Raw genomic sequence first — 1,125,171 nt, 5'->3', positions numbered from 1 at the left:
CGGACAGCCAAATTGGAGCTTGCTGTGTGCCTGGGACTGGTAAGCGGCAGCTTGCGGTGTTTGATTTTGCCGCTGCTCCCAGACTGAGTAAGAAAGGGACTGACCATCCATCTAGTAGTCTTAAAGATTAGGCCCACCGATTATCTGGCTGAACAAGATGTTGTACCAAATAGTGCTAGTAGAAATCAATTTGGAAATAGCATCCCTGAAGTCACAAATGTCACAAGTGATGGAAATGAGGACAGCCAAAATTACCCCATTGTGTAGCAAGAATGTCCAGCACTGAATTTGCCTTCAGGAAGACAAGGGGGCCTAACAGGTTCAATTGAGCACCGTGAAAGATCTTTGTGAACAGTTGGCAGAAATAAAAATAACAGGCATCAGTCAAGAGTCATGGAGCCCTTATGTCTCTCCTATATTGGTGGTTTGAAAGAAGAATGGTTCCATGAAAATGTGCAATGACTACCGCATACTCAACCGGGGAATTATCTTTGATCACTGCACCACATGATACCCTACAATGCCTGTCGAGGGTGAAGTGATTCAGTGTGCTGGACTTGCACCCAAAATACAGCGAGAGTATTTTATCTGTTCGATTCTACGAATTCAACCGAACCTCAAGAACTGCATGTCGATGCCAGCTGTGATGGGCTAGGTGGGGTGTTGTATCAAGAGCATGACAGATATTACAACCCGTTGCCTATGTGAGCAAAAGCCTCACCCCTGCTAAGAAGAACTATCCCAGCCACAAGCTGGAGTTCCTTCATTGCAGCGAAGTTGGATACCATGGAGCACAGATGTTCAGCTGCTCTATCTGGGTTCAGCTTCAGCCTGAAGTACCGCCCAGGGGCCAGAAACAGAGATGCCAATGCCCTGTCAAGAAGACCTTATGACCCTGAAACTCCCTCAGAAGAGTTGACCCAATTAACGCCAGAAGGGTCCAAGCTTTGTATCAAGAAGTGGAACATCATGTCTTTCTAAGAAAGACTTGAGAAGAGACCAAATGGAAGACCCTCTCTGCAGTCTGACTCTGAAAGTTCTGGAAAGTGGATGTCCAGATCTACTGCTAGTAAACTCTCCAAAGGAGCACACCTGGTCCAAAAAAATGGGATAGATTACATGACAGGGTGGTCTACCAAAGGGGCACCTTGGACAATCACAAGCACCAAGAAACAGTGTTGGCTGCTTTGCATGATGACGATGGTCATTTAAGGCCCAGAAAAGCTTTCAAATTAGTGAGAGACCTATTCTACTGCTTTGTATGTGGTCTGAAGTTGAAAGCTACTGTCAATCCTGTGTACGTTGCATACAAAGAAAGACTTTGCCCTTCAGAGCTGCCCCAGTGGGCCACCTCCAAAGCCAAGGGCCTATGAGTTGATGTGCATTGACTTCTTATGCTTAGAACCCCTTATACCCAGCGGCTCCAAGGGGATGAGTGGGGGTGAGTGCCACATCTGTATGCAAATCAGGAGTTGTAACTTGGGTTATTTTATTGTTGACAGCAACCATGAAAACTCATCTGTGAAGAAAGTTGGCCGTGCCCAAATAATACACAGTACAAATTCTGTTTGGATGGGTAAGGCCACAGGTTTATATGTTAGACCAACATTGTATTCAAGTATCAAGTAAACCAACACATTGCATTTAATAATTACACTGTTTAAGTCTCAAGTAGAATGTGAGCACCCAATTATTATAACATCACCTGATTAATCTAAACTCACAGAGGGCTTAAAAGACAGAATCAGTTAGAGAATGGCAAGATAATCACCATCAATAAACCCATGACAAACTCAAAACATAAAGGGCAGGTGGAGACTTTCCTGGTAGCTGGGCAGCTTCAGGGTCCGTGATCTCACCCCTCACACAATCCCAAATACCCCTTTACACACCACTAACCTATCCACACAACCAATGGTAATCTTGTATGTAGCATTATTAATCAAAATCTACTTCTACCAGCGAGCCATACTTTCAGCAGTCGAGGCTCACTTTCCTTTTTGGATCAAAAGGGTTGTCACTCTAATCTGCATATTTGTTTTCGGTAAGGCAACTAGCATTTTGGTAGTAAATAAGCAAAGGGAGCGTCCATGTCTTTTCTAGAAAATATACTATATTGCCAAAAGTGTTGGGACGCCTGCCTTTACACGCACATGAACTTTAATGGCATCCCAGTCTTAGTCCATAGGTTTCAATATTGAGATGGCCCGCCCTTTGCAGCTATAACAGCTTCAACTCTTCTGGAAAGGCTGTCCACAAGGTTTAGGAGTGTGTCTATGGAAATGTTTGACCATTCTTCCAGAAGCGCATTTGTGAGGTCAGGCACTGATGTCGGACGAGAAAGCCTGGCTCGCAGTCTCTGCTCTAATTCATCTCAAAGGTGTTCTATTGGATTGAGGTCAGAACTCCACCTCCACCAGGTTCCTCCACCTCAAACTCACTCATCTATGTCTTTATGGATCTTGCTTTGTGCACTAGTGTGCAGTCATGTTGGAACAGGAAGGGGCCATCCCCAAACTGATCCCAAAAAGTTGGAAGCATGAAATTGTCCAAAATGTCTAGGTATGCTGAAGAGTTCCCTTCACTGGAACTAAGGGGCCAAGCCCAACTCTTCACCATAATCCCCCCTCCACCAAACTTTACAGTTGGCACAATGCAGTCAGGCAAGTACCGTTCTCCTGGCAACCACCAAACCCAGACATTTCCATCGACGTGATTCATCACTCCAGAGAACACATCTCCACTGCTCTAGAGAGTTCAGTGGCAGTGTGCTTTACACCACTGCAACCTCATTGCACTTGGTGATGTAAGGCTTGGATGTAGCTGCTCAGCCATGGAAATCCATTTCATGAAGCTCTCTATGCATTGTTGTTCTGCTAATCTGAAGGACAAAGGAAGTTTGGAGCTCTTTAGCTTTTAACTCTGCAGACAGTTGGCAACTTCTACACGCTGTGCGCTTTAGCATGCGCTGACCCCGCTCTGTCATTTTATGTGGCCTACCACTTTGTGGCTGAGTTGCTGTTGTTCCCAGTTGCTTCCACTTTGTTATAATACCACTAACAATTGGCCGTGGAATATTTAGTAGCAAGGAAATTTCACGGATGAACTTATTACACAGGTGGCAACCTATCACGGGACCACGCTTGAATTCACTGAGCTCCTGAGAGCGACCCATTCTTTCCCAAATGTTTGTAGAAGCAGTCTGCATGTCTAGGGGCTTGATTTTATACACCTGTGGCCATGGAGGTGATTGGAACACCTGAATCCAATGATTTGGAGGGCTGGCCCAATACTTTTGGCAATATAGTGTATTTTCTTGGACTTGGGTGGCACCAGAGCTGATAATTGATTGGGTAAATCTCTTGAAAGCCAGTCCATAAATTGTACCCCTAATGAAGTTTGTATAGGACATACCATGTTGAGCATTTACAAGTGGAAAGTTTAATTAAACATTTACTAAATGGTTTTACGAAATTCATTTTTATTACATTTAGAACTTCCCCACACAGTGTTGGACAGAAGAAGGCTCCAGGGAAGGACCCATTGGCAGGTGAAAGAAGGGCTGATGTGCGACTACTCCAGAAGGTAGTGCAAGAAGAGTGGCTTTCTATACAGAGCGACAGCAAGAGCAGACTGGTGGTATGCAAGGACATGAAGGGAGCTGAGTGTGAACGGTGCACAATATGACCAAATTCTGTGTGTGTATGGTTATATGGACTTGGTGAGTACTCCTGTGTGCATATGTTTGGTGGCAGGCATTGAATGTAATAAGCTGATTTATTTAGATATTTAAAAAAAAAAACATTTGTGCCTGAAAACTACGTTACTAAATCTTTTTGTGTCACTTAAGTAGTATATATTGTTAAAGAAATTCTCCATTTTTAAAATGCATCAGAGGTCAAAACTTCCTTTTTAGTTTTGGATAGAGTGGTAAGAGGTTAGAACCTCTGTCATGTGTGTATTGCTGCCTGTGTGTTTCTCTTATTTTCTATCATTCTCTCTATTTGTATTGCTGACCATGTCACAGGGACCGCAAATATGGGGAACATTTTTAAATTGCCACCAGAACAGGAAGGGAGCGCTAATCTATAAATATTTGCCTTTAAATATGAACTACAGTGGGGCAAACAAGTATTTGTCAGCCACCAATTGTGCAAGTTCTCCCACTTAAAAAGATGAGAGAGGCCTGTAATTGGCATCATAGGTAGACCTCAACTATGAGAGACAAAATGAGAAAAAAAATCCAGACAATCACATTGGCTGATTTGGAAAGAATTTATTTGCAAATTATGGTGGAAAATAAGTATTTGGTCACCTACAAACAAGCAAGATTGCTGGCTCTCACAGACCTGTACCTTCTTCTTTAAAAGGCTCCTCTGTCCTGCACTCATTACCTGTATCAATGGCACCTGTTTGAACTTGTTATCAGTATAAAAGACACCTGTCCACAACCTCAAACAGTCACACTCCAAACTCCACTATGGTGAAGACCAAAGAGCTGTCAAAGGACACCAGAAACAAAATTGTAGACCTGCACCAGGCTGGGAAGACTGAATCTGCAATAGGCAAGCAGCTTGGTGTGAACAAATCAACTGTGGGAGCAATAATTAGAAAATGGAAGACATACAAGACCACTGATAATCTCCCTTGATCTGGGGCTCCTCGGAAGATCTCACCCCGTGGGGTCAAAATGATCACAAGAACGGTGAGCAAAAATCCCAGGACCACACGGGGGGACATAGTGCATGACCTGCAGAGAGCTGGGACCAACGTAATGAAGGCTACCATCAGTAACACACTACGCCGCCAGGGACTCAGATCCTGCAGTGCCAGACGTGTCCCCCTGCTTAAGCCAGTACATGTCCGGGCCCGTCTGAAGTTTGCTAAAGAGCATTTGGATGATCCAGAAGAGGATTGGGAGAATGTCATATGGTCAGATGAAACCAAGATAGAACTGTTTGGTAGAAACACAACTCGTCGTGTTTGGAGGAGAGAGAATGCTGAGTTGCATCCAAAGAACACCATACCTACTGTGAAGCATGGGGGTGGCAACATCATGCTTTGGGGCTGTTTCTCCGCAAAGGGACCAGGACGACTGATCCATGTACAGGACAAAATGAATGGGGCCATGTATTGTGAGATTTTGAGTGCAAACCTCCTTCCATCAGCAAGGGCATTGAAGATGAAACGTGGCTGGGTCTTCCAACATGACAATGATCCCAAACATACCGCCCGGGCAACGAAGGAGTGGCTTCGTAAGAAGCATTTCAAGGTCCTGGAGTGGCCTAGCCAGTCTCCAGATCTCAACCCCATAGGAAACCTTTGGAGGGAGTTGAAAGTCCGTGTTGCCCAGCGACAGCCCCAAAACATCACTGCTCTAGAGGAGATCTGCATGGAGGAATGGGCCAACATACCAGCAACAGTGTGTGCCAACCTTGTGAAGACTTACAGGAAACGTTTGACCTCTGTCATTGCCAACAAAGGATATATAACAAAGTATTGAGATGAACTTTTCATATTGACCAAATACTTATTTTCCACCATAATTTGCAAATAAATTCTTTCCAAATCAGCCAATGTGATTTTCTGGATTTTTTTTTCTCATTTTGTCTCTCATAGTTGAGGTCTACCTATGATGCCAATTACAGGCCTCTCTCATCTTTTTAAGTGGGAGAACTTGCACAATTGGTGGCTGACTAAATACTTTTTTGCCCCACTGTATACAGCTCTCTAAAAATATTGTGGAACTCTTTTGTTGATGCTTTTATTTACTTTTCAGCATACTTTGACAACCTAGACACCTTTATACTTGATTAAAAATAAAATAAACCTGTAAATTAACTTCTTTTCCTGCAGACTCAGCACAGAGTCCATCAGGAACACGACATGTGCTGCAGCAGCAATGCAATCAGCTTAATAACAGATTTCAAGAAACTATTTTTAGAGCCGTCAGAGGAGGAGGAGCTTCGAGGGGTTAATTCCTTCATTTGCATTAGTTGCTTTCTAATTAAATTAGTCTCTGTTCCCAGAAAGTTGCGGATATTCCATAATCCGAGCTTACCATCGATCATTTCAAGGAAATTAACTCTGCTCATACAAAAAATAAAAGCCAACAAGCCGGGCAAAATAAACAGTGGAAGTTCCAATATGTCCGTTGATATATGTTCTTCTTAGTTCACCTCTTTAACGTGTAACAGGTATTTCAAATTGTGTTCCTGATCATGTGATCAGTATACTTAGATAATCATAGCAATCACAAGGGAAATATGTTGCTTGATACAGTAAAAAAACAAACAAAACAAAACAAAACAAAATAAAACCCTGTCTACAGCATTAAATCTTTTCTGCAAAGACAATCAACATGGTAGCTTAACAGTGTAAAAATTCACAAAAAAAACAAAATAATAATTGGTCCCTCATTCGTTATCCCTGTTAGGGTGTACTGTACATCTTATGGAGTATGGACACTGAAACATCTACCCCTCCAGAAGCAGGATGTGTAGCTTAACCTCCCTGGCGGTATGATTATTTCATATTTTTGGTGCTGAAAGCGGTACCATTATTCTGCATGGAAATATGTCGTTTTTTTTATTGTAGGCCTGTAATATTTAGGAATAACTCACTGAAATCTGTCCGAACAAGAGTCTAGTAAACACCCCGGGTATGATAAAATTTGAAACACAAAATCATAAATTATAATTTAATAAATAATCATAAAAAATAATAATATAATAATAATACATTTTAATTCAATAATATAATCAAACCAAAAACACTGAAATTTGAAATATAGCGCCAAATTTGCACATCACTGAGCAAAGTCGCAAAATTGTTTTCAGTGTCTTATGACGAATTTCCCCACAAATCATTATCACTCAATTCTGCAAGTGGTTCTGATTTACTATCGCTGTTCTCTAGCTGATCTAAAACCGCTTTTGACCTAAAGGGACACTTTTTGGACGCCATGGACTTTTCTAAGTTTCCAGGCAGAAAGAACAGTCAAAATGCAGACAGGGGACAGGACAAAGCACTCGGGACAAAATGTATGTGAAATGGTTTGATACAGGAATGTTTTACTATGTAAAATCGTTTTGAAAAAAATGACATTTTTTAAAAATGCTCAAATTTCCCGCTGCCGGCGGCGCCCGTACGTCCCGACGTCACAGGGACCGGAACACAGGAGCCGGATGCCGGCATCAGCCAGAGGAGATGGCCGGGGACGCTGCAGAGGACACATCGCGGGAGCGAAGGACAAGGTAAGCGCTGCAGGACTCCCTATGCAGCGCCGCATGGTAAGCCCGAGTGTAGCTCGGGGTTACCGCTTTTGGTACAGACATTTTACCCCGAGCTACACTCGGGAATACCGTTAGGGAGGTTAAGGCACCCAAACAGGGGCACTGGAAACTTTTCTTTCTAATGCCCAATTATGCAGACGGAGGCCGCGGTTATGAGAAATCTGCATTAACACGGAGCTCCAATTTAGAAGCACAACTTCTTGGTACAATTACCTTCTCGTGCACTGTTCACTTCATGACTATATACTTGCTTAAAGGGTAACCCCACGTTTGTGGGAAAAAAAGTCAAATAAAAAAAACAAATATTATTGCATATACAGTTGCAGCACAAGCCATATTGTAATTTCATGTTATTAAACATTTTCAAGCTGCAGCCACTGTAATTTTCTGTAAATGCAATGCAAAATGCCTACCTGGAGGTGTTCTGTACACAGAATGTGTACAGAACACCCCCCAGAAACATTATTTCCTGCTTGTGTGATTGGTTCACTGATTTCCCAGGAGTCTGCACTAAAATACAAGTCAGATTTCAGGTATATCCTGCAACAAAAATGTATTTTCCGTGAGATGCTCCCAATAGGAAATCACGTCTAAAGGGATGCCACTGTCCTCATTAGAGCCCTGCAGGTGAAGCAGCTGATAGATACAGTGGGGAAAATAGTTATTTGATCCCCTGCAGATTTTATTAGTTTGCCCACTTACAAAGAAATGAAGGGTCTATAATTTTTTTATCATACAGTATATATTTATCATGTATTTTAAATGATAGAGACAGAATTAAACCAAAAATCCAGAAAGAACATATGATACAAATGTTATAAATTGAGTGGAAGTTCAGTAAGTAAAATAAGTATTTGATCCCCTACCAACCAACAATAATTCTGGCTTCCACAGACTGGATATTATTACTAGAGATGAGCGAATCGAACATGACGAAGTGGAATTCGTTCCGAAGATTTGGAAAAATTCTATTCGCGACGAATCCGAAGATTAGCAAACTTCGGATGCACGAATCGAATTTTCCCAAAAATGGCGGCGACATGTGTGGCGACAGGAGAAAATGGACAGAGAAGATGGGGCGGGGATCTCTGGGAAGGCGCGCAGACAAGGCGCGCTGACCCATAATGCATTCATGAGTCATGAATCATGACATGTGATGGCATTAGCCAATCAGCAGCCAGCCAGCACTGTGTAATGGTGGAGCTATAAATCGCGGCGATCTTAGAATTCTCCATTAGCATCCGGTCATTCAAGAGAGACAGACCTGTCTGTATTAAGGGACAGAGTTAGGGCCACAGAGACTTTAGGGCCAAAGAATCGTTACTCGGGGACACAGAATCGTTACTCGGGGACACAGAATCGTTACTCGGGGACACAGAATCGTTACTCGGGGACACAGAATCGTTACTCGGGGACACAGAATCGTTACTCAGGGACACAGAATCGTTACTCAGGGCCACAGCTATCAAAGAATCGAAAATTTAAAGTGACATACACCCTTTTTTTTTTTGGTGGCTGTCGTGCACAGTTGGTGCTGCAGTTTGCCGATTGTGCAAAATAAACTGACTTTCTGCTTCACAACCACTATTGTACATTCAAAGAGTTAAATCCATTCACACGCCGGCTGGCGGTAATATTTTTTGGGTGATTAGTTCATTCCAGTGACACAAACGTACAGTTTCCAGCCAACGGCAAGCTGCAATTGACCGATTGTGTACAATAAACTGACTTTCTGCTTCACAACCACTATTGTACGTTCAAAGAGTTAGATCCATTTACACGCCGGGTGGCGGTAATATTTTTTGGGTGATTAGTGCATTCCAGTGACATAAACGTACAGTTTACAGCCAACGGCAAGCTGCAATTGACCGATTGTGCTAAATAAACTGACTTTCTGCTTCACAACCACTATTGTACGTTCAAAGAGTTAGATCCATTTACACGCCGGGTGGCGGTAATATTTTTTGGGTGATTAGTGCATTCCAGTGACATAAACGTACAGTTTACAGCCAACGGCAAGCTGCAATTGACCGATTGTGCTAAATAAACTGACTTTCTGCTTCACAACCACTATTGTACGTTCAAAGAGTTAAATCCATATACACGCCGGGTGGCGGTAATATTTTTTGGGTGATTAGTGCATTCCAGTGACCTAAACGTACAGTTTCCAGCCAACGGCAAGCTGCAATTGACCGATTGTGCTAAATAAACTGACTTTCTGCTTCACAACCACTATTGTACGTTCAAAGAATTAGACCCATTTACATGCCGGGTGGCGGTAATATTTTTGGGGGGATTAGTGCATTCCAGTGACATAAACGTACAGTTTCCAGCCAACGGCAAGCTGCAATTGACCGATTGTGCTAAATAAACTGACTTTCTGCTTCACAACCACTATTGTACGTTCAAAGAGTTAAATCCGGTTTTATTTTTGGGGTGTTTATTGAATTAAAGAGTATGTCAGACAACACGCAGAGGAGTGGCAGAGGAGGCAATGTTTCAGGAGCGAGCAGACGTGGCAGCAGAGGAAGGGGTCGAGGCAGCACTAGTCGCAGCCAGAGGCCAGTGCTCCCGGTGTCATCCAGCGGTCGTGTCTCCACCGACAACCCTGCCGTCATCGATTGGTTGACTCGGTCGTCTTCCTCTTCCCAGGTCACCTCTGACACCTACAGCCAACGGTCGGTGGGTACGTCAGACACAACCGTTAGTTGGCATGGCCCGGGAGCAAGCCCACTGAAATCACGTGTCCTCGACCTGCCCCTGTCCTTTGGTGTTCCCTCACCAAGCGAAGTATCGCATGCTGTGGGCTCAGCCCCACTGTACAGTGAGGAAGAGCTAACAGAGGGCGGTCAGGAACGGGGGGAGACATCCGCCTCTTCAGCAGCCAGGCGAAGAAGTACTGGCGAGGAGAGTGGCTCGGTAGCCGGTCTAGAGACAGGTCTGTCTCCTGACCCACACGCAGCCGAGGGGGCTAGTAGTGACGCGGAGACCCTAATTGATGATGATGAGGCTGATCGCACTTGGCAGCCTCGTCGTCATCAGGCTATGGCTTCCGCATCATCAGGAGAAGAGGGTGCCAGCTTGCCAGTGAGCAAAACAGTCGGTGGGTTGCCCAGGAGGCAGCAGGGTCGCAGCAATGTCAGTGGAGCCAAACGGCCACGGAGTAGAGCACCAGCTCCACTGCAGCCTACCACCACGGCCAGTAGTGGTGCCGGTGTGCACGGAGGAAGTAGCAGTCAGCCAGTGAGGAGTAGCGGGGGCAAAGTTTCCTACTCGGCGGTGTGGCAATTTTTCATCAAGCCGCCCGAGGAAGTAAACGTAGCCGTATGTCGACTATGTGGCCAGAAAGTCAAGCGTGGCCAGGGGGCCAATGTTGGGACTACAGCGTTGCGTCAGCATATGCAGCGTCGCCATTCGGTGGCCTGGGAAAACCGTGATAAAGATACGGCGGTTCTGCCTGCCCCAGCCCCCGCTCCATCACCCGCTCCGTTACTTGCTCCGTCACCCGACGTCAATCGCCCTCTATCAGCCAGTCAAGGCTCCAACACCTCTGCTGAGGGGAGTTGTCGCTCGTTGGCATCTTCCGCTCGTTCAGATGCTCCTTCTCCTGCTACTCCTCTTCACGGATTCCGTCAGCAGTCTTTCTTGGAATCCGTTTCCAAGAGACAACAGTTTGCGAGCACGCACCCGACGGTGCAGAAGCTGAACGTCCTCCTGTCCAAGTTGCTGGTGCTGCAGTCCCTCCCTTTCCAAGTGGTGGACTCAGCACCTTTCCGAGAAATGATGGCTTGTGCCGAGCCGCGGTGGAGAGTGCCAAGCCGGCATTTCTTCGCCAAAAAGGCAGTGCCAGCCCTGCATTCACATGTAGAAGAGATGGTGGGCCAGTCTTTGAGCATGTCGGTCTCTGCCAAAGTGCACGGCAGCGCCGACGTGTGGAGCTGTAACTACGGTCAGGGACAGTACATGTCATTTACGGCCCACTGGGTGAACGTGGTGCCGGCACAGCCGCACCAGCAACTTGGACAGGTCACGCCGCTTTTGCCTCCACGTTTGCACGTCCTTGGTCCAGCAAAGATGTCCGCCTCTACCACCTCTTCTTCCTTCGTGTCCTCAGCCGCCACCCCCGTGCCAAGTCCCATTACCCGACCAGCATATCACATGTGCAGGGCGCAACGGTGTCACGCTGTGCTGCACCTGGTATGCCTTGGCGAACGTAGTCACACAGGGGAGGAACTTCTGAGTGTAATGAACAGAGAAATCGACAGATAACTGTCTCCGCGCAAACTGAAAATCGGAACCATGTTGACCAACAACGGAAAGAACATGGTGTCTGCTCTGCGTCAAGGAAGGTTGTGCCATGCGCCATGCATGGCTCACGTGTTCAATCTGGTTGTCAAGCGGTTCCTAAAATCCACCATCCCACTGCAAGACATCCTTAAAATGTCACGTAAACTTTGCATGCATTTCAGCCATTCCTACACCGCAAAGCACACCCTCCTTGAGCTGCAGCGGCAGAACGGAATTCCACAGCATCGCCTGATCTGCGACGTTGCAACAAGGTGGAATTCAACCCTACATATTTTAGACCGCCTTTACGAACAGCGAAAGGCCATCACCGATTTCCTGATGTTACAAGCGGATAAAGGTACTCCCCTGTGTAACTTCGATGTCAGCCATTGGCAGCTCATGCGTGACACCTGCCGCTTGCTCAGGCCCTTTGAGGAGGCCACGCTATTCGTGAGTCGGCAGGACTATGGGATGAACGACGTCATTCCTCTGTTGCACGTCCTGGAACAAATGCTGTTAACAATGGCTGGTCAGGGTGCGGTAGACGTGGCGCACAGATCTCAACGCCACATGACCCCTGTGGGGGCAGGACAGGAAGAAGAGGAGGAGGTAGAGGAGGACATTGGTGCTCAGGAATTATTGAGTGAAATGGGTGGTTTTTCCACTCAGCGGACAGGAGTGGAGGAGCAGGAGCATCTGGTAGAGGAGGAGGAGGAGGAGACAGAGGACCCAGACGCACCGTGGCAGTATGCTGTGGAGATGGAGGCAGGGAGTCCCTCGCATTCCTTGGCACAAATGGCCCATAGCATGCTCGGTTGCTTGCATAGCGACAGCCGAATAATAACCATCAGACAGAGGGATGACTTTTGGCTGTCCACCTTGTTGGACCCTCGCTACTGTTCAAAAATGGTGGCCTTTTTCACACCTGCTGAGAGGGAGGCCAAAATAAAGTACTATAAAAACCACCTATGTAGTCAGTTGGTCTCTGCCTTTCTGCGCCAACGTCCATCCTCAGACACTGTGGGCCCTGTGCGCTCGCGTTCTGCTGCCATGGCAGCAGGGGAGGGGTGGGGTGGTAGGAGCAGTGGCAGCTCCACCAGCAGCGGCTGCCTCAGTCTGCAGTCGATGATGAGTAGCTTTCTTCACCAGCGCAGTGAGGAAACTACTAACCAGCCGCAGCAGCAGCAGCATCAGGTGGACCTGGAGCAGGACCTCAAACAACAGGCTTGGGCCTACTTGGACAGCACCCTGCCAACCGAGGTAGACAATCCCCTTGACTACTGGGCAACGAAACTTGACCTTTGGCCCCAACTAGCTGAATTTGCCCTTGAAAGGCTGTCATGCCCGGCCAGTAGCGTGGCATCGGAGCGCGTGTTTAGTGCGGCAGGAGGTATTGTAACTCCGCGGAGGACACGACTGTCCACCCAAAGTGTGGAGAGACTCACGTTTGTGAAAATGAATCAGGCGTGGATTAGTCTGGATTTCAAACCACCAGTTCCTGACACAACTGACCTAATAACCTAGCCGTTCAGGCCGCTCCCTGAACACCTCGGGAATTGCTTTGTATATCTGTCGCCTTAGAGGCCGCTGTCTGAACAGCTCATGAATCGCTTTCTATATGTGTCGCCTTTGAGGCCGCTGGCTGGACAGCTGATGAATTGATTTGTATATATGTACTTATTGTCCGCTGTCCGGACAGCTCATGAATTACTTTTTGTATATAGCCTTCCAAACCACTCTCAGAATAAGTCATGATATTCATGCTGTGTATAGCCTTATAGGCCAATGGTCAATCAAGTCATGATTGTTATAGTGTGTATAGCCTTATAGGCCGCTGTCTTTACAACTTTATAATTCCATGCAGTATATAGCCCTATCGGCCACTTTCTGGCATCCAGTTGCTGTAGCCCCCATCACCACACTGTGCCACGGGCCCCTGTACCGCCTTCTCATACTGCTGCCAGATCCATCCTCTGCCATGTGCGTCTTTGTCGTCTGCTCACGCTGCTGGGTTCCAGTTTTAAACCTAGGCCTGTGTATGGCTTCCGAATACTGCTGCCTCCACCGCCACCCTGCGCCATGTGCCTCTGTCGTCTGCTCACGCTGCTGACGGCTTCCGCTTTTTAACCTAGGCCTGTGTATGGCTTCCGAATATTGCTGCCTCCACCGCCACCCTGCGCCATGTGCCACTTTCAGGTCTCCTTACACTGTTGGTGGGTTCCATTTTGTGATAGGGTGCTGTATGGCCTTCCATTGCTGCTGCCTCCACCGCCACCCTGCGCCATGTGCCTCTGTCGTCTGCTCACACTGCTGACGGCTTCCGCTTTTTAACCTAGGCCTGTGTATGGCTTCCGAATACTGCTGCATCCACCGCCACCCTGCGCCATGTGCCTCTGTCGTCTGCTCACGCTGCTGACGGCTTCCGCTTTTTAACCTAGGCCTGTGTATGGCCTTCAATTGAAGCTGCTTCTGCTCCGCCACTCTGCCATTGGACTCTTGATAGTCGTCTCCCCACGCTGCTGCTGGGGGGACTTTTTAACATAGGCCTCTGTATGGCCTTCAATTTTAGCTGCTTACGCTCCGCCACTCTGCCATGGGCCCCTGTACCGCCTCATGCTGCTGCCAGGCCCGTAATCTGTCATGGGCCCCTGTACCGCCTCCTCATGCTGCTGCCAGGTCCAGAGTGTGTCATGGGTCCCTGTACGGCCTCCCATTGCTGCTGTCTCCATCGCCACACTCTGCCATGTGCCACTTTCAGGTCTCCTCACACTGCTGGTGGGTTCCATTTTGTCATAGGGTGCTGTATGGCCTCCCATTGCTGCTGCCTCCACCGCCACACTGTGGCTCCACACTCTGGTTTTGGCCCCGTGACTGCCCAAATGAGTGAAGTGTGCGGTGATTCTAAGATCGACGGCACTCATCTGCATGTCATACTGACTGTCAGTATTATTTCTCTTCCCCAGCAGACTCCAAGGGCATTTAAATTAAAGGTACAGTGTTCTGCACTAATATAAAGGCTCTCTGAAGCCTAGAAACACCCTTTTTATAAGTTAAATTCGCAGCGAATATATTCGGCATGAAGCGAATTTAATCGGCGAATTCGGTGAATCAGCCGAACCGAATTTTTGAATAATTCGCTCATCTCTAATTATTACTATACAGGATTTATATAGCGCCAACAGTTTGCTCAGCGCTTTACAATATAACGGGAGACAATACAGCAACAATACAGTTCAATACAAGAGGGATAGGAGGGCCTGATCCTGGGAGCTTACAATCTAGGAGATGTGCTCATGTGGTACACAGATTAGTCCTGTAATTTTAAGGTGCTCATAACAACTCATTAGGTGTATAAAAGACGTCTGTCCACAGAATCACTTTCTTCAATTCAAACCTCACCATCATGGGCAACGAGCTGTCAAAGGACACCACGGACAAGATTGTAGACCTGCACAATTCTGGAATGGGCTACAAGACCATCAGCAAGAAGCTTGGAGAGAAGGAGACAACTGTTGGAGCGATTATTTCCCCACATGGCCAGGAATAGCCAGCCATGTAATTAGGAAACCACTCCAATACAGTTTCACTCTGCACATGAAAACAAACAGCTATTTCTTCAGAATAACAAAAGGCAGGAATCTGTAACAAAGTTTGTTAAAATTCTTGCAATGTACATAGATCACTCAGAGGGGAATGTTTTTTTCTCAACAAAAGTGGCCTTACTCTTTAAATGTATTTAGACTTCCTTACATGGTGCAGCATTTCTGAGGGGACTCCGCTGAGCCTGTATCCCACTCCTCCAGCCCAGCTTTAATGTCAACTCACTCCCAGTGACTTACTGTACTTGAGGCATCTCATTAGTATTAAACAGACTTCTGATATTCTGTACTTCTAAGGATCCTCTTTCACACTTTTCCCTGTTACATACAGGCTTGATACATAGGGTCTCAGTGCTTTGATAAAATATCAGGGGTCTAAACATACCTCTGTTGTCTCACCTTTGAGATAAAGGAGATTGAGGACACAGACCTCAATCTCTGCAGCCTCAGTTTCACAGAATAAATGGACAGGAATAGCAATGAACAGAGCTCCCCATTTATTCACAAACTGAAGCATAGCAAACACAGTTTACTATGCTTCAGTTATGAATGAACAGAGTCAGTGATAAGTACATCATTTATTCAGAAAAGGATGGGGGTCGGTAAATTACATATTTAATTGGCCCCTTACCCGCTCTTCATCCTGACACATCCCCCGCAGCAGGCAGCGGGAGAGGGGAGGGGGGAACCCAGCAGTGCTGCAGGGGATGGAGGGGGGGGGGGGGCAGGGGATCACACAGGGGCCCAATCACAGTAGGAGGTGGATAGGAGGGGGTGGCATGTAGAGGAACCAATCCCCTCCATTTTCCTCCTGCAGCCGCTGAAAGGCTGCAGGAGGAAAATGGAGGGGATCAGTTCCTACATAAGCCACTGCTGCCGCCCCTCCTATCCAGGTGTACAGAGAATTGCATGGTCCCCCTGGAGCATTAGGGCAGGTGGCAATTGCAACCCCTGTACATACATCTTTTGGATGCCACTAGACCTTTGAAGGTAAGCTGTGGTATCTGATAGTCATCAGTAGCAGACCCTTTAAGTCTTGTAAGTTGTGAGGTGGGGCCTCCATGCATTAGACTTGTCTTTTCAGCACATTCCACAGATGCTCAATTGGATTATGATCTGGAGAATTTGGAGGCCACGTCAACACCTAAAACTCATTGTTGTGTTACTCAAACCATTCATGAACCATGTTTGCAGTGTGGCCACTGCCACTGGGGAATACCATTTCCATGAAGGGATGTACTTGATCAGACCCAATGTTTAGGTAAGTGGTATGTGCCAAGTAACAACCACATGAATGGCAGGACCCAAGGTTTCCCAGCAGAACATTGCCCAAAGCATCACACTGCCTCCACCAGTTTGCCGTCTTGCATCCCGGTGCCATCTCTGCCTCAGCTAAGTGGGCCATCCACATGATGTAAAAGAAAATGTGATTCATCAGACCAGCCCACCTTCTGCCACTGCTCTGTTTAGTTCTGATCCTCACAGGCCCATTGTATGTGCATTTGGCTATAGACACGGGTCAGCATGTGCACCCTGGCCAGTCTGTGGCTATTCAGCCCCATAAACAAGCTGCAATACCGTTTTTTTCTGCTTTAAACACATCAACTTTATAGACAACATGTTTACTTGCTACCTAATATATGCCACAGACTTTCAGATGCCATTTTAATTACATCACTAACCTGTCAGTGGTCATAAAGGCTGACCAATATATGTATGACATTTGGCCTACCTTTAGAGATTAGCTCACTATTATACATTTGGTGTTCAAATGAATGTTACAGCTTCTGACTGTCAATGGTTGCTAAGGAAGCAGAGGTTAGTTGCTCTCGTTGCATCCGTACCAACCACTGACGTCACCCAGCTTATTCACTTACATTCAAAAACGGGCGAAGAGTGAAGTGGGTTACATCACTGCCTAAATAAGGCCACATGGCCATATTTGGGCAATGATGTCACCACTATCTTGGCTGTTAGTGGTTGCTAAGGAAGTTGTGGCTGCTTGCACCTGCTGCTTCCTTACCAACCACTGAAGTCACTCGGCTCATTTGCTTACATGGCTAGTAATCCCCACTCACAGAAGCGATTAGTCGCCCCTGGCAAGGCACCCCATGTTGAGGGCATGTGGATTGGTATGGTTAAGGAGGGGGAAGGGCGCACACGCTTGTTCTAGCCAGCCAGGCTGCTGGTTTGGTATAGATTTCATGCGGGACTAAACACATTTTTTTTTTCCTTTTCGCGGCCACTGATATCTTAATATCCATATAGAAAAAAACGTAACAAATGTATGGAGCAGAGGAACTAGGTGGCTGCCTCACAGGTCTAGAAAAAACAGGCCTTTTATTGAAAAGCCCACAAATCACCAACACATCTGGTAGAGTGGGCCTTCACATGAAATGGAGGAACCCATATATTTTAGGTCATATACTGACCTAAATGTAAGGTCCTTACTTATAATGATGTGCCTAATCCACCTATTAATTGTGGATCTACTGAATGCCTGTCCCTTCCACAAACTTTCAAGGTGGCAACAGAACCATTGAGGCCATGGCAGCAAGGTAGACTTGCACAGCCTTTACTATATCCAAGCAGTGGATAACTACCTCCTTAGTATGCTTTGGAGCCAAACAAAAAGGAGAGCAATAATATATCCTGGTTAAAATGAAATGCTGAGAACACTTTAGGCATGAAAGTTTTCATGTTCTCAACACAACCTGACCTTTTATAGTCCTCATGGCTAAGGACTTGTCTAGTCCTGACTGAAGGAAGGATAACACCAATCCCACAAAGTTATTTCTAGGATGGAACTTTCCCTTTTTGTATCAAAATATGCTTTCCACATGCAGTTGTAAACCATAAGAGAAGAGGGCTTTCTGGCCTTCAGCAAAGTGGGAATCACAGAGACCACAAGACCCAGTCAAACAGGACTTGGTTTTCAACCACTGAGCTGTCAAAGCCAGCAGCCATGAAGCAGGATGGCCAGAACCTTTGTGAACACTCACAGTGCCATAGCTAGGCCAAAGGGCAGAGCCACAAGCTTACAGATTTCATATAGAAATTGGGTCTCCAGGAGATTTTCCAAAAGAAAGTTTTCATTTTCTGAGAAAAACAAAAGGAACTCTTCTTGATGCCAGACTAAGACAGTTTTGCTTCTTCTTTATAAGGAAGGGTGACTTCAACATCCCTGTTAATCTTAACACTCCTGCTACCTCTAAACTTCTGAGCCTAAACACTTCTTTTGACCTAAAACAATGGACGCATGCTTCTACTTACTCCAATGGTAACTACCTCGACCTTGTATTCTCCTACCTATGCACTCCTTGCAACGTCACCAACTTTCCTCTTCCTCTCTCTGAGCACTCCCTTATTAGCTTCACTCTCTCCTTGGCTTACTCCTCCTTGTCTTCCATCTACCAAACAGTTACCCATAGAAATCTTCGTTATCTTAACCCTTCTCTTCTTTTTTCAGCAACAGATTGTCTCTATGACAAAATCTCAGCCTTGTCCTGCCTCAACCTGGCCACTTCTGTCTAAGAGTTCACAGTCATCCACCTTGGACACATTGGCCCCACTCACTACACACAGAATTAGGCCTCGACCGCTACAGCCCTGACAAACAATACCAGATGTCTCAAAAAATGTAGCCGTGCGCTGGAGCGTTTATGGCATAACACTAGGACCCAGCAAGACTTCGACCAATATAAATCTGCCCTTCAAAAATACAATTCTTGTCTCCACACTGCCAAACAGACCTATTTTATCACACTCATTAACACCCTCTCACAGAATCCCCATCAACTCTTTTCTACCTTTAACTCTCTACTTCGTCCTTCTCTACCTCCACCCACTAACTCACTTACGGCCCAGGAGATCGCTAATCACTTCAAAAATAAGATTGATACAATTTGTGACGAGATCTCCACTGTACAGATATCTCCCTCACCCTACACTCCTTGTCCACCTGCACAATCTATACTTCCCTTGTTTAACCCAGCTCCTATAGTGGAGATTGGTAAACTGTTTTCTAAAGCCCATCTAACCACCTGCCCCCTGGACCCTGTTCCCTCGCAAATATTACGGTCACCCTCTGGCTCTATCCTTCATTCTTTAACTCATATCTTCAATCTCTCGCTTTCTACTGGCATCTTCCCCAACTCTCTAAAACATACTATCCCCATACTTAAAAAAGCCTCACTGGACCCCACCAATCTTAGCAACCTAAGACCCCTCTCCTTACTCCCTTTTGCCTCCAAATTCCTTAAACGTCTAGTCTACAGCCGGCTGAGCTGCCACCTTATTGAAAATAACCTTCTCGATCCCCTTCAGTCTGGATTTCGCCCACAAAACTCCACAGAAACTGCTCTCCTAAAACTCACAAACGACTTACTAATGGCTAAAACGAATGGTCACTATTCCATACTCTTGCTCTTAGACCTCTCCGCTGCCTTTGACACAGTTGACCACCCCCTCCTCCTCAAAAAAAAACTATTTACTGGGACTCTTCAATCCTCCCAAGACCTTATGCTCTCTTGTTCCTGTGTCACCTCCTCCCATGCTCACCTCCAGGACTTCTACCGAACTTCTCCCATCCTATGGAACTCCCTACCCCAATCTGTCCATCTGCCTCCTAATGTATCCACCTTTAGACGATCTCTTAAAACCTCTCTTTAAAGAAGCCTATTCTGCTTCTACGTAGTAAACCACCATTTATTTCCTCCATCAGCTCATCCCCCACAGCTATTACCTTTTGTATCACTTAACCCTTCCTCCTAGATTGTAAGCCCTAAAGAGTAAGGCCGTCTCTTGTACCAAACTGTATTGTAACTGTACTGTCTACCTTCATTTTGTAAAGCGTTGCGCAAACTGTTGGCGCTATATAAATCCTGTATAACAATATTCAAAAAAAGGAAAACAAGGCCATCATCGTGCTTACCGCTAAAATAAACTGTATTTATTAAAACCTCAATAAGTACACTTACATTCCAATGTGCACTAAACACTGGTGCACTGCAGAGTAAATAACATAAAATACAAGGATTGCTAAAACATCATCATCACAGTTTAACATGAAATAATGTCACTACCGATTGTGTTCTGATGTCACTGACCCCAACCTCACGCGTTTCATCATAGTAACTTCTTTGAAGAAATAATGGAACTATGATGAAATGCATCAGAGCGGAGCCAGTGACGTCATCATGCAACGGAAAGTGACGAAATTTAATGTTACACTGTGTGAACCTGATGTTTCAGCTCCTTTAGGGTGCAATCCTCTTATGTGATTTACTCTGCAGTACACATTGGTGCATGTACTTACTGAGATTGTAATAAATAGTTTATTTTAATTTTAATGGTATGCATGATGATGGCCTTGTTCTGTATTTTTTTTTTCCTTTAGGCCTAATGGAGCAGAACACTTGAGAGAGCTTGATACAGCTATGAGTGAATCCCATCCTGTTGCATCTGGAGTAAAACCTGAGCAGGAGAGGAATACCCTATTTAAAAGGGAAAGCGCATATTGACCTATATTGTATGTAGGTCATATTGTGAAGGTGAGCAGTTGGTGGAGGACAGCACATGGTGCATGATTAGTAACACCACAGTGATAAAATGATTATCCCTTGTGATAGAAATTAGTGAAATTAGTCGTCTTTATGGAGAGATATGGTGTCAATAAGACCCCACATCTCTCCTCTGCAATTTAAAGCATTAGGTCAAAAGAAGCATTGATCTAGTTCTTTAAAAAAAATAAAATTAAAAATGGCTGGAAACGTTTCAGCTACCGAAATTTCGGTGCAACTCCTAGTACTAATGGGCCCAAAATGTACCAAGAAAATCTCCCCCACACCATTACATTATCACCAGCCTGAACCTTTGATACAAGACAGGATGGTTCCATGCTTTCATGTTATTTACGCCAAAAATTCTGACCCTACCATCACAATGTTGCAGCTGAAAGACTCGTCAGACCAGGCACCTCTTTTCCAATCATCTATTGTCCACTTTTGGTGGGCCTGTGCAAATTGTAGACTTGGTTTCCTGTTCTTAGTTGACAGGAGTGGCACCCGGTATGGTCTTCTGCTGCTGTAGCCCATCTGCTTCAAGGTTCAATGTGTTGTGTGTTCTGAGATGGTATTCTGCATACCTTGGTTGTAACGACTGGTTGAGTTACTGTTGCCTACCATCTTGAACAAGTCTGCTCATTCTCCTCTGACATCAACAAAGCATTTTAGTCCACACAACTGCTGCTCACTAGATATTTTCTTTTTTGGACAATTCTCTGTGAACCCTAGAGGTTTGTGCATAAAAATCCCAGTAGATCAGCAGTTTTGAAACACTCAGACCAGCCCATCTGGCACCAACAACCATGCTATGTTCAAAGTCACTTAAATCCCCTTTCTTCCCCATTCTGATGCTCGGTTTGAACTTCAGCAAGTCATCCTCACCACGTCTAGATGCCTAAATGCATTGAGTTGCTGCCATGTAATTGGCAGATTAGTCATTTGTTACCAAGCAATTGATCAGGTGTATCTAAAAAAGTGGCCGGTGTGTAGTATATACAGTTGTGTTCAAAATAATAGCAGTCAGACATCACTAACCTGATCATTCACTGTTTTTGGTAGAAATGATATTTCTACATGGCAAATAATTTACTAGCAGGTGTAGTAGAGTAATAGAAACCCAACAGACCCAACAGTCATGACATGCATGCTGCCGATTCTGTGTAATTGAATCACTAATTGAAAGGGGAATGTTCAAAATAATAGCAGTGTGGAGTTCTATTAGTGAGGTCATTCATTCTTTGAAAAACAGGTGGCAATTATTGCCCCTATTTAAGGAAGGAAGGCAGCAAATGTTGTACATGCTGGTTACAGTGCATTTCTCTCTGAAATTCTGAGGAAAATGGGTCGTTCCAGACATTGTTCAGAAGAACAGTGTACCTTGATTAAAAAGTTGATTGGAGAGGGGAAAACATATAAAGAAGTGCAGAAAATGATAGGCTGCTCAGCTAAAATGATCGCAAATGCTTTAAAATGGCAACCAAAACCTGAAAGACGTGGAAGAAAGCGAAAAACTACCATTCGAATGGATAGAATAGCCAAAATGGCAAGGACTCAGCCAACAATCAGCTCCAGGAAGATGAAAGAAGGTGTAAAGTTCCCTGTGAGGACTGTTACAATTAGAAGACGTCTATGTGAAGCCAAGCTTTCTGCAAGAAGCCCCCGCAAAGTCCCACTGTTGAAAAAAAGACGTGCTGAAGAGGTTACAATTTGCCAAAGAGCACATTGACTGGCCTAAAGAGAAATGGCGCAACATTTTGTGGACTGATGAAAGGAAGATTGTTCTTTTTGGGTCTAGTGGCCGGAGACAGTTTGTCAGACGACCCCCAAACACTGAATTCAAGCCACAGTACACTGTGAAGACAGTGAAGCATGGTGGTGCAAGCATCATGATATGGGGATGTTTCTCATACTACGGTGTTGGGACTATTTATCGCATACCAGGGATCATGGATCAGTTTGAATACATCAGAATACTTGAAGAGGTCATGCGCCTTATGCTGAAGAGGAAATGCCCTTGAAATGGGTGTTCCAACAAGACAACGACCCCAAACACACCAGTAAACGTGCAACATCTTGGTTCCAGACCAACAAGATTGACGTTATGGAGTGGCCAGCCCAATCCCCGGATCTTAATCCAATAGAAAACTTGTGGGGTGACATCAAAAATGCAGTTTCTGAGGCAAAACCAAGAAATAGAGAAGAACTGTGGAATGTAGTCCAATCATCCTGGGCTGGAATACCTGATCACAGGGGCCAGAAGTTGGTTGACTCCATGCAACACAGATGTCCAGCAGTTCTCAGAAACAGTGCGACTACAACTAAATATTCATTAAGTGATTCAAAGGAAAGCAAAATCTTCAAACATTTTTCAGTTTATATAGTGAATGTTTGAGTTTGTAAAGAAGAATACAAACACTGCTATTTTTTTTTTGAACAATCTAATATTCACTTTTCTTCAATTTTTTTTTTAGAGGAACAACACAAATTTGATATATTTTTCTTCATGTGTTGATTTGGAATAGAATGTGTAGTGTTCCCAATGCATTTGTGTGTATGGAAATAAAAGCTATTAGAAGGATTTTGAGCTTTATTCACTTTTTTCAACACACTGCTATTATTTTGATAACAAATATATATATATATATATATATATACACATACATACATATACACACACACACACATACACTGAAGAGGGTCTCACCACTATTCATGTAATGCAGCCATATACAGTATACTGGACGAATAAGTATATTGCTTTATGTATAAAGGTTAGGCAATCAATGTATGCCTGGTCCACTTAAAGGGTGTCACCATTGTTGCTTCGTGTTTACTATGCTTCAGTTATGAATGGACATAGTGAGTGATCGGTACCAATTACTTGCTGTTTTTTTTCAGAATAGGAAGGGACATTCACCAGGCCCTTCCCCCACTATCCATCCTGAAACATCCCCCACAGCAGCTAATGGGAGAGAAAAGGGGGTGGCTGGCAGCGCTGGTAAAAAGGGGGGGGGGGGAAAGAGGACAGGGGAGGAGCATGTACAGGAACCAATCCCCTCCATTTTACTCCTACGGCTGCTGAATGCATGTGGGAGGGAGAGAAGCAGAAAAAAAGTGGACGGGATCAGTTCCTGTATATGCTGCCGCAGTGTGTCCAAATGAAAAATGGAATGAGACAGGGAGGCCACAGGCCACACGGGCCCCCTGGAGCATGAGGCAATTGCAAACCTGATGCTATGCCAGTGGTTTTAGTTATGTGTGTGTGTCAGCAATAGATGTGACTTAAATAGCAAATTCCTCCATTTACAGTGGGTGTCCAGACAGGATTAGCCAGAAAGTATGCATGCCACATTCTGGCACATATTGGCTGTTTTTCTCTTCGAAGGTACAGAGGTAAAACTGCAAAACACAATTTACTATTTTAACTTCTTTATTTTTTCCAAAGTTAAAATAAAATAAAAAAGCCCAATTTACAGAAACAGATTTGAAATGTATACAGCTAATTAGCCGTATGACTGCTTTAACACTGTTTTGTGGACTTCAAAACATTTCAAATAATTTGCAAGGAAAACAATACATTTCCAAATTAACCATTTTTGGTTTAACAAATACATTGTATTTATGAATGGAAATACTGATGGCAGAGATTTGCAGATTCTTTATCTGCTAGGTTCAAATGCACATTTTCCTGACACACAACAGATTTATTATTGGGCATACAGACATTTTTGTACGATATTACTATATAGACAGTGTTCTCTGATATATTACCCTTTGGCCGTTTCTTGTTTTTATCGTCAGAAAATATCCCACTGGGTATGCAAACTTCATGTGATCATATTCATGTCAAACCAAGACTCTTCTGTGATGATGAACCCTGTAGGGCCTTTCTGAAGGGTCATACTCACAGTTTGTGCCCATCAGAATAACCAATATCGTATAAAGAAATTTTCCAAGTGGGTTGGATTATATCTGATGCATTTTGTTTCTAGGGCAGCTAAATCTTTAAATATGCTCTACAAAACTGACAGAGGACAAAAGCAAAAAGCTAAGCATACCCTCAACCGAAAATCAACCAAGATGAGGTAGACTGGTCACTGGGGAGCCTTAATTACTGGCAGAGCTATCTCTGGCCACCCCACCAACTAGTTCATCTCAGAATGATTCTAGATAAGTCTCAAACATTGCAAAGCCTTTAAAACACACAGAAGATATTGAGCTGACGAAAGTAATTCACCGATCAGTAAGTATTTGGAAAAGGCTTAAGTCCTATGACTTAATTTTCTCTTGTTCATTTAAAAAAAAAAATCAAGCAATTCCCCTGCTGGTGCTCCCGAAAATGATGCGATTTACCTTGCTGGCTCTTGTATTCAGGCAGTCCCGGCATCCACACCTTCCTAAATACAATGGCGCTGCTGAAGAGTCACTGCATCTGATACAATTATTCATCCAGCTCAGGTAGATTTTTTAATTGACTTTTGTTGAGTCTTATGAAGCTTGCAGGGTCAACAGCTTAAATCTCAGCTGACTCAGCAGGAATTGGAGCAGTCTATGAGGGCATTTCCTTAAAAACCTCTTTGAAAATTCCACAGTCTGCAGACAATTGCCTTATATGGGGCAATTAACTGATGCAAGTTTTGCCCTTTCACTCTACTGTGTATGCTCATCTAAGGGATACAATTTACAAAACCATTAAAAAAAAAAAATAAAACCTTTCAAATGTCTCTAAAGACTTTGCAAATGTCTGGATGCTGATGTGGTCTGTGCGAAGGATATGCAACTTTTTTTTTTTGATGGATGGGATATACAGGATGAAATTCTTGCAATATTCCAGTATCCGGTTATTACACCTTGATGCTTACAGCATACAGACTGTTTTGGAGATGAACACAGATTAAGGCAGCATATTTGGTACATGAAGGCAGGACAGCTGTGCCCACACATGGTACGCCTATTGGCAACAAACTGAACCAACTTCACATTAAGAGAAAATACAAACATTACACCCACAAATCAGTAGCAGCAAAAAGGCATGTCTAATGCACGTCATTTTAAATTAACTATTGTAGGCTTTAAATTAGCCAACAAAAAGTGGGGATAAGCCAAGTCAAGACTAAAAAATTCCAATCAAATGGAAAAGTGGGACATGGTATCAAATGGTAATCACTAAATACACATTTATGAAAAAAATACATTTCAGTACAACAGGGAACAACTCTGTATAGGACCAAACAACCTAGGAAGCCTGTGTCTAGCCCCTCCTCTATAAGATGCCGACAACAGAACTTGCACAGGGTCAACTGCGGGCAAGAAATAATGGCACTATGGGGGCCGCGCAGTTCTTGATTCACACTTGCTCAACAGGCCAAGAGGTATGTCCAAATAAGGGTTCAAATTTCTACATGTATAGACAGCAGTTATTTTAAACACAAAGGATCACAGTTTTTCATTCACAATTTGCTATCTTATAGAGCAATGGTCTCCAAACTGCAGTCCTTTTCTTTATCTGCCCCTTGGGGCAATATTGCACCAACTGACACTATTGATGTGGCACTATTCCTCCCACTGATAGCATCAATGAGGCGCTATTGTTCCATTGAAACTATGATGGGCATGGTTTATGCCCACTGATGCCGGGGCATTTTTTTTTTTTACACCCACTAGTCACCGTTCGGCCCATCTAAAGTCTGAAAGTAAACTGGCCCTTTGCTTAGAAAGTTTGGAGACCCCTGTTATAGAGCCAACTGTGCGTATGCAGTACCTGAAAGATTTACCATTTGTCTTGATTGACTCCTGAAAAACAGCAATGTAGGTCTTATACCTTGAGCCTTATAGATGTTATCAGCAGGGTGAGATCACCTAAGGCACTGATAGAGTCAACAATGCCTTATATGCAATTGATCACTGAAGTGAGATTCAGTGGTTTCCCTACTGTGCTGCTCATGGTTATCCTTGCTGAAGAGGAAGCTGTAACCGAGGACATGCATTGCAAGGATCTCCCTGCTCCTGCTTCATTCATTCTGTGCTTTGTCCACTTCTGCTGCTTCCTGAATATTTTCCCACATATTGTTAGATCACCAGTCATAAGAAAAGCAAACATGGAAGCAAAGCCCTGCAATGGCCAACTCCATATAGGGTCAAGGCATGCTCAATCAGTAATGGGAAAATTATCAGCTGTAGGGAAACCTACAGGCAATACTGGCAAAACGTTTTGTTTTGCAAAGAAAACATTTGGCCCGACTCTTGGCTGCGTCAAATCTACAGTGTCCACTATGGGACATTACTCCGATTTACAACAATGGTACATTCTTCCCTTCTCTAAATTCTTACTCACTAAGCCTCTCCACCCCTCACAGGTCTCATACTTCAATATTGAGCTGGACTAAATAAAAGGAGGTACTTTCTGTTAGAATATGAAAATAGACACTGTAGACCACATATTCAAATGTATACAAAGAAAGACTATTTGGCAAGTAATTTAAAAATTCTGACTGACTACTCTGAATAGTAGTTAAAATGCATCAGGTTGGGAAATAAATGACAGCTTTCACTTTCTAAACTGCCAAAAAAAAAGAAAAGGAATCTGAATGGCTAATACAGGTAATGTTAATTTTGATCTTTCATGTACAATCCAGCTGAACATTTCTAGATTCTAGAATTCAGAAGCAGCAGTTATACATTTTCACAGAAGCAACTGGTCAGACGTCAATGTATAGTGTACAGGGCCAAGAAACAGTATGTGATTATGTATTAACGTATTGCAGCTTAGGATGACAGCTGAAGAAGCATCTTGCAAGGGAAAGGATTAGCAGCTGTGTTGTACTTGCATTATAGATACAATCATGTCTTATCTGAATTAGGTGGAGAATCCTTGAAGGCTATGCATTACTTACAGATTTTTTTTTTCATTCACTGTTATGCAAGATTAACAAAACTGTAAACTACTATTAGTTGCTGCTGGTTAACCAGATAATTATCTGAACTGCCAGTCCTGAATGTGACCGGTCACTTGTAGCACTTATAATTGGGTTGGTTCTGGTCACTCAGACTTGTTAACTCTTACAAACTCCAGTGATTGGAATGGTCTACTAGAGCTCTTACACTTCCACTATGGAGACTCCAGTACATATTTTCATCACTAAGGATCCAGAATGAACGCCAAGCATCTCAAATTGACCCTTGGCCTTACTTCTCCTGCCCCTTAAAGTGGTTGTAAACCTAAAACAGGAAATATGAACAAAGCGTATCCCTCTAAAGTGTGTGCTTGTCTCAATCTAGAGTACTAAATGTAATTTCTACCTGCTGCTTTGTTCCTCTGCTATCAGCATGAATCACTTCTGACAAGTTTTCCTGACACCAAGAGAAAAAACGGTGATAGGGGAGGGACCTCCAGCAGATTGACAGCCACAGCTCTGTTCATGTGCGCTATGTGAATATCCCTCACCCCTTCGCCCCTCTTAGGATGTGTGTGGTTTACATGTTATATACTGAATGGTCTCTGCTCAATAAAAACAAAAAATAAATGCTACTTCTAGTTCTGCTAGTGCCTTTTGGCATTCTCAGATGAGTCTGTGTAAGTGTACACACACATACTTAGGATTCATTGCCGTTTTTGATGTCCATGACTAGTGCTTCTTAAAACACCATCAGTATTTTTTGTGCAAGAATACACACATGCAACATCCAACTTTCCCCAAAATTAGTTCTGGCCAGTCAGCACAAGTTACAATCCAACTACACTCTTTAGTAATGCATTGCAACACATATATAGACTTCTGATTATCTTTAATACATGCATTAATGGAAATTTAAATGCATACTTGGAGCCAAAAGGGGAGATTTACTAAAACTGGAGAGTGCAAAATCTGGTGCAGCTCTGCATAGAAATCAGTTTCCAGGTTTTATTGTCAAAGCTTAATTGAAGAAGCTGAGGTTAGAAGCTGATTGGCTGCCATGTACAGCTGCACCAGATTCTGAGTGCTCCAGTTATAGTAAATCCCCCCAAAATGTCTCTCTGTTTCTCTCTCTCTATAGTCAACCATGTGACTAAACTGCATATAAAATGCAAGTTGCAAAAACAATGAGGGCGTTTCATGTGTTTACAGGCTTCCAAAACACATTCAAAACAGTGTGTGTACCTCTAATATTAAAGTGGAAAAACCTTTTAATAAAAGGTGCAAGTGGGTGAATGTATGAGGTTAAAGAGTAACAGACTTTTCAGAATTTGCAATATACGAATTGGGAGTGGTTTTCTATAAAAAATACGGGGCATTATACATCTTGGGAGTGGTTTTCTATAAAAAAAAAAAAATGTTTACAGTATTGCCAAATTAATTGTAATTTCAAATATTCTAACTGCATTAAAAAGTGAAGCTGTCACTTTTCCCACCTCCCCTGCACCGAATATCTAAAGTGAAACTACACTGCATCTGAGCACCACAAACCAAAAGCTCGATTTAACTCGTTTTTAAAATTCAAAGCAAACTTCCCCATCCATCCATGTCTCTATTTTGCTGAGAAATCAGTTGGGAAAACACGCACCTAGCATTTCTGGCAGTGGCCATTTTGAGCGAGGGCAGATGATTTTATGTAGCAATTACTTCCTGGAATGCATTTGCCCTTAGCTCTGGCATGCAGACAAGGAGCATGCTTAGCTGAGAAAACACATCCTCGACTTCTGGGATGTATGACATCATTTGCCTAGGCTTGTAAACCAGGAAGTAATTAAAGAAATGTAAAAAGGTTTAAAACAATATAATATACTTTATTATTTATTTACTAATACTAGCAGCATAAGGATTGAAAATAATCAATGTTGATTGGTAGAGTGAAGTTCCAATGCATCTCCACGCTACCCTGTTCTTCTGTAGTCTCTAAGAAGAAACTGTGGTGTAGGCTCTGAGTAATCAGGGCTAAGGACCTTCCCCTCATCCCCATGTGACAGTGCTCAGAACTGGCAGTTGTGCACTGCATGGGGCAAGAAAGGGGAGGCCACATGGTCCCTCATACCCAAAGTATTCATAAGGGCATCAGCTGGCCAAAAAGTCAGAAGTATATGTAGCAGAGAGGGTGGGCTATAAAAAGAACCTGTCACTTTGCCCCAAAGGTGCAAAACAACAGATTTACTTTAAGTTTACCAAAACAAAAGCTTTACTATTGCAAAAATTAGCATTTCCAAATGAAAAGAGAAGAAATAAAGATCTAGAAAAAAAACAGCCCTGAGTGTAGATGGGTCTTACAGTTATCGATCACACACTAGACGTTATTGCAATAAAATGAAATCACACAGTTCTCCTGGACACAGTTTAAAAAATAGATAAAAATATTTTTTTTTTTCTCATGATCCCTTTTTCTTGTATTCAGATCCATCCAACAAACCAGAAATTCTCTGTCGCATTTTCTTTTTTCAAAAATTCAATAATTTAAACTAGTCGAGCAGTTCCTCACACACAAGCCTACGCCGGGTGTTCCGTGGCGCAAGTATACAAGTGGTACAATGGCTCGTCAAAAGAACTTTTTAGCTGCTGCTTCTTGCTGACTTCTGAAAGAAAAAAAAAAAACAAAAAAACGTGGGTACTTAGAGGTGAGAAATTCTTCTCTTTCTCCAGACAATGGAGTAAAATTGTAATAGCAGCATTTCCTTATACACTTCAAAGCTTATAAGGGAAGGCAAACAGTGATGTACATAATGTTCATATTCTTTGGTTTACAGAACTGTTTATATCTTCAAATATAACTTAAAGTGACACTAAAACTTCGTTTTTTCAATAATAAATAGGTCTATACTTACCTGATCTGTGCAGCATTTATGCAAAGAGCAGTCCAGATCCTCTTGTTTTTGGGTCCCTGCCAGTGCTCCTGGCTCCCCTCCCTCAAGCAATGCCCCCAGGGAAAGCCGCTCGCCCTTGGGGCACCACTGCGTGCTTGTCCCTGAGCTGCTACTCTATGCATCCATAAGACACAGAGCCACAGCTCGCCGCCCCCCCCCCCTCCTCATTGGCTGTGATTGACAGAAACGAGAGCCCATTGGGGGTTATTTACTAAAACCAGACAGTGCAAAATCGGGTGCAGCTCTGCAAAGAAACTAATCAGCTTCCAGGTTTTATTGCCAAAAGCTTGAAGGATTAGTTCACCTTCTCAGAAAGAATACATTTTTTGCAGGAAAAAAAAAATGAGCATTTACTATTTTTTGTTTCGGGAGCCTGGAAAGCATTGCACCACCGATCAGCAGATTGCTGATGCCACGCAGGACTCCTGCCGACCTGTCAGTATCTGTGTGCTTGTACCTTGTACCACACTGACAGGAAGAATCAATGAACTACCTTAGCAGTCAACATTGCCATGGTAGTTCATTGAGAACTACAAGCAGACAGCCTCAAAGGCTGTAGGGAATTGTACTTTTCCCGTTCACAGAATATTGTGAATGAGTGATGCGGACGGAGCCCTGCATGGCCACATATTTATTTATTTTTTAATTGTGTGCTGGCGGGAGGAGATCCCTTGCTAGTTATCAAAACTAGGGATCGAGGACAGTTCTTTCATAACATGTTACTCCCTTAATATGGTGTAACATGTTACTAAAGGTGGACGTATCCTTTAATTGAAGAAGCTGAAGTTAGAAGCGGATTGGCTACTATGCAGAGCTGTACCAGATTCCGAGTGCTCCGGTGCTTTTAGTAAATCTACCCCATTAAGTCTACCTGGGCCATACATGCGTAATACCAGAAAAAGATTTTGGCACTTCAGAAGAACTTTGGCCTCCCATTAAAAAAAAAATAATAATATGTGCTGTAGCACTCTCAAAAAATACCTGTTGATCCTGCCAGTGACATCTACCTAATTCAGCTTCCTGTGATAGTATGCCAACAATGCCGCACTGCTTCTGAATTCAGAGACGATTTTCCCCTTTCATGAGAGCTGTTGTCTGCTTGCACTACTAGAGTGCAATGAAAAAAGGCTGCAGGGGCAGATTTATTGGCATAGTCATTGCTGATTTACAATCCTGTAGCTCATGAATCAGCAAATGCTCACATCTAGTCCTGTCCACCGCTTTTCTGGATTGGCTGCACTGCCTCGGTTGCCGAAACCCTCCCATTGAGAGCTGCAGTGTCTGGGAGGATTTGGCTCCGTCAAAGAAGGTAAAATATTTTTTTGTTTACTTTATGAGGCTTTTGTATCATAAAGTAACTGGATTAATTTAGACTGTCACACAGAAGCCTTTAGATGCACTTTAAAGAATATGTAAACCCAACATTTCATATTCCTGATCTGTCCCTGCTGTACCATTTACTTGTACGAAAAAGTATCCTGTTCTTTGTATTGCTTTGTGTGAAATCCCTGATGATCCTGCTAGTCCCCCTGCTTTCTTTTTAAAAATTGATCACACTAGGCATGAAAGCACAGCATGGTCAGTTCTCTAGCTGTGGTGTGCTCTCCTCCAACGATCGACTTCTGCTGACATGCCCAACCCTGCACAGCCATTCACTGGGAAGACCAGTCTGCTGCTGTTTCTCCACCCTGAGAACAGGGGGTATGTGATCAGGGAAAAAAAATATGTATATATAAATACCTTCTTTTTTTTTTTATCTATTCACAAATGTTTTAACTTTCATTTCCAATTTAAACTGTATGGGTTGTTTTCTAGGGTGAGGGTTTACATACACCGGCAGTTAGTTCATAGTATTCACAGAGAAAGGAGCCATAAAGCATTTTCTGGAGTACTCCGCTACAACATTATGTGAGAACGTGCACATTATCAACTCGAGAACAGCTGGGGGTGCATGTTTTTTTGTTTTTTTTCCCCCTTTTTTAAGATTTAAGCATTAGACCACAGAGGGTCGCATGCAGCACATATTGATATGCCTGATGTAGAATAATTATTCTCCTAAACCTTACAAAAGTTATCTTCAATTTCTCTCCCAGCCCTCCATTATCTTTAGTCTTTGTTGCATCATTATGGACTTAAAAAAAAAAAAAATAGGAGCCAGATGGGAAGTGTCGATGCAAAAACTTTCAGAGCGCAAAAGAGAACAAACAAATGGCAGAAGTATAAACATTAGACCTAGAAAAGATGCTATATCAGTCAGGGAATGAGACACCTGATCTCAAACACAGCTAAATATGTGCATTGACAGATAACAGAAGTTTTACTCACCTGTACATAAAGTAACCAATTAATAATACACTTTGAACAGCTACAAACACAAAGAAGTGTGTCGTGGAAAGGCAAGAAGGGACGGGAATTTCTGGACACTTCTGTTTTTCATGTGGCTGAAAAAAAAAATAGAATAAAATCAAAATATTAAATGAATTAATGTCAGGGAAACAATAACATAATGAAAATATGTACTTTGTTATAATGCTTGGTTTGTAGATATACAGACTGATAAATGGATGTCTACCTCCCCTATGGTCTCCTCATGGTTAGTACTGCTCTGGGAGCAAAGGTCAGAGGGCACGGTTGAATAAAACTGGTATGAAAGACACCACCGCTGAAGTCTCCCCTTGTAATGACAATTGCCTGGTTACCACTCCGACATTTTGCTTTAATACTACAAGTGAGTGAATGACAACAGTGACCTGGAACAAGCTTGCAGATACCTCTGACTTTTTCTGATGTGTTTACTTGTTTAAGGTCAGGGAAACGATGTACGTTAAAGCAGTAGGTCCATATAGTAGCCAAGCAACCAACATTTGTTGGTTCAGAAGGAGTTCAGCAATGGCAGACCCATTGTCCTTTCCTGATTAGTATACTTATCTCTCTGTCCCCTATATGGGGCACTACTGGCAACAAGTACAAGAATGGTCAAATGAAATTGAAAGTTATCGCATGCAATTCCTTCAGCCTGTCCATTGCTCTTTGCATTTAAATAAGGGTTAGAATAAGATCAAAGAGGTAAATGCATTTAATCAGATGCTGACTGGCCCATGTAGCTTTACTGCTACAGGGCACCCGCTCTGCGCAGAATCACGTATATATACGTGATTCTGCATTTCCGGGTATTAAGCACACGCCCGGTTGTGCTGTGATTCGTCACAGCACATGCCGATCACCCAGTCCCAGTCAGTGATTGACCGACGGTAAGTCTCACAGAACACAGCTCTGTTAGTGCAAACAGCACACAGCTATGTTCAGTGACAGAGGACCTGGTTGGTTTTTCATTCCCGAAAACTAGATTCAAGTGAAAGCCGTACACAGTTCATACACAAACACTTGTTAGGTGCATATTTAGCCCCTTGATCATCCTAGATATTAATACCTTCCTGCCCAGTGTCATTAGTACAGTGACAGTGTATTTCATTAGCACTGATCACTGTAATATTGACACTGGTGATGTCAGTGGCAGTTAGTTCCCACAAAGTGGGAGTTAGTGTCAGAATGGCTGCCGAACTACTGCAGTCCTGTTACAAATTGCTGATCACACCATCACTAGTATAAAAATAAAGTTTGAAGATGCTATAACTTTGACACAAACCGATCAATATACACTTATTGTGTTTTTATTTTAAGAAAGACATGTAGCAGATTACATTTGGCAAAATGTTTTTCATGGGATGTTTTATAGCAGAAAGTAAAAGTAAACTAGTTTCTTTTTTCAGAATTTTTGGTCTTTTTTATCTTACATAATACAAAACCCAGAGGTGATCAAACACCACCAAAAGAAATTTCTATTTGTGTGAAAAAAAATTTTGTTTGGCAACAGCGTTGCATGACTGCGCAATTGTCAGATAAAGTAGCACAGCGCCACATAGCAAAAGATGGTCATGAAGGGACGGGGGGCTAAATATTATATGCAACTTTAACCTGGCCAAAATATTTAGTCAGGCCAGGCAGACCAAAAATGTAAAAATATTAAAAATGTGTGTGTGTGTATATATATATATATATATATATATATATATATATATATATATATATATATATATATATATATATATATATACATATACACACACACACACACATACACACACATACATATACACACACATACATATACACACACATACATATACACACACATACATATATATATTTTTTTAATTTTTTTTTCTTCCCCTGACTAAAATCTTTAAGCTCAGTGGAATGGTCTTTTTATTTTTCTCTGCCCTTTTGCTTTGCCAAGTGATCACGGTCGCAGTCCTTGCTGTACAGTACTGCCATACGGACTATGGAAGACCCGAAATGCAATACTTCCATCCTGTACTAAGCACTTTATCACACAACAGAGGCCATTTGCACAATATATTCCTTTACAGCATTTGTTTACCAAAGTGAGAGCCTGTGTTAATGGAACTTTATTTGCATCAAATGGGGTTTTACATTCCCACACAATTCTTTGTGAATGTAAAACCTGTGTGAAGCAGGTGGAATGCAGCCAGAAGGTGGTCAAACGTACCTTTCAATGAATTCAGAGGCATCTCCTTGTGATGTCAAACTGGTGCTCTTGACACAAGCCGAAAGCCCATCAACAAAAGACAAAGCTTTGTTGGCTGTAAGGGCTCGTTCACACTAGGCTGTTTTGCCAACGCTTGCCAAACGCCCCTATAGCGTTTGGCAAGCGTTGGTCCGGCGTTTGCAGAGCGTTTTTTAACGCTCGGCAAACGCTCCGCAAACGCCGCATGCGCGGTTTAGCGGCGGTTGCTAGGCGTTTGCCGAGCGTTAATAACGCCCCACAAACGCCTATAATGCAGTTTGAGTGGTGTTACCGCTCCGCAAACGCCCCGCAACCGCACCGCAAACGCCGGCCGGGCGTTTGCGGAGCGGCACCATAGACGAGAATAGGAGGCTTCAAAGCCTCCTGACTCGTCCAGAGGCGTCCGTTTTGCCGCGACGCAACGCGACGCGACGTAAACGCTCCCGTTAGAACAGCACCATGTGCTGTAATGTGCAGAATTGGCAGAGGCGTTTGGGAAGCGGTAAAAACGCTTCCCAAACGCCTCTCTGCCGCCTGCACACAAGGCTAGTGTGAACGTAGCCTAAGGCCCATGACATCAGCACCTAGCTATATTATTTGGCTTTAAGGGGTTAACGTGCGCACGTTTAGTCCAAAACTGCCTCTTAGCATTATCGTCTTACCGGGAAACATATCTTAGGTGACATTGTGCACCTGTTTTGAAAACAATTATTTATGGCCACTAAGGTCCCATTCACACTTGTACGACTTTGGATGGGTGCAACTTGGATAGGACTTTGGCTTTTATGAATGATAATTTGCAACTGTTGCACAACTGCTATGCATGTATAACAATCAGGTGCAACTTTCATAAGACGTTTGAGGGTTTACATTACAGTCTATGGCATTCAAGTTGCATGAAATTTGTACCAAAGTAGCGCATGAACTACTCTGAAGTCGCTGCAACTTTAAGTCGTTCATATTTGAACAGCTGCTATTGAAAAACATGGGGTACAAATTGTCAAGTAACTTTAGTATCCAAAGACGTATGACAAGTTGCACAAGTGTGACTGGAGCCTTACTCTTTTTCAATAACCTTCAATACTTAAAATATATTGAGTGGTTATTACAAGAAGCAAACTTCATGTCAGTGTTTTCACCATTTTTAATTATCTAAAAAGTGCTACAGTATTGGAACTTTTTAAAAGGTTTTAGTAGAGTTTTTCACTGCTTTTGCAATATCTGCTGTGAGTGTGATCACCATCAGGGTCATGATAGCAGTGGATTTGCACTGCAGATATACGCTGCAGATCTTAAAGTGATATCTGACTTTTCATCACATTATGGGGATTTAATGTCCACTGCAAGAAGAAGGCAGTGGTGGACACTGTCCAAATCCTGGTGCAATGCAGACCGTGCAATGGTCTCACTTTTTCACACGTCAAAAAGGTGAGGATCAGAGACGACAGGATAAAAACAGCCTGCTGTTGGATTAACCCTGTAGGTATAACAAGCATACTTCATTGCATATACAGACTGATTTTATGGTTGCGGGTTTAGTAACACTTTAACAAGAAGAAAAATCTGCAGATAGTTCAGGGCAGTGATCTAAACATCAACACTTGTCAGATCCTTACCAAATTCTTCTGCACTAGATGTTCGATGTCTCTCTTCACCACATGGAGGTGCTCCTTGAGGTCATTGAAGTGCTGGGTAGTCTCATAACCTCCAGCAGCTGCATTCTGGTTTCCAGACACCAGTCTTAATGTTTCGCCCACAGAATTTCTAAGCATTAAAAGAAACAGCATATATATATATGAAGTGATCAATGACCCTTTTTGGCAAATTCAACAACTATGTCCTAAATAATGTCAATTAAAAAATATCCCTGAAGTGAACACATTATTTCTACAAACCAAACAACACGACATACTGTAGATGCTTGAATAATTAATCATCAGAATTTCTGTAGGTATCTATTGAAGGCTGGGGTGTACCCTGTATACTGAAGGTTGGGGTGTACCCTGTATACTGAAGGCTGGGGTGTACCCGGTATACTGAAGGCTGGGGTGTACCCGGTATACTGAAGGCTGGGGTGTACCCGGTATACTGAAGGCTGGGGTGTACCCGGTATACTGAAGGCTGGGGTGTACCCGGTATACTGAAGGCTGGGGTGTACCCGGTATACTGAAGGTTGGGGTGTACCCGGTATACTGAAGGCTGGGGTGTACCCGGTATACTGAAGGCTGGGGTGTACCCGGTATACTGAAGGCTGGGGTGTACCCGGTATACTGAAGGCTGGGGTGTACCCGGTATAGTGAAGGCTGGGGTGTACCCGGTATAGTGAAGGCTGGGGTGTACCCGGTATAGTGAAGGCTGGGGTGTACCCGGTATAGTGAAGGCTGGGGTGTACCCGGTATAGTGAAGGCTGGGGTGTACCCGGTATAGTGAAGGCTGGGGTGTACCCGGTATAGTGAAGGCTGGGGTGTACCCGGTATAGTGAAGGCTGGGGTGTACCCGGTATAGTGAAGGCTGGGGTGTACCCTGTATGCCAATCTCAGCTTACACATTCAGGTGCGGATGTAGCTCCCACTGGGAATCATATATGAAAATTCTACACCAGTGGTATTTTACACCTGCTAAACCTTCTTTATTCTGCCCTCACCACTCATCCGCTTGCTGGAGACAATGCGGAGAAACAGGATCAACCCTACATATACTTTGGATGTGCAAATCTCTAAGATCATACTGGAACAGCATATTCCACTTGATCTCATCAGTTGTTGGAGCCCAAGTAGCTCCAAATCCTGCTCTCGCACTTCTCCATATAGGAATTGACAAATTCCCTAACGAATCCCGCACCATCATTATCCACATATTAGCAACTGCAAAAACCAACATTAATAAATTATGGAAACCTTCCAAAACTCCTCACTCTGCCCTTATAACAGATCTCAATTTCCAATGCGACATGGAAAGAAGATCAGCCCTCAACAATTCTTCCCATCCTAAATTCAATAATCAATGGTCTCGATGGCTACAAAACCCCAATTGCGCGATGAAATGATAATATATGCATAAATAAACAATACTGTGATCCTATGCCCTAGACTGGTGCCCCTTTTCACCCCCCCCCCCTGTTCCGCACCACCGTATACAACGTTTCACATCTAATTAGTTCACATCAACCAGACAACACCTTTTGAGACACCCGATATTTGTTCATATAGCCCCCAGCCAAATGGTGGGGAATCTTTTTTATATAAAGTATTGATGTACCCAAATGTGAACCATATTGATGCATATTGTTTTGTATTGTATTAAAATCTCTCAATAAAAAATATTTGAAATGAAAAATTCAGGTGCGCAAGCACACCCCCTGCCCACGCAGAATTATACAGAAGATCCAGAGAAACAGGCAGAAAAGTTATAAAACATTCTCAACCTTACCTGTAAAAGGCAAACTTGGTCTCCCAGCGCTTCCCTATTGATCCCATGTGATGACAGGCTTCCCTAACCAATGGAGAGGCTCAAAATGTGGGAGGGGTGTAGCCAAGATTGACTTTTACAGGAAAAGCTGAGGTTTGCTTTTTAACTCCGGCTGCCTTTATTACTGGATATAGTGATTTAACCATTTTGGCATAAAACATAAGGTAACCTACTTTACTTTGACTTGGTTTGTAATAGGTTTACTTGTGCGGAATAAAGTAGTCATGTCATTGCTTGACCTCTCTTTCTGGAAAATGTAAGCCATCTGCTTTAAATGATGATTAAATGGCTTCGGTACTTAACCACTTCCAGACCGGACACTTTTACCCCCTTCCTGACCAGGGCAATTTTCAGCTTTTAGCGCTATCACACTTTGAATGACAATTGCGTGGTCATGCAACACTGTACCCAAATGAATTTACCATTTTTTTTAGATAGATAAAGCTTTATTTTGGTGGTATTTATTCACCACTGGGATTTGTATTTTTTTTGCTATGTAAATGAAATGTCCAAAAATTTTTTAAAAAAAGTGTTTTTTTTATAAAATTTTGCAAATAAATAATATTTCATCATAAATCTTAGCCAAAATTTATTCCGTTATCTTTTTAGTAAAAAAAAAAAAAATCCAAATTAGTTTATAAGCAAAAATTATAATTTTTAACATTTTTTTTTACATTTTTATTTTATTTTTTTATATTATTATTTTTTATTTTTACATACTGTCACCCTAGCAGTACAGTGTCACCATGGTGACACTGTACTACTTGTGAGGGGTGATAAAGATTTTTTTTTTTTTTTTACACTGATTGCTTTTACACCCATATAGGATGTAAAAGCAATCATTTCTCTTTCTCTCTGTGTGCATTCCTGCACTCATTGAGAAATACAGAGTGAGCTGTGATTGGTCACAACTTGTCACATGGTACAAGGCTTTTGTGAATAGCCTTGTACCATGTGACCTCTGTGATCATTCACAGATTTCACACGTAGTAAGCAATGATGTCACAAGTGACATCTTGCTTACTACTTTGCATGTGATCACTGATTGGCCAATCAGTGATCACATGATCGGGACCTCGTACAGAGGTCCCGTCCGACGATCGGTGTTTCACTGTGTCCGGAGGACACAGCGGGCACCGGATCGCGGTGCTGCGCGCTCCCAGGGAGCACGCACAGCAGGGTGCGGGGAGGCAGTTTATAGACGGCCACCCGACCCTGCAGAGCCACCGTCCGGCCGTTTATATACAACGGCCGGTCGGGAAGTGGTTAAAAGGGGTTGTAAAGTCTAATTTTTTATTTTGCTAAAATAAGTTATACTTACCTGCTCTGTGCAAGATATTGCAGGGCAGGGACGAACTTCCTGTTCTGGGGTACCACGCAGTCACTCCACCCTCTTCTCCATGTATCATCATAGGAAGCCACTTCCTATGGGGCACACATGCGGGCTCGCTCCCATACCAGGCTGTGTGCGTTCATATACGCTCACAGTGCAACTCTGCCCCGCCCCCCTCTCAAAGGATTAGGCTGACAGCAGCAGGAACCAATGACTCCCGCTGATCTCAGCCAAACCCGTGAGAGAGGGGAGAGAAGACCTGCAGATGGGCACAGCGCTGGATCGATGTAAGACTCAGGTAAGCATTTAGGGAAGGGGGATGGAGGAAAAGCTACAGTGCATCCAGAAACTATTCAAAAGTGCTTAACGTTTGCCACATTTTGTTATGTTACAACCTTATTCCAAAATGGATCAAATTCATTTTTTTCCTCAACATTCTACAAACAATACTCCATAATGACAACGTGAAAGAAATCTTTGCAATTTATTAAAAATAAAAAACTAAAAAAAACCCATGTACATAAGTATTCCCAGCCTTTGCTCAATACTTTGCTGAAGCCCCTTCAGCACCAATTACAGCCTCAAGTCGTTTTGAGTACGATGCTACAAGCTTGGCACACTTATTTTTAATCAAGTCCAAACAACTGAATTTCCCACAGGTGGACTCCAATCAAGTTGTGGAAACATCTCAAGGATGATCAGCAGGAACAGGATGCACTAGAGCTCAATTTTGAGTGTCATGGCAAATGCTGTGAATACTTATGTACAGTTGTGTTCAAAATAATAGCAGTGTGTTGAAAAAGGTGACTAAAGCTCAAAATCCTTCTAATAGCTTTTATTTCCATACACACAAATATTAGACTGTTCAAAAAAATAGCAGTGTTTGTATTCTCCTTTACAAACTCAAACATTCACTATATAAACTGAAAAATGTTTGAAGATTTTCTGCTGTCCATCTGTGTTGCATGGAGTCAACCAACTTCTGGCACCTGTGAACAGGTATTCCAGCCCAGGATGATTGGACTACATTCCACAGTTCTTCTCCATTTCTTTGTTTTGCCTCAGAAACTGCATTTTTGATGTCACCCCACAAGTTTTCTATTGGATTAAGATCCGGGGATTAGGCTGGCCACTCCATAACGCCAATCTTGTTGGTCTGGAACCAAGATGTTGCACGTTTACTGGTGTGTTTGGGGTCGTTGTCTTGTTGGAACACCCATTTCAAGGGCATTTCCTCTTCAGCATAAGGCAGCATGACCTCTTCAAGTATTCTGATGTATTCAAACTGATCCATGATCCCTGGTATGCGATAAATAGGCCCAACACCGTAGTATGAGAAACATCCCCATATCATGATGCTTGCACCACCATGCTTCACTGTCTTCACAGTGTACTGTGGCTTGAATTCAGTGTTTGGGGGTCATCTGACAAGCTGTCTCTGGCCACTAGACCCAAAAAGAACAATCTTACTTTCATCAGTCCACAAAGTGTTGCGCCATTTCTCTTTAGGCCAGTCAATGTGCTCTTTGGCAAATTGTAACCTCTTCAGCACGTCTTTTTTTCAACAGTGGGACTTTGCGGGGGCTTCTTGCAGATAGCTTGGCTTCACATAGGTGTCTTCTAATTGTAACAGTACTCACAGGTAACTTTAGACCTTCTTTGATCTTCCTGGAGCTGATTGTTGGCTGAGTCCTTGCCATTTTGGCTATTCTTCTATCCATTCCAATGGTAGTTTTTCACTTTCTTCCACGTCTTTCAGGTTTTGGTTGCCATTTTAAAGCATTTGCGATCATTTTAGCTGAGCAGCCTATCATTTTCTGCACTTCTTTATATGTTTTCCCCTCTACAATCAACTTTTAATCAAGGTACGCTGTTGTTCTGAACAATGTCTGGAACAACCCATTTTCCTCAGAATTTCAGAGAGAAATGCACTGTAACCAGCACGTACAACATTTGCTGCCTTCCTTCCTTAAATAAGGGCAATAATTGCCACCGGTTTTTCAAAGAATGAATGAGCTCACTAATAGAACTCCACACTGCTATTATTTTGAACATGCCCCTTTCAATTAGTGATTCAATTACACAGAATCAGCAGCATGCATGTCATGACTGTTGGGTCTGTTGGATTTCTATTACTCTACTACACCTGCTAGTAAATTATTTGCCATGCAGAAATATAATTTCTACCAAAAACAGTGATTGATCAGGTTAGTGATGTCTGACTGCTATTATTTTGAACACAACGATACATGTGGGGTTTTTTTTTCGTTTTTTATTTTTAACAAATTGCAAAGATTTCAAAACGAACTTCTTTCACATTGTCATTATGGGGTATTGTTTGTAGAATGTCGGAGGAAAAAATTTAATTTAATCAATTTTGGAATAAGGCTGTAACATAACAAAGTGTGGCAAAAGTTAAGCGCTGTGAATACTTTCTGGATGCACTGTACTTAAAGTTATATAGTAAAAAAACTCTGACTTTATAACCACTTCAAGTCACTATTCGGGATTATTAGGTGTGCGGACTTAGGGCCCCATTCACCCTACCTGCAGTTACCTGTGTTTTTCCTCATGGACACAAATGCAGGTAACTGTAAGGACACACAAAACAACAGTTTTCTCAGTACTCTGAGTCTCCCTGCATTCCAGTGTGGTGTGATGTGTGCACAATATTACAACGCTCTGCATGGTCCTGTATTTCACCATGCTGCTGTGCGGGGACATGAAGTGCCTGTCTGTACACTTTACATAAAACAAAATGATAAAAAATGGGCGCGGTGTTGTGATATAAAACGCATCAAACTGCCCTCGCCGCATGGCTCTGCAGCCTAAAATACTGCCGTTTTGTCTACAGGACCTTAAAGTGGAACTATGTTGGGGAGGGAGGGCAGGAGCAACTGCCATATTGTGCAAGTATACACAAACGTACAAATGATGTAAGATTTATGTAAAACTGATTAAAGGTTTTGGATAGAGTTGGGAGGTACTAGAATGTTACCAGCTTTTATTGCCGTCTGTGTCAATATTAGGGAGATTCACCCGCTCAATTAGTCCTATTTACCATTGTTATTAAAAGTCAAAGTAAAAGAAAAGCCCAAATTTTAGGTTGTCCTCAAAAAAGTAATATAGAGGAAATCTTCCAATGGAGACACTAGTTCTGGTGACCTGGGGTCCCCAAGGAATTACTTTAATTTGCAGGGGATTTCTGCTCACTTCCTGCTTGGCTATGCGAAACGAAGTAAAGGAAAATATCCGTATTGGGATCCAGATGGCACAAAAAAAAAAAAAAAAAAAATTATAAGCCTCCCTTCCTCTATCCAAAATTAAAGTATTTATTAATTTATTTCCGGTACTTATATAGCACCGTCAATTTACGCAGCTCTTTACATATATATTGTACATTCACATCAGTCCCTAACCCTCAAGGGGCGTACAATCTAAGGTTCCTTACATTCATACATATACTAGGGCCACTTTAGAGAGGATCCAATTAACCTACCAGCATGTGTTTCGAGTGTGGGAGGAAACCCACGCAGGCACAGGGAGAACATGCAAACTCCAGGCAGGTGGTGCTGTGGCTGGGATTCGAACCAACGACCCTAGTATTGTCAGGCAGAAGTGCTAACCATGTAGCCACTGTGCTGACATTGTTTTTTTCAAGTGTATGTTACACCTAAATGTATCAAACAAGGAAAGGATATTTTTTTCTGACAGGACATGTAAAGTATTTTTTAATAAAGAATAGCAACTCTTGTTTTTTTTCAGGCCCAGGACTCAAAGCGATGCAGAGAGAAACAATCAAGAAACTAACATTTTAAAGCAGAAAGTCAGCAGTGCCAGCTAACACTTTTCTCAGTATGGGGTCACTTTAAATAATCACTTTAAGAAAAAAGAAAGAAAGAAAAACCACAAATTTCACCTCCTCTGGTGCTCCACATGACGAGGAGAACTAGTTTTCCTCTGTACAGTAAGAATTGCGCACGATCGAGAAATGCAAAGCTTTCCAAAAGAAATTAATGCAGTTGTGCAAGAAATGAAGAGGCTTAAGGATAAGAAAAGATTTAGAGCTAACGTCCAAGATTACATTCAACATAAGAGAAACTCATTTCCCATATGCGCTCGGCTGGTGCCGCAATATTTCAAGCTCAAGGGTTTTCCCCCCTTCCACTGTTATGCCACAAAAATCAAATTAAAGGCCAGACAGTGTTTAGGTAGCAGGCCGTTTACACAGATCTGTAACGTGATCGGATAAGCACACATAGACATGCTGCTTAATCAATATGCTTGTGTCACTCAGCTGTGCTGTTATGTTACTTTATTTTCGTCGCAAAGGAGATTAAGGTCTGTAACGGGAATATTTATCATCATGGGGATTTTAATCCCTTTTCTACTTCTGGCAAAAAAGACACAAAGGGAAAAAAAACTAACCCCAGTAACGGAATTTAGTTCTTAGAAGCTTATTCTGTGTAATAAAAATGTTGAAGAAATCACAACTGCAGATGCTTCATGTTTTCAACTGCAGAGATGAAAACAAAAAACAGCTACAGCATGTATGTGACATTCTTGTTGTCAGGGGGAAGAGGAGGAAGGTCTCAGCCCAGCTAGACAAAACCTGCATATCCAATGCATAAACCAATACAATCAAAAAGGAGGATAAGAAAAAAGAGAAAGGAAAAAAGGAAAAAAGAAAAAAAAAGGAAAAAAAAAAAAAAAAAAAGGAAAAAAGAAAAAAAAAGGAAAAAAGAAAAAAAAAAAAAAGGAAAAAAGAAAAAGAAAGGAAAAAAGAAAAAAAAAAAAAAAAAAAAAAAAAAGGAAAAAAGGATGGATTTCACCTTACCAATTCATATTTACCTATATTTTTATTTGAATCTCACATTTGTCTAGTGTGCTTCCCCAAAGCAGGCACTCAAGGACCACCAACGGGGTGCATTTTTAAGTGAAATCATTAATGTAATAATCAGTGTTGTTAAAAAATATTTGCCCCTTCCTTATTTTTTTTTTTTTTTTTTTGCATATTTGTCACGCCTAAATGATTCAGTTCAAAATAACTTTAAAATTACAACATAAAGATAAACCGAGCAAATACAAAATGCAGTTTTTAAATAAATTTTCAGTTGTTAAGGGAACAAATCTGTTCAAACCTGCCTTGCCCCATGTGAAAAAGTAATTGCCCTCTAAACCCCTGCTGCTTAAGTGCACTTGAGGGCACGAACTGTTGGCCGGACATTCCCCAAGACTTTCTGGTAGAGCGCAGAATTCATGTTTACATCAATTATGGCAAGTCGTTCAGGTCCTGAAGCTGAAAATCAGCCCCAGACCATCACACTACCACCACGTTTGATTGTTGGTATGATGTTCTTTGTATGAAATGCTGTGTAAGTTTTATGCCAGATGTAACGGGACGCACACCTTCCAAAAAATTCAACTTTTGTCTTATCAGTCCACAGAATATTTGCCCAAAAAGTCTAGGGGATAATCAAGATGTTTTTTGTAAATGTGAGATAAGCCTTTGTGCTCTTTTTGGTCAGCAGTGGCTTTCGCCTTGGAGTTCTCCCATGGACGCCATTTTTGCCCAGTTTTTCTTATTGATGAATCCTGAACACTGACCTTAACTGAGGTAAGTGAGGCCTGCAATTATTTAGATGTTCTGGGTTCTTTTATGACATCCTGAATGATTAGTTGTGCTCTTGGGAGTAATTTTGGTAGACCGGCCACTCCTGGGAAGGTTCACCACTGTTCCAAGTTTTTTCCATTTGTGGATAATGGCTCTCACCATGGTTTCCTAGAGGCCAAAAGCCTTAGAAATGACTCTCTAGCCTTTACCAGACTGATACATGTCCATTACTGTAATTCTCAGCTGTTCTTAAATTTCTTTAGATTGCGGCATGATGTGTTGCTTTTTGAGCTCTTTTAGTGTGCTTCACCTTGTCTTCTATTTAGGTAATTCCTCAATTCAACAGCTCTGGTAGTAATCACGCATGCGTGTAGCAAGTGAAGTTTAACTCTGCTTTCCAAAAAATGTGGTTAATCACAGTTCATTCATGATTTATCGAGTTGGGGCCAGACAGGTTTGGACAGCTTTTTTACCTTAATAAATGAAATCATCATTTAAAAACTGCACTTTGTATTTACTCAGGTTATCTTTGTATAATATTAAAATTTGAAAAATTTAAGTGTGACAAATATGCAAAAAAATACAAAATCAGGAAGGGGGCAAATACTTTCACAGTACTATATTTTTAAAGTGCATCCTTTTTTTTTTGTGTACAGTAGAAGTAGGTTAGACCCTCTCAAGTGTTACTAGTCCGTGTCCCCTCTGGGAAGATATTCACCTCTTTATTTGTAATTAATTGCAAATGAAAGCACTATCACCTTATCTAATATATTAAAAAAAAAAAAAAAAGTTAATAAATTTCAACAAAACCTGAAAACATAAAAAACTTAAAAGTACATATGTGCATTCAAGCATAACAAACATCAAAGCATAGCAAAACCTTATTGAACAGAAAAGTCACAACAGTACATCCACCGATTTCTTCTTTTAGTAAAAAGTCCAGCGCCACCAAATTAATTAAAAAATATTAATAAACAGTCCCTTGCAAAAAAGTATTAATCAATCCAGAAAAAAAGAAGTGCAGAAAAAAGCTCTCCTGTAAGCCATGTCCTCCACCTTCAATAGTACTAAATCATTCACCAAATAGATTGGCTGGTACACCGAGAAACCAGCAAACTCCTGATTAGCCCTGCAAAGATTCCTGCAGAGCATCACAGCGGTTGACCTGCATCATTCCCTCAATGGCTGTAATGATCAATAGACCTCATGGGCTTCATGTTTCCACTGGGCTTGGCCGCAGCACACATACCTAGCCAGCACCTGTCAGACCTCCAGCCACAGGCGGGGCAACAGATTGACTGGATGACTGCCCTGCCTGGGGCTGATTGAGATGACAACACACTACCTCTTGCTGCACTGAAAACCTAAGCAGAGTTGCCAACCATATCCTTGTTCTGTTCTGCTGGACTACAGAACACCTTCCTTATCTCCAGAACATAAAGGGGAGGTGTTCCGTAGTTCAGTACGTGAAAACTCAGACCGGACAGATAACGGTGCCTTAGGATTCCAGGGCACGGGACAGGAAGTTAGGAGCGCAGTATTTTCTGGCAAGATTGACAGGTATTTTTCTGTACTTACAGCATTTTTACCTAGGAAATGTGCATGAGATGGGTTTTTTTTCTCCAGTTTCTTTTTATTTATTACAGGTACTTATATGGCGCCATCAATTTACGCAGCTCTTTACATATATATTGTACATTCACATCAGTCCCTGCCCTCAAGGGGCGCACAATCCAAGGTCCCTTATTTACATTTATACATACATATACCAGGGCCAATTTAGACAGGATCCACCAACCAGCATGTCTTTGGAGGGTGGGAGGAAACCGGAGTACCCAGAGGAAACCTCACATTCATACATATACATACTAGGGACAATTTAGATAGGAGCCACTTAACCTACCAGAATTTCTTTGGAGTGTGGGAGGAAACCCACACAGGCACAGGGAGAACATGCAAACTACAGGCAGGTGGTGCCATGGTTGAGATTTGAACCGACGACCCTAGTACTGCCAGGCGGAAGTGCTAACTATTTAGCCACTGTGCTTCCAGATAAACACTTTAAACACTTTGCAGGGGCTTGGATATCGCTTACTGCAAATCCAGATATTCACATTTTAAGGTGCTTCAGGTTCAGGTTTTCCTGTGTCACTAATGACCCTGGGATAGGGTTAGTTCAGGTACAGGAAGGTGCATGCATTGTATTTAGGCTGTTGCCTTGCATGGTTCTAGGAAACAGAAGGTTCACTGCAAAGTCACTTACTTAAAGAGAAAAAAATTAAGCCCAGTTCTTTAAACACAGTGCATATTGTCCTTCATTAGAAAATAAATGAAATCAATAAACACAAAAGGCTTAGCGGTGATTTGCGTGCCGAAATTGGCAATAGGCTTCATGCCAGGATTAAAATAATAAAACACAAATCCCTAAGAGAAACATATTAGATATTAACCGCTATTATTAAATCTTAAGCAAGGCATCAACACAGACAGAGCACCCAATGAGACGATTTGGGAATAAAAATCCCCAAATCTGCACAAGGAAAATACTTAATTCTCTACAGGAAGATCAGCGCTAAAAAGAAAATTGAATATGAGCAGCAAAAAGGAAGAAAAAGGCTGTTCATTTTTCTAAGAATAACCATAAACAAGAGTTTAATCTGTCCAAGGGATATTAAGAAGAGTTTAAGTAAATATTAAATAAGACCAGGGCTTGAGACTTTTACTGGTAAATCTAATTTTCTCACTTAAAAAAATAAAAAAGAATCAAAGAATATTAAAGCAAAAGCTATTGCAGAAAACAAAACTATGATAATCTTTACAGCACAGATGACCTACATAGATACAGCGCTGCCCAATGGGAATGGACAGGTCTGTTCACAGTACACAAAAATATAATAATATATGCACAGAAAGAGTCCAGCATTTTGCCTTAGGGCCAGTTCATACCACATGCAGTACAGTGCTTTTTTCGGCATCAAGAAAAGCACTGAAAGTAGGTTATATGGGTTCCAATGGCATAGTTCACACCAGTTCAGTGCGTTCCAGTGCTTTTCAGTTCCATAAACAAAATTTTTAAAAAAAAGCACAACATGCTGCTTTTTCCTGCACAGGACTGTACTGAAACACAGTAAAGAGCATCAAAAAAGCACCAGACCCCAGTACAGTGAAAAAAAGAGGAAAAGAAAGAAATATGTATTTTAACTCCTCACATGATCCTCTTTTGGTCACCCGCACATATGGACAAGATGGAGAGAAAGCTGTATCTGGACAAGGAGAGGCTCATGTTAATGCTTCAATCTCTTCAACTGACGTCTGTGCAAAGTCATAAAAGTTGTTCGGATGTCAACGAAGGTCTATGAGAATGTTTGACCATTCTTCCAGAAACGCATTTGTGAGGTCACGCACTGATGTCAAGCAAAAACCGCTCTCCTGGCAACCGCCAAATCCAGACATGTCCATCGGATTGCCAGATAGAGAAGCGCAATTTGTCACTCAAGAGAAAACATCTCCAATGCTCTAAAGTCCAGTGGTGGCGTGCTTTACACCACTGCATCCGGAGCTTTGCATTGCACTTGGTGATGGGCAACACAGTGGCTAAATGGTTAGCACTTCTGCCTGGCAGTACTAGGGTCGTGGGTTCAAAATCCCAACCACGGCACCACCTGCCTGGAGTTTGCATGTTCTCCCTGTGCCTGCATGGGTTTCCTCCGGGTACTCCGGTTTCCTTCCACACTCCAAAGACATGCTGGTAGGTGAATTGGCTCCTGTCTAAAGTGGCCCTAGTATGTGTATGTATGAATGTGAGTTAGGGACCTTAGATTGTACACCCCTTGAGGGTTAGGGACTGATGTGAATGTACAATATATATGTAAAGCGCTGTGTAAATTGATGGCGCTATATAGGTACCTGAAATAAATAAAATGTAAGGGTTGGATGCAGCCGCTCGGCCATGGAAACCCATTCCATGAAGCTTCCTATGCTCTGTTGTTGTGCTAATCTGAAGGCCACATGAATTTTGGAGGTCTTTAGCTATTGAGTCTGCAGACAGTTGGCAACTTCTGCGCACTATGTGCTGACCCCGCTCTGTCATTTTACGTGGCCTACCGCTTCGTGGCTGAGTTGCTGTTGTTCCCAGTTGCTTCCACTTTGTTATAATCCCACTAACAGTTGGCCGTGGAATATTTAGTAGCCAGGAAATGTCACGGATGGACTTATTGCACAGGTGGCAACCTATCACAGGACCACGCTTGGAGTCACTGAGCTCCTGAGAGTGACCCATTCTTTCACAAATGTTTGAAGAAGCAGTCTGCATGCCTAGGGGCTTGATTGTAAACACATGTGGCCATGGAGGTGATTGGAACACCTGAATCCAATGATTTTGAGGGCTGGCCCAATACTCTTGGCAATAAAGTGTATATATATTTAATGTATTTAGGCTAGTATGAACAAAAAAAAATATTTTATTTATATACTGTGTATAAATATATATACTGTAAATCGATAAACTGACATCCTTGTCTCCAAGGGGCCCCTTGCACATGGGTAGATTTTCTTGTGGATTCAGTTCTGATCATCAGGGAATCAACTTACAGATTAGAGAAGAGCGGACATGTGAAAGGGGCCTAGGTTTTACTACTTGTTTAAAGTGGTTATAAAGTCCAAGTTTTCAACCTTAATGCATTCACTGCATTAAGGTAAAAACTCCTCACTATTACCCTACCCCCCCCCCCCCCCCCCCCCCCCAACATTGACCAGAGCCTGTCAGTGATTCAACACCATGCCTGGCTGCAGGTTTTCTCTCTTCACTCCCTGATCTCACAGGACACGAGAGCAGCGAGAGCCATTGACTCCTACAGCTTTCAATCAAATTCTGTGAAGAGGTAGCAGGGGTGTGTCACACCGTGTGTGTCTATGGATGCACCCAGCCCGGCTTGGGAGCATGAGCACACGCAGGAACGTAGGAGCGGATAGCACCAGCAGGGGCCTCCAAAGGAGGCAAGTGACCACTCTGTTGAACAGCATTGCACAGAGCAGGAACGTGTAGCATCTTTTTTGTTGGAAAAAAAAAATTAGGCTTTACAACCACTTTAAGATATCTGCAAGAAAGAATGGCTTTGTGGATTTAAAGGCTATACCCTTTGACTGAATAGACTTATCAGCCCTTTTGTCATTTATGCACATCTGGATACACTTGAGGCTCCTGGATATCCTCATAAAGGACGAGTAAGTAGCATAATGATCTTAAAATATGCGAATTTAAACAAGAGTAAAATTAGGGTGTGGGTGCCAAATATATCCAATTTTGGTGACCATTTCATTGTAATGTCTCTTACCTCATGTCACTGACATGCTTTAATACCTCCCTCTGCCCATTAAGCAGAATATCCAGCTCCTGCTGGGAGGCCTGAGAAAAGAAAATATTAAACATTAAGAGACACTTTATAAATATTGAGTAATGAAACAGGCCAGAATTTATTCAGATAAAAGTGATCCTGACGTGGCCAAAAAAATGCCTAAAGTAACAGTGCTTTAATGCAGCAACCCTACAGTGTCTTGTGTCAGAAATCAGTCCCTGTGTACCCCCTTTGATCCTAGGCTCTGGATGTATGTAATGCTTTTGCTTCTCCCCAATATAAGTTTAAGCAGCACCCTTCCTGGCACTAAGCCTCATTACCTGTTATGCACCTGTTAAATGTCAAAAACTCCGCTGCCCACTAAAATTGGGTTTTGAAATGAAAAATAAAAGAGAAAAGAAAAGGAAGGGGCAAAAAAAATAAAAAAAGCAAGGGTCGGTGAACACCCAAAGGACTAACCATGAGGCATCACAGGGATAAATTCAGAGACTCGCAGGCACCACATGATGCTGCTCTTCAGGACGGTTGTTGCCACTAATTAGGCCAAGTCAGGTTAACATAAATAAAGTAGAACTATGACCAAAACTTTCTTTTTCCATTTTGGATAGAGCAAGGGAGGGTAGTAACCCCTGCAAGATAATTATTTTACCAAATGTGTCCCATTGCGGAAATTTCCCTTCACTTACTGTCCCATAGCCAAACAGGAAGTGACGGGAAATCCCTGCAAATTAAAAGGAATTTCTTGGAGACCCTCAGGTCACCAGAACTAGTGTTCCCATTGGAATATTTCCCCGCTATTACTTTTCTGCGGACAACACAAAATGTGGGATTTTGTTTACTTTCACTTTCAATGATAATAGTAAACAGGACAAATAGAAAGCATGAATTTCCTGGGGGCACAGACAATAAAAACTGAAAGATGTTGTAATCCATCTCAACTCTATCCAAAAAAAAAAATTGCTTTAGCTTTAGTTATACTTTAAGTGAAAAGTCAGATGACTCAATGGCAATATCTTCAGTATCCAAAGGACAGAATTCTAACTGTACCTGTTGTGCCTCCTTTCCTCCTCCTGTCTTTGCCATGGTTTCGCTCACTGCATTCACATATCTCCGCTGTTCATCCAGGATCATGTCCAGCTGCCGGTTCAACTGCTTAATCTCAAGGTGGATACGGTTCTGGCCTTCAAAGACCTGCCTGAGCTCTCGTTCATTGACTGATTCGAACATATCATCCACTAAAGACAGAGTTGACAACAGAGTTGATATTGATCTTAGTAACACCCAAGGAACTGTACTTTTAGGGGGTCTCTAAAACTGATCTCTGGGAACTGGACCAAAATAAACCCATGTATAGGGGCTTCTCCCACACTGCAAAGGTTAAATTATTCCTTTTTGCCCTTTTTATGCCTTGCTCCATTGGCAGCCTGACTATCCCTTTTTCTCTGATGCTCTGAGTTGAGGGCAAGATTTCAACATCAGTCAAAAAATGGAAAACATAAAACAGTGCAGCGCTACAAATTCCTATAACAAATGAACATATAATAAATGCTAATCCAATATATCTCATCCCTTGTAAGAATATAGTACTGTGGTCACTCCCAGTGACATCTAAAATACTAAGTACTTGAGTGTTCTAATAAGTGAAACACAACAACTCTTCATGCAGGTGCTCCAAACTGAATGTGAATCCACAGTGACAGGGGTGCCCCCTCACCTTCCTGCCCAGGCCCCTCAGGACCAATGAGCTAAAAGTGCCTCTTTATGTTCCTCCAAAACCGTGGAATCCTCCTCAACAATATTGGTGGGACTCTCCTCTGGTAGATTTTGTATCCAGTTAATACCTCCTGGTACTAGGACAGGTGCCTCTCCATAAGCATGCCCAGTAAAGCAAAAAGATCCGAAATAGTGTAAAACCGTTTACTTTATTAAAAAGCCACACTACAGTTGTCAGGATATCCTGAGGAAGTCACGTGCACCAATCGTGACGTAACGCGTAGATACGCCAGTGGGAGGGGCCTAAACGGACCGCACAGTGACGTCATATCTGGCGTGGGTGCCATCTTGGTGCACCCTATTAGGATCCACACAGGCAGTACACCTATGGTGTGGTGTAACAAAACGCTGATGAATAGCTGCATAAATGTGAGTAGAAAACTGTAGTGTGGCTTTTTAATAAAGTAAACGGTTTTACACTATGTTGGATCTTTTTGCTTTACTGGGAATGCTTATGGAGAGGCACCTGTCCTAGTACCGGGAGGTATTAACTGGATATAAAATCTACCAGAGGAGGAGAGTCCCACCACTATTGTTGAGGAAGATTCCACGGTTTTGGAGGAACATAAAGAGGCACTTTTAGCTCATTGGTCCTGAGGGGCCAGGGCAGGAAGGTGAGGGGGCACCCCTGTCACTGTGGATTCACACTCAGTTTGGAGCACCTGCATGAAGAGTTGTTGTGTTTCACTTATTAGAACACTCAAGTACTTAGTATTTTAGATGTCACTGGGAGTGACCACAGTATTATATTCTTACAAGGGATGAGATATATTGGATTAGCATATATTATATGTTCACTTATTATAGGAATTTGTAGCGCTGCACTGTTTTACGTTTTCCATTTTTTGACTGTGTTTGGTGCCTGGGTTGTGGCACTTAAGTGCTGGCTGCTTAGCGTTTTAACGGTATAATAGCGCAGGAGGTACTATATATCAAGAATTTAACATCCTCACTTACAATGCAGGACTGTGAGCCCAACATTGTAAATAATGATAGAACAGCTGCAAATGTCTGCCAAAGAGAGCACCAAAGAGAAGAAGCTTTAAGGATCAGTCGTATGAAAGGAGAAGCCTGTGGTGGCAAGGGATATGGTAAGTAAAAATGCTTTAAAATGGTACCCTAATAATAAGAAAAACAAAAGTGTGTTGAACCCATGCAGTGCAAGGGAGAGTATAACAGTAACAATACTAAGATCAACCAATGCATGGTTCTAGACCAAAATGCAAAACAGAATACAACAGCATAAAGCATGTGACTTTACAGTCAATGAAGTAAATGGTTCTCCGGTATAGTAGAGCGCTGATAAATCTGCAGTGTGTGTTAGAATACATACCTGGATGCTCCTTGAGCTCAGGGTGGTCCTTCTGATACTCATCTTTCCTCTTATCAAGTTCTTGCTGGAAGTTGTCAAACTCCTCTTGATATTTGTCCTTTTCTTCTTTAGTGATCTCCCCATCAGCTGGAGGCTAAACAACATCATCTATGTCAGGTTACCATACAAAATGCACGGTCCACATGTCAAGCAGAATTCTGGCCATCCACATACACAGAACAGAAGCTGGTTGCATTAAAAGTCACATTATTACTCTGTGCATTGTTATTTAAGGAGAGCTCAAGGAATGATCTCCAGAAAGAATTGAAGATGGTATGAGTAATGTGTCAAACGAGAAATTCGGAATTAAAAAAAACCCAAAAAACAAAAACTTGCATATTCAACTAGGTGGCTGCAGCATTGGTTCAATGCTGCATCTGTAAACAAACACCCTACACATACACACCTCTAAGACTATGAAATGAGTGATCAAAGACTGCTAATCACTCAGTTCTCGATCTTCAATGAGCAGAGAGCTGTTACTGTTAGTCACCGGCTCTCTGCTCTGCCCCTTCAGCATTCACAGGAGTGCTGAGCTGTGGGGGGGAGTGGCTACCTCAGGCTTGTCAGCTGTGAGCTGAGAGGTAGAGCCAGCTGCCGGTCAAAAATCTGGGTGGGTCCCAACATTAAAGTCGGGATCCCTGCCGACCCCAGACAGGCTGGGTGACGTCAGCTAACAGTGGAGTTTAGCCCCTTGTTGGCTGAATACGGGTCACAGGAGTGTAGAACTAAGTGTACTCCTGTGACCCAAAGGAGAAGTAGGGCCAAAAGAGCTTTGGCCCTACTTCCCCTTTAATTAGACTTTCCTCTGTGCTGTCCTCTCTTTGGAACAGATCTCACAAAACTGTGAAGGAAACACGAGATATCTTTAGCCTACGTCAGGTCCATACAAGAATTTTAGTGGAACTGGTGGTCTAGTATTCAAATGACTGCTAATTCCATTTAAATTATTAATTAAATTTAAATTATAACAAGGACAAGAAACAGTACAGTGAGAAAAAGTACTGCTGTGTTTTTTGGAGAGCTGTATCTTTCAGGAGACAGCATGGAGGTATGTCTAGTGAACACATTACCCATACCTCCTTTCTGAAGAAAATTGCTAAGGGTATGCCCCTTATGACCAGCCCTTAGGCCTGTCCCCAGCATTGAAATACAGTCAGTTTTTACTTCTGCTATGACTAGAGGCAGAGTGGCACATTGGGTTTTTACATATATTTTAGTAAAAATCAAATACTGAAATCTCATATAGACTTCACAATGTTAATGTAGTTTCAAATCATTGTCAAACTTTTAAGAAAATGCTCATCTCCCTGTTGTTCTGCATTATCACCCTGCACATGCTCCCCCAGAGGGCAAGCCAACATAGTACACTGTTGCCATCATCAAAAAACCCTTTCCAACAAATATGACACATTTCTAGTTTTCTGAAAAAAAATAAATACATTCCATACCAACAGTTTTGTTCATAAAAAAAAAAAAGAAACACTCACTGCCTCTTTGCTAGGTTCCGTTAACTGGAAAGTTAGAAAGGACAGGACATCATGATCATCTAAAAAGGAAAAAAAAAGAAAAAAAGTTAGGATGAATAATAAACACAAAACAAAAAGTTGACCTGATTTTTTCAAAGCTACATATTCAACTAGAAATGCTTTTCTCTCCTGTAGGGCATCCAAGAGGACAGAGTGTGTATAAAGATACGTGGCATTCACTTGTAACCATGTCTCCTTATTTCTTGTATGAAATAATGGCTATAGACACTCCCTGCTGCAATATCAGATCTGAATGCTGTATCTGTGCTGTGACTCAATGACATTTTTTTAATTTTCATTGTGCCACCTTACATGATATGTCTACATCAGATATCCCCATCAGAGAGTCTACTTACATAATGGGTATCCCCATCAGAGCAAAAGTCAGAACAGAGGAATCGCCGCTGGCTATCCCAGCTTCAGTCGATCCGGAATACAGCTGCCAGACTCATTCACCTTTCCAACCGCTCCATCTCCGCCACCCCCCTCTGCCATTCCCTCCACTGGCTTCCGATTGAGCAACGGACCAAATTCAAAATCCTAACGCTAACGTACAAAGCTGTCCACCATACTGCCCCGAACTACATCACTGACCTAATATCCAAGTACCGCCCAGCACGCACACTCCGCTCCTCACAAGACCTCCTTCTCTCTAGTTCCCTGGTCTCCTCCTCCCATGCCCACCTCCAGGACTTCTCCAGGGTGTCACCCATCCTCTGGAACTCCCTACCCCAACCCATCAGATTATCACCTACTCTCCTCTCCTTTAGGCGCACCCTGAAAACCCATCTCTTTAGGGAAGCCTACCCCACCCCCTGCTAACTTGCCAACCTCCTCCACTCCTCCTACCACTCCATCCCCCACAGCTATCTCCTCCTGTACCACCATCCCCTCCCTCCTAGATTGTAAGCTCGAAAGAGCAGGGCCCTCAATCCCCTCATGTTTTGCATTGTATTGGTATTGTTCATTCACATGTTCTGTCCCCCTGTGTAATGTACAGCGCTGAGCGAACTAAATACTGTATAATAATAATAATAATAATAATTTAAATTTCTGGCTTACTCAGATGCTGGGGGGTGAGGCATGCTAGCAAAATCATTTGTTTTTAGGACACACTTGGTGTTGGGTGAGGAGGCTCCTTACTGAGTAACATGTTACACCCTGGATACGAGTGTAAATGTTAGAAAAGGTGAACTTAGTCTTTATACGGAAAAATTCTTGTAAAAATAAAATCTAATTTAGGGGAAAAAAAAATTATAAATATATATATATATATATATATATATATATATATATATTTATATATATAGCAGTAATATGGGTGGAGTGCACAAGGATGATCAATCACAGTGCATAACAATCAGGCCCTCCCAAAGGCCATATATAGAAAAAAGAAAATTGGATTGCTGCACAAAAAAAACTTATTGTTGAAAAATCACCATACAAAGGGTGATCTAAAAAAAATGGACAAAGCCATAGATCCTAGTGTTTAACAAACAGTTTCGGGCTATTATGTTAATGCCCTTCTTCAGATCAGAACACATATTGAAATACAAAATGCTAGATAGATCAATATATACATACATCATCATTGGAATCAATTATGTAATTAACCACAAATTGAATGCACATCAGATGAACATCTTCTAATAAAGGTGGTGGCTTAAGAGTGAAAATTCTGTCAGGAAGAAACATCCCCATATTAAAGATGTGGAATGTAGATATAAATACCTATTATAAAAAGCACATATATATATATTAAGGAAAAAGCATTTTGTATTTCAAGATGTGTTCTGATCTGAAGAAGGGCGTTAACATAATAGCCTGAAACTGTTTGTTGAACACTAGGATGTACGGCTTTGTCCATTTTTTTGGATCACCCCATTTTATGGTGATTTGTCAACAATAAAAGTTTTTTATGTGCAGCAATCCAATAAAATCAAGCCCCTAGGCATGCAGACTGCTTCTACAAATATTTGTGAAAGAATGGGTCGCTCTCAGGAACTCCGTGAATACAAGTGTGGTACTGTGATAGGTTGTCACCTGTGCAATAAGTCCATCCGTAATATTTCCTGTTACTAAATATTCCACAGTCAACTGTTCGTGGGATTATAACAAAGTGGAAGCAACTGGGAACAACAGAAACTGGTAGACCACTTAAAATGACAGAGCGGGGTCAGCGCATGCTGAAGTGTACAGTGTGCAGAAGTCGCCAACTGTCTGCAGAGTCAATAGCTAAAGACCTCCAAACTTCATGTGGCCTTCAGATTAGCACAACAACAGTGTGTAGAGAGCTTCATGGAATGGGTTTCCATGGCCGAGCAGCTGCATCCAAGCCTTACATCACCAACTGCAATGCAAAGCGCCGGATGCAGTGGTGTAAAGCACGCCGCCACTGGACTCTAGAGCATTGGAGAAGTGTTCTCTGGTGTGACCAATCACGCTTTTCTGTCTGGCAATCCGATGGACGTGTTTGGGCTTGGCGATTGCCAGTAGGGTGCTTGCTGGACTGCATTGTGCCAAGTGTAAAGTTTGGTGGAGAGGAGATTATGGTGTGGGTTTTATGGTATTAAAACAGGGTATGCCAGGGTACTATGATTGGGCTTGGCCCCTTAGTTCCAGTGAAGAGAAGTCTTAAAGGATAAGTTCACCTTTTAGACAAAAATAATAAATGCACATTTGTTTGCAGGTGAAAAAAATGTACATTATAGGTTGCAGGAGCCTGTAAATCATTGCACCAGTGATCAGATTATTATTATTATACAGTATTTATATAGCGCTAAAAGGTTTGCTCAGCGCTGTACATTATAGTGGGGGACAGAACATGAGACAATACAGTAACAAAACACGAGGGAGTCAAGGGCCCTGCTCTTTCGAGCTTACAATCTAGGAGATCGCTAATGCCATGCAGGTCTCCTGCAGACCTGTCAGAATATCTGCTTGCCATAGAGGATGTACAAGCAAGCAGATATCCTGACAGGAAGCTTCAATGAACTACCACCATTGAAAACTACAAGCTGTCGGACCTTATAAGGCTGTAGGGACTTGCCGTTCATTCATTCACAGAAGTCCGTGAATGAATGATGCGGCCGTGTGGGCGGTGCTGCACACAGCCGCGCTGTTTTCAAATTTGACAGCAAGTATGGGGAGAAGTTTCCCCGTACTATTAGAGGGAGGTTAGGGCGGCGGCTGTGGCAATGGGAACATGGTACATGTTCCACCGTAAAAACGGGTGAAGCGTGACACGTTCCCAAAGGTGAACTTATCCTTTAACCTCTTCACGCCGGCACCTCCCAGCCCATTAAGGGGTTTCAGACGCCGGTAGGCAGGGAGGGGTTTTAGGGTCATGTGACCGCCGTGATTCGCTGTCACATGATCGGAAAAGGTCCCGGTCGCAAGGGGAGATCGGGACCTTTCTGTAAGACATTGACATATGTGCTGGGAGCAGGCAGAGTGTGCGCTCTCAGCACATATGTGTTTTCAAATGGTACGCAAATATATGGCTGCTCGGCGCCAAGGCCCAGCCGAGAGGCCACATATTTGCGTTCAGTCGGTGTCAAGTAAGGCAATAGCATACCAAGACATTTTGGACAATTTCATGCTCCCAACTTTGTGGGAACAGTTTGGGGATGGCCCCTACCTGTTCCAACATGACTGCACAAAGCAAGGTCTATAAAGACATGGATGAGCGAGTTTGGGGTGGAGGAACTTGACTGGCCTCAACCCGATAGAACACCTTTGGGATGAATTAGAGTGGAGACTGCGAGCCAGGCCTTCTGGTCTGTGACCTCACAAATGTGCTTCTGGAAGAATGGTCAAACATTCCCATAGGCACCCTCCTATACCTTGTGGACGGTCTTCCCAGAAGAGTTGAAGCGGTTATAGCTGCAAAGGGCGGGGCCAACTCAATATTGAACCCTACAGACTAAGACTGGGATGCCAGTAAATTTCATGTGCGTGTAAAGGCAGGCATCCCAATACACACACACACACATATATATCTGACCAACCTGCCAGGCCTCCAGTAGCTGCAGATATCCCAAAGAAGCCTTGCTGGGGCATAACCATATTGTCCACTTTTGCACAGAGCTCATAGTCGTCCTTGTCAGGTGTAAAGCCGTTGTTAATCATTACCTACAGGAACAGCGCGACAGGAAAGTGTTCAAGGAAAAGATAAAGCGGGTTTATTTATACCAAAAGCCACGTATACCATGAGCAGGAATACTCACTGTCAAAGTCTTCCTGTAGTAGGTGATCTTTGCTCGAACTGGATAAGGTTTGTTTCGGAAATCTCTCTGACAATAGGACAGTGCTTGCGAAGCTCCATCGCTGCAAATATACACAAAGCACCTATTAGTGCCATTTCTGTTAGGCCAAGTTTTCATATGCAGCCTACCTTGCTGCCCCGCTTAAAAGTGATCCCTGGTGGATTGCTTTTCAGAGATATACGACAGGTGGTAAGGATATGCTATAGCACCTCCTCAGTGCCTGTTTTAACCCAGTAAGGCCTGCACAGTCTTGAATGTGTCAAGCTCAGCGGTGGTACTGCCAGCTGAACATGATAGGGGGTATAAAAGTTGCATCTCCCGTGAAGCAGAGCATCATTTGAATGGGCTGCTGTAGCTGTGAGCAATGCGGGGAAAACAAGCCCCTGACCTTTTTGTTAAAAGCGCATTTAAAAGTACCGAATGGTACCATGCAGTTTTGCGCACATGAAAACGTCATTCTGCCAATGTTGTGGGGGTGCCATTAACTGGTTCCCGCCAGAGGTACACATACATGCAGCCTCTCGGCAGGTGGGCTTTAACAGCAAGAGGTTGTATGTATGCGGCCCTATGTAAGTATTTTTCCTGTTTTGAAAGCACGCTCCCAGCACAGCAACTAGCGGGAAAATCCCCAAATGCATAATTGTGATTGTGAGTTTTCTGATCATGTGACCACTGTGACTGCCAATCACAGCACTCACATAATTGGAATGCCCGCCTCTGCCTCCCAGCATTTAGAACTTCTTAAAGGGATAGGGGGCGGTGGCGGTTAAGAATTAATGGCACCCCCCCACACATGCTAAAGAGCAGTGCTATTTTTCTGGGGGTCGGGAATGAGCGGGATTATGCACACGGTCCCTACACACACACAAGTGAACCTAGGCTTAGTGAACACCAACAACTGGTGGAGGCCAGCCAAGCTATCTGCACCCTGAAGAAACACTTAAAGCAGGTTCCTAGTCAAAAAAAAAAAAAAAAGACAAAAAATAGCCCATTAAAAAACATGATAAAATCAGCCTTTTGCTTACAATGTTCATCTTCAATCCAGAGGCTTCTACTGCTAGATGTCCTCGATCTGAAATCCAGCATCCAACTCACTTCCTCTGAGCCCAGGTTATCCTGGACTGAGCTTTGTGGGATCGGACAGTGAAAAGGAGAAGCAGCACAGTGATGAGCTCTGTCACTGCACTTGCTCCTATCAGCATGTCTTTAGTCAATAATGAACAGATTAACTTCTTGAGCTGCTTCTTTCTTCCACATGCCAGCCCAGCTATACAGTCATGGCCGAAATTGTTGGCACCCTTGATATTTTTCCTGAAAATCAAGTATTTCACACAAAAAAGGTATTGCATTAACACATGTTTTGCTATACACATGTTTATTCCCTTTGTATGTATTGGAACAAATATAAAACAGAGGCAGAAAAGCAAATATGACATAATGTCACACAAAACCCCAAAAATGGGCTGGACAAAAGTATTGGCACCCTTAACTTAATATTTGGTTGCACACCCTTTGGAAAACATAACTGAAATCAGTCGCTTCCTATAACCATCAATAAGCTTCTGACACCTCTCACCCGGAATTTTGGACCACTCTTCCTTTGCAAACAGCTCCAGGTCTCTCTTATTGGAAGGACACCTTTTCCCAACAGCAATTTTAAGATCTCTCCACAGGTGTTCAATGGGATTTAGATCTGGGCTCATTGCTGGCCACTTCAGAACTCTCCAGCGCTTCTTTGCCATCCATTTCTGAGTGCTTTTTGACGTATGTTTGGGGTCATTGTCCTGCTGGAAGACCCAGGATCTTGGACGCAAACCCAGCTTTCTGACACTGGGCCCTACAGTGCGACCCAAAATCCTTTGGTAATCCTCAGATTTCATGATGCCTTGCACACAGTCAAGGCACCCAGTGCCAGAGGCAGCAAAACAACCCCAAAACATCATTGAACCTCCACCATATTTTACCGTAGGTACTGTGTTTTGTTCTTTGTAGGCCTCATTCCGTTTTCGGTAAACAGTAGAATGATGTGCTTTACCGAAAAGCTCTATCTTGGTCTCATCTGTCCACAAGACGTTTTCCCAGAAGGCTTTTGGCTTACTCAAGTACATTTTGGCAAACTGTAGTCTTGCTTTTTTATGTCTCTGTGTCAGCAGTGGGGTCCTCCTGGGTCTCCTGCCATAGCGTTTCATTTCATTTAAATGTCGACGGATAGTTCGCGCTGACACTGATGCTCCCTGAGCCTGCAGGACAGCTTGAATGTCTTTGGAACATGTTTGGGGCTGCTTATCCACCATCCGGACTATTCTGCGTTGCAATCTTTCATCAATTTTCCTCATCCGTCCACGACCAGGGAGATTAGCTACAGTGCCATGGGTTGCAAACTTCTTGATAATGTTGCGCACTGTGGACAAAGGCAAATCTAGTTCTCTGGAGATGGACTTGTAACCTTGAGATTGTTGATATTTTGCCACAATTTTGGTTCTCAGGTCCTCAGACAGTTCTCGTCTCCTCTTTCTGTTGTCCATGCTTAGTGTGGCACAGACAGACACACAATGCAAAGGTTAAGTGAACGTCTCTCCTTTTTATCTGCTTTCAGGTGTGATTTCTATATTGCCCACACCTGTTACTTGCCCCAGGTGAGTTTACAGGAGCATCACATGCTTGTAACATTCTTATTTATCCGCAGTTGTGAAAGGGTGCCAATACTTTTGTCCAGCCCATTTTTGGAGGTTTGTGTGACATTATGTCGAATTTGCTTTCTTTCCTCCCTTTTTTTGTTTTGTCCCAATACACACAAAGGGAATAAACATGTGTATAGCAAAACATGTGTTAATGCAATACGTTTCGTGAGAAATACATGATTTCCTGGAGAAATATCAAGGGTGCCAACAATTTCGGCCATGACTGTATATATTGATACCTGTTGATCCTGCCAGAAATCTAATGCCCTTGCAAATTCCTGTGCACTGAACTGAAATCTAAATGTTGGCAGCCTTCCAAATTCCAAATTCTCTTTTTGTAAACTAAAGAGCACCTCTCATGGAGGTAGAAGTAGGGGGGGGGTGTTTGTAGTCCAAGTCAGGAGACAGCGTAGGATAGGCAGTGTGTTACTGGCAGAAGCAACAGAGAAAAATAAAAGGAAAGCGCTTGAAAAAAGAAAACTATAAGCTGGAATATATTACATTTCTGTTTGTGGCTTTAGATACAGTATGCTTCAATGGACCACAAAACTATCAAAACACATAATTTGTAGTAAAAAAAATAAAGTAAATGTTACTTCCTAGTCTTTGGCAGGTAAAACAGTAATGCGTTCAAGTTGCCCGTTTAGCTGCCGTTCTGTATCCGCTCTTTAGGCCCCATTCACACTGGACCATTAACTCTGTGTCCCGCGCAGGGCTGCCGTTTACCGGCAAGGGGATGCACAGGTGCACCGTGTATTCCCGTGCCGGTGTCTATTGGCATATGCAGCTGAACAGTCGCTGTGTCTCTACATGACATGCAGGTGCGGATCCCCAAATGTGTTGGTAAAGGATGGCCCTGTACGGGGCAAGGAGGTAATTGCCCTTGTGAATGTGGCCTTAAAATTTTCTACACAAGAATCACTTTTCAAGCAAAACAAAAAACCCACACCCAGAAAAACTTACTTCTGATGGTCATAAACAAGCTTTCCATTATTTCCCACAACCAAAATCATCGGATTGTTTTTCTGCAACAAAAAATAAGTACAGTAAATATTTGATATTTCCTTGCATGGCCTATGTGGATAACAGACAAAAGGGTCATGAAAGCAGACTGCATGTATGATTTTCATTGCAATTTTAGATTTTCCCATTTTTTCCCCCCTCATTATTCCAACCCCACCCCCGTATACTCTCCTCCACCTTCCAGCAACGCGGCAGTTACATCCCTCACAGACTACTGTCATCTTCTCCCAACTGCCAGATTTTCAGCCTCTTGATTGGCCTGCAGAGGATGAGGTCATCCCACGCATGCACACAGGAGTCAGCCTTTCCAGCACAACTGAAGTGTGCCAGGTAAGCACACTGAGCTGCACATGTGAACAGGCAGCCATGTTTGTAAAACTGCAGAAGAGACCCAAATTTGAATGGTCCCCAGTTACCATTTCCACTGCGATCGCCTAGGTGACAGGTCGCAGAAGACTACAGGGCCATTCACAAAGCACAGCGCTTCTCGCACATGCGCAGTGGGCACCTGGCTGGGAAGCCGCAAGCTGTCACAGTCGGGTGCCCACATTGAAGATGCCGGTGCCAGGGAGAAAAGACGGCCGGTGAAACCACCAGTGGTGAGGACACCGCTGGACCCCGGGACAGGTAAGTGTCTGTATTTTAAAAGTCAGCAGCTAGTTTTTGTAGCTGCTGACTTTTTTTTTCAGGTGGAACTCCGCTTTAATTGTAATCACATCTGTATTTATAGTTTCAGTATTGTTGCCATGCAATGCTCCACAAATATCTGTCAATGCTTCCAATGAAGTTCATCTCAAGTATGTTTTTGTGATAGGGTAACTTTGCTATGGTACTGCTGCTGAATTCAAAGCAACGTTGTCACGATGTATTGGCTGTGCCCGTGTGATGAGATGTTGCAGCCTGTCAATCAGCACCCGGCCACACCTTTCTGGACTGGCAACACTGCCCATGTTGCTAAAACCCTCCCACTGTGAGCTGCAGCGTCAGAGGGGAGCGTGCGAGACACAAATGGAGGATTTGGGTCAGTTATAGAAGGTAAACCTTTTTTTGTTTACTTTTTCAGTCTTTTGCATCAGAGTAGTAGTTGAATTCGGTAGCTATTTAGATAGACTTTAGATGTACTTTATATGCCATCTTATATCATGCATTAGCTGTGAGGTTTTATAAGGTGTCTATTAGCGATAGCAGAAAAAGGAGCTGCTGCAGGAGGCGATAAATAAAAAATGTATAGGATAAAATATAAACTCATGAAAAATAGTTTAAAAATACACTAATGAGAAAAATATTGAATGATAAAATAATTAACACAGTTAAGCAGCCTAATGAATTAACTATAAAGTCTGAAAGATTTTCCATCTGCTAAAGTAAATAGCTCCAGGCTGAGCTGGCAAGAGTCTATTAAGTAAATACTGACTGCTCTACACAACTGCCAACTTCTGCATATGAATACCAACTGGTTTCAATAAAGTGGAACTAAGACTGTAATATTTCATCTACAATAGTCCAATACTGTCCGCTATCTTCGTAAAGTCCCTAGCCGTCATCTTCTTCCCAGCTTCTTCAGAGTGCTGATCTTTGGCTGCGCTGCTTGGCTGATGCGGGATGACGTGACATGTGCAGTCATGCTGACAAGCGCAGCTAAGTGTACATTTTAACCACTTGCCCTCCAGAAGATTTACCCCCCTTCTTGACCAGGCCTTTTTTTGACATCCTCCTTTTTCACACAAATAGAGCTTTCTTTTGGTGGTATTTGATTGCCTGTGCACTTTATTTTTTGTGCTATAAACAAAAAAAAAAGACCACAAATTTTGAAAAAACAAATATTTTCTCATTTCTGTCATAAAAAAATAAAAAAAATAACTCAAAATTTCATCATAAATTTAGTCCAAAATGTATTCTGCTACATGTTTTTGGTAAAAAAAAAAAAAAAAATCCCAATAAGTGTATATTGCTATTGCTTTTACTGACTGCCTATCACATTTCTTGAGGTGCTAAAGTACCAGGACAGTACAAACACCCCCAAATGACCCCTTTTCGGAAAGTAGACACTCTAAGCTATCTGCTGAGAGGCATATTGAGTTCATGTAAGATTTATTCCCCCTCCCCTCCCCCCAAGTTTTTGGAAAATGACAAACTTTTTTTTTTACATAAAGTTGTCATTTAAATGATACAGTGGGGCAAAAAGTATTTAGTCAGCCACCAATTGTGCAAGTTCTCCCACTTAAAAAGATGAGAGAGGCCTGTAATTGGCATCATAGGTAGACCTCAACTATGAGAGACAAAATGAGAACAAAAATCTAGACAATCACATTGCCTGATTTGGAAAGAATTTATTTGCAAATTATGGTGGAAAAGAAGTATTTGGTCACCTACAAACAAGCAAGATTTCTGGCTCTCACAGACCTGTACCTTCTTCTTTAAGAGGCTCCTCTGTCCTGCACTCATTACCTGTATCAATGGCACCTGTTTGAACTTGTTATCAGTATAAAAGACACCTGTTCACAACCTCAAACAGCTACACTCCAAACTCCACTATGGTGAAGACCAAAGAGCTGTCGAAGGACACCAGAAACAAAATTGTAGACCTGCACCAGGCTGGGAAGACTGAATCTGCAATAGGCAAGCAGCTTGGTGTGAACAAATCTACTGTGGGAGCAATAATTAGAAAATGGAAGACATACAAGACCACTGATAATCTCCTTCAATCTGGGGCTCCACGCAAGATCTCACCCCGTGGGATCAAAATGATCACAAGAACGGTGAGCAAAAATCCCAGGACCACACGGGGGGACCTAGTGAATGACCTGCAGAGAGCTGGGACCAACGTAACAAAGGCTACCATCAGTAACACTCTACGCCGCCAGGGACTCAGATCCTGCAGTGCCAGACGTGTCCCCCTGCTTAAGCCAGTACATGTCCGGGCCTGTCTGAAGTTTTCTAGAGAGCATTTGGATGATCCAGAAGAGGATTGGGAGAATGTCATATGGTCAGATGAAACCAAAATAGAACTGTTTGGTAGAAACACAACTCATCGTGTTTGGAGGAGAGAGACTGCTGAGTTGCATCCAAAGAACACCATACCTACTGTGAAGCATGGGGGTGGCAACATCATGCTTTGGGGCTGTTTCTCCGCAAAGGGACCAGGACAACTGATCCATGTACAGGACAGAATGAATGGGGCCATGTATCGTGAGATTTTGAGTGCAAACCTTCTTCCATCAGCAAGGGCATTGAAGATGAAACGTGGCTGGGTCCTCCAACAAGACAATGATCCCAAACATACCTCCCGGGCAACGAAGGAGTGGCTTCGTAAGAAGCATTTCAAGGTCCTGGAGTGGCCTAGCCAGTCTCCAGATCTCAACCCCATAGAAAACCTTTGGAGGGAGTTGAAAGTCCGTGTTGCCCAGCGACAGCCCCAAAACATCACTGCTCTAGAGGAGGTCTGCATGGAGGAATGGGCCAACATACCAGCAACAGTGTGTGCCAACCTTGTGAAGACTTACAGGAAACGTTTGACCTCTGTCATTGCCAACAAAGGATATATAACAAAGTATTGAGATGAACTTTTGATATTGACCAAATACTTATTTTCCACCATAATTTGCAAATAAATTCTTTCCAAATCAGCCAATGTGATTGTCTGGATTTTTTTTTTCTCATTTTGTCTCTCATAGTTGAGGTCTACCTATGATGCCAATTACAGGCCTCTCTCATCTTTTTAAGAAGGAGAACTTGCACAATTGGTGGCTGACTAAATACTTTTTTGCCCCACTGTATATTGCTCACACAAGCCATGGGTATATATGGAATTACACCCCAAAATACATTCTGCTACTTCTACAGAGTATGTGGATACCACATGTGGGAGACTTTTTGGGAGCCTAGCCACATACAGGAGCCTGAAATCCAATGACCACTTTGAAAGCCTGAAAGTGCGCAACTTCCTCATTTCACTTCCTCACTATCAGTTTCAGAGGCCCTGAAATGCCAGGATAGCACCAAACCCCCCCCCCCCCCCCAAATGACCCCTTTTTGGAAAGTAGACACCCCAAGGAATTTAAAAAGAGGCATGGCGAGTATTTTGCAGATCTCATTTTTTCTCAGAAGGTTTTGAAATATAAAAAAAGAAAATTATTATTATACAGTATTTATTTAGCGCCAACGGTTTGCTCAGAGCTGTACATTATAATGGGAGACAGTACAGTAACAAAACAATACACGAGGGGTTCGATGGCCCTGCTCCTTGGGGCTTATAATCTAGGAGGGAGGGGAGAGTGGTACAGGAGGAAATAGCTGTGGGGGATGGAGTGGTGGGAAGAGAGGAGGAGATCTGCAATTAGGTGAGGGCAGGGTAGGCTTCTCTGAAGACATGGGTTTTCAGGGTGCGCCTAAAGGTGAGGAGGGAAGGTGACAGTCTGATGGATTGGGGTAGTGAGCTCCAGACGATGGGGGAAGCCCTGGAGAAATCCTGGAGACGGGCATGGGAGGAGGAGACCAGGGAACTGGAGAGTAGGAGGTCTTGTAAGGAGCGGAGAGTGCGTTTTGGGTGGTAGATGGATATCAGGTCGGTGATGTAGTCTGGGGCAGTGTTATGAACAGCTTTGTACGTCAATGTTAATATTTAGAATTTTATGCGTTGGGCAATCGGAAGCCAGTGGAGGGATTGGCAGAGGGGGGTGGCGGATACGGAGCGGTTGGTAAGGTGGATGAGTCTGGCCGCAGAATTGAGGATAGACTGAAGCGGGGATAGCCTGTTTTGGGGTAGGCCGGCGAGGAGGGAGTTACAGTAGTCAAGTCGGGAGATAAGGGAGTGAATGAGTTGCTTTGTAGTTTCTGGAGTTACGAACGTGCGTATTTTTGAGATGTTGCGAAGGTGAAGTCTGCATGAATTTGTCAGCGATTGGATCTGGGGCTGGAAAGACAGATTGGGCAGTCAGTGAGGTACTGGGTGGAGGTGGGGGCGGAGAGAGCAGAGAGTTGAAGGTGGAGAAGAGCCGGCGAGGGCTGGAGGAGAGGGTATTGATCAGGGTTACAAAGTAGGCTTGCTTGGCAGCATGGAGGGAGGAAGTGTAGGTGAGGAAGGTGGATTTATATCAGGTGAACGCTTGTTGGGATCTGGTTTTGCGCCACAGTCGCTCTAGTGCGCGACTGCGTCACTTGAGGTTTTTGGTATGGTCATTCTGCCAGGGTTGAAGCGGTCGGGGTCTAATGTTTCGTGTGGTTAGGGGTGCTAAGGAGTCAAGTGCGGCTGACAGCGAGTTGTTATAGACAGTAGTGTCAGGTCAGGGCAGGACAGGGGGAAGGATACGGTCGTAAAGTTGGTCAGCTGCAGAGTGAAAGAGGGTAGGGTCCAGGTTGCGTAGGTTTCGGCTGGTGATGGTTTGACGTTTGGAGGGGTAGGTGTAAGAGGACGAGAAGACAGAGGAGGTGATGAGGTTGTGGTCTGAGAGGGGAAAAGGGGTGTTTGTGAGGTTGTGGGGGGTGCAGAGATTAGAGAAAAGGTCCAGGGTGTTCCCGTCGGAGTGGGTGGAGGACTGTATGCACAGTGTGTGCGAGTGCAAAAGAAGAGGTTAGGTGGAGGAGTTGGGATGTGGCCGGGCTATTGATGTTGGTAGGGATGTTGAAGTCTCCAAGGATGATGGTGGGCAGCTCGGAGGAGAGAAAGAAGGGTAACCAGATGGAGAGGTCGTTGAGGAAGCGGGATACTGGTCCAGGGGGCTGATAGATTACTGCGATGCTCAGGGGGATTGGAGAAAATAGTCGGATGCAGTGGGCCTCAAGGGAGGAGAAGGATAGAGAGGGAGGGTTTGGGAGGACTTGGAAGGTGCTCTGCGGTGACAGGAGCATACCAACCCCACCACCTTTTCGACCGCTGGGTCTGGGTGAGTGGGTCCAGGTGAGACCTCCATGGGACAGTGCTGCAGGGAAGGTAGAGTCGGTGGTTTGGATCCAGGTTTCGGTGTTTGCCAGGAGGTTGAGGGAGCGGGAGACAAAGAGGTCGTGGATGGCAGTAAGTTTGTTGCAAACACGAAAACGGAGGAGTGGTTTTGGGGAGCAGGGGGACCGGTATTAGGTTGATGGGGTTGCGGCAGTTCATGGAAGTAGGCAGGTGCCTTGTGGGTGAGTGAGGTGGAGGAGGACCAGGGCTTGGGGAGATGTCCCCGGCGATTACGAGAAGAAGGGTAAGAAAGGTGGCATGGGAGCGGGATGTACAATAGCGTGATTCTACCATTGGTGGCGTTCGGGTCAGTGGGAGAGTGGAGTAGCAGGAGGAGGTGGTGAGAGACGTAGAGGAGAGATGGAAGCAGTGAGGGCGCGATGTATAGTTGTTTGAGAGGAGCAGGGGGATAGAGAGAAGAGATTTTGGGGATGGAGAAGAGTACGAGGAGGAGGAGTACAGGTGACATTTTAGGGAGGTAAACGAAGTGGTGGACAAGTGAGGTGGAAAGTCTCTCAGGGCGCTTGGTTGTAGATAGTCGGCGTGTAGTGGCGTATCTCGTAGCTGTACCTTTCCGTGACAAAAGTTCTCGTGCTTAGGATCAGGATGGGTAGAGTTCCGTTTGGCCAGTTGTGGTCAAGGGTAGTCAAGCGTCGGATGGGCTGCGGGTCAGGGCAGAGTTGTGCCGGGGTAGGCGATGGTAGGCCTCACCAGGTCGAGAATGTCCGCTGGGCTCAGCAGGTCCGGGCAGGGTTGCGACGTGGAGGCCGATAGTAGGCCTCACCAGGCTGGGGTCATCTGCTGGGTTCGGCGGCATGGAAGTAGGGTTGCAACGTGGAGGGCGATGGTAGGCCTCACCAGGTCGAGAAAAGAAAAATGTTTTTGTTTTCTTTCTTCATTTTCCAAAAACTTGTGGCAACAAATGAGATCTGTAAAATACTTACCATCAGGGGTGGACTGACCATTTGGAAACTCAGGCACTGCCTGAGGGCCCGGGGTCAGTAGGGGGCCCCATGAGATGCCCCTGGTACCTTTTTCATAGGCTTTTTTGAGTTTGGGCAAAGACACAGGGGCTCCATCATCCCCTATTGCCCAGGGTCCCCATGAGTTGTCAGTCCACCCCTGCTTAAAAGGGGTAATTTGGGGGGGTTTGGAGCTATCCTGGCATTTCAGGGCCTCCGAAACTGTGATAGGTAGTCAGGAAGTATAATGAGGAAATAAAGCTCTTTAAAAGACTGAAGGTGCTTATTGGATTTTTGGGGTCCTGTATGCGGTCAGACTGCCAAAAAATCTCCCCATACTCGGGAGAAGTAGCAAAATGTATTTTGGTGAATAATTCCACATATACTTATGGCATGCGTGAGCAATACATCATTTAAGTGACAATTGTGTAAAAAAAATTGTCATTTTCCAAAATTTGTGGTAAAAAAATAAAAATTCTTCTATTGACTCAACATGCCTCTCAGCAAATAGTTTGGGGTGTCTACTTTCCAAAAAGGGGTAGTTTTTGGGGGGTGGGGGCATTTTATGCCCAGCATTAGAAGTTTATGCCACACATTATTCGCTTTTCTAACCACCTGAAGACCAAGGCTTTTCTGACACTTTTTGTTCACATGAAAAAAAAAAAAATCAGTATTGAAATTACTTTGAACCCCCAAACATTACATATTTTTTTAAAAGCAGACACCCTAGTGAATAAAATGGTGGGTGCTGCAATTTTTTATGTCACATAGCACTCGTGCAACGATGTATCAAAAGCAAATTTTTTGCACAATGGGGGGGGGGGGGGTACGGGTGCTGCAGAATTTGTGGGCTGCAAACCAGGACTTGCAAGCACATCCAGAAAGGTACTAGGGGCTCTACGGGCCTGTGTGCGAATTCTTGGTGGCTGCGGGACACTACTTGTGCTTGCCACCGCGCCAGCTTGTACTGCACTTATGGGACTTGCCACGTCACCAAGTGATACTGCAGTGCTGACATGTGAAAGACCAGGATAGACTAGATCGCTGGTGCTCGCCAGTTCACCAAAAGGTAGAGCGGCACTAGTACTGGCACTCTGCAGCATACGAGAGTCATCATGCGCAGTTATCACCTTTTGTATCACCTCCCCCTTCCTTTAGATTGAAAGCTCCATGAGCAGGGCCCTCCTATTCCTTCTGTACTGAAATTTATTGTAATTGGATTGTCTCCCTTATATTGTAAAGCGCTGCGCAAAGTGTTGATGCTATATAAATGCTGTATAATAATAATAATAATCATCATGCATTTTTAAAAGCTCAGCAACCTAGGAACGGGGTTGGGTACGTCTGACCTAAGCAGGGACCTCTTCTCCATCGTCTGAGCTACCTGTCAGGGTGCCCCTGCTGTCTACAGGTTCGTATTCTGAGGCTGATTGTGTCAGTGAGTCTTCCCCTTTGCTCTCATCTGACATGCTCAGAATCCTGTAGGCCTCTTCACTGGTGTACTTTTCCATCAACATTTTGGCCACTAAATGTATAGGTATCTAGTGCAACTCACGGGAAAAAGAGCACCTGGCTGTCAGGGACTGCTTGAACCGCTACAAAAAAAAATTACCAGCTAGTGCTAACAGAGATCAGGCCTGTGTCTACGAACACTGCAGTTTTATGTGCAATGGGGGGGTAAGCATAGGGGCTAAACGCAGGTGCTGGCAGGTACCGGGGCTGATTCCGCTAATGCTGTGTTTTTGGGGACACTATACTAATGTGAATGCTGGTATAGTGCTGATCTTTTCAAAGATATTGATCTGTTCAGACACCATACTAACAATGGAGGCTTATTGTGTATGTGAGCGTGTTCCTGGCAATCAAAGGGTTAAATGTGATTACTGGTATACTGACGGGCAATCTGATGCTATCTGGGAGGGGGGCGAAAACCACGGGAGGGTGAATCACGTATATATACACACACGTGATTTTGCGCACCCGTGCTGCTTTGTTGCAGTATTTCTACTATATGGCGGCGCAGAAGTGGTTACACATGTCCAATAAAAACATTTTTAAAAATCAAATTTCGTCATAAATTTAGGTCAAGATGTATTCTGCAACATGTCTTTGCTTAAAAAAAAAAAAAATCACAATCACGTGTAAATGAATTGGTTTACTTGCAAGTTATAGCGTTAACAAATGGCGGTATAGATACTGGAATGTTTTTTTAATATTTTTTTTGTATTACTAATAAATGGCGGCAATCAACAACGTATAGCGGGACTTCAGAGGGCATTCTGAAACTGGGGGGGACTGACTTGGTGTCACCGACATCCCCAGTAGCACCAATACAGTGATCAGTGCTTAAAAAAAAACAATGGCACTACTAATGGAACTGGACAGGAAGGGGTTAACATGAGGGGCGATCAACAGGGTTAACAGTGTGCAGTTTTACTATGGGGCGGGGGGTGTACTTCACTGTAAGCACACTGCTCTGGATAGCTGAGCCGACAGGGAGGAGGATTGTTCGTACACAAAGCAGCCCACCTCTCCGTTGGTGATCACCGTCCGGGACTCGGTGATTGACAGCAGCGGCCGCGACGAGAGATGCAAAAATATGTGTGTGTGTGTGTGTGTGTGTGTGATTTTGCACACCCATGCCACCCTGTAGCAGTATTTCTGCTATAGGACAGTCGGGAAGCGGTTAAACAACTGGTGCACTCAGAATATGGTGCAGCTGTGCATGGCAGCCAATCAACTTCAGCTTGTTCAATTAAGCTTTGGCAATAAAACCTGGAAGCTGATTGGTTTGTATCCAAGATATGAAGATTTTGCACTCTTCAGTTTTAGTAATTAATCACCTGCATGTCTATTCTGCAACAGACAAACAGTTTATTTGGCTATGTATGAAGTTCCCAGACTAATATAAACCTCCGAGCGTGGTGGATTCATGCAGGTAAACCAGTTTTAAATTACAGGTTTTATAACTTTGAAGTTGCATCACCCTAAACCTCTGATGGCTTACTAGCCTCCTATTCAGCGCAAAATAAACAAGTGTCATATAAACACATCAGCAGTGTGAGCAACACTCAGAGGATTACCAGAATGCTTCCACCACGTAAGGACAAAGATCTAAATTCCAGTTTGTACACTCGGCAGCTTTTAGCTTCTCACTAGCAGGCCTATAAAGAGGAATCTGTTGGAATTAGAGCATAATGCAGTTATGGACTTGGGTTCTAAACAAGCAGGTTACAGGGGTGTCATCCTAGAGGATGATGTAAAGCAGGTAACCAGTGACGTCTGACACTCTCAGGGTCACAATTAGAGCCCCTCAATCTTACAAAGCCAGGTCTGCAATGCTAGGTCTAAATTCCCATCCTTACTGGTTCCTCCTATAGTACCAGCCTCTGTCCTGGACTCAAGCACACTGCGTATTAGGATGGTCTGCATTGACCAGTCTCAGTGTATATCACCACCTGCAGTAATGCATTAGGCATGCATAGGCAGAAAAGAACCAATTCTCTTAGGCAAGAATGAAGCAATCAGAATTAATTCGGACTCACTAAGCAGAATTTCCAGTCTGCAGAATCAGTCTGAACGGGGCAAAACATACAACACACACTGAAGTTCCAGGGATTGGCGAGAGTGTCTCTGCCCATAGCATGATCTCTTGGTTGAAAGAAATTAAGTTTTGTTGTAAAATTGTTCTGCAAGGCAAACACGCTCATCTACAGAAAGTGAAGACTTTTAGATCTAGAGACCAGTTTGCTGCCTGTAATTGTTGACATCTCACAGTTTGCTGGACAATTGCGGGGATCCTACAAATGGGTTGCAAGAGATGAAACCGAGAATCTTGTTCTGACCCAAAAAACATTCTGCTACTGCCTGCAAAGAAGGACTTCTCGTTTCTCCCATCTGCTGATATAAGCCACCGCTGTATCATTGTCTGACAAGTCCAGTAAGTGATGACCTGAGACTTCATCCTAAAAAATAGATCAGAGCTCTCCACACTGCAGTCAACTCCTTCCAATTGGACAACCGCCTGGTCTCTTTCAGGGTCCAATAACCTTCTGTTATTAAGTTTTCTTTACATGGGTGCTCCATCCATGAGCATTTGCGTTCGTGGTTATGGTTTGAGACATGGGGAAGGACCCAAGGAGGCCTACTGCCAAGTGTGAATGGATTCTCCCCCAGAGACTGCGGTGGACACAATGTGGTAGTCTTACCAGAGTCTAGAGAATTGTGGGAGCAGTTCTATGCTTGAAGGTGTCCCTGATGAAACCAAACCCACTGGACTGCAAGGACACATGGGGGTTTATTTACTAAAGCTGGAGAGTGCAAAATCAGACTCCCTTCTGCATAGAAACCAATCAGCTTCCAGGTTTCATTGAAGAAGCTGAGGTTAGAAGCAAATTGGTTTCTATGCAGAAGGGAGTCTGATTTTGGACTCTCCAGCTTTAGTCAAACCCCATGATGTCATGGGCCCCAGTGAAGACATTATCACTCTGGTGCTAGTTGATTCTGAATCATGTCTCCTGGCAGAAAAATCTGCTGAACCAGTGTTCAGGATCCTATTCAAAAAGGAACATGCGCTTAATGGTATTTAAGAAAAGCTTCCTTTCGTGGTCTGCACATTCCCTTGAAATATAATCAGGTAACACCATTATGTAGAGGAAAAACTGGAGACCCGATACATTTGACTGTATAAGGAAAGTCCAACTTTCGCTTTCTGGATGAAAGGTAGAGAAAATAGCTTTCAGCAAATCATCATTTGCTAAGGACAAATTAAATTTAGTGGGTCTCAAAGCATTATTCTTTACCAGTTCCTTACCAGTTAAATCTGGTTGGGAGCCTTCAGGGTCACTGCTGAACTAGAGGTAGCAGAAGAAGGAGGCACTGGTTGACAGTGTATGAGGATTAAGGCCTGCCAGGAGGGATCTGAGACTGAATAGAAGACAATTCTTCCTTGACAGAAGAGCGCAGGTTACTACAAGCAACTGTCATATCATTTAGGACATTTAATCAATGCAGGACTGACAAAGTGGCATAGACGAGGTTCTCCCCAATTTAGATCCGGAGGCAGCACATATCCTCTTAGGAACAGTCCCTTGTCCCCATTTGGAACTTTGGTTCTAAAAGCAACAGAACAGCAAAACGTGGAAATCACAGCTATCCCCCCAATACTGGAAAAAGTCCAGCAAGACCAAGAAACAAACCTCACTGGGTCCTAAACACATAAGGGCCAAATACCAAGGGACCCCAAATTTCCAGACAGGTCCTGCTAGAAGCAGGAGATTGCAGATAGATGTATAAAGCACAAGCGTCAGGAAAGCACCTTCAGGCTCACTAGCTGAACTGCCACTGGAGGCACCTGTCAATGCCAAAGCAGCTGTCTGCCCAGAAGGTCCCATTGAGATCGTAGCACTGAGCTTCCCCTGGTCAACTAGTTGCAGCCTTGTGCAATGTGTTTTCCTCTCTTTAGCAAGTAGAAAAGAGAATTCCCCACACCCCAATCTCCATGGTGGAAGCCATCAACAAGTTGATCCAGAAACAGCCTTCCCCAAGCACACACAGAAGATAGGAGCCAGACTTTCACCTACTCATGGAGAACACGGGTCTCTGAACAGCAGGAAGCAAGCAGAAATCTCTACTCCTTTTACCGCAGATATCGCAGAGGGATTGCGGGTAACACTGGCCAGCACGTGATAGGCAGAATTTCCACAATCAGAGTTCTTACGACACGTCTCCTCTGTACAGAGAACACAAAAATGATAGGGTAGAGGAAATAAATGCCTTTTAATCTTTGACTTTAGGGCAGCCACACGTGGATTGAAATTCTACCCTGTCCAGCAGGGACCAGCTGAATTTCAATCCATGTGCCAGCAGGCTGGTTGTAAACAATTCGTTCTATTGGTCAGCTTGTGTGCAACCAGCCTGCCGGCGGCACTGTATTCTGACTCACATCAGCACACAAGAGCACAGTGGGAGTGATTTCCCCATCCACCTCGAGTAAGTGGATGGGGGAATTGGATCATGTTGATTAATATATGGCCAGCTTAAAGTTTGCTGTCCCCGTATGTGGAAACCTCAGTCTCTCATGTGCTGTCCTAGAAAACGACTAGGGAAAAAAATGTACATAAAAAAACAGCAGAGCTTCTGTCAAACAGCTTAATTTTACATATTCCGAAAAATGTAATTCCAATATAATAAATACAGCCTATGTTCTTTGAATGCAGAAACTGTGTAAGTGGAGGTATGCAGTGTTATTCAAAGCTCTTGATGTCTACTGACTTCGATCTATGAGTCTGTATAAAAGATTTACCTATACAATAGCAGTGTGCGATATTTGAGTGAAAGCAAAGAACAAAATCCAATTTCATGCAACCTTTCTTGTAGGGATAAGAGATATAAATTGGTTTAATACAATTTTCAGCAGTTAAGTAAACAAGCTTTGTCCTTTGTGTAATCTGTAACACAGTATGAATATACCAAAGTGCAACAGCAAAGCAAACAAACCTTTCCATCATTGTCAAAGGAATCAAAGAAAATCCCCACACCATTCCACGTGTCAGCAGCCCCATATACGTTGCCATCCAGGCCTTGTTCCGCTGTGTACCATATAGCCTGTGCACACACACCCAAAAATAAAGAAAGAAAAAAAAAAAACACAATAAGACAACATGCAAATTTTTTGGGCACATGAATGACAACTTGCATTTTCAAATATTGTTGATATAAAAAAAAAATGCATGGTTTTATTACAAAGACTGAGGAAAAAGATTAGAACGTACCAGCCCATCAGCACCTATTCTTCCACGTCCTGTCACTCGGAAAGTCACTTCCACCTCCCAGTTCTCAAAGCTTGGTGCGGTTTTCGACCAGACAGATCCTTTCTGGCTCTTTAGGGATGGGGTAATTCTGATTTGATCAGCGCTGGGAATGGCATCTAGAATGGTAACAGTAGGCTTGGTGACCATTGTAGAGAAATGAAGCTATGGCCAGCCACATACAATGCACTGAACACAGGAAAGTGTTTTTTGGTACCGATTCCGTAAAGGTACACAACTGGAAATTAGAATAAAAAGGAGGTGCTGGCAAAAATAACCAATTAGAATCATTTTAGTATATGTCTCCGTTAACACTTGACTCCGAAGTCGCACAATTTCCAGTGCGACTTTGGAGCGACTTTACACTCTACAGCACTCAAGTCACATCAAAGTAGTGCAGGATCCTTTTAAAAAAATTAAGCGACTTTAAGTCGCATAGATCTGAAGAGTGGCCATTGAAAACAATGGGCTGAGACTTGTAATGTGTCCAAAGTCGCACAAATGTGAACAGAGCCGATTTCCCATAGAATTAAAGTCAATACCTAAGGGGCTGCTTTCGGCAGCATCGCTCTTGTTTTTTTTATATTTAATACAGTGGGGCAAAAAAGTATTTAGTCAGCCACCAATTGTGCAAGTTTTCCCACTTAAAAAGATGAGAGAGGCCTGTAATTGGCATCATAGGTAGACCTCAACTATGAGAGACAAAATGAAAAAAAAAATCCAGACAATCACATTGGCTGATTTGGAAAGAATTTATTTGCAAATTATGGTGGGAAATAAGTATTTGGTCACCTACAAACAAGCAAGATTTCTGGCTCTCACAGACCTGTACCTTCTTCTTTAAGAGGCTCCTCTGTCCTGCACTCATTACCTGTATCAATGGCACCTGTTTGAACTTGTTATCAGTATAAAAGACACCTGTCCACAACCTCAAAGAGTCACACTCCAAACTCCACTATGGTGAAGACCACAGAGCTGTTGAAGGACACCAGAAACAAAATTGTAGACCTGCACCAGGCTGGGAAGACTGAATCTGCAATAGGCAAGCAACTTGGTGTGAACAAATCAACTGTGGGAGCAATAATTAGAAAATGGAAGACATACAAGACCACTGATAATCTCCCTCGATCTGGGGCTCCACGCAAGATCTCACCGCGTGGGGTCAAAATGATCACAAGAACGGTGAGCAAAAATCCCAGGACCACACGGGGGGACCTAGTGAATGACCTGCAGAGAGCTGGGACCAATGTAACAAAGGTTACCATCAGTAACACACTACACCGCCAGGGACTCAGATCCTGTAGTGCCAGACGTGTCCCCCTGCTTAAGCCAGTACATGTCCAGGCCCGTCTGAAGTTTGCTAGAGAGCATTTGGATGATCCAGAAGAGGATTGGGAGAATGTCTTATGGTCAGATGAAACCAAAATAGAATTGTTTGGTAGAAACACAACTAGTCATGTTTGGAGGAGAGAGAATGCTGAGTTGCATCCAAAGAACACCATACCTACTGTGAAGCATGGGGGTGGCATCATCATGCTTTGGGGCTGTTTCTCCGCAAAGGGACCAGGACGACTGATCCATGTACAGGACAGAATGAATGGGGCCATGTATCGTGAGATTTTGAGTGCAAACCTTCTTCCATCAGCAAGGGCATTGAAGATGAAACGTGGCTGGGTCTTCCAACATGACAATGATCCCAAACATACCGCCCAGGCAACAAAGGAGTGGCTTCGTAAGAAGCATTTCAATGTCCTGGAGTGGCCTAGCCAGTCTCCAGATCTCAACCCCATAGAAAACCTTTGGAGGGAGTTGAAAGTCCGTGTTGCCCAGCGACAGCCCCAAAACATCGCTGCTCTAGAGGAGATCTGCATGGAGGAATGGGCCAACATACCAGCAACAGTGTGTGCCAACCTTGTGAAGACTTACAGGAAACGTTTGACCTCTGTCATTGCCAACAAAGGATATATAACAAAGTATTGAGATGAACTTTTCATATTCACCAAATACTTATTTTCCACCATAATTTGCAAATAAATTCTTTCCAAATCAGCCAATGTGATTGTCTGGATTTTTTTTCTCATTTTGTCTCTCATAGTTGAGGTCTACCTATGATGCCAATTACAGGCCTCTCTCATCTTTTTAAGTGGGAAAACTTGCACAATTGGTGGCTGACTAAATACTTTTTTGCCCCACTGTATATTATGCTCTTTTTGCTAGTTTACATGAACCAGCCCCAGTTCCACATCTGACAATTCTGAGAGTTCCAGATTTCTGGCCTCCAGCAGCGTTCTGTGGTTGTCCCTGCTGTCCACTCTATCAACAGTGGACTGAAACAATGAACACAATGAACACAATGATGGACAAAGAAATCTACACTTCGGAAGTGTCGGAATCTGCAGGATCTTCAGTTGGCGGGTTCTTTGTTACAACAGGGCAGGCACAGGGAGAGGTGGGTAGTTACATAAAATTACCAGGGGAGCCTTAGTTTGGCTGTTATATTTTGATCTAAAGCTGTCATATGTTCGGCTCAGGTACACTGCAGCAGCTAAACTCACATTCAGGGGCTGTTCAGCGGTTTTTTTTTTTAGCAGCCCCTGAACTCTCCCTAATGTTTTCCTATGTGTCCATGTACACATCGTTTTACAGTCAGTTGAGTTTACAGTCTTTTTTTGAACGCACCAAACTTGCGTTCAGGAGTAGATTTTACCGACGTTTCAAACACCAATCGCTTGTAAACACGGTTAACCGCGTTTGCATTTATAAGCGTTTTTTACCTGTTCCATGTCCAGATGCTGCCAAGAGCCTTTTTTCATCAGAAATGCATGCAAAGCGTTTTCCATGTATTCAAATGGACCCGGTACACCAGCGCAGTCAGTTCCAGGTTTCGCACGAAGGAAAAAATGGTAGAATGTGCCGCATCATGCTCATGATGGGATCCATAGTGAATACAACCAGAAAAGACAGGTCATCTCAACACATACTGCTCTCTCTGCTTCTGCTCTCCATTTCTCTCAAAATGTTTGAAATAGTCAGTATTTTACTATTTTTCAGTGCATTCTGGGCATTTGGGAAGGTCTCCAGATGTTATCTTTTAAAAAACACTTCTAAAAGCAAAACGCACATAAATGCGGTATGTAAATGCGGCTAAACTGACGTTTTTTAACCTATGTTTTCCAGCAGTCAGCTTCCATCGTTCAGAAGAGTTTTCCAAATGTCACGCGTACATGAGCCCTTAAACACAATAATTCTGCCATTAAAAAAAAAAAATAAAAAAATGTAAATGCCCTAACTTTTTTTTTTTCTTTTAACAGGTAAAAGTGCCCTCGCTTACATTTTCCTGAGCACCCTTGTAGGGCTGAATTAGGGACAGTTCATTAAAAAGAAAAAAAAAAGGGTCAGTTATACTACCAGTCAGGTCTTTCTTAATTCTCTTTTGCCAGCAGGTCCTTTCTGTCAAGCACACACACCATGCATAAACAAACAATGACTTAATGAATCCTTATTAACCTGTTAGCTTTAAATTTGTATACATAATGAAAGCTATCCTGACCGGGAATACCCAATAATAATGTCTTGGTTTACTCTGCAAAGTACACTGGCCTGTGTAATAATGTTGTGCAAAGACAAACAATTGTGTACAAAGTTCAGTAACCCAATATCACTGCTGTCCTGACCCTGAAATTGTATGGTAAAAATGATTGCGCTTCTCTCTTTGTATTATATAAACTCAATAACTATTCTAGTATACTGAACAGTCATAATAAAGGAATGGATTTAAAGTGATGGTGTCTATTTAGAAACAGGCAAGGACTATCTGACATTTTCAGCCACCTGTTATGCAGGCCATAGACAGGGAGAAAACCGGCCGTTTTTTTTTTTTTGAAAAATTAAAAATCGGTCGTTCAATCAGCCGACATTACCACTATTGGTAAAAAAAGGTCGGCTGATTTTTGTCCCGTCTACGGCCGGCAATTATATAGAATATATGCAGAAGAAGAAATAGAATATGAAGAAGAAGAAATACAATATGAAGAAGAAATAGAATACGAATAAAAAAAGAAATGAAATATGAAGAAGAAGAAATAGAATATGCAGAAGAAGAAGAAATAGAATAATAATAATAATAAAAAATAGAATACGAATAAAAAGAAATAGAATATGCAGAAGAAGAAAAAGTTGCAACATTGTATCTATTGTATCTATTTGTATCCATTTCGGATACAGATGTTTCTATTCGGATACAAATAGATACAATGTTGCTATACTTTTAAATGTCAAATATAATATCGGACTGAAATTCTTTTTTCTTCTTCATATTCTATTTCTTCTTTTCTTCATATTCAATTTTTTTCCTTTTCTTCTTTTCCTTCTTCTTTCATGTCACTGCTCATGCGCATTTTTAAATATCGGAAAAAGAACGGCAAATTTGTCCATCACTGCCGCGAAAATCGGCAGAACGACAAATCTGGCCAATTATTTTCCAGCAGGACTGATAATCTAAAAGGTCAAAAATCACGAAAAACGGCCGACCGATTACCGCACTAACAATCCGAAAATAGGCCGATTTTTTTTTTCGGACGATTTTCGGTCGCTTTTCATCTCATCTATGGCCCCCATTACTTTGCTTACACAGCATTCCTGGTCTCGGTTCACACTGCTGCGGCATAGGATCCGACCCCAAGTCGCACAACATGTGAAATTCAAGGTTTCCCTATGAGAGCCGTCTTAATTGCAGCACAGTGGCTAAATGGTTAGCACTTCCACCTGGCAGTACTAGGGTCATCCTCTGGGTACTCCGGTTTCCTCCCACACTCCAAAGACATGCTGGTAGGTTAATTGAATCCTGTCTAAATTGTCCCTAGTATGTGTATGTATGAATGTAAGTTAGGGACCTTAGATTGTACACCCCTTGAGGGTTAGGGACTGATGTGAATGTACAATATATATGTAAAGTGCTGTGTGAACTGATGGTGCTATACAAGTACCTGAAATAAATAAATAATACTAAACTATATAAAATAAAACTAAAGTCACTCCGATTTTAGAAAAGGCTCATGTGCTACTTTGGTCTGACTAGGGTATGATTTTAGCCCCTAGACTCTAATGTCACAACAAAAGTCGGATCAAAGTCAGAAGAAGTTTCAGGGCAAAGTCACACGACTTGGCCTTTGCAGCAGTGTGAACCGAGCCTCATCCATTTTCCATCAATAGTTAATATTTTTATTTGTTTTAACCATTTTACAAGCAGTAGATATGAAAATTGATACCATATGGCATTACAAAAGACTAACAATTTTGTTAAAGTAGAATTCCAGCCGAAACCTAACTAGTCTTAAAGATGCTCCCTCCCCTCCTAACACCTATGCTAACTGACCTGTGTAAAAAGGATGTACTGTATATACTGACCTATGTGCAGCACGCTCTGGTTCGGTCATGTGATCCAGCATCCCTATGTCAGCCAGAAGGTAAAAAAACAAACCCAAGTGCAGAAGTCCCCCCCCCCCACAGCACCTCCTCCTCCCTTATACTCACCTGAGCCGGATCCCTTGATGTGCACGAGAGCAGAGATTCTCCTAGCTGAGATACAGCATCTGAACCCACTGGCTGCATTAAGGCAAGAAATGTCCTAATAGAAGTACTGCCCTCCCCCCTACACCCACCCAAACACTTACTTGAGTCATGTATTGACCCAGCGTTGTGTCCCCTCTATCACAGGCAGCAGCAGCAGCCATCAAACTCAGTGAGTAGGGGGTGGTTTGGGTGAAGTGTCTGGAAATCTGAGCATGGGGCTAAGCTGCACTGTGTGTGGCAATAGACGCACACAGCACAGCTTGGGAACGAGCCCACAGGTGCAACATCATTCCTAACATGTTTATTATTTCACAGAAACCAATACATACAGCTTTACAACTGCGTTAATTCACACTTTGTTTTTGGCATGGAGAGCTCTGCAATAAGTACTCCTGATGCTGAACATCAAGGCATCTTTCATGTTCACAGGTAAGCAATCACATATGAACAATCACTGTAAAACGTCTACGCCTAACATAAAACAAAACATTCTACGCCTGTCATTTTACATAAACGTAGAAACATTGAAAAGTGATGACAGAGAAAAAAAAAAAAAAAAAAAGACCAGTTGGTGCATCGAGTCTGCCCCATTTGTTTTTATATTTTTTTTGTCTGAGTATAACTCTGTTCCGGACATGTTCGATTCTATTTTCCCCTGACCGACTCACTATCTCTGCTGGGAGTCTATTCCAAGCATAAACTACTCTCTCGGCAAAATAATACTTTCTAAGATTTTACTTACCATCATTTCATTTGTCTTCACTTTCTATCTCAAATGCCCATCAAGAATTGAAAAGGAAATCTCTCAAACTGAGGGGAATTCGCCTAGACAGTTGTCCCCAAAACAGGTGTCCCCTTTGGAAAATTCACTCCCCTCTGGTCCGGGGGACAACTCTAAAATGCTGGACTTCCTCTCACTGTCAGTGACAATGGTCTCCAGTGCAAATAGAGGGTCAATCTCCACTATGGGGACACAGACAGCAATAAAAACTTGACCGAGGGCTGCCCATTCACTAGTAAAATTTTGTGTTTTAAGAACGTTCGTTAGATTTTCTCATCATTAGTGGTATTAAATCAGCATTTGTTTTCAACTGCAGTAATGAGAAGACTCAAAGGGGAAGTCTTTTCATTCTAAAATCAAAATGTTAAAAGCAAACAGGAGTCGAAAGTACTTTTCAATGACATTTTGCACAAAAATCTACTAGAGTATGGGCAGATTCACCCATCCCCAAGCCAAAAATCAAAAAAAAAAAAAGTGTACTATAAATACACACACATACATATACACACACAAATACATACAGTGGGGCAAAAGTATTTAGTCAGCCACCAATTGTGCAAGTTCTCCCACTTAAAAAGATGAGAGAGGCCTGTAATTGGCATCATAGGTAGACCTCAACTATGAGAGACAAAATGAGAAAACAAATCCAGACAATCACATTGGCTGATTTGGAAAGAATTTATTTGCAAATTATGGTGGAAAATAAGTATTTGGTCACCTACAAACAAGCAAGATTTCTGGCTCTCACAGACCTGTACCTTCTTCTTTAAGAGGCTCCTCTGTCCTGCACTCATTACCTGTATCAATGGCACCTGTTTGAACTTGTTATCAGTATAAAAGACACCTGTCCACAACCTCAAACAGTCACACTCCAAACTCCACTATGGTGAAGACCAAAGAGCTGTCGAAGGACACCAGAAACAAAATTGTAGACCTGCACCAGGCTGGGAAGACTGAATCTGCAATAGGCAAGCAGCTTGGTGTGAACAAATCAACTGAGGGAGCATAATTAGAAAATGGAAGACATACAAGACCACTGATAATCTCCCTCAATCTGGGGCTCCACGCAAGATCTCACCCCGTGGGGTCAAAATGATCACAAGAACGGTGAGCAAAAATCCCAGGACCACATGGGGGGACCTATTGAATGACCTGCATGGGACCAACGTAACAAAGGCTACCATCAGTAACACACTACTCCGCCAGGGACTCAGATCCTGCAGTACCAGACGTGTCCCCCTGCTTAAGCCAGTACATTGTCGGACCCGTCTGAAGTTTTCTAGAGAGCATTTGGATGATCCAGAAGAGGATTGTGAGAATGTCATATGGTCAGATGAAACCAAAATAGAACTGTTTGGTAGAAACACAACTCGTCGTGTTTGGAGGAGAGAGAATGCTGAGTTGCATCCAAAGAACACCATACCTACTGTGAAGCATGGGGGTGGCAACATCATGCTTTGGGGCTGTTTCTCCGCAAAGGGACCAGGACGACTGATCCATGTACAGGACAGAATGAATGGGGCCATGTATCGTGAGATGTTGAGTGCAAACCTCCTTCCATCAGCAAGGGCATTGAAGATGAAACATGGCTGGGTCTTCCAACATGACAATGATCCCAAACATTCCACCCGGGCAACGAAGGAGTGGCTTCGTAAGAAGCATTTCAAGGTCCTGGAGTGGCCCAGCCAGTCTCCAGATCTCAACCCCATAGAAAACCTTTGGAGGGAGTTGAAAGTCCGTGTTGCCCAGCGACAGCCCCAAAACATCACTGCTCTAGAGGAGATCTGCATGGAGGAATGGGCCAACATACCAGCAACAGTGTGTGCCAACCTTGTGAAGACTTACAGGAAACGTTTGACCTCTGTCATTGCCAACAAAGGATATATAACAAAGTATTGAGATGAACTTTTGATATTGACCAAATACTTATTTTCCACCATAATTTGCAAATAAATTCTTTCTAAATCAGCCAATGTGATTGTCTCTTTTTTCTCATTTTGTCTCTCATAGTTGAGGTCTACCTATGATGCCAATTACAGGCCTCTCTCATCTTTGTAAGTGGGAGAACTTGCACAATTGGTGGCTTACTAAATACTTTTTTGCCCCACTGTATACCTATATTTACATGGGGTAGTTCGCTCTCGTGGAAGATGTGTTTATACAGAGAGTTCACAGCAGACCGATCACTTATTAAAACTTCAAGAAGCAAAGTAGTCTGACATAAGGGGTTCTTCTCCTTTAGTGACAGCACCGTGCTACATGGCCCAACTTTGGTCTAAGGATTGGGGTTCTCCTCACATCCCGATAGGAGCCGACCTGACTCTGGAACTGAGATCTCTATTTCTTGGCTGGGTCCTCGGTCCCCCCCAATGAGACTTTCCATCTCCTACACTGGGAGCTCTGAGTATATAATGATACCGCACACCTGTGTACTCATCCAGGTTGCAAATGTCTAGCAAAACCCCGGACACAGGATTGAATGTTGTGATCTTGAACTGCAGATTCCAGCGAAAGCCAAAGACACAGCTTTCTCAGAAACACTAGTCTGGAACATCATATTTACCTTCAGTCTGGGTTCACATATATGTGGTGCTGTATATCGCATGTCATTCGCACAGGAACCGAACCGCATTCCTGTACAAATCACATGCGATTTGTGTGCGGTGCATACATTTCGTATGGCTCTATTTGCACCGCACCAACATGCAGGACCCTTTTTCGGGTCTGCACTAGAATCAGATCACATTAGGTATTCACACCTATGTGATCCGATTCTTTCGGGGTGTTGAAGAATTCGCACTGTAAACGCTGCAAATTCCGCACCGCATCAGTGTGAACCCAGGCTAAATGTGAATCCTGTGCCACATTTTCCTACATTCTCACAGTGACAGAGCCTTGTCCTGTCACAGTATATACACACATACTTTAACCACTTGCCCTCCAAAGGATTTACCCCCCCACCCCCTCCTGACCAGGCCATTTTTTGCAATACAGCACTGCGCCCGGTTAACTGACAACGCTGCACCCAAATGAAATTTATGTCTTTTTTCCCCCACAATTAGAGCTCTTTTTTGGTGGTATTTGATCACCTGTGTTTTTTTATTTTTTACGCTATAAACAAAAAAAGACTGACAATTTTGAAAAAAAAAACCCTATATTTTTGAATTTTTGCTATTAAAAATGTCCAGTACAAAAAAAAAAAAAAAAATCAAATTTCATCATAAATTTAGCCCAAAATGTATTCTGCTCCATGTCTTTGCTAAAGAAAAACCAATACGTGTAAATTAATTGGTTTACGTGAAAGTTATAGCGTTTACAAATGGCGGTATGTATACTGTAATTTTTTTTTTCACACTAGTAATGGTGGCAATCAGCAACTTATAGCGGGACTGCGGCGGGCATTCTGACACTGGGAGGGAACTGACTTGGTGTCACTGACATCCCCAGTGACACCAATACAGTGATCAGTGTTAATAAAAAGCACTGACACTGTACTAATGGCACTGGGTAGGAAGGGGTTAACATCTGGGGTGATCAAAGGGTTAACTGTGTACTGTTTTACTATTGTGTATGTGTGTGCTTTACACTTTAAGCACACTGCTTTGTATGGCTCTGCTATGCAGAGCCATACAAAGCAGTGTGCAGGAGCGGACAGGGGAGAGATCTGTATTATGCACACAGTCACCCCCCCTTCCCCCGTCAGCAACACTCGGAATCACCAGCTGGGTAGGGCGCGAATGGCGGCATGGGTAGGGCGCGCACACCCCCTACCCGGAACTGCAAAATCATATATATTTTACACATACATACACATATACACACACACACGTGATTTTGCGCACCCGTATCGCCCTGAAGCAGTATTTCTTCTATAGGGCGATGCGGAGTGGTTAAGTACACTTTGGGGTTGATTCACTAACACTGGAGAGTGCAAAATCTGGTGCAGCTCTGCATAGAATCCAATCAGCTTCCATTTTTTTTTTGTCAAAGCTTAATTGAAAAAGATAGAAGCTGATTGCACAGCTGTACCAGACTTTGCACTCTCCAGTTTTAGCAAATCAACCCCTTTAATGCAGGCCATAGATGGGTTGAGCATCGGCTGTTTTTTTGTGAACGATAAACGGGGGAGAAAAAAAAAAAAAAAAAAAAAATTGGTCGTTTGTTTGACATTACCACCAAAGATTAAAAAAATTGTCCGACTAAATCATAAAGTTCACCCCATAACTTCTGTCCCTTGCAGGTCACAGCTCATGCGCAGATTTTTTAGCGTTAAAACGATCGTCCGATTTGGCCATCAATGCTAGGCAAATCAGCCGATTTGGACAAATTTCCCAACATAACCGATAATCTGAAAGCGCAAAATACACGAAAAACGGCCGACGAACTAATCCACTAACGGTACGAAAATCGGCCGATTTTTCTTTCGGCCGAAAAATCGGACGATTAACGACCCATCTATGGCCTGCATACTAGCCTTGTTAGCAAGCGGCAGACAGGTGTTTGGGAAGCGTTTTTACCGTTTCCCAAACGCCTGGGAAAATTCTGCACATTGCAGCACATAGTGCTGTTCAAACGGGAGCGTTAGCGTCACGTTGCGGCAAAACGGACACCTCTGGTCGAGTCAGGAGTTGAAGCCTCCTATTCAAGTCTATGGTGCCGCTCTGCAAACGCCCGGCTGGCGTTTGCGGTGTGGTTTGCACAGCGTTAACACCATTCAAACTTCATTATAGGCGTTTGTGGGGCGTTTATAACGCTTGGCAAACGCCTAGCAACTGCCGCTGAACCGTGCATGCGGTGTTTGCGGATTGTTAAAAACGCTCCACAAACGCCGGACCAACGCTTGTCAAATGCTATAGGGGCGTTTGGCACGAGTTGGAAAACCATTCAAGTGTGAACGAGCCCTAAGTCTGCTCTGCATCACTCTTTCCGCACCATTAAATAAAAAGATGTTTGAACTAAAAGATAAAACTACAAGCTGTGCACAATACACCCTGTAAATACAATCGCTGTGCAAGTTTGGAATTGTTCTCGAAGTCAGAGTCCACCAGCTCACTCAGTACAAATATTAGTATACCAACAATGTCACATGACAAATAGGAACACATCAGCATTAGCAGCGGATCAGATATGAGGGGAAACGAAACTACCACGTGTCAATCAGTGGTGCACAGCCAACACCAAACATTAACAAGAGGGAAAAATAAAGATACAATTTAGAGATAAAATGTTCTTCTGTTAAGACTGGCCATACATTATACAATTTTCTTGAGATTTTTGGTTCAGATTTACCAAAAACCATACAATAGGTCAAAACTAATAACATTTCAATTGTATCCAATCAGGCAGGCCCTGGCACTACACAGTTGAAGGTAAATCTAAAGGAAATTGGGCAGAAAATTGTATAGTGTATGGTCAGCCTTAAAGAGACTTTGTAACTGCATTTATCCCAAGAACGCTATTGCGACAAAACGCAAAGTCACAACATATTCTTTACACTTCTGTAGCAGTTGTTGGCTTAGACTAAGACTTCAGTGATGCTGAATCTGACTTTGAAATCGTACAATTTCACTTGAAGTCACAAGATTTCAAAGTCGAATGTCAGTGTGACTTGGAAGATATCTGTGCGACTTCATGCACAGATGTCTATGAAAGTCATACCTGAACTTCCTATGGGCGCACTCATGGAGGCTCACTCCCAAGCCACGCTGTCTGTGTCTATAGACAAAAACAGTGGGGGTTTAGCTCCGCCCCCTCATCACTGCCTTTGATTGACAGCAGAAGTAGCCAATACCTTCTGCTGCCTCAGCAAAGCCTGTGAGATGGGGAAGTGAGAGGAGAGAGACACTGCAGACAATCACAGTGCAGGTTCGAATGACGGCTCAGGTAAGTATGAGGGGGGATACTAATACATAAACATTTTTTACCCCAATGCATGGAATGCAAAACAAAGGAGTCCCCCCTCTCCAAAAAAAAATTTAATAAAAGTCAGCAGCTACAGTATTTAATATTAGGGCATTTACCTGCCCAGGCATCCAGCGGTGTCCTCATCCCAAGCCGATTCTTCAATCGGCTATCGGGTGCTGGCGCTGCCACCTTGACTTCCTACTGAGCATGCTGCACTTTGTGAAAGTCTTCCGGGACCTATGAGCTGTCTCAGAAGGCTGCAGAGGGAAGGAGGGAGGCTGAACTTCTGGGTCAGTTCACATGGCAAACTGAGCCGGAAGAGGGAGCAAGTAACTGTCAAAATTAGGTACCCACTCTCCCCTCCCCCACAAAAGGTGCCAAATGTGCCAGTGGAGGGGGGGGGGGGGTGGCAGACAAGTGAAGTTTCCCCTTTTGGGTGCAACTCCTTTATAAGATAAAAAATGTTTAGGCTTTATAACCACTTGAAGGAACCAAACCAGGCAATCATCTGCTTACACCATATATAAACCCCAAAAACAAAAATGTAACATATTGCAGCCTATCCGCCATTAGATGAGGCATCTGCATTTGTTCCCTTTTCTCACACTAAGTACAGGCAAAATTATACCTGTTGATCCTGCCAGAAATTGTGTCACTGTAACTCCTATGCACTGAGCTGAATCCTTCAACATTAACAGCTTGCCCAGCTATATTCTCTGAATTATAGTTCACCTTTCCCTATGTAATGGAGATCAGAAGAGGAGGCAATGTTTGTAGCCCCAATCAGAACAGCTTTGAGTGACCCCAATCAGAACAGCTTTGAGTGACCCCAATCAGAACAGCTTTGAGTGACCCCAATCAGAACAGCTTTGAGTGACCCCAATCAGAACAGCTTTGAGTGACCCCAATCAGAACAGCTTTGAGTGACAACACCGTTCCTCCATAGATACAGTACAGAGAGTGTGTGTGTTGTCACCTAGGACAGAAAGTGTGCAGAATCACCAAGTGAAAACAGAAGAATAAAATGCGTAAAAAAGTAAAACTAATGCAGACACCACATCTGACTGAATAGATGCAATAAATTACATTTTTATGTTTGGGGTTTAGATACAATTCAAAGGGTCAGTTCACCTTTTTAGAAAAAAAGAAAGCTGAACACCCACAGAGGTAAGTACAGCAGGGACTGGGAAGGGGTGGTAGGTTTGTGTCTTAGTTAACCTGTTACTTTTTTATTATACAGGATTTATATGGTGACAACAGTTTGAGCAGCACTTTACAAAATGAAGGCAGACAGAGGGCCTGCTCATTAGAGCTTACAATCTTCATTTGTTTTAAAAAGGTGAACTTACACTTTAAGTACATCAAAGCCTAAAACTTTTTTTTTTTTTAACTTTTTGATAGAGTAGAGAAAAGTTAAAGTGTTACTAAACCCCGGACCCCCGCATTCACTGTATCCGGTCTCCCCCGGACCCCCGCATTCACTGTATCCGGTCTCCCAGCCCAGGACCCCCGCATTCACTGTATCCGGTCTCCCCGGGCCCCCGCATTCACTGTATCCGGTCTCCCCGGGCCCCCGCATTCACTCTATCCGGTCTCCCCGGGCCCCCGCATTCACTCTATCCGGTCTCCCCGGGCCCCCGCATTCACTCTATCCGGTCTCCCCGGGCCCCCGCATTCACTCTATCCGGTCTCCCCGGGCCCCCGCATTCACTCTATCTGGTCTCCCACAGTACACACAACATGAAAATGAAATTATTTTAATAAATATAAACTGCTAAATAACTTTTCTCATTAGCAGTTAGAGCAGTCTTGTGATTTCTATCAGTGTCCAGCAGAGCACTGGTTAAAGCTTGTAGGAGGAGTTTTCATTCTGCTCTAGGAGGATGTAGAACCCCTGACCTCTGTCTGGACAGTGCTGATTGGCCCTATGCTGATCACATGTACCCCAAGGAAAAAAAAAAAAACCTCTCTAGCAATACACACCAAACTGAGCATGTCCTCCAAATGATATGTCTACATGATATGTCTTATCTGGAGATAAGGGGGAGAGACTGAAAGAAGGGGAGGATCAGAGAAGTCAGGATAAAACAGCCTTTTTACACAATGTGGAGAATTAACCCCTTAGGTCCCACAGTGAGTATAACAAGCATGCTTTACTGCATATACAGACTGATCTTACTGTTGTGGGTTTAGGAACACTTAAGGTCCTCCTTTATGTCCCATTCTCCTCCTTTCCTGGAGACACATCAGGAACTGCAGAGAAATTCCCTCTATTCCCTCCTACAAAGTTGCTGTTTCTGTTGGGAGATCCCCCCCCCCCCTTACTTCCTATTCTGGTAACTATAACACTTTGGAATTTTCCCATCTTACTCTCTGACTATGTTAGTAGTCGCCAAAAGAAGTAGAGAGCAAAGCACTAAAACCGCGACAGAGGTTCTAACTCTTTCACACACTATTAAAAACAAAAAGTGTATGTATGACATCAGTCACCTAAGGCTCCATTCACACTTGTGTGACTTGGCATGAGATTTTGGACACAATGTTGCAGTCCATTGTTTACAATGGCACACGTTCAGATTGGTGCAACCTAAAGTCGTGGTGACTTTGAAAAGGTGCCTGCACTACTATGGTGCAACCTCTGATGCGACTTAGTCCCAGAGTGTAAAGTCCAATCAAAGTTGCACACAAAGCTGTACTGGAAGTCGTGCGACTTTGGAGTTTAAATGTCAAACACTGCCAGGGCTGTCCTCAGCAATACACCCAGATATTAATAATGACAGTCGGGATGTTTGTAGTTCTGCAGATGCTGGTGGTCAGCAGTCAGAAGGATCCATCTAACAAAGCTCACCATGTCTTCATCACACTTTAGTTGCTGCAAGGTGTGAGAGGATGCCTAGACAGAGAAGATCAGGGATGTGTCCTCGGGGGGTGTGAGAGGATGCCGAGACAGAGAAGATCAGGGATGTGTCCTCGGGGTGTGTGAAAGGATGCCGAGACAGAGAAGATCAGGGATGTGTCCCCCAGGGGGTGAGAGGATGCCGAGACAGAGAAGATCAGGGATGTGTCCCCGGGGGGGTGTGAGAGGATGCCGAGACAGAGATGATCAGGGATGTGTCCCCGGGGGGGTGTGAGAGGATGCCGAGACAGAGAAGATCAGGGATGTGTCCCGGGGGGTGTGAGAGGATGCCGAGACAGAGAAGATCAGGGATGTGTCCCCGGGGGGTGTGAGAGGATGCCGAGACAGAGAAGATCAGGGATGTGTCCCCGGGGGGGTGTGAGAGGATGCCGAGACAGAGAAGATCAGGGATGTGTCCCCGGGGGGGTGTGAGAGGATGCCGAGACAGAGAAGATCAGGGATGTGTCCCGGGGGGTGTGAGAGGATGCCGAGACAGAGAAGATCAGGGATGTGTCCCCGGGGGGTGTGAGAGGATGCCGAGACAGAGAAGATCAGGGATGTGTCCTCGGGGGGTGTGAGAGGATGCCGAGACAGAGAAGATCAGGGATGTGTCCTCGGGGGGTGTGAGAGGATGCCGAGACAGAGAAGATCAGGGATGTGTCCCCCGGGGTATGAGAAGATGCCGAGACAGAGAAGATCAGGGGTGTGAGAGGATGCCGAGACAGAGAAGATCAGGGATGTGTCCCCGGGGGTGTGAGGATGCCGAGACAGAGAAGATCAGGGATGTGTCCCCGGGGGTGTGAGGATGCCGAGACAGAGAAGATCAGGGATGTGTCCCCGGGGGTGTGAGGATGCCGAGACAGAGAAGATCAGGGATGTGTCCCCTGGGGGGTGTGAGGATGCCGAGACAGAGAAGATCAGGGATGTGTCCCCAGGGGGTGTGAGGATGCAGAGACAGGAAGATCAGGGATGTGTCCCCGGGGGGGGGTGAGAGGATGCCGAGACAGATGATCAGGGATGTCCCCCCGGGGGTGTGAGAGGATGCCGAGACAGAGATGATCAGGGATGTCCCCCCGGGGGTGTGAGAGGATGCCGAGACAGAGATGATCAGGGATGTGTCCCCGGGGGTGTGAGAGGATGCCGAGACAGAGATGATCAGGGATGTGTCCCGGGGGGTGTGAGAGGATGCAGAGACAGAGAAGATCAGGGATGTGTCCCCGGGGGGGTGTGAGAGGATGCCGAGACAGAGATGATCAGGGATGTGTCCCCGGGGGTGTGAGAGGATGCCGAGACAGAGATGATCAGGGATGTGTCCCCGGGGGTGTGAGAGGATGCCGAGACAGAGATGATCAGGGATGTGTCCCGGGGGGTGTGAGAGGATGCAGAGACAGAGAAGATCAGGGATGTGTCCCCGGGGGGGTGTGAGAGGATGCAGAGACAGAGAAGATCAGGGATGTGTCCCCGGGGGGGTGTGAGAGGATGCCGAGACAGAGAAGATCAGGGATGTGTCCCCGGGGGTGTGAGGATGCCAAGAGAGAAGATCAGGGCTGTGTCCCCGGGGGGTGTGAGGATGCCGAGACAGAGAAGATCAGGGATGTGTCCCCGGGGTGTGTGAGAGGATGGCGAGACAGAGAAGATCAGGGATGTGTCCCCGGGGGGGTGTGAGATGATGCCGAGACAGAGAAGATCAGGGATGTGAAAGGATGCCGAGACAGGGAAGATCAGGGATGTGTCCCCGGGGGTGTGAGGATGCCAAGAGAGAAGATCAGGGCTGTGTCCCCGGGGGGTGTGAGGATGCCGAGACAGAGAAGATCAGGGATGTGTCCCCGGGGGTATGAGAGGATGCCGAGACAGAGAAGATCAGGGATGTGTCCCCGGGGGGGTGTGAGGATGCCGAGACAGAGAAGATCAGGGATGTGTCCCCGGGGGTATGAGAGGATGCCGAGACAGAGAAGATCAGGGATGTGTCCCCGGGGGTCAAAAGTAACGTCTGCATTTGTCAGCCATACAGGAGATGTCTACGCTCCACACTGACATGCAGAGGAATGTCTGCTTGAAGGCTGAGTGTGGATGGTGAGATCTGCTATCGGCGGAGGAATGTCTGCCCTCAGGAAATACATACTATGTGTCTGCTCATGTGAGGGATGAAGCAGAAATGTCTGTACCCAAGAGAAGTAGATGTGGGAGACGTGCCCTCAGAAGGGGTATATATGGGGTGCCCCCCCCCCCAAGAGGGGTATATATGAGGTGACTCCTCCCCGAGAGGGGTATATATGAGGTGACTCCTCCCCGAGAGGGGTATATATGAGGTGACTCCTCCCCCAGGAGGTAAGTGGTATATACAAACTGTCCCATCCCCCCTGGAGGGGTATATATGAGGTGTGTGTGTCCCCCTCAGGAGGGGTATATAAGGTGTCCTTCCACTGCACGAAGGGGTATATACGGGGTGTTGTGTCCCCCCCCCCTCCGGAGAGGGGTATATACGGGGTGTTCCCTCCCCGGGAGAGGGGTATACACAAGGTGTCCCCCCAGAGAGGGGTATATACAGGTTGTGCCCCCTAGGAGGGATATATTATAGGGTGTCCCCCCTAGGAGGAACATATATGGGGTGTCTTCCCCCCAGGAGGGTTATATATGGGGGTGTTTCCCCCCCCAGAACAGGTGTATCTATGGAATGTACACAGTACCCCCCCCAGCACTTACTTCCAGTGTGGGTCCAGAAGGGGACAGATCCGTCCGCCTGCACCAGGTAGGGCCCCTTAAAGCTGTACTTGTACTCGAACCTGCGGTGAGGCGGCTTGTCCTCCTCGGCCCCAGCACAGCTCAGGCTCCAGCACAGGAGCAGCACCGAGCACAGCCCGGACACAGAACGCTGATGCCGCCGCTCTATGGACATCGCCATCTTGGACAGTGCTGACGTAGAGGGACTGGGGAAACCATGCTCAGCCAACAGGGCGCTCGCTGATTGGTCTGCCAGGGGCCAGTGGGCGGGACGACACGCGTTGCCTTGCCGATGGCTGGTTCATAGCAGGCTGCACTCCTCCGGCCGCAGGGGTCGTTGTAGGCGCTGAGATGTCCCCCCACACCTTACCTTACGGGGGGGTCACATAGAAGGGGTTGAGGGTGTCTTCAGCACACATTGGGGGTCTATAAAGTTCTATTTTACAAAGTTGCATACACTTCTTACCCTATAGGTCAGAAATAATCTGTCACCTGCCAGAATATTTGTTTTTATGTTCAGCCAATTATTTTATATTCGCATTGTATAGAAAACCAAAAGTTTTTTTTCCATTTAACTAGAGTACTAAGAGTAAAGGAGGGTAATACCCCTATCATTTTTTATTTTTTTTACCATCTGTGTCCCCATAGGGGAGATTTCTCTTCACTTCCCTTCGTAGCCAAAACAGGAAGTGAGAGGAAATTCCTGAAAATTCCAGGAATCCTTGTGGGGCAGCATACGAGAACTAGTGTCCCATTGGAAGATTTCCGCTCTATTACATTTCTGATGTCAACCCAAAATGTGGGATTTTTTTTACTTTCAATTATAATGGTGAATAGAGGGAGAATCTCCCTAATGGGAACACAGACAGCAATCAATACCTGATAGGTGTTCTAATCCCTCTCCCCTCTGCCCAAAACTAATAACAAAAAGTTTTGCCTTTAATTCTACTTTAACCCCTTACCGCCTGCCCACAGTACTTTTCTTGTGGACGGGCGGCATGGCCAGGTGTATAAATATACATACGCATTGGCGAACACCGCGGGTTACAGTTCCCGATACTCGATAGTATTGAGCTGCCAGGGGATCATGTGATTGCTATGCCATCACATGATCACAATGTCAACAAAGCTGTTATGAATGAATTTCATTCATAACAGCTGTGAATCCTGTAGAGTGATACTGTGATTAGCCCACAGCTATCACATGGTACCTGGGCCAATTACAACACCTGGTACCATGTGACAGCTGTGGGTCAATCACAACATCACTAGTGTAGTTGCAGCTGTTATGAATGGAATCCATTCATGACAGTTCAAATGATTGCTGTTATATTACGCCATTCAGGGACATTTACAGACCGTTACTTCTTTTCCACTAGTGCAGAGTACTGAAACTGCTACATCACTTGCTGTTAGCAGAGTGGATCCAGTTTCGCTGACAACAGAGGATCCTGGGACCTGTGTTCCTATAGCCAATCCATCCTGTATTCCTGAGTGCTGTATGGACTACAACTACCAGAAAGCTGGGGAACGAGGAGGATGCTGAGAGAGCAGATATATTATGCAGCAAGGGACTAGCTTTCACAGTGGGAGCAGGACTCATTGCTGAGCACAGGGGGGACTGTCGGTCTCCTCTGAGGACAGATTGCTGGCTACAACTGCAGGACTCTGCATACCAGTCCAGTACAGCGGTGATGCTGATTGCCACACCAGAATCGCACCAGAATTTCTGCATTGGGACTGTCACTATCCAGTCTTCAGCCATTCATCTCTGTTTGCTGTGCTGACAGTCTGTCTAACAGCCAAGAGCCTAGGCAAGGAGGTCGTGCTATCCATGGGACTGTTGAGCGGATGGATGCCCAACCTCTTTCTGACAACACTCTAAAGACACTGCATGTAGACACCTTTGCACCTCAGTAACAGGATACCTTTGCTTTGAGAGTACCACAGCCTTTCTGTTATCTTTATTGTATTACCATTACTCACTACTGAATATGGGCCCCACCATTACTAGCAGAAGGCAATGGCTACTATCACATCTGGAACTTTAAACATCTCTGGACTCAAGTTGCTATTTCTAGTTAAAGTGATCTCTTTGCATCTAAGCCTTTGTTATTCAAACGTAGGGCTTTTTTTCAGTAGGAACGTGGGGGACACAGCTCCAGCATCTTCTGCACTGGATGTATGTAATGGCAAGGGTTGCTGGGGTGTGCTGGAGGGTCTGTTGATGCTTGCTGCTAGTGGATCTACTGTATTGTTGCTGGAAGGGGGTTATTTTGAGTGGGGGTTGTGGCAGGAGGTCAGGAAGAACTAGGGGATGTGTTCAGGATGGGATATACACCGTGTTCCAAATTATTATGCAAATTCTATTTAAGTGTCACAAAGATGAAATATTTTGTTTTTCAGTTTAACTCATGGATGGCATTGTGTGTCAGGGCTCTTTTGATCACTGAAAACAATCTCGGACACCTGTGATAATTAGATTGGCCAGTGAGCCGAATTTAAGGAAAAACTACTGAAGGAGGGTGTTCCACATTATTAAGCAGAGCACCATTCTCAAGCAATATGGGGAAGAAAAAGGATCTCTCTGCTGCTGAAAAGAGTGAAATAGTTCAATGCCTTGGACGAGGTATGAAAACATTCGATATTTCACGAAAACGTAAGCGTGATCATCGCACTATTAACCTCTTGCCGACCGCGCATAGCCGAATGACGGCTTCACCGCGGCCGGCCAGTTCTGAGTGGACGTCATATGACGTCCTCCCAGAACGCGCTCTCCTGCGCGCCCCAGGGGGCGCGCACCCGGCGATCTCCGTGATCGCTGTGTCCTACGGACACAGCTGATCACGTGATGTGGTGAAAGGCCGATCCCACCGGCCTTTTACCACGTGATCAGCGGTGTCCAATGACACGCTGATCACAGGGAAATGCAAGTGCCGGTTCTCGGCTGCACTTTCCTCACGCTGTCAGATCGTGAGGAAAGTACTGCCGAGAACCGGCAGTTGTCAGAGCGGGGATCGGCACCGATCATCAGGGCACTGATGATCAGTGCCCTGATGATCGGTGCCCAGCAGTGACACCCGCAAGTTCCGCCCAGCAGTGCGCCCACTAGCCCCGCCCACCCATTCCCAGCAGTGCCCCTACCTGTGCCCAGCAGTGCACCCACCTGTGCCACTCTGCAGTGCCACCTACCTGTGCCCAGAAGTGCCACCTACATGTGCCCAGCAGTGCCACCCACCTGTGCCCACCCACCTGTGCCCACCAGTGCCACCCACCTGTGCCCACCCACCAGTGCCACCCACCAGTGCAGCCCAGCAGTGCTGCCAGTCAGTGCCACCAGTCAGTGCCCAGGGGTTGTGCCAGTCAGTGCCGCCAGTCAGTGCCCAGAAGTGATGCCAGTCAGTGCCGTCTATCAGTACCCATCATCAGTGTCACCTATCAGTGCCGCCTATCAGTGCTGCATATCAGTGCCGCCTATCCGTGACCCCTAATTAGTGCTGTCTATCAGTGCCGCCTATCCGTGCCACCTCATTAGTACTGCCTATCAGTGCCCTTTAGTGCTGCCTATCAGTGCCCATCAGTGCCGCCTATCAGTGCCCATCAGTGCCGCCTCATCAACGCAAATCAGTGAAGGAGAAAAAATACCTGTTTGAAAAATTTTATAAAAGAAACAAATAAACTTTTTTTTTTTTTCAAATTTTTTGCACTTTTTTTAATTTATAGCGCAAAAAGTAAAGCGCCCAGTGGCGATTAAATACCACCAAAAGAAAGCTCTATTTGTGAGAAAAAAATGATCAAAATTTCATATGGGTACAATGTTGCATGACCGCGCAATTGTCAATCAAAGTGCGGCAGCGCTGAAAGCTGAAAATTGGCCTGGTAAGGAAGGGGGTATAAGTGCCTGGTAGGCAAGTGGTTAAGAGATTTGTGGCTGATTCAGAGCACAGACGGGTTTGTGCAGATAAAGGCACATTGAAGAAGATTTCTGCCAGATCCATGCATCGGATCAAGAGAGCAGCTGCTAAAATACCATTACATAGCAGCAAACAGATATTTGAAGCTGCTGGTGCCTCTGGAGTCCCACAGACATCAAGGTGTAGAGTCCTCCAGAGTCTTGCAACTGTGCATAAACCTTCTATTCGGCCACCACTAACCAATGCTCACAAGCAGAAACTGCTGCATTGGGCAGAGAAATACATGAAGACTAATTTTCAAACAGTCCTGTTCACTGATGAGTGCCGTGCAACCCTGGATGGTCCAGATGGATAGAGTAGTGGATGGTTGGTGGACGGCCACCCTGTTCCTACAAGGCTGCGACGTCAGCAAGGCGGTGGAGGAGTCATGTTTTGGGCCGGAATCATGGGAACAGAGCGGGTCGGCCTCTTTAGAGCCCCAGAAGGTGTAAAGATGACCTCTGCAAAGTATATGGAGTTTATGACTGACCACTTTCTTCCCTGGTACAGAAGGAAGAACTATGCTTTCCGTAATAAAATTATCTTCATGCATGACAATGCACCATCTCATGCTGCAAATAATACCTCTGCATCAATGGCTGCTATGGGGATAAAAAGAGAGAAAGTCATGGTGTGGCCTCCATCCTCCCCTGACCTCAATCCTATTGAGAACCTTTGGAGCATCCTCAAGCAAAAGATCTTTGAGGGTGGGAGGCAGTTTACATCCAAACAGCAGCTCTGGGAGGCTATTCTGACATCTTGCAAACAAATTCAAGCAGAAACTGTCCAAAAACTCACAAGTTCAATGGATGCAAGACTTGTGAAGCTGCTATCAAATAAGGGGTCCTATGTTACAATGTAACGTGACCTGTTCAAATGTTTAAAAAGTTAAAATGTTGTTAAAAGTTTGATTGAAATAGCTTTTGATTTCAGTAAATATGCTGCAAACACAACAAATTACAATTTTCAGTTCTTTACAACCTATAAAGTGTTTTGAAACTTCCTGTGCGGAATAATTTGGAACAGTGCATTGGAAGTTTTTTTATGTTTAACAAAAATCCTGTTATCATTAGGAGGTTTGTTCAATAAAATGTGAATTGTACTCTTAATAGTTGATAACATGAGAATTATGCTGACTGTTATTTACATCAATTATTTAGGGAAATGAGAAAAATATCATTTGCATAATAATTTGGAACAGGGTGTTTATTTGTCCCAGGTTCCTGCTCTACACTGACTGTTTCTCCTGTTGTGCTGTGTAGTGAGCCTGTGTGGCTCACTGATGATTTCACTAGCTCAGCTGTAGTGAGTTAAGGCTCTGGGCTCTGTAAAACTCCCAGGCTGCTTAGGGAGAATGCTCCAACCGGGAACCAGTTTGCTGTGCAGGGCAGGGCAGACTGGGGAGCAACCAAACCATCCTGAGATAATCTGTGTGATCCTAGACTGTGTGAACACCCTGTGCCTGAGCAGCGGTAGGCTGTATTCAGACAGCTAGATAGGAAACCTGTGTTTGCAGTTAGACGCCCAGTGTGGCAAGGTTTTATTTTCTGTTTGTATTTTTTGCTGTTTTGACCATATGCACCGTTTGTTCAGCAGACTTTGTAAATAATGCACAACTTTTCACCAAGTACCTGCTTTTGTGCTGATCCTCTTTCACAGTGTTCTGACCCATCCAGGGGGTCAAGCACAACCCGCTACTGGGCTAATCCCTCACAGGGTCTATTGTTGCTTGTAGGGGATCTGTTGTTGCTGGGGAGTCTTATGTTTCTGGGGGGTCATTGTTGCTAGGATGGATCTATTGCTGAGGGAGGGGGTCTATTATTGCTGGCTGCTGGAGGGTTTATAGATTTGATGTTGCTGCCAAAGGTCTGTTGTTTGCTGGGGGGGGTCTATTATTGCTGGCTGCAGGGGATCTATTTTTCTGATTTTCTTGTTACCATTAACCTCCCTGCTGGTATTCCTGAGTGTAGCTCGGGGTTAATTATCAGTGCCAAAAGCGGTAACCCCGAGCTACACTCAGGAATACCCTGCAGCGTTGCTCTGGGATCCCTGGATCACTTACCTTGTCCTGCGCTCCCGCGATGTGTCCCCTGCAACGTCCCCGGCCATCTCATCCAGCCGATACCGGCATCCGGGTTCCAGTCCCTGCGAGCGTCAAGACGTACGGGGGCCGGAACCGGCGGGAAATTTGAACATTTTAAAAACTGACATTCACTAAATACACTAAAATCACATAGTGTAACATTACTGTATCAAACCATTTCACATACATTTTGTCCCGAGTGCTTTGTCCTGCGCCCTGCCTGCATTTTGTCTGTTCTTTTTGCCTGGAAACTGAGAAACGTCCATGGCATCCAAAAAGTGTCCCTTTGTCAAAAACGGTTTTAGACCGGCTAGAGAACAGCGATAGTAAATTAGAATCACTTGCAGAATTGAGTGATAATGATTCGTGGGGAAATGCGTCATCAGACACTGAAAACGATTCTGCGACTGAGTTCAGTGATGTGCGAACTTTGCGCTATATTTCAAATTTCAGTGTTTTTGGTTTCATTACGTTATTGAATTACATTTATTATTATTATATGATTATTTATTATATTATGATTTTGTGTTTCAAGTTTTATCATACCTGGGATGTTTACTAGACTCTTGTTCGGACAGATAGGTTAAAAAAACTTTTCTTCCCCCTCCTGCTGCTGGTGTTGCAGTTACATAGGTACAACTTTCCACTTGTGACTGTATAATCTGTTAACTTTTGCTATTTGGGTATATCCAATTTATCAGTATTTTGCTTTAATGTGTTAACTCATAGTTGGCAACATTTCTAAAACCTTTTTAGAGGCTTTTTTTTTCTCCTGTATGTCCAGAAAGACAGTGTAGGCAGAGCAGTTTGTTAATTAGGGGTGGGGCATTTATTCATGGGTGTGGCCTAACCTGGAAACAAAAAATGGGTGCAGTTTAAATTAAGCTAAATATTGGGTGTGGCTTAAAGGGGGTGTGGTTAAACAGAGTCTGAGATTCTCTTGGGCTCCCCCCATGCAATTTTTCTCTCCACCCCAACATCCCAAAAAACAAATGAACACACAGACTTATCTAAAAAAATGTAATAATGTAAACATAAAGAACTGGTCCACACTCACTGATTGGCTGTTAGAGGTTATAGCACATCATTACCACTCACTGATTGGTTTCTAGAGGTTACTGCAGTTAGTATAGGACTATGGTCAGAGACTGCAGGAGCAGTACAGGAGTTGGTCAGAGACTGCAGGAGCAGTATAGGAGTTGGTCAGAGACTGCAGATGTAGTACAGGAGAGGGCCAGAGACTGCAGATGTAGTAAAGGAGAGGGTCAGAGACTGCAGGTGTACTACAAGACAGGGTCAGAGAATGCAGGCGTAGTACAGGAGATGGTCAGAGACTAAAGGCATTGTACAGAAGATTGTCAGAGAGTGCAGATGTAGTGCAGGAGAGGGCCAGAGAGTGCAGATGTAGTGCAGGAGAGGGCCAGAGAGTGCAGATGTAGTGCAGGAGAGGGCCAGAGAGTGCAGATGTAGTGCAGGAGAGGGCCAGAGACTGCAGATGTAGTGCAGGAGAGGGCCAGAGACTGCAGATGTAGTGCAGGAGAGGGCCAGAGACTGTAGATGTAGTGCAGGAGAGGGCCAGAGACTGCAGGCGTACCGCAGGAGAGGGTCAGAGACTGCAGGCGTACCGCAGGAGAGGGTCAGAGACTGCAGGCGTACCGCAGGAGAGGGTCAGAGACTGCAGGCGTACTACAGGAAAAGGCCAGAGCCTGCAGGAGAAGGCCAGAGCCTGCAGGAGTACTACAGGAGAAGGTCAGAGACTGCAGGCGTACCACAGGAAAGGGACAGAGACTGCAGGCGTATCACAGGAGAGGGTCCAAGTTTAAAAACTGTGCAAAGCTTGTCACCAAAAAAGGAGCAGGAGCTTCTGTTTAGGACAGCCCATTAAAGTGAATGAGCTGCCCTATGCACAAAATGTGGAAATGTGTGTCAATCTTTGTATGGTGACAGGTACTTACACTCAGCAATGCAGTTCACCAATCCATTCTGTTCCCTGCTGAAGAGTCTGCAGTGATCAATTCCCTGGTCCAGTTTGTCCTTCCTGTGTCTCATGATTTGAGGGGAGACAGCTGCAGATAGTACTTCATAATTCTGTAGTTAAAAGAAATAAAAAACTTTCCTGTTGCCACTTGCTATGCAGGAAGGGGGGCCGTGGCACACTGGGGACTATTTTTTCATTTTCAGGTTCGGTGGACTAATCTGCAGTGCAGAGGCTCCTGTAAATTAAACTAATGTCCTGGCTTTTTCTACCTAAATCCGCCGGGGCAATCTGGTGGATTGTTACAAAATTGGCCAGACATTTAGCTTAATATTAAGAAACAGCAGCACTGCAGATTAGTCCACCGGACCCGAAAATGAAAAAAAGTCCCCAAACTGCCACGCCCCCCCCTTCCCGCATAGCAAATGGAAACTGGAAAGTTTTAATAACTTTTCATTGTCCTAGGCTTGTGCAGAATATGAAGAGCGGTAATGCTTCCAGTGTGAAGAACCTGGACGTTTTAGGGCTCAGTGCCCCAGAAAAAAGACTCAGCCAGATCTAACCACTGAAGTGCTACAGGAAATACAGAAGCTTCCTCTCCTAAGAAAGGAGGAAACGTCAGGGGCCCTCAGTAAAGGAGCTGAGGGCCCCGAGAAAAGTCAGCACTCCAAAAGAGTATGAAAAGAGTCATGAGCCTCCTAGAAGCAGGGGCAGACTGACAACTCATTGGGCCCCTGTGTCCTTGCCCAAACTCAAAAAAGCCTATGAAAAAGGTACCAGGGACATCTCATGGGGCCCCCTACTGACCCCGGGCTCTTGGGCATTGCCCGAGTTTCCAAATGGTCAGTCCGCCCCTGCCTAGAAGCTCATCGAAATCTTCTCCGAAGCTTCATCGGAAGCCTCCAGACTCAGAGGTGGAAATGCACAGAGAGTCAATGCATCACCTCAAACTAAAGTCACTGTCAGATCATTCAAGCACCTAGCAGGGAGAATGAAGGGTCAAGCCAACCACATAACGCCAGTTAGTTTACCTTTGCGCAAATTGGAAGCGTTGGAGATCTGGGGTATTGGCTCTGAAAAATTATCTTACAAATTTTTCCAGTTAAAATACCTTTCACTCCCTCAACCGCAGGGAAGACAGAGACATTTGAATGTTAGCAATTGTATGTCCTAGAGAGTCAGGCAAAACAAATGGAAATAATAATAATAAATCCTCCTGCGCTTCAATAGATGATCCCTCAACCAAAGCTGCTCACACCAAATCCTAAACCTAATAGGTGTATATACAAAATAACATAAAATGGTGTAGCGCTAACACATAATAATTATATGCATTGAAAAAAATATGTACATTAATCAAAAATAGCTAAATCTATAGTGATATAATCCTTTCAGGATCCAATGGTGAAAATATACAAAGTGAAACGTGAAATACCAGGAAAATTCCTGTATGAGTGAAAACACAAATGCACACATCCTCAAACCCCCATATCCCCAAATGAGGGATCAAAAGGTACAAAACATGGAGTGTACACTTAAGTGATTCCCCTACCAGGGGTATAATCAACCTACCAAAGTGATATGTGGTAAAATAAAATGAATACACACCACGTTATAAACATCCACAAAAATGAAAGTGCAAAAAAAAGTATATTGCAAAAAACTCAGTAAGTCCTCATTAAATGTCTAATATAAAAAAATAAGTTAAACGTATAAACATGATCCACAGATGAATATCATGCAGATGATGAGGTGAATAAGTGATCACAGCAATAGTGAAAAAATCCTCAAATGGCCAAAAGGCCCCCTCACCTCCTCACTGTGACCACAAGGGTCAGCTCGCTTTTAGGATCATACCACAATTCTTACAGGTAATAATTTGTCACAGGATAATAACCACAAGAGATCCCATCAATGGTGGCACTTACTCCTCTCAGGTCCCCTCCATATACAGGTATCCGCAATACAGCTCACTCTCCCATAAAGGATCATATTAATAACACAGAAAGATCCTCCATAGTGTAATCATGTTTATTACTAAACAAACATTAAAAACGCCAATTGCCCACTCACATATCCTCCATAGAACATCAGCTTTTACACCTCATGCTATGGGTGTACTGCATGGGTATTTTTGGTGTACCAAAATGGTGCCCACGCCGGAACTACGTCACCGCGTACCGGAAGCTTGTCACTGCGTACCGGCGCATTGCGTCACGCTAAACACGTGACTTCCTCAGGGTATATGCCCATGGTGACAAGCTGTTTCTTATATAGGAGGCCTGATGTCAATCTTAATCCAGAGGCGGACCATTTTCCCGAAGCCCGGTGTTCACTAAGCTAATCAGCTGAGCGATGGTGACATATAAAACTACTTCTTATCCCTACAGATCGATCATAAGCAAAAGGATAATTATAAATTACCCATACTGACAACAACTAAAACGGAGGGGATATTATGAAGTTATGTAAAACAAGGGGCTCTTTTTTAAAAATGTCTCAAAAATAAATATAAAGAAACCGGTGGCCATATTACTGTAGCCCACTAACACTAGATTTTATTAAATAACTTTATTAATAATAAAAAATATATATTTTATTAAAAATTCTTTTAAATAAATAACTTAATTCGTAATAAAAAAAAAATATATATATATATATATATATATATATATATATATATATAAAAACTATATACCTATACGCCCTACTCCAAAACCAAATAGGAATCCTTGAGGATATCTCTCTATTATTAATAAAAAGGGGGAATAAACGCCAGGATACAAACTAATCAATCCAATTATAAATCTATTAATATTAGTCTAATTATGATAATAGCCCCATCCATGTGTCTACTGTGGGCTGAAGGATTATCTATATGGGACCCCCTTGAAGTCAAGACAGACCATAATCCCCTAATTTATCTTCTAACAGCCAAACTAGATGCCACTGGACATCTTTGGCTAGCCACCTTATCAGGATTTCAGTTCTGTTTCAAATCTGAAGACCACATAATCTAAATACAAGTTCAGTAAGTTGGACTCATGTGAGGTCTGAAGGAGACCAGGCTTTGTGCCATGGAATTATCAGCAAAAAGGAGTTGTTGGAGCTGAGGCCATTGGAGTTACCCCATCGGGTGTACCCAAGTGTAACTGCGATCTGTCTCAAGTGAGAGGCACCCACAATTGTCAAAGAGAGACTTGATGACAGATCAGAGGGAGGACCCGCTATGCAGTTTAACTTTGAAAGCTTTGACCAAACAAGATCCCAGACTGCTACTAAATGGTTCCGTCATGAACTCCAAATTACTTTACAATGAATGGGACCAGTTGCAGGAACAAGATGATATCATCTAAAGGAGTGGTCCATCAGAAGATTCAGAAGGAAGGTGGCAGTTGTTCCTCCCAGAGAAACACAGACAAGCTGTACTAATGGCTCTTCATCATGAACACGGGCAGTTAGAACTAGATAGGACCTTCAGATTGGTTAGGGATCACTTCTACTGGCCTAGTATGAGAGCAGAAATAGAGAGCTACTGTCACTCATGTTTACAGTGCATTCAAAGGAAAACTATCAACCAAGGCTGCCCCCATGGGTCACCTACAAAGTCACGGGCCTATGGAGTTGGTGTGCATTGACTTTCTGTGTTGGAACCCGATGCCAGTGGAAGAAGCAGTGTTCTAGTGGTAACCAACCACTTTACTCAATATGCTCAAGCTTTCCCCACCAGAGATCAACAAGCAGTCACTGTGGCAAAAGTACTGGTGGAAAAGTTTTTCGTTCACCATGGACTGCCGCAACAAATACATTCCAAGGCAAGGACTTTGATAGCAAACAAGCTTGCATGCTATGCGAGCTGCTGAGCATCCAAAAATCCCAAACTTCCTCATAGCATCCACAGGGAGATCCTCAACCTGAATAGTTCAACCACACCCTGTTTGCCCTCAGAGAAGAAATAGCCTTGGGGAAGTCATATTGCAGCCTTAGTTCATGCCTACAACAGCATGATGAACAATGCCACTGGGTATTTCCCCTACAGATTAAAGTTTGGAAGAGAAGATTCAACTGCCGGTCAACCTAGCTTCAGAAACTCCATGGATCATGCATCCCTGACTTCATACAAGGAGTATGTTGACCGACTACAGAAAAATGTGAAGCAAGCCTATGAGAAGGCGAGATAGACTGCAACCATGTGAGAGCACAGAAATAAAAGGAACTTTGACCTCAAGGTGAAAATACAAGACCTGCAGCTGGGGGATTATGTGCTATTGAGAAACTTGGAGTACCCAGGAAACACAAGCTAGCTGATTGCTGGCGATCCAAACCATATATCATCTGCAAGCAACATCCCAGACTACCAGTTTATCAAATCTGCCCTGAAGAGAAAACAGGCCCACTGAAAATGTGGCATCAAAATCACTTGCTGCCCATTTTAGATGCCATTCGCATACCTCAGACTCCTGACTCTGAATCAGTTGAACCATGCAACCTTAGACCTAGATCATGCCGGCAATATCAAACTAACATTCAAGCAGTGGAAGACTATGAAAGTGATGGAGAAGAGATGGGGCCTGACTGGATGTGGCTGAAGCCTCAGGAAAATAATGACACCTCTCCCTCAGTTGGAGAAACAGGAGGAGAAGCCTCAGAGCCAGGAGTGGCAATCTCCCCTACACCCATGGACACCACCAAAGTTAAAACCGAAATGGCTAGTCCACCCACAAGAAGGGGCGTCGAGATTTAGGCTGACCCTATAAACGGAGGCCTGGTGACAATGCCTGAAATTGAACATGATTCCAAGTTTGAATCCTATTCCATTGTTGCTTACCACAATTTTGAGCTGGAGACATGGGAGGCTGAGTCCTTTCAAGGCATCTGTGATGGAGTCCACAAGCCTGCCACTTTGGAGTTGGAGCCTGGTCCATGTGCCGCTGATTCCTCTCATCAACTCAACACAAATGCCTCTGATTCAAATCATGAGCTCATGCTTGAAGACTCTATGAATTCCAGACTAAGACAGAACATTAACCCACCCAAGAGACTCACTGGGAGAAAACTCAGATGAATTCATACCCACTGCCCAGTTTTCAAGTAAAATGCCAGATCCTTTTACCGTTCATTGGGTAGAAGGTGACATTGACTCACCCTCTGACACTACTTGGTGGGCCCTGACATTTGTAAATTGCTTGTTAATATAAGTTATGGTTGACATTTTGTTTACAGTTGATGTTCAAATCTATTCTTGTCTAAGTGATTAATATTACAGTGGGCTCCACTACCTCTTTGAGGACCAAAGATTTCAAGTGGGGGCAGGATGTAACCAATTACTGGCTATGGTATGTCACTATGCAATGCACGGACATTTACAGATGGGATTATAATTAAGCCTTTCCCCCCTAGTGCCCAATACTGAGACAGCTACATCACTTTCTGTTATCAGAGTGGATCCAGTTCCCCTACAACAGAGGATTTTGGAACCTATAGTCAATACATACTGTATTACTGCTCACTGAACTACACCTACCAAAGAACTGGCGAAACAGGATTCTGGGAGATATATTCTTCTGCAAGGGGCAGGCTTGCAGTCTGGGCATGGGTTTCAGAGCTGGAAGCAGGGAGCCTGCTGTTCTCAAGAGCAAGATTGCTGGCCTGGGCAGAAGTTCGACATAGTTGTGGTGGTAATCGCCACACCAGGATTCCATCAGTCTTTCTCTGCACAGGGACTGTCACTGTACAGCCCCCCAGACAGACATCACTGCTTGCTGCACGGACAGGCTGTCAGACAGTAACTCTATACATCTCTGCAGAAAGTCAAGAGCCTGTTCAAGAACTCTTGTTCCTAGGAGGCCGTACTATCTATAGGATTGATGAGCGGGTGGATGCCCAACCTCTTTCTGTCATCACTCTAGAGACACTGCATGCAGACATCTTTACACCTCAGTCACCAAGAGACCTTTGCTTTAAACAGTACTACAGCCATCTGTTTAACTTCATTGAATTACCAGTATTCATTAATTATTATGGGCCCCACGATTGCTAGCAGAAGCCAGCAAGAAGGTAGCACCATATTTAGAACTTTTAACATCACAGGACACAAGCTGCAATCTCTAGTTGAAGGGACCTTCTCCTTCCTAAGGCAATTGTTACTCAAACCAGGATACATACATATATTTATACACGAGTATACATTTACATAATTCTCTGCATACTCCTGTAGCAACAGTGGTTCAGAGGGAGCTGATAAACCAGCAAGTCTTTTCTTCCCCTTCTTAATAAACAGATTTAAAAAAAATAAATAAATAGTTGAAGCTACTTCTCATAACTGTGTAATCTGCTAAATGTTGCTAATTGACCTGTACTATTGTACCTGTGTTTCTGCTTTTATGCGTTAATTGGGGCTGTGTACCCTAAACCCATTATTCCTTTGGTCTACTCTGTTGAACAAGTCTAATATAGAGGTTTTACTAAAGAATTATGTATCTTGCATTATTATTCTATTGAAAATATGTCTGAACAACCTGTTCAATTGTTAATCAGTCAATCACGTGACAGCAACTCAATGCATTTAGGCATCTAGATGTGGTGAAGACAAATTGCTGAACTTCAAACCCAGCTCCAGAATGGGAAAGAAAGGGGATTTAAGTGACCTTGAATGTGGCTTGGTTGTTGGTGCCAGACAGGGTGGTTTTAGTATTTCAAAAACTGCTGATCTACTGGGATTTTCATGCACAACCACCTCTAGGGTTTACAAAGAATGGTCCGAAAAAGAGAAAATATCCAGTGAGCAGCAGTTGTGTGGATGAAAATGCCTTGTTGATGTCAGAGGTCAGAGGAGAATTGTTAGACTGGGTCGAGATGATAGAAAGACAACAGTAACTCATGTCAATGTGGACCAAAATCTCTGAGGAATGTTTCCAACACCTTGTTGAATCTATGCCACAAATAATTAAGGTGGTTCTGAAGGCAAAAGGGGGTCCAACCTGGAACTAGCAAAGTGTTCCTAGTAAAGTGGTCGGTGAGTGTATTTTTCAATATTCTGCACATACCAGATATGCTGTGGTAAGGGAGGGACCTCATGTTTTTTTCCCTTTGGGTTCCCCCTTAAATTTCATACCAGAATATGGAATTGGGGGGGGGACCCTATGCCTTTTATTTTGTTTGTTTTTGTGTTTTGCACAGGGCCTTTCTTGACACCCATACCAGATCATCATCAAGCAAAAGGGTCTGGTATGTATTTTTCAAAATTCATAGCAGATATGCTTTGGTATGGATTTTGGTTGGGACCTCAGGCTTTCTCTTTCCTGTTTTTTTCCTTTGGGTTCCCCCTTAAAAATTATCACAGAATTTGGGGGGGGGGGTACTCTATGCCTTTGTTTGTGTGTTTTGTTTTTTGCATGCCCCTCCTTGACATGCATACCAGATCCTCATTAAATGAAACGGTCTAATATGTATGTTTCAAAATCCACACCAGATATCCTTTGTAGGGATTTTGGATGGTACCCTACACTTTGTTTTTCCTGTTTTTCTTACTTTGGGTTCCCCCTTTAAAATTCATACCAGAATATGGATGTAGGTAGGACACCATGCCTTTGTTTGGGTTTTTTTTTTGTAATTTCTTTGCATGGGCCCCGCTTGACATGTATTACAGATCCTAATCAAAGGGGTCTGGGATGTATTTTTTAAAATATAGACCAGACATGCTTTGGTGTGGATTTTGGTTGGGATCTCAAGCTTTGTCTTTCCTGTTTTTCCTTTTGGGTTCCCCTTAAAATGTATAGCAGAATTTTATAGGGGGGCGGCCTCTTTGCCCTTTTTTTTTTTTTCCATGGGTCCCCCCCACTCTCTGACATGCCTACCAGATCCTCATTAAGCTAAGGGGTCTGGTATGTATTTTTAAAAATACACTCCAAATATGCTTTGTAAGGATTTTGGGTGGTACCCCACACTTTGTTTTTCCTGTTTTTCTTACTCTGGGTTCCCTCTTAAAATTCATAACAGAATATAGATGTGGGTAGGACACCATGCCTTTGTTTGGGTTTTTTTTGTAATTTATTTGCATGGGCCCCCTTGACATGCATAACAGATCCTCATCAAATAGGTCTGGTATGTATTTTTCAAAATCTAGTCCAGCTATGCTTTGGTGTGGGTTTTGGATGATACCTCGTGCTTTTTTTCTCATTTTTTTTCCCTTTGGGTTCCCCCTCAAAATTGATACCAGAATATGGAATGTGAGGGGGACCCATGCCTTTTTTTCATTTTTGTAACATCCATATGAGATCCTCACTAAGTTAAAGGGTATGTATATATTTTAGGGGGAAACCAACGCCTTTTTTTTTTCCAGTATTCCTAATAAACTTTTGCATACCCTGTCAGTTCTGACTAGCTCTTCATTATCGGCTAAGTCCACTTACAAGAGCAAACAGAGTAGATGAGATTAGGTAATAGTTGGATAATGACCCCAGGAAGGTAGTGACAGACTCTTTACAAGGGGCACACTGGCTCCTACTGGCATAGTCTGCCCTCGTCCTGAAAAGAGACGCCTTCAGGGATCATGAAGTTTGAATTCCCTGCAAACTCAGTGTCATCTTAGCTTGACCAGATTTGGAAGAACACATTAACCTCCTCTTGTGATTTTCAGAAAACCATTCTAATTTAGCAAGTAATTAAGGGTCACATGCGGGATAAAGACCGGGATAATCTTGGATTACGCACAGGAAGCTTTGTTTCCAAGACAACCCTGGCTGAGGGGGTGTTAATGCCGAGGTCAATCAGTTAATGAACTGGGAATGGTCAGTGACTCCAAAACCTGCTGGAAACTGAAGAAATGGAAAGTGGAGGAAATGTTTATTATGGCAGCAACTAATGACTCGAGCACAGGGGGGGAAAAAAAAGTTGGTCAAATAGGACAATCGGTACAACAAAACAAAGTTAAAAGCCGCTGGCTTTGTAAGTGAACAATTAAAGAGTTCATTAGCGATTGTAAATGGGAAGAGGGGGGAATAAAGTTTTTCAATAAAAAAGAGTTTACAATAATAAAACCCAGTCTGTGATCCTGTTTTCTTTCCTCATTAATACAAGCATACAGTTTGGTCAGACATTTGGTAACGTAGACCTTTTAGTAACTTTACAAGTCTGGATGAATACCTTCCTGACATGTAGCAATAGACTGACAACTCATGGGGCCCCCGGGCAATAGGGGGTCATGGGCCCCTGTGTCCTCATCCACACTCAAACCACACCCAAAAAAAGACTATGAAAGGTACTAGGAGCATCTCATGGGGCCCCCTACTGACCCTGGGCCCTCGGGCAGTGCCCAAGTGCCCATATGGTCAGTCCACCCCTGCTGTAACATTGTTATTTTTAAAGACCAATCCAGAGACTTTGCCTATAGTGATGGCCTTAATGTTCAAGTCTAGTGTAAATTCGACTCGAACATTCGCCAAACACACGAACGGTTAGGGCATTCTGTGGGCTGTTCGCCCGTCGCGCCCCACAATGCACTGCGCTCTCACAATGCATTGTGATTGGCCAAAGCAATGCACCTGACTACAATTCAGGTGCAATGCTTTGGCCAATCAAATCACAACTGGGCGGAGCTAGTGGTGACATCATCGTTAGCTCCACCCAATTGTTTACATCTAACCGGAAAATGAAATGTTACCTCGGGTGCGAACAGGTTGGCGAGCTCCAGGGTTTTTATTTTTTGGTGAGTCGGTGTTGTTGCGACAATGTGCTGGATGCCATGATTGAAGATGGATTACAATGATGGAACCATTTTTTTGTCTTTTTGTTTTTTTAAATAAAGGTCTTGTCAAAAACTGTTATGTAATACCCCATACCCATTCACAAGGGGGGGGCAGGATCTGGGGGCCCTCTTGTTAAAGGGGGCTTCCAGATTCTGATAGGTCACCCCCTGAAGACACCCACAACCACAGCCCAGGGCTGAGGGGAAGAAGCCTATTTCCCCATCTGCATGGAGACACCATCCCAATGCCAAGGGCATATGGCCTGGTAACCCGCAGGGAGGGGGTGGTACTCATTTGCCCCTCCCTTTTCCAGGCATCCCAGGCCTGTGCTCGGATCAAGGGTCTATTAGGAATTTAGGGGGGACCCCAAGCTTCCCCCCAATTTATTTTCGGGGTGGGGTTCCCCTTAAAAGTCCTATAAGGCCTAAAGGGCCGGATATGGCTTTTAGGGGGAACCTCACGCACAAAAAAAAATAAATAAACACTGTGGGGTCCCTCCTAACCTTCCAACCAGACCTAAAGGGTCTGTTATGCATTAGGGGGACCCCACACTGTTTTTTTTTGTTTTGTTTTTTTAACAAAAATGTAATTAGAAAAAAAAGTCAGTCCTGCTGCAGCAGGTTCTCTACATTGTACAGTTGTGCAACTTTGCAGGTATTTTAAGGGGACCCCCCCCCCCCCCCCAGGCATGATATTTTAAATACATTTTTCTTTTCTTTTTTTACTTTAAGAAATTAAAAATGACTGCCCCTTTAAAAACAGTACTTTGTTTTGTCCCTCAGGGCAGTACCCAAGTCCCTATACTTATGGCCAATAACTTGCATATAAGCCTTCAAAATGGGCACTTTTGAATTTACAAGTTTGAGTCCCATAGACTTGCATTGAGTTCGAAGTTCACGGTCAAACTTTTGTTAGGTTCGAATGTTTGACCGCAAACCGAACAGGGGTGTTCAACCCATCACCATTTGCCTAGGTTGAGATGATATTATCAGTTTGCTGTAGGCAAAAGGGAGCATTTCCTCTGTCTTCTCACCCTAATTGCCCCCCACACTGTGCTAACCAACCTCCCTGCCCACATCCAATTCACCCAGCTGCCTGGACCCCCCCTGCTGGCCTGGGCCCCGTACAGGAGGACTGGTGGTACCCCCTTATCCACGGCCCTGTATACTGTAGCTTACCAATCCTTAAATGCTGTGGATGAATTAGTCTTCAATTTTAGGCTTTTCCTTCTCTATTTTCACCTGCTGATCTGACCAGTAACACCATGCCTTTGTTTGGGTTTTAAGGTGTCTTCACTCTGGATGGAGGACCAACAGAGACACCCCTGTACAGTAGCATTGTTAATCTGGGGAGAGGGTGGTGTTAGACCACCAACACATTGAAGCCACGCTTTATATAGTTACAGCAACAGTTTTTTTTTCTTTTAGGAAAAAGGTTTTTCATAAATAAATAAAAGCTGAAAATTGCAAGGACCCCTGTCAGTAGCAAACGGTTTGTCTCAATTCCCTAACTGCTACATCTGCAGGACAGCTTGTTCTGTTGAAAAAAAAAAAACTTACTGGAAAGATCACCAGGTGGAAATAAGGAGGAAAAAAAGCCTGGGCTTTGGTGGTTATACCAGGATGATCCCTGTAGCTGCAGGCATCCCAGTATAATTTTCTGAGCCAGAAGTCAGTTTTCTTGTAAAAGCGATCCTAGCGGCTAATTAGCTGCTGGATTGGTTTTACAAGCAGCGAGAGGGGACATCCCCCCCTCCTCCCGCCACCTTCCATGGCTTGCTTTGCTTGGACTCTCTCTCTGACCAGAACAGCTCTGATCAACTCATAGTCTAAGGAAGCGAGAGCGATGAGAATTCCATTGCTTCATTACCGGTTTTGGCATCTTGATATGATCTGAAGCTTCTGAGAGCAGAGGTGAGATCAGGGGTCTAATAGCGCGCAATCAGGGCTGCTGTTAGAAACCATGGTGCCCCATACAGCCGACCTGACAGGGCCCCCTCCCCCCCAAAAAAAAACAGTTTACCACGCTTCAGTTATGAATGAACACAGTGAGAGATCAGCACCAATCACTCATTGTGTTCATTCAGGAAAGGAATGGGCTGGTAAATGTGGCATATCCACTGGACCCTTGTAGCACCGTGGGGGTGGGGGTTTTGGGTGCAGAGGAGGGGCCCTCCCATCACCCTCCCTGCCTACATCAGATTCACCCTGCTGCCTGGGCCCCCCTGGCTGGTCTGGGCCCCATACAGGAGGACTAGTGGTACCCCCTTATCCATGGCCCTGTGCGCAATAGGTTAGGTATCAAACTGGCGGCCCTCCAGCTGTTGCCAAACTACAAGTCCCAAGAGGCATTGCAAGACTGACAGTTACAAGCATGACTCCCAAAGGCAGAGGCATGATGGGACTTGTAGTTTCAGAACAGCTGGAGGGCCGCCAGTTTGACACCCCTGGCAGGCTACTGCTAGACATAACAATCATTTACCCTTGCAGTGCAGTTGGGAAGAAGGGGAAGGGAACTGCAAGGGTGTTTTTTGTTGTGCTTGGGCTTTTACATATACGGTATATGATGTTAGGTTCACTTTAATCTACTTATATACTGTAAAAGGAAACGGATGCAGCTGGAGAAAGCTCACACAAACACAAGGACCACATACAAACTCCATGCAGATAAATTGCTTGGAGATGTAAGTGTAGCCAGTTGCTGGACTACAGAAACACGGAGAAGGAGACATTTCCCTCTTTACAATCAGTTTAATTTCACATTCTACTGAGATATTGATGTTAAAGTGTAGTTCCACCCAAAAGGGGAAGTTCCGCTTTAAGCCTTTGTCCCCCGCTCCCCATTAAGGATTGGCACCTTTAGGGAGCGGGGGGGGGGGAGCGGGTGCCCGAATTTGACAGATACCCGCTCCCACTTCTGCTGCGATCGTCTAGGTGATCGGAAGCGGAAGCTGTCCTCCTCCCCTCCCTCCCTGTAGTCTTCAGTGACATGTGACAGGTCCCAGAAGACTACGGGGCCATTCACAAAGCGCAGCGCTTCTCGCACATGTGCAGTGTGCACCCGGCTGTGAAGCTGCAAGCTGTCACAGCCGGGTATCCATACTGAAGATGCCGGCGCCGGGGAGAGAAGACAGCTGGTGAAACCAGCCGTGGTGAGGACACCGCTGGACTGAGGGACAGGTAAGTGGCTGTATTTTAAAAGTCAGCAGCTACAGTTCTTGTAGCTGCTGACTTTTATTTATTTTTTAGGTGGAACTCCGCTTTAAGCTGAACCATTCTCCTCTGGCCAGCAGGAGGAAAGCTTAAGCCAAGCAAGACCATAGAATTCTATGCAAAGCTCTGAGAATCCTGGGAATTGTAGTGTAGTCTATGCTTTTGATGGTCTCATCCATTTTTACCTAAACAACCTGATCACGAAATGATCAAGAGAGTTCTGGTCACTATTGGTGTAAAAGATCCCTATGAGTTGTGGCGTCTTAGGGCACTCTGGTACATGACCTGGTCTCTTTATCCTGCAGCTGGTTTACTATGTTTGTAAAACTCACAGGTTGGCATTATGTCTGTGAAGGTTCTCATTCATCCAGGTCATGCTATATCTAGTATTAGTTAGTCATATTTAACTGGATTTGTAAGCTCTGGAAGAGTTTAACCCTTTATGACCAGTCCATTTTTTTTGCTATTCAGTGCTGCGCTACTTTAACTGGCAATTGTGCGGTCATGCAACTCTGTACCCAAATGACATTTACAGTGTATCATTTTTTTTACACAAACTGAGCTTTATTTTGGTGGTATTTAATCAACACTGGATTTTCTATTTTTTAATATATAAATGAAAAAAGCACGAACATTTTGAAAAAAACCCCAAGTTTTTTTTACTTCTGCTGCTATAAAACATATTAAAAAAAATCAAATTTCTTCATAAATGTAGGCCAAAGTGTATTCTTTTTCATGTCTTTGGTAAAAATGTTTCTTAAGTGGTTTGCTTGAAAGTTATAGAGTCTACAAGTGATGGTATACTGTATATACTGGAATGGCAGCAATCAGCAACATAGTGGGACTGTGTGACGGGCGTTCAGACACTGACACTTTGTGGGAATTGACTAAATGACACTGACATCTCCATTGACACTAATACAGTGATCAGTGCTAATAATATACATTGTCACTGTACTAATGACACTGGCTGGGAAGGGGTTAACATCTTGGAGTAATCAAGGTGTTAAAGTGTTACTAAACCCAGTAAAATCAGTCTGTATATACAGTACAGCATGCTGGCTATATTCACTGTGGGGCCTAAGGGGTTAATCATCTGCATTGTGTAAAAAAAGGCTGTTTGATCCTGTCTTCTCTAATCCTCCCCTTCTTCCAGTGTCCCCCTCTTATCTCCTGATAAGACCTATCCTGTGGAGTCACTCTGCACATGCTCAGTTTGGTGTGTAATGCCAGAGAGGGTTTTTTTTTTCATTTGGGAGAGTGCATGTGATCAGCACAGGGTCAATCAACACTGTAGAGACAGAGGTCAGGGGTTCTGCATCCTCCTAGAGCAAAATTAAAATTCCTCCTACAAGTTTTAACATGTGCTTTGCTGGACACAAGACTGCTCTAACTACTGATGAAAAAAGGCATTTAACAGTTTATATTTACTAAAATAATTGCATTTCCATGTTCTGTGTCCTGTGGGAGACCAGATATAGTGAATGCAGGGTCCGGGGTTTAGTAACACTTTAGTTGTGTGCCTAACAAGTGTTAATGTGTGAAATATGTGCTGCTTTGCACTACAGATCGATTTGTTTTCATTTCCTTGCTTTACAGGGAAAAGAAACAAAGCGATCATTCCCTTTGTTTGTCAACACAGGGCTTTGGGCTGTGATTGGACACAGCTGATCAGCAGGTTCCGGCCATGAATCCTTGGCCAGGATCTGCTGACAAATTCCCACTGTGTCAAATCACAGGGGAGTAGGCGGGCAGGAGCGTGCACGCATATACAGGTAAGTCGCTGTGCCTGTAGGAGCCACCCTGAAGAAGTATATGTGCTGTGGCAGGTCAGCAAGTAGTTAATGCTGAAGATGTTTCATAGCTTGTCCATGCCACTTCTTTTAAATGAATTAGAAATGAAGAAATGGCTTGGATAAGCTACAAACAGGGGCGGACTGACAACTCGTGGGGCCCCTGGGCAATAGGGGATCATGGGGCCCCTGTGTCCTCGCCCACAATTAAACCACACCCAAAAAAGCCTATTAAAGGAACTAAAGGCATCTCATGGGGCCTCCTAGTGCCTGAGTTCCCAAATGGTCAGTCTGCCCCTGGCTACAAACATCTTCAACATTGCAGAAGTCCAACTGAATGTGACAAACTACTACTAGATATTAAAAAAAAAAATCTGATTCTATGGATTCAGCATTTTTCTAAGTGGTTGATATGAAAGACACACTATTGAGAAGATGCCAACAAGCAAACACCAAAAAAATGAACTGACTCCTGCTACACTGCCGGTGTTATATGAGACCCGCTTTTATAAGGAGGTCATTCTGTAGTATTTGTTCAGATACTGTAAATATTCTTCAGAGAGGCTTTTTTCTTCATAACCTTTCAGAAATACAGTATTTCCTGTGTGCTAAAAAAAAACATTTCATATGTGTTATTTAATCTATTCTCGGCAGCTTTGAACAGTTCTATTGCTGAATGGAAAGATTTAATTTGTGGTAATTATTTGAAAATCAATCCTGGAGCCTCTACTGTACCTGCCAATTTTCAGGGCACCTCAAGGTGTAAGTGTTTGATGGGGACTTTGTAGATAAAAGTTGATATTACCAGCCTACAGAATACAATTACAACCTAACACGGCATCACACGTAGTATGATTTGTGAAAAGGCAACTGTTCTTCTGTATGGACTTTCCAATTTCAGATTTTCTTTAGTGCTTAGTGTACCAAATATAATAAGAAAATTTGCATTCAAAAAAATACTGTGGAGCAAAGTTACCAAACAAACTGAATATACTGATTCTGTATGTTTAGGCATTAAATTGAACAAATGTTTTCCTAACGTCTTTTTTCTTTAAAAGGTTTCAACTGAAAAAAATTGAAGGAAAAACTTGACACAAATTGCTAATTTACTTATTTATTTCAGGTACTTATATAGCGCCGTCAATTTACGCAGTGCTTTACATATATATTGTACATTCACATCAGTCCCTAACCCTCAAGGGGTGTACAATCTAAGGTCAGTATTAAAAAGGAATAGACTATATAATGGTAAAGGGGTTGACAGGCCCCAAGGAGTTTGGACATACTCAGGGGCGGACTGACAATTCATGGGGCCCCCAAGCAATAGGGGATCATAGGGCCCCTGTGTCCTTGCCCAAACTCAAAAAAGCCTATGAAAAAGGTACCAGGAGCATCTCATGGGGCCCCCTACCGACCTCGGGCACTGCCCGAGTTCCCAAATGGTCAGTCCGCCCCTGGACATACTGTATATGTATAGTACATTGGGCCAGTCAATATTATGATTATTATTATTATACAGGATTTATATAGCGCCAACAGTTTGTGCAGCACTTTACAATATAAAGGGGGCAGTACAATTACAATACAGTTCAATACAGAAGGAATAGGAGGTCCCTGCTCTTGGAGCTTACAATCTAAAGGAAGGGGGAGGTGATACAAAAGGTGATAGCTGCGGGGGATGATCTGATGGAGGTGACTAAAGTACAGTTCTTAGGTGGAGGTGGAGGTGGGGGTAGGCTTCACTGAATACGTGAGTTTTCAAAAATTGCCTAAAGGTGGACAGGGTGGGGGCTGACCGGACTTACTGGGGTAGAGAGTTCCAGAGGATGGGAGAGTTTCTGGAAAAATCCTGGAGGCACGCATGGGAGGAGGTGAAAAGAGAGCTAGAGACCAAGATGTCTTGGAAGGAGCAGAGTGGACAATTTGGACGATATCTGCTGGTGAGGTTGGTGATGTAGCTGTTTATAGAGACACTAAGCCATTGCTCTAAGGCACTGGGTGTTCCATCTAAAGACTAGTCTACAAATCTCTACACTTAATACAGTTAAAATAAGATTAAGATATAAAAGTCTCTTTTTTTCCAAACCTGGTGGACTTGTCTAGTGGCCCAACACTTCTGATGGCAGGTGTACCAAATTTGACGCACCCTTTTCCAACAAGCTCTCCCGATAAACCCGGCAGAAGCCTTACTTAATTGCAAACCTGTAGTGATCTCTAAAACCTAATTTGCACTAATGACTCATATCCTCTCAGCTGCAAAACAAGTCATGGTAAAGGCCTGGCCAACGCAATTAAGCACCAAATCCATTGGACTCTGATCATATGTCTTCAACACACTATACTAAAATTCTGAAAAATTTGGGACCCTTGGCCTCCCTCCTGACCACTTTTGACCACCACTTATTGGACCTTCAAAGGCCAATCTCAGATCGCTCACAAACGTTGGCTGCTTACCACCCCCTGGCTGACCCCTCCCCCTTTTCCAATCTCTCAGTCCCCCCCAAACTACAATTTTCTCCCTACCCATTCTCCACCACTCTCCTCCTTCACCAGTTATTTCCTTTTTCTCTTCCTTTCTCTAGATGTATACATTATATGCACATTCCCATAGACTACCCAATCCTGAAGCTCGTGTGATCTGTATGTTTTCAGCATACCAATAACTCAGCTGATTTGTGTGCAGTTTTATACTTTGGTTGTTAACTGCCCTAATTGTTTCAAATATTGTGTAGAACCCTCCTAGATAGGTGCTAGGATTTGTTAGATTTAGTTCTGGCTCACTGTGTTCAGTGAAGTTGTATTTTGTTTTTAGGTAAATTTAGCTTATTCCACTGTAATCAATGTGGCTGCAATTCCTAGGTTAGGCAAATTTAGTTCTAGCTCACTGTAATCAGTGAAGCTGCATGTGATTGGTTGGGTATGTTCTAGGTCTCACAAGCTGCAGGTTTGATTGCTCTCTCCCTGTCTTTTCAGAACCTTTTGATTAAGTCTGGAACATAGGCTGCTTCGAATGGGTATAAATAATCTGAGATCTGGGACAGAATTGCCTTCACCTGCAGGAGAGGATCACAGCCTATTGGGGTGGCTGGTTGACCCCTTAGGCAACCCTGTCATGTGCTTGCTGTTCTTTGAGGCCTGAATGCTGAAAGCTGCTGGAATCTGACTGAGAGGCTGTCATCTGAGGATCTAGTCTGAGGTCACTGATAGAGGTGTCTGAAAGATATTGGCCATAGGCGACCAACATCTGAGGACATTTGTGAGTACAGGCTGGTGAGTGAGCTCCTAGAGACTGTGGTTTGCTTTCACTCATCTTGTGCTAGAGAGTCAGCTGTGTGTGTGCAAAGGGGACATCAGCTGGTATCCAGAAAAGCTGTCTATCTAGTTCTTAGTGAAGGAACGCTACTCAAATTGCTCAAAAAGGAAAATTTAATGTCTTCAGCTACTAACATACAGCCAAGTCCATTATCTACTTGCACAAGGATTTTGCTTATATGCAGCACCCTCCTAGTTTAGCTAGAGGCAGATAGACCCTGATGGATAGAGAGGAGCTGATTAGCAGCTCAGGTGAGATAGTCAGAGGGGTCAAATTCTGGTCAGGACTGAGAGACTCTGTAGTCCATGCCCCCCTGGAATTTCCCCCTGCTCTGAGGCTTTCAGAGGAGAGCCTTGGAGGCAGTAGGTGGATCTGAGGAATTGTTGGCTGCACTTTTGAGGGAGCTCAGGCAAACTCCAACAGGAGGCTTGGCAAGGGGCTGGACTCCCTTAAAATTGTTGGAGCCTGATCAGTATCAGGAGTGTGGTGGTGGGAGAGGAGTGAGAAGCAGGAAGATGTGAGGCTGGAGGAGGGAGGCTGCCAGGAGACCTAGTGAGATGGGTCCTGTCTGCGAGCCTGCAGCTGGAAAGGAGGAAAACTCAGGACTCACTGACCTCTTGAGAAAGGACCACCCTTTATGACAGGAAACAAGCAGCCCAACTGGTAGGCCTGGTAGCAGCAGCCATTCCGCAAGCTGTACAGAAGAGGATCTGAGTGAATACACCTACACCCCCTGGGCAAATAGGGGAAGGAGCACTCTGGTGGGAAACCAGATTAGCCCTCTGCTAGTGCCTGTACACCTTACTTAAGGGAACAGGAGCTAGATCTGCTACTCAGGAAGAAAACCGTCAGATTGCTGGGTGAAGAGGAGTTCATCTAGAGTCTAGGGGGTACAACTGGAGCTGCTGGCTAGCACACCAACAGAGCCTGGGTGTCAGAGAGAAAAAGCTGTGAATAGTTCAGGAAGTTGTCCTGTCCTCAGACTTCAGTTCCCTTGGGCATCTTATACACCCCTTATCCTATCCAAATTTAGTCCCCTCTATAAAGCAACAAAACCAACGCTCAAGGCCTGATTTCTGTCTGTGGATGAAAGTTGTATGGAAAATGCAAACTGCCTGGCTGCACAGGACTATAGGGGGACCCAAAATTCAACAGCAACCCCTAATGGGTTAGTGGTACAGATAAAAATTCATATCCAAAAGTACCAATATCCAAAGTCGTATCCAAAATTTCTGTAAGGTAAATGTTGCAAAAAATAACCCAAAATACACTGACTGGCTACTTTATTAGGTACACCTGTTCAATTGCTTGGTAACACAAATAGCTAATCAGCCAATCACATGGCAGCATCTCAATGCATTTAGGTGTCTAGATATGGTGAAGACAACTTGCTGAAGTTCAAACCGAGCATCAGAATGACAGTATTTCAAAGACTGCTGATGTACTGGCACAACAATCTCTGTCAATATAGACAGAAAATCTCTGAAGAATGTTTCCAACACAGAATTTAGGCAGTTCTGAAGGCAAAAGGGGTCCACGCCTGTACTAGCAAGGTGTTTCTATGAAAGTGGCCGGGAAGTGTATGTACTGAGGAAAAATTTACTAAATATGTTAAAACCTAACTACGTTCCCCTCCTAGCCAACTGAGCATTTAACCCATGCAGTGTGAAGGAGACCCGATATATAAGTAGATTTAACAACAGCCCAGAGCTGGCCTTTAAAGTGATTGTAAAGGCTGAAGATGTTTTTTCTTCGTGCATTCTATGCAGTGTGCAGATCCTCCCCCCTGCAGACCCCACTAATACTTACCTGCGCCTGATTATGATCCAGCGATGTGCAAGAGCCTAGGTTCTCCTGCATCTCTCCCTCCTCATTGGCTGAGGCACATCAGTGTGTGTAAATCACATGCGTGTGTCAAGCACACTCGTGCGGGACTGAGCCACACTGTGTCCCATAGACATACAGAGGCAACTCAGGATGGAGCACGCATGAGTGCCTCCAGAAAAAGCGACTTGCTCTGGTGAGAACTCAGCAGGGGGGAGGAGCCAGAACTGCAGGAGGGGCACACGAGAAGAGGAGGGTCGGGGCTGCTCTGTGTAAAACCATTGCAAAGAGAAGGTAAGTATGACATGTATGTTATCTACAAAAAAATCTGAACCTTTATAACCACTTTAAAGCAAATCTGTGTATTTCCCATGCAGGAAAAAGCACTGAGTTTCCTTTATGATATGGCCTACTCTCTTCAACTGCCAGGAGAGAAAAAAATGCACAGTACTTGTGGATATGGACGAATAGGTGACTCATTGCCAGGGGCGGACTGACCATTTGGAAACTCGGGCAGTGCCTGAGGGCCCGGGGTCAGTAGGGGGCCCCATGAGATGCCCCTGGTACCTTTTTCATAGGCTTTTTTGAATTTGGGCAAGGACACAGGGGCCCCATGATCCCCTATTGCCCGGGGGCCCCATGAGTTGTCAGTCCACCCCTGCTCATTGCCCTTCTTCCCAAGTGACAGCACTGATGATTGGTGATTGGCCTTATGCTGCCTCATAGGAGAATGGAGAGAGTCTTCAGTCCCGTGTAAACCCCATCCAGAGTAAGGTATGGTGTGCACAGTCATGCAAAGCAGTGTGCAGAAGCTGACCGGTAGAGAAGTGTTTTACTAACAGTTCCCCCCCCCCCCCCCCGCCGGAGATCTTTGCCAATCACCGGGCTCCTGTGAGTAATTACCGGCCGGGACCCGCATTGACAGCCGCAGCCATGACGGCGTGGGTAGAGGGTGCATCCCCTACCTGTGGCTGCAAAAATATATACGTGATTTTGCGCACTGCTGTCACCCTGTAGCAGTAAAGCGGTTAAATACTGCGTGCCTGGACCACTATTTAATTGCTACACACATTCAGTTATTTATTTCCATCAGTGAATTGACTTTAATGCCTTTTCATGTGGTATTTAATGAGCATTTTGCAGTAAATACAGCAAAACGGTATAATTGACAGTTTCAGGATCGCATGCAATACTTTGCCAAACTGTATCTGGACACCTAAATACCGCATGTGATCTGCTTCTGTGAATGGGGCCCACTAATGATAAATGTTCTATATGTTACATCATTTTTTTTCCAAACAAAACTGAATTTTCCAGTGAAGGAACGCACTTGTCTCATCATGCCAAAAATATCAATTAAAAGGTTAATGGTGGTTCAAAGAAGTGTTACTGTGAAATTTCATTTCACACATGATCACTTCCTCTCATTTAACATGTAATTGTCAGATCCAATTACATCTGGAGTGTAACTGCGACGCCTATATTAGGGGAAACTCTGCACCCTGGTAATGGACTAAATACTGTGCTATGAATGATAGGGGTGATAATGTGCTTTACATTTGCAGTGGGTGTTCACTTACACCTGGTGTGGGCAATCTGCTGACCTCTTTGGCTTTCTAGCAAATGTTCTCCTAGCAGATTACACCTAGATAAAACGACGCGCGTCAGAAACAATCCTGAAATAAAGGACCAGCAGCTCGATTCATTTATGATATGGAGTTACTGATTGTCCCTTACTTAGGTGCTGCTTGGATTTTACAAATTAAAAAGCACCCCAAGATGGTGAGTTATGCTCTCTATTGTTCACTGAAGTACACTTCTGTAATGCTACCTCAGGAGGATTGGTGTCATGGTTTGTTTCCTTTACCATGATCCAGCACCCTCACCCCCAGCGGTCTATTTAGTTCTTGTGCTGCCCTAGGCAACACTAGAATTGGGCGCCCACTACCCTGGCCCCCACCATTCACCCCCCCCCTGAAAATTGCCACCGTAGGCAAATGCCTTGTTTGCCTTGTGGTAAATATGCCGCTACTCACCCCACTTTTCGCGGCCACAGGCACTTCTGGGTTCTATTTGAAGTGTCTCAGGCACATCACACATCAATGAACTGGTTGCATGCTGTCACCACATAAGTCCACATTTCTCCCCTGAGCTACTGAAGCACTGTGCTTCTGCTTGAAAGCAGTAGTTCCCGCAGTCGGGTTCCTCCGCACCTAGTTTTATAGACTCTGCTGCATTCCTGCTGCACCTGTAGCCTCTGCTGCACCTCAGCTACACCTGCAGTCTCTGCTACATCTCCATTGCACCAGCAACTTCTGCTGTAACTCTGCAACATCCTCCGACTGCTGCATCCCCATGGGACCCACAGCTTCTGCTGCACCTCAGCTACACTTGCAGTCTCTGCTACATCACCATTGCACCCGCAGTTTCTGCTGTACCTGTGCAACATCTCCGCTGCACCCCAGCTGCATCCAGTCCTCGCTGCACTTGCAGCCTCAGTGGTACCTCAACTGCTCCTGCAGCCTTTGCAGCCACAGTAAGAGCCTTCACTGCTTCATCTCTGCGGCATCTACAGACAGGATCTCTGCACCTGCAACCTCTAGATTCCCCCTGTTTCCAGCTGCCCAGTGCCTTGGGCCGTTCTCACCTTCCAGTTGCTCAGCACCTACCCACCTCTACATCTGTGAGTATCTGTTGAGTGACCTGGGGGTAGCCTGCAGCTAAGCTCAAACTCCTGTGAGGAGGTCCCTGGCAGAGCAGGAACTACCTTTTAGACTAAACTCTCAGGGTTAATAGTCATAGGACCAGGGTCTACATCTCGGACTGTGACAATTGGACTCAAAGTACATTGAAAAGAGGCCAGCTCCTTCTAGTAGCTATACCTTCAGGACCAGTGTTTGGGAAGGCAATTTAATAGAGCCCTCCAATTAGCCACCAAATCCCATGCCTATTGCTGAGCAGCTCATTGAGACCGGAACATTGCACCACCATTTTCTGTTCCTCAAGTCTCCCAGTGGTTGCCACCTGACAACTTTTATGACTGTGCTCCCCCAGCCTGTAAGTGTCTCCTTTGCTGGCGAACTGTGAAGTAAAGAGCCCTTTTCACCTAATTCTGTACAAGACTGGCAGGATCGTCTGCGAGGAGAAGAGACAATTGCATGATGAAGATTTGGAGGTGCGACAGCTGAAAGCCACTGCGACACCTAAGGAGAGAGAGACTCTGAACCTTCCTGCTTTAGTGATTCTCAGTGCAATTGGCCCTCACTTCTTACCTGCCCTGGCTGCCACTATAGGGTACTCTGCAGATGCCAGGAGGGGAGGACATTTGGCAGTATCAGTAAGTCAGAAGACCCCACTCTGCACAGCAGGCACCCAAGTAACAATGCAGCCAATCTTCAGTGCATCTCAACTCACATGCAGCATGTAGTACATTGCATTGTCTCATGTCCAACTTTGAATCTAGTACCATGCATTGGCATCCTATTCAAAATGAATGCAATGCCTAAATACAATGTACCACAACAGTCTGTAGAACTGTGAATGGGCCTCAAAATTGGAATACTGAAAAAAGGACAGCACAGTTTCTAAATGCCCCCAAAATAGTGCTGCGCTGCCCCATAGTGACCCAAAAAATAAACTAATAATAAATAAACACCTTCGAGCATCAAACCCGACGTGTAATTGAATAAATCTGTGAAACAAATAAAGTCAATAGTAAATAAAAAACTGGCCGAGCCACCAAATCCAAATGCTATGTGAAACATATCAAATATAAACCTTAATCATGTAGCAATAAACACCTGGCCAACCTATAATAAAGACCCAACTGAGCTGAGGAATAAAAAACAAAAAGAACAGTAAAATATGTGAAACAAATATCAGAAATAAAACATGATCACAATAGCAGTAAACACCTGGCCGAGCTGCTATTGTGATCATGTTTTATTTCTGATATACTGCTGCACCCAGTTTTTTATTTACTATTGACTTTATTTGTTTCACAGATTTATTCAATTACATATTGGGTTTGATGCTCAAGTAGGTGTTTATTATTAGTTTAATTTTTGGCTCACTAGGGGGCAGCGCAGCACTATTCTTGGGGAGTTTTATTGATGTGGGAAAACATTTAGGTGCTCGCAGCAGCGTATCATTTATTTTTGGCAGCGCATGAGTATTATATCCTTACAGTGGTTAAATGGTTAGCACTTCTGCCTGGCAGCACCAGGGTCATCAGTTTGAAACTCAACCACAGCAATACCTGCCTGGAGTTTGCATGTTCTCCCTGTGCCTGCGTGGGTTTCATCCCACACTCCAAAGACATGCTTGTAGGTTAATTGACCCTAGTATGTCAGTTAGATTGTATGCTTCTTGAGGGTTAGGGACTGATGCGAATGTACAATATATAATTTGGCAGTGCTATAAATCAATTAGTTTCCCCGGCAAAAAAGACAATTCTCATCTCTGCACCTCCGTGCCCTGTTGTATTGAAGAGAAACTGCTGAATCATAGACTTTTGTGAGTGCTGGTTTCTTGGTCTTCTGCTGCTCTCTATGGTTTCCACCATCAGTTCTACATTATTTAAGAACACAGTAGTGATATTGGGACAGGCAGATCAAACCACTGGGTGCAGCTGGAGACCAGGAATCCAAAAAACCTCTGGTTGTTAGATCCTGGACAATGGCACTAATTTGGGACGCTTGTCAAGTAGAAATGAACCAGCTGATGCAGTCTCCAATGTAAAACCAGCTTTAATATAATAGAGATTCATAAGATATAGTCTCACTTCTCCACCTCCCACTCCAATGCCTTTCACAACACTAAAGACTTGAAGCTTATGTGAACCCTCACCTTGTAAAATAACTTATTCAGTTCAAAACAGAAAATAAAGGCAAAACATTTATTTATACATATACAACCAATCTAAATAAATTTCCCCCCTTTTTATAAGTGTTCATATACCCTCTGTTCTCAGCTGCATAAGGAGCGCAGAGAGCTGTGGGAGGAGAAACAGCAGGACACTGGTCTCCCCAGTGAATGACTGTGCAGGGGGGGGGCATGTCAGAGCAAACCTTATCATTGGATTAGCTCCCAGCACAGCAAGAAAACCAACCATACTGTGCCTTCATACCTAGTGTGGTCAGTGTTTAATAGGAATGCAGAGAGACTGGCAGGAACACCATAGATTTCACACAAAGGAGGCAATACAAAGAGAACAGAATACTTTTTCATACAAGTATATAGTGCAGCATGGCGATCGGCGGTGTGCTGTGTCCCTCGGACACAGCGGATCACCGATCTTGGAAAGAGCCGAAGATGTCAGCTCGGTCATGTGATCAGCTGTGTCCAATCACAGCTGATCACATGTAAACAGGGAAATGCCGGTTATCGGCATTTCTCTCCTCTCGAGCTGTCACGCTGACAGAGGAGAGGAGAGCCAGTAATCGGCTTTCCGCTGAGGGGACATGTACACTGATCATCAGGGCACTGATGTTCAGTGTGTCCTGATGATCAGTGTAGCCCCAGCAGTGCCACCTGTCAGTGTCCCTCAGTGCTCATCAGTGCCTTGTATCAGTGCCACATCAATGCCACATATCAGTGCCTATCTGAGCTGCCTTTCAGTGTCACCCATCAGTGCCACCTATCAATGCCAATCAGTGCCAACTATCAGTGCTGCCAATCAGTGCCACCTATTAGTGCCAGTCAGTGTTGCCTATCAGTGCCAGTCAGTGCTTCCTATCAGTGCGCATCAGTGGCGCCTAACAGTGCCAGTCAGTGCCGCCTATCAGTGCCGGTCAGTGCCGCCTATCAGTGCCATGTATCAGTGCCATGTATCAGTGCTGCCTTTCAGTGCCCATTAGTGATTCCTGTCAATGCCCATCAGTGCCACCTACCAGTGCCTCTTCATCAGTGCAGCCTATCAGTGCCCATCACTGCAGCCTCATTAGCGCATATCAGTGAAGGAGAAAAATCACTTATTTGCAAAATTTTATAACAAAAACTAAGAAAAATGTCTTTTTTTCAAAATTTTTAGTGGTTTTTGGTTTGTTTAAGAAAAAATAAAAAACCCAGAGGTGATTAAATACCACCAAAATAAAGCACTATCTCTCACAAAAAATGATAAAAATGTCATATGGGTACAGTGCTGCATGACTGCGCAATTGTCATTCAAAGTGCGACAGCGCTGAAAGCTGGAAATTTGCCTGGGCAGGAAGGGGGTATAAGTGCCCTGTAGGCAGGAAGGGGGTATAAGTGCCCTGTAGGCAGGAAGGGGGTATAAGTGCCCTGTAGGCAGGAAGGGGGTATAAGTGCCCTGTAGGCAGGAAGGGGGTATAAGTGCCCTGTAGGCAGGAAGGGGGTATAAGTGCCCTGTAGGCAGGAAGGGGGTATAAGTGCCCTGTAGGCTAGCGGTTAATCATGAAGACAAGTTTGAAGCGTCATAGGTACTATTGATTCCTCAAACTGCCTTGATTTGTGAATTGCGTGATTCTCTACAAATCGAAATAAAGACTTGCCAATCTCTAAATCTCAAATGTGACACAGAAAGATAAGAATGTATTAGCTCATAAAAGCAGATTTTTCTTTTTAATTTTGTTCCTCATTCAGTCCTGGACAGCTGTGAAATGGAGATAAGGAGGGGCCTTAAATTAAGCTAATGCCTGAATGTTTTTAGATTTGAATGACGTAGAGAAGGGTTATAACCCCTTTTTATTGCGGTTTGTGTCCTAGCTGGGAGATTCACCTTCTCAGTTTTTCCTGGTGTCACTGGGACTGAAAATGAGAGAAAATCCCAATTTTGAGTTGTCACCAGTACAGGAATAGAGGTCGAATCTTCAAGTGGAGACGCATTTTGTACTTTGGAATGATTAACTTTACCCACCTTAATACTGGATACTTTCACCTCCTTCCTGCCCAGGCCAATTTTCAGCTCTCAGCAACCTCACACTTTAAATGACAATTACTCAGTCAAGCAAATATCTATACATATGGAAGTTTTATCATTTTTTTCAACACAAATATAGTTTCCTTTTGGTGTTATTAAATCACCACTGAGTTTTTTTTACTTTTTGCTAAATAAATGAAAAAAGAGCAAAAATGTTTTTAAAAAAAGCATTTTTCTTAGTTTCTGTTGTACAATTTTGCAAATAAGTATTTTTTTCTTCATAAATTTTGACCAAAATTTATACCATGGTATTTATATCTACGCTATGGTACTTATCATTAAAAGTTAATCACACCTGATGTACTGACGGCCTATCTAATTATTTGAGGCCCTAACATACCAGGATAGTACAAATATCCCCCAAATGACCCCTTTTTGGAAAGTAGACAGTACAAGGTATTTAGTAAGAGGCATGGAGAGTTTTTGAAATTTTAATTTTTTCCAACAATTCTTTGGAGAATGAAAAAATGTAATTTGTTTTCACAAAAATGTCATATTAACAAGTTATTTCTCAAACACTGCAAGGGCATAGTTGCAATTACACCTCAAAATACATTCTTTTACTCATCCTGAGTATGGCTATACCACGTGTGAGACTTTTTCACAGCTTAGCCACATAGAGAGGAACATCCAAGGAACACCTTCAGGTGTTTTAGAGGCATAAATTACACATCTATCTTCCTGACCACTATGACACATGTTGGTGGGACGCTGGTACACTGTGACAAATGTTGCTGGTCCACTGGGACACTGACAGATGTTGATTGTGCACTAGGACACTTTAACAGAGTTGTTTATGATCCACTTAGACACTATGGCAGATGTTGTTGGTGCACTAGGGCACAGGCAAATGTTGACCGTATCGTATGTACTCTCCAGCGCCTCAGGATATGCACAGCCAAAAGGGAAGCCAAGGGTACCAGGACAGCGACAACCAAAGGAAATGCTTCAGGGGTGCAGCCCTCCTCAGACAGGGAAATCAGCCACTGGATAGAGAGAAAACAGGTGGCGTACACACCTAGTGCATTATCCAAGGTTTATTGTAAGGAGTGAAAGAATAATAAAAACATACTCACAGACGAAGCATGTATCTAAAAAGCATAGAAAAATGACAATGGCCACAACGGCAGGCAAGGTGTTCTCACTGTCAGTGCGGTCAAATGGCTGACGCGTTTAATGGATAATGCACTAGGTGTGTGCGCCACCTGTTTTCTCTCTATTAAATGTTGACGGTACACTACGGACACAAACATATGATGGCAGTCCACTATGGACACTGACAGATGTTGATGGTCCACTACGGACACCAACAAATGTTGACGGTCCACTACAGACAACGACAGATGTCGATGGTCCACTACGGACACCAACAGATGTTGATGTTGCGTTGGAACTCTATTGAACATGTTGTTCTGCATTGGGACACTGACAGATGTTGATGGACACTGGTACACTGTGACAGATGTTGATAGGAAACTGGTATACTGACAGATGTTGATGGGACACTGGTACATTGTGACAAATGTGGAAGTGACACTGTGACAGATGTTGATGTACACTAGGTACACTGGCTGGGTGATAAGCGTGTTAAAGCAATGTAAAATGCTTTAAAATTCACCGATCCATGGCTGGCAACACAGATCAGTTCTCTTTCTCACTTGTGGGCTCTGCATGAGGAGAAATAGAGCCGATCAACTGACAAGAACTTTTGTTCACATTACATGATGGCTTCGATTGGGCACAGCCATCACATGATCAAAAGGGCCAATAACAGAGCCCATCTCCCGATCGGTGATGCACTGGGTCCAAGGGATGGTCCCCATGGCTGCACGCACTCCCAGAGTCTGAGATGACGTACAGGCACATCCACTCAAAATGATGCTTGTCCAACCTAGCCGTTTATGTGCAGTGCCCGGGTGGATATTGGTTAAGGAAGTGAAACCTCCAAAATGGTAAAAGAATAAGGGTTTAAGCCTTCCTTACTCATCCAAAAAAGAAAAGTTTTGGTTTTAGATATACTTAAAGGTTTTTTTTTTTTTACATCTGTATCGCTTAGATATGGGAACCCTACAAGCAGGATGGATTCCTTCTCAACATTGAGAACACACATGAAATGATTGTTGCCATTCATCTTAAATAGCACCTCCACAATACACCTGCATTGCAGTGCACCTGCTCACTACCCAGCTATACTTTTTCATCTACATCTCATTAAAATGAGTGTGCTGCCTTAAAAGAACATGCGTTAACACACAACATAATGCATGGAACACAATGCCACAGAGCAGACAGGTGTAAAGCCAGCTTAATTGCACACAAGTAGTTTCTGTCTTTTAATATGGCGTTATGTGACCAGTTTAGAAGCAATTAGTTCCTTAATTCTTTCCTAATTCCCAGCGTGTTGTCAGCAGATCTGGCATAGTTTCTGAATTCATAGCTTTACCTGTATTATTATCTGCTGTCTTCCATCCCAAAGTTTGCTCTCAGTTGCTGTACTAGTTTCTCCCTTTTTGTTTGTTTTTTATTCAGTTAAGCCAGCACTAATATTCAGGCTCTACGAGTCATTAAATCTATTGTTTACTTAATTTAATCCTCTTCTGATGACTGTCATACATTGTGAAGATTACTTACAGCACACTTATACTCTATCCTGCATGAGCTCTGCCTTCCAGCTCCTGTGGAAACAGTCACTACATTTTAATTCCTTAATTGCAATGTCTAGCCCTGTGTTTCTCAACTTTTTTTCAGTCAAGGCACCCATGAAAATTATGGACTGTCCCGAGGCACCCTTTAAAATTATGGACGGTCCTGAGGCACCCTTTAAAATTATGGACAGTCCTAAGGCACTCCATTCTAAAATGTGAAAAACTGTTCGAATAGTTTAATATAACGCAGCAACATCCACACATGTAGGACACCCAACGTTAGAGGGGATTTATTCTTCCAAAGCAAATACACTTTTGCACACTGGTACTGACTAGTATTCCAATGTTTCTCTTCTCCCTCAGTTTTTCTCCATCACTGAGCTAATGTGACCCCAGTGCTGATGGAGAGGGGCAGGGGAGGGTCAAACTAGGATGCTTTGCACGCAGCTGACATCCTACTTATCAGCTGATGATGTCATTGGTTGTCAGGACAGCTAGAAGGTCGTAATTATGCACAATGAAAACCTGTGGCTTTGTGTAAATAAAACGCAGGCTTGTTCCTCCCGCTGGCTTGTATACAAGTTTTGGGCAATTTTTAGACATTTTGCCAAGGCACCCCTGAATAAACCTCACGGCACCCCAGGGTGCCTGGGCAGCCTGGTTGAGAAAGGCTGGTCCAGCCTAACAGGGAATATTTTTGTCATAGTTTTATCACCTGTAGTACACTGGTGCCCAAAATATTTAGCAAACTTTTTACAAACTCCAAAAAAATTTGTGAACATCTGACTATCACGTTTATATGCACTTGTTGGACATCCCATTCCAAAAGCCATGGCTACTAATTTAGTGTTGTCCTCCCCCCTTTGCAGCTATTACAGCCTCTACTCTTTTGGAAGGGCTTTCCACGAGAGTTTGGAGTGTGTCTTTGGGAATTTGTGTCCAAAAGAACATTGGTGAAGTCAGGTACAGATGTTGAAAGACCTGGCTCACAATCGGCATTCCAGATTATCCCAGAGTTGTTCAGTAGGGTTGAGGTTAGGTTTGTTTGAAGGCCAATTGAGCTCCCCCCATGAAACTCATCAAACCCCATGTCTTTTTTTGGAGCTGGTTTTCTGAACTGGGGGACATTCATGCTGGACCAGAAAAGGGTCTTCCTCAAACTGTTGCCTCAAGGTTGGAAGCTCAAAATGGTCTAAAATGTATTTGTATGCTGAAGTATTAGCAGTACCCTTCACTGGAAACACCTGAATAATTTAAAGTAGTGTCCAATACTAGGTGTGTGTCAAGGTCCTACCTTTTCCCAGAGGTTATGTTACTCAATGTGCTGGCATCCATCTTGGATTTCTGCTGAGCATGGTGGGAATCCTTTATGCCTTCAGGTCTCTGAGGTCCATCCCCCAGAGGGGTGTGGCTGATGACAGATAAGCCTGTGGTCTGCACATGCTCTTTGCACTTGTGTCTTGTGTCTTGGTGTTGCTGTAACGCTGTTCTGACTCTCGTGACTCTCCTGGAATCTGACTCGGCTTGTGACTCGACTATTCTTTGTGTTCTCCTTTGATCTGACCCTCTGTTGCTGAACCCGGCTCGTGACCTGTGATTCTCGTCTGCTGTCCTGTACCGTTTTGTCCCGTTGTTGTCGACCCGGCCTGCCTGACTACTCTATTGTCTTTTCCACCAGCTACACGCCATTGGCAGCAGCCATTACTGCAACTGAGGTGTCTCGGGGGCCGCGACCTGGTTCCTGGCTGCGTCAAGTCCATCCCCACCATCAGGGGCCCTGGTGAAGGGCAGCCTGGGACTTAGACTCCGCACCCTGAGGGACTTCGGTCTGTGGGTGGTGGTTGTCGTCAGCCAGTGCGTTAGATTGTTATTAGGCCTGCCTGTCCGTTCCTCAGCTCCTGCCCTGACAGTGTGATGGCCAGGTGACTGCAAACATTTGCCCATATGATGTACTTCTTTATACTTTCCCCACAAAACACAGCAGATGACACAAAACACATATTTATTAGAGTGGCAAGTTTTAGCACATTTTCCTTTTTCATGCTTCATTTGGATAGGGGAATTATGGTGGATATGCTGCTAAATGCTGCCCTAGACACAGACTGTCTGCATCCAACATGGGTCCCTTTGAATTGTACAGTGTACAAATCTGGCCTTGCTGCTGCTGGCTCTAGCTGTTCCCATATGCTGTGTGCATGCAACTAGATTCCTCACCAGGAAATATTGATAATTCGTATTGGCTGCTCCTTCCTGGTGACAACAGCCGCCTCCATTTCTTGTCCTGCTGTCACAGTGGCAGGAAGTGAGATGTAATCTTCCCAACAAGACAGCCAAAAAAACTTGACAGAGCTATTTACTCATCTGAACATGGGCGGAGTGACAAGTCATGGGGCCCCCGGGCAATAGGGGATCATGGGGCACCTGTGTCCTTGCCCAAACTCAATAAAGCCTATGAAAAAGGTACCAGGGGCATCTCATGGAGCCCCCTACTGACCCTGGGCCCTCGGGCAGTCCCCGAGTTTCCAAATGGTCAGTCCGCCCCTGCTCCTGAAGTGTATCCAAAAAAAAAAAGAATTTGTGGAACTCGGACTTCTCTGGAAATACAGAGATGCATTATCATCCCTCTATGAACAACCCCAAAACCAATTTTTTTTTTTCCATTTTGGATTGAGTAGGCAATTGTTAAACCCCTTAAAGGTATTTATTGCCATCTGTGTCCGATTATTAAGAATTTCCCTCAGGTTCATAAGACTCAACAATGAGTAAGAGGAAATCTCTCCAAAGGAAATGCCCTCTTAGTTGTCACCAGAACATTTCCCCTTTCTTCCTGTTCTGGTGGCAACTCAAAATTTAAATTTTTCTATGACTTTTGGCCACAGTGACAATGGTCGTCAAGACAAACAGAGAAGGTGAACCTCCATAACGGGGACACAGACAGCAGGTCTTGACACTGACTTTAACCCTTCTCCCTCGATCAGAAGCTGAAAAAACATTTAGCTTTAGATCTTTAGAAATTCTCTCCCACGTCATACATACAATAAAACATGTTATGCAATAGCAACAAATTTGTAATAAAAGAAAACAAGAAATAAAAAAACAAAAACAAAGTGCAGTGTAAAAATGATACAATATAACGTCAGAATGATTGGTTAAAACCGTAGAAATCTAGACTTGCAACCAGGGGCGGACTAACCATTTGGAAACTCGGGCACTGCCCGAGGGCCCGGGGTCAGTAGGGGGCCCCTTGAGATGCCCCTGATATCTTTTTCATAGGCTTTTTGGAATTTGGGCAAGGACACAGGGGCCCCATGATCCCCTATTGCCTGGGAGCCCCATGAGTTGTCAGTCCGCCCCTGTTAGATACCCTTATTTATTTATTTATTACAGGTACTTCTATAGCGCCATCACTTTATGCAGCGCTTTACATACATATTACACATTACTAGGGTCATTGTTTCAAATCCCTGCCATGGCACCACCTGCCTGGAGTTTGCATGTTCTCCCTGTGCCTGCTTGGGTTTCCTCCGGGTACTCCAGTTTCTTCGCACACTCCAAAGACATGCCGGTAGGTTAATTGGCTCCTGTCTAAATTGTCCCTAGTATGTGTATGTATGAATGTAGGTTAGGGTCCTTAGATTATACGCCCCTTGAGGGTTAGGGACTGATATGAATGTATAATATATATGTAAAGAGCTGCGTAAATTGACAGCACTATATAAGTACCTGAAATAAATAAATAAATACATACATTCACATAAGTCCCTGCCCTCAAGGAGCTTACAATATAAGGTCCCTAAGGGTCCTATCACACGGGCGTTCTGTTTTTTTCATCAGTTCAGTCATGTTTTTCCAAGAAAAAATGGATCAGTTTACATCCGTTTTTCATCAGTTTACATGAGTTTTTTCATTATTATTATTATTATTATACAGGATTTATATAGCGCCAACAGTTTGCTCAGCACTTTACAATATATCAGCTTACATTCGTTTTTTCATCCGTTTTTCATCCGTTTACATCTGTTTTACATCCGTTTTTCATCCGTTTACACCTGTGTACATCAGTTTTTCAACCATTTACAGGCATTTTTTATCTGTTTACATCTGTTTACATCCATTTTTTGTCCGTTCTGGGTTTTTTAACGGAAGAAAAATAGGCTTTTCTTCCATTCAAAAAAACGGATGTTAACTGATACGGACATTAACGGATGATCATCTGTTTACATCCACTAGTCCATAGAAATACATGGGTGTCCATTTTTCATCTGTAAATGGACAGATGAAAAACAGACACACAGAACGCCTGTCTGAAAAAGGCCTAATTCACATTCATACTAGGGCCAATTTACCTTCCAGCAGCTTTTGGAGTGTGGGAGGAAACCTACACAGGCACAGGGAGAACATGCAACCTCCATGTAGGTAGTGCTGTGGTCGGGATTTGAAACAATGACCCTAGTGCTGCTAGGTGGAAGTGCTAACCACTTAGCCACTGTGCTGCCCTTTAATTAGGATTGGTGGATGTCTTAATTTACACATTCTTTCATATCAATTTATATGTAAATAAAAAAATGCAAAATATATAAAAAATGTTAAGTTATTACTGGTATTTCATATCATTCTCTTCTTACAAGCAATAGATACACCTGTATAGATACCCTTACAGGTGGACTGGTTGCTTGGTAGTTTAGAAGTGTTTGGAGAACACAGATGATATCAGGGTTTTGTATTGGTGTGTTTATTTGATGCTTTTCATATGTGTGGCCAAACATTTTCCTAACACTCCGTTTCAGACATTATTGTGCTAATTTGGACATGTAAATAAAGAATACACCTAATAAGCTGAACAAAAACAGTTTGTTTAATTCCCCAAAGTATTTTTGGCTTATTCCTGGGTGTAATTGTTTTAATTATTTTCCTTGTTAACTCCAAAATACATTGGCCTTATAGTTGTTGGGAACAATAGGTACACATAGTAGATTTGTAGTTGCTTTGTTTACTCTGCACCATAACTAGCTCATTAGAAAGTTACAATAAGCCCTGTAGGAAATAAATGCTTAGTTCTCTCACAATAGGAGCTCAGTGTCATTGGGCTTCTGAATACAGCTGAAAGGAAGGATTAGGAATGTTTTAAATATCAATAGAAAGTACAAATTGCTTGGTGTAAACATTTAGATTAGTCTGATGTTAGGGAAGGAAGTCCTCCTCAGAATTGTCTACATTAAAAGGAAAGTTTATAAACCATTTGTAAGCCAAATAATGAACACTTAAAGGAAATGTAGAGCCGTTTCTGTGTTTTTTCTTTCTTTTTTATTAGGATCATGAAAAAAATTAATACAATGACAATAAAATGATACGAAATAAAATTTGAAATAAAATATATTTAGTCAGGTAATTATGAAATATTGCATAATACTTTTACACAATCTTCCATCCATCCAGCAGATGGAGCTCTAGTCTCCTTTTCACATATTCAGCTATTTTGCCTTTCAGCAGTGCCAAAAGAATCATGTTTCATATAGTTTACATCAGGGGCGGACTGACCATTTAGCCACTTGGGCACTGCCCGAGGGCCCGGGGTCAATAAGGGGCCCCATGAGATGCCCCTGGTACCTTTTAGGCTTTTTTGGGTGTGGTTTGAGTGTGGGTGAGGACACAGGGGCCCCATGATTTCCTATTGCCCGGGGGCCCCATGACTTGTCAGTCCGCCCTTGGTTTACATAACTCTTTTGAGTCATTACAAAAGTGGATCATCCCTTATCAGATGGTTCCGTCTGCATTTCCAAAAAGACAAAGGGATCAGAAAGACAGGGCTGTCAGATAACCAATTGTGAATATTTTTTATTGATAACCTAGACAAAGGGAGCTGCAAACCAAGTTGCTTTTTAGTGATATCTGTTAGATAACCCATTGTGCATATTGAGGCTCTGTACACACTAGTATTATTATACAGGATTTATATAGTGCCAACAGTTTGCTCAGCGCTTTACAATATAAAGAGAGACAATACAGCAATGATACAGTTCAAAACAAGAAGGTTAGGAGGGCCCTGCTCATTGGAGCTTACAATATAGTATTTTTTATAAGCTCAAAAACACTACAAAAACACAGTGAATGAAAAATGCTGATAATAGAAATTTTGTGCCAGCCATCAGTGCCAGCAGTCAGTGCCACCTATCAGTGCTGCTTATCAGTGCCACCTATCAGTGCCCATCATTGTTGCATCATCAGTGCTGCCTCATCAGTGCTTCCTATCAGTGCTACCTATCAGTGCCCATTAGTGCTGCCTATCCGTGCCACCTCATCAGTGCCACCTATCAGTGTAGCCTCATCAATGCACACCAGTGAAGGAGAAAATGTACCTGTTTGCAACATTTTATAATAGAAATAAAGAGCAACTTTTTTTTTTCACTCCTTTCTGTTTATAGCACAAAAAATAAAACACCCAGTGGCGATTTTTGTGTGAAAAAAATAATAAAAATTTCATATGGGTACAGTGTTGCATGACCGCGCAATTGTCATTCAAAATGCAGCAGTACTGAAAGCTAAAAATTGGCCTGGGCAGGAAGGGGGTATAAGTGCCCGGTAGGCAAGTGCTTAATAGCTTTGAGGAGCTTAAAGTGATTCTAAAGGTTCTTTTTTTTCTGTAAAATAACAAACATGTCTATACTTACCTGCTGTGTGCAGTGGTTTTGCACAGAGCAGCCTGGATCCTTCTCTTCTCGGGTCCCCCGCAGGCTTTCATAACCGCTCCCTGCTGTCTGGTGCCCCCACAGCAAGCTGCTTGCAATGGGGGCACCTGCTGCTCCATGTGTCTATTCACACGAGGAGTGGTGGCCTGGCCCCAACCCCTCTCTCTCCTCATTAGCTGACAGGCTGTGATTGACAGCAATGGGATCCAATGACTCCTACTTGCTGTCTCGGCCAATGAGGAGGCAGAGAGTTGGGACAGCCGGGGCTGTCATTCACATCGCAATGAGGATCAAGTAAGTATTGAGGGAGCTGGGGGCACTGCTGCACACGTTTTTTACCTTCAGGCATAGAATGCATGAAGGGAAAAAAACCTTCAGCCTTTACAACCACTTAAAAAAAAATGCCTTACAATGGATAACCCATAGAGTACGAACAATACATATGATCTGTAAAAAAATATTGTGTGAAATTATGTAAGGAAAGAAAAAAAAAATATATATATATTTCTGTTATTGTATCTGGTATTAAAATATTTAAAAAAAACAATATATTGTAAACTGCAAGTAGCAGAAGTACTTGCTTCTGTCATGATATTAGTTTCTTGTAATCTCTGCACAGTAATGCAGGCCATAGATGGGTCGAAAATCGGCCGATTTTTCGGCTGAAAATAAAATCGGCCGATTTTCGGATCGTTAGTGGGCTAATTGTTCGGCCGTTTTTCGGTATTTTGGCAGATTTTTTTTATCGGTAAAGTTGGAAAAAAATTGTCCGATTTTGCCGATCGGCCGATTTTCGCGGCAATGATGGGCAAATCGGCCGATCTTTTTACCGATAAAAAAATCTGCGCATGAGCAGTGACCTGCAAGAGAAAGACAAAAAGAAGAAGAAAAAGAAGAAGAGGATGAAGAAGAAGAGGAAGAAGAAAAGAATGAAGAAGAAGAGGATGAAGAAGAGGATGAAGAAGAAGAGGATGAAGAAGAGGATGAAGAAGAGGAAGAAGAGGAGGAAGAAGAATAGGAAGAAGAAGAGGATGAAGAAGAGGATGAAGAAGAAGAAGAGGATGAAGAAGAGGAAGAAGAAGAGGACGAAGAAGAAGAGGAATTCCAGTCCGGCAAAAAGTGTCCCTGCAGAGCGCTCCGCTATTTCTTTGACAATTCCTTGACATTTATAGCGGTTGCAACATTGTATCTATTTGTTTCCGAATAAAAACATCTGTATCCGAAATGGATACAAATACATTGTTGCAACCGCTATAAATGTCAAGGAACTGTCAAAGAAATAGCGGAGCTCTCTGCAGGGACATTTTTTGCCGGCTGTAGACGGGATGAAAATCGGCCGATTTTTTTTTACCGTTGCTGGTAACGTCGGCCGCTTGAACGACCGATTTTTCGTTTTTTTTAAAGAAAAATCGGCCGATTTGCGACCCATCTATGGCCTGCATAACACTCAGAGTTGGAGAGAAGAGGGGCAGCAAAAGGAGAAATGGGGGTTGATTTACTAAACCGGGAGAGTGCAAATTCTGGTGCAGCTGTGCATGGGAGCTAATCAGCTTTTAACTTCAGCTTGTTCAATTAAGAGTTAACAATAAAACCTGGAAGCTAGTTGGTCTCTATGTAGGGCTGCACCAGATTTTGCATTTTCCAGTTTTAATAAATCAACCCCATTGTGTTGCTTTGCTTAAACTACATGTGCTTACAGGGAACACACTGACAGGAGAAGAGAGATGACCTCATTCATTGCTTTTCTGCTGGATGGTGGCAACTATATTGCTTAACCGCTTCCCGACTGCCTTATATCAGAAATATTGCTACAGGGCGGCACGGGTGCACAAAATCACGTATATATTTATTTATTTATTTATTTATCGAGTTTATATAGCGCCAAAGGGTTTGCTCAGCGCTGTACAATAGAGGGGGGACAATACATGAAACAGAACAGTAACATCAAACAGCACACGAGGGGTTAGAGGGCCCTACTCTTTCGAGCGTACAATCTAGGAGGGAGGGGGTAGAGGCACAGGAGGAAACGGCTGTGGGGGATGGAGTGGTAGGAGGAGGGAAGGGCAGCGGCTGTTAGGTGAGGGTGGGGTAGGCTTCCCTGAAGAGGTGGGTTTTCAGGGAGCGCCTGAAGGTGAGGAGGGAAGGTGACAGTCTGATGGATTGGGGTAGTGAGTTCCAGAGGATGGGGGAGGACCTGGAGAAGTCTTGCAGTCGTGCGTGGGAGGAGGAGACCAGGGAGCAAGATAGAAGGAGGTCCTGTGAAGAGCGAAGGGTACGGGTAGGGTGGTACCTGGGAATCAGGTCGGTGAGGTAGTTAGGGGCAGTGTTGTGAATGGCCTTATAGGTCAGGGTGAGCAATTTAAATTTAATGCGTTGGGCAATGGGGAGCCAGTGGAGGGAGAGGCAGAGGGGGGTGGCAGAGGTGGAGCGGCTGGTGAGGTGGATGAGTCTGGCCGCTGAGTTCAGGATGGTCTGAAGCGGGGAGAGCCTGCACTGGGGTAGGCCGGTGAGGAGGGAGTTGCAGTAGTCCAGGCGTGAGATAATCAGGGAGTGTACTAGTAGTTTAGTGGTGTCTGGGGTAAGGAAGGAGCGTATCTTGGCGATATTGCGGAGGTGGAGTCTGCATGTGTTTGTGAGAGATTTGATATGAGGTTGAAAGGAAAGGTTTGAGTCCAGAATGACGCCAAGGACCTTGGCTTGCCGGGCGGGATTGATGGTGGTGTTGTTGGTAGTGATGGAAAGGATGGGGGGGGTGGTGCGGGCTGGGGGGAAGATGAGAAGCTCGGTTTTGGAGAGGTTGAGTTTGAGGAAATGGAGCGACATCCAGTCAGAGATGTCGTTTAGGAGGTGAGTGATGCGGGCGGAGAATGTGGGGGTGAGGTGAGGGGTGGATAGGTAGATTTGAGTATCATCGGCATAGAGCTGGTAATTGAAGCCGTGGGAGTGTATGAGTTTGCCAAGGGAGGAGGTGTAGATGGAGAAGAGAAGGGGTCCAAGGACAGAGCCCTGGGGGACCCCAACAGAGAGGGGGAGTGAGGAGGAGGTGGCACCATTGTAGGAAACGCTGAAGGAGCGTTGGGATAGATAGGACGAGAACCAGGAGAGAGCGGTGTCTCTGATGCCAAGGGAGAGTAGTTTATTAAGGAGGAGGGGGTGGTCGACTGTGTCAAAGGCCGCGGAGAGGTCTAGGAGGAGGAGGACAGAGTAGTCGCCTTTGGCTTTGGCGGTTAGTAGATCGTTGGTGATTTTGAGGAGGGCAGTTTCGGTGGAGTGTAGGGGACGGAAGCCGGACTGTAGTGGGTCAAGGAGGTTGCTGTCAGTGAGGTGGGCGCTTAGGCGATCGAAGACCAAGCGCTCAAGGAGCTTGGAAGTGAGTGGCAGCAGGGAAATTGGTCTGAGGTTGTTGAGGTCAGTGGGGTCCAGGGAGGGCTTTTTGAGTATGGGGGTGATGTGCGCATGTTTTAGGGGGGAGGGGAAGACGCCAGTAGAGAGGGAGAGATTAAAGATGTGGGTGAGGGAGCGGATGAGGGAAGAGGGGGGTGACCGGAGGAGTTGAGAGGGGATAGGGTCCAGGGGGCAGGTAGTGAGGCGGGCTTCTGAGAAGACTCTGTTGACTTCCTCAGTGGTAGTAGGGCTGAAGGAGTGCAGTGATGGGGGGGTTACGGTAGGCAGGGCCTTGGGTGTGGTGGGGGGCAGTGCCGTTGCGAGGTCAGAGGAGGGGAGAGATGAGGGGGTGATGGAAGGGGGGGGGCTAGATGGGGAGGTAGATTGCAAGTTGACTATGTCCTTGCGGATTGCGTCAATCTTTTTGTGGAGATGAGTGGCAATTTCGTGGGCGGTGAGTGAGGTACTAAGTGGAGGAGGGGGGGGAGAGAGCAGGGAGTTGAAGGTGGAGAAGAGTCGGCGAGGGCAGGTGGAGAGGGTGTTAATCAGGTTAACAAAGTAGGCCTGCTTGGCGGCGTGGAGGGAGGAGGTGTAGGTGAGGAAGGCAGATTTGTAGAGGGAGAATGCATGAGGGGACCTGGTTTTGCGCCATAGTCTCTCCAGCGCACGGCTGCGACGTTTGAGGCATTTAGTGTGGTCGTTCTGCCATGGTTGGAGCGGTCTGGGTTTGATGTTGCGTGTGGTTAGGGGTGCCAGAGAGTCTAGGGTAGCTGATAGTGAGTCATTGTACGTGTTAGTGGCTAGGTCAGGACATGACAGTGGAAGGATGCTGTCGTGTAAGCGGTCGGCAGCCGAGTGGAGGGGGGCCGGGTGCAGGTTGCGGAGGTTGCGGCTGGTGATGGTTTGGCGCACTGGGGGGGGGAAGTTAGGGGAAGGGGAGGTGGAGAACGTGAGGAGGTGGTGGTCGGAGAGAGGGAAGGGGGTGTTAGTGAAGTGGTTAAGGGTACAGAGGTGGGAGAAGACGAGGTCCAGGGTGTTCCCATTGATGTGGGTGGAGGATTGAGTGTATTGTGTGAGTGTGAAGGAGGAGGTTAGGTGGAGGAGTTGGGAAGTAGCTGGGGTGTTGTCATTGATGGGGATGTTGAAGTCCCCGAGGATGATGGTCGGTAGCTCAGAGGAGAGGAAGAAGGGAAGCCAGGCGGCGAAGTCATCCAGGAAGCGGGCTATGGATCCGGGGGGCCTGTAGATCACTGCGATCCTTAGGGGGGTGGGTGAGAAGAGCCGGATGCAGTGAGCCTCGAAGGAGGAGAAGGTTAGGGAGGGGGGGTTAGGGAGGACCTGGAAGGTGCTCAGCGGTGATAGGAGCAGGCCGACACCACCACCTTTGTGACCGCCCAATCTAGGTGAATGGGACCAGATGAGACCTCCCATTATATACGTGATTTTGCATTCCCAGGTAGGGGAAATTTGCAGCTGCGGCTGTCAACCACCGGTGCCCGGTGATTACCAAGGACCTCCGATGGGGAGGAGAACTGTTTTTTTTACTAACAGTTCTCCTCCTTGTCAGCTCAAGCACACCGCTATGCACAGCACAGACATCCAAAGCAGTGTGCTTACAGTGAAGCACACAGACACCGTCCCATAGTAAAACACACCCAGCACACAGTTAACCCTTTGATCGCCCCTCATGTTAACCTCTTCCTGCCTAGTGCCATTAGTACAGTGTCAGTACTTTTTTTTAGCACTGATCAGTAGTGACACCAAGTCAGTTCCCCCCAGTGTCAGAATGTCCGCCGTAGTCCCGCAGTCCTGCTGCTGATCGCTGCCATTACTAGTAAAAATAAAAAAATAAAAAAAAATCCCAGTATATATACTGCCATTTGTAAACTTTCACATATACCAATTAATTTACACGTACTGGGATTTTTTTAAGCAAAGACAAGTAGCAGAATACAGTTTGGCCTAAATTTATGACGAAAATTTGATTTTTTAAATTTTTTTACTGGACATGTTTAATAGCAAAAAGTCAAAAATATAGTTTTTGATTTCTCAATATTTTTGGTCTTTTTTTATAGTGCAAAAAGGCACAGGTGATCAAATACCACCCAAAGAAAGCTAAATTCTTGAGAAAAAAAGGATGTAAATGTCATTTGGATGCAGAGTTGCATGACCGCGCAATTGTCAGTTAAAGTAACGCAGCGCCATATGCAAAAAATGGCCCGGTCAGGAAGGGGGGTAAATCCTCAGGAAGGCAAGTGGTTAAAGCAGATCTCCATCTTCCCACCCCCTCATTGTCAAATGCATATTTTGATTGCAGCTAATTTCTGGATGGTGTGTTGACATCATGGGTTCTCTTCTTGCCTAGTTTCAGTGATAGGTAGTCATTACACCCAATGGCGTGTAAGCATTGTGAGTCTAGGCTGGCGTAATGATGCATCCCTAGGGGGTGTCCCCATGACAGTCATGGCTCACTGGTGGGTATTTGAAGTATGAAAAGATTTGTAGCGTAAAAAAATTTTTTAACACAGGGTGAGGTATTTTTTTTTTTAAGTTACCCTTTAACTGCATTATAGATAAGTCAGGTCAGCAAGCTTGCCATGCTGTATAGCAGAGCTGTGCAAATCTCAGGACTGGATAAACAGAAAGAGATATCCTATTGCAGATTCTAAATATTCAAATGTTAGTATGTTTGTTTGAAGTTCAGATTTTATTATAAAATGTAGTATTATTGCAATGCTAAATGCATTTATGATGGAATTTCAAGCAATCCCCCATCAGAAATACCTAACAGCTCAAGTAAAGTATATATATATATATATATAATATATTTTTTTTTAATAAGTTTAGATTTTTATATATATATATATATTTTTTTTGTAAGTATATATATATATTGTTTAATTAGAGCCTCCTGAATAGTGTTGCCTGTATTCAGATATTCTGAAACAGAGTTAACACATGAAAAGATTAAAAGGAAAAAAAAAAATATACATATATATATATATATATATATATATATATATATATACTTTTAAAAAATATTATTGTTATATATATTGTTATAAGAATGTTGTTACCCACATGGAAGAAAAATATACTTGAAATATATTTAAGAAATATTCTTCCCAGATATATTGCCGTATATTTGAAATACTACAATTTTGCCCAATATATTTAAAAATATATTTCAATATATATATATATTTTTTTTTAATCTTTTCATGTGTTAACTCTGTTTCAGAATATCTGAATACAGGCAACACTATTCAGGAGGCTCTAATTAAACAATGGAGGCCTTTACAATAGCTTCTATAACAGTTTACCATTGAGACTGAAACAGAGAAAGGATATAAATAATGACATGTGTTTCATTAAGAAACAGACAGATGGTACAACATAAGGATGTGTGAGATCGGAGAAAATATAACCTTGTCTCTTTTCAGATAACAGATGTGTATTGGTTTCAATGAAATGTACCTGTGTCAGAAATTACCAAACCAAGGCATAATAAAGTCATTTTGAAATTATGATCCCTACGTTTGGCTGAACATTTCAGCATTTGGTAGAGCCTAAGTGATAAGTTGTTTAACCACTTGCAGACCAGTCCTGTACCTGGTACGTCATCGGTGTTCCAGTAGTTGTACTGGGATGATGCCTGCAGGCATCACCAGGTACCATTTTTTAGACACAGCTGTCGGCTCTCTTGTAATGGCAGTTGGAGTGCCTCAATCGCTATTACAAGCAGCTGGCTGCCTTCCACCATTTGCTTGTGATCTCCTGTCCCACCTGAGCAACCAGCCGGTGCATCGGCAGCTGGTCAAGGAGATGGACAAAGCTAGAATCGACTTTGATGGGCTCTCAGTTACGGTAACCCAAAAGCGATGACCAATCATCACTCACCAGTCATGCGGCGTCATTTTGAAAAAAACTCAAAAGCATTTGAAAGCACCAATATTGGTGTTTTTAATGCTTTTAAGTGCAGAGGAAGGATTTGTGGTCTTATAGACCCCCAGATCCCTCCATAAAGAGTGCCTGTCACGTTGCCTATGGCTGTCACAAGGGATGTTTACATTCCTTTTAACAGCAGTAAAAGTGATAAAAAAAAATTAAAGCAACAGTAAAAAAAAAAAAAAAAAAAGTAATAATAATAAGAATCATAATAATAAAAAAAAATGTTGGTGTTTTTAATGCTTTTAAGTGCAGAGGAGAGATTTGGGGTCTTATAGACCCTCAGATCCTTCCATAAAGAGTGCCTGTCACATTGCCTATGGCTGTCACAAGGGACGTTTACATTCCTTGTAACAGCAGTAAAAGTGATAAAAAAAAAAATAAAAGCAACAGTAAAAAAAAAAGTAATAATAATTTAAAAAAATGAAAGTGCCCCTGCCCCCTCCATTTTTGCGTGCAAAAGAGAATGCATGCGTCAGTCCCGCATGTACGCAAGCAGTAATCCTCCCACATATGTGAGGTAACACTGCGAATGTCAGATCATGGGCAATAATTCTAGCACCATCCCTTTTTTTTGTAAATCTCAAGTGGTAACCTGTAAAGGCTTTTAAAGCATTGCCTATGGATAGTAACATTTACACAGTTTGTTGCAATATGTCGCAGTTTGTCGCAATTGCAAGGGCATGTGCAATTTTAAAGCATGACATATTTGGTATCAATTTACTCGGTTTAACATAAAACATAATCTTTTATATTTAAAAAAAATTGGGTTATGTACGGTGGTTTTTGGCAAAAAAAAAAAAAAGTTTATTTTTCCCAAACAAATTGCTTTTGAAAAACGACTGTGCAAATACTGTGTGTGAAAATTGCAAAACCTACCATTTCTTATCTAGGGCCTCTGCTTTAAAAAAAGATATAATGTTTTGGGGATTTAAGTCATTTTCTAGCAAGAAAAAAGATTGTCACATCTGATTGACAAAAATTGCCAGAAAAAGCCTGGTCCTTAACCACCTCCCGTCTGGCCGTTGTATATAAACAGCCAGACGGTGGCACTGCTGGGTCGGGTGGCCGTCTATAAACGGCCTCCCCGCACCCTGCTTGTGCGCGCTCCCTGGGAGCGCGCAGCACCGCGATCCGGTTCCCGCTGTGTCCTCCGGACACAGTGAAACACCGATCGTTGGACGGGACCTCTGTACGAGGTCCCGATCATGTGATCACTGATTGGCCAATCAGTGATCACATGCAAAGTAGTAAGCAAGATGTCACTTCTGACATCATTGCTTACTATGTGTGAAATCTGTGAATGATCACAGAGGTCACATGGTACAAGGCTATTCACAAAAGCCTTGTACCATGTGACAAGCTGTGACCAATCACAGCTCACTCAGTTCTTCTCAATGAGTGCAAGAATGCAGACAGAGAGAAAGAGAAATGATTGCTTTTACATCCTATATGGGTGTAAAAGCAATCAGTGTAAAAAAAAAAAAAAAAAATCTTCATCACCCCTCACAAGTAGTACAGTGTCACCATGGTGACACTGTACTGCTAGGGTGACAGTATGTAAAAAAAAAAAATAAATAAATAAAACATAATAATATAAAAAGTAAAATAAAAATGTAAAAAAAAATGTTTAAAAATTATAATTTTTGCTTATAAACTAATTTGGATTTTTTTTTTACTAAAAAGATAACGGAATAAATTTCGGCTAAGATTTATGATGAAATATTATTTATTTGCAAAATGTTATAAAAAAAACACTTTTTTTTTAAAATTTTTGGACATTTCATTTACATAGCAAAAAAAAATACAAATCCCAGTGGTGAATAAATACCACCAAAATAAAGCTTTATCTGTCTCAAAAAAATGGTAAAAATTCATTTGGGTACAGTGTTGCATGACCGCGCAATTGTCATTCAAAGTGTGATAGCGCTAAAAGCTGAAAATTGCCCTGGTCAGGAAGGGGGTGAGAGTGTCCGGTCTGGAAGTGGTTAATGGGCGTTGAGCTCTAGGCAGAAAAAGATCCATTCTCTGTCTTTCTGAACCAATATTTTCCTTTGGAAAAGTAGTGGTGACATCAAAAGTGTGCTGCATATAGCCTGTTTAGAGAGAAAAGTTGTGGGAAAAACCCAGCAGGCTCCACCCACCAGCAGGCTCCACCCACTACAAGCTGCCTGCAGAATATTAGAGGAGTGGGCAGGTACAAGACCAGTCACCCTGCACATAGAGAGAGAACAACAGTGGCCGGTCTTTTTTTTACAGGAAATTCCTGGAGAGAAGTACAGTGTGGAGTTATTGTATGCTGGATTTCTGTACTGATCTGGAAAGAATAAGGAAGATTCAAGTAAAGATACGCACAGATTTTGTAGTTAGATAATATTCGTTTAGTACCAGGGGCGGACTGACAACACATGGGGCCCCCGGGCAATAGGGGATCATTGGGGCCCCTGTGTCCTTGCCTAAAGTCAAAAAAACCTATGAAAAAGGTACCAAGGGCATCTCATGGGGCCCCCTACTGACCCCAGGTCCTCGGGTGGTGCCCGAGTTTCCAAATGGTTAGTCCGCCCCTGTTTAGCACTTTGTTCAACTTTAATTGGAATGAACCTCTAAGACGTAAATCTACCTTTAACCAGCATTCTGGCTCAGTTGCTTTTTTTCGACAGAGAAATACAAGTCTTGGCTGCACCCCGCACTGCAAGGGTTAATAGCTTGTTTTCTCTAAAGGAGAGGAGAAAGAGTTTACTTACCTGATCCCCCCCGCACATGGCTCTCCCACTTGCTCCAGCGGCGGACTGTCCTGTGGCACCATTATGTTCAATGTAGGCCTACTGACCCTGCATTGGTCTTGATGACATCAGGATCCTAGACCACTGGAGTGTAGGGGAGATGACACTGTGGGGAACGGCTTTGCTGCCGGAAGGAGCGGATGATCAGGCAACTAAATTTTTTTTTTGTTCCCCTTAAGCAAAGTGAGACAAAGCCCTACTGCAAGGGAGAATTTTTTAGTTGCCCGGAGTTGGGCTTTAAACTGAACATCATGCTTTACATGAATTCAACTGATACAGCAGAAAAAAAACTGAATGGCTCAGGAGTGGCTCACTGTACTAATGATCCGATGCTAGTACAGCGATCTCACCGCAGAGCTATTGTGTTCTGACTGCCCCCCACCCCCGCCACACCAAAACACACCGGTCAGTGCTGGACAGTCATTGGCTGCCAGCACTGATCGGATGCTGTTTTGCAGCATGGCCTTTCAACAGAAGCCATTCAGCCGGCTTCTGTTGGACAGGCGGGTGTACACACAGGCTGAATGTTGGCCGGTTTCTAATGAACCAGCTGATATCAGACTGGATGTCACTCCACTTCCTAAAACTCAATCTATCCAAAACTGAGCTCATAATATTTCCTCCCCCACGTGCCTCTTCCCCTGATTTCTCAGTCAGGATCAATAGCACCACTATCAACCCATCCCTCCATGCCAGGCTGCTAGGGGTAAGCCTGGATTCTGAACTATCCTTTCAGGCCCACATCCAATCCCTGTCCAAATCATGCCGCCTCAACCTCCGCAACATCTCCAGAATACGCCCCTTTCTAACCAATGATACCACAAAGCTCCTAATTCACTCCCTGGTTATCGCTCGCCTCGACTACTGCAACTCCCTCCCCATTGGCTTACCTTTACATAGGCTATCCCGCCTCCAATCCATCATGAATACTGCTGCCAGGCTCATCCACCTTACCAACCGTTCAGTGTCTGCTACCCCTCTCTGCCAATCCCTCCACTGGCTTCCACCCACCCAACGAATAAAATTCAAAATACTAGCAACAACTTATGAAGCCATCCACAAGTCTGCCCCCAGCTACATCACCAACCTGGTCTCAACATATTAACCAAATCGCTCTCTTCAGTTCTCCCAAGGCCTCCTGCTGTCTAGTTCCTGTGTCACCTCCTCCCATGCTTGCCTCCAGAACTTCTCCCGAGCTTCTCCCATCCTATGGAACTCCCTACCCAAATCTGTCCAGCTAACTCCTAATCTATCCACCTTTAGACGATCCCTGAAAACCTCTCTTTAAAGAAGCCTATCCTGCTTCTATCTAGTAAACCGCCATTTATTTCCTCCATCAGCTCAACCCCCCACGGCTATTACCTTTTGTATCACTTGACCCTCCCTCCTAGATTGTAAGCTCTAATGAGCCGGGCCCTCTGTTTCCTCTTGTACCAAATTGTATTGTAATTGTACTGTCTGCCTTCATTCTGTAAGGCGCTGTGCAAACTGTTGGCGCTATATAAATCCTGAATAATAATAATATATGTTAAAATGACTTTTTCATATGTAAAAAAAATCTGAAGAATATATTTAAAATATATATATTTTTGAAAATATACATTTCTTAAATATATTCTTCAGATTTTTTTTCATATAAAAAGTCATTTACACATATATTTTTACATATATTTGTAAATGCATTCCAAAAATGTAGATTTGTATTTTTAAAGACAGTATATTTGAAATGTATTTTTAAAAATATTTTTCAAATATTTTGTAATAAAAACGCATATCAACATGCAATATATATATATATATATATATATATATATATATATATATATATATTTATTTATTCAAAAATATATTTTTAAATATATTGGGCAAAATTGTAGTATTTCAAATATACGGCAATATATTTGGGAAGAATATTTTTAAAATATATTTCACACTCTTATAACAAATATAAAAAAGTAACCAGCTAAAATAGGACATACATGTAATAAAAAAACAGTATATTTTTTAAAAAACATTTATTTCATTAGCAAAAAAAAAACTACAAAAAATAAAGAACAAAAAAAGTTCACTCCTACACATATATGGGGTAAAAAGAGGAACGTAAAAAATGTGGGAAAAGACCACCAGGTAAAAGGATTCTGGATTCTGAAAATTAGGTAATACTGTATGGAACATTTTCTACTGTACTGTCTGGCTTTGCTTTGTCACATTTGATACACATTTGCTCAAGGAAAATAGGCTTTGCAAGGGAATTTTCCCTTAGCTTAGTGAATAATGAGGAGAAGTTCTGTTGACTTCCATCATTCAACTATGGTGTGTGTTTATCATGCAGTGGTAAATGACCGCGGCTCAGTTCTCCGGCATTCTCAGAGGAGACAATTCTCCTCTGAATGGCTGTTCATGAAGCAGTGTGGATCGCTTTTCCTAATGAGGAGAGAAGCTTTGAACGCTAGAAAATGACTGCTGTTCCTGTAATCTCGCGAGATCACAGTAAGAGATCAAACACCGTTTACTAAATAGTGATACACAGGGGCGGACTGACCATTTGGGAACTCGGGCACTGCCCGAGGGCCTGGGGTCAGTAGGGGGCCCTATGAGATGCCCCTGGTACCTTTCATAGGCTTTCTTGGGTGTGGTTTGAGTGTGGGTGAGGACACAGGGGCCCCATGATCCCCTATTGCTCGGGGGCCCCATGCGTTGTCAGTCTGCCCCTGGTGGTACATTACCGCTGCTTCGTTTGCACCTCTGGGTTGGAGAATCTGGAGGGAGAACACAGATCGCCAGTGAACGGCTGACATCGCTCCCTCATACACTGGCAGTCTGTGTGCTGAGATGATCAGTGGAGAACATGTTCATGACACTGGCAGGTCTCAGCTTGGCAAAGGGGGCAGTGCATGCTATAAATTCTGCAGGGTGCCCAAACTTTTGCAGACGCCATTTTTTTGTTTTCTGTTATTTTGAAAGTGTAAATGATGGAAATAAAATCTAACTTTTATTGACATATTATAAGAATGTCTAATCTGTAATTTGATGCCTTTTGGAGATTTTTCCATCTTTCCTTGGCTTCTTTATGCACATTAATACAAATTTTTAGCTGGGGTGCTAAACAGTATATGTAGTATATATATATATATGTATGTATATAGTGTATGCAGTGTAGTGAGGTCTCCTCTGAGAGAGCCGCCAACTAAGCAGCAGTAATTTACCACTTCTTAGTAAGCTGTATGTTTGGCTGATCTCTTACTGTGATCTCGCGAGATTACAGTAACAGCAGCCATTTTCTAGAGTTCAAAGCGTTTGTAGATTGCTTCACTCCTCATTAGGAAAAGCGATCCACACCGCTTCATGAACAGCCATTCAGAGGAGAACGGTCTCTGAGAATGCCGGAGAACTGAGCAGCGGTCATTTACCGCTGCATGATAAAAGGACACCTAGGATGTTTAGAAAACAAAAACCAAAGTACAATTATATTTATATAAAAAAGCGTTAGTAAGTACTATTGAATTCACTTTTAAACTGATAACCAATATCCTAACTGCTATTCTTATCTCCTTGCATCCCTGCATTATTACATACTGTATGTATGATGTAAATTAAATATATATAATATATTAATACTTGTCTTGTCTAAACTTTATTGCTGGCTGTACATTTGTTTCCGCTAAGTTTGTTGGCGATTTTGCAGCTTTTCATCAGCCTTGAAAACTGAAAGTCTATGGCTTGAATACCAGATTAATACTGTTATTTATTTATCTATTTCAGGGACTTATATAGTGCCGTCAATTCACAGCTCTTTACATATATATTGTACATTCACATCAGTCCCTAACCCTCAAGGGACGTACAATCTAAGGTCCCTAACTCACATTCATACATATACATACTAGGGCCAATTTAGACAGGAGCCAATTAATACTACAACCTTTCTTAATAAAGGTTAATCACGGTGGTTTGTCTACTGTGGGACTAATAATAAAATTTTTATAAACATGATAAGACAAATATAAAATTATTCCATATAAATATTTTGTATTCTCATGTTTTTTCCTAAAAAAAACCTTTTGTTTACAGAGCTCAATAGCTAAAGCTGAAATTTGCTGTGAATGAGCAGTTACTCCCCCTACTCCTGACTCCTCCTTCTTGCTTTTATTAGATGGTCCTCTGTACTCATTTTCAATCATAGAGACATGATCTACAATGAAACAGCCTCTGCTCTGTTCTCTCTCATAATGCTAAGTGAATCTTAAGTCGATATTTCCACATTTTTACATCTTTATTTGTCAAAGAAAAAATGTAATACTTTAACAATTTATAAAACAATTGACAAAATCAAAATATTCTGGATATTTGTACTCCTAAGCTGTCAATAATTCCACATTTGTACATCTTTATTTGTCATAGAAAAAATGTAATACTTCAACAATTTATAAAAAATGTATAAAATCAAAATATTCTGGATATTTTTTTTTCTCCTAAGCTAAGTCAATAATTCCATGTTTTTACATTGACATTTGTCAAAGAACCTTCCATTTTGCTTGAGGTGATTGTAGTCGTATTAGTGCACTTGCGACAGAAACAATTGAGTATTGTCCGTGATACTTTTTTTATTTGCACTTACATACAATTTTGAGGACAAGCTTTCTGGGAGTGTCCACTTCTTCAAGGTCCAAGCAGTACTGTACTGTTGATACTGGAGCCTGTGGATACTGGTTCCTACAGTACTGCTTGGACCTTGAAAAAGGGGACACCCCGAAAGCTTGTCCTCAAAATTGTATGTTAATGCAAATAAAAAATGTATCACGGACAATACTCAATTGTCAAAGAAAATTGAACTGAAAATTGAAAAGAACTGAATACTTAACAATTTATAAAAAATGTACAAAATCAAAATATTTTGGATATTTGTACTCCTAAGTTAAGTCAATAATTCCACATTTTTACATCTTTATTTGTCAAAGTAAAAATTGAATACTTTAACAATTTATAAAAAAAAATTACAAAATCTAAATACTCTGGATATTTGTACTCTAAGCTTACAAAATATTGGAGGCACCATATTTAAACTAGAGAGTGCAAAATCTAGTGAAACTCTGCATATAGACTAATCAGCTTCTAGGTTTTATTGGCCAATCCTAGCTGAATAAGCTGAAGTTAGAAGCTGATTGGCTACAGCTACACCAGATTCTGAATGCACCAGTTTTAGTAAATCTAACCCATGTGTCAGCTTGCTTGTTCTGGGAGCCAAACATGTTGACATGTTAAAAAAACTACAAACCAGTTGCCTGAAAAAAATATTTTTGCATCCATTTGACATCTGACTGACTGAGGGTCAGTGCTGACAGGCTTTTGGTCACCTTAGAACTGCCTCTTTCTATAGGAATGTAAAACCAAAAGAAGCAGCAATAATATCTCTGTGATCCTGAAACTGCTGTCAAAAGCACATTGCATTTGTCAATTGGAGCCTGTTGATACTGGTTCCTACATTGTACACTGGTCTCCAAAATCCCTACATCATCTCCTAGTGTTTATTATTATTAATGTAGTGCTTTTTATGCATTATTTAACATTTTTAGGTTTGATGAAATAATTGAATATAATGAATAACAGTCACCTGTTTTTTGCTATTAAGTATTTGGCTGACTAAAGCAAGCATGAAATTCTCTCCCACGTCATACATACAATAAAAAAATGTTATGCAATAGCAACAAATTTGTAATAAAAGAAAACAAGAAATAAAAAAAAAAGCAAAGTGCAGTATAAAAATGATACAATATAATGTCAGAATGATTGGTTAAAACCATAAAAATCTAGACTTGCAAGCAGGGGCGGACTGACCATTTGGAAACTCGGGCATTGCCTGAGGGCCCGGGGTCAGTAGGGGGCCCCATGAGATGCCCCTGGTACCTTTTTCATAGGCTTTTTTGAGTTTGGGCAAGGACACAGGGGCCCCATGATCCCCTATTGCCCGGGGGCCCCATGAGTTGTCAGACCACCCCTGTTTGCAACATAAAGCACAATGATGGCAAAATACTACATAGTAAACTGCTAATAAGTATTAAACAACTAACTACTAATAATAAATAAAATATATTATTTTTTTACATAGTAAACAATGAAAAACAATAAAATAAAGTAATAATAAACTATTAAACATAATAATTTAATGAAATCCGTATTATATTTACATCGTTGTCTATTTTTTTAAATATTCCATTGAATTTCTGTAAATACAATTAAACTGATTTATTTTTTTATTTTGAGCTATAGCAATAATTATCAAATATGTATATATTTTATATTAAATAGAATGGATATAATAGAGAGGTAAGTTGATAGATAGCCAGATAGATAGATAGATAGATTGTAAGCTCCCATGATCAGGCCCTCCTATCCCTCTTGTATTGAACTGTATTGTTGCTGTATTGTCTCCCATTATATTGTAAAGTGCTGAGCAAACTGTTGGCGCTATATAAATCCTGTATAATAATAATAATAATAGATATAAGCCCTCATGCACACGGGACGTTTTGAAAACGCTGGTATTGTTAGCTGTGTAAAGTCACGTGAGCTTTTCAGCTTTTTTTAGCGTTTTTGCATTAGCTTTTAGCAGCATTTTGCTGTGATTGGCAGCATTTCCCACATTTCTCTGTGTTTGTGCTTTTTAGCATTTTTTTTACCCCAAAAAATGTTTTTTTGGTAAATAAAAGTCCAGAGTTCTACTGCGTTTTTCAGCGTTTTTCAGCATTAGAGAGTTTTTACAGCTAAAAATCTCCTCTAGAGACCCACTAGTCCTGGTTTTTTTTTCCAGCCAAAAAGTGTCCCAGCCCAAAAACATTGATTCCAGTCTATGTGTGCCTGGACACATAGGATAACATGCTGGGGGGTTTACTAGCTGTAGAAAAAAAACATCAAAAGCCAAAAACAGCCGCTGTAAAAACGTCCAGTGTGCATGAGGACTAATACAATTGTTTTGTTTATATTTTGATCACTGTATGAACATTTTCAAATTTGCATTTCTTTCTCCAGATTTCATTTTGTTTTTGTTTTGTTTTTTATAAATATAAAATGTGTTTTCTTAATTAACGTCCTAATATGTTCTATTTTCCATCATTATAATGAAATTATTTTCCCATAAATGTTTTGCTCACCATGTAAGATAAAGTTCTGCCATGCACTTTAATATAATTTTCAAACTAGATTTACTAGGGCAGCACATTGGCTAAATGGTTAGCACTTCCGCCTGGCAGTACTAGGGTCATTGGTTCAAATCCCAACCACGGCACCACCTGCCTGGAGTTTGCATGTTCTCCCTGTGCCTGCATGGGTTTCCTCTTACACTCCAAAGACATGCTGGTAGGTTAATTGGATCCTGTCTACAATGGCCCTAGTATGTGTATGTATGAATGTAAGTTAGGGACCATAGATTGTACACCCCTTAAGGGTTAGGGAGGTGAATGTACAATATTTATGTAAAGCGCTGCGTAAACTGACAACGCTATAAAAGTACCTAAAATAAATACTGTACAGAACGCAATCCACATGCACTCCTAATTAATTATCTGATGGGTTTTCTGCAATACTTCTAGGTGGAGCAGGGAATTCTTTTCTACTATGCACCCACACAAGGTGCAGGGAAAGGTAATGAATGTGTAAAAGTTGCCCTGCCATTGTCCATTTTAATTTCTATAACTAAGAAGAGCCTCTTAGCACTGGAGTGGTGTTAAGAGAGTCTGTATTATTGAAGCATGTGACTCACAGAAGTAATCAAGTGAAGTTTGCATGCACTCCAAGAAAATATACGGTGGCAAACTGCAAGGCCAACTATAGAAAATCTATCTCCGTCATCGAAACAGTCGAGGGCAATCAATTCACATGAAGAAAAAAAAAAAAGAGTGGCATTGGGGGTAACCTCCCTTCTCTTTGGCTAAACCCTCATTAACTCCACTCATGCTGTCTCACTCTACTTGCCAGGTCTTAAGTAGCGTTTTTTTCTTAAAAAGGAACCAATTAGCACCTCATCAGCTCCAATTAGAGGAGACAAAAACAGGGTAAAGATAACTCAATGAGAGGGGGCAGCACAACATCATGTAATCACTTAAGACAGTATTCAGCGTCCATTGTGTTTGCTAGGCTGAGTCTATTCACTTTTTTTTCAAGATTGTTTTTCTGGGAAGACGGGCCTCCCAGGAGTCTCATAGACCTCATTCATGGTCTACCTGTTTACAGCACATAGAGCAGAAGAAGCTAAACAATCCTACATTGCAGGCCTTTACCCGAGCTCTCAATAATGGTGTGTTTTCAGTGACTGGGCAGAAGAAGTGGAAGGCTGGCTGTACGCTCATTAAGTGCTTTGCTTGTACTGTCCTCTAATTAAATGGGAGGGCTACAATGTATTTTTTTTTCTCAATGAAAGTTCTTTGGAGCAGTTAATTTGGTGCCTGTACAAAATGCCCCAAAACATTAATTAGAGTGGAAGGAACCCTAATTTCCTCCGCTTCTTTCCTCTCCATTTACTCCCCTTGTTTCGACACAGGCTTGGATGGGTCTTCATAATGAAATTACCTCATTAAGGCCTTTTATACTTGCACAGTTACTCATTCACAACCCAACATTTAGCTTTAATTTAATGCTGTCAAAAGCAAAATGTGCATTCATGTCTCCGAATTAGGAATTTTTTAGGGGAGCGGACAGATTTAAATTATTAAGATGGCAAGTAGTGAGTTATAATTGAGTACAAGAAGCACTTCTGCAAATATTAAATGTGCTCAAAGCTGAGACGGCCTGGCCTACGGACTATTAACCGCTTCCACGGGATTGGATTGAAGATTTTAAAATGATAGTACGGCTTGTACATAAGTATTCAGATTTTACTGCTAAATTCTACATTTTTTTAAATATTATTATTATACAGGATTATTTTTGAATGTCTAAAGTTCTCATACTTATGTAAAAAAATAGATGAAAGGCACATCCCTGATTTTGAGAATTGTTCATAATAGTATTATTATTATTATTCAGGATTTATATAGCGCCAACAGTTTGCTCAGAGCTTTACAATATAAATAGTATTAATAACAACACATAAAACTTTTTTTTATCGTACAACAATAATATCTTTTTTACTTTAATTCCCATGATCTTTCTTACATACAGAATACTAGAATATAATTTTAAGTTTAGTTTTTTTTCGCTTTTAGTTTATGTCTTTTTCATCTGGGATTGCTTATAGGATATAGAATATGACTGAAGTAAATAGCATGCTGTCACTCTTCAATAGGTGTTTTCAATATACTTGTAGTATATGGTGTAGCCTAATATTATTGTCTATATAGTAAACTCAGTCTTAAAAGTGTATACTGTATAACAGCTTTCACTAACGTGCATTTTCACATAGAAATTTTGAGTAAAGGAAAAAATCTAAATTGGAAACAATTTTAGGAGATATTCTTGTATCTTGAGGAAAAAACAGGAAACATATTTAAATTAACAGTTCAGTGAAATAAAAATAAATAGTTTCATTCAAAAGCAATGCTAACTAAATAAAATTATTTTTGTTTATTTATCCTTTTTTTAATTTATTTATTCATAGAACTATATAGACTTTTTTCTGTGTGGCTAACTATGTAACCTTTTAATTAATAGTCATGAATTATGGCCAACGCTCTACTTATTTTCTATATATTTATATATATATATATATGTGTGTGTGTGTGTATATATATATATATATATATATATATATATACACACACAAACATATATATATATATATATATACATACAAATAATATATATAAGCTGGAAGACACAGCCTATATCTCTGCGCTAAAGGTGGTGGTGAAAGTGTAACACAAATTTTAAATGGTAAACAAAGCAGCAATTTTAAATAACTAATAAATCGATATACAGTGACTGGAAAGATTCACATAAACAGCGCTGTTTATGTGAATCTTTCCAGTCACTGTATATATATATGTATATATATATATATATATATATATATATATATATATATGAACATTTATTATTATTATTTTTTTTTTTTTTTTGCTTAGAAAATTAATTTTATGTCCACAATTTACATAAAAGTTTGAATGATACAGAGAAGATTTGCATGCCATATTAAAAAAAACAATAATAATTTTTTATCTAGATTTAAGATTTGTTGCAACTGTAATAAGTGGGTTATTTCCTGAATTAAAATAATTACGATGTTTTTTTTTGTTACTTCTGTGTACAATTCTGTTTCTTTTGGTGAAAAAAAAAACGTCCTAGCTTTACAGACTGGTAAAAAAATATCTCTTCCCATGTATACAACATACATAACTGCATTCCAATTCAACAATATGGTTGACACACTGGGTAGAATGTCTTATGTAAAGGCTAGAAGACCTGGAAGCAACTAACTTGAGCAGATGACCTCTGTTTGTTTTATTCTTTTCCCGTGAGATAAAACCGGTATTTAAGTTGGAGAGGATGATGAATTTGCTTTTGTCAGGGTGATGGAAAGGAGGTCAGGACACATGCTATCCAGGACAAGTAACCAGTGATCTGCAACCTAATGGGGCCAATAGTGTGTTCTTCTACTGCTCACTGAAACTTTGACAGAGAATTTCCTGGAACTTCTCTGCACAAAAAAAAGAGAAGTTGGTAAATGTTTCGGAATTTTTGCAGTTGTCAAATATTTTTTGGATGAAGCATGTTTTTGTATGCTAATAATGTTTTTTAAGTCTATGTCAAGATAGGTTTGAAAACATTTTACTCAAATCTGTTAAAATTTCATAGAGTTACAGAAGAACCGGAAACAATTCATATATTGTACTTTTTTAAAGCCCAACTGCATCCAAAACATTTTATGGCCCATTCATACCAGAAACTGCATGCACCTGCGTGTTTTTTTCCTTGTACCTATGCATGCAGTTGATGCTCATTATACATGCACTTGACACACATTTTACATGCAGTTGAGGCACGGTTTCCATGTAGATGACGCGTGCTTTTCTAACTGCATTTGACCTGTGAGGCCACTTCCTTCTTCTTCTTTCCTTTGGCTTCTATGTGCACTGTGATACATTGCAAAGCATTTGCAGTGCGTTTGAATGTGTTTTTGTGCATTTGCAGTGCGGAAAAATGCAGTATGCTGTACTTTTCTGCACTGTGCTGAACTGCACTGCAATGGTTTCAACTGTGAACATAGGATTGCCTGGATTTTGGACTGTCTTCGCAGCTGAAGTGCAGTTCAAAATACAGCCAACTGCGTTCGGTGAGAAAGGCCCCTTAGTCTTCGCTCTCGTTGACAAGTTTTATCCTCACTTTCTTTTCATTAAAGGAATTGCTGGAAAATCTCTACAATGGGATGCAGACAAAAACATTTACATTTTTAATATAGCGGGGAAAGGGTTAGAATTTGTATCTGACCCTTTGACTACTGTACCCCCTATTCTTGTACGGGCTTCAAAGGTATGGGATGACATAGAGAAAAAGAGCACCTGTGCAAGGATAATATACAAATTTCCAAAGGATCTGGTCCCATTATGGAGAAAATTTCCACAATTGGAAAAGATATATTCATAAAAATCTGACAGAATTGTGAACTTGTACCCACTCTATCCAAAGGTAAAAAGAAGACACATTGGGTTGGAGCTATGCTTAAATATGATTCTGCAATGTCACAAGGTCTTCCAAAGAAATTCAACATGATTTACAACAGAAAGCACTCCTTTGCCTCAGCAGCAAACCTCTGTCATGCAGGCTTTCTCCCATGTTGAAAGCAGATTTTCACCCTTAAATGTAAGGTCCCCTCTCTGCACCCCTCTTCCATTCCACTATGCAAATATTGCTTTTTTTAACTATTTTTAAAGAAAATAACTCTGTTACCCCTCCATGCATGCCACTTGCCTAGATGAATGACGTGCACTTTGCTTCCTTTGCCTCCTGGGATATGCATGTGTAGCACCCTCCTTGGTAAATTAAATTTTTGGCTTCTGCTGTAATCACAGGGGCAGTGATTGTTTGTTTTGGTCTGCTCAGGGTTTCACAGACTGAGTTTGATTACTTCCCTCTGCCTCTAGAAGATGTTTTTAGAAAGGGAGAACTCTAATGTCCAGCCTGAATATTCAGCAGGGCTTGGCCAATCCCTTGGGAGGTGTACCCAAATAGGGGCTAGATTGCTGTTAAATATTCTGGAGCCCTGAGGAGATTGTCTTCTTCCCTGTGAAGGAATGGATCTGTGAGCTTCAGTGGGCTGTTTGTCCCTGGAACACCTCTTAGACTGGATGTGTGACTACAAGTGACTGATCCCATGGAATCACTCTGCTCCGGGATCTATGAGTAGTAGTTCTACTGTTGCTAAAGCTGCTTTATAGCTCCCAGTTATGAACCTAGAGATTGCTCCAGTCTACCTCTACTTGTGCTAAAGCTGCTTCATGGTCCTCAGCCATGAACCTGTAGACTGTCCCAGTCTACCTCTATGTGTGCTAAAGCTGCTTCATGGTCCTCAGCCGTGAACCTGTAGACTGTTCTAGTCTACCTCTACGTGTGCTAAAACTGCTTCATGGTCTCCAGCCATGAACCTGTAGACTGTCCCAGTCTACCTCTACTTGTGCTAAAGCTGCTTCATGTTCCTCAGTCGTGAACCTATAGATTGTTCCAGTCTACCTCTACCTGTGCTAAAGCTGCTTCATGGTCCTCAGCTGTGAACCTGTAGACTTTTCCAGTCTACCTCTATGTGTGCTAAAACTGCTTCATGGTCTCCAGCCATGAACCTGTAGACTGTCCCAGTCTACCTCTACCTGTGCTAAAGCTGCTTCATGGTCCTCAGTTGTGAACCTGTAGATTGTTCCAGTCTACCTCTACCTGTGCTAAAGCTGCTTCATGGTCCTCAGCCGTGAACCTGTAGACTGTTCCAGTCTACCTCTATGTGTGCTAAAACTGCTTCATGGTCTCAAGCTATGAACCTGAAGACTGTCCCAGTCTACCTCTACCTGTGCTAAAGCTGCTTCATGGTCCTAAGCCGTGAACCTGTAGACTGCTCCCGTCTACCTCTGTTTGTGCTTAAGCTGCTTCATAGCTCTCAGCTGTGATCATAAATGGCTGTTACAATCTACCTTAATTTGTACCACTGTTGCTAAGCTGTAAGTTTCCTCTGCTATTGAACTTAACGTTTTTATTTCCTCTGCTGTTACAAATTCTTCAGTAATAAATTACAAAAAGACCAAGCCTTAGTCTGTTCATTTGAGCCAGAGTGATTGATTTGCTGCTGCATGCCTGGCTGCCTCTGCACTATTTGGGAAAGAACAAGCTAAACCTAGTGGCCCCTGTGAAGATTGCACTACGCATGTTGCATAGCCCAGGAGGCATAGTCCTTCATACAGAAAAAGATGAGATGCGGGCCTATCAGCGCTTCACAAGCTGGCAGCCTTCCGATGATGTCACACAAGAAGATGGCAGTGTGGGATTCAGCAGGACAGCACTTGATCCATTGGTTGGGTGAGTATCTTAAATGTGCAGAACACAGCATCAAGTAAGCAGGGATTTTAACTGCTTTCCCGCCGCCCTATAGCAAATATACTGCTACGGGGCAGCAGGGGTGCGCAAAATCATGAATATATATTTCTGGTTAGGGGGCGTGTGCTAGCTTCGCAGCCATTTGCAGCCACAGCTGTCAATCACTGAGTCCCAGCCGGTGATTACCCACCAGTGCCTGGTGATTACCGAGCATCTCCGATGGGGGGGAGGACTGTTTTGTTTACTAACAGTTCTCCTCCCTGTCAGCTCGGGCACACTGCTCTGGGCGGCTGTGTCTAGAGCAGTGTGATTACAGTGAAGCACACAGACACCGCCCCCTAGTAAACCACTCCCTGCACACAGGTAACCCTTTGATCACCCCTCATGTTAACCCCTTCCTGCCCAGTGCCATTAGTACAGTGTCAGCGCTTTTAGTTAGCACTGATCACTGTGTTGGTTTCACTGGGGATGTCAGTGACACCAAGTCAGTTCCCCCCAGTGTCAGAATGCCCTCCGCAGTCCTGCTATAAGTTGCTGATCGCTGCCATTACTAGTAGAGAAAAAAAATTCCAGCATCTATATCGTCATTTGTAAATGCTATAACTTTCATGCAAACCAATTAAATTACACGTATTGAGATTTTTTTTTTGGCAAAAACATGTAGCAGAATACATTGTGGCCTAAAGTTATGACGAAATTTGATTTTTAAAATTTTTTTACTTGACATATTTAATAGCAAAAGTCAAAAATATTGTTTTTTCTCAAAATTGTCAGTCTTTTTTTCTTTTATAGCACAAAAAATAAAAAACGCACAGGCGATCAAATACCACTGAAAGAAAACTCAATTTGTGTGAAAAAAAAGGACGTAAATTTAATTTGGGTGCAGTGTTGCATGACCGCACAATTGTCATCTAAAGTAACGTAGCGCCGTAACCCAAAAAATGGCCTGGTCAGGAAGTGGTGTAAATCCTCAGGAGGACAGTTGGTTAAAAAAAGGGGGGTGGGTGAGGTGAAGATCCGCTTTAAGCCAGATTGTAAGATTTACAGGTTGATGCTGGTGTCGTGTCTCTGCCCCCTCTATTCCTAGCCAGTAATGTGAACTGCCAGGAAGAGAGAGGGGCGAAGACACTAGTGCAGGGGTCTGATAGACAGCTGGAATGGCCCCAAAGTATAATTGCGAATTGTCCTAATACCAACATCTAAACTAATTTTCAAGACAATGGAAGTAAGCCTGCATGACAGAGGTGCTGCTGAGACTAGGGAGATTTTCTTTCACTTCCTATCCTGAGGACATAAAGAGAAATGAGAGGGAATCTCTCTAAAGAAAAAGTCCGTCTTAGAGTTCTCACAGAAACTGGTGTCCCCTTTGGAGGATTTCTCCTCTCCTTACTTTGGTGATAACTAACAATTTTTGGATTTCCCCTCACTTTCTGTCTCATTAACAATGATCACCAGGACATACTGAAGGGTAAATCTCCCTAGCTAGGACTAAGCCAGTAATAAAAACTTGACAATCGGTCTATTAAAAAATGCCAATACAGCATATACAGGGACTGTACCGAAAGTAATGCAAAAGTTGGCATAACTGTTTTGTTATGTTACTTAGGTCATTCAATTTCTACATGTTAGAGTAGCTCTTTCTCTATAGTTACATAGTTACATAGTTAGTCTGGCTGAGAAAAGACAAAAGTCTATCCAGTTCAAACATTAAAAAAAAAACATTATAATCCTACACCCACAGTTGATCCAGAGGAAGGAAAAAAAACAGCAAAACGTGATTCAATTTGCTCCTGCAGGGGAAAAAATTCCTTCCTGATCCTCCGAGAGCCAATTCCCATGGCTTTAAGTATCATCTCTATGCTGATGACACACAAATCTATCTTTCTACTCCTCACCTCACCCCTTCAGTCTCCTCTCGCATTACTAACCTATTAAGCGACATATCGGCATGGATGTCACTCCACTTCCTCAAACTCAATTTTTCCAAAACTGAGCTCTTAGTATTCCCCCCAGCACGTGCCCCCTGACTTCTCCATCAAGACCAGTAATACAACCATCAGTCCCTCCCTTCATGCCAGGGTACTAGGTGTAATCCTAGACTCCCATCTGTCCTTTCAGCTCCAAATCCAATCGCTGTTCAAATCTTGTAGATTTCACCTCCGCAACATCTCCAAGATAAGCTCGTTCTTAACCTCGGAAACCACTAAGCAACTTATTCACTCCCTTGTTATATCTCGCTTTGACTATTGTAACTCCCTCCTCATTGGCCTACCTCATCGCAGGCTATCCCCTCTTCAGTCTATCATGAATGCTGCTGCCAGACTCATCCATCTTACTAACCATTCTGTATCTGCCACCCCTCTCTGCCAATCCCTCCACTGGCTTCCCTTTGCCCAACGGATAAAATTCAAAACATTAATAATAACGTATAAAGCCATTTGTAACTCTGCCCCAAATTACATCACCAATCTTGTCTCCAAATATCACCCAAACCGTACTCTCCGCTCCTCGCACGACCTCCTGCTCTCTAGCTCCCTTGTCTCCTCCTCCCATGCTTGTCTCCAGGACTTCTCCAGATCTTCCCCCATCCTCTGGAACTCTCTACCCCAATTTATCAGACTATAGCCTACTCTGCTCACTTTTAGGCGATCTCTGAAAACCTGTCTCTTCAGGAAAGCCTATCCTGCCCTCAGCTAATAATGGAATCTTCTACTCCTCCTACCAGTCCATCCCCCACAGTTACTACCTTTTGTACCATCAGCCCCTCCCTCCTAGATTGTAAGCTCCAAGGAGCAGGGACCTCCCTCTTGTATTGAACTGTATTGTTGCTGTATTGTCTCCCTTTATATTGTAAAGTGCTGAGCAAACTATTGGCGCTATATATATCCTGTATAATAATAATTCCCTGGATCAACTTTACCTATAAATGTTAGTATCCCGTTATATTCTCTGTATCTGAGAAAAAATCCAGGCCTTTTTTAAAGCAATCCACTGAGCTGGCCAGAACCAACTCTTGATAGTAACTCTTCTTTTTTTTTTTCACTGCAGTTTAATAATGGATTCCAAGCAGAAGCAACCAGCCATTGCTGAGTTCTTCATGAAGGAGGGGTGCAGGCTGTCCAGTACCCACAGAAGGCTACAAAATGTTTACAGAGATGACACCATTGACAAGTGAAATTGCAGAAATGGATGATGACATTTAAAGAAGAGGAAACCAACATGAAAGACAAACTACGCAGTGGGAGACCATCTACTATGACTGCAGCCTGCAGGCCTTTCGTCAAGAACTCAATGACTGCACATTGCTTCTGCTTGGAAACCACTATTTACCTGCAATAAAAAAGAAAAAGAGGATTTACTATAGAGTAAGAGTTATTCTCCCAACAAAAATTTGAACAACCTATGTAAACTGACAAAAAATCTTTGCCAACTTCTTCCATTATTTTCAGTACAGCTCTTGCGTTTACTTTTAATCGTTTTCAATCAATAATAAATACTACATTTCTGATGGTATTCCAGAAAGTGGTATCGACATTCGCTTTTTTGTGTCCATGAAGTTTTGAAAAAATATTCAAAATAATAATTGCTTTTTTGGCCATCACTACAACAACTTTAGTCATCCCACCAATTTATAGTATGAGTGCTGTAGGCCTCACTCAACCTAGTAGTACTAACATGACTTAACCCAGGAAGGTAATTTGTATGTTTTCTTTTTTTGTGAAGATTAGAGATGAGCGAATCGAACCAGGCGAAGTGGAATTCGTTTCGAATATCGGGAAAAATTCGATTCGCATCGAATCCGAATTTTAGCCAACTTCGGGTGCACGAATCGAATTTTTCCCGATCAGCCGGCAAAAGTGTCACTGCAGAGAGCTCCGCTATTTCTGACAGTTCTGACAGTTCATTTACAGCGGTTGAAACATTGTATCTATTTGTTTCCATTTAGGATACAGATGTTTTTATTCGGAAATAAATAGATACAATGTTTCAACCGCTGTAAATGAACTGTCAGAACTGTCAGAGAACTGTCAGAAATAGCGGAGCTCTCTGCAGATACACTTTTTGCTGTACTGGAATACTTCTTCTTTTCATTCTTCTTCTTCTTTTCATTCTTCTTCTTCTTCTTCTTTTCATTCTTCTTTTCATTCTTCTTCTTCTTCTTTTCATTCTTCTTCTTCTTCTTTTCATTCTTCTTTTCATTCTTCTTCTTCTTCTTTTCATTCTTCTTTTCATTCTTCTTCTTCTTCTTTTCATTCTTCTTCTTCTTCTTTTCATTCTTCTTTTCATTCTTCTTCTTCTTCTTTTCATTCTTCTTCTTCTTCTTTTCATTCTTCTTCTTCTTTTCATTCTTCTTCTTTTCATTCTTCTTTTCATTCTTCTTCTTTTCATTCTTCTTCTTTTCATTCTTCTTTTCATTCTTCTTCTTCTTCTTTTCATTCTTCTTCTTCTTCTTTTCATTCTTCTTTTCATTCTTCTTCTTCTTCTTTTCATTCTTCTTCTTCTTCTTTTCATTCTTCTTCTTCTTCTTTTCATTCTTCTTTTCATTCTTCTTCTTTTCATTCTTCTTCTTCTTTTCATTCTTCTTCTTCTTCTTTTCATTCTTCTTTTCATTCTTCTTCTTTTCATTCTTCTTCTTCTTCTTTTCATTCTTCTTTTCATTCTTCTTCTTCTCATTCTTCCTCTTCTTCTTTTCATTCTTCTTCTTCTTCTTTTCATTCTTCTTTTCATTCTTCTTCTTCTTCTTCTTTTCATTCTTCTTTTCATTCTTCTTCTTCTTTTCATTCTTCTTCTTCTTCTTTTCATTCTTCTTTTCATTCTTCTTCTTCTTCTTTTCATTCTTCTTCTTCTTCTTCTTCTTTTCATTCTTCTTCTTCTTTTCATTCTTCTTCTTTTCATTCTTCTTCTTCTTTTCATTCTTCTTTTCATTCTTCTTCTTCTTCTTTTCATTCTTCTTCTTTTCATTCTTCTTCTTCTTCTTTTCATTCTTCTTTTCATTCTTCTTCTTCTTCTTTTCATTCTTCTTTTCATTCTTCTTCTTCTTCTTTTCATTCTTCTTCTTCTTTTCATTCTTCTTTTCATTCTTCTTCTTCTACTTTTCATTCTTCTTTTCATTCTTCTTCTTCTTCTTTTCATTCTTCTTCTTCTTCTTTTCATTCTTCTTTTCATTCTTCTTCTTCTTCTTTTCATTCTTCTTCTTCTTTTCATTCTTCTTTTCATTCTTCTTCTTCTTCTTTTCATTCTTCTTCTTCTTCTTTTCATTCTTCTTCTTCTTTTCATTCTTCTTTTCATTCTTCTTCTTCTTCTTTTCATTCTTCTTCTTCTTCTTTTCATTCTTCTTCTTCTTTTCATTCTTCTTTTCATTCTTCTTCTTCTTCTTTTCATTCTTCTTCTTCTTCTTTTCATTCTTCTTCTTCTTCTTTTCATTCTTCTTTTCATTCTTCTTTTCATTCTTCTTCTTCTTCTTTTCATTCTTCTTCTTCTTCTTCTTTTCATTCTTATTCTTCTTCTTTTCATTCTTCTTCTTCTTCTTTTCATTCTTCTTTTCATTCTTCTTCTTCTTCTTTTCATTCTTCTTCTTCTTCTTTTCATTCTTCTTTTCATTCTTCTTCTTCTTCTTTTCATTCTTCTTTTCATTCTTCTTCTTCTTCTTTTCATTCTTCTTCTTCTTTTCATTCTTCTTCTTCTTCTTTTCATTCTTCTTCTTCTTCTTCTTTTCATTCTTCTTTTCATTCTTCTTCTTTTCTTCTTCTTCTTCTTCTTCTTCTGGCAACTCCACCACGCAGCTCATTTTTGTTCCAGTATTACTGTATTTTGCTCCTTCAAAATCCTGAAACTTTCTTTTGGCAGGTGTACAGACTCAGGTACTCAGTGCAGGAATGGTGGGAATCCCTCACAATGGACACAGCAGGTGTACATACAGACCCAGGAATTCAGCACAGGGATGGTGGGAACCCCTCATAATGGGCACAGCAGGTGTGCATACCCAGAACCTCAGCACAGGGATGGTGGGAACCCCTAGTAATGGGCGCAGCAGGTGTGCAGACCTGGGACCTCAGCACAGGGATGGTAGAAACCCCTCATAATGGGAACAGCAGGTGTACAGACCCAGGAATTTAGCACAGGGATGGTGGGAACTCCTCCTAATGGGCAGAGCAGGTGTACAGACCCAGGAACTCAGCACAGGGATGGTGGGAACTTCTCATAATGGGCGCAGCAGGTGTGCAGACCTGGAACCTCAGCACAGGGATGGTGGGAACCCCTCATAATGGGCACAGCAGGTGTGCATACCCAGAACCTCAGCACAGGGATGGTGGGAACCCCTCATAATGGGCACAGCAGGTGTTAGGGGGTTTAACTCTCCAGCATCCATTAGAGACTGATATAGTAATATAGTTCATTCTTCTTTTCATTCTTCTTTTCATTCTTCTTCTTCTTCTTTTCATTCTTCTTCTTCTTTTCATTCTTCTTTTCATTCTTCTTCTTCTTTTCATTCTTCTTTTCATTCTTCTTCTTTTCATTCTTCTTTTCATTCTTCTCATTCTTCTTTTCATTCTTCTCATTCTTCTTCTTATTCTTCTTTTCATTCTTCTTCTCATTCTTCTTTTCATTCTTCTTCTTCTTTTCATTCTTCTTTTCATTCTTCTTCTCATTCTTCTTTTCATTCTTCTTCTTCTTTTCATTCTTCTTTTCATTCTTCTCATTCTTCTTTTCATTCTTCTTCTTCTTCTTTTCATTCTTCTTCTTTTCATTCTTCTTCTTCTTCTTCTCATTCTTCTTCTTCTTCTTCTTCGTCGTGCCCCGTGACTGCCCAAATGAGTGAAGTGTGCGGTGATTCTAAGATCGACGGCACTCATCTGCATGTCATACTGACTGACAGTATTATTTCTCTTCCCCAGCAGACTCCAAGGGCATTTAAATTAAAGGTACAGTGTTCTGCACTAATATAAAGGCTCTCTGAAGCCTAGAAACCCTTTAAATAAGTTAAATTCGCGGCGAATAAATTCGCATCGAATCGAATTTCTCCCGCAAATTCGGCGAATCAGCCGAATCGAATTTTTGAATAATTCGCTCATCTCTAGTGAAGATCATACAGGTGAGTTCAAAAAGTCATGCTCTCCAGTACCTGCTATATGAGAACTGTTCTGAGTCTATTGGCTGATACACACTCTCAGAGAAGTTCACTCTTTCATCTGCATCTCTTCTTGCTGGTTCATGAATGAATGTAGGTTGTACAGCTGTCATTTTCATAGTAGCTTGCATATACATCAGTGGCTTTGCCCTGGAATAATTTTATTTAAATTGGAATATTTACTCTAGTTAGGGTTTTTGGAATTTGCATATCAAAAGAGATATAATGTAATTTATATATATCCTCATGGGTAAGTATATTATAAACCCTATTTGTATGTGTAGGGTGTGTATATACAGCAAAATACTGTGCAAATAGGCAGGTATGGAAAATTGCTGTAAATCAAGAACGTTTTCAGAAATAGAATTTTTATCAATTAACAAAATGGAATGTAAACGAACAGAAGAGAAATCCAAATCCACCCTTTGCCTTCAAACCAACATCAATTATTCTACGTACACTTGCAGACAGTTTTTGAAGGAACTTGGTAGGTAGGTTGTTCCAAACATCCTGTAGAACTAACCACAGATCTTCTGTGGATGTAGGCTGCCTCAAATTCTTCTGTCTCATCATGTAATCCCTGACAGACTCTATGATGCGCGGAAAAAATATGCACGTGATACTAGTGTTGTGGCGAGAACAGGACACATAGAGATTGGGGCTCTGTGGGGGCCAAGCCATCACTCCCAGGACTCCTTGTTCTTTTTTACACTGATGATAGTTCTTAATGATATCAGCTGCTTGTTTGGGGTCGTTGTCCTGCTACAGAATACATTTAGGGCCAATCACATGCCTCCCTGGTGGTATAGCATGATGGATAAGTATTTCTAAGCATTGAAAACACCATGATCCTGACCAAATCTCCAACTCCATTGGCAGAAATACAGCACCAAACATGCAAGGAACCTTGCCCATGCTTCACTGTTGCCTGCAGACACTCAGCATTGTATAGCTCTCCAGCCCTATGGAGAACAAACTGCCTTTTGCTACAGACAAATAATTCACATTTTGACCCATCAGTCCAGGGCACCTGCTGCCATTTTTCTGCACCCCAATGGAATATATACTGGATTTTATTTTTATACTACTAATAGCAGTGATCAGCATCTCATAATGGGACTATGATAGTGCAGCAGGTAATCTGACAGTAAGGCCTTGTTCACACCATACATGTAGAAAAACTGATGGAAACTGATGTGCATATTTCACTTGCAGAGACATCAGTTTTCATGCACACTCTAATAAGTTTTATACACATTGTAGATTATTGCAAAAAAATATGCACTTGATACTAGTGTTGTGGCGTGAACAGGACACATAGAGAACAATTGATTTTGTTGTGCCCTTGCAAAACGCATGCAGAAAAACTGACATCTCTGCACCATGGTGTAAACAAGCCCAAACTGACACTTGGGAGGAACTGACTAACTGCCACTGACATCACCAGTGACATTAATACAGTGTTCAGTGATAACACTACACACTGTACTGCACTGACGCTGGCTGGGAAAGTGCCCTGAGAGGACATCTAGGGCGATCAAGAGGTTAAATATGTACCTAACAATGGTGTCCGTTTATGAACCAGCGATAAATGATTGCTGCTCAGTTCTCCAGAATTCTCGGAGAACACAGTTCTCCTGTGAATGCCTTTTATGAAGCGGTGTAGATCCGTTCTCCGAACGAAGGGAGAACGATCTACAAACGCTGGAAAACGGCTGCTTTTACTGTAATCTCGCGAGATTACAGTAAAAGATCAGTTTACTAAGCAGAGGTAAATTATCGCTGCTTAGTTTGCGGTTCCTCCGATTCTCCAGCTCTGGACTGGAGAATCTGGAGGGAGAACACAGATCTCCAGTGAAGGGCTGAACATGTTCTCCGCTGATCTCCTGAGTGTCATAAACTGTGAATGACCAGAGAGTAGCTGCAATCCTCTGAATCGCAGCTATTCTCTGTGTCATAAACGGTCACCAATGTGTAATGTGTGCTGCTTTTATTAACAGACCTCTTTGTTTCTTATTCCTGCTTTGCAGGAATAAGAAACAGAGAGATTGTTCCCTCTGTACAGAGCCCTCTGTTGGTTGTCAACACAGAGCTCTGGGCTATGATTAGACACAGCTGATCAGCAGGTCCCAGCCAAAAATCCTTGGCCAGGACTTGCTGACAGACTCCCACTGTGTGCAATAACAGCAGGTGGCAGCGGGCGAGTGTATGCACACTCCCTAAACCCAGAAGCAGGCAGCGACGTACCAGTACGTTGCTTTGTCTGCATGGGCTGCCCATCCACAGTACATTGCAGATAAGTGGTCCTTAACTGGTTAATAAACATATATGCTTTTGCTATGTGTCTGAATCTATTCCACTTTTCAAGCACTGCTAAAACACTTAAAGTGCTTGTACATCGTTACATATTGTTTATTATTTTATTTCTATGTTTTTTGACAACTTACTGATCATGCCAATGTACCATGAACTGTAATATTAATGAATTTTAGCCAGGGTCTCCTGAGATCTGAAAATAATTTCAAGGGTTTCTTCAAGGTAAAGAGTTTGGGAAAGGCAGTACTAAACTGTCACTTGTACTTATGTATAGGTTTATCCTTCTAGAGCACCCCAGGAGCTTCAAAATATGATGTACACAGTTATTCAGACTTTGACTTTATTTTAGGCTAGGTTCACATCTGTGCAGGAGGTGCCGCCGTGGCACAAATAAAGGCAGCCACAACCACCCACACAGAGAAATGTGGGACCCATGGACGGGTGCCATTAATGCTAATAGCACGCCGTTCGTACTGGAAATTGCACCCGTACTGGGAACCTCAGTTCCCATGCGGGCTGCGATTTTAGAAATAGTACAGAGGCTTCTTACCTGCATGTCCCAGGGCAAGGAAGCCCATTCAAGTGGTTGGGTTCTCACGCCTGCTCAAATCATGGCCTGCACCCTTACACAGGTGTGAACCTAGCATAAGAAGTTGTCCCTTCCACCACCTGTGTCTTATGTCCACTTACTAGGACTGCCAATCACTGTGATGTTTCAATGGCAAGACATAGGTGAGAGCAAGACAAGTGCAAACTACCTAGAAGCACTTGAGATTTGCATAACAGAGCTCCCTGGATTTTGTGGTTCCTGAGGCTTAATAAAGCAATGCTAATCCAATGTGGGGCCCCTGCTGTTACATTCTGCTGAGAGGATAGTAACTTGATGTCACAGGTTTTATAACTACATAGGAAAAGTACATATAATTTTCTTACCTGCTGAAGGATTTATAAATGTGTTCAGCCAGTCTTTTTTTTATACTTTTTATTAATTTTAATATTCAAACATACAAACATTATTCCAGTTACAAATACAAATCTTCAAAAAAAAAATGTTCCACTCTATAAATCCAATCTTTTATTTTTGGGGTCTCCTGCACCTGTCAAATTCTAGGGATAAATCCTTTGGCTGCATTTATCAAATAGAATAGCAGCATTTTCTTATATTTTTTCACTGTAAACTCGGTATTATGGAATAAGCAAACCCAATGATCTCTCCGTATGCTATACCCCAGTATCTCCTGTAGTTTTTGGATTATCACTTTCCAAAACTCTTGTATCTTGGGGCAATCCCACCATATATGTGCCATGGTACCCTTAGTCCCACACCCCTTCCAACATAAAGGTGAAATTTCACATCGTTATTTATGTGCTACACTAGGTGTAATATACCACCTTACTAAACATTTATAATTCATTTCAACAATATTCATATCCATTGCAGCATGCATTAACTTAAATATTTTCCCTTTTTGCTGCTCATTCAATTTTGTTACAAGCTCCCTTTCCCATTTCTCTAACAATGGTGGAGAGACAGGTCCAGATATTGTACTAAGAATCTTGTAAATGCGAGAGGTGGAATGTTTTTGTGTTATATCTGAACTAAGCATCCGTTCAAATAGATCCATGTCCTTCCCCACCCTTAATGGCTGCGGGAGCGCTGCAACAAAATTTTTTATTTGATAATACCACCATTCATCCAATTTATAAAATAAATCCTTTTTTTTTTTTAAATCTTGAAAAGAAAACAATTCCCCATTTTTTTTTACATCTTTTAACAGTGCATTACTATCTTTTATCCATTTTCCTGAAATATTAAGGAAACAAATCTGATCCCACCAATGGTATTAATACTAAATTATATTCCCACCCCATTTTCTTGTGGATTATATCCCATACGCTAAATTAATTCCATGTTAAAATACTTGTATTTTCAGCAAACGTGTGAAACTGTTGTGGAAGCCAAATAATCCTATCTAACTGTGACTCACTTAATGTACTTTCGACCCAGCTTTTCCCCCATGAATTATATATCCAATCTGATATTCGTGATATTAACACAGAATAATAATATCTCTTACAATCTGGCACATTTAAACCCCCTTTTGCTTTATCTCTACATAACACCTCATATTTGACTCTCAGTTTTTCATTTACCCATACGTACCTGAGTGTAATTCTTTTTAAGATCTAAACAAATGTCCCTGGTAGATGTATGGTAAGCATATGGAATTTATACAGAATTTTTGATACCATCACCATCTTTACCAAGTTTATTTGTCCGATCCAGGAAAGCGATCCTATTGAAATTTTTCACAGTTCGTCCTTTATCTCATTTATTAGTGGAATGTAGTTTGCCTGGTATAAGTTCTTTAACGATGGGGTTAGTTTTGTCCCCAAATAATTTAGTTCATCCTCCCTTCATGTGAAAGGAAATTCTTTCTGTAAGGCCTGTTTCTCTATCCTCAAAATGTTAATATTTAGTAACTATTTTTGAGGGATTCATTATTAAGTTTGATAGTTCTCCATAATATTTTAGTATTCTCATGAGGTTAGGTAATGTTAATCTAGGGTTTACAATATAAAATAACATCATCTGACCTATAATTTTGAGAAAAAACAATACTATTAAATATGCTATTAAATATGTCAAGTAAAAAAATTTAACATATCATCTGCGTATGCCGCAGCCTTATGCTCTACATCCCCTATCAACATTCCTTTAATAACCATGCTATTTCGTACATTCGCTAACAACAACTCCAGGGATAAAATAAAGAGCTGGGGAAAAAGTGGACACCCCTGCCTTGTTCTATTATACATTCTAAAGAACTGTGACAATAAACCATTAACCTTCACCGATGCCATTGGATGACTGTATAACTTTTTTATCCATTGTCCCATTTTGGGCCCGATTTCTAATGCCTCCAATGTGTCTATCATAAATCCCCAGTCTACCCTGTCAAATGCTTTTTCAGCATCAAATCGACAGAACCAAGACTGGAGACTTCTCTCTCTTACTTTTTTGCAATAGAAGCAAGGTTCTTAATCCATTGTCCCTTCCTTCTCTGCCTGGGATGAATCCCACTTGATCTAAGTGTATCCTTTCTGGCATTAACTCTTTCAACCTAGTTGCTAGAACCTTTGCATATAATTTTGTATCTACATTTAATAATGATATAGGTCTATAACTGGCACATTGGGACTGGTCTTTCCCCTCTTTGAGTATAATTGTAATATATGTATCTTTATTTATACCCATCTGGTCCAGGGCTCCTTCCTGCTTCTGTGCTCTTCAATGCAGTATGAATTTCTTCCTGTGATATAGGTTTTTCTAAGGCCTCTAATCTTTCTCCTTCTAGTCTTGGCAATCCAGCCTCCTTTAGATATTCCTGAATTTTTTTCCCTCTCTCCCTCCACTTCTTTCAAGCTCTTAGGTTTTACTTTATATAATCCACTGTAGTATTTTTGAAATGTATTAGCAATATCAGTGGTCGAATAGACCATTTTTCCTGTCTCACCTTTAATTTTGTCTCTATAGTTCCTTGCGTTTTTTTCTCTTAACCTTCTCATCAAATATTTTCCTGGTCTATTTCCCCACTGATATCTCTCATTTGCTACCTTATTAAAGGTTCTTCTCATTTCCTGTTCCATTAGGTCCTTTAACTCTTCCCTTTTTAGGGTTATCTTCTGTTGTATATCTTTTTCTATTTTCTTTTTATGTATTTGTTCTAAATTATGTAATTCCTCAGTAATAATCTTATTTTCTTTCTCGTTCTTTCTTTTTTTCGGTCCCTATAGAGATCAAGATTCCCCTAATATATGCCTTATGCGCTTCACAAACTGTTGCAATCGATACCCCATCAGTCTCATTAGATACAAAATAGTTCTCTATTTCCCTCCTTACTCTTACTTCTGTCTTTGGTTCCTGTAGGAGCATCTCATTTAATTTCCACATATTTATTTTATTTCTCTCCCCTCCTAATTGTAATCTCATTGTGACAGGTGCATGGTCTGATATTGACAAAGACTCCTAGAGACTATGTTCTATCAATATATAGTCCTTGAGTATATCTCATGTGCAGTAGAAAAGACAGTATAATCTCTTTCTCTTGGATGATTAATTCTCCAAGAATCTATCAGTTGACATTGATATAGCATCATTTTATTGGACTTTAAGTTTCTATCTCTGTGCACATGATGACATATCCATCCATGGTTCCATGCAAAAGTTAAAATCTCCTGCCACAGTCAGTTTACCCTTCCTAAAATCCATACGTTTTCTTAGCATTTCCTCAAGGTATACCATTGGGTTTTATTAGGGCAATAAATATTTGCTAGTGTGCACTCTATTCCCTGAAATTTCCCTCTAAAGAACAAAAACCAACCCTCTGGGTCCACCAATCTATCCTCCCAGCTAAATCTCATATTCTTTGCGAACCCAATTGCTACTCCTTTTGCCCGTTTTATTGGTGAGTCAGCATAGTACCAAGATGGGTAATATTTGGAATATAACTTTATATTTGTATCTTGAGATATATGTGTCTCTTGTAAAAAGACTACTTCTATAGTATGTTGATGTATTTCCCCGAGAATCTTATGCCTTTTCACCGGATTAGTCAATCCTTTCACGTTATAGGTCATGAAATTAACTACATTCATTCCTACTACCATTCCAACTTAGTTGAGTTCACTCCACTCCACTGAAACTGCTCTACTAAAACTCTCTAATGATCTACTAACTGCTAAAACCAATGGCCACTACTCCATACTCTTACTACTTGACCTCTCTGCGGCTTTCGATACGGTTGACCATCCCCTCCTTCTCAAATAACTCCACTCTCTTGGCCTCCAAGACTCTGCTCTCTCCTGGTTCTCCTCCTACCTATCGCAGCGCTCCTTCAGAGTTACCTATAATTCTGCCTCCTCCTCTTCACTCCCTTCCCTCAAGGTTCTGTCCTTGGACCCCTTCTCTTCTCCATCTACACCTCCTCCCTTGGTCACTTGATAAACTCCCATCGCTTTAAGTACCATCTCTATGTTGATGACACACAAATCTATCTTTCTACCCCTCACCTCACCCCTTCAGTCTCCTCTCGCATTACTAACCTACTAAGTGACATATCGGCATGGATGTCACTCCATTTCCTCAAACTCAATCTTTAAAAAACTAAGCTCTTAGTATTCCCCCCAGCCCGTGCCCCCTCCCCTGACTTCTCCATTAAGACCAATAATACAACCATCAGTCCCTCCCCTCATTCCAGCGTAACGTGTTGTATCTAGAGTATTTGACTCCTAGGGCATTTCATTTGGTTACCAACACCCTACAAAATTCTTTCAGAAATATTCTTGAAATGAATAGAAACTGCATAAAAGGAAGTTAGAGAGTGAAATTGTGGTGCCCTCATGGGTGGTTATTGGAAAATTGCCCCGTGCATTGGTGACCAATGTAGGTGGGAGATCAATCCATCATTGCTCACTGCGAAAGAAACCCCTAGCAACCTCATGAGGAGCCCTAGATAGGAAAGCCTGGCCTAGACTCCTGCCCCTGCTTAGAAAAATTGGCCAAACTGATTTAACAAGACTGAACAGATTGTGACATTAAAAAAATCCACTGAATTCAGCCTCCACCTCTAGGCTCTGCTTACCTATTCACATCCCTTCATAAGCCATGACAACATTTTGTATGAAATAAAATGATTCCTTTAAAAAGAATATTTTTGTTTTTATTGGGTCTTTCTTTAAATGTGATCTGACCCCAGCACAAATCCACAATTCGCAGTAAAGTGTTGTATCTAGAGCAGTTGATCCCTAGGGCATTTATTTTGGTTACCAGCGCCCTACGGGATTATTTCAGAAATTCTTGAAATGAATAACAACTGCAGAAAACTAAGGTAGAGAGTAATATTTTGATATCCTCTAACATTAGTGGTAATCATAGAAGTACACCTTACATTAGTGGTTAGTGGAAAATTGCCCCTTGCCTTGGTGGCCAATGAAGGTGGAAGATCAATCCACTATTGTTCACTGCGCAAGGAACCCCAAGCAACCTCAGGAGGAGCCCTGGATAAGGAAGCCTGATCTAGACTCTTGCCCCAGCTTACAAAAATTACCCCAATTGATTTCACAAGACTGAACAGATTGTGACACTAAAGAAAACCACTGAATTTAACCCTGGTTTTCCACCTCTAGACCCTACCTATTCACATGCCCTCATAAGCCGTGTCATATTTTTTGCATGAATAAAATTTTTCCTTTAAAAATTATTTTTTTTGTAATTTTTTTTTCTTCATTGGGTCTTTCTTTAAAACGTGATCTGACCCCGACACAATTCCACATGGCTCTTTATTTACAGACATTGTCCATAAGATAATTAACATAATTACTGGCTTCAATGGGAGATACACATTGAATAGCGCAAATATTTGGATTCAAGTATGTGTGTTAGCAGTGATCAATTAAAGCCCTCATAATGAAGCCCTGTGGGAACCAAATGTGCATAAAGGCAGCGAAGGGGTATTGCTAAATAGAAAAAGGGCTATAGAATTTACTGGAGTGGGCGCTGATGGAGGAGAAGGTATTTTATAGTGTCTGACTGAAAACAGTTAGGGGGGGCTGAATGAGAGAGAAAAAAAAGCAGTGATCTGAGCTAAGACTGAATGGCTGGGTCCTACACACCCGGGGTTTGATTGACAGGAGACAGGCAAAATTACCTTGGAGTGCCACATTGTAGACTTCTTTTAGCCTCGCTTCTGCATGGCTGCTTGTAATGAGAAACAACAAGTGTGCACAGGTTGACATTATCTAAGTTTATTGGTTACTTGTGACCAGAACGCTTCATTAACCCTTTCATGACCAAAGGTCATTGACGTGTGGCTGCCTAGACCAAACTAAGCGCCATCAGTATACGTCAACTTGACAATAACTCTATAACTAGAAAGCACACCTAAATCATTTCTTTTAATCAAGGTGTTCTTGGTGCAATGTTTTATTAAATACACCGTTCAATTGTAATACAATGTAAAAGAAAAAGTTTTATATTCTTTAACATTTTTTAAAATGTTATAGGAAAATAAAACACTGTCCTCTTTAAAAAAAATACACTGAGAATGCACAGTGAAAGAAATATGCTCATAAGATGGCCAGACACTTGCAGGTTTTCAAAAAACTTTTGTACAAAACGTTTCAGTACTTTCAAGGACTTCATGACCTTCATTTGAAATTACTGCAAAATTTTGTTGGCTTTTAACATTTCACTTTGAAATTAATGTAATTTCTCAAACTAAACCACTTTCACTGTTAGAAATTCATTGGTTCAAGAACAATGTTCCTCCTGCTTGACATTAGGGTAAAAAATGAATGTTGATTTGGCCCAATAACAATTAGAAAATCGAACAAATGGTCTTCAAATAAAATATCTTAAACATAATTCTACTAGTGTATGGTCAGCTATAAGGCTTGTTTACTAATAAAATTCTGTCTGGAATTTTTGCTGGCTGATAGCTAAAAAGAGTGAGAAATTTGAGTGGAGAGTGAAAAGGTTTTGCTTTTGACTGCTGGTGATTGCTGGTTCTTGTAGTTGTTTTATTTTCTTCTGTGGGTCTTGCTAAAAGCTTTTACTTTTTTAAATTTCTTTTTCTGTCACTTTTAACCACTTGACCTCCAGAGGATTTACCCCCTTAATGACCAGACCCCTTTTTGCTACTCGGCGCTGCACTAATTCAACTGATAATTGCACGGTCATGCAACACTGCACCCAAACTAAATTTACATCCTTTTTTTCACACAAATAGAGCTTTCTTTCAGTGGTATTTGATCACCTGTGTGCTTTTTATTTTTCACGCTATAAACAAAAAAAGGCCAAATATTTTGAAGAAAAACAATATTTTTTAATTTCAGCTATAAAAAATATATATAGTAAACTCAAAGTTGGTTATAAATTTAGGCCAAAATGTATTCTGCTACATGTTTTTGGTAAAAAAAATCCCAATAAGTGTATATTGATTGCTTTGTGTGGAAGTTATAGCGTCTACAAACTATGGTAGAGATACTGCAATTTACGCCATTTTTTTGCTATACAGCTCTGCGTTAGTTTAACGGACAATTGCGCGGTCATGCAATATGGTACATAAATGAAATTTACATCCTTTTTTTTCCCCACAAATTGAGCTTTCTTTTGGTGGTATTTGATCACCTGTGCGGTCTTTATTTTTTGCGCTATAAAAAAAAGGCTGACAATTTTGAGGAAAAAAAACAATATTTTGGACTTTTTGCTATAAAACATGTCCAGTAAAAAAAAAATTAAAAATCAAATTTAGTTATAAATTTCTGCCAAAATGCAGTTTGCGACATGTCTTTGCTAAAAAAAAACCCAATACGTGTAAATTAATTGGTTTACGTGAAAGTTATAGCGTTTACAAATGGCGGGAAAGATACTGGGATTTTTAGTTTTTTTTTTATACTAATAATGGCGGCGATCAGCGACTTATGGCGGCGATCAGCGACTTATGGCGGGACTGCGGCGGACATTCTGACATTGGGGGGTACTGACTTGGGGTCACTGACATCCCCAGTGACACCAATACAGTGATCAGTGCAAAAAAAAAAACACTGACACTGTACTAATGGCACTGGGGAGGAAGGGGTTAAGTTTATTTTTCAGGGAAGGGTTATCTGTGTGAGGGGGAGTGTTTTACTAGGGGGCGGGGGTGTGTACTGCACGGGACACCACTGATCGGGAGAGAGAAACTCTTCTGTCCCGATCAGCTTGTCCTGGAGCTGTCAGGGAAATGACAGAAAGCACAGCTACTGCAGCTGTGCTCTCTGTCAGCTATTGCCGCCGATTGCCGGGACATAGCCGGTAACGATCGGCTGTGACCCGTGACTGACATCCGCGGCGGTGATCGGCGGGACAGGTAGGGCGGCGGCGCACCTCGCACGCGCCCCCTACCTGTTTACAAAACACACATTTTAAAACGTGGTTTTTGCCTGCCTGTGCCGCCCTGCCGCCGTATTTCTACAGTGGCTGGGTGGCATGTGGTTAAGTAGCATTTTTTTTTCGTCCTTTCCTTGCCTTCCTTCAGTCTGCTAATTAAGGGGGGGGGGGGGTTAATTGGTCACAGGTGATACAGATCCTATATAACTTGCTGTAGAGTTCACTCTGAGCTTGCTCATTCTTGAGCTTGCCTGTATTTTGCTTGCTGGACCTTTGACCAAATGGACATTTGATAAGTGGAGTTAAAAAGACCAGAGTTGAAAACAGGAGATTATAACAGGAGTCTACTAACCTGTAAGCTACAACTGATAATTCTTATTAGTAATATTATTATTGTAACTGGGATATGAGTGCTAGCAGGGTGGAAGGTTTGGTGCAGTGCACAGTGTGCTGCATGTATGTAGCAATGGAGCAACAGCTCCAGGATGGATACCGCTGCAACAGATGTGAGCGGGTTACCCTTCTGGAAACTCGCGATAGAGATTTGGAGGAGCAAGTTGCAACACTGGGCAGAACCAACAACCCTGAAAGGGGTCTTCTGCTGTCTGAGCAGGTAGCTAATGGGATTGATGTGGAGGGGCTAATCAGGATTATCAGGTAGGAAGATGGGTTACTGTAATGAGAGGGAGTGGTAAGGCTCACAGAAAAGGAAGGCCTGGGTTTGTGCACCCAGTCAGATTTGCCAAGTTGTGTAAAGATGGGGGGGTGGCAAGCTCAGGTGTGGCAGCCCTGGATGTCACTGCTATCCCTAACAGCCAGGAAGGCAGCCCATCTGGGAGGGGTGGTGAAGGTAGTGCAGGAAGGCCTAGACTGCTGGTGGTAGTAGGGGATTCTATAATCAGAAGGCCTGATAGAATAATTTGTCGCCAGGATCGCCACAACCGAATGATTTGCTGTCTGCCTGGTGCCAGGGTTCGGCATGTAGTGGACCGGGTTGATGAATTACTGGGAGGGGCTGGGCATGATGACCCAGCTGTCTTGGTCCATGTTGGAATCAATGACAGAATACATGGAAGCTCCTTAAGAATCAATTTAAAGAACTAGGCTGCAAGTTGAAGGGAAGGACCTCCAATGTGATATTCTCTGAAATATTACCTGTGCCATGCACAACAAAGGAAAGACAGGGGGAGATTAGATTAGGTGCATGAACAGAACTATGATTTAATTGGTATTGCTGAATTTTGGCTTCATTCTTCACATGATTGGGCCATTAATATTCCTCGCTATGTTCTCTTTTGGAGAGACAGGGTAAATAGGAAAGGTGGTGGTGTCTGTCTCTATGTGAGAAGTGATCTCAGAGTGTGTGTGAAAGAGGACCTAGTTGATGAAGAGTGTGATGAAGCTGAAGCATTATGGGTGGAACTGCACATGGGGGTGCGTACTACAAAGTTAATCACTGGAGTTTGTTATAGGCCTCCCAGTGTTAATGAAGGGGTTGGTGACTCAGCTAATTGCACAGATCGAAAGGGCTGCAGGGGCTGGGACAGTGAAAATAATGGGAGATTTTAACTATCTGGAAACTGACTGTAGTAATGGTACTGCAGGAACAGTTAAAGGGCAACATTTTTTAAACCTACTACAGGACAATTTTATGGTACAGTTCATAGAGGATCCAATTAGGAATGATGCTCTGCTGGACCTGGTAATCTCAAACCATGCAGAGCTTATTACGAATGTCCATATAAAAAAACATCTGGGTAGCAGTGACCATAACATGATTTCATTTATCGTTAGCTGTAAACAGCAAGCACATATGGGAAAAATAAAAACACTCAATTTTAAAAGATCCAATTTTCCAAGAGTTGCTCTCAAAGACTTAGAGTGGGAGGGAATATTGGCATCAATGAACACAACACAGAAATGGGAGTTCTTCAAAAAGACTGTATGTGAACACACTGCAACAAGTGGGCAACAATTTTAAAAGGCTAAAAATCAAACCTATGTGGCTTATGGCCACAGTTAAAAAAACTATAAATAATATTAAAAGAGCTTTTATTAAGTATAAAAATGAAGTAACGCTATCATCATTTAAACATTACAAAGAATATAACAGAATATGCAAAAAGGAAATAAAGGCTGTACAAATTTAAAACGAATGACAGATTGCAACAGATAGCAGGACCGATGGACAGATGGATGGGCATGAGTGTGGCCTCGTCTAAATTTTGCCTAAGGCCTCACAAAGCCTAGAGCTGCCTCTGTGGTGCAGACCTATCGGTATGGACCTGAAGGAAATAATCAATGACCTACAGGTGTGGTGATATGACCACACTCGTAGTCCGTTGAGATCTATTGGTTGTGGTTGCAGATTGGAACTTGTAGTCTTCATTTTAGATTTCTGCATGAATGGATACATGAATAGATGATGTGGCTGTGCAAGCAGAGCCACACACAGCCCAGCTGTATTAAAAGAATACATGTTCTACGCTAAAGCACAACCAGGTATGCCTAGGGAGTGAAGGGAGGAGTAGAGTTGTACAGCCATCTGAATTAATTCTGCATAAAAAAGACACTCTGCACCATAGGTGTGAGCACAGGTTGTGCTGGATGTGCCTGCGCACACCTAATCACCCCGTGCAGCACAGATTCCCCCTGTTTCCTGGCCCCCTTTCATTATTTCACTATATATATATATACAGGTAAACTCGAAGAATTAGAATATCGTGCAAAAGTTCATTTATTTCAGTAATGCAACTTAAAAGGTGAAACTAATATATGAGATACACTCATTACATGCAAAGCAAGATAGTTCAAGCCGTGATTTGTCATAATTGTGATGATTATGGCTTACAGCTCATGAAAACCCCAAATCCACAATCTCAGAAATGAGAATATTACATGCAATCAATAAAACAAGGATTGTACATAGAACAATATTGGACCTCTGAAAAGTATAAGCATGCATATGTACTCAGTACTTGGTTTGGGCCCCTTTTGCAGCAATTACTGCCTCAATGCGGCGTGGCATGGAAGCTATCAGCCTGTGGCACTGCTGAGGTGTTATGGAAGACCAGGATGCTTCAATAGCGGCCTTCAGTTCTTCTGCATTGTTCGGTCTCATGTCTCTCATCTTTCTCTTGGCAATGCCCCATAGATTCTCTATGGGGTTCAGGTCAGGTGAGTTTGCTGGCCAATCAAGCACAGTAATCCCACGGTCATTGAACCAGGTTTTGGTGCTTTTGGCAGTGTGGGCAGGTGCCAAGTCCTGCTGGAAAATGAAGTCAGCATCCCCATAAAGCTCGTCTGCGGAAGGAAGCATGAAGTGCTCCAAAATCTCCTGGTAGATGGCTGCGTTGACCCTGGACTTAATGAAGCACAGTGGACCAACACCAGCAGATGACATGGCTCCCCAAATCAACACAGATTGTGGAAACCTCACACTGGACTTTAAGCATCTTGCAGTGTGTGCCTCTCCACTCTGGGCCCTTGGTTTCCAAATGAGATGCAAAAGTTGCTCTCATTAGAAAAGAGGACTTTGGACCACTGAGCAACAGACCAGGTCTGTTTTTCTTTAGCCCAGGTAAGACGCTTCTGACTATTGTTTGTTGTTCAGGAGCGGCTTGACAAGAGGAATACGACATTTGAAGCACATGTCCAGGATCCATCTGTGTGTGGTGGCTCTTGATGCGCTGACTCCAGCCTCAGTCCACTCCTTGTGAAAGTCCCCAACACTTTTGAATGGCCTTTTCCTGACAATCCTCTCCGGGCTGCAGTCATCCCTGCTGCTTGTGCACCTTTTTCTTCCACACTTTTCCCTTCCACATAACTTTCTATTAATGTGCTTTGATACAGCACTTTGGGAACATTCAACTTCTTTTGCAATTACCTTTTGAGGCTTTCCCTCCTTATGGAGGGTGTCAATGATGGTTTTCTGCACCACTGTCAGGTCAGCAGTCTTTCCCAGGATTGTGATTCCTATTGAACCAGACTGAGAGGCCATTTAAAAGCTCAGGAACCCTTTGCAGGTGTTATGGCTTAATTAGCTGATTAGAGTGGGACACTTTGAGCCGAGAATATTGCACCTTTTCACAATATTCTCATTTTCTGAGATTGTGGATTTGGTGTTTTCATGAGCTGTTAGCCAGAATCATCACAATTATGACAAATCACGGCTTGAACTATCTTGCTTTGCATGTAATGAGTGTATCTCATATATTAGTTTCACCTTTTAAGTTGCATTACTGAAATAAATGAACTTTTGCACGATATTCTAATTTTTGGAGTTTCACCTGTATGCATGTGTGTGTGTGTGTGTATATATATATATATATATATGTGTATATACAGTGGGGAAAGTAATTATTTGATCCCCTGCAAATTTTGTAAGCTTGCACACTTACAAACAGGGGCGGACTGACCATTTGGAAACTCGGGCACTGCCCGAGGGCCCGGGTCAGTAGGGGGCCCCATGAGATGCCTCTAGTACCTTTTTCATAGGCTTTTTTGAGTTTGGGCAAGGACACAGGGGCCCCATGATCCCCTATTGCCCGGGGGCCCCATGAGTTGTCAGTCCGCCCCTGCTTACAAAGAAATTAAGGGTCTATAATTTTTATCATAGGTGTATTGTAAATGATGGAGACAGAATATCAACCACAAATCCAGAAAAAACACAAATGTTATAAACTGAGTTGCAGTTCAGTGAGTAAAAAAAGTATTTGATCCCCAAACAAAACATGACTTAGTACTTGGTGGAGAAACCCTTGTTGGCAAGCACAGAGGTAAGACGTTTCTTGTAGTTGTTTACCAGGTTTGCACACATCTCAGGAGGGATTTTGGTCCAATCTTCTTTACAGATCTTCTCTGTCACTTGGCAACTTAAAGTTTCAGCTCCCTCCATAAATGTTCCATAGGATTAAGGTCTGTAGACTGGCTAGGCCATTCCATGACCTTATTGTGCTTCTTTTCGAGCCACTCCTTTGTTGCCTTGGCGGTAAGTTTTGAGTCATTGTCATGCTGGAAGACCCATCCATGACTCATCTTCAGTGTTCTGGTTGAGGGAAGAAGGTTCTCATCCAAGATTTTACAATACATGGCCCCGTCCATTGGCCCCTCAATGCAGCAAAGGTAGCCTGTTCCTTTAGCAGAGAAACAGCCCCAAAGCATAATGTTTCCACCTTGACTGTAGGGATGGTAATAGTCAGCATTTTTCTTCCTCCAAACACGGTGAGTCAAGGCAATGCCAAAGAGCTAAATTTTGGTTTCATCTAACCACAGCACTTTCTCATAAAATTATTCTCTGAATCATTTAGATGTTCATTGGCAAACTTCAGATGGGCCTGTATATGTGCCTTCTTGAGGAGGGGGACCTTGCAGGGGCTACAGGGTTTCAATCCATGGCGGCATATTGTTTTGCCAATAGTTTGTTTGATGATTGTGGTCCCAACTGCCTTGAGATCATTCACAAGCTCCCCCCCCTGTGTAGTTCTGGGTTGATCCCTCACTTTTCTCATGATCATCCTTACCCCATGCAAAATCTTGCATGGAGCTCCAGGCCGAAGGCGAGAGATGGTTATTTTCAATTTCTTCCATTTGTAAATAGTCTCTCCGACAGTTTTCTTCTTCTCACCAAGCTTCTTGCTGATGATCTTGTAGCCCATTCCAGCCTTGTGCAGGTCTACAATCTTGTCCCTGACATCTTTTGAGAGCTCATTGGTCTTTGGCCCATGGTGGCGAGGTTTGAATAGAAGAAAGAGTTTCTATGGACAGGCGTCTTTTATATTCATGACGAGTTGTCATTAGAAGCACCTTCCTAAATTGACAGGACTAATCTGTGTACCACATGAGCACATAGCCAGTCTGTGGGAGCCAAATACTTATTTTGCTCACTGAACTGCGACTCAGTTTATAACATTTGTATTGTGTGTTTTTTCTGTATTTTTGGTTGATATTTTGTCTCTATCATTTAAAATACACCTATGGTAAAAACTATAGACCTTTCATTTCTTTGTAAGTGTACAAACTATCGAATTATTATTTTCCCCACTGTGTGTATGTGTAGATATATATATATATATATATATATATATATATACACACACACACACACGTGTGCATGTGTGCGTGTTTGAGCTGTTGTGTGTGCGTGTTTGAGCTTTGTGGTGCACGACATAGGGTGCTACGCACACCTAGGTGTGAGTGTGATCAGGCTTAAAGTTTTTATCTTTTCACAGTCGCACTGTAGCACAGCTTTGGTGGTGGTAGTGAAAGAGTTAATGATGTGGCTCCCATGATCAGTAACCACTCAGAGTGGTCATCAGTCAATTCTTTGGGTCCCTCTACAGCACTGGGCAGCCTACGGTTTTCTGACTCCTGCAGGGTGCTGCAGAAAGAGGAATTTCACCCCTTGATTATGTAAGGTAAAACAAATACAAGAACCTGAACACAATTTTGCATCTTTGATATGCATTGGTAAAACCATATCATAACAGATATCTCCTGTTTTTTAATAATCAAAGCAAAACTGTCTCAAAATAGTAAAAAAAATTTTTTTTTAACTTAGCTGTATATTTTTTGCTGTTACCATAACCTACCAGAGAACAACCCAAAAGAAATTCTCATGCCCCTGAGGATCCCAGCAATACCACATATATGCATGTTTTTTTTACCATAGTGGGACCTAGAAACAATGGCGGGCATTTTGCTTTTTTTCTCCCACCTACAACACACAGATATTGACATTAACTGGCACTGATACTAATCTTAAACGTTTTTTAAATCCTACCTAAAATATACTCACCCTGACCATTGATCCTGATCTTAACTCTGACCCTGACCTTGGCCCTAGCACTAACCTTGACACTGACCTAGTTTAAACCTTGATCTAGCTATTCTTTCTTTCTACAGGCTTAGTGTGCATACAAGGTGTGTCCAGGATAATGATATTTTAAAAATGATTGTGAATGTACACAACACTCCCAGCGATATTTCCATTCTTCATAGCATCATTGGAAGTCTTCAAGTGGGATGGCATTCAGAGCCTGAGTAGTGGTTCTTTAGACATTATCCACACTACCAAAATTATGTCCTTTCAAACCCTTCCTCATCTTTCGGGAATATGAAAAATTCTCAAGGAACTGAGTCGGGGCTGTAGGGTGGATGGGGAAGCACCGTGATGTGTTTTTCAGCTAAAAACTCTCTGGCAGCCAAAGCTTTGTGACTCAGTACGTTGTTGTGCTGAAGGATCCAAGTTGAGTTGAGTTGATCTCAGGAAACACGCAAAAAACTTTGTTTCAAGCAACCAAAAACTTCCAGGTAAAATGATTCTTAGTAGTGATGGGCTGAACATCCCCGTGTTTGGTTCACGGTCAAACATTCGAACTTAATGAATGTTCAACCGCAAACTTTGAACTCAATGCAAGTCTATGGGACTGGAACTTGTAAATTCCAAAGTGCCCATTTTTATATGTAAGTTATTCTCCATAAAGGGGGTATGGGGACTCGGGTACTGCCCTGAGGGACATGAATCAGAGAAATTTTTTTTTCAAAAAGTACAGTTTTTAAAGAAGCAGTTAAAAAACTCATTTTTAATTCATTGCTTAAAGTTAAAAAAAAACTTTAAATATCATGACGGGGGTCCCCTTGTACAATGTATAAAACCAGGACTGACTTTGTTTTTAAATTACATTTTTATTTAAGAAGTAAAAAACAGCGTGAGGTCCCCCACCCTTTAGGTCTGGTACGAAGGTTAGAAGGGACCCCACAGTAAAAATGTTTTTTTTAAAAAGTGCGTGTGGTTCCCCCTAAAAGCCTAAACAGGCCCTTTAGGCCCAGTAGAACTTTTAAGGGGAACCCCAGCCCCCCAAAATGGGTGAAAAAGTGTGCGTTCCCCCCTAAATTCCTACCAGACCCTTGATCCGAGCACATGCCTGACAAGGCAGGAAAGGGGAACGAGCAGCCCTTCCCCCACCCTGCGGCTAACCAGGCCACATGTCCTTGGCATGGGGACAAGGGCCTCTTACACACAATCCGGGCCCGGTGGTTGTGGGGGTCTGTGGACAGGGGAGCTCATTAGCATCAGTGTACCCCTTTAAAAAGGGGGCACTCTGATGCTGTCCCCCCTGTGAATGAGTAAGGGGTACTTGTACCCCTACCCATTCACTAAATGGTTAAATTCAGTAAAAAATAAAGACAGTTGAGAACAGACCTCACTCCATCCACATTCTGTTTAATTTTTGATGAAGAGGGGCATCCTGATCATTGTTCTTCTTCAACACCTTGTCCTTCCTTGAAGGCCTTGTGCCATCGGTATACTTGGCCATATGATAGCGCAGCTTCTCCATAAGATTTCCTCACCATTTCTGATGCACTTCTACCCAATTTCACACAAAATATTACCGCGTTCCACTGTTCCAAACTCATTTGCATTTTTCTTAATATGAGGCACTTGAACAGAGTGCAACAAAAAAGAATGTCTGCACTCTAACAGGACTGTAATGTAACTGATCAGTGTTCTAATGTATACCTGGCATCCCACCCCAAGTGACCTTGGCCAGCTTGTCCCTTCACAGAGCATTCCTCGAGTGTAAGAACTTCATTCTCATTATATCCTGGACATGCAACCACACAGAAGAAGACCCCCTTCAGTGAGGCTGCATATATGTGTACAGTCAGTGGGAAGGGAGTAATTGCATGGGCAGCTTGAGGACCTGGCTGTGCTATCCTGCAGGGATGGATGAATGAACAGAACCTTTTGGCAAATAAAACTCATTCAAATATAATTAGGGTACTACAGTGGCTCAATGGTTGGGACATCTGCCTTTCAGCACTGGAGTCTTGGTTTGAATCTTGGTCAGAACACTGTCTGCATGGAGTTAATATATTATCCCTGTGCCTGTGTGGGTTTCCTCCTGGTACTCCGGTTTCCTCCCACACTCCAAAGACCTACTGGTAGTTTAACTGGCGCCTGTCTAAACTGATCCTATATGTATGAATGTGAGTTAGGGACCTTAGATTGTAAGCTCCTTGAAGGCAAGGACTGATGTAAATGTACAATATGTAACGCACTGCTTAAATTGACTTGTAATATATATATGTGAGCTGTGTCTTTAGCTGCTTGCCTAGAATTCCTCTTTAGGTTAAGTTTAGATGTGCAGAACGTTGTGCGATCACTTTTCAGAGGAGTTTGACAGTCAGTGAGGAGGCCTTGTCCTCTGAAGCATTTGCAATGTGCCCCCATTCACTTAAATAAGTTGCATTTCCCGACACTAGTGTGAGGCCACTTCCCAACTGCAAGTCTAAAAGGGCCCTTAAATTGAAATTTTACCCATAAGAACTTGATTAGAAAAAACTATTCCTTAGCAAGAAACATACAGTCCGTATTAATAATTACGGTATCCACGCATCCAACTCCATTCCCGACATCTTACAGTACAGTACACCACACCAGACATGTGCCATATGCAGTGCATACAAAATGAAAAATTGCTGGCCACAAGTGAAAGATGTTTTTTTTTCTGGGAGAAGAGATTTTGCATGCCAAAAAAACCTCCTAGCATTTTTTTGAGTTTGCCACTTTAGGCTCTGTTCACACCTATGCAGTTTGCTTTTTGTCCTTTTTGCAGTTAGTTTTGCGTTTTTTCTACATGAATTTTTGATGTGTTTACTGCATTTTGTTCAGCTCTTTTTTTTTTTAAAGTGGAATAAAAATGCAAAACTAAAAACGTTGCAAAAACGCACTACCATGCAGTTAAGCAGCTTCTCCATTGAACTCTATTGTAGCAAAAACGCTGCAGTGACCTGACCCTTTCCAAAAACACAGCAGCTCAAAAAAGTTTAGATGTTAACATGTTCCATAAGAAACCATGTTAAATGGACTGTAGTGCGTTTCTGCAAACAGCACTAAAAAACGCATTGGTGTGAATGGAGCCTTAATCCCACTTTAAGGGCAGCTGTTTTCTATATACTATTTTTTCAGTTTGATAAAGATCTTCGTTGTAGGCTGATATGACATGTGCCAAAAGGTTCGGTGCCCATTACATAACAGAAATGTACCCGAGTAAATCAAGTGGCAGAAAACTTCAGTATACCTACATGAGAAACAACCAAGGTACTTTTCAGATGGCAGAAAGCAGGGTTCTTCAACAAGTAGGAAGAAACCCCTGAATACATTTACATTTTAAATTTAAACTTTAGCAGGTGTCTGCATTGGGGGCCAGTTCACACTATAGAAACGCAGTCCAGATGCATTCCAGATGCGTTTCTGCATGAGTGTTTTTTACGCATTCTGGTGTGTTTTTTATGCGTTTAAAGCTCCAGTGCGTTTTGTATGCATTCCAGTTCATTTTTCTTCAAATTAAATGTGCATTCCAGTGCGCTTTTGGTGCATTTTGGTGCTTTCCGGTGCATTTATGATGTGTTTTACCACGTTCCAGTACAGTTCTGTGCAGAAAAAATGCAGCCTGTTCTACTTTTTTTTCTGCATCTGGAACGCACTGGAACTGCAAGCACTGATGTGAACTATGACATTGACAACCATATTATTATTATACAGGATTTATATAGCGGCAACAGTTTGCTCAGCGCTTTACAATATAACGGGAGACAATACAGCAACAATACAGTTCAATACAAGAAGGAAAGGAGGGCCTGATCCTGGGAGCTTACAATCTAGGAGGGAGGGGCTAGTGGTACAAAAGGTAATAACTGTGGCGGATGGACTGGTTGGAAGAGTAGAGGATTCCAGTATTAGCTGAGGGCAGGATAGGCTTCCCTGAAGAGATAGGTTTTCAGAGATCGCCTAAAAGTGAGCAGAGTAGGCGATAGTCTGATAAATTAGGGTAGAGAATTCCAGAGGATGGGGGAAGCTCTGGAGAAGTCCTGGAGACGAGCATTGGAGGAGGAGACAAGGGAGCTAGAGAGCAGGAGGTTGTGCGAGGAGCGGAGAGTATGGTTTGGGTGATATTTAGAGAAAAGATCGGTGATGTAATTTGGGGCAGAGTTATAAATGGCTTTATATGTTATTGTTAATGTTTTGAATTTTATCCGTTGGGCAATGGGAAGCCAGTGGAGGGATTGGCAGAGAGGGGTGGAGGACACTGAGTGGAGGCCAGTGGAGGGAATGGCAGAGAGGGGTGGAGGACACTGAGTGGAGGCCAGTGGAGGGATTATTAAAAAAGACAATATAGAAAATATATGCGAGCGCACTCGTAGAGAAAATATAGCAGCTGTACACCAGGTAACCATAAAACCTCTAAAACAATGTAAATCAAGAAAGTGCAGCGCTAGAAAACACACTATAGATGTTAGGATAATTAAATGGATAAACAGTTCATATGGTGATTTCAAGTGACATCAGGTGCTCTCCTATAGTTGTATTCTTCTGGTGGTAAGGTGCTGTGAGATAAAGTGCAGAAAGAATGCACACTCATCAGAACGCACAGTAAATGAGCGTTTTATATATATATATTTTTTCCTGAGGTCATCTGCTGATCAAGGTGTTCTCTGGGGTCCGATATCCTTCCTTCAAAGGTCCTCGATTAGTGTCAAGGTGGTCCAGTATCTCCCTCAGATAGTAGCCTATGGACTGCTCTGTGGTAATAGGAAAAGCTCCTTCTCCAATGGTCAGGTGGATGGCTGTGGATTGATACTCCCCAAGGGAGTCAAAGCAGAGACATCTTCATAGTGTAGTAGATTGATACTTTATTGAGGCAAAACGAGGGTATATAGTATAAAATATATATGCAAGCAATTTCATGGACTAACCGTCCAGTGTTAAAGATGGCCGCCGGAGCTCCACGATGCTCCGGCGGCGTGACGTCACGGCGTTGCTGGCTCCTCCTACGCGTTTTGTGCGCACGCACGTCGTCTGGGGGGGTTTGGCAAATACCAAATACCTATATACCCTCGTTTTGCCTCAATAAAGTATCAATCTACTACACTATGAAGATGTCTCTGCTTTGACTCCCTTGGGGAGTATCAATCCACAGCCATCCACCTGACCATTGGAGAAGGAGCTTTTCCTATTACCACAGAGCAGTCCATAGGCTACTATCTGAGGGAGATACTGGACCACCTTGACACTAATCGAGGACCTTTGAAGGAAGGATATCGGACCCCAGAGAACACCTTGATCAGCAGATGACCTCAGGAAAAAATATATATATATAAAACGCTCATTTACTGTGCGTTCTGATGAGTGTGCATTCTTTCTGCACTTTATCTCACAGCACCTTACCACCAGAAGAATACAACTATAGGAGAGCACCTGATGTCACTTGAAATCACCATATGAACTGTTTATCCATTTAATTATCCTAACATCTATAGTGTGTTTTCTAGCACTGCACTTTCTTGATTTACAGTGGAGGGATTGGCAGAGAGGGGTGGCAGATACAGAATGGTTAGTAAGGTGGATGAGTCTGGCAGCAGCATTCATGATAGACTGAAGAGGGGATAGCCTGCGATGAGGTAGGCCAATGAGGAGGGAGTTACAATAGTCAAGGCGAGATATAACAAGGGATGTGAATAAGTTGCTTACTGGTTCCAAGGTTAGGAACGGGCATATCTTGGAGATGTTGCGGAGGTGAAGTCTACAAGATTTGGACAGTGATTGGATTTGGGGCTGAAATATAACCTACTTTCTGTGTGTTTTGGATGCAGAAAAACAGCAACTAAAACGCATGTAGAGTGAACTGGTTCTAAGAGTTCATAAAGGCATGTGGCAGCTATCAATTGCCAAAGGGATATACAGGGCTCCACTAGGGGGCAATATAAACATCTTATGTGAAAATGAAAGTCCACTCCCCAAAGAATATTTCAGGGCTCCACTATTATAATAATCTGGAGGTTCTGGTTATCTGGTAATGGACTTCACATATCTACAGTTGCAAGAAAAAGTATGTGAACCCCTTGGGATTACGTGGAGTTTTGCATGAATTGGGCATAAAATGTGCTCTGAACGTCATCTAAGTCACAACAATAGAAGAACACAGTCTGCTGAACATAATACTACACAAACATTAGATGTTGCCATGGTTTAATTGCACATAACATGTAAACATTCACAGTGCAGGGAGGAAAAAGTATGTGAACCTTTGGACTTAATAACTGGTTGACCCTCCTTTGGCAGCAATAACCTCAACCAAACGTTTCCTGTAGTTGCAGATCAGACCTGCACAACGATCTGGAGTCATTTTGGACCACTCCTCTTCACAAAACTGTTTCAGTGTAGCAATATTCTTGGGATGTCTGGTGTGAATCGCTCTCTTAAGGTCATGCCACAGCATTTCAATGGGGTTGGGGTCAGGACTCTGACTGGGCCACTCCAGAAGGCGTATTCTGTGCTGTTGCAGCCATTGTTTTGTTGAATGACTTGTATGCTTTGGGTCATTGTCCTGTTGCATCACCCATCCTCTGCGGAGCTTCAGTTGGCGGACAGATGGTCGTACGTTTTCCTGCAAAATGTCTTGATAAACTCTGGAATTCATTTTCCCATCAATGACAACAATCCGTCCAGGCCCTGAGGCAGCAAAGCAGCCCCAAACCATGATGCTCCCTCCGCCATGTTTCACAGTGGGGATGAGGTTTTGATGTTGGTGTGCTGTGCCTTTTTTTCTCCACACATAGTGTTGTGTGTTCTTCCCAAACAACTCAATCTTGGTTCCATCTGTCCACAGTATATTTTGCCAGTAGTGCTGTGGAACATCCAGGTGCTCTTTTGCAAACTTCAAACGTGCTGCAATCTTCTTTTTGGCCAGCAATGGCTTCCTCCGTGGTGTCCTCCCATGTACTCCATTCTTGTTTAATGTTTTCCTTATTGTAGATGTGTCAACAAAAATGTTAGCATGTGCCAGAGATTTCTGTAGGTCTTTAGCTGACACTCTGGGATTCTTCTTTACCTCATGCAGCATTCTGCGCTGTGCTCTTGCAGTCATTTTTACAGGACGACCATGCCTAGGGAGAGTAGCAACAGTGCTAAACTTTCTCCATTTGTAGACAGTCTGTCTTACCGTGGACACATGAACATCAAGGCTTTTGGAGATACTTTTGTAACCCTTTCCAGCTTCATGCAAGTCAACAATTCTTGATGGTAGGTCTTCTGAGAGCTCTTTTCTGCGAGGCGTGGTTCACATCAGACAGTGCTTCTTGAAACCAGTAAACCCAAAACAGGTGTCAGCAACACATCCAATATCATCACACTGATTGGAGTCAAGGTTGGCTCACTCCTGGCTCCAATTAGCTCTGGGAGAAGTCATTAAGCTAGGGCCTCACATACTTTTTCCTCCCTGCACTGTGAATGTTTACATGTTATGTGCAATTAAACCATGGCAACATCTAATGTTTGTGTAGTATTATGTTCAGCAGACTGTGTTCTTCTATTGTTGTGACTTAGATGACGTTCAGAGCACATTTTATGCCCAATTCATGCAAAACTCCACGTAATCCCAAGGGGTTCACATACTTTTTCTTGCAACTGTATGTCCGAGGTGGTTGGGAGTGAAGCACATGGAACTGCATTTCATTTTCACACAAGATTCTACACCGCCCCCTAGTGGAGCCCTGAAATATGCTTTGGCTAGTGGACTGTCATTTTCACACAGGATTGTTTATATTGGCCCCCTAGTGGAGCCCTGTATATCCCTTTGGGAGTGGACTTTCATTTCTATTATATTATTGTTTGATTTATACTTATTATGCTTTTATTTTTCACTATATTGGTGGTTTAATTTATTGATGCTGATATTATTTGTATCACATTATTGTTTATTTTCATGGTGCGCACTTTTTATTATTATTATTTTTTGCTTTTTCCTGTACCGAAACATAGTTTACAGCATTACCCACTAGCATCAAATGTATAAGTATCTGGTGGTTTATTTACAGCTATCAATGACTATGTAAACTGGGATCTAAGTATGTTTTAACTCTTTTCTGTTGCAGAATGTTGTCTCTCTTTGTTGTTTAGAGAATTTTTTTACATATTTCATTGTACTCAGGCTTGGGTCACACCTATGCTTTTTGTTTTTGATCCATTTTATAATGCTTTTTGCATTGTGCTTTGTGTTTTTACACACACGTTTTTGCTGCATTTTTTTTATTTCAGCTTTTTTTTGTGGTTAGAATGTAAATTTTTTTGTTGCTGGGCAGAAAAAAATGCAAAACGCAGCAAAAATGCACTACATGCATTTCAGCAGCTTTTACATTAAAGTCTATTGTAGCAAAAATGCTGCTTTTTGCTTTGAGGGCCAGTTCATGTGACATGCATAGTTACATACTGTAGTTGCATAGTTAGTCTGGCTGAAAAAAGACTAAAGTCCATCGAGTTCAACATACGTTTCAGTTGCTTTTTTACTGCATCCAAAACGCACAGAAAGTAGGTTATATGGTTGTCAATGTCATAGTTCACATCATTGCTTGCAGTTCCAGTGCGTTCCAGTTGCAAAAAAAAGAGCATGCTGCATTTTTTCTGCACAGAACTGTACTAGAACGTAGTAAAATGCATCAAAAACGCACTGGAATGCACTGGAACGCAGCTAAGTGCACCAAAAATACACTGTAATGCACATGTCCCTAGCCTGGGTTCACACTGATGCAGTACGGAATTCTCAGCGTTTTCTGTGCAAATTCCGCACCACATCACAATCGCACCCTGTTCATGTGAATGTAACAAACACCCCAAAATCGACTTGCAAAACACAGTGTGATGTGCAGAATCGGATCGCATAAGTGTGAATACCCATGCGATCCAATTCTAGTGCAGACCAAAAAAGGGTCCTGTACCTTTCTGATGCAGTGCGATTTGAGCCACAGAATTCGCATGTGATTTGCACAGGAATGCGGTGCGATTCCTGTGCGAATCACATGCGATATGCCACATCGCATAAGTGTGAACCCAGGCTTAAATTAAAGAAAAAGAGAGGGGAAAAAAATCAACTTGAATGCATCAAAAATGCACTGGAACGCGCCAAAAACTTGCATGCAAAAACGCATCCAGAACGCATGTGGACTGTGTTTCTATAGTGTGAACCAGCCCTTAAAAAAGTCCCTGACCCTTTACAAAAATGCAGGAGCTCAAAAAAGCATGGATGTGAACATGTTCCATAGGAAACCATATTAAAGGGACTGTAGTGCGTTTCTGCAAAAAGCCAAAAGCACTTAAAAAAGCATAGACAGGGGCGGACTGACAACTCATGGGGCCCCCGGGCAATAGGGGATCATGGGGCCCCTATGTCCTTGCCCACACTCAAAAAAAGCCTATAAAAGGTACCAGGGGCATTTCATGGGGCCCCTACTGACCCCAGGCCCTCGGGCAGTGCCCAAGTTCTCGAATGGTCAGTCTGCCCCTGTGCATAGATGTGAACCAGGGATGACATATTCATTGCTCTTCTCTTTGATTTATGTGCTTTTCATTTGCAAACTACTTGATTTAAAAAAAGAAAAGGTTTTTTGAAGTATGGTAATTTCATTGTCCAAAAGCTCCATCTGCTGGGAGGATTTGGTATTACAGCATATTCTTCATAGTGCTGTGATTTTGAACATGAAATTCTCAAAGCCAACTGGCGGACCTTATCTCTTAAAGTAGCTCTAATATCCCACTGGAAAAAACTGTGTATCATAAAACAGTTGTCACGTTTCATCTATTAGGTCTTGTTCATGCCATGGTGCAGAAACTTCAGGATTTCTGCATGCATTCTGCAAGGGCACAACTAAACCAGTTGTTCTCTGTGTGCCCTGTTCACACCACAACACTAATATCATGTGCAGATTTTTTTCTGCAATGTGTGTAAAACGCATTGAAGCACGCATGAAAGCTGATGTCTCTGCAAGTGAAATCTGTGTGTCAGTTTCCATTAGTTTTTCTGCACTCTTTCTTTCTTTCTTTCTTTCTTTCTTTCTTTCTTTCTTTCTTTCTTTCTTTCTTCTTCCTCCTTCCTTTCTCTTTCTTCTTTCTTTCTCCCTTTCTCTCTTTCTTTCCATATCTTTATTTCTTTCTCTCTATGTTATCCTTCCTTCCTTCCTCCCCCCCCTCTCTCTCTCTCTCTCTCTCTCTCTTTCTTTCTCCCTTTCTCTCTTTCTCTATCCCTTATTTTTATTTCTTTCTCTCTCTTATCCGTCCTTTCTTTATTTTTCTTTCTTTCTTTCTTTCTTTCTTTCTTTCTTTCTTTCTTTCTTTCTTTCTTTCTTTCTTCCTTCTCTCCACATGATTGGATATTTAGTGAACTTACGTTATTGGTCTGGGTTTAAAAGTTTTCAAAAGTTGGTATTAACACATTTTTTACCAATACAGCTAAGATTTACAGTATGTACAAAATATACAGTATAAAAGTATACATCTTCAGATACTTCTTTCTTTCTTTCTTTCTTTCTTTATTTATTTCTTTCTCTCTTTCCTTCTCTCTCTCTTTCCTTCCCTTTCTCTTTCCTTCCCTCTCTCTTTCCTTCCCTCTCTCTTTCCTTCCCTCTCTCTTTCCTTCCCTCTCTCTTCCCTTCCCTCTCTCTTCCCTTCCTTCTCTCTCTCTTTCCTTCTCTCTCTCTTTCCTTCCTTCTCTCTTTCCTTCCTTCTCTCTTTCCTTCCTTCTCTCTTTCCTTCCTTCTCTCTTTCCTTCCTTCTCTTATTACAGGATGATCTGGCTAATAAGTCTGTTGTTTTTCGAAAGAGCAAGCTGCCCTGGTGATATAACAGTTAGGAGTTGAGACAAACCATTTACCACTGATGGGGTGCTTACAATGATCAGCTTTTACTTATTTATCTAAAACGTTTATCCCACAAGGAACAAAAGCTGTTGCTGTAACTGATTATAAAGTGTAATCTGGAGTTTGGCTTCAGTGTGTTAGTGTAATTAAATCTGCTAGCCAGGGGCAGACTGACCATTTGGAAATTCGGGAAATATCAAAAAATAAAGCATCAAAAACACATCGGAACAGAGGATGGTGTGAACTGTAAGCAAAAACACATCTGGAATGCATCCGGAATGCGTTTTTGTGGTGTGAGCTGGCCCTTAAACCCAAAAACCAAAATGTATTAAATTGCAACTCACCAACTCTGACTGTATTAGTTGTCTTTTTTATGGCTCTTTCTCCCGTATTTTCACCTGGTGATCCAGCCAGTAAGTCTGTTATTCTTATCTTCCTTTAACAGACCAAGCTGTCCAGACATAGTAGAAGTTAGAGAAGTTAGAGAGCTGACACAAACCATTTACTACTGACAGGGGTGCTTACACTGATGACTTTTTTAATGTAAAACCTTTATCCCAAAAGGAAAAAAACATGTTTGCATGACCTGCAATTGTCATTCAATTAATTGTTATTAATTTATAAACAGTTTAAGACAGGAGAAATAAAACATGCCCACGCAGGGGCTATCAATTTCACATAAAAAAGAAAATAAAAAAAACAGTGCTGTAACACCAACAGAGCAAAAGGTGTGCCCATGCAGGGGCTATCAATGGCACAAAACATTAGTATAACATCGACAGTAACTCAAACTAAAGGCAGCTGTCCACTACCACATCAAAAACAAACAGAAAAAGAAAAGGAAAGAGGAGTACAAAAGGAAAAAGATAACAAGACCAAGAGCAGAGGTCCGTGAACGCCAATAGGAAAGGCATATTGCAATCACGGCTCCCATATTTTCAAGAATTTACATTGGGAGTCGTTGCAGATACTCAACATCTGTTCATTGAACATCATAGTGGTCATACGGTCCCGCACTCCCTGAAGAGGGACATGTCGCAAACGTGCGCAACAGAGACTGACACAGACTCCATCTTCCCCTACCCTCCCTCTCACTGAGAGGAGACATGTGGCCAGTGTGTGTACTGCTTATGGGTCACTGGCCAGCCAAAGCATCTCCACTTAGGTGCCCAGCTGTCTGTGAAAGCTGTATCCTTTCTCACCTAGGAAGAGATAAGGCCAGCTTTCCCAAGAGAGCTGGAGTCTCACTGGCCAAAGTACCTGTGTAATTTCACGCCTTGTGAAGGGATAGCAGAGCCTTCCCAGGAGTTGAAAAGGACTCTGAGCTAATACACCTAGCTCAGCGTAGGTGACAGAATTAGATTAGACACTTCTCCAATCAATTTTTCCCCTATGTCTCATATCTTGGAATATGAGAGACTTACATAAAAAACAGACACCTCGTCAGATGGCCAATGAGCAGGCGAACAGTTTGATGGGTCACTCGCTTATCTCGGACCATCAGGGAAGCCGAAACAGAGAACTCGTGAACCATGCAATATATAATTTCATAATTCATATCTAAATAATCCTCAGACTTGTCTGCATAATAATATACCCGCGGGTGGACTGTCGCTTGTGCAGTTGGAAAGTTATGGACAAGAATATGAATTATGAAAGATGTGGGCTCCAGTTTAGGGTTCCGCCTGACGATCCCTCCCTAAACAGGGTATTGGTCTTTTACTTCAGAACCACCCCCTGCTGGGAAACTTTAAAGCAGGCTGTCAAGCCTAAGAGTAGTAAGTTGAAGAAATCTCCCATTTTACATCAATATACCACCTGGGGAGACCTGTGCCTTTCGTTCTGAAACGTGATCTGCTTACATCCAAGGCTTAATGGCAAGTAACTTAACCCTTTAACTTCTCCCTGTTATCTCTTTGCTGTGCTGTTTTCTATGTATATATTTATATATCTTAGTTACATCTTCTCTGTAAATATTTTTATTGCACCTGTTTGACCCTTTTAGTAATAAATCTCTCTTTCTGAAAGTCTTGAACTGTTTCTATAGCTCTTAATTGCAATTTACGAATCCCTGCCTTTAAAGAGACTCTACTGTTTGTTTTAACCCTCTATATAACAGGCCTGTATTATGACCAGGTTATGCAGTCGATTATATCAACCATTATAGTGTTATAGCTGAACGCCGAGTTTCCTCTTTCTCTGATCAAAAAGGAGGTGGTGGCAGTGTGAAGGGTTAATTGCGTAATTAACCTGACCCAGTGACAATCGATTCAGGCTGCTGGCACATCGATCGGCATCCATTAGCTGGAAAATCGTTGTGCAGGGTGCAGCTAGGTGTGGCATTGTTATGTACGTCACATCGCGGTTGTAGATTGGTTAGCCCTTTGGTCACGAGTTTGGAGAGAAGGTCTGGGGTCTGACACCATGATCGTGACAGGACAAACGGGCTCTTCCAGGCCTGAGCAAATGTTCTGGTGGCCGACAAAAACAAATAGGAAGTCAACTTCTGCTGGTGAGCCAAGAGGCCTGGTATGGGACAATGAAGCAAAGTATACCGAGCATCCTGGCGTATGGCCAAACACACGAGACCAAAGACTAAACAGTCTCGGGCATGACCACCAGATATGCAATACATCACCACAATGGCCACAACCCCGAAAGCATCAATCACTGCAGGCAGGGTTCGCCTGGGCCAAACGAGCCGGAACCCAATACCAACGAAACAATACCTTGTATGCCACCTCCTGCGTGGTCATATTAAATGAACATTTAGCTATAAGCGACCAGGCCCTATTCCAGTCCTCCAGATCCATGACTGCCGCCAGGTCACGCTTTGAGCGACATATGAAAGAGAAGTATGCGTGGAGCATCTGTTCAAAGCTGCAAGCTGCATAAAGAAGGGAAATAAGGCCTGTGGCGCCTGGACGCTGTTGGCAAAGCAATTCAAAGGCAGATTTCTGGTACGGGAAAGTGTCCCGCAGTGAGGTCAGCCAATTCTGCAATTGAAGGTAACGAAAAAATTCCGCCGGAGGGACATCCCGTGACTCCCGAAAAGAATTCCAAGTGGGGAAGGACCGAGAGGTCAAAAAGTGTCGCACCTGCGAAAAACCATTGGCCACCCACCAAGAAAACGCCCTTGGTTGATCTAAACCCGGTGGGGAGAGAGGCTTGTTAATACACGCCATTTCTTTGAATTGGCTTTTGTATCAGTGACAAGGGGGAAACACGCCTGTGTAATGATCACTGACACGGCTTGGGCATATGTCGGGTGATGTTGCAGGGGCACAATTAGGAGACGGACAGAACATTGTCACCCTATTGGAGGAAGTTTCCTTCCATGGGCTACTAAAATGTTTTTTTTCTTTGTGCTCCCCATTAGAGAGATTTCCTATTACTTTCTTTGGCATAAAAACCTGACAGAGACCAACTTAAAATAGTTGTACACCTCAGACATGAAATATGAACAAAGCATATCCCTCTATAGTGTGTACTTGGCTCAACTAAGAGCACTAAGACTGGGTGAACACTTGCGTGGTGTGGGAATCACACCACATTCCTGTGCACATCACATGCAATGTCTGTGCATCTGTACATTCTGCATGGCTCAAATTGCATTGCATCTGCACCAAAATGGTGCAGGACCCTTTTTTTCCCATACCTGAATTGCATCGCACGGGTGTTCACACCCAGGGGCGGACTGACCATTTGGAAACTCGGGCACTGCCCGAGGGCCCAGGGTCAGTAGGGGGCTCCATGAGGTTGACAGCCTCAGCTCTGTTCCTGTGTGCTGTGTGGAAGGGGTGTGTCCCTTCCCTCCAATCAGCTCTCAGAGCTCTCTTGACTGAGCTCTGCAGTGTGTAATTTCAGCTCTCCACCCCTTTTTTGTGAGCACTCAAACAAGCTTTATAAATTCATACAGCTGTGTTCTGATGAGCTGTGTGAAGGGGGGGGGGGGTCCTTCCCTCCAATCGGCTCTCAGAGATCTTCTCACTGATGTAACTTCAGCTCTCCTTGCTTTTCAGAGTTGAGAGATGCTGTGGAAATTCTGCACTTTGAATGGATGTAGGGGGACAGTTGGCTATAGATAAACAGGTACAACTTATGTAAGAGGATTTGTTTCATCTCCGTGTATCACCTGAAGGCAGTCACTTGACCGGGTATATGTAGGGGTTTCCAACCACTAAAGGGTTAACACTTCCACCTGGCAGTACTAGGGTTGTTGGTTTGAATCCCAACCATGACACCACCTTTCTGGAGTTTGCATGTTCTCCCTGCGCTTATGTCGGTTTCCTCTAAGTACTCCGGTTTTCTCCTACACTCCAAAGACATGCTGGTAGGTTAATTGCCCCTGTGTAAATTGGCCCTAGTGTGTGTGTGTGTGTATATGAATGTAAATTAGGGACCTTAGATTGTATGCCCCTTGAGGGTTAGGGACTGATGTGAATGTACAATATATATGTAAAGTGCTGCTTAAATTGATGGCGCTATATAAGTACCTGAAATACATAAATAATTCCCACCCAAACCTATTTTAATTAGTTGCCGCCCAGCCTATAGCCAGATGGCGGCCGGGCGAACAGCTCGTCCCTCCGGGTGGACGCCATATGGCATCCTCTCTGCGCATGCCCGCAGGGCCATGCAGCGGCATGATCTGTTACTGGCCGTGTAACTCGGACACGGCCAATGACAGATCTGTGTACCGGCCCCATTGCCAGTACCATGTGACCTGCTGTGACCAATCACAGCAGGTCACATAACAGTTGTATACAATGGATGCCTTCCTTTCATGCCATCCATTGTATACTAGTGTGTCTAGCTGTGAATGGTCACAGCGATCACATGCACAAGCTGGGCCAATCACAGCCCAGCTGTGTCATGTGATTAGCCGTGACCAAATCACAGCTAAGCACAAAAAAGAAAATCCTGAATGAATCGATGTCATTCAGGTAAATGCTTGCTTATAGCAAAGTAATTCTTTGCTATAAGCAAATTGTGTAAAAAAAAAAAAATACTGATCACTTCCCCAAAGTAGTACAAGGTTACTGTGGTAACCTTGTACTACTTTGGTCATAGTGAAATATGAAAACAAAATATTACAAAAAAAATTAAAAAAAAAACAAATAATTAAAAATTAATTGAAAATAAAATTAAACATTTTTTTTTTCGTACTGTCACCGCCAGGCCAGTTATATGATGACGCTGTACTGCACTGGTGACAATATGTAAAACAAAAATTGTGAAAATCATTTTTTTAATTTCTTCATTTTCCGAAAAATTATGACAAAAAAATTACAACTTAAAAAAACTCTCCATGCCTCTTATGAAATACGTTGGACTGTCTACTTTGCAAAAAGGGGTCATTTGGGGGATATCTGTACTGTTCTGACATTCTTGGACCTCAAGAAATTAGATTGGCCGTCAGTACTTCAGGATTGATCAATATTCAGATCTATACCATAGTTTGTGAACTCTATAACTTTCCTACAAACTAAATAATAAATACTGATTTGGGTTATGTTCACCAAAGACATGTAGAAGAATACATCTCGGCCTAAATTTATGAAGAATAATTATTTATTTGCAAACTTTTATAACAGAAACAAAGAAAAACATGGTTTTTGTTTCAATATTTTTGGTCTTTTTTTGTTAATTTAGCAAAAAATAAAAACCCCGGTGGTGATTAAATACCACCAAAAGAAAGCTCTAGTTGTGTGAAGAAAATGGTAAAATTTTAGTTTGGGTACAATGTTGTATGACCGCGCAATTGTCATTCAAAGTGTGAGAGCGCTGAAACCTGAAAAATGGCCTGGGCAGGAAGGGGGTAAAAGTGCCCCGTATGGAAGTGGTTAAAGGGGCAGTGTCACTTAAATAATTTAATTGAAAATAATGTGAATTATGATAAAGGGAGGGTGGGGAGGCAGCTGCATACCCATGTAGTGTGCCCAAAAAGGTTCTTTGTGCCCACTTAAACATTCTCTCTGAAAACAAATGAAAAGTTTTTATTTGAAACAGTTTAACACATCACTGGATTCCACTTTTCTTGGCATAGTAAACAGATTTACCAGAATTGATCAGCTGAGAAGACTTAAAGGGGTTTATTTACTAAAGCTGGAGAGTCCAAAATCAGACTCCCTTCTGCATAGAAACCAATCAGCTTCCAGGTTTCATTGCCAAAGCTTCATTGAACAAGCTGAGGTTAGAAGCTGATTGGTTTCTATGCAGAAGGGAGTCTGATTTTGGACTCTCCAGCTTTAGTAAATAAACCCCAAAGTGTCTGTAAACCCTCACATATACCCAGTGAAGTGACTGACCTCAGGTGATACACAGAGATGAAACAAACCCTCCTACATACGTTCTATCTCTTTATCTATAGCCATCTGTTCCCCTACATCCATTCAAAGTGCAGAATTTACACAGCATCTCTCAGCTCTGAAAGCAGGAAGAGCTTAAATTACATCAGTGAGAAGAGCTCTGAGAGCTGATTGGAGGGAAGCCCCCCCCCCCCCATCAAACAGCTCATCCGAACAGAGCTGAGGCTGTCAATCTGCTGGAGGTCCCTCCCCTGTCACATTTTTTTCTTGGTGTCAGGAAAACCTGTCAGAAGTGACTCATGCAGAGGAATGTGGAATAGACTCCCTCAAGAGTTGGTTCTGGCCAGCTCAGTGGATTGCTTTAAAAAAGTCCTGGGTTCTTTCTTAGATACACAGAATATAACTGGATATAACATTTATAGGTAAAGTTGATCCAGGGAATATCTGATTGCCTCTCGGGGGATCAGGAAGGAATTTTTTTCCCTGCAGGAGCAAATTGGATCATGCTTTGTTGTTTTTTTTTACTGTGGGTGTAGAATTATAACTTTTTTGTTTTTTCAATGGTTGAACTGGATGGACTTTTGTCTAAGCCAGACTAACTATGAAGCAGCAGACAGAAAAGTGCACTGGATAGGGACAAGCACACACTATAGAGGGATATGCTTTGTCCATATTTCATGTCTGAGGTTTACAACCACTTTAGAGTATATATAAGAATATAAAGCATAATATATATACTTTAAAGTATAACGTAAGGAAAACCTTTTTTAAGTTTTGGACAGAGTGAAGTGGGATTAGAACACCTGTCGGGTTTGTGTTGCTGTCTGTGTCTCCATTACGGAGATTCACTCTCTCTATTTGTCCTGTTTACCATGACCAAAGTGAAAGTAAAAGAAAATCCCAAATTTTGGGTTGTCATCTAACTAGAAATGGAGAGGAAATCTTTCAATGGGGACACCAGGAATTCTTCTGACAACCAAGGATTCCCTCACTTTGGAAGGATTCCCTTACATTTCTGTTGACTTTGGGACAGGAAGTGAAGGGAAATCTCCCCAATGGGACACAGTTGGTAAAATAAACTGACAGGGGTTATACGCCTTACTCTATCCAAAATGGAAAAAACAAGTTCTTACTATTTCCGCTTTGTCCATTCCCTTGTTTTATTTTATTTAATAATGTTTATTGCTGAGAAGAAATATGAACTGTGATCCAGATAATTTTTTATAAGGGGCTGTAGGGAGCACAAATGTATGAGCAATGATTTGTAAAGGGAATACAATGGCAGTGATTTCAAACACTCTCATATAATATGTCCCGTCTCCTGAAGCATGTTCCCAGTTTGTAACCATACGTGTAGCAGTCTCTTATCATCTCCTCTAGACAGATTTCTGTAGTATTACATACACTGAATATTATGTGAGGTCCTTTAGTAATTTCAGAGGCCACACTAGAGGCACACTACATGTAGTAAGCTGACCACAGGAGAAGACTTGGCTGGTGGTTAGTTTTCCCCTGGACCAGTGCTAATAAGATGCTGGGCTGATGGTCTTAAAGGAAACTACTTCACTAATCAAACATCGGGACCTGCAGTCAGTGATACATGCTGGGCATTACATATCTACTGTATTATCTATAGTGTCCTCCTAATGAGGCTGCTGGGTAAAATGAGTTTTTGGCTTCACTGTAGAGAGTGGAGCACTGATTGATTGTTTTGTCTGGTTGGGGTTTCCTAAGCTGAGTGTTTGATTTTCTCCACCTGACCTTAGAAAAAACTTCCAGAACATAGGGCGGGGAGATGCAAATGACCAGTATGAATAGTTATCATGCCCCAGCCAATCCCAGGAAGGAGGCATCCAGAAGGTGACTGGGAAGGTGATAAACGTTTGGGAAGCTTTGGTTGTGTCTTTCCTCTTCAGGGAGAGTTCCAGTTTGAAACAGAGGATTACAGTTTGGGTCTCAGCAGGAGCTTGGGGAAGATCACTAAAGGAGTATTTGCTAGAGGGCACTGCACTGAAGTCCTGGGTCTGGAGAAGGACCTGCTTATGTCCCTCACTGAAGATTGACTTGTGGATGCTGGGTGGCAGACATCTCCAAGGACATTGTGAGTAATGTCCTTGCTGTGGACTTTGGGTGTTCTTGTGCTAGAAGTGATCTAAGTGCCAGAGGTTGTTCCATGGATTGGGACTGCTCTGATAGAGTCTTAGATATACTGGCCATTCCCTATTACCTCCAAGAAGAGCTGCAATAAGAAGATTAGTGAGAAGTTTGTCCTCCCATTGTTGCAGGGTATCCTGTGACCCTAAACCCCTCTCTTGGTAAAGCTTTCTTAAGCAATAAATCTTAAAAAGACAACTGCTAGACCGGGGGTCGGCAAGCTGTCATGCGAGATCGAGCGGTCGACCGCGGGGAACCGTCAGGTCAATTGTGACCCCGACTCTGCCTCCCCCCAGCCTCGGCCACTCTCATGTTACTAGCTGAGTGGAGAGCAAGAGGCAGCATAGTGCTGGATGGAGGGAGGGGGCGAGAGCTGCTCAGTGTTTGGTTGCTAGGCGGTCCTGGCAAACCAATCACCAGCCTGGAATTATGAACTCTGGCAGCTCCTGCTTCAAACTTCCACCCAGCACTGTGCTGTATGGCAGGTAGGAAGTGCTACCTGTGTGTGATGTGAAGGGGACCGAGAAGACACTGTAGGAAGGGGGGGGGGGGCAGAGAAGACACTATGGGAGGGGGGACACAAGAGACACCGTAGGAAAGGGGGCAATGGAGACACCGTGGGAGGAGGGGCAGAGGAGACACTCTGTTGGAGGGGGGAACAGAGGAAACTACAGGGGGGGGGGGGGTTCTGATGAGAAAAGGACAGAGGACACTGCTTTGGGGGCTGGGGAGGCTGGGGAGGCAGAGAACACTTTGTAGGGAGCATAGGACACTGCTATGGGCAGGGAACAGGACACTACACAGTGGGGGAGGTGATGTGAATGGTGGCAGAAGACACTGGTTTGAGGGTTTTGAACACTACTCTTTGAGTAGTCCATTTTTTTTAGCCCACAGAAATTTGTCCCTACCATCAAAGGGCTGGTTGGCTGTATTTTTCCCCAAAGGTTTACAGTCCTTCCCTAGCTGACTATCACTGGTCCAAATGTGTCCTATTATTAAAATACCTTTAAGAAGAAGAACACAGCCAGAGCCGCTGGGAAACAGTCGCTAACTACTTGGCTATTTTGTTGCCTGCTCCTATTTGGAACAGGTGTGCAGATTTTCTTAATCAATTCTGACCCTGGAATGTTGTTGCTATGTAATATTCCTTGAGAAACCTTTAAATAATGAATGTTATTTGAATCTTATGAATATAAGAATATTAAATGAGTCAAAGTTGGCATTGACCAATGAGGGGGGACTTCATTATTCATAAATGACAATATGAAAAGTTATATCCACCTTCTAATAAAACACATCTGGTAAGCCCCATCCATCTAATCTCTTTCACACGTGTTGAAAGGTCGAATCATAGAGACGTGAGGGTGTTTAGGTGTGAAATACTATTTTATTCCCAAAAAAAATGAGTGATGTGTGACTTTTCCCTGAAATGCCAGATAAACAATCGCAGCTGATGTATGAAGTTTCTTTCCTCCACTTTGATCTGCTTGGAGGAGAATGCCAAAGAAAAATGTATTTCATACTCCAGGCACAGGTTGCTTTATTCATTACTGTAGATATTTGGAAAATACATATTTTTAATATGAACTAAGCTGCTCTGTATAAAGACCTCAATATTATCTCATACTAAAAAATTCAAACACACAGAATGGGAAAGATGCTGATATTGGTTAGGTTCTAGAACCATGGCTGTACCGTTCTTACCTTAATGCAGCCACCCTGATGGGATACAGTAGTGTAATCCACCAAAGGAGTAAACACTTAGCAAAATAAATATGTACATGGTTTAATAGATAAGATTATTATTATTATACATATTTATATAGTGCCAACAGTTTGCTCAGCGCTTTACAATATAACGGAAGACAATACAGCAACAATACAGTTCAATAGAAGAGGGTTATGAGGGCCCTGATCATTGGAGCTTACAATCTAGGAGGGAGGGATAAGATGAAGCTGTGTTCTCTTCACTCATTCAATCATGCACAAGCAAAAATTAATGTTCTTGAAAATTTCCTCTATACATAATTAGGCATTCAAACTGAACACTACTTCACTGTACTTATTAAAGTTTTATATCAGAGTAAAAAAAAATGATGCAGTACATCTCTGCAATATTCACATTTCCGTTTAAAGACCACACAACAGCCATTCTCGACAAGAGTTCCTCCAGAGGTTTTAGGGCTTCCCTAAGCTGGTTGACCTCCCATTGGATGGTGCCTGCATCATTTTAGGGTCAGGGTCAAATGCATGAACCCAATGATGTTTTTGGATGCATGGCATTCTAATCACTGTTGTATGGGGTGGGCATTCTTCTTAGTAGCCATCAATGTAAGGGGCTTTTTCCCAATTACCAGCAAAAAATTGGAATTAGTAGTAGTTTCCCAAGACTGCGGACTGTCAGCTCTGCCCAAGGTCTTTTTCTAAATCGCTCAAACTGTAATTGGGTATTAGTCTCCTTTAGGGTTTCTCCCATCCCTTTTTTCTGCCAATCTGGGATATATTTTAACTAGAGTTAGAAAATGGATCTACAGTATCTAAAATGTAAAAAGGATGCAGAAGAATTGGGTACCCAACACTAGTACCCTTTGCTGGCACCTCCAGGCTGATTGCTTATGTAGGAAAATGTGGGTCATATAGAATAGATTCTTAATAATAACTACTATGGTTCTCCCACGATAAGGCTTGGTCCAAAGTTGTATACTCAGTGCATAAACATTCTTATTCAACCAGAAATTTAATTAGATGGTATATTTGTACAGCAGTGACTGTGAAATTTCTAAAAAATTCATGGCAGATCACTTTAATTTAATACGCACACGCCAAGGAGATACACAGTGATGTCTGATACAATGAATGTTTGGAGAATGTCCCACCTGCTCAAGTGCACCAATATACATGCAAGTACATTCTAGTAACTGAAATCTTCAAGGTTTATTTAATTAACATTTATGTTGAATTTAAATTTTAGGAAGAAACCCATATGAAGATTTTGCCTGAGTTCAGGGAAGACTGAATTGCTGGCATGTCTTCGTCAGCTGAAAAATTGTTGTTAGAAATGTGCTGAATGGTCATCATGTATTCAGCCAAGGACACTCACACCAGAAGACCAGCTGAAGACCTTGCCAAAAGGACAACAAAAATGATCAAAAAGGAAAACTATATCTAGCATTAACAAAAACTATAAGAGAGAACAGTGTATAGGCTGGGATGGGTTGTGTGGTGCAGAAATCCAAGAAAGATAGCCTTGTGTGAGGAGTCCAGATTCCTTTCCTTTTCATTGTTATGGAGTCTGGTCAGGAAGAGAGTGGGTGGGTTTCCTGGCCACTACAATACACAAGACAAGTCCACTCCAAGTTTTTCATCCTGGAAGAGGCCACAAGTTGCTTGTTACTATTTCTAGCATTAACAAAAACTATAAGAGAGAACAGTGTATAGGCTGGGACAGGTTGTGCGGTGCAAAAATCCAAGAAAGATAGCCTTGTGTGAGGAGTCCAGATTCCTTTCCTTTTCGTTGTTATGGAGTCTGGTCAGGAAGAGAGTGGGTGGGTTTCCTGGTCACTACAATACACAAGACACTTCCACTCCAAGTTTTTCATCCTGGAAGAGGCCACAAGTGGCTTGTTACAGTACAGCTGTATTTTTATACAAAAAAGCTGAATGGGTCCCCCCACCTAATATATGAAAAATCATACCTCAGTCCCTAATGCTTGGCTTTCTCAGTCCTTAATGCTTGGCTCAGTACATTATGATCACTGTGAACCAATCACATCTATCACAGGTGTAAACACTGCCTGTGTTTACAAACATGCAACCCATTCACACCTGGGAAAAGGGAGGAAGTGGAGCGCAGAATATTTGTTAAAACACAGGCAGGAAGGAAGATTGAGGCGGATCAAAGGTGAAGGTGGGATTTTACAGTACCACTGACCACTGATAATTGTGGAATAGTTTTTTTAAAGTGGTGGGAGGGATAAAGTACCACTGAACTCCAATAATTGTGGGATTGTTTTTAAGGTGAGGGCTAAATGGCCATTGACCACCTAAGATTGTTGGATCATTTCTTTTTTAAAGATAAAAAAATGAAAGTGTAGCACCCTCCTAGTTAGGTTGCTAGTAGAATTCGGTTTTGGCCCCTCTGTAGCCAGTGGAGCAGTGTCTGATTGCTTTTAGCGGTTCTGGATCCTGATGGTTGCAGGCTCAACTACTTCCCCATCTCCTAGTAAATTCTGGAAAATAGTGGGTTGGAAGAGGCAGACCCTGGGCTGGATATTATTACAATCTCATACAATCCCTGGTCCAGGAGATGGCCAGCAGTGGACTGAGGTGTGCATAAATAGTCTGGGGCCTGGAAAAGCAGGGTCCTTGTCCTGGAGGAGAAAATCCAGCCTAAATGGCTGCTGCCCTTCTGGGCAATTTAGCTGAAGACTGCAGGAGTTTCATCGAGGTCCAAGCTCAGAAAGAGCTCGAGAACCTGTATCTAAGGCTGTTTGGAGAAAGCCTACTGAGGTTATAGCCTGAAGGCTAATGGTCCAAGGTCTGGCTGGTGCTGGAAGAAAGCACCCATGTACACAGTGAGTAGAGGCCTGAGATGGAGAGATCCTAGTGATCATTGTTGCTTAGCTCTGGAAAAGACTGTTCTAGAGTTTCTGGCTTAGGGCTGCTTCCATAATGGGAGTTCCTTGAGTTGTATGTCCACTATCTCTTATCACAAGCTACCCACCCTGAAGAGTTTAGCTATTGCCAGAGTGCAGGGGTGGACTGACCATTTGGAAACTCGGGCACTCCCTGAGGGCCCGGGGTCAGTAGGGGGCCCCATGAGATGCCCCTGGTACCTTTTCATAGGCTTTTTTGAGTTTGGGAAAGGACACAAGGGCCCAATGATCCCCTATTGCCCGGGGGCCCCATGAGTTGTCAGTCCGCCCCTGCCAGAGTGTGTCCTCGGTTACAGTTTGCACTAAGTTTGGAGCACCCCAACCAAATTTAACCAGCATTAAACTTCAAAATCTCGCTGTCTGGTTATTGTGTTGAGAGACTGGGAAAATGCTGTGCATCCAATAAGGAATAGAACCTGGGGGAATACAGCAAAATTGGGGTCTGAGCTACAAAAGGTGGTTGTAAACTATCCCAAATTTTTGGTCTTTTTTCTGTTTATATAATAAATAGAAAAATAAAATTCAGTGGTTATTAAATAGTAACTAAAAGCCCTCTCTTTTTGGGTACTAACATTGCATGACCGAGTAGTTGTCAGTCAAGCTATCACAACACTGAAAACTAAAAACAAATGTCCTGGCAATGAAAGAGTATATGCAGTCTAGTACTCATTTGGTTACAAAGTTGGGGTGCAAAATTTAAACTACAACTGCTTTATTTCTTATATACAAAAACCTCCATTTCATTCAGCCCTTGGGGTTGCTAATCTTTAATAATCGTTAATAAAATATCAGATTACAAAGCAGGAAAGGGATGTGACCCTAATATCCATGAAGTTAAATTCAGCTTTATTGATCAGATTGGCCAAAATAAGAAATGTCTGTTTGCCACATGCTGGATGATTAGTTCAAAACTGAACTGGAAAAAAACAGTTGAAGAATATAAATCTGAATCTGACTTGTTGCTGAGGCCATTCAGACAGTTCTTAAGCAAGTGGCCATTGTCACAAAATATGTGCGTGTGTAGTTACATTTTGACTTTCTTATTTACTATATATAGGAAATAAAAATTACTCATACTTTTCATACACAAATAAGAAAATACATAATTCCATCCCTGGTTCTGGTTCTAGCTGTTAGATATAGATGAAGATGACAATATTCACCAGGACAAGCAATATAAGCCTGACAGGAGTTCCAACCCTTTCCACTATCCAAAATCAATAACGTTTTAGCTACTGTTTATAAAAGCAAATTGTGTAGCGCACCCCCTAAGGAGTCACTTGTGAATTTAGTTCCTTTCCCCAGTTAGAGCACACACAGCCAAGCACACAGCATTTTCTTCACTCTTCAAACGAACAGTCTAGGGGTGTCTATTTAGGGTTTTATTGGAATGTTAAATTAGGATGGGGCGAAGGGAATATGGGATACCCCGAAACTGGTTAACTGAACACTTGGATGGCTTTTCTCTAGCTTGCTGAGCTGAACAAATGTCCCACAGAATCTCTAATGCAGCAGTGACTATGACTTTTCTCAAAAAATCAAAAGCTACACACAATCACTAACTTTCCAGCACTGGGGTCATCTACTCACATAGCCACAGGATCATCAGTTGCCTCCTTCTGATATCCATCAGGCTCTTCCTAGTTTGGGAGATGTAGACTCACACCATCATAGGACAGCTGGACTTTTCCCCTCAACTTTCTGCTGGCTCTCTCCAGTGAGCTTCTCCAGAACCAAACTGACACCAGGACTAAGCTTGAGAATAGCCCAGCTAAGGTTTTTATCTGGGAACGCAATGTCTTCTTAGGGGCTCCTCCCTCCAGTAATCCTGCCCCATGGGCAAAGCCCCCAGAACAGGGGTGTCTTGCAGCAGGACTGGACTAAGGAACTCCCCCCTGCTGCTTTAGGTCTATGACGATTTATGGGTTCTCCAACCACCTACTGGGCACACCTCCCCAGGGATTGGCTGAAGTCACATAAATATTCAGGACACTTACTCTGTTCTTCCTGCCACTATAATTCTACAGTTCTCTAGAAAACAAGGGGAAGTAATCAGAGCAGCAGCCTGTGAAACACTGAGCAGACCTGAGCAATCAACCCCTGCTCTACTTATTACAGGGGAGACAGCTAAATTGACCTAACTTCCACTACTCTAGCAGGGTGCTACACCTTCATAGACATTTGTCCAACAAATCTACGTGTACATGTTCTGTGCGAATTGAGAAAACACAAATGTTCTTTCGACTACTTTCTGTTCCGCACAAACGTTCTTTCAGGCTAGGTTCACATAGGTATTTCCTGCGTGCTGTGTTTGCTCCAGCACAGGAGATCATTCATTTGAATAGGTTGCTCTACCTGTGGGAAATGCAAGGAGAAGGTCACTGTACCTTTTTTCAAAACCGCAGCCGCACAGGAACCGCTTTTTCATGCACCTGAAAACTCACTGCATTGTTAGATGCATTGGGGTGCCATTAAGAATTAGCGGCACCCCACGTCTCTGCCTGTGGGTGCAGGAACACACGTGATAACAAATATGCTATACTTTCCTGCTGGCTTTGCACAGAACATTCTGGATCCTCCTCTTCTTGGGACCCCCGCAGGTACTCCTGGCTCCTCCTTTCTGTCGGGTGCCTCCACAGCAAGCAGTTTGATATGGGGGCACTCACTGCTCCGATAGTCCATTCACACGGGGAGCCGCGGCTTGGCCCTGCCCTTCTCTCTCCTCATTGGCTGATTGGCTTTGTTTGAAAGCAGCAGGAGCCAATGGCTCCCACGTGCTGTCTCCGCTAATGTGGAGGCAGAGACCCGGGACAGCCAAGGCTGTCATTCCCATCCCTGGATTACGATGAGGCTCAGGAAAGTATTGAGGGGGCTGGGGGAGCTGCTGCACACAGGTTTGTGTTTACCTTCATGCATAGAATGCATGAAGGCAGAAAACCTTCAGCTTTTACAACCACTTGATATCTCTTGTTGCAAAGATGTATGTATTTCCTGTGTTCCTCTGCTCCATGTAGAGGGCATAATATGGTATCTTATTGCCACTCATAATCAAAGAACATTCGTTCAAAAGAGAAAGAAAAGAATATTTGTTTTGCCCAATTTGCATAGAAAGAATTTACAAGCAAAGTTGCTGACTAATTTTTTTTTTTTTAGTAGTAAATAGAGCATATAGTCTTATTTCATGTGAAATCATCACAAAAGCTGGTTCACACCGGTGCGACTTGTCAGTTTCAAAACACATGACAAGTCGCACCATATTGTTGGCAATGGAACTGTTCGAATCTGTACGACTTTTCAGTGCTGCACCAATTTGCAAAAAAAAGGTTCTTGTACTACTTTTTGCGATTTCAGGTGCAACTTGCATAGACATTTGTGCATGAAATCACACAGATATCATCCAAGTCGCACTTGAAATTGCACAAACAAGCGTCTTTGAAACTGTGTGACTTCAAGTGAAGTCGCACTAATTCAAAGTTGGATCCAGTGGGAACTAGTGCTAATTCTGGGTTGACACTGATGCGGTGCAGAATTCGCAATGGTTTCTGTGCGAGTTCCACACACCATCAGAATCGCACCCCATTCACACAAACTGCTGCGGGTGTGTATGTTAGGTTAACAACACCCCGAAATTGGTTCGCAAAACACAGTGCAATGTGCAGAATCGGATCACATAGATGTGAATACTCATTCAATCCGATTCTAGTGCGGACAAAAAAAGGGTCCTGCACCTTTTTGGTGTACAAAATGTATGGCTCAAATCATGCCACACAGAATTTGTATGTGGTTTTCACAGGAATGCAGTGCGGTTTCTGTGCGAATCACATGCGATATGCCACACTGCAGAAGTGTGAACCCAGGCTTAGGCCGGCCATACATGGGTCAAAATGCGAGCGATATTTCGTCCGAAAATCGGACCTAAGAATAATCGGCCGATTTTCGCTCTGTTAGTGGGTCAATGGTACCGGACGATTTTCATGGTTCCTCCCCTTTTCGGTGATTGGCCATGTTGGAAAATTTGGAAAATGACCAATTTTTGACTCAATGATGGTCAAATCGTACAATCGTTTTTTTCTGAAAAGAATATGTGCATGAGCCGTGACCTGGAAAAAACGGAAGTTTCACCTGTTATATGGGGTGAACTTTATGACTTGGTCGGCTGATTTTCGAACTCATTGATGGCACCATTGGATTACTGAGCGAACAACGTTTTCGGACAAAAAAATCGTTCTGAATTTCAACCATGTATGGCCTGCATAAATCTCATTGAATTCCTGATCACTAGTATGGAAATTATGTTCAGCTGTGTCAGGTTGGCTTTGGCTGTACTCATGGTAATAATCTAGAGGTGATGATGAGCAAAGTATTAAAAAACACATCTTTAAATACTCTACAGTGCTGGATGTAAAAAAAGGAGACAATTGATAATAATTTGTGGATCGACTGTGGTATTATTTGTCTGGAGACATTCATCAACTGGCTTCTCTTGGGCTCAGAACCTCAGTACACATGCTTGGCGAAAATTCCAGAAATAATATTAGACCGGGTGCCAAACAGCAGAGCCAAACATTTGCTCTGAAACTGCATGCACCTGCTGCATCTGTATGTAATTCTGCATTCCCGTTATCTCATTGCCCTATACACAGCCAATAGACCTTTCCAAATCCTATCTCAGACATCATACCCTGAGAGGCTCAAAAGATAGGAAAAGCAAGTTTTTTGTGCCTTCTTCACCTTATAAGTACATTTAAAGAGGCCTTGCCAAATCAGAAAAGACCCCCTTATTCAAAGTGGTCAGTAATCGCTTCAGAGAAATCAATCCCACAGGCAACCCTAATAGAGTGCCCCCTTACATCAACTGTCCCCACCAGAGTGTCCCTTTACACCTGGTTCACATCTGTGCGGGTGGTGCCTCTGCAGATCCGCACGAAAATCCGTGCAGCCGCACCACCCGCACAGAGAAATGCGGACCCGCGGGCGAGTGCTATTACTTCTAATGGCACGCCACCTGCACTGGAAAATTCAACCGTACTGGGAACCGAGCTTCCCGTGTGGGCTGCGTTTTCAGAAGAAGAGCAGGGACTTCTTCCCTGTGTGTCACGGGGCATGGGAGTCCATTCACATGAATGGGCTCTAGTGTCCATGCAAAACGTGGCCCGCACGGCAGCATATATGTGAACCAGGGGTAACATATGATCAATTATTCACATCAGTTTTTCCCCTGACATCAAGTGTCCCCGTCAGAGTCCCCCCTTATATAAGGTGTCCCTGTCAGAGCCCCCCCCTTATGTAAGGTGTACCCATCAGAGCCCCCCCCCCCTTATATAAGGTGTCTCCATCAGAGTTCCTTTCTTCCATGGATTGTCCCCATCAGAGTGCCTCCCTTACATGGATTGTCCCCATCAGAGTCCCCTCTTATATAAGGTGCCCCCATCAGAGCCCCCCCTTATATAAGGTGTCCCCATCAGAACCCCCCCTTATGTAAGGTGTCTCCATCAGAGTGCCTCCCTTACATGGATTGTCCCCATCAGAGTGCCTCCTTACAGTAACTGTCTTCATCAGACTGGCTCTTGGATCAGTGGATGCACTCTCAATCCCCCCAAATCACCACTCCTAGCACATCTTCCCAAATGTCCCCTTCTAGAACAATTCTTACCCCCTGCCACCCCCCAAATTACCCCTCCCAACACAAATCCCCTTCCCCCATTCTCTTCATGGTGACTTACCACCTCATATGATACCACTGTGCCCAGGGCAGCCGCCCCTTCTGCCCACTCCTTGTCCTGGCCATGGATACAGTACAGTGAGTGAGTGTTATTATCCTAGGACAGGGTACTGGTTGAACCTTTAGGTACAAATAAAGGTAAACAGAAAAGCAAGCAGACCTTCTCACTGCCCTCCCTCTCTTACAAATGTTTTTTTAAGTGATTTATTTGTGCTGCAGCATGTATGCAAGGTGAGAATCTCTCCTTGTTCCCTACATGTACGTAGATGAGCTGGGGGCTTGGGTCCTGAGAGAGCCCTGTGGTACATCTGCGTATGCACTCATTTCCTCAGCCACCGGCACAGATGTGGGGTTTTCTATGCACGTGGAAGACTGCCACCAGCCAATGGTCTTTGCCAGGACCTGAATGCCAGTGAGAGCCCATGGGCACATCTGCACATGCTTCATAATGGTGGCATCCAGGGGGCGGAGCCCCCTGGACTGAAGTTCCAATTTTTACGATGAAGTTTTGGAATTTTTTTCTGTCTAGCTTTAGTCACACTATTTATCAGTAATGAAGTATGTCTCACATTGTGCAGGCAGCTTGATCCTGGAGAAATCTTTTGTGTAGGGATACCCCATCCTCTTCCTGTCTCTGAATTTCCAGTGCTGTGGGGTTAGTAGCTTTAGGCTCTGAACTGAGCTGCTGTGAAAAATCTGCACTGATGATCAGTCCACTCCTCCATTGAGTTCATTCATTGTGTGTGGCAGTGTCCAATCCAACAGAAGTTCACCGATTTGTGTAAGTAGGAGCAGGTTAACCTCCCTACACAGGTGGTGCTGTTGCATCCACCTTGCAGGTCTCCATACATGTCAGCCGGTGAACTTCTGTTGGATTGGACACTGCCACCTGAATAACCTCTACAGCCATCCTTAGTGAGGGCAGAGCTTACAAAAAGCCCTAGCTCACTGCAGTTGGTGCACATTCTGTGCATGGCTAGGTTAGGGACAGAAACCCGTCTGTCAGGGAGAGTGTTACCAGGGTCGGTGCTAGACTATTTTGCACCCTAGGTAAGTCTTGCTACTTGCACCCCCCCCCCCAAAATAAATAAATAAATAAATTTAAAAACAGTAGAAAATATGAAATCAACAAAACATGAAACTGCTAAATTTCTTTTTAATTTGCAAAAATAAGTGCCATAGCATGCCACCAGCACCAATATTAAAAACAAAATATATATTGACAAAATGTAAATTAACTGGATTAACCAATCAGACAGAGAAAGAAACAAAAAAAAAAAGACAGAGTTACAAAACTCTACAGTGATTGCAGTAAGTGACCAAGTCTGAGAGGAACACTGGAAGGAGCGGCAGCTCAGCTGCTACACTGGCCCCAGACACCTGGCATCTTCTTCTGTCCTTTCTTCCTCCCCCTCTGCTGCTCCTTCCCTCAGCTGAAAGATCATTCATGATGTGGCTGCGTCCCACACGATCAAGCAGCTACTGCTCAGCCTGACCGTTGTCCGCCCCCCTTCTCCTCCTGTCACCTCCATGACCCGCCATCCTCCTAGGCTCAGCTCTCCCCTGATTGCTCCTGCTAGGGTGCAGAGTCCAGACTGCGGCTCTCAGTGAAGACAGGCGGCCTCCCAGCACTACACCACCTCCCTCTCATACACTTTGGGCCCCGAATATCCTACTCACATAGGGTTAACCCTGCAACCAGAGCACACCCCCGCTTATTGATTGGCTCCAGCTGTGTAGAGGAAGGTGGAGCCAGCTGGACATGCCCCATTCGGTCACTAGCCAACTCCCTGTTACAGCTGGAGAATCGTGTGTGCTAGTGTGTGTACCAGAGATGTACGGACCGATCCTCTGATCAGAGACTGCTGACCACCCAGGGTCCTGGGCTAATGTCATCACTTCCCATCCTAGGAGGAACCAACTAAATGTTAATGTGTGTGGACAGGCTGTGGGACAATTGTGCAGAGTAAAGATACCATCATTCCCTGTGTATGAAGAGAGGGGGACTCTGCAGAGAAATAAAAAAATCTTACAAGAGGTCCAGAGAGTGTGCCGCCCTATGCTGCACCTAGGTGCCCCTAGGTGGCAGTGCGCTCTAGGTGGTTTCCTAGTTTGTCTAGTGGAAGCTTCGGCCCTGAGTGTTACTAGCATAGGGAAAGGTGCCAGAGGGGAGGGAAAGCATAGGGACTTTCGTTAGAGATCCTTGGGGAACTCCACAACTTCTGCTTACAGCATCTGCCTTCAATCCGCTCTCTCTGCATCAGGTGCTGCTGGCCTCCACCTCCATCTCTGTCTTTGCCTGCCTCACATACTGCTGTGAGTGTTGCCACTTTGACAATATAACTTTGCATTTTCAAACACTATGTGCGTCGTGCCTTCCCTCTGGGTGCTTACCACCTTGGTCTTCCCCCGTCCCACAGCCTACAATTGCTGTCACTGCCTGTACCACAGTCTATGAATGTGGGAGAGGATCCTGTGACTTTACCCCATTAAGAGATCATGTTACAGGCAGAGATCATGGAAGAGGAAGGGGTGGTTACCCTAAGACATTTTTTCCTGATCTGAGCCCGAAGCTAATAACACCACAATGTCAGAAGTTTAGTGACAGGAAGAGGACAGGCCATACCTGTGCACGTTTGTCAGACTTCTGTGCCCCCCCCTCTTCTGTGTATTTTGGTTACATCTGCAAGTCCCTACTGTGATGGGCGCGGCGTCAGACCCCAGTCCTTCTCATCAAACTCGTGCCCGAAGGACTAGCCAATATAAAACCGCAATGTCACGTGCGTAACAATGCCACACCCAGCTGCACCCTGCACACCGATTTTCCAGCTAATTGGACCACGATCGACGTACCGGCAGCCTGAATGCGATTGTTACTGGGTCAGGTTAATTACGCAAATAACCCTTCACACTGCCACCACCTCCTTTTTATACAGAGAAAGAGGAAACTCAGCAATACACTAGGATGATTGGTTAACCGTCAGTATCCCGCTATCTCTACAGACAGGTTATACAGAGGGTTAAATACTCATAGTAGCGCTCTCCAGTGGCAGGGATTCGTAAGTTACATTCAGGAGCTATAGAAACAGTTCAACACTTTTAGAAAGTAAGATTTATTACCAAAAGGTCAAAAGGGCGCAGTAAAAATATTTACAGAAAGAAGATGTAACCAATATATATATATAGAAATATACAGAGCACAACAGCACAGCAAACAGATAACAGAAAGAAGTTTAGGTAAATAAGTACTTGCCAAATAAATGCCTGGGGTGAAGCAGTTTCAAGTCTGAGCTAAAATGGGATTTCTGGTCTCGCACTCAGTTTCGTTGTTGCAGCAAGATTATCCTTTGCTTTCTGTCCGATAGATGTTATATCGCAGACGGTCCTCACTTCTCTGACTACACACAAAGCATAACAGCTTCTTTTTCTACACAAAATCAACTGGTATCTTCCTATCATGGACAAGCCAATACCTTATTTGGCAAAAGAATTGTTAGGCAGGGCTCAGTATCATACGCTGCTTGCATTCCTGAGGGAGGGGGGATGAGTGGATAACGTCTGCTCTAGTACCAAAATGCCGAATTTTGGGGTAAAATGGAGAACCGCATTTCTCCCTGTGAGCAGGATTGTGACACCTACATCTCTATAGGTGTAGCACTACTCCCGTAGGAGCCTCTGGAGTACATGTCCAGGTCTCCCCACAATCTTTGCCTCGCAGCCAGGCACACAGCACATTTGCTCGTTAACATCAATGACCAGTCTAGGGGTGTTGTTTTTGTTGAGGAACTTGGATTTGGATTAGGGAGATGAGTAGGATACTCCAGAATTTTTGAACTATATACAGTTGAGGACCTTATCTTATCTTCAGGGCAGTAGTAGCAAAGTAGAAAAAAGGCTGAGCAGTGTATTTGGCAGTGAGAGGGTTAAATGGACAAAGCATTTCAGGACACCAGACGGTAACCCCTTTAGCCTAGACCCACAGCTGACTTTCTAGCACCTGAGGGGGGTTAAAAAGCACACACAATCTCTAGGATCCTTAGGATGGCTGTGCTCACAATGCCTGAGAGCAGATAGCAGCCTTCCTCCATGATACCAGACCAGATTTCCAGTAGACATCCCCTCTATCAGCTTTGTAGTACCTGGGTATCAGCATTCAGGCCCTCAGGTTGCCTACCTGAGGCTCAAGGCAGCAGATATCTGGGAGGGCAACATGCCCTCTCCCAAACTGGCACAATCCTGGGCAGGAAAGACCTAGAGCCCAGTGTGCTCTCTCAATAAATGCAGTTACCCAGCATGCCTCAGGGTCCGGCTCCCTGGGATTGGCTAGGGCCGCATAGCTCCACACCTACCATCCTGAAACTTTCCAGGCATTCTGAATGCAGGGGCAGCTATACCAGCCTGCCAGCAGCAGTGCACACAGAGCAGACCATATTAACCCAGAACAGTGAGCTTTCTATGTTTTTACCTATCAAAACAAACTATGACTATTCTAACCAATGTAGCATCTATCTAGGACGGTGGTACATAGGACACAGTAGTGGGACCAGGAGGGTGCAGAAGATTCAGTCAGGTCCATAGCTCCTAAATGGAGACAAAAATTCCAGAACAGGTAGTGGAAAATGTTCTGCTTTTGCAAGATGCTTCTTATTTGTTTCTATTTGGATAATGACAAATAGCAATCTTTTTTTTTCTTTACTGTTCAGATAAATGTTGGCCCCCAGAAATTTACCATTACTACAAAAATTTGAGAAAATTGTTGTAATTTTTCACCCCTGACAGCAGTTCAAGTTTATCCCATTAACATCCATGTCCTTTAGCCCCCTGATCCTACTCCTCAGATATTCAAGTATTATTTGAATTAATGTACGTCACCTTTTAACTGAGCGAGCTATTATATTCTATACTTGTGTTTCCAAGCGTAATATCCTCGGATACAAAAAGGTTTAAGCGACTTAATTTTTTTTCCTCTTTCAGAAATGCATCCCAGCTGTCTCTCCTGCTCACACGATCTGAAACCAATTTTACCTGCGCCACGTTTTCTCTTGCAGGTTCACAAATGTTACATTACAAACACATGCACGTCGAAGGTTGACAAATGCTTTTGTATGTCGTGTCGGGCAGATCGATAGAACATCAGCAGTGAAATGTGTTGTTAATCTGTGTAAAGTGAAAGATAAACATACGGAATGGATTTCTGGTCTTGTTTGGACAAGGATTCAATGAGTTTGGTGTGTTACTAATATGAGAATGGGCTGTCAGAGGATGACAAGATGCTCACCCATTTCCACGGAAAACACACCAAAGCCAAACTATGTCAAGAAAAAAAAAGTTTCCAATAAAGGAGTAAGAACAATTACTGGAAATGGAAAAAATATTTTATTAAGTTTAAAGAATATGATTTCTTTCCCATAAAATAGTCAAGTTGTGCTTACAATCTATTCCTCCCTTAATATATGACTCATAATTATTAACCGAGGAAAAACACTTCTCTGCCTTGCACCACTCAGTGGGTGACTAGATGTTAGCCAGGAGGAGACAAGGAAAGGAAATAACAATGGAAGAACCAGAAGTACTGGAAGTATTGGATAAACGTGGTCCTATGCATTAAAGGATTTTTGTGTTCAGTCACCTTAAAGCCCAACTCCATATTTATTAAGGATAAGGGCTCCCAGGCAACAAACAAAATAAAAATGCACTGGAGACTGCAATTCACACCTTCAATCCAGTGCTTCTTTTCTTCCAGCACTTTTTTTTTTTAATTCTTTTTACAGGTACTTGTATAGCACTGTCAATTTACACAGCCCTTTACATATATATTGTACATTCATGTCAGTCCCTAACCCTCAAGGGGTGTACAATCTAAGGTCCCTAACTCACATTCATACATACACATACTAGGGACAATTTAGAAAGGAGGCAATTAACCTACCAGCTTGTCTTTGGAATGTGGGAGGAAACTGGAGTACCTGGAGGAAATCCATGCAAGCAGAGGGAGAACATGCAAGCTCCAGGCAGGTGGTGCTGTGATTGGGATTCAAACCAATGACCCTAGTACTGCCAAGTGGAAGTGCTAACCACTTAGCCACTGTGCTGCCCAAATTCCTTTTTTTTTTCATTGACCACAGCACAGTGCAAGCCATACATCATCCAAAGAACACACGGTATACAGAAGAATAAGCATACTTCCCAACATCCAGTTTTGATTGTAGAGGTCAATTAGTTAGAGCAGCCTTTTTCAATCAGGGGTGCCTTGGCAAAATGTCTAAAACATGCCCAAAACCTGTATACAAGCCTGTGGGTGGAGAAGCTTGCCTTTTAGTTACACAAAGCCACAGGTTTTCATGGTGCACAACCACAACCTTCTAGCTGCCAGTGTCCTGACAACCAATGACATCAGTTGCTAAGGAGGATGTCAGCTGCCTGCAGTTTCCTTGTTTGCCCCTCCTCTGCCCCTCTCTGTCAGTGTTGAGGTCACATTAGCTCAGTGATGGAGAAAAACTGAGGGAGGAGAGAAACATCGGAATACTAGTCAGTACCAGTGTGCAAAAGTGTATTTACTTAGGATAAATAAATCCCCTCTAACGTTGGGTGTCCTACATGTGTGGATGTTGCTGTGTTATAGAAAACTATTAGAAAAGGTTTTTACATTTTAGAATGGGGTGCCTCAAAACTGTCCATAATTTTAAAGGGTGCCTCGGGACCAGGGGCGGACTGACAACTTATGGGGCCCCCAGGCAATAGGGGATCATGGGCCCCTGTGTCCTCGTCCACACCCAAAAAAGCCTATGAAAGTTACCAGGGGGCATCTCATGGGGCCCCCTACTGACCCGGGCCCTCGGGCAGTGCCCGAGTGCTCGAATGGTCAGTCCGCCCCTGCTCGGGACTGTCCATAATTTTAAAAGGCGCCTTGACTAGAAAAGGTTGAGAAACACCGAGTTAGTGTAAGCAATCTGCGAAGAGAGTCCATCAAGTGATGTAGTTATACTGTTCATAGGTAGTAGCTGCATCCCAGCCCTGTCCTGGTCCTTTTTTTGGATTATGTGAACAAAATGAACCTTAGGGAGGAATACGTAACCAGGCAAAAGGGGAAGAGCAGGAGGGAGACTAAAATGGGAAAACTAAAAAGGAGGGGAGAAGGAGGGCAGGGGTATGAGGGGAGCTCCCTCCTCACTGCGGCTCTCCCAAGATCAGTGACAAGTCAACTTATAGGGTGTCTTTGTACAGCCTGGGAGTCCAAATTTTAGAGAAATGTGGTTAATTGTCGTATATTACTAATACTCTAGCGTGCCAATGCTCTGTGGTAGGTGGATCACTCGGTTTTCATGGAGCTGGTATGCATGCTTTTGCTACATTCAGAAGATGTCTGGAGGTTTTTGTAGCGTTTATAAGATATTTGCATATCATGTGAAAGATAGCTGGAGGGTTAGTCTGTGATTTATGATGGAGGACCCCAGCACTTCTTTTTTAACCACATGATGCTCATCAGTCTTCCATTTTGAATAAGTCCCAGCATCATTCAATCTGGAAGACTAAAGCTGGCAATACACTGGGTGAACCTTGATCAGTGGGTGCCCCTGTTGGCTCGGCTCGGCTCAATAAAAAACAGTCTTTGAATCAAACATTTGTTGAAAGAGTCTGTTGGAGCTGTTTGGGTATTCTGAGCTGCTACCAACAGCTGTAAGCATACAATAGCCCAGCAGGAGGCTTTGTCCATCAACACTTTGTAGCATGGAAGGAGGGATCTGTTAGGTTTCCTTTGTTCAGCCATGCAGCCATCCAGGCAGATTCTGCTGTCTAGTAACTTTCTTTCTCCAGCAGATCTTAGATAGTGGCACAAATTTGCACAGGAAAGTCCTATTTTTGGGTTCATTCAAGTTTTTATCCACTGCTCTATATGCTCCCACTTGGAGACTCTCCAATGAAGAGTTAGGACCGCAGCATACAGAGGAGCCTTGGCAAGACAGTGTGGCTTCCACATATACAGTCATGGCCGAAATTGTTGGCACCCTTGATATTTCTCCAGGAAATCATGTATTTCTCACGAAACGTATTGCATTAACACATGTTTTGCTATACACATGTTTATTCCCTTTGTGTGTATTGGGACAAAACAAAAAAAGGGAGGAAAGAAAGCAAATTCGACATAATGTCACACAAACCTCCAAAAATGGGCTGGACAAAAGTATTGGCACCCTTTCACAACTGCGGATAAATAAGAATGTTACAAGCATGTGATGCTCCTGTAAACTCACCTGGGGCAAGTAACAGGTGTGGGCAATATAGAAATCACACCTGAAAGCAGATAAAAAGGAGAGACGTTCACTTAACCTTTGCATTGTGTGTCTGTCTGTGCCACACTAAGCATGGACAACAGAAAGAGGAGACGAGAACTGTCTGAGGACCTGAGAACCAAAATTGTGGCAAAATATCAACAATCTCAAGGTTACAAGTCCATCTCCAGAGAACTAGATTTGCCTTTGTCCACAGTGCGCAACATTATCAAGAAGTTTGCAACCCATGGCACTGTAGCTAATCTCCCTGGTCGTGGACGGATGAGGAAAATTGATGAAAGATTGCAACGCAGAATAGTCCGGATGGTGGATAAGCAGCCCCAAACATGTTCCAAAGACATTCAAGCTGTCCTGCAGGCTCAGGGAGCATCAGTGTCAGCGCGAACTATCCGTCGACATTTAAATGAAATGAAACGCTATGGCAGGAGACCCAGGAGGACCCCACTGCTGACACAGAGACATAAAAAAGCAAGACTACAGTTTGCCAAAATGTACTTGAGTAAGCCAAAAGCCTTCTGGGAAAACGTCTTGTGGACAGATGAGACCAAGATAGAGCTTTTCGGTAAAGCACATCATTCTACTGTTTACCGAAAACGGAATGAGGCCTACAAAGAACAAAACACAGTACCTACGGTAAAATATGGTGGAGGTTCAATGATGTTTTGGGGTTGTTTTGCTGCCTCTGGCACTGGGTGCCTTGACTGTGTGCAAGGCATCATGAAATCTGAGGATTACCAAAGGATTTTGGGTCGCACTGTAGGGCCCAGTGTCAGAAAGCTGGGTTTGCGTCCAAGATCCTGGGTCTTCCAGCAGGACAATGACCCCAAACATACGTCAAAAAGCACTCAGAAATGGATGGCAAAGAAGCGCTGGAGAGTTCTGAAGTGGCCAGCAATGAGCCCAGATCTAAATCCCATTGAACACCTGTGGAGAGATCTTAAAATTGCTGTTGGGAAAAGGTGTCCTTCCAATAAGAGAGACCTGGAGCTGTTTGCAAAGGAAGAGTGGTCCAAAATTCCGGGTGAGAGGTGTCAGAAGCTTATTGATGGTTATAGGAAGCGACTGATTTCAGTTATGTTTTCCAAAGGGTGTGCAACCAAATATTAAGTTAAGGGTGCCAATACTTTTGTCCAGCCCATTTTTGGGGTTTTGTGTGACATTATGTCATATTTGCTTTTCTGCCTCTGTTTTATATTTGTTCCAATACATACAAAGGGAATAAACATGTGTATAGCAAAACATGTGTTAATGCAATACCTTTTTTGTGTGAAATACTTGATTTTCAGGAAAAATATCAAGGGTGCCAACAATTTCGGCCATGACTGTATTTGCAAATGTCTTCAACTAAACCCTTTGTTTTAATGTAAATAGTGTCATTTTTTTTTTGCAGGCCAGCTGGTAAGTATGCTAAACAAATTGTTTGTGATGTGGAAAGCCTTTACATGTGCAAAGTCTAGTTATAAATTAGGGTGGTTGCCATCTTGTTGTATAGGTCATTCAAGTTTCTGACCTTATGACCTGGATGAAGGGGAGGTGTTTTTTGGCCCTGGAAAAGCATTGGCTGTGTGAATCAATAAATCAAGTTAGATTCTTCTTACATAGTTACATAGTTAGTCTGGCTGAAAAAAGACAAAAGTCCATCCAGTTCAACCAAAAAAAAAAATCCTATACCCAGTGGTGTATTTAGGTTTTGTGCTGCCCTGGGCAACACAAAAAACATCTGCACCCACGCACACCGACCAAAACCCCCCCCTCCCACGGAGAGAGCCTGACATTGACCAAGAACACTCCTGCCCCCCACTCGGAAGAGCCTTCCACTATACCCGGTGAAAGACAGAAAGACACTCATCTTCAAAGCTCCGGACATCCCTGGGAACGAAAGTCAAGCTACACCATCAAGCAGCCCGCAGCCTCTTTTGGATCCCCCCTGGTTCCCATGGCGCACGTGTCCCTTCTTTTATCCCTTCTTCTGAGGGGAGGTACTGCCCCCTTGAAAAATGCCACCCTAGGCAAGTGCCTTGTTTGCCTTTTGGTAAATATGCCCCTGCCTATACCCACTGGTGATCCAGAGGAAGGCAAAAAACCCAGCAAAGCATGATATAATTTGCTTCTGCAGGGGAAAAAAAATCCTTCCTGATCCCCCGAGAGGAAATCGGATATTCCCTGGATCAATTTTACCTATAAATGTTAGTATCCAGTTATATTCCGTGTATTCAAGAAAGAACCCAGGCCTTTTTTAAAGCAATCCACTGAGCTGGCCAGAACCCACTCTTGAGGGAGTCTATTCCACATTTTCACAGCTCTTACTGTGAAGAAATCTTTCCGTATTTGGAGATTCTTCCAGACATAAAGAGTGCCCCCTTGTCCTCTGTGATGACCTCAGTTTGAATAACTCTACACCGAGTTCATTATATGAACCACTGATGTATTTATACATGTTGATCATATCTCCCTTAATCTCCTCTTCTCAAGAGAGAATAAATTCAGTTCCTCTAATCTTTCCTCATAGCTGAGCTCCTTCATGCCTCGTATCAGTTTGGTTGCCCTTCTCTGCACTTTCTCCAGTTCTCCAATGTTCTTTTTGTGAATTGGTGCCCAAAATTGAACTGCATATTCCAGATGAGGTCTTACTAATGATTTGTACCGGGGTAATATGATATCTCTCTCTCTGGAGTCTATACCTCTTTTAATACAAGAGAGGATTTTGCTCGCTTTAGAAACCGCAGCTTGGCATTGCATGCCATTATTAAGCTTGTGATCTACCAGAACCCCCAGATCCTTCTCCACCATTGATTCCCCCCCCTTGTACCCCCCCAGTATGTATGATGCATGCATATTCTTAGCCCCCAAGTGCATAACCTTACATTTATCAACATTAAACCTCATTTGCCACATAGTTGCCCAATTAAACAGAGCATTTAAGTTGGCTTGTAAGATGGAGACATCCTGTAAGGACGTTATTCCACTGCACAGCTTGGTGTCATCTGCAAAGACTGAAATGGGATTTTTAATCCCAGACCCTATATAGTTTATAAATATATTAAAAAGTAAGGGTCCCAACACTGAACCTTGGGGTACACCACTGATGACCCCAGACCATTCATAGTATGAATCATTAACCACTACTCCCTGAATACGATCTTTTCGCCAGTTTTCTATCCATTTACATACAGATTTCTTCAAGCCCATAGACTTTACCTTACACTATAGCCATGTGTGGGGAACTGTGTGAAATGCTTTTGCAAAATCCAAGTATACCACGTCCATAGCCACCCCTCTGTCCAAGTATACCATGTCCACCGCCACCCCTCTGTCCAAGGTTTTGCTCGCCTCCTCATAAAAAGAAATCAGATTTGTTTGACAACTTCTGTCTTTCATGAATCCATGCTGTCTGTTGCGTAAAATATTTTTTCCCAGCAGGAACCCATCTAGTCTATTCATTAAACTCTCCAGTATCTTCCCAACTATAGATCTACTAACAGGTCTTTAATTACTTGGTAAAAAGTTTGATCTTTTTTTAAATATAGGTACCATATTCGCCTTACACCAATCCAGTGGTACTATGGCAGTCATTAAAGTCCCTAAAAATTAGAAACAATGGCTTTGAAATTACAGAGCTCAATTCTTTAAGGACCCGTGGGTGTATGCCATCCGGTCCTGGTGCTTTATTCACCTTTATCCTGTCTAAATATTTCTGGATCAAATCAGTTGTGAGCCAATGTGGATCATCTGGGGCTGTGTCAATACCATGCCCATTATGGACAAGAGCTCCCCTGTGCTCCTTTGTATATAATAAATTTGCCTTCTCTTTGTCCCCAGTTACCCACTCTGGATTATTTTGTAAAGGGCCTACATGCTCGGACTTGAGCTTTTTACTATTAACATATTTGAAGAATTTTTGGGGTTTGTCCTGCTATCTTTTGCAATCTGTCGTTTGTTTTAAATTTTTGCGGTCTTGATTTCCTTTTTACATATCTTCTAACATGAAAACATTCAATTTTTGTTTTATTAATATGGGTGCATTTATTTAATTTTTGCAGAACGTAGACTATATCTTTGAGCTCAGCACTGATTTCACTTGTGGTCTAAATTTGTTCCTTAATTTTCCATACCATCTTACCAATAGTGGGCAATAGAAGACTGTCTGTGAAACCCATTCACGTACAGTATTTCCCTTTTCTGGAATGTGTAGGTTACCATAGACAATTTTAGTATACTCAAATACATTATTTGTCACCATAAATATAATACCCACCATTAAAACACTGAACATAGACACCATTACATCAAGCTGTCCAGACGTAAAGTAGCTATAAATAACCAAAAAGGCCAATAAAATCAGGGGTCACATTGATTGGGTAAAATGTTTTTTTTTTTAGATCATAGCCACAGTATATGTAATTTTTTTTTTTTGAATCATCACAATTAACCATATAAACCTGGCTCTGTACAACCTTGTAAGAACCAGATATATGCCACTACTATATAGTTTGGAAAGCTGACACTTTAGTGAAAATTATTAAAGGTGAAAACAAAAATCATTAAAGGAAGAAACAAAGTGCAAACATGTCTCTGCTAAATTCTTCTTGTCCAGGCATCTCAGTCAGTAATATACTGAAACAGAATTGTATCGGAGTTCCATTCAGGTATTTTGGGTGGATTCTGTACAGGTCCAAGCAAATGATAAAATAGCTAAAAAAAAAAATAGCCTAACAAAATAATTCTAACAAATCCAAAACCACATCACCGCAGACCATAAGCCAGGCACACAAGCCAAAAAAATGATAGTATCTAGGAACAGTCAGACTAGGCTATTTAAGGAGGAGGTCAGCTCCTTCTGATTCACGACAGCCTGGAAGAACACACAATCCATTGTAGGAAGATTATAGGATGGAGGTGAAGGGGGATTGCACTTCTGAAAAGTCCCATATGTATATTGGTTTAATTTTCTGGATCAGAGTTGGACAGAAGCTTTGAGATCAAAATGTTCCAAGGAACCATCAACCTTTGGACTACAGGAATGTGAAAGTGATGCAACACAGTTCTCTGGAAGTTACATGTTTGCCTTGAACTGCCATGCTAAGTTGTGATGCTTGGCGTAAATTGCTATGCTGTCTATTAAACCATCAGGCTAGATAACAAGCTGTGGAATGTTCTTGGTCAGTTAGCACAGGGGTATGGGGGAGAAGCCTCTAAATTGTTAAATCAGATTCAACAATAATGTAGACAAATCCTGAATTCCCAGGTGGGCTTTAGCGGGACTCGTGACGCCAAAAAAGGAATCTTTTTTGGGTGTCGTGCATCCTGTGATTTTGTTTACACAATTGCAGTGCATTTTCTGTGTGGAAAAACGTGCCTTCATCACAGCAAAAATGCCCTGCATTTTCAGGTGCCATTTGAAATGGAAGGCACCTAAACACGCGATCATGTGTTTTCACACTTTCACAGTGCATGTTCAAATTGCGGGCTGAATCGCGGCGATTCCTCTCGCGATTTGAAAATCCCTAGTGTGAATGGAGCCTTATAAAGGTTCAAACGCTTCCCCACTCTATATAAAACAAAATAGACTTTGACTTTAAAGCAGAACTAAACCCACTGATTTACAGTGCCTTGAAAAAGCATTCATACCCCTTGAAATTTTCTACATTTTGTCATGTGACAACCAAAAGCGCAAATGTATTTTATTGGGATTGTAAGTGATACACCAACACAAAGTGGCACACGTATGTTTAGCACTGCTCAAGGTAGAGAGACTCCCAATCTCCAAGCACAACTCCTCCTGTAGGTGCTAGCCCCGCTCGTGTGCTGCATAGATTGCAAAGACAGTGCTAAGTGGCACATAATTGTGAAGTGGAAGGAAAATGATAAATGGTTTTCAAAATTTTTTACAAATAAATATCAGAAAAGTGTGGAGTGCATTTGTATTCAGCCCCCCGGAGTCAATACTTTGTAGATCCACCTTTTGCTGCAATTACAGCTACAAGTCTTTTTGGGGATGTCTCTACCAGCTTTGCACATCTAGAGAGAGACATTTTTGCCCATTCTTCTTTGCAAAATAGCTTCAGCTATATCAGATTGGATGGAGAGTGTCTGTGAACAGCAATTTTCAAGTCTTGCTACAGATTATTGATTGGATTTAGGTCTGGACTGCGACTGGGCCATTCTAACACATGAATATACTTTGATCTAAACCATTGCATTGTAGCTCTGGCTGTATGTTTAGGGTCGTTGTCCTGCTGGAAGGTGAACCTCCATCCAGGCTCGGACTGGGACAAAAAATAGGCCCAGGCATTTTGGACAGAGCAGCCCAAAGCCCAGTCGCAAAAGCGACCTTGGCAGTCCTGCCACTAGTGTCAGTAGCTTTTAATTTTTATTTAATTTTTTACAATTTTTTATTTTATTTTTTTTACATTTTTTTTTATAGGAGAAAAGGAAGGAGGGAAGAAAGGAAGGAAGGAGGGAGAGAGAAAGACAGAGGGGAAGAAGGAAGGAGGGGGGAGAGAAGACATGAGGCTGGCGAGGGTGTCAGCGAGGCAGACACAGGAGGAGAGGGCGGGAGGAGCAAGGGCAGAACCAGCTGTCTCTCTCCTTTTCCATCTGCGGTGGGGGAAGGACTGTCAGTACTGGGGACAGAATATGCTGACAGATCCCCCACATTACTGAAGGTGATTAGGGGGAGGCGGCCGTAGGGGGAGCATACAGGAGCCCACGGCATGCAGGAGATGGATAGGAGGGGCGGCCGGGCAGAACATAGAGGAACCGAGAAATGCATGGTCCCTTATGTGCCACCTGGCCACCTCTCCTATCCTGGCGGCCCCAACCGGGCAAATGCCTAGTGTGCCCTATGGCCAGTCCAGGCCTGCCTCCATCCCAATCTCAAGTCTTTTGCAAACTCTAACAGGTTTTCTTCTAAGATTGCCTTGTATTTGGCTCCGTCCATCTTCCCATCAACTCTGACCAGCTTCCCTGTTCCTGCTGAAGAAAAGTATCCCTGAAACATGATGCTGCCACCACCATGTTTTACAGTGGGGATGGTGTGTTCAGGGTGATGTGCAGTGTTAGTTTTCTGCCACACATAGCGTTTTGCTTTTAGGTCAGAAAGTTAAATTTTGGTCTTATCTGACCAGAGCACATTTGCTGTGTCCCCCACAAGGATTCTTGCAAACTACAAAAAGTGCTTCTTATGGCTTTCTTTCGACAGTGGCTTTCTTCTTGCCACTCTTCCATAAAGGCCAGATTTGTGGAGTGCACGACTAATAGTTGTCCTGTGGACAGATTCTCCCACCTGAGCTGTGGATCTCTGCAGCTCCTCCAGAGTGACCATGGGCCTCTTGGCTGCTTAATGATTAATGCTCTTCTTGCCCGGCCTGTCAGTTTAGGTGGACAGCCATGTCTTGGTAGGATTGCATTTGTGCCATACTCTTTCCATTTTTGGATGATGGATTGAACAGTGCTCCGTGAGATGTTCAAAGCTTGGGATATTTTTTTTATAACCTAACCCTGCTTTAAACTTCTCCATAACTTTATGCCTGACCTGTCTGGTGTGTTCCTTGGCCTTCATGATGCTGTTTGTTCGCTAATGTTCTCTAACAAACCTCTGTGGGCTTCACAGAACAGCTGTATTTATACTGAGATTAAATTACACACAGATGGACTCTATTTACTAATTAGGTGACTTCTGAAGACAATTGGTTCCACTAGATTTTAGTTAGGGGTATCAGAGTAAACGGGGCTGTATACAAATGCACGCCCCACTTTTCAGAGATTTGTAAAAAATTTTGAAAACCATTTATCATTTTCCTTTCACTTCACAATTATGTGCTACTTAGCGCTATCTTTAGCAAAAAGCATGTTTACCTGCCAGTCCCCCACTGTATTTCCACTGTCTGTATTGGTTTTGGTTCAATAAAGTGGATTGTTTGGAGTGCAGCCAATTGGACATTCTTTGTTCTCATCTATGCAGCACACAAGCTGGGCTAGCACCTTCAGGAGGACTTGTGCTTGTAGATTGGGAGTCTCTTTACCCTAAGCAGTTTTAAACATATATGTGCCACTTTGTGTTGGTCTATCACATAAAATCCCAATAAATAACATTTACGTTTTTGGTTGTAATATGACAAGTTGTGGAAACTTTAAAGGGGTATGAATACTTTTTCAAGGCACTGTATCTATTTTCCAAGCCAGTTACATTCAAGAAATGCTTCTAGTGATAACAGTCTGTGTTGTGACTGGGCCATTAATATTCCTGGCTATGTTCTCTTTCTGAGAGACAGGGTAAATAGGAAAAGTTGGTGGTGTCTGTCTCTATGTGAGAAGTGATCTCAGGGCGAGTGTGAAAGAGGACCTAGTTGATGGAGAGAGTGTGATGAGGCTGAAGTATTATGGGTGGAACTGCACATGGGGGTGCGTACTACAAAGATAATCACTGGAGTTTGTTAAAAGCATCCCAATGTTAATGAGGAGGTGGAGACTCAGGTCCTTGCACAGATCAAAAGGGCTGGGACAGTGATAATAATGGGGGGTTTTAACTACCTGGAAATTGACTGGATTAATGGTACTGCAGGAACAGTTAAAGGGCAAACATTTTTAAACCTACTATAGGACAATCTTATTCATAGAGGCCCCAACTAGGAATGATGCTCTGCTGGACCTGGTAATTTCAAACCATGCAGAGCTTATTATGAATGTCCATATAAAAGAACATCTGGGTAGCAGTGACCATAACATGATTTAATTAATCAAGCACATACCGGAGAAATAAAAACACTCAATTTTAAGAGAGCTAATTTTCCAAGGCTTCTTCACAGTGAGAGCTGTAAAAATGTGGAATAGACTCCCTCAAGAGTTGGTTGTGGCCAGCTCAGTGGATTGCTTTAAAAAAGGCCTGGATTCTTTCTTAGATACACAGAATATAACTGGATACTAACATTTATAGGTAATGTTGATCCAGAGAATATCCGATTGCCTCTGGGGATCAGGAAGAGATTTTTTACCCTGCAGGAGCAAATTGGATTCTGCTTTGCTGGGTTGTTTTGCCTTCCTCTGGATCAACTGTGGGTGTAGGATTATAACTTTTTTTTTTAATGGTTGAACTGGATGGACTTTTGTCTTTTTTCAGCCAGACTAACTATGTAACTATGTAAAAAGTTAGTAAAAGGGAAACACTGAGATGAAAAAAAGCCCTTTTGGGTTTAGCAAGTCATTTTTTGCCCATTAATTCTTCATGACTAGGGTTGTGGCAGGAAGTGTGTGTATTTTGCCTACATGCTTTGTGTGAAAGGGTGTCCTTCTTTCCCATCTCAGAAAGTTGGGAGGTGGGACCATACTCCTAATGTTGCCACTATGACTCCATTCATGTCCATGGGGAGTAAGTGGAATGGCCAATGTAGGAGAATTTGGCAATTAGTTGTCAAACATCAAAGAAGATTGAGGGTTGAGGGCTTTTTAGTAAAACTGTAGTTGTCCTTTAAAGAGATACTGTACACTATAGGTACAGTTGCAAGAAAAAGTATGTGAACCCCTTGGGATTACGTGGAGTTTTGCATGAATTGGGCATAAAATGTGCTCTGAACGTCATCTAAGTCACAACAATAGAAGAACACAGGCTGCTGAACATAATACTACACAAACATTAGATGTTGCCATGGTTTAATTGCACATAACATGTAAACATTCACAGTGCAGGGAGGAAAAAGTATGTGAAGCCCTAGCTTAATGACTTCTCCCAGAGCTAATTGGAGCCAGGAGTGAGCCAACCTTGACTCCAATCAGTGTGATGATATTGGATGTGTTGCTGACAGCTGTCCTGCCCTTAAAAAACACACACCTGTTTTGGGTTTACTGGTTTCAAGAAGCACTGTCTGATGTGAACCATGCCTCGCAGAAAAGAGCTCTCAGAAGACCTACAATCAAGAATTGTTGACTTGCATGAAGCTGGAAAGGGTTACAAAAGTATCTCCAAAAGCCTTGATGTTCATGTGTCCACGGTAAGACAGACTGTCTACAAATGGAGAAAGTTTAGCACTGTTGCTACTCTCCCTAGGCGTGGTCATCCTGTAAAAATGACTGCAAGAGCACAGCGCAGAATGCTGCATGAGGTAAAGTAGAATCCCAGAGTGTCAGCTAAAGACCTACAGAAATCTCTGGCACATGCTAACATTTTTGTTGACATATCTACAATAAGGAAAACATTAAACAAGAATGGAATACATGGGAGGACACTACGGAGGAAGCCATTGCTGTCCAAAAAGAATATTGCAGCATGCTTGAAGTTTGCAAAAGAGCACCTGGATGTTCCACAGCACTACTGGCAGAATATACTGTGGACAGATGAAACCAAGATTGAGTTGTTTGGGAAGAACACACAACACTATGTGTGGAGAAAAAAAGGCACAGCACACCAACATCAAAACCTCATCCCCACTGTGAAACATGGCGGAGGGAGCATCATGGTTTGGGGCTGCTTTGCTGCCTCAGGGCCTGGACGGATTGTTGTCATTGATGGGAAAATGAATTCCAGAGTTTATCAAGACATTTTGCAGGAAAACGTACGACCATCTGTCCGCCAACTGAAGCTCCGCAGAGGATGGGTGATGCAACAGGACAATGACCCAAAGCATACAAGTAATTCAACAAAACAATGGCTGCAACAGCACAGAATACGCCTTCTGGAGTGGCCCAGTCAGAGTCCTGACCTCAACCCGATTGAAATGCTGTGGCATGACCTTAAGAGAGCGATTCACACCAGACATCCCAAGAATATTGCTACACTGAAACAGTTTTATGAAGAGGAGTGGTCCAAAATGACTCCAGATCGTTGTGCAGGTCTGATCTGCAACTACAGGAAACGTTTGGTTGAGGTTATTGCTGCCAAAGGAGGGTCAACCAGTTATTAAGTCCAAAGGTTCACATACTTTTTCCTCCCTGCACTGTGAATGTTTATTTGTTATGTGCAATTAAACCATGGCAACATCTAATATTTGTGTAGTATTATGTTCAGCAGACTGTGTTCTTCTATTGTTGTGACTTAGATGACGTTCAGAGCACATTTTATGCCCAATTCATGCAAAACTCCACGTAATCCCAAGGGGTTCACATACTTTTTCTTGCAACTGTAGAATATATTTTACTATAATAATATAAGATTATAGTTTTTTCAAGAAGACATTCATAAAATAGAATCTGATCCTGTGACAGTGTGAGAAAGCCAAAGCAGATTTGGAATGGACTATGTAACAGTCATCAATATTAATATGCTTTTGTCATCTTTCAACCTTCAAGCCCTCAAATGGCTGGTATCATAGCTGATCACATGTTCAGCATCATGGCAAATGCAGATCTAAATAAAGGCTAAGATGCCATCTGTGGCTGTAACAGATAAGAGGTTTTATTACTATCTTAAACTTTTTGAAAAATTACATAAATTCTGCCATATGTCGAAATCACAATTAATGCTATATTTCACATCAAAACTCCTTCTCTCTCCATGGAGATGCACAAGTAGCTCAAAGCAGGGTACAGCTTACAAGGAGGTCAACTGCAGGCCAGAAAAAGGTCAACTGCAGGCCAGAAGGAGGTCAAATGCTTTAAAGTTTTTGAAAATTGACATACATTTTGCCACCATGCCAGCTATATCATTATGCCATTCTGTGACATTTACAGATGAGACTATGGTTATTCCTTTTCCTTCTAGTGCCCATTAATTGGACTGCTACATCAATTCCTGTTAGCAGAGTGGATCCAGTTCTCCTGACAGCAGAGGATTGTGGGACCTGTATTCGTATAGTCAATACATACTATATTGCTGAGAGCTAATTGAACTACAATTACCAAAGAGCTGGGGAACCAGAAGGTTGGTGGGATTGCAGATATATTCTAGAGCAAGAAACTGGCTCGCTCTCTTGGCATGGGATTCAGAGCTGAACACAGGGGGATTGCCGTTCTCCTCCAGAGACAGATTGTTGGCCTACTGTTGCTGGACTCTGCACATCAATGACACAGATCACCACACCGGGGTCACATCAGCTTCTCTGCATTGGGACTGTCACTATCCGGTCTTCACACAGACATCTCTGCACACTGTGCTGATAGGTCATCGAGGGACAACACTGCACATTCCTGCAAACAGCCAAGAGCTTGTGTCAGAAGTCTTACTAGGGGGCTGTGTTATCCATAGGATTGGTGGGCGGGTGAATGCCCAACCTCTTTCTCTCATTACTCTAGAGACACTGAATGCAGACACCTTTACACATCAGTATCAGGGGATCTTTCCTTTGAGCAGTACCACAGCCTATCTGGTTAACTTCATTGAATTACCAGTATCCACTACCGGTTATGAGCCCCACCATTGCTAACAGAAGACAACGGCCACCACCATATTAGGAACTTTAAACATTGCAGGACTCAAGTTGCAATCTCTAGTTAAATGGACCGCTTCTCTTATAAGGGTATTAATATTTAAATTAGGATACTTTTATCTATTTATGTTGGAGTATACCTTTACATAATTATCTGCATCCACCATTGTGGCGCAGGTGGCCTACAGGAAGCTGATCAGTCAACAAGCCTTTTCTTCCCCCTCTTACTGCTGGTGTTGCAATTAAATGGTTGAAGCTTACTACTCATGACTGTATAATTTGTTAAATGTTGCTAATTGATTATTTCTATTTTACCAGTGTTCTATTTTTTTGTGTTAATTGGGGTTGTATATCCTAAACTCATTATTCTTGTGGTCTACTCTTTTAAACAAGTCTATTATAAAGGTTTTACTAAAGAATTGTGTCTCTTGCATTTTTTCTGTACTGTTGAAATATGTTAAACCCAGAGTGTTAGAGGTGTTGGAAGGCTTGCAAGGTCAGGGCAACCACTGGGGACAAGCATTATCAAGCGGCCCCTGTGGGGGTAGTGCTACACACAAGCAACTCAAAACAGGATGATGCAGCTTACAAGGAGGTCAACTGCAGTCCAGAAGAAGGTCAACTGCAGGTTGGAAGGAGTCAACTGAAAGTCAGAAGAGAGTCAACTGCAGGTCATATGCATCTGTAAATGAATCATCTCCAGCCGATCCCGAATGCAAGCTAGATGTGCCTGAAAGAAAACTGCATTTGCCCATCAACACAAGCCCAAAGCCAGCTGACATAGGCATAAATGAAGAAATACTTACAATACACCAGATTTGACTGAATCCTTGTTTTGTTGAAGCAAAAGAATATGTTGTTAAAAAATAAATGAGCTTCACATGGCAATGATTTTTATGTATGTTCCAAAACATGCTGATAATCAAAAAAAGGTGTATGTAACATAGACTGTGAAACAAAGCTGTGGAGATTTTTTCATCACTGAATGTTAAAATTGTGTGTGTGAAGCAGGTGTGTGTTCAGAAAAATAAAAAGGAACATTTTTAAAGTGTACTCCAGGACACAAGCTTTTTTAGTTTTGGATACAGCTGGATACAGAAGAGTTAGAACCCTTGTTGGGGTTTACTGCTCTCAAGGGTTCTGTTGTCACTTCCTGTCATAATATCATTGATTTTTTTTTTATTAGAGTAGCGTAAGGCTAAAACCCAATTCAGCCTCTTTTATTTTGTGTAGTTCTATTTTTATCGTTATTTTTATCTGTGACTTTTCTTTCTATGTTAGGATGTGTTTATCACATTTTACACAATGTCTTTGAAATTTGTGCCGCTCGGTTTTGGAGGATGATGTCTTGTGGTATCAAGGGCTAACTTGTCAGTCCTGCTCCTCCTCTCAAATCTGAGTGGTAATTATTTATTTGAGCTGTTTCTTCTTTGTATCTTTGTTATGACTGAAGCCTACCAGGACTGCAACATGTCAACATTTGTGCATTGTTCCCTTACCTAATGGATTGAAATAAAGAAGATTTTATGTTTTGACATTCCCTGTTGACAACCTGTTTCATGAAGCTTCTTTTGCCTATATCCCTGTTGCAGACTTTTCCTCACTTCCTATCTGGTAAGTCCATTGTCACAAAGACGGAAACTGAGGGGAAATCTCTCCTTCAGAGAGCATCTATAGCATCTATAGATAGCAATCAGACTCAACAGGTTCTATTCCTTCCTTTATCTAAAAAAAACCTTTCTGGCTGGACTTTAATTCCAAGGACTTAAGTATCATTTTTTTTTTATCCAGGGACAGCCATGATTAAATGAAGAATGATCCTAAAAATTAAAAATATGTGGTCACCTTATTTTAAAAATGTTACATTTTTAAAATTACACTATTCCAATTAGAACATGTTTTCAATATATTATACTAACACACCAAACGGTAGTATTATATTTTATAATATTATTTTTGTAATTATCAAATGCATAAAAATGTCACATTTAGGCCCACATCCCATATTCACCTTCATCCTCAGATTTCATTCTGACTGCTCTGCATAAAACTCAGCTTCCATCATTGTTTCACCAGAGCTTTTTGTAATGCTTAGGGATCATTGTGTATTTTCACACAGCATAAAATTCCATACAGGTAGAAAGGATAAATTCAGCAATGAGTTCAAGGAAAATAAAATACACAGATCAGCCTAGATGATATTGAAGCCTTTGTTAAAAAAAGAAAAGTTGTAGGACAATATAAACCAATAAATTACAGATACAAGTAGATGGAATATCATGTTTATGTAAGTTCTATGAGCCAAGTGTGAATGTTTTGAATGAGAATGTAACAAGTTAAATCTCCAGTTAACCTCCTTTAAAAATTGCTTCTTTGTAAGGTGTAAATCAACCTCAAGTTGATGGTCAGTTCTAGGTGGATACCAAAAGTTGAACCAACTGCCAACTTATTGTGTCTCCAAGCCAACCTGGTGGATAAAACCAATGGCTGAGATCCTTCCTTTTCTCTTCCCTCCTTGGCAGCTACCTTGCTTGGTTTATAGAGACCTTGTGGTCAAGTATTCACCTGTTCTTAGCAAGCAGCAAATATTCTAAAACAAAGCCCTAACTAACCTCTATAGCTACAGGCAGTGAAAAACAATTTGTCCTTAACATCTCAGCAGAAACACTGAAGCAGTTCAGCTCCCTCTTCTCCCTCACAGCAGTGGTTCAGCAGTTCAGCTCAATGGACTCCCCCTCTGAGCAGTGACTCAGCAGCTCATCTTCCCCTACATAGCCCTCCCAGCAGGGTCTCAGCAGCTCAGCTTACCCTTCTCCCCCCTTGCAGCAGTGACTTAGCAGCTCAGCTCACCTCCCAGCAGTGACTCAGCAGCCTTCTAGTCTTCTATTCTCCATTGTAAACACATAGTAGGAGCTCTGGGAGCTGAGCTGCTGAGGGAAGAATTTGAGGCAAATTTGAGGACAAATTGCTTTACAGTGCCTGCAGTTACAGAATTGAGTGAGAGCTTGAGTTAAAGTTCATATGCAAATTGCTAGGAATATGTAAATACTTGAATGTCCATAGCCTGGCTACATTTACTAGTCTCTTTAACCTCCTTAGCGGTATTCCCAAGTGTAGCTCGGGGTAAAATTTGAGTACCAAGAGCGGTAACCCCGAGCTACACTCGGGCTTACCATGCGGCGTTGTTCAGGGAGTCCCTGCAGCACTTACCTTGTCCTTCGCTCCCACGTTGTGTTCCCTGCAGCGTCCCCGGCCATCTCCTCCGGCTGATGCCGGCATCCGGCTTCCGTGTTCCGGTCCCTGTGACGTCGGGACGTACAGGCGCCGGAACTGGTGGCAAATTTGAAATTTTTAAAAAATTTCATTTTTTTAAAATGATTATTACATAGTAAAACACTGCTGTTTCAATGCATTTCACATACATTTTGTCCCGAGTGCTTTGTCCTGTGCCCTGCCTGCATTTTGACTGTTCTTTCTGCCTTGAAACTTAGAAAAGTCTATGGCATCCAAAAAGCATCCCTTTACGTCAAAAGCGGTTTTAGATCAGCTAGAGAACAGCGATAGTAAATCAGAACCACTTGCAGAATTGAGTGATAATGATTCGTGGGGGAAATTCATCATCAGACACTGAAAACGATTTTGCGACTTTGCTCAGCGATGTGCGAATTTGCCTCTGTATTTCAAATTTCAGTGTTTTTGGTTTGATTATATTATTGAATTAAATTTATTATTATTATATTATTATTTTTTAGGATTATTTATTAAATTATAATTTATGATTTCGTGTTTCAAGTTTTATAGTACCCGGGATGTTTACTAGACTCTTGTTCAGACAGATTTCAGTTATTCCTAAAAATTACAGCCTACAATAAAAAAGTACATATTTCCATGCAAAAAAATGGTACCGCTTTTAGCACATAAAATCGGAAATAATCAGGCCGCCGAGGAGGTTAAAGGTGATGTGATGCTCTGCCTGCCCTATTCTTTATTTAGGACCCATTTACATTTGTGCGGTTCATTAACATGTGTTGCATTATCGTGTTTCCAATGCACAAAACCGTCTCAATTATTGGACTTGTCTGATAAAATTTGCTGCAGTGCACTATGGCACATTGTAATGCGTGTGCATTGCCTTAGTGTTTTGGAGTGCTATTCAAAATTAATGTCACTGCAATGTTCCAAAGCATGAAACAATTTCTTATAGTAAAGCTGATTAAGAAATTTCACAGCCTCAAGGAGGGAAGCTGAGAATAAAAGAAGACTGGTGACCCAACAGAGTGGTTTCCCCTTAAAAACTGATATATCAGTTCTTGGCAGACCTAACCTTTAAAATAAGCTTCTGTACAAATGAGAAGCAATATAATAATACAAATAATAATAACATTAATAACAAATAAATTCAAAAGTCAAAAATAGATACTCTTTACATTATCAGTGCATGGTTTTATACATTGAGGAACAATATAAAATTATTTTCATCCTGGCGCATGATTGGTTAATGGTGGTTTGTTTTGTCTGTTCGGAGGTTCTTGGATACAGTTCTTTGTTTGTAGTCCTCTCCTGAGCCAAAGTCCATTGTGTCATGATGGTTGGAAAACTCCTGAGGTAAAGGAAATTCTTCTGCAGAGGAATGCGTGCGGCGCCCAAAGACTTTGTCCTGCAGTTCCGCTATATCATTCCGTATGTCAGCCATCATGAGTAACAAGAAGTCAAAGGATCCTGGGGGCCCCTGAAGGTAAAGATCACGCTTGATTATATTTAATATAACAGTTAAATAGTTCAATATTTTAAGGTTATAATAATATTTTCAAATGATATGTCCACCCAAAAATTACATTTCAGTAAAGACGCAGACAGCAAAGTTTTTCAGCATCTGTAGAGGCTTATTTGCCAATGCAATAGAATTGCCACTGAGATATCATTGGTTTTTGGGGGATTGGAACAAGAGCGGGTTTCTTGAATATTTATTTATTTCTTCCTATACAGCCATGGCTTAAGGCGATCTCTAGAACATTGCTTTGAATGCGCTTCTCATTTTCCTAATGGACATTTAAGTACACCTGTAGTAGGATAAAACTTAAAGCGATTCTAAAAGGTTTTTTTTTATAGAAAATAACAAACATATCAATACTTACCTGTTTTGTGCAGTGGTTTTGCACAGAGCAGCCTGGATCCTCCTCTTCTCAGGTCCCCTGCAGGCTCTCCTGGCCACTCCCTTCTGTATGGTGTCCCCACAGCAAGGACCTACAAAAGTCCATTCACACACAGGGCCACAGCTTGGCGACACCCTCTCTCTCTCCTTATTGGCTGACTTGATTGAAAGCAGCGGGAGCTGTCTCAGCCAATGAGGAGGCAGGGACCCAGGACAGCCGAGGTTGTTACACATCGCTGTATCTCGATGGGGCTCAGATAAGTATTAAGGGGGCTGGGGGAACTGCTGCACACAGAAGGTTTTTTACCTTCATGCATAGAAAGCATGAAGGTAAAAAACTGATCACACGCACTCTCCCAATAAAAAAAAAACCTTTCTTGCATTATACACCAAACTGAGCATGTGCATGCCTACGGTTCAGTCTGGAGATAAGTGGTGGTCGCTTGAAAAAGGGGAGGAACAGAGAAGAAAGGATAAAACAGCCTTTTTACACAATGCAGAGGGTTAACCCCTTAGGTTCCACAGTGATACCCCTTAGGTATAACAAGCATGCTTTACTGCATATACAGACTGATTTCGAGCAGGGCCCTCGATCCCCTCATGTTTTGTATTGTATTGGTATTGTTCTGTCACATGTTCTGTCCCCCTTTGTAATGTACAGCGCTGAGCGAACTATTGGCGCTTTATAAATACTGTATAATAATAATAATTGTACTGTTGTGGGTTTAGTAACACTTTAAGTCTACCAAACTTACCATGCCAGGTAGATTGTAATACTTCTAGTTTTTGATCCCTAATTATTGCTGTCACAGTTTATGGCTGCTAATTGGCCAATGACCATTTTTAATGAACGAAATGGTTACTGGCAAATTGAAAAGCATTAGACAAAGTATTAACATGTAAATACATGTGCCCAGCGACCAGCTGCATATAAGTATTTGAATTATCATTTTCAGCCAGCAAGTGGAGCTTTAGGCTAATGTTTGCATATTTTCTAATTTTCTCTTCACCTCCTATTAAAATAAATCGCATTTACAGAGATCAAAAGATCAAGAAGAAATTTACCCACACAATGAATAAATCAGAATAGTGACTATTCCTTCACTGGATGCCCGAGTCTGAGGGCCCAGTAATAGACAGCATGCTTGAAAGCTAAATACTTTCATTGTGCTTTTAAAATAAAAATATGGCCTTTAGATGTGACATTTTACCTTAAAGGTAAAAAAGTATAAGGAATCAGTAACATTGAAAGCAGCCAATATATTTTCTCAGCACTGTGAAGACCATAGACATTCAGTAGATGCATTTTAGATTATTAATAGTGAATAACATCTAAGCTGCTCTGAATGGTATCTGTGTTCAGCTTCTCCTTACATTTTGTTATTCCTGACAGTAATTTGTTAATAGAAAACATACTGCATTTGAACAGGACGTTTATTGGGTGTTTTGGAATAACATCGTAAAACTGGGAGATATATGTGAGAGTGTATTTAAGAGAATGTAGCAGATTGGGCAAATAAAAGCACAAGGTGAAATAAATTGGAAACCAAAAGGTCAGTCATAAACATAAAACCGAGGAATAATGAGATATTTTTCTATCTGTTTTATTTCAGAGAACTTGAACTGAACCTATACTACATTTTGGACTTCTAAGGCCCCGTTCACAGTTGTAAATGGAGCCAATGGTGATTACCCATAGGAGAGTCAGTGGGATCCATGCGCTTAGATGTGGGCAGGAAAGTCTAAAGAAATGTGAGACTGTCAGCACCCGCAGCTATTGGTGGCCGTTCATTTGTAATTGCCCATGCAGCTATTACCTGTGGATGATTGTCCTGGGATGCAGACAGTCTGTGAGTAGCTCCTTGTCAGGCTTCCATTGCTTTCAATGGTCCTTCCTTTCTGCAATTAATTGCTGAGTCTCCCGCAGGCAAATGCCCCATTTGCATGTGTGACAGAGGCCTTAACCTCCCTGGCGGTATTCCCGAGTGTAGCTCGGGGTTAAATATCAGTGCCAAAAGCGGTAACCCCGAGCTACACTCGGGAATACACTGCAGCGTTACTCTGGGATCCCTCTTGCACTTACCTTGTCCTGCGCTCCCGCGATGTGTCCCCTGCAGCGTCCCCGGTCATCTACTCCGGCCGATGCCGGCATCCGTCTTCTGGGTTCCGGTCCCTGCAAGCGTCAGGACATACGTGGGCCAGAAGCAGCGGGAAATTAAAAAATTTTAAAAAGTGACATTCACTAATACACTAAAATCACATAGTATTCCATTACTGTATCAAACCATTTCACATACATTTTGTCCCGAGTGCTTTGTCCGGCGCCCTGCCTGCATTTTTACTGTTCTTTCTGCCTGGAAACTGAGAAACGTTCATGGCGTCCAAAAAGCGTCCCTTTAGGTCAAAAGCGGTTTTAGACCGGCTAGAGAACAGCGATAGTAAATCAGAACCACTTGCAGAATTGAGTGATAATGATTCGTGGGGAAATTCATCATCAGGCGATTTTGTGACTAAGCTCACTGATGTGCGAACTTGGCGCTATTTTTCAAATTTCAGTGTTTTTGGTTTGATTATATTATTGAATTAAATTTATTATTATTATATTATTATTTTTTATGACTATTTATTATATTATAATTTATGATTTCGTGTTTCAAATTTTATCCTACCCGGGATGTTTACTAGACTCTTGTTCGGACAGATTTTAGTGAGTTATTCCTAAAAATTACAACAAAAAAAGACATATTTCCATGGAAAAAAATATACCGCTTTGAGCACAGAAATATGGACATAATCATACTGCTAGGGAGGTTAAAGTCTGGCCTAGGAGAAGACATCACAAATGCCAAATGAAAGGTGAAAGCTTGTGAGCTGCTATGGGAGTATTGAAACCTACTTAAGTGCTAATTGTGAATCGCCTGCACCTAACACATACTCATACTAGTGTGCAAAATCAATAATATACATTAATGTGCCATGCTTCACTTGAAATTAAACATCCAATTGCTATTACATATATTGCATACCACCATAAATAAACAATTAAATGAAATATGAAAAGATGAATAAAAGTGAATAAAAATAAATTAAAAATAATATATTAAACCAGTGTCAATTTCCAATAAGTGTCCACATAATTATCAAGAAAGTCCATAAATAAGATTTCTTCAAACTTGCATAGTTCACTTTAAAATATAATAACCCGTGCTTCTGAAATAAAATATTTTGTGCAAAAAACTTTCATGGACGTGCTCCCCCACCAGTTGTGCTCTCACCTCAAGTATATGACCAAACCATTAAGTAAGGTCATCTAATGCTCGTGTCCCTTTAAATGGGCCAGAGTATGGATAAGATGATATCTTGCTGTTTGGGGTCCTTCTCCACTCAAATAATAATCTTCCCTTCCACGGTAGTTAATATAGAGGAATTAATCAAATTCTGAAATAAAATATTTTGTGCAAAAAAAACTTTCATGGACGTGCTCCCCCACCAGTTGTGCTCTCACCTCAAGTATATGACCAAACTGTTAAGTAAGGTCCAAACCATTAGGTAAGGTCATATCTGAGTGGAGAAGGACCCCAAACAGCAAGATATCATCTTATCCATACTCTGGCCTATTTAAAGGGACACAAGCGTTATATGACCTTACGTAACAGTTGGTCATATACTTGAGGTGAGAGCACAACTGGTGGGGGAGCACGTCCATGAAAGTTTTTTTCACAAAATATTTTATTTCAGAAGCACGGGTTATTATATTTTAAAATGAACTATGCAAATTTGAAGAAATATTATTTATGGACTTTCTTGATAATTATATGGACATTATTATTGAAAATTGATACTTGTTTAATATATTATTTTTTATTTATTTTTATTCACTTTTATTCATCTTTTCATATTTAATTTCATTGTTTATTTATGGTGGTATGCAATATAAGTAAAAGCAATTGGATGTTTAATTTCAAGTGAAGCGTGGCACATTAAGGTATATTACAAATGCCAAATGCTAATGACCTTTATTAGTCAGAAAAGCCTCCCTCTGTTCTATGGGAGTACGCTGACCACTGAGTCATAGGGTAACTAAATGGCAGATCTTAATCAGGAAGTGAAGGATATTTAAGCCCCAGAACAAAAACTGAAACTAAAACTCAGAGGGTCACAGGAACTTTTTGTGGCCAACAAAAATAATAGTAAGTAAATATTGGTGTCTGCTGCTAAGCAGGGCTTTTACTTTTAAAGTGTAAAATATTATTATTATTATACAGTATTTATATAGTGCCAACGGTTTGCTCAGCGCTGTACATTATAATGGGAGACAGTACACGAGACAGTACAGTAACAATAAAATACAATACAATACACAAGGTGTTCGAGGGCCCTGCTCCTTGGAGCTTACAATCTAGTATACAGTATAGGCTTACTTTAAAGTGGAAATAAAGTGTGAAATGATAAAACTGCAAGCAGAGGGAATTTAATAAAGTAAATCTACCCGCCTGTTCTCAGTTTTCTTTATAACGCACACTGAGCTGCGCATGCACATTACATTCCGGCACAGTGCCTATGTTCTGAAAGTGACGCCATCTCATAGTGGCCAGTCAAGATTGCCAAGAACTGGCATCTAGAAGAAGCCAGGGAAAAGATACTGGCACCGGTGTGGGACCTCACGGGCATCTTACTGTTGAGGGCAGAGGTAAATATAATGGACTATAGTTCCAATTTAAGAAAGTTGAAGTACACATTGGCTGCTTTCTCAGAGTGTAGAAGTGTTTTTATTGCTTTCCGTGTCACAGTGTTTTACAGCTGTCAACAGAAAAAAGAACAGAGGAAAAATTTCCTCTTAGTTCCTGTTTCTGGGACAGGAGGTGAGGGGAAATCTCCCACTAGGACAAAGCAAGACAAAAACGGGTTTTAGCCATTCCCTGCTTTATCCAAACTAGATAATATGTTTTGGCTTTCTATGTACTTTACACAACACAAACATCCTGGGCAACTCAAACGGAGTATTACAATTTAAAATAAATAAGCCTCAATGAAATCCACATGTTCAAACTGTCTGTAGATCCAGAGCCTGTGCTGTAAAAACTAAGCATGGTCCTTTCTTCTTCCACTTTTTGAGGCTCAGTATTGGTCAGCATTGTCCACCTGTCACATTAAAAGACCAACAGAGTTATAGAGGAGGTGGGTGGGAGAACCTCATCTTTTATAGGAAAAGTTGACATTTCCATGTAACTTCTGCTGCCTATAACTTTGGATCTACCAATTGGTTTGACTTGGTTTCAATAAAGTTAAGCTCTCTGCTGGTTAATCATTGTATGTATTCAGCCTAAATCACTCAAATTTGGTGCAAGTTTACTTTAATTTTAAATAGAGGGGGAAGGAAGTGTAATAGCCTGTGAGGAAGAATGGGTAAGAGTAGTGTTGAAGTTGACACCCCAGCCCTTCTGGTGCCTCTCTTGGGCTGTCTTAGTCTGTAAAGTCTTGGACTTATTCAACAAGACAAGCAAATTTGTTTACAATAAAATAACCCACAGTGGCCAAACCATGACCTTCTGATTTTCCTGGGCCACACTGGAAGAAGAGGAATTGTCTTGGGGCACACATTAAATACACTAACAATAAGGACAGTTGATAACAGAAAAAGATGGGCAGATCACATGGTAATGATCATGGTAATGGACACTGATATGGATAATGTACCTATCTGAGCATTAAAACTTCATTTTTTTGTAATATTATTAATTATAAAAGTAAAAGATGGCAACATAAAACTAGTGAAATATTTGACACTGTTTTTGAAACTAACGCATCAATATCTGGTCCAATGGATGTAGCAGTGATTGTTAACAAACTCTCAAGGTGCTCATCAGATATTTTGGTTTATGATTTTGCCCTTCGTATGCTTCATCCCTGAAAATAGCTGCTCACAAAAATAGGTGCTGCCGAAAACTAATGACATGAGTTAGGCATTATTGTGAAGAGTGGGATATTTTTCTTTGGGAAGTTTTATCTTATAAAAGTCCAGTAAAGAAGCACTGTCAAACTGTTCATGTGTTTGCTAAATGTAAATGCTTTTTTACAAAAAATTCCACAAAAAACCTACACTTTTAAGTACATTTATGATTTTGTGTTGGGCCACATTCAAAGCTTTCTGGGGCCGTGGGTTGGACAAGTCTGCTTTAGAGCAATGAGAACAATGATTTCTAATTGGTTTCTATAGACTTACACACAAGGCACAAAACTTTCAGTAGAAAAAAAAAAAAGAATATATATACATATATATATATATATATATGTATGTATGTATGTATGTATGTATGTATATGTATATATAATGTATATATACACACACTCACCGACCATTTTATTAGGTACACCTGTTCAATTGCTTCAATTGCTTGGTAACACAAATTGCTAATCAGTCAATCACATGGCAGCAACTCAATGCATTTAGGCATCTAGATGTGGTGAAGACAACTTGCTAAATTTCAAACCAAACATCAGAATGGGGAAGAAAAGGGATTTAAATGTGACTTTAAATATGGCATGGTTGTTGGTGCCAGACAGGCTGGCCTGAGTATTTCGAAATCTGCTGATTTTCATGCACATCCATCTCTAGGGTTTACAGAGAACGGTCCGAAAAATAGAAAATACCCAGTGATCGGTAGTTGTGTGGCCGAAAATACCTTGTTGATGTCAGAGGTCAGAGGAGAATTGGCAGACTAGCTCGAGATGATAGAAAGGCAACAGTGCCATTGCCATGCTGCCATTGCTTACCACTCCTAAAATGAAAGCTTCCTAGCTGTCATATTGACCCAATGGCTTTAGGTACATAATCAATAAATGAAACAGAAAAGCATGTAGATCAGAAGTTCTGATGTCATTTGTTACATAACTGCTTCAGGTCAGTGACTCAAAAAGTACTGAAATGAGAGACAATCAGACAACTAGCATTTTCAGGAGAAGGTCAGCAGTGGTGGTCTATATGTATTTTTCATCTTAAATTAATTCTGGAATCTCACCGGAAGTCCTCTTGGTCCTGGAGCTCCTCTTTCACCCTATAAACAAACAACCAAGATATACATTTAAGCTTCTTGTTACACTCCAAAAATCTACAGTGCAAAGTACAGTGATGACTGAAAGAGCACAGCATCCATCAGATTTCCACCACATCAAAGCTTACTGTACCAGATCATTAAAATCCTATCTTAAGCTTTTGCTGTGCTCTATATACGGTGTTATCCATGTGCTAGGAAATTGGAAATGTGGGAAAAAAAATTAAATTGACTGAAAACCCTCAGCTTCCCTGGGTCTACCATCACCTGCTTACTGGTCAACCAAAAGTAAGTAATGATGGCAATTTGTGCCATTATCATGGCATAGAGGGACTTTAAAATAAGATTCTGCCACAGAGATATCTAAGGGGAAATTTAATATTGTACAGAGGGAAAAAGGACACAGGAATACAATTTACTTCATGGAGGTTCTAATGCAGTTGTAAGGTACTGACTATATTGAGTTAAATCAGTCAGTTCATTTAGAATAAGATGGAATGTACAGCGAATTAATGATTGTGGTGGTGCTAGACAACACTTCCCATAAAGAGCACCATACATTGCCGTATCTTATAGTAAAACATATGTTACCACAAAGCATAGGTTCAAAAGGGGACTTTTTGTAAGTAACACCAAAAAGTAAAGCCATTTTTGATTTTTACCTAAATCTAGGCTGGGTGAGAGAAATCATATAGGCTACATACCTTTAATCCATCTTTTCCAGGTGCTCCCGGTGGACCCTGCATGACACAAAAAGAGAATAAGTAGTATATAACATAAATCCACATTAGCACGAACTACTGTTCTGTCATTATAGATAATTCATACTGATCTTTCACAATGAGGTACAAAGTAAGAATAAACAGGGAATATAATGAGAACATGAATCAAGGAAGCTTGGCAGCAGATGGCTTATTGAAAGGAAAAAGATCAAAGATGACTAGGAGCAGGAAGATGGAAGACTGGGTCATGCCTGGGCTTTGAGCGAGAAAGGACTCCATTAGACCCACCACCTGTATCAATCATCCACTACTATTAAACCAGGACATGGACAGATTGGTTTGACTATATGTGGGGGGTCAATAGATCGCTGTTTTTTATTGTTACCCTATAATTCAGGAAAAATGGAAAAGGGTAATATAGAATTTGAATGAAGATATCTCTTTGTACATTTTTCTGTGAATGTCAGTTCCGTGAAGAAGTTCTAAGTTAAACTATTCCCTAGCACTACATATTACCACAACTGCTCATAATTGGTGACTAGTTCCCTGGTGTCCTTGAGCAGCTCTGTCATCCAGAACTTCTGCTTGCTGCCCTCAACTTTATGGTGAGTCAACAGCAGCACCATAAATTGGCTGGGGGGGAATAATGTTTAGCAAGGGAGTCTTGCTGCATGTTTTCACCATATACAGTAAAGTGATGAGCTCAGAGAGAACATTTAAATATATATTGTATTGGTGAAGGTCTGGTTTGATGAGGAATGGAGTATTAGAGAAAGACGAAACATAACAGAAGTCCTGAATTTGTGATTTGAAAGTAGTAATCAGAAAAAATAGATATCACCAGCATAATACTAACCACGGGACCTCTTCTTCCTTGTTTGATATGTGAAACCTCAGGAGACGGTCCCATTGGACCCATAAATCCTCTAGGGCCGGGAGGACCAGGAGGCCCAGGGGGACCTGGCTGGCCAGAACTTCCTTTAGGACCCGGTAATCCTAGGAAAAAAAGTAAAACAAAAATCATGTTACAGCCAATTTAAATAAAATAAATGCATGCAGCTAAGCTCTAAACCAGCCATTCCCAACCTTTTTATCATGGAGGAACCCTTGAAAAAACCTTTTGGCTTCAGGAAAGCTCTGCAAATAATTATTATATTTACAGCTCACAGTACATTAGTGTGATGGTCAGTGGGAAGAATGCTCCTTACATTTGTGATCATTGAGGGGAATTCCCCCCCTACAGATAGTTAAAAAAGATCATTGGTGTCAGTGGTTACTTATCCAAGAAGAAGAAATTGCTTAATACTCAAGGAACCCCTAGCAACCTCTGGAGGAACACTAGGGTTCCACTTACTTTGTACCTGTAAGAAGGTAAGACTGGTTTGGTGGCACAGTGCTGTTGTGAGATGTTGAATATTAGGAGTCTGCAACATCTAATTTGCTAGAGTCCTACTGACGTGTATAGGACTACAATAAACTTTTAACATGGAGGTGCAACTTTTATTTGCCACAACTGCAGTGCCACAAGGAATTGCGACTCCATCGATGTAAACTAGTGCTGGTCTGAGACTTCAGGCAATACATTAGTGTATGAGGCTAACTCTATTAATTGTGTCAAGAAATAGGATAAAGCTAGCTTAGGGTCAAGCATTAAGGGGGATAAGTGTGAGCATTAGCTTAAAGCAGAGCTTAAATCTGCTATACTTACCATATCTCCAGCCATGCAACAATCGTAAATTTGCTTGACAGCGCTTGTATCTTAGACTGGTCTTCTTCTTTGTTCATCATCCTTGAAATTCTTGATTTGTCAGTCCAAAATGACACAACTCCTATGCATGTGCAAAGGCGTTAATTCATCCTGGCACCATGGCATGCCAAAAAAAGTGCACTGAGTTGTGCATGAGCAGCTTACTGAACATTAGGAAAAAATATTGTTGTCAGGTCAAAGAGAAACTTTTACTGCAGAAGAGACATACAGGGGTTGATTTACTAAATCTGGTGAAGCTCTGCATAGAAACCAATGAGTTTTCAGGTTTTTTGTCAAAGCTTAACTGAACAAGTTAGAAGCTGATTGGCTACCATGCACAGCTGCACCAGTTTTCATACTCTAGTTTTAGTAAATCAACCTTGCAAAATGTCTTCAGCAATAAAAGCCTACCTGCCAGCAATGTTCCATTCAATGGTTCTAAGGGCTCATGTACACTGCAGCTGATAAACTGACGTTTAGGAGCTTTTCTGCGTTTTGTCCAGCAGCCCCTGAACTTTCCCTAATGTTTTCCTATGTGTCCATGTACACATCGTCATTTACAGTCATTTACAGGCAGTTGAGTTTATAGTAGTTTTTTTTAACGCAGCAAAATTGCGTTAAGGAGTAGATTTTACCTGTGTTTCAAACACCAAACACTTGTAAATGTGTGTAAACGCTTGTAAATGAGGTTAACCATGTTAATAAGCATTTGTGTTTAGAAGGGTTTGTTTGACTGGTCCATATCCAGGACACAATTCACTAAGTGGTATCCTACCACACCCGAGTTGGATACCGCATAGAATTAAATAAAAAAAAAAATTTGAATCCACTAAAAAAGGCTACTAAAATACCGCATGAATTTATCAAGTCATGTGGAATTTTAGTAGTGAAAAGCATGCATCATGTTTCAGCTGTCAGTGGGGTTTCCACTGACAGCTGAATGTAAAAGAAAGAATTGCTGGCAATTAAAAAATAATTTTAAAAAACGGCATGGGATCCCTCCTCCCATCCATACCAAGCCCTTTGGGTCTGGTATGGATTTTAAGGGCCCCACGCCAAATAAAAAAAAAAAAATGGCGTGGGGTTCCCCCCCTTAATCCATACCAGACCCTTATCTGAGCATGCAGCCCAGCAGGTTAGGAAAAGGGGGGGGGGGTGAGCGAGTCCCCCCCCCGAACCATACCAGGCCACATGCCCTCAACATGGGGGGGTGCTTTGGGGTAGGGGGAGGGGGACAAGGGCCTCTTCCCCAGAACCCTGGGCTGTGGTTGTGGGGGTCTGCGAGTGGGGGGACATATCGGAATCTGGAAACCCCTTTTGCAAGGGGGCCCCCAGATCCTGCCCCCCCCACGTGATTGAGTATGGGGTACATGGCACCGCTACCCATTCACAAAAAAACACAAAAAAAAGCTGTAGTGTGAAAAAAGACAGGAGTCATTCTTTGACAAGTCCTGTAATAAAAGAATGTCCCCAAAGTAGATCCAACGTCAATCACGATGTCCGCCGCTCCAAAAAAAAAAAAAGGCTACCGACCTTGACCCCTGGCCGTCTGCTCAGAAGCTGGTTTGACAGTTCTTAAATATGTAAGGGGCGGTTCTAAACGCTTCTAAACGCAAACGTGCATAAACGCGGTATGCAAACGCAGCTAAACTGATTTTTTTTAACCTAAGTTTTCCAGCAGTCAGTTTCCATCGTTCAGACGTTTTCCAAACGCCCCGTGTACATGAGCCCTAACCCTTCCACATGCGTTCCAAAACTAAAAAAAAAATGTTGTTTGAACTCACGCTTTAAGCCACGCTTTGTCAGATTGAAACTTTGGACTAAACCTTTCCTTTAGGCTTCATGAACACTGGGCATTTTTAAAGGACAAGTTCACCTTTGGGAACATGTAACATGTTCCACCCGTTTTTAAGCATGGCATCAGCGATCTACTGATCGCTGGTGCAATGCTTTCCAGGCTCCTGTAGACAAAAATAATAAATGCACATTTTTTTACCAGCAAAAAAATGTGCATTTATTATTTTTGTCTACAAGGTGAACTGATGTCTGGTGTTTTTTTTCTGCCTCTAAATGCCTCTTCATGTTTGCCTATTTGTCCATGCATGCACAGATGTTTAGAGGAGATTAGAGGCAGAAAAAATACCCACTGCCAGGACGTCCAGGAGCAGCAGCTTTTTTGTCACAAAAAACGCTTGACATGTGTGTAAGTGGGTAAACGCAACTAATCATATGTTAACGCTAGGAACAGGGGTGGACTGACCATTTGGAAACTCGGGCACCGCCCGAGGGCCCGGGGTCAGTAGGGGGCCCCATGAGATGCCCTGGTACCTTTTTCATAGGCTTTTTTGAGTTTGGGCAAGGACACAGGGGCCCCATGATCCCCTATTGCCCGGGGGCCCCATGAGTTGTTAGTCCGCCCCTGGCTAGGAGTGTTTAGCACTTGAGCATTCATTCATTTCAATGACCAGAATAAAAGATTATTCTGACCAATTAAATGAATTAACGCACAAACACTGGATGCGCCTAAATGCCTTTACAAGCGTTACGCATTTGTATTCTGCCAAAGCTCTGTTGTCAAGAGGAAAGACGTCTAGTAGAGATGGCCAAACATCCAGTGTGCATGAGGCCTCAAGGTCTGTGCAAGGGGGAAGTGTTTCAACTGCTTTGATGCTGAGGGTTAATTTAAGGATTTAAGGTCTTAATTACCTCCTTCCACCTCCCTTCCTCAAGTAGTTTTTTTTTCACCAGACTTTTCTCTTCATGTTATTATGGGACTTCCACAGACAGTAGAGAAAAGATCCTCTGATATATCACGGATCAAGAAAATTCATGGCAAAAAGTGAAATCTGAATTTATGAGCTTGAAATGAATGAAAGTGTTTCCAGACTAGATCTGGAATGTCATATTTCCTTTCAAATTAGATTTCAGCATCAGAGAACGGAAAAAGTTAGTATGTCATAAAATCCAGTAATTGTTGAGGTAGCCATGGTAAACAGTCTGTGCTTTTAAAGTTTTGTTTGTATCTTAGCATTAAAAAAGAATTAATTATAAAATGCCTCCTGCCTGCCTGAGGTCCAGAATGGAAAAATAAGACAAATGCCTAATTATTTGATGTATTTCAGACTGATTAAAGGATCATCAAGCAATTGCGGTCAGATTAACCATATGAAATGCTGACCAATGAATTAATTCAATGGCATTAAGTTGAGTAATGTGTGCTGTTAGAAGCAATGGGGCCCCATACAGCAAACCTGACAGCCTCCCCCCCCTAAAAAAAAAACAGTTTACTATGCTTCTGATCACTCATTGTGTTCATTCAGGAAACGAAGGGGTTGGTAAATGTGACATATTTACTTGACTCTTCCCCCACTCTCCTTCCTGAAGGATCCTATTGTGTGCTTGCAGATGCCAGTGGGAAGGAGAGGAGGAAAGCTGGCAGCACCACGAGGGTGAGAGCACACAGGAGGACCTGGACATTGGGGGTAAATGCATGATGCACAGGGAGGCTGATGGGTGCAGCGGAGAGGCAATTACTGGAACCGATCCCTTGTATGGCTCCTTACAGCAGCTGAGAGCCAACGGGAGGGAAAGGAGAAGAAGCTGGCTTTCAGCTACTGCAGAGAGAGCCATATGGGGGTTGGTTCCAGTAATTAACCTACCCCCCCCAGTGCTGGGCCCCCTGCTGGCCTGGGTCTCATACAGGAGAACTGGTGGTACCTCCTTATCCATGGTCCTGGTCGGCAGGTCTACTTGTAGTTTCCATTAGGAGAATACAGTATGTGTCATTTTGACAGTGCAGGAGAACAAGTTAGGAGATGGGGACAGAGCACTGTCACCCTATAACAGTAAATGTCTGAACAGAGACTTTTGTGGCAGGACCACCAGATATTATTTTAATTAAATCTGTATGTTTAAAAGTATTAAACACTTGATATTCTTCTATCTTGTTAGGAACCTCTTCCGAACCTCCTCCCTCCGCCCCTATACACAAACCAGGGTGATTAACTTTTGCACAGGAAACTGTCAGAAGCAGCATGCGCCACATTAACTGTGCAGAAAGACCTGTTTTAGGTCTAGTTGTGCCACCTGCGCCAGTTTCTATTTCACAGTGAAATAAACCTAGCACAGGGTGTGCACCTAGTGATTACACTACTCGAGCAGAGCCTGCAGGTTTAATCACTGCTTATTGCTGTATTAGAATTGAAATAACTATATATATACTGTATATATATATATACACACACACACACACTATATTACCAAAAGAATTAAGATGCCTGCTTTTACACACATATGAACCTTAATGGCATCCCAGTCTTAGTCCGTAGGGTTCAATATTGAGTTGGCCCCACCCTTTGCAGCTATAACAGTTTCAACTCTTCTGGGAAGGCCGTCCACAAGGTTTAGGAGGGTGTCTATGGGAAGGTTTGACCATTCTTCCAGAAGCGCATTTGTGAGGTCAGGCACTGATATCGGACAAGAAGGCCTTGCTTGCAGTCTCCACTCTAATTCATCCCAAAGGTGTAGCAGGTTGAGGTGCAGGCCAGTCAAGTTCCTCCACCCCAAACTCGCTCATCCATGCCTTTATGGACCATGCTTTGTTGCTTTGTTGGAACAGGAAGGAAATTGTCCAAAAGGTCTTGGCATGCTGACTCCATAAGAGTTCCCTTCACTGGAACTTAGGGTCCAAGCCCAACTCCTGAAAAACAACCCCACACCATAATCTCTCCATCCAACAAACTTTACACTTGGCACAATGCAGTCAGGCAAGTACTGTTCTCCTGGCAATTGTCAAATTCAGACATGTCCATCAGATTGTCAGACAGAGAAGCGTGATTCATCACTTCAGAGAACACGTCTCCACTGCTCTAGAGTCCAGTGGCAGCGTGCTTTAACCACTGCAACCAATGCTTTGCATTGCACTTGGTGATGTAAGGCTTGGATGCAGCTGCTCAGCCATAGAAACCCATTACATGAAGCTCTCTACACACTGTTGTGCTAATCTGAAGGCCACACGAAGTTTGGAGGTCTTTAGCTATTGACTCTGCAGACAGTTGGCGACTTCTGCGCACTGTGCGCTTCAGCATGCGCTGACCCCACTCTGTCACTTTATGTAGCCTACCACTTGGTGCCTGAGTTGCTGTTGTTCCCAGTTGCTTCCACCTTGTTATAATACTAATAGTTGACCGTGGAATATTTAGTAGCAAGGGAATTTCACGGATGGACTTATTGCACAGGTGGCTACCTATCACGGAACCAAAATTGAGTTCACTGAGCTCCTGAGAGCGACCCATTCTTTCACAAATGTTTGTAGACGCAGTCTGCATGCCTAGGTGCTTGATTTTATACATCTGTGGCCATGGAGCTGATAGAAACACCTGAATCCAATGATTTGCAGAGGTGTCCCTATACTTTTGCCAATATTGTGTATATGTATATTTACATAGTGGGGGAAAATATTGTTTGATCACCTGTAGATTCTGTAAGTTTGCCCACTTACAAAGAAATGAAGGGTCTATAATTTTATTATTATTTAGGTGTATTTTAAATGATAGAGACAGAATATCAACCAAAAATCCAGAAAAAAACACAATACAAATGTTATAAATTGAGTTGCAGTTCAGTGATTAAAATAAGTATTTGATCCCCAAGCAAAACAAGACTTAGTACTTGGTGGAGAAACCCTTGTTGGCAAGCACAAAGGTAAGGCGTTTCTTGTAGTTGGTTACCAGGTTTGCACATCTCAGGAGGGATTTTGGTCCACTCTTCTTTACCAATCTCTAAATCCTTAAGGTTTCTTTGCGGTTTCGTGGCAAATCAAAGTTTCAGCTCCCTCCATACATTTTCTATAGGATTAAGGTCTGGAAACTGGATAGGCCACTCCATGACCTTAATGTGCTTCTTCTTGAGCCACTGCTTTGTTGCCTTGGCAGTATGTTTTGGGTTATAAAAATTATAGACCCTTCATTTCTTTGTAAGTGGGCAAACTTACACAATCTGCAGGGGATCAAATAATTATTTTCCCTGCTGTATCAGCTTTTTTTTGAGTGACAGAGTCACTGAGTGGGGAAAGACATTTGGACAATGAAATGACAGTTAGCAGAGCTTAGTCAGTCAGGAATAAGTCAGGTTCTAATGGCAAAGTGAAATCAAAGAGGGGCACAGAAGAAGTTTTTCTGGCTAAAAAAGCATGCATTTGGTGGTGTCTCTTCTTTATTTATAGTTATTGAAAAAATGCCATCATCAGTTTTAAAATACACTGCATTCCCTTTCTCCACATACAGTATATATCCTGAGTTGTTCTGATTGGGAAACGCTTTGACAGGTCCTGGTACAGAGTATGTTGTCCCAGCCTTAGTGTAAGGCTACATGTACACTAGCCTACCCTGACCACGGCAAAACGTGGAAAAAACACATGTAAAAGCGGTACCATATTTACACACCTTTTTACTGCATTTCACATTTTCCCATGACTGGTGTTCAAAACGTTCCCATTCTGAACGCGATTCTTCCACGTTCAGGAGAAGAAGGTTTAACCTCACCTAAACACGGCAGTTCCTAAACTCTACTAAAAGCCAATGTGTTCATGGATACATAGGCTTTTATGGAGTTGAGTTTAGGAGCTTTGGCAAAAAAAACGCCAAAAGATCCTAAACTCAAGAAGAAGTCAAGCAGACAGTGAATTTCTTAAGCCGTGTTTCTGATTGAAAAGTGAAATTAACTGAGCAGCAAAGTGAGAGGCAGGGTATGTCTAGCTAGTAAATGAACTAACTAGCAGCAAGCACGTGGGGGAACAAGGGAACATGCCAAGTATTATTTATTATTTATTTCAGGTACTTATATAGCGCTGTCAATTTACACAGCGCTTTACATATATATTGTACATTCACATCAGTCCCTAACCCTCAAGGGGTGTACAATCTAAAATCCCTAACTCACATTCATATACAAGGATCCAATTAACCTACCAGCATGTCTTTGGAGTGTGGGAGGAAACCGGAGTTCCCGGAGGAAACCCACACAAGCACAGGGAGAACATGCAAACTCCAGGCAGGAGGTGCCGTTGCTGGGGTTCGAACCAACGACCCTAGTACTGCCAGGCGTAAGTGCTAACCATTTAGCCACTGTGCTGCCCTCAAGTACAAATAAATCATCTTTTTCTGTCGATCCAGATAAATATGCAATATTACATATTAATGATTCACATTTACCACTTGCAGCCAGCAGGCGTGTAGCCCTTTGCAACAGTTTCCAGCTCATTCTAAGGTTGATGCTGCAAGTGTTGAAACTATTACCATAGTTGACCTTGCACTGGGATCAGGCGAAGTGGAGGTGAAGGTGTGGGATGGATAGTATGACAGCAGCTATTACCAGTCTGCTTCAAACAAATTCTAGTTGCTTGACAGCATGACAGCCAGGGAAACTGGTATTTTCAGCGAAGGTTTTTGTCCCATAATAGGTCAAGATTTAATAAGACGAAGAAGGTAGACTTATTTGCTATTCCTGCATCCTTTTATCAAATAGTCTATATGGAACCCTTTACATTGAAAAAAAAAAACGAAAGTACAATCACGCTATGACTACATCAAAGACTTACAGATCATCAATATTTATTTCACGTGTTTGTTTCTGATTAGCCTCTACATTTATTTTCATTTCCTGTGCTGTGATTCCCGTGTAGTTATTCACACATGGTTGGAATTTTCACATGTACACTCAGATTGCAGAGATTGTAGTGTGTTCTGGATTGTTACCTGGGGGTCCTTGTGCTCCTGGTAACCCCGGTGGTCCTTGAACATACATGGTGGAAGCCAGTACCTTGTCAGCTGTGATTTGTTTGCTGGATTCAGATACGCTGTTTGGCAACAACGCCAGCTATAATAATAATAAAAATAATAATATTTCAATGGTTCTGTAACTGAAAAAAGTAATAAAAACATTATTTAAAGGGATTTTCTTCACTAAACTAAAGGTGCTTCCACAGGACACGGACTGCAAGGTTCTAACCCTTCCTCACTCTGCCCAAAACTTAAAATAAACGTTGTCTGGAGTTGGGCTTTCAAGTGGAACTAAATCCATAATCTGGGTCAAGTATGCAGATTATGGCATACTCACCTCCCAAGCACCCTCCTACACTGATGTGGCATGCTCAATTTCCTTCATCACTTGGTTCGGCGTCTCTGGCCATCTTGATGACTGGCTGTGGATGATGTCAATCCCACACATGTGCATGGGAGATAATATGTCTCAAAACCCAAAGTATGCTAAGACTGTACACTGCACTGCACATGCAGAATAAAATTACTAGAATATAAGGAGAATGTTTATGGCAGAAGAGAAATTCTGCTATAAAAGCATAACTTCTAGCAATAAAAAAAAAATTAGTTCCACTTTAAGAATTAAACTGTACATCCAGCCCGAACTTATATTTTCTAGTTTTAGATAGAGTAGGGAAGGATTAGACTCCCTATCATTTTTTTACTGCTATCTTGGGCTCCTTCAGAAAGATACACCAGTAGCAGTTTGTTTGAAATTCTGAAAAAAAAAAACATTTATCAGAGCACTTGCTATCACATTTTGTTCAAAACCCCTTGAGGAACTCATGTGGCCTTTGACGAAACGCATTGGGCACAGCCAGGTAACCTCATCACATACTAGTAAGTATTCAGACACATTGCACAGCGATACCGATCTTGATAGCTAGCCTTGGATGATGTCAATCCCACATGTGCATGGGAGATAACACATCTCAAAACCCAAGTCATGCTGAGATTGTACACTAAACTGCACATGCAGAATACCATTTCTAGAACATAAGAACATGGCAGAAGAGAAATTCAAAGTCTCTCTTGCTATAAAAGCTTTTTTTTTGTTTTAGATAGAGTAGGGATGGATTGGACTCCATATCGGGTTTTTACTGCTATCTTAGGCTCCCTTACTTCCTTAGAAAGATTACAACCGACCATACACCAGTAGCATTTTGTTTGATGTTTCTTACAGAAATTCTGAAAAAGTTCATTAGTAGCATTTTGTTTGATATTCTGAAAAAAAAAACATTTATCAGAGCATTTGCCATCACTAAATCAGCAAAATTTGTTCAAAACCCCTTGTGGAAGTCACGTGGCCTTACATGAAACGCGTTGGGCATAGCTAGGTAATGCCATTACACATATTAGGATGTAATCAGACACATTGCACAGCAATATTGATCTTGACGGCTAGCCTTGGATGTTGTCAATCCCACATGTGCATGGGAGATAACATCTCAAAACCCAAGGCATGCTGAGATTGTACACTAAACTGCACACGCAGAATAACATTTCTAGAATATAAGAACATGGCAAAAGAGAAATTCTCTCCTGCTATAAAAGCATAACTTGCAGCATTAAAAAAAAACCAAACCACTTAAATTTCGCATCAAGAATTAAACTGTAGATCCAGCCCAACTTTTTTTTTAGTTTTAGATAGAGTAGGGATGGATTGGACTCTTTTTCAGGTTTTTACTGCTATCTTAGGCTCCCTTACTTCCTTAGAAAGATGACAACTGACCATACACCAGTAGCATTTTATTTTAAGTTTCTTATAGAAATTCAGAAAAAGTTCAATAGTAGCATTTTGTTTGAAATTCTGAAAAAAAAACATTTATCAGAGCATTTGCCATCATTGAATCAACACATTTTGTTCAAAACCCCTTGTGGGAGTCACGTGGCCTTACACAAAAAGCATTGGGCATAGCTAGGTAATGTCATCACACATATTAGGAAGTAATCAGACACATTGCACAGTGATACCGATCTTGATGGCTAGCCTTGGATGATGTCAATCCCACACATGTGCATGGGAGATAACTCATCTCAAAACGCATAGTATGCTGAGATTTTCAAAGTCTCTTCTGCTATAAAAGCATAACTTGCAGCATTAAAAAAAATGTAAGTTCCGCTTCAAGAATTAAACTGTAGGTCCAGCCCAACTTTTGTTTTAGTTTTAGATAGAGTAGGGATGGATTGGACTCTCTATTATTTGTTTACTGCTATCTTGGGCTCCCTCAGAAAGATACACCAGTAGCAGTTTGTTTGAAATTCTGAAAAAAATATTTATCAGAGCATTTGCCATCACTGAATCAGCAAATTTTGTTCAAAACCCCTTGTGGAAGTCACGTGGCCTTACACGAAACGCGTTGGGAATAGCTAGGTAATGTCATCACACATATTAGGAAGTAATATTAGGAAGTTTTTATTGCTGTCTTAGGCTCCCTTACTCCCTTAGAAAGATTAAAACTGGCCATACACCAGTAGCATTTTGTTTGATGTTTCCTACAAAATGAAAAAGTTTGTCAGAGCATTGCCATCAATAAGTCAACAAATTTTGTTCAAAACCCCCTGAGGAAGTCACGTGACCTGTGATGAGACATGTTGGTCAGAGCCTGGTGACGTCATAACGCATACTAGAAAGAAATCGGACATATTTGATGGCGGTTCCAATTACAGGAACTTCTGAAAGGAATTACTACATATAAGCCTTTCTGTTGTGCACAGGATAATGTGAGGGTTATATTATCTTATTTTAATAAATGGAAAGTTTTACATTTTACACTACAGTCATTATCTTCTATTTCTGAGCTGTGCTGCTCCTACTGGAAGAATAAGGAGAAGACATTTGAGGTTTTCCCAGCCTAAGGGGAATAAAGCTGTATTTGACCTGTGTATGTATATTGGTCAATACCTTCAGGTGAGGGCATCGATTACACATAGGTGGTATCAATCATAAATAGTAAATCAATCGTACAATCATAAATGTTTGGACAATTATTATGAACACTGAGAAAATGGACACTATATAATAATCTATACACGTTGTGTTTTTTATGGTTTGTTTATAGCATGTTTGTTAATATTGATGTTTTCTGTGCTGTTGAAGGTAAAATATTGGAAACGGTTGGTATTTATACACAGTTATTCTATAAATCTGATGATGTTGGGTGCCACATCCCATAAAGTACAAGAGGTACATGTACTGTATATACAAGTTGTAAATATTATACACTGGTATTACTAGTACTGTTCTTTCATGTTGTGTAGATGTAGAAGGTATAATATTTCTGTATTCATATCTTAGATCGACCATCATGTTCCACTGATGAAGATTTTTTGAATAACTGAAACATGTTGGGGTTTCATCTACTTACATGTGGTTGTTTCCTGTATATGAGAAGATGGACTCTGTATATATTTACCTTTGTGATTGATCAGCTGCTGAGTTTATATCAGGGGTCTCCAAACTGTGGTCCAGGGGCCAGATGTGGCCACTGTCTTGCCTTTATCGGGTCCTTTGGGCACTATTCCACCAACTGCCACCATCGATGGGGAAGTATTCCTCCCACTGACCATATTGATGGGGCACTATTCTTTCCATTAATACCAACAGTTGGGCACTATTCCTTCTATTCAAACCAATGACAGAGCATTGTTTATGTAAACTGATGGCGTGGCATTTTCTGCTCACACTGATCATAGTCCGCCCCCCCATAAGGTCTGAAGGACAGAAGACTGGTCCTTTGCTTATAAAGTTTGGAGACCCCTGGTTTAGATGATGTTTTTAATTAAATTGTATTAATAAATTTGTACTTTTACAATATTTTGTGTGTAAGTGCCTAAAAAGTCCCTAATCCTAGCCAATTGTATACTATTCATAGACAGTTATATGTCTTATGTTGAATATATCATTGTAAAAACCATTTTGAATATTTGCCAGAATGATTAAAAATTTTTAAATTGTTTTTGTTTGAAGTTTTGTAAAAGTTATGTCACATTTAGAGAGTTTTATGTTAATTTCTTGGTGATAAAATTTAGTTGCATCACAATTACTTTCTATTATTTGCATTCAAAAGGTGTGGGATCACATGATGATGCCAGCATGCTACTTTAAATAAATTACACAAGGTAACGTACCTTTACGACTTACTTTGTCCAGACCTTCTGCCTAAATGGAATTCCAGGATATTAAACAGGTTTTTTCATGTCTAGAACATGCTTGTTACAATATAAATGGCTTTTCTTGATCAAAAAACACATTCACAGTTAGAATTTTGCTTGTTCTAGAAACATTTTTCATTCCATCCCTTCACATTTTCTTGTCACTACAGTTAAAAACAAACACTGATTTTGCCCGACTAACCATTAAAAAATTCAATGAATATTCAGAACACAAAAATTTACCAACAAAATTCTACTGGTGTATGGCCATCTTTAATTTCATCCTTATAACAATGGTTTTATGAGCCAAGAGATAGAGAAAATCTGCAACAGAGACAGTCAAGAAACAATTAAACAGTAAAAACTCAACATGGATTTTAATCTAAAAAAAAAGAATTTGTCTGGACTTACATTTTAATAAAAGTCATATAGGTTTGTAATTAGTATTTATTAACCAGAAATAGTTAACAATTTAAAGCCTTTGGTTCCCAATAATTGGTATTTTATCTTGTAAACTGGTGTTTTATGAAAGATTAAATTTTCTGTTCCCCTCAGTAGACACTTTATAAAATGTCATTATTGCTGCCAAGAAGAAGCTATAATGATTATGGACAAGCAGTGTGACCCCGGTGAAATTGATTCCACTTCAAAATGACATATTTTGGTTGCCAAAATTTTGTGGAAGCAAAAACAGTAAGGGCCCATTTGATGAGTTGATGCTCGTTATGCCATGCCTCAACGTGTGTTATGTTAATCCAACTCATAGGTTTTGAATGGGCTGTCCAATGCACCACAAGACACCAAAAAAGTGCATGTACCATTTGTGGCAGCACATTGTAATACATGTTAGTGCATTATTGCGTTGTATTAAATTGTCCTTTGGCAAAGGGCATTGGCATGCCACTCAGAATCAATGGCACTGCATCCCACCAATGCAAGTATCACGCAGTGCTGCAAGGTAATCATGTGAATGGGATCTTAATACATATAAAGCTTAGATGAAATTTGTTTGTTTTTAAATGTTTTATTTTTTAATTAATTTATGTATTTATTTATATATTTTATGTACTTTTGTAGCGCATTACTTTACTTACAGTATATTGTACATTTACATCATTCCATAACCCTCAAGGAGCATATAATCTAATGTATATTCAGAGGAATATTTAGGTATTTATTACATTTAATCTTTGAATTTTCTTTTTTTTAACTTTTTTTTGCATATCATTTTTACATTTTTATTTTTCTTTATTTGAAAAAAAATGTAAAGTATTAAGGCTAATGAGGGTCAGTCCAAGATAGTTGACAGGAGCTTGAAAGTAACCCTCGGGAGTCATTGAATCCTTCAAAATCACCTAAAAAGCATATTTATTTCACATTTCCAACTGACTTCCATATGTTTTGCTAAGATTTTGCCAAAAAGCTCAGATTAAATCTCAGTAAAAATGCAAATTCTGAATTTCAAAGCGATATATTAAAGCAAACAATAGCTTACCAGAAGCTTTGAAACCTGTTCAATTGAAACATTTTGTTCACTAAAAATATACTAAACACAAAATGAATTATCAGTGAGCTCCCTACTCACCATGCAGCAATAGTCATGTTCAGAGATTTTTGGAACTAGTACAGAGATCTCCAAACTTTCTAAACAAAGGGCCAGTTTACTGTCCTTAAGACTTTTGGGGGGCCGGACATTGGTGTCAATGGAGGAATAGTGACCAGTTGTTGGTGTTAGTGGGAGGAATAGTGCCCTGTTGGTGTTAGTGGGAGGAATGGTGCCCTGGTGTCAGTGTAAGTGGGAAGAATAATGCCCAATTGTAGGTGTCAGTGGGAGGAATGGTGCCCAATTGTAGGTGTCAGTGGGAGGAATGGTGCCCAATTGTAGGTGTCAGTAGGAGGAATAGTGCCACATTGTTGGTGTCAATAGGAGGAATAGTGCCACATTGTTGGTGTCAGTAGGAGGAATGGTGACACATTGTTGGTGTCAGTAGGAGGAATAGTGCCACATTGTTGGTGTCAGTAGGAGGAATGGTGACACATTGTTGGTGTCAGTAGGAGGAATGGTGACACATTGTTGGTGTCAGTAGGAGGAATGCTGCCACATTGTTGGTGTCAGTAGGAGGCATGGTGCCACATTGTTGGTGTCAGTAGGAGGAATGGTGACACATTGTTGGTGTCAGTGGGAGGAATAGTGTGTCAGAGGAACAGTGCCCCAAGCACCAGATAAAGGCAAGCAAAGGGCCGGATCTGGCCCCTGGGCCACAGTTTGGAGACCACTGATTTAGTACATTTATTCTCACACCATTACCAGTAAATGCATTTTCCTCTCATTTCTGAAGAATGATGTTGTGTATGTTATTTAGCAGATTAGAGAATCTGAATTTCCTATGGAAAGCAAACCTATTATCTTAGGGACTCTATGTGAACGTTCTATCCAATATGTCCTGGGTGGATAGAGTGTACTAATATGGTTAAGATATATTGGAATTCTTTGTAGACATTATTTGATGTCCATGTGATGGACGCTCCCCCTTTTTTTGTTTTTGTTTTATGTCGGTCTTTCCTGCTCTGGGAGGCAGGTTGACACTATGACTATCATGTGTAAAACAATTTTTAGAAACAAAACCTGATATAAAAAAAGAGAATCTGGCATTTTTTAAAAAGAAATAACTAGGTGTCTGTGTTTAATTTTGCAATGCATATTTTTTTTTCCACTTAAAGTGTTACCAAACCCACAACAGTACAATCAGTCTGTATATGCAGTAAATCATGCTTGTTATACTCACTGTGGAACCTAAGGGTTTAATCCTCTGAATTGTGTAAATAGGCTGTTTGATCCTGTCTTCTCTGATCATTCCCTTCTTCCACAGTCCCCAATCCATCTGGTGATAGTACAAGGCTTTAGGAGCCACTCTACACATGCTCGGTTTAGTGTGTTGCTTGAGTTTTTTTTTTCTTTGGGAGGGTACATGTGATCAGCTCAGGGCCAATCAGCACTGTCCAGACAGAGGGTCAGGGGTTATGCAGCCTCATAGGACAATCAGGGGAGAACAAAAACTCCTCCTATAAGCTTTAACTAGTGCTCTGCTGGACACTGATAGCAGTCACAAGACTGATATATACCGCTGATGCGAAAAAGTATTTAGCAGTTTATATTTACTAAAATATTTGGATTTTCATTTTCTGTTTACTGTGGGAGATAAAATATATTGAATGCAGGGTCCTGGGTTTAGTAACACTTTAATGGATTAACATTGAGATTGTGTAGCCTGAAACATGTCAACTTACTGTATTGGCAATTTGCTTAACTGGGGTACCTCCAAAGATAAGGAGGAAAAAAAAAGGAAAAAAAGAGACAGAGGCCACAGGAGAGTCCCTTTTGGTGTATTAGTTTAACAGATAATTGGATGAAATAAATTATGAAAAGGTAAATTGCAATAGTGTACTCACTGTGAAGTTGCTGAGCTCCCTAATAGGCGATCAGACAGCTTGGAGCAGGGGCGGACTGACCGTCTGGAAACTCGGGCACTGCCCGAGGGCCCGGGGTCAGTAGGGGGCCCCATGAGATGCCCCTGGTACCTTTTTCATAGGCGTTTTTGAGTTTGGGCAAGGACACAGGGGCCCCATGATCCCCTATTGCCCAGGGGCCCCATGAGTTGTCAGTCCGCCCCTGGCTTGGAGTGAAAGCCTGCAGTGAATATGACTGTCCCTGAGTAGAGTAAGGTGACTCTCGATGCTTAGTGGGGTGATCTGTACAATCCTACGTTCTGTAGTCTCACTCACAAAAGACAGATCACAGCTGTTTAAAACGTTTAATGCGCCATCCTGAGGAAGTGGCCAGTGTAGCGCCACGAAACACGTTGATGGTGGTTTATACTATTCTGTGAGCAATAAATATTGAATTAATGAAGAGCCCATTTCTTAGCTTTTCCCCTACAATCAGGCACCTCTGCTGATCTTTCGGGGCTCATAAACCTCTTATTGTATTAGCAATTTGTACACTCTACAATAAAGCAAGATTTTTAAGAGCAACAACTGTGGTGCAGATCACTTCTCTGGAAAGTTGTCTACAGCTGTGTGACTGCGGATCGGGGACCACGAGCTCTACTAATGCTGTTGTGAATGGGTAGTAGCACTATTTTCTCCTATCTTCATAATAACACTGAGATTGTGCGTGCACAGATTCCTTTTGAGACAATGCATAGTATTTTAATTATCATTATTTTTGTTTAAGTTAAAGTGTTATTAAATCCACAACAGTAAAATCAGTCTGTGTCTGCAGTACAGCATGCTTGTTATACTCACTGCGTTACCTAAGAGGTTAATCCTCTACATTGTGTAAAAATGCTGTTTGATCATGTCTTCTCTGATCCTCCCCTTTTTGCAGTGTCCTCCTCTTATCTCCTGATAAAATATATGGCGTGGAGACACTCTGCACATGCTCAGTTTGGTGTGTATTGCTAAACAGTTTTTTGGGGGGGTTTTTTCTTGGGAGAATACATATGAGCAGCACAGGGCCAATCAGCACTGTCCAGACAGAGGTCAGAGAGTTCTGCATCCTCCTAGAGCAAAATGAAAACTCCTCCTACAAGCTTTAACATGTGCTCTGTTGGATACTGATAGAAGTCACAAAACCGCTATATACTGCTGATGAGAAAAGGTATTTAGCAGTTTATATTTACTAAAATAATTGCATTTCCATGTTCTGTGTACTGTGGGAGGCCAGATATAATGAATGTAGGATCCTGGGTTTAGTGACACCTTAAAAAAAAAAAGTATATATGTATATATACATACAGTTAGGTCCAGTTGGACACAGGCACAATTTTAGTTTTTTTAGCTATTTACCAAAACATATTCAAGCTATAGTTCTATGATGGATATGGGCTGAAAGTGCGCACTCTCAGGTTTAATTTGAGGGTATGTACATCCAGATTGGAGGAAGGGTTTAGGAATTACAGCTCTTAAGAGTAGCCACCCCCCCTTTTTCAAGGGGCTACTCTTAAGAGCTGTAATTCCTAAACCCTTCCTCCAATGTGATGTACATCCCCTCATGTACAGCTTGGTATAGGATTATGCAAGTAGGACAGTATTTTTTTTTTTGTTCCTTTTAATGGTTGAACTAGATGGATGTGTGTCTTTTTTTTCAACTGAACAAAATATGTAAATACAATGTAAAGATATAGATATATATATATATAAAACAAGGCAGACTTGAGTAAATATATATATATATATATATATATATATATATTTTTTTTTTTTTTTTATTTATTTATTTTTCTTTCTTCTTCTTTTGCTTTTTTCTAATTTTAAAGATTTTCCCTTCTTTTGCTGTCCAGCAGAAAGTTAGTGCTGACGTCTTCAAACTGAGGAGAAACAGTTTTTTTCCAGAACGGCCTTCCCTATTGGAAGATTTGCCCTCAACTTCTATTGCTATAACAACTCCAAAAATGTTGGATTTCCCATCACATTCTGTATGAATGATACAGGAGTAAATCTTCCCAGTGGGGGTCACCAAATGCAATATAACATTTTATAGGGGTCCTAACCTATACACACTATATTCAAACTAAAACAGTTTTGGCTTTCTGTTCACTTTAACTTACATTTCCATGTTATATTTTGGATAAAGTTAGCAGTGTTAAAATTTGCTAACATACCTCGAGATATACAGCATCCAATTTTTGCATTGATAAAAGTTGCAAATTAGTCCCGTGTTATATGTCTACAAAAATGATTTGGATAGTATACTCCCTTTCATTAACTACCCCGTTATATCAAAACTACCAAGCCAAGTTGATTCTGCCAAAACATTCTCTTGCACGGATTAAATCAGGGACCCTAATTTAGGGGCTATTTACAGTATGTATGTAACGCCTTTCCCTCCCTTGAACAAATAACAAATAAATCATTTATAAAAAGATCCAAGTTGAAAAAATGTATATTTATGGAATAAAAAATGTTTATAGACTGAGTGAGCAAATGTTTGGTGCAGATTCAACAATTCCTTGATGTGATCCTAAGCATGAAAGAAAGCAATCCCCCAATATGCAATGTTTAAGTGTTTCATATCTTGCCTACATTTGTTTGTTTCAGCGTATCTGAATAATATACATGGAGGGGGTCGTATACCTTCTGCTTGAGCTGTAAGACGGTCTGTTTTATTTGGTGAAATTCTTTGCATGTGTCTGAACAAATTCCCGGTTTCAACACATTGTTGGATTTCTCAAATTCTGCAAAGTAAAGCAATGTTTGTTAGAAGAAAGTAAACTCATTACTTACCATGTGGATGTGAGAACACTGTGCTGACAAGTAACTGTTATTGCATTTGGGTTTCAGAAAATATTTTGCTTTTATACAAGGCTTGATGAAACCATAAAGGGGGATTTACCGTTCGGTTTTGGCAGGATCGTATTTTTGTAGGACGGCAGGAAAACATAAGTCTTAATAAAATACCTGCAGACAGCAGGGCATGAATATAATAAATGTGTAGAGGCACAGTCATAGAGACCTACAAAAAAAGCCCTTGCACCCCCTCGCATTTCCTCATTGGCCAAACAATGCATAGTAAAAATGTAAATTAAAGCTAAAACTTTTTTTCTGTTCTAGATAGAGTAGGGAATAATTGTATTCCTTGTCAGGCTTTTGTTTGCTGTCTGAGTCCCGTCATAAAGATTTCCCTTCACTTCCTGTTTCAGAGACACAACAGGAAGTTAGAGGAAATGACTCTTAAAAAGTGTAACTAAACCCGCAACAGTAGAAGCAGTCTGTATATGCAGTAAAGCATGCTTGTTACATTCACTGTGAAACCTAAGGGGTTAATCCTCCACATTGTGCAAAAAGGCTGTTTGATCCTGTTATCTCTGATCCTCCCCTTCGTCTACTGTCCCCAATTCATCTGCAGATAGTACAGAGCTCTAGGAGTCACTCTGCACATGCTCAGTTTGGTGTATTTTGGTAGAGATGGTTTTTTTTTCTTTGGGAGGGTGCATGTGATCAGCACAGGGCCAATCAGTGCTGTCCAGACAGAGGTTCAGGGGTAATGCAGCCTCATAGGACAGTCAGAGGAGAATGAAAACTCCTCCTACAAGATTAATCAGTGCTCTGCTTGACACTGATAGAAGTCACAGGACAACTATACACTGCTGATGAGAAAAGGTATTTAGCAGTTAATAATTACTAAAATAATTGCATTTCCATGTTGTGTGTACTGTGGGAGACCAGATATAGTGAATGCTGGGTCCGGGGTTTAGTAACACTTTAAAGTGGTAGTAAAGTAATTTTTTCATGTTTTACCTACAGGTAAGCCTTTGATAAGGCTTACCTCTAGGTACTGTAAATATCTTCTAAACATGCACTGTTTAGGAGATATTTACTTCAGCAGCACCGGTGATGTAACTGGCGCATGCGCACTGCACTCTTAATGGATGGAGTGCCGTCCATTAAGAGAGCCACGCAAGGGCCTGAGATTCCCGTGTGCATGAGCGGGAGTGACGTCACCGCGGTTCAGCCAGCCAAATGGCCTTAGCCTGGGAGCCCAGAAGGAAGACCTGGTGAAGATGGAAGCCCCAGGGAGCGGTGACAGTGCTCCACTGAAGGGCTTCGTTTTCAGGTAAGTCTTTCATAATGTGCTAGTATGAGATAGATACTAGAACTTTATGCTGTTAACTTGCAGGGAAAAGATTTTTTGTAGATTTTGTTTTGTGATTTACTACAGCTTTAAGAAAGGTGAAATCCTAGAACAAGTTTACCTGTTCTCACAATATGTTCCTAAGACAACTCCAACATTTTGAATTTACCATCATCTTATGCACCAGAGAAAATGGTCACCTGTACAAATATACAGAGTGAACCTTCCCGGCAGGGACACATACAGCAACAAAACAGCAAAAGTGCAAGCGAGTTTAACACCTTCCCACTCCATTCAAAACTAAAAGAAACAAAGTTTTGGCTTCTCATACACTGTAAAGCTGATATGCATATCATAAATCCCCACCCAGAGTAATATGCAAATCTTTTTTTTTCAGGTTGTATTTCTTTGGAGACCCAATGACATCATCAATAGGTCTGTATACTAGTCAAGGTTGTCCAAGGGACCAGGCAGTGAGCTGTCCAGCATGGGTGGCACAGCGAAAAAAACTACACACTGCAGGGGTCCCAGGTTTAGATCCAGACCCTGGTTGGCACTGTGACAGCCACACATCCTTGCTTGTTACATACATCAGCAGCCAGGTGGACTAGTTAGGGGTAGGTTTGGCTGATGACTTTTTACAAAAAGTCTAAATTCACATACAAGGGCGGACTGACCATTTGGAAAATCAGGCACTGCCCGAGGGCCCGGGGTCAGTAGGGGGCCCCATGAGATGCCCCTGGTACCTTTTTCATAGGCTTTTTTGAGCTTGGGCAAGGACACAAGGGCCCCATGATCCCCTATTGCCCGGGGGCCCCATGAGTTGTCAGTCCGCCCCTGTTCACATACATCTACAACAGTCCAGTTCAGTCTGCTTAGGTTACACATTTTTGGAAAAACAGACATGCATATTGAACTGCCAACGGTGCACGTGATGAACATACTACTTACTTTACATGCTTGGAGAAAGGTTCACTTTAAGCCAAGAAATGTCCATATCACATATTATTTTCCTAACAGCACAACATAGCATTACATCAGGGAATTACATGAAACAGGGATGAGCATTGAAGTTATTCATTTGATAGATGTTGTTATAGTTCTCTCCATTCTTTGTCCTGCACAGTGCAAATGTGTTTGCAATTTAAATTTGTATCAATAATTATTATTGCCTTAATCTACTTTGCCGTATTTTAGGTAATAAATTAAAAAAATATGGAATGCATACAATATCTCTAAAATGGTGTGCAACCTACAGTGCTGCTTTGATCTGTGCTAGAAAACGCAAGCCATTAAATACTTGGGCAGATATTCATCTTAATTTCTAAAACGGTTCCAGGCAAACAATATGAGATTAGCGTTTCTTTTTTTCTGCAAATATGTGAAATTCGAAAAGTTCCAGACCTGAGCTAGTTTCAGATTCTGATAGGTGAACTCCGATCCCTAAATTGTCCAGGGAAACTCTGTATCTTTCATTAAAGTGTAATCCAACTTTTATTTTTCTTTATGTTTTGACAAGTATCCAACCCGCTATATTATAATAAAGGACTAACAAGCCTAACTATATAGTAAATGGTTTATCTCCTGGTAAAAGGCTGAACTCAATTTATTACCAAATTTATTACCAATGTTTTCAATCATTATTTTGTAAGGCTCCTTTCACACAAAGCGGAAACCACTCTGAGCAGCAGGGGACTCATGAGCAGAATCCCTGCTGAATCGGGGCTGAATGGAAAGCATGTCAGTTTTCTTATGCCTGATCAGTATGTGCCCGGCGGACATGTGCTGCTGAGCTCTATGGGTGGCCTGATATAAATGGACTCTGCTGTCAGTTTACATAAATCTTCCTCTGATCTGTCACTTTGAGGCCTGCAAAAACCAGACCTGGATGGCATCAGAGATAGGCAGGTGTAAACAGACACAGGTCTGTTTACATTCGCCTGTCCATTGGGCTGCATGGAGCTTGCGGACCTGGTCCTACTGGACGAAACACGTAGGAAGGAGCCCGTGTACAATGATGCTGTTGGTCTATGTTGCTGTCTCATGGTGAGTAGCATGGAGTTTACGGACTGGGTCCTATTGGAAAAAATACATCAGTTGGAGTATGTGTACACTGATGTTGTTGGTCTATGCTGCTGTTTCATGGTGAGTGGCATGGAGTTTGCGGACCTGGTCCTATTGGATGAAACACGTTGGATGGAGCATGTGTACACTGATGTTGTTGTTCTATGCTGCTGTCTCATGGTGAGTGGTAGCACTGATGTGACTTTACACTTTTCTTATATTTTCTTTTCTTGTTCAATAAATTTTGACGCACTTCTCTTACCCTGTGTGATACATATTGGGGGTTTTGATTGGTGGAGTGGGAGGATTCAAGCCATTCCAATTACAGTATAGGTGGAAGAAAGGTGCTTGTCAGTTGGTATTCCTATGATTCTTCATTAAAGTGGTTCTAAAAGCTCAAGAATTTTTACCTGAATGTATTTTATGCATTCAGGTAAAAAATCCCTTCTGTATGCAGATTACCCCCCCCCCCCCCATTATAGTTACCTGAGCCTGAGCTCGATCCAGCACTGTGCATAGGAGCAATGTCTCTCTTTCTTCTTATAGGCTCAGAGACAGCAGCGTCAGTCACAGCCAGTAAGGAGAGAGAGTGTGTGTGTGGGGGGTTTGAACAAGATACACTTTGTGGGAGACCCAAGAAGAGGAGGATTGGCTCTGCTGTGTGCAAAACCACTGCACAGAGCAGGTAAGGGTAACATGTTTATCATTAGTTTTTTGGTTTTTTTTTTCAATTTTACCTTTAGAATGACTTTAAAGTCAGTTTGCAGGGAAAGATGATCAGCTCTTGGTTGATAATATGGAGCACATTATACCTCTGTATGAAGGTATATCTGGTAAGAGTCATACTTACTAGTGATGGGTTTTCCACTGGATGCGCACCATTTGAAGTTCTTTTTGAAGTACACTTCGGTGATATTTGTCATCTTAACAGATTATATATGAAGACTTTTTATGGACATTATTTTCACTTGTCAATGATTACTTGTGTTTACCTGTGAAAAGTATATCTTATGACACCGCTCCAAGCTATGGATGGAAGGAAAAGGATCACCCCACAGCAAGTGAGAAGAGGGGAGCATGAGTATGAGTGATTCCAGTGTCAGCCAATACAAGTGAAGGGATGGACGCCGCTCAACCGACCCAAGGAGTCCAATGTTGAGGAATGGCATCAGCAGCTGTTCTGGCCATGCCCCATGATGCATTTCGCCCCATCCATCAGGGGCTTGGTCATAGTGTGACCTCTGAGGGCATCAGAAGGCGTGGCCAGAATGGCGGCTGAGGTCATTCCTCAAAATTGGACTCCTGCGGTCAGTTGAGCACTTACTAAGTAAAGTGCTGTAATAATGTATTTACATATTTTTATTTCTTAGACCATATTTAATTATTTTACTAAATATTTAAAAGAGAAATATTTTTTTTTTAAACCATACTTACCTAGGTGGACGCAGCATCAACCCGATGCTGCTTCTTTCCCCCGTTAGCTCTGACATGGCTGATCACTCAGTCCCTGCTGTCTGCTCTGCCACCCTTCACCCCAGCACTCATTGGAGCGGTGGAAGGGGTTGGAGTGGCTGGCTCAGGATCTCAGAGGCTCAGAGAGGCTGAGCCAGGTGCCAGTCCAGGCTCTTGGGTGGAACCCGAACGTATGGACGCGATCTTTCCTCAGCCTGGACCGAACTGCACTCCTGTGATCCACAGAAGTACAACCAAACAAGCTTTCGCTGTACTTCTCCTTTATCTAAAATTACTTGAAAAGCTTTTGATAAAAAAAAGTTTAAAACTAAAGATTCACTAAAACTGAAATCTATGACAATTTCTGCCAACACTGCAAATGAAAAAAAAAAACTTTAGTGATTTGTTACAGGTCTGTGAAAGATCACAGACCTGGAATTGGTGGAAACAATGAAAGCAATAGACCGTTCTGTGCCCGGTTCAAGCTGACCCTGGTGAAGAGGATTTCTCTACTATCGAGTGATCTGTATATTAGGCTACATTCACACATTTTCAAGTAGTTATGAGTGTTTTTGGAGCGTAATTGCATGCTTAGAACTAAAATAATGTATGTAGTCAACAATTCACCTAAGTTCTACTGCTCATCAGAGGAATATGAGTGGGGCGCTGGTGCTCAGGCTGGTTTTTAGATCCAAGATATGTGACAGAATAACCGGCAACTCATATCCTTATTATATTTACTTTATTGGCACACAGTAGAGAATATGTAATCCATAAAACCGACGCGTTTCGGCCACAGCCTTTTTCAAAGCTGTTTTTCAACTAAAAGGTGTGGTGTGCTGCTGAAAAAGGGGCAGAATACTGCTGTTTGATTAGAACACATGCAACAAAATGCTTGAAAAAAGCTCATGTTGCCCTTTTTTAGGTGTTTCCATTGATGTCCATGGGGACAAAATAGCTCAATTCTGCCTGAAGAGTGGCTTATGTATTTTTTTGAGCAAAAGGCAAGTGATGGGATGCTTAGATGTGAACAGGGGGTTTGGAAATATTAGGTTTTTGCTTGTTTAGCGTTTTTGAGCTTCGAGCTAAAAGCGTGAAGGGGGCCTTAGAGTTTACAATGACAACTATATGACATGAAGTCTCCAAAAGGCAGAAATTTCAGCTGCTGTCAAGATCTGAGTCATTGGGGTTGATTTACTAAAGGCAAAAAGGCTTTTCGCTTTGCAAGGGAAGGTGCACTGTGCAATTAAATTTACCCCAGAGCTTAGTGAACGAGATGAAGACCTGTTGACTTCTGTAATTCAATCATGTGCAAGCAATTTTTTTCTTTTTGTTTTCTTTGCATGTGGTTGGGAAACTTCACATTTACTCAGCTCTGAGAAAATTTCCCTTGCAAGCAAACAGCCTATTTGCCTTTAGTAAATCAACCTCACTGGTGGTGAGAAAAGGTGGGTAGAAGCCGAATGACTGAGAGGGGCTCAACCTTGAATTTTCATACATGAGGGAATGATTCTTTATGCAGATGCCAAGTGACAATGCAGGTTCTTCATTAGGGTGATCTTGCCATTAGACCCCAAAAAGCCAGCGGGCAATAAACTGTAATTTTAAGATAAGCCAGACTATTTGTACTGATGGAGATTCATTTAGCAGAAATATTCTAAGTGCATGGTTCTGGCAAAAGCCCTGAAAAAAAAGTGAAGTATGGGAAAGACATTAAGCAACATGCCCGTGTCCATACCTTGATTCCCCTTGGTGCAGGTTTTCCCATCCTCCTCCAGGGAGTAGCCTTCGTGACAGTCGCACCTATAATTTCCTGGGGTATTGATACAGATGTGAGAGCACACCGTCTCATTCTTCAGAGCGCATTCATCAATGTCTAAAAACAGAGAAAAAAAATGGGGATGAAAGCATTATCAGCCAATAACAAAGACATGAGTCACTCTGAGTGCAAAGAGCATGTTTCCTCTCTTCTGTAAGATTCCTATATACAGTATACAGCTGGAGTATAGATATAAGAAGAGCAGGGTTGGACTAATGACTGAGCCAATGAATTCTGGAGAATTGCAGGCTCAGTCCAAATCTAACGTGACGGCAGAAGGAAACTGCGGCTGACCATGATTATGACTATGACATCATTTCTGAAAGGAGTTTCCGCTGTAATTGAAAAATGGACCCGTTTCTTACATATGTTAAAAGGACAATATCATGTTCTATCAATGGCCATTTATTTTAAGGAAAGATTTATTGGCTAATTCAGAAGCTCACTAACCATTGTGGACTGTATGATCTAATCCAACGTGGAGCCAACAAACTTGATATTATGTATGTGTAGACTGAGGTTCTCCTTTTATAATTTAGTAGAAAATAATTGCATTTTTAACTTCTGAGACACAAATTAAACAGTACTACCGCCAAACGCAACCCATTCAAGTGACAGGGGCAGAGCCGCAACCACCCTGCAGGCAGTGACTTTGCATTTTCAGGGTTAAAACAGGTGATAAGAAGGCAACTTCTCACCTCCTCAATGCCTGTCAAACACCTCTGAGATCACTTTTTAGAAGGCCTATGTATGAACGAGTCCTTAGAACAGAGGTGACCAACCCGCAGTCCAGGAGAGGTCAGCATGCAGCCCAGGCATGTCTGGAGAAATGTCGTGTAAGAATAGAAGCCACAGCGGCTGGCAGGGACAAGTCGGCAAAGGCACATATGGTGGGGTGCAGGCAATGCCGTATATGTATAGAGGCCATGGCACTGGGCACAGAGAATCCAGGATCAGACACAGCTGAAGGGATTCCGGTGGTACCGTTTTTGTAAAAGCAATGGCAACAGAGAATACAGGGACTGCACATAGTGCCAGGCAAGTAAATGCCACCTCCCCAGATTTTGGTTGTGCTCCCAAAAGCCACAACCTCACCTCTATCTCCCCACACAGAACATACCAGGGCTGCCAACCATAATTAAATTCAGAGACAGTTTGGGGCGGACTGACCATTTGGAAACTCGGGCACTGCCTGAGGGCCCGGGGTCAGTAGGGGGCCCCATGAGATGCCCCTGTTACCTTTTTCATAGGCTTTTTTGAGTTTGGACAAGGACACCATGGCCCCATGATCCCCTATTGCCCGGGGGCCCCATGAGTTGTCAGTCCGCCCCTGGTAATATCCATGATTTTTACATCTGTCCATGAAGGTGCTGTCAGGGATCCCCTCGATCCCTGCCGCGATGGTCCCGGCGCAGGCGCACTGCTCCGCCCTGTACACGGGCACTAGGTCCGGGCCGGCCGCGGCGTTCGAGTTCGCGCATGCGCAGTAGAAGCCGCGGCCGCCCGCTGGGCACCAATGGCAGCGCAGGGCGGGATATTTAAAGGTCCCTGAGCTGTCATTTCGTTGCCTTCTGGTCTTACCTGCTTCCTGTGATTCTGTACCTGTGCTTTGTAAGTTTATTGACCCGGATTGTTCTTGACCTGCTGATTTCTCCTGCCCAGACCCTTGCTTGCCTGACCTCTCTCCCTGGATGCCCCTCATTAGATCTGACCTCCTGTTGCTGACCTGGCGTGTGACCCGACGATTCTCTGCCTGCTCCCTTGTACCTTACCGTCCTCTACGTTACCAACTCGGCCTGTCTGACTTCGCACTTGCTCAGCCATCCATCCATCCCATCGGGGTCACCCGACCTCCTCACATCTGGCTCTCCCTGGTTGGAGCCCCTGGCAAACACCCCTACCACTGACAGGTGTGCTCAGTAGTGGCGACCTGGTCTCGGGGTACTACAAGTCCATCCCCACCATCAGGGGCCCTGGTGAACAAGTACCCTGGGGCTTAGACTCCGCGCTCTGGGCACGCCTGACCAGTGGAGTGCTAGTGGTGCCGCTCGGCGGTCCCTCACAGTACCAGAAGGCCATGACTGAGCCTCGAGGAGGACCCTCCCCGTTGGACGAGGTTTGCAGGCACCTGGCTACCCTGACGCAAGCAGTAAACACATTACAGGACAGATGTTTGCAGATCGAGAATCGGTTTCAGGCCTGCACCATATCTGCTCCTGTTTCACAGGCCCCGGCTCCTGCACCGCCGGTTGCAGCAGCCCACGGGCCGGCTCCTGGGCCTTCCACATCACTCCCTATGGCGGAACCCCGAGTACCCTTACCCGAGCGCTTCCATGGGGATCGCGCACGCTGTCGGTCATTCCGTGACTCCTGTCTGCTCTACTTTGAACTGCAACCACGGACCTTTTTGACAGAATCGGTGAAAGTGGGGTTTGTTATCTCCCTGTTGCAGGGTGAACCCCAAGACTGGGCCCACCGACTAAGGGGAAATAATGATCCTCATCTGGTTACGGTTGACAACTTCTTTAACGCTATGGCCATCTTATACGATGACCCACAATGGGCGGCCTCGGCCGAGGCCACATTATACGCACTCCGACAAGGTCGGCGGGCAGCTGAGGAATACGCCTCTGACTTTAGGCGCTGGATGGGTGACACTCGTTGGAACGAGTTCGCACTTTTGCACCAGTTCCGTATGGGCCTTTCTGAGGCTCTGAAAGACGAGCTCGCCCGGGTGGAGGTGCCCGAGACATTAGAGGACTTGATTGCACTCACCATTAAAATTGACCGTAGGCTACGGGAGCGCAGATTGGAGAGGTCTGGTCAGGGTCGCGGAAATACCTGGGGGTCTTTCCAAGGATCCAGTCAACATACTAGGCCAAACATCCAGAACCTGCCGCCTGAATATGCTCCCGAACCCATGCAGCTAGGCCTGCTACGGCCTAAACTATCGCCAGAGGAACGCCAGCGCAGACGCTCCCAGAATCTGTGTCTCTACTGCGGTGAAGCGGGTCACATGGTACGTTCCTGCCCGCAGAAACTGAGTAAGTTCACCTCATCTTCTTTATCTATTGGCAATATGAATCCGTCCCAATACTTAGTTGTTCCCCTCTCCTTTCAGCTTTCAGAAAGGACCGTGGAGGTGACGGCCATAGTTGATTCGGGGGCATGCAGCTGTTTTGTGGATATCAATTTTGCTCACCAGCAGGGTATCCCCCTCCGCCCAAAGGAGAAGGGGTTTCACATCTTTTTGGCTGATGGCTCCCGGATAAAGTCAGGGGTGGTTAACCAGGAGACCCCTTCCATTGTGACTTCTATTGCCGGTCAGCACCGGGAACTCCTCAGCCTGGATGCTATTGCATCACCCCTTTTCCCAGTCATTCTGGGGCTCCCATGGTTGCGGGCCCATAACCCCCAAATTGACTGGGAAACTGGGGTTGTCTCGTTCCCTTCCCCATACTGTCGGGAACTGTGTCGAACTTTGGGCCCGTAGGTCCCCCAGGTCCTCCTGTGCTCTGAAGGGGATGCCAGCCTAAAACAAGTGATCCCTGCAGCCTATCATAAGTTTCTTGATGTGTTCAGTGAATGGGGAGCAGATGCTCTACCCCCCCACCGCCCATATGACTGTCCTATTGATCTGTTACCCGGTTCTGAAATTCCTTTCGGGCAAATTTTTCCCCTTTCTGAGCTAGAATTAGGGGCCCTGAAGGATTATATTGAGGACAGCCTCCGGAAGGGATTCATCCGTCCCTCCACTTCCCCAGTAGGTGCAGGGATCTTCTTTGTAGAAAAGAAGGACAAGACTTTGAGGCCATGTATTGACTATCGGGAGCTGAATAGGGTCACAATTAAAAATCGTTACCCATTACCACTGGTACCTGAATTATTCCAGAGCTTAAAAGCTGCAGTAGTATTTACCAAGCTGAACTTAAGGGGAGCCTACAACTTGGTTCGCATAAGGGAGGGGGATGAGTGGAAAACGGCCTTCCGCACCCGTTTCGGCCATTTCGAATACCTGGTCATGCCTTTCGAGTTGTGCAATGCGCCGGCCACCTTCCAGTACTTTGTAAACGACATCTTTAGGGACTTCCTGGACATCTTTGTCATCGTCTACTCAACGACATTTTGATTTTCTCCTCCTCCCTGGGGGAGCACAGGGTACATGTAACAAAGGTGTTGGGGCGGTTGCGGCAGCACGGGTTGTACGCTAAAGCAGAGAAATGCTGCTTTGAACAGGCTAGTGTTATATTTCTGGGTCTGATTATCTCCACCACGGGGGTCGCAATGGACCCTCAGAAGGTCTCTGCGATCCTTGATTGGCCTGAACCCACGGACAGGAAAAGCGTCCAACGTTTTATTGGGTTCGCAAACTTCTACCGGAAGTTCATCAAGAACTTCTCGGGTCTGGTCTCCCTCATCACTCAGTTAACCAAGCTTGGGACGCGATTCAGATGGACGCCAGAGGCACAGGAAGCTTTTGAAGCACTAAAGAAGTTATTTACCTCGGCACCCATTCTGGGTCATCCCGACGCCTCCCTGCCCTACATCTTAGAAGTAGATGCGTCAGAAAACGCGGTTGGCTCCATCCTTTCCCAATGAAAGGGCGCCAAGGAATTACTTCACCCAGTAGCATTTTTCTCACGGAAACTTACCCCTGCGGAGAGGAACTACGACATTGGGGATCGAGAACTACTGGCTATCAAGACCGCATTAGAAGAATGGAGGTACCTGCTGGAAGGTGCCTCCCATCCCATCCTGATATTCACGGACCACAAGAACCTGGAATATCTGAGGACGGCCAAACGTCTGCGCCCACGACAAGCAAGATGGGCATTGTTTTTCTCGAGGTTCCAGTTCCACATCACATACAGGCCCGGTTCAAAAAACACGAAGCCAGACGCGTTGTCGCGCATGTACGAGGACACCAAGGAGATCCCAGTACCCGACACTATTCTTCCTGCAGGAAACTTCTTGGCTCTTCAGACGAACCTTCGCTCCGAGATCCTGAGAGCGTCCACAGCGATGTCTACCTCCGATGGGGCGCCCCTCCGGAAGAAAGAGGGACTCCTATGGAGGGAGGACCGGATTGTGGTGCCGGAGGATGCCCGAACCTTAGTCTTGGGACATTGCCATGACCACCCAATGGCAGGACATTTTGGCCCGGTCAAGACCCTGGAACTTCTCCGACATTCCTTCTGGTGGCCGGACATGGCCAAGGATTGTAAAAGTTACGTGGGCTCCTGTGCCATCTGCCAGCGGAACAAGCCTTCAAGAAATAAGGCGTGGGGCCTGCTACGTCCATTACCCATCCCTGAACGGCCCTGGCAGAAAATCTCTATGGACTTTATAGTCGAGCTTCCACCTTCACTGGACCACACAGCAATTCTCGTGGTCGTGAACCGCTTATCCAAGATGGCCCATTTCATTCCTTTACGGAAGACTCCATCAGCAGCCGAGACGGCGCAAGTTTTTATTCGAGAGGTCATTAGACTGCATGGGGTTCCCGAAGACATCGTCTCGGACCGAGGGGTGCAGTTTACCTCGAGATTTTGGAGGGCATTGTGCAAAGCCCTGGATATCAAGCTATCCCTTTCCTCGGCATTTCACCCTCAGACTAATGGTCAGACCGAAAGGACCAATCAGACCCTAGAGCAATACCTGCGATGCTACACATCATTCTCTCAGGACGACTGGGTGCCACTTCTCCCTTTGGCGGAATTCGCGTACAACAACGCTTGCCATTCAGCAACTGGGCAGTCCCCGTTCTTCTCCAACTATGGGTTTCATCCTGTCTTCCTCCCGGATTTAGTCCCGGAATGCCCAATTCCAGCGACACAGGATGCACTAGCCTTCTTCACTTCAAACAATAAAAAACTACAGGAAGCCATCCGTCAAGCCCAAGAAGACTACAAGAGGGCTTTTAATAGGAAGCGAAGAGGGGATCTGGTGTTGCAGCCCGGAGAGAAGGTTTGGCTGGCTACGTCGAACTTGAAGTTGCTCTGCCCGTCAAAAAAGTTAGGACCTAAATTTATAGGCCCTTTTTGCATCAAACGGATGGTCAATGAAGTGGCCTATGAACTTGTTCTCCCTGAGACACTCAAGATCCACCCTGTCTTCCACGTGTCCCTGTTGAAGCCGGTAGTCCCTGATGCCTTCCCGGAACGGGAATCCAGGCCCCCGGAGGCCGTAACGGTTGAAGAGGAAGAAGAATTCGAGGTGGAGGCAATCCTGAAGTGCCGACGAAGGGGGGGCCAGACCCAATTTCTCATCAAGTGGAAGGGCTATGGCCCTGAGGACAATCCGTGGGAACCAGCCCATAATGTCCATGCACCTAGACTTGTCCGGAGGTTTCTTTGTGATCACCCGTGGTGGAGAGATCGGGTGGGCATCCGGAGGTTGCCCGTAGGGGGGGGGCAATGTCAGGGATCCCCTCGATCCCTGCCGCGATGGTCCCGGCGCAGGCGCACTGCTCCGCCCTGTACACGGGCACTAGGTCCGGGCCGGCCGCGGCGTTCGAGTTCGCGCATGCGCAGTAGAAGCCGCGGCCGCCCGCTGGGCACCAATGGCAGCGCAGGGCGGGATATTTAAAGGTCCCTGAGCTGTCATTTCGTTGCCTTCTGGTCTTACCTGCTTCCTGTGATTCTGTACCTGTGCCTTGTAAGTTTATTGACCCGGATTGTTCTTGACCTGCTGATTTCTCCTGCCCAGACCCTTGCTTGCCTGACCTCTCTCCCTGGATGCCCCTCATTAGATCTGACCTCCTGTTGCTGACCTGGCGTGTGACCCGACGATTCTCTGCCTGCTCCCTTGTACCTTACCGTCCTCTACGTTACCAACTCGGCCTGTCTGACTTCGCACTTGCTCAGCCATCCATCCATCCCATTGGGGTCACCCGACCTCCTCACATCTGGCTCTCCCTGGTTGGAGCCCCTGGCGAACACCCCTACCACTGACAGGTGTGCTCAGTAGTAGCGACCTGGTCTCGGGGTACTACAAGTCCATCCCCACCATCAGGGGCCCTGGTGAACAAGTACCCTGGGGCTTAGACTCCGCGCTCTGGGCACGCCTGACCAGTGGAGTGCTAGTGGTGCCGCTCGGCGGTCCCTCACAGGTGCATTATGGACATGCAATCTGCATGACCGAAATGGATGTAAAAATCTTAGAAACTTTCCCGGAATTTAGGCTAGGTTCACACTACTGTGGGTGGTTGCAGGTGTGAGATTCACAGCTGTTCCTGCACCCATAACCATCCACAGCCAAAACAGGTGCAGGAAATGACGGAAAATCACATGGTGCAAAAAGCACCATGCGATTTCCCAGCTGCTATGGTTAAAAAATGGTGCAGGAACCTTTTTCCTGCATGAAACGCAGGCCCAACAGCTCATTCAAATGAATGGGCTGCCTTGCCCTTGCAAATGCAGCCCAAGACAATTCCTCTTCTTCAAATGTGGCCCAGGAAGGTCAGAAGGTTGGACACCTGGGCTTTAGTGAGAGGCATAGAGGCCACAGGTGAGAACTAAAAACCAGCATAGATAATTTTCAAATTGCTTTAGCATGCTTCCAAGCAATTAAGACCAGCATGCAAGCAGGGCCTACTGTAAAACGGCCAGTTGGCCATGTCTACTCTTAGGCCAATATTTCCCCATCTTCCCCTAAATTGAAGCAAATCTGTGCAAGCCAGAGAATTTTGGAAATGTTATAGACTGTAAATAAAACACTGCATCCCAACCAGTAACAAAACTCAGCTAAATAGATAAAATATCTTTACATAAAGAAAATTGACAGATTTTTTTATTTTGACTTGAAGACTCTTTTAACCCACTGTTCATAAAAATCAGCAGCAAATCATTTTATTGGATTTCCCCTGATACACTTTTGGTTTTAGTCAACCGCCTCTCATCACCAACAATTATTTTTCATTAAATGTCCATTGCTGGCCACCTGAGGACACATTCAAGAGGACTTTAGGGGACCTGAGAAGATTCTTATCTCTTGGATGGCAGGATGAAAATTCCATGATCCTCTTCTTGAGAACCGATGAGGCAATCACAACTTTACTGTATACTTACATGTGCTGCTGATGAAAATGTCTCCTCTGAGATCGCTAAACAGTCCTCGTCTGAACCGAATAATTGGACCATTCATCAGACCAAAAAGCAGTCACTGGACAATACGTGCATGAAGAATGGGGGTAGATGCCGCACTGATTTACTCAGGCTTGGAAATGATTTTTAATCTTATGGATGTATTGGGTTTCAGATTTTTCGTTATAGATGTGATGTTGCTATTTTACGAGAGTTTCAGCGGTGGTGATTGACTCGTGGCTGCTGCCAAATACAGCACATCGTACATCCATTTTTATATAAGACATCAATAACAGCCTCTTAGTGTACACCAGAGAGCACTTTACACCGATAGACTGCAGTACTTAACCCATGTTTTCCCACTGTTTTTTTCTAAATGTCTTCCCATTTATTGGTATTTATTTGGCCTGATTGGTTGCAGAAGTACTTGGGTAAAAGAGGTGACTATGAGAATGATTTCACGGTCCAATCAAAACGAGATGAAAACCAAACTTAAAGTGAATAGGCTGGGTCTCAGGTCTAGGCTTGCACTGCCTTCCTGGAGGTACTTTCCCTGAAAGATAGGAGCAGATCCTAGAAAGAAGCACCAGGGAGGAACTTCAGCTGCTAGAGGTGAATGAGAAGCTGGAATTTGGCTTGGACCTTACAGAGAGTCTAGTATCTCACCTAGCGAGTTTATGTTGCATCTGCACTACAGTCAAGTGTTCAAAAATCAAAGGGTGCTAATCTGGCTCCAAGGTTCTTTTACCTGTGAAGACTGTCAATAGAATTCTGGAGTCTGCTGCTTTCTTTGGATGTCCTGTGACCATATCCCTTTCCCAGGAGTTTATCAGACTGCAATAAGCTATATCTTTTTGGTTAAATGGTGATTGGTGCCCATCTGATCAAAACCCAACTATAAGTCAAGTACTTAACCCTGAGGTGCAATGTCAGCCTGCCTGACCTCTGGGAGTCCCTAGTAGCCTCCAGAGAGTAAGGGGGTGCTACATACTCATTTGTGTGTCTTTGAAAATTAGTTTTCTTTGGAATTGGCACAGACTTCGCAGAGATACAGTGAAGTAAATAAGTATTTGATCCCCTGCTGATTTTGAATGTTTGCCCACTCACAAAGAAATGATCAATCTAAAAATCGAATGATAGGTGTATTGTAACACTGAGAGACAGAATAGCAACAAAAAATTCAAAAGAAATGCATGTCTAACAAATTATGCACTGATTTGCATGTTTATGAGGGAAATAAGTATTTTATCCTCTATCATTCAGCAGGATTTCTGGCTACCAGGTGTCTTTCATACAGGTAACAAGCTGAGATTAGAAGCTATATAGAATAGAACAGAAAGGAATAGAACAGGATAAAATAGAGTAGAACAAAGTAGAATGGAATAGAATAGACTATAAAAGAATGGAAAAGAATAGAATAGAAAATAAAGGAATAGAATAGAAAAGAACAGAATAGAAAAGAAAATTAAAGAACAGAATAAAATAGTATAGAATAGAAAAAAAGGAAAAGAATAGAAAAGAACAGAATAGAAAAGATAATTAAAGAACAGAATAAAATAGTATAGAATAGAAAAAAAAGACTAGAAATGGATATAATAAAACAGAACAGAAGATAAATAAAGGAATAGAATAAAATGGAATAGAATATAAAATAAAGGAATAGAATAGATTAAAACTGAATAGAATATAAAAGAATTGCATATATTAGAATAGAATAGAGTAGCATAGAATAGAATAAAATAGAATGAATATAGCTGTCTTCGAATCGATTTGAAAAATTGTGAATTTTAAATTGATTTGAAAATATACTAAATGAATCTGAATATAGGAAACAAATTTCAAAAATGAATCATTCTAACGTACACTTAATGTATGATGAAACAAAATTATTAACTTAATGAACGAATCTGAAACAAAACACACTTTTCCATCGTTCACATCTCTAAGTGTGAGTCATAATGACTATTATGAGAAAGCTATGTAAGCAGTGTGAGGATGGTGAGAACAGTAAATTAGAAGAGTAAGAGTAATTTGAGACCTGAGTGAGCCGTACAAGAAGATGAGTGATGCTCATGTATGAGGAGATCAAAAAAGAAAGAATTGTGCAAAGTATTTACGAGAAAGCTGTAAGCTGTATCAGGAAGATGAGTGATACATATGTATAAGGAGGACAAATAAGAAGGGTACAAAATATGAGAAAGATCAGTGGGAAGTACCTATGAGCAGGGCCAGTGCTAGTCTATTTTGCGTCTAGGCAAGACCAGCTACTTGCGCCCCCCAAAAAATAAATTTAAAAAAAAATGTTTAAAAAACAGTAGAAACAAGAAAAGCTACAATTTCTGGGGAAATTGTGTGAATTGTTCTTGCCTCCACCAGTAGTCTACAACTCACACTCTAGCTTTTGTCACTCTGCTGCCTGCTCACACACCTGGGTTCCTATGGCAAATCACTCTACAGCAAGGGCAGAGAAGAGCGGTTAAAAACAAACTGCTCCAACTTGCTCACTTCACTGGGCGTTGCCATCTTCAAACGGTTGTAGTTTAAAAATTCTAAAACCTACAATGAAGAGCTTTATATTGTGAGAATCACAAGACCCAGACCTACATTCTGATGCATAGTATGTCTCTGAAATAATAAACATTAAGGCACAGTCGCAGTTTAGAAATTGCCCTTCAAATTTGAGGTGACTAGAGTGGAGTTTCAATGAATGTCAATGGGCGGTGTGAGTTGCAAACAAATGATCATATTGTGAAAACTATTACGACTAGGGCTTAGCCGTGGACATTGTTAGTGGCAGCAGGGATAGCTGAACGTTTTGATATAAGATATGTGTAGGTGGGCTTGAAAATGAGGGAGTGATGGCAGTTTTGAAATCATGTCCTGATTTTTCAGCTCCCACTCCAGTTTTAAACATTACACCATTCATTCCTATGGGACCAATTTCACCACAAAAACGTGGATATTTCGTGAACCATTCGGCGAAACGTTCCACAAAGTAATAGCACACCAATTGGGAACAATCCGCACGTTTCGGTATATTACTGTCTATAGTGTAAAAACTGTGGGAGGAGTTAGGGTGGTAAATTTGGCTATAATAATAAGAATATATATGTGAGATAACAGTAAGTGGTCTGCCATGCAAGAACACAATTATTAAATCAGCAAAACATGAAACTGCTAAATGCCTTTTAATTTGCAAAAATAAATGCTATAAGATGCCACCAGCACCAATATTAAAGACAAAATCAGGGTCACGGACGGACTGTATCTGTGGCTGGCAGTGGCAGGGTGACAGTTGCAGTGAGTAGAGGATGATGGATCCACACTCTGACAGATCCCAGGCTGGAATTCCCCAGGCAATGGGCAGAGATAAAACATTGTGACAGCAGGCAGCCCAGCCACACACACAGAGGACATCCGAACTGAGCGATCCCACACAGTGAAGATCCAGCACAACACACCACCACTTACACAGATCAGCAGGCCCAGCAGGCACTAGAAGAACAGGCTGTGGGATCGTGATGATGTCATCACTCACTGACACATTGCACATGTGATGGATGGCTGGCCGCTGGGTCATACTCTCACAGACACAAGACATCGGACATTACCTTCCTCTGCAGGCGCAGTAAGGGACTGAGTCTGAGAGGAACACTGGAAGGAGCTGCAGGTCAGTTGCTATACTAGCCCCAGATACCTGGCATTTCTGGCATGTCCTTTCTCCCTCCCCTCTGCTGACCTTCCACAGCTGCTTACTTCTGCATCCACATCTCATTTTCACCCCTCTTCAGCTCTGACCTCTGCCTGCAACCGCTCCTCCGCTGCCCCTTTCTTCCCTCCCATAAAAGCTCTTCCATCTTCTACATGTCTCACTTTTGTTGCTGTATTATGCTGAAGCACCCAGCCGACTCTAGTACCTCCCCCTACACTGTACGTAGCTCCATCTCTCTCACTTGCAGGGAGATCACCTATTAGGGGTGTGGGCATCTGTACTTCACCCTGGGCACCTGCACCTTCTTTGCCACCATCTTGCACTCAGTGGGAACTGCTTAGGAGGTCAGATCTGTGGAGGCCATTGGGAGACAAGCTATCGCTTGTAAACACAGAAGCCGGACTTCTGTGTTTACAATTGATAGTGGTGAACAGGGAACAGAGGGCCTGACCCAGAGGTGGTGGAACTGAGTTCCACCACCTCTGGCTCAGGCCCTCTGCTCCCTTCTCACCACTATCAATTGTAAACACAGGAGTCCGGCTTCTGTGTTTACAAGTGATAGCTTGTCTCCCAATGGCCTCCCAATGGCCTGAGTTCCACCAAGTTCCAGCTAAAAAAAAAAGCCCTGGGCGGAGTCGAGAAGTGACTCAGAAGGGGGGAGATCCTGCACCTATTTTTTTTAGAAAAAAAGCCCTGAGGAGGACTATTAATGAGCAATGGGTTTTGAGGGCTTGAGGTTTGAAGGAGGTGTCCCTGCATTACTGTTTGAAGGAAGAGTGAGGAGCAACATATGAGCACTTTACTGTATAAGAAGGAGCTACCTGATACAAAAGTGTTAGAATGCAAGAACAGTTACATTTGTAGATATTAGATATACTGTATCAGTGGTGTATTTAGATTTCGTGCTGCCCTAGGCAACACAAAAATCGCCCCCTCCACAGAGAGAGACCCTGACACCAATCAACACCCCCCTCCCCCATGAAGAGTGCCTGACATTGACCAACAACACCCCAGCCCCCCCAACCCCACCCGAGAAGAGAGCCTTCCACTACCACCACCCCCTATACACTGGCAACCCCCCACCCCGGCGAGAGAAAAGACACTCACCTTCACAGCTCCGGACAGCCCCGGGAACAGGAGTCAGGCTCTGCATACACCATCAAGCAGCCCGCAGCCTCTCTCAGATCCCACCTGGTCCCCATGCTCTGTGTGTCTTTTCTTCCATCCCTTCTTTAGGGGGTGGCGCTGCCCACCTGAAAAATGTCGCTGCCCCCTGAAAGATGCCGCCCTAGGCAAATGCTTTGTTTGCCTTGTGGTAAATACACCTCTGTACTGTATACAGAATAAAATCTTTCTTAAGCATCTTGTTTGTCTACAGCAAATGAGGAACTTTTGGCCTTTTGGTTGTGGTGGATGCAGCCATATTCTATTAGACACCTCACAAGGGTAACTGGCTGTGTTTGTGTCCATTAAGAACTATAATAACAGAATTTTCTTCCTAGCTACCCTAGTCTCTTCTCTGTACATTTCCATTGTTTTCACTGTGCTCTAGCATTATATGATAAACATGGGGTATATTTTATAGATAGAGAAACGCTAAACAGCCTTCCGGTGTCTATAGAGTGATAGCTTCTGGGTCACGATCTTACAACTGATTACCATCAGTCTGTCTTATTCAGTTATCTATCTCCCTCGCAATGACAACTGCAATCTGCCATACATTTTAATCATATCTCTGTTTCCAGTAGTAAACACCTCATTTAAAGCCCAATGTTCACTGCATGTCAACCGATAACCTACATTCTACATGAGTGTTTTTAGATCCCCCGGGAAATGAAAAATTGCATCACATTTTTATTTTTTTCATTTCTTGAGTGTCAGCGATCGTGAGACTAAATAAAGAATGTTTCGGGAATGACTTTTGAAAAACAGTTCCATAGTTTACCATGAGAAAAACAATTTCAGAGTTAACCATCTGGTTCGGGCAGTGTCCAACATCAATGAAAAGCAGAACACGTAAGTGTCCGCAAGATTTATACTGTGACATTAGAAGCAGTTCATAAAATAGACAAAGGCTGAGCGAGTGCCAAGATTTTTTTTTTTTAATATTCAATGAATTTCTACCATAATATATGCCAATGTGTCTGACCGTCATGAGCAAAGATGAACAAGTAATGGAATTGGACAGAAAAATTGCTTTAGAGCTAGAAGGTAAATGCAAAAATTTATATTATCTAAAGAGAAAAAGTTCTAGAGAAGAAGGAAACAGATTATTACATGAAGACCATGTGACTAGTGGAGGGAAATTCAACTCACCTAAGGACTAGATAATGCTAGAAGTTTTCAATATTGGCTTTTGGCTCCAAAAACAGGTGAAAAAACTAAAACTCTCGTAACGTGAACCTGTGGCCAGGCTATTTAAAACAAAAATATTTCCATATTCTAAAAAATGAGTTTTAAAACAAGCCCTCACTGACCTCTGAAACTGCAGGCAATGTGGAGCAATTCATCATCATAAATCACAACAGACATGGCAATCTGATTTCAGTTGCTTTTTGCACATTTTACAGCACCTGCTGCTTGTTTAGAAAAGAAAGCTGTCAAGTCATCTGATGTCATGTTACAGTACTCACAGAATCCCTGCTGGGTGTGCAGGAATTCCTAGGATCTTCAATACTCACACAATTCCTGGTGGGTCTTCCAGGATTTCCAGAAATTCTAGGACCTCTAGTACTCACAGGATCCCTGCCAGGTCTTCTAGGACGTTCAGGGTTCCTAGGACTTCCATTACCTCTAAGACCTCCAGAGATCCCAGAAATGGTGCTGGGCATGTCCTTGACCACACTATTATTTAAAAGGCAAACTTATTTTTACCTTAATGCATTCTTTGCATTAAGGCAAAACAACCCTACAACAGCAGCACCCCCCAACCCCCCCTTTCCTAACACTTACCTTTATCAATCTAGTGCTTCTGTTCTTCTAGCCCCTCACCGTGTTCTCAACAGCTTGGCCAAGCTTTCATGTTGCTGTCAGTCAAATCAAGTAAGGAGTGAGAGGGGAGGTGGGGTTGAGCCGCGTTGTGTGTGTCTATAGATGCACACAGCTCGCCTCAGGATTGCGCCCACACGAGTACCCCCATAGCAAGCGGCTTGCTATGGCATCACTCAGAGAAGAGGAGGGAGCCACGATAGCTGGCAGGGGACCTCAGAAGAGGATCTTTGGGCCACTATAACATGTATAAGGTAAGGCAAGTATAGCATGTTTAAAAAAAAACAGCACATGAGCCTTTTTGTAAACATTTTGTAAACAGTCTCCGCATTGTAGCCCTCCCATTCCAGCCTCCCAACGGTAGTGTGGGGATCCTGAGGGCTGAGATCTGGTGCCAGTTTGAAGTAAAGTAAACCAGTGACCAGTGGCCATTCATCTATTTCAGGGTGCTCTGGTAAATACCAACTATCATTTAATCCCCGATTCCCCGCGTCTCGGGTGAGCCCACTTCATCTGCCGGTAGGCAGGATAAAATGCCAGGAGAAGCAAGGGAAGATGGCCTGTGATTTCAGTGATCATCTGTGAACTGAGATACTGAAATACTCTACAGTGCTCTACTGAATTGCTCCACACAGCCTGTAGCTACAGAGGTCAGTGAGGACTTGTTTTAAATCTTAGTTACTGCTCTTTAAAAATATGCATGGATTTGCTTAAAAGCAAACATGCACTTTGGCAATGCAGGGCAAAGTGAAAGATGTGCTCTAATGCTGCAATCCCCAGCAGCATGTACATACCTCTCCTTCACTCCCCCACCAGAGGCAAAGAAAATACCCAGTACTTCTGTCTCCATGTGAGAGCACCGGTACTTGACCCAGCTCTGCTACATGGGGACAGGAAACATTCACAGCTCTGTATACACTAGAGAGACTTGAAGCTTACACAAAGCAGTCTTTCTTTTATTCAGATGAACAAAGTGGTGGAGTGAAGGAAAGATGAGTATGTGTTGCAATGGAGGGCAGCAATTTTACATGTCCCTAATATTAAACACATTGTAACAATAGACTTACTCTTCCTATTTGTTGTTGAAGTCACAAGTAAATCTAAAAACATACACGGCAAAACATCCATCCACGAACCTGAGAATGGGACATTTGTGCCTTCATCCAATATGCACTGGTAGAGCTCCACACCCTAAATACTGATGAAAAACCTCCCATGACCAGTGCCTCAATCAGCCATAATATACTGGGGAAGGTCAGAGTAAGAAGACTGGCATCATTCAGTCTATCCCAACTAAGCAGTTCAGTTTTGGGCATCAATTTACAAAAAAGAACATTGGAGAACTGGAGAAAGTACAGAGAAGAGCAACCAAACTGATAAGAGGCATGGAGGAGATCAGCTATGAGGAAAGATTAGAGGAACTGAATTTATTCTCTCTTGAGAAGAGGAGATTAACCCCTTGGCGCCGGCGCCTCTGGCCCTTTAAGGGTTTCAGAAGCCGGGAAGCGGGGCGGGGTTTTAGGGTCATGTGACCTCCGTAATTCGCCGTCACGGCGGTCACATGATCGGGAAAGGTCCCGATCGAAAGAGGAGATTGGGACCTTTCCATGAGTACCAGACATGTGTGCTGGGAGCGCTCAGGGCGCACGCTCTCAGCACATATGTTTTTTTTTTATTGCACACAAATGTGCGGCCACTCAGCATCTAGGCCCAGACGCCGGGAGGCCGCACATTTGTGTACGGCCGGCGTGAAGAGGTTAAGGGGGGATATGATCTCCATGTATAATACATAAGGGGGGATATGATCTCCATGTATAATACATAAGGGGGGATATGATCTCCATGTATAATACATAAGGGGGGATATGATCACCATGTATAATACATAAGGGGGATATGATCTCCATGTATAATACATAAGGGGGGATATGATCTCCATGTATAATACATAAGGGGGAATATGATCTCCATGTATAATACATAAGGGGGGATATGATCTCCATGTATAATACATAAGGGGGGATATGATCTCCATGTATAATACATAAGGGGGATATGATCTCCATGTATAATACATAAGGGGGGATATGATCACCATGTATAATACATAAGGGGGATATGATCTCCATGTATAATACATAAGGGGGGATATGATCTCCATGTATAATACATAAGGGGGGATATGATCTGCATGTATAATACATAAGGGGGGATATGATCACCATGTATAATACATAAGGGGGGATATGATCTCCATGTATAATACATAAGGGGGATATGATCTCCATGTATAATACATAAGGGGGATATGATCTCCATGTATAATACATAAGGGGGGATATGATCACCATGTATAATACATAAGGGGGGATTTGATCTCCATGTATAAATACATAAGGAGGATACGATCACCATGTATAATACATAAGGGGGATAGGATCTCCATGTATAATACATAAGGGGGGATTTGATCTCCATGTATAAATACATAAGGAGGATACGATCACCATGTATAATACATAAGGGGGATAGGATCTCCATGTATAATACATAAGGGGGGATATGATCTCCATGTATAATACATAAGGGGGATATGATCTCCATGTATAATACATAAGGGGGGATATGATCTCCATGTATAATACATAAGGGGGGATATGATCTCCATGTATAATACATAAGGGGGATATGATCTGCATGTATAATACATAAGGGGGGATATGATCTCCATGTATAATACATAAGGGGGGATATGATCAACATATATAATACATAAGGGGGGGTATGATCACCATGTATAATACATAAGGGGGGATTTGATCTCCATGTATAATACATAAGGGGGGATATGATCAACATATATAATACATAAGGGGGGATATGATCTCCATGTATAATACATAAGGGGAGGATATGATCAACATATATAATACATAAGGGGGGGTATGATCACCATGTATAATACATAAGGGGGGATATGATCTCCATGTATAATACATAAGGGGGGATTTGATCTCCATGTATAATACATAAGGGGGGATATGATCAACATATATAATACATAAGGGGGGATATGATCTCCATGTATAATACATAAGGGGGGATATGATCTCCATGTATAATACATAAGGGGGATATGATCTCCATGTATAATACATAAGGGGGGATATGATCTCCATGTATAATACATAAGGGGGGATATGATCTCCATGTATAAATACATCAGTGGTTCATATAGTGAACTCGGTGTAGTTATTCACACTGAGGTCATCACAGAGGACAAGGGGGCACTCTTTACATCTGGAGGAAAAGAAATGTAATCTCCAAACACGGAAAGGCTTCTTCACAGTAAGAGCTGTGAAAATGTGGAATAAACTCCCTCAAGAGTTGGTTCTGGCCAGCTCGGTGGATTGCTTTAAAAAAAGCCTGGATTCTTTCTTGGATACACAGAATATAACTGGATACTAACATTTATAGGTAAAGCTGATCCAGAGAATATCCGATTGCCTCTCGGGGGGAATCTGGAAGGAATTTTTGTCTCTGCAGGAGCAAATTGGATGAGGCTTTCCTGATTTTTTTTGGCTTCCTCTGGAAGAACTGTGGGTGTAAGATTAGAACTTTTTTTTTTTTTTAATGCTTGAACTGGATGGACTTTTGTCTTTTTTCAGCCAGACTAACTATGTAACTATGTAAACAGTGCTCTACAGTGACACTTTGTTTAAAAAGCACAACATTTGTGTTGCACTGACCCTTTAAACCAATACGCACTCACAGTATAAAATGTGTACATATCAAAACACACGCAGTGCCAATACATATAAACACCAGTGAAAAATAACAAATTAAAATCCACAGCCAGTGTATATTCAGTGTAAAAACGTTCTATGAAAATACTTCCAAGTTTGTGCCAACTTCAGTGTTCGACCACCAACACATATTCAAGCTCCTTATCAAAAGCATATAATCCCTATAGGCTGAGGTCATGAGCACAAATAAATACCAAGAAGCATCAATGGGCAACAGGCAAACCACCGATATAGCAATCCGTACGGAGTCACAGTATACCTCAGCAAGGGTCATGAGGGGAAAAAAAAACAAACCACATATCATAATCCAGTACAAGTATATGCAGCAGCCCCTGATGACGTCATCTGTGACGAAACATGTCGGTCGGAGCTTAGCTTGCTGACATCATCACACCCACAGGTCAGAGCAGTGTAGACTTTTATAACTCTATATTTTGTGAGTACCCTCTCAATTTTATTAAACCATAATACTTTATGCTATGGGGTTTGTATCTTTCCTCATGATCTTTGCTTATACCTGCCACTGAGCTGAATTGTGGCTCTTGCTGGATTGCTACAGAGGCGGTCTGCTTAGTGATGTCTTATAGTATCCATATGCTCATGACCTCAGACTATAGGGGTCATGTGCTTCTAGTAAGACAATTGTATGTGTGTTGGTGGTAGAACACTGAAGTTGGCACATTTGGAAGTGTTTATTATAGAACGTTTTACACTGAATATACACTGGACATGGACTTCAATTTATATTATTTTTCCATTGGTGTTTGTATTGGCACTGTGTTGTGATATGTGCACATTTTATACTTTAATTGTGCTTTGATTTAAAGAGAAAGCACAATACATATTTTGCACTTTTATTGAGAAAAAAAAACTCGTCTGGGTGATCAATGTATATTGTAGGGATTTTGACCACTTGCCCTAGAGAAGATTTACCCCCCTTCCTGACCAGGCCATTTTTGCGCAATACGCCACTGCGTTACTTTAACTGATAATTGCGTGGTCATGCAACGCTGTACATAAATTTAATTTATGTCCTTTTTTTCCCCAGAAATAGAGCTTTATTTCAGTGGTATTTGATCACCTGTGCGGTTTTTATTTTTTGCGCTATAAGCAAAAAAAGACCAAGAATTGTGAGAAAAGAAAACAATATTTTTACTTTTTGCTATAAAACATATCCAGTAAAGCATCAAATTTCATCATAAATTTAGGCCAAAATGTATTCTGCTCCATGTCTTTGCAAAACAAAATCCCAATACGTGTAAATTAATTAGTTTATGTGAAAGTTATAGCATTTACAAATGGCGGTATATATACTGGAATTTTATATATATAGTTGTGTTCAAAATAATAGCAGTCAGACATCACTAACCTGATCAATCATTGTTTTTGGTAGAAATGATATTTCTACATGGCAAATAATTTACTAGCAGGTGTAGTAGAGTAATAGAAATCCAACAGACCCAACAGTCATGACATGCATGCTGCTGATTCTGTGTAATTGAATCACTCATTGAAAGGGGCATGTTCAAAATAATAGCAGTGTGGAGTTCTATTAGTGAGGTCATTCATTCTTTGAAAAACAGGTGGCAATTATTGCCCTTATTTAAGGAAGGAAGGCAGCAAATGTTGTACATGCTGGTTACAGTGCATTTCTCTCTGAAATTCTGAGGAAAATGGGTCGTTCCAGACATTGTTCAGAAGAACAGTGTACCTTGATTAAAAAGTTGATTAGAGAGGGGAAAACATATAAAGAAGTGCAGAAAATGATAGGCTGCTCAGCTAAAATGATCGCAAATGCTTTAAAATGACAACCAAAACCTGAAAGATGTAGAAGAAAACGAAAAACTACCATTCGAACGGATAGACGAATAGCCAAAATGGCAAGGACTCAGCCAACAATCAGCTCCAGGAAGATGAAAGAAGGTGTAAAGTTCCCTGTGAGGACTGTTACAATTAGAAGACGCCTATGTGACGCCAAGCTATCTGCAAGAAGCCCCCGCAAAGTCCCACTGTTGAAAAAAAGACATGTGCTGAAGAGGTTACAATTTGCCAAAGAGCACATTGACTGGCCTAAAGAGAAATGGCGCAACATTTTGTGGACTGATGAAAGGAAGATTGTTCTTTTTGGGTCTAGTGGCCGGAGACAGTTTGTCAGACGACCCCCAAACACTGAATTCAAGCCACAGTACACTGTGAAGACAGTGAAGCATGGTGGTGCAAGCATCATAATATGGGGATGTTTCTCATACTACGGTGTTGGGCCTATTTATCGCATACCAGGGATCATGGATCAGTTTGAATACATCAGAATACTTGAAGAGGTCATGCTGCCTTATGCTGAAGAGGAAATGCCCTTGAAATGGGTGTTCCAACAAGGCAACGACCCCCAACACACCAGTAAACGTGCAACATCTTGGTTCCAGACCAACAAGATTGACGTTATGGAGTGGCCAGCCCAATCCCCGGATCTTAATCCAATAGAAAACTTGTGGGGTGACATAAAAAATGTAGTTTCTGAGGCAAAACCAAGAAATAGAGAAGAACTGTGGAATGTAGTCCAATCATCCTGGGCTGGAATACCTGATCACAGGGGCCAGAAGTTGGGTGACTCCATGCAACACAGATGTACAGCAGTTCTCAGAAACAGTGCTTATACAACCAAATATTCATTAAGTGATTCAAAGGAAAGCAAAATCTTCAAACATTTTTCAGTTTATATAGTGAATGTTTGAGTTTGTAAAGAAGAATACAAACACTGCTATTTTTTTGAACAGTCTAATATTCACTTTTCTTCAATTTTTTTAGAGGAACAACACAAATTTGAACTATTTTTCTTCATGTTTTGATTTGGAATAGAATGTGTAGTGTTCCCAATGCATTTGTTTGGATGGAAATAAAAGCTATTAAAAGGATGTTAAACTTTATTCACTTTTTTCAACACACTGCTATTATTTTGAACACAACTGTATATACTAGTGATGGCAGTGATCAGCAACTTATAGCGGACTGCAGCAGGCATTCTGACACTGGGGGGGGGGGGGGCGACTGACTAACTGCCACTGACATCCCAATGACACCAATACAGTGATCGGTACTAATAAAAAGCACTGACACTGTACTAATGACACTGCGAAGGAAGGGGTTAACATCTGAGCAAGTCAAAGGATTAACTGTGTGCTGTGTGTGTTTCACTTGGGAAACATACTGCTGTGTATTTCTCTGCTGTGAGAAATACACAGCAGCATGTTACTGCTGGCAGGAGAGAGATGTGTTGTTTACACACAGGTCTCACCCCTGTCAGTGATAATCAGCAATCGCCAGATGCCAGCAGGGAATCTCCAACTGGGACCCGGTGATCGACATCTGTAGCCAGTAATGGCCATGCAGGTAGGGCGGCGAGCGCATGCCCCCACCTGGAAATGCGAAATCACGTATATATACGTGATTTTGCGCAGCCCTGCCGCTCTGTAGCAGTAGTCCTGGTGGTAGGGAAGAGGTTAACAAACTTTGTTTCAGATTCCTACCTTTTGTTATTTTGAAGAAACAGCTGTTTGTCTGTCCATGCAGGGCATTCTGGGAATATATCCCTGAAAACAGATCGTTACACATTGAGTATTTTGGGGCCCCAAGTGCCAGATGGGCCCTTGTGCATTGCTCAGTTTTCACAAATGTTATGCACGACCGGGCATTCTGGGAATACATCCCTGAAAACAGATCTGTCCCACATCAAGTATGTTGGGGCCCCAAGTGCCAGATGGGCCCTTGTGTATTTGCTCAGCTTGCAAAAATGTTATGTATGACCGGGCAATCTGGGAATACATCCCTTGAAACAGATCTGACCCACATCAAGTATGTTGGGGCCCCAAGAGCAAGATGGGCCCTTGTGCATTTGCAGTTTGCACAAATGGTATGGGCGCCCAGACATTCTGGTAAGAGATCATTGAGAACAGATCTGAGACTGTCCCTTCCTCTAGCTGTCAGACAAAGGCACAGTCCCTGCTGTGATCTACTCTCACTCTCTGCTGCTTACTCCCCAAACTGGCAGCTAGCACAGCTATTACTCAGTGGTGTCATTTCATACATTTCAAATTTCCTCAGATATAAGCAATACTCAGACAGCACCTTATCTATAATTCAACACTTACAGAGCTTTTATGATCAGTTAAAAGATTTCTTTTGCAAAAATAAACACTTTTTCCTTCATGCTAAGCTGCACCGCTGGCACAGATCAGCATGGCAATGACTGCAGGCGTCAGCTACAATTTGTCCTCTAGGTGGCAGCGTATGTTTGCAAAAGTTCCCTTCAAACAGATCAAATTCAGGAGCGCGGCGTGCAAACATCATTTTCAAATAATAGGATCAAGAAGTTTAAAAGTGACTTCAGCGAATCAGAAATCAAGTTACTAGTGTCAGATGCCACGTTTTTAGTAGTGGTGCACCGAAATGAAAATTCTGGTGCAGAAACCGAAAACTAAAATTCAAAATCCACTTGGCCGAAAACCGAAACTGAAACCGAAATGTGCAGTTTTTAAAAATGAATATATATATTTTGGAAAAAATACACTGATTAAAAAAACAAAAAAATATATATATACCCCCCATTTTTTTGTAAAATATGAAAGAGGATGTTACGGCGAGTAAACAGATAACCCAATGTCACGCTTTAAAATTGCGCACACTCGTGGAATAGCGTGAAACTGTGGTACTTAAAAATCTCCATGGGTGATGCTTTAAAAATTTCTACAGGTTAGCAGTGTAACGTTACAGAGGAGGTCTAGTGTGAGAATTATTGCTCTTGCTCTGACATTCGTGGTGATGCGTCATGTGTGTGGTTTGAACACCATTTACATATGTGGGCGTGGCCTACGTATGCGTTCACCACTAGGCCAGGCTAATCCACCTGGGAAAAGTGTACATAATCCAGAGGTGAAGCTGCAACAGTCTTGTCTCTGGAACAACAGGGAGTTGGGGGGGGGGGTGAATGCATAAAAACTCATGGGCAAGTCAGAGCCCTCTGGGTGAGTACTAATGACCCTAGGAAGTACATCAGGGCATGTACCCAGCTGGGTAGAGCTATGGAGTGGGAAACAGAAAGAGACTAGTATAGCATAGAAGGCACCTTGGTAATCTCATCTGACATGGCAGGATGCTTCACCTTGTGAATCTCGGTTTGGACACCACAGATCTAGCATACAGGGAAATGGATTCCAACACTGTGATGCTCTCAAGAAGAGGAGATAATAAGGGAAGATGGTTTATCAGTGTGGCTTTCACACTGCTACGGACTTTCCACCTAATGTGACTGAAGAAGTATGCCAAAGTCACCAGTTAGTATGTCTATGTGATGTGATGTGTCACTGCCATCTTTAGAGTAGAATTCTGGGCCAAAAAAAATTTGTACCATACAGTGGGGATGCTCGTTTGTGTCTAGGGGTGATAAGAGCAAAGAAATACTTACCTAATCCACTGATCCTCTGAGTGCAAGACCGGCCCCAGCCGTTTCTGCCTCCTGCACATCAGCAGTCTTGTGAATGGACTGTTTCTGACATCATCACGCCTATAGACCGGCTCCGGATGTGAGGACGGCAGGAACAGTCCACAGCTGGATGTGGAGGAGTGCTGTTTTTGGGAGGTTCGAAGGATAAGGTAAGTATAGCCTTTAGGGGGCCCTCTGGGCAATATGAGCAGTTAACCCATGCAATGTGGGCACAGCCCCACTGCATGGGACAAAAAAAAAATTACATGGAGTTCTGCTTTAAAGAACAACAGTAAAGTGCAGAAATTATAACTTTTCTGTGGACATTCCTTTCTTATAAATATAAAGGCCAATGGCTGTGGATCTCATGGGAAGGTCTATGGCAAGCAGGTGGGCACAATATCAGGAAGGCTAACAAATACCAGTAGTGGGTTGTAATCCTATCCAAGAAGAAGCAGGGAGGGAGTTTGGGTGATTTGGCACCAGCTGTTGGCCAGTCAGAAGCCAAATTACAAGGTCATTGATGTAGGACAAGAAGACCTGGCTCTCATTCCAATTCTTCCCAAAGGTGTTCAGTAGAGTGGAGGTCAGGGCTCTGTGCAGACCAGTACTGGGACAGATTAGTTTAACACCCAGGGCAAGGATGTGGAACTGTGCCTCCCTCCTCCATTGCTAATGCATGTCATAGAATAAGTGTACTGCCCTGCACCCATTCTCTGCCGCCTTGCTTCAATTGCCCATGGTTGGCATGGAGTTTGCACTGACACCTTGCTCTGGTTGCACATAATTGGCATGGAGTTTGCACTGCACATGTGTGGCCAAGCACTAGCTTTCTAGCAGGGATAAGGTAGTTGAGCTTGCATGGTGTGTCAACTGTGAGTGGATGGGGTGGAGAGGGGGCATGTTGGAGTACAGGGTGACAGCAGTAGCTGTCAAGGCAGACATGAGCAGTCACGAACTACTGGTTGCTGGCCACTGATCTGGAGCATGCATGTGGTGAAAGGGTGCCCAGTGGTGCAGGCCACTCAAGTTCCTTCACAGTAAACTCATCAGACCATGTCTATATGGAGTTGGCTTTACATACAGGAGTACAGTCGTGCTGGACCAGAAAAGGGCCTTTACTAAACTTGTACCGCAAAGGTTGTAATGCTGCAGCAATCACAGTATCCATCAAAACACCTAAGCTCAATAATTTGGAAGGGTGTCCACAAACGTTTGCCCATATAGTGTGATGGTCAGATGTCCAGAAACATTTTCACTTCTCAGAAATGTAGAAGCTGTTTTTAATGACTTCTTTGTAAAGGTAAACATTCTAGAACTGCCATCCTCACTTCACTATCTAGTCAGTAATAGATCTGTAAAAAGCATGTAGATCAGTTGTGCTACAGTGATCCTGTGCTGGAGCATGCTCATAGGAGAAGAGAGGAGTGACGGACAGATAAACTCTTCATTTTGCTGCTTCTCCTTTCACTGTCCCATCACTGGTTGGGGGAGGGTCATGACCTGCGAGTGTTACTGAACTGCAGTAGAGAAAAAACAGGTCTCCTGCCCTGCCAGACAGAGCTGTTTTGTGTAGGAGAACAATGTAAACTTCAGAAATGAATGGACAGAAATACAAATACTTTGGCAGGTAATATAGGTACCTCATATGTAATTTCATAAATGTATTTAGCTGTCTTCCTGGATTTCAGCTTTAAAGGTACCTGTTTGCTTCTCTAATAAGATCCATCCAGAGCTCCCTACAATAGAAGAACTGCTCAGTGCCAAAGTTCCTCCCTCTGTCCACTAAATCACTACAGGACACTACTAAAGAATCTCTGCAACAGACCTAAAAATGAACTTAACTTTTTCTCATGTAGGACTACTCAACAGGTTCACTTTAAAACCAGCATCACCAGCTACCTATACTAGCCTTCTATTTGCTTCCCTGGTGCTTCCTTCGCCTCCTGGAGAGAAGAAAGAAAGGAAACTCTGAGTGAGTTTCTAGTAGAACATACACTATATTGCCAAAAGTATTGGGCCAGCCCTCCAAATCATTGGATTCAGGTGTTCCAATCCCCTCCATGACCACAGGTGTATAAAATCAAGCACCTAGGCATGCAGACTGCTTCTACAAACATTTGTGAAAGAATGGGTCGCTCTCAGGAGCTCATTGACTCCAAGCGTGGTCTCGTGATAGGTTGTCACCTGTGCAATAAGTCCATCCGTGACATTTCCTGGCTACTAAATATTCCACGCTCAACTGTTAGTGGGATTATAACAAAGTGGAAGCAACTGGGAACAACAGCAATTCGGCAACCAAGTGGTAGGCCACGTAAAATGACAGAGCGGGGTCAGCGCATGCTGAAGCGCACAGTGCGCAGAAGTCACCAACTGTTTGCAGAGTCAATAGCTAAAGACCTCCAGACTTCGTGTGGCCTTCAGATTAGCACAACAACAGTGTGTAGAGAGCTTCATGGAATGGGTTTCTATGGCCGAGCAGCTGCATCCAATCCTTACATCACTAAGTGCAATACAAAGCGTTGGATGCCGTGGTGTAAAGCATGATGCCAGTGAACTCTAGAGCATTGGAGATGTGTTCTCTGTAGTGACAAATCACACTTCTCTGTCTGGTAATCCAATGGATGTGGCTGGGTTTGGAGGAATGCCAGGAGAACGGTACTTGCTTGACTGCATTGTGCCAAGTGTAATGTTTGGTGGAGGAGGGATTATGGTGTGGGGTTGTTTTTCAGGGGTTGGGCTTGGCTGTTTCAGCTGCAAAGGGCGGGCCAACACAATATTGAACCCTACGGACTGAGACTGGAATTCCATTAAAGTTCATTTGCGTGTAACGTAAGGCATTCCAATACTTTTGGCAATAAAGTGTAGTTTGAGCTTTCACAATGCTGAAGGGAAGATAAGTGTATGCAAAAACAGGGCTGTGCTGCATGGGCAGTGCAACAAGTTCATTTTAAAGAGAGGATATTATAAAGAAAAGAAAGAGACAGAAAAATGATCACAGAGTACAGAGGTCAGAAGTGTGTAATGCACAGAGTGTAGTGGTCAGGATTGCGTATTGCACACAGTGTAAGAGTCAGGAGTATGTAACACACAGAGTGCAGGGGTCAGGAGTGTGTAATGCACAGAGTGCAGGGGTCAGGAGTGCATAATGCATAGGGCGCAGAGGTCAGGAGTGTGTAATGCACAGAGTGCAGGGGTCAGGAGTGTGTAACGTACAGCGTACAGGGGTCAGGAACGCATAATGCACAGAGTTCAGAGGTCAGGAGTGTGTAATACACAGATTGCAGGGGTCAGGAATGTGTAATGCACAGAGTTCAGGATTGTGTATTGCACACAGTGTAAGAGTCAGGAGTATGTAACACACAGAGTGCAGGGGTTAGGAGTGCATAATGCACAGGGTTCAGAGGTCAGGAATGCATAATGCACAGGGTGCAGAGGTCAGGAGTGTGTAATACAATGTAACACAGAGTGCAGGGCTCAGGGTTACATAGTGCACACAGGGCAGGAGTCAGGAGTGTGTAACACACAGAGTGCAGGGTTCAGGAGCATGTAATGCACAGGCCAGTGTATAACCAAAAATTAGCCCCTCCTCCCACTACAATCCCCCCCCCCCCCAATGCCACAGATTTTACCTAACCCTCTAAATTTTTCTTCAGTGCAAATCTGTCCTCGCAGCCCTATATCCTCCCCACCCAGCCCCCCTCTCGACTCACCTTCCCTAGTCCAGGAGTATACAATGCACAGAGTGCAGGGGTCAGGATTGCATATTGCACACAGTGTAAGAGTCCCCCCCTGAACTACCTACCCCCTTCTCCAGACCAATCACCTCAGAACACACACACACAAAAACTGTCCCATCCATGCAGCAGCAATTTACAGTAAGAAAGAAAGCCAGGCAACAAATCTTCCCAAGTAAAAGGACCAACAACATTTGTGTGCTTTGTTAACCCTCCCCTATTATTCCTATTGCTGAATGACAGGTGCTCTCTAAATGCATAATATGTTATGATGTTTCTTCATTGTGGCATGACTATTCTTTTGGTTATACTTCTATTTCCAGCCTCTGATACACATGTTTCCTATTGTCCTAAGCTGTAAGAACCAGAATGCTCCCCTGTTGTGCAGGTTGCATAGTATGGCTGCATTCCTATCATACATCTTATATGCTCAGCTATTATGTTGCCTATTACTAACACTTCATTTGCGAAATATGTCTGGGCTATTTAATAAATTACTTTTCTGAACCAAAAGAGAATTATGTCTACACATCCCAAATCTGGACAAACAAGCGTGAATTGGCAAAGCTTGTTTTCATGTGTAAAGCCGGCCACACATGGTAAAATCTCATTGTACAAAGACAGTACAACCTCCCCTTAGTTTAGCAAGAAATATGCAGTGTGAAGGCCAACCTACTTTATGTTACCCGAACTGCAAGACCCTCACACTACATAGCTGTTGGCTAATCTATCACAATCTATGACGAGGCTTTGAGGTCATTATATTAACACAATAATATCTGACTAGGAGGACTCAAAATTAAAAACTGCCATGTGCAAATTTAAGTTAAAGTATCAGTCCACCCAAAGGTGATATTTAAGTTACAGTCAATGCCAAAAAATATTGGCACCCCTGATTTCTGTCAGATAATGCCCCACTTCACCCAGAAAATTGTTGCAATTACAAATGTTTAGGCATCTTCGTGTTTATTTCTTTTGTTTGTATTGGTATGACACAAAAAAGTGGAGAAACAAAAAGCCAATTCTGACACATTCCACGCAAAACCCCAAAAATGGACTGAGCAAAATTATTGGCAACTTCTCAAAATTGTAAGAAGCAATTGCATTCCAAGTTTGTGATGCTCCTGTAATTTGTAAATAAGCTCACATTACCAAGTGCCGGCAATATAGAAATCACACCGGCAACCAGTTAACATGGTGAAAAATTAACTCAACCTTTCTGTTGTGTGTCTCTGTGTGCCACATGGAGCATGGAGAAGAGAAAGAGCAGCAAAGAATTGTCTGAAGATGTAAGAACAAAAATTGTGGAAAAGCATGGACAATCTCAAGGTCACAAGTCCATCTCCAGAGATCTTAATGTTCCTGTGTCTACTGTGCGCAACATTTTCAAGAAGTTTACAGCTCATGGCACTGTAGCGAATCTCCCTAGATGTGGACGAAAGAGAAAAAGTTGATCAAAGATTGGAACAAAGGATTGTTCGAATGGTGGATAAAGAACCCTGATCAACTTTCAGACAAATTCAAGATGATTTTCAGGCACAAGGTACAACTGTGTCAGCTCTCACTATACGTGGTCCTCTGAATGAAAAGGATCACTATGGTAGGAGGACTACACTGCTGACATAGAAACATAAAAAGTCAGATTGGAGTTTGCCAAAACTTACATGATGAAGCCAAAATCCTTTTGGGAAAATGTGCTTTGGACAGACGAAACAGAAGAACATCATTCTACTGTTTTCAGAAAAAAAATGAGGCCTTTAAAGAAACGTATACATTCCCTTCAGTCAAACATGGTGGAGGTTCATTGATGTTTTGGGGTTGTTTTGCTGCTTCAGGCACTGGATGTCCATCTCTTGGTTGAGTGTGCGCATGGCATTATGAAATCTGAAGACTACTGGGGTGCAATGTAGGGCTCAGTGTCAGAAAGTTGAGTCTCCATAAGAGGTAGTGGGTCTTACAGCAGGACAATGACCCGAAGCACACTTCAAAAAGCACCCAAAAATGGTTTCAGACAAAGCTGGAGAGTACTGAACTAGCCAACAATGAGTGAAGGACCTCAATCCCATAGAGCACCTGTGGAGAGATCTAAAAACAGCAGTTGGGAAAAAGAGCCCTTTCAATCTAAGAGATCTGGACCAGCTGGCGAAAAAAGAGTGGTACAAAATTCCATTAGAGAGGTGTAAGAAATTCATTGATGGTTACAGGAAGCAATTGATTTCAGTTTTTTTCTCCAAAGGGTGTGCTACCAAATATTAAAATGGGGGTGCCAATAATTTTGCCCAGTTCATTTTTTGAGTTTTGCGTGGAATGTGTCAGATTTCGCTTTTTGTTTCTCCACTTTTTTGTGTCATACCAATACAAACAAAAGAAATAAACATGAGAATGCCTAAACATTTATAATTGCAACACTTTTCTGGGCGAAGTGGTGCATTATCTGATAGAAGGGGGTGCCAACATTTTTGGCCATTACTGTATATGACTGGTAGCCTGGGTCAGCCCCAAGCAATGACTGGGGCTGGGTAGGTAAGGGGTAAGTAAACAAAAAAACAACAGGGACGTCTGGCACTAAAACCTACTCTAGACCAGCTAGCACATGATTTTCAGTGATGACATATGTCCATGCCAAGTCCCACACTAATGTCCGTACCAGATGTAGTCCACTGAATAAAAATGGCACATTTAATTGGAAAATATTAGACCCTAGTAGATCCATCATCAAAGGAAAAGTTTTGCCACTATGATATGTTAACCAATTAAAATCCACTTTATTCTGAATAAATAATAACAGATTTGTGTCCTCATTGATGCAATAAAGGCTTACATTCTTCCCAATGTCACTGTGATATGTGGTAAAGCCACTCTGTTACAATCATAGGTAGACTGCCCCCTCTAAGGTGGCCACTCCTGTAGGGAGACATCTGCCAAGGAAGCATCTCAGACTGATGGCTCCAAGGAATGGAGGTATTCCATAGCAGGACTGATCCTGCTATCTGATCCTGCTATGGTATCTCTCCATTCCTTGGAGCCATCGGTCTGAGACGCTTCCTTGGTGGACTTGGTAGGTGTCCCCCTACAGGAGTGGCCACCTTGGAGGGGACAATCTACCTATATTAAGGTGAAATCGGGCAGACTGTAAGCTTATTATTGCATATATAAGGACACAATTCTTTGTCGCTTTTTATTCAGAATAAAGCAGATTTTCATTGGTTTGCATATCCAATATGTTCCTTTATTCATTCAGCCATTGGGCTGTACCCTATGGCTATGTACAACTGACCATCACATCTACAACTATATGGATCATAGACACACTTCAAAATCTTGCAGAAAGCCTTCCCTGAAGAGTGGAGGCTTTTATAGCCCCAGGAAGCAGAAGGAGGCAGCTCCATATTAATACCACAGTCTACTCATAGAATAGCAGTAAAACGAAAGGAAAGGTGGTGGAAAACTGACTTCAGTATTCCATCTGCAGGCTCCAACTAGTAAATATGACTTATTCTTATAAGTATTTGAAAAAGACATGTTTAATTATTAGTCTTGCATAAAATAAAGACAATATCTCCAACAGCACCATACTTCTCCTTTGAGTCTAGACTAGTTAGACCAGAAAACAATTGCCATGTGTCACTTACCTAGGCAATATGGCTTCTCTCTGTTCCTGTGTCTCTCACGGTCATACTGGTAACCAGGATAACAAGTGCAAAGAACTCGACCAAAATTATCTGTACACTGCTGTTCACATGGTGCTTCCGAGCACACGTCATAGTCTATAAAGAGACAAATTTTTAAGGAATTAATTTTGCTAATTTCTAGCAACTATCCACTACTATTAGCGATGATTCAAAATGGCTGTCATGCAAGGCAAAACAACAGGCTCTCTTTATTACCCCCTCCGTAGCAGAACATATTCACATTTTCTGCTTCATTATTGGGAAAGATGCCCTGTGTGTTCCTCAAGCTGCCCATTGACCCTCCGATGTGACAATGCTGATCATTGGCCCAGTGCTGTCACATGGAGTTAGTCACAACTGTCTCTATACCTAGAAGTACTGGGTTCTTTGCTCTAAAAATAAAGCAGAGGGGTAGCAAAGGAAGGGTCAGTATGTGTTGCTTTGAAGAGTGGATTAACCCTTTCATTGCCAGAGACATTTTTGTGTTTTTTGCACACAAGTTTAAATACAAAATTAGGCTTGAAGATTACATAAAACCCCATACATTATATATTTTCTGAAAACAGAGACACTAGAGAAAAAAATAAACATCATTTTTTATTTCACATGATATTAGAGTGATGGTTTAAGAATTGAAAAGCGTCAATAAAATCAGAAAGTTAATTTTAGGGCACACTAATTCAGTAACTTACCCATGTTTTTGGTAAAACATAAAATAAGAGGTTGCAATAAATAGATACCCAACATGTCAAACCTTAAAATTGCGTGCGCCCGTGAAAGGATGACAAACTTTGGTAACCTTTCCATAGGCGACATTTTAAAACATTGTTGCGCTGTGCCAAGGCAAATAAATAAATGAATAAATAAAGTGATAAAAAAAAAGTCCAAATGAAAACAATAAATAGTAAATTCCACACAGATGCTGTGTGAATCCTACTAATAGAGACAAAGTCCTCATAAACATTCAAAAGTGTATCTGTAAGAACATTATAATATCCATCAAATCAATAGTGAGATCCAACAATGTGTACCAGTGAGTCCACCACTTCAAGCACACATGACCTCTAACCAAATCGTTAGACCCCAAATTGATCCAACAAAGCGTGAGCACAGGAACATAAATGCACCTCAGATGGAAACTCTGCTGCCCCTATTGCTTTGCAATTTAGCTCGGCAAGAAAGAAATAAGCATCTGATGGTGTAGTACCATTAGTATGTTTGATCAAATATTGGTCAAAGAACTACTTACAAACATCTCCAGATAAAAGCGTAACACAAGGAAAAATACCTCTGGTGCCGGCTCCAGCCTAGCATAGGTGAGGTCAGCACAAGCTCCACCTAACCCCGATGTACGCTTCGTCCAAACAGACGTTGATAAGGGATTATCAAAATATCCATTTTAAATTATTATAGTGAATATTTATTTAACGCAATCATTGTAGTAATATTGATGTGACTGTTTAAAAGCATTTAAATCAACTTTGTCACTAGACAAAAAACTTGAAAACCCAGTAAAACAAATAATTAGGACTCATCGATTCTGCTGCCCATGCTACCAATTTTTGTTTTCTTGAAGAGCTTACTGAAGTATCTTCCATTAGTTTGACTGTTGGATGCTTGGCCCCCTCTATCCTTCAGTCTGGAAGTTGCTACATTTCTACAAGACACAGTAGTGATGTATAGGGATGAGGTCTGGCTTGCTACTACCATGGGTTCACAGTAAATCTGCAGGATTCGTGAAGTTCACATTTCACAGACTTCTGACGGCAAAGCTGGCTGCTTCGCCTTCAGAAATAAGGAACAACCTATAATTAAGTAACAAAGCTTGTGTGCCTGGTCAGTTGAGTCACAAAAGCCAATAATTTGAGGGAATGGATAACCCCAGCCCCATTCTATAAAATGTATATTGTCAGTGTGTGCTAAAGATGTAAGGGAGAGCTGACAATTCTGTTTAGAGAGATACACTGTTACTTTTTAATTTATTATTTATTAATTTTTTTTGCCATTGGTCCATGTCCCTGTAATGCTTACCCCAAGCGTTGGTGGTCAGGCACTATAGCTGGCTCTTCGCCTATTGCAGCCCCCTTTCCCATAAGGCAAGCAGGAATATCAGTAAGGATTCCAGTGGCATTCCAGTCAAAACCTAACCAAGCCTAAATCTACTCCCACCCTCATTATAAGACGATTCTATCTACTCTGTAAAAGGAAAGATGCCTATACTTGCCTATTCTGAGGGCGCTCAGGTCTGGTCACATGACCGGCTTCCAGCGCTGGTTTTAGTGTAGGGTAGGGACAGCCAATAAAGGATGCCCTATAGTAAGCCAATTGGGTGACATCATCGCCCAGGCTTTACAGCCATTGTCAATGGCGCTCCTCTATACTCAAGCTGTAGCCAGAAGCTGGTCATGTAAACGGACCTGAGAGGCTGCAGAATAGGTAAGTATAGACATCTTTTCTTTTACAGGTTAGATAGATCAGGCTTAGAATGAGGGTGGGAGTAGATTTAGCCTTAGTCAGGGTATGACCGGAATTCCACTTTAACTCTTCAAGAGAGTGCAGATCGGTGATGCGGATATCAGGACATGTGAATCTTAATTCTTTTATTATCATAAGTCCCTTTTTTTTTTTTATATCAGCAATAGAGTCATCTTAAAAAATCTTCACTAGCATACTTTCTCATGGAAAAAATAAGTCTCTTTATTCAAAAAATTAAAGCGTACTCACCAGGAATGTATTAAGCTGATTTAACCTGAAGGTTCACTTAGACTTAAATGATTTCATTTTTACTAACTCACTCTATTTATAGTTTATGTTTACTTTTTTAAAGCTTACTTACCCTACTTGTGAAGAGCAATTTTACATGGAGGCCAATTTGTACGTTGAATTCAATAATCCTTCAACACCCCACCCAAGACATTATTTCAAATTTTGTAAAAACCACAAAAAGACTAAATCACAAAATGACGGCAAAAATCTAAATTGGCATTCATTTAATTAAAGCTTCCCATCTGGCATTTAATTACCTTACCCAACAACAAACTTTCCATTTCAGACCTAATATGTGTTTTGACATACCCGTACACAGAAAATGCACATATGTTTCTTTTTGTGGCTTGCAGGTTTTTCTTTTATTTTCCATACAAGCCACCTACTGGGACCTAGCATCGATTGCCCTTTTCATGTGAACTAAACAAAACTCAGGGCTGGGTTATAAAAAGTCGGTTTTTACTCCCTGGAAAAATATTTTTGGAATTAAAAAAAGGAATTTTTGGATAATCAAATAAGTTTTTAATTTATTTTCTCAGCTTTGCAAAGACAAGTAACCTAGTCTGGGGCAAATGCGTGTAGCAGGGCCCAGTCCGCAAGTGTATGGTGAGACAGCTGTCAACACGGAGAGAAAAGGGAAAGACAGAAAATCTGATGCTCAGCAAGATGGTTTTCATGCCAAGTGCACTGCTTTTAACAGTTATGTTTCATATGATCTACCGCTTGACACTTGAGGGAGTTCAATGTAAGCTGGCAATGAAGTTTAATATGTTAGTTATGACTCAACCAGGGTCTAGATGCCAAAGAAAGTTTTAACGCCTTAAACACGCCGCTACAACTGCAGAGGCTCGGGAGAGAGTTCAGTGCATGAAGAGCTTTGGTTCAGGATCAGCAGAACTGAGCCTGCCAGCTGGACATTAAGCTTGAGGGCACTAGAGGGGTTAATCAGAAAAATATGAAGCTGAGAGTGATGTAGGTTGGATAAAGTGTATCTAAACCCAAGAGCAAAAATGTTATATATTACAGCTTTCCAGCCATTAGATATGATGCCTTCATTAGTGTTCTCTTTATAGGCTTTTTTCCTTTTTTTTCACCTGTTGATCCTGCCAGTAACACATTTCCTGTCCTAGGGTGACAATGTGCCGTATCTATAGAGGAGCAGAGTTTCAACCAGAAAGCGTGTTAGAAACACAGACTCATCCACCTTACTAACCGTTCCATATCTGCCACCCCTCTCTGCCAATCCCTCTACTGGCTTCCCATTGCCCAACGGATAAAATTCAAATTATTAACAATAACATATAAAGCCATTTATAACTCTGCCCCAAATTACATCACCGATCTTGTCTCCAAATGTCACCCAAACCATACTCTGCGCTCCTCCCACGACCTCCTGCTCTCTAGCTCCCTTGTCTCCTCCTCCCTTGCTCATCTCCAGAACTTCTCCAGAGCTTCCCCATCCTCTGGAACTCTCTACCCCAATTTATCAGACTATCGCCTACTCTGCTCACTTTTAGGCGATCTCTAAAAACCTATCTCTTCAGGGAAACCTATCCTGCCCTCAGCTAATAATGGAATCTTTTCTATCTCCTACAAGTCCATCCCCCACAATTATTACCTTTTGTACCACTAGCCCCTCCCTCTTAGATTGTAAGCTCCAAGGATCAGGGCCCTCCTAACCCTCTTGCATTGAACTGTATTGTTGCTGTATTGTCTCCCATTATATTGTAAAGAGCTGAGCAAACTGTTGGCGCTATATAAATCCTGTGTAATAACAATACTAGTAATCATAATAATATCAATAACGCAAATGCTCTGTAGCATCTAGAGGTGAACTATAGGCATGGCTGATGTGGACTAATTGGGATAACAATGCAGAGGACATAGAACAATGGATTTCAGACAGGATCAACCATTTTATTTTAATTGGACAGACATAATAACATGTCTTCAATGGTATATTTAAAGTGGTTATAAATGCAAGACATTTTTACCTTAAGGCTTTCCTGCATTAAGGTAAAAAATGTCTCAGTATGTGTATGGCCCCCTCACCTTGTTCTATACTTACCTTATATCAATCTATCTCAACAAAAAAGTGCAGCACAACCAATGAGTGATTAAATATAACATCTATGAGTGAATGTCCGTAAGTCCAATCCATCAAAGGTTATAAGTATCCAAAGCTCCAATCATTGGGAAGTGTTCAATATCATCAATAATAAACACCTATGTGTCAGTGGCCTCCACCAAAACAAAAGATTGGCTGCTCACCTCCAAAGCATGACCACTGAACTAACAGTAGGTCATAAGCACTTCCCCTTTAAGGGCGAAGGTTCTAATCCACAAGTCTCTCTTCTCTGATTTTAAAAAACTCAAATGTGTGGAGACATCCATGCAAAAATATAGAGACAGTCAATAGTGCTCTCTGTATGATGAATTTTAATACCTCTAATGAAAAAAAAAAAAAAAGCACTCTTCTGTGCTGGGATAAGAGAATTTTATTAACATTACCACTCAATAAGAAGGAAAGATGACCGTGAAAAGATGTCACTTGCGTGGCTCCGTCTGTACATAGGTTTCCAGGCAGCAGCAGGAGCCCAGTGCTGATGGAGGGAGGCAGGGGAGGGCAAACAAGGATGCTGTGCAAGTGCCCAATGTCCTCTTTATCAACTGATTGTCATCAGTTGTTAGGACACCGGCAGCTGGACCACACAGAGCCCAAGGTTGTAATGCTGCACAATAATAAGGGATCCTCCTGCGCTCATGGGAATAATTGACAAAATACAGCTGCTGTCACTTAGCTGATACCAATAAGTGCAAAATAAAATTAAAAATTAGTGAAGCGCTTGTATCACATGAATACAATCATGTATCTCCATATAGTGTAATTATAAATCAAAGTGACCACTATATATAATAAATGTGTGTTGACTCCCTCTAGTGAAAAGAAAAAATAGTGTCAACCAAAATAGCTAAATAACACACATTAAGAAACTAAATATATAGTGCATAAATCAAATATAATGAACAGAATATATATATACGTGAAAACAGAATATTGGCCACATACAATGGTGTCTAAATTATACATAAATGATATATGCCATAGGTGAACAAAACAATATCAAAGGTGAAAAAAATTCCATGCATGTGACTGTGCTTTAAGCTGGAACACACACGTGATCTCCACTTCTAAGTGCAAGTACTCTCCTTCAAATGGCAGCAATGCCTGCTCACCTCCCTTCCTCGACCCACACAGGGCCTCAAAGCAGTTACCACCTCAGTGGTGTATTCCTCTGGCAGACTCCTTATTCCTCCTCCTCTCTTATGCAACTCATAAAAAGACAAGAAAGCCTTCCATAGTGTAGTAAATTTAATAGGCAAAGTTAAAAATTACAAAGTATTCCACTCACATGCTCCTTTCCATAAAAAAGCGTTTTTCCCAGCCTGTGGGTAGATATGCATGCACCTGGGGGAATCCAATATGGCCACTGTGTCCGGACATACGTCACCAGGAAGTGACGTATGTCCGGACACAGTGGCCATATTGGATTCCCCCAGGTGCATGCATATCTACCCACAGGCTGGGAAAAACGCTTTTTTATGGAAAGGAGCATGTGAGTGGAATACTTTGTAATTTTTAACTTTGCCTATTAAATTTACTACACTATGGAAGGCTTTCTTGTCTTTTTATGAGTTGCATAAGAGAGCTGGAGGAATAAGGAGTCTGCCAGAGGAATACACCACTGAGGTGGTAACTGCTTTGAGGCCCTGTGTGGGTCGAGGAAGGGAGGTGAGCAGGCATTGCTGCCATTTGAAGGAGAGTACTTGCACTTAGAAGTGGAGATCACGTGTGTGTTCCAGCTTAAAGCACAGTCACATGCATGGAATTTTTTTCACCTTTGATATTGTTTTGTTCACCTATGGCATATATCATTTATGTATAATTTAGACACCATTGTATGTGGCCAATATTCTGTTTTCACGTATATATATATTCTGTTCATTATATTTGATTTATGCACTATATATTTAGTTTCTTAATGTGTGTTATTTAGCTATTTTGGTTGACACTATTTTTTCTTTTCACTAGAGGGAGTCAACACACATTTATTATATATAGTGGTCACTTTGATTTATAATTACACTATATGGAGATACATGATTGTATTCATGTGATACAAGCGCTTCACTAATTATTAATGCTGCACAATAAAAACCTATGTCTTTGTGTAACAAACAGGTTGGCTTCCTGAAAATGTTTGAGCAATCCGGGGCAATTCTTTTAGGCATTTTCGCCAGGGTTCCCCTGAAGAACCCAGAAGGCAGTCTAGGGTGCCATGGCACTCTGGTTGAAAAAGGCTAGTATAGAGTATCAGTCATAAATACATTTAATGGTAAAGTATTCTAAAACTAAGCAATAGCATGTAGAGATATATATTACACAAACTTAGGACATCAAGCACAGGAAATCCGAAAAGATAATATAAAAATATATAAAATTAGAAACAAATGGTAAAAATTAAAATAAAATATATAGAATCTAATTTTGAATGGTATCCATGTATGTTATTGTTTATTTTTAGAATACTTTGCAAATATATAAATATTTATGCTTGACATCTTATACCACTTATATAACAGTCAATACTGTATACTGATCCAAGTTTATGTGTTATTTGTATACAGCCCTGATGAAGTTGAACCTTTGAACCCCTGAAATGTGCTGGATTTTTACTATACAAGAGACTGAATAAAAATAAAATCTAGATTTTATAAGTTTTGCTTTTAGCACTCTCTTTCTTGTATACCCAGTACCAGGGACGGACTGACAACTCATGGGGCCCCCGGGCAATAGGGGATCATGGGGCCCCTGTGTCCTTGCCCAAACTCAAAAAAGCCTATAAAAAAGGTACCGGGGCATCTTATGGGGCCCCCTATTGACCCCGGGCCCTCGGGCAGCGCCCACGTTTCCAAATGGTCACCCCTGCCCAGTACCTACTTGAGCAAAGAGCTGACCTTCAGTCATAACTCCTGAGAGCACTGCCTATGGAGAATCATTCCCTCTACACTGTTTAAGACCAGACTGAGAACACTGCTTTAAGAGATCTGGCAACCCTTATTTTAATTCTACTTCCACCAATAAAAGCCTAACAGGTTCTAATCCTTCTTCAATCTATTAAAAAATTAAATACTTAGATACACATTAATATTTCAATAGCTGCAAAAATGATTCCACTTCTTTTCAATTACCCTAATCATAGTGACAGCAGCCACATCCTCCAAAAGGGGCTGTACATTGTATACAGAATACCCCCCAAATCACATTTCCTTTTCCTGCATTTGAAGCTTTATTTTTAGTTAGATACTTTTAAAAGAGTCACTTTTAAAGAGTTGTCTTGGCTGCTTATTTTGGACTTGTGAGGTGATGATAATAAGGGCAGACTGTTCCAGGTAGTAGTCAGTTTGAGATAAGGCATGAGAATGGTTGCATTAGTTTCTGAACCAAAAAAAGGTAAGAATCTTCATTAAATTTTGCTGAAACCTAGCAACACACATACTTTATGTATAGAGATTTTTTTAAAACAAAATTGGAGTTTCACTTCACCAATAAGCTTTTGGATAGAAGCAGGTTTGAGTCACCCACTAGCTTCCTATAACTCCCTGCCTCTATGCCCCAATATTCCATCTTCATCAGCATTTCTCAACCTTTTTGACCCCAGAGAAAGCCTTGAAATAAGTTTCAGGACTCAGCGAACCTCTGCTAAAACTGGTGTTCGATGGGAAAAATGCCCCTTACCCCATTAGCCAGTGCAAAGACTGCTCCCTGTACAGTTGTGGTTAGAATGCCAAGCTTACATACAACTATAGTCAAGAAAAGCAAGATAAGTGAGCGCTTGAATGAATATAATGATAAACAGCAGCTGTACACCAAAAAAGGCACCGTATCAAACCTTCAGAGACATAAATGTATAGAAAAAGGGGGGAGGTGCAGCGCTATACAACCTAGCAGATAGTAATAAATTCAAAATCAAACACAGATAATGAACAGTGATAATAAACAGTGACTGTGTGTTAATAAAGCCACTGAATGGTGGCTATGAAGTGAGGGAAGTGAAACAGTCCAATGGAGGAGTGCTCTTAAGATCCAGGATGATCCTCAGACATCCAATATTTGGAACCGCCAGGTGATAAAAAATATAAAGATTGCGCACTCACCAGATACGTAATCTTAATGCGCATTTGTGTATGATATCACTGGACCTCCTGTGTCATCAACCTGGTCTGGTCAGATCTGGTCAGCATATCCTTCACTGCCTGGTACCCGGATAGATGCAGCTATTCTGTGGATCTGGCTGGTTCCCACCAGAACTCAAATAAACAGAGAGGGCCACATAGTGTGATATCCTTGAGGTATCTTTATTACATATAGGCACAGGATAGCAGAAAAATCCAATATACAAGAAATGTACTGACCCAGATGCAAATCAAAGATGGCCGCCGGGGCCCCTCGTGGCGCCGGCGGCGTGGCGTCCAACCTGCTGTAGCTTTTCAGACGCGTTTTGAGCGAAGGCTCGTACTCATAGGGGTGCAGCTTACAGTGGTGGACGCTGATGATACTACTTAAATACGAACAATGGCGCATGCGCGATACGTCATGCGCCATCTTTCCTGTGCTGGATGTCCGCGTGACGGGCGCCATTTTATTGTAGCCCAACCCGATAGCGCATGCGCAAACGCCCTGTCATCGGGTACACGGAGACAAACGGCAGAAACAAATGCTATGAGCACCAGGGATGATTCAATCCATAATTTAGCAATGTAAATCACCTGTGTACAATCAAACAAGGGTAATGTTACTATGGGCAAAAACAGATATGGATCTTAATTAACAGATCCAGAATAATGTTATATAGCCCATATTTGTCATGATATCAATAGTGTAAATATATAAATGCTTTATATGAATATATGATAATACATTCACATAAAAAATAAAATTAGGTATTAAAATATAATTATAAAAAGTAATATATAGGTAAATATAGGCAAATATGTAGAGTCTGCCAAACGTAAATATACATACATATATACATATAGGTACAATTCATGAGTACCCATATGCATGAAAAATATATCTAAATACTGTAAAACCAGTGATAAAATTCAAATAAATTCACAATAACAATATATCAATAATATATATAATCAGTACAAGTATAAAATATTACATACACCTATAGACCTATGGATCATTAGTGTATGCAAAATATTAAAATAATAAAGTATTTCATATTAGAATCACCTACATAGCACAAAAATCGTCATAATAACGAGAGGATGAAACCATATAATGTTAAATAAAATACACACTAAGATCAATAACAAAGAAAATACATATATTTATATAGATATCTGGATAATCCTAGTTAGCTGTTATCAATAAAACTATTGATATCCAGTTCTATATTAAGTCCCTTGGGGCGCATACAGTCCATCTGGAATATCCATTTTGTTTCCATTTGCGAGACTGCTCTTGTACTATGTCAATTCCTGCAAACTGCAATGAAGATGGGTCCCTATTATGATGGGTCCTATAGTGTAATGATAACGAATGGTCTTTGAAGCCCTTCTTAATATTGCTAACATGTTCACGAAGTCTGTCCCTAAGCCTTCTGATGGTGCGACCAATGTACTGTTTTTTGCACGGACATTGCAAAAGATACACAACATTTTTACTATAACATGATATAAAGTTACTGATTTCAAATGTCCTGCCAGTACTGGTAGATATAAAATTATCGACCCTCTTTTTCCTTTTACCATTACAGGTGCATACAGTCATGGCCGAAATTGTTGGCACCCTTGATATTTCTCCAGGAAATCATGTATTTCTCACGAAACGTATTGCATTAACACATGTTTTGCTATACACATGTTTATTCCCTTTGTGTGTATTGGGACAAAACAAAAAAAGGGAGGAAAGAAAGCAAATTCGACATAATGTCACACAAACCTCCAAAAATGGGCTGGACAAAAGTATTGGCACCCTTTCACAACTGCGGATAAATAAGAATGTTACAAGCATGTGATGCTCCTGTAAACTCACCTGGGGCAAGTAACAGGTGTGGGCAATATAGAAATCACACCTGAAAGCAGATAAAAAGGAGAGACGTTCACTTAACCTTTGCATTGTGTGTCTGTCTGTGCCACACTAAGCATGGACAACAGAAAGAGGAGACGAGAACTGTCTGAGGACCTGAGAACCAAAATTGTGGCAAAATATCAACAATCTCAAGGTTACAAGTCCATCTCCAGAGAACTAGATTTGCCTTTGTCCACAGTGCGCAACATTATCAAGAAGTTTGCAACCCATGGCACTGTAGCTAATCTCCCTGGTCGTGGACGGATGAGGAAAATTGATGAAAGATTGCAACGCAGAATAGTCCGGATGGTGGATAAGCAGCCCCAAACATGTTCCAAAGACATTCAAGCTGTCCTGCAGGCTCAGGGAGCATCAGTGTCAGCGCGAACTATCCGTCGACATTTAAATGAAATGAAACGCTATGGCAGGAGACCCAGGAGGACCCCACTGCTGACACAGAGACATAAAAAAGCAAGACTACAGTTTGCCAAAATGTACTTGAGTAAGCCAAAAGCCTTCTGGGAAAACGTCTTGTGGACAGATGAGACCAAGATAGAGCTTTTCGGTAAAGCACATCATTCTACTGTTTACCGAAAACGGAATGAGGCCTACAAAGAACAAAACACAGTACCTACGGTAAAATATGGTGGAGGTTCAATGATGTTTTGGGGTTGTTTTGCTGCCTCTGGCACTGGGTGCCTTAACTGTGTGCAAGGCATCATGAAATCTGAGGATTACCAAAGGATTTTGGGTCGCACTGTAGGGCCCAGTGTCAGAAAGCTGGGTTTGCGTCCAAGATCCTGGGTCTTCCAGCAGGACAATGACCCCAAACATACGTCAAAAAGCACTCAGAAATGGATGGCAAAGAAGCGCTGGAGAGTTCTGAAGTGGCCAGCAATGAGCCCAGATCTAAATCCCATTGAACACCTGTGGAGAGATCTTAAAATTGCTGTTGGGAAAAGGTGTCCTTCCAATAAGAGAGACCTGGAGCTGTTTGCAAAGGAAGAGTGGTCCAAAATTCCGGGTGAGAGGTGTCAGAAGCTTATTGATGGTTATAGGAAGCGACTGATTTCAGTTATGTTTTCCAAAGGGTGTGCAACCAAATATTAAGTTAAGGGTGCCAATACTTTTGTCCAGCCCATTTTTGGGGTTTTGTGTGACATTATGTCATATTTGCTTTTCTGCCTCTGTTTTATATTTGTTCCAATACATACAAAGGGAATAAACATGTGTATAGCAAAACATGTGTTAATGCAATACCTTTTTTGTGTGAAATACTTGATTTTCAGGAAAAATATCAAGGGTGCCAACAATTTCGGCCATGACTGTATAATACACCTGTTGCATGGGAAAAAAACGGTAGTATTATTTAAAAAGGAAGTATTCCTAGGAGGGTCGATAATATTTGGGGCTATTAGATTTCTCAGAGATTGTGCTCTTCTGTAGGTAATCTCAGGTCTATCAGGGAGGATTTTGGTTAACACTGGATCCGCCTTCAGAATTTTCCAATTCTGATTAATGATTCTAGAAATAGTCTTGTATTGTCTAGAAAAAGTAGTAACAAAGGGACAGATTTTTTGTGACTTTTGTGAGGTATTGTTAGCAAGCAAAGATTCTTTATCCATATTTCCTATCTCGTGCATAGTACGGGTAAGACATATCTCATCGTATCCTTTTTCCAAGAATCTATTTTTTAATATAGATGCTTGTGACAAAAAGGTATCAACAGAGGTACAGTTTCTTCTCAGCCTTAAGAATTGCCCTTTCGGTATGTTTGAAAGCCATAGCGGGTGATGACAACTGCTAGTGGGAATATAACCATTACGATCTGTTCCTTTAAAAAAGGAAGAGGTTATTATGGTACCTTCTTGGTTTATTAATGTCAAATCCAAGAAATTCACACTAGTCTTGCTATAGTCAAAAGTTAATTTAATATTTAAGGTGTTGTTATTAAGGGTACCGAAAAAGTTAACTAATGTTTGTTCATCCCCTTTCCAAATAAGCAGTATATCATCAATATATCGCCTATAGAAGTACAATTCTGGCCAATCTCTGGCATATATAATGTCCTCCTCCCATCTAGCCATGAACAAGTTTGCCAGGCTCAGAGCGAATTTCGCTCCCATAGCCACGCCCCTAGTTTGTAGGTAGAAATTGCTGTCATACCAAAAATAGTTTCTAGTCATAGCGAAATCCAAAAGAGTAAGGATGAACTTTTTATGTAAAAAAGACAAAGTGGATTGATTAAGATAAAAATCTACCGCTTGCATACCCTCTGAGTGATCAATACTTGTGTACAAAGAAGCCACGTCAGCTGTAACTAAAAATGTATCATCATCAACACGGAGACCTTGAATATCTTGTAACACTTGTTTAGTGTCTCTTAGATAAGATGGCGTTTTCCGTACTAGCGGTTGTAGGAAATAATCTATGTATTGTCCCACTCGAGAACATAGGGATCCAATACCGCTTATGATGGGTCTACCGGGAGGGTTCTCTAAATTTTTATGTATTTTTGGGAGAATGTACATGACTGGTACTCTAGGAGCTGATGGGCATAAAAACTCCTTCTCTTTCTTGTTTATGACATTATCCGAATAGCCTTTAGCAATAATGTTTTTGAGAGATTTTTTATATGTAATTAAAGGATTCTTTGGTAGACGGCAATATGTATCTACATCCCCAAGAATATTATATACTTCCTTATTATAGCTATCTTTATTCATTAATACAACTCCTCCTCCTTTGTCCGCAGGCCTTATAACTAGGTCTTTCTGGTCAAGGAGGGAGTTAATGGCTTTGGAAGTCTCATGATGATCTTTATGATTCTTTACCTTCACAGCAGCTAAATCTTTAAGTACCGTTTCTTTAAAGGCGTTGATATAGCTATGAGTTTGTGGGGGAGGATTAAATAGAGATGCATTCCTTAAATTGGAATGAGTAGTTATGCCAGTTGTATTTCTGACGATAGGATTCGAATGAAAATATTTTTTCAAAGATATTGATCTTACAAATCTATGTATGTCAATATATGTATGGAATTTATCCAATTTATTATTTGGTGCAAATTTTAATCCTCTATCTAGTAGGTCCAACTCTTGGGAAGTTAGTACTTTCCCACTAAGGTTAAAAATCCCCTTGCCTTTTAGAGTTTCCTCTTTTTTGGGTTTGTTGACCCTTTTGCCTCCCCTTTTTCCCCTGCTCGAACGTTTCTTTTGCGTGAGCTTCCCTGGTCTAAAAAATGAACCGGGGTGGGATTCCAATTTTCATTTTGATATGTAGGATGGTTAGTTGTTGGGGGATAGTAAGTATCGTTTCTATATGGTGGGGCGTATGGTGGCTGCCTGGATGGCTGCTGAGGTGTTCTAGGTATAGGTGTCATGGACTCGTCATGTCTATAGGGAGCTCCATAATTCCTTCTCGGGGAGTTATAATTGCCATATCCTCTATTATAGTTATTGTTAGGGGGTCTATTATCATGTTGTTGGAATGGTTTTTTAAATTGATTATCCCTATAACCTTGATTGGGATACCAATTATAATTTCTTGAACCTATATTGTCATCTGACATAGATCTCAATGGTTCAAAACGATTAGACGTGGGTATATTACTATTGTAAGTAACCCTGGTTTCCCTGGATGGCTGAGATTGATGATGATATATATGGCGAGAATGGTTGGGGACCTTCCCACCTTTGTTATTTTTCTTTGGTTTAGATGTATATGAGTTAGTCTCCATGGGTGTAGGAGACACATTAGTAGGTTCATCTAAGTCCGTTTGCCATTTAAAGACTTTATTTTCGGCATAATCCCTATGATCACATATGTATTTCTTAAATTTTTTTGCCTTTTGTTCTTTTTCAGTGTGTTCTAAAAACTGTTTAAGTTTCTCAGATTCTAATTGATAATCATTCCTATCTTTAAATGGAGTGAGTTTCTCTCGTACTTTATTAATTTCCGTGTCTAGATAAATGAGTTTCTTCTTTTTCCGTGTAATTAAAAACTTGAGTAGGTCTAACCCAGCCAAATTAAAATACTGTGACCATTCTACTATACTATTAGTATTTCCTGTTTCTGGGGGGACATTCCATCTTAGGGACCGAGGGACCATTTGTTCCTTAATGTACTTATCCAAGAAGGAGACATCCCACAATGTTCTAACTTCAGATGAGGTTAGATTATGGAGCTGTGTAAATAGTCCCTTAATGTCATCAGATTCTTGTTCTATAGTGAAAACGTCATCAGATATTTTTGGTCTCATAGACCTCATCTCAAATATGTCAGCCATTATTAAACTGGCAAAACAAGCAGCTCAACTAAAAATAGGTGGTGGTAAATAATCAAGAAAAGCAAGATAAGTGAGTGTTTGAATGAATATAATGATAAACAGCAGCTGTACACCAAAAAAGGCACCGTATCAAACCTTCAGAGACATAAATGTATAGAAAAAGGGGGGAGGTGCAGCGCTATACAACCTAGCAGATAGTAATAAATTCAAAATCAAACACAGATAATGAACAGTGATAATAAACAGTGACTGTGTGTTAATAAGGCCACTGAATGGTGGCTATGAAGTGAGGGAAGTGAAACAGTCCAATGGAGGAGTGCTCTTAAGATCCAGGATGATCCTCAGACGTCCAATATTTGGAACCGCCAGGTGAGAAAAAATATAAAGATTGTGCACTCATCAGATACGCAATCTTAATGCGCATTTGTGTATGATATCACTGGACCTCCTGTGTCATCAACCTGGTCTGGTCAGATCTGGTCAGCATATCCTTCACTGCCTGGTACCCGGATAGATGCAGCTATTCTGTGGATCTGGCTGGTTCCCACCAGAACTCAAATAAACAGAGAGGGCCACATAGTGTGATATCCTTGAGGTATCTTTATTATATATAGGCACAGGATAGCAGAAAAATCCAATATACAAGAAATGTACTGACCCAGACCCATACAACTATACTTGTCATATATGTCATGAAACTAGCTCTTCCTAGTGGTGTTGGACTGGCAAATATGTAGGTACCATAAAAAGGGAAGTCAGTTAGCACAGCTCAAGAAACCCCTGGCAACCTCTTGAGGAACCCTTAGGGTTCCACGGAACCCTGGTTTAGAATGGCTAATCTACAAACTTTCTCCTTAGTCATAGTGTGGAGGTCTCAGCATGGCACTTATTTTTTCAAATCACAGAAAATGTTTGACTTTATAAGGCCTATGACGAGGAGTCAAGCCAGCAATCTTCACCCTGAACTGAACTGAACTGTTTAGTTTGCGGAGTTATAGCCTTTAAACGGAGTCATCAAAAAAATACGAAAAAAACATGGTATTTCCATAAGTGTTTACCTTCTGGAATGCATTGTCCAAGGACAAATTTATATCCTTTGCAGCATCTCTTTCTGAAAGAAAAAATAAATACATAAGTATAATAGAAAAGTACTTATAACATTGACATAACATGATATGATGCATAACAGAGCAAATTATTTACATTATTCACGGTTCAACAAAACAAGCCACAGAAAAGCATACACTGCAGTAAACAAGAAAAAAAAAATCTCTGAAAACATTTGTATTTCATTAAAAGTAATAAAGTTGAATGATTATTAAGAATGCTTTTGCAATGCAAAACCTCAAATCTATGTACACAATACACCCAGGAAATTTTGATTTAGATTCCTCACATTGATTTAGATTCCATCACATGAAGTCAGCCACACTGTTAGATTTCTTTTGTTCAACCTACATCTAACAGATTCCTCCATCCATGGTACGAATGGATAAATCCACCTGCTGGTCTATTGTAGTCTGACAGCTGCCATCTGAATGAATGCAGCCGCTGACTAACCAGAAATTTTCCAACAGGCTTCTTCAACAAAAGTTGTTTGCAATTAGAGATAAATATGATAAATATTAAGGGCTGCATGGATAGACAATGCTGAGATGGACAGCTATAAATAGATCACAGAATTTTAAATTCACAGAGCTTAAAGCGTATCTATAATAAAAATCTAAAATCTTATATTTCTTTCCATATTATGTTTTAATTATTTCTAGCCTACACCTATTACTCTGTCGGCACATGGATCATCTGCTAGTGGCACTGTGCTTCCAAGAGTGGAAGGTTGTAGTTTCAGTTTCCACCATTGGGTGTCTCCCAGCAGCCAGCAGATCCCAGTAATCAGTCTCCACCTAATGATGGCTGCTGGGAAGGTATTTAATCCCTCCTCTATTATTACCTTTCACTTCAATGTTTTGCCTGATAGCCTGATTTTGATCTTGCCTCTGACCTGCTTCATGTACCCTGTTGCTTCTTATTCCTGATCCCAGTCCTGGTTCCCCCGTCCCATCTGTTCCCTGCATCTCCAGTTTACCCTGTTGATCTGTGTTCCCCTTTGTTGTACTGTTTATATAGTAGTTAGTTTGCTAGTTAGGCTTTCTGTCACTGAGGTTGCTGGTTAGGTCTTCTTTGCAAAATAGTTCAAGCTCTTTCAGATTGGATGGAGAGAATCTGTTCCAAGTCTTGCCACAGATTCTCAAATGGATTTAGATCTGGACTTTGACTGGGCCATTCTAACACATGAATATGCTTTGATTTAAACCATTCCATTGTAGCTCTGGCTGGATGTTTCGGGGCGTTGTCCTGCTGGAAGGTGAACCTCCGCCCCAGTCTTAAGTCTTTTGCAGACTCTAACAGGTTTTCAATTGTCTTTTTTCAAAGGGATCAGTGGGAAGATTGCCAGCCGAACAATAGAATGGACAGAGGAATCTCCTAGATTTCTCTTGTTCTATCCACGAGTATAGGAAAGATGGAAAAAAAATTGTAAGTGTGATATTTTATGAAGTAGATAAAATTCACAATTTGCAGAATCTATAAGCAAACTTTATAAAAGTAAACAACAAATAATAATTTTTTTTAAAAAGTGGCATCTGTTTTAAAAAAGCCTAAGAAAAAATGCTACTTCCCGGTATAGGGCACATGTGACATTCAGCACAGATTCCCAAAATACAGTGCCCAGTGATTAGCCAATCTTCAGGATAAAATGCTATAATCGGGGGGCAACTCAGGTTCAGACCTATGCAGATTATAAATAGCTGCATAGGATTTTCTTGGTCTGTAGGATAATGGTACAAGGCAATGATAATGAGTAGTAAAGGTAGGTGCAAAACTAGAGGATGTCTTGCATACCAGTTGCACCAGGCTCATTTCAGCTACAGACACTCAAACACAGCCACTGTTTAAAGCTGAATTCTAGGCAAGTAGCTAAAATGAAATATTTAATACATATATGAGATGTATTTTACCTGTAAAAAGACTTGTATCTAGTCCTGAGTCCATCTGGTCCTAAGATTTACACAGCCCTGACAGACAGTACGGCCAGCTTGCTGACTTTTCTCTACTACAGGTAAGCAGAAAATGCTCAACTGTTTGATTAACTCTAGTAAAGCCATCAAGCTGTGATTGGACAATCAAGGAGCAGCAATAGACTGAAGACATCATCTCCCTGCTCTCTCCTCTTATTATCATGTACAGTATGTTGTCAGCACACATATACTTCAACACACCTGGCTGCTAGAGTTACTTCACCCTCTCCCAGGTTGATTTTTACTGTACAGGGCAAAAGCCTTTAAACAAGTTAAATGTAAGTATATTGATGGCTTGCATTTACAAATAAATTGCATTTTTAATAGATGCATAACTGCATTTTTGGTGTGCACTTTAATAGTTATGTTAAGCCAGATTCAGCCAATCGGTGGCTCTTCCTAACCACAAATCTCACCACCCATTGATAGAAACCACATATCTTGCTTCTGCAGCTCCATTTGGAAAAGATAGGTCAGTATAGCAAAGCTCAGCTATTTGAATAAAACCAGCCTTTCACAAACCTTTTTTTAGCATAGAAGGACTCTTGAAATAACTTTTTTGTTGGGAACCCTTGCTATCAATTACTATAGCTATATCTTATGGTACTTTCGTCTAAATAGTAAGTTGCAATATATGAATAAGGAATATAGCACATGGAGCGCATTAAACACTCAGCCTGCTTTATAGAACACATATTTTCAGTAATAATAATGAATAATAGTAATAATAATTGTAATAATAATAACAATACCAACAAAAAAATTAATGCAAGCAATGAAATCTGCAGTGTTCTCTCACATTGGAGGTCAGTGGAAAAATGTCCACTTTCTATAATGGTCAATGAAAAAGTTCCTTTTTACATTGGTGGTAAGTAAAAAGTCCCTTTACATTAGTGGTCATTGTATTGTCACCTTACGTTGGTGGTCACTTAGATTCTCCCTTACATATGACTTCAGTGGAAAAGGGTGCTCCTAGATTGGTTGCCAGTAAGAGAAGGATCCCCTTATGTTGGTGGTCACTGGAGGAGTGAATGAGAAAAGGGCTCCAATACATTGGTGATCCATGGGAAGAATTCACCTCACAGTGGTGGTCAATGGGAAGAATGTTCCTTAGAGTAGTGGTCAATAGGAAGAATTCTCCTTACTGTGGTGGTCAATGGGAAGAACACTCCTTACCTTGGTGGGCATTGAGCAAAATGCCCCTTACAGTGGTGTTCAATAGGAAGAATAATCCTTACAGTAGTGGCAATAGAACAAATTCTTCCTACTGTGGTGGCCAAGAACACACCTTACCTTGGTGGGCAATGGGAAAAATGCCCCTTACAGTGGTGTTCAATAGGAAGAGTGATCCTTACAGTGGTGGTCCATGGGAAGAATGCCCTTTACAGTGGTAGTTGATTAGAAGAATGTCCCTTACAGCGGTGGTCAATGGGAAGAATGCCCCTCCAGTGGTGGTCAACAGGAAGAATAATCCTTACAGTAGTGGTCAATAGGACACATTCCCCTTACTGTGGTGGTCAAGAACACTCCTTACCTTGGTGGGCAATGGGAAAAATGCCCTTTACAGTGGTGTTCAATAGGAAGAGTGATCCTTACAGTGGTGGTCCATGGGAAGAATGCCCCTTACAGTGGTAGTCGATTAGAAAAATGTCCCTTAAAGCGGTGGTCAGTGGGAAGAATGTTCCTTACAGTGGTGGTCAATTGGAAGAATGCCCCTCCAGTGGTGGTCAACAGGAAGAATAATCCTTACAGTAGTGGTCAATAGGACACATTCTCCTTACTGTGGTGGTCAAGAACACTCCTTACCTTGGTGGGCAATGGGAAAAATGCCCTTTACAGTGGTGTTCAATAGGAAGAGTGATCCTTACAGTGGTGGTCCATGGGAAGAATGCCCCTTACAGTGGTAGTCAATTAGAAAAATGTCCCTTACAGCGGTGGTCAATGGGAAGAATGTTCCTTACAGAGGTGGTCAATTGGAAGAATGCCCCTCCAGTGGTGGTGAATAGGAAGAATGATACTAACAGTAGTGGTCAATAGGAAGAATGGTTCTTACAGTAATGATCAATAGGAAGAATGCTTTTCCATTACAAATTGCCAAAAAAGACCAATTGATGTCAGCGATGTCGGTGATATATAGCCAGACGATGTTCATTACTCAAGAGAACTGCTAGCAACCTTTGGAGGAACCCTAGTTAAGAAAGCCTGGATTAGACTATAAACTGAGAATAGGAACGGGAAAAATACATTAGGCTTTAGGTCTGTTTTGCAATGAGATAGCATAGTATGCTTCACAAATTTAGGTTTCCTAACCCCAATAACAGGAAAAAACTCATTATCAAGAGAATAATTCCTATGTACCCTGAACACAACCCCCTGAATTCATAACACTGATAACATTTTTGTGAAAGTTGTTTGAAAATTGTGTCGAGTAAGATATTTTATATAAACCAATTCAGCCTTATTAAAAAATGTGAAAAAGTCCAGCTGTTACCAAGACTTCATATCGGTGAGGAGCTACAGCTGACGGTGAGACTTCTGGCTAGGCAAAACACGGACCGTACAGGAATGCAGAGCTGGGGCTGAGAGGTATTAGGATGTTCCATCCAATTCTTTTATCATCGGGTTAAATGAAACACTTGTGCTACAGACAAAATGTTTCATGCTTAATGTGACAAAGGCACATTAAAGAAGAACAGCTTTGAGTTCTTTTTACAACCCTGGGAGCATTTATTCCAAGGGATCAAAAATTCCTGCTTTAACAACAGCAGCAAATCTTTCACACATTTATTTTCAAAGGTCAGCAAAATAGAGATCATAGATACTTAGATCAATCTTTTGGAATGCTTATTGGGGCTATAGACTTACCACACCTATCTTCACGTAGAGCCAAATCATAAAATATGAAGAATAAAAACCTAATCAGCTTCATGTATCAAAGTTTCAAGGCTCCATGGCATACAAATGTTGCAGTCAAGGTTTTGCTTGAGTTGTGAAAAGTCTGGGGCACCAATGGGTACCTTAAAGAGGGGGATCAGGCAGCTTGCATAGCATGCCATGCTTAATGGTGGGTGTGGCCAAATTGTAGGAAAGGCTTTAAAGGAGCATGTTTAAATAAAACCCGAGCTTACAGGGCACAAATGCCTCAGCCCTTGTACCCACAAAATATGTTTTCATTACTGGCCACAAGTAAGAGTCTTACAGACATGTATAAACACCAGCACAATCAATTTTGAAAATGAAACGCTTCCATTACAGATGCTTTTCTGAACACAAAATATAGGCAGATATAGCACTTTGCCTGAGCCTACCTTAAAAAAAAAATTTTTCATTCAAATAACTGGTGACTATTTAACTAGCAACTAATTAGGCTATGAACACTTCGGTCAAGAGTATGTCATGTAAAATATAGCATATAGTGTGGAAGGGATATGAGTATTAACACTGAGTGTAAGGTTTGGGAGTATGAAATGTACAACATAGCTTATATAGTGCAGGGGTCAGGAGTAGGTTATGCACAATGTGCAGGGGTCAGGAGTGTGTAACACACAGAGTACAGAGGTCAGGAATATATATCACACAGAGTACAGGGGTCAGGAATATATATCACACAGAGTACAGGGGTCAGGAGTGTGTAACACACAGAGTACAAGGGTCAGGAATATATATCACACAGAGTACAGGGGTCAGGAATATATATCACACAGAGTACAGGGGTCAGGAGTGTGTAACACACAGAGTACAAGGGTCAGGAATATATATCACACAGAGTACAGGGGTCAGGAATATATAACACACAGTGCAGGAGTCATGAGTGGTCAATGCATAAAGTACAGGAGGCAGGGGTGCAGGACACTCAGATTGCAGATATTAGGCATGTGTATAGCACGAGGTTCAGGGGTTAAGAGTACATAATGTGCAGAGTACAGGGATCAGCAATGTAAAATGCTCAGGGGGCAGAGATGAGTGATTCACAGTGCAGGGGCCAGCAATGTAAAATGCTCAGGGGGCAGGGATGAGTGATTCACAGTGCAGGGGCCAGAGGTAGGCAACAAGTAGTGTAGGGGTCAGGAGTGTATAATGCCAGAGTGCAGGTGTCAAGCATGTGTAATACACAGAGTTTACAGAAAGCAGGGGCCATATGTATGTAATGCACAGTGTCCAGGGGTCAGAAGTAGATAATGCACAGAGGGCAGAGGTCAGGAGTCTTTAATGCAGTGGCCACCCAGAATGAGGATAGTTATAATGATATCTGACTTTTTGCTGCATGTACAGTATGTTCTGGGTCTGTAACCTAGAAGAAATAAAAACTGTGATGGCCAGAGAACTGGAATTTTCAGAAAGAGGTCCGCAATGACAGCTGCTTTTGTCTTTATTGCTTTTGTGGCATTGGCCATGCCAGAAGGTTAGCCTGTGAAAATGGTCAGCTGCTTTTGCTAACATGTACATGTTTATGCGCACAATTTTTAAATGCAAATACATTATCTCTGAAGGTAAAAACTGCTAGTGAAAGGCTACAGTCCAAGTAAAAAATGATGCGTCTGCCAAGGTTGAAACAGGGAGGAACAGACAGCCAAAGCCAAATAACAATCACAGAGAAGGTCAGCGATAGCACAGGGGTCAGGACAGGCCTCACAAATGGAACATTAAGACACAATCCAAGTCAGTCGCTTGAATAAATAAAGAATTAGTGCCACTGATCTGAATAAGAATGGCTCTGACTTGTATAAATTAACTTTTTAAAAGTTTTGGATAGAGTGGAGAAGCATTACAATTCCTGTAAGGTTTTTTTCTCTATCTGACTCCATTGGGGAGAAGTCCCTTCATGGTCTCTCCCTATGATACCAAGGCAAGGGGTGGAATTGTCATTGGGACAGGAAGGGACAGACAGAAATAAAACATTGCCGGATGTCCTAATGCTTCCGTACTCAGCTAAAAAAAAAATAAACCTGAGCGGGACTCTAACCCTTAACCTAACAAAAGTTAAAAGGAACAGGCACAGAGACTTCCAATAACAGGTTGGTTGTCTGTGTGTTGCTGACCAAAATACATTTTTGGTTTGTATGTGCACATGCTGGGGTAGCTGGATGTCTGAGGGGTAGCAAAAGTTACCTGCTTTTTTATTTTTATTTTGGCATGAGTGATGGTCAGACATATGAATGTGTCCAAAGACAATGTTGTCTTTTTATCAGTGGTGAAGGATTGTCTTTTTACCTAATTCATAGTGATGTGATTTGCAGCTTTATTAAAATAAAGCTTTTGTAATTTATGTAATTTATGTATTATGTTTGAATGAATTTGGTTGGGTTCAGGCCATGTGGGCTCTATTAAATGTACATCCTCAGTCTCTTTTCTGATGTTTTTTGTTTTTTTTATGGGCTGTAACCCTTCCCTGCTCTATCCAAAAGAAAAACATAAAAAGTTGGGCTTTAATCATAGAGACATCAGAATAAAAAGAGCCTTTGGGGTAAAAGGAGTTAAACTACGAATGGATATAGGCAGACATTTCGTCATTGAGCATCACTTATACATGCAGTTAAGTGTGTCAAATATGATGATAACGTTAATGGAAACCTAATGTTCCATCAAGACAATATAAAGGGAAGTATCCGATGGTGATCTACCGTCTCTAAAGCCAAGGCTCATTGAGAGATCTGATTTCTATTACTTCTGAACTCAGGAAGTCTTATAGAGGAACATGAACCACCCACAAATCACTTCCTACATAAATGTCTGCTGTACAGGTGACATGCACATGGAGAGCCCAAGCTTAAGAGGCACATGTTGTGCCAGGACACGTAGTGTAGATTTCAATGCAGGAGCTCTATGTGTACATAAAAGGACCTCTTCATTCACCCATGGACTGAAGCACTTCAAGTCTCAGGGAATTTATGCAGACACTTTTAACGGACCTGTTTATGGATTTTGCACTTTTAGATTTGTTCCTTGTAGGGTTGATGCCAAAAGTCTTCACATTATGAAGTCTCTTCACTTCTAGCCCTCATTCTGTAACCCTGTGTTATACTGGATGCAATATGGATGCATCTGGTAGCTGGCAGCATAAGGTGTCAGTCATATCTTTTTTGGCAGTGATCTACATCTCCATCACTACTTGCTGCCTTCCTGTCATCTATGAAGGTGACAACTTTCTATTAACATACCTATATACACACCCTTTCACCCCCTTGCAGCAATTTTCAGGTCCGCAGGGAAGTTACTTAGAGCCCAGATGTTGCATTTTGGCAGGGGCAGGGGGTATGCAGCTTCACACTGAGGAGATACGGATAACTGTGGAGTGGTTCACCATCGTCTACACAACTCTTATTTTGTTCCAGATTTTGGAACAGGTTTATTTTGAAATTTATACAAATGAATGGACTGGCACTCTTTAGATATTGTAATCCATACTGTAGTGGTACAACTATAAAAGCAATACGGTAATGCAACATGTTTTGTACGCATGGCTTTAATCCAAAACACGTAGCATTACTGTGGTTCTTTTACAGTTGCTCCAATAAAGTACACACTTTGCAGTATCTTCACAGTTGTGCCAGTCTACTCATTTGTGATTACAAAATGGCTTAGGACCACAATCTGAACAAATACAATTTGGTGAAAAGTACAAAGCCTAGGTAAGCTGTTTCCTCGTTTACTTTGAAGTATCTCTGCCAATATTTTTTTCTAAGTTTGTAAAATTAAGGATTCCCAGCAAAGCAAAGGGTCACTCTTTTTTCTTTTTTACATTCTTTATTTACCTTTTTTCAAGAGGTATAGACAAGGCTGCAAGAAGGTCACTACAGTAAATCTAGCAGCAGTCATACTGTAAGTTACTCTTTATTCCTTCCCGGCTTCTAAGTTGCTAATACCTGCTGTTTTAAGGAACTCTGCTGACTCAAAAACCTTCAGCATCCAACACTTCCAAGTGTATTGGATGCTTGGTTCCCCTCTCCATTGTGTGATTCCTTTCTCTGGCCCATTGTCACTTTAGGACACAGTATTCATGCAGGGCCTAGGGAAAGGAACCATGGTGCTCAGAAGAGTACAAGGCATCTGACACTCCCATAAGTGCTGGTTGCTGATGCTGTATACCAGCCTTTCTCAACCTTTTAATCTTCAAAGAAACCCCACAATAATTATTAATAAATAATAAAGTCTCGAGGAACAATACAAACAATAGTTATTCTCGGAAAACCATTGCTGATATACTGGTACCAATTTATTGGAGGTCAGTTGAAAAATACACTCTACGTTGATGGTCAGCAGGAAGCATGCAACCCTACAGTGATGGTAAGACTGACAGACTTAAAGACAGGTTAAAAGATAATTGTAGTCATGCTGCTGCTTTGGCCAAATAGCATTGTGCCCGAAACTATGCAGGCACCATAAAATGGGAGGTCAATCAATAACAGCTCAAGGAACTCCTAGCAATCTATGGAGGAACCCAAGCTGGGAATGGCTTTTGTATCCTAACCAGGGCTTTTTTTCTCAGAGAATAGGTGCAGGTACTCCTCCTTCCCACCTCCACGTACCATCCTGTGGTTTCACCACCTTCCCACATCCCAGTACAGCACTCCAATACAAAACCAGTTTTCATTTTGTGGTGCTAAGTAATTTGTATGGAATTTGTTAATGATAACAAGAAAAGCAGAAAAATAGATTCCCTGGAGTCAGCAACAATAGACCTCCCAGCAACAAGAGATCCTGCCTTCAACAATAGAACAAACAAGAGGGATTACTTTGACCCAGTTGGCCAGCTTAAGCATGTATTGCAATATGTGTGAACCAAATATCCCTATTTATTGCATAGTCTGCTTGAAAGGGTATATACCAGTGTGCAGAGGGTCCTTCAGAATTTCTAGTGTTAATATGTGGTTACACCCCTTTAGCACCTGATGGATAAATGCATGCACTAGCTGTTGGGATTTGAGCACAGGGATCTCTTGTTTGTTGTATTGTTGGGTCAGTAGCCAGACCTGAACCTTGTAGCTCTCCCCATTGTGTCTTTTCCCCTATGCTAGCATTGTGTCCACAGTAGCATTTGCGTAGGCAGGGCAGAGTAGGATTGGCCATAGAGGGATTACTTTGACGCAGTTGGCCAGCTTAAGCATGTATTGCAATATGTGTGAACCAAATATCCCTATTTATTGCATAGTTTGCTTGAAAGGGTATATACCAGTGTGCAGAGGGTCCTCCAGAATTTCTAGTCTTCAACAATAGACCCCTCACCAGCAACAATAAACCTGCCCAGCAACAGTAGAGCCCCTCGCACACTCCACCGCCCCTTGCCATTACATACATCCAGTGCTGGAGGTGCCGGAACTGCGTTCCCCCCGTGATTCCACTGAAATAAAAGCCATGATCATAAATATATGCACTCCGTAACCACTTCCTCACAGCAGGAGTCCACCTTAACTCACCACCTCCGGTGTTGGAACTCATCCTCGTACATGATGTCACTGTACTTCCCCCCATCACATGATGGTGTTTGGAGCTGGTGGCTGGCTGTTCAGGCCTAAGGACTGTCACATAAGGGAGGTCACATGCTCCCCTATACCTGGAACTACCACTTTATTACAGCAATAGTGTGAGAGTTCCAATGGCGCAATGAAGATGCATGAACGGGTGCGTATAAATTGCTACGGTTGCGGACTGTCAGGAGGCATTATCATTTTGCAGAGTAAACACTGATGTATTTATAGGTTACCTGAGCACATTCCCAGATCACATTCAGGCATGCACTTGATTGCTAACAACTACATAATAACATACAAAAAAAAGGTATATTTGTACAAATAAATTAAGGTACAAATGTGACAAACATTTGCACAGCCGCAACAAGAAATGTTTTTCTAATATGATCCTACTCAGGGGCGGACTGACCATTTGGAAACTCGGGCACTGCCCGAGGGCCCGGGGTCAGTAGGGGGCCCCATGAAATGCCCCTGGTACCTTTTTCATAGGCTTTTTTGAGTTTGGGCAAGGACACAGGGGCCCCATGATCCCCTATTGCCCGGGGGCCCCATGAGTTGTCAGTCCGCCCCTGATCCTACTGAAGAAGTCTCCGCCTTGAACGGGGGGATGGGGGGTGGAGCTTTAGGCATGACATCATCCCGTGGTCATCTTAGTGCAGAGATGTATGCCGTCGATTGTGTCTGACACCTGTATATGGGTTAGCACTGGTGGCAGTGCTCGACTGTGTAAGTGCAATATGTTATTTCATAATATTAAAATATTTTAAACGGAGAGCATTAGACCATTCGTAGAGTACATTTTTTTTGTAAATAGACCAGTTTGTGTAGTCTATACTATTTATTAAACATGCGAGCTGGTGTGCATTTTAAACATATCTTTCCTATATAAGTCCCAAAAGTGCAAAACACAGAAAATCATTAGGTTTTAGTTTATATTTTGATATAAACTCGCTACCCATTTCAATAGTCCTCCTGTCTAGTGCGTTCTAACTTAAAGTGTTACTAAACCCACATCAGTAAAATCAGTCTGTATATGCAGTAAAGCATGCTTGTTATACTCACTGTGGAACCTAAGGGGTTAATCCTCTACCTTGTGTAAAAAGGCTGTTTTAGCCTGACTTCTCTGATCCTCCCCTTCTTCCAGTGTCCCCCTCTTATCTCTTGATAAGACATATGGTGTGGAGACACGCTGCACATGCTCAGTTTTGGTGTGTATTGCTGGAGAGTTTTTTTCCTTGGGATAGTACATGTGATCAGCACAGGGACAATCAGCACTGTCCAGATAGAGCTCAGGGGTTCTGCATCCTCCTAGAGCAGAAAGAAAACTCCTCCTACAAGCTGTAACTAATGCTCTGCTGAACACTGACAGAAATCACAAGACTGCTCTAACTGCTGATGAGAAAAGGTATTTAGCAGTTTATATTTACTAAAATAATTGCATTTCCATGTTCTGTGTACTGTGGGAGACCAGATATAGTGAATGCAGGGTCCTGGGCTTAGTAACACTTTAATGTGGTTGTTAGCACTTACATATACCCAGTAAAGTAACTGGCCTCAGGTTATACACTGAGATGAAGCAAATCTTCCTACATAAGGTGTACCTGTTTATCTGCAGCTTCTCTACATTAGTTTAAAATGAATTTACACAGCTTGTCTGAGCTGTCAGAAAACAGGGGGTGGAGAGCTGAAATTATACACTGCAGAGCTCAGTGAGGGGAGTTCTGAGCACTGTTAGGAAGGAAGGAAGGAAGGGACACCCCCCCCCCCCCAATCACACAGGAACAGAGCTGAGGCTGTCAATCACAGACTGTACTCTGCCCTGTCACCTTTTTTCTGGTGTCAGGAAAACTTGCCAGAATTGATTCATGCTGATAGCAAAGGAACAGAGGGATATTCTTTGTTCATATTTCATGTCTGAGGTTTACAACCACTTTAAAGTTTTACAGAGTGCAAAAAAAAATGCTTTTAAATGGGCAGAGTAGCCGTGTCCCCTTAAATCACAGACCCAGCTTTGACCTTTGTTATTGGTGTGCCCTTTGCGTGTCTTGGCATTTCATGGCAAAAAAGATCAGAGACCTTGTACACATCCAGTAAACACACAAGACTGGCTTAGAACAAAACATGCAGATTGGGTTTTGCCGCTGTGATTTCAGAAACCATTTCTGGAAGCATGGAGACCTTCAAAGACTTTTCAACGAAAAATAAATACACAAAAAATCAGAACATTCTTTCCAACGATCAGAATCTTGCCTTGATTCAAACCTCATGCTGGGACTCCAGGTATTCTATTTTTGTTCACGGGGGTCAGAATTATAAAACTACGAGCAGGAATTCATCAGCTTAATGGAGAGTAATGGAATCCAGCGCGATTACTGGGAGATTTATCAATGGGGAATCACAATGTGCATCCAATTTAGGTTTGCCATAAAAAAACATTTATGAAACAGCAAAAATTTATCAATTATCCTTCTGTGGAGGAGATGAAAGTAAGGGCAGGTAAGTTTAACTTAACAGAATTGGGGAAAAGCGGTTTTGGTGAAAATCCAATTCTGGCTGTAAAAAGCAATATCCTTAAAGGGATGGTAAACATAAATTATTTTACATAAAAAAGACTTTCATAGCATCCATTTCAAATGATATAAAAACTTCTAGAGATTATCAGAAGCTATAGTTGGTTATTATAGCATGCTGAAGACATTTGGACTCCTAATGTAGAAGAAAGCTCTAACTAAAATTATTCTATAAAATGTTCCCTCCTCCCTCCTATCCTGTCTAACCTGTATTAAAAAAGATTTGTGTATTTACCTATTTTCCATCTGTTCCATAATCCTGCATCATTATGTAAGGAAGTTCTTGAAAAAGGCTAAGAACTCCAGGAGCTGTAATGTCACCCATAGGCTCTGACGGCCCAGCTGTTGTCAGTGCTCCCTCTTCTCCCCTGCAGCAGCCAGTTGCTGACACAGGAGATCCAGAACTGCAATATCACGTAATCAGACTGTAGCAGATTAAAAATAGGAAGGTGTACACATTTCTTTTTAACCACTTCCAGACCGGACACTTTTACCCCCTTCCTGACCAGGGCAATTTTCAGCTTTCAGCGCTATCACACTTTGAATGACAATTGCGCGGTCATGCAACACTGTACCCAAATGAATTTTTTATCATTTTTTTGAGACAGATAAAGCTTTATTTTGGTGGTATTTATTCACTGCTGGGATTTTTATTTTTTTTGCTATGTCAATTAAAATGTCCAAAAAGTTTGAAAAAAAGTGTTTTTTTTATAAAATTTTGCAAATAAATAATATTTCATCATAAATCTTTGCCAAAATGTATTCCGTTATCTTTTTAGTAAAAAAAAAATCCAAATTAGTTGATAACCAAAAATTATAATTTTTAAACATTTTTTTTACATATTTATTTTAATTTTTTATATTACTATTTTTTATTTTTTTATTTGTTTTTACATACTGTCACCCTAGCAGTACAGTGTCACCATGGTGACACTGTACTACTTGTGGGGGGTGATGAAGATTTTTTTTTTTTCTTACACTGATTGCTTTTACACCCATATAGGATGTAAAAGCAATCATTTCTCTTTCTCTCTGTCTGCATTCTTGCAGTCATTAAGAAGTGCTGAGTGAGCTGTGATTGGTCACAGCTTGTCACATGGTACAAGGCTGTTGTGAATAGCCTTGTACCATGTGACCTCTGTGATCATTCACAGATTTCACACGTAGTAAGCAATGATGTCACAAGTGACATCTTGCTTACTACTTTGCATGTGATCACTGATTGGCCAATCAGTGATCACATGATCGGGACCTCGTACAGAGGTCCCGTCCGACGATCGGTGTTTCACTGTGTCCGGAGGACACAGCGGGCACCGGATCGCAGGGTGCGGGGAGGCCGTTTATAAAAGGCCACCCGACCCTGCACTGCCACCGTCCGGCCGTTTATATACAATGGCCGGTCGGGAAGTGGTTAAACAGGTTTGACAGGATAGGTAGGAGGAGGGGTGGAGAAAACATTTTTATGAATAGTTATAGTTAGGCTTTTCCTCTATTTTAAAGTGTAGCTAAAGCCAAAACTTTTTGAGTTGATTGAGCAATCATCTTCTGTTGACCAGAGACGGCTACACACTAATTGAAATTTTGATCAGTGTATGGCCAGCTTAAAGGGAAAAAAATAGCAATATATATATTTGTGGTCAAAAGTGTACATACTCTGGCAGAATTTGTGACATTTTGGCATTGATATTAAAAATATCATGCTAAAAAATGAATCCATCTATTATCAAACAGTTGTTTTGCTCCTTTTTAATGATAACATAATGATAACAGAAATCACCCAAATGGCCCTGATCCAAAGTTTCCATCCCCTGGAATGTTTGGCCTTGGTACAGAAATACAAGGTGACACACACGGGTTAAAATGACAATTAGAGGTTAATGTCCCACATCTGTGGCTTTTTAAATTGCAATTAATGTCAGTGTATAAATAGTCAATGAGTTTGTTAGCTCTTACGTGGATGCACTGACTAGGCTAGATACTGAGCCATGGGGATCAGAAAAGAACTGTCAAAAGTCCTGCGTAACAAGGTAATGGAACTTTATAAAGATGGAAAAGGACATGCAAACTTTTGAGCACAACTGTATCAATATTGTATACAATTGCGACTCAAGTCATATTGTAATTGAAAATGATCTTTCTTTTTCAGTCTGCAGTGCTGTGATTTTCTGTGAAATGCAATGCAATATGGTAACCTGGAAGCATTCTGCACATAGATGGTGTACAGAACGACTCCTGAAAATGTAATTTCTTGCTTGTGAGATTGGATTACTGATTTTCCCAGAAGTACAAGTCAGATTTTTGGCATCCCCTCCAACAAAAATGTAATTTTTGGTGAGATATTCCCAAATGGAAATCACGTCTAAGGCTGCTTTCACACTGATCCACTTTTCTTCCGCTTTTGAGTTTAAAAAAGCGGAAGAAAAACGTGTGAGCAGTATTCCTGTGGATCTCTTCACACTGATCCATTGTGGGTCCGGAGTGTTTTTCAAAGTCCTGCTTGGAGCATTTTTGGTGCAGGTTTGGTGCGGTAAAAAAAAAAAAAACACCAAAAACGCACCTCCCCACTGAAATCAATGGAAGACATGGCAAAAATGCATTACAAATGCGCATGCAATGCATTTGGGCTATGCTGACCCAAATTAAATATTTATTTTACTAATACATGTGGCTGCTGTCAACGCTATATGAACTATGTGTAGCAGATACATCTAGTATATGGTGCTATGTTTCGGCAGCAGCACAGGGACTTCTTGTTGGCTGCCAGAACAAAATTGAGCTGGGCTGAGCACTGTTCAGCCATTCACGGGAAGCTTTGTATTTTATGAATACAAGGATTCCTCTGATTGGCTTAGGTTGGGAGTCAGGCGGATGATGCCATGCTCTCCACCTCAGCTAATCACAGGAAGCTTTCAATTCATTCATAAAATACAAAGCTCCCTGTGATAAGTGCTGAGCGGTGCTCCAGGTAAGCCTGTCGTTCCAATCCTCCACACGCCTTGTACACCTGGGTGCTAGCTCAGCTTGTTATAGCTGTATACAATGAGATATACAAAAGTCTTGTCAGCTGCACCCCGAAAAAACATCTGTCTTAACTGAGATTTATAAAAGCACTTCAATAAAGCAAAAGGACACAGAAGACACAGGGAACAATTCAACGCGTTTCATCCTGCCTCAGAGCTTACTCATGACTGCACAGCAAAACGCGTCAACTTTTTCCCTGTCCCCATGATGTCTCATTGCTGTATTGGAGTGCTTTTACAAGTTTCAGTAACAACGGATATTATATCGGAGTGCAGCTGTTCAGACACTTGTATATGTCACAGATTCCCGTGAATAGCTGATCAGGACTCTGTTCCAGCAGCAGGTGGGAAGCACTTTTTTGCTGCCTATGCCACCATTAGGGAGATTCAGCATCTCTATTTGTTCTGTTTACCATCTTCATCACAAAGTACAAAAAAATCCCAAATTTTGTGTTGTCCCAACAACAGTAGTAGCAGACACAGGGGCGGACTGACAACTCATGGGGCCCCTGAGCAATAGGAGATCATGGGGCCCCTGTGCCCTTGCCCAAACTCAAAAAAGGTACCAGGGGCATCTCATGGGGCCCCCTACTGACCCCGGGCCCTCGGGCAGTGCCTGAGTTTCCAAATGGTCAGTCCGCCCCTGAGCAGACATCTTCCAATGGGGACACTAGTTCTGGTGACAACCGGTGATTCCCTCACTTTGGCGGGATTTCTTCTCACTTCCAGTTATGGCTATGTGATAGGAAGTGAAAAGAAATCTCCCCAACAAGATATAGATGTCAAAAAAAAAAAAAAACCTGACAGGGGTTATAACCCTCCCTTACTCTATCCAAAATGAAAAAAAAAGTTTTGCCTTTGGTTCTGCTTTAAGCATTCGTGGAGGATTTAAAATATGCATCATGTCCAGATTAACCACTTGCCAAGCACAATGACGGCTACACTGCGGCTGGCCAGTTTTGGGAAGGCGTCATATGATGTCCTCCCAGAATGCGCCCTCCCGCGTGCCCCCAGGGAGGGGGACCCGGCGATCTCCATGATCGCTGTGTCCTACGGACACAGCTGATCACGTGATGTGGTAAAAGGCCAATTACAACGGCCTTTTACCACATGATCAGCCGTGTCCAATAACACAGCAGATCACCAGTAAATGCAGTTGCCGGTTATGGGCTGCACTTTCCTCAGTGTCACAGCATGAGGAAAGTACTGCCGATAACCGGCAATTGTCAGAGGAGGGATCAGCACCGATCATCAGGGCACTGATCATCAGTGCCCTGATGATTGGTGCCCAGCATTGCCACCCACCATTGCCGCCCATCTGTGCCCAGCAGTGCCGCCCAAAAGTTCCCAGCAGTGCCACCCACCAGTGCCCATCAGTGCCACTCACCTGTACCCAGCAGTGCCACCCACCTGTGCCCAGCAGTGCCACCCACCTGTGCCCAGCAGTGCCACCCATCAGTCAGTGCCCAGCAGTGCGCCAGTCAGTGCCACCCATCAGTGCTGCCTATCAGTGCCACCTATCAATTCCCATCATTGTTGCAGATCAGTGCCAGCTCATCAGTGCCGCCTATCAGTACCAGCTCATCAGTGCCGCCTATCAGTACCAGCTCATCAGTGCCACCTATCAGTGCCCATCAGTGCTGCCTAACAGTGCAGCCTCATCAACGCACATCACTGAAGGAGAAAAATTACCTGTTTGCAAAATTTTATAATAGAAACAAAGGAAATAAGATGTTTTTTCAACATTTTTGCTCTTGTTTTGTTTATATCGCAAAAAATAAAACACCCAACAGCAAGTACATACCACCAAAAGAAAGCTCTATTTGTGTGAAAAAAAGACACAAATTTCATATGGGTAAAGTGCTGCATGACCGTGCAATTGTCACTCAAAGTGCAACACCGCTGAAAGCTGAAAATTGGCCTGGGCAGGAAGGGGGTATAAGTGCCCGGTAGGCAAGTGGGTAATGAAAAGATCTTTTTGTATGAGAGTTTCATAAAATGCCAATTAATTGTTAGCTGCTCACAAAATGATCGAGTTTGTAAAGAACTTGGAAAATACAAACTGTTAAAGGTACTTTAGGAAAAGTTTGGAAAACAAATCTGCAATACAACTATTGTTTCAGGTTTGGCTAACCACCAGCCGCACTCCTCATTTCTGTTGTTTTGTGTTGTTTTTCTATAAAGTATATTATTACACTCACACATGCCTAAAACAGGTCTGCAATGGGTGTGAAGTATGCATTAGAAAGTGGCAGGAATCTGCTTCGGGTCCCAAGAAATATGATGTCATGAATACTTCTGGAGCTTCAAAAGCTTCTGACGCCAAATGCTTATTCATCCAGCATGTTTCTGTGCACAAACCATAACACGGTCCCGCTACAGTGACAGCCATGAGCTGTCTGACGTCAGAACTCTAGCAGAAGGCTCTGCAACGCAACCTGCACTTGGTGTTACAATTAACAAAAGAAACTAATTAGATCCATGCAGGTCCAATGGGAGCTTTTACCACATCATAGTTTGCCAAATACCCCCTGGTGTGATTCTTACAATTTTAAGTAGTTTTAAACTTGTTCAAATATTTAGCCGCAGTATATTTTTTCAAACATGCATTTTCTTTCACCATGTAAGGGATTGTAAACGGAAAAAAATAACAAATGCCACACGTACCTGCTCTGTGTAATGGTTTTGCACAGAACAGCTCCAATCCTCCTCTTCTCAGGTCCCCCGCCGGCACTCCTGCCCCCTCCCCTGCTGAGTGCCCCCAAAGCAAGCCGCTTGCTATGGGGGCACTTATCCAAGCTTGCTCCTGAGACTTGCTCATAGTGACAGATAGTTTGGCTCGGCCCTGTCCCCTCCTCTCCGGCTGTGATTGACAGGACCAGTGGCTCCTGCTGCTACTTCTAAGCCTCTGAGGAGAGATAGAAAAGCAGCAATGCTGCTCTCATGCACAGTGCTGGATTGACATTGGGTTTAGGTAAGTATAAGGAAGGGGGGGGTGTCAGCAGGGCTACACATAGAAGGTTTTTTGCATAGAATGCATTAAAGTGTTTCTAAGCCCAGAACCCTGCATTCACTATATCTGGTCTCCCCGCACCCCGCATTCACTATATCTGGTCTCCCCGGACCCCGCATTCACTATATCTGGTCTCCCAGGACCCTGCATTCACTATATCTGGCCCCCCTGGACCCCGCATTCACTATATCTGGTCTCCCCGGACCCCGCATTCACTATATCTGGTCTCCCCGGACCCCGCATTCACTATATCTGGTCTCCCCAGACCCCGTATTCACTATATCTGGTCTCCCAGGACCCCGCATTCACTATATCTGGTCTCCCCGGACCCTGCATTCACTATATCTGGTCTCCCTGGACTCCGCATTCACTATATCTGGTCTCCCCAGACCCTGCATTCACTATGTCTGGTCTCCCCGGACCCTGCATTCACTATATCTGGTCTCACACAGTACACACGACATGAAAATTAAATTATTTTAGTGAATATAAACTGATAAATGCCTTTTCTCCTCAGCAGTTACAGCAGTCTTGTGACTTCTATCAGTGTCCAGCACAGCACTGGTTACAGCTTGTAGGAGGAGTTTTCTTTCTAGTCTAGGAGGATGCAAAACCCTTGACCTGTCTGGACAGTGCTGATTGGCCCTGTGCTGATCACATGCACTCTCCCAAGAAAAAAAAAACCTCTCTAGCAATACACACTAAACTGAGCATGTGCATGTGGCTACGGGTTCTGTCTTATCAGGTGGACATTTGAACAAGAGGAGGGGCAGAGAAAACAGGATCTAACAGCCTTCTTACAGAATGCAGAGGGTTAACCCCTTAGGTTCCAGGAATTCAGCTATAAAGTGTTACTAAACCCAAGACCCTGCATATATATCTAATCTCCCACAGTACACACAGCATGGGAATGCAGTTATTTTAGTAAATATAAACTGCTAAATACCTTTTCTTATCAGCAGTTAGAGCAGTCTTGTGACTTCTATCAGTGTCCAGCTGGGCACTGGTTAAATCTTGTAGCAAGATCTTTCATTCTGCTCTGACTGTCCTCTAAAGGCACAAGCACCCTCTCAAAGAAAAAAAAAAACGCTCTATCAATACACACTAAACTAAGCATGTGAAGAGTCACTCCTAGAGCTCTGTACCATTGGGGACTGCAGACGAAGGTGAGGATCAGAGAAGACAGCATCAAACAGCCTTTTTCACAATGCAGAGGATTAACCCCTTAGGCTCCACAGTGAGTATAACAAGCATGCTTTACTGCATATACAGACTGATTTTACTGTTGTGGGTTTAGTAACACTTTAAGGTAAAAAAATAGTCTGCCTGTAGAACCACTTTAAGAATCAACCATTGACTTTACCTAGGCTAAGATAATGCCATCAGTCTGCTGCAGGCAGTAGGAAGCGTTTCCTCTGTCTCCTCTCCCCCAGTGACCATATTGTATCATTGTAGCTTTGTGGCACATCACAACTTCATGGCTGAGTTGCTGTTGTTCCCAGTTGCTTCCACTTTGTTATAATCCCACTAACAGTTGGCCGTGGAATATTTAGTAGCCAGGAAATGTCACGGATGGACTTATTGCACAGGTGACAACCTATCACGGGACCACGCTTGGAGTCACTGAGCTCCTGAGAGCGACCCATTCTTTCACAAATGTTTGTAGAAGCCGTCTGCATGCCTAGGTGATGATTGTATACACCTGTGGCCATGGAGGTGATTGGAACACCTGAATCACATGATTTGGAGGGCTGGCCCAATACTTCTGGCAATATAACGTATGTTAAATGTGTCATTGCATTATGTGGTCATTCATTCTTAATGGCATTTACATGAATTTTATTTCACACAAACACTATATAATATCTATTTTATGTCAAAATATAAAATATGATGTTACATCGAGTAAATAGATACCTAACATCTCACATTTTAAAATTTCGTAAGTCCATGGAATGTCACCAAACTACGGTTCCTAAAAATCTCCATAGGCAACAATTTAAAAGCCTTTGTAGATTACAAGTTTAGAGGAGGTCTGGTGCTAAAATTACTGCTCTTGTTTTGATGTTTGCGACGATACCTTACAAGTATGATGAGATCACCATTTACATATGCGTGCAGGACTTGTGTATGCGTTCGTGTATGAGCGTCAGCACAGGGGAGGGGTGCTTTAATTTGTTTTTAATTATAATTTTAGAGCCAAAACTGGTAGTGATGAACTCCTCATTGCTTCCAGTTTCTGGGGTCACAGAGAGGGAGAAAGAACTTCAGTTCCTCTCTCTCTGTGTAGTGGCACCATTGCTCTGCGATTGGACGGGACAACCCGGGAAATGCGGCGTCAGTGGGAAAGGGGACAGCATTGCTCAAGCCGCAGAAATGATCGATTGGCTGTGCAGGTTTCATCCTGATATACCCAACTTCAACCCAAGACCTTCATATGAAGTCATACAGGCAGGAAGTGCTTAAATCATATGGAACTCTTGATTTTAAAAGTCCTGCATGCGGCATATTTGATTTGCGCACCAAAAACGCATCTCCTGCTGACTTCTATAGTAAAAACACCACAAATACATAAAAAATGCATCAAAAACACACCCACAGTGCATTTTTGGTGCATTGTTTGATTCACATGTCCAAGTTATATAGATGCAGAGTCAGGAGTCCAAAAAACGCATACGATTTCTTTTTTCAATGGAGCAGTGTGAAAGCAGCCTAACACGTGTGGAGGTGCAGAGCACTGCCAAAAAATGGTGCTTTCAAAGAAAGAATGGATCACATTGCACCAACATGGTCACTGTGCTTTGCGACAATGCATGTTGCATACCTCCCAACTTTTGAACTTCAGAATGAGGGACACTTGAGGGAGAAAGTGACCTGTGGCAGGCGTAGCGTGTCGTGGCAAAAATGGGTGTAGCAAAATGCTTAATAGTGGAAGGAGTCTAAGGGGCTTGGTTAAATAAAACCCAGGCTTCCTTGTACCTATAAAATGTGCTTTGATTGCTGTGCCACAAGCAAGAGTCTCACGGACACAAACCCCAGCACAATCATTTAAAAAAAAAAGAGAAAAAAAGCTTCCATTACAAATAGTTTTGCAAAAACTGTGGAAGAGTGCTTTACACAAAGTGTGGAAGGATTCAGGAATGCATCACGTACAGAGCGCAGGGTTCAGGAGTGTGTTTCATGCAGAGTGCAGGGTTCAGCAGTGCGTTTTATACAGAGTGCAGGATTCAGGAATGCATCACATACAGAGTGCAGGGTTCAGGAGTGTGTTTCATACAGAGTTCAGGGTTCAGCAGTGCGTTTCATACAGAGTGCAGGATTCAGGAATGCATCACATACAGAGTGCAGGATTCAGGAATGCATCATGTACAGAGTGCAGGATTCAGGAATGTGTTTCATACAGAGTTCAGGGTTCAGCAGTGCGTTTCATACAAAGTGCAGGATTCAGGAATGCATCACGTACAGAGTGCAGGGTTCAGAAGTGTGTTTCATACAGAGTTCAGGGTTCAGCAGTGCGTTTCATACAGAGTGCAGGATTCAGGAATGTGTTTCATACAGAGTTCAGGGTTTAGCAGTGCGTTTCATACAAAGTGCAGGATTCAGGAATGCATCACGTACAGAGTGCAGGGTTCAGGAGTGTGTTTCATACAGATTTCAGGGTTCAGCAGTGCGTTTCATACAGAGTGCAGGATTCAGGAGTGTGTTTCATACAGAGTTCAGGGTTCAGCAGTGCGTTTCATACAGAGTGCAGGATTCAGGAATGTGTTTCATACAGAGTTCAGGGTTCAGCAGTGCGTTTCATACAGAGTGCAGGATTCAGGAATGTGTTTCATACAGAGTTCAGGGTTCAGGAATGCATCACGTACAGAGTGCAGGATTCAGGAATGTGTTTCATACAGAGTTCAGGGTTCAGCAGTGCGTTTCATACAAAGTGCAGGATTCAGGAATGCATCACGTACAGAGTGCAGGGTTCAGGAGTGTGTTTCATACAGAGTTCAGGGTTCAGCAGTGCGTTTCATGCAGAGTGCAGAATTCAGGAATGTGTTTCATACAGAGTTCAGGGTTCAGCAGTGCGTTTCATACAGAGTGCAGGATTCAGGAATGTGTCACGTACAGAGTGCAAGTGTAGCACTACCCCCTTAGGGGTTGCTGATGAATTTGGGTCCCCCCTATAGTCCTGCACAGCCAGTCATTTAGAATTTTTCCACACAAGCTCTCATGCATAGACAGAAAACTCTACAGCAATACAAACCAAACTGAGCATGTGCAGCTTGCCCCCAAGGCTCTGTTCTATCAGGAAATGGATTGGGGAAAGTAGAAGAAGGGGAGGATCAGAGAAGACAGGATCAAGCAGCATTTTTACACAATGCAGAGGAAAAACCCCTTAGGTTCCACAGTGAGTATACCAAGCATGCTTCACTGCATATACAGACTGATTTTACTGTTGTGGGTTTAGTAACACTTTAATGCATCTCATGTGTGTGAATGGACACAAAAAATGAAAGTAAATATTTTTAACTGACAATCATTCTTCCAACTGCCTAGCCTGTATGGGCTGGCATAGTGTTCAAGGCTTACAGTACCCTTGCTGCCGTCTCCTGGAACAGACCAGATATTATGGGAGGAAGGCGGTGGTGGGGTCTGTGTCAAGCTGGCCTATGATAAATAATGGAAGTCTGGCAGACACTACTCCAAGCACCCAACCCAATGGCCCTGCAAGGTTCACCGAAGAGTGTATATACTGCGGTACAAACTGGGCAGCTGAAACAATGGCTGCTGCACGTACTGGTTTATATCAAGAATCTGGTTTATATCAGGAACCTGGCAGCACACAATGCCTACTGGCAATGTGCTATTTTTATATTTTTAGTACTTATTCATATTGCACTGCAAGTTTAGAAAAAAAAATGGCATGATTGAATATGTTTTAAATTGAATGCAGTTAGTGCAAAGGAAAGTTTTAGATAAAGTGATGAAGGATTAGCCCTCCTTTAAGTTTTTATTGCTTCCTGGGGGATTCCCCCCTTCAAGTTGTCCTGCTAATCACTGTCACTGAGACAGAAAGTCAGGGGAAATTCAACATTTTTGAGTTGCTACAAGACCAGGAGAATCCCCCATCCAGTGGGAACAAATGTTCTGGTGATGATTGTTTAAGACTGAAATTCCCTTCATTTAAAGTGCTACTAAACCTAGGACCCTGCATTCACTACAGTTGCAAGAAAAAGTATGTGAACCCCTTGGGATTACGTGGAGTTTTGCATGAATTGGACATAAAATGTGCTCTGAACGTCATCTAAGTCACAACAATAGAAGAACACAGTCTGCTGAACATAATACTACACAAACATTAGATGTTGCCATGGTTTAATTGCACATAACATGTAAACATTCACAGTGCAGGGAGGAAAAAGTATGTGAGGCCCTAGCTTAATGACTTCTCCCAGAGCTAATTGGAGCCAGGAGTGAGCCAACCTTGACTCCAATCAGTGTGATGATATTGGATGTGTTGCTGACAGCTGTCCTTCCCTTACAAAACACACACCTATTTTGGGTTTACTGGTTTCAAGAAGCACTGTCTGATGTGAACCATGCCTCGCAGAAAAGAGCTCTCAGAAGACCTACGATCAAGAACCAGTTATTAAGTCCAAAGGTTCACATACTTTTTCCTCCCTTCACTGTGAATGTTTACATGTTATGTGCAATTAAACCATGGCAACATCTAATGTTTGTGTAGTATTATGTTCAGCAGACTGTGTTCTTCTATTGTTGTGACTTAGATGACATTCAGAGCACATTTTATGCCCAATTCATGCAAAACTCCACGTAATCCCAAGGGGTTCACATACTTTTTCTTGCAACTGTAGTGAAGTACTGTATACATGTCATATCACTATAATGGAGTACAGGGGAGGGGGGATATACATTACTGTATACATGTCATATCACTATAATGGAGTACTAGGGAGGGGGATATACATTACTGTATACACGTCATATCACTATAATGGAGTACAGGGGAGGGGGGATATACATTACTGTATACACGTCATATCACTATAATGGAGTACAGGGGAGGGGGGATATACATTACTGTGTACACGTCCTATCACTATAATGGAGTACAGGGGAGGGGGGATATACATTACTGTATACACGTCATATCACTATAATGGAGTACAGGGGAGGGGGATATACATTACTGTATACACGTCATATCACTATAATGACGTACAGGGGAGGGGGATATGCATTACTGTATACATGTCATTTCACTATAATGGAGTACAGGGGAGGGGGGATATACATTACTGTATACATGTCATATTACAATAATGGAGTACAGGGGAGGGGGGATATACATTACTGTATACATGTCATATCACTATAATGGAGTACAGGGGAGGGGGATATACATTACTGTATACATGTCATATCACTATAATGGAGTACAGGGGAGGGGGGATATACATTACTGTATACATGTCATATCACTATAATGGAGTACAGGGGAGGGGGATATACATTACTGTATACATGTCATATCACTATAATGGAGTACAGGGGAGCGGGGATATACATTACTGTATACACGTCATATCACTATAATGGAGTACAGGGGAGGGGGATATACATTACTGTATACATGTCATATCACTATAATGGAGTACAGGGGAGGGGGGATATACATTGCTGTATACATGTCATATCACTATAATGGAGTACAGGGGAGGGGGGCTATACATTACCGTATACATGTCATATCACTATAATGGAGTACAGGGGGCTGGGATATACATTACCGTATACATGTCATATTACTATAATGGAGTACAGGGGAGGGGGATATACATTACTGTATACATGTCATATTACTATAATGAGGTACAGGGGAGGGGGGATATACATTACTGTATACGTGTCATATCACTATAATGGAGTACAGGGGAAGGGGATATACATTACTGTATACACGTCATATCACTATAATGGAGTACAGGGGAGGGGGATATACATTACTGTATACATGTCATATCACTATAATGGAGTACAGGGGAGGGGGGATATACATTACTGTATACACGTCATATCACTATAATGGAGTACAGGGGAGGGGGATATACATTACTGTATACATGTCATATCACTATAATGGAGTACAGGGGAGGGGGATATACATACTGTATACATGTCATATCACTATAATGGAGTACAGGGGAGGGGGATATACATACTGTATACATGTCATATCACTATAATGGAGTACAGGGGAGGGGGGATATACATTACTGTATACACGTCATATCACTATAATGGAGTACAGGGGAGGGGGATATACATTACTGTATACATGTCATATCACTATAATGGAGTACAGGGGAGGGGGGATATACATTACTGTATACATGTCATATCACTATAATGGAGTACAGGGGAGCTGGGATATACATTACTGTATACATGTCATATCACTGTAATGGAGTACAGGGGAGGGGGGATATACTTTTCTCCTTTTTATAACACTGATCTTCCCAGTGAATGGTTGTGCAGAGGTGCTGTCAGGAAAGTTTGATCATTGGAAGAGAGCAGGCAGAGTTCTCAGCACAGCTAGAGAACTGACCACGCTCTGTTCTCCTGCATAGTGTGGTCAGTTGTTATATAGTGTTTTGTTACTGTATTGTCTCATGTTCTGTCCCCCACTATATTGTACAGCGCTGAGCAAACTTTTTGGCGCTATATAAACACTGTATAATAATAATAATAATAATAATAGGAAAGCAGAAGGACTGGCAAGAACACCAGGGATTTTACACAAACAGCAACACAAAGAGAACAGGATACTTTTTCATATAAGAACATGGTACAGCAGGCACATATCAGGAATATGAAATGTTGGTCTCCTTAGTTTTTATTCTGTTTCGTTTACAGGGTACCTTTGTTCTACTTTTTTCTGTAGTGACAGGGTTGCTTTAAGGGTCTAGGCGAAATGATCTAACCTACATGTATCATATTCAATTGCAGAAAGATAAAAATTTCACTTTGCATTTGATTAAATTTACCCGGATTCTCCTCGATCAAACCTCCCGTTAGTAGCAAAATATTTGGCTTACAATAAATAGTCCATTTGAATTACGTTTCCTGAACATATAGCTGTACCTATATATTACCCAGTGACATGTATTTGGAAGCATAGATCCATTAGTAACATCTGTTTAGAATTAAACCTCAATAAAGAGAAAACGAACCACCTTCAGGCAGGTGATAGGTCTTTGAAGAAGAAGAAAATAAAAACAGCTTTTCCTGTTTCACAATAATCAACCTCAGAATGAAACATAGAGGCGATATGATGGCCACGGGATAACTTCATCAAAACCGATGCCTAAATACGGATCGAAATGCAGAAGGACACAAACATCATGACTTGACATTGACTCGGGCAAAAGTGCAAAAGTACATGGAACCATAAAAATGATTAGTAGAAGGCTTTCATCTGTCCAGTGCTAATAAAAAGTAGCCATCAGTTATGTACAACAAAGGTTGCCATGTTATGGACTTAAAGTGATTTAGCCACCAAAAAAAAAATGATAAATGATGTGACTCCTGCAAGAAAGATAATTAATACTTACCTCCCCGTTTTTCTGATGGCCACTGCATTGCTGTGTTGCTATGGCTATTTTAACGATTTTTATAGTATAAATATACACTCACTGGCCACTTTATTAGGTACACCTGTTCACATAACAGCAACTCAATGCTCTTAGGCATCTAGACATGGCGAAGACGACTTGCTGAAGTTCAAACCGAGCATCAGAATGGGGAAGACAGGGGATTTGAGTGACTTTGAACGTGGCATGGTTGTTGGTGCCAGACAAAGTATTTCAAAAACTGCTGATCTACTGGGAATGTCATGCACAACCATCTCAGGGTTTACAGAGAATAGTCTAAAAAAGAGAAAAGAGAACTCGTTGGACTGGTTCATGGGCACCTGTTACAGAAAATTATGTTGGCAAGAAGTACGGGGAGGGGACAAAAGACTTGAACACAGCCATTTGCTGAACAAAGGAAGTACTAGTAGTTCTGGAGGACTTTGAGAAACAAGGAGCAGTCTGGAAGAAGACTCCATCACCCAGAAAAACCAAGTTAGGTAGCTATTTAGTATAATCACACACATTGTCCATGCTCTTTTTCTAGGAATGATAGATAACATGTGCATATGTATACTGTATGAATAGTTTGCAATACTCTGTATGTCATGTATTGTTTTCCTAAAATTGTACTTATATTATGTGACTACAGCATTTGTGTTTAGTAATATTAATACACTACAGAGGTTGTTATGCTTCCTTGCTTTTACTGCAAAAAATGCCTCGTTCACACCATACGTGCAGAAGAACCGATGGAAACTGAAGCACAGATTTCACTTGCAGAGACATCAGTTTACATCAGTTTTCATGTGCGCTTCAATGAGTTTTATACATTTTGCAAATTCCTGTGCAGAAAAAATCTACAAGCGATACTAGTGTTGTGGTGTGAACAGGACACCTAAAGGACAACTGATTTCATTGTGCCCTTTCAGAACACGTGCAGAAAAACTGATGTCTCTGCACCATGGTGTGAACAAGCCCTCAGATTTAGACTCTTCAGAAACTGACAATTCTGGAAGTGTGGTATTCTTGGTCCCTCACGGCACTCACTGGTCTGATCCTTAAGCCCTTACCAGGGGCGGACTGACAACTCATGGGGCCCCTGGGCAATAGGGGATCATGGGGCCCCTGTGTCCTTGCCCAAACTCAAAAAAGCCTATGAAAAAGGTACCAGGGGCATCTCATGGGGCCCCCTACTGTCCCCGGGCCCTTGGGCAGTGCCTGAGTTTCCAAATGGTCAGTCCGCCCCTAGCCCTTACACACTACAGGGCACAGTTGTGATGTAAAGTCCAGCAGAAGGAACCAAGTCATGCAGCAGAGGACCAGGCATCCCACAATGACTTTTCTAACAAAATATACTATGCAGTCAAAGGGCTCCAGAATTCTTAAAAACATTGTGTAGATTTAAATGTTGGAGTTTATTTAAGTGCTGTCTCTGTGGACTCATCAAGGTTTACCCACAGCCTGGTGGAAAACCTACCAATGGGAGGGATCTGCATTGTCCTACTTGTGATCTTCAACACCTCTTTTGCTGGGTGTGCTCCTACCATCACTGGAATAAGCACTCTTTCAAGTTTCTTGGGTCTTGAAAGAGGGAGTTTGCTTCTTCCAGAGATGCTGGGAGCACACCTAATGTACGGAGTATCCCAAATCACAGGCAGACAGCACGATCTCTCCCTTTAGTATATTTTCAGCCTATCTGTGGACAAACTATGATGAGCCGACAGGTATCAATGCACATATTCTCCAGCACAACATCATCCAATATCATTTGAAAGACTTATTGAGGAATGATCACAAAGGACAAGGTGCAACGTTTTGGAGCCATGTAGGACACCTTCATCAGGCAGGTGATAAGTGCATACAATGGTAAAGAAATATTTAAAGTACTATCCACCAATCAAATCCAAAAGGAAAAGGCGACACCCCCAAACCCTTTGATGTCCTATGACACCTTTTTTGAGTTCTTTGCAGATAAATGTAAGCAATGCATAAATAAAGCTGAACTTAAGGTAAACAGCTAAATATACATATGAAATACATACATAAGAGTTCTTTTACATCTCAAAGTATTTATATTACTGTCCATCCAGTTTTATGATTCCTAGCTCTGCCATAATATAGCACCACTTCCTCTGACAGTGGTTTCCTCTCTACATCCCTTGCCTGCTGATAGGACAGTGAAGGAGCAGCAGGAGAAGGATGAGGACCATAGATTATGGTAAGTGTTACTGGAACTAAGATCACAAGAAGATCACAGGACCATAGATTATGGTAAGTGTTACTGGAACTAAGATCACAAGAAGATCATACGACCATAGATTATGGTGTTACTGGAACTAAGATCACAAGAAGATCACATGACCATAGATTACGCTGTTACTGGAACTAAGATCACAAGAAGATCACACGACCATAGATTATGGTAAGTGTTACTGGAACTAAGATCACAAGAAGATCACAGGACCATAGATTATGGTAAGTGTTACTGGAACTAAGATCACAAGAAGATCACACGACCATAGATTATGGTGTTACTGGAACTAAGATCACAAGAAGATCACATGACCATAGATTACCCTGTTACTGGAACTAAGATCACAAGAAGATCACACGACCATAGATTATGGTAAGTGTTACTGGAACTAAGATCACAAGAAGATCACAGGACCATAGATTATGGTAAGTGTTACTGGAACTAAGATCACAAGAAGATCACAGGACCATAGATTATGGTAAGTGTTACTGGAACTAAGATCACAAGAAGATCACACTACCATAGATTACGGTGTTACTGGAACTAAGATCACAAGAAGATCACAGGACCATAGATTATCGTGTTACTGAAACTAAGATCACAAGAAGATCACACGACCATAGATTACGGTGCTACTGGAACTAAGTTCACAAGAAGATCACATGACCATAGATTATGGTGTTACTGGAACTCAGATCACAAGAAGATCACAGGACCATAGATTATGATAAGTGTTACTGGAACTAAGGTCACAAGAAGATCACAGGACCATAGATTACGGTGTTACTGGAACTAAAATCACAAGAATATCACAGGACCATAGATTACGGTGTTACTGGAACTAAGATCACAAGAAGATCACAGGACCATAGATTATGGTAAGTGTTACTGGAACTAAGATCACAAGAAGATCACATGACCATAGATTACGCTGTTACTGGAACTAAGATCACAAGAAGATCACACGACCATAGATTATGGTAAGTGTTACTGGAACTAAGATCACAAGAAGATCATACGACCATAGATTACGGTGTTACTGGAACTAAAATCACAAGAAGATCACACGACCATAGATTACGGTGTTACTGGAACTAAAATCACAAGAAGATCACACGACCATAGATTACGGTGTTACTGGAACTAAGATCACAAGAAGATCACAGGACCATAGATTATGGTAAGTGTTCATGTCTTTTGAACAGCGAGCTGCAAATTGCATGTAAGTGGGGGAAGGCAGGAGTTGATATTGATTCTTTTTATGGAAGGCTTTAAATACCTACAGAACCTGCACAGTTTAGCTATAGCAGTAATTAACTGCATAATTGCTAAAGATTAACTACTCAAACCATTGCTGGCAGCATGACCTCAATTTCAGTAGACTAGGCACAAAGTTTCATTAGTCTTTTACTTCTTACTTACTGAAAGCATACATACTCAGAAAATTGCAAGCTGTCCCAACAATTCAAAGCAGCAGTTTATATTTTTTTTTGGCCATGTATATGCACATACTGGAACTAGTTTTTGAAACTCGCATTTTTACTCCCCATGTTACGAAACATCACGCAAAACTGACATAACTCATTTCTTCGATACTGAGAAAGTCTTAACACAGCGGGTGGGATCTTTCGCACGTAGAAATTCTGAGTGACTGTAAAATTTAAAAAAAGCCACCAGTCTTGATGGCTTCTGTCCCAGTTTCTTAAGCTAAAATTGAGTCTGACTTGCCAGTAAATTTTATTGCATTTTTTTTGCCATATGAGTGGTTCCTTGAAGACAAGAAAAAAAAGTTGTGGAGATTAAACTGATTAAAATCTTTTGAGTTCTTTGCAGATAAATGTAAGCAATGCATAAATAAAGCTGAACTTAAGGTAAACAGCTAAATATACATATGAAATACATACATAAGAGTTCTTTTACATCTCAAAGTATTTATATTACTGTCCATCCAGTTTTATGATTCCTAGCTCTGCCATAATATAGCACCACTTCCTCTGACAGTGGTTTCCTCTCTACATCCCTTGCCTGCTGATAGGACAGTGAAGGAGCAGCAGGAGAAGGATGAGGGCATCTCTCTGCGTACTATGACCTCTCCTACTTTTAGCATGTTCCTTGTCAGCACATTTGCATGTACACCTGAATGACTCACAATATGGACTGGAATTTGTGCCAACTCAAAATGTTCCTCGGGTCAAAGGGTTCTGTCCTGGGTAGTGCTGTTCAAGGTGTGCAGGAACATCTGCAAAAGATCTGTATTTCAGACCTCAGAACAAGGGATTGTGCAGCCTTAGAGGCATCCAGTTTAAATCAACTGCTGTCAGTGGCTGCTGCTTTTATTTGGCCTTTAATTTGCTAAACTTTTATGGACTTTTTTCTGCACTGAAGCTTGTATTGAAGCTACAAAAAGAACAGACAGGAGGGCGCAAACGTCTAGTGCATTACCAACGATTTATTGTTCACAAAACATAGATGCCAAATGGATACTCACAGAAGTGGAAGGTAAAATCGCATAAAAATCACTAGATGCCCAGCTGGACTGGCAAGCTGATGTGTTTCGGAGACGTACCTCCTTTCTCAGAGCTATGCTAACCAATAGCTCTTCCATAGCTACAGACGGAGGGGCCTACGTGCTGACGGTACGCCGGCGAGTCTGCATTTGGATCGCGGCCATCTTTGTAAGTCCAGCCTCTCCTGTTTGTTTTTCTTTTCCACATGGATGTATTTTAAGTCTGTTTTAATTGGTATTTATTAATAAAAAATACTGCACTATATACTTCATCTTGGGCTCCGTGTGGTGAGCAATCTTTCCAGCAGGACATGTTTCTGAAAGTGATTCTGCCCAGATTTTAGGAGTGACCAGGGGATCTCTATGCCGACTGAAGTGTCTTAATAGGCTCTGGATTTGGTTCTTATATTCAGCGGAGATGTTTAGCTTCTGTGGCTTCTTTTTAACAGCTGGACTTTATTTAGAAACTGTTATTTTAGTTGCACCAGCACTTTATTCACTTATATTGGTGTATGAATTTGATTCAGATTTTTACTCATGTTTATGTTCTATATTTAATTATTTGAAATATTCATTGTTAATTTTTCTATCGCTATATGAATTAACTCACAGATTTAAGCGCTGCACTATTTTTTGGGTTATATCATTTTGTGGTGGTCACTGGCAGAATACCAGATGTTTTTTAATTTTTTTTGGGAGGAACCAAATAACCAGACTATACAACTCTATTGCAATGTTCCTTACAAAAGTCAGTAGACCACTATTGATCCATGGATGTGTGTACAATCTCCTTATGCTCTGCTGAATGATCTGTTGCCAATGGTGGCAGTGGACAGCTGGTAGCTGCAGTGTTTGATGGAATAGGCTTCCTTAGCCCCTGCTGGGATTATGCTATGCTATTATTTCTGAATATGGAAATATATATAACTGTAAAGGGGAATACCCTTCTGACTTCCAGGATCACTCAACTGTTGTAGCCAGGTTGAAGCTCTAATCATGATTTGAGCTCTTAGCTAGCGATAGTGGGAAATTCAAAATTGCCACTGAGAGCTTGATTTACTAAATTATGAACTAAAGTGTGATTAATCTGTTTTCTTAAGTATGCAGAAATTCACTTTACCATTTATTAAATTAGGTTCCGAATATAGAACACAGTATGATACAGGTGCATTATTTCAAGCACTTGGACTGGATTGGACCATGGCACATGATAGAAAAAGACAAAATAAATACAAAATAAACAGTAGAGACTTAAACAAAGTATGTAAATCAAAAAAATTCTTAAGAAAATGTATTATAAAATAAAAAAGAATCACATCCACCCTTAAGAGATTATATTTGTAAGTGAATGTAGGCATAGATGATGATCTGTGATGATAAAACAAACCACTTTATAGAACTTTGGGAACCATGGGACTTGAGAACAACTAACTGTTATAGCATCTTTGCATTTCAGTTGGACCCAGAACTCAATCCCACTTTAGAAACCCACAATCCTTTCTATAGAGAAAGTCCTCCTATTTATGAAGTCACACACATATAATGATCTGGGCTGTGTTTACTATAATGGCATTAAGGGACAAGTGTAGCTGGCCAGCTAAGACCGGTCCTAGGTTGTTAATATGGTTCACATATGTGTATACTGAACCTGCCAATAACCTCAGTACAGTGTATATGTGTACATGTTAAAGCCAAAAGTAGAATCATTGCTGTGATTTATGTCTTTGATTGTTATATAACATTTATATATTCATTGTGTTAGCAGAAGCAGAAAAGGAAAATATACCTTTAAGAGTCAGCACATAGGTAAGCCAATCACAGCCAGCCTCACACTGCACAGAGCCTTAACCAATCCCAGCCAGTTTCACATTTGTGCCTGTGTAAAACCCCCTGCTAGATCTTTCTAGAGCCACTTGCTCACCAGACAGAAGAGAAAACAGACAGAGTTCCAGTCAGAGATAAGTTCTTTGGAAGCAGAGAAGGCCAAATAGTTTCATCGAAATAAGCCATTGTAAGGTAAACTGAAACAAGTCATTGTAGAGTAATCGTAAACGAAATATACAGAACGAAATGAAATAAGCCACTGTAATACGAAACGAAATACGTAAAGAATCACAATATGCAACCGTGATCCATAATCCATAATACGTCTACCATCTTATATTATCTGACAAGATTGAACTGTTGAATCTCCTTGTTTCTTGGTGATTTTCATTCTCCACGTGTTTGTACATGAACTGTCCGCTGCACAAGCAGCAGTGTTGTATGAGGAAGATTGAAGTTATTAAAGAAGTTAACTAAAAAGTATTCGGTGTGCTCTTTAACCATTAGCTGCCCGGCTTATAGCCGTTTGGTGGTGGCAAAAATGTTTCACCTTTCCGGGTGCACGCCATTTGGCGTGCTCCCGCACATGCGCAGTTTGTGCGGTTGCAGAGCCGCGCAGCGGCACGATCTGTCACCGGCCGTGTACCTCGGACACGGCCGATGACAGATCTGAGTACCGGCTCCCGTTGCCGGTACCATGTGACCTGCTGTGACCAATCACAGCAGGTCACATGACAGTTGTATACAATGGATGGCTTCATTCATGCCATCCATTGTATACTAGTGCCTAGCTGTGAATGGTCGCAGCAGGTCACATGCACATGTCATGTGATTAGCTGTGGCCAAATCACAGCTAAGCACAAAAAAAAAAAAAAAAAACCTGAATGAATCGATTTCATTCTGGTAAATGCTTGCTTATAGCAAAGTAATTCTTTGCTATAAGCAAATTGTGTAAAAAAAAAAACAAAATACTGCTCACTTCCCCAAAGTAGTACAATGTTACTATGGTAACATTGTACTACTTTGGTCATAGTAAAATATGAAAAAAAATCTTAAAAAAAATAAAAAAAATGTAATAAAAAATTAAAAATAATTAAAAAAAACATATATATATATTTTTTTTTTCATACTGTCACCAGTCAGTGTCCCTGTTCACCGCCATGCCAGTTATATGATGACGCTGTAATGCTGTACTGCACTGGTGACAGTATGTAAAAAAAAAATAGTGAAAATTTTTTTAATTTTCCAAAAAATTATGACAAAAAAAATACAACTTTAAAAAACGCGCCATGCCTCTTATGAAATACGCGGACTGTCTACTTTGCAAAAAGGGGTCATTTGGGGGATATCTGTACTGTTCTGACATTCTTGGACCTCAAGAAATTAGATTGGCCGGCAGTACTTCAGGATTGATCAATTTTCAGATCTATACCATAGTTTGTGAACTCTATAACTTTCCTATAAACTAAAAAATACATCCTAATTTGGGTTATTTTCACCAAAGACATGTAGCAGAATACATCTTGGCCTAAATTTATGAAGAACACTTATTTATTTACAAAAACTTTTATAACAGAAACAAGAAAAACACGTTTTTTTTCAAAATTTTTGGCATTTTGTTGTTAATTTAGCAAAAAAATAAAAACCCTAGCGGTGATTAAATACCAATAAAAGAAAGCTCTAGTTGTGTGAAGAAAATGATACAATTTTAGTTTGGGTACAATGTTGTATGACCGCGCAATTGTCATTCAAAGTGTGAGAGCGCTGAAACCTGAAAACTGGCCTGGGCAGGAAGGTGTAAAATTGCCCGGTATTGAAATGGTTAAACCTACTGCATCCATAGAATGGCATTAGAGGAATTACAGAATAAAAGCAGTCTATCTAATCAAACAAAAGAAACAGCAATTGCATAATTTTTCTAATGCCACAGCACACAAGGCACTACATAGTGCTGCGCCTGCCACAACAAGTGGGTTGAATGAGGGAAGTACAAGTAGACATGGTGTATATGTGGCCCTAGTAAAGGGCCCATTCACAGAAGGTATTTCTACTTCTCTCAAGCACCTTGAAAACAATAGGTCTAACATTTTGCACTGAGATGAATGGTCATGCTCATGCTAAGGTTGGGAAGGGGTGTGGTGCTGTGGTTTGACAAGATGAACACTTTCGGAGCACTGCAAGACCTCGGTCTTGAAGGGTCTTCAACAGTTGTCTGCAATTCTGCAACTTGACTGTTTTTATTCACATTACTATCTCAGCTCGTTCGTTGGCCCCTCTATAACTCTTCCTTCTCTAACTTTTTCAACCAGGATGGCTTCAGGTTTCTCCAGGGGTGCCTTGGCAAAATGCCTAAAAATTGCCCAAAAATTGTATACAAGCCAGCGGGTGGATGAAGCCAAGCTTTTAGGTACACAAAGATACAGATTTTCATTGTGCACCATTATGGCCATCTATCCACAGGTGTTTTAACAACCAATGTTATCATTTGATAAGGAGAATTTTGGGTGCCTGCACATCATCCTTGTTTACCCCTCCCCTGCTCCTCTCCCTCAGCACTGGGGTCACATTAACTGAGTGAGGGAGAGAAACTGAGGGAGAAGAAAAACACTGGAATACTAGTCATTACCAGTGTGCACAGGTGTATTTGCTTTGAAAGAATAAATCACCCCTAATATTAAATGTCCTAGCATGTGTGTGGATTTTGCTGCATTAGGTAAAACTGTTTGTTTCTTTTTTTACATTTTAGAATGGGGTGCTTCAAAAGCAGAAACTTAAAGGGTGCCTATGACAGACCCAACCTAAAAAAAAAAAAAAAAAAGGAATTCCTCTATCTTCATAGATTTCTTGAGGGAGATTGTTGGATAAATATTTCCATCCCAATATTACACCTTTCCTTCATCTCCAAAAGGGAAGCCGTATTGTATTTATTCATGGAATTAATCCAAGCCTCGCTCTCAGTGTTCATTACATTGTTGGCCATCATTAGAGAATGATCTGCTCTCTCCATGGGCCATAATCAGTGGGTAAAAGGATAGCCCCTAGTCCCCTCCAAAAGCCCCTGTCCTGGTTGGTTCCATCACAGTGCCTTGACTGAAAAAAGTTTGAGAAACACTGATCTACTCAACTGCTTCCATATTGGCTATGGCTTGTTTCACAAACTACAATTTCTGCCTGCTGTCCTGGAACCTCATTGCTTGAAAGTTGCTGATCTGTCCCCCGGCTCTTTCTCTGCTGCCGATATGTTTCCTCTACACTTGCCTGGAACTAACTCTGGCTTGTTTCCTGACTTCATCTCAATTGGTGATCTGCATCATCCAGATATTCTGATCTGCTTGACGGAATCTTTTTTAAGTTTCAGTGATACCAACATCACATTATAGATGCTTGTGCCACTGCTACATTCCTATACTCCTTGTCCTTCAACCTAAGGGGGTTTGCAGTGGAGCAGTAAAAGAGACCACCCTGGTCATCTTGGGCACCACACCCAGGTATGTGACAGGCACATGTAGAAAAATGAAAAGATGATAAACTTCAGAAGACCACTTCTTTTCACTATGTCATAATTATTCAGGTCTAAATCAGAAAAAAGGTCTTGTCATATGATAGGAACGTGACTCTTCTTGTTCTCCAGGGCCATTCTGAAACAGCACCCAAGTCTGCTTCTTGTGTTCCCAAGGGTGCTGCTATCACACAATCCATACATTGCACACATCTCGCACATTTTATAGTCAGCAGTAACAATTTTTCGAGGCAGTGTCGCACATGATGTCATTACATGGATCTTATCACTTTCCTCTAAAAATGATTTTGTTCTGTTTCATTATTCCCTAATTTCAGGCGCTGGCCAAAGGTTACTTCTCAACATGCTAACGAAAGTATATAAACCTGAGAGTGTTTCGTGAGAGTTTTCAGCACAGGTATATCACCTAATTTCTCACTGGTGGTGTGAGAACGCTGCCTTCCCCTCACCGAAGAGACAATGTACAATACATATAACATATACATATTTTTTGGCTGGAAACCTCAAAGCACGACTTAATAACCTATCCATGGCTTAGAAAGTTGTCAGAGACCTTTATTAAATGATGCCAAAGAAATCCCAGATAAGTCAGGGGTAAAAGACACTAGATCGAGTTACACATTGAATTTGCTCAGAATTGACTTTACGACTAACACAGGACTCTGTCTAAATGTTTTCCAGTGCTATGCTCAAAGAAAAGTCAGGTTATTTGGAGTTACTTTTTTCATGACTATCAGCTCATTTTAACCTATAATTCTGCTTGAATTAACCAATAGTTCATTACCATGCTGTACAGTGTTGTCAATCTAACTTGTTTCAGGCACTAGGAGCTAGAGGAGGTTATAAGATTACAGGTGAAGAAGGGCACTGGGAGGGCACCAGCATTGTTATTCTGCTCATTCATTCATAGTCCATTAAAAAGAGGATGACTCAATGGGATTGATTCACTAAAGGCAAATAGACTGTACACTTTGCAAGTGCAGTTGCACGCATTTCTCCCAGAGCTTATGAAACGTGGTGAAGCTTCACTTTGTAAAGTGAACCACTTTGTGGTTTTTCATTTATATTTTAGCTATGAAGTTGCTTTAAAGTACAGCATTGTGAAGCACTACTAAGCGGGAAGCAGGAGTTTGGAAATAGAGTTGCTGTACCTATTTAAAGCAGGGTTCTTTTTTTTTGTAAAGTAGAACTAAAGGCAAAACTTTTTTTTCACTTTGGATAGAACAAAGGAAGGTTAAAACCAGGGCATTTTTCATCGGGAACACAGAGGAAAGCAGTTCTGGCACCACCAGCATTGAATGGGGTGCTGGAGGGTCTACTGATGCTAGCTACTGAGGCATCTATTGTAACTGGGGGATAATTTGCTGCTGGAGAGGTCTATTGTTGCTGGTGGGGGATATATTTTTGCTGGGGGATTTTATGCTTCTAAGGGATCAATAGTTGCTGGGAGGGATCTACTGTTGAAGGAGTGGTCTATTGTAGCTTGCTGCTGAAGGTTCAATTGATGCTGGCTGCTGGGAGATCTACCCTATTGTTACAGAGGGGATATATTGTTGTTGGGGGGTATTTTGAGGGGGAAATTGCTGTGGGAGGATCTATTATTGAGGGGTGGGATTTATTGTCAGACTGGATCTATTGGTGCTGGGGATCTATGGTTACTGGTGGTGGGGGGCTACTGTTGCTGGTGGATCTATTATTGTCAAGAATCTATTGTTGCTGGTGGAAATATATTGTTGCTGGGAGTCTATTGTTGCTGGAGGGGTCTATTGTTGTTTGGGGGGGGGTCTATTGTTGCTGGGGGGGTCTATTACTGCCGGCTGCAAAGGTTCTTGCTTGAAGGTGGGTAGGGAATGGAGACAAGTGGTTACTCGGAAGGGGGGAGAACCTGCACCTCTGAGGAAAAAATCCCTGGTTATAACTCCTGTCAGATTTTTTTTTCACCAAGCCATCTGTGTCCCATTGCGGAGATTTCCCTTCAATTCCTGTCCCATAGCCAAAACAGGAAATTCCTGAAAATTAAAACAATTCATTGGGGACTCCCAGGTCACCAGAACTAGTGTCCCATTGGAAGATTTCCCCTCCATTACTTTTTCGGGTACAATCAAAAATGTTGGGATTTTCTTTTACTTTCAATTTCAATGATAACGGTAAACAGGACAAAAAGTGAGGGTGAATCTCTTTAACGGGGGCACAGACAGCAATAAAAACTTACAGGTGTTCTAATCCCTTTCCACTCTATCCAAAACCCAAAAAAGTTTTGCCTTTAGTCATACTTTAATGAAACATTCTCTATTGCAAGTTATAAATAATGCATGCATGCTGCACAGGCACAATGAAGGACCTGAGACTGTCTATGACCCCTTGGCTTCATGTCTGCTGGCTGAACAGACCAGAAGTCATAGGCTTTGCACACCACCATTTTAGTATATCATTAAGCTTCCTATAACAGTCAGGGGTCAGGCTCAGAGACCGGTAGTTATAGCCGTAGAGAAAACAGCAGGATAAGCACACCTCAGCAGATGACGTGGGCTCACCCAAAGAGTGGGATCTAAGCACTAACTGGTATTCACCAGATCTCCTCATGCTGGAGACAGGGTGCATGTTAGTACCAGGTCACGGAGCTCAGGATCACTCCACCAGATGGGATCCAGTACCATATATAGCAGGTAGGGAACAAGTAGAAGAGTAATCAGTAGACAAGCCAAAGGTCCATAACAAGTGGTTGCAGGTTGGAATCAAGCAAAAGCATAGTCGAGGAACAAGCCAAAGGTCGGTAGCAAGTGAAGATATGGACGGCAATCGGAGTGATAATAGGGAGATATTGGCTGGAGAGAGCACAATGATCGGGAAAACAGGCAGTGCAAAGACATAGTTTAAATAGGAAGTTCATTGGAAGAGCAAAGTGCTCCAGGTCCTTATACTTCCTATATTTGCATACGACACCAAGGCCAGCACTGCACAAAACAGTGTGGCCCCCACAAGTCCTGCCCTGTGTACTCCCATTTAATTCATTAACACCTGCATTTTTTTAAGGCCCCAAGTGGCTGAGTTAGGTTTCTTTCAGATGGACGCTTACACCAGTAGTCCGTGAATGGGCCGTGTCTTTATGCGATTGGAGCCACCAGCTTCTGCATGTGGACAACCCATTCATGTCTATGGGAACACAGTGGCTGCATGGTCAATACTGCTCCTCCCAATTTGGCAGCCATGCAGATGCAGGTGAGAGACCCAGAAAACACACTAGTCATTCAGGGCTGCTCACCCCCAGGGCTGTCAGATTAGGACAAGCGGCTGCATTCCTATAGGCATGAATGAGCTACCTGCTTGAAGCACCCGGTGGCTCCAGCCGCTTAAAGACATGGCCCATTCATGGACTATGGGTGTAAGCACTCATGTGAATGAGGCCAAAGGAACAAGATAGAGAGGGATAATTACACACCTGGTTCCTGGCAAAGAATTAAAGTCAATCCTACAGAGAACTTCATGGGAGGGAACAATTACATCACTTTCCCCAGAAAATGCAATTTGCAATTTCAGAGTGTTTGCAATAAAAAAAAAAGATACTTTAGTTCTGCTTTAAGAACTTTTTAAAACATCCCCACACATCTATAAAATATGCATTAGGCTGATTCTTTTCACAGGTATATATAAAATACATAAAAAGGTCTATGTTAACATAAAGAACTGGTAAACCATCATATCTTCATAACGTAAAAATGCCCTGATAGGTAGGAAGTGGTAAAAACAAAGAAAAAGATCTCCACTTCTTTTTATACCTTTTTCCATAGACACAACTACACATGTGGTTCTATTTGTGGTTTCTGTTTTGATGGCAGTAACTAAGATATGGGTCCAAAAAACACCAATTGCACTTATTATTGTGTTTAAATCACTGTATATTTTTTATCATCAGATAGATGCTTCATGAAGCCCCTCAATGAACTACTAAAATGCATTTCTTTTGCCAGCTTTGATATCCTTTCCTCTGGAAAAGGATATCCAAACACATCGGATGATTGGTTATAGCTTCCCTTTGCTATTTTGGCTTTCCTCATCTATTAAATGAGAGACCAAGCCTTTGTTTCTGATTAAAAAGAAGTTAAAATACTTTCATCCTCTTTTGCTGGCAGAAGAATTGGGCAGTAAAAAGAAAATCGTGTTTTGTACAACAACGGAAAGATGACTTTTATATCTTTTCTTTAGGAAAAGGAAAAGGAGAAATTGCAAATCCTGCCTACATTCTCAGATACAGTAACTCACATAAAACTAAATGATACCTTTCTTGGAATCTTCAGCTAAGTGCACATGGACATTTTTTTTAAACTTAGCTTGTAAATTCTACTCTACAGATTATAATTTTTAGGATTTAATTGTGTTGATCGGCTTTATTGAAGACATTTATTTCTAATGTAAAACACTGGTGGAGCATTAAAATCTAACTCTGGGCAAGATTTTCTCTTCTTTTTATTTGAGCCCTTAGTGTGTTTAAAAACAAAAAATACAGTTCCAGTTGCAATAATCACCACTTTTCTGGTTATTTCCCCCACTGTACCTCTCCTCCGGAGGGCAAGGTGTCACAGACCCAGCAAAAGCAGGAATTACTACAGGGTTTGTCTCTAAGGAAGGAGGGAGGAAAGGGCTTGAACAAAGAATTATGTATTTGGAGCATTTTGCAAACTTCAACATCTCTGTGCCTGGAGGTGATTAGAGATGCCTAAGAGAAGGGCTGCTGTTAGGAACCACAGGGCACCATACAGCCAATCTGACAGCCCCCCCCCCCAAAAAAAAGCCCCACAGTTTAATATACTTCCGTTAGAAATGAATGCCGTGAGTGATCAGTACTGATCACACATTGTGTTCATTCAGGAAAGGTAGGACATTGATGTAGAGTATGGTGTTAATGGCCAGCCATCATCCCTATACTGTATATACATTAAAATTAAGGTTAAAAGACCACAAGCGTCCAAAAACTGTGACTACAGAGAACATTTAAGACCTTCCTACTTACCTGGCTCTTTTCTTATGCACCCAGATTTCTAATTTAATCCTTACAGAATAGTGTCAGATATTGCATGGTGGCCCTAGTGGCGAAAAAATTGGGGAATGAAACCTCCTTCCCTGCCCTACCAATACCTATCCATTGCACCTCCTTCCCTGCCTTCATGTCACCTGGTATCAATGGTGCCTCCTTCCCTGCATATGTTGTCTCTTCTATGCTCTCCTGACAATTCTCCAATGCTGCCCTCCTAATGACTCTTCCATGGTGCCCCTCTTCCCTGCTGTTCTGACACCCCTTCCATGGTGTCTCCATCCCTGCAATATGGTATCCTTTTCTATGGTTCCATGGGAAGAAGGAATAAGATATACTTATATCAAAAATGCTTTGTTGTTGTATGACAGTCAAAGTAATGTTGTAACAAGAATAGCCTCAGTAAACCAGCTCACAAAATTCACTAGTTTAAACCCAGCCTCGATCTATGTCAACCAACATGAACAATTTACTCTGTGGTGAAGCTTCTTCATAAAAAGAATGAACCTATATGCCTAGTTTCCTATATGCCTAGTTTTCCATAGAAGGGTGGGATAAGGGATGAACTGCTTAGAGAACCAGCGAGTCAAGAAGTCAATTTACAGGTATTTATGCACCTGGAAGTCACAGGAATTTGCAAATAGCTGTGGCCAGCAGCCAGGCACAGAAATACACTGAATTCTGTTGGCGTATGGCCCTCTGTGCCTGTGTGATTGAACCCCAATACAATACAAATATGATTTACTGTATATATGAGAAAAGAGGAAGAGCATGGGTAAATTTTCACCTCATTTAACAATCACTGTGGCTACCCACAGCCTATCCATAACTGCAGCTGCTTCTTTTTTGTGCTACTGCTTGAAGTTTGAGTATGAATTATTCCACAAGGCCAACAGCTACATAGGTCACTGAGGGCTTTTTTTCAAAGACACACTGTCAAAGTATAGGGTATCATGTGACCACACCCACTTGCCATGCTGGGATCTAAGGGGCTAATTACCAGGCCCAAACATTGTCACTTTGGAAGGGCAAGTAAGGTCATCCACTTGGGTAAGTTCTGACACCATCCGACATCAGAACTTACTAATTCTGGACAAATTGACAGTATCATCATTTATTGCTTGTTGAAAACATGTAAATATTTGAATGAAAATAGTCTGGCCACAGATTCGCAAGTCGTGGAGAGCTCAGTCAGGTTTTGAAGATCTCTGGCAGCTTGTTTTATTGAGCTGAAGGTTTGAAGGTTGAACTGAAGGGTGTAAGCAATTTTGCTGCTGGGTCCTTGGTTTTTGGTGCCAGGATCATGGCACAGGGCTAACTTCATTTTTTGTACAGAGGATCCCCATTCTGGAGAAATGAGTTTGTAAATAAAAATTTAAAGTGCATTTGCCCCCAAGCAATGTACAATATGATTGCAGGTAAGGTTGGTGTGGGGGCAGTTTTTTGGTAGGGCATCTGTGTCAATGTCATGAGATCTGCACTAAAATCTAGCAGCACTGACTTTTCGTTTTGGTTTTGCTTCTACTCTTAATGGATTATGTTCTTCTTTTCATGGTAGATTCACTATAATGGGAAAAGTAAATGGAAAATATTTTTAAACAAATCAAAGGCAGCAGATGGATGCAATCAGTTGTCCAGGTAAATCAGTTCTGGATTCTTTCTCCGGCTGCCCATCTGGCAAGGACCATGAAGTAGCGGAAGGCTAATCTGTACCAATGTAACAAAGGCACGCGGCTGGTAGGCGGTAGTTGTGTTTGTTCGTGATGTCTCTTGACATATCTGCCAATTCTAGTACAAAACCCCAGTGAAAGTACGTATGAAAACATATGTTATTTGTACAACATTTCTCTCTTACCAAATTTCCAACATGTATTTAACACGTACAGCTTCATTTATGCTGCAAGAGATCATAAACATACTAGGTTCTAATGCCAGCACATCTGCTGCACAGAGATTCTCTCATTTATCTGTATGGCTCTCTATATGGTGCAAAGAGATGGACAGGATGAGGTTCATTTGCTGTAACTACAAGTCCCAGAATATCTAATAAGATCACACTCGATGAGTTGCAGCAGTTAGTGCTAAACTGCAAATATTGACAACAAAATATATTGTGGGATCGGAAAGAGATATTTCTTTTGTACCAGTGTAGGACCCTGTCACAGGATGAAAGTGGGTAGAGATGGTCAGGAAATGGACACAGGGTTTGCACATGTCCGGAGTGCAGAACTGCGGAACGTAGATTTTGAGTGGAGAAAACCGCTGTTGTAGGTTTCCACGGATTTTGATATTTCTGGATGGGGCTCCGTAGTTTGGAGATTTCAAAGTGGCTTGGGAGGGAAGAAATCTCCAACCCAGTGTCCTGTGTGGGAAACCTTGTGTTGGACTTTTGTTTTTTTCCTTTTAATAAACGTGGGCTACCAAGCCCTGAAATAGAGTTTCTGACTAGCGTGAACTCACTTGGAAAGCATCTACCACTAGAGCTAAATGAGCACCACGTCATACTTTTTATTTAGTGCATAGCACATACTTCCGTCACACCACAGTCATTTCGATATCATTATTTTGTACAATCTTTTTTAAAAAACCCTGCTAGGTTTTTATTACAGGCTAACAAATGTACAAAAAAGCCCCAAAAAATAAACATATATACAGTTGTGTTCAAAATAATAGCAGTCAGACATCACTAACCTGATCAATCACTGTTTTTGGTAGAAATGATATTTCTACATGGCAAATAATTTACTGGCAGGTGTAGTAGAGTAATAGAAATCCAACAGACCCAACAGTCATGACATGCATGCTGCTGATTCTGTGTAATTGAATCACTCATTGAAAGGGGCATGTTCAAAATAATAGCAGTGTGGAGTTCTATTAGTGAGGTCATTCATTCTTTGAAAAACAGGTGGCAATTATTGCCCTTATTTAAGAAAGGAAGGCAGCAAATGTTGTACATGCTGGTTACAGTGCATTTCTCTCTGAAATTCTGAGGAAAATGTGTCGTTCCAGACATTGTTCAGAAGAACAGCGTACCTTGATTAAAAAGTTGATTGGAGAGGGGAAAACATATAATGAAGTGCAGAAAATGATAGGCTGCTCAGCTAAAATGATCGCAAATGCTTTAAAATGGCAACCAAAACCTGAAAGACGTGGAAGAAAGCGAAAAACTACCATTGGAATGGATAGAAGAATAGCCAAAATGGCAAGGACTCAGCCAACAATCAGCTGCGGGAAGATCAAAGAAGGTCTAAAGTTCCCTGTGAGTACTGTTACAATTAGAAGACGCCTATGTGAAGCCAAGCTATCTGCAAGAAGCCCCCGCAAAGTCCCTCTGTTGAAAAAAAGACATGTGCTGAAGAGGTTACAATTTGCCAAAGAGCACATTGACTGGCCTAAAGAGAAATGACGCACCATTTTGTAGACTGATGAAAGTAAGATTGTTCTTTTTGGGTCTAGTGGCCAGAGACAGTTTGTCAGACGACCCCCAAACACTGAATTCAAGCCACAGTACACTGTGAAGACAGTGAAGCATGGTGGTGCAAGCATCATGATATGGGGATGTTTCTCATACTACGGTGTTGGGCCTATTTATCGCATACCAGGGATCATGGATCAGTTTGAATACATCAGAATACTTGAAGAGGTCATGCTGCCTTATGCTGAAGAGGAAATGCCCTTGAAATGGGTGTTCCAACAAGACAACGACCCCAAACACACCAGTAAACGTGTAACATCTTGGTTCCAGACCAACAAGATTTACGTTATGGAGTGGCCAGTCCAATCCCCAGATCTTAATCCAATAGAAAACTTGTGGGGTGACATCAAAAATGCAGTTTCTGAGGCAAAACCAAGAAATAGAGAAGAACTGTGGAATGTAGTCCAATCATCCTGGGCTGGAATACCTGATCACAGGTGCCAGAAGTTGGTTGACTCCATGCAACACAGATGTACAGCAGTTCTCAGAAACAGTGCTTATACAACCAAATATTCATTAAGTGATTCAAAGGAAAGCAAAATCTTCAAACATTTTTCAGTTTATATAGTGAATGTTTGAGTTTGTAAAGAAGAATACTGCTATTTTTTTGAACAGTCTAATATTCACTTTTCTTCAATTTTTTTAGAGGAACAACACAAATTTGATATATTTTCCTTCATGTGTTGATTTGGAATAGAATGTGTAGTGTTCCCAATGCATTTGTATGTATGGAAATAAAAGCTATCAGAAGAATTTTGAGCTTTATTCACTTTTTTCAACACACTGCTATTATTTTGAACACAACTGTATATACAGATTCCTCACACATCAACACAGTCATTGTTGATGGGGGAATCCCTCCTACGGAGCCGCTGTGTTCTCCTGGTGGGGGTGTTCCTGCCAGTAGAACACAGTGATTACTGCTAGCAACTAATAGCCACTGACAACAATCACATGTAAACCGGCTGGCTGTACCCATGTTGTTCGACTGATCAACTTGGGTACATTCGGCGTGCCTATACTTGGTTCGAATCTCAGCTGGTCCCTACTGAAGCGTTCGGTCAGCTTTAGTCATAATTTCCCATAAATTTTAGTCCTGATGACAATGGCCACTAGGACAAAAAGAGAAGGGGGGATCTTCCTTAAAATGACGCAACAATATAAATCCTATAGAGCGTCTCTTCCTTTCCAACTCCATCCAAAAAATAAAAAACATTAAAGCTTATTATTTCAATAAACAAATTTTTAAATAAACTTTATTTAGAATGTTCAGTGCTAAAATATATATTTCCTTTTATTAGGTAAGTATGAACTGCTGTTTATGAAAATGCCGTATTTAACGTTTTATGCATTCCTGCAAAGTCTAAGCTCCATGGATTCTCTCTTCTTCAGGCAGCTGCTACTCCTACAATAGACCCAAAAGCGTGGACTAGTGGATTCTGCCAGAAAGCATAAAGGTAGTGCTGGAGATCTTTTCAAAATCACTTTTAGTTTGTTTTAAAATAAAGATTTGAGATGAATAAGTAGTGTAAAAACCGTGTAGCTGCAAAAATTAATTTGCTAGACGCAAAAATAGAATTTTCAGGCACACGGAGAGACAGTTCCATAATTCATACATAAATACTGCAAATCCCTTGTTTAACAAGTCCCAGTCGGTATTACAGTACATTAGATGGGCACATTATTCTGAATGCACCTGTGTAGATAAATCGCCTGCACACCATTATATATATTTACTGCTCCTGTGTATCTCTTGTGAGATATTGCACGTAAATGCTTTTTGAAAATGTTGGACAGTTCTACAATGTGTTCAAGGATGGAGTACAAGGCCAAATCTTCTTAGATCCCTTTTTGACCTTTATCCAAGCAGCTGGATGGCTGGTTATCAGTTTTTCCATTAGTCTCTTCAGAATGACCTGGCATTGTTCAATTACTTCAATTTAATCGTTCATCATATACAGGTGAAACTCAAAAAATTAGAATATCGTGCAAAAGTTCATTTATTTCAGTAATGCAATTTAAAAGGTAAAACTAATATATGAGATAGACTCATTACATGCAAAACAAGATAGTTCAAGCCGTGATTTGTCATAATTGTGATGATTATGGCTTACAGCTCATGAAAACCCCAAATCCACAATCTCAGAAAATGAGAATTTTGTGAAAAGGTGCAATATTCTCGGCTCAAAGTGTCCCACTCTAATCAGCTAATTAAGCCATAACACCTGCAAAGGGTTCCTGAGCCTTTAAATGGTCTCTCAGTCTGGTTCAGTAGGAATCACAATCATGGGAAAGACTTCTGACCTGACAGTTGTGCAGAAAACCATCATTGACACCCTCCATAAGGAGGGAAAGCCTCAAAAGGCAATTGCAAAAGAAGTTGGATGTTCCCAAAGTGCTGTATCAAAGCACATTAATAGAAAGTTATGTGGAAGGGAAAAGTGTGGAAGAAAAAGGTGCACAAGCAGCAGGGATGACCGCAGCCTGGAGAGGATTGTCGGGTAAAGGCCATTCAAAAGTGTTGGGGACTTTCACAAGGAGTGGACAGAGGCTGGAGTCAGTGCATCAAGAGCCATAACACACAGACGGATCCTGGACATGGGCTTCAAATGTCGTATTCCTCTTGTCAAGCTGCTCCTGAACAACAAACAACATCAGAAGAGTCTTACCTGGGCTAAAGAAAAACAGACCTGGTCTGTTGCTCAGTGGTCCAAAGTCCTCTTTTCTGATGAGAGCAACTTTTGCATCTCATTTGGAAACCCAGAACCCAGAGTAAGGAGGAAGAATGGAGAGGCACACACTGCAAGATGCTTGAAGTCCAGTGTGAAGTTTCCACAGTCTGTGTTGATTTGAGGAGCCATGTCATCTGCTGGTGTTGGTCCACTGTGCTTCACTAAGTCCAGGGTCAACGCAGCCGTCTACCAGGAGATTTTGGAGCACTTCATGCTTCCTTCTGCAGATGAGCTTTATGGGGATGCTGACTTCATTTTCCAGCAGGACTTGGCACCTGCCCACACTGCCAAAAGCACCAAAACCTGGTTCAATGACCATGGGATTACTGTGCTTGATTGGCCAGCAAACTCACCTGACCTGAACCCCATAGAGAATCTATGCGGCATTGCCAAGAGAAAGATGAGAGACATGAGACCGAACAATGCAGAAGAGCTGAAGGCCGCTATTGAAGCATCCTGGTCTTCCATAACACCTCAGCAGTGCCACAGGCTGATAGCTTCCATGCCACGCCACATTGAGGCAGTAATTGCTGCAAAAGGGGCCCAAACCAAGTACTGAGTACATATGCATGCTTATACTTTTCAGAGGTCCAATATTGTTCTATGTACAATCCTTGTTTAATTGATTGCATGTAATATTCTAATTTTCTGAGATTGTGGATTTGGGGTTTTCATGAGCTGTAAGCCATAATAATCAGAATGATGACAAATCACGGCTTGAACTATCTTGCTTTGCATGTAATGAGTCTCATATATTAGTTTCACCTTTTAAATTGCATTACTGAAATAAATGAACTTTTGCACGATATTCTAATTTTTCGAGCTTCACCTGTAGGCTATACTCCTACAGAAAAAAAGATACAGCACAATAATATAGGCAGTTTATTATATCCTTGAGATTTTTTTGTTCTGGAAAACATTTTTTTGCAAGCACTTTCAAAGCAATCTTAGGCTAGGTTCACACCTATGCAGTTTGCGTTTGATCTGTTTCTACAGTGCTTTTTGTAGTGCGTTTTGGCACGTGGTTTTGATGCATTTTGCGTTTTTGTTCTTGTTGCTAGGCAGATTAAAATGCAAAATGCAGTAAAAAACGCATCAAAAACGCTTTACATGCTTTTCTACAGCATCTCCATTGAAGTCTATAGAACCAAAAATGCAACTTTTTGCATTTAAAAAAGTACCTGACCCTTTCCAAAAAAACGCACCGGGGTGAAAATGTGGAGATGTGACAGTGTCCCATAGGAAAACATGTTAAATATACTGTAGTGCGTTTCTGCAAAACGCTGTGGAAAACGCTTATGTGTGAACCTAGACTTAAAGAGGAACTTCACAAATCAATAAATAAAAGTCAGCAGCTGCAAATACTGTAGCTGCTGACATTTAATAAACTTGCAGTCACCAGTAAAGGGATCCAGCTCTGTCCTTACCCCGGCCAGTTTTTTGCTGGTTTTCATGTCCCTGGCGCCGCCATCTTGGATGTGGGAAGCCCTATTAAAGAAACCACCCTCTTAGGGTGAAGTTCCACTTTAAAATGTATTTCCACTTTTGAAGCCAAATTGGGATAAGACTTACTTTATGCAATTATCTGTAATTATCTCAATTACCTTTATGTCACTTACTTTATTTAATTAGCTGGTATATGTTAGCGGTGCTGACTTTATCTACAGTCAGATCCATAAATATTGGGACATGGACACAATTCTAACATTTTTGGCTCTATACACCCCCACAATGGATTTTAAATTAAACGAACAAGATGTGCTTTAACTGCAGACTGTCAGCTTTAATTTTAGGGTATTTACATCCAAATCAGGTGAACGGTGTAGGAATTACAACAGTTTGCATATGTGCCTCCCACTTGTTAAGGGACCAAAAGTAATGGGACAATTGGCTTCTCAGCTGTTCCATGGCCAGGTGTGTGTTATTCCCTCATTATCCCAATTACAATGAGCAGGTAAAAGGTCCAGAGTTCATTTCAAGTGTGCTATTTGCATTTGGAATCGGTTGCTGTCAACTCTCAAGATGAGATCCAAAGAGCTGTCACTATCAGTGAAGCAAGCCATCATTAGGCTGAAAAAAACAAAACAAACCCATCAGAGAGATAGCAAAAACATTAGGCGTGGCCAAAACAACTGTTTGGAACATTCTTAAAAAGAAGGAACGCACCGGTGAGCTCAGCAACACCAAAAGACCCGGAAGACCAGGGAAAACAACTGTGGTGGATGACCAAAGAATTCTTTCCCTGGTGAAGAAAACACCCTTCACAACAGTTGGCCAGATCAAGAACACTCTCCAGGAGGTAGGTGTATGTGTGTCAAAGTCAACAATCAAGAGAAGACTTCACCAGAGTGAATACAGAGGGTTCACCACAAGATGTAAACCATTGGTGAGCCTCAAAAACAGGAAGGCCAGATTAGAGTTGGCCAAACGACATCTAAAAAAGCCTTCACAGTTCTGGAACAACATCCTATGGACAGATGAGACCAAGATCAACTTGTACCAGAGTGATGGGAAGAGAAGAGTATGGAGAAGGAAAGGAACTGCTCATGATCCTAAGCATACCACCTCATCAGTGAAGCATGGTGGTGGTAGTGTCATGGCGTGGGCATGTATGGCTGCCAATGGAACTGGTTCTCTTGTATTTATTGATGATGTGACTGCTGACAAAAGCAGCAGGATGAATTCTGAAGTGTTTCGGGCAATATTATCTGCTCATATTCAGCCAAATGCTTCAGAACTCATTGGACGCTTCACAGTGCAGATGGACAATGACCCAAAGCATACTGCAAAAGCAACCAAAGAGTTTTTTAAGGGAAAGAAGTGGAATGTTCTGCAATGGCCAAGTCAATCACCTGATCTGAATCCGATTGAGCATGCATTTCACTTGCTGAAGACAAAACTGAAGGGAAAATGCCCCAAGAACAAGCAGGAACTGAAGACAGTTGCAGTAGAGGCCTGGCAGAGCATCACCAGGGATGAAACCCAGCGTCTGGTGATGTCTATGCGTTCCAGACTTCAGGCTGTAATTGACTGCAAAGGATTTGCAACCAAGTATTAAAAAGTGAAAGTTTGATTTATGATTATTATTCTGTCCCATTACTTTTGGTCCCTTAACAAGTGGGAGGCACATATGCAAACTGTTGTAATTCCTACACCGTTCACCTGATTTGGATGTAAATACCCTCAAATTAAAGCTGACAGTCTGCAGTTAAAGCATATCTTGTTCGTTTCATTTCAAATCCATTGTGGTGGTGTATAGAGCCAAGAATGTTAGAATTGTGTCGATGTCCCAATATTTATGGACCTGACTGTATATACTGTACATGCATGTATTTTTGTTGGTTTACATTAACTGTGCAGCGAATACCTATGCTGTACTATGGTTGATGTGATGTGAATACTTGTACCTATTGTATAATTGTTTATATATATATGTTTATTTTCTTATATATATATGTATATATACTGTATATATACCTTATACAAGTTTATTACTAAAGAGTTTTTTTTATTATTATATGTGTGCTTACTCCATACCAGCCTTTCCGAACCAGGGTGCCCAGACACCCTGAGGTGCCTTGGCAAAATGTCTAAAAATTGCCCAAAACTGTTAAACAAGCCAGCGGGTGGAACAAGCCAGCCTTATAGTTACACAAAGCCACAGGTTTTCATTGTGCACCATTATGACCTTCTAGCCGCTGGGTATCCCGACAACCAATGACATCATCAGTTGATAAGATGGATGTCAGTTGCCTGCACAGCATCCTCGTTTGACCCTCTCCTACCCCTCTCAATGCTGGGGGTCACATTACCGTAGTGATGGATAAAAACTGAGGGAGAAGAGAAACATTGGAATACTAGTCAGTACCAGTGTGCGAGACTGTATTTGTTTTGGAAGAATAAATCACCTCTAATGTTGGGTGTCCTACATGTGTGGATGTTGCTGCGTTATATAAAATGATTAGAATAGTTTGTCACATTTTAGAATGGGGTGCCTCAAGACTGTCCATAGTTTTAAAGGGTGCCTCGGGACTGTCCATAATTTTAACGGGTGCCTCAGGACTGTCCATAATTTTAAAGGGTGCCTCAGGACTGTCCATAATTTTAAAGGGTGCCTTGGGACAGTCCATAATTTTAAAGGGTGCCTTGACTGAAAAAAGGCTGAGAAACACTGCTCTATACAGTACATTTAAAAGTATAGCACCCACATTATACTTGTTACATTTGCCCATTCACATAGCATAACTTGCAGCTTAACTAGATACTCTATTCCAGACCCTCCAGCAAGGAAGAATCCTAGGTAGCTCTCTTTATTTATGAGGGGGGGCTGTGTTTTCCACAATTAACCCTGCCTGTACTGCACGTGCAGATTTTCATTATCAATTGTAACTGGATCTGAACACCGTCTGTCCTAAAAAAGGGTTAAAGGTGTAGAGGCAGGGATTCAAAAGTGTGCTTTAAGACAGAAAAACATAAGAACAGTAAAAAAGAGGCTTTTAAATTTAGAGTATTTTATAATGTAATGTTGCAAGTACGAAAACTACAAAACGAACATAAATGAAAAAAAAAAACTTAAATAGGATAAAATATAGCTAAAAGGAAAAAGGAAGCAAGGAATTAAAGATGAACTCTTTTTTTATCAGCAGTTACAAATACTGTAGCTGATGACTTTTAAAGATCAGGTACTTACCAGTGAATGGGGTTCAGCACTGTCTACTAGCAGCCAGTTTTTCATACCACTGCAGGGCTTAGGAACCACAGCTGGCTTTACACTGCACATGTGTGAGTCTGCCTGGTGTGCCATTGTGTATGGTCCTGCAGCCTCCTGGGACATGTGACATTTCCCAGGAGTCTGCTGGAGGGGAAGAGGAGGGGCAAGGGATGTTATCCTCATATAGGCGAAGGTGAGGATTGCCGAAGTAGGAGTGGGTACCAAATAAATTGGTTGGAGTTTGCATGTTCTCCCTGTGCTTGTCTGGTTTCCTCCCACACTTCAAAGTCATGCTGGTAGGTTTTTGGCTCCTGTCTAAATTGTCTCCAGTATGTGAGATGGAGACCTTAGACTGTAAGCTGTCAATGTACAAAAGGGAAAGAGAAAATTGTCTGCATTATATAAATACCTATAATAACTCAACAAAGCCATGTCAAAGTCTTACTGGCATGGATACAAAAAGACTAACAAAAGGGTTTGAAATACCATTCCTGGAGAAATGCTGCCCCAGGCTCCCTCCAGTAGTGACCACACATGTGAGGGCCTAGTCAATTGGTCATGATATACAGTAGATTTTGAACAGTATGATCTGAGTTGAGACTGGCTCCCCTTCAGTAGAGTTCATGTAACCAAGTGCAAAGACTTTTACAAACATAGTTAGGACTGAAGGCAAACCAGAGCAGCATTTTCTCCAGGAAAGGTGGCATTTCAGCCCTTCTATTTTTCTTTAACCATCCATTACCTGCAAGACTGTTAACATATACAGTATAATATACTATTTTTTTTATTATGTGTCTGTTTTTAGATCTTTATTCTCTTTTTCTTTAAGAGGGAATGAACTGCTTACTGGCTTATTATTATTATTATTATTATACAGTATTTATAAAGCGCCAATAGTTCACTCAGCGCTGTACATTACAAAGGGGGACAGAACATGTGACAGAACAATACCAATACAATGCAAAACATGAGGGGATCGAGGGCCCTGCTCTTTCGAGCTTACAATCTAGGAGGGAGGGGATGGTGGCACAGGAGGAGATAGCTGTGGGGGATGGAGTGGTAGGAAGAGTGGAGGAGGCTGGCAAGTTAGCAGGGGGTTGGGTAGGCTTCCCTGAAGAGATGGGCTTTCAGTGTGCGCCTAAAGGAGAGGAGAGTAGGTGATAATTTGATGGGTTGGGGCAGGGAGTTCCAGAGGATGGGTGACACCCTGGAGACGTCCTGGAGGCGGGCATGGGAGGAGGAGACCAGGGAACTAGAGAGAAGGAGGTCTTGTGAGGAGCGGAGTGTGCGTGTTGGGCGGTACTTGGATATTAGGTCAGTGATGTAGTTCGGGGCAGTATATGTTTATGAAAAGTGACTTGCGGTGGAATGCTTTTCAGAGGTTGGTATAGCAACTGGTGTTCGTGCTACTAATGCCTCCTGAATGCCTGGTGTTTTATTTTTACTTTAATTTTAAATTGCTGAGTATCAATTTTACATTGCGGTATCACACCGCCAATGGAAGTCGTGTATTCGGCTCGAAATTAGGGTGCAATCTCATTAAATCCAATGAATGAGTTTGACATGTGGTGCCACCTGTCAAACTTTGCACCCTGAGTTAAAAATGCCGTGGCATGTGTACAGCCCTGTACAGCTGAATTATTACAATTCAGGTAGGTGGCTGGAAAGGGGGTTGAAAAACTGTGGCTCAGCCATTTGCTTTACTGCTCCCCTGGCTGCCCATCTGAAAGAGCCCTGAGCTGTGTTTGCTTAGCCAATTATGTGCAAAAGAATAAAAAAAAAAACAGGGATTTGCAATGGGCTGTCCCACTAAAACCTTACAGTCCCTTTCAAACAACTACACATTTCCTATAATTTTAAGTTTAATTATGGATTCATTGATCATTTGGTTGTTGTATGTTGTATGGTTGTTACTGAAAACTATTTTGCAACTTTTACACTTCACACCCCCCCCTCCCCGCCAGCCGTTATCCTAGTGGCTTTTTGATTGCATTGCATTGTTCATCAAACGTTAATGACACCATGGTCATAAACAAATACACCTAGCAAGTCATGAATCAATATACTGTATGCTCAGAAAATTGAGTGATTTGGAGATATGGGGGGAGTTTAATGTACATGGAAACTGATACAATTCTCTATCTGTAAACTATTCGGCGTTTCACATAACCGCACCCCAAACGGCCCAAAGTCCCTATTAAATATATCATGAGAAGTCAGTAAGCGCCTATCTCAGCATTGAATTGGCACAGTCTCTGCAGAGTGTTCTCACTTTTGGAATGCCGAGAGCTGGGCAAATACCTTGATATATGGAGACCGCGAGATACGAAGCCAATCCCGGATCTTGATTCAATTTATCTCGAGCTGTATCATTTTTCCAAGATTTGTTGAACTGTTGCATAGGGAGAGATCATTAAAATACCCGAAGCGCAGATGTTCATTCATTTGTGTTTTTTTTTTTTTTATTTCACTCCGTCCAGGTTAAAAGCAGTTTATTTCAACACGTATCAAAGGTTTTATTTTTATCTATCCCTTACAATACTCCTACAGTATAAGTGTTTTAGATGGGTTCTGCTCGGTCTCAGCACGGTGCCATCCTAATAAAATAGCTGTGATTCCGATACAACGCAGACATTTAGGTTCACAAAGGAGAGCTTCAGTTTATGTGTCGGAATGTTGTGCATGGATAATATTCCTTTCTATGTGAAATGTGATGGGGTTATCAAAAAAAAAAGATGAAAAGGGTGGAAGTTTGCTATTAAAAATTGCGCTCTATGGCTCTTATATGAGAGGAAAAGAAAAAATGTGAATGGAGAGGTAAGTTACAGCAACAGGCCAGGGCTAAAATATCATTATTTTATACAAATGATGTTGAGGTAGACCTAAAAGAAGAACATGTATTCCATTTATATTATAGGACCAGTTTAGGTGTTTCCAAAGACATTTTAGACCAGAGTTCCGTGGAATCCTAAGGTTTCTCCAGAGGTTGCTCGGGGTTCCTTGAGCAATAAGTAATCTCTGGTCTCTTAGATAAGTAACTACTGACAGCATTGATCCTTTTAGCTGTCTGTAAGGGGGAATGTTCCCAATGGTCACAAATGTAAGAAATGTCCTTCCTAGTGACCATACCACTAACATACCATACAGTAATTATTATCAGGGGTTCCCTGAGAATGGAAAGTCATGTCAAGGGATCCTACATGTTAAAAAAGATTAAGAACAGCTTTTTTAGACAATGGTGTACCTCCAAAGTTGTTAAAATAGGTGGCAAAGACATGGTTTGATGAGTTGGGTATGGAATAACTGAAATGGTCTGACCACTGGAGGTGAAGCATATGTTCAGCACCTGACGCCATTTGCAAATTGTGGACCAGGAACTGGTTCAGGAAACCATAAAGGCTGCTTTCTACATCTAAGTCAGGAGTCTCCAAACTTTCTAAACAAAGGGCCAGCTTACTGTCCCGCAGACCTTAAAGGGACCAGACTGTGGCCAATGAGAGAAGAAAATGCTCCATCGTTGGTTTAACGGAAGGAATATTGCCCCAATGATGGTATTAGTGAGAGGAAATGTGGCCCATTTTTTGTATCATTTGGAAAAGTGCCCCATCATTGACATTAGTAGGAGGAAATGTGCCCCATCACTAGTGTTTGTGGGAGGAAAAGTGTCCCACTTATTGTATCAGTGGGATGAATAGTGCCCCACCATTGGCATTAGTGGGAGGAAATGTGCCCTATCATTGGTATTAGTAGAGGAATAGTGCCCCACCAATGGCATCAGTAAGAGGAATTGTGCCCCATCATTGGTGTCAGTGGGAGGAATAGTGCCGTAAGGGTCAGATAAGGAACCTAAAGGACCACATCTGGCTCCTGGACCACAGTTTGGAGACCATTGCTCTAGGTAAACAGTGTTTCAATGTGGACAATAGCTGAAAGGGTCAGAGAATGTTCTCACATAGGGGACCTTTGATGAGTTTCTCCATCACTTCTCAGAATTACAAAGTAACAGATACAAAAGATAATAATGTAAACCTGGCAATAGTTCTAGCCCTACCAAACTTTATCCCAAACTCCACACGTTATCAAAAACAAGAGAATTTTGAAAAAAAGAGTTGAAATTTAACCTTTCTCCTACCAGCCATACGCATATGGCAGCACAGTTGTGAGCTTTAATACCAGGCTGCCACCTATATGCTTACAGCTGGTGTCCCTGTTATATTGTGGGTTCGTACTCAACTGGTGCCCCCAGTACTGTGACTGTGCTGTTACCAACAGCTTCCAGTCACTATTTACAAGCTGGAGTTGGTGGCATAGGCTCCTGATCATGGGATCACTGTAGGAGCCAATCAGTGATCCCATGACTGGGAAGCCCATCTAACACCCAATGGTGTTAAGATTTTTTCCGCTGGCTGGAAATGGGTTAATAATTAGTTTTGTATCATGCATAATGATACATATTTTTTTGGTGATCTCAGACCTTGATCTTACAAATTTAGCGTTAACACCAGCTGGGTGATTAGGCTCTCAACACTTATTCAATGATTTAAAAGACGTTCAGCGGAACATGTTTAATTATGGAGAAAATTCTCCAAGATCCGACCATGAATGTGATACACTTGGCTGAATATCCTTTGCGGTAACAATAAAGTATAACATTTTATGTAGCACATGAATGTAATTAGAGGTGTTTATAAATGTGTGTGGCAAAATGTTCTAGGTAAAATACATTTAATGACTTTATAGACAATAAATGTTTAATTACCTATATTACATTAATACTGGTGATAATATGTGTCAGATGCTGCCAAATTAAAATGTTGAATAAAAAAAATCTAAATACAGAAACAGAATGAATTGGTACAAAAAAACTAAATTAAATAATATTAAAATAAAATATTTAAAAAAAATAATTTTAGGTTTTTTTGTTGTGGGAGAAAGAGAACTACAGTCAAATGTTTAACCCTTTCGCTGACAGAGTCATAATTGTTTTTCATAATTTTGGTTCATAACATTTTTTTCATTACTTTTTTCATTTTTAATTTTTCATTAAATGCCTTCTTTTGGTTTTAGGACTACTTAAAACACCCAAAACATAACATATTTTCGGAACACAGATGGTCTACTAAACTAAATTATGGTAACTGCCAGAATCATAATATTTTTTTCAGAATTTGTTTATTACTTTTTTTTTTATTACTTTTTTCATTTTTATTTTTCATTTATTGCCCACTTCTGGCTTTAAAGGTACCTAAAACACCCAAAACATGATATATTTTCTGAATACAAAATCTATTAAATAAAATGATGGTAACTGCAATTTTTTTATGCCTCACAATGTTAGCACAACTGTTTATCTATATCTATCTATCTATCTATCTATCTATCTATCTATCTATCTATCTATCTATCTATATCTATATATAAATCTATATTTTCAACAAAAAATACATTGAAATACATTTTAGTTTACTCAAACACAACATAATCCCCCTTTTTTTTGTAAAATATAAAAGATGAGATAATGTCGAGTAAAGAGATAGCAAAGGTGCACAGCATGTTCACAAAGATGTTATCAGCCACTAGCCCACTAGCCATTAGTCGGGTGAAAAATTGTAAGCATGCTGGTACTGCCTCCACTGTAATACGTATGGCAGTGTCAGAAAAAGGGTACTGATTATACAACAGGAAAAATATTAATAGATTGTATATACAGTTAGGTCCATATATATTTGGACACAGGAACAATTTTCATACTTTTGGCTCTGTATGCCACCAGAATAAATTAAAAGGAAACAATCCAAATGAATCTGAAGTGCAGACTTTCAGCTTTAATTCAAAGGGTTGAACATAAATATCCAGTACAAATATTACGAACTGCAACCATTTTTATACACAGTCCCTCCATTTTAAGGGCCTCAAATGTAATTGGACAAATTAATATAATCATAAATAAAATGTTTATTTTTAATATTTTGCTGAGAATCCTTTACTGGCAATGACTGCCTGAATATCCTACATATTGGCCTACATTTATGATGAAACTGTATTTTTAATTTTTTTTTACTGGACATGTTTAATAGCAAAAAGTAAAAAATATTGTTATTTTCTCAAAATTGTCGGTCTTTTTTTTTATAGCACAAAAATAAAAAACACAGGTGATCAAATACCACCGAAAGAAAGTTCTATTTGTGGAAAAAAAAGGACATAAATTTCATTTGGGTGCAGCGTTGCAAAATTTTCAGCTAAAGTGAGGCAGCGCCATAAAGATAAAAAAATGGCCTGGTCAGGAAGGGGGGGTAAATCCTCTGGAGGGCAAGTGGTTAATGGTATACTGGTACACAGGGAGATGGAATTTAGTAAAAAAAAAAAGGTCAACAGTCTTTAACCCCTTTACGCCAGCCGCACACAAATGTGCGGCCTCCCGGTGTCCGGGCCTAGACGCCAAGCGGTCGCACATTTGCGTTCAGGTAAGAAAAAACATATGTGCTGAGAGCGCACGCCCTGCGCGTTCCCAGCACACATGTCCGGTACTCACGGAAAGGTCCCGGTCTGCTCTTTCGATTGGGACCTTTCCCGATCATGTGACCGCCGCGACGACGCATCACGACGGTCACATGATCCCTAAACCGCGCCCCACCCACCCCGCCTCCCGGCATCTGAAACTCTTAAAGGGCCAGGAGGCGCCGGCGGGAAGGGGTTAGAAAGAGGTAGCGATACTGAATATGATTTCATGAAGACGCATGCACAGTAAATGAAAACAATTTTGTTTTTACTGCACAAACCATTCCATTCCATTTTTTTTCTATCATCCTAATAGTGGGAGATAAATGATTTCCCATGGGGATATTTCTTATTTCTAGCTAGAGCAGCAAAACAAGTGGAATTTTACAGATGTCATAAAAAAGTAAGATAGGAGACATAAAATAAATACAACACACAATAAATGCGAGGATACATAAAAGGCATTTTTAGGACACAATAATTATGAATTACTTGGGATTAACCACAAGAGATGATAAAATAAACAATATAAAAGACAAGGTTTATGTATCACCTCCTTTCTTTTATGATACTGTCCGAAGGGGGAGGAAGCGCCAGTCACAGTTACAAATTTAAATGAAACAATGCCAAAACTGCCCTTAATCTACAGCCAAGGTGCTGACTTATAGAGAGATACAGTGTGAGGAAATGAGGAGGTATGCCAATTCTAAAACTGAAATGAGCCAAGAAGTGCTGTAACGAATCTGGGGACCCTATCACATGTGAGATTCATAGGCAAGTCCTTACCAATTAACATTCTTAGATGGGAAACCATGACAGCTTTGTTAAACAATTAAGGGCACTTTAAGGCAGCAGCAAAAGCAAGGGCCCCAGGTCTCCAGCCAAGTGTCCTGGGGTTTGGGACCTTCTACATACGGTAAGAGGGAATTATAGCTAGAAAGGGAGACACTGGGTTAGATTTACTAAAATTAGAGCACTCATAATAATGGTAGCCAATCAGTTTCTAACTTCAAGCAGAACTCCAGTCAGATTTTTTCTGCATGGATTGGCTGCTTTTTTTTTTCTAGGGGTGGGGAAAAAGCTTATACTCACCTGACCCACCAATCCTATGAAAAACTGTGCTCCCCCTTGGTCCAGCGGTAGACTGTTCCTGTCTGTGGAGCACGTATGGAGTGACATCAGGAACAGCCCATTTATTTACAAGACCGCTGGACCGTGGGGGGCGGGCAGGAGCCAAAAGGACCTGTCCTGTGTGCAGAGGATCGGTGGGTCAGGTGAGTATATCTTCAGTGTCCTCTCCCCTAAAACAAAACAAGCATTTGTCCCATACAATTCACGTACAGCCCCACTTCACGGGCCAAATTTTTTTTCCTCTGGATTTCTGCTTTTGGCTTTTTCAATTAAGCTTTGACAATAAAACCTGAAAGCTGATTGGTTTCTAGGCAGAGCTTAACCAGATTTTGCACTCTCCAATTTTAGTAAAAAAAAACCCATTGCCATTCTGTGCAACAGACACACAGGCCTTCAATTTTTTGCTGTTCAACCTCAAGAAATGGGCAGGGTGTATCGTAGACATTTTTTGTCCTGCGGTTTAGGCCAAACCAAAGGCAGATAGACTGACTCTCTACATAGGAGTGAGAATAAAGCATTATAGGAGAGGAAAAGACTCTGATAGAAGGCAAAAAGGGGGGAGGAAAGAGCATTAAAGAATGTGTAAGCCCAACATTTCGTATTCCTGATATGTGCCTGCTTGTACACCCCTTAAGGGTTAGGGACTGATGTGAATGTTCAATATATATATGTGTAAAGTGCTGCGTAAATTGATGGCGCTGTATAAGTACCTAAAATAAATAAATGTCACAAGTTAGCCTGTAGTTTCTTGTTTGTGTTCTTACCTCCTTGCTGCAGTGCTGTTCCTGATCCCTTTCACATGTGTGTTTGTCTGTGCTCACCTATGGGCGTCGTCTGCTGTTCTCTGGGTTTTATTTCCTTCCCTTCCATCACTTCCTGGCCCGCCTCCTTGTTTGTCTGCCTATATAAGACATGCTCAGTCTAGGCCACTTTGCCTGAGCAACTTCCTAGTTGTCTGAGCTCCTGTGTGTTGCTATCTCCTGTATCGACTACTTGTGTACCGACCCCGGCTTTGTTCTCTGACTGTGCTTGTTTTCCACCAGTCCTGACCTCGGCTAGTCTATCGGATTTCTGTTTGTCTCCTCCCATTCTACTCTGCTCCCGCGAGCGGTCTTCTCATCCTCAGCTGGGCGTACCCGGGGACCGTGACCTAGTCCCAGCTTGCTGCAAGTCCATCCCCACCATCAGGGGCTCTGGTGAAGAAGCAGGCTGGGCCTTGGACTCCACGTCCTGGGGAACCCCAAGCTGACTATCTACAAGAGCTCACTACCACAAGTGCTGACAGAGCATGAATGTGTTCTAGGACTTTAGCTACACCCCTGCCTGCAGTCATGCATTTACTGTGGACTGATTTATATCACCTTAGTTGGGGTGCCCAAGCATGCATTGAGTCTTTTAAAATGTTAGCTGCATCCCTCCAGTCATGCAAACCAGATGGATACAGTGCTCAAGTTTTTTTCTGGTATTCCTGTGTATTAGAATTTGAAATTATCAGTTCATCCCAAATTGATACTTCAGAATTTGTTGCAGAACTAAACTACCTAACCGTTTCCCTTACCTCTTGGAAACACCTGGGTTTTCACACCTGCCATGACCATTATAAGGGGTTCCAACTCTCCCAGCTGAAATTTTATATTATGGAGGATGCAACGGGGAACTGGAACACACAAACATGAGCTAGGATTCATCCTGGCGTACAAGAACAGTTATGGCAGTGAGATCTCACTGTCCGAGTATCCAAGGCATATAGGAAGTTGGGGGCTGATTCAGCCCATCAGGCTTCTTCAGTAAGGAAGATATTAAAGGGTGGACCGACCCTTTAATTTAATTTTCAACTGCAAAATATTATTACAATATTACAATTATGGCCTATTTAAATGTTGGCAATGTCCATATATATTTTGAGCTGTGACTTCCATTTTAGTATCCAAGCCAGATATGAAGCTGTGGGGTTGATTCAGCCCACTAGATGCCTCCAGTAAGATATTAAAGGGTGGACTGACCCTTTAAGCAAGTTTTCAATTGAAAAATATTAAGATTATGGCCTGTTTAAATGTTGACAATGGCCATGAATATTCTGAGCCGTCATTTATATTCTAGTAAACTGTCTGTAAAATGTATAGATTTTGGGTTTGCAACATAAGCACCTTCCTTGCAATGGATAACCTGCTGAAGCCATTTACTTTCACCAGCCACTTTATTAGGTGCACCTTGCTAGTACCGGGTTGGACCCCCTTTTGCCTTCAGAATTGCCTTAACCTCTTCATGTCGGGACACTTTTACCCCCCTTCCTGTCCAGGCCAATTTTCAGCTTTCAGTGCTGTCACACTTTGAATGACATTTGCACGGTCATGCAACACTGTACCCATATCAATTTTTTTAGCATTTTTTTGAGACAGATAAAACTTTATTTTGGTGGTATTTATTCACCACTGGGATTTTTTTTTTTTTTGCTATATAAATGAAAAAGTTTTTTTCTTCTAAAATTTTGCAAATAAATAATCTTTCTTCATAAATCTTGGCCAAAATGTATTCAGTTATCTTTTTAGTAAAAAAAATAACCCAAATTAGTTTATAACCACAAATTATAGTTACATTATTATTTTACATTTTAATTTTATTTTTTTATATTATTATTTATGGTTTTTTTTAACATACTGTCACCCTAGCACAGTATGTCACTATGGTGACACTGTACTACTTGTGTAAGCCGTGTACCGGGATACAGGATACAGGATTCAGGATACAGTGAAGTCACGAACGAGGAAAGCAACCCTAACACCACAACAGAATTTTACTTAGATGCGGCAAATAAACACAACCACAAATGCTGGGAACATAAAATAAATGTACATACACCCAGCCCAAAGGCTGAGACCCTTGTGCTGCACAGCACGACGCCTTCTGATGGATGAAGGTAGAAGGTGTAGTAATTTACCTACTGGCGGGCACAACTAAGCTGCCACACCTTACCTGTTATTACCCTAAAACAGCAGGAATCAGTGTATGGGTGTACGGTATGGGCTAGCCTGCGGTGCAGCACAACAGCTTACAATCTTACACAAATCTACAGTATTCCCCCTCTCATAACTGGCCCTGTAACACGTGCCTGAGTATTCCTTCTGAGCAAAACACCAGTCTGGCTTGCGTTTGTGGGATGTTATCAGCTCTCCAATGTGAAATGTCACTTTAAGTTGTGGAGTCCTTCCAATAATCAGTACCAACACTTGTGGCCTGACACAAACAGAGACCCTAACTAACTAACTATAGGCCTGGTCTCAGTCTATAGGCGCCAACACTGAAATGAGGTGCGTGCACGATCTTACTGACCTGGGTCTGCTTTGCATCCGCTGGTGACTCTGAACAGAACAAACGTCTCTCCAACAGGCCAGCGATATTGCAGTGTATGCTGCGTTGTTCCTCTGCTCTCATCAGCTTCCTGGCAGCAATCTCATCAGCTTCACCCAGCTGCTGCTCTGGTGACGGAGGGATGCTCCCACACCTGGATGTCATCAGATTCTCAGCTCAAACGGCCCCCCTCATTCACCATTCTCCAGAACATGGCTCCTGTCTCCTCTTCCTGTTTCCTCAACTCTGTGTGAAAACCCCACCTCTTCATGAATATACAAATATCTATGCAGTCTGAGCCCGTGTTAGAAAAACGTTAATTTATTCCACACAATAAAGGCTGTAAAAGCAATAATTTCTCCTTCTCTCTGGCTGCAATACTGTGTGAGCTGTGATTGGTCACAGCTTGTCACATGATACAAGGCTGTTGTGACTAGTCTTGTACCATGTGACTTCTGTGGTCATTCACAGATTTCACAGGTAGTAAGCAATGATGTCAGAAGTGACATCTTGCTTACTACTCTGCATGTGATCACTGATTGGCCAATCAGTGATCACATGATCGAGACCTCACACAGAGGTCCCGTACAGCGATCGGTGTTCAGCTGTGTCTGGAGGACACAGCGGGCACACGATCGCAGTGCCGCACACTCCCAGGGAGCACACTCCGAGGGAGCGCGCACAGTCTAAACGGCAACCCACCCCTGCACTGCCATTGTCTGCGGCCGGATGGAAAGTGGTTGATTCTTTGTGGCATAGATTCAACAAGGTGTTGGAAACACCTCAGAGATTTTGGTCCATATTGACTTTTGCCTTTTTGACTATTTTCTGTTGCCTTTCTATAATATCAAACCAGTCTGCCAATTCTCCTCTGACATCAACAAGGCATTTTCGTTCACACAACTGCCGCTCGCTGGATATTTTCTCTCTTTCGGAGCATTCTCTGTAAACCCTAGAGATGGTTGTGCGTGAAAATCACAGCAGATCAGCTGTTTCTGAAATACTCATACCAGCTCATCTGGCACCAACAACCACGCCACATTCAAAGTCACTTAAATCCCCTTTCTTCCTCATTCTGATGCTCGGTTTGAACTTCAGCAAGTCGTCTTCACCACGTCTAGATTCCTAAATGCCTTGAGTTGCTGCCATGTGATTGGCTGATTAGCAATTTGTGTTACCAAGCAATTGAACAAGTGTACCTAATAAAGTGGCCGGTGTATTTCTTTGTGCATATTTTATTCCAGACATAAAGCATTAGAAATGAGAACATGCAACCAATATCACTTGTAAATTCTACATTGCTCACTCCAGATCAGGGGCAGACTGACCATTCGAGCACTCGGGCCCTGCCCGAGGGCCTGGGGTCAGTAGGGGGGCCCATAAAATGCCCCTGGTACCTTATAGGCTTTTTTGGGTGCGCTTTCAGTGTGGGCAAGGACACAGGGGCCCCATGATCCCCTATTGCCCGGGGCCCCATGAGTTGTCAGTCTGCCCCTGCTCCAGATATTATGTCCATTTTCTGAAGAATATAACTGATCCACTAATCATAAAAAGAGAAAGGTCTGGGCTTCCTTTCAGCTACGGATTTCCAACTACCACCTACAGGGGCCCTACTATGGTCATCATTGTCCAACAGCCTTCCTATGGACATCATCTCTGTATTTCATGGACGCAATCCCGCTGTTTATTTTGGTTTGAGAGCTGCGTGTCAATACAAAATTCCTCTGTATCCGTACAGCAAATAGAAATATGATAGAATTGTCATATAGTGCAGATTCCTTAGCTGGTTTGAATTTCCTATGAACAAAAAAAAACTCAGATGAGGCATAAACTTGTACACTTCATTTCTGTTCTGTAAACCAAGAAGAGGCCAAAGCAGTGAAGTGAGGAATGCGGTTTTATTAGTTGGCTGATAGAGTGTTGCGGGGTCATATTGCTGGCAAGTGGGTGAGATCTGCTGAAGGTCAGTTTGGGTTTCATGTACCACTCCAAACAGCGTTCCAGATGTTCCTTCAAAAAAGGCACCCGAGATTAGGGTATGGATCTCCAGCAGCCACACAACAATAGGCAAGGGAGGCTTGAATGGATGTGTTTATTTAGACAGCTAAGCCCAGAATCCTTTGCAGCTTTGGCGTGTTTGACATATGATATTCCAACATATTGAAACTGGCTGAGAAATTTCATCTTTCAGAAGAAGTCAACGTTGGGAGATTATGGCTTTTTTTCTTTTACATCATACCCTATGAATAAATTATAAGTCAAGCAAAGTTGTAGAAAATGTTCTAACACCTCGTGTCCATTCTGTAGGCTGCAAAAAGGCGATCGTGTTGAAAACTTAAAGTATGACGAGTGAGACTTTATAAATTACCTAATAAAATACATAAACAATATTTCTGTCAAAAATATCCCAACAAGATATGTTTACTGGTTGTATGTCTGTGCTATTATAGTTGCTTGATTTTTTCAGGAAAACATATTAGGTGTTGACAGAACTATTGAGCGGTATGTTCATGTAAAGACTTTTAATGCACGCCATATTTAAAGGAAAGAGCCACAAAAAATATTACATATTTTTTATTGTAATGGTTGCTGCCTATCTAAAATATTTTCTTTTTCTGGGCAGTTTTATCTTTGTCTACCATCAATCTTAGCTGCCTAGACTAAATAGTGTGACTACACTTAGCAAACTATCATACGTCCTTTATATGGTATGTTCCCCACCTCCTCACACATGCCACATTATAAGCAATAGCTTTGCCAGTGTTCTTAACCCCTTGCCTACAGGGCACTTATACCCCCTTCCTGCCCAGGCCAATTTTCAGCCGTCAGCGCTCTCACATTTTGAATGGCAATTGCACGGTCATGCAACACTGTACCCATATGAAATTTTACATTTTTTTGTGTGACAGATAGAGCTTTCAATTGGTGGTATTTAATCACCTCTGTGTTTTTTACTTTTTGCTAAACAAACCAAAAAAACCTGAAAATTTTGAAAAAAAGGTTTTTCTTAATTTCTGTTATAAAATTTTGTAAATAAGTGATTTTTCTCCTTCGCTGATGTGCGTTAATGAGGCTGCAGTGATGGGCACTGATAGGCTGCACTGATGGGTACTGATAGGTGGCACTGATGGGCACTGATGAGGAGGCACCTGTAGGTGGCACTGATGGGCATTGACAGGTATCACTGATGGGCACTGAAAGGCAGCACTCATAAATGGCACTGATAGGCGGCACTGACTGGCACTGATAGGCGGCATTGATAGGCAGTACTGATGGGCACTGATAGGCGGCATTGATGCGCACTGATAGTTGGCACTGATAGGCAGCACTCATATATGGCACTGATAGGCGGCACTGACTGGCACTGATAGGCGGCACTGACTGGCACTGATAGGCAGCACTGACTGGCACTGATAGGTGGCACTGACTGGCATTGATAGGTGGCACTGATTGGTGGCACTGAAAGGCAGCTCAGATGGGCACTGATATGTGGCATTGATATGCACTGGTAGGCACTGATATATGGCACTGATGGGCACTGGCAGGTGGCATTGATGAGCACTGACAGCTGGCATTGATGGGCACTGACAGGTGGCACTGATGGGGCTACACTGATCATCAGGGCACTGATCATCAGTGTACATGTCCCCTCTGAGGAATGCCGATTACTGGCTCTCCTCTCCTCTCCTCTGTCAGCGTGACAGCCCATTAGGAGAGAAATACCGATAACCAGCATTTCCTTATTTACATGCGATCAGCTGTGATTGGACACAGCTGATCACATGACAGAGCCGACGTCTTTGGCTCTTTCCATTGATCGGTGGTCTGCTGTGTCTGAGGGACACGGTGCACCACCAATAGCCATGTACACGCGGTTAGAGTGTGAGGACATCATATGACGTCCTCCCAGAATGAGAGAACTGCCTTGCGCCCATCATTTCCTTATATGGCACGCGGGAGGCTGTTAAACATGAGGCCTTGAAGTTTTAAATCTAAATACAAATCCAAAGATGAGCACTTTCTTACAGTTTATTTTATTTTGAAAGCAACCACAGCTTGAGTAGAAAAGCCCGTCCCCTGCCAGCGTGCTGCAGAAAAGGACCCTTGCTCTATTTGGAAGCAGTGTTCTCTTTACGGATGTCCAACAAGCTGCCTGCTCTATTGCAAAGTCCTGGTGGGCAGAGTGGAACGCGTTAGAGAGCGCGGTTTGTGGAGAAGCATAGGCTGAGGCCGCTCCTTATCTCTGTCTTACACGGGCTGACCTGGAGAGCAGGGTCCAATCACATGTCTGTTTACATGTCTGTCACTTCTTGGATGAGTAGATTAATACGCCGCCACCTCGTCTCCTCAGGATCAAGGATCAAGGGAAGTCTCCTCTTCAGCTCAGAGCGGTGCTCCAAGCTCTTCACTTAAGCTGCCTGCTGAGTCAGAGTTACAGCTCTCCAGATGGGAGAATAAACTTTGCTGAATACAGATTTTTAGGTGTGACTCAGTAGGTGGCATGTTGGACCTCTGCAGAGAGACCACTGCTTCTGCACAGAGAGCAAAAGTTTTTTCTATGTAGCACGCTGGAATAGGACAGACTATTATTCAGGTTGTGACTGCTTTCAAAGGAAAATGAAATGCACACCTTTTGTTTTGATGCACCCAAAATGTATTTAGCTCATCAAAACTAATAGTCCAGTTGGGTTTTAACATACACCTGTCAAAACCGAACTGCCATTGCTGTCTTCTTTCTGAAAATGCTTATTGCCTGACTGTCTACAGACATGGAACAAGCATGCAGTAAATCTAAATTCCTTGAAGAGTTGGTATTTGCAGTCGCTATACTTTTTCTCGAGTCAGTGGTTACTTTTGTAACAAGCTGTTGGTGTTGAAAGTTATTAGACTGATAGAGAAAAAAATGCTGTTAGTGTTGCACTGAAATGTTGAAGACATTTGGATGATTGAAATAAGATCTCAAGTTTGATCATGTAGCGCTACCTCCTTAGGAGTTGCTGAAGTTTTGGGTCCCCCTATAGTTCTGCACAGCCAGGCAACATGCATTTTCCATTCAGACATGCATCCAGGAGACAGTAGCCAGTCCCTGAGCTTGTTTTTTGGTTTTTATTAGGGGAATTAGAACTTGGATGGGGTAAGGGGTGTATGGGATTCCCATGGGGATAGTAACTAAGGACAACTCCGTGGAAATACGTACAAGTCTCTTTTAGCGGCAAAAGAACAAATCCTTCTTGGAGAGCTAGCCAACAGCTCCTGTAGTACCACCCCAGACTCTCCTAATCCGGTTGCCTGAAGGAATCCCTGGGTAGGGGATCCAGTGCCTGCCACTGTAAATGTAAGACAGCCCTGGGTAGGCAGCTAAGGCAGCCCTGGGTAGGCAGCTAATCCAGCTTTCCACTACAATGCTCCTTTCCGTTACTGGCCCAGGGGGTGCAGGCCTATTCACTCAGTCCTCCTTTTGTGAGTGAATGGATTGGTGGCTGCTACCAGGTCTTCTAAATGGGCTGCTCCTTCCCTGCTACACAGGTGGTCCTCTCTCTGGGTGCCAATGAGGTGCTGAGCTTTCCTCCTATCCAGCGTCTCTGCCTAGAGGTGAGCCCCTTCCCATTTGGGACCCCTCCCAGGATCCTGCTCTCCAGCCTCATTTCTCCATCTTCCACCCAAACTGTCTCCTCTCCTCTCTCCTCCTCTTCCTCCTCTCCTCCTTCAGCTTGCCCAGTCATTCTTAAGGGTTGTCCTGGCCCCTGGCTCCTGACCAAAATTTGACCTCTCTGACTATTACACCCAGGCTGCTATTTAGCCCTTCTAACTGAAAATTAGAACTCTAGCTCCTCCTAGCTACCTAGAAGGGTGCTACAATCGCATGAAAAATTGATGTATATATGGCAAACATTGGGCAATTCCAGAGAACAGCATCCCTTTTGGTTAGAAAAAGTTATTGAGGTCCCCCATGCCTCAAACTCCTTCTACATAAATATGTCGCAGCTGTCAATTGGAACACGGTCTACAAATGGGTTCCACTGACTGACAATTGACTGACAATAGTTCACTGGCATATTAATGTGAAATTGAACTTAAAAAGAAGGCCATAGACTGCCGGGAGCACACACACCTGAAATTGGGACCTTTTTAATGATCACTGCATAGACAAACAACTCAAATTCTCTGACATCTCCTGTCCTATGCCTGCTCACTTCAGCCATCATTGAGCAGTAATAATGTACAGTAACCTTTAGGAACCAATCAATGAGTGGTAAGGATGTGCAGTACCCTTTAGCACCGAATCATTGAGCAGTAATAATGTACAGTAACTTATAGCAGCCAATCATTGAGCAATAATAATGAGCAGTAGCCTCTAGCTACCTATCAGTGAATGGTAAGGATGTGCAGTAACCTCTAGCAACCAATCAGTGAGTGTGGACCAGATCTTTATGTTTACATTATTAAAGTTTTTTTAGATAAGTCTATGTGTGTTTGCTTTTTGGGATGCTGAGGTGGAGAGTGTAATTGCTTGGGAATGGGGGCGAGAGAAAATCTTTGACCCTGGTCTAATAAATATGAACCAGTTGCCAACTGTGCTATAGCCGAATGATGGCTACAGATGGTCGGCTAGTTCTGACAGGGCATCTATTGACCACCTCCCATAACCTTGCTCCGCTTTTTGCCCCCAAGCTCTGTGAACGCTATTTCCTTCAAACACAGAGTGAGGTACAGTGTTGCATGACTGCGCAATTATCATTCAAAGTGCAACAGCACTGAAAGCTAAAAATTGTCATGGGCAAGACAATGCCCGGTAGGCATGTCATTTAGATGGCCCTGACTATGACCAGTGAAAGAGATGACATCGCATCGCTGGAGGGGATAGCTTGGCAGGGGAGTCTGCCATAATGTGCTAATGCATACCTGTGAACTTTTTGCGATAGGAACGAAGGACACTTATTAGAAAAAGTAGGTAGGCAAAGGACACACCCCCTGCCACACCCCCTTAAAGGAGAATTATACAAAAAAATTGATTTGTTAAAACTACAAGTGCTTTTTTTCACCACTGCTTTTTTTTTATACTGGCTTTTGAAATGTGCCAATGCTGCAGATAAATGTCTGTCACTGAGATTGACCAACACAGTTGAGACTGCTATGGTCTTTTTCATGAAAACGTGCAATAAAAATAATTGAAACAGAAATTTGCCAATCAGGGCCAGATCAAGCCTGTCAGTTGTGGGGGGTGCAGTATAAAATGTTGGGAGGGGGGCAGAGGATGGGAGGTCAACAGGGCAGAGGACAGGGGTCACTGCTGGTAAGGGAGAGGACAGGGGTCACTGCTGGAGGGCAGAGGACAGGGGTCACTGCTGGTAAGGGAGAGGACAGGGGTCACTGCTGGAGGGCAGAGGACAGGAGTCACTTCTGGAGGGCAAAGGACAGGGGTCACTGCTGGAGGGCAGAGGACAGGGGTCATTGCTGGAAGGCAGAGGACAGGGGTCACTTCTGGAGGGCAAAGGACAGGGTCACAGCTCCTTCTCCCATCCCTGTACTGCATACAGCCTGGGCACAGGCAGCAGAGCTCCTCCCCTTCCTACAATGTATAACTGGGATCAGTATAGTGTCAGCCAAGGACAGTATAGTTTCAGGCTAGGGCAGTATAGTGTCATACTAAGGCAGTAAAGTATCTGATTAGGGTGGTATAGTGCATAACTGAGGGTAATATATTATTATTAGTATACAGGCTTTATATAGCACCAACAGTTTGTGCAGCTCTTTATTATATAAAGGGAGATAGTACAATTACAATACATTTCAGTACTGAAGGAATAGGGGGGGCCCTGCGTGTGGAGCTTACAATCTAAAGGAAGGGGTAAGTGGTATAAAAGGTGATAGCTGTAGGTGAATCTGATGTAATCTGATGGAGGTGACTCAAGTACAATTCTTAGGTGGAGGTGGGGTAGGCTTTCCTGAATAAGTGAGTTTTCAAAGATCGCCTAAAGGCAGGCAGGGTGGGGGCTAACCAGACATACTGGGGTAGGGAGTTCCAGAGTATGGGAGAGGCTCTGGAGGAGTATAGTGTCAGATTAGGGCAGTTGATCACAGGTTAGGGCAGCATAGTGGCAGGTTAGGGCAGCATAGTGGCAGATTAGGGCAGTAAAGTGGCAGGTTAGAGTAGTATAGTGGCAGGTTAAGGTAGTATAGTGGCATGTTAGAGTAGGCTTGGGAAGAGGGCACAACTAAACTCTGGGGGGCATAGCCCACCCCAGCACCCCCCTAGATCCGGCCATGTTACCAATGCAGACATTTAGAAATTGGTTGAAAGGTTTAGCACTGTGAAATACTTTTTGACAGATAAATAGAACATTTCATATGCAACTTTATAGATCAGAGCAAAATGAGGGACACATGAGGAGGAAAGAGGGACAGAGGCAGGGGCGGACTGACCATTTGGAAACTCGGGCAATGCCCGAGGGCCCAGGGTCAGTAGGGGGCCCCATGAGATGCCCCTGGTACCTTTTCATAGGCTTTTTTGAGTTTGGGCAAGGACACAGGGGCCCCATGATCCCCTATTGCCCGGGGGCCCCATGAGTTGTCAGTCCGCCCCTGGACAGAGGTACTTTTTTCCAAATCAAAGACAGTCCCTCGAAATCAGGGATGGTTGGGAGCTATGCTAATGGTGCATACTAACAAATTATGGCTAACAGCTCCTGGGGGCCTATTATTTTTTAAAATTGTAGAGTTTATTTCTGCTTTAACAGTCTTCTCAGAAATCAAAACAAAATTGAGTTAGGTTAAAAGCTACACAACTCCGACATTATAATATATAAAGGTTTGATCACAGCAGGTTAATGATTGGGTTTGTATTATGTAAAAGTCAAAGATATTTTGCAAATAGATTTCTACCACATCTAAGAGCTGCACAGCAAGAACTTAAAAGCATCACTTAACTATACAGATGAAGCTGGCCAACAAGCAGAAGGAGATTTGCAGATAATTAGAATTAGATTTCAACATTGTCTTGGACCGCGGCCAGAAACCCCACAGAATACTCATACCGATCTCAATGCATCAGTGTGAGAGGTCAGCCCACGGCGTGTCTTCCTGATGGGAGCACAGCGAGCCTATTCATCATCTGATACAAGACACGTGCTGTGCCCCCATATACCTATTTACTAGAGCTTTATTTATGGACTGCCTGCTTCCACTATATTATTAATGACATTATGCAAAACTCAAACGTTTAGTGAAGGCCTACATTTTTATCTGTGTTTCTTATTTAACCTCCCTAGCAGTCTGATTATGTCCATATTTCTGTGCTCAAAGCTGTACATTTTTTTTGCATGGAAATATGTATTTTTTTTATTGTAGGCCTGTAATTCTTAGGAATAACTCACTGAAATCTGTCCGAACAAGAGTCTAGTAAACATCCCGGGGATGTTAAAATTTGAAACACGAAATCATAAATTATAATTTAATAAATAATCATAAAAAATAATAATATAATAATAATAAATGTAATTCAATAATATAATCGAACCAAAAACACTGAAATTTGAAATATAGCGCCAAGTTCGCACATCACTGAGCAAAGTCACAGAATCTTTTTCAGTGTCTGATGACGAATTTCCCCACGAATTATCACTCAATTCTGCAAGTGGTTCTGATTTACTATCGCTGTTCTCTAGCTGGTCTAAAACCGCTTTTGACCTAAAGGGACGCTTTTTGGACGCCATGGACATTTCTCAGTTTCCAGGCAGAAAGAACAGTAAAAATGCAGGCAGGGCACAGGACAAAGCACTCGGGACAAAATGTATGTGAAATGGTTTGATACAGTAATGTTTTACTATGTGATTTTAGTGTATTTAGTGAATGTCACTTTTTGACATTTTAAATTTCCCGCCAGTTCCGTCCCCCGTACGTCCCGACGTCGCAGGGAACGGAACCCGGAAGACAGATGCCGGCATCGGCCGGAGGAGATGGCCAGGGACACTGCAGGGGGGGCATCACGGGAGCACAGGACAAGGTAAGTGAAGAAGAGATCCTGGAGCAACGCAGCAGGGTATTCCCGAGTGTAGCTCGGGGTGAACGCTTGTGGTGCTGAAACTTTACCCCGAGCTACACTCGGGAATACCTCCAGGGGGGTTAATACACTTTTTGGGGAACATGTCTAATCTTTTTACAGTTTTGACCCCTGGGACAGAGCTTTGCCATGGTATGATGTAGAGAGGATTTGGTCGGCATTACTGACAGGGAAAGGAGCAACTGCTGTTTCTGTGTTTTTTTTTTTTTTGCAGCCTCTAAACCCCCCTACACGTTATCCTGTGTTCATTCACACATAGGATTTTTGCAGCATTTTGTGGCAGGAAAATTTAGTGCCAGAAAAAACCCCCAAAGCCAGGGCATCCCGCAGCAGCAGTGTTTTGGCTGAAAAAATGCTCTGCGCCTCGTAACACGTGTTAACACTAGAAGCGCCTGAGTGTTAATTTATTTTAATGACCAGAACAAAATATTTATGCTGACCAATTAAATTAACGCCCAAACCCTTGGCGTGGGTAAAGGCGGAACAGAGTTTTACAAGCGTCGAGCATTTTTTTGGGGGACAAAACACTGCTAAAGGGGAGTTAAGAATTGTCAGTGTGCATGAGGCCTAAACAATAGGAAAACACAAAGGAAGAGAATTTGGACTGTTAGGAACACTGGGAGGAATTGTGGTTGGTGTAGTTCTTTACAGTCTGAGCCGGCTTGGTAGACTGGGCTGAAAAACTACCAATCCCATATTCATTGGAGCTCTGAGCAGAGGAATAAGTGGTATGTTGTTGTTCCTGGGCTGAGGAGACCAAGAGCCTGTAGGCAGTTCAGAGGAACTGAATGTGCGTCAGGCTGCCAGTAAACTGCTCAACCCTGCACCTTAGAAAGAGATGAGCAGTTAAAGACATCCTGGAACACTGGAGAGGGCCATAGATGTTATCAGAGTCCCTGCCTGATCAAGGAAAGGGACACCTCTGGCCAGACCCCACTGCACCTTGACAAAAGTGAACAGTGTTGTCTACAAGTATCACAGAGGTAGTGCCTTATCAGTGCTTAAAGGGACACTATCCTGAGTGCTCTGAAATAAGAGTTGGGCCCCAACTAGATGACCAGCAGAAGGGCGAGGGTATATTACAGACTGCTGAACTGTTATGTTGGCATAACAATTCTTAGTTAGGGTTGCCCCAGTATAGGGTTTAGGAGGGGTTGCTCTCCACCAATAGTTTGTTTTTGCAGTATGTTTCCTGCTATTGTTCACCCATCTTGCTATCGTTTGCTGTGTCATTTTTGTTGTTCATATCACTTTTGACACCAATATACGACATATACATCTGCAATAAATATTCCCCAACCAGCCAGGTGTATCAGAGTGTGTGGTGCTATTTGCAGAGCCATGGGAGCAAGAAAAGGGAAAACAAGAAATAGTGGCTCCTTCGGGAGCACGTGCTAAACAGGGATCTCACACATGGAGGTTGAAGGGCTCTGGGATGCATGTTTCATATGAAGGAAATTGGATATTCAGAGTATAGGGTGGGATGGAGTCTCTAGCCCTGGGTACACATTGTGCCGGTAACAGGGGTGGACTGACCATTTGGCAATGCCCGAGGGCCCGGGGTCAGTAGGGGGCCCCATGAGATGCCCCTGGTACATTTTTCATAGGCTTTTTTGAGTTTGGGCAAGGACACAGGGGCCCCATGATCCCCTATTGCCCGGGGGCCCCATGAGTTGTCAGTCCGCTCCTGGCCGGTAACCAGCAAACTGATTATCCAGGTGTGCATATAGTTTTTGTATGGAAACTGACTGGAACTCAGGGCTCTGCCCAGGAGTCAAGAGTACTCTACCTAGGAGTCAGGAAAGGAGCCAAGGCAGCTGAGTGCTGCCAGAGATGATGCTTATGTGAACAGAGGTATGTTTGAATACTGTCTGGAGGAGGAACAGACAGAGGCCTGAAGCCTGGGACAAGGGAAGAGGTGCTGCAAGAACAGCAAGGAGGCTGGTGAAGTATTTGTTTTGCTTATGGAACTTTATTAATGGACACTAAATGTAACATTGTCACGTAGTGTAATGGGGAGATTTTACTTCACTTCCTGCTCTAAAGATGCAACAGGGGGAAATTTCCATCCTAGACAGTTGTCCATGAAGCAAGTTTCTCCATTGAAAGATTTCCCCTCTATTAATTTTCTAGTAGCATCTCCAAACTTTTTGATTGCCCATCACTTCCCACAGATTTGAAAAAATTAACTGATCTGGATGTAACCAGCCAGACACACCAAAGACACTGAGCGGGAGGGAAGGAGGGACATGTGTCGGACTGTGTCAGACCGATGGCTCCTCTCACACAGAGCGCTACAGCCCTTTTCTGAAGCCTGCCACCTGTGCTTTGAGTTTTGGGCTGGTGTTGGGGAGAAGTTTAGCTATTAAAAATGGTAACGTTTGTACACTATTGAATGCATTTGTCTGATTTTTTTTGTAAGCTTCAAGAACATTTACAGAAGTCTACTGACATTTCTGTTATGCTTTGTCAGAATCTGAATCAACTGCTGGTGGCACTGTGGTTCCCTGAACAGAGGGTTGTAATTCTAGTGTCCACTAGTGGGTGTCTCCCAGCAGCCAGCAAATCCCAGTAATCAGTTTTCACCAGATGCTGGCTGCTGGGAGGGTATTTAGGTCCTCACCTATAAGTCCCGCTCGCTTCAGTATTTTGCTGCTACCAGATCCTGTTGCCATTTATACTGATCTTGCTCCTGCCCTGTACCCTTTCTCCTGCTATCCGTTGTTCCTTTTCCCAGCTGCTCTCTGCACCTCCACTTTTTCCTGCCTTTATGCATTCCCCATTTTGTATATATTGTACAGTTGTGTTCAAAATAATAGCAGTGTGTTGAAAAAAGTGAATAAAGCTCAAACTCCTTCTAATAGCTTTTATTTCCATACACACAAATGCATTGGAAACACTACACATTCTATTCCAAATCAAAACATGAAGAAAAATATATCAAATTTGTGTTGTTCCTCTAAAAAAATTGAAGAAAAGTGAATATTAGACTGTTCAAAAAAATAGCAGTGTTTGTATTCTTCTTTACAAACTCAAACATTCACTATATAAACTGCAAAATGTTTGAAGATTTTGCTTTCCTTTGAATCACTTAATGAATATTTCGTTGTATAAGCAGTTTCTGAGAACTGCCGTACATCTGTGTTGCATGGAGTCAACCAACTCCTGGCCCCTGTGAACAGGTATTCCAGCCCAGGATGATTGGACTACATTCCACAGTTCTTCTCTATTTCTTGGTTTTGCCTCAGAAACTGCATTTTTGATGTCACCCCACAAGTTTTCTATTGGATTAAGATCCGGGGATTGGGCTGGCCACTCCATAACGTAAATCTTGTTGGTCTGGAACCAAGATGTTGCACGTTTACTGGTGTGTTTGGGGTCGTTGTCTTGTTGGAACACCCATTTCAAGGGCATTTCCTCTTCAGCATAAGGCAGCATGACCTCTTCAAGTATTCTGATGTATACAAACTGATCCATGATCCCTAGTATGCGATAAATAGGCCCAACACCGTAGTATGAGAAACATCCCCATATCATGATGCTTGCACCACCATGCTTCACTGTCTTCACAGTGTCATGGGGCTTGAATTCAGTGTTTGGGGGTCGTCTGACAAACTGTCTCCGGCCACTAGACCCAAAAAGAACAATCTTACTTTCATCAGTCGACAAAATTTCTCTTTAGGCCAGTGAATGTGCTCTTTGGCAAATTGTAACCTCTTCAGCACGTCTTTTTTCAATTGTGGGACTTTGCGGGGGCTTCTTGCAGACAGCTTGGCTTCACATAGGCGTCTTCTAATTGTAACATTACTCACAGGTAACTTTACACCTTCTATGATCTTCCTGGAGCTGATTGTTGGCTGAGTCCGCGCCATTTTGGCAATTCTTCTATCCATTTGAATGGTAGTTTTTCGCTTTCCTCCACGTCTTTCAGGTTTTGGTTGCCATTTTAAAGTATTTGTGATCATTTTAGCTGAGCAGCCTATCATTTTCTGCACTTCTTTATATGTTTTCCCCTCTCCAATCAACTTTTTAATCAAGGTACGCTGTTCTTCTGAACAATGTCTGGAACGACCCATTTTCCTCAGAATTTCAGAGAGAAATGCACTGTAACCAGCATGTACAACATTTGCTGCCTTCCTCCCTTAAATAAGGGCAATAATTGCCACCTGTTTTTCAAAGAATGAATGACCTCACTAATAGAACTCCACACTGCTATTATTTTGAACATGCCCCTTTCAATTAGTGATTCAATTACACAGAATCAGCAGCATGCATGTCATGACCGTTGGGTCTGTTGGATTTCTATTACTCTACTACACCTGCTAGTAAATATAATTTCTACCAAAAACAGTGATTGATCAGGTTAGTGATGTCTGACTGCTATTATTTTGAACACAACTGTATATACACTGCTCAAAAAAAATTAAAGGAACACTTTTTAATCACAGTATAGCATCAAGTCAATTAAACTCCTGGGATATTGATCTGGTCAGTTAAGTAGCAGAGGGGGTTGTTAATCAGTTTCAGCTGCTTTGGTGTTAATGAAATTAACAACAGGTGCACTAGATGGGCAACAATGAGACAACCCCAAAACAGGAATGGTTTTACAGGTGGAGGCCACTAACATTTGTTTCCCTACTCATCATTTCTGGCTGTTTTTCATGAGTTTTGCATTTGGCTAGGGTCAGTGTCACTACTAGTAGCATGAGGCCATACCTGGACCCTACAGAGGTTGCACAGGCAGCCCAACTCCTCCAGGATGGAACATCAATATGTGCCATTGCCAGAAGATTTGCTGTGTCTCCCAGCACAGTCTCAAGAGCATGGAAGAGATTCCAGGAGACAGGCAGTTACTCTAGGAGAGCTGGACAGGGCCGAAGAAGGTCCTTAACTCATCAGAAGGACCGGTATCTGCTCCTTTGTGCAAGGAGGAACAGGATGAGCACTGCCAGAATCCTACAAAATGACCTCCAGCAGGGCACTGGTGTGTATGTCTCTGACCAACCAGAAACAGGCTTCGTGAGGGTGGCCTGAGGGCTCAACGTCCTCTAGTGGGCCCTGTGCTCGCTGCCCGGCACCATAAAGCTTGATTGGCATTTGCCATTGAACACCAGAACTGGCAGGTCTGCCACTGGCACCCTGTGCTTTTCACAAATGAGAGCAGGTTCACCCTGACCACATGTGACAGACATGAAAGGGTCTGGAGAAGTCATGGAGAACGTTATGCTGCCTGTAATATCGTCCAGCATGAACGTTTTGGTGCTGGATCAGTGATGGTCTGGGGAGGCTTATCCATGGAGGGACGCACAGACCTCTACAGGATAGACAATGGCACCCTGACTGCCATTAGGTATCGGGATGAAATCCTTGGACCCATTGTCAGACACTAAGCTGGTGCAGTGGGTCCAGGGTTCCTCCTGGTGCCCGACAATGCCCGGCCTCATGTGGCGAGAGTATGCAGGCAGTTCCTGCAGGATGAAGGAATTGATACTATTTAAATGCCCCCACGCTTGCCTGACCTAAATCCAATAGGAGACCTCTGGGATATCGTTTTGGTCCATCTGACTCCACCAGGTTGCACCTCAGACTATCCAGGAGCTCAGTGATACCCTGGTCCAGATCTGGGAGGAAACAGCCCAGGTCACCATTAGTTGTCAACGTTGTCAGGCATGCATACAAGCACATAGGGGTCATACAAACTACTGAGCACCATTTGATTTTTGAAGTGTCTTTGAATTCAGTCCCCTATAGGTTGATAATTTTCATTTCCATCAAACGATGGAGAATCCTTAGGTTCCTAACACATTACCCAGTCCATAGCAGTATAGATATCCAGCAGGAGATTTTTCCCCATTGTGATCTGATGTGTTTTTAAAGTGTTCCCTTAATTTTTTGGAGCAGTGCAGTTAGCTGTTAGCCTTTTTGCTTGTTATGTTTATTAGTCAAGTATTCTATCACTGGGTTTTAGGTTCACTGTAAATAAATCCTGAGTGTAGCTACGCAGATGCCTGACATTTTCAATAGCTCTGTTCTCCTGTGGAAACCAGGGACAGCTGTATTGGAGCCATACAATGGCTCTGACATGTATTGTAAGAGACCTAATTCATGTGTCCATATCTGCAACACCCCTTTGTATTAAAGTCTAGCTTAAAAGTCCAGACGCTCTGATGCATAGGGCTAAATGAGTGGATGGCTTAGATCCAGAGTTGCCGCATGCCTTGTCATCTTTAATACTCACTATTTACAGATCTTGCATTACACTGATATAGCTTTCATATCAAAAAGATATTTTTTTTCGCATTGAATTGTCTGTTCCATGTTTACTGCCATAAACTGAACAGAGAAGACAAATTTTGATCATATGCAGCAGATGTTTGCTGTAGTTATAATACTCTACGCAGCATGGGGTACTGGCTGGCAGGACTGTAGAGGGTGTATATGTGTCACCTAGGTCTCTCACATACATGGTGAGGGGCTGAAGCAGAGAAAACAAACTTTTTGTTTGCTCAGAATCTTGATAAGTTGTGTTTTGGGTCCTGAAACCCAGAGGTTTTGCAGAGCTTTTGGGGTGAATAGGCTTTCATTCGCGTGTCCACATCTTACACTGTACCAGTTTCAGTTCTCCACAGACCTTTATATACAGTATGTGAGCTCTCTGTTGCACTCTCTGCTGCAAGAACCTGATGTTGGGTGAAAACACATTGACAGAACACTATAACAGGCACACACCTGCTTATACTGTTCCTGGGTGTCCCTGTCTTGTGCATGATTACCTTCTACCAATACCAGCTGATCCTGTCATGCAGCAAGTATTGTTACTTTGTTAATTAGTGCTATGTGGATGGGAACATCCTCCTTTCTTCATGGATATTTCGGCATAGTTACATTGGTCCAGTATGCGTGTGCCATACCTAACTGGTCCCCATGGAAGCTGAAAATCACTGCTACTTCTCTGATCACCACTAGCTTCTGGATCCCATGCTGAGCGTGAACACTTCACATTTGCTCAATGAATGCAGAGTATTCCATGATTGGGTGAGTTGGAAACTGTGCTGTCACCATCCTGCCTCTTCAGTAAGAGAATGCTTTGCATTCATTGAGAAAAAGAAGACTGTTCTCTGAGTGGTGCTTGTGCCAAGTGAGCAAGCAACCTCCTCCTTGACGATGGACCCAGAAGCTATTGGAAATCACTGGAGTAGTGATGCCTTCAGGTATATCCAGCTTCCACTGCATACTTATATTGGTCCAAGCTGGACCACTGTAACTATACAAAAAACAAAGGCAGCACAGTGGCTAAATGGTTAGCATTTCTGCCTTGCAGTACTAGGGGCATCAGTTTGAATCTCAGCCACGGCACCACCTGCCTGGAGTTTGCATGTTCTCCCCGTACCTGCGTGGGTTTCCTCCCACACGCCCAAGACATGCTGATAGGTTAATTGGCTCCTGTCTAAAAATTGGTATGTGTATGTATGAATGTGTGTTAGGGGCCTTAGATTGTACACTCCTTGAGGGTCAGGGACTGATGTGAAAGTACAGTATATATGTAAAGCGCTGCGTAAATTGACAACACTATAAAAGTACCTGTAATAAATAAAAGTTTCCATGCCTGGAAGTCATCTTTTAAAAACACAATACTTTTAATGGTTTGTTGGTGAACGCAGAGTGGCATGCTTTTGTGCCTTTTATATCTCTCTGGAGCTCAGCATTAACCCAATCACTCATTATGCCTCTCCAGTAAGGCTCTCTCATTAAGATCATTTAGTCTAGCCATTGATAAATATTTGCAGTAAGCGCATGTTACTAACGTATAAATACCTGTCAATCTCCCAACATTACACATTCCTAAAAATATATTACATGGCAACACATTTCAGTCGCCCGTTTCCTGATTTACCTTCTAAAAATAAGCCTGTGTATGTGAAATACGTTGTTTGATCGCTAAATGCTTCCAGGAGAGACCATTAAAGGGATACAAAATTTTAGGTTACAATCCCATTCATATAAAACACACTATGGCAGTCAATAAGTAGCACAAGTATTTTATATTATCTTGTAATATCTTTATATCACCATGTATACTGTGTGTGTGTGTGTATATATATATATATATATATATATATATATATATATACTTTTTTTTTTTTTTAAAGAAAAAAAAATATATATAATGAATTGGCTACCAGCTGTACATGGTAGCCAATCAGTTTCTAACTTCTGCTTGTTTAAGCTTTGACAATGAAACCTTGAAGCTGGTTGGTTTCTATGCAGAGCTGCAACAGATTTTGCACCATGTAGTTTTAGTAAATAACCCCCAATGCATTGAGTAAATAAAGCTATAAGACATTAGTATATAAAAATTTATTTCCTAAGTGTAATTAACTGTTTTCACTTTGTGCTCCTGCCAGTAACATACTTTCTCTCCTAAAGATAGTATATAAAATAAAATCATGTTCTTTTTCATGCTTCCTCCCCCCCTCTATTTTACTTGGTGATTCTGCCAGTAATACAATGCTCCTTATACCTATGGAGAAGCAGTGTCACCTAGGGTAGGACTATAATATTCTCCCCCTCTCATCATCCCTATAAAACAGGGAGGAAATATTCTGTAGTCCAAGGGAATACCTAGGAGCAATATTTACTGATAAAAGTGCAGCAGCGGCAGAGAGCACTACATGTAATCAGCTTGCTGAATGTCTGGCGGGATCAACAGGTAACTTTTACACTTACTGGACAGACCTAACAAAATGCTTTCAATGGTAGATTATAAAGGGTACTTGTACAAAGGAAATGGTCAACAACTGGGTCATCTGTTACGGGGTCACATCAAAATTTTCACAAATGTATGTATGTATTTTTGCTGCATAGCAGATGTTCATACTTTTGCTTAATTGCACATTTCCATTTCTATCGAGGGATCCCTTTAACCTATTACATAGTAATATTCCTCTTAGGGCTCATGTACACTGCAGCTGATAAACTGACGTTCAGGAGCTGTTCAGCGTTTTTTTTCAGCAGCCCCTGAACTCTCCCTAATGTTTTCCTATGTGTCCATGTACACATTGTCGTTTACAGGCAGTTGAGTTTACAGTCCTTTATTGAATGCACCAAACTTGCGTTCAGGAGTAGATTTTACTGGCGTTTCAAATGCCAAATGCTTGTAACCGCATCTATAAGCATTTGTGTTTAGAAGTGTTTTTTAACTGTTCCATATCCAGATGCTGTCCAGAGCATTTTTTCATCATCAGAAATGTATGCAAAGCGTTTTCCGTGGACCCGGTACACCAGCGCAGTCAGTTCCAGGTTTCGCGTGAAGGAAAAAATGACCATACCGCATTATGCTCATGATGGGATCCATAGTGAATACAACCAGAAAAGACAGGTCATCTCAACACATACTGCTCTCTCTGCTTCTGCTCTCTTTATTCCTCTCAAAATGTCTGAAATAGTTAATTTTTTACTATTTTTCAATGCATTCTGGGCATTTGGGCATAAACGTTAAGTAACAATGTGGGACACTATAGGGAATGTCCACCTTTTAGCACAGGTTGACGCTGATGAATTAAATAGAGCAACAGCACACAATCACTGGGATCTCACACACAGGTCTCTACTCACAAATGTCCTTGGATATTTGGAGATGCCTCCTTCCAATATGTGCCAGTCATCTCCTGTGAGGTCTCCACTACAGATTCTCAGACAAGTTCCTTAGTCAACTCCAGCCAAATTCAGTAGAATAGACACCACGGTCCTAATGCAGCTGGGACTTTGATGAGCAAGTGAAGAAAGCGCAGCTGGACTGCCCAGAAGGTCAGAAGCTCTTCAGGCTGGGTAGGGTTATTCGCAGGGGCGGACTGACCATTCAAGCTCTCAGGCACTGCACGAGGGCTAGGGTCAGTAGGGGGCCCCATGAAATGCCCCTGGTACCTTTTATATGCTTTTTTCGGTGTGCTTTGAGTGTGGGCAAGGACACAGGAGCCCCATGATCCCCTATTCCCCGGGGGCCCCATGAGTTGTCAGTCCACCCCTGGTTGTTCGTCCAAATCCCAACCATGGCACTACCTGCCTGGAGTTTGCATGTTCTCCCTGAGCCTGTGTGTATTTCCTCCAGATACTCTGGTTTCTTCCCACATTCCAAAGACATACTGGTAGGTTAATCCTGTATACATTGGCCCTAGTATGTGTATGCATGAATGTGAGTTAGGGACCTGCAAGCTCCATGAGTGTAAGAGATTGATGTGAATATACAATATATATGTGTAAAGTGCTGCGTAAATTGACGGCGCTATATGAGTACCTGTAATAAATAAAAATTAAAAAAAACTTCTGCTCTAGGCTCCTCGGGCTATTTATGCACTCCCCTCCCCCCCAACCACCTACTGGGCACCTTCCCCCATGGATTGGTTGGGACCACATAAATATTCAGGCTGTAGAGTTGACTCTCCCAGTCCACTATTTTCCAGAACAATCTAAAAGACGATGGAAGCAATCAAACCTACAACCAGTGAAACGCAGAGCAGACCAAAGCAATCACAAACCGATCCACTGAATACGGGGAGCTAAATAACTAAATTTTGGTCCCAATAAGTGACAATAAAGTGCAAGGTGCTAAAATTCTTGATTGTGAACTCCGTGTGCAATAACAGGTGCTCCCCTGTGCTCAGACTAGTGCCCCACATGGGCTGACACTCACCATCATCCTGTGACCACCTATCTCTGGGATGGTCATTTGCGCTTTTGGGACTATCCCAGTATGCAGTGTTGCTAATGGTAACTGCTTGTTCCTCCAAAAGTACTGTATCAATACCAACTCTCTCAGTATACAACATCAATACAATAGTATTGATTGTGTTTCTCCCTATACAGCAGAAGGATTGTTGTTCTCACCGACCAGATAACCAAGGAGGGTCAGATGGTACCCCTGTGAGCTATTTCTAAATGACTACTAAACACTTCTGATCAGGGGCGGACTGACAACTCATGGGGCCCCCGGGCAATAGGGGATCATGGGGCCCCTGTGTCCTTGCCCCAACTCAAAAAAGCCTATGAAAAAGGTACCAGTGGCATCTCATGGGGCCCACTACTGACCCAGGGCCCTCAATAGGGGATCATGGGACACCTGTGTCCTTGCCCAAACTCAAAAAAGCCTATGAAAAAGGTACCAGGGGCATCTCATGAGGCCCCCTACTGACCCCAGGCCCTCGGGCAGTGCCCGTGTTTCCAAATGGTCAGTCCGCTCCTGCTTCTGATATCCTTTTCCAAACTGGACAACAAGGACCAAGAGAACCAAAGGGTAATACTGGCTTGCCTGGCTTCAAAGGTATAAAGGAGAGGAGAGAGTTGGTATTGATACAGTACTTTTGGCTGAACAACCAGTTACCATTAGCAACACTGCATACTGGGATAGTCCCATAAGCGCAAACGACCATCCTAGAGATTGGTGGTCACGGGATGACGGCGAGTGTCAGCCCATGTGGGGCACCAGTCTGAGCACAGTGGAGCACCTGTTATTGCACACGGAGTTCACAATCAAGAATTTTAGCACCTTGCACTTTATTGTCATGTACTGGGACTGAATAATACTAATAATTATATCAGTATCAATATTGTTTTTCATATATTATCAGAGTGTTTCATATATTGCACTTTTCATGCGCGGTCCATATGATGTTCACTTATGATGTTGTGTTTATTAGTTCACAATTAGGACTGCTGCAAATGGTTACTTGTTACTATTTATTATACCCATAAGCGCAGTAGCACTTTTTTATTTTTCAAATAACTAAATTTACCTAACCTAGCACCTATCTAGGAGGGTGCTACAGCTGCAAGGCACTCAAGAGTAAAATCACTTTATCCCATGTATTTATTAACTGTAATTTGTAGAACTGATGGCTTCTGTCCAAATATACATCATAGGTCCAATGGCATGTTATAAACTATTCCATTCCATTGCTGTATATACTGTATGCATATTTATGCTTCCCAATGCCATATACTGCTTACATATTCCACACAAATGGGAATGCAATGTCTGTATCGTACAGAATGATTAAATCGAACTCAGCGGGAAGATGGATGGCTGTGTGGAAATGATATATACATTATTTACAGTGGGACAATCAGAGGCTGTGACGGGAATCCAGATGTAGTTTGCAGGGCTCCGGGGAGCAAGGAAAGCTGAATCCGATTAGGAAAGTTAATAAACTAAATTGAGAAGCCAAATATGTCTTGAGATCTTTATATTTTTTATATGGTCCCTCAGGAATCCCCAACAACCACAGCACAAACACCAGTTGCATATAAAGTTCAGGATGCTCAATCACTGGTACTTGGTGCCTTTGGCAAGGTTTTTTCACTATAGGGATCGGTGTTCTCGAATAATAACGTCGACACCCAGAGCAGGAATCGTTCAAACCATTTGCACCTAATATGTAATTTCAGTCAAGAAAAAATATATATTCAGTTTCACGAAACAAAATGAGCATGAACTACTGCTGTCAAAATGCACCTACCCGACATCTGCGTAAATCCAATGTATCAACTGCAAAACTGCAGCAACTGGAAGATACATAAAATAAAGGAATGGAATGGGCCTGGTACCAATCAGCAGTTACATAGAATTGGCTATGAAACTTTGTATAAGCTGTTCTAAAACATGTGAAATATCTTCTTTTCTCTTTTTATTGAAGGAACAAAAACTGTTCAAATCCCAACTATTGTGAAGGACAACAAAGGTCCAGCTATATAAAACCCTATGATATCACTTGTCACAAACAGATTTGAATGTAGGACCGTATCACTAGTAGATAAGGAAAGATTTGACGATCTTTGGAGGTATATTTGAAAATAGAGTGGCAGATCCAGATATAATTATAAGCTTTATGAAAGACATAAAGATGCTAGACCAGCCATTCTCAGCCAAGATTCCATGGAACCCTAGAGTTCCTCCAGAGGTTGCTAGGGGTTCCTTGATGTGTGGCTAATTGACCTCCAATTGTTTTGGTACATTTATAGCTCAGGGTCAACACCACTTGGTAGAGCCAGATTCAATTATTTTTTGGCTGCCTGTTAGGGTGGTATTCTGGTCACCACTGTAACGGGGGGCATTCTTTCCACTGGCCACTAATATAAGAAGCATTATTTCCACCTCTCCCCACACATATACACCCAATGATGAAAATGAATGGTTTTAGCAAGGGTTCAGTGACCTTAAATAATTACAAGCGTTCCTTTAGGGAAAAAGGGTTGAGAAAGGCTGTACTAGACTGTCAGCTGTAATATTTGCTTTTCAACTGGAATGGTCCAGTTAAAATAATGAATGGCTGAATATTGTATGCCAAAGATTTTCCAAGGATCAATATGGTAAAGGGCCTATTGGCCAACCCAGTGTTTAGGGGATGGATACAATCAATATGACATGAGATGATGAGCTGTAGCAAAGGACTGAGAAGAGAAGAGAACGCTTCAACAGGAAGTCATGACTATTAGTGAGCTGATAAACATATAATGATGATGAAGAAAAAAAATATAGTGCATACACAAAAAAATGCATTATTTCACCAATCCATCCATAAATCATATATTTATTTCAGGTACTTATATAGCGCTGTCAATTAATGCAGTGCTTTACACATATATATTGTACTTTCACATCAGTCCCTAATCCTTAAGGGGCGTACAATCTAAGGTCTCTAACTCACATTCATACATACAAATACTAGGGCCAATTTAGACAGGATCCAATTAACCTACCAGCATGTCTTTGGAGTGTGCAAGGAAACCGGAGTACCTGGAGGAAACCCACGCAAATACAGGGAGAACATGCAAACTCCAGGCAGGTGGTACTGTGGCTGGGATTCGAACCGACGACCCTAGTACTGCCAGGTGGAAGTGCTACCCATTTAACCACTGTGCTATAGTAAAAGCCAAAGAACAAAAAACATAAGAACATAACACTAAGTCATGACATCCAGTCAGTTGAAGGTCAACAAATGGTCCACTAATACTTCTAATGTTTTTAAATGCATGAATACTTAATGTCAATTTAAATTTGCTAGTTTTTCACCCTGCATTATAGACATCTCTTCCAAAAACAAATGTCAACAAAATAAAGGCCTTCTTGAAAACTGATCTCTACAGAGGTAATTTCTGTTGACTTTAACAATAAGGGGATCAATGTTATGGCCACCAATCATTATTATAAAGTCCTTTTTGTGGCCATGAGATTCCTTTAACACTTACTTAGTTACTCCACGAACCTACATGATGAAGTTGTTAGCCCTGTGTTCCACTTCTTGCCGCCAGCCAAGAGGACCAACATACTGTATCTCTTTCTGAGTCATTGCTAAGACCTTCTTTGGATGAGTGGACCAACTAATGGCATACTAATCAATTGCTGCCAGGTAGGAAGGTACAGGCATTATTTATTCTTGTAGGTGGCATTGTGCCAATGCTACAGGGGAAAGGGAGCCTGTTAGGGGAAATTGTCTTCTCTGGGTAGGTAGGTATCTAATTTGAAGCCAAATTCCCACAAGAGTTCAGGCAGACATCTTAACAAGAGAGCATATAAATAGGGGATCCCACATCATTCAGGCACGCTTTTAGTGTATGGTAGTTAGGGTTAGGAACCCACTAGACAGGGCCAGTGCTTAGTGCAGGGAAAGGTTCCTCTCAAGTAGGGACAGGGTAAGGGACACTGGGGTTGATTTACTAAAACTTGAGAGTGCAAAATCTGGTGCAGCTCTGCATAGAAACCAATCAGCTTCCAATTTTGTCAAAGGTTAATTTAATAAGCTGAAATTAGTAACTGATTGGCTACTATGCACAGCTGCACCAGATTTTGCACTCTCAAGTTTTACTACATCAACCCCACTGTCTGGAGCCAAAGAACCTTCCAGGATCCTTTTCAGTGGGCCAGCCCAGCACGGTACAAAATATTGCCACCCCTTCAGCAGATGCCACCTTCATGTAACACTGCTGCAACGTATACTACAGCTCAGTATATTGAAACTGTCTTGTTCATCAGTGTGCCATAACATTCTTCCATTGCAATTGTTGAACTTCTGAACCGTTACTATAAAACCACTACCAGGTTAAGACCCTGTACATGTGGTCCCTACCGAGCGGGTAACTTGTTCGAGACCCCATCCACAACCATGCAAGACCCATACCTACATCAAAACAGATATATCATCAGGTGTAACTCTTAAAGACATTACATACCTTGCTAACCACACCTTGTGATTTTCTCCTGTATAAGGAATGCATTGATTATGTAGTTTCATGGTGTTGTTTGCTGCCCTGTATGCACAGTCTATAGAAGATTAAATCTTCAGAAGTTTTGTTTGGGATTAAACATGAAGCATGACAGTGCACAGGGTAAGGCAAGATCTCTGCCTGTAGTCTAAAAACTAATATTTCTTGTGAAGAAATGATATATCCCACAATCCTTTGGCGTCTCAGTCTAGCATTGGTGAAGGTGAGAGCCAAACAGTAACTATATCTGAGAAAGACGCAAACAGGTAGAGCAATTATCAGAGAGCTGTACATATAGAGAGTATATTGTACATTCACATCATTCCCTGGTATGAAGACTAGCAGTATTAAAAAATACATGCTCCTCTGAAGGCAACTATTATGCTAAGCCAATTTAGGACAATAAATCCGTAATAAACTGTTCAGATCTCAGGCTTTGCAGATGCAGAGCCAAACAAGGAGAAGCTGGCATTTCACGCTTGCTTTTATGTGACTAGTTTATTATGGCAGGATGGGGTGGCCAGATTCACTGGAGTATATTTGCTGACATGCCCTCACAGTTAAGGATCTATTTCCACAAATCTCCTCCAGAGACACAAAGAACATTATTATAAGTTCTAACACTCTCTTGGAAGTGTTTGTTTTTGGAGCTTGTGATAACTCTCTGCTATGTTTCTGTTTGCAGGGTCACTGATGACTGATATCAACTTCCTGGAACAACACTAAAAGGGGTTTTTATTTCCAAATTTGATCGAAATTAATACATAACATTCACAGCTTTGCACCCACCATGAAGTCACGCATTCTAGGTCGTTCAAGATGCTCAATACAACTTTCTTAAACACGAACTCCAGCAGATATAAAAGACACAGATTAATGGTCTGTATTTAGTAAAACTTTATTCAATTCATTTTTTTTATATTTCTAGCATGTTAAATACCTGAATCTATAGATTCAGCTAATTGCAGTCCCTGTACAGCAGAGCTCAGAATGGAAGAGGGGGAAGTAGCAGTGTATGCATGCGGCATTTGTTTTGTAGTCCGCACACTGTGTGCATTGAGAATCATACACCCGCTCCTGTACACCTGTCAAATGTTCACATGCTACTGTGTCTGCATCCATGGCTGCGTGCACAGTGCTGGGGATAGATGCTGACCTCAATACAAACACCTCATGCACGCAGCACAGGTGCCAGTCTGAATGAGGCCTACATTTCTTGCAATCAACAGAAACAACCTTTGGTACAAGCTGTCCTTTAAGGAATGGCTGCATCCCCCACACCCGTGTACAGCCTACTTTTAGGTTGAATCACCATAAATACCTCCAAGGTGCTTCAAATCAAAAGGTGTGCAAAGTCATTACTTAAAAAAAGTAACCACAGCCTGAATACTGTCACAGAGCATGTCACAGAGAAAGATCTATACCCTCTGTGGGGAAGCAGTGGTCTCTCTGCAGAGGTCCAACATGCTGCCTACTGAGTCCAACCTACAGATCAGCAAAGCTTATTCTCCCTGCTAACTGGAGAACTCTCAGCAGGTTGGTTGTTGGACCTCTGTAGAAAGAAGACTGCTTCCAAACAGAGAGCAAGGGTCCTGCTCCACAGAATGCTGGCAGGAGGCACACTTTTATATTAAAGCTGTGGCTGCTTATCAAATAAAACAAATGGCAAGACTTTGAACACCTTTTTTGTGCACCTGTAAAGTATTTGGGTTAAAACTTTCACAGCTTATTGCATAAGAACATAAGGGAGGCTAGTACTTTTAGAGCAGCCTTTCTTAACTTTTTACCCCAGAGGAACTATTGAAATAATTTTCAGGTCTTGGAGAACCCTTGCTAAATCCAGTTCATCAGAGGTCAGTGGGAAAGTATGCTGCCTTACACTGTAGTCAGAATGTTCCTACAGATAGCCAAAAAGAATCATTGGTGTCATGCTGCTGACATTACCAAGTGCCGTTGGCCCTTGAACTAGGCAGGCACCATCAAATTGGTTGGTCAATCAGTCACAGCTCAAGGAACCTGTATCAACCTCTGGAGGAATCCTAGGTTAAGAATGTCTTTTTTAGAGAGACCACTGCTTACAAACACAAAGCAAGGTCCTTTTCTGCAGCATGCTGACCGGGGATAGGCTTTTCTACTTAGGCTGTAGACTAGGGCTTGAAATTCCCACTCACCTGCTTGCCAATGGCGAGTGTAAATTATGGTGGGGGCGGTGTGTCCCCCAGGGCCGTCTTGCTGAGCAGGCTCGGAGTTCAGGCCGGATCTGTCATTGGCACTGGGAGCCGTCAGACTGCTCAATAGCTGGGTGCAGTGAAAGCAAAGGAAGGAGTGTGTGCTGTGCTCTCTGCCTCCCCCTAGAGTGCACCCAGCTCTGTGAGTACCCAGCTCTGTGAGTGAACAACGAAGTACTGCAACTTTTTATGGGGAAAGGGTGTGTGTGTGTGTGTGTGTGTGTGTGTACATGTGTGTGTGTCTGTGTATGCATGTACAATTGTACATGCGTCTGTGTGTATGTACATGTGTGTATCTGTACATATGTCTGCGTGTATGTACATGTGTCTGTATGTATGTACATGTGTCTGTGTGTATGTACATGTGTCTGTGCGTGTGTATTTCTGTTTATGTACATGTATCTGTGTGTATGCGTGTCTGTACGTGCTTGTGTGTATACATGTGTCTGTATGTACATGTGTCTCTGTGCGTGTGTGTACAGTTGCAAGAACAAGTATGTGAACCCCTTGGGATTACGTGGCGTTTTGCATGAATTGGGCATAAAATGTGCTCTGAACATTACCTAAGTCACAACAATAAAAGAACACAGTCTGCTGAACATAATACTACACAAACATTAGATGTTGCCATGGTTTAATTGCACATAACATGTAAACATTCACAGTGCAGGGAGGAAAAAGTATGTGAACCTTTGGACTTAATAACTGGTTGACCCTCCTTTGGCAGCAATAACCTCAACCAAACGTTTCCTGTAGTTGCAGATCAGACCTGCACAATGATCTGGAGTAATTTTGGACCACTCCTCTTCACAAAACTGTTTCAGTGTAGCAATATTCTTGGGATGTCTGGTGTGAATCGCTCTCTTAAGGTCATGCCACAGCATTTCAATCGGGTTGAGGTCAGGGCTCTGACTGGGCCACTCCAGAAGGCGTATTCTGTGCTGTTGCAGCCATTGTTTTGTTGAATTACTTGTATGCTTTGGGTCATTGTCCTGTTGCATCACCCATCCTGTACGGAGCTTCAGTTGGTGGACAGATGGTCATACGTTTTCCTGCAAAATGTCTTGATAAACTCTGGAATTCATTTTCCCATCAATGACAACAATCCGTCCAGGCCCTGAGGCAGCAAAGCAGCCCCAAACCATGATGCTCCCTCCGCCATGTTTTACAGTGGGGATGAGGTTTTGATGTTGGTGTGCTGTGCCTTTTTTTCTCCACACATAGTGTTGTGTGTTCTTCCCAAACAACTCAATCTTGGTTTCATCTGTCCACAGTATATTTTGCCAGTAGTGCTGTGGAACATCCAGGTGCTCTTTTGCAAACTTCAAACGTGCTGCAATATTCTTTTTGGACAGCAATGGCTTCCTCCGTGGTGTCCTCCCATGTACTCCATTCTTGTTTAATGTTTTCCTTATTGTAGATGTGTCAACAAAAATGTTAGCATGTGCCAGAGATTTCTGTAGGTCTTTAGCTGACACTCTGGGATTCTTCTTTACCTCATGCAGCATTCTGCGCTGAGCTCTTGCAGTCATTTTTACAGGACGACCGCGCCTAGGGAGAGTAGCAACAGTGCTAAACTTTCTCCATTTGTAGACAGTCTGTCTTACCGTGGACACATGAACATCAAGGCTTTTGGAGATACTTTTGTAACCCTTTCCAGCTTCATGCAAGTCAACAATTCTTGATCGTAGGTCTTCTGAGAGCTCTTTTCTGCGAGGCATGGTTCACATCAGACAGTGCTTCTTGAAACCAGTAAACCCAAAACAGGTGTGTGTTTTTTAAGGGCAGGACAGCTGTCAGCAACACATCCAATATCATCACACTGATTGGAGTCAAGGTTGGCTCACTCCTGGCTCCAATTAGCTCTGGGATAAGTCATTAAGCTAGGGCCTCACATACTTTTTCCTCCCTGCATTGTGAATGTTTACATGTTATGTGCAATTAAACCATGGCAACATCTAATGTTTGTGTAGTATTATGTTCAGCAGACTGTGTTCTTCTATTGTTGTGACTTAGATGACGTTCAGAGCACATTTAATGCCCAATTCATGCAAAACTCCACGTAATCCCAAGGGGTTCACATACGTTTTCTTGCAACTGTACATGTTTCTGTGTGTGTGTGTGTGTGTGTGTGTGTGTGTGTGTATGTGTGTGTGTGTATGTACATGTCTGTGTGTGTGTACAGGTGTCTCTGTTTGTGTGTGTTTGTTGGTGGCGTGTAACTCTAAGGCCTGGCTAGTAGCTCAGGACTTGAAATTTTAAGCACTGTAGACTATGCACACCTATTGGTTTTGATACACATGGAATGGATTTGCACAAGCAAAAAAAGACCCAGCATGGATAATAACTTAATAAATTTGTATTAAGTGGAACACATTTATAATATTTGAGATATACGGAATTGTATGGACAAAGTTCTATGGTCATAGCTTTAGCAGAATAAAAGTTGCCTCTGGGGTCACATATTTGGAGCAGGTCTTGGACATACAGCTTACTACACTCCAGTAGGGTAAGGTAAACATTTTAATACCATAACTGCGGCATGACTGGTATTTGGAGAATGGCAATCTTTTCTCTTTCTTTTCAGAATCCAATTTAGCTTCTCCTGCATGACGATCCTAAATATTTCCCTGATTTCAACTGACTGTTGCAGGATTGTTATTATTTACAATGAAGGAAAACTTAGCCATGGGGTCAAAGAAAAGTGGTGCATATAGATAATAACAGACCCACCATTTACTGTAACTGAAACCATTTCCTTCTAAACCTATAGCATATTTTTTAGTATACTGACATTCCCCAGTCTATTAGTCTGGAATGACACTTTTTGCCTGATGCTTTTTCTATTTACATCTACAGTATGTGTTGTGAGAACATCTGCGTTATTGTAATGCATGGTATATGAGCTTACACATTGTGGTACCATTCATTTTCAATAGCACCCCAGTACACCAAGGCAATGTACATGTGTTGCAACAAGCTGCAATGCATTACAGTGTGTTGGTGAAAATGTTTTGTGACATGCCTGATGTTTAGATGTGATAGGTAGAAATCCTCCACTCAAGGCCACCCATTTCCCGCTATCTCCAGACACTCAGGTAATGGACGCAAAAGGAGTCATCCATGCTCCAAGCCACTCCAACAAAAAGAACCAGACAGCCGCACACTGATGACGTATCCAAACGTTAAGGCTTTGTTCCAGCAGAGACCTTGGCCATAATCCCCGCCTAAATACCATCCACACTGATACGTTTTACAACTCAGGGCTTAGTTGTAAAGATATCTTCCAGAGCTCTGGTGCTGGTTGCAAAGAAAGCTGTCCGTGTTTCAAGAATTTTGGCACAATCAGGATTCTTCAAAGAGCTTGTTGCCTGGCCAAACTGAGCAATTGGGAGAGAAGGGCCTTAGTAAGAGACGTGATCAAGAAACCGATGGTCACTCTGACTGAGCTCCAGAGATCCTGTGTGGGATTAGGACAAAGTTCCAGAAGGACAACCATCACTGAAGTCCTCCACTAATCTGGGCTTTGTAGCAGAGTGGTTAGACAGAAGCCTCTCCTCAGTTCAAAACATATGAAGACCCGCTTGGAGTTAACAAAAAAGCACCTAGGGCACCTGTGGGGAACAAGATTCTCTGGTTTGAGGAAACCAAGATTGAACAGTTTGACCTCATTTCTAAACATTATCTCTGGAGGCAACCAGGCATTGCTCATCACCTACCCAATATAATCCCAACAGTGAAGCATGGTGGTGGCAACATCATGCTGTAGGGGTATTTTTCAGCAGCAGGGACTGGAAGACTAGTCAGGGTTGAGGGAAAGCTGAATGGAGCAACGTACAGAGATATCCTCAATAAAAACCTGTTCCACAGTGCTCAGGACTCAGAACTGGGCCAAAGGTTCACCTTCCAACATGACAATGATCCTAATCACACATCCAAGACAACACTGGAGGAGCTTAGGGACAACTCTGTGAATGTCCTAGAGTGCCACAGCCAGAGCCCTATCTTGAACCTTATTGAACATCTCTGGACAAACCTGAAAATGGCTGTTCACAGACGGTCTGCATCCAATCTGTCTGAGCTTGAGAAGATTTGCAAAGAAGAATGGCAGAAAATTCCCCAATCCAGGTATGCAAAGCTTGTCGCATTTTTGAAAGTGAAAATTCTGTTTTCATTTTGTCATTATGGGGTACTGAGTAATGAGATAAAGAATGAATTAATGAGAATAAAATGAATTTATTACCTGTAGTTCAGGCTGCAACATAACAAAATTGAAAAAAGTAAAGAAGTTTGAATACTTTATAAATGCATTGTACAGTGTGTGTGCTGTTTTCTGGAATTTACTGTGGAGCAACGTAAAGAGCCATAAATATTATGGTAGAGCAGCATCTGTAATTACGAACCTCAGGCTAAAATCTCTTCTGCACAAAGCCGTTTGCTCATTGTATCATTTTCCTGTAAATCATCAGTAAAATATGTGGACCCATGCTGCTAATGTGCAGATATTTCTAGACCACTTCAGCTTTTCAAATAATTTATTGAATTATTGCTCTCATGTAAGCCATTGTTAACTACTTAAAAAGTCTATGTAGCCAGAAAAAGGTAAGCTGGCTAGCCCCAACTGCCATGTGCATGCAACTGGCTGTAGCAGCATCATACTGGGGTGGTTTTGATGACTGTTGGGGTCACTGGATGGTACGGGAAAGGGAGAGGACAGAAACTATATATACTGTATATATATTTATAAATATATATATATATAGACAGGACTTTCTTCTCATAGAATATGTGCAGATACTCCTCACTTTCAAGTCACCCCTTGTCTCTATCCACTCCCAACACCGTCTCTTTTAATATATACAGAACCAAGTATGATTTTGTGGTGCTAACGAACAACAATAAATCCCCCACAATAATATCCAACCCAACAACAAGAGACCCGACCAGCAACAATAGATCTCCCATCAGCCAGCATCAATAGAACCTCCAGTAGCTAGCAAGAGTAGACCCCTTCCTTTACAGTAGATCCCTCTCAGCAACAGTTGACCCCCCAGCAACATAAGACACCCCCAAAATCACAATAGACCTCCCCAACAATAATAGACAGCAGCTAGCAAGGGTAGACCCCTTCCTTTACAGTAGGTCCCTCTCAGCAACAGTTGACCCCCCAGCAACATAAGACACCCCCAAAATCACAATAGACCTCCCCAACAATAATAAACAGAATAAACAGCAGCTAGCAAGGGTAGACCCCTTCCTTTACAGTAGATCCCCCCAGTAACTATAGATCTCCCAGAAGCCAGCATCAGTTGACTCTGAAAAAACTATGTTTCCCCTGAAAAAAGTTCCTGTATATAGACATTGTGTCAGGAAGGCAGGCACCATTTTTATTCTGACGCAGTCTGCTGATGATGAGGACCTCCTACATTATTTCCTTCTGGAGAAAATACACGATTCACTTTCCTTCATATCTTGGTACCTCTTATTTGAAATCTGCCTATTTTGTCTTTATCCGCTTGCTGACCTGCCACAGTACATATTCTGCGGTGGGGGGGCAGCTACAGGCACAATGACGTACTGATACACCGCTGCCTGTTTTCGGGTTGCAGGGACTGGAGTGTGCCCCGTCCGCCTACTGCTGCTGTGATTGTACACAGTGGGAGTCTGTCAGCAGGTCCTGGCCAATGATTCATGCTGATTGACTGTGTGCAATCAGAGCCCAGAGCCCTGTGTTGACAATCAACACAGGGCTCTGTACAGAGGGAACAATCTCTCTTCTACTTTACAGGGTTGAGAAACAAAAGCGATCTATTAGTAAAAAGCAGCACAGAGTACACACATTGACACTTGTTAGGCACACATTTAATCTCTTAATCGATCATTAGTGCAGTGACAGTGTATAGTATTATCACTGATCACTGTATTAGTGTCACTGGATTTGCCAGTGGCAGTTAATCAGTTCCCCCAGCGTCATTAAGTGTCATATTTCCCGACGCACTTTCACAGTGCCAATAGAATTTGTCAATCGCCGATATTATTAACAAATAAATACAATTTTCAATATACAGTATATCTCATAGTAGTTTGTAGATGCTATAAATTTTACGCAAACCAATCAATAAACACTTTTTGGGATTTTTTATTTTTTTACCAAAGACGTGTAGCAGTATACAGTCAGGTCCATAAATATTGGGACATCGACACAATTCTAACATTTTTGGCTCTATACACCACCACAATGGATTTGAAATAAAACAAACAAGATGTGCTTTAACTGCAGACTGTCAGCTTTAATTTGAGGGTATTTACATCCAAATCAGGTGAACGGTGTAGGAATTACAACAGTTTGCATATGTGCCTCCCACTTGTTAAGGGACCAAAAGTAATGGGACAGAATAATAATCATAAATCAAACTTTCACTTTTTAATACTTGGTTGCAAATCCTTTGCAGTCAATTTCAGCCTGAAGTCTGGAATGCATAGACATCACCAGACGTTGGGTTTCATCCCTGGTGATGCTCTGCCAGGCCTCTACTGCAACTGTCTTCAGTTCCTGCTTGTTCTTGGGGCATTTTCCCTTCAGTTTTGTCTTCAACAAGTGAAATGCATGCTCAATCGGATTCAGGTCAGGTGATTGACTTGGCCATTGCATAACATGCCACTTCTTTCCCTTAAAAAACTCTTTGGTTGCTTTTGCAGTATGCTTTGGGTCATTGTCCATCTGCACTGTGAAGCGGCGTCCAATGAGTTGTGAAGCATTTGGCTGAATATGAGCAGATAATATTGCCCGAAACACTTCAGAATTCATCCTGCTGCCTTTGTCAGCAGTCACATCATCAATAAATACAAGAGAACCAGTTCAACTGGCAGCCATACATGCCCACGCCATGACACTACCACCACCATGCTTCACTGATGAGGTGGTATGCTTAGGATCATGAGCAGTTCCTTTCCTTCTCCATACTCTTCTCTTCCCATCTCTCTGGTACAAGTTGATCTTGGTCTCATCTGTCCATAGGATGTTGTTCCAGAACTGTGAAGGCTTTTTAGATGTCGTTTGGCAAACTCTAATCTGGCCTTCCTGTTTTTGAGGCTCACCAATGGTTTACATCTTGTGGTGAACCCTCTGTATTCACTCTGGTGAAGTCTTCTCTTGATTGTTGACTTTGACACACATACACCTACCTCCTGGAGATTGTTCTTGATCTGGCCAACTGTTGTGAAGGGTGTTTTCTTCACCAGGTAAAGAATTCTTTGGTCATCCACCACAGTTGTTTTCCGTGGTCTTCCGGGTCTTTTGGTGTTGCTGAGCTCACCGCTGCGTTCCTTCTTTTTAAGAATGTTCCAAACAGTTGTTTTGGCCACGCCTAATGTTTTTGCTATCTCTCTGATGGGTTTGTTTTGTTTTTTTTCAGCCTAATGATGGCTTGCTTCACTGATAGTGACAGCTCTTTGGATCTCATCTTGAGAGTTGACAGTAACAGATTCCAAATGCAAATAGCACACTTGAAATGAACTCTGGACCTTTTATCTGCTCATTGTAATTGGGATAATGAGGGAATAACACACACCTGGCCATGGAACAGCTGAGAAGCCAATTGTCCCATTACTTTTGGTCCCTTAACAAGTGGGAGGCACATATACAAACTGTTGTAATTCCTACACCGTTCACCTGATTTGGATGTAAATACCCTCAAATTAAAGCTGACAGTCTGCAGTTAAAGTACATCTTGTTCATTTAATTTCAAATCCATTGTGGTGGTGTATAGAGCCAAAAATGTTAGAATTGTGTCAATGTCCCAATATTTATGGACCTGACTGTACATGTTGGCCAAAATTTAAAAGAAATTTGATTTTTTAAAATTTTTTATTGGACATGTTTTATAGAAGAAAGTAAAAAATACTGTTTGTTTCAAAATTTTAATTTTTTTTGTTGTTTATATTGCAAAAAATAAAAAAAAGCCAGTGGTGATCAAATACCACCAAAAGAAAGCTCTATTTGTGTGAAACAACTGATATAAATTTCCTAAACTATGTGTTGTGCCTCCTTTTTTGCTTGTATTTTTTAGGTGTTTTGTTAAAGTAAAATCTTATCGTATCTTGTAATAAAATGCTTTTGTATTTTAATGTGAAGTTGAGTTGCCTTTAAAGTCCCATTAATTTTATTGGGTAAAAATATTTTTCTAAATTGCCCTGGGATGTTTGGCAACATTTATGTGATCCCTTTGGTGGCCTTTCAAATTAAATTAAATTTTTTACAGTGTTGCATGACTGCGCAATTACCAGTTAAAATAGCACAGTGCTAAATAGGAAAAAACGACCTGGTCATGAAGGCGGTAAAACCTTCTATACTCAAGTGGTTAAACCTTGAAGGTCTGTTACTTATTCCAAAAGTCTGTGACCAATTGTTTAAGGGTGTATTAAAAAGGAAGTGGGGGTGATTTTGTGGGTGTGGTTGACAGTGGGTGTGGTCAGTTTGGTGTCCTTGAATTTCATTTTGAAAATTTTGTAACCAAATGTCAAAGGAAAAATTTTTTCCCCCGTTTTTGGGCAAGCTGGGAAAAGATAAGGACTCATGTCCAGCTTTTACAGTTATCAGGGGCTTACCTCCTTTCCTGCTGACAACAGTTTCACCAGGCATCAGGAAGGCATTCTTACATGAGGAAGCAAAGTCCTGCCTCTACCAAGATGGCCGCCTTCACATAGAGAGACAGTGCAAAACAAGGCATGGTAAGTCAGTAATGGGGAAAAGATCAGCAGCAGGAAGACCCTGGGTAATTTTTATGGCTAATCCTTTATTCACAATTCCACTTTAATAGGGAAAAAAAACAAGATATCTCTGAGGATTACATTCGTTTTAAAATCTGACCGTAAAAATTTTGTACTGTGAACTTAGATTTACCAAAAAATGTAATATCAGAATCTATCTATTAGATTGAAACCGCTGCTTGCCATAGCCAATCCTAGTATGGATGTTTACATGTGAACGCCTCAGTCAATGCCACTCCTCGAGCCATGCCCCCTGACATTTTCTGCCCCACTCGCTCACAATTTTTATAGATTTTTTTAAGTTTTAAGTTTTTTTAAGTTTGCTATATTAATGGGAACAAATATAAAGTAGCTTTTATCCCAATTTGGCAGCAAAAGTGAAAATACACTTTAATCCAGAATTATTGTGACACTTTTTTTTGTCCATGATTATCCATCAGTTTGTGTCTATTCATCGCAGTCTCAATCTGTCAATATAGGTCTGTCCATCACAGTGAAAGTTAGCACTGGGTGCTTTATCCCATTATTATAATTAATAATACGACTAATAGAACTTGGTTAAGAGATTATAAAAAAAAAACAAAAAAAAAAACCTCTTAATAACAAATATTTAGGTAACAAATGCTTTGGGGCTTTAAAAGTTGAAAGAGGATCTTTTACCCTAAATATGGGGCCTTGGCTTTGCAAAATGAAAATGTGTGTGTGCAGACTGAAGATCTGTTTTATAAAGGCACAATAACAAGCTGGATCTTACAACAGATGCTACAAAATGAAAAACCAGGATGCCTGGCATACTTCGGTACAGCTCTTCCTACGTCACAGCATTCCAAAACATGAGCCGAGGCTGAGACACAAAAATGCGACATCCGGAAAACGGAGAGGGCCCTGATCCTAATGCTTGAGCAATAGTGAAATCACCCGTGAAGAATAATCATGGCAGAATGTATATTAAACTTCAGACCAGAAACAGAAACATTTGGAACAAATTGCATGACTTTAGAGGACTGTGGAATTTTGGACGAAAGTCAATGACTTAAAGCAGAACTCAATCTTCTCTTTCCATCAACCCCACCACCCACCTCTAAAGCCCCCCCCCCCACACACTTATCAATGCCAACATTTTTAAAATTACCTATAATATACCTGTAATCCTTTAGTGTTCTGTTCGATCCAGTGACATCACAGGTTCTTCTCCTCTGGTAATGGCAGGTGGGTCTTTCTCTTGGATTGAGCAACTAACAAAATGATCTGGTAAATGGACTTTGTCAATATCAATAGGAGGCTATCAATAGGAGGATAGAGCTGGCCTTCCTATACAGGGCCTGGGTCCCATCAGTACCGCAGCAGGTCCTGGGACAGAGAGAGGACTGTTTAAACACGTTTGGGCAAATGCAAAGTGATACCAAGGACTGTGGCTCCCAGAGATTAAATCAAAGTTCTCCAGGCTTCACCAATTCAGCAGTAGGGTCAGGGACATAGAGAGGACTATTTGCTCATTTTCAGAAGCAGGTGGAGAATCCTTTGTGCTGCGGCTCCCAGCAATGAAATTAAGGTTTCAGTCTCTTCCATATCAATCCACCGGGGAAATCCAGAACTTTTTATTTATTTATTAATAATTTAATGAACTAATAATTAATTTTATTCTTGGGAGCCATGGCACTGAAGATTACCTTGCTTGATCCTGAAAATAAGCAAATAGTTCCTCCTCTATCCCTGGCCCTTGCTGATGAACTTTTGTTTAGTTGTTGGAAGAAGTGGCTTGCGATTATTTTTCGAATGCAATAATGTATTTAAGGCTGTCAGACTGTCAGGTGGGAGGTGGGGGGGTGGCAAAGGACGAGCCCTGTCAGACAGATTGTATGGAGACCACACTAATGGTGGCCCTGTTCTCACTACAAGGTCCAAACTAAGCTAAAGCCACGCTTTAGAAGAAGGTGCTATACATTTACCTTTCCGGAGGCTTGTGTCTTCAAACTCCCCCACTTGGATGATCCCCAGCTGCTGCAGTTACCTGAGACGTCTGGATGTGCAACTGTACATGGTGGCCAATCAGCTTCTAACTTCAGCTTGTTCAGTTAAGCTCTGACAAATGTAACACTATCTCCTTAAGGGTTGCTTAGTCAATTTTGGGTTCTCTGTCAATCTGAACCTTTTGTTGAAATCCCAACCTCTGCTGACACCACTGTGCTCTGGCGACTAGAATAAATCACGACCGTAAAATGGACTCACACACAAGTTAAGATAAGCCAATATGAAGTTTATATTGTAATTAAAGGTAACTTGGTCAAAAAGAACAAAATTACATTGATATATGGTGACCAAAATTAACAACATTCACCATAAAGCAACAATACCTGTTAGTAGGCCTGCTTTCAGAAATAATCCACTGCCTCCAATCTGAGGGGACTGTTGAATCCCCAGTGAGCAAAAAACAACTATCAAGAAACAGATAAGTTCCCTGTGGGTCCTCAGAACTAGATAACAAGGATTAGATGTGAAGGGGAGAGAATTCTCATTTGCAATTGAGCACTGTCCCTTTAATAGCACTACAATGTCTTCTGCACACTCGTTGGGGCCCAGCTGGTATGAAGTTGAGTTGAGGTGAGGGATATAGTTCCTTGGCATGGTAACAAAGATAGTGAAGAAATAAAGGAGATTTAATACCTTTCCTCTTGGTGGTAGCATATTAAGGTGGGGTCCCCTTTAAAGCACTCAACATGGAACAGATTTGAAGTAATGAATGGCAGCAATTGGCTTGAATGTCTATAAGCAAAGACAGCTCCCTTTGTACTTCAAAAGCAAAAGTTAACAGTAATGAGAATCCTGCTTTGTTGAAGAAGGGTAAGTTATTGTTTCAGTTGGCCCTGTGGTATCCTGGCCTGCAACTGTATGTCCTGCAGTCAGCTTGTGCAATAAACTGCAATGTAGTTGTATCTCAACAATGGTGGCAGTGAGAACTAGGCCGCAAACTGAGTCAACTATAGGTAATGTTCTTAACTATGTATAGGTAGATAGCTGAGGTGACAAACTGTCAGTATTCACTTGTTTATTGTTTGCATGGGTCTCTCTCACCCGATTAAGTAGTCTGGCAGATTGTAGCAGTCGAAATTTTAAAAACAATAGAATAGAGTAAAACAGAACAGAACAGAATAGAATAGAAAATAATACAATAGAAAATAAAATAGAATGGAAAGGAATAAAATAGAATAGAAAAAAATACAATATTTTTTAATAGAATCGAATTGAATTTAATAAAATAAAAAGAAGATAGCTCTCTTCCAAAATTCGAAAAAAAATAGAATAAAATAGAAAAGAATAGAATAGAAAATAATAGAGCAGAACAGAATATAAAACAATAGAATAAAATAGAATAGAAAATAAAGGAATAGAGTAGAAAAGAAAATAATAAAATAGAACAAAACAGAAAAGAATAGAAAAGAAAATAATAGAATAGAAAATAAAAGAATAGATAAAGTAGAATAGAAAGTAAAGAAATGGAATAAAAAAGAATAGAATATAAAAAAAAATTGATTAGAATAAAATACAAAGAATGTAGCCGTCTTCCAAAATTAGAATTTCAAAACAGAATAGAAAATAAAAGATTTGAATAGAAAATAGAATAGAAAAAATGGAATAGAAAAGAATGGAATAGAAAAGAATGGAATAGAAAAAGAATAGACTAGACTAGAACAGACTAGGCCAGAATGAATATAACCATCTTCCAAAATTTTAATTTCAAATAGAATAAAACCAGCTATTCTTCACAGTGAATAGAAAATAGAATAGAAAAATGAACAGAATAGAAAAAATGGAATAGAAAAGAATGGAATAGAAAAAGAATAGACTAGACTAGAACAGACTAGTCCAGAATGAATATAACCATCTTCCAAAATTTTAATTTCAAATAGAATAAAACCAGCTATTCTTCACAGTGAATTCGAATCAATTTGATATATTCGAAAACGAATAAACAAAACTAATTTTGTTACGAACACAACAAAATGAAATTAGTAACGTAACAAATCGATCCACAACAAAACAAATGTTTTCATTCTGCACATGTCTACTGTGTTTTCTTTACAAAACAGCCAGTCTTCATTTGGATGGACACAGTGACCCACAGATATTATTTCTACATTCTCTTATCTCCCTTATAGGTATTTAGTATCATTAGAGAGCACTTTGCCCCCTTATAATTGGATTAATCAGGAGTTATTCTAACAAAGGCTTATAGTATAATATGCTTCACATACATAGAAACTGAAAAAAACTTCTCTACATGATCTCTCAAATCATCTCCAACCATCCAGCCAAATTATCATATTTTCAGTGCTATTAGCTTAATGAGTATAATGTGTTTTACATCAGAATATATCGGCATCGCTGACATTCCTCAACCTGCAATTTCAAACAGATGTCTGCGTTCCCGGGACTCTCTGCCTGCTTTCATGTGGTTTTTATTTAAATGAATAATCATTTTGGTACCACAGACATAAATCGTTTACACTTATCTCAATAGCACCACTTAATCACTGGATGGGATACAGGCAAAGGCCAATGAAGCTCAGATATACGATGTCCAGTTAACGGTTTAGTATTTGAAGTTTTTTCCACCTTTGGATACATGTCATTGATAAACGCATACTAAACAGATTATCGTTTTCACCAACATAAATTTTGTTTTTTTATTCGTGTATTTTTATCTGATTTTCCCACTTTGCCCTCCAATGTCTACCAAAAAAGTTTATTATCAGTAGCTCTTCTGTTTTCTGTTATGTCTGTAAGCCGTATGACCACACTTCTATCTTTTCACTTCTCTAGTAATGCATGGATAGTCACAAAGACCCACCATTAATAAGCAGATCTTTAAGTGAAAGGATGAGCCAATCTAATAGACTGGCAAGTGTTACAACATGCTAAGACTAAAGCTGGACAATTTCTTTCAAGATCACATTTTTGCCAATTCCTGCAGAATCGGTCAAAATTCTGGCCTTGCAAGCACCATCTGACCAACCAAAAATTGGAAAAGCCAGCTGAGTCAGGTGAAAAAGTAACAGCGAATTCTATCAGATACAATAGCTGGCAGTTGAGATTCTTGGGCGAATGGGGAATCAACTGATTTTGAGAGAAATGTAATCCATGTATGGCTACATTAATGCTCATATAGCATGAACCTATTATGTGTGGTGGGTATGTCCACTACACGTGTGGTGTGGTGGTATGGTAGGGGTATATCCAGCTTAAATCTTTTTTTTATATATAAATTGTGGAAGGTTTTGAACCCCTGTGGAATTTTTATGGTGATCCGGGGCATCATTAGAGAACCCTACCCTTATTTACTGTCCTGATGACAACAGAGCCCAGGAGTACAGTAAAATCCAACAAAGGTTCTAATTCTTGGAAAAGAGCCACATGGAAAAAATGCTGCTCGCCCTCAATAGACACTGTGCTGGCTGGCTTGGGAGATACACCACATTAGGAGCAAACATACGATTTGTTTGGTCTGTATAAAACCTTCAAGGGGCATATGAATTACTTGAGAACTCTGTATCAAAACCAAGGGACCTTTGAATGTTTTCTCTCTGGGTATGAGATCTTCTTCCCAGGACTTCTATGTTGTTTATACCTTCAAGGAATTGTGCCCCTTTGTGACCTATATTTACAAGATGCAAGTCCACGTAAGAAATCCATCTAACTCCCTATGAATAATACAGGTATGTAGTCTCTTCTCCCCCTCCCCTGGCACATGTATCCACATGGCCTCCTGAAAGTGGCCTGCTCTGCTGGTTTTGTGGTTGGAACACTTGAGAAAAACTCCTGGATTTTTTATCTGCTCTGGTTTATGTCCACTATCCCCATGTTGTAAAATACCCCTAATCCCCCTGATGAACATTGTGATCTTTGCAATTAAAACGCATTGTTCTTTTTCTGGTAGGATCATCGACTAGAAATGTATTTGTATAATGCAGTCAATGCTTGCCTTCTTTAGGGTTATCTTCTTTTTCATTACATTGGAGACATAAATGTACCAGAGCTCATATTTTAAGCATTGTGTTGGTTTTAATTTTTGAAACAAATAAACCAATAACCAATTTTTGAATATTTACTGCATTTCTTAGCTGCCTAAAAGCCCTTGGGGGAATTTCACTTTTTTGAAGGTTCTAATTAATTTCCACTTCATCCAAAGGTAAAACAAAAACATTGCTCACATGCTACATCTCTTTGACCAACTCTATACCAAAGGCAGGCTATGATGTTCCCTATATCCAATTCATTCCTCAAATTCAAAATGATTGTACTGCTTGAGTGTATTCCATAATGTGTGTCCTCAACATGCAGTAATTATAATTCGCCACATAAAGTCACACTTGTATTTTTGGAAAGACACAGTGGAGAATCTTGGTGTACTTAATTTATTTTTTTTCATAGATATTCTAGGCATATTCCACAACATTGCAGGAGACAACACTTCCAACAATCATTGGGATTTGCAGAGAGGAACAGCCGGATGCAAAAAAGATCTCAATGAAGCTTAAAGGTATTACTGTGATAAAGTGAGTACTTCATAAATGGTAAATGTTCAAGTAGGAGATCTGTGTTCTCCAGTGAAAGCAGCAGAATAAAGACATTTCAGTAGAGAAATCTTACGTATGCTGTATGCATTAAAAACCTCAACTGACATAAACATTTTTCAGTCACATCTGATCACTGTTGGAGAAGCAATAACACAGCAGGGACTATGCTTTACATGTGGTGGCACTGCTCCCTCCATCATTTTTTAACTAACATTTTTACTATTTATAAATATATATTAAATGTAGATATAAGATATATAATAGAATTAAGTATATATTTAATATCAAGTACCTTCTTTGGTATCTTCTATGTCAACCAAAATGGTCCCCTTTCCATGATTCTGGGGTCTATTTTTAAAACCACAAAAGGCCTTCTCAGAGTCTTCATTCAAGTGGAGGCATGGACTGAAATCCTTCACCATGAGAAATCCACACAACCCCAACTATATCAGATTAGCTTCAAGAATATACAAATGGAAAAACTCACAGCATCTCTTTAGGACAGGTACATGACTACATGGAGTGTCTGGTCACCACCCTCAGTTACCCCTTCCATCAGAAATCCTTCTCCCCCCCATCTTCCCTCCCAGAATACATTCTCTTCCACCCCCCAAATCCTTCCTCCCAGCACAATCCCCAATTCCAGTGCAAATCCTCCCCCACTTCTGTCAAAATCCTCTCCCTCAAATCCCCCCTTCCTGCACAACCTCCCCTCCATCCTGGAACAAATCCTTTCTGCTCCCCAAATCCTCTCCAGCACAAATTCTCTTAATCCCCAATTACCCCATCCCAGCACAACACCCCTCCATCTTGGCATAATTCCCCCCTCCCCCAAATAACCCCCACCAGCACAAGTCTTTTACATAGATCTATTATAATACCTCCCACCCAAACCCCTTCCCTATAAACACAAATCCTACTCCCCCCCAAACACAAATCCTCTTCCTCCCTCTAGTTCAAGACATATCTCCAAACAGTACCAGTTTTATTTGGGCTATCCCAAGATTTTAACAAAATCCTGGTGCCCTGGGAATTTGTTCTGAAGATAAGTGTCAGAACAAGTTTGGGCACTTGGCTTCAATAACTTGCTTGACAAGAGCATGCCAGAGTGGGCACCCTGGGTACTTACCCTACAGCTCTTACAGGGTCCCAGGGGTCCTGGATGCTGCATTTGCCCCGTATGTGTCAGATTTAGGGCAGGGGGGGTAAGAAGATATGTGCTGTGGGGTACTTTGGAAAGGAAGCTGACTTGTGCTAGAAGGTGATATGGGGGATTTCAAATATGACATACAAGCCAAAGCATCCCCCAGCACATATTCTCTTCTTACCCCACTATCATTCCTCCAGTTGTATATCCCTATTACCTGCCCCCCCCCCTTCCAGGTTACTGTGTCCCCCTCCTAGGTTATTCTTTCCCCCTCCTCACTTACTGTATCTCCTTCTTTGGCTATTCTGTCCCCCTCCTTTATATACATCTTCTTGCAGTTCAATGTCCCTCCTCCCTGGCTCTTCCTCCTCCTGTGCCAAATAGGCCGAGGAGGAAGCGGAGGCTTCAGTAAGTTCTTCAGTAAGGTGCGCAGGTGGGGGGAGCTTTCGCCACGTGTGGGACCCTGGGCACCCCACAAGAAATGCCGGGCAGGTGTCCCAGGTGCCCTTGCTGTGTTAGGCAAGTAGCAGGAGCTCAGAGTCAGAACTTGTCCAACAGGTGTATGCTGGGGGGATGGGGGTGGGGATCCAGGGCCTCCTACTGTGGTGGAATGCCAGGGCCTGGTCGCAAGTGTGACCTTTGCGACCCTGGTAGTTCTACCATTGTAAAAAGGTAAGGCATATTAATCATGAGTAAGGTTTGCTAGTGATGGAGAAGAGCCTTAACTTCCACTTTAGTGGTATATCTACAGCCAATTTTGTTCCATTTTTGGATAGAATAGGAGAGTGTTTAAATCACTGCAATTTTTTGCCTATTTGTCTCCCATTTGGGAGATTTTCCTTCACTTCTTGTACTGTAAACTGAACATGAAGTAAAAGGATATCTTTCCACTGATGCCTTCTTAGACAGTTGTGACAGGAACAAGTGTCCCTATTGGAAGATTTCCCCTCTTTTCTTATTCTGGAGGCTCAACATTCTGGATTTACCTCACTTTCATTTCTAGTGACTTTGGTTATCAGGACAACAGGATAAAATTATTCTTAGTAATGGGAACATAGATAGCAAAAAAGCCTGACAGGGGCTCTATCCCCTCAGAGCTCTATCCAAATGAAAAAAAAAATGCCTTTAGTTATTCTTTAAACTCTGGTTATTGAGAGTGTGATACACAGATTCACGTTTTGGGGATGAATCATGAAAATAACCATGCGCTCCAAAAATCTATAGCAACTGCCATAATGTACCAGATTGTATCTCTAGTTATTAATTACAGCTGCTCTTATCTTCATCTCTAATTTTTCTTATGTAATTGTAGGTCATACATGGGAAACTCAATCCTTCCAGAAAGGGATATTTCAATTAATGCATGCTAATGCTTAATGCCCGGCTTTGATTAATTGTAACAACGAATGTTGTATGATCTCCAACCACAGGGTCAAGTCTCTTGGATTCCACAGTAAGATCAAGTAGATGACTAATAAAAGCTGGTCTGTAACACAAGGAAAGTCAATGAATTTAAAGGGGCTTAAGATATACAAATTTTATTTTGTTAATGTAGTCTTTTAAAAATCATTAAAACAATTTTCTGTTTAAATAATTACCTTCTTTTCAGAAAGTGGCAATTATAACTGTATTTACAGGGGAGATAAGAGCATAGATGAGATCAGCAATTATAAATGTTCCTTGTGGTGGTTGTATTAGTTTTCTCTTTCTTTAGTGCTAAGAACATTTACAGCAAGTATAGAAAATACCTGATGACCTGGTCACAATGACAAGTGCTTGTCATTTTCTGTAAGGTTAACAAAAAGCATGACGAACTTTATCTTTATTTTGTAAATTATTAATCCCATCTGCATTAATGCATTGTAGATGAACAAAGGCAGATATGTTCGAAGTTCAGCCTTGCTGCCTCCATAGATATAGTCAAAGAGTAAAGCTGTATGGCTTCCCCCTGCCCTACGCCCTATGACATTCAGTCCGATTTTGCTCCATGGTCTACAAGTGTGGGACTCGGTACACTACTACAGTGGCCTAATGTCACCTTTCAAACCTTTGCTCCCAATTGTTAACAACCCTCTTTTCCCACCAGGTTTAGATCAACCAAAGGCATTTCCTTGGTGGGTGACCAATGGTTTTTTGCAGGTGCACCATTTTTTTACTTCTTTGTCCTTCCCCACCTGGAATTTTCTTTGGGAGTCACAGGATGTCCCTCCGGCAGAATTTTTTTGTTACCTTCAATTGCGGCATTGGCTGACTTCACTACGGGGCACCTTCACTTTCCCGTATCGGAAATCTGTCTTTGAACAGCTTTGCCAACAACGTCCGGGGCCTTATTTCCCTTCTTTATGCAGCTTTGAATAGACGGTCAACGCATACTTCTCTCTCATATGTCGCTCAATGGGAGTGCAACTTGGGGGCAGTCATGGATCTGGGGGACTGAAATAGGGGCTGGTTGTTTATAGCTAAATGTTCCTTTAACATGACCACGCTAGAGGCAGCATACAGAGTATTGTTTCGCTTGTATTTGGTTCCGGCTCGTTTTGGTCCAGGCAAACTCTGCCTGCAGTGATTCATGCTTTTGGGGTTGTGGCCATCGTGGTGATGTATTGCATATCTGGTGGTCATGCCCGAGACTGATTGGTTTTTGGTCTCGTGTGTTTGGCCTCCTTTTTACCTTGTTCCATATCCCTATACGCTGGGATGCTCGGTACGCTTTGCTTCATTGTCCCATACCGGGCCTCTTGGCTCACCAGCAGAAGTTGGTTTCCTATTTGTTTTTGTTGACCACTAGAACAATTGCTCAGGCATGGAAGTACCCGTTTGTCTCTCTCCAGGGGATGCGGGACCGTATGACCACTATGATGCTTAATGAACAGATGTCGAGTATTTGTAACATCTCCCAATGGGAATTTTTTGAAAATATGGGAGCCATGGTAGCAATATGCCCTTCCCATGCTCCCCCGGCTAGTCTGGAGTTGTGTTGTTGCTCGGTATTGGTGTTCCCAAACCCCTGCTCATGGCCTTGTCATCTTTTTCCTTTTGTACTCCTCCTTCCTTTTCTATTTTTGTTTGTTTTTGGTGTGGCAGTGGATAGCTGCCTTTGGCTTGAGTTACTGTCGATGTTATACTAATGTTTTTGTCATTTATGTGCCATTGATAGCCCTTGCGTGGGCGCACCTTTTGCTCTGTTGGTGTTAGAGCACTGTTTTCTTTATTTTTTATGTGGAATTGATGGCCTCTGTGAGGACGTGCCTTGTTCCTGTTTTTTTTAATGTTTATAAACTAATAAAAATCATTGAAATATAAAGAGTAAAGCTGGTCATAGACAGTGAGATTTTCTTTCCTGCAACCAGGAAACAAAGTATCTCGATTTCCCCATCAACACAGTCAGTGTTCTCTTCATGGAGTGGGGATTACTGCTACCTGCTATAATAGCCGCTACAATAATTGCATGGTTGTACCTAAGTTGGAAGATCGATCAACTTGGGTACATTCAGCCTGCCCATTCATGGTTCAAATCTCGGCTGGTCCCTGTTGAACCGGCCAATATGAGACCAATCAATGGCCAGCTTAAGACTGGTCATAGACAGCTAAAATTTTGGTTGGATAGAGAATGCATTGATTCCACCAAATAAGCCAACAGCCTGGATGGAGGAAAAAAAAACCTTATACAAGCAGCAGCAGCATCTGAATGGATGCAGTCAATGTTTGACAGGACCACCCATCTATGGCTAACTTAGACATATTTAGGGAAAGGAAGAGTGTTTTTTTACAGGATAACTAGGTATAATAAGGGAACAAAGCCAGAAAAAAGAAAAACAATACAACTACCAAATCTACGGATTGGTAAAATACAATATATACAGTTTTTAATTTTGGATTTAGATACGTGTTAAGAACTTTGTGTTCTGAAAAGTGTTTGTCAGGCATGTCTCTAACCTCTTTGTCGCTACTACACCCTCTTGACCCTTTTTTATGCAAACAGATGACCTGTCCCCACTTGCCTCTCAGTACATGCATGATCAGCTCTGTTGCAGCTCTGCAACAAAAATAAAGAACTCTTGTACCTTCTTAACTAGCTTACTCCTGATTGGTCACCATTCCTTTAGCCTAGGTTCACACTACTGCAGACCATGTTTGCTTGGGCATGACAGCCCGAAAAAAAAGATGCTTGCACCTTTTTAAAAATGCTGCCACAGGGAAACCGCATGGTCTTTTTGACCATGCGGTTTCCCTGGGGTTCCCACACCTGCAAACTCGCTGCTGCGTGGGGTGCTATTCAGAAGTGTTGCACAATTTGGTTGCGGGTGCAGGAACAGGTGTGATTTCTGTACATGAAACCAGACTGCAGTCAAGTTTGAACCTAGCCTAAAAGATAGCACCCACTCTCAGTAGTTGCCCAATAGAGAGTTTGGTTCTTGACCACTGGGTCCGTTGCCTGTAAGTTATCTGTATTTCTCTGTTTGCTGACTTTCCTAGCTATGACCTTGCTGCCCTGGCCAGGTCCTCTGCTCTCTTTCCACCCAGACATAACTGGGGATAATTTAATAAAGGCAATTAGGAGTGGATTTTGTAACAGACTTTTGATACTAACACATAATTACACTATGAACCTATAAAAGATTAGGACTGGTGATAACGGTCTCAATGTAAGTTATGACCTTGATATACCTCCACATCTTTTATAACATCTTCTACATTAGATATATCATTTTGACATCTATAATAGTCATTGTGATGTATATCACTGTACTGTATACTAGTCTAATCATAAGAAATACTAAATAAATACTAGATGGTCAAGGTAACAGCATGCTACAGCTAATGGAAATGGATGCTTTTGTATTTACTTTGCATTTTATGGCAATGCATAACAATTGAGTATTACCTGGCTCTTACTCAGGATTTTTGTCTTTATATGTGCTACAAAATCGCTTATTTGTGTACTTTCAATAAAAATGAACTGATAAGAAAAAAATAAAGACAATTACACTGTGTGCTTTGCAAGTGCAAATGCATTCTGCCAGGGCCTTTGCTCCAGAGCCTAATAAATGAGGGGAAGCTCTACTGACTTTCATCATCCAATCATTTGCAAGCAAAAATGCTGTTTTTTATTTTTATTTTCTTTGAATTTGACTGGGTATTTTGTGTAAAGTGAGCTACTAAGCTTTGGAGCAAATGCCCTTGCAGAGTGCAACAGCATGTGCAAAGTGCACAATCTATTTGCCTTTAGTAAATCAACCTCAATATCTTTCATGCTTAACCCCTTCATGCTGGCTCCTCCTGGCCCTTTAAGGGGTTTCTCATGCCAGGAGGCAGAGCGGGGTTTAGGGTCATGCGACTGCCGTGATTGGCTGTCACGGCAGTCACATGATCGGAAAGGTCCAGAACGCCGAGAGAATGGGACCTTTCCGTGGGACGCCGACACATGTGCTGGGAGCGCGCATGTTGCACACTCTCAGCACATTTGTTTACAAATATGCAGCCACTCAGTGTCAAGGCCCAGCCTCCCGAGAGGCCTCATATTTGTGTACGGTCGGCGGGAAGAGGTTAAAACTCTAGTTAAAAAAAATACCAACCCCCTCCCAATCCATCCACCTAATCTGTGTTTTTATTCAAGCCTCTAAAAACCAGGAAAATTCACCGGAATCAGTTGTCACATAATCTCCTGAACTAGCAGTGGCAACCGGTGATCATGAGTTCCTCTCTGTGCTCTTCACTGGTCAACTGACAAGGCTTGAATTTTCCCCTCATTGTGACGTCCCAGTTGAAGGCTTTAAGACTCTGTGAGGGCTCTAATGAGGACCTAGTGATGGACTGTTCCAATAGGCATTGAGTAGCATCCACATCATCGGAAAGTGACATGGATTCTGCAGATCTAACCCTTCCACTCTGCAGACCAGAGGAAAGTAGATGTAGGATGTGAATGGAGTTTTTAGGAAACACTTTGCAAACTTTTGCAAACTTTTTTTTTAAAATAAAAAATATCGATTTGGTACAGGAGCAGAGGAAGTGAAAAGGGAGCCTCTTGTTCTGCTTCAAGATAAGCTTTAAATTCTTGTGGCACCCATGTAGAGGCACTTCTGGTTTCTCTGGACCCTAGCCTGTGTACAGGTGAACACTACCAGGGAGATTGGGACATAACACCTGTAATGAAGCCAGATCTTCTGACATAGTGTTGACATTCTGTTATGTAGGCATAAAAAACAGAATAATATGCCACAGGAGAGTTTGCAATATGATGGTTTGGTCACATTTTTGGTGGTTAGGTAACAGTTGTATTTTATAAAATTGTATTTGCAGACTTTCTAAATTTCTTAATAAATTGGTGTTGAGGTATTCGCATCTTGTAGTCTTTTTCCCATATTTTTTATTATATAAAGAACACAAACCTATATTCTTTAACAGAAAGAAAAAAAATACTAGGCATTTTCATAAGTAAAAAGTATAACTATAGTTAATTTAAAAAAATAGCAACAAAGGTTTACAACTGGTTCTGCCACGACGTGTGTACACATATAGCTGGGGCTCCATTCATCCTCATATACCCTGCTCAACTATACACAAATCTAAGCTCAGGGGTGGCCTTGGCCTCCCAGCTTTTACCAAGTATTACCAAGCAGCACATCTCGCGCATCTGAGAAAGTACCATGCGACTCAAGAAATCCCTCAATGGGTTATTCTTGAATTGATTGATTGCGACCCCTTCTCAGTTGCTAATCTTCTATGGCTTCGGCCACCGTATCGCCGACCACTTCGTAACCCTACAACGTCTCATTATATTTCTCTCTGGGACAGACTAAAATCCCACTATTCTCTTCAGTCGCTGCATAATCCCCTACTTTCCTATCTTTGGAACCTGACCTTCCCCCTGGCCTGGTCCTCCCCGAGATCCTTCAAACACTGGTCCACGACTAACCTGCTCCGTACCCGCCACTTTCTGTCCAATAGATGCTTCAAATCCTTCCCTTCCCTCCGCGAGTTGCACTCTATACCGGCGTCAGAAATCTTTAGATACCTTCAGTTGCAGAATCTCTATGCTCCGCATACCGTCCAATCCTGCTCAGTTTGCTCGATGTCCCTCTTTGAACAATCTTGTGATAGAGACCCACATAGATGGGGCCTTATCTCTGATATCTACAACCTTTTCTCTACTCCTGAGTCTTCGGCAAGCCCTACTTATGTCGCTAGCTGGGAGACAGAGCTGGGTCACCAGTTGGACCCTGCAGATTGGGACCGTATCTGGTCTGCTACCAAGTTCTGTTCACACAACGTAGTAGCTTTAGAGACCAACTATAAAGTTTTGACTCGGTGGTACTTGGTCCCGGCTAGGATTGCTAAATATACCCCCAACTATTCTTCTGAATGTTTTCAGGGTTGTGTGATGGTAGGAACTTATTTTCATGTCTGGTGGACCTGCCCGGTAGCACAAGCCTTTTGGGATGAAGTTTTTAATATGTTATCCCTTCACTTTACAAAGTCAATACCGCCGGACCCAAATGTAGCCCTCTTAAATCTGCACCCTCCCTCCATCTCCAAATCCCAATTTAAACTTCTCCTGCAAGTCACCACTGCAGCTAAACAGATTGTGGCCAAATCGTGGAAGTCTCCATCTCTGTGTATTCTGCCAGTTAGGAACAAGGTTACACAAGCTATGATTCATGCCAAAGTGGAAGCCACCATCCTAGATTCTGTTTCTAAGTTTCTGTCGATCTGGACCCCATGGGTGGAACATTTCCTCCCACCGAACTTTGATGATTTGTTGCTCCTTCCTTGACATCCCCTAATCACACATTGTGGCAATCCTATATGCCAAGTTATACACTGATATGGTCCCTTCTGGAAGTCACACATTCTTTCTTTCTATCCTCAATTCCTTCTTTCAGTCTCTTCCATTTTTCCCCTCTTCTCTACTCACTTCTGTCTCTCCCTCTGTGCATTACGTGGAACCTTCATATGGTTTCTGGGAGCAGTGGTCCCGGTCTGTTGCATACTCAGAGTCTACCCTCCTTTTACCATTGTATCCCCTCATGTTTTTCCATGGTTCCTTGTAACATGTTTTTATCTGATACTCCCCCTTTCCCGTAGGACATTTTTTTCTGTATTCATATATGCCTGTATATATACATGGATTGTCCTAAGATTGTTTTTTTCTTTTGTCTCTGAAAACGTATAAAATGTTTGAACAAGAAAAATGTAACTGGTATTTTCTGAGTGCTTAAAAATACTTGGTGATCCTGCCAGGGTCTGTAATTAAGGGTGACAATGTAGATTCCTCTGTAGTGAAATCAATGAAGTGATGTCACCATGCTGATATTTGTTTTTTCATTCGCTGAGAATCTTCTTCTTCAAAGCCAGTCAGAACCAGTCGGGCCTATCTCTTCCCTAAGGTATTGTAACTGACAGCACAGCTTGGTTCGAATGAAACTAAGTGTGTTCCTTCTGAAAGAAGTAACACAGGGTGCCCTCTTAAATCCCTTCTGCCAAACCTGTCAGCCAGAGGAACTTTGTGGCCCCTGTAAGAAATTAGTTTTTTTTTTATTACAATTAATGGAAATTAGGTATTTTAGCACCCTTTATAGCTTATTTTTTAAGTTTTCAATACAGTAGAGCAGAGTTAGAATTTATGGCAAGTTTTAGAACTCCTTGTGTTCTGTTTGGGAGGATTATCCCAAAATCCTGATTGTCGGGATCTCTCTAATGATGACATATATGCAATATAAGTAGTGGAAGTCACACATCTTTATAGTGTCATGGACAAGAAATGATGGTAAATCTCCCCAATTGGCAGAAATAAAAACAAGGGGTTCTAATACTTTCCCAGATTATCCAAATGTAAAAGAAAAAGTTTCAGCTGGATTTCCGGAGAGACACAAAAAATCTTTGGGTGATTCAGCTTATTATCTTCCAGATATCTGAGTTGACTATCCTGGACCACAATCATTGTTCAAGGGGCATTTTACTCCTTTCCGCACATACCTTCCTTGGACAACAAAGTGGTTGAATATTCATTGTCCATTCAAAGGTATAATCCTGCTCTAATGTTCTACCTCCAAAATCTGTTTCTCATCGAAGAACAATCATGACAGATATTGTAAATGTCAGTTTGGCCTACTCTGCTGCCTTTCCATTACTGTATACTGGCTCTGCTCGCAAGTAAAACAAATAATGAAGCACAATGTAGTGAAAGATTTACAAGAGATAACTGGCACAGACATGTTTTAGTAGTGGCTCTGTTTTCACAGACAACATGGAGTACAAATGAAGACATCCTCTCTCGATCTGTGATCCATTGAGCTGAAGAGACAGAGCTTCAATTAAATGGGATCAGATTCCACTACCCATCCTCATAAGACAGACTTCTGTCTGTAATAATGCAGTAAAGAAGATCAGACGACATAAGAAACGCCACTTTCATTAGAATGTAAACGGAGTAAGGAACTCCACCCCAGACAGACCTCCGGCACACACAATGTTATCAAGGACAACTGCAGTTCCATTGTATGTTGTTTTAATTTTTTTTCTGTGTGTTTTGTGCAAATTCTACAAGTTTTCATTCATTTTTTAAGAATTCCAGAAAGTCAGAATGAAATACAGCTTATAAAAGAGTACAAACTTAGTAAAAAAAGAAATTTACTGTAGAAATATAAACTCCCATTATGCTTGAGTTGATTGAGAACTACTTGGACCTTGAGAAGTGGACACACCCCAAAATCTGGTCCTGAAGATTTGGATGCTAGTGCATATAAAAAAAATAATCATGGACAGTACTGAATTGTTCCAAATTCTAATTAAAATTATGGGACTTAATTGTAAGCACATCTACACTTAGAATTTTCTCTTAAGCTGCCCATAGAAGAAGCAATTTTTTTTCTGGCAACCTCCTCCAGCCTTTTGTTCCCCCAGGGAGGGGGAGCTGTCCCTGCTGGGAGAACACAGTTTGTCAGGGCTCTGTCTACAGCAGAGGTACTCGGAGACCTGGCATTCCTTCCAGTACCTTGCATGGGCACAGAAATGCACACTGGCGAAAATCTATGTGCATTGGCACACGGACGAGAGCCAGAACTGGTGCATAGTTATGCACACATTAGCCCAGTTTGGCGCCAGATGGCCTTTATAAGGAAGCCCATCACTCCCTCAAATTGCTGGTTGATCTCTGGCTCCCTAGTACCTTTGTCTGTGTTCGCTTGCTACTGTGATCTGCTGTTACTGATTTGGCTTGTTCCTGGACCTGTTTTCTCTGCTTTACTCCTGATCTGACCCCAGCTCTGCTAATGGATATTCTCACCTGCTCTCCTGATCTGACCACGGCTTGGCTAATGGATATTCTCACCTGCTCTCCTGATCTGACCCCGGCTTGGTTAACGGATATTCTCACCTGCTCTCCTGATTTGACCCCAGCTTTGCTAACGGATATTCTCACCTGCTCTCCTGATCTGACCCCGGCTTGGCTAACAGATATTCTCACCTGCTCTCCTGATCTGACCCCAGCTTGGCTAACAGATATTCTCACCTGCTCTCCTGATCTGACCCCGGCTTGGCTAACGGATATTCTCACTTGCTCTCCTGTGTATGACCCTGGCTATCGTATTGACTACATCTGCTCCAATCTCCACCCAGCATCTGACCTTGGCTTTGAACAGACTACTCTGTGGTCCTCTGCTATTCTGAAGGCCTGCATACCTCTCACGGGCGCCACCTGTCTGCAGACACCATTCTAGTGCATCAGCTGTGCTCCTGGCTGTACCTCTGACAAGCACTCTTACAGGTGACCGTGCTACTTTGGGCCTGACTCCTTCTGTCCCACATCCAGGGGAGTCTGGAACGTAGCCTCAAGGGAAGCCATTGGCCTCTACCAGGTATGTGATACAGTTATTACTGCTAGAGGTTATAACAGCCACTAGCAATAATCACATGTAAAATCTGGCAGGTTTGTTGTACCCAAGATGATCAATTGATCAACTTGGGTACATTCAGCCTGCTCATACAATCTCGGCCAGGTCCTGGAGAACTGTTTGAGATGTGAACCATCTGTGGCCAGCTTTAGTCCCCTTGCAAAGTCCCACAAATACCCGTTGTCCACCAGTGAAGTCCAACTAATGCAGCTTCCCATGATGGAGTGGCAACAATTCTTCACTGCTCTTGAGTTCAAAGCAGCGTTGTCATTCTCATTTACGTTCTGTCTGTTTGTACTACAGTGGAATCAGAAGATGTTGTAGGTGGAGAAATTATCAGCATTATCACTGCTGATTCACATAACTGTATCTTATGAATCATCATCTGACCACACCTAGTCCCACCCACTGCTTTCTGGATTGACAGCACTCCCACTGTGAGCTGCAATGTCTAGGAAGAGGACCGTGTGATGAAAGATGATTTGGCTTAGTTGGGGGTAAAGGAAAGCGGAGTGGAGCTGTCAGTCAAGTATCTGATGTGCATCGCTTCTCGGCCTTTTGGCTAAGATCAAGTGTAGTATCTGTTCTTATCAGTGTCCAGTGGGGGTGCTCCCAACCATTCTAGTTTACGGGGATGGTTGTTGTATAGTACCCTCACTGGTATGATGGGGGTCCGGAAGGCTAGTACCGGAGGGACAGAAACCAGGGAGCGCCATGATTCGTTCTGGGGCCTTGGGAGTAATTCCTCTGGGGAGACCGGAAAGACCCAGTACCTCCTGATCTGAACATGCTACCTTGGTCTGGCCTGGGGCTGGGGACGCAAAAAGTCCGCAAACTCAGTGCCCCCTGGGGAAGACGCTCTCAGGGGTGTCACTAGTAACACTTGGGTGTGGGACCCCACGGTGTGAAGATGACACATGGCCACTGTTTTTCACTTCTTTTTGCACAGCGCCCTATGGACCAGGTCTTTTGGCTAAGTCCAGGGCAATTTTTGCTACGGGCCTCAGGGCCTGGTCTGTGCACATTTCGGCACGGTACCATTTTTATTATTTTCTTACTTTTCTTATTTATTTATTTATTATCACTCCCACGTTTGTCACTTTTTCTTTGCCTTATGCGTGTGTTTTCACGGATGGAGGGTGTGGGTCCTCGGGCCTAACCTGAAGTCTAGGGGGAGGATGTGTGGCCATACGGTTCCTTCCTCCCCTGATCCCTAGGGGGTTTTCTCTTCGGGAGAACCCCCTTGCCTAGTACTGGATGTCCGGCTTCGGCTGGGCATAAGGAACGGTGGTCCACCAGGCCTTTTGGCCAGGAGGACCAAATGGGAACCTTGTCCCTGTCAGGAGCTTCGTGCCCCGGGGGATCAGGCGAACGGTCCAACCCTTTCGGGGGTAGGACAAACACACCCCTAAGTGCACGTTTTTCGTGTGGTGTTTTGCACTTGCACTTTTTTGCGGACACTTACGGGTTTTTCGATATAGTTGCACGTTTGCGGACTTAAAAAAAAAAAAAAAAATCTGATGTGCCCACCAACACCTTGGGGCAGAACAGATCCTTGACTGACAGCTCCAGTCCACTTAGCAATCTGAGGTAGGGCCTTGAAAAGCTGAGGGATGTCACAGGACATGTGACTGACTCTGGTTTAGCCTTGTCCCAAAACCAGATCATAGCGAGATTAATGTAGGTGGCAATGGTGCAAAGGTTCTAGAGCCTGCAGATTATTTCCACCACCAACATAGCTGACCAGTAGGTTGCCCAAGAGACTTCTTCCTAAGAAGGAAAGAGGGTGGTGCTAGCTGCCTGTTACTAGCATAGCAGATCACAGACACTGGTAGCATTGCCAGGTATTTTCTCTTTCTGCTAACAATTTTAAAAGGCATTTATTATGACAGCTAAATTCTTCAAAAGAATTGAATTTATTAATATTTTTGGATTTACAAACACTTCTTAAACCCCAGCCAAAAATGTTATATACAGCAGCTTAACAGTCCTACGATGTGATGCCTGTATAAGTTTTCTTTTTTTGGGCTTTTCCCCCCTTTATTTTCATCTGGTAATTTTTCCATTAACATACTTTCTGTCCCTGGTTGTCCACACTCATCCATCCACTGTATCTATGGAGGGAGCCATGGTTGTTATACAGGCTGGACTTATTGTGAAACATGTCTGCTTGTGATCATTTCCAACACATGCTAGATTGATAGTAGTTTACAAAATAAAGATTAGGATGTTCGCACTTTCTTTCCAGCTCACAGAAAATGACCAGAAGACTGAATTTCTGGCAGAAATGTTCTTAGCCTGAAAAAATTAAAACAAATGCAGCAACCATATCTAAGAACTGGTAAATTGCAATAAATTCAAATTTTGTTTTTGGTTTAGATATGCAGCTATATAGTAAATCGAGCAATGAGGAAAGAACAGGTTGAGAAAGCAGAGCAAAGAGAAGGTACAGAGCACTGACTTTTGGAAATACACTCTAACTGCCCTCATATGGACTTTGTGAGGCTCTCAGATTCGTACTTTACATGCAGTGGATAACACAGAAGTCATTTTTTTGGTAAACAGAATGGAACAGAACCTTCTCCTATTAGCACAGCTGCAGTGCATGCTGATACGGAAAGGGTTTGAGGGGTAGGCAAGTATAAGTTGCTAATGGGGCCACCATTAAAGTGAACCCATTGCTTTGACCAGTATAGGCAAAGCAGAAATACGCTAACCCTAAAGCCTGGTATACACGATGAGAATATCGGACGAATGATCGTCCATTTTATTTGCATGCTAGTTTCATATAGAAAATAAAGAGGTTACTAAAGTTACAATTAATCTCGTATGGCAGAATACAACTTTGGAAGTGATGTAATGTGCTGTATTGTATTGTAATGTATTCTTTTGTTTCTGAGTATGCGTGGTCTTGCTTTTCCAATGTTCTTTTTGGATGAATACTGTACTGATTAAATGAAAATCATGCGTTCTGGTATTGCACAAAAAAAAAATTCGTATTTGTCACTTTGAATAATTTAGCATGAAAGCTGTGCACTACGATCAAATTATCGTACGATCACTTTGAAAGTGGTGTTGTTCGGCCGATTTTCTGATCGTGTGTACTAGGCATTATGCTAAATTTGTGTGTCCTATGGATCAATAAATACACACTATATTCATCTATCCTCGGGTGTGCGGCTGACCCTTCTTCCTAAATTTGATCCCTACCATTAACACAAGAGAAAAGAGGGGATAAAAATATTCACACCAAAATAAAAAATGTCCCAAACATCAGCACAAAAATGTTACAATCTATGCTACTGATTCGCCTTGTGCCATATGTGGGTGGCCCAACGCCTACTACCTTTTCTTCTTTTTTTTTGTAATCCCTTCCATTAAGTAAGAGAAAAAACAAAACAGTAAAACAGGCACTATGTATCTGTAAAATGCTCGGAATTCTCCTCTTTACGGAGGAATGCTGTATGACTAAGAAACTTGGAAACTCGGTGCCGAGCTTTAGACCTCAGATCATCCCTTTCTCAGACTCTTTCTACAACTCAATCCCTTGCTGCTCTCCAAGTCTACTGATGGATCTTGTCATCTTTCCCAAAAAACCTATAACCTGCCAAACTGCACGAATGCAGATGGAAGTACGCTACTCATATAAGTCAAGATATAATGGATAATTTTAGGATTAGTATTTTTTTCTATTTTCCCATCTATGCAGTTTAACATAAAGAGTAATTATCCCATACAAAGCACCAGCAGATGTTACTGGATTAACGTGTCTAAATTTAATGACTTTGTGATCCGAGCCATCTTTCACCAGAGCTTGAAAATTACCTAATACAATGTGATGAGCCCAGCATGTATGTTTTCCCATCACATGTAACACCTACTCAAAAATCCAGTCCCCTGTTGTGCTTATGTCAAAAGGAACTTAAAAAAAACAAAAAAAGGAATTGAATAGTAATTGCATGTCTGTAATATCTTTTATGTTTCCACACAAGAGTGCTTTGTTCAATCAATGTTCCCAAAGCTATATGTAGATAGAGGTCATCTATACATGAGGTCAAAGCCATGGATAAAGGGGTACCACCAGTCCTCCTGTATGGGGCCCAAGCCAGTAGGGAGGCCCAGGCAGCTGGGTGAAGCGAATGTGGGCAGGCAGGGTGATCAGCATGGCGGGAAGGCAATTACTGGAACCAATCCCCTCTATCGTTCTCTCTCTGCAGCAGCTGAAAGCTGGCTTCTTCTCCTCTCCCTGCTGGGCGTTGGATTTCAGCTGCCGCAGAGAGCCATACAGGGGATTGGTCCCAGTAATTGCCCCCTTGCCACACCCATCACCCTCCCTGTGCACCATATGTCCCCCTGCTGCCCCCCGTCACTCAATGTGCCCCCACATCCAAAGGGCTGCCGACTTCCCCCCTCTCCTGTCCACCAGTAGCTTCAAGCACATAATTGGATCCTTCAGGATGGAGAGTGGGGGAAGGATCCGGGTAAATATGTCACATTTACCAGGCCATTCCTTTCCTGAATGAACACAGTGAGTGATCTGTACAGATCACTCACTGTGTTCATTCATAACTGAAGCATAGTAACCTGTGTTTTCTGGAGGGCCCTATCAGGTTGGTAGTATAGGGCCCTGTGGTTTCTAACAGCAGCCATGAGGTTATGCCCTCGAGGTTGAGACTTCTGTGACAATGAGTAACAAGGGCAGGGGGTAAACTACTGTGACATTACAGTCACAAAGCCTTACATAATCATCCCTTTCATTGTGTACCGCTCAATAATTGCTGATGGGGTGGGGGGGGATTGTAGAACTATTATGATTGTTGTGAAAGTTCACGCTAGAATTACTCTATGTATTTCACACAGTCACATAACACATATACCTTGATAAATGCATAGCATCATGTTTATTTCTGTCTGTGCTTCAGTTGTCCAGCAATCAGCACTGGAAACTGCCAGCAATTTACCAAAGACACCATGCAACTCATGGTGTCACTCACCCACCCCCAGACCAACTAATGCTATCTACATCTTGTGATTGCAAAGAATGACTGAGGCATGCTTCCTTGGTGCCCTGATGCTGTCAAAGATGTAGAACAAGCGGCGCCGTGAGCTGCATGGTACCACTGGCAAATGGCAGGTAGTTTCCAACACTAATTGCTGGACAACCAGAGCATAAATGGTGCTATGCATTTGTCAAGGTACATGTGAGTGGAAGTTCACCATAGACTTGCTTTATGAGCATCGAACTTATATTTAATGTTCATAGAGTAATTCCAGGGTCAGGGGCGGACTGACAACTCATGGGGCCCCCGGGCAATAGGGGATCATGGGGCCCCTGTGTCCTTGCCCAAACTCAAAAAAGGCTATGAAAAAGGTACCAGGGGCATCTCATGGGGCCCCCTACTGACCCCGGGCCCTCGGGCAGTGCCTGAGTTTCCAAATGGTCAGTCCGCCCCTGTCCAGGGTGGATTTCCACCATTTGCCAACCACCTCATAGCAGATATACTGCTCAAGGGCAGCCTCGCTGTACAGAATCATGTATATAAAGGTGATTCTGCACTTTCTGGTACGCCACTGGCGCACCGCTTCTGCTGTGATTGGTCACAGCAGAAGTCAATCAGCGGGTGCCGGCCACAAAGTGCCAATTAGTCTCAGTTAGTGTCCAATTATCTGCCACAATATCATAGTCCCATTATAAGTCGCTGATCGCCGCCATTACTAGTATAAAAAAAAAAAAAGATTCCAACATATATACTATAGTTTGTAAAGGCTATAACTTTTGCCCAAACCAATCAATATATGATTATTGGGATTTTTTTTTACCAAAAATATGCAGCAGAATAAATATTGGCCTAAATTTATGAAGCAATTTTATTTATTTATTGGATATGTCTTATAGCAGAAAGTAAAGAATATTGGTTTTTTTTCCCCAAACTTTTCAGTCTTTTTTTATAGCGTTTTAAAGCACAAAAAAATAACCATAAAACAGATAATCAAATACTACCAAAAGAAAGCTCTATTTGTGGGGGAAAAAGGACATACATTTATGTACAGCGTTGCATGACTGCGCAATTTTCAGTTAAAATAACGCAACGATTTATCGCACAAAATGGCCTGGTCAGGAAGGGGGGTAAATCTTCTGGAGGGCAAGCGGTTAATGTGATCAGAGCTAGTCTTAACACTACCATTGCTATGATTTTGTACTGCTCAGTCAACATCTACTTCAGACTAGATGGAGCACCAACTGTACCGTGGTCCAGCTGTTGCTAAAGTCTACAAAGAGTCAAACACAACACACCACACAATAACAGACAGTTGAAAAAGCTTGTACCAAAGGTTGAATGGCGCTATCCTGTGTGATCCTAACAGCTATCAGCACTCAAAAGGAAAACAAAAATTTACATCAGTCACATTAAAGTGGTTGTAAACCTCAGACCTGAAATATGAACAAAGCATATCCCTCTATAGTGTGTCTCAGTTAAGAGCACCAAGTGTCATTTTAGTCTGCTGCTTCATTCCTCTGCTGTCAGTCTGAATCACTTCTGACAAGTTTTCCTGACACCAAGAGAAAAATGGTGACAGGGGAGGGACCTCCAGCAGATTGACAGCCTCAGCTCTGATCCTGTGAGCTGTGTGGAGAGGGGTGTGTCCCTTCCTTCCAATCAGCTCTTACAGCTCCCCTCACTAGGCTCTGCAGAGTGTGATTTCAGCTCTCTGTTCTTTTTTTCTGACAGCTCAAACAAGCTTTGTAAAATCTGGACTTTAAACGGATGCAAGGAAGAGAAGACTGCTGATAGACGGGTACAATATATGTAGGAGGATTTGTTTATTCTCTGTGTATCACCTGAGGCTGCTCACTTCACTAGGTATATGCATGGGTTTACAGCCACTTTAAGCACAGTGACTATACAGTATGTTATAGAAGCATTTATTTTCTTTCATATATAGTTTAAGTGTATGCATTCTTTAGTTTAGATAGAATATGGACAAGTTAAAATCCTTATCAGGCTATTTTTCATCTTCGCTGCCTGTGCCTGCTGGGGAGATTTTCCTTCACTTCCTGTCTTGGAAATGCAGCAGGAAATTAGTAGAAATCTCTCCAAAAAGAACAGAATTCCAGTCGTAGTCGTTATTGGAACAATTGCCCCAAATGGAGAATTTTCTCTGTTGAAAACTCTAAAATGTTAGATTTCTCATCACTTTCTATCTCAATAACAATGGTCCCAGGACAAATAGTAGGGTGAGTCTCTCCTGCAGGAACACAGAGATTCAATAAAAATCAAACAAAAATGTAAAAAGCAAAATTGCATTCATATACACTTTACCCTCTGTTCACATCAAGCCCGACTTTGAAATCATGCGACTTACAGTGAAGTCGCACGATTTCAAAGTTGGGGGACAGCCGATTTCAGGTGCGATTTGCAAGACATCTGATACAGATGTCTATGCAAATCGCACCAAAAGCAGTGCATGTACTACTTTTGAAATCGGTGTGGCTCCAACCAAGTCGCAACCGCACCGATATGACCGCTCCAATTGCAGACAATAGGGTGCGACTTGGCATGCAAGTTGCAAGTCACAGGGCATGCAAATCACATGCCAAGTTGCATCCAGTCTGAACCAGGAACACAGTCAATTTTTAATTCCAGTTGAAATGCTGGTGACTTTTTTGGCTGTAAGTCACCAGTCACACCGCTGCGATTTAAAATTGTGCGGTTTGTGTGCAATTTCAGAGTGATTTCAGCTGCTATTTCTGAAGACTTTGTTGCTACATGTGAAGATTTTGAACGATTTCTATGTATGTGAAGTCGCAACAAAACTGTAGAAAAAGTAATGCAAGAACTATTTTAAAAATCACGCTGAAGCAAATTGCACGTTAAGATACTGATATTCAGATTCATCAGATGCAATTTCAAGTGCGATTTTAATTCGCAAATCGTACCGATATGACCGGGCACTTATTTAGACACAGCAGCTATATAACATTGCTGGCTGCGGGTTCAAGAGACCGCTGGCGTGCCGCTTCTGCTGTAATTGGTCACAGTACAAGCCTATCAGCAGGTGTCGGACACAAATGGGACGTGCAATCCTGAATAAAAATTATAATAATAATAATAATGTATATAAACCACACAAGAGCACAGCTACAATATATGATGGGATCCTTTATAACTATTACAGGTGACACTACATCCTTGGAAGCAACCGATTTATTCATAATATTTATTTATTTATTGAAGGGTTTTTTTTTAATTATTTATTTATATATGTATGTATTTATTTATTATGATTTATTTATATGGCACACTAGATACATGTGGGCAGAATAATCGTTAGATCATTTAAATACACAAAATGAATGCTGTATCCTGTAGTCTGGAAGGCAGAGTAGTTATAGGGGGTTATTTACTAAATCACAAAATTGGGTGCAATTCTGCATAGAAACCTATCAGCTTTATTAACTTCAAGGATCCATAAAGCACATGCAGGGGTCTGAGCATATAAAAACAGGAAAAGGAAATAGAACCCATCTGTACAGGGTATATCAAATGCTATACATGTAATAACTGATAGTAGTAGTGACATCTACAGGCTGGGGGTATAAACACCACAAGTCCTAGCAAATACGCACATGTCCCTGCTTCCTGCCAAACCTGGATTGGGGCTGTTCTGTAAGGTATGAGCCGTCCTACTCATTGTTCTCCCTGGTGAGAGTCCATTCAAGACACAAGTGTTCCCAAAAAGGCTGCTGTAGCTCAACCTGGAGGATTTCTGAAGACTATAATCAGCATTTATCTCTTCTCAAAATGCACACTAGAGAGAGCAATGTCCTTTCAGGCAGACATAAAGGCTAAATTCACTTTTTTTGTTTTTAAATTCCAACTCCTCTATGTACCAGAATACCATTAATGTACCTCTATTGCAGAAAAATAAAAGCTTTCTTTGATTTTTAGAACAAGGACTTACCTTAGCCTCTGCTGTGTTCCATAGACTTCCTGGTATGTAGATTTGGGACGGGAAAACCAGTAAGGCACAGGAAGCAGTTCAGCAGCTCACCTTATTAGCATGCGCGCCCTGCACCTATCAACTACAGTATGTTTGCATCATTTTTTTTTGGGAGGGCATTTTGGAGCTTTTCTGCTCATCGCGCATATAGCAGCCATTTCACTTGAATGGACTGCCATACACATGACAAACGCCCCAAAGAAGCTCCAGAACTCTTTTTGGAGTGAAACCTGGTACATTGTTTTACCTTACTGTTGGGTGATACCCATGCTCGACGTGCTATTAATATTTAATGGTGCAAGCGCTGTATGCATTTGCAGCCTATTTCTGAAATGCCACAAGTGTAATAAAAGTGCCACACCCTTAATACTTTAAAGCAGCAATTCCACCTCAAAGAAACCAAATAAATTTCTTAGTGCTATAACTTAAATAAAGGAATGCTCTAAAACCACAAACTATTCCTAATTTAGTGTAGAAACATTAGTGCAAAAGATATATATATATCTATTCTCAATTAATATCAAAAAATATCAAAATTATGTGCAAAACTATTTTTTAGCGCATAAGTAATTTAAATAATTAAATTTGTGAATATAAAAAAAAGTCCAATTCTGAATTTCTTCAAATGTCCAAACAAATCCTTTTCAAATTCAGGTGCTCTCAAAGAAATTGTGCCAAAATCCACCACCAAAAGTAAAGTTGGGTAACTCACCAGAGCTCCATGCTGATCAATCTCTAGATCAGCAAAAAACGCTTTTTGCTCTGGGAGCAGATGCAATAAATCAACTTCTCAGGTGTGATGATCAATAGCTACACAATCATCCATAAGGTAGGTATCCACCACTCAATATAATGGTTCCAGGAGCATTATATCACTCTCTCTTTTTATATCTCTCCACCGAGGTCATGTTTGGGAATGAAAGAGAAAATCATGGTGCAGCCAGTTTTTTTTATAAAAGTATCCAACAATTTAATAAAGATTTACACTCACAAAAAGGGTGTCTTCACCGACACCAATATAACAGCATAAAACAGCAAATGGTATAACAGTCTCCTGTTCCCCGTACACTCACTACAGTGCTCGTGACTCAATTTTCTCCACAAACGTCAGCATCCAGCAAGCCCTACTAGTTTCGTCATGAATGACGTCTTCAAGGGGCATTTAATTATTTAAATTACTTATGCACTAAAAAATAGTTTTGCACATAATTTTGATATTTTTTTATATTAATTGAGAATAGATATATATATCTTTTGCACTAATGTTTCTACACTAAATTAGGAATAGTTTCCTTTATTTAAGTTATTTCTGAAATGCACAGCAAAACATTCATTTTGTGTTCAGAAATGTCGCTTTCAGAACCCATTCACACCTAGTGTAGTGGGACCATACATTTTTTGGCTCGTTTTTCCCATAACAGGCATAGCACAACTGTAACAGAACCGGACCCCCGACTACACTTGGGTATTTCCATTAAACTCCCGCTTCCCTGTCCAAACACCGACCATGGACACCACCGCTGACTATACAACACTAGATGAGACCAGTCTTGGAAGGAAACCAGGAAATAGACTACTTTATTTTAACACAGATACAAGATATATACATTCAAGGGAACATTTCCCCCCTCCCTGCATAATGACACAGGGCGGGGCAAACCACATCTAGCAACAAGAGACACATCAGCAGACACCCCCACCAAGCCAATACACAAACACATACATCCCATAATAGTTTGCTTTCAAGACACACAATAGAACAATGGGATGCAACCACATGGCATTAAACAATGAACAACCCCCACCCAATATTAAGACATTTCACCCTGTACCCCTAACAGGCACAGGGTGACTTACACATAATAGGGATATGGGGAGCTGAGACAGGGGTCTCCCCACCCCTCCAAAGTGAGCTGTGTTCCATGGGCCCCCCCACCCAAAGTGACTCCCATAACAGCAACCCTTTGATTTCAATGGGCTGCCCTACATCCAGCAAAGTAGCTCATAGGACATTTCGGCGTGTTGCGCTTCGCACCTTTTTTACTGTGCGTATTGCTGCGTTTGTTTTTTCACACAGCAAAATAATTCTGCATTTGGGGTGCCATTAACAAATAATAGCACTGAAAGGGAGACTAGTTCATAGGTGCCCAGACATTCCATCTGTTGTTGGAGCTATCTTCTCTCTTCTGAATCCAGCCATTGGGGAGATCACGTGACTGGGACTGCCCTGAGAATAGATAAGTATAAGCATCTTCCTTCTACAGGGTACTTAGAATGGGAGTTAGAAGGGGGTGGAAGACATGTCAAGCTTAATTAGACTTAAATTCCACTTTAAGGGTGCTGTCCAGTGTCCCACTGCTGCCAAGCACCTCCGGTTTACAGCAACCCAAGTGTGGAAGGGTAGCACTAATAGAATGTGCCCTACAATCTTGGAATCAAGTTCCAATGGAACTAACGAGGGCAAATGAGAGCTTTGCTGAGATGGGATAAGATCTTACTGCAGGGCTCCTGTAAATTGGGGGGCAGTCAGCAGCATATCAAACTCTGCTTCATTTAATCCAACACTGGGAAATTCATTTTCAGTAAAACAGCTTTTTTATTTTTAGCATTTTCCTCTCAATAAACATATCACACATTTAAATAGACAGAACATGTATTTAATTATCTGAGAACATGCAGATATTTTTATAGCTCTGAGGGTCCTCATGGAAGAAGAATGACAATGACTCGGCAAGCACATAGCTATGATAAATATAGCAACATGTCTGGTTTTAATAAGTTGTCAAGTCACGTTCGTTACTATTGGCTAATCGACATTCTTGGCAGCAGAATTACCAGGAAATGTTAACTTGTTTACTAAACTCATGGAATGGCTATTACAGAATACATGATTGTATTTCATGTTAAAGGGACAGTGACCTTGCTCATTTTCTCTCTTACACAGAATTGTTTCTGCTAAACAGAATTTTATTTTATTACCCTGTACAGTGTACAAGCTTGTCTCTTCTAGATCAAGATATATTTATTACAAATGTTTCAAATGGTAAAACCAAGTACCATACCAAAGCGAGGGACATGCATGGTTCTTTACTGCGATAAACAGGTTATATCTTCACATAATTAATTTCTGTAACTCAGCTCTGAACCCTAGGATCAGCACTCTAAAAGGGTACACCAGCAGTTGCTCTTAGAAGACATTCATTATCCTGGTGGTTGCACGTGTAATGTTTGCAAAGGCTGATCCCTGTTAACATTTTCTGTTATGGAGGGCAGAACACGTCTCCTGTCTCCATTGAAGGCCCAAGTGACAGGGTGACAATGCAATAGAACAATTGGGAAACAGTGACACCCCTTTACAGGAAGTGTATGAACAAGGACCTCCATGCCAGGATCCATGCCAGGATCACTAGGTATTATTTAATGAAAGATGTCGATTTAAAGTAGAATTCCAGGATATCATTAATTAATCTTAAAACTGCACCCAGCCCCATTCTAAGAAATATGTATATAGTTACCTATTTTTTGCCCACTTTGGTCTGGTCATATGATCTCCTCTGTGTCAGACCAGCGCTGACTACAGGGGAGAGGAGACAGCCCTTCGACAATGACTGGCAATGGCTGGGAGCGGTGACCTCCCCATAGGCTTAATATGGTCCACCTATTGTCGGCACTCCCTCTTCTCCCCTGAAGCCTAGCTGACAGATGAGAGCCGATCACATGACCGGACCGGAACAGCCTGAAAGTAAGTAAGTATATGCATCTTGGTTACAGGTTAGTTAGCATAGGTAGCACTACAAAACAACAAAAAGAGGGCACACCACCTTAATAAACTCTTTAATAACGAATAAAAGTAAATATTATACTCCCAAACAATTTTAGCCAACAAGCATATCAGATCGAGATGTGACAAACACCAGATCTACCATGCTTGGCTTGTACCACAGGACAACACTTCACCATCCCATATGGCTTAGGGGCAACCTATGTTCTTCAGAAAGGCCTGCATACTGTACTTTCGCATCAGTCCCTGACTCTCAAAGGGAAACAACCTCAAGTTCCTTTCACAAACACTAGGGCCAATTAAGATAGGAGCCAAGCAACTTACCAGCATGTCTTCGGAGTGTGGGAGAAAACCAGAGTACCCAGAGGAAAACCACAGGGAGAACATGCAAACACCATGCAGACTGTGATCTAGCCAGAATTCAAACCTGGAACCCATGTGCCGCAAGCCACAAGTGCTAAGTACTAAGCCACTGTGCTGCCTAGGTCTACACATACATCAATGGTTTATATCATGAGGATTCATCAAGTAGGAGCCGGAAGGACTGATTGGATCTTATTAAGCAGAAGACAAAGGTAAGCATTTTTTTCCAGTTTCTGGAAAACATGTAAAATAACTTAACTGCTGTGACTGGTACAGGGAATTCATCATCATTTTGCCATAATGAAGTCAGGTGAAATGTTTCCCGCTCTAAGGTTAATTTCCAGATGCTATATTTTGGAGAATTTTGTTTGCTTTACATTGGATCAATCGACTCAGAATTAAGAATTGTGAAACATGATGGATTTGTATTTTTTGTTCAATTACATTTTATTAAAAGAAGCTGCAACTGTGGAAACAAGAATACAGACTTTATGAAAGGCCAACTAATTCACCCAAGATCACTTTCACAAGAAAAAAATTCATATAATGTATCACACACACTATTTTGCAATTTAAATTGTATCTAAAGCCAATTGCTTTAACGTTTGGATGAACAGTTTACAGCTTTTGTCAGGTTTGTATTCCTGTTTGTGTCCCTGCACATGCAAAAATGCACAAGAGTACAGTAATGGACCAACCTCTGAAGAGGTAGGACCTCTCCCCCTGAAACCCCCAGGGCTTTTGAAAGGGGCAAGGTACTCTGATCTGCCTAAGCTGAAGCCAGGGGGACCCTGCCCCTTTGGGACCTGCTGAAGTGACATGGTGAGGGTTTTCCTGAAGAGAGACTCCCAAAGAGAACAGAAAAAAGACCCAAAGGCCACAGATTCTTTCCCTGACATTAGGAAAGGCCTTGAAAAACCTTCACCCTCTAGTGAGTAAAAACAAATAAACCACATGTTCACATACAGTATGACATACTGAGTTACATGATCCCAGCATGGTTAATCAAGACGGCTGAAGTTAACAAACTTGGAGGACATGCTGGCGAAGATGTTGGCTCCAGCAAGGGAGCTCAAGGAAGTTGCATTGTTGGAGGGGAGATAAGTATAGAGCCGTTTAACCATTCTCTTTCCTATCCAAAAATTTCCACAAGGGACCTTGTAAAAAATGCATGTTGCATTAATTTGGCCTTTATCTCCTGTATGACTTCTAAATTTTGTATATTGATATGAAACACTGTAAAAGTGTGACAATTTCAATAAAAGAGATCTGGCCAATCAAAAATCCACAAAGCAAGTTCCAAATGCCGATTCATCCATGGGGCAATGACTAATCTACACATGCTCTTATTAATTGATCAGTCTCCATAGAGACACAAGAGTGCAGTTTACTAGATGTTCAAGCCGTAAAAGCCAGTAAAGACCTCAGCACTGACATTTTTTGTCAAAACAATGGAGTAAGAAGAATTTGTTAAGGGCTTAGAGTTTGGGTCTCTGGGGAGCGGTGAAAAGGCTGGCTTGCTGCAAGGACTCTGCTCCAATCGCATGTTGGGAAGGAAAAACCATTATGCAGCAAATGATATCAGTGCCAAACACACTAAAAGAGGCATGAAGACACAAGAACAGAATTAATGATCTAAAAGCTACAAGCCCCGCTTAGCAGCCTGTATTATATTTACAAGGAAAAGAAGGCTTCATGAATTGTAACAGATCAGTCTGCACTTTAGGGACTCCATGATGTTGATGAGAGCCTTGTGCTCATTCTTTAAAGCACATCTCCCCTATTTGTTTTATACATACCTTAAAGGGGTAATAAACCCAAACACAAAACTGTAATATACTGCAGCTTACCAGTGTTTACATATGAAGACTGCCTTCATTTTCTTTTTTAAAGGCTTTTGATCCCTCTAATTCCACCCTATGATCTGGCCAGTAACACATTTTCTCTCTTAAGCTGGCCATAGATGAAGCGATTTTCTTTTCTGCACCCACTGACTGTGTTGATGGGGGAATCTCTCCAATGGAGCCATTGTGTTCTCCTGGCGGGGGGAGACATCCCTTATGAGAGAACACAGTGATTACTGCAAGTGGCTATAATATCCGCTAGCAATAAACACATGTAAAATCCAACAGGCTGGCTGTACCCAAGTTGATCATTCTATCAACTCTGGTACATTCAGCCTACCCATACATGATTTGAATCTTGGCCACTTCCTGTTGAACCAGGCCCAGATTTTATGGCCGACTTTAGGGTGTCTCCACACTGGATGGAGGAGCAACGGAGACACCTTTGGACAACAGCATTTTCAATGGAGAGAACAGTATTAGATGCACTGAGCTGGCAATGAAGATAACCAAAGACCGGCACACAGAAGAAGATGTTAGGGCCAGCAAAGGATGGGGACCATTGGAAGAAAGATGAGTTTCACATCCTTTAGTTCCACTTTAATTGGACCTGACTAACAAATTAAAGCCAAACTCCTGCTAACACTGTTCTTACAGTGACATTTTTCTTCTGTTTGAGATAAAGATGGATTGTCAAAACTCTCTAATTGCCACTTTTCCTCGAGCTTGGTTTATTAAAAGATCAACCAATGGAAATAAAGAAAAAAAAGCCTAAGAAAGATAACTAATGCATCCACCACACCTAAAAACAGAAAAGATGCAATATAATACAATTTTGTTTTTGGGTTTAATACCGCTTTAAATTCAGCAATCTTTTGGATGGTCAGTTAACAGCCCAGGGTCCTCCTCCAATATGGCATCAGCAGTGGGCAGTCTTTAATATTGCAGATATACATCTCAAATCTGGGCCATGAGCGACCATTCAAGCACCACTTAGCTTGACAAAATTGAAGTTAAAAATCAACAGAGTCAGATGGAAAATTATTGGATGAACAATGCTTGCAGCAGTGAGTGTTTGATAATGCCATAGTATTCAGGCAGTCGTGGGTGCAGTTGCCCCCTGAATACAATAATAGCTCTCCATCTACACTGTTAGCATGGATTAGGGAATATTCTGATTTTCTCTCGCTCAGCCTGTGCACTGGCAGTATTGGAAGTATTGTTTTTTTTAACTCAGGTCGACATGTTGATGCACCCCTAGGTGCTTAAATGATGTCAGCCATCATTCAGCCCAAAGAAGCATGGGTGGCAGGGGGTGGAATGAACTTTCTTTGGGGATAGCATCAGAGAGAAGGTCAGGACTGTAGAAAGAGTTAACTCTAATGTTGGCTCCACCAGCTGTATAAAAGTTCCTTAACGCCTACTGATCTGCACAGGTTTGGAATAAAGTGAACATGCAAGAAACAGTCATGTACCATTTTTCAATGAAAAGCCAAAATTAAAATTTCAGAGTGAAATTAAATCCAAAATTTAGGAATACTGTTTCAGAAGCTGTAATATTTCAGAAGTTGAACTCCATGCAAGCAGCAAAATACACATCTAAAATACATATACAGTATCTGAAAAGTCTTAAATTATAAAGATTAGCAATTTTGTTCAGCCAATCTTGTGATCAAAACAGCTCTGACAGACAGCACAGATGGGTCTTGGACCTCCGCTAAAGTAGTAGTAAAAACTAGTCCAGGACAAACACCTGGCCTCCTGATTGAGCAATGAAGCAACCCACCAGTAAGTCATCAGTCTGTTAATTCTGTTCTCTTAACTTCTGTAAGCATTTTTCCTGTGTCAGACTGACAACACTGCATCAGTGTGGGTAGCCAAAATTTTGCTTTGCAGGGGACTACAGCTAATTAAAAATATTTTTCTTTACTTTTTTTATGAATAAACTGCATGTACTCGCACTTTATTTATTCACACCTGGACGCCTGATTGCCTGCTCCTGCTCTGTAGATTTGTGCTAAGCAGGAATCAGAGGGATTAGGCTGTCTTGTATTTGTATAGTCCGGTCTGATAAAAGTGGACAACTAACACTAGATTGATATGCGCCCATTGCTTCTTTTTTGAAATTGCAACGTAATGAATTATCACAAGAAATTGGAAATCCTTGTTAAATTCCCCAGGGGACCCAGTGCACAAAGCAAGCTGTCCAACTGTGAAGGAGTTGTTAAAGCAGAACTCTACGTAAAATCTTTATTTTCCCATGCATTGGGGCTGTATCCAGTCCAGAGGCTCAGGGTAAAGCTATTCTTACCCCATCCTCTGATTCTCTGGTAAACAGTGCCTCCCTATGTCCAGCAGTGGACTGTTCATGCTGTCCTCACATCCGGAGCCAGTTTATGGGCATGGCGACGTCAGAATCAGCCCATTCCCAAAACCACTAGCATTAAGTATATCTCTGGATAAAAATGTGGATTAAGTATACCCCTGGATAAAAATGAGCATTTAACCCCCACTGCATGGGAAAATAACATTTTTGTTCAGAGTTCTTCTTTGAACTAATGTGGTTTACAGTATGCTACACACAACCCCACCCGACCCCGTTGGTGTCTGGCCAGGTTGCCCACAAAAAGAGGAATAGTTAAAGTGGTTCTAAAAGCTAAGGGTTTTTTACCTTAATGCATTTTCTGCATCATCGTAAAAAAAAAACTTCCATGTTCAGCCCAAATACTTACCTGAGCCCGATCTTGATGCATCGCTGTGCCCGATAGCAGCAGCTCTCTGCTCTCTCTCTCCTCACAGGCTCAAAGACAGCAGAGGGAGGCATTGGCTCCTGCTGCTGTCAACCAAATCCTGTGAGGAGGGAGCAGGGCCGAGATGTGCCGTGTGTGTCATTAGACTCACACAGCCCAGCTCGTGATTAAGCCCGCACTAGTGCCCGCATAGCAAGGCACTTGAAAGGGAAGAGGAGCCAAGAGTGCTGATGGGAACCACAGAAAGGGAGGTTTGGACCCACTCTATGCATAACCACAGAGCAAGTAAATATACAATGTTTATTATTTTAATGAAATAAAATACAGCTTTACAATCTCTTTAGTTATGACTGAAAGTGCACACACAGGAAGGAACATGATGGACAGCAAACACAAATTCCATAGAAACCTTATCTCCTCTGAACTCTGCCAGGAACATCTGCAGCCTTCAACTTTGTGCCTCCTTTGCCACCATTTTTGTACTGTAAATATTTACTTGTGCTGAAAGTACAACCTGTGCCTAATTGAGAGGTATTCGGGGGGAGAGAGACTATAGTAGTAGCTGTCAGTTTGTGTTGTTGTGAATAACAGCATGCTGCAGAGGAGCACTGTCATTCACAAACACATAAACCAACAACATATGTCAGCTAATACTGTATTCGCTCTCCTTTGAATAGCTGTTGGCTGGGCTCAGTCTTTCCTTTCAGTACAGTAAAATATTTTTAGTACAAAGAAGGTGACGGGGGGAGAGCAGAGAAGGTACATAGCTGGAATAACTGAACGGCTGCAGAATAAAGAGAAGGTGGCTTTAGTACTGGCTGCAACTTTCTCATAGAAACACCCATAAATTGGGCTGCAGTCTGCAGTAGAGCTACAGCCAGAAAATATGGAAAAGAAATGTAATTCTAGTTTAAAACCACCTGTTCACTGGGTCCCCTGAGAGATTCAATAAAGATGTTGAAATTCTGGTGCTACCTCTCTTTTAACCTCCTCGGCGGTATGATTATTTCAGATTTTTGGTGCTGAAAGCGGTACCATTTTTTTGCATGGAAATATGTCGTTTTTTTATTGTAGGGCTGTAATTTAGGAATAACTCACTGAAATCTGTATGAACAAGAGTCTAGTAAACATTCCGGATATGATAAAACTTGAAACACGAAATCATAAATTATAATTTAATAAATAATCATAAAAAATAATAACATAATAATAATACATTTAATTCAATAATATAATCAAACCAAAAACACTGAAATTTGAAATATAGCTCCAAGTTCGCACATCACTGAGCAAAGTCGCAAAATCGTATTCAGTGTCTGATGACGAATTTCCCCACGAATCATTATCACTCAATTCTGCAAGTGGTTCTGATTTACTATCGCTGTTCTCTAGCTGGTCTAAACCCGCTTTTGACCTAAAGGGACGCTTTTTGGACGCCATGGACGTTTCTCAGTTTCCAGGCAGAAAGAACAGTCAAAATGCAGGCAGGGCGCAGGACAAAGCACTCGGGACAAAATGTATGTGAAATGCTTTGAAACAGCAATGTTTTACTATGTAATAATCGTTTTTAAAAAAATGTCATTTTTTAACATTTTTAAATTTGCCGCCGGTTCTGGCGCCCGTACGTCCCGACGTCATAGGGACTGAAACACGGAAGCCGGATGCCGGCATCGGCTGGAGGAGATGGCCGGGGACGCTGCAGGGGACACATCGTGGGAGCGAAGGTCAAGGTAAGTGCTGCAAGGAATCCCTGTGCAATGCTGCATGGTATTCCCCAGTGTAGCTCGGGGTTACCACTTTTGGTACTGAAACTCTACCCCGAGCTACACTGGGGAATACCGCTAGGAAGGTTAAGAGTTGAAATGAGCTTGAAAGTGATGCTGGTTGTAGTCCTTATTTGGATAAGGCTTAGAGCAGTTCCATTTTGTCTTCCTTTAAGAATGTCTGCCTGCTACAGTCACATAATTAAACAGAAAACCTGCACTTGGGAATTTAAAAGTCACATAAAAAGAGCAGCCAACACAATAAATAAGCAGAAATTGACAAACTAAAAACACTCAGTGTAGTGCTTAACCCCCCTGGAGGTATTCCCGAGTGTAGCTCGGGATAAAGTTTCAGTACCACAAGCAGTAACCCCGAGCTACACTCCGGCTTACCATGCGGCGCTGCTCTGCGATCCCTCGATCACTTACCTTGTCCTCGCTCCCGCGATGTCCCTCCTGCAGTGTCCCCGGCAATGTAATCCAGCGGATGCCGGCATCTGTCTTCTGGGTTCCGTCCCCTGCGAGCGTCGAGACGTACGGGGGACGGAACGGCAGGAAATTTTAAAATGACAAAAAGTGACATTCACTAAAATCACTAAAATCACATAGTAAAACATTACTGTATCAAACCATTTCACATACATTGTGTCCCGAGTGCTTTGCCCTGCCTGCATATTTACTGTTCTTTCTGCCTGGAAACTGAGAAATGTCCATGGCGTCCAAAAAGCGTCCCTTTAGGTCAAAAGCGGTTTTAGACCGGCTAGAGAACAGCGATAGTAAATCAGAACCACTTGCAGAATTGAGTGATAATGATTTGTGGGGGAAATTCATCATCAGACACTGAAAACGATTTTGCGACTTTGCTCAGCGATGTGCGAACTTGGCGCTATATTTCAAATTTCAGTGTTTTTGGTTTGATTATATTATCGAATTAATTTATTATTATTATAATATAATTTTTATGATTATTTATTAAATTATAATTTATGATTTTGTGTTTCAAGTTTTACCCTACCCGGGATGTTTACTAGACTCTTGTTCGGACAGATTTCAGTGAGTTATTCCTAAAAATTACAAGCCTACAATAAAAAAATACATATTTCCATGCAAAAAAATGTACCGCTTTGAGCGCAGAAATATGGACATAATCAGACCGCTAGGGAGGTTAAGCAAATAGTTAACAACGATGAATAATACTATCCAATCCCCAGCAAAGTGGAATAATTAGGTGCCACTAATATACATTAAATAAAAGTCTGTATAAACATCCATATGGTCTAGTAGTAATGGTGCTTAGTGAGACAGACACCAAAAGTAGAGAAAGAGTCCATCACCTTTCACCCAATCACTTAGCCTTGTACCGTAAAATTTGACCAACCAAAGGATTAGTCAAATAACGCAGATATCAAGCTCAGCAGATGCATCAAAGACTCCCAAATAAATCTCCCAAGAGATCCGGATGGTGTACAGACTTTCCTCTAAGCAATGAGGTACAAGGATATCTCTATCCACTCCTCAGGCTCTGCCCTGTGATCTCAGCTTGCCACCCAGCAGGCCTCCCTGTTCAGCACTCGTGTGATTGGATGAAAGGTGATGGACACCTCCGTGCCATAGTTATAAAGAGGGAACAGCAGAATCTTAAGTTAGGTCAAGACATTTATATAGCTGACTATTGAGATATATATATATATATATATATATATATATATATATATATATTTGAAATGTTTATGTTAATTTTACCTGGAAAAAAAATTCTAAAGACTTCTGAGGCTGATTTACTATAAAGAACACTGAAGTGAAGAACTTTTTAGCATCCCCATAAGTCTCCTTAGAGTCATCTGCTCAGTCTGCCTTTAGTGTAATCTACCACTGCATATTATATACTGGTCTGGTTTTACACCTTTTGCCCCCATAGGCCAACTGTCTGGTGCGGTCCCCTTACTAGATTATTACACTCACTAGCCATGGTATCGCACTAACAAATGCAGGCATTTTAACCGCACAAGAAGGCCAGCTAAAAGAGATGGTTCACCCCCTCTGCACCAATGCACCTACTCTATCCAAAACAGAGAAGCCTGTGTTGGTAGAATCGCTCTTTAAGGTCTGCATTTCATTATATGTTTTTTTAGTTCCGCCCTCTGTTCTTTTTTTTTCTTCTTTTTTCCGTGTGTGTATGCACATTTTTGTTTTGCTGGATTTGCAGATTCCGGGCAAATAATCCAAAGAGTGAGAACACTGAACCTTTCTCATCTCAAATAATAAATCTCCAGAAACAAAATCTCTATCAGATTATTCTACAAAGCAAAAAAATTGTTAAGGATAATACCAGTTCAACTTCCAAATATTTCTGAATCTACGCCTGTATACTTGATATCTATAACACTCAGACAAGGAGATAAGACATAGGATTCTCTCAGGTGCCATCATTGTGTCAGCTTTATCTGGAACTACAGAACATTTTTATTATTATTATTATACAGGATTTATATAGCGCCAACAGTTTGCTCAGGGCTTTCCATGATAGTGGGAAACAATACAGCAACAATACAGTTCAATACAAGAGGGTTAGGAGGGCCCTGCTCCTTGGAGCTTACAATCTAAGAGGGAGGGGCTAGTGGTAGAAAAGGTAATAACTGTGGGGGATGAACTGGTAGGAGGAATAGAAAATTCCATTATTAGCTGAGGGCAGGATAGGCTTCCCTGACAAGATAGGTTTTCAGAGATTGCCTAGAAGTAAGCGGAGTAGGTAATATTCTGATAAATTGGGGTAGAGAGTTCCAGAGGATGGGGAAAGCTCTGGAGAAGTCCTGGAGATGAGCATGGGAGGAGGAGACGAGGGAGCTAGAGAGCAGGAGGTCGTGCGAGGAGCAGAGAGTACGGTTTGGGTGATATTTGGAGACAAGATCGGTGATGTATTTTGGGGCAGAGTTATAAATAGCTTTATATGTTATTGTTAATGTTTTGAATTTTATCTGTTGGGCAATGGGAAGCCAGTGGATGGATTGGCATAGAGGGGTGGCAGATACAGAACGGTTAGTGAGGTGGATGAGTCTGACAGCAGCATTCATGATAGACTGAAGAGGGGATAGCCTGCGATGAGGTAGGCCAATGAGGAGGGAGTTACAATAGTCAAGGCGAGATATAACAAGGGAGTGAATAAGTTGCTTAGTGGTTTCAGAGGTTAAGAACGAGCTTATCTTGGAGATGTTGGGGAGGTGAAGTCTACATTATTTGGAAAGCGATTGGATTTGGGGGTGAAAGGACAGATTGGAGTCTAGGATTACACCTAGCACCCTGGCATGAGGGGAGGGACTGATGGTTGTATTATTGATCTTGATGGAGAAGTCAGGGGAGGGGGCATGGGCTGGAGGGAATACTAACAGCTCAGTTTTGGAAAGATTGAGTTTGAGGAAGTGGAGTGACATCCATGCCGATATGTCGCTTAGAACATAAAAATGAGTTTAAACTACAGTGTCTCGTTGCATTTTACATGACAGTTCTATTTTTCTGTTGCTTACCCAGTAACGTATCCATTATAAAAAACACATTTAAAGTATCTTTCATGGAGTAAAACCTGCACTAAGCTACTTCCAGTGCTTGTTGCATGGCCAGTAAGCTACACCTTTGTCTTTTGGGATCTCTCCTGTTGGGGAAGATCCATCAATCCAGGTTCTAAACTGACCCTTCAACACAAATGCTATACCCAAATGCCTAGACTTTTAGTGAGGATTGGAGGATGGAGCCTTAATGCCCGTGGGGAGTGGAAGGGTTTTGGGAGTAACAATATTAAATACTAAAGAACCTGCTGGAGGTTTCAGAACTAAAGAGAAATGGATTGTTGGAGAGGTGAGAGTAGTTCTTCTATTGTGGGAATTTCTATATGGATTTTTTTTATTATGGTGGCTGACATGGTCACTTCATGTACTCAAGCCCTTCTCTTATAATTTATTGACCCCGTAAGAATCTCATTATAGCTTTATGTTAACATTTAACTATAGGCGTACTTCAAATACTCCTGGTATATGTGCCTACAGCCATCTTCACACTGGTTTCCTGTTATCCTGAAAATTAGGACTTCGACTTGAAGAGGGAAGGGCAGTATACTGAGTCAATAAGACACAACTGTATAGCACAAGGCATTCAGGCTAAAGACCAGTATTGATGGACTTTTGGTCCTTTCTGAACTGCTTCTCTCCCAATACAAGTCTATCTCAATGCAAACGCAGCTGAAGCAGGGCAACTGCACATGCATTGAATTTTGAATGATCTCAGAAGCATCCCAGACTGATGTAAAAAATGTTACTTTTGCCCATTGAAGCGCATTGACATAGACCCTAGTATGGTGATGCTCCTTTACTGTCCAATCAGTTTGCTAGGAGTGGGTCACAGACCAGGTTGTATTGCTTAACCACTTCAAGTCCGGACACTTTCACCCCCTTCCTGCCCAGGCCAATTTTCAGCTTTCAGCACTATCACACGTTGAATGACAATTGCGCGGTCATGCAACACTGTACCTATATGAATTTTTTAACATTTTTTTGAGACAGATAAAACTTTATTTTGGTGGTATTTATTCACCACTAGGATTTTTATTTTTTTTCTATATAAACGAAAAAGTTCAAACATTTTGAAAGAAAAGTGTTTTTCTTATAAAATTTTGCAAATAAATAATCTTTCTTCATAAATCTTGGCCAAAATGTATTCAGCTATCTTTTTAGTAAAAACAAAACCCAAATTAGTGTATATCCAAAAATTATAATTTTTCAAAAAACTTTTTTACTTTTTTTTAAATATTATTTTTATTTTTTTTTACCATACGGTCACCCTAGCAGTACAGTGTCACCATAGTAACACTGTACTACTTGTGGGGGGTGATGAAGATTTTTTTTTTTTTTTACATTGCTTGCTTTTACACCCATAAAGGCTGTAAAAGCAATCATTTCTCCTTCTCTCTGGCTGAATTCTTGCAGCCATTGAGAAATACTGTGAGAGCTGTGATTGGTCACAGCTTGTCACATGGTACAAGGCTGTTGTGAATGGCCAATCAGTGATCACATGATCGGGACCTCACACAGAGGTACCGTACAGAGATCGGTGTTCCGCTGTGTTCTTAGGACACAGCGAGAACCGGATCGCGGTGCCGCACGCTCCTAGGGAGCGCGCACAGGAAATGGATGTGGGAGGACGTTTATAAACGACCACCCGATCCTGCACTGCTCCCTTCCGGCCGTTTATGTACATGGGCCAGACGGGAAGTGGTTAAAGCAGAACTAAACTGCTTCAATCAACATTATTTTTAATCCTTATGTTGCTAGCCTTAGTAAATAGATAGGAAGGTATATTATATTTGCTTGTTTTAAACTTTCTTTTTACATTTCTTTAGTTGTTTCATGGATTGCAGTCTAGACCAAAATTATGTCATACACCCCAGAAATGTTTATGGGCATTTTATTTTCATCTGTAGGAGGGGAGGAGGGGCTTTCCTAACTAAGCAACTCCTTCTGCCTGCATGCCTGAGCTAAGGGCAGATGGATGCCACAAAGTAAATACTACATGAATCATCTGCCCTTACTCAAGGTGGCTACGGCTAGAAATGCTAGGGGAGTGACTTTCATTGTGATTTCTCAGCTAAATAAAGCATAGAGACATGAATGGATAGGTGGGTTTGCTTTGAATAATAAAGAGGAGCTCCCGTCTCCAACCAAAAAATTAAAAGTCAGCCGCTACAAATACTGTAGATGCTGAATTTTAATGACACTTTAATGACACTTAACTGTCCAGGAACTCCTCACCTGAGCCAATTCTTCAATCTGCTTCAGGTGCAGGCCCTGGCATCTTCACAGCCGGTTTCCTACTGCGCATGGGCAAGCCACACTGCGCTTTGTGAATGGTGTGATGTGTCCCAGAAGGCTCTGGGGGTGAGGAGGGGCTGAACTTCACTGCAGCAATCTGACCCGAAGTGGGAGCAGGAACCTGTCAAAACCAGGTACCCGCACCCCCTTCCGCCCCCAAAAAAGTGTCAAATGTGGCAACGGAGGGGCGGGAGATGCAAACAAACAGAACTTCCTCTTTTGGGTGAAATTATGCTTTAACCCCTTCCCGCCGGTGCCTCCCAGCCCTTTAAGAGTTTCAGACGCCGGGAGGCGGGGCATGGTTTAGGGATCATGTGATCATGCGTCGTCACGGCGGTCACATGATCGGGAAAGGTCCCGATCGAAAGAGCAGATGGGGACCTTTCCGTGAGTACCGGACATGTGAGCTGGGAGCGTGCAGGGCTCGCGCTCTCAGCACATATGTTTTTTCTTACCTGAACGCAAATGTGCTGCCGCTCGGCTTCCAGGCCCAGATGCCAGGAGGCCGCATATTTGTGTGCAGCTGGCGGGAAGGGGTTAAGCAAGAATTAAATAGTGTTTTCATTTTGTGGTGCTCAGATACAGTTTTGTTTGCCTTTAATTTCACTGGATAAAAATACACCAGATTGGCGGTACTGCTTAGAAGAGTGTTTGAATCACCATACTGGCTGTTTACCAGGGTGCCCAGCACTCAATATATTGACATCATTGCCAGCAAAAAAAACTGAAGATGACTCTGCCTATCAGACATATAGAAAAATTTAGTGACAAAAACCCCCATAAAATACTACTTTTTCTTAACTTTTCCTATAACCGAGACTTCCTATCTATTTTAATAAGAAAGCTGTTCACTTTTAAACCATCTTTAATCTTTTGTAGCATTTGAATCTAGCCTGTTGCACATCAAGCCTTATTTTATGAATAGGAAAACCAGATTACTCTTTAGATCCTTCATCAAGATGGCACACATTCAACTTAAAGTTGTAAAAGAACAAATTACACTGTTCAACAGGTAAAAAGTTTTGGGCATAAAATTAGCTAATCTTACATAATTTTGGGGTGCTGAAAACGAAAATGACCCTAAAAAATGTTGATTGGCTCTAGTTTCCATGATATATTCACCCATCTAATGACGTAAGCCATTCAAAATTATGATGCAACTTCAGCTGCATATTGCGCAATTGATACTGGTGACCAATAGAAAATTGCATGTATACTGAGATGATGCAATATTAGCCTTTAATTGCATCACTTCACTGCATAAAAGCTGCAGTATCTGTAGCTGATTGTAGTTCGACAGCGTCTTTACAGTTCGTTTTATGCTTATATAGGCTACTCAGTAATGCCTCGAACTTGTGTGAATAAAGCAGATAATTTCTGCTATATCTGCGGTGAAATAACTTTTATCTCACAAAAAAGGAGGATAACAGGAATGATTAAGAAAGCCTACAACTTGTATTTTGGCTTCAAGATAGGAGACCAGGACAAGAGCTGGGCACCACATATATGCTGCAATTCTTGTGGGACGGCACTGGAGCAATGGTTGAATGGAAAAAAGGCATCTATGCCTTTCGCTGTGCCAATGATTTGGAGAGAGCCAACAGATCATGTTAGTAATTGTTACTTTTGTATGGTGCCTCCAACAAAAGGGCTAAATAAGAAGAAAAAGTTATCTGTGCACTATCCAAATATTCCATCGGCAATACGTCCAGTTCCTCATGGAGAGGGGCTACCAATTCCTAAAGCACCAGAATCCTTCGTGGTTGAGTCAAGTGAGGAAGAACCTGAAGTGTGTAGTCATCAACCGTCAACCTCACATGACCCAGACTTTCTTCCATCCACACCCACTGAACCACACCTCATTACACAAGTAGAATTGAGCGATCTTATCAGAGACCTGGATCTTACGAAGAACAAGGCAGAGCTTTTGGGGTCAAGACTACAACAGTGGAATCTCCTAGCAAGTGATGTTCGTACGTCTTTCTACCGTCATCGTCAGAAAGATCTGATCCCATTCTTCGTCCAGGAAGGTGATATTGCTGTATGTAACAATGTTCATGGTTTAATCTCAGCCATCGGCGTATGCTATGATCCCGATGAGTGGAGGCTGTTCATTGATGCTTCAAAGGAGAGTCTTAAAGCTGTTTTGCTCCATAATGGCAATCAGCTGCCGTCAGTTCCAGTTGCTTACGCAGTTTCAATGAAAGAAACGTATGAAAACTTGAAAGAGCTTTTAAGGTGCATCAACTATGATGAACATCAATGGTCGATTTGTGGTGACCTGAAGGTGATTGCTATCCTACTTGGACTTCAAGGTGGATATACTAAGTACTGCTGCTTCCTCTGTGAGTGGGACAGTCGTGCGAGAGAAATGCACTATGCCAAAAGAGACTGGCCATTAGGCCAGTCATTGCAGCCTGGAGAAAAAAATGTTAACTATCCAGCACTTGTAGACAGCAATAAGATCTTATTACCTCCATTACACATCAAGTTGGGATTAATGAAAAACTTTGTTAAGGCAATGGACCAGAATAAAGCAGGTTTCAAGTACCTGATTAGCAAATTTCCAGCACTTAGTGCTGCAAAAATAAATGAAGGAGTCTTTGTTGGGCCACAGATTCGTAAACTTATTCATGATGATGAGTTTCTTTCTCTGTTGCGTGGAAAGGAAAAGGCTGCCTGGACAGTATTTGTATCAGTGACATCAAATTTTCTTGGAAACAATAAAACACCAGACTACAAGAAAGTGGTAGAAAAACTCATCCAGACTTACAGAAATCTGGGTTGCAACATGTCTCTAAAAATTCATTTTCTACATTCGCATCTGGATTTTTTCCCACCAAACTGTGGAGCAGTGAGTGATGAACACGGAGAGCGCTTCCATCAAGACATTGCAGCTATGGAAAGAAGATATCAAGGTAAATGGAGCCCATCAATGCTTGCTGACTATTGCTGGACAGTTGTAAGAGAAAGCCCTTTCCTCGAATACAAGAGAAAAGCCAAGAGAAGCAAAACCGACACAAACTGAAGACAAAACTAGTGAGAATCCTAAGTATTAAAATGATTCAACTTAGCTTATGGCTATAATTTTTCTTGGTAATCCTATGCAATATATTATGCCATTTAGGCTTTGTTATGTAGTCAATATCACTTGCTTTATATTTGTGGAAAGACATCTATCTATATAATTATTGTGCATTATGTAGTCATTACGCCTATAGTAGAAAACTTTCCGTTTACAGAAAAACTAGAGCCAATTGACAAATTTCATTGTTATATTTGAACTCAGAATGTGAAATTCATTAAGAAATGGATCCTTTTGTTTCCAAAACTGGCAAAAAATAAAAATGTGTTGAACAGTGTTACCCAATGCGTAAGATAGAGAAAAAAGGGCCTAAAATTAGCATAAATAGCACACATATAGGAAAGACATAAAAAAAACAAAGGAAAAAAACACTACAGTCCAATTGGAGCTCTTACTGCCTGCTAGGGTCTTAAATAGTCAAGGGAGTGATACAATGTTACTATTTAAAATAAAGTTAACAAACGTTTCCTAGCAACATTAATTCGCAATCGCACTAAAGATGCTTACTCCTTTCCACCCACACAACAAAATATTTGGCTATGACAATCCTCCTCTTGTAGTTTGTGAACCTGCCAGGTTTCTCAGTGAAGTTACGGCACAATATTGGCTTCATCTATAACAGGTATACGATACTTGTCTTATTGGTTCGCGCCTTGAAGAGACTAACACTGTCATCCGTTCCAACTACAAATGTAAAGTAACAATTTTTAATAGCATTACAAATAGGCAGTGAAACATTAAACAGCTGCTTTTAGAAATAAATAGTAGGAACGGGATCCGGGGTCTTTAGCATTGTACATGACCCCTAAGGGGGAAATTAACCACTTGAGCTCCAGAGGATTTACCCCCCTTAATGACCAGGCCTCTTTTTGCTACTCGGCGCTGCACTAATTCAACTGATAATTGCGCGGTCATGCAATGCTGCACCCAAACAAAATTTACGTCCTTTTTTTCACACAAATAGAGCTTTCTTTCGGTGGTATTTGATCATCTGTGCGCTTTTTTTTTTCACGCTATAAACAAAACAATTTTAAAGAAAAACAATATTTTTTACTTTCAGCTATAAAAAATATATAGTAAACTCAAAGTTGGTTATAAATTTAGGCCAAAAAGTATTCTGCTACATGTTTTTGGTAAAAAAAATCCTAATGAGTGTATATTGATTGCTTTGTGTGGAAGTTATAGCGTCTACAAACTATGGTATAAATACTGCGACTTACGCCATTTTTCTGCTATACAGCGCTGCACTAGTTTAACGGACAATGGCGCGGTCATGCAATACGGTACATTTTACATCCTTTTTTCCCCACAAATTGAGCTTTCTTTTGGTGGTATTTGATCGCCTGTGCGGTTTTTATTTTTTGCGCTATAAAAAAAAGTCTGACAATTTTGAGGAAAAAAAAACAATATTTTGGACTTTTTGCTATAAAACATGTCCAGTAAAAAAAAATGCAAAAATCAAAGTTAGTCATAAATTTCTGCCAAAATGCATTCTGCGACATGTCTTTGCTAAAAAAACAAAACAATACGTGTAAATTAATTGGTTTACGTGAAAGTTATAGCGTTTACAAATGGCGGGAAAGATACTGGGATTTTTAGGGTTTTTTTTATACTAATAATGGCGGCGATCAGCGACTTATGGCGGCAATCAGTGACTTATGGCAGTGACCAGCAACTTATGGCGGGACTGCGGGACTGCGGCGGACATTCTGACATTGGGGGGTACTGACTTGGGGTCACTGACATCCCCAAAAACACTAATACAGTGATCAGTGCAAAAAGAAAAACACTGACACTGTACTAATGGCACTGGGGAGGAAGGGGTTAACTTTATTTTGCAGGGAAGGGTTATCTGAGTGAGGGGAGTGTTTTACTAGGGGGCGGGGGTGTGTGCTGGATGGGACAAGGCTGATCGAGAGAGAGAAACTCTTCTGTCTTGATCAGCTTGTCCTAGAGCTGACAAGGAAGTGACAGACAGCACAGCTACTGCAGCTGTGCTCTCTGTCACTGTTTACCGCCGATCGTCGGGAAACAGCCGCTAAGGACCAGCTGTGACCCGGCTACTGACATTTGCGGCGGTGATCGGCGGGACAGATAGGGCGGCGGCGCGCGCTCCCTATTTGTTTACAAAACACACGTTTTAAAATGTGGTTTTGCCTGCCAGTGCCGCCCTGCCGCCGTATTTCTACAGTGGCTGGGCGGCAAGTGGTTAAACGCTGAACTGTAAGGTCCCCTAAATGTACTCGGGAGTCATTCCTCAGGGTAAAAACGCTGCATTATAGCTGTTAAAAAGCACCCATTGAGAAATGTTAAGAAAATATAATTTTTTTTTTTTTTTTTTTCCAAGAAATTTTATTGAGATATGAAAGGCATAACAAGTCATAAACAAATACGGAACGCAGTCCGCGCAAGTCTTTAAGCATGTTCTCCCGTAACGCAGACGGGTTCAGGACATAGAAGTAAATCGTAGCTCAACCTGAAATACAGTCCTAAGGGGAAGGCACCGTATATACCCATAGCAATGATGTTAGCAGTAAGTAATTTATAGAAATACGGGGTACAATAGTCCTAGTGTAGGGAGATCTAAAGAAACAGGACAGCGAGGTATATAGCAATAGTCGTGTCAACTCAAGGCATATATGTCTTAGGATTCCGTACTTGAACATTATAGATTAGATTGGAGGAGTATTGTTACACCTGTGTGTCTGTAAGTACTCTGTACCTTATGAAAAATATAGTTAGTTAGAATATGGTAAAGAGGTGAAAAAGAGAGAAAGAAGAGATGGGAATGAAATGAGCAAGGGAATGGAGGAAGAGTATGAGAAAAAATATCATAGTGGGGCGAGGAGGGACGTAGGGGACGAATACAGATGAAGAGAGAGAGAGAGAGAGGTAGAGAGAGAGAGAGAGAGAGAAAGAAAAAAAAAAAAAAAAAAAAAAAAAAGGGGGGGGGGGGGAAGAGGGGGGGGGGGAGGTGAATGGGGGAAGGATGAGGTATGTAACTAAATAGGCATAACCAAACCAGTCATATCAGGTAGCAGCTTCCAGGCTGAGACAGATTCAATCATTACTTAGAAATACAATTTCGTTAAAGTCCCGTAATGGAACTATTCCTGAAGTGAACGTTCTAGGGGTTTCCGTGTCACCAAATCTCCTCTCGCTCATTCCTTCATTAGACAATGATAAGTATCGGTAGTTTGGAAATGATTCCAACACGCCCAAGTCTTCCTAAATCTCTCGGGGTGTTCTTTTGCCACTGAAATCAGCTCCTCCATCTCTGCGATCCTGATGATCCTAAGAATCCACTCTCGCACGGTGGGAACGTATTCCGATCGCCAATGGACCGGAATACACTGTCTTGCCGCATTTATCATGTGTAAAGCAAGCGACCTACGATAAGTCCGCACAGAAAGTGAGGAATGATGAAGTAGACATTGTGCTGGGGTAAAGTCTAGGGTGTATGTAGTTACTTGAGTGATTATATCCAAAACTTTTCTCCAGAAGGGTTGCAGCCGCGGGCAGTCCCACCAGATATGTAGAAGAGTACCTGTTGCCCGGGAACATCTCCAGCATAGATCTGAGGCGTTAGGATCAAATTTACTAACCCAAGACGGAACTCTGTACCATCTGGAAAATAATTTATAATTGCCTTCTTGTGTAGAGACACAAATGGAGCCTTTATGCATATGGTCGTAAATGTGGTCCCAGTCCTCTGGTGAGATTTGAAGTTGTAGGTCACGTTGCCAGGCTGAACAGGTCTTCCGCGAATGAGATGTAAATATAATTAACTTCCACCTAGCTTTAGCCTGCCATGCTTAGGCATGGGGAAGGTCATGATCCTTCCCACATGGAAGAAAAATATATTTGAAATATATTTTAAAAATACTTCTCCCAAATATATTGACATATATTTGAAATACTACAATTGTGGCCATATTCAATATATTTCAATAAATATATTATATATATATACTGTATGTTGAAATGCATTTTTATTACAAAATATATGAAAAATATTTTTAAAAATACATATACAAAATATACTGTATGTCTTTAAAAATACAAATCTACAGTTTGAGCTATTGAACTCTGTAAACAAGCTTTTTCAGCAGAAATTAAAGGTGACCTGCAGGCAAACAGCAAAGTCTATTGTTGAAGTACACATCTGCCAAAGGGTTTGTATTTCTGTCCATGTTGGCAAAGTTGGTGACTTCACTTTTCTCTACTGCAGTTGGTGCAATAGAGTCTGCCTGTGACTGGAGAGTGAAGGAGCAACAGCAAACTCAATGCTTTCTCCTTACATACTACAGGAGATGGTCAGAGATTACAGACATACTGCAAGAAATGGCCAGAGACTGCAGAAATGTATGAGATGGTCAGAGACTGGAGATGGTTAGTGACTATGGTGCATCACCAAACATGCTATAGGAATTGATGGAGATTATGAACAGTTATTAGGAGACAGCCATTGACTGACATGAAAATCAATGATTTACATGAGTACTTAAAGTGTTTCTCAAGGTTTTTTTTCTTTAAAATAGCAAACATGGCCTACTCTCCTGCTCTGTGTAATGCTTTTGCACAAAGCAGCTCTGATCCTCATCTTCTCAGGTCCCCTGCCAGCACTTGTGGCTCCTCCCCCTTGCTGAGTGGGGGCAATCGTGTGTGCTTGCTCCCGAGCCAGCTCAGTGTGCCTATGGGACAAACAGAACATGGCTCAGTCCTGCCCCCGCTCCCTCCTCACTGGTCGTAACTGAGAGCAGCACAAAAAAATGGCTCAGCCAATGTGGATAGAAAGCCCCGGGAGAGCTGAGTCTCCTGTGCACAGTGCTGGATGCAGAATGGGCTCAGGTAAGTATTGGGGGGGCTGCAGGGGGGTTGACACACTGAAGGTTTTTTTGTCTTCATGCATATCACTCATGAAGGTAAAAAACCTCCACCCTCTACAACCACTTTAAGCATTACGTGGGACACATTTTGTATTTCTCTCAACAAGATCTAATATAAAAATATAAAATGAGAATATGGATGGATAGCAATAGAAAAATATAATGAAAAAAAATACTGGAATCCAATCTAAAGAATATTTTTCCCTCACTGAGGGCCACAAAATAAGTGCCGAGGGCCACATGCGATCCCACTAGAGAGGGACCAGAGCCATATGTAGTCATCTGTCCCACCTCCTACTGATTGATCTCAGGCAATTTCATTTGTAACATTGGCCACCTAGGTTATGCCTATTAACGCCCCATAATAGATTCCTAGACGAAGGTAGATTGTCTGTCTGAGGGTGGGTGGCCTACTCCAAAACACATCTATATATTGAATGGTCAAACATATACCCTGTGTGAGGGGCACAAGACAGAGTGGTGGACATGAGTTGGGCCTGTCTGATAAAATTCCAGGATTTTAGTGTTTTGTACAACATCACTATGTTTATATAGAAATATCAAGTTGTTGAGATGTTTATATAATGTTGTTATTGTAAATTAAGCAGTATTGTTCCATTAACGGAACCATGCTTTGACAGATGACTTCAGTGGCGGATTGTAAACGGTTCTTCTTGCCAGTGTTCCTTAATGGCAGTTTTCTGGACTATGTCTAGCCCAGGGAAATGTATACAAACGATTTTACATGTTCATTTTCCTTTTTATTTTTATCGTGTTTGTATTGAGTGCTAATGGCGGCAAATGAAATTTATTTATTGTTTTTTTTTTAATTCACTTTTGTATGGGGTTTTCAATGTGATTTCCATTTCTATATGTTTCTTTATCTTTATATGTTGTAGAAACAGCTGTAACAATAATTATAAATGAAATGAGTAATGTGTATGACCTATTTTACCTGAAGTTGGAGGTCAGGGACAAAGGCTGATATTGCTGCCTGTCAGACCCCTAAATAGAGGATTTTCCATGTTCACTTTTTATTTTTATCGTGTTTGTGTTGAGTGCTAATGGCGGCAAATGAAATTTATTTGTTTTTTTTTTATTCACTTTTGTATGGGGTTTTCAATGTGATTTCCATTTCTATACATTTCTTTATATGTTGTAGAAACAGCTGTAACAATAATTATAAATGAAATGAGTAATGTGTATGACCAATTTTACCCGAAGTTGGAGGTCAGGGACAAAGGCTGATATTGCTGCCTGTCAGACCCCTAAATAGAGGATTATCCATGTTCACTTTTTATTTTGATCGTGTGTTGTGCTGTGATTGTGTTGAATGTGTCAATACCATAAAATAACATTTTAAATTAATTGTCAGTTGTTTGATATTTGTGTGGGGTTTTCAATAAGATCACACATTTTAAAAAAGCTCTTTTTAAATTATCAACTATAAAAAGTCAACATATGTGGAAGGGACTGGACAAATTACCGTAATAAATACTTACGAATGAATTGAGCAATAAGTATGATCAATATTTCCCAAAGTAGGAAGTCAGGTACAAAGGCCAATATTGCCGCCTGCCAAACTGCTAAGAAAGGGATTTTCCATGTTCACTTTCCTTTCTATTTTTGATTGGGTGTGTGTGTGATTGTGTTGAATGAGAAAAATCTGTGAATCTAAATTTGTAAGTTATTGTTGGTTGATTCATTTTTGCACGGGGTTTTTAATGTGACCTCACATTTCTATACGTTCTTTTTCATTGATCAAGGATAAAAAAATCAAGACGTGTGGAAGGGATTGTACAAATACATAATTACAAGCGAAATGAGTAATGTGTATGAGTAATATTTCCTAAAAATGGAGAGTAATGTGTATGAGTAATATTTCCTAAAAATGGAGGTTAGGGACAAAGGTTGATACGGCCACTGGTCGAATGCATATTGGAGTCCTGGTATTGACCCATCTGAGGCTTTGGATGGGAAAGGGCTATTGGCTAGCACAGAGGTAAAGGGATCCTGCCCTGCTGGGTATCTATGCTGCATAAACACGTGTGGACAGGGTCTCTCATGCGCTGGTGTAACCAGAGGGGAGGGACAGAATATCCTTCCCTTCCACCCCTATGCCCTCTACCTGCCCCCCCCCCCCATTTTCTTTTACCTACCCTTAAATGCTCTGGGCTCCCTGACACGGGTCAATTTTCTCTTACCCTAATGGGGTCTCTGTTTGGAACAGTCTTGTTCCATTTCACAGTTTCTGTCTCTCTATATCTGTCTCAGTACCTAAGCAACACAACCCTTACGCTGTGAACACACCTTATTGCTTACTTGTATCCTAGGAATGCCTAATGTTGACATATATTTAGTTTTTTAGTAGTTGTATAGTACCCCTGCTGGTATGATGGGGGTCCTGATGGCTAGTACCGGCTGGAACAGAAATCGAGGCGCCCACAGGCTGTTGGGGCCCGAGAGTAATTCCCCCGGGAAGACCGGAGGGGCCCAGTTCCTCCTGATTCGAACGGATCTACCTTGTCTGGCCAGGAGCTGGGAAGGCAGAAAGTCCGCAAACCAGTGCCCCCTGAGTGGTCGCCTCAGGGGTGCTCTTAGTAACACCTGGGTGTGGGACCCCACAGTGTGAAAAGGCACATGGCCACTGCGTTTACCACTTTTCCTGCACAGCGCCCTCAGGACCAGGCCTTCTGGCTAAGTTTGGGGCAATTTTTGCTACAGGCCTCAGGTCCTGGTCTGTGCACAATTTGGCACGACCACTTTTTTATTTTTATTTATTTATTTATTTATTTAGTTTACTTTACTCTCCCACGTTTTGTCACTTTCACTCTTATGTGTGTGTTTTATTTCCTCACAGGATGGAGGGTGTGGGTCCTCGGGCCTGCCCTGAAGTCTAGAGGGAGGATGTGTGGCCTTTTGGTTCCTTCCTCCCCTGTCTCTAGGGGGTTTTCTCTTCGGGAGAACCCCCTGGCCAAGTACTGAGTGGCTGGCTTTGGCTGGCCACAAGGAACGGTGGTCCGCCATGCCTTTTGGATAGGTGGACCAAATGGGAACTTTGTCTCTGTCAGGAGCTTTGTGCCCGGGGGATCATGGTAGAGGTCCATCCCCTTCGGAGGAAGAACAAAGCACACCCCTAAGTGCACTTTTTCATGTGGTGTTTTGCACTTGCACTTTTTTTGTGAACACTTACGGGTTTTTTCGTTTTTCGCACGTTTGCGGACTTAAAAAAAAAAATATATATTTTTTTACCCCTTATGTATTATTTTTTGTACTTGTGCATTTTCCTGTTTTTGTGCCATTTTGTGAAAACTAATAAAGACGTACTGTAAAAAAACAAAAACAAAAAACAATTTGGCCACGGCCAAACGCCTAAAACATCTTTACATAAAATGGTATGTAGGTGGTGGGGCATTCCCTGGCATGCAGCAATTAAAGACACCATGGTTTATAAAAACATAATGCAACACTATTCCAGAATATTATGTATGCCCTGGGACAGATAATGTGAATTATGTCGTTAGGGAACTTAGGCACTTTTATGTCTCCTACAGTCCCCTCCAGGTGTTCTGGGATATCCGCACACCATACATACGCATTAAGCAGTTTGTATCTTAACCTCCTTAGCGGTATTCCCGAGTGTAGCTCGGGGTAACATTTCAGTACCAAAAGCGGTAACCCCGAGCTACACTCGGGAATACCATGCGGCACTGCTCCGGCATGTGTTCTTCACTTACCTTACCCTGCGCTCCCACGATGTGTCCCCTGCAGCGTCCCCGGCCATCTCCTCCGGCCGATGCCAGCATCCGGCTTCTGTGTCCTGTCCCTGTGACGTCGGGACGTACGGGCGCCGCCGCCGCCGGCGGCGGGAAATTTAAAAATTTTAAAAAATGTCATTTTTTTTTTTTTTCATTTTACACAGTAAAACATTGCTGTTTCAACCTAATACACATACATATTGTCCCTAGTGCTTTGTCCTGCGCCCTGCCTGCATTTTGTCTGTTCTTTCTGCCTGGAAACTGAGAAATGTCCATGGCGTCCAAAAAGTGTCCCTTTAGGTCAAAAGCGGTTTAGATCAGCTAGAGAACAGCGATAGTAAATTAGAACCACTTACAGAATTGAGTGATAATGATTCGTGGGGAAATTCGTCATCAGAAACTGAAAACGATTTTGCGACTGAGCTCAGCAATGTGCGAACTTGGCGCTCTATTTCACATTTCAGTGTTTTTGGTTTGATTATATTATTGAATTAAATTTTTTATTATTTTTATATTATTTTTATGATTATTTATTAAATTATAATTTATGATTTTGTGTTTCAAATTTTATCATACCCGGGATGTTTACTAGACTCTTGTTCGGACAGATTTCAGTGAGTTTTTCCTAAAAATTACAGCCTACAATAAAAAAAATACATATTTCCATGCAAAAAAATGGTACCGCTTTCAGCACCAAAAATCTGAAATAATCATACCGCCAGGGAGGTTAAGCCCCCTACACACGATGAGAATATCAGCCATTTTTTTTTACATGCTAGTCTCATATTGAAAGTGAAGAGGTTACTAAAGTTAGGACAATTCTTATATGACAGAAAGAAAATGAGGAAGTGATGTAATTGTATTTTATTCTTGGCCGAAAAATGTACTAATTAAATGAAAATCATATGATCTGGTATCGTACAAGCTAAATTTTTGTGCTTGTCCCTTCGAATAATTTCAGAGGAAAGCTGTGTACTAACGATCAGATTACCGTACGATCGCTTCAATGGCAGTATTTTTGTACGATTTTCTGATCATGTGTACTGGGCTTTATACTGTATGTATTAACAGTCTGAGGAAGCAGACAGGATCTGGGAACCATGTTAACCATTGTGCAATAAAAACAACAATGCAATTTGCAAGATAAAAATTTGTTGACTAAATCTTATTAACCCCTTTTACAAGGCTCATTGAGGTATATGATAAATGTATGTGAACATTAGACTATAGACTATAATTGTGGTACAACCAGTGAAATTATTAATCCATTTAATTTATGTTGTATGGTAACTTTTGTACAATTTTATGATATTGCCAAAAATAAAAAAAAATTTACCCCCTGCGCTCAGTGTCAAATTAAAAAAACTGCAGCAGCCCAAAATATTGGAATATACAATATCTACAAAATAAAAAAAAAATGGATGTGCTGTCTCTTTAAATAAAATGCTAAGTGCAAATCAATAGTTCATCATAAACCCAAACTTACAAATAAATAAAACTTCAAAATGTGATAACATCTTATAATCAATCCGGTATTTACTGCAACAATGTGCAAAAATTCATACATCATATGTGCAAAAAATTAATTAATTAATTACTAAAGTGCAATGTGCCTTAAAAAGCCAATGTGCAATGTGCTCAACTTAATAAATGCAAATCAATGTGAATAAATACATAAAAAGTCCCAAATTGAAAAATATTCAAATTGGTGTGATGACAGAACTCAGCCACAGAGTTTCTATGAAGTGTCCTGCTACCGTTTTGTGCACTCCTTACTGGAACACTTGGACCTCTAAATCATAGGAGGACTCTCTAGCATGGTTGTATTAAAAGCATCAGCAGCTATGGATCACTCTCTCCAATCCCTCCAAGCCCACTCTGGATCACCCAAAAGATCACAGCACCAGCAATACTCAGAGAGAACAAATAAAAGATTCCATGGCCCAGTATCATCAATATTACAAAAAGTATAATACAAAAATTATAGTGCAAATATAGTTACATAAGGAGACTATGACAAGCGTATTATAAAAACATGGCGCCGCCAACCAACTGCAGGTGTGTGCGATGACATTACAGATAGGCTCTGCCCGATGTGCTTTGTGCAAATACGTCTTTATTTTATGATATTGTATGTAAATACAAATCTTATTTTAATAATATAATTTTCACGGTTAATAGTGTGACACCTTGAAAGTCCCAAATGGTGTAGATGATACAATAATCTTTATTACTGGGATGTGGTGTCCAAAAAGGAATAGATAAAGGAACACTTTATTCTAAAATATTACAATAAAACCAATTTCTCAATATTAAAAAGATAATTTTTTTCCCCCGAAAATTCACAAAGCATAAATGTCCATTTTATTGTTAATAAAATGGACATTTATTGTTAATAAAGATCTAGGATTAATATTGAATATGTTGATGTTGTATCCATCAAACATGTTTCTTGGAGCAAGTCCACCTCTTCAAGGATGCATACGCAGTTAATGCAAATAATCCTGTCACATGAACAATTCCATGGATACATACTGTGAACCATCACAAGGAAATCATAAAATCATAAACATTTAGATGTGTCCCTGTGCTTCTGATGCAACCTCCCACCGGGAAAGGTAATGAATCAGGAAGAGGGTCTGTCACACAGCTAAAACCCAATATGTGGGATTGATAGCACCACCACTGCACAGCCTTGGGAGGAAGAGTTACCTTATGTAGTGCCCCTCTAGTTATCCAGCTAGCTAGGATTTTTTTATGCAGAGACTGAATAGCAGCCTGGGATGAGTCAGCCAGTTTACTCCAGGTCAGGGCTGAGGGCTCTGCAGGTCAGTTCCCTGATACCTCCCCCTGCTCTAGAAGCTTGATGAGTTACTAGAAGGCAGTGGGTGGCAGTGAGGAGGGAATGATCTGCATGTCTGAAGGATCAATCCCCAAGCAGGAGGCTTGGCATGGGGTCAGGACAGCCCTCAGATATGATTGAGCCTGATCAGCAGGAGGTGGTCAGTGTATAGGAGATTTACTAAAACTGGTTGACTCAGAATCTTGGGCACCTGTGCATGGTAGCCAATCAGCTTCTAACCTTAGCATGTTCAGTTAAGCTCCAGCAATAAAACCTGGAAGCTGATTGGTTTTTATTCAGAAGTGGACAAGATTCTGAGTTAACCAGGTTTAGTAAATAAACCCCTGTGTGTCAGGTGGATGATGGAGTAGGAGGCTGGAGTGTGGAGCCAGGGATGGGGCCTACCTATGGGCGGGTTCTGGAAGAGGGGATCTGCACTGTCTGTACCACCGTCTATTAGGAGGGACAGCCTGAGCAGCAGGGAAGGAGCCAACCCAGCAGAAGGCCTGAAGGCAGCCGCCAATCCATAAAGCTATCAGAAAGGACAGTGTCAGTAACCTTACAACCCCTGGGCCAGATAAGGGGAGAGGGCAGTCAGGTGGAGAACCCAACTAGCTCCTTAGCTGGGACTGTTTAATCTTTGGCAGCTTCTGGATCCCCTTGCCCTTAGTACTGCTGGGTGAAGAGAAGGATTCATCTGGGGTCTAAGGAGGTACACTGGAGAGCTGATGCGCTCTCAAAGAAGAGACAGATTTTTGCTTCTGGTCCATAGACTTGTACATAGTTGAGAAGGAGTTTGTCCTCACAGTTCACAGTTCCTTGGGCAATCCATGCATCCCTCAACCCCATCCAAGTTCAATACTCCTTTATAAAATCACAAAAACAAGCCTAAGGACTGGATGCTGTCTCAGGGTGCAAGTATGGAGGAAGAAGAAGCATGATGCCTGGCTGTGCAGGATTGTAGGGGGGGGCAAAAAGTTAGACTCTTAAGGGGGTAGTGCTACACTTATATAAGAGTTCCTCTTTATTTTAGAAGTCTCATCAAAGTCCCTCTTACATTGGCATCCTACCTTGTATCAGAGTCCCCCATTACATCATGGTCCCCATCAGAGTCCCCTCTTACAGCAGAAGGCCAGGTAAAATCTTGTAGTGGGCTAGATTTGGCCCCTGGGCCGTAGTTTGGATACCTTGCTCTAGTGTTACGAATAAAACAGTGAAATGGGAAATGAAACATTTATCCATTTTAAGTGTTTGTGTGCGAAATATTTTCAGCACGTATGGGATGTTTATTCAGCTGTGTACACACGGATTTACATTAACACTGTAACATGGCATATGTTAACTGTAGTCACAGCATTAAATTTGCTTTTATTTTTCTATAGCTTCCAGAGCCTGACTTAACACCTGGCTGCTCACATGGCCTAATGAAGACTTGGGATTTTGGGGTCAGTTAAGTGAATTATGATACACTGAGAAATGTCATACTGAGCTGGGTAGGGAACCTTTCCAGCCTGCCGTTGTTGATTTCTCATTGTAGAAAGGCTCATCGCCTGTCATGCCGATCCTCTGATTTTAAAGCTTTGAGTCATTAAAGCAGACCTCCACACTCTTTTACAAGTTGAGATAATACTAATATGTTCCATAACGAGCTTATTAAGTTAAATACATTTTTTTTATTTTGTAAAGGCATTGCTTTTTGTCTTTCCCTCATATCTGCATTTCTTGTCTAGAATGAGATATTACAAAGCCTGTAGACTCCGGGGATATGAATGTCATACAGTATGTCCCAATAGTTTTCAAGCAACTCTGAGAGTGCAGAGTGCACATGTGCCGCCAACCCTGCGTATGTGCACCCATCGTTTTAGCCAGGATCCGCATTGATTATATGTTGCCATAGCAGAAGGATTGGCTCCACATGTGCACACAGCGCTCTACCTGGAAAATCACATTTAGACATTTCCATAGCATTGGTGTACAAAGCTCATACCTCCCAACTGTCCTTCTTTTGGAACCAAATCAGTCTGTCCCTCTTTCCTTTTCAGTCGGCCCTCATTTTGGACAGAGGTGTGGGTCTGTATAATAAATGCAATACTTAAAGAATATGGGGTTTCAAAACAAAAACAAAACAAAAATGTATTACGTTGTAGCCCACCAATTATTAGAAGTTAGAACTGTGCTATATTTCTTTTTTTAGTTTCACCTGTTGATCCAGTCAGGAAGTCTGTGATTTTCCAACTTACTTTAGCCGACGAAGCTGTCCAGACAATGTAGTAGTTAGAGGGTTGAGTAAACCGTTTACAACTGACAGGGGTGCTTACAATGCTCAGCTTTTATTTCTATTTTATAAAACCTTTATCGCAAAAGGACAAAAAAATATTGCTGTAACTGCTTATAAAGTGTAAGGCCTCTTTCACACGGACGTCATCCTTTGGATTCAGGTTACATCAGTTTGCACATCCATCTTCAGTTCAGTTCAGTTTACATCAGTTTGCACTTAAGTTCAATTTAAATTAGTTCAATTCACTTCAGTTTACATCAGACTACATCTGTTCCGTTCCGTGTCAATGGATCTGGACGTTGGCTTTTCAATTTTAAAAAAATGGACCTGAACTGATATAGATGCAGGCAGATGTAAACTGATGATCATCAGTTTACATCTGCCCACCCATAGACATAGGCCCCTTTCACACGGGGTGGTCCCATCACCGGATCTGCTTGTTCAAAGGGGGATCTCTCCACTGATCCCCGCTGAGCAAGCAGATGACAGGTCCGTGTCCATTCCGCTGTTGCAGAGTGGACACAGACACAGCTGTCCTCTATGGGCGGTCGAATGGAAACGGACCGCCTGTCCATTTCCATCCAGGGAACGGATTACCATCCGTCTCTTTTTGGAGGATCGGATTGGATGATGGTGGGTGTAAACGGACACATGTACGTTTACACCTGCTGCTTTATAGAGGAGAATAGAGGTTCCGATCGGGTCCACCTGAAAAATGGCCAGGTGGACTCGATCAGAATATCTGTGTGAAAGGAGCCTTACGATGTGGTTCAGTCTGAAAAACTGACAGACGTATATAGACTGAACGTCCATGTGAAAGGGGCCTTAGCTGGATTTCAGCTTCATTTTTGTCAAGTCCATCTAAATATGCTAGTCTAACTATACCCTCACCCTAGAATGACAATGTTGCTGTCTAAAGGTGTTTGCTTTACTGCTTCATTCAGAATGCAGACCCCTTAAGATAGGAGGCTTGTTACTGGCTGAATCACCAGGTTAAACAAAAGGAAAGAAAAAGCCTAAACAAGAAAACTAATGCAGCCACCACATCTAAGGATTGGTAAGCTGAAATATATAAAATGTTTCTGTTTTGGGGTTTAATACCACTTTAAAGTAGTTGCAAAGGCTCATGGTTTCTGTCTGCAGCTTCCCTCCAACACCGCTAATACTCAGCTGTGCCAAATCTTGGTCCAGCGATGAGCAGGAGAACCCCGGGTCTGTTCCTTCTCATTGGCTCCCGCTGCTGTCAATCACAGTGAGGAGGAGCAGGGGTTGAGGCTAAGCCGCACTTTGCTGTGTCTTATGGATGCAGAGGGGAGCTCGGGAGCGAGCATGCACCAGTGCCCCATAGCAAGCACTGCTCATAGGGGAGGAGCCAGAAGCACCGGTGGGGGACCCGAGGAGAGGAGAATCGAGACTGGTTAATGATTCATACTCTGAATGGTCTAGGGTTGTCAGTGGTGTACCCCAAGGTTCGGTGTTGGGACCCTTACTTTTTAATATATTTATAAACAATATAGGGTCTGGGATTATAAATCCCATTTCAGTCTTTGCAGATGACACCAAGCTGTGCAGTGGAATAACGTCCTTACCGGATGTCTCCAATTTACAAGCTGACCTCAATGCACTGTTTAATTGGGCAACTATGTGGCAAATGAGGTTTAATGTTGATAAATGAAAGGTTCTGCACTTGGGGGCTAAGAATATGCATGCATCATACATACTAGGGGGGTACAAGGGGGGGAATCAATGGTGGAGAAGGATCTGGGGGTTCGGGTAGATCACAAGCTTAATAATGGCATGCAATGCCAAGCTGCAGTTTTGTAAAGCGAGCAAAATCCTCTCTTGTATTAAAAGAGGTATAGACTCCAGAGAGAGAGATATCATATTACCCCGGTACAAATCATTAGTAAGACCTCATCTGGAATATGCAGTTCAGTTTTGGGCACAAATTCACAAAAAGCATATTGGGGAACTGGAGAAAGTGCAGAGAAGGGCAACCAAACTGATAAGAGGCATGGAGGAGCTCAGCTATGAGGAAAGATTAGAGGAACTGAATTTCTTCTCTCTTGAGAAGAGGAGATTAAGGCGGGATATGATCTCCATGTATAATACATAAGGGGGGATATGATCTCCATGTATAATACATAAGGGGGGATATGATCTCCATGTATAATACATAAGGAGGATATGATCTCCATGTATAATACATAAGGGGGGATATGATCTCCATGTATAATACATAAGGGGGGATATGATCTCCATGTATAATACATAAGGGGGGATATGATCTCCATGTAGAATACATAAGGGGGGAAATGATCTCCATGTATAATACATAAGTGGGGATATGATCTCCATGTATAATATATAAAGGGGGGATATGATCTCCATGTATAATACATAAGGGGGATATGATCTCCATGTATAATACATAAGGGGGATATGATCTCCATGTATAATACATAAGGGGGGATATGATCTCCATGTATAATATATAAAGGGGGGATATGATCTCCATGTATAATACATAAGGGGGATATGATCTCCATGTATAATACATAAGGGGGGATATGATCTCCATGTATAATATATAAAGGGGGGATATGATCTCCATGTATAATACATAAGGGGGGATATGATCAACATGTATAATACATAAGGGGGGATATGATCTCCATGTATAAATACATAAGGGGGGATATGATCAACATGTATAATACATAAGGGTGATATGATCTCCATGTATAATACATAAGGGGGGATATAATCTCCATGTATAATACATAAGGGGGATATGATCTCCATGTATAATACATAAGGGGGGATATGATCTCCATGTAGAATACATAAGGGGGGAAATGATCTCCATGTATAATACATAAGTGGGGATGTGATCTCCATGTATAATACATAAGGGGGGGATATGATCTCCATGTATAATATATAAGGGGGGATATGATCTCCATGTATAATACATAAGGGGGATATGATCTCCATGTATAATATATAAGGGCGGATATGATCTCCATGTATAATACATAAGGGGGATATGATCTCCATGTATAATACATAAGGGGGATATGATCTCCATGTATAATACATAAGGGGGGGATATGATCTCCATGTATAATACATAAGGGGGGATATGATCACCATGTATAATACATAAGGGGGGATATGAGCTCCATGCATAATACATAAGGGGGGATATGATCTCCATGTATAATACATAAGGGGGGGTATGATCACCATGTATAATACATAAAGGGGGATATGATCTCCATGTATAATACATAAGGGGGGATATGATCACCATGTATAATACATAAGGGGGGATATGATCTCCATGTATAATACATAAAGGGGGATATGATCTCCATGTATAATACATAAGGGAGGATATGATCTCCATGTATAATACATAAGGGGGGATATGATCAACATGTATAATACATAAGGGGGGATATGATCAACATGTATAATACATAAGGGGGGATATGATCTCCATGTATAATACATAAGGGGGGATATGATCTCCATGTATAATACATAAGGGGGGATATGATCTCCATGTATAATACATAAGGGGGAATATGATCAACATGTATAATACATAAGGGGGGATATGATCAACATGTATAATACATAAGGGGGGATATGATCAACATGTATAATACATAAGGGGGGATATGATCTCCATGTATAATACATAAGGGGGGATATGATCTCCATGTATAATACATAAGGGGGGATATGATCTCCATGTATAATACATAAGGGGGGATATGATCTCCATGTATAATACATAAAGCGGGATATGATCAACATGGATAAATACATCAGTGGTTCATATAGTGAACTCGGTGTAGAGCTATTCACCCTGAGATCATCACAGAGGACAAGGGGGAACTCTTTATGTCTGGAGGAAAAGAAATGTAATCTCCAAACATGGAAAGGTTTCTTCACAGTAAGCATGAAAAAGAGAGGAAGGTGCCTTTAAGTGCAGTATTGACAATTTATTAGTGAGCAATAGATAAATTGCACTTACAAGATACATAGTTAAAAAGACTCATCCTGTGGTGTAAAAAGATCCAGGTGAGACATCCAGCCATCCAGCAGCAAACTCTGTCTATAGGATCAGGAAGAAAAGTTTAGGATGTGTCTGTGTATCAAAAGAGGTCTGAAGAAGGAGCCTACTGACCATGCTCTGAAACGCGTTACCGCCCCCTTCACCTCCTACGTCTGACTCTACTCTCCAAGCCTCATTTTGATACACAGACACATCCTAGGCTTTACTTCCTGATCCCATAGACAGAGTTTGCTGCTGGACGGCTGGATGTCTCTCCTGGATCTTATTACACCACACGATGAGTCTTTTTAACTATTTATCTTGTAAGTGCAATTTATCTATTGTTCACTAATAAATTGTCAATACTGCACTTAGAGGCACCTTCCTCTCTTTTTCATGTTTACTGCATTAGAGCTTTGCTTCCACTCTAAGAAGAGCTGCCTCAGTGTTACTGCTCCCATCCATCCCTGATATCTGGCACCTTTATCCTACAGCTACAGAGGTTGGGCTCTAACAAGCGCGCCCTATATAATACACATTTTCTTCACAGTGAGAGCTGTGAAAATGTGGAATAGACTCCCTCAAGAGTTGATTCTGGCCAGCTCAGTGGATTGCTTTAAAAAAGTCCTGGATTCTTTCTTAGATACACAGAATATAACTGGATACTAACATTTTTAGGTAAAGTTGATCCAGGGAATATCCGATCGCCTCTCGGGGGATCAGGAAGGAATTTTTTCCCCTGCAGGAGCAAATTGGTTCATGCTTTGCTGGTTTTTTTGCCTTCCTCTGGATCAACTGTGGGTGTAGGATCTTTTTTTTAATGGTTGAAATGGATGGACTTTTGTCTTTTTTCAGCCAGACTAACTATGTAACTATGTAAAAAGTTAGTAAAAGGGAAACACTGTGATGGAAAAAAGCCCTTTTGGTTTTAGCAAGTCATTTTTTGCCCATTAATCCTTCATGACTAGGGTTGTGGCAGGGAGTGTGTGTATTTTGCCTACATGCTTTGTGTGAAAGGGTGTCCCTCTTTTCCATCTCAGAAAGTTGGGAGGTGGGACCATACTCCTAATGTTGCCACTATGACTCTATTCACGTCCATGGGGAGTAAGTGGAACGGCCAATGTAGGAGAATTTGGCAATTAGTCGTCAAACGTCAAAGAAGATTGAGGGTTGAGGGCTTTTCAGTAAAACTGTAGTTGTCCTTTAAAGAGATACTGTACACTATAGGTAGAATATATTTTACTATAATAATGAAAAATGTTCATATAATGTAAAAAGATATTTTTGAAAAATGAATACGTAAGATTATAGTTTTTTCAAGAAGACATTCATAAAATAGAACCTGATCCTGTGACAGTTTGAGAAAGCCAAAGCGGATTTGGAATGGAAGACAATGGGTTGTGGTGGACTTGTTAAATGGGAAGTTTTAGTAAGAAAAGCGTTCAGTCCCAGAGCGACCATCTCAGAAACATTTTTCAAACTATAATTTAACTTAACAGAGTTTTATTGAATGTACAAAACAGAACACATTATATTTTATTGTATGACATGCAGTAACACTCAAAATCTATAATAGTGTGAGGTTATGACTGCACAACAAGACGGAGGTTTTTTTCCGTCTTACTTGTACTTGTACAGTCTCTTGACATTTGAAGTGGAAGTCTGCTAGTAGTGAAAAAAAACTGGGGGTCATTGAGGGTAATACTTGAACTGGGCTTTAATCAAAAATAGTGTAAAATTCCTATTGAAGGGATTGGCTTAAAATTTTACAATGAGCTCTGAGCAAATGAAATCAATGAGCCAATCTGAAACAGGAATGAGATGGACAGATAACGATGTCCAAAGGTGATTTCCACTACAGAATATGTAGTTTAAATAAAACTAAATTGGCAAAACCAGTGAAATGATGTTAAACACAATTGGACAGTTTGCTGAAAATTAACCCCCCCAGCCTCCTTTCTATTGGCCAGTAAGATTTACCAAATAATGTTAGACTTATTGGAATATGTGGGAAGCAGGAGAGCTCTTGAGATGCTCTCCTACAGCAGGGAGCTTTAAAATAATCTCAACCCAAAGCAACATTGATTTCTTAGTCCCTATCACTATGCCAGCTTTTCTTGCAAAAATGGGTAATTCTAATGAACAGACTTCAAATCCATTGATAAAGAAATGCATTGCGGGGGGCGTGTCCAAGATGGCGACCGGAGCGGCCGCATAATCCGGAGCTCCGGCGCCGATTTTCGGAATCCGCTGCCATCCGTGCAGCAGCGGATCACGGTGGAGCAGAGGAGGGCCCTGGTGTCATTCCGGATACCTGGGAGGTGGAATCCGGGCGACATTTCCGCCCCTCGTGGCGGCGGACATCCGCGGCCTAGTGCGGCCGCGCGGGCCGGGGCTCCGGCGTCTTCCATCTGCACCCGCTGTCATCCGGGCTGTGGGGGATCATCCGAGGACGTCTGCAGCATCCTCTGTATCACAGAGGCTGGGAGAGGGACGCCGCTGTGTATTGCTGCTCCCCGCGGCGACGGTTGCGGCCTACACCTTCTGCCTGAGGCCTTCTTTCACCTGGACACAGTGAGTGGGGGGTACAGGCGGCATCCTGTCACTATGATCTCCCCACAGTGCTTTGGGGAGTGGGCCACATATTAATAGCCCCAGAATCCACCATCCTCTGTGACTGTGGCCCTTACTGTGCTCAGAGGCCTACTGGGGCCTTGATACTGCCCCAGAGGGTGTCTCCCTGCGGGGCCCTGTACTCAGAATTGGAGGTCCTCTGCTTCCTGCCTCTCATCCGTCCCTCTCATGTCCTGAGTTGGGATCCAGTGCCATCATCTTGCTCCAACGTGAATTTATTGCAGGATTGCTGCGACTTATGTTCTATCTACCCTCTCAAGGCCTGCTGAATATTTTTACAATATAATGTTATCGCATATGGATCTGACAGCTTCCATGTAACTACAACCCTGAACCTATTTTGGGCGCTATAGGTCCCCTGGGGTTATAATCTTCACTCACTTTCCAATTTTCAGTTGATCACCCCCGGGAGATTTCTTGTATGCCGTCCACCAAGAAAAAAAAGGGACAAGCTCAGAAGTCCCTCACAACATACCTACTTAAGGCTCACGAGATCTGCGGCATGTCTCCAGTCAATACAGAGCAAGCATCCCTGTCCGATCCCGCGCGGGATACCACCGCTCCCTTATCGGCCTTAGTCAGCGAAAATACACAGCATCTCACAAAAGGGGACTTGGAGTCCTGCTTGGAATCTATGTACGCCAAACTAGCTGCCAAATTTCAATCAGAATTGCATAAAAGCACTAATGTTCTCTCTCAGGAAATAGCCACGCTGGGCTCTAGGACAGACCGCTTGGAAACCAAACACGATGAACTTAGCCTGGCCTATGGTGAACTTTCCAGAGAACATGATCATTTACAAACGGCTTTTTCACAACTGCAGGCGCAGGTCGAGGATCTTGACAATCGCAATCGCAGAAATAATCTGCGAATCAGGGGAATCCCGGAGTCTATGTCAGATCTTTCATTAATTATAACCAAATTGTTCAAGTCACTCCTCCCAGATCGTGACCCTGGATCTTTTGCTTGTGACCGCATCCACAGAGCCCTACGCCCTAAACCTCCTGCTGACAAGCCGCCTAGGGATATTGTCTTGTGCATGAAGGATTTTCTGACCAAGGAAGAAATCCTTAGAGCTGCTCGCAATACTCCAACAATCTCCTTTGAGGGCTCGGTTTTACAAATCTATCCTGATGTTTCCCCGGCCACGTTGGAAAAACGTAGAAAGATGAAAGAAGTTACAACTGCCCTGTTCTCAGCTCGTATCCGCTACAAGTGGGGCTTCCCTTTTAAGCTGATAGTTCCACACAATGGGAGCACATATATAGCTACATCCCCTCCCGAAGGTAGAGCAATCTTGGCCAAATTGGGCTTGGCGGATGCCCCATCACCTCAACGTCCACCCTCCACCCCTCGTATTTCTCCCATTTGGCATACCCCTTCCCCACGGAGGGATAGAAGGAGAGTCAGACAAGAACCGGGTTGACGTGTCCACTCTCACTTGCCTAATACTCATTGTCTTGATAGTCTTTGGTTTGGTCTATTGTTTTTTTATGACTTTACTAAGATTTGGGACACAGGGATTTTGCTCTCTATTTTTTACATTGTCAGGTTGTGTATTTCTGTGGTTGTTACTGTGCTATTTTTGCAATACTGAATATTTTGTATGCCTTGCATTGATAATTGTACGGGTTAAGGTATAACAAGGGTCATTGGACCCTCCTAATTGCGCCCATTAATTCATGGTTGTACTACTCTTTGACACGTTACCCCACCCTGCCTCCTGACATGGCCGGAGGTGTCGCCGCCCGATTGCGGGGTGGCAGCTCTGTTCTCCATGTTCTAAGGGGACAGGGTTTGGGCCCATGTGGCCCCTTAATGTTTGAACTTTTTGTTTTATCAGGTATGACGACTTTTCTGCCTGATCCACGTTCTTCAGTTACCCTTTCAAATATAGAAGATGTTAAAGCTTCTTCTCCATTGTGTTTTGCTTTTTCTTTTCTTAAAACTTTAGTGCATGTGGATGGTATTATGTCGGTCTGTGGACGTCACGACCCCTATGTTGGGGTCTGGAGGTCCCCTAGACTGGTTCTGCCACCTGTATGTCTGTCTGATGCAGACTTGCGGGTTTCTATGTCTAGTCAAATAACTTTAGGGGATATCCTTGTAATGTGTACTTTTATGGTGATAGTGGCAGGCTCTGTTTATTATGGTAATGCAATGTATTTCGCATAATGTCCAGGGTTTTAATTCGCCAAATAAGCGCAAAACAGCCTTTCTTCAATATAAAAGATTAGGAGCAAAAATCATCTTATTACAAGAAACACATTTTGCAGCCGCAAAACACCCGACCTTTTTTCATAGATCCTATAGGCAGGGGTATTATACCCTACATTCCTCCAAGAGTAGGGGAGTGGCCATTTTTCTACATAACTCATTTCCTTTTGAGGTTCAACAAGTGTATCGTGATCCGGACAGTAGGTTTATTATTCTTAAGGGCACCCTTTCAGGTCGGGAACTTACAATTGCTAATGTTTATGCACCAAATTCGGCACAGGCTACCTTTTTTTCTAAATTCTTTGGTGCTCTGGATAAATTTTTGTCCCCCCATCTATTGGTGGGTGGTGATTTTAATCTGGTGGCAAATCCTCTTTTGGACCGTAGCTCTGCCTCGCACACTTCCCAAGCTTTCCCAAAATCCCTTTCTAAGAAACTAGATACCCTCCAGTTGGTGGATGCTTGGAGGGCGCACAACACGGGAGCCAGGGATTACACATTTTATTCCCACCCACATGACTCTTATGCTAGACTAGACTATATCTTTTGTACCCCTATTTTGCTAGCTAATTCTAGGATAGCTAGTATTCATTTGAGCACCTGGTCGGATCACAGTATTATGGCCTTATCTATCACGTTTGTGGGATTGGCACCTACTCCCTTTTCATGGAGACTTAATGATTCTATGTTAACTGATACTGACTCTCGGCAGGAGGTGGTTACGTCTCTTAAGGAATACTTTCAATCTAATTCAACCCCTGATATTTCCCCAGCCACACTCTGGGTAGCCCACAAGGCGGTCCTGCGGGGCCGACTTATCTCTATGGCTTCGGCCAGAAATAAAAAACGTTGGCAGCAGATACTACTTTTAACCCGAGAATTAGAAGCACACTATAGAAGCCATGTAGCTGATCCATCTCTACTTAATAAACAGCTGTTGTCCCAAAAACGCTTGGAACTAAATGCCCTACTTTCCCAAAAAACTGAAAAGGCCCTCCGCTGGTCAAAGGCCTCGTTCCTATTACATAGCAACTCAGCATCTACCATGTTTGCTAGGAAATTGAACCATTCTTTGCGCCCCCCACATGTGTATAAATTGCGTACTAATTCAGGTGCTATCTCATCATTACCTCAGGAAGTTTTGGGTATTTTTGAAAATTTTTATTCTAAACTACTGGCTTCTCCACAGTCGGATTCTGTTTCTCTATCAGATTCATGGCTAGATTCTATACCCCTTCCTGTTCTCACACCTTCTCAGATTGCCTTTCTTAATGCCCCCTGTACTTTAGAGGAAATAACATGTGCAATAGGAACGCTGAAACGCTCTACTGCACCGGGTCCTGATGGATTTACTGCTGGCTATTATAAACATTTTGCCTCTACATTGGCTCCATACTTGATAACACTATTTAATGATGTTTTACAGGGGGGTAAATTCCCCGAGGAGATGTTGTTAGCTAACATGTCTCTAATACCCAAGCCACAGAAAGACCACTGTTTGCCGCAAAACTATAGACCAATCTCAGTAATGAATAACGATCTGAAGATATTTAGCCGCATTTTGGCGAACAGGTTGGCTTCTATTATCTCCTCTTTGGTATCTCCAGACCAGTCGGGTTTTATTCCCGACAGATTTATTACTGATAACATTCGTCTCACTCTAAACGTTATCCAAGATGCCAATTTACATTCCAAAGAGGTTCTGTTGATGAGTTTAGACATAAACAAGGCCTTTGACAGTGTCCTTTGGCCCTACTTGTTCTCTTTGCTACAGAAAATGGGTTTCAGTGATGGGTTCTTGGCAGGCATTCATGCCCTATACGATTCTCCTAAAACAAGAATAAGGCTTCCTGGCTGTAACTCTGACTTTTTTACATTGGGTAGAGGTACCCGTCAGGGTTGTCCTCTTTCGCCCCTTTTGTTTGCGCTGGTGTTGGAACCTTTGGCATTGGCGATCAAATCACATCCGGATATTTCTGGTTATTCGTTATTAGTTTCACACTTTAAGCTGAGCATGTATGCTGATGATGTTATGCTTTTTATTACTAACCCGTTGACTTCTTTGCCCAATTTGTGTGCCGTATTGAATGATTTTGCTAAAGTGTCAGGCCTCACTGTTAATTTTACCAAATCGGTAATTATGCCTGTTAATGTTCCTGACTCCCTAAGTGCATCTCTCCGTAGTTCTTTTCCATTTCGCTGGGTCAAGGACAGGATATCCTATTTGGGGATTAATCTTGCTCCAAGATACTCTGATGTGTTTGTGGCTAATTATCCACCATGTGTGTCACGTCTCTCTACTCTACTGAAGATTTGGCATGGTTATCATATCTCCTTTCTGGGTAGAGTCACGGCGGTTAAAATGAATATCTTGCCCAAACTACTTTATCTTTTTAGAGCACTTCCAGTTCCGGTTTCAAAAACGTTTTTGGATCATTTTCAGCGGATTATTAACAATTTTATTTGGGGAAATAAGCATCCACGTTTTGCCTCATCCATTTTATATCGCTCACAACGGACGGGAGGTCTTGGTCTTCCCAATTTTTGGCTATATTACCTCTCGGCTCGTTTTGCGCAATTGTCACAATGGGCTACTATTAACTCTCAAATCCCATGGATTAAGTTTGAGTCTCAGTCGATACGTCCTTTTTATTTACCGGGAATTTTGTGGTCTAAAATCTCCCCCCGATCGCTTACTTTTCATAACTCTATAGTGACCCACTCACTGACACTTTGGTCCAAATACAAGGCTAAGCTGAGTTTAGTCTCTCATATTCCCCCAGGTGTTTCATTTTTTGGTGATCCTACTTTTGTTGTAGCCTTCTCTTCCCCTCACATGTTTCGTTGGTGGTATGATCGATCCTTTATCAGATTATCTGATTTCCAAAGAGGAGGATCTTATATTACCTTCGATATGCTGCGCGTGCTATTTGATGTTCCTCTTCGTGAGTACCTTCGTTATAGACAGATTAGGCACTTTTTTAATGCACACTTTGGCCTTACCCCGTCTTCTCCGATCTCTTTTTTTGAGCGTGTCAGCCGTGACTCTCCTAGAGGTAGGGGTCTTATTTCAGATCTTTATCACCAATTTTTGATCTGTCTTTTTCATGCTCCTCCTATGTACAGGCAGAGGTGGGAGGAGGATTGTGGTATCACTTTTTCGGATGAGGATTGGGACTCCATGGTGGATAATATATGCAAGAGCTCTAGATCTCTTTCGGTTCGTGAGACGGCCCTTAAAGTTTTAACCAGATGGTATTATACTCCGTCCAGACTACATATAATGTTCCCACAAACATCCCCTTTATGTTTCCGGGGTTGTGGCCGCACAGGTACTTTGGTCCATATGTTTTGGGATTGCCCAAACATATCTTTGATCTGGCGTAAGATATCTGAGGTGGCTACCTCACTATCGGGCAACCCGATACAGTTGTCTATACAGACCTGTTTATTGGGGGTTCATATCCCAGGGGTCTCTGATGCCACTCTGAGATTGCTACATACATTATGTATTGCCACTTTGTGGTCCATTGCCCTGCATTGGCGGTCTAATGCTGTACCCTTGGACTCTGTTTTACACAGAATTGACGCTGTAATGCTTATGGAACGTATTCATTATACACTACTGGATAAGATGCACTTATACGATAAAAAATGGGAGTCATGGAAGGATTGTAGACATTTATTGCATGATTGACAACATCCCCAATAAGGAATGGCTGACATATATTGTTGATAGCTGTATCACTCAATCTGTTTTATCATTATGTATCTCATGCACTCATAACTTTCTTTCTTCCTCTATCTTCTTTTTTATGTTAATATACTTTTATGTATTGTATGGTTCAAATGTGCCATATTTTTGTTGACAATATCACTTTCATACTGTGCTGTTGTTTTACTGTCTACTTATGTACAATAAAATCGTTTGTAAACAAAAAAAGAAATGCATTGCATTACAATAGTCTTCTTTATTAATGGACCTAAAGTTCATGCATTAGAATCTGAATGAGAAGTTGAACTGAGAACATGGATAACTCATCTTCAATGTTTTCCCTTCACCCAGAGTACTTCATTTTTATTTACTATATTTATTTCAGGTATATAGCGCTGTCAATTTACGCAGCGCTTTACATATATGTTGTATATTCTCACCAGTCCCTAACCCTCAAGGGGTGTACAATCTAAGGTCCCTACATTCATACATATACTAGGGACACTTTTAGACAGGATCCAATTATCTTACCAGTATGTCTTTGGAGTATGGGAGAAAACCCACGCAGGCACAGGGAGAACATGCAAACTCCAGGCAGGTGGTGCCGTGGCTGGGATTTGAACCAACGACCCTAGTACTGCCAGGCGGAAATGCTAACCATTTAGCCACTGTGCTAAATAATTTAAAATGTTTATAAGAAAAACACACTTCGAAGTAAAAATAAAAAGCAAAATTAAAAATATATCTAAGTCTATTACTTTTTTTTTATTTTTCATAGTTTTTGTTATTTGAGTTTTTTTTTAGAAAGTAGCAAAAAAGACAGTAACATAGGCATACATCATATCTTAAGATTAGGTTCACGCTAGTCTGCACACTGCGAGCTGGTTATGGTATCAATTTAATTCCCGCATCCGCATCGCATTTCTTTCAGGTACCCCTACTCATCATATCACGCAGCGAGTTTGTGGGTTGTGGGAACCGCACAGACACCGCATGGGCAAAAAGACCATGCAGTTTCCATGCAGATGCATTTTGGTAAAGGTATATGTACCTTTTCCTTGCGTGAAACACGGGCACAGCAGTCCATTCAAATTAATGGGATGCTGTGTCCGTGCAAACACGGGCAACACAGAGCGCACTAATGTGAACCGGGCCTCAAGGTGCAAAAGTTTCTGTTCTGACACCATTTCGTCCGCTTTGTTTAAAAAAAATTAAATAAGGACAAAATACACCCAAAATACAGTGAAAACACAAGGAAAAGTACATATTAAACATTCCATTTTGGTTGTATATGTTAAAAAAGTACTTTCAAAAATTACTTCTTTTTTTTTCTTTCCACTTTTTTGATGTACTTTTCATTTATTCAATACAAACATTAGTTTGCATCACAAGACAATACACTTTTTTTTAAAGTTGGTTTTCCTTATTTTATTGTATAAAAAATAAAATAAACTTAAAAAACACAAAATTTATATTCTCATTTTTAAGTTGTGACAATTAGAAAAACAGTGAGTAAAAAATAAAATAAACTTAAAAAGCACAAAATTTATATTCTCATTTTTAATTTGAGACAATTAGAAAAACAGTGAGTAAAAAATAAAATAAACTTAAAAAACACAAAATTTATATTCTCATTTTTAAGTTGTGACAATTAGAAAAACAGTGAGTAAAAAATAAAATAAACTTAAAAAGCACAAAATTTATATTCTCATTTTTAAGTTGAGACAATTAGAAAAACAGTGAGTAAAAAATAAAATAAACTTAAAAAACAAAAAATGTATATTCTCATTTTTAAGTTGTGACAATTAGAAAAACAGTGAGTAAAAAATAAAATAAACTTAAAAAGCACATTTATATTCTCATTTTTAAGTTGTGAAAGTTAGAAAAACAGTGAGTAAACAACTAACATTTTAAATAACCAAACCCCTATTTTTAAGTGCTATTTTCATTAGTTTGGGGGATGTATTGTACTGTTACATATTTTTAAAAAATCAGATAACAGTAAAGTGCACAAAAAATCTTGCAGTGTACTTGTCTCTTTACACTTTTCAGGGTGCTATTTTCAGAAACATTGTCGAAACACCTCAAGTAACAACTAATTACACCCAAAAACAAACAAAAGTACTCCCAGAACATAAACAAATACTCTTTTGTGCATTATAAAGTTCTTAAAAGCCTTAAACACAACCTTGACTCTAAACAAATACTTTTATGTGCAATATAAAGTACATAAAAGTCTTAAACATGATCTTGACTCTGCTTCACTCATTGACTCTAATGCATTTTGCCTATAGGCAAAATTTTGGGAAAAATTTAAAAATTTTGTTTATCCCCACAATTTAGTATAATTTGCACTTTGTATTAAAATGAGGTAATTTAATGCTCTTTTAGGCATTTTTAGAAACAGCCTATACCTTTTCTCAACAGACAAAACAATGAACAGAGTAAAGTAGAGGTGCTGAATTATCACATAGAAACCAGGTGGGCAGGTAGGTTAGATAGATAGTAACCCTCATTGTTGATGACTATTACATTATCGTTGACAGCTCATATCTCCCAGATACTATTAAATTAACTTGGTGATGACAGAGCAAGTTTATGGAACTTTTTTTCCTTCCTCAAAAGAAGCAATATTTTTTTACTTGACATTAAAAGGTATTAAACGATCATGCCTTGCTTAACTGGGATTACAATTACATTCCTGATCCCGGTTTGACCTTTTGTAGCACTCGGTAAAGCCAAGTCGGAATTCCTGGCTCCCTGGCACTGCTCTTTCTTGACAGGCACAAGGGGTAGGAGTGCTTGCAGAGAATCTTAAAAGCTTTCTTGAAATAATATAAGATAAAGCTATATGTTATGCACAAAAGATAAATTCTACAGGGAAATGACAATACATCCTCCATTTCCTTTATTACGGATTACTTTCAATGACCATTGGCTACCAGTGTGCCAATTTTCTTTTAAAGTGCACATCTGTATGTTTTGAGTTTCGGTATGGTTCGATTAAATATTTATATGGAACATTCCTGATGCCTATAATGGAGGAAAGATGATCACAAGTGCTGAAAGGGACTATGGTAATGAGGTGTATGAGCATCTGATCAGGACACATATATTGCAGTATACAAGTGTTATGGAAACATACAGGACAAAAGATGCCTGGGCGCATTTGTGCTTTTAAGGTTTTAGAGCAAAAAGGACATTTTGTGGGAATGTGTGTAAATTGTGTATTTATTGGTTTGGTTTGGACAGCAATTCTGTACTGGTGCACTTGTGGTTGCTCAGCTGTACTTAAGAAACAAGTCCATATATATGACATCAGTCTGCACTAAGATGTCTTGTTTGCCTTATTTGTCCTTAAAGGAAAACTACACCAAACTTCTGACTTCTTCTGAAAACGTAAAATATTGGTATTAAAATATCGTTTTGGCTGGTTTGATTAGTATTAATACTTCAAAAACAATCCAGTTAACCACTGACTTCCTTCTTTTTGCTCTCAATCAAACCTCCACTTTTTTTTTTTCTTGCGAACCTAACTCCAACTCACACACCTTTGATTCTATCCTTCCATTTCTCCCCAGAGTCTCCCTGGGTAATACCCCCTCTTCCTTTATAATCCCTTCCCCTCCCCTTCCCTTTCCCCAGCTCGTAATTCGCTTTTACTCCCTCTCATCAACACCCTCAACTACTCCACCTGCTCTTTATTTCCTTCCCTCACACCTTTAGCTCTCTTGATCTTCCTCTCCCTTATCCTCCTATCTAGCCCCAGTTCTCATGCCTTCGGTTATTTCCTTTTTAGTCACCCCCTTTTGTATGCTAGTGGTGGACAACAGATGACCTCTACAGTATGTATATCTCAAACATCTAACGTCAGACTACTTCTGGTAAATCACAACCTCATCTTCTTTCCTTAACACTCAATCTCTACTCGCTACCATTTCGTTATCCTCCCCACACACGCCATCTTTTCATCACTTTCATATACAACTCCTCCTTCTTTACCCGTTTATGCAAACCTTTTAACTCGGTAATAAATAAGTGTCTTCTCGCAATCACCTTCATTATGATATGTGTTTGATATTGGCTAGATATGATATTGCGTATGCGTATGTGTCATGTGTACTCGCCACTTTGAAATGTTTTATTTTGTGAAAACCCAATAAATATTCTTTAAAAAAAAAAAACAATGCAGTTGTCCCTCTCTTACTCCAGTAGATGTTAGATATAGTAGGAGGCTCCACATTTGCGTCATGATTCTCTTTCTTTGATCTCTTGCTGGCCACTGGGACATTAACTAGGTGGGTGTAATATTTCAACAGGTGGGAGATTATCTTGCTCTATGTGTATTATCAGTCAGGGTTTGGGCTTGTGCCAACAGACTTTGGGCTTGTGTCAATGGCATCACTTTGAGACACTTCTGAGATCAATTAGAATCTAATGATAAGTGCATCTGTGCTGCAGTTTAACTATTTCTGACCTGCTTCAAGCAGGTTTGGCATTTGCATAAACTTTTATGAGAATAAAAAACTGTCTGATGCAAATAAAAGTACATCAAGTGAAGCTCTTACTGTGAAGGCCAATCTTGGACCTTCATCATCTGGTGCAGTGGACACCTGAGCCTCATTGAGTACCTATATAGTGTACTCTAGCAAACCCTTGCCTAATTAAAAGCTCCTGTTTGTCTGTATTAGCCTGACTACTAAATTTTTATTTGTTTCCCTTACTCTGATCTTGCCTGTACCTTGAATTATGCTTCTGTCTGCTGCCAGCCTCGACCCCTAGCCTGTCTGACCATGCTTCTGTTTGCCACCTGCCTGGACCTCCTGTCTGTCTAAACTATGCTTCTGACTCCTGTCCCCGAATGTTTGCTTTTTCTCAGCCCATTCTGAGGATTTGCGTTACTCTAATACCAATCCTGTCTGTTGTTGGCTGTTGTCTCTAGAAACACAGAGAATCCACCAAACTCTGTGACAGACACATATTGCACATGACATCTCTGAGTTCAAGCCAATCTTGGATCGGCTGGCTTTGCAAACTATGCAAATGCAATTATCCCCGATGGTAGAGTTTGTTTTCTTATATACATTTCAAATAAAAAAAAAGTTTCTGTAATTTAGTCAGTAGCTGGAAGGGAACTATCCTGGTAATGTGTATGCAAAGAGCCTTTCTATAGCAGAGTTTTGTCTATATAGATTCATAGGCAGCAAAATCACTGGTAGTGAAGCTGGAGGGATCAATTAGAATCCTATTAAGAGTCATGGCCAAGAGAAGAAATGGCATTTGCTATTACCTCTTGTCAAGAGAACCAGAGAGCACACAGAGACAGATTGCACGGAACCCAATGTGCGGGCTTTTATTGGGGAGGTTTTTGGGGCACAGACAACAGTTCCTTTCATCTACAGATCCACACCAGACCCAGCAACACAGTAAAGGTCTTTGGAAGGCAATATGGAACAACAGGGGTATGGTAATCCACAGGGTTCAGTAAGGCAAGGGCGGGGTGGCTTTGTGGGACTTCGGGTTCCTGGGGAGAATTGGGCTCAGTCCTTTGGGCAGCATGGGATTAGTGCACTTACTGGATGCGGGGAGCTGGACACAGAGGGCTACAGTCCACACCAGCAACACAGGGTTAATCCACACAGACAGCTCCAGGCAGGGAAGGGTTTAGTCCAGGCAGATTCACAGAGAGCAAGGGGTTAAGTCCAGGCAGATTCACAACAGAAGATTCCTCCACAGTGAAGGGATTCCAGGCAGCAGAGAGTTCACCAAACACAGGATAGGGATCCAGGCAGCACGGACAGTCAGGTCAGCCAGGGAGATGAGAAGGAGGATGGGGGATGGGCATCGGAGAGAAGCTGGCCCTCAGCACAGCCTTCTCTCACACACACAGCCAGGAGAACACAAGGGGGGTTTCCTTGCTCTCTTTTAAGTAGAGAGAGCTGGGCGCCTTGCTGTTGCAGTGGTAACCCGATACTTCCTGTCGGGTTACCATGGCAATGGGTCCTGTCTCCCAGGTCTCCAGACCCACCCAGGGAACACGGCCTTGGCATGCAGCCTGGGAAGATGTGCATGAGGGGGAAGGGAGGAGGGGGGCCTGTTTGTGGATTCCTTCAGCAGGGGGCCAGACTGCCAGGGACAGGGGGGTGAGGGCTGACTATGTCAGGGACACGGAGGACTAGAAGTCCCAGCATGGATGGGACAGAAGAGTGAGGGGCTGCTGAGGAGTGGGGGGTGGCAGCCAGAAAATCTAGAGGATGGGGGAGGAAGGACCAGCTCCGTGACACCTCTATTTGTCAAATCAAATGTTTTTTTGTTTGTTCTTCTCCTTTAAAAATGTATCTTATAAATGATTCTCGGATTTGCTTTACTTTGTTACAATGTCGCCTAACCTCCCTGACTTTTGGACTGAGCCTAGGGTTGCTACATGGCCAGTAAAAACAAGACTTTTAGCCAGTGTTATTAATAAGGCAGGTAAGTTTTCCCACAAAATGTGGCCCAACCCCAAGCTGCCTATAGATAGAATTAAATTTGTCCAGTTCAGCAGGGACCTACTGAATTTCTGTCCATCTTTGGTCATTCCCACTTGACAGAAGTTGATCCAGTTGCAACCGTTGATCAGTTTATTCTGACAGTGGAAGGGTCCCATTGTTAGAATACTATGGCACAGCGGGGAGGATGGCACCTCGCTCGTGTGGATGCAGAAATCAATATTTTTTTTTTTCATCAGCTAGAAGGCTGATTTTAAAAAAAAAGGGGGTATCTGTGACCAGCCTCAGCTAAGCCCTTCCCAACTGCATCTACCCTATCTAATAGGAGTGCCCTTAATGGAATGGAAAAGAGCATGGCAAATTGGAAACTCAGGCCCCTAAAAACGTAGTTAAAATTTTAGCAAAGCTAGGCACCTAGTAAAAATGTAAAAAGTCAGGCACGTCAGGCCCCTAGCAGCAAAGTAAATTTTCAGGAAATCTAGGCACCTATTGACAAAGTAAAAAGTCAGGGAAATCAAATTCCTAGTAGCAAATTGAAACTTCAGGAAAGCCAGGACCCTAGCAACAAATTAAAAAGGTCAGAAAATCCAGTCATCTACTAGCAAAGCAGAATCTCAAGAAAGCCTACTAACTTATAAACAGGAATGCCTACAAACCTACGAAGAAAATACAAAGTCAGGCCCTGGTAAAAAAGTAAAAAGTCAGACCCCTACTAACAAAGCAAAATGCCAGAAAAGCCAGGCAACTAATAAGAAAGTAAAAACGTCAGGAAAGCCAGGCCTCTAATAAAAAGGAAAAGTAAGAAATGTCAAGTCCGAAGTATACTTTTAGGAATGTCAGGCCCCTAATAATAAAATATAAGGAGAGTCAGATTCCTAATAACAAAGAAAAATGTAGACAGGGAACACTCCAAGTCACAAAGGAAACGACAATAAAATCAGACTGCTAGTAACAAAGTAAGTTAGGTAAGTCTGATCCCTCGTAACAAAGTACAAGTCAGGAAATTCAGACCCCTAATAACAAAGTAAATTCAGAAAAGTCAGACCCCTGGTAACAAGTAAAAGTCAGACCCCTGGTAACAAAGTAAAAGTCAGAAAAGTCAGACCTCTAGTAACAAAGTAAAAGTCAGAAAGGTCAGACCCCTAGTAACAAAGTAAAAGTCATGGAAGTCCGGCCCCTAATAACAAAAGGAAAAAGTTAGCAAAGCCAGGCACTTACAAAGTAAATAATCTGGAAAGTCTGACCTCTAGTAAGAAAGTAAAATATCAGGAAAGTCAGATTCCTAGTAACAAACAAATATGTTGAAAAGGGCAGACCCCCTTGTCACAAAGGAAACACCAATAAAATCAGACTCGTAGTAACAAAGTCAAAGTTAGGTAAGTCTGTCCCCTAGTAACAAAATAAAGTAAGGAAAATCAGATCCCCAATAACAAAGTAAAATCAGAAAAGTCAGACCCCTGGTAACAAAGTAAAAATCATGGAAGTCAGTCCTCTAGTAACAAAGGAAAAAGCAGGGGCTGACTGACAACTTATGGGGCCCCTGTGTCCTTGCCCAGACTCAAAAAAGCCTATGAAAAAGATACCAGGGGCATCTCATGGGGCCTCCTACTGACCCCAGGCCCTCGGACTGTGCCCGAGTTTCCAAATGGTCAGTCGGCGCCTGGGAAAAAGTTAGCAAAGCCAGGCACTTACAGAGTAAAGAATCAGGAAAGTCAGACCTCTAATATCGAAGTAAAATTTAGGAAAGCTAGACCCCTAGTAACAAAAAAGTCAGACCCCTAGTAACAAAGTAAAAGCCAGGAAAGTCAGACCCCTAGTAACACAGTAACAATAAATTAGAAAGGGTTACATAGGAATTGTTTCTGAGTAATACAATAAATATTAGGCAGACAAATAAAATGTCTGTTAGGTTTGCAATAAACGATACAGCCGTGAAATCAAGGTGAAGACACCCAACACTGTGGATTTCACAGCTTAGTGAGTACCTGGATAGTTCTCTTTAAATTCTATCCCCTATGAAGGGAGCATCCCATCTTCATCTACATCTGCAGCCCTGGCCAAAAGTTTTGAGAATGACACAAATATTAATTTACCTGCAAAGAAACATGCGCAGTCATCATTGCTTTCCACAAAAAGGGATATTGCTGCTACTAAGATTGCACCTAAATCAACAATTTATTGGAAATATCAAGAACTTCAAGGAGAGAGGTTCAATTGTTGTAAAGAAGGCTTCAGGGCGTTCATGAAAGTCCAGCAAGTGTCTCCTAAAGTTTATTTATCTGCGGGATCGGGGCACCACCAGTGCTCAGGAATGGCAGCAGGCAGGCAGGTGTAAGTGCAACTGCACGCACAGTGAGGTGAAGACTTTTGAAGGATGGCCTGGTGTCAAGAAGAGCAGCAAAAAAGCCACTTCTCTCCAGGAAAAACATCAGGGACAGATTGATATTCTGCAAAAAGTACAGGGATTGGACTGCTGAGGACTGGGGTAAAGTCATTTTCTCTGATGAATCCCCTTCATGATTGTTTGGAGCATCAGGCAAAACCCTTGTCTGGAGAAAAAAAGGTGATACAATCAGTCCTGTGCCATGCCAATAATATAGCATCCTGAGACCATTCACCCACAATTTTGCCTAGGAGCAGCCATGAATAAAGAATGGTAAAAAAAAACATCCTCCAAGAGCAACTTCTCCCAACCATCCAAGAACAGTTTGGTGACAAACAATGCCTTTTCCAGCATGATGGAGCACCTTGCCATAAGGCAAAAGTGATAACTAAGTGGCTTGGGGAACAAGCATCCAAATTTTGGGTCAATGGCCAGGGAACTCCCCAGACCTTAACCCCATTGGGAACTTGTGGTCAATCCTCAAGAGGCAGGTGAACAAAAAAACCCCCACAAATTCTGACAAACTCCAAGCATTGATTATGCAAGAATGGGCTGCCATCATTCAGGATGTGACCCAGAAGTTGACTAACAGCGTGCCACTGTGAATTTCAGAGCTCTTGAAAAAGAAGAGTCAACACTGCAAATATTGACTTTTTGCATAAACTTAAAGCGGAGTTCCACTCAAACTGTAAAAAAAATAAAAGTCAGCAGCTAAAAAACTGTAGCTGCTGACTTTTAAAAAGCAGCCAGTCACCTGTCCCACGATCCCGTGGTGTCCTGCTCGTAGCCTGTTTCACCAGCTGTCTGGTGTTCCACGCGCCGGCATCTTCAGTACGGGCACACGGCTGTTATAGCTTGCGGCTTCACAGCCGGGTGCCCACTGCGCATGAGCAAGTAGCGCTGCACTTCCTGAAAGGCCCTGTAGTCTTCTGAGACCTGTCATGTGTCCCAAAAGACTATGGGGAGGGAGGGTAGGAGGACAACGTCCGCTTCCGATCGCCTAGGTGATCGCAGTAAAAGTGGGAGCGGGTACCTGTCGATTTTGGGTACCAGCTCTCCAAAAGTGCCAATCCTTAATGGAGAGTAGCAGACCAGTCTTTAAAGCAGAACTTCCCCTTTTGGGTGCGCTCCGCTTTAATGTAATTGTCAATGTAAGCTTTTGACACTAATGAATGCTTGTAATTATACTTCAGTATACCATAGTAACATCTGACAAAAAGATCTAAAATCACTGAAGCAGCAGACTTTGTGAAAATTAATATTTGTGTCATTCTCAAAACGTTTGGCCAGGGCTGTATAACCAGCACTTTAGCCATGCGGGAGGGTTAATGAACCGAACGCGACTGATGAGATGAGCATTCAGTTCATTATAAACGTATACAATGACCTTCCAGAAAATGCATCCAGACTATACATGCTAACAGTGAAAAAGTCCAGTCACAAATACCTCCAGCTTAAAGAACATGTGCTGCCATAATTACTTTAAACATTAATGCTTCTTTACTCTATAAAAATGACAGATATGAATTTTCAGTCATTTCCTCTCTCTGCCGCAGAGGTCAGTACTACAGTGTTGATGGTAAAGGGAGATTAAGGATGCTGTATGGCCATATGTTACAGATAGAGCTACTTTCCAGCGACGACAAATTTCCACTCACTGTGTCAGATTCTATCAGCTGCATTTCTAGGGGATCTCTGCAGAATTTACGTGTATCTGATCTTTTATTCAAGTTACAATAACAAAGTAATATGATAAGATGCAGATAGAGCAGATGTAGGTTCTGTTGTTTTTATTTAAGCCTTAAAATATTGGCAATTATACGGCAGAGGAGGTGAATGTATGCATTAGCACAAACGTTTGACCCAAACAGAAGGTTGGAAAATTAAATTCACCTCGCTAGAAAATTATGAGCAAATTGTAAGACTGCAAATATATAAAAGCACTCGTTTAGTCCACTTACGTTTTCTTAAAAATGCCAAGAAATCAGAGGTTAGTTCAAATAATTTATTTTCCTGAAGATAGTTTTTATACAGAGTTGTGATAGCAATAACTGCAAGTTAAAGTGCATGTATAGCCAAAACTTTTTAAATTTTTAGGTTTTTATTGCTGTTTGTATCTCCACTGGGGAGATTCACCTTCTATAGTGGCTACTGACCAACTTTCCTTCCTCGTTCTAGTGGTGACTCTCCTAGGATGTGAGGCCATGCATAATTCCTGGTTTTCTTCGGATGTCACAGCCATTGCCAACCAGGTACTTATGTGTTATTCCGTTGCATCCTAAGTCTGTCATGGTGTGCCTCTAATGTTCCTGAACCTCCCTGTGCCTCTGCCTTTGCTGCTTGGCCCACAGTCCAAAGCTGATACTTTGGGTAAGCTCCAACTGTTGTTCCTGGCCACTGGCACAGTTCCTGGTACATTCCACCTGTCACTTCTGGTAAGCTCCCCCTGTTGTTCCTAGCTGGTGACACTGTTCCTAGTAACCTATGCCTGTCACTCCTAGCTTGTTTGTGGCATGTTCCATTTGGTGCTCCTGGATGATAGCACTGTTTCTATTCATGCTCCATATGACACTTCTGGCCACTGGCACTCTTGCTGGCATGCTCCACCTGTCATTACTGGCCGCTGGCACTGTTCCTGGTAAGCTTCACCTGTCACTCCTAGCTTCTGGAATTGTTCTTGGGATGCACAACCTGTTGCTCCCGATTGCTAATATTGTTCCTAGTATGTTCCATTTACCAAATCCTGCTACTGAGAGTTCTTGCAGCTCAGTACAGCTACTCAGAGTATGCTCCATCTGCAGAGTTCTGCCCCTTTAATACCTTACATCCAAGCATTTCTTTCAGTGCTCTTCTGTTTCCTCACTAGTCACCTAGTCTTTTCCTTTAGTGGTCCACATCTTCCTGCATGTCTGCAAGTTTCAAAGGAAGAAACCTAGGGGTGGGACACAGCTCCAGAGCCAAACCCTCATGAGGGAGACCTTGGTGAATACTTCCCTTCCCTTAGGGTCTGCTCCTCACTGAACCTAGTCTTAGTCTATTGTAGGGTTAAGTTTGTTCAGTTTGTAATACCTCCTCTACTTGTTCTGGTGACCATTGTCACAGATTCAGAAAATGATGGGAAATATAAAATTTTTATACAAACTTTTATACAAAATACAAACTGTCTAACACAGGTAGTTTTTTAATTAGGGGCCACATTAATCAAAAGTGCTTTGATGCAACAGTGTAGCTTCCACGTGTATTTGCAAATATATGCAACTAAAACCTTGTTTTTTACCCTTTCAATGAGTTATTGCTGGAAGACAGCATGGATTCATGAAAGACAGAAGTTGTCAAACAAATCTGATTTCTTTTTATGAGGAGGTGAGCAAAACCTTCCACAAAGGATTGGCTGTGGATGTGGTATACTTGGATTTTGCAAAAGCATTTGACACAGTTCCCCACACACAGCTATAGTGTAAGGCAAAGTTTACAGGCTTAGAAAAATCCATTTGTAGATGGATAGAAAACTGTTTAAAAGACCGAATTCAGAGAGTAGAGATTAATGATTCATACTCTGAATGGTCTGAGACAGGAGTGTCAAACTGGTGGCCCTCCAGCTGTTGCAAAATTACAAGTCCCATGATGCCTCTGTCTTTGGGAGTCATGCTTCTAATTGTCAGCCTTGCAGTGCCTCATGGGACTTGTAGTTTGGCAACAGCTGCAGGGCCTCCAGTTTGTCACCCTTGGCCTAAGGTTATCAACGGTGTAGCCCAAGGTTCAGTGTTGGGACCCTTACTTTTAACGTATTTATACATGACATAGTCTCTGGGATTAAAATCACATTTCGGTCTTTGCAGATGACACCAAGCTGTGCCACGGAATAACGTCCTTACAGGATGTCTCCAACCTCAATGCTCTGTTTAATTGGGCAACTGTGGCAAATGAGGTTTAATGTTGATAAATATAAAATTATGCACTTGAGGGTTAAGAACATGCATGCATCATACATACTAGGGGGGGTACAACTGGGGGGAATCAATGGTGGAGAAGGATCTGGGAGTTCTAGTAGATCACAAGCTTAATAATGACATGCAATGCCAAGTGAGCAAAACCCTTTCTTGTATTAAGAGAGGTATAGACTCCAGAGAGAGACATCATTCTGCCACTTTTCAAATCATTTTCATCTGGAATATGCAGTTCAGTTTTGGGCAAAAATTCACAAAAAATATATTGGGGATCAAGAGAACGTGCAGAAAAGGGAAACTAAACTCATAAGAGGCATAGAGGAGCTCAGCTATGAGGAAAGATTAGAGGAACTGAATTTATTCTCTATTGAGAAGAGGAGATCAAGGGGGATATGATCAACATGTATGGTAGTCCATAAAGTGGGCATGGGGGAGTTCAGCTATGTGGAAAGATTATTCATTCATCAGAGGTGCCTTGACTTGGTAGTGTGGCTTCCACTTGTATATGCAATTGTGTGCAACTAAGGCCTTTAATACACAGGCACCTGGGGTCATACAATGTAAAATTTGGGTGTATTTCCTTGTGGTTGTAAAACCTCTATTTTTCCCCAGAGCAGTTAAAACCAAATATATTTTTTCTTTGCTAGCTAGCTTAAAAGTGCACTAGGGATCCCTTTGTACTATCTAATATTTTATTCATGTTACAATAACACGGTAACATGATAAGATGCAGGTAGAATGGACGTAGGCTCTGTTGTTTTTATTTAAGCCTTAAAATATGGGCAATTACACGGCAGAGGAGATGAATGTATGCATTGGCACAAACTTTGACCCAAACACATGACTGAAAAATGAGATGCTCCTTGCTAAAAAATTGTGAACATTTTGCAGGACGGCAAGCATATACAGTAGGGATCGAAAGTTTGGGCACCCCAGCTAAAAATTTGTATTAATGTGCATAAAGAAGCCAAGGAAAGATGGAAAAATCTCCAAAAGGCATCAAATTCCAGATTAGACATTCTTATAATATGTCAACAAAAGTTAGATTTTATTTCCATCATTTACACTTTCAAAATAACAGAAAACAAAAAAATGGCGTCTGCAAAAGTTTGGGCACCCTGCAGAATTTTCAGCATGCACTGCCCCCTTTGCAAAGCTGAGACCTGCCAGTGTCATGGATTGTTCTCAATCATCGTCTGGGAAGACCAGGTTATGTCAATCTCAAAGGTTTTAAATGCCCAGACTCATCTGACCTTGCCCCAACAATCAGCACCATGGGTTCTTCTAAGCAGTTGTCTAGAAAACTGAAACTGAAAATTGTTGACGCTCACAAAGCTGGAGAAGGCTATAAGAAGATAGCAAAGCGTTTTCAGATGTCAATATCCTCTGTTCGGAATGTAATTAAGTCAGGAACAGTGGAAGTTAAAGCAAGATCTGGAAGACCAAGAAAAATATCAGACAGAACAGCTCGCAGGATTGTGAGAAAAACAATTCAAAACCCACGTTTGACTGCACGATCCCTCCAGAAAGATCTGGCAGACACTGGAGTTGTGGTACACTATTCCACTATAAAGAGATACTTGTACAAATATGGTCTTCATGGAAGAGTCATCAGAAGAAAACCTCTTCTACGTCCTCACCACAAAAATCATCGTTTGAACTTTGCAAATGAACATATAGACAAGCCTGATGCATTTTGGAAACAAGTTCTGTGGACCAATGAGGTTAAAATTGAACTTTTTGGCCGGAATGAGCAAAGGTACGTTTGGAGAAGAAGGGGCACCGAATTTAATGAAAAGAACCTCTGTCCAACTGTTAAGCATGGGGTTGGATCAATCATGCTTTGGGGTTGTGTTGCAGCCAGTGGCACAGGGAACATCTCACGAGTAGAAGGAAAAATGGATTCAATAAAATTTCAGCAAATTTTGGATGGTAACTTGATGCCATCTGTGAAAAAGCTGAAGTTAAAGAGAGGATGGCTTCTACAATGATCCTAAACACACCTCGAAATTCACGGGGGATTACATCAAGAGGCGTAAACTGAAGGTTTTGCCATGACCTTCACAATCTCCTGACCTCAACATAATTGAAAATCTATGGATAGACCTTAAAAGAGCAGTGCGTGACAGACAGCCCAGAAATCTCAAAGAACTGGAAAACTTTTGTAAGGAAGAATGGGCAAAGATACCTCAAACAAGAATTGAAAGACTCTTGGCTGGCTACAAAAAGCGTTTACAAGCTGTGATACTTGCCAAAGGGGGCAGTACAAGATATTAACTCTGCAGGGTGCCCAAACTTTTGCAGACGCCATTTTTTTGTTTTCTGTTATTTTGAAAGTGTAAATGATGGAAATAAAATCTAACTTTTGTTGACATATTATAAGAATGTCTAATCTGTAATTTGATACCTTTTGGAGATTTTTCCACCTTTCCTTGGCTTCTTTATGCACATTAATACAAATTTTTAGCTGTTGTGCCCAAACTTTTGATCCCCACTGTAACTCTTATTTATATCACTTATGTGCTCTTTCAAACTTTAGAAAATCAGTATTTAGCCAACTGAATTATCTAAAAATAGTTTTCATATGGCAGTATGATAGTGCTACCTGAAATTTAAAGTGTATGTGTAGCCAATAAAGAAGGAAGGATTTGAATCCCTTACAGGTGTTGTATTACTGTCTGTGCCTTCACTGGGGAGATTCACCTTCAGTATCCTGCAACCTGTGCAGCACCAATGGAAAATTGGTCAATCTAAACATTTTAATGGCAAAATAAACACTTTGGAAGCCATAGTCCCCATTGTGAAAATGATATTTTGGTGCTATGATCGACTGGTTTGTTAACCAAAAACAACATAAATACACCGATCAGCTATAACATTATGACCACCCACCATAACCCATTGAGGCATGGACTTTGCCAGACCTCTGAACAGGGCCGGATCTAGCCTGTCCAATGTAGGGGTGCAGTAAAAAATTTCAGGGGGCTGAGGATCGGAGGACAGCAGGACAGGTGACAGGGATCAATGCTTGCAAGGCAGAAAACAGGGGTCACTGCTATCAGGCCAGAGGACAGGGGCACAGCTCTCTTCCTCCCAGCCCTGTACTGCTCACAGCCTGGGCACAGGCAGCAGAGCTCCTCCTCCCCACACAGCGCATAACTGAGGTCAGTATAGTGTCAGTCAAGGAAAGTATACTGTCAGGCTAGGGCAGTATAGTGCCAAACTAGGGTTGGAAATTAGCAGAAGCAGTCAGTAGCAGATCCTTTAAGTCAGGGGTGCTCAACCTTTTGAAGAGCAAGGGCCACTTAAGGGATTTGGTAGCCGGTTGTGGGCCACAATGAAATGAAATTGTTCAGAATTTTGAATTTTTTATTTGGAATAATGAACATTCTGAATTTATTTTGAATAGCATAATTAACATTTTCCTCCTGCAGCCACTAAATTCTGGCAGGAGGGAGAGGAGGAGAAGCCGGCTTTCTGCAGTTGCAGCAGGAACATGAAGAGGATCTCTCCCTGTATATGCCACCCCTGCTGCCCCTCCTGTCCAAGTGAAAAACAGAATGTGACAGGGAGGCCGCACAGGCTCCCTGGAGCATGGGAAGGAGTTGCCTTTGCGACCCATGAGGCTACACCAGTGGATAGTGGTTAACTTTGTAGTTGCATCTATGGTATACTCTTATGTATTTTTTTTGTGGACTGTGCCCTGTCTATTCTGTAGGACTACACAGAATTTCTAACACTATTGAATTGGACTAGATGGGCCAGCCTTCCCTGCCTATGTGCATCAGTGGGCATTGGCTGTCGATGACCCTGTCACCGGTTCAACCTTTTTCCTTCCTTGGACCATTTTTGGTCGGTGCTGTCCACTGCAGACAGAGAACATCCCACAAGAACTGCTGTTTTGCAGATGCTCTGACCTATTTGACTATCCATCACAATTTAGCCCTTTATTTAGCCAAAGTCATGCTTCCCAACTGTTTGAGATGGGATTGAGTGACACCTATTAGCAAATGTATGTAGGCATAGGACACACACTCCTGCCACGCCGCCTTAAAGAAGAATTGTACCAAAAAAAAAAAAGATTACAACTACTATTTCTTTATTTTGGCTTTTGAAGTTTACAAATGCAACCATTTAGAAACTGGATGAAAGGTTTAGCACTGTGAAACACTTTTTGAAGGATAAATAGTGCATTTTATATACAACAAGATAGATCAGACCAAAATGAGGGACAAATGAGGAGGAAAGAGGGACAGAGGGACTTTGGTCCAAATCAGGGACAGTTGGTAGCCACTTAGATATTTACACTTATCCATTTTTTTCTGCTTTCAGCACATCATCTTCATGGACTACATGTTCACTTTCTGCCTATTATATCCCACCCACTTTCAGGTGCCATTGTCACAAGATAATCAATGTTATTCACTCTACCTATCAGCGTTCATAATGTAAAGGTGAATCAGTGTAGAGCTTCCTCAAAGTATAAATTGACTGAAGTCTAGGATAAGACAAAAAAATGATCAAGCACCGAAACGATCAAACGTTCTGAACCCATACAACCATTTTCCATTTCTGCTGAGGATTTCACATTGGCACATGGTACAACTTTAGCTGGCTTGGTTGTAAAATACCCATTAGGTATCAACGCTTTCAGCCAAAATTTATGATCTCTTGTCCTTTCCTTCTTGTTCTAAATAATGTAATCCTTGGCTCACCCATGGGACAGTTAGAACTACCGTATTTGCCGGCGTATAAGACGACTGGGCGTATAAGACGACCCCCCTACTTTTCCTGCTAAAATGTAGTGTTTGGGCTATACTCGCCGTATAAGACTACCCCTCTTCCAGTGCACACCAGTGGGAGGAATAGTGCCCCATCATTGGTATCAGTGGGAGGAATAGTGCCCCATCATCGGTATCAGTGGGGGGAATAGTGCCCCATCATTGGTGTCAGTGGGAGGAATAGTGCCCCATCATTGGTATCAGTGGGAGGAATAGTGCCCCATCATCGGTATCAGTGGGGGGAATAGTGCCCCATCATCGGTATCAGTGGGGGGAATAGTGCCCCATCATTGGTATCAGTGGGGGGAATAGTGTCCCATCATTAGTATCAGTGGGGGGAATGGTGCCCCATCATTGGTGTCAGTAGGAGGAATAGTGTCCCAACATTGGTGTCAGTGGGAGGAATGGTGTCCCATCATTGGTGTCAGTGGGGGGTGGAATAGTGCCCCATCGTTGGTGTCAGTGGGGGGGGGAATAGTGCCCCATCATTGGTGTCAGTGGGGGTGGAATAGTGCCCCATCATTGGTGTCAGTGGGGGGTGGAATAGTGCCCCATCGTTGGTGTCAGTGGGGGGGGGGGAATAGTGCCCCATCGTTGGTGTCAGTGGGGGGGAGGAATAGTGCCCCATCGTTGGTGTCAGTGGGAGGAATAGTGCCCCATCATAGGTATCAGCGGGAGGAATAGTGCCCCATCATTGGTATCAGTGGGAGGAATAGTGCCCCATCATTGGTATCAGTGACACCAATGATGGGGCACTATTCCTCCCACTGACACTTGCTGACTCTGTTCTCGTATGGTGCTGCTGCAGCCAGCATATGTGGTTGCAGCAGCACCTCTACACTGACCACTTACCTGCTGGTCCTGCACTCGATTTTCGCGCGGCCGCTCGGCTCCACCCTCTCGCCGGTGATTGGCCGCCTGTGTGCCTTTCCTGAGCTACAGTTCTGGCGGCCAATCGCTGGTGAGGAGGCGGAGCCGAGCAGCCGCGCGAACTCCAGTGGCCGAACTGAAGGCGCAGCCACGCTTCCTGGACCGGATCGTCGTGGGACCGGAACCAGGTAAGAAATAGCCCCTGCCCACCCCTGTACTTAGTGTCCCTTCCGTTAGGGGAAGGGGGGGGCGGCGGCGGCACCGCGCCGCCCCCCTAAAAAGTGTCATGTCATGTTATACCGGCGTATAAGACGACCCCCGACTTTTGAGAAGATTTTTAAGGGGTAAAAAGTCGTCTTATACGCCGGCAAATACGGTAAGTATATTTGTTCTCTTGAAACAAATAATAAGCAATAAAAGTAATATTGTTCTGTTCTCTTCCAATAATTGGAAAAAGTTGAGAAGTTAAAGTGCTTCTGTCTAAACACTTTGAACCTGTAGAGACGCAGCTGAAGATCTTCGTATATAGCGATCATTATATGGAATACAATCACCTTACAGACATGAGATAGGGAATCAGACATCCAGAGATGATCTGACAACTGAAAGAATCTATTCACATCAAGTATGTTGGAACATTCATATTGAAAGGTAAAGGAGGCAAAATCCCCCTGTGTCAACAATCCACCATGAAAACCCAACCAAGTCAATGGAAGGACTGAAAGTGTGTCTGGACAATTTGGGAACCACTCATAGTCATACACTATGTTGCCAAAAGTATTGGGACACCCCTCCAAATCATTGGATTCAGGTGTTCCAATCCCCTCCATGGCCACAGGTGTATAAAATCAAGCACCTAGGCATGCAGACTGCTTCTAAAACATTTTTGAAACAATGAGTCATTCCAAGGAGCTCAGTGAATTCAAGCGTGGTACCGTGATAGGTTGCCTCCTGTGCAATAAGTCCATTTGACACGTTTCCTTGCTACTAAATATTCCACGGTCAACTGTTAGTTGTATTATAACAGAGTGGAAGCAACTGGGAACAACAGCAACTCAGCCACGAAGTGGCAGGCCACATGAAATGAGAGAGCGGAGTCAGCACATGCTGAAGCGCACAATGCGCAGAAGTCGCCAACTGTCTGCAGAGTCAATAGCTAAAGAACACCAAACTCTTCAGATTAGCACAACAGTGTATAGAGAGCTTCATGGAATGGGTTTCTGTGGCCGAGCAGCTGCATCCAAGCCTTACATGACCAAGTGCAATGCAAACTGTCAGATGCAGTGGTGTAAAGCACGCCGCCACTGGACTCTAGAGCAGTGAAGACTTGTTCTCTGGAGTGATGAATCATGCTTCTCTGTCTGGCAATCCAATGGATGTGTCTGAGTTTGGTGGTTGCCAGGAGAACAGTTCTTGCCTGATTGCCTTGTGCCATGTTTAAAGTTTGGTGGGGGGGGGGGGTTATGGTGTGGGGTTGTTTTTCAGGGGTTGGGCTTGGCCCCTCAGTTCCAGTGAAAGGAACTCTTAAGGCATCAGTGTACCAAGACATTTTGGACTATTTCATGCTCCCAACTTTGTGGGAACAGTTTGGGGATGGCCATATCCTACTGGGCTTCAGGTTAAGATGAAAAGTGGTCACTTCAACAAACCAAGCATGGTTCTCTGGTGTTCCCGCCCTGAGAAGTGCCACGCAGCTATCCCCAGAGTGCATGTAGATAGTAAGTGGCTGCAAAGAGCAGCAGGGAATCAGATACACTGAGATTGAACAAAGGATGAAAAAAAAAGTGAAAACTAGTATTTAAAGCAGAGCTCCTCCCAAAAGGGGAAGTTCCACTTTAAGTACTGGTCACCTGATCCCTGTACCTAGTGATCGGAAATGGAAATTGTTGTCCTCCCCCTCCCTCCCCGTAGTCTTCTGGGACACATGATAGGTCCAAGAAGGCTATGGGACCATTCTTAAGGAGCACTGCTACTCGCGCATGCGCAGTGGGGCAGTGGGCACCCAGCTGTGAAGCAGAAAGCTGTCACAGCTGGGTGCCCACACTTAAGATGCTTGCGCCAGGGACAGTCCGTGAACCTGGCTGGCGGGAGTACACCGCTGGATCATGGGACAGGTGAGTGGCTGTTTTTTAAAAGTCAGCAACTAGTTTTTGTAGCTGCTTACTTTAACTTAAAGCGGAGCTCCAGTCAAAGCTAACATATGATACACAGTACACTCAATGTAATTCAGTTAGGGTTTACATCTACTTTAGGAAGAATGGGGATATCATTTTACATCTTCATATTTCCTTTTGGGGGACAAAGAAACACTGTACTACTATTCGGCATTGTTGTTCCTCCGAAATTGGCAAAGTTAGGTTTGGGTTGTTGTCCTTAGTGTGCCAGGACTGCTTTTTCATCTTCAGTTTGGATGTGTCACTGAACTTACTTTATGATAAATTTAGCTAGTTCAGTTGACTTCAATCAATTATCTACTACGTATGTTTTGCCTATAGCATGGCTTTAAATAACAAGTAATTAAGTTACAGAAGGCAGCTGTCTGACCTCCAAGGGAACATAATCCAAGACCTATCTGTCAGGCGGAACTTCCAATTCACGCAAGTAGTCTATGTATCTTTCCTGAGTTCCCTGCGACTATATACAGTGAAAATAAACATCTGATTTTATCAGAAGTTGTCTTAGTTCAGGAGCTTCTTGTTAACATGTAGGCTGCTGGAGTCACTGTGTGCCAGCTACAGACCACATACCGAAGCAAGGAGACATTGTTGAACATAAGGGATCCAAATATACAGTTGCAAGAAAAAGTATGTGAACCCCTTGGGATTACGTGGAGTTTTGCATGAATTGGGCATAAAATGTGTTCTGAACGTCATCTAAGTCACAACAATAGAAGAACACAGTCTGCTGAACATAATACTACACAAACATTAGATGTTGCCATGGTTTAATTGCACATAACATGTAAACATTTACAGTGCAGGGAGGAAAAAGTATGTGAACCTTTGGACTTAATAACTGGTTGAGCCTCCTTTGGCAGCAATAACCTCAACCAAACGTTTCCTGTAGTTGCAGATCAGACCTGCACAACGATCTGGAGTAATTTTGGACCACTCCTCTTCACAAAACTGTTTCAGTGTAGCAATATTCTTAGGATGTCTGGTGTGAATCGCTCTCTTAAGGTCATGCCACAGCATTTCAATCGGGTTGAGGTCAGGACTCTGACTGGGCCACTCCAGAAGGCGTATTCTGTGCTGTTGCAGCCATTGTTTTGTTGAATTACTTGTATGCTTTGGGTCATTGTCCTGTTGCATCACCCATCCTCTGCGGAGCTTCAGTTGGCGGACAGATGGTCGTAGGTTTTCCTGCAAAATGTCTTGATAAACTCTTGAATTCATTTTCCCATCAATGACAACAATCCGTCCAGGCCCTGAGGCAGCAAAGCAGCCCCAAACCATGATGCCCCCTCCGCCATGTTTTACAGTGGGGATGAGGTTTTGATGTTGGTGTGCTGTGCCTTTTTTTCTCCACACATAGTGTTGTGTGTTTTTCCCAAACAACTCAATCTTGGTTTCATCTGTCCACAGTATATTTTGCCAGTAGGGCTGTGGAACATCCAGGTGCTCTTTTGCAAACTTCAAACGTGCTGCAATATTCTTTTTGGACAGCAATGGCTTCCTCCGTGGTGTCCTCCCACGTACTCCATCCTTGTTTAATGTTTTCCTTATTGTAGATGTGTCAACAAAAATGTTAGCATGTGCCAGAGATTTCTGTAGGTCTTTATCTGACACTCTGGGATTCTTCTTTACCTCATGCAGCATTCTGCGCTGTGCTCTTGCAGTCATTTTTACAGGACGACCACGCCTAGGGAGAGTAGCAACAGTGCAAAACTTTCTCCATTTGTAGACAGTCTGTCTTACCATGGACACATGAACATCAAGGCTTTTGGAGATACTTTTGTAACCTTTTCCAGCTTCATGCAAGTCAACAATTCTTGATCGTAGGTCTTCTGAGAGCTCTTTTCTGCGAGGCATGGTTCACATCAGACAGTGCTTCTTGAAACCAGTAAACCCAAAACAGGTGTGTGTTTTTTAAGGGCAGGACAGCTGTCAGCAACACATCCAATATCATCACACTGATTGGAGTCAAGGTTGGCTCACTCCTGGCTCCAATTAGCTCTGGGAGAAGTCAATAAGCTAGGGCCTCACATACTTTTTCCTCCCTGCACTGCGAATGTTTGCATGTTATGTGCAATTAAACCATGGCAACATCTAATGTTTGTGTAGTATTATGTTCAGCAGACTGTGTTCTTCTATTGTTGTGACTTAGATGTTGTTCAGAGCACATTTTATGCCCAATTCATGCAAAACTCCACGTAATCTCAAGGGGTTCACATACTTTTTCTTGCAACTGTACCTGTTAATATATAATACCTGACAGGGGCAAATCATCAAAAGTGTATATTCATAAAAATTCACAGCATATTATCTTCTCTTCTCCATCTAATAGCAATAATGCTGTATTTTCCTTATTGAGGTATTTCATGAAAATACTGCATTATGGCCACTAGATCCACCCCTACATGCATTATGCCCAACCGATGAAAGCCTGTTGACTGGGCATAAAGCATATAGGAGTGGAGCAGAGTCAGTTGATGATCATCTTGGTGTTGGCAGTTGAGGTGGTGAGACATAGAGCTGCCTGTCTTTGATATGTGCTGTACAAAGCACTGTGTGTGCACTGACTTGCGAGTGTCATTTAAAAAAATTTAATAAATGTTTTCCATGATCAGTCCCTATTCTTCTTTCATGAATGAAATAACGCTTCTTATGTAAGTGGAGGATCCGTGGAACAGTGGAAGCCATCTGTGTTGGAGTGAATCTGGAGCCATGCTGTTTGCAGCCCATGAAGAGGGTGCAATCCCATGTAACCCTTGACTAGCCATCAGGGTCTAGTCTGGAGGTGTATGCATGAGTAGCTCTGGTGATCAACTATAGGTAATATTGGTGCATGGGACACATGGATAATTTGGTGGCACATATGGAGAATTTGGTGGAAGATTTTACTACTTTGGACTTTATGTTTTGGACTTTATTCTTACTGTATTTTATAGTGAAGGTTTGTAGGTTTCGCGGCATCTTTTGCTGAACCTTTTAAGGATTAGTTCACTCAAGAGTAGTATTTAACTATAGGTGAAACTTGCTGGGCTTAGTTAACCCTCGGCTTCTTATTTGTCTTGGACACTCCAAAAGCAAAATCTCCCTATCATAATTGCTGACTCTGTTCCTATTGGGAGTATTGAGTGTTCCCACTCACCTATCGGGTGTTTTACTCTCCAGTGATTATAAAAAAATTTAAATATTGTTTTTGGGTGAATTGACCGTTTTATCTTCATCTGTTACATCTGCCACTCACGTCCCTGTACAGTGTACCAGAAGTTTTTTTTAATATTGTAAATTTTTATTAAAGGCCGAGGCCTGTTTTACAGAACAGAAAACACAACACCTTAGACGTGAATGTTACAAAAGGAAAAACAATAATCAAAACAGAAAACATAAACATAAATGGACAGCATGGCAAAATGTAGAACGCAATAACACAAAATGATACAGACCTGCAAACAATTAGAGTACATTACATGTTAGTGGTTTGGTGAGCAAAGAGGCGTCTAGACTATACGGGGGGGGGGGGAGAGGGGGGGGGGAGGAGTGTTACCAAAGGGAGAATGATCCCATGGTTCCCAAATAGACCAAAAATGACCTGAGTAATCACCTGCTGGAGCTGTAAGATATTCCATTTCTTTTTGAGATTGCTCTCAATAGATGATTCAGTGTAGGGACGTCTACTGATTTCCAAAGTCTAGGTATCACCCATCTAGCTGCCATCAGGATATGCACTCCCAACTTTTTAGAGAGTTTAGAAATACCCCTAAAAGGAAGCCCCAGAAGATAATGTTGTGGATCTAAGGGGAGAGCAACATTTAGTACTTGTTCTAAAACTATATCCCAGTAACTCGTAATCTGTGGACAGAACCAAAAACATGTGCCATGGAACCTACATCACCCAGACACCTCCAGCACCGTTCAGACAGATTCGGATTAATCGCATGCAGTACTACAGGGGTCTTGCACCAATGCAAAAATATTTTATATAGTACCAGACATTTTTGATGTTGATGCTTTCCTTTCCTATGCACACCCACCTCTATCATCTAACCACCTAAACCCTTGGTGCCCAGTATCCAGCCCACTAGTGTATACGTGCCAACATTTTCAACCCAGTCCCTGGGACACTGTCACACCTACCCATAGCACACATTTAAAGCTGAACTCTAGGAATTCTGCAATTTTTCAAAATGTGCTGGCTTACTATAGGTTAAGTCCAACAAGATGAATGCCAGCTACTACTATACTACTGGTGCCATTGAGAGTAGAAACACTGCTTTCTCACACAACAGTAGCTTTACCCGCCCTCCCCTGCGCTGTCACTTTTGTCAATTTTAAATTAAAGAGATACAGTTGTGTTCAAAATAATAGCAGTGTGTTGAAAAAAGTGAATAAAGCTCAAAATCCTTCTAATAGTTTTTATTTCCATACACACAAATGCATTGGGAACACGACACATTCTATTCCAAATCAAAACATGAAGAAAAATATATCAAATTTGTGTTGTTCCTCTAAAAAAATTGAAGAAAAGTGAATATTAGACTGTTCAAAAAAATAGCAGTGTTTGTATTCTTCTTTACAAACTCAAACATTCACTATATAAACTGAAAAATGTTTGAAGATTTTGCTTTCCTTTGAATCACTTAATGAATATTTGGTTGTAGTCGCACTGTTTCTAAGAACTGCTGTACATCTGTGTTGCATGGAGTCACCCAACTTCTGGCCCCTGTGATCAGGTATTCCAGCCCAGGACGATTGGACGACATTCCACAGTTCTTCTCTATTTCTTGGTTTTGCCTCAGAAACTGCATTTTTGATGTCACCCCACAAGTTTTCTATTGGATTAAGATCCAGGGATTGGGCTGGCCACTCCATAACATCAATCTTGTTGGTCTGGAACCAAGATGTTGCACGTTTACTGGTGTGTTTGGGGTCGTTGTCTTGTTGGAACACCCATTTCAAGGGCATTTCCTCTTCAGCATAAGGCAGCATGACCTCTTCAAGTATTCTGATGTATTCAAACTGATCCATGATCCCTGGTATGCGATAAATAGGCCCAACACCGTAGTATGAGAAACATCCCCATATCATGATGCTTGCACCACCATGCTTCACTGTCTTCACAGTGTACTGTGGCTTGAATTCAGTGTTTGGGGGTCGTCTGACAAACTGTCTCCGGCCACTAGACCCAAAAAGAACAATCTTACTTTCATCAGTCCACAAAATGTTGCACCATTTCTCTTTAGGCCAGTCAATGTGCTCTTTGGCAAATTGTAACCTCCTCAGCACGTCTTTTTTCCAACAGTGGGACTTTGCGGGGGCTTCTTGCAGATAGCTTGGCTTCACATAGGCGTCTTCTAATTGTAACAGTACTCACAGGTAACTTTACACCTTCTTTCATCTTCCTGGAGCTGATTGTTGGCTGAGTCCTTGCCATTTTGGCTATTCTTCTATCCATTCGAATGGTAGTTTTTCGTTTTCTTCCACGTCTTTTAGGTTTTGGTTGCCATTTTAAAGCATTTGCGATCATATTAGCTGAGCAGCCTATCATTTTCTGCACTTCTTTATATGTTTTCCCCTCTCCAATCAACTTTTTAATCAAGGTACACTGTTCTTCTGAACAATGTCTGGAATGACCCATTTTCCTCAGAATTTCAGAGAGAAATGCACTGTAACCAGCATGTACAACATTTGCTGCCTTCCTTCTTTAAATAAGGGCAATAATTGCCACCTGTTTTTCAAAGAATGAATGACCTCACTAATAGAACTCCACCACTGCTATTAGTTTGAACATGCCCCTTTTAATTAGTGATTCAATTACACAGAATCAGCAGCATGCATGTCATGACTGTTGGGTCTGTTGGATTTCTATTACTCTACTACACCTGCTAGTAAATTATTTGCCATGTAGAAATATCATTTCTACCAAAAACAGTGATTGATCAGGTTACTGATGTCTGATTGCTATTATTTTGAACCCAACTGTATGTATATTCTACATTCACATCAGTCTCTAAACCTCAAGGGGTGTACAATCTAAGGTCCCTAACTTACATTCATACATACACATACTAGGGCCAATTTAGACAGGAGCCAATTAACCTACCAGCATGTCTTTGGAGTGTGGAAGGAAACTGGTGTACTCAGAGGAAACCCACACAGGCACACGGAGAACATGCAAACTCCAGGCAGGTGGTGCCGTGGTTGGAATTCAAACCAATGACCCTAGTACTACCCGGTATATGTGATAACCATTTGGCCACTGTGCTGCCCCGATCACATTTAATTTTTCTAGGCAATCCTACTCCTAATTATGTGGAACCTATCCACTTGCGGCTGCTACTACCTTAGTGAATCCCCTTTTTTAGTTCCTACGTATGCTCAGTAACTCAAAAAGGGTGATGCTGTGATCTTGTGATGAAGCCTCGAACACAATATTATCAGGACAGAATGCCTAGAATCTACTAAATGGCATGAAAAGTAAATGGCGGACCGCAATCAGGACTCAGTCTGGAGAGGCAGTCCTGTCCATACCGCCAAGGCCACACTAGTTAGCTACCTGTGTGTCCTCTCTTCCCCCTGCCTCTGCTGTCATCTTCACAACAGGACAGAGGGTGGGAGTAGTGATTGGTCCTGATGGAGGGCAGGAGCTGCCCCACTTTTCAAGTTAACAAGTGTCCAATTGGTCTCTATGACACGTGATCTCTAGTCCTGATCTCTGCTATGAAAAGATTGGAAGGGGAGGGGGAAGAATGTCAAAGGTAGATGGGCTGTATTGTTGAGGGGGCTATGTAAAGAGTAGAATGCTATGAAAAGGGGACACAGATGTAATGGGGTGCTGCAATGTAATGGGGACCAGAAAAAACAGACAAAATCCCTGGTCTCCTCCATGGGCCATAATCACTGGGTAGAAGGCTATTCCCTAGTTCCCTCCAAAAGCCCCTGCCCCGATTGGATCTGTCACACCATGGATGTCCCCAAAACATAGCCAAAAATGCAGGTGACTATGCAGTCATCCACCTCTTTTCTTGACCTTAACAGAGAACACCTATTCAGTTCTGCTTTAATATACCATTACCCTTACATTCTTGAAGAATGGAAAGGTTCACTAATCTTTCCAGCCAATCCAAGGGCTGTAAAGTATACACTGCTTAGTTTGGCTTTCACTGGAGTAGAATGAGTATGATCATTTTGGAGGAATAAAAAATCAAGGCGCCTCAAATAGACATATTGAGAGCCAGTGGTGCACACTATCAGCAAAGGGCCCATCCAAGAACATTTTTGGGTCCCCCATTCAAGTAGAGGAAATGATTAGGACATCATAAGGAATGCCTCTCACCTAGAAGTGAACAAATGTAGTGATAGCACCCATCCCACCAACGTGTTGTGTAAATGGGCCTGATAATTCTCAGACTCTTGTAGACCCTTGTGCATTTGCAGTTTGAACAAAGGGTGCACACACCTCAGCTACCAAGTAATATTACCTAATAATATGTAATATGCAAGTTTTAATTTTCTTAGCAGAACAGCAATTATTTCTCACAGAGGATGCCCCTACCTCGAGCCCACTTTCCTGCTTCACCTTTTTCCCAAGGCATAACTTGCCAGTTTATTGATACCAAGGGTCATTCCTTGTGTCCCCTAACATGTAATGATATGAGGTCAACTTTCTGTACTGCACTGTGCTAAACCTGGGACCTGGGCTGGCACACTGGCCCACCCCCAGGGGGTGTGGTCATGACAGTCTTGGTTTACAGGAAGTGGGTTGAATGATGCTGGTTGTCATTAAACAATGAAGAGGAGCTCTGTTTAAAGCTTCAAAAACTGTTCTTGTAGTACATATAAAAAGTATGCCAAGTAAATTCAGGTGATTAATTTCAAACATATGACTTGAGTAAGAAAGGAGACTAGCCTAAAAGAAGTAAAAGAAGCAGAAAAAATATTATGGCCTTTTCCGTTCCCCTCCTGATTCTTTGTTGTGGTTCATCCTGTAGGGAGTCTCTGAAGTTCGCAGCACTTTGGCATTTGCACGTTACAGCTTCAAAGCAAATATGTTAATTTGTTTTCCTTATGGCTTGTTCTTTAAATGCCAACCAATTCACTGTGATTTATAAGGTTGGCTTTCATTGTCTTGGCCTGCGATTACCCTTATAAATAGACAAGAGGCTGCAAAACACAAGAGGTGGCTATGGCATACTGCGTTTAATATGCAGGAAATGTAAACATCTGCTTGGATCACACAATACAGCAGGTAGCCGGCATGTTGTAAATCTGAGTGATGATGTCTCATATGGAAGAGTATGTCAGAGAGTTTTGATGGTTTCTACAGTCTGTCTGACTGCTGGTCTCATCACACGTCTACAAGTGAAGTATTGTTTAGTCAGAAGTTCCCTGTGGTGAATGAAATGCGTGTATATGTGATTAATGTGCACCTGTTGTTTTGTAGCACACGGTGGACCTTGTGATCAAAAAAGTCTGCTGGTAAACTATTCTTGTCCATAGCAACAAATCAAGTCTTCCTTTCATATTTTTCCTGCACATTTCCAGAAGAGGGGAAAGAGGGAAACCTACAAGCCAAAGCATGCAAGCAAAAAGACACATGACCTATGGACCTCCAATCAGGTGGACCATGATGATTTTTTTTATTATTATTATTGAACTTATACTAGTATTTTTCATAAACACAATATTCTAGAGGTTGGGTGAAAAAAAAAGTGTAATTAACCTTCCTTCAGCTTCTGTCTCCAGAATACAGCTATAGAAACGTGTCATGTGGCCCATGATTAAGAAAATGGACAGGAAGATCATTGAGCTATTTAGCACCCTTCTAGCACTGGACACTAGGTACATTTAGTTTCAGCTCCTTCTACAATCAAGGGAGCAATGATCATTTGTCCTGGTCTGTTCAGGGTTTCACAGGCTGGGAATTTGATTGCTTCCCCCTACCGCTGAAAGAAGCTTCCAGAGCTTAGGGCAGGAGATTAAAAATAATCAGCCTGAATATTTATCAGGATCCAGCCAATCCCTGGGGAGGAGTGTCCAGAAAGGGGCTGGAATGGTGATAGATAGTCTGTAGCACTGGAGAGTTTACTTCCTTCTCCACAGTTGGAGGGGCTGTTGCCCCAAGGCAGCTCATGGACTGTGAACCTGTTCTAAAGGCCTCAGCAGGGTCAGGGCTGAGGATCTGTATGTACTTTGCTAGAAGCTGATTGCAGGATGTCACCTCAAGGGATCCGGTCTGGAGAGGGGCCGTCTCACTCACTGGAACAGGTCCAGAAGAAGCTGAAAGATGGCAGCTGTCCTAGGGACTTGTGAGTAAAGACCCTCATCTGACCTCTGTGACTTTGCTGTGTTCTGGAGATTATAAATTAATCAAAAAAGGTTGTGCTTATTAATCAATTATCAAACAAAATCTATATATAAACCATCATTAAAGAAATATATACTTATTTTAAATAATATATAAATCCCAAATATTATCCTTGATATCAAATATAGTGCAAAATGTCCAACACCAATTCAAAACGTGCTTGTCATCTTCAATTACTCAATCTTCATGTGACAACACATAACGTGTTCTGAAGATTGCACTGGATACCAGCAAGGTAACCAGATGCCAAAGAGCCTTGCCTTGTGGTCCCCAGCTCTGAGGCATTAGACTGTCTGATACCCAGAATTACCCAAGGAGAAGATTGTCCTTTAATCACTAACTGCTAAGTGTTTTTTAGTATCCTATGCCCTAACACCCTCTCTTGTTAAGGTTCCTCAAGCAATAAATTACAAAAAGACATCCCCTAGACTCATTGGAGCCAGAGTTCTTGAACTGGTGCTTGGGTGACTGGTGGCCTCTGTACTAATAGGAAAGATCCAACTGCTACCAGCTGCCCCTATGGGGGCAGTACTACCCCTATTTGAAAGCTGATGGACAGGGAAACCTATCAGTGGCTTTGCCTGAACACATTTCCTACCCTTATCAACATCCATGGGCCCCCTACCATGATAATGCTCTGGTGGCTGCAGGTAAGAAGAGTGCAGGTGCTAGTGTTAGGTAGCCTACGTTTGTTAGGCTAGAAATAGGGCAGAAAGAGAGGCAGTAAAATAGCATAGCTTGCAAAACGAGTTTATATCAGCTTAAGTAGACGACAGAGAACAGAAAACAAAACCTGATTACGCATTTCTTCATTTTCTAACTTTTCCATTTGTACTGTCTTCCGATTACTCTTTGGTCAAGTCAAAGGCCAGTTGGGAGACATAATGTCTTTAGCATGTGTTCTGGTCAAAAGCCTCCTCCCAACTGGAAGCACCTTAAAATGGTCCATAAGGAGCCATCCGTCTATTATATTTTTATGAAAGTTTGTGAAACAGTACAGAAATAAAATCAATTACTGTTACAATCCCCCTTCAATCTCAGATTTCAATCACAAAATAGAGCTGAAAACATATATTCAAAAAAAGGAAACAGTTATTATAGCGATAAAGCGAAAAAATAGAACACTCCAAAGAATTGTTCCAAGGAACAGTAACTCAGACTTGTGGGAAAGCTTGCATGATAAACCACAGTATACAAGGGAAACGTCAGCATAATCAGGGGTTAAAGGAGACCTCTACTAAGACAAACGTGTAGACTGCCATTGCTGATCTCTTCTTTTGAAATGCTACTTGCCTGGTGTCCATCCTCATTTATCCAGATTATGTATGGCTCCTTGTAATCACATTCAATTCAATACAAGGTCGAGGAAGTTAAAAAGGCTACTTGGATAAGTAGTAAAAGGTCTTCAACATTACAGAACAAGTCCAGCTGGATGTGACTGATTACAACTAGACTACTTGCCATACTTTAATGGCTTCATTACCATCTGAGTCACCAATCTGGAAAATGTATGCAAAGGAGGAAGCGTGGAAATAGAATTTTCAAGTTGACAATCGCAACCTCCAGGTTTCTCTCAGTAAAAGTTTCATATAAAGAAATTCTGTTGCTTATTTCCTCCATTTCCTCCATGTCCTGTAGTGACATTCAGGCCGGTGACAGTTACTGCAGATTTCCATGGAGGATGCAATAATACCACATATCCAGATGTCTGGAAAAACTGCTGTGGCTAACTCCTCATGCACACGTTTCGATAACGCTGGTAACATTAGCTGTGTAAAGTCACATTAAAAACGTGAGGTTTTCAGCTTTTTTTAGCGTTTTTGCATTAACGTTTAGCGGAGTTTTGCCGCGATTAGCTGCGTTTTTAGCGGGTTTTTTTTTTTACCAAAAAAAGTTTTTTCAGTAAAAAAACATCAAAAAACACCGGTTTGCGGTGTTTTACTGCGTTTTGTTGCGTTTTTCAGCATTCGAGTGTTTTTACAGCTAAAAACGCCTCTAGAAACCCACTAGTTTGGAGGGTTTTTTTTCCTGCCAAAAAACATTGATTACAGCCTATGTGTGCATGGACACATAGGATAACATACTGGGGAGTTTATTGACTGTAGAAAAAATGACAAAAACAGCTGTTGTAAAAACGTCAAGTGTGCATGAGGGCTAATAAGCAATGAATCAGTTGCAGTTAAATACACAGTGTGCTAGACAGGCTTCTTTTATTATTATTATATAGGATTTATATAGCGCCAACAGTTTGCTCAGCACTTTACAATATAATATTGTGCAGCACAGTGGCTAAATGGTTAGCACTTCCACCTGGCAGTACTAGGGTCGCTGGTTCGAATCCCAACCCTGGCACCACCTGCCTGGAGTTTGCACGTTCTCCCTGTGACTGTGTGGGTTTCCTCTGGGTACTCCGGTTTCCTCCCACACTCCAAAGACATGCTGGTAGGTTAATTGGCTCCTGTCTTAATTATCAATAGTATGTGTATGTATGAATGTAAGTTAGGGACTTTAGATTGTACGCTCCTTGAGGGTTAGGGACTGATGTGAATGTACAATATATGTATGTAAAGCGCTGCGTAAATTGACGGCACTATATAAGTACCTGAAATAAATAATGGAAACAATACAGTTCAATATAAGAGGGATAGGAGGGTCCTGATCCTCGGAGCTTACAATCTTTTAGGCAACCCGCATTTTTTCATGTTTTTTTCATTGCACGATTTTATGCACATTTAGATACAGCATTTGATCTTTAGGCATTTTTGTATTAGCCTGTAGAAAACGATATCATCTGTGACACCACTTTTTGCTGTGTGGACATATTAGCTTCAAAATGAGAAAAGAAAGCGGGTATTGCACATTTTTGCACACACCAATGCTTTTCAATGATCTCAAAACGCTTTAATCTGCCCAAATCAAGCTACATAAGTAGCTCCAAAACTTTCTTCAGCTTCAGTCATTTGGATTCCGGCGTAATGGAGTGGAGATGTGAATCACTGCCATAGTGGTGCATTGATTTTTTTCTCTCTGAGGTTTTTGATGCTTTGAGCTTCCAGCTACAAAAAACGAAGGTGTGAGTGCGCTTTTACAGGATTGGCTTTTTTTTTTTGTATTAGTGACCCTGTGTGCACTGATGATGCAGAGAAACCCCTAGGGTAAGACTGTTTTGAAAGCCATACTATGTTGATCTCATGGCCCCTTAGTGATTGCTCCCACCTTCTTTTATGTCCTTTCTATGTTTGTTATTTCAATAGAAACTTTAGCCAGGGATTTCTCTGCATCTGAAAACTGTTTGGCTGTGCAGGCAGCAGGGGAGGTAATTATTCACTTGCTCCTTTGCAGGTACTTCTGTTTTGAAGTATGTTTGTTTAAGCAACAAAGTCACTTTAAAGCAGTTAAAAGCACAGATGTCAAGTGGGCTCCAGAAAGTGTCAGAGCTCACCTGCAGGGTTCTGATGAATTATCTGCAGCATATGGATATTGTAGTTATGTTCCAAATTAAAGCGGAGTTCCAGCCTTTTTTTCTACTCCATTGAAAGACAATGGTCTCCCTCTTCACATTCCGTTTTGGCAATATATATGTAGATTTTTTTTCCTAAATACCTTTTATTGGTAATTTCTGTCTCCACTTCCGGTCCCGGCCGCCTAGGCGATTACATCATCAGGCATTCCCTAGGGCTTCTGGGATATCGGCGTCATCTATCCCAGCAGTCCTGGGGAATGCTCGATACCAAAATCTCACGTTATTATGAGACCAGAAGTGACGCGATTGCAGGGATTTCTTCACACTGCACAGGCGCGATATCGCTCCTTCTTCACATTGGGCAGGCGCGAGATCCCTCCTTCTTCACATTGCGCAGGTGCGAGATCGCTCCTTCTTCACACTGCGCAGGCGCGAGATCGCTCCTTCTTCACACTGCGCAGGCGCGAGATCCCTCCTTCTTCACACTGCGCAGGTGCGAGATCGCTCCTTCTTCACACTGCGCAGGCGCGAGATCCCTCCTTCTTCACACTGCGCAGGCGCGAGATCCCTCCTTCTTCACATTGCGCAGGTGCGAGATCGCTCCTTCTTCACATTGCGCAGGTGCGAGATCGCTCCTTCTTCACACTGCGCAGGCGCGAGATCGCTCCTTCTTCACACTGCGCAGGTGCGAGATCGCTCCTTCTTCACACTGCGCAGGCGCGAGATCGCTCCTTCTTCACACTGCGCAGGCGCGAGATCGCTCCTTCTTCACACTTCGCAGGCGCGAGATCGCTCCTTCTTCACACTGCGCAGGCGCGAGATCGCTCCTTCTTCACACTGCGCAGGCGCGAGATCGCTCCTTCTTCACACTGCGCAGGCGCGAGATCGCTCCTTCTTCACACTGCGCAGGCGCGAGATCGCTCCTTCTTCACACTGCGCAGGCGCGAGATCGCTCCTTCTTCACACTGCGCAGGCGCGAGATCGCTCCTTCTTCACACTGCGCAGGCGCGAGATCGCTCCTTCTTCACACTGCGCAGGCGCGAGATCGCTCCTTCTTCACACTGCGCAGGCGCGAGATCGCTCCTTCACACTGCGCAGGCGCGAGATCGCTCCTTCTTCACACTGCGCAGGCGCGCGATCGCTCCTTCACACTGCGCAGGCACGAGATCGCTCCTTCTTCACACTGCGCAGGCATGAGATCGCTTCTTCACACTGCACAGGCGCGAGATCGCTTCTTCTTCACACTGCGCAGGCGCGAGATTGCTCCTTTTTCACACTGTGCAGGCGCGAGATTGCTCCTTCTTCATACTGCGCAGGTGTGAGATCGCTCCTTCTTCACACTGCGCAGGTGCGAGATCGCTCCTTCTTCACACTGTGCAGGTGCGAGATCGCTCCTTCTTCACACTGCCCAGGCGCGAGATCGCTCCTTCTCCACACTGCGCAGGCGCGAGATCGCTCCTTCTTCACACTGCGCAGGCGCGAGATCGCTCCTTCTTCACACTGCGCAGGCGCGAGATCACTGCTTCACACTGCCCAGGTGTGAGATCGCTCCTTCACACTGCGCAGGCGCGAGATCGCTCCTTCTCCACACTGCGCAGGTGCGAGATCGCTCCTTCTTCACACTGCGCATGTGCGAGATCGCTCCTTCTTCACACTGCACATTAGCGAAACCGGGAAGTGCATGCTGGGTAGCCAGCTGCACAATTTCCCGGAAGAATGTCTGAGCGAGCTTCAGGTGCCCACACTTAAGATGACAGTGTTCACAATATGAGGGTGCAGTAAGTAAATTTATTTTTTATACGGAAAGCAAAGGATTACAAGTACAGGTGATCTCAACTTGCATTGCCTAAGCTGCCACTCTCACGTGGGCGCCTTTAGAAAAAAAATAATTAAACGGCTGGAACTCCGCTTTAAGTAACAAAACTCAGTGCCTGAATAATTAAATGGCAGATCCAAGCATTATCACATGGAGGCATGTCTAAGCCTAAGGCAGCCCATACATAAGTCAGTTTTTTTAATTCAAACAGCAGATTGAACAAAAAAAAAATGCCCAGATTGCCAATCCACACATTTAAGCTGGATGGGGAAATCCTCCCTCTGAGCTATTGTATTCTGACTGTGCTGCTGTCAGAATAAACTGATCAATGCTGCAGCCTATAGCCTGTGCCACTGATCAAGCAGGCAAAATCCGACAGGGGGGTTGTACAGAAGTCAGCAGAACAACTTATGTACGGCCACAGTGCCCATCCATGTATGGCCAGCTTAAAGTGATACCAAACCCAGGACCCTGCATTCCCTCTATCTGATCAGTACACAGAACATGCAGTTATTTTAGTAAAAATAAACTGCTAAATACCTTTTCTCATCAGCAGTTAGAGCAGTCTCGTGACTTCTATCAGTGTCCAGCAGAGAACTGGTTAAAGCTTGTAGGAGGAGTTTTATTTCTGCTCTAGGAGGATGCAGGACCCCTGAACTATGTCTGGAAAGTGCTGATCAGCTCTGTGCTGATCACATGCACTCTCCCAAGAGAAAAAAAAAAACCTCTCCAGTAATACACACCAAACTGAGCATGTGCAGAGTGTCTCCACATGATAAGTCTAATCAGGTGATAAGAAGGGGACACTGTAAGAAGGGGATGATCCGAGAAGTCAGGATCAAACAGCATTTTTCCATAATGCAGAGGATTAACCCCTTAGGCTCCACAGTGAGTATATCAAGCATGCTTTACTGCATATACAGACTGATTTTACTGTTGTGGGTTTATTAACACTTTAAGAGAATAGAAATTTTCATAGGATTTCTTAAGGGTTGCGACAATGTTTTTCAATACATTACAAGATGTGACAGGTGAATTCTACCACCTTTTGGTGCCTTTAAATCTTTGCTTTTACTTTTCTGTAAATTGAATAAAGTTCATGTGATTCCTATGGGCTTAACAAATGCTAAACTAGATTCTTTGGCTGGTGGACCTCTTGATGACAGCATAGATTTGAGTCACTGCCCACTGAAGATGTTTTTTGGGGGTTTTTTTGTAGTGACACTGCACCTAAGCCACCATACTTGATATAACTTACATTCACTGCACCTGCTATCCCATACAGACAATAAAAAATAGACATGCATCAGTTAGGCCTCTTATCCCTGGTTAAACCTGTCCTGCTGCTGGCCAATTTTACTGTATTCTCTGCAATATCTTCATTCTTGTATTAAAGACCCAAACCAGATCCCAGTATTTCAGCCTAACCTTGCTATTGAAAATTATCCTGCTGCTTGCTAATTTTACACTTCCTTGTGTTATCTTTGGCCTTTTACTTCTTTTAGTAAAACATTGGCCTCTGTACTTTTACTCTAGTACATATTCTTTCGCATTAAAATGTATTGCTGCTGGTCATATTCACATTGTTGTATCATCTGCGGTCTTTAAATTATTGACAGCTCAAAAGAAATTGGCCAGCGGCAAGACAATTTTGCATCAGGCAGAACAAGGACATCCACAGCAAAATTCTGAAATTCTGGCATTTCTGTCAGTCTAAACAGTTCTATTACACCTCACTTTGAAAGTAACTTGTAAAAGAAAAAAAAACAAACTCCATTGTTTCACTTCCAAAGGTAAATGTAAAAAAAATAAATGATACAGCCAAATACAGTATGAATTGCCAGTGAATGCTGTTACTGAGGCTGTCCATAAAATTTGTACTGTTCCATAACACCACATATACTGTAGCTTTAAATCGGAGTTCCACCTAAAAAAAATAAAATAAAAGTCAGCAGCTACAAAAACTGTAGCTTCTGAATTTTAAAGTACAGCCACTTACCTATCCCTTGGTCCAGCGGTGTCCTCACCACCGCTGGTTTCACCCTGGTGCCAGCATCTTCACTGTATACATCCAGCTGTGACAGCTTGCAGCTTCACAGCCGGGTGCCCACTGCGCATGCGCAAGAAGTGCTGTACTTTGTGAATGGCCCTGTAGCCTTCTGGGACCTGTCATGTGTCCCAAAAGTCTACGGGGAGGGGGGGGGGAGGACAACTTCCATTTCCGTTAGCCTAGGCAATCACAGCGGAAGTGGGAGTGGGTACCTGCCAAATTTGGGTACCCGTTTCCCAAAGGTGCCAATGCTTAATGGGGAGCGGGGCACAAAGGCTTAAAGCGAAACTTCCCCTTTTGAGTGGGGCTCCACTTCAAGACACCCACTAAGCATGTTATTTAAAGATTTTTGGATTTTCAATGTTGTCCTTGAAGCCACATGAAATGATCCTCTCCTCACTATATGGTTTAGATTTTTTTGTACTGATACATGTCCTCCATGGAACTTCCCTCGCCTTGTCTGTTAGCCAAATGACCAGAAGTTATCAACAAGATTTGCACCCCCCCGGATCTTTAAGTTCGGTTCAGTATTTCTAAAAAGATTTGTGGAACCTTGGAGAATATAACTTAAACAGATTCACCTATCTCTACCAGTGAAATGCCCCTTAGACATATGTCTGTACATTTAAATCCTCAGACAGAATAACATTTCTGGGATGCATGGCAAGATGCCAAAACTTTGGGATTTGTGTCATTCGGAGGTCAGCATATGTCTTTGTTGTTACATCTGATTACGTGTCTGAATGTAAGTTGAAGGGTACAGTCTGGAGAAATATAGTCCAAAGCTTTGGCCAAGTGAGTTTCTCAATGTGAAATTTCTTATCAAATGCAGTCCTAGAAGAAAAGCTGAAAATCTCTATTGGGCTTCATCAATTGCCCTTTGTTGTTCATATATTGGAATGTGTAGCAGGTAGCAGTATGTCTTTTAGACTCCTGTTGTCCCTCTGTCCTGCAAATGTGCTTGACGTACAAATGTGTATAAATAAATATACTATTAAGGAAACTTTTAGGGTATAATGACAGGGTGTTTTGCTTGCCCAGCCCCTTACCGCTTTATACTCAACTGCACAATGTCACCCCATGGGACCATCAGAGCCATAGCAAATAACTGGTGTTTTCAGATATGGGAGATATGTGATCTCCTTCCAAGATGAAGTGCTTAGGCCTGGTGATTGGTTCCTTACATAAGAAGGAGAAGAACGTTATCAACTCTGTGTCCTACACTGAACTTACACAAGCTATGACTCCCGAAGGAAAGGAGAAGTGGAAGAACACAAGAAACATGAACATAAATGGGCCAGCAGTGGGCTATTAACAGACTCAATGGGTAAAATGACAAAGTCTTTTTAACCCAGTTGAAAGATTTCTCCTTTTTTCACTACAACCCAAAATTTGGGATTTCCTTTCACTCTTGGTGATAATGGTAAACAAGGCAAATAGAGAGGGTGAATACCCCTAATGGGGGCCAAAGCAGCAAAACAACCCGACAGGTGTTTTATTCCATCTCCACTCTATTGCCTCTAATTATACATTAACCATTTGCCGCCCACCCTATGGCCGAATGGCGGGCGGCAAATGTCATCAGCGTTCCGGGTGGATGCTATATGGCGTCCTCCCACACATGCGCAGATTGCGCACCTGCAGAGCCGCGCAGCGGGGCGATCTGTCACCGACCGTGTACCTCGGACATGGCCAATAACAGATCTGAGTATCGGCCCCTTTGCTGGTACCATGTGACCTGCTGTGACCAATCACAGCAGGTCACATGACAGTTGTATACAATGGATGGCTTCATTCATGCCATTCATTGTATATTAGTGTCTAGCTGTGAATGGTCACAGCTAATCACATGCAAATGTCAGGTGATTAGCTGTGGCCAAATCACAGCTAAGCACAAAAAAAAAACCCTGAATGAATTGATGTCATTCTGGTAAATGCTTGCTTATAGCAAAGTAATTCTTTGCTATAAGCAAATTGTGTAAAAAAAATAAATAAATACTGATCACTTCCCCAAAGTAGTACAATGTTACTATGGTAACATTGTACTACTTTGGTCATAGTGAAATATGAAAAAAAATCTTAAAAAAAAGAAAAAAAATTTAATAAAAAAAAAATATATATATATATATATATATATATTTATTTTTTTTTTTTTCATACTGTCACCAGTCAGTGTCCCTGATCACCGCCATGCCAGTTATATGATGATGCTGTACTGCACTGGTGACAATATGTAAAAAAAAATAGTGAAACTAATTTTTTTAATTTTTTCATTTTCTGAAAAATTATGACAAAAAAAACAACTTGAAAAAACTCGCCATGCCTCTTATGAAGTACGTCGGACTGTCTACTCTGCAAAAAGGGGTCATTTGGGGGATATCTGTACTATTCTGACTTTCTTGGACCTCAAGAAATTAGATTGGCCGCCAGTACTTCAGGATTGATCAATATTCAGATCTATACCATAGTTTGTGAACTCTATAACTTTCCTACAAACTAAAAAATACATCCTAATTTGGGTTATTTTCACCAAAGACATGTAGCAGAATACATCTCGGGCCTAAATTTATGAAGAACAATTATTTATTTGCAAACTTTTATAACAGAAACAAAGAAAAACTTTTTTTTTTTCCAAATTTTTGGTCTTTTTTTGTTAATTTAGCAAAAAATAAAAACGCCAGCGATGATTAAATACCACCAAAAGAAAGCTCTAGTTGTGTGAAGAAAATTATAAAATTTTAGTTTAGGTACAATGTTGTATGACCGCGCAATTGTCATTCAAAGTGTGAGAGCGCTGAGACCTGAAAACTGGCCCTGGCAGGAAGGTATAAAATTGCCCGGTATTGAATTGGTTAAACTAAGATTCCCTTGCTCTGAGACCACCTCCGATTGGAACCTCCTCTATTTCTTTAACCTCTTAACGCTGGTACCCAGCGATACTTTAATTAGGCTTAAAATTCAAACTCAGATGTTATTCAAATGACTGATCCTCTCAGCATTGCTGCCATCCAGAATTATTAGCACTTCATTACTTCATTATTCATTCATGAATTGTTTGTCCCTCTGATTATTTTGTCCATTGGTCATGCATCAGTATGCTTTTGGCTCAAACAACACTATAGTCCACAGAGAAAGCCCTGCCTGCTGCCTATAACAAACAGAATGGTGCAGCGCTATTTTTACACATACAAATAATTATAAAATCAGTGGATACAGATCAATACACATAAACGCATATACAGTTATAAAACTTACAGGTGCGTAAGATCTGCCAGGATCTATTAGGTGATAAAAGGTGCAGAAGAAAAACATGCGGTCCAATAGGACCCAAACGCGTGACTTAAACCTATCCCTCACTGGGACCAATCCCCAATATTCAAGTGTGATATGCACAAACAAAAGGAAGTGGGTCCCTATACAGGGATATATATTGCAAACAACAAGTGCTCAGTGTACCATTCACATTTGTTATAAATCAAGTGTGAAACATAAATGTCCATATAGTACCATCATACAAGCTAATGGCAAGAGTAACACAATCATTTTCTCCTTATACGGGTGCTCCAGTGTTAGTGCAAGCGGTGAGTATAAATCCTAAACGGCCAGCATGCCCGCTCACCTTCCTGTTGCGACCCTACAAGGGTAAAAACACTTTTCAGATTTCCCTGGATCCTGCCCACAACCTCCATGTAGGTTAGATATCACAGTCCTTTATTGGTCTCTCCTTCCCTTCCAGCTCCTCTTCCATGTTCAGGTGACCATAGGCTTACCAATATGTAAAGACCATGTAGGAATCATATAAGGACAACACAAAGATCCTCCATAATGGTAGAATAGAACAAAATCGCCAGGTAATCAACTCACATTTAAGTAGTAAATGTCAGGCACTTAACACCTCTATGCATGGGTGTACTGCAGACACTTTGGAGTCCTAAGATGGCGCTCACCGGATGTGCGTCACCACGCCGCATCTACGTCACGCCCTCGGAACTTCCACCTACTATTACTGCCTGCTGCTTGCTATTCAAAGGATCCAGACAGAGGATTATTGGTCATGTGACTGTATGCAAACAAAAAAAAGCTCACTCACTGTACCATATCAAAGGAGGAGCAGCATTATCACCCTAGGGCACCATCTCTTCTCATCACCTCCATAATACAAAATGAAGATGTTCTGCAGTCCATGCAGCACCTAGCTGAATCTGTGTCTAAAAGGTGGGGGGAGACATATTAATTGGATGCCAATCACTTTAAGGACTTTTTAAAGATGTTATCCTTTACAGAAACACATGGCATCACTTCCAGGCTGCTGCCCTCCACAAGGCTCCCAAGGGCCACTAGCAGCGGGACAGCACTAGGCCTGTAGCCTTCTGCTTCCATTTATATGCACCAAGCAAATGCAAAGACCTCCTAGAGCCCAGGCTTAGTCATACAACTGCACATCACACACCCTGAGAGAGCTGACAAGGTCCACCCCAAGTATTTATGCTTCTCCCCAGCATACACCAGTGGCAATAACTTCCTACAGGTTGGCCAGGATAAACAGATATTCATAACTCACTATTACTGTGGTATTTCACTGGCTACAGAGAGAAACAGCAGCGACAGGGGTGGACTGCCACCTACCGGGTTTCCCCGAAAATAAGACATCCTTTGAAAATAAGACCTATTTATAGGTTTCCTTCTGGGTGAAATATAAGGCATCCCCCCAAAAATAAGGCCCCCCTAGGTTCTGTCTCGTAATGAAAATTAATTTACCGTAAACTGGTTGCTAGGGCCGCCCTGACTGGCGTCTAGCAACCAGTGACGTCACTGCTGTGTGGAGGCGGAGCGGAGGTTGGAGTGAGCGGGAGAGAGATGCGTGTAGAAGAACAAGAGGATCAGAGCGGACGGGACGTGGCGAAGGTGGTGAGTGCTGGTCTGTCTCTGGTGACACCGCCCTCATGATGACTGAAGGTTCTCAGTCAGTGGCAGACCCTGCTCCAGCCCAGGTCCAGGCCCCAGCCAGCCCAGTGACAGTCCCCAGGCAGGCCCCAGGGGGGAAATGTCTGATAAAGGGGTGGGGCGGGATGTCTGGTGAAGGTGTTCAGTGGCACAGGGGTGGGGGGAGGGGGATCACTTAAAATGACACAGGAGGATCAGAGGGGGCAATCAGAATGACACAGGAGGATCAGAGGGGACAATCAAAATGACACAGGAGGATCACAGGGGACAATCAAAATGACACAGGAGGATCCGAGGAGGCAATCAAAATGACACAGGAGGATCCGAGGAGGCAATCAAAATGACACAGGAGGATCCGAGGAGGCAATCAAAATGACACAGGAGGATCAGAGGGGACAATCAAAATGACACAGGAGGATCAGAGGGGACAATCAAAATGACACAGGAGGATCAGAGGGGACAATCAAAATGACACAGGCGGATCAGAGGGGACAATCAAAATGACACAGGCGGATCAGAGGGGACAATCAAAATGACACAGGAGGATCAGAGGGGACAATCAAAATGACACAGGAGGATCCGAGGAGGCAATCAAAATGACACAGGAGGATCAGAGGGGACAATCAAAATGACACAGGAGGATCCGAGGAGGCAATCAAAATGACACAGGAGGATCAGAGGGGACAATCAAAATGACACAGGCGGATCAGAGGGGACAATCAAAATGACACAGGCGGATCAGAGGGGACAATCAAAATGACACAGGAGGATCAGAGGGGGAAATCAAAATGACACAGGAGGATCAGAGGGGGCAATCAAAATGACACAGGAGGATCAGAGGGGACAATCAAAATGACACAGGAGGATCAAAAGGGGTTACTAAAATGGTAATTTCCTTTATTTTCATTTAACAATAAATGTGTACCGTATTCTTCTTCATGGAAAAATAAGACATCCCCTGAAAATAAGACCTAGCGCATCTTTGGGAGCAAAAATTAATATAAGACACTGTCTTATTTTCGGGGAAACAGGGTAGCACCAAATTTAGATAGCGCGTGCCCCCCCCCCCCCGCTTAGAGCAGTGTGGCTGCATGGATTCACATAACATAGTCTGAATTACCACTGCAGAGTTTACAGGACACAAAACAGCACTGGCAGGAACAACAGGTATTTTGTATATTTATTTAATAGTTATAACAAATAACTTTCAAAGGTATATATAACGGACCAAAAGGGAGCAGGTAATAGGAGTTCATTGTTAGGGTTTATGGATACCTTAAGCTCCGATTATTGGTAGCAGAATTCAGATGAATTGCATTTCCAGCCCCTGTTCTCTTTATGGAAAGCCCCCTGTCTTCCAAGTCCAAAAGCTTGCACTATCTCCCTGTCTGTTATCCATTTAAAGCTCATTATGGTTTTTGTCCACAAATCCACTTGTGTTAATCATCAGCTTGCTTTATGACCATTGCACAATGCGCATTCCAAGCTAGTGCACATTACTGCGTACTGGCCAGGATGAATACAAGCACATGAATGAATTAACATCCGTCTCAGACAATTAGGGAAAGTATTTCCATAAGAATGTTAAGTCAGCACAATCAAGTAAGCACCAAATGTTCGCAATGCCAAAAAGTAGTTCAAAGCGATCGACAACTTCATAACATGAGTAAGTAGAGAACACATGTACTAAGTAGAATTAGAATATCAGAGTAACTGGCTCACAAAGCTTTCAAATAGGGCCGGATTTCCAGGCACATGACCTTTGATATTCAAAGCAACACCACTCTAGCAGGATTTAGAAGGAGCAAAATATAGAATTGTTATTTCCCCAAATGTATGCAAAAATGGTGAGATTTCAACATTTTCATTAAATGCTTTGACATCTTAGAAGGAGGGTACAATGGGCTTAAAGTGATTGCAAACCCATTTTTTTTAACAATCATATTATACTTACCTGCTCTGTGCAATGGTTAAGCAAAGAGCAGCCCCAATCCACCTTTTCGCGGGTCCTCCACTGCCGCTCCTGGCTTCTCTCCTCTGACAAGTGACAGCCATACAAAGCTGCTTGCTATGGAGGCACTTGTGTGGGCTCACTCCTGAGCTGCGCTCTGCATGTCCATTGACACACAGAGCGTTAATCGACCCCACCCCCACTTCCTCCTCACTGCCTGTGATTGACAACAGTGGGGCCAATGGCTCCCACTGCTGTCTCTGAACCTAAAACAGCTCACTTATACACTCAGCAACCACTGTATTAGGTACACCTGTTTAATTACTTGGTAACACAAATTGCTAATCAGCCAATTACATGGCAGCAACTCAATGCATTTAGGCATGTAGATGTGGTGAAGACAACTTGGTAACATGGCATGGTTGTTGGTGGCAGATGGGCTGGTCTGAGTATTTCAAAAACTGCTGATCTACTGGAGTTTTCACACACAACCATCTCTAGGGTTTACAGAGAAAAAGAAAAAATATCCAGTGAGCGGCAGTTGTGTGAATGAGTATGCCTGATGTCAGAGGAGAATGGGCAAACTGGTTTCAGATGAAATAAAAAGGCAACAGTAACTCAAATAATCACTCGTTATAACCATGGTATGTAGAATACCATCTCTAAACGCACAACACGTAAATAATTGAAGCAGATGTGCTACAGCAGCAGAAGACCACACCGGGTGCCACTCCTGTCAGCTAAGAACGAGAAACTGAGGATACACACAGGCTCACCAAAATTGGACAATAGAAAATTGGAAAAACGTTGCCTGGTCTGATGAGTCTCGATTTCCCCTAGAGATGGTTGTGCGTGAAATTCCCAGTAGATCAGCAGTTTTCAAAATACTCAGACCAGCCCGTCTGGTACTAACAAGCATGCCACGTTCAAAGTCACTTAAATCCCCTTTCTTCCACATTCTGATGCTCGGTTTGAACTTCAGCAAGTCATCTTCACTACATCCAGATGCCTAAATACATTGAGATGCTGCTATGTGATTGGCTGATGAATAGCAATTTGTGTTACCAAGCAATTGTACAGGTGTACCTAATAAAGTGTCCGGTGAGTGTTCATATTTTGATGTATTTCACAACATAGTATATTTGTATATTTATCTGCTTGCTGTAAAGTATAACTAAAGGTAAACCTTCTTTTTTTAGTTTTGAATAGAGAGGGGAGGGATTAGAATACCTGTCAGGTTCTTTTTTTTTTAAATCAAAGACAAGTTTATTGAGGAAGACAGTAAACCATACAATAGAAAACATACATGTTTCCAGAGAATCCGAACAAAAATATACTAAGCATCAACATTTCAGCACACAGAAATATGTCCACTGTTACAAATGCATAGTGCAATAGACAGAATCCCCTCACTCTTGGTATACCTCTGAGAGCCACAGCATACTCAGTCAGCTTTCAATGCACATTTCTCTACCAAACAATACAACTTAAGATTCCTATTATCAATATTGTAAATTCCACTCAGCATATTAAAGTGAACCTCCATCCAAAAGGGGAAGTTACGCTTTAAGCCTTTGTCCCTCGCTCCCCATTAAGGATTGGCACCTTTGGGTAGCAGGGGGGGAGCGGGTACCCAAATTTGACAGGTACCTGCTCCCACTTTTGCTGCAATCGCCTAGGTGATCAGAAGTGGAAGTTGTCCTCCTCCCCCCCTCTCTCAATCTAGTCTTCTGGGACATGTGACAAATCCCAGAAGACTACGGGGCCATTCACAAAGCACAGCACTACTTCATGTGCAGTGGGCACCTGGCTGGGAAGCCGCAAGCTGTCACAGCCGGGTGCCCACACTGAAGATGCCGGCGCTGGGGAGAGAAGTTGGCCGGTGGAACCAGCCATGGTGAGGAATAGGTAAGTGTATGTATTTTAAAAGCCAGCAGCTACAGTTTTTGTAGCTGCTGACATTTATTTTTTATTGTTTTCAGCTGGAACTCCACTTTAAGAGTCTAGCCAAAATGAGGTCCACACGGGCTAGACCTGGTATATCCATCCAACTTCCCCACACCTTATCAAATTTGCAAGAGCTACCTCTATGTTGGTAGATTAACTTATTGTGCTTAAGTGTGGTACCCATGCTATCAACCTACATCTGGAACGTGGGCATGTTCTGAGAGATCCAGTGCATTATTATAAGCCTGTGTGCCTGGAATAGAGCTCTAGTGGCTGTCTCTTTAACATACATGTCCTGTACCACCCCATCAAGGATACCTAGAATGCAGGGTTTGGGATCTAAAAGGTATAGCTATTTTGAATGTGCTATTAAGAGTTGTCACAATTGCATCCCAATATCTATGAAGCGTTGGGCAGTGCCACAGAAGATGGATAAGATCTCCCCTGTCCCTACAGCATTTTGGGCATGTGGGGTCTGTGCATGGGTCCAGGGTATGTAATTTTAATGGGGTACGGTGCACCCTTAGCAGGATGTAAAGTTGTCTGTACAACACATTCATAGAACATAGGCACATTGCCTCTAACGCTTCCTCTTAGTGATCCCCTGTGAGTTCACCTACAGCCTTCTCCCATCTTTCTAGCACAGACTTAGGGAAATGTTCAAGGTACAAAGTCAGTAACATGGCATAACTTCTGGAAATAAAATCTTTGGTGCTGGGAGAGTGCTGCATCAGACTGAAGAGTGGGGTCAGTGACACACCCTGGTTCACCAGGGACTGTTGGGCCTTAATGGCATGGTGCATTTGGAGATAATAAAAATACATGGTAGAGGGAATACCATATCGGGGTTGTATAGTATACCATTCTCAAAAATATGACGTAGATGAGTTACACTGAAAGCTCGCCATTTAGCAGTATGTTGTAATTTAGCTAGTTCAGGGTACGCTTGATTGTTCCAGGTGGGGCTATATACAGTATACCTCATAACCTGCTGTAATTGCTTAGCCTTCACACAGATTTTGTGAATTAGCCTGTAAATTGGGCATAGCTTATTGGGTTTGGAGAAAAGTGGAGACTCTAGGCCTCTAGATAGAGAGTTAGTAATACAAACGTGAAGCATTACCCGAAGGGTAGATTCTCCAGTTTCTTCCTCTACTTTGGACTCTAAAACCAGTCCTCCCAAAGATGTTGGAGCTGGGATGCCAAATGCTACAGCCACGGATTAGGAAACGTTAATTCCCTCTCCCCATCTTTTGCACGCTATAACTGCACCTGTTAGGTTCTGAATACTGTCTGTACCCCATTAGGGATATTCACTCTCTCTATTTGTCCTGTTTACCATTATCACCGAGCGTGAAAGTGAAAGCGAATCTCAAATTTTGGGTTGTCCTCAGAACAGGAATAAAGGGGAAGTCTTCAAATAGAGGCACCAGTTCTGGTGACAACCAGGGATTCCCGCACTTTGAATGGGTTTCTTCTCACTTCCTATTTTGGTTATGAGACAGGAAGTGGAGGAAATTCTACTCAATGGGAGGCAGATGGCAGAAAAATAAATGAATAGGGGTATAACCCTCCCTTACTATATCTAAAATCAAAATAAAAGTTTTGCCTTTAGTACTACTTTAAGTTTGGCTTTATACCATTTTTAAAACAATAAACTTTAGTGATATTCCAAAATATATCTACCAGACAATTTTTTATTCATGCACTAAATACAATTAAGATTTCTGCAGCTGGTGCTATGTCCTTTTACTGAATAAAAGATAGGATAAGCACCACTTTGCTGAATAAAATCTCATTGAAGACGTATATATAGTAAAAAGAACTCAAGCTGATGTTAATTACGCATAAAAGCAACTGCAATAAAATGTATTTTTCAAAATATTCTCTTAAAAATAATTTGTTCCTGTAAAAGCTCACAAACACACTTTCTGTAGCTGGTTGCGGCTCTACTGATTGATCTATGTCAGTATTTACTGTTGAACTGGTGGAGAGCGGCACAACTGATGAGAGTGTTAACGGCAGTAGAGCAGACTTACGGGAGAAAGTCTCATGAGAGCCTAAGATACAAAGTATACACTTTACACAATTTATTCAGCCTGCCATATAGTGTTATTTTATTTTCTCGCTGCTCATTCCATTATATTTAGTTACAAACTTTACTCAAGTTCCCCTCTTGGTTTTGTCTGTCAGTTTTATGCCTCCTTTCCAATGCGTTTGATTTTTTTTTATTTATAAAGGCAGCAGAATCATAAGATCCTCATTATCCTGTAACCTTTCTTTTCAACAGGTTTGTCCTGAAAATATTACGGCCATAGGCGTGCTTCTCAGCCTTCCTGAAGTGTTATACTAAATGATTGTGTACTCCAACCACAAGTTTCAGATTTTGTCATACTAGGAAGCGAGAAAATTCTATGTTCCAAGTGTGGGTCCCGATCCACAAGATGCATTATGCTGATACTTCCCCATATGTTACAAGAGTTAAAAACTGTGTTTGGAGGGAAGTGATATACATGGTATATCTAAAGGTAACAAAACATGTTATTTTTTCATTTTGAATTAGGTAGGGGAGGGTTAAAAAATTTGTTATCCCATCTGCTCCCCAATAGAGAGATTTCTCCTCAGTTCCTGTTCTATAGATTCAACAGGAAATTAGAGGATATATTTTCAATTTGAGGAAAATCCCCTCTTAAACAGCTCTTACCAGAATGAGTGCCCCCACTGGAAGATGCCCCCTCCATTCTTGTTCTGGTGGCAGCTCAAACATTTGGATTTACCCTCAATTTCATTTCTGGTAAAGTTGGTGATCAGGATAATTAGAAAGAAGAGATCTCCCTTATGGCTACAAAGACAATAAAAAAAAAACTGACAGTAGTTTTGTACCTGTACTACTCCATCCAAATCTAAAAAAAAAGTGTTTCCTTTTGCCTTTGCTTGAAGGAAATGAAGAGTAAATGGAAAAGAAAGGGAGGGTATTAAAGAAAAAGAAGAGGAAGAGAAAGAATAGGGGAAAAAATCAAAAGAAAAGCAAAGGAAGAAATGGGAAATGAAGTGCAAGGAAATTTTAAAAAAAATGGAAAAGGAAAGGGAAAATTTGAAATAAAAGGGAAAGATATAAGGAAAAGGAAAGTAAAAAATGAAAAATGAAGGGAAAGGAATAAGAAAAGGGAAAGGAAAAATAAAAATTAAGTGAAAGGAAAAAGTAATGCAAAAGGAAAGTAGAATAATGGAAATGAAAAGGGAAAAGGTAAATGAAAGGAAAAAAAAATAAAATGAAGGGAAAGGAAAAAAATTAAAGGAAAACAGGAAAAGGAAAAGGAAAAGAAAAAGGGAAAGGAAAAAATGAAAATGAAGGGAAAGCAAAAACAAAAACGGAAGAAAAAAAATTAAAAAGGAAGTAAAAAGAAAAAGGAAAAGGGAAAAATGTAAAAGAAGGAAAAGGAGAAAGAAAAGGGAAAGGAAAAATGTAAATGAAGGGAAAGGAGAAGGGAAAGAAAAATAAAAAAGAAGAGGAAAGGAAAAAGGAAAGGAAAGATGGAAATAAAGGGAAAGGAAAAGAGAGGGGAAAATGGAAATGAATGGAAAGGAAAAAGGAACAGGAAAGTCAAAAGGAAAATAAAAAGGTAAACAAAAAATTAAAAGGAAAAAATGGAATAAAAAGAAAAAAGGAAAGGAAAACAAGAAAAAAGAAAAGGAAAAATAGAATTGAAAGGAAAGGAAAAAGGAAAAGGAAATGAAAAATGGAAATGAAAGTAAAGCAGAAGGGAAAAGGTAAAGAAAAAAAGCAAAGTATAGGAAAAAAATTGAAATGCAAAGGAAAAAGGAAAGTAAAAAAGAGCACTAAAGAAGACTTTATAAGTTAAGTGCCAACCTGATTTCATCCTGGTGACAGCACAATGTAACATGTAACAATTAGGAATCAATGGTTTGAGCAGTAGTACAACAAGTCTGTTATGCAAAAACAATGCATTCTCTCATTTCCCTGCTATCCATAGTTCTTATCCAGAACAAACTGGCAAAGAGGAAAGTGTTTTTATCATTAATGCTCAAAGAATTTCCAAAGATACACATTGGAAAGCTTTTGCTTACTCAGATTACCAAAAATTGTAAATCACAGACAGAAAATTTTCATTGAACTAGACGGCAACTTGGCCGACTCTTTGAAGGAAATGGACATGTACTTAGTCTGGCAGCTGAATGGGGCCTACAGGACACTTACCAGAGTATGTGGATTCATTCTCTTATGAGGCCCTTTGGAACAAGAAGTTGGTCGGAGTGATTCGTTTGGAGTAGAAAGAGGAACAGGGGAGCTATTAGGATCACAACACAGTTGCAACAGGACTTTTTTCAATTCTAAATGAGAAATTGAGTTCTGAACTAAAATACCTCTACTCACCCACTCCAAGATGGCCATTACCACTATCTAGCGACTGTTTAACCTTGCAGTTCCCCAATGTATGACCAATTTTAGACTCTGGCATCATGGACACATTCACATATCTGGCTATGCATGTTGAATATCTCCTTCTCTATCTCTGCCAATAAAATATTGTATTTTTAAGTGAATGCTTTGCCTGCTTCAGTTTCCATTACTTAATTTCCCTGGTAACAAATTGCTGATATTTCGCTTACAAAGCACTTTAAGCCTAACTACATCTTTCTGTTCCCATAATAACTAGGCATTACTTTAAATCATAACATTAAGCTGGACTTACAGTGGACTCATGACCAGGGGCGATTGAAAGGATGCCTGTATTTGTATGTACTTTAGCAAGTGGATTGGTATATTTCTTGCATGTTTACATAAAGGTAATAAAAATTAATTTCGGGCTTTTAAAAATTTGGAATCATTATGAAATGTCTTCATTTTTTGAAAGCACAATTTTTTTAATCAATGTTCCATTAAAGTGATTTAAAGAGACCCAGTCACCACCTGTGAATTTAGTAAGAAGCTTTAAAAACATACACACAAAGCATTGATTTAATGTTTCACAAAAAAAATTGTCCATGACTCTCATTGTAGACACCATAACATTGATCCTAAAACTGACACCTCTGAGAGCGTTGGTACACTCTTCTCCCCTTGCCCAAACCTCCTTTTTAACAGCACAGGCTTGTTTGATTACACCAAAGACCACAGGGTACTAAAGGCAAATTGGCTATTCACTTTGCAAAGGAAGTTGCACTTGTCTAGAGAATTTGACCCAGAGCTTAGTGAATGTGGTCATATTTCAGTGTGCAAAGAATACCCAACCGTGTGCAAGGTAAACAAAAATAAACAGCATTTTTGCTTACACATGATTGGATATTGGAAGTCAACAGAGCTTCACCTCATTCACTCAAGCTTTGAGAAAAAAGAAGTAAAATTTCTCTTGCACTATTTTCCTCTAGTAAACCAACCACTGTGTGTGGAATTGGACATTCAACCATCAGTCTATTGTTTTATAAAAATAAAGGTTATTCTTTGGGTCCAGAACCAGAACAGATTAAAAAAAAACAGATAAGCCAAAGGCAAAACTCCACAAAATCATAAGTATATCAGATTCTTCAGAACAGAAACATGTGGTGGAGGAGTACTGTGAATGTTCTGGAGTTTTGTCGCAAACGATTGATCTAGAGATGTTTCCACTATGGAGTCTGTCACCAGCATATAGAGGTATCAAGACCACACAGACGGCCAACTTTCCTGCAGGAGAGCGCTGCAAAGTGGGGCTCTGGAGGGGGAGCACTAATTGGAGCACTTCGCACATAGAATTGCTATGGATAAGAAGATTTACTACTGTATCACTTAGGATTCACATTGGATGGGGGTTTCTTTGGGATATTTTTTGGAACTTTCATATATATGTTTGCACAATTATTGGAACTTTAATATATATATATATATATATATATATATATATACAGTCAGGTCCATAAATATTGGGACATCGACACAATTCTAGCATTTTTGGCTCTATACACCACCACAATGGATTTGAAATGAAACGAATAAGATGTGCTTTAACTGCAGACTGTCAGCTTTAATTTGAGGGTATTTACATCCAAATCAGGTGAACGGTGTAGGAATTACAACAGTTTGCATATGTGCCTCCCACTTGTTAAGGGACCAAAAGTAATGGGACAATTGGCTTCTCAGCTGTTCCATGGCCAAGTGTGTGTTATTCCCTCATTATCCCAATTACAATGAGCAGATAAAAGGTCCAGAGTTCATTTCAAGTGTGCTATTTACATTTGAAATCTGTTGCTGTCAACTCTCAAGATGAGATCCAAAGAGCTGTCACTATCAGTGAAGCAAGCCATCATTAGGCTGAAAAAACAAAACAAACCCATCAGAGAGATAGCAAAAACATTAGGCGTGGCCAAAACAACTGTTTGGAACATTCTTAAAAAGAAGGAACACACCGGTGAGCTCAACAATACCAAAAGACCCGGAAGACCACGGAAAACAACTGTGGTGGATGACCGAAGAATTCTTTGCCTGGTGAAGAAAACACCCTTCACAGTTGGCCAGATCAAGAACACTGTCCAGGAGGTAGGTGTATGTGTGTCAAAGTCAACAATCAAGAGAAGACTTCACCAGAGTGAATACAGAGGGTTCACCACAAGATGTAAACCATTGGTGAGCCTCAAAAACAGGAAGGCCAGATTAGAGTTTGCCAAACGACATCTAAAAAAGCCTTCACAGTTCTGGAACAACATCCTATGGACAGATGAGACCAAGATCAACTTGTACCAGAGTGATGGGAAGAGAAGAGTATGGAGAAGGAAAGGAACTGCTCATGATCCTAAGCATACCACCTCATCAGTGAAGCATGGTGGTGGTAGTGTCATGGCGTGGGCATGTATGGCTGCCAATGGAACTGGTTCTCTTGTATTTATTGATGATGTGACTGCTGACAAAAGCAGCAGGATGAATTCTGAAGTGTTTCGGGCAATATTATCTGCTCATATTCAACCAAATGCTTCAGAACTCATTGGACGCCGCTTCACAGTGCAGATGGACAATGACCCAAAGCATACTGCAAAAGCAACCAAAGAGTTTTTTAAGGGAAAGAAGTGGAATGTTATGCAATGGCCAAGTCAATCACCTGACCTGAATCTGATTGAGCATGCATTTCACTTGCTGAAGACAAAATTGAAGGGAAAATGCCCCAAGAACAAGCAGGAACTGAAGACAGTTGCAGTAGAGGCCTGACAGAGCATCACCAGGGATGAAACCCAGCGTGATGTCTATGCGTTCCAGACTTCAGGCTGTAATTGACTGCAAAGGATTTGCAACCAAGTATTAAAAAGTGAAAGTTTGATTTATGATTATTATTCTGTCCCATTACTTTTGGTCCCTTAACAAGTGAGAGGCACATATACAAACTGTTTTAATTCCTACACCGTTCACCTGATTTGGATGTAAATACCCTCAAATTAAAGCTGACAGTCTGCAGTTAAAGCACATCTTATTTCTTTCATTTCAAATCCATTGTGGTGGTGTATAGAGCCAAAAATGTTAGAATTGTGTCGATGTCCCAATATTTATGGACCTGACTGTATATATAACGTTTAAGCACGTTGAATTTACATATTGGTTTATTTATGATTTAGTCACTGGGAAGGAGGGATAGAATGCCAGCCCAGAGGGCATTGTAGTATATGCACATTTCTAGGGATCCTTCATGTAGTAGGGAGTTCATTTATTTATTTAAATCATTTTTTGGTGGAGGCAGCACACCAATTTTTATGTTTATAAGTATATAAGAGACTGTGTTTTCAAAAACAAAGCTCTATGCCTTCTAAGGGCCCAATGCTGAGCTCTGCTCCCTTTCTGCCACTCGCTGAACCCCTTCACCCCAGCTCTCTGCCCACCTGCCCCCCCCCCCCCATCCTCTGCTTTATTTTATCATTTATTTTTTTTCTTTTTCAGATGTTTTCAGGGTGCTCACGTGATGCATAGGTTCTCTTGCTATTCATCTCTTTTCTGTGCTGGGTGGCCCTCAATGAAGAGACAGCAGTACTGGCATGAAGATGAATATTCACGTCATCTTGTGAAAAGCAAATTCCTGCTTACTTATTTCATCTGTACATGATGCATGATTGCATAACTAACATGAATATTCACAAAGTTATTGTGTAAAGCTTATCAACTCCTTTAGCAAATCAGCCCAATTGTACAACAGATGAGTGGAAAATAGAATTATAGATGGATGGGTCTAAGTATGAGGTATTCGGATCAGGGGCGGACTGACAACTCATGGGGCCCCAGGGCAATAGGGGATCATGGGGCCCTGTGTCCTTGACCAAACTCAAAAAAGCTTATGAAAAAGGTACCAGGGACATCTCATGGGGCCCCCTACTGACCCTGGGCCCTCGGGCACTGCCCGAGTTTCCAAATGGTCAGTCCGCCCCTGATTCGGAACAATGTTTAGTATGCAGAAGCAAACCAAATGGTAGAGAAGTGCTTCATGCTGTCTGTGAAGCATACTGGAGGAAATATAATGGTGTGAGGATGATCAGGTGCTGGAAAGGTGGAACATTTACAGTAAGTGAGGCCTGCAGTTCTTTAGATGTTGTTCTGGGTTCTTTTATGACCTCCTGGATTAGTCATCGTTGTGCTATTGGAGTCATTTTGGCAGGCCGGCCACTCCTGGGAAGGTTCAACACTGTTCCAAGTTTTCTCCATTTGTGGATAATGGCTCTCACCGTGGTTCGCTAGAGGCCCAAAGCCTTAGAAATAGCTTTCCAAAAAATGTGGTTAATCACAGTTCCTTCATGATTTAGCAAGGGCTGAGGGGGGGAAATCACTTTTTCACATAGGGCCAGGCAGGTTTACACAGCTTTTTCCCTTAATAAATGAAATCATCATTTAAAAACTGTATTTTGCATTTGCTCAGTTTATCTTTGTGTAATATTAAAATTTGTTTGATGATCTGAATCATTTAAATGTGAAAAATATGCAAAAAAACAAAACCAGGAAGGGTGCAAACACTTTTTTCACAGCATGTATGCAAGTGAAGAAAAAGAAAGCTAGAGTAATATTTTTATTATACAATTTCCAGATCATGACTCTAAAAAGCTCTTTGGGAAGAGCTTCACCAGAACCAACACAAGGCTGTGTAAGTCATTATTGATGTAAAGATCAGCTGCAGGGAGTCTATATGCAATACTAGTGACCAGACCTTTGTCCTCTGCTTTTGTACACAGCTTTCACATTTCAAGTCCTCTTTAAAGTGGTTGTAAAGGCTTAAGGTATTTTACGTTAACCACTTGCCCTCCTGAGGATTTCCCCCCCTTCCTGACCAGGTCATTTTTTGTGATACGGCGCTACTTTAACTGACAATTGCGCGGTCATGCAACGCTGCACCCAAATGAAATTTATGTCCCTTTTATCCCCCCCAAATTGAGCTTTCTTTTGGTGGTATTTGATCACTTCTACGTTTTTTATTTTGTGTGCTATAAAAAAAGAGACCGACAATTTTGAGAAAAGAACAATATGTTTGACTTTTTGCTATTAAACATGTTAAGTAAAAAAAAAATATAAAAAATCAAATTTCATCATAAATTTAGACCAAAATGTATTCTGTGACATGTCTTTGCTAAACAAAATTCCCAATACGTGTAAATTAATTGGTTTACATGAAAGTTATAGTGTCTACAAATGGTGGCATAGATACTGGAATTTTTTTTTTATACTACTAATGGCAGTGATCAGCGACTTATAGCCAGACTGTGGGACTACGGAGGGCATTCTGACACTGTGGGGGAATTAACTAACTATCACTGATATCCCCAGTGACACCAATACAGTGATCAGGGCTAATCAAAAGCACTGACACTATATTAATGAAACTGGGCAGGAAGGAGTTAACATCTGGGGCAGGGGCAGACTGACCATTCGGAAACCCGGGCACTGCCCGAGGGCCCGGGGTCAGTAAGGGGCCCCATGAGATGCCCCTGGTACCTTTCATAGGCTTTTTTGGGTGTAGTTTGAGTGTGGGCAAGCACACAGGGGCCCCATGATCTCCTATTGCCCGGGGACCCCATGAGTTGTCAGTCCGCCTCTGATCTGGGGTGATCAAAGTGTTAACTGTGTGCTGTGTGTGTTTTACTGTGTGCTGTGTGTGTGCTTTACACTGTAAGCACACTGCTTTGCATGGATCTGCTATGCAGAGCCATACGAAGCAGTGTGCTGGAGCTGAAAGGGGAAGAGATCTGTATGGTTTACATGCAGGTCTCTCCTCTGTCAATGATACATGGCGATCGCCGGGTGCCAGCGGGGAATCACCGGCTGGGAAATGGTGATCAACAGGTGAGGCTGCCAATGGCGGAGCAGGTAAGGCACTCGCCCCTTACCCAGAAACGCAAAATCATGTACAGTGGGGATCGAAAGTTTGGGCACCCCAGCTAAAAATTTGTATTAATGTGCATAAAGAAGCCAAGGAAAGATGGAAAAATCTCCAAAAGGCATCAGATTACAGATTAGACATTCTTATAACATGTCAACAAAAGTTAGATTTTATTTCCATCATTTACACTTTCAAAATAACAGAAAACAAAAAAATGGCGTCTGCAAAAGTTTGGGCACCCTGCAGAATTTATAGCATGCACTGCCCCCTTTGCAAGGCTGAGACCTGCCAGTGTCATGGATTGTTCTCAATCATCATCTGGGAAGACCAGGTTATGTCAATCTCAAAGGTTTTAAATGCCCAGACTCATCTGACCTTGCCCCAACAATCAGCACCATGGGTTCTTCTAAGCAGTTGTCTAGAAAACTGAAACTGAAAATAGTTGACGCTCACAAAGCTGGAGAAGGCTATAAGAAGATAGCAAAGCGTTTTCAGATGTCAATATCCTCTGTTCAGAATGTAATTAAGAAATGGCAGTCATCAGGAACAGTGGAAGTTAAAGCAAGATCTGGAAGACCAAGAAAAATATCAGACAGAACAGCTCGCAGGATTGTGAGAAAAACAATTCAAAACCCACGTTTGACTGCCCAAACTTTCGATCCCCACTGTATATATAAGTGATTTTGCGCACTCCTCTAGCCCTGTAGCAGTATTTCTGTTATAGGGCGGTGATGGGAAAGCAGTTAATGCATTATCTGCATTAAGGTAAAAAAACCTTCCATGGTCAGCTTCACCACAGCCCTCCCAAAATACTTAATTGAGCCCAATCTTGATCCAGCGCTGTGCCTGAGAGTAGCACTGCTGCTCTCTCTTTCTCTCCTCACCAGACATGGAGGCAGCAACGAAAGCCAATGGATCCTACTGCTGTCAATCACAGTCTTTGAGGAGAGAGCCGGGGACAGGATCAAGCTGCGCTGTGTGTGTCAATAGATGCACTCAGCTTGGCTCAGGATCAAGTCCACACTTCTGCTCCCCCTAGCAAATAGCTTGCTATGTTTGTAGACACAGAAGATGATGAGTGGACAGTGCTGGTAGGGGACCCCAGAAGAGGAGGTGTGGGGACACACTGTGCAAAACTATTTCATACAGCAGGTAAGTATTCTTAATTTAAAATAAACTAACTTTACACTCATTTTAAAGCTTTCGTGATGAATAAATGCATCAGTTGCTATCTGTGTGATTCCAAACATTTGAGGTTTGATAGTGCATATGAACTATTTTATTTGCTAAAGGATCTATAACTCCGTTCATCCAACACAGTGATCTGTGCTTCTCTGCCAAACAGAATAGTTCATTCCATGACCTCACCTTTCTTCACTGTAGTTAGCGACACTGTCTAGGAAAAAAACATTCAAAAAGCTTACCTCTCCCACTGCTCCATCACTAAATGCTGCTCTCCTCAAGAAAAATATTTCTTAATAATTAGCCCTTACCTTCCCACAGGGGTCAATAACATACTACACCACTGCAAAGGTTAAAAACTGCTATTCAGGGAAGAATAAACAGAATATATGGGGAGCACATCAGAGATATCTGCAAGGAGTGACCAGTCAAGAAAACCTGTTACTTTGACCTGAAGACGCAAAGTGATCAACTATTTTTGATATTGAATACCCACTAACTGTTAATAAAAGTGTAAAAATACTAAAGAAGCCCCAGAACCAAAAAAAAAATAACTACAAAAATCTTGTGGAAACAATTCATAATAAATATATAGGTTCTCTGTGTCCATAAGACTTCCAGCCAAGCTTTTCAGCCAATGTGGAAACTTGTCTCAGCCAATGCCAATGATTTTCCATGGAAACCTGCAGACTATCATACAAGACGTTTGTAGGCTATGATTACATGGGTACATATGTAAATATATTTAAAGAACCACAAAAAGCTTGAAAGACACACAAACATAAATATCAACCACATGTGCACATTTGCTTCTACGTTCTCTAGATTGATACAAAACTGTTTTACAAGCTTTGCTAATTAAGAGCCATCAGATTGTTCTCAAAAGCAGCCAAAGCTTTAGATAAATCGCACGGGCTTTACTGCCTATAAACATTGGAGAGACTTGATAGGGCTTACCAATGCACTCACTGTTCAGGTTTTGTTGCCTTGCCAAAAGGTTAATTGACTCTCTCTGCTACTTAGAATTATCCTTGTTTAAAGCTACAGGAAATCAAACAAGATTATTTTTTCTCTTTCCATATTTGAATGTGTTTTAAGAAAGGAATAAATCAACAAAGGGGATCAAATAAAATAAATAAATAAATAAATAAAACGATTATTTTAATTAAACACAGGAATGATAGCTATAAAAATGTACTATACCCTACACTGCAAATTCAGAATTAAAATCAAAGAATTAAAACTCCTCTATTAAGGATCTTGCTCCTCATATGCTTTCTTTTTCTTTTTTTTTGTGCTTTAGAGTTTTTTTTATGTTTTTTTTTTGCATCATCTCCAGAGTGGGACACTCCTCCATGCAGATAACTGAAATATTCAAAATGCAAACCTACCCCACTGAGTCTGCAGACCAAATGAAATAAAAGAAACCCACAAAGTACCCCCAGGAATAAGGCCTGCTTCACATATATGCATCTTTTAGTGCTTTTTTGTATGTTGTTGAATATCTCAGAATATTGCTACCATCCATTGAACATGGTTTCCTATGGGACACATTCATATCTATGTGTTTTCAGCAGCTGCATTGTTGGATACGGTCAGGGACTTTTTTTACCGCAGCAGATTACACTACGCATAGGTGTTAACCCAGACTAAATGTGTGCACCACAAATATAAAAAATGTAAAAATAACATTAATATAAATTACATAAAACTATATAAAAGTACAGTGCCCTACAAATATAGCTCACAGATTAAAAACATTTGAAAACATACAACCCCCCACCTCAAAAAAGACTTCAATATACCCATCCTTATACAATGTAATCCATCAAGGAACTCAACTGACACTGACCATGGTCAATAAGCCATATACATAATACATATAATGAAATTACCCATGTAGGCACATACAAAATTACATATATATATATATATATATATATATATATTCAGGCGTACCTCGGTTTACGAATTTAATTCGTTCTGCGGGACTATTCGTATTGCAAAAAAATCATAAACCGAAACACGGTTTCCCATAGTAATGCATTCAATACCAATTAATCCGTTCTGGAGGTTAGAAAACAGTTGAAAAAAAGTTTTTTATCTGTTCAAAACTCTTTATAAAGTGCACTTTAAAGGCATAAATACTGTACAGGAACATGATTAAAAATTAATTTGTAAATGCATTGAAAACCAATTAATCTGTTCCGGAGGTCAGAAAACAATAATAAAAAAGTTTTATCTTTTCAAAACTCTTTATAAAGTGCACTTTAAAGGCATAAAGGGACATGATTAAAAAAAATTTGTAAATGCATTGAAAACCAAATATTCCGTTCTGGAGGTCAGAAAAAAGTAAAAAAAAAGTCTTATCTGTTCAAAACTCTTTATAAAGTGCACTTTAAAGGCATAGTATTGTATAGGGATATGATTCAAAAAAATCTGTAAATGCATTGAAAACCAATGAATCCGTTTGTATTGCGAAAAAAAAAATTTGTACACCGAGCCATTATTTTCAATGGATTTTCATTCGTAAACCGAAAATTACGTTAACCAAGGCTTTCGTATATCGAGGTACGCCTGTACACATATATATATATATATATATATATATATATATATATATACAAAGGTGTGACCATTTCATTCACGGAATGCCCCTGGAATAGCACTATGGTGGTGAATGGTGAGCCTTTCATATTCGAGTGTGTTCTAACATGTTCTGACTTGCACTTACCTGGTTTGCAGACCAGTTAATTCTCAGTCTTTACTGAGTAGAAGAAATAACATGTGTGTGCATTGCTCTGTTGGCGAAAAATGAGTGATAGGAAAATGGAGCAGTGGTTTAACATCAAACTTTGCGTAAGAATTGGCAAAAATGTGAGGGAAACTTTTGCTCTGTTACACTGGTGAACATTCCTTGAAGAAATCAAGTGTTTTCGAATAGGTGGCTTAAGGAGGGGACAAGAAGATGTCCATGATGTTGCAAGAAGTCAGCAGCCAAAAACACAAAAGAAGGATGCAACTGTGGAAAATTAAAAGGTTACGGGAATCTCTTCAGAGGGGAAGACCGGACCTCTGACCTGACAACTGGATTCTCCACCACGACAATGATCCTGCACATGATGCGTTACGTATTTGCGAGTTCCTGGCCCAGAAATCCATTCTGAAAATTGACCAACCCCTTTATTCCCCTGACTTAGGACCCTGCAACTTTAGGCTGTTATCAAAATTAAAATATGCCTTAAAATGAAACAGATTTGATGACATTCCATATATCCAGCGCACCGCAACAAAAGAAAGTGGAAAACAAATTCCAGGAATTTTTGGGGCATTGGCACAGTCATCTAGAAAACTGTGTTGCTTCACAAGGAGACTACTTTGAAGCTGACAACAGCCACTAGTGTACAGGTAAGCAAACTTTTTGTTTCCGAGTCCATTCTGAGAATTAAATTGTCATTACATATATAAATAAAGGGTCTATAATTTTATCAGAGGTGTATTTTACATGATAGAGAAAGCATATCAAGCAAAAATGCAGAAAAAACACATGACACAAATGTTATAAATTGAGTTTCAGTTTAGTGAGTAAAATAAGTATTTGATCCCCAAACAAAACATGACTTAGTACTTGGAGAATCCATTGTTGGCAAGCACAGTGATAAGACGTTTCTTGTAGGTGGTTACCAGGTTTGCACACATCTCAGGATATATTGTGTTACCACGTTTGTTTGGTAACTGTGGTCCCAACTGCCTTGAGATCATTCCAAAGCTCCTGTGAGCCTAGTAGTTCTAGGTTGATCCTTCACTTTTCTCATGATCATCCTTACCCCGTGAGGTTAAATCTTGCATGGAGCTCCAGACTGAGGCGATTGATGGTTATTTTGTATTTCTTCCACTTGCAAATAATCGCACCAACAGCTGTCTCTTTCTCACCAAGCTTCTTGATGATTGTCTTGTAGCCCATTCCAGCCTTGTGCAGGTCTACAATCTTGTCCCTGATGTCCCTTGACAGCTCTTTGGTCATTTGCCCATGATGGTGAGGTTTGAATGGAAGAAAGAGATTCTGTGGACAAGTGTATTTTATATACATAACGATTTTTCATTAGAAGCACCTTCTTAAATTGACAGGACTAATCTGTGTACCACATGAGCACATAGCCAGTCTGTGGGCGCCAGATTTATTGTTGGTTGGTAGGGGATCAAATACTTATTTTACTCACAGAACTAAAACTCAATTTATAAACTTTGTATCATTTTTTTTTCTGGATTTTTGGTTGATATTCTGTCTCTATCATTTAAAATACACCTATAATAAAAAATTATAGACTCTTCATTTCTTTGGAAGTGGGCACTGACTTACATAGTATAAAATGAGGACTGTTGGCACAAATATATCGCTCCACCAGAAGCTCTTATACAATTTTGTGGTGAAAATATTTGTTTCAGGAGGTACTTTTTTGTAAACAGGCAGCAGAAATGATGTAATGACAACAACATTGCTCTAAGTATCATTACATGAGAGTGCAGAGCCCTGTGGTGCAAATTTCCATGATGCCTACAACTGTAGTGAATACAGGTTTACTTGTTGTGTTGTTTACTTTATGCTGTGATTTCATTTCATTCATTGCTATACATGTTGTCTATGTTTAGACTTAAAGTAGGACCACGCCTTGCAGGGGAACCTTGACATAGTGTGTGTTTGTAATTATAAGAAATGGAGACCTCTGCTTTTATTAAAATGTTAAAAATTGGTCCCCACTGCAGGTCGCAGAGCTCAGTACTGGAAAATTTTGTATGTGCTTGTAAATAACTGCCCATCCCACGCTAGTTATAAATGGACTGAGTTGCTTGCCATTTTCTCTTTTTGTTCTAATTTTCATTCATGTGGTGTACTTTATGGCCCCACCTTTCAGGACAAGTCAAAGGTTCAAACCACAAAAAGCAAACAGTTTAGAGAGCTACGATGTGCCAAGCAAAGCAAGAGGCTTTGGAGACCACCTGCATCGGAGTAACGAATATGGCTCACAACAGGCAAGCCTGTGCCATTTAACAGAGAAGGGAACAACAAAAAACGCAGGTCAAAAATGATCCATTTGAACGGCCCCTTCCATTGACAGAAATCATTACCCTGAGGGTTCATTATATAACCCGGGCTAGGTCAGCATATTCTATCAGCCAGATAAGGACACAAGAAAGTCTTTGCTTTGCCTCGGGTGCTGTTCAGCCCTCTGCAATCTAATTAAAGGCTTAACCGCAGATAGATTTACAGCTTAATTATACCCTGAGAAAACTAAGATTTGAAATGTTTTAAAATCCAGACATCATGGAGGGTCATTTATTGTCGACTGAAGTCGGCCACCCATATCTAGTAGTAATGGCACGGTTCAAAAGAAATCAGGATACAGTTACAACTTTACTGGTAATAATTTTATAAGCAACAGGTGCCATGTCTGATGCACTCCAAACAGCTAGTCATAAAGTCCATATATCCTGTTCTATAAACTAAGGCTTTGGGATCTTGGTGGACAGTTGGTAACCTCTTTAAGCAAAAGACTTTTTAAAAAGAAAACAAAATTTGAATGCCGTTTAGTGCAGTAATACTCTGAGCCCAAGCTGCATAATAATGCCTCCCTGACATTTGGCAGTCCGGCCAGTTCTGTATTCAAAGATTCTATTCCACTCCCATACAGGAATATAATGTATAACGTGGACCTAGCAGTCATGAAAAGATAAATAGTCCATTAAAAGAGAAAGCTAAAAAACACCTATACCACACTTTTAGATCATACTCTTTGCAGATATTTTCCTACTCTGGGACAAAAACACCATGAGGCTGAATTTTTGGGTCACTGGAGCTGGTTAACACCAGTTATCCCTCTCCACACAAATGGTGGTTGCCACCACATGTTATAAAGGAAGCACACACCATTCATAACATCTGCAATCTCTGTTCTGACATTTTAAAATAAAATTCATTATCAATGCAAGACACGAATATTTCCAATATGTTAGCTTTCCTCACAGGAGCCAAATGTTTTCTGATTCAATGTATGATTTTTAAACATTTTAAAGAAAGAAAAAAAGGGTTCCAAAGAAACGTTTGGGTAGGTCCCAGGACCCAAACGTCCTCCACCTGGGCCTACCTAATCCAGGGCAGATCAGGGTCTAACTCTTGGCTGCACTTAGTCCACAACCTTTTAAGCACTCTTCCTCTCCTTTACACCTGCATGTACGGTATGCCTAAAATAAAGTGCGCCCTATACACACACTGACCATACTCCTGGTCTTCCTTGGCAATCACCCCACTCTGGCTGGAGACCCCTCCTGCACTGGGCACAACCAGAGACCATAGGCAGTCCAAATCCTCAAATCTGTACACTACATGGATGTGTAATTGAATCTAGCAATGGGAGGGATAAAAGTTTATGGATGTAGCCTGCATCTACTGGATGAGTTCCATAACCTGCTGCTGCCTCTGCTTGCTGGTCTCACAAGATTTGATCATGTCATTACTGTGCTGCTCACTGTTCTTGCTGGAGAGGAAGCTGAACTTGAAGACTTGCAGTAAAAGAATCTCCCTGCTTCCGCTTCCTTAGCTCTGTGGCTATTCATTTGCCCTCTGCTTGTCTTTTTGAGACAAAGGTTTCATAGTTCAGGTCCTATTTAACTGTGAAGATCTATGAAGCATCTTTTGAGGTGAGGAGAGAAGTCATTCAAGGTGAGCATAAAAACCTATTTATTACAAATAAGGGCTATCTATAGATACCATATGTTTCATGTGCAAATATAACACTCTAGCATCTATGTGATAATTATAAGTGAACTGAATATTTTTATGAGAAAACTATCATATGATAATGTAGACAACATCACAGAATGGTAGACTTAATGTTTCACTGTATTCTACAGGTACTTCCAAAATAAATTCTTTAGATAAGGACTCAGAACTGATGGCAGCAATCCCAGCATCTCTATCAGAAGACCAAAACAATGCAAAATTCTATATTTCTTCCCGGGAAAAAAATTATTGTGATTGTACCCTTGATAAATTGCACCAATGATATAGTGCAATGAGTCTGCCAGCACCCATGATTCATGAGGTAAGCTGACATGATATAATAGGTCCTGGCAGAATCCAATCCCCTATGTCCTGCACAAGGGCGCTGAATTGCGGTTTCACATTAGCTAAGCAATACGCACCTTTGGCAACATGTTGTAAACCACAAATAATATATATATATTTTTTTTCTTTTCTATGCAGGTCAGAAGGGCAAAAGTCAATGGAATCGAAAGACTGTTATATAAATACTGAAGGACTGTTTTAAAATCTAAATATATACAGTATATAAGAGGACACAGGGTTTAAATTCTATAGATTGAAAATATGGTCAACTGGAAATAATATCATATTTTAAATTAGTCTTTATGATTCTTTTAAAGTGTTCCTAAACCCAGGACCCTGCATTCACTATATCTGGTATCGCAGGACCCTGCATTCACTATATCTGGTCTCCCTGGACCCTGCATTCACTAAATCTGGTATCGCAGGACCCTGCATTCACTATATCTGGTCTCCCAGGACCCTGCATTCACTATATCTGGTCTCCGCGGACCCTGTATTCACTATATCTGGTCTCCGCAGACCCTGCATTCACTATATCTGGTATCCCAGGACCCTGCATTCACTATATCTAATCTCCCAGGACCGTGCATTCACTATATCTGGTCTCCCCTGACCCTGCATTCACTATATCTGGTCTCCCCAGACCCTGCATTCACTATATCTGGTCTCCCCGGACCCTGCATTCACTATATCTGGTCTCCCCAGACCCTGCATTCACTATATCTGGTCTCCCAGGACCCTGCATTCACTATATCTGGTCTCCCCAGACCCTGCATTCACTATATCTGGTCTCCCCGGACCCTGCATCCACTATATCTGGTCTCCCCGGACCCTGCATTCACTATATCTGGTCTCCCCAGACCCTGAATTCACTATATCTGGTCTCCCCGGACCCTGCATTCACTATATCTGGTCTCCCAGGACCCTGCATTCACTATATCTGGTGTCCCTGGACCCTGCATTCATTATATCAGGTCTCCCACAGTACACACAACTTGGAAATGCAATTATTTCAGTGAATATAAACTGCTAAATGCCTTTTCTCATCAGTAGTATACAGCAGGCTTGTGACTTCTGTCAGTGTCCTGCCGAGCCCTGGTTAAAACTTATAGGAGGAGTTTTCATTTTCCACATTTTCCGGTCCTTAAGGGGTTAACGGGCACTCTTAGACCCCCAAAATGCATTGGCTACTTTTTGGATTGTCCCCCTGACTTTTATTGGAATAAAGTTGTTTCTATACCCCTTAGCAGTGGTGTGGCATTTCGATTTCCATTTTTGTTGTAGTACACTACAAGTCAAAGAGACCATGGAGATCCTCTGGGGTGTGGAAGCCGCCTGCCCAGGAACCAGATTATTTACATCAACAGTAATATTTAAGAAAGCAATACCTGTGAGAGAACCCTACGGGTTGAACACTATTTTTCCACTTTCCCCAAGGATCAGGAAAATGACAGATGACAACAGTGGTGACAACTGACCAGTGCTGGGAGGAGGAGGACAAAATCAGTTCACCATAATGTGCCAGTATATAGCGCGGTCTTGCATATCATGACAAATACTCATGTTCCCCTTCATAAAGATGATCGCATTCCCATACATAATTAAAAAAAAAGAAGTTAACCACACATCAAGTAGCTTTAGGTAATTTGTGCAGTATTAAGATTTAAAATGATCCAATCAAACTGATTTTTAATGACATGTTAATCACTAGGGCAGACACAGCAAACGATCATATGACAAATGTGGGCTCCAGCCAAGAATTCATACAGTGTCATGCAATGTGGTGCATGTGGCTTTCATGGCGAAAATTTAAAGGGAAAGTCCTTAAAGAGAAGCTATGGCCCCTCTCCGCCCAAAAAATTAAAAGTCACCAGCTATAAATGCTGTAGCTGCTGACTTTTAATGAGAGGAGTCTTACCTATCCAGGGATCTAGCACCATCCTCACTTGGGCCAGTTCTTTGACGGTCTTCTGGTCCTTGGCGCCTACATGTTTACTAAGGGAAGACGGCTGTGACTCCTGCATATGCATCCAGCTTCCCACTGCACATGCGTAAGCCACGCTGCGCTTTTTGAATGGTCCTGTAGCCTTCTGGGATCTTCTAGGTACTCCCTCCCCCCAAATAAATAATTGTTATAAAAAGTGGTGGGGGGAGTGCAAAAGCGGAACTTCCCCTTTTGGCCTCCACTCATCTCTATGCCCTTGGAGGACTAGAGTGATGTTTTTTAAAGCACTAGATCAATGCTTTTTTTGATCCAATGCTTTACATTGCAGAGGAGAGATGTGGGGTCTTATTGACCCCATATGTCACCATAAAGAGGACCTGTCACTAATTATTTCTATCACAAGGGATGCATGTATTTCTCCTGATAAGAATAAAAGTGGTAAAACATTTTTTAAAGGGATAGAGCAAAAAATAAAAAAAAATAAAAATAAATTTTAATGTGCCCCCATCCCCTCGTACTGAACACATACGTAGGCCACGCCCACATATCAAATAGCTGCATCACTCATTCACGGACTTCCATGAATGAATGAACTGTAAGACTTGTAGTTTTCAATTACCTACCACAGTGCTGTGGAGTTCAGTGAAGCTTCCTGTCATAATATCTGCTTGCTTGTACATCCCGTATGGCAAGCAGATATTCTGACAGGTCTGCAGGAGACCTGCATCACCTCAGCGATCTACTGATCGATGGTGCAATGCTTTCCAGGCTCCTGTAGACAAAAATAATAAATGCACATTTTTTTACCTGTAAAAAAATGTGCATTTATTATTTTTATCTAAAAGGTGAACTTATCCTTTAAACAGAAAACCTTCCATCTTCCCCTTTCACATACACGATATTGCTATAAGTATACGGCCCCCCTCCAAATCATTGGATTCAGGTGTTCCAATCACCTCCATGGCCACAGGTGTATAAAATCAAGCCCCTAGGCATGCAGACTGCTTCTACAAACATTTGTGAAAGAATGGGTCGCTCTCAGGAACTCAGTGACTCCAAGCGTGATAGGCTGCCACTTGTGCAATAAGTCCATCCGTGACATTTCCTGGCTACTAAATATTCCACGGTCAACTGTTAGTGGTATTAAAACAAAGTGGAAGCAACTGGGAACAACAGCAACTCAGCCCCCAAGTGGTAGGCCACGTAAAATGACAGAATGGGGTCAGCGCATGCTTAAGCGCACAGTGCGCAGAAGTCGCCAACTGTCTGCAGAGTCAATAGCTAAAGACATCCAAACTTCAAGTGGCCTTCAGATTAGCACAACAACAGTGCATAGAGAGCTTCATGGAATGGGTTTCCATGGCCGAGCAGCTGCATCCAAGCCTTACATCACCATGTGCAATGCAAAGCGTCGGATGCAGTGGTGTAAAGCACGCCGCCACTGGACTCTAGAGCAGTGGAGACGTGTTCTCTGGAGTGACCAATCACGCTTCTCTGTCTGGCAATCTGATGGACATGTCTGGGTTTGGCGGTTGTTCGGAGAATGGTAGTTGCCTGACTGCTTTGTGCCAAGTGTAAACTTTAGTGGAGGGGGAATTATGATGTGGGGATGTTTTTCAGGGTTTGTGCTGGGCCTCTTAGTGCTGCATTCAGTATTACGTAACAGAAATGTTCAAAGCAGGGTTAAAATGTAGGTTTATGAAAAAATATAGGGGTTTATTTACTAAAGCTGGAGAGTGCAAAATCTGGTGCAGCTCTGCATAGAAACCAATCAGCTTCCAGGTTTTATTGTCAATGCTTAATTCACCAAGCTTAAGTTAGAAGCTGAATGGCTACCATGCACAGCTACACCAGATTCTGAGTACTCCAGTTTTAGTAAAACTCCATAGCATTCAGTACATCTCTGCAATAAATGCACATTTTTCAATTTATTATCCCTGCCAGAAATCCAGTAAGCTTTTAAAGCTGAATTCTAGGTATGGGTATTTTTGAATAGTTACACTGGTCCAAGTTGCTGCCATATACAGTGTCTTGAAAAAGTATTCATACTCCTTGAAATTTTCCACATTTTGTCATGTTACAACCAAAAATGTAAATTGTATTTATTGATTTTATTTGATAGACCAACACAAAGTGGCACATAATTGTGAAGTTGAAGGAACATGCTAAATTGTTTTCAATATTTTTTACAATTAAATATCTGAAAAGTGTGGTGTGCATTTGTATTCAGCCCCCTTTACTCTGACACCCCTAACTAAAATCTAGTGGAACCAATTGCCTTCAGAAGTCCCCTAATTAGTAAATAGAGCTCACCTGTGTGTAGTTTAATCTCAGTATAAATACAGCAATCTCAGTATAAATACAGTATATGTGAAGCCCTCAGAGGTTTGTTGGAGAACATTAGTAAACAAACAGCATCATGAAGGCCAAGGAACACACCAGACAGGTCGGGGATAAAGTTGTGAAGAAGTTTAAAGCAGAGTTAGGTTATAAAAAAATATCCCAAGCTTTGAATGTTTCACAGAGCACTGTTCAATCCATCATCCAAAGGTGCTCTGGTCAGAGAGGCCAAAATGGAACTTTTTGGCCTAAAAGAAAAACGCTATGTGTGGCGAAAAACTAACACTGCACATCACCCTGAACACTACTTCCTGCCATGAGGCTCCATGCACACGGGTGTTTTAATAAGGCTGGTAACGTTAGCTGTGTAAAGTCACGTTAAAAATGTGAGTTTTTAAAAATGTTTAGCATTTTTGTATTAGCGTTTAGTGACGCTTGTGTTTTTTTAGTGTTTTTTAGGTTTTTTTGACCCCCCAATTTTTTTTTTGGTTGAAAAAAGTCCAAAAACGTTGGTTTGCTGCGATTTACCGCTTTTGTCAGCATTAGAGCATTTTTACAGCTAAAAAACTCCTCTAGAAACCCACTAGTCCTGGGGTTTTTTTCCAGTCACAAAACGTCCCAGCCAAAAAAAGCTGATTCCAGTCTATGTGTGTATGGACACATAGGATAACATGCTGGGGAGTTTACTAGCTGTAGAAAAAAACATCAAAAGCCAAAAACAGCAGTTTTAAAAATGTCCCGTGTGCATGAGGACTGAAACATGGTGGTGGAAACATGGTGGTGGCAAAATCATGTTGTGGGGATGCTTTTCTTAAGCAGGGACAGGGAAGCTGGTCAGAGTTGATGGGAAAATGGATGGAGTCAAATACAGGGCAATCTTAGAAGAAAACCTGTTAGAGTCTGCAAAAGACTTGAGACTGGGGTGAAAGTTCACCTTCCAGCAGAACAATGACCCGAAACATCCAGCCAGAGCTACAATGGAACGACTTAGATCAAAGCATATTCATATGTTAGAATGGCCCAAAGTCCAGACCTAAATCAAATTGAGAATCTGTGGCAAGACTAGAAAATTGCTGTGCACAGACGCTCTCCATCCAATCTGACAGAGCTTGGGCTATTTTACAACGAATAATGGGCAGAAATGTCCCTCTCTAGATGTGCAAAGCTGGTAGAGACATCCCCAAAAATACTTGCAGCTGGAATTGCAGTTAAAGGGGGTCCTACAAAGTATTGACTCTGGGGGGCTGAATACAAATACACACCACACTTTTCACATATATATTTGTAAAATCTATACCTGGAATTCAGCTTTAAAGTGGAACTAAATCATCCAATCCTTTAAAGCTAAGGAAGCTGCCATATTAGCATCTGTTTGATCTACAGTTCCATGGTGCCAATTATGACACCAGCTATTTGATGGCTTGACAGTTTGATTGGGAGAAAGCAACTGTGTCTTTTATCACTCAGGGCATGCCTTGTTTTGGAAAACTGGAAACTGTGAAATTGATGGATTTAGTTCTGCTTTACCTTCCTGTAGTCAGCTGACAACAGACTTCAGAGAAGAGAGACATCAGCGCCACTCTAAGTGTAGACGAATAAAATCATGCAGATTTAATGGTAAAATTGCACTCACATAGATAACAGGTAGGCATGTCAAGTGATGGAGGTCAAGTGGGAGCATAGGGTCCTTTGGCCGTGCTCTCGGTGTATTCCCGCTGTTCCAGTGGTGTCCAGGGCTCAGGGAGTAGCAGAGGCTCGCAGGGAAGCTCGCAGGGTTGATGTCATTGCATGGACCGGGTTTCCAAGATGGCGCTCGTTTGAAGCATGCTCACTCCTTCGTCAGGCCACTGGGCCTCCATCACTTGACATGCCAACCTGTTACCTATCTATGTGAGTGCAATTTTACCATTAAATCTGCCTGATTTTAACTGTCTACACTTAGAGTGGCGCTGCTGTCTCTCTTCTCTACCTGCATTAGGAGTATCTACAAGCTCTTACAGCCGTCTGCCTCCTCAGACAAGTCCATACTACTACAAGCCCCCCACTACATATGGAATTGGACACCACCTCCACACGGACCTTCTACTAACCCCCATTGCTGATGGACCATCCCCAAATGCACATTGGGTAGATGCATCTTAGCGCTCCCTCCCCCACTCACCTCTGACAACAGAGTTCAACCTGTGTTAGTTGTGTGTGTGCGTATGTGTTTATGTCACTACCCTTTCACATATCCATGTATATTGTGTTCGCTAAGATGCCCATCTAAAAGCTCTTTATAAATATCAACACTCCTCATTGACACCACCAAGGGTGGGAGGAATCAGGGATGTCATTCTTTTTCTTGTATCACTGCTTAGTAAATCACTGACCCAGACCAAGAATACATCCTTTGACACTGAGACTCTTGACCAACATACCTGCTTTGGGTTATTGGCTGGTTTGGTTGAGCAAATTCAACATGGTGGCTGAAATGACCTACAGATTATATTTAATATCCAAATTAAATACATTTTAAATCTCAAATGTAATGTCTTGTTCTGCATACAGCTGTGCGAATATCTATAAGCATGCTCAGCTGGCTAGCAGCTTTTGTTTTACGATGATTTTTTTGCGCATACTTCTAATGTTCTTTTAATAAATTGTACAGTCATTTCCACTTTAACTTTACTACACAATGACTACACAACATCTACTACAGAAGCTGAATAAATCAGACATGTTATTATTAAGTTAATTGTGTGATGTTAGACCACACAGACCGCACATCAAGAAAAATGAGTTGCGAAATAATTTGCCTTCCAGGTAAGATCTCCCCTTTCACCACTCGGTGTGTCAGAAAAGAAAGCTATTTCTCCCGTAGGGGGAAAACTGACGTGTATAAAAGAATGTCACAGCAGACAAATAAAGTTTTTACTGGCGAGCGCAGTTGAGTTAAGTTCCATTTATGTTAGTCAATACATAATGAAGAGTTGCAGCTAATGACACGTGGGGCGTTAAAGAGGACCTTTGATCCCAGGATTTAATTACACGCTGGGGGCAGTTTGTGGAATATTTTTGTTTCTTCTGCGTACACAGCTAGTTGCTAATGAAAACTGAAAGCCAAATACGGCTCGATTTCTGGGTCAGGAAAATGACTCCAAAAAAGAAAAAGAGTTTTTGAAACTTTCTACTGCATTATGTCACAGGCCAGAGATGGGATTGAGTAACGCATAAGAGAATTAAGTGTGGATAATTACCCGGAACATAACGTCGATACTTTTCCAAGGCAAGAAATCTCATGCTTCGACCGCAGAACATAAAGAAACACAAAAAATGCAATATGTACATGGTGTAAGTATCTGAATAAATTAGTGTGAAAAAACATCATTGTATTTAGTTACAATTGACATCACTAGTCATCAAAGAGAAGGATTCCCAATATGTTTTCATTTATGCCAAAGAGTAATAAAAAACAAATTGAAATATTCTGTACTGTTAAGTTTTAAAGTGGAACTCCATGGAAATATTAAACATAGCAAAAAATGCTTTGGCTCAAATTATAACTAGTACAGGAAAGGTGCACATGACTGGGCAACAGTGTCCACCAGTAAGGATGCCCCATTGTCAGCAGTCAGTGGGAAGCAGAAAGCCCAAGTGGCCATGTCAGTAGGATGAAGAACGGCTTAGAAAGAAAGCCCCATCACTGTTGTCTAGTGAAATGAAGAATGTCACAGCATATGTGTCCATAGGATGAGGACGCCTTGGCATCAGTTTCCTTGAGAGGAAGAATGTCCCATTATGGTCATTAGATTGAAAAATGCACCAGCGTCTGTGTCTGTGGGAGGAAGGCTGCCCCATCATTGGCATCCAGCAGGATGAAAAATGTCACAGCATAGGTGTCTGTTGGTGAAGAACAACTTGGAATCAGTGTCTTTGAGAGGAAGAATGCCCCATCATGGTAAGTGGGATGAAAAATGTTACAGCGTATGTGTCCATCACAGAATGAAGAATACCTTGGGGTTAGTGTCCTTAACATGAAGAATGCCCCATCATAGTCTGCTGGATGAAGAACATCATAATGTATGTATCCATAGGATGAGGAATGGCCTGGCATTAGTTTACTTGAGAAGAACAATGCCCCATCATGGTCAGTGGACTGTAGAATACACCAGTGTCCGCATTAATGGGAGGAAGAATGCCTCATCATTGGTGTTCAGTGGGATGAAAACGTCATAATGCACCTGTCCATAGGATGAAGAATGCCTTGACATCAGTTTGGAATTTAGAATGCTCTAGTGATCGTGTCCATGAGAGGAAGATTGTCCCATCATGGTTAGCGGGATGAAGAATGCACCACCGTTTGTGTCTGTAGAATGAAGAATTGGTATCCATTGGGAGGAAGAATTCCCTGGTGATGGTTTCCATAGAAAGAAGAATTTTCCAGTGTCTCTATCCTTGTCACCCAGCATTTGTGTCAATGGTTTCTGTCCTGCGATGCTGAGCCCTCTCGCAGATAATGTCATTGTTGGCATAGTTTCCGCACCCAGGTGTTGGAATGAGTAATCCAGTATATGAGACATACACTGGGTTTTCGGAATCAGGAACAGTTTTCTTCCAGTTACTGTATGTATTCTTAATGGCTAACCTTATGTCTGGAGTTCCTCAAACTGATTACTGGATACCGTCTGCCATTTATCAGTCAATATGGATTCATTTGGCCCATAATTGCTAGCATTTTCAGTAGTGTGATTCAATTAATAAAAATCACCTGTGTAGCTCTTAGCAATTGAACAAAGCTTTAGTTGACGAAATATTTGACAGCAGAATAGCGATAAAACAAATGGAAAATTTCCCATTATATTTATGTTATGGTTTATATACACTTTAATTAAAAGTGCAGTACATAAAATGTGTCAATTGGTAGCTTACCCCTTTTTATATCTTTTTTTCTTCAGGTTACTTATTCTTCTCTTTAGACCTTTAGATCCTGCCGGAGTCATGACTTTCTACACCTAAACTTACAGTTCTGCTTTAATGTGAGTCTACATAGGCTAAAAATGTCACCCTAGGATGCACAGCACAAGCTGATGTGCCAATGCACAGCCTGCCAACAAAGGTCATGGCAAAGCCGAAATCAATATCACCAGGTAGGGAGGTATAGGTTTCCTGGAAAGAACTGTTTTCTGAAATGGAATAAGGGACATTGTGTGACGACCTTTACTCACCACCATATATCATCCATATGTCATATGATGTTCAGGATCTAATACAGTGTAACAGTGTGACATCATAGACTGATACATATAACATCTGATTACCATCAAAGCATGAAGCCTGAGCTGAACATAACAAAACCCGGGGGGGGGGGGAATTAATCAAATACATAAATCTTATACAGGCAATGACAGCATAATAATTACCAGGGCCAATAACAATGCTACAGAATTCATGCAGCCCAGGAGGGACACGATCATGAATTATCCATAGGCATGCTATTGTAACATATAGCGGAGCAAGCAATATTTTAAAATATTTAATCGCTAACTGTTATACTTTATGCATTGAACAGGGCCATTCATATGCAGTGCACCCCTTCTGGTGCTCCCAGGAGGGACAGGTACAGCATCCAGCCCCATTGCAGGCAGCCTGTCAAAGTCAATGGCAGACTGCAGCTGGACGGGGCTGAATGGTGTACTGAATGGTATCAGTGTTTACAGACCTGTCCATTCAGGAATGAGGTTCCACAATACAGAAGACCTGCATTCCAGGACTTCATCCTTAAATGAACAGGACCCTAAGGGGATTATTTACTAAAGCTGGAGAGTCCAAAATCAGACTCCCTTCTGCATAGAAACCAGTCAGCTTCCAGGTTTCATTGCCAAAGCTTCATTGAACAAGCTGAGGTTAGAAGCTGATTGGTTTCTATGCAGAAGGGAGTCTGATTTTGGACTCTCCAGCTTTAGTAAATAAACCCCTAAATGTCTGCAGCCGGGCAGTCTTTGACCATCTCCAGTCTCTGACCATCTCCTGCAGCATGTCCCCAATGACATTATTTTCCTTACTCCTCTTTTCTGACCGTTTTTCACTAGTTTTGCATTTGGCTAGGGTCAGTGTCACTACTGGTGGTATGAGGCAATACCTGGACCCTACAGAAGTTGCACAGGCAGTCCAACTCTTCCAGAATAGCACATCAATATTTGCCATTGCCAGGTTTGCTGTGTCTCCCAGCACAGTCTCAAGAGCATGGAGGAGATTCCAGGAGACAGGCAGTTACTCTAGGAGAGCTGGAGAGGGTCATAGAAGGTCCTTAATCCATCAGCAGGACAGGTATCTGCTCCTTTGTGCAAGGAGGAACAGGATGAGCACTGCCAGAGCCCTCCAAAATAACCTCCAGCAGGCCACTGGTGTGAATGTCTCTGACCAAACAATCAGAAACAGATTTCATGAGGGTGGCTTGAGGCCCCTAAGTCCTCTAGTGGGCCCTGTGCTCACTGCCCGGCACCAGAGAGCTTGATTGGCATTTACCATTGAACACCAGAACTGGTAGGTCTGCCACTGGCGCCCTGTGCTTTTCACAGATGAGAGCAGGTTCACCCTGAGCACATGTGACAGACGTGAAATGGTCTGGAGAAGCCGTGGAGAACATTATACTGCCTGTAACACCGTTCAGCATGACCGTTTTGGTGGTGGGTCAGTGATGGTCTGGGGAGGCATATCCATGGAGGGATGCACAGACCTCTACAGGCTAGACAATGGCACCCTGACTGCCATTAGGTATTGGGATGAAATCCTTGGACCCATTGTCAGACCCTATGCTGGTGCAGTGGATCCTGGGTTCCTCCTGGTGCACAACAATGCCCAGATGAAGGATTATTATTATACAGTATTTATATAGCACCAACAGTTTGCTCAGCGCTTTACAAAATGATGAAGGAATCAATACCACTGAATGGCCCCCACGCTCGCCTGATCTAAATCCAATAGAACACCTCTGGGATATCATGTTTCGGTCCATAGGACGCCATCCAGGTTGCACCTCAGACTGTCTAGGAGCTCAGTGATGCCCTCTTCCAGATCTGGGAAGAAATACCCCAGGACACCATCTGTGGTCTCATTAGGTGCATGCCCCGACATTTTCAGGCATGCATACAAGCACATGGGGGCCATACAAACTATTGAGTACCATTTTGAGTTGCTGTATTGAAATTTCAGCAAAATGGACTAGCCTGCTGCATCATTTTTTCACTTTGATTTTCGGGGTGTCTTTGAATTCAGTCCTCTGTAGGTTGATCATTTTCATTTCCATCAAACGATGGGGCATCCTTACATTCCTAACACATTGCCCAGTCCATATCAGTATATGTACCCAGCATGATATTTTACCCATTGAGATCTGATGTGTTTTCAAAATGTTACTTTAATTTTTTTGAGCAGTGTATTTAATATAAACGCTGACCGGACAACATTTAGTTTGCTAATGTATAATAAACAATTGCTGTATTTTTTCCTAAAATATGCGTCTGATCTCTTCTAAACACTTCCTATCTACATGCACTCATTCCAGAATTGGCTTCCCAATAGTGACAACTTCAATGGTGGATCATGCCTGTGTAATGCGTGTCAGCAGAGGTACACTGACAGCGTGACCAAGCTACAGGCTTGCTGCAGAAAACTACAGAAGGGGGAGGAGACAAGACCAGTTACGCTGCACAAGGAGAGAAAGCAGCAGTGACTGGTCTTTATAACAGGAAGTTCCTGCACAAAGGGAAACTCTCACACTGGATTACTGCACAGATCTGGAAGAAATACACAAGGCTAACCGAGATTCAAGGTAGAACACACATGGAACTTATATTTAGATATTTTTAAGCCCTTATTTCAACTTCAAACCAGCTTTTAAAGTTCATTAATATGTTAACACTTATATGAGAATTTAGTGATTGGGTTATGATCATCTTTATAGGTGGAAATATCTTTATATCTTAATAGAGCACTTTTGTTTCTGTAACTTCAACTTGTCCATTAAGTATAGTTTCAATTCACCTAAGCTGCAAATGTACTTCACTTTACTAAGCTGTATAAATTATTGTTTGGGATTACTCGAAGATTCTGTGGATCTGGCCTTGGATTCCTAAATGGAAACACTGGACATTAACCTAGGTTAACCCAGGGCAGGTCTGTGTATAGCGATCTGCTATTTCTTCATAGATACAATTCTCTAAGGAGAGATAGGAACGTGTGGAAAGTAACAATGTTTTATATGGCTGCAGCAGGTGATGAGTCCGGTTTTACAAGCGATCATTTCTTGCAGAAGCTGCAGAACACTCGCCAGTGGGTGGGGTCAGGCAGAGCTGCCGAGCACAGAGGGACAGATAGAGTTTGCGGTTCTTCTAAGTCTGCAGCTGTTTTATGAGGTCAATGGGAAAAAAAAAACACTTTATGTACAAAGACACAGATAGCGCTGACAACGGCATTCCCTCTGTGACTCTCAATCTTGATCTTGCCAGAGGTTTCACTACATAGACCAGTCAATCACATCTTCTGCAAAGCGTGATCCACATCTTACATTACCCAACCATTTTGAAGTATAAGCGACAATGACTTAAAGGTCTTGCTGGGTCATGTTGAAGCAGAGCTAAAGTCTACATTTGGCCATAGATGGATCGAAATTCATCCGGTTTAGCCTGGACCAGCCAGCTTTTGATCCATGTGTGTCCACGTCTGCTTAACAGATGATGATAGTTAAATTGACTGTTGATTGGGCTTGCCACTGATCATTGTAGAGAGCCCCACTGTCACAATACAATGTCCCAGCGGGGAAGATACCTCCATCCACCTTGATTGTGTGGATGGAAGAATCTGTATTTTTTTTGTTAAGCCTACTGACAGATCACAGAAAAAAAGGAGTAATCTATGGCTAGCTTTAGAGCATACCCATGCAAAGTCTAAATCTGGCAATACTTTAGTAGAATTATAGTAAAAAATTTCATTAAAAAATTTTTAGTTTGATTTTCGAATGGGTTGGTGGGGTCAAATTGACATTTGTTTTTAACAGCAGTGATAAGAAAATCTAAAGGAGCAGAATGGGAAAATTTTTCTCAAACAAATTTCTAATGTGGTTTTTGTTCAGGAGAGTCCATTCACTCCAATGGATTTTCCTTGATTGTTAAAAGCAAACATTTTTTGAAGTGCTTTCAAACAATATTTGTCATGTTATCAAATGTACTGATGAGAACTCTGCATCCCTTAACTACCTCTTTTCCTCCAATCTTTTCCTTTTTGAAATAAATGGATTATTTGCAAAATTTATTGTTTCTTTTTTTGTTCATAAATCTTCTCACACTGTTTGTGCAAATTTTTGTAAAAAATGCTATTAAAATTTTTCTTCTGGTTCAGGGAAAAGTGTTTTGAATCTAGGACTTTGTTCTGTGAAAACATGGAGTTGTTTGTTTCATGGAACTTAACCTCCCTAGCGGTCTGATTATGTCCATATTTCTGTGCTCAAAGCGGTACATTTGTTTGCATGGAAATATGTTTTTTTTAATTGTAGTCCTGTAATTTTTAGGAATAACTCACTGAAATCTGTCCGAACAAGAGTCTAGTAAACATATGTTACAATTTGAAACAAAAAATCATAAATTATAATTTAATAATCATAAAAAATAATAATATAATAATAAATTTAATTCAATAATATAATCAAACCAAAAACACTGAAATTTGAAATATAGCGCCAAGTTCGCACATCACTGAGCAAAGTCGCAAAATCATTTTCAGTGTCTGATGATGAATTTCCCCACGAATCATTATCACTCAATTCTGCAAGTGGTTCTAATTTACTATCGCTGTTCTCTAGCTGGTCTAAAACCGATTTTGACCTAAAGGGATGCTTTTTGGACGCCATGGACATTTCTCAGTTTCCAGGTACAGTAAAAATGCAGGCAGGGCACAGGACAAGCACTCGGGACAAAATGTATGTGAAATGGTTTGATACAGTAATGTTATACTATGTGATTTTAGTGTATTTAGTGAATGTCACTTTTTGTCATTTTCAAATTCCCCGCCGTTCCGTCCCCCGTACGTCCCGACGCTCGCAGGGGACGGAACCCAGAAGACAGATGCCGGGGACACTGCAGGGGGGACATCGCAGGAGCGCAGGACAAGGTAAGTGAAGAACAGACCCCGGAGCAGCGCCGCATGGTAAGCCTGAGTGTAGCTCGGGGGTTACCACTTTTGGTACGGAAATTTTACCCCGAGCTACACTCGGGAATACCGCCAGGGGGGTTAAAGAGGATTTTTAGTCCCCCCCTTCCAAAAAAAAAAACTGCAACTGCTGACTTTTAAAAAAAGGGGATCCAGCACTGCCCTCACCCAGGCAATTCTTTGCTGGTCTTTGTGTGACGCATGAGAGAGCCACGTTGTACTTTGTACATGGTCTCGCGGCCTCCTGGTACCTGTGACAGTGTGCCAGAAGGCTGTGGCCAAAAAAAGGGGGTTGAACTGTGGTTAGAGTGGGAGTGGGTACCTATCTAAACTTGGTACCCACTCCTGAAAAAAATTGTATGGGAGGAGGTGGAAAAGCAGAATTTCCCCTTTTGGGGTTAAGTCCCGCTTTAAGCAAAGAGATCTAGCCAACAATCCCTGAGAGGAGGAAGAAATTATGGCAGTGGTTAATTTTGTAAGGGCAATTCACAATATATGCGAATGAATGTGAATGGGAATGTGAACAGTGAATGGGGCTGAAATCCCAATACATTGTCGGGCAGTGCAGCACATTGCACTGCCTGACATTGCAGTGAATGAACTGTAGATTTTGTACACTTCAAATAAAGCTCATAGAAAACAAAAAAAAGGGGGAGCCATGTGATGTGCTGAATCACATACCACACTGCCCCCCCCCCCAGCAACACACAGCGGCTGGATCTGTTAATTGGAACAGTGAGTTTGCCCATATAGCTTTATTTAGGAAATGTTGACACTATATGGCCGTTTGTAGACACTTGACCATCACACCTATATGAGCTTGCTGGACATCTTATAGGTATTAGGTATAGAGGTAAGTAATAAAACCTTCCCCCTCCAACACACACCCACACACAGCCTGGAAAGGCTTTCCACAATATTTTGAAGTGTGTGAGGTCAGGCACTGATGTTGGACAGCATCACCTTCATTCCAAAGGTGTCCAGTAGGTCAGAGCTCTGTGCAGACCACTGGAGTTCCTCCACACCAAACTCATTCAACTATGTTCTTCACTGGAAACACCTGAACACACTACTTTGGAGGGGTTTCCACATATTTCAGCCATATAGTAAGTGTGATGGTGAAGTGTCTATAGTTTTGGCCATGTAGGTAGATGAGATGGTCAAGTGTCCACAAACCTTTTAGCTGTGTAGTGTACATTCCAATATGACAGCCCTGCCACTTTTCTGTTGCTTGAAAACAAAAGTAGCACAAGCTAGAATTCCTGCCTACTATTTTATAAATCCAAAAAGGCCTCCCCTGTCTATAAAGGACAAGTCAATTGGCATAAAGTGGTGGAATTCTGTTTTATTGTACTTGTTAGGTAGATTTAGGACTCATGCTCGCCTACTTCTGTGTGCTGTGTTTACATAAAAACCCTTTTACGAAAATCCTGACTTTAAAGCAGATGCAATTTTCTGTCTTCATTTACCATTCATCTTGTGTTTTACCCATCGTACATGACACTGATACACTTTGTGGATTACAGGAGATCAACACAATTGGCTTATACTGGGATATCCTACATTCCATAGTACAAGCATCATCTGTGGTTTTGGATATACAGTGCTCAACATAAATGAGTACACCCCTTTTGAAAAGAAATATTTTAATCAAAATCTCAATGAACACAAGAACAATTTCCAAAATTTTGACAAAACTGAGTTTTATAAAACATTTGTTTAGCTCATTACATGAAAGTAAGGTTAATAATAGAACTTAGATTACAAAATCTTCAGTTTTACTCAAATTAGTTGATGCAAAAATGAATACACCCCACAACAAAAACTACTCCATCTAGTATTTTGTATGACCTCCATGATTTGTAAGGACAGCACCAAGTCTTCTAGGCATGGAATGAACAAGTTGGCGACATATTGCAACATCTATCTTTTTTCATTCTTCAAGAACGACCTCTTTTAGATCCTGGATACTGGATGGAGAGTGATGCTCAACTTGTCTCTTCATATATTCCCATAGGTGTTCTATTATGTTCAGATCAGGAGACATACTTGGCCACTGAATCACATTCACCCTGTTCTTCTACAGATGTGTGATTTGGATCATTGTTATGTTGGAAAGGTGCACGACGTCCAAGGGCATGGAGTGATGGTAGCATCTTCTCCTTCAATATAGAACAGTACATCTGTGAATTTATGATACTATCAATGAAATGCAGATCCCCAACACCAGCAGCACCCATGCAGCCCCACAGAAGGACACTGCTGCCACCATGTTTCACTGTAGGAACCATGCATTTTTCTTTGTACTCCTCACCTTTGCAACGTCATACAGTTTTGAAGCCATCAGTTCCAAAAACATTTATCTTGGTTTCATCACCCCAGAGTACAGAGTCCCAGTAGTCTTTTTCAGCATGGGCCCTGGTGAATTCTAGGTGGGCTTTTTTGTGCATGGGCTTTAGGAGAGGCTTCCTTTGTGGACAACACCCATGAATGCCATTCATCTGCAGTGTACGCCTTATTGTGTCACGGGAAACAATCACCCCAGTTTGGCTTTCTACTTCTTTAGCTAACCGTAGTAAACTTGCATGGTGATTTTCTTCATCCCTTCTCATCAGGTCGAGGTGTTAAATTCCATGGATGGCCTGGATATCTCTATGAGATGGTTGCAGTTCCATCTTTGTTGATCACTTTTGCTACAGCATTCTTACTGATAAGTAAAGCTTTGCTGATCTTCTTGTAGCCTTCACCTTTCTTGTGTATAGAAATTATTTTCTTTCTCAGGCCTTGTGACATTTCTCTTCCATTTGGTGCCATTGTTGACAGCATGAAATGGAAAGGGGTTTTCTTTGTTAAGTCCTTTTATAATTAACAGTCTGCTGGACACCTGTTTAATGAATAATTAGACTCACCTGGAGTTTTCTTGTTAATTAGGAATTTGTTGTCTAAACTGTAGCTTTGCTCCTAAGACTTTCATTGGGGTGTATTCATTTTTGCAATATGGTCTTGAATACATTTTTTTGGAAACATACTTTTTTGTGTGTGCAGATGAACAAATCTTGTTTGCAACCAATGGCCTGCATTTGTGGGAGTATTTTGTAGTATAGTGTCCCATGGAAACTGTTGATTCTGGAAGGAAAGTAAAGGTTTTCTAAACAAATCTGTTGAGGTGTACTCATTTATGCTGAGCACTGTACATGTGATAACAGTAACAGTTAGCAAGGATACTAATGTAATTAGGTACCTGAATATAAAATGTGTACTCAACACAAAAAGAAAACACTTCAGGTAGCAAAATGAAGTCGTACTCAGGAACCGAATATGTGATTATAAAAGGCTAACTCCATCCAAAGTTGTTATTTTGGTTTTCAGGGGATATTTATTTATTTTTTTTATTACAAGTACTTGTATAACACTGTCAATTTACGCAGCGCTTTACATATATATTGTACATTCACATCAGCCCCTAACCCTCAAGGGGTGTACAATCTAAGGTCCCTAACTCACATTCATACATACACATACTAGAGCCAATTTAGACAGGATCCAATTCACCTACCAGCATGTCTTTGGAGTGTGGGAGGAAACTGGAATACCCAGAGGAAACCCACGCAGGCACAGGGAGAACATGCAAACTCCAGGCAGGTGGTGCCATGGCTGAGATTTGAACCAACTGCCAGGCGGAAGTGCTAACCATTTAGCCACTGTGATCAGTGGTCCTTCCATTATATTCCTCACAGTAGGCTATGTCTGCAACTACCCCCTCCTGGTGATAAGAAGGTGTCAGTCTCTCGCAGCTGCACCCAATTTTTTAATTCATTATGGAAAATCCTTTAAGACTAGGGGTTGACACCCTTAAGATCTGTGTCAGCCTCTTTTTGTCCTGGTGACCATTTTCCACAGGATAGCAAATTTAGGGAAATTTTTCTTACGTAATATAATGCTGGTTGTTTAACCTTCATATACTCACCTTCTACTGTATTCTTTACATAGCACTATCCTTACCATAGCTCCAACTGTCCCTCATTTAAAGTGACTTTGCCTCTTTTTAGCCCAAATCCCTCTTTTTCCCTCTTTTTGGTCTGATGTGTACATTTCTATACAAAATGTACTATTTACTACCAAAAGTGTTATACTGCACTACATTTTTATCCAACCTCCATAAAAATGCATTTGTTATTTTGGAGAAAAAAATGCCGGCTTTAGATATTCTTTGGATGGTTCTTCCTCTCTCGTTGCTTGAGGGAACTTCAGTCAGGCAGATCTAAATCTATGGTGAAAGTGAGAAAGTTCTTAAACTGACATTTTGATACAACAGACTTTCTTTGTGGTAGAAACAAGAAGTATAGCTACAGAGGGTGTGTCTGGAATTTCCACCAACTCTATATTACAAACAAGTAGGCCAAAGGGGTTTCCAGATTGCCAAGTTGCCGAAAAAAGTGCCCAGGGTACTCAATCGCAAGGCATAAGCAGGTAGGCTGTGGTATGCATTGTAAGGCCCATAATACACATAGCTTGAGCTATATTTGCATCTCAGATCAATTTATTGAGATAAATAGACAGAATAGAATATGTTTCAGGGGTTTGAGGCCTCTTCTTCCATGACCTATTATTATTTTTGGGGGGATGAAATGCTTTTCTGTTGAGCATTGGAAGCATGTTGCTTGAATGTAGATAATACCCATCACTGTACTCTGCATTATTATGCATCCGATGTGCATGTGGATAAGAAATAAACCTGCATGACATACCTAAACCTACCATCACCTATATCAGTGGAAAAACTATTTCTGTGTCTTTCCCTCAAGGCTCCAGGTCAGTGGAACTCCAACTCAAGCCCTAAAAATCTCAGAATCAAATCAATTTATGGTATTTGCTCTACAATGCGTTGACCTTGCTTTGCAAGCAACAGACTGAACTGAATTCATATTTAGATTATTGTGACGGACTGCCTGACACTCTGACTGGGTATCTCCACCAAACTACAGCTTCATCCACCCTGGAACCAGAATATATCAAATTTACTCCAAGCATGAGACAGAATCAATGTTGGCGTAAAACAGGACTGACTTTATTAACAAACAGCACAGCATTTATACACAAAAACCTTCCCCTAGACAGGTATGGCCCACATTACAAGTCCCAGGAGAAAATGACATTACATAAGCAAATAAACAATCAAACACAAGAAAACAGTGTATTCCTTCCCGGCACCTAGCAGTCTGGACTCTGGAGGTTAATAAACAAAGTGAGAGCATATCACCTAAGCCTAATTAAAGCAAACAGTTGATGCCAGGAAACCTGTAACAGAAAATAACACTTCTTAACCCCACATATGCTGGAAATCACCCTATGCACATAACACATCACTCTAGGATAATAGTTCCACTATGTACAATATGCCAAGGGGTCCCAGATAAAGTCCCTCCAGCTTTAATTGCATGGAAAGGGTAGCTGGTATAATTCACAGCCAGCCAGGTACCCAGGAAAGTGATATAACATACTTGGGGAAACTCCAAGAGGTTGTCTCCTTAGTCCTGGATCCATAGTCGGTGGAAAGGAGCCCAAGTCATGGTGGTTTCCATTACAATTATTTCATTGAGTGGTAAGTTTATCGATGTAATTCTACCCAAAAAAGTATTCTACAGAAATACATTACATAATTAAAATTACATACAAGTCTCTCCCCCCTCATTGGCCGAGACAGCAGTGGGAGCCATTGGCTCCTGCTACTGTCAATCACAGCCAGTGAACCAATGAGGATAGTGGGGAGTGGGGCTGAGGTGTGCCTTTGTGCAAATGGACACAGAGCAGTGGCTCGGGAGCGAGCTTGCTCGGGTGGCCTCATAGCAAGCTGCTTGCTGTGGGGTCACTTGTCAGGAGGGAAAGGCCAGGAACACCGGAGGGGGAACAGAGAAGAGGGAAATTGGAGCTGCTTTGTGTAAAACCATTACACAGAGTAGGCCATTATGACATGTCTACCTTTATAATCACTTTAAAGCTGAACTTCCGGCAGTTATTAAAAGGCAAATAGTTATGCAGCTCTGTAATCGTTATTATATCATTCAATTATTTTTTCAACATTAGCAGTGCAAGTACCTGAATTTGACATATCAAATATCAGGTATCAGCATCTTGCAGTCCCTGTACAGAGGGAGGAAAAATCAGTATAAGAAGGGGGGTGCTTTGGGGGGGTTCCCATGTTGATAAAGACAAGGGCCTCTTCCCTACAATCGTGCTGCAGAGCAAGCAACATACTCAGTGGTGTGTTTGCCCTAGGCAACACAAAAACTGTGCGCCCCCCCCCCCCCCAATAAGAGAGCGAGAGAGTTCAATGAGTGTGTGTGTGTATATACGATTCTCTCTCTCTTCCCCCCCCTCTCTCTCTCTTCTCTCTCTCCTTTCTCTCTATCTCCCCCTCCATTCATACCAAGCCCTTCGTGTCTGGTATGGGTTTTGAGAGGAAACCCCACACCAAAATAAAGAAATAATGGTGTGGCGACCCCCCCAAGATCCATACCAGACCCTTATCCGAGCATGCAGCCAGGTCAGGAAAGGGGTCCCCCCAAAGCACCTTGTCCCCATGTTGATGAGGGCCTCTTCCCCACAACCCTGGCCTGTGGTTGTGGGGGTCTGTGAGCAGGGGGGCTTATTGGAATCTGGAAGCCTCCTTTAGCAAGGGGGCCCCCAGATCCCAGCCCCCTCAACCCCCATGTGAATGAGTATGGGGTACATGGTACCGCTACCCATTCGCAAAAAGAAAAGTGTAGTGCGACAAAAGACAGGGGATGGTCTTTGACAAGTCCTTTAATAAAAGACTTATCATTTCACTGTCCAGTCACAGGCTCAAGGTCAAGTCTCATAACTGTAACTGAATAACAGCAAAGAAATGATGTCTCCTGTGCTGTGTGACCAAGCTGTATAAACCCCAGGACTAGATGGACAGAAAACCAAAACCTTTGGCGGATAAAACAGTTCCTTTAACTGTATTTCATCATGTATTGAGTTGTTTACTTCAGTTCAGCTTTAATATTTTTAAATATTCTTTATAACATAATAAATTTACACTTGTTGAGTTCAGTTCCCCTTTAATTATGAAGAGTGTGAAACATTCTACAAATTACAGTGGCCAAGCTCTGTTTACCCATTGGAATTTAAATGAGCTGAAGCAGCCCAAGAGTCTGGAAGTGTTTAAGGACCAAACAACTAACATTTATTTTAGTCTGTGACCATAACTGCTGGAGGTGTTTGACCTGCCACCTTAGTTTACTCCCCAGTGAAATCGATAGCATTTTGTACCCAGTAAAGCTTTACATGACCAGCTGCCGTCTGCCAGTTACACATGGAGCGCGTTACTCGAGATTCGGCAGTCTTCGTTCTCCTACACTGACAATTGTTTCCCCCTAGTAGCAACCATATATCAAAAGTTTTTAAACAAGCAAAGCAATTTACTCAAGAACAAATATCAGGAAAATAAGTTTAGGAAATAAAACTAAAAACTAAAATAAAAAAGTCCTTTGTGCATCCAAACTGATGACACAACGTGACCCAGCGGGTGCTTCACAATTCAAGTCAAAGCTTTTGGTGGAAGAACACTAGTTCAGGAAATTTATAAAACAACTGATATAAAACGGCCCTACACCAGTAGAATTTTGCTAGAAAAAAAATTTCAAAACATTAGTTTGATTTTCTAAACATTAATGGAATCACATTGACGATCATTATCGGCCACAGTGAAAAGAAGAATGAAAAGTTTTTCTCGAATAAAATTGTAACTGTAAATGTAGTCTTCATTTTGGAAAAAATCATACTTATTGTAATGCACATGGGCATCCTGAAATTGAACATAGAACAGTGGCATGGCAAATAAAGAAAAATTTTAGAGGTTTTTGCATGAAACTTGGCAAGTGCATAATGGTACTATCGAATGCTCCAACGAATGATATTTCTAAATTTCCATTCGAACATTCAAAGAAAATTATACAGATGTATGAAAAGCTTGATTTTATAACGTTTTAGGCTCAATAATAAATTAAAGTGTATCTATAGAGAAAACTTTTCTTTTTTTTTTGTTAAAGTAGATCTATAGGAAAAAAGTTTTTCATTTTGGATGGGAGAGCTATAATCCCCAGTCAGTTAATTTTTTGCCATCTTGTCCTATTGGAGAGATTTCCCTTCACTTCCTGTCCTATAGTCAAAACAGGACGTTAGAGAAAATCCCTGCAAAATAAGGCTAAAAAGTAATAGAAGGTACTTTTTGAGTTAAAGCAGTATTAACCCCAAAAGCAAACATTTATTATATTGCAGCTTACCAATTCTTAGATGTGATGACTGCAAAAGTTTTCTTTTTTAGGCTTTCTTCTATTTTCATCTGGTGATCCAGCCTGTAAGTCTGTTGTTTTTCAAAAGAACAAGCTCTTTTGCAGATTGTATCAGTTACAGGGAAGAGACAAACCATTTACTGACGGGGGGGCTTACAATGATAAGTTTTGTATTTACTTCTGTAAAATATTTATCCCAAAAGGGAAAAAAAATATTTGCTGTAACTGCCTATAAAGTATTAAATGGAGTTTGGCTTCAATTTGTTAATTACCGTATTTGCCGGCGTATAAGACGACTTTTTGACCCTTGAAAATCTTCTCAAAAGTCGGGGGTCGTCTTATACGCCGGTACACATGTTAGGGGGGCTGCGGCATTAAGTACAGGGGTTTGCAGGGGCTGACGTCTCTTACCTGGATCCAGTCCCACGACGATCCGGTCCAGGAAGCGCGGCGTCTCCTTCAGTTCGGCCACTGGATGTTCGTGCGGCTGCGCGGCTCCGCCTCCTCACCGGTGATTGGCCGCCAGAACTGTAGCTCAGGAAAGGCACACAGGCGGCCAATCACCGGCGAGGGGGCGGAGCCGAGCGGCCCCACGAAAATTGAGTGCCGGAGCAGCAGGTAAGTGCTCTGTGTAGAGGTGCTGCTGCAACCACATATGCTGGCTGCAGCAGCACCATACGAGAACAGGGTCAGCAAGTCTCAGTGGGAGGAATAGTGCCCCATCATTGGTGTCACTGATACCAATGATGGGGCACTATTCCTCCCACTGATACCAACGATGGGGCACTATTCCTCCCACTGACACCAACGATGGGGCACTATTCCTCCCCCCCACTGACACCAACGATGGGGCACTATTCCCCCCCCCACTGACACCAACGATGGGGCACTATTCCTCCCCCCACTGACACCAATGATGGGGCACTATTCCACCCCTCACTGACACCAATGATGGGACACCATTCCTCCCACTGACACCAATGATGGGGCACTATTCCTGCCACTGATACCAATGATGGGGCACCTATTCCCCCCACTGATACCAATGATGGGGCACTATTCCTCCCACTGACACCAATGATGGGGCACCATTCCTGCCACTGATACCAATGATGGGGCACTATTCCTGCCACTGATACCAATGATGGGGCACCTATTCCCCCCACTGATACCAATGATGGGGCACTATTCCTCCCACTGATGCCAATGATGGGGCACCATTCCTGCCACTGATACCAATGATGGGGCACCTATTCCCCCCACTGATACCAATGATGGGGCACTATTCCTCCCACTGACATCAATGATGGGGCACTATTCCTCCCACTGGTGTGCATTGGAAGAGGGGTAGTCTTATACGGCGAGTATAGCCCAAACACTACATTTTAGCAGGAAAAGTAGGGGGGTCGTCTTATACGCCCAGTCGTCTTATACGCCGGCAAATACGGTACCTTCTAATATATATAACACTCCCTCCACCCAGATTGACAGTGCTGACCTCTGCTTTGTCCCCTGTGCTCCTTCATCCAGAGTTGGGGGCACTCTAGCACACGAGGTGTGTTACTGCCCAGATCACCAGGTGAAAACATGTCTGAAAAAAAAACTAATGCAACCACATCATCTAATGATTGGTAACCTGCAATATATTACATTTTTCAGGTTTGGATTTAAATAAGGCTTTAATAATACATAGTTGAATAGAATTTTTTGAAACCAGAGTTTAATGTCGCTTTACCATCCCTGACATTACAGGATGCCGCCATTGATAAGCTTTGCTTTCTGAAGGTACAGTACCTATAAGAAGCGTACTTCCAGAACATGTGTATTCAGCAGCATGTGCACAGCTGCCGCTGATTTAGAATGTTTCAGATCCATGGTCCTTTTTACAAGAGTCAGCTCTCCGCTTTTCTGGAAAGAGAATTTTCTTGTCTATAAATCATTTCACTTGTTCCTTTTTCTTTAGTGCAGAGCTGAAGTGACTGCCAAAGAATTTGTGGTCCATTTGGCAGCTGCTCCTATCTGTCCTGACAGCCGGAGAACATGGCTTGTGATAAGAGTGATGGACTTCTCTGTTCAATAATTTATTGTCGCTCCTTTCCACTACTGCTCCATTAACTGCCTTCCTGTTACCAGTATTGAACTTAAAGTAAAACTCAAACTTTAATCCCCAAAAAATGACAGCACAGAGGTTTATCGTGAGCATTTACATGGATATATATCTTATTCAAAACTGTTCAAATTATAGGTGACCCTAGATAATGGCCTCCCGATCTGGCTGGTCTGTTTCAAATTCTGCTTTCTGCCTTGACATACCTCCTTAGACCCAGTATGACTGGACAGTATTGTCATTTGCTGACTTGGCACTATCCTCAAGCAGCTTAACTCCTCAAGACAAAGAAGTTGAATCCCATGCAATTTTACTCAGCAGCAGACACCACCAGCCTTGTCTGAGACTTGCCAGAAAACTTGGAGGGGCTGCACCATGGCCTTTTTTATTCACCATAGAGTCCCAATCAGATGGCCGGGGAGGGGGTCAGATTTCAGCACTATATCTTACATGCTTTGAATGTCTATGATGGTCATTATAGGGCTTCTAATACAGAAGTATGATCCTGTATCCACAATTCTCTCTTTTCTGGTGTTGTATGAGCAGACATAAATTTACAAATCAGTCGGAAGTTCTGCTGTGACAACTAGTGAGCAGGCAGATTTTCATTGCAATGTCTCTTCTGCAATAAAATGCCCCTACCCACCTACACGCTGTTTTCTGCAGTGCTGTAAACTGAGCTGCGTATGCAACTTTGGAACTCAAGGCAGCTCTTGCAGGATGTTCCCGGTCTGCAGTGGTCAGGACCGACCGAAAGCAGACCAAGGAAGGAAAACCAGTGACCTGGGGACAGGGCGACATGGTGACATAGGTGGCCAAGGCTCATTAATGTATTTAGGAAGCGGAGGCCATGTAGTCCGATCCAATAGAACAGCTACTTTAGCTCAAATTGCTGATGAATTTAAAGTGTTTCTAAAGCCTTAAAGTGATACTAAAGGCTTAATTTTTTTTAACCTCTTCCCGTCTGGCCCATGTACATATACAACCGGACGGAGCAGTGCAGGAGCAGGTGGCCGTTTATAAATGTCCTCCCGCTTCCCTGCCTGTACGCGCTCCCTGGGAGCACGCAGCACCGGACACAGCAGAACACGGATATCTGTACGGGGCCTCTCTGTGAGGTCCTGATTCATGTGATCACTGATTGGCCAATCAGTGATCACATGAATAGTAGTAAGCAAGATGCCACTTCTGACATCATTGCTTACCACTAGTGAAATCTGTGAATGGTCACATGGTACAAGGCTATTCACAACAGCCTTGTACCATGTGACAAGCTGTGACCAATCACAGCTCTCACAGTATTTCTCAATGGCTGCAAGAATGCAGCCAGAGAGAAGGAGAAATGATTGCTTTTACAGCCTTTATGGGTGTAAAGGCAATCAGTGTAAAAAAAAATTTTTTCATCAACCCCCACAAGTAGTACAGTGTCACTATGGTGACACTGTACTGCTAGGTGACAGTATGTTAGAAAAAAATATATATATATATAAATAAAATAAAAATAAAAAAATGTTTTAATAATTATAATTTTTGGTATAAACTAATTTGTTTTGTTTTTTTACTAAAAAGATAGCTGAATACATTTTGGCCAAGATTTATGAAGAAAGATTATTTACTTACAAAATTTTATAGGAAAATCACTTTTTTAAAAAAATATTTGGACTTTTTCATTTATATAGCAAAAAAAATAAAAATCCCAGTGGTGACTAAATACCACCAAAATAAAGTTTTATCTGTCTCAAACAAATGCCAAAAAATTCAGTGTTGCATGACCACACAATTGTCATTCAAAGTGTGATAGCACTGAAAGCTGAAAATTGGCCTGGACAAAAAGGGGCGAAAGTGTCCGGACTTGAAGTGGTTAAATTAAATAACAAAGATGGCATACTTACTAGCTCTGTGTAATGGTTTTGCACAGAGTGGACCGGATCCTCTTCTTCTGGGGTCCCCTGCCAGGACTCCTGGCCCCTCACTCCCATCGGGTGCCCCCAGAGCAAAGGCCTTGCTATGGGGGCACCCGAACAGATGCACTCCCGAACCCCTGTTCCGTGTGTCCATTCGCACATGGAGCCGCGGCTTGACCCCGCCCCCTCTCTCTTCACATTGGCTCACTGGATGCTGTCTCAGCCAAAGTAGAGGGAGAGTCCCCGGCAAGAAAAGGCTCTCATAGACATCACTGGATTGCAATGGGGCTCATGTGAGTATTAGGGGGGCTGCTGCACAAACCTTGAGCCTTTAGTACAACTGCATTCTATGCATTAAGGTGAAAACCTTCTGTGCTGCAGGATCCCCCCCAACCCCCCCTTATACTTACCTCAGCCCATCGGATCCAATCCAACGATGTGCACAAGAGCAGCAACTCTCTCCATCGTCTCCCTCCTCCCTGGGCAGATTAATAGCAGTGGGAGCATTGGCTCCTGGTGCTGTCACTCAAAAGGAGCCTGGAATGCTAGTGGGGGACTCTAGAAGAGGAGGATCCAGGCTGCGCTGTGCAATACTATTGCACAGAGCAGGAAAGTATACCATCTTTATTATTTTAGTATAAAAAAAACGAAGGTTTAGTGTTGCTTTAATGTTGGTTCCTATTGAAAGTGTCAGAACACACAGTGCATCACAGTTTGGTGTGTTTGGGGCTTTTTTAGTCATAGATTGTTAGGGTGCCCATGCTGATGCATGTCCACAGCCAAAAGCTGCTACAATGGGCCTGTGAGCATCAGAACTGGACTACGGAGCAGTGGAAGAGGTGGCCTGGTCTATGAATTCAAGAATGGTTTGAGAAACACAACAATGAGCTTGAGGTGTTGACTTGGCCTCCAATTTCTCCATATATCAATCCAATTGAGCATCTGCAGCATATGCTGGAAAAACAAGTTCAATCAATGGAGGCCTCACCTTACAAATTACTGAACTTAAAGGATCTGCCAGTGATGTCTTGGTATCAGCAGGGCCGGTGCTAGATTATTTTGCACCCTAGGCAAGACCAGCTCCGTGCGCCTCACCCCCCCCCCAAAAAAAAAAAAAATAAATACAATTTTTAAAAAACAGTAGCAAGTATTAAATCAACAAAACATGAAACTGCTAAATTCCTAAAAATAAGTGCCATAAGATGCCACCAGCACCAATATTAAAGACAAAATCAGTGTCACGGACGGACTGTATCTGTGGCTGGCAGTGACAGGGTGACAGTTGCAGTGAGTGGAGGATGATGGATCCACACTGACAGATCCCAGGCTGGATTTCTCCAGGCAATGGGAGGAGATAAAACGCTGTGATAGCAGGGAGCTGAACTGAGTGATCCTACACAGTGACAGATCCGACACAACACACCACCACCAACACTGACGCAGATCTGGCTCTGAGGAAGAGGTACAACCTCAAAACGTGTCAGCCACCAGCTATCTAGAGGTCTTCAGTCCCCCTCCAGACCACCTTCAGCAGTTTTGGACCACATCGCATCCCTTGTGACATGCTTTCCATTTGATTTTATTTCTCTTGTATTTTACTTTTTATAAATAAATCTCATTTGTAAAGGTAATGCACGCTAGGCCCCGTGCGCCCCTTTTTGTTTCCTATATACAGTTCTCTTTGGATTTCCTTGGTCCGTTGAAGGCATCAAGGCTTGCATTCCTTTCCTACTCATGTGGGGATATTGACATTGTGGAGTCCACTATCCAGCGCAGCAGCTCAGGCATTCAGTTGCTTTTTTCTTTTTACTGACACAGATCAGCAGGCACTAGAAGAGCAGGCTGTGGGATCGTGATGATGTCATCACTCACTGACACATTGCAAATGTGATGGATGTCCGGCCGGGTCACACTCACACTGACACGAGACATCAGACATTACTTTCCTCCACAGACGCAGCTCCACCTCCGCTGATGAATGGGAAGAAAAGGGTTGGAACTCCACAGCGATCAGCAACAGCCAGCCAGCTTGCAGTAAGGGACTGAGTCTGAGAGGAACACTGGAAGAAGCTGTAGCCAGACACCCAGCATCTTCCATAGGCCTGTCTTCCTCCCCTCTGCCGCTCCTCCTCTCAGCTGAAGGATTATTCATGATGTGGCGGCGTCCTACACAAAGAGAGTGCTGGTCTGCGCTGCGCCCAGGCGCCCCCAGGTGGCAGTGCACCCTAGGCAGCCGCCTAGTTTACCTAGTGGAAGCACCAGACCTGGGTACCAGATACCACAGCATACCTTCAATGGTCTAGTGGAGTCCATGACTCGATGGGTCAGGGCTGTTTTGGAGGCAAGAGGGTGACCTATTCAATATTAGGTGGATGGTCAGAATGCTATGACTGATCGGTGTATATCAGTCTATCAGAAGGGAGAAGAGGGCAGTAATGTTGAGTGCTTGCACAATGCATAAACATACTTACTTGGCTAGAGTGTCCATGCATGTTTATGTATTATGCAGTAGTTGTATCTTTCAAATCTATGACCTTTGACACAAAAATACGTAATATCACTGGTTCTACTGTTTCTCTCCAGTGGCCCTGCACTGTTGGGAGGCAGCTGGGGCACAAGTAGTCAAATTCAGGACCTAGTCTTGTGCTGCCCCTAGAGGGCGCCACATATGATGTGGCTCCTAGCAGGACTGACCCTGTAACGACAGCAGCAAGCCATGATACAGCAACATTGTGTTTCCTGCTGAGGTCGAATATGAACGTGCATTCCTCGGCATGTCACGATGAATTCCATATGCCGAGACCTTGACTGGTCTGAACATATAAAGTGTTACTAAACGCTGTGAAAGCCATGAAGTGAAATACCTCGGCCTCGGAGTCACTGAACTGTGATCGACTTGGCTGTGCGGTTTCTTATGTAGAAGACACAAGAGAGATATCCATCACTCTACCGTATTGCACAACCAGAGCAGAGCAAAGATTCCACAACATTCTGTTATTTTGGGAACACGTTTCCGGCAGTCGAGTGTAAGGAAGCAGAGCGAATATTCCGGAGAATTATGAACTAATGGATATTTATGGGGAAACATCTAAGACAGACGAGGAGTCTAGAGAGCGTCCAATTCCAACACGGATGTTTATGTTAGATTTGATTACGGTGAATGGAAACCCTAACAGTCAAATCCCATTCGCTCAGTTCAATAGACCATTAAAGTGTTTTATATCTGTTCAATAAGTGGAAAAAATACCTGTTGATCCTGCCACCAGTACTGTGCCCTTTTTGCCTCTGCTGACTGGTATTAGCTACATCTTTCTCTGTGGTCTACACCAGTGGTCTCTAAAATGTGGCTTGCATTTGTCTGACCATTAGGGCACTATTCCTCCCACTGACATCAACAATGGGGCACTATTCCTCCCACTGACACCAACAATGGGGCACTATTCCTCCCACTAACACCAATGATGGGACACTATTCTTCCCACTGACACCAATGATGGGACACTATTCATCCCACTGAAACAAGGCACTATTCCTCCATGTGACACCAATGATGGGGCACTACTCCTCTTCCTACTAATGCAAGACACTATTCCTCCTAGTGACACCAATGATGGGGCGCTAGTCATCCCACTGACACCAATTATTGGGCACTATTCCTCCTTCTAATACAAGGGACTATTCCTCCAAGTGACACCAATGATGGCATGCTATTCCTCCCACTGACACCAATGATGGGGCACTATTCCTCCCACTGATACCAATGATGAATGATGGGGCACTATTCCTCCCACTGATACCAATGATAGGGCACTATTCCTCTCGGTGAAAGCACAGATGGGGAATTATTCCACACAGTGACACCAATGATGGGATACTATTCCTCCCTCTAATACAAGGGACTATTTCTCCCTCTAATACAAGGGACTATTCCTCCAAGTGACACCAATGATGGGACGCTATTCCTCCCACTGACGCCAATGATGGGGCAATATTCCTCCCACTGATACCAATGATAGGGCACTATTCTTCTCGGTGAAGCCAATGATGGGGCACTATTCCTCCCAGTGACACCAATGATGGGGTACTATTCCTCCTACTATTACAACGCACTATTCCTCCATGTGACACCAATGAGGGGTCGCTATTCCTCCCACTGACACCAGAGATGGGGCACTATTCCTCCACCGATACAAGGCACTATTCCTCCAAGTTGCACCAATGATGGCATGCTATTCCTCCCACTGACACCAAAGATGGAGCACTATTCCTCCCACTGACACCAAAGATGGAGCACTATTCCTCCCACTGATGCCAATGATAGGGCACTATTCCTCCCACTGATACAAGGCATTATTCCTCCCAGTGACACCAATGATGGCATGCTGTTCCTCCCACTGGCACCAAAGATGGGGCACTATTCCTCCTCCCACTGACTACCATGTCTGGGAAATTGGTTATTCTCATTAACTCTGGAGCATCTTTTATGCCCACTGGCCACAAGGGGCCTAAAGCGGCCTTGATTATGATTTAGGCTGAAACGCGTTAGCAGTGCTACATTCATGGAGTCTTACCCGGTTTATTAACAAAGATATATTTTACCACAAGCTTTGGATCAGGTGCTGGCTTCAATGTACATGTGGACTTTGCAGGCTTACAGGAGCCAGAACTGCAGCACCGAACTTTTCTGCAGCCTGAATGGGACACATTGGGTTAAGCGTTGTGAAAACAGTTACATAGTTCCACAGTCGGTAAGGGTGAATAAAGGCATCAGTCCATCCAGTTCTACCTGTGTGGGTGTTTATGTCATTACCATGTCCCATATGTCAGCATATTGCGTTCGCCTAGATGCCCATCTAAGAGGTTTTTAAAATAAAAGTGGTGAGTATGTCCAGGAGCTCCGGAAGGTTTTACCCCTTCATGACCCGGCCATTTCTTGCTATGCGGCACTGCACTACTTTAACTGGCAATTGCACGGTCATGCAACACTGTACCCAAATGAAATTTATATCATTATTTTTCACACAAATAGAGCTTTCTTTTAGTGATATTCGATCACCGCTGGTTTTTTTTTTTTTATTATATAAACAAAAAAAGACCAAAATTTAAAAAAGAAACACCATATTTTTTACTTTTTGGTATAAAACATATCCAATTAAAAAAAAAATCAAATGTCTTCATAAATTTTGGCAACGTGTATTCTGCTACATGTTTTTGGTAAACAAATATTCCATTCCGTGTATATTGATTGGTTTATGTGAAAGTTCTAGCGTCTACAAACTATGGGATATATACTGGAAGTTCTATCTACTTGGCGATCAGCATGGGACTGAGATAGTGCGGCAGGAAATCTGATACCGGGTGGGAACTGACACCGACCTCACCAGTGACACTAATACAGTTATCAGTGCTAATACTATGCACTGTCATTGTACTAATGACACTGGCTGGAAAGGGGTTAACATCTTTGGGTAATCAAGGGGTTAAGTGTGTGCCTATGGCTATTTTCACACTGATCTGCCGCAAAAATATAGCAAAAATTCATGTGCGTTTTTGCCCCGTTTTTACTATGCTTTTGCCACTCTGAGAGGTTTTTTAACCTCCCTAGCGGTATGAATATTTCAGATTTTTGGTGCTGAAAGCGGTACCATTATTTTGCATGGAAATATGTAGTTTTTTTATTGTAGGCTGTAATTTTTAGGAATAACTCACTGAAATCTGTCCGAACAAGAGTCTATTAAACATCCCGGGTATGATAAAATTTGAAACACGAAATCATAAATTATAATTTAATAAATAATCTTAAAAAATAATTTAATAATAATACATTTAATTCAATAATATAATCAAACTGAAAACACTGAAATTTGAAATAGAGCGCCAAGTTCGTACATTGCTGAGCAAAGTCGCAAAATCGTTTTCAGTGTCTGATGACGAATTTCCCCCACGAATCATTATCACTCAATTCTGCAAGTGGTTCTGATTTACTATCGCTGTTCTCTAGCTAGTCTAAAACCGCTTTTGACGTAAAGGGACGCTTTTTGAACGCCATGGACGTTTCTCAGTTTCCAGGCAGAAAGAACAGACAAAATGCAGGCAGGGCACAAGACAAAGCACTAGGGACAAAATGTATGTGAAATGGGTTAAAACAGCAATTTTTTACTATGAAAAATTTGTTTTGAAAAAAATGACATTTTTAAAAATTTTCAAATTTCCCGCCGCAGGCGGCGCCAGTACATCCCGACGTCACAGGGACCGGAACACAGAAGCCGGATGCCGGCATCAGCCGGAGGAGATGGCCGGGGACGCTGCAGGGGACACATCGCGGGAGTGAAGGACAAGGTAAGCTCTGCAGGGACTCTCTATGCAGCACCACATGGTAAGCCCGAGTGTAGCTCGGGATTACCGCTTTTGGCACTGACATTTTACCCCGAGCTACACTCGGGAATACCGCCAGGGAGGTTAAAGGACATGTAATGTAAAAACTACACCAAAAAATGCTTCTCAGAGGCGTTTTCCACAGATTTCAATGGGAAGAGGTATGTGGGGGCGTTTTTTTATTTGAACATACATGCTCCAAAGATGCTGCAAGCAGGGGGTATAACACCACAACGGAAGCGCAACACCCCAGTGTGAAAACATACATAGACATTTATTTCAGGTACTTATATAGTGCTGTCAATTTATGCAGTGTTTTAAATATATATTGTACATTCACATCAGTCCCTAACCCTCAAGGGGTGTACAATCTAAGGTCCCTAACTCACATTTATACATATACATACTAGGGCCAATTTAGACAGGAGCCAATTCACCTACCAGCATGTCATTGGAGTGTGGGAGGAAACCGGAGTACCCAGAGGAAACCCACGCAGGCACAAGGAGAACAGGCAAATTCCAGGCAGGAGGGATTCAAACCAATGACCCTAGTACTGCCAGGCGGACGTGCTAACCATTTAGCCACTGTGCTGCCCACACTTGGGGAAGCATTTTTCTTGAGCTTTTTTTAAACGCAAAAGCGCTTCAAATACTCCTCAGTGTGAAAGTAGCCTAACAAGTATATATAGTTACATAGTTAGTCTGGCTGAAAAAAGACAAAAGTCCAACCATTAAAAAAAAAAAGTTATAATTCTATACCCACAGTTGATCCAGAAGAAGGCAAAAAACCCAGCAAAGCATGATCCAATTTGCTCCTGCAGGGGAAAAAAAGTCCTTCCTGATCCCACGAGAGGCAATCGGATATTCCCTGGATCAACTTTACCTATAACTGTTATATCCAGTTATATTCTGTGTATCTAAGAAAGAATCCAGGACTTTTTTAAAGCAATCCACTGAGCTGGCCAGAACCAACTCTTGAGGGAGCCTATTCCACATTTATACAGCTCTTACTGTGAAGAAACCTTTCCGTGTTTGGAGATTACATTTCTTTTCCTCCAGAAGTAAAGAGTGCCCCCTTGTCCTCTGTGATGACCTCAGTGTGAATAACTACACCGAGTTCACTATATGAACCACTGATGTATTTATACATGGAGATCATATCCCCCTTATGTATTATACATGGAGATCATATCCCCCTTATGTATTATACATGGAGATCATATCCCCCCTTATGTATTATACATGGAGATCATATCCCCCCTTATGTATTATACATGGAGATCATATCCCCCCTTATGTATTATACATGGAGATCATATCCCCCCTTATGTATTATACATGGAGATCATATCCCCCGTTATGTATTATACATGGAGATCATATCCCCCCTTATGTATTATACATGGAGATCATATCCCCCTTATGTATTATACATGGAGATCATATCCCCCCTTATGTATTATACATGGTGATCATATCCCCCCTTATGTATTATACATGGAGATTATACCCCCTTATGTATTATACATGGAGATCATATCCCCCCTTATGTATTATACATGGAGATCATATCCCCCCTTATGTATTATACATGGAGATCATATCCCCCCTTATGTATTATACATGGTGATCATATCTCCCCCTTATGTAGTATACATGGAGATCATATCCCCCCTTATGTATTATACATGGTGATCATATCCCCCCTTATGTATTATACATGGAGATCATATCCCCCCTTATGTATTATACATGTTGATCACATCCCCCCTTATGTATTATACATGGAGATCATATCCCCCCTTATGTATTATACATGGAGATCATATCCCCCCCTTATGTATTATACATGGAGATCATATCCCCCCTTATGTATTATACATGGAGATCATATCCCCTCTTATGTATTATACATGGAGATCATATCCCCCCTTAATCTTCTCAAGAGAGAATAAATTCAGTTCCTCTAATCTTTCCTCATAGCTGATCTCCTCCATGCCTCTTATCAGTTTGGTTGCCCTTCTCTGTACTTTCTCCAGTTCCCCAATGTTCTTTTTGTGAATTGGTGCCCAAAACTGAACTGCATATTCCAGATGAGGTGTAACTAATGATTTGTACCGGGGTAATATGATATCTCTCTCTCTGGAGTCTATACCTCTTTTAATACAGAACCGGTAGCTTGGCATTGCATGCCATTATTAATATACTTTATGTGTGTATTGTGTGCTGATTTTTGCTAAAAATGTATTTGTTCTTTCTCACTGCACAGCAGAGGAGAAGAGATCTTTCTCTCTGTACAGAGTCCTGTGTTGTTTGTCAACACAGGGCTCTGGGCTGTGATTGGACACAGTTTATCTCGGCCATGAATCACTGCCTGGGTCCTGCTGACAAAATCCTGCTGCGTCCAATCACAGCGGGGGTTGATGAGGGGGGCACGCATGCGTGCCCTGAACCCAGAAAAGGGCAGTGTTGTATAGGTACACCGCTGTGCCCGTGTGAGCCACCCATCCACAGTACAATGCGGTTGGGGGATCCTAAAGTGGATATTCATTTACAAAACCTTTATGTCTGAATTGTGCAACACAGAAGAGTCATTCCATACCGATGTCCTTGTGAAGTGCCGTGCTCTAAAATGCACTTTTTGTCCCCAAAAACTCCAGGAGACGACCGACCAGCCTGTGCTATTCAGACGGAGTCGCTGACATCAGCACGACAAGCTGGAGTGCTGTCATAAATACTAATTGGATGAAGAGTTCATGGTGGAGGGTTTCATTTCAGAGTCCTGTTAGAGAAAGCTGTGCTAAATCCCAGATAAAGTGACGGGAAGTTGGCTAATGTTCGGATAACACAAGCAGAAGACGGCTCATTAGCCAAGTGTTACAGTGAGTTCAGAACACAGGATGGAGGCGGCTAGAAAGCACGTTTAAGAGTTTGTGTAAATGTTGACAGTAACAGAAAAATCACATAGAAAAAAAGACAGAACGCCAAAGTAAGAGCAGAAAATGATTTTCTTGTCACTGTTTATCTTTGAGATTGAAGGGGTCAATGTGGGGGTCCGTAACAAATCAACATAATACAGCCATAGATTATTAAATGTTTATGTGCTTGACAGGTCACTCGTAGAACCATTGCGAAATCCTTAATGGGGACAACTTTAAAAGAGAACAGCAACTCCAGCAAATGGTCAAATACCTAAACACACAGACAAAATACAAATAGAGGGATATATTTTATCTGTCAATAGATTTGTATTAGACCCTGTCCCCTCACAACTCCTACGATCACCCTCTTCCTCCATCCTACGCTCCCTCACTCAAATCTTTAATCTTTCCCTCTCTACTGGCACATTCCCCTCCCCTCTAAAGCACACGCACATCACTCCCATACTTAAAAAACCCTCCCTGGATCCCACCGACCTGAACAACCTTAGACCCATCTCCCTGCTGCCATTTACATCCAAACTCCTAGAGCACTTATTCTATAATCGCCTGAGTTCCCAGCTCACCAACAACAACCTTCTTGATCCCCTACAGTCCGGCTTCCGCCCCCTACACTCCACCAAAACTGCCCTACTCAAACTCACCAATGACCTGCTAACCGCCAAAACTAATGGCCACTACTCAGTGCTCCTACTCCTCGACCTCTCTGCGGCTTTTGACATGGTTGACCACCTCCTCCTCCTCCTCAAAAACTACACTCTCTTGGCCTCAGAGACTCCACTCTCTCCTGGCTCTCTTCCTATCTATCACAGCGCTCCTTCAGTGTCACCTATAACGCTGCCACCTCCTCTTCACTCCCCCTCTCTATTGGGGTCCCTCAAGGTTCTGTCCTCGGACCCCTTCTCTTCTCCATCTACACCTCCTCCCTTGGCCAATTGATACAATCTCACGGCTTCAACTACCTTCTCTATGCCGACGACACACAAATCTATCTCTCTACCCCTCACCTCACCCCTTCAGTCTCCGCCTGTAGCTCAAGCCTACTGAGCGACATATCAGATTGGATGTCACTCCACTTCCTCAAACTAAATCTCTCCAAAACTGAACTCCTAGTTTTCCCCCCAGCCCACGCCCCCCCCCCCTGACTTCTTCATCAAGACCAACAACACCACCATCAGTCCCACGCCTCAAGCCAGAGTACTAGGTGTCATCCTAGACTCCAATCTGTCCTTCCAGCCCCAGGTCCAATCACTGACAAACTCATGCAGACTTCACCTCCGCAACATCTCCAAAATACGTCCATTCCTAACCCCGGAAACCACCAAGCAACTCATTTACTCCCTCATTATATCACGACTTGATTACTGTAACTCCCTCCTCATCGACTTACCTCACTGCAGGCTATCCCCACTTCAGTCTATCCTGAATGCAGCGGCCAGACTCATCCACCTTACTAACCGCTCCATATCTGCCACCCCCCTCTGCCAATCCCTCCACTGGCTCCCGATTGCCCAACGGATAAAATTCAGAATACTAACATTGACGTATAAAGCTGTTTATAACACTGCCCCACACTACATCACAGATCTGATATCCAAATACCACCCAAACCGCACAAGACCTCCTACTCTCTTGTTCCCTGGTCTCCTCCTCCCATGCTTGTCTCCAAGACTTCTCCAGGGATTCCCCTATCCTCTGGAACTTCCTACCCCAATCCATCAGACTATCACCTACTCTGCCCACCTTTAGGCGCACCCTGAAAACCTATCTCTTCAGGGAAGCCTACCCCGCCCTCAGCTAATTACTTAACTCCTCCACTCTTCCTACCACTCCATCCCCCACAGCTATTTCCTCCTGTACCACTATCCCCTCCCTGCTAGATTGTAAGCTCCAAAGAGCAGGGCCCTCGAACCCCTCGTGTATTGAATCGTATTGTTACTGTACTGTCTCGTGTACTGTCTCCCATTATAATGTACAATGAGCAAACTGTTGGCGCTATATAAATCCTGTATAATAATAATAATTATATGTAGCTCTTGGCCTTCCCCTCAGTCTGTGACTGGACAGTGGAAAGAGCAGCAGCAGACAGATGAGCTTATCTCTATGTCACTCTGTGCTCTCCTCCTATCAGCATGCTCCTTATTAGCACATGAGCACTGCAGTACAACTGATTGGCATCTTGTGCTGTGTCTCCCTGTCTGAGCTCTGTTGTACAGGGAATACATAACAAGTCAAATCCAGGTACTCAGATGTCTTGCATTTCCATGATGTATGAATCAAAAACTTTTTTTTATTTAGCAAACATATATTATTGTTAAATACACTACTGGAAGTGTTTTTTTTATATCTGTATAAGAACAAAAGAAAACCTGAAAATGATCTAATGAGCTGGTAACTTGTGCTAGACTTTTATCAGTTACACTTTTCCTTCACATGGACTACAGAACACCTCCCACTGAAGAAGTGTCATGGAGAAATGAAAAGATGGAGGGGTTCTGTAAGTCTGCTCCTCTATAAATACAGTAAATGAAATACAATACAGTGAATGAGCCTTGTCACCCTAGCTCACCAGTTGAAAATATATCCTCAGACGAAGTTGTGTGACGAAATGCGTAAGAGCGTGATCAAGCAGTGACGTCACCACGTACACCGTTACCACGTGGCTGGACCATGTGAACGCAACCACATCATCTGTTGCTGAGAGCGGCTGGTGAGAAGCCACTGTGAGAGCTGGAGATTGCTTGCAGACTACAGATACATTTATTAATGAATGCTGGTTTTTTACCTTACATATTGTGAGTTTGGTTTTAAGGGGGGATTTTGATACAATACTTAGTCAAATGATATTATGTTATGGCGAGTGTTCTTTATTTATCCACATATGGATTATACTTACCATGACGGAGTATACAGTAATTGGATCAACCATCTGATGAATGACTATTATCTGGTGTAATCGTTATTTTACTGAGCCTGCCACATCTACTGATATTTGAGAGATATGCTGATTAAACACCAGCATCTGGTGAGGTAGCACTTTGATGAGGTGTTGAGCACAAAAGAATTCACGGTTGTGGCGATTATATATTGTTTGAAGAAATTATATATGGACTACACTTTATCATGGACTTTTTTTGATAGTCTTGATATTTCACATTTTTTGGCACTTTATTTATTTGGTGGCAGTTTCTTTTTCTTTTTTTTTGGTTTTATATATAATTTATATATATATATTTATTATTTGATTTATTTTATTTAAGGGTGTATACAGGTTGAGAGCGCTGTTTATGGTATCTCCATTCATTTACACACAGTTGAAAATATAGCCTGAAAAACCTGAATTATAAAAAAAACAAATGTAGTCACCACATAGGAATTGGTAATATATTACATTTTTGTTCTTTGGTTTACACTTTAAAGCTGAACTCTAGGCAGACATAAAAACACCTAAATGATTTAATCTCTGTAATCATCAATCAATAATACATCATTTCATGTATTTTTTATGAATACTGGGTCGCTACTCCAGGTGGATTCACCCCTGATGCATCCACATACACAAGTGTCATGGAAAAGTAAAAAGATGGAGGGGTTCTGTATCCTGCTCCTCCATAAATACAATGAGTGAAATACAATACAGTGAATGAGCCTTGTCACCCTAGGAGAGGAAGTGTGATACTGGCAGGCTCACCAGTTGAAAATATAGCCTACCTTAGATTGTACACCCCTTGAGGGTCAGGGACTGATGTGAATGTACAACATATATGTAAAGCACTGTTTAAATTGACAGTGCTATATAAGTACCTGAAATGAATAATAAATAAATAATAATAAATAGCCTGAAAAGCCTGAAATATAAAAAAAACTAATGTAACCACCACAAAGGAATTGGTAATATATTACATTTTTGTTCTTGGGTTTAGATACACTTTAAAGCTGAACTCTAGGCAGACATAAAAACACCTAAATTATTTCATCTCTGTAACCATCAATCAATAATACATCATTATATGTATTTTTTATGAATACTGGGTCGCTGCTCCTGGTGGTTTCATCCCCATACACAAGTGTCATGGAGAAGTGAAAAGATGGAGGGATTCTGTAGTCCAGCTCCTCTGATACATCCCATACACAGTCTCCAGTCTGGTGCCAGCCCAGCTCATATGCTGCACATTTTTATTACCCTTTAAAAAACAAAATGACAGGTGGTACAGGTACAGTAGAGGACTAACAGGTAAACGCGTTTCACACTAAAGCCAGCGTTTATTCAGCGTCTATCTGTAAGTCATGTATTTTTTAGTTTATGGAATCCTATGGTTATAGCAATCTAAGGATACACTTATTTCCACAAGGGTTACTTATATATCTGAGCCATTTGGTCTCATTTATACTCTGTGGATTGGGAAGGGAGGAGGTCTCCCACAAAACTACCATCTTGTGATAGAACAACATTATGTGCTGGACCTCTCTATCCTTTGTCCCATATTGAAGTAATCCAAAAGCTATTTCTTTGGGGAAATAAGCATAGCCTTATATTTCTGATATGATGCCATAAACTAATTGTAACAATTATAGTGGGATCAATGGAATTGCATGGATGTCTTGAAGCCCTTTCACTGTCGACCCTAATGAAGTGGAGCTATCTACGAAATGCGTTGAGCGCAACCTGTTACCTGTGGAATGGGAACACTCAGTATAATGCAAATATATAAGTAGTCTTTGTAGTGCGTTAAAAAAGAATATTGTATTATGTATCATATGTGATTCTTTCAAAAGTTTATATGAAGAGATTAATAAATCTAGAAGGTTTTTTTTTATATATTCACGTATTGAATGGATGTCCTTGGGTGCTGTCCTAGAAAGCCCCTAGTCCCTTGTCCACTGTAGTCTTTTGTTTGTTTGGAGTGATGGCACTCTGGTTTCTCTCCCTGAGTCATCATTGTCTTTTTCTAAATCTTGTGACTTCCTCTGGTATCACTTTAGTTGCTTTTAGTTCTGTACAGGTACACTTGAAAGCTCTGTACATACGATTTTTGCATAGTGTGTACACAACTTTCAACATTTGAATCAGACTTTTCAAATGAAACTTTCTGAAGGAACAAACTGCAAAATTCGGATACAAAAGACTTTGCATGATCAGAAAAAATAAACAACAATACTCTACGATACATTTCTATGTCAAACCAAAAAGAAAAGCCTTTGTTGTTAAAGAATTTTTGTACACTTAGTACCATCCTCAGGTTTCGACTTCCTGTGAAACATTGAGGAAAACCAGACAATCATTTGCCCGTTTTTCTTATAGGATGTGCCCAGTTTTATATTACTGAGTTGTGTATGTTATCTAAGATTTTCCTTTGAAGCCTACAGAAAATAGCTAGGTGTGGCCAACCGTATCACCTTCTTCTTAGGGTCCCAGTTACAACCTCATCCAAACCTTTGCTAATTTGGAGACAGATCATATTGTATCTGGTATGGACTTAGCTGCAGATTTCTCCTACACACCAAAGACTTGTGATCCCTTTACAGCTGGAAGGATCACTTGGAGGATCAGGATCTTATACAGATAATACATACAAGTACTGCTGGATGGAGATGCTTTCCAGATGTCCTCTATGAAGTTTCTGCTAAAATTCAATCATAATACCGCTCTGCTCCACACAATTTACACCCATTCTGATGAGTTCCAGAACTCCTTGTCTGATCTTTCTTCCTCCGCGTGCTACAGGCCTTTCCTTGGCTGGATGCTACAGATTATTAACTTTAAGTTTCATATTATTTCACTTAAATGCCTATTACTCACCTGAACATTAACTCTGACGAACCCTCCCAATATTAGAAATATGGAGCCGCAAAATAGAACGATCACGGCCCCATCTGGTCCTGCCATACCACTTATTAATAGCTTCTTCTCATGATAGACCTACACCGCTTCCAATTACTTTAATTTTTTTTCCAGCAGGTTTTAACACATCTGTTAGCAGTCTGTTCAAGGTATCTACAAGCCTCAAGTATTGGGGATACACTGGAAGATTTCTCTATGTTGAAGTTTCTCTTGACCACATTCGTTTTATCGTACAACAAGCCATTTGATACAAATTCAATAAATTAGACATTAAACCTTCATCAGTATAGTTCTCAGTAAGGATCAGCACACATCATTTGCTAGAAATTGCCTTATCACAATAGGTAGACACATCTTAAACTGGATTATTGGAAAGCAATGGCAGCTAGATAAGTCATATTACCGCTTTGCATTTTTTAATTGAAGTTGACCCATCCCTCTCACCTGAACAAAACAATAGGGCATAAAGGCCTAGTGCATTACCATCAACACTTTTTTAGAAAATAAAAACCAATAAGTGCTCACTCACAAAAGCCAAAAAAACACTTTACATAAACCCAGGTAACAAAATGGTCTTCCAGGAGATGGACTTCACATGACCATGGCAAAGGTCAGACTACCAGCTGACATGTTTCAAGGGAGATGTCCTCTTCTTCCTAGCCAATTCCCTTGTATGTGGAGTCCATCTCCTGGAAGACCATATTGTTACCTGGGTTTATGTACAACGCTGGATTCATCATTGGCTTTTGTGAGTATGCATTCATTGTTCTTTATTCCCTAATAAAGTGTTGATGGTAATGCACTAGGACTTTGCGCCCTTTTGTTTTGATCATTCTATTTCAAGATTTCCTGATCTTAAGAGGGCAGCATTGGCGTTGCACACCGGTCTTGGTTAACAGCTGATGGTGACCACCCACTACTGTCTCTTTTTTTTTCTCAAGGATCTCTTAGTGCTACAGTATCAAGGTTGTTTCCTTTGGTGTGTCATCCCTCTCACTTCCCTATTGGTCAGTAAAGTCATCTATCACATTAAAGGGGACTATGGAGTAAAATGCAAAGGATTATCCTGCCCAGGTCTTCATCCTCTGTATAAATTACTAAAAGATTGTACATTCATAAAGTTTCTGTAGTGGAAAAAGTTAGATAAGATGAGATTTATACTTTGTCCGTTTTCCGTATCATTGAGCATGAAGTCACCATCCCGCTGGGAAGATTCCTGGGTAATGCAGAACAGGAAAAATTGCATGAGAAGTAATACAGGTCTAGGCTGTACTTATAGCATTGCGACCACTGTAACTAAGGGGTGCTTGTAGCAACAGAAGTGGACAGGACTGTGCAAAACCACACTCGTGGCCTGTGTCACCTTGGGGAAGGAACCTGCGTATCTCCAAACCATTTGCTGTGTTTGACCTATGTGATGTGACACAAATAAATACCTGTGAATAATTAATCTACAATTGAGTTCTGATGACCTTCTTTCTTTTATTACATGAGAAGACACTCCAGTCTGTTCTAAGAGCATCTTCTCAGAGCTGCTCTGTATTCCCCAGGATCTTTCCGGAAAAGGTGTAACATTGCCCTTGTCTGGGTACTGCAGCCGGAAGCCAGGGGTAAGGTGGATATAATTTTTTTTTTCATACAAGTGCATTGTGAACCTACTCTATGCTAGGGATTTAAATAAGGGGAAAGGGGGCTGGAGTGTATAAGCGGACCTTGAAGTAAAGCAAAATAAAAGGATAACTTTAACTTTTCTTAAAAATGTTTTCTTCCCCTTCTCCTACTTATTCTGCAAACCCTGTAAAAAAATGTTTAATTTGGTACAGTCCGGTCATGTGATCTCACAGCTCTGGCCTCTCGAAAAGGAGGAGGGTAGAGGGAACATATTTACAAATAGTTCGAGTTTGGTACAGTCCGGTCATGTGATCTCACAGTTCTGGCTTCTCCGTTAGGAGGAGGGTAGAGGGAACATATTTACAAATAGTTAGAGTTTGGTAAATTCCGGTAATGTGATCTCACAGCAACCAGCTTCTTCAGTAGGAGGAGGGTAGAGGGAACATATTTACAAATAGAGTTGGCTTTTGCCAACACTTTAACCACCTTCCGCCCACCCTATAGTACAATAACGGGCGCAAGGTGGTTCTCTCGTTCTGATAGGACGTCATATGACGTCCTACCATTCTCACTGCACATGCGCGGCTCAGGGAGTGCGCAGCGTGGCGATCACTGGTGTGCTGTGTCCCTCGGACACAGCGGATCACGGAAAGAGCCAAAGATGTCGGCTCGGTCATGTGATCAGCTGTGTCCAATCACAGCTGATCACATGTAAACATGGAAATGCCGGTTATCGGCATTTCTCTCCTCTCGAGCTGTCACGCTGACAGCTTGAGAGGAGAGGAGAGCCGGTAATCGGCTTTCCGCGGAGGGGACATGTACACTGATCATCAGGGCACTAATAATCAGTGTGCCCTGATGATCAGTGTGGCCCCAGAAGTGCCACCTGCCAGTGCCCATCAGTGCCACGTGCCATTGCCCATCAGTGCCACATCAATGCCACATATCAGTGCATACCAGTGCACATCAATGCTACCCATCAGTGCCAGTCAGTGCCACCTATCAATGCCAATCAGTACCACCTATCAGTGCTGCCAATCAGTGCCGCCAGTCAGTGCCGCCTATCAGTGCCAGTCAGTGCCGCCTATCAGTGCCAGTCAGTACTGCCTATCAGTGCCGCCTATCAGTGCCATATATCAGTGTCATGTATCAGTGTCATGTATCAGTGCTGCCTTTCAGTGCCCATCAGTGATGCCTGTCAATGCCCATCAGTGCAACCTACCAGTGCCTCCTCATCAGTGCCCATCAGTGCCACCTATCAGTTTCCATCAGTGCAGCCTATCAGTGCCCATCACTGCAGCCTCATTAGCGCACATCAGTGAAGGAGAAAAATCACTTATTTACAAAATTGTATAACCAAAACTAAGAAAAAAATTTTTTTTTCAACATTTTCAGTGGTTTTTGGTTTGTTTAAGAAAAAATAAAAATCCCAGAGGTGATTAAATACCACCAAAAGAAAGCTCTATCTGTCTCAAAAAAATGATAAACATTTCATATGGGTACAGTGTTGCATGACCGCGCAATTGTCATTCAAAGTGTGACAGCGCTGAAAGCTGGAAATTGGCCTGGGCAGGAAGGGGGCATAAGTGCCCTGTAGGCAGGAAGGGGGTATAAGTGCCCTGTAGGCGAGGGGTTAAAGGACCAATAGGTAGGCAGTGGAATGTGACCAAGATTCACCATTACAAGAAAGGTGGACTTGTGTTGATAATGGGCAAAGCTTTAAGCTGCAACACACTTGCAATTGTGATCAGTTTAAAGTGCGTCTGAAACCATTTAGTTTACGGACAGATATATACAGGTAGTTCACTGACATTACCTCTATCTAAGCTGCTCCAACCTGCTTCAAACTGCTTTTGTATTTCCACAGACTCTTATGGAAAGGGAAGCAATTTTGGTGTGAACAAAAGTTTGTGCTCAGCATCACCTCTTCCAAAAGGTCCTGAGCGCGGTACACTTAATCAATGCAGAGCACAGTTTGGCGCACTCACACTACACAAACAATCCGGACCAAGGGGGTCAACCGTGCCTGTGCACAGCTAAAACTGCCAGTGTGACGGCACACTAAGTCAGTGTTTCTCAACTCCAGTCCTCATGGACCCCCAACAGGTCATGTTTTCAGGATTTCCCTCAGATGAAACAGCTGTGGTAATTACTAAGGCAGTGAAACTGATCAAATCACCTGTGCAAAATAATGGAAATCCTGAAAACATGACCTGTTGGGGGTCCATGAGGACTGGAGTTGAGAAACACTGCACTAAGTGAACCTGTTAATTTGTTCCTCAAGAGTAGGTATACTTTAATAAGAGCCGTCCTGATACATCAGTCTTTGTTTCGAGGTTGAGTGCCTAGCAATGGCATAACAAGATAATCTCTTTTATCAGGTATCTCTTGTTTAGACATTCTAGAAATGAGTTGCTTCTGAAGATCCAGATATGTACAGGTAGGAAGAAAGGCTTGGAGACAAGTGATGGCAGGAGAGACAGCGTTACTGAAATAAAGTTATTTACAGCTTCATGATGTAATAGCTCATGAATTCAGATACTTGAACTGATTTCATAGGAAAAGAACATAAAATCACAACATTGAGTAACGCTCAACCAACATGCAAATAAAAACTCAAATAAATTAAAAGTGAATATTTTGTTATATGTGTCAGTTCTGAACTGCGTAAAACTGCTTGTTGCAACAGACCTCCGACTCCCGTTAAGAGCCAATAGATTAACTAGCAGATTGTATTTCTAAATTCATATCACATGTTATATTCAAGCTATTAACCACTTGCCGTCCGCCTGCTGTTTATAAACGGCAGGGCGGTGGCAGTCCAGGGGCGGGTTGCCGTTCATAAACGGCACCCGCCTTTTCTAGCTGGGAGTGCACAGCACCGCGATCCGGTGCCCGCTATGTCCTCCGGACACAGTAAAACACCGATCGTCGGACGGGACCTCTGTACGAGGTCCCAATCATGTGATCACTGATTCACATGCAAAGTAGTAAGCAAGATGTCACTTGTGACATCATTGCTTACTACGTGTGAAATCTGTGACCAATCACAGCTCACTCAGTACTTCTCAATGACTGCAAGAATGCACAGAGAGAAAGAGAAACGATTGCTTTTACATCCTATATGGGTGTAAAAGCAATCAGTGTACAAAAAAAAAATCTACATCACCCCCCACAAGTAGTACAGTGTCACCATGGTGACACTGTACTGCTAGGGTGACAGTATGCAACAAAAAAAAAAAAAAAAAAAATAAGAATATAAAAAAATAAAATAAAAATGTAAAAAAAATGTTTAAAAATTATAATTTTTGGTTATAAACTAATTTGGATTTTTTTTTTACTAAAAAAATAACGGAATAAATTTAGGCCAAGATTTATGATGAAATATTATTTATTTGCAAAATTTTATAAAAAAAACACTTTTTTTCAAAATTTTTGGACTTTTTCATTTACATAGTAAAAAAAATAAAAATCCCAGCGGTGAATAAATACCACCAAAATAAAGCTTTATCTGTCTCCAAAAAATGGTAAAAAATTCATATGGGTACAGTATTGCATGACCGCGCAATTGTCATTCAAAGTGTGATAGCGCTGAAAGCTGAAAATTGCCCTGGACAGGAAGGGGGTAAAAGTGTCTGGACAGGAAGTGGTTAACCAATTATTGATTGAATTTGATCTACATCACTGTGAATTAAGTCTATGTTTAAGTATAAATGTGGTCTGTAGGCTTGGTCGGACGTTTCTTTTTAATGCCAAAGAAGAGAGCCATTGCTGCTTCCGACATTTTTTAATGGAGAGGGAGACCTGCGTGTCCCATTGTCTACACTTCCAAATTCACCCAGATTTTTCAGCCCCTGTTCGTCCACAGAACTAACATACATGAGACTATGATTCATGGCTGTAAAACTTTGGCAACTACTCAAATATTAAAATAAGGCTATGGTAGGGTCTTGCTTAGATGGATATAAAAAAGTAATAGATGGAGTCAAAATTCTTGAATTTTTTTGGATGCAGTGCTGCTCCAGGCTCTATTTAGTGCTTGCCACATACAGTATATAAAGGCCTAGGACTTACTCAAGTGATCAAAGTTTAGATATTATTATTAATATTATTATACAGGATTTATATAGCGCCAACAGTTTGCTCAGCACTTTACAATATAAATGAAGATCTTTCCATTTAGCAGCAATAATGTGACCAGTGACCAAGGCCTTTAGACATGTGGCCAACACTACATAAGCACAGCTTGCAAGAAAAGTATTTTAGCTCTTGGAATACTTAATTTATTAATCCAGGCAATAATTTATCCATCCAGGCAAGAATCTTGACATTTATTTTTTTTTTGTAAAGAAAGCTTGGTTAATTTACAGCGCAACCAACACTCATGAAGATCCAATGTGCTTTATTCTGTTAACAACAATTTGTTGCTCTTATAGACATGCTATGTCCTGTATCTTCATGGTCCCCTTGCCTCCCTAGTGGATCTCTATCTTAAATGGATAGTCCAAGGTTTTGTCTCTAGAATTTTTCTTCCTTAGAAATGTCCCTTATCAGGAGAAGCCACATAACCATATAAGCCTCCAATTCTACTCTGTCATTTTTTTGAGTCTCTTGTATTTACAATGTATTAGCTGTCAATGCCAGGAGATCAGAGCTGAAAGGTTTTGGTGCCAAAATCTGCGCTCTAACCTAAAAGACCCATCACACTAACCTTGACTTTTATCCTAACCTCCCCTTTAAGCCTAACATTAAATCTCTTAGATTGTAAACTCCAAGGAACAGGGCCCTCTTAACCCTGGTTATCTGATTAGGGTGGTATAGTGCAAACTGAGGGTAGTATATTATTATTAGTATACAGGATTTATATAGCACCAACAGTTTGTGCAGCTCTTTATTATATAAAGGGAGATAGTACAATTACAATACATTTCAGTACAGAAGGAATAGGAGGGCCCGGCTCGTGGAGCTTACAATCTAAAGGAAGGGGGAAGTGGTACAAAAGGTGATAGCTGTACGTGAATCTGATGTAATCTGATGGAGGAGACTCAAGTACAATTCTTAGGTGGAGGTGGGGTAGGCTTTCCTGAATAAGTGAGTTTTCAAAGATCGACTAAAGGCAGACAGGGTGGGGGCTGACCGGACATACTGGGGTAGGGAGTTCCAGAGTATGGGAGAGGCTCTGGAGGAGTAGAGTGTCAGATTAGGGCAGCTAATCACAGGTTAGGGCAGCATAGTGGCAGATTAGGGCAGCATAGTGACAGGTTAGGGCAGTATAGTGGCATGTTAGAGCAGGCTTGGGAAGAGGACACAACTAAACTCTGGGGGGCATAGCCCACCCCAGCACCCCCCTAGATCTGGCCATGTTACCAATGCAGAAATTTTAGAAATTGGTTGAAAGGTTTAGCACTGTGAAATACTTTTTGACAGATAAATAGAGCATTTCATATGCAACTTTATAAATCAGACCAAAATGAGGGACAGATGAGGAGGAAAGAGGGACAGAGGCAGGGGCGGACTGACCATTTGGAAACTCGGGCACTGCCCGAGGGCTCGGGGTCAGTAGGGGGCCCCATGAGATGCCCCTGGTACCTTTTCATAGGCTTTTTGGAGTTTGGGCAATGACACAGGGGCCCCATGATCCCCTATTGCCCACGGGCCCCATGAGTTGTCAGTCCGCCCCTGCGCTATACAAATCCTGTATAATAATAATAACCATTCCTGTAACTCTAACATTATCGCTCTCTGTATCCTTAACACTAACTCTCTCTTTAACTCTCCCTACCTGTAACTCAAACACTAATGCTCCTTATAGCCCCAACACTAACCGTGCCTGTAACCCTCACACTAACCTTTCCTCTAACATTTTTTCTGCCTGTAATATTAATCTTGCCTATAATCCCAACAGTATTCCTCTCTGTTACCCTAACCCTCCCACCAATATGTACCCTGCCTGTAGCCTATACACCAACCCCTTGTAACCTTAACACTAACCCTGGAGATAATCCTAACTCTAACCCTCCATCTAAAAACCACCATCCAACACTAACCCTAATACTATACCTCACACATATCTGTCTTTCACTCTAACAATAACACTCCCTATAGGGAGGGAGGAAAAGTGGGATCCAGTGTTACAGCCAGGGGCCGACTGACCATTCAAGCACTCGGGCACTGCCCGAGGGCCTGGGATCAGTAGATGACCCCATGAAATGCCCCTGTTACCTTTTTTATAGGCTTTTTTGAGTGTGGGCAAGGACACAGGGGCCCCATGATCCCTATTGCCAAGGGGCCCCATGAGTTGTCAGTCTGCCCCTGGTTACAGCCACTATGCCCTTTAACCACTACAATACCGGGCACTTTCACCAGCTTCCTGCCCGGGCCAATTTTCAGTTTTTAGCGCAGTCTCACTTTGAATGACAATTATGCGGTCATGCAACACTGTACCCCAATGGAATTTTTATCATTTCTTTAAGACAAATAGAGATTTGTTTTGGTGGTATTTAATCACCACTGGGTTTTTCATTTAAATTAATAAAACAGAACATTTTGGGGGAAAAAAAAGTTTTACTAAGTTTCTGTTATAAAATTTTGCATATAAGTAATTGTTCTCCTTCACTAATGTGCGCTGATGAGGCTGCATTGGTGGGCACTGATAAGCACTGATGAGGTGGCACTTAAGAAGCGGCACTGATGGGCACTGATGAGGAGGCACTGATGAGGCTGCAGTGATATGCGGCACTGAGAGGCTGCACTGATGAGGCGGCACTTATGGGCACTGATAGGCAGCACTGATGGGCACTAATGGGCACTGATAAGTGAAACTGATGAGGATGCACTGATAGGCAGCACTGATGGGCAGCGCTGATGGGCACTGATAGCCAGCACTGATGGGCACTGATAGGCGACACTGGTGGGCACTAATGGGGATGCAGTGATAATCAGGGCACTGATGATCAGTGCCTTGATTATCAGTGTAAATGTCCCCTATGTGCATCACCGGTTACTGAATTTCCTCTCCTCCTGCTGTGACAGCGTGTGAGAAAAGGACTGCCGATAACCAGCAGGTCTGTTTACAATGTGATCAGCTGTGATTGGGCACAGCTGATCACATGGTAAAGGGCCGATGTGATTGGCCCTTTACCACTATGTGTGATCAGCTGTGTCTGAAGGATACAGGGGGTACGCAAATGGTGTAGTTCTGGGGGGACATCTATAGATGCCTTCCCAGAACTGGATGACCAGGCAGTAGCCATCTTTTGACTATAGCGTGGTCAGGAAGGGGTTAAAGTGGTTAAGGGGCCACCAGTCAAGGCTACACCAGATAGCGGAGGCATCTTGTCACCGTGGTCCAGTGGATTATGCATTTGCATGCAAGTCTTTATGAATGCAAAACCAACCTGAAGTAGGTCAAATGCAAGTCAGAGGGAAGTCAACTGCAGGTCAGATATACCTATCTAGGAATTCTAAATGATCTCAGAAGCTTCTCAACCTGATGCCATTGATATGGGCAGCACAGTGGCTAGATGGTTAGCACTTACGCCTGGCAGTACTAGGGTCGTTGGTTCGAATCCCAGCCACAACACCTCCTGCCTGCAGTATGCATGTTCTCCCTGTGCCTGCGTGGGTTTCCTCCGGGTACTCCAGTTTCCTCCCACACTCCAAAGACATGCTGGTAGGTTACTTGGATCCTGTCTAAATTGGCCCTTGTATATGAATGTGAGTTAGGGACCTTAGATTGTATGCCCCTTGAGGGTTAGGGACTGATGTTAATATGTAAAGCACTGTGTAAATTGACGGTGCTATATAAGTACCTGAAATAAATAATAATAAATAAATTGATGCAATCTTACAGTCCATCAATACAATTCCTAAAGTGTCAATGCTTGAACAGCATTATCAGCACCCTAAATACTTATTTAATAGTTGCCTGGATTTGCTCTTTAAATCAATGACAGGTTTACTTTAGAGTTAACCTGTCAGGAGAAGGAAAGTGGAGCCTGCCATTGTTGAAAATACTAGTTGCTTGGCTGTCATGCTTCCAAGAGGAGAGCTCAGCAATGGCAGCCTCCTGCTTCTCTTGTGAAGGGTTTCATTTAAGCAAAGATTTATGAGGTCTATAAATGTTTACAATGTTTACATTCCATGTATAATGTCACTGACAGATTCACAATCTCTCTTTATGTGGCACGAACCAGCTACCATCAATCCACCCACACATCCACTTATGCCCAAGATAGACAGGCCCATAACTCCCCCCAAGGCTTTGGTAACCACCCATGGACCATCACATGTTCCTGTACTACATGCACATAGTTAAAATAGACAGCCAACTTGGTTTACACTCCCTATATGATATAAAGTAGATGTAAACAAGTCACTAAAATCTCATATAAGCTTCAACATGTTACTGTAATTTGAAATTTAATCGTAAACATTTTTCATTAAAATAATACATGATGATCCTGTCATGAAGGATCTTGTTCAGGCACTTCCTGTAATAGGGTGACAAAACTTTGTTCCCATTATTATAATTATTATACCGGATGTATACAGCACCAACAGTTTGCGCAGCACTTTACAACATCAGGGTAGACAGTACAGTTACAATACAGTTTATACAGGAGGAATCAGAGGGCCCTTGTCGTTAGAGCTTACAATCTTCCAACTATGTTCCTTCTTCTTCAAAGTGCCTTAGAAAACGTGATTAGTTAATGTTGTCATCTAGTTTTAGGAAGAGCTCCAGCCTAGAGATTTAACATTTCTGGAAATTTTAAAGCCATGGGAAAATCATTATGGATGACCCATGGTAGTTCTGTGAGTCATGTGATTGGGGCCGGGTTATTGAAAGTCAACTGGATCACAGGTTGTGGCTCTATTGCCTCCTCCTGGCTCCGGGGGACCATAGAACCTCCTGGATGTCAGTAAGAAAGGAGTGGAGGCCCAATTTGCATGTTCATGGGGGTCCCAGTTAATCCCAAGTTTGGAGGCCCTGGTAGAGTGGTGGACTCGCCTACATATATGGGAGACTCAGGCTGACAGGAGAGTCAGGTGGAAGATGGAGTGCTGAGGAGACTGTTGGAGTCTAGGAGGGGTCCCCTAGGTCTGGACGGGGCCAGCCTCTAGGCGACATTTTGTGGAAAGACACGGATAGGATAAAGGCCTGGAGCAGCAGGGAGCAAAGAGGGCAGTGTGAGTACAGCAGTACACTTTGGGATCTACAAGGGGAAAGACTACCAAATGTAGCAAGCTTTCTAAGAACAGCATTGAGCTCAGTCCTTGTCCCGGGAGATTTTCCGCAAAGCCAGGAGGGTTGGTGGTGCTCGCAGACTGTGGAATTGGGAGCAGCTCTGCAAGGAGGAAAGAAGACGTCTCTGCATGTAGCTATGTGAAGTAAAGTGATTTTTGAGGGGCTCCTAGTTCCTCACCTGTAAATGGCAGCTGCTACTGATCTATAATGACTGACGGCTTTCAGGAAAAGAATAGTCCAGGATCTGCTTTGTACATAGGAAGGAAATGTCCCCCTTCCATTGTTTCAAGTCAGATTGGGCATGCCATAATCCCTATTTCCCTATCCATGTTGAATTCCCCTAATAAAACAACAAAACCAAGCTCATGAACTAGTCACTGTCTTTGGATGCAAGTCTGTGTGAAAAATATCTGTTGCCTGGCTGTGCGGAAGGAAGCTTAGGGATATCTACAACACAGCAGCCCTCACAAGGGTAGCGCTACATAAAGATAAACTAATTTTTCAGACAAATGTACCCTCTTACCTGTCAATGAAGGCCCGAGTGGAGGACAGAAACTATCATCTACTGTATCCCAACAATCACCAGGTACAAGCTGGAGTCCACAAGCAAACTAAACTGAATCCTTTTCCCTGCTGTGCCCCTAGTGGCAGAAATGCATGTTTCTCTTGTCTGCGAACTGCATTGAGTACAGTGTTACTTGAACTGTATTCCTGGATTTGATTGTCTTCAGCTGAGAGAACTTGCAATAATTTAAGACTTTACATAAAGCCTCAGAAATCTTTAATTAATATCTTTATGTTATATAGTTTGAATACCATGTCTTAAATATATTATTTATCATTGTAAAAGAACATATTCCACGCTGCATATTTTCCCAATTTCCCAAACAAAAACCGGCTTAGAAAAGAAACAGGAAAAAAAGCCTTTTTTCCCCCAATTTTTTCTTTTTTTTCTAGACCTTCCCATCTCTAGTCCAGCTTATCCAATTTCTGTATCACTGCCTCTGCCTCTCTTGATCTGTGAAAAACTGTGCTCTGTAATTTTCTATCCCTCCCCTCCATGCTGTGTGCTTACAGTAGTCACACTGTGGGGTTTTATTACTAAAGGCAAATAGGCTGTGCACTTTTCAAAGTGCAGTTGCACTCTGCAAGTGCAGTTGCTCCTGAGCTTAGTAAATGAGCAGAAGTTCTGCTGACTTCCATTATCCAATCAGATGCAAGCAAAAATGCAATTTTTTTTATTTTCCTTGCACATGATTGGGTATTGTTTTGCAAAGTGAAGCTTTACCTAACTAAGCTCTGGAACAACTGTACTTACAGACAGCAACTGCACTTTGCAAAGTGCACAGTCTATTTGTCCTTAGTAAATCAACCCCTTTCTGTCTGTAGACAGCCGGTCTACCACAATACCCATTCACTGTCCTAGGCCAGCCATAGACGGTTCGAATCTTGGCCGGTTCAGCAGGGACAGGCCATGGTTTGAACCATGTATGGGCAGGCTGAATATACCCAAGTTGATCATTCAATCAACCTGAGTACAACCAGCCTGCCAGATTTTACATGCGATTATCGCTAGTGGCTGGTATAGACGCTAGCAATATTCACTGTATTCTTCCAGCGGGGATGGCTTTGCTAGCACCACCACCCACCCTCCTGCTGGGAGAACACAAAAGCTCAGCAGGAGGGAATCCCCTGTCAAAACTGACTGTTGATGGGGGAATCTAGGGAATGTCTCCATTAGACTGACTTTGACTTGCCTCCTGGACTTCAGGGGATGTCAGTCACTCCTGCTCTGTCCTATGTCATGCACAAAACTCCCATACAGTCAGTTTTTTCTAAATGAGAGAAAGTGACTGCACACCCCATTCCCTCTGCACACTGAATCCTGCCTGTGGGAGCTGCAGCCAGCAGTGTAAGGGCTCATCGGAGATTTTGCTGCCCCAAGAGAGCGGACTTTATACCTTTCTCTTTAAGGATTATAGCTTTCAGATGTTGCTTTGTCCTGGTATATCCAACAAAACTTCATGAAAATGAACCCACTCTATTCTCTTGTTTGCAAGATTTATTGTGAAGATTTAAAGACATGCACAAACATCAAGCAAAAAACCTTATTGTTCTTAATCTATAGGATGTGAGTCCCTTATTTTAAAAAAAAATGTAAATAATGTCCCACAATGTAAGTCCATGGTCAAACCACATTGATTAGCTACAGTGGATATAAAAAGTCTACACACTCCTGTTAAAATGTCAGGTTTCTGTGATATAAAAAAAATGAGACAAAGATAAATCATTTCAGAACTTTTTCCACCTTTATTGTGACCTATAAACTGTACAACTCAGCTGAACAACAAACTGAAATCTTTTAGGTTGAGGGAAGTGAAAATAAAAAAAAACTAAAATAATATGGTTGCATAAGTGTGCACACCCTTAAACTAATACTTTGTTGAAGCACCTTTTGATGTGATTTCAGCATTTTTTGGGGATGAGTCTATCAGCATGGCACATCTTGACTCGGCAATATTTGCCCGCTCTTCCTTGCAAAAAACACTCCAAATCTGTCAGATTGCGAGGGCATCTCCTGTGCACAGCCCTCTTCAGATCACCCCACAGATTTTCCATCAGATTCAGGTCTGGGCTCTTCCAAAACTTCTGGTGAGGCCATTCCTTTGTTGATTTGGATGTATGTTTTGGGTCGTTGTCATGCTGAAAGATGAAGTTCCTCTTCATGTTCAGCTTTCTAGCAGAAGCCTGAAGGTTTTGTGCCAATATTGACTGGTATTTGGAACTGTTCATAATTCCCTCTACCTTGACTAAGGTCTTGCCACTCATATGACACCCCTTTGCCCAGACATATGAAGAATATGGGAGATTGTTGTCACATGTACCACACAGCCAGTACTTGCCAGATATTCCTGCAGCTCCTTTAATGTTGCTGTAGGCCTCTTGGCAGCCTCCCAGACCAATTTTCTTCTCGTCTTTTCACCAATTTTGGAGGGATGTCCAGTTCTTGGTAATGTCACTGTCGCGCCATATATTCTCCACTTGATGCTGACTGTCTTCACTGGGTTCCATGGTATATCTAATGCCTTGGAAATTCTTTTGTACCCTTCTCCTGACTGATACCTTTTAATAGTGAGATCCCTCAGATGCTTTGGAAGCTCTCTGCAGACCATGGCTTTTGCTGTAGGATGTGACTAAGAAAACGTCAGGAAAGACCTACTAGAACAGCTGAACTTTATTTGGGGTTAATCAGAGGAAATTTCATTGATGGCAGGTGTGTGTTCTGATTCCTATTTAACATGATTTGGATGTGATTGCTTAATTCTGAACACAGCTACATCCCCAGTTATAGGAGGGTGTGCACACTTATGCAACCACATTATTTTAGTTGTACAGTTTATAGGTCACATTAAAGGTTGAAAAGGTTCTGAAATTATTTCTCTTTGTCTCATTTTTTTACATCACAGAAACCTGACATTTGAATTGTGAATTTTAACAGTGACCCCCACAATATTTCTTTTTTTCCAATATTCAATATCTTCACATACAGCTATATAGTGGTTCTAAAGCCTTAAGATTTTTTACCCTAATACATTCTATCCTTCTGTGCTGTACTCCCTCCCCCCCCTCCTTTTTCTTACCTGAGCCCTATCCGAATCAGCAATGTGCACGAGAGCAGGGGCTCTTGCCGCTGTTTCTCTCCTCGTTGGGCAGATTGATAGCAGCAGAAGCCAATGCTGTGATGCAGGAGCGGGTGGCGGGGACTAGCCGCTCTCTCTGTGTCAATGGAAGCAGACAGGATGGCTAAGGAGTGAGCCCACACAGGTGCCCACATAGAAAGTGGCTTTCTGTGGGGGTACCCACTGAAGAGAAGGGGCCAGGAGCACCAGCGGGGGACCCCAGAAGAGGAGGATTGGGGCTGCTCTGTGCAAAAGCATTGCACGGAGCAGGTAAGTATAGACATGTTTGTTATGTAACCACTTTACCTCCACCCTATAGCAGAAGTATATATACGTCATTTTGCATTTCTGGGTCCTCAGCTATCAATCAGCGAGTCCCAGTGATTACTCGCCAGCAGCCGGTGATCGCCGATTAATACTGAGGGGGGGAGAGAACTGTATGTAAACAATACAGTTTTCTCCCTTCAGCTGCAGCACACTGCTTTGTATGGTTCTGCATAGCATAGCCATACAAAGCAGTGTGCTTACAGTGGAAAGCACAGACACAGCCCCATAGTGAAACACACACAGCACACAGTTAACCCTTTGATTGCCCCAGATGTTAATCCCTTCCTGCCCAGTGCCATTATACAGTGTCAGTGCTTTTTATTAGCACTGATCACTGTATTGGTGTCACTGGGGATGTGACACTAAGTCAATTCCCCCCCAGTGTCAGAAAGCTCACCGCAGTCCCGCTATAAGTCGCTGATCGCCGCCATTACTAGTATAAAAAAAAAATTCCAGTATATATACCGCCATCTGTAAACGCTATAACGTTCACATAAACCAATTAATTTACACGTATTGGGATTTTTTTTAGCAAAGGCATGTAGCAGAATACATTTTGCCCTAAAATTATGACGAAATTTGATTTTTTAAAATTATTTTACTGGACACGTTTAATAGCAAAAAGTAAAAAAATATTGTTTTCTTCTCAAAATTGTCAGTTTTTTTTATTTATAGCGCAAAAAGTAAAAAACGCAGAGATGATCAAATACCACCAAAAGAAAGCTCTATTTGTGGGGGAAAAAAAGGACTTAAATTTAATTTGAGTACAGCGTTGCATGACTGTGCAATTGTCAGTTAAAGTAACGCAGCGCCGTAACGCAAAAAATGGCCTGGTCAGGAAGGGGGGTAAATCCTCTGGAGGGTAAGGGGTTAAAAAAACAAACAAAGGTTTAATATCACTTTAAGGCATCTCCCTAGCATGTTAGTGAAAAGGATTTGTGTATTTCAACCCTTCCTCTTAGATTGTAAGCTCTAACGAGCCGGGTCCTCTGTTTCCTCTTGTACCCAATTGTATTGTAACTGTAATGTCTACCTTCATTTTGTAAAGCGCAAACTGTTGGCCCTATATAAATCCTGTTTAATAATAATAATAATAATAATAATAATAATAATTTCCAATGCTTTAAGTGGCATAAAAAGACCGTCTCCCTTGTGAATGGTATTTTATTTAACATTTGTACATGTCTCCCATGGTAATGCCCATCTGCCTATGATGTTTTTTACCATAAGCCTGCAAATAGGATTCGAAAATGGTCAAAAAAATATGCCTCCCTTAGACTTAGACAGGGTTTGCTTTGTTGAGGGTTCGTGAACCTCTCAACAAGTATACCGAACCACCCGAGAATCAAACTTTTCCTGGTTTGCTCATCCCTATATTGATTGCTGCAAACCAAAACAGCATATTCAGTATTTTTCCTTTGTTATCTGTGAGAATGTAACTTATTAGGTAGGTCCTGCATTGCCCAGGGAGCCTGGCTGTACATTACTTTGAATTCCATAGCAGGAGGAGGTTACAGGAGGGGGAAGAGGTGCAGGTTATGGTCAGTGTGAAGGAGGCGCAGAAGGGAGTGTGCAGCAATGATGTATGACTCACCAGCATCACAGGGGGGTTCCTAAATCACACTTAGTGCTCTAAATCTAATGCTAGAAGACATTATAGCACAGGGCAGCATCTACACATAGGCAGAAACAGATGGAACGAGGATGTTTCGGACAACAGAAAATCTAATGCCAAGTGCAGATGCTGATAACAGCTACAAGTCTGCTGATTTAATACCTGATGAGTCACTAAATAAAAGTACTCAGATGAGGGCTGCTTGCTTCTAAACTACCCATACAACATATCCTCAAACCAATTTCCCCAAAAAATGTACATAGTGCAATCCCCACGGGGGCCCTGACTTTGCAAGCCTTCCGAAAGCTTTGACACCCTGGGTTCAGACATGGGTCACAAAGGATCACACTTGCAGTGACACCAACATATAGTAAACCAATTGAATATTTACTAAAAGTTCTCAAGTCAACAGACAAAGGAAAAGGATTGTTAATGCAGATATATTTAGTATAAACCGTTTAGTCTTTGAGGGTTTAGAACACAGATATGCTATGACCGTGAATCAAGCAGCAACTACAAGTAGGCCCTAGACTAGTGGTTTTCAAACTGTGGCCTGGGGGCTAAAAGTGGCCCATGGTTTGCCTTTTTTCCGGCCCATGGGACACTATTCTACCAACTGAAGTCTTTGACGGGGCACTATTCCTCCCACTGACACCATCCATGGGGCACTGAATGAGGAAAGAACAAACAGAGGGCGCACACGCCTAGTGCATTACTATAAAAAATGTTTAATAAGAAATAAAGTAGGTGTTGTACTCAAAACCGACAATAAAGTCAAGGCACGTCATAAAAGAACAGATTAGTCAACACCAAGCTGAGTAGCAGTCCGCAATAGGGAGTGTAGACATCCATATCTGACACGTTTTGAGGACTTGCCTCTTCCTCAGAGCCAATGGAGCACTATTCTTCCCAATGATATCAAACAATTCCTTCCATTAAAACAAATTATGGGGCAATGTTTATGCCCATCGATGCCAGGGCATTTTCTACTCCCACTGGTCACAGTCTGGCCCTCCTAAAATCTAAAGGACAGTAAACTGGCCGTTTGCTTAGAAAATAACAGTCCACAATAGAGAGTGTAGACATCCAATAAGCTGACGTGTTTCGAGGACTTGCCTCATCCTCAGAGCCAATGGGGCACTATTCTTCCCATTGATATCAAACAATTCCTTCTATTCAAACAAATGATGGGGCATTGTTTGTGCCCATCGATGCCAGGGCATTTTCTATTCCCACTGGTCACAGTCTTGCCCTCCTAAAGTCTAAAGGACAGTAAACTGGCCCTTTGCTTAGAAGGTTTGGAGACCCCTGACCTAGAAGAACCTTTGATCCAAGGTAGAAAATGAAGGAGAAAGACTTCTGTGCCAATCCTCTCCCTTAAAATCCTGATGCCACGGGCCCAAGAGTATCATAAAAATTTAGAATAAATCAATATTGCAGCAAGCTATTTCTGAGTGAGAATTCCCCCTAATATACACAGATTTAAAGCACTTAGTCCTTTAAGTGAAGATGGGGGGACAAGAGAGAAAAGTCTTGATGATGAATGTATCCAAAATCTCCAGCTAGCTCAATCAGGTCCCACAAAAAACTGCTGTGCAATGGCGACCAGCAATAATACATAGAATATGCTAGTGTTTCCTGTTAGAAGCCTTATGGTCTAGAGCAACTGTGGGCAACTGTGGCGCTACAGCTGTTTGTGAACTACAAGTCCCATCATGCCTCTGCCTTTGGGAGTCATGCTTGTAACTGTCAGTTTTGCAATGCCTCATGGGACTGGTAGTTCTACAACAGCTGGAGGGCCACAGTTGCCCACCCCTGGTCTAGAGAGATGAACTGAAGATGTCTGCATGCAGTGTGTTTTGGAAGAGTGTACTTAGTGTGGGCTTCTGCCAGCTCACCAATCCTGAAGATACCGAGGCTCAAGAGAAGGAGACATCCCTGTACAGGCTCTTGAAGAATCTGTATCCCGTGAGAGGCGCCTGAACCGTGCACCTGGTGATACTGGGATTCAGTTGGTTCTATAACAGTGATGATGAGAGTGGACCTAGACAGTCACTTGGCCGACAGGGAGCTAGAGGCAGATGGTCTGCCGGCAGGTATATAGCTCACCCGCTGAAGATTTCCCACGCTGTCCGGGCCACAAGGCCTGCTCTAACTCTCCAGAGAGGCCAAACCCCTCATCTCAACCTAAGGCCGTGGTCCTAAGAGAGTGAACTTTTACCAGACTGGGCTATATATGTCCTCTCCCAGCATTCCCCCTTCTGTCCACTTGACTGGACCTTGTAGTTTACAGCAGCACTGGCAAAATGTAAAGACCCAGCTCCCCGGACTATATGTCCCACAATCCCCTGCTCTCAGTAGTGGTCCTTCTATCTCTACTTCCAGGGCACAATGTCATAATCACTAACACTGAACACTAGAGGGAAACAAGCTCAAGGCAGTCTTTGTTAAGAATGTCCTCCGTTCATGCAAGTAGCCTAGCCAACACTTAGCTACATGGAAATCCAATAAAAACGTAAATTTAGGGGCAATGAAACAATATGGAAATAAATGTTTGTGATTTGTTTGTTGTGCCTAAAGTGAATCAAAACCCAGTTGTTCTCACAAAAGCTATAATGTTTTCAATGAAAACATTTTTTTAGCCTTTTTAATTCATTTAAATAACACCTTGTAATCCTGCCACAAAAGGCCTTATTCAATCACTTCCTGTTATAGGGGGACAATGCCATGTCCCTGTCTCCCAATTGCTTTCCTGCGTTGTCACCCTGTAATAGGCACCTCGAATGGAGACTACAGGAGATGACATTTATTGCACATTTATTGGATCAGCAGCACTGAAAAAGCGAAAACTGAATTTTGCCAATGAAGACTGTGATAAGCTGTGTACACACTAAAAAAAATGGGGCAAAGGATTGTCTGGTTTTCATCATTGTTTCACAGCAAGTTGAACCCGAAGATGGTACTAATTTTATGAAATTTCTCAAATGACAAAGGCTTTTTTTTTTGTTTGTTTGACAGAAATGTTGTAGCGTAGATTATTGTTGTTTATTGTTTCTGATCATGCACAGTCTTTCGTATCCGATTTTTCTCATACGAAAACAGTATACATTAATCGAAAATAGTTAGTTCTGTTCATGTTTAGGTACAGGGGAGCATGTGATCTTTCCCATTTGACAGTGCTCCTGCCCCCGTAACCAATCACCAGTATCTAAATGTTATCGTAGGGCTACATGCAGTCTCTTTCTACTTTTTCCTTTTCTGCTAGTGGCCACTGGACCTCAGCAATCAGCAGTGAGAATGGGAGGACTAATTTGTAAAGGGTATGTAGCAATCTCATGTAACATGTTCTTTCCTAGTCTCTGCCTGTTTCCTACAGCATGTCACCAGTCTTCAACCACACTTTTATCATGTCCTCAGTCTCTGTCTGTCTCCAATAGCATGTTTCCAGTCTCCGACCACATCTGTATCATATCCCTTGTTTCTGTTTCCTACACCATGTCTGTGGTCTCAAACACATCTGTATCATAACTCCAATTTCTGTCTCCTACAGTGTGTCATCAATTCCAAACCATGCCTGCATCATGTTCTTAGTCTACAGCATGTCTCCAGTCGCCAACCACACTTGTATCATCTCCCTAGTCTTTGACTATCCCCAACAGCATGTCTCCATTCTCTAAACACACCTGTATCATGTCCCTAGTCTCTGACTGTCTTCTACAGCAGCAAACCTCCAGTCTCCAACCCAGCCACACCAGTATCATATCCCTAGTCTCTATCTGTCTCCTTCAACATGTCTCCAGTCTCCAACCCAACCACACCAGTATCGTGTCTTTAGTCTCTGTCTTCTACAGCATGTCTCCAGTCTCCAACCACACCTATATCATGTCCCTAGTCTCTGACTGTCTTCTACAGCATGTCTCCAGTCTCCAACCTAACAGCACCAGTATCATATCCCTAGTCTCTATCTGTCTCCTTCAACATGTCACAAGTCTCCAACCACACATGCATCATGTCCCAAGTCTCTGACTGTCTTCTACAGCATGTCTCCAGTCTCCAACCCAACCACACCAGTATCATATCCTAGTCTCTATCTGTCTCCTTCAACATGTCTCCAGTATCCAATTCAACCACACCTATATCATGTATTTAGTCTCTGTCTTCTACAGCATGTCTCCAGTCTCCACCCCAACCACACCTGTATCATGTCCCTAGTCTCTAACTGTCTCCTACAACATGTTTCCAGTCTCTATCCACACCTGTTGCATATCCCTAGTCTCTAACCATCTTCTACAGCATGTCTCCTGTCTCCAACCACCTATGCAAAACACCCCCAGGCTTTGTTTTTTTTTTCTTCAATACTGTGCAGTCTTTGATATCGAGGCCTTCATTTGAGCCCCCACGCCCCCATACCTCACAGGCCAACAACCACTGCCCTATATATCAAAGGAAAGTGTGGGAACCAGAATAGATGTGAACTGTGTGACCCTGCCCTATTCCCATACCATGCACTTAGAAACACATTTTTTTGTGGATTTAGTCACATTTATAAACAAATATAAGATACAGTCATGGCCGAAATTGTTGGCACCCTTGATATTTTTCCTGAAAATCAAGTATTTCACACAAAAAAGGTATTGCATTAACACATGTTTTGCTATACACATGTTTATTCCCTTTGTATGTATTGGAACAAATATAAAACAGAGGCAGAAAAGCAAATATGACATAATGTCACACAAAACCCCAAAAATGGGCTGGACAAAAGTATTGGCACCCTTAACTTAATATTTGGTTGCACACCCTTTGGAAAACATAACTGAAATCAGTCGCTTCCTATAACCATCAATAAGCTTCTGACACCTCTCACCCGGAATTTTGGACCACTCTTCCTTTGCAAACAGCTCCAGGTCTCTCTTATTGGAAGGACACCTTTTCCCAACAGCAATTTTAAGATCTCTCCACAGGTGTTCAATGGGATTTAGATCTGGGCTCATTGCTGGCCACTTCAGAACTCTCCAGCGCTTCTTTGCCATCCATTTCTGAGTGCTTTTTGACGTATGTTTGGGGTCATTGTCCTGCTGGAAGACCCAGGATCTTGGACGCAAACCCAGCTTTCTGACACTGGGCCCTACAGTGCGACCCAAAATCCTTTGGTAATCCTCAGATTTCATGATGCCTTGCACACAGTCAAGGCACCCAGTGCCAGAGGCAGCAAAACAACCCCAAAACATCATTGAACCTCCACCATATTTTACCGTAGGTACTGTGTTTTGTTCTTTGTAGGCCTCATTCCGTTTTCGGTAAACAGTAGAATGATGTGCTTTACCGAAAAGCTCTATCTTGGTCTCATCTGTCCACAAGACGTTTTCCCAGAAGGCTTTTGGCTTACTCAAGTACATTTTGGCAAACTGTAGTCTTGCTTTTTTATGTCTCTGTGTCAGCAGTGGGGTCCTCCTGGGTCTCCTGCCATAGCGTTTCATTTCATTTAAATGTCGACGGATAGTTCGCGCTGACACTGATGCTCCCTGAGCCTGCAGGACAGCTTGAATGTCTTTGGAACATGTTTGGGGCTGCTTATCCACCATCCGGACTATTCTGCGTTGCAATCTTTCATCAATTTTCCTCATCCGTCCACGACCAGGGAGATTAGCTACAGTGCCATGGGTTGCAAACTTCTTGATAATGTTGCGCACTGTGGACAAAGGCAAATCTAGTTCTCTGGAGATGGACTTGTAACCTTGAGATTGTTGATATTTTGCCACAATTTTGGTTCTCAGGTCCTCAGACAGTTCTCGTCTCCTCTTTCTGTTGTCCATGCTTAGTGTGGCACAGACAGACACACAATGCAAAGGTTAAGTGAACGTCTCTCCTTTTTATCTGCTTTCAGGTGTGATTTCTATATTGCCCACACCTGTTACTTGCCCCAGGTGAGTTTACAGGAGCATCACATGCTTGTAACATTCTTATTTATCCGCAGTTGTGAAAGGGTGCCAATACTTTTGTCCAGCCCATTTTTGGAGGTTTGTGTGACATTATGTCGAATTTGCTTTCTTTCCTCCCTTTTTTTGTTTTGTCCCAATACACACAAAGGGAATAAACATGTGTATAGCAAAACATGTGTTAATGCAATACGTTTCGTGAGAAATACATGATTTCCTGGAGAAATATCAAGGGTGCCAACAATTTCGGCCATGACTGTATGTAAATCAGTGTCCCAAAATTTCTTAAACCCTGTGAAAAACACTTTAGAGAAGTCTCACTTTCACCCTTGAAAGTATAAATTAAATCGTAGGGCTACATGCAGTCTCTTTCTACTTTTTCCTTTTCTGCTAGTGGCCACTGGACCTCAGCAATCAGCAGTGAGAATGGGAGGACTAATTTGTAAAGGGTATGTAGCAATCTCATGTAACATGTTCTTTCCTAGTCTCTGCCTGTTTCCTACAGCATGTCACCAGTCTTCAACCACACTTTTATCATGTCCTCAGTCTCTGTCTGTCTCCAATAGCATGTTTCCAGTCTCCGACCACATCTGTATCATATCCCTTGTTTCTGTTTCCTACACCATGTCTGTGGTCTCAAACACATCTGTATCATGACTCCAATTTCTGTCTCCTACAGTGTGTCATCAATTCCAAACCATGCCTGCATCATGTTCTTAGTCTACAGCATGTCTCCAGTCGCCAACCACACTTGTATCATCTCCCTAGTCTTTGACTATCCCCAACAGCATGTCTCCATTCTCTAAACACACCTGTATCATGTCCCTAGTCTCTGACTGTCTTCTACAGCAGCAAACCTCCAGTCTCCAACCCAGCCACACCAGTATCATATCCCTAGTCTCTATCTGTCTCCTTCAATATGTCTCCAGTCTCCAACCCAAGCACACTAGTATCATGTCTTTAGTCTCTGTCTTCTACAGCATGTCTCCAGTCTCCAACCACACCTATATTATGCCCCTAGTCTCTGACTGTCTTCTACAGCATGTCTCTAGTCTCCAACCCAACAGCACCAGTATCATATCCCTAGTCTTTGACTATCCCCAACAGGATGTCTCCATTCTCTAAACACACCTGTATCATGTCCCTAGGCTCTGAATGTCTTCTACAGCAGCATACCTCCAGTCTCCAACCCAACCACACCAGTATCATATCCCTAGTCTCTATCTGTCTCCTTCAACATGTCTCCAGTCTCCAACCCAACCACACCAGTATCGTGTCTTTAGTCTCTGTCTTCTACAGCATGTCTCCAGTCTCCAACCACACCTATATCATGTCCCTAGTCTCTGACTGTCTTCTACAGCATGTCTCCAGTCTCCAACCTAACAGCACCAGTATCATATCCCTAGTCTCTATCTGTCTCCTTCAACATGTCACAAGTCTCCAACCACACATGCATCATGTCCCAAGTCTCTGACTGTCTTCTACAGCATGTCTCCAGTCTCCAACCCAACCACACCAGTATCATATCCTAGTCTCTATCTGTCTCCTTCAACATGTCTCCAGTATCCAATTCAACCACACCTATATCATGTATTTAGTCTCTGTCTTCTACAGCATGTCTCCAGTCTCCACCCCAACCACACCTGTATCATGTCCCTAGTCTCTAACTGTCTCCTACAACATGTTTCCAGTCTCTATCCACACCTGTTGCATATCCCTAGTCTCTAACCATCTTCTACAGCATGTCTCCTGTCTCCAACCACCTATGCAAAACACCCCCAGGCTTTGTTTTTTTTTTCTTCAATACTGTGCAGTCTTTGATATCGAGGCCTTCATTTGAGCCCCCACGCCCCCATACCTCACAGGCCAACAACCACTGCCCTATATATATCAAAGGAAAGTGTGGGAACCAGAATAGATGTGAACTGTGTGACCCTGCCCTATTCCCATACCATGCACTTAGAAACACATTTTTTTGTGGATTTAGTCACATTTATAAACAAATATAATATATGTAAATCAGTGTCCCAAAATTTCTTAAACCCTGTGAAAAACACTTTAGAGAAGTCTCACTTTCACCCTTGAAAGTATAAATTAATTATTTAAATGCCCTTCTTAGTGTCCATATAAACATCAATAAACAGAAAAGATTTCCCCCATGGCATGATGACACTTCGTTTTTAGGCTACAATTATAAGTGCAACAATAAGTTACATTTAAAAAGATATGCATTCATTCCTTTTGTAGCACATAGGGTGTTACTTAGTAAAACTGACGAGCGCAAAATCCAGTGCAACACGGCATAGAAACCAATAGGCATCCAGGTCTTATTGCCAAAGCTTAATTGAACAAGCTGAATTTAGAAGCTGATTGGCTACACAGCTGCACCAGATTCTGAGTTCACCAGTTTTAGCAGATCTACCCCATAGGCATAAAATTATTTACCTGGGTGTGTGATCTGATAAAACAAGAAAACGTTAACCAGAGTGTAATGAAAAGGTGAGTGGCAAAGGAGGATTGTATAAAGTGACCTTTAACCTGTGTCAAGATGCAATCTGATAATGATGGTTTATCTTTCAGTGGTACTTGGGGCAGTTCACATTTAGTGCTAATAGGGTTAGTAAAGGTTAAGTAGTCCAAGTAGCTGCGTAATTAATAAGCCTGAACATGCAAGCAGTGAAATTCTGCCAAAAAAAAAAAAATCCAAGGGTACGGGCAAGAAAGTGTCATCTGAATAATGGCTGTAGCCAATCAGTTGCAGCTGCTGTTCAGGTTTTTTGACAGGTGGCGGGGTCGGCTGTCAAAATACAATAGCCATAGCAGGAGATTCATCCATCTGCAGTGTGCAGCATCGATGGAGGAGTCTGTCAGATTCATACAGTTTACTCTTTAGGTACTGTATGTCTCTATGTATATGGCCACCTTTATTATTATTATTATTATTACATCAAGTTTATATAGCGCCAAAGGGTTTGCTCAGCGCTGTACAATAGAGGGGGGGACAATACATGAAACAGCACACGAGGGGTTAGAGGGCCCTACTCTTTCGAGCTTACAGTCTAGGAGGGAGGGGGTAGTGGTACAGGAGGAAGTGGCTGTGGGGGATGGAGTGGTAGGAGGAATGAAGGAGGACGGCTGTTAGGTGAGGGTGGGGTAGGCTTCCCTGAAGAAGTGGGTTTTCAGGGAGCGCCTGAAGGTGAGGAGGGAAGGTGACAGTCTGATGGATTGGGGTAGTGAGTTCCAGAGGATGGGGGAGGACCTGGAGAAGTCTTGCAGTCGTGCGTGGGAGGAGGAGACCAGGGAGCAAGATAGAAGGAGGTCCTGTGAAGAGCGAAGGGTACGGGTAGGGTGATACCTGGGAATCAGGTTGGTAGGCAATGCATTGGTGTCTGCCCATTACTTTTCAGACCTAATGCCAGAGTATCGCCAGGTATCATTAAACGATGTGGGATTCATTGCAAAAAATCCATCTGTATGCTGGAAAATCTTTACATCCAAATAAATCACAGGTATAAAAAAGCCAATGCCTCTACTTTGCTCATTCTGCAAAAAATAAAAAATTTGCTTTATAGTCTGCTTCAGCTGCTGACACTGAATTTAAAAAGAATTCCAGGTATAGATATTTTTACATAGTTACATTAGTTCGGCTTGGAGCATTGTAACTATGCATATACCATACCTGTGGAATCCCTCTAGAAGCTGGAAATCACTGCTGTAGGCATTTATTTGATACCTTTACTTAATTGAAATATTATGGACATATTACAGAGCTTTAATTACAATATGTACGATTTTCCCCAAACAAAAACCACATTTACAGTTTGAATTCTGTTTGTTCAAGAAAAAAACTCCATCCTGATGAGGGGAAACCTTTGAATAGGGACACCTGTTTAGATAACAAATGTTTAAGTGGGGATTTCTACCTTGGATAGATTTTCTCTCACTTTCTTTGTCTACAGCACAGGAAGTGAAGGAAAATCTCCCAAGCATGAACACAAAAGAGAAAAAAACACCATTCCCTAATCTATGAAACCCATTAAGAAAGGTATGGCTAGAGATGCACTTTCAATCTGTTTAGGTATGGATAGTTTTGCATCGTTACATAGGTCCAGCTTGGACCAATGTACAGTTGAAAGAAAAAGCATGTGAACCCCTTGGGATTACGTGGAGTTTTGCATGAATTGGGCATAAAATGTGCTCTGAACGTCATCTAAGTCACAACAATAGAAGAACACAGTCTGCTGAACATAATACTACACAAACATTAGATGTTGCCATGGTTTAAGTGCACATAACATGTAAACATTCACAGTGCAGTGAGGAAAAAGTATGTGAGGCCCTAGCTTAATGACTTCTCCCAGAGCTAATTGGAGCCAGGAGTGAGCCAACCTTTACTCCAATCAGTGTGATGATATTGGATGTGTTACTGACAGCTCTCCTGCCCTTAAAAAACACACACCTGTTTTGGGTTTACTGGTTTCAAGAAGCATTGTCTGATGTGAACCATCCCTCGCAGAAAAGAGCTCTCAGAAGACCTACGATCAAGAATTGTTGACTTGCATGAAGCTGGAAAGGGTTACAAAAGTATCTCCAAAAGCCTTGATGTTCATATGTCCACGGTAAGACAGACTGTCTACAAATGGAGAAAGTTTAGCACTGTTGCTACTCTCCCTAGGCGTGGTCGTCCTGTAAAAATGACTGCAAGAGCACAGCGCAGAATGCTGCATGAGGTAAAGAAGAATCCCAGAGTGTCAGCTAAAGACCTACAGAAATCTCTGGCACATGCTAACATTTTTGTTGACACATCTACAATAAGGAAAACATTAAACAAGAATGGAGTACATGGGAGGACACCACGGAGGAAGCCATTGCTGTCCAAAAAGAATATTGCAGCACGTTTGAAGTTTGCAAATGAGCACCTGGATGTTCCACAGCACTACTGGCAAAATATACTGTGGACAGATGAAACCAAGATTGAGTTGTTTGGGAAGAACACACAACACTATGTGTGGAGAAAAAAAGGCACAGCACACCAACATCAAAACCTCATCCCCACTGTAAAACATGGCGGAGGGAGCATCATGGTTTGGGGCTGCTTTGCTGCCTCAGGGCCTGGACGGATTGTTGTCATTGATGGGAAAATGAATTCCAGAGTTTATCAAGACATTTTGCAGGAAAACGTACGACCATCTGTCCACCAACTGAAGCTCCGCAGAGGATGGGTGATGCAACAGGACAATGACCCAAAGCATACAAGTAATTCAACAAAACAATGGCTGCAACAGCACAGAATACGCCTTCTGGAGTGGCCCAGTCAGAGTCCTGACCTCAACCCGATTGAAATGCTGTGGCATGACCTTAAGAGAGTGATTCACACCAGACATCCCAAGAATATTGCTACACTCAAACAGTTTTGTGAAGAGGAGTGGTCCAAAATTACTCCAGATCGTTGTGCAGGTCTGATCTGCAACTACAGGAAATGTTTGGTTGAGGTTATTGCTGCCAAAGGAGGCTCAACCAGTTATTAAGTCCAAAGGTTCACATACTTTTTCCTCCCTGCACTGTGAATGTTTACATGTTATGTGCAATTAAACCATGGCAACATCTAATGTTTGTGTAGTATTATGTTCAGTAGACTGTGTTCTTCTATTGTTGTGACTTAGATGACGTTCAGAACACATTTTATGCCCAATTCATGCAAAACTCCACGTAATCCCAAGGGGTTCACATACTTTTTCTTGCAACTGTAAGTATGTATGTGATATATTTCCTAGTATATTTCCTAGTTCCCTCGTCTCCTCCTCCCATGCCCGCCTCCAGGACTTCTCCAGGGCATCACCCATCCTCTGGAACTCCCTACCCCAATCCATCAGACTATCACCTACTCTCCTCTCCTTTAGGCGCACCTTGAAAACCAACCTCTTCAGGGAAGCCTACCGCGCCCCCTGCTAATTGCCGATCTCCTCCACTCTTCCTACCACTCCATCCCCCACAGCTTTTCCTTCCATACCACTATCCCCTCCCTCCTAGATTGTAAGCTCCAAGGAGCAGGGCCCTCAAACCCCTCGTGTATTGAATTGTATTGTTATTGTACTGTCTCTTGTATTGTCTCCCATTGTAATGTACAGCACTGAGCAAACTATTGGCGCTATATAAATCCTGTATAATAATAATAATAATAATAATAATAATAATATATCTGTGGGATCCCCATGGAAGTTGGAAATCACCGTAGTAGGCATGGGATCCAGGTCCTATGCCATGTGACTGTCCCACTGCTTAGTGAGTGCAAAACGATACTCTCAGAGCCAATCAGAGAACAAAGCATTTTCTAATTGGATGAGGCAGAGATCATGACATCACTGCCCTCTCTACCTCATCCAATCAGAATTCACTAAGCAACAGGGCAGCCAGTCGGCAATCACTGCAGCAGCAATGCCTATTACAGTGATTTCCAGCTTCCGCAGGGATCGGCCAGGTATGGCATACACATACTTACATTGGTCCAAGCTGGAGCAGTGTAACTATACACACAGTAAATATCCATACCTAAACTTCTGCTTCAAATCTACAGAGGGGAACGAAATCTTAAACAAATATCCCACCACTGCCCCTTTTACATTCCGCCCACACGCTCAAAACCTGGAGAATGTACACAGCTCCACAATTACGGCAGGCAATCCAATTTTCTCAGTCACTTTCAATCTGGCTTACACCAGAAGTCATTCTACAGTCACAGCTACGCAGATAATGAAATGCAGTCTGACACAATTTACCAAAGCCTTTGATAGTGCCGCTAATTATGCAGGAATTGGACCTCATCCCCCTAAACTGATTTCATAAGGCCAGAATTAGACCCTAACCTCTAAACTATTCCATGATTCCATTTCTCAGGACAATATCACAAATGTGTCAGTCAGCTGGATGTTTAACCCCTGTGCAGCAACGGCTGTGGGTACCTAAAAAACAAACTAAGCATTAAAATATGTTTTCTTTCAAACTGAACTCCAGGGGCATAAAAACACCAAAGGGATTGGATATGGTTATATATTCGGGCAGCACAGTGGCTAAATGGATAGCACTTCCCTCTGGTAGTACAAAGGTCATTGGTTCAAATCCCAACCACAGCACCACCTGCCTGGAGTTTGCATGTTCTCCCTGTGCCCGCATGGGTTTCCTCCAGGTACTCTGGCTTGCTTGCCCACTCCAAAAACATTCTGGTAGGTTACCGTATTTTCCGGCGTATAAGACAACTGGGCATATAAGACGACCCCCTACTTTTCCTGTTAAAATATAGGGTTTGGGCTATACTCGCCGTATAAGACTACCCCCCTTCGATTCTTCCCACTGACACCAATGATGGGGCACTATTTCTCCCACTGACACTGATGGAGTACTATTCCTCCCACTGACACCAATGATGGTGCACTATTCCTCCCACTGACACCAATGATGGTGCCCCATCATTAGTGTCAGTGGGAGAAATAGTGCCCCATCATTGGTGTCAGTGGGAGGAATAGTGCCCCATCATTGGTGTCAGTGGGAAGAATCGTGCCCCATCATTGGTGTCAGTGGGAAGAATCGTGCCCCATCATTGGTGTCAGTAGGAGGAATAGTGCCCCATCATTGGTGTCAGTGGGAGGAATAGTGTCCCATCATTGGTGTCAGTGGGAGGAATAGTGTCCCATCATTGGTGTCAGTGGGAGGAATAGTGCCCCATCATTAGTGTCAGTGGGAGGAATAGTGCTCCATCATTGGTGTCAGAGCGAGGAATCGTGCCCCATCATTGGTGTCAGTGGGAGGAATAGCACCCCATCATTGGTGTCAGTGGGAGGAATAGCACCCCATCATTGGTGTCAGTGGGAGGAATAGCACCCCATCATTGGTGTCAGTGGGGGGAGGAATAGTGCTCCATCGTTGGTGTCAGTGGGGGGAGGAATAGTGCCCCATCATTGGTGTCAGTGGGGGGGGGGAGGAATGGTGTCCCATCGTTGGTGTCAGTGGGGGGGGGGAATAGTGCCCCATTGTTGGTGTCAGTGGGAGGAATAATGCCCCATCATTAGTATCAGTGACACCAATGATGGGGTACTATTCCTCCCACTGACACCAATGACACATGCTGACCCCTGTTCCAGCATGGTGCTGCTGCAGCCAGCATACATGGTTGCAGCAGCACAGTCTGCACGGCACACTTACCGGCCGCTCCCTCACTCGATGTTCGTGGGGACGCTCGGCTCCGCCTCCTCGCAGGTATACCGGCATATAAGATGACCCCCAACTTTTGAGAAGATTTTCATGGAATAAAAAGTCGTCTTATACGCCGGAAAATACGGTAATTGGCTCCTGTCTAAATTGTCCCTAGTATGTGTATGAATGTGAGTTAGGGACCTTAGATTGTACACCCCTTGAGGGTCAGGGACTGATGTGAATGTACAATATATATGTACAGCCAGAGCTTACACTTTCAAGTCTAGACCTACTAGCCAGGCACAAAACTTACTCTCCATCAGTTGCCCCACCCAACCTTGCCCAGGTTCCGCCTCCAACACCATCCCCTGCCCCCAACCACGCCCCCTTAAAGCTTATGAAATTACATTTCTCTTTAGAATAAAGAGTCCAAAATATAAAAAAACTGCAATTATAACATAGTTTTATTATGTCAATTTAAAAACAAAAAAAACCCAACAATTTTGAAAAAAAAACTTTTTACTATTAAACATGTCCAGTAAAAAAATTTAAAAATTCAAATAAATTTACACCAAATTGTATTCTGCTACATGTCCCAATACGTGTAAATTAATTGGTTTACGTGTAAGTTATAGCGTTTGCAAATGGCGGTATAGATACTGGAATTTTTTTCTTTAATTTTATTTTTACTAGTAATGGCAGCGATCAGCGACCTATAGCGGGACTGCGGCGGGCATTCTGACACTGGGGGGGAACTGACTTGGGGTCACTGACATCCCCAGTGACATCAATACAGTGATCAGTGCAAATAAAAAGCACTGACACAGTACTAAAGGCACTGGGCAGGAAGGGGTTAACATCTGGGGCGATCAAAGGGTTAACTGTGTGCGTTTTATTATGGGGCTGTGTGTGTGCTTTTAGCAGCCAGTGCTCCCCATCCCCAACACAAGGATGGCCACCTCCAACCTCCTGCCTGGTGTGGCCTTCCTCCGCTCGATTCGTCACCTCCCGGTCCAAGCGGCGGCTCATTCACCGGCCTCAGGATTTATGAATAAAACTCATAGAGGAGGCAACCCCCCACCCGACACATGTGACTCTCACCAGGCTGAGGTGGTGGTGGTGGGAGATAGCGGGAGAAGGGGAGCTGTGCACCTGAAGGCACACACCGAGCTTTCCTCAGGGTGGGTGTCAGCACACACTCGCCCCCACATTATTTCCACTCGCCAAATGCGAGCAGGCGAGTGGAAATTTCAAGGCCTGTGTACAGCACTGCGTAAATCAACAGCGCTATATAAGTACCTGAAATAAATATATAAATTAATTACAAATACACCTATGGGAACCTATCAAAAGCTTAAAATGGAATAAAACTAAAGCAAAAAAAATATTTTTTTTAAATGTGCCCCGGAAGTTTTCAGCCATAATGTGCTAGTATGCACCTTATAATAGGGCACACTTACCTTGCAAGCGATCCCCTCCAGTGCTTCAGTCTGTCACAGGCATTTCCATATTCTCCCAGTCCTTTGATTCTTGGGCCTCTTATTGATCGGGCTTCATTGATGTTAATCCCATGCATGCGTAGAAGGAGTCACATCATCACAGCACAGAGAAGTGCCATACAGGTGCATGGTTCAATGTACACAAATGCTGACAGACAGGGAGAAGGCTTAACTGCTTGCCAATCAGCCCATGCAGACAAACAAGTACGTGATCTGGTGGCGCAAGCCCCGCCTGCACTATCATTCGCTACAGCACAAGCCAGTCAGCGGGTCCCAGTCAAAGATTTATAGCCAGGACTCACTGATCGACTGAGCGAATGACAGAATAGAGTCTTGTGTTGGTAAGCAACGCAGGCCTCTCTACAGACAGCAGCGATGTTCCAGTTTTATTCTCCCTGCAAAGCAGGGAATAAAAAACAACATGTTGCTTAGTAAAAACAGCACATAGTACACACAGTAAACATTGTTAGGCACACAGTTAACCCTTTGATTGCCCCTAGATGTTAACCCAGCCAATGTCAATAGTGCAGTGACAGTGTATAGTATTAGCACGGATCACTGAGTTAGAGTCACTGGAGATTTCAGGGTCATTTAGTCAGTTCCCACCCAGTGTCAGTTAGTGTCAGATTGCTCATCGCACTATCACAGTCCCAATGATCACCACTGATGGCCGCCATTACTAGTATAAAATAAATAAATAAAAATTACAGTATACTGTATACCATAGTTTGTAGACGCTAAAACTATAACACAAACCAATCAACATATACTTATTGGGATTTTTTTTTTTACCAAAGACATAGCAGACAGTGTTAATTTCATCAACTAAAATATTTTTGTTGACTAAATTTTAACACTATTTTAGTCACCTAAAATATGACAAAAACTAAAACAATTCCAATGAATAAAATATGACTTAAAACTAAAATGGAATTTTAGTCAAAAGTCTATAACTAAAACAAAGTTGAAATTTGATGTCAAAATCAACACTGGTTATATATCACAATTATTTTTTCATTGGATATATTTTAAAATAGAAAATAAAAAAATATTGTTTTTTTTTAATTTTCAGATGTGTTTGTTTATATGATAAAAAATAAAAAAAACAGTGGTGATCAAATACCTCCAAAAAAAAGCTCTATTTGTGAGAAAAAAATTATATAAATTTAATGCGGATACAGTATTGCATGACGGCATAATTACCAGTTAAAGTAGAACAGTGCCGTATAGCAAAAAAGGCCTGGTTATGAAGAGGGTAAAAACTTCCTGAGCTGAAGTGGTTAGGGATAGAAGAGACCTAATTGGTCCTACCTGTCAGCAATTTTTTACTTTTTAGATTTAATTCCACTTTAACTAAACAAGCTGAAGATATAAGCTGAACGTTGCCATGCACAGCTGCTCCAGATTCTGTCGGTTCAAATTCTGATAAACTCATTCACAACTGTGTGATTTAATGCGTGTTTACCAGACAAACAACCTTCAACAAGAGGATTACCATTTTTTTGTATTGGGTCCATTCGCACCTGTGGATTACTCTACATAATTCTTGAAAAAAGTGCATGTGTGCTGCATACTGATAATCTTTTTCCAGTACAAGTCTGCCAGACTTGAGAGGGACTGTCTGACTGAAAGCAATGAACTCAGTATTCAACAATCAGAAACATCCACAATGCTCCTGATAGCCCTAGACCACCTGATCCTTTCCTTGGCCTTAGGTCATATATTGGAAATAGGGAAAGGTGGTACTTTTTTTTTACTCAGTTGATAGGCCATCCTACCAAAAACTTGTCTTTGGTAGATGATAGAGGATTAAACCAAATTCAGTTTTTTGTATCTTACTACTGATGAAATATCATTTCTCAGGTCAGCACACCAGCTGTGTCCTTTATGATGGGCTTCCATCATCCCTACTGGATTTTTTATTTGTTTTACTGTATATTACAGAGAAGGCAACAAGAAGTGCTGGAATATGTGAAACTCCCAGGTGGGAAGGAACAAAGTCAAGAATTTTGGCAGGAAGCTCTTCATCAGGACATATAAGAAGGCAGGGCAAACTTGGCCACACAGGCTCCTCCAGTAACTAAGACAATACGTTTGGGTGCACTACATCCAATCTCTGGGCTGTGAAGTATACCATGTGCTCCCCCATATTGAAGGGTTAAATGTTTGTTTTTTCTTAAAGGGATAGATAAAGAGTAATATTTACCTTATTCCTTGAACCCTTAGCAGCAGATTATCTTGTCCTCTCTCCAACCCTACTGGGATGTAAACTGGCTCTTGGGGTTCTCAGGTACAATGCAGGACTGCAGGTTGTAAAGCTAGTCATAAATATGGTTAGATTTTCATTTGGACGTTTGTATGAAATTCTGAAAAATCTTTTGTCAGAGCATTTGGTGATGCCATTATTGAGTCAACTTATTTTGCCCTTTAAAAATTTTGGCCAGACCTGACATTTGAATGGATCCCCAGATGTATTATACAGGTTTCTTTGATTTCTTATGAAAGCACATGCACATTACAATAAGTAAGATTTTTCCCAGCTGAAAACCACATTAGCAATTAGTATTTCATTTGTTCAGATAGGTATTGAAAAACATTTTCCACTCTTAACTTCAATTTTCTCCATCACTAAGGTTAAAAATTATCTCTGAATTCCAACCATGTAAAGCTAACTGGAGCGATGGCTTTGGAGAGTCCATGATCCAGTGACAAAAAGAGGAGGCTTCGGGGGACTGGGTAGAAAGTATGGAGGAAGACTGCTGAATTGAAGAATGAGGTAATTCACTTTATTCATCATCCCCTAGACCAGGGGTCTCCAAACTTTACAAACAAAGTTCCAGTTTATTGTCCTTCATACTTTAGAGAACAGTGAGAGAAAAAATTGCCCTGGAATCAGTGAAAGAAGATAATGTCTCAGACTTGGTGGCAATTGGGAGTAAATAAATGATATTGCACCTGTGATCAGTAGGTGGAGGAAGTATTGCTCCATCATTGGTGATAATGGGAGGAATAGTGCTCCATCATTGGTGATAATGGGAGGAATAGTGCTCCATCATTGGTGATAATGGGAGGAATAGTGCTCCATCATTGGTATTAGTAGGAGGAATACTGCCCCATCATTGGTATTAGTGGGAGGAATATTGCCCCATCATTGGTATTAGTGGGAGGAATACTGCCCCATCATTGGTGTCAATGAAAGGATTAGTGCCCCATCATTGGTATTAGTGGGAAGAATAGTGCCCCATCATTGGTGTCAATGGGAGGAAAAATGCCCCACAATTGGCATCAGTGGAACAAATGGTGCCTCATTGTTTTGTGCTCCATCACGGGTGTCTGTGGGAGGAACAGTGCTCCACAATTGGTGTCTAGTGGAAGGAATGGTAGCTAATTGTTGGTGTCAATAGGAGGAACAGTGTCTATATTATTGGGAAAAATAAAGCTTAAAGGGCCAGACACAGGCAAGCAAAGGGCCACATCCACAGTATGGAGACCACTGATCTAGACAAAACAAGCATTTTACAGCAGCCTCATATTGGGACTTTAATGATGTGATTGGTGCAGTCATTTTTATGTTCAAAACTGCATTAGTACATTTTACTCTTCCTCAATACAGGATGTTTTCTTCTTGAAAATTAAACACAATCTCTTATCACTTTGGCATTGAAACCATGTCCTTAATCAGCAGCCAGTATTTGTACTAGCTCAGCACACAGGAATATTGTGTTTGTTCAGCCTGGAGCAAACTCATTTTCTAGATTGTCCAGTTAAAGCTACTTGCGATTCTGAATCCTAAACTGCTTATTACCGAATGCAACAAACCTTTAACTGTCAGCTGAATGGAACCTTTGTACAAATCTGCTTTACAGACATTTATAATATTCATACCACCCATTCCTATCAAAGATGCATAGCCAGAAGGTACAGTATTCCTTGCTGTGGTTCTGCAGTCTTCTAATGTCTCCTTGTAGTTTATCATCAAGTGATTTGAAACATCTTCAAGGAAAGTTGTCAGAGGACAACTACTGGAGCTACCCAACTGACTTATTTTTGGAGGTTAAAGCTCTGTGCCATTATGCTTCTATGCGCTTTAATTTTTGTTAAACGTATTTATATAGCGCTGACTGTTTAGTGCTGTACCCACTGTAGATTCAGTCACTGCCCTGAAAGAGCTTACAGTCTAAGGTTCCTACCTCACATGCATACATGCACTAGGGCCAACTTAAGACAGGAGGCAATTAACCTACCAGCATGGCTTTGAGCTGTATGCTGAAGGCAAGTACGAGGAGAAGATGCAATTGTTCTCTGGTATTTGAAGGGAGGACCCCAGGACTGCAAGGCAGAAATGCTAAACACGCTGCCCATGTGTAGCAGGTGACTGACCCAGACAAATGGAAATATCATTCTAGACCAGGCTTTCTCAACCTCATTACCCCCCTTACCCCAGAGGAAATAATTTTCAGGTCTTAGGGAACCCTTAAATATTAGTCCATCGGGGGTCATTGGTCAAAAATGCCCCCTACATTGACAGAGGTCAGTCAGAGGAATACCACACTTCATTGGCGGTCAGAATGTTACTCTCAGTGGCTCTTCCAAGTGGAAGCAGGAACATTGATCCTGGAACTATGAAGGCACCATCAGGTGGGAGGTCATTTAGTCAAAGGTCAAGGTCAAGGAACCCCCAGCCACCTCTGGAGGAATTATAGGATTCTAAGGAACCCTGGTTGAAAATGGCTGTTCTAGACTTACAGAGATTTATAAAAAAAAAAACAGGTACCACGATTTACAAGAGCCAACATCTCTGGTCAAGAAATAGATGCCGTCCCTTAACCATGCCTGAACAAACAAGGCTCCATCCTTCTGCAGAGAAAAATCAGATGATGTCATTGTCAGGGGGAGTACTGTGATTTCTATGAGAGGAATTATTACACTTACACATTGATTAGCATGCATGCACCTAAACTGTGTGTACTGTAAACTCTAACAATTAACTTCTCTTATGTGCTCCCTTTTGGTCTCTTAAATATACAATTGAAAGTGTTTTGTTATATTTGTTCAATAGTTTCAAAAAATACCTGTTGATCAGGTCAGAAATGTACTGTCCTTGTTCTGTCCACACTTCCTGATTTGTCTCAAGGAATCTAATTGGCCCTTCTAGTTCTTTTTAGACAACTTAGTATTTAGTGGTGATGTTGTAGAGATGAAGGAGGGAGGGTTTGCAAAGTTTAGATGAAGACAACTGGTCAAGGTTTGCACCCTTCAGTCTACACAACTGCTGTGTGTAGTCAGCCAACAAGAAGTTAGGAATGGTGCACATCATGGCACTACAGTAAGCCATAATATCAGTAGGTTCAGTAGAGACCAGCTAAGATCCGATCCATCTGTGGACAGGCTGGTTATACTGAAGTCAATTTTTTTATGTGGATTACTGTCGGCAGCTATAGCCACTAGCAGTGTTCATTGTGTTCAGCTGGCAGGGAAGGCTCTCTGCTGGCAGAGCACAATAGCACTGCAGGAGGAATTTCCCCATGAACGCAGACTGTGTTGATGGGGAAATCAAGCGATTTTTTTTTCCTTCCCTCCCGTAGTGGAAATTCTTGTTATCTATGGCTTATTTATGGTGCATCAGCAGGTATTTTTCTGTACTTATAGGATCTTTAAATAAATACATGAAAATGTGACAAATGTGTATGTACTGTAGAGATGTACAACACTTTTTTTGTCTTAAAATACACTTACATACTTAAACATAATTGGTGCTTGGTCTATTTTAAAGAGGACATGTGCTGAAGAAGCTGGTCCATTAAGGCCTGGTTCACACTAGTGTGATTTCATATGCGAATTGAGTTGCATAGAATCTCAAGACAATAGAAATCACATTGTTGTCAATGGTGTTCATTCACATCAATGCAATACAGCAAAGCCGACTTTGGAAAATGGTGCTGTACTACTTTGGTGCGATTCCGATTTGGTCCCATAGAATATGTAAACCACTTCCAGAACACGACCAAGTAACAACCAAGTTGCACTACATAATCACACTGAAAATCAGATCAAAATTGGATCGCATTAGTATGTGATCCTAGCCTAAAAGAGAAGTGGAGGGCAAGGGACCAGTCACCTGTCTTCCCTGAAGTCTCCCTCTAGCAGATCTTCTCCATTACTGACTTAACATGCCTAGTTCTGCATTATGTCTCTGTATGGTGGCAGCTATCTAAAGCAGCATGGCTGTGCTTATTTATGTCAGAATTGCATCCTTGACCAGTGATCAAGAACAAGCAGGATAGGTGAGTGTCACGAAGTGCCTGCTCCTTTTCTGCCCCCCCCCCCCCGTGCCTGTGTCTTCCCTGTGTCCCCTCACCCAATCCTCATCCTGTTGCAGCCTTTGAAGATAGGCTGCACAGGATGAGAGGGGTCACCTCACCCCCCCCTGCCCCTTGTCACCTCCTCACATCCTGACGTAGCCTTTGAAGACAGGCTGCGCAGGATGGGAGGAAAGTGACTCCTGCGGTGGACCTCTTACCTCTACGGCCATATAGCTGGGAGAGGAGTGACAGGGCCGCCAACCTGTCGCAGCACGCCCCCCCTGGCGGGTGCAGTGTGGGCACGAGGCTTCCCGCGCCCTGCACCCACCGAAGACAAAGGCCGCGCTCTCGAGATTGCAGCCTGTGTCAAAGGGGTGTGCCTCGTTGCCCGGCAATACAGCGCTGGGCCGGACATTGCCAAGGCAACTCGGAAGGGTCCTGCCCGGCTTTAAGAAGGCTGGCACAGGACTCTTTGTTAATTCGTCCACTGCCGCAGCTGCTGGGAGGTCTGCGCTGAGGCCAGACTCCCGCAGCCAACCCCACTGGCACTCTGCATAATACTTTGGGTTGGGAGTACCCACTGCCACTCTGCATAATACTCTGGGTCGGGAGTACCCGCTGCCACTCTGCATAATACTCTGGGTCGGGAGTACCCGCTGCCACTCTGCATAATACTCTGGGTCGGGAGTACCTGTTGCCACTCTGCATAATACTCTGGGTCAGGACTATTACCCGCTGGCACTCTGCCTAATACTCCGGGTCGGGAGTATCCGCTGGCACTCTGCATAATATTCTGGGAGACTCAGGATTATTACTCGCTGAACACTCTGCTAATACTCGGGGCTCAGGAGGAGTACCTGTTGCTACACTGCCTGATACTGTGGGGCCAGGATTGCCCGTGCTGCTGTGTGCTGGAAATACCGCTGTGTGGATCCTCTGCTGTGTGCTGAGAAGTATTCACTACCTGCTGTCGGCTGCTGTGAGCCAGGAAAACCCTTGCCAGAACTGTGAGTGTCATTTGCCCGTTTTCCCCCTGTACGGACTGGCCGTGAACTTTCCCCCCTAACTCTTCCCGGCCTGGAGTACAATTTACCAGAGACTCCAAGTTTGCCCTCCCTGGGGCCGGATTACAGTTATTTTGGCCCTTCCCTGCTCCTCCCCTGCTCCAGAGACTTGGACGCTACCCTCAGACCCACATTGAGTGAGTGTCATAATTCAATAAAGCTTTGAGTGTTCGTCATCTTCTCTGTGTGTTCTGTCCTGCCTACGCTCCGTCACACTGAGAAATAGACAGATTTAAAAAATGAAAGAAGTTGGTGCAGGGAGATGCTTCCATGGCACAGGTCCTCAGATACAACTTCCTCTTCAAAAGAACCTCAGAAGAACAATGAGCAGTGAAGGAAGGAAATAGCAAACTGTCACTAAAATGCCCAGAAGGACACACTGAATCTCACAAGAATAGCAGTCTTCCAAGGCAGGAGTGTGCAGAATATTCTTTAGGTCAGCAGTGGTCATTTCCTGAAAAAGGGGGCTTCAAGAACAGCTCCTAACATCACCAAAGGGCTGTGCATAAAAATCCAGCAATTGCAATACTACACAAAGCTGTCAAAGACTGCAAACATTCAATATGAGATGGTCAAAGACTACATTCTTGCTACCAGACAAGGTCAAAGACTGAAAACAGGGATTGTTGGAGGCTGGAGACATGTACCAGGAGACATAGACTGTTGACACAAGACACAAGAGTGATTTAGAAGGCAAAAGGACACACAGACTGATGTCTACAGGGGCCCCAGGGGCCACAGTTGCCATACGTGCATAGGTTGGGCACCAGGACCTTAGGTGATCTCACACTGCACATATGCAGCTGCAAGGCTACAGGAACAGGAGTGCCTAAGCACTGTCCGGACCAAATCCAGGTGCAAAGAAGATTTTTTAGGGGTTCTCCTAGGTACCCTTAAATTAACCTTTCTCTGTTTTATATATAGGAAAGCAAATCTTCACTCTTTGGGTATAGGTTCACAGTCCATAAACTGAATGAAGAAGTTCTTTTATGCGCCATGTTTCTATTATAACCCAGATGTCTCAGTCATATCTTTCTATCCAAATCAGGCCAAGAAAGTCATAAAATAATATTCTTAAGTAAATGCCTGAAAAGTGTGATCCATCCTGCTGAGGAATCATTGGGAGGACAGCCAACCTCTGCACTGCAGTGACGGTCTCTTGGCTTGGTGCATCAACCTTTTCGGAAAGATCATTTTTATTAGAAGTAAGCAAAATCTAAAAACAAAGAATTCTTCTGGAAAACAACAATTTTGTTTGGTTCAAGTTGGAGGATCTGTTTCTTTATCACGTGCGTGTCCACATTCGGAAAGAGTCTGGCCTATGCATCCCAGACCTGTTTAGATGTCATTTCAAACAAATGGAAAAACGTATGTCATGTTTACCTTTCATTTAAGGAAAATATTAAAATCTGATTCAAGCAGATAACAGAAACTACCATGGGCAATGATAACCCTTTCCTGTCTACAGCAGATTAACTTTCATCTGAACATGATCTTGTACAAAGGAAGGTCTTGTATTCCTCCTTCACAGCTAGGAACACATGGCTCTGTACACTCCTAAATGTAGGATCTGGTTGTCATTGATAGCTCAGAGTCTCTGCTTATGAAAGAGAACCAATTCAAAGAGCATACCAATCATGTGATTGCCATGTCAACTATAACATTATGATCACATGGCATTGTTTATAAACAAAGCCACTCCAGTGACAAATGCACCTGTATTTCTTTCTAGGTGCATGTGTCCTTTTTTAGGTCTTTTTTATTTCTACCTGGTAATCATGGGAATAACCTATCACTGGGTGGCTATAATCACTTCCCCATTGCATTGATGGAGGGAACCTTGATCTTTGTCCATTCTGGACTTCAAACATGTCTATTTTTGTTCATCACCATTACATGCGGAATGATGGCATTAGTACTTTAACCACTTCACTTGCATATAAATGGCCGGACGGTGGCACTGCAGGGTCGGGTGGCCGTTTATAAACGGCCTCCCCTCACCCTGCTTGTGCGCGCTCCCTGGGAGTGCGCAGCACCACGATCCGATGCCCGCAGTGATAGGTTATTCCCATGATTACCAGGTAGAAATAAAAAAGACTGAAGTGAAGTGGTTAAACTACTAATGCCATCATTCCGCATGTAATGGGGATGAACAAAAATAGACATGTTTGAAGTCCAGAATGGACAAAGATCAAGGTTCCCTCCGTCAATGCAATGGGGAAGTGATTATAGCCACCTAGTGATAGGTTATTCCCATGATTACCAGGTAGAAATAAAAAAGACCTGAAAAAGGACCACAATCCGGTGCCCGCTGTGAAAAACCGATCGTCGGGCGGGACCTCTGTACGAGGTCCCGGTCATGTGATCACTGATTGGCCAATCAGTGATCACATGCAAAGTAGTAAGCAAGATGTCACTTCTGACATCATTGCTTACTACGTGTGAAATATGTGAATGATCACAGAGGTCACATGGTACAAGGCTATTCACAACAGCCTTGTATCATGTGACAAGCTGTGACCAATCACAGCTCACTCAGTACTTCTCAATGAGTGCAAGAATGCAGACAGAGAGAAGGAGAAATGATTGCTTTTACATCCTATATGGGTGTAAACGTAATCAGTGTAAAAAAAAAAAAAAATCTTCATCACCCCCCACAAGTAGTACAGTGTCACCAAGGTGACACTGTACTGCTAGGGTGACAGTATGTAAAAAAAAAAATAATATAAAAAAATATAATAAAAATGTAAAAAAAATGTTTAAAAATTATAATTTTTGGTTATAAACTAATTTGGATTTTTTTTTTACTAAAAAGATAACGGAATAAATTTTGGCCAAGATTTATGATGAAATATTATTTATTTGCAAAATTTTATAAAAAAAAACACTTTTTTTTCAAAATTTTTGCAATTTTTCATTTACATAGCAAAAAAAATAAAATCCCAGCAGTGAATAAATACCACCAAAATAAAGCTTTATCTGTCTCAAAAAAATGGTAAAAAATTCATTTGGGTACAGTGTTGCATGACCGCGCAATTGTCATTCAAATTGTGATAGCGCTGAAAGCTGAAAATTGCCCTGGTCAGGAAGGGGGTAAAAGTGTCTGGACTGGAAGTGGTTAAGACTTTACTTTGTACTTTTACATTATGGCATTTCTGGCACGATCAAAAGGTATTTTCTGTACTTGCTGAAAATGTTATTAGTCTGAAGATAGAAAACGAATGCAGCCACCACATCTAAGGAGTGGTAACCTGCAATTTATGACATTTTTGTCCTTCGGTTTAGTCATGCTTTATAGTAGACAGTACACGATTTAAAAAACACTCACACTTCAAATAACTCCACCCTATACTATAGCATTAATATGGCTTTTACATAAAAGCTGCCATTTTCTTCACAGGTGTGCAGTGTGAGAATAAAGACAAGCAGCTCTTCACCTGTACTTCTTGTACATTTTGTATTTTTTATTGTTATTTTTGTAAATATCTGCAAACATTTAATTAAAATTAAAAAAAAATACAAGCAGCTTTATATGAAAAGATCAGTGAAGTGCAAGTGTCAAATGTATGTAGCAACTTAAAAAAAAAAGCACAAAATCAAAATTTCCACTCAATGGTCATTTCAATATATTCTGACTCCACCAAAAATCATTATCCTCCATCATAAATTTGGCAAGACTGTCTAACGCATACTGTTAGACAGGTTAATTCAGTTTGTTTGCAGGTTGGCTGGCAAGTTGAGCTGGAAATTTTTCTTAGTGTTTGACATGCTTCGCCCTTCCATGTGCTCTTTGCTGTGAAGGCCAGTTATAGACTGGGGCAGTGACCATTTTTTGTACTGTTGAATTGATGGTCGAGGGGGCGCACTGGACACCTTGGCAACCATTGTGCTACATGCTGGGTGTCCAGTGCGCTCCTGTACCTTTAACCACTAGCCTACAGGGCACTTATACCCCCTTCCTGCCCAGGCCAATTTCCAGCTTTCAGCGCTGTCGCACTTTGAATGACAATTGCGCAGTCATGCAACACTGTACCCATATGAAATTTTTATCATTTTTTTGTGACAGATAGAGCTTTATTTTGGTGGTATTTAATCACCTCTGGGTTTTTTATTTTTTCCTAAACAAACCAAAAACTACTGAAAATTTTGAAAAAAAAAAAAGTTTTTTCTTAGTTTTTGTTATAAAATTTTGTAAATAAGTGATTTTTCTCTTTCACTGATGTGCACTAATGAGGCTGCACTGATGGGTACTGATAGGCTGCACTGATGGACACTGATAGGTGGCACTGATGGGCACTGATGAGGAGGCACTAGTAGGTGACACTGATGGGTATTGACAGGCATCACTGATGGGCACTGAAAGGCAGCACTCATATATGGCACTGATAGGTGGCACTGATAGGCGGCACTGACTGGCGCTGATAGGTGGCACTGACGGGCACTGTTAGGTGGCACTGACTGGCACTGTTAGGCGGCACTGATAGGTGGCACTGATGCACACTGATAGGCGGCACTGACAGGTGGCACTGATTGGCACTGATGGGTGACGCTGAAAGGCAGCTCAGATGGGCACTGAAATGCGGCATTGATGTGGCACTGAAATGTGGCACTGATGGGCACTGGCAGGTGGCATGGATGAGCACTGACAGCTGGCACTGATGGACACTGACAGGTGGTGCTGCTGGGGCTACACAGATCATCAGGGCACACTGATCGTCAGTGCTCTGATGATCTGTGTACATGTCCCCTCCGAGGAATGCCGATTACCGGCTCTCCTCTCCTCTGTCAGCGTGACAGCTCATGGGGAGAAAAATGCCGATAACTGGCATTTCCCTGTTTACATGTGATCAGCTGTGATTGGACACAGCTGATCACATGACTGAGCCGACATTTTTGGCTCTTTCCGTGGATCGGTAATCCGCTGGACACAGCGCACCACCAATCGCCACGCTGCGCACTCCTGGAGCCGCGCATGCGCGGTTAGAATGGGAGGACATCATATGACGTCCTCCCAGGATGAGAAAACCACCTTGCACCCATCATATTACTATATGGCGGGCGGGAGGCGGTTAAGGAGGGGTGGGCTCCCTCAGGTCCATCTGCCCTTGGTCTATCCATTAAATACATGTGCCTCTACTATGGGGGCTCTCAAAATTGGAGCGTTAGGAACTACAGAATACCGGGGTCCCATGACGAGGCTCTGCAGCTTATGAATGTATTTTCAAATGTGTGCTAACTAAACCCCTGTTTTTAATGCATACTGTTAGACAGGTTAATTCGATTTGTTTGCAGGCTTGCTGGCAAGTTAGAGCTGGGAATTTTTCTTTTTTGTTGTTTGACAAGACTATATGATCCCTCGAATGATAAGAAGGTCTCACTTAAGAACAATTTCCCATGCAATATTCCCGGGCACTCACATCAAACTGATCCTGTTTTATCCTATTATCCAGTTTATACCAAAGTAGAGTTTATAAGAAGAGAATGGGCATGTAACAGCAGAACTCCATTTATTAAAATATGTTATAACCAAAATGCAAGTAAATTGCACACCGCACTATCATAAATGCATTGTGAATAAAAACTCCATAGTTTAGTCTAGGACCGTCTGACCCCCCCCCCCCCTGATTTTTTACATATGATAGTCATACATGGTTCAGATTTGATTCTTGCTGAATTGGCCAAAATTTGAGCCACTGGTGGACCTTGTCAACACCACCTGGCTTGGCAAACTTCAATTGAAAAATCACCTGAGCCAAGTAGATAACTGTTTGCTGAACAGTGACTACATCCTATCAGATACAGGGCTCAATTCACGAAAGAATATTACAGATAATTGGATCACGTGATATATATTGTTTCCAATTATCTCATGTAATATTTAAAATGCTAAATCACTGTCAGTTTATGCAGTATTTACCGCACTAGTAAAAAAGTATGGTAAATACCACATAAACTGACTCTAAAGTCAATTTACTAAACTATATACAGTAAATAAATAAATACATTTGATGAATAAGTCGTGGTGTAGCCACTCGTTATTCAAGGAATACATTCAATAAGCACTGGTTGTTAAGGAGCCAGCACCTGCCAGCCTCCTTAACAACCAGTAAGTTGCAGGTTGTTAAGTATGCCGGTGGCCGCCCATTCCTTAACAACCAGTAAATATCATCGTTGTTAAGGAGCGGGCGGCCGCCACATCCCTAACAACCATGACTCATCTGCCGTCAGCAATTCTCATTTTTTTTATGTTTTCAGGTGTAAAGCAATTAATTTTCGGAATTTTTTTTTTTAAATCATGTATTGGTTTTCAAGTTAGAACATGACGATTACACAGCCAATGAGTGAGTTTTATTCTCTAACTTGGTAATGACAGGCAGCTAAAACATTTACGTACATGTAGATGGATGATATTAACAGATCTTTCATATAAACGAATGTACATTTTTGGTGGGCCGCACAATCCACATCTTCATCATTCCCAGTGAAGGATGGGCTCTGGTCCAGAGGCTGAGCAGAACTGTTTACAGTAGGTGGAATTCCAGGACTTGGTATGCAAGTTGTGACAGATGAGCAGAGCCGGAGATCCTCTTCAGAGTGAAGCGGTGCAATGGCCTCTGGTTCACTGATTGCTGGAGAGAGAATGGCTCCAGGCTGACCTCCTATCCTATCCTAGCCACTAATTGGCTGCTCTTTAGACTCTCTGCAGGCATTTCATTGGGGACTATGAATGATCTGTTATCTGCTACACTGTGTATACAATGCAGATGAAGTACTTTTGTAGACGAATTTCAGAAAACTCCACTATAATTGTTTTATGCGTTCTCATTCATACATACCTACCTTTTTATTATTAGTCATGTTTTAGAAGTTTCGTAGGAGAAGGTGTCTAGGTGGACTGCAGGGATTTCTCAACAAGTCCCAATAGAAAGGCCGAGCTCAGGATGAGCTCCCACTCATTAAAGAGGAACTTCATCCCCTTACTGCTGGTCCTGCCCCACCCTTATTGGTGCCACCACCTTTGATGGTCCAATCATGGCTACCATTAGAAATCGTGGGGCCTCATACAACCTGCCTGACAACCCCCCCCCCCATATAGCCTGCTTGACAACTCCCTCCCAAAGCTGAGTATAAAGTCCCCTCTCTATCCCAGCCCTGCTGCTGAACCCCTAGGAACCTGTATTTAATACCTGGAAGCAACAGCTGGCGGGATTACTGTGCAATGTGCAAAAATGGGTTTATAGAGCTCCCTCTCTGACCCTGGGCCTCCTGCTGAACTGATAGGAACATGAGGCCTGGATTTGCCCCCCAACTGGCTGCCCTTAGTCCAGCTATGCGCAGATGTACCAAAGTGCTCTGCTCATCCTTCGTAACCTTCGTAACTGTGAGGGTATGATTAAGAAGATATGATTCATCAGTGCATGCACAGATATGCTGGAGGTCTGAAGGTCTAAGGGTGAGTACTGAAGGCCGGGTAGAGCCCTTTAGCCCCTCTGTGCACGTGTAGATTGGGCACAATGTAATTCTCACCTACCTTAGATTGTACGCCCCTTGAGGGTTAGGGACTGATGTGAATGTACAATATATATGTAAAGTGCTGCGTATATTGATGGCTCTATATAAGTACCTGTAATAAATAAATAGGTGTAACAGGCAGAAGTGCTGCAGAAAAAACCTGAAAAGTAAATAACTTAAAAAAATCAAATTGTGGGAGGGGCTTGAGCCAGATATAAACAATTAATTTTTAGGGTTGAAAGTCTGCATTAATACACAATGGAGAGGCCCAGTTTAACCCTTTGTTAAGACAGATAATATTCATATCTGGTTTACAACTGATACTGAGGATGTGCCAGCAGAGCACAGACAGGGTTAATTATGGCAAATGCAACTGCCCAACCCCCTCACAAACAAAAAACAAAACACAGAACTAAGCTGGAGTTTCCAAAAAAATCCAAAAAAGGTAAGTTGCGATCTTTAATTATTTTTTAAAAACTGACTCCATTGGAGCCTCATGCAGTGGAGAAGGGCTAGAACATCAGGCTTTTATTCCTATTGGAGATTTCCTCTCAATTCCTGTCCTAGGTAAACAGCATAAATTGAGGCCAAATCTCTTCCACGGGGGTACAAACAGCAACAAAAAAATGACAAGAGCTTCTATCCCATCCCTACACAATTACCTTTTGGCTGGTGTTTCACTTTCAACTCAGATTAGGATTAATTAAAAAGTATAATTAAAGGCAAAAAGTTATTTGTTGGAGAAAGTGGAGAGGGATTAGAACACCTATTAGGTTTATTGCTGTCTGTGTCCCCATTAGGGAGATTCCCCCTCTCTGCTTGTCCTGTTTACCATTATCAATGAAAGTGAAAGTAAAGAAAACCCCAAATATTGTGTTGTCCCCAGAAAATTAATCCTTCAATGGGGACACTAGTTCTGATGACCTGGGGGTCCCCAAGGAATTCCCTTAATTTGCAGGGATTTCCTCTCACTTCCTGTTTTGGCTATGGGACAGGAAGTGAAGGTAAATCTCCCAAATGGGGAACAAAAGAAAAAAAATAAACTGACAGGGGTATACCACTCTATCCAAAATGCTAAAAAAAAAGTTTTGCCTATAGTTCTACTTTCAGGAAAATTTCTGGCTGCAAAAGCTGTAAAGGTTCTTTCTTTTACTGAGTGAGTTTGCTTGTTGCATGAAGCTGGCTTCTAATCTTCAACTGGCACTAAGACTGTTATTTGTAGCTTAGGGAGAGTTCACACCATAACATTTCAAATGCTACCTTAAGCATTGACAAACCTCAATAGACCCAGTCTGTCTGGACAGTATGGTCACCTGCTGACTTAGCACCATCCACAGGCAGCTTAACTCTTCAATAAGACACAGAAGTTGAATCCAACGCAAGTTTATGTCAGACAAGTGGAATACAGAGCATGTTTTTCCTGTCTTTTGGAGTGTAGAAAGACAATGGCTTTTTCTAAAGCTTGCAAACAACAAACATCGACTGGCACCTCGACCAAACAGCTAATTTTTGTTGAGATATCAATGTATTGTACTCCTTAAAAACAACCACACCATCTTTTGCCAGGGCAGCCTGTATTTCTTTTGAGGTTACCTGTGGGTTTTTCTTTGAATCCCGAACAATTCATCTGTCAGTTATGGCTGCAATCTTTCTTGGTCCACCTGACCTTGGCTTAGTATTAAGAGATCCCCGAACTTTCCACTTTTTAATAGGTGATTTGACAGTACTGATTGGCATATTCAAGGCTTTGGACATCTTTTTATGTCCTTTTCCATCTTTATAAAGTTCCATTACCTTGTTACGCAGGACTTTTGACTTTTTTGATCCCCATGGCTCAGTATCTAGCCTAGTCAGTGTTTCCACATAAGAGCTAACAAACTCATTGGCTATTTATACACTGACACTAATTGCAATTTAAAAAGCCACAGATGTGGGACATTAACCTCTAATTGGCATTTTAACCCGTGTGTGTCACCTTGTGTGTCTGTACCAAGGCCAAACATTCCAGGGGAGGGAAACTTTTGATCCAGGCCATTTGGGTGATTTCTGTTATCATTATGATTTAAAAGTAGCCAAACAACTATTTGATAATAAATGGCTTCATATGATCACCATCCTTCAATAAAAGAGCATTTTTTGGCATGATCAGTCATATTTTCAATATCAATGCCAACACTTCACAATTTCTGCCAGGATATGCAAACTTTTGAGCACAACTGTATACCAGAACAATAGTAACTTGATACAGTTCAATACAACAACAGAAGAATAGGTGGGACAAAACACGTGATCCCCAACCCACCCTAGATGTACATTGCAATCCTAAATTAACAGTGCCACACCACACATTCACAGTATAGTACAATGCTCAGATACATATGTGCTTTGCTCTGTGCCAAAAACAAAAAAGCACACTAAGTTTTTTTTTACATTGGGGTATACCGCATTATGATCTGAATGGGCCCATAGTAGTGCTAAAGTAGGCCATACATGGGTCGAATTCCGAACGTTTTTTTGATCAAAAATCAAAAACATAATTCATTCTGTAATCCAATGGTGCCACAAATTATTTCGAAAATGTTTTTCACAAATTTTCCAGCATGCCCAACAAACAAAATGGGGAAGAACCATGAAAATAGGCCGCTGCCATTGCCCCACTAACAGAGCGAAAATCAGCCGATTATTCTTAGGTACGATTTTTGAATGAAAATTAGTTTGAAAATCGACCTAAGTCTAGGATTGGCTCATACATGACCGAGAAAATAGCCCTGTAGCAGAGACCTCAGATACTGTTCTTTGTTCTATAATGGTAATCCTCATTGATATTGACATAGATAATACCACCATACAGGGAATCCTCTAAGAGCTGATTAAACAAGCATGGTGGTAATAATTCCATATACATCCTGCATACTGATGACACGTAGAAGACTTCCGCCACAAGCACATAAAACCAGTGAGGGATGTGTGCATCACCCACCGCAGATGGTCTTGTATAATGTTAGAGAGAAGGATTATACCTCTCCCCTCGGTTCCCTGTAACACAGTAGTCAGTCCTCCAGGGCTGGGATTAAAGGATTTACTGCCACGAGCCCGGCCGACAAGATGCTGTTTATGTAAGTGATGGATTGTCATAAACAAACAGCTTTTCATAGAAAATCAGAGGAGACGTACTCCGGGGAACCAGAAAAATAGATATGATTTTATTTTAGATTCCTTAGAATAAAAACGATGAATAAAAGTTACAATAATAGCTGTAATAAAAGCAAAAAAGTACCTTAAAGCGGAGTTCCACCTGGGAAAAAAAAATAAAAGTCAGCAGATACAAAAACTGTAGCTGCTGACTTTTAAAATATAGACACTTACCTGTCCCTCGGTCCAGCGGTGTCCTCACCACGGCTGGTTACACCGGCCGTCTTCTCTCCCTGACGCCGGCATCTTCAGTATGGGCTGTGGCAGCTTGCGGCTTCACAGCCGGGTGCCCACTGTGCATGCTCGAGAAGCACTGCACTTTGTGAATGGCCTTCTGGGACCTGTCACATGTCCTAGAAGACTACAGGGAGGGAGGACTACTTCAGCTTCCGAAGTGGGAGCGGGTACCTGTCAAATTCAGGTACCCGCTCCCCAAAGGTGCCAATCCTTAACGGGGAGTGGGGGACAAGGCCTTAAAGCGGAACTTCCCCTTTTGGGAGGAGCGCCGCTTTAAAGTGGTTGTAATATGAACCAAGCATATCCCTCTATAACGAAGGTCAGCAACCAGTAGATCATGACCAGATGACTAGTAGATTGTGATCTGGGCTTGCTGACCCGTCGTCCCAGAGCATTAATACAGAAGGACTACTTGTAAAGTTCGAGCTGAAGTCGGAAGCAAGAGCAGAAGAAGCCGATGTCTCCTCTGTGGTGCCGGCTCCTGTCCCATGCAGAGTGATACCAACTGTACTCCACCTCTTATCCCAGCTAGTGGTCTCCAGAGTGGTGCCAGAAGCAGGAAAGAAGAGATCTTCAGGTCAGTGTGAAGCAATACACTGGGTATAATATAGGGCTGCTTTAACATATTCCTGTGGGTTTGCTGTGCTTAGTCATGGACTTCCATTATGTCCTGCGGGATTGGTGTGGGTTTGGTGCACTTTCTGAAAGTACACCAAACTCCTAAATGCAAGTAATCCAAGTGTTAATAGGTAAAAATGAATAATAGTGAGCGCTCTTATTGAACACAGCAGCTAAAGCACCGAAGGCAACCACAATGCCTTTAAATGTAAAGTATAAACAAAAGGTAATATGGTGCAGCGCTAGAAGAATATAAACTGAAAACAGTCCAAAAGTCAATGTGATAATAGCCGTGGTTTCTTATATAGGGTGCAGACTTTCAAAGCTCTTGCGGCCTTAAATAATAGCAATGCGCACTCACCAGAAACGCATGGATTATGCGCATGTAGGAATAATCATTCCAGATGTCAGATCCTCCAACATTCAGATAGCATGCATCCCTCTCACGGTGGGTCCCTGAAGACTCAAACCAGATCCTGAGGTCCTCCTTAAGGTGTATCAGGTACTTCACAATGGTGGTGGGACTCTCTCCACTAAGTGGTAATGGCACCTTCTCTGTGGGGGTAACAGCTCCAAATAGGAGCCCCAGAAAAAACACAGGTGCCAGAGATAGTGTAGTATGTTAAAGGAATTTATTTGCCTTAGCATAAAAATATATATAGGGTAGCATGCAAAACCAGACCCATACAGGTTAACAAGGATAAGGTAGCAGTGACTGACCCTCAGTAAAGATGTCCGCCGAGCCTCCTCGTGGCTCCGGCGGTGCGAATGACGTCACGCTCTGTACAGCTCCTCCTTAGGCCTTTCGTGCCAAAAGCACATCATCAGAGAGGAGGCTGTACAGAAGCGTGACTGACGTCGGGAATTTATGCAGGGGAAGACGGCGCGTGCGCAGTTAGCCGCGGCCATCTTCCCGAAGTTGCAGACAGTGCGCATGCGCGTAGATGGCGGCGCCATTTTGCCGTGGATCCGCGATATTGCTGGCAGAAAGGAAGGGACAGGGAGATTAATCCCATTATCCATTCTGGTCTAGCTAAAAGGCTAGCCAGCCCTAGACCCCAGGGAATAAATATGTGGCTGGTATACACACATCTTCCTTATATTGTAAGAGATCAAAAAGTGACAGTGCTCAAATATTTATAAGATATAACAGTGGTGTCTATGGCCTTAAAGTGGCCCCACGGTGATTGGCAAATGACTATGTTGATGGACCACGGCAAGGTGGGTGCACTGAATATACATAATAATAACAAAGAACAAATATACAGTAAATAATATGCATAAATAATATAGGGATAAAAATATATAAAAGTTGATGCCTCACTTGCTCTGTTAGTAGAGTATGAGCGAATAAAAATTAAAACGCTTTTGTACATAAAAATGTGATATAGCATTCTATATTCACATGTCAAATATAAAATTAAATACAGTATAAAATATGAATATTGGGCACAGGTTAAAAGAAAGCATAAAAAGGCATAGTGTATCATTCAGCTGTTGGCAATGAAGCAGTTAACATCTACTTCTATATTATGGCCTGCGGGGTATAATGTGTTAAGCTCAAACACCCACTTTGTTTCCGCTTGGGAGACCGCTCGTGTTTTATTTATACCTCTCCAATGATGGCCAATCACATCTATGCCCACAAATTTCAAAGAAGAAGGATCTTTGTTATGATGAATCCGGTAATGGTTGGATAATGAGTGTTCTCTAAAGCCCTTTTTTATATTGGATACATGTTCACGCAAGCGGTCACGTAAACGCCTCGTGGTCCTGCCCACATATTGTTTCTGGCAAGGACACTGTAACAAATATACGACAAACTTACTATAGCAAGCTATGAAGTGTTTTATATTGTATATTCTGCCAGTAACGGATGATTCGAATGTAGTAGCTCTGTGTTTTCTGATGTTACTACATTTGCAGATAATACATCTGTTACAGGGATGGAAACCCTTTAAGTCATTGAATAAAGAGATATTATTAGGGGGATCAACCACATTAGGTGCAATCATCTGTCTAACAGCGTTAGCTTTTCGGAAAATAATTTCTGGTCTCTCAGGCAGAATATTTGACAAAACTGGGTCCAATTTCAGAATGCCCCAATTCTTGTTGATAATTCTATTAATTGCTTTGTATTGGTTAGAAAAACCAGTAATGAAGGGGCATATTTTAGTTGTTTGATTTCCTTTAGGCTTATTTAATAACATGGAGTTTCTGTCCATCTGTGCTACAGTTTCAATAGTATGATCCAAAACCGCTTTGTTGTACCCTTTTTCCAAGAATCTATCTTTTAGAATATTTGCTTGGACCTGGAAGGTATCTTTATTGGTACAATTACGTCTAATTCTCATCAGTTGGCTTTTCGGAATGTTTGTTAGCCATCTGGGGTGATGACAGCTACCAAGAGGGATGTAGCTGTTGCGGTCTGTGGATTTAAAAAATGATTTAGTAATAATCCTTCCATTAAAATTAACAAGAGTGAGATCTAAAAAATTAATCTCCTGCCGACTGTAGGTATAGGATAGTTTAATATTTAAATCGTTATTATTAAGAGAGGTAAAAAAGTTGATAAGAGACTCCTCCTCCCCATTCCATAAAAGCAAGATGTCATCAATATATCTTTTATAGAACATCAGTTCAGGCCAATCTCTAGCAAAAATAAGGTCCTCCTCCTAACGGGCCATAAATAAATTCGCAAGGCTAGGGGCGAACTTAGCCCCCATAGCCACGCCCTTGGTTTGCAAATAATATGTTTTATTAAACCAGAAATAATTTCTGTGCATGGCAAACTCTAATAGATCCAAGATAAAATTCTTTTGGGCGGCAGGTAAAGTGCTATAGTGTGTAAGATAAAAATCAGTTGCTTCCATACCATCTTTATGATTAATATTAGTATATAAGGAGGCAACATCTGCTGTCACCAAAAAAGTATCAGGAGATGTAACTAAAGTGCTTGTTTCATTGAGGACCTGCTTAGTATCTCGTAAATAGGATGGTGTTTGTGAGACCAATGGTTGGAGGAAGAAATCGACATATTCCCCAATCTTAGAGCATAGAGAACCAATGCCACTCACTATTGGTCTACCTGGTGGTTTGATGGGATCTTTATGCACTTTGGGCAGTATGTATAGGACTGGCAACCTTGGGGTTATTGGGCATAGAAACGCTTTTTCTTTTTTGTTTAAAATGCCCTCTTCATAACCTCTATTGATAATATTTTTCAAGGAACGTTTGTATTCCAGCTTAGGATCTTTGGGTAAAAGGGTGTAGGTGGTCTTATCACTCAAGATGTTATTCACCTCCTTTACGTAGTCATCTTTTTTAAGGATCACAACGCCACCCCCCTTGTCAGCCGGTCTGACTACCAGATCCTTCCTTTCGAGTAACAACTTAATAGCCTTCCGATCTCCTGTTCTATCGTAAGACTTTTTAAAGGGTATGTCCTTTAAGTCTTTCAGGACCTTATCCCTGAATACATTAACATAGGAGTGGGCCTGAGGAGGGGGATTATAGGTCGATGCGTTATGCAAATTGGAGTGGGTGAACTTGTCAGTGGTCATGTTTTTAATAATAGGGTTAGTTGCAAAATATCTCTTAAGTGATAGTTGTCGTGTAAACTTGTGTATATCCATATAAGTATCAAATTTACTCAAACTTTTGGAAGGGGCATATTTCAATCCCTTATCTAATAATGATAACTCCTTATCTGTTAGCTTTGAAAGTCTGCACCCTATATAAGTAATCCAAGTGTGTTTGACAGGTGATGTGGTGGTGGTGGTGGTGGTGTTGGTGGTGGAGGTGGTGAGGCAACATGCTGCCTCCTGATCACCTGATTTAAACCTATGATTGCTGTAAAATACGTGCGATTGCAAAATGGTAGTATGGCAATTAGTCTGCATTCACACTTGAGCGTTTTATAGCTTGAAGCTCGAAGCGTTAAGCTCCAAAGATGCTCAAACTTAAAAATCAATTGCTCTCTATGGTGCCTGTTCGCACGATCAGATGTGAACAGGCACCATAGAGAACAACTGATTTTTTAAAGTTTGAGCGTTTTTGTTACTTCAAGCTTTGAGCTTCAAGCTACAAAACGCTCAAGTGTGAATGCAGCCCGAGAGGTTTAAATCAGATGTGAGGAGGTAACACTGTGCCCGGTGATCGTTTACTACTCCCATGTTGTTCAGGTAGATCTCCACCTCTCTAAGGTTGCCTACCTCTGATCTATACCCACATGGAAAAAAAATATATTTTAAATATATTTTAAAAATATTCTTCACAAATATATTGCCATATATTTGAAATGCTACAGTTTTGGCCATATTCAATATATTTCAATATATATATATATATATATATATATATGTATACATACACTGCATGTTGAAATGCGTTTTTATTATTACAAAATATATTTTTTAAAATACATTTCAAATATACTGTATGTCTTTAAAAATACAAATCATCTACATTTTTGGAATGCATGTACAAATACAGTTGTGACCAAAATTATTCAACCCCCAATGCTGTAAAGGGGTTTAGGGACTATAGTGTACATTTGGAATTGTATTCAGAATCAAATCCTACAAGGACGTTGTAACTACCCAAATGCAACTAAAATGACATCAATTGTTTATGTAATACAGTAGTAAATGGTTCTTATGTGGTTTCTTCATTGCCACAATTATTCAACCCCTTAAAGACTACCACTCTGAAGAACAGAGGTTCATACAGGTGCTTTCCATCAGGTATTGAAAACACCTGTGGATGTCACCGAGCAGCAATCAAGCATAATAAGCACCAATTAGGCAGCTTTAAAATGACTGTGATACTCAGCTCCTTCTAGACATTTACTGGTGTGGTTACAAACATGGTGAAGGCAAGAGAATGGTCCAGGAAGACAAGAGAAGAGGTGATTTCTCTTCACAGGAAGGGCAATGGCTATAAGAAGATTGCAAAGATGTTAAACATACCAAGAGACACCTTAGGAAGCATCATTCGCAAATTCAAGGCAAAGGGCACTGTTGAAACGCTACCTGGTCGTGGCAGAAAGAAGATGCTGACTTCGACTGCTGTGCGCTACCTGAAGCGTAGAGTGGAGAGAAGTCCCCGTGTGACTGCTGAGGAACTGAGAAAAGATTTGTCAGATGTGGGTACAGAAGTTTCAGCCCAGACAATAAGACGCACACTGCGTAATGAAGGCCTCCGTGCCAGAACTCCCAGGCGTACCCCCTTGCTGTCTCCAAAGAATAAGAAGAGTCGACTGCAGTATGCCAAAAGCCATGTGGACAAACCACAAAAGTTGTGGGATAGTGTTCTGTGGACTGATGAAACAAAATTAGAACTGTTTGGGCCCATGGATCAACGCTATGTTTGGAGGAGGAAGAACAAGGCCTATGATGAAAAGAACACCTTGCCTACTGTGAAGCATGGTGGAGGGTCAATCATGCTTTGGGGCTGTTTTGCTTCTGCAGGTACAGGGAAGCTTCAGCGTGTGCAAGGTACCATGAATTCTCTTCAGTACCAGGAGATATTGGATGGAAACGTGATGCAGTCCGTCACACACCTGAGGCTTGGGAGACGTTGGACCTTTCAACAGGACAATGATCCCAAGCATACCTCCAAGTCCACTAGAGCATGGTTGCAGAGGAAAGGCTGGAACATTTTGGAGTGGCCATCGCAGTCACCAGACTTAAATCCGATTGAGAACCTCTGGTGGGACTTAAAGAAAGCAGTTGCAGTGCGCAAGCCTAAGAATGTGACTGAACTGGAGGCCTTTGCCCATGAAGAATGGGCGAAGATACCCGTAGATCGCTGCAAGACACTTGTGTCAAGCTATGCTTCACGTTTAAAAGCTGTTATAACTGTAAAAGGATGCTGTACTAAGTACTAAGATTGAATGTCACTTGGGGGTTGAATAAAACTGATAATGCTGTGAGCACAGAAAAGACATTTGTGGTTATTTCATTATAACTGTTATGTTATATTTGTCTGACCTACAAGTGCCTCTTTAATGTAAATGTAAGCAAGATGACTGAATGATCAAAAGCAATGTCAAACTGGCCAAAACACTCAATTTCAGTGGGGGTTGAATAATTTTGGTCACAACTGTATATGTAAAAATATATGTTAAAATGACTTTTTTATATGTTAAAAAAAATCTGAAGAATATATTTAAAATATATTCTCAATCCAGAGCATTTCTGTCTGCTGCCTTGTTCCGCTGCTTTCAGCATGAACAGAGGAAGGACCTCCAGATTGACAGTTCCTGTGAGCTGTGTGAAGGGGAGAGGGTGTCCCTTCCCTCCAATCAGCTCTCAAAATTCTCACCTCTGAGCTATTCAGAGTGTAACTTCAGCTCTCCACCCCTTTTTTTCTGCACTCTCAGACAAGCTTTATAATTTCAGCACTTTGAATGCATGTATAGTAGGGAAGGCTGCAGATGCACAGGTACAAATTATCTAAGTGGATTTGTTTCATCTTTGTCTTTCACCTGAGGCCAGTCACTTCACTGGGTATCAGTAAGGGTTTACAACCACTTTAAAGTTGAACCTAATGGATAGGCATACAGGAGAGTGGACCACCCTGAGAATATCCCAAATCTAAAAAGGCAACTTACATTACTGATCCAGCAATTCTGGGAAACCCTGAGTGTTAAAGCGACCATTGAAAAATGTAATAAACAATGTTGCAGCTTAGCTTTTTTCAAATATGTTGGTTGCATTAGTTTTCTTTTTTCATTCATTTTATCTTCTTTTCCACCTGGTGAACACACTTCCTGCCCTAGGGTGACAACACTCACTCACTGTACTGTATCTATTGTCACCCTAGGACAAAATGGGTACTGGGAGTACAGGAACACTTCCAGGCAGAAAGTGCAGGAGGTCACTAGCTCTTTGGATTTCAGGCATGTCCATTGTGCATTTTTTTGCACTTAAATTATTACTGTTTTAATTTAAATTATTACTGTTTTAATTTAAATTATTTAGCACAGGTATTTATATACCGCAGCCCACTTACACTGTGTACAATGAGGACAGTTGTAGCTCAGTGGTGTGTGCTTTTAGAGGTTAAGGCTCCTTTCATACTAGCAGCCCGATCGGGTCTACCTCTCCGTTTTTCAAGGGAACCCGAGGGTACCCTCCATTCTCCTCTATGGAGCGGGGGGTATAAATGGATATGTGTCCGTTTACATCCGATGTGATCCAATCTGCTAAAAACAGATGGATAAGGGATCCACTCCCCTCTGTCTGGGTGGAACAGATCGGATGGCAGTTGGGTGTAAACAGGAAGGTGGTCCATTTACATCCAACCACCCATAGAGGACAGTAGGCTTTGTCTCCTCTGCACAAGAGGAGTGGACACGGACCTGTCATCCACCTGCTGAGTGGGGGATTAGAGGACAGATCCCCCACTGAGCAAGCGGACTCCTTGCAGAGTCCACCCCACGAAAAAGGGGAATAGAAAAGCAATCACTCTACAATGGACTAATAGCAATCTAAGGTCCCGAAATTACATGCCCATACTTGAGCCAACGTTGACAGGAGCCAATTAACCTATGTACTTGGAGTGTAGGAGTAAACCCATGTGAAACTTTCAAACTCCATGCAGATAGTGTCCAAACCAGGATGCAAACCAGGGACCTCAGTATTGCAAGGCAGATGTGCTAACCAGTGTTGGGACAAGGGCATCCAGCGCCCAGGGCAAATATACCAAGCTGCCCAGATTTGTATCAGAAGAAAGGCACCCTCATCTCTACAGTAAACCATTGAGCCTAGGGCTGCTGCCCCTCCCACCCCTTGTCCCGGCTCTGGAACTGACCACCAAGTCATTGTTCTGCCCTGCTCTTCTGGAACAGGTATAGCAAAATGCTTTTTAAGGATATATTCCACAGACCAGGAGGCATTTAATTAAATTTCATAGGGTTTACATACATTTTAAAGCCCATCTCTGGGCAAAAAAATTAAAAGTTTGCACATGCAGTGGGGCTGTGCCAACACTGCATGGGTTACCTGCTTGTTTTTGTCTGGGGAGAGGAGAACGGAGATATACTTACCTAATTCTCTGATCCTCTCAGAACAAGACCGGTCCAGCACCCCCGTGCTCTAGCAGTCTTGAACTGTAAACTGTTCCTGACATCATCAAGCCCAGAGAAGGCTACATATAGCAGGAACAGTCCACCGCTGGATGCCGTTTTCTGGTGGAATGAAGAATCAGGTGAGTATAAGCGTTCTCCTCTCCCCTATCGATTCAGGGCAATTCAGAAGATGAGGTTATTTGAAGAAATAGACATTTTGCTAGCAAAGCAGCCAGGTGTGGAAGTTGAGCTACCAGATGACAATCAGAGCCATTCAGCAGGTTGGCTTCATCCCCTGAGTCAGTTTAAATGCAAAATGTTCATATTTGACTGGAATGTTCCTTAAAATTTACAGTTCCTGTAGCTTCTGTAATTAGTGCCGTATGGCCGTGTTACTGATACCATGATTTCTCTGTATTCTACATACTAGAAGAAATGGAAAGACATAGCAAATCTTAAAACCCCTCCGGTTAAATATCCCCTGGTTCATATTACCTTGAATGGAAATAAAAACAAAGTTATAGCAACTAAAGAATGTGGATCACCTGCAGGCCATGCACGCGGTGTCAATCTCAGATATTCATCTAGTATCAAACGATTCTAAAGGCCAAGCCTACTCTCGGTAATGTTTTTATGTTATTTGCTACAGTTCATGTTTTAAAGTGTGCAATAAGGAAAAAAAATTGCAGAGCTCCTCCATGAAGGTGATATGTTGCCAAACAGGGTAATGGTTACCTGCAGAAAACCCTTTACTATTATCAGTGTTAACACCCTATGGCAGCCTTTCTCAACCAGGGTGCCCAGGCACCCTGGGTGCCTTAAGGTTTCTTAAGGGGTGCCTTGGCCAAATTTTCCAAAAATTGCCCAAAGCTTGTATACAAGCCAGTGGGTGGAACAAGTCTGCCTTTTAGCTACACAAAGTCACAGGTTTTCGTTGTGCACCATTACGACCTTAGAGCCATCAGAGTCCTAACAAGCAATGACATCATCAGTTGATAAGGAGGATGTCAGCTGCCTGCACCGCATCCTTGTTTAACCCTCCCCTGCCCCTCTTCATCACCACTGGGGTCATATTAGCTCAGTGATGGAGAAAACAGGGGGAAGAGTAACACTCAGCACCAGTGTGCAAATGTGTATTTGCTTTGGAAGAATAAATCACCTCTAACGTTGGGTGTCCTATGTGTGTGGATGTTGCTGCGTTATATAAAACTATTAGAATAGTTTTTCACATTTTAGAAAGGGGTGCCATTTTAAAATTATGGACAGTTTTGAGGCACCCCATTTTGGAATGGGGTGCCTCAAGACTGTCCATAATTTTAAAGGGTGCCTCAGGACTGTCCATAATTTTAAAGGGTGCCTCGGGACTGTCCATAATTTTAAAGGGTGCCTCGGGACTGTCCATAATTTTAAAGGGTGCCTCGGGACTGTCCATAATTTTAAAGGGTGCACCAGGACTGTCCATAATTTTAAAGGGTGCCTTGACTGAAAAAAGGTTGAGAAATACTGCCCTATGGTACTCCAATTAGGTATCCATATTTGTTAAAGCATCAGTCTACCTAGAACTTATTTTCAAATTTTTGGCAGACAATGGAGACTTCGACAATCTGACAGTAATTTATGTCCTTCTGGGATTCTGTTAGTGAACTTTTTATACTGAGTTCCTTGGTCTGTATACATGATGCGGCTATTTTAACGAGCTAAAACTCTGCCTATTGAATTTATTTCTTAGTATGGAGAACCTAAAAGGATTAGCTGTAACACACAAAGGTGGGTGAGAACATCAATCTCTCTGTGATGCAAAACAATAGAGATTGATGGTTGGGTGTACCAAGACATAAGAAAGCAGGGGCTGACTCAGCCCACCAGACTCCCACTATAACTAAATATTACTTTTGGATGAAGTGACCCTTTAAAGTGTTGGGGACTTCAACCCAAACATGCATTGCTTGCGCCTGCCACATTAATGAACACCACTACTGTATAGACCCAGCTGCCTTAGGGGAGACAGAATGTAGGCAGGTGGATTGGGTTGGTGGACAGTACCAGTCCCACAGAGGCAGTGTGTGAAGTGATGTGGCATTCTGGTGATCGCTCAGTCACTTCCTTTTTTGTCTTCCAGTATTAAACAAAGTGGTCACATGACTGCCGCTTACTACAGATGCTAGGGGGAAGACCAGCATAGGACCAATGTGTTCTCTGCTTTGGGTTCCTGGTTCCATCTTGTGGAAGCCTGTGTCTAGCAATAACAGAGCTCTTACAATATCTGGGTGTCCTTCTTAGATAGCTCTATCTATGTACCTGACATCCAGTGCAATGTGGGAAGTACAAGGCAGGGACAAGAACCCATCAGTAGTGAGAAGACTAGAATTAGAAGCGGGGACATGTTCCTTTTGAGGAGGGACAGTTCAGGCTCTGGGCAGTCTACCTCAAAGAAGGCCAGTGGTGGAGACTAGGTGACAGACCACATACCCAAGACCCTGGACCAGTAGGAGGCATACCATACAGCAGTTGGTCGTAAGACAGAATCCTATGAGGAGTCACATCTGTGGAAGTTCTGTCTAAACAGACCTGTCCACACAACCTCCTGTAGGTTAGCCCTGCATTGGTGTTTGTTAATATACAATCACCGGCCACTTTATTAGGTACACCTTGCTAGTACTGGGTTGGATCCCCTTTTGCCTTCAGAACTGCCTTAATTCTTCGTGGCATAGGTTCAACAAGGTGTTGGAAATGTTCCTCAGAGATGTTGGGGCATATTGACATGAGTTACTGTAGCCTTTCTAGCATCTCGAACCAGTCTGCTCATTCTCCTCTGACCTCTAACATCAACAAGGCATTTTCATCCACACAACTGCTGCTTAGAATGTTGTTTCAGCAGAATGCTGCTTTCTGATTCCAAATAAACAGACTGACAGAGAGAGCCAGCAATGCAATGTTACATACATTGCCATTTGTAAAAATGTTTCTTAACTTTAGAACCTGAACTAGTCCAGCCTTGCCAAATTGTGACCTTTTATTCCATTATATTTGTTGAAATCAGACAAAGAAACAATATTTGAGTATGATTTTGCAATTGGGTATTAATTTGCTGTCTTTACATATTTAGGATGCTCATTTTTCTCCTGAAGAAGGTCTGTGAAACATGTTAAGAAGTATTTATCTATTTTGCTTCAGTAAATAACTAATGAAAACCTGGGAATCATTTATGGATTAATGTATGAATACAATACAATGGGAAATATTGAAGTAGCCTGTAATGAGCAGGTCTCTCTGACTCCTCCTGTATTGAATTGTATTGTAACTGTACTGTTTGCCTTCACGTTGTAAAGCGCTGTGCGAACTGTTTGCGCTATATTAATTTCTGTATAATAATAACTGTGCCATGTACTCAGCTCCTCTTTTGTATGCTTATACGTGAATAAAAGAATGTTTAAATTAAAAAAAATCTTAATATATGTGTATTTAAAAAATCCTGTATATTGCTTCTGCATGTGCTTAAAACTGTATTAAACCAAAAACAAACATTTATTGTATTGCAGCTTACCAATTCTTAGGTGTGGTGGCTGTATTAGTTTTCTTTATCCCAAAAAGATTACATTTTTTAGTCAAGCCATCAAAATCTGCTAGTGAATCTAACACTACCCTCTCCTCAGGCTGACAACGCTGCTGGCCAATGGTGTCTCTCTTGCTATTCCATCCAGAGTGGAAACACTCTTTGTCAGAAAGTGTGTTAATGGCTAGATCACCCATTAAAAAATAAAAATAAAAAGCCTAAAAAAAAAAATAATGCAGCCGCGAAATTGGTAAGCTACAATATATTACATTTTCAGTTTTTGCTTTTAAATATTTATAAAGGGGATGTTGGTACACTCTGATGTTGATCAAAAGGTGGAGTTTACGTTAATTTACTTTAATGTAGTTTAATATCATAAGGAAAGCTAGAATATTTGTCAGGATGTTTAAAAATAAGCCAGATGCCAGGAGCAAAAAAAAAAAAAAAAAATCTAATAAACCAAAAGCAATGCATAGTTTCAAAAGGAGGTGTCCATCAGTTAGTTATCATCGGCCTAAAGATGGGACAGCCGTCTGTGATTAGAAACGCTACACTGGAAAACCCCTTTAAAAAGTCTTTTTTTCCTCTTGACAAAGAAGAGGTGGAAAGTATGTGTCTGACAGGCTGTAGATATGAGCGAGGTCTCTGTAGCTGTAAATGCCTGGATAGGAAGATGTTTGTGTTAAGCCGATTATCTCCATCCCAGGGTACAGAGTTGCAGTGAGCAGGAAAAGCCACTTGATCTTGACAATGTGCAGACAATGGTCTGATAGCTGGGTGAGAAGGCTGGAGGTGAGAATGATCCTGAACACTACTCAGCATCACATCACAGCCTTTCACGGAGGAGGAATGTGTTCTGTTAGTATTGGGATCCACGACTACAACCTGGGGAACACACTGATGAAGTGTTCTGAGCTAACAACTCCTGTCAAATTTGAAAAAAATCATATTTAGTTCACTTCAAAAATCATAATTTAAAAGAAAATAATTAAGTGGCTTCTGCCACACCAGCTAAAAGCTAAACCCAGGCTTGTAGTGCAAGTGCCTTCTCTGTAAGCTATTGCTTAGGAAATTGTGATATGTGTTTGGTTGGGGTTCCTCATCTCCCTATAAGGTTGGTTGGGGTTCCTCATTTCCCCGTAAGGTTGGTTGGGGTTCCTCATCTCCCTGTAAGCTTGGTTGGGGTTCTTCATCTCCCTATAAGGTTGGTTGGGGTTCCTCATCTCCCTGTAAGGTTGGTTGGGGTTCCTCATTTCCCCGTAAGGTTGGTTGGGGTTCCTCATCTCCCCGTAAGGTTGGTTGGGGTTCCTCATCTCCCTGTAAGCTTGGTTTGGGCTTCTCATCTCCTTGTAAGGTTGGTTGAGGTTTTTCACCTCCCTGTGTATGATGGGGGTAGAATGGAAAAAAATTAGAGCCTATGAGGATGTTGGCTACATCTAACATTTCTATATAAACTTGTCTGTTCGGAGTCAAAGGTCTATTCATTTTTATTTTAGATACATGGGAGCAATATAGTGGGAGGTAAGCGGGGACCATGGAGACAGGAGGATCAGCAAACCAGAGGATCAACAGAGCTGGTTACTATTGAGTGGGAGATCAGCAGACCTGGGGGTACTACTGAGCAGGGGATCTGCCGAATGAGAGTACTAATAAGCTGGGGATCTGCTGAAGGAGGGTACCAGTGAGCTGGGGATCTGCTGAACAGGGGTACAAAGGAGCTGGAAATGTGCTGATTGGTGGTACCACTCATGCAGGGTTTGTACTGAGCCTCTTTAAAACAAATTGAAAATCAACACACACATGGCATTTCCCAAGCTTCATTAAGGCTTCAAAAAAGCATAATTGAAGCGTCACAGAAGCATCATAAACACATCAAAATAGCATGTTGAAGTGGTAGGTGCTTTAATGTGTGTTAAAGTCGAAGCAAGTGTAAATGAGTCCTAACCGTATCTCCCATGGACTGTGAGTAATGTGTGTTCTCACCTAAAAGTGACTGGCGCCCATCTTTGTACATGTCCCTCTATACCTGAGTAATCTACCCCTGGGCTAAATGTCAACCCACCGTGTCTGGGGGTACTGCCAGGCTTCCAGGGATCAGGGGGGGCTCTACATTGTATTGTACCCCACAGGAAAACTTATCGTAATAAAAACCTAAGGTGCTAATCATTTCATGCTTTATGCAGAACTAAATAAAACGTTTTTTTCAGTTTGCCTTTATTAATTTCAGTAATGTTGGAATAATCCCTTACATAGGACAATGTGAATATACTTTAATGCCATAAAGTACACTAATAAGGGTGGCACATACCTCTATCAGACATTGAGGGATTCATCTTTTTTAAGACCAGAGCAGTTTTAGAAAAATTGATTTAGACATAAAAGTATCAATCTTGCCATCGATGTAATTCTTGCAAAAAGAATAAAGATCTGCTCTGTTGCTTTTCTAGTTTTGTTTTTGAGGACGCATTTATGGTATTCATATTTCATTATTTAATTTAGTGGTCTTTATATTAGTTTGTTTTTCTTGTTCCTTTTTTACATGGTTGATGCTATATGTATACGGTTGCTTTATTTTTGTTTGTTTTTTACTTTTACATTGCTGTCTGTTTTTTTTTTTTTTTTCCTTAAAGTCCAGGGTAGCTTAAAAGAGCTAACCTTCAGGAGCCATTTAAATCCTGTTGCTTAATTTCTCCTTACACATTAAAGCTTTTATTTCCCCCAAAAATGTATTTGCACCTAGCTCTGCAATTATATATTTTTTTAACTTGTTTTGTGCTTCTTTATTGCCTAGGCAGGAATGACATTGAGCTCAATTCTACCCTTGCACAGGTGTGCTGAAGGGCTCTCTTTGGCTTTCGGGACCTGGTAGAGTGCTTTGGCGTTTTGCGTGTAGGCAGGTGGTAGAGTAGGTAGCACTTTAAGATACCGCCTCCCCATGGAAGAATGCTGGAAAACTAGGCAGGACATAGGAGGGAGGTGGATCAGACTGCAGAGGAAGAAAAAGAAGCAACATCTATCTGCTGCACTCCTGCTCTCCCCCTTCCTGGGGGAGGACAGGGTGGCATGGGGTCCCCCATCCTAGCACCAAGAGAGAGAATAGAGAACCTTGGAAGCCGACTTACCCCCTGTCCTTCCCACCCTTATCCCAGAAGGAACATTAAGCCTATCCATGTGTAGGAACATGAGCATCCACCAGCCTGGCCTGGACCAAGGGTCTGTTAGTTATTGGAACTGTGTATATCCATTAAAGCCGTGTATTGATTGAGGCATTCAGTAAAGAACATAAACACATTCAGCCTTGTGGTGCCTTTATTCAGTAAAAATACTGATCTGAAGAGAGTGAGAGTGAGTTCTACTGATGTCCCCTGGCTGTCGGGCCTCGAGAAGGTGCCCAATGACTGGGACCCGTGGGAGTGCAGGGAATGAAGCACAAAGCCAGGAGGGTGGACTGGAAGTTAGTCTCTGCCCACCACCCACACATCAGAGAGAGTTGTTGGGCAAAGTCCTGTATTGCCCAGAAGGTTTGCTGTCACGTTAGGGGTCAGCTCGGCACGGGGCAGCCCACCACCTGCCAACATGCGCATGTGCTGGACTTCCAAAGATTGCAAAGTCAATAATATGGGGCCAGCAGTACAGAGACTGATGTTTCTCCTTAACTCAAATGCTTTTTACCATAATGGTGAAATTTTCCAAAACTCACAATTTTCACTTTTTAAGAAATTTAAAAAAATGGTTAATTTCTAATTAAGAATGGAAAAGCATTTGTTTCTTTTTTTAAAGTTTCCACGTCAAAAAAGGAATAAATGTTGTTTTTTTTACTATAAATTATTTTTTGTCATGAAGTGACAGTTAGACCCAGGTCATGTTATTACTACCACTGCTGATAATTACCATGAACCGTAGCAATGACACATGGAATGCAGCAGGAAACGCTTGTCAGTTGTATGGGACAGATGCAAAATGGCTGCCGTATTCACTGACATAACCAAGGATTTCCCACACATTGAAGGAAGGTGGTCATGCTGCAGGTATTATGAAATGTCCGACAGCACAAATGTGATACGACTTACTACTGATTTAACAAGAGATTTCACTTCAAAAGAGTAAAATCAGCCATGTGTAGACTATATCTTAACCCTGATCTTAGCTTCCAAATGTCCCTCATTTGGAAGGACTATATATCTTCTGGAACCACATCCCTCTAACCCCCTTAGATGTCCCTTTTTTTGGTATTGTGTATAGACCTAAATGTACTATTTAATTATCAATATTGTTATACTGCACTAAATCTTTTATCAAACTTCTGTATTGAATTTGTTAGTAAAATGCAAAAGAAGTAGTGAACTGAAACATTTGTGGGTTTAAGCAACCATTTTATTTTTCATTATTAATTATTCTGGATAACTGGCGTTGCATTATAGGTGTTGCCAATACATACACATTTTGTGCTGAAAGCATCGTAATTTCCACTCAGAAAGTTGGGAGACTTCATAGACCTCTCCATGTTTCATGAAACACTGATACACAAGACTTGGTGACCCAGTGAACAACACATGACATCTGCCATCACTAGCCTCTCCATGTCCAATTCTGCCATTCAGCGACTACTCCTTCACGCACAGGATGAATTGTCCTTAGCTACCCACATCAATTTTAGGCTGTACCTCCAACACACAAGCCACTAGCTCTTTGGAAAAAGATACCTCAAAGAATAAGCATACTTTCATAAAAAAGGACACTAAAGGCGACTATACACTGGTAGAAATTTGTTTAAAAAAAATGTTTTATGAACATCTATCCAATTTTATAATCGTTAGTTGGGTTAAACTGACATTTGCGTTTGACCAAAGTGAAAAGAAAATTTGAAGGAGCAATATGGATATTTTTTCTCAAAGAATTGAATTTCTAACCATGCATGTAGCCTTCATTCAGTGAAGTCTATTAATTCCAAACGTGAATGTTGAAAGTAAATGAAATTTTGAAGTACTTTCAAAATGAAATTCATGAAGGCATCAAAATTTACTGAGAATTTTCATGCAAATTTTCATACAAACGTTTGTACAAATGATCGTTTGTGTATGGCCAGCTTTAGTCTGCCATCCTAGACCAAACAAACACTTTATTTTCATCCTGTCCCTCCCCAAATGCATATTTACCTCAGTCTAAAAACTGTGACCTTCTACTATGGTAACAGCCTGTAGGCTGTTGCTTCTTGCAGCTGTCCCACCAACACAGTGGGTTACATGAACTCCCAAGGATCAGTTTCTTAAGGATGGGTTAGAGTCCCTCTCTTTTTTTTATTTCCATTGCTGTTCCTACTGGGGAGATTTTGAGAAAATGCAAAGTGTTCTCTGAATGGTGCCTATGCTGAGCGGGCTTCCTCCTGTGTTCACTATGCAGCAGGGAATCCATTCGGCACTGGACCTGGAAGCTAATAAAGATCACTGTAGTTGCATTGCCTACTACAGTGATTTCCAGCTTCTATGGGTTCCCAACAGGTATGGCATATACATATTTACATTGGTCCAATCTGGAGCAATATAACTGCATAAAAATTGTTATACCTAAACGTCAGCTTTAATACTTACTGGTCACATAATGCACATGTAGAAGTGCTATCCAAAACTGCCCATTCCCAGAATACATTAAAGACTACTGCTTGGGTCAGGTAGGTAATAACAGATCCCCTTTAGATTTAGTACTTGTTAAATCATCAGGAATAAAACTATTCCTGTAGTAGGGCTGAGAACTATATACCTCATATGTTAGACCTCTGTAAAAAAATATTATTTCTAAATGTTTTCTTTAAAAACTGTTATTGCTAAGTACGTCTTGGACACATATGTCCACCATAATTAAGGCAGACCTGAGCATACAATGCAGCCACACTTTCAAGCAACGCACAAGTCAATTAACTCAGAAAAGCTTGTTCAAGGCTAAATTCACTAAGAAAGGTGTTTGCATTTCCCTGGAGTTTTTACTGTACTCTTTGTTTATTTTGGACTCCAAACTCTATATTTTTGGGTCATTCATCAAAATGACCCACAATCAGTGAAAAAATAATTAGCTTTTTTTTCCTTTTCTGGCAGAAAACAGCTGTTTGTCAGAGTGTTATGTAAGAACCATTTTTCAAAGGAAATTTTCTGAAATTAAGGCACGGGATATGAAAGAGGAAAAACAGATGCTGAAGGGACTCTGTGTATTTCTAATCGTAAGCCACATGAGAGTCGTGCAGGCTGTGGTGGAGTGTAACACATACCCAGGCCTGTCACCTACTAGATAAGCTGATTTTATGTTTCTTGTTAAATCTCTACCATGCTTGAAAGTTTAAAGGTGTACCAAAATGGCAGTTTTAGTCTACGAGGCTTGCCCAGGTTGAGGTCCCTTTTTAAAGCTTATCTCTAGATGGATAAAAACACACACACACACACAAACAGGGGCGGACTGACAACTCATGAGGCCCCGGGAAATAGGGGATCATGGGGCCCCTGTGTCCTTGCCCACACTCAAAAAAGCCTATAAAAAGGTACCAGGGGCATTTCATGGGGCCCCCTACTGACCCCGGGCCCTCGGGCAGTGCCCTAGTTCTCGAATGGTCAGTCCGCCCCTGCACACAAATTAACTCAGCATCCTAGTTTAAGTCCATTAGGCTTGCCCAAAGAAACCTACGTGACTTGAGCCAAACTCAACTCAACACCCAGAACCTGACCCAATACCTCTGTAAGAGTGCTCTGGTTGGGGTTCCTTTTTAAATCTAAACGCTATACAGATAAAAAAACCCACAAAAAACACAAATTAACTAAAAATCTTGGTTTTAGTCCAGTAGGCTTGCCCACAAAAACCTGTGTGGCTAGAGCCAAACTCAACTCAACACCCAGAACCTGACCCAATACCTACGTAAAGAGGACTCTGGTTGGGTTTCCTTTTTATAGCCTAAATCTACACAGATAGAAAAAAACAGAAATGTATTCAGAATTCCAGTATTAGTTCACTAGGCTTGCCCACAGAAACCTGCGTGGCCTGACCTAAATTCAAGTCGACACCCAGAACCTGACTCAGTACCTATGTAGAGGGCTCTGGTTGAGGTTCATTTTTAAAGCTGAACTCTAGATGGATAAAACACACACACAAATTAACTCAACATCCTAGTTTTAGTCCATTAGGCTTGCCCTCAGAAGCCTACATGACTTGAGCCCAACTCAACTCAATAACCAGAACCTGAACCAATATCTATGTAAAGAGGGATAAGGTTGGGGTTCCTTTTTAAAACTGAACTCTAGACAAATAAAAGATACACAAATGATCTCAAACTCCCAGTTTTAGTCTACTAGGCTTGCTCACAGCAGCCTGCATGACTTGAGTCCAACTCATCTCAACACCCAGAACCTGAACCAATGCCTATGTAAAGAGGGCTCTGGTTAGAGTTCTTTTTTAAAACTGAACACTAAAAAGATTTAAAAAGCCTACAAAAATCACTCAAAATCTTAGTTTAATCCTCTGGGCTTGCCAACATAAATCTGTATGACTTGACCCCAACTCAACTGATTATCTAGAATCTGACACGAAACCTATGTAAAGAGGGCTATGGTTAACATTCTTTTTTAAGCACCTGAGTGTGTCTTGATATCAGCTATCTGTATCCACTGCTCAAGGCAGAAGAAAGACCAGTTCTATGAGCCAATGCAGATCTGCTAAGTACAACCATTTTTTATACTAAATTTGGAGGGGTTACAAATGTTTTTTTTATATTGCTAGGTTTCCTGACTCTAGAGATTCACCATCTCTATTTTTCCTGAAGACTATTGTCAAGAGGACTGAAAATGTAGGAAAAGCCAAATTATGAGTTGTCACCAAAATCTTCCAATGGGGACAATTTAAAAAAATGTCTAAATCTGGCCATACACTAGAAGAGATTTGTTCAAAATTTTTTGTTTTAAGAATATTTGTTTGATTTTCTAATCGATGTTCGTTTTTGATCATAGTGATAAGAAGATTCAAAGGACCAGGATTGAAAATTTTCCAAAATGAACAAATTTCCAACAGTGTATGTGATTTATGTTTAGGAAGTTGCATTCATTAAAATTACATTCATTTGTAAATAGACCCACAAAATGCGTAAAGGTAACAGCATGGTGGATTGGGACCCCCTATACAGTGGGGATCGAAAGTTTGGGCACCCCAGCTAAAAATTTGTATTAATGTGCATAAAGAAGCCAAGGAAAGATGGAAAAATCTCCAAAAGGCATCAAATTACAGATTACACATTCTTATAATATGTCAACAAAAGTTAGATTTTATTTCCATCATTTACACTTTCAAAATAACAGAAAACAAAAAAATGGCGTCTGCAAAAGTTTGGGCACCCTGCAGAATTTATAGCATGTACTGCCCCCTTTGCAAAGCTGAGACCTGCCAGTGTCATGGATTGTTCTCAATCATTGTCTGGGAAGACCAGGTGATGTCAAGCTCAAAGGTTTTAAATGCCCAGACTCATCTGACCTTGCCCCAACAATCAGCACCATGGGTTCTTCTAAGCAGTTGTCTATAAAACTGAAACTGAAAATAGTTGACGCTCACAAAGCTGGAGAAGGCTATAAGAAGATAGCAAAGCGTTTTCAGATGTCAATATCCTCTGTTCGGAATGTAATTAAGAAATGGCAGTCATCAGGAACAGTGGAAGTTAAAGCAACATCTGGAAGACCAAGAAAAATATCAGACAGAACAGCTCGCAGGATTGTGAGAAAAACAATTCAAAACCCACGTTTGACTGCACGATCCCTCCAGAAAGATCTGGCAGACACTGGAGTTGTGGTACACTATTCCACTATAAAGAGATACTTGTACAAATATGGTCTTCATGGAAGAGTCATCAGAAGAAAACCCCTTCTACGTCCTCACCACAAAAATCATCGCTTGAACTTTGCAAATGAACATATAGACAAGCCTGATGCATTTTGGAAACAAGTTCTGTCGACCGATGAGGTTAAAATTGAACTTTTTGGCCGGAATGAGCAAAGGTATGTTTGGAGAAGGGGCACAGAATTTAATGAAAAGAACCTCTGTCCAACTGTTAAGCATGGGGTTGGATCAATCATGCTTTGGGGTTGTGTTGCAGCCAGTGGCACAGGGAACATCTCACAAGTAGAAGGAAAAATGGATTCAATAAAATTTCAGCAAATTTTGGATGGTAACTTGATGCCATCTGTGAAAAAGCTGAAGTTAAAGAGAGGATGGCTTCTACAAATGGATAATGATCCTAAACACACCTCGATATCCACGGGGGATTACATCAAGAGGCGTGAACTGAAGGTTTTCCCATGGCCTTCACAATCTCCTGACCTCAACATAATTGAAAATCTATGGATAGACCTTAAAAGAGCATTGCATGACAGATAGCCCAGAAATCTCAAAGAACTGGAAGACTTTTGTAAGGAAGAATGGGCAAAGATACCTCAAACAAGAATTGAAAGACTCTTGGCTGGCTACAAAAAGCGTTTACAAGCTGTGATACTTGCCAAAGGGGGCAGTACAAGATATTAACTCTGCAGGGTGCCCAAACTTTTGCAGACGCCATTTTTTTGTTTTCTGTTATTTTGAAAGTGTAAATGATGGAAATAAAATCTAACTTTTGTTGACATATTATAAGAATGTGTAATCTGTAATTTGATGCCTTTTGGAGATTTTTCCATCTTTCCTTGGCTTCTTTATGCACATTAATACAAATTTTTAGCTGGGGTGCCCAAACTTTCGATCCCCACTGTATATTGGAGGCTACAGCTCATGTACAGGGGAGTCTACCATATTCAATAAGAATTTTTATTTCTAATTTTAACAGTAGTGTATACATGCTTTTATCTATGAACTTTATGTGAATAAGGATTGTAAAAATATTTTCTTAGCCTGTTTATCTTTTATGCACCAGTTAAAGTCTACAATATCCTTCCCTTTGGTGCTTTTTTTGATGTATGTAATCAGGATGTGGTGCTGTTTTGTATTGCTTCCTCTATACAACGGATTAGCACATCCTTATTTACTCAAAAACACATTGCCCATGTCCCTGCTCCAGTCTTCTGAAATTGATGCCCAGGAGGAAAGCAGAAAACAGCTGGCAAGAGGCTGCAGTCCCACTGGTAATGGTGACTTTAGCACACTTTTCTTGATTCTATAACCATTCCAAGAAATGATTTTACGTGTTTCCAGAATTTCTCCTTGAAGGATCATTACACTACTCCTATGGAAAGTGAAACAACCCTTTTTCTGCTTTGGCACCAAGTTAATAATATATCACCCACTAGAAATAAAAAAGAGCAAAAGGTTCGAGGTGTCCGTCAGCTTAGACAAGGAAAGAGATCTCTCATCTCCCACTTATCAATGATTTCTCTGTTTGTGGCTGGCCCTAGATGGAAAAGTTCCAAACTTTTACTATTCACATTGTTTCCACTGTGGAATTTTCAAGGGCAATGGATAATTAAAGAAAACATCTAAGCTATCTAATTTAGTCTCAGAGGACTGGCTGAGTCAAGTTCTTCAGAGTTCCGGAAGACAGTTTGCTCATTTTATTAAAGGGAAATTCACATTTTGGGAATGTTTAGTCACTGTAAACAGTACATGTAAAAGAGTGCAACTTGATGTAAATTCTATTAATGTGTAATAAAACTTATCTTCTCTCTATAGTTTGTTGTGATATATGTAAATGGAGGCAGTCATACTAGACCCAAAAGCAATTGGACACCTTCCTCCGTGATACCAGACCAGATATTCAGGAGATGGCCCCTCAGTCAGCAAGGTAGCACCCGGGTCTCAAGACTCAGGCCCTCAGGTTGCCTGCCTGAGGCCTCATGGCAGTAGATGCCCTCTTTCAGGTTTAGAACACTCCTATAGAAGAAAGACCGAGAGCCCTGTGTGCTCACTGAATATATACAGCTACCCAGCATGCCTTAGAGCCCCTCTCTCTGGGATAGGCTGAGGCTGTATCAATATTCATGCTTCCATCTGCATACCTCCAAACCTATCATCCAGAAACATCTACAGTCTCCTGGATACAGAGGAAGCTAGGCAGACTAGCACTACCTGAGTACACAGAGCAGACCTAACTAAATGATCCCAGCTCACTCAGTACAGTGAGCTAACTATCCTGCTTTTCCTAACCAATATTTACAGCCACCCTGAATACAGAGTAACAACTAAATTTACCTATCAAAAACACAATGAATTCTATCTATCTAACCCCAGCACCTACCTAAGAGGGCGCTACAAATTTTTTGAATATATAATGGAATTAATTAGTATTATTGTTAAAAAGTGCCCAGAGTTCAGCTTTAATATGCAGTTATCCATTATCCAAGTTCCTCCTTATAAGAGTCAGCATATAACGAGTAGCTCTTGGTGTCATTCAGCTTTCATGCACCTTTTGATGGACGTACATGTATTGTCTGTAGCCTCTTGCTGTTTAGGAATGTTTACCATCTAACTTTCTAAGCTCTAACAAAAAGAACCTTACTCAATTTTTTAATATGATTTATTCATTAAAACATAGAATCATAAAAATGTGATAGCAGAAAGGAAGGAACAAATGGTCCTTCAAGTCTGCCCAATTTTTTATTTATTTATGTATGTATGTATTTAAATATGTTTTTTCTTTCTTTTTTGAAATCTTTTTTGTATAGCACAATGTTTGTCCCAAGTATGTCTCAATCTGCTTACTGCTGACTGACTTGTTGCCTCTGCTGCAAGTCTATTCCAAGCATCAACAACTCTTTTAGTAAAGCAATACTTTCTAAGATTAGTTCTGAACTTTCCTCCTGCTAGTTTGAGGCCATGTCACTGTGTTCTTGATCTTAGCTTCATATTGAAAATACTGCCTGCCCGAATTTCATGATAAATAATAGTTGACTTGGAAAGACAGAAGTAGCCATGATCAACGGAGAAGTGCCACTTGTGGTATGCACACCTTGGGCTGAATGCCAACATAGATTGTAAGCTCCCAGGATCAGGCCCTCCTATCCCTCTTGTATTGTTGCTGTATTGTCTCCCGTTATATTGTAAAGCGCTGAGCAAACTATTGGACCTATATAAATCCTGTATAATAATAATATGTGATGTAGGCCTTAGCTCATGCAATGAATGCTGTTCTGTTAGCAATGTGCAGGATGAAAGTTATAATGTAAGCTCTAATGAGCCGGGCCCTCTGTTTCTTCTTGTACCAAATTGTGTTGTAACTGTACTGTCTGCCTTCACTTTGTAAAGAGCTGCGCAAACTGTTGCCGTTATATAAATCCTGTACTATAATGAGGACAGTGAGGAAAGTCAATTGCAGGATTGGGAATCAAGATATATTCACACAGCAGGAGGCTTAATGAGTGGGCTGTCACAATGGCCAGCGGTAATTGCCTAAAGTTCAGGGGTTTTTTTGCATTTGTTTATATAGTGACAATCATTTGTGCAGTGCTTTACATATTGTCTATTCACATCAGTCCCTTCCCTCAAGGACTATACAGATCCCTATCTCACATGCATGCATACATTCACAGACTAGGGCCAAGTTAGACAGTAGCCAAATAACCTACCAGCTGTGGGAGGAAAACGGAGTATACGGAGTAAATCCACAGAAGCTCCAAGAAGTGTCCTGGCTTTAATTTAAACCAATGATCCTAGTGATGCAAGCCAGAAGTGCTAACCACCAACCTGCCCTTAAGCAGAACATTATTTAAAAAAAAATTAAAGGCTGCCATTGCTAGCCCTCCTCTGCAAATTGCTGATTTATGCTATGCAAATGTTCTCTCAAACACTAGGTTCTAGCCTTCTGATTGGCTACCAAGAAATTGTGTAATATGTTGTATGAAGGCAATTGCAGAATCATGTGATCCCTCAGTATTGAGTGTTCCATGGGCAACTCAGTTGGGGGCAGGGCTTTTGTTCAGCAGGAACGTGAGGAAACGCAGTTCCGGCATCTCTAGCACTGAATGTATGTAATGGCAAGGAGTGTTGGGATGTGCTGCAGGGTTTATTGTTGCTGTCTGATAGGGATTTATTGTTTCTGGAGGGGATCTATTTCTGTGGGGGTCTGTGGATTCTGGGAAGGTCTGCTGTGGCTGGTGGAGGATCCATTGTTGCTGGGGGTGGATTTTATGTTGCAAGGCAGTCAATTGTTGCTGGGAGGCCGGAGGGCCTATTGATGCTGGCTGCGGAGAGATATTTTGTTGCTGCCGGGGTCTATTTTTGCTGGTGGGGTATTTAGTTTTGGGTGGTCCATAGTTGCCGGGGGGATCTATTGTTGCTAGGGGTCTATTGTTGCTGACTGCAGAGGATCTATTTACTGCTTTTCTTGTTATTCTCATTAACAAATTCTATACAAACTTCGCACCACATGATAGTTGGTTCTGTATTCTCTAAAAGAGCTGTACTGGGAGGTGAGTAGGTGGTGGAACCAAGGGATGGTGCTTGGAGGTGGGGAGTGGCAGAGACAAGGGGTGACTTGGGAAGGGGGAGTTTCTGCACCTATTTTCTGAGAAAAAAAAGACCTGGCTGAGGGTTGCCCTTTAAGGACAAATTATGTAAATTTCGTTGGCGTAATTCTTCCCTTGTTTCCTTCACTATGATAAGATGTACATTGCTCATGCAGAGACACAACAAAGACCACCCATAGTGTATACCAGTAATAAACTCTTTTACTGCTAAAATGAATAACAGTTACAAGCAAAGGCACTCAATAGTGTGAGGTATCAGGCAAATACAAAGTCATCACAAATCTGCAAGATGGCTGCGGCGAGATGACTTCCACCCCCTAAATGCATTACGTCCTGGCTGAGACTTCCTCAGTAGGCGTTGACGTGTTTTGGAGGCGTACCTTCTTCCTCAGACCAATGCTAACCAACATGTGATAGAGCCAGGTCTATATATATATATATATTGAACATGGAGGTATGCCCTGTAAATGCGTCAGCTTGCCAGTCCAGCTGGGTTGCATGGACACAAGCAATTCCCCTTGCTGTGAAATCTTGTGAATTTTATGCAATTTTACTTTCCACTTCTGTGAGTATCCATTTGGCATCTATGTTTTGTGCACAATAAATAGTTGGTAATGCACTAGCCATTTGTGCTCTCCTGTTAGTTCTTTTTTTTTTTTTTTTTTTCCAACAATACTTTATTATTATAAGAAAAGACAAAAAAAGCATTTAGAGCATGTACAGGCATAGATCACAGTCAAAACAGCGACATAACATGTTGCTTTCCGTTTCGCAGATGGGGCAAATTGTAAACAGTCATACAAGACGAAGTGGTGTAAAACATTACATCAGTCATACAATGCAAAATGGTGGATAACAAGAGGCAAATGGGTGAAGTAGTGTTGGTGAGTGTTATCTTGTCTTGACTCTCGTCAACTTTTTAATGGTGAGGTAGTGTGATGATAGGGGTGGGGAAAGCATTGGATATTGTGATGTTCATTGTTTACATATTCATAACTAGAGTATTTGCTATGGTTGAAGTTAGTCATAACTGTGTGCAGGTAAATGCTCTATTTGGCTGGTAGAGACTAAGTGATACAAGTAAATAACAGGTGTGAAAAAAGGAGGTTAGAAAAAAAGACAGTAAGAGAGAGGTTGGGGGGGGGGGGGAAAGGGGGGGGTAAAGAAGGGATTACCTCCTCATGTATTAGCCAAGCCAGACAGGTATTATTAGAGCTTAAAATATACGTACAGGATCGTTCAGTGGGGTAACCCGTGGATCACGAACCCCAAAAGGCATATCGAGGTGTAGATCTACAGACCATCCTGATGTGTGAGAGAGGTGTCTTCAGTTATCAGGGCTGTTTGTTCTTTTTATACCATCAGATGGAAAATCAATCACAACTCAAGGAACCCCTTCCAACCTCCGGAGGAACCATGGATGAGAATGGCAGGTCTAAGGGCTTGTGTATACCTGTTTTGTTATCAAACACTTCCTTTTGCCTTCAAACCCTTCAAACAAAACTTGTTTGGAAGACAGGGGAATACTGGGGTGACCTCATTAGAGTGCTTCTCTTCCTTTTTTGTCAAGTCAAAATGCTGGAGATGAGTATCTGGCCGAAATGTGCAGTTGAGAAAACTATTTCACCAACCTTGAAATTGCTCACCAAGTTTCAGATCCATAGAATACATAGTAACCATGTATTACTTTGAAGAATTATCTGATATTTGGGAATATTCCCATCAGGGTCTATAGCCATGTGTTTTCACCTAAAACATCAAAATATGTAATACAACCAGGGCTGTGCATGAAGAACTACTGTATATGTGTTATAAAAATGGCCATTCTTTCATTTAATACATAATCGATGTCAAAAGTCAACTGCCAGTTATACGAACCTTCTCATTGCACATGCACATATATTTTATAATCCTTCAGCAAGTCCCTTTTGTTATCATGGTCCATTCTGCACTCTGGGTATCCCCCACAAGTGTATATTTATTAGATACAGTGATTATTGCCTCCAACCTTCCTCATCCTGGATAGAGAAATAAGGTTTACTTAGCCAAATGTAAAATCTGTTCTCAACTATGAAAGCAATAAAAATCCAGCCCGAAACTGCCATCATTTTATTAAATTCTCATGGCTGCATAAATTATCTTGAGAAAGCCCAGTTGACATCTCAACTATGTACGATTAAACGTAATCATGTTCCGACGTTTCAGCGGCTGCAAAACAGATGCTATGTGGCAAATTAACATTTACTTAGAAACATATAACCATTATGTTTAATATGTAGATAATATGGACCATATCGGATAGGAGTAAATCATGGAGGGGATGTGGTGTTGTGGTCAGGCTCTATAAATTAGGATGAAAACACTATGCAAGACTGAAGCAAAATGGAATAAACATCAAACGATTTTTTTCCCACAGTGCTTTGCTCTGCACTGACAACAGGACATGTTATTTAGCTACAAAGTGAACATCTGCAATGAAGTTTTTTTTTTTTTTAAACAAATTTCCACGTCAAGATTAAAGCCGAACTCAAGCCAAAATTCCTTTTAGTTTTAGAGATGGAAGGGTTAGAACCTCTGTTATGTTTTCATTGCTCAACATATAGCCAGCACTCAATGGCAAATCTCTGTGATATTCTAAGGTCACATGAAAAATATAGTGAAAAAGAAATGTTCCACCTCCACCGATGTCAGATTTTTTTTTTCTGCTCACTCTGTCTTCATGTCCTGGTGACCCCCATTTAACAAATTTCCTGTCCTGGTGTCACAAGGATAAAAAGGAAATGCCCAATTAAGACATAAACATTTATTAAAATCTGACAGAAGTTCCAAGATTCCCTATTCAAAACTGAAAAAGGGAATAAGAAACATTGACTGGAGAGGAACTGTACATTACCCGTCCTCTCATTGCAAAGAATGAAGGCAAAATGGTACACTTTTTGTTCATAGTTTCCATATCTACTTTCTCATTGCATTCACACTGCTCTGTATCACAAATGCATATGCGTTTTTGCCACATTGCGCTAAACTTACTGCAATGCATGATGTGTTTTTGACAAGTTCGCGTTTTCCCCACATTACTTCCTACATTTCTAATGTAATTTTCATAAGATTTACAGTAGTAGGACAATGCAGTGCGACTTACTTGCAATTTTGATGCACCTTCAATGTGACTTTACAGCAGATAAGAACCATTCCTATGACTTTGATGCATGAGGGATGTTTTTAACCTTTACCTCTCCTCCCTGGTCATCCTTGCTGCCTAAGGCTAGGCTCACACTGAAGAGATTTTGATCCTTCCTTTGATCGATCGACCCTTTGATTGGTCAACCCTTCCTTCAATTGATTGATCAACCTTACCTTTGATTGATCAAGCCTTCCATTGATAGATCAATCAATCCTTCTTTCAATCGATCCTTTATTTGATCGATCAATCCTTTCTTCATTTGATCAATCCTTTCTTCGATCGATTGATCCTTCCTTTTATCAAATGTTCAATTGAAGGAAGGATAGAACAATTGATCGAAGAAGGACTAATTGGTCAACGAAAAGGTCGATTGAACAAAGGCTTCAAAATCAAAGCCGTATCAAATTTGATGAAGGTTGACCAGGGAGGACAGGTGAGGGTTAAAAAAAACAAAACACTGAAGCCATAAAAATCACATAGGAATGCGCCTTATCTATGCTAATGCGTCTATAGGGCTGAAATCACAATAAAGTCCACAGAAAACCTTTTTCAAAATCGCACTGTGCTGAGTTGATTAGAAGGGCACCATTGAATATAATGTGATTTCCTTTGTCATGAGATTCTGTGAACCCGGGCTTGAGAACTTCCCACAGGTGCATTGCATTTTTGAGGCATTTTCCATGCATATTTGATGCGGCTTCCATTCCTTTCAATGGTTGGATGTGTTTTTGGTGGGTTTTTTTACAGGACCAAACACGCACCAAAAATGCAGCTAGAAGGATTATTTCAACCACAACCTAAGCGCAACAGACCAGTGTGAAGAGCTACATAGGATTTTCAGGGAAGCTTTTCTACTGTTTTATTTTTAACTGGACAACAAAAAACAGATCAGTGTGAAAGCAGCCTTAGACTGGAGATTTGCATCCAGAGAACCTGGCCTAACCAATACAACAAAGACGAGGTGTAGGGACCTTGTGCTGTCTTAAAGTTTCTGTGCTAGCCTTCATATGGATTCCTGTGTCCCTACTTGGGGATCCTACTTTTAAGATAGCACATAGGACCTTGACTTTTGCCGAAGTCAAGATTGAGGTCTGGCCATCCCAGCTTTGAGACCCAGCAATTGACAGTTAAATGCCAGAGGGTGGTACTTCTGGGAGCGGAAGGACTTAATTTTAACTTGGGCAGATGTTGACACCTCATGCACATCCTGAATATAGAATTCCAAAGATCCATAGATTGGCTGGAGACACAGGCAGGCAGGCCCAGACTGGGACAAAAAGTAAGCCCAGGCATGTTAAACTGAGCAGACCATTTATTTTTATACCAAATTACAAATATTGATGTGAATGTACAATATATATGTACAGTGCTGCATAAAATTAACGCTATATAAGTACCTGAAATAAATAAATTACAACTACCGGTTTCTTGATGTCTTTTAGTTATATTTATCCTGCTTCAGTCACTGTAATTTATCAGTCATTTGGAATTATGTAAATATATGATAATAAATTAAAGAATGAAAACAATATACAGTATAAAGGGCTACATAGAAAACTATGGGACCATTCACAAGGTGCAACGCTACTCGCGCATGTGCAGTGGGCACCTGTCTGTGAAGCCGCAAGCTGTCACAGCCAGGTGCCCATATTTAAGATGCTGGTGCCAGAGAGAGAGGACTGGTGAAACCGGCTGTGGTGAGGACACCATTGGATTGAGGGACGGGTGAGTGTCTTTTTAAAAAAAAACAGCAGTTACAATTTTTTACAGCTGCTCACTTTTATTTTTTTACATTTTGACTGGAGTTCCGCTTTAAGTTCCCATGTTAAAACCAGGTCCATGCATAAAGCTCTATTCATAAAGGTTTCCTCCCATGACTCTCAAATATTTCTAATTGGATTCAATTGAAAACAAATGAGACTTCTGGAAGAAAGTTGTGTTAAACTATTTATCAATAGACCTCATAATGTCAGCTTCAGCAAACCTGCATGAGTAACATAAAATAAAATGTAAATACGATTTTATCCTCTTAGTAACCCTTAGGCAACCCAAATTCCTGCCATATATTTATTTCTTTTTACTATTTGTTTGGAAAATGTTCTGTTTTCTCGATTTGTGAGGGAGTTTTTTTGTTTTTAAAGTGTTTAAAATATGCCAAATTTACAACAAAAAAACCCCTAGATTTCCTTTGTAAATAGCTTCTTCATGCTTTGTGCCGACAATAGTTATAGTGTCATTATAAAATCACAGGAATTTATAAGCTGTCTTTGTTTCCAGACTTAGGAAAAAATGTTGTTTATCATAATGCTAATGAAAACCGGTCCCTGTTTTACCATCCTGACCACCCTGACATGCCTAACATGACTAAACCGTACTCACTGAGTTATGGTGACTTTACATAAGACACACCCATTTATCTACTTCACATTTTTAAAACATTATACAGTAGGTGCCAGTGTACTGTATTCTTTTATCGTAGTTCCTCCAAGATACAAAGTAACAATACTTTGTATTTTGGATAAGCTTCTATACATAATGTGTTGGATTGGTGGGTGATCAAGCACCTCATCTCTAGTTAACGTAAATTGCACATAACAAAAAAAAAATGAAAATACACAGAGTGGATATAAAAAGTCTACACACCCCTGTTAAAATTTCAGGTTTCTGTGATGTTGAAAAATGAGACAAAGATAAATAATTTCAGAACTTTTTTTCCACCTTTAATGTAACCTATAAACTGTACAACTCGGTTAAACAACAAACTGAAACCTTTTAGGTGGAGGGAAGTAAAAAAAAAACTAAAATATTATGGTTGCATAAGTATTTTGAAGAACCTTTTGATTTTATTCCAGCACTTTCTATCAGCATGGCACATCTTGACTTGGCAATATTTGCCCACTCTTCCTTGCAAAAACACTCCAAATCTGTCAGATTGTGAGGGCATCTCCTGTGCACAGCCTTCTTGAGATCACCCCACAGATTTTCCATTGGATTCGGGTCTGGGCTCTGGCTGGGCCATTCCAAGACTTGAATCCTCTTCTGGTGAAGCCATTCCTTTTTTGATTTGGATGTATGCTTTGGGTCGTTGTCATGCTGAAAGATGAAGTTCCTCTTCATGTTCATCTTTCTAGCAGAAGCCTGAAGGTTTTGTGCCAATATTGACTGGTATTTGGAACTGTTCATAATTCCCTCTACCTTGACCTCTGTAGGTTGATAATTTTAGTTTCCATCAAACGATGCGGCGTCCTTACATTCCTAATACATTACCTAGACCATATTATTATTATTATACAGGACTTATATAGCGCCGACAGTTTGCTCAGTGCTTTACATTATGGAGGGAGACAGTACAGTAACAATACAGTTCAATACACGAGGGATTAGAGGGCCCTGCTCCTTGGAGCTTACAATCTAGGAGGGAGGGGATAGTGGTACAAAAAGGTAATTAGCTGTGGTGGATGGAGTGGTAGGAAGAGTAGAGGATTCCAGTATTAGCTGGGGTCGGGGTAGGCTTCCCTGAAGAGATGGGTTTTTAGAGTGCGAATAAAAGTGAGCAGAGTAGGCGATAGCCTGATAGATTGGGGTAGGGAGTTTCAGAGGATGGGTGAAGCCCTTGAGAAATCCTGGAGACGAGCATGGGAGGAGGAGACAAGGGAGCTAGAGAGTACGAGGTCTTGCGAGGAGCGGAGAGTATGGTTTGGGTGGTATTTAGAGACAAGGTCGGTGATGAAATTTGGAGCAGTGTTATGAACGGCTTTATAAGTCAGTGTTAGTGTTTTGAATTTTATCCGTTGGGCAATTGGAAGCCAGTGGAAGGATTGGCAGAGAGGGGTGGCAGATACAGAATGGTTAGTAAGGTGGATGAGTCTGGCAGCAGCATGCATGATAGACTGAAGTGGGGATAGCCTGCGGTGAGATAGGCCAGTGAGGAGGGAGTTACAGTAGTCAAGGCGTGATATAATAAGGGAGTGAATGAGTTGCTTAATGGTTTCCGGGGTTAGGAACGGTCGTATCTTGGACATGTTGCGGAGGTGAAGTCTACATGTGTTTGTCAGCGATTGGACCTGGGGCTAAAAGGACAGATGGGAGTCTAGGATTACACCTAGTACCCTGGCATGAGGGGTGGGACCGATGATAGTGTTGTTGATCTTGATGGAGAAGTCAGGGGGGAGGGCACCGGCGGGGGGAATACTAGGAGCTCAGTTTTGGAAAGGTTGAGTTTGAGGAAGTGGAGTGACATCCAGTCCGATATGTCACTTATTAGCTGGTGATGCGATTGGAGACTGAGGGGGTGAGGTGAGGGGTAGAGAGATAGATTTGTGTGTCATCGGCATAGAGATGGTAGTTGAAGCCGTAGGAGTTTATCAATTGGCCAAGGGAGGAGGTGTAGATGGAGAAGAGGAGGGGTCCGAGGACAGAACCTTGAGTGACCCCAACAGAGAGAGGTAGTGAAGGGGAGGTGGCAGCGTTATAGGTAACACTGAAGGAGCGCCGCGATAGATAGGAGGAGAACCAGGAGAGAGTGGAGTCACTGAGGCCAAGAGAGTGCAGTTTTTTGAGGAGGAGGGGTGGTCAACCGTGTCAAAAGCCGCAGAGAAGTCAAGTAGTAGGAGTATAGTATAGTGGCCATTGGTTTTGGCGGTTAGTAGGTCATTAGTGAGTATGAGTAGGGCAGTTTCAGTGGAGTGTAGGGGGCGGAAGCCGGACTGTAAAGGGTCGAGAAGGTTGTTGTTGGTGAGGTGGGAGCTTAGGTGATTGTAGACTAAGCGTTCTAGGAGTTTAGAGGTAAATGGCAGCAGGGAGATGGGTCTTAAGTTGTTCACGTTGGTGGGGTCCAGGGAGGGTTTCTTAAGTATGGGAGTGATGTGTGCATGCTTTAGAGGGGAGGGGAAGGTACTGGTGGAGAGGGAAAGATTGAAGATGAGAGTGAGGGAGCATAGGATGGAAGGGGAGGGGGGCTGCAGGAGTTGTGAGGGGAAAGGATCCAGGGGGCAGGTGGTGAGGTGGGCTTTGGAGAAAACCTTAGTGACCTCTTCAGTAGTAGTGAGGTCAAGGGAGCAAAGTGTTGAGGGGTTTATTGTGTGAGGAATGCTAAGTGGGATAGGTGTCTGAGCAGTGGCGAAGTCCCTACGAAATATCAGTATAGATATTTTTCCCCATTGAGATCTGATATGTTTTCAAAGTATTCCTTTATTTTTTTGAGCAATATATATATATATTATATATATATACACACACACACACAGTATATGGCCAAAGTTTAATAGTGGCATTACTGATACACACTGGTTGCTAGGTTTACTGCACTATGATCTTAGCCCTTACTTACTGCTGCTTGTCCAGTTTTATTGTATAGGCCTTAATGCTTTTTTTTTTTAGTATACATAGTCAATGTTGTTCTTAGCCATGCAGGGCCCCTTTAAACACAATTTAATTTCTCATACATGAAGCAGGGAATTCTCTGTCTGTCAGCGGACTTGTTCTCTCATAGAATTTATTATTAAGTTTATTCTATTCATATTTCACACTTATTTCTCAGGTTCCCCATGGTATTTGAAGGCGGCGGTATCTGATATCAGTCTTTACTGCACCTTTTACTGTACTTCTGAACGTTACTGCTCACTGCGACTATACACATCAAATCAACAGGCAGCCTAAAGGAATCTCAACTTTTCACCTTAAAACAAGAAGAATGTACAAAAAAAAAAATCACTGATAGTTTGCATGTGCTTAGTTGGTGTACAGAGCAGCCCCAGAAATGTTATTTCCTGCTTGAGAGCTTGATTTTCTAAGAGGTTTGCACAAATATACAAGTCACATTTTAGGCATCCTCTGCAATAGGAATTTCCATTTTGGTGAGATATTCCCCACGTGTTAAATGCTTCTAAACAGATGCAGACCCTGCAACATTCCACATTAGAACTCTGAGAGTGCACCAGGTGATTGTAATGAACCAGACCCTTTACTTCAGAGACGGTTGGCAAATGATATGGTGAAGCAATCAGCTATTTCCTCAGAACTGCAACAAAGTTTGATACAAATTCCTGCACTGTACATTGATCACCCAGAGGGGATTGTTTTGTTCTTAAAAAAAGTAGAGTTACTCTTTATAGATGGACAACTGAAATAGGCAGGGCTCCAAGGAGGGACAATCGGGAGTATGCAGCTATGTGTTTACAGACCACACATAGTAACCTATAAAATTACTAATCGGAATGGCCTGGAAGAATACAGTGACAAGTGAAAAAAAAAACATGCAAAGAAAATAAATCTGAAGTATTACTAAATCTTAAAATAAAAAAGAATAAAATAGTGGCTCACTACCCACTGTCATTATTTCCTTATTTTTGTTTTTTAGGGTTTATTTACAGGGTGGTCCTTCATATCTTGTGACCACATTTGCTTCCTGCACCCCATACGTCACTACAGGACTCAGCATGGTACTAGGGATTGGATGGTGGAGCCATGTGGCGTAGAAGGGAACACAAGCATATGGCATTCCAGGCAGTTTCAAAATCAAAAGCCATAAGCAGAGGCTGCAATGATGCATCAGCGGGAAGATAGGAGGCACAGGCCACTGGAGAGGTGAGTATGGTACCTCTTCTACTGCAGGGATCTATCATATCTATCATCTTTAATATTTTAGTAATCTGATAGGGTGGCCTTAACTTCTTAATGATGAAAGATAAAACAGACTTGAATGCCTGAACCCAGTTTTGCCCTGGCTGCCTTCTTTTTGTTTTGTTTCTATTAGCCCTTGTTGCAGTCACAGTTCTGGAGACATGTGGTTACTGTGCAAGTAAATGAATAAACCTCCCCATAATGCTATTACTAGGCTGCAGCTAGAGGGAGCTCTAATGATTTATATTTTAGAACTTCAGGAGACTAACAACCAAAAAGCTCACATTAAACCCCGAATGAGCAAACTCGTGCAGACTCCACCTCCGCAACATCGCCAAAATCCGCATGTTCCTAACCCCAGAAACCACTAAACAGCTCATCCACTCCCTCATCATATCACGACTCGACTACTGCAACTCCCTCCTCACTGGCCTGCCTCGCCGCTGGCTATCCCCGCTTCAGTCCATCCTGAATACGGCTGCCAGACTCATTCACCTTTCCAACCGCTCCGTTTCCGCCACCCCCCTCTGCCAATCCCTCCACTGGCTTCCGATTGCGCAAGGGATCAAATTCAAAATCCTAACGCTGACGTACAAAGCTGTCCACCATACTGCCCCGAACTACATCACTGACCTAATATCCAAGTACCACCCAGCATGCACACTCCGCTCCTCACAAGACCTCCTTCTCTCTATTTCCCTGGTCTCCTCCTCCCATGCCCGCCTCCAGGACTTCTCCAGGGTGTCACCCATCCTCTGGAACTCCCTGCCCCAACCCATCAGATTATCACCTACTCTCCTCTCCTTTAGCCGCACCCTGAAAACCCATCTCTTCAGGGAAGCCTACCCCACCCCCTGCTAACCTGCCGACCTCCTCCACTCTTCCTACCACCCCATCCCCCACAGCTATCTCCTCCTGTACCACTATCCTCTCCCTCCTAGATTGTAAGCTCGAAAGAGCAGGGCCCTCAATCCCCTCATGTTTTGCATTGTATTGGTATTGTTCTGTCCCCCTTTGTAATGTACAGTGCTGAGCGAACCATTGCCGCTTTATAAATACTGTATAATAATAATATAATAATGAGCAAGTGAGCAACATGTGTTTTCTGTTCCTCTTTAAATACAGGTTAGTATTTTTTGATATCTTTGTTCAGTTTTGTGTTTGTTCTGACACTCATTTCTCTGTTTAGTATCCTATATGTTCATAATGGTAATTCTCTAATACAAATTGATGAACTTTTCCACGTGGCTTGCACTGCCACTATAAAGAAAGTAATTATCAGTATAATGTGATCCGTTTACTTATTTTTAATTTATTTATTACAGGTACTTATATAGTGCTGTCAATTTACGCAGCAATTTACAATTACACACATAAATATATATATATATATATATATATATATTACATTCACATCAATCCCTAATCTTTAATCTAAGGTCCCTAACTCACTTTCATAAATACACATACTAGGGCCAATTTAGACAGGATCCAATTAACCTACCAGAATGTGTTTGGAGTGTGGGAGAAAACTGGCGAATCCGAAGGAAACCCATGCAGGCACAGGAAGAACATGCAAACTCCAGGCAGGTGGTGCCGTGGTTGGGATTCAAACAACTCTAGTAGTACTACCAGGCGGAAGTGCTAACCATTTAGCCACTGTACTGCCCATTTCTGTTTAATACAATAAACTCAGAATGAGCAAGTGAGCAACATGTGTTTTCTGCTCCACTTTAAATTCAGATACTGCAGACTGCATCTTTGTCATACCTCACGCTCAGGTCGTAGATAATCCTGTAACATTTGGGGGCTTGTCCGGGATAAGTGCAATCACAGTGCGACAGGTCACAGAGAAGGGCTATTACAATAAAGTGACAGACTTCAGGGAAGGCTGAAAAGAACACAAAATTACTGATCCAACATCAGTAAATAAGCTACAGTGGCACATTCAGAAGCTATTGCACACATTGTCTGAGAGTCAGCTGCACTCACTGGCTATCTTGAAGCAGGAAATAGAAGATAAAGTGGTTCCTCACGCCACAGGTTCAAGTGAGATGGAGATCTGTGAGCACATCATGCAACACCTACAAGGAGAAGAAGTGTGCAACATAGAGGACAGAGGTATGACATACCTTCTCCAATTGAAAGAACACGTTTTGTCTTTGATAAATGAAAACAGCTATGAAAATCCTAATATTTATTATTTTATTAATTTACTTTCTACATAAGGAATGCGCAATCATGTGAGACCATTTGAAAACTATTGTTAGGGAATAGTTCAGTTTTGGGCATCAATTCACAAAAAGAACATTGGGGAACTGGAGAAAGTACAGAGAAGGGCAATCAAACTGATAAGAGGCATGGAGGAGCTCAGCTATGAGGAAAGATTAGAGGAACTGAATTTATTCTCTCTTGAGAAGAGGAGATTAAGGGGGGATATGATCTCCATGTATAATACATAAGGGGAGATATGATCTCCATGTATAATACATAAGGGGGCAGGGGCGGACTGACCATTTGGAAACCCGGGCACTACCCGAGGGCCCGGGGTCAGTAGGGGGCCCCATGAGATGCCCCTGATACCTTTTTCATAGGCTTTTTTGAGTTTGGGCAAGGACACAGGGGCCCCATGATCCCCTATTGCCCGGGGGCCCCATGAGTTGTCAGTCCGCCCCTGTAAGGGGGGATATGATCAACATGTATAATACATAAGGGGGGGTAATCAATATGTATAATACATAAGGGGGGATATGATCTCCATGTATAATACATAAGGGGGGATATGATCTCCATGTATAATACATAAGGGGGGATATGATCTCCATGTATAATACATAAGGGGGGATATGATCTCCATGTATAATACATAAGGGGGATATGATCTCCATGTATAATACATAAGGGGGGGATATGATCTCCATGTATAATACATAAGGGGGGATATGATCACCATGTATAATACATAAGGGGGATATGATCTCCATGTATAATACATAAGGGGGATATGATCTCCATGTATAATACATAAGGGGGGATATGAACAACATGTATAATACATAAGGGGGATATGATCACCATGTATAATACATAAGGGGGATATGATCTCCATGTATAATACATAAGGGGGATATGATCTCCATGTATAATACATAAGGGGGGATATGATCTCCATGTATAATACATAAGGGGGATATGATCAACATGTATAATACATAAGGGGGATATGATCTCCATGTATAATACATAAGGGGGGATATGATCTCCATGTATAATACATAAGGGGGGATATGAACAACATGTATAATACATAAGGGGGATATGATCAACATGTATAATACATAAGGGGGGATATGATCTCCATGTATAATACATAAGGGGGGATATGATCTCCATGTATAATACATAAGGGGGGATATGAACAACATGTATAATACATAAGGGGGATATGATCAACATGTATAAATACATCAGTGGTTCATATAGTGAAATCGGTGTAGAGCTATTCACCCTGAGGTCATCACAGAGGACAAGCGGGCACTCTTTACGTCTGGAGGAAAAGAAATGTAATCTCCAAACACGGAAAGGTTTCTTCACAGTAAGAGCTGTGAAAATGTGGAATAAACTCCCTCAAGAGTTGGTTCTGGCCAGCTCAGTGGATTGCTTTAAAAAAGTCCTGGATTCTTTCTTGGATACACAGAATATAACTGGATACTAACATTTATAGGTAAAGTTGATCCAGGGAATATCCGATTGCCTCTCAGGGGATCAGGAAGGAATTTTTTTTCCTGCAGGAGCAAATTGAATCATTCTTTGCTGGGTTTTTTGCCTTCCTCTGGATCAACTGTGGGTGTAGGATTATAACTTTTTTTTTTTTTAATGGTTGAATTGGATGGACTTTTGTCTTTTTTCAGCCAGACTAACTATGTAACTATGTAATTGGCAGAGACCTGTCTGCGCATACACAGTCTCCGCCATGTATTTAGGACCTGACAGATCCACAACATGTCTGCACATTTGTGCCTTCTCACATATAGCAGGTCTAACGGGGTCTGTGTTACTTCATCTGTATGTAAAACACTGCCACATGGGATGTGCATTGTTGACATTCCAGATCCTAAGGTTTTCCACACCTAGGCGAGAATAAAGAAGTAGCTGGCTGCACCAAATTAAGTGGTATGTATACTACTTAACATTATAAAACAGTCTGCTCTTGTGTAAGAGGGATGAATGGGGGAGCAGATGAGAAGAAGTCCATTTTATAAGTGAAAGTCTGCTTTAATGCATCACAATTGCCTTAAAAAGGCTTACACATACACACCAGTCAAAAGAGAAAATAACATTTTGAAATTCCGACTATTTATCTGTCCATAGCTCATTTTTTTTTGTTTACAAACGATTTTATTGTACAAAAGTAGACTGTACCTTTTTGTCATAGAACTTACAGCAAAAACAAGGCACTTTTGAATAGTACAATACAGAAAAGTATATTAATGTAAGAGAGAGAAGGAATAGAAAAAAATAGATTGCGAGTACATGAAATGTGTAAATGATAAGGTAGGTTAAATAATACATCTGTCAACAGTATATGCCATTCAACTTTCACTGGGAATGTTATAAATCATGCAATAAATGTCTATAATCCCTCCATGACTCCCATTTTTTATCATATAAGTGCATCTTATCCAGTAGGGTATAATGAATGCGTTCCATGAGCATTACAGTATCAATTCTGTGTAAGACGGAGGCTAAGGGTACAGCATTGGACTTCCAGTGCAAGGCAATAGACCATAAAGTGGCAATACATATAGTATGTATCAATCTCATAATGGCATCAGAGACCCCCGGGATATGAGCCCCCAATAAACAGGTCTGCATAGACAATCGTATCTGGGTACCCGCCAGTGAGGTAGCCACCTCAGATATCTTGCACCAAATCAAAGATATAATTGGGTACGATCCTCCTCTTTGGAAACCATAGCTCATTTTTATCATTAAGGTGTTGCTGTACTGACCAGAACATGCAATGCTAAAAACTTCCATGTCAACAATAATCAGATATTCTGGGAAGACCAATGGTATAACCATGTAAAATCTGCTAAGTATTCTTCACTCCACCTACTGCAGGCTTCTGTCTTTGAGAAGGAGGGACAGTGCAGTTGCACATCCCAAAATCACACAGTAGAAGGCAGGAGCCCACCAACAATCGAACACATCAGCTTGTGTCCAGCTTAAGTTAAAGAGTGGATGTTCTGACTTTATTTATTTATTTCAGGTACTTATATAGCGCCATCAATTTACGCAGCACTTTACATATATATATATATTGTACATTCACATCAGTCCCTAACCCTCAAGGAAGGTCCATAACTCACATTCATACATACACATATTAGGGACAATTTATACAGGAGCCAATTAATTTACCAGCATGCCTTTGAAGTGTGGGAGGAAACTGGAGTACCTGGAGAAAACCCATGCAGGCACAGGGAGAGTATGCAAACTCCAGGCAGGTGGTGCTGTGGTTGCGATTCGAACCAACGACCTTAGTACCGCCAGGCGGAAGTGCTAACCATTTAGCCACTGTGCTGCCCACGGTGACTTTAGCATAACTGCAGTGCTTCCTGCAAAGCATTTACTGCTCAACCAATGTCTAGCTGGCCATTATACAGTGCCTTGACAAAGTATTCAGACCCCTTGATATTTTCCACATTTTGTCATTTTAGACCAACACAAGGTGGCACATAATTGTGAAGTGGAAGGAAAATGATAAATGGTTGTCAAAATTTTTTACAAATAAATATCTGAAAGGTGTGGCGTGGAAGATGGATGGAGCCAAATACAGGGAAATCTTAGAAGAAATCCTGTTAGAGTCTGCAAAAGACTTGAGACTGGGGTGGAGGTTCACCTTCTAGCAGGACAACGACCTGAAACATCCAGCCAGAGCTACAATGGAATGGTTTATATCAAAGCATATTCATGTGTTAGAATGGCCCAGTCAAAGTCCAGACCTAAATCCAATGGAGAATCTGTGGCAAGACTTGAAAATTGCTGTTCCCAGACGCGCTCCATCCAATCTGACAGAACTTGGGCTATTTTGCAAAGAAGATCGAGCAAAAATGTCACTCTGTAGATGTACAAAGCTGGTAGAGACGTCCCCAAAAAGACTTGCAGCTGGAATTGCAGTGAAAGGGGGTCCTACAAACTATTGACTCCGGGGGGCAGAATACAAATGCACAGCACACTTTTCACAAATTTATTTGTAAAAAAATTTGAAAACCATTTATAATTTTTTTTACAGTTCACAATTATGTGCCACTTTTTGTTGGTCTATCACATCAAATCCCAATAAAATATATTTACGTTTTTGGTTGTAACATGACAGAATGTGGAAAATTTCAAGGGGTATGAATACTTTTTCAAGGCACTGTACAACTAAAGTTCCAGTAAACCACATAAGCTGTGGCCTATTTTTGTCCAAGCAAACACAGAACTATGAGACTGTTCTGCAATAGGTCTTAAGCAATACATATCCAGTTTTAGCCATAATTCCAGATTCTTTGACGGTCAAAGTGCAGTGTGGAGCAGCCACACAATTCTAGCCTAAAAATAAACAAGGGAAATGCTTGGACGTAGATTGCATAATTCTGATAACAGAACAAGATACCGGAGCTAGATCCTGGCTGGAGATATCACTGCACTGACGTGGCTAAAGATTTCTATTTATGTTTTAATCTATCTATCTATTTATCTATCTGTCTATCTGTAGCTCTACCCTCTTGAGAGTCACAGGTTTTGGGTCCCCCTTACTTCCTGCACAACCAGGCAACACGCATTTCCAGAAACAAGAAACAGTCCATGGGCTTTTTTTTATTTTTTTAGGGAATTTAACTTGGATAGTGTAAAGGGATTATGAGCTCTCTGGGAGCTCTGAGCCCCCTTGAGTGGATTTTTTAGGAAAGTCCTAACTTTACAGGAGCTCTTAGTCCCCTAAATAAACAAAATACCAACCCACCAGGCTACAGTAGCTGATCCCAGGTTAAGGGATTGGGTAAGCTATGAACTGACCCTTGAAGACTTACCAAGAACTTGTATCTAGCAGACTTCTCCCTTATAGGGCCTGGGAGTGTGGAGGTACTCACATTGTCCTTGTTCTGCAGCTATGGATAGAACTGCTTTCAGACTTTCCACTGCCAGGCTTCCTACCTAGGATTGGTCAGACTCCAATAATATGCAAATCATTCCCTCCTCATTTTCACCTTCTGTGTTCTAGAAGCTTCTAGAACAGGGGGAGGTACCAGAAGACTGACCTGTAGAGCCCTCCAGCCTAACCTAAGCCCTAAGCCTAAACCCAGGCTTCTTACAAGCCTCTAACTACACTCAACAACTATGTACACCAGGCCTTGAAATTTCCACTCGCCTGCTCGCATTTGGTGAGCGGAAATAATGTGGGAGCGAGTGTGTGCTGACACTCTGCACAAGACAGTAGACAGGCAGAGTCTAGAATGTTCCACCGCTCGGTGCGTGCCTTCAGGTGCACAACTCCCCTTCTCTCACTATCTCCCACCACCATCACCTCCCCTGCCCGCAGCCTGGTGAGAATCACGTGTGCCGGGTGGGCGGGGCCTCCTTTTCGAGCTTCATTCATAAATCCTGAGGCCAGTGACTGAGCTGCAGTTCGGAGCGGGAGGTGACGAATCAAGCGCAAGAAGGCCACGCCAGACAGGAGGGCATCGGTGGCCGTCGTAGGGTGTGCACGGGATCCAGTAGGTTGGAGGTGGCCATCCTTGTGTTGGGGATGGGGAGCACTGGTGCTAAAAGCACACACAGCCCCATAATAAAACACACACAGCACACAGTTAACCCTTTGAATGCCCCAGATGTTAACCTCTTCCTGCCCAGTGCCATTAGTACAGTGTCAGTGCTTTTTATTAGCACTGATCACTGTATTGGTGTCACTGTGGATGTCAGTGGCACCAAGTCAGTTCCCCCCCAGTGTCAGAATGCCCGCCGCAGTCCCGTTATAGGTCGCTGAACGCAGCCATTACTAGTAAGAATAAAATTAACAGAAAAAAATTCCAGTATATATACCGCCATTTGCAAATGCTATAACTTTCACGTAAACCTATTAATTTACACGTATTGGGACATGTAGCAGAATACAATTTGGTGTAAATTTATTTCATTTTTAACATTTTTTACTGGACATGTTTAGTAGCAAAAAGTCAAAAACTGTTTTTTTTTCAAAATTGTTGGTCTTTTTTTGTTTTTAAAATTGACATAATAAAGCTATGTTATAATTGCAGTTTATTATATTTTGGACTCTTTATTCTAAAGAAAAATATAATTTCATAAGCTTCAAGGGGGCGTGGCTGGGGGCAGGGCTTGGGGCGGGTTGGGGGACAGTCCGGGGTGGGGTTGGAGGTGGACCTGGGCAAGGTTGGGTGGGGCAACTGATGGTGAGTAAGGTTTGTGCCTGGCTAGTAGGTCTAGACTCGAAATGTTACGCCCTGAGTACACTATAGGGTGCTTTATCTATCTATCTATCTATCTATCTATCTATCTATCTATCTATATATCTACCTACTGTATTTCTCTTTCCACTCTTTATCTATTTATTCAATGTTAACGTATAATGAGGCGTATTTTAAACTGGATAACTTTATATTATCTCAATTAGAAATATGTTCCATATTTTATATATATTTAAAGTGTAAGAACAAAAAAAATAATATATTGCAACTTACCAGCCCTTAGATGTCATGGCTGCAGTAATTTTCTGTTTTTGCCTGTTGTCCTTAATTTTAACCTGGTGATCCTGCCAGTTGTAGCATTTTTAAAGTGAAAAATGCGGACACATAGGCATGTATTAGGGATGTACTGAATATATTTGTTTGCCTAGACAAAGAAGAATTTCGAGTATTAATGTGCATAAAGAAGCCAAGGAAAGATGGAAAAATCTCCAAAAGGCATCAAATTACAGATTAGACATTCTTATAATATGTCAATAAAAGTTAGATTTTATTTCCATCATTTACACTTTCAAAATAACAGAAAACAAAAAAATGGCGTCTGCAAAAGTTTGGGCACCCTGCAGAATTTATAGCATGCTCTGCCCCCTTTGCCAAGCTGAGACCTGCCAGTGTCATGGATTGTTCTCAATCATTGTCTGGGAAGACCAGGTGATGTCAATCTCAAAGGTTTTAAATGCCCAGACTCATCTGACCTTGCCCCAACAATCAGCACCATGGGTTCTTCTAAGCAGTTGTCTAGAAAACTGAAACTGAAAATAGTTGATGCTCACAAAGCTGGAGAAGGCTATAAGAAGATAGCAAAGCGTTTTCAGATGTCAATATCCTCTGTTCGGAATGTAATTAAGAAATGGCAGTCATCAGGAACAGTGGAAGTTAAAGCAAGATCTGGAAGACCAAGAAAAATATCAGACAGAACAGCTCGCAGGATTGTGAGAAAAACAATTCAAAACCCACGTTTGACTGCACGATCCCTCCAGAAAGATCTGGCAGACACTGGAGTTGTGGTACACTATTCCACTATAAAGAGATACTTGTACAAATATGGTCTTCATGGAAGAGTCATCAGAAGAAAACCTCTTCTACGTCCTCACCACAAAAATCATCGTTTGAACTTTGCAAATGAACATATAGACAAGCCTGATGCATTTTGGAAACAAGTTCTGTGGACCGATGAGGTTAAAATTGAACTTTTTGGCCGGAATGAGCAAAGGTACGTTTGGAGAAGAAGGGGCACAGAATTTAATGAAAAGAACCTCTGTCCAACTGTTAAGCATGGGGTTGGATCAATCATGCTTTGGGGTTGTGTTGCAGCCAGTGGCACAGGGAACATCTCACGAGTAGAAGGAAAAATGGATTCAATAAAATTTCAGCAAATTTTGGATGGTAACTTGATGCCATCTGTGAAAAAGCTGAAGTTAAAGAGAGGATGGCTTCTACAAATGGATAATGATCCTAAACACACCTCGAAATCCACGGGGGATTACATCAAGAGGCGTAAACTGAAGGTTTTGCCATGGCCTTCACAATCTCCTGACCTCAACATAATTGAAAATCTATGGATAGACCTTAAAAGAGCAGTGCGTGACAGACAGCCCAGAAATCTCAAAGAACTGGAAGACTTTTGTAAGGAAGAATGGGCAAAGATACCTCAAACAAGAATTGAAAGACTCTTGGCTGGCTACAAAAAGCATTTACAAGCTGTGATACTTGCCAAAGGGGGCAGTGCATGCTATAAATTCTGCATTGTGCCCAAACTTTTGCAGATGCCATTTTTTTGTTTTCTGTTATTTTGAATGTGTAAATGATGGAAATAAAATCTAACTTTTGTTGACATATTATAAGAATGTCTAATCTGTAATTTGATGCCTTTTGGAAATTTTTCCATCTTTCCTTGGCTTCTTTATGCACATTAATACAAATTTTTAGCTGGGGTGCCCAAACTTTCGATCCCCACTGTAGTTACATTGGTCCCGCTTTGACTAATGTAACTATGCACATACCATACCTGTGGAATCCATTTTAGAATCTGGAAATCACTGAGGTAGACACAGTAATCTCCACTTGCTCCCGGGTCCCGTGTAGAGCGGCTGTCTTCCTGCATTCTGAATACAGGAGATTAGACACTCGGCACCAGCTCCATTCAAAGGTGCAGCAGGGTAGACTCTTGGCATGGGACCCTGAAGTTAGTGAGGATCACTAGCAAAGCATTCTCTGAATGGATGAGGTGGACATTACCACCCTCCCCTCCACCCCATCCAATCATAGAACAGTTTGCATTCATTGAGAAAATACAAAGCATTCTCTGAATGGCTTCCATGCCAAGCAGCCAGCCTCCTGTGTTTCAGAATGCAGCATGGTAGCTGCTTAGCACAGGATCTGGAAGCAAGTGGAGATCACTGGATTTCCAGCTTCTAGAGTGTTCCCATAGGTATATACATTGTTACATTGGTGCAAGCTGGACCAATGTAACTATGTATAAAATGCCATACCTGGAATTCTTTAACTCAGTAGAGTGGCCACTATGGGCCTTTATTTCAAGGGTGGGCACAATGTAATACAAGAACATTGATAATACGCTATTTTGTTTGAAGGTTGTTACTATAAGAAGGCTTGTATAACAGGTTAGGTTTCTTCCAGCTCAGCTGCAAGTTTTAACGCATTATTAATCCCACCAAGCAGAAAGGCTGTTTGGAGAGACCCCAAAAAAGGTGATAACTGTATAATGATAAATATTTCCATACCAGAACCCTTAAAACATAAAACAGGCTCTCTGCCTCTCAGAGGTTGATTTCAATATATAATTCACTGGAATGTGGAATCTGTGACCTCTGACCTGGAAGCGTTACCTGAAGTGGGCAATAAAAATACCAACCGGTCTGAAAAGAGCTAGACTGTAACGCCTTCCATACAATGACTGTAACGCCTTCCATACAAAATCATGGAAAAAAAAACCTAAGAAAAGAATTATTTTCTTCCAACCTATGAACATCTATTTATCTATATTGTTAAAAGGCAAATGGATGCAAATGGATGGGACCAAATGAACCATTGACTGGCTTCTCATATCTCTTGTGGACTCTGGTTGTGAGTTCTCATGCTGTAAGTAGGCCATTAAATGATAAATGTTGACTGGTACATAATCATTGGGGAATAGTTGCGTAAAAAAATAATGTGATACGTTGGTTGGCAATCCTTCTTGGCATATTTGGAATACTACCCCAAACAAATGAGAAATACTGTAAAAGTGTGCTGTTTTCAGAACTGACCTGTGCTGCTCTCAGCTGAGTAACCTCATCCTTCCCCTGTGCAAAGGATTGAATAGTCTTCCCTTGGGGCTGATCAAGATAAACCCTAACGTGTATGGCTAGTCTTGCTCTGCCATCTGTGGTAAGGTGACAGCTAAAAAGAGGATAGCGAGTCTTCAGTGTATAAACCTGGGCTCTTGAGAGCACTGAATTTTCTCCTGAAGCCCTTTGGTTGCCTTTGAAAGCTAGGCTCACATGCGGTTGATGTAATTTTCTGGCATGTTTTGCGGTATGTTTTTGAACATGTTTTTTTTATGCGTTTTGCATTCGCGTTTTCAGCTGTTAAGGAGCAGGCGGCCACTATGTCCCTAACAACCGATCAAATCAAATGTCAACCAGATTCCCCGCTGATAGCTGAATGTAAACAAAAGAACGCCAGGATTAATTTTTTTATTAACTATCAAGGGGTCCCCCCAAAATCTATACCAGACCCTCATCCGGGAATGCAGGTCAGGAAAGGAGGGGGAGAAGCGAGCGCCCTTCCCCCCCCCAAACCATACCAGGCCATATGCCTTCAACATGGGGGGGGTGTTTTTGGGAAGGGGGGCTGGCCAGTAGTTGTGGGGTCTGTGGGCAGGGGCTTATCGAAATCTGGAAGCCCCCTTTAACAAGGGGGCCCTCAGGCCCCAGCCCCTAATACCCCTACTCATTCACCAAAAAAAGTGTAGTGTAAATAAAAACAGGAGGCAAGTTTTGACAAGTCCCTTATTTAAAAAACAAAAATAAAAAATAAATCTCCCCCAAAAGTAGGTCCAGAGTGAGTCACAATGAACGCTGCCACCACTGACTGGGGAAAGAAAAAAAAAAAAAAGAAGAGGTCCTCACCTGCCAAAGGCTCTCGCTGTCTGACAGCTCCACCGTCTAACAGTTCTTAAGTAACCCAATGACACAATCATGAGTAGTGAGCTGCTACAGGTCTAGCAAAAATGGACTTGTCCTAGTCACAGTAGTGATCAGAATGACAAAAATGTAGTGTAGTGTACAATTCCATTCCTGCTGTGTCCATGGTGGGCAGAAGTCCAAATATGTTTAAAATAACAGGCTGCACTCACCCAAAGTGACATCCAGAGCATGTGGCTTCTTTCTGTTTAGCATGTGATCGGTATACCCAAGACCTAAGGGCTTGCTGTCCTGGTTGTTTGTAAAATAACTGAATTTACAAATGGTAACTCAAACACATGAACACATGAACAGCATTTCTCTACAATATAATACACTATATTGCCGAAAGTATTAGGACATCCCTCCAAATCATTGGATTCAGGTGTTCCAATCACCTCTATGGCCACAGGTGTATACAATCAAGCACCTAGGCATGCAGACTGATTCTACAGACATTTGTGAAAGAATGGGTTGCTCTTAGGAGTTCAGTGAATTCAAGCGTGGTACTTGCCTGACTGCATTGTGACAAGTGTAAAGATTGGTGGAGGAGGGATTATAGTGCGGGGTTATGTTTCAGGGGTTGGGCTTGGCCCCTTAGTTTCAGTGAAGGGAACTCTTAAGGCGTCAGCATACCAAGACATTTTGGACAATTTCATGCTCCCAACTTTGTGGGAACAGTTTTGGGATGGCCCCTTCCTGTTCCAACATGACTGCACACTAGTGCACAAAGCAAGCTCCATAAAGACATGATGAGCGAGTTTGGGGTGGAGGAACTTGACTGGCCTGCACAATGTCCTGACCTCAACCTGACTGAACACCTTTGGGATGAATTAGAGTGGAGACTGTGAGCCAGGCCTTCTCGTCCGACTTCAGTGCCTGACCTCACAAATGCACTTCTGGAAGAATGGCCAAACATTCCCATAGACACCCTCCTAAACCTTGTGGACAGCCTTCCCAGAAGAGTTGAAGTTTTTATAGATGCAAAGGGTGGGCCAACTCAATATTAAACCCTACGGACCAAGACTGGGATGCCATTAAAGGTCATGTGCTTTTAAAGGCAGGTGCCCCAATACTTTTTGCAATATAGTGTATGTTCCTGCTTATTGGAATGTTTCACTCTTTTTTCACTGTCTCTCTATTGATCATCTAACTTGGTACAAATCCAAGGTGGTGGAGATATTGCGGGAGATACTTCTTGATACTCAATACAATAAGAAACAATGTACAGAATAAGGTAGAATGGGGGTACTGTATGGAGAGGCAAGAACCATCTATGTTGAAGGAGAGAGAAAAGGCTGTGACATGTCTAGGGACTGGGCTAAGCATGCAGAAGAGAAAAAGAGAAAAGCAAGATGCAAAATGGCCAGAATTAAGAAATTGGGTCTGATTTACTAAAGAAAACATGCTCATGCTGTCTCATCGGAACATCCGCAGTTGAACAGCCTAAGTATACTGTCACATGAGATACTTGCAGAGATGTTTGAATATACTGCTTAGAGATGGTGTGCCTGAAGAAAAATAGATTTTCTCTGTTTTTGGAAGTATCTTAGATCCTTTAGTTTTTGGCATTTAATGCATTAGGAAAACTGCATGAAATGCACTAAAGATGACAGTAAAAAAAGACTAAGTAAAAAAAAAAACACCATACTATATGCTTTGCTGGGGTATTATAGGGCACATGCTCATATAGTCACACTTTGGCCATAGAAAGCATGCATACACAGTTTCATACGCTGATATTTGCGAATATTGTACAAATAAATAGATGTCATGTTTGTTCCAAGCATTAGGGGACTTTTTTGGAGCTGCTCCTTTGTTTTGCCCATATACCTTAATGAGCAATAGTAGTGTTTGTCACGTAATGTAGGTGTTTTATTTTTAAGGCAGAATCTTGACATTACCTATTTCAAGTTATCTGCATATAAAAAGGCACAAAATTATTTTGATGTTCAATGCAAACCACAAACAGGGATTGCAATAGTTATGGATATTTATCAATCCAACCGATCAGTGAGGGGTTTAGGCTGAGGAGGTAATAAATATCTGGGACCACCTGTTCTTAGTTTCCTGGGCTTTGGCCCATAGGGGTTGCATGTTGGAAGAGTCTCCCCTTCTTGGAGATCGCTAAAGGGTGCTGGTTTACTACTTTAGTCTTGAGGAAGCAACCACAGCTATCCCCAACTTGAAAAACAGAATTCAGTCTAAGATAGTGTGGGTATTTTGATTTTTCCTTAACCTTCTCCTCATTTACAGCCATTCTGCAATAAATATGCTGAAGTTTGTTCCACAAAGTAACTTGCCCCCAAGATGTTCCTACTAATTTTTGAGAAAAAAATCAACTTTCAGGTGACTGTGCATGGAAAACTACAGAACACGTAAGTGGACTAGGTCATCTCACTGTGGTCTATTATGCCATTTGGTGGTTGTTTGCTGTGACCTCAGGATGAACAGTATTACATATGCAATAAACATGAGTGCACACTGCAGATCAGTTAAAGTACAACTGCGCCTCTAGTGCAATTACTATTATATTGTACTTTCTCCCACGCCCAACCCTCCTACAAGTGTTATATTTACCTGTTCCCAGTCCAATGAGATTTTACCCATAAAGTCGACAAGCTGCTTGTTAATCTAAGCCTGTTCATGCACAATACATGCTATATATATATATATATATATATATATATATATATATATATAAAATATTGTACCACTTACCGGGTAATTGTGACCCGTGTTTGTCCTTGTGAGCTCACTGGTGGCTGTTTGAAGATTCAGCTTTCCCTATAACTTTTTTGGCTATTATAATTCACCTTTGGACAAGAGTATAAGTGCTGCATGCCTGTTAGGATCTCTACTGTCAACGCAAGTTTTGTGATTTTTTTTTCATTTATTTCTATTTGATTCCAGAGTGAGCTCTCACCCCTGAGGAAAAATAAAAGAGAAATAAAAGAGAAATATACTGGTTGACCCAGTATAAAGACTTTCCGTGATCACTATTATACAGTGGCTATATGTCATCAGTATGACCTGGGTTTGAGTCTATTCACAACCAATGTAAAAGTATATATCCACTTGGCGTCCGCCCGCCTGCCCGCAATGTACTGTGGATGGGTGGCTGCTGTAGGCAAAGCAACATACCCATATGTCGCTGACTACTTCCGGGTTTAGGGCGCGCACATGCGCGCAGGGATAAATAACAGAGTTATATTAGTAAAAGCAGCACATCTGATCACCCTAGATGTTAACCCCTTGCCAGTCAGTGTCATTAGTACAGTGACAGTATATAGTATTATCACTGATCACTGTATTAATGTCACTGGTGGTACCATTCAGTTCCTCCCCAGCGTCAGTTACTGTCAGATTGCCTTCCGCAGTAACGCAGTCCTATTATAAGTCGCTGATCGCCGCCGTTAGTAGTATTAAATAAATAAAAAGTCCAGTATATATACACACCATCATTTTTAGCCGCTATAACTTTCATGCAAACCAATCAATATACACTTATTGGGAGTTATTTTTTTTTTATTAAAAACAGGTAGCAGAATATATTTTGGACAAAATGTAAGAAGAAATTAGATTTTTTTTTTATTGAATATATTTTATAATAAAAAATAGTTTTTTTTTTTAAAAATGTTTGGCCTTTTTTCATTTATATCTAAAAAAATAAAAAGCTTAGTCATGGTCAGATACCACCAAAAAAGCTCTATTTGTGTGAAATTTTTTTTTCAGAAATTTCATTTGGGTACAGCTTTGCATGGCCGTGCAATTACCAGTTAAAGTAGTACAGTGCAGTCTACCAAAAAATGGCGTGGTCATGAATGGGAAAAAACCTTCAGAAGGTAGAGTAGATAACATTCATCCATCTATGTTTATATGTAATTGGTAACTCTTGTAAAATATGTGTGCTGTAGGTGGCTACCACCACATTCTGTTTTTGTAACATTGTACGAAATAAAGCCGTATGATCGTAGATAAATATTTCTGGTTGCCTGTATATAAGGCACAAAATTATTGTAATGTTCAATGCAAACCACAATCATCTGTAAAAGGGTGGTATTGCTTTTTGTCTGCAAGTTCCTTGTAAGGATAACTTCTCATCAAATATTATCTCATCAAAGAAAACCCTGAAAAATATCCAGATGTCAAAGAGTTAAATGTCATTGGGCAATAGCAATCAAATCTTGGGGTAAAAGTCAGAACAACAGAAGAGATTTTACATTACAAAAATACAAAACATTTTATTGATTATATCAAAATAAGATACCAATAATGACTCCCAGAATACAGGCCATCTCAATCTTAAAAATTCCCATACTCAAGATCAACGGCAAATCAGCAAATTGAGGAACCCTTGGTATGTAAGAAACTTGGATCAAAGTGATGTAATATGGCGGGCTAATAATTCCTCCAGAATGGGTCAAAACACAGGTTGAGATCATATGTAAATGTCTCAATAGGCCACAGCAAACAACTTGAAATGTCCCTAGTGGATTTCATCATCTGAAATAATCACAAGAATTGCCTATTCCATATTTTTTTGAGGAACATGTCATCTTAAAAGAATAAGGAAACCTTTGTTCCAATATATTACCTGTTTGGCAGTATAATTCTGACAGCCCCAAGGTCACAGTCCATAAATGAGCTATATATTCACAGGCATACATTGGCAATAACAAGATCCCACATTTTATAGTTATAGTCAGGTGAAGTAACCGGGTGTATTCCACCCTTATCAGCTGCCTAAAGGTGCTGCACGTGTATAGGTGTTGGAAGCAAGAAATAGCACAGCCAATACTCTTTTGCAATTTGACCTGAAACAATAAAGCTTTGCAAAGGCTTATGTCATTGGCAGGGGCGGACTGACAACTCATGGGGCCCCCGGGCAATAGGGGATCATGGGGCCCCTGTGTCCTTGCCCAAACTCAAAAAAGCCTATGAAAAAGGTACCAGGGGAATCTCATGGGGCCCCCTACTGACCCCGGGCCCTCGGGCGGTGCCCGAGTTTCCAAATGGTCAGTCCGCCCCTGGTCATTAGAGAGCAGCGCTCCAATAACATAAGACTTTGCAAAGCTTTATTGTTCCAGGTCAAATCGCAAAAGAGTTTGTTCAGTCCACATGGAGAGCAGTAATCAGCCCCATCATTCGACATCTGAAGCCACAGAGATTGGCAGATTGTGGGCTTTGAATGACAGCCTCATTTGAGACTGTATTATAGTTGGGTTGATTATTTTGAACCCAAACTTATATATTGCATTTTGAGTGTTCCATCAGCCCATAGATAAAAGATCAATTTCCAGTTGGTTAAGAAATGTGTCTCCTTCCCTAACTGCTGTCTGTGTGATTCTTCTCTAAGATATCTTCATGGTATGACAAACAGTTACAAACTCAAACATAGAAGCTATTGAAAAAGAGATAATATCTAAGAAATCAGTGAACTAAGCACTGGCTATCGTCTTTAGTTATCAGATAAAAGATGGAATCACACAGGGGTCGCTGGGTCCAAGGCTTATCTGATTAAACAGTGCTGAAGACCCAAACATGAATGAGGCACGAACGCTAGCTGTACACTAATAGAATTACCTTAGAGATGTTTTGTTTCAAGAATGTTTTTTTAATTTTCTAATTGACCTTCTTTTTTGATAGCCTTGATGAGAAAATGTGATTTAGGAGAAAGGCAATTTTTTTCCTGAAATAATTTCTAACGTACAGTGGATATAAAAAGTCTACACACCCCTGTTAAAATGTCAGGTTTCTGTGATGCAAAAAAAAAATTAGACAAAGATAAATAATTTCAGAACTTTTTCATCCTTTAATGTAACCTATAAAACTGTACAACTCAGTTGAACAACAAACCGAAATTTTTTAGGGGGGGAAGTAAACACAAAAAACAAAAATAATGTGGTTGCCTAAGTGTGCACACCGTCTTATAACTGGGGATGTAGCTGTTGTCAGAATTAAGCAATCACATTCAAAATCATGTTAAATAGGAGTCAGTACACACCTGCCATCATTTAAAGTGCATCTGATTAACCTCAAATAAAGTTCAGCTGTTCTAGTAGGTCTTTCATGACATTTTCTTAGTCGCATCCTACAGCAAAAGCCATGGTCCACTGAGAGCTTCCAAAGCATCAGAGGGATCTCATTGTTAAAAGGTATCAGCCAGCAGAAGGGTACAAAGTAATTTCTAAGACATTAGATATACCATGGAATGCAGTGAAAACAGTCATCATCCAGCGGAGAAAATATGGCACAACAGTGACATTACCAAGAACTGGACGTCCCTCGAAAATAGATGAAAAGATGAGAAGGCCAAGAGGCCTACAGCAACATTAAAGGAGCTGCAGGAATATCTGGCAAGTACTGGCTGTGTGGTACATGTGACAACAATCTCCCGTATTCTTCATATGTCTGGGCTATGGGGTAGAGTGGCAAGACGGAAGCTTTTTCTTATGAAGAAAAACATCCAAGCCCAGCTAAATTTTGCAAAAGCACACCTGAAGTCTCCCAAAAGCATGTGGGAAAATGTGTTATGGTCTGATGAAACCAAGGTTGAACTTTTTGACCATAATTCCAAAAGATATGTTTGGCGCAAAAACAACATTGAACATCACCAAAATATCATCATACCCACAGTGAAGCATGGTGGTGGGAGCATCGTGCTTTGGGGCTGTTTTCTTCAGCTGGAACTGGGGCTTTAGTCAAGGTAGAGGGAATTATGAACAGTTCCAAATACCAGTCAATATTGGCACAAAACCTTCAGGCTTCTGCTAGAAAGCTGAACATGAAGAGGAACTTCATCTTTCCGCATGACAACGACCCAAAGCATACATCCAAATCAACAAAGGATTAAACTTTTAGAATGGCCCAGCTAGAGCCCAGACCTGAATCCAATCAAAAATCTGTGGGGTGATCTGAAGAGGGCTGTACACAGGAGATGCCCACGCAATCTGACAGATTTGGAGTGTTTTTGCAAGGAAGAGCGGGCAAATATTGTCGAGTCAAGATGTGCCATGCTGATAGACTCATACCCAAAAAGACTGAGTGCTGGAATCAAATCAAAAGGTGCTTCAACAAAGTATTAGTTTAAGGGTGTGCACACTTATGCAACCATATTATTTTAGTTTTTTATTTTTACTTCCCTCTACCTAAAAGATTTCAGTTTGCTGTTTAACTGAGTTGTACAGTTTATAAGTTACATTAAAGGTGGAAAAAGTGCTGAAATGTTTTATCTTTGTCACATTTTTTTACATCACAGAAACCTGACATTTTAACAGGGGGTGTGTAGACTTTTTATATCCACTGTATATGGTTTTCGTTTCCATTCACTCCAAAATGTAAAAAAACTAACAGGCAAATGAAATTTTGATGTGCTTTCGAGAGACATTCATAGTAATTGAGCGTATTGGGAATTTTAATACATATTTTCGTAAGTGCACTCCTACCAGTGTATGGCCAGCTTACCTTAAAGTTGTTCTTTGGTTAAAATAAAAAAAAAGTATTATCCAACTACACTTGCCTAAATCAAATCACTAGCAGACTGACCATTTGGAAATTCAGGCACTGCCCGAGGGCCCGGGGTTAGTAGGGGGCCCCATGAGATGCCCCTGGTACCTTTTTCATAGGCTTTTTTGAGTTTGGGAAGGACAAAGGGGCCCTATGATCCCCTATTGCCCGGGGGCCCCAAGAGTTGTCAGTCCGCCCCTGATCACTAGTATATATATAAATAACCAACTACCCAACTTGAAACTGTGATCACATGAGAGGCCAGATCCAAATTCTTCTTATGGTCTGCAGTGTGGGATGGTCCCTCTTACAGAGCCCATGATGCTTTCTTGTAACATAGACGCTGCCTATTCTCAATCCAGTTCCTATACATATCTCGATGAAAGAGGTGGGTTTTGGCTCCTGAAATACATTTTCTTCAGCTGATTTTACATTGGAATACATTTATCTCAGCACTATTAATTCTTGTTGACGCTTCAGTCTCAGATCCATTTATTTGTAATTACAAATCAAGGAAATTGTACGAATCCTTTTGCGTGTAAAAGCTGTCAGGCCGGCGCCCTGTATACACAACACTGCAACGTTACTGGATAATCCTAGGGTTCCAGCCCTACCAAATCATTTCCTCAACGAAAAAAGATCTGACAGAGGAGCTAACCCTTCACTACTCTACCCACAAATAAAAAATAAATTTTGCCCAGGATTCCCCTTTCATAATTCATAGATATAAAGCTCTTTTGCATAATTATTTTTTTAGAACCAATAAGAATGCCTATTTGAATGACAAAATCTCTAAAATATACTTAAGCCTATCTTAGTGGTGATGCTGCTTACAGGATAGATCATGTTGGAGGCATCTAAGCTTAAAAGGGGAATTTCAACCTCCCCCCCCCCATGTTTTTTTTCCCCTGCTTACCTGATTTTTGTCCTCATTTCATATACTCACCCAGCCAGCAGATCCAGCATTGTCCTGCTCTGATAATCTTCTCTGAGGCCAATACTCGGATCCCGTGCCATCATGTTGCCCTGTGATGTCATCACGAGGCTGCCAGCTCCTCCAGGTTTAGGTGCAGTCTCCTTATGATGCAACACCAGGCCCATCCCTTCCTCCTTTACTGAATGGAATGATTCTTAGATTGTAAGCTCCACGGATCAGGGCCCTCCTTTCCCTCTTGTATTGAACTGTATTGTTGCTGTATTGTCTCCCGTTATATTGTAAAGCGCTGAGCAAACTGTTGGCGCTATATAAATCCTGTATAATAATAATAATCTGTAGTGCTCCCGATGCCTCCTGGGATATGCAGTCATATAGAGTGAAGATCTTTAATGTTTTGTACAAATAAACTTTTAGTTTACTTTTGGTTATATCAGGGAAGGATTAGAGCCCCTGTTGAATTTTACTGCTAACTGCTAGTAAAAATCAGGAAAATACCGTATTATGGTCACTAGATGAAGCTAACGATGATTGGATATAAATACTTTTTTACTATTAACTGATAACAATGTAAGCGATAACAGTCATTACAGGCAGAGAGCACAAGAAATGATTAGATGATTAGATTTCTAGCAATATCAGCAGGTATTTTTTATTGAACAGATATAACAAAACACTTTCAAGGATACAAAGCCCAACTCCACACTGAAAAAGTTATTTGCTCATTGTATCTTGGGAAGAGGAGAAACAGTTTTACTTACCTGATCCTCTGTTTCCCTGGCAGATGGACTGTCTCCATGGCTTCATCACGTCCATTGTAGGACTATGGATCCTTCATTGATCTTGATGATGTCAGGACCCTAAGCTGCTGGAGAGTGGGAAAAAGTCACTGCGAGGGGCAGTCTAGCATCAGGGAGGAGCTAGGGCAGGGGTCTGCAACTTTTAAGACATAAAGAGCCACTTGGACCCGTTTCCGAGAGGGAAAAAAAAAGACTGGGAGCCGCAAAACCATTGCAACATTTAAAACAAATCCGACACTGCATATATTGTTTCTTACCTTAATGCTATATACAGGATCGTGCAGTTAGCTTCATCCCCCATATAGTAATTCATCCCCCATATAGTAATTCATCCCCCATATAGTAATTCATCCCCCCTATAGTAATTCATCCCCCATAGTAATTCATCCCCCCTATAGTAATTCATCCCCCATAGTAATTCATCCCCCATATAGTAATTCATCCCCCATAGTAATTCATCCCCCATATAGTAATTCATCCCCCATAGTAATTCATCCCCCATATAGTAATTCATCCCCCCTATAGTAATTCATCCCCCATATAGTAATTCATCCCCCACATAGTAATTCATCCCCCATAGTAACTAATCCCCCATATAGTAATTAATCCCCCATAGTAATGCATCCCCCATATAGTAATTCATCCCCCACATAGTAATTCATCCCCCACATAGTAATTCATCCCCCACATAGCAATTCATCCCCCATAGTAATTCATCCCCCATATAGTAATTCATCCCCCATAGTAATTCATCCCCCCTATAGTAATTCATCCCCCATATAGTAATTCATCCCCCATAGTAATTCATCCCCCATATAGTAATTCATCCCCCCTATACTAATTCATCCCCCCTATAGTAATTCATCCCCCATATAGTACTTCATCCCCCATAGTAATTCATCCCCCATATAGTAATACATCCCCCATAGTAATTCATCCCCCATATAGTAATTCATCCCCCATAGTAATTCATCCCCCATAGTAATTCATCCCCCCTATAGTAATTCATCCCCCATATAGTAATTCATCCTCCATATAGTAATTCATCCTCCATATAGTAATTCATCCTCCATATAGTAATTCATCCTCCATAGTAATTCATCCCCCATAGTAATTCATCCCCCATATAGTAATTCATCCCCCATAGTAATTAATCCTCCATATAATAATTCATCCCCCATAGTAATTCATCCCCCCATATAGTAATTCATCCCCCATATAGTAATTCATCCCCCCTATAGTAATTAATTCCCCATATTGTCTCAATTCACTTACCTTTGCTCCGCGCGTTCCTCTCGCTGTGTTCCCGCGCTGTGTTCCGGTCTTCAGGGCGGACTGTGAGAGGAGTTCGTCACGCTGCCCCGCCTACATCCTGGCTGCCCCGCCTACATCCTGACAGCTAATGTTCCACGCTCTGCGGGCCGGATTAAAAGAGTCCTGACTTTTGAGGCGGCCGCCCGAGAGGAGGGAGGGGAGCGGGCGCCCGGCACACAGAAGAGCCGCATGTGGCTTGCGATCCGCGGCTTGCCGACCACTGAAACCCTATTGCCTGTCACCTGGTGGGCAGTGTGCTCCGGAGCTGCAGCAAAGATGAAAAAGAGCCGCATGCGGCTCTGGAGCCGCGGGTTGCCGACACCCGAGCTAGGGTAAGTAAATCTTCTTTTATTGTTCCCCTAGACCTAAATGAGCAGTTAACCGAAAGGACCTAAGAAAGGTTCCCCTTAATAAAAAAAACGATTAAAGCATTACAATATGGTCAAAATGGTGGTCACTTTAAAGTATAAAAAATACTCTACATATTACACTTTGGATCCAAATTAGACTTATTACCAGCAGAGTGAATTAGTAAAAACTTGCCCATGTCTCTTAAAAATCCAGGCCAAAGGCCTGGGCAATAATCTAAAATGCACTGAGTATAATCCAAGCTTGGCAACTGGATCAATCCTATCTACGGTTATTGCCTAAATAAATAAAACTTGCAGTAACTAACCACATAACCCATCCTGCTTACAAATTGGCCTTCCGAGCAGACCTTACATTGACTTCAAACATAACATTTCCTCAGTTCACTACATTGCCAACAACTTTAATCAATACAAGTAGGCTCTCCTTCCGACAACAGTCATGTATGAAATTTGAAGGGATTACGGCAGGTTCGGCAATAATAAATATCTCAGCTTGAACAAATACATTACAGCATGGAGACTATTGTGCTTACTACAACATTCCATATTTTCGCTGATAAAAAACAGCTTTTGTGTGATGTTTTCCAAAGTTTAACAATTTATTCCCGATTATCACATGGCTGTTGCGTGAAAGTGGTCCACGTGTTATTGTGTGAACTGCATTATATTCTCATCTCAGTGTGATAACTTGCAGGGCAATATTGGCTATGTAGATACCAAGAATTTCCAGACAAAAAAGGGGACCTGACACAGTTAGCTGTACAATAAACCGAATAAAATGAGAGTTTTTTTTGGTAGAAAAGCATTTGCTTTCCCTGTTGTAGCTAGACTTTCGCTCATCGCCTACTGTTTGTTAGTTTTTGAGCTCGCTATTCCCTCTAAGGGACATATCTATTATTATTATTATACAGTATTTATAAAGCGCCAATAGTTCGCTCAGCGCTGTACATTACAGAGGGGGACAGAACATGTGACAGAACAATACCAATACAATGCAAAACATGGGGGGATCGAGGCCCCTGCTCTTTCGAGCTTACAATCTAGGAGGGAGGGGATGGTGGCACAGAAGGAGAAAGCTGTGGGGGATGGAGTGGTAGGAAGACTGGAGGTCGTCGGCAAGTTAGCAGGGGGTGGGGTAGGCTTCCCTGAAGAGATGGGTTTTCAGGGTGCACCTAAAGGAGAGGAGAGTAGGTGATAATCTGATGGGTTGGGGCAGGGAGTTCCAGAGGATGGGTGACACCCTGGAGAAGTCCTGGAGGCGGGCATGGGAGGAGGAGACCAGGGAACTAGAGAGAAGGAGGTCTTGTGAGGAGCGAAGTGTGCGTGCTGGGCGGTACTTGGATATTAGGTCAGTGATGTAGTTCGGGGCAGTGTGGTGGACGGCTTTGTACGTCAGTGTTAGGATTTTGAATTTGATCTGTTGCGCGATCGGAAGCCAGTGGAGGGATTGACAGAGGGGGGTGGCGGAAATGGAGCGGTTGGTAAGGTGAATGAGTCTGGCAGCCGTATTCAGGATCGACTGAAGCGGGGATAGCCAGCGGCGAGGCAGGCCAGTAAGGAGGGAGTTGCAGTAATCGAGTCGTGATATGATGAGGGAGTGGATGAGCTGTTTAGTGGTATCTATTAATCGCACCCATCCTGCTTTCTTGTACCTTGCTTAGACAGACCAGAAGGTATATCTTCTATCGATGTTATACCTGAGTGAATCATACTTTTTGTAAGCCTTTTTTTGGTTTGCTGAAAATTGAAGTTTAATGTTGGGATAGTGGAACTTAATCAAACATACCCAATAGTTGCTCCATCCCTAGACATTCTATCGACAAAGGAAGAAGACACCAGTAGCAGGAGATGGTGGTCATCAGCGAGAAGATGGCACCAGCAGATGTGAAATTTTCAGAAGAAATGTTTGTAATGTGCAAGTGTGCACAAGTATTTCCCCTCCTATGCGCCAATTACAGAGTAGCTTTTCTTCAAAGTCTGCATGTCTGTTAATTTTTTTCCTCAAACACCTTCAATTTCCCAAAGACCCTATTTATCAAACACTATTGTATGTCTTGATTTACATTTTCTAAGATTAAAAAAACTTAGATTTTTTTTTTTGCAAACAAAAAAGAATTTCCAGCTTGCCTCCATTATATCTATCACATCATATTCATCAGAAAGCTGTACAGATCTCAACTTCTTCATATATAATATATGTAAAAAAATGCAGTAATTACCTAACAGGAATCTGTGACGTGTGCTGGGTTAATGAAGTGAAATAATATTATTTTGTTTAATAGGAATGACTGAAAATGAGTTTTAATTTCCAAGAAGTTTCTTTTTAGTGAGATTTTAGTGACATTTTGCCATTTTATTGTGATGCACCAAAAATAACAAGGAAGGCAAAATTAAAGTGTATATCAACCAAAACCTTTTTCTAAATCTGCTTTCAGAAACTCCAATACCAAGATTTATATTCTCTTAGTGTCCCAGTGACAACATTAGTCATAAATTGGGGGAAATCTGCGACAGCAAAATGGATAAAAACTTTTTTTCTTGAATAGCAGGGGAACTCTAAAACACCTACCTTAAGAATATGTCACTCACAAAGAGGCCTAGTTAGCAGTTAAACTCAACAGGGAATATAATCCTTCCCCAACCAAAAATTAGTTTTTTGTTTGAATATAAATATAAACAAACAACACAGATTTTTTTTTGTTTGTAGGCAGAACACTAAGACCCTAAGCCCTGGTTCACATTGATGCAGTGCGGAATTCGCAGCGTTTTCTGTGCAAATTCACATCAGAATCGCACCCCATTCATGTGAACCGCTGTGGGTGTGTATGTTAACAACACCCCGAAAGCGGTTAACAAAACATGCTGCGATGTGCAGAATCGGATCGCATAGGTGTGAATACCCATGCGATCCGATTCTAGTGTGGACCCAAAAAAGAGTCCTGCAAAATGTATGGCTCCAATCGCACTGCACACAAATCGCATGTGATTTGAACAGGCATGCTGTGAGAATCACATGTGATGTACCACACCACACATATATGAACCCAGGCTAAAGCCCTGTACACACGATGAGAATATCAGACGAATGATCGTCCATTTTTTTTGCAGATAGAGATAAAATACAACTTCGAAAGTGATGTAATGTATTGTATTCTGTTGTAATGTATTCTTTAGTTTCTGAGCATGCGTGGTCTTGATTCTTTCAGATGAATACTGCATTGATTAAAAGAAAATCATTCATTCTGTTATCATACGAGAAACTTTTTCATGCTTGTCCCATCAGATATTTTTACAGGAACTGTCATGGTTGGATCTCGAAATTTAAATGATCAGATTACCAGATGATCACTCCGAAAGCGGTATATTTTGTACAATATTCTCATCATGTGTACAAGGCTTTAGTTAGGGAAAATGTCCCTAACAGAGCCCTCAATACCACTCAAACTCAACAGGGATTCTAAACTTTCTCTGCTCTAAAACTAACAAAAAAGTTTTGGTTGGATATAAACTTTAAGGTGGTTTTTGTTTTTTTAAGGCAGGATTTCTCAATAAGGGTTCCTCCAGAGGTTGTTAGGGGTTCCTTGAGCTATGAGAAATGTCTTAGTCTCAGATAAATTCCCACTGACACCATTGATTGTTTTGGCTATCTATAAGGAGGTCTTGGATACATAGGGGAGCTGTTGATAAAGTATTTTTCAGTAGGGGTTCCCTGAGACTGGAAAGTTATTTCAAGGGTTCCTGCATGTTGAAAAGGTTGCGAAAGACTGTCTCAAGAGGCTCCTGAGAAGCTTCTTTCAATTATCCTGGTTTTTTTCTTGTAGAAAAAATGGACCCACTGTGGCTTCTTTATTTTCACAAAAAGGTAAAAACCAGGGAGAAAACAAAAGTTAAAAAAAATGTAAATACACAAATAAATATCAAATACACACAAAACACAAATAAAGAACAGTACATGAAATTAAACTGAGCAGTCCATGATATAACCCTGAAAAAGTCACATCATGTAAATAAATTAAAAAAAAAAAGTTTGTTCCTCAATAAATTTGGCTTTATCAATTTATTGGTTTAAATCGGGAACTTCTGTTTTGCCAAGGATTCTTGGCGAAATGAATTTTGATGAAATTACTTTGCTCATCTATAAAATCAAAATTAAATCTAAAAGCAAAATAAGCAGGCTTTGGGGGCGTCTACATTAAATTCAGTGCTGATGTCATATATCAACCAAGTTAGGCTATCACTACGTATTTAGTATAATTTTCTCAGCATTTAGAGTGTCCCAATCTGCAACCCGAGACCCAATCCAAATAACCACAATAATGAGATGCCATTTTACTGAGCCTTGTTTAGATTTGGTAAGCCCTTGAAACCCCAAAGCACAGAGGTTGTCCCTAAAGAGTACAAGTCAGTAAGTTTTCTGAGGAGTGTTATGTTAGGTCATCATTCAAGAATGACACTTTGCTCCACAACTACCCATATGACACTGCCCATTACTTTCTGAATGACCAGACACTACCAGCCCATCATTATCTCGTAAGAAAGGCATTCATGTGCAGCATTCTGAAGGTGCCAAATTATCACAAGGACCAGACAGTGAAGAACAGATGACCCAAAGCAGATCTAGCATCTGGCAATAATATCTTGCTAAACAATGTATTCCCACCAGAGCTGGGCTGGACTCATATGGTCCTAATACCAGCATAATAAAATTTAGATTAAACATGGAAAGCATGTTGTACCACCCTACTCAACTCGCGCCTCTTTGCTGCCTGAAATGGATGGAATTTTCCAAGGGGAGGGCTGAGTGAGAGGGCGAAGACCTGGTTTGTGTTTCATTATCACTTATTTCCAGTAAGGAAGAATGACACATATTTATATAACAGTAAAAACAGAGAAGATGTTGTCGGTATGTCTCTACCCCAAGCCTTCCCCCAGAATCCTTTGTGCCTTGTTCTGCTCTGACTTTATCCATGGGAGACTGACTTCTCTGTGGATTTACGCAAAAATTATACAAGTCACAACACAAAAGCTGCCTAACAAGTGAAAGGTTGGATTGTTCCTGTGTCCAATTCCTCATCTCCCACTGAGGGTTCATAGTCGAAGTCACAGCAGACCAAGCTGACCATTAATTTTACCATACGATCTACAGATTGGCTATCAATCACAGGGAGGCCTCAAAGTATGCTTGATGAAACAAAAACATTAAAAGTATAACCCTCACATAATTCAACGGACTAACCATTAAAATAGACATCAGTGCTGAAGATTACTTTTCTTTGTATAGAGATATTTTAATGTAAAATAACAGCCCAACAGCCAGGCACCATACCTGAGGTACAGTCTCAGGCTAGATCTTAGCACTAAATGTGTCACCTACAGTTTATATTAGATCTAAAAGTAAGAGAAAGAAACGTAATCATATAAAAATACAGACAGAGCCAAAGTCGCTAGCTCTGGTGATGTAGCTCAACTCTTTACACACAATCAAGGGGGCACCTTGGTGATGGAGCCAAGGGTTTCTTTATCATTTAGAATACAGTAACATATTGACTGTATATTTTTATTTCTGTTGGTTTCCAAGAGAGGATGTAAGGAGGAATCCCCCAAAAAGGGACACAAATACAAATAAAAAATCTATAAATAGGAAAAAGAGAGTGCCAGACCAATAGCTTAAAGTGCAAGTGTATTCATCAGAACAATCTACAAGAAAAAGCCAAAACATTTTAGAGGTACTGACCCCCTTCATCAGGGCTTTATGACGGTTATTGGAGAGGTAGCCTTGGACCTTGAGAGATACTATTAGGTAGGTTTAATTCTAAATGCATAAATAGCTCCAGCAACTAGTATTTGAGGTCTTGCAAAAACCTAGGGCTTGAAGCCATACTGGAGGTATTACACTCTAAAACTTTTAATTTCTAAACTCTTTACGGTAAGAATGATTTCAGACGGGATCCAGTGCTTCTAGATTAATTCTAGACATGAAATATTTTTACAAAGTTACATTGGTCCAGCTTGGCCCAATGTAACTATATATATATATACACCATACTTGGCCAATGGCCCCAGAAGCTGGAAGTCATTAAAGTGGACACCACTACTTCAGGAATCTCCCCTTGGTTCTGGGTCCTGTGCCAAGCAGCTGGCTTGATGTATTCTGAACACCGTAGGGTGGCCACTCAGTACAGGCACCATTCAGAGAAGGCTTAGCATTTTCTGTACGAATGCAAAGCAACCTCTGATTGGACAAGGTGGAGAGGCAGGGCAGAGACCAGATTTCTTATCTTAGATAGGAAACCACTGCCACTTGGCTTATCAATAATAGCATGGCAAGTGTTCCTTTAGGAGCAAATTTTACTAGTTTTCTTATACCAATGAAACTGATTTTTTTTATAGAATTATACAGAGAGTTAAAAAAATAAGAGGCAAGGAACATTTTATAGAACATGTAAATAAAATATTACATCACAGTGTTTTATTTTCAAGAGTGAAGAGGCAAAAGTTTAATTCCAACCAAATCTTAAAAAACAATGATCTAAATCAGCCTTTCTCAACCATTTTCACATAGAGGAACTAATTTTATGTTCTCAGGGATCTCCTGATAATAATTACTATATCTACAACTCATGGTACATTAGTGGGATGATCAAGGGGAATAATGATCTGTATATCTGTGGCCATTGGGAAGAATCCCCCTCTTACATATAGCTTCTTGCTCAAGCAACCCCTAGTAATCTCTGGAGGAACCATATGGTTCCATGGAACCCTGGTTGGGAAAGGATTATCTAATTAAATCAAAGAATGGAAATTGATTAGATTCCCATTTTAACATGTAGCACCTCCTACTTAGGTTGCTAGTAGAATTGAGTAAATTTTGTTTTTTGGTTCCTCTTTAGCCAATGGAGCAGAGTCTGATTGCCTTTGGCTAATCTAGGTCCTGTTGGTTGCTGGCTCAACTTCTTCCCCCAGTCTCCTAGCAAATTCTACAATATAGTAGGCTGGGAGAGGCAGACCCTGGGCTGAATATTCATACAGCCTCAGCAAATCCCTGGTCGAGAGGATGACCAGCACGGGGCTGAGGTGTGTATAAACAGTCTGGGGCCTGGAACAGCAGGGTCCTTGCCCTGGAGGAGAAGACCCAGCCTGAAGGGCTACTGCCCCTCTGGGCAAGTTAGCTGAAGACTGCAGGAGGTTCATCGAGGTCCCAGCTCAGGGAGTGCTGGGGGTCCTATGTCTAAAGCTGCTGAGAACAGTTTGGAGACAGTCTACTGACCTGGAGGCTCACGGTACAGGGTCTGGCTGGTGCTGGAAGGAGACATCCATGCACACAGAGACACAATGTGTAGAGGACTGAGAGAGGGATCCTAGTGATTGTTGTTGCTTAACTTTGGGAGACTGTTCCAGAGTTGCTGGCTTAGGGCTGCTTCCATAGTGGGAGCCCCCTGAGCTGTATGTGCACTCTTATCACAAGAGATCCGTCCCGAAGAGTTTAGCTACTTCAGAGAGTGTCCTCTGTTACAATTTGCACAAAATTTGGAGTATCCCAAGGCTCTCTCTATACCCCAACCAAGTTTAACCAGCATTAAACTTCAAAAAGAGCACAGTGGCTAAATGGTTAGCACTTCTGCCTGGCAGTACTAGGGTTGTTGGTTCGAATCCCAGCCACGGCACCTCCTGCCTGGAGTTTGCATGTTCTGCCTGTGTGGGTTTCCTCCAGGTACTCTGGTTTCCTCCCACACTACAAAGGATATGCTGGAAGGTTAATTGGATCCTGTCTAAAATTGTCCCTAGTATATGAATGTAAGTTAGGGACCTTAGATTGTATGCCCCTTGAGGGTTAGGGACTGATGTGAATGTACAATATATATACAGTATATGTAAAGTGCTGCGCAGGGGTGGACTGACAACTCATGGGGCCCCCTGAGCAATAGGGGATCATGGGGCCCCTGTGTCCTCACCCACACCCAAAAAAGCCTATGAAAAAGCCAATGAAAGGTACCAGGGGCATCTCATGGGGCCCCCTACTGACCCTGGGCCCTTGGGCAGTGCTTGAATGGTCAGTCTGCCCCTGGTGCTGCATAAATTGATGGCACTATATAAGTACCTGAAATAAATAAATAAGAAAAAAGACACTAGCAGTCTGGTTATTGTGTTGGGAGACTGGGAAAGTATTGAGTTCCTGGATTCCGATAGGGAATAGAAACTGGGGCAAAATAGTGAGTCCAGCCTGGAGTCTGCACTACATACATAGAAAAAACTTGCACCTGGAATATGCTATAACACTTTTTCTGTAACATGCTAGTTAGTGTTGACGAAATTGCACTAAATATTGAAACGTAAAACCTCTCCTTCTGAAAAAAAAAATAAATTAGCTACAGAGATGATATACAGGCGTGAGCTGCAGGCTTCTGCAACCGCTACACCTAATGTGATCTGCTAGATTTCACATAAGACCTCTTAAATCCCCCGTACCACTCTGCAATTTATAATGGATTTGCAGCAATGTAGAAGCACTCAGGCATGTAACCCCCTAGTCAGATGCATGATGGCTTATTTAAGGAAACGGCCTCTCATCAAGCAGCTGTAATCAAAAGAAAATTGTGTTTGCACAGAGTGATTGTGTAATTCCTCCTAATACATTCTGTAAATACCTTGCAAAGCCTATAAAAGGTATTTATTACTGTGGATCTAGAAATCTGTTACATACAGAACAGGCCCTGGAAAAAGTCTGATCACCCGAATTCTGGCAGATATTTTCCTAAACAAATATCGCAAAAAAGCTTTCAATTGCATTTTAAAACCCAACTTTCAGTTTAAATCCGTTGAATATATTCCAGGTGCATAAAAAAAAGGTTTAAAAAGTCTCACAGTTCATTTTCTTTATACAGCAGCGCAAAATCACAGGGCTGCGCAAAATCACATATATATGCGTGATTTTGCATGTCCAGGTAGAGGTGCCCTTCCCGTGCCACCATTGGCAGCTTCAGCTGTTGATCACTGGGTCCCAGCCGGTGATTCCCTGCCAGCACCCAGTGATCGCCCAGTAACACTGACAGGGCAGAGGTTTGTATGTAAATAGTCCAGATCTCTCCCCTGTCAGCTCCAGCACACTGCTTTGTATGGCTCTGCCGCCATTACTAGTATAAAAAAAAAAAATTCCAGTATATATACCACGATTTGTAGACGCTATTCATTTACATGTATTGGGATTTTTTTTTTAGCAAAGACATGGAGCAGAATACATTTTGGCCTAAATTTCTGACAAAATTAGATTTTTTACATTATTTTACTGAATATGTTTAATAGCAAAAGTAAAAAATACAGTTTTTTTTCTCAAAATTGTCAGTCTTTTTTGTTTATACAGGGATGTTGGATTCCTATTGCCCGATGCCTGGCACATGTAGTTCTGAGCAGGTAGTTTTTTTTCTACCTTTAGTCCTGCTGCGGGCAAGCAAGGGGCTCACCTGTCAGGTGGAAGCGTTCAGCAGCAGGATCTTTTAGACCTTGGATGTCTCAAAGAGAACCTGTCACCAAAAGTCATCACATAGGGGAGTAATTGTAAAAAATTAAAGTTACACCCAAGCACATACCATCCCCCCCAAAAAAATTTTGAGGCCCCCACCCCCACATATACGCACGTACAAACGTAAAAGCACATGCTGGGGCATCTACGCATGAAACTATCGATTGCGATACACATGCTAGGATGAGAGCAATAATTTTAGCACCAGACCTCCACTGTAATGCTAAACTAGTGACCTATAAGGAGCTTTAACCATTTCCATACCGGGCACTTTTACCACCTTCCTGCCCAGGCCAATTTTCAGGTTTCAGCGCTCTCACACTTTGAATGACAATTGCGCGGTCATACAACATTGTACCCAAACTAAAATTTTATAATTTTCTTCACACAACTAGAGCTTTCTTTTGGTGGTATTTAATCACTGCCGGGGTTTTAATTTTTTGCTAAATTAACAAAAAAAGACTATGGTATAGATCTGAATATTGATCAATCCTGAAGTACTGACAGCCAATCTAATTTCTTGAGGTCCAAGAATGTCAGAACAGTACAGATATCCCCCAAATGACCCCTTTTTGCAGAGTGGACAGTCCGACGTACTTCATAAGAGGCATGGAGAGTTTTTTGAAGTTGTATTTTTTTTGTCATAATTTTTCAGAAAATGAAAAAATTAAAAAAAGTATTTTCACTATTTTTTTTTTACATACTGTCACCAGTGTAGTACAGCGTCATCATATAACTGGCATGGCGGTGATCAGGGACACTGACTGGTGACAGTATGAAATAAATATATATATATTTATTTATTTTTTTATTATTTATTTTTTTATAATTTTTTATTTTTTATTACATTTTTTTTATTTTTTTTGAGATTTTTTTTCATATTTCACTATGTCCAAAGTAGTACAATGTTACCATAGTAACATTGTGCTACTTTGGGGAAGTGATCAGTATTTTTTTTTTTTTTACACAATTTGCTTATAGCAAAAAATTACTTTGCTATAAGCAAGCATTTACCTGAATGACATTGATTCATTCAGGGGTTTTTTTTTGCTTAGCTGTGATTTGGCTACAGCTAATCACATGACATGTGCATGTGATCGCTGTGACCATTCACAGCTAGACACTAGTATACAATGGATGGCATGAATGAAGCCATCCATTGTATACAACTGTCATGTGACCTGCTGTGATTGGTCACAGCAGGTCACATGGTACCGGCAAAGGAGCCGATACTCAGATCTGTCATCGGCCGTGTCTGAGGTACATGGCCGGTGACAGATCGCACCACTGTGCGGCTCTGCAAACGTGAAAACTGTGCATGCCCGGGAGGACTCCATATAGTGTACACCTGGAAATCGACAGCATTTTGCCGGCCGCCAAGCGGCTATTGGCCAGGCAGCTATTGGTTAAAAGTGTTGACCCATAGAAAATATAGGGTACTGAAGTTCGTCGCCATTTCACAAGCGCACACAAATTTAAGGTTTGACAAGTTGGATATCTATTTACTCGTTGCAACCTCGTCTTTTATATTTTACCAAACAATAGGGTCAGTTATTGCTTTTTTGTGCCCTAAAATTAACTAACTTGTATTATTTACTAAAAGTTTGCAATAAAATCATGCGACATAAAAAACTGAAACTAGCACTATTTTATTCTTTAGGCTCTCTGCTTTCAGAAAATATATCATGTTTGCGGGTTTTATGTAATCTTTAGGACTAAAATTATTTTTAAACATGTGCAAAAAAACGCAAAAACGGCTCTGACAACAAAAGGGATAAAAGTATAAGCCCTGACCCACCCTTTCCTGAAGAGCAGCCAATCGGTGCTCATTACACTGCAAGGTTTCTCCCCTCCCTGCTAGTCCCTGGTGCGGTGCTGGAGAGAGGTGGGGAGAGGAGGATATAAACAGCGCAATGTTAAAAATTTTACACATTTAAGTCCCCATAAAGCCTCTTTTGTTTTTAAAAGCCCCAGAGATTACTAAAATCACCTCCGATTTAAATACGTTTTTGATTTAAAAAATGTTTTTTTAATCTGGATTGTCATGGGGAACAAGTAGATTGGGGCCCTGATTTAGTCCCTGGACAAGAAGTTTTTTAAAAAATTTCCACACCCCTGTTTACAGCACAAAAAAAAAACCAAAATGTAGAGGCAATCAAATACCACCTAAAGAAATCTCCATTTGTGGGAAAAAAAAGGACAAAAACTTAATTTGGGTGCAGCGTTGCCACACAATTGTCAGTTAAAGTAACGCAGCAAAACGTGTCACAAAAAATGACCCGGTCAGGAAGAGGGTAAATCCTCTGGAGGGCAAGTGGGTAATACATGAACTCATTATATGCTCTTAGATTGTAAGCTCCCAGGATCAGGCCCTCCTATCCCTCTTGTATTGAACTGTATTGTTGCTGTATTGTCTCCCGTTATATTGTAAAGTGCTGAGCAAACTGTTGGCGCTATATAAATCCTGTATTATAATAATTATTATGCTAATGATGATCCGCGCTATTATTTTATTTATTTATTTATTTCAGGTACTTATACATCGCTGTCAATTTACGTAGAACTTTACATATATATTGTACATTCACATCAGTACCTAACCCTCAAGGAGTGTACAAATCTAAGGTCCCTAACTCACATTCATACATACACATAATAGGGCCAATATGGACAGGAGCCAATTCACCAACCAGCATGTCTTTGGAGTGTGGGAGGAAACCGGAGTACCCAGAGGAAACCCACGCAGGCACAGGGAGAACATGCAAACTCCAGGCAGGTGGTGCCGTGGTTGGGATTCAAACCAACAACCCTAATACTGCCAGGCGTAAGTGCTAACCATCCCTTCATTGGCTCCTGATTGCCCAACGCATCAAATTCAAACTGCTAACTCTGACCTACAAAGCCATTCACATTGTCGCACCGAACTACATAACTGACCTGATACCCAAATACCACCCTACCCGTGCCCTCCGCTCCTCACAGGACCTCCTACTCTCTAGCTCCCTGGTCTCCTCCTCCCACGCCCGATTGCAGGACTTCTCCAGGACTTCCCCCATCCTCTGGAACTCCTTACCCCAATCCATCAGACTGTCACCTACCCTCCTCACCTTCAGGCGCACCCTGAAAACCCTCCTCTTCAGGGAAGCCTACCCCAACCTCACCTAACACCCAACCTCACCTAACAACTAACCTCCTCCACTCCTCCCACCACTCCATCCCCCACAGCCATCTCCTCCTGTACCACTTTCCCCTCCCTCCTAGATTGTAAGCTCGAAAGAGCAGCCCCTCGAACCCCTCGTGTATTGTATTGTTACTGTCTTGTCTCATGTTCTGTCCCCCTTGCTACTGTACAGCGCTGAGCATACCCTTTGGCGCTATATAAATACTGTATAATAATAATAATTTAGCCACTGTGCTGCCCAGTTATTCTTTATCTTTTGACTCCATTGGGGTAGGACATGGCATGGAGCAATGTCTTCTGAGCACGGGGCCGTATTTTTGCCGGTTGTCAGGACTTGTTTGCAGTATGCTCCTCCTGATCTTGGCTTACAATCCTGTTAATGTGATACTTCCCTGTAAAGTAAACACATTCAGTTTCCAGATAGCAGTGGGATCAGAGTACCCTGCTATCTGCTATTTCAGTGTTTCATCAGGACTTTATCTGCTGTGAAATGACAAGGCTAAACATGTGTTTGTATGATACAGTATGGTCATCCATCATTGGGGGCATCCTATATCAGACATTACTGCTGGGCTGTCACTTTAAAGGGGGCAAGTCTTATCAATTAACTATTAAGAGGTTTAAAAGCTTTTAAAGAGGGGAACATAAATCACTGTTCAGACAGCAGCAAGCTTTGATTATCCCACTCCCAGTGCCGCTGTCAGTCTGACGGCTGATTGGAGTTTATATGTAAAGTATGGGGCGATGATAGCCGAAGAATCCAATACATTCATAGGAAGCCGCGTACTCCCAGCATAATTATGTAATGATTAGGAGAGACATTCCAAACACAGCAGCAGTTCCATCCTGCTACTTAACTAAACTCAAAACCAAAAGGCCTCTTTCACATGAACATTCTGATCGGGTCCACCTTCCCGTTTTTCAGGCAGACCCGATCGGAACCTCCATTCTCCTCTATGGAGTGGCGGGTGTAAACGGACATCCATTTCCATCAGACCCGATCCGATGGACAGAAAGGTAATTGGATCCCCATCCGTCTCTTATTTTGTCGATCGGATCAGATCGGATTGGATGTTGGCGGTGTAAACGGACATCCCGTTTACACCGCCAACATCCAATCCGATCCGACTAACAAAAAAAGAGATGGATGGGGATCCAATTCCCCTTCCGTCCATCGGATCGGGTCTGATGGAAATGGACAGGCGGTCAGTCTCTCTCCGACCGCCCATTGAGGTCAGCGACCTGCTCTGTTTCCACTCTGCAGCAGCGGAGCGGACACAGACTTGTCATCCACTTGCTCAGCGGGGATCAGCGGAGAGATCTCCTGCTGAACAAGTAGATCCGCGCTTTTTGAAGGGACCCTAAATGTGATATATTGCAGATTACCAACAATTAGATGTAGTGGCTCCATTCATTTTCTTTTTAGGCTTTTCCCCCTCTGTTTTTGCCTGGTGATCTGGCCAGTAACATACATCCTGTATTAGAGTGCCCCCACTCTGGATGAAGGAGCACAGGGAGCACCTTTGGACAGCAGCATTGTCAGTCGGCGGGGGGAGGGGAGTGTAATAGCAGATTTAAATACACTAACAAATTGAAGCCAAACTCCAGCTAACACTTTATAATCAGTTACGACAAACTTTTTTTTTTCCTTTTGGGTTAAAAGTTTTACAAACCTGATCATTGTATGCACCCCTGTGAGTGGTAAACAGTTTGTCTCATTCCTGCAACTGATACATCTGCAAGGCAGATTGATCTTTTGAAAAACATAAGACTTTCTGGCTGGATCACCAGGTGAAAATAACCTGACCATTGTATGCACCCCTGTGAGTGGTAAACAGTTTGTCTCATTCCTGCAACTGATACATCTGCAGGGCAGATTGATCTTTTGAAAAACATAAGACTTTCTGGTTGGATCACCAGGTGAAAATAAGGGAAAGAAAACCTAAACAGAACAAATGCAATCACCACATCTAAAAATCGGTAAGCTGCAATATAATAAATGTTTGCTTTTGGGTTTAAATACTGCTTTAAGGGCTAATTCCACCTTTGGAAAGTTAAAGAGCATCTAAACCCAAAAAACAAACATTTAATATATTGCAGTTTACCAGTGCTTAGCTGTGATAGCTGCATTAGTTTTCTTCTTTTTTTAGCAATAAAGTTGATTTTAAAAAATTAAAAGGTACAGTATAAAAAAAAAGTACATTTAAATACAATAAATAATATTTAAAAAAATGAAAGCTTCTACATCCCCCCATGATCACACACACAAATGAGAACACACATGTAGTTCCCGCACACATATGTAAACAACAATCTCACCACACATATGAGGTATCACCGCGAACATCAAAGTGAGAGCAATCAGTCTAGGCTTTTAAAGAGTCACCTATGGCTAATTTATTGTACCTTAGTTTGTAGCCATTCCATGGGCATGCACAATTTTAAAGCTTGACATGTTTGGTATCTATTTACTCGGTGTGACATAATCTTTTATATTTTGCCAAAAAATGGGTATAATGCAAGCCATACATGGTTCGAATTCTGAACGATTTTTATTCCAAAGATCGAAAATGTCGCTTGCTCGGTAATCCGATGGTGCCATCAATGATTTCGAAAATCAACCGACCAAGTCATAAAGTTCACCACATATAACAGGCGAAACTTCTGTTCTTTCCAGGTCACGGCTCATGCGCATATTCTTTTTGGAAAAATGATCGTACAATTTGACCATCATTGAGTTGAAAATCAGTCATTTTTCACAAATTTCCCAACATGCCCGATCACCGAAAAGGATTGGAACCATGAAAATCAGCCGGTGCCATTGACCCACTAACAGCGAAAATCAGCCGATTACTCTTAGGTCCGATTTTTGGATGAAAAATTGGTCGAATTTCGACCCATGTATGGCCGGCCTTATTTTGGATTTGTGTGCACAAAAATTCATTTTTTGAATAGCTTGTATGAGAGAAATGTCAGAATTGGCCTGGGTGCCAAGTGGTTAACAATGAATGGTGCCAGATCTCTTACACAAGACTGTACACAGCGCACCTGAGCCAATGTTTGCACCATACAAGATCTAATGGAGCTTGTTACTGAAGAATAAAGAACCACGTTAGATCTTGTGTGGCACATATGCAAAATCAGCAAGAGGCGCCAACAGTGAGTGGACACAGAATAGGACCGAAGAAGCCAGGCGCTGGGGACTTTTTTTTTAAATGGCATGTCACGGGTTTTACATTCAGGGGGAAGATCAGACTACAGCGACGGCAGCAAAAATAAAAGATAAATGAAACCTATGTAAATAAACAAAATAAATGCTAAAAAAAACTATTACTAAGTTTACTTGCCCTCCAGAAGATTTACCCCCCTTCCTGACCAGGCCATTTTTTGCTAATCGGCGCTGCGTTACTTTAACTGACAATTGTGCAGTCATGAATCTCTGCACCCAAATGACATTTTTTTCCCACAAATGGAGTTTTCTTTCAGTTGTATTTAATCACCTCTGCGGTTTTTTATTTTTTGCGCTATAAGCAAAACAACCCTACAATTTTGGGGAAAAAAAACTATATTTTTGACTTTTTGCTATAAAACATATCCAGTAAAAAAAAATTAAAAGATCAAATTTCGTCATAAATTTAGGCCAAAATGTATTCTGCAATGTCTTTGCTAAAAAAAATCCCAATGCGTGTAAATTTATTGGTTTATGTGAAAGTTATAGTGTTTACAAATGGTGGTTATATACTGGAATTTTTTTTTTTTTATATACTAGTAATGGAGGTGATCAGCGACTTATAGGGGGATTTCGGTGGGCATTCTGACACTGGGGGGGAACCGACTAACTGCTACTGACAACCCAATGACACTAATACAGTGATCAGTGCTAATAAAAAGCACTGACACTGTACTAATTACACTGGGCAGGAAGGGGTTAACATCTGGGGCGATCAAAGGGTTAACTGTGTGCTGTTTACCATTATGTGCTGTGTGTGTTTTACTAAGGAGACTGTGCAGAGAAATAAAAAGCAGCATGTCCATGCTGGCAGGAGAGAGACCTGTGTTGTTTTCCACACAAGTATCTCCACTGTCAGTTTTACAAGGTGATCGCTGGGTACCGGCGGGAAATCTCCACCAGTGATTGACATCCCTAGCCACCAATGGTGACGCCGGTAGGGCAACGCGTGCGCCCCCTACCCGGACATGCAAATTTCATATATACACGTTACTTTGCGCAGCCCTGCCGCCCTGTAGCAGTAGTTCTACTATAAGGCAGCAGACAAGCGGATAATTCACATTGCAATGCTGTTGTCAGTTATAAAGGGGTTGACTTTGACATACGGGATGCCCAAACTGTTGATTTTCCACTGCTAATTCATTAACAAAAAAAAAGCAGAACAAGTTCAAAAAGTAAAAGTGATTTGTACACCTCTTCAGTCTGTTCTGCGCTGTGACGGATGTCCCAGAAAAGAGAAAAAAGTGAACAATGCAACAACTTCGGAGAAGCTCCATTAATCTCAGTGAACAGCTCGGCCTCGGGCATGTCATAGGTATCCTGAACCTGATACTCAGCCATCACAGGAACATATTACAAGGCTGACACTTAGCAGTCGCTCTACCAATTCATTATAATCCTCTGCTGTAACCGAAGCCGCAGGAATGCCCAGATGATCCTGAAGAGCTGCAGCCCAGACTGACAAATGATGAGCTGGAATATGGGACGGCCTTGTCCTGCTAATAGGACGTCTCCGTTTGTGAAACCGCACACAGCGACATAACGCCGGAGGGGCGCACATCTAACAAGCTGGATGATGATAGAGGCTCATTTCCCACCCACACCCCGCCACACTGCTCATTACACTTACAATGTTGAATGTCTGGTCAAAAAAAAACAAAAAAAACAAGATATACATGTATACATTACATAAATACATGCATGTTACGCCATGTCGTCACTTTAAAAATGCTGCAAGTATGGAAAATTCCCAAATGCTCCTAACTTTCTGTTTTAGGTGACAACTCTGTCTCTGCTGCACTGAAATCCCAAACTGTGCTGTTTGCCCTTCCTAAGGCTGCACTGACACTTTACCGCCACATTTTTTAGTGTTTTTTCTGACATTTTGTCGCGCGTTTGCAAAGTGTTTTTGAGCTTTGGCATTTTTTTTAAATAGCCAATAGAAAAAAATAATCATCTGCTTCATCATTTGTCACTAGGTTTTTCCGCTTTATTAACTGTTCCATCAGCTTTTATTTATTTTTTATTATTATACAGTATTTATATAGCGCAATTACATTACAATGGGTGATAATACAATAACAATACAATGCGATACACGAGGGGTTCGAGGGCCCTGCTCCTTGGAGCTTACAATCTAGGAGGGAGGGGATTATTTATTTATTTATTTATTTATTTTTGGGTTAGGGGATTATGGTTGGGGTTTAATTATTATTTATTATTACATATTATTTCTTTTATATATTAAAAACATGCAAATCTGCCCAATTTGAGTGACAAAAAAGCTTCAGAACTTGTTTGAGTTTCAGACAACTACAAGTGGAGATGTGAACCATCTCCATTGAGAATAATACCTTTTTTCCTCTCAAGCGTTTTGAAGCTTCGAGCCACAAATCGCTGAGGTGTGAATTGGCCCTAAGTTCTCATTTGCGTGATTACAGAACCTCCCCCTCTTCTCATCTCCATTACATAAAGGAGAGGTGTTCTGTAGTCCATCAGGCGATTGCTAATGCGGGACTTAAAACATCACTTGGGATTTTAGTGCAGAAGGGGTCAGTGTTATCATCTTGTAAGCAGGTGCAGTTAGCTAGTCTGCCACTAGGTGGCTCTGTCCCAGAATAGACTGTGATAACAAAGAATGGTGTAATCAGGTGCTAGGTCCCTTGTAGCTAAAGCCCCCCCATAGTGATGTCACGGGTGAGTCAGTGCCCACAGCTAGGTTGAAAGAACCCTTAGTGCAGCTGCGGCATGGGAGCCAGATACCCCTACAGCATGAAGATGTATTCAGCTAAGTGGAGACCCTGGGCAGGGTTGGAGGACAGGGAGGACAGAAGAGCTGGCTGTAGTCATTCTGTCTCTTTTGGTGGTGCAGGCTAGGGCGGGTTGCAAAAGGCCTTTTAGGCCAAGTGTTCGCTTGAGTGAAGCTATCCCCCTGGAGGATCTGGGAGAATTGTACCAAAGCCAGAGGTGACTACTGTGATTTTGTCTCAGGAAACTACCTGTAAGGAGCAGAGAGCTGGACATAGGCTGCCTAAGGCAAGTCAGAGCCCTCTAAGTGAGTACTGGTGACTCTGGAAAAGACAGAGACTGAGTCAGGGAAGATGGCTTACTAGAAATTTACTGTGTGCTGCTTTCACATTTGGCTGCTGCAGATCATCCACTGTAAGTGATTGACAAAATGCTGGATAGTATGTCTATGTGATGAGACTGTAAATGCCATCCTAAAGTAACATCAGTAAAGGGCAGCAATTTTATCAATTTTGTGGACATTCCTTATTTGGAATATAAAGATTACTGGCCAGAAATAATGTGAGAGCGCCTTTGGCCTGGAAAGGGGAACAAGATGGTTTAGGGTTAAAGCCTGAAGCAGGAGGGTTGTTGTTCTGGTAGGAAGAGTGGGCAGGGAATTGTACTGCCAATACACAGCCATTTTCAAACCCCCTACAAGCTCATAACAGGAGGTTAGGAACTCTCTGGATTTCTGGAAGGACCAACAGCATTTATTTGTGTGCATGCAGCACTTTCAGAGGCAAATCATGGGAAAATGTGCATGTATTTCATATTCTACATACATTCTTTTTTATTTGCCCACCCCAGCCTGCAGGAAAATAGGTTTTTTTTATCACGTTATTATAAAATTTTGCTTTTCTATATTTAGCCAGCAGACACAGCTCTATGCATTCTTTTTAACATTTTACTGCTTTTCTTGTGTGTTGTAAAAACCCTGTGATTTGCTCAAGATGACATTTACACACAACATTCAGAGGAGTGTCAATTCCCTTAATAAAGAGCTTTAGCTGTGGTCTTAATCACACGAGGTTTGTGAAAGGGCGGCCACCTTCTGATGGGCTCTCTTTAGATAACCCACAGTACTCTGGTTAATCCTTTATTATGTATTAAATAGTAATTAGTAACACAAGTAAAACATATCACTTTATAATATATATATATATATATATATACATATATCACACACACTTTTTTTTTACTTCTAATAAATATATATTGCCAAAACTATAACTTTTTTTTAAAAGCACCAACATATTCAGTAATGCTTTACAAAGAACTAATAATAATATCATGCATCTCTGGCCTTGTAGCTCACAATCTAAACATTTTTCTCACTGTTATACACACAAACATTGGAATTGGAGCTGGAAAGGAGTCAGTATGTGTTTGAACCAGGGGCGGACTGACAACTCATGGGGCCCCCGGGCAATAGGGGATCATGGGGCCCCTGTGTCCTTGCCCAAACTCAAAAAAGCCTATGAAAAAGGTACAAGGGGCATCTCATGGGGCCCCCTACTGACCCCGGGCCCTCGGGCAGTGCCCAAGTTTCCAAATGGTCAGTCCACCCCTGGTTTGAACAGCAGAAAGAAATCAGAGCTCCTGAAATGACACGCATACACTGGAAGAATATAGAAACCCCATGAAATTAAGCTGTTCATCCACCAGTAGAGGTTTGTTTAAAAATGTTCATTTTCAGAACGTTTGTTGGATTTTCCAATGCTTATTGGACGCCAGTCGATATTAGTTTTTGACCGCAGTAATGAGAACATTTGGGAGGAGCGGGATAAAATATTTTTTCAAAATTTTGTTCAGGAAAAAAAAATTGTATATGCTGTAACGAAGTTTGTTTAACGTGGTAATAAACTTTACTTAAAAAAAAAAAAGAAAGAAAAAATCTCTCTGCAAGATAATGTGATATTGTGCTAGAATGAATTGCATACTAGCACATTATTATTATTATTATACAGTATTTATATAGCGCCAAAGGGTATGCTCAGCGCTTTACAGTAGCAAGGGGGACAGAACATGAGACAAGACAGTAACAATACAATACACGAGGGGTTCGAGGGCCCTGCTCTTTTGAGCTTACAATCTAGGAGGGAGGGGAAGGTGGTACAGGAGGAGATGGCTGTGGGGGATAGAGTGGTGGGAGGAGTGGAGGAGGTTAGTTGTTAGGTGAGGTCAGGTGTTAGGCGAGGTAGGGGTAGGCTTCCCTGAAGAAGAGGGTTTTCAGGATGTGCCTGAAGGTGAGGAGGGTGGGTGACAGTCTGATGGATTGGGGTAGGGAGTTCCAGAGGATGGGAGAAGTCCTAGAGAAGTCCTGCAATCAGGCGTGGGAGGAGGAGACCAAGGAGCTAGAGAGTAGGAGGTTCTGTGAGGAGCGGAGGGCACGGGTAGGGTAGTATTTGGGTATCAGGTCAGTTATGTAGTTTGGGGCGGCGTTGTGAATGGCTTTGTAGGTCAGGGTTAGCAGTTTGAATTTGATGCATTGGGCAATCGGGAGCCAATGAAGGGATTGGCAGAGGGGGGAGGCAGATGTGGAGCAGTTGGTGAGGTGGATGAGTCTAGCCGCTGAGTGTAGGATCGACTGTGGGGATAGCATTCGTTTGGGTAGGCCGGTGAGAAGGGAGTTGCAATAGTCCAGGCGTGAGATGATGAGGGAGTGAATGAGTTGTTTGGTGGTGTCTGGGGTGAGAAATGTGCGTATCTTGGAGATGTTGCGGAGGTGGAGCCTGCAGGATCTAGATAGCAGTTGGATGTGGGGTAGGAAGGAGAGGTGGGAGTCCAGGGTGACACCCAGGACTTTGGCGTGTGGGTTGGGAGAGATGGTGGCGTTGTTAGTAGTGATGGAGAGGATGGGGGGGCACGGGGTGGGGGGAAGACCAGAAGCTCGGTTTTGGATAGGTTAGGTTTGAGGAAATGGAGCGACATCCAGTCTGATATGTCGTTTAGGAGGTGGGCGATGCGGGCAGAGAGTGAGGGGGTGAGGTTGGGGGTGGAGAGGTAAATTTGAGTGTCGTCGGCATAGAGGTGGTAATTGAAGCCGTGGGAGTAAGTTTGCCAAGGGAGGAGGTATAGATGGAGAAGAGGAGGGGCTTTATTATAAATGCTCTGATTAAGAGATATTCAGTTTCTCTGCAGCCAGTGACATCACCAGCAAATGAGCTCTAAAGGAACAGCATACCCGTACCGTTCCTTCAGAACTCTGTACTGTGGCTGAGACTCCCATGCGCATTCGCAGTAATGACGTCATCGCGGCTTGGCCATGAAACGGACTTACCTTGAAACAAAGCCCCCCCCCCCCCCCCCCCACTGCGTACAGGGCTTCCATCTGCACCCAGTCTTCCTTCCAGGTTCATGGGCTCTGGCCACTTGAATGGCCAAGCAGCGATGACATCATTCCTGCGAATGCGCACGGGAGTCTCAGCCACAGTACAGAGTTCTGAAGGAACGGTACGGGTATGCTGTTCCTTTAGAGCTCATTTGCTGGTGATGTCACCGGCTGCAGAGAAACTGAATATCTACTAATCAGAGCATTTATAATAAAGCTTACCTGCAGGTACAAGTCCAATGGGAGTCTACAACCACTTTATTGTGCCTATACTGCCATTTAAAAAGCAGGTCTGGATGAAATTTCAAGGGCTTTTGAACAAAATCAATTGACTCAATAATGGCGAGAAAGAATATTCCGACAAACAATTTTCCATAATTTCCATAAGAATGTTTGAATGAAAATCAAGCCATGTCAGGCCAGCATTATTAAGGAGCATGGTGGGCAATGAGCCCACAGCCCTGGCGCTGCAAGGCAAGTGTGCTAAGCACTAGGTCAGCAGGAGTTCAGTCACCTTAATGATGCAGAGAATGTGCAGTCTGTGCCATCTGCACTGGGAACAAAGAGAGCGGCTGTGTTTTCTAATTATACTCTGGCACGATGATGATGATAATGATGAAGATGATCCAAATGCCATCAGTGGGGAAGTTTGTGGAGAAGACTGTCTCTGGGCTGACGGGAGTTCTAATGAGGCCGGATAATTACGTATTGTGGTTTTCCGACATGGAGCTGCCCTCTGTAAAGCCCATTTACAACTCTGACCCCCCTATCATTCTGTTTTCATGGTGCCCCAATCAGCCCAAATCAACTGGAATAAACGACATGGTTTCAGTGCAAAAATGGCTCATTATTAAATGATGACTTCCCGCAAGGAAACACCCATTTCTACAGTCTGGTGGTTTCAATCTGCATCTATTTTTACTCCCCCCACCCCAAAAAAAAAAAAAGACACATGGTTTATTTTTGCAAAAAGACTTTTGTGACCAGAGGACCTTGAAGCTTAGATGCCCAGACCAAAATTAGCAGTGTTGGTTATATTCAATATGACCCTACGACTTATTTTTCAGTTTGACAATGGGGTCTGAGTACTAGGAGCGTGCACAGGTGTGCATTCCCTGTTCTCTGCTGAAATGTTAATTAACATTCTCACAGCACGGGGCTTTGTGTGTCATGGCCTAAAAGACTTATTACTAATCGCTGTACTGGTGCATTCACAAGTGTGAACACACCCTTAAAGTGATATTAAAGGCTTAATTTTGTTTTTTAAATAACAAACACATCATACCTACCTGCTCTCTGCAGTGAATTTGCACAGAGCAGCCCATTCCCCTTCTTCTCAGGTGCCCCGCAGGCTCTCCTGGCCCCTCCTTCCTGTCGGGTGCCCCCACAGCAAGCAGCTTGCTATGGGGACACCTGCTGCTCCCGTGTTCATTCCCACATACAGCTGCTGCTTGGCCCAGCCCCCCTTTCTTGTTAATTGCTCACTGGCTTGGCAATCCCAGGACTCCCTCTCCTCATTGGCTGAGACACCAATGGCTCCCGCTGCTGTCTCAGGCAATGAGGAGAGGGGGTACCGGGATTTCCAAGACTCCAGTGCTCTTTGCTGGATCGAGACGGGGGTGAGTATTAGAGGGGGCTGGGGGAGCTGCTGCACAGAGAATGATTTTTACCTTCATGCAAAGAATAGAAATCTTGAGCCTTTACAACCTCTTTAATCTACTGAAACCAGGGGTGGACTGACAACTCATGGGGCCCCCGGGCAATAGGGGATCATGGGGCCCCTGTGTCCTTGCCCAAACTCAAAAAAGCCTATGAAAAAGGTACCAGGGGCATCTCATGGGGCCCCCTACTGACCCCGGGCCCTCGGCAGTGCCCGAGTTTCCAAATAATCAGTCCGCCCCTGACTGAAACTTATTATAGCATGATGACAAGAAAAGAAAGAACTCAGGGGTGCTCAAGAGCAAGGTCCACTTAAGTGATTTGGAAACCAGTCACATTGAAATGAAATAGTTCAGAATTTGAAATGTTTTACTTTGAATAGCATAATGAACATTTTCCTCCTGCAGCCAGTGAATGGCTATGATAGGGAGAGGAGGAGAAGCTGGCTTTCAGCGGTTGCAGGAGGAAAATGGAGAGGATCAGTTCCTGTATATGTCCTTCTGTCCAAGTGTAAAATAGAATGTGACAGGGAGGCAGCATGGGCCCCCTGGAGCAAAGGGTGGGGTCGCCATTGCGACCCCTGACACTACACCGGTGGTTGGAGGTATGTGGTAAAAACACGTATCAACTATGTATCAACTATGTGTTTTTACCACTCCCAAACTGCAAATGTACACAAGCCTTTACTGTCCTGAGCCCCCTATAAGGCTGCTTTCATACTGATGTGCTGTGTGAACCACGGGTGCAGCAACTTTCCTGCGGTTTATCTGCACTTTGCCATAGACTTCTATTATATCTTGTGGGTGTGGTGCACTTTCAGAAAGCACACCAAACCCAGAGGATATAATAGAAGTGCGTTTCCCTGGTTTGAGGTCAAAGACCACATCAGAGGACTCCACGGGCCACAGGTTAAAACACCCCAGACCTAGCTATACAAACTATATTAAAGTCGAACTTTAGGAGAATCTTACGTCTTCTTCACACAGGCGTTGAATTTTAAAGCAGCCTTTAAGGCACAATATTGCACCTATAAAAAGCTCATGAGCATTTCAGAAATGTTGCACAGATGTTCATGTCGCATCAGGCGACTGAAAACTTCGAAACATTTTTTTTACAAGGCTAAAGAAGGAAATGATCATCTTTGATGCAGCTGCGCCTTAAACTGGCTTTCAGGCTAGGTTCACATCTGTGTGGGTGGTGCCGCTGCGGATCTGCACGAAAATCCGTGCAGCCACACCACCCACACAGAGAAATGCGGACCCGCAGGTGGGTGCCATTAATTCTAATGGCACGCCACCTGCACTGGAAAACGCAACCGTACTGGGAACCGAGGTTCCCATGTGGGCTGCGTTTTCGGAAGAAGTGCAGGGACTTCTTCCCTGTGGGGCACTCACAAATGAATGGGCTCTCGTGCCTGCGCAAAATGCGGCCCGCACAGCCGCATATATGTGAACTAAACACCATAGATGTGCTTGTGTGCATTTTAATAGAAGTAAATGGAGGCGGATGCATTGCATCAACGTTTGCAGAACTCCGCAGGCAGCTTTATTTTGGCCTCGCCATGACGCAAGGGAGGCATAGTTAATGCTGCAGTGTACACCTCTATCTACTCCCTATTTTCACAACTTTGAGTGCCATTGACTGAAATTCAAAGCTGGTTGGGCTGCGTTTTTGCTGCTTGCTGAATAGACATTAGGCAAGCAGTAAACACCAAATTTTTTTTCAACAATGTAAAATTGCCCATTGGCGATTTAAAACAAAAAGGAAAAAAACAAACAAAAAGAGGTGTTAGGAGGCAGCAGTAGCGCCCCCTGCCAGCCACTGCTATACCACCACCTGAAAAGCAATTCACCACTGATCACTTTTTCAGAGGGCGGTAAGCCCTTAAAGGGAATCTGTTACATAGTTACATGGTTAGTCTGGCTGCAAAAAAGACAAAAGTCCATCCAGTTCAACCATTAAAAAAAAAAAAAAAAAAAGTTATAATCCTATACCCACAATTGATCCAGAGGAAGGCAAAAAAACCCAGCAAAGCACGATCCAATATGCTCCTGCTGGGAAAAAATTCCTTCCTGATCCCCCGAGAGGCAATCGGATATTCCCTGGATCAACTTTACCTATAAATGTCAGTATCCAGTTATATTCTGTGTATCCAAGAAAGAATCCAGGCCTTTTTTAAAGCAATCCACTGAGCTGGCCAGAACCAACTCTTGAGGGAGTCTATTCCACATTTTTACAGCTCTTACTGTGCCTTTCCGTGTTTGGAGATTACATTTCTTTTCCTCCAGACATAAAGAGTGCCCCCTTGTCCTCTGTGATGACCTCAGGGTGAATAGCTCTACACCGAGTTCACTATATGAACCACTGATGTATTTATACATGGAGATCATATCCCCCCTTATGTATTATACATGGTGATCATATCCCCCCTTATGTATTATACATGGAGATCATATCCCCCTTATGTATTATACATGGAGATCATATCCCCCTTATGTATTATACATGGAGATCATATCCCCCCTTATGTATTATACATGGAGATCATATCCCCCCTTATGTATTATACATGGAGATCATATCCCCCCTTATGTATTATACATGGAGATCATATCCCCCTTATGTATTATACATGGAGATCATATCTCCCCTTATGTATTATACATGGAGATCATATCCCCCCCTTATGTATTATACATGGAGATCATATCCCCCCTTATGTATTATACATGGCGACCATATCCCCCCCCTTATGTATTATACATGGAGACCATATCCCCCCTTATGTATTATACATGGAGATCATATCCCCCCTTATGTATCATACATGGAGATCATATCCCCCCTTATGTATCATACATGGAGATCATATCTCCCCTTATGTATCATACTTGGAGATCATATCCCCCTTTATGTATTATACATGGAGATCATATCCCCCCCTTATGTATTATACATGGTGATCATATCCCCCCTTATGTATCATACATGGAGATCATATCCCCCCTTATGGATTATACATGTTGATCATATCCCCCCTTATGTATTATACATGGAGATCATATCCCCCCTTATGTATTATACATGGAGATCATATCCCCCCTTATGTATTATACATGGCGATCATATCCCCCCCTTATGTATTATACATGGCGATCGTATCCCCCCTTATGTATTATACATGGAGATCATATCCCCCCTTATGTATTATACATGGAGATCATATCCCCCCTTATGTATTATACATGGAGATCATATCCCCCCCTTATGTATTTATACATGTTGATCATATCCCCCCCTTATGTATTATACATTGAGATCATATCCCCCCCTTATGTATTATACATGGAGATCATATCCCCCTTATGTATTATACATTGAGATCATATCCCCCCCTTATGTATTATACATTGAGATCATATCCCCCCCTTATGTATTTATACATGGAGATCATATCCCCCCTTATGTATTATACATGGAGATCATATCCCCTCCTTATGTATTATACATGGAGATCATATCCCCCCTTATGTATTATACATGGAGATCATATCCCCCCTTATGTATTATACATGGAGATCATATCCCCCCCTTATGTATTATACATGGAGATCATATCCCCCCTTAATCTCCTCTTCTCCAGAGAGAATAAATTCAGTTTCTCTAATCTTTCCTCATAGCTGAGCTCCTCCATGCCTCTTATCAGTTTGGTTGCCCTTCTCTGCACTTTCTCCAGTTCCCCAATGTTATTTTTGTGAATTGGTGCCCAAAACTGAACTGCATATTCCAGATGAGGTCTTACTAATGATTTGTACCGGGGGAAATGATATCTCTCTCTCTGGAGTCTATACCTCTTTTAATACAAGAGAGGATTTTGCTCGCTTTAGAACCTGCAGCTTGGTATTGCATGCCATTAATAAGCTTGTGATCTACCAGAATCAGTCACAAAGTAAAATACCTGAGTGAAGGAGTGAAGATTCTGACAGATGCAGACATTCCCTGACTCGCATGAGTTCTGGTTTGGGGTTTTACTCCGTGAAGGATCCAAGGGTTATCTGTAAGGAGTGTGCAGGTCTCACTAACCAGATCACTCTTTAAACATGATGATAAGGAACAGAGATAAATATAAGACAAGGCCTGGGAGGAAGATACTACACATCAGTGTTTATAAAGTGCAGATATGGAAGAATTTCACTGGCAAACACTGCCTGTCATGTGCGTATGGGAGGTTATTAAGTGGGTTCCAGAAATCTCTATTTAAATATTGTGTCAATGGAACTGGCAACAGTTCTCCCCCTACGATGGAATGAATGAGTATTTTGTAAGATATGATGTCATCAACAATAACTGTTTGGATGTGGTTTAATGTTCACATGTGCTTTGCTCAAGGAGGGCAACAAGTTCACTTTAAAGGGTTTATTCACATTTACCATGAAAAAACAAAACAAAAACACACTTATGCAGGTAAAGGACACGAAGGTAAAACAACAGTGCAGCTCTGACTAAAGTTGAACAATGTACTTGCTATAGCTGTACACCAAATACGTACCTCCTGAACCCTGGTCAAAAAATTCCCAGAGATTGTGTCTCTCCAACCTGCCTTGTTGTTAGGACCTGGCTTAGATACTTCAAGCCTTTACTGCTGTCCCCACCCTTCTTCCACCAACAGGAGCTCTCTCTCTGATTCATACCTCAATCATATACCATGTACTATCTCTTCCATTGCAAGGAGTGAAAGTAAGCACACATGCACTGGTATTTGGAAGGGCGAGCTCCTGCGATGGTGGTGGGGGGGGGTTAGCAGTAATGGCTGGGATTGTTTTAAAAATGTCCTGGCAACAAGGCAGGATAGAGGGATGCCATCCAAAGGTCAGGCTTCAAGAGGTACATACATGGTCTACACCGATAGCAAGGGCATTACCCAACTTTAATCACAGTTTGTTTTTTATCTACAGGTACATCTTACCTGAATAGGCAGTTTTTGCTAAAGGGGAACTAACCCTTTAAAACCTACCTGCCCCCACAGCTGCTCTGGGCATGTTGTAAATACGTAGGTGCTCCTGGTCCTTTGGCGGGATTCTTGGGTCTGACCCAGTGCACCTGTGAGTATAAATTGGGAGAGTGGACCGGGTCCAGAGAGAGAGGGTATGCATGTGCCTGTGTCTTTAGCCTTGGTCGTAGAGACTGGAGGATCCACTGTGAGAGAAGGCTGGTTCAATTCCCTTGCCTTGGCCTTCTCCCTAGAATACCTGAAGATAACGACACCTGGGAAAGGTGTAGGAATGGTGCACATATCAATTACATCTTAAAGACTTGGGTTTCAAGCTGAAGAGACTGGAAATTGCCACTGTTAGATGTCACAACTGCACGGACTCACCTCTGCAGATATTCCGCGACAGGACATAGCCTGGTTAGGATTAAGGACTAGTGAAATGGACTGTTCTGTCAAAGTTATGTTCAACTGTCTTGTCTGACGCGGACTCTTTTGTAATTTTGCACTTTATTCAGCAAAGCGTTGAAACTTTGTCTTTTGTCTGGTATGAAGTTACTCAAAGGGGTGTAATGCAAGTAACCAGCAAAATTACACACTCTACAGCTTGGGTCACTAGCACGTGTGAAGAGTTAACATACTAAAGAGTCACACATGTGGTTATCACAAGCAGCAGAGATACTGTCAGCAAGCAGCCTGTCCGAAGAATGTACCTGTAATAGGTGGCATTTCCTCTAGCCACGAGGGAGATGTTGTAAGCACTCCCTGTGCCGCATTCCATCTCCCACAGCTACCGAAGCAGAACTGCACTGCAGAGGTCTCCATCCAGTACAAAAGTATGGAAGTTGAAGAGTTAAAGTCAAGTTCATGATGGAGCCCGTGCTATGCACATGCCGTGGTTCCATGCTGCTACCGGGACTCGCAGTGGAAAACACTGGACAGGTGGCTATGGTTAGTGTTTGGCATGGCCCACCTAATTGCAAGCCACAGTGGGAAGATGTACATTTACATGGGGATCCTGGAGTTAACTGGAAAACAACAGTTGTGCAAGTGTACATGGTGTATGTTAAACTCTAAGAGTAGAGGCCTACCTTAAGGTAGAGTATACCCTGATGGTAACCTCTGCGTTGTCCCAGGGCACTGGTGAAAATGGCACTAAAGCAAAGTTAGCCCATGTGTGTGAAGTAGAGAACAAGGTGTTTTGCGTAACCCAGAAGAACCCACCTAGAGGGTAGGCCTCATGTTTCCCAGACTTGGTGCCCAACAAGGTAATTGAAAAACATAGGGGATGTGACAAACAACCACCACCCTGCCCTTTACATACTTCCCATCCTCAATCCACTGACCCTTCATGAATCTACAAGAATGTGGAGAAGAATCCCTAAGCAGGCTCCAAATTTCAACTTGATGTTAATGTGGGGCTAAAGACTCCCTCCGTGACTTTATTTGACTAGACAATCACCAGATAATGGTAAGAAGTGGAGAGAGGTGCCCTAGATCAGTGATGGCGAACCTATGGCACGCAGAGCCATCTCAGTGGGCACACCAGGAAGAAGAGGAAGAACGCGCTCTCCTGCGCACACCCGGGGGCGCTCACCGGGCGATCTCCGTGATCGCTGTGTCCTACGGACACAGCTGATCACGTGACGTGGTAAAAGGCAATCACAGCGGCCTTTTACCACGTGATCAGCCGTGCCCAATGACACGCTGATCACCGGGAAATGCAAATGCCGGTTCTCGGCTGCACTTTCCTCACGCTGCCAGATCGTGAGGAAAGTACTGCTGAAAACCGGCAGTTGTCAGAGCAGGGGACGGCACCGATCATCAGGGTCACTGATCATCAGTGCCCTGATGATCGGTGCCCAGCAGTGCCACACACAAGTTGCGCCCACCTGTGCCCAGCCATGCACCCACCTGTGCCCACCTGTGCCGCCCACCTGTGCCCAGAAGTGCCACCTACCTGTGCCCAGTAGTTCCACCCACCTGTGCCAACCCACCTGTGCCCACCAGTGCCACCCACCTGTGCCAACCAGTGCCAACCACCAGTGCCCATCAGTGCAGCCCAGCAGTGCTGACAGTCAATGCCCAGCGGTTGTGCCAGTCAGTGCCCAGCAGTGCCGCCAGTCAGTGCCCAGCAGTGATGTCAGTCAGTGCCACCTATCAGTGCTGTCTATCAGTACCCATTATCAGTGCCACCAATCAGTGCCGCATATCAGTGCCACCTATCTGTGACACCTCATTAGTGCTGCCCATCAGTGCCACCCATCAATGATGCCCAGCAGTGCCGCCGGTCAGTGCCGTCTGTCAGTGCCTCCAGTTGGTGCTATCAGTCAGTGCCGCTTATCAGTGCCCATCATTTCCTGCATATCAGTGCATCATCAGTGCCTCCTCATCAATGCTCACCAGTGCCGCCTCATCAGTGCTACCTATCTGTGCCGCCTCATCAATGCCCATCAGTGCTGCCTATCAGTGCAGCCTCACCAACGCACATCAAAGAAGAAATATTACCTGTTTGCAAAATTTTAGAATAGAAGCAAAGGAAACCTTTTATGTTTTTAATTTTTTGCTCTTTTTTTCATTTATAGTGCAAAAAATAAAACACCCAGTGGTGATTAAATACCACCAAAAAAGCTCTATTTGTGTGAAAAAATTATAAAAATTGCATATGGTTACAGTGTGCATGACCGCACAATTGTCATTGTTAAGTGCAACAGCACTGAAAGCTGAAAATTGTCCTGGGCAGGAAGGGGGTAGAAGTGCCCGGTAGGCAAGTGATTAATTCCAGTGTTGGCACTTTGAAATAAAAAAGTTGGTTTTGTGTTGCAGTTTGGGCACTCGGGCTCAAAAAGGTTCGCCATCACTGCCCTAGATGCTTTCACACCACCACTAATATCCTTATGCATTGCTCCCAACTGTTCCTCATGTGGAGGGATTAACACTCTTTTGGAAGCCCCTCTAGCCCCTAGACCCTTTTCTTCCTCAAACACCCCTCTTTTGGGTCCCACCGTTAAAATAAATGTATAATTTACCTGCCAAAAGTATTTATATTGTAATCAAATTTTCATCCACTCTAAAAAAAAAAATATTGCATTGTTTTTTTCAAATGCTAGAAAACAAAAAGTAGGCATGGAAAAAAACACCAATGGGGTAGACTTATCATTTTTGAACTTTAATTATCTATGGTTCATGTGAGTGGGAACTTTAATAGGAACTTTTAAAGTGTGTCTTTAATTTTGTGCTAAAAGGTGTCCCATACCATCTCAGAAAGTTGGAAGATGTGGATATGTAAAAAGCAACCACCTTCTGGCCTTGGCCCACTGTCTAGGTCGCTCATCATAGTGATGAACCAATAGATGCAAGAGGCAGGCCAGAGATGACAACCATGCAAAGGGGCCACTTCCACTGCTGACATCTAAGATAAGCGTAGTTAACCTAAAACTTACTGTACGCAGATTTTTGTTCAAACGGAAGTTCTGAAAAATCATTCATCAGAACATTCTTTTTTTTACAAAATCTCTTAAAATTTCATCAATACCTGCTATTTATATGGAATCCTTGACGTATTAAACAGATTTCATTTCAGTATGTATTATTTTTCCAGAACAAAAACACATGCATGAGAAAAATTTTCAGTACAGTTCCTTCAAATTTCTTCACCACTAATTGAAAATGGCCATTGGTTTGACTCCAATCAATCATTAGAAAAACTAATGTTTCATAAATAAAAACTTTCAAAATTCTACTGCTGTATGGCAAATTTTACAGACAGTCTTGTGTTCTCTGTTCAGGACTAGGATTGAGAGGTGGGATTTGTAACAATTATTTTGCTTATTTAGCTGTTTAGACAAGATTTGTATAAAAAAGAGATATGCACAATTTTTTGTTTTTTTAGATGTATGTGTTGGATTTTTTTTTCAAGGGGGGAGTTATTTAGGGTGATTTCACTTTTTTTAAATCTGTGATTCTATTTATACAGGTTTTTACATGATTCTAGATTCATACAGCTTTTGCCTAGGATTCACACATTGTTTTCAAATAAATCCATTCAAAAATTTTTGAAGTCATTAAATTTTTTTTGTGAGTATATTACATTTTTGTAATTGTTTTATTTTTTTCACTCTTTTTTTGTTCTGTGGGGAAAAAATACATTGTATAGAGGGCCTAGTAAGTGGTCATTTGTTTATGGCACAAGAAGAGTTTCAGAATAAATGAAAGTTGCTTTAGTAACAGGATCCATTTAAAACCCTTTGAATACCTGAAAAACACAAAATGCCACTTAAATGTTGTCTTCTTCATTCCAATGCATTTTTTTTTCTTTCAAAAAATGGCATCATTTGACTGAAATTTCCCAATTTTCCCTGAAATTTATAGAAAATAAAAATTAAATTTCATTCCTCCCTAGTCAGGACAGACTGTAAGGCTTCATGTACCTTAGCCTACAGTGACTATGGCCACGGGAAAACGGAAAAGGCGGCAAAAATGCACGTAAATGCAGTACCGCATTTACACTCATTTTTTTGACACTTTTTTTTTCAAAATAGTTTTTATTGGTTTTGGAAAAATACTCTACAACACAGAGCCTTTGGGCGTTCTCCATCTCAAAAGAAAACCGAACATAAAAGAATAATCCCAACTGGAGCCGCAACTCCTGTACCCCTCGATCAACATAGGTAGCAGCATCCACATGACCAAGGTAGGCAATCAGGAGGTAGAAGTTAGGCACTATCATAGTGATTAGGCAAATATCAAATTTCAGAAATATAAGCAACAAAATTAAAAGTATAAGAAATAATAAAGTGCAGTATGAGCAATTTATAGTCCCATGGAGATGCTAACAGGTGAAGAGGGGGTACACAGGAGGGGACCCTGTGTAATTTATTGAGGCAACCTCGGGAGAGATATGTCAATTTCTACAATGGAACCACTAAACTGACCAGTTTCTTCCAGCCCTCTACAGTAGGGGGTCCATCCAATTTCCACACCAATGGCCAACAACTGCTTTCCTAGCATAGAACTGAAGTGTTCTATAGGCCCTAGAAAAGGCTAGATGGTTGATGTTTTTGCAGCGTTTTGCATTTTCCCATGGCAAGAGGTCAAAACGTCCCTATCCTGAATACGATGCTTCACGTTTAGGGGACAGAAGTTTAACCTAACCTAAATGCGACAGCTCCTAAACTGTGTACATGGACACAGCTTTTATGGAGTTGAGTTTTGGAGCTTTGGCTAAAGAAACCACCCAAAGCTCCTAAACTCAAGTTTAGGAGGTGCTAGAGTACATGAAGCCATAGACAGAGGCACCTTAGATCTTAAGCTACTTGAAAAATCCTGTAAAAACATTGTCACGCTACATAAATGCTTACACATAGGGTGGGCAGGAGAGAAAATTCTGAATGCGGAAAATGTGCTCAATCTCCTGGCTCGTTTATGCATATGTTCTGGAGGTGCCCAAAATTTTTATTGGTATTGGCTGGAAGTGTTAGGTATGCTAGGCATGTTAAATTCTGTATATAATATTGCATTGATTCCAGATCCCGCTCTATGCCTTTTGGGGTATATAAACTCTAATAACCTGGATCATGACCAGGTAATGGCCATTATGAGATCACTCTTTATAGCTCGTACGTTGATAGCATCTTGTTGGGTTTCACCCAACCCTCCTACCCTTGAGGACTAGATCCGAGAAATGGATAAACATGCAATGGTTGAGAAATATACTTATACTCAATGCATCGCCTCTCAGAAGTTTAAAAAAATGGATAGATGCATCATGTTCCAATCTTAACTTTAATTCTAATTATTTTAGGTACTTATATAGCGCCATCAATTTACGCAGCGCTTTACATATATATATTGTACATTCACATCAGTCTCTAACCCTCAAGCAGTGTGCAATATAAGGTACCTAACTCACATTCATACACATACTAGGGACAATTTAGGTGTCCGCTTATGAACCAGCGGTAATAGATCGCTGCTCAGTTCTCCGGCATTCTCGGAGAACACAGTTCTCCTGTGAATGCTTTTTATGAAGCGGTGTAGATCAGTCCTCCGAACGAAGGGAGAACGGTCTACAAATGCTGGAAAACGGCTGATTTTACTATAATCTCGCGAGATTACAGTAAAAGATCAGTTTACTAAGCAGAGGTAAATTATCGCTGCTTTGTTTGCGGATCCTCCGATTCTCCAGCTCTGGGCTGGAGAATCTGGAGGGAGAACACAGATCTCCAGTGAAGGGCTGAACATGTTCTCTGCTGATCTCCTGAGTGTCATAAACTGTGAATGACCAGAGAATAGCTGTGATCCTCTGAATCACAGCTATTCTCTGTGTCATAAATGGACACCTTAGACAGGAGCCAATTAACTTATCAGCATTTGTTTAGCGTGTGGGAGGAAAGCAGAGTACCCAGAGGAAACCCACACAGACACAGAGAGAACATGCAAGCTCCAGGTAGGCGGTGCCATGTTTGGGATTTGAACCAATGACCCTAGTACTGCCAAGCAGAAGTGCCAACCATTTAGCCACTGTTGCAACGATACTGGGTTTTTTTGGGCCAGTATGAGTACCGATACTTATGCTGAAGTACTTGCCAATACTGATTACGATACCTTTTCGGTGCTATTTGAACCTATATAATATAAATGGGCTCAAATCACACTGCAAAGAATTGCATGTGATTTGAACAAGAATGTGGTGCGATTCCTGTCCGAATCACACGCAGTTTCCCTTTAGGTGTGAGTTGATTATAGCCGTATTATCGCATTTGCGACAGAAACAATTGAGTACTGTCCGTGATACTTTTTTTATTTGCACTAACATACAATTTTGAGGACAAGCTTTCGGGGAATGTCCCCTTCTTCAAGGTCTAAGCAGTACTGCTTAGAGCTTGAAGAAGGGGACATTCCCCGAAAGCTTGTCCTCAAAATTGTATGTTAGTGCAAATAAAAAAAGTATCAAGGACAGTACTCAATTGTTTCTTTTCCTTTAGGTGTGGTGTGATTTGCAGTGTGATTTGAGCCATACAAAATGAATGGCTCAAATCGCACAGCACCCACAGAGAGATCACATTTTTCAGAATTTTACCGCTACTTTAGCTAAAGTAGCGCAATTTCAGTTCAAATCACATGCCTTTCTTTGCATTGCGGATTGAGCCCATTAATTTTGTATGGGCTCAAATGGCACCACATAGATATCGATTTCAGGTATTGGAGCATTTGCATGAGTACAAGTACTTGTGCAAATGCTTGGTATCGGCACCAAGTCCGGTATCAGTTCAACCCTAACTCTATGTTGTATTAAAGGTTGGGTACATTCTTAGTTATTGGTGCAGTACGATGGCCTGTCCGGGAGAAGTCTCTATACATTATTTACTCTGGAATATTTCTGAATATCTCTGAATACTTCTGAATATTTTAGAACATCTTTGAATACCTCCGGAAAACTAGATGGTAAAGATCCAAACGTACTTATTTTTATTTTTAGTTTCTTGCGTTTCTTTGTTATAAAAACTTAAAAAAATTAAATCTGATTGAAACAAAAAAAATATATAAATACCTACACTAAATAATTAAAATTAAATGAATGATGAAAAAAGAATATATTATTATTTAACAGGATTTATATAGCGCCAACTGTTTGCACAGCGCTTTACAAAAAGATATTATAAAAGATATTATAAAAGATATTATAATAGTAATAATAACAACAGAAACACTCATAATACTGTAATGATAATAATAAATATAATAATTCAAGTGACACTAAACAATATAATTCTCCAAAAATAATCCACACACCGAGTATTTAATGGTCCTGTAATCCAGTCCATTTCCAACTCCAGAGCAAGCAGGAGAGGGTGACTACGCTCCTACATACAGTAAGACCATGGAGGATGAATGTAGCCACCCTATAATAGGAAGTCAGATCAGGGCAGCAAAAAAAATAAAAAATTTGCAGATTTGCAGGAGGCTTAGAGCAACAGAAGGGACTTTTTTGAGTTAAGAATACATACTTGAGTCTTGAGTAAAATTTATTGTATTTACAGGTCTTGCCACCCCAGCTTCATCCTGTGAATGGACAGTGAAAAGAGAAGCAGCACAGTGATGAGCTCATCCCACATTCCTTTCTTTCCTCCTGTTAGCACATGAGCACTTTCGCACAACTGACTGCCGCCTTGTGCTGCTCTTCCAGTCTGAGCTCTGCTGTATGGTGGCTTCGAGAGGCCGATACAAGTCAAACTCAGATAGACACACTGCTTGCCCATAAAATACATGAAATGATGTATTCACGAACACAGAGTTGCATTCCTCCGTGTCTTTATATCTGCCTGGAGTTCAGCTGCGAACCTTTCTGTCGATACTAATTGATTTGCGATCTTCCCTCCACAAACTGGTTAAAGTCAGAAGCCGTCAAACAACATCATTTGTACAAATTAAATAGTATATACAAAGTATAGTTCATGATAAAGATGTCCAAGTCCATAAACTAAACACAATGGAAGGCCAATGTAACCGTATCCAGCTCTGACATCCCGGCGAGCAGCATGCACGCGGCTCCCACTAATTAAAGTCCAATATATAAACACATTACTGGATGGAGAGACATATACAGCTCGAGGCAACATCAACACTATGTACCATACTATGATATCAGCCAGGATTTCACTATACTACAAGGCCAGGATGCCATAAACACTTCTTTATTGTAACAAAAAGCTGGGAGGATTACTCCTCCAAAGTGAGTTATTTTATCATTCTGAGCGTACTGCTCATTCCAAAATGTTCTAAATGGGCATCCTACCTTCTTTAACACCATTTTTTTAAAGCCGTATTTAACCCAAAGCTAAAAAAGTAATATATTGCAGCTAACCAGTCATTAGATGTGGTGGCTGCATTAGTTTTCTTTTTTTTAGGCTTTTTTTCCCATTTATTTTCACCTGATGATCTGGCCAGTAACACATCTCCTGTGTTCAAATGTCTGCTCTCTGGATGAAGGAGCACAAGGGGCACATTTGGACAGCAGCATTGTCAGTCTTGGGCGAGGGGAGTGTTAGGCTACGTTCACACTAGCTTTGTCAGCAGGCGTCAAAAAAATTCTGCACATGGCAGCACACAGTGCTGTTCACAGGGAAGCGTTGTGGTCGCGCCGCGGCAAAACTGACACCTCGTGTCCAGTCAGAAGGAGTTCAAGCCTCCCATTCAAGTCTATGGTGCCACTTGAATGGGAGGCTTCAGTTGCGAGGCGGATGCGGAGCATTAATATCATTTAACTTCATTATAGGAGTTTGTGGTGCAGTTTTAACGCTTGGCAAACGCCTATCAACCGCCTCAAAACCACGCATAAGGCATTTTGGGAGCGTTTGAGGAGCATTAAAAACGCTTGCCAAATGCCTGTCAAACACTATAGGGGCATTTGGTAGGAGTTAGAAATAAAGTCAAGTGTGAACGAGCCCTTAGATGTACTAGCAGATTTAGACACGCTAACAAATTGAAGCCAAATTCCAGCTAACACTGTATAATCGGTTACAGCAACCGCTTTTTCCCTTTTGGGATTAAGGTTTTACATCAAATAAAAGCTGATCATTGTAGGCACCACTGTCAGTGGTAAATGGTTTGTCTCATCTCTGTAATTGATGCATTTTGCTTGAGAGCTTGTTCTTTTGAAAGAAAACAGACATAATGACCAGATCATCAGGTGAAAATAAAGGAAAGAAAGCCTGAGAGAAAAGTAATGCAGCCACCACATCTAAGAATTGGTAAGCTGCAATTTAATAAATGTTTGCTTTTCTGTTTAATATTGCTTTATTTATTGCAGGTACTTATATAGCGCTGTCAATTTACGCAGCGCTTTACATATATATTGTACATTCACATCAGTCCCTGCTAAAATAACCCCTCCTTATGATGCTAGAGAGCTGTTCCCAAACACACCTACTGCTGTCTGCTTGTTATCTCTCACATACAGAAAGCTGCTTTTATGATGTTATTATTCTACATTTTTCATTATGGTATACCCCTTCTTTCCCGTACCTTGAAAGGAGTCTTATGGTTCTTCTGGTCTCCTGCTTCCAAATTTCTCAAAAGTGTTCTATGTTTTTTTGGCCCAAATCAATGTGAGATATGAAAAATGAGTTGTATGTGGCAGAAGTTGGAGGAGATTCATAGGCATGGCTATGGGAAAATGTCCTTTCCGACACATAGTTAAGGCAGACAAACAGGAGGAATTAGAGGAAGAAATTCTCGGTGCGGTAAATTTGGGCTGCCAACTTACACAGTGCCAACTGAAGTGAGTCAGATTTATACATCTCCTTCCCCTCCATCTAAAATGTTCTGAGTGATCTTTAATTATCCTTTGTAACTAAATAATATGAATATAATCATTTTAATCCCTATGCAGCAGGGGTACTGTTCGGTTTTAAATGCTGCTTCATGCATTATTATTACATCGAGTTTATATAGCGCCAATGCATTGACATTCTTCCTTAGATCCAGTCTGCCGGGACAGTGGGGTCACCTGCTGACTTGTCACCATCCACAGTCAGTTAAAGGCTCACATACACGGGGCGTTTGGAAAACTCTTCTGAACAATGGAAACTGTCTGCTGGAAAACGTAAGTTAAAAAACATCAGTTTAGGCACGTTTGCATACCGCGTTTATGTGCATTTGTGTTTAGAAGTATTTTTAAAAGATAACCTCAGGAGACCTTCCCAAATGCCCAGAATGCACTGAAAAATAGTAAAAAATGAACTATTTCAGACATTTTGAGAGGAATAGAGAGAGAAGAAGCAGAGAGAGCAGTATGTGTTGAGATGACCTGTCTTTTCTGGTTGTATTCACTGTGGATCCCATCATGCGCACAATGCGGCACATTGTACCATTTTGTTCTTCAGGCAAAACCTGGAACTGACTGCGCTGGTGTACCGGGTCCATTTGAATACATGGAAAACGCTTTGCATGCATTTCTGATAATGAAAAAAGGCTCTGGACAGCATCTGGGTATGGAACAGTTAAAAAACGTTTCTAAACGCAAACACTTATAAACGCGGTTAACCGCGTTTACAAGTGTTTGGTGTTTGAAACGCAGGTAAAATCTACTCCTGAACGCAAGTTTTCTGCGTTCAAAAAACGACTGTAAACTCACCTGCCTGAAAATGACTGTAAACAACGATGTGTACATGGACACATAGGAAAACATTAGGGGGAATTCAGGGGCTTCAGAAAAAAACGCTCAACAGCTCCTGAACGTCAGTTTATCAGCTGCAGCGTACAAATAGATGCCGCGCTCTATCAAGACCTATTACCTGTATATAGTATAAAAACTGTATTTACATGAAATCTCTAATAGCTGCATGATCTCTTATGTGTCACCATACATGATTGTAATGCCAATCAATACCCAAACATGTGCTGATAATGAATAAATGAAACTCTGAACTCTGCACCAAGTTTGTTTTGCATTTTTGCACAAAATTCATTGAATTTTTACCTTTCATTTCTTTTCCATATTTTTCAATTTTTATTGATATTTATTTATTAATTGGATTATTTATATAATCATCGAAGGACAGAAATTTGAATAATTTTGCACACACAGACTTTTATTGTTTGTGTGTGTTTTTTTTTTTTTGTTTTTTTTTTATTATCGCCAATTTTGATTTATTTTTTTTGATTTATTCATTATTATCAGCACATGTTTGGGTATTGATTGGCATTAGAATCATGTATGATGACACATAAGAGATCATGCAGCTATTAGAGATTTCATGTAAATACAGTTTTTATACTATATACAGGTAATAGGTCTTGATAGAGCGCGGCATCTATATTTTCTTTATTTGTATGCACTGATAACTCACATTTATGAGGGTGAGCAAGATAGCCTGCGATCTTATTGATAGAAGCCGTTTATTATACACCGTATTGGCTCACAAGTAAATTTTTTATATGCAGTGTACACAGGGGCGGACTGACCATTTGGAAACTCAGGCACTGCCCGAGGGCCCGGGGTCAGTAGGGGGCCCCATGAGATGCCCCTGGTACCTTTTTCATAGGCTTTTTTGAGTTTAGGCAAGGGCACAGGGGCCCCATGATCCCCTATTGCCCCGGGCCCCATGAGTTGTCAGTCCGCCCCTGAGTGTACATGAACCCTAACTCTTCAGTAAGATACAGAAGTTAAATCCAATGCAATTTTACGTCAGCCAATTGCAGTGCAGAAGATGTTTTTCTAGTCTTTTGAAGCACAAGAAGACAATAAAACTTTCCTAAGCCATGTCTCTGCAAAGCACTAACACAGTCTGAAGGAACATGGAAGAAACATGTCAGGGCGAGCACATGTATCTAACATAAATTGTGCCACACACGTGTGGTATTGTCACAATCGTTGGAGTGTGAGCAACAATTAGAACCATCATTCAAAATTTAGCCCTGGTTCAAACTGATGTGGTGCGGAATTCGCAGCATTTTCATAATCACACCCTATTCATGCGAACCGCTGCGGGTGTGTATGTTAAGTTAACACCCTGAAAGCGGTCCGCAAAACGCGGTGCGATGTGCAGAATCAGATCTCATGGGTGTGAATACCCATGCGATCGGATTCTAGTGCAGAAAAAAAAAAGGGTCCTGCACTTTTTTGGTGCGGGTGGGTGCGATTAGAGCCATACAAAATGTATGGCTCCAATCGCACCGCACACAAATCGCATGTGATTTGTACCGGAATGCAGTGCGGTTCCTGCGTGAATCAGATGCGATATACCGCACCGCATATATGTGATCCCAGGATAACTCTAAACCTATAACCTGTGAGTCTATGTTTATGGGTAATTTTGGGTACCAAATGAGTATAGTATTGTGTTTGCATTACAGTTCATTTACTGTACATTCAATAAATAGCTTTGCAAATATCATGCAACATAAAAAATTTCAACTACCAACATTTTATTCTCCAGAATCTCAGAAAATATAAAATTGGGGGGGGAATCAAAGTAACAAAAAATGCAGATTGTAACATTTGTGAGAAAAATTTAAAAAAATTGCCCCAGTAGATAAGTAGTTAACCTTCATAACGTCTACGCAAAAATACAAGTGAAGCGTAAGGCCCAGGGGTGGACTGACCATTTGGAAACTCGGACACTGCCCGAGGGCCCTAGTCACTAGGGGGCCCCATAAGATGCCCCTGGTACCTTTTTCATAGGCTTTTTTGAGTTTGGGCAAGGACACAGGGGCCCCATGATCCCCTATTGCCCGGGGGCCCCATGAGTTGTCAGTCCGCCGCTGATAAGGCCCCATACACGCTTGAGCTAAAAAATGTCAATCTTACCAGATTGTAAGCTTTTTTTTTTTACTTTCTACCTCAAAATGTCCTTCCATGTTAACTCATTAACATGGGAATGCACAAAAATGCGTGGGAACGCACATGCAAAAACTCGGCGTTTGCTGCTAAACTGCTTCTGGAGAAGAAAGAGCTTCAGTAGAATATAGCGTGCATGACGCCTAAGGCAAGGTTCACACCTGTGCATGTGTTTCTTCATGTAATTTTTTGGTGGGTATTTGTGCATTTGCAAGTGCGTTTTTGATGTGATTTCAGGTTTCATGAGGTTTTTTTTTTTTTTGCCCAAGAAAAGGAGACTGGTTAGTAAATACAAACCTCTACCAAAAACACACCAAGTCACACTTTTCCTGCACCAAAAGAAGTTCCTGTACCTCTTTCAAAACTACACTGCAGGAAAATTCATAGATATGAATGAGCCCCATAGGTTAAATGGACTGTTGTGTGTTGTTTTGCTTCAGTAAATGTGCTAGAAATTGCACAGAAATCAACCAAGCAGGGCCAGGACAAGGGGACGGGGGTGGCTGCCCTGGGAGCAGTGGGTATTTGGGGGGTTGCTCTGAAAAGGTGGATCTGGGAGGGGGGGGATTTGCAATAGAAGTGGAAATTTGGGGGGAGGATTTGTACTAGGAGGGTGGATTTCTGTTGGGAAGGTGGATTGGGGGGGGGATTTGCGATAGAAGGGGAAATTTGGGGGGAGGATTTGTACTAGGAGGGTTGATTTGCGATAGAAGGGGAAATTTAGGGGGAGGATTTGTACTAGGAGGGTGGATTTCTGTTGGGAAGGTGGATTGGGGGAGGGGGATTTGCGATAGAAGGGGAAATTTGGCTGGAGGATTAGTGCTAGGAGAGGGGATTTGGGGAGAAATTTTTCTGGGAGAGGGGGATTTGGAGGGGGGGGGGAATTTATTCTAAAAAAAATTGAGAAGTAGAGGATTTGTGCTAGGAGAGGGGATTTGGGGAGGGAGAGGATTTGAGCTGGAAGAGTGGGAATTTTTGTTTGGGAATAATTTGGGCTTGCAAAGGGAATGTATGCATAGGTGGTAAGCATGAAACTTTGTGCTCTTTTTTATTCTTGGGGGGGGGGGGGGGGGTTTGCTGACACATCATGCTCATATATTATATTAGGGGGGGGGGCTGTTTGGCATCTTAAGCTGGGGCGCTAGATGACCTTGTCCTAGCACTGGAACAAGGCTTAGAACTGCATACAGCAGCTGGACAGACCCAAAAGTCAGAGTTCAGGCCGTGAACATTCTATAGCAAACCACATGTATCTCTGGACATCTAACAAATTCTGTGAAATTACAATCTTCTTGTCTGTAGACAATCGATGGCCCAGCGTACACGCGCACAACTGCCAACATTTTGACTTCACGTTTATTCACGGGTATGTTGCCTCTTTTGCCCCTTTTGCATGTTTTGCTTATACAGAAATCACAGCTGCAGATTTTCACAGATCATAGGTGCGCATTTTCCAATCCAAACCCAGGGCAGCTGAAATATGTGATTGTTTATAAAATAATCCCCTTTATTACCAGCAAACATAACCGAATTGTTGAAGCAAGAGAAGCTCAACAAAACATAAACTGAACACGCTAGATTATGCCATGTGTTCTTATCAGATGTCAGCCGGGGGATCAGGTTGCGTGTACAATGTCATTTGTGAGAATTTAAATAAGCTTTCAGATCACAGGGGTTAATTGCGATCGCCTCCGGGCACTTCTGGAACAGCACAGTAGTGCCTTCTAAGTCTCCGCTGGGAGAAGGCGGAGGTTTTCACAGAAGTCAGACTGAACCTAGGGGATTTGTACACCTTTTGTCACATGAACACATAATAAATCAGCCAATGTAATGTGCCCATAGACCAGCCTTTCTCAACCTTTTCATCCTTGAAATAATTTTCAGGTGTCGAGGAACTCTTACTAAAACCATTTCTTTGATGGTTATTGAAAAAATTGCCCCTTACATGGATCGTCATTGAGAATAATGCAACCCTTACAGTGGTAGTCAGAATGCAACCCCTACAGAAAAATAGGATAAAAAGATCATTGGCTTCAAGTAACTGGTTCTACCAAGTGGTGTTGACTCCAGAACTATGCAGACACTAATAAATAGGATGTCAATCAGCCACATCTTTAATAACCCCTAAAAACCTCTGGAGGAACCCTAGGGTTCCACACAGGGGTGGACTGATAACTCATGGGGCATCCGGGCAATAGGGGATCATGGGGCCCCTGTGTCCTTGCCCAAACTCAAAAAAAGCCTATGAAAAAGATACCAGGGGCATCTCATGGGGCCCCCTACTGACCCCGGGCCCTCGGGCTGTGCCCGAGTTTCCAAATGGTCAGTCCGCCCCTGGTTCCACAGAACCCAGGTTGAGAATGGCTGCCATAGACATTAGATGATAGTCTGCTGAATTGACCTCTTTTGGCTGGTTTGGTTGCTACTCCAGTGTCCAGAGGGGAGAGCACAACTGCCCCAAGTCTAGGATTCTCTGATCCCATTATACATCAGTGATATGTGCAAAACCAGCTCCAGAGCAAGTAAAGCACCATGTCTGCAAAGTGTGCTCAGATGTAAAGTGCAGGTTCCTAAAGCTCTGACAAGTCCTGGTAGCATCAAAGCTTGCCGCTCCTGTCTCAAAACATTCCTTTTGACCCACCATTATGATGGGCTGCCTCACCAGCTAATAAAAATTTACAAGAGGCCAGAAGGAGTGGGTAAGCTTTGAGACTGCCAAGATGTGCCAGAATGTTGCCTGACAAAAAGGCTTGGGATTCACCCATAACAACAGAGCTTGGGTATTGCTACAGGAACAATATTTGCATGCACCTCTGAGTACTTCTTGTACCTGACAGCATTTTTTTATTTTTAGCTGCAGAGCTGTTTGTGCTTCTCTTGAAAGTAGGTAGCAAACATGGCACCTTTGAGCAACTTTTGTTCTATAAATTCTAAATACAACTTCATATAAGTTCCAGGGGTGCGAAGTTTGCTGTGTTGGACCCACCAACATTCTGTGCTATGGCCGTATACAAATTGGCCAATAAACTACAGCACGTCTGTGTGCAGCCAGAACTTTGCAGATGTACACGGTCTTGTCCAAGGTAGGTCGGAGGCTCTATTTGCTCATCTGAGCAGTTACATGTGAACAGCAATGGTGCCGGCTACTGATTTGTACAATGCACAAATTCTGACAGCCGCAACTGACAGCTTTTGTTCTCACACACTGTGTGTGGAAAGCATTTACAACTGCTGTTAAGAATCTATTGATTTAGGCTCCATGCACAAAAGAAAGATAAAAACTGCGTTAGAAATGCTGGACAAAAAAAAGCTGATTTGCAAGCTACATTTATTTTTTGGTGTGGGGGTTCCCCTCAAACTCCATACCAGAACTAAGGGTCCCCCATGCCGTTTCCGGCAATGTTTTTTTTTTACATTCTGCTGTCAGTGGGGAATCCCACTGACAGCTCATGACTCATTCGTTGTTAAGGAGCAGGGCCGCCAGCCTCCATAACAACCAGTGAATAGCTGCTTGTTGAGCAGTGGGCTGGGAAGCTGGCCACCCCTTCCTTAACAATGGATGATTCATCAGCTGTCAGCAGGGTTCCCCGCTGACAGCAGAATGTATAAAAAAAAACATTGCTGGCAATAAAACAAAAGTGAGAAAAAGAATGCCATGGGGGTCCACTCCCCCAAATCCATACTAGAACCTTAGTTCTGGTATAGATTTTGAGGGGAACTGAAATTAATTCACTGGTTGTTAAGGACGCTGGTGGCAAGTGGAAGACAAGAAAAGAAAATAAAGAAAGGAGAAAAAAAAACAAATACAAGTAAAGAAAAAGTAAGGTAAGAGAAGGAAAGGAAAGGTGAGAAAAGGAAAGGAAAGGTGAGAAAAGGAAAGGAAAGGTGAGAAAAGGAAAGAAAAGGTGAGAAAAGGAAAGGAAAGGGAAGGGAAGGGAAGAGAAGGAAAGGAAAGGAAAGGAAAGGAAAGGAAAGGAAAGGAAAGGGAAGGGAAGGGAAGAGAAGGAAAGGGAAGAGAAGAGAAGAGAAGGAAAGGGAAGAGAAGAGAAGGAAAGGGAAGAGAAGAGAAGGAAAGGGAAGAGAAGGAAAGGAAAGGGAAGAGAAGGAAAGGAAAGGGAAGAGAAGGAAAGGGAAGAGAAGGGAAGGGAACAGAAGGAAAGGGAAGGGAAGAGAAGGAAAGGGAAGGGAAGAGAAGGAAAGGGAAGGGAAGAGAAGGAAAGGGAAGAGAAGAGAAGGAAAGGGAAGAGAAGGAAAGGGAAGAGAAGGAAAGGGAAGAGAAGAGAAGGAAAGGGAAGAGAAGGAAAGGGAAGAGAAGAGAAGGAAAGGGAAGGTAAAAAGGAAAGGGAAGGAGGAAAGGAAGAAAAAGAAAGGAAAGGATAAAGTAAAAAAAACAAAAAAGGTATGAGAAAGAAAGAGAAAGAAAAAAGGAAGGTAAGAAAAAGAAAGGGATAAAAAAAGGGAAGGTATAGGAAAAGACAAAGGAAAAAGGGAAGGGGAAGAAAAGAAATAGGAAGGGAGGAAAAAGAAAAAAGGAAATAGAAGGGAGGAGAAAGAAAGGGGAAATAGAGAGAGGGAAGGTAAGGGAGGAGAAAGATAAGATAAAGGAATGGGGAAAGGTAATGGAGAAGAAACGATAAAGGAAAGGGGAAAGGTAACGGAGAAGAAAAGATAAAGGAAGAGGGGAAGAAGACAGAAAAGATAAAGGAAGGGGGAAGGGAAAGGAGGAGAAAGAAAAGATAAAGGAAGGGGAAAAAGTGAGGCGTGGCAAGGCAAGGTGTAATTTATGCTCTGCTGACTTCAGGCTGCTAGCTAATAAATTAACATATAAAGTAAAAAAGATTTTCCATGAAAGGCCTCACACCCTGTCCCCGGTGCTGACTCAGTAAGTTGTAGAATTGGCCCTATCTTCAGGCAAACAGTCCATTTCCCGACAGTAAAACTTCTCTGGTGATGAAAGCCTTCTCCTTCATATACGCCCCATCGAGGTTATCACTGAGCCATGAAGGAAGATAAGGAAAGTGCTAGAATTCTACTAGACTTATTAACTTAGTCCTAAACTTTGTATATTTTACTACATATCCCGTCATCTTCTGCACAGTGTTGTATAGACAATTCTAAGTCAGACACTTATGCCACTTCTAGGTTTCAAACAAAGTTTTATCAAGCATCTTTCGTGAAAGAAAAGGAATGTATCTCAAGAGGCTGTTGAAGACATCACTCCATTACATTCTCCCGGACAGGCGAGGCACAAGAGGATTTATAACTTTACAAAATATCATACTTGGTGGAATGTTTTTATAAACGAATTAATTTGTGCTAAACGCAAAAATTGTGTGGCCATTTGTCTCTTTTTATAACCATACATTGGACACCTGTTTTTGCTCATTAAATTTGCAGATTTCTTGACCAATTGAGCCTCCATTATTTTATTTTGGCGATGTCTTGCTTTTGCTCATTATACCTTTCAATGTTTGTAGTCTACCTTCCTTCATCTCTCTGGGCCCAATCCCAGGCTTTAAACAGATCCTGTCACTTTGTCCTAAGTGGATAAAATGACAGTGTCTCTTTATGTCTGTATTTCCATTTATCACATGAGCAGCCTATCTCAACATTTTTACCCCAGAGGAATGCCTGAAGTGATTTTCACATCTCAAGAAACCCCTACTAAAATGTTTCCCTGTAACCTATGATACATTATCAAGATAAGTAAGTTATAGATATAATAATAAATAAAATGTTCATCGTTACATTGGTGGTCAGTGACAGAAAGGCACCCTTACATTATGATCAGTTGGACAGATGTCCCCTTTTGTCTATGTTAAGTGGGAGCAAGAATGCATTGTTAGTCAGTGGTAAGAATGTCCCTTAGATTGGTGGTCATTGAGAAGAATGTCCCTTACAGTGGTCCTCAGTGGGAAGAATTCTCCTTTCATTGGTGGTCAGTAAGAAGAATGTCTCTAACATTAAAGTTCAGTGGTATGAATGCACCTTACATTGATCGTTAATGAGAAGAATGCTCCTTACTTTGATGATCAGTGAGAAAAATGCCCCTTAAATTGATGGTCAATGAAAAGAATGCTCCTTACTTGGATTGTCATTGAGAAAAATGTCCCTTACATTGACGGTCAGTAAGAAGAATGTCCCTAACATTAACGTTCAGTGGTATGAATGCACCTTACATTGGTGGTCAATGAAAAGAATGCCCCTTACTTTAATGGTCATTGAGAAAAATGGCCCTTATATTGGTGGTCAATAGGAAGAATGCTCCTTACATTGATAATCAGTGGGAAGAATGCTCATCACATTATTATTATTATTATTGTTATACAGTATTTATATAGCGCCAAAAAGTTTGCTCAGCGCTGTACATTATAGTGGGGGACAGCACATGAGACATTACAGTAACAATGCAATACACGAGGGGTTCGAGGGCCCTGCTCCTTGGAGCTTACAATCTAGGAGGGAGGGGATAGTGGTACAGGAGGAAATGGCTGTGGGGGATGGAGTGGTAGGAGGAGTGGAGGAGATCGGCTGTTAGGTGAGGGCGGGGTAGGCTTCCCTGAAGAGATGGGTTTTCAGGGTGCGCCTAAAGGTGAGGAGGGTAGATGACAGTCTGATGGATTGGGCTAGTGAGTTCCAGAGGATGGGGGAAGACCTGGAGAAGTCCTGGAGTTGGGCATGGGAGGAGGAGACCAGGGAACTGGAGAGTAGGAGGTCTTGTGAAGAGCGAAGAGTACGTGTTGGGTGGTATTTGGATATCAGGTCGGTGAGGTAGTTTGGGGCAGTATTATGAATAGCTTTGTACGTCAATGTTAGTAGTTTGAATTTTATGCGTTGGGCAATCGGAAGCCAGTGGAGGGAATGACAGAGGGGGGTGGCGGATACGGAGCGGTTGGTAAGGTGGATGAGTCTGGCCGCTGAGTTCAGGATAGACTGAAGCGGGGATAGTCTGTGATGAGGTAGGCCGGTGAGGAGGGAGTTGCAGTAGTCGAGTCGTGAGATAATAAGGGAGTGAACGAGTTGTTTAGTAGTGTCTGGGGTTAGGAACAAACGTATTTTGGAGATGTTGCGGAGGTGGAGCCTGCATGAATTTGCCAGTGATTGGACATGGGGCTGGAAGGATAGGTTGGAGTCTAGAGTGACACCTAGAAGTTTGGCTTGCGGGGTGGGACTGATGATGGCGTTATTGGTCGTGATGGAGAGGTTGGGGAGGGGGGGGGCGCGGGCTGGGGGGAATACTAGGAGTTCGGTTTTGGAAAGGTTTAATTTGAGGAAGTGAAGTAACATCCAGTCTGATATGTCGTTCAGTAGGCAGGTGATTCGGGCAGAGACTAAAGGGGTGAGGTGAGGGGTAGAGAGGTAGATTTGCGTGTCATCGGCGTAGAGGTGGTAGTTGAAGCCATGGGACTGTATCAGTTGGCCAAGGGAGGAGGTGTAGATGGAGAAAACAAGGGGCCCGAGGACAGAGCCTTGGGGGACCCCAACAGAGAGGGGGGGAGAGGGGGAGGTGGCAGCGTTATAGGTAACACTGAAGGAGCGCTGGGATAGATAGGAGGAGAGCCAGGAGAGAGCGGAGTCTCTGATGCCGAGGGAGTATAGTTTTTTAAGGAGGAGGGGGTGGTCAACTGTGTGGAAGGCCGTGGAGAGGTCGAGGAGTAGGAGGACTGAGTAGTGGCCATTAGCTTTGGCGGTTAGCAGGTCGTTGGTGAGTTGCACATTGGTGGGCAATGAAAGAATACTCCTTGCTTTGATGGTCATTGAGAAAAATGTCCCTTATATTGGTGGTCAATGGGAAGAATGCTCCTTACATTGATGGTCAGTAGGAAGAATGCTCCATACATTAGTGATCAATGAGAAGAATGTCCCTTACATTGATGGTCCCTTACATTGATGGTCAGTGAAAAGAATGTCCCTTACATTAATGGTCCCTTACATTGATGGTCAGTGAAAAGAATGTCCCTTACGTTGATGGTCATTGGTAGTTTTATTTTTATTTATTTATTTCAGGTACTTATATAGCACCATCAATTTACACAGTGCTTTACATATATATTGTACATTCACATTAGTCCCTAACCCTCAAGGGGTGTACAATCTAAGGTCCCTAACTCACATTCATACATACACATACTAAGGCCAATTTAGACAGGAGCCAATTCACCTACCAGCATGTCTTTGGAGTGTGGGAGGAAACCGGACTACCCGGAGGAAACCCACGCAGGCACAGGGAGAACATGCAAACTCCAGACAGGTGGTGCCGTGGTTGGGATTCGAACCGATGACCCTGGTACTGGCAGGCGGAAGTGCTAACCATTTAGCCACTGTGCTGCCCATGAATGACCCTTACATTGGTGGTCTCTGGGGACAAATGCCCCATACATTGGTGGCCAGCGAATTAAGTGTCATCCTTACAAATAATAAAAAAAATAATTTGTCTCATGCCTCCGACTCTGTTAAGTGGTGTTGGCTCTGTAATTTTAAAGCACCCGTATATCTATGCAAGGTCAATCTGTTAATCCTCAAAAAACCCCAAGCAACCTCTGAAGGAACTCTAGGGGATTCACAAACGCTGGCTGAGATTGGTTAATATAAAGGGGAAAATCACAAGCATACAAGCAATAACAATCGATAATTCTGTATATCTAATCAATTACTTTTTTCTTTCCTTAAGTAAACGCTGGAATTTTTTAACAACATTGACAGCACAATAACAAATGGCCATATCTGATGTAACATAAGTACGGATCATATGGCAGAACCTATCAATTAGGGAAAGGTAGAATCTTGAGACTGGTAACTCTATACCTCACATCACTGCAAAAACTCTGAAAATCATGCACAAGCAAGCTTTCATCTCTTTCCCACAGTAGAAATGTCAGGTTCTGTGGCTTTTTTGCTTTCTGTGTTTCTAAATAACACCTAATAAAAAGAAACCAGGGACTAAAATGATTTATACCATACAAAGATGTTCACATACACAATTATCCCTCATAAACAGATCATCTGCAGGATGATGGTGCTGGAGATACACGCTTAGAGGAACCAAATATTTTCTTCAGTAATGAAGTCAAAACTGGGCTTAAAGTGTTACTAAACCCCGGACCCTGCATTCACTATATCTGGTCTCCCCGGACCCTGCATTCACTATATCTGGTCTCCCCGGACCCTGCATTCACTATATCTGGTCTCCCCGGACCCTGCATTCACTATATCCGGTTTCCCCGGACCCTGCATTCACTATATCTGGTCTCCCCGGACCCTGCATTCACTATATCCGGTTTCCCCGGACCCTGTATTCACTATATCTGGTCTCCCCGGACCCTGCATTCACTATATCTAATCTCTCACATTACACAGAACATGGAAATGCAATTATTTTAGTAACTATAAACTGCTAAAAACCTTTTCTCATCAGCAGTTAGAGCAGTCTTGTGACCTCTATCAGTGTCCAGCAGAGCACTTGTTAAAGCTTGTAGGAGGAGTTTTCATTCTCCCCTGATTGTCCTATGAGGCTGCATGGCCTTTGACCCTGTATGGACAGCACTGACTGGCCCTGTGCTGATCACATGCACGCCCGCAAGAAAAAAAAACTAGCAATGCATACCAAACTGAGCATGTGCAGCTTGTCCCCAAGGCTCTGTTTTATCAGCAGATGGATTGGGGACTGTGGAAGAAGGGGAGTATCACAGAAGACAGGATCAAACAGACTGTTTTGCACAGTGCAGAGGAATAACCCCTTAGGTCCCTCAGTGAGTATAACAAGCATGCTTTACTGCATATACAGACTGATTTTACTGTTGTGGGTTTAGTAATACTCACAAATTCTGCATCATTGCGACAAGCACTATAATCACGTAACTACTTTGGTAGTATCACAGACAATACTCAATTGTTTCTGATACATCAATAGAATGTACCAGAACTCAGGATCCTGTTTCTGGTGGACATTACACACAAACTTTCTGTAAATAAACAAAATGTTCTGGGGGCACACTGCTGCCAAGGCTGATTGGATCAGACTAAGTCAGCTGATCTGCGCTCTATGAGTCATAACCCAATGTAATCATTACTTCTGTAGAAGTGTAACAAATTACAAAGTAAAGTAACAGATGTAGCAAATCAACATTACACCATTGAAAGGTTCTAGAAATCCACTAAGGATGTAACAGTAGCTTATTGTAAAAACGTGAACTATACAGTGCCAATAGCTGACTAATCAGAATGGTCGCTCTCCAACACAACCCTTTCCACCGACTCCGAGTCATCAGATTGTGGCTTCTACCTCTCTGGACTTCACAAGCAAGAACTCCAGACAAACAGATAAACACATTGTTGAATTTTTTGTTTGTCAAAGGATTTGCTAGTCTGTTTAGCAGGTTTTGTGATCCACTCATCAGCACAACACAGCACAGCCAGGAAGATGTCCCCAACATTTCCCATTTTTAGTTTTGCGTCTTTTTAAGGTCACCTTCCCATTCACCGGACAATAAATCAGCAGTGTGATTATGTTGATCCATTACGCTAGGGCTCTGTAACTCACATGACTGCCGAAACAGACTTTTTGGCAAGCCCAACAATTGCCTTACATGTTTTTAACCATGTATACAGCTATTTCCTTGGAGTTGTATTCTTTCTTCTGCATTGAAAAAACAAAACGACGGATCCCAGTTGGAGACTGGAGACTCCCTCTTAATAACTGGGAAAGAAGCTAATATTTGACTGTTGGAGTCACCAAGAAGCCAATGGGTGATTAATTCTTTAAGCATCAACCCAAAAGTAAAACATCCACCCCAACCCAATTATACACACCGTTCCTGCCCTTCTCTGCCACTCCTTTCTCTGATAGTCAAACCATTTGTTTACCCTTCGGATGGTGTCATAACTTATACCTGATTGAGGACACCATGCTCCTCAATATTCAGGTCTAATAACTGGCATGTCTGAGCATTGCATCGTAGGAGGAGGTCACATGCTCTTCCATTCCCAAGTACAGGGTGTTTGCAATGCCTGGGACAGAGGAACAGAATATGGTTAAGAGACATATAAGGGGTGGAGCAGTAGAAGACTCTGAATGGACATAGCCTCTTTAACAATCCACATCCACAAGTCCCACTCTAGGCAGGAAAAACAATTATATTTGAACTGGGCTCCTCTACCTTTGCAATGATTAAATGCTCATTAAGTCTAGGAAGAGAGGAATAAACTCCAGCTGGTTCCCTCAAACTGTGTAACCAGTCACCTGAAACTTCTTCTCTACAGTGCTTTGCCACAAGTTACTTTAGGAATGTGGCAAGAACAATTGTCCTACATTGTACAGGAATATACTGAGGGCTCATTGGCAACCCAGAGGGTCAGAGAGAAGAGAAGAACATTGGTGGCCAAGAGGATGAGGAATAAGGTAAATATTGCAGTCTGTTCCTCTGCCCCTGGACATAACAAGCATTTGCACAGCCATTCTCAACCTTTTCACCCCAGAAGAACCCTTGAAACAATTTTCAAGTTTTGGGGAACCCCTGCTAAAACCAATTCATTGATGGTCAATGGCAAACAGATGTACCCCCCTTACAGTGATGATTATTAGGAAGAATCCCCCTCGTGTTCACGGTTAGAATGATCATTGGCGTCATGCTGTTGGCTCTGCCAAGTGGTGTTGGTCCCGGGATTAAGCAAGCAACATTAAATGGGAGATCAATCAGCCACAGATTAAAGTGGAATTTAACTTCCAATGGGTGCTGATTCTCAGAATGACATGTCCCTGGTCCTGCAGCCAACTGGGATACATCATACCAGTCTGTAGGACTGGGTGCACAGAGTTGCCTAGAGCAAGCCAGAGAGCTTACCCAATGCATCCTCAGTAGCTGGCTGCCTGTGTCTGAAAGAGGATCAAGATGGTGGAGTAGGACCCAGTGACCTTGTATGTTGCATGACCAGTGGAATCGTAGGAGGAAACAAATCAGCATGGGGTTGGAGAGGGAGGATTTGAGTGGCCCTTTCATTCAACCCTTTGCAACCTCTGGAGGAACTTTAGGATTCCATTGAACCATGTTGAGAATGGCTGATTAAACCCTTGGAGTGTGGAGTGTTATCCCAGAATTCAGCTGAAACCATTAACAATGCTTCAAAGAGTTCAGCAGAATTAAATGCAAAGTGATCATATTCACCTGCGACATATTTTACCAATGACAGAAAAGGTTACTTTGTTGCATTTTGTAATCCATAACTTTACAACTTCTGCCAAATAAAAGGATTCCACCCATGATCAGAAGACAATTCAGACAGAAAGGACAGGTGCCGTGCTAAGTCATGCTCCTTCCAAGTAATCATTTATCTGCAGCATATGTAAAGATATCTCTACGTTTGGCAGCCTCCACGACACATCGGCAATAACTCAACACAAGCCAGACAGGCCATGATCAGCAAGATTTGGATCATGTCAGTATCTCTGCCTGCACAGCTCTGACTCGCTGCTGGTACATCTGGTACATCACAGCATCACTCTGCTGCTTATCAACGCTCTCTCATCAGATGAGGGAAATTAACCGCAGCACTCACCGGAAGCATGTCGTCAACTCTCCCGTAGTCTTCAGGCACGGGTACTTTGTGGTGGTAATCTTACTCTCCGAACATACTTCCCTGTGGATGGAGAGCAAGAGAAAGCTTATACATGATGCAGGGAAAGAGGTTTAGGCTCATTTAATAAAGCAAACTGCTATACATCCATAAATCTATCATTGCATAGAAAAGCACAGAGACCTAGTAGATGCCACTGGGTCTAAAATACAGAAAGTGATGCAAACAGGTTTTTATATAAAAAGTTAATTAGCATGATGATGGGGAGGGGGAGAAGTAGGAATCAGAGAAGGCAGGTGAACATGTGTCCAATAGAGACACCTGTTCTGGTGACAACTGGAGACATTTTTTTCCCAGGAGGGATTCAGCCTCGGGCACCTCGGGGTGGATTGTGGGTGTGACATAATAGCGCTGACAGTGGGAGGAGCTTAAATCTTTAGGCTAATCCATGTATACACAGTAATTAATGACACAATCCTTGTACACAAAAAAATGTTCATTGTGCCACCAGCAAGTCTCAGGGGTCAGCAGTGCATTATGCACAGCTCAGTGAACGGAGCACAACAAAAAAAAATGACCTCCTTCTCCAAGCAAAGATCTTCCCAGTACAGATCTCCTCCCTAGTACAGATCCACCTCCAGCACAGACCCCCCTCCAAAGACAGATCTCCCTCCTAGTACAGATCCCCCCAGTACAGATCCCCCACCCAGTACAGATCCCCCCCCCACCCAGTACAAAACTCCCCTCTCAGTACAAATTTCCCCCCCCAGTGCAGATCTCCCCCCCCGGTACAGCTTCCAGATCTCCCTCCTAGTACAGATACCCCCCCCAGTAAGATCCTCCTCTAATACAGAACCCCACCCAGTACAGATCTCTCTCCCAGTATAGAACACCCCTTAACACAAATCTACCTCCAGTACAGACCCCCTCTGAAGACAGATCAATCCCCCAAGTAGAGATGTCCCTCCAGTACAGATCCCCCCCAGGTACAGATCTCCCCTCAGTACAGATTTCCCCTACCAGTACAGATATGCCCCCCCCCCCCCCAAGTGCAGATCTCCCCCAGTACAGCTTCCTGATCTCCCTTCTAGTACAGATCCCCCCCCCAGTACAGATCCTCCTCCAGTACAGAACCCCTACCTAGTACAGATCTCTCTCCCAGTATAAACACCCCTTAACACAAATCTACCTCCAGTACAGACCCCCTCTGAAGACAGATCATTCCCCCAAGCAGAGATGTCCCTCCAGTACAGATCCCCTAAGTACAGATCTCCTCTCAGTACAGATTTCCCCTACCAGTACAGATATGCCCCCCTTCCCCCCAGTGCAGATCTTCCCCCAACACAGTTTCCAGCTCTCCCCCCAGCACAGTTTCCAGATCTCCCTCCTAGCACAGATCCCCCAAGTACAGATCATTCTGCAGTACAGATCCCACCAGTACAGATCTCCCAGTAAATATCTCCCAACTAATATAGCCCCCCCCCAGTACAAATCTCCCTTCCAGTACAGATCTCCCTCAGTACAGAACACCCCCAATACAGATCTCCCTCCAGTATAGATCCCCCCAGTACAGATCCCTCTCAGTACAGAACACCCCCAATACAGATCTCCCTCCAGTATAGAACCCCCCAGTACAGATCCCTCTCAGTACAGAACACCCCCAATACAGATCTCCCTCCAGTATAGATCCCCCCAGTACAGATCCCTCTCAGTACAGAACACCCCCAATACAGATCTCCCTCCAGTATAGATCCCCCCAGTACAGATCCCTCTCAGTACAGAACACCCCCAATACAGATCTCCCTCCAGTATAGATCCCCCCAGTACAGATCCCTCTCAGTACAGAACACCCCCAGTACAGATCTCCCTCCAGTATAGATCCCCCCAGTACAGATCCCTCTCAGTACAGAACACCCCCAATACAGATCTCCCTCCAGTATAGATCCCCCCAGTACAGATCCCTCTCAGTACAGAACACCCCCAGTACAGAACATTGAGATTTAAAATCACACAATTTGTGTGCAGTTTCAGCATGATTTCTGAAGACTTTATTGCTTTTAAGATTTGCAACGATCTCTTGCAATTTGCAGTGCATTTGCATATTCTATGTATGTGAAATCGCAACAAAACTGCAGAAAAAGTAATGCGAGAACTGCTTTAGAAATTGCGCTGCAGCAAATCGCACGTTAAGACGCTGACATTCACATTCATTATATGCGATTTCAGGTGTGATTTCAATTCCCAAATCGTACTGGTATGACCGGCACTAAAGGGGACCAAGGCAGCAAAAAAACCCGACAGGTATTCTAATCCCTCTATTCTATTCAAAACTAAAAATTATGTTTTGCTTTTCGTTTCACTAAGGCCCCATTCCCATATGTGTGTCGTGTGAATTTGCTTTCCTGTGGCATGCATGGGTTAGCTCATACACTGTAGGGGCCAGTTCACACTACATGCGTTTCAGTTGCTTATTTTCTGCATCCAAAATGCACAGAAAGTAGGTTATAAGGTTGTCAATGTCATAGTTCACATCAGTGCTCGCAGTTCCAGTGCGTTCCAGCTGCAGAAAAAAAAAGTAGAACATGCTGCATTTTGTCTGCACAGAACTGTACTAGAATGTGGTAAAACGCATCAAAAGTGCACCAAAAACACACTGGAAAACACATGTCTCTAATAAAATGGAAGAAAAAGAGAGGGGGGAAAAATGAACTGGAATGCATAACAAAATGCACTGAAACGCTTCAAAAACCCATCAAAAATGCACTGGAACGCACCAAAAACATAAAAAAAACATGCAAAAAATGCATCCAGAACGCATCTGGACTGTGTTTCTATAGAGTTAGACCACTCTAGATGCAGTGCAGTGCGTTTTTTTTTTCTGCATCAAAAATGCATGCACAGTGTTCTCCATGTATTCCAATGGCCCTAGTTCACACCATACTGTCAGTTCCAATCAGCTTACAGTGCAGAAAAAAAAGTAGAACATGCTGCATTTTTTCTGCACAGAACTATACTGGAATGTGGTAAAATGCATCAAAAGACGCATAAAAGCACACTGGAACGCACATGGCTCTGAATAAATTGAAGAAAAAGAGAGGGAAAAAAATTAACTGGAATGCATAAAAAAACGCACCAGTTTCCAGTGCCAAAAAAAAAAAGTAGAAAACATACTGCATTTTTTCTGCACAGAACCATACTGAAACATGGCCAACTGCATCAAAACTGCACCGGAACTGCTTGCGGTGTGAACTGTAAGCGCTGGTTCACTCTATAGAAACGCAGTCCAGATGCGTTCCGGAGGCGCTTTTGCATGCGTGTTTTTGACGCGTTCCAGTGCGTTTTTATTATGCATTCTAGTTCATTTCCCCCCCCCTCTCTATTTCTTCAATTGGAATAGGGACATGTGCGTTCCAGTGCGTTTTGATGTGTTCCAGGGTGTTTTTGATGCGTTCTGGATGCATTTTTTTGCATGGGTTTTTTTATGTTTTGGGCGCGTTCCGGTGCATTTTTGATGAGTTTTTGACATGTTTCAGTGCGTTTTTATGCATTTCAGTTCATTTTTCCTCCTCTCTTTTTTTTCAATTTAATTAGAGACATGTGCATTCCAGTGTGTTTTTGGTGCGTTTTTTATGTGTTTTACCGCATTCCAGTACAGTTCTGTGCAGAAAAAATGCAGCATGTTCTACTTTTTTTTTCTGCAACCGGAACGCACTGGAACTGCGAGCACTGATGTGAACTACGACATTGACAACCATATCACCTACTTTCTGTGTGTTGGATACAGAAAAAAAGCAACTGAAACGCGTGTAGTGTGAACTGACCCCAAGCAAAAACATATCTGGAATGCATCCGGGGTGCGTTTTTGTAGTGTGAACTGGCCCTAAGGGCTTCCTTATGCGTGACAAATGCACCAAAGAAACTCCTTTTCAGGTGGGGAGGCGCACACATTTTTTTATCCGCATGTTTTGTCACGCTGCAAAGTGTGCGTTTTGGGGTGTCATTAACAATTAATGGCACTGCAAGTGCAAGGCGTGTTTTCTGTGTGTCCCAGGAACGAGCACAGAACCATGCTCTGCTGCGCACATTCCCGGCATATATGGATATGAATGGTCATTAAAGAGCAACTCCACTGCCGAGCCCAAACACTAACGAATCGCCATCGCCGACCAATGAATTGCTTCAAAAATGTCACTCAGTGACTCCATATGACTTTCTTAGGGGGGAGGGGCTGCTGAGATAAAATCATCAAAATGAGTACAAATACATCTCCAAAAATCAGATGTTTATAAATATTTAAACAGAAAATTCTCCTCCAATTTATCTTGGCAAGATTTGCTGCATTGTAACATTCTATTCTGGTACAAAGTATTCTGAATGTGTCCTGCAGCCCAACACAGGACCTGTCATAGGGGAGGGACACACGGTACTGAACATTTCCAGGGCTGTGATAGCACTCCTACAGTGCAGGAACCCGTCATAGGTGAGGGACACACGGTACTGAACATTTCCAGGGCTGTGATAGCACTCCTACAGTGCAGGAACCCGTCATAGGGGAGGGACACACGGTACTGAACATTGCCAGGGCTGTGATAGCACTCCTACAGTGCAGGAACCCGTCATAGGTGAGGGACACATGGTACTGAACATTGCCAGGGCTGTGATAGCACTCCTACAGTGCAGGAACCCGTCATAGGTGAGGGACACATGGTACTGAACATTGCCAGGGCTGTGATAGCACTCCTACAGTGCAGGAACCCGTCATAGGTGAGGGACACATGGTACTGAACATTGCCAGGGCTATCACAGCACTCCTACAGTGCAGGAACCCGTCATAGGGGAGGGACACATGGTACTGAACATTGCCAGGGCTGTGATAGCACTCCTACAGTGCAGGAACCTGTCGCAGGGGAGGGACACACGGTACTGAACATTGACAGGGCTGTCACAGCACTCCTACAGTGCAGGAACCTGTCATAGGGGAGGGACACACCGTACTGAACATTGCCAGGGCTGTGACAGCACTCCTACAGTGCAGGAACCTGTCGTAGGTGAGGGACACACGGTACTGAACATTGCCAGGGCTGTCACAGCACTCCTACAGTGCAGGAACCTGTCGTAGGTGAGGGACACACGGTACTGAACATTTCCAGGGCTGTCACAGCACTCCTACAGTGCAGGAACCTGTCGTAGGGGAGGGACACACAGTACAGAACATTTCCAAGGCTGTGACAGCACTCCTACAATGCAGGAACCTGTCGTAGGGGAGGGACACACGGCGCTGAACATTACCAGGGCTGTGACAGCACTCCTACAGTGCAGGAACCTGTCGTAGGGGAGGGACACACGGCGCTGAACATTGCCAGGGCTGTCACAGCACTCCTACAGTGCAGGAACCTGTCGTAGGGGAGGGACACACGGTACTGAACATTTCCAGGGCTGTCACAGCACTCTTACAGTGCAGGAACCTGTCATATGGGAGGGACACACGGTACTGAACATTTCCAGGGCTGTCACAGCACTCCTACAGTGCAGGAACCTGTCATAGGGGAGGGTCACACGGTACTGAACATTTCCAGGGCTATCACAGCACTCCTACAGTGCAGGAACCTGTCATGGGGAGGGACACACGGTGCTGAACATTTCCAGGGCTGTCACAGCACTCCTACAGTGCAGGAACCTGCCTGTCATAGGGGAGGGACACACGGCGCTGAACATTGCCAGGGCTGTCACAGCACTCCTACAGTGCAGGAACCTGTCATAGGGGAGGGACACACGGTACTGAACATTTCCAGGGCTGTTACAGCACTCCTACAGTGTAGGAACCTATCGTAGGTGATGGACACACAGTACAGAACATTTCCAGGGCTGTGATAGCACTCCTACAGTGCAGGAACCTGTCGTAGGTGATGGACACACGGCACTGAACATTTCCAGGGCTGTCACAGCACTCCTACAGTGCAGGAACCTGTCATAGGGGAGGGACACATGGTACTGAACATTTCCAGGGCTGTCACAGCACTCCTACAGTGCAGGAACCTGCCTGTCATAGGGGAGGGACACACAGCGCTGAACATTACCAGGGTTGTGACAGCACTCCTACAGTGCAGGAACCTGTCGTAGGGGAGGGACACACGGTACTGAACATTTCCAGGGCTGTCACAGCACTCCTACAGTGCAGGAACCTGTCATAGGGGAGGGACACACGGTACTGAACATTTCCAGGGCTGTCACAGCACTCCAACAGTGCAGGAACCTGTCATAGGTGATGGACACACAGCACTGAACATTTCCAGGGCTGTGATAGCACTCCTACAGTGCAGGAACCTATCATAGGTGATGGACACACAGCACTGAACATTTCCAGGGCTGTCACAGCACTCCTACTGTGCAGGAACCTGTCGAAGGGAAGGGACACACGGTACTGAACATTTCCAGGGGTCTGCAGGGCTGTGAAAGCACTCCTATAGTGCAGGAACCTGTCATAGTTGCAGAATACACAATACAGATAATACAGAAAACATGTCCAGGGCTCAGCAGCTGTCTGAGGACTGTGATAGCATTCCTACAGTGCATGAACCTATCATAGGTGTAGATGAGGAACACATATTACAGAAAATAAAGAACACATTTTCAGGGGGCAGCTGTCTGAGGGCTGTGATAGCATGCCTACAGTGCGGGAACCTGTTAGAGGCGTAGAAGAGAAATACAGAATACAGAAAATTCAGAAGAACACATTTTCAGGGGTCTACATCTGTCTGATGGCCATGACAGCACTCCTACAGCGCAGGAACCTGTCATAGGTGTAGATGAGGAACACACAGTACAGAAAATAAATCAGCTGGGAAGGTGATGATGAAGATGAGAGGTAAGGGCCACAGGGGCCCCTCCACCTGTAGCTCCTACAACGTGACTCACCTGTCACTTTCCACCTCCTCCCTGTAGGTCCAGGCCAGTCCCAGGGGCAGGAGCAGCAAGAGGCAGCCCAGGCACAGGCAGACCCCCCGGGCCCCTCTCTCACACATTGGCCCCTACTCTTCTATGCCCGGCTGGGTGAAGTCCTGCGCTGGGCGCGCTACAGGGGGCGCTCGGGAGTCCGCTGGACAGCCGTGTCCGGGTTGGAGTCGGCCGGGCAGAGGAGGATCGGCCGGTGTATCGGGCTGGAGGCGGAGCGCTCAGATCCCAGACAGGACGGGACAGAGGAGAGGAGCCGACAATCCCGGAGCGGCTGCTGCCGCTGACGATGTCTTCCTGCTGGATCCCTGCTGTGGATTCCGTCCGATCCTTCCAGATCACCTTCTCACTCCGGATCCCTTCTATTAAATCCCCTTCACTTCACACAGATCGGCTAGGAGTCCTCAATCCTGCCTGGATCCTTGGCCTGGGATCCTCTTGGATTGTCGCAGATTGCCTATCGGATCCAGATCCCTTCAATGCGATTCTTGCAGATCACCTACTCAGGCTGGATCCCTTGCCTTGGATTCCTTCTGTTTCCTGTAGATCACCTAGTTATCCTCGATCCCTATTTAATTGTCGCAGTTCACCTATCGGATCCTGATCCCCACAAAAAGATCTTGCATTCGATTTATTCCTGGTAGATCGCTTAGTCGGTCTGTATTCTTTTGATTGGCTTCCTTCTGGTGGCTGTAGATCTCCTGTTAGGCTTGGATCCCTTTTAATTGTGGCAGATCGCCTATCAGATCTAGATCCCTTCTGATTGTGGTAGATCCCCTATCAGATCCCTCGATTAGAATTCCTTCTGACTCTTCAGATCTCCCTTTCAGTTTGAATCTCTAGCATGTGTCCACTTTTATCTGTGTCAGATCACCTATCAGATCTAGATCCTTTGAGTGTGATCTCTCGATTAATTTTGCAGTCTGGATCCTTTTGCAGATCACTTATTGGATCTTGTTCTCTTGCCTTAGATTTCCTTCTGTTCTTGCAGGTCACCTGTTTAATCTGGATCCTGTGCACTGGCTTCCTTGTGATTCTAGTGGGTCACCTAATTAGTATGGATCCTTTGCATGAGATCTCTGGTTCCTGAAGGTCACCTACTGGATTCTTTGCATGAGATCTCTGGTTCCTGAAGGTCACCTACTGGATCCTTTGCATGAGATCCCCTCTGGTTCCTGAAGGTCACCTACTGGATCCTTTGCATGAGATCCCCTCTGGTTCCTGAAGGTCACCTACTGAATCCTTTGCATGAGATCCCCTCTGGTTCCTGAAGGTCACCTACTGGATCCTTTGCAACATGGCAGCAGGTCCTTCTAACTCTTGCAGAAGATTACCTGTTGGATCACTTGCAATAGATAGATCCCTTCTGCTTCTTCCAAAGAAGCTGTACTTGTACCAGATCCCTGTTGCTTTTCCTAGATTAGCTGTTGATCACTTGTACCAGATCCCCTTTCCTTCTCTGCCTGTAGGATGTGTGTCTTGTGCTGTAGATCCCTCCTGATTGCTATGGCAGATCACCTTGGACTTGTACAGTGAACAGGTTGATGGATCCCCTCCTGGATACTAATGTTGGCTCAGCTGTGACTTTTCCTCCTGAAGGTGACTTTTATTGTCCAGTAAGTACTCCCAGCGCTCCTGGCACAACGTTGCATGTGTTGTCCCCCTGCTCCATGGATCTGTCCCAGCCTTGTCTATGTGTGCTGATTGCCTTGCCTGTCATTCAGCTCCTCAGCCTGTCCTCTCTGCTCTGATCCTGGCTTTCCCTCCAAGGTGGGATTGATTTTAGGCTTTCATGTGACAGGTTTTGGATTGCTGAGTTTCTGGGATGTTTTTAGTGCACAGAGGTCCAGGGATGGGGGGTGGGGGGGGGAGGGGCTGTGTCTGGTATGTCATACAGGGGGGGGGGGCTGAACCTCTTCATCTGGCCCCCGATAGACGAGTCACTATCTGCCTGGACTCCCTGAATGAAACATCACAACCACCAATCACAGGATTTCTGACCTGCTTCTGAAAATGCTGGTTGCCTGGCTGTCAGGACTCTGTGAGTTACTGGTCTAGAGCAAGTAAGTGAACTTGGAGCTCCTGATTTAGAATAGAATAGAGAACCTGGTCCCAGTTCAGCGACTACAGAAGAGTGAGCCAGCAGGTCAGCATGACAGCCAGGAACACAGAAATGACAACTTCAGCAGCACCTCTGTCTTCTATAACATGTCTGAATAAGCATTTCTTTATATATTATAGTTTGAATCATTCCACCATTTACTGTCCCTGCAAGTCATGTCTTTATACAGTTTACAAATGTGATGTCCCATTCCATATCGTCCCGATTATATATCCTACGGAACAGCAAATATTCTCCATGTAGTGGATAGCTCTGCTTTTCAGCAATGCAGCCCAGTGCTGGTGATGCAAATGAGCCCCTCCAGCCAGAGAATGTTTACCTTGTATAATGTTTATAGAGCCAAAATGGTTTTTGTTTTTATTTTTTTTTAGAGGGGAGATAGAGTAAGAAAGGGTTAAAAACCCCTTCGAGTTTATTTATTGCAACCCCTTTATTTATTAATAACTCACTTTATTTATGTATTAAAAACCCCTTTAAGTTTATAGATTACAACCTCTTTCATTTTGTATTTAATAAAAAAAAACAATTTAATCAATTATTAATAACCCACCTTATTTATTAAAACACTTTATTTATTTAAAAAAAAAACTTTATTTATTAAAAACCCACTTTTATTAATTTATTTCAGGTACTTATATAGCGCCATCAATTTGCGCAGCGCTTTACATATATATTGTACATTCACATCAGTCCCTAACCCTCAAGGGGCGTACAATCTAAGGTCCCTAACTCACATTCATACATACACATACTAGGGACAATTTAGACAGGAACCAATTAACCTATTAGCATGTCTTTGGAGTGTGGGAGGAAACCGAAGTACCCGGAGGAAACCCACGCAGGCACAGGGAGAACATGCAAACTCCAGGCAGGTGGTGCCATGGCTGGGATTCGAACCAACAACACTAGTACTGCCAGGCAGAAGTGCTAACCATTTAGCCACTGTGCTGCCCATGATTAATTTATTTAATTATTAGTAACGCACCTTATTTATTTTAAAAAACATTATATTTTTCTGTTTTTTTTAAAAACGCACGTTAATGATTTATTTATTTATTTAATAATAACCCACCTTATTTATTTAAAAAAAAAAACACTTTATTAAAAACCCTCTTTAATGATTTATTTATTTATTAATTACCCACCTTCCCACCTTTAATTTTTTTTTAAAAAACACTTTATTTATTTTTAAAAACCCACATTAATGATTTATTTTTTTTATTAATAACCCACCTTATTTATTAGAAACACTTTATTAAAAAAAACACTTTTTCATTAAAAACCCACTTTATTTATTTATTTATTAACCCACCTTATTTATTTAAAAAAACACTTTATTAAAAACCCATGATAATGATTTATTTTTTTTATTAATAACACACCTTATTTATTAGAAATACTTTATTAAAAAAACACTTTTTCATTAAAAATCCACTTTAATTATTTATTTATAACCCACCTTATTTATTTAAAAAAAAACACTTTATTAAAAACCCATGATAATGATTTATTTATTAGTAACCCACCTTATTTATTAGAAACACTTTATTAAAAAAAACACTTTTTCATTAAAAACCCACTTTAATTATTTATTTATTAATAACCCACATTATTTATTAAAAAAAAACACTTTATTAAAAAAACACTTTATTTGTTTATTTAAAAAAAAAAACACTTTATTTCTTTATTAAAAACCTACTATATCAAAACTCACTTTATTCATTTATGAATCCCCCCTCCCCCTTTATTTATTTATTTGTTTATTTAATTAAACCCCCCATTGCGTTTGTTTATTTACTTGAACACCATTTATGTATTCATTTAAAACCTCCTTTATTTATGTATTTATTTAGTTATTAAAAAGCCCTTTCAGTTTATTTTTGTGCTGTGACCCACTAGCAGGGGTAGGCAACCTGCAGCTCTCTAGCTGTTGTGGAACTACATTTCCCATGAGACATTGCAAAATTGACAGTTACAGCTATGACTTGCAGAGGCATGATGGAACTTGTAGTCCTGCGACAGCTGGAGAGCCGCATTTTGCCTACTCCTGCACTAGGGAGATTTTCCTTCATGTCCTATCACGGGGACACAAAAGGAAGTGAGAGGAAACCTTTACAAAGTGAAGCGAAAGTCCCCTCTTGGACAGGTGTCCCCTTTGGATGTTTTCCTCTGACCTCTGGTTCTGGTGACAACTTACATTTTGGATTTATTTCAGGTACTTATATAGCTCAGACAATTATGCAGTCTTTAGATATATATTGTACATTCACATCAGTCCCTAACCCTCAAGGGGTGTACAATCTAAGGTCCCTAATTACATTCATACATACACATACTAAGGACAATTTAGACAGGAGCCAATTAACCTCCCAGCATGTCTTTGGAGTGTGGGAGGAAACCGGAGTACCTGGAGGAAACCCATGCAGGCACAGGGAGAACATGCAAACTCCAGGCAGGTGGTGCTGTGGTTGGGATTCCAACCAATGACCCTAGTACTGCCAGGCAGATATCTCTTTCTGTCTGGGTGACAATGGACAGATGGTGAGAGCAAATTAACCCAATGGGGAGCCAGAGAGCAATAAAACTTGATAGGGGTTCTAGTACTCACCCCTCCCCCCCACTTCCCTCCAATATCCACAAAATCCAACTAAGTATGGGCTATATAAAATCAATCACATTGCAGTAATGTGCAGAAACAACAAACACACATCAGCGTGTGGCACTGCTGGACAGGAATGGTGTGTGAGCCGCTTGCAGTGTGTTGGCAGCCCATTCATTTGGATATGACCCCTTAGCACAGCATGCATTGACGCATGGCAACACACACTGCTACAGTGTGAACGGGCCCTGATTATCCTGAAGTATCTTGCCTGACTGTTGCCTCTCAGAAAATGAATCATGGGGCTCATTCACATGACAGCACCATAGAAAACAAGCGTATCCCTGCAGCCAAGAGCGAAGACGTGCGCACATCTACCTGTGCTGGCAATCGCACAGCTAAACATTTGCTACAGGGATGCATTAGTGAAAACTAGACGCATGGAAATCCTCAGATGTGCAGTTACCAGCATACAGCCGCAACCTGTGTTTGATCTATGCTCCATGCATACTAGCGGGTTTTTTTTCCTAAGCTGAAAAAATGCTGGATAAAAAATGCTGCAAATAGTGTTTTTTAGTAAAAATTAAGAGCATTTAGGAGCATTAGTGTTTTATTAGTGAAGTAACAGTATATGTAGAGGAAAAAAAAGCTGTTAGGAGCATTAGTGCTAACACTGACGTACAAAGCTGTTCATAATACTGCCCCACGCTACATCACCGATCTGGTATCCAAATACCACCCAAAACGCACTCTCCGCTCCTCACAAGACCTCCTTCTCTCTAGTTCCCTGGTCTCCTCCTCCCATGCCCGTCTCCAGGACTTCTCAAGGGCTTCCCCCATCCTCTGGAACTCCCTACCCCAACCCATCAGTTTATCACCTACTCTCCTCTCCTTTAGGCACACCCTGAAAACCCATCTCTTCAGGGAAGCCTACCCCGCCCTCAGCTAATTGCCGATCTCCTCCACTCTTCCTACCACTCCATCCCCCACAGCTATCTCCTCCTGTACCACTCTCCCCTCCCTCCTAGATTGTAAGCTCCAAGGAGCAGGGCCCTCGAACCCCTCGTGTATTGAATCATATTGTTACTGTACTGTCTCGTGTATTGTCTCCCATTATAATGTACAGCGCTGAACAAACTGTTGGCGCTGTATAAATCCTGTATAATAATAATAATTAGTGTTTTATTAGTGATTGAACAGTATATGTAGAGGAAAAAAAAGCTGTTAGGAGCATTAGTGCTAACACTGACGTACAAAGCTGTTCATAATACTGCCCCACGCTACATCACCGATCTGGTATCCAAATACCACCCAAAACGCACTCTCCACTCCTCCCAAGACCTCCTTCTCTCTAGTTCCCTGGTCTCCTCCTCCCATGCCCACCTCCAGGACATCTCCAGGGCTTCCCCCATCCTCTGGAACTCCCTACCCCAACCCTTCAGTTTATCACCTACTCTCCTCTCCTTTAGGTGTACCCTGAAAACCCATCTCTTCAGGGAAGCCTACCCCACCCCCTGCTAATTTCTGAACTCCTCCACTCTTCCTACCACTCCATCCCCCACAGCCATTTCCTCCTGTATCACTATCCCCTCCCTCCTAGATTGTAAGCTCCAAGGAGCAGGGCCCTCGAACCCCTCGTGTATTGAATCGTATTGTTACTGTACTGTCTCCCATTATATTGTAAAGCGCTGAGCAAACTGTTGGCGCTATCTAAATCCTTAATAATAATAATAATTAGTGTTTTATTAGTGATTTAACAGTATATGTAGAGGGAAAAAAAGCTGTTAGGAGCATTTTAGTGGCATTTAGGAACATTTAGTGTTTCTTTCTGCTGGTTCCCAAAAAACGCAACATTGCATTTTTTTTTTTTGCTTCCAAAAACACTTTTTTTTTTCTGGTCCTAGAAGCTGAAGCTTGAAAAACACTTCTAGCCTACAATAATGTGCATGGACACATAGGACTATTCTGTGCTTCTAGGGACAGAAAAAAACGCTCATAACCAGCTGCTAGGAGCTTAAAAGTAAGCTAGTGTGCACAGAGCCTTATACAGGAGGCATCGTTTCTGTGTGTAGGATCGGTTTTAACCACTTGCCCTCCAGAGGATTCACCCCCCTTCCTGACCAGGTCATTTTTTGCGATACAACGCCGTCTGACAATTGCGCAGTTATGCAACATTGCAAATTAAATTTACGCCCTTTTCTTCCTACAAATTGAGCTTTCTTTCGGTGGTATTTGATCACCTGTGTGTTTTTTATTTTTTGCGCTATAAACAAAAAAAGACAGACAATTCTGAAAAAAAACATTTTTTTTGACTTTTTGCTATTAATCATGTTCCGTAAAAAAATTTAAAAATCAAATTTAGTCATAAATTCAGGCTAAAATGTATTCTGCGTCATGTCTTTGCTAAAAATCCCAATATGTGTAAATTAATTTTTTTTTTTTTTTTTTTTAAGTCCGCAAACGTGCAACTATAACGTAAAAACCCGTAAGTGTCCGCAAAAAAGTGCAAGTGCAAGAACACCACACGAAAAACGTGCACTTAGGGGTGTGTTTGTCCTACCCCCGAAAGGGTTGGACCGTTCACCCGATCCCCCGGGGCACAAAGCTCCTGACAGGGACAAGGTTCCCATTTGGTCCTCCTGGCCAAAAGGCCTGGTGGACCACCGTTCCTTATGCCCAGCCGAAGCCGGACATCCAGTACTAGGCAAGGGGGTTCTCCCGAAGAGAAAACCCCCTAGGGATCAGGGGAGGAAGGAACCGTATGGCCACACATCCTCCCCCTAGACTTCAGGTAAGGCCCGAGGACCCACACCCTCCATCCGTGAAAAACACACACATAAGAACAGAAAAAGTGACAAAACGTGGGAGTGGTTTAAATAAATAGAATAAAATAAAAAAGTGGTACCGTGCCTAATAGTGCACAGACCAGGCCCTGAGGCCTGTAGCAAAAATTGCCCTGGACTTAGCCAAAAGACCTGGTCCTTAGGGCGCTGTGCAAAAAGAAGTGAAAAACAGTGGCCATGTGTCATCTTCACACCGTGGGGTCCCACACCCAAGTGTTACTAGTGACACCCCTGAGAGCGTCTTCCCCAGGGGGCACTGAGTTTGCGGACTTTTTGCGTCCCCAGCCCCAGGCCAGACCAAGGTAGCACGTTCAGATCAGGAGGTACTGGGTCTTTCCGGTCTCCCCAGAGGAATTACTCCCAAGGCCCCAGAACGAATCATGGCGCTCCCTGGTTTCTGTCCCTCCGGTACTAGCCTTCCGGACCCCCATCATACCAGTGAGGGTACTATACAACAACCATCCCCGTAAACTAGAATGGTCGGGAGCACCCCCACTGGACACTGATAAGAACAGATACTACACTTGATCTTAGCCAAAAGGCAGAGAAGCGAAATTAATTGATTTACGTGAAAGTCATAGCATCTACAAATGGCGGGATATACTGGAATTTTTTTTTTTTTCATACTAGTAATGGCGGTGATCAGTGACTTATGGCGGGACTGCAGTGGGCATTCTGACACTGGGGGGGAACTGACTAACTGCCACTGACATCCCCAGTGACACCAATACAGTGATCAGTGCTAATAAAAAGCACTGCCACTGTACTAATGGCAGTGGGCAGGAAGGGGTTAACATCTGGGGCGATCAAAGGGTTAACTGTGCTGTGTGTGGTTTACTGAGCAAGCATGCTGCTTTGTATGGCTCTGCTGTGCATGCTGAAGCTGACGGGAGAGATCTGTATTGTTTACACACAGGTCTCTCCCGTCACTGTTCCTCGGCGATCGCTGGGTGCCGGCGGGGAGTCTCCAGCTTTGACCTGATGATCGACATCTGTAGCCGCCAATGCAGTGTGGGTAGGGCGGCGCAAGAACACGCCCCCTACCCGGAAATACAAAATCACGTACAGGCGTACCTCGGTTTACGAACGCCTCGGTTAACGTAATTTTCGGTTTACAAATGAAAATCCATTGAAAATAATGGCTCAGTTTACACATTTTTTCACAATATGAATGGATTAATTGGTTTTCAATGCATTTACAACATTTTTTTAATCATGTCCCTTTATGCTTTTAAAGTGCACTATATAAAAAGTTTTGAACTGATAAGACTTTTTTTACTTTTTTCTGACCTCCGGAACGGATTAATTGATTTTCAATGACCTAATTTTTAATCACTTCCCTGTACAATATTTATGCCTTTAACCCCTCGCCTACAGGGCACTTATACCCCCTTCCTGCCCAGGCCAATTTCCAGCTTTCAGCGCTGTTTCACTTTGAATGACAATTGCGAGGTCATACAACACTGTACCCATATGAAATTTTTATAATTTTTTTGTGACAAATAGAGCTTTATTTTGGTGGTATTTAATCACCTCTGGGTTTTTTATTTTTTCTTAGTTTTTGATATACAATTTTGTAAATAAGTGATTTTTCTCCTTCACTGATGTGCACTAATGAGGCTGCAGTGATGGGCACTGATAGGCTGCACTGATGGACACTGATAGGTGGCACTGATGGGCACTGATGAGGCACTGGTAGGTGGCACTGATGGGCATTGACCGGCATCACTGCTGGGCACTGAAAGGCAGCACTGATATATGGCACTGATAGGAGGCACTGACTGGCACTGATAGGCGGCACTGACTGACACTGTTAGGTGGCCTTCACTTGCACTTAATGGCGGCACTGACTGGCACTGATAGGTGGCACTGACAAGCACTGATAGGAGGCACTGACTGGTAATGATAGGTGTCACTGGCTGGCACTGTTAGGCGGCACTGGCTGGCACTGTTAGGTGGCACTGACTGGCACTGATAGGCGGCACTGACTGGCACTGATAGGAGGCACTGACTGGCACTAATAGGCGGCACTGTTAGGTGGCACTGGCTGGCACTGTTAGGCGGCACACACTGGCACTGATAGGCGGCACTGTTAGGTGGCACTGACTGGCACTGTTAGGTGGCACTGGCTGGCACTGATAGGTGGCACTGACTGGTACTGATAGGCAGCACTGACTGGCACTGATAGGCGGCACTGACTGGCACTGATAGGTGGCACTGGCTGGCACTGTTAGGCGGCACTGGCTGGCACTGATAGGCAGCACTGACTGGCACTGTTAGGTGGCACTGGCTGGCACTGTTAAGCGGCACTGATAGGTGGCACTGACTGGCACTGATAGGTGGCACTGATTGGCAGCACTGACGGGTGACACTGAAAGGCAGCTCAGACGGGCACTAATATGTAGCATTGATGTACACTGGTAGGCACTGATATGTGGCATTAATGTGGCACTGATGGGCACTGGCATGTGGCACTGATGAGCACTGACAGCTGGCACTGATGGACACTGACAGCTGGCGCAGCTGGGGCTACACTGATCATCAGGGCACACTGATCATCAGTGCCCTGATGATCAGTGTACATGTCCCCTCCGCGGAATGCCGATTTCTGGCTCTCCTCTGTCAGCGTGACAGCTCCAGAGGAGAGAAATGCAGATAACCGGCATTTCCCTGTTTACATGTGATCAGCTGTGATTGGACACAGCTGATCACATGACCGAGCCGACATCTTCGGCTCTTTCCGTGATCGGTGATCTGCTGTGTCCGAGGGACACAGTGCACCGCCGATCGCCGCGCTGCACACTCCCTGAGCCACACATGCGCAGTGAGACTGGGAGGACGTCATATGACGTCCTCCCAGAACGAGAGAACCACCTTGCGCCCGTCATATTGGTGGGCGGGAGGCGGTTAAAGTGCACTTTATAAAGAGGTTTGAACAGATAAGACTTTTTTTTACTTTTTTCTGACCTCCAGAATGGATTAATTGGTTTTCAATTCATTCGTATGGGAAATTGCGTTTCGGTTTATGAATTTTTTGCAACACGGAAAGTCCCGCAGAACGAATTAAATTCGTAAAATGAGGTACGCCTGTATATATATGTGATTTTGCGCAGCCCTGTTGCAGTATTTCTTCTATAGGACGGTGGGGAAGCGGTTAATAGTAGAAAATTTAAATTTTAGTCAGCAGGGTTCTATATATAAACTACATAAACACATGTTTAAGATTAAAAGAAAACTAAAATCTTTGGATAAGTTAGGATAAGTTTAGGTGTACCTTTGCCACACCTTTAAAAAGTGATCCACAGTGGATCACTTTTCAGAGGCGTTTGACACCAAAACTGGTGCAACTTTACATCATGTATTCCCATCACATCAGGTGTGCCCATCAGAGTGCTCCTTTACATCAGGTGTCCCCATCACAGTGCCCCCTTACACTCAAAGTACCCCTTTCTATCATATTCCACATCAGAGTGCCCCTTTACATCACATGTGCCCATTAGAGTTCCCCTTTCCACAGTATGGGTCCAATTGTGCCCCCTTCACATAAAATGTGCCCATCAGAGTGCCCCTTAACATTCAATGTGCCCATCAGAGTGCCCCCATAAGACTACACCCTACCTTGAGGGCAGACAGGAGCTGTGCCGGGATCCTTGCTGGACACTTGTGTACAGGCAGGGAGCTGGAGCCAGAGAGACATTGAGCTAAAAAAGGGGCGGGGTGCACACATGGTGTCGCGTTGCCTTGACGACCACCCTGCCCCATGGCGGATCTGTCATTGCAGGCTGGCGGTCTGGGCGGCAGCATTGCTGGGGCCATTCACAGACCACGGTCCGCCTTTTAGTGACCGCTAGCCTGGCATAGATGTGAACGTGTCCCATAGGAAACCATGTTAAATGGACCCCCTAAAAAAAACCGTGAGCAGGAAGTCACTTAATGGCCCCCCAATGCACCTGTGCTACATACAAAAATTGATGGGGTCGGGTGTGTTGCCCACCCATTCAAATGGGCTGCATCAATGCACAGCACAGTGACACGTGACATAACATGTTAAGGCCAGGCACCAGACCTCAGCATGATTTAAAATGTTCTTTAAATGCATATAAATGCAGGTTTTACAGTGCCAGTGTGAATGAGGCGTAGTGGTGTATTTATAAAACAAATTGCATAGCAATTCACCTAGTGAAGACTCATGTCTGTTCGTTCTGTGCAAAGGAGGCAGAAACACTAATTGTTAAGATATATCCCGTGAAAGTCACGGTTTTAATTTATTTTAAAATGAAAAATACCTCATTTGGCCACCAGATGGCGCCAAGGACCATAGGAACTTCCTAAGATACTTAACACCATCTAGTGGCCAGATGTGGGATTTTTCATTTTAAATCCATGACAAACATTCAACCAGCACAGGAAATAGCCAAATAGCACTCTTTTTTTTTTGCTCCATTCACATTTTACTGGTTGAATTGCAATGTAAATTTTTAAAACTATACCCCTAACATATAACAAAGGGCGAGAACAGTATTTTATTTACTAATATGGCAACTGGTTTTATTGCAGAATGACTAGATGTCATTCTAGTTGGGTTTACATCTACTTTAACCCTTAGTGGTTAAGAAAAAATAATAAAATGTTTTAATAAAAAAACGCCTTTACTTTAAAGTGTTACTAAAAATATTTAATCACTGCAGGATGCTCCTTCTTCCAACTCCGTCACTGGGACAGGGAGTGAGGGGAAATTTCCTCAATGAAACTTAGACAACAGAAAAAAACCCACAATCCATACTCTATTCAAAACGAATAAACATAGTTTTGGCATTATACTGTATATACTGTAGTTGAAGCTTTGAAACCTGGTAATGATTTTTCACTGAACCTGTCAATCGCGGAAAGACCACGAACATAATGCTGAACCCTATTGAAGTCTATGTGAGAAAAATCTTGTAAACTCTTTTTATGGCCTTTGTAGCACCACCCCCGAAGGATCCGCTTGGTAATTTTGGGTCCTCTGTTCTGCGCCTCGACTCCAAGAGCTTCAGCCCTTCTGACACACCTGGTTGAATGACAATCAATGCAAGCACGAATAAAGACACAAGTGGAAAATACCCTGACTGTGGGTTATTACCAGTAAATAGACATGCATCCATTTAGTGGTAAATACAATTAAAGTGTTCCTAAACCCAGGACCCTGCATTCACTATATCTGATCTCCCACAGTACACACAACATGGAAATGACATTATTTTAGTAAATAAAAACTGCTAAATACCTTTTCACATCAGCAGTTAGAGCAGTCTTGTGACTTCTGTCAGTTTCCAGCAGAGCACTGGTTAAAGCTTGTAGGAGGAGTTTTCTCCCCTGAATATCCTATGAGGCTGCATGACCCCTGACCTCTGTCTGGACAGTGCTGATTGGCCCTGTGCTGATCACATGCACTCTCCCAAGTAAAAAAAAAAACCTCTATAGCAATGCACACCAAACTGAGCATGTGCAGCTTTCCCCCAACCCTTTGTACTATCAGGAGATTAAATGGGGACAGTAGAAGAAGGGGAGGATCAGAGGAGACAGGATCAAACATTCTTTTCACGCAATGCAGAGGATTAACCCCTCACAGTGAGTATAACAATCATGCTTTACTGCATATACAGACTGATTTTACTATTGTGGGTTTAGTAACACTTTAATCAGTGATTGCTTCATAGCCAGCGTCTTAACTGAGAGTGCCATATATTTAATACTATAAGGATACTTTTCCTCCTGGCTTCAGCCAACACGATCTGTTTTCCCAGCGAGCGTTAGAAAGCATCGATCTGCCAGAAACATAAGTTAATTTGTACACATGGCTGTTTTGTGTTGGATAACTTCTTGGAATCGCAAATATTATTTAATGACACAATCACATGGAACACAGACAAAAGGCTTGGTTACTGCTGGCGTAATGCCCTTCGTATTTCATAGGGGCCTGCAGGGAGTATGGAATTTAAAGCATACCTGTTACCCAGTGCCTGGTAGATATCTCTACATTGCAGGCTATGCTAGTATTTCAGGAAATGCTGCCAACAGTTTGCTGGGGACTTGTAGAATATGTAACGTACAGTAGAAGCATTGCAGGAGGTCTATCACAGGAGAAAAAAAAATCCCCCCTCCTTTTCCCCGGGGACCCTGTGCACATAGCACTTGTCTCCATTAACATCTATGCAGTGGATGTTAAGAAAATACATCTTTTTTGCTGTCATTGCTGGCTGTAGCTCCATGAAGCCTAAAAATATGGGCATTCCTATGGTGAGGGAGTTACATCCAGCACTGATCCCTACCCCCTCTCTGTTCTGCTGTTCTGTGTCTTCTTATCACTCCTCTTTAGTTACACAGAGTCCAGATCTGCAGCCTGCTATTCAGGGCTCAGAGAGAGTGGAACTGTCTGCTTGTGTTGTGAATGACGACAGCTGGAGCAGAGCTCTTATATTCACAAAAACACAAGCTGACAACACATACCGGCTACTACACTGATCCCAGACAGCCTAGTGTAGTACCTGGCTTGTTCTGTTGTCAGCTTTTGTTTTTAGGATTGAAAGCCCTCAAGCTGTAATCACAACACAAGCTGACAGTTTCCACTCTCTCCTTCACCACTTGCCCTCCAGAGGATTTCCCCCCCCCCCCCTTCCTGGTCATTTGTTGCGATACGGCGCTGCGTTATTTTAACTGACAATTGCGCAGTCATGCAACACTGCACCCAAAATAAATGTATGTCCTTTTTTTCACACAAATGGAGCTTTCCTTCAATGGTATTTGATCACCCATGCATTTTTTATTTTTTGCGCTATAAACATAAAAAGACCGACAATTTTGAGAAAAAAACAATATTTTTGTCTTTTTGCTATTAAACATGTCTAGTAAAAATTTTTTCAAAAATCAAATTTTGTCATAAATTCAGGTTAAAATTTATTCTGTGACATGTCTTTGTTAAAACAAATCCCAATACATGTACCGTATTTTCCAGCGTATAAGACGACTGGGTGTATAAGACGACCCCCTAATTTTCCAGTTAAAACATAGGTTTTGGGCTATACTCGCCGTATAAGACTACCCCCCTTCTGAGGCAACACCATTTAAAAACCTCAGATTTTTTAATTGAAATGGTTATGACTTACCGGTACTTAAAATCCTTCAAAATCCTCATGTTCATCCTCTGACATCATAAGTTCATGAATGACATCTTGTGATACATTTGTAAGACAGTCATCATATGGATCAAATTCCAAATCAGATGGTTACCGCTGGATGTGCGGTAATACGGTAGCTTCGGCTACATACAGTATACAGTATATATACAGCCCGCTGGATGTGCAGTAATACGGTAGCTTCGGCTACATACAGTATATATACAGCCCGCTGGATGTGCGGTAATACGGTAGCTTTGGCTACATACAGTATACAGTATATATACAGCCCGCTGGATGTGCAGTAATGTACATACAATATACCGCGCTGAGCCAAGCTGGCTGAAAACAAATGTCCCTATAAGAGATTAATCTGTCAGCCCGCTGGATGTGCGGTATATACAGTACACTGCGCTGAGCCAAGCGGTTTCAAAATGTACCGGTACGTCCCTACTGTAATCAGCCGGCTGGATGCGTGTATGTACGGTAGCTGCGGCTACATACAGTATACACTGGGCCAATCACGGCGAGCGATGTATTCTACTAATGAATACAAAGCCTGCTCGGATTGGCTGAGGTTGTGACATCATCAGCCCACCTCTCTGACTTAGCCAATCCGAGCAGGCTTTGTATTCATTAGTAGAATACATCACTCGCCGTGATTGGCCCAGTGTATACTGTTTGTAGCCGCAGCTACCGTACATACACACATCCAGCGGTCTGATTACAGTAGGGACGTACCGGTATGTTCTGAAACCGCTTGGCTCAGCGCAGTATACTGTATGTACATTACCACACATCCAGCCAGCTTGACCCAAACAAACTCAAGGTTCACATTTTATACCCCGTGTATAAGACGACCCCCAATTTATGGGGTATATTTAAGTATAAAAAGTAGTCTTATATGCCAGAAAATACTGTAATTCTAATTGGTTTACGTTAAAGTTATAGCGTCTACAAATGGTGGTATAGATAATGGGCTTTTTAAAAATTATTTTTATTAGAAATTGCTGCGATGAGCAACATATAGTGGGGCTGCGGCTAATAAAAAGCACCGACACTGTACTAATGACACTGGACAGGAAGGGGGTAACATCTGGGGTGACCAAAGGGTTACCTGTGTGCTTTTTACTGTGTGCTGTGCTTTACTATGTAAGCACACTGCTTTGTATGGCTCTGCTATGCAGAGCCATACAAAGCAGCGAACTGGAGCTGACGGGAGAGATCTGTATTGTTTACATACAGACCTCTCCCCCGTCAGTGACACTCGGTGATCGCCGGGTGCCGGTGAGGACTCACTGGCCAGGACCCGGTGATCGACAGCTGAAGCCACCGATGGCGGCGCGGGTAGGGTGCACGCACACCCCCTACCCGGAAATACAAAATCACATATATACACGTGCTTTTGCGCTGCTCTGCCACCCTGTAGCAGTAGTTGTGCTATAGGGCGGTCAGGAAGTGGTTACACAGTGGACTACAGTTCAGACTCTGTCCACTAAACAGGAGAGACAAGGAGACAGGACTGTAGGGTTCTGTCTGGCAGCTTTTGAGAAGGAGGTGGGGGCTGTGTGGGCTCTATACGTACTGCCTGGCACTGCCCTGCAACCCTGATGGGGGCAAGTGCTACATGTACAGGATCCCCTAGGGGTGTAACAAGCTGGGGGGGGAGGGGTTCTGGTGATAGAATCTCTTTAAAGTAGAACTAAAGGCAACACTTTTTTCATTTTGGATCATGTAGGGGAGACTTTTAACCCCTGACAGTTGTTTCTTGTTATCTTCGATTAGGGAAATTTCCCTTCACTTCCTGTCCCATAGCCACAACTGAAAATCTCTCCAAAGTGAGAAAATCCCTGGTTGTCACCAGAACTAGTGTCCCCGTGAGAAGGTTTCCCTTCTATGCCTATTCTGGGGACAAGCAGAAATTTTGGGTTTTCTTTCACTTTCACTCTAGATGATAATGGTAAACAGGACAAACAGAGAGGGTAAATTTTCCTAACGGGGACACAGACTGCGATAAAAGCCTGACAGGTATGGGCGGACTGACAACTCATGGGGCCCCCGGGCAATGGGAGATCATGGGGCCCCTGTGTCCTCGCCCACACTCAAAACACACCCAAAAAAGCCTCTGAAAGGTACCAGGGGCATCTCATGGGCCCCCCTACTGATCCTGGGCCCTCGGGCAGTGCCCGAGTGCTCAAATGGTCAGTCCGCCCCTGCTGACAGGTGTTCCAATCCCTCTCCACTATTAACTGGTTCAGCTCCGCCCTATAGTGGAAATACTGCTACAGTGCAGCAGTTGTGCGCAATATCTTGTATATACACGTGATTTGCATTACCAGGTAGCCATTCGTGGCCACGGCTGTCAATCACGGTCCTGGCTGGTGATTACTCACCAGCACCCAGTGATTGCAGAGGGTCTTCAACAGGGGGGGGGGGGAGAACTGTTGGTAAATAAAACAGTTCTCCTCCCTGTCAGCTCCTGTACACTGCTTTGCATGGCCCAGTATATATACCACTATTTGTAAACGCTATAACTTTCATGTAAACCGATTAATTTACACGTATTGGGATTTATTTTAGCAAAGACATGTTGCAGAATACATTTTGCCCTAAATTTATGAAGAAATTTGATTTTTACATTTTTTTTACTGGACATGTTTAATAGCAAAAAGTCAAAAATGTTGTTTTTTTCTCAAAATTTTCTGAAAGAAAGTTCTATTCGTGGGAAAAAAAGGATGTAATTTTAATTTTGGTGCAGTGTTGCAATTGCCAGTTAAAGTAATGCAGTGCCGTATCGCAAAAAATGGCCTGGTCAGGAAGGGGGGTAAATCATCAGGAAGGCAGGTGGTTAAAAAAAGTTTTATATTTAGTTATACTTTAATATTTTTTGTCCATGACCCCAATGGGGAGATTTTTTTTTTCCTCAACTCCTGCCGCCGTGCTGCTGGCACAATCTTCAGGGACGAAGTTGTCACTGGGACAGGAAGGCACTGATAGCAACAATGTCAGAAATTCTATTCCTTCCTCACACTACTAAAAAAAATGTGTTTTTCTTATGTCTGTGTTTCTGTTGAAAAGATTTCCTTTTATTTCCTGAAAGGAAATCTCCCAAACAAAGGGAATACGTTGCCCAGGGGCAATTAAAAACCCAGCTCTACCTCTTTCCTGCTCTTTCCAAAAAAATTAAATAAAAAGTTTTGGTTTAAGTTGAAAGAGAGAACAAACTTGAAGATATTACTGCTTTTTCTCTGAACTTTGAAGATGAATTGCTCCACAGTGCCTTCAGCTGCTGCATGTTGAGAAGACACAAATATGTGAAGATTTATTAATTCACCAACAACAATAAAATAAAAAATGTGCATTTATTAAAGCCCAACTCCAGAAAAGTAAAAGTCTTCCTTTGCAGTGGGGCTGTGTCCACACTGCCAGGGTTAAAAGAGAAGATAGTTTGGGGTTTTTTTCTTTCAGAAATCATACTTGCCTAGGTGGATGCAGTATTGTTTCGATACTGCATCTGTCCCCCGCCTGCTCTAAGACTGAGAACTGAGTAATCACATGACCGCTGATCACTCAGTCACCGCTCTCTGCCCCCGCGCTCACTGGAGCACGGGGCTGTGGAGGGACAGGAAGCGGCTGGCTAAGGGTCTCAGCAGATTGCTGAGAGGCTGAGCTAGGTGCCGTTCCAGACATCTTTACAGTCGGGATCTTTCCCCAGCCTGGACCAGCTGAGTGATGTAAACCTACAGAGCGCTGTGACCCACAGAAGTACAACCTCAGAGCAGTCCATTTAACAAGATTTCCCATGGGACAGGTTCACATCTCCGTATTTTCACCCGGTGCATTTTTTGTAAAGGGTCAGGGACTTTTTTAAATGCAAAACATTGCGTTTTTGGTTCTATACATTTCAATGGAGACGCTGCAGAAAAGTATGTAGATTGTAAGCTCCAAGGATCAGGCCCTCCTATCCCTCTTGTATTGAACTGTATTGTTGCTGTATTGTCTCCCTTTATATTGTAAAGTGCTGAGCAAACTGTTGGTGCTATATAAATCCTGTATAATAATAATAATGTAATGCATTTTTGTATATGTTTTTGACACGTTTTTGATGCATTTTCGTGTTTTAATTTGCCCAGCAACAAATTGGAAAAAAAACGCAAAACACATCAATAACGCATGCGCAAAAACACTGCAGAAACGGATCAAACGCAAACTGAATAGGTATGAACCTAGCCTAATGCAGGCCATAGACGGGTCGAAAACCGGCCGTTTTAAAAAAACAAAAAAAAATCGGTCGTTCAATAGGCTGACGTTACCACCAACGGTAAAAAAAATCGGCCTATTTTCGTCCCATTTACGGCCGGCATTTAATTACTTCTGTCCCTGCAGAGAGCTCCGCTATTATATTTTACATGAAAAAGTCTTGCGGTTGCAACAATGTATCCATTTGTATCCATTTTGGATACAAATGTTTTTATTTGGATACTAATAGATACATTGTCGCAACTGAAATACTTTTTCATGTCAAATATAATAGCGGACTGGAATTCTTCTTTTTCTTCTTCTTCTTCTTCTTCTTCTGCTTTTTTCTTTTTCTTCTTCTTCTTCTTCTTCTTCTTTCTTCTTCTTGCAGGCCATGGTTCATGCGCAGATTTTTTATCGGTAAAAAGATCAGCCGATTTGCCCATCGATGCCGGCAAAATCTGCCGATTTTTTTTTCGGCCAAAAAATCAGCCGATTTTTGACCTGTCTATAGCCTTTTTTTAAGGATTTTATTTAAAGTGTTAGGTGAATTAAGATGTAAATATTTGAGTGCACAGAGAGAAAGTAAGAGAAGATGCATGAGATGTTACATGGATGAACCCTTCAAACATATAACACTGATTATACAAACTGCTGAAAAACTCATTCACCTGGAAGCGGTCCATGAATGGCGGGCTGTGCGGAGTTGTCTGCACACATCTGTCAGCCCCATTGTTGTCATAGATAGGCCGCCTCTTGATGTCATGTTTACATGACTCCTTCCCTGCAATTCACCCATCTCCTCATGTCAGGGTGACACTTCTCCCACTTTGTCCTGACCTGACGCTCTTCACTCTGAATAAACATTAAGAGAAAGGAGGGCTCTTCAAGAGAGACCTTGAGAAGTATTATTCCATATACAGGCATACCTCGGTGTACAAATTTAATGCGTTCTCCGGGACGTTTCGTATTGCGAAAAATTTGTAAACCGAAACTCTGTTCCCAATAGGAATGCATTGAAAACCAATTAACCTGTTCCAGAGGTCAGAAAAAAGTTTATAAAAAAGTCTTTTATCTGTTCAAATCTTTATAAAGTGCACTTTAAAGGCATAAATACTGTACAGGGACATGATTAAAAATGAATTCGTAAATGCATTGAAAACCAATAAATCCGTTCCGGAGGTCAGAAAAAAGTAAAAAAAAGTCTTATCTGTTCAAAACTCTTTATTTGTGGTGGATCACTTTTCAGAGGGCGTTTGACAGGTGCTGGGCAGCATTATGTCATCTCCTCACTGCCTGTTTTAACCTCCAAAAGTCGACATTTACTGCAGTTGTGGGGTGGTTCCAGTTCACGGGAATCGATCACACTGGGTAGACTGTGCTGTCGACTGAATGCAACGGCAGGGATCATTTTTGCCATGCTGCAATACAAAGCATGGTGTCTGCTTTATGTATACTTACTGCCATGCAGCTTAGAGTGGGCAGTTGAGGGAGGTGCTAAAAACTTGACAAGTGTGTTTTTACCACCCCCCCTCGTCAACAGCAAGTGTTGACTACTGTAAGACTTAGGCTCCAAGCTCCATGCACACTATCATTTTTTTTAAGCTCCTAGAAGCTGTTATTAGCATGTTTTTTCTCCTCCTAGAAGCTAAATACAGGTAAATTTTATGCGTTCTGAGGGACTTTGTGTATTGTGAAATATTCGTAAACCGAAAAGCAGATTCCCATAGGAATGCAATGAAAACCAAGTAATCCGTTCCGGAGGTCGTAAAAAAGTCAAAAAAAGTTTTATCTGTTCAAAGCTCTTTATAAAGTGCACTTTAATGGCATGGTACTGTACTGGGACATTATTCAAAAAATTTCATACATGCATTGAAAACCAATTAATTCTTTTGTATTGCGGAAAAAATTTGTAAACCTAGGCTTTATTTTCAATGGATTTTCATTCGTATACCGAACATTACGTTAATCGAGGCGTCCGTAAATCGAGGTATGCCTGTAGTGTTCTCCTATGCGTCCATACACACTACTTTAGGCTATTAGCGTTTTATGAGCTTCAGCGTCTAGGAACAGAAAAATAATTGTTTTTGTAAAGTTTTTTTAGAGCGTTTTTCCAGCAGAAAAAAGCCACTAAACGCTGCTAAATGCTGCTAAACATTACTAAACGCTACTAAAATGCTCCTAACAGCTTTTTTTCTACAGGTACTGTAAGTCCTCATGCACACGGGATGTTTTTACAGTGGTTGTTTTTGGCTTTTGGTGTTTTTTATTCAGCCAATCAACTCCCCAGCATGTTATCCTATGTGTCCATGCACACATAGACTGGAATCAGCGTTTTTTGGCTGGAAAAAACTCCAGAGCTAGTGGGTTTCTAGAGGAATTTTTCAGCTGTGAAAATGCTCTTAACGTGGTAAAACGCATCAAACCGGCATTTTTGGATGTTTTATTTCACCAATATTTTTTGGTGTGTAAAAAAAATCGATAAAACATGCAAACTCAGAAAAACGCGACTAAACGCTAATGCAAAAACGCTGAAAAAAACGTGTTTTAATGTGACTTTACAGAGCTAAAGCTACCAGCGTTATTACAACGCCCAGTGTGCATGGAGCCTAAAAATGCGATTAAAACGCTAATGCCCCTAAACGCTACTAAAACGCTACTGAAATGCATGATTACCAGCGGTTTTTATCCAGTGTTTTTTACAGCGTTTTTTTTAACTTTTAAAAAAATGCTAATGTGCTTGAGGACTAAAAGTGTTTGTAAATCCAAACGTTGATGATCGTTAGGTTTCCTCTTAGTCGTCTGAAGTTATACCCAGCACCTAATAAATTTATTATAATACCATAACAAATATGTTTGTGTCTATTATTTTCTATACAAATAATAAAATGTTACTTTCTTAAAGCAGAACTTCACTCTCTCAGTCAACAACAACTATTTTTAATCGCTATGCTGATACCATTTATAAATAGAGTATTATATTTACTTGTTTTTAAACCTTTTTTCACATTTCTTCAGTTATTTCCTGCTTTTCAGGCCTAGGCAAATAATATCATATATCCCAGGAGGGGTTTTCTCAGCTGTGTACACCCTCCTGCTTGCATGCCTGAGCTAAGGGCAAATGGATTTCAGGAAATAAATGCTACATGAATCACCTGCCCTTACTCAAGAAGGCCACAGCCAGAAATGCTAAGGGGTGTTTTTAAAGTGATTTAACAGCATAATAAAGCATGGAGACATGGAAGGATGGGTGAGTTTGCTTTGAATATTAAAAATAAATTAAATAGTGTTTTTGGTTTGTGGTGCTCAGATACGGTGTAGTTCCACTTTAATAATTTCCAATTTATATCACTTTGCAAATGTCTAAAGCATTTGCACTACAGTGATCACTGTCATTTGTGTAATATGCTTACTTTCTATAATCGTTAGCGCCATATAGTGGCTATAATAGGGTATTCCTTCAATCAAGGAAATACTGCATTATGGCCACTAGATGGCACTGAGGATGGTAGGAAATAAGTGAATTAGGCAAATGGAGATTATTTGTGACAGTTGTGTGAATGCTTATGCGGTCACACAGCAATTTTCTTTTATAAATAGACCTCTTAAAAATATATTATGTCAATAAACGTGTGCTGTATTTGTGTCTATTACTATGTTGAGCCTCATGAGATAATATAACCATTTGTGCACATTTAAGTAGTAAACATGAAAGTACGCATAACACTAAAACATAAACATCCAAATGCCCCAAGCTCAATAAGCCTGGGTTCCCACTTATTATTATTATTATACAGTATTTATAAAGCGCCAATAGTTCGCTCAGCGCTGTACATTACAATGGGGGACAGAACATGTGATAGAACAATAACAATACAATGCAAAACATGAGGGGATTGAGGGCCCTGCTCTTTGTAGCTTACAATCTAGGAGGGAGGGGATGGTGGCACAGGAGGAGATAGCTGTGGGGGATGGAGTGGTAGGAAGAGTGGAGGAGGTCGGCAGATTAGCAGGGGGTGGGGTAGGCTTCCCTGAAGAGATGGGTTTTCAGGGTGCGCCTAAAGGAGAGGAGAGTAGGTGATAATATGATGGGTTGGGGCAGGGAGTTCCAGAGGATGGGTGACACCCTGGAGAAGTCCTGGAGGCGGGCATGGGAGGAGGAGACCAGGGAACCAGAGAGAAGGAGGTCTTGTGAGGAGCAGAGTGTGCGTGCTGGGTGGTACTTGGATATTAGGTCAGTGATGTAGTTCGGGGCAGTATGGTGGACGGCTTTGTACGTCAGTGTTAGGATTTTGAATTTGATCCGTTGCACAATCGGAAGCCAGTGGAGGGATTGGCAGAGGGGGGTGGTGGAGATAGAGCGGTTGGAAAGGTGAATGAGTCTGGCAGCCGTATTCAGGATCGACTGAAGCGGGGATAGCCTGTGGCGAGGCAGGCCAGTGAGGAGGGAGTTGCAGTAGTCGAGTCGTGATATGATGAGGGAGTGGATGAGCTGTTTAGTGGTTTCTGTGGTTAGGAATGTGCGTATTTTGGCGATGTTGCGGAGGTGGAGTCTGCATGAGTTTGTTAAAGATTGGACCTGGGGCTGGAAGGATAGGTTGGAGTCCAGAATGACACCAAGTACTCTGGCCTGCGGGGCGGGTTTGATGGTGGCACTGTTGGATGTGACAGAGAATTCTAATGCTGTGCGGTACATCGCATATTAATCACACAGGAACCGCGCTGCATTCCTGTGCAAATCACAGCAAATTGTGCGATTTGAGCTATACAAGTAGATTGTCATGAAGGACAAGTAGATTGGGACCCTGATTTAGTTCTGTGGACAAGTAGTTTTTTATTTTTAATTTCCACATCCCTGACAATGGTTGAGTAGGTCATGATCCCTTTAAACCTGGAGGGTCTAAGATATCTGGCTTCACAGTGACACCTATACAAGGCTGATATTAAAGGTTCTATGGTCCTAGCATACACTTCCATTTTATAACATCAGCACTGATATAACAATACAAACAATAGTTGTTGTGGCAATCCAATCCAAGGTTACTTGAAAAATCTTCTGCTGGCCAACTCTTTCCACAACTTCCTGGATTCCTGGCATGATTTGCAGCTTCTCCTAATTTCAAAGGACTACATATCACATGGTACCTTGCTGCCTGCAAACAGTGATTCCTGTACTGACTCCACCTCCTGAAATTCCTCTCTTCAGCACCTCTATAGTTCAGCAGACAGGCTCTGTGAAATGTGTGACACAGCAGACCAAAGTTCTTCAACCATGGTTCCATGGAACCCTGGGGTTCCTCCAGAGGATGCCAGGAGTTTCTTGAGCAATAAGCTATGTCTGCCTCTCAGGTAAGTTCCCACTGACACCATTGATCTTTAGCAATCTGTAAGGGGGTATTTCTTCCCAATGACCACAAGTGTAGGGAGCATTCTTCCCACTGACCACCACACTAATGTATCGTGAATTGTAGATAAAGCCGTTTTTAGCAGGGGTTCCCTGAGACTGGAAAGTTACATCAAGGGTTCCTCTGCGCTGAAAAGGTTGGGAAAGGCTGCGGTAGTGCCTACTGATGGAAGTGTGTTCCGATCCACGCTAAGTAGCTGTATAAACTTCAATATCATTCAGATTAATAGGAGTAGGATGGAAATAATTGAAATACAATGTGGACATTATTATATGATTTTACATTTGACCATGGATACATTTTAAAGTGTATTTCTACCAGCTCTCACTGGGAAAGGCCTTTCAGGTAAGAGGAGAATGCTCGCTACACCTAGAAATATCAGAGAAGACTCCTTGCTAAGCGCAGCAGAGGAACAATGGAAAAGGAAGTAGAATCTGCTGCAGGGGCAGCTTAAAAGTGAACCTGATTTAGTCCCACATAGACAGGTTCACTTTATCTGCAGCCTTTTAATTGTGATTGCCAAGTGCCCCAACAATGCCATTACTCCACAAGCCATGCCTTCATCATTGGCTGGAGATGAAACCCAGAACTTTCAGTTACTCTCATCGTTTATTGTTCTTCAGTCTGATGAAAATACATTTGGATATTTTAATACGTTGGATCTGCTCGCAGCTTTCCATAGTCTCCATTTTTAGAATTTGGAAAGAAATGACACACGCTTTCTACTGAATGGCAGCTCTCCATGTGGACGCGGTACGGTGCTGCGTTGCTTGTCAAGCGCGGTCTGGGAAAAACACAATCCTGTCCAATCCACATCCACAGAAGGCTCAATATATCTTTTACTCTCAAGTCGGATTAACCTGGTGAGAGCCTACACAGAGGACCACTAAAGCGAAATTGTTCTCTGCCCCTTACAAAATACAGCAAGTTAAAGCATGACTAAATCCAAAACCTTTATTTTTGATCTGGGTAGAGTAGGGAACAATGAAAATCCCTGTCAAGTGTGTCTTCTATCTGTGTCTCATTAGAGTGATTTGTATCCTCTTCCTGTCCTGCAGATACAACAGGATAAGAGGAAATCTCTTCAATGTGAAAAAAATCCCTTCTCAGGCTTAGGTTGGCTATACCCAAGTAGATTTTCAAACCAACGTTCATACAAACATATGTAGGAAAATTCTTTATACACAATATAAAGTCACATGTAAAGTTTACCGTATGTAAAGTCCTATAAAAACTTCACCATATTTAAGGTCCCATATGAAGTCAACCATGTATAAAGTCCCTTATGAAGTCCAGCATATATTTAGTCCCATATAAAGACCACCTTATATAAGGTCCCATATAAAGACCACCTTATATAAAGTCTCATATAAAGTCCACATTACATAATGTCACATATAAAGTCTGCCATATATAAAGTCACTTATGAAGTCCACCATATTTAAAGTCCCATATGAAGCCAACCATTTATAAAGTCTTTCATGAAGTCCATCATGTGTTTAGTCCCTTATGAAGTCCATCATGTATAAAGTCCACTGTATATACATTCCATATAAAGTCTACCATATGCAAAGTCTCATATAAAGACTACCATTTGTAAACTCACTTATGAAGTCCACCATATTTAAAGTCCCATATGAAGTCAACCATATCTCAAGTCCTATATGAAGTCCACCATATATAAAATCCCATATAAAGTTCACTATATATAAAGTGTCATATGTAGACCATCTTTTATAAAGTCAAATATTATGTCCACCATATATAAAGTCCCATATAAAGACCATCGTATGTAACGTCCCATATAAAGACCACCGTATGTAAAGTCCCATATAAAGTCCACCATGTATAAATTCCACATAAAGTCTACCACATAAACAGTCCCCTATAAAGTCCACCACATATAAAGTCCTACATTTATAAAGTGACTTATGAAGTCACTATATATACAGTTGTGCTCAAAAGTTTGCAGAAATTGATATTGAAAATATGACTGATCATGCCGTAAAATGCTCTTTTATTGATGATCATATGAAGCCATTTATTATCAAATAGTTATATGGCTCCTTTTTAAATCATAATGATAACAGAAATCACCCAAATGGCCATCAAAAGTTTCCCTCCCCTGGAATGTTTGGCCTTGGTACAGACACACAAGGTGACACACACGGGTTAAAATGACAATTATTATTATTATACAGTATTTATATAGCGCCAGAAGGTTTGCTCAGCGCTGTACATTGTAGTGGGGGACAGTACTTGAGACAATACAGTAACAAAACAATAAACGAGGGGTTCGAGGGCCCTGCTCTTTCGAGCTTACAATCTAGGAGGGAGGGGATAGTGGTACAGGAGGAAGTGGCTGTGGGCGATGGAGTGGTAGGAGGAGTGGAGGAGATCGGCTGTTAGGTGAGGGCGGGGTAGGCTTCCCTGAAGAGATGGGTTTTCAGGGTGCGCCTAAAGGTGAGGAGGGTAGGTGACAGTCTGATGGATTGGGGTAGTGAGTTCCAGAGGATGGGGGAAGTCTTGGAGAAGTCCTGCAGTCCGGCGTGGGAGGTGGAGACCAGGGAGCTACAAAGTAGGAGGTCTTGTGAGGAGCGAAGATTACGGGTAGGGTGGTATTTGGGTATCAGATCGGTGATGTAGTTTGGGGCAGCGTTATGAATGGCTTTGTATGTCAGTGTTAGTAGTTTGAATTTAATGCGTTGGGCAATCGGGAGCCCAGTGGAGGGAATGACAGAGGGGGGTGGCAGAAGCGGAGCGGTTGGTAAGGTGGATGAGTCTGGCCCCTGAGTTCAGCATAGATTGAAGCGGGGATAGTCTGCGACGAGGTAGGCCGGTGAGAAGGGAGTTGCAGTAGTCCAGACGTGAGATAATAAGGGAGTGAACGAGTTGTTTAGTAGTGTCTGGGGTTAGGAACAAACGTATTTTGGAGATGTAGCGGAGGTGGAGCCTGCATGAGTTTGCCAACAATTGGACATGGGGTTGGAAGGACAGGTTTGAGTCTAGAGTGACACCTAGAACTTTGGCTTGCGGGGTGGGACTGATGGTTGCGTTGTTGGTCGTGATGGAGAGGGTGGGTGGGGGGCCCGAGCTGGGGGGAAAATCAGGAGCTCGGTTTTGGAAAGATTCAATTTGAGGAAATGGAGTGACATCCAGTCTGATATGTCGTTCAGTAGGTGGGTGATACGGGCGGAAACTGAAGGGGTGAGGCGAGGGTGGAGAGGTAAATTTGAGTGTCATCGGCGTAGAGGTGATAGTTAAAGCCGTGGGAGTGTATCAGTTTGCCGAGGGAGGAGGTGTAGATGGAAAAGAGAAGGGGCCCGAGGACAGAGCCTTGGGGGACCCCAACAGAGAGGGGGTGAGAGGGGGAGGTGGTAGCATTATAGGTAACGCTGAAGGAGCATTGGGATAGATAGGAGGAGAACCAGGAGAGAGCGGAGTCTCTGATGCCGAGGGAGTGTAGTTTATTAAGTCATTAGTGATTTTGAGTAGGGCGGTTTCGGTGGAGTGTAGGGGACGGAAGCCAGACTGGGATCAAGGAGGTTGTTGTCGGTGACATGGGAGCTCAGGCGATTGTAGACTAAGTGCTCAAGGAGCTTGGAAGTAAATGGCAGCAGGGAGATGGATCTAAGGTTGTTCAGGCCGGTGGGGTCCAGGAAGGGTTTTTTGAGTATGGCGGTGATGTGCGCATGCATGCGCATTAGGGGGGAGGGGAATGCGCCAGTAGAGGGGGAGAGATTGAAGATGTGGGTGAGGGAGCGTAGGATGGAGGAGGAAGGTGATCGGAAGAGTTGTGTGGGGACAGGGTCAAGGGGGCAAGTGGTGAGGCGGGCTTCTGAGAAGACCTTAGTGACCTCCTCAGTGGTAGCAAGGCTGAAGGAGCGGAGTGTTGGGGAGGTTATAGTGTGCGGGATGTTAGGTGTGGTGGGGGGTAGGGAGGTTGTGAGGTCAGAGGAGGGGAGAGTTGATGGGGTTATAGTGGGAGGAAGGCTAGGTGGGGAGGTAGGTTGAGCATTGTCCTAGAGGTTAATGTCTCACATCTGTGGCTTTTTAAATTGCAATTAGTGTCAGTGTATAAATAGTCAATGAGTTTGTTAGCTCTTATGTGGAAGCACTGACTAGGCTAGATACTGAGCCATGGGGATCAGAAATAACTGTCAAACGTCCTGCGTAACAAGGTAATGGAACTTTATAAAGATGGAAAAGGTTCTGCATCTTTTTTCCTTGGCCAATGGACCATACCTCAAGTCATCGAACGTACTGAGAATTTGCATACAAATGTTTCTCTACATGTAGAGCAACATACCTCTACGTTGCTGCTTGTTTCTGGGTTCAGGTGGCGTGCACACCTCTCCTCAATGCCTACACCTGCTGTGATTAGACACAGCAGGATTTTTTAAGTAGATCCCGGCCAATGATTCATGGCCAGGACCTGTTGATCGGCTGTGTCCCATCACAGCCCAGAGCCGTGTTCACAGAGAGAACAATCTTTTTGTTTCTTCTCCCTGCAAAACAGGGATTAGAAACAAACAGATTTTAGTACAAAGCAGTACACATTACACATTGCTAGGTACACAGATAACCCTTTGAACGCCCCTAAATGTTAACCCCTTCCCAGCCAATGTCAGTAGTACAATGACAGTGTATAGTATTATCACTGATCATTGTATTGGCATCACTGGTGATGTCAGTGTCAGTCAGTTGGTGTACCTCCCAGCTATTGTCAGTTTGTGTCAGTCCCACTATAAGTTGCTGATGCACCACCATTACAAATATTACAAAATAAATAAATACAAATTCCAGTATATATATTGTATATAGCATAGTTTGCAGACACTATACTGGGATTTTTGTACCAAAGACATGTAGCAGAAAACATTTCGGCCTAAATGTATGAAGAAATTTGATTTTATTTAATTTTTTTACGGATGTTTTATAGCAGAAAGTAAAACATATTGGGTTTTTTTTTCAAGATGTTAAAAAAATTTCTTTTATATAATAAAAAACACCCCCAGTGGTGATCAAATACTGCCAAAAGAAAGCTCTATTTGTGTGAAAAATTATATCAATTTCATTTGCGTGCGCGTTGCATGACCGTTCAATTACCATTTAAAGTAGAACTGTGCTAAATAGGTAAAAATGGCCTGGGCTTGAAAGGGGTAAATCCTTCCAGAGCTCAAGTGGTTAAAAATCCACTAGTGTGTGACCAACTTTACTATGCCCTGATACCGGGATTGTACCCTGTGCTGGGCATGCGCTGCGGGTAGCTTGCAATTCCATAAAATTCAACCAGCTACAATTTTATCAAATTTTAAAGTGGTTGTAAAGGCTGCATTCTATGCATGAAGGTAAAAAAAGTTCTGTGTACAGCAGTGCCCCCACAGCCCCCTCCCCCCCACCCAGTACTTACCTGAGCCTCATTGTGATCCAGCGATGTGAATGACAGCCTCGGCTGTCCCGGGTTTCTGCCTCCTCATTGACTGAGACAGCAAACGGGAGCCACTTCTGTCAATCACAGCCAATCAGCCAATGAGGAATGAGAGGGGGTGGGGCCAAGCAGTAACTCTGTATTTGAATGGATACATGGAGCAGCAGGTGCCCCTATAGCAAGCTGCTTGCTGTGGGGACACCCAACAGAAAGGAGGAGCCAGGAGAGCCTGCGGGGGACCCGAGAAGAGAAGGATCCAGGTTGCTCTATGCAAAACCACTGCACACAGCAGGTAAGTACAGATGTGTTTGTTATTTTACAAAACAAAAAAAAATGAACCTTTAGGGCCGGTTCACACTATACGCGTTTCAGTTGCTTTTTTTCTGCATCTAAAATGCACTGAAAGTAGGTGATACGGTTGTCAATGTCGTAGTTCACATCAGTGCTCACAGTTCCAATGCGTTGCAGTTGCAGAAAAAAAAAGTATATCAGGCTGCAATTTTTCCTGCACAGAATTGTACTGAAATGTGGCAAAAGGCATCAAAAAGGCACCTCAACGCGCATGTCCCTATTTAAATTGAAGAAAGAGAGAGGGAAAAAAATGAACTGGAATGCATAAAAAATGCACCGTAACCAGGGGCAGACTGACAACTCATGGGGCCCCCGGGCAATAGGAGATCATGGGGCCCCTGTGTCCTTGCCCAAACTCAGAAAAGCCTATGAAAAAGGTACCAGGGGCATCTCATGGGGCCCCCTACTGATCCCGGGCCCTCTGGCAGTGCCCGAGTTTCCAAATGGTCAGTCCGCCCCTGACCGTAACGCATCAAAAACGCATCAAAAATGCCCCTTAGAACCGCTCTAAGGTTAATTGAAGTAAAACACTTATGAGGTCTATTAATGAGAGCCGATATATATATATATCTTTGTCTTACAGGAACGTGTGCTGAAGCGATGGATATATATTCCTTTTTTATAGCACCCTAAAGCACTAAGGGCCAGTTCACACTACAAAAACGCACTCCAGATGCATTCCAGATACAAACCACACTTCAATCCGGTGCAGTTTTGATGCAGTTTGCCATGTTCCAGTATGGTTCTGTGCAGAAAAAATGCAGCATGCTCTACTTTTTTTCTGCACTGGAACCTGACTGGAACTGACTGCACTGGTGTGAACTAGGGCCATTGGAATACATGGAGAACACTGTGCATGCATTTTTGATGCAGAAAAAAAACACTTGACTGCATCTAGTATGAACTAGCCCTAAGGGCCAGTTCACACTACAAATCAGTCCAGATCAGGGGCGGACTAACCATTTGGAAACTCGGGCACTGCCGAGGGCCCGGGGTCAGTAGGGGGCCCCATGAGATGCCTCTGGTATGTTTTTCATAGGCTTTTTTTGAATTTGGGCAAGGACACAGGGGCCCCATGATCCCCTATTGCCCAGGGGCCCCATGAGTTGTCAGTCTGCCCCTGGTCCAGATACATTCCGGATACATTTTTGCTTACAGTTCAAACCACCCTCTGTTCTGGTGCAGGTTTGATGCAGTTTTCCATGTTCCAGTACAGTTCTGTGCAGAAAAAATGCAGCATGTTCTACTTTTTTTCTGCATCAGAAACTAGAACTGACTGCACTGGTATGAACTGGAATTGGAATACATGGAGAACACGGTGCATGCATTTTTGATGCAGAAAAAAATGCACTTGATGGCATCTGGTGTGAACTAGCCCTAACCCTATGTTCACACCGAAGTGTTTTCCAGCTTTGCAGAAACTCATAACAGTCCATTTACATGATTTCCTATGGGACACGTTCACATCGCCGCGTATTCACCTGGTGCGTTTTTGGAAAGGGTCAGGGACTTTTTTAAATGCAAAAAATTGCATTTTTGGTTCTTTAGACTTCAGTGGAAACGCTGCAGAAAAGCATGTAGTGCATTTTTGATGCATTTTGATTTCAATCCACCTAGCAACAAGAAAAAAAACCTTAAAAACGCAAAATGCATCAAAAACACATGTGTAAAAATGTAAAAAGCACCACAAAAAGCACCAGAGAAACGTATCGAAAACAAAAACTGCATAGGTGTGAAGCTAGCCTAATGCAGGCCATAGCCGGGCCGTTTATCGGCCAAATTGTTGGCCGATAAACAAAAAATCGGTCGCTCCTGCCATGGATGCTGCCACCAATGCTGATGAAAAACGGCTGTTTTCGTGGATTTTCCAGCATGACCGATAAAAAGAAACGTGAAGATCCGCGAAAAACGTCCGACGGCATTGCCTTACTAACAGCGTGAATATCGGCCGATTTTTCGTGCGGATGAAAATTCGGCCTATAAACGACCCATCTATGGCCTGCATAAGGCAATGCACAAGCGGTACAATGCACAGCGCACCCTAGTGGGTTGTGGAGTATTGCAACAACATATTTGTGATTTGTCTGATTTTTGGGACAATTATTATGATTATTATTATTATTGTCATTATTATTATTATTATGATGATTATTATTATTGTCATTATTATTATTATTATGATTATTATTATTGTCATTATTATTATTACTATGATTATTATTATGATTATTAATATTATTATGATTATTATTATTGTCATTATTATTATTATGATGATTATTATTATTATTGTCATTATTATTATGATTATTAATATTATTATGATTATTATTATTGTCATTATTATTATTATGATGATTATTATTATTATTGTCATTATTATTATGATTATTATGATTATTATTATTGTCATTATTATTATTATTATGATTATTATTATTATGATTATTTTTATTATTCATATTATTGTCATTATTATTATGATTATTATTATTGTCATAATTATTATTATGATGATGATTATTATTCTGATGATTATTATTAATATTATTATTATTGTCATTATTATTATTATGATTATTGTCATTGTCATAATTATTATTATGATGATGATTATTATTCTGATGATTATTATTAATATTATTATTATTGTCATTATTATTATTATGATTATTATTATTGTCATTATTATTATTGTTATTATTATGATGATGATTATTATTATGATTATTATTATTGTCATTGTTATTATTATTATGATTATTATTATTAATATTATTATTATTGTCATTATTATTATTATGATGAAGATTATTATTATGATGATTATTATTATTATAATTATTATTATACAGGATTTATATAGCGCCAACAGTTTGCTCAGCACTTTACAATATAACGGGAGACAATACAGCAACAATACAGTTCAATATAAGAGGGTTAGGAGGGCCCTGCATTGATGCAAGACATGACAGATAAGCATTGATGCACCATAAATATTTTCTAGGACTAGGTTCAGACGTTTAATGTTGGAACTTTCTTGACATGAAGAGAACTCGCTGCCCTTTAGCGGACACGCAGCAGTCCCACTAATTGTTAATGGCAATCTTTGTTGAAGAGTCATCCAGGTTCACCATCTACATCCCGGACTGAAATGTTGGCTCGCGGAGGACACGGTCCTGTAAATCCTGATGCTTGTGCAGTTCAATAATATCTGACACAGATCAGCCCCTGCTGCATCCTCTAACAAATTTTTTTGAAAAAAAAAAAAAATTCTACTTTCTGTTATATTCAAAAAATAAAAAATAAAAATGTCCTCACGAAAATAGTCCAAAATATATTCTGCTACATGTACATTGGTAAAAAAAAAATCCCAATACGTTTGTGTGAAAGTCATGGCCTGGACTGAGCGAAGCTAAGGGGAGGGCCAGCATGACTGGGGCTTGCAGATGAGGCGGAGATTGGATTTGGGTGGGAGGATATTCAGTAGGTAGGGGCGGTTACCCACCTGATTGGAGTATTCAAGCTTGAGGGTGGTCTTTCCAGGATGAGGAGAGGGGTTAGGACTTGTCAGAGGTCAGTTGGAGGTTGTGGTTTCTCCCGCCCTTACTCCCTCCTTGGAGCTGTTTCGTTGTTTTGCTGTTTTGTTTTTTTTTTGGTTATTGTTTTTGTCCTTTGTGTTTGTTTTCCTGACCACCACAATGTATTTTTTAAAAACTGAATTTTTTTTTTTAGTCCATATCCATAATTAGTAAAGAAGATATAAAACAACTATACAGCCCCTGGTTGGATTCCGAAACACTGTGTTTCCCTTCAGAAGTTAAATTTAGTTCAGAGGTCTTAAATAAACCTTCTCAGGATTTCTCAGGATGTAATAATTAGCTACTCAAGTCCAGGAGCAGACAAGTTCCTTTTCCTATTAACTGCTTTCTGATCCGTCCATAAAAATTAACTTTTTCCTGATTAGCAGGTTCATAAGTAACACCGGCCTTATCTCATCCAGGCACTCAGCCATGAAACGGTCCTGAGATAGCCTGCTTATACTCAATGACAATTAACACTGGCCACAAATGAAAAGATTGCCCCCCCCCCCCCCCCCCCTTCTTCTAAGGAGTTCATGGAAGGGTTGGTCGGCTTTTTATTACAGCGAAGATAGGATCGTTGCAGCAGTATTTTTCACTAAGGCTCACGGCTTGATTTCTCAATGGATTCGATGTACACAGCATTCCATAAACCTAACGGCAATGGCAGCACTTGATAAAAATGATCACCAATAAACAGATGAGAAATATCGGTCATAATAATTTCTTCTAATTTTAGGGCTCATGCACACGGGCTTAACCCCTCGCCTACAGGGCACTTGTACCCCATTCCTACCCAGGCCGATTTCCAGCTTTCAGCGCTGTTGCACTTTGAATGACAATTGCGCGGTCATGCAACACTGTACCCATATACAATTTTTATCTTTTTTTGTGACAGATAGAGCTTTATTTTGGTGGTATTTAAGTTTTTTATTTTTTCTTAAACAAACCAAAAACCACTGAAAATTTTGAAAAACAAAGTTTTTTCTTAGTTTTTGTTATAAAAGTGATTTTTATCCTTCACTGATGGGCACTGATAGGCTGCACTGCTGGACACTGATAGGTGGAACTGATGGGCACTGATGAGGAGGCACTGGGAGGTGGCACTGATGGGCATTGACAGGCATCACTGATGGGCACTGAAAGGCAGCACTCATATATGGCACTGATAGGTGGCACTGATAGGCGGCACTGACTGGCACTGTTAGGTGGCACTGACTGGCACTGTTAGGCTACACTGATGCACACTGATAGATGGCACTGATAGGTGGCACTGATTGGCGGCACTGATAGGTGGCACTGACTGTCATTGATAGGTGGCACTGACTGGCACTGATGGGTGACACTGAAAGGCAGCTCAGATGGGCACTGATATCGTATGTGGCATTGATGTGGCACTGATGGACACTGAAATGTGGCACCGATATGGCACTGATGGGCACTGGCAGGTGGCATGGATGAGCACTGACAGCTGGCACTGATGGACACTGACAGGTGGCACTGCTGGGGCTACACTGATCATCAGGGCACACAGATCATCAGTGATCTGATGATCTGTGTACATGTCCGCTCTGAGGGATGCCGATTACCGTCTCTCCTCTCCTCTGTCAGCGTGACAGCTCGTGGGAGAGAAATACAGATAACCGGCATTTCCCTGTTTACATGTGATCAGCTGTGATTGGACACAGCTGATCACATGACCGAGCTGACATCTTTGGCTCTTTCCGAGGCACACAGCGCACCGCCAATCGCCACTCTGCGCGCTCCCGGAGCTGCGCATGAGCGGTTGGAATGGGAGGACGTCATATGACGTCCTCCCAGAATGAGAGAACCACCTTGCATCCGTCATATTACTATATGGCAGGCGGGAGGCGGTTAAAGCAATATCAAACCAAAAAGCAATCATTTATTATATTGCAGCTTACCAATTCTTAGATGTGATGGCTGCATTTGTTTTCTTTTTTAGGCTTTCTTTCTTCTATTTTCACCTGGTGATCTTTTTCAAAAGAAGCTCTCCAGCAGAATGTATCAGTTTACATGGATGACACAAAGCCATTTACCACTGATAAGGGTGCCTACAATGATCAGCTTTTATTTATTTATGTAAAACCTTTATCCCAAAAGAAAAAAAACTGTTTGTTGTAACTTATTAAAAAGTGTGAGCTGCAGTTTGGCTTCAATTTGTTAAATCTGCTAGTCCATCTAACACTCCTCTCCCTCCAGACTGACAATGCTGCTGTCTGCCATGTCCCCTGTGCTCCTTCATCCAGAGTGGGGGCACTCTAATACAGGAGGTGTTACTGGCCAGATCAGTCCCATATCCTCTATCCCATGTCCTCCTCCTTTTCCATCCCATGTCTTCCTTCAGTCCCATCTCCCCCATCCCATGTTCTCTTTTTCCAGTCTCATTTCCCTCAACCCATGTCCTCCTTCTCCTTCATCCCATGTTCTCCACCTCCTCTCGCATCTCCTCATTCCAACTTTCTCCTTCTCCTGCAGTCCCACCTCCCCCATCCTATTTCCTCCTTCTCAAGTCCCATCTCCTCCATCCCATGTCCTCCTCCTCTTCCATCCCATGTCCTCCTCCTCCTCCAGTCCCATTTTCACTATCCCATGTCTGCCTCCTCCTCCTGTCCTATTTCCTTCATACCATGTCCTCCTCCTCCATACCTTGTCCTCCACACAATGTCCTCCTCCTCCAGTCCCATCCTCACAATCCCATGTCCTCCGCCTCCTCCAGCCCCATCTCTTCCATATCATGTCCTCCTCCTCCAGTTCTATCTCTTCCATCCCAGTCATCCTCCTCCAGTCCCATCTTCATACCATGTCCTCTTCTATACCATATCCTCTATACCATGATCTCCTCCTTCTCTAGTCCTATCTCCTTCTTCCCATGTCCTCCTGCTCCTTCAGTCCCATCTCCTCCATCACATGTCCTCCTCTTCCAGTTTCATCCCCCCCATCCCACGTCCTCTTCCAGTCTCATCTCCCCCATCCCACATCCTACTCTTCCAGTCTCATATCCCCCATGATATGTCCTCCTCCATTCCATGTCCCCCTCTATTTCGTCCTCTCCCATCCCATGTTGTCCTCCTCCAGTCTCATCTCCCCGCTATGTCGGTCCTCTCTCCCAGTATCCTCCCTCTATAGTTCTTCTATCCCTTCTGGGCCCTCAGTACAGCCCTGATCCAGTCCAGTATAATTCCTCCAGTGTGAATCCCCCCAGTGTAAATCCCCCACAGTGTATTACCCCCCCCCCCATGTAAATCTCCCCTGTGCAACCCCAAAGTGTAATGCCCCAACGCGATCCCTCCAGTGTAAAGCCCCACAATGCAATCCTCCCAGTGTAATCTCCCAAGTGTAATGTCCCTAATGCAATCTCCCCTGTGCAAATCTCCCCAAGTGTAAAATTCTACCCAATTTAACTCTGCTCAGTTTAAATCTCCCATTACAGACCTCAAATCAGTGTGGCTCTCCCAACAGATGTTCCTCTGCCTTGGCTCCTCCTCCTCATGTTGTGGATGTAACATCAGAGTGAAGGAGGAGCCTAGGCTCCATTGGCTGTTAGGTGTGCTGTTGTGATAAGCACCCGTTATGTGTCCTGTCTGCTTGTCAATAGAACAGTTAATTGTGCCGCCAGCCCCAGGATATGCAGGACAGATGCCCAGAGTAACGAGCCCCGCCTGGGGTTCCTCGGGATGCCTGGGCCGCCTACATGCATATAGGCTGTCCCCCTGTAGGCAGCCTTGGGTATGAGATATGTCAAGGTTGATCAATGTAAGTATTCATTTAAAATTAAAAAATCTGACTGCTGCACTTACCATAATTTTAACACAAGAACAGGTCCATGATAGGTAAAATGACCCTAATCCCTTAGCTCTGGATGCATGCTTATATGTGTGTTGCACCTTCCTAGTTTAGTTAGGGGGAGCTAGAGTCCTGGTTGTCAGTGAGGAAGATTGAGTAGCAGCCTGGGTGTAACAGCCAGAAGGTCAAATTGTGGTCAGGAGCTGAGAGGCTCTGCAGGCTTACCCCTCTGGAATTTTCCCCTGCTCTAAGGCTTTGGAGGAAGACCCTAGAGGCCCTAGAGGCAGTGGGTGGAACTGAGGAGTAGATGGTTTATACTCAGGGGTGGACTGACCATTTGGAAACTCGGGCACTGCCCGAGAGCCCGGGGTCAGTAGGGGGCCCCCGAGAGATGCCCCTGGTACCTTTTTCATAGGCTTTTTTGAGTTTGGGCAAGGACACAGGGGCCCCATGATCCCCTATTGCCCGGGGGCCCCATGAGTTGTCAGTCCGCCCCTGTTTGTACTCTTGAGGGATCCTGGCCAATCCCCAACAGGAGGTTGGAAAGGGGCCAGGACACCCTTAAAAGTGTTGGAGCCTGCTCAGCTGCAGGAGAGTTTGGGTGGAAGACAGGGAGGAAGATGAGAGACTAAAGGCAGGAGGCTGCGAGAAGGCCCAGTGGGATTGGGCCTACCTGAAGGCCTGGAGCTGGAAAGGGAGAATCACAGACTTTCACTGGCCCCCAGAGTGAGGACCACTTGTATGGCAGGGAAGGAGCGGCCCAGCTGGAAAGGCCTGGTAGCAGCCACCAACCCACCAGCTGTACAGGAGAGAATCTGAGCACCCCCTGGACAGATAGTGGAAGGAGCACTCTGGTGGGAAACCAGATTTGCTGCCTATTTGGCACTGTCACCTTTTAAAGTAACAGGCACCAGATCCCCTGTCCAGGGATACCTCCAGATTGCTGGGTGAAGAGAAGTTCATATGAGGTCTGGGGTGCTACATTACGGAGATGCTGGCTATCTCTCCAACAAAGACTGTGCTGCAGGGAAAGCTGTGAATAGTTCCAGAAAGTTGTCCTCAGTTTAGCAGTTTCCTTGGGCATCCTGGACACCCTATCCCAGTTCAAATCCCCTAAATAAAACAACAAAACCATACATTTAAAGGGTCATCTCCTCTGGCTGGAAAGCATTAATTTCACCTTCTCCAATGACTGCAAACCATTTTATGAGAAACAAACACTTTCAGAATTGTTCATGACCCCCGCGGAGAAGATGTATTTTAGAGGAAGATCTAGTCAAGAGGAAAAGGAAGGGAAAAGGTGCAGATGGCTAGACACTATTAAATCTATATATGTGTGTCACAGGAAGGATGGAGAAGTCTGCAGGGGAAAATGTTAAGGTTCAGTTTCCACGCTCACTCAAGCTTGTACTGTTTATTCTGCATTTAGACAGCGAAAACTGGCCCCTATTCAAACTGACTATGAGCAACTTCTGAGAAATCTCCCGGAAAGGACCACTATAGAAGCCCACTCCACTGAAAGAATGGTTCTGTGACTTGCATTGATGAGAGCTAATGAAGGGAAGCTGCCATTGCGAACGCAAAGGGGCCAAGTGTAATCTTGATCTGAATTTCAATACTTAGTAAATAACAGGCCAGGGAACAAGCATGCAGCCAGATAAGTCTGAAAAAGACGAACTTCTATCCTGCTCATTATTCTGTTGCAGAAAATTATTTGTACTTAACGTGTTACTAAAACCCACAACAGTAAAATCAGTCTGTATATGCAGTAAAGCATGCTTCTTATACTCACTTTGAAATCTAAGGGGTTAATTATCTGCACTCTGTAAAAAAGATGTTTGATTTTTCAAATGGTCACCATAATACAGTGTAGGTGAGGGTGAGGGGTACATAACAGCTTTCTGGCTGTATGTGGTATCTATATGTAGCGCCCTCCTAGTTAGCTAGGGGGAGCTTGATCCTAATGGTTAGTCAGAGGGTCAAATTTGAGTCAGAGTTGAATAACTCAGCAGGCCAGCCTCTCTGGAATTTTTCCCTGTTCTAGGGCTTTGGAGGAGGCTCTAGAGACAGTGGATGGATCTGTGGAGTGGCTGGTTTGCACTCTTGAGGGATCTTAGCCAATCCCCAACAGGAGGATGGAAAGGGGCTGGGCACCCTTAAAAATTGGTCACAGCCTGCTCAGAGGGAGAGTTGGGTGAAAGAATGATAAAGGATGACTTGAGGTTGAGGAAGGAGGCTGCAAGGAGGCCCAGTAGGATGGGGCCTACCTGCAGGCCTGGAGCTGGAAAGGAAGAAAGCTCAGAACTCACTGGCCCCCTGAGAGATGATCTCCTGTATGGCAGGGAAGGAGCAACCCAGCTGATAGACCTGGTAGCAGTCACCGACCCACCAGTGGTACAGGAGAGGATCTGAGTGAGTACACCTGCATCCCCTGGATGGACTGGGGAAGGAGCACTCTGGTGGGAAACCAGATTAGCCCCTACTAGTGACTGTTCACTTCTCTAAAGGGAGAGGAGCCAGATCCCCTGTTCAGGAATACCTCCAGATTGCTGGGTGAAGAGGAGGATTTCATCTAGGGTCTGGGGTACATTAACCCCTTGACGCCGACGTAACACAAATATGCGGCCTCACGGACCTAGGCTTTTTTCCGTGGGGCTGCATATTTGCGTACCTGTCTTTGTGCTGGGAGCGCGCCGCTCGGCGTGCTCCCAGCACCAAGACCGCGGTGTCACTGAGAGCCCCGGGTCCCGTTCTAACGATCAGGACCCGGGACTCCCGATTCCGGGTCACGTGATCGCTGTGATAGCCTCTGATTGGCTATCACAGTGATCAATCACTGTGCAGCCCGGCCCCCTTGTTTTCTCTCTCTCTATGAATGGAGAAGAGAGATACATTGTATCTCTCGAACTCCTGACACAGAGAAAAAAAAGTTTGTAAAAAAAAAAAAAAGATAAATAAATATTAAAAAATAAAAGAAAAAATAAAGAAAAATACCTAGATCAAGGTTTGATCTAGTTCAGTACCAGGGTTAGTGTTTGGGTCAAGGTCAGGGTCAAAGGTCAGGGTCAAAGGTCAGGGTCAAGGGCAAAGGTCAGGGTCAAAGGTCAGGATTTAAAAAAAAAAAATTGGTATCAGTGTCAGTTAGTGTTAATGTCAATGTCAGTGACAGTGTGTTTTATATAAAAAAAAAAGACAAAAACAAAATGCGCACTGTTGTTTCTGGACTGTACTACGGGTACAAACAACAAATAACATACACATATATGGTATCGCTGCGATCATCAAGAACTGGAGAATGTATTTTGAGTTGTTCTTTGGTGGTAGGTTATGGTCATAACAAGAAACACACAGTTAAATTTAAAAAAATGATTTTTTTTACTATTTTGGCCCAGTTTTCCTTTAATAATAAAAAAAATTAGGAGCTATCCATGACCATTTACCACCAAATGAAAGCCCAATTTGTCCTGAAAAAAACAAGGTATAATCCACCTGGATGTACAAAGTAGTTGTGACGATATGTACGGTTTTACTAACACGTCAACGTTGCAGAATTGTGCTTAGGCATTTAGATTTGTTTTACCCTTAGGCGTGAAGGGGTTAAGGAGATGCTGACTAGCTCTCCAACAGAGACTGTGCTAAAAAGGAAAAGCTTGTGAATAGTTCCAGGAAGTTGTCCTCTGTTCTTCAGTTCCCTTGGGCATCCTGTACCCCCTTACCCTATCCCAGTTCTGAATCCTCTTAATAAACCTTAAAAACAAAATCTCCAGGACTGATTTCTGACTTTGGATGCAAGCTTGTGTGGAGAATGCAGATTACCTGGCTGTGTAGGACTATAGGACTGCGGTACTTAAAAATCTCCGTCGGTGATGCTTTAAAAATCTCTACAGGTTAGCAGTGTAATGTTACAGAGGAAGTCTAGTGCGAGAATTATTGCTCTTGCTCCAACGTTTGTGGCGATACCTCATGTGTGTGGTTTGAACACCATTTACATATGTGGGCGTTGGCCTACGTATTCGTTCACCACTACTTGCAAGCATGGGGGACAGGGGCACTTGAAACTATTTTTAAAAAATGTATTTCATTTATTTTTTTTTTGCACTGTCCCTTTAAAAATGTTTTAATCACTTTTATTCCTATCACAAGGAATGCATGCTCAGCTGTGTGTGGAAGGTATATCACTGGTGGAGTGCAGGAGTAGAAGATTCGGGGATACAAAAGGTCCAAATAAGAGAAGGTGCGGGTAAACTGAAGGTGGAAGTTATATCAAGCGCATATGACTCGCCTGTAAAAAGAGAGTTTTAATCTCTGGAGAGGAGAGAGCTGGTATTGATACAGCATTTTTGGAGGAACAAGTGGTTACCATTAACAACACTGTATACTGGGATAGTCCCAAATCCGCAAACGACCATCCTAGAGATAGGTGGTTACAAGATGATGGTGACTGTCAGTCCATGTGGGGCACCATTCTGAGCGCAGTAGAGCACCTGTTGTATTGTACAAGGAGTTCACAATCAAGATTTTTGGCACCTTGCACTCTATTTTCACTTATTGGGACTGAATAAATTATCATTGGTTTATATTATTATTACTACTATTAATATTGCTTCTCACTTATTGATACAGAGCTCTCTATATATATTTATTTTGCACTATTTATGCGCAGTCCATATGGTGTTCAGAAAGATTACATAGTGCCTTTAGTCAGTGGAAGAAAGAATAGTGCCAGATCATTGGTATTAGTGGGGGGAATAGTCCCCCATCATTGGTATTAGTGGGGGGAATAGTCCCCCATCATTGGTATTAGTGGGGGGAATAGTCCCCCTTCATTAGTATTAGTGGGGGGAATAGTGCCCCATCATTGGTATTAGTGGATGTAATAGTGCCCCATCATTGGTATTAGTGGATGTAATAGTGCCCCATCATTGGTATTAGTGGATGTAATAATGCCCCATCATTGGTATTAGTAGAAATAATAGCACCTCATCATTGGTATTAGTAGGAGGAATAGTGCCCCATCATTGGTAGTAGTGGGAGGAATAGTGCTCCATCATTGGTAGTAGTGGGAGGAATAGTGCTCCATCATTGGTATTAGTGGGAGGAATAGTGCCCCATCATTGGTATTAGTGGGAGGAATAGTGCCCCATCATTGGCATCAGTGGGAGGAATAGTGCCCCATCATTGGTATCAGTAGGAGGAATAGTGCCCCATCATTGGTATTAGTGGGAGGAATAGTGCCCCATCATTGGTATTAGTGGGAAGAATAGTGTCCCATCATTGGTATTAGTGGGAGGAATAGTGTCCCATCATTGGTATTAGTGGGAAGAATAGTGTCCCATCATTGGTATTAGTGGGAGGAATAGTGTCCCATCATTGGTATTAGTGGGAGGAATAGTGCCCCCTCATTGGTATTGGTGGGAGGATTAGTGCCTCATCATTGGTATTGGTGGGAGAATTAGTGCCCCATCATTGGTATTGGTGGGAGAATTAGTGCCCCATCATTGGTATTGTTGGGAGGATTAGTGCCCCATCATTGGCATTAATTGGAAGATCTATCTATATTTTTATATCATTTGGAGGAATTGTGTCCCATTGTTGCTGACAGTGGAAAAAAATTGCCCCATTGTAATGGTTCCCCATGTTCCTGTCATTGGAAAGAATGGTGCCTCCTTATTGGTGTCAAAGGGAGGTATATTGCCTCAAGGGCCGAATAAAGACAAACAAAGGGCTGCATTTGGCCCACAGGCTGCAGTTTGGAGAGCACTGGTCTAACCCCTTGGTAGAACATATGTCATATGTAATGGGAACACTTTGCTTTTTCACAAATATATTTTGGAGAAAACTTTCACAAGACAGAAATGGATTAGAAATAGACAAGCACAGTGCCTTGAAAAAGCATTCATACCCCTTAAAATTGTCCACATTTTGTCATGTTACAACCAAGAATTTAAATGTATTTTATTGGGATTTTATGTGATAGACCAACACAAAGTGGTAGATAATTGTGAAGTGGAAGGAAAATGATAAATAGTTTTCAAATTGTTTTACAAATAATTATCTGAAAAGTGTGGTGTGCATTTGTATTCAGCCCCTTTACTCTGATACCCCTAACTACAATCTAGTGGAACCAATTGCCTTCAGAAGTTACCTAATTAGTAAATAGAGTCCACCTGTGTGTAATTTAATCTCAGAGGTATGGAACGTGAGCTGTTCGAAGAGGGGTTTGAAGGATTGGCAGATGGATATCAAAGTGAAACTTTCAAAAACATCAAAGAATGACAATAACTATTAACTAACAAGACAAAACAGACCTGACCAAAGATATAGCAACGACTTTGCCAAATATCACAGCAAAAATGACTTTAAAGTGTAACAAAAGACAAAACTATCTTTTTCATTTTGGATAGAGTAAGGCAATCACAATCAAATATCCATCATAAACTATAGTTGTTTTTGTATGTGTGTAACAATTTTGTTTCAAGAATTAGGACCTATTTACACTATGGCACATTAATGCACATTATCCTGCGTGCTAATGCTTGCTGCGTTAGGACAGTCCACTCAGAATGGGCTACCTAACGCATCCAAAAAGGTGCATGTGGCACTTTTGGCAATGCAACGCATTTTAGTATGTTGCCGTGCATTGTGCTGTGCTGCAATTCACCTCCATTGCAATGTGTGTTGGGATGCCATTCAGAATAAATGGCACCATATCGTACCAATGTGTGTAAAGCTAAAGTGCAAAATGTTACTGCAGTGCATAAGTGTGAATGGGCCCTCATGGCCAAGTCAGCTATTAATTCCCCATCTCTCTGGTGGGTCATAGGACAAATGCCCTGATTGCCCTTTATTATAACGGACCTAATGGGTACATCTGACTATGCTGAAACATTTTTTCGACTCTACCAATTTCAACTCTTTCATGTTACTTTTTATTGAAAAAATTCAGTTTATTCTCTTTTGCTTCACATGTTGTCTTACACTTTAAGAAGGAAGACGCCCGTTCATTTTATTTCTCAGGGCAATGAGAGTCCATACACGGGGATGATCAAGACTGTGAGAAATGAGGGAGAAGCAGAGCCCCACAGCTCCATTGTGTTTTCAGCACTCTGAGAGACACCAGCCATCAGCTGTTGAATAGTTCCACAGCTCATCTAAAGCTCATCTGCTTCATACCCTGACACTCCAATTGTGATCTCTATACCAAATGAAGAATGCAGCATCAGTGCACCAAGAGGTAAAGAATTCTCACTGGACCCTTCAGGAAGGTGTTTTACTGGTCATATGACTCTGCAAAATGAGGAATTCTCTACAAACACTGATAAATTATGAGGTGGAAGAGATTAGGTCGGCATGTTAAAGAATTCAAAATGGTTCAAGAATCTGCAGAAGATATTTATTTATTTATTTCAGGTACTTATAAGATATATTCATTTCCTTTGCCCATTGGTAGATTCTACCTGAGAGGCATTGTATGCTATTAAACCACATGTACCACAGTAATAGAGTGTGTAAAGTAATATAACTTTACTAGCAATCACAAATATAGGTGGAACTTACACAAAGAAAAATTGAAGATGAGGGACCCCCACCCAGGAATTACATTTGTGTTCAAAATAATAGCAGTCAGACATCACTAACCTGATCTATCACTGTTTTTGGTAGAAATGCATTGAGTTGCTGCCATGTAATTGGAAGATTAGTCATTTGTTACCAAGCAATTGATCAGGTGTATCTAAAAAAGTGGCCGGTGTGTAGTATATACAGTTGTGTTTAAAATAATAGCAGTCAGTCATCACTAACCTGATCAGTCACTGTTTTTGGTAGAAATGATATTTCTACATGGCAAATAATTTACTAGCAGGTGTAGTAGAGTAATAGAAATCCAACAGACCCAATAGTCATGACATGCATGCTGCTGATTCTGTGTAATTGAATCACTAATTGAAAGGGGCATGTTCAAAATAATAGCAGTGTGGAGTTCTATTAGTGAGGTCATTCATTCTTTGAAAACAGGTGGCAATTACTGCCCTTATTTAAGGAAGGAAGGCAGCAAATGTTGTACATGCCGGTTACAGTGCATTTCTCTCTGAAATTCTGAGGAAAATGGGTCGTTCCAGACATTGTTCAGAAGAACAGCGTACCTTGATTAAAAAGTTGATTGGAGAGGGGAAAACATATAAAGAAGTGCAGAAAATGATAGGCTGCTCAGCTAAAATGATCGCAAATGCTTTAAAATGGCAACCAAAACCTGAAAGGCGTGGAAGAAAGCGAAAAACTACCATTCGAATGGATAGAAAAATAGCCAAAATGGCAAGGACTCAGCCAACAATCAGCTCCAGGAAGATGAAAGAAGGTGTAAAGTTCCCTGTGAGGACTGTTACAATTAGAAGACTCCTATGTGAAGCCAAGCTATCTGCAAGAAGCCCCCGCAAAGTCCCGCTGTTGAAAAAAAGACATGTGCTGAAGAGGTTACAATTTGCCAAAGAGCACATTGACTGGCCTAAAGAGAAATGGCGCAACATTTTGTGGACTGTTGAAAGTAAGATTGTTCTTTTTGGGTCTAGTGGCTGGAGACAGTTTGTTAGACAACCCCCAAACACTGAATTCAAGCCACAGTACACTGTGAAGACAGTGAAGCATGGTGGGGCAAGCATCATGATATGGGGATGTTTCTCATACTACGGTGTTGGGCCTATTTATCGCATACCAGGGATCATGGATCAGTTTGAATACATCAGAATACTTGAAGAGGTCATGCTGCCTTATGCTGAAGAGGAAATGCCCTTGAAATGGGTGTTCCAACAAGACAACGACCCCAAACACACCAGTAAACGTGCAACATCTTGGTTCCAGACCAACAAGATTGACGTTATGGAGTGGCCAGCCCAATCCCCGGATCTTAATCCAATAGAAAACTTGTGGGGTGACATCAAAAATGCAGTTTCTGAGGCAAAACCAAGAAATAGAGAAGAACTGTGGAATGCGGTCCAATCATCCTGGGCTGGAATACCTGTTCACAGGTGCCAGAAGTTGGGTGACTCCATGCAACACAGATGTACAGCAGTTCTCAGAAACAGTGCGACTACAACCAAATATTCATTAAGTGATTCAAAGGAAAGCAAAATCTTCAAACATTTTTCAGTTTATATAGTGAATGTTTGAGTTTGCAAAGAAGAATACAAACACAGCTATTTTTTTGCACAGTCTAATATTCACTTTTCTGCAATTTTTTAGAGGAACACAAATTTGATCTATTTTTCTTCATGTTTTGATTTGGAATAGAATGTGTAGTGTTCCCAATGCATTTGTGTAGATGGAAATAAAAGCTATTAGAAGGATTTTGAGCTTTATTCACTTTTTTCAACACACTGCTATTATTTTGAACACAACTGTATTTGTCATACTTGGCCAGTATTTATTGAAAGCCATGCTTGAATTGGTCATGTTGCTTGTATAATGTATACAAGAGTGGCCAAGACACTGTCAAGACAGAGTGGTTGGCTTTGGAAGGAACTTGTCCCTGTTGATATATTTTGCTCATCAATCCATTTCATTCCAGTTATATTTCCTGACATGCTTTGAGAAAAATTATGATTTTATAGATCCATAACTTTTCTTAGAAATCCATGACTAAGAACAATGGCCAGTTATGGAGCCATCTCTTTCTAGAGTGGTCTAATTTGTGTATGCAAACAATCAATTATAGAGCCATCTCTTTTCACAGAAACATTGGTCCTAATGTGAGTCCATGAACAATGGCTGTAGTGAACTACCAGCTGGAGACTGGTATCACAGGAGTTTTCACTGATCAGACATAACTTTATGACCACCCACCTAATATTCAGTAGGTCCCCCTTGTGTTGCCAAAACAGCCCTGACTCATCAAGGCATGTATTCCACTAGACCTCTGAAGGTATGGTGTGGTATTTGGCACTAAGCCGTCAGTAGTAGATGCTTTATAATCATTTAGGATTTATATAGCACCAACAGTTTCCACAACACTGTAGAATCTAAAGGAAGACAGTACAGTTGCAAAACAATAAAATACAAGAGGGTTAAAAGAGCTCTGTTCATAAGATAGGGTGGGGAAAGTGGTAAAAAAGGCAATAACTGTGGGGAATGAACTGATGGAAGAGTTAAAAGTTCAGTTCATAGTTGAAAACATGAAAGGCTTCCCTGAAAATATGAGTAGCAGAAAGCAGGACAGATTGAGGTAGAGAGTTTCAGAGGATAGTAGAGGCTCTGGAGAAGTCCTGGAGATGAGCATGTGAGGAAGAGACAGAGTTAGAGAGAAGGAGGTCTTAGAAGGAACAAAGAGGATGATTTGGGTGATATTTAGAGACAAGATTGGTTCAAGTTGCAAGGTGGGACCTCCATGGATGGATCAGAAATGTTTTTCCAGCACATCCCACAGATGCTCGATTGGATTGAGATCTGGAGAATTTGGAGGCCAAGTCAACACCTCAAACTCATTGTGTTCCTCAAACCATTCTTGAACCATTTTTGCAGTGTGGCAGAGAGTATTATCCTGCTGCTATTCACTTAACCTGTCAGTGGTCATAAAGTTATGGCTGATCAGTATATAACCTCCAAAAGTCCCATAAAGTGGAGATTTCTCTGTTCAGGTTCCACAACTTAATTTATTATAGCATAAAGTATATAACATATATATATATATATATATATATATATATACACAGTTACTGGTAGCTGCTGAACAAAAGTCAAATAATACAAGAGATCTCCCTTGTAGAGTGTGAATCTGCACCTTTTCATTATGGTGCCCCAAAGCCCCGAAGGAAAACAGCTCCTGTTATGCTGCTGGGTGAGTGAACTGCCCGCAGCCTTAGCACATCTTTACAGAGTTGTGGTCAAGGATTTGATATATATATATATATATATATATATATATATATATATATATACACACACAGTTGTGTCCAAAATAATAGCAGTGCGTTGAAAGAAGTGAATAAAGCTCAAAATCCTTCTAATAGCTTTTATTTCCATACACACAAATGCATTGGGAACACTACACATTCTATTCCAAATCAAAACATGAAGAAAAATATATCAAATTTGTGTTCCTCTAAAAAATTGCAGAAAAGTGAATATTAGACTGTTTAAAAAAATAGCAGTGTTTGTATTCTTCTTTACAAACTCAAACATTCACTATATAAACTGAAAAATGTTTGAAGATTTTGCTTTCCTTTGAATCACTTAATGAATATTTAGTTGTATAAGCACTGTTTCTGAGAACTGCTGTACATCTGTGTTGCATGGAGTCAACCAACTTCTGGCCCCTGTGATCAGGTATTCCAGCCCAGGATGATTGGACCACATTCCACAGTTCTTCTCTATTTCTTGATTTTGCCTCAGAAACTGCATTTTTGATGTCACCCCACAAGTTTTCTATTGGATTAAGATCCGGGGATTGGGCTGGCCACTCCATAACGTCAATCTTGTTGGTCTGGAACCAAGATTTTGCACGTTTACTGGTGTGTTTGGGGTCGTTGTCTTGTTGGAACACCCATTTCAAGGGCATTTCCTCTTCAGCATAAGGCAGCATGACCTCTTCAAGTATTCTGATGTATTCAAACTGATCCATGATCCCTGGTATGCGATAAATAGGCCCAACACCGTAGTATGAGAAACATCCCCATATCATGATGCTTGCACCACCATGCTTCACTGTCTTCACAGTGTACTGTGGCTTGAATTCAGTGTTTGGGGGTCGTCTGACAAACTGTCTCCGGCCACTAGACCCAAAAAGAACAATCTTACTTTCATCAGTCCACAAAATGTTGAGCCATTTCTCTTTAGGCCGGTCAATGTGCTCTTTGGCAAATTGTAACCTCTTCAGCACATGTCTTTTTTCCAACAGTGGGACTTTGCGGGGGCTTCTTGCAGATAGCTTGGCTTCACATAGGCGTCTTCTGATTGTAACAGTACTCAGAGGGAACTTTACACCTTCTTTCATCTTCCTGGAGCTGATTGTTGGCTGAGTCCTTGCCATTTTGGCTATTCTTCTATCCATTCGAATGGTAGTTTTTCGCTTTCTTCCACATCTTTCAGGTTTTGGTTGCCATTTTAAAGCATTTGCGATCATTTTAGCTGAGTAGCCTATCATTTTCTGCACTTCTTTATATGTTTTCCCCTCTCCAATCAACTTTTTTATCAAGGTACGCTGTTCTTCTGAACAATGTCTGGAACAACCCATTTTCCTCAGAATTTCAGAGAGAAATGCACTGTAACCAGCATGTACAACATTTGCTGCCTTCCTTCCTTAAATAAGGGCAATAATTGCCACCTGTTTTTCAAAGAATGAATGACCTCACTAATAGAACTCCACACTGCTATTATTTTGAACATGCCCCTTTCAATTAGTGATTCAATTACACAGAATCAGCAGCATGCATGTCATGACTGTTGGGTCTGTTGGATTTCTATTACTCTACTACACCTGCTAGTAAATTATTTGCCATGTAGAAATATAATTTCTACCAAAAACAGTGATTGACCAGGTTAGTGATGTCTGACTGCTATTATTTTGAACATAACTGTATAACTAAAATATTACTTTTTGAGCGGGCTGCCCCTTTAGGGAATGTTAGCTCACCCTAGAGTCTATTGGGGAGCGTGACCAGATAAAGTCTAAAGCTGCCCAAACACAAATCAAAATTCTGCCGGTTGAGCAGTGACCGGTCGGGATTCAGTCCACATACTGTAGGGGCAGGCTGATCCATCAATCGACATGGGTACTACCAGCCTATCGGATGTTTTTGCTTCCGATTACTGCTGGTGGCTATAACCACTAACAGTAATCATTGTATTCTGCCATCCGGGAAGGCTCCCAGCAGAACACAAAAGCACTGTGGGAGGCATTCCCCCATCAAAACTAAATGTGTTGGGGGAATCAGGATTTTCTTCTTTGGTGAAAGGAACGAAAATCAAGTCAAATATGGTCTGCTGAACTGAACCAGAAAATACAATAAGCACCAAACTAGATAGATAGATAGATTATAGGGGATAGATAGATAGATAGATAGATAGATAGATAGATAGATAGATAGATTATAGGGGATAGATAGATAGAAAGATAGATAGATAGATTATAGGGGATAGATAGATAGATAGATAGATAGATAGATAGATAGATAGATAGATAGATAGATAGATAGATAGATAGATAGATTATAGGGGATAGATAGATAGATAGATAGATAGATAGATAGATAGATAGATAGATAGATAGATAACCCTTTGTTGCTGAAAAAATCATGTACTGGATAAACTTTGCACCAGATCACATCCTTTGTTTCAGTAACAAAGACCTAAAAGCTTTTTCTCTGGAATGTAGGCATAAAGGGTCTGGATGCTGGAATTAAAATTAAATTAAATTATGTCAAATTTTTTTAGTGTTTCACTTATGCCATTACATCCAAGTGATGCAAATGCACTACAAGAATGTCCTAACATATGTAACTGATTAAGCAGCTCAGCTAAAAAAAATATGAAAGAAATGTCATAGGACATTCACAAACAATGGAAACAGTAGACTTCATCCTTGGTATTATGTAAGATATTACATACGTTAAAGGCTGTTTAGGGTGTCTAGTACTGGACAGCCAGCAATCTCTGCATGTTGCACGTGTATGGGAGCAAGCAGAAGCAAAGAGGAACATGGATTGCACAGGGTAGAAAACCCATCCTGATCAACTTTCTCTACCTGTGATAGTCAGCTCTTGCAGCTTCTGGATGCCCTGCCCCCCCTGCCCCCTTGCACCCCTGCCGCACTGCCCCTATCTATTATCTGCATTCACATGGATTACAAGGCTAAATATGGATGTAACATGTTCATAAGCTGAATTTAGTCTTTACAGTCATGCCTAGGGTATAAATAGCATTTCCTGTTCCAAAGCAGACAACACCATAATGCATTGCCCTAAACAGAAAGACCCAAAGGCCACCCTCTCCCGTTCTATGGAATTGCCCAAGCATTCAAAAATGATGGGACCAAGTAATATGTTATATCGGCAAGTTAACTAATAAAAGACTCCCAGCAGACCATTCAATGCTGCATTCTAGCTAGTCTGGAAAGATTGGTGCATTAAAGTGTAACCCCGGTATAAACAAAAATTCAAGATCCATGTGTATTCTTCCTTGAATCTCAGTGTGCTTTGTGTATTTCTTACAGATCTGCGCAGTAATCCAATGTAATACTTTGCCTCTTTACAGAAGCTTCTTGTAATAAAGACCGGTCACTGCTGCTCTCTCTTCTTGTGCAGAGTGACTGGTCTTGTCTCCGCCCCCTCCTGTAGTTTTCTGCAGGCAACCTATAGTGGACATGGCTTGATGGGCCCCTCCCACCGCTCTGCTCTCTGCAAAGGCTATGTACAGCCCAGTGATGATGTTACTGCTAATTTCATAAGATAAAAACTGGGCTTCCAAAAGCAATGGGCGCACATAAAGTGGATTTATATCCTTTGTGACTATTGAGGAATTTATTTCCTCAGCTTTAAAAAATATGTAAACCCAATAATGTGCCTGCTGTACCATGTACTTGTATGAAAAAGTCTCCTGTTCTCTTTGTATTGCATCCTTTGTGTGAAATCCCTGCTGTTCCTGCCAGTCCCTCTGCTTTCCTATTAAAAAATAACCATATTAGACATCAGAGCACAGCATGGTCAGTTTTTTAGATGTCACTTGGAAGACTAGTGTGCTGTTTCTCCTCCCCCAACTCTCTGAGCTCCTTATGCAGCTGAGAACAGAGGTTATGTTTTCACTTATAAAAAAGGGGGAAATGTACTTAGAATGTTTTTATATCTATGCACAAATGTTTTGCCTTTCATTTCTATTTTAAACTGAATGGGTTGTTTTACAAGGTGAGAGTTCACATACAGGGGCGGACTGCTGGCTGATGGAGGGTCTATCGATGCTGGCTGCTGGAGGGTCTATTTTTGCTGGCTGCTGGAGGGTCTATTGACGCTGCCTGCTGGGAGATCTGTTGTTGCTGGGGTGGTATTTTGTTGAGCCATCATTGCAGGGGGGTTCATAATTGTGAGGGATCTATTGTTGCTGTAGTTCTAATGGTCCTGAGGGAGGGTCTATTGTTCAACTGCTTAGTGTATTTATATCTCCTTGTCTTTCTGAGATTACCTGTTTGTTTGGTGTCCTGCTCAGCCAAACCTTGATGCTGTTTCAGGGATTGGTTGACCGTCACCTTGGATTTGCTGTTTACCTTTTTCAGCACAGAAATCTGCTGTGTTAAATCAGAGCTCCAGTCTCTTGTGGAAAACGTGTAGCTGCTGAATTTTAAAAAACAGCCACGCACCTGTCCTAGGATCCAGCGGTGTCCTCACCAAAGCTGGGTTCACCGGCCGTCCTGTATGCATTGTGCCAGCATCTTAAGTGTGGGCACCCAGTGTGCATGTGCGAGCAGTGCTGCGCATTGTGAATGGTCCAATGGTCCTCTGGGACCTGTCACATGTCCCAGAAGACTGCACTGGGGGAGGAGAACTTACGCTTCCAATCTCCTAGGCAAGGAATCTCCAAACTTTTAAAACAAAGGGACAATTTACTGCCTTTCAAACTTTACGGGGAGCCAGATTGTGGCCAGTGGGAGTAAAAAATGCCCTTGCCTCAGTGGGAGTAAACAATACCCTAGGCTTGGTGGTCAGTGGGAGGAACAGTGCCCCGCCTTTGGTGTCAGTGGCATAATTAGTACCCCATTTCTGGTATCAATGGGAGGAAGAGTGCCCCATCGCTGGTGTCAGTGTGGAGGAACAGTGTTTTGTCATTGGGGGTCAGTGAGAGGAACAGTACCCCATTTTTGGTATCAGTGGGAGGAATAGCGCCCAATCGTTGATGTCAGTGGGAGGAATAGTGCCCCAATCGTTGGTGTCAGTGGGAGGAATAGCGCGCAATCATTGGTGTCAGTGGGAGGAATAGCACCCCATCGTAGGTGTCAGTGGGAGGAATAGCGCCCCATTGTTGGTGTCAGTGTAAGAAATAGCGCCACATTGTTGGTGTCAGTGGGAGGAATAGTGCCCAATCATTGGTGTCAATGGGAGGAACAGCGCCCAATCATTGGTGTCAGTGGGAGGAACAGCGCTCAATCATTGGTGTCAGTGGGAGGAATAGTGTCCCATCATTGGTGTCAGTGGGAGGAATAGCGCCCAATCGTTGGTGTCAGTGGGAGGAATAGCGCCCCAATGTTGGTGTCAGTGGGAGGAATAGTGCCCCATTGTTGGTGTCGGTGGGAGAAATAGCGCCCCATCGTTGGTGTCAATGGAAGGAATTGTGCTTCATATCAGTGCCCCCAGGGCTGGAAAAAGCAAGTAAAGGGCCACATCTGGACCACGGGCCATAATTTTTAGACCCCTGTCCTAGGCGATCGCAATGGAAATGGCAGTGGGTACCTGTCAAAGTGAAGTACCTGTTCCCCAAAGGTATCAATCTTTAATGAGGAGAAGAAGATGAGGCCTTAAAGCAGAATTTGCCCTTTTGTGTTGAGCTCTGCTTTAAGTTTACATTGTGTCTGTGAATCATTTAAAGGGGTACACAAAATGTCAGAACCTAGAGTGTAGAAGGGCTGTGAAGTTCCCAAGGTCAAGGAAGCACGGGAGGACAGACATCATCCAGCTGCCCTTAGCTTGGCAGCGCTACACACAAAGAGGTAGTCTGTTAAAATCCCGTTTTCAGTAATGCTCCCCACACAAGAATCATGACCAAATGCTGAATTCCTCTTAGCTCTGCCAGTAGAATGTACCGATATATTATCAATAGGCTTTGAGCATTGATGATACAATCTCAGAAACAGTGTAATGATAACATCTTCCTTTCAATAAGAGCTAAAGACAAAAAATAACAAAACATTTGGTAGTGCTAATAATTCTAGTGTGTTCACTGGGCCACCTAAGGCTGGTTTCACACTACCAGTAAAATGCATATTGTATTACACATTATTTATTATACATTATTATTATTCAGGATTTATATAGCGCCAACAGTTTGCTCAGCGCTTTACAAAATGAAGGTAGACATTACAGTTACAATACAATTTGGTACAAGAGGAAACAGAGGGCATGGCTCATTAGAGCTTACAATCTAGGAGGAAGGGATGAGTGATACAAAAGGTAATAGTTGTGGGGTATGAGCTGATGGAGGAAATAAATGGCGGTTTACTAGGTAGAAGCAGGTAGGCTTCTTTAAAGAGAAGGGTTTTCAGGGATCGTCTAAAGGTGGATAGATTAGGAGATAGCCAGACAGATTGGGGTAGGGAGTTCCAAAGGATGGGAGAAGCTCGGGAGAAGTCCTGGAAGCGAGCATGGGAGGAGGTGACACGGGAACTAGAGAGCAGAAGGTCTGGGGAGGATCGAAGAGAGTGGTTTGGTTGATATTTTCAGACCAGGTTGCTGGGGGCAGACTTGTAGATGGCCTTGTAAGTTGTTGTTAGTATTTTGACATTTATTCATTGGGCGAGTGGAAGCCAGTGGATGGATTGGCAGAGAAGGGTGGAGGACACTGAGTGGAAGCCAGTGGAGGGATTGGCAGAGAAGGGTGGAGGACACTGAGTGGAAGCTAGTGGAGGGATTGGCAGAGAAGGGTGGAGGACACTGAGTGGAAGCCAGTGGAGGGATTGGCAGAGAAGGGTGGAGGACATTGAGTGGAAGCCAGTGGAGGGATTGGCAGAGAGGGGTGGAGGACACTGAGTGGAAGCCAGTGGAGGGATTGGCAGAGAGGGGGGGAGGACACTGAGTGGAAGCCAGTGGAGGGATTGGCAGAGAAGGGTGGAGGACACTGAGTGGAAGCCAGTGGAGGGATTGGCAGAGAGGGGTGGAGGACACTGAGTGGAGGCCAGTGGAGGGATTGGCAGAGAGGGATGGAGGACACTGAGTGGAAGCCAGTGGAGGGATTGGCAGAGAGGGGTGGAGGACACTGAGTGGAAGCCAGTGGAGGGATTGGCAGAGAAGGGTGGAGGACACTGAGTGGAAGCCAGTGGAGGGATTGGCAGAGAGGGGTGGAGGACACTGAGTGGAAGCCAGTGGAGGGATTGGCAGAGAAGGGTGGAGGACACTGAGTGGAAGCCAGTGGAGGGATTGGCAGAGAGGGGTGGAGGACACTGAGTGGAGGCCAGTGGAGGGATTGGCAGAGAGGGATGGAGGACACTGCGTGGAAGCCAGTGGAGGGATTGGCAGAGATGTGTAGCAGACACTGAACGGCTAGTAAGGTGGATGAGCCTGGCAGCAGTATTCACAATCTTTGGCAGTGCATTTGGGTGCATTCATTTAGAATGGACGCTAAACGCCAAGTGCAGCTGTTGCTGATGGAGTGAATTGTAGTAAAGCATACTGTGCTGGCCGTTGTGATTTCATACGTTATAAAAAAAAAAGGGGGAAGGTCTGGTTTTCCTTCCATTTTTCCTTCTAAATAAATGGGCTGCCTAAACATAACACCTCAATGGATCAAGATAACATGGGGGGGGCCTCAAAGTTTTCCCAGAAGAATAAAGTCATAGCTGGTTATTAAATCTCTTTTGCCGTTGCCCCACCATCCACAAATTCTACAGTGAGTCAAGTAATAGCATTTGTCTCCTGATGTGTAAATCAGAATTAAGTGCTTTGCATAGTATACTGGTGTCTACTTAACATTATCTTCCCTCTTCCGTCAGGCTAAGTACACTCTCAGCAAAGACGGCACCTCCTCACAAAGGCTGTGCTCCAGGGCAATCCCCCCCAGATACATCTGTTCTCTGTCTACTGTCAGGGGAGCCTCAGAAATACAGCAGAGATTAGCATGGATGAAATTGGTGATTCATTAACCCTTGTTAACAATAAGAAACTATTATGGGTTATAGTTATGGCTACTTTCTGTATTTACATGTATCTATTTTTACCTATTTTTGCAGCCTGCCAAGATATACGGACGATCCACGGGCCATCTTAAATGAAATATATGAGGAAAAAAAAACAATCTGACTTTTAGAGTGAGTTCCCACCACAATGAAGAGCAGCCGCAATGATTTACCACTCCAGCTGCTCTGCGTTGCCAGCTGCCGTAGGGAGTAGTGTGGTGCGCGATTCAGCGCATCACATGGCTCCCTTTTTTTTTTGCTGTGTATTAAGTTTATTTCAACTGTACAAAACATACGCTTTATTCACTGTCAGACAGCACGCTGGGCTGCACTTCCGATATTGCAGTGCGATTCGGTCAGGTGCGATGCAATAAAATGCAGCATGTCTGATGTTTACTGCAGCACGCTGCAATGCAGTGCTAGGCTGCATTGCAGTGTGAAAGGGACACATAGGAAACAATTGTTACCTGTGTGTCCCTGCCGAGACAGACGTTTTACAATGCAGTAAAACGTCTGTTACCGCATATAGTATGAATTGGCCCTCAATCTTGCTTCTTGGGTGGTGTATTGCAGTGGTGAGCAAGCGGACTGTAGGGCTTTGACACCCTGCTTTTTATGGAAAATTGAGAAGAATACAGGTCAGCCTCTGAGCATTGAAATGGTTCGGGTTCATTTATAGTAATGCATGCCATAGATGGGTCAAAAACCGGCCATTTAAAAAAAAAAAAATGAAAAATCGGTTGTTCAATAGGCCGACATTACCACCAACAGTAAAAAAAAAAATCGGCCGATTTTTGTCCCGTCTACGGCCGGCATTTAATTACTTCTGTCCCTGCAGAGAGCTCCACTATTATATTTGACATTAAAAAGTATTGCGGTTGTAACATTGTATCTATTTGTATCCATTTCAGATACAGATGTTTTTATTCGGATACAAATAGATACATTGTTGCAACCGCAATACTTTTTCATGTCAAATATAATAGCGACTGGAATTCTCCTACTTCTTCTTTTTCTTCATCGGCCGATTTGCCCATCATTACCGTGAAGATCGGCAAAATCTGCCGATTTTTTTTCCAACTTTACCGATTAAAAAAATGTGCCAAAATCCAGAAAAACGGCCGACCAATTAACCCATTAACGGTGTGAAAATCAGCCGATTTTTTTTTTTTTTTCAGACGAAAAATCAGACGATTTTCGACCCATCTATGGCCTGCATAAGTCTGCTAACTTTACAACTCAGTATGCTGACTCTAATCTCGGAATTCAGCATTTTAGGACTCAGGTACACTGCAGCTCCTAAACTGACGTTCAGGAGCTTTTCTGCGTTTTTTTCAGCAGCCCCTGAATTCTCCCTAATGTTTTCCTATGTGTCCGTGTACACATCTTCGTTTACAGTCATTTACAGGCAGTTGAGTTTACAGTCTTTTTTTGAACACACCAAACTTGTGTTCAGGAGTAGATGTTACTGGCGTTTCAAACACCAAATGCTTGTAAATGCTGTCCAGAGCCTTTTTTCATCATCAGAAATGCATGCAAAGCGTTTTCCATGTATTCAACTGGACCCGGTACACCAGCGCAGTCAGTTCCAGGTTTCGCATGAAGGAAAAAATGGTAGAACGTGCCGCATTATGTTCATGATGGGATCCATAGTGAATACAACCAGAAAAGACAGGTCATCTCAACACATACTGCTCTCTCTCTTCCTCTCAAAATGTCTGAAATAGTTAATTTTTTACTGTTTTTCAGTGCATTCTGGGAATTTGGGAAGGTCTCCTGAGGTTATCTTTTAAAAAACGCTTCTAAACGCAAACGCACATAAACACGGTATGGAAATGCGGCTAAACAGACTTTTTTTAACCTACGTTTTCCAGCAGTCAGTTTCCATTGTTTAGAAGAGTTTTCCAAACGCCCCGTGTACATGAGCCCTTAATCTCAGATCTCTGAATTATAATCACAGAACTCTGACTTTGAAACTCAGAATGCTAGCTTTTCATTAACCACCTACCCTCCGGAACATTTTACTCCCTTCATGACCAGGCCATTTTTGGCTATTATTATATTTATTATTATTATTATACAGGATTTATATCGCGCCAACAGTTTACACAGCGCTTTACACTATATACGTAGGGGGACAGTACAATTACAATACAGTTCAATACAGGAGGATTAGGAGGGCCCGGCTCCTTGGAGTTTATAATCTAAAGGCTCTTTAGAACTGTGTTACATTAACTGACAATTGCGTGGTTTTCATACAGATCAAGCTTTCTTTTGGTGGTATTTGATCAACACTGTTTTTTTTATTTTGCATTATATAAACTTACTTTCTGCTATAAAACATATCCAATAATTTTTTTTTTTTAAATCAAATTCCTTTATAAATTTAGGCTAAAATGTATTCTGCTGCATAGTTTTGGTTAAAAACAATCCCAATAAGTCTACATTAATTGGTTTGCGTAAAAGTTAGAGTATCTACAAACTGGTATATATACTGGAATTTTTATTTATTTTCTTTTATACTAGTAATGGCAGTAATCATCAACTTATAGCGGGATTGTGATACTATGCCAGGCATTCTTGTGGGGACCAGTGACACTAATACAGTGATCAGTGCTAATAATATACACTGACACTGTACTAAGGACACTGGCTGGGAAGGGGTTAACATCTAGGTGCAATCAAAGAGTTAACTGTGTGCCTATCAGTGCTTGGTGTATTCACTGTGCTGTTTTTATTAAGGGATGTGCCAGTTTTTATTCCCTGATCTGCAGGGAAACAAAAACCAGCACATCCCCGTTAACAGGACAGAGCTCTGTGTTGTTTACATTTACTGAGCTCTGTCCTGTCTTCCTCTTCACCGATCAGCGGGTCCCAGCCGTCAATCATTGGCCAGGACCTGCTGATCAGGTTGTGCTCTGACTAATCACTGCACAGGTGGAAGGGCGTGCATGTGCGCTTCCTACCCAAGAGAGCTGGATCGCGTATTAGATACATGCTCCAAAGCAGGAGAGCCACTCTGCCACCCTACTCCTACGTGAGGTGGTCAGAAAGTGGTTGTAAACACATATGCCCAGTGAATTGACTAGCAATAAGTGATACACAGAGTATAAACAAATCCTCCTATATAAGTTGTAGCTGTGTATCTGCAGCCATTTCTTCTGTAGATTGTTCTGAAAACACAAAGATGAAAGGATTTCAATTTTAGCTCTAGCAGTAGGGATGGGGATCTGAAGTCTTCACAGAGCCACAGCCCTGAGCCCTGACTTCACAAACTCACACTTCACAGGAAGAACAAACACAGCTGTGGATATGAATCACAGACTGAGTGCTGCATCTGCCTCCCTGTCACCTTTTTAAATCTTGGAGTTGGGAAAAGCTGCCAGAAGAGATCCATACAGATAACAGAGGAACTGCAATGTATAGAAGGATGTGCTTTTTCAGATTTCATGACTGAGGTTTACAACCACTTTAAAGCGGAGTTCCACCCAAAAAAGGAAGTTCTGCTTTAAAGATTGGTCCCCGCTCCCCATTAAGGATTGGCACCTTTGGGAAGCGGGGGGGGGCAGGTACCCAAATTTGACAGGTACCCGCTCCCACATCCGCTGCGATCACCTAGGCGATTGGAAGCAGAAGTTGTCCTCCTGCCCTCCCTCCCCGAAGTCTTTGTGGGACACTTGACAGGTCCAAGAAGTCTACGGGGCCATTCAGGAAGCGCAGCACTACTCCCGCATGCGCAGTGGGCACCCGGCTGTGAAGCCGCAAGCTATCACAGCCGGGTGCCCACACTGAAGATGCCGGCCTCCTGGAATACAGGACGGCTGATGAAACGGCTGCGGCAGGGGAACTGTGGGATCGTGGGACAGGTGAGTGGCTGTTTTGTAAAAGCCAGTAGCTACAGTTTTTGTAGCTGCTGACTTTTATTTTTTTACAGAGTGAGTGGGACTCCACTTTAAAACAGAATTCTGGGATTATAAATCAAAGTTTAATCTCAGAATTCTAATTCTCAAACTTGGAGTTTTGACTTTAAAACTCCAAGTTCTGAAATTAAATCACAGAAATTGTACTTTGAAACTCATAAATCTGACTTTAAGCATGACCTGTCACGGTTCACCTCCTTGGTCCAATTCATATGTGTAGTATGAGTTCTCCAGGCCAGGGAACAGTTAAGCATACCGTGCCAAGGACCTTTGGAAGAGGTGGTCCTGGGTATGGTTCACTTGTGGTCCAGTGCGCTTGTGCTGCAGAATAATGATTGCATCTGATAGTATGCAGTCACTGTTCAGCAGATAATTTTCCACCTGGCTGAGTTACATAGTTAGTCTGGCTGAGAAAGACAAAAGTCCATCCAGTTCAACCATAGAAAAAAAAACAAAAGTTATAATCCTACACCCACGGTTGATCCAGAGGAAGGCAAAAAACCCAGCAAAGCATGATCCAATTTGCTCCTGCAGGGTAAAAAATTCCTTCCTGATCCCCCAAGAGGCAATTGGATATTCCCTGGATCAACGTTACCTATAAATGTTAGTAACCAGTTGTATTCTTTGTACCTAGGAAAGAATCCAGGACTTTTTTTAAAGCAATCCACTGAGCTGGCCAGAACCAACTCTTGAGGGAGTCTATTCCACATTTTCACAGCTCTTAGTTGATTTTAAAGTTGCCATTTGCCGAGTCTAGAGCTGCTTGTAGGGCTACCAATGGACTGAATTTCAGGCAATTTAGCAGGAGTCAGTCAATACTTGAGTCAATTATGGTAGCCTTCAGCCAGCATTATTGTATTTCTCAGACCGGTTTCTCCTCTACACTTCTCAATGACCCTCCTTTTCTGCCTATACTGATGATGTCATGAACAAAGGTTATTTCAAGTTGTGGGAACCTGGAGTGAAGTTCTCACCCATCATAGGGCCAAGAGGTGCAGGTGCTCCTACTCATACTTTACCTAGATGGTGGCACCATAAGGTAGGGGTCGCTGGCTACTTTTTAGGATCTAGTTTTTATACTACATTTTAGCAGTTGAGGTTATGGTCCTTAGGCCCCCAGTAACAAATCTCTTGGAAGTAGAAGAATTAAATTCATATTTCACATCATGTCATAGACATATCCCTTGAAAGGCTTTCTCAGTGTCTGCACAAGACAAAAGGCAGCTTCTCTGTGATGTCTAATCCCCAGTATCACTGCGGTGTCTCTGTCAGGACTGCCTAATTCTGACCATGAATTTCCAGCATCCCAGAGGGGAGAGTACAAGTGCAGTGTTTTCTCAGGTCATCCATTGCTGGGGTAAACACAGACTTAATAAATATAGTTTCATCATGTCCATGATGATAAAAACCAGGAGAACGCATGTATGTCTTCCATGAGTAAATCATGCTGTGGATTTATACACTGGATGCACAAAAGAGAAATGTCATGTCTGTCAGCAGAGCACAAACTTAAAGTGAACCCTACAAGTACTTTAACTACTTTACACATTGTTTTCTTTGTTGCAGGACAACCCTCCAATCTCAGCAGAGTCTGTTTAAAGCCTTGTAATGGAATGTGAATGTACTTACCATGCTAATTTACAGGTGCAGGACCCTTTAACGCCTTTTCACATAACATAAGATCTGGGTTCCATGATATGGCTAGGGAAGATGTTTCTCTGCTTCCCTCCCTTTGTGGCTCAGAGAGGCCACATCTGATGAGGCAGAGGTAGCTGGGCAAGTGATATGCAGCCAGGTGAGATGCTCTCTATTGTTAGAATGGGTACACCCAGGGGTGGACTGACAACTCATGGCAACTTATGGCAATAGGGGATCATGGGGCCCCTGTGTCCTCGCCCACACCCAAACAAACCTATGAAAAAGCCAATAAAAAGGTACCAGGGGCATCTCATGGGGCCCCCCACTGACCCCGGGCCCTCGGGCAGTGCCCGAGTGCTCGAATGGTCAGTCTGCCCCTGGGTACACCATACTTTCTGTGTTACATTTAGGAGGGACACGCTGAGCCTATGCCCACTCTACCTGCCCGGCGTATCTCCTCCACCTCACTCCCATTAGCAGAATGAAACCCCGCTGTGGACCTAGTGCAGGTTCCATGCGTGCACTTGACTTACCTCTTGGCTTCCTGTTCCTCTGCACAGGCTGGGGACCTCAGAGATGCCAATCTGCTCCCGTTTCTATGGGAGACAGACTGCTCCAGAAGGAGTGCCGACAACATCTCCCTCGCTGCTAGAGACTTTCTCACCCGACACAGGTACACGGTTAACAGCAAGCTGGTTGACTGAGTGTTGGTTTCCTTTACCCCTGGCAACCATTTACTATGTTCATACCCCAATGTACCACTGACCCAAGCAGGAGATTATGTGTGGTGCCAGTTACTTACATAACTTCAGACCAGGCAACAGGCAAAATTTCAACGTTTTACTTAGAAACAAAACATTATAGAGTCCAAACACAAGTAACAGTTTGTCCCTGCATCCCTAATCTTTAACTCGGATTTGTGTGCTGCCCCAGCATACCTACAAAGGTAGAGTCCATCAGTGGCCAAGTCCATAGGTATGGTCTAGGTTCCAGCGGTCATCCTAAATGATGGCAGTTTCTTTACAGCAGGTCATTCAACATAATGTCGGACAGAAATTGATCAGACCAGGAAATAAGATCCCAGGACATAAACATATGTGCCTGAGCCCCTGGCTCCAGACCACTGTCCCTTTTTATACCCACAGGATCAGTGGATTGGACCCAAAAGCCCAACAAGCAAGAGACCCGGGAAAAACCATTAACCCTAACCCTCCCATTCGAGGCATCATATAACTAGGCTAAATTGCAACCCACTTACAAGCTGTTCACCTGTGTTTCCACAGCTACCCCTGTAAGGGATTTCCGGTGAGACGAATCGTGAATAGAAATGCGCATGCGCATAGAAACGGCCAGAGAAGAGAGGTCGGTTGTGCACATGCACGTGGAAATGCAAGATCGCGCACGTGCACACGCACGGCAAAGATTGGCGCCAGACGGGCTATTTAAAGAGTGCTTCTGCCCATGATAGGTGCTGACTGGTCTTCAGCTCTCCCATGTCCTGCTTGTTCCTGTGTGATTTCTTTGTTGCTGACCCGGCTTGTTCCTGACCTGACTCTGATTGCTCTCCTGATTGATACTGGTTCCTGACTTTGGCTCTGCTCCTGACCTTGGCTTTGCTTCTGATTCTGTACCGTGCTGTCCACCGTTGATGACCCTGGCTATTCCTATGACACTGCTCCTGTCTCTTACCCTAGTTACCTGCATTGCTCTGGTGCACGCTTGGCGATCTACAAAACCCGCTCTGCTTGTTACTACTGTGCCTGAATCAGAAGATCATCAGTCTTCCAAGGTCATCATCTGCAAGAGCTGCAAACAACATCTACTGGCACTCTTGTCCCCCAGGTCCCTAGACTCCCTCTGTTCCAACTCCAGTGGGGTCAGGACTAGTGACACAAGTGAGGCCGACCTCATAATTTCAGTCTCTCATCAGGTACGTGACAACTCTGTACTTCACTGAAAGGTATGCTGAAGTTGTGATTTTTAGCTAGATTATCCCTGTTGCTGTAGAGCAGGGGTCTCCAAACTATGGCAGATGTGCCATGTTCGGCCTGCTTCAAGATTTTATCTGGCCTTCAGTTAGGGTCAGTGGCATATCCTCAGACTCAGTGCACAGACTGAGTATTCAGATCAGTTGGTCTCTGTTTTGGATGGGGACCCTGATGTAAGAGGGGACTCTCAAGGGGATCCTGATGTATGGGGGAACTCTAACTGGTACCCTTAACTAAGTGGGGGCTCTAATAGGGACCCTGATGTATGGGGGAACTCTTATAGACATTCTGATCTAAGTTGGGGCTCTAATAGGGACCTTGATGACAGACTTCTTGATTTAAATGGGGGTTCTGATATGAAAGGGGGGTTTCTGATGTAATAGGGTACTCTGATGTGATAGGGTGGCTTCTGATGTGAAGGGAGTCTTCTGATATGAAAAGTGGACTTCTGATGTGATGGGGGGCTTTTGTTTTATTCATTTAAATTGTATTCATTTTTTTTCCATCCTGCAAACATTTGTAAAATATACAATATGGCCCTGAAAACTGAAAAGTTTGGAGACCCAACCCACTATAGAGTCTGGTAGAGACTATGCTATGCAGCCACATGTTACCCTGATTCCCCATATTCGCCAAGACTGGTGATTCTAGTGTTTGCTGTGAAAGAGACACGATCTGTGACGTTGCAGTGGTAAGGTGAGTATCAGAATGTCAGGAGAGGGTGCCAATACAGTGACAGTGCCACCTTGTCCTAAATAAGCAGTGTCTCTTTAAATGTTGCTTTAGTGGACTTTGAGACCCCTTACACATGGGAGTTCCACCAGACAGTTTTTGTTTCACAAAGAATTTATTAGGATTTTCAAAATGTTACAAAAAGCTGTAAACAGACAGCCGTAATACAGTCCAAAGAAACAATTACAGGAATGGAGAAAGCATGCGAAATATTGATCATGATATCTTAGCAAAGATCATCAGCTGGGATGAATCATAGAACACTGCAAAGATGGCTAAGAAGAAAATCAAAGGCTTGTCAGAAAGACAAGGCTTGGAAGAACAATCAAAAAAGAAGAATGATTATTATTATTATTATACAGGATTTATATAGCGCCAACAGTTTGCGCAGCACATCACAATATAAGGGAGACAGTACAATTTCAATACATCTCAGTACAGAAGGAATAGGAGGGCCTTGCTCATGGAGCTTACAATCTAAAGGATCTTCATTAGGTAAAAAAAATGCCTTCTAGAATGTCAAAAATAAAGGAGGTCTACCAGCCCTTGCCACCGCTAAAGCAAAAGAGGTGAGTTGGGATAGCAAGAGGTAGGAAAGGTCTGATGTAGGAACAGAGGCAAGAAAGGGTGGAAAAACTTGCCTGGGAAGAGAGAGCAGGTGGGGGGGGGGGGGGGGCGACCCTCATGGTTCAGCTGGGCCATATAACATCAGATGGTTTTTGAACTGTAATTAGATGGATCAAAAGCAATGCATTCCTATAGGCAGCTGAATGTAAATGGATGTGCATACGTTTACATTGGTTTAGATCCAGGTCTGTTCACGTTAGTGGGACCAAACTAGGTGGACCGGAAGGAACATTAATTGTTTAAAGGGATGCACATCTGTTTACATCCAGCCACCCATAGGGATTAATTGGGTGCCAACAAAAGATAAAGGAAAAATGGAACAGAATCGGACCAGACACGGATTTCACATTTGTATTATACTTCCATTCTGATCTGACTCAGCAAGGGATCACAGCACAAAAACATACAGCTCACCCGTCTATATGCTACTTCCACCCTCCTACGGTGCATGGAAACAGCAGCCTTCTTCCAAGACAAAGCTCCTCTATAATTTTCCTTTATTGAACAAGCAGGGCCTCAATCATTGTTGGTTGTAAAGTACAGATAGACATGAATTTCAAAGTGTTTACACTGCTCAAGGCAGAGACCTTTCCTAATTAATTGAGAACACATGGCAAAAAATTAGTTGCAAACCCAAGACAAGCAATAATAAAGATTGGCAACTAAAACCAAAATAATACATGAAACAAAAGGCCAAAAGCACAGTTGTATTTTAAAAGATCTATCCACAACAATAGAAAACAGAGAGGCTACCGCTAGTGAACACAAGTTACACATGTACCCACTTTAACCACTTGCCTACCGGGCACTTATATCCCCTTCCTGCCCGACCAATTTTCAGCTTTCAGCGCTGTCACACTTTGAATGACAGTTGTGCGGTTGTGCAACACTATGCTCATATGAAATTTTTGTCATTTTTTTCACACAAATAGAGCTTTCTTTTGGTGGTATTTACTCGCCACTGGGTGAAAAACAGCAAAAAAAAAAAGTTTTTCATTGTTCTATTATAAAATTTTGCAAACAGGTAATTTTTCTCCTTCACTAATGTGCGTTGATGAGGCTGCACTGATAGGCAGCACTGATGGGCACTGATAGGCAGCACTGATCAGGTGGTACGGATAGGCAGCACTGATGGGCACTGATAGGCAGCGCTGATGAGCTGGCACTGATGATGCTGCACTGATATGCAACAATTATGTGCAGTGATAGGCGGCACTGATGGGCAGCACTGATGGGTGTCACTGACTTATGGCACTGACTTGCGGCACTGCTGGGCACTGATGGGTGACACTGCTGGGCAGCACTGATAGGTGGCACTGATGGGGGGCACTGCTGGGCACAGGTGGGTGGCACTGCTGGGCACAGATGGGTGGCACTACTAGGCACTAATCGGCACAGGTGGGTGGCACTGCTGGGCACATGTGAGTGGCACTACTAGGCACTAATCGGCACAGGTGGGTGGCACTGCTGGGCACTGGTAGATGGCACTGCTGGGCACAGGTGGGTGGCACTACTAGGCACTAATTGGCACAGGTGGGTGGCACTGCTGGGCACTGGTGGGTGGCACTGCTGGGCACTTGGTGCCAATCTGTCCTCTGACAATTGTCAGTTATCCACAGTACTTTCCTCACGCTGTAACAGCGTGATGAAAGTGCAGCCGATAACCGGCAACTGCATTTACCGGTGATCTGCTGTGTCATTGGACACTGCTGATCACATGGTAAAAGGCCGCTGTGATTGGCCTTTTACCACATCACGTGATCAGCTGTGTCCATATAGGGCACAGCAGTCATGGGGATCGACGGGTGCGCATCCCCAGGGGCGCATGGGAGGGCGTGTTCTAGGAGAACATCATATGACACCCTCCCAGGACTGGACAACCACACTGTAGCGGTCATTCAGCTATAGCACGGTTGGCAAGTGGTTAAAGATTAAAGTACGTCCCACCTGAAATTAAGACTGGGTGGAGCCCTAGGGTTCTTTCACATGGAAGTTCCATTTTTTTTCATCAGTTCAGTCGTGTTTCTTTCTTTTTTCAAAATCGTAGTTAAATGGGTCAAGACTTCACTTTTTGCCTCCATTTTCATATCCATTTACATCCGTTGTTGATCCATTTACATCCGCTTGTGATCTGTTTATATCTGTTTTTATCTGTTTTTGATCCATTTACATCCATTTCACATCATGTAAGGCATTTCATTTCCTTGTTGTTTATATCTGTTTTTATCTGTTTTTGATCCATTTACATCCATTTCACATCATGTAAGGCATTTCATTTCCTTGTTGGACCACTACCTAGGTCATAGGTTATTGTTTTATTGAAAATTGAAAAAAAAATGCTAATTTGCAGAAAAATGGATGTTAGTGGATTGGATGTAAGCAGATGTAAGCAGATGTCATCTCCTAACATCAGTTTTTCGTCCGCTCTGTTTTGTTTACAGAAGAAAAATAGGTATTTCTTCCATTCAAAAAAAAAAAAGGATGTTCACAGATGCGGACATTAACGGATGCAAACAGATGATCATCCGTTTACATCCACTTGTCCATAGAAATACATGGGTGTCTGGTTTTCATCCGTAAATGAACATACGGAACGCCTGTGTGAAAGTACTCCAAGTATGTATTTGGAAGATCCTTAGGGTCTCTCTCTCAAGTAGAGATGAGCTTGCGCATCCTCCTAATCATCTCTATCTGAACTTTGAACTCCCGATTTTTTTACTCCAATGAGCTACTGGCAGGGCAATTCCTGTCCCCCAGCTCACAAAAAGAAAATGACTGCTGCGGGTGGGAATGACACAGCCAAAAGCTCATTGGTGTAGAAACAGAGAGCGAATTCAGGGTTCAGGTAGAGCGGAGTTCAGAGGATGCCCAAGCTCATACCCAAGGAAGATGCCCAAGCTCATATATGTGTATATGTAATTAAAGGTACAAATAGTAGTTTGGGCACCCTGAATATAGTGATTTACAAAGATGTTTGATGCCCAAGCTCACGTCTACTGTCCAGCAGCTTTCTATTGTAATGGCCATTTTTGGCCTATAATAATTTTTAACATTATTGTGAACTTCTGATAGGGGTTTATGTCTCAGTTCCTGCTATTTATTTTTAATCACCTCAACACCCCCCCCCCCCCTTTTGAAGCTTTCCTGTAGGGGTTTATAGCAGTATGGCCACCTGGCTGAATAAGCCCTGAAGTCGTCATTTCTAACACCTCCTAGGGAGTATTGTCATAGATCTTCCTGTGGGAACTGGCTTCAAAGGAGGTATGCTTTCCTGGACATTGGCCTATTATAAATTCCATCTGATGAGCTACAGTTGGCCAATATCTTTCACAAGTCACAGCGCCCCCCTTTGAACAGAAATGGTAAAATACTGGAACTTATTGAAGGGTGTGCTTTTACCTGGAATGGAGGGGGAGGGGGTATAAAAGTAAGCTATTACTCAATTTCTGCCCCTTGCCTCTTTGGAAGTCCAGTCATCAGGATGTCTGCGTAACGTATTATTCTATTTTTCTTTGCTGTAACGTTCTTTCTTGTAGTCATCTCTTTTGTATTGGTAACATTCTGTATTTGCATTGTAATATTACTACTTTTAAGGTTATACCAGCTACATTATATTTTCTTATATTTGATTAATAGCAAGCTTCTTTTCTGGGTAAATAAATTAGATCTTTATTTTTTGCACAGTTGTTATCATTTGGTATTAACTTTATTGGTATTAGCCACATCAGGATTGGCTAAATTCATGTATAGACAAAAGGTTGTAATCACTTATTACATTTATAATCTTAGATGGAACCAAGGGAATAAGTGTGGTAGCAAAACCGCCAAAACACTATGAAGATCTCCTCCCCTGATGCTCAGCAGCACTCTTAACCTCCCTGGCGGTATGATTCTTTCCGATTTTTTGTGCTGAAAGCGGTACCATTTTTTTGCATGGAAATATGTAGTTTTTTATTGTAGGCTGTAATTTTTAGGAATAACTCACTGAAATCTGTCCGAACAAGAGTCTAGTAAACATTCCAGATATGATAAAATTTGAAACACAAAATCATAAATTATAATTTAATAAATAATCATAAAAAATAATAATATAATAATAATAAATTTAATTCAATAATATAATCAAACCAAAAACACTGAAATTTGAAATACAGAGGCAAATTCGCACATCGCTGAGCAAAGTCGCAAAATCGTTTTCAGTGTCTGATGACGAATTTCTCCACGAATCATTATCACTCAATTCTGCAAGTGGTTCTGATTTACTATCACTGTTCTAAAACCGCTTTTGACGTAAAGGGACGCTTTTTGGACGCCATGGACTTTTCTAAGTTTCCAGGCAGAAAGAACAGTCAAAATGCAGGCAGGGCACAGGACAAAGCAGTAGGGACAAAATATATGTGAAATGCATTGAAACAGCAATGACAGCAAAAATGACATTTTTTAAAAATTTCAAATTTCCTGCCGGTTCCGGCGCCCGTACGTCCCGACGTCACAGGGACCGGAACACAGAAGCCGGATGCTGGCATCGGCCGGAGGAGATGGCTGGGGACGCTGCAGGGGACACATCGCGGGAGTGCAGGAAAAGGTAAGTTCTGCAGGGACTCCCTGAGCAACGCTGCATTGTAAGCCAGAGTGTAGCTCGGGGTTACTGCTCTTGGTACTCAAATTGTACCCCGAGCTACACTCGGGAAAACCGCTAAGGAGGTTAAAGTTAGGGGTTTAAAGTCCCACTGACCACCAATGATTGTGAGATTGTTTTTTAAAGGTAAAGAAATGAAAGGTAAGCAAATTCAAATGTGCAGTATTTTTCTTGTATATAGAAAAAATACAAAGGTGGTTATTCATTTCCAACAAAAGAAAGCTCTATCTGTCCAAAACAAATATATAAAACATATCTGGATACAGCAGTGCATGACTGAGTAATTGTCAGCCAAACTATCACAGCACTGAAAGCTGGTGTAATAACAGGGTATAACAGGCTGGTAATAAATTGGTTACGCTCCATCACACTCATTGGAGGGTGGCCATAATTTTGGCCATGGTTGAAGCCAAACTTAAACAAACACACTGACACTTCTTGCACGGTACAGTGAGCTCGCTGTCTACCAACGTGTTCTACTGTGTCAGTTTTTAAGGAAAACAGTTTTATTACTTGTCCTTCCTAAAGTGATATTACCGTCAGTCCTATCCAGTTCATTAATCAGCTCTTCCCCAGGGATCAATGTGCACAAATCTATGAGCTCAAATCTATAAACTCCATGTAGACATAGTACATGACTATAGAGTGTTAGAGGGAGAAGGATTCTGAGTCGTGTTTCATAACTTCATTCCTAAATCCAAGGCAAAAGGGAGGACATTTATAAATGGGATTCTTCAAGGCAGAATATGTTCATTTTAATCCAATAAAAATATAGGCTTTCAGCTATTTCTCCTTTTGTTTGATTATTTACTCCAGATTTATAGGCTCCAAATAGCTGAGCAGACTTTTATAGTAATAAAATGGAAAAGGAACAAGACGTAAACACGAGAAGTGTTATATTTACAGGCCGACTGGGAAAGAATATACTTAATGTGTGGAGATTTTCACTCTCTGACCACCAAATGACTAATAAGATGACATATTAGTCTTGGCCAGTTATGAAATGGTTATCCTTTTAATTGCGATGAGCCTTTTACAAAGGTGTACGTTTCAGCAAGTTATGATTTAACTCAGTGGGAGGACCTGCAAAGAATTTAACTGTTATCTGTATGGCAATAGCATGTGAAGGTCAAAAATATATGGATTACAGATTGGTCCTTCGACTCCTTAAAGCGAAACTAAACTGTATCTGAGTACCACAAACTGAAAACACTATTAAATTAATTTTTAGTATTCAAAGCAATTGTACCCATCCATCCATGTCTCCATATTTTATTTTAAGAAATTACTACTATTTAACTACCCCCCCCCCCCCACACACACACATATATTTCTAGTCAAGCCATCTTGAGTAAGGGCAGATGATTCATGTAGCATTCACTTCCTGGAATCATTTTTAGTATTCAAAGCAATTGTACCCATCCATCCATGTCTCCATATTTTATTTTGTTAAGAAATTACTACTATTTAACTACCCCCCCCCCCCCCCCCACACACACACACACACACATATATTTCTAGCCAAGCCATCTTGAGTAAGGGCAGATGATTCATGTAGTATTTACTTCCTGGAATCCGTCTGCCCTTACCTCAGGCATGCAGGCAGGAGGGTGTGCTTAGCTGAGATAGCCCATCTGTTAGGAATGGACTGGCCAGCAATGGTGGGACTCACCTGCCTTTTGATCTGCAGTACCAGGGCTGGCCAGCGGGTGCTCCCAGCAATCAGAGACTCAACCTTTCAGCCAGCTAACACCTGGAACTGATGATACTGGTGTATTTAAGGGATGGCCAGACTTGCAGACTCTGCCTTGGTGTTGTGTTTGTCCTGGGCCCTGTATCTGTCCTGCATCCTGTTTCTGTTCCTTTGCTGACTTCTCCTGCTCTGATCCTGGCTTGTGACCCTGACCATCCCTCTGTCTGACCCTCTGTACTACGCTGCTTGCTACCTGTTCTGATCCCTGGCTTGTGACCCGGACCATCCCTCTGCCTGACCCTCTGTACTACGCTGCTTGCTACCTGCTGAACCTGGCCTGTGACCCCGACCATTCTCCGCTTGCTCCCCCTGTACCTACCTGCCCAATTGATATTGACCCGGCCTGCCTGACGACGCTTGCTTGTATATACTGTTATCTGTGGGTGGTTTGGTTTGGTTTGTTTGCACTGTATTATGTTTTAGTATTGCACTGCGTTTATGTTTGTACTGTTAGTGTTAATAAATTATATTGTTTATAACATATCTGAGGTCTGCGTTTCCCTGCTTCAGTCACACACCTCTGGTCATACCTGGGAGCCCTGACATTACACCAAGGCCAATCCTGACCAGAAGTGGCTGCACAGGGAAGCCATCTTGGCTTGTTGATGGGAAGGATGGATCTTGATGAGGTTGAGTATTTATATCTGCTAGTGTTTGATGACAGGGAGTATGCTTATCAAACTCTGAAGGAGTATCCCTGGGATGAATTGCTAGAATGTATACGGCTCGCTCATGTTCTAGTAGATCAGGGCACAGAGTTCTCTGAGGTGCAGCCTTTGATTGAGGTTTGTGCAGAGTTGGTTTCATCTGGTTCCCCCGAATGCAGGGATGAATTTTTGCCACCATTTAGTGCAGACCAGGTAGAGTCCCTGGTGTGGTTATTAGAGGATGATGTGGGTTACTTTCTGGAGCGTTATTCCACATGTTCACCACAGACACTGAGAGATTGTATAAACGCAGTGCAGTCATTGACCAGACAGGCTTTGTGTAAGCTCAGCTTTGTTCAACCCATACTGCAGACATGGACAGATTTGTTGCACCCAGCCTCAGTCAGCTTACAAAAACCCAGTCCTGCTTCTAACTCTACTCCTGTATTCCCAACAGCTCCTCCAGTTACAGCCCAGTATACTTGGCTATCTACCGCATGTCAGTACCCTGTTCCCACTCGCTGCACCTATCCTGCCTTTAACCCTGTAAAAAAGCCCTCTGTAGCAACTGCTCCCTCTCCTGTTCCATCCTCCAGTTCTTCTCTGTCTCCAGCTGCTCCATTCGTTTGCAGACCTGCGTTTACTTGCAGTGCTCCAGTAGTTAAAACCAGAAAAAAGCGAAAATTCTTTCCAACCAATACCATCCTGCCAGTATCCAAACCGGTGAGCCTGCCTTCCGTGGTTCAGACTGATGCCTCTACTCGGCCTGAAGCCTCTACTCGGCCTGAAGCCTCTACTCGGCCTAATGCCTCTACCCAGCATGATGAACTGATCCAGCCTGACGATCCTATTAGGCCAGTTGACTCGATGCCCGCTGTTGATCCAGATGATCCGGTACCTGATCCGGTGCCCGCTGTCGTGCCAATTGACTCAGAGCCCGCTGTCGTACCTGGTGACTCGGTGCCCACTGCCTTGCCAGATGACGCGGTGCCCGCTGGCAAGCCAAATGACCTGATGCCTGGTGACCTAGTGTCCGCTGTCATACCTGATGACCCGATGCCCGCTGTCGAGCCAGACAATCCGGTACCTGATGACCCGGTGCCCACTGTCGTGCCTGTTGACTCGGAGACCACTGCCTTGCCAGATGACGCGGTGCCCGCTGTCGAGCCAAATGACCTGATGCCTGGTGACCCGATGCCCGCTGTCCAGTCAGACGATCCAATGTCTGACCCAGTGCCCGCGGTCATACCAGTTGACTCGGAGCCCACTGCCTTGCCAGATGACGCGGTGCCCGCGGTCGAGCCAAATGACCTGATGCCTGGTGACCCGATGCCCGCTGTCCAGCCAGACGATTCAATGTCTGCCCCGGTGCCCGCGGTCATGCCAGTTGACTCGGAGCCCACTGCCTTGCCAGATGACGCGGTGCTCGCTGTCGAGCCAAATGACTTGATGCCTGGTGACCCGATGCCCGCTGTCCGGTCAGACGATCCAATGTCTGACCCAGTGCCCGCGGTCATACCAGTTGACTCGGAGCCCACTGCCTTGCCAGATGACGCGGTGCCCGCGGTCGAGCCAAATGACCTGATGCCTGGTGACCCGATGCCCGCTGTCCAGCCAGACGATTCAATGTCTGCCCCGGTGCCCGCGGTCATGCCAGTTGACTCGGAGCCCACTGCCTTGCCAGATGACGCGGTGCTCGCTGTCGAGCCAAATGACTTGATGCCTGGTGACCCGATGCCCGCTGTCCGGTCAGACGATCCAATGTCTGACCCAGTGCCCGCGGTCATACCAGTTGACTCGGAGCCCACTGCCTTGCCAGATGACGCGGTGCCCGTTGTCGAGCCAAATGACCTGATGCCTGGTGACCCGATGCCCGCTGTCCAGCCAGACCATCCAATGTCTGACCCAGTGCCTGCGGTCATACCAGTTGACTCGGAGCCCACTGTCGTGCCTGGTGTCTCGGTGCCCGCCGCTCCGCCTGGGGGCCCGAGACCTGTTGCTCCGCTTGGGGGTCCAGCGCCCGCCGCTCCGCCTGGGGATCCGGCGCCCGCCGCCCCGCCTGGGGGCCCGAGACCTGTCGCTCCGCCTGAGGGCCCGAGACCTGTCGCTCCGCCTGGGGGTCCGGCGCCCGCCGCTCCGCCTGAGGGCCCGAGACCTGTCGCTCCACCTGGGGGTCCGGCGCCCGCCGCTCCGCCTGAGGGCCCGAGACCTGTCGCTCCACCTGGGGGTCCGGCGCCCGCCGCTCCGCCTGAGGGCCCGAGACCTGTCGCTCCTCCTGGGGGTCCGGCGCCCGCCGCTCCGCCTGAGGGCCCGAGACCTGTCGCTCCTCCTGGGGGTCCGGCGCCCGCCGCTCCGCCTGAGGGCCCGAGACCTGTCGCTCCGCCTGGGGGTCCGGCGCCCGCCGCTCCGCCTGAGGGCCCGAGACCTGTCGCTCCACCTGGGGGTCCGGCGCCCGCCGCTCCGCCTGAGGGCCCGAGACCTGTCGCTCCATCTGGGGGTCCGGCGCCCGCCGCTCCGCCTGAGGGCCCGAGACCTGTCGCTCCTCCTGGGGGTCCGGCGCCCGCCGCTCCGCCTGAGGGCCCGAGACCTGTCGCTCCGCCTGGGGGTCCGGCGCCCGCCGCTCCGCCTGAGGGCCCGAGACCTGTCGCTCCTCCTGGGGGTCCGGCGCCCGCCGCTCCGCCTGAGGGCCCGAGACCTGTCGCTCCACCTGGGGGTCCGGCGCCTGCCGCTCCGCCTGAGGGCCCGAGACCTGTCGCTCCACCTGGGGGTCCGGCGCCCGCCGCTCCGCCTGAGGACCCGAGACCTGTCGCTCCATCTGGAGGTCCGGCGCCCGCCGCTCCGCCTGGGGGCACGATGCCTGTCGCCCCGCCTGGGGGCACGATGCCTGTCGCCCCGCCTGGGGGCACGATGCCCGTCGCCCCGCCTGGGGGCACGATGCCCGTCGCCCCGCCTGGGGGCCCCGATGCCCGTCGCCCCTCCTGGGGGCCCGATGCCCATCGCCCCGCTTGGGGGCACGATGCCTGTCGCCCCGCCCGGGGGCCCGGTGCCTGTCGCCCCGCCCGGGGGCCCGGTGCCTGTCGCCCCGCCCGGGGGCCTGGTGCCTGTCGCCCCGCCCGGGGGCCCGGTGCCTGTCGCCCCGCCCGGGGGCCCGGTGCCTGCCGCCCCGCCCGGGGGCCCGGTGCCTGCTGCTCCGCCTGGTGGCCCGCTGCCTGCTGCTTCGCCTGGTAATCCGATGTGCCTCTGCCTGGAGTCCTGCCCGATGTGCCTCTGCCCGGAGTCCTGCCCGATGTGCCTCTGCCCGGAGTCCTGCCCGATGTGCCTCTGCCCGGAGTCCTGCCCGATGTGCCTCTGCCCGGAGTCCTGCCCGATGTGCCTCTGCCCGGAGTCCTGCCCGATGTGCCTCTGCCCGGAGTCCTGCCCGATGTGCCTCTGCCCGGAGTCCTGCCCGATGTGCCTCTGCCTGGAGTCCTGCCTGATGTGCCTCTGCCCGGTGTGCCTCTGCCCGGTGTGCCTCTGCTCGATGTGCCTCTGCCCGGAGTCCAGCCCGGTGTGCCGCTGCCCGAAGTCCTGCCCGGTGTGCCAGTCTTTGATATCCCGCCAGTTGCCAGACCCGGGCGGTGGAACATTTTGCCCAGCTAGGACTGTTTGGAGCGTCCTGAGGCCGCTCCTTGAGGGGGGGGTACTGTTAGGAATGGACTGGCCAGCAATGGTGGGACTCACCTGCCTTTTGATCTGCAGTACCAGGGCTGGCCAGCGGGTGCTCCCAGCAATCAGAGACTCAACCTTTCAGCCAGCTAACACCTGGAACTGATGATACTGGTGTATTTAAGGGATGGCCAGACTTGCAGACTCTGCCTTGGTGTTGTGTTTGTCCTGGGCCCTGTATCTGTCCTGCATCCTGTTTCTGTTCCTTTGCTGACTTCTCCTGCTCTGATCCTGGCTTGTGACCCTGACCATCCCTCTGTCTGACCCTCTGTACTACGCTGCTTGCTACCTGTTCTGATCCCTGGCTTGTGACCCGGACCATCCCTCTGCCTGACCCTCTGTACTACGCTGCTTGCTACCTGCTGAACCTGGCCTGTGACCCCGACCATTCTCCGCTTGCTCCCCCTGTACCTACCTGCCCAATTGATATTGACCCGGCCTGCCTGACGACGCTTGCTTGTATATACTGTTATCTGTGGGTGGTTTGGTTTGGTTTGTTTGCACCGTATTATGTTTTAGTATTGCACTGCGTTTATGTTTGTACTGTTAGTGTTAATAAATTATATTGTTTATAACATATCTGAGGTCTGCGTTTCCCTGCTTCAGTCACACACCTCTGGTCATACCTGGGAGCCCTGACACCATCCTCCTTTCCTCCAGCTGGAAGACAAAATGCCCATGAAGGCTCCTGGGATGTATGACATCATTTGCCTAGGCCAGAAATCAGGAAGCAAATTAAAAAAAAAATTAATACAAATAAATATAATATACCTTCCTATTTATTTACTAATGTTAGCAGCATAAGGATTAAAAATAATTACTGTTCATTGAAAGAGCTAATGCTCATAATGTTCAATAATCATTAATACATCATTAAATCTACTTTTTTTTTTAAATCCAAGCAGTGGAAGTGCCATGATTTGACTTAGTATCAGCATCTTGCAACCCCCACAGCAGAGCTCAGACTGGGAAGGGAGAAGCAGCATAAAAAGCCAATCAGTTGTATTTCAGAGCTCACGTGCTACCAAGAGACATGCTGATAGGAGACCACAGTGTATTCCCGCTAAGGGAAAATGGTGCCCGTAGCGAAAAAGAAAAAAGGAAAAATAGCGGAGGGTAGACATTCACATGAAGACGGGTGGGAAAGACAGTAAAGGGTTAAGTAAAGGTGGGAAGGTTGTAAAATGTGTAGGTTACCTGATTGATGATGAATAGTGTGGGGTGGGGTCTTCAGCACTTTTGGGAGTGGTGGTGTGGGGGGTCGGACGATCCAGTGTAGGAGTGGCAGTGGAAGAGGAAACTTCCCTCCCTTGGAGTTGTTTGGGTCTTTCAGTGCCCGGTTTGTTCTGGCTTTGGGGGTTGTTGGTCTTTGGAGGTGGCAAATAATTTTAAGCTAAAGCCTAAAACGTTTAAAATGGTTAGTGGTTGGGACCCATCGGTGGAATGGTGTGCCCGGGTGCATTCCGGTTAACCGAGGTTTAACTGGAAGGTGGAGGCTCTGCAGTGCGGACGGTGTGTTTTGTCTCCGAGCCTGTGCGTTGCGGCTGGAGGCTTAGTATTAATATTATGGTTAAGGTTCCTCAGGGGATATTGGTATTGTTTGGTGCCTTCGAAGACCAACTACTTCTGTATATTTCTGGTTTAAGGAATGTTTTTTGTGTTATTGAAGTTGAATTGTTAATAAAAGGCCATGATGTACCAATAAATAAATAATTTGCGCTAGTAAATGTGTATAAATATATAAATATATATAAAGAAATCATCAAATCATAAGTCCAGAAAAAAAATATATATATGCCAATACCACAAAAAAATAAAAAAACTTTTAAGTGCAAAAAACTTTTGTGCAAAAAAAGTGTCTAAATATGAAAAATTTCACCAAAAAACCTTGATAATATAATGGCAGATCATCCATAAATATATCTTCAGAAACGGAAACTCTGCAACACACCGATCCTCAGCGATCGAAATAACAGGATGAAAAACTTTGTAGTTAATCGAAAATCCACTTCTCCAATAGATAAAGGACCACCTTCAAACGTATCCATGGGGGGAAATGCCAAGCACTCGAGAGAAACAGAAAGACTTCATGGTGCAATATTATAAAAACCAATTCCTTTATTAGGTACTCATTGCACTTACTCAAGAGGTGTCCCAGCCTACACCAGCATCAACAGCATAACAGCAATCACATAAACGAGCCTGGCTACTCAGCACATGAGGACGTCCGCTCCGTGAGGACGTCGATGATGAAACGCGTAGGGCGGAGCTTGATTGATGTGACGTCATTACGTTTTTGGCTGCCAGCTACTGCGCATGTGCTGAGTAGCCAGGCTCGTTTATGTGATTGCTGTTATGCTGTTGATGCTGGTGTAGGCTGGGACACCTCTTGAGTAAGTGCAATGAGTACCTAATAAAGGAATTGGTTTTTATAATATGAAGTCTTTCTTTATTTTTTTGTGGTATTGGCATATATATTTTTTTTTTCTGGACTTATGATTTGATGATTTCTTTATATATATTTATATATTTATACACATTTACTAGCGCAAATTATTTATTTATTGGTACACTTTATATATGGTGATTTTTTGCAGCTGGTACACTATTAGTAAGTTATATAATTTTGACCATAGGCGCTATTATTAATTTTTCTTAAAAGGCCATGATGGCCTCCTTTATTGGTATATTGAGGTTGAGTAGGGGATGGTTCAGTAGCTATGGTCTTAACTAGCACATCTCTTCTACGCTAGTCATGCAGAATCCCACTGCATTCCCTTTAGTGGGTCAATCCATTTCCCATTACAGCTCCTGCCCAGGATTGCTTTGTGCTGGTGGGATGTCCTCCAGTCGCCATCTGGTTTGTTGGGTGATCCTTCAACTATATATTTTACAGAAGTTATGTGATTTGTATGGAATTGGTGGAAAGTTTTGTGACTTTGTTGTTTTTTTCTTTATTTATAACATCCCCTGGTCTCTCCTCAGATACCATTCAAGATACCATACTTACAAGCTGTCAGAGCCTAGGATTGAACCTGGGCCTTCTGCAGTGAGAGGCAATGTTTCTTCTCACTGAGCCACCTGGAATGCTGGACAGTGCCCTTGACAATTCTTTGGATGATCCTGCCTTGGCCCTGTTTGTCTTGAACCTTGAACTCCTTGCTCCTCCCATGAACTTCCTATAAAAGCCATGTCCATACACTTCCTCCTTGCCAGAATATTGTGCCTTATCAGCCAATATCCCGCTTATTGTGCCTGCTGCTGGCTATACCGCCGCTACCGACCTTTGGCTTGTTCCTGACCACGATTTTGTCTCATCCACTACCATCTGTGACCGACCCTTGGCTTGTTTGACTCTGCTTCTGCTTATCCCTAATCTGTTTGATCCACTATTGGTTACTGGCTTGCTCATTCCCTGGTGGGGTGATCCTGAGATCTGCGACCTGGTACCAACACGCAGCCAAATCCATCTCCACCATTAGGAGCTCTGGTGAAAACCGGTTAATGCTTAGACCCCGCACCTCAGGTGAGCCTGCGTGATTTCCCAGGGTGACCTGCCTGTGTACCTATCCTGCTGGTTTAAGGTAAGCCTTACACTGCTATAGCAACTGATCTCTGAACCTGACCCAGACCGTGACACAAGCCTTGTTATCTCCTGAAGAAGTGGATGCTGCTTTACAAAACGAGTTGAGATGCTGTGTAGAGAGCTTGTGCTATCATGGATCATGTATATTTAGTATTTTTTACTTGTAGATATTTTACAAACATGATGTATATTGACTTTCTGAAACAATTTCATTATGTCTTTTTTCTGACAACAACAATAAATAATGTGTGGTTTTTTTTTTTTTTTTTTTTTTTAAACTATAATTTGTGTGCCTCGCAAAGTCCCTTGGGCAATTTCTCTTTTAATACCAATCTGCTTTTGTCTTCTTCTATATTCAACAGAAAGTGATGGTAAATACAAAATCTTTGAGCAGCAACAGGTACGGGTTGTGAGGAAAAATATATTCCAAATAAATCTGTTCATTTGATTGGTGACAGCTATACAAAAGAGTATGCCCCATCATATTGGAGAGATCACCTCTTACTGCTATGTGTCTGTGTCAGGAGGAAAAGTAAATCTCACTATCTGAACTCAACCTGAAAAGAATTTATACCTTTTTTTTTTTTTTTTTTTTTTCGGGACAAATTGGAATTTCATTTAGTGGTAAATGGTAATGGATATCTCTTGATTTTTTTTTATTACGAAGGAAAACTGGCCCAAAATAGTAAAAAAACACTTTTTTTAAATTTAGCTGTGTATTTCTTGCTACTACCATAACCTACCACCAAAGAACAACCCAAAATAATTTCTCCTGCTCCTGAATATCGCAACAATACCACGTGTGTATGTTAGTAGTTGTTTATACCCGTAGTACAGCCCAAAAACCATAGTGCGCAATTTGCTTCCTTTTTTTTTTTTTATTCTGCTACTAACTGACAATGATACTAATTTCAAAAAAAAAAAAACCTGACCTTGACCAAAACTCTAACCCTGGCATAGACCTAGATCAAACCTTGATCTGGGTATTTTTGTTTATTATTTAAATGTATTCTTTTTTTTTTTTTACACACAATTGCTTTTTTTTTTCTCTATGAAAGAACAGAGAGAGATACAATGGATCTCTCTCCTCCATTCAGAGAGAGAAAGCAAGGGGGGCGCTCTTCACAGTGACTGATCACTGTGACAGCCAATCAGAGGTTATCACAGCGATCAGGTGACCTGGAATTGAGAATTCCGGGTCCTGATTGTTAGAATGGGACTTGGGGCTCTCAGTGACACCCCAGCCTTTGTGCCGTGTGGCGCGCTCCCAGCAGAAAGACAGGTATGCAAATTAGCAGACCCACAGAAAAAAGCCTCGTTCTGTGAGGCTGCTAATTTGCGTGCGGTCGGCGTCAAGGGGTTAAATAACAAACGTTATACCGTACTTACATGCAGAGTGGCCCTGAATCTTCTCTTCTGGGGTCTCCCGCTGGTATCTCAGCTCCTCCTCTTCTCTGTGTGCCTCCCATAGGAAGCTTCCTATGATGGCGCACCTGTGGGCTCGCTCCCTGAGCTGGGCTTTGTGTGTCCATGGACACACACAGCACGGCTCAACCATGCCCCCCTAGCTCCATCCTTACTGCATTTAATTGTCAGCAAGAGGAGCCTATGTCTCCCACTGCTATCACTGCAGCCTGTGAGAGCGGAGAGAACCAGTACTGCTGCAGACAGGCACAGCACTGGATCCATACAGAAGAAAACCATTATTTTCTTTTCATCAGAGTAGGTGCCCCGGGTTGAAGATTTCCCCTTACCTCTGGTTATGGTGACAGCTGCAAAATGTTGGGGTTTCAATAAAAAGCAGAGGGTCTAACCCTTCCCAACTCTATTTAACTCTAAAAAGAAAGTTTGGCTTTAGCTACGTTATAACTGTGTCCGAGTAATCAGAGGGAGCAGTTACCTGAAGGTTAGTCCCAATAGGATTATGACAGCAAATAAAAACCGTTTATAAAATAATTTTTTTTGCCAAAGCCACAAAGCAAAGTATTGAGGCTACAATGTGTACACCCTCATCTAACTGTCTTTACAGATTAAGGGGGTGATAAAAACGTTGCTCAACCGCCTGGCTTTACTATCCTCCAACTGCAGGTCTAAATGAGCCCTACAAAAGTGTTGACTGTTTATTTTGGGGGAAGGGGGGGCACCCTATTTGTCAGGAACTGACCTGAGTATAATTAGTTGCTCAGATAAGTAGATTTTTTGTTTAATGGACTTGCAGTACACAATGAATACGGGCAGTGCAGTAATTGGTTAGCATTTATGCCTGGCAGTACTAAGGTCATTGGTTTGAATCCCAACCACGGCACCACCTGCTTGGAGTTTGCATGTTCTCCTTGTGCCTGTGTGGGTTTCCTCCGGTTTCCTCCCACACTCCAAAGACATGCTGGTAGGTGAATTGGCTCCTGTCTAAATTGGCCCTAGTATGTGTATGTATGAATGTGAGTTAGGGACAGGGGTGGACTGACCTTTCGAGCACTCGGGCACTGCCCGAGGGTCCGGGGTCAGTAGGGGGCACCATAAAATGCCCCTGGTACCTTTTTCATAGGCTTTTTTTGGGTGCGTTTTGAGTGTGGGCAAGGACACAGGGGCCCCATGATCCCCAACTGCCCGGGGGCCCCATGAGTTGTCAGTCCGCCCCTGGTTAGGGACCTTATATTGTACGCCCCTTGAGGGTTAGGGACTGATAATGTACAATATGTATGTAAAGCGCTGCGTAAATTGATGGCGCTATATAAGTACCTGAAATAATAATATATATTTTATTATAGTGTGTATGTGTGTGTATATATATATATATATATATATATATATATATATATGTGTTGTAACCAGCAATTTTCAAGAAAATATGGATTTCTTTTTTCAGAGAACAAAAACAGATCCATATTTCTCCAATTGTTGTTAGGATTTCTCTGGCATGTGTAGAGCATGAAAGTTACCATGCCATCGTTTTCTTTCATGTAACACTTTCTGCTTTTTTAAAAATAATCCGCCAAACATTCTACCGTATAATTATTTTTCCAAAAATCACACAGCTCTTTCTCTTACTCCAAAACCTCTCGCCAGTTAAAGCCTTTCCTTCTGGATTCTGAGACGCGTTCTCTGCCCAGTGTTTAGAGGAATTTTAAATTTTTCCATTAGCCAAACTTTACAGACACCATCTAGGGAATACCAAGAGTCTTCAACACTTATTAACATCCTGAAAATAAATGAGAAATATTTTGAATATTGAACTGTTTTAGCTTGTGTATGTAGATAAAGTAAAATCAGACATTCTTATTGTTCTCCATTAACATTACACCTGTGTTAAAGCTGAACTCCAGGATAAGCAGATATGGTCTAACTCCAAGAGTCATGCGTATTCCTTGAATCTCGGTGTGCTTTGTGTAATTCTTCCAGATCTGTGCAGTAATCCAGTATGAGACCTTCCCTCTGTGCAGGAACTTCCTGTAGTAAAGGCCTCTCACTGCTGATCTCTCAACTTGTGCAGGGTGACTGGTCTTGTCTCCGCCCACTCCTGGCATTTTCTGCAGGCACAACCTACTGAGCCCCTCCCACAGTTCTGCTCTCTGCAAAGGCTATGTAGAGCGCAGTCATGAGGTGTCACTACTACTTGTAAAAGGTAATAGCTAAATACATTTGGTGCTCACAGAGTGAATTTATCTCCCCTATCCTGCCCTGACCTGGCCACTTCTATCTACAACAGTTCACTTTCATCCACACTAGACTCACTTGCTCCCCTAACTACACGAAGTATCAGACCCCGACCGTTACAACTGTGGCAGTCTGACGGCACCAGAAATCTTAAGCGACATAGTCGTGCGCTGGAGCGATTGTGGCGTAAAATCAAATCTCAGTAAGTTTCACCCTATATAAATCTGCTCCCTTGGTCCAGCGGTGTCCTCACCACCGCTGGTTTCACCGGCCTCTCTCCTTGGCGCCGGCATCTTCAGTGTGGGCACCCGGATGTGACAGCTTGCGGCTTCACAGACAGGTATCAACTGCGCATGTGCGAGAAGTGCTGCGCTTTATGAATGGCCCCATAGTCTTCTGGGACCTGTCACGTGACCCAGAAAACTAGAGAAGGGAGGGAGGGGGCAGGACAACTTCCACTTCCGATCGTTTTAGGTGATTGCAGCGGAAGTGGGAGTGGGTACCTGTCAAATTCGGGTACCCGTTCCTCAAAGGTGCCAATCCTTAATGGAGAGCGGGGAACATAGGCTTAAAGCAGAACTTCCCCTTTTGGGTGGAGCTCCGCTTTAAAATAACATATAAAATTAGGAGTAAACTGAGTCTATAAGAGTGGTTATCTCCCTGGGGTTATCACCATGCCTGCACATGAATCGCACAGGAATGCGTTGTGTGATTTACACTGCATGCAAAACACACTCCAATCTGAAGCAGGTGCCAATAGAAAGTTAACTACACTCCAAAAGCAGGTCACAAACACAGCGCGTTCACCTGCACCTGCCCACATCAGATCGTATGGTACTCTTGTACCATGCAATCCAGTTACAGTGCTTTTTGAAAAGTAGTGCATGCTTTACTTTGGTGCAGTGTTGTGCAATTGTAGCCCATTCACATTCACACCACACAGAACCACATGTGAATTGCATAGGAAAGCACAGCGAATTCCTGTGCGATTCATGTGTGGGTATGATGTGAACCAGCCCTTAGGCTTAAGCAGCTTGCATTTGCTCTGTTTCTGCAGTGAGTTTTGCAGTGTGTTTTGCATTTTTTTGCACTTTTTTTGCATTTTTGTTTTTGATGCGTTTTTTCTAGGCAGATTGAATGCAAAATGCATAAAAAAAGCAGCAAAAACATACTACATGCTTTTCTGCAGCATCTCCATTGAAGTCTATAAAACCAAAAAAGCAACTTTTTGCATTTAAAAAAAGTCCCTGACCCTTTTCAAAAAACGCACCAGATGAAAACGCAGAGATGTGAACGTGTCCCATAGGAAATCATGTTAAATCGACTGTACTGCATTTCTGCAAAACACAAAGTGCTGCAGAAAATGCTTAGGTGTGAACCTAGACTTGTGTACTAAGTGTACACTTTATCTGCAGTCATGATGTCACCCTCGTGGGTTTGATGGGGGCACAGATATAAAAAAATTTGGGGTGCCAGGGACTGGACTCCCCTTCAGCTGCAAGATATACATATAAAGTAGTCTTCGTAATATCTTACAGCATTTTTATACTGCATGCAGTAAGTGACATGTCATGTTGCACATGTGTCGGATGAAATTACACTCATTCTCTAGTATTAAAAAAGCTTCCTCTGAAACTTCGGGGAAAGGGTTTTTTAATTTCGACAGATTCATATAATTTCCTATGGTGTATGTGGAAGACATTTAAGACATTTTCACAATGGGAGCAGGGAACGAGGCAGCACAGAAGCAGAACAAAAACTCTTAAAAAATTAAAAACTTGTTTATCCCCCCCCCCCCCTCAAGTATTATTGCCTGCTTTATTGGGGGAAGGAGTCCTCTTTAAATACATTTTTTCTCCACAATATCAGCAGGGCTGTCCCTCCTTACCAATGCCATTGTTGCTTGGCCCGTCAGTGAGGTCTTTGGAGATGCAAACCCAGATCTCAGCTGCTACATGATGAGAGTCACTGTCAGTGAACCACTATAGAGGGCATTGATTACAGCACATTGGCTGACAGCTGACACTCCTGCAGTATTGGGAGGCGATGGGTTAGCATTGTCACCTGATTAAAGGATGTCCAACAACTGGCAGGATCAACAGGCATTGATTGCAGCACATTGGGTGACAACTGCCTGTCATTGACAACACTCCTGCAGTATTGGGAGGCAATCGGTTAGCGCTGTCACCTGATTAAAGGAAGTCCAATAACTCGCAGGAGCATTGATTGCAGCACATTGGCTGACAAATGCCTGTCATCTACACAGAAGGGTGACAACTCTTCTGCAGTATTGGGAGGCAATAGATTGTTGTTGTCTCCTGATTAAAGGTTGTCCAACAACTCACAGGTGCATTGATTGCAGCACATTGGCTGACAAATGCCTGGAGTCCACACAGAAGGGTGACAACGCTTCTGTAGTATTGAGAGGTGTAACGGAACCGACCCCAGACTGTACTTGGGTACTTCCGTTATAATACCGCTTCCCTGGCCGAACACCGACAACAGACACCACAGCCGACCAAACAAGACTAGACGACATCAGTGTGTCTGAACATGGAACTCTTTATTTGAAACTCGAACTGACTTTTTATACACTCAGAGGGCAATCCCCCCTCTCTGTATAGTGACACAGGGCGGGGCAATCTACACTTAGCAACAAGAGACACACAGGTATTTAAACTTCACAACAGCAGACAGTCCCATTAGGAGGGAGGGCTGCTGGAGACACCCCCCCCCCCCACTAAGCTTAAACACATACATCCCATAATAGTTTGCTCCCTAGCAAGACACACAATAGAACAATGGGATGCAACCACATGGCATTAAACAATCAACAACCCCCCACCCAATATTAGGACAGATCACCCTGTACCCCTAACAGGCACAGGGTGACTTACACATACAGTTGCAAGAAAAAGTATGTGAACCCCTTGGGATTACGTGGAGTTTTGCATGAATTGGGCATAAAATGTGCTCTGAACGTCATCTAAGTCACAACAATAGAAGAACACAGTCTGCTGAACATAATACTACACAAACATTAGATGTTGCCATGGTTTAATTGCACATAACATGTAAACATTCACAGTGCAGGGAGGAAAAAGTATGTGAGGCCCTAGCTTAATGACTTCTCCCAGAGCTAATTGGAGCCAGGAGTGAGCCAACCTTGACTCCAATCAGTGTGATGATATTGGATGTGTTGCTGACAGCTGTCTTGCCCTTAAAAAACACACACCTGTTTTGGGTTTACTGGTTTCAAGAAGCACTGTCTGATGTGAACCATGGCTCGCAGAAAAGAGCTCTCAGAAGACCTACGATCAAGAATTGTTGACTTGCATGAAGCTGGAAAGGCTTACAAAAGTATCTCCAAAAGCCGTGATGTTCATGTGTCCAACGTATCTTCCCTTTCGGCAGGAGACTAATGGAGGAGGAAACCTCAGACGGGTTGACTCCGAAGTTAGTCTGTACTTCCAGTCCCCCAATGCCATCACCCACACAGTACCCCAAGCAAGTGGTCCCACATAAAACATTACTCACCCAGTCAACCTCTGCCTCTCTCGCAGAACATCATCCAAAGTGACTCCCGTCACAGGAGGCAATAGATTATCGTTGTCTCCTGATTAAAGGAAGTCCAACAACTGGCAGGGTCAACAGGCAATCATTATTACAAACCTACAATAAAGTTTAAAACCCTTAGTTACTGCTAGTTTATTTTTTAGATTGTATCTATAGCTACAAATTTATTTTAGGCTTATTATTATTTTAGGGTTTACATACTCTTTAAGTGATCTCAACAGCTTTTCAATTTAATACGATACCCTGCTTTATATTTAGCTCTTCTTTATTTCAAAGATATTTCAGCTTTTGCAAATAACTGCTCTCTTACTACAGAACCCTTTTTAATGTTAATAGTACAGCAAATAAACTCATAAATATTGAAGGCTTTGGCAGAAAATGCAGCGGTGACCTGTAACGGGCTCTTGTTACTTACCTTCGTTCCAGTTACGGCTTCCAAAAAATATTTTTAGAAGCTTACAGCGCTTTGGAAATATTTCTTACAACACAAATATTCCGTTTCATTAATTGCAAGCAAACACAGATAGGGCGAAATTACACAGAGCAAAACAAGAAACGGAGCCAAATAGAAATCTAGAGCGATAAAATGTAACAAGATTTCACCTATTGCGCTCTATAAACTTCTATTGCTGTTTCTTCAACACTTTAGACGTTTTATGGTTTTTGCCCAATTTGTTACACAACGCATGGTGTTTTTAACAATCATTACCATGCATGTTGGAGTTATTAGCGTAAATTCATTCCACTGTACTTTTAACTGACATTTTCCTTACATAATGACACAGATGCAGCTATTACTAGCAGTCCAACAATCCGCACTAATGATGCTAAATTGTCAAGATTTCAAAATGCTAGCTGAACAGCCAAGTTAGTGCAATTGGTCTCCATGACCTTGGATTAAGGATCCAACTACTACGAATAAATGCTTCAAAATATGATAAAGCCCTTGATGTGCCTAGAATTAGACTCAAGAAAAAAGAAGACATGAAATCTACACGTGGCAAAAATTATTCCATGGCTGGAAAACCAAGTATCTGCAGCAATAAAATGTCAAAAACACCACCAATGTATTGTTATGTTGGGCGTCAAGAACACACAACGAATGCACAGTGCTAGGTTGGTCTGTTACTGTAATGTGTTGATTTCATGTGGGAATTCCTTTGGGGTGGGCCGTATCCTGCTGAGTGGCGTAAAATGGAGTCACCACTTTCTGAGAAGCATCTACAAGCTAGCAAACTATGCTGCCGAGAGATTTGCTTCTCTTAGTATAGGATCTGTGGAGACCCAACAGCCCTTGCAGATGGGATCATTTTATGCCAGTTGAAGTCTCACAACTGCTCTTCTCTTAATAGTCCTGTACTACCATATCTTATTTTTTCCTAATTTCAATGATTCAATGAAAAAGTCTTAAAGCGGTAGTAAACTCCACTTTTCGACTTTTACATACAGGCAAGCCTATAATAAGGTTTACTTGTAGGTATATTGAGTATCTTCTAAGCTTGTGGTGTTTAGGAGATATTCACATGGGATGCAGCCGGTGACGTCACTGGCACATGTGCTCTGAAGGAACGGCATACTCATGCCGTCCATTCAGAGCTCTGTGTTGCACGAGTGATGTCATTGTGGCTCAGCCATTCAAAGGACCGGAGCCCATGAACCCGGAAAGAAGACCAGGTGAAGATGGAGGCCCGATTTGTTTTTTTTTGTTTTGTTTTTATGAGCGATTACTCTTCTTGGTCTCCTACTACAGTGTTCTGTGCTTTTTTTTTTTTTTAACAAACTCCAATTTAATGAAACAAGTTAATACTCTTGCTCTCCTCTAGGTTTATTGTAAATAAAAGGTATGCACAGGTAAATAGACTTCAGCAAGAGAACCTTGGACACGTTTAGCACAAAGTGCCTAATTGTAAAGATCTATACAATTAAGCACTTTGTGTGAAACACGTGTAGCCACCATGCCCTAAGCAAGAGTGATCCTTCAAATTAAATGCTGCTGGGCTGTAACCAGCCTAAATTGAATTAATAGTAGTTAATCACTTGGTCTTTCCTAAGCAAGAAGATCCATTAATGCTGGGATAAGAATATTTATCCCTCAAAGATTTATTGCCAGTGGTGGAGGCTGGGAGAGTGTATCAATATTTGGGTGTAACCTTGAGAGGTTTTTTTCTCCTGCCTGTGTGCTGGAAGTCTTATCCACCTAGGCCTGCTGCCTAAGAAGGACACCCATATGTTCATGAGACAAGGCCTGATCCAGCTTTCTGGAGGTAGTTTTCCCAGAAGGAGGGGAGCAATCCTGGGAAGGAGCACTATGGAGGTTGGCTGAGAAGTTGACTTTTAGTTTGGACATATCAAGGAGTCTGATGTCTCTGCCAAGGAATCTGTTACAACTGCTTCAGAATCATGGGATGTCAGTTTGGCCCAAAGGTCCTTTTTACCTGTGAAGGCTGTAAGTAAAATGTTTCCTGAAGTCTTCTGGGTTCTTTAGGTGTGCTATGCCAATAACCCTCTCCCTCTGATGTCTAACTGTTGACTCCAAAGTGACAGGTGTGAGATAGGGAAACAGCTCTCTTAGTTTGAACACTGTTTGTGTGCAGTAAATTATGGTGTGGAGTAAATTGATGTTTTGACTGACATTCTGCGGTTTAGCCACAAGAAGTCACTGTTTTTCTAACACAGGCTCAGACTGCATAGATATTTGTATATTCATGAAGAGGTGGGGTTTTCACACAGAGTTGGGGTTTTTTAGTGAACAGGAAGAGGAATGCAGAAGCCATGTTTTGGACGATGCTGAATGCAGGGGTCATGTGAGCTGAGAATCCGATGACATCCAGGTGTAAAAGCATCCCTCACTAACCAGAGATTGCTGCCAGGAAGGCTGATGAGAGCAGAGGAACTAAGCAACATTTGTTCTGTTCAGAGTCACCAGCGGATGCAAAGCAGACCCGGGTCAGTAAGATCGTGCACGCACCTCATTTCAGTGTTGGCGCCCAGAGACTGAGTCCAGGCCGATATTTAGTTAGGGTCTCTGTTTGTGTCAGGCCGCAAGTGTTGTTACTGATTATTGGAAGGACTCCACCACTTAAAGTGACATTTCACATTGGAGAACTGATAAAATCCTACAAACTCAAGCCAGACTGGCATTTTGCTCAGAAGGAATAATCAGGCACATGCTACAGGACCAGTTATGGGAGGGGGAATACTGTAGATTTGTGTAAGATTGTAAGCTGTTGTGCTGCATCGCAGGCTAGCCCATACTGTACACCCATACACTGATTCCTGCTCTTTTAGGGTAATAACAGGTAAGGTGTGGCAGCTTAGTTGTGCCCCCCAGTAGGTAAATTACTTCACTTTCTACCTTCATCCAACAGAAGGCGTCGTGCTGTGCAGCACAAGGGTCTCAGCCTTTGGGCTGGGTGTATGTAAATTTATTGTATGTTTCCAGCATTTGTGGTTGTGTTTACTTGCAACATCTAAGTAAAATTCTGTTGTGGCAAAAGCTGGTGTTGAGGTTGCTTTCCTCGTTCGTGACTTCACTGTATCCTGGGGAGCCCACCCCGGTACACGGCTTACACTGGCACCCATCCATCCCCCGTAACAGCAAAGTGTCAACTTTCTTTTATACTAACCTTTTTTGAATGTCTTCAGGCCAGTCCTGTGTGGGGTTCTTTTTTTGTTTCACCTCCTCTGTAGCACTGGGCAATCCCAATGAAGAAGAGAGCGGCACTAATATGATGACATCAACCTCTCTCTCTGCATTGTTTTGTATTGGTGCCATGTATTGTCCCCCCTATTGTACAGCGCTGAGCAAACCCTTTGGCGCTATATAAACTCGTAGTAATAATAATAATAATAATAATGCTGTGGTAACACTCACTCAGCAGGCAGGTCTATGATTCAACCTCTGATGAAGTGCCATTGCACGAAAGGCCTCAGGAGGAACCAGACAGTACGTGACACTGCCGCCGGAGCCTGGTAGAAGCCCGGCGGCCATCTTAACTCTGGTCAGTGTGATACATTACTGGATGTCATTACACTCTGCATACTGCACTTTATGTGAATAAAGCTTTGAACCTACTACACTATGGGTACCTGTTTTTTGGCTCCTATATGGAGCTATTAAGCCTGCAGGTTACCCCAGCCACTCATCATCTCTAGAGGAACAGGAGCATATAGGCTGAGCACCATACCTACCTTTAAGGGGACCTCTGGATCCAACAGACAACTCACCGCAGCTTGATGACTACACCATAGGGGATAAGCTCACCTGCATTGACCTGCCCATCTACAGATACCTTGATGGTTATATCACATGCGCTTTTCTTATGCGCTTCCAGTGAGTGCGCACTTTATCTATTGGTTGGCGTCACAAGCTTGTCTGCTGTCGTTTTACCATCTTAAGGAGCTGTTCTCATATCCATCTGTATTTGAACTTTATTAGAGGACATTATTGCATACCTATTATGGCTTATTATATACTATAATACCATCATTCATAGCGCTACACCTCATATTTCAGGTCTATGATGCCTTGCACTCACAGGGTGTCCTCCAGGTTACATAATAGTGGGTGTCACTCAAGCCAGAAGACTGAGGATATCTTGTCATAGAAAGAAAGAACTGCAGGAGATAGTGCCACAGAGGAGGTGCATATTGGCTGCTCGTTTTAAAATTTTTCTCTTGCAGGGAGCTTTTTTATTTTGATCAGAGCTAGGTTTTAAAATTAACAGACTAAGAGATGGAGCAGCCATTGCTGACCTTCTTCTGAAAGTGCTTTTCATTTGGTTAATTTGCTGTTCTTCTGGTGTCAGTGGTTTCTGAATCACTAACCTGGAACACATATGCAAAGTCAAAACAAGTATGGAAGTCAAAAAAGTTAGAAATCTTTATCAGAAATCTTGTGGCGGATCAGGGATTTTGAATAGAGGAGATAAGCACAACAGCCAGTTTATAGCATTTAAAGAATGAGAAAAGGGGAATGGGAGGCTTTGTGTGAAAAGTTGTCATTAGGGGTAGCTCCAGCCAATGCTCGCAACACAACTGGAACAAAAAAAAACAACTGTTTTACGATCAATATTCAGAAACAAGTTTTTTTTTTTTTTTTTTTCTATGGATTGTTGTTACAATGTAATAGTACATGCTCTGTGGTTAGGGCAGATACTTATCAGGTATTAATCCTTGTAATTAATATTTATCTGCCTATGGCATGATCTATTTGAATGTAGCCCAATATAACCACAGTGAAAATGTGATTGTATTAGCACTATGATTAAGCGCCAAAACGCATCAAGGTGTTTATGCTGTTGTAAGGTGCTTATCTATTTAAAGTGGAATTCCAGTCTAACCCTAATTATACTTAAATCTGCTTCCACCCCCATTCTAAACCTATTCTAACTACCCTGTAAAGGTCTGTACCTACCTATGGTGAGGGTGCTCTGATCCGGTCACATGATCTCCCCAGCGTAGAGGACAGATTGCCGACAATGAGTGTAGAGCCTATGCAGTGATGTTATCCATAGGCTTACTATGGGGCCAGGGGCGGACTGACAACTCATGGGGCCCCCGGGCAATAGGGGATCATAGGGTCCCTGTGTCCTTGCCCAAACTCAAAAAAGCCTATGAAAAAGGTACCAGGGGCATCTCATGGGGCCCCCTACTGACCCTGGGCCCTCGGGCAGTGCCCGAGTTTCCAAATGGTCAGTCCGCCCCTATATGGGGCATGTATTGTTGACTGTCCCTCCTCTACACTGACGCCGAAGCTTGGAGCCGATCATTTGACCGGACCGGAGCACCATCAGAATAGGTAAGTATGAACATCTTTCCTTTACACAGTAGTTAGACAAAAATGAGGAAGGAACAGATTTAAGTATACATTGTAGTTGAGATTTGACTGGAATTCCACTTTAAAGTCTCCCGGTGTTTTCATTCAATTTATGAACTCTCTCTCCAAGCACTTTTTTAATAAGGGCTGTACTTTCTTCTTCTTCTTTCTTACATCCAAACAGAAGCAACGTGTAGTAAATGAGTTTTTAATGAAGGAGGAGTGCAGGATGTCTGACATCTACAGAATGTTTATGGAGAGGACACCATTGACAAAAGTCCCCAATGACAAGCCATCACTCTTGTCAATGGAGTTATCTTTGTAAACATTCTGTAGCCTTCTGTGGATGTCGGGCAGCCTGCACCCTTCCTTCTTAAAGAACTCAATGGCAGCATGTTGCTTATTTCTGGAAAGAAGGAAAAGGAGAAGTAGAAGGAGAAGATGATTACTATAGAGGAAGTATTACTCTACCAACATGTGAATTGAGTACGTTAATAAAAAGATTCTGCTCACTTTTGCATACATTTTGATGCACCCACACATGACCCATTCACGCCAGTTGTGTTTTACGGACACATAGAATATGTGGGAAGTGACAACACTTTTGAGAGTTTGCCATTCTGATGAGTTTTTTGCCGCTGTTCCAACTCTTTTCTGCTCTTTGCACTGTTACTTAATATCGGCACATTGGTGATCCACACCCTGAGTTCTCTCCATCCTGAAAGAACCCATAATCCTCTTCCTTCCTACTCCTAAAAATGCAGAGGAATCCGTTCAACTGAAAGCCTGATTTTACCTTTCAGCTGTCATGGTACAACTGTTATGTTACAATAAATGTCAGGTCATGGCATTGGCTGAGCTGAAGGAAGACTTATTGACTTCAAAGTCCTACATAAGTGAAGTAAAAGAGAGTATTATGCATTTGCGTGCAGCTGTTGTATAAAACGTCAGTAAATTGCAGACATTCAAAAACACTCATAACAGCTGAGACCTTTAAAGCACAGTCAGAGCTTAACCTACAAAATACTCTGTTTTTCTACTAAATCCGCACTGCTTGTTTGGACAGTGATAAAATGTGGTTCCACTTTGCAATGCTATGGGGTTTTTGTATTAATGCCTGCAAGAAAAATAAAACAGTCTGCGCAGCAAATTAAAACATCCGAGCAATGCGAATAAGCTATTAAAATCTGTTTGATATTGAGAGCAAGTAAGGAAAAATTATCTCTCCGCTAAAGCTCTTGTGTTTTCAGTGGAAAGGAATAAAAGAATATTTAATAAACATTGCTCCACGCCAAGCCTTCTGTTGTTGTTCCCATAATTTCTGATTAGTGCCAATTGGCTGTTAATTGGAATTGTGTGAACCTTTGCATGCGAAGCCACAGAACGCGTGCTCTTTCCCCTCTCACAGTCATGTACAGGCACTTTTTTAATATTCTGTAGGTTAGATTAATTAGTAGAGATATTTGAGCTCACGCTCTAATAACCATTCAATACACTGTATGCTGCTGATCTTCAAGAGGAGAAAATGATTTTCAGTTTGAACTTTGTATAGATCACGGGCGGACTGACCATTCAGGCACTTGGGTGCTGCCTAAGGGCTCGGGGTCAGCAGGGGACCCCATGAGATTCCCCTGGTAACTTTTTATAGGCTTTTTTGGGTGTGCTTTGAGTGTGGGCAAGGACACATATGACACATGGGCCCCATGATCCCCTATTGCCCGGGGGCCCCATGAGTTGTCAGTCTGACCCTGGTATAGATGCAGCTAAGCTATAGAGACGCATACTGTTGCTCTTTCTGATTAAAAAAGTCTATGGAGAGAGCAAAAGACAGCTAAAGATTTGTCCAGGTGCACTCACATACTGTGAACGCAGCCACTAACCTCGAACATCCCATGAGTGGTTCAGTATTGACCAGGGGGATGGGGAGGCTGAATAGTGTTAGTTCAACTCTGCATTTTTTCTGTAAAGGTGAACTAACACTTTAGATACAGTGCTGTAAAAAAGTATTTGCCCCTTCCTGATTTTTTTTTTGCATATTTGTCACACTAAAATGATTGGATCTTCAAACAAATTTTACTATTACACATAGATAACCTGAGTAAATACAAAAGGCAGCTTTTAATGATGATTGAACCGAAAAAAAACCTGTCCAAACTTGCCTGGCCTTATCTGAAAAAGTAATTGACCCCTTAACCTAATAACTGGTTGTGCCACTCTTGGCGGCAAGAACTGCAATCAAGCATTTGCCATAACTGGCAAAGGGTCTTGCACATCACTGTGCAGGAATTTTGGCTTTCTCTTCTTTGCAGAATTGGATGGTTTTCAAGCATGAACGATCATACCAGAGCATCTCAATCAGGTTTAAGTCCAGACTTTGACTAGGCAACCCCAAAACCATTCAGAGGTGGACTTCCTGGCGTGTTTTAGATGATTATCTTGCTGCATAACACAAGTGTGCTTGAGCTTTAGGGCACAAACTGATGGCCGGACATTCTCCTTCAGGATTTTCTGGTAGAGCGCAGAATTTATGGTTTCATCAATTATGGCAAGGTACTGAATCTGCAAAGCAACCCCAGACCATCAGACTACCACCACGTTTAAGACTGTTGGTAGGGCAGCCATCAGAAATCTTGGGGCCCCTTAGACAGCTTTAGGCCTGGCCCCCCCGTACCTGGAAACCAACATTACCCTCTGGCCATCCCACTAAATTTACCCACTGGCCATCCCACAAAGACCTGTCCTATGTCCTCCTCCTTCTCCATCCCATGTCTTCCATCCCATGTCCTCCTCATCCAGTCTCATCTTGGACATTCCATGTCCTTCTCCTCCATCCCATGTTTTCTTCCTCCTCCATCCCATGTCCTCTTCCTCCTCGAGCCCCATCTCCTCCATCCCATGTCCTCCTCCAGTCAAATCTCTTCTATTCCATGTCCTCCTCCAATCCCATCTCCTCCATCCCATGTCCTCCTCCTCCGCAGGAGGGGGGCATTGGGAAAGGCGAGGGCAGTGGGACCGGTGGGGGCAGTGGGACCGGTGGGGGCAGCGGGACAGGAGGGGGCAGTGTTACAGGAGGGGGACAGTGTGACAGGAGAGGAGAAGGGGGACAGGAGGGAGGCATGGAGACAGGAGGGGCAGTAGGACAGATGTGGAGCAGTGTGAAAGGAGGTGGGCAGGGGGATAGGAAGGGGCAGTGTGACAGGAGGTGGGCAATGGGACAGGTGGGGGGGCAGTGAGACAGGAGAGGGGAGTGTCACAGGAGAAGGGTAGCAGGACAGGTGAGGGCAGTGGGATAGGAGGGGGCAGCATGACAGAAGGGGGGCTGTGGGAAAGGTGGGGGGCAGTGGGACAGGAGGGGGGCAGCAAGACAGGAGGAAGGAAGCATGATAGGAGGAGGAGAGCATGACATGAGGGGGGCAGCATGACGGGGGGAAGCATGACAAGAAGGGGACAGCTGGACAGGTGGGGGGCAGCAGGACAGGAGGGGGGCAATGGGACAGGAGGGTGGCATTGGGAAAGGAGGGGGGCAGTGTGACAGGAGGAGGGAGTGTCACTCACTGTGTGCTCACACACACCTTTTGGAAGCACCAGTCCTACCAGCTCTCACCTGTCCAGAAGCGGCTCCTACAGATGGTGTCAGGGGAGATGAACTGGAGTCACTGCCAGGAGGGGTAGCTGAGCCTATGTCCCATCTCCACTAGGGTCTCCGGCGCAAGCTGCAATAAAGAGGGGGGGGGGCTCCTCCATCCTAACCTCTTACACTTTTTCCTGCTCCGCTGGCACCCCCTGGCTTCACCTACCCAGCACAGCCTGGCACACACTGCAGTTCATGACCAAAATCTGCCTGACAGTGGGCCCAGACCTCTCCCTGCACACATCTGGGATTTGCCCACCACTCCACCCTCCTCTGCAGCTCTTCCGCTCTGACAGCAGCAGCCCAGGGCAGTTGCCCTGTGTTTAAAAATGACTCTGGTTGAGGTTCAGGCTCCTCAGGATGCACAGGCCCTCTATTTGTGTATCTACTGTCCCACCCTGATGGTGGCCCGAACTGTTGGTATGATGTTCTTTTTATGAAAAAGATTTGCCCAAAAGTCTTGGGGATAATCAAGATGTTTTTTGGTAAATGTGAGATGAGCCATTGTGTTCTTTTTGGTCAACAGTGGCTTTCACCTTGGAACTCTCTTTCTTATTGAATCATGAACATTGATCTTAACTAAGGCAAGTGAGGCCTGCCGCTCTTTAGATGTTGTTCTGGGTTCTTTTATGACCTCCTGGATGAGCCCTTGTTGTGCTCCTGTAGTAATTTTGGTAGGCCGGCCACTCCTGGTTTACCATTGTTTCAAGTTTTGTCCATTTGCAGTTAATGGCTCTCACCGTTGCTTACTGGAGTCTCAAAGCCTTAGAAATGGCTTTGTAAAAAGTAATTCAGTGTAGCTTAGGGTGTAGTTGCCATCATCCCTATTTCCATATAGAGAAAGCTAACTAAAAAACTATGAAGATCATGGTACTATGTATCCTTTTAATGGACACATAGACTGAAGGGGATATCTAGGTAAATTCCATGTTTCCCCATACTTAATATATTATATTATCAATAACAATAAAATATACTAGATATATGAGCTATATAATTTAAAAACTATTTTTTAAATAAATATCAAAAATAATTGCTCACATTTAACTCACCATAAACTGCATAGCAATGTGTGTTCAAGTTGAATATTAAGAGCTTTGTCTTATTCAGACCACAACCCTCCAAGGGGTCAGTGCCGGGCACAATATGTGACTCCTCCCAGGATCAAACTAGATGCTGAAAGCTGTATTTGATAATGCCAATAGTGGCCTTTTATAAGTTCCAAAGTGGATGTGTCATGTGTATTTCCACCGATGTGCGGATCATGTCCGCTGGAGAAGAAAATGGCGCCCATGACAACAACCCAAAGCATACATCCAAATCAACAAAGGAAAGGCTTCACCAGAAGAAGACTAAGGTTTTGGAATAGCCAAGCCAGAGCCCAGACCTGAATCTGATGGAAAATCTGTGGGGTGATCTGAAGAGGGCTGTGCACAGGAGATGCCCTCGCAATCTGACAGATTCGGAGTGTTTTTACAAGGAAGAGTGGGAAAATATTGCCAAGTCACGTTGTGCCATGATGATAGACTCATACAGAGTGCTGGAATCAAATCAAAAGGTGCTTCAATAAAGTATTAGTTTAAGGGTGTGCACACTTATGCAACCATATTATTTTAGTTTTTTTTATTTCCCTCCACCTAAAAGATTTCAGTTTGTTGTTCAACTGAGTTGTACAGTTTATAGGTTACATTAAAGGTGGAAAAAGTTTTGATATGATTTATCTTCGTTTCATTTTTTTACATCACAGAAACCTGACATTTTAACAGGGGGGTTTAGACTTTTTACACTCCCTGTGTGTGTGTGTGTGTGTGTGTGTGTGTGTGTGTGTGTGTGTGTGTGTGTGTGTATGTGTGTATATATGTGTGTGTGTATATATATATATATATATATATATACATACATACAGTTGTGTTCAAAATAATAGCAGTCAGACATCACTAACCTGATCAATCACTGTTTTTGGTAGAAATGATATTTCTACATGGCAAATAATTTACTAGCAGGTGTAGTAGAGTAATAGAAATCCAACAGACCCAACAGTCATGACATGCATGCTGCTGATTCTGTGTAATTGAATCACTAATTGAAAGGGGAATGTTCAAAATAATAGCAGTGTGGAGTTCTATTAGTGAGGTCATTCATTCTTTGAAAACAGGTGGCAATTATTGCCCTTATTTAAGGAAGGAAGGCAGCAAATGTTGTACATGCTGGTTACAGTGCATTTCGCTCTGAAATTCTGAGGAAAATGGTCGTTCCAGACATTGTTCAGAAGAACGGCGTACCTTGATTAAAAAGTTGATTGGAGAGGGGAAAACATATAAAGAAGTGCAGAAAATGATAGGCTGCTCAGCTAAAATGATCGCAAATGCTTTAAACTGGCAACCAAAACCTGAAAGACGTGGAAGAAAGTGAAAAACTACCATTCGAATGGATAGAAGAATAGCCAAAATGGCGCGGACTCCGCCAACAATCAGCTCCAGGAAGATGAAAGAAGGTGTAAAGTTCCCTGTGAGTACTGTTACAATTAGAAGACGCCTATGTGAAGCCAAGCTATCTGCAAGAAGCCCCCGCAAAGTCCCACTGTTGAAAAAAAGACATGTGCTGAAGAGGTTACAATTTGCCAAAGAGCACATTGACTGGCCTAAAGAGAAATGGCGCAACATTTTGTGGACTGATGAAAGGAAGATTGTTCTTTTTGGGTCTAGTGGCCGAAGACAGTTTGTCAGACGACCCCCAAACACTGAATTCAAGCCACAGGACACTGTGAAGACAGTGAAGCATGGTGGTGCAAGCATCATGATATGGGGATGTTTCTCATACTACGGTGTTGGGCCTATTTATCGCATACCAGGGATCATGGATCAGTTTGAATACATCAGAATACTTGAAGAGGTCATGCTGCCTTAGGCTGAAGAGGAAATGCCCTTGAAATGGGTGTTCCAACAAGACAACGACCCCAAACACACCAGTAATCGTGCAACATCTTGGTTCCAGACCAACAAGATTGACGTTATGGAGTGGCCAGCCCAATCCCCGGATCTTAAGCCAATAGAAAACTTGTGGGGTGACATCAAAAATGCAGTTTCTGCGGCAAAACCAAGAAATAGAGAAGAACTGTGGAATGTAGTCCAATCATCCTGGGCTGGAATACCTGTTCACAGGTGCCAGAAGTTGGGTGACTCCATGCAACACAGATGTACAGCAGTTCTCAGAAACAGTGCTTATACAACTAAATATTCATTAAGTGATTCAAAGGAAAGCAAAATCTTCAAACATTTTTCAGTTTATATAGTGAATGTTTGAGTTTGTAAAGAAGAATACAAACACTGCTATTTTTTTCAACAGTCTACTATTCACTTTTCTTCAATTTATTTAGAGGAACAACACAAATTTGATATATTTTTCTTCATGTTTTGATTTGGAATAGAATGTGTAGTGTTCCCAATGCATTTGTGTGTATGGAAATAAAAGCTATTAGAAGGATTTTGAGCTTTATTCACTTTTTTCAACACTGCTATTATTTTGAACACAACTGTGTATATATATAAAATCCAATTCATCTCTCCAATGTATACACGTCTCCATATTTTGTCTTTTTAAAAATGCTGCAAATACATAACAATACCCATTGATTCTGCTAGAAATCTATCTATATATATATATATATATATATATATATATATATATATATAAATGTAGCGCTACCCACGTTAAAATGACGGTCCCCTTAGGATGCCCTGATCTTGCAAGCCTCCTGACACCTCTGACACCTTGGGTTCAGACATAATGCACAAGTATTCATCATTTCAAAGACACTAAATTGCAGTGAACAACTGAGTATTTACTAAGGGTTCTTTAGTTGCAGCCAGTTAAAGCAAATACTTCTTACGGCAGTAACCTTCAGTAGTGAACACAAGTCAACAGTATTTGAAATATACTTAAGGAGAACCTTTGACCTCAGGTATGAAAGGGAGGAGAAAGACCTTTCTTTGGTGTCAGATTGCTCCCTTAGAATCCTGATGAAACAGTCGCAAAATTATCAACACTCTTTGGGAGAGCTAGACATATAATATATGCTATACACAAATTCTAAATAGAGTTCCCCTTTAATATAAGCACTGATGTGAGGCACAGAATCCTTGGCTTGAAGAGTAGTGAAAGGGAGTCTTGAAAGAACAAGCTTCCTGAATACCTTGCTAGTGCAATAGAGCCCAAAGACATGGCGACCAGCAATCCCTGATAATGCAGGTGAATGGCTCCAAGTAAAGTGACAGATTTACAATCAGACGTATGGTAAAGGTGTCTGCATGCAATGTCCCTGGTGAAAAGTGTACACAGTGTGGGCTTCAACGCACTCACCAATCCAATGATGACACTGTGGCTCAAGGGATTCAGGATGTCCTGGAAGGGCCTCCGCAGAATCTGCAACCATCTTAGGGGTGTCAGGCCTAGCCCCGTGCAACACTGGGACTCCGCTATAACTCTGGCGGTGATCCTAATAACCAACTCTGGACGGTCACTCTGCTGACAGGAGGCTGGGACGGGTGATCTGCTTGAAGGTATATAACTGTCCCACTGAAGATCCTCCACACCTTCCGGACCACGCTGCCTACTAAACTCTCACAAGCAGCTGGGTCTCTCCTCTCAGTTTCAGCCCGTGGACCCAAGAGGAAGCACTTCCTCTGGAGTCTGATTTATATATCCTCTCTCAGCATTCTACTTCCTCTTCCAGCCGGCTGGAGCTTGTAGTTCAAAACAGTATTGGTCCCTCTGCATATCCACCCTTCCAAACTACATGTCCCACAATCCCACAATCCACAGCTCTTTTGTTGGGCCCTCCTCTCTCCCTGTGCCTCCAAACAATATTTCACTATCACAAGACACTAAACACAAGAGGGAGCACTAGCTCAGCATAGTTCTTATTATGGGTTGGACAAAGATATGGAAGCAGGGCTGTAGATAAGGGGGTACCACCAGTCCTCCTGTATGGGGCCCAGGCCAGCAGGAGGGTCCAGGCAGATGGGTGAATCAGATGTGGGCAGGGAGGATGATCAGCATGACGGGGGGATGTTGCAGTTACTGGAACTGATCCCTGCATGGCTCTTTCTGCAGCAGCTGCAATGCCGGCTTCTTTTCCTATCCTTCCCTTTGGTTTCAGCTGCTGCAGAGAGAGCCATACATAGGAATCGGTTCCAGTAATTGCCCCTCCACCCCCATCACAACCATCACCCTCCCTGTACACCTCACCCTCCCTGTGCACCATATGTTTCGCCCTGTTGCCCAGGCCCCCCTGGGTCCCCCATCCCCACAGTGCTGCCGGCGTCCCTCCTCTCCTTCCCATTGGCAGCTGCAAGCACACAATAGGAACCTTCAGGATGGAGAGTTGAGGGAAGGGTCCAGTAAATATATCACATTTACCAGCCCCTTTCCTGAATGAACACAAAGAGTGATCAATACCAATCACTCACTGCGTTCATTCATAACTGAAGCATAGTAAACTGTGTTTTTTTGGGGGGGGGGGGGCTGCCAGGCTGGCTGTATTGGGCCTCGTGGTTTCTAACAGCAGCCCTGTATGGAAGCACTACATAATTTGCAGGTGTGAAAGTAACGACAAGTTTTGCATAGAAAGTGGAAGCGATGTAACATTTTTTTGCTTCTGCTGTGTGATGAGACACCTAGCTAACAGGTAGAAGCCTCACTTTCGTCATTCACTGCGTGCGCTGCTAGTAATACAGAGCAATGTTAGAGATTACTGAGTTTCAAAGTGGGCGAATTGTTGGTATCCGCTTAGCTGGTGCTTCTCTGTCGCGAGATACAGTATCAAAGGTTGTGACGGCATATACGGTTTCCGGGAAAACGTTGTCTGATAAGCATCAGCGCAGTTGACATGTCTACTGACCAAAAGAGACAAAAGGACATTGTGCAGAATTGTGACCCGGAATAATAAAACTGCTGCATAAGTGACTGCAGTGCTCAATCTCAGTCTTCACAGGACTGAGACTGAGCTCTGCTCTGGAATCCATCTGCCCTTAGTTCATACATGCAGGCAGGAAGGTGTGTTTAGCTGAGAAAGCCCCCTCCTCCAAATATAAGGGAAAAAAATGCCCATGAAGACTTACTGTATCTATGACCTGATTTTGGGCTAGGCCAGAAACTAGGAAGCAGCTGAGGAAAAGTAAAAAATGATTAAAAGAAGTAAATAATATATACCTTCCTATCTATTTACTACTATTAGCATATAGATTAACAATAGTTACTGCTGATTCAAAAAAGTTCATCTTTAAATATCCAGAGGTCAATAAGTGAGGGAACCAATGGAAATTCCTTATCAATCTGATCAGTGACATGTAAATTATGTGCCAACAGATCAGGTAACTTTCGCTGACATTTAGGTATCCAAGAATTTGCCGGATCTGGGACTAATATTGGTTGAAAACATCAAATCACTCATCTCTAACTAATCGTCAGCTCATTGCTTTTTGGCTTACAATGTCGTCCACTGCATATTTGTCTCATACACCTCAAACCAGAATGTGGAATGATCTCTCGGTCAGGATGAGCTGCAAATATGTATGTTCATGATGACAAATCAAACTGCCTGCAGTCTAGCTAAATATAACCCATGTTTACTCTAAGCATCATTTCTATGCCAAAAATGTTCTGTATCCATTGCAATTAGACATGTGTGGCTTATCGCATTATTTAGATATCTGCTGGTATCATTTATCATATTGGGCTATTTAAGGAGGATCACTTAATGAACCAAGACAATGTTCCAGCGAAGACGCACGTTTCGGGGTAAATTGCAGCCAAAAGTCTATGTGGTCCTGTCACTCCCTGCCCTCTGATATGAGGACTTCAGAGGAAGCCTCTGTTTCTCACAATTAAATTACAGCAACAAAGTTCGACCCCATTGATAACACAACCCGCCATCTGAAGAAAACTTTTATCGGCTGTCATTTGTCTTACTCAAAGGCACTTAAAATAAGACTGTTTAATGGTCAGGCGATTATTGGCCGCCCAAGAGCAGATATATATGTTGTTAAGCAAACATATTAAAATGCTTTCAGTATGGTAAACAGAGCCTGTCAGGGGCTAATGAGGGGAAGGTTTGCGTAAGCAGAGGCCACGTTAAGGTGTGGTGTTGCTTCTATAAGACATATATAACAAAGGTAAGGGTGAAGTATTTGGGCTGAATAGTAATTAATAATTCTGCCTAGGTTAGATTCCCCAAACCCAAAATTAGAGACTAATCCCACTGAAGTCTATGTGGGGCAAGTTTTCTTGTTAAATTCTGGCCCTTTTTAGGGCTAATAGGCAAGCTACCATCAAAAATGCCAGTAGTTTGCTGTGGCTGTTCTTGTGTATTGCTGATCCTGCCACTAGTCAATTTCTTTCAGGTTCTCATTAGGCATTAAAAGAAAGCAGATCTAAAATTGTCCAGCTTCAGAACATTTTAATGAGGGAGAATTGGCCAAAATGTACTAGAGTTAAACAGGCACGCAGATATTTTACACAAAATAGGAGAATGCAGATGAGAAAGTCAGAAGCAATTTTACTGAGCAAGGCAAGGCCTACATTTACTTGAGATGAGAAGTACAGTCTAGGGCTTTATCACAAGAATTAGGGTATTGCAGAGGATACATTAGTAAAAAAAATTAGCCAGCAGCAGAGCAATTTTACTCAGGGATAATAGGCATAAGTGGTGTATGCCTAACTTTTATTTTGTCTATGGGGCAAAAGGGGATTTGGTGAATATGAGTAATATAATGGGAGGTGTTTTGTAATGTTGAAGACATTATGTAGCTTCTCCACTTCTTTGGTTGTTGGAGGAGCTACAAAATGTTTTTAACATTATAAAACAAGTCTAGTTGAATGTGACTGACTATTACTTTAAAGTTGAGCTTGGCCCTGCTTCTTCCCACCCCTGCCTCATTTTTGGTCCCTCACTATTGAGGACAGGCTCACTTACTAACTGTGAACTGCATAACAAGTCCAGTTGAATGTAACTGACTACTACTAGATATACCTTGACATGGATAAATTAGACCCTTCACAGACAACTTTAAAGAGGCCCCATCGCCCTCTTTAAAAAATCCTATTTCAAGTTCCCTGTAATAGAAGAGGTAGTATAATCATCTTTATGGTCGTCTGTGTCTCCTCCTTTTAGCTTTTTTCCAATTATGTAGTCTTTGTAAAACTCTTTGGCACGGAATGCTTCCAGGAGTGTAAGATACTTGAGTAACACCCTCCAAGTTAGCTAGATAAGTTTTTCTAGACAGAGGACGAGTAGCAGCCTAGGATGAGTCAGCCTGTGAGTGAGGAAGGAGTTCAGTTCAGGACAGGCTAGGGAGGTTCTGAAGGTCAGAGCTTCTAGAGCCCTTCCACCTCTCCAGAAACCTGAGAGCTTTCTGGAGGAGGTACAGAGGAGGGGAGGAGGCTCAGATCTGCATACTTGAGGGACCTTGGCCAATCCTCCGGCAAGAGGCTGAGCATGGAGACCAAGGCAACCCTTAAGTACCTCAGAGCCTGGGAAAGTCAGGGGCAGTGTCTGGTGGAAGATGGACTGAGGAAGGTAGGGGCCTACCTAAAGGCAGTTGCTGAAAGGGAGGATCTCCTCTGTCACATCGTCTCCTTGGGAGACGGCCTCTGAAGCAGGAAAGGAGTCAGCCCAGCATAAGGCCTGAAGGCGGTCAAGCAAACAGGGAAAGACAGTGTGAGTGAGTACTTCTACACCCCCTGGGCCAGATAAGGGGAGAGGGCGGTAAGGTTCAATACCAGACTGTCTTCATCCTTCATCCATACCCTCAGGCAGCTGGGTGAATAGGATTAATCTGGGGTCTGAGGAGGTACACCAAAGAGCTTTCGATGTTCTTCAAGGAGAGACTTATTTTGTCCACATTTTTGTACATAGTTGCTCTAAGTTCTCCTCAAGTTTACAATTTCCTTCGGCATCCCATATACCCTAGGCCACATCCAAGTTGTTAACCCCTTAATAAAACAGAAAAACCAAGCTGAAGCAAGATCAAGCTGTTTACTGTCTCCAGTGTGCAAAGTGTGGAAGAAAATGTGTGTTGCCTGGCTGTGCAGAGCTCTAGGGGGCTACACTTTTGACCACCACTGTGCGCTGTAGTTCTTTCTTCCAATTTCAACTTCACTGAAGGACAGAACAGTGATGTAGGGGTAAAACACATCAATAAGTATCAAATGCAATAAAGTATTATGGAGGTTGTAGCCCTAAAATTGAGCAAAGGTAGGAGACACGGTGGTGACATATAATATCTCTTCCCTTGCAAGGAAATTCAGATTTATTTAGAGACTCACAGGGTCTCTTTCAGTGAAGCTGTGGTTTGCGTATGCAGAACAGAACAGCTGGTTTACTTTAGTGTTGACATGTGCTTTACCATATACTTTACTTCTCTGACTCTCCAACAATTCCATTCTGCAACAATCAGAGAGGAAAATCCCAGCAAATAATGGGTATAGTGAAGCGTGTTACTCTCTCCGCTTCCCCCATGTGAAAGTACTGATGGTTGCTAATGCACCCAGCACTGTCACATAGGGGAAGGAGTCCTCAGCCCTGTATAAGCTCCTAGCACCAACTTCATCTATTCTAGAAAGTCATTATGTGCAGTATAGAGCCCCAGTTTTGGAGCTTCCTGGGGCATTCTAAAAGAAATCTAAAACTTGACCTTCTGTCCTTCACAATTGTACAGGCTCCTCTCCTGTACTATTTATTACACTGATTTCAATGCACACTGTGAGTTTCTCACAGTGTACATTAGAAGTTGTAGCAAGTCAGAAAGAGCCTACCTTATTTCCTGGCTGGAGGACATACAAACATCACCTAGTCCTTTCCTCCTGTCCCTGGCCCATCACTTTCATTCATTGAATTTCAGTTCTTTCAATGAAGGAGGCTTAACATCACATGTGAATGTTACCTAGCATGCAAAAACTACCTGCCTGTCTAACATAGCGTACTGGCCAGTGAGAATTGCACTTTGTAAAAATATTAGGCACTCCAGTTTGCATAACAAGGCAAAGAGGAGAAAGAAGGATCCGATGGCCCATGCAAGGGGCGTTGAAGCAAGAAAAGAGAAGAGAGGGAGGAGAAAGAGAAACAGGGGCATGTGAGGATAGTAGAGAGGGAAGAGAAGGATAAGGGACTTGCCTGGGAGCAAGGAAAGAGGAGCGGGAAAAAGGGGGGGCCTGGGGGGGGGGTTCCCTGATGATTTCATTCAATGTTCTCCTGGGCATTACATGTGATCCAGGGATCCCAAACTTATTCACAATTGTGCCCATTAGCCTCTGTTTGGCTTCCGCAAAATTAATAAATGGTGGCCTCCATGCTCTAACCAAAGTTTGTGTACAGCCAGTAACACAAACTCCACCAGCCTCCTCTGGTGCTTAGGAAGGGATAGTATTGGTTCATGTAGAAGCGCTTCCCAGGGACTACGAGATAAGGAAACAATAAAGAAAGACCTGAGCATGGCATAAACTTGTGTCCAGAACCGGGTAGCCTTAGGGCAGGTCCACCATACATGCAATAAGGTGCCACAGTCCCTGCAGCCGCAAAATCACTTTGGGGATACAGAGGGATTAAACTTAGACACATGGTCAGGCATTTTGATATTTACATACTTCCAACCTAGAGCCAGCCCACGACTTACATCAGGACTCTTGGGAGGAGTACTGACACAGGAAATGGTGATGTTTTCAGGAAGCTCTGCACAGCCCCCTGCCAACCCTTTCCACCAGCCCAGTCTAAAATAAGGTACAGCATGTAATAAAAACAGAAATAGTTTATTTAAAATGTTAAACTATAAAAGGAAGATTCAATGTCACCTTTAACGATAGGTAGCATTCAGCTATCACTTTAACAGTCATATGATCGATAAAGGTTACTTTAAAGGTGCAGTGCCATGTTCGCAAGCTAGCACAGACTGCGCAAATTTTGTTATTGCCCTACACAAACATAGCCTGCAGAATCTATAAAGAAGGGTACACATATGTTTAAATCCTATAATTCTCATTTTACTAACACCAATGTCTTATAAATAGAAAGTTTTAGATGAATATTAAGTCTTGGAAGCTTCCCAAAACCACAAGGGCTCCAGGCAATAGTGACATCTGCAGCCATGAAATAGGACTGCCTGCATGTTCTACATATTATCCTATGGTGAAAAAATGGTTAAAATATCACCAGCAAATGTAAGGGGGTGGCCAGGTTACTCAGATTCTCTCTTCAAACAGGCAAACCTACATTTTTAAACAAGTTCATTAATTAATTAATGAATTCATTAATTAATTGGCCTAGTTATCAAGGTACACCACTTCAAAAGATTTGTTTTGTTTGTAAGGGCACTTGCACAGTGCTAAAAACAGGCAGCTGAGCCGTGAAACTAATGGCCCCCTACCCACCCACCTGCACATTAAGGCCACATTCACACCTGCACGATTTGTAGCTTGAAGCTCAAAGCTGCATAGTGCTTGAGGAGAAAAAATGAATTGTTCACAATGGATATGGTTCACAAGTCCACTTCAAGTCACCTGAATCCAAACTCCTGAAGCTCAAACAAGTTCTGGAGCTTTGGGCATCCCGAAGATGAACTTATCTTTTAAGGCAACCTTTAGTAAGGCTGAATATGAGCAAATCAATTTAAGTATACAGAGTGGTATGCTAAGGCTCAACTTACCAATATACTGGGATCCCCCCTCCCCAGTTGACCTTACTTTTTTTGGCAATTGCCAGCAATACATTGAAGAAATTTCTTTCTTCAGATCAGACAAAAGGAGATTAGCAGTATACTCATGTCATCCACCAATGGCATGCATCGCCACTCGGGGACTACATGTCCCATAAAGAAGAGCAACTCACTGTTGGTAGAGGGTGAATGGGCTGGTGAAAACTGTGCTTTGCAACTTGTAATGCCCTAAGTTTGCAGTGGTGTCTTGACATCACCCCTTGGAATAAACACTTGTATTGACCAACAGAAGAAGAGACTGGGTCATCCTGGTAATTGCAAGGCCTGAAAGTAAGGGGATGCACCTAGATTCACTGCAAAGTTGAGAGAGTAAAGGAAAAAATGGTTTTCTGAAACAGGAGATAAAGGGTGCCATCTACAAGGCAAGACAAAGTCTAGAATTGGGCTTTAAGACTTTATCCCTGAATGCACACGTTTGTAAGAAAACCTCCCAAGTGGGTCTTCTTTCTACTGCGCACATGTGTGCCATGGCCCTTTTCATTCTTGGGGTTCCATATTCCACTGGATGACTGGAGGCCACAATGAGTAAGGTTCATCCAAAGAAACAGTCTATTTTCAGAATAATCTTTTAAAGCCCTATAATGCCATGTACTAAGTGCACTGATGTGGCCTTTCATAATAATACCTTTCCTCTCTCGGCATCTCTGCCTAATTATATACTGAACAGAGAGGAGAACGCCTGATGGAAATTTATGGCTCACCTTTCACCGTGATTACAATATGCGGTTTGTTGATCAATGTTGTTTGTTTTGTTCCTCCACAATACATAAACACAATTAGTACTGGGAGAAAACCCAAAGGGAGTGGGTGCACACAACTGAATATTCCATCAAACATGAAAAATGATTCACAATGGAAAATATAATAAATTATCAGAAGAAAGGAATTCTCCATACCCCAAAAAAGGAAGTTCAAATTCTGATTAGAAAATTCCATTTTATGAAGAGTGAACTTGGTGAACTTATTTTTTAAGTATTACTCTAGGAAAATGAAGAAAAAACACCAACTGGAGACCTGTGGGCTCATTACCGTATGTCCGCATCCATTTATATCCTCAGCTTAGTGTGGGCTCTGATCTAGGTGGAAACCTCCAGGTCTGATCTCTACCTCCTCCCTTTCTTTTATTTTTTCCTCTGTTCTTTGGTCTTCCTATTCTCCAGTACTAGTATATGACTAAATTGCATATTGATATCCCAATAAGAGGAATAGGGTAGTCACATACATGAAGATATGGGACACCAGTAGTATCCCAGGATAGCATGTGTAATCATTCAAATGAATACATTGGTGTCAAAATAGTCACACAAGTAAAGTCACAGAAGTATCCAGGAACAATGATCTCTATGCAATTTAGTCATATTCTAGCCCTGTAGAGTACAGGAGAATAGAAAGACCACAGGGGAAAAAAATAAAGGAAAGGGAGGAAGTAGAGATCAGACCTGGAGGTTTCCACCTGGATAGGAGTCCACCAGGGGCAGACTGACCATTTGGAAACTCAGACACTGCCCGAGGGCCCGGGGTCAGTAGGGGGCCCCATAAGATGCCCCTCGTACCTTTTTCATAGGCTTTTTTGAGTTTGCACAAGGACACAGGGGCCCCATGATCCCCTATTGCCCGGGGGCCCCATGAGTTGTCAGTCCGCCCCAGGAGTCCACACTAATAACTGAGGCTATAAATGAATGCGGACATTCTGTTTTGAGCCCACAGGTCCCCCATTGATATTTTTTCTTTATTTCTAGATTAATCCTTAAAAAAAAAAAAAAATCTTAATTGTATAAACAGAATTTGAACCTTTTTTTCGGGAATGGAGAACTCCTATATGGATGATATAACAACACTGGCAACAACTGCACGAAGAGACTTCTAAAAAAACCTTCATCAAACCTTCATATAGGTGAGGATGAAGATCAAACTCAGTTCAAAATCATCTCTACTATAAAAGGTCAAGTTACAGAGCAAATATTTTAAATTGATGGAACACCTGTCCCAACTCTTAAAACTTCCAGTGAAGAGCTTGGGCCGATTGGTATGATGCAAAGCTCCAGGACACTGAGCAATTTTAACAACTTAAAAAAGATACCATTATGTATATGGATCACATTGAACAAGACCTTGCTGCTTGGAAAACTCAAGATGTGATGCTTTCGGTTTGGCATACTCCCAAAGCTCATGAAGCCTCTAACAGTATGAAATCTTCATCAGTATATCTGAAAAGCTGGAAAGTGTACAGCCCTGGCCAAAAGTTTTGAGAATGACACAAGTAATAATTTTTATAAAGTCTGCTGATTCAGCATTTTTAGATATTTTTGTCAGATGGTATTATTGTATAATGAAGCATAATTACAAGCATTTCATAAGTGTCAAAGGCTTTTATTGTCAATTACATGGCAGCCCATTCTTGCATAATCAGTGCTTTGAGTTTGTCAGAATTTGTTCACCCGCCTCTTGTGGATTGACCAAAATTCTCAATGGGATTAAGGTCTGGGGAGTTTCCCGGGCATGGACTCGAAATTTCAATGTTTTATTCCCAAAGCCACTTTTATCACTTTTGACTTATGGAAAGGTGCTCCATCCTGCTGGAAAAGGCATTTTTCATCACCAAACTGTTCTTGGATGGTTTGGAGAAGTTGCTCTCGAAGGATGTTTTTGTAGCATTCTTTATTCATAGCTGTGTTCTTAGGCAAAATTGTGAGGGAGCCAACTCCCTTGGCTGAGAAGCAATCCCGCACATGAATGGTCTCAGGATGTTTTACTGTTGGCATGACACAGGACTGATGGTAGGGCTCACCTTTTCTTCTTCGGACAAGGTTTTTCTGGATGCCCCAAACAATTGGAAAGGGGATTCATCAGAGAAAATGACTTCACCTCAGTCCTCAGCAGTCCAATCCCTGTACCTTTTGCAGAATATCAGTCTGTCCCTGATGTTTTTCCTGGAGAGAAGTGGCTTCTTTGCTGCCCTTCTTGACACCAGGCCATCCTCCAAAAGTCTCTGCCTCACTGTGCAGTCAGATGCACTCATCTTGCACTTGTGCTTGCTGGACTTTCTTGGGCACCCTGAAGCCTTCTTCTCAAAAATTGAACCTCTCTCCTTGAAGTTCTTGATGCTCCAGTAAATGGTTGATTTTGGTGAAATCTAAGTAACAGCAATATCCTTGCCTGTGATTCCATTTTTGTGCAATGCAATGATGACTGCATGTGCTTCCTTGCAGGTAAATTAATATTTGTGTCATTCTCAAATCTTTTGGCCAGGGCTGTAATCAGAACACATGTTAAACAGTGGCTTGGACATTCATGTTGTCCAAAGCCTGATGGACTGTACAGGCATGGCAAATGGAGTTTCAGATATCAAACTTTGTTTTGGAGTTACCAGTAGCAAGCCATCTTTTTCATATTGAAAGGTTAATCACATTAACTTGGATATAATTTGATAAATACAAGTTGTATGTCCAACTAAAAAGGGGGGAAGAATGGAATAATAACTTAGAAATATCAGCAAGCTATCTTCATTAGAGTAACTTCTGTCTGCAGTCTTCTCCTCCCCCAATGCCAATGCACCAGCATTCGAGAATGACATGACTCAAGGAAAGATTGCACAGAGTTTGTCTGTTTTCAATAAGAAGCTGTGAGAGATGTCCTCATTGTGCAGTAATACCAGTGTGACTAATATCCCTGAGCGATGGGGATATAATGGGCTCCAGGAAGACCTCTGAAGTGTTTATAATTGTATTACTTTGCTCGTCATATGTTTGCATTCAGCACAGTTGTTTTTGTTGTGTTCAGGACACTCTCTTGGATTCAGTTTCAAGCACTTGATTTGTTTATGTGAAACTAAAACAGAAAATTTGACGCTGATCAGAAAAACCACAAACTCTAGAAACTCGCCATAGGCTCTAGAAAATGCTAGAAAGAGCCAGGGAAGGTCATGCAGCACATGCTTTCCATCAATTTACGATTGACGTCTTTAAGGCATTTATATAGTAGAACAGTTAGCTTCATGGTCAAACTCTACGTGCTCAAGTGGCCTAGTAAAGTGGTATAAAGTACTATTTGTAAGGGTGTCCACACTTTAAGGGGCACTGCTGGGCTCCATGTTTTGAGGGTTGTTCCTAGACGCCTTGCAGAATCCGGTGAGGATACAATTTTTAAAATGAACCTGTGTTTTGCCAATGCAGAGAAACAAAACAGGTTCACTTTAATCACTTGAGCTCTGTAAGATTTTACCCCCTTCATGACCAGGCTATTTTTTGTTATACCAAACTGCACTACTTTAACTGGTAGTTGCATGGTCATGCAGTGCTGTGCCCAAACAAAATTTATATCATTTTTTTTTCATACAAATAGAGCTTTTATTTTGGAATTTTTCATCACCACTGAGTTTTTAATTTTGTTGCAATATAAATGAAAAAAGCCTGAAAAAAAAACAATATCTTTTAGTTTATGCTATAATACATATCCAATAAAAAAATCTAAAAATCAAATTTCTTCATACATTTTGGCCAAAATGTATTCTGCTACATGTCTTTGGTAAAAAAATTCCAATAAGTGTATATTGATTGGTTTGCGTGAAAGTTCTAGCGCCTACAAACTATGGTATATATTGTATACTGGAATTTTAAGGTTTTTTTAATACTACTAATAGCGGTGATCAGGGACTTAGAAAGGGACTGCGTTAGTGCATCAGGCAATCTGACACTAGCTGATGTTGGGGGGAACTGACTAACTGCCACTGACATCTTTATCCAGTGATCAGTGATAATATTATACACTGTCACTGTATTAATGACACTGGCTGGGAAGGGGAACATCTTGGGCAATCAAGGGGTTAAATGTGTGCCTAACAATGTGTATTATGTGTAAAGTGTGCTAATTTTTCCTAATCTCTAAGTTTGCAAAGCAGGGATAAGAAACAGAGAGGTCATTCGCTCTGTACAGACCCCAATGTTGAATGTCAACACAAGGTTCTGGGCTGTGATTGGACACAGCCCATCAGCAGGTCCTGGCTGAATCATTGATCAGGACTTGATGACAGGCTCCTGCTGTGTACAATCACAGTGGGTGTTAGCCAGGGAGGGTGGCTGAAACCCGGAAGTAGGCAATGACAGGTACATCACTTTGCCTACAGCAGCCACTCATCCGAAGTACATTGCAGGTGGCCGCTAAGTAGTTAAAGTATTTATTGGTGGTTCCCCCAGACGCCAGGCTTATGTTGGCGATGTGAGTTAGCTGAAGGTACCCTGTTACATGTTTGGTGGCAATGTCCACGGCTTTTGCCATTTTTGGACAAAGTTTGTGAGTTGACATACTCTATTACTGAGACCACATTATCCTTAACCCCCGAATGCTGTCTCCTCCATATCTCTGAGTGCTCATTGAAATCCTACAAGCAATCTTTGGTTCGCCACCTTTTGAATGCGGCCATTCCATAATCCAGAGGCATTGGAAGACTCTTCATGCCCCCTCGATCCAAGATTGGATAAGAGAAGTTAACATTATTCAGGAATTGGAAAGGCCATTGACTATGACTGATGACATGGTTGCCAGATTCCACAACTTATGGTCCAGTTGGTATGCTTTCACTTTCTCAGAAACGTATAGAGGGCTGATGGGTGAATAACACTTTTTTACTTGTCAATGTGCGTATCATGCTGGTGGGTACTTGACACCGCTTGCGGAACTGGATTGGTTCTTATGATTGCTGTTTTCTTTCTTTCCTAAACCTAATTCTTCTGTTCATGCGCTTTCTTATGTCAGTTTTGCTGTCTGTACCTGCAATTTATAAACGTCTCAATTTGTGACTGCTTCATGTAGACCACTGATCTGATTTTACTATTGAGCTTTTCCTGCAGCCAACATTTGTTAAGCTTTTTGTTGCAAAGCTTTTTGTTGTTCACTGATGTTTATATGCTCTGCTTTTTATGAATAAACGTCAATTGTTTTAAAAAAAAAAGCATTTATTGGCGCAAAATAAAAAATATATACAGCGAGTCTCAGCAATACATGCACATTTCCCCATGTTTTAGCACTTTAAAGACCCTACAAGTACAGAAAAATACATGATTTCTGATTTGCCAGAAGTTTACCTGGCTCCTATTGAGTCCACATGCCATTTTTGCCCAAAGCGCATGCAAAATTTTCCAAGCTTACATGTGCAGATAGTCTCATTCATGTCTATTGGGATGCAAAGGCTGCACAGACACAGCTACTGATCACCCATGGGGCTGCTGGTGTGAGGAGATGTCCTCGAATGCACACTGTCTGTGTTCAGGAGATATGCACTCGCAACCTTCTTCAGCTGCACATACTCATCTGCCTTTTGCTCCCTTGTCTGCTGGGACTGTAGAAATATACCTGGGACTCTGGGTATAGGGGGGCATCTGACCCTTCACCCTTCCACTCACAGCACAGTGCTGGGTATCTAAATGATCAATCACCAAGCACCAGCATTGCCATGTGAAGTCTGGGGGAGAGTCAGTAGCCCTGTGTAGACTCCAATCAGAAAAGATTAAATATTATTTCCAGGCATGGTATATTTTTTTACATGGTATATTTTTACATAGTTACATTGGTCCAGCTTGGGCCAATGGAACTATGTATATACCATACTTGTACGATGCCCCTGGAAGCTGGTAATCACTGAAGTAGACTTTGCTATTGCAGTGATCTCCACTTTCTTCCGGGTCCGGTCTGATGCATTGTGAACAGAGGAGGTCATCCACTCAGCACAGGCTCCATTCATAGGATGCTTTGCATTTGTCTGAATGAATGCAAAGCATTCTCTAATTAGAAGAAATGGAGAGTGTGACAACACAACCCCCTCCACCTCATCCTCATCAGAGAACACTTTGCATTCATTCACAGATATACAGCTATATGAGGCTGTAGTCTCTGGATTGCCTAGACTCTCACATACTAGGAAATGTACAAATTATTTTCAGGAGGAATTCCAGACAAAAGGTAGAGTTAACATTTCTAGATTTTTCCTATAACAAAACAAATCTTTATTTTTGAGTTTTGTTTTAATAACATATACTTCCTAGCTCATGTTTCCTTATAGTTGCTTGTTAAACAGATAATATCCACCCGAATGACAAAGGTCATAACTCCTGCATTTCTAGCATGACATGGAAATCCTTCACCACGTGTTCCCAGCATGAGCTGAGCTCCCTCCGGCTCTGTCCAGCAACTTTTCATTGCATTACAACCGTGACATCTGAACACAGTTCGCAAGATGGAAAACAGCTGGAACGTTGGCCAAATGCAACATGAAATGTTACATAATGACAGTGTAACTGCGCAGCCACAACCTATGGAAGACATATAATGGCTCACATACTAGTGCCTGGCAACCAATTACCAAAAATCAACATGACTTTTATTTTTTTTTTAGTAAATGCTGGAGTGATAAACCACCTGCCAGATTCTTATATGTATCTCTCTCCAAAGGGCTAGTACCAATTCAAAGAGTAGCAACCGGATCCTCCAAAGCTGGAAAGTAATGCTCCAAGGAAGAATGGGCAACCTGCTGCTTAGGTGACCTCTGGTCAGCTGGTAAAAAAGAGGATCCCAATGGGGTGGGATCATTTGCCTATGTATTGCTAACTTCCAGAAGAGCTACTATGAATATGTCCAGGTCTCCCTTGCTAGTATAGAGGCTGTCTGCCATAGACAAAATTCCATGCAGACCGACAATGCAGGCTAAGTCAGGATGTCTAATTGTGAATTTATTGCAGAAAGCTTGATTAGGAGTGGCTTTAGGGGTCCAGAATACTCCATAACGCTATCAGCAATTAATAGGACAAACTTCCTAGCACAAATCCTTGTAGCTGCAGGCCCACGTTAAAGTCCCAAATCAGGTCTTACAATGTCCCAGGAGCTGACTGACACTCAGCATTCGAGACAAAAGATCCTTCTCCAGACGAGAACTCCAGGACAGTGTTCTCCAACAGAAATCCTTAGCATATCTTCTTTAGGTCCTTAGCCCAAGTACTAAGGCCAAATCTGTAAATCTTCTCTCACACTAGCTGCCTCCCAGGGGCAGCAGCCCCAGGAGAGCTTGAACCCTCCCAAGAGAGAAAAACACTCTGCAAAGGTCTCTTAAATATGTATTACCTCCCTCAACCACCTTCTGCAGCTTCTTCCCAGGGATTGGCTGAGTTCTGATAAATATTCATAGCTGGGTGATTTACTCTCTGTGCTCTATTTTCTGGAAGCTTCCTCTAAAAACAGGCAGGAGTAAGCAATCACTCAGCCTAGGAAACCCTGACAAAAAAAATGATCCTTGCTCCACTGACTACAGAGACCCCAAAAACTAAATTTAGCCCAACAGAGGCAGGGCACTATACCTAATAAAGAGGCAGTATTTTATTAGTTGCTAGTGATGTCACACATGGGGCAATAAAACCTCACCCCATAACTTCCTGCTGCATACAAGTCCTAAGCCACCCCTCACACTTTAGTAGACTAGTTAGCTTTAGGTTTGGCCATCATAGCCATTCAAGGTACACCAAGGCCAAGGATAGAGAGGCTGAACAAGAGAGTCTGCCTTAGTATAATTAGAACTGGTGCCTAGAATAGTAGGCCAAACTGTCACCATACTCAGTCAGCAGTTTGGTTCTAGGGGTACGGAACCCAGAGTCATAAGATCGGTAGTGTCACAATATAATACAGTATGTCACTAAACAAAATGCATAAACTGTGCAGGGGCAGCAACAAGCCAAACTGCACACTTGTAGGCAGGGCAGCAATCTGTAACTCTTTGTAATACACAGGAATGTGTTACTGACAATCAGCAATGGATGATGTGTAGGTGGCTGTATGCTGCCCTTGGAAGTCCTGCTGCTGTAGGTCATGGTCTATAATAGCTATGTAGAAATTCAGCACTGCCTGCAGGTATAGCTTTATCTTCCTTGGATGATACAATGAATGATGTGTGGGTGTCTGTATGCTGCCCCTGGCAGTCCTGCTGCTCTAGGTCATGGTCTATGATGGCTATATAGAAATTCAGCACTGCCTGCAGGCATAGCTTTATCCTCCTTTGATTCCACATCCAACATGGGGCCTCCTCGGGGCAGATTTTCCACACAAGGTGGATGGAGGAATCCTCCTAGCTGTGCTATTGTATTCTGAAGGGGAAGGAGGGAGGCTCCTCCACAGTGAGAACGCAAAATAAGGCCCCCCCCCCCATTCGATTGCAGAAAAAGTGATCCACCACAGAGTTTCTCCTGTGCTAAAACCTGAGGTTTGTAGTTCATCAAAAACAGTTAGAATTTAAAGAAAGCCTCTGAAGGAAAGCCTCATGACAGAGCAATTGCCAGTGCTATATAGCAAAAAATGGCCTGTCATAAAGGGGGTAAAACCACCATGAAGTAGTTAAAGAAGTTTATATTAGGGTTGTAGAGTAATTGTGAACAAGATCATCAATATTCGTGGCATAAAAATATAATTATTGTTATTATTATTGCTACTACCACTATAGCGCTTATCCAAAGCTCTGTTCTAGGATGACAAACAGTACTGCTTCCTGACCTTGGCTTAGGCATGCTTCATGTTCATTGACACTTATCGGGGTTGATTTACCAAAACTGGAGAATGCAAAATATGGTGCAGTTGTGCAAGATAGCCAATCAGCTTCACCTAGTTCAATTCATTCAGCTGGAAGCTGATTGGTTTCTGTGCGGAGCTGCACCAGATTTTGCACTCTTCAGTTTTAGTAAATCAACCCCAATGCAGGGGCGGACTGACCATTTGGAAACTCGGGCACTGCCTAAGGGCCCAGGGTCAGTAGGGGGCCCCATGAGATGCCCCTGGTACTTTTTTCATAGGCTTTTTTGAGTTTGGGCAAGGACACAGGGGCCCCATGATCCCTTATTGCCCGGGGGCCCCATGAGTTGTCAGTCTGCCCCTGCCCCAATGTCACAGTTGCTACTGCCAGCTGCTATAGAGAGTTAGCTCGGGGGACCCCATTAGAATTTTGCCATGGAGCCCCATGATTAGTGACTACACCCATGGTTCTTGTACTGTAGTGCGGATGACAACCAGGCAATTAGCATTCACAGAATGAGAAGTCAGCAATGACCGTTATTAGTTCTTGTACTATAGTGAGGATTCCCACTATTAAAATCAGACTTTTAGAATATACTCATCTCTTCCACCTGCTCGGCTTCCCAGCAGCGTGTCCCTCTTCAGGACAAGTTCCAGCTGTCAGAGCCGTAACAAATAGCCCTCTTCATTATTCCTGCCCCAAAAGCATTTATTCAGATGAGATGGAAATGATGTTAGTTGGGTTTCCCATGCATCACTGTAAGAACACGCATACTTGTGTGCCTCACTGGTGATGTGATGTTTGAACAGAACAAAGGCAGGACATAAGATTAATGGCCTTCAGAATAAAGTCACTGCACTTTCCAGATGTGAAGTAGATAGCGAGGAAATTCATTTTACTGCAAGATGTCTTCAGTCCATCAGTGATACTTCACAAGCGTTTTCATTACTCAAGGAGATGATAGATTACAGAAACAATGACTGGTGTATACAGTGTGGTTGCTAGCCCCCACCTTTCCCTCACTAAGTCCATCTCCCTAACTGGGTCAAAATGGTTATAATTCCAGTAGTGGTACCGAGAGACTCAAAGGTCTTGGATGAAAGTTCAGGCACTCTTCTCACCCTTGTAAAAAATTGTTTCATACTTTTTGATGTATTCATTATACGCGGGATGTGATGCAAAGTAATGCAAAATTGGACATAACTTTTTTATTAACTTACATAGGTTGTTCAATTTTTATGTTTGTAGAGTAACTCTTCCTCTATAGCAGGGGTCTCCAAACTTTTTAAACAAAGGGCCAGTTTACTGTCCTTCAGGCTTTAAGGGGGCCGGACTGTGGCCAGTGTGAGTAGAAAATGTTCTGGCATTAGTAGGAGTAAACACTGCCCCAGCATTGGTTCCAACAGGAGAATTCGTGCCCCATTGTTGGTTTTAGCAGGAGAAATAGTGCCCCATTGTTGGTTTTAGCAGGAGCAATAGTGCCCTATGGTTGGTATTAATTGGAGGAATAGTGCCTCATCGATGGTGACAGTGGGAGGAATAATACTCCTTCATTGGGTTTTAACAGGAGCAATAAAGTCCCACTGTTGGTTTTAGCAGGAGCAACAGTGCCCCATGGTTGGTATCACTGGGAGAAATAGTGCCCCATTGTTGGTTTTAGCAGGAGCAATAGTGCCCTATGGTTGGTATCAATGGGAGGAATAGTGTCTCATCGATTGTGTCAGTGGGAGTAAGAGTACCCCATTAATGGTGTCAGTGGGAGGAATGGTGCCTCATCATTGGTGTCAGTTGAAGGAATAGTGTACCAAGAGCCAGATAGAGGCAAGCAAATGACCACATCTGGCCCCCGGACCGCAGTTTGTTGACCACTGCTCTCTTCTTTCTTTTCGCTCTTCTAGTAACTCTTCTTTTTCTTTGTCATTGCAGTTAAATAATGGCTTCTAAGCAGAAGTAACATGCCCTCATGGAGTTCTTGACAAAGATGGGGTGCAGGTTGTCCAACGTCGATGGTCTCCCACTGTGTGGTTTCTCTTCAGTGCTGGTTTCCCTTCTTTAAACTTCGTCATCCATCTCTGCATATTGCTGTTGTCAATGGCGTTATCTCCGTAAACATTCTTTAGTTACAAAGTTAATCTGGTTGAAAAAACACACAAGTTCATCTAGTTTAACCAGTAAAAAGGAGAAAAATACAATCCCATATACACAATCCTACACCCACAGTTGATCCAGAGGAAGGCAAAAAAAACCCTCAGCAAAGCACGATCCAATTTGCTCCTGCAGGGAAAAAATTCCTACCTGATCCCCCGAGAGGCAACCAGATATTACCTGGATCAACTTTACCTGTAAATATTAGTATTCAGTTATATTCTGTGCATTTAGGAAATAATCCAGGCCTTTTTTAAAGCAATCTACAGATCTGGCCGGAACCAGCTCTTGAGGGAGTCTATTCCACATTTTCACAGCTCTCAGCCTTCAGTGGATGTCGGACAGTCTGCACTCCTCCTTCGTCAAGAACTCAATGATGGCATGTTGCTTCTGCTTGGAATCTATTATTTATGCACAATGAAAAAGAAGAAGAGTTATTATAGAGGAAGAGCAAAGCAAACCATAGATTATACAAATTTTCTTTTTCCACCACGCTATTCCACAGCGTATTGTGTTCTGCCAGTGGGGAGTCTTCCCTTCCGGCAGAACATAATGATCACTTCCAGCTACTATAGCTGCTGGCATTGATCGCATTAAAAAAATCCAACAGGCTGGTTGTACTGAAGTCGATCGATGAATTGACTTCAGTACAACCAGCCTGCCCATCTGTGGCCCGGCTTTACTCTACCAGCATGTGAAATTTGAATGACCTATATAAGTGCACGTCCCTGAAAACATTCAAGAGCCTTGGCAAGAACTTTCGTTCCTAGGAGAACATGCTATCCATAGGATTGGTGAGTGGGTGAACGCCCAAACTCATTCTGTCATCACTCTAAAGACACTGCATGCATGCACCTTTATACCTCAGTTACCAGGAAACCTTTGTTTTGAGCAGTACCACAGCTTACCTGTTTGAAGGATAGCATTGGGAACATGTTACATGTTCCACCCATGTTTATGTTCCCAATGCTGCAAGCGCTTCCTGACCCCCCTCCCCGTGACAGCAGTACAGGGAGAAGTTCCCTGTACAAGGTGTTACTTTTTAAAAACAGTGCAGTGTTCTCTGAATGAATGAACTACAAGTCTCGACAGACTATACTATTGAAATATGTCTAAGAGAATCTGAGAAGGAAAGAGGGGTCTAAAGTTGAGTTATCCCCCTACCCTCTGGGTAGTCACTCAATTCACACCTCCTTCCCACCTCGGCACTGCTAGGGATGAAGGCAGCTTCTCCTTTTTCCCTTCTTGAGTCATGTGATACATCATCCTGTCTTCACTCGCCGGTGTCACATTGAGACTGAGATGTGTTCTCAGCGTGCATCCTCCTCTTTCCTGTCAACAGTAGGCTGCTATGGGGGAAGGGGGGGTAGAGAGCAGAATCCTTCCTTCAGTAGCTATCAAAGTCCCAGGTCTCTGCTGTGCCTGACAGGAGTGATGCTGCAGTCACTTCTGTCAGTGAAGCTCCCAAGGTGCCCCACCCCACATAGCAAACATGCCCCTTCTGCCTCCCCCCGCCTTTGCCCCATTCCTGTCTGCAGCACATATTTTTTTAATAAGAGACATAATTACATTTTAACTAAACAAGCTACAAACTACTGCTCACTTAGAATTAAAATCCAGGAATAACCATCTGTCCAGATCACATCTGCACAATAAATGTAAGCCCTGATGAAGGGGGATTGGTGCATAGCCCATGAAACCTGTTGGTTATCAACTGTTGATAGACCCTTTTATCATCATAAATACAAAATCATTATCTTCATGGTTTGTTGCTGTTGTCCAGATCATCCCAGCCTACGCAATCACTGACTGGAGCTCAAGGACAGCTTTTTAATGCAGGTGCAGTCTATGTTCTCCACTGCAAATGGCACTGCAGTGGTAGAGGAAGTCAAGGGTCACTGGGAAAGCTATCCGATTGGATGCTGCCACCCCATGTGACTCTAGCAGCCATCTTGGGTCAGGCAGAGCCTATTTAAGGCCTTGACTCCCAGGCATTTCATGAGTAGGGACAGGTCACCCGCCTGACAGGGAAAGCGACTAGTGGCAGGGAGAGGTTCCAGTTGAGTAGGGAAAGGATAGGGACACGCCATGCTTCCGGGCTCCATTTGGGTTCAGACCAGCAAGGCCACATTTTGCCCCTCAAGACAGACACTGTCTGCAAAACTGAGACCTGCTCTGCTCTGTTGTGAATTACTGGATTCTGCAACAATACAAATTCTTTTCTCTGCAATAAGACGTTGTGTGTTTACTGCTGCAGCACCACGCTGCACCTCCTCACAGGTGGAGATTTTTTGGGAATTTATACAGTTTCTGTATACTGTGACATATAAGGAATATATTATTGCAGATTAGTAAAGTTACTGCAAGGTCCAGTTTCAGTTATCCTGAGGAGCACTATAACCCTTTCTAAATATTGGACCTAAAAGAAGGGGCAATTGCAAAGCTAAGAGAAACTGCTCTGTTCCAGCTATACATATTTTCCTGTTGTTGTAATAAACTGGCATGTTACATTTGTTTTGATGTATGCTGACATCTAGAGGTTGTTTGGGGCCATTGCAACTTGTTTACTTGTATGACTTGTTATCTCCCTTTGTCCTTCCCTCCTGTTTATTGCTCATTAGTTCAGTCCTAGCTAGACCCTCCTTATTTCTTCTGTGTTCCTTAGTAAGTGTTAGATCGTAGCGGAGACAGGGCTTAGGACAGTCATTGTCTTCTTACATGTAAAAAAACTAGAAAACATCCTCTGTACTGCACAGTAAAATTGTATTGTCTTATTAACCCCTTGCCCTCCAGAGGATTTACCCCCCTTCCTGACCAGGCCATTTTTTTGCAATAAGGCACTGCGTTATTTTAACTGACAATTGTGTGGTAATGCAACGCTGTACACAAATGAAATTTATGTTCTTTTTTTTACCACAAATAGAGCTTTCTTTCAGTGGAATTTGATCGCCTGTGTGTTTTTTATTTTTTGTGCTATAAATAGAAGAAGACTGACAATTTTGAAAAAAAACTATATTTTTGACTTTTTGCTATAAAACATATCCCATAAAAAAAAAAAAAATTTCTTCATAAGTGTAGGACAAAATGTATTCTGCGACATGTCTGCTAAAAATAAAAAATCCCAATATGTGTAAATTAATTGGTTTACGTGACAGTTATTGCGTCTACAAATGGCAGTAAATATACTGGATTTTTTTCTCTCTTTGTACTAGTAATGGCGGCGATCAGCGACTTATAGCGGGACTGCAGTGGGCATTCTGACACTGAGTGGGACCTGACTATCTGCAACTGACATCCCCAGTGACATTTATACAGTGATCAGTGCTAATTAAATGCACTGACACTGTACTAATCACACTGGGCAGGAAATGGTTAACATCTGGGATGATCAAAGGGTTACCTGTGTGCTGTGTGTGTTTCACATTGTGTGCTGTGTTGTGTTTTGCTAGGGAGACATGCTGCTTTGTATCTCTCTGCTGTGCAGAGAGATACAAAGTAGCATATACATGCAGACAGGAGAGAGATCTGTGTTGTTTACATACAGATCTCTCTCCTTGTAGCCCTACCGACGATAACCAAGTCCCGGCCGGGACCCGGTGATTGACATCCCGATCAGCCAATAGCGGCGCAGGTAGGGTGTGGCAGCGCCCCCTACCCGGAAATGCAAATCACGTGATTTTGCACAGCCCTGCTGCCCTGTAGTGGTACTTCTGCTTTAGGGTGGAGTGTAAGTGGTTAAAGAGTTAGACTGCCTGTGGATAGTGCCAAAACAGCAAGTGACCACACTGGCTAGGCAGACTGGGTCTATAGAGGTATGTCAATGCATAAAGCAGCATTTTAAACAGAAGATATTTGGGTCCAAAAGAGAGACTTTCCTTTCTAAAGGGGGACAGTTGTGAGCTTTGCAACCAGTGTCTAAAATATATTTACCCAAATATCTCTAAATAAATAAAAGATACAATGTGAGTGATATAGGAAACCGTCAAGTGGTTTGACTCTCCAGCAACTGACAAACTAAATGTCAGTTTTGGGTGTAGAGACACTTTTATGTTCAAATTCAGCTCTTGTGCCGTAGCCCTGAAATTTCGCTGCATTCTTCCATTCTCCAACAATGTTTTTTATTTCTGGCCGTATAAATTTAAACCATACTTATGATCTATTAGATGTGACGCACTTCCCTTTGTTGTACGCTTGATTGGCTAGGAGCCCCCCATGAGCAGACGTTGGGTGTCAAATGCATTCGCTATGCCTGAAGGGCCATCGTAGATAGACAGCGATATGTTTTCTATGGCACTGTACAAGGCAATGGCTTCCCAGGGACTCACTTTCGGTAGTGTCTGATTTAAGTAAGCAAAGAAAATTGGACGTGTTTGTGTTTGTTTTTCCTGAGGAAGAGAAGCAGCCAAGTGCACAGATATAGATTCTGGCTGGAGCAGACTGTTGGGGGAAGCGTCCTATGATTTCAATGAGGGGGTGCGCTTGAGCCAGTGGCGGCCATGCTTCGATGGCAGTGTCTGGCAGCGCTCAGCGATGATCTGAGGAACATTTGAGAATTTTGTATACGGTCTGGTGAAGCTTCACTGCTAGTCATGATACGCTTTGCTCTGCTCTTCCTCATGTGTGGATTTAAATGTAAAACATGAGCTTTATTTAATCTGCTTCCAGCAGACTGGGGAATTCAATGCACAAGCTCACTTAAAGGGCCAGTCCACCAAAAATGCATATTTTCACTGTTGGGTGATGATGGTGAGTGAGCAGTTGCTATTTCAAGGCAATGTGTGACCCAGAAGAAACTACTTGATATCCGGCAGGTTACTAAGTGACATGTTTCAGATACTTTCAGTAGTGCCCAGATTAACCTCTTGGCGGTATGATTTATTCCGATTTTTTGGGCTGAAAGCGGTACCATGTTTTTGCATGGAAATATGTAGTTTTTTATTGTAGGCTATAATTTTTAGGAATAACTCACTGAAATCTGTCCGAACAAGAGTCTAGTAAACATTCCGGATATGATAAAACTTGAAACACGAAATCATAAATTATAATTTATTAAATAATCATAAAAAATAATATAATAATAATATATTTAATTCAATAATATAATCAAACGACAAACACTGAAATTTGAAATACAGAGGCAAATTCGCACATCGCTGAGCAAAGTCGCAAAATCGTTTTCAGTGTCTGATGACGAATTTCCCCACGAATCATTATCACTCAATTCTGCAAGTGGTTCTGATTTACTATCACTGTTCTCTAGCTGGTCTAAAACTGCTTTTGACCTAAAGGGACGCTTTTTGGACGCCATGGACGTTTCTAAGTTTCCAGGCAGAAAGAACAGTCAAAATGAAGGCAGGGCACAGGACAAAGCAGTAGAGACAAAATATATGTGAAATGCATTGAAACAGCCATGTTTTACTATTATAATAATCATTTTAAAAAAAATGACATTTTTTAAAAATTTCAAATTTGCTGCCGGTTCCGGCACCCGTACGTCCCGACGTCACAGGGACCGGAACACAGAAGCTGGATGCCGGCATCAGCGGAGGAGATGGCCGGGGACGCTGCAGGGGACACATCGCGGGAGCGAAGAACAAGGTAAGTGCTGCAGGGACTCCCTGAGCAACGCCGCATGGTAAGCCCAAGTGTAGCTTGGGGTTACCGCTCTTGGTACTGAAATTTTACCCCGAGCTACACTCGGGAATACCGCTAAGGAGGTTAAAGAGTATTTCCACTTGCAGACAAATTGTCACTAAACCCACATCATTAAAAACTATCAATAAATGCTGTATCACAGGCTGTTCATACTCATGCAGTCACAATGGGATTTTTCTGTGTTGTGTAAAAAAAACCTGGTTGTTCCTGCTGTTCTCTATCATCCCTTCCTTTCCATGTCCCCAGTGCAGTTGGGAATTTTACAGAGCAGTGTTGTCAGCAACTGCACGTGCTCAGTTTTCAGCGTGTTTCTATAATGAGAATTTCTTCCCTATAATATCTGAGGAGCCCATGTGATTATAAAGTCACACATGTGGGCATATACACAGTGGTAAATGACAACCCACTCCTTCTCTCCCTTCTCCTCCAACTAAACACAAAAGGGGTGGGATATTACATCTTGATTGATGGAGGGTTCACTTTCCTGTTGTTCTAAAACACAGGCTGGAGGGGGCATGATATAACCTGTTACTGGCAGAAATCTGCCCATACCATATTGTTGCCAAAAAATAATAAAGATTTGGTTTCAAACATATATTTGTATAAAATATAAAACAGTTTTTATTTATTTTTACTCTGTATCTCAAATGCTATTTTTTTTTTATTTTTAACATGCGGCCAGCAGCAGAGGATTAGAAGCTCCTTCCGGCATCATTTGTCCCTCATTTTGATCTGATCTATATAGTTGTATATAAAATGCACTCTTTATTTTTCATCCAATTTCTAAATTGTCGCATTTGTAAACTCCATAAGCCAGTGTAAAGGAATAGTAGTGGTAAAAAAAAACACTTGTAGGTCTAACTAATCCTTTTTACTCTAACTGTCCTTTAAGGGGTTCTATGTCTACATACATTTGCTAATAAGTGTCCCTCGTTACCATCTCAAAAAGTTGGGAGGTATGCGTTACATTCCATCCCTGGAGAGCAAGCCAGCTTCTGTTCTTGGGTGGCCATCTTAACCCTAAGCGCTATATCTACCTGGTACCAATCCTTAGGCATATATACATGTGAGTGCTGTGTGAGGTTTAATATGGTTTAATAAAGTTGGCTGCTATGCACAATGCACCTTTTCCCTGATACTGTTTTTTGAGTGGCATTGTATTGCATTGAAAGGAATGTCAATGGTCAAAATGGTGACCCACATGGTGGGTCCAACCAAAAAAGTGCAGTGAGACCTATCTAGTGAATTCACCTAGCATCCTACGCTAGGAGTATACTACATTTACATATATCAATCACTAATGTAATGGCATCCAGCACCCCTCAACCTGGAAGACTCATGCCACTATCGTGAATGCAGGGTGCAATGGGTGGGCCACCTAAGATGAGCCACCATGACACCCTGAATTCACCATGTATTAAAATACAGAGCTCCACTCAGAGCATCACATCAGCGCCACTCCCCACTCCATACATCTGAGAGGACCATCCACAGATTAGGATACAAAGGAACCCATCATATCACATCATATCACATCATATCATATCATTTTTACTTAAAAAAAGTCCTGGATTCTTTCTTGGATACACAGAATATAACTGGATACAAACATTTGAAAGTAAAGTTGATCCAGGGAATATCCGATTGCCTCTCGGGCGATCAGGAAGGAATTTTTTTCCCTGCAGGAGCAAATTGGATCATGTTTTGCTGTTTTTTTTGCCTTCTTCTGGATCAACTGTGAGCATAGGATTATAACTTTTTTTTTTCTATGGTTGAACTGGATGGACTTTTGTCTTTTTTTCAGCCAGACTGACTATGTAACTATATATCATACACACTGAGGGGGCCTCCAGTGTATGATTGGATGGGTTGAGGGTCACTTGTGGGGTGAGCTCAGAGTTGAGCTTTGAAGCTGAATTCCAAAGAAGAAAAAATCCTTCCTTGCAGCGGGGTCACCCCTGCACTGCAAGAGTTGCATTTTGGTCCCTAGGATAGGCTTTAAATTAGTATATTATTCATTTAAAGTGGGTTTTGACAGGTACTCATTCCAACTTCCGGCTCAGTTCGCTGTGTCCCCTCTCTCCCCCCTGCAGCTCTCTGGGACATTTCACAGATCCCAGAGGACAGCGCCCCATTCTCAAAGAGCAGCATGATTTGCGCATGCACAGTAGGAAACTGGCTGCGAAGGCACAAGGCTTCATTGCGGGTTTCTCTTAGTCAAGATGAATGAGGACACTGCTGGATCCCTGGACAGGTAAGCGTCCTAATAATATTTGTAGCTGCTGACTTTTAACTTTTGGGAGGGCGAGCCAGAGCTCCTCTTTAATCAGTATACAGTATTATCATTATAGAGTGTAGAAATCTTTTTTATATTGGGGCAGCACAGTGGCTAAATGGTTAGCACTTCCGCCTGTCGGTACTAGGGTCGTTGGTTCAAATCCCAGCCACGGGACCACCTGCTGGAGTTTGCATGTTCTCCCTGTGCCTGCGTGGGTTTTCTCCGGGTACTCCGGTTTCCTTCCACACTCCAACGACATGCTGGGAGGTTAATTGGCTCCTGTCTAAATTGTCCCTAGTATGTGTATGTATGAATGTGAGTTAGGGACCTTAGATTGTACGCCCCTTGAGGGTTAGGGACTGATGTGAATGTACAATATATGTAAAGAGCTGTGTAAATTGACGGCGCTATATAAGGACCTGAAATAAATAAATAAATTAAATATTTGACTGCATTGCTGTAAAACAGAAGGGTGGATTTAAAGCGGAGTTCCACTCACCCTGTCACAAAATAAAAGTCAGCAGCTACAAAAACTGTAGCTGCTGACTTTTAAAAATCAGCCACTTACCTGTCCCTCGGTCCTGTGGTGTGTCCACTGAAGCCTGTTTCACTGGCTGTCCTGTATTCCAGGAGGACGGCTTCTTCAGTGTGGGCACCTGGCTGTGATATCTTGCGGCTTCACAGCCGGGTACCCACTGCGCATGCGCAAGTAGTGCTGCACTTCATGAATGGTCCTGTAGTCTTCTTGTACCTGTCCCAAAAGACTACAGGGAGGGAGGGAGGACACCTTCCGCTTCTGATCGTCTAGGCGATCGGACCAGAAGTAGGAGCGGGTACCTGTCAGATTCAGGTACCCGCTCCCCCCCACCCCCCAAAGGTGCCAATATTTAATAGGGAGCAGGGGAGCAGTCCTTAAAGTGGAACTTCTCCTTTTGGGTGGAGCTCCGCTTTAATAAAGGCAAATAGAGTGTGCACTTTGCAAGTGCAGTTGCACTCATTTTCCCCTGACCTTAGGAAATGTGGTGAAGCTTCACTTTGTATAGAATACCCAATCAGGTGCAAGGAAAATAAAAATGATGCATTTTTGCTTGCACATGATTGGATTGCACAAATCACCACATTCACTGAGCTCTGGGGAATATGAGTGCATCTGCACTTGCAAAGTGCACAGTCTATTTGCCTTAAGGAAATCCAGCCCATTGTATCTATATTCTGAGAAAGCAGAGTACTTATAATTACATTATTAAAAATAATGCACTCAAAGTCTTTTTTTGCATCCCTGGCATCAATCTATCTCTAAACAAATATTTTTATGAGAAGGACAGGCAAATATGAGAAATCACCTCTAAAACTAAATCTTACACTTTGTAGTGATATCATGGGGATGCTGTCCCTTTAAGATGATTTAAACAAAGTATATGTGTTTAAATGATTCTGTGAACATTTCTGCCCAAAATTGTCATCGCTATTGACGAGTACAGATAAAAATAATAAATGGTCTGGCAGCAATTTAAAAAAATCTTTGCTCCATTTAATGGAAGATTGGTTATGCGTAGTTAATATCTACTTTTAAAAAATTACGTGTATAAATATTCCCCGTCACTGACATCTTACACAAAAACACTGTAGTCTATTATTGCGGAAAGCAGAGTTTTCTTTGGCGTTGGTACAATAAGATAATGTTATAGCAGAAAATGTTGGTTTTAACATTATTTGTGATAAAGCCAAAAAAATATTTAAGTAGAAAGAAAAACAGCTGCGTGTGCACAGAATTTTATAAATGTCAGAATGTCCATGTATTGTTATAAAGTGTTAAAGGGGAACCACAGCGCAGGTCCATTGAGCAAATATGTTCAGTTATTATAGTCCTGTTTGCTTTAAAGCAAAACTCCAGGCAGATTAAGGGAACACCAATTTATACAGGTTCATGTAAAAATCATTAAATCATTAAAGTGTATGTGAAGACGATGCTTTTGAAATTTTGGATAGAATAGGGAAGGGTTGGGCCTTCTGTCAGGTGTTTATTCCTGTCTGTGTCCCCACTTATGGGGGGCAACATGTTGGTGGGGCCTAACCAGTGTACCCAAAATTGAGTAAATACACATGAAAACTTAAAGTGTTACTAACCCCAGGACACGGCATTCACTATATCTGGTCTCCCACAGTACACAGAACATGGGAATTATTTCTGTAAATATAAACTGCTAAATACCTTTTCTCATCAGCAGTAAGAGCAGTCCTGTGACTTCTATCAGTGTTCAGCAGAGTACTGGTTAAAGCTAGTAGGAAGAGTTCTCATTCTCCCCTGATTGTCCTATGAGGCTACATATCCCCTGACCCTAGACAGTGCTGATTGGCCCTGTGCTGATCACACATACCCTCCCAAAGAATAAAAACTCTCTAGCAATACACACCAAACTGAGCATGTCCAGCTTGCCCCCAAGGCTTTGTTCTATCTGCAGATAGATTGGGGACAGTATAAGAAGGGGAGGATCAGAGAAGACCGGATCAAACAGCCTTTTTACACAATGCAGAGGATTAACCCCCTCAGGTTCCACAGTGAGTATAACAAGCATGCATTACTGCATATACAGACTGATTTTTCTGTTGTGGGTTTAGTAGCACTTTAAACTTTGTCTATATTGCAGAAATTGGCTGTTCACAGAAATAAGGCAAGTTACAGCATTGGCACCACATATGTTGCAGGTCGTACACTTGTTCTGGCAGAAGAGGGCGCTGTTTATCCACAAGGCACTTTCCAATAATGATATACCAGGCACCTACAAACCACAGAATGCCTGAGGAGCACTGCCCTAGGAGGGGTTATGATATTGTTTGTTCACAATGTGATCCCCAGATATCCTTGCATACAGTATATCAAGTTAGCAGTTGGAGACTGACAGAGAAGACACCCTGTAAGGGGAAACCTACTCTTTCCCTATTGGACTGGTACCTCTCTAAGCCTAGGGTCACACCTGTGCAGGCTGTGTGGCCTGCAATTGCATGGGCATGGCCACCCATTCTTTTCAATGGGCTGCCGTGCCCATGTGTTCCGTAGAAAAAAAGGTGCATGCACCTTTTTAAAACGCAGCCGCAGGGGAAATGGTGCTTTTGCCCATGTATTTTCCCTGCAGATCCCACACCCACAAATGCGCTGCAGGTTGAGATGTGAGTGGGGTGCCATTAACAACTAATGGTAGCCCTGCACGTCTCATAAGAGCCGTGCAATTTAGCTGCGGGTGGAACAGCTGCGATTCCCGCACCCGCAAATAGCCTGCAAAGTGCGGGCAAGTGTGGACCAAGGGTTACTCTTTCCCTAACCAGAGGGTCTCTGTCACTATCTTACTCCCACACCCTGAATGAAGCAGAGTCCCACTACTTATGGACTTCTGAGTCAAGATGGCTGCCCAAATCTCACAGAACTTTGGTATCCAATAGGATAGCTGTCCTCCCTAAGATGGCTGCCTACAATGGGGTCCTACAAGCCTGAAGAAACAGCAAAGTGCCACCTTCAGGTTGGAGGGTCTTTTGCAGCCTCCACCTTCCTACAAGCACTATGCTGGTCCTGTCATCATTGCTACTGAGACCCAAAGTGTGGGGGAATACAAAAATTTAGAGTTATTCACTTGGACATCAAATGCATATTTTCAGGAAAAAATATATTATTATTATTATACAGGATTTATATAGCACCAACCGTTTGCACAGCCCTTTACAAAATGAAGGCAGACAATACAGCTGCAATACAATTCAATTCAAAAGTTATCAGAGGACACTGCTTGTTAGAGTTTACAATCTAAGAGGAAATACACTAAAATGAACATTAGAGCAAATAAACACAATATTATTCCCAATTTTGGTAAATTTTAAAAGATGGGGTTATGTTTAACAAGCGGGGCCCTCTGATCCCTCCAGTATTAAATTGTATTGTAATTGTACTTTCTGCCCTTATGTTGTAAAGCTCTGTGTAAACTGTTGGTGCTATATAAATCCTGTTTATTGTTATTAATATTAATAATGTTGAATAAATAGATACCAGTAAAATATAATATAACAGAGCTTAAAATATATTTTTAAGATGATTTTTTTGCCACCCTTCCCCTGTGTTCTGGGTTATTCTCCAGTGTACAGTCCCAAACAGCGGTTCTGAATCATTGACTCCTGGTTCCAGTTGTTTATAGGTGCAGGTAAACCTGCTAGAATTGGTAATTACAGTTACCGCTTTCGGAAGGGAGGTCTAGCTTTGCCAAATTTACAAACTTACCATTTTTCTTCCCAACTGGTTCATGCTCATTGGTGTTTCGCCCAGATATGAATAACGCGGCAGCGATCCTTACATCCTATGAGTCCTTACAAAATCTTGCTCACAGGCAATCTACCCAGAGAAGGGAGGGTACGAAAGTTTTCAACATGACTCTCGGGGTTTTTGAAGACTTTATTACATAGTATCGTTCTTCAAAACAAGGGTTTTTTAGTTTTTTGCTTGGAACATTTGTCAAATCAGCCAAACAGTTGTTGAAAAAGGTACACGAGGGCCAACTTCAGATCAAAAGGTGAGTATTGCAGCCTGAGCTGCTTTTTTAACAGTTCCAAAAACAAAGTTAGTCCAGAGTTGGGCTTTAAAGATCATCGGTCATATATTAATGTGGATGGCTTGTTTACCAGTGAATACTATATGCTAATTATATTACAGAAGGAATCTAATTCCAGGGGGTTGACAACTCAGCACTTGAAGTGATAGTTGAAAAGATTAAACTGTTGGCAGGCCTGAGAACTTGTAAGGATACAACATTTTAAATTTAGAGCTCTGAGAAACTGGTTCACAGCACCAGCTGTCTTCTGAAAGACAGCAAGTTATTATCTAGGGCTGGAAGTCACTCTAGAAATGCAGGTAGTTCAGCAACAAATATAATCAGCTGACAATCTATACTACATAGCAGGGGTATTGAATTAAAATTCAAGGAGGTCCGGTCACTAAAATTGCCTTCTGGCCGAGGTCCGAAAATAAATGTCCCCCTTACATCAGGTTCCCCCTTCAGAGTAATATATTACATCGGGTGCCACCATCAGACTTCCCCCATAAATCAGTTGCCACAGTCAAGAGTACCCTCCTATATCAGGCGTCCCCATCAGAGCACCCCCTTAAGTAATATGTTTTCATCAGAGTGCCCCCATACATCAGGCATTTCCATCAGAGTGGCCTCTTACATTTGGCGTTCCATTAGAAGGCCCCCTTACATTTGGTGTCTCCCATCAGTGTGCCCCCTTACATCAGCAGTCCTCAGTAGAGTACCCCATTATCAGGGGCAGACTGACCATTTGGAAACTCGGGCACTGCCCGAGGGCCCGGGGTCAGTAGGGGGCCCCATGAGATGCCACTGGTACCTTTTTCATAGGCTTTTGTGAGTTTGGGCAAGGACACAGGGGCCCCATGATCCCCTATTGCCCGGGGGCCCCATGAGTTGTCAGTCCGCCCCGGCCCATTATATAAGGTTCCCCCATCACAGTGACACCTTACATAGGGTGTGGCCATCAGCGTGCCCCCTTATATTAGGTGTCGCCATCAGAGTGCAACTTTACATCATGTATCCCCATCACATCAGGTGTGCCCATCAGATTGCTCCTTTACATCAGGTATCTCCAACACAGTGCCACTTTCCATCATGTTTCCCCATCAGAGTGCCCCTTTACATCATATTCCCTATACGAGTGTCACTTTCCATCATATGTACCCATCAGAGTGTCCCTTTCTACAGTATGTGCCCCCATAACATATCATGTGCCCATCAGAGTGCCCCATAACATAAAATAAGCGGCATGCTGATAGGCACATTTTATGTTAAGGGGCATTCTATGTTGTACCCGACAGTGTGCCCCAGAACATTAAATGTGCTTATCAGCATTACCCTTTAACATTAAATGAGCCCATCAGTGTGCCCCTGAAAAAGCACACTCTACCTAATGGCAGACAGGAGCGGGAGGCAGGAGCTTGCTGGGATCCTCGCTGAAGGGGGCGGAGCGCGAGCTTGTGGACAGGCAGGAGAGACAGTGAGCTGCAAGGGGCGGGGCACACACGTGATGTCATCGGTTGCTGGGACGACCACCCTACTGAGTGGAGGATTTGTCATTCTTGTCTGGCGGGCTGGCGGTTCAGCCGGGGGTGCTGCTCTCGGACCACGGTCCGCCATTTAGTGACCGCTGCTCTATAGAAATGACACATCCTTATTCTGAATATATCAGTCTGTCCTCTGCCTAATAACAGGCCCACAATACCACTTGAACTGTAGAGCGCCCCATATTTAAATATATAATGTATGAGCTCCGAGGGCTTTTGGGCTCTGTCATTCCACTCTTTCATTTACAGCTAACCCTTATAAAATCTAATATAAGCTTGAACATGTTAATGTAATTTTTAAAGTCATTTAAATTATTTTTTAAATCTACAGCTTTCATGAAAGGTATTGTACATGTAGCAGCCTCCTAGCGTTGGATACTAGGTAACTTCAGTTCTTGGCTCCTTTTGTAATTTGCCTCACAGGTTGGGAGTTTGATTGCTTCCAACTACCTTTTGGAGGAAGCTTCTAGAGCAGGGGCGGACTGACAACTCATGGGGCCCCCGGGCAATAGGGGAACATGGGGACCCTGTATCCTCGCCCACACTCAAACCACACCCAAAAAAGCATATGAATGGTACCAGGAGCATCTCATGGGGCCCCCTACTGACCCCAGGCCCTCGGGCACTGCCCGAGTTCCCAAGTGGTCAGTCCACCCCTGTTCTAGAGCTTAGGGCAGGAAATTCAAATAACCAGCCTGAATATTTATCATGCTCCAACCAATCCTTGGAGAGGAGTGTCCAGAAAGGAGATGGGTTTCCTCTCCATGGAGAGTTCTAAAGCCTGAGGGGCTATTGCCCTTAGGCAGACCATTGACAGTGCAGCTGTTCCAGAGGCGTCAGTGGGGTCAGGGCTGAGGGCTTGGATGGACTGTGCTAGAAGATGATTGAAGGACCTCACCACAAGGGGTCTGGTCTGGAGAAGAACCATCTCACTTACTGGATTGTGTCCAGAGGAAGCTGGAAACTGACAACTGTCTAGGTGACTTGTGAGTAAAGATCCTTAGTTGATCCCCGTGACTGTGCAGTGTTCTGTGCAAAGGCGCAAGGTAACCATATGCCAACAAACCTTGGCTTGCGGTCTCCAGCTGTGAGGTCTTAGCCTGTTCAGAAACCTGCCTCGTGGTCCCCAGCTGTGAGATCTTAGCCTGTTCAGAAACCTGCCGCGTGGTCCCCAGCTGAGAGGTCTTAGCCTGTTCAGAAACCTGCCTCATGGTCCCCAGCTGTGAGGTCTTAGCCTGTTCAGAAACCTGCCTCGTGGTCCCCAGCTGTGAGGTCTTAGACTACTCAGAAACCTGCCTCGTGGTCCCCAGCTGTAAGGTCTTAGCCTGTTCAGAAAGTTATCTCATGGTCTTCAGCTGTGGGGTTTACACTGTCCAACATTCACTTTTACCTAAGGGAACATTGTCCTCTAATTACTATATGCTAATCATTTTGGAGTATCCCATATCCCAACGCCTCTTTAAGCAATAAAGAGGACTGCCAATAAGCTGCATTTCCTATTTACCCTGTGATCAGCTGTGATTTGACACAGCTGGTCACATGGTAAAAGCGGCTGTGTGATTGGCCCGTTCCTTAGTCATGTGATCAGCTGTGTCCAAAGAACACAGCGATCACAGATCGTGCACAGGGGATGTGATTCTGGGAGGACGACCATGACTTACTCTTTAACCAGTTCCTGACCACGCTATAGCCAAAAGATGGCTACAGTGCGGTCGGGAACTGGTTAAAGAGTAAGTCACCAGTCACACCGCTGCGATTTAACATCACGCAATTTGTGTGCAATTTCAGTGCGATTTCCAAGGACTTTATTGCTACTTGTGAAGATTTTCAATGATTTCTTGTAATTTGCAGTGCGATTTTCATTATATTCTATGTAAGTGAAATGGCAACAAAACTGCAGAAAAGGTAATGCAAGAACTACTTTAGAAATCGCGCTGCAGCAAATGGAACGCTAAGACCCTGACATTCACATACATTAGATGCGCTTTCAGGTGCAATTTTAATTCTCAAATCACACCTGAAATCGCACTGGTATGACCGGCACTTACTCCACTTTGTGATAAACACATTCCCCTCTGGGTGATCTATATACATTGCAGGGATTTTCACAAACTTTGTTGCAGATTCCTACCTTTTGTTATTCTGAAGAAAGAGCTATTTGTCTCTGTCCCTATGGAAAGTGAATCTAATGGGAGTGGTTTCACAATTATCAATCAGCTGCTGCACCTGCAGGGCTCTAATGAGGAAAGTAGCAGGGTCTGCATCCCTTTAGTTGTGGTTTCCTATTGTGAGCAACTCATCAAAAATGACATTTTTGTTGCAGGGGATGAAATCTGACTCATATCTTAGTGCAGACTTCTGGGAAAATCAGTGAGCCAATCACACAAGCAGGAAATGATGTTGCAGGGGGCTTTCTATACACATTCTGGGTATAGAACACCTCCAGGTAGCCATATTGCATTTGACAGAAAATGACAGCACTGCAGATTGAAAAGGAAAGTTCATTTTTAATTACCGTATTTTTCGCTCCATAAGACGCACCTGACCATAAGACGCACCTAGGTTTTAGAGGTGAAAAACAAGAAAAAAAAATATTCTGAACCAATGGACTGCAGACACAGTACAGGGGATGACCAGAGACTGCGGACACAGCACAGGAGATGACCAGAGACTGCGGACATAGTACAGGAGATGACCAGAGACTGCGGACAAAGTACAGGGGATAACCAAGAGACTGCGGACATAGCGCAGGAGATGACCAGAGACTGCGGACACAGTGCAGGAGATGACCAGAGACTGCGGACACAGTGCAGGAGATGACCAGAGACTGCAGACACAGTGCAGGAGATGACCAGAGACTGCGGACACAGTGCAGGAGATGACCAGAGACTGCGGACACAGTGCAGGAGATGACCAGAGACTGCGGACACAGTGCAGGGGATGACCAGAGACTGCGGACACAGTGCAGGGGATGACCAGAGACTGCGGACACAGTGCAGGAGATGACCAGAGACTGCGGACAGTGCAGGGGATGACCAGAGACTGCGGACACAGTGCAGGGGATGACCAGAGACTGCGGACACAGTGCAGGGGATGACCAGAGACTGCGGACACAGTGCAGGAGATGACCAGAGACTGCGGACAGTGCAGGGGATGACCAGAGACTGCGGACAGTGCAGGGGATGACCAGAGACTGCAGACAGTGCAGGGAATGACCAGAGACTGCAGACAGTGCAGGGAATGACCAGAGACTGCAGACAGTGCAGGGGATGACCAGAGACTGCAGACAGTGCAGGGAATGACCAGAGACTGCAGACAGTGCAGGGAATGACCAGAGACTGCAGACAGTGCAGGGAATGACCAGAGACTGCAGACAGTGCAGGGAATGACCAGAGACTGCAGACAGTGCAGGGAATGACCAGAGACTGCAGACAGTGCAGGGAATGACCAGAGACTGCAGACAGTGCAGGGAATGACCAGAGACTGCAGACAGTGCAGGGAATGACCAGAGACTGCAGACAGTGCAGGGAATGACCAGAGACTGCAGACAGTAAAGGGAATGACCAGAGACTGCTGACCTTTGGGGAGGGAGGGGGAGCGGGTACCTGACTTTGACAGGTACCCGCTCCCACTTCCGCGGAGTTGTCCTTCCCTCTTCTTCCCGGGCCGGCTTCTGTGACAGCCGGGTGCCCACTGCGCATGTGCGAAAAGCGCTGCGCTTTGTGAATGGCCCGGCGCCTTCTGGGACCTTTCATGTGTCCCAGAAGACACCGGATCATTCACAAAGCGCAGCACATGCGCAGTGGGCACCCGGCTGTCACAGAAGCCAGCGCAGGAAGACTGTGCAGCGCTGGAGCAAGGAACAGGTAAGGCCCTGCAGGAGACAACAGCTTAACAGCCGGCCCGGTATTCTGACATGGTGGCCGCAAAAATACCGGACCGGCCGCTTTATATTCGCTCCATAAGACGCACTGACATTTTCCCCCCTTTTTTTGGGGGAAAAAAGTGCGTCTTATGGAGCGAAAAATACGGTATATTCAATTACAATATGATTTGTGCCACAATTGTATATGCTATATTATTTTTTCTTTTATTTGCTGTTTTTTTTTCCTCCATGAAAGTGAAGTTACTCTTTAAGTTTATAATGGAAAATAAATGCAAAACACTTGTGTGTAGATATAAAAACATATACACCTTTCCCCCCCTTTTTTATAAGCAATCACATACCCTCTGTTCTCAGCTGCATAAGAGCTAGGGGAGGAGAAACAACAGTGAATGTGCAGAGGGGAGGGGATGTCAGGACAAGTCTAATCATTAGAGAAAAGCAGGCAGGATAGCTAGAGAACTGACCACAGTGTGCTCTCCTGTTTAGTGTGGTCAGTGTTTAATAGGAAAGCAGAGGAACACCAGGGATGTCACACAAAGGAAGTAATACAAAGAGAACAGGAGACTTTTTCATACAAATACGTGGTACAGCAGGCACATACAGTATACTGCCAAAAGTATTGGGACGCTTGCCTTTACACGCACATGAATTTTAATGGCCCCCCAGTCTTAGTCCATAGGGTTTAATATTGCGTTGGTCTACCCTTTGCAGCTCTAACAGCTTCAGCTCTTCTGGGAAGGCCGTCCACAAGGTTTAGGAGGGTGTCTATGGGAAGGTTTGACCATTCTTCCAGAAGCACATTTGTGAGGTCACTTGGTGGCTGAGTTGCTGTTGTTCCCAGTTGCTTCCACTTTGTTATAATACCACTAACAGTTGGCTGTGGAATATTTAGTAGCCAGGAAATGTCACGGATGGACTTATTGCACAGGTAGCAACCTATCACGGTACCACACTTGGAGTCACTGAGCTCCTGAGAGCGACCCATTCTTTCACAAATGTTTGTAGAAGCAGTCTGCATGCCTAGGTGATGATTTTATACACCTGTGGCCATGGAGGTGATTTGAACACCTGAATCCAATGATTGCAGGGCTGGACCAATACTTTTGGCAACATAGTGTATATAGAAGACCATTTTGGATTGTATGACAGCTGATGAGGAGCACAGAGGGTACTTATAGAGGAAATTACATACAGAAGAAAAGTGTGGAGGGCATGGCGGAGAGAAATATGTGCATGAAAGGAGGGAAAAATGTTGGGGTTACATATATTCTAAGTATAATTTTTATAGCATAGTTATATTAGTTCAGTTTCAACAAATATTCATCATACTTGGCTGATGTCTGTGCAAGCTACAAATTGCTATAAACATCACAGATACTACAGTGATAGCAGAAGTCTTTTGAGCCCATAGCTGAGCTACGGCCCTTCTGCACAGTATCTGTAGGAGTGTCGCTCTCTCGGTACTGCTGCCATTCAGAGAAATTCTTGGTTTTTATTTCAATGAATACAAGGTGTTTTCTGATTGAATAAGGTAGAGAAGTCGCTTCCCCACCTCTCCTCCTTGTCCAATCTGAATACTCTGAATGGCGACAGTGCCAAAGGAGTGACCCCTCTGCTGTTATTCTGCAGAAGAGCAGCTTTTATTCAAAGTTTCCTGTTAGGAAGACAGAGGTGGGGTGGTAAAGTTACAATCTCAACCTTGTCCAGTCATAGATTAGCCTCAAACATAGGTTTGGGCAAACCAGTTCATCCAGCTATTGAATAAGTTGCAGCTAATGGATTCTACTAACGGACTTCACTCTACATCAGGGGTGCTCAATCTCTGGCCCGTGGGCCAATTCCCCGGGGATGGCAACACGGTGATCGTGATCTGAGCTTGCCAACCCGCCATCCCAGAGCATCAGAAACATGTTTTTAACACCCCCCAATCACTGATGCAGCATCTGTGGTCGCAATGGCGACTCTGCCTCATGCTCCAGGGGGCCCATGAATCCTCCCTGTCACATTCTGTTTTACACATGGACAGAAGGGGCGGCTGAACAGGAAATGATCTTCTCCATTTTCCTCCTGCAAACCTCTGAAAACCAGCACCTGCTCCTTTTCTTCCTGCCATCTTTCAGCGGCTGCAGGAGGAAAATTTTCATTGAGTGGAGTGGATTAAAATTTGAAGACATACATTATTGTCCCACAATGGTGATCAACCCTGTTCTGGAAAAGCCAAAATCACCCCAATATATTCTTGTACACCCCAGTCACACTGATCCCGACCTTAAAATTGTGCGACTTACAGTGAAGTTACACGATTTCAAAGTTGGGCGACTTGCCGATTTGAGGTGCGATTTGTAAGACATCTGACACAGATTTCTATGCAAATCGCACCAAACGTAGTGGATGTACTACTACAGAAATCGGTGCAGCTCCAACCAAGTCGGAACCGTGCTGATATGACTGCTCTAATTTAGGGTGCGACTTGGCATGGGATTTGCAAGTCACATGGCATGCAAATTGTATGCTAAGTGGCACCCAGCGTGACCAGGGACTTACAGCCAGACATTGTTAAAGACAGGCGTAACGTCCGGCCATAGTCCCAGCATATTATATTTAAGTAAAATGGTGCAAACCAAAAAAGGTGGATACAAGCAAATGTCTACATTACATATTTATTCCAAAATGTTATGTTTTCATTTAGCTGTTCTGATGGAAGAACAATGAAAATTCATAGCTTTTTTTTAACCATAAGTGCCAAGAAGGCAATAACAACTCATACAAGGGTTTCTAAATGCAGCTGATGTTTAGACAGCCCCATGTGACATGGAGAAGAAGGGTTACAATAACATGCTAACTTTCATAGCTGTCATTTATGTCATCCAGCTAACACACTACTTAATCCTGCCTGGTAATAAAATTAATGGCGGTGCTGACGGTCCGACTCTCCAGTGACGGCTTAGTAGATATGGAGTGTGGTGGAAACGAGCCCATGCTATCGAATCTAGAAGACCTTACACTTCTCCAGGGAAGGGCTTCATTATTCAATGTGTTTCCCTGGTTAGTGTACACATGAGTCACACAGCTAAAGGTAATGGGATGAGATTTGTGATATATGGTAATGAAAGATTCATAAATTTGTTTTTATTACCTACGATATAGCTCTTGACAGTTCTTGGATGTGCATTTGGGAGGAGGAGGAACCAATATGTTTCAAGTTGTCCATTCTTGCTGCTACAGCTAAACTAATTGCTTTTATTGATCATGATTTCTGTTTCCCAACCTCCCAAAGCTCCAGTTTACTTAAAGTTGACTCAAAGTCAAACAAGGTCCCCACTACTCTACCATCCCACAGCATTAGGCCATACACTGCTAACACACAACCCGAAATACGATGAAGCTGGATCCCACAGCAGCAGGTCATGTGGTCAAAAGCTTAGGGAATGGTCATGTCATCTCTGCTGAAGCAAGGACATCCTAATAGGCCCCTGGGAAAGTAATGCACTGGGGACCATATCAGCCTGCTCAAATGTACACATTTACTCTCAAGAATTAAGTATAGGAAGTTGATAGAATGAAACAAAAATATACAGTATTAGTAGACAGTACAGTACGGGAAGGGGGGAAACAGTACAGGAGGACACAGTACACGAGGGCAGGAAGGTACAGTACAGGGGGGCAGAAGGACACAGTATGGGGGGGTAGGAGGGTACAGTACAACAGTCAGGAGGGCACAGTACAAGGGGCAGGAGGGTACAGGATTGGGTGCAGTAATGTATAATTCAGAGATCATTTCCTCAAGCAGAGCAATGCAGGGAAGCTGCTATTACAGATCTTACCTGTTGTGGCACTCTGACACTGGGCTCAATCTGCAATCAGAATGACATCTCCCCCCTCTACCTTCCTCCCGTAGTTTCCAGCGCTCCTCCTGCGTTTTTCAGGAGTTAAGGAAGAACTGTTCATAACACTGCCCCAAACTACATCACCGACCTGATATCCAAATACCACCCAAAATGTTCTCTCTGATCCTCACAAGACCTCCTACTCTCTAGTTCCCTGGTCTCCTCCTCCCATGCCTGTCTCCAGGATTTCTCCAGGGCTTCCCCCATCCTCTGGAACTCCCTACCCCAATCCATCAGACTATCACCTACTCTCCTCTCCTTTAGGCGCACCCTGAAAACCCACCTGTTCAGGGAAGCCTACCCCGCCCTCAGCTAATTGCCGATCTCCTCCACTCTTCCTACCACTCCATCCCCCACAGCTATTTCCTCCTGTACCACTATCCCTTCCCTCCTAGATTGTAAGCACCAAGGAGCAGGGCCCTCGAACCCCTCGTGTATCACATTGTATTGTTACTGTATACGTATACTGTGTACTGTCTCCCATTATAATGTACAGCGCTGAGCAAACTGTTTGCACTATATAAATCCTGTATAATAATAATAATAACTCCTGAGGCAGAGCATCTTACTACTACTGCTGCATGTGTGAGTGAGATGTGCACTGCTCCGATCACATGGGATGAATAGGAGAGGAGGGCCAGTGGAGACTGGAGCAGTGCATATCCTGCCTACACAAGCAGTGGGAGTAGTAAGATACTCCACCTCAGGGGTTTTCCCTCAACCCCTGCAAAGCACCTGGAAGAGTCCCAGAAACTGGGTGGAGGGGGGACTGCAGGGGCCCCCTATGTAGCTGGATCCTAGGGGTGCCCATGCATTAAGTTCCTCCCTGTCCCCAACTGGGCGTTATTGTTCCCCCCACCCCCTCTCAGCACTGTTGCTCCCCTATTCAACTTCTGCTGGGCACTATTTTTTCCCCACATCCCTCTGGGCACTAATTCCCTCCATTACCTGCTAAGCATAATTGTTGCCCCCCCCCCCCCATTCCTGCTGGGCATCAGTGCTCCCCAATTCTGGGTATTAATATTGAACTAACTAATTACAACAAAGTGCCCCTCAACCACACCCAGCTGACAGATATGCATCTTCATCTCCTTCTCCTTCCCCTCCACTGACCACCCAAGTGTGGGCATTTATTTCCCCCACAGACACTGGGCATTTTTTTTCCTCCTGTTGACCACTGACTCTAAGCATTTTTTTCCAAAAGACGCACTGAACACCTACGTTGTCCTCCCACTTGTTTATATACAATATGCAGTATTATATATTATTTTCATACATGAGTGGGAAAGGTCCTCTTTTATTTATTTGTGCAGAGTAGGTTACATAATACAGAAAACTCAGAGGTTATGGATTCATGTGTCCCATATACAGTATTTAGAGTACCAAAGCTGGTGACAATTTGTGGGAATGGTAAATAGATGTTATGTTGGTCTTTATAGCATTGTAGAGAGGCCATAATGGCTTGTGTGCCAAAAATAAAACATTTGGCAATGCTGTTTGAGGAATTTACTTGTACAAAGTAGCACTCTTATCTGGCAAAGATCTTTACCTTTTTTAATATTCAATAAAAGTACTTGTCAGCACATGCATAGCATATAGTTGACGTGGCTCTCCAACTCTGGATAAAAAGAACTCTTAAATTCACAACTAGAATATGACTAAACCCTCAAATATTATTGTATATTTCCTATCTGCCCTGCAAGCCTGAAATTGATTGATGGCTTTGGCGAGGAACCAGTTCATTGGAAGGCTAGATATGCATAGGATACTTTTCAGGTGCGTCCATAAAAATATAATAAAGTTTTAAAAATACAGTATGTGAATGAACCATAGTGACATATTTTACAGTTGCTTTAGATACAGTAACTCAGTTTTAGAGAGATTGGCCATTGTTTCTAAACATTTATATCTTGAACGATAAAATGTATCTTTTAGTTATAGGAAAAACATTTCTTATCTACAGTATGTAGCACACCCTCATTAGAGCCGCTGGTTATAGGTGATTCTTTCCTCGAACACAATCCACATGCAGCCAGGCAGACCGCATTTTCACCTTCCTGGCTTGAACAAAGCAGGCTAGGGGTGTCTTTTTGTGCTTTTATTGCTGAATTAAACATGTGTAACACCCTCTAGTGTGCTGCTAGAATAGTGTAGTGAATTATAGATAAAATAATTGTGTATGACTCATTGTAATTGTGTGAGTCTGTGATTGAGGTCGGGTTATTGCAGGTCAGCTGGATGACTCAACAGGTTGTGGCTCTATCGCCTCCTCCTGACTGTAGAGGACCATAGGACCTTCCAGAAGTTGGTAAGCAGGAAGGAGTGGAAACCTAATCTGCATGTTCATAGGAGTCCAGCCAATCCCAGGTTTGGAGGCCCTGGTAGAGTGGTGAACTGACCCATAAATGGGAGACAGAAGGGTCAGGTGGAAGATGAAGTACTGAGGAGACTGTCAGTGCCTGGGAGGGGTTCCCTAGGTGTTGGGGGGGGGACCTGCCTCCAGACTAGGCCCGGGCTGGCTCGGGAGGATACATTCAGCAATGGGGCATGAATGGGATCAAGACCTGGAACAGCAGGGAGCAAGGAGGACAATGTGAGTACAGCAGCACCCTCTGGGATCTGCAAGGGGAAAGACTGTAGCAAGTTTTTGTAAGGACAGCGTTAGGCTCAGTCCTTTATCCTTGTCCTAAGAGATCTTCGGAGAAGCCAGGAGGGCTGGTGGTGCTTGCAGGCTGTGGATCTGGGGCAGCTCTATAGGGGAGGGAAGACATCTCTGCATGCAGTTATGAGAAGTAAAGCTGATTTTTGAGGGGCTGCTAGTTTCTCGCCCACTGCTACAAATCTGCAACAACTGACAGTTTTGAGAACAGTCCAGGATCAGCCTTTGTACATAGGAAAGAAGTGTCCCACTTCCATTTGTTCAAACCAAACTGGATATCCCATAATCCCTATTTCCCTATCCAAGTTGATTTCCCCTAATAAAACAACAATACCAAGCCCATGGATGGGTCATTGTCTTCAAATGCAAGTCTGTATGAGAAATACTTGTTGCCTGGCTGTATGGAGATAAGCTTGGGGATACCGAAAAGGGTAGGGCTTCATTTGGATGGAGTTAAGGGAGAATGGAATAACCCAAAAATACTGGACTGACCTCTTTGAGGTCTTTTCTCTCCACACTGATCTGACAAAAAGTTCCCACAGAGTCCTTTACTGACTGAGAAATGCCTAGGGCCTCATTTTGAAGAACTAAGAACTGCACAGAGTCACAAGGGCAGAGAACTTAGGTAGGTACTGACAATACAAAAGGATCACCAGTTGCCTCCTTCTGATATCCAACAGACACTCTTCAGTGAGGGAGACACAGACTTACACTACCACAGGACAGCTGGAAACTCTTCCACCCAACTTACACCAGGTACTCTTCAGTGAGCTCTCCAGACCATAAAACTCCCAGATCAGACTTTTAAAATAGGTCCCTCTGACGGAGCTCCATGCTCCCCCCCAAAAATTAAAAGGCAGCAGCTACAAATATTTTAGCTGCTAACTTTTAATATAAGGACACTTACCTTTCCACAGATCCAGCAATGTCCTCACCCGAGCCGATTCTTCAATCTGCTTCGAATGCAGGCGCTGGCATCTTAAGAAAAGGAAACTGGCAGTGAAGCCTTGCAGCTCCACAGCCAGTTACCTACTGCTTATGCCCAAAGCACACTGCGCTTTTTGAATAGTCCCGCAGTGTTCTAGGATCTGTGAAGTGTCCCAGTAGGCTGTGGGGGAAGGAGAGGGGGCCTAACTTCCGGCTCAGATTGCTGAGGCGCAACTGACTGGAAGTGGGAGCGGGTACCTGTTAAAACCAGATACCCGCTCCTCCCCAAAAAGTGCCAAATGTGGCTGTGAAGGGGGGATGAAAACAAACAAAATAGGTGAAGTTTTGGTTTAAGCTCCAGCTAGGACCTCGATGACTTCCAGGCAATGTTTCCAGCTGCCTGCTCTTAGTTGCAGAATCCAAAGACAGGGGAACCTGTGCTGGCATGACCCACAAACTTTGCTCCAGGCCTCAGACTCTCAAGCAACCTACTGGACACACCTCCCCAGGGATTGGCTGGATCTCCATAAATATTCAGGCTGCTTCTCTATTCTTCCTCCCACTTGACTCTAGAATCTTCTAGAATGCATGGGAGAAATAATCAGATTAGAAGTTTGTGAAACATTGAACAGTCTAAAACCATCTGCCACCCTGTAGTGATCAATAACCACCATATATAACAATAAACTCTGTACCGGGCTCTAAGTGAGCCAACTTAATAAAAAAAAACACACCATGGTTTTCCCACACGGAAGGGCATGCATGATACCAGAGCCCCATCCAACAAGTATCCACCTAGAAATTACAATACGGAATATGAGGGAAGAACTCTGCAAGTGCAGTTTCTCCAGAGCTTAGTAAATTAGCAGAAGCTCTGCTGACTTCCATCATCCAATCAGGTGCAAGCAAAAATTATGTTTATTTTATTTTCCTTGCATGTGATTGGGTATTCTTGGCAAAGGGACGCTTTACCTCATTTGCTAAGCTCTGAAGAGTGAAATTGCACTTTGCAAAGTGTACAGTCTAATTGCGTTTAGTAAATCAACCCCATAGTGTATCTAATAACTTTCGTATCTGTCATAACAGAGATCCCACATTACTTATGTTCTAAGCTATATATAGAGTCCACAAAAACTGGAGGGGGGGGGGTAACCTTACCAAACAGATTTTACAGAATGAGACCTAATGGATATATGAACTTAATACTTTGAGCCCACATGGTATGAATATCAATAAATACCTCAATTGTTTCATCACTGATTATTAAAGTTACTGGTTGCCTTATGGAGGCCTTGCAACTTGTACCCATCAGGGGCGGACTGACAACTCATGGGGCCCCTGAACAATAGGGGATCATGGGGCACTTGAGTCCTTGCCCACACTCAAAGCACACCCAAAATAGCCTATAAAAGGTGTCGGGGCATTTCACGGGGCCCCCTACCGACCCCGGGGCCTCGGGCAGTGCCCGAGTGCTCAAATAGTCAGTCCGCCCCTGGTACCCATACATACTGTATAAAGATATTTCTCATTCTCCTCTTGTCTATTATTTTTTCTTTCTTCTTTTCTTCCTTGTTTTATTTTTATCTTTTTATTTCTCATATTTTTAATGTTTTTTTTTGGTTTATGGTTTCACTTTCATTTTTATTTAATTTTTTATTATGATTTTTTAATTTTATTTTTATTTTCATTTTATTTTTATTTTTCTACATTTTTTATTTTATTTTTCATTTTAGCATTTTTTTATTTTTGTAAATTTTCAATTTTTTTTTGTATATTTTGTCTTTATTAATATTTATAATTGTAATGGTTTGATTTGTTACCTCATATGTTTGGTATGTCATTCTATTGTTCCAGGTTGGAACACGGTATGTACAGTACATATATGGATGCATAGCCCAGTGGGATTAAAAAGTTTAAGTCCAGCCATGATTCTTCATTGGAGTTGAACGTCATGGGAATTGTAGAGTTAACGGAAAATGTAAGATTAGGGGCAGAGTTTTTTCATTGCCGCTCCATGCTATTGGAGTATGGTGTGTCTTATATAAGATACCAAAAACATGATTACCGGTCTGCTTCCTGATGACGCCAGAGTGACGAAAATGTATTAGAGACGGGACATCCGGTAGTTGACTTCCGGCCACGTCATTTCCTGGTTGCTGGAACGCATGCCAGTTCTGGGACTTTATGCAGCGGCGGTACCAGCATTTTAATTACATCACGCTATACCATCAGTGCCGATGTACAGGCACATGGTTATGTGAGCATTTTATCTCTGTTTTATTATGAAAATTTTAATAAACATACTGCACTATATAATTCTATCTTTGAGTTCCGATGTGGTTTTGTGGAGTATATGAGAAGATTGGAGTAAATCATCACACGCCAAGCCTTATCCTTATCTCAAAAAGATATCAACAAGAGCAATGGACCTTCTTTTTCATTAAAGAGGTCATATCTTTTTGGTGAGTTATATAATATTGTCTTAGTCACTGGGTGAAATATGAACACTATGTGGTGAAGAATTCACAACACCAAGTACTTCTGAGTTTTAAAGACTTTTTTTCACTTGAGGTCATTGCGAGTGACTTATGGACTTCACTATATGTACTGTATTGTATAATTTATGTGCACTTAGAGCGATTTGTTATATTGATTTATGTAATTCTTTTATATGTGCATTTATGAATTGAGGTTGGTATGCACATAGCACTTTAGTATACACATTTGGGCTGTGATTTTTTTTTTAGCGCCCCCTACAGAGTTTGTTATATATGGTGGTTATTGATTGCTACAGGGTGGCAGCTTATTAATTAATTAATTTATTCTCACCATTTGATTTATAGTCATATTGGCACGGGGTTCTTTTATCTATTAGCCTAAAACAATCAATTGTTCCACTGACTACAGAGGAGCTAAACTAAATTTACTGAGCGTCCTACACTAACTGGGAGGATGCTATATCTGACATTAACCACTTCAATTCTTTTACCCCCCCTCCTGCCCAGCTCAATTTTCTGCTTTCAGTGCCGTCACACTTTAAATGACAATTACTCAGTCACTAGTCATGCAACACTGTACCCAAAAGAAATGTATATTTTTTTTAAATACAAATATAGCTTTCTTTTGTTGGTATTTGATCACCACTGTTTTTTTTATTTCTTGCTAAATATATGAAAAAAGACTAAAAATTTCAAAAAGCGTTTTTTCTTCGTTTGTGTTGTAAAGTTTAGCAAATAAATAATTTTTCTTCATAAATTTAGGCCAAAATGTATTCTGCTATATTTCTTTGGTAAAAATAACCCAAATCAGTGTCAATTTTTTAGTCTGTAGGAAAGTTATAGAGCAGCGGTTCTCAACCTGGGGGTCGCGACCCCTTTGGGGGTCGAACGACCATTTCACAGGGGTCGCCTAAGACCATCGGAAAACACATATTTCCGATGGTCTTAAGAACCGAGACACCGCTCCTGTCTCAGGCGATCTGTGGGCGGGATGATATGCTGCCCCTGTAACCTGGCCACACCTCCGGGATCACTCAACAGCTCCGCCTCCTCGCCGCTGATTGGCCACCGGAACTGTAGCTCAGGAGAGGCACACAGGCGGCCAATCACCGGCGAGGAGGTGGAGCTTGGAGAGGAGGAGCCGAGCGGCAGCGCACGGAGATCGAAGAAGATCGAGGGAGCTGCAGGAACGAGTGAAGAGAGAGGCCAGAGAAGGAAGACAGCTGACAGGTAAGTGCAAATTTTGCTGCTGCAGCCAGGTATGCAGGCTGTAGATGGGAGAGGGAGAGAGCGAGCCCAGGCTGGAGCAGGAGTCAGCAAGGTAAGTATCATTGGTGTCAGTGGGAGGGATAGTGCCCCATCATTGGTGTCACTAATACCAACGATGGGGCACTATTCCTCCCCCCACTGACACCAACGATGGGGCACTATTCCTCCCCCCACTGACACCAACGATGGGGCACTATTCCTCCCCCCACTGACACCAACGATGGGGCACTATTCCTCCCCCCACTGACACCAACGATGGGGCACTATTCCTCCCCCCACTGACACCAACGATGGGGCACTATTCCTCCCCCCACTGACACCAACGATGGGGCACTATTCCTCCCCCCACTGACACCAATGATGGGGCACTATTCCTCCCCCCACTGACACCAATGATGGGGCACTATTCCTCCCACTGACACCAATGATGGGGCACTATTCCTCCCACTGACACCAATGATGGGGCACTATTCCTCCCACTGACACCAATGATGAGGCACTATTCCTCCCAATGACACCCACAATGGGGCACTATTCCTCCCACTGACACCAATGATGGAGCACTATTCCTCCCACTGACACCAATGATAGGGCACTATTCCTCCCACTAATACCAATGATGGGGCACTATTCCTCCCACTGACACCAATGATGGGGCACTATTCCTTCCATTGACACCAATGATGGGGCACTATTCCTCCCACTGATACCAATGATGGGACACTATTCCTCCCACTGACATCAATGATGGGGAACTATTCCTCCCACTGATACCAATGATGGGGCACTATTCCTCCCACTGACACCAACGATGGGACACTATTCCTCCCACTGATACTTATGATGGGACACTATTCCTCCCACTGACACCAATGATGGGGCACTATTACTCCCACTGATACCAATGATGGGACACTATTCCTCCCACTGATACCAACGATGGGACACTATTCATCCCACTGACATCAGTGATGGGGCGCTAGTCCTCCCACTGCAAAATGACAGTTATGAAGTAGCAACGAAAATAATTTTATGGTTGGGGGTCACCACAACATGAGGAACTGTATTAAGGGGTCGCGGCATTAGAAAGGTTGAGAACCACTGTTATAGAGTCTACAAATTATGGTATATATATTTGAAAATTGATCAATCCTGATGTACTAATGGCCTATCTCATTTACGGAGGCCCGAAAATGCCAGGACAGTACAAATACCGTCAAATGACTCCTTTCTGGAGAGTAGACAGTCCAAGGCTGGACACAGATGGTGACAAATCGTGCCCCAGCGTGACCTGTGGTGTGATCCTGGAAGGATGTCATATGATGTTCATCCAGAGCGAGAGAGCTTCTGTCCGGTTTAAGCAGTTAACTCGGGTGTAAATAAATATTAAGTGCCTTCTATTGCCAAATTACTTTTTTCTGTTGCTGGGATCTGACCTTCTGTTAGAGGTTGGCTACCTTTGTTCTACATGGTATGTTCTTCATGGTATAGGAACATAGCCACCTTCTCTCACTTACCGCCAAGATGAACTAGGGATTATGGACTGTTGACTATGTAATTTGTAGCGTGCATAGAGCACAACTAACATGCACTGTTCATTCCAAACAAACAGAAATGAGAGGTGGTGTTTGGGAACTCATGAAGGATGTTACAAAGAGGCAGAAACACACAGTAAGAAATGATTTAATGAAAAATAGATTACATGTATCTACACTATATTGCCAAAAGTATTGGGGCGCCTGCCTTTACACGCACATGAACTTTAATGGCATCCCAGTCTTAGTCCGTAGGGTTCAATATTGAGTTGGCCCGCCCTTTGCAGCTATAACAGCTTCAACTCTTCTGGGAAGGCCGTCCACAAGGTTTAGGAGAGTGTCTATGGGAAGGTTTGACCATTCTACCAGAAGTGCATTTGTGAGGTCAGGCACTGATGTCGGACGAGAAGGCCTGGCTCACAGTCTTCACTCTAATTCATCCCAAAGGTGTTCTGTCAGGTTGAGATCAGGACTCTGTGCAGGCCAGTCAAGTTCCTCCACCCCAGACTCGCTCCTCCATGTCTTTATGGTCCTTGGTTTGTGCACTGGTGCGCAGTCATGTTGGAACCGGAAGGGGCCATCCCCAAACTATTCCCACAAAGTTGGGAGCATGAAATTGTCCAAAATGTCTTGGTATGCTGATGAATTAGGAGTTCCCTTCACTGGAACTAGGGGGCCAAGCCCAACCCCTGAAAAAACAACCCCACACCATAATCCCTCCTCCACCAAACTTTACACTTGGCACAATGCAGTCAGGCAAGTACCGTTCTCCTGGCAACCATCAAACCCAGACACATCCATTGGATTGTCAGACAGACAGAGAAGCGTGATTCATCACTCCAGAGAACATGTCTCCACTGCTCTAGAGTCCAGTAGTGGCGTGCTTTACACCACTGCATCTGACGCTTTGCATTGCACATGGTGAAGTAAGGCTTGGATGCAGCTGCTCGACCATTGAAACCCATTCCATGAAGCTCTCTACACACTATTGTTGTGCTAATCTGAAGGCCACACCAAGTTTGGAGGGCTTTAGATATTGACTCTGCAGATAGTTGGCGACTTCTACGCACTGTGCACTTCAGCATGCGCTGACCCGCTCTGTCATTTTATGTGGCCTACCACTTCATGGCTGAGTTGCTGTTGTTCCTAGTTGCTTCCCAGTTAATAGCAAGGAAATTTCATGGATGTGGACTTATTGCACAGATGGAAACCTTTCATAACATCACAGCACTCCCACCCTCCCCCCCCCCCCCTACACTGTCCTACCTTATTCACACAAGACAGGAAGCACAGCAAGTCTGGACATAGGGCGGGACTTTTCATGTTAAGAAGGGATTGATTGGTTGTGGGTGATTGATTGCTAGGCAGCGGGGCAGTCCAAGCAATCATTCACCCACCTTTAACATGAAAAGTCCCGCCCTATGGGGGGGGGAGTGCTGAGATGTTATGAAAGGGACAGAAATCAGTAATATGCAGGAAGGACTGTGATGGGGTGATCTGTGATGAGGAGGAGTATGTTATGAGGGGGGCTGTGATTTGGGGGGGCCTGTGATGAGAGGGGCCTGTGATGAGGGGGGGGGGTCTGCAGTGAAAGGTCTGTGATGAGGAGATCTTTGATTGAGGGGATCTGTGATGAGGGGGATCTGTGATGAGGGGGCCTGTGATGAGGGGGGGGGGGGGTCTGTGATGAGGAGATCTTTGATTGAGGGGATCTGTGATGAGGGGGCCTGTGATGAGTAGAATCTGTGATGAGGGGGATCTGTGATTACGGAATCTGTGATGAGGAGATCTTTGATTGAGGGGATCTGTGATTGAGGGGATATGTGATTGAGGGGGCCTGTGATGAGGGGTCTGTGATGAGGGGTTTGTGATGAGGGGTTCTGTGATGAGGGGATCTGTGATGAGGGGTTCTGTGAGGGGATCTGTGAGGAGGGGTTCTGTGATGAGGGGTTCTGTGATGAGGGGATCTGTGCTGAGGGGCCTGTGATTGAGGGGTCTGTGATGAGGGGTTTGTGCTGAGGGAATCTGTGCTGAGGGGTCTGTGATTGAGGGGTCTGTGCTGAGGGGTCTGTGATTGAGGGGTCTGTGATGAGGGGTCTGTGATGACGGGATCTGTGATGACGGGATCTGTGATAGAGGGGATCTGTGATTGAGGGGTCTGTGATGAGGGGTCTGTAATGAGGGGATCTGTGATGACGAGATCTGTGATAGAGAAGGATCTGTGATTGAGGGGTCTGTGATGAGGGAGTCTGTGATTGAGGAGTCTGTGATGAGGGGGTTTGTGCTGAAGGCTTTGTCATGGAGAGGATCTGTGATCAGCGGAGTCTGTGATGAGGGGTCTGTGATGGGGGGGGGGGCTTGTGATGGGGCAGTTGGTGATGGGGGGGAGGGTGTCTGTGATTGGATATCAGTGATGGAGGGTCTGTGATGGGGTGGTTTGTGATGGGGGGATCTATGATGTAAAAGGGGGGGGAGGAACTGTGATGTACACAGGAGGTTGTGATGTGAAGGATCTGAGTCACAGCACCAACATGGCACTCGGACGTCCACTGGAACAAAATTTTACTGACCAGACCCCATGAATTTTAATCAATACCCCTGCCTTGGAGCATAAAATAGCGTTAGTTCCAGTTTTTTATGCTACGCGACATTACCTCAAAGGTAACCCACTAAAGTGAATTTTAGGGCAAACAAACAATACAGTACCCACATTTTGGGTAAAAAATAATTGATACCCAACATGACAAACCTTAAATTTGTTTGTGCCTATGAAATGGCAACAAACTTCAGTACCCTATATTTTATATAGGCGACGCTTCAAAAGCCCCTATAGGTCATCAGTTTAGTGTTACGGATGAGTTCTATGTTAGCATTATTGCTCTCACTCCAGCGTGCACGGCGACATGTAACATGTGCATCGCAATCAATGTTTTTGTAGATGCCCTGGTGTGTGCTTTACGTTTGTACGTGTGTGTATATGTGAGGGTGGGGTGGCCTCCAAATTTTTTGGGGGGATGTTATGTGCTTGGGTGTAGCTTTATTTTTTTCAATAAAAAATATATATTTTTACTTTACTATTTTTTTCATTACATAGGGGACACAAAGTCCCCTATGTGATGACTTGTAGGTGACGGGTTCTCTTTATTGGTCTAAAAGACCCTGCATGTCTCCTCTGGTCTCCTCTCATTGTATTTCAATGCAGACCACCGAAAAAGTGACAGCGATGATCTAGAAGTGACTTTACAAACATTGCCTTCTGGATCACAGAAAGAAGTGGAGGAGAGCAGATGTTTGTCCGCTCTCCTCTCTGCCCCCCGTCCAGCGCATGGGCGGGGGCACCAGTACTAGGGGCTGTGGAAGCGATCGGGTAGCAACACAGCAGCCTGACTGCTTCCACCTGATAGGCATGAGTCTGCCTGTCAATTGTATACACAATCCCGGTTGCTGCAACCACTGGATTGTATATAGAACTCCCTGCTACCTGGTGGCAAAAGGGTTAAAGCTGAACTACATGTAAAAATAAAAAAATTAAATAGATTAAGTATTACTGCTCTGGATATCGCTAACACATCACTACGCAGTGAGGACCACCCATTGGCAGGGAAGAGGAAGGACCCATGATGCATCTACTGTAGGGCTGCTGTTAGAAATGTTTTCTCCAAAATGCCATGACCACAATCCTATGCTCTGCAGCCATTGCAGAAATTATACCCTTGTTGAACAAGACCCATTCAAGTGAATAGCACTGCTCTGCAAGTGCCCTGCAACCACATGCAAAGCACACAGTTGCAGTGCATTAGTGTGGGGTTATAGCAGGCAGCAAGGAAGCAATATGCCTCCTCACCGCCTGTCAAATGTTCTCTGAAGAGAGATCCAAATGCAGACTGCTCTTCAGAGAGCAAAGAACATGTAAACAAGCCATTCAATTTTTTTATTATTATTAAGTGTTCTTGCAAAGAACACTTATTTAGAATTGTTATTCTTTTAATTTAATTGTTTATTTAATTTATTTTTCTTTTTTACATTTTTTTAACTGTCCTGTTGGTAGGTTTTGGTGATATACTAAGGGTATAAACAGACCCCTGGTGTCTTACATTTGAGACTAAGGACATACAGTGCATCCAGAAAGTATTCACAGCGCTTCACTTTTGCCACATTATGTTATGTTACAGCCTTATTCCAAAATGGATTACATTCATTTTTTTCCTCAACATTCTACAAACAATACCCCATAATGACAATGTGAAAGAAATTTGTTTTGAAATCTTTGCAATTTATTACAAATAAAAAACGTAAAAAACCCCATGTACATAAGTATTCCCAGCCTTTGCTCAATACTTTGTTGAAGCCCCTTTAGCACCAATTACAGCCTCAAGTCATTTTGAGTACGATGCTACAAGCTTGGCACACCTATTTTTGGGTAATTTCTCCCATTCTTCTTTGCAGTACCTCTCAAGTTCCATCAGGTTGGATGGGGAGCGTCGATGCACAACCATTTTTAGATCTCTCCGGAGATGATCAATCAGGTTCAAGTCTGGGCTCTGGCTGGGCTACTCCTGGACGTTCACAGAGTTGGCCTGTAACCACTCCTTTGTTATGTGGGCTGTGTGCTTAGAGTCGTTGTCCTATTGAAAGATGAACCGTCGCTCTGGAACAGGTTTTCATCAAGGACACTTCTATACATTGCTGCATTCATCTTTCCTTTGATCCTGACTAGTCTCCCAGTCATCCCCACAGCATGATGCTGCCGCCACCATGCTTCACTGTAGGGATGGTATTAGCCAGGTAGTGAATGGTGCCTGGTTTCCTGCAGACATGACGCTTGGCATTCAGGCCAAAGAGTTCAATCTTTGTTTCATCAGACCAGAGACTTTTGTTTCTCATGGTCTGAGAGTCCCTCAGGTGCCTTTTGGCAAACTCCAGGCGGGCTGCCATTTGCCTTTTTACTGAGGAGTGGCTTCTGTCTGGCTACTCTACCATAGAGGCCTAATTGGTGGTGTGCTGCAGAGATGGTTTTTCTTCTGGAAGGTTCTCCTCTCTCCACAGAGAAACACTGGAGCTCTTTCAGAGTGACCATCGGGTGCTTGGTTACCTCCATGACTAAGGCCCTTCTCCCTCAATCGCTCATTTTGGCCGGGTGGCCCGCTCTAGGAAGATTCATGGTGGTTTGGTTTCAAACTTCTTCCATTTACGGGTGATGGAGGCTACTGTCTCATTGGAACCTTCAATGCTGCAGAAATGTTTCAGTATCCTTCCCCAGATCTATGCCTTGATACAATCCTGTCTTGGAGGTCTACGGACAATTCCTTGGACCTCATGGCTTGGTTTGTGCTCTGACATGCAGTGTTAACTGTGGGACCTTATATAAAAAGGTTTATGCCTTTCCTAATCATGTCCAATCAACTGGATTTCCCACAGGTGGACTCCAATCAAGTTGTAGAAACATCTCAAGGATGATCAGTGGGAACAGGATGCACCAGAGCTCAATTCTGAGTGTCATGGCAAAGGCTGTGAATACTTACTCTATGTACAGGTGTTTTTTTTTTTTGTTTTTTATTTTTAATAAATTGCAGATTTCAAAATTAACTTCTATCACGTTGTCATTATGGGGTATTTGTTGTAGAATGGTGAGGAAAAAAATGAATGTAATCCATTTTGGAATAAGGCTGTAACATAACAAAATGTGGCAAACGTTAAGCTCTGTGAATACTTTCTGGATGCACTGTAGAATCCTCAGTCTCTTTCTCAGCAGCCTCAGCTTGGAGGTGCTGAGCTGCTTCCTGTTCATTCACAAACTGAAGCATAGTAAACACAGTTTACTATGCTGCAGTTATGAATGGACACATGAGCGATCAGTGTCAATCACTCACTGTGTTCATTCAGGAAAGGAAGTGGCTGATGAAAGACAATATTCTTGTTTGGCTCTGCATCTGTTACATGTTGTAATCCTCTGCCTGGTTCTTAGACACTCTGTTTATACTATCTGCATAACTGTGGGCCTGACCATGCATCAATACTTGGTCCTTCTACTAGCTCTGTCTCAATAGTAACCAGCCAACATTTTTGTTAGGCATTTTCTGCAGCAAATTTCATCCCTACCATTAGCAGCTCTGATGAAGAATAGGCACTTCTGGATCTTGCATCTTGGCTTAAGGGCTCATGTACTCAGGACGTTTGGAGAACACTTTGAATGCTGGAAATTGACAGCAGGAAAATGCAAGTTAAAAAACATTCGTTTTGCCACATTTGCATACCACGTTTAGCTGCATTTGCATTCAGAAGCGTTTCAGAAGCGTTTTTTAAATATAAGCACAGGAGAACCTCCCAAATGCACAGAATGCACTAAAAAGTGGTAAATTATTTACTATTTCAGATTGTTTCAGAGAAATACAGACAGTAGAAGCAGAGACAGAAGTATGTGTTGAGAGAATTAGGGGTGAGTTGCTCGTTAACATTTCTTTTGTTTCCAAGGGTGGGAAAGGTGTCTGGTGGGGGGAGTCATTAAGCCCACCTGACAGGGGGTCTTCATGAGGAATTTGAGGTGTGAATGGTCATTAACATATCTTTTGTTTCCAAGGGTGGGGGAGGTGTGAGGTGTGAATTGGTCATTCCAATGTGTGACAAGCTTGGTAGCAACATCCTGTTAAGTGTTTTGTCCATCATTTCCAGTACCTTGAAAACTCTTTGCATGCATTTTTCATGATGAAAAAAGGCTCTGGACAGCATTGGGAACTGGAAGAGTTAAAAAAAATTTCAAAGGCTTATAAACGCGATTTGCCTCATTTAGACGCGTTTAGCATTTGAAACGCTGATAGAATCGATGTCTGAATGCAAGTTTGTTGCGTTAAAAAAAACTCAACTGCTTGTAAACGACTGTAAACGAAGATGTGTACATGGACACATAGGAAAACATTAGGGTGAGTTCATGGGGCTGCTGAAAAAAATGCTGAACAGCTCCTGAACGTCAGTTTATCAGCTGCATTGTACATGAGCCCTTAAGACTTCTATCAGCTACTGGAGAGATGATGGGCAGATAGAAAAGAAATGCCCGCAGCGATAAAAGAAGAAAAGAATTAGTGCAGGGAAGGCATGACTAGGCCCAGAGTGGGAAGGAAGACGTGTAAGGGGTTAATTATAGTATTAGGGTTGGTAAAGGATAGCTGGGGGATCTGGTTGTTAGAGGAGAGTGTAGGTGGGGTCTTCTGCACTTTAGGGTGGGGTGTCCTGGGGAGGGGCGTCAGTTGGGAGCTGGACGTGGGAGAGAGAGCTTCCCTCCCGCCCTCCTTGTTTGGTGAGTGTTGTGTTCCTCCTGGGGGGGGGGGGTTATTTCGGTTCCTGGGCGGTGGTTGGTCTTTGGAGGCAGTTCTTACCTTGGAGGTACAAAATGGTGTGGGACCCATCGTTGGTATGGTGTGCCCGGGAACATTCCAGTTAACCGAGGTTTAACTGGAAGGTGGTGGTGCTGAACTGCAGACGGTATGGTTGTCTCCGAGCTGGTTGGTTGCGGCTGGAGGCCTAGTGGAATATGGTTGTCCGCAGGTGCATTTTGGATCGTTTTGGGGGTGCCTTCAAAGACCAACGACAACTCTTTATGTTTTCTGTTATAAGGAATGGTTGATGTGTTTAAACTTGATTTGTTAATAAAAGGCCGTGTTGGCCATTTTACTCCAAAATTGGTGTTGTGTTTTCTGTAAGTATAGTAAGTAAAGGGGATTGGTATGGAAGGGTAATGGTGGTGTAGTGGGGTCTGGATGAACCTATCTCGGGTGCACTAGTCATGTATATAGATAATCTATATGTAAATAGACAGACAAACAGACAGATAGACATACAGACAGATAGACATACAGACAGACAGACAGACAGACAGATAGACACTTACTTTAGTAAAAAAAATAATGGAATGCTAAGATATTGTAAAACATTCATTTTATGGTTATAGCCTAAGTGAATTCTCTCAGCAAAGGTTTTTTTTTTTAATTCAACTTATTTCCCAGACATTTTGTCTAAGAACAGCAGCCATATTTCAGTACCAGGAGAATCGTTTCAAGCACGGTCAGCTCATGGTTGGGCAGCCTCCCTATTACATCCAGCATATCTCTGGCAGTGTCAACATTTTCTCTAGTGACTTCTGAGTTACAGATCAGAAGGACACACAGCTGTTGGCACGATCCAGCTAGGAAGTCTGTTTTCCCAATAGCTCCCAACCAATATTTACTGTGCAGAGGCACATACAGCTTTCACATGGATCTCCCTGGCATCTGTGCAAACAGACTAAATAATGTAAAAATCAAAGTTATTTTAATATGGAGATAACATTTATTGCAGTGCTTTATTCCATGATGGGGTGTAATATGTCAGTTTAAGATAGGAAGCAGATAACAAAATTAAAAGGTCAGAGGGTACATAAAAATAACTTTGTCATGTGCTAATAATGATAATAATAGTACTCGGGCTGCATCAATCCCAGGAGCAAACTAGGCAAGCAATATAAAAACTGACATCTGGCACCCAATTTATGGGTATCAGTTTAGACCCATTTGTGACCAAGGGTCATTGATGCCTAGCCACCCAGGTTAAATTTGGCAATGGCAGAATGCGTTAGATAACTTGGCAATAAGTTACTTCCTTGTGTTCTCATATCCACACCTTCCATGTTCAACATTTGGCAATAACGTAGCAATAACTCTACTATATGACTCATTTTCATACCTAAATCATTTTTATATGTTTTAATGACATACAATGCTTATTTTGGGTACATTGTTTTAATAAACCCACTGCTCATTTTTTTCCTTATATACTGTAGGTTGACAACTGTACTAAAATTAAATAATTTTTTTTTACATTTTTACATTAAAAAAAAAGTATTCTTTTTTTAATACTGTGTTTCCATCTTTCATCAGTGTCATTGGGATTTTGTTCACTTCAGATGAATTGTGTATTTCTAAACAAGTCTATGGGACTTCCTATACAAGTCTTGGGATTGCAAAACACATTTGAAGCAAGTCAAATACAAGTCAGAAGGAGGTCAAATACAAGTCAGAAGGAGGTCAACTTCAGATCAAATACACCTGTCACTGAATTCTGAATGATCTCAGAAGCATCTCAAACTGATGGTATGAGCATGAAACCAAAGCCAGTTGACACAGGGCCTAAAACTGACGGCAATTCAGATGACATTGTAACATGAAGGGGGGCAACATTTATCTGCAGGCTGAAGGCTTTTAATGAGAAAATCAGACAAAAATACCACGTTCAAAACGATCGTCCGATAATCTGATCGTTAGTACACAGCTTTCGAGAACTGATCAGGACAGTTCATGAGAAATTATCCGAAATGTTTCTCATATGATGCCATTTTTGTTTAATCAGTAGAGTATTTGTCCCAAAAATATTGAGCAACCAAGACCACGCATGCTCAGAATCTAAAATAATACATTACAATACAATACATTACATCACTTCCGAAGTTATATTCTGTCGTACGAGAATTTTTGTAATTTTAGTAACCTGTAAGTTTTCGTAATGAGACTAGCATGCAAAAAAAAAAAGACCAGACAATCATTTGTCTGATATTCTCAAGAGCGTACAAGGATTTATATTTTTCATAGCTGACCTAGTGACATAAAATCATTAAAAGATTTTCCAGGGTTTTTTGGGTACAATGCTTGGTCACAATTCCATAAATTAGTCAATTACATAACACACTTTTTTTTATTCAACACTGTTTGGTTATACATGCTTCAAAACAACTTTCATCAACACCATTCTACCACCAGCCCTACCCCTCAGACCTTTATTCATGCAATATTACATATCTACAATATGTTTGACACAATGTTCATATGTCAATTGACACCATCTTGTACACTCACCAGCCTCTTTATTAGGTACACCTGTTCAATTGCTTGGTAACACAAATTACTAATCAGCCAGTTGCATGGCAGCAACTCAATGCATTTAGGCATCTAGATGTGGTGAAGATGACTTGCTGAAGTTCAAACCGAACATCAGAATAGGAAGAAAGGGGATTTAAGTGACTTTGATCATGGCATGGTTGTTGGTAACAGATGGGCTGGCCTGAGCATTTCAAAAACTGCTGATATAGTTTGAATTTTTATGCAAAATGGTCCAAAAAAGAGAAAATATCCAGTGAGTGGCAGTTGTGTTGATGAAAAAGCCTTGTTAAAGCGGAGCTCCACCCAAAAGGGGAGTTCTGCTTTAATGCCTCATCCCCCACTCCCCATTAAGGATTGGCACCTTTGGGAAGCGGGTACCCGAATTTGACAGGTACCCGCTCCCACTTCCGCTGCCGATCGCCTAGGCGATCGGAAGCAAAAGTTACTCTCCCTCCCCGTAGTCTTGTGGGACACGTGACAGGTCCCAGAAGACTACAGGGCCATTCACAAAGCGCAGCACTTCTCGCACATGTGCAGTGGGCACCTGGCTGTAAAGCTGCAAGCTGTCACAGCCGGGTGCTCACGCCAGGGAGAGAAGACGGCCGTTGAAACCAGCGGTGGTGACGATCCTGTTGGACCAAGGGACAGGTAAGTGGCCATACTTTAAAAGCAGCTACAGTTCTTGTAGCTGCTGACTTTTTTTTTTTTCAGGTGGAACTCCGCTTTAATGTCAGAGGTCAGAAGAGAATGAGCAGACTGGTTCGAGATGTCAATATGGACAATATGGACCAAAATCTCTGAGGAATGTTTCCAACACTTTCTGGAATTAAGGCAGTTCTGAAGGCAAAAGGAAGTCCAACCCGGTACTAGCAATGTGTACCTAATAAAGTGGCCTGTGAGTGTATGTCAGGGTCAATGAGGGGCCTCTCTATGCATTTCTAAGACAAATGGCTTCCTTCTTCAGAAGAGATACAGTATAGGAGGTACATGTTTAGAGCAACACTTTTTGAATCCATACTAGTTAGATTGAAATCTTAGCATATAGGATAGTGACCAGGCTGATGCCCCCCCTGTTGCATGGTGAATAGGGTATTGGTGGTTGTTTCCCCATCCAACAATGAGTGGCTATATGCTACTCTGTAAAGATCTTTCCATGAAATTAATGTAACATCAGATATATTCTTTGTTTCAATCTTTTTATTAAGTTTTGAATAGCAGTATAACAGTACAGGAGTACCAAAGTATGTATCAAAGTGAATTGTCTACATAAGCAAGATTTATACATAGGCGTCAATAATAAAAGAACATAAAAAAGAGAGACATGAGGGAAAGAAAGGGGAGTTCAATCAAGACCCCAGGTGAAGTCCTTATGCACATACGAGGGATCACATCAAAACGGTCGTTCACAAAGAAGTCCAGATAACACTGTGTCAATTATACCTTGAGTCAGGCCATCAGTGTCTGCCCAGCAGAGGGAGGAATACACTCCCTCATCCCGTCTACCAGGCAGACAAGGCCCACTATGGTATGAAATTGACTCCAGCCTATACAGGGAGCACTGCAGTACTAAACAGCAGACTTATCCGTCTGGCATAATTTCTTTCCCCCAAAATGAGGAAAAGTGGGAAAGGAAATAATAACACTATAGACAGTTCAAATGTAGCATACTCATATCCTCATGGGGTGATGGATCACCTATGCAGTCTAGACTATATTCTTTATCCTTGAGTAAAAGTCCAAAAGGTGGGCCAAAATTGCACCAAGATAATTAAAACAGGTAATGCAAAGGAGGGAAAAAAAGAGAAAGAAAGTGGAGGAGGAAATTGGAAGACAGTGGGAAGAGTAAAAGAGGAAGTATACCCCCCGCAGGGAAATCCGCCAAACCTCCAATCCAATGTCAACCTTAACTGTCTGGCACCTGCAGGTAGGATAACCGGCGATGCCATTTTTTTTTTCAAATGGGTTGTTTACGCTGCAGAACACTGACTAGTTGTTTGTGTAACATGATCCAAGTTGGTTTCTGTTTCATTGAGGCTAAATCAATGACGGGGCTTTTCCAAGCAGTAGCAATAACTATTTTGGTAGCCGGGTGTCAGGAGAAAAGACGAAGAAGCCTGGGCAAATAATGCACCAATGCTCAATATGACCGAGCAAATTCGAGCAAAAATGTGCGCATGCACATTGGCGAGCGGCACGTAATCGCGCATTCCTGTGCACTAAACCGCACCGGCACACGCAGTGCGCGATAATTGCTGACAGTCAGTGGCCTTTATAAGGACTGCAGCTCTGCAATAATTGCTGGACTATCATCAGCCTCCTGTTCCTGTGTATACTGCTGATTACCTGTTACTGACCCAGCTTGACCCTGACCTTGCTCCTGTCTGCTGCTCTGTGTATGACCCTGGCTTGATCCTGACCTTGCTCCTGTCTGCTGCTCTGTGTATGACCCTATCTTGATCCTGACCTTGCTCCTGTCTGCTGCTCTGTGTATGACCCTGGCTTGATCTTGACCTTGCTCCTGTCTGCTTCTCTGTGTATGATCCTGACGTTGCCCCGTCTGCTGCTCTGTGAATGATCCCGGCTTGATCCTGACCTTGCTCCTGTCTGCTGCTCTGTGAATGATCCCTGCTTGATCCTGAACTTGCTCCTGTCTGCTGTTCCGCATAGACCCTGGCTCTGGCTACTGACTACTCTACTCATCCTCCGGGATCCACATGTCCTCTGGAGAAACTCCTCCTGCATCTGGAGCACCCACAGGTTCCATCTCATCAGGCATCACCAAGCAGCTACACCACTGGCAACCCGTGCTTCTTTGGGCACTGCACCTCCTGTTACCACCTCCAGGGTCGCATTGAACTTAGCCGTAAGAGGAGCCCTCTCTCTATTCCAGCCTCCGATCAGGTACGTGATACCAGGAACATATAGTGTATCAAAGTCTACATGGATATCGGGACATTTTCTACAGGTACATTGAGCAACGCGGTTCAAGCTTCTTGGGAATATTAACCATAGTTACCGAGTAGATTAATGAATTAACCCGTATCCAAAATCACCAGACCTTGGAACAGATCCACTACATATGGAGAGCAGAGCCAACTTGGCCACAGCCCCTAAAGCAGCAGGGAGAGGAACCCGGGTACATTTTAGAAAGACGCTCAGGTACTAAGTACCATCTTGTGATCACCTTGTATCCCGCTTCAATTAGTGCTACATTCATTATGCATCAGATATATTTTTAATATTACATATGTGCATGCATGCTAAGTAATGGGTAAATAAAAATGCTTAGGTAGTAGTCTAATAGGATGACGACTTTGACAGCTTCCCGGCAGGATGGCTAATCTTGAAAAACAGTTTTCTCCATTTTCAAGACTAATAGGCAGGGCATTGTCAAACAAAGCACATGGGAAGCTGGGCACTGTCAGGAAAGGGGACATATACCAATGCAAAAAAACCCAAATTTTTTTAAATACCGTTCAGCAGGGAGCTGCTCTTTAAGTGAAACATTAAAATTACAAAATTCTTTTAAATAGCATATTTGGGGATCCCCTAAACTTGCACATTTTCGAAAGAAAGAAAAAAAATTTGTCTGTAAATTACATTGTTTTAATAAAAAGCCATGTGGGTTCTTCCTTCCTAAATACATACCGGACCCTTATCCTTGATGACGGTCTAGTATGGATTTTAAAAAAGAAGCACAGGAATAAAAAAACAAACAAACATTCATACTCACCCAGATGGCAGCAGCGTCAATCGAATGTTGCTGCTTTCCCCCACCAGCTCTACACTGAGAACTGAGCTGGTCTCTCAGTTAATGGGTCCACTCAGAGAGCATAGCAGTGATTGTCAGTCACCAGCTCTCTGCTCCCCCCTCCATAACTCACTGGAGCACCGAGCTGTGGAGGGGGCAGGAGCAACTAGCAAGGAATCTCAGCGGAATGCTATGAGGCTAAGCCAGCTGCTGGTCAGGCATCTGGGCAGATCCTGACATTAGTGTTGGGATCCCTGCAAAAACTGAACCAGCTCTGTGATGGCAGAACTAAGTGCATTCCTTGGACCCACAGGAAAACTATGGCCAAAACAACTTTGACCATACTTCTCCTTTAAGTGGGAACTTCCCAAAATCTATACCAGACCGTGTCTGAGTATGCAGCCTGGTAGGCAAGGAAATTGATGACAGAGAGCATTCACACCTCTCCTAAAGCATATAAGGCCATATGCCCTCAACATGGGGAAGGTACCTCGTCCTAGGGGCTACCTGGCTAGGTACCATGTCCCCATGTTGATGGGGACAATGGCCTCTTTTCCACATCTCTGACCTATTGGATGTTGAGGTCTGCAAGTGGGGACTTATAGGTATCTGGAAGGGCTCCTAGATATCTGGCCCTCTACCCTACTAGACTGAGCAAAGACTACATAGTACCCTTGGTTGCTCATTTAAAAAAAAATCCAAATTCATCCTCAATCACGTCATCCAGCAATGTGAATCCATTGTTAATCACAATGAATGTCAATCTTGGCAACTCGCTGCAAAAAAAAAAAAAATGATGACCAGCACCAACAATTTTCTCCCAGTTGCAATCTATTTGCAACTGACAGATCCCCAGCAAGCAGCTGAATGGGGCCGAGGATGTATCATTGGAATCACAACAGCGTCTTAGCAACCATTGAGGGCCCTGAGCGTGTTCCTGTAACATGTAGTGGTGGTAGTATTACTGCCATTAAATGAATTACTGTCTGAACAGCCGGAGGTTTGGTTTGGTGGGTAGGCAAACAGGCTATGTAGTACTCAGCTCTGCAGTTTGTAGTCACAGGACTGTGTGACATTAATTCTAGTGTAGGTATTTATTTATTACAGGTTTCTATTTATAAATGTATATTATACATTATATTATAATATTATATTTATACATTTACTATAATATACATTAAATATATTATATTTATACATTTATTATAATATACATTAAATATATTATATTTATACATTTATATTTACAAATTACACAGCTCTTTACATACTGTACATGCTTCCTCCTGCCTGCAGCAAACTATTGACATCATCTCAGCCTAGACTAAGGATCTCAGGGGTGGCTCTTTAATGATAATAACCCTTGTTGCTGGATATTGCGGCAGTCCAGGATTTATTCATACAGACTTGTTGATTTATGGGGTCACAGATGGAAGAATTTTCATCTATAATAGGAACATACCACCCTTGCAAATGAGTTTCAGATAATTGTAACAATATTAAAAAAAAGTAAACAATTGCTGCCTGAAAAGTACAGCCGGGTGGGTGACCTCACTTTTTTCTTTAAATTGGTAGTAAAGTCTGTATTTTTATTTTGACCTATAGGTAAGCTTACTATATAATAAAGATCCCCTGTAGGTTAAATGAGTATCTACTAAACATGCACCATTTAGGAGATATTCTAGGGAGCCGCCGCCGGTGACGTCACAGCGCATGTGCTCTGAAGGAACGGCATACCTGTGTCGTTCCTTCAAAGCTCTGTGCCGTGGCTGTGACTCCCATGTGCATGCCCTGGAGTGACGTCATCGTGGCTCGGCTATTAAAGCGACCTCAGCCAAAGAACTAAGAAGGAAGACCAGGTGAACGTGAAAGCTTCTTGGGCAGTGACAGCGCGCTTCATTTCAAGGTAAGTCTTTCATAATGTGTGGTATGCAATGCACCTCCCTGCTCTCAGCCTGTGATTGGACAGTGAAGAATCAGCAGAAGACATTTTTCTAATTACTCTCTTCTCTCCTCTTGTCACCATATTCCTTGTCAGTACATGTGTATGTAGCATACTTGACAGGCTCATGGTGCTTTTCCTCCCTATCCTAGTCTAAGGTAGGCCATAGAGGAGTCGTAAACCGAATGTTCTGTTAATCGAAAAATGAAAAATGGCGGATACGATTGTGCCATCATTTGTTTAGTTTTTCTAAACAAAATCCAGCATGTTGGATCAGCTACTTTTGATTTAAGCACAAAAATCACTTGTTGCAGCTGGCACACCAATGATGCAAAAAACGAACTGCCAAGACTTTTCGTTCAGTTTTTGACTCATCTATGGCCTGCTTTAACCTCTTCCCATCCGGCCCATGCCGATAAATGGTCGGACGGACCATTGCCAAGGTGGGGGGAGATTTCTAAATGTCTCCCCACATCCATTGCCCATGCGTGCTCCCTGGGAGCACATAGCGCCGTGATCTGTGCCCGCAGATCGTTGTACAGGACCACTGTGTGAGGTCACGATTCATGTGATCAGTGATTGGCCAATCAGTGATCACATGAACAGTAGTGAACAAGATGTAAGTTCCTGACACTACTTGTGAATTCTGTGAATGATCACAGAGGTCACATGGTACAAGGCCATTTATAACAGCCCTGTACCATGTGATAAGCTGTGACCAATGCAGTCAGAGAGAAGGAGAAATGATTGCTTATACAGCTTCTATGGGTGTAAAAAAAAAAAATCTTCATCAACACCCACAAGTAGTACAGTGTCACTATGGTGACACTGCACTGCTAGGGTGACAGTATGTAAAAAATAAATAAATACATAAAAAATAATATAAATAAAAAATTTTTTGAAAAATTATTATTTTTTATACTGATTTGAGTTATTTATTTTTCCAAAAATGTAGCTGAATACATTTTGGCCAAGATTTATGAAGAAAGATTATTTATTTGCAAAATTTTCTAAGAAAAGCACTTTTTTAAAAAATATTTTTGGTCTTTTTTCATTTATATAGCAAAAAAATAAAAATCCCATAATGAATAAATACCACCAAAAGAAACTTTTATCTGTCTCAAGAAAATGCTAAACATTTCATTTTGGGTACAGTGTTGCATGATTGCACAGTTGTCATTCAAAGTGTGACAGCGCTGAAAGCTGAAAATTGGCCTGGACTGGAAGGGGGGAAAAAGTGTCCGGACCTGAAGTGGTTAAGCTGGCTATACACACATAGACTTTTTTTGTTCAGTCTATGGGTTGAACCAAAAAAATGTTAAATTTCTTTGTCTCCTGCTGTGGCTATCAAATTCTGACAGACAACACTGCTGGCTTTCCAAATTACCACAACTGTGCCTGCATCGTACAAATTTCCACCCAATTTTCCACCCAACAATGATCAGCTTTTATTCATTTATGTAAAACCTTTATTCCAAAAGGAAAAATAACCATTCGCTATACCGTCTTATCTAGCTTTATTTGTTAGTCAAGTCCATCCAAACCTGCTAGTACATCTGTAGTATGCTCCTAGATAGCTAGGGGGAGCTAAATCCCAAATTGTTAGAGCAGTGGTTCTCAACCTGTGGGTCACGACCCCTTTGGGGGTCGAACGACCCTTTCACAGGGGTCCCCTAAGACCATCAGAAAACACATATTTCCGATGTGTAAAGAGCAGCTACTGTGTAGAAAGCAGCTGCTGTGTTGAAAGCAGCTACTCTGTTAAAAGCAGCTACTGTGTTGAAAGCAGCAGTATTGGAGGTAAAACGACACTCATGAATTATAATTATTGGGTAAATAATTTTATGGTTGGGGGTCACCACAACATGAGGAAATGTATGAAAGGGTCACGGCATTAGGAAGGTTGAGAACCACTGTGTTAGAGTAACAGCCCAGGTGCAACAGTCAGTGGGGCCAAATTGTGGTCAAAGCTGAGAGGCTCTGCAGATTAGACATGTGCAGTTTGTTTTGTTCCGAATCGAAATTCAGACGAATTTTCAGTTATTCTGAGATTTGGATGTATCCGAATTACAATAATAATGAATTTAAATGAATCTGAAATAACGAAACAAAATTTGTCCAAATTCAAATCGATTCAAATTCAAAAACACATTTGAAAACAAATTCAAATTCGGAAAGAAATTCGAAAACCAATTCAGATTTGAAAACAAATAGAATAAAATAGAACAGAAAATAAAGGAATAGAAAAGAATAGAGGAAAAAATAACACTACAGAAAATAAAAAGAATAGAACAGAATACAGTAGAAAATAATAGGGTAAAATGGAACAAAATAGAATAGAAAAAAAAGGAATAGAAATTAATAGAATCCATTAGAATAGAATAGAAAATATTAGAAAGGAAAATCAAAGAATAGAATAGAAAAGAATACAAAAGATAAGAATAGAGTAGAAATGAATAGAATCAAATAGAATAGAAAATAATAGAGTAGAAAATAGAAAATCAAAGAATAGAATAGAAAATAATAGAGTAAAACAGAGCAAATTAGAACAGAAAATAAAGGAATAGAATAGAATAGAAAAGATTAGAATAGAAAAACAAAAGATAGAATAGAAAAGATTAGAATAGAGAAGGAATAGAATAGAATAGAATATTATAGTATAGAAAAACAATAGGATAGAATAAAATAGAAAGAATATAACTGCCTTTCGAAATTCGAATTTTGAATAGAATGAATTTGTATTCGAATATTGTATTCGTATTAGAATAGAAAATAATAGAAAATAATAAAATAGATTAGAAAAGACTAAAATACTTTACAAAAAAATTGTGAGCTGCATTATGGTGATGTGAGTAGTGATCAACAAAGGCACTGTGAAAATTTTGCGGAAATAGAAATTTCCAATATGGTCACACAACTCTTCATATAGCCCATATACCATCAAAAACACATATGGATTATAAAGTTAGAATCATTTTCAAATCCGTTTGAAATGTCAAATTCCGTCAAATTGTACTTTAGATTGTACACCCCTTGAGGGTTAGGAACTGATGTGAATGTACAATATACTGTATATATGTAAATTGATGGCACTATATAAGAACCTGTAATAAATAAATTAAATAAATAAAAATTCAAATAAACGAAACAAATTCTGAAAAAACTAATTAAATGAATTTAGATAATCAAACTAAATGAAATTAGTCAAATAACGAATCAAAATGAAACAAAGCAAATATTTTCATTTTGCACATGTTGCAGATCAGCTGAGACTTCTCCTTGCACTAGAACTTTGGAGATAGTTCTAGAAGCAATGGGTGGAGGTAAGGAGTGGTTGATCTGCACTTTTGAGGGATCCTGGTCAACAAGAGGCTTGGCATGGGGTCAGGACAGCCCTTAAAAGTGAGAGAGCCTGCTCAGCAGCAGGAGAGTTCAGGTGGAACATGGAGAAGTGAGGCTGGAGAGCAGGAGCCTGGTAGGGAAGCCAAATAGGAAGGGGCTCACCTACAGGCAAGAAGGCTTGGAAGGAGGAAAGCTCAGGACTTCACCAGCCCCCAGATCGAGGACCGCCGGTGCAGCAGGGAAGGAGCAGTCCATCTAGAAGGCCTGGTAGCAGCCACCAACCCACCAGCAGCATAGGAAGAGAACTGAATGAGTATACCTACACCCCCTGGGCCAGTAAGGGGAAGGAGGCAATCTGGTGAGAAACTGGATTAGCTACTACCCGGGACTGTCTTCTCTTAAAGTGACAGGCACTGGATCCCCTACCCAGGGATTTACCCTGAACAGATGGATTAGGAGAATCGGAGGTTTGGGGTGGTACTACAGGAGATGCTGGCTAGCTATCTAGAAGATAACTTTTTGCTGTACAGACTTGTATAGCGTCCCAGGAAAGTTTGTCCTCTGTTGCCATTACCCTTGGGCATCCCGTACACCCCTTACCCTGTCCAAGTTCTAATTCCCTAAAGAAAAAAGCTCAGGGACTGGTTACTGTCTCCTGGATGCAAGTCTGTGTGGAAAATAAGTGTTGCCTGGCTGTGCAGGACTATAGGGGGACCCAAATCTCTAGCAACTCCTAAAGGGGTAGTGCTGCACATCTAACACTACAGTCTCCCCAGACTGACAATGCTGCTGTCCAAAGGTATCTCCATTGCTCCTCCATCCAGAGTGGAGAAACCATAAGATAGGAAGTTCTGGCAGGATCACCAAGTGAAAATAAAAGGAAAAAACTCTAAAAAAGAAAACCAATGAATCCACCACCTTTAAGTGCTGGTAAGCTGCAATATATTACACTTTGGTTTTTGAGTTTAAGGTGTCAGCTGACTGTGAACTCCAAAATAATTGGTTCTCAAGTGACTATATATCCAGCATCTGACAATAAGTCTGCTAATCTTCTGTTTTATTTTATAAGCTGCTTTGCTTTATGTGTTTAGTTTCTTTATTGATTTCACATGTATTTCTTGAGGCGTGGGTTTTCACTGTTTCTTTTTGCCCTTTAATACTGTATGTTTTGGTGAAACTATGCATTAACCGCATTATTATACTGAAAATAATCTTTCCAGTTTCACATTCATGATCACATACTTGTGATTTTTATTCTCAGGAGTATACAGTATACACCCGTCGCAGCTTAAATATACTTTCCTTTTAAACTTTCCATCTTCCTGGGTTACCAGCCTTCTCATTTGATGATATCCAGTGCAATCATGTTGAGTCATTATTCAATCTCCAATGAGTAGGTTTAAAATAGAACAAGAAACTGCAAAGCTGACTCAGAAAATGAAGGTGTCATCTGGCTCTCCAGCGTGGAAGAGATGTAAACCACAAGACTGAAGGAATAGAATTTCAACTCTTGCATTTTAAAGCTGAACTCAGGAATTCAGAAACTTTGATATATGTGCAGAAGTGCTATGAGTTAGGTCCAACGAGGTGCATGCCACCTCCTGGACGTAACTCTTCAATTAATATCTGACAGTATTTTGTATCTCCATAAGGATAGCTATAGTTCTGGAACTTCGATGCTGGATCGTCTGGTCTCAGCTCCTTAAAGTGTTACTAAACCCACAACAGTAAAATCAGTCTATATTTGCAGTAAAGCATTCTTGATATACTCACTGTGGAACCTAAAGGGTTAATCCTTTGCATTGTGTAAAAATGCTGTTTGATCCTGACTTGTCTGATCCTCCTCTTCTTCTGGTGCCTGCCTCTTATCTTCCATATCGTGTGGAGACAATCTGCGCATACACAGTTTGATGTGTATTGCTAAAGAGGTTTTTGTTTTATTTTCTTGAGAGAGTGCATGTGGTCAGCACAGGGCCAATCAGCACTGTCCAGACAGAGGTCAGGTCCTGCATCCTCCTAGAGCAGAATGAAAACTCCTCCTACAAGCTTTAACTAGTACCCTGCTAAACACTGATAGAAGTCACAAGAGTGCTCTAACTGCTGATGAGAAAAGGTATTTAGCAATTTATATTTACTAAAGTAATTGCATTTCTATATAGTGTGTACTGTGGGAGACCAGACAGAGTGAATGCAGGGTCCTGGGATTAACACTATAAGCTGCACAGTCGCATGCAGCTGATGTGCCTGCCCCCCCCCCCTTTCTTTTTCCCCGCTGCCCATTCACAGAAACCTTTGTGTTTTGTGAACTCCTTTACAAAAAACAAAGCCTTCTGTGAATAGGCAGCAGAGGGGAGGGGCAGACAGAGATGCCATATGTGAGAAAACAGCATGTCTCCGAGCCTCGGAGAGTAGCAATAGCTATCCTCCATGGAGCTCCAAAAAACTTTCAGATCTAAATTAAAGACATAAGTCCACAAGGTGGCATGCACCTTATTGGAGGTAACTCATAGTGTGCCTGCCTTTTTTCAAAGTGGCTGGATTCCTGAGGTTCAGCTTTAAATATATTGAGCTATTATCCTAGAGTTCTGCTTTAATAATAACTCTATTCCTACACAGCTTTTTCTTATGATCATTGTTTTGTTTGAAGGAGTACAGTCTCTTCACTACTATTTGTTTTTAGAAGCGTAGCTGTGGATGTTCTTGGCATTTTTCTCCGCACTTGTCCTTCACGTGTTCAAAATGTGAATTTGATATTTGTCAGCTTTGGTTTATTATTCAAAAAATCAGAAAAGACTATTTTAGCTTCATGCAGTCCAATAATAACTGAGGGCTGAGGTCAGCAGCTTTGGATAGCAAACACCCTGGAATTTGTTTTCTAACATTGAAAGGCTCCATAGAGTTCCCACAGATCTTTGTAAGCAAAACCATCTGCAATAGCTATGAGGTCTGCTGAGTATAAGATCACAAGCACCTCCATGTGTCTGTACCCTCCTTTTAAAAAGAAAATTCTAAAACAGTCGTCGGTAATTGCAAAACGGCTTGTTTCATGGGAGGCATCAATTATTCCGGCAGCCAAGCCAAGCACCGATAAATATTATTTCTCCTTCCCTTCTTTCTGTAACAGAACCAATATAAATGAGACATGTTATTAAGATTGTGATTTGTTGCTGTCCACCCAATTACAGATCTCCCTCGGAAACCATTTGAACTGTGAGTATTACAACCTGCAGGAAGCCTTTTGAATTGCGTATCACAACAGTGAAATGGTTTATAGGCAGTCCAAAAAAGATTAACCCCTTTACAATGGCGGGAGCCAGTTTTATATGGGCCGTGATGCCCAGGGCTGGTAAGTAGAGCTCCTGATCTTGCACAGTGCTGACATCATCTACCATCTCCCAATTGTCAGTAGTTAACTGTGAGCCATTGGTGACAGCTTGATCACAGTCCTGGTGATACCAATGCCACATAGCAAGACAATGACACACATATGCGACGACTGAGCATTAAGACCCACCCTCCCTACTACCACATATATGCAAATTGCTGTCATAAAGGGGTTAAATAAGATGCTGTAATGCCTATGAAATGTTTTGGCCTTGAACCCTTTGTTTCTTGGGTAATTTTTACAATAAAGCATTGTTGCCCAAATGCCAGGGGCATGAGAAATGACTAATGTCATTTCTCTAAGCCAAAGGAACAGAGTCACAAGATATTCTGCTGAGGGCAAGATAAAAACTTGTTTATGGAATGGAACATGTTTATGACATCTAGTAACCTCACATTAGAAGATAAACACCTGTTTAAAGACATCTGCTTGCTTGAGAAGTTAGAAATCTTTAAGTTTAGGGTAGATGAGAAGTTTGGGGTAGATGAGAAGAAGTTTAGGGTAGAAAAGAAGCAAAAGTGTGACTTTTCAGATAATGAATATGGTGGCTGAGCATGACTCCCCACGGGACCTTTCTGTTAGCTCCTCCTGTGGTGGGTGTGGTGCCCGCCCACTATTGGAAAGCTTCCAGAAAAATGGTTTAAAAGCCGGAAGTCCAAGCGAGATTGATTAATGGAAGCCCCAAGTTGCCAGAGGAAGCTCTGATGCTGGGATTTTTGCCAAGGCTATATGGACTCATCGATTGATCGCGCTTACGGCTTACCCGTGACCCCCTGGGAAGTATGGTTCCGATGCGATTTGTTCCTTCCAGCTTCTAACATAGCTTTGGTAATGTATTAATTCTATGCTGTGATGCTGTCAAATGATGTGTCTATTTCATGCTGTAATGCTCACATTATTATTGGTGTGTGTTATTATGCAAACTGTGATGACTATAAGATATATCCTCCTGTGCAGGGGCGGATTGACCATTTGGAAACTTGGGCACTGCCCAAGGGCCCGGGGTCAGTAGGGGGCCCCATGAGATGCCCCTGGTACCTTTTTCATAGGCCTTTTTGAGTTTGGGCAAGGACACAGGGGCCCCATGATCCCCTATTGCCCAGGGGCCCCATGAGTTGTCAGTCTGCCCCTGCTCCTGTGTGTCATGTGATAATAAAAGTGGAGGTTTTGACAGTGCAAGAATATTGCAGTTGGATTCTGTTATTTCTTGGAGTGCCGAGTGAATGCTATGATGTGCCAGGGTTGGGTCTTTCACATGTGTAGAATATGTAATTGTTTAAATGCTAATTAAAAGGTACCTGCATGACTACATGTTGATTGTGTGCGTGTATAAGACTTGCTTTTAGTTATTGCACCTAGCATGTGCCGTTACAGATGCTAAAAGGTTGTAAAAATGTTCTCCTTGTTAGTAACAGGAAAAGTATTACATTATAGGGCCAGCCCAGCCAAAATTAATATCAATAAAAAATTACAGGCATAAGAATATATATATTTTTCCATGGCCACACAGGGTATAAATCTACTTTGTGTGCATAAAATTAATTTGCGTGCCCACTTATTAACATGTAAAAGTAGCAGTGACATCATCACTGTGCTGTACATAGCCTGTGCAGAGAGCAGATATGTGGGAGGAGCCCAGCAGGCTCCACCCACAACAGGCTGCTTGCAAAAAACTCCAGGAGGGGCAGAGATAAGACCCGTCACCCTGCACAAAAAAAACACTGTACAAAGTGCAAGAGTTGAGTCATGTTGGAGTACTGCACAGGTTTGGACAACACCAAATTTAAGCAAAAATATACATGGTTCATATATTTAGAGAAAATTGTATCAGCTTTAAAGGTGGAGCTTGTTGGAGGGAAACAGGTGTTATGGTTTCTTATATGTCTAGGATGCTCCAACAGCAGGATCTACCTGCCAAAATCCCCAAATATCTTTCTGTTCACTTTTGGGTGTTCCTTCCCACCTCTACGTGCTCCTTCTGTTACATTCTTCATATAAAACAAATGTAAAAAATCCAACAATTAGAATGGAAATGGCCACAAAGTACAACTGCAATATCATCACTGTGCTGTGTTTTGCGAACAGCAGAACCAAGAAAGTGAACGGATACACAACATTGAAGAACAAATGGTACTGCTACCCCTGGATGGAGGAGTCGCTGCTTGTGTTGGGTCCTTCTGTCCTCTACAGCATATATACACCTCCGCCCATATGCCATCTCCTCTGAGAAATGTAGTCCTTTACTACTCTGCTCCTTAGTAAAGTCCTACGGTTCAGCATACAAGTTCCATGAGGCTGCTCTACAGAGAGTGAATGCCACTGTTCTGCAGGACATCTTGTCTTTGTTTTAGAATCTGCATCTACTTATAGCAGGTTGGTACATATGGCTAGAATCAGATGCTATCACAGTAGATCAACACAATTCTGGGGCCACTATCGATCCATCCTAAATGATTGCCTGTGTTAAGTCCTGAACCTGGGTACTAATGAGATAACTCCTTGCCTCGTAAAAAGAGATCAGTACTGTGTTAATCTACGGTTCATGAGACGTTGTTGACTGTGTCTTGGGTGGTGGAGTCGGGATGAGGTATTCTGGGTCACAATACTCACACTACTGCCCACTGGTATACCTTCCACACTCCTCTCCTGCAGATACTGCCCACTGTTATACCTTCCACACTCCTCTCCTGCACATACTGCCCACTGTTATACCCTCCACACTCCTCTCCTGTACATACTGCCCACTGTCATACCCTCCACACTCCTCTCCTGTACACACTGCCCACTGTTATACCTTCCATACTCCTCTCCTGCATATACTTCCCACTGTTTTACCTTCCACACTTCTCTCCTGCATATACTGCCCACTGTTTTACCTTCCACACTTCTCTCCTGCACATACTGCCCCCTGTTATGCCTTCCACACTCCTCTCCTGCACATACTGCCCGCTGTTATACCCTCCATGCTCATCTCCTGCACATACAGCCCCCTGTTATGCCTTCCACACTCCTCTCCTGCACATACTGCCCGCTGTTATACCCTCCATGCTCATCTCCTGCACATACTGCCCACTGGTTTACCTTCCATACTCCTCTCCTGCACATACTGCCCACTGTTTTACCTTCCACACTCCTCTCCTGCACATACTGCCCACTTTTATACCTTCCACACTCCTCTCCTGCACATACTGCCTGCTGTTTTACCTTCCACACTCCTCTCCTGCACATACTGCCCGCTGTTATACCTTCCACACTCCTCTCCTGCACATACTGCCCACTGTTATACCTTCCACACTCCTCTCCTGCACATATTGCCCGCTGTTATACCCTTCATGCTCATCTCCTGCACATACTGCCCGCTGGTTTACCTTCCATACTCCTCTCCTGCACATACTGCCCACTGTTTTACCTTCCACACTCCTCTCCTGCACATACTGCCTGCTGTTTTACCTTCCATACTCCTTTCCTGCACATACTGCCCACTGTTTTACCTTCCACACTTCTCTCCTGCACATACTGCCCACTGTTATACCTTCCACACTCCTCTCCTGCACATACTGCCCACTGTTATACCTTCCACACTTCTCTCCTGCACAAACTGCCCACTGTTATACCTTCCACACTTCTCTCCTGCACAAACTGCCCACTGTTATACCTTCCACACTTCTCTCCTGTACAAACTGCCCACTGTTATACCTTACATACTCCTCTCCTGCACAAACTGCCCACTGTTATACCTTACATACTCCTCTCCTGCACATACTGCCCACTGTTATACCTTCCATACTCCTCTCCTGCACATACTGCCCACTGTTATACCTTCCACACTCCTCTCCTGCACATACTGCCTGCTGTTTTGCCTTCCATACTCCTTTCCTGCACATACTGCCCACTGTTATACCTTCCATACTCCTCTCCTGCACATACTGCCTGATGTTTTACCTTCCACACTCCTCTCCTGCACAAACTGCCCACTGTTATACCTTACATACTCCTCTCCTGCACATACTGCCCACTGTTATACCTTCCATACTCCTCTCCTGCACATACTGCCCACTGTTATACCTTCCATACTCCTCTCCTGCACATACTGCCCGCTGTTATACCTTCCACACTCCTCTCCTGCACATACTGCCTGCTGTTTTGCCTTCCATACTCCTTTCCTGTACATACTGCCCACTGTTTTACCTTCCACACTTCTCTCCTGCACAAACTGCCCACTGTTATACCTTCCACACTCCTCTCCTGCACATACTGCCTGCTGTTTTGCCTTCCATACTCCTCTCCTGCACATACTGCCCGATGTTATCTCTCCATGCTCCTCTCCTGCATACACTGCCCGCTGTTATCTCTCCATGCTCCTCTCCTGCAATATTGCCCACTGTTATACCATTCATACTTATCTCCTGCACATACTATCTGCTGCTATACCTTCCATACTCTTCTCCTGCACATTCTGTCTGCTGTTATCTCTTCATTCTCCTCTCTTGCACATACTGCCCTATGTTATACCTTTCACACTCTTCTCCTGCACATACTGCCCCCTGTTATACCTTCCATACTGCTCTCCTGCACATACTGCCTACAGTTATACCCTCCACACTCCACTTTTGCACCCATTAAGACATTTCTTTATCATTGTTTGTTATATCCTCAACCTTTTCTGTTCTAGAAGGGGCATGCCTTTGCTGGTTACTGATAATACCAGGACCATTGCCAGCACGTCTTATTTTTAGTTGTCCAACATGTTCTAGATTGTAAACTCATACATCCAAGGCCTTCTCCCCTAGTGAAACTTGATATTGTGGTATAATGTTTGTATAATATTAATTTCATGTGGCTTTTCCAGAAACACAAGCAACGCGTTCATAAAAGTTATAGTGGATTTAAACCCTAACTGCTAAAGCAGTGTGTATCACAAACAGTGAACATGTTTCAGGGGAGTAAATGCTAGATTACATTTACATTAATGGATCATTTTGAGGGCTAAAGTTAGAATTAGGTTAAAGGTTATGTTTTAGGATAATTGAGGTGCTAACGTTTAATGTGTGTGGGGGGGATGTAGGTTCAGTTTTAGGATTCAAACAAGTTAGGAGTTAGGGTTCATTCATATCTCATGCACTGGCACTTTTTTTCAATGCATGCCAACACAACAACTGTAAAAAATAATTATGTACAGTAAATGGGAGCGGTTCACACTGGTGTGGTGTATTGATATGTGTGGGGTTGTAGTGGGAAAAAAGTGGAGTGAGCCCTTTTGTAATGCAATACAACACATAGTAATGCATGTCAGTGCCCTACAATACACCCCAACACAAGAAAAATATCAACAGGCACAAGTTTGGTTCCTGTTCCAAGCCATAGACCATTTTCATCTTTCAGGAAATGAGTATGCATGTTAAAATGCAAATGCAACCCATTGTTGGTGTCAATGGGAGTAATAGTGCCTCATTGTTGGTGTCAGGGGAAAGAATGGCACCTTATTGTTGGTGTCAGTGGAAGTAATTGTGCCACACAGTTGATTTCAGTAGGAAGAATGGTGCCCCACTATTAGTGTCAGTAGGAGGATTCGTGCCCCATTGTTGGTGTCAGTGGAAGGAATAGTGACTCATTATTGAGGTGAGTGGGAGTTATAGTGTGTCATTTCATTGGGAGGAACAGTGCCCCAAGGGATTAACGCAAGCAAAGGGGTTGTAGATCAGCAGTTTAGAGAGCGTCGATTTAAATGACACCTCTATTCGTCCCCATATCATAGGAGGGAAGTGTTCTATAGTTCATAGAAGCTAAATGGGCCGGCTAAAAATATTGTTTGAGATATCAGTTCAGTACGCAATTGGGTTGGTTTACTAAAAGTGGAGAGTACAAAATCTGGTGCATAGTAGCCAATCAGGTTCTAACTTCTGCTTTTTCAATTAAGCATTAACAAAAAAAAATGGAAGCTGATATGTTTCTATGCAGAGCTTCACCAGATTTTCCACTCACTTTAGTACATTAACCTCAGTGAGTTACAAGGACACTTGATTTCTGGCGGCAACAACAGGTATTTTCTGTACTTGCAGATAATGTACTTAGCCTGAACAAATAACACCAACAAAGACACCACATCTTAGGAGCCGTAAGTTGCAATATGTAACCATTTTGTTTTTGAGTTTAGATATACTTTAAGTTTTAGGTATTTATTACAAAGGAACCCGGGAATGTGAAAAGTCAGCTGCTACAAATACTGTAGCTACAGATACTTACAATCCCCTGATTTTCAGTGCTGCTTCCATGCAGCCCATTCTGATCAAGGCTTTGGATCTTCCACGCCACCATCTTGATTTGCATGTGTGGGATGGTGGACTGCTGTAAGACTGGTCGTGTAGTATCCTTGATCTGTGATGTTATCCCAGAAGGCTGCAGGTGAAGGTTATCCTTGTCTAGGCAAGAAAAGAGAAAGTGGGAGTGGGTACCATCAAAAAAGGTATCCACCACTTTCACCCCCCTGTTCTGTCTCTCTTCATACTCCCTTTAGTTAGTGCACATACAGTACAGTCAATTATCATAGCGAAGCTTATAGGGGCCCCTTAAAGGCAATTCTTAGTACTCCTGGACATATATATATAAAGTAGTTTCCAAATCTAGATTAGTATATGTTACAGCTCCCATGACTAGTATGACATTAGATTTCCCAATCAACAAGGTCTATTCCAATCTTTATCACTTTGAAAAGGGTCATACGTTTTGTAGTGCTACCCCCGTAGGAGCCGCAGATTAGGATGGGTCCTCTGTTCTTTGCCTTGACCTTTTCAAGAACCTCAGCCCCTCTGACACACCAGGTTGAGTGTATAAACATACAATTTCACAGGAATTCACTGAAAGTAATACTCAGTACCCAGTAGTAGTGCTATACCAAAGAAAACAGGCACCAAACCAAGTAGTAAAGGCAAATTTAATATATTGTCACCCAGTGCCAGGGTTAGTAACTAGGCAAGCATAAAATGGATTAATGATGATAATACCACAATTTATAATACAAAGTGATACAACGTTAACAGAAAGTACTAGGCATAAGATGACATTTGGGCCCTGATTCACTATTGGGCGTGGGCGCATATTTATGGGCTTAAGCCCAATTTTCATGGGCGTCCGTCCATTTTTGACCCTGCAACCTAATTCACTATTGAGCAGAGCCCATAAGCAGACGCCCAATCTAATTCACAAAAAGACACACGCCCGGAATCAGACTCACAAAAGCAGACTTGCTAAGAAGCACGTCTAACACCATGAAAAATCACTGTAGAGACATGTTCACTTAGAAATTTGCTTTGCCAAATATCAGGACTTCACTTTAAACAATATCTGCTATTTCCAAAAAAATTAAGAATGTGTTAAAAATCGTTTTTCTCAAGGAAATCGACACAGTAAAAATCTAGATGCCCGTGCAGTGTCTTTGGCAGATAGAACTGAGCATGTGCAGAACACCTTTTAGTCCTCTGCCATGGGCGTTTGCTTTTTAGCCACTGACTAATAGTGAATCTGATTGTGGATTCCTCTGACAGCCGGCACTCGGTCGCGACTACTGTGTTTAATAAACAGCATTAAGCATATCTTCATGTAATCTAATTAGATTTCCTTCGTTTTAGTGATTATATTTTTGTTTCTTATCCTTTATAATTATTTCTGTTATGATTTTACTTATTTTGAAGGTCTAGATAAAATTTATTTTGAAAGCTGAATGTAAAAATAAAGGTCCGCAATAAAAAAAAAAAAAAAAAAAACAGCGTGGGTCCCCCCTCTCATCCATACCAAGCCCTTCAGGTCTGGTATGGATATTAAGGGGGAACTCCATGCTGAAATTTAAAAAAAAAACAGCGTGGGTCCCCCTCAATATCCATACCAGACCTTTATCCGAGCATGCAGCCCGGCAGGTCAGGAAAGGGGGGGGGGACGAGCGAGCGCCCCCCCCCTCCTGAACCATACCAGGCCACATGCCCTCAACATGGGGGGGTGCTTTGGGGCAGGGGGGCTCCCCCCCCAAAGCACCTTGTCCCCATGTTGATGAGGACAAGGGCCTCTTCCCCACAACCCTGGCCGGTGGTTGTGGGGGTCTGCGGGCGGGGGGCTTATCAGAATCTGGAAGCCCCCTTTAACAAGGGGGCCCCCAGATCCCGGTCCCCCCCCCCTACGTGAATGATTCTGCGGTACACGGTCCACAGACTCATTCACAAAAAAACTAAGTGTGGTGTAAAAAAAACACAGTACAGGGTCTTTGACAAGTCCTTTATTAAAACAATGTCCCCCGAAGTAGATCCAACGTCAATCGCGGCGGCGGCGACCCGAAAAAAGGAAAAAAAAAAAAGGTTCCGCTCCCGTCCGAGGCTTCCAGCCTAGTGAAGAAAAGCCTAGCTGACAGTTCTTATATAGGTATGGGCGGGGCCAGCCGGGGACATCATCCCAGTGACCCGCCCCATGTCACATGCTTGCTGTTCCCGGCTGGCCCCGCCCATACCTATATAAGAACTGTCAGCTAGGCTTTTCTTCACTAGGCTGGAAGCCTCGGACGGGAGCGGAACCTTTTTTTTTTTTTCCTTTTTTCGGGTCGCCGCCGCCGCGATTGACGTTGGATCTACTTCGGGGGACATTGTTTTAATAAAGGACTTGTCAAAGACCCTGTACTGTGTTTTTTTTACACCACACTTAGTTTTTTTGTGAATGAGTCTGCGGACCGTGTACCGCAGAATCATTCACGTAGGGGGGGGGGACCGGGATCTGGGGGCCCCCTTGTTAAAGGGGGCTTCCAGATTCTGATAAGCCCCCCGCCCGCAGACCCCCACAACCACCGGCCAGGGTTGTGGGGAAGAGGCCCTTGTCCTCATCAACATGGGGACAAGGTGCTTTGGGGGGGGGAGCCCCCCCTGCCCCAAAGCACCCCCCCCATGTTGAGGGCATGTGGCCTGGTATGGTTCAGGAGGGGGGGGGGGCGCTCGCTCGTCCCCCCCCCTTTCCTGACCTGCCGGGCTGCATGCTCGGATAAGGGTCGGTATGGATATTGAGGGGGACCCACGCTGTTTTTATTTTTAATTTCAGCGTGGAGTTCCCCCTTAATATCCATACCAGATCCGAAGGGCTTGGTACAGATGGGAGGGGGGACCCCACGCCAGTTATTTAAAAAACAGTTTCTAATTCCCCGCAATACTTTGACATTCAACTGTCAGTGGGGAACTCCGCCGACAGCTGAAACATGAGCGCTGCATTGGTTTTCACTACTAAAACGCCGCATGAGTTGATAACATAACTCATGCGGGATTTTAGAAGTGACAGCCATGTGTTAATGTTTCAGCTGTCAGCGGGGTTCCCCACTGACAGCTGAATGTAAAATAATTCCCTTTATAGCATAAATAATAATAAAAAACAGCGTGGGGTCCCCCCTCCCATCTGTACCAAGCCCTTCGGATCTGGTATGGATATTAAGGGGGAACTCCACGTCGAAAATAAAAAAAAAAAACAGCGTGGGTCCCCCTCAATATCCATACCAGACCCTTATCCGAGCATGCAGCCCGGCAGGTCAGGGAAGGGGGGGGGGGACGAGCGAGCACCCCCCCCCCTCCTGAACCATACCAGGCCACATGCCCTCAACATGGGGGGGTGCTTTGGGGCAGGGGGGCTCCCCCCCCCAAAGCACCTTGTCCCCATGTTGATGAGGACAAGGGCCTCTTCCCCACAACCCTGGCCGGTGGTTGTGGGGGTCTGCGGGCGGGGGGCTTATCAGAATCTGGAAGCCCCCTTTAACAAGGGGGCCCCCAGATCCCGGCCCCCCCCCCCTACGTGAATGATTCCGCGGTACACGGTCCGCAGACTCATTCACAAAAAAACTAAGTGTGGTGTAAAAAAAACACAGTACAGGGTCTTTGACAAGTCCTTTATTAAAACAATGTCCCCCGAAGTAGATCCAACGTCAATCGCGGCGGTGGCGACCCGAAAAAAGGAAAAAAAAAAAAAAGGTTCCGCTCCCGTCCAAGGCTTCCAGCCTAGTGAAGAAAAGCCTAGCTGACAGTTCTTATATAGGTATGGGGCGGGGCCAGCCGGGAACAGCAAGCATGTGACATGGGGCGGGTCACTGGGATGATGTCCCCGGCTGGCCCCGCCCATACCTATATAAGAACTGTCAGCTAGGCTTTTCTTCACTAGGCTGGAAGCCTCGGACGGGAGCGGAACCTTTTTTTTTTTACCTTTTTTCGGGTCGCCGCCGCCGCGATTGACGTTGGATCTACTTCGGGGGACATTGTTTTAATAAAGGACTTGTCAAAGACCCTGTGCTGTGTTTTTTTTACACCACACTTAGTTTTTTTGTGAATGAGTCTGCGGACCGTGTACCGCGGAATCATTCACGTAGGGGGGGGGACCGGGATCTGGGGGCCCCCTTGTTAAAGGGGGCTTCCAGATTCTGATAAGCCCCCCGCCCGCAGACCCCCACAACCACCGGCCAGGGTTGTGGGGAAGAGGACCTTGTCCTCATCAACATGGGGACAAGGTGCTTTGGGGGGGGAGCCCCCCCTGCCCCAAAGCACCCCCCCCATGTTGAGGGCATGTGGCCTGGTATGGTTCAGGAGGGGGGGGGCGCTCGCTCGTCCCCCCCCTTTCCTGACCTGCCGGGCTGCATGCTCGGATAAAGGTCTGGTATGGATATTGAGGGGGACCCACGCTGGTTTTTTTTTTAATTCCAGCGTGGAGTTCCCCCTTAATATTCATACCAGATCCGAAGGGCTTGGTACAGATGGGAGGGGGGACCCCACGCTTTTTTTTTATTATTTATGCAATAAAGGGAATTATTTTACATTCAGCTGTCAGTGGGGAACCCCGCTGACAGATGAAACATTAACTCATGGCTGTCGCTCCTACAATCCCGCATGAGTTATGTTATCAACTCATGCAGCATTTTAGTAATGAAAACCAATGCAGCGCTCATGTTTCAGCTGTCGGCGGATTTCCCCACTGACAGTTGAATGTCAAAGTATTGCAGTGATTTATAAACAGTTCTTTAAATAACTGGCGTGGGGTCCCCCCTCCCATCCATACTAAGCCCTTCGGGTCTCGTATGGATGTTAAGGGGTAACTCCACGCTGAAATTAAATAAAAAACAGCATGGGGTACCCCCCTAAATCCATAACACATACTTATCCGAGCATGCAGCCCGGCAGGTCAGGAAAGGGGGGGACGACGACGAGCGAGTGCCTCCCCCCCTCCTGAACCATACCAGGCCACATGCCCATACCAAATTATTCAAACATTTGTAAACAGACCAATTAACTGAAATGGTTTGACATTTGTACCCCAAATATGACGTTCCCTGAGGCGTTGGTAAACCGAGGTACGCCTGTATTAGTATTGCAATCCTTTGTATTGGGATACATAGAACCAACATACATCTGAATTGGCAACATAGCACAACATTTGTGTCACATTGGAGATATCTGGCTAGTTAAACTGACCATGCCCAGGGACCTAGGATTGATTCACAGCACAGAAATACAGGCTGGGTTAGCAATGTAGCTCCGTGGATTAGTGGTTAGCACTGCTACCTCACAACTCTAGGGTTGTCGGTTCGAATCCCAACCCCGGCGAGGTAGTAGCATGATCTCCGTGTGTGGCTGTCTTCACATACATGTTCTGGCAACATCTTTGCATTCTGTCTAAATGATCCCTAAAATGTGAATTAGAATGAGGCCTTGTCTGTTGAAACACCTTCAAAGCTGCACCTTATGTGAATGTCATACAATGGGATAAGATAAGGGCCTGAATTATTTGATAATGATGGTTTACACTCCACCCACTTTTGTGAAGGATTTGGCAAGCAAAGAGCTGACAGAGAGAGAGAAGAGTGAGACGAAGAAGAGTGAGCGAGAGATACATATGAAGAGTGATAAAGAGAGACATTCAGAAGAGTGAGCGAGAGAGAAGAGCGAGCCAGTGAGACAAAGAAGAGTGAGCAAGAGATACATACTGAAGAGTGATAAAGAGAGTCATTCAGAAGAGTGAACGAGAGAGAAAAGACTTGGTTGGTGAATCCACACATCAAACTTGTCACAAATCCTGGCGTGCATTTTTCCCCCAAATGCATAGCAGACCCTTATCCCAGCAGGCAGGTACCGCACGCCTTCAAAGATTTATTTCCTTTGTTGATTTTCCTGCTTCGCTCACACTATATGCAATTGAAAATTACTCTTTAAGTTGCCAATTTTACTGTGTTTTCTAGAGAATTACTAACTAGTTGTGTTTTCAATTGTGTGTAGCATTGCGATTTCTATTTGAGTCTAGATGTTAAATTGCTAATAAATGGCCACAATTCTCAAATACCTTTGAACTCTCGCTGCAACAAATGGTGTATGTTAATACACTCACATTCATTATATCCAATATCAGGTACGATGTCAATGCACAAATCGCACCTGAAATTGCACACCCTGGATGTGACTTGTCATGTGATTGGCATGGCCAGCAGCTTGCTCTCTGCATGGCAAATTGCACCCAATGTTACTGGGGGCCAACACCACTGTCACATCTAATCTGATGCGGCAATTGTCCAACTTACAGTGAAGTTGCACGAGTTCACAATCCAATTGGATGTGAACAGAGCCTACAGTGGCCAATAGGGTGCGACTTGGTCTACGATTTGCAAGTCGCCTGTCATGCCAATTGCATGGCAATCGCAAACAATGTTACTGGGGGCTACCCGGTCACATTAAAGCAGATTTCTAAGTGGTGTTATTGACACCACAGTCACATCATGTGACTTGCATAGAAGTTGCATGATTTCAAAGTCGGGGTACATGGTGATTTCAAGTGCAATTTGCAAGACATTCGACATCGATCTCTCAGCAAATTGCATGAAAAGTAGTGTATTCATTACTCTATTATTACTTGCGGCTCCTACCAAGTTTGAACCACAACAATATGAACGCTCCAATAGCGTGCTCATTGAGTGGGACTTGGCATGTGATTTGCACAACATGCAAGTTGTAAATCGTCTGCAAAGTCGCACCCTATTGTCTGCTATTAGAGTGACCACATGGGTGCGTTTCAAACACTGATTTCTATAGTAGTACATGTACTACTTTAGTGGCAATTTGCATAGAGATCTGTGTCAGATGTCTTGAAAATTGCATTGAAATGGTCAACTTTACTGTAAGTTGCATGATTTGTAAATCAGCTTTGCCCAGAGTGTAATGTTTGGTGATGTTTGATTTCTGGAGTGTTTTACCAATTGATGGGAAATTCACCATACTAGTCAAATCGATTTGTCATTTTCAGTATTGCATACAAGATGTGGTCATGTGACTGTCTTAACTCATGCGAGAATCTGGAGGGAATTGTGACCATAGTAGCAATAAAGGTTCCAATTGGGGTTCCCTTTCACATCCCTGCTCAATGTTCTGTTGTATGCTGCACACGTACATTTCACTGTATATATCTTTCTGATTTGTGGGGCCTGTATACCAAGGGTTAATGCAGGTAGGACGCGGATTCATCAGGTGAAAACACTTTCACTGACCAAACTAAGGTCAGTGGTGGGTGTGGCTTCATTGGGTGTGGGGCCTTGTTTGGCACGCTCCAAATACAACCTAGTTTATATAAAGACGTGCAGTAGGGAGTGATTTGGCCTGTTACTAGGCCGGGTGGTTTGTGACTAAGTCCTTGCTTGTAGTGGTTTGGGGGAGGAAGAGATTTTGTGCTGAATTGCCCCAGACACCACTCAGGCTGTGTTTGGAAGTGGGCTGGAAATGTTTGCATATTTTTGGCCTTGTAAAGTGTTTGTGTGTTATTGCACAATGATTGTGTTTTTTCTCTTTGCATTGAAAGCCTCACACATGTCAATCATTTTGTTTAAAATCTGCTCTTGTTTTAATTTTGCTTGCTTATTTAGACTCAAATGCTTTTTTCTTACAAACCTGCTGACAAATGTATGTGTAGGGTGTTTGTAGAGGTGGGAGGGGTTTTTCACATATGTCTTGTTTTCTTTATATTTTGATGTGTAGACTTTTTTTGTGAATGGATCTTTATACTAAATGATTGTGTAAGTAAACCTTATGTGCACGAAAATGTTACTTGATTCATCTTCCCCTTTGTTTCCTGCTATAACCTGAGCACACACAGTTCATTAGAAGTATCTTTAGATTGTAAGCTCTTATGAGCAGGAGTGTTTTCTTTTTGCCACATCAATCCTATTTTTGTGACTCACCAAGATATTGACTGTACCTACTTGTTCCTGCTGACCAAATAAATGAAGATATATTTGATCAATAAATGTTTCACCGATGTTTTTGTGTTTATTTTATGTTCAATATATGAACAACCTTAATAGTTACTTTGTATACTTATATAATCTGCTCAAATGTAGCTTGTAAGAGCGTGAATATGCAAGTGGGTGCAAACTGGCTTTTTCAAAACCAAACAAAAAAATAAAAAACCTGCTTGCACCACAATATTGTTATGTACTAATGAATATGTCACATTCACTGTGCAGCCAGCTACAGGTTTTCTACAATTTGATTTACAGTAATAAAATAGTCCCCACTGTATGTTGATTTTTGGCCTTTGGCAACAAATATATATTAGCCAAGGTTTAAAAAGAAAAAAATCACTAAAACACACATTCGCGAAAGCTATCATAGCCGTGCATAGAAATGAGCGATCGTGCATAGATATGCGCGATCGTGCACAAATAAACGCCAAACAGGTGTCCCCCATGGCGCACGAGCAGCTATCCTCCTGGAAGTCCGTCATCTGGTGCGCACGCACCCGGAAGTGGTTGTTGGGAGTGTAAGTGGATGAGAAGTGGTTGGAGGTTTTGTGTTGGTTGAAAATTTTGATAACTTTATTGGCATTTGGACATGGCGAGAGCACAGTTCTCAACTGAGGAGATGATCCTTATATGTAAAGTAACTGTGGCCATTGCAAATATGTTTAGAACATGTGAGGGATAAGTAATTGTAATTTTGTGGGTGGGGCCTAGCAGAATCTCACTTGGTGCACATGCTACTTATCTGTACATTAGCTCCTGGGTATTGATGGGTCAATTATATTAACCACTTGCCTACTGGGTACTCATACCCCCTTCCTGTCCTGGCCAATTTTTATCTTTCTGCACTGTTACCCTTTGAATGACAATTGTGCGGTCATGCCACATTGTACCCATCTTAAATTTGTATCAGTTTTTTCAGACAAATAGAGCTTTCTTTGGGTGGTATTGACTTGCTGCTGTGAGTTTCACTTTTTGCTCGATGAACCACAAAATAGCTCATAATGAATAAAAGTCTGTTTATATTATAACATTTGGTAAACTGGTAATTTAGCAACACTGATGTGCGTTGATGAGGCGGCACTGCTGGCCACAGGTGGGCGGAACTGTTGGGTGGCACTGGTGGGCACTGATCATCGGGGCCGACCCCTGCTTTGATAACTGCTGGTTCTCGGCAGTACTTTCCACACATTCTGACAGCGTGATGAAAGTGCAGCCAAGACCCTGCAAATGCGTTTCCCGGTGATCAGCGTGTCATTGGACATGGCTGATCACATGGTAAAAAGCCGCTGTGATTGGTCTTTACCACATCACGTGATCAGCTGTGTCCTTAGGACACAGCAATCATGGAGAGCGCGTTCTGCCAGGATGTCATATGACACCCTCCCAGAGCTGCCTGGATGCAGTGTAGCGTTATTCGGCTATCTGCGGTCACCAAATAGGTAACCAGCTAGGCCTTCATGGCTAATCTTTGAATATCTGGACATGTATACTGCGTATAATGCATTACATTCTACAATGTGTTGGTGTACATGGTATAACAGTGTGCAATGCGTTGCTGGATTCTGCATGACAGTGGACAGCGTATCACAGTGTGCAATGCGTAGCTCCAGCCTGCATGACAGTGTACAGTGCATTACAGTCTACAATGTGTGGGTGTACACGGTATCACAGTGTGCAATGCGTTGCTCCATCCTGCATGACAGAGTACAGTGCATTACAGTCTACAATGTGTGGGTGTACACGGTATTACTTTGTACAGAGTATTACAGTGTGCAATGCGTTGTACACTGCAGTGTGCACTAAAGCATTTTACACTCATGCACTGTACACACTAACGCATTTGACATTTCTAGTGTGCAATGCGTTTGTGTGCAATGCCTTGGACAGTACAATGCATTTGCAGTATTGGTGTATGTTTATTAAGCACAGATAATTCATCTGATTTTAGTTATCAAGGAGAAGTCTTCTCTGTCCCCCTGTTTATGAGGTGGAGGACAATTGTTTTCCGAAGAGGAGAGGAGACTTTTTTTCAAGGAGATCTGTATAGATTTCCAGAGATATGTGTAGATGGTTGAGGGGCTGCATGTGATCTCCGGAGATAATTGTGATTAATGATCACCTGAGTTAAACCAGTGAATGAAAAGTGTAAAAAAACATGGATTGAAAATAATCTGCACTGACCACTGTGCTTTGTCAAGCCACATATTGGCACATTCTGGTGTCACACAGATGCGATGTGAAATTTGCAGTGTTTTCTGTGCAAGCGCTGCACCGCATCACAACCGCAACCCCTTCATGCCACCTGCTGCGGCTTTCTAGGTGAAGTTACCAACACACCAATATTGGTACACAAAGCGTATTGCGATTTGCCAAATTGGATGGCATGCCTATTCATACCCATGTGCATACCCTGAAAAAGGGTCCTGCACATTTTTGGCCCGGATGCGGTGCAATTTGAGGTGTGCAAAATGTTTGTCTCTAATTGCAACGCACACAAATTGCATGTGATTTGCCCAGGAGTGCGGTGTTAGACCACAATGCATGTATGTGAAGCCAGAATAAAAGGATGTGGATTTTGTCTATTTTTACTTGCGCATGTTAACATTATGGAAGTGCGTTATTCTTCTGTTTAACATGCTATAGAAATGCAACATGCATTTGGATGTAGTGTTTTTGTATGTGCATTTTGGAAGTATTCTAAACACACATTGACCCTAGGGCCACACCATATCTCATGCAGGCCATAGATGGGTCGAAAATCGGCCGATTTTTCGGCCGAAAATAAAATCGGCCGATTTTCGGATCGTTAGTGGGCTATTTGTTCGGCCGTTTTTCGGTATTTTGGCAGATTTTTTTTTTTGGTAAAGTTGGAAAAAAACGGCCGAATTTGCCGATCGGCTGATTTTCGCGGCAATGATGGGCAAATCGGCCGATTTTTTTACTGATAAAAAATCTGCACATGAGCAGTGACCTGCAAGAGGAAGACAAAAAGAAGAAAAAGAAGAAGAGGATGATGATGATGAAGATGATGAAGAAGAGGATGATGATGATGAAGTAGAAGAAGAAGATGATGAAGAGGAAGAAGAGGATGATGATGAAGAAGAAGAGGAAGAAGAAGAGGAAGAAGAAGGATGAAAAATGAGAGGAATTCCAGTATGGCAAAAAGTGTCCCTGCAGAGAGCTCCGCTATTTCTTTGACAGTTCCTTGACATTTACAGCGGTTGCAACATTGTATCTATTTGTTTCCGAATAAAAACATCTGTATCCGAAATGGATACAAATACATTGTTGCAACCGCTATAAATGTCAAAGAACTGTCAAAGAAATAGCGGAGCTCTCTGCAGGGACACTTTTTGCCGGCTGTAGACGGGATGAAAATCGGCCGATTTTTTTTTTTACCATTGCTGGTAACGTCGGCCGCTTGAACAACCGATTTTTCATTTTTTAAAAGAAAAATCGGCTGTTTTTCTCCCCGTCTATGGCCTGCATAAGCATTAGTGTGCCTGGGGGAGGGGGGGGGGCCTTTGGCCTTTCCAAACACAGTAGATGCTCCAAGAATGTTTCCTTGAACTCTTGAAATGGTTAAAAAGGAAAGACACTCTAGATAGCCTGCACTGAGAATTGACTGTCATGATGACGTGTCAATGATTATTTGCTCTCATTTTTCAGGAGTGGTACTGCTTGCGGTTGAAGCTGGTAGAAATCCACCTTCACGTCCTCCACTCACCTTCACTTGTGGCCAGTGGATATTTTGTGGCCGCAGGCAAGAACTGGCATCGAGGACCTGCATAATGACCCTGGCATGCCAGAGGTGGTTTGGAAGCAGCACAGCAATTTGACCATCCCTTTCCTCTATGTTGGTTTTAGGGTGCAGAATTGCTTCTCGTTCGTGAACGGACTGTCGCCGGATATCAGAGTCCCCATATTTTCAAGATATGTTTTAGCCATGTTGGCTTATTTTTATGTTATTTTCCAAGTGTGTCGCACCTAACCGCACAATAGTGTGGTGCCATGCGTATTTGTGGCTGTGAATGGGGCTGTTTTTAATAGACGTGTGTAGGTGCAACAACGTTTTCATCATGGTACCTGCGCACATCTACATAGGGCATTGCATTTCTTTGCTGTGCTGGAAAATGTGTGTTCTTGCATGCGTTTCTGCACCACCAATGGTGTGAACAAGTCCTAAGGGCTGGTTCACACTATAGAAACAGTCTAGATGTGTTCCTGATGGGGTTTTTTCATGCCCTTTTGGCATGCATGTTTAGTGTGTTCCAGTACATTTTGGATGCGTTTTGGACATGTTTACATTGCATTTTTGTATCCCTTCCACTTATTTTTTTCTATTTTCTTTGTATTCAATGTAGTTAGGGACATGTGCGTTTTAGTACATTCAAGGACGTTTCAATGTGTTCCAGTACAGTTCTGTGCAGAAACAATGCAGCGCTGATGTGAACTATGACATTGACAACCATATAACCTTCTTTCTGTGCGTTTGTGATGCTGAAAAAGCAACTGAAACACATGTAGTGTGAACTGGCCCTAAAGGTTATTAGAGGTCAGGGAACAGGACTGACCAGGAATTGTGAATTCAATCAGACTAGTGGTGAGATACAATCAGCAATTGTATAATAATGTGAGATCTGAGCTGTAGCTGATAGAAAATGAGACACATTCACTTGATCAGTAAATAGATAGTTAAAGAGTGGGGCGGTGATCCATAGATTTGCATATGGGACAGGTGATGATGGGGTGGGGGAGGGGGTCAAGTTGTATAAGGAGACAGATTTAAAAGAGAAAAAAGTTACAATGAAATATACACGGCATGAAACTTGCACATGACCTAATTGGCAGAAGAACAGTACGCAAGTAACATTCATCCACTTTCTAGTCACTAGGCAAAATCATAATTGATTGATCAATATTCCTGCCACAACCCAGAAAATTGATCTCCATTTTTTTGGGATGTTGCCAAGACTGGGATTAGAACCCATGACCCAAGTGCTGTAAGTTCTGAGCTCTAACCACTAAACCACTGTGGGAAACACAGTTTGAGCTATAATGTAGAATAGTTACATTGTTTAAAAATGATAAAGCGAGCGCTGGTCAAATGATATAGACTAGTAAAATGGTATTACACAAGATAAATATAACCACGAACAGTAGTGCATGAACTCGTGAAAGGTCATCCACCCCTGTGACATTGTACTACACTATTGAGCACCTTTCTGGCTCCTGTGGCTGAGCTAATTCCTCCCCAGGACCATTTGGGCACCCACCCTGATGGATGGATGGATGGAGCTGGATGACTAACCCATAGCTGCCAGCATACCGCTGCACCCCCAGATGTGCGATGTGTATAACCCATGCACATTAATACTTTTTTTCTGGTGAGTGTAGACCAGTCCCAAGGGTGGTTTACCTTTCACGAGTTCATGCACTACTGTCCGTCACGGAGAGACCACACGTGCCATTCATAGGCACTCTCTGAGTTGGTACTCTCACACGAAGGACATTCCATTATTCAGGAATGATTCTATGAACTTATTTTAGCACGATTTACCAGTTTACATCATTATTGCAATTCTTTGCACTTTTTGGTTTTTACATGCGTTCATTATTGATCACATGCATTTATAGCGCTGCACTTGTCTTTAACATAGAATAGTTATGTGATTAAAGAGAATGAAGATATATAACTATATTGGGAAATTAGAAGTATATAAATTATTTGAGATATAAGTGTGAAAATGTTTAACATTTGAATATAGAATGTATGACATTCATTAGTAAATGCAATACTTTCCTGATCATTTTGGAGAAACAGCAAAAAAAAAAACATAGCAAAAGAGAATTTTCAGAATGTAATAGTACAGCTGTATTAGAATTTTCTATCAGGAAAACGCCAATGTTAATAAAGCCCGCGCTTATGCGCCATCTAGCGAATATATCCGGTATTGCACCTAAAGATGTGCCAGACGGGATACCTCATTCACTAATGGCAAAGTAGTCAGTAGACGCTCGTTAATGAGCTTGCTAGACGCTGGTCAGACGACTGATTGATTGACCGGAGTCTGCCTGAATGGTCAGACTCTGCTGATAGACTCAAATCTTAGTGAATCAGGGCCTTGGTGTCTAGTCCAGCATAAACAGTAGCAAGGCCACCACAAGTGCAACAGTAAGCAGTAGTAAAGTTTAATCTACCAGTGCTGGAACTATATTGCCAGAGAGCCTTTATTGTAGTGATGCTAGTCCTAGACCGACTGAGTATACACTGTGCAAAAGAAAAAGAGAACGGTAGAGGAGGGGGCAGAGAACAAAGGGGGCTTTCATAATAATTATTACGGGAGAAGCAGTCCTTTGAGATGTTCTTCTGCCTGCTAACGTTGGGGCCCTTTAATTAGCAATGGGCGAATAGCCCTCTCACCAGTTCCTGGGACCTCTAAGTGACCCCTCTCTGTAGAAGGAGGTGCCCCTCCACAGGATGCCTCCACTGATCAGTGATGGGAAGTAGAGGGTGAGAAGATGCTACATTCTTCCTGCAGCAACAGTGCAGATGTGATTGCTGTGGTTGGTGATGCGCTGCCTCAGGTGTCTCCACCCCCAGTCTTCAGTCTCTGGGTCTAGTCACTTGCCCTGTGGATGATCCATGTTCACCAGGACCAATGTGCACACCTTAGGTCCTGCGCTGCAAAGAGGAAGAGGTTTCCAGTGAAGTCTGGTAAAAGCTGTGCCACCACTCCCCTTCCGACTCAATGTCCTATGGGAACTATATTGTAAAGGTTCATGAGTCCCATTCTGTGATTGATGTTTCAGACTACAATTCCCATGATCCTCCACATTCATAGAAGTCCATAGGCTTTCCTGGCTACAGTCCTCCTCCAGCTGACTGTAGGGGATAGTGCAACACAACATTCAGCATAACAGCAGAAAGTGGAAGTAAATTGATTGTAAAAAACAAAACGTCTCCTTCTCCATGTTTCTGTGGTCCTGCACCTGGCTACACTTTGATACTTCATTCAGTAATTGCTCTGTGTACCTTGCATTGACATTGCACTGTTGGACTGAGTGTGTATATATACCTGTCCACATTACCTTCCTTGTAATTGTCAAAATCTTAAAATAATTTTTTGAACAGAAAAATGTACTTACTCAGCCACACCCATAAAAAAAGGTTATGAGGGTAACTTTCAGCTAAGGTTATGGTCAATGGATGTAAGGGCATATTTTTTTTTACACCTCTGCAGCTTACGCATATATTTGCAAATGTGTATAAACTAAACCCCTTGTTATAATGTCAACTGTTAGACAGGATTAATTTGGTGTTGCAGGCTGGCTGGGAAGTGAGCTGGGAATTTTTATTTGTTTTTTTTATATGTTTTGCCCTTCTATGTGCTCTTTGCTGCAAAGGCCAGTTATAGGTTGGGGTTGTTTGTACTGTTGGTGAATTGGTGAGGGGATGCATTGGATAGCTTCGCTGCCATTGTGGTATTGCTGGGTGTCTAGTGCATCCCTGTACCTTTAAGGAGGGGTGGGCTCCCTCCAGGCTTACCTGCCATTAATCAATCCATTACTATATATGTGCTCCAACTTTGGAGGCTCTCAAAATGTATAGTGTTTAGACTGCAGTACAGTGCAGTGGGGTGCCATGACGTGGGTTCTGCAGCTTACGCATATATTTGCAATGCGTGCAAACTAAACCCCTTGTTTTAAGGTGAATTGTTAGACTGGGTTAATTTGGGTTGTTGCAGGCTGGCTGGTAAGTAAGCTGGGAATTTTTGTTTGTTGTTCTTTGAAATTCTTTTTTTATACACTTGATTTTGATGCTGAAACCCACATACTAAGAACTTACTAGTTGTCAAGCTTTAAGCACTACATAACACACAACACAACCTAACTTAACTACTTGAAAGTAGTTCTGATTTTTGTCTTCACTGGTCTTGACCCTTAAATTGTAAAAACCTGCTGGGATCTTTAGTTCCACAACAATGCCGAATCACTTATTGGGTGCAGATTCCAAAAGCCTGGCTGGAATGTTGGAAAAATAAGTTGAGTTATTCAAAGAATTTGTGATATATTATCCTGGCCATGAATAAAACATGCTCAATAAACCATCTGCACATCATAAGCTATGTTTTTACTTTCTTTAAGTATTATACACAGGAATAAAGTTTATTTCCCATGTATGAAGCAGATGGCCGCGGTGCCTGATACATTCCGTATCTGTGCCTTGAGCAGGTCAGCGAAGCCGCGGGGAAGCTGTGTCCACATGTGTTTTTGGAGGAGATCAGAATATTCCAGTTCCCCGGGAGGGGAGGCTGACAGGTTCACAAACACACCGAGAATTAGGTAGGTGACACTGATATCTCTGTGGACCTGCAGTGGAGATAGGCTAGGTTGGAGGCCTGCTTGTTACTATTAGTACTGAACTTTAACGAATTGTTCATGATGGGGCCAATGGATAGCTAATTGCATACAGAACCCCAGACCTGTTCTGTCAGGAAAAGCAATGACTGACTACCACACGCTAGGAGGTCTACCTGCCACAGGAGAATGCAGAGTGGATTTAATGCTCTTATTGCTAGAACAGCTCATCATGTGTTTTATCCTCTCAGAAAAATGGCCTCCAACAGAGTAAAATTAAAAGTCACAGGGCCCTGGTACAAATTTCTTAAGCACAACTCCAAGTGAACCATGTCAAGGCAGTACTGTGTCATAGAATTCTACTCTAGTCCAGGGGTTAAAATTTCGAGTCTAGACCTACTAGCCGGTCACAAAACTTACTCTCCACCAGTTGCCCCACCCAACCTTGCCCAGGTCCGCTCCAACCCCAGCCCGCCCCAAACCCCACCCCCAGCCAGCCCCAACCCTGCCTCAAACAATGCCCCCTTAAAGCTTATGAAATTACATTTTTCTTTACAATAAATTGTCCAAAATATAAAACTGTACACAGTAATGTATATTCCCCCTCCCCTGTACTCCATTATAATATGACATGTACACAGTAATGTATATCCCCCTCCCCTGTACTCCATTATAGTGATATGACGTGTATACAGTAATGTATATCCCCCTCCCCTGTACTCCATTATAGTGATATGACATGTATACAGTAATGTATATCCCCCCTCCCCTGTACCCCATTATAGTGATATGACATGTATACAGTAATGTATATCCCAGCTCCCCTGTACTCCATTATAGTGATATGACATGTATACAGTAATGTATATCCCCCCTCCCCTGTACCCCATTATAGTGATATGACATGTATGCAGTAATGTATATCCCCCTCCCCTGTACTCCATTATAGTGATATGACATGTATACAGTAATGTATATCCCCCTCCCCTGTACTCCATTATAGTGATATGACGTGTATACAGTAATGTATATCCCCCTCCCCTGTACTCCATTATAGTGATATGACATGTATACAGTAATGTATATCCCCCCTCCCCTGTACTCCATTATAGTGATATGACATGTATACAGTAACGTATATCCCCCCTCCCCTGTACTCCATTATAGTGATATGACATGTATACAGTAATGTATATCCCCCCTCCCCTGTACTCCATTATAGTGATATGACATGTATACAGTAATGTATATCCCCCCTCCCCTGTACTCCATTATAGTGATATGACATGTATACAGTAATGTATATCCCCCTCCCCTGTACTCCATTATAGTGATATGACATGTATACAGTAATGTATATCCCCCTCCCCTGTACTCCATTATAGTGATATGACGTGTATACAGTAATGTATATCCCCCCTCCCCTGTACTCCATTATAGTGATATGACATGTATACAGTAATGTATATCCCCCCTCCCCTGTACTCCATTATAGTGATATGACATGTATACAGTAATGTATATCCCCCTCCCCTGTACTCCATTATAGTGATATGACATGTATACAGTAATGTATATCCCAGCTCCCCTGTACTCCATTATAGTGATATGACATGTTGAATACAGTACTTACTCCTAGTCCCTCCGAGTCCCCCGCGGCAGTGGAGAGGGTGTCTCCTCTCAGCGGAGCAGAGCGGACCTCTCTTGCACCTGTCCCCTCGGCGATGGTGCCGCAGAAGCCGGAAAACGGAAGCTGTAAACCGGAACTCGGCTTCACAATGAGGCTTGGAGCGCAGGTGCAGTCGCTCCATGCTTCATCTGTGCCACAGAGGAATTTTTCCTCGCATTTGGAGAGCGGCTTTTTCAAGCCCTGCTCTGGTCTATAGCACCACCCACACTGGGGCATACTGTACATAGCAAAGAAAAAATGAGAGCAATGTTTCTGAAGGTTACCCTATTCCTCATGTAAACAGGACCCTAGCCATGGTCAGTTCTTGACATTCTGCAAGGGGCCTAAAGTTTCAGCCCACAGTCGCCTCACAGCCCATGCAGACTAAACGGTCTATCAACTTGGTCTATGAATGGTGGGTTGAAAACCCCACCCTACACCACCCCCCTGGTCCAAAAAAGCACCAATCCATAAATGGATGGGATTATTCATGCCAGCCAAAAATCAAAAATAGTAACAAAGGGACTTTGAATGTGCCTCCATTAGTGAATATATGAATCATACAGACATAAAAATAAAGCAATCTTTTATTACAATTTAGTATAAAATCTGCCAAAAAGGCATATCAAAATGTCATTAACATCAAGATTATACAGGAGGATAAATTGCAAGTACAATGCAGGTCTAAGCATTTCACGGACCAAACTGCTTCATCTGAAGCCTCATAAAGATTTCTGTTAGAAGTTGTTGTAACTGTAAAAACAAACAGAAAAATAATACATGCAAATTCCAATGTAAACAAATAACAGAATATATGAAAACAACTTCTGGGCATGGTGGGAGGGGCCAACAGGCTCCTATAAACATCACAGCATTCTTTCTCAGATTTTATTTCACAAACTAGGGCAATCTATGAAAGATCATATCCCTGGAATTCCTTTAGACATGCATGTTTCATCCTGCTAGCCACTAGGTGCTGCAGACTTTAACTGTGCAATATGCTGAACAGCTGCTTGATTTGTAATTCCTTAATTTTCTGCCTGACTGACTTGATTTGTTTGATTTATAATCAAGCAATGGATTCAGAAATTTCACAACCAAAGTCTGCACTACCAAGGGAGCATGCATGTCTAAAGGGAGCTGGGAATGTGTTCTTTCATATAATCGAGAACGAAACGAGTGTTGGCAAAGAAAGCTAACAGCTGTGAAAGGTGAACAATAACAGTATGGATAAGGAGAGAAGAGTGATGATGACTGAAGTCCTTCCGACAGGAATGAAAATGGGTTATATTATGGAATTGCAAGTTTCAAGTGTGGGAAAAGGGTAAGACTTAAGTTCAGCATTAAACCTAATGGCAGCGTTTTTTTTTTTTAATTATTGCCCATCTTTTTTTTATCCGCATCTTTTGTATCTATAACCCAGAACTTAAACCTAAAACAGTGTATCAAAATAAAATTGCCCTTGAAAGAAGCTTCAATGTTTTAGCCAAATTCCGATTATAGTTCAGGAGCAAAAAGCACTAAATATAGCAGGGTAACCTGAAACAGCTGCAGTAATTGCTTCAGCAAAAGAACAGCGATAAAACGTAAATTCCCTCTCAATTCAGTGGAAGTTGTACATTGTGAATTAACCTTTTAACTCCTGGAATTGAATTTCAGATTTGTATTTTGTATGAGTGGTATACTATGTATGCTGGATGTATGCGTAAGATGTGTGTGTTTAACAGTCAGCAATGTGTTGGGAAGTGGACTGTAACCGAGAGAAAATGTTGTATGTAAAATGTTGGATGACCAAAATATTTAAATTATTTATATTGTACACTGACTGAAATTTAGCTAGTTCAGAAGGGACCGGATGAATTTCGACCAGTGTGTGGCCATCCCCACTTGACAGAAGTAGATCATTTGATCTAATTCTACCAAAGAGACGTGTTGGAGAATTGTCCTTGATGAGTGGCTGCAGCCAATCAATTACAGCCGCTGATCAGTGTATTCTGACAGTGACTGGTTTCGATGTCAGAATACATTTCCTGATGGGGGGAGTTCTCCATCCAATTCGTTTGTGTAGATGGCGGAATCTGTTAGTTTTTAATTTTAGACAGCTAACTTGGTATGGGCAGCTTAGAAATGTTCCCTCACGGTCAGGGGTAGACTGACAACTCATGGGGCCCCCGGGCAATAGGGGATCATGGGGCCCCTGTGTCCTTGCCCAAACCCAAAAAAGCCTTTAAAAAAGGTACCAGGGGCATCTCATGGGGCCCCCTACTGACCCCGGGCCCTTGGGCAGTGCCCGAGTTTCCAAATGGTCAGTCCGCCCCTGCTCACAGTAGTATAACAGCAGAGGTTCTGTTCTATGACTGGCAGAAGTTGTCGTTCAATCAGAAACATGGGTGGGGGGTGGTAGAGTGTAGTCAGTGGAGAGGATCATAAATGCAACACACGCTTGGAGAGAGAACATCTCAGGCCCAGCATGTTAGCACACTGCGATGTGCCCATCCTGTTGGAAGACTGAACCTGAGAGCATGTTCTCCTTACAAGAGGCTCCTTGCAAAGGGAAGTCAGATGGGATAACTTATTTCTCTACTGAGGGCTGTGAAACATTGGAGTGTACCAATTACTAGGAGCACCTGTGTACAGGGGCGGACTGACCATTCAAGCACTCGGGCACTGCCTGAGGGCCTGGGGTCAGTAGGGGGCCCTATGAGATGCCCCTGGTAACTTTCATAGGCTTTTTTGGGTGTGGTTTGAGTGTGGGCAAGGACACAGGGGCCCCATGATCCCCTATTGCCCGGGGGCCCCATGAGTTGTCAGTCCACCCCTGCCTGTGTACAAAGGGTACCCATTGTAATTGGCAACTCATCACTGATCTGTTGGTCATGAAAAATACTATGATAAAAGATTTCCAGTAAAGAGATCTATTACATTCAGACAAGTTACCCCAGCTGCATTATCATAGGAGAACCCAAGCAGTGAGAACCTTCATATAAGAAGAAGCTGGAGATGGTGTCCTGGCAGAAATGAGTCTGGTGTGGAGCAGCAACATTACCAGGAATTGAAGAGCAATGAGGTTGAGGGTGGATTCTTAGAAGAGGATTAGGGTGACACTCTTAGAGCTTGGAGACAAATGGTCAACTCTCAGGTTGTTCATGCAGAGGAATTTGTGCTGAGGGTGACCTGCTTAGATCCACCCACTTAAACATTCCTTGAGTACAAGTAAAGCTTGGATACACTGAGGGTGTTTGTCCCTGGACCTACCTAGCAGTAATATTTTCTGACGTAGATCAATGTTTTGTCTTCTAAGGTTCTTTGAGGTTTTAGGAGTTTAGCACCCTCCTAGTTAGTGTAGGTTTCTAGGCAAATTTAGTGTAACTCCTCTGTAATCGGTGGAGCAGTGATTGATAGCTTTAGTCTTCTCAGTATCTCACAGGCTGCTGGTCTGCTTACTTATCCCTGCATTCTAGAGGATTCCAGAATCCTAGTGGGAGGAAGAATAGAGATTCAGCATAAATATTTATGGACACCTAACCAATCCCTGGGGAGGTGTCTCCAGTAAGTGGTTGGAGAGCCCATATATAGTCTGAGGCTTAGAGCAGTGTGTGAGGTTCCTGAGTCTAGTTCTGCCAGAAGAGAACCCTGTGCATGGGCTCTGCCCCTGGGGCAGGCTGCTGTAGGTGCCGTTCAGGAATCATCAAGGTCCCAGCTGCAGATTAAACTGAGGGACCCATTCACAGAGACTGATCTGGAAGAGCTTTCTTCTGGGTCTGGAGAGCTCACTGAAGAGTACTTGGTGGAAGTTGGAGAAAGAGTGTCCAGCTTTTCTGTGGTAGTGTGAGCCTGTGCCTCCCACACTGAAGAGTGCCCAGAGGATATTGAAAGGAGGCAGCCGATGATCCTATGGCATTGTGAGTAAATTACCTAAGTGCTGTGCCTTAGTGACTGTGTGCAGTTCTCACACATTTTAGCCAGTAGAGAGTTGTGTGAGACTTTTTGTGCAGATCAGTATGAAGAAAAAAGTCCCCAAAGAACTTAGTTCAGCAAATTCTGGGGTATCCCATGCTCTCTTCACCCTTTCCAAGTTATTTTACATTAAAAACATTAAAAGACACCTCTAGACTCTCCTGCTTGAGCCAGTGGAATGGAGAAAAACTGAGTGTGTGATTGTGTGTGCGCTAATTTTGGGGAAAGGAAACCAGCGTCTGTTTCGGGAGTGTGCTACAGCAGTAAGTAAAGTAACCATTGTATACAAATACAGCACTAGTGGTGAAATTTCAGCCATGAATTTTGGGTGAGGTAGGTTTTAGTGCAAGAAAATGTGCTATTGATGGCTGTATTAGAGACCGATAATATGCTCATGTCACGGAAACCACCGTGACCTGGGTTCCTGGAGGGGTCTGGGGGCCAGCCTCCTTCCTACTGACTATGGACCCAGGATTAAGGAGACCCCCTTTCTTGAGGTTACAAGGAACTTTTCCCCAAGAGGGTTACATCACTTTCCTGGGTACCTGGCTTGCCATGAATTATACCAGCTACCCTTTCCATGCAATTACAGCTGGAGGGACTACTTCTGGGACCCCTTGGCATATTGTTCATAGTGAAACTATTATACTGGAGTGATGTGTTATGTGCAGGGGGTGAATTCCAGCATATGTGCGGTTAAGAAACCTTATTTTCTGTTACAGGCTTCCTGGCATCAACTGTTGTTTGCTGTAATTAGGTTTAGATGATATGCTCTCACTTTGTTTAATCACCTCCAGAGTCCAGACTGCTAGGTGCCAGGAAGGAATACATGGTTTTCTTGTGTTTGTTTATTCGTTTACGTAATTTAATTTTCCCCTGGGACTTGTAATGTGGGCCATACCTGTCTAGGGGAAGGTTTTTCTGTATAAATGTTTTGCTGTTTGTTAATAAAGTCAGTCCTGTTTTATGCCAACATTGATTCTGTCTGATACTTGGAGTAAATTTGCTATATTCTGGTTCCAGAGTGGAGGAAGCTGTAGTTTGGCAGAGATACCCAGTTGGAGTGTCAGGCAGTCCATCACAGCTCATGTAATATTTTTCTGTGTGAATTCAGAGTACAGTACCAGTATACAAATAGCCGCTACAGAGAGAATCTGTAGATATTTAAGATGAAATGCCAATAAGACAATGTGAATAGCAAACATGCAAAATGCATAAGCTTCACTAAGTAGGATATGGTTGGCAGATAAAGGAGATATAGGGTGTACCTAAACTCAAGAACAAAAATGTAATATATTACTGCTTATCAGTTCTTAGATGTGGTGTCTGCATTTGTTTTTTGGGGCTTTTTTTTCTTTACTTTCACCTGGTGATCCTGTCTGTAACACACTTCCTGTCCTAGAGTGACAACGCTCACTGTACTCTGGGCCAGTGCTTTCACTAGACAAAGTAGGTGGCCGTCTAGGATCCACTGCCACCTAGGGGCACCTGGGCACAGCACAGGCTGGCACTCTCTCTGGGACGATGCCACATCATGAGTGGTACTTCAGCTGAGAGGAGTGGTGGCAGAGGGGAGGGTGCTGGGTGTCTGGGGCCAGTGTAGCATCTGAGCTGTCGCTCCTTCAAGTGCTCCTCTCAGACTCAGCCCCTTACTGCAAGCTGCCTGGTGGCTGCTGATCATTATGGAGTTCCAGCCTTTCTCTTCCCATTCAACAGCGGAGCTGCGCCTGCGAAGGAAGGTAATGTCTGTCTCTCATGTCTGTGTGAGTGTCACCCAACCAGCCAGCCATCCATCACATGTGCAATGTGCCAGTAAGTGATGACATCAGCAAGATCCCACAGCCTGTTCTTCTAGTGCCTGCTGATCTGTGTCAGTGTTGGTGGTTGTATCAGATCTGTCACTGTGTGGGATCGCTCAGTTCGGATGTCCTCTGTGTGTATGGGCTGGGCTGCCTGCTGTCACAGTGTTTTATCTCCCCCCATTGCCTGGGGAATTCCAGCCTGGGATCTGTCAGAGTGTGGATCCATCATCCTCCACTCACTGCAACTGCCACCCTGCCACTGCCAGCCACAGATACAGTCCGTCCGTGACACTGATTTTGTCTTTATTATTGGTGCTGGTGGCATCTTGTGGCACTTATTTTTAAGAGAAATGTAGCAGTTTCATGTTTTGCTGATTTAATCATTTCTAACATTTTTAAATGTATTTATTTATCTTTTTTGGGGGGTGTAGGGGGGGGGGCGTAAGTAGCTGGTCTTGCCTAGGGCACAAAATAGTCTGGTACCAGCCTTGACTGTACTATATTTATGGAGAGTCAGCAGTCACTATACCATGGGACTACAAAGACCCTCCCTGCCTTCTTCTTCATACCATTGATAACAAGGGTTTGTCCTCGAAAACAGCTAGGAACAAACTCAATGATAAGAATGCAGCACAGACAGAGCACAGAAAGTATTTAGATCACAACATTTCTGCCAGGATCAAGAAGTCATTTATTTGCACTTATAGACTAGATATAACAACATTTTTTCAATGGTATATTTACCAGACCAAATGGGGTTTACATACCCTTTACCTTTTAGGTTCCCTGCCAATACATTTTTTTATATTTTTGAACAAATTCATATTCACATTTTTGAGTAAATTCATATTTATATATGGGGACAATGGGGACACTGCCTTACACTAGGAAATTGAAATTTGGCATCCGGCCGGTTGCTTTGGGAAATGCAGTCTTTTCTTCCAGTTGGTGTAAATGAATACCAAATGTCTATGGCAGAATAACATGTACAGTATATATAGCCTTGTACATTTTACATGTGTGTGGCCAGAATCACCCTGTTTGACTGTGCAGAATATTGGACAGGAATCCTACTAAGTTTGATTAAGTGGTACAACATCACAGAAACAGCTCTACTCTCTAAGGTACATGTGGAGAAACAGTTAGTGAGAAATAATTATAAACAAGACGAGTTTGGTTTACATATTATATGTAAGTCATGATTCACCAGGAGCACATGGTTCTAGTTAACAGGTCTTGGAATGTATCATCATTACACTTTTTATACATACAGCACTGATGGACAGCTTGGCCTGTAACCCTGATGCATCACAATGTACCTGGCAGGCTATGTGAACAGGGAGACTAAACCTGAAATAAATATTTTGGTATGAGGCAGTGATTGGGGAATAGTACAATCTGGCCTTTCCTTTAATCAAAGGATAATTCTGTATACTAAAAGTCATTAAAGTGAATCCTTTATTCAGATGTAAAAATATAATAGTGCTTTGCGCATCGTTAAAGTGGTAGTAAAGCCACTTTGTTAATTTTTACCTACAGGTCAGCTTATAATAAAGCTCACCTGTAGGTAAAATGAATATCTCCTAAACATGCACCGTTTTTTTCCAGCTGGCGCATGTCCTCTGAAGGAATGGCATACCAGTGCCATTCCTTCAGAGCACTGTGCCATATCTCAAGACTCCCGTGCGCATGTGCGGGAGTGACGTCATCGCGGCTCAGCCAGCCAGATGACTGGAGCTCGCGAACCAGGAAGGAAGACCGGGTCAAGATGGAAGCCTGTACAGCAGTGACAGGAGGGCTTCATTTTAAGATAAGTTTTACATAATGTACTAGTATGTGATGCATACTAACACATTATGCTTTTACTTTGCAGCGATTTAAAAAAAAAAGTTTTTGGACACGGTTTACTACCGCTTTAAAGCCCAGGGCTGGACACACAATATGTGGCGATTGTGCTACTGCATAGGCCGCATAGGACAAGATTGTCAAGAAAGAGCCCAAGTTCTCCAGCTCTGATTGACCGAGGACAGTAGACACTATAGAGCAACTTTTTTCAACCAAGTTTCCATGGAACCCTAAGGTTCATCCAGAGTTTTCTAGGAGTCTCAGATAAAGTCCCACTGAAACCAATGATCTTTAGCTATATTTAAAAGGGGGACTCTCCCCACTGATCACAAATTTAAAGTGATTGTAAACTCAAAATTAACAAACTTTTACAAATATGATACATTACGACTAGTTGAGTGTTGAGATAGGACCTGGTGGCCCACCTGCAACTGTTATTTTTGTTCTTGTTGATTGTTCTGTTCTTCTTTTCTTCCTTTTCTTTTTCTGACTTTTATTTCTTTTACTTAATTTCTCCACACTTTGTAAAATCTTGATTGACCCGATACTCAATATTCACAGCAAAGGGCTCTTAAAGATGTAACCCTACTGTTTGATGTATGCATGCTATGTACATTTCTATTTGTACCAGTCTGTAAGATTGCCTCATTTCCTGTTATCTACTCATGTACTCCCTTTCAATTTTCAATAAAAACAGTTTGGATTAAAAAAAAAACCTCAAAGTTAAAAAAAATAAAGCAGGTTTATACGTACCTGCTCTCTGCAATGAAATTGCCCAGAATGGCCCTGAACCTCCTCTTCTCAGGTCCCCCACCATCGCTCTTGTCTCCTCCTCTTCTCAGTAGCTTCCTATCGTAGCACACCTCTGGGCTCTGCCCCCTCCCTGGTCATAAGATTTGGCTGACAGCAGCCAATGGCATGGAATCATTCAGCTTGGAAGTCATCAGCTTATAAAGAAACAACAAATTGGGGACTATTTTAGAGGGGGGGCATTGTGTTTTTAATATAGCATGATACAGAATAATAAACAAATTGGCACAGAAACAGGTGACATGGGACAGTAATCCCCTTCTGGGTCTAATGGACTGTCCATTGTAAGAAATGTATAGAAATCTCTGTGACAGAAGTGTTGCAGTCCCCTACCCCCAAAGGCTAGTGGAGGCCTTCAAAGGCTAGAAAGTCTGATATTTACCCCAGGGCTGTGTCTTTGGTGTGTGGTGGGGTACAAAACAGTGGGCCTCAGCAGGGGCGGACTGACAACTCATGGGGCCCCTGGGCAATAGGGGATCATGGGGCCCCTGTGTCCTTGCCCACACTCAAAAAAACCTATAAAAAAGGTACCAGGGGCATTTCATGGGGCCCCCTACTGACTCTGGGCCCTCGGGCAGTGCCCCACTGCTCGAATGGTCAGTCCACCCCTGGGCCTCAGTCACTTTTATGGTGATTGAAGATTTTATTTTTACTAGAGAGGACAAAAGGGATCCAGATACCCATGGCTGTATACAGATTCCAGACTCTACCTCCTGCTATACAGAAGCCGGAATAGGCATTCTGTAATTTGCAATACCTTAGACAGAGAATGGGTGGCTATATTCTTACTCCCCACTGAGTTATTAGTTTCCCTGAGGGGCTCCAGCTTTACACAACGTTCAGAGACATCTCCTGCAGCACACTATCCCAAGATCAGCTTATTTAATCCAGACAGAGCCACCTTCAGGCATAAACCCCAGATCTATTGTTTTAAGCACACAAACACCCTCTGTAGGTAGACGTAGGAGGACAGCAGAATCCTCCCCCTGCCAGACTTACTCCTGGTGGGGGTAAAAACATCCTCACAAGGTCAATCCAAGTATTTATGCCCTTCTCCACCATGCATCACTAAAATCTCCCAGTAGATTGTCTAGGAAGGATATAAATATTCAGAATCCACATCTATAAAGTACCTCTTCCCACTCTGTTGCCAGGGCGCACCCCAGCATTAGGCACAAGTAGATAATCTGGCTTGGTTTACAGGAGACAAAGCACAGACAGAGACTATTAGACATGTGCTGTCCATTTTGTTTCTGAAATTTACATAATGCTGAGATTTGGATGTATCCGAATTTCTGAATTACAATAGTAACAAATTAAAACAAATCTGAAATAACAAAATCAAATTTTCTGCGGAAATCGAATTCAAATTGAAAACGAAATCAAATTCGACAACAAATTCAAAATATAAACATATTGTCGACTATTGCTGATTTATTGCAAAGACTATGTGCATTAGTATTAGAATATATCTGTCTTTTGAAATTCAAAAAGAATAGAACAGAATAGAATATAAGGGCACAGAAGAGACTGGGAAAAAATAGAAAATATTTCAATAGAATACAGTAAACTAGAAAAGCTACAATTTCTGGGGAAATTGTGTGAAGTGTTCTTGCCTCCACCTTTATATTGTGAGAATCACAAGACCCAGACCTACATTTTGATGCATAGTTTGTCTCTGAAATATTAAAAATGAAAGCACAGTTGCAGTTTAGAAATTGCCCTTCAAATTTGAGGTGGCTAGAGTGGAGTTTCAATGAATGTCAATGGGCGGCGTGAGTTGCAAACAAATGGTCATATTGTGAAAACTATCAAGACTGTGGCTTAGCCGTGGACATTTTTAGTGGCAGCAGGGATAGCTGAATGTTTTGATATAAGATTTGTGTAGGTGGGCTTGAAAATGAGGGAGTGATGGCAGTTTAGAAATCATGTCCTGAGTTTTCAGCTCACACTCTAGCTTTTGTCAGCTCACACTCTAGTTTTGAACATTCCGACATTCATTCCTATGGGACCAATTGCACCACAAAAACGCCGATATTTTGTGAACCATTCGGCAAAACGTTCCACAAAGTAATAGCACACCAATTGGGAACAATCCGCACGTTTCAGTATATTACTATCTATGTAGTGTAAAAACTGCGGGAGGAGTTAGGGTGGTAAATTTGGCTATAATAATAGGAATATATATGTGAGTGCCATGCAAGAACACTTAAATATAGCTGTCTTCCGAAATTCAAATTTCCAAAAGAATATAATAGAATAAAACAGAATAGAACAGAGTGAAATAGAACTGAATAGAATAGAATAAAATAGAAAACAAAATAATAGAATAAATCAGAATAGAATTGAAAACAAAGGAATAGATTAGAAAATAAAAAATAGAGTACAACAGAATAGAATAGAAAAGAAAAGAATAGAACAAAAAATAGAATAGAATAAAATAGAACATGGCCCTCAAATTTTGAAAATAACAGAATTGAATAGAATAGAATATAAAATAATAAAGTAAAGCAGAACAGAATGGAATAGAAAATAAAACAATGGAATAAAATAGAAAATAAAGGAATAGAATAGAAAAAATAGATTAGAAAAGAATAGAATAAAATAGCAAGAATTGTAACTGTCTTCCGAAATTTGAATTTCAAATAGAATAGAACCAGTTATTCTTCTGATTGATTTGATATTTTCTATTCAAATTCAATTCAAATAATAATAAACAAAGCTAAACACAACCAGTTTTGTTACGAATGCAACACTAAATTAGTAACTTATTGAATCGATCCAAAACAAAACAAATTTTTTCACTCTGCACATGTCTACAGACTCTCAGTAAAGCTGTGGCTGAATACAACCAGAGATTGCTAAATTTAGGGTTCCTGAATTCCTGCTTAAAAGACTGTGGCTTTGCGTAAAACTTTTATCAGTTGCACAGGGCTGGGTATAGATCCCCCACTGGGGGATACAACTGTTCCCTCTCCATCCAGCGTGAAGCTATCTGGTTTTGGAGAAGACACTATTTAGGCATTACTAGCCAAAATAACAAAACTCAAGGCTGACCACAATAAAATGTCAGCAACAAGGACACTGACAAGTATACAATAATAATGAGTCATTCAACATTTTAAGACAGATTGTGTATATATTTCATCATGATAATCGTGTTCTGAACTATGTGGTCCTATCGGCCATGTTTATCTCTGATGCTCCAAAACAGTTTATTAGATTAATGTACTTAGCAACCATGAAATGTCTTTACAACACATGCGATCATTATCCCATTCTTGGATCAATATTGCACATTATCGAGAGTCTACTGGCATAAATCTTTCTGAAACGCTTGCCATCAATGACTAGAATGGAGTTTGGTCCCGCTATGAAAAGAAAGCAATTGGAAGAAAGGAACAGTTCCTTTTTTTCGGTGCCACATAATCCTCCCTCGGTGGAATTTATTGGGTATTACGTCTGTGTTTTATAATCCAAGGCATCCTACGGAGATATTTCACAAGATCCAAGCATTGCAATCTGCAAGGAATGTGTAAACCAACACCAGATAGCCAGAGGGAAGGCAGAGGATTCTGATAGAAGAATGCAAGGACATCTCTAGGAAATCATCTCGTTTATGAAACCTCTGCTTCTCTGTCCTTCACAAGGCAATTTGTTTTGTTTTTATGTTTTATATTCACTCATTTAGCTCCAACATATTCTCCATGGCTTTACAGAGGCCATAGAACCATCATATGATTTCCTGCCCATAAAGAGACTAACAGTCTATTATCCCCATTACAGTCACACTACCACATACCACATATATCAGCCAATGCTGGACAGAAGTTAAATAACCCATCAGTAGTTAGCACAGAGATATATATTATGTGAAAAGTTACAAATGGGTATGGGTTTATGGACATATGGAAATATTGGCTAATATGTTAAGTAACCTTGTGAATGACCCAAAGATTGCAAAGCTTTAATGGTAATATAAGCTCTCAGAGTCATTGTTTTGTACAACCAACATCCGGGGAAAAAAAAAAAAAATATATATATATATATATTCCTAAGAAAAATTAAAGGAAAGCTTTGAAAACACATCAGATCTCAATGGGGCAATATCTCCTGCTGGATATCTATACTGATATGGACTGGGTAATGTGTTAGGAACGTAAGGATGCCCCATCGTTTGATGGAAATTTTTAACCTACAGAGGACTGAATTCAAAGACACTCCAAAAATCAAACTGAAAAAATGATGCAGCAGGCTAGTCCATTTTGCTGAAATTTCATTGCAGCAACTTAAAATGGTACTCAGTAGTTTGTATGCCCCCCACGTGCTTGTATGCATGCCTGACAACGTCGGGGAATGCTCCTAATGACGACGGATGGTGTCCTGGGAGATTTTCTCCCAGATCTGGACCAGGGCATTACTGAGCTCCTGGACTGTCTGAGGTGCAACCTGGCAGCATGGACCGAAACATGATATCCCAGAGGTGTTCTATTGGATTTAGATCAGGGGAGAGAGGGGGTCATTCAATGGTATCAATTCCTTCATCTTCCAGGAACTGCCTGCATACTCTCACCACGAGGCCAGGCATTGTCATGCACCTGGAGGAACCCAGGACCCACTGCAACAGCATAAATGCCAATCGAGCTCTATGGTGCTGGGCAGTGAGCAAGAGGGCCACTAGAGGAGGTCGGGCCCTCGGACCACCCTCATGAAGTCTGTTTCTGATTGTTTGGTCAGAGATATTCACACCAGTGGCCTGCTGGAGGTCATTTTGTAGGGCTCTGGCAGTGCTCATCCTGTTCCTCCTTGCACAAGGGAGCAGATACTGGTCCTGCTGATGATATAAGGACCTTCTACAGCCCTGTCCAGCTCTCCTAGAGTAACTGCCTGTCTCCTGGAATCTCCTCCATGCTCTTGAGACTGTGCTGGGAGACACAGCAAACCTTGTGGCAATGGCACGTATTGATGTGCCATCCTGGAGGAGTTGGACTGTCTGTGCAACCTTTGTAGGGTCCAGTTACTGCCTCATGCTACCAGTAGTGATGCTGACCCTAGCCAAATGCAAAACTAGTGAAAAACAGTCAGAAAAGATGAGTAGGGAAAAAAAATGTCAGTGGCCTTCCCCTGTAAAACCATTCCTGTTTTGGGGTCATCTCATTGTTGCCCATCTAGTGCACCTGTTATTAATTTCATTAACACCAAAGCAGCTGAAACTGATTGACAACCCCCTCTGCTATTTAACTAACCAGATCAATTTCTCAGGAGCTTAAATTACTTGATGCTATACTCTAATTAAAAAGTGTTCCTTTAATTTTCTTGAGCAAAATATATATATATATATATATATATATATATATATATATATATATATATATGGAAACACTACATGATTTACAGATATGAAAGAGATGATATGTATTGCTTTGAAAGCGGAAGTGATGTAACATTCTTTTGCTTCTGCTGTGTGATGAGACACCTAGCTAACAGATGGGAAGCCTCACTTTCGTCATTCACTGTGTGCACTGCTAGTAATATGGAGTCATGTCAAAGCTTACAGAGCTTCAAAGAGGGCAAATTGTCGGTGCCCGCTTAGCTGGTGCCTCTGTGACTGAAGTTGCCTATTTTTTGCCGAGTAAAAAAGGTACAGTATCAAAGGTTATGACAACATATACAGTTTCCAGGAAAACGTTATCTGATAAGCATAAGCGTGGTCAACATGGTCAACTGACTGAAAAAGACAAAAGGACATTGCGCAGGATTATGACCAAGAATAAGAAAACAATTGCTGCAAAAGTGACTGCTGAGCTCAATCTCAGTCTTCCAAAGCCTGTGTCCTCAAAAACTGTGTGGCAGGAACTCCATAAGCAAAACATTCATGGGTGAGCTGCAATTTCAAAACCACTAGTGACCGATATTCATTCTCAGAGGAGAGAGTGGTGCAACACCCATAAATCGTGGACTATCAATCAATGGAAAACTATAATATGATCCGATGAATCAAGTTTCACAGTGTTCCTAACCACCGGATGTGTTTACATGTGGCAAACACCGCTCCAAGCTTACATCCAGGACTGTCGTGTGGCAATGGTAAAGCATGGTGGTGGCACAGTCATGGTTTGGGCAGCCATAACTTGGTATTCTGCAGGCCCCATCATCACATTGAAAGGTAGAGTTACTGAGTGCACAAATTTTGGCCGACCATGTGTACCCCATGGTGACAACATTGTTTCCCAAAGACAGAGCCATTTACCAAAACAATAATACTCAGATTCACACAGGTGGTGTTGTCAAATTGTGGTTTGACAAGCATACAGACAAAGTCTTGCACAGGGGCGGACTGACAACTCATGGGGCCCCCGGGCAATAGGGGATCATGGGGCCCCTGTGTCCTTGCCCACACCCAAAAAAGCCTATGAAAAAGCCAATGAAAAGTACCAGGGGCATCTCATGGGGCCCACTACTGACCCCGGGCCCTTGGGCAGTGCAAGAGTGCTTGAATGGTCAGTCCGCCCCTGGTCTTGCACCTTCCCTAGGTGCCACATTCGCTGGACCTCAATATCTTAGAGGCACTGTGGTCAATTTTGGAGAACAAGGATCAGGCTCATTTTCCTCCGGCATCTCTGCAAGAACTGGAATGATTTTTGCATGAAAAGTGGTATTAGATTCCATTATCCACCATCCAAAACTTATAATTGTCAATTTCCAGGAGAATTAATTTCGTTTTGGATGCCAAAGGTGGTCCAGCACCATATTAGGTAACTATTTTATTCTTTTACCTGGTGTTTCCATAACCCCTGAATAAATATTGGTATTGGTTCAATACAGGTATTGGTTCAATACAGTTTCCATATGACCTGCAAAATTAAACATTTACTGATTGTACAAAAAACCTCCAGATTTAGTCAAAATGGGACCACACATTTGCAAGGCCAAACTCTATGTTCAAGTATGTTTTACAAAAAAATTGCTGTTGGAAGGATAGTAAAAAAAATATAGAGTTTCATATATTCTGAATTACTCAGATTTGCCAGAAATGTCATGCCATTGGGTTTGGTTCATAGGTTTGCTTTTGATGTTGAATGTCAGTGATTGTTAGAAACATGTGGACCCCAGAGACAGAAGGTATTTTTTGTGCGAAAAGAGATACCGTTTTTCTAAAATTACAGAGTAATTTTGTTAAGTGGATAGTTTATATACAAATAGTGATTCGTAGAGTATATGTTTAATCATGAAGCTACTGTACTACCCCAGTATGTATCCTTAGTAGACCTTGGAGAATTAGAAATGTTGCCAGCTGTGGCAAAATAGCTTTCCTTATAAATTGTCAGCCTACCCAATGGTGAGCTCTTAGATATAATTTCTTGGCTTCAGACTCCACTGTTTAGATCTTCCTGTCATCAGCTCTATTTCTGAAATTTAGGTGCTCTTGCCCACCTTGAAGTGTTATCTACTACTCCTGTTGCATTCTCCACAGCACATAAAAACAAATTCCTATGCAATGAGAGGAGGGGGCAAGCCTAGTCCAAACATAGGTTAGATGAGCACAGCCACACCACAGGTATGAGGGGTCAATCCTATGTCGCAAGTAAATGAATAAACCTCCCAGTAATGCTATTCCTAGGCTGCAGCTAGAGGGAGCTCTAATGATTTGTAGTGTGACTTCAGGAGACTAATACCAGCAAGCTCACATTAAACTAAGATTGCAAGCGAGCATTACGTGTTTTGTCTCCGTCTCTTTGATACAGGCTAGTCACACTTGGTTTATGTTATCTTTGTTCAGTTTTGTGTTTGTTCTGAAAGTCACTTTCTCTGTTTCGTATCCTATGTGTTAGTAATGGGATTTCTCTAATACAAATTGATGTGCTTTTCCATGTGGCCTGCACTGCCACTGTAAAGAAAGTAATTATCTGTATAGTGATCTATTTCTGTTTAAACTCGGAATGCATAGATGTCTTTTTTTTCTCTCCTTTTTGATACAGATACTGAAGGCTGCTTCTTTGTCATAGCTCACACTCAGCTCACTGATAATCCTGGAACACCTACACTGGTGAGTACATGCACAATCCTGGAACAACTAGACCTGGTGAGTACACTCCTATCTGCAGGCCCAGAATGATATGGTTATAGGATGGGGCTTTATCTTAATAGTCACCCACTGTTATTGAATGTAGCTAGAGGACATTCATCTGGATCCCAAGGCTCAGCCAAGTGGTTCTGTTGGCCCCTTTGCTCTCTGGGGTGTGACTGGTAAGCTCTAGGTGTAAAAAAAAATAAGCATAAGGGAAAGGAATACTCTCGAACAGGGGCGGACTGACTATTTGGAAACTCGGGCACTGCCCGAGGGCCCGGGGTCAGTAGGGGGCCACATGAGATGCCCCTGGTACCTTTTTCATAGGTTTTTTTGAGTTTGGGCAAGGACACAGGGTCCCCATGATCCCCTATTGCCCGGGGCCCCATGAGTTGTCAGTCCACCCCTGCTCTCTAATAATGTAAAGGTTGTGGCTGCACCTTCATTAACCTGCTAGCTATACTGTGAGGCAGTAGGCCAGCTGAGACCCTTGCTTACCTTTATCTGATCATTGGGGTACTATTTCTCCTACTGATATGAGGCACTGTTCCTCTCACTGATACAAGGCACTATTCGTCCCACTAACACCAAAAATGAGGCAACATTCCTTCCACTGACACCAACAGCAAGGCACTATTCCTCCCACTATTACCAACAATGGGCATTATTTTTTCCACTGACACAAATAATGGGGTATAATTCCTCCCAGCGATATAAACAGTTGAACACTATTTCTCCTACTGACACCAGTGATGTGGCTCTATTCCTCCTACCAATACCAATGAAGGGACACTAATGCTCCTCTGTAGACATCTGACCATAGGTGCTATGTAAATATTTTACACCCACTGACCACCAAGTCTGGGACATTGCCTTCTTCCACTGATGCTGCAGTATTTTCCACTGGCCACAGTCTGGCCCCCATAGAGTCCCCCATAAGGCTTGGAGACCCCTGCTGTAAGGGATACCCTTTTCTTGCTGATCTGTGACATGGTCATAGCAGGCTTGCAGACTGGACTGAAGTGCATCTGTACGAATCAGTACATCAGTACAGTGTGCTGTTAAATCAGAGTATGCAATTACAGTACTAGAGAGAAGCCTGTACAACTGTGGAAGCCTGAAGATGAAAGCTGGAGTTCAGCTTTAAACTTGGCTTTGGTTATGCCTGAAATGAAATCTGTTTTCAGCATCTTTGTAGGAAATCACTTTTTAGATGTGGGTGAGGCATTCAATGTGATGTTATCCTTTTTACTTCTCATAATGACTTTTGCATGTCTTTTATCAAACAAGAGAACATATGGACCCAGACAGGTGAGCCAGCTGAATATTATATATTCCAGAGCCATGTTTGGAAAGGCTGGGCAGCTTTGACTAATCAGTAATTACGCCATAACTATGAAGCCACGTGTTTCCCAAAAGCGGTCATATTTTACTGATAATTCATCAAGCCAATAGATTGCAATTTCTCTGACACCATCTCTAGTTCTTGATAAATAGTCTCAATAATGAAGAACACAGCTTGTGTTGAAAGATGGATTGTATCCCTTTTAAAAGGCCATAGACATATTTTCTATGTGAAATGTTATTTAAAAGACGGTTAAAAGAGAACTCTATCTCTTCACAATATAACTTAATATATCCTTTCATATGTCCTTTCAATATGCTCACATATTTTATTTAGATATCTATAATATATGCATTACTGTGAAAAAACATTTTAGGCAGGTGTGAAAATGATGTAAATTAAGAAAGTTCAAAAATAGAAGTGTTAATAGTTTATTTTTATCAATTAACAAAATGGAAAGTAAATGAACAGAAGAGAAATCCAAATCAAATCAATGTTTGGTGAGACTACCTTTTGCCTTCAAAATCGCATCATTTCTTCTATTGTAGGTACACTTGCAGACATTTTTTTAAGGAACTCAGCAGGTAGGTTGTTCCAAACATCTTGTAGAACTAACCACAGATCTTCTGTGGATATAGGCTGCGTCAAATCCTTCTGTCTCTTCATGTAATCCCAGACAGACTCTGTGATGTTGAGATAGGGGCTCTGTGGGGGCCACACCATCACTTTCAGGACTCCTTGTTCTTCTTTACACTGAAGATAGTTCTCAGTGACATTAGCTGTATGTTTAGGATCATTGTCCTGCAGCAGAATAAATTTGGGGCCAATCACATGCCTCCGTGATGGTATGGCATGATGGATAAGTATCTGCCTGTATCTATCAGCATTGAGAACACCATTGATCCTTACCAAATCTCCAGCTCCATTTGCAGAAATTCAGCCCCAAACTTGCAAGGAACCTCCACCATGCTTCTCTGTTGCCCGCAGACACTCATTATTGTACTGCCTCCTGCTACAGTCAAATATTTCAAATTTGGACTCATCAGTCCAGAGCACCTGCTGTCATTTTTATGCACCCCAGTTCCTATGTTTTGTGTATAGTTGAGTTGCTTACTCTTTTTTCTGTGTTGGAGGTATGGTTTTTTTGGCCACAATTCTTCCCTGATAATCACTTCTAGCCAGACTTCCCCAGACAGTAGATGGGTGTACATGGGTCCCACTGGTTTCCACCAGTTCTGTCCTAATGGCACTGCTAGCCATCAGTTTCTTTGGCCGAGCACTGTGTCTAGAGTCCTCAGTGTTGCTAGATATTTTGTACTCCTACAAAAAAGCTTGAACAGAACATTTTGACTGCTTTGACATCTTTGCTTGGGAAAGAAATTGATGATGCAGTATAACTACCTTGTGTCTTGTTGTTGTACTCAGATTTGCCATGCTGTATGACCTGTGACATGGAACTATCTTCCACACCCTCACCTTAGTTGCAGAGTCTAACTGTTCCTTACCACGTTTTAAGCCTCCAACACAACTGCTTCTGTTTCAGTAAATGACTGTGTTTCAAGCTACATATGAAATTGATGATCATTAGCACCTGCTTGGTTATTCATACACCTGACTCTAATCCTACAAAATACCTGACTTTGTGCAAGTGTTAGAATTGATGCTGGTTTGAAACCAAAGGATAGTCACACCAAATATTGATTTAGATTTTTCTCCTGCTCGCTCATGTTACACTTTGTAAATATATCTATATATCTATATATAGATATATATAGATATATATATATATATTTAAACACTTCAGCTACAGAGGGTTTTACCCCCTTTATGACCAGGCCATTTTTTTGCTATTCAGCGCAGCTCTATTTCACACAGTAATTGCGTGGTCATGCAACACTGTACCCAACCAAAATTGAATCCTTTTTTTTACACATAAATAGAGCTTTCTTTTGGTGGTATTTGATCACCACTGGGTTTTTTATTTTTTCCAATATAAATGAAACAAGAACACAAATTTTGGAAAAAAAACTATATTTTCTACTTTCTGTTATAAAAAATACCCAATAAACTCAAATTTAGTCAGAAATTTAGGCCAAAATGTATTCTGCTACATGTCTTTGGCAAAAGAAATCCCACTACATGTATATTAATTGTTTTGTATGAAAGTTATAGTGTCTACAAACTATGATATATATATTGGAATTTATGCAGCTTTTACTTTCTGACTACCTATCACATTTTGAGTTGCTAAAATGCCAGGGCAGTACAACCTCCCCCCCAAATGACCCCTTTTTACAAAGTAGACAACCTAAGGAATTTGCTGAGAGGCATGTTGAGTCCATGGAAGATTTTATTTTTTTGCCACAAATTTTTTGAAAGTGAAATTTTATTTTTTTTTACACAAAGTTATCACTTAAATGATATGATGCTCACAAATGCCATTGGGTATATGTGGAATAACACCCAAAAACACATTCTGTTATTTCTCCCGAGTATGGGGATGCCACATGTAAGAGACTTTTTGGCAGCCTAGCCACATACAGGCATACAAAATCCAATGACCAACATCAGGCTTTCAAAGGAGCTGGGGATCTGCTGAGTGGGGGTTCTACTAAGCCGGGATTCTACTGGACACCTTTAAAACCCCATTTCCTATGTTTTAGCCTTGTTTCCATGTTGGAGGTATGTTTTTTTTCGGGCGCAGTTCTTCCATAATGACCACTTCTGTGCACTGAGGGAACCTACTTCCCTTAGCCAGATCACTGAAGATGGGTCGTAGATGGATGTTCCAGCATGACAATGACCCCAAACATATCACCAAGGCAACAAAGGAGTGGCTCAAGAAGAAGCACAATAAGGTTGTGGAGTGGCCTAGCCAGTCTCCAGACCTTAATACTATAGAAAATGTATGGCAGGAGCCGAAACTGTGAGTTGCCAAGAAACAGCAAAGAAACCTTAAAGCAGAGTTCCACCCAAAAGGGGAAGTTCAGCTTTAAAGAATGTTCCCCCGCTCCCCAGGGATTGGTACCGTTGGGGAGTGGGGGGGGGGGCAGGTACCCGAATGTGACAGATACCCGCTCCCATGTCCACTGCGATCGCCTAGGCGATCGGAAGTGGAAGTTGTCCTCCTACCCTCCCTCCCCGTAGTCTTCTCGGACATGTGACAGGTCCCAGAATACTACGGGACCATTCAGGAAGCACAGTGCAGTGGGCACCCGGCTATGAAGCCACAAGCTGTCACAGCTGGCTGCCCACACTGAAGATTCTGGTGCCTAGAACACAGGACAGCCGGTGAAACGGGCTGCGGGGAGGACACCGTGGGATCGTGGGACAGGTGAGTGGCTGTTTCTTAAAAGTCAGCAGCTACAGTTTTTTTTAGCTGCTGACTTTTATTGTTTTACAGTGTGAGTGGAACTCCGCTTTAAGGATTTAGAGAAGATCTGTAAAGAAGAGTGGACCAAAATCCTCACTGAGATGTGAGCAAACCTGGTAACCAATTACAAGAAACATCTGACCTCTGTGCTTGCCAACAAGAGTATCTCCACCAAGTACGATGTCATGTTTTGCTTTGGGATCAAATACTTTTTTTGCTTACTGAACTGAAACTCAGTTTATAACATTTGTATCATGTCTTTTTTTTCAGGATTTCTGGTTGATATTTTGTCTCTATCATTTAAAGTACACCTATGAAAAAAATGATAGACCCTTCATTTCCTTGTAAGTGGCCAATCTTACAAAATCTACAGAGGATCGAATACTTATTTCCCTCAGTGTGTATATATATATATATATATATATATATATATATATAAATATTTACATGTTTTTATTTAAAATTGCCCCAGGCACTTATTGCATTAAATCCTTATACAAATGTCTTCTGATTCTAGCCTTAGATGGTGAGACTATGCAGGTGAGGCCTGCAGTGAGTGACAAGCAGATTAGTGTACACCTTTGCAGTTTTTATTATAAACTGCACAAGGGTGAACTTCTGATTGTATAGATTATTCATAGTAATAGTAATTTGTTGGTTGAGCTGGATGGTCTTGTATCTTTTTCAACCAGATTAACTATGTAAATATGTAATAAGTAAGGAGTAAAGAGATGGAAACAGAAAATTCAGGATGTAAAAGTAAGGTTTTAGGAAAAGAAAATTAGGATAACTGAGACAATATAGAATGCATGCTAAAGATTTTACTGAATGAAAATGCATAATTTGTGAACTAAAGTGTAACTGTCATGCAACTTTAAACAAGTTAAAGTAGATCTCCATAAATAATGAAACAAAAACAAGTCAATTAAAAGATAACATAAAAAAACATTTTTTCTGCCACTAGATGTCCAGCCTGGACTCAGTGATATGCATGCATCATTCAGAGCTGTACAGTAATAGTACTCTATGTGAGCGCCGCGCAGTGCAACAGTAGAGATCGATCTTGCTGCCAGAAAGAAGATGAGAAAAACCTGAGACATCATTGGATAAACCAGAAAGCCCTTGCAAAAAGGTATGTATGAATATTTAAATACTGTGTATATATATATATATATATATATATATACACACACACTATATTACTATATTGCCAAAAGTATTGGGGCGCCTGCCTTTACACGCACATGCACTTAATGGCATCCCAGTCTAAGTCCGTAGGGTTCAATATTGAGTTAGCCCCGCCCTTTGCAGCTATAACAGCTTCAACTCTTCTGGGAAGGCCGTCCACAAGGTTTAGGAGTGTGTCTATGGGAAGGTTTGACCATTCTTCCAGGAGTGCATTTGTGAGGTCGGACGAGAAGGCCTGGCTCGCAGTCTCCGCTCTAATTCATCCCAAAGGTGTTCTATCGGGTTGAGGTCAGGACTCAAGTTGCTCCACCCCAAACTTGCTCAGCCATGTCTTTATGGACCTTGCTTTGTGCACTGGTGCGCAGTGATGTTGGAACAGGAAGGGGCCATCCCCAAACTGTTCCCACAAAGTTGGGCGTATGAAATTTTCCAAAATGTCTTGGTGTGCTGACGCCTTAAGAGTTCCCTTCACTGGACCTAAGGGGCCAAGCCCAACCCCTGAAAAACAACCCCACACCATAATCCCCCCTCCACCAAACTATATACTTGGCACAATGCAGTCAGGCAAGTACTGTTCTCCTAGCAACTGCCAAACCCAGACATGTCCATCAGATTGCCAGACAGAGAAGCGTGATTGGTCACTCCAGAGAACACATCTCCACTAGAGTCCAGTGGTGGCGTGCTTTACACCACTGCATCCGACACTTTGCATTGCACTTGGTTATGTAAGGCTTGGATGCAGCTGCTCAGCCATGGAAACCCATTCCATGAAGCTCTCTACACACTGTTGTTGGGCTAATCTGAAGGTCACATGAAGTTTGGATGTCTTTAGCTATTGACTCTGCAGACAGTTGGCGACTTCTGCACACTGTGCGCTTCAGCATGCGCTGACCCCGCTCTGTCATGTGACCTTCATGTGACTGTCATGTGACAAATGACCGTGGAATATTTAGTAGCAAGGACATTTCACAGATGGACTTATTCTACAGGTGGCAACCTATCACGGTACCACGCTTGAATTCACTGAGCTCCTGAGAGCGACCCATTCTTTCAGAAATGTTTGTAGAAGCAGTCTGCATGCCTAGGTGCTTGCTTTTTTACACCTGTGGCCCTGGAAGTGATTGGAATACCTGAATCCAATGATTTGGAGGGGGGGCCCAATACTTTTGGCAATATATTGTGTATATACACTGCTCAAAAAAAATTAAAGGAACACTTTGAAAACACATCAGATTTCAATGGGGAAAAATCTCCTGCTGGATATCTATACTGATATGGACTGGGTAATGTGTTAGGAATGTAGGGATGCTCCATCCTTTGATGGAAATGAAAATTATCAATCTACAGAGGACAGAATTCAAAGACATCCCACAAATCAAAGTGAAAAAATGATGGAGCAGGCTAGTCCATTTTGCTGAAATTTAATTGCAGCAACTCAGAATGGTACTCAGTAGTTTGCATGGCCCCCATGTGCTTGTATGCATGCCTGACAACATCCAGGCATGCTCCTAATGAGACGACGGATGATGTCCTGGGGTATTTCCTCCCTGTTGGATGGACTGAAACATGATATCCCAGAGGTGTTCTATTGGATTTAGATCAGGTGAGCGTGGGGGCCATTCAATGGTATCAATTCCTTCATCCTCCAGGAACTGCCTGCATACTCTCGCTACATGAGGCTGGGTATTGTCATGCACCAGGAGAAACCCAGGACCCACTGCACCAGCATAGGGTCTGACAATTTCATCCCGATACCCAATGGCAGTCAGGGTGCCATTGTCTAGCTTGTAGAGGTCTGTGCGTCCCTCCATGGATATGCCTCCTCAGACCATCACTGACCCACCACCAATACGGTCATGCACGATGTTACAGGCAGCATAACGTTCTCCATGGCTTCTCCAGACCCCTTCACATCTGTCACATGTGCTCAAGGGGAACCTTCTCTCATCTGTGAAAAGCACAGGGCGCCAGTGGCGGACCTGCCAATTCTGGCACAGGGTTTGGAAGACAGAGGCGATCACTATATTTGTGGTGCCTACTGATTTCCAGCTTCCAGGCAGATCCCACAGGTATGGAATATGCATAGTTACTAGAGATGAGCGAATCGAAGTATCCGAAGTGGAATTCGAGTCGAATATCGGAAAAATTTCGATTCGTGCCGAATCCGAAAAACAGCCTAATTCGGACGCGCGAATCGAAATTTTTCCGAAAATGGCGGCTGACATGTGCGGCGACGGAGCGGGGATGTCGGGGAAGGCGCGCAGACAAGGCGCGCTGCCCCATAATGCATTCCTCAACGACATGTGATCGCATCAGCCAATCAGCAGCCAGCCAGCCAGCACTGTGTAATGGTCGAGGTATATATAGCGGCCATTTTGGAAATCTTCATTTGCCTGCAGTCATTGAACAGAGGCAGACCGCTCTGTACTAGGGACAGGGACAGAGTTAGGGCCACAGAAACGAGAATTGGGGACAGAGAGAAGTTACTTAGGGACAGAGAACCATTACTCAGGGACACAGACTTGTTAATGAGGGCCACAGAATCGTTATTTAGGGACAAAGAAACGCTAGTTAGGGCCACAGAATTCATACTCAGGGACAGACAGAATTGTTACTCAGTGCCAGAGAATTGTTACTTAGGGCCACAGAAACGTTATTAGGGCCACAGAATTTTTACTCAGGGACAGACAGAATTGTTACTGAGTGCCAGAGAATTGTTACTCAGGGACAGACAGAATTGTTACTGAGTGCCAGAGAATTCTTACTCAGGGCCACAGAATTCATTCTCAGGGACAGACAGAATTGTTACTCAGGGACAGACAGAATTGTTACTGAGTGCCAGAGAATTGTTACTCAGGGACAGACAGAATTGTTACTGAGTGCCAGAGAATTGTTACTCAGGGACAGACAGAATTGTTACTGAGTGCCAGAGAATTGTTACTCAGGGACAGACAGAATTGTTACTGAGTGCCAGAGAATTGTTACTCAGGGACAGACAGAATTGTTACTGAGTGCCAGAGAATTGTTACTCAGGGACAGACAGAATTGTTACTGAGTGCCAGAGAATTGTTACTCAGGGACAGACAGAATTGTTACTGAGTGCCAGAGAATTGTTACTCGCACAGACACAAAATTGTTACTTGCACAGACACAGAATTGTTACTCGCGCAGACACAGAATTGTTACTCAGGGCCACAGAATTCATACTCAGGGACAGACAGAATTGTTACTGAGTGCCAGAGAATTGTTACTCAGGGACAGACAGAATTGTTACTGAGTGCCAGAGAATTGTTACTCAGGGACAGACAGAATTGTTACTGAGTGCCAGAGAATTGTTACTCGCACAGACACAAAATTGTTACTTGCACAGACACAGAATTGTTACTCGCACAGACACAGAATTGTTACTCAGGGCCACAGAATTCATACTCAGGGACAGACAGAATTGTTACTGAGCGCCAGAGAATTGTTACTCAGGGACAGACAGAATTGTTACTGAGTGCCAGAGAATTGTTACTCAGGGACAGACAGAATTGTTACTGAGTGCCAGAGAATTGTTACTCAGGGACAGACAGAATTGTTACTGAGTGCCAGAGAATTGTTACTCAGGGACAGACAGAATTGTTACTGAGTGCCAGAGAATTGTTACTCGCACAGACACAAAATTGTTACTTGCACAGACACAGAATTGTTACTCGCACAGACACAGAATTGTTACTCAGGGCCACAGAATTCATACTCAGGGACAGACAGAATTGTTACTGAGTGCCAGAGAATTGTTACTCAGGGACAGACAGAATTGTTACTGAGTGCCAGAGAATTGTTACTCGCACAGACACAAAATTGTTACTTGCACAGACACAGAATTGTTACTCGCACAGACACAGAATTGTTACTCAGGGCCACAGAATTCATACTCAGGGACAGACAGAATTGTTACTGAGTGCCAGAGAATTGTTACTCAGGGACAGACAGAATTGTTACTGAGTGCCAGAGAATTCTTACTCAGGGACAGACAGAATTGTTACTGAGTGCCAGAGAATTGTTACTCTCACAGACACAAAATTGTTACTTGCACAGACACAGAATTGTTACTCGCACAGAGACAGAATTGTTACTCAGGGCCACAGAATTCATACTCAGGGACAGACAGAATTGTTACTGAGTGCCAGAGAATTGTTACTCAGGGACAGACAGAATTGTTACTGAGTGCCAGAGAATTGTTACTCTCACAGACACAAAATTGTTACTTGCACAGACACACAATTGTTACTTGCACAGACACACAATTGTTACTCAGGGCCACAGAATTCATACTCAGGGACAGACAGAATTGTTACTGAGTGCCAGAGAATTCTTACTCAGGGCCACAGAATTCATACTCAGGGACAGACAGAATTGTTACTCAGGGACAGACAGAATTGTTACTGAGTGCCAGAGAATTGTTACTCAGGGACAGACAGAATTGTTACTGAGTGCCAGAGAATTCTTACTCAGGGACAGACAGAATTGTTACTGAGTGCCAGAGAATTGTTACTCTCACAGACACAAAATTGTTACTTGCACAGACACAGAATTGTTACTCGCACAGAGACAGAATTGTTACTCAGGGCCACAGAATTCATACTCAGGGACAGACAGAATTGTTACTGAGTGCCAGAGAATTGTTACTCAGGGACAGACAGAATTGTTACTGAGTGCCAGAGAATTGTTACTCAGGGACAGACAGAATTGTTACTGAGTGCCAGAGAATTGTTACTCGCACAGACACAAAATTGTTACTTGCACAGACACAGAATTGTTACTCGCACAGACACAGAATTGTTACTCAGGGCCACAGAATTCATACTCAGGGACAGACAGAATTGTTACTGAGTGCCAGAGAATTGTTACTCAGGGACAGACAGAATTGTTACTGAGTGCCAGAGAATTGTTACTCAGGGACAGACAGAATTGTTACTGAGTGCCAGAGAATTGTTACTCAGGGACAGACAGAATTGTTACTGAGTGCCAGAGAATTGTTACTCAGGGACAGACAGAATTGTTACTGAGTGCCAGAGAATTGTTACTCGCACAGACACAAAATTGTTACTTGCACAGACACAGAATTGTTACTCGCACAGACACAGAATTGTTACTCGCACAGACACAGAATTGTTACTCAGGGCCACAGAATTCATACTCAGGGACAGACAGAATTGTTACTGAGTGCCAGAGAATTGTTACTCGCACAGACACAAAATTGTTACTTGCACAGACACAGAATTGTTACTCGCGCAGACACAGAATTGTTACTCAGGGCCACAGAATTCATACTCAGGGACAGACAGAATTGTTACTGAGTGCCAGAGAATTGTTACTCAGGGACAGACAGAATTGTTACTGAGTGCCAGAGAATTGTTACTCAGGGACAGACAGAATTGTTACTGAGTGCCAGAGAATTGTTACTCAGGGACACCTAATCGTTGAATTAAATAGTATGTCAGACAACATGCAGAGGAGTGGCAGAGGAGGCAATGTTTTAGGAGCGAGCAGACGTGGCAGCAGAGGAAGGGGTCGAGGCAGCAGTATTCGCAGCCAGAGGCCAGTGCTCCCGGTGTCATCCAGCGGTCGTGTCTCCACCGACAACCCTGCCGTCATTGATTGGTTGGCTCGGTCGTCTTCCTCTTCCCAGGTCACCTCTGACACCTACAGCCAACGGTCGGTGGGTACGTCAGACACAACCGTTAGTTGGCATGGCCCGGGACCAAGCCCACTGAAATCACGTGTCCTCTACCTGCCCCTGTCCTTTGCTGTTCCCTCACCAAGCGAAGTATCGCATGCTGTGGGCTCAGCCCCACTGTACAGTGAGGAAGAGCTAACAGAGGGCGGTCAGGAACGGGGGGAGACATCGGCCTTTTCAGCAGCCAAGCGAACAAGTACTGGCGAGGAGAGTGGCTCGGTAGCCGGTCTAGAGACAGGTCTGTCTCCTGACCCAGACGCAGCCGAGGGGGCTAGTAGTGAGGCGGAGACCCTACTTGATGATGAGGAGGTTGATCGCACTTGGCAGCCTCGTCGTCATCAGGCAATTTCTTCCGCATCATCAGGAGAAGAGGGTGGCAGCTTGGCAGCGAGCAAAACAGTCGGTGGGTTGCCCAGGAGACAGCAGCAGGGTCGCATCAGTGTCAGTGGAGCCAAACGTCCACGGAGTAGAGCACCAGCTCCACTGCAGCCTACCACCACGGCCAGTAGTGGTGCCGGTGCGCACGGAGGAAGTAGCAGTCAGCCAGTGAAGAGTAGCGGGGGCAAAGTTTCCTACTCGGTGGTGTGGCAATTTTTCCTCAAGCCGCCCGAGGAAGTAAACGTAGCCGTATGTCGACTATGTGGCCAGAAATGCAAGCGTGGCCAGGGGGCCCATGTTGGGACTACAGCGTTGCGTCAGCATATGCAGCGTCACCATTCGGTGGCCTGGGAAAACCGTGATAAACATACGGCGGTTCTGCCTGCCCCAGCCCCCGCTCCATCACCCGCTCCGTTACTTGCTCCGTCACCCGACGTCGTCAATCGCCCTCTATCAGCCAGTCAAGGCTCCAACACCTCTGCTGAGGGGAGTTGTCGCTCATTGGCATCTTCCGCTCGTTCAGATGCTCCTTCTCCTGCTACTCCTCTTCTCGGATTCCGTCAACAGTCTTTCTTGGAATCCGTATCCAAGAGACAACAGTTTGCGAGCACGCACCCGACGGTGCAAAAGCTGAACGTCCTCCTGTCCAAGTTGCTGGTGCTGCAGTCCCTCCCTTTCCAACTGGTGGACTCAGCACCTTTCCGAGAAATGATGGCTTGTGCCGCGCCGCGGTGGAGAGTGCCAAGCCGTCATTTCTTTGCCCAAAAGGCAGTGCCAGCCCTGCATTCACATGTAGAAGAGATGGTGGGCCAGTCTTTGAGCATGTCGGTCTCTGCCAAAGTGCACGGCAGCGCCGACGTGTGGAGCTGTAACTACGGTCAGGGACAGTACATGTCATTTACGGCCCACTGGGTGAACGTGGTGCCGGCACAGCCGCACCAGCAACTTGGACAGGTCACGACGCTTTTGCCTCCACGTTTGCACGTCCTTGGTCCAGCAAGCATGTCCGCCTCTACCACCTCTTTTTCCGCCGTGTCCTCAGCCGCCACCCCCGTGCCAAGTCCCATTACCCGACCGGCATATCACATGTGCAGGGCGCAACGGTGTCACGCTGTGCTGCACCTGGTATGCCTTGGCGAACGTAGTCACACAGGGGAGGAACTGCTGAGTGTAATGAACAGAGAAATCGACAGATGGCTGTCTCCGCGCAAACTAAAAATCGGAACCATGTTGACTGACAACGGAAAGAACATGGTGTCTGCTCTGCGTCAAGGAAGGTTGTGCCATGCGCCATGCATGGCTCACGTGTTCAATCTGGTTGTCAAGCGGTTCCTAAAATCCACCATCCCACTGCAAGACATCCTTAAAATGTCACGTAAACTGTGCATGCATTTCAGCCATTCCTACACCGCAAAGAACACCCTCATTGAGCTGCAGCGGCAGAACGGAATTCCACAGCATCGCCTGATCTGCGACGTTGCAACAAGGTGGAATTCAACCCTACACATGTTAGACCGCCTTTACGAGCAGCGAAAGGCCATCACCGATTTCCTGATGTTACAAGCGGATAAAGGTACTCCCCTGTGTAACTTAGATGTCAGCCATTGGCAGCTCATGCGTGACACCTGCCGCTTGCTCAGGCCCTTTGAGGAGGCCACGCTATTCGTGAGTCGGCAGGACTATGGGATGAACGACGTCATTCCTCTGTTGCACGTCCTGGAACAAATGCTGTTAACAATGGCTGGTCAGGGTGCGGTAGACGTGGCGCACAGATCTCAACGCCACATGACCCCTGTGGGGGCAGGACAGGAAGAAGAGGAGGAGGTAGAGGAGGACATTTGTGCTCAGGAATTATTGAGTGAAATGGGTGGTTTTTCCACTCAGCGGACAGGAGTGGAGGAGCAGGAGCATCTGGTAGAGGAGGAGGAGGAGGAGACAGAGGACCCAGACGCACCGTGGCAGTATGCTGTGGAGATGGAGGCAGGGAGTCCCTCGCATTCCTTGGCACAAATGGCCCATAGCATGCTCGGTTGCTTGCGTAGCGACAGCCGAATAATAACCATCAGACAGAGGGATGACTTTTGGCTGTCCACCTTGTTGGACCCTCGCTACCGGTCCAAAATGGTGGCCTTTTTCACACCTGCTGAGAGGGAGGCCAAAATTACGTACTATAAAAACCACCTATGTAGTCAGTTGGTCTCTGCCTTTGTGCGCCATCGTCCATCCTCAGACACTGTGGGCCCTGTGCGCTCGCGTTCCGCTGGCATGGCAGCAGGGGAGGGGTGGGGTGGTAGGAGCAGTGGCAGCTCCACCAGCAGCGGCTGCCTCAGTCTGCAGTCGATGATGAGTAGCTTTCTTCACCAGCGCAGTGAGGAAACTACTAACCAGCCGCAGCAGCAGCAGCAGCATCAGGTGGACCTGGAGCAGGAGCTCAAACAACAGGCTTGGGCCTACTTGGACAGCACCCTGCCAACCGAGGTAGACAATCCCCTTGACTACTGGGCAACGAAACTTGACCTTTGGCCCCAACTAGCTGAATTTGCCCTTGAAAGGCTGTCATGCCCGGCCAGTAGCGTGGCATCGGAGCGCGTGTTTAGTGCGGCAGGAGGTATTGTAACTCCGCGGAGGACACGACTGTCCACCCAAAGTGTGGAGAGACTCACGTTTGTGAAAATGAATCAGGCGTGGATTAGTCTGGATTTCAAACCACCAGTTCCTGACACAACTGACTAAATCCGCCATGAATCATGCCTCAAACATGTGCCACTTTCAGGTCTCCTCACACTGCTGGTGTGTTGAATTTTTTGACATAGGGTGCTGGCAGATTACGGGCCTCCTATAGCTGCTGCCAGGCCCCTAATCTGCCATAGGCCCCTATATACCACCTCCTCCTGCTGCTGCCAGGTCCAGAGTCTCTCATGGGTCCCTGTACGGCCTCCCATTGCTGCTGTCTCCATCGCCACACTCTGCTGCCATGTGCCACTTTCAGGTCTCTTCACACTGCTGGTGTGTTAAATTTTTTGACATAGGGTGCAGGCAGATTACGGGCCTCACATAGCTGCTGCCAGGCCCCTAATCTGCCATGGGCCCCTATATACCACCTCCTCCTGCTGCTGCCAGGTCCAGAGTCTCTCATGGGTCCCTGTACGGCCTCCCATTGCTGCTGTCTCCATCGCCACACTCTGCTGCCATGTGCCACTTTCAGGTCTCTTCACACTGCTGGTGTGTTAAATTTTTTGACATAGGGTGCTGCAAGATAACGGGCCTCACATAGCTGCTGCCAGGCCCCTAATCAGCCATGGGCCCCTATACCGCCTCCTCCTGCTGCTGCCAGGTCCAGAGTCTCTCATGCCATGTGCCACTTTCAGGTCTCTTCACACTGCTGGTGTGTTAAATTTTTTGACATAGGGTGCTGGCAGATTACGGGCCTCCCATAGCTGCTGCCAGGCCCCTAATCTGCCATGGGCCCCTATATACCGCCTCCTCATGCTGCTGCCAAGTCCAGAGTCTGTCATGGTCCCTGTACGGCCTCCCATTGCTGCTGTCTCCATCGCCACACTCTGCTGCCATGTGCCACTTTCAGGTCTCTTCACACTGCTGGTGTGTTAAATTTTTTGACATAGGGTGCAGGCAGATTACGGGCCTCACATAGCTGCTGCCAGGCCCCTAATCTGCCATGGGCCCCTATATACCGCCTCCTCATGCTGCTGCCAAGTCTAGAGTCTCTCATGGGTCCCTGTACGGCCTCCCATTGCTGCTGTCTCCATCGCCACACTCTGCTGCCATGTGCCACTTTCAGGTCTCTTCACACTGCTGGTGTGTTAAATTTTTGGACATAGGGTGCAGGCAGATTACGGGCCTCACATAGCTGCTGCCAGGCCCCTAATCTGCCATGGGCCCCTATATACCGCCTCCTCATGCTGCTGCCAAGTCCAGAGTCTGTCATGGTCCCTGTACGGCCTCCCATTGCTGCTGTCTCCATCGCCACACTCTGCCATGTGCCACTTTCAGGTCTCTTCACACTGCTGGTGTGTTTAATTTTTTGACATAGGGTGCAGGCAGATTACGGGCCTCACATAGCTGCTGCCAGGCCCCTAATCTGCCATGGGCCCCTATATACCGCCTCCTCATGCTGCTGCCAAGTCCAGAGTCTGTCATGGTCCCTGTACGGCCTCCCATTGCTGCTGTCTCCATCGCCACACTCTGCCATGTGCCACTTTCAGGTCTCTTCACACTGCTGGTGTGTTTAATTTTTTGACATAGGGTGCAGGCAGATTACGGGCCTCACATAGCTGCTGCCAGGCCCCTAATCTGCCATGGGCCCCTATATACCGCCTCCTCATGCTGCTGCCAAGTCCAGAGTCTGTCATGGTCCCTGTACGGCCTCCCATTGCTGCTGTCTCCATCGCCACACTCTGCTGCCATGTGCCACTTTCAGGTCTCTTCACACTGCTGGTGTGTTAAATTTTTTGACATAGGGTGCAGGCAGATTACGGGCCTCACATAGCTGCTGCCAGGCCCCTAATCTGCCATGGGCCCCTATATACCGCCTCCTCATGCTGCTGCCAAGTCCAGAGTCTGTCATGGTCCCTGTACGGCCTCCCATTGCTGCTGTCTCCATCGCCACACTCTGCCATGTGCCACTTTCAGGTCTCTTCACACTGCTGGTGTGTTAAATTTTTTGACATAGGGTGCAGGCAGATTACGGGCCTCACATAGCTGCTGCCAGGCCCCTAATCTGCCATGGGCCCCTATATACCGCCTCCTCATGCTGCTGCCAAGTCCAGAGTCTGTCATGGTCCCTGTACGGCCTCCCATTGCTGCTGTCTCCATCGCCACACTCTGCTGCCATGTGCCACTTTCAGGTCTCTTCACACTGCTGGTGTGTTAAATTTTTTGACATAGGGTGCAGGCAGATTACGGGCCTCACATAGCTGCTGCCAGGCCCCTAATCTGCCATGGGCCCCTATATACCACCTCCTCCTGCTGCTGCCAGGTCCAGAGTCTCTCATGGGTCCCTGTACGGCCTCCCATTGCTGCTGTCTCCATCGCCACACTCTGCTGCCATGTGCCACTTTCAGGTCTCTTCACACTGCTGGTGTGTTAAATTTTTTGACATAGGGTGCTGCAAGATAACGGGCCTCACATAGCTGCTGCCAGGCCCCTAATCAGCCATGGGCCCCTATACCGCCTCCTCCTGCTGCTGCCAGGTCCAGAGTCTCTCATGCCATGTGCCACTTTCAGGTCTCTTCACACTGCTGGTGTGTTAAATTTTTTGACATAGGGTGCTGGCAGATTACGGGCCTCCCATAGCTGCTGCCAGGCCCCTAATCTGCCATGGGCCCCTATATACCGCCTCCTCATGCTGCTGCCAAGTCCAGAGTCTGTCATGGTCCCTGTACGGCCTCCCATTGCTGCTGTCTCCATCGCCACACTCTGCTGCCATGTGCCACTTTCAGGTCTCTTCACACTGCTGGTGTGTTAAATTTTTTGACATAGGGTGCAGGCAGATTACGGGCCTCACATAGCTGCTGCCAGGCCCCTAATCTGCCATGGGCCCCTATATACCGCCTCCTCATGCTGCTGCCAAGTCCAGAGTCTGTCATGGTCCCTGTACGGCCTCCCATTGCTGCTGTCTCCATCGCCACACTCTGCCATGTGCCACTTTCAGGTCTCTTCACACTGCTGGTGTGTTTAATTTTTTGACATAGGGTGCAGGCAGATTACGGGCCTCACATAGCTGCTGCCAGGCCCCTAATCTGCCATAGGCCCCTATATACCGCCTCCTCATGCTGCTGCCAGGTCCAGAGTCTCTCATGGGTCCCTGTACGGCCTCCCATTGCTGCTTTCTCCATCGCCACACTCTGCTGCCATGTGCCACTTTCAGGTCTCTTCACACTGCTGGTGTGTTAAATTTTTTGACATAGGGTGCAGGCAGATTACGGGCCTCACATAGCTGCTGCCAGGCCCCTAATCTGCCATGGGCCCCTATATACCGCCTCCTCATGCTGCTGCCAAGTCCAGAGTCTGTCATGGTCCCTGTACGGCCTCCCATTGCTGCTGTCTCCATCGCCACACTCTGCCATGTGCCACTTTCAGGTCTCTTCACACTGCTGGTGTGTTTAATTTTTTGACATAGGGTGCAGGCAGATTACGGGCCTCACATAGCTGCTGCCAGGCCCCTAATCTGCCATAGGCCCCTATATACCGCCTCCTCATGCTGCTGCCAGGTCCAGAGTCTCTCATGGGTCCCTGTACGGCCTCCCATTGCTGCTTTCTCCATCGCCACACTCTGCTGCCATGTGCCACTTTCAGGTCTCTTCACACTGCTGGTGTGTTAAATTTTTTGACATAGGGTGCAGGCAGATTACGGGCCTCACATAGCTGCTGCCAGGCCCCTAATCTGCCATGGGCCCCTATATACCGCCTCCTCATGCTGCTGCCAAGTCCAGAGTCTGTCATGGTCCCTGTACGGCCTCCCATTGCTGCTGTCTCCATCGCCACACTCTGCCATGTGCCACTTTCAGGTCTCTTCACACTGCTGGTGTGTTTAATTTTTTGACATAGGGTGCAGGCAGATTACGGGCCTCACATAGCTGCTGCCAGGCCCCTAATCTGCCATGGGCCCCTATATACCGCCTCCTCATGCTGCTGCCAAGTCCAGAGTCTGTCATGGTCCCTGTACGGCCTCCCATTGCTGCTGTCTCCATCGCCACACTCTGCCATGTGCCACTTTCAGGTCTCTTCACACTGCTGGTGTGTTTAATTTTTTGACATAGGGTGCAGGCAGATTACGGGCCTCACATAGCTGCTGCCAGGCCCCTAATCTGCCATGGGCCCCTATATACCGCCTCCTCATGCTGCTGCCAAGTCTAGAGTCTCTCATGGGTCCCTGTACGGCCTCCCATTGCTGCTGTCTCCATCGCCACACTCTGCTGCCATGTGCCACTTTCAGGTCTCTTCACACTGCTGGTGTGTTAAATTTTTGGACATAGGGTGCAGGCAGATTACGGGCCTCACATAGCTGCTGCCAGGCCCCTAATCTGCCATGGGCCCCTATATACCGCCTCCTCATGCTGCTGCCAAGTCCAGAGTCTGTCATGGTCCCTGTACGGCCTCCCATTGCTGCTGTCTCCATCGCCACACTCTGCCATGTGCCACTTTCAGGTCTCTTCACACTGCTGGTGTGTTTAATTTTTTGACATAGGGTGCAGGCAGATTACGGGCCTCACATAGCTGCTGCCAGGCCCCTAATCTGCCATGGGCCCCTATATACCGCCTCCTCATGCTGCTGCCAAGTCCAGAGTCTGTCATGGTCCCTGTACGGCCTCCCATTGCTGCTGTCTCCATCGCCACACTCTGCTGCCATGTGCCACTTTCAGGTCTCCTCACACACTGCTGGTGTGTAGAATTTTTTGACATAGGGTGCTGGCAGATTACGGGCCTCCCATAGCTGCTGCCAGGCCCCTAATCTGCCATGGGCCCCTATATACCGCCTCCTCATGCTGCTGCCAAGTCCAGAGTCTGTCATGGGTCCCTGTACGGCCTCCCATTGCTGCTGTCTCCATCGCCACACTCTGCCATGTGCCACTTTCAGGTCTCCTCACACTGCTGGTGTGTTGAATTTTTTGACATAGGGTGCTGGCAGATTACGGGCCTCCTATAGCTGCTGCCAGGCCCCTAATCTGCCATGGGCCCCTATATACCGCCTCCTCATGCTGCTGCCAAGTTCAGAGTCTGTCATGGGTCCCTGTACGGCCTCCCATTGCTGCTGTCTCCATCGCCACACTCTGCCATGTGCCACTTTCAGGTCTCCTCACACTGCTGGTGTGTTGAATTTTTTGACATAGGGTGCTGGCAGATTACGGGCCTCCTATAGCTGCTGCCAGGCCCCTAATCTGCCATAAGCCCCTATATACCGCCTCCTCATGCTGCTGCCAAGTCCAGAGTCTGTCATGGGTCCCTGTACGGCCTCCCATTGCTGCTGTCTCCATCGCCACACTCTGCCATGTGCCACTTTCAGGTCTCCTCACACACTGCTGGTGTGTTGAATTTTTTGACATAGGGTGCTGGCAGATTACGGGCCTCCTATAGCTGCTGCCAGGCCCCTAATCTGCCGTAGGCCCCTATATACCGCCTCCTCATGCTGCTGCCAGGTCCAGAGTCTCTCATGGGTCCCTGTACGGCCTCCCATTGCTGCTGTCTCCATCGCCACACTCTGCCATGTGCCACTTTCAGGTCTCCTCACACTGCTGGTGTGTTCCATTTTTTGTCATAGGGTGCTGGCAGATTATGGGCCTCCCATAACTGCTGCCAGGCCCCTAATCTGCCATGGGCCCCTATACCGACTCCTCATGCTGTGACGTTGCAACAAGGTGGAATTCAACCCTACATATGTTAGACCGCCTTTACGAACAGCAAAAGGCCATCACAGATTTCCTGATGTTAAAAGCAGATAAAGGTACTCCCTGTGTAACTTAGATGTCAGCCATTGGCAGCTCATGCGTGACACCTGCGCTTGCTCAGGCCCTTTGAGGAGGCCACGCTATTCGTGAGTCGGCAGGACTATGGGATGAACGACGTCATTCCTCTGTTGCACGTCCTGGAACAAATGCTGTTAACAATGGCTGGTCAGGGTGCGGTAGACGTGGCGCACAGATCTCAACGCCACATGGCCCCTGTGGGGGCAGGACTGGAAGAAGAGGAGGAGGTAGAGGAGGACATTGGTGCTCAGGAATTATTGAGTGAAATGGGTGGTTTTTCCACTCAGCGGACAGGAGTGGAGGAGCAGGAGCATCTGGTAGAGGAGGAGGAAGAGGAGACAGAGGACCTAGACGCACCGTGGCAGTATGCTGTGGAGATGGAGGCAGGGAGTCCCTCGCATTCCTTGGCACAAATGGCCCATAGCATGCTCGGTTGCTTGCGTAGCGACAGCCGAATAATAACCATCAGACAGAGGGATGACTTTTGGCTGTCCACCTTGTTGGACCCTCGCTACCGTTCAAAAATGGTGGCCTTTTTCACACCTGCTGAGAGGGAGGCCAAAATAACGTACTATAAAAAACACCTATGTAGTCAGCTGGTCTCTGCCTGTCTGCGCCAACGTCCATCCTCAGACACTGTGGGCCCTGTGCGCTCGTGTTCCGCTGCCATGGCAGCAGGGGAGGGGTGGGGTGGTAGGAGCAGTGGCAGCTCCACCAGCAGCGGCTGCCTCAGTCTGCAGTCGATGATGAGTAGCTTTCTTCACCAGCGCAGTGAGGAAACTACTAACCAGCCGCAGCAGCAGCAGCAGCATCAGGTGGACCTGGAGCAGGAGCTCAAACAACAGGCTTAGGCCTACTTGGACAGCACCCTGCCAACCGAGGTAGACAATCCCCTTGACTACTGGGCAACGAAACTTGACCTTTGGCCCCAACTAGCTGAATTTGCCCTTGAAAGGCTGTCATGCCCGGCCAGTAGCGTGGCATCGGAGCGCGTGTTTAGTGCGGCAGGAGGTATTGCAACTCCGCGGAGGACACGACTGTCCACCCAAAGTGTGGAGAGACTCACGTTTGTGAAAATGAATCAGGCGTGGATTAGTCTGGATTTCAAACCACCAGTTCCTGACACAACTGACTAAATCCGCCATGAATCATGCCCCAAACATGTGCCACTTTCAGGTCTCCTCACACTGCTGGTGTGTTCCATTTTTTGTCATAGGGTGCTGGCAGATTACGGGCCTCCCATAGCTGCTGCCAGGCCCCTAATCTGCCATGGGCCCCTATACCGCCTCCTCATGCTGCTGCCAAGTCCAGAGTCTCTCATGGGTCCCTGTACGGCCTCCCATTGCTGCTGCCTCCATCGCCACACTCTGCCATGTGCCACTTTCAGGTCTCCTCACACTGCTGGTGTGTTCCATTTTTTGTCATAGGGTGCTGGCAGATTACGGGCCTCCCATAGCTGCTGCCAGGCCCCTAATCTGCCATGGGCCCCTATACCGCCTCCTCATGCTGCTGCCAGGTCCAGAGTCTCTCATGGGTCCCTGTACGGCCTCCCATTGCTGCTGTCTCCATCGCCACACTCTGCCATGTGCCACTTTCAGGTCTCCTCACACTGCTGGTGGGTTCCATTTTTTGTCATAGGGTGCTGGCAGATTACGGGCCTCCCATAGCTGCTGCCAGGCCCGTAATCTGCCATGGGCCCCCGTACCGACTCCTCATGCTGCTGCCAGGCCCGTAATCTGTCATGGGCCACTGTTGTCGCTTGTTGGCATATTCCGCTCGTTCAGATGCTCCTTCTCCTGCTACTCCTCTTCACGGATTCCGTCAGCAGTCTTTCTTGGAATCCGTTTCCAAGAGACAACAGTTTGCGAGCACGCACCCGACGGTGCAGAAGCTGAACGTCCTCCTGTCCAAGTTGCTGCTGCCAGGCTCGTAATCTGTCATGCGCCCCTGTACCGCCTCCTCATGCTGCTGCCAGGTCCAGAGTGTGTCATGGGCCCCCGTACCGACTCCTCATGCTGCTGCCAGGCCCGTAATCTGTCATGGGCCCCTGTACCGCCTCCCCATGCTGCTGCCAGGTCCAGAGTGTGTCATGGGTCCCTGTACGGCCTCCCATTGCTGCTGCCAGGCCCGTAATCTGCCATGGGCCCCTGTACCGACTCCTCATGCTGCTGCCAGGCCCGTAATCTGTCATGGGCCCCTGTACCGCCTCCTCATGCTGCTGCCAGGTCCAGAGTGTGTCATGGGTCCCTGTACGGCCTCCCATTGCTGCTGTCTCTATCGCCACACTCTGCCATGTGCCACTTTCAGGTCTCCTCACACTGCTGGTGGTTTCCATTTTTGTCATAGGGTGCTGTATGGCCTCCCATTGCTGCTGCCTCCACCGCCACACTGTGGCTCCACACTCTGGTTTTGGCCCCGTGACTGCCCAAATGAGTGAAGTGTGCGGTGATTCTAAGATCGACGGCACTCATCTGCATGTCATACTGACTGACAGTATTATTTCTCTTCCCCAGCAGACTCCAAGGGCATTTAAATTAAAGGTACAGTGTTCTGCACTAATATTAAGTCTCTCTGAAGCCTAGAAACACCCTTTTTTAAGTTAAATTCACAGCGAATTTATTCGACTCGAATCGAATATTGTCCACGAATTCGCCGAATCAGTCGAATCGAATTTTTCATTTCTTCGCTCATCTCTAATAGTTACATTGATCCAGGCTGCCTGTTTTGGCTATGGGACATGAAGTGAAGGAAAATGTCCTCAGTTGGACACCAATGGCAAAAAAAGTTAACCGGGATTATAACCCTCCAATACGTTATCCAAATTGCCTTTAGTTCTACTTTACGATCCCTAAATTGTAATATTGGTTCCAAAAGGATGCTTATAGCTTAGTTGATTTAATATTGAATTGATTAAATATTCATGTTGCTATTGTACCAGCTTGTATTTTTTTAGCATTCCTTAAACTTTTTTTACCCAAAGTTGTAAGGATGAGGTCCTTAGCAGACAGTCTGTTTTCTTCCTAACATTTACACTCTGTATTTATGTTGCTGATTGAACCCAGATTTTGGAAACAAACGGAGAGTAAGTCATTCAAAGCAGCTCCACTAGACAAAGACTCTCAAATCGAAGCGGCAGTGTAATAAGTGTTAATATACTCTCATTTTCCACAGCTTCGCTTCCCCTCTGACATCATCCCACCACAGATCAAAGGAAGTCAATATCATGCCTGACAATGCACGCCATCCCTTCACCTAAAGCATGAACCACTTGAATCCCTTTCTTCCTCTAAAGGGATTCATTAACTGGAACTCTCCCCAGAGTCAATTCTTTAATGCTATCCCTCCCAGATGATTTGTGCTGAATGATATGTATGGCTGAAGGGTATGGCTTTATCATTCAACTAAAAAACGATATATGAACCTAGGTTTATATTATCTTGTAGACTGTAAACTTTTTTAAAACTTCAGACAGATTGACATACAGTATCTGGGTCGATAATGGACTCCATGTGATTTTGCACACAAGAGAAACTCCAAACGTTTTCTTAGATTTTTTTAATGGAATGGGGAAGGGTTAGAACCACTGTCAGGTTCTGTTTTGCCATCTGTGTCCCAAATCTCTCCAAAGTGTGGAAATCCCTGGTTGTCTCCAGCACTAGTGCCCCTGTACCACTCTCCTAGTTAGCTAGGGGGAGCTCTAGTTCAGTTGTTAGAGAGGAGGGCTGAGTAGCAGCCTGGGTGTAATAGCGAGGTGGGTCAAATTGAAGTCAGAGCTGACAGGCTCTGCAGACCATCTCTCTGGGACTTCCCCCTGCTTTGGAGCTTAGAAGAAAGATCTAGAAGCAGTGGGTGGAGGTGAGGAGTGGCTTGTCTGTACTCTTAGAGGATCCTGGCCAATCCCCAACAGGAGGCTTGGCAAGGGACCAGGACAGCCTTTAAGAGTAACTGAGCCTACTCAGAAGCAGGAGAGTTTGGGTGAAAGATAAGGAAGTGAGGCTGGACAGCAGGAGCTTGGGAGGGGACCCAGATGGAGAGGGGCTCACCTTTAGGCAGGAAGATTGGAAGGAGGAAAGCTTGGGACTTCACCGGTCCTAGGAGAGAGCACCACCTGTGTGGCAGGAAAGGAGCGGCCCATCTAGAAGGCCTGGTAGAAGCCACCGACCCACCAGCAACACAGGAGAAGGAGTAGACCTGCACCTCTGAGCCAGATAGGGGAAGGAGCACTCTGCTGGGAAATAGTAATGGGCCAAACAGCCCCCTGTTCGGTTTGCGACCAAACATTCGAACATAACGAAAGTTTGTCCACAAACTTTGAACACAGGGGACAATTCACTAAGCGGTATCTTACTGCATCTGAGTATGCTGTAAGATACCGCACAGCTACTAAAAAAATTCTTTAATGTTTCAGCTGTCAGCAGTATTCCCTGCTGACAGCTGAATGTTAAAAGAATTGCCAGCATTGCCCAGAAATTAAAAGTTTTTTAAAAAAATGAACGGGGTCCTCCCCATTCATACCAAGCCCTTCGGGTCTTGTATGGATTTTGAGGGGAACCCCCACTGCAAAATTCAAAAAAAGAATGGCATGGGGGTCCTCCCCCAAAATCCATATCAGACCCTTTTTCGAGCCTGCAGCCCGGCAGGTCAGGAAAGGGGGGAGACGAGCGAGCACCCCCCTCCTGAACCATACCAGGCCACATGCCCTCAATATGAGAGGGTGCTTTGGGGCAGGGGGGCTCCCCCAAAGCACCTTTTCCTTGCGTTGATGGGGACAAGGGCCTCTTTCCCACAACTGTGACCGGTGGTTGGGGGGGTCTGCGGGCGGGGGACTTAACAAAATCTAGAAGGCAATGAGAAGGCAACATTAATGCTTCCTCACAGATGTCTAAACCTAAACAGAATAAAGACAGAAAGCTAACTCTTTGTTTGAGCCTATGAAAAGTTTCCAATATTCCCGTTAGACTTGAGATCTTGTTGATCTTGAGATCAACGTCTATTATTTGGGAACGGCAATAGATGGATCAAAATTGGGCTGGAAATTTGGCCAGTTTATAGTCTGCATAATGTACTACAGCGTATATAAGGTTCAATTCACAAAGCTGACACACCAGGACAAAAAGCCTTATTTCAAAAATGTGACAATTCTTTTCATCTACTTTAAGTCCAATGAGCTTTGAAAATGACAGTCATATGGATAAAGATTCCTATTCTGCCATTAAAACTTTGTGAACTGAGCCTACAGAGTACAGCAGTCAGGACTATACAATGCACTACATAGTTTATGTCAATGGATATCAGGTGGGGGAAAAAATTACCCGGAGTCAGTAATTCTTGGAACAAAAAAATGCCCCACATAAGTGGGGTGTGGGGGATTGCCCTGGCCTCAGTTGTCTGGAAGGAACAGATATTTACAGATAGGTCTTGGTAAGTCTTAGGTGTGCAATTTGGTGCTTTAGACCAGGGGTCTCCAAACATTCTAAACAAAGGGCCAGTTTTTGGGAGTAAACAATGCATCTTTAGCATTAGGGGAGGAATAGCACCCTGTTCTTGGTATAAATTGGAGAGATAGTGCCCCATCGCTGGCGTCCTTGGGTAGAATAGAGGGAGGAATACTGCCCCATGGTTTTTTTCAGTGCAAGGAATAGTGCCCAATTGTTGGTGTGAATGGGAGAAACAGTGCCCCATCATTGGTGTCAATGGGAAGAATAGTGCCTGTTGTTGATGTCAGTAGCAGGAATTATACCCCCATGTTGGAGTCAGTGGGAGGAATAGTGTCTTGTATCAGTAGGGGAAAAGTGCCCTGAGGGCCGGATAAGGGCAAGCAAAGGGCCGCATCCAGCCCCTGGGCTGTAGTTTGGAGACCACTGCTTTCACTGTGGCACTGCAGTAACATGTTATATGTGTTGGTGTGCTGCAGTGCCTACTGGCACCAAAAACACACTAAAGTTGGCCATACAGAGAGCAAAATCTGTTCAGTTTAGCAGGGAGCGAATGAATTTTGATCCATGTGAGTTACTCACTGTTTGACAGAATCGATTGTTGAATCGACGTCTGCTAAATGGACAAGTTGGAATACTTTAGTTAATCAGCAGCTACAGCCAGTGCCTGGACAAGGTCATCCAGTGCCCAAGGCAAAGATGCCAAACTGAGCCCCCCGCCACCCCCTTTTTGTTTATGATGTGCAAGCTTAGGGGATCCTACGCCCAGCAGTCACTTGTCAAAATCACTGCCACTGTCACTACTCCTGTCAGCCATGTGACAGTAGAAAGGCACCCCAATCCCTACAGTAAACCATTGTGCCCTTGCAGCCACCCCTCCCACCCACCCCTTGTCCCAACCCTGGGTACAGCCACTGATCAGAGTATTCAGAATACATTTTTCTGGGGGGACGCTCCATCCACATAATTTTTGTGGATGTAGGAATCTGTTCACTTTTTTCATTCAGCCTGCTAGCAGCCCATTCACAATCAATCATAAAATAATGCAGTGGACAAGAGTGAACTCAGGTTTACCCTTCGTTCACACCAATGCGTTTTTTTAGTGCTTTTTGCAGTACCGCACTACAGTCCATTTAACACGGTTTACTATGGGACACGTTCACATCTGTGCTTTTTTGAGCATGCTGCATTTTTGGGAAGGGTCAGGGACTTTTTTAAACACAAAAAACAGCATTTTTGCTACAATAGAGTTCAATGGAGAAGCTGCGGTTTTGCCTAGTTTTTACCAAGTTTTTTTCTGTCCAACAACAAAAAAATTTCTACTTTAACAAAAAAAAATTAAAAAAATGCAAAACGTGGTAAACAAGCAGCAAAAACTTGAATGTAAAAACACAAAGCACAATGCAAAAATCATTTAAAAACAAATCAAAAGCAAAAAAACATAGGTGTGAACCAAGCCTTAGGGAGAATAAGGCTACATCCAGGGGCAGCCGCTGACAAGAATCAGTAGATCCATGGCAGCATGTTGTAAAGCTGCTTGCACACACTGTGCGTGGTCGGCACTGGATCTTAGCAGCACCTGACAGACCCCTACTTTTTACAAATCAATGGCCTGTGCCGCTGTTCACTTGCTCACTGCTCCTTTGAGTGATTTTATGTGATCAGAGCCTCCAATTGCCCTTGCATGCAGACAGTGTACATCCTGGGTCGGACTTTCTTCAGAGTATTGGCTGTACTCAAGCTGACAGTTTGTACACATCCATAATACAGAGCGCTGCTGTCTCCAAAAGTGCTATTTAGGGCCAGTTCACACCAGAATACAGTGTGGGAAACCCACATGCTGTGCACTTTTCCACACCGCAATTGAAATGCACTGCAGGTGTGATCTGCAGTGGGTGTCAATATAAAGTTCATGACACCCCAAATGTAGGTCGCAAATGCAATGTGTTTGCCCACACAAGATCACATGGTACATAAGTACCATGCAATGTGGTTGCTCTTGAGTTTGCAGTAGTGCGTGCACTGCTATAGACACTATTCTGACAGGAGGGACTCTACCCTATCAGAATACACTGATTAGTGCTGCAGCCAATTGGCTACAAGCCGCTGATCAAACAAGGTTTTCCAGCAGTCCTGTTCAACAGAAGCTGATCTAATGATTGGCTTTTGTCTAATAGGTAGAACTACACACAGATTGAAATTCACTCAATCCTGCTGAACTGGACAAATCTCAGTCTGTGTGTACCCAGCTTTAGCTTATTCCTTGTTGCAGCAGAATCTCACAGACACATATAAACCTCAGCACAATCATTAAAAAAATATTAAACAAAATTTTCCATTACATATGGTTTTTGGTCATACTGAAAACAGACAAAGCAAACACTTTGTCTGAGCTGACATTAAGAAAGGGCTTCATTATATTAGTCAGAAACTGAAGACAATGAACACTTTGGTGAGAAGTGTGTAATGTACAATATAGAGTATGTAGCATATGTAGTACAGGAGTATGTAATGTACAATATGGAGTATGTAGTACAGGAGTATGTAATGTACAATATAGAATATGTAGTGCAGGGGTATGTAAGGCAGAGTGCAGGGGTCTGGGGTGTGTAATGCAAGGTGTTTAAGGATCAGAAGTACAGTTGAGTTCAAAATAATAGCAGTGTGTTGAAAAAAGTGAATAAAGCTCAAAATCCTTCTAATAGCTTTTATTTCCATACACACAAATGCATTGGGAACACTACACATTCTATTCCAAATCAAAACATGAAGAAAAATATATCAAATTTGTGTTGTTCCTCTAAAAAAATTGAAGAAAAGTGAATATTAGACTGTTCAAAAAAATAGCAGTGTTTGTATTCTTCTTTACAAACTCAAACATTCTCTATATAAACTGAAAAATGTTTGAAGATTTTGCTTTCCTTTGAATCACTTCATGAATATTTCGTTGTATAAGCACTGTTTCTGAGAACTGCTGTACATCTGTGTTGCATGGAGTCACCCAACTTCTGGCCCCTGTGAACAGGTATTCCAGCCCAGGATGATTGGACGACATTCCACAGTTCTTCTCTATTTCTTGGTTTTGCCTCAGAAACTGCATTTTTGATGTCACCCCACAAGTTTTCTACTGGATTAAGATCCGGGGATTGGGCTGGCCACTCCATAACGTCAATCTTGTTAGTCTGGAACCAAGATGTTGCACATTTACTGGTGTGTTTGGGGTCGTTGTCTTGTTGGAACACCCATTTCAAGGGCATTTCCTCTTCAGCATAAGGCAGCATGACCTCTTCAAGTATTCTGATGTATTCAAACTGATCCATGATCCCTGGTATGCGATAAATAGGCCCAACACCGTAGTATGAGAAACATCCCCATATCATGATGCTTGCACCACCATGCTTCCCTGTCTTCACAGTGTACTGTGGCTTGAATTCAGTGTTTGGGGGTCGTCTGACAGACTGTCTCCGGCCACTAGACCCAAAAAGAACAATCTTACTTTCATCAGTCCACAAAATGTTGTGTGCTGTTCCCCTCATATTTGTTATTTAAATGTGCATTGTATCACCAATTCTTATTTCACCATGTTTGTTTCTATGTCTTGATCTGTTGCTGCCATCTGCTGGCCAGAATTTGCATGCTGCATGCCTCTGTTATAGCTAGTAAGTGTTTTCTCTGCTAGGTGTGGTTTTAGGCAAGCCTTGGTTCTGGTCACTTCCTGCAGCCATTTTATCTGCTATATAGCTGTGTGACAGGACATTCAATACCCTGGGCTTGTGAAGGCATCAGTTTTTGACCAGCAGTTAGCCTCAGGAAAGATATCACAGGACAGCATCAATACCTCTACTACCTTACAGTATTGTATCACTGTTTGTCGCTGTATTTTGGACCAAATAAACCCACGCTGATTTCATTCCCGTGTATACGTTTGGATCCATCTAACCTGAACATCTGCCGGTCCGGTCTGCTCCACTGCTTGGATACGAAGGTAGGAAGTTACACAGCCATTATCAGATATACCTTCATTCGCCTTCATGTGGGGACAGAACAGTCAAAAACTGCCTTAAAGTCCATACCCCGCTACAGATTCCCTCAGAGTCCAGTACCACACTCAGGAATCTCCCTAGCAACAGGCCCACTTGCAGCAAATCTGCCCGGCTACAGTGCATGTTCCACAAGCCTATGCGGAAGCACTGCACATACGCAGTATCTATAGTCTTGCCTGGAAGTCCTCCACAACTCTCCAAGCCATTCTTTACATCCTATATTAACCTTTCCTCACATAATAGAAGTACTGTTTATGAACGTTCCTTACACTGCCGTGGCCGCCGCAAAACCCCGCAATTCATTCTAAATATCTTAGAAATTTTGTCAAAGTGCCCTATCGGAGCCGTGCTGCGATTTTCAGCGCCCAATTCAAAACTTCATTTTCTTAAAGGGACAGCGCACCTTAAGTCAAAATGGCCGAAAAGGACTTTGCACAGTTCCCCGGTGATGAAATAAAGCAAATGCAACCTGATACTGATCATTATGAAGGGCAGGGAACAGAATCCACACTTCCAGCAGAACAAGTCGTGCGACCAAGACGCTCTCTCAAACCGACAGTAAAGGTCATTGAAAATTATCACACCACAAAAGATGAGCTATGTGATAACCTGGAGGAACAATGGGAACGAGTTTCCTCCCTCATGTCCGGACTTAAATCCTCAGGTGATGCCACAAGCTTACAAGTTGCCATCGGGCGGCTGGACACAGCTCAAGAAAGATACAATAGACTGTCCACAAGGTATATAACCTTTCTGAAAGACTCTAATATCGATGAAGCCCTATCAGAACTGAGCAAGGCAGAATCAATAGCCAGACAAAGAGACGTCATGGTGCTGGATGTTAAGAGTAAAGCGGAACTCCGTATCTCGCATTTGCAAGAAACTAAATCACACAGATCAAATTCATCTAAACATTCCTCTTGGTCATACAGATCATCATGCTCAAGAAGCTCAGCCTTGAGCGACAGATTACTAGAGGCCCGCATAAACGCAGAGCAATCCAAAGCGAGACGCTCCTTCACAGAAAAAGAAGCTCTTGCAAAAGCAGAGGTCAAGAGGGCAGAAGCAGAGGCAGAGGCCAAGAGGGCAGAGGCAGAAGCAGAGGCCAAGAGGGCAGAAGCAGAGGCTCGAATAAAGATTTTTGAATCAGAGATGCAGGAGGAAATTGCATTAGCTAACGTAAGACTACTTGAGCAAGCATTGAGCCAAGGTCTTGATCCAGTCTGCTCGCTGCCACAGGAGATAGATGATCCAGTTGACCGCACCAGTGACTATGTACTGAATCAGGTATCTGCGCCACCCCCAGTTTGCAGTACGTCCAAGCCGACAACACTGAAACCTCCAAGTCAGCTCTATCTGCGGTACCAGTGCTACCCACAGCATCCGAGCAACCTAATAACCGTTACCCGGATGTGCCCTCTCAAGGACGGTTGTTACAGAAAGATCGCTATCAGGCGTTTTCTGGCCTACCTCCACAGCTCAAGCAGCAGTCATCACAACATACAGAGGCTAAACGAAAGCTTAACCCTGCAGCTACATCATTCTACCCGGAAGCATCTCACCCCTTCACGCCAGGCAGCCAATACGCCCCAGGGGCATCACAAGTCGTCATGGCAACAAGCAGTGAGAAATCAGATATGTCTGAGTTTGCCAGGTTTATGGTGAGCAGAGAGCTAATCAACACCAGTCTCTCAAAATTTGATGACCGTGCCGAGAGCTACAGAGCTTGGAAGGCAACCTTCAAGGCCGCCATCGCTAACCTCAACCTAACCGCAGAGCAGGAGTTTGACCTCTTGATCAAATGGCTGGGCCCAGGCTCCACAAATCGCGTCAAGAGCCTCAGAACTGTCTACGTGGGACAAGCAGAAGCAGGTCTAGCTGCCGCCTGGCAGAGACTCGAACGTACCTTCGGCAGTGCAGAAGCAATAGAGAAGGCCCTATTCAAGAGACTGCAGAACGTTCCAAGGATCAATCTCAAGGATGTCCAGAAGCTTCAGGATTTAAGTGATCTGCTCATGGAACTGGAGCTTGCCAAGGGTGACCCTCGTCTCTCCGGGCTGTGCTACCTGGATACAGCTCATGGAGTGAACCCAATTGTCGTGAAGCTACCATACAGTCTGCAAGAAAAGTGGGCGGCATCAGTCTCAAGGTACAAAAGAGAGTATGACATCACCTTTTCCCCATTTATTCACTTCTGTAGATTTATCGATGAACAGTCCCAGATGAGGAATGACCCCAGCCTCGACTTCCTGGAGTTCAACACTACAGCTTCAGCAACATCATCGTCAAGGTATGAAAGCATCATGCATAAACACAGAGACTTCAAGAGCAGCGTGAGTGTTAGAAAGACTAACCTACCATCTCCTGCAGTACCCACGGGTAAACAGTACACTACCTCATCAGGAGATAAGACCTTCAATCGTGAATGTCCCATTCATAAAAAACCACACTCTCTGAACAAATGTAGAGGGTTTAGATCCAAAACCATACAGGAGCGCAAGAAAATCCTCACCGAGCTCGGGGTATGTTTCAGATGCTGCGCTTCATTGGAGCACATGGCTAAGGACTGTAAATCTGTCATCAAGTGTGAGGAGTGTCATAGTGAAAGACATGCCTCAGCTATGCACCCAATCCCACTCTCCAGAGATTCACCCACTGCCGTCACCACCAGTCCTGCTCCAAGTCATGGCGGGGAGCCCCAAAATTACGCTAATGCAGCGACTGCTGTTTCCTGCTCATGCTTGGATGTATGTGGGGAGGGCCAGTGCGAGAAATGTTGTGCCCGAATATGCCTGATCAAGGTCTACCCAGAGGGACTACCAGGAAAGGCAGTAAAAATGTATGCCATCATTGATGACCAAAGCAACCGGTCCCTAGCAGGTCCTAAATTCTTTGAAGCCTTTGGAATAAAGGGACCATCCAAACCCTATACCTTAAACACCTGCTCGGGCCGCATAGAGACTAGCGGCAGAAGAGCACAAGGATTCATCGCTTCTCCTGTCAGTGGGGATACGGAAATACCCTTACCGACGCTGATCGAATGTGATCAAATACCCAACCATAGGGATGAGATTCCTACCCCAGAAGCTGCATTTCACCAACCTCACCTAAGACATCTAGCCAACATTATCCCACCTATGGACATCAACGCCGAGATTCTACTCCTGCTCGGCAGAGACAATCTAAGGGTACACAAGGTGCGTCAACAGTGTAATGGTCCTGACTACGCGCCATACGCCCAGAGACTGGACTTGGGATGGGTAATCATAGGAAATGTGTGCTTAGATCAACCAAAAATCAACTCCTTCAAAACGTACGTGCGTGCAGATGGACGCACAACTTGCATTAAGCCATGTCCTCATCACTATGAGGTGAAAGAGAAGTCTCCAGGCCTCGTACAACTACCTGACGTCATTACTCCCCTCTTTGCAGACAACTTGGGGAGATCAGTCTTTCATACAACCAAGGACGACGATAAAGTAGCCTTGTCAGTAGAGGACAGAGAATTTGTCGAGATAATGGACAGTGAGTTCTTTAAAGACGAAACCAATCACTGGGTTTCTCCATTACCCTTCCGAGCTAACAGGGTAAGACTCCCGAACAACCGGGAGCAAGCTCTGTCTAGATTTAACTCTCTTCAGCGTACCATGAATAGCAAGCCTGAAATGAGAGAACACATCGTCGCCTTTATGGATAAAATATTCCGTAACAACCATGCAGAACCAGCTCCATCCTTAAGGAAGAACGATGAGTGCTGGTACTTGCCTTCATTCGGAGTATATCATGCCACTAGACCTATGTCTGTAGGTTCCTTTACTAACTCTACTTGGCTTACAGGTCCAGAGTTTCTGCTAAGACAGGCGGACGAATGTGTACAGGAAGTTTTCAGCATCCAGGATCTGGATAATGATCCAGAAATCCGCGCTGAAGTCAGTGTATTGGTCACTGGAACAAAGCAAACCTCCAGCCTCGGTAGCCAGCGCTTTGAACGTTTCTCCAGTTGGATGAGACTCGTCAAGACTATCGCAAGGTTAGTGCACATTGCGAAATGTTATCACAATACTCACAAAGATAAGGATTGTCACGGTTGGCATGTCTGCCATAAACCCTTCTCTGCGGAGAACATCTCTCATAGTGAGTCCCTCATAATACGTCACGTCCAACAAGAGGAATTCAATGTAGAATGGAAGTGCTTATACAACAAACAGCAGATTCCAATAAAAAGCCCTCTTGCCAACTTAAATCCAGTTATTGACAGTTTTGGCTTGCTCAGAGTTGGTGGTCGTTTGAATCAAGCCCACCTAGGAGTTGCAGAACAAAATCCTCTCATCATTCCCAGCAAACACCATATCACCGTCTTGCTGATCCGACACTACCACAAAAAGACTGAACACTAGGGCAGGCAAATCACTGAGGGCAAGTTACGGTCTGCTGGCCTTTGGATTATAGGTATGAAAAGACGTGTGGCCCAAGTACTGCATGACTGTGTTCACTGTCGCAAAGCTAGAGGAAAACAACTACACCAACAAATGGCTGATTTGCCTGCGGACAGACTATGTACAGAGCTGCCTTTCACCTACGTTGGCCTAGACGTCTTCGGGCCATGGATGGTGTCCGCACGCAGGACCCGTGGCGGTCACGCAAACAGTAAGCGTTGGGCTGTACTATTTACTTGCATGAGTGTGGGAGCTGTTCACTTAGAGGTCATAGAATCCATGGACACATCCAGCCTTATTAATGCCTTAAGACGGTTCTTCGCAATCAGAGGACCAGTGAAACAGTTGAGGTCTGACCGTGGAAGCAACTTCATTGGAGCCTGTAGAGAAATGAACATAGACACCAAATCCATTCAAGATCACTTGGCGGAAAAGGGTTGCACCTGGATTTTCAATCCTCCTCATAGTTCCCACATGGGGGGCTCCTGGGAGAGAATGATCAGGATCTCACGCAACATCTTGAATTCTATGTTGATGGATGTAAACTCTTCAAGACTCACACATGAGACTCTAGTCACCCTTCTCGCTGAAGTTTCAGCCATCATCAATTCTAGACCCCTCGTGCCAGTATCTATGGATCCTGAAACACCAGCTGTACTGACTCCAGCTATCCTACTTACCCAAAAAACTGAGATTACGCTATTACCTAGTGGAGAATTTACTCATGCGAATATCTACCAAAAACACTGGAAACGTGTACAATACCTAGCTGATTACTTCTGGAACAGGTGGCGAAAGGAGTATCTCAATATTCTTCAAGGAAGAAGAAAGTGGCAACACCACAAACCAAACCTAAAAGAAGGCGACCTCGTGTTGATGAAGGAGCAACATACCGTACGGATTGACTGGCCTATGGGACTAATTACAAAGGTTCTTCCTAGCAAGGATGGCAAGGTCCGTAAAGTGGAGTTGAAGATCTTCAGAAAGGGTGAGCTTAAAATATTCGCAAGGCCAATTAACGAACTCATTTTGATACTACCCATCGAGAACATTCCTGCTGGGTGAACTCTCCTGAACTTGAACTTTGTGGTTCTTCTCTATTCCAACTCGGAATCTACTATATTGTTATGTTTATTGCATTCTAACATGTTCTTTGTTACAGGTTGTTTTATATTTTATGGACATTCGTCATAGTGAAATCCCTTATGGAATTTCAGACGGGGAGTGTGCTGTTCCCCTTATATTTGTTATTTAAATGTGCATTGTATCACCAATTCTTATTTCACCATGTTTGTTTCTATGTCTTGATCTGTTGCTGCCATCTGCTGGCCAGAATTTGCATGCTGCATGCCTCTGTTAAAGCTAGTAAGTGTTTTCTCTGCTGGGTGTGGTTTTAGGCAAGCCTTGGTTCTGGTCACTTCCTGCAGCCATTTTATCTGCTATATAGCTGTGTGACAGGACATTCAATACCCTGGGCTTGTGAAGGCATCAGTTTTTGACCAGCAGTTAGCCTCAGGAAAGATATCACAGGACAGCATCAATACCTCTACTACCTTACAGTATTGTATCACTGTTTGTCGCTGTATTTTGGACCAAATAAACCCACGCTGATTTCATTCCCGTGTATACGTTTGGATCCATCTAACCTGAACATCTGCCGGTCCGGTCTGCTCCACTGCTTGGATACGAAGGTAGGAAGTTACACAGCCATTATCAGATATACCTTCATTTGCCTTCATGTGGGGACAGAACATGTTGCGCCATTTCTCTTTAGGCCAGTCAATGTGCTCTTTGGCAAATTGTAACCTCTTCAGCACATGTCTTTTTTTCAACAGTGGGACTTTGCGGGGGCTTCTTGCAGATAGCTTGGCTTCACATAGGCGTCTTCTAATTGTAACAGTACTCACAGGGAACTTTACACCTTCTCTGATCTTCCTGGAGCTGATTGTTGGCTGAGTCCTTGCCATTTTGGCTATTCTTCTATCTATTCGAATAGTAGTTTTTTGCTTTCTTCCACATCTTTCAGGATTTGGTTGCCATTTTAAAGCATTTGCAATCATTTTAGCTGAGCAGCCTATCATTTTCTGCACTTCTTTATATGTTTTCCCCTCTCCAATCAACTTTTTAATCAAGGTACGCTGTTCTTCTGAACAATGTCTGGAATGACCCATTTTCCTTAGAATTTCAGAGAGAAATGCACTGTAACCAGCATGTACAACATCTGCTGCCTTCTTTCCTTAAATAAGGGCAATAATTGCCACCTGATTTTCAAAGAGTGAATGACCTCACTAATAGAACTCCACACTGCTATTATTTTGAACATGCCCCTTTCATTTACTGATTCAATTACACAGAATCAGCAGCATGCATGTCATGACTGTTGGGTCTGTTGGATTTCTATTACTCTACTACATCTGCTAGTAAATTATTTGCCACGTAGAAATATCATTTCTACCAAAAACAGTGATTGATCAGGTTAGTGATGTCTGACTGCTATTATTTTGAACACAACTGTATGTAATGCACAGAGTGCTGCAGTCAGTGTCAGGTTTAGGAATACATAATGTAGAGTGCAGGGGTCCAGAGTGTGCAATGCACATAGTGCAGGGGTCCGTAGTATGTAATGCATAGAGTGTTGAAGTCAGTCATATGTAATGCATAGAAAGCATGGGGACAGGAGTGTGTAACACACAGTAGGATGAGGAGAACAAAATGAAGAGTGCAGTGGTTTGTTTCATTCAGTGTAGCGGTCTAGAGACTGCAAAATTCCCCCCTCAAGCAATCCTATCTATCCGCTTTACCCTTTCAGCTAAAATACTTACTCCAGCACTAATCTGCACACTCACCTCTCCCAGCGCAAACCCTCTCCGCTCTTCTAACATGGAACTTCTCAATCCCAATCCCCCTCAGCACAATTTCCCCACCAAAATCCTCTTCCATCCCTTCAAATTCCCTTCTAGTACAAATTCCCTTCCTCTCTAAATCCTCCGCAGCACAATTCCCCTCCCCTCAAATCTCCCCTCCCTCCAGTTTTCCCTCTCAGCACAAATCCTCCCCCGCTCCAAATTCCCAATCCCAGCACAAATTCTCTCCCCCTTCAAGTACAAATCCCCCTCCTCTCCAAATCCCCCCAATTACCCATTTTTAGTACAAATCACCCCCCCCCCCAAAAAAAAAAAAAATCATCCCCACAACACAAACACTCCCTAATACTCAAATACTGACCAATCCCTTCTTGTAGCACAAATTCTCTTATTCTTCCTCCCCCCCACCATGTAATATCTGCCTTTTGACAAAATCCCCTCTCCTAGCAAAAATCATTTCCCCCCCAAAGCCCTCCTTGTAACATAAATCCTCTTACTCCCCCCAAATTCCCCCTAAGATGAAACCTATTTTCCCTCGAGACTTCAGTAGTGTGTTCATTAAGGAAATTGTCCAGTTTCCTGCCTTTGCCAATCTCTGGTCATTTCTAACTGCATCTCAACAGGGAGTTTTATTACATGCTGAAGGGCTTGATGATACCTTTTCAGGTGTTGCTGTAGCTCTAAGAATATATTTGAGTATGATAATCAATAGTTGTTTGGGAGAAAGGTCGTTAAACAAATTGCCACTGATAAAGAATTTTCTGAGAGCCACAGGGTCACAGGATAAACAGGAGGATGAAGACAAAGCAGCACTGATCCTGAGCACTGGCAGTTTAAATAGCCCATTTGGCACCAACATCTGTCATAAGTGACATGAGCACGCCTATACGCACAGGTACAAGTATTACTGTGCACATGCGCATGCACATGAGCGTGTGTCCAATTCCTACCTCTATGAGAAGAAATGTGGATTAGCCTGCGAAGATACACAGAAGTCCACCCAGAGGAGCCATCTTGTCTACAGGCATGCCCTTCCTGACACACAATGGCCCATGAAAGACTAAGTGTTCTGTGCCTACTGGCTATCAAGAGCAGTGTCCTCAAGATGATACAGCTTGATGAGTTAGTTAAAGATTTTGTAGGTTCAGGAAGAAAGACTTTTTTTTATTATAGTGTGATGCATAACTGTGATGTATGACTTGCCAGTTCCAATTCCTGTATAATGTGTATTTTTACTGTCAATAAAATTGGGGAAAATGATCAGACAAGTATCTTCTGTGGAACTTATTTTTTTTTTAAACAAATGCAGTTTGTCACTCATTTTCGATCACTTTTTAATTTGTCATATAATGTAATTTCTATGTTGAGGGGCCCGCAAACTTGAAACTTGGAGTCTAAATCCAGCAGGGGGGGGGGGGGGGTCAAGAGAAGAGGAGGATTGGGGCTGCTCTGTGCAAAAACATTGCCTGTGTATGCCAAGAGGTGACCAATACAGCCTTTTGAGGAGATTGGTGAACTCGCCAAGTAATTTGTGGGTATGGTTATGAGTAAGTGCATACACCTGCTACTCTCAGCCTTCCTCTCCCCTCCCACACAACATATGATCAGGAAATTGTAGAAGAGACTGGCTCTCCATTTCCACCTAAAACCTCCCCACCACCCACCATTCCATGACTTTCCAAGGAGGAGACGACACTCTGGAGCTGGATTTAGATGGCCAGAGCAGCTGTGTATTAAACAACAATGTCAAAAAGTGTGTACATATTAGCAAACAACAATAGCTGTTAGATATTAATATTTGTGACATTTTTACAATAATAGCTACAGAAATCTTTGAACCCCAACTTCATCTCACATTAAGACTCAGCTCACCTGAGCAATAATTAAAACCTAACCTGAAGGACCCAACGCCCTGCCAAGCTGCAGCAGAAAGAAAATCACTGATATTACTAAAAATCCATTGTTCCAACTTGGAAAACTTAACACACTAGGAGTAGGAGAATAGTTTGCCTGGTGCTTATTTGCTGGTATACTTGTAGGTTTCCCTCACCTCCTGACCTCACCTCTAAAGTTCCTTTAGCTTGCGTCTAAGCTCCAATCAGGGTAATAGCTTGTGTACATGGGCAAAGACAGTGTGCTTTCAGGTTTACCTTGTGACCATTTGTGATCTATTTGAGATGCTTTTTAATTCCATTGTAGGTGCATCCCATGCAGTTGACTTCTTTGTAGCTTGCAGTTAACATCAAGCTACTTCAAGCTGCATTTGCCTTCCCATTGACTACAAAGGAAAGCACTCCTGAAAAGAATCTGTGCATAGGCACAAAGGGGGTTATTTACTAAAGCTGGAGAGTGCAAAATCTGGTGCAACTTTGTATAGAAACCAACCAGGTTCCAGGTTTTATTACCAAAGCTTAATTGAACAAGCTGAAATAGGAAGCTGATTGGCTATCATGCAATGCTGCACCAGATTTTGAGTGCACCAGTTTTAGTAAATCCCCCCCACAGTGTCTACCTCCTCACATCACATCCTTACACACCATTAGCCCCTTGTGATCCTAGTCCCACTTCAAACCCTATCATGCCGATCTTACTCTTATGCCTGCACCTCTAGACCTAGACCTCTTGGGAATCGGAGCTTTCGTTTATGTGATAAGTTGTTATGTTGGAAAAATGCCCAGGTCAATTGGTTGTTTCATGAGGTAGTCAAGAAAAGGTATAAATAAAGAAAATGCAGCGCTGTGTGATGTTACTATATTGCGGGCAGATATAAATAATAAATGAAACAAAAGCAAATGAATAAATAAATCAATAAATAAATAAATCACAGTCCAGTAATGGTGCTCGCTGATTCCCAGTGCAAAAGTTAGACATGCGCACTAACCAGAAACGTATTAATAATACGCATGTGTATATGATATCATGGAGATTCCCCTCTCTTTTCTGGTCTGGTAATGGGCAGGAGCTGAAGATACTAGAGATGAAGCACCCTCGTGTGGCGAAATGGAGGTCCAGCAGATCACAGAAATCCTTACAGAAGTGTGTGAAGTGGAATCTCCATGATATCATATACACATGCGTATTATTAATAAGTTTCTGGTTAGTGCGCATTTTTAAATTTTGCACTGGGAATCAGCGAGCACCACTACTGGACTGTGATTTATTTATTTATTGATTTATTTATTCATTTATTCATTTGCTTTGGTTTCATTTATTATTTATATATCTGCCCACAATATAGTAACATCACACAGCGCTGCATTTTCTTTATATATATATTTTTGGGACTTTTATGTGTTTTTCTTGAATGTTCAGCTGCTGACCATTGGAGCGCTCACTGTATTTTTTATACTCTCAGTCAAGAAAAGGTGTCCACCAAACTAACATCAAATGCCCATATAGCACAAGGGTGAAAATTGTGGTTATACATGCAAATCCTGATTAACTGCAAAACTTTGGACTGAGCGAACTGACCATATTTCCTAATCCTTATCCAGGATTTTAATATTTGCATCTGATCAGGCTTATGATAAGGCTATTTGAATTACTTGATAAAACGAGCACCATGTTCTCAACACAGCCCATTGTCAGTCATCTTACAGTCTATAAGCATGAATCATAGACTGATTCTGCTCTCTACTCATCATCTGTTTCCATTATTCAAAATCCCACTTCCATTATTGCTGTACTTTACTGCATTTCATGGACAGTTTAACAGGCTTGGAATTCTGTCTTTGGAGTACTTCTCATTTGAAGCTGTCATTAAAGTAACATTTAGTGTAAATAACGGATCTTTTCCAAGGCATATGCTGTTTATTTTCAGTGAGTCAGATTGCCGAGGTGTTAAAAGATAGTGTTGATGTATTTAATGATGTTAAACAAATTTTGACTAGTCAGCTTTCATTGGGCCAAACGGCTCTCCAAGAACATAACAGCTTGAATGTAATATTTAGTATTTATGTTGTGAGGTTTTGGAGCAAGCTTTGGTAAACTTGCCCATTCTGGATACGGAGCAAGAACACAGAAAAAAAATTATTGTAATATGCACATTATAGGGCTCTGGGTCCTGGAATCAATGGAAGGGCATACACCCCTTAACGATCCTACCAGTACAGTCAGGAAAGATGTGTGTCTCAAGAAGGATCCTACTCTACCAGGATGGCCTATATAAAGGTTGATGGGCTGGGAAATAATAAAGGAAAAGGTTTGTTTTACAATGAAGTCTTGATAGTCTTCAGTGTTACAGAAAAAAATCCAGGTACACGTCACTTACTACTGATAGCTCTACAATGGCACTACCAGGTGGAGGGGAAAGGCGGGCAAGGGAGTCCTGTAAGAGGGTGTTAATACAATTCCTTGCCTGACCACTAGGTGGTGATTTCCCCTAAGATATAAATAGTGGGTTGGGTCGCAGAGACATACATTCGGGAGGAGAATCTGAGAGGACAGAAGCTATAAATAGCTGCCCTCCATGGGACTTGGTGGGGCCCTTTCTGCTGTGATGAAGAAATTCCAGTGACTGGTATTCCCCAGCTAGGGAATACCTGGAGAGGTCCTGGCATCCTAGTTAGGACTGGTATTGGAGAAAGGACAGGGAGAGTGCCCAACCTGAAAAAGTGTAGATGACCTCTACTGTAATTAATATAAAGATGTATGTCCAAAAATTGTCTACCCTAAAGAGTGCTCTAAAGTTGTCTACCTTGAAGCTGTAAAAGTAAAGTTTTGAAAATGTATTGGACTCGTCTTTTCTTGCTATCAGTGACCTATTATTGGAACTGGTACTTGGCTGAGCTAGAAAGAATGCGGGGTGAAGTGTCAAGGAATGGTAGTGAATTTGTGTTGTTGAACTGAACACTGTAATTGTCCCCTCTGAGTGCACATACTCACACTAAGGTGAAATTAGGTTGAGGCCTGGTAGTGGTACTAAAGAATGGAAGGTTATGCACACTTTCTAATGGCCCTGCCTAAATACCTATGCATACCAATTTCAAAAACTCATTTGTATTGCAACTTTTGTAGGGTTCTGTAGTGCTGGGGTCAGCTTAGCTTTATAATGAGGTCGGTTTTGGCAGCACAGGTACACTTTAGTACAAGGCAATGAAATAATGAACTTTTCAACCACTCAACTCTGTACCCATAGACCAAAGCAATTGTTACATTTCCACTATGAGTCTACTGATTTGCTTTATGCTACTACAGAGCAATCCTGATCCTCCTCTTCTGGGGTCTCCTGATGGAGATCCTGGCTCCTCCTCTTCTTCATGTGCCCCTGCAGGAGGCCACGTCCTATGGGGGTGCTCATGTGCTCTTGCTCCCAAGTCGGGTGGCACACACACACATAGTGGCTCAGCCCCACCTCCGCTCCCTCCTTACTGGATTTGATTGACAGCAACAGGAGCCATTGGCTCCCGCTACTGCCTCCATGTCCATCTCCATGGGGAGATTTATTTTGATTTGGTGTTTATTTGGTTTTGGAAGGTAACTTTTTTGGGGAGTCTAGACATAGAGCCTATTTAAGATTCCATCTGGAGAAGGATAATTTAGGAGTGGTCTTCATAGAAAATATAGCAGAGTAGCCTTATGGAGATGTAACAGTCTTCAGTAAGGAGTAAAAGTGATCGAGAAATGAGATAGCGTGCACATGGAAAAACAACCCAGGAAGCTTTAATAAATATTGAATGCAGATGCTCTATATGAAGTGGAGAGAGAAGTATCATAGGAGAAGAATATGAGTTATATCTGGAATAGATCCATGCAAATGGAAATGAGTGAACACTGATTCTACACACATTTGTATACAATGAAATTCAGTATTTTTTTTACTCTAATGGGGATAGATATGCATAGAGTTAATGCCTTTTGTGCTTTTTATGTGGAATTAATACATTACGTAGGATACCAAAATAATACCAATATTGTTTTTTTTTAGGACAAATATGGCTTTCTTTTGGCAATATTGTCTTGAAAAAAAACTATATGCCACTTCCACAGCCAATAAGAGCAATTGAAAATTTGCACCCATTAGAACAACTGATGAATTTAGAAGGAGCACAAAAACATTGCACTTCTCGTACGTATAAGACTTACTACATTATCTGAACTGGTTTTTCCACTATATATGGAAAAATGGGAAAAGGAGTTAGGAACACAGCTGAATGAACAAAAGAAAAAGAAAATATATAGAATTGCACATGGGGCAATTGATATGAATACATTAGAGATGAACTATAAACTCATGATAAGATGGTATGCTATGCCTAGTAGAGTGCATATGTATCATCCAGAGAATTCTTTGCTCTGTTGGAGAGGATGTGGGAAGGAGGGCACAATGGCACAAATATGGTGGAAATGTCCTAAGATCCAAGAATACTGGCAGAAGATAGTGCAACAAATATTAGAAATTGTGGGAGAAAGTATAACCCATGGGTGTGTTTATTTCATAATACTGGTCTTACAGTAAAACAATATAAGAACATTATCATATTTCATTTAAATAATTCAGCGAAAGGGTTAATTCCCAAATTCTGGAAGACCCAAGAAGCACCAAAAGTTAAAGATAGTGGAGAGGGTAAAATGATGTGTTGGATTTTGTAAAATGTAATTAATAAAAGTTATAATTAATAAATAAACAAATAAATAAATGGAAAAAAAATTGTATGCAATGTATTGGCAAATTATTTTAAAAAATGAAAGAGAAAAATTGCACTTTTTCTAGTTTTAAAACAACTAGTTTTAAGCTGGCCTTTGTATGAAAATAAGTATGAACATTCATATAGAAAGGCTCAGTAAATTTAATGACTTGATGAATCTCATTCAAACGTACTTTAAAATTGTGTTTGCTTTTAACATACAGTTTAGGAATTAATGTATTTTCCCCAAATAAGAATCATCTTCACTGTTAAAAATGTGTTCATTCGAGAAAAAGTTTCCATCCCGCGCCATCAAATTTTCTCATGCTACACTATACTACAGTAATAAAATAACCCATTGCTTTCACTCCACTAGTGGTTAGAAAATTTGAAAAGGAAGATGAAAAAAATGAACAATTAACAAAATTCTACTAGTCTATGGACAGCTTCACTGTAAAAAAAATGTAAATCATAGTCTTTAATTTGTCCTGTATATGACAGTAGAGTTAAAAGAAAACTCCACTTTAAAAAATTATTACAGCACATAAAATTACTACATAAGCCATTTTTGATGTAATTTTAGAATTAATTTTAATTTGATGCCTTTTTCAATCTGCAGCCCCTAACATTGTGTAAAATAAATTTAAAAAAGCAGTGCAGTATGGCGAACTGTAAGTGTGTTGTTGCGGTACGGAATGCCCCTAGAAGTTTAATTTCCTGCAATTTGTAATTGGCTGAGAAGTAGAATTTTAGGTATCCCCTGCACTACCAATTTGATATTTGGTGAGATACTCTTTAAAGAAGAACTTCAGAAAAGGCAAAAAATCACCCATTAGTACACCCCCTACAGAAAACACTAAACCATTAATAAAATTTTGAAAATCCTTACCATTTAGAAGAAAAAGTCTTATTGAATTTTTATAACCTCATCTCTGTAATTCAATAGATAGTAGCATCTGCTCTGCCAAGGAGGAGGTGTAATAGCAGGGATTACACCATATCCTCTTCTATCTCTGTGTACTAAAAAGAAACTACAGTTCCCATCAACCACAGGGAATTGTAGTGAATGTGGGCGGGTACAATAGGCCTGTAAATGTTGATTGTGTCTGAGAGCCTCAGTCCGCCAACCACTGCAAATGGGGCTGAATTACATCACTGCTTCCTGGAGAAAGGGATGTGCCAAGACCAGTGGCTGGGGAAATAGGAGGCATAGCAGCCACTGGAAACCAAAGAGAATGGATAGTATGATCTGCAAAGTAATAGGCTATTTCAGAGCAAATATTGAGTGAACCAGAAGATGGATGACATATTCAGTGAATGTAGGAAATCAGCACTAAAAAACATTAGCAACAATAATAGTTAATAATAAAATAGAAAAAATAAAAAAAAATCGGTAAAATAACCAAGTGGAGAAAATGAGAAAGGAGTTAATTAGACTCATTAGGGTTAAGTAAATGTAAAAAGAAGTTAAATACGACCAATTAAAAAAAAACAAAACTTTTTTTTTCTTGTTAAATCGCTTTAATTGGCATCATATGCAGATCAAAGGTCGCCACTTTGATCTGCACATCAATGAACCAGTGTAAACAAGGTATAAGAACAATGTTGGTACATTGTATTTCTCAGTAATGTTTGGAGAGGTTAAATGGAATTTTCAAAGTAGTAGTGACTGTTCACCTATGAAAGTAATGTTGGGTAAGTAAAATGAACCTGTTCACTTTAAATAACCAATCATGTGCAAGAAAAATGAAAGTAGCTGGATTTTGCTAGCGCATGGTTGGGAACAGGGGCGGACTGACCATTTGGAATCTCGGGCACTGCCCGAGGGCCCGGGGTCAGTAGGGGGCCCCATGAGATGCCCTTGGTACCTTTTTCATAGGCTTTTTTGAGTTTGGGCAAGGACACAGGGGCCCCATGATCTCCTATTGCCCGGGGACCCCATGAGTTGTCAGTCCGCCCCTGGTTGGAAATTTAACATAAACATAGGTTCAGTTTATTTACTAACATAAACACTGCAATGCAAACATTCACTTTGCTAAGAGAACAAGCTCTACTCCTTTAGTAAATCAACCCAATTGTCTGTAAGTATCATGTTAAACAAGAGGAACTGCAGTCACTCCAGGGATGCAGACAAGTCCCAGCTGTCAAAATACATAGAATTTGCCAGCATTCATAGCTAGGGATTGGCAGTAGGGAAGATGGCCAGGACATATGGCATATTCCCAAAGTACTTTGGTGATGGTTTTTAGAGTAAATGCTCCATACTCCAGATCAGCCTTTCTCAACCTCTTTACCCCAGAGGAACCCTTAAGATAATTTTCAGGTCTCAGGGAACCTCTGCAAAAGTCAATTTTTGGAGTCATTGGGGAAATGCCCCTTATATTGATGGTCAGTGGTAAGAATGCCCCCTTACAGTAATGGTCAGTATGCATAGACAGCTAAAAAGATCTTTGGCATTATGTCCCTGGCTCTGCCAAGTGGCATTGTACCCAGAATTATGCAGGGACCATCAAATAGGAGGTTATTCACCCACTGCTCAAGGAACCCCTAGTAACCTCTGGAAGAACCGTAGGGTTCCATGGAACCCTGGTTAAGAATGCTTGCTCTAGGTCCTCAAACTTTTATTGCTTATTCTCACACACCTGTACAGACCTTTGAAACCTTCAACATCCAAAGAAAAAAAAGTCCAAATCTTTACGGTTGGCATTGGGTCAGTCTTCAGTCATATAGGTGGCACAGTGGTTTAGTACTGTAGTAAGTAGTAGTATGTCTTGCAGCCCTTAGGTTCTTGGTTTGAATCTCAGTCAGGACACTATCTTCATGCATTTGCATGTTCTCCCTGTGTTTGCATGGGTTTCCTACAACATTCCAAAGACATGCTGGTAAATCTATTGGCTTCTCTCTAAAATTGGCCCTAGTAAAGCCCGTACACATGATGAGAATATTGGATGAATGAACGTCCCTTTTTTTGTGCATGCTAGCCTCATATCGAAAGTGAAGAGGTTACTAAAGTTACAAAAATGTGAAAGTGATGTAATGAATTTGTAATGTATTTTCAGGCGTAAACTGAGCTGATTAAACGAAAATCATATGATCTGGTATCGTATTAGAAAAATTTTCGTGTTTGTCCCTTCGATCAATTTCGGATGAAAGCTGTGTACTAAGATCAGATTATCATAAGATCGCTTTGAAAGCGGTATTTTTCGTACGATTTTCTGATTGTGTGTACTAGACTTTAGTGTGTACAAATTGGCTATGCACATTTGTTGAAATAAACAAGCCACCGCACACAGATGACAACACATACATCCTGATTTATTGAAACTGCCAACCACAATAACAGTCCCTGACCATGGAGCCCCCTTTAACGTGTTTCACCCAACAGGACTTACTTGTAGAGAGTCTATATGATGCCATTGGTGCGTTGCTGCTTGTTTCTTCTTTCCCGTGTGTCTGGAGCACAGACAATTCCATATACTGCCTTCAACCTGTGCCTGAGGCAGTGCAGGAGGATAGGACTTGGAGTGGAGGAGGAAACCATCATACATATCCATTATGTATGCACGTGTTATCACATTCTGCATGACAGTCTCTAGCTTAGCAATAGGGGAAGGTTGTGGGAAGACCTCCCGACCGACCTTTGAAAAGATTCTCTAAGGACATTCTTTGGAAAAAGCCTGAATCAGTCATGATGTTGATTTATGAAAGGCAATAAGGTTGCTCTCTTTACAAGGGAAGTTGCACTTTGCAAAGGAGTTATCCCTAATCCTTAGTGAATGCGGTAACGTTTTCCTATGCAAACAATACTCGACGCGCAAAGGGAAAAAAAAATAATTTTGGCGTGCATTTGATTGGATGGTGGAAGTCAACAGAGCTTCACCTCATTCACTAAACTCTGGGGAGAATTCCCTTGCAAAGTGAACAACCTATTTGCCTTTAGTAAATGAACCTAATGGTGTCCAAAGAGCTGGCCCATAGAATTGCTGAGAGTCATATATGACCAAGTAAAATATACATTCAATTTTTCAGCAGCCTGAAGCAGCAAAGCAGATTGCAATAGATAATGTATACAATTTTCAAAGTTGCTGCTCTAATCGACCTTCATACTATTCATTTGGCCGGAAAGGTGGGGTTGTGCTTTGAATTCTGTATCCCCATACGACTCATTGCCAATAAACAGGAATGAAAACTATAACTATGAAAGAGATATAAATTACTATTTGTACAGATCTCCAGACGGATAAATGACACTGAGAAATGAAACATTGCTGGTGCATGAACATATGTTTCGAATGGCAAGGCTCAGTGCTTTTCTATATTTCCTTCAAACCTTTCACACATATCAGATGTTGGGCGTTTTCATTACCTTGTCCAGTATTTGTTTCAGTCTATCATTACATCTGCTCTGATTTTTCTGTTTGATCCAACCCATTTTCTCCGCTGGATCAGTCTTGACTCTCTAATCATCATCACATTGAGATAAGGGTTGGTTCCCATCCTTACCATGACCTGTTTATTAGCCCATTGCTCAAATAAACACGGTGCTTTATTGCATGCCTTTCTAAATATTTAGGAAACTTTCCCTGTGTTGGAGCATATTTACTGCAGTCTGTGCACCTGGGGTGTTTTTATGGAGCTTTCCTGAAGAATAACTCCAGCAAGCATTAGCTTTTGTGAAAACTGCCATCTAACACAGCATTGGTATGGTATCAGGAAGACTGGCTTTTTTATCTGAACATAAACCGGAATCTTCATGCTTCTAACAGTTGTGAAAATTTGAAAGAAGTTAAAACAATTAGTAGTCGTGTGTGGCCAATCTCCATTTCCAGGTATCACTTGTGGGACTGGTAAGGACACCCTACTGACTCCCAGTGATCTATAATCAAATAACCAAAACTTTTTTTTAGTAGTGGGTCGAGAAAAAAAAAAAGGTCCACCCAAACCATTCTGTTTACCAGGGTCTGCTCGCCTTGTTGTCATCCCTCATACTGTCATGATGCACCTACAGGACCAGCAGCCCCCATCATCAGAATGGGAAGTCAGCACTGGTAGGTGTGCCTATCAACATTCAAGTGTTTAAAGTGCTACTAAATCCACAACAGTAAAATCAGTCTGTAGATGCAGTTTATTATACTTGCATGCTTGTTATACTCACTGTGGAACCTAAGGGGTTAATCCTCTACATTGTGTAAAAAGGCTGCCTGATCCTGACTTCTCTGATCCTCCCCTTCTTCCAGTGTCCCCCTCTTATCTTCTGATAAGACATATCATGTGGAATTACTCTGCACGTGCTCAGTTTGGTGTGAGGTTTTTTTTTTCTTGGGAGACTGCAAGTGATCGGCACAGGGCAAATTAGCACTGTCCAAACAGAGGTCAGGGGTTCTGCATCCTGCTAGAGCAGAATGAAATCTCCTCCTATAAGCTTTAACATGTGCTTGGCTGGACACTGATAGAAGTCACAAGACTGCTACAGTATATACTGCTGATGAGAAAAGGTATTTAGCAGTTTATATTTACTAAAATAATTGCATTTCCATGTACTGTGGGAGACCAGATATAGTGAATGAAGGGTCCTGGGTTTAGGAACACTTTAATTAAATGTTTTTCTTTGCACCCAGTTTTTGGTTACTTAGGTAAAGTTGTCACACTAGCCTAGCAACTGCTTAGATTAAATCAATAGCAGATAACACACAGAAAGTGTATGGTATTCAGGCAGTCAGATCTGACCCTCGGACTATGTAGAGAATGTATACTTTGGAAAGTGAATGTTAACTCAGTTTAAGGAGCCATATACCAGCAGAGTGCAATTTGAAAATTTAGATTTTCAGAACATTCATTCAATTTTCTAATTGGTAGGGGGCTCAAATTGGTGATCGTTTTTGACCATAGTAACGAAAAAAAAAATCAATGGATGGAAAGTTTTTCTCAGAATGAAATTCTAAAAATGAATGTGGCTTTCATTTAGGAAATTCTATTCATTCCATTTTAAATGAGATTGGTCATAGTCTCTGATGGCAGTATCAAACGTACTGATGAGCTTTTTGGTATGAACATTCATACAAAAAAATCTACCAGCGTATGGCCAACTTTAGTCAACAACAGTGACTTTGCTTAGATTGAGATGATGTAATCAGCCTTCTGCAGGCAGGAGGAAGCATTTCCTCAGTCTCCACTCTCCCTCGGTGATCAGACTGCAATATTGTAACTTTATGGCCGGACACAAAGTGAGAGACTTTAGGAGAGATTTTAAAGTTTGATAAGCAAAAACTGTTCCTGTTGTAGAGTTACTACAGTTTGCAGTCCATCCAAGCAACTGCAATACATTTTTGGAACCACCCCTTTCCTGTCCAGAATCTACCGAGAATGGAACCCAGTATATGTAAGTAGTGGTGTAATGTTCAGTAATTTTTTTGGCACTGTCTTCTCCAACCTGGCTGTAGCACTTCACTCAAAGCATGAATATGTTCTTTGGAATACTCTAACAATGCATCCATTTACTGGATCAAAATGACCAATTCAGTTGGTCTAAGATCGCTTAATGCAGTTATCTCAACTTCCCCCTCTGGCAATACACATCTCTCCAAATAACCTCTGTCCAGTGGATCACTACTGTAATGTCACACCAGTTCTCAGGTCCTGGGTATTTGTAGATCTCTATCAGCTGTCAGGAGATACTAAACATGTGAGCAAAGACAAAGCAGTATGGAATAATCAAGCAGATCAAGCAGAGAATTCACAGTAGCATAACGTTCTCCTGTCCCTAAGATTAAGATCTAAATTATGCCTAGGTCTAAAGTTGGCCATAAACATGACAAATTTAAGTAAAATTCAACAACTTTATATCCATCACACAGGACTGCAGACATTTTCAAAAACTATCACATAAGTTTGATCAACCACCACATTACAGTCCACTGTGAAGTCAAAATTGGCCAACAGATTGACAGCCTTAATTTAGTTTATATAGCTAATGGAAGAAGGAAAAGCTAAGGCAATTTCAAAAGCCATCAGATTTTGCTTTTGGGTCCATTTGAGACCATCTCAATCCCATTTCCTTGATTCACTATTTTTTGCTTTCAGTTGCTTTGCAATTTCAATAAAAACTGGCATTGAAAGTTCAATCACTCACTTAAAATACCACATGCATGGCTGATGTAGCTCCCTCCTAGTATAAACTGCTAGGCAAATTTAGCTTGAGCTCCTTCTGTAATTAAGGGAGCAGTAATTGTTTGGACTAGCCTTTTCAGGGTCTTACAGACTCACTCGAGCTTGATTGCTTCCCCCTGTCTCTGGATGAAGCTTCCAGAGCTTAGGGCAGGAGATTCAAATAGACCAGCCTGAAAATCGATCAGGTTCCAGCAAATACCTGGAGGGGAAGTTTCCAGAAGGGGGCCAGAGTGCAGATAAATAGTCTGAGACACTGAAGATCAGGGTTCCTTCTACTCAGGAGGGATCCAGAGGTGCATGGGCTGCTGCTGTCAGGCATTCCACAGACCGAACAACTGCTCCAGAGTCCTCAGAAGTATCGGGACAAAAAAGGGCTTGTTTGGACTTTGCCCTACAGCTGATTGCAGAACCACACCACAGGTCCTGAGAGGTGGAAGGAGGCAACTGTCCTGGGGACTTGTGAGTAGTGACTGTAAGTTGATCCATGCAACTGTGTGCTGTAAGCTGCACTGGGTACCGACAGTTGGTTTAGATGCAAGGAAGCTGGATGCTCAAAGACTTGGCCCGTGTTCTTTACCTGTGCAGCCTTTTGCTGTTCACCACTAGCTACTACTAATAACTAGCACTAATACTAGGAAAGAGTGTCCTCTAAACACAACTAATATTGAGTATTTTGAAGTTTCCCAGGCGAAGTTCCTATTCCCTGTTGAAGTTCTGCAAGCAATAAACTTTTAAAAGGCGTCCCCTAGACTGTTCATTAGAGCCAGTGCGAATGGACTGTTGCTTGTGGACACTGAAGCCACTGAACTTATAGGGGAAGAACTGGTTAAAATCAGCTGCTCTGAAGGAAGTAGTGCTACACCTGAATAAAGGTGTCTGGACACAGGCCAAATAGTGACCTAAAATTATTTTATGTCAATGACTGGTCTTCCTGTGTCCAAGATTGGGCTGAAAATCATTGAGTCTCTAAAGGCCAATAGATACTAAAGCAAATACTGTATCTAAAGGGTGGTATTGTAGATGCAAATGCCTTTCTCATTTAGAAAAAGGATGAGTACATCTGCCTACATTAGTAAACTCTGAGGTGGGTGAATCTTGTTATTCAATTTTGGCCTTTTGTAGGGTTAATAAGCAAACTAATTTCAAACAAAAGGCATGGCAAGCTAGGCAATGCCATGGAGGACATGTACCAATACTAAAAATAAATAAATAAATCCAGTATATCTCTCAAAACATACTGACAATATGGCTGCTGTGAGCCCACCCCTTTATAGAAAGGGGGTTGGGTAATTATTTCCTTTAAATTGTTGGCACTTGTTATTAACTGACCTGGAACAAAGGCTTTGCAGAGCAGTATAGGTTCTTCCTTATTGATGGAGGGGAGCATGCAAAGTTTTTGTTCAAAAGCTCTCAATTTGAGCTCTCCTTAAGGGGCGGTGAGGTCATAATCTCTACCTCATCCAATCAGAGGACTCTTTACAATGATTGGGAAAATGTTCTATGAATGGTGGTTGAGATCACTGGTGTAGCACCGTCTACTACAGTATTTTCCAGCTTCCATGGGGATCTCAGCACTATGGCCCATAAATAAATAGATTGGTCCAAGCAGAAACCAATGTAACTACATAAAAACTGCCATATGCAGACTTCAGCTGTAAATAAAGAATAAAATAAAAAAATTAAAAAATCTCCAAGTTCGTGAATCCTGGAGAATCAGCCATGAACCCACAGTAGCCATGAACCCAAAAGTCATCTCTTGTCAAGAAATGAAATTGTCAAATGCTTTACATGTTTCCTTTGGTTAGCTAATTCACAGTGGTGTCCACCAACTGATCTCCAGTGTCAGACAAGTGCGATGATATTGCATTATATGAAAAATGTTCTTTTGCATAGTTTTTGGGGCTCCGTTCCAGGTCCTGACAGTGAATCAGTTTCCCCTGTCAGAAGGGAGTTTGCATGTTATGGAAGGAATGTTGGCATTGGTTTGTTAGACCATCGAGGGACACAACAGTATGGAGATTGAAAGCCAAGAGAAGCTGTAGTGTTGTGGTGTACAGAGATTTCAGTACTCTCCGGATTGATGGGAATATTCTTTAACCAGAGTAACATAATTTCATCAACTACTTTTTAATCTGTGTTATTTCATAAAATGTACACAGGAAAGAGTTGTTAAAATGCTTTACAGCTTTGGAAACTCCGAGCAATATTTCTGGTGAACACAATTACTATTATCGCACAGCTGTCCCCTGTCTGAGCTCTGAATGTAGTATACTCTGTTATCATCAGACTATGATATATTCATGTATCTGTGTATCCACTGTTACCAGATTCTATAATCTTTGGAGGCAATGGAAATGGGTTTTATGATCTCATTAGTTGTCTGAAACGCATCACGTGATCACTTGCCACCTGGTTCTAAATGGTCTCCACGTTTCACCCTTCAGTAGATTTAGAATAACTTTTATATTATCATACAGGGTTTATATAGTGCCAACAGTTTGCTCAGCACTTTACAATATGAAGGGAGACAATACATCAACAATACAGTTCAATACAAGAGGGATAGAAGGGCCCTGGTCCTGGGAGCTTAAAATCTAATAGGGAGAGGCTGGTGGAACAAAAGGTAATAACTGTGAGAGATGAACTGATGGGAGAAATAGAAGATTTGGTTATTAGCTGAAGGCAGGATAGGCTTCTCTGAAGAGATAGGTTTTCACAGATCGCCTAAAAGTGGACAGACTAGGTGATAGTCGGACAGATTGGGGTAGAGAGTTCCAGAGGATGGGACAGGCTCCATAGAAGTCCTGGAGACAAGCATGAGAGGAGGAGGTCTTGGGAGGAACGGAAAGAATGGTTTAGGTGATATTTGGAGACAAGATTGGTGATGTAATTTGGGATTGGGGCAGAGTTGTAAATGGCTTTATATGTTATTGCTGATGTTTGAATTTTTTTCATTGGGCAATGGGAAGTCAGTGGAGGGATTCGCAGAGACAGGTGGCAGACATGGATTAAACCAATAACAGAATTTAGAAAAATGTGAGAGGCTTCAAGGTTCTACAGGAAAGAGTATAACTCTTTTACTTGTACTGAGATAAATATAGGAGCAACCATTCTGGACCTCCTTCTAAAAATGATAGTTGCCTGGCTGTCTCTGGCATCAATGTCTTGAGTCAATGAGAAAGGCTGAAGACAGAACTCATCTGTATATTTGCTCCAGGTGGGTGCTTCAGAGGTATAAAAGCTAATGAATTGCCATCATAGCCAGGTAACTAGAATTTTCAGAGCGAGAGAGTGGCCTCCATATTTTCAAAATTAGCAGTCATAGTCACTGTTCAACTGACAATTTTTCACACGGCTCCTAAGAATTTTTAGTTAAAGTTTTTTGAACCAAGCAGTGCCAGCAGGGCCACCCATGGCTCAAATTTTGGCCAGTTCAGCAGGAATCATCGAAAACGTGAGCCTTTTAAGGTTACCTTAAGCAGAACTTCAGTCCACTTCACAGGTGGCCCTATCCTTCCTCCAACACCACCTTTATGGCACATGCACAGATGTGCATATGCCTTTGTCCAGCTTTCTGATCCTGGAAAAGCCCGTCAGCACATATGCGCATACGCTGGTGATTTTCTGTGCATGTACAGAGATGGAGAAGGCTTGCGGCTCCATGCACACTGGCTTTAAAAAACGCTGCTCCTGGAGGAGTTTAGTCCTGCCTGTAGAAGCAACTAATGTTATCCTATGTGTCCATGCACATTAGGTAATCTAGAGGAGTTTTTTAGGCTCAGCATTTAGAGGCAGAAAAAAAACCTTGGTTTCGCAATTTTCAGAGCGCTTTTCTGGAAGAAAAAAAACGTTAAACACTCCTATACGCTTGTAAATGCTAATACTAGAAATGCTCAAAATTAGCGTTTTTTTCCTGCCGATAGTACTAGTGTTTTTTTTAAGCTAGTGTGCATGGAGCCTGAGACTTTTCTGATAGCTGTCTTTGGGCAGATGGTCAGGGAAAACCAGTGCATAGGCAATTGCGCTGCAGGGCTCTCTCAGTCCCTGCGGCACATCTGCACAACGTGCAGGGGGGCAGGGTGTCAAAAACATAATTTTTACCTAGGCAAGACATTCAAAACTGCTGACAAATAAATGAGTTAGTTAATAAAATAAATAATGGCCAGTTGTAGGGGGGGAGGAGGCAGGGAAGCATGATATAACCTTTAGGGTGAAGGTCCGCTTTAGGTAAAGGTTCCTGCAACATGTGAGGAGATTCTTAGTGATTTCCAGTCTTTCACTCTAATACTTGTAAGAAGAGTTGAGGGCCACGTGAGCTCTGAGATGCACTGGAGGAATCTTCAGGATTATCGCTGGTCACAGATCCTGCAATCTTAGCAGTATAAATGTATTGCCCTCAGAATTTCTGCTGCAGCCCAGCACTACAGAATGAACCTGATATACAGTTGCAAGAAAAAGTATGTGAACCCCTTGGGATTACATGGAGTTTTGCATGAATTGAGCATAAAATGTGCTCTGAACGTCATCTAAGTCACAACAATAGAAGAACACAGTCTGCTGAACATAATACTACACAAACATTAGATGTTGCCATGGTTTAATTGCACATAACATGTAAACATTCACAGTGCAGGGAGGAAAAAGTATGTGAGGCCCTAGCTTAATGACTTCTCCCAGAGCTAATTGGAGCCAGGAGTGAGCCAACCTTGACTCCAATCAGTGTGATGATATTGGATGTGTTGCTGACAGCTGTCCTGCCCTTAAAAAACACACACCTGTTTTGGGTTTACTGGTTTCAAGAAGCACTGTCTGATGTGAACCATGCTTCGCAGAAAAGAACTCTCAGAAGACCTACGATCAAGAATTGTTGACTTGCATGAAGCTGGAAAGGGTTACAAAAGTATCTCCAAAAGCCTTGATGTTCATGTGTCCACGGTAAGACAGACTGTCTACAAATGGAGAAAGTTTAGCACTGTTGCTACTCTCCCTAGGCGTGGTCGTCCTGTAAAAATGTCTGCAAGAGCACAGCGCAGAATGCTGCATGAGGTAAAGAAGAATCCCAGAGTGTCAGCTAAAGACCTACAGAAATCTCTGGCACATGCTAACATTTTTGTTGACACATCTACAATAAGGAAAACATTAAACAAGAATGGAGTACATGGGAGGACACCACGGAGGAAGCCATTGCTGGCCAAAAAGAATATTGCAGCACGTTTTGAAGTTTGCAAAAGAGCACCTGGATGTTCCACAGCACTACTGGCAAAATATACTGTGGACAGATGAAGCCAAGATTGAGTTGTTTGGGAAGAACACACAACACTATGTGTGGAGAAAAAAAGGCACAGCACACCAACATCAAAACCTCATCCCCACTGTGAAACATGGCGGAGGGAGCATCATGGTTTGGGGCTGCTTTGCTGCCTCAGGGCCTGGACGGATTGTTGTCATTGATGGGAAAATGAATTCCAGAGTTTATCAAGACATTTTGCAGGAAAACGTACGACCATCTGTCCGCCAACTGAAGCTCTGCAGAGGATGGGTGATGCAACAGGACAATGACCCAAAGCATACAAGTAATTCAACAAAACAATGGCTGCAACAGCACAGAATACGCCTTCTGGAGTGGCCCAGTCAGAGTCCTGACCTCAACCCGATTGAAATGCTGTGGCATGACCTTAAGAGAGCGATTCACACCAGACATCCCAAGAATATTGCTACACTGAAACAGTTTTGTGAAGAGGAGTGGTCCAAAATTACTCCAGATCGTTGTGCAGGTCTGATCTGCAACTACAGGAAACGTTTGGTTGAGGTTATTGCTGCCAAAGGCGGGTCAACCAGTTATTAAGTCAAAGGTTCACATACTTTTTCCTCCCTGCACTGTGAATGTTTACATGTTATGTGCAATTAAACCATAGCAACATCTAATGTTTGTGTAGTATTATGTTCAGCAGACTGTGTTCTTCTATTGTTGTGACTTAGATGACGTTCAGAGCACATTTTATGCCCAATTCATGCAAAACTCCACGTAATCCCAAGGGGTTCACATACTTTTTCTTGCAACTGTATCTAAAACAGTTTTCCCTAAGTTTCAAAATCCCAAAGTGTGCCCTTAGCTAATACCCTGATAAGACAGCTAAGATTTGTAGTTCTGAAAAAAACAGTTTGTAACATACAAAGAATTGTGTTGGGGTAATGAAGTAGTCACGATGTAATCACGATGTAATCACACAAAGGATTATTATTATTACTGACTACTAGTCCAGCTCTTTCAGTACTTGCTTTATGTGGGGTTTATCGGGTGGAAGGACTTAGAATCACACTAAGACACTGAGATCTGGAATGCAGAAGAAGGCCAGTGAGCTACTGAGAATGGAGTATTTAGCTGGAAAATGAAGGTTAAAAGTTAATTCCCTGCACTGCTGCTCCCTATTCCCTGACAGCTTACATCCATATCACTGCTCCCTACTAGTGTCCTATTACCTGTCCTTGATTCAGCCATACTTTAAGACCAGTCAAAGTGCTGTTACAGTTGGCACTGCCATGTGCCACATAATGAGGTCACTGGGGGGGGGGGCAGCACAACTTTGCTATGGGGCCCCATGATTGGTAGTTACACCCTCAACCTCCACCTTTAGCCAAAATTAGTTGTGCTGAAAAGATTGGTTGTTAGAGGAAGGGAGAAAAGGATATTGAGTGGACTTTTTAGGCACAGAGACTCAGTACACAAAAAAAATAATAAAATCAATGTTTCTTTATTAATATATCACCTCTAAAATATATTCTGTGTATAGTTACATTGCACAATTAACCCACAACTAATATCCCACAACCAACCAACCATAGTGAACTGGTTCCAACAAGGTGCTGAGTACAGATGGTGAGAACAGGATATTTCTTTCAGAAGGTAGGGGATATTCAAGCTGTGCAATAAATGCCCAACATGTTTCTTCAAGTCGCTTCTTCAGGGGATAGCAATGTATCTTGGAATGATAAACAGACTTGTATGTACATATAATTTTAGGCAAAAATGACAACATACAAAACATTTGAAACCACTTACATAGTTAGCCAGTGTGCACTGTGTAACAATGGACTCCCTAGAGGAAATCCAGGACTCTTCAGGCCAACACAGAGAGGTGGCTTCCAACTGTCGGGTATGGGGGTGCATAGACCAGGCTATGGACAGACGAGACACCCACGAGACTCCCTAAATGGTCCGCAGGCAGGGGCGGACTGACAGCTCATGGGGCCCCCGGGCAATAGGGGATCATGGGGCCCCTGTGTCCTTGCCCAAACTCAAAAAAGCCTATGAAAAAGGTACCAGGGGCATCTCATGTCCGCCCCTGTCCGCAGGTAAAGATGTCAAACAGGAGTGCCAGTTGGTGATCTACAAGCTCTGTATACTAGTTCAGCTATCTTCGGATTAATAGTGCCAAGACAAAAATGGGCCTAAGAAAGACCATGATATATAAATATAAATTAAGCAACTAGTATCCCGCTACAACGTGGATATTGCGGCATGGGCCTACTTCCATGAGAAACGTTTACCTCTATGCTTGAAAAGGTGTATAAATCATGAAGGCCAGTATGTATGCAATCCCTCACTAGGGAATAAGAGGCATAGCCCACAATAAGTTACAGTATATGTAAAGCGCTGCGTAAATTGTTGGTGCTATATAAGTACCTGTAATAAATAAATAAAATTCTCACAGCTGCTCCCCTAACATGCTATATCACTTTGCATGGTTTCAGATGTGAGTACTGGACTTTACCCAGCCAACTGACCTGCCATGGAAGTTAAAGGAAACCTGCACAGTTAATACTGAACAAATAAAGAGCAGCCATGGAGAGGGTGTCTATATACACCTTGAATTTGCTTCCTGAGCTACCTGTGTATTGGCCATCCCTGGTTGCTTCATATACTAATAAAGCTAAGTTAATACTAAGCTTTAACTAAAAATCAATGCTTAAAGTAAACCTGTGCCCAAAACATGCACACTAATGCTGTAACAGCACTTCTAAATGAGTCCCCATTCACCTCTGTAGCTACAGAAATTGTGGAGAAATGTAACACTCACAGAAATTCCATTTCTTTTCCTATTACTTTCTATTGCAACAAAGTTTCCAGAATGAATTACCTCACAGTACCAACAGCTGGAGAGACGTAGGGAGACTAGGTGATTCCAGGATTTGCAGTGATCTGACAAATGCTGCACACTTCAAGTTTTTTGATACTGACACAAAAGCATAATAATGAATATGGTACAAAAGCTGTAAGGATATTGCTGCATTTATTCGAAATGGGCAGGTATGCAGGTGCAGTCTGTTTGCTCCATTGTAGGTGGTGCTCGGCTGGAGCGGCTGGAGAGGAAATCAGGAGAAACCTGGAGCAGCTTTCCGATTGGCTACGCTGCTTTCAGGTGACCCTGGCGGCCATCTTAAGCCAAGCAGAGTCTTTTTAAGTCCCTGCCCCAAGATTTTGGCATGCATTTGCAAAGTGTCTAGGGAGAGCTTACATACCCTTTAGAGACATCACTAGCGGAAGTAAAATGTTCCAGAGGAGTAGGGAAAGAGCAGGGCCTACATCTACACTTTCTCAAGCTCCTTCTTGGGTTGGACTGGCCACACCACATTCCACCTCCCTTGGCAAGTGCTCTCTTCACCACTGACTCTCCGCTGCATTGACTGCGAGTTCCCGGTCAGATGTTCCCCACCATAGGACTGTTGTATTGTTCTGCAAGTTCTTCAATACATCGTTTTCTGCACTTCGGGCCTCAGTGTGATTACTGCCACCACACCACACTGCACCTACCCCACAGGCAGATGTTTATGTTTGCTTCCAATGAACACTCCCTGTGAGGCTGCTTTCTTATTTTACATATGTGTTATTGCCCATTTTCAGTTACAGAATATGTAAACCCAACATTTCATATTCCTGATATGTTCCTGCTGTACAATGTACATGTAAGAAAACGTATCCTGTTCTCTTTGTATTTCTTCCTTTGTGTGAAATCCTTGCCAGTCTCTCTGCTTTCCTATTAAAAACTGACCACACTAAGCATGAGAGCACAGCATGGTCTATTTTCTAGCTGTGCTGGGAGCTGAGCCTGCTCTCCTCACATGATCAGACTTGTGTTGACACGCCATCTCGCTGCACAGTCATTCACTGGGAAGATCAATGTGCTGCTGTTTCTCCTCCCCCACCTCTCTGTACAGCTGAGAACAGAGGGTATCTGAGCACTTATTAAAAAAAAAGGAAACATTTTTTTTATATCAATACAAAAATGTTTTGCCTTTCATTTCTATTTTAAACTGAATTAGTTGTTTTACAAGGTGAGGGTTTACATACTGTAGACTTTAAACTGTTACTAAACCCACGACAGTAAAATCAGTCTGTATATTATTATTATTATTATACAGTATTTATAAAGCGCCAATAGTTCACTCAGCGCTGTACATTACAAAGGGGGACAGAACATGTGACAGAACAATACCAATACAATGCAAAACATGAGGGGATTGAGGGCCCTGCTCTTTGGAGCTTACAATCTAGGAGGATATGCATATGTATATGCAGTAAAGCATGCTTGTTATACTCACTGTGGAACCTAAGGGGTTAATCCTCCATTTTGTGTACAAATGCTGTTTGATCCTGTCTTCTCTGATTCTCCCCTTCTTCCAGTGCCCCCCTTTTATCTTCTGATAAGACATATTGTGTGGAGTCACTTTGCACATGCTCAGTTTAGTGTGTATTGCGAGAGGTTTTTTTTCTTTCTTCGAGAGTGCATGTGATCAGCACAGGGCCAATCAGTGCCGTCCAGATAGAGAGTCAGGAGTCCTGCATCCTCCTAGAGCAATATGAAAGCTCCTTCTACAAGTTTTAACATGTGCTCTGCTGGACACTGATAGAAGTCACAAGACTGCTATATACTGCTGATGAGAAAAGGTATTTAGCAGTTTATATGTACTAAAATAATTGCATTTCCATGTTGTGTGTACTGTGGGAGACCAGATATAGTGAATGCAGGGTCCGGGGAGACCAGATAGAGTGAATGCAGGGTCCAGGGAGACCAGATATAGTGAATGCAGGGTCCGGGGAGACCAGATATAGTGACTGCCGGGTCCGGGGAGACCAGATATAGTGACTGCCGGGTCCGTGGAGACCAGATATAGTGAATGCAGGGTCCGGGGAGACCAGATATAGTGAATGCAGGGTCCGGGGAGACCAGATATAGTGACTGCAGGGTCCGGGGAGACCAGATATAGTGACTGCAGGGTCCGGGGAGACCAGATATAGTGAATGCAGGGTCCGGGGAAACCAGATATAGTGAATGCAGGGTCCGGGGAGACCGGATATAGTGAATGCAGGGTCTGGGGAAACCAGATATAGTGAATGCAGGGTCCGGGGAGACCGGATATAGTGAATGCAGGGTCCGGGGAGACCGGATATAGTGAATGCAGGGTCCGGGGAGACCAGATATAGTGAATGCAGGGTCTGGGGTTTAGTAACACTTTAACCGATTGCCCCTAGTGCCTCCTAGAACAATATTGCTGTTTCCAAATAAATTGATTTGTTAATTATAAGTCTATTTTACAAATTCACCTCCACTGTGAGCGGATGGTTATTTTTTAGTATGTTTATTTATACCCTCTTTTGTCCTACAGCTATATAATCAATGATAATATTCTCATGTGAAAAAAGTCATGTTAAAGTGAGACTAAACTAAAGAAAAAAATTCTTTTCAAGTATTTATCCATAATTAAAAAGAAACAACAACTTTCTATTGCACTCAGAATCCTCCAAATCCCTTTTTCCTGCTATTATCTAACCTAGCACAGGTATCAAACTGGCGGCCCTCCAGTTGTTGTTATTATTATTATACAGGATTTATATGGCGCCAACAGTTTGCTCAGCACTTTACAATATAACGGGAGACAATACAGCAACAATACAGTTCAATACAAGAGGGATAGGAGGGCCCTGATCCTTGGAGCTTACAATCTAGGAGATTGCCAAACTACAAGTCCCATGAGGCATTGCAAGATTGACCGTTACAAGCATGACTCCCAAAGGCAGAGGCATGATGGAACTTGTAGTTTCACAACTAGAGGGCCGCCAGTTTGACACCCCTGTAAAAGGGAGGCTACTTTCATCCCCATAGCTTCACTGCATGTAGCCACCCTCACTCACTCTCTCCTGAGATGGACTCTGGGCTATGGGATGTGTAGTGTGCATAGAGCAGTGCATATAACTGCAACTAATGAGCACTGCTTATTACAAACAAATGGAAGCAAGGGGGAAAGGAGAAGTTTAGGAGCTCATGGAGGACATTGGAAGGACGCAGAAAAACACAGCAAGAAACAATTTCATGGAAAAGAGATTAAAGGGCCATTAAGTAGTAGATGTGTGTGGATTATTTTTGGAGCATAAGGATATTTAGTGTCAGATTGTAGAACACGTTATAATGTGGACATAGATTCAGAGTCATCAAAGCATTTCAGAACTGTAGAAGGTGAGCTGATGTCTCCCTCTTGCGGCAAAATGTCTAAATGCCATCATGCTAGGTGTAGAGAAAACATACAGTCTTTGCTAAGCTTTCTGCATTGAATGTTCAATGATTAGTGGAAAGTTCCGGCTTCTATCACATTTAATTATGAGGGTGTGCATAAAGCAAAGTAAATGGTCTTCAGTAAAACACGCACTGTGACCATAGGGCCAGTTCACACCATAGAAACGCAGTCCAGATGCGTTCCAGATGTGTTTTTGCATGCATGTTTTTGACTTGTTTTTGGCATGTTTTGGTGTGTTTTTAATGCATTTTTGACACGCTACGGTGCGTTTTTGATGCGTTCCGGTTAATTTTTTCCCCTCTCTTTTTCCTTGAATGAAAATAGGGACATGTGCACTGCAGTGAGTTTTGGTGCGTTCTGGTGCATTTTTGATGCATTTTACCGCATTCCAGTACAGCTCTGTGCAGGAAAAATGTTCTACTTTTATTTCCTGCAACTGAAACGCACTGAAACTGCAAGCACTGATGTGTGTGTGTGTGTGTGTGTGAACTATGACATTGACAACCACATAACCTACTTTCTGTGCATTTTGGATGCAGAAAAGGACACACTGAAACAGGGGTGGACAGACAACTCATGGGGCCCCCGGGCAATAGGGGATCATGTGGCCCCTGTGTCCTTGCCCAAACTCAAAAAAGCCTATGAAAAAGGTACCAGGGGCATCTCATGGGGCCCCCTACTGACCCCAGGCCCTCGGGCAGTGCCCGAGTTTCCAAATGGTCAGTCCGCCCCTGCACTGAAACACATATAGTGTGAACTGGCCCTCAATGTTGTGTTTGATCTATTGCAGCATTGTCTTGAGGGCCAGTTCACACTACATGCATTTCAGTGTGCTTTTTTTCTGTGATACTGCAATAGATCAAACACGACATTGAGGGCCAGTTCACACTACATGCGAATCGGCCCTTAAAATGTTACACTTTTCTTATTTTTATGGTGCAAAAAAGTTTTTTCTGTACAAAAACAAATACAAAAATGAGTTATATACATTATACTGTATGATTTTTTTGTATGGATACATTAGTCTGTCCTATCCAGTTCAATATATGTTTCTGTTTCAAATGCCGTTTTATACATTGACACATCTCCTTAGATCCAGTTTGTCCAGAAAGTACGGTCGAGGAAAGAACAAACAGAGGGCGCACAGGCCCAGTGCATTACCATAAAAAAATATTTAATAAGAAATAAAGTATGTGTTGTACTCACAAATGACAATAAAGTCAAGGCACATCATAAAAGAACAGCTGGGTTAACACCGCGCTGAGTAACAGTCCGCAATAGGGAGTGTAGACATCCAATAGGCTGACGCGTTTCGAGGACTTGCCTCTTCCTCAGGCTCTAAGCAAGAGGCAAGTCCTCGAAACGCGTCAGCCTATTGGATGTCTACACTCCCTATTGCGGACTGTTACTCAGCGCGATGTTGACCCAGCTGTTCTTTATGATGTGCCTTGACTATATTGTCGTTTGTGAGTACAACACATACTTTATTTCTTATTAACCTCCCTGGCGGTATGATTATTTCAGATTTTTGGTGCTGAAAGCGGTACCATTTTTTTGCATGGAAAAATGTATTTTTTTAATTGTAGGCCTGTAATTTTTAGGAAAAACTCACTGAAATCTGTCCGAACAAGAGTCTAGTAAACATCCCGGGTAGGATAAAATTTGAAACACAAAATCATAAATTATAATTTAATAAATAATCATAAAAATAATATAAAAATAATAAAAAATGTAATTCAATAATATAATCAAACCAAAATCACTGAAATTTGAAATAGAGCGTCAAGTTCGCACATCGCTGAGCTCAGTCGCAGAATCGTTTTCAGTGTCTGATGACGAATTTCCCCACGAATCATTATCACTCAATTCTGCAAGTGGTTCTGATTTACTATCGCTGTTCTCTAGCTGGTCTAAAACTGCTTTTGACCTAAAGGGACGCTTTTTGGATGCCATGGACATTTCTCAGTTTCCAGGCAGAAAGAAAAGACAAAATGCAGGCAGGGCGCAGGACAAAGCACTCGGGACAAAATGTATGTGAAATTGGTTGAGACAGCAATGTTTTACTACGTAAAATGTAAAAAAAAAAAAATGACATTTTTTAAAATTTTTAAATTTCCCGTCGCCGGCGGCGGCGGCGCTCGTACGTCCCGACGTCACAGGGACAGGACACAGAAGCCGGATGCCGGCATCGGCCGGAGGAGATGGCCGGGGACGCTGCAGGGGACACATCGCGGGAGCACAGGGTAAGGTAAGTGAAGCACAAATGCCGGAGCAGTGCCGCATGGTATTCCCGAGTGTAGCTCGGGGTTACCGCTCTTGGTACTGAAATGTTACCCCGAGCTACACTCGGGAATACCGCCAAGGAGGTTAAACATTTTTTATGGTAATGCACTAGGCCTGTGCGCCCTCTGTTTGTTCTTTCCTCATTCAGTATATTTGGATTCCCCCGGTCCATTTGAGGGCAGCAAGGTGTGCATGTTCCAGGACATTCTTAATGTGGTTGTAGCCTGCATCGAGTCCATCCCCAAGTGCAGGAGCATTTGTGTTTGCCAGAAAGTACAGTCACCTGCTGACTTCGGACTATCCAAGAGCAGCTTAGCTCTTCAATAAAACACAGAAGTTGAATCAAATGTAATTTTACTTTACAGCTAAATACAGCACAAAGGATGTTTGTTTTTTTCCAGTCTTTTGAAGTGTAAAAAGACAATGACTTTCCCAGGTCCTGTCTCTCTGACTGAGAGGACACAGAAGAAATGGGGAGGGTCTAGTGAGGACTGATCTACCTAGCACCAAGCAGGAGGAGAGAGAACAGAGGGAGAAAGCAATTCACATATTAATCGAAGTTGTAGTGGTGCAAAAGCAACACTAGATGTCAGCATACTACTGAACATTATTACAATACATATATATACATACAAGTGGGACAGGACATTATATTTTTGAACCCTTAGGAATGCCAGGGTGCTAGAGGAATCCATGGATTCTGAACTATCCTTTCAGGCCTACATCCATTCCCTGTCCAAATCATGCCACCTCAACCTCCGCAACATCTCCAGAATACGCCCCTTTCTACCCAATGATACCACAAAGCTCCTAATTCACTCCCTGGTTATCTCTTGCCCGGTCATGCAACACTGTAGCCAAACAAAATTTATATCACTTTTTTCACACAAATAGAGCTTTCTTTTAATGGTATTTTATCACCACTGGGTTTTTTTATTTTTTGCAATATAAACAAAAAAATACCTAAACTAGTTATTTACTTTCTGCTACAAAAAATATCCAATAAAAAAAATAAGAAAAATCAAATATCTTCATAGTTTTTGGCCAAAATGTATTCTGCTACATGTCATTTGTAAAAAAAAAAAAAAAAAACAGAAATCCCAATAAGTGTATATTAATTGGTTTGTGTTACACTTATAGTGTCTACAAATGGCGGTATATATACTGGAATTTTTTTTAATTTTTTTTATTTTAATATTACTAATAATCAGAAACTTATAATGGGACTGCGATAGTGCGGGAGGCAATCTGACACTAACTGACACTGAGGGGAACTGACTAACTGACACTGATGTCTCCGATGACACTAATACAGTGATCAGTGATAATACTATACATTGTCATTGTACTAATGCCACTGGCTGGGAAGGGGTTAACGCCTCAGGGTAATCAAGGGGTTAAATGTGTGCCTAACAATGTGTAATGTGTGCTGATTTTTACTAATAGATCTCTGTTTCTCATTCCTGCTTTTTCCCAGAGGAAACCCCTACAGGCACAGGGAGAACATGCAAACTCCAGGCAGGAAGTGCATTGCTTGGGTTTCACACAGATGACCCCGGTGCTGTAAGGCGGGAGAGCAGTCAACATTAAACCTCGGTTATATTTTTAACCACTTGACCCCCCGGCCAATTCTGACACTTCTCACATACATGTAAAAATCAGCATTTATTTGGTAGAAAATTATTTAGAAGCCCCAAACATTATAAGTTTTTAAGCATAGGCCCTAGAGAATAAAATGGAAGGTGTTGCAATTTTTTATGTCACGTAGTATTTGCGTAGTGGTTTTTCTAACTCAATTTTAAAAAAAAACACACTTTCATGAATTTTAGTGTCCACAAACACAATATAATACCCATTTTTGGTACAAAATAAAAGATGATGTTACATTGAGTAAATGGATGCCTAACATATCACGCTTTAAAATTGCGTCTGCCCGTGGAATGGCACCAAATTACAGTACTTGAAAATCTCCATAGGCGACACTTTAAAAGACCAAGAGGTCTGGTGCCAGAATTATTGTTCTCACTGCGGACATTCCCAGTGATACTTCACATGTGGTGCAATCACATTCATATACGCGCGCGGGACCGGCATGTGCCTTCGCATTTGCGCACAAGCATAGGAGGACGAGGCACTTTAAAAAAACATTTTTATTGCATTATTTTACTTAAAATTTTGTTTACACTCTCTTTATTTTTTGATCACTTTTATTGCTATCCCAAGGATGAACAGCATCCCTTGTGATAGAATGTGCAGTGACAGGTACTCTTCACTGAGACATCTGGGGTCTATTAGGAATTAGAATTAGGGGTTCCTTTAAGAATCAATGGCACTGCGGTGTGTCTACTAAAGGCCAGCGCGGTTCTGTGTGTGTCAGGAAAGCACACGATTTTGTTAGCATTACTGACAGGCACAAAAATGAATGTGTCCCTAAAGTCGAATTCCAGGCAAATATAAAAGACATAAACCAATGCAGAAATCATTAATACAATAAATATACAGTATTTTTTAAATGCCAAAATGCAGGCAGTATAAGTATGGGAATTTGACTTTGTGTTGGCTTCTTGCAGTCCCTGTACAACAGAGCTCAGAATGGTGGAGGGAGAAGCAGCACAAGGAACCAAACAGGTTGGTTGCAGCGCAAGGAGTATGTTGACAGACAGCTGAGAGATGAGATCATCAGTGCCTTGCTTCTACTGTCACTGTCCAGCCACAGTGGGTGTAGGTAGGAAATCTGTAAGTGAAAGTGAAACTGCAGCAAAGAAAAATCAAGTCCCCTCACCTGCTAGTTATGTCTGCATCAGAGCTGTGTAAATCTTAGGATCTTAAGACTCAAAGTAGGCAAACAGCTCTCTTATATGTATGATATCTGAGTATTTCATTGTTTCCCTGGAACTCAGCATTAACTGTGGAGGTCTACTAAGAAAATGTTTGTTTGCACAAATGTCAGGAACATTCATGCAAGTTGAACAAAATGTCCCATATGTTTTGTATTCTCATTGAGATATTTTAGAAAACTATTCCACATTTTGGCCTTTAGATGGCGCTGATGGTATAGGCATTAATCTCTTACAAAAAATACGGGACATTTCGCTCAACTTGTATGAATGATTATGATATTCATGCAACAAATGTTTTATGAATAGACCCATTGTGCCAATCACCGTTCAATAACAGTCTACTAATCATCCAGCACAGTGCACCCAGGCAAGTTTCTGGTGTGTAATGGCTACCATTGTGAATATGAATATATATACCGTATATATAAAATGTACATGAATACACAGAGATTTTTCTTTTTCTCTGTTCATAAAAATCTGTTGAAGTTGAAGCAAGGGCCATTTTTGTCTTCAGACTGGATAACTCTTTAACATGCAGCAGTCGGGGGTGTGATTTCCCATTAATGGGACAGAGCTTTTGGTGACTGGTACCTAAACAGCTGCCCACCACTACTCTTTTTTATAATTGCAAATTATATAGTTTAAACAGGGGTGTACTGACAACTCATGGGGCCCCCGGGCAATAGGGGATCATGGGGCCCCTGTGTCCTTGCCCAAACTCAAAAAAGCCTATGAAAAAGGTACCAGGGGCATCTCATGGGGCCCCCTACTGACCCCGGGCCCTCGGGCAGTGCCCGAGTTTCCAAATGGTCAGTCCGCCCCTGGTTTAAAGTAGAGCTATAGGCAACACTTGTTTTTCATTTTGGATAGAGTAAGGGAGGGGTATAACTCCTTCAGCTTTTTTTTTCTGTGTCTCATTATTATTGTTATTATTATACAGGATTTATATAGCACCACAGCATTTTACAATCTAAAGGGAGACAGTACAGTTACAATACAATAAATTACAAGAGGGTTAAGCGGGCCCTGCTCCTGGGAGCTTACAATCTAATAGGATAGAGAAAGTGGAGTAAAAGGTTATAATTGTGGAGGATGAGCTGATGGAAGTGATAAAAGTTCAGTTAGTTGGAGGTGTGATAGGCTTCCCTGAAGAGATGAGTTTTCAGGGATCGCCTAAAGGCAGCCAGTGAAGGAAATAGATAGACTTGGGTAGAAATTTCCAGAGGATGGAGATGCTCTAGAGAAATCCTGGAGATGAGCATAGGAGGGGACAAGTGAGCCTGAGAGCAGGAGATCATGAGAGGAGCGGAGAGTACGGTTTGGGTGATATTTGGAGACAAGATTGGTGATGTAGCTCGGGGCAGAGTTGTGAGATGGGAAACAGCTCTCATTATTTGAACACTGTTTGTGTGGAGTAAATTATTGTGTGGAGTAAATTAATCTGGACTTACATTCTGTGGTTTAGCCACAAGATGTCACTGTTTTCCTAACACAGCCTCAGGATGCATAAATATTTCTATATTCATGAAGAGGTGGGGTTTTCACACAGAGTTGAGAGTACAGGAAGAGGAGAGAGAGCAGCCATGTCTGGAGGATGGTAAATGGAGGAGCCGTGTGATCAGAGAATCTGATGGCATCAAGGTGTGAGAGCATTCCTCAGTAACCAGAGCTGCAGCTAAGTGAAGCTGAACGTGTCCAAGACCCTGATCCTGTTCAGAGAAAGGAAGATTGCTGCCAGGAATGCTGATAAGAGCAGAGGAACAAAGCAACATACACTGCGATACCACGTTTGTTGGAGAGACATTTGTTCTGTTCAGAGTCACCAGCGGATGCAAAGCAGACCCGGGTCAGTAAGATCGTGCACGCACCTCATTTCAGTGTTGGCGCCTAGAGACTGAGGCCAGGCCTATAGTTGTTCAGTTAGGGTCTCTGTTTGTGTCAGGCCACAAGTGTTATTACTGATCATTGGAAGGACTCCACAACTTAAAGTGACATTTCACATTGGAGAGCTGATAAAATCCCACAAACTCAAGCCAGACTGGCGTTTTGCTCAGAAGGAATACTCAGGCACGTGCTACAGGACCAGTTATGGAAGGGGGAATACTGTAGATTTGTGTAAGATTGTAATCTGTTGTGCTGCACCGCAGGCTAGCCCATACCATACACCCATACACTGATTCCTGCTCTTTTAGGGTAATAACGGGTAAGGTGTGGCAGCTTAGTTGTGCCTGCCAGTAGGTAAATTACTACACCTTCTACCTTCATCCATCAGGAGGCACCGTGCTGTGCAGCACAAGGGTCTCAGCCTTTGGGCTGGGTGTATGTAAATTTATTGTATGTTCCCAGCATTTGTGATTGTGTTTATTTGCCACATCTAAGTAAAATTCTGTTGTGGCAAAAGCTGGTGTTGGGGTTGCTTTCATCGTTCGTGACTTCACTGTATCCTGGGGAGCCCACCCCGGTACACGGCTTACAGAGTTGTGAATGGCTTTGTATGTTGTTGTTAGTTTGAATTTAATTTGTTGGGCAATAGGAGGCCAGTGGAGGGATTGACAGAGAGGGGTGCCATGCACTAAGGTGATGAGTCTGGCAGCAGCATTCATAATAGACTGAAGAGTGGATAGGCTACGGAGAGGTAGGCCTTTGAGAGGGGAGTTGCAACAGTCAAGGCGAGAGATAACAAGAGAGTGAACGAGTAGCTTGGTGGTTTCTTTATTTAAAATGGAGCGAACTTTAGAGATGTTGCAGAGGTGAAGGGCCAAAAGGATAGGTCAGAGACATCTAGTACCCTGGCTAGAGGGGAGAGACTGATAGTTGCATTATAATCTTGCTGGAAAACTCAAGGAGGAGGGCACGAGCGGGATGGGGGGGGCAATATTATCAGTTTAGATTTAGAGAGATTTACTTTAAGGAAGTGGTGCGACATCCATGCTGATATTTAAGTTAGTAATACAAGCAGAGACTGAAGGAGTGAGGTGAGGAGTAGAGAGATAGATTTGGCTGTCATCGGAATAGAGATGGTATTGGAGCTATGGGAGGTTATCAGGTGCCCAAGAGATTAGGAATAGATAGAAAGAGAAGGGGTCCAAGAACAGAGCTTTTCCCTAAAAGAAAGGGAAAGTGGAGAGGAGGAGACAGAGTTAAAGGTAACACTGAAGGAGTGCTGTGATAGGTAGGAGGAGAACCAGGATAGAGATGAATCTCGGAGACCAAGGCAGTGGAGCTTACTGAGAAGGAGCGGGTGATCAACAGTATCAAAGGCGGTGGAGAGGTCTAGTAGTAAGACTATGGAGTGGTGGCCATTGGTTTTAGCAGTTAGTAAATCGTTAGTGAGTTTTAGTAGGGCAGTTTCTGTGGAGTGCTGCAAGCGAAAGCCAGACTGTAGGGGGTCAAGAAGGTTGTTGTCAGGGAGGTAGGAGCTAAGATGGTTGCAGACTAAGCGCTCTAAAAGTCTACAGGTGAATGGGAGCAACAAGATGGGTCTTACGTTGTTTAGGTTGGTGGGGTCCATTGAGGGTTTGTTAACCAATTGGCACCTGCCGCACGCAAATATGCGGCCTCCCGGCGTCTGGGCCTTGACGCCGAGTGGCCGCACATTTGCGTGCAATTAAGAAAAACATAAGTGCTGAGAGCGTGTGCCCTGCGTGCTCCCAGCACACATGTCCGGTACTCACGGAAAGGTCCCAATCTCCTCTTGTGATCAGGACCTTTCCCGATCATGTGACCGCTGTGACTTCGAATCACGGTGGTCACATGGCCCTAAAACCCCGCCCCGCCTCCCGGCTTCTGAAACCCTTAAAGGGACGAGAGGCGGCGGCGCCATGGGGTTAAGCTTGGGGGTGATCTGTGCATGCTTTAGAGGGGAGAGGAAGATGCCAGTAGAGAGGGAGAGATTGAAGATGTGGGTGAAAGCACATAGGTTAGAAGAAGAGGGTGATTGTAGAAGTTGTGAGGGAACAGGATCCAAGAAACAGTTGCTTATGGGGGCATCTAAGAAAAGTTTGGTAAGCTCTTCAGTAGTAGCCAGGTCAAAAGAGGAAAGTGTTGGCTGTGCTGTTATTATTATTATTATACAGTATTTATATAGCGCCAAACGTTTGCTGAGTGCTGTACATTACAATGGGAGACAATACATGAGACAGTACAGTAACAATACAATAAAATACACGAGGGGTTCGAGGGCCCTGCTCCTTGGAGCTTACAATCTAGGAGGGAGGGGAGAGTGGTACAGGAGGAAATGGCTATGGGGGATGGAGTGGTGAGGGGAGTGGAGGAGATCAGCAGTTAGGTGAGGGTGGGGTAGGCTTCCCTGAAGAGATGGGTTTTCAGAGTGCGCCTAAAGGTGAGGAGGGTAGGTGACAGTCTGATGGATTGGGGTAGTGAGTTCCAGAGGATGGGGGAAGCCCTGGAGAAGTCCTGGAGACGGGCATGGGAGGAGGAGACCTGGGAGCTAGAGAGTAGGAGGTCTTGTGAGGAGTGGAGAGTACGTGTTGGGTGGTATTTGGATATCAGGTCAGTGATGTAGTGTGGGGCAGTGTTATGGACAGCTTTGTACGTCAATGTTAGTATTTTGAATTTTATGCGTTGGGCAATCGGAAGCCAGTGGAGAAATTGGCAGAGGGGGGTGGCGGATACGGAGCGGTTGGTAAGGTGGATGAGTCTGGCCACGGAATTCAGGATAGACTGAAGCGGGGATAGCCTGTGCTGGGGTAGGCCGGCGAGGAGGGAGTTACAGTAGTCAAGTCGTGATATGAAAAGGGAGTGAATGAGTTGCTTTGTAGTTTCTGGAGTTAGGAACAGACGTATTTTGGAGATGTTGCGGAGGTGGAGTCTGCATGAATTTGTCAGCGATTGGATCTGGGGCAGGAAAGACAGATTGGAGTCTAGAATTACACCTAGTACTCTGGCTTGTGGGGTGGGGCTGTTAGACAAAGTACGTTAAGTGGGGAAGATATCTGTACAATGGGTGGGTCATCACATATTGCATCAACCTTGTTTTTAAAGTGATTGGCAATCTCTTGGGCAGTTAGTGAGTTCGTGGGTAGAGGGGGTGGGAGACAAAGCAGAGAGTTAAAGGTAGAAAAGAGCTGATGAGGACTGGATAACAAGGTATTAGTAAGAGAGACAAAGTAGGTTTGTTTGGCAGCATGGAGGCAGATTTATATCTGGTGAGGTCCTGCAGAGATTTGGCTTTACGTCACAAGAGCACGACTGTTGGGAAGATTTACCTTCACTTCCTGGCCCAGAGAGAAAGCAGAAAGTGAGAAGAAATCCCTGCAGATTAGGGGAATCCCAGGTCACCAGAGCTAACAATCCCATTGGAAGATTTCCCTTCGATTACTTTCCTGGGGACAACTCAAAATTTGGGGTTTTCTTTTACTTTCATTTTCAATGATAATCATAAACAGGGCAAATACAGAGAGTGATTCAGTGTAACAAGGGCACAGACAGCAACAAAACCGTTAGTATTCAAAACGATCACTAGATGTCACTGCTGAACAGCATATGGGATGGCTGAAGTTATTGCTATCATTGAGATGTTTTCCTTTGCTTTGTATTGTTAGACCCCATATACACGGGACACTTCTGAACGATGGAAACTGACTGCTGGAAAACGTAGATTTAAAAAAGTCTGTTTAGTCGCGTTTGCATAACGCGTTTATGCGTGTTTATGTACATTTGCCTTTAGAAGTGTTTTTTAGCACAGGAGAACCTCCCAAATTATTATTATTATTATACAGTATTTATAAAGTGGCAATAGTTTGCTCAGCGCTGTACATTACAATGGGGGACAGAACAATAACAATACAATACAATGCAAAACATGAGGGGATCGAGGGCCCTGCTCTTTCGAGCTTACAATCTAGAAGGGAGGGGATGGTGGCACAGGAGGAGATAGCTGTGGGGGATGGAGTGGTAGGAAGAGTGGAGGAGGTTGGCAAGTTAGCAGGGGGTGGGGTAGGCTTCCCTGAAGAGGTGGGTTTTCAGGGTGCGCCTAAAGGAGAGGAGAGTAGGTGATAATTTGATGGGTTGGGGCAGGGAGTTCCAGAGGATGGGTGACACCCTGGAGAAGTCCTGGAGACGGCATGGGAGGAGGAGACCAGGGAACTAGAGAGAAGGAGGTCTTGTGAGGAGCGCAGTGTGCGTGTTGGGCGGTACTTGGATATTAGGTCAGTGATGTAGTTCGGGGCAGTATGGTGGACAGCTTTGTACGTCAGTGTTAGGATTTTGAATTTGATCCGTTGCGCAATCGGAAGCCAGTGAAGGGATTGGCAGAGGGGGGTGGCGTAAACGGAGCGGTTGGAAAGGTGAATGAGTCTGGCAGCCGTATTCAGGATCGACTGAAGCGGGGATAGCCAGCGGCGAGGCAGGCCAGTGAGGAGGGAGTTGCAGTAGTCGAGTCGTGATATGATGAGGGAGTGGATGAGCTGTTTAGTGGTTTCTGGGGTTAGGAACGTGCGGATTTTGGCGATGTTGCGGAGGTGGAGTCTGCACGAGTTTGTTAAAGATTGGACTTGGGGCTGGAAGGATAGGTTGGAGTCCAGAATGACACCAAGTATTCTGGCCTGCGGGGCGGGTTTGATGGTGGCGTTCTTGGACATGATGGAGAAGTCAATGGGGGGTGGTGTCCGGGCTGGGGGGAAGACAAGAAACTCGGTTTTGGAGAGGTTCAGTTTAAGGAAGTGGAGCGACATCCAGTCTAATATGTCGCTCAGTAGGTGTGTGAGTCGGGTGGAGACTGAGGGGGTGAGGTGGGGGGTTGAGAGATAGATTTGTGTGTCGTCGGCATATAGGTGGTAGTTGAAGCCATGAGAGTGTATGAGTTGGCCAAGGGAGGAGGTGTAGATGGAGAAGAGAAGGGGCCCGAGGACGGAGCCTTGAGGGACCCCAACAGAGAGGGGGAGTGAGGGGGAGGAGGTAGCATTATAGGTAACGCTGAAAGAGCGTTGTGACAGGTAGGATGAGAGCCAGGAGAGAGCAGAATCTCTAAAGGCCAAGGGAGTGTAGTTTTTTGAGGAGGAGGGGGTGGTCGACTGTGTCGAAGGCTGCGGAGAGGTCAAGTAGTAGGAGCACTGAATAGTCGCCATTAGCTTTGGCGGTTAGCAGGTCGTTGGAGAGTTTGAGTAAGGCAGTTTCGGTGGAGTATAGGGGACGGAAGCCGGACTGTAGGGGATCGAGGAAATGCCCAGAATGCACTGAAAAGTGGTAAATTATTAACTATTTCAGACTGTTTCAGAGAAATACAGAGAGTAGAAGCAGAGACAGCAGTATGTGTTGAGATAATTAGGTGTGAGTTGCTCATTAACATTTCTTTTGTTTCCAAGGGTGGGAGAGGTCTGAGGTGTGAATTGGTCATTACAATGTGTAACAAGTTTGGTAGGAACATCCTGTGTTTAGTGTTTTACCCATCCGAGTACCTGAAAAATTCTTTTCATGCATTTTGCATGATGAAAAGGGCTCTGGACAGCATTGGGAACTGGAAGAGTTACAAAAATATTTTCAAACGCTTATAAATGTAATTTGCCTTGTTTAGCTGCGTTTACAAGCGTTTTGCGTTTGAAACGCTGATAAAATCGACTGCTGAACGCAAGTTTTCTGCATTAAAAAAAATGACTGTAAATGATTGTAAACAAAGATGTGTACATGGACACATAGGAAAATATTAGGGAGAGTTCAGGGGCTGCTGAAAAAAATGCTGAACAGCTCCTAAACATGAGTTTATCAGCTGCAGTGTACATGAGCCCTTACAGTGGAATTTTACAATATGGGTAGGTTCAAAGCTTCCCAACAGGAGTTTTACTTTTACTAACAAGCTTGTCTATTACAAGTGAGTGCTTAGATTGTACAGCATGCTGGAAAATATATGCTACTAATTCGTTGTTAACATTGTAGTTGTAACTTTACACTGCATCTGTGTTTCACAATTTCGGTCAGCCATATGCCACTTATATCAGGTCTGGTTTCCTCCTGTAATTTTCTCATATTTACAGTTGAGAATTTGATCTTTTTGCAGTAACCAGTGGGTGTAGAAAATAACCGCCCACATGTAAAATAATCACATTTTGTTGATTTGCAGCCTGAAATGAGGACGGTTTTGTTTTGTCCAGATGAATTTACTCACTGCAACTTATAACATCCAAGTGAAAGATATCACATCAACATGTCAGAGAAAAATTAAAACTTCAAAAACGGAATCACTGAGTTGGAAAAAGGATCACTCCCTTCTAAAAATGACTTGTAAACTCAATCAGGTGTAGGTATTCACCTTCTCAATCGCACACAGGGCCATTTGACTTTCAATTGTGATCAGCTGTGGTCATTTTGATTATCTCAGCATGAAAATAGCTTTCCTGGAGCATTTCTTTCACTGGTAATGCAACTGAAGCAAACAACTGAGGCTGACAAGGCACTGTCAAAACATCTCCGGGATAAAGTTGAGGACAGACACAAGTCAGGAGATGGATACAAAAAAATTAAAAGGCTTTATGAATGCCTAGAAGCACAGTGAAGTCTCTTTTTAAGAAGTGGAAGGTATTTGGTGCAACACAGACCCTCCCTGGATCAGGACATCTCTCCTAACTGGATAAAAGAGCCAGAAGGAAACTGGTCAGAGTGGCTTTTAAGAGTCCTACAGCAAAGCATTGCAGGAATCTATGAGTGGTCATTGTGTGCATGTGACAACAATATCACAAATTCTCCACTAATGTGGCTTGTATGGGAGGGTTGCAAGAAAAAAGCCGCTCCTCAAGAAAGGCCACATGCAGTCACCACTGAGCTTTGCCAAAAACGCACCTTGAAGATTCTGAGGCCGCATGGAAAAAGTTGTTCTGTTCAGATGAGACTAAACTGGAATTATTTGGCCTCAACACAAAACAATATGTCTGAAAAAATCCAATTCAGCTCACCATCCAAATACCACCATTCCTACAGTACAGTATGGAGGGGGAATATCCTGTTATGGGGGTTTCTCCTGCAGCAGGGACTGGAGCACTTGTCAGGATAGTAGGAAAGATGGACGGGGCAAAATACCATCAAATTCCTGAGGAAAATCTGCTGCCCTCAGCCAGAAAGTTGTCAATGGGAATAAGGTTTACCCTCCAACATGACAATGACCCAAAGCACACAAAAAAAAATAAGACCACACAGTGGTTGGAGGAGAAAAAGGTGAATTTTCTTGCATGGCCTAGTCAGAGCCCAGACTTACACCCCATTGAAAATCTGTGGAATGACTTGAAGACTGCAGTCCACAAACCATCACCATCAAATTTAATTGAACCTGAGCGAAGAAGAGCGGGCAAATATTGCAAAGTCTAGATGTGGAAAGTTAGTAGAGACATATCCCAACAGACTAAAGGCTGGAATTAAAGCAAAAGGTGCTTCAACAAAATACTGACACAAGGGGGGATCCTTTTTCCAACTCAGCGATTCTGTTTTTGAATTTTTTTTTTCTGACATGTTGATGTTATATCTTTCACTTGGATGTCATAAGTTGCAGTGAGTAAATACAGCTGGATAAAACAAACGCTGTGTCTGTCTCAGGGGTGGACTGACAACTCATGGGGCCCCCGGGCAATAGGGGATCATGGGGCCCCTGTGTCCTTGCCCAAACTCAAAAAAGCCTATGAAAAAGGTACCAGGGGCATCTCATGGGGCCCCCTACTGACCCCGGGCCCTCAGGCAGTGCCCGAGTTTCCAAATGGTCAGTCTGCCCCTGGTCTGTCTTCATTTCAGGCTGCACAGCAGCAAAATGTGATTATTTTAAAGGGGGGGGTGACTCTTTTCTATGCAAACTGTATACCATCCACTATGTAAAACTCTGTTGCCAACTAAGAAAATTCTATAACCTGTTAACAGATTTCTAATTCTGTTCATTCAGTCTTGTTTCACCCTTGGTACACTGGATAGCCAGACTTCCACTTGGCGAGAACTCACCCACAGCTTCCTCTTGTTCATGACATAAATCTACTTTGTGTACACTCAATGCCTTTTCACGTTAATAGCTTGTAAAAGTAGCCGTGACATCATCACTGGGCTGTACATAGCCTGTGCAGAGAGGAGATCTGTGGGAGGGGCCAAGTAAGCTTCATATACTACGGACTGCCTGCAGAAAACAACAGGAGTGGGCGGAGACAAGACCAGTCACCCTGCACTAGGAGAGAGAGCAGCAATGACTGGTCTTCAGAATCAAAGTTTCACACTGCATTACTGCACAGTCCTGGAAGAAATAAACAAAGGACATCAAGATTCAGGGAAGAATACACGACTCTTGTATTTAATATTTGCTTATTCGAGAGTTCAACTTTAGGTTGCTTTCACAGTGATCTGTTTTTCTTCTGATTTTACATTTAAAAAAAGCAGAAGAAAAATGTGTGAACGTGTATTTCTATGGAACTCTTCACACTGATCCACTGCAAGTCCGGTTTGTTTGTTTTTTTAAATCCTGATTGCTGCATTTTTATTTGATGCAGGTTTGGTTCAGTAAACAACTGCATCAAAAACGCACCTCCCCATTTATTGAAATCAATTGAAAACACATCAAAAACACACCCGCTGTTTTTTTAATGCCGTTTTTAAATCACGTTCTGTAAAAAATGCACCGCAAACATGGTAAAAACGCATATGCATCTCATCATTCTCACCTAGGCAAGAAAGGGGGAATCCCCAACATTCTATCCACTTGAGCTCCTGAGGATTTACCCCCCTTAATGACCAGGCCTCTTTTTGCTACTCGGCACTGCACTAATTCAACTGATAATTGCGCGGTCATGCAATGCTGCACCCAAACGAAATTTACGTCCTTTTTTTTCACACAAATAGAGCTTTCTTTCGGTGTAATTTGATCACCTGTGCGCTTTTTATTTTTCACGCTATAAACAAAAAAAGGCCAAAAATTTTGAAGAAAAACAATATTTTTTACTTTCTGCTATAAAAAATATATAGTAAACTCAAAGTTGGTTATAAATTTAGGCCAAAATGTATTCTGCTCCATGTTTTTGATAAAAAAAATCCCAATAAGTGTATATTGATTGCTTTGTGTGGAAGTTATAGCGTCTACAAACTATGGTATAGATACTGCAATTTACTCCATTTTTCTGCTATACAGCGCTGTGCTAGTTTAACGGACAATTGCGCGGTCATGCAATACGGTACATAAATGAAATTTACATCCTTTTTTTCCCCACAAATTGAGCTTTCTTTTGGTGGTATTTGATCGCCTGTGCGGTTTTTATTTTTTGCGCTATAAAAAAAAGGCTGACAATTTTGAGGAAAAAAAAACAATATTTTGGACTTTTTGCTATAAAACATGTCCAGTTAAAAAAAAAAAACGCAAAAATCAAATTTAGTCATAAATTTCTGCCAAAATGCATTCTGCGTCATGTCTTTGCTAAAAAAAAAAACCAATACGTGTAAATTAATTGGTTTACGTGAAAGTTACAGCGTTTACAAATGGCGGGAAAGATACTGGGATTTTTAATTTTTATTTATACTAATAATGGCGCCGATCAGCGACATATAGCGGCAATCAGCGACATATGGCGGCGACTTATGGCGGGACTGCGGCGGACATTTTGACACTGGGGGGGAAACTGACTTGGGGTCACTGACATCCCCAGTGACACCAATACAGTGATCAGTGAAAAAAAACCACTGAAACTGTACTAATGTCACTGGGGAGGAAGGGGTTAACATTTTTAGAATTTGCTGTGTAAGGGGAGTGTTTTACTAGGGGGCGGGGGTGTGTACTGGACTGGGGGGGGAGGGAGGGGGGAGCTGATCGAGGGAGAGAAACTCTTCTCTCCCTCTGCAGCTTGTCGGCGAACTGTCACAGAGCAGGCTGTGTGTAAACAATGCAGCCCTGCTCTGTGTCAGTGATTACCGCTCATCGCGGGACAACGGCCGGTAAAAAACGGCCGTGACCCAGCAGCGGAGACCCACTGCTGACACCCGTGGGACAGGCAGGGCGGGCGCGCGCCCCCTACCTGTTTTGAAGGCAGCCGTTTTAAAACGTGCTTTTGCCTACGAGCGCCGCCCTGCCACCGTTTATATGCGGTGGCTGGGCGGCATGTGGCTATTCTTTTACCCCTTAGTGACTGAGGGTAAAACAAATCCTAATGCCTGAACACAACTTTCCAACTTTGACGTGTGTTAGTAAAAACATACATATCATCACAATCACTTTGTGCAGCCAGGTGGACTATACCTTGTTTTTCTCAGGACAAATGTGGCTTTCTTTTTGTGGTAAACAGTAACGGATATCTCCGTATTTTTTTTATGTTATCAAAGGAAAACTGGCCAAATATAGTAAACAAAATATATATATTTAGCTGTATATTTCTTGCTATTACCATAATTTCCCATCAGAACAACCCAAAATAAATTCTCCAGCTCTTGACAATTGCAGCAATACCACATATGTGTGTTCGTTGTATGTACCTGTAGTAGGGCCCAGAAACAATAGTGCACATTTTTTTTTATCCTACACAAAACACACAAATGTAAAAAATGTTTTTTCAAATAATGCTACCCAAAATATACTGATCATGACCTCTGACCCTAACATTGACCTAACTCTAACCCTGGCACTGACCTAGATCAAACCTTCATCCAGCTATTTTGTTGATATTTTTTCGTAACCACTTCAGCTTCAGAAGGTTTTACCCCCTTCGTGACCAGTCCATTTTTTGGCACGGTGCTACTTTAAGTGGCAATTGAGCGATCATGCAACACTGTACTCAAACAAAATTTATATAATTTTATTCACACAAATAGAGCTTTCTTTTGGTGGTATTTTGTGATAACATACCCAATAAAAATATCTAATTTCTTCATAAATTTAGGACAAAATGTATTCTGCTACATGCCTTAAAAAAATCCCAATCAGCGTATATTAATTGGTTTGCATGAAAGTTATACCATCTACAAACTATGAGATATACTGTATACTATAATTTATTTATTTACTTTTTTAATACTAGTGATGACGGCGATCAGTGACTTATAGTGGGACTGTGATAATGCATCGGGCAATCTGACACTAACTGACATTGGGTGAGAACTGACAAAATGACACTGACATCTCCAGTGACACTAATACAGTGATCAGGGTGAATAATATACAATGTCACTGTATACCGGCTGTGAAGGGGTTAACATTTAGAGGCAATCAAATGGTTAACTGTGTGCATAACAATGCGTAATGTGTTTACTGGGTGGTGTTTTCTCTAAGAACTGTGCCGGTTTTTACTCCCTGCTTTGCAGGGAGAAAAAAATGGCACATCGCTGCTGTCAGTAGAGAGTTCTGTATTATTTACCAATACAGGGATCTCTTATGTCATTTGCTCCGACAACCAGCGGGTCCTGGCCGTAAATTGGGCAGAACCCGCTGATTGGCATGTGCTGGAGTGAGCGACAGCACAGCCAGGGTGGTAGGCACATCCTACCCGGAAGAGCAGCATCATGTACATGTGCGTGATGTGCTGCAGGAGAGCCGCCAGCCCGCAACTTATTACTTTTTTTTTTTAACACACTTTTGTTTATTTACAGCTTACTCCCCTGCAAGGAGAGAAAGATACAATGTATCTTTCTCTCCATTCAGAAAAGAATGGCACATCTCTGCTGTCAGTAGAGAGCTCTGTATTGTTTACCAATGCAGGGCTCTCTTCTGTCATTCGTTCTGCCGATCAGCGGGTCCTGGCCATAAATCATTGGGCAGGACCTATTGATTGGCATGTGCTTGAGTGAATGACAGCACCACCAGGGCGGTAGGTGTGCCCCCTACCCGGAGGAGCTGTGTGATGTGCTGCAGGAGAGCCTCCAGCCTGCAACTGGTTAAATTATTTTTTTACACACTTGTTTATTTAAATATTTCTCCCCTGCAAGGAGAGAAAGATACAATGTATCTTTCTCTCCATTCAGAAAAGAAAGAAAACACATGAGTGTGCTACACAGTGCCTGATCACTATCATAGCCAATCAGAGGCTATCACAGTAATCAGGTGACCGGGAATACTGGGTTCCAGTGCAAACACAGGTACGCATATACAGTCAGGTCCATAAATATTGGGACATCGACACAATTCTAACATTTTTGGCTCTATACATCACCACAATAGATTTGAAATGAAACGAACAAGATGTGCTTTAACTGCAGACTGTCAGCTTCAATTTGAGGGTATTTACATCCAAATTAGGTGAACGGTGTAGGAATTACAGCAGTTTGCATATGTGCCTCCCACTTGTTAAGGGACCAAAAGTAATGGGACAATTGGCTTCTCAGCTGTTCCATGGCCAGGTGTGTGTTATTCCCTCATTATGAGCAGATACAATGAGCAGATAAAAGGTCCAGAGTTCATTTCAAGTGTGCTATTTGCATTTGGAATCTGTTGCTGTCAACTCTCAAGATGAGATCCAAAGAGCTGTCACTATCAGTGAAGCAAGCCATCATTAGGCTGAAAAAACAAAACAAACCCATCAGAGAGATAGCAAAAACATTAGGCGTGGCCAAAACAACTGTTTGGAACATTCTTAAAAACAAGGAACGCACCGGTGAGCTCAGCAACACCAAAAGACCCAGAAGACCACGGAAAACAACTGTGGTGGATGACCGAAGAATTCTTTCCCTGGTGAAGAAAACACCCTTCACAACAGTTGGCCAGATCAAGAACACTCTCCAGGAGGTAGGTGTATGTGTGTCAAAGTCAACAATCAAGAGAAGACTTCACCAGAGTGAATACAGAGGGTTCACCACAAGATGTAAACCATTGGTGAGCCTCAAAAACAGGCAGGGCAGATTAGAGTTTGCCAAACGACATCTAAAAAAGCCTTCACAGTTCTGGAACAACATCCTATGGACAGATGAGACCAAGATCAACTTGTACCAGAGTGATGGGAAGAAAAGAGTATGGAGAAGGAAAGGAACTGCTCATGATCCTAAGCATACCACCTCATCAGTGAAGCATGGTGGTGGTAGTGTCATGGCGTGGGCATGTATGGCTGCCAATGGAACTGCTTCTCTTGTATTTATTGATGATGTGACTGCTGACAAAAGCAGCAGGATGAATTCTGAAGTGTTTCGGGCAATATTATCTGCTCATATTCAGCCAAATGCTTCAGAACCCATTGGACGCCGCTTCACAGTGCAGATAGACAATGACCCAAAGCATACTGCAAAAGCAACCAAAGAGTTTTTTTAAGGGAAAGAAGTGGAATGTTATGCAATGGCCAAGTCAATCACCTGACCTGAATCCGATTGAGCATGCATTTCACTTGCTGAAGACAAAACTGAAGGGAAAATGCCCCAAGAACAAGCAGGAACTGAAGACAGTTGCAGTAGAGGCCTGGCAGAGCATCACCAGGGATGAAACCCAGCGTCTGGTGATGTCTATGCGTTCCAGACTTCAGGCTGTAATTGACTGCAAAGGATTTGCAACCAAGTATTAAACAGTGAAAGTTTGATTTATGATTATTTTTCTGTCTCATTACTTTTGGTCCCTTAACAAGTGGGAGGCACATATGCAAACTGTTGTAATTCCTACACCGTTCACCTGATTTGGATGTAAATACCGTCAAATTAAAGCTGCCAGTCTGCAGTTAAAGCACATCTTGTTCGTTTCATTTCAAATCCATTGTGGTGGTGTATAGAGCCAAAAATGTTAGAATTGTGTTGATGTCCCAATATTTATGGACCTGACTGTATGTGGCCTCATGGATTAGGATTGCAAGCTCTAACGAGCAGGGCCGTCTGTTTCCTCTTGTACCCAATTGTATTGTAACTGTAATGTCTACCTTCATATTGTAAAGTGCTGCGCAAACTGTTGGCGCTATATAAATCCTGTATAATAATAATAAAGACCCTCTTCAGTGAGGCCACATGGATGCATACTGTCAGCGGGAAAGGGTTAAAAAAAAAAAAAGAGGAAAAAAAAACAATTTGCAAATGTAGTATAGGAGGAAGGAGTCATCAAATGAAATAAAAGTGGAAACGAAGACTGAAGGTCCACTTTAAATCCATGCAAAGCAGAAGAAATAAGATAAAGCAGGTGGAATGTGGGTCCATCTGGGAAATTCTGCTGCCATTTTGGCGCTGACACCATAGCGGTACACAAGTAAATACAAACACAGTTAAGCTACGTCAATAGCCTGATAAACCAGCATTTCCTCTTCATCAAGAAGTTGTCAGACAGAGGTTTCCCTCTCGGGTTTCCCAGCAAACACGTGACTTTTTAGAATGCAGGTATTACATTCTACAGGAACACTTATCACTGAAGACCAACTTAGATAAGGGTTTGCAAGAAGCAGCACCTGAGCTTAAAGCTGAACTCCGGGAATAAATGAAAATAAAAGACAGACTTGCTGTGGGCCAACTTGGTTCAATTTGACCATCCAAATCCTTTAATAGTCTGGCCGGTAGGGACACTCCATCCAGTTCACTGTAGTAGCATTCACTACTACATTCGTATCTCTCTAATCATGTCACATGTTGACTGAATTTGCTCCATATAGGAAAATTTAATGGACTGACTAGCGCGGCGGCTGTGGGTCTTGACCAGATCAGGTAGATCAAAGGTAATCTTACCGACATCTGGCCACCACCCCAGCTACCCTTCCCGGAGCACATTATTCTCAACTGGAGTTTAAATAACCATAGAAGCCTTTTAATAAAATGAACAAAAAAAAATAGAAATCAAATTTAAATAACCAAATATCATAACATGGCAGAACATATAAGGTTGCAGGTCCTTGAAAGTACCATATGTCAATACCAGAAAACCTTTTGTCAGTGGTACCAGTTAAATATGCGGTGCCCCCATCCGCAAAACACTGCCTTGGGACAATCTCAGCTGACCTCAGACATGCCCTGGTCTATAACTCCTTCATCAAAAATGCTCTGCTCCAAGCAGGGCTCGGACAAGGGGTGGACAGGAGGGGCGGCTGCCCTGGGCAGTTGTGATATCATGTGAAGAGTGTGTTTGTGGGGGGATTTGTGTTAGGAGGGGGAAATTGGGGCAACAAGGGGTAGGAATTGCTCTAGGAGGGGTAATTTGGGGGGTGGGGTGCTAGAAGTGGGGATTTATGTTGGAAAGGTGCGGGGATGGGGGAAGATGATTTGTTCTATGAGGGGGGATTTGAGGGTTTGTGCTAGAAAAGGTGATATGGTAGTGGGGGAGGGGAATATATTTGGGGGGGGAATTTGTGCTGGTAGGGGTATTTGTGCTAGGAGTGGATTTTTTGGGGGGGGGGATTTGTTCTAGAAGGGGGATGGGGAGAATTTGTGCTGGGAGGGGGTCGATTTGGAGTAGGGGGAGAGAATATGTACTTGTAGGGGGAAATTGAGGGGTAGAGCATTTGTGCTAGGAGGGCTGTTTTTTTAGGGGGGGGAGCAGACATTTGTGCTGCGAGGAGGGATTTCAGCAGGGGAGCGGATTTGTACTAGGAAGAAGGGGAATTTATGTTTAGGGGGCAAGCATGCAGCTTGGTGCCCAATCTTATTTTTTGGGGGGGGGTTTCTGACACTTAATACCCATACATCTTGGGGGGGCACAAATTGGCTCTAGATGACCTTGTCCCGGCACTGGCTCTAAGGCCGCTTCTCCTCATCGCCACTTCAAACCTAGGTGCAGTGGAGTGTTCAAAAGAAAGACCCCACATCTCGGAGGGATCACTGGAACCCACATTAGGAAGGATATCCACAAATTGCTCCTTGACAGTTCACATCCAGGACCACCTCTCTAACATGTTTCACCCATAGGGTTTAGTCATGGAGATTAGCCCTATGAGTAAAACACATTAGAAGATGGTCCTAGACAAGGGCTGTCAGTGTCAGGCTTGTGGATATCTTTCTTAATACATGTGGACACCAGTGATCCCTCCAGGGCGTGGTGGCTTTCTTTTCAGTCCATGCAGATAGTGTTGTGGTTGGGCTCCTCCTCAGCGATCAGATAATATTAACACAGCAGACATCTTTTTTGATAAAATAGGAGGTTTTTTTTTATTTGAACTTTATACTTAAATACATCCATAACATATATACACACATAACTTATACATCCATAACATGTATACACACATAACGTATATATCCATCACATATATACACGCATAACTTATACATCCATAACATATATACACACATAACGTATACATCCATAACATATACACACACATAACGTATACATCCATAACATATATACACACATAACGTATACATCCATAACATATACACACACATAACGTATACATCCATAACATATATACACACATAACTTATACATCCATAACATGTATACACACATAACGTATACATCCATAACATATATACACACATAACGTATACATCCATAACATATATACACACACATAACGTATACATCCATAACATATATACACACATAACGTATACATCCATAACATATATACACACATAACTTATACATCCATAACATATATACACACATAACATATACATCCATAACATATATACACACATAACATATACATCCATAACATATATACACACATAACGTATACATCCATAACATATATACACACATAACTTATACATCCATAACATATATACACACATAACTTATACATCCATAACATATACACACACATAACGTATACATCCATAACATATATACACACATAACTTATACATCCATAACATGTATACACACATAACGTATACATCCATAACATATATACACACATAACTTATACATCCATAACATATATACACACATAACTTATACATCCATAACATATATACACACATAACATATACATCCATAACATATATACACACATAACGTATACATCCATAACATATATACACACATAACGTATACATCCATAACATATACACACACATAACTTATACATCCATAACATATATACACACATAACGTATACATCCATAACATATACACACACATAACTTATACATCCATAACATATATACACACATAACTTATACATCCATAACATATACACACACATAACATATACATCCATAACATATATACACACATAACGTATACATCCATAACATATATACACACATAACATATACATCCATAACATATACACACATAACGTATACATCCATAACATATACACACATAACGTATACATCCATAACATATATACACACATAACATATACATCCATAACATATATACACACATAACGTATACATCCATCACATATACACACACATAACTTATACATCCATAACATATATACACACATAACTTATACATCCATCACATATATACACACATAACATATACATCCATAACATATATACACACATAACGTATACATCCATCACATATACACACACATAACTTATACATCCATAACATATATACACACATAACTTATACATCCATAACATATACACACATAACGTATACATCCATAACATATATACACAAATAACTTATACATCCATAACATATATACACACATAACGTATACATCCATCACATATACACACACATAACTTATACATCCATAACATATATACACACATAACTTATACATCCATAACATATACACACATAACGTATACATCCATAACATATATACACAAATAACTTATACATCCATAACATGTATACACACATAACGTATACATCCATCACATATACACACATAACGTATACATCCATAACATATACACACACATAACGTATACATCCATAACATATATACACAAATAACTTATACATCCATAACATATATACACACATAACATATACATCCATAACATATATACACACATAACATATACATCCATAACATATATACACACATAACATATACATCCATAACATATACACACACATAACGTATACATCCATAACATATATACACAAATAACTTATACATCCATAACATATATACACACATAACGTATACATCCATAACATATATACGCACATAACATATACATCCATAACATATACACACACATAACGTATACATCCATAACATATATACACAAATAACTTATACATCCATCACATATACACACATAACGTATACATCCATAACATATATACACACATAACTTATACATCCATAACATGTATACACACACATAACGTATACATCCATAACATGTATACACACATAACGTATACATCCATAACATATATACACACATAACGTATACATCCATAACATATATACACACATAACTTATACATCCATAACATATATACACACACGTAACGTATACATCCATAACATATACACACAAATAACGTATACATCCATAACATATATACACACACATAACGTATACATCCATAACATATATACACACATAACGTATACATCCATAACATATATACACACACATAACGTATACATCCATAACATATATACACACACATAACATATACATCCATAACATATATACACACATAACGTATACATCCATAACATATATACACACATAACGTATACATCCATAACATATATACACACATAACGTATACATCCATAACATATACACACACATAACTTATACATCCATCACATATATACACACACATAACGTATACATCCATAACATATATACACACATAACGTATACATCCATAACATATATACACACATAACGTATACATCCATAACATATATACACACACATAACGTATACATCCATAACATATATACACACATAACGTATACATCCATAACATATATACACACATAACGTATACATCCATAACATATATACACACACATAACGTATACATCCATAACATATATACACACACATAACGTATACATCCATAACATATATACACACATAACATATACATCCATAACATATATACACACATAACGTATACATCCATAACATATACACACACATAACGTATACATCCATAACATATACACACACATAACATATACATCCATAACATATATACACACATAACGTATACATCCATAACATATACACACACATAACTTATACATCCATCACATATATACACACACATAACGTATACATCCATAACATATGTACACACATAACGTATACATCCATAACATATATACACACATAACGTATACATCCATAACATATATACACACACATAACGTATACATCCATAACATATATACACACATAACGTATACATCCATAACATATATACACACATAACGTATACATCCATAACATATATACACACACATAACGTATACATCCATAACATATATACACACACATAACGTATACATCCATAACATATACACACAAATAACATATACATCCATAACATATATACACACATAACTTATACATCCATAACATATATACACACACGTAACGTATACATCCATAACATATACACACAAATAACGTATACATCCATAACATATATACATAACATATATACACACACATAACGTATACATCCATAACATATATACACACACATAACGTATACATCCATAACATATATACACACACATAACATATACATCCATAACATATATACACACATAACATATACATCCATAACATATATACACACATAACGTATACATCCATAACATATATACACACATAACGTATACATCCATAACATATACACACACACATAACATATACATCCATAACATATATACACACATAACGTATACATCCATAACATATACACACACATAACATATACATCCATAACATATATACACACATAACTTATACATCCATCACATATATACACACACATAACGTATACATCCATAACATATATACACACATAACGTATACATCCATAACATATATACACACATAACGTATACATCCATAACATATATACACACACATAACGTATACATCCATAACATATATACACACATAACGTATACATCCATAACATATATACACACATAACATATACATCCATAACATATACACACACACATAACATATACATCCATAACATATATACACACATAACTTATACATCCATAACATATATACACACACATAACGTATACATCCATAACATATATACACACATAACGTATACATCCATAACATATATACACACACATAACGTATACATCCATAACATATATACACACACATAACGTATACATCCATAACATATATACACACATAACGTATACATCCATAACATATATACACACACATAACGTATACATCCATAACATATATACACATAACGTATACATCCATAACATATATACACACATAACGTATACATCCATAACATATATACACACACATAACGTATACATCCATAACATATATACACATAACGTATACATCCATAACATATATACACACATAACGTATACATCCATAACATATATACACACATAACGTATACATCCATAACATATACACACACATAACTTATACATCCATAACATATATACACACATAACGTATACATCCATAACATATATACACACATAACGTATACATCCATAACTTACACTCCCACTCTTATTTTTTCCTTTGTGGTTGTACACCCCTCCCCCCGGCTCTCCCCCCACACACACACTGGTCTTCCCAGAGAATGGCTGTGGGAAGAAGAAAGGGGGGGGGGTGGAAGTGTCAGGACAAGTCTGATCATTTAGGTGAGCAGGCTGAGTTCCCAGTACAGCTAGGAATCTGACTACATTGTGCTCTCTTGCCTAGTGTGGTCAGTGCTTATTAAGAAAGTAGAGGGACTGGCAGGAACACCAAGGATTTCACACAAAAGAAGCATAACAAGGAGAACAGGATACTTTTTCATACAAATTCATGGTACAGCAGGTACATATCAGGAATACGAAATGTTGGGTGCAGGCAAACACAATTTAAAGTGCATCCAGAGAGTAGTCACAGCTCTTAACGTTTGCCACATTTTGCTATGTTACAGCCTTATTCCACAATGGATTACATTCATTTTTTTCCTCAACATTCTACAAACAATACCCCATAAGGACAACGTGAAAGAAGTTCATTTTGAAATCTCTGCAATTTATTAAAAATAAAAAAATTAAAAAAAAAACCCATGTACATAAGTAGAGATGAGCGAATTATTCAAAAATTCGGTTCGGCTGATTCGCCGAATTCGCGGAATAAATTCGCTTCGAGCCGAATATATTCGCTGCGAATTTAACTTATAAAAAGGGTGTTTCTAGGCTTCAGAGAGCCTTTATATTAGTGCAGAACACTGTACCTTTAATTTAAATGCCCTTGGAGTCTGCTGGGGAAGAGAAATAATACTGACAGTCAGTATGACATGCAGATGAGTGCCGTCGATCTTAGAATCACCGCACACTTCACTCATTTGGGCAGTCACGGGGCCAAAACCAGAGTGTGGAGCCACAGTGTGGCGGTGGAGGCAGCAGCAATGGGAGGCCATACAGCACCCTATGACAAAATGGAACCCACCAGCAGTGTGAGGAGACCTGAAAGTGGCACATGGCAGAGTGTGGCGATGGAGACAGCAGCAATGGGAGGCCGTACAGGGACCCATGACACACTCTGGACCTGGCAGCAGCATGAGGAGGCGGTACAGGGGCCCATGACAGATTACGGGCCTGGCAGCAGCATGAGGAGTCGGTACAGGGGCCCATGGCAGATTACGGGCCTGGCAGCAGCATGAGGAGGCGGTACAGGGGCCCATGGCAGAGTGGCGGAGCGTAAGCACCTAAAATTGAAGGCCATACAGAGGCCTATGTTAAAAAGTCCCCCCAGCAGCAGCGTGGGGAGACGACTATCAAGAGTCCAATGGCAGAGTGGCGTAGCAGAAGCAGCTTCAATTGAAGGCCATACACAGGCCTAGGTTTAAAAGTCCCTCACAGTTAATTCCAATAACGAACTCTACTCCTCCGTGCAATCTACTTACGAGACCCTGGGCAGGTCTGGGTCCAATTTGTGGTAGAGACTGGTTTTGTTCAGCCATGCTTGAGCGAGTAATAACAGGTCTGTGCTGCCCTTTGGTGTCTGGCTTAATGCGCACAACACTGAACGTCCCAGCGTTTGTCAACGATTTGCCGTTAAGTGATGCAAACCCGCTGAACCACGTTCATGAGGAGCCGGTACAGGGGGCCATGAATCAGTATGGACCTGGCACAAGGCACATGGCGCAGGGTGGCGGTGGAGGCAGCATTATTCTGAAGCCATACACAGGCCTAGGTTAAAAAGCGGAAGCCGTCAGCAGCGTGAGCAGACGACAGAGACACATGGCGCAGGGTGGCGGTGGATGCAGCAGTATTCGGAAGCCAAACACAGGCCTCGGTTAAAAAGCGGAAGCCGTCAGCAGCGTGAGCAGACGACAGAGGCACATGGCGCAGGGTGGCGGTGGAGGCAGCAGCAATGGAAGGCCATACAGCACCCTATCACAAAATGGAACCCACCAACAGTGTAAAGAGACCTGAAAGTGGCACATGGCAGAGTCTGGCGATGAAGTCAGCAGCAATGGGATGCCGTACAGGGACCAGCTTCAATTGAAGGCCATACACAGGCCTAGGTTAAAAAGTCCCCCAAGCAGTGTGGGGAGACAACTATCAAGAGTCCAATGGCTGAGTGGCGATCCGGGAAGTCAGCGTTGTGATTGCAGAAGCAATGCAGAAATTCTACGAAGTAATGCCGTGGGTGCGAAGAAGATCATATACCGTCGTACTTCCATCCATAAGACGGAACAACCTGCGAACCGGGAGCTTTATTGCCCTGACCCGCTGAGCAGCTTCTGGGATACCCAAGAGGCCCATGGCAGAGTGGCGGAGCGTAAGCAGCTTCAATTAAAGGCCATACAGAGGCCTATGTTAAAAAGTCCCCCCAGCAGCAGCGTGGGGAGACGACTATCAAGAGTCCAATGGCAGAGTGGCGGAGCGGAAGCAGCTTCAATTGAAGGCCATACACAGGCCTAGGTTAAAAAGTCCCCCCAGCAGCAGTGTGGGGAGACGACTATCTAGAGTCCAATGGCTGAGTGGCGATCCGGGAAGTCAGCGTTGTGATTGCAGATGCAATGCAGAGATTCTATGAGGTGATGCCGTGGGTGCGAAGAAGATCATATACCGTCGTACTTCCATCCATAAGACAGAACAACCTGCGAACCGGGAGCTTTATTGCCCTGACCCGCTGAGCAGCTTCTGGGATACCCAAGAGTTTGGCTTCTGTGGGGAATATGGTTGAAAACTGAAACTTAAAGGCATGTTGACGGAAGGGCACCAGTGTCAGTGCTCCGGAGGGAATATAGCTTCAAAGCTGACACTTAAAGGTATATCGACGGTCAGAGACCACAGGAAGTGGAGCTTGCGTCTTAAATCGACTGAATGTGGCAGACGTGAAACGTCTACGGGCCGTATATGAAACGGTTGTTCCTCTTTCTGGAATAAGTGTTGGAAATGGCCACTCTTTTTGGTGTGGCGTTTTGTCTATTTAATTCCGATAACGGACTCTACTCCTCCGTGCAATCTAGTTACGAGACCCTGGGCAGGTCTGGGTCCAATTTGTGGTAGAGACTGGTTTTGTTCAGCCATGCTTGAGCGAGTAATAACAGGTCTGTGCTGCCCTTTGGTGTCTGGCTTAATGCGCACAACACTGAACGTCCCAGCATTTGTCAACGATTTGCCGTTAAGTGATGCAAACCCGCTGAACCACGTTCATGAGGAGCCGGTACAGGGGGCCATGAATCAGTATGGACCTGGCAGCAGTGTGAGGAGACCCGAAAGTGGCACATGGCGCAGGGTGGCGGTGGAGGCAGCAGTATTCGGAAGACATACACAGGACTAGTTTAAAAAGCGGAAGCCGTCAGCAGCGTGAGCAGACGACAGAGGCACATGGCGCAGGGTGGCGGTGGAGGCAGCAGTATTCGGAAGCCATACACAGGCCTAGGTTAAAAAGCGGAAGCCGTCAGCAGCGTGAGCAGACGACAGAGGCACATGGCGCAGGGTGGCGGTGGAGGCAGCAGTATTCGGAAGCCATACACAGGCCTAGGTTTAAAACTGGAACCCAGCAGCGTGAGCAGACGACAAAGACGCACATGGCAGAGGATGGATCTGGCAGCAGTATGAGAAGGCGGTACAGGGGCCCGTGGCACAGTGTGGTGATGGGGGCTACAGCAACTGGATGCCAGAAAGTGGCCGATAGGGCTATATACTGCATGGAATTATAAAGTTGTAAAGACAGCGGCTTATAAGGCTATACACACTATAACAATCATGACTTGATTGACCATTGGCCTATAAGGCTATACACAGCATGAATATCATGACTTATTCTGAGAGTGGTTTGGAAGGCTATATACAAAAAGTAATTCATGAGCTGTCCGGACAGCGGACAATAAGTACATATATACAAATCAATTCATCAGCTGTCTAGCCAGCGGCCTCAAAGGCGACACATATAGAAAGCAATTCATGAGCTGTTCAGACAGCGGCCTCTAAGGCGACAGATATACAAATCAATTCCCGAGGTGTTCAGGGAGCGGCCTGAACGGCTAGGTTATTACTAAATATATTTTTGTGGCCAAACATCGGCCTATAAATAGATGTCTACACAGTGACAAAAAATTATGTCGCCAGACAGCGGCCCCTAAGGCGACAGATATACAAAGCAATTCCCGCGAGCGCACGGGGCCCACAGTGTCTGAGGATGGACGTTGGCGCAGAAAGGCAGAGACCAACTGACTACATAGGTGGTTTTTATAGTACTTTATTTTGGCCTCCCTCTCAGCAGGTGTGAAAAAGGCCACCATTTTTGAACGGTAGCGAGGGTCCAACAAGGTGGACAGCCAAAAGTCATCCCTCTGTCTGATGGTTATTATTCGGCTGTCGCTACGCAAGCAACCGAGCCTGCTATGGGCCATTTGTGCCAAGGAATGCGAGGGACTCCCTGCCTCCATCTTCACAGCATACTGCCACGGTGCGTCTGGGTCCTCTGTCTCCTCCTCCTCTACCAGATGCTCCTGCTCCTCCACTCCTGTCCGCTGAGTGGAAAAACCACCCATTTCACTCAATAATTCCTGAGCACCAATGTCCTCCTCTACCTCCTCCTCTTCTTCCTGTCCTGCCCCCACAGGGGTCATGTGGCGTTGAGATCTGTGCGCCACGTCTACCGCACCCTGACCAGCCATTGTTAACAGCATTTGTTCCAGGACGTGCAACAGAGGAATGACGTCGTTCATCCCATAGTCCTGCCAACTCACGAATAGCGTGGCCTCCTCAAAGGGCCTGAGCAAGCGGCAGGTGTCACGCATGAGCTGCCAATGGCTGACATCTAAGTTACACAGGGGAGTACCTTTATCCGCTTGTAACATCAGGAAATTGGTGATGGCCTTTCGCTGTTCGTAAAGGCGGTCTAACATATGTAGGGTTGAATTCCACCTTGTTGCAACGTCGCAGATCAGGCGATGCTGTGGAATTCCGTTCTTCCGCTGCAGCTCAAGGAGGGTGTGCTTTGCGGTGTAGGAATGGCTGAAATGCATGCAAAGTTTACGTGACATTTTAAGGATGTCTTGCAGTGCGATGGTGGATTTTAGGAACCGCTTGACAACCAGATTGAACACGTGAGCCATGCATGGCGCATGGCACAACCTTCCTTGACGCAGAGCAGACACCATGTTCTTTCCGTTGTCAGTCAACATGGTTCCGATTTTCAGTTTGCGCGGAGACAGCCATCTGTCGATTTCTCTGTTCATTACACTCAGAAGTTCCTCCCCTGTGTGACTACGTTCGCCAGGGCATACCAGGTGCAGCACAGCGTGACACCGTTGCGCCCTGCACATGTGATATGCCGGTCGGGTAATGGGACTTGGCACGGGGGTGGCGGCTGAGGACACGGCGGAAAAAGAGGTGGTAGAGGCGGACATCTTTGCTGGACCAAGGACGTGCAAACGTGGAGGCAAAAGCGGCGTGACCTGTCCAAGTTGCTGGTGCGGCTGTGCCGGCACCACGTTCACCCAGTGGGCCGTAAATGACATGTACTGTCCCTGACCGTAGTTACAGCTCCACACGTCGGCGCTGCCGTGCACTTTGGCAGAGACCGACATGCTCAAAGACTGGCCCACCATCTCTTCTACATGTGAATGCAGGGCTGGCACTGCCTTTTTGGCGAAGAAATGCCGGCTTGGCACTCTCCACCGCGGCTCGGCACAAGCCATCATTTCTCGGAAAGGTGCTGAGTCCACCACTTGGAAAGGGAGGGACTGCAGCACCAGCAACTTGGACAGGAGGACGTTCAGCTTCTGCACCGTCGGGTGCACGCTCGCAAACTGTTGTCTCTTGGAAACGGATTCCAAGAAAGACTGCTGACGGAATCCGTGAAGAGGAGTAGCAGGAGAAGGAGCATCTGAACGAGCGGAAGATGCCAACGAGCGACAACTCCCCTCAGCAGAGGTGTTGGAGCCTTGACTGGCTGATAGAGGGTGATTGACGTCGGGTGACGGAGCAAGTAACGGAGCGGGTGATGGAGCGGGGGCTGGGGCAGGCAGGACCGCCGTATCTTTATCACGGTTTTCCCAGGCCACCGAATGGCGACGCTGCATATGCTGACGCAACGCTGTAGTCCCAACATGGGCTGACACCGGGAGCACTGGCCTCTGGCTGCGACTAGTGCTGCCTCGACCCCTTCCTCTGCTGCCACGTCTGCTCGCTCCTGAAACATTGCCTCCTCTGCCACTCCTCTGCGTGTTGTCTGACATACTCTTTAATTCAATAAGCACCCCAAAAATAAAAACGGATTTAACTCTTTGAACGTACAATAGTGGTTGTGAAGCAGAAAGTCAGTTTATTTAGCACAATCGGTCAATTGCAGCTTGCCGTTGGCTGTAAACTGTACGTTTATGTCACTGGAATGCACTAATCACCCAAAAAATATTACCGCCACCCGGCGTGTATATGGATTTAACTCTTTGAACGTACAATAGTGGTTGTGAAGCAGAAAGTCAGTTTATTTAGCACAATCGGTCAATTGCAGCTTGCCGTTGGCTGGAAACTGTACGTTTAGGTCACTGGAATGCACTAATCACCCAAAAAATATTACCGCCAGCCGGCGTGTAAATGGATTTAACTCTTTGAACGTACAATAGTGGTTGTGAAGCAGAAAGTCAGTTTATTGTACACAATCGGTCAATTGCAGCTTGCCGTTGGCTGTAAACTGTACGTTTATGTCACTGGAATGCACTAATCACCCAAAAAATATTACCGCCACCCGGCGTGTAACTGGATCTAACTCTTTGAACGTACAATAGTGGTTGTGAAGCAGAAAGTCAGTTTATTTAGCACAATCGGCAAACTGCAGCACCAACTGTGCACGACAGCCACCAAAAAAAAAAAGGGTGTATGTCACTTTAAATTTTCGATTCTTTGATAGCTGTGTCCCTGAGTAACGATTCTGTGTCCCTGAGTAACGATTCTGTGGCCCTAAAGTCTCTGTGGCCCTAACTCTGTCCCTTAATACAGACAGGTCTGTCTCTCTTGAATGACTGGAGGCTAATGGAGAATTCTAAGATGGCCGCGATTTATAGTGCTGGCTGGCTGCTGATTGGCTAATGCGATCACATGTCATGAATGCATTATGGGTCAGCGCGCCTTGTCTGCGCGCCTTCCCAGAGATCCCCGCCCCATCTTCTCTGTCCATTTTCTCCGTGGCCACACATGTCGCCGCCATTTTTGGGAAAATTCGATTCGTGCATCCGAAGTTTGCTAATCTTCGGATTCGTCGCGAATAGAATTTTTCCAAATCTTCGGAACGAATTCCACTTCGTCATGTTCGATTCGCTCATCTTTATACATAAGTATTCCCAGCCTTTGCTCAATACTTAGTTGAAGCCCCTTTAGCACCAATTACAGCCTCAAGTCATTTTGAGTATGATGCTACAAGCTTGGCACACCTATTTTTGGGCAATTTCTTCCATTCCTCTTTTCAGTACCTCTCAGGCTCCATCAGGTTGGATGGAGAGTGTCGGGGCACAGCCATTTTCAGATCTCTGCAGAGATGTTCAATTGGGTTCAAGTCTGGGCTCATACCCCACTGTATTATATAAACCCAATATTTTTGTATTTTGTGTATTGTATACACCCATGAAATGGTGACAAACTTCGGTTCCCCATATTTTTCATAGGTGACCCTTTAAAAGCCCCTACAGGCCATCAGTTTAGAGTTAACCATGAATAATGGGCCTGCATGCAAGATGATATGTAACATGTGTAGCACAATCAATGTTTTTGTGTGTAGCCTTCCCACCCTGACACATGTTTACATTCATATGTATGTGGAGGTGCAGGAAAGTCCCCAATTTTTTATTTTTTTTTGGGGGGGGTTGCACTTTGCACTTTTTACTCTATACTTTGTTATAGAATAGGGGGTCAGAAGTACCCTGTGTGATACTATTTTGTTGCGACAGGCTTTCTGTAAGGACACATTAGGGGTCTCATCTGCCCTCCATTGAAGCTAACAGAGCACAGATTGCGCTCTGGTAGCTCCTTCTGCGCCGATTGCATTGACAGTTAAAAGTGACACAATGTATGTCGCTCCGGGGCAGGGGCGGACTGACAACTCATGGGGCCCTCGGGCATTAGGGGATCATAGGGCCCCTTTGTCGTTGCCCAAACTCAAAAAAGCCTATGAAAAAGGTACCAAGGGCATCTCATGGGGGCCCCTACTGACCCTGGGCCCTCGGGCAGTGCCCGAGTTTCCAAATGGTCAGTCCACCCTGTAACAAACTAGCTCATCAGAGCTGGAAGCGGAGTTCTTCTTTTTCTTGTTCCTTCTGTTATTTGAGGTATTCCTCTCTCATTCCTCACATCCCCCCTTTCCAGTCCTGCGAGGCAAACGTTATCCTGACAGATGGTGCGGGTCAACCAGGTTAAGACATCTTGAGTTGGCACCAGCAGTCTGGGGGAACTGTCACCTTTCTCACCTACGTCTGATAAGGCCGCATTTCTCAGAGGGCTGGGAAGCATTGACCCAAAACGGCGTAAGCCCACACATTATCAAACTGACCAGAGTAATTGCACATTCCTCAGGTCAACCGTATGTTTCATGTCATGTATTATGAGGCTATAGTTAATACAGAGTTTCCCACTGACCACACCCAAAACGTGTAGTCAGAGCCCCCCTTTGAGAGGGACTTTTAAGAGAGACAAGTGAGTTAGAGCTTGACACACACAGAGATCTCCCTGCAACATCGTAACAAAAGGAGATCAAGAACTCACCCTGCTCTATAACTTGGATCTGCAAACCCAGGCATATGGGCAAGTAACTTAACCCTGTAATCTTCTTCCTAATTATCTCCTTGCTGTGTCTTTATATACATATATATATATTTTTGTGACATCTCTTTGTAAATATTGTCTTGCACCTGTTTTGACCCTGTTAGTAATAAATCTTTCTTTCTGAAAGTGTTAAACTGTTTCTAAGCGCTTACTTGCAATTCAAGAATCCCTGCCTTTGAAGAGATGCTACTGTTTGGTATATCTCTGTATAACAGGTCCACGGGCCGTGCTATATAGATCAATATTTCAATCATTATAGTGTATATTTGATAACGGGAGTTTCCCAGTCTCCAACAAAAGTGGTGGTGGCAGTAGAGGGTTAGTTGCGTAATTAACCCGACCCAGTAACAAGCACATTTAGGCTGCAGGCACCGATTGTAGTCCATTAGCTGGGCAATCGCTGTGCTGGGTGCGGCTGAGTGTGGCCTTGTTACGCGCGTCACACCGCGGTTTTAGATCAGCCGGTCCTTCGGTCACGAGTTTGGTGAGAAGGTCTGGGGTCTGACGCCGTGGGTGTGACGTATTACTGTTAGTCGCGGTCGTGCGATTGTCGCCTGTTGGTGGCGGCGATCGTGGATCCGTGACATACCCCTGCTCCGGGGTTCTTACTAGGTAGGGGAGATCAGGGATCGGATGCTTGCTGGTCCCCATCCCTTCTACTTCACAACACATGCCCTCAGGTGGGAGTATGGAATGCGAGAAGGTGGGGGGGAAAAGATGTTTGGAAGCACCAGAGAGGCTGTATACCTGCCCGATCACTTGAACCTGGTAGACAAAGTCGGTGGCAGGGAAAGGATTAAGTTGCTATAGCAGTCTGGAGCGTGTTTAAATTCACTGTCTACCAACCGCAGTTTATAAACGGCGCTGGCAAACAAGTGGTTCAGAAAGTGAAGATGGATGTTTGCTAAAAGAACTACAGAGAACCTTGTGAATCCCCCAGAAATGGACCAACTTCCAGCTGCAATGTACTAGGTATATTCCTATTAATATCTCCAATCTGTACGACAGGCTGACTGAAGGCCGATGTAATGGCCATTTTAAAAAAGCGTGGATTCTGCAGCAGTCAGAGGACAGTGAAAAGATACGTTTGCACCATAAGGTTTGAGAGGGACTAATGATTTCTTCCCCTGTTGGGGGCCATGGCATTTCTAAGTATGCTCCTCACTAAAAGAAGGCCTTCCAGCGCAATTGTCTTTTTCGTTATAAATAAATGAAATACAGAATTGTTACATTAAATATGGAGGTAACAAATGGAATAAATTAAATATGGAGGTTGCTATTCATGAAAAAAAACAATAGTTGCCTGGCTGTTTCTTATGTTTCACAGACCTGGAACAAGTATAACAATAAGGAGATCAGCATACGTATGTGGAGGAGACTATATGGGGATAGTATTGAAGGCAAGGAGTAAGTATAACAGAATAGAAGCATTTTCAGAATGAGATCAGCAATGGCAGCTTTTATTTTTTTTTTCCCTCTTAGCAGGTATACTTTAAGCTTAAAGGGTAACTCCACTTTCATGGGAATTGGCAAATAAAAAATAGCGTATGCAACTGCAACTCAAGTCATATTGTAATAGAATGTTATTTAACCACTTGCTGACAGCAGATAGCCAGTTCTGGGAGGGCATCATATGACGTCCTCCCACGAGCCCTCCTGCGCACCCCCATGGGTGCGCACCCGGTGATCTCCTACGGACACAGCTGATTACATAATGTGGTAAAAAGCCAATCACAGCGGCCTTTTACCACGTGATCAGCCGTGTCCAATGACACAGCAGATCATCAGTAAATGCAGTTGCCGGTTATCGGCTGCACTTTCCTCATGCTGTCACAGTGTGAGGAAAGTACTGCCAATAACCGTCAATTTTTAGAGGAGGGATTGGCAACGATCATCAGGGCACTGATGATCAGCGCCCTGATGATGGGTGGCACTGCTGGGCTCAGATGGGCAGCACTGGTGGGGGTGGCACTGCTGGGTGGCACTGCTGGGCACTGATGATCAGTGCACAGCAGTGCCACCCACCAGTGCCACCCCCACCAGTGCTGCCCATCTGTGCCCAGCAGTTCCACCCACCTGTGCCACCCAGTGCCCAGCAGTATCGCCAGTCATTGTTGTCAGTCAGTGCTACCAATCAGTGCTGCCTATCAGTGCCCATCATTGTTGCATATCAGTGCCACCTATCTGTGCCGCCAATCAGTGCCCATCAATGCCGCCTATCAGTGCAGCCTCATCAACGCAGATCAGTGAAGGAGAAAAATTACCTGTTTGCAAATTTTTATAATAGAAACAAAGAAAAAAAATGTTTTTTTAATTTTTGCTTTTTTTTTTATAGCATAAAAAATAAAATACCCAGCGGCGAGTAAATACCACCAAAAGAAAGCTCTATTTGTCTGAAAAAAATTATAAAAATTTCATATGGGTACAGTGTTGCATAACCGCACAATTGTCACTCAAAGTGCGACAGTGCTGAAAGCTGAAAATTGGCCTGGGCAGGAAGGGGGTATAAGTGCCCGGTAGGCAAGTGGTTAAAAATTACCTTTCAATCTTCAGCGCTATAATGTTCTGTAAACTGCAATGAAATATGGCTACTCTGAGGGGTTCTGTACACAGATGGTGTACAGAACACCCCCCAGAAATTTAATTTCCTCCTTGAGTGACTGGCTCACTGGTTTCCCCAGAAGTCTGCATTAAGACACAAATCAGATTTTGAGCATTTCCTGCAACAAAAATGTCATTTTTGGTGAGTACTTCCAAAGGGAAATCACGTCTAAAGGGATGCAGCCCTGCCACCGAGGGCCAGTAGGGGGTCCCATGAGATGCCCCCGGTACCTTTTTCATAGGCTTTTTTTAGTTTGGGCAAGAATACAGGGGCTCCATGATCCCCTGTTGCCCGGGGGGCCCCATGAGTTGTCAGTCCGCCCCTGGATCTGATCCTGTGGATAGCACTGAAAGACACAACCAGGAATCTGGCAAGAACAAACGACACTGGAAGGAGCACCAGGCTTTTGCATGACATCTTTTTTTGCTGTTCTCTTTCAAATATTGCCTGTAGATCTAAACCCATGGACAGCATTGACAGAAAAAAGCAGGATGCAGATGTGAACGGAGCCACCCTAATTCACATATGCAAGTCTAGATTTGTTTTGAAACTCACAGATTCGCATGACAGGCTAGATATTTTGTGTTGCTATTGAGGTGGTCAACACAGATGTGATCCACACGCACTGCGTTTTGGATGCCATTATGAAAAGAGTCCTGGACAAGTTTGTATCTGTGGTTTCCAGACTCACAAGTGATAGAGCAGACTGGCATAGGGAGATAAGTGTTCACATAGGATTGCTTTTGACAGAAGTTTTCCCATTGATGTCCATGGGAGGCGTTTTCCCATTGAAGTCCACGGGAGATGTTTTCCCATTGAAATCCACAGGGTGTGATTTCCCATTGAAGTCCACGGGACACGATTTCCCATTAAACTGCACGGGGTAAGATTTCCTATTGAAGTACACGGTCACGATTTACCACTGAAGTCTATGAGGAGCAATTTCTCATCGAAGTCTACGAGGTGTGATTTCCCTCTGAAGTCTACGAGGCGTGATTTTCCATTGACGTCTATGGGGTGGGATTTCTCATTGAAGTCCACGGGACGCGATTTCCCATTAAACTGCACAGGGTGAGATTTCCTATTGAAGTACACGGGTCACGATTTACCACTGAAGTCTATGAGGTGCAATTTCTCATCGAAGGCTACGAGGTGTGATTTCCCTCTGAAGTCTACGATGCGTGATTTTCCATTGACGTCTATAGGGTGGGATTTCCCATTGAAGTCCACGGGACGCGATTTCCCATTAAACTGCACAGGGCACGATTTCCCATTAAATGGGGTGAGATTCCTATTGAAGAACATGGGTCACGATTTACCACCAAAGTCTATGAGGTGCAATTTCTCATCCAAGTCTACGAGGTGTGATTTCCCTCTGAAGTCTACGAGGCATGATTTTCCATTGACGTCTATGGGGTGGGATTTCCCATTGAAGTCAATGCAAAGCAGTGTGTGAACCCAGGTGCCAGGATGCAATTCCTAGTCCTGGGCCTGGGATTTGTCGAGCCCTGTGTAAATGTAAATCGTATAACTCCAGGGATTTTGTTTCTCAGACAATATGTAACGGAACTCAAATCCGGAGGGTGGGGGTGAGGGGTGAATGAGAAGTAGTGATGTGATCTGCTTCATCGAGTGGGTGTGGCCTAATTTTACAGTGGGAGTTAACCATTTCCATACAGGGCACTTTTCCCACCTTCCAGGCCGTTTTTCAGGTTTCAGCGCTCTCACACTTTGAATGACAATTGCGCAGTCATACAACATTGTACCCAAACTAAAATTTTATCATTTTCTTCACACAACTAGAGCTTTCTTTTGGTGGTATTTAATCACCGCCGGGGTTTTTATTTTTTGCTAAATTAACAAAAAAAGACAACATTTTGAAAAAAAACACGTTTTTCTTTGTTTCTGTTATAATAGTTTGCAAATAAATAATTGTTCTTCATAAATTTAGGCCAAGATGTATTTTGCTACATGTCTTTGGTGAAAATAACCCAAATTAGTATTTATTTTTTAGTTTGTAGGAAAGTTATAGAGTTCACAAACTATGGGATATATCTGAAAATTGATCAATACTGACGGCCAATCTAATTTCTTGAGGTCCAAGAATGTCAGAACAGTACAGATATCCCCCAAATGACCCCTTTTTCAAAGTAGACAGTCCGACGTACTTCATAAGAGACATGGCGAGTTTTTTGAAGTTGTATTTTTTTGTCATAATTTTTTGGAAAATGAAAAAAGTAAACAAATTATTTTCACTATTTTGTTTTACATACTGTCACCAGTGCAGTACAGCGTCAGCATATAAATGGCATGGCGGTGAACAGGGACACTGACTGGTGACAGTATTAACAAAAAAAAAATAATAATTTTTTTTTTTTTCTTTTTAATTTTGTATTACATTTTTTTCTTTTTTTTAAGATTTGTTTTTCATATTTCACTATGACCAAAGTAGTACAATGTTACCATAGTAACATTGTACTACTTTGGGGAAGTGATCAGTATTTATTTATTTTTTTTTTACACAATTTGCTTATAGCAATATAAGCAAGCATTTACCTGAATGACATCAATTCATTCAGGGTTTTTTTTTTTTTTTAAGCCATCCATTGTATACAATTGTCATGTGACCTGCTGTGTTTGGTCACAGCAGGTCACATGGTACCGGCAACGGGGCCGGTACTCAGATCTGTCATCCGCCGTGTCCGAGGTACACGGTCAGTGACAGATCGCGCTGTTGCGCGGCTCTGCAGGCGCGCAAACTGCGCATCCCTGGGAGGACTCCATATGGCGTCCACCCGGAACGCTGAAGGATTTTGCTGGACGCCAATCGGCCATTGGCCGGGCGGCAAGAGGTTAAAGAGACATTTTTAAATCAATGATCTCTGTATGCTATTCTGGATGTATGCTGTCCCTGCCTACCAAGTAAAAATCTTCCCTAGTCAGAACTTTACAACTTTTATTTTCTAAAAAAGCAACATCCATCACTCACCTATGCACCTCCTATCCACTGCTCACCTCTCCCCCGTGTCCAAAGTTCGCCTCTGTATCCCTTTCCAAAGTTCACCTCTATATCTCTGTCCAAAGCTCACCCCTGTACCCAGCCTACAGCTCACTTCTGTACCTTTCTCCAAAGCTTACCTCTGTAACCCTGCCCACAGCTCACCCCTGTACCATGCCCACAGTTCACTTCTGTACTCCTCTCCAAAGCTCACCTCTGTACCCCTGCCAAAGCTCACCCCTGTACCCTGCCCACAGCTCAACTCTGTACCCTACCCACAGCTCAACTCTGTACCCGTCTACGGCTCACCCCTGTACCCTGCCCGCAGCTCACCCCTGTACCCCTGTCCACTGCTCACCCTTGTACCCTGCCCACAGTTCACCTCTGTCCCTACCCACAGCTCAACTCTGTACCCCTGTCCACTGCTCACCCCTGTACCTGCCCACAGTTCACCTCTGTAACTTTTCCGCAGCTCACCTCTGTACCCCTGTCCACTGCTCACCCTTGTACCCTGCCCGCAGCTCACCCCAATACCCTGGCTGCAGCTCACCTCTGTACTCCTCTCCAAAAATAACCTCTGTACACCTGCCACAGCTCACTCCTGTACCCCGCCACAGTTCACCTCTCTACCCCTTTCCATCGCTCACCCTTGTACCCCACCCACAGGTCACCTCTGTACCCCTGTCCATCACGCATCCCTGTACCCTGCCCGCAGCTCACCACAGTACCTGCCCACAGCTCACCCCTGTACCCTGATCGCAGCTTACCCCTGTACCCTACCGGCAGCGCACCGCAGTACCCTGCCCGCAGATCACCCCAGTACCTTTCCCAAAGTTCAAACCCTGTACTCCTCTCCAAGGCTCATTTCTGCACCCCACCATCAGCAGAAGAATTTACTTTTATGCTAAAATAAATATTAAAGTTAAACTTTCACCAGTGCTCACCTCTGCCCTCCACTCTTTTTTCATTTTTTCAATTCCTACTTCTGCACCCCCCCCCACCTAATCTGTCCACACAGTAAAAGGAAGGGAGGGCCAGAATAGAATTGACAGGCTTAGCAGCTGATAAACTGGAGGGCGGTAGGGTGGTAGGGCGGGAGAGCTTACTAGCTGATGAGCGGGAGGGAGGGCAGAAAGTGCCAGCGCCTTGTGTGTGGACACTGCACCCTCCCCCTTCAGAGGTGCAGGGATAAAGAGACTAGTTAGAGTTGAAGCTGCAAGTGCTTAAGTCAGTGGAATGAATGATGTGAGTGCCGTGTATTCTTTCTGCTCTGTGTGCGAGGGCAGGGAGAGCTGTAGAGAGCCGCCCGCTGGGTTATCTTAGCTGAGCTGTCACAGGGGAACCGGGCAGTAGATAGAGGTGAGCACAGGGCTAGTGTTGGAAGTAGCAGAATGTCCTAACGTCATGTTCCAGCTGAAAAAAAGCCCTGAATATCGGAGCCTGGAAATGACATTTTACATGTCACTTCAGGGACATTAACATAAAGGGATTTACTGATCTTCTCACCATACTGGTTCTGGTTCACCGATGGGTGTAGAACCTGTAAATCCAGTAAAAGTTGGAGCTAAGATTACTGGTGGGGGATATCAGAAGAGAAGGTTTAGGGACGCTATTTAGGATTAGTTCACCTTTCTGCCAAATCTGTCAATGCATATGTTCACCTTTCACAAAATTAACAAAAAAAAAAAAATAAAAAAATATATATATATATATATATATATACACACACAGTGGGGCAAAAAAGTATTTAGTCAGCCGCCAATTGAGGTAGACCTCAACTATTAGAGACAAAATGAGAAAGAAAAAAACAGACAATCACATTGGCTGATTTGGAAAGAATTTATTTGCAAATTATGGTGGAAAATAAGTATTTGGTCACCTACAAACAAGCAAGATTTCTGGCTCTCACAGACCTGTATCTTCTTCTTTAAGAGGCTCCTCTGTCCTGCACTCATTACCTGTATCAATGGCACCTGTTTGAACTTGTTATCAGTATAAAAGACATCTGTCCACAACCTCAAACAGTCACACTCCAAACTCCACTATGCTGAAGACCAAAGAGCTGTCGAAGGACACCAGAAACAAAATTGTAGACCTGCACCAGGCTGGGAAGACTGAATCTGCAATAGGCAAGCAGCTTGGTGTGAACAAATCAACTGTGGGAGCAATAATTAGAAAATGGAAGACATACAAGACCACTGATAATCTCCCTTGATCTGGGGCTCCACGCAAGATCTCACCCCGTGGGGTCAAAATGATCACAAGAACGGTGAGCAAAAATCCCAGGACCACACGGGGGGACCTAGTGAATGACCTGCAGAGAGCTGGGACCAACGTAACAAAGGCTACCATCAGTAACACACTACGCCGCCAGGGACTCAGATCCTGCAGTGCCAGACGTGTCCCCCTGCTTAAGCCAGTACATGTCCGGGCCCGTCTGAAGTTTGCTAGAGAGCATTTGGATGATCCAGAAGAGGATTGGGAGAATGTCATATGGTCAGATGAAACCAAAATAGAATTGTTTGGTAGAAACACAACTCGTAGTGTTTGGAGGAGAGAGAATGCTGAGTTGCATCCAAAGAACACCATACCTACTGTGAAGCATGGGGGTGGCAACATCATGCTTTGGGGCTGTTTCTCCGCAAAGGGACCAGGACGACTGATCCATGTACAGGACAGAATGAATGGGGCCATGTATCGTGAGATTTTGAGTGCAAACCTCCTTCCATCAGCAAGGGCGTTGAAGATGAAACGTGGCTGGGTCTTCCAACATAACAATGATCCCAAACATCCCGCCTGGGCAACGAAGGAGTGGCTTCGTAAGAAACATTTCAAGGTCCTGGAGTGGCCTAGCCAGTATCCAGATCTCAACCCCATACAAAAACTTTGGAGGGAGTTGAAAGTCTGTGTTTCCCAACGACAGCCCCAAAACATCACTGCTCTAGAGGAGATCTGCATGGAGGAATGGGCCAACATACCAGCAACAGTGTGTGCCAACCTTGTGAAGACTTACAGAAAACGTTTGACCTCTGTCATTGCCAACAAAGGATATATAACAAAGTATTGAGATGAACTTTTGATATTGACCAAATACTTATTTTCCACCATAATTTGCAAATAAATTCTTTCCAAATCAGCCAATGTGATTGTCTGGATTTTTTTTCTCATTTTGTCTCTCATAGTTGAGGTCTACCTATGATGCCAATTACAGGCCTCTCTCATCTTTTTAAGTGGGAGAACTTGCACAATTGGTGGCTGACTAAATACTTTTTTGCCCCACTGTATATATATTTGAATACATTTCTATGCTTTTCATTCTTTTGCTCTCTCTTTTTTTTTTTTTTAACATCTAAAAAAAAAAAAAAGGAGCTTCATTGGCCAGCTATAAGAGGAGGAGGAGGCCGGATTTTTTTTTAAGCATCTTGCAAAAAAGAGAAAGGAATGTGATTGGCCGGCTGTAAGGGGAGGAGGAGGCAGGATTCTTTTTTGTGACACTAAATTATATCTTAGTTTTTCAAAACAATCCATACACATCTATTACTTAATGTCTCTATTTTTCTGCCTCCATATAAAATCCTCTGTGACCTCCAAAACATCTCCTTTTCCCTTTCACTTTTGTTTTTTAAAGAACATGTGAGGTGGGACCGGGTATGCGGATGCGATCTGGCAGAAGTGCTTGGGTGTAATTAGTTTTTTTACACGTCTTTTAGTAAACTTTCTAAACATTTTATTTTTCTATCACATAGGGACAAAAGATCCCTATGTGATGCATTTTTGTTGACAAGTTCTCTTTAATGAGACATCAGGGTCTAAAAAATCCCTGATGTCTCACCTGCGCTTCAATGAAACTAATAGAGTGCAAACTGCACTCCATTAGTTTCTTCACCAGCCATACTGGCTGGGGAAAGTGACATTTTATATGTTGCTTCTGTGTCAATAACTGGAAGGGGAGATCAGCAAGCATTCTGTTAGGACTTGGGTCTGAGACTGCATCATCTGTGATGTCTGGCTGTGGCTCTTCTTGCTGTGCTACCTGAGATGCTGGACAGTTTCCTGTCTGATTCCTATGGACAACCTGGCCTTGCAGCTTGTTTCTGGGGAAACGTGAACTCCTTTCACCACCCATGAACTTCATGATGTAAGCCATGTCCCTGCACTTCCTATTATCCAGATTATTGTGCTCTTCTCCAGCCCATATCTTGCTCCTTTTACTACTGCTGTCTTCTGTATCTTCACTAACACTCGTTACTGACCTTGACTTGTATATCAACTTCACTTCTGCTTGATCCCAAACTGAAACCATTCATTATCGACCTTTGGCTTATTGCTCAACTTTGCTTCCACTAAATCCCAATCGCAAACCACTTGTTACTGACCATTGGCTTGTTTACTGACTAGATTTCTCTTTGATCCCTACCTGCTACATCTGCTACCAGACTCCGGCTTAATCACCTCCTGGTGGGGCAATTCTGAGGAGCACTAGCTCGCACTACCACGCAGCAAATACTATCTCCACCATCAGGAGAAGACCGGTTGGTACTTAGACCCACACCTCGGGTAAGCCTGCATCATCCATCAGGATGACCTGCCAGTGTACTTATCCTGCTGGCCTGTGGGAACCTCTCTACTGCTATAGCTACTGGTCTCCAAGCCTGACCCCAGGCCAAGACCTGTTCACTGATCTACCTCCCCTCTATCCAGCGGCATTAATCATGCTAGTCCTGGGTTTTCCGATGGGCACATAAAGTCTGGAAAAAATAATGAGGGTGCATGGGGTTAACGTGGGGGCATCTGGAAGCAATCCAATGGAAGTGCTTGGGTATAACTGGTTCTCTTTAATGATACAACAGGGGTATAAAAGACCCTTGATGTCTAACTCGCTCTCCAATTAAAATAATAGAGTGCAGTTCCCGTACTGGCTGGGAAAAGGGACACCAGCACCCAGAAGTAACTCTAATATGTCCCTTCTGAGTCATTAACGGGAAGGGGAGATCAGCAAATGGATGTTCACAGATCTTCCCTCTATCTACACTGTGGCATCTGCCATGCTTTTCCTGGGATCACCGGGATCAGGCAAGGAGCCTGGAAATCTGGTGCAGGAGGAACCAAGATTGCCAGTGGGGGACACCAGAAAAGGAAGTTTGTGTCCAATATGTACAATACCATTACACAGAGAAGGAAAGAATGACATGTTTGTTATTTTAATTAAGAAAAAAAGAGAATTTACAACCGCTTTAACCGGAGAGTTAGATCTTCCTCCCTTCTACCCACCGGCACCCGCTATGCTGGGCTGGTATCGCCAATAAGCGCAGTGCCTGGAAATATAGGTGTAACATGGTGGAAAAGGATCATAGACTTTAGAGGGTTAGTTCACATTTCCCTAAAATCTGCCAATGCATATATAAATATATACTGTATACATATATAGGAGGAGCAGGCCTGATTTTTTTTGTTTTTTTTAAACACCTTGCAAAAAACAGAAAGGAGCATGATTGGTTGGCTATAAGGGTTGGTGGAGGCCGCAATTTTGTTTTTTAAACATCTTGCAAAAAAGAGAAAGGAGCATGATTGGCCGCCTATAAGGAGAGGAGGAGGCCAGATTTTTTTTTCCTAAAACAGGTCTGGCAAAAAAAAAGAGGAAAAAAGGACTGAGATTAGCAGACTTTCAGTGATGGAGAAGGCCAGATTTTTATTTTTGGCATTTAGGACTTGTTCACACCATGTGCATTTTTTTGCACGACACCATACATGTGTGGAGATGTACAGTAAAATGCAACTCAACAGACATGTTATGAACAAGCCTTTATTTAGGATTACTGCATCGGATGGTGCCAACGTGAGACCCCTTCGGTATAATGTAATGACCACCCAGCCCAGAGAATGAGTATATGCAACTTTGTGAAAGCGGAACAGGCTACAGAGAGTATATAAATTATACAAAATGCAAAGTCACTAGGTACATATTGAATGTTGTAGACCAGTAAAGGGGTGGTGTCAAAACTGCAAAAAGGCTGGTTCTATGAAAAGTATAGACCCTAATCAGGTTGCAAAGGTCTGGGAGTCAGCTATCGACCACTTCCAGCAATTGACACCACTAAGAGCTGGGGAGCGAACTTCATCTCCAGTATCACTTCAAACAGTGGACAAACATACAATGGGGGAGGGATCTGGAGTTAACACCTGAGGGCAAATGGAGGGGAGAGTAGCTGAGACGGTTTAGACTCCAGAACAGGGTATCATAAGTGTTTTGTCTTCGTCAGAGTAGACAAACCGATTCCAGTACAAGCACGTCTTCGTATATTACTACAGCTTATTTTGGATGGTTTAGTAGCATATCATCTAAAGTATTAATATCCTCAACCCTGTTAAGCCACATTGAAATGGAAGGAGGGGTTGGATCCTTCCATTTTAATGCAGGCTTAGGCAGCATTAGTAGGTTGCTAAGGACTGATTATTTTGTAAGTCTTTACAGGGTATTGAGAGCAATGGAGGAGGAAGAAGACAGGGTCATCAGGGACCGGGAGATCTGTGAATAATTGGGCAATTCTGCGGACTTCTGTCCAGTAGCATTCCAATTTTGGGCAGGACCAGAAAAGATGTAGCAATGTCCCTCTTTCCTCTTGGCATCTAAAGCAACGATCCAAGATCTCAAGAAAGAAATGATGTAAGGTAGCCGGGGTGTGGTACCATCGAGCGAAGAGTTTGTAAATTGTCTCCTGTATGCAGGAATACATAGAAGACTTCAGAGTAAAGTGGATTTTATTCCGGTATTGGTAATGTGGTGCCTATATTCACAAAAGGGATCAAAATCTTTAACAAGTAATTATAGACCTGTTAGTTTAAGTTGGGAAGATACTGGAGAGTTTAATAAAAGACCACATAGATGAGTTCTTGCTGGAAAAAAATATTTTAAGCAACAGACAGCATGGATTCATGAAAGACAGAAGTTGTCAAACAAATCTGATTTCTTTTTATGAGGGGGTGAGCAAAACCTTGGACAGAGGGGTGGCGGTGGATGTGACACCGTTCCCCACACACGGCTAATGTGTAAGGTAAAGTCTATGGGTTTGGAAAAATCCATATGTAATTGGATAGAAAACTGGCTAAAAGATCGTATTCAGAGAGTAGTGGTTAATGATTCGTACTCTGAATGGTCTGGGGTCATCAGTGGTGTACCCCAAGGTTCAGTGTTGGGACCCTTACTTTTTAATATATTTATAAACAATATAGGGTCTGGGATTATAAATCCCATTTCAGACTTTGCAGATGACACCAAGCTGTGCAGTGGAATAACGTCTTTACAGAATGTCTTCAATTTACAATCCAACCTCAATGCACTGTTTAATTGGGCAGCTATGTGGCAAATGAGGTTTAATGTTTATAAATGTAAGGTTCTGCACTTGGGGGCTAAGAATATGCATGCAACAAACATACTAGGAGGGGGGGGTACAACTGGGGGAATCAATGGTGGAGAAGGACCTGGGGGTTCTGGTATATCACAAGCTTAATAATGGCATGCAATGCCAAGCTGCGGTTTCTAAAGCGAGCAAAATCCTCTCTTGTGTTAAAAGAGGTATAGACTCCAGAGAGAGAGAGAGATACAGGGTACAGCATGGCACAGTTCAGGGCACATATTTTCAGGGATTCTCGAAAGATGTTAGGTAGTCATGAAACTGGCTGTTGCATTTGGAGAGACCCTACAATCTGTTTTAACCACTTGCCTACAGGGCACTTATACCCCCTTCCTACCCAGGCCAATTTTCAGCTTTCAGCGCTGTTGAACTTTGAATGAAATTTGCACGGTCATGCAACACTGTACCCATATGAATTTTGTATCATTTTTTTGAGACAGAGTTTTCTTTTGATGGTATTTAATCACCTCAGGGTGTTTTATTTTTTGCTAAACAAACCAAAAACAACTGAAAATTTTGGGTGAAAAAACGTTTTTTCTTAGTTTTTGTTATAAAATTTTGTAAATAAGTGATTTTTCTCCTTCACTGATGTGCGCTAATGAGGCTGCAGTGATGGGCACTGATAGGCAGCACTGATGGGCACTGATGGGCACTAATGAGGAGGCACTGGTAGGTGGCACTGATGGGCATTGACAGGCATCACTGATGGGCACTGAAAGGCAGCACTCATATATGGCACTGATAGACGGCACTGACTGGCACTGTTAGGCGGCATTGATAAGCACTGATGGGCACTGATAGGTGGCACTGATGCGCACTGATAGGTGGCACTGGCTGGCACTGATCGATGGCACTGAAAGGCAGCTCAGATGGGCACTGATATGTGGCATTGATGTGGCACTGATGGGCACTGGCAGCTAGCATTGATGGACACTGACAGGTGGCACTGATGGGGCTACACTGATCATCAGGGCACACTGATCATCAGTGCCCTAATGGTCAGTGTACATGTCCCCTTTGAGGAATGCCGATTACCGTCTCTCCTCTCGAGCTGTCAGCATGACAGCTCTTGAGGAGAGAAATGATAACCGTCATGTGATGGGACACAGCTGATCACATGACCGAGCCGATATCTTTGGCTCTTTCTGTTGATCGGTGATCCGCTGTGTCCAAGGGACACAGCGCACCACTGATCGCCATGCTGCGCACCCCCGGAGCCGTGCATGCGCGGTTAGAGTGGGAGGACGTCATATGACGTCCTCCCAGAACGAGAAAACCGCCTTGCATCCATCATTTCCTTATATGGCAGGTGGGAGGCGGTTAAAAGTTAAAGTGAAAAAAAAAACTTTAAAAATAAAAAGTACACATCCCCAACAAAATTTTTAATTTTAAAAACCAAAAATAGTTACAGTTTTTTTGTTGCTGTCATTGTTGTTACTGTTCTTCTGTTACAGTTGTACTGTTTTATTGTTAACCATTGCTGTTTTCTTTGAAGGAATGTCATTCAGCTGCTGCACCGACCTGTTTCTTCTGAGAGCAACAGGGTCTTGCTCTCAGAATATAGGATGAAGAAGCCACGTGGCAGTGGCGTAACGCGTGGAGCGCATTGACGTCATTTCCGGGTGGAGCTCGGTGGAAGGACTTCTGGTTTTTCACCGTTTTAATTCCCTCAGTACACCCATAACATATGGGAAATCGCCTGATTTGTACTTGGAGCATGTGAGTGGTTTATTTGGCTTTTACATGTAATAAACAAGCATATTGCACTATGGAAATTTTTTTTTTTGATCATCCTTCCATGGCCCTGAAATTTCATTGCTGAATCTTCCCATTCCTAATTAAATGGTTGAGTGGATATCGATGTGGTAGAGGAGTTGTTGTGGAGCCATTGGGAAAAAGGTTTATCTTGATGATTGAGAGTCCAATCGGTGTGGAACATCACTATATGATTTGTGGCCCCTAGGGGTCGAGTGAAGGAGGTGAGGAGGCACTCTAGCCACTGGAGGATTTAAGCACTAGAGTGACACTGATTAGAGCACAGATTTGAAGTGGAGGAAGAAGAAACACTTTTTTTATATATATTTATTCATATCACAGGAGAGTGTTAGCATGCATTTTGCATTTTATTATATATTGTATTTTTATATTGATTGATTTTCAACACTTGTCACTTTATTTAGTGATTGTTCACTGTGTGCACATTTAAAATATATTTTAGGTTGTATTAAACATATATATGTGGTTTGTGAGCACTTGTCACTTTGTATACACTGAGTATGTGCACATTTTGTACCAATTTTAGCCTCTTGGTGGCAGACTGGCTGTTTTTCTGCTTGTTTGCACATTTGTATTGGATTTGTGCACTAGTCACTTTATCCTTATTTGTTATATAATCCTAGACTCTGACCTCTCCTTTGGGCCCCACATCCACTCACTGGCTAAATCATGCCGCCTCAACCTCCGGAACATTTCCAAAATCCGCCCCTTCCTGACCAATGACACCACAAAACAACTCATCCACGCCTTGGTTATATCCGGCCTCGATTACTGCAACTCCCTCCTCACTGGTCTACCGTTACACAGGCTATCCCCCCTTCAGTCTATTATGAATGCTGCTGCTAGACTCATACACCTTACCAACCGATCAGTGACTGCTGCCCCTCTCTGCCAATCCCTCCACTGGCTTCCACTAACCCAACGTATAAAATTCAAAATACTAACCACAGCTTACAAAGCCATCCACAACACTGCCCCTATCTACATCACCGACCTCATCCACAGATACCGCCCAAATCGCCCACTCCGCTCCTCCCATGATATCCTCCTCTCTAGCTCCCTCATCACCTCCTCCCACGCTCACCTCCAGGACTTCCCCAGAGCCTCTCCCATCCTCTGGAACTCCCTCCCACAGCATGTCCGGTCAGCCCCCACCCTGTCTGCCTTTAGGCGATCTTTGAAAACTCCCTTCTTCAGGGAAGCCTATCCCACCTCCACCTAAGAATTGCACTTGAATCACCTCCGCCAGATCATCCTCCGCAGCTATCACCTTTTGTATCATCTCCCCCTTCCTTCAGATTGTAAGCTCCAGGAGCCGGGCCCTCCTATTCCTTCTGTACTGAAATGTATTGTAATTGTACTGTCTCCCTTATATTGTAAAGCGCTGCGCAAACTGTTGGCGCTATATAAATCCTGTATAATAATAATAAAATAAAAGTGGGTGCACTGAAGGACACTCTGAGATGGTCAGACCTGGGGGGGCAGGTCCAAAGCTCTGTAAGGAGCCCCAAAATTCCTGATGGCTGCCCGTTTACCAGTATTAGGTAATATTCTAAATGTCAATCAAGAAAGGGAAACAAATGAAAGTGTAACTGTGAAGAGGAAATGTGAATTCTGACAACAAGCAATAAACACAATCTGGTTTCTTTTCACAGAAAAGGTAAAGAGGTTTGAAGGTTCCTCCTGGGATGACTCAGTCTAACAGAAGAAGAAACGACAGACAGACAGCTGCACTAAATCATGAAGAGAAAATGCTGCAAAACAGTTCAGTAGTAAACGCACCCTTCACCTACACCCACGTCACAACTGCTCTGGGCTTTCTACTCTCTCCTTACCAAACATGGGCTGATTCAGATTCACTAAGCTGATATTTTTTCTATGTTTGGTAGTTTATCTAAAGTGTCTATCGTTCGTGATTGTCGGATGTTCACTAGACAATTTCAAAAATCTGTGTACCCCATACATAGCAGCAAACCTATGGAAGTCTATTGGAGCCAAATTTTGTAATTTGCACGTTTTTCAGGAAAGCTGGGCACTGCTATGGGGAACCTGTACCAATGCAAAAAGAATGTTTTTAAAAATGAGTTGGGAGCAGGGGCAGACTGACCATTTGGAAACTTGGGCACTGCCCGAGGGCCCGGGGACAGTAGGGGGCCCCATGAGATGCCCCTGGTACCTTTTTCATAGGCTTTTCTGAGTTTGGGCAAGGACATGGGGGCCCCATGATCCCTTATTGCCCAGGGGCCCCATGAGATGTCAGTCCGCCCCTGGTGATCACATTCCCTCTGTTATCAGGCTGCATAAGAAGTTCAGAGAGCTGGGGCAGGAGGAACAGAGGTCTTCCCAGTGAATGGCTATGCAGGGATATGCATGTCAGCACAAGTCTAATCATTGAAGGAGAGCAGACTGAGTTCACAGCACAGCTAGAAAACTGATTACATTGTGCTCTCATGCCTAGTATGGTCAGTTTTTAATAGGAAAGTATGCATTTGTCATTTTATAATAAATTTCTTATTATCACGGTAATGCATGAGGGGAGTGCACCTTGTTTTGCTCTTTTTTACAGCTTTAGGCTAGGCAATCCCAAGAGTGTAATGCCCCAATACAATCCCTCCAGTGTAATCCCTCACCTTGTAAAACAACTCAGTTTAAAATAGAAATGAAAGGCAAAACATTTGTGAATACGCATAATAAAAGTTATAAATACCTTTTGTTTCCTGTTTTATAAGTGATCACATTCCCTCTGTTCTCAGGTTGCATAAGAAGTTCAGAGAGCTGGGGCAGGAGGAACAGCGGCACACTGGTCTTCCCAGTGAATGGCTATGCAGGGGATATGCATGTCAGCACAAGTCTAATCATTGAAGGAGAGCAGGCTGAATTCTCAGCACATATATACCTAGGACGAATTTAAATAAATTCGATGTTTTTATTGATTTGCAAAAATTTGTGAGAAAACTTAATATTAAAACATTTTTTGAATTGAATAAATCTCAAGGAAACAATCCTACTTCATCTTCTCATGGTTTTCAAAATAGTGGTTTAAAAAATGCTTCTACATTTAACCCCAAGATTTCTGGAAATGCTTTTCTGGAGGTTTTTAAAAATATGGTAGAAAATGAGATTAAGAGTATTAATGTTAAAAATTCGTACTGTATTCCACCAGATATAAAATTGGGTATTGATGATCTTGAAAAGAGAAAGAATATAGTAATTAGAAGTGCTGATAAAGGGGGAAGTATTGTTGTTTTAAATAAGAATGACTATGAAAAAGAAATGAAAAGATTATTACAATCTGAAGATACATATAAAATTTTGTCAAAAAATCCCACTAAGAAACTTAAATTACTACTTAAGAGTATTATTAATAAAGGAAAAGAGTTGGGGGTATTAACTGAAAAAGAAGCAAAATATTTACTGATTAAACATCCGAGAATACCTACTATATACTATTTACCAAAAATACACAAAAATAGGGAGAACCCACCGGGGAGACCCATTGTGAGTGGGATAAATTCTTTATTTGCAAGAGTTGGTGAATATGTTGATACTTTTCTGAAAAATATTGTTATGACAAATAGGGCTTTTCTGAGAGATGGTGGACATCTTATTAATATTCTTAAAGAATTACATAATGTTGATAATTGTATGTTGGTTACTATAGATGTAGAATCTTTATATACTAACATCGATCAAAATGATGGAATTAATGCGGTAAAATGGGCCCTTAAACATAAATCACTCCTGAAAAGATCGCAGAGGAAATTCGTTGTTGAATTACTTGAATTTGCGATGAATAATAATTTCTTTTGGTATAACAACACTTTTTTTCAGCAATGCAAAGGTGTTGCTATGGGAGCTAAGTATGCTCCCAGTGTTGCAAATCTGGTAATGGATAAATGGGAGGAAGAAAGTATTTTCAATAAATGGCCAGAGATGGCGCTATACAAGAGGTATATTGATGACATTATAATGGTATGGGATGGATCCAGAGAAAAACTCGATTCTTTTATGGAATATATTAACATGAACCGCTATGGATTGAGATTCACTGTTATTAGTGATTTTGAGCGAATTAATTTTTTGGATTTGGTCCTATATAAAGATAATGGTCAAATTTGTACCAAAACTTACTTCAAGGAAGTGGACAAAAACAGCTATATACCTATTTCTAGTGGACATCATCCAAATTGGTTATATAGCACTCCAAAAAGTCAGTTTACCAGATTAAAAAGAAATTGTAGCGCTAACAAAGATTTTTTCGATCAATCTGAGGTGTTAATTGAAAGATTTATAGAGAAAGGGTATGATAAGACCTTTTTGATTAAAGAGAGAAATTCGATTGGTATTAAAGATAGGGAGACATTTCTTGGAAATAAAAAGGCTCATTTGGGATTTGAAAATAATGTACCCTTTATTACTAACTATAATATGCAATATAAAAATATTGAACGAATTTTTAAAAAATATTGGCCCATTTTGCTAAAAGATGATATACTAAATAAATTCTTATCTAAAACTCCTAAATTCATTTATAAGAAAAATAAGTCTCTTAGGATGAAATTGGCTCGCAATGTCATCGAACCCCCAAAAAAGTTCGATCTGTTTCCAAATTTAAATGGTTTTTTTCCTTGTAGGAAGTGTAAAGTATGTAGGACTGTAAAAGTCGGTAGTAATAAAAAAAGAAAGTCATTCTGCTCTTCATTTTCCAAAAAAGAATATGATATTAAATCCCTGATTACATGTAATTCTACACATGTGATTTATGTTTTAGAATGTCCATGTCATTTGAGATATATTGGGAGAACTGGGAGATGTTTAAAAACAAGAATAGGCGAACATATAAGAAACATAGTAAAAGGATTTGATAAACATAGTGTATCCAAACATTTTAAATTGGTACATAATTGTGATCCGAGCTTACTTACCTTTTATGGGATTGAGATGGTAAAACCCCATTGGAGGGGCTCGGATTTGGTTAATGAGATTTCCAAAAAAGAGACGTTTTGGATTTATGAACTAAATTCCTTGCAACCATTCGGGTTAAATGTCGATATAGATTTGAACTGTTTTCTCACAAATTTTTAAATTTTAATTTTTATGCTTTTTAAGTATATTTTCATATAGGCAACTGTTTAAAGATGATATATGGAAGATTGTGTGCTTTTTATACAATTTCTGCATTATTTTTGTATTATCACTAGAGTTCCCCTTTATTTGTGCTTAATGTGTTACTGGCCCTTTAAGTTCCCTTTTTGAAACACAGTCTTAGAGGGTATTGGCCCGTTAATGTATTTATTTATTTAATTTATTTACTATCATTGTTTTATTTAAATTTCTTTTTATTTTTGTTTCCTTGTTTTAAAGTTTTTTGCTTGTGATGGCAAATATATTGGATATATTGTATACTTTTTGTGGACTTCTGTCATCCTTGGGGCGGCTTGCTTTGCTTGATTCCCCATTGATGTCAGCTGTTCGTTTCTTGTGAGTGTATATTTAATGAGGGTGAGACGTCTCACATCTATCCGCTCCGTGAGGACGTCGATGACGAAACGCGTAGGGCTGAGCTTGATTGATGTGATGTCATTACGTTTTTGACTGCCAGCTATTGCACATGTGCTGAGTAGTCAGGCTCGTTTATGTGATTGCTGTTGATGCTGTTGATGCTGGTGTCGGCTGGGACACCTCTTGAGTAAGTGCAATGAGTATCTAATAAAGGAATTGGTTTTTATAATATTGCACCATGAAGTCTTTCTGTTTCTCTCGAGTGCTTGGCATTTCCCCCCATGGATACGTTTGAAGGTGGTCCTTTTTCTAATGGAGAAGTGGATTTTCGATTAACTACAAAGTTTTTCGTCCTGTTATTTCGATCGATGAGGATCGGTGTGTTGGAGAGCTTCCGTTTCTGAAGATATTTTTATGGATGATCTGCCATTATATTATCAAGGTTTTTTGGTGAAATTTTTTTTATATTGAGACACTTTTTTTATATTGAGACACTCCTTTTGCACAAAAGTTTTTTTGCACCTAAAAAGTTTTTTATATTTTTCTGTGGTATTGGTATATATATATTTTTCTGGACTTATGATTTGATGATTTCTTTACATATATTTATATATATTTACTAGCGCAAATTATTTATTAATTGAATTCTCAGCACAGCTAGAAAACTGATTAAGCTGTGCTCTCATGCCTAGTATGGTCAGTTTTTTTTAATAGGGGACTGGCAGGAACACCAGTGATTTCACACAAAGGAAGCAATACAAAGAGAACAGGATATTTTTTCATACAAGTACATGGTACAGTAGACACAAATTAGTAATAATAATAGTCTGTCATGAATGCTGCAGCCAGACTCATCCACCTTACTAACCCTTCCATATCCACCACCCCCCTCTGCCAATCCCTCCACTGGCTTCCAATTGCCCAACGAATAAAATTCAAAATGCTAACACTGACTTATAAAGCTGTCCATAATACTGCCCCAAACTACATCACCAACCTGATATCCAAATACCACCCAAAACGTACTCTCTGCTCCTCACAAGACCTCCTTCTCTCCAGTTCCCTGGTCTCCTCCTCCCATGACCATCTCCAGGATTTCTCCAGGGCTTCCCCCATCCTCTGGAACTCCCTGCCCCAACCCATCAGACTATCATCTACTCTCCTCTCCTTTAGGCGCACCCTTAAAACCCATCTCTTCAGGGAAGCCTACCCCGCCCTCAGCTAATTACTGAACTCCTCCACTCTTCCTACCACTCCATCCCCCACAGCTATTTCCTCCTGTACCACCATCCACTCCCTCCTAGATTGTAAGCTCCAAGGAGCAGGGCCCTCGAGCCCCTCGTGTATTGAATCATATTGTTACTGTACTGTCTTGTGTACTGTCTCCCATTATAATGTAAAGCGCTGAGCAAACTGTTGGCGCTATATAAATCCTGTATAATAATAATAATATGAAATGTTGGGTTGACATATTCTGCAAGTGCCTTGCTGTTCAAACCCATTTGAATATGTATTGTAATTATTTTCCACTGCTGACTATTTGGCAGAAAACTGTTGTGTGATCCCTCTGCACCATAGCCACATGCACGGCCTGCATCTGTATCTGCGACACTGTGAAAAGGAACACACCAGGAAAATAATGATGTCAACTTCTCATTTCATAGCAATTCCCCTATACTGCGTCCCTTTGATAGTGATCAGTAATGACTCCCCGCGGACGCAGGACAGCTGTCTCGCCTTCACTCTTTACTGGTATACAAGAAGCAGTAGAATATGTAGCCCCTTAGGTGATGTAAACAAAAAGACCTGGCTGAATGGATGACGTCTGTGGCTTGTAGACGTAAAGATGCAAATTCCCCAGATATACCAATTACTTCACAGGAGAATATATGTTGAGACATTTGGGGATTATGAGTGAATAATCTGGAAAAACAACAAAATGCTGACTATCTGATGTATGTGTGTTAGATCTCTGCTGTGAGTAATAGGGAAATAACAGGTGACTGAGAGGAAAAAAAAATGATATAGAAACAAAGTGGAAATGATGACAACCAATCATATTTCAGGGCCCATTCACATGTATGCGTTTCTGTATCACATGCCACTGCACATTATTATTATTATTATACAGTATTTATAAAGCGCCAATAGTTCGCTCAGCGTTGTACATTACAAATGGGGACAGAACATGTGACAGAACAATACCAATACAATGCAAAACATGAGGGGATTGAGGGCCCTGCTCCTTGGAGCTTACAATCTAGGAGGGAGGGGATGGTGGCACAGGAGGAGATAGCTGTGGGGGATGGAGTGGTAGAAAGAGTGGAGGAGGTCGGCAGATTAGCAGGGGGTGGGGTAGGCTTCCCTGAAGAGATGGGTTTTCAGGGTGCGCCTAAAGGTGAGGAGGGTAGGTGATAATCTGATGGGTTGGGGCAGAGAGTTCCAGAGGATGGGTGACACCCTGGAGAAGTCCTGGAGGCGGGCATGGGAGGAGGAGACCAGGGAACTAGAGAGAAGGAGGTCTTGTGAGGAGCGGAGTGTGCATGCTGGGCACATTGCTGCAATGCAGTGCTATTCATTTTCAGTGACACCCCAATGCACCAAGGTGACGCCCCTGAGCTGCAAGGCACTGGTATCGGATATACACCATTTTGGCAATGCAATGCTATTCATTTTCAATGACACCCCAATGCACCAAGGTGACGCCCCTGAGCTGCAGGGCTCCAGTATCGGATATACACCATTTTGGCAATGCAGTGCACCACAATGCGCTACCATGAATTACACTGTGTTGCCAAAATGACACATGTCCAATTTTTGGCACATCAGGGCCATCTGTGTGCCACAGTAACCACTTGCCCTCCAGAGGCCATTTTTTGCGTTACGGCACTGCGTTCCTTTCACTGACAATTGCGCGGTCATGCAATGCTGCACCCAAATAAAATTGACGTCCTTTTTTTCCCACAATTGAGCTTTCTTTTGGAGGTATTTGATCGCCTGTGCGTTTTTTATTTTTTGCACTATAACCAAAAAATGACAAAAAAACTATATTTTTGACTTTTTGCTAATAAACGTGTCCAGTAAAAAAATTAAAAAAAATCTAATTTCATAATAAATTTATGCCAAAATGTATTCTGCTCCATGTCTTTGCTAGAAAAAAATCCCAATACATGTAAATTAATTGGTTTACATGAAAGTTATAGCATTTACAGACAGCAGTATACTGTATTTACTGGAATTTTTTTTTCTACTAGTAATGGCGGCGATCAGCGACTTATAGTGGGACTGCGGTGGGCATTCTGACACTGGGGGGGGGAAGTGACTTGGTGTCACTGACATCCCCAGTGACACCAATACAGTGATCAGTGCTAATAAAAACACTGACACTGTACTAATGGCATTGGGCAGGAAGGGGTTAACATGTGGGGCAATCAAAGGGTTAACTGCGTGTTGTTGTGTGTGTGCTGTGTTTGTTTCACTGTAAGCACACTGCTTTGTATGGCTCTGCCCCATCGTAAATCTTCAAAGATCGCCGGGTGCCAGCGGGGGAACACCGGCCGGGACACGATGATTGACAGCCGAGGCCACAATTGGCAGTGCGGGTAGGGAACACGTGCGCCCCCTACCCGGAACAGCAAAATCACGTATATATATACACATGATTTTGCGCACCCGTGCCGCCCTGTAGAAGTATTTCTGCTATAGGGCGGCACAGAAACAGTTAATAGACTGCAATGTGCTTTTTACCACACAGTACCACAAATTCTAAGCAATATTTGTACAGCAGGGCAATGCGTTACCCTCCATTTTACACGCTACAGTGCACAGACATGAACGATCTGTGCATCGTGGTGCAGTGGTTGTAAACCTCAGACATGAAATATGAACAAAGCACATCCTTCTATAGTTTGTTCTTGTGTCAGTTAAGAGCACTAAGTGTCATTTCTGTCTGTTGCTTTGTTCCTCTGCTATCAACATGAGTCACTTCTGACAAGTTTTCCTGACACCAAGGGGAAAAAGGTAACAGGGGTAGGAACCTGTGATTGACAGCCTCAACGCTGGGGTTGTGTCCATTCCCTCCAATCGGCTTTCAGAGCTCCCCTTTCTGAGCTTTGCAAAGTGTATTTTCAGCTCTCTACCCCCTGTTTTCTGAACTCTCAGACAAGCTGCATAAATTCTGGACTTTGAACAAGTATAGAGAAGAAGAGAAGACTGCAGATAAACAGGTACAACTTATGTAGGAGGATTTGTTTCATATCTGTGTATCACCTGAGGCCGGTCACTTCACTATATAATGTATGTAAGGGTTTCCAACCACTTTAAGAAACATTTGGCTCACCGCATCTTTGGTGCATGGATGCCCATTCACAATGGATGGGCTTCCTAACACAATGCATGTAAATACATGTGCATTAATGAGAACGGGCCCTTAGGGTGCATTGGTGGCCCATCCTTTTTTGGCTACAATTCTCTTTTGGGTCACTGGAAAACTCTTACTATTGTCCTCCTGTGACCCAGCCTCAGCTAATAGCGGGCTATTTCCCACTATCAGAGGGCGGGCCAGTGTTGCTCCAGGCTCTGGAAGGATCCCCATCTTTCACTGCACAGTAGAGAGCCAGAACCAACTGCGCTCACCCCCTAGCCATCCCCAAGAGTGTATTTAGAATTTGTACTGCCCTACGCAACAGAAAATAATCTACCCAACACCCCCCTGGCCAATGCCACCTGCGACCCCCATCCCCTGCACACCACAGCCCCCGCGACACCCCCCTTCCCCCCAGAAAGAGACTCGCTATCACAGCAGCCTGCCTTCCAGGAGTCTCATGGCCGTTCCCACGAGAGCGCATGACAAATTGAATTGGTGTGTGCGAGGGCTAATGCCGGCCATAGACGGGTCGAATATCGGCCAATTTTTCGGTTGAAAAAAAATTGGCGATTTTTGCACTGTTAGTGGGTTAATTGTTCGGCCGTTTTTAGGGTTTTTGCACAGTTTTTTTATCAGTCATGTTGGAAAATTCAAGGCCGATTTGGACGATTGGACGATTTTCCCGGCAATAATGGGCAAACCAGCTGATCGTTTTACCGATAAAAAATCTGCGCATGAGCCGTGACCTGCAAGGTTACCAGCATTCTTTTTACTGTAAATGCACACATACACAAATATATATATATACAGTTGTGTTCAAAATAATAGCAGTCAGACATCACTAACCGGATCAATCACTGTTTTTGGTAGAAACTATATTTCTACGTGGCAAATAATTTACTAGCAGGTGTAGTAGAGTAATAGAAATCCAACAGACCCAACAGTCATGACATGCATGGTGCTGATTCTGTGTCATTGAATCACTAATTGAAAGGGGAATGTTCAAAATAATAGCAGTGTGGAGTTCTATTAGTGAGGTCATTCATTCTTTGAAAAACAGGTGGCAATGATTGCCCTTATTTAAAGAAGGAAGGCAGCAAATGTTGTACATGCTGGTTACAGTGCATTTCTCTCTGAAATTCTGAGGAAAATGGGTCGTTCCAGACATTGTTCAGAAGAACAGCGTACCTTGATTAAAAAGTTGATTGGAGAGGGGAAAACATATAAAGAAGTGCAGAAAATGATAGGCTGCTCAGCTAAAATGATCGCAAATGCTTTAAAATGGCAACCAAAACCTGAAAGACGTGGAAGAAAGCGAAAAACTACCATTCGAATGGATAGAAGAATAGCCAAAATGGCAAGGACTCAGCCAACAATCAGCTCCAGGAGGAGATGAAAGAAGGTGTAAAGTTACCTGTGAGTACTGTTACAATTAGAAGACGCCTATGTGAAGCCAAGCTATCTGCAAGAAGCCCCCGCAAAGTCCCACTGTTGGAAAAAAGACGTGCTGAAGAGGTTACAATTTGCCAAAGAGCACATTGACTGGCCTAAAGAGAAATGGCGCAACATTTTGTGGACTGATGAAAGTAAGATTGTTCTTTTTGGGTTTAGTGGCCGGAGACAGTTTGTCAGACGACCCCCAAACACTGAATTCAAGCCACAGTACACTGTGAAGACAGTGAAGCATGGTGGTGCAAGCATCATGATATGGGGATGTTTCTCATACTACGGTTTTGGGCCTATTTATCGCATACCAGGGATCATGGATCAGTTTGAATACATCAGAATACTTGAAGAGGTCATGCTGCCTTATGCTGAAGAGGAAATGCCCTTGAAATGGGTGTTCCAACAAGACAACGACCCCAAACACACCAGTAAATGTGCAACATCTTGGTTCCAGACCAACAAGATTGACGTTATGGAGTGGCCAGCCCAATCCCCGGATCTTAATCCAATAGAAAACTTGTGGGGTGACATCAAAAATGTAGTTTCTGAGGCAAAACCAAGAAATAGAGAAGAACTGTGGAATGTAGTCCAATCATCCTGGGCTGGAATACCTGATCACAGGGGCCAGAAGTTGGTTGACTCCATGCAACACAGATGTACGGCAGTTCTCAGAAACAGTGCGACTACAACCAAATATTCATTAAGTCATTCAAAGGAAAGCAAAATCTTCAAACATTTTTCAGTTTATATAGTGAATGTTTGAGTTTGTAAAGAATACAAACACTGCTATTTTTTTGAACAGTCTAATATTCACTTTTCTTCAATTTTTTTTAGAGTAACAACACAAATTTGATCTATTTTTCTTCATGTTTTGATTTGGAATAGAATGTGTAGTGTTCCCAATGCATTTGTGTGTATGGAAATAAAAGCTATTAGAAGGATTTTGAGCTTTATTCACTTCTTTCAACACACTGCTATTATTTTGAACACAACTGTATATATTGTTTCTGAGAGTCCAAAATTAAATTGTATTCCTAGAAAAGGGGAGGAGGAGGAGTTGCTGCCTCACAAGCAATTAATTCAGTGCACCATTCCCAGTCCTGGCCTTTGCCTGCCCTGTGACTGCTCTGTACTGCGCTATGGAATGTGCAGGTGTCACTGAACGGCTATGGAATGTACAGGTGTCACTGAACGGCGGCTCCGTTCTTTATTCTAGAGACCTAGTTTTAGAGTGTTGTCAGGCTAATTAGTTTACGCCAATCTCTCTGATATTGCAGACTGTCACATCTAGAAAAGGAAATTTTATTCTGCTAAAGTGAATTGATCATAGGAATGGGAGACACCTGAATCCTTCCTACGGACTGGAAGTCCAGTCCGCTATTATATTTTATATGAAAAAGTCTTGCGGTTGCAACAAATGTATCCATTTGTATCCGAATAAAAACATAATGTAATTGTATTGCTGTCACATTGTATGGTGTGCTCCCCTGTCTCTGTCAAACTGGTTTCTTGTCCCATTCTTATAAACAAATATAAACCATAATCAGTGTTAGGGTTATAGTGAAGGTTAGTGTTGGGATTATAGTGAGGGTTAGTGTTGGGATTATAGTGAGGGTTAGTGTTGGGATTATAGTGAGGGTTAGTGTTGGGGTTATAGTGAGGGTTAGTGTTGGGGTTATAGTGAAGGTTAGTGTTGGGGTTATAGTGAAGGTTAGTGTTGGGGTTATAGTGAGGATTAGTGTTGGGGTTATAGTGAAGGTTAGTGTTGGGGTTATAGTGAGGGTTAGTGTTGGGGTTATAGTGAAGGTTAGTGTTGGGATTATAGTGAGGGTTAGTGTTGGGGTTATAGTGAGGGTTAGTGTTGGGATTATAGTGAGGGTTAGTGTTGGGGTTAGTGTTGGGGTTATAGTGAAGGTTAGTGTTGGGGTTATAGTGAGGATTAGTGTTGGGGTTATAGTGAGGATTAGTGTTGGGATTATAGTGAGGGTTAGTGTTGGGATTATAGTGAGGGTTAGTGTTGGGATTATAGTGAGGGTTAGTGTTGGGATTATAGTGAGGGTTAGTGTTGGGATTATAGTGAGGGTTAGTGTTGGGGTTATAGTGAGGGTTAGTGTTGGGGTTATAGTGAAGGTTAGTGTTGGGGTTATAGTGAGGATTAGTGTTGGGGTTATAGTGAGGGTTAGTGTTGGGATTATAGTGAGGGTTAGTGTTGGGATTATAGTGAGGGTTAGTGTTGGGATTATAGTGAGGGTTAGTGTTGGGGTGATAGTGAGGGTTAGTGTTGGGGTGATAGTGAGGGTTAGTGTTGGGGTTATAGTGAGGGTTAGTGTTGGGATTATAGTGAGGGTTAGTGTTAGGATTATAGTGAGGGTTAGTGTTAGGATTATAGTGAGGGTTAGTGTTGGGATTATAGTGAGGGTTAGTGTTAGGATTATAGTGAGGGTTAGTGTTGGGGTGATAGTGAGGGTTAGTGTTGGGGTGATAGTGAGGGTTAGTGTTGGGGTTATAGTGAGAGTTAGTGTTGGGGTTATAGTGAGGGTTAGTGTTGGGGTTATAGTGAGGGTTAGTGTTGGGGTTATAGTGAGGGTTAGTGTTAGGATTATAGTGAGGGTTAGTGTTAGGATTATAGTGAGGGTTAGTGTTAGGATTATAGTGAGGGTTAGTGTTGGGGTTATAGTGAGGGCTAGTGTTGGGATTATAGTGAGGGCTAGTGTTGGGATTATAGTGAGGGTTAGTGTTGGGATTATAGTGAGGGTTAGTGTTAGGATTATAGTGAGGGTTAGTGTTGGGGTGATAGTGAGGGTTAGTGTTGGGGTTATAGTGAGGGTTAGTGTTGGGGTTATAGTGAGGGTTAGTGTTGGGGTTATAGTGAGGGTTAGTGTTAGGATTATAGTGAGGGTTAGTGTTAGGATTATAGTGAGGGTTAGTGTTGGGGTGATAGTGAGGGTTAGTGTTGGGGTTACAGTGAGGGCTAGTGTTGGGGTTATAGTGAGGGCTAGTTTTGGGATTATAGTGAAGGTTAGTGTTGGGGTCATAGTGAAGGTTAGTGTTAGGAATATAGTGAGGGTTAGTGTTAGGATTATAGTGAGGGTTAGTGTTGGGATTATAGTGAAGATTAGTGTTAGGATTATAGTGAAGGTTAGTGTTGGGATTATAGTGAAGATTAGTGTTAGGATTATAGTGAGGATTAGTGTTGGGATTATAGTGAGGGTTAGTGTTAGGATTATAGTGAGGATTAGTGTTGGGATTATAGTGAGGGTTAGTGTTAGGATTATAGTGAGGGTTAGTGTTGGGATTATAGTGAGGGCTAGTTTTGGGGTTATAGTGAAGGTTAGTGTTGGGATTATAGTGAAGATTAGTGTTAGGATTATAGTGAGGGTTAGTGTTGGGATTATAGTGAGGGTTAGTGTTGGGGTCATAGTGAAGGTTAGTGTTAGGAATATAGTGAGGGTTAGTGTTGGGATTATAGTGAAGGTTAGTGTTGGGATTATAGTGAAGATTAGTGTTAGGATTATAGTGAGGGTTAGTGTTGGGATTATAGTGAGGATTAGTGTTGGGATTATAGTGAGGGTGTTAGGTTTACAGTAAGGGTTAGTGTTAGGGTCATATTTAGGTTTAGTGTGTTTAGGCTTGTATTGGTCTGTAGTGTAAAGCTGTATAACACAAAATGGAATAATCAGCTTTTGAAGACTTTTGCATGGAGCATATTTTACACGGTAAATGTGTGTGCTAATGTTTACACGTGTACAGCATACACCACACATGTACAACGTCCTCTATTGAAGACACTTGTTCCCAAGGACACTAGGAGGCAGGATTTGTCTATGTTCAAGCAAGGAAGGAGGCTAAGGGGGTAGGAGCTGCCTGTGTCCTAGCAACCAAGGACACTATGTGACAGGAGTTGCTGACATCCTAGCAACCAAGGATGCTGTGCAGCAGGAACCCCCTACATCCTAGCAACCAAGCACACTAGCAGACAGCAGTGGCTTGTTTTTTATCAACCAAGGATGCTATGTTGCAGCAGATGTCTGTGCCCAAGCAACCAAGGATACTAGGTGGCAGGAGCCGTGCTTGTCCTAGCAGCCAAGGGCACTAGGTGGCAGACGTAAGAATCTGCCTGCATCCTAGCAACCATGAACAGTAGGCGCCAGGAGCTGCCTGCCTTGCTACAACCAAGGATGCTAAGCAGCAGGCGCTGACATCTTCCCAGTAACTAGTAAAAGCTAAGCAGCAGGGACCTATCAATAGTGTGTGATCAGCGGTGCAGCTGCTGCTGACTACACACCGCTCATATTTACATGTCAGCCCTGAGCAGCGGGGATGACTAAGTGTAGATTTGCGCTGTATGCATGTAAATATTAGCACAAACGCTAAATGTGTACAATGTATGGAAAGGATTTTATATAGGATCTTGTTACCAGGAAGATGCTATATAAAATCATGAGCCCTTGTGCATGAAGTGCTCATTCAATCACACCAGTAGGAAATGTGTTTTGTGGAGTTTTGTACTTATACATAAAGGGAAACATGTTTATTCCCAGGAAATTATAACAAAAATCGAGAAATGATCATCAACTTCTCAATTTTTTAATAAATATCCTGATACAGTATACAGACCAAGCTGCCATATTAAAAAAATAACAAAAATCTAGAAATGATCAACTTCTCAATTTTTTAATAAATATCCTATTACAGCATGCAGACCAGGCTGCCATATTAAAAAAAAAGCAATATTTGAATTTTTTTTTACCATATTAGGAAAAACAAAGCAGCAGCAGATTGGAATGAAAATGGGAATTTTCTTTTAAAGACTAAAAGAAATGAGAAAAAAAATAAAATAATCGTGCTGCGAATAACAAAAAAAAGACACGCAAGTTGACATCATTTGTTTCAAATAAAAAAGCAAAAACAGAAAGTAAAAATTGACTTCCTGCTTTTTTTCTCCACGCTGGAAGGTATTACAGAACAGGCAGAGATAGGCCTCAACATGTCATATACAAACGACAGCACTTCCTCATTCACTTTTCAGGCAGCCTACTAGCATATGACTGGGAAATACCCTAGGAGGGAGGGAGGGAGCAGTACTTATATCATCTCCACCTCCATCAGAAGGACACCAGACTGCTTTATATGAGAAGGAGAGAGGTTGTATGTTCGGTAGCTCTCGTCACTAGTGTCCTATTACTGCCTTATATCTTTGGTGTCTTCTGTACCGCAAACATACCGGAATCCCAGAGACCCAACATGAAGCCTGGAAGACCCTCCTGGAAAAAGCTTCAACCTGCAGGTATTACTGAGCTTGAGAACTATTTTTAGAGGGCAGCTGAGCTGGTTCCTATATTACAAATACTGTCTTGGAGGAACGGATTGATTTGTGATGATTTATATAACACCATCACCTCTCGTTGTCCTGTACAAAAATTATGTTAAAAATGATAAAACAGGAGCATATAGTAAAAATTATTACTGCATGATACAATAGAAAAGTCCTCCTGTACAAGTATAGCATCTCTAGAGCAGCCTTTCTCAATCTTTTTAACACAGAGGATTCCGTCAAATAATTTTATGGTCTCGGGGAACTCCTTCTAAAAATTACTATATCCACAGCTCAAGGGACATTAGCGTACTGGTCAGTGGGAAGAATGCTCCTTAAAATGGTGGTCTTTGAGAATTATACTCTTTACATTGACGGTCAGTGGGAAGATTTCTCCTTACATTGGTGGTCAGTGGGAAGAATGGTTCTCAACTTGTTGGTCAGTGGGAAGGATGACCCTTAGATTGGTGGTCTGTGAGAATTATACTCTTTACATTGACGGTCAGTGGGAAGATTGCTCCTTACATTGGTGGTCAGTAGGAAGAATGGTCCTTACCTTGATGGTCAGTGGGAAGAATGGTCCTTACCTTGATGGTCAGTGGGCAGAATGGTTCTCAACTTGTTGGTCAGTGGGAAGGATGACCCTTAGATTGGTGGTCTGTGAGAATTATACTCTTTACATTGATGATCAGTGGGAAGATTGCTCCTTACATTGGTGGTCAGTGGGAAGAATGGTCCTTACGTTGGTGCTCATTGGATAGAATCCTCCCTTACAGATAGCTTAAGCGAGCATTGTTGTCAGTGCTTATGTATCTGGAGAGACAAAAATTGCTCATTATTCTAGGAACCTAACCTCTAGTAACCTCTGGAGAAACCCTAGGAATCTATGGAAAATTGGTCGATAAAGACTGCTCTAGAGGATAGAACTGTCCCCAAAAATGAAGAATGTATCCAGTTCCTTCGCATTTACATGTTTTAATTGTGTACTTTAAACACACACACTTATCAAAGAACTTAATCAGCAATGTAGAAAATTTTATGATTCATTAAAGACTTCCCAGGTTTTTAAGACCTTGGTGGCAAAATATTTAGAGATTTGTTGTCCCTCAGCTGACATATATTCCAATTTATTTATTTAGTGTGTATTTTTATGTAGTGTCTGTAATTTTATTGCAATATTATCTTATGAATATTCTGTAAAAGTAGACTCTTTTGTGACCAGTATACATTTTACTGTAGCATTCAGAAACTCATGTAGTTTGATATTAGAATAAAATTTAAAAAATATTTTTATTTTGCTTGGAGAAATGAAACATATTTTACCCGTCATCAGTTCTGAAAATGTGGTACTTTTAATGATTAAGTGATATTTTAGTATTAAAATTATTAAATTAAGCGGAATAATAATATATTAATAATACTATAATAATATCATTATATTACTCCTACTACTAATAAATTAACAATACTATGTTAATAGTATTGTTATAATGATATACAGTATTGATATAATGTCAATTAAAAAAAAAATGTATATATATATATATTAGTAATAATAATAATATATAGCAATATAATAAGCCTTAAGAGATCTTTAATATAATAAAGCAAACAAGATATTCATTTGTATTTAGTAACCTGTCCCGCATAGACAGGAATAAAAAAGGAATTTCAAAAATAGCATCAGGCAGCAATTTATTAGACAAAGGAATACTTTTGACGGAATAGGTGTTTCTGATTAGTTAACAAAACGTTCAGTTTGGGTTCTACATTGCGAATTACATCACTGATCCGAGTGCACTTGTGATAGCTTTAAATGTCAACAAACACGTATGTTGCGATTGGAAAAAAATAGGTATGTTTATTCTATATCTCCAATCAACCTTATCAAATGGTGACATCATTCCTTAGCAGTAAAAAAATATGAAGAGGACAAAGGTCTTGATTCAGCAGGCAGCAATAGCTCTTAATGGGTGCTAAAAATAGCTTCTCAAGTGATACATATGAAATAAATGGCTTGAAAGGCCACTTCAGCATGCCTTAAATGTTTTGCAAATTGAAGAATCAGACCAAAAATCTGTATTTTGGAGTTTTATATAAGGAGGAAAAATGTAAGAAATAATAGTACGCTAAAAGGACAACACTTAGGTCTGTATTTGTTAACATTTTTTTTTGTTAGCTGCTATGGAGCTCCATTGTTTGTTTTCTTTCTTTTAACATGAAAACGCTTTGCTTTTCTCTCCATTGTCACACCATTTCCTGTGAGCTCCAAGTCTTCAAAGCTTTAAGGCAAACAGCATAAGGAGACAAAAACACTCCAGAAACCCCTAGATGCAGGAAAGAGATTTAAAAAAAGCCATCAGATATCTTTTTTTGTAAACTTGTTTGTTTATGAGCCCGAAGTAATAAAGCAATAAAGGTAGAACACTACTAGTCTGTCCATTTCTATCATGTCTCTATTAAGGTGGCTAAATGCGTTTTGGTATAATCATTCAATCGATCTTTCGTTGTAACTAAACGGACCGAATCCTGGTTGAATTTTGAACTCTGTCATGTTTGATTGGCCATGGTGGATATTTGTTGATCATTTGAACAAATATGACCAATCATAAAAGAGTTCAATTATACAACCAGTTTAATCGACCCTTTACACTTATGACTTATCAATTGAATTTTTGATCAGTATTTTCAGTCAATTCCAAAAGGGGAACAATAGCGCACTATTTGAAATTTTACGACATGATTTCATATTTGTTTGTGATGGCTTGATCACAAACGACTAGTGTTTGCCGAAATTAGGACTTGCTTTGTCACCGAAACTCACTGCAGTCAGCATTATGTAATTAAGTAATAATGCAGTAGGAGCTTA

General features: G+C 42.5%; 3 protein-coding genes and 2 pseudogenes across 3 annotated transcripts in view; 2 read left to right on the top strand and 3 right to left on the bottom strand.

The window, feature by feature from the left end:
- Positions 1-24,157: 24,157 nt before the first annotated feature.
- On the bottom strand, positions 24,158-95,355 carry LMAN1 (lectin, mannose binding 1). The gene is made up of 13 exons (XM_089689468.1): positions 95,142-95,355; positions 77,251-77,405; positions 76,976-77,083; positions 63,518-63,579; positions 59,835-59,934; positions 59,616-59,739; positions 55,567-55,625; positions 54,038-54,170; positions 51,979-52,166; positions 50,911-50,981; positions 36,779-36,926; positions 32,900-33,015; positions 24,158-30,286 (listed from the first exon to the last, which is right to left on the bottom strand). The coding sequence occupies exons 1-13, from the start codon at positions 95,338-95,340 to the stop codon at positions 30,250-30,252; spliced, it is 1,500 nt and encodes a 499-aa protein (XP_089545594.1). The 5' UTR covers positions 95,341-95,355; the 3' UTR covers positions 24,158-30,249.
- Positions 95,356-240,436: 145,081 nt separating this feature from the next.
- On the bottom strand, positions 240,437-780,104 carry CCBE1 (collagen and calcium binding EGF domains 1). The gene is made up of 11 exons (XM_089689467.1): positions 778,252-780,104; positions 771,319-771,399; positions 325,853-325,905; positions 309,556-309,690; positions 278,040-278,177; positions 271,288-271,388; positions 260,935-261,055; positions 252,290-252,429; positions 251,416-251,451; positions 250,679-250,714; positions 240,437-243,236 (listed from the first exon to the last, which is right to left on the bottom strand). The coding sequence occupies exons 1-11, from the start codon at positions 778,356-778,358 to the stop codon at positions 243,003-243,005; spliced, it is 1,182 nt and encodes a 393-aa protein (XP_089545593.1). The 5' UTR covers positions 778,359-780,104; the 3' UTR covers positions 240,437-243,002.
- LOC149452412 (U2 spliceosomal RNA) lies at positions 446,084-446,198 on the top strand (annotated as a pseudogene).
- Positions 780,105-786,290: 6,186 nt separating the features above from the next.
- On the bottom strand, positions 786,291-786,405 carry LOC149452410 (U2 spliceosomal RNA; annotated as a pseudogene).
- Positions 786,406-1,122,078: 335,673 nt separating this feature from the next.
- PMAIP1 (phorbol-12-myristate-13-acetate-induced protein 1) overlaps positions 1,122,079-1,125,171 on the top strand; it is an 8,471-nt gene continuing 5,378 nt past the window's right edge. The window contains exon 1 of the mRNA XM_089689466.1: positions 1,122,079-1,122,275. Within this exon, the coding sequence (XP_089545592.1) occupies positions 1,122,119-1,122,275 (157 nt within the window). The 5' untranslated portion in view covers positions 1,122,079-1,122,118. The remainder of the gene's footprint in view (positions 1,122,276-1,125,171) is intronic.

Source organism: Staurois parvus, unplaced genomic scaffold (assembly GCF_062004578.1).
Source record: "Staurois parvus isolate SC_StPar_1 unplaced genomic scaffold, SC_StPar_1.0 ptg000475l, whole genome shotgun sequence".
Classification (NCBI taxonomy): Eukaryota; Metazoa; Chordata; class Amphibia; order Anura; family Ranidae; genus Staurois; species Staurois parvus.
The sequence above is the reverse complement of the archived record's forward strand: the minus strand, read 5'-3'. Positions and strand labels throughout refer to the sequence as shown.

What these genes read in the sequence shown, in the direction of transcription:
- LMAN1 (XM_089689468.1), bottom strand. Translation starts at nt 95,340, where the DNA reads ATGGCGATGTCCATAGAGCGGCGGCATCAGCGTTCTGTGTCCGGGCTG. An exon ending in TGAGCTCAAGGAGCATCCAG is followed by an intron (nt 52,167 to 54,037) that starts GTATGTATTCTA and finishes CTCTGTCTTTAG; the next exon opens with TGGATGATATGTTCGAATCA. An exon ending in AAGCATGTCAGTGACATGAG is followed by an intron (nt 36,927 to 50,910) that starts GTAAGAGACATT and finishes TTTAATGCTTAG; the next exon opens with AAATTCTGTGGGCGAAACAT.
- CCBE1 (XM_089689467.1), bottom strand. Translation starts at nt 778,358, where the DNA reads ATGTGTGAGAGAGGGGCCCGGGGGGTCTGCCTGTGCCTGGGCTGCCTC. An exon ending in GAGGAGGTGGAAAGTGACAG is followed by an intron (nt 771,400 to 778,251) that starts GTGAGTCACGTT and finishes CTCCATCCACAG; the next exon opens with GGAAGTATGTTCGGAGAGTA. An exon ending in CAGGACCAAGAGGACTTCCG is followed by an intron (nt 243,237 to 250,678) that starts GTGAGATTCCAG and finishes CTTTACCTTCAG; the next exon opens with GGGCCCCCAGGATCCTTTGA.